Consider the following 1,153,433-nt stretch of genomic DNA (forward strand, 5'->3'; position numbering starts at 1 on the left):
TGGCAGTAGATAAGGTTTGAGATGGAGGCACAAGCTTACCATTTTGTGTATCTTAAAAAGGACCTCTAGACAGCATGGAACCTGGCTTTTACAGCTGCTGCTGATGGCTAGCAGAAGGGTTACACAACTGCTAGACTTAATTAAAGGGACTAATAGAAAAAAATTTAATATTTATTTATTTATCATTACTTTTTCATGTAAGCCATTGCTGTAGTTACCACAGGGATTATTTATGAAGAAGAATGGGAGGAGAAGTGATCCTCAAGACATTCTATTCAAGTGTGGACCACACTAAGAAGTTCTGGGAACCACTCACACAGACTATTTACTGCATCACAATATTTACTTATAACTGGCATTCTAAATATCTACATTATGAACCTGGATACTTTGTTTTCTCTAGCTGTCTTTTCAGCTTTTCCTTATCAAAACCCAAATAAATAGTGTGTTTAGCAGTTAGAACAGACAATTGGGAGTCAAGACTGGACAAAGTTGTTTTTATAAAGCATCCCTCAGGAAAATATCATTGGGTCCAGTGCAGCAAAACAATATACAAAATGAGCAAATAAACAATTAAATTTAGTAGCAAAGAGGTTGTTCTTTACAAGTATGTGAAAGATGGATGTCAACTAGAAATGGGATATAAATGGGGAGAGTAGCAGAAAGCTTGTTCCACAGATGAGGGGATTAAATGCGGGGAGAGGGGGCACAAACCTCTCACAGTCTCAGGGTTGTACTAATCACTGAGTTCCCATCAGATTCAGAACTTAGTGGATGGTTGTGAATATAGGGGAAAATAAGATCTCCCAAACAGGATGGAGCTACTCCCTTAAAGGCCTTAGAAGTTAAAATCAGAATTTCAAAATCAAATCAAAACTTAGAAGGGAATGAGTGTAAGGATTGCAGATTTGAATATGTTGGAACTGTAATGTGCCTGTTAACAGACTTGCTGCTGTGCTCTGGATGAATAGCAGTCTAGACAGACTATAGACGGGCAAACATTTAAAGAAGTGCAAAAAGCCAGTATGTGAGAGGGAATAAATGGCACTGCTCTCTTCTCAATTCTCCTGCTTTCTGGAGACGAGGCAGGAACAAATGTTATTCCCCACCCATATGCTAAATGGTTCAAGACTCAGCATAAACAACTGGATTTTGCAGCTCAACCAGCTTCACCTGTCCATAATGGAAGTGTACTTCAGGTTTCCATATAATGAAACAAGGAGGGATCATGTAAATGCATAGCAGACAACATAATACAGATCCCTGAGGAACCCCACTATGGAAAGAAGCAGGTTCTAAATCATGCAAGCCTAGTGAAACTATTGCCAAGCAATTAGCCAAATAAATTTGGCTAATGCCTGCTCAAGGTCATGCACAAAACTCTAAGTCATTTTTTGTAACGATCAAAAGGTCCTTTCTGTTAAATGCTGAGTGGTCCAGAGACAGCACGAGTCATAATTAAATGGAATCATTAGCCATTAGCTTGTAGTTCTGTACTTTCAACAAGTCTCCATCCTGTGGGCTCTCTGCAAGTCTGACTGAAAATCATCGTAATTAAACAGGGGCAGGAGTTGTATAGTATGTACAGTACCCAGCACAAAGGAGCCCCAGTTGTAGAATATACATTTTTACCATAACATAACAACAACTGGAGAGGCAACATAGTTCAGTGAATAGGGCACTAGCACAGGAGTCAGGAAACGTGGGTTCTATATTTGGCTCTGCCACTAGCCTGCTATGTAACCTTAAGCCAGTCACTTCACCTCTCTGTGCCTCTATTTTCCCTCCTATCTATCCTATGGCTAATTTATACAGATTGTATTAAATAGCCTTTTAGAGCACTTTTTTTTTTAAATAAAAAAAAGCTTAGTACCTTGATGAAGAGGAGATAGATCATTGCTACTAAAGTAGGTTTTATTTACCAAAATGAAAGAAGAAAGTAAAAGTTCTTCTTTGAGTGATTGCACATGTGTATTCCACTCTTGGTGTGCACACGCCTATGCACAGTTGCCAGAATTTTTTTCTGTCAACGGTATCCGTCAGGATGGCTCAAGTACCCTCCGCTGCTGCACGCCGCTAGCATCAATATAAAAGGCCCAGCTGACCCTGAACCCCCTGCCCCTTCTCTGAAAAGCAGGAGAAGTGAGAAGAGAGCAGCCCACCTGTGACAGTCGCTGGAACTGCTCTTCTTGCATTTGCAAGTTCTCTCAGTGGAGTGTGTTCTTTTTTATTGTATATAATTAGTATTTAGTTAGATTTTTTTTTGAAGCCAACTCATGGTTTTGGCTGACTCCCAGTCCTTGGTCACCGGGCTTCAAGCCCTGCATTTCCTTCAGTGAAGTCATGATGACCGTGAGCAATCCATACTCAAGTTGCTTGATGTGCATCAGGGAAGCTCATATTGGAGCTCATATTACCAAATTTCTAAGGACTTTTAAGCCTTGCATAGAGAGACCGTGAAGCCAGACTAAAGTTTCTACTCATGGAGGCAGGCTTGAGACTTCCATCTGAGCCAGGTCGGTCAAAATCATCACAGAGTGACTCAGCATGGATCAGGAGCACACCTCCTATTGTACCTGAGTTCCGACACAGCTCACCATCTCCAGTGCCTAAAAAGAGGCATAAGAAGCAGACTGCCAAAATGGGGAGATGCCCAGCACTGAACTTTGCTAGGCATAGGGATAAGAGTAGAGTGTGGCCTAAGCCCAAGTACGCCTCTGCTTTGGTGCTGCAGAAGATGGCACCATTGCCCAGATGCCATCAAGTCCAGAGCCAGAAGGAGCTCCCTCCACATTGGAAGCACCACACCATACCAACACCACCTTGGTACCGGTCACACTGGAGATGTTTTCAGGTGCCAGGGACTTCCTGACCCTGTTGGTGCTGGTATCCCCGGCAATGCAAGAGTTGACACTATTGGTACTGGCAGACATTGGAGAACCTGCAAGATCACTACAATGCTTGGTACCAGGCCAGCCTCATGTACCTCTGACAGCTCGCCATTCAGTACCCTCAGAGGGGAAACCTGCAATGTTCGCTTCTCTGTGGGCTTCTCTACCTCCACACCAGTCACTGGTATCATCTGGAACTGCAACTCTGGTCAGCTTATTGAGAGATGTTGTCTTCCAAATCCAAGGTCGGGTCCTACATTTTCCATCCTCAGAGCTGCTCTTGCTACCCCTCCTCCAAATGTTTCCAGCCTTCCATGGATCCTATCACAGGAGTACCATTGAGTGGTTAGCCAAGTGGTCATGAGGTTCAGGGGAGAAGAGCATGCCTGTCCAGTGGCCTTTTTGGAATCCGTGGGGCTTTCCCACAATTTCTAGGTCATATTCCTGGTACTCCTATTCGGTCACCTCAGAAAGGCATGCAAGCACCTACCCACCAGGCAGCACCCTTTCCTGAATCCAGTACCGCGCCTGGTACTGTACTCCAAGAGCCTGCTCAACAGGACTCTGCAGAAAGGAACAGCATCCGCAGGCAGTGCTAGCCTTCTCTTCCTCCTCCCCTGATGATGCAGTCTTGGGGCGGGGGGCATATTGCCTCCTTGGGGTGGGGGGCATATTGCCTCCCCCAGATGACTATACGGTGCACCAGGAATTGTTAAAGAGGGTTGCTTTAAGTCTCAGCATACAGGTGGAGGAAGTAAAAGGATCCTCTTACCGCTTGATCAATATTTTAGCCAGTGCAGGTCCTTCCCGAGTGGCTCTGACTCTAAATGAGGCCATTATGGACCCAGTTAAGGGACTGTGTCAGACACCTGCATCTCTTTTCCCAACTTCAAAGAGGACTGAGTGCAAGATTTATGTACCCTCCCAGGTTATGAGTTTCTTTACTCCCATCCCCTACCCCCAGTGGTAACTGCTGCCAATGAGAGAGAAAGGCAGGACATCAGGTGCAACCCCAAAATCAAAAGACTCAAAAGAAATTAAACTTGTTTGGTAGGAAAGTTTATTCTACTGCGGAAGCAGTTCAGCTGAATACCGGTACGGTACAAAAACTTGACATAAAAAGAGGAATATAAGGCTGGCCAGGACAGAGCATCACAAATGTCTAGCAAAAGTTCCTCACCCTGCTCAGGAAATTGGTGGGCACAAAGCTAACGGGGCAAAGCTTAGAGTTACAAGTATCAGCCCCATAGGTTTTGTTAGATCTGGGCAGCTGAGCAACAAAAATGGGAGTTTGGATATTGAGTGTGTAATAGGATCTGTGAAATGCTTAGGGGAAATTGAGACTGGCTCAATGTAACAGTTATTGGATCAACTATGCTAAAAAGGTTGGGAAATAGGGGATCCAAAACTGAACCATTTAATTGGTCTCAAATCCTATTGGCACTTACTAGGCTACTACAAAACTAAATCATAAAAGTGCAAAGAGTTCAAGGTCTTACTCTGCTGTCATATGTATCTTTTGTAAAATGTACCTGCATGAGTTGTAATCCACAACCTTTGGGCAATTTACACAAGAAAAGGGACTCTGCCATTAAAGAAATGTGATCCTGCAGCATCCATCTTGGAGACATGTATAGCCAGACAAGATGTAATATTTATAAAACAACATATTTTAAGTTAGTATTTAACAAGATCAAAATTTGATCAAAAAGAACAATCAAAGTGATCATAAAGCTATAATATCCCTGTGCATCTAGAATCCCAGCTGGTAAATCAATATGGATGCTAGGATATTAGGCCCTTTAGAAATCAATATAATAAGTGTAGGAGTTGAGTAAGAGAATTAAATGTTAGTACAGAGATGTGAGTTGGCTTGACACAGTCAACAGATGCTGAATAATCAATAAAGATTATATGTTCTTAAAAGAGAGGTTGCCTTGTGGCTAAAGTACTGCACTGGGAGTCAAAGACCACAGTTCTATTCCAGTTGTACCACTGACTTGCTGTGTAACCTACTGACAAGTTAGGGTCAGGGTCAACTTTGTGTGACTCAGTTTCCACAACTGTAAAATTAGGACAATACTTCTCTACCCATAACCGACAGAAATGTTGTGGGGCTTAATTAGTTAGTGTATGTGAAGAATTTTGAGTTCCTCTGATGTGCAAACTATTATTATAATTAATTGGGGCTAGAAAGGTTAAACTCACTTACCATCTACAATCGAATCTTGTGTATTGGGCCATCTTTAAAGCAATTTCTTCCTTATCGGATGCTGGAAAACAGCCAGGAGAACTGAGTCTGGGAGGCTAAAACCAGTTCTGGGCCTGCTTTAAAAACAAAAAAACAAAATAAATTAAAAAAAAACCACCCAGATGTTTATTGCTGGGGGTCATGTAACCTAAACGCAGGAAAGGTAAAGAGCAGTGGGAGGGAGCAGAATGCATAAGTGCTTACATAGGTTCTTTCTGAATAGTTGGAGAGGGAGGGAAGGAGAGTGACAAAGTGATGACCAGAAGCCAGTCACGTGGTACCATACATGCCAGTGTCGCTGCTTAGATGGGACAGACTTTATATTTTAGAAAAAATATTAATCTTCTTCTCCCTCTGCCCCTCCAAGAAAAACTCCTCTAAGCTAGTGAAGTTCAGTGGATGCCATTACTTTTTTCCTCAGATGTCTTTATTTATAGATTTCACAGGTTGGAGAGTATAGTAGTGGCCATTGGGATTAGGCTAAAAACCAAAAGAAATTGCCCTTGGAAGCTTTAAGACAGATGCCCCAGTTTTGTGGGAAATGTTTCCTGTAAATTGATGTGGACATGCAGAGAATATATACACACAGCACACAAAAGATGGGTTTTTAAGGGCCAAGCCACAACTTTTGTTTCACGGATTTAACACTGAGGAGTACCCCAAACACTCCCAAGCAAAAATCAGGTAGTGTAGGAGGACATGGCTTTATGCTTATATATAAACTTCTTAGTTCTTTCATCTATATACAACCTAGAAAACAAGGGATCAGCTAGTAAATATTTAACAAGAGGAAGCTCAATTCCCCTACCTCCCAAACAAATTGAGCCCTCATGCTGTCTTCCACAGTATCCCTTCAGTTTAAAATATCCTCACAATCAGCTTTGGAGAAGTCAGTGAGACTTTGCAAAGTCAATGAGACTACTCATAATCAACAACTGAATTTGGGGCTATTTATGATAGCAAGCACCAGGCCCAGAGTTTGCAGGACCAGACCCCTGATTTAGAATGAACCCTCTTGTTGAAATTAACAACTTGTATAAGCAAGCTGGCGCGTTCAGCCTTTGACATTTGCTCTCTATATGGGAATGTCATGCTGCTCTTGAGCCCCGCAACAACTTTTATTTTGTCACCTTACCAATCTGCTTGAGCAGAGGAAGAGGGTAATGTACTGCATGCATGTGAACAAGTGCTAGGACTTCATGCAACCATCTTTTCCAGATGAGACTTCGTGTGTGTGAATGATGAGATTTTTCAAACATATTTAAAGCTGTTCTGATGTCATTTAGAAGAAAAAGTTTTTCTTAGAGCATAAATTTAAAGCCAGTTTTGAGTTTAGAAAATAGATATAAAGAAAAAGAGGAGAAACTGAAGAGAAATGATGGGGAGGAATAATGGAGAAAATGGGGAAATGAAAAAAACAGAAGAAGAGCAGGAAACATTTTTCAAAAAAATCAAGGCATGAGTGGATGTATTTAGAAGTAACCAAAAGGGCAGGCCAGAAATTGACCGCATTTCTAACAGTAATCAAACTATGACATTTTGATATGGATTATCAGTTACTCAAACTTCGGAAGTGTTAGGATTTAGGATTTTGATTCAGGCCCATGTCTATCTAGTTACTACCACTGCAACCCTGAAAAGATCTCAATGTATGATCAAGACTTTATGGAAAATAAAAGGAGTACTTGTGGCACCTTAGAGACTAACCAATTTATTTGAGCATAAGCTTTCGTGAGCTACAGCTCACTTCATCGGATGCATACTGTGGAAAGTACACAAGATCTTTTTATACACACAAAGCATGAAAAAATGGGTGTTTACCACTACAAAAGGTTTTCTCTCCCCCACCCCACTCTCCTGCTGGTTAGATGAGCTATTACCAGCAGGAGAGTGGGGTGGGGAAGAGAAAACCTTTTGTAGTGGTAAACACCCATTTTTTCATGCTTTGTGTGTATAAAAAGATCTTGTGTACTTTCCACAGTATGCATCCGATGAAGTGAGCTGTAGCTCATGAAAGCTTATGCTCAAATAAATTGGTTAGTCTCTAAGGTGCCACAAGTACTCCTTTTCTTTTTGCGAATACAGACTAACACGGCTGTTACTCTGAAACCTGTCATTATGGAAAATAGGCAATTATGCGGAATAAGACGTTTACACAAATAACATTAAATCACACACACTGAGTTTTCCGTTAAAACACAGCAGATGCCCATTTAGTTTATATGATGTTTTATAGAGACAAATATATATTCCTTGCCCTAGAGTGCTTACAATATAAACACAATACAAAACTCTAGAGAAAAGTAAGAACAAAACTTCAGGTGAAGGGAGATTACAAAGTTTATTGATGAGAAGAAAAGAGGCAAGATTTAAGAAGAGGATTTAAAAGAGGACGGAGAAATCACGTATTGGTTGACAAGGAGGCTGTTCCAGGTTTAGGGTCCAGCATAATTAAAAGCATGTACCTTGAGTCTGTCAATGGGGGCTGTACTAGCCTGTGTTTGTATACTGCCTAGCACAACAGGGCCCTATTCTTTGTTGACCCTTAGTCACTGCTGTAATAAACATGCTTTATAATGAAATTGTGAACTTTTTCAAGTAGCTTCAGCCAGCCTACAGCAAGGACAGCCTAGGGTGTAATCAAGGAGGCCATGCCTCACCCTAGGGCTGGGTATTTATACAGGATCAGGAAGCTGAGCAAGACAGAAGGGAGTAGAACTTATGTAGGCTGCAGTGGGTGGTGGTTTCTCTTTGGCTTCAGAGTAGCCTAACTAGACTCAGAGACATTGTTTTGTGAATTTTAGGTAATGGGAGGGTCCAGAGGTGAGGACCTTCTGAACTGTGTGTTGTAATTGTTCCTGTCCTGAAATTTTATTAAAATAGGACATGCTATGTTGTTAGTATATGTTGGCTTCTCTTTGCCCTGGCCTGTTAAAGTGAACCTACTGCTACCTCAATTAGGGAAAATTGCCTTGGGCTGCAAGATGGTGCATTGCGATAGTCCATGCCTTTACAATAGTAACAAGAACTGGAAAACTGATCAATTTTTATGTATGTTTCTCTATATCATTAATTTTGATAATGTTTATGCGGACTGCTGTTTATGGTGAACCTTACGGGATAATATCAGAGTCAGCTGGAAAACAGGATTACCGGTTCCAAAAGCATATTTTTTCTAACTTGGGAAAGACTCAAGTTGTGGTAGAGAGTCTGGCTTTGAAAATGTGCACTCCAACCCCTAAAGGCATGGAATGAACTCAAATTGACTTGTAAACCAAGGTTCACATTGCATAACTCCTCCATGTTACTTAAGGAAAGGTAGGGTGATTATTAGGCGGATGTTTAAATCTGGGTAGATTCTCTGGAAGAGGCTTTTAGGGTTGGCTAAGGCCCAGATCCTCAAAAGTATTTATGCTCCTAACTTCCACTGAAACCAATGGAAGCTAGGAGCCTACAAACTGATGAGGATCTAGACCTCAGTCTGTAAATGCTATTGCACATAGTTACAGTTGAAACTACAGAAAGAGGAAAGAGTGAGGGGAGAAAAGTTGGTTAGGAAAATAACAAATGTTCAGGGAAAAATAAAGTTTGAAAAATGGCACACACGTTAGAGGCAAAAATGAACACAATGCAAAAGGACAACAGCTAAGTAAACTAAGGTGTCAGACGTCCTTCCTTTAACCACAAGTTTACCTTTGCTCCACACAGATATGGTGGTCTCATTTCTGTTGTAAATTACCTCACATTAAGCATAGCTGAACTAGGAGGTGAAAGGCAAGGTGACTTATACCTTAGGGTTAATCTTTTGCATTAGATTTTTCCATAAGATAATGAACTGCTTTCATTAATCACTTCCTTGGATGCTTCATATGGATATAGGCAGGTAAAAAGAGGGATGTTACCTAGGTGGTTTATTCATTAAAGAACAACACAAAATTTTTCCCTGGGGGCAGCAGAGAGTAAACCCAGCCAGAAAGTTAAGGGAGAGGGAAAAGAGAAATGCAGCTGGGGAGGGAGGGTACAGAGAAAGAGATGCAGCCAGGGGGGTTGGGGGGTGAGGAGGGAGTGGGGAAGAAAAGATGCAGCCAGGAGATGGGTAGAGGAGAAGAATGGGGGAGTGGGGAGCGAGAATGGGGGGGGGGGGAGATGCAGTCAGGGAGGAGTGGGGAAGAAAAGATGCAGCCAGGGAGATGGGTAGAGGAGAAGAATGGGGGAGTGGGGAGCGAGAATGGGGGGGGAAGATGCAGTCAGGGAGGAGTGGGGAAGGAAAGATGCAGTCAGGGAGATTTGGGGGAGGGAGGGGGAGAAGGGGAGGGAGAAGATGCAGCCAGGGAGATTGGGGGAGGGGGAGGGAGTGGGGAAGGGAAGAGGCAGCCAGGGAGATGCGGGGAGGGAGATGGGGAAGGGAAGAGGCAGCCAGGGAGATGGGGGGAGGGGGAGGGAGTGGGGAAGGGAAGAGGCAGCCAGGGAGATGGGGGGAGGGAGTGGGGGAGGGAAGATGCAGCCAGGGAGATTGGGGGAGGGGGAGGGAGTGGGGAAGGGAAGAGGCAGCCAGGGAGATGCGGGGAGGGAGATGGGGAAGGGAAGAGGCAGCCAGGGAGATGGGGGGAGGGGGAGGGAGTGGGGAAGGGAAGAGGCAGCCAGGGAGATGGGGGGAGGGAGTGGGGGAGGGAAGAGGCAGCCAGGGAGATGGGGGGAGGGAGTGGGGGAGGGAAGAGGCAGCCAGGGAGATGCGGGGAGGGGGAGGGAGTGGGGAAGGGAAGAGGCAGCCAGGGAGATGGGGGGAGGGGGAGGGAGTGGGGAAGGGAAGAGGCAGCCAGGGAGATGGGGGGAGGGAGTGGGGGAGGGAAGAGGCAGCCAGGGAGATGGGGGAGCCGCCGGACGCAGCAGCAGCAGCCGGGCGATGGCTCTGGGCGGCAGTGTCAGGCGGGGAGCGCTGCGTGCGGCCCGGGCGGGGCAGGAGGGGGCCGCTGCAGCCCAGGGAGCCGACCCCGCCCACCACTTTCCCAGGCTGCCCCGCGCCGTAGACGGAGCTGGGGGAGGTGGAGCCGCAGCCGCTGTAGCGGGACCAAAGTGGAAATTTCCCCCACCAGCAGCAGCAGCAGCCGCCCCAGGGGCAGGTTTCGCCGCCCAGAGAGTCACGAGACGCCGCCGCCGCCGGACCCAGCGCCGCCCGCCCGCCCGCCATGGCCAACTACATCCACGTGCCGCCCGGCTCCCCCGAGGTGCCCAAGCTGGACATCGCCCTGAGCGACGTGGATGGGCCCGGCTGCCGCGACGGAGCCCTGCAGCTGCTGCGTCGCCTGCGGCCCCACTGGAGCCCCGAGGATGTGACGCTGCAGGTAGCGGCCGGGGGGCCCGGTCCCAGGCTGGGCGGCCATTGGGGGGCGCGGGGAATCCCCCCCACCGGGCCTGGGGCTGAGTCCCGTTTGCCAGGGAGCCCGGCCGTGTGGGTGCAGCGCTGACCCCTTCCCGGCCCCTCCCCACCCGTTCCTGGCGCCCCAGCTTCTCCCTCCCCATTAGCCCCCAGCTTCTCCCCCTCAGAATCAGCCCCAGCCCCCCCCGATCCTCCCCTTAAATTAGCCCCCAGCTCCTCCCCCCACAAACAGTCCGCCCGACCAGCTCCGATCCTCCCCAGCCCCCCCGATCGCCGCCCCCATAGGACCATTTCCTGGCAGAGGGGTTTTTTTTTTTTTCCTGCTTTCTCCCCCTTAGACCGTCTTCCAGGCGTCGCGTTTAAAAGGCCCATCCGGTGTGCGTGGCTCGGTCCCTGGTGCGTGCGGGGCTTTAATAAAGGAGGGGCCCTGCGGGGAAAGGCCCCGGCCTGCAACGCTTGTTCTGTGCAAAGCCTCGTATCGTGGGGGCGTGGGTGAGCGAGTGCCGGCTCCGCGGGGCCCCGCAGCGTGGGCAAGGAGGAGGCCGCTTATCTGCGGCCTGGCTGCTTATCAGCCAGGGCCCAAGACCCCCTCCTCCGTCGCTGAGCCGCAGGCAGGATGTAGCGAACGCCACCATTTGCCAACTCCGTCTCCCTTCACAGGCTTTCAGTTTCAGTACACTTCAGAATAAACTGCAGGTTGGACTGATACTGAAAGGTTTCTGTGTGTTGCCTCAATACTGGTTATCTCACCCTTTTGATAAGTGGATGGGTATGGTCCCTATTTGATGTAATTAAAACTCGGTTACTAATTGAGCCTACTAGCCTCTTTCCTAATTCTGGATTCAAAAAATTCATTTTTTGCCTGTTGTTAGTTAGATGGCCTTTGCTCGTAGGTATGACAAATCATTTGTCTGCGGCCAGCTAATCTTACTGAAGCTCACGCTTCTAGAATATACTTAATCTAGCCTCAGGAGTTTACTGGAAATTTGTTTTAACTCTCTCTGCCTCTGTGGTTGCTAATTGCAGCCTGAATATATTACAGCATTTATAATACACATTTTCAAATCGTAGTTTCCAAATGTTGTTAATGTGTGGAAATTGTCTCCATTTTAGTGACACTCTCCAAGAAAACCAGATGCAAGAATAAATCTCAGTAAAAGCTGACTGCTCTGTAGCAATGGATCTTAATTCAACTGAAATAATTGTAAATTACTCAAGAAGGGAATAAATTTGGTAAACATGCATTATATCAGATAGTATCAATGGTAAATTTAAGATCAATGTATAACAGATATACTTGTTGAAAATAACTATAGTGGAGGTGCAGGCAATATCAAAGTTAGTTTTTGCTTAAAGAACAGTTAGTTAATAGTTACAGTGGTTCTTCTAGGTTATTGCTTCCTGGGATAAATGCACTCACAACAACATGGCATGCTTATTCCAGGAGTGGAGATCCGCATGGGCAATTTTAAAAGATTTAAAAAACCCTTTCCGTTTCATTAAATCCTTGTGCAGTGCAACATGTTTTGGTCAGTTGTGCAAGAAACAACTCTCAGGTTTTTAAGAATGGAAGAGAAAATTGTTACAGTTCCTTATTTTGCTTTCGTTATTTTTGGGTTGAATTTTAAGAAAAATATTCTGTTGAGGATATTTTTGTTCTTGCCAACGATCGTCATCGTAGCTTGTTGCTCCAAAACTTCAGCCAAGACATGATGGTATCACTTATTTCAAACACTTATCTTCAGGAGTACAGGATGTTGACGGGGCAGTGCGTCAGGCAATGTTCAAGTGTTTGCCAAGGCTGTCCACGTTCACATTTGGGGCCATTCCTCAGCTTCCAGTTGGTCATATTGTGACCAGTCTTTGCCACCCCAGCTCTCTCTCAGTTTAGAGTACACCAGTATGTTCGTACAATGTCAGTGCCTGGGGGAAGGTGGGGGAGTTCTAAAGGAACCAAGTTCTCCAAGATAATCAATATTCCCCTTCAGTTTGTTACGCTGTAACTTTCCACAGTGGTATTTTGGGGTAAGAGGTTTTCAGAGGCAAAGATCTTTCTGGATTTCAGCCTCTTGGGTGGTAGAATGTGTCCATACAGTGGATGTCTTAGATCATGCACTTGTTTTTGTCTCTCCTTTTTACTGAAGGCATCCCACCTCACTGATGGTGCTGCAGTCCCCTCGAGGCAGCATAGCAACTGTGTGGGAGTCAGTTTCAAAGTCCCTGTGATGATCCTACAGGATCCATTGAGTTCAGTATCAATTTTGTATGTATGGCTGGAGCATGAGCATACTGGGGCACAGTACTCTGCAGTTGAGTAACACAGGGTGAGACTGGTTGCTCAGACTTTTTGGGGGTCAGCTCCTCTTTTTTTTATTAGCTAGTTTTTTGCAGTACACAACTCACTTTCTCCTTTAGCTTCTTGATGCTCTTTGAGTGTCAGCATTCAGTCTGATGTGACCCCAAGGTACACCAGATACTCATAGTGCTCAAGGATTGTTCCATCCCATGATATCTGAAGTTTTTGCATGGCCTGAGGGTTTTTCATGTGAAAGGTGCACACTTGGGGCTTGCTAAGATTGGCATTCAGGAACCATGTGTGATAATATTTTCCAAGTACGCTCAGAGAGCCAATTAGAATGCGCTCAGTGTCCTCAAATCTTTCTGATTGCTTGATGATACAGAGATCTGCATAAATGAATCTTCGCATGTTGAGAGAATTCTGTGTAAACATTAAACAGCAAGGCTGATAGAACCATGGGGCAATCCATTCCGGTGAGCAGGCTGTTGACTTTTTTGACCACCCACCTCAACCAAAAAAGTCCATCCTCAAGCAGGGAGGAGATGACCTGGACCATCTTGCTGTTTCTCAGAGTTCTTGCCAATTTCAGTAGTTATGCACCATGGTTCACAGTTTCATCAGCAGCTGACAGATAAACAAGAATCTAAACCATTTTAGATGTATTGAGCTAGGTTTGACAGGTTTCAGAGTAACAGCCGTGTCAGTCTGTATTCACAAAAAGAAATATATAAATTTATAAATTGGTTAGTCTCTAAGGTGCCACAAGTACTCCTTTTCTTTTTGAGCTAGGTTTGCAACTTTGCCATAGCATGAATATCCTAGGGAAAAGCCAGCTTGGGCATCAGTCAGCTACCTTTCCACTATTGGTGCTATTCTACCCATTATAATTCTCTCATATGGCTTGTAGGTTGAGCAATATATGGATGTCGGGTGGTAGCTCTTTGCAGAGTTAAGGTTTTTATGTGATTTAAGTAGTGCAGCCACTTGTCTGCTCCACAGCCTGGGTATCTGCATTGTCTCCATGCAAGAATTAAAGAAGACAAGCAGCCACTTCTATATTCCTGTGCCAAAGTAATAATAATTAGACACACCATCAAGTCCAGTTGCTTTTCCACATTTCAGTTTCATGTATTTGTTTTCTTGCACAGGAGAACAAGTATATGAAACTGAAACCTTATTGCTTAAGGGCTGACCCTTTTTCTTGGTAACATTTTAGTGCTGTTTATAGCAGTGGAACATCACAGTCATAATTCTGGCTCTGTTCCAAGATGTGAGTTCACAAAATGAAACCCCCTGAAGACTGATGCTTGGTTCTTTTGAGCATGGACATACTATAACTAAAATAATAAATATATATTTAGACAACTAGAAAAATTGCTCTAGGAAACTAATGGAAATTATTTTTCAACCAAGTAGAAAAGTCTTGGTCTTAAAAATAGGTATGCAGATTTTGTCATTTTGTTCTTCAGTGCCTTTGAGCAACTGAAGAACTTTATTCATACTGAGATTCCTTCAGTCACCATTTTCTTTTGCTGTCTAGTATATTTTTAAAATGTTGCACACAAGTAACAGTAGAAGCGAGAATGCGCATACAAACTTCCGCTTCAAAGATCAGTGCAGTGGGGTGCTAGAGCAAAACAGATTTTGAGAGAAAAGTCTGCAGTAGCTTTCCTGGGACACAAGAGAGAGAAGGACCCACATCTAGCAAAGAAATAAAAGCTGGAGATATATATTCAGTGGAATAGAGATTTGACTAGTCTGAAATGTAGTAGGGCTGTGACAGAGGAGCCTAGGAACTTGCTGAGGTGTGGACCGAACTAGTCAGTAGTGTGAGTTTCCTCATAATTGAACTCTACATCTAGCCACCTTTGCTCTTTATATTCATACAGTCAGCATAGTGTGTTGGAAGGTTAAAAAGTCCAAAGTTTAACTTAGTAAATTTACTAAATTTTACTTGCAAGAACATAATGTGAAGTGGGCAAAACCATTCCAAGTTACTTAGTGTGTCTTCCAGTTGCCTTGCGTTTTAGAATAGTCTGCTGCTTAAACATTCCATCATTTAAGATTTGTAATAAGTTGTATTTTTAAATAGTATATTTAAGTGTGTCCATTTAAAATTATTTTTTCTAAATAGAATTGTTAGCTTAACATTTGGGCAAAGGAGGAAAATTCTTTAACCCAGTAGTTCTCAAACTTTTGTACTAGTGACCCCTTTCACACAGCTAGCCTCTGAGTGCAATCCCCCCTTATAAATTAAAAACACTTCAAAAAAATATTTAACACTGTTATAAATGCTGGAGGTGAAGTGGGGTTTGGTGTGGAGGCTGACAGCACACAAATCACCCTTCCCCCCTGTAATAACCTCATGACCCCCAATTTGAAAACCACTGCTTAACCATTTGTATGCTTTTACTGTAATGCTTCAGAATGATTGCTTAATTTTATCAGAAAGCCTAGTGATCAGTATTGCATAATACAGAATTGGTTCCGAAATAAGAAATAAGCAATACAGAATGATTATTTCGTGTCCCTATCCACACACAGGGAAGAATTCCAAAGTAAATGATCAAACTGCCTCTTTCTGCCAGCAGTTGTGTGGAAAGACAAAATCCTCTTCTACCTAAAGATTTTTCTTCGTGTAGTTGTTGTTTAAATCTGACAAGAAGAGTGGCACCAGGGAAAAAGCTAGGAGCAGTATAGAACTGTTTCTGTTTTTACCTCCAAATGCTTAAGAATGCTGTTCGTCTTCCTTCATTGGCCTTGGTTACAATAATCCAAAGCAATGTCATTAAAATGTATGCTGCTTGAGCCAAATTCTCTTCTGTTCTACTGGTCTAACAGCAGATTTTGGTCTTCCTTGTTTCATTCAGAAGTTGGCTGCAATCAGTATTAAGAATGAAACTATAGACTGTTTTCTAAAAGCTGATAATTTGATAATGACTTCATAAGGAAACTTTGAAGTTTCACTTGTCTGGTATTAACTTTTCACCTCCTAGACTTTGTGCATTGTGGTCATGTGTGAGTGAGTGAATCTTGCCACTTTCCTTTAAGTTCTTGAACGTCTTCAGCTGTTTGGTCACTCCCTTATTAGTAATGAGAAAACCTTTGTCACTGGTTTTGGTGGCCTATGTAATGATGGTAATCTCATCTGCTTTCCAGGTGTCCCACCACAAGTGGAATCCTTGTTACCAATCTTGACAAGAGACCAAGGATAGAATAGGTACAGGAGACTGATCGACCTCCTTAGCTCAGGATGGATCATGGGTCTATTCCAATATGGAAATTCCACTTGCTCTTCTGACAAATGCCAACTCAAAATCCCCATAATGCACCTTGTCAAAGACCTGTGCCATAAGTATTGGATTGTTTCATAACAGGGATGCCTTAGATGATTTAATTGATTATTTTACCTTTGTTACCACCACTCAGTTTAACATTCTGGGGCAGAGGGTAGCTCCCCCTGTATCTGTCCACCATTTCTCTTTTTCAGTGCAGTGTCCCCCATGTCTCCAGCATAGGGTGGAGAGGATGTCAATGAAAGCCTCTTATCTTCTGTATCCTCTAACAGCAAGCATTAATTAATGTAAACCAAAATGATGGATTTATTTACACATTTTTTTTGTTTAGATTTACATGATACCTGATACACTTATCTAAGGCCCTAAGCACTTGTATCATGAAGTCATCAGCACTTTCCTCTAGATCTTCTTGAAAGCACCTGTCTTAGATCTCTTCCAGATTTTAGGGATCTGCCACTTACTTCGTAGAGCTACCCTTTCCCCCCCTACCCTATGTTTGATTACTTGTATTCATCAGTATCTTGCTTTTTTAAGCTTGACAGTATGCACAAGAATATAATTCTTGTATTGAAGGTACCAAGTACAACCACCTAAGCCAGGACTGTGCTAGTAAGATTCCTATTTTGTTGTTGAAATAACTTTTTAATTTCTATTTTATACCCCATACCACCTGGACTCCTATTCCTCCTTGTTCTCTTCCCTCGCCCATGGGCTTGATTGTCTTTCTTGATTTGGGCCACTACTTCCTTTCCTTGATTGTCTTCATCTGTGTTCCTTTTCTGTTCTGGAGCTTTCCTGGTGCATGTTATGGTTATTGTCTGGCTTCAGATTTTAAGTGTTTTGCTTGTGGCTAAACTATTTTGAACTTTCTTCTATTAAAGAGGCTTATTCTGAAGTTTAAAACGTAGAATGGGGACAGCATAGTGTGTGTGTGTGTATATTAGGGCTGTTGATTAATCAGTTAACTCACAATTAACTCAAAAATTGGGATTTTTTTAATCACACTGTTAAACAATAGAATACCAATTGAAATTTATTAAATATTTTTGATGTTTTTCTACATTTTCATATATATTTTATTCTGTGTTGTAATTGAAATCGAAGTGTATATTTTTATTACAAATATTTGCACTGTAAAAATGATGAACAAAAGAAATAGTATTTTTCAATTCACCTCATACAAGTACTGTAGTGCAATATTTGTTGTGAAAGTGCAATTTACAACCGTAGATTTTTGTTTTGTTACATAACTGCATTCCAAAAAACAAATTAATGTAAAACTTCAGCGCCTACAAGTCCACTGAGTCCTACTGCTTGTTCAGCCAGTCACAAAGACAGATAAGTTTGTTTACATTTACAGGAGATAATGCTGCCCTCTTCTTATTTACAGTGTCGCCAGAAAGTGACAACACGCATTTATATTGTGCGTTTGTAGCTGGCATTGTAAGGTATTTACGTGCCAGATATGCTAAACATTCTTATGCCCATTCATGCTTCGGTCACCATTCCAGAGGACATGCTTCCATGCTGATGACGCCTGTTAAAAAAAATGTGCTAATTAAATTTGTGACTGAACACCTTGGGGGAGAATTGTATATCCCCTGCTTTGTTTTACCCATTTCTGCCATATATTCCATGTTCTAGCAGTCTCGGATGATGACCCAGCACATGTTCATTTTAAGAACACTTTCGCTGAAGTTTTGACAAAACAGAAAGAATATATCAATGTGAGATTTCTAAAGATAGCTACAGCACTCAAGCCAAGATTTAACAATCTGAAATGCCTTCCAAAATCTGAGGGATGAGGTGTGGAGCATGCTTTCAGAAGTCTTGAAAGAGCAACACTCCAATGTGGAAACTACAGAACCCAAACCACCAAAAAGAAAATCAACCTTCCGCTGGTGGCATCTTACTCAGATAATGAAAATGAACATGTCGTTCCGCACTGCTTTTGATTGTTATTGAGCAGAACCCATCATCACATGGATGCATGTCCTCTAGAATGGTGGTTGAAGCATGAAGGGACATATGAATAAATAGCATCTGGCACATAAATATCTTGCGATACCAGCTCCAACCGTGCCATGAGAACGCCTGTTCTCACTTTCAGGTGATGTTCTAAACAAGAAGCGGGCTGCATTATCTCCTGCAAAGGTAAACAAACTTGTTTGTCTTAGCAATTGGCTGAACAAGAAGTAGGACTTAATGGACTTGTCGGCACTGAAGTTTTACCTTGTTTTGTTTTTGAGTGCAGTTTTTTGTACATAATTCTGCATTTGTAAGTTCAACTTTCATAATAAAGAGATTGCACTACAGTACTTGTATTAGGTGAATTGAAAAATACTATTTTGTTTTTTACAGTGCAAATACTTGTAATTAATTAAAAAATAAAGTGAGCACTGTACACTTTGTATTCTGTTGTAATTGAAATCAATATATCTGAAAATGTAGAAAACATCTAAAAATATTTAAATAAATGGAATTCTGTGATTGTTTAACAGTGTGATTAATCACGATTAATTTTTTTAATTGTTTGGCAGCCCGTATATAGAGTAAAAAAAAATTAAAGGCTTTTTAATTTTAATTTTTCATGAGTGTGTATCAATGAAATACTAAAACGTTTTAAACAGCTTGCAATATGATATTAAGTATGTTTTGTCTTGATTGTTGGTAATATTTTTGGTCTTGTCCCTTGCAGTGCATTTGAAGATCTGCTGATGTCTCCTGGGAAATCTAAACTCTAAATAGCAACATTTCTACTAATGCATCATATTTCCCATTTTATTACTATTAAGAACATTTTTATGAGAACAAATTATTGTAGGCTAAGTGTTCATCAGTGTGTCCATCACCTGAAGTCATAATCAGGGATCCTATTTTTTTGTGATTTAACACACACACACACACCCACACACCAATTTGTCTTATAAAGCATAAAAATCCATGTTTTTCCACACTTAAAATGAAACGCTGAGTTTCGGTTTCCTTAGTCACAATATATATACTGATATCAGTTGAACACAATGTTTTATTGATATATTTACAATTTTAAGCAAGTTCAAAGTCTGCCAGTGCCATCAATCATTATAATAAAATTAATAGAATGATCCAGACCCAGTACATTGTTTTTTGTTGTTGTCGATGGCCATGCTGTTGTAGCCTCCTTGTTTTCGTTAGTTTTCATTCAGTTTAGTGCTTTCCATGTGTTCTACAGTTGTCTGCCTTCAAACATAGTCTACAGAACAGCATATTACCATCAACATGAAATTTGACCGCACCAAACTCAGTGACATGGTCTTTAGGGGTGATTTTAAAAAATATTATTCCTTTTATCTTTTTTACAGTGCAAATGTTTGTAATAAAAATAATATAAAGTGAGCACTGTACACGTATTCTGTGTTGTAATTGAAATCAATATATATGAAAACTTAGAAAAACATCAAAATATTTATATAAATTTAAATTATTCTGTTTAATAGTGCAATTAATTGTGACTATTTTTTAATCTAGTTAATTTGTTTTGCGTTGCTCGCATGCATTAACTGAGATTATTGGCAGCCCTAATGTTTTTATTTTTTCACAAAAAATAAAAACCAAAGATTTTCTGTAAAAACACAAATGCCATGTTTTTTCCACGGCAGACTTATTTCTAGAATCCCTAGTCAGAATCCTCTTCTTGGCAGCACAGTTAGTTGCTGTGGAGGAATTTGATATTGCTTACAGAAGGACTGTGACTTGCTTCAGGAACTTAAATATCACAGTGATGGCTGCCTTCAAATACTTTTGATAAAGATGACTGAAGAAAAATGGAGAAGAAAATAGAAAACATGTCAATCATCTCTAAATAGAATGTTTTTTCATGAAGCACTGGTGACAGAAGGTGTGCTCTAAATGACACACCCATGGTAGCATCTTGTTTATGCAACAAATGATCTCTTTCAGGCTGAGTTGGCATATACGTTCTGATCAGCTGACAATGCTTGAATACCTTAATTAAAAAAACTGCATAATATGACCAGATGGAGCAGCAACTGTACACATGCCCTGTAGTCTCAGTGAAGTAAACAGCCATATCAGGATGTACATTCCTAGACCATTACTGTGTACCTTGGGTGTATTATATTTTACAAGGACTTTGGCCCTGTGCACTGATGGTTCACTCACACATGGCTTAGTATTATAAAAATTACAAAACATGGTTTGTTGCACTGTAGCTTAAATTCACAAGTTTTTTGTTTTTTTTTACATTACTGTATCAGGAAAAATAAGTTCTAGAAACATTGACACCTTCATATTTTTAGTTTTTTTTTTTTTTTTTTTTTTGAGCTGTGCTTTAATGTTAATCTATGCCTTATATAAGGAGAGGATCTAGAATAGGGGTGGGCAAACTTTTTTGCTCAAGGGCCAGATCTTGGTATGGAAATTGTATGGCTGGCCATGAATACTCATGAAATTGGGGGTGGGGGTGCGGGTGAGGGCTCCGGCTGGGGGTACAGGCTGTGGAGTGGGGCCAGAAACGAGTTCAGGGTTAGGTGTGGGGTGGGGCTGGGGATGAGGGGTTGGGGATGCTCTGGGCTGGACCAACGGGTTCAGAGGGCAGGAGGGGGATCAGGGCTGAGGCAGGGGGTTCTGGCACGGGAGGGGGTTGGATGCAGGCTCCTGGCAGCGCTTACCTCAAGCAGTTCCCAGAAGCAGCAGCATGTCCCGTCTCCAGCCCCTACCCGGGGGGGGAACATGCCTCTGCTTCTGGGAGCCGCACAGAGCCATGGCACACATGAAGCAGGGCAAGTCCCAGATCCCACTCCCTGGCGAGAACTGTTGCCAGGGATAAAGGAAAGAAAAGGAAATAACCACATGGAATTGAGGAGCATGAAGAGTAGCTAAAAATGATTTTTCACTAATCTGGTTTAGGAAACTGATTCTTCTAAAAGAAGAAGGTTGTTTAAAAGGATCAGAGTTCTTTCATTTCATTGTTGGGTTTGAACGTTTTAGGTTTGGGCTTTGAGCAAGGTGGTATAGTCTGCATCAAAGGACTCTAGCCCATTCCTACCACAGAAATAAAAATAAATGTTATAAAGGGCTAAACTAACTTTTAAACAAATTAAAAGAAAACAGTCTTAAAATTAAGCTTTCGTGAGCTACAGCTCACTTCATCGGATGCATGAAGTGGAGAGCTTCATGCATCCGATGAAGTGAGCTATAGCTCACGAAAGCTTATGCTCAAATAAATTGGTTAGTCTCTCAGGTGCCACAAGTACTCCTTTTCTTTTTGCGAATACAGACTAACATGGCTGCTACTCTGAAACCAGTCTTAAAATTGAAGAAATTTTCCCTGTTGATTAGGTTCCAGCCATACATTCACTGTTCTGACAGCAAAAAGGCCTGAAGAGCCTTTTGAAGTGTGGTTTTGGGTGATACTGGTCAAATGTTATATTCTAATATGAAGTAAATTGGTGGTCTTAATCAAATTTCTATTATGTAAGCATCCACATGGCAAAAACTTCCAGTTGTTATTGGACCTTTGTTTGGCAGCCTGAAGAGGGACAAAGATTGAAATAACTACCCTTTCATCCTTAGGAGTGTGGTCCTTCTAGACAAAGACTGAGCAATTCTTGTGGGGTGAGATTGGGGAAAAGAACAAATAACATGCCCTAGGAACACACTAGATATGGTTCCTAATCCTGGTTCAGTCACTGTTGATGTCTATGATAGCTTTTTTTTTTTTTTAATTAAATAAATCCCCCCTCCACCCTATTTTGGCAAATCCACCTTATAGAAACCTTAGACAACTGAGCTAGTTTTTGCTACAAGCAGAAAACTGTCTAAATTCAATAGAGGAATGTAACAGGGTGCACCTCCACTCCTGGCTTCTTGCAATGCAGAAACTTCACAGACTCCACTTGTTGTACATTCACAGTGCCATTTAATTGAGTTCCCTCCACCAACACCACTACAAACAGTCTCCATACATCAGACTGTTTCTCATATCTTTTTGTGCATTTAGTCATCTTTTCAGTACCAGAGAGGAGCAGAAGTCTCTCTTCCCTGAATTCTCTGAGACTGGGCTTAGCTAGCCCTGTTCCTCTCTCCCCTTGCATTTCCTTCTTGTGTCTCTATCCTTCTGGGCTGATGGGCTAATTGACTCTTTATTTCACCCAGCCTGCCATCCTGATTATCTAATTACTTCAGTCATCTTATTTGTGGGAGAACTAATTGGTGTCCAAGTGATCTGAGTGTAGGCTCACCTGTTCACTCACTGCACGTTGTCACAAGGCAATAGTGGTGGTTTGCAGGTCTGTGCTTTAAAAAAAACCCACAAAAACATGCAGATGTAAGTCAGTTTGGAAGAGGGTTAAGTATTTCAGTTTAAGCAGTGGGATAAACCTATATACAAGACAATTTGTATATGAACTCGTATCAGTTTCTGCCAGAAAAAAAGAGAATTACACTGGTGCAACTTTCCATTGTAGACAAAGTATTGATTGCTGCATTATCAAAGGTCCTGACCCAAATGAGTGGTGGTAGTTGCAGTGACATGTTAGTGCAGGAAATTTAGTAGGCCTAGAATTTGGGAGTGCTGCAAGAACTGTTTTCAGATAACTAACGTTGAACATTGGAGGTTGTTTGACAGGATCCCATACTTACACTTAAATGGACTACTCCATTTACCCTCTCCTAGCTGCTTCTCTCTTTACCCTTTCTGGAGGATGAGTGGTGGTTTTGCCAGAGGGAGTGAAGGACATGAAGTAGGTATTTCAAAATCAATAGGGCACTAACTTTAAAATTACACTTTTATCTGAAAAAAGAAAAGGAGGACTTGTGGCACCTTAGAGACTAACAAATTTATTTGAGCATAAGCTTTCGTGAGCTACAACTCACTTCATCGGATGCATTCAGTGGAAAATACATTATCGGAAATGTTCTACGTACTATTATGTATGAATGAGAAATGCTTGTTTAAATTGTGGTTTTGATAACTTTGTGTAGTCATTTTCTTTTCTGTTTGTACAAGTCTTTTCATATAGTAACTGGAGAGAGATCTTTAATAAAAAAATTTAAAAAATTGAAAGCAAAAATACTAACAGGAGGACTTTGGGACAAGTCAGTCAATATATCCACTACACATGGTCTCAAACATACCTTCTGTTCTGTGTACAACTTGAATGATTTTTGACCCATATGTTAAAGCTTGTACACTTGAATGCTGGAATTCTGCCTTCTTCATTTTGCTATACTTCAGTACGGGAGGATCTTGTAATAATTTCAGAATAGTAAAAATGTTTCCAATTGATGTTCCGAAAATGGAAAGAATGTGAAAACATGGTTATAGACTTTGTATGTAAAACTGTTATGTTTTATCTCAATACAGAATAATAGTTAATATAATGTATGGTTAGTATCATTAATATGGTTCCCCTGATTAAAAAGGTTAAATTTTAACTGAAGACAATATTGATTTACAAATTAAGCATACCATTTGTTGTTTGGTGCTTTATTCTTAATGAATTACATTGGATGTGAGGGGGAGAGGAGGAAGTGGTACTTCAGTCAATCTCTACCCATAATCCCAATGTTTCTGTTCAATTGCTCAGCAGTGCAGCTGTTAAACCTAAAAATTGTTTAAATGTTAAAAGTTAAAGATAGAGGGGAATATTTTCAAAATGGCCTAAGGGTTGGATCCAAAAATAGACTTAAGTACCTAACTGCCACTTTAGGCCTCTAAGTCCAACATTTAGATGCCAGTGAGGTCCACAAACCCATGCTCAACTGCTGCCTTACCCTGGAGGTGCCTAAATTCTCCAGGTGACAAAGCTTCCATTGGTGGGCATGCACAAAACCATTTAAGTCTTGACACTGCCGAACTGCTTAGCATCCTAGCTCAGGTCTAAGATGGGCAAGATCGTCAAACAAAGCATTCCTCTGCATATCTCACTTGTGGGGCCTTCACACAAAGGACAGCTAGGGGTGACGAGATTAGAATTTTCTGTGTGGGTGCGGCTGGGAAGGAGGGGTCTCGTCTCAGCATACTCATCATCCCAGTGGTTAGGGCACTTACTTGGGATGTGGGAGACCTGTTTTCAGATTCCCACTCTGCTTTGGTTTGGAGCATGGACTTGAGTTTGTGTCTCCCATATCCCAGATGAGTGCTCTAACCTCCAGGTTATTGGGTATTCTGATGTTCGTCTCTCTGGCTCTTCTTCTTCCGCTATTCATTGGACCAAAGAGAGGGAGCATGTGTGACTCTATATCCTGGTTGTTAGGTAGTCACCCAGGTTGTAGGAGACTCAAGTTTATATTCTCGCTCCAAATCTGGCATAGTGGGGATTTGAAAACAGGTCTCCTGCATTCCGAGTGAGTGTCTTGACCATTAGGTTAGTGGCTATACTCGGGTGGAGGTCTGTTCTTTTTCTGAGATAGGCACCCGAGCAGAGATAAGTGCCTTACTCCAGCCTGGAATTAGGTGCTTTATGGCTTTTTCAGGGGTGGGGCGTAGGCCCCACCCTTCTCAGAATTTCCTAGTCACTAGCTTACGTGGGTCCTCATTCAGCATGCCGGCTTCCATGAATCCCGTTCTTAGGCACCATACTCTCCCCATGCATTGTATAGGGAACCTGAGCACCTACCCCAGGGCTGAAAATTCCACTGGGTGGCAAGGCATCTGAAAATTAGGCGTTACGATGCTTAGCATTGCACCTAAGCACCTTTGTGGTTCTAACCCTAAGTGGTTTAAGCTCATAAATCCCAACTTTACCCATAGTCAACTTGAAGAGTAGGTCTAGAAGGGTTATGTGATCTGGATTTACCCAAGAGTAAAATAATAAGAAGGGAGTTAAAGTCAAATTAGTGTCTGAATAGAAACATGAAAACAAAAGCTAGAGAAGAACCTTAATCTAAGAGTTTTTCTTCATGCACCACAGAATGTGCAATATAGATAAAGGATGCAGGGATTAATAGGAACTGGTTCAATTTTCTGTATAATCAAGAAGAAATTAGGATTCCTCTAAATGTCTCAAATTTTAATTTATTTATGTTGCTTTGAAATATGCAATATTGGAAATATAAGCTAAAAATCAATTGAATGAAAATGATACACTGTATACTTTTAGTATGCTGAGCGCATGATTCTGCTCCCTCCTGAAGTCAATATGAATGTTATCATTGGGAGCAGGGTGTAGGCGCTATGTTGTTTGCCATTAATTTTATGTAATCTTGTGCAATCGTGTATAGGCCTGGACATTTGTTCACACATATTTTCATCTTTTGGAGTCTGCAGCCAGCCAATTATTTCCTCCTATGTCACCTACAGTCCTCTAAAGTTGGCATCAGAATATGGCCCAGAAGGGCTGACAATTTTTCCACTGGGGATCTCCCTAGTGCTTCTAAATTCATTTTCTGTGTTTTGGGGTTTACAACCCAGAAGCATGCAAAAACTAGTCCTTTCAGTGACCGCTAAAAACAGACTTCACTGTATATTGAAAGTTAAGATTGTTTTCAGTTAAATAAAATACTGCGGTCAGTGGAGTAGAGTTTGTTTCTATGGCTTGTACTGAAATTCCTTGATTTTGTGCTTGTAAAATCTCAACTTTAATAGTTCAGTAATAGGGTTTCCACATTTAGCACCTTGGAGTGTAGTGTAAGTGCCTGGCAGATTTGATATCAGTTATGACCTGTCAGCTTGTAGAAATATTTGAACTTGACACTTTTTTTTTTTTTTTTTTGGTTCTGCTTGGTTCATTAAGTTTAGTGCTATATTAATGCTACAGGTAAGGCTGAGGTGACACTTCTAAAACATAATTTTTTGGGTTGCTTATAACTGTTGTGTATAATATCCTCTGGAGGGGGATGATCCAAATTTAAAGTCATCATTTTCATCTGATTTAACTCCTTGTTTGGTCCCCATTACCATAATATCTAAGAGCCTCAAATCTTTTGTATATTTATTCACAAACCACCTTTCTGAATTAGGGAAGTTATCCCCATTTTACAGATAGGGAGCTGAGGCTTAGAGAAACTGACTCACCCAGAAGCAGGGAAATGAGCCAGGTCACCAGAGTCGCACCGTAACCTGGACCATCCTTTCTCTCTTATTTAGGAGAAGATTCTTAAGAATCAAAATCAGACACCATCTTATTTACAGATATCATGATTATGTAGTAAGATTGCTTCTGGCATAAACAAAAGAACCTGCTCATCCATCTGTCTGACCCCTTCATGTTTAGTCAACAGCAGCATTTGCAATTGATTATGTTCTGCTAGCAGCTGAGTTGTGAATGTAATCGTTGATGGACCACGGGAATAGGTGTGGACTGAAACACAGTACTATATTTAAAAAACGTATTGTGAATTAATTCCTTCTGAAAGCTGCTCTGTCAACAAAAGTCTGGAGATTTAAATTTTCTAAAAATATGTTTAGCATGGACAGCAGTAATGCGAGCTTCCCTGCATTACTCTGCCCATATGCTGCAGTCGTGATCTGGAGGGACCAGTTCTAGAACAAGTAGGACATAGATTGAATTAATTGACCAGTTATGTAACAAAAAAAATCTACATTTGTAGGTTGCACTTTCATGATAAAGAGATTGTGCTACAGTACTTGTATGAGGTGAATTGAAAAATACTGTTTTTTATCATTTTTACAATGCAAATATTTGTAATAAAAATAATAATATAAAGTGAGCACTGTACACTTTGTATTCTGTGTTGTAATTGAAATGAATATATTTGAAAATGTAGGGAAAAAAATCCAAAGTGCAATTAATCACGATTACTTTTTTTGAGTTAATCACATGAGTTAACTGCAATTAAATCAGCAGCTCTACTTCGAACGCTTTTTCCCACCACATTTCTTGTGTGGTATCTTGAGCCTGCTTGTTACTATTTCCAAAAACAGTCAAAATTTATCTTGGCTTGGCCTTCAGCTGAAATTTTTAATTATTTCTCATATTGATTAAAATACTTTCAGGGATCCAGAATCTTCCTGCCAAACTATCTGCTACAGGCATCAGAACTGCATTTCATCAACTTTGTCATCTACATCAGCTTTCCTATTTCAGAATATACTTCTGGAACTTCCTTCCTGGTATTCAGGACGTTCTGTGAAGTCTTTCAACCTCATCCCACACTAGGCCATGTGTTGTCTTGATCACTCTGCATTGCTATGTAGGCCTCTGTTCCTTACATGTCTCTCCTTAGTCAGAGTCTGGTCTCTTCATTTTTGATGCCCATATCATGCTTTTCTTTGCCATGGAATTCTTTTTCCTCATTGCACCTCATTTTTAAAATGTCTCGTTTGCTTACAAATGACAGTTTTCCTTATACTATATTAGGGACACCATGATTACAGAAAGAAACTTGTATATAAAATGCATTTTGTCTACATGCACTTAATTTTTGTGTGTACTAGTTTTGCAGCCTTTAAATTTTGACTTTCATTTTATGATACAAAATAGAAAGTATTATTCAGATGGACAAGAAAATGACCTCTAAAACTGTCAAATGAGCTCTTGAGGAATGCTTTTTAAATCTAAAAGATTCCTGGTTGCAAATAATTACTTACAGCAGCATGTTACAAATAGATGCTAATAAGGACCTTGAGTGGAATATCTAAATTATCAGGTCGTAAGATCTAATTTCCTTGATGAACATAGTTTCCATTAACATTAATGAGACTTGCACTGCGGGGCGGGAATACACAGTAGGTATGAAATAATCCATGAGAAAACTATATAGCAGTTCAGAAGATTAAGGAGAGCAATATGAAGACACTGCAGCTCTTCAGCCACCTTTGTGGTTGGTCTGTCTGTCTTAATGTTAACACAGACTGTTTCCTCATGTATTGTGGAACCTTTAGGACATTCATGTGACTAAACATGCCTTTTTTAATATAGTTAAAATAGCATTATGTAATGTAATTTTTGGAATAAATCAATAGACTTAGTAGTGTTTCTGCTAATGCATACTTAAAATCTGCTGCCATGTTTTCATTCTAATTTATCCTTAATTTGCTTTTACCGGTAACATAAACAGAATGTATGCTGTTGTGTGTCACAGTTGATATCTGACTACTACAGTGTTTTGTTATCTCTTCTGATGTCCTCATGAGCTTGACCCGTGTACTTAATGCATACTGTGTGAAATGAGAAAAGCATTTAAAGATCACTTTTTATAAAATGTAGAGGTAGCAGAAGTTCCAGTGATTTGGAGAAAGGGTGGCCAACCTATGGCTCCGGAGCCACATGCGGCTCTTCAGAGGTTAATATGAGGCTCCTTGCATAGGCGCGGACTCCGGGGCTGGAGATAGAGATTCCAACTTTCCAATGTGCCGGGGGGCGCTCACTGCTCAACTCCCTGCTCTGCCCCAGGCCCTGCCCCCGCTCCATCCCTTCCGCCAAGGCACCTGCCCCTTCCCCTTCCCCGAGCCTGCCATGCCCTCACTCCTCCCCCACAGAGCCTCCTGCGCATGCGAAACAGCAGTTTGCGGCAGGTGGGAGGCACTGGGGAACCTGAAGGGGGCTGCTGACATATTACTGTGGCTCTTTGGCAATGTACATTGGTAAATTCTGGCTCCTTCTCAAGCTCAGTTTGACCACCCCTGATTTGGAGGATGATCTAGCTGTGTTCTGTGCAAAAATATAATGGGGTTCCTTTTACGGTGCATTGATTTAAATAATCAGTTTTCATCAACTTTTCCATTTATACTTCAGTTAGGATGTAAAGAAAGGTGCATTCTCATTGGTTGATAAAACCATTAAAATATGTTGATTTACAACTAAATAGAGCCTTTACACTGGATTTGTACATCTTTTTGTTACATGGGGAGGTACAACCTTATTATCTATATATATTTAAACAATTGTATAGATTAATATTTTCAGATTATTATTAATTATACCTTTTAGTATGTTAGAAAATTGTGAATTATCTATTGCTCATTTACTGGATAATTAGCAACAGCATATACAACTTAATTTTATTAAACAAAACAAGCCCTTAATGTGATATATGACCAGTTGTGCCATATTAATATAGCTTGACCTCAAAAGTTAAATGTTTTCCTTCTGATTCTTTCTTTATATAGAACACACAAAGTTTTGGATAGAGGCTTGTGGATTCAGCATATTTATTTTTTATATATATGTTTTAAGAGATTATAATAAGTTTAGGCCTTACCATAGTTTGTATTTAAATTCAGATATAATTTTAAACAGGTTTATTTTTTAAAAGAAATTTTTTTTCATTTATTTTATTTTTTATCAACCCTGATCTCTTTTTCTTCCACACACTTTCTGGTACGGGGAGAGAGAGGCTTCAGTAGGGTCTTATCCATCTCAGTGCACCAGAACAGTGTTTCTCTGTCTATTCTTTCTCTGATGTCCATTACCCTGCCAGTGCAGGATTACAGTAGACTTTCAGTGTTCGGTGGTTTTCCAGTCTGGTTGTAAACATCTCATGCTGTGATGGGTTGGATCACAGAAACCCCCTGGGGGGTTGCCACCTGATGTGCCGAGAATACTTCTGCTCCTGCTTTCCTGCCCTGTCAGCTTAGGACTTCAGTGCCCTGCCTGGTTTGAGCCAGACCCGCTAGCCTGCTGCAAATCCAGACCTGGGTCTGAACCACATCCCCTAACAGCTGCAGGCTTAATTGAAAGCAGCTTAGGAAGTGTCCTGCCTTTAGCACTCAGATGCCCCACTCCCAATGGGGTCTAAATCCGTTTTACCCTGTATACGCTTTATAAGCGATTTTATTAAATACAGAAAGTAGGATTTAAGTGGTTCCAAGTAGTAACAGACAGAACAAAAAGAAAAAGAGTACTTGTGGCACCTGAGAGGCTAAAGTGAGCCTGATGAATCGGATCGGATGAAGTGAGCTGTAGCTCACGAAAGCTTATGCTCAAATAAATTTGTTACTCTCTAAGGTGCCACAAGTACTCCTTTTCTTTTTGCGGATACAGACTAATACGGCTGCTACGCTGAAACCAGACAGAACAAAGTGAATTACCAAGCAAAATAAAATAAAACATGCAAGTCTGTGTCTAGTACGGTAATAAAACTGAATACAGATAAAATCCTCACCCCATAAGCATCTTTTTATAGACTAATCTTCTAGTCTGGGTCCAACAATCACTCAGACCCCCTGTAGTTATTGTCCTTTGTTCCAGTTTCTTTCAGGCAGGGCTTTGGAGCAGAGCCTGCGGAGCAGCTCCAGAGCAGTGGAGCTGCAGGTTTTTGCCTGGAGCTGGAGCAGAGCCGGAGCACAGCTCCAATGTCCTTTTTTCAGGTATCCTTGTGGGTGGAGAGGCTCCCTCTTTACCCAATTGAAGACACAATTGAGGGCTCTCCCAGGGGTTTAAATAGACTTTCTCTTGTGGGTGGAGACACCCCCTCTTCTCTCCTATGCAAAGTCCATCTACAAAATGGAGTTTTGGAGTTACCTGGCCAAGTCACATGTCCATGCACGACTGAGTTCCTTACCAGCCAAGCCACATTCCTGGGAAAGCCCAGATGTGGATTGACCTCTCCAAGTTCATTGTTGGCTTAAGGGCTTCTTGATTGGGCACTTACTGAGGATAAAGAAAAGGAGTACCCCCCCCCCCAGATGTTCTGGTTTAACTTGGATTTAAACTTGGAGGGTGGTCAGTTTGGATGAGCTATTACCAGCAGGAGAGTGAGTTTGTGTGTGTATGGGGGTGGGGGGGATGTGAGAGAACCTGGATTTGTGCTGGAAATGGCCCACCTTAATTATGCACATTGTAGGGAGAATGGTCACTTTGGATGAGCTATTACCAGCAGGATAGTGAGTTTGTGTGTGTGGTTTTTGGGAGGGGGGTGAGGGGGTGAGAGAACCTGGATTTGTGCAGGAAATGGCCCAACTTTATTATCATGCACATTGTGTAAAGAGTTGTCACTTTGGATGGGCTAGCACCAGCAGGAGAGTGAATTTGTGTGGGGGGGTGGAGGGTGAGAGAACCTGGATTTGTGCTGGAAATGGCCCACCTGATGATCACTTTAGATAAGCTATTACCAGCAGGACAGTGGGGTTGGAGGAGGTATTGTTTCATATTCTCTGTGTATATATAAAGTCTGCTGCAGTTTCCACGGCATGCATCCGATGAAGTGAGCTGTAGCTCACGAAAGCTCATGCTCAAATAAATTGGTTAGTCTCTAAGGTGCCACAAGTACTCCTTTTCTTTTTGCAATTTATTTGAGCATGTTTGAGGATAGATAGTCTTTTCTCAGGAAGCTGACCAACTGCTTCACTAAAAGCTATTCAGAATCAAACATGTATGCAGCCAGTATTCATAACTTTGAATACAAAAATGATACATGCATACAAATAGGATTAATAGATTCAGTAGATCATAACCTTTACAGAGATATTTGTTACATGGCAATGTAGCATAAAACACATTCTAGTTATACATAAGTATATTTCCATAAAGTCTTATGGGGGGCACTGTCACACATGCCATCTAGGTGAGAATCTTGTCAATGATCTAGCATATCTCACTGCCACAGTTTCCCTGATATTCAGCCCAAATGTCACTCTTGTTTCCATCCTGTTCTTAATTTACGCCAAAAAATTAAAAATTATGCGCAGAATATTTTAAAATTCTTCAGATTTTATTTGTCAATTCATAAATATGGCTCCAGCATGGCAGTGGGGAGCACAGGCCACTGGCTGCATTGATGTGGGAGATCACCCTGAAGCCTGCACCTCCCCCAGCACAGGGACTTGGTAGTGAGGCTGCACCCGACCCTGACACAGTGCAAGGGCTGGACCTTAGCCAGAAATACCCCAGGACCCCGCCCCTCTTCACCAGGTGTGGGTTGACAGGCTCAGCCCAGCAGGATCCAAGTATGAAGGGGCTTAGTGTGGAAAGATCCAGGTTTGGGGTGAGAGGTTTCTGTGTGTGGCAATCTGGGTGCAGGTAGCTTAGTAGGAGATCGGGATGCACAGGGGCACGTTGTGGGGGTTCTAGATCTGGATCTGAATGCACAGAGCAATGGGACTCTGCAGGGGATCCAGGTGAAGGTGATTGGGACGGAGGGGGGTTGGGTGTGGAGAGATGGGGCTTGGCCGGGGGGGTCTGGGTGCTGGAGGAGTGCAGCTTGATGAGGTGGGGGTCCAGGTGGAGCTGGTTGGGGATCAGTGGGTTGGGGGACTCAGCAGAGAAGTCCAGGTGTAGGCGGGTAGGGCTTCTCAGGGTGAGGGTTCGATGGGCCTGCTTAAAAGGGGGGCCCCAGCTGCTACTAAGGGGATGCCGGATGCCAGGCTCCCGCTTCCCCTCCCACAATTCGCCTATCCTCTTTTCTTTCCCATCCCCTTCCCCCCATTTCCACATTCGCCTCCCCCTGCCCTATTCCACGCCTCCTTCTTCCCCTCACTCTCGCATTTCCCCCACCCCCCCTTACCCAGTCCCACCACAGGCATTCACTGTTGCACAGAAAACAGGAAGGCTCCTGGCACACAGAAGGGAAGTACAACTGGCACGAGGAACCAGGAGGTGGTGTTCAGCTGCAGAGTCAGCGGAGTCCTGACGCAGCCTCCTTCAGCTAGGCCGCTCTGCACGTGCCTCACCTCTGTTTGGGGGGGAGCGATCCCCCCAAAAAACTGCACCCATGCTCATCCCTGTCCCACGTTTCTTCCCCCCTCTTCTCCCAGTGCGGCTTCCCTGCCATTTTCTGCAAGGAAGTACAGGGATTCTGCAGAGGGGGGCCGTTTTCTGTGAGCGCATAGTCACAGAAGTTCCCCTGGAGTATTATTTAAACCACCTTAAGTAATTCCTCCTCTTCTGTGTTTATACCCTTCAAATAATTGTAGTTTGTTGTGTCCAGACTTGGACATTACTTAGCCTCACTATATATGAATTTGTATCTTCCTACTTCAGCTTCAGTAAGCCTTTCAGAACTCCTTTTAATTTGTCTAGCCTCATAATAATGAAGTGTTCAGAATTGAATCCTGTATTTCAGATGTGGTCACAACACACTATTGCCTTGCTTGAAGCCAAATATCACATCTATAACTTTCCTCTTTTATTTCTGATTTGTTTTGGGGGGAAACAACTTGTCGGAAGAAGTATTCTCTCTAAATTCATGCTTATTCTCAAGGTTCTATTATGCTTTAAAGATTAAGATTTTCTTTTTAATATTTGCTCCGTTTCTTTACTAGGGATATTTTACTAGTCAGTCAGAAATTCGCAGGATTAGTCTCTTTTTTTTTTCTTTTTTCTTTTTTTTTAAAGAATGGTCCTCTGTTTTTGCTTTCTTATTGAAAATTAGGAATATTCTGCAGCTCTTCAAAAAACAGTTGTTAAATTACATTCAGGGGTTTGTGGGGTTTGGTTTTTGTTCTTTTTTTAAGTTGAAGATCTTTGAGAAAGTCCATTGTGAAGGAAGGCATGTTGGCTGCCTGTTGTTCTACGTGTCCTTCCAGAGGAATTGTGTTCTCTTTCTTAACAGGAGTGTCTTTAGAATCCCCCAGCCTTATGTCACACTGGATTTAAAAAAAAGTTTTGAATATTAAATGTGGTGGAAGCAAGCCAATTGATGGAGTGGAATAATGGTTTTGTGGCAAAGTATTAGACTGGGATTTGGAGATCTGGGTAGTATTCAGAGCTCCCTGGTATAGCCTTTAGTACAGGGGTGGGCAGACTGCAGCCTGCGGGCTGCATCTGGCCTGTCAGGGCTTTGGATCTGGCCTGTGGGATTCCCAGCCCCACGCCGCTCCTGGAAGCGGCTGGCACTGCGGCCCTTGCGAGGGGACAGAGGGCTCCGTGCACTGCCCTCGCGTGCAGGCACTGCCCCCCCCACAGCGCCCAATGGCCTGGAATGGGGAACTGCGGCCATTGGGCGCTTCGGGGGAGGTACCCACAGGTGAGGGCAGTGCACGGACTGCGGGGACATGGTGTGGGCCGCTTCCCGGCACGGCGCAGGGCCAGGGCAGGCAGGGAGCCTGCCTTAGCCCTGCTGCGTGCCTCTGCTACCCTGGAAACACTCCAGGTATGTGGCGCAGGGCCAGAGCCCGCACCCCTCCTGCACCCCGCACCCAAACTCCCTGCCCTGAGACCCCTGTCGCACCCCTCCTGCACCCCAGCCACCTGCTCTGAGCCCCCTCCTGCACACCAACCCAGTGCCCTGAACTCCCTGCCACACCCCACATCCCTCCTGCATCCCAACCCCCTGCCCTGAGCCCCCTTCTGTACCCTGCACCACCTCCTGCACCCCAACCCCTTGCCCTGAGCCCCTTCCTGCACACCACACTGCCTCCCACACCCTGACCCCCTACCCCACACCTACATTCATGGCCCTGCATACAATTTTCCCACCCAGATGTGGCCCTCAGGCCAAAAAGGTTTTCCACTTCTTCTTTAGTAGATGTTTTAGATATTTTTATACCTACTCGTCATCTGTAAAATTGGATAATACTTCCTTTTTCAGTCTTGTCTGTTGAGATTGGAAGCCCAAGATGAAAATAATGCATATCTGCTCTACCTGAAGAGACTGCCACTAAATCATCAGTCCTACCTGTGACTCTTAACTACAACTCTGACTTATGCTATTGGATTTGCCAGGGGCAGGAAGAAGAAGAGGGATTGGAGGAAGAAAGACTATTTAGAAGTTGAAAATGGCAAATCCCAAAGGGACGTGGCCTCCTTGCAGATCAAGTGCCACCTGGGTCAATCTCTGGCTACGTCCTTAAGGTGGACAGTCTGGATATTTTCAGTTTGTCCATCACTGGCAATCTTACTGTGCCACCGCATCCTTTGGTGCCCACATTATTGCCAGTAGTGTAGTGCCATTCCTTGGTGTCAACAAATTCTGAAGTATTTATCTTCCATTCTAATATGTCCTTACTAAGAAAGCCGTCAAACCAAACTAATACTGATAGACGCAATTGCTAGGTTTGGCTTTCAGTATCCTTATTTCTGATCTTGTCCTGCCCCATAACATGGAGCAGCTTATGAAGATGGTGAGAGTCAAAAACATCAATCCAGTATTCTTCAGCCTTCCTCAGCGCTCATATTTCACTTTTGTACAACAGCACTTGTATACATGTGCATCTATAGATCTGCAGCTTTGTGATAAACTTGCTGTCACAGCATCCCCACAGATGCTACTGAAACATGACTGTGGCTGCTGTTATACAGACAACCACATCTTTAGAGCATCTTCCAGTACTGTCTGCGATACTGCTCTCATTATTCGAAAGTGCTGCCATGTAATTTGGTAGTTACAGTATGTCTGTAGTAATAAGAAAATGAGTTAAAAGAGAACAATCTAGGCTATGGCTCCTCTTTCCCTGTTCCAGCAAACATTGTATCTCACCCTTAATTATACCTTTTATTGTAGGGTGGGAGTTCATCTTCAGTATACGGAACTAAACAGGCTGCATTTTTAAAATTTTTGTTGTGAAACAGCAAACTAATCTGAAGTGGTTTATGTAATATCACTTATAAGAGAGGGAATTAAAAAAAGACAAATTTAATTAACCATCAAGATGTACATTAGAGTAATCATGTGATCTCATTATTGTAACTGTTCTCCTTCCTCTCCCCTTCCTCCATTTTTGTCCGTTTATAACCCTTTTGTTGTGTTCTGAATTTAGATAGTCCCTGACCTGGAAAACACAACAGTCTCTTAACTTTAGAGACAACATATGTTTCTCTGCTTTTTTTAATTTATCTTTTAAAAGGTACAGAGGTCCAGACTTTAAAGGAATCTAGATGTTGCAACACTGAGCATTGCAATGCCTGACTGACTTAGGTGCCTAAGTCACTTTTGAAAATAAAACTTTGTCTCCTACATCTGTTGGGCATTGCAATGCTGAACAGAGCAACTTCTAAGTACCTTTAAAAATCTGGGTCAGAATTCCCAACTCTGCTAGATCTGTGGTTGCACAAAGGCCTTTGTAATTGGAAAATTTAGATTTGCCCTTCCTATTGATTTTTGTTTCTAGGGCTGTAAAGCGATTAAAAAAATTAATCCTGCGATTAAAAATATTTTGGATGTTTTCTATATTTTCAAATATTGATTTCAGTTACAACACAGAATACAACATGTACAGTGCTCGCGTTATATTTATTTTTATTACAAGTATTTGCACTGTTAAAAAAACAAAAGAAATAGTATTTTTCAGTTCACCTCGTACAAGCACTGTAGTGCAGTCTCTTTGTCGTGAAATTACAACTTACAAATGTAGATTTTTTTTTTTGGTCACATAACTGCACTCAAAAACAAAACAATGTAAAACTTCAGAGTCTACAAGTCCACTCAGTTCTACTTCTTGTTCAGCCAATCGCTAAGACAAACAAGTTTGTTTACATTTGCAGGAGATAATGCAGCCCTCTTCTTGTTTACAATGTCACCTGAAAGTGAGAAGAGGCGTTCTCATGGCACTGTTGTAGCCAGCGTCACAAGACATTTATGTGCCAGATGTGCTAAAGATTCATATGTCCCTTCATGCTTCAAGCACCATTCAAGTGGACATGCATCCATGCTGATGATGGGTTCTTCTTGATAACAATCCAAACCAGTGCAGACTGACACATGTTCATTTTCATTATCTGATTCAGATGCCACCAACAGAAGGTTGATTTTCTTTTTGCGTGGTTTAGGTTCTGTAGTTTCTGCATTGAAGTGTTGCTCTTTTACGACTTTTGAAAACATACTCCGCACCACGTCCCTCTCAGATTATAGAAGACACTTCAGATTCTTAAACTTTGGGTTGAGTGCTGTAGGTATCTTTAGAAATCTCACATTGATACCTTTTCGTTTGGTCAGAACTGCAGTGAAAGTGTTCTTAAAATGAACATCATGTGCTGGGTCATCATCCAAGACTGCTATAACATGAAATATATGCAGAATGCGGGTAAAACTGAGCAGGGAACGTACCCCCAAGGAGTTCAGTCACAAATTTAATTAACGCATTATTTTTTTAACAAGCATCATCAGCATGGAAGCATGTCCTCTGGAATGGTGGCCAAAGCGTGAAGGGGCATACGGATGTTTCGCACATCTGGCACATAAATGTCTTGTGACGCTGGCTACAACAGTGCCATGAGAACGCCTGTTCTCACTTTCAGGTGACATTGTAAACAAGAAGTGGGCTGCATTATCTCCTGCAAATGTAAACAAACTTGTTTGTCTTAGCGATTGGCTGAACAAGAAGTAGGACTGAGTGGACTTGTAGACTCTGAAGGTTTACATGGTTTTGTTTTTGAGTGAAGTTATGTGACCAAAAAAAATCTACATTTGTAAGTTGCACTTTCACGACAAAGAGATTGCAATACAGTACTTGTATGAGGTGAATTGAAAAATACTATTTCTTTTGTTTATCATTTTTACTGTGCAAATATTTATAATAAAAATAATGTACACTTTGATTTCAGTTACAACACAGAATACAATCTATATGAAAATGTAGAAATACATCAAAAATATTTAATAAATTTCAATTGGTATTCTATTGTTTAACAGTGGATTAATCACAATTTATTTTTTTGAGTTAATCGCATGAGTTAACTGCGATTAATTGACTGCTCTAATTTTTTCCACTTAAAAAATTGTACGAGAATCCAGCCTCTAAGGCATATTGCTATAGCATACAAGGGGTGGGTCTGCCTTTAGTTATTCTGAAACGATGCTCAGAATTAAGTAAAGCTGTTCATTTTGAAAGCTGTAAAGTCTTCAACTAACACTTTATTGTAGTGTTCTGGAGATACTGTATCAACGTTTGAGAGGACCCTTGCATTATAAAGTGTTATTTCTCCAAGCACTTGGAACATCTTGAGAAAATTACTCATTGGGCTGAAACTTTCGTGCTTGGCAGGGCTCCAAGTGTACATACCAACATGCACATGTGGCGCACCACAGGTATGCAAGAAAGCAGTATGAAGACAGAGGAATGCAGCTGCATTCCTCTGTGTGAATGTGGGAGCCAATATGAGTCTCACCACTAAAACGAAAAGGAGTACTTGTGGCACCTTAGAGACTAACCAATTTATTTGAGCATAAGCTTTCGTGAGCTACAGCTCACTTCATCGGCTTTTTTTAGTGGAAAATTGTAAGAAGACTGTCAATTACTGTTTTAAAATTAATGTCAGCTGTTACTGGTAACACCTAAACTCTTAGTTTTGATTAGCGTACGTCACTTGTGCTGGCTCTTTATTCTTCTTTGCACTTTGCTCATCTTAGAAAATGAAATAGCTTAGTAGTCGGTTTCCTCGTAACTTACGCATTTGCACAATGGTGTAAAAGGTGGCTTGCAAAAACTACAGGGGAATTCAGACAAATGTGTTTTCAGTTTAAAAATTCATGAAAACCTTTCTATCAATGCTTATTGTAGCAAGTTTAACTAAGGTAAAATGGACTTTTTTAGGGGGTGGGGGTAACTGAAGACATAAATGTAATGGCATAAACAGCAATACAAAATTCTCTATACATACATATTATGGCTTCTGTGGGCCCATGACTTCAAATTTCTTGCCTCTCTTTTTCATTTAAAATTGCAGTGACCTTGCACTAAGTTGTTCTGTATTCTTGATAACATCTTGTTTCCAATCGCTTCTCCATTTGTTGTGCAGATTTTTTCCTAAAACTAGGCCTGTCACCTGAGAATTTAAGTTTTACTTTTCAAACACAGTTCTTACATTTCCCTGAGAAGTTGGATCTAATGAATTGAACCTTACTTATAAAGTTAGTCGTTACAAATTTCAACAAAACATCTTGCCAGAATTTGCTGATTTGTCAGACAAAGCATTCCATGTAACCCTGTTGATTTTGGTGAAAGTCCACTGGAAATCTGTCTGCCTGGTTTTCAGCCAGCTCGCCCACCCAACTTCCACCGGGTGCACTACTTCAGAGCCAGGGCAGCTTGCTGAGCAGACTACCCTGGCAATGGGGCTCCCAATAGACCTGAACAGAAAACTGTAATTCTTTTTTCATGGAGAATTCTGAAAATTTTTGGTGGTTCTTAAAGTGCTTATCAATGTATATTCCACTGTTGGTACACATTTACCCCAAGCACTTGTTTATTGTTTGTCATCCATGTCAGTTGAGGTCGCACCTATGTCTTGAGTGTCCTCATGCATCCCATTTTGACCCTCTAGTTGCATATTCTCTATTCTGTCTATTGATCAAAACAGCCTTTAGTAGCAATAATATCTGCTAGGAGGGTGTCAAGTTCCTCCCCCACTCTGAACTCTAGGGTACAGATGTGGGGACCTGCATGAAAACCTCCTAAGCTTACTTTCACTAGCTTAGGTTAAAACTTCTCCAAGGTACAAATTAATTTTATCCTTTGTCCCTGGATCTCCACTGCCACCACCAAACTCTAACTGGGTTTACTGGGAAAAGTAGTTTGGACATGTCTTTCCCCCCAAAATCCTCCCAACCCTTGCACCCCACTTCCTGGGAAAGGTTTGGTAAAAATCCTCACCAATTTGCATAGGTGACCACAGACCCAAACCCTTGGATCTGAGAACAATGAAAAAACATTCAGTTTTCTTACAAGAAGACTTTTAATAGAAATAGAAGTAAATAGAAGTAAAGGAATCACCTCTGTAAAATCAGGATGGTAGATACCTTACAGGGTAATTCGATTCAAAACATAGAGAATCCCTCTAGGCAAAACCTTAAGTTACAAAAAAGACACACAGACAGAAATAGTCATTCTATTCCACACAGTTCTTTTCTCAGCCATTTAAAGAAATCATAATCTAACACATACCTAGCTAGATTACTTACTAAAAGTTCTAAGACTCCATTCCTGGTCTATCCCCGGCAAAAGCAGCATACTGACAGACACAGACCCTTTGTTTCTCTCCCTTCTCCCAGCTTTTGAAAGTATCTTGTCTCCTCATTGGTCATTTTGGTCAGGTGCCAGCGAGGTTACCTTTAGCTTCTTAACCCTTTACAGGTGAGAGGATTTTTCCCCTGGCCAGGAGGGATTTTAAAGGGGTTTACCCTTCCCTTTATATTTATGACAGAGGGTGAGGAAGATACAAGCACTCTCGGTAGGACCTCCACGCACAGAATTTCATAAAGACAGGATGACCTTGATATCTCACCCAAAGTTCTTGCTAGATGTAGCCCCTGACCTCTGTCACAGTCAGGTAATACTTATGCCTGTTTTCTTTCCCAAGCCACATTCCAGCAAAAGGGAGCTAAGCATCACATTTTCTATGTACTTTGGGCACCTGCCTTCTACTTTGACAGGACCTGAGCCATTTTTGATTTCCTCTAGATAGGATAAAAAATCAGGCACAAAGACTTTATTAGATTTCTACCTACATTAAATATGGCGATGATTTAACCAACAAAGACCCTCCGTTGAGTGTTACTGCGCATTCAACAAGAGTTCAAGCAGCTTCTGAAGCTCTTTGATGGGTGTTCCAGTACTGGAGATGTAGGACAGGTACTTGCGATTCAGTATGTATGTTCACCGAACATCACTGCATAATAGCAGCATTGAGCTCTGATGCTCACTCCTGCATGGCTGTCTCTCGGTCATTGTTCAGGTCGACTCCTATCACCCACCACTTGTGATCTAGGTTGCTGCTTGAGTTAACAGCAGCGGAATATAATGTGGACAAGCACTTGAATGAATGGTTGTCCCTATGTATTTTGTGACCTGCCCTCCTTCCCTGCTAATCAAATCCTAAAACACAAGCATTCTGCATTGGTTGGGGCCATCCCTCAGGTAGGAGGCTTAAGGACACTGAAGGTACAGGTCGGACCCAACAGAGACATTGCTGACCAAAACAATCTGAACTGGGGTACATGCACACCAAATGTGGAATGTATACGGACAACCCCTTACAGTAACTGCGGTCCTTTTAGATGTAAAAAGAAAAGGAGTACTTGTGGCACCTTAGAGACTAACCAATTTATCATGCTCAGATAAATTGGTTAGTCTCTAAGGTGCCACAAGTACTCCTTTTCTTTTTGCGAATACAGACTAACACGGCTGTTACTCTGAAACCTTTTAGATGTACGTAACAGGGCTTTTTTGTCCTGACATAGAACAAAACCAAATTTTGAAATCTTAAAATCCTCCTCAAAATGGAATTACTGTTCTCTGCCTAGCTCTGTTTGTTTGTTTGTTTGAAAAACTCCAATAAAATGTCTGAAATCCTGTTTTGTTGAGGGGGAGGATCGTGTTGCTGAACAGATCTCAAAGCAGTTGCTTATCTGAAAACTCATATTACGGACCTACTTTGATGTATGTAGCATTTCTTAGTTCTAGTGTCTTTCTCCTCTCTCTCTCCTTATGGCTTGTTAGTCAGAAAATATCTTGAAATGCCCTTTTAAAACGAAATATGCATCTTTCCAGAGTACTTAGTTTTCCACATCTGTGTTTTTTAAAGATTGTTTAAAATGTACAGACTAGCAAATATCTTTGTTATAACAGTTGTTTCTGTTCAACCTGAGTCAATAATTCATTTAAAAAATCCACAGGGATTAAGGGTGATCCATTAAGTAGAAAAACTTCCACCCGTCTTTCCCATTTTTCTGAAGCACATACAAATGGGCAAATATAGAATCATTGATTGGTTACGTATTATTTTTATATTACAGCTGTTCACAGATGGAATCACCAACAAGCTTATTGGTTGCTATGTGGGTGATGCAATGGATGATGTGGTTTTAGTTAGAATCTATGGAAACAAGACCGAGTTGTTAGTAGATCGAGATGAGGAAGTGAAAAGTTTCCGGGTGTTGCAGGCCCATGGCTGTGCGCCACAACTCTACTGTACTTTCAGTAATGGTCTGTGCTACGAGTTCATGCAGGGAGAAGCACTGGATCCAGAGCACGTCTGCAACCCAGATATATTCAGGTAAACATCTTCAAAACTATTTAAAACTCTAGAGTGCATTTTGGGAAACGAATGTCTAGCGCCGTACCACATTCATGGCCATGAAAAACGTGTCACGAACGGTGAAATCTGGTCTCCCACCATGAAATCTGGTCTTGTGTGCTTTTACCCTATGCTATACAGATTTCACGGGGGAGACCAGCATTTCTCAAATTGGGGGTCCTGACCCAAAAGGGAGTTGTAGGGGGGCCACAAGGTTATTTTAGAGAGGTCACGGTATTGCCACCCTTACTTCTGCACTGCCTTCAGAGCTGGGTGCCCGGAGAGCGGTGGCTGTTGGTCTGGGCACCCAGCTCTGAAGATAGCGCCCTGCCAACAGCAGTGCAGAAATAAGGATGGCAATACCATACCATGCCACCCTTACTTCTGCATTGCACTGGTGATGGCGGCTCTGCCTTCAGAGCTGGGCTCCTGGCCAGCAGTTGCCGCTTTCCAGCTGCTCAGCTCTGAAAGCCGAACCGCCACCAACAGTAGCACAGAAGTAAGGGTAGCAGTACCGCAACCCCCCTCACCCCCTTACAATAACCTTGTGACCCCCCCACAATTCCTTTTTGGGTCAGGATCCCTACAATTACAACACCATGCAATTTCAGATTTAAATAGCTGAAATCCATTACATTTATGATTTTTAAAATCCTGTGACCGTGAATTTGGTCGGGCCCTACCTATGCATAGGAAAGTTGTCAATGTGGAGCATGCTGTTGGTAACCATACACAGAAGAACTTACGGAGGTGACTTACTGTGTACACATTTTATTATCCAAATTCTCTTCTGTGCAACAAGCTAGTGTTCTCCCTCCATGTAGCCATGATAGCTCACTGTTTCCCCTCCAGTTTGGAAGGATCAGACTTGGGTCTTGTAGGTAGTCTGCTCCCTCCTCCCCCAGCAGGCCACAGGGCACCGTTTTAGGAGTAAGGAAGTGCAGATGAGCTTTTTCTGCCAGTGCTTAACTCTTTCTAGCCATCTCCCTTGTCTCCCACATGCCCTTGCTCCTCTCAGTTATAAAGCATATATGTTTTTGGGAAACAAACTTTTTGAAGGAAATTGTGTGACTTGTATACTCCCTGATGAAATTTTAAATTTCAAGTAAAAGGTCACCAATAAGACAAATATAAAAAATGGGATTTAAATGTCAAAAAGCAATAATTAACTACCAAATGCTTTTTGGCAATCTGCTTGTAACCAGTTCAAAAGAAAGAATGTAGTAGTACAGTAACCTTTATATCTTACAGACTCATAGCCAGGCAGCTTGCTAAAATCCATGCTATTCATGCACACAATGGATGGATCCCCAAATCTAACTTGTGGCTGAAGATGGGGAAATATTTCTCACTCATACCTACAGAATTTACAGATGAGGAAGTAAATAAACGGTAAGTGTTTACTTCTTTAATAACTTATTTAATTGTCTCAGTTTTCGTCACATACCTTATATTAACCAGCTGGGGGGAAAACATAACCGGCGTTTTTTTAGACACCCCATTCCCCCAACTCCATATCAATTTCCTTGTAAATGCTACGAAGAAGCAGAATAAAGTGATGGGTTTGCCCATCCTTTCTAATTTTTTGGCCACATTCTTCCTCCAAATCTGCTCTTTCTTTTCCACTTGAAAAGTGTATGCATTACTAGTCTTGTGTTCTCCTCCCACAACTAGGACTATAGTATCGTATTGTCAGAGAGTCAGGTTGTTCTTAAAGCAGTCACCTTTGGAAAAGTAATAGGAATTCTTGCCTTCCTTCGATCTTTTGTTGCCGTGACTTCACTACAAGAGTGAGCAGTGAAATCTGCACTAAGATGGCTCACTCAATTATCTGTTGAAATAATGGGAATACAGCAAATAACCGATCAAGTGCACTAATGTATAAATTTCTATATATAATGCCTTTATTATTAACACTATGCTCAGAAAAGAAACTTTTAAATTTTTTTGAACCCCAAAAGGTTCTTAAGTGATGTTCCAAGTCCTCAAATCCTTCAGGAAGAGATGGCCTGGATGAAGGAGAGACTGTCAAATCTAGGATCCCCAGTGGTGCTTTGCCACAATGACCTGTTGTGTAAGAATATTATCTACAACGAGAAACAAGGTAGGTATTGAACACAGCAGTAAGTAGTGTTTCATTCCATACCTGTGTTGTATTTCTATTCTGTGGCAGTTGTCTTAGGGTGGGTGTAGAATTATAATTCAAATTCATTTAATCACTGATGACTTTTTACTAATGGTAGTAAGTAAAGTAAATTTGCTGCTTGAAATCAAAGTTCAATGTAATGGTAGCAGTATTTTTATAAATATATGAACTGTCTTAGCAGCTATAACCATAATTTTAATTCTGAAATGTTTAATTTTAATTCTGAAATGTTTTTAGCATGTGGAGAAAAATCTTTATATTCTTATTTTCACTGTAATGATTTAGTCTGTAAAAGTAGATTTCAAAGATCAAATTGTCTTTTTGTCTTTGTAATTTAATAGAAATCTCATATACATTTAGAAAAGGTTGTCAGTCATTCAACAACCTTAGGAGATAATGTCTCCAGGTTACGTTGTATTATCGATATATTATTCTGATTTGTCAGATACATTGGTGCCAAGGAGGAGTTCCCAGGGTGTAGTATCATAATGATACTTATGCTACTTTCAGTGGCTCAGTTTATATCCTGAATATGAGGTACATAGGCATCTTAATGTTGAAGATATTTTTGTAAATTTTATTTTTTAATTCAGAGGTAGGCAGTAGGCTTATCTTGGAAATGGCAAATCAAATCTTTGTTCATTATTTTCAGATGTTGTAAATATTTGAACTCTTGAAAGGAATCCTTGTATTTAAAAACAAAACAAAACCAAAAAGCTAGGACTATCAAAAGTTCTCATAGAAAATCTTAATTCCTTTTAAGGTTTGGTTGTTTAGTGGTTTGAGGTTCGGTTACTAAATGATACATTCAACAGGCAAACATGGTGAACCAACAGTAAATTTGGGACATTGAAAACAGGGATATTATGGTGCAGAAAAATGCTTTATCGAGACTAGTACCTCAATTTTCCACATCCCCCTCCCAAATCCCCAGATGTCTGTGAACTGAACTGAAAGTAACAAGTTAATTTTGTAGAAGCATGTTGGTGGTTGTAGGGAAGCTTACAATTGAGATAGTGAAGACTTTCTCTTTATTGAGAAGTATTTAATTTCAGATTTGTCTGAGTAATTTAATATTATCTTGTAATTTATCACTTGAATGACAATTAGCTTACCACTAAAGCCAACATATTTGTTTGAAGTCATTAAAATGAATGTGAACAGCATTTAAGGTGTTCTCTATCAGACATTCAGCAGTAATTGAGGCCTCACGTCTTAGTTTATGTGCCTTACAACTTGCATACAATTTGATACAAAACAAATATTGAAGTTGCTTCTGATTTGAAAAGTGGCTGTGTACATCATTTCTACATCAACTGTGCTCCTTCGACATGTACAAATAAAAAGAGCTCTTTTAGCTGCAATCCATAGATATGCAACCTCTCTTCTGAGTTAAGTCTTTCCTTCTTGCACATAAATACTTGTGCTATATGTTCTGCAGGCCAGAGTAGCCATCAATGACACCTTTGCAGCACCATCGCTTTCCAGTTTATGCTCTTGCATGCCCATGCAGTTCTATTAATTTTAATGGGTTTGCACAGTTCTAACTATTGAGTAGGAGTTAGTAAGCAATTCTGTTGATGTTTTTGAAAGGGGAAAAAACTTCAGTTGTTGACTCTGCAGTACTACTAGGAATTAAAAAGGGGATAAAAAATTATTTTTGTCACTAAAGTCAACAGATCTTGTTCTGAATACACAGATCAGACCTACTGAGAAAGGATGCTATTTTTAGTCACTTTTCATAATAGAACCATGTTTTAGCGTAAAGTTCTTAAACAAAAACAATAATTCAGTTAAATGTTCACTATCACGGTTGATAAGCTTGACATTCCCACTTTGAAAACAAATGCTATATGCTTCTCTTTTTTATAAACAGAGTGGAGGAAAAAAACAATGCCAGCAGTGCATCACTTATGAGCAAACCTACAATAACCAGTGTGTGAGTGTTTAGTGTTTGGGGACAAGGTGGGGCGGAGGGAGGAATCTGAATGTAAAGCACTTAGGCTTAGAGCTGGTTGTAAATAATTGAATGGGAAACGATTTGAAAGTATATGCCATAGCAAGACTGTGTCCATTAAAGCTTACATGCTTGAATATTGCAGCACATCATGTACGTTGTTGTAAGAACTCTGCAATACCGAGATACAACAGGTACTATTCTTATAGTAACCAAACCTCAATGCCATCTGAAAAATGAGTTTTTGTATATTGTGAAAGCTGTGTATTTTGTACTGTACACTTTTTTACAGTGCAAAACTTTATAAACCCATGTTACATAGTACAGTCTTAGAAGGAGGAACTTCATCTTTATTTTTGAAGTGGAAACTCAGCTTTAACTTTAACTGCAAATAAACATGAATCATATCAAGTATGTTCAGCCAATTCAAGATCCTTTAAAAAAAATACTCTTAAAAAATTAAGTATCAGCTTCCAATTAATTCTTCTTTGAAGCTGCTTTAATAAGAGCACAAAGAACAATCTTAAAGATGCAGTTCACTTTCTGGAGTTGTTACTGGCCTAAATATAGGAAGCTAGCTAAAAGTTCTGATTATGCAGCAGTGTTCGTATCTGTTCTTTCAATCTTGCCTTGATCTGCTCTCTAAAGAGGCTGGGTCTTAACCAGCACAAACAGAATCCATAATTCACCATTGGTGTTTGTAGCACTTTCATCAGCATGTTGTCTAGTCATGCTTAGGCCAAGTGTAATCAACATACCGTTTAAAAAACCACAGGTAGTCAGTTTACACTAGTGCTCTCAGAGTAGACTGGCCCACCATTGTTTATCCCAGAGACAGGTAAACTTTTTGGACTGAGAACTGCATCGGCTTTCCGAAATTTTATGGAGGCCTGGTTAGGGGAGGCTGTGCCTCCCCAAACAGCCAAGCGTGGCCCGGCCCCCACCCCATATCCAAACCCCTCCTGCTTCTCACCCACGTGATGGTCCCCCAGGGACTCCTGCCCCATCCAACCCCCCCTGTTCCCTGACGACCCCCCCAGGATTCCTTCCCCATCCACCCTCCTGTGCTCCCTGTCCTCTGGTTGCCCCACCACCACCGCATCCAACCCCACTCTCCTTCCTGACTGCCCCCCTGGGAACCCTGCCCTCATTCAACAGCAGGGGAGGGGCTGGGGGCTAGCTTCCCAGGCCAGGACCTCCGGGGCCGGGCAGGAGGGCCCCGTGGGCCGAATGTGGTCCACAGGCCATAGTTTGCCCACCTCTGGTTTATCCCAACTTTTTAACTCCACTCTGTCAAAGACTATACTTAATTTCCAGTTTACACAGAGTTTTAAAACTTGCTAGACATTAAAAAAAGATTGACATATATACATACAGAAAAAACATACTTTGTCACCGATGGCTTTAAGAATTCTTAAACCTGAACATCTAACCCTCTTTCCAAAGAGAGACTGAAATAAATGTGGAACTCTAGCATGGTTAAATGGAGTGCATCACTCATTTGATGGATTGAATTTGTTCACACTGTGGCTCAGAGAAATTTGCCTCTTGCTGCTTTGTTAACGTCTGCTTTAATCGCTCCGGATATGAAAATTTTCAATAGTGATACCTTACATAACAGATTTATAATTGCCTAGAAGACTTGTTTTCTGAAAGAAATAGCTCACAGTTTCACTTCATTTCTTGCCCTTGAATAGATCTTGATGTGTGATCTATGGTTTTAAATTTAAGTAACTGACAGTTGGAAGGCATTTATTTATAGCCCTTTTGTCCTGATGCTCTTGCCTTTTTTTTTTTTTTTGTAATAAAATTTGAGCAGGAGTTTCCAAAGTCTCTTCTGGACTCTCCCAGTATGCTCAGATACCTTATTACTAATGCTTGTCTGCATCAGATTTCTTTCCAACACTTCTAGAATATCTTCAGTTACTCCTCACTTTTCTTAATCGTGGCAAATATTTTTTTAAAATACCTTAACATTAGGCACCTACATAAGCGGCTTGACTTTTGAAAAGTGCTGACCACTTAACAGATTCCATTGATGGTTGTTATTCAGCACTTCTAGAAATCAGGTCACTGTAACTAGGTGCCCGAATTAAGTGTTCTACTTAAAAAAAACCAAAACCACTTTGGGTGAACATATTTTAGTGTGTGTCCCGGAGATGGTATCTGTTCTGTGGTGCTGGTTTTGTAGTGACGCTCTCATCACAACAAGGTGATACACCCTGCTACATTCAGCTTTGTTTAGTTCAGGCTTTCTCAAACCTTTTCGTTGTACCGCTCGCTCTTAGTAAAAGAGATTATCTCGCAGGCCACTTCCGTTCACATTTACTATCACAAGTCATCTCTTCTCCTGTTCATGATTACACAATATTCATACAGCAGTGGCTTATAACAGGGGAGTAGAAAAGTTTGTTGAACTATCTATAGTGCAATAAAGAGCTGCTAGAAAAAGGAGCGTCATCATTTCTTGACTGTCAGCTCTTTGAAGACTGTCAGCAAATCCCCTGTGAATCACCCAACCTCTGATTTCAGTTAATAAAAACAATTTTATATGCATGAAACAGAAAATGACATGCACATTGCAGATCATACATTCATTTTTATATGAACAGTGAAATAGTGTGTAGCCTGATACAATACATCTAATTGCCTTTCGGATATAGAGTGTTAGAGATTTTGAGAGTTTAACTACTGTATGCTTCAATTTGAAATATCTTCTATCTGGATGAACTCCACAGTGGACAATAGTACACAATTAGGGTATAACACTTTAATAGGTTGTACAATCCACAAGTGTACTTCATGTATTGGATTTCTGTTTTAGGGAGAAGTTTTTAGTAATAGTCAGCATTGCCCTAGCTGTTCCTACTGAAGTCAACGGGAGTAGACTTAGACATTTTACAAATCCCAATCTAAAAGACTTATACACTGCTAGTAGCTCAGAGTTCATCATACTGGAAACTAGTTGCTCCTCTGGATGAATTCATCTTTACTAATTCTTAGAGTATATTCCTATAATTTTAAACATAAATTAATCTAAAGAGTACAATGATAACATAATACAAGTCAGTTCACTTTCTCTTTATCACCTGCCTTATTTTAGAGCAAAATGTTATAATAAAAATTAATGAAGTGATTCTGTCTGTCCATACTTTCTTGACACAGAATTGAAGGGAACTGTGCATCTTTAACCTTAATATTTGTTGAAAAAATTAAATTTAAGGTTGAGTTCCACTGTAGAATGGGTCTGAAAAAGGAGAGCAGTAAAATGCAGAACTTTTCTTTTTAAAGTTTTGTGTCATTTCAAATGTGAGTGTGCCAAATTTTCTTCATCTGCTACAGATTAGGTATGCCATTGTTGCTGCCATGTGGCGGCGTGCACCGTGCTACTTAAACGCACTGACTGGAGGTTTATCGCATCAATTGTTCACGTGCACCTCCCCCAAAGGAGAGCACAGAGCCTGGTAACAGCCTCATCTGTATCTTGTTAGCTTCATATTCTTATTTTATAAACCGTTAACTATAACTGGCAATAACAGTTTTAAATAAAGGCTAGCTATAATCAAAATAATGGCACTGCAGTCTGAGATTAAAATTTGAATTAAAAACACTTTTTAAAGTATGTCTTAAGTTGATATTTCGCAAGCAGGCTTTTTACCTGCCATTTTTTTCTGCTTTATATGCAAAATCCTGAATACAAGAGAGTTTAAATGATTGGAATTTGTACGGGCTAGTTCAATCATATGACAAAACAAATATTAACCAGGGTTGGGCTGTGCATTTTTATTGGTTTATATTTAACAGATGAGCTTTAGAGGTTATATGTGCTTAAATCTACAGCACTATTAAGGAACCAGCAAGAAACATGTTATTTATTTCATGGACTTGTCACCCTGAAAACTCCAATTAAGCTGTGACTTTGCTATGAGATCTTGGACTGCAGCCCTTGTAAAATCAATTTCCAGTGCTTTCAATAGTTTTAACAGCTTTTAAGTCATGAGAACTTCTTATCATGCACTGCTGGCTGGGTGTTCTCTGTGAAGGGTGCTCTGCTTTAGTCACTTCCCTGGGTTGGTCTGACTGAGAACATACTTGTTAACCTTCCAGGCAGGTTGCAAAGCCCACTTCTCCTTCTCCCTTCCCCCCCACCCCCGGTGGAGGGAAGCATGAGGTGAGGGTTGGGGGGCTGGTAAATATTTAAGTAGTCTTCTTATATTTATTGTCTGTTAATTTTATGGGATAGATGCCTAGGCTATAGGATGGGTGCTTATTGACACATTTTACACAATTGAATAAATAAATATGTGGCATGGGTGGCAACATGTGTAATGGCACTGACTGAAATCTTAAATACTTGCTGCTGCATGCTGTTTCTAAAAAAAGACTACCAAAGTACTCTGTGCAGAAGGTAACTGGAGGAATGCATGCTCATGGACACTTCTTATAACACATTTTAACTTGTCCAGTTTTAAACTCCTTCAGTCTTTTAAGAAAGTATCAGCTGCAATGTAGTTGGGTTAAAATATTTCCCCATATCTCCTAAAAGGTTATAATTCAGATCAAACTTAAAATATTTTTCTGATTTAAGATTAGTGTTAAATTTGCTCAAGGATTCAACTTTTAGTTTTGGCTTCAAGAGAGAATAGTCAACATTAGTAATTGTAAGATTATTTGCTTCATTATTATGGCTTAATATGGATTAAAATCATTACTTCAGAAAGGTCTCTGAAATTTGTAGTACAACCATTTAGCAAGGGTAAACTTGTAGAAAGACAACACAACTAGATAGATACGGAGGAACAATCAGGCAGCTTGGAAGGAGTTTAATAGTTACAACATATTTCAAGAGTATAGTTTAATTGAATGACCGTTAGTAGTTATTAAAGCTCAATATGGAGAAATACAAAATTGAAATCTGAACACGTTTGAGGTGGGTACTATTGAGTAGTCAGAAATATATACCACCTGCACTCAGACAATTATAGTAGTTGATAGTGTGTTTTTTTCTGAGACTGCAAGAGCAGTAGCAATCCTGTCTAGCTTATATTAAAACCTGACTTCCAGGTGTCCGTGTGACTATTGCCGTGGGGTGGATTTTCCAGAGGAGACTCAAAGGCTGTACTGTCTGGACGTGATGCACTTCCCATAACTGCCCTCCCCGTTGGCCAGCTAAACTTGTTGTAAAAAGCCATTAAGCAGAAAGGGAGCATTTGGGGTAGCACTGCTGCTTTTGTCCACGCGTACTTTATGCCGTAAGGCGTCTGTTACTTAATATCTGCAGGCACTTTGGTTTTGAGACGGGTATTCAAACATGGCATGCCATTGCTTGAAATAACACTGAATTCATAACGCCATCATCAAAACCAGAAGATTGCTGAATAATTGGGGAAACGCTGTCTTGCGAAAGATGACTGTGTGTGCGCTACATGTATTCTGTAGTCAGGTTGCACTACTTGTTTGTCAAGAAAGTAGTTGGGATTACTTAGACCCCTATAACTCTGCTCGCTAAAAAGTAATGGACAAGTAATCTGTATTTGTAGCTACTGTTAGAATGAAAGGAGTCTTTTTATATAGTATTTCTCATTAGAACGGAATCTGAGTTTCTCAGGTAACTGATGCCCTCTTGTGGTAGAAATGGAAACCTGCAATAGCTATTTTGATTCTAAATTACATAGTAAAATACTGAAGCAAGCTGTTGATCAGATTGTATATCTTCTGTCAAATGAAGCTCATGCCATAAAATTCACAGCCTTACCCTGGAGTGTCTCAAGAGTGCATGCAAATGGGCACAAACAGTGAGACTGAAATGTTGGCAGATGTCTAGGGACAGCATTGAATTAGGGCATTGGTTTGTTTGTTATGGATTCTTACGTTTTCATGTTTGTGTCTCATATAGGTGATGTACAATTCATTGATTATGAGTACTCGGGATACAACTACCTGGCTTATGATATTGGAAATCATTTCAATGAGTTTGCAGGTAAGAAATGAATTGCCCATTTAAAAGTTAATTGGTAATAAAACAATGAATCTTTTTGTTCTTTTATATAGTGCCTTTCATCAGAGGATCGCAAAACTGTGACCCTAATAAACCCCTCAGTGCCAACTGGCAAAGGCTTCACTGTTCTGTAATAGCAACTCCCATAGGCCTGTCAAACTCACTACACGCAACACATTGTTTTTATAGCATTTATCCCTAAGTATTGTCACATAAAGATCTCAAATGAAAGTCAGGATCTTGCTGGTCACATATTGTGTGAAATGTATGTACTGATACGTCTGTATACTGAAAATATGCTCTTATAGTTTATACCAAGGTGTTACTCCCCAGGAGACATGAGAAACTGATTTCTTACCAGACCTTAGATGTTTATCCATCTGTCCTTTGAAATGTAAATTGAGTATTGTCTTATTCACAATCACCAGTCTGAGCTAAATGCATATGGAGGCTTGTGAGATTTAAGAAAAATAGAGGAACAGCATGGGGAAAAGAGCTTTGTCTAGGGGCACACTTTAAAGGTTTATTGGAGTATAACGGGGGTCAGGGACAGAACCCTGTTATCCTGTACTTGAGGAATTAATCAGGCAGAGCAGTTATGTTAGTGAAAACAGGATCCCAACTTGTCCTGATTGGAAATGCTGCAAGATAGCTTTTGGGTGAGATAAGATTGCTTTTAGACAGATGGTTAGCCTATTAAAGTTAAGTTTAGTCTAGTAAGAAGCGTGTTATACTTTGTTTTATGTGTAACCATTTCTGTTTCCACTTGTTATCCTTATCTCTTAAATTTTAGTCTTTGATAATATATTTATGATGGTTTCACTATGCCTATATCTCAGTTCTGTGATTTTATAAAGAATCTGATCCTGAGTTGTACCAGTCAACCTGTGTGTACACTGATCCTTTGGGGATATCTTAGTTGGTAATTTCTGTGAGTGTTCTGTGATAAGGGCTGGATACTACAGAGGGACTCTTTCAGTGGAGCTTGGGAGCTGGGGTACACCTTTGGTAACCTGCAAGGCAAAGTAAGGGCTGGCATAGCCTGAGGAAATATTTTGGGTTCCTAACAGAGTGGTGAGGTCAGGGAGCACAAGCAAATCTTGTTCTCACTGGTGGCAAGGAGATAAGGTGACTCTCAGTCCTGGGCACCCTAGGAAAGTGTCACAAAAATGTATTACAGTCACTAATGAATTCAATTTAAAATCTCTTTGGGGTGGGCTAGTTATGTCCCTACTTTGCAGTTGTGGGAACTTAGGCTATGTCTATGCTGGCAATTGAACAGCAAAAACTTTTGTCTTTCAGAGGTGATTCCCCCCTCCCCCCCCAAGACAAAAGTTTTGCCGCGACAAGTGCCAGTGTGAACAGCGCATTGTTGGCAGGAGCGCTTTCCTGCCTACAACGCAAACGCCTCTCGTTGGGGATAGAAGTTTTTTGTCGTCAGGAGAGCCGACAAACAGTGGCTACAATGCAATGACTTTTAGCGTCATGGCTGTGGCGACAAAGCCATGTTGCTAATAGTTGTGTAGTATAGACAGAGCCTAAGATGTGGGAAGGCTGTGACTTTGCCAGGGTCATGCAAGGAGTGTGGCAGAGTCAAAAATAGACCTACAACTTCCAACTTCCTGACCTCTGCCTTAACTGAGAGATCATCCTTTCTCTGTGGTATTAAAAACAATATCATAGGGGCACTGATGCTCCTTCCCTCCCAGTGCAGATAAGGTGTGGAAAATTCACAGTGGCATTCATATATAATAACCTCTACCACCAAATGCAGTCTTGTGATTCCTTGCACAACTTGCAGTTGAGACTTGGCTTTGACTTGATTTTTGACAAACTGAAAAGAGCAGAACAAGAATCAAGGCTGATGTGCAGATTTGTGTTTGATAGGGAGAAGTTAAGGTTTAGGAACATAGGAAAGACTATACTTGCTCAAAAAGTGGCTTATCTAGTCAAGTCTTGAATGTCCCTCTACTCTTCTCTTGGAGAGTTTAAATAGGAGTGCCTGACATACCTTACCTGCATGCTATTTACTTTGGGAATGGGGTTACAGTGGAAATTCCACCATCATGATGATTACAGTACAGCAATGTAAATACAGTACAAGTTTAAATAATCTTGATCTCAGGGTGGATTTGATTTAAATCAAATTGATTTAAATCATGATTTAAATCACTAGTCAGAAGAACTCGATTTAATCATGGTTTTCTACAGAAAAGTGCATTGTTTTTGGTTGTTATAACCTTAATACATATTCTTCACAGCTCAAAGATGGATGTAGGTTTCATTTTTAGAAGGTACACACTATACATTTTTAAACAGTGATTTATTTTGAAAACTTTTCAGGTGAGTTTTACAGTGATATCAGAAAATGAATGATTGTTTGGTTATTTCGTTTACCAATGGTAATTGAAGCAGATATTTATTAAGTCATTGGGAGGTGAACTATCTCAAATTCAACAGGTTAATCATTAATATTTGGAGGATTTTCTTGCCAGGCTGTATTAGGAGGAGAACATCACCAGACAGACATTTAAATTGTTTTATTTAATTAAAATAACAACTTTAAGTATTCTGGATTTTTTTCTTCAACAGCAAACATATCATATTTTAACAAAACAATTGTCCCTTGCATCTCACATTTATCTCCAGACTTCTTCTCCTTGTCCAGATCTATTCCTCCCCCAACAATCTTCTATTCACTGGACTTTTTGAAACTTTGCACTTTTAGAGAGCGGTAAGGTATTGACTCTGTGTACACAAATTTGCAGAGGGACAATAGAGTTGAGGTCTTTTATTTCTCATCTCTGTATATTATTTATTTATTTAAAACATTTTTGCTGTTAACAAGCATGTTACCTCTGAAGACACAAATCCACAGCTTGAGAACTGCAAAACTAAGCATCTCTGATAGTATCTTCTAGACTGAGCACTGAGCCCCATTGGGTAGATAGATTATTTAGGTTAGTCTTTCTATACAGAAGTCTGTGGAACCCCATAAAATGGGTCTCTAATCCATGAACTATTGGAACTCATTTACAAAACTTTTCTTAAACATTACATGAATATATTGTCTCATAATATAGAATTAGAATTTATAATCCCTATTCCATGATGAGATATCTTTGAGCTATAATGTATCTTAATTAAAACCACCTTTAAATAGGTATTTGTTCCAAAAGCATTTTATAAAAGAAAATCAGATTTTTTAAATATTTATTTATTTATTTATTTATTTAAATCATTGATTTTTTATCCACCTTGCTTGATCTATTTGTCATAGTGTTTTCCACGTTGCGTGCTTCTAAAGTGGTCATGGTAATTAACTTTCAAAATTCTTAATTCCTTGATGACAATGTAGCTTACTCTTTGGAACCTGTTTGTACAATTTGTTTTGTTGCACATTTTATACAAATTGTCCCCCAAACACTTTAGAGTTAATCTTGCCCTCTGTTGTTTTTGAAGTGGTATAGACAAGATTTCAAGTGATGAGGTGCTGTAAGGAGACATTTTTAACACATGGTAGAAAATGAAGAGAACCATTTTCTACCACCAGTGAGTAAATATTGCAAAGGGCTAATGCTGGGTGAGCAGAGATTGACAAAGGTCAGGAACTTTACAGGAACAAATCCAAGGAGGGCTTTAAAAAGGTTTGAACTGAATCCTGAAATGGAAGAGGGTTGTGTTGTCATTCCTATATACAGAAGATTATATTTTTACCACATGCAGAATGCAAATTCCAGAGATTGGACTTGATAAGGGGACTTAATCAAGGGGACAGAGGAAGTTGTGGTATACAAGGCAAAATTGTAGGCTTTGATAGAGGCAGATTTATGATATGCAGAGAGGAAAACTTGGATCAAGGATGATGACAAGGGTTAGACAATGGAGTCAAACGAAACTTCACAGTTCTAAAGAGTGGGAAGGAAAGGGAATAGGGTTGTGGTTGAGTGGGTTCCTTTTGTGTAAGGAATACACTTCTTTCTGAAACATTAGCTTAGTTTGTGATGAAATATAAGTATACCTGAATGTCTCATGTTTTGTAACAAGGATTCAGATTGCATGCAAATCTATTTTCTTCTTTCACTAGAACGTACAGCCGTCTTTGAATTTCCCTGGGAAAAAAATTCATAATACAGATGCTTTCTTTTCACGGGACTTTCCCCATAAAATTGTACCTTGCTGATGTTCAGATTTTACCAGACCACAGATATACATGTATGCTAGCAATGGTCAAATATTTAAGCACAGAATCTTTCATAATGTTAGTGTCCTCTTTTGTTTTTTTTTTATTTGGGTTTGAGGGGTATGCATTGATATGAGTATCTGAATCTGTTCATATTTAATTTGCATATGGTACACATTTGCAAAGTTTCTTAAAAGTATAGGTCATTTATAAATGTGAAGTCAAACATCTGACTTACAAATAAATGTTAATTCTTTTTGTTTGTTTTTTGTTTTTGAAGGCGTGAGTGAGGTAGACTACAGCCTTTATCCGGATAGAGAATTACAAGAGCAGTGGCTGAGATCTTACCTTGAGGCCTACAAGGAATATAAAGGTTTTGGTACAGATGTTACTGAGAAAGAGGTAGAAGTACTGTATGTGCAAGTCAATCAATTTGCATTGGTAAGTTTCTCAAGATTATTAATATATATACAGCACCCCGGTATGCTTACTGCTTTCCAGCCAAATAAAACTGAGTTCCCTGTTCCAAGGAACTTGCAGTCTTAAATTATGCAATACCAGCCAGAAATCTTTAATATGATATTTTTTGAAGTGTCAGCTTTTCTTAATATTCTGATGGAAACCATTATGCAATGAATATTGTTCAATTTCTGTTTGTTTATGTGTTAGTCTAACTCAGTGTAGATCTTTGGAAAGTGAATGGACTCACTGCTAGGCCTTTACTATCTGGATACCTTTAGTGGCTTTATTCCATAGGGCAGGGCCTTTCTGACAAAGTAAAGCCAACTAGAATCGATCATCTAGAAGCAACACGTTTAAGTTCACTGCAGATTTTCCTTCCACTCCTCTGTTTAACCCTCTTCTGTGGAGGAGCAACTGTTGTTCATAGGATATAGCTTCCCTCAAGCAATAGTGTAAGTAAAGTCAATTTGACTGAAAGATTTCTCAGTCTGAAAGAAGAACCTAAGTCATGGAGGGATCTTTCATATTGGCCAATAAAGGTGGGCTGGCACCTAGTCCTCCTGGCTTTGGTAGTAAGGAATAGATGTCAGGATTTGAACTGACCCAATATGTAGTGAAATGAGCCTTATCCTAGATTATTTTTAATTGGAGAACCAAAGAATCTGAGTAATAGAATATTGAACCCTGTAACATGTATCTGGAGCAGTAAGTGTGTCCCTTCCGTAGAAATTTTCTAAATAGCACTATGGTTTAGCTTGATAGTTTTGTGGATCAACACAAGGTGACTGACTTCAGTCAACATCAGTTTTGGATTTTCTATAAGTTTAGCACTCTGATTTGTAAATGTTGAGTTGAGGAAAGTTAATGTGGCTTTGCCTTAAGAGTTTGATGTTGATATTTTTGTTTGTTTGGTAGCATAAGTGTATGTATATAGGACTTGACAGTAAATAAAATTTATCAAAGACCAAAATTCTGTGTTTGAAAAATAAAAGTAACACTAAAGTTCTTTGCATCAAACATACTTTGAAGACTGTAGGTAGGACACTCATGTCCTGATGTACAGCAAGAAGCTGAATGTTGGGCTCTCTGGTCCTAGATGCTCGTCCCTCCTTCCTCTCCTTTCACTGATTTGCCTCTGAAAAGCTGTCTCTGCTATCACAGTGCTGGAACATTGCTTAGAACTGACTTCCCAACTCCACTTCTTAAAGTTCTAAATTATCTCTGGGCTAATGTAAGAATTGTCCAGGCTTGTTCATGCTCTGTATAGGAGATCACAGCATGAGGTGTCATGGCAGCAGTGCCTCTTAGCCTGCGTTTACTTAGGCTAAAATAAAGTCTTTACGAGTGTAGCTGTAATGCCTGGTATGCCAGGGGATGTGCAACTCTGGGCAGCTAGTATGGCCTTATGATTCCAGTACTCTCTCTGACTTTTTGGCCCATATACATCTGACTAATCTATCCATGGCTTCTCCAATTTTCTGGCAAAGGCTGGTAGTTACAGTGAGGAATTTTGGTTGGCTTTCCAAGAGGATAATCCACTAGAAGAGTCTTTATTAGAAAATACTGCTCATTTGTTGTTAGCGCTGTTAGTACCAGCTCTGGTAATTATATTCAGCTGTCCCATCTACTTAAATGAGTAAAGCTAGATTTGCAGCTATATAAGTCTTTTCCAGACTATATAGCATTGTTCTTTGAGTGCTTGCTCATATTAATTCCAATTAGGTGCACACCACGTGCACAATTGTCGGAAGATTTTTACCCAGCAACACTCGGTGGGTTGGCTGAGGTACCCCCTGGAGTGGCGCCTTCATGGCACCGGATAGCTGCCTCAGCCGACCCAGTGCCCCCTCAGTTTCTTCTGTGACAGTCGTTGGAACTGTGGAGTGCAGCATAGCTGATCTCCACTCTCCCTAGCTTTCCCTCTTAGTACCACTCTGTCTTCCTGAAGTGGGGCTTTCCCCTGGTAGACCTATCCGCCTCTCGTGAGAATCCGAAATGCCAAGTGTTCTGCTCTCTACAAGGACGCTCTCCGGGTTCCCTGTCAGACACGTTCCTCATACAGTGGAAGGATCACCTGTGCTACGCCTTCCCTCCATTCCTGCTCGTCCACAGGGTCCTGCTCAAGCTGCACAGGGACAGAACCCGTCTGATTTTGGTCGCCCCAGCGTGGCCCAGGCAGCACTGGTATACCACTCTCTTAGAGCTATCGGTGGACACTCCCATTCCACTCCCACTGTGGCCAGACCTGATCACTCAGGACCACGGACGACTCTGTCATCCCGAGCTGCAATCTCTCCACCTCACAGCGTGGATGTTGCATAGCTAACTCAATCTGAGCTGTCCTGCTCTCGCTTGGTACAGCAGGTCCTTTTGGGTAGCAGGAGGCCCTCTACCACGTCCACGTACTTAGCCAAGTGGAAGTGTTTTTCCTGCTCGTGTGCTCAGAGTCTGACAGCCCCTCTACAGGTGTCAGTACCTATCAAGAGCTAGGCAATATCATCCATCAGAGTGCACCTGGCAGCTATTTTGGCTTTCCACCTGGGCGAAAACGGGCGTTCAGTCTTCTCCAATCCCATGGTCAGCAGATTTCTCAAGGGGTTGGAGCGCCTGTTGCCACAAATTCGACAACCGGTCCCTATGCGGGATCTTAACCTGGTCCTCCCCAAACTCATGGCTGCCCCGTTCGAGCCGATGGCCACCTGCTCACTCCTGTACCTTTCCTGGAAGACAGCCTTCCTCGTAGCTATTACTTCGGCGAGGCGTGTGTCTGAGCTCAGGGCACTCACATCGGAATCGCCGTATACGGTGTTCCATAAGGACAAGGTACAGCTGCGACCCCACCCGGCCTTCCTCCCTAAGGTGGTGTCTGCCTTCCATCTCAATCAGGACGTCTTCCTCCCCATCTTCTACCCAAAGCTGCACACCTCTTGACGGGAACAACAGCTGCACTCCCTGGACATTCGCAGGGCCCTTGCCTTCTATGTCGAGCGAACAAAACCTTTCAGGAAAACATTGCAGCTCTTAGTTGCTGTTGCAGACCGGATGAAGGGCCTTCTGATCTCCTCCCAGCGCATTTCGTCCTGGATCACATCATGCATCTGTGCGTGCTATGACTTGGCTGGTGTCCCAACTACGCACCTTACCGGCCACGCCATGCGGGCTCAGGCTTCGTCTGCTTTCCTGGCACACGTATCCATACAGAAGATATGTAGGGCAGCGACTTGGTCATCGGTGCATACCTTCACCACCCACTATGCGATAATTCAGCAGTCCAGGGGTGATGCTGCATTTGGTTCACCGGTCCTTCACTCCGCCACCTCTCATTCCGACCCCACCGCCTAGGTAAGGCTTGGGAGTCACCTAACTGGAATCGATATGAGCAAGCACTCGAAGAAGAAAAGATGGTTACTCACCTTTGTAACTGTTCTTCAAGATGTTTTGCTCCTATCCATTCCAAACCCGCCCTCCTTCCCCTCTGTCGGAGTAGCCGGCAAGAAGGAACTGAGGGGGTGCTGGGTCGGCTGGGGCATATATCCGGTGCCATGAAGGCACCACTCCAGGAGGCGCCTCAGCCAACCCACCGAGTGTTGCTGGGGTAAAAATCTTGCGACGATCGTGCACGCGGCACGCACACACCTATTTGGAATGGATATGAGCAACACATCTCGAAGAACAACAGTTACAAAGGTGAGTAACCGTCTTTTTCAAGAGCTCTAAACTTTTTTTCATATTAATGCGGGGGGAGTTTTTGGTTATTGAACAGCTTAAGACCGATCTGTAGACCACACATGTTGTACAAATACTGTAAAATTTAAAAAAAAGGGTTCCTTTAATGTTGACTAGACGTCATTAATGTGTGGGGTCACGTAGAAAAAACAGGAACTAGAATTAATGAGTATTAGTGTAAAACGCCAAACTGCTACCATTAGACAAATAGATCAGAACTGCATTAGTGAGATGTTAACATGCCTGTGCTTTGAGATTTTCAGATGTGCACTCACACTGTACAGCTTTAGTGAAGGAACTTAAGTACAATACTTGGATTATGTGGATGCTTCAGGAAACAATTTAGGTCATTATTGTAAGCTTTTATTTACAGAACATAAATAGAGGTATGAAGTATCTCTTGCAACATGGGTGGCCCAGAAATCATATGCATCTTTCACAAGGGGATTGTGAAGCTGATGGCCACAACGCACAAGTTTCAAAGTTTATTAAAACACATTAGCAACTGTATAATTCATGTAATCCATAGCTTCAGTCTGACATTGAACATATGCTTACAAACTGCTTATCTAAACTTTAACAGGAAGTGGGGTCAGAACAGATTTGAAACTTATGGAAATGCTGAGTTTTAAGTGGTTAGTCCCATTAGCAGCACTGGAAAGTGAGGCGTACTGGTGCCAAGTAGTATCTAATATCTGAAACACAATCAAACAAGTATGTAGATTTGTAGTGGTTATACATTGCTGCAATTCTCTTTATCAAACCGAAGCATAGGTCATTTATTAACGCTATTGAACAAGACCCTTTCTAGAAAGTGATTCCCATGTCATGGTGTATTTTCTACACATTTAATTGACAGCATTCGGGTTTATAACACTTGCTGGTATCTGGTGTCAGAAAACTTACATTTTAGAACAAAATCTTTAATTCTAAAATAACATTTTTGGCTTTTTTTTTTTTTTTTTTTTTGGGTGTACTTATAGAATAGTCCTTCAGACAAGCCATTTTGCTCATTCCTTTGAACATATACTTGCTTTACAGAACATTAAGCTAATAATCTTTCACCAATTATTTTCTCTTTAGGCCTCTCATTTCTTTTGGGGATTGTGGGCTCTGATTCAAGCCAAATATTCCACCATTGACTTTGATTTTCTAGGGTAAGTGATTGTGCTATCTATAAATAACTAATCTATTTCCTCCATTGAAATCCTGACTTTCAGAACTACACTAGGTCTGAGTGAACTGATCCTGTTTTGTTGTTAACATGCTCAAGCAGGATGCTCCAGAGATGACCGTACACAATTATTTTTATAGTGAGATTCTATCAAGACGACGGGTAATGTCAGTTCATCCATAAAAGTCTGGATCGATTGATTTGATTTTGCTTTTTGTGGGGGGAAATTCAACTCTGTATTTTATATTTAAAAAAAAAAATTATTGTGCTCCAGTAAATAGTGTCTTCCATGCAGGTATTATCCAAGCACTTGACAATTATTAAGCCACACAAACATGTGTTTGGTAGGTGGCATTTGCATGGGAGAAGTAGAGGCACAGAGGTAAATGGCTTGCTCTTGGTCATACGCTGTGTTTATGGAAGAGCTCGGATTTAAGAACCAGGAGATCTGTTCCTATTAAAAAATAAAATAAAAATTTCTTCCTTCCAAATAGCAAGGGACATTTAGTCTAATAAATTCTAAATATTTTTGCTTTTTAGTGTCCTTTTTTGAGATACTAGCTGATGTTATTGTGGGGTTTCATCAAAAGAAAAATGTTTAAAATTGTCAAATGAATGCCCCTGGCAGTATGAAGAAAAAATCCTATTAAGTTTATTATGACAAGATTGTGCATCTTTTTGGAAATTTTGCTGTAGCAGTTAAGATGCTAGTTTAGTTCATACTTAAGTTACTAATCTGAGTCAGCTTGTGACTAAGCTGATGAAATACTATGTTGAGATCATACTTTGTTCACTTGAATTTGATATTGAAATTCACTGGACTCGTGAATCAGTCATAAGATTCTCAAATGTAAAAGACACTGGATAGTAACCAGTAGATGGCACAATAAACCAAACAAAAGCATCATGATACTGCACAAAAGCATGTTGCTGTTGTGAAATTTTACAATAAGATTTCAAGATTCTTGCCATAAACATGATCAGACTCCTAAGGAATTCTCAGCTCTTTGTAACTTTTGTTTCAATTCTATCCTTTTAATAGGTACGCAATTGTTCGTTTTAACCAGTATTTCAAAATGAAGCCAGAGGTCACAGCATTAAAGCTTCCCGAGTAACGAAGAACTTCAGTGATCCTCAAGTGGATAAGCGATCCTTAGAATCCTTTTTGAGAACAGATACTGAAAAAGCTAAACATTTTGTTTAATTTCTGTAATGTTCACTTGGTTGTTTTGCTTTACAAATGATGCCTCTAAACAAGTCTTAATGTTAAATCTAATAAGAAGAGCATACCTACTGTTGATAGAGAATGGATTAGAAACTTGCTAAATCTTTAAGGCTGTAGAGATGGCAATTTAATCCTTACTTAAGTAATTTAACATATGTTGTATGTGATTTATTTATTATGAGTTTAACATGATTCCATTGCTGCTTTCATCAATTTCTGTAAAGGTTGAGTGCAGGCAATGAAACTGTTCCAAAGGATTTGTTTTTTCACAACTTATTTTATTAAAGTGACATTAACTTATATAAAGACTGTACATGGTCAGTAGAGAATCTTAATCTTTAACTGTATACAAAAAAACCCAAACCGTGAATAGTGGTAATTTTACTCTTGAAATGCCAATCACTGGTACTGAGTAATTGAGGGAAGGAAAATGAGGATAAAAGCAATTTTCTACATCACAGTACTTTGCATTTTATAACAAGGCCTATCTACTTATTAGGGTTAAATATCAGCATTTTGACTTTCCTTCTGCTACTATTACATAAAAGAAATCTGACGGCTTTATGGCCACCAGATTATTTAGGAATGTGTATAGTATATGACAGGAAATGTACCAACCTTAACTTGTATGGGAGAGTTTCTTGTTTGTTAAATTTTTCCATTTATTTTAAAGACCACTATTCCAAAATCTCAAGAAATTCCTTATGGAAGGGAGTAAATCTTCAATTTTTTTTTAACTCTTCTATGTTCTGAACTATATATATATTACTGCAACAGGGTAGAGTATTGAGTTTAAAACAGTGAACATGAAAAATCCTGTTGCTCTTGGAAGCAAAACAATACCACTTCAGTTAAAGGATACATAGATTTTTAAACCTTTTTTCCTTCTTTCCTCATCTTTCCAGCTTGGATTCTTGTCTTTAAATACTTAGGTCCAGTAGTTATAGATTCTGTTACATTTTCTGGCTTTCTTCCTGTACTGATAGCAAAAATATTAGTAGCCCAAAGTCTCAGGTTCAAAGAATGTTCTTGAAATGTGTGAGATTTGAACAGTGGCGCTTTGATCATCCTCAGTGTTTTTTAAAAAAGCTATTATACCAAGAATGGTTTGAAGTACAAAATGTGAATTGAAAAGAAAATGTTTACTTTGTGACTGTATGTTGAGAGAGGTTGGGGATGATGCTTTAAATCTTGAAAATTGCTGTCGTTGAGCAGTCAATCAATTCTGATGATTACTCTGAAAAAACTTTGCACTTTGGTCACTGAAGTGCCCACATGTACAAAGTCTGCATGTATGCACATACAGTATGTGCAAAGACACACTCACCTTAGGAGTAGATTTTATGGGGAGCCTGCTGCAGACTCGGCAAGGATATCTATTCACAGTTGCTCTATAGCATATTGTCAAATGCAGATGGGCTTTACAAAAGCATAGCTTGTTTCAGGATGCTTAAAGCAATGACATGGATGAAAATCTTTCACCTTATACACCATTTTAAATGGTGGTCTGTTATTTTACAAAAGCAAGCTTTATTTCTTAAAACTAGTTTGTATTTATCCCCTGGTGGTTCCAAATGTGGATTTCTTACAATCAGATTCTTAAAATTTTAATATAAATGGATAAACTTTTCATAAAAAAAACTTTGAAAGTGGGTAAGTCTTATTTAGCACCTTACTAAAGTAGTTTATTAAATTGGACAGATTCTCTTCATAGTCTAAATAAAACTGACCAACTGAAATTGCATGTCCTTCTGTAGCATTATCAAGGATTTTGCTAGAGCTCATGAAAGTGACAGACAGTGAACAACTTTTTAATCTTTGTACCTGAAAAGTTCTCTCCTTGCTAAGAGGAATATTCTTCCACACTTACCCACATTAAGTAGTACCTTGGTCCATAAGTTGTCCCTTTAATTTCGGCAAGACATCTCTTGGAGTAAGGTGCTACTTAGTGTGAGTACCAGTGTTGGATCCTGAAAAAACCTATTTCAAGATTAAAAACAACAACAACCCCTTTCCTGATAAAGTGACAACTTCATTTCTGGCGTTGGTAACACATACATATTTGAGAGTGAGAATGTGGGAGTTAGCTTTCACTTTTAACCTGGTAAATTGGAACACTGACCAGATCCCCCTTTCTAACTATCCCAAAGAGAACTGTTTTAAAATATATACAGCAGTGTCTGTTTATTCTGAAGTACAGTCCAGCTCTTGAATTAGAATTAGTCTAATTAGTCTAGAATTAGTCCTAATTCTTTTCAAACTCTTTGGCTACTCAAGGGTAGTGTCCCATACTCTCTGATGAGAGAACCACAAGGTCCAAAGAAGCCCTGGTAATTTGACCCAGAGAAAACAGCTGAGTGAAAGCTTCCGGAGTAAAGTGCTGGCTGAAAGAGGCTTGTTAACTCCATGAGCAAAGAAACAGCTGTTGTTTGATTCCTACTGTGGGAAGCTGGACTTTACAAAGAATGTACAAACAGGATGGCATCAAAGAAATACCTGATTACATCATCACTCTCGCCTCCTAATGGAAACAGCCTGCTAGAACTTGAAAATTGGCTAACCATTCAGGCCAAAAGAGGGTCACACTGCAGATCACTCTTTCTGCAAGGGGGAGAGGGCAGAGCTAGGATGTCTCCTTTGCAGTTTATAAATCCCATTGTCTCCCTGCCCTAGTAGCTCTTCCTATGCTGGTACTGTTTCAGTTTGGAATTGTACTGTAATTTTTTAAAGGAGGTGTTTGTTTATACAGTGCAGGTAACAATCTCTGCAGGGGAATAGGTTACTCCTTTAGAACATAAGCTTTTTGTGACTGGATGTCAGCCTCAGTCATGCTGAGCTGCCAAATTCTACGGAACTCCTTTCACAGACCTCAAAAACACTTTGAGGCAAAGATATTATAAATACAATAATCTTTGCCTGAGCCATTTTTAGGAAGCACGAGACTTATCACAGAGTTATAACAGGAGACTTTGCAGTATAGTAGAGACCTGCATTTTCATGTTGCGTATTAAAATCCATTTTAGAAAACATGGCTGTGCAGTGGCTTCCATTTAAGACCAGCATATGCAACAAACTTCAAATTCTTAGATCAGGTTGTTCGTGAAAGATGTTATTAGGAAGTAGTTACTTTTTCCAAAATGAAATGCCAGTCACCTGGAGTCTCATACCTCAACAGTTTTATCCAGAACTGCTCAGAATTTCCTCTCCTATAGAGGGTATTCTGCAAACATGTTCACGTGGGAACTTGGGATGGCACTGCAGGGTTCAAACTTGGGTTTGTCACTGCAGATACCGTACCACCTGAACATGGGTGAACTAGTGATGCCTCAAAATAAGGAACTCCCATTTCGTTAAAATTCATTTCCTCATTCTTAGTAATTTGAGGCTACTTAAAAAGAAGGAAAATGTCTCAGAGCTCTAGAAACATCCATCCTGGCTTTGTGTTGCCAAGAAGATACTCTGTTGCCTTTCTGTTTAGCTAAAGGCTTGAATGCCAAACTTAATAACTTTTACTGTATAGTTAAACCTATATTGTAAATATAAAGAAGGTTGTTAGCAATGGCATTCATGCATGTGCAGCATCAGTCAATAGACCATAGTGGCCTGGTTGCTTTTGTAAAGCAGAATTGTGTGAATTTTTTTCTTCTGACACATTTCTACAATCAGACCAGGTTAATCCATGCCTGATTTAATAAGACACTTAAGCATCAAAGCTTTTTAAATAATAACCAGTGTCATGTAATTTTAAACTCATTCATGTAGCGTTCTTCTGCATTTGAAAAAGGAATTGTCAAACTGACTCACATTAACCCGGTCTGACTGGATATGTATATACAACAGTGTAAATAACCATTTGTAAATTAATGTGAATTGTACCGTATCTTGCATTTATGGACTTGTGTATTGCATTGTACTCTCTCCTATTTTGTAGAAATTTTGATGTAAAGAAAAAATCCAACTTTGTGTGCGCTGACTTTTTTGTTAAATTGACCATATTCAAGGAATCTGTGTTGTGAGATAATCACATACATTACCTTTAATTGAGCATATTTATGTTTCATGTTAATAAGGTATCCATTATAGTCTACTGCTGCCGTTGTCTGCTTTCCATGTGTTTTTATGTTCCTTTGCTTTTGGGGATAAATGAATAGTAATACGCTTAGGTGGGGGGAAGAGCTATTCTAGTAACAGGGCAAATTAAAAATGCTAATTAGTGGTAAATTTATTGTCTTTCAACATAGGGAAACTTAAATCTGATACTCACATCTCAAATGTTGTCATACATCACGTGTCATTGGCAGCTAGTAATATCTGCTGAACACACGTGGAAGTTTTAAGTACACTTCTTTAAGTCGTATTGTTGTTCCTGTGGTGACAGAAGTTTGTTAAGGGAACACATAGACAAATTCCTAAGTTAGAAGTTTCCCGTGTACATGAGCTGTGTAATGACAGGAGGATTAATTACTGTTGTGCAGCTGTGTATGGTATAATAAAAGGCCAAATAATTAATATACTTCTGGTTATCAGTTTCCAGAATGCTACAGTAGCTAAGGTACCAACTAACTAGTAGCCCACTCATATTTATGGAAACTGGTGTCCACTGGGTACATTCTTCCACCAAATCCTTTCCAAGCCTGGATAGGTAAAGTAGAGGACTAGTACACCACTTCCTCTCTCAGTGTAAAAGCTGCCTTCCCTGGACTTGTAGTAAAATTTAAACCGTTTATTGATGTCTTGCATGTGAGTTGAACAAAAGCAATAGTTTGAAGCAGACTTGGTATCGCTTTTAATAAAATAATCAACTGTTGATGCCAGTATTTCAACTTTGAAGGGAAGTTATGGCAACCTACAGGTATCTTCGTGCCCTTTGAGTGCTTACTGTAATATATTAACTGAATTCCCTTGGACATTAATTCCTTTTTTCTTGATGCAGTATACTTTCGCTGTTTGGAAGCCAGAACTATTCCCATCAAACTTAGCCTATTCAAATAGTTAATGGCCACTGTATCCACCATACAAGAAATAAAGACTTCGTATCATAATCAGTTCCTGGTTTAGGAAGTCCCCTGGAGATTAGGGAATTAACCTCAGAAGTGAAGCGTTAAGTTTTGTACACCAGCTGAACATCTTGTTACATACAGTAACTTCCGTCTACCTTATTTTTAAAGGAAGTTCTTTAGCTATCTACAGTGAAAACAGAAGAGCTTTGAGCCTCTTGCCACTGCTGTTTGTAATAGATTTGCTGGAAAACGTTGGTACACAAAATATGGAGGGTAGGAGTATTCAAATATTTTGGTTGTCAAGTTCACAAACAGCTCTTGGTGCAAGTCTATCTAATGGAAATATACCAGACAAAAGACACACACGCTCTGAAAAGGTATATATGTTAATATTGCCTAGGATCTCCAATGGCACTGTTTGATGGTAATTAGATCCCAAAGGCCTAAGTGTCAAAAGATCAATATTGGAGGGGAAGGGAATAAATCCAATTAAAGCACATGTTTAGATTTATGGTTTTTGACCTCCTTATACTTAGGCAGTTTACTGACTGGATCAGATTATAAAGAAAAGGGAGCTCATTCCAGCATGATGAAGCCTGGATTTCTTTAAAAAGGCAGTTAGTTGGTGGTTAAGAAAAGTTAAAGTATACCCTTATTTCCTTCCCACCAAAAGGTTTTTTGTTTGTTTTGTTTTGTTTTGTTAAATAGACATAGTCACGAAATACAACAGCAATTTCCTGATAAAACCTTCGTTCTTTGTACCAGTTGGAATGCAATTCCTTTTGTTGCGGGGGGAGGGCTTGTTTTGAAGGCTATCGGGAGGGTTGGCTGCATCCTAACTGGCTGTGAATTTGAGTTGGCTGGTTCTTCAGTGGGTTTTAATGTTTTGTATTTTGATTACTATGTTCTTAGAGGCCCTTTGAAAAGGCTCCTCTGAAAAAATGTTCAAGTACTAAACTGGTAAAGGTAGCACCTAGTCCTACGCCATTTGTCACACTGTGCAGGATGTAATTACAGTTGCTGAACAGTAAGAGTTGGATCCTATTTCCAGAGATTCTAGTGCTGATGTGCATGATCATAGCTGATTTTTTTTTATACATTTGCTACTGTGGATTGAAGGCTCTTTGCTATTTGTTGGTTATGAGGGAGATGACAAAAGGCTGACCATGTTCTTGTGCCATGTAGGTGTGCCTTTTGCTAACTGAACCGCTCGAGTGAGGGGGGCTCTCCGAGGTGGTAGAACCGCACAAGTCCGGAGGGTACATGACTAACTTTGTGGCCTACAGACCTCTGGAATGGAAAAGAAAATGCGTAAATTGCTTTCACGTGCCAGTTGTGTGGTGCTGCTCTAGTGATGTGATGAGACCCTGGAAATTTCATTGTCTGACTTCAAGTGGCTTTACCAAATGAGCTGTTTGTGTAGTTTGTCAGTTTCCTAATTACCGTAGCAGAGGGAATCTTCTAAAACTGTATTGTACTGTATTTGTCTGTGCACAATTGGCTAGTTTGCATAGTCTGGAAGATACTCTTCCTTCAGATGCTTTAATGATCGCTGCTTCATTCACTGTCGAGAAAAGTTGATTGAAACGGTCCTGTAGTGTCAGAGGAATGGTCTGAGCACAGGACTGAGAGCCATGAATACCAGCTAATTCAGGAATTGATACTGATTCCCTCTGTGGCCTTTGAAAGCTGTTTAGCTTTTCTGCCTCAGTGTCCTCAACTTGTAGAAGTGGAGAATAATTTACATGTCTCCCATGGATGTTGTGAGCATTAACTTAATGTTTGCAAAGTGATAGGAGTTGTAGCTTCATGTAATGCCCCTGACCATTTTTGTTTTAAAATCACTTATCCTTATATGTATATATATTTTTTCACATAACTGGGGAGAAATGCACACAAACCACAATGTGAAAGTGACTTATAGGGGGAAACAGTGTAAATTGCCAAACACAATGTTATCAAATGCACAAAATAAACTGGAAAACAAAAATTCTAATCTTTGTTATAATTTTAGCTGTTTACTTCTCCTGATCGTAGCTATGAAATCTTCAGTCAGAAGTGTGTGGAGGTTTTTTTATTTGTTGTTGTTGCAGTGACCCTTCTTTCATTTGTGTATCTCAGATACAGTCTGTGGTAGTGTAACGCAGTGTTGTATATAAGAGCTTTGATTAGTCTCAGCATTGAGAATGTATCAGTATCTTAAACAAATATAACTTGAAGTAGATTTGTTGGTTCACAAATTTGTATTAGCCAGCTATCCAAAGCCCTGTAACACTTGTAAAGATAGGACTATGGGATAATAGGAATACTTTCCAATGTCATACCATTGTTCCACAACATTTTTTCATTGTTTTCTCATTTTTATGTTAAGTCATATGTCCTGTGAATAAAATGGTCCCAATCTTTAAAAAATCATTTCTATTTCATAGAGTTAACATATGTTCTGTTTATTCATCAGCTTTCACTGGAATGAACAGTGTTTCTTTTGAACGAAACATTGGAGCTATGTTATAATAAAGGCCTTCTACCATTGATTAAATGAAGGAATGTATCTTTCAAAGATTTATATTGTGTAAATAATTTAAAATTGGTTGTAACAATAAAGCTGGTTTCTAACTGCATTATTAGCATATATTTTGATTTTGTTTCTCATTTGAGCTATCGCATGCTGCTGTCTTTAACTATTGTCGAGGCTACATATTTCTATTATAAACACCCATTTCCAGGTGTTCATGACTCATCTGGAAATAAAAATTCCCTGGGGCTGGTACTTGGCTTACAAAAATTATAAGCCTATTAACATTTCTATTTTACAAATTAAACATTGCTAGGGCCATTAACCAGTACATGTTTTAAAAGGGGGAGGGAGTAGAGAAGGTATGACTCCCACTGTGCTAATAGCAGTCAAGCAAATGACTAGTGCACATACAATAGTTAACTACCTTCCAAGAAACATGCTGTGGATTTTACTATGCATATTTAGGGCTGGATTATCACAAAAGAAATCAGACCAGTGTGACATTAAGGAGGGATCCCCTTTGATATCTGTAGGGATTATTGCCCAAACGGATGACACAATCTTGGCCCTTTGTGTTCCGAGGCTCTAATAGCAGTTGACGTGTTAAAATGCAGCTTGACAGCATCTTACTCGAGAGGTATCCCCTCCCACACCAAATAACACCCTGCCATTGTTCCATCCTAAAAAGGGGGCATGATTTTGTTAGTTGTGGCCAAATTAGTTATATCAAACTGTCTGCAATGAGCATATGGGGTTGGGGGGGAATATTCCTTGAGCCAAATTCTGCTCTGTGTTGTGCATGCAATGCCAACTGCTGTCAATGGGAGATATATTTAGAATAAGATTGAAGAGGGCAACATCCCCCCCCCCCCCGATTACATGCATATACATTTGAAATAATGTCTGACCCTTCCTATATATAGGGGGAGATAGAAAAAACATGAATGCAAATACAAAGTCCAGTATTTGAGCCTTGTGCAGTGACCTTACAATGGACACTAAACTTAATTTAAATGTATATTTTGTTGTATTCTTTTTGCCCTTCATCTGCTCTCAAAGAGAACATGAACTGCCAGAATATTTCTTTGAACTAGGAGAGTAGCGCTAGTATGTTCACACTAGCGAATGCTACAGTTTCAATTGTACCCGTTGAACAATGGGCTTAACATGCAGAGAGAATTTTTCCACATACTGAAACTCACTTTGCAAATCAGTGACAGAAATACAATAAAGGAGTGCTGCCTAACTGTTCTCCTCTGACAATGAATTTTCCCTCCTCTTTTACAATAATTAACAACGCTCTTGGTAATAAATACTCACAGCTGATCATCTAAAACCATTTAAGTCTGTTGGCTTCACTTGGGCCTTTATTGACCTGAACAAACCATTTGCTACCTCCAGTTCTTTGCTGCAGATGTAGTGATATTGCAGTTACCGAGTTTGATATTGCAGTTACGATATTGCAGTTGCACTATGTAGCTAGTGGGTAACTTTTAATAAACTCTGAACATTTTATTGGAAATAGTATAAACTATTTAGTTTAGTTTATTGTGTTGAATAAACTTAAGTGCTTGAGTTAAATCTACACATGAAAGGGCTGATATTTTTTCTCTCTTCTGAAATCCTCATGGTTTTCTGTAATCATAGAATATCATGGTTGGAAGGGACCTCAGGAGGTCATCTAGTCCAACCCCCTGCTCAAAGCAGGACCAATCTCCAATTTTTGCCCCAGATCCCCAAATGGCCCCCCCTCAAGGACTGAACTCACATCCCTGGGTTTAGCAGGCCAATGCTCAAACCACTGAGCTATCCCTCCCCCCTGACCTTCAGTTGTGCCTTGTCTTCTATTGACTTTCATGATTTTACTAAAAGGGAGTTATTGCTGTGGATCAGAGGAAGCTTTGAAAATCTGCTAGAATGAGGGCCCACTTCTGCAGAGCAGGCTTTCCCCAAACTAGTCTTGCCTTAAGTGCACAGAAAATGCAGGAGCTCTTAATGAGCCAAAAGTTGTGGGTGGTACCTTGAGAAAGGTACAGTGTGAGGGCAGTTCAGCTGCTGTGACCTGCGTGATAAAGGGTTCTGAATAGGGCATAATGTCAAAAGATTTCTGCAACTAAAGATTTTCCTTGAGAGGATGATGCTTGGTTTTTTGTTCTGTTTTTGAGGGAGAAAGCAGAGGGACATAGTCTATTTAAATTTTGAATATAAAATCTAGTATATTGACAAAACGTTTGTGCAGCTATGGCAAAAAATAAAAATAAAAAAACCCTAATTTGCTATTTGGCAGAACTGCTCCCTAATTGTATTCAGAGCCATCTATTTGAGTGACAAATAAGCTGACGTACTGTTTAACTCCTGTTAGCACAGCAGGATCAGTGCAGCTACGGCAGAGTGAGTTGGAATCTGTTTGGTTTGTGCATCGGCAGACTTATTAACTAAGATTTCATTTCAGAATCAATATCTATTACTGTGGATGAAGTAGGGACTCTTAAAACATTCCCACGGCTTGGCTTTGTAGCACTGGCATTTAGGGAGAGAAATCTTTTAGTTGTAAACTGGCACTGAGGCAGTAAGCATGGACCCCATTTTCCATGCAGCTCTTTTATAGATCTTTTGGATGAGACCATAATCATCTATATCCTTCCTGCTGTGTATGAACAATGGAACTCTTAATAAAAGAAAGGGATTACACCTAAGTTTTTTACTGGGATTTCTCCTCCTTGGCTCCTGAGTCTGTTGCATTCTCCATCTGCCTGCCCTTTGTCCCAGCAGAAGCTTTCTCTGGTGCTATGCAAATAAAAATTCTTGTCTGTTTTTGAATCCTTTGGGATGAAAATTGCTACACACTTATTTTTTCACAAAGCGCTCAAATGTTAGGCCATCCCCCCATAATATTTAAGCACTTGAAACAGGGCTGGAGAAGGACATAGTTATCTCCCACTCTAAATAGTTTGGTTTCTAACAAGCCCTTATTTTAAACCAGCTATTTTTTGTAAAAGCCTTATTTCTCCTTGCCATGGAAGCTGATGGCATTTCAGAGAGCAAACTCCAGCACTAACCCACAGGTGGCAATGGAGCTGCAGTTAGTGTGTCTCGTTGGTCCAGTTGCTTTCCAACCCAGCGTATTTTTGCAATACAGCATGTTCTACATTGAGTTAACAGGAAAAGGTATTCTTTTATCTCTCAACAAGTTGCTGCCAAGATCTGTAATTGCCTTGCTCTTAATGTTGCGTAACTGTTAGCAAGACTCAAGCCAAGCATTAATGAATTTCACCAGAACTTCATTTTTAATGAGCATCATTAATCGTTAGTCATGCATGCTGCAACCTACACTTTTCTAAAGTGAGGGTTTGCCAATTGTGCTACACTATAAAAACAGCAGCATATTCCCCCTCCCCCCCGCCCAAATATTCTCTCAATAAAACAACAAAAAAGGCTATGTAGAGAGGGAAACAAACCAGTTACTTGACCTTTTAAATACTTGAGATTCTCTTCTGAAAGTTGGCCTGATGCCTCAGCTTTCTAGCAGCTGCTGCCCTGCTTTCCCTTTGGGCTGTATCTATAGTACAGTTGAGTGAGCTGGTCTGCAATAAAGCTGGGCCTAATAACACACTGTTTAGGGTTGCTGCAAGGCAGGGTTTTGGTTCAGCCAATCAGAGAGGAGCCATTCCGCTCGCCTGACCTCCAACACGAGCCTTCATGCGTTTTTAGAACTGCACCTTTTTCAGGTTCTCAAATGGTTGAATAACTTTATTTTTGTAAATCATCTTTGCATTTCTGGGTTCTGAAGCTGGGGGTGTCAAAACACAGAAGGGCTGTTCTCCAGACCACACCCTAGTCCATTCAGAAAAGCCTCCCTGCCCATAAATGATTATCGGTAACAGATCATCTGAGGTTCACCCCTAACTACCCTGTAACCTACTAAAAGTTAGTGTGTGGATTTGAATGTGTTAACTTTGTGATGTGGGTTTGACTGTCAGTGCTACTTGAGGAACTTCTAGAACAAAAGCCTTGCTCTCCCATGATGTACATGGGATTTGGCATGATACATCAAATCAGTGATATCCTCTCAAATAGTGGCTGGTACCCACGATTTCAGAAAGTTAAAACAAACAAAACTAACCATAATTAACCTATCTAACTACAGTGCTGCACAGCGAGGGAAAAAAATCCTTCCATCATTACTTTCTGCAGTTTCAATGCTGAATCAAGAGATTTTATTCCCTTCATTTTTGCCTTTGTAACTACAAATGTTGGTCAACTGGTTTAGCTGCTGGCTTATGGAAGGCAGATGTAGAAGATGAGAGCTTGCCTTCCGATCCTGGGCAGCAACATCCCCACAGGAATGGGGTGAAGAAAAGGAAGGATAAATCTTTGGTGAGGCATGGAGATGCTGCTCTCTAACGAGGAAAGAAGACCTAAGGAGAGCGTAGTGAGAAAAGAGTAGATGGAAATGAAAGAGAAGAGAAAATTGCACAAAGATTAAAAGAATGAGTCAGAGAAAAAAAGGGTAGGGGAAAATTAATAAATGAACTATTTTATTTATTTAACATTACTTAATTTCATGGTTCCCTGGCTTACATTCTCAAAGATGACTAATGATTTTGGGTACCCTGCTGTTTGGGTGCTCAACTCAAGATGCTTTGATGTTCAGGAAGTGCTGAGAACCCACGGAATATTAATGTGTCTCAAATTGGGCACCCAAAAACAGTAGCCACTTGGGAAGATGTGGTCCCTTTATTTCTAAATTTTGGGGACAGAGAATCCTCTTGATTTTGGCACTTGTTACACTCACAGTTCTGGCTACCCAGGATTCTGTAGTTTAGGTTATTTTGTCATTTTTCCTTCACATTCTTAAAATTCTCACTGGAACATGCCTCAAAACTTCTGCAGGATAACCCCAGGTTTAGTGATAGAACTGCCCATTAAATAAAAACCAAACACTGGTATTTATGCTCTGCAATAAAAGGGGAGTGTGAGCCTGAAGATTTCCATTCAACCTTGTCAACTGGGCATTACTTATTTAAAATGAGTCAGTTATGTTTGGAGGAGATGGGGAAAGGCAACAAACACACAACTGCAAGAGCCACCTTAAAATTTTGAAGGCAAACCAAGAGTACTTGGGGCAAGGCCCACCAAAATCAGTAGGAGGCATACCACTGACTTCAGTGGATTATGGATGAGAATAGTCTAGAGACTTCAATGAGGTGCTGGTTAATGCACATTCGGTTTTAGTGGGACAGTAAATATTCCCTGTCACTGCCTATTCCATGTCACTGAGTCCTTGAAGAGGGAGAAGGGAGCTGGGGGAGGAGGCTGAGTAATTCAGATTAAAAGAAAAATAAATGAAATGCATCACTAAATTGATGAGATCAAGGCCAGTGTGATCGTTTGTCATGTCAGGTTTTCTGTAAGGAGTGTCTTACAGCAGCCTGATTTATGGCTACTTCACTTTAAAAATCATATGCCTGTGTTAGGAGGTTGCAAATTGAAAAGTAGTTTAAGTGCCAGAAATATGCAATATGTTAAATTTTACTTGAGTGATTTCATTTCAGCTCTCAGTAGGGAAATATTCATACATTTTTTCTTGACGTTGCCAGACTGAATGGGGATATTTTTGTTGACTCACACACACCTTTGCACTGTTAACAGATATGTATGCCAGGTTGCCTGCATTAATAGCTGGCATACACATTTGTTTGCTCAGACAGGCAGAGCAGGGACATGAACGTGGCCTCCACTCCCAGAGGAATGCCCTATCCTACCAGACTATTGAGGTTCTCTGGAATGTTTCTCTTTTTGTTTTTCAGGTTCTCAGTTTTGTTCTGCATCAGAATGAAACCAATTTTGAAACCTTGACTTTTTTTTTTTTTTTTTTTTGCAAATAGAGCTGTTTTTATCTGGCCAGCCCTACCCAGATGTTCTGAGTCCCACTCCAGTGTCCTAACCACAAGCATTTATACTAATAATAATTTCTGCTGAAAGTCGTGAAGCTTTCAGGATTCATGGACAGTTAGATGAATATTTGCTGATTGTCCTCCTAGCCCATTTTGCAACAGCATCACGCTGGTTGCTCATGTTCAGTTGTTGGACCGCTATGACCCTTTAATCCCTTTTAGAGTCACTGCTGTCCAGGATACAGTCCCTCATTCTGTCGATATTGCCTGCATTCTTTGTTCCTACATGTACGTCCCAGCATGTGAGTGTGTTACAACACATTTTGTTTGAGTGGGCTCACTTGCCAAGCAATCCAGATAATTTTGTATGACTGGCTTGCCCTCATAATTACTTACCACTCTGCCAATGTTGGTGTCATCTTTCAAATTTTATTAGCAGTGATTTTATATTTACATCCAGCTCACTGGTAAAAATTCTGTACGGCATCAGGCCTTGAACCGATAACTCTATAATCACCTCCATTTGATGATGATTCCCTGTCCACAAGTACTTCTGAGATTTGTTATGTAGCCAGTTCTGAAGGAGAGCCAGCCAAAAAAATGTTGACTGAACCCTTTTCTGTTGAAAAATGCAGCTTAGCTAACTTTGAAATGTTTTGCAAGGATGTGTTGATTGTTATAATGATAATAAAATCATTATCATAAAGAAATTAAAATTAAGGGCCTCATCTTCAGCTGATGTTAATCAGCAGCGCCCCAGTGAAATGGATGGAGATATGCTGATTTACACCACCTGAGAATCTGACTCCAAAACTTTGCTGCCACCATTTTGGCCTTTATTGAGGCACTCAGGTACCAGGGTTAGTGCCTAAGAATCTGAATGGAATTGGATAGAAGAAGCAAAGATATGGATCTGCATTGGTCAGACGGCAGGTTGGCTGTATAGATAAGACCATATAATGCTCTGTTCCAAGCAGCACATCCGAACCGTGTCAGTGATTTAAAAACAGGGCTTCAGCCATAATGCTCTATTTTCTTGCATTTTCTGGCTGAAGTCTAGTTTCTTTATTTCAATCAATCTCTCTTCTCCCCGCCCTTGTGCAGGGTGGTTTAATATCTGCACATGCACAAGCAAATAATGCCATTGTTCAGTCAGCATAAGAGGGTGTCATTCCAAATCCATCACTGCGCAGCTGGTGCTGGCAGTCTTCCTACATGTGGTCAGCATTAAAGGCCCCACAGCCTTCTCTTTTCCTACTCGTGTAGAACAGTTCCAGTAACCACTAGCAAATCAGGCTAAACCGACCACCTAGAATTATTGATTTTCCACATTAAGGCCCCACTGCTGTAGTGAAATAAGGGTGCAGTAGGAGATGGAATTCAATACCTACCTACAAAAGAAATAACTCCTGTTTTAACATGACTGGGTAGAGTTAGGAATAAACTAGAGTTTTCAGCTGCATGGAGCAGTTGGAAGCATCTGTCTAATGACCAAAGATATGCATTAGAGCAGGGGTGGGCTTTGGAGGCGGCCCACAGGATTGCCCTCCGTGGTGCCGCAAGCCCCGTGCCACTCTCAGAAGTGGCTGGCACCACATCCCTGGGGCCCCACGCAGGGGGGCAGAGGGCTCCGTGCCTTGCCCTTGCCTCCAGGCACCGCCCCCTGCAGCTTCCATTGGCCAGAAACCAGGAACCGCGGCCAATGGGAGCTTTGGGGCAGGTACCTGGAGGCATGGCAAGGGCAGCGCACGGAGCCCTGTGCCCCCCCACCTTCCCCTAGGGCTGTGCAGGGATGTGGTGCCAGCCGCTTCCCGGAGCAGCACGGCGTGGGGCCAGAGCAGGCTGGCAGGGAGGCTGCCCTGGCCCTGGTGCACGCTGCTGCCACCCCGGAGCCGCTTTAGGTAAGCGGTGCTGGGCTGGAGCCCGAACCCCTCCTGCACCCTGCCCCCCAAATCTCTGCCCTAAGCCCCCTGCCTGCACACACACCCCTCCTGCACCTCAACGCCCTGCCCTGAGCCCCCTGCCACACCCCGTGCCTCTCCCGCACCTGAGCCTCCTGCTGCACCCTGCACCCCAACTACCTGCCCTGAGACCCCTGTCGCACCCCACCCTCCTGCTCTGAGCTCCCTCCCGCAGTCCGCACCCCTTCTGCACTCCTGCCCTGAGCCCCCTTCCCTGAGCCCCCTCATATACCCTGCACTCCTCCTCTGCCCCAATCCCTTGCCCTGAGCCTGTTCCTGCACACTGCACCCCCTCCCACACCCTGCACTTCCTCCTGCACCCCAACCCCCTGCCCCGGCCCTGCATACAATTTCCCCACCCAGATGTGGCCCTCGGCCCAAAAAGTTTGCCCACCCCTGCATTAAAGAAAGCATCGCTGTATAGTGCTGTAGCTGATGCCGGTTTGCTTTGCTGGCTTAGTGTCCCAAATCTGCTTAGGGGAAAGTCATTTTGCTCCTACCAACAGTTAGTGTTTGTGTACCACAGTTCGAGCCACACCAACAGAGGCAGTCAATAGCTTTTTTGTCAACATGGAAATTCCTGTGGGAAATGTCTTTTTTCAACTCCATTTTTAATTTTTTTTTAAAAGCACAACTCCTCACAAAAAGGAAAATGTTGTGGTTTTTATCAACCAAAAACTGAACACCAAAAACGTTGTGCTTTTTGGCTGAAATGTTTTGATCTGCAGATGCCAAAATCTTTTTGATTTTTGACACCCTCCCCCCATCCTTCCAAAAGAAAAGAACATAGAAGAACATTTTGCTTGGTTTTTGGTCAACATTTTCCATGCTGCTCCACAGCCAAAGAGTGGGAAGGAAAACAGGCCAATCCGGTGCATAGTTACAGCAACTCTGGACAAGCCAGAGAGTAGCCTGTGGAGCCTGGCCCAGGATCTATGATCAAGTGGACATGGAGTCAGGTGTTGCGGTAGACTCCTGAATTTATTTAGTGTGTTAGGCTATTTCCCACTAATGCTTCTACTCTATAAGAAAGTAGTTTTCAGTTCCCTGGAAGCATCGATCATCCGTTCACAATAAAGGGCCAGTAGTACTCTTCTCCATGACTGAGTGAACAGCAGTAGCAAAGATGTATCAGGAGATCATCTGTGGTGTCACATCGAGTGGGATTCCTCCCTGGACCCTGAGCGGTCCTTCAACTTGTTGCTGCCTGTTGTTTCCTGTCTGACAATGGGGTAGCGGTCAAGCAGAGATGTAATAGCTTGGTTTAATCTGTCCCAGCTCTCCAGGCAGTCTTAACAATAATGGCATCTTGTTAAAGGTCTGGCAGAGCTATGTGCATTACAAGCCAGAGGCGGTATATGAGTCAAGCAGCCACCTATACACAAGCGGCCAAATTCAACTCGGTGCAGCTAAGGTAGACGAAATGCAAAACTGGAGCTCAAATTCTTATTGTAAAACAGCCAGCTGTTTTACAATAGCTAAGAGAGAGCTAGTTGAATTTTAATTGTTCTTCCGTATCAGCAACAGAATTTTGACTGAGCTCCACTCTACTACACCTGTGAAAACCCACTGAAGCAAGTTTTTCATGATGGAGGACCTAATTTTTTTCCTACAAAACTTTAATTACTGATGCATGAAAAGGATGCTTTGTTTTTAAATCATCACGCTGTCTGACAAAACACATAGGCCCAGATCTCCTAAAACCAGTGAACGTTAAGAAACGAAATACTTTGTGGATCTGCACCTTAGTGCTCAGGCTGAGTTTGCCAGGATAGAAGTTTGAAAAATAAATCTTTGTATACTTGTGAACTCAGCATGTTTGATATGAAAATCAGTAAAACACAATAAAAGTGCAGCCCCATAATACTACATGTAACTACAAAAAGAAAAGGAGGACTTGTGGCACCTTAGAGACTAACAAATTTATTTGAGCATAAGCTTTCGTGAGCTACAGCTCACTTCATCAGATGCATGCAGTGGAAAATACAGTGGGGAGATTTTATATACACAGAGAACATGAAACAATGGGTGTTTCCATACAAACTGTAACCAGAGTGATCAGGTAAAGTGAGCTATTACCAGCAGGAGAGCGGGGGCGGGGGAACCTTTTGTAGTTATAATCAAGGTGGGCCATTTCCAGCAGTTGACAAGAACAGTAGGGGGGAAAATAAACAAGGGGAAATAGTTTTACTTTGTGTAATGACCCATCCACTCCCAGTCTCTATTTAAGCCTAAGTTAATTGTATCCAGTTTGCAAATTAATTCCAATTCAGCAGTCTCTCGTCGGAATCTGTTTTTGAAGTTTTTTTGTTGAAGAATTGCCACTTTTAGGTCTGTAATCGAGTGACCAAAGAGATTAAAGTGTTCTCTGACTGGTTTTTGAATGGTATAATTCTTGACGTCTGATTTGTGTCCATTTATTCTTTTATGTAGAGACTGTCCAGTTTGGCCAATGTACATGGCAGATGGGCATTGCTGGCAGTTGATGGCATATATCACATTGGTAGACGTGCAGGTGAACAAGCCTCTGATAGTGTGGCTGATGTGATTAGGCCCTATGATGGTGTCCCCTGAATGGATATGTGGACACAGTTGGCAATGAGCTTTGTTGCAAGGATAGGTTCCTGGGTTAGTGTTTTTGTTGTGTGGTGTGTGGTTGCTGGTGAGTATTTGCTTCAGGTTGGGGAGCTGTCCTTAAGCAAGGACTTGCCTGTCTCCCAAGATCTGTGAGAGTGATGGGTCATCCTTCAGACTAACACGGCTGCTACGCTGAAACCTACATGTAACTAGTTGCTTTTCAGAGTAGACTTTGAGTTCCAAAGTGAAAAAACTATATAAGCCCTTTGTAGGGAGCTAACTATTGACACCTGTTGGTGAAAAGGGAGAAGAGCAGCCCAGAGCTGCTTTAAGACTTCAGGCGGACAGGTGCTCCATAGGGAGGGAGCTCTCTTCTGGCATCTGTTGGTGAGCAAGGGGAAATGACTGAATGGATCAAGCCTCATTTGCATTTCAGTTCTGTCACAGTTTGGGTGCATTTGGTTAAAATTCAGCAAAGTTTTGAGTTTGGAGGCAAGGAAATGCTATTATCTCTACTGGAAAATGAAAAGACAGAACTACACCAATTGTACCTGGGTTCACCCTGACTGAGACCATAGTTCAGGCTTTGTTGGGTAAAGGAGCCTGGACAGTGCTAAAGAGAGACTTCTGTGTTTTACTAGGAGTGACTTTGTGGTAGTAAGGACTTTGTTAAGGGTTATAAACCCCACTGTACTCTGTTCAAAGATGCAGTACAGAGGCAGTTTCCAAACAGTGAGTGGTACTAAGGTGGCCTGGGCTGAAATTGCAGAGATCAGCAGCCTAGTCGAGGAACGCTAGTGTAGGCTTCCCTAACAATCAATCAAAGCTGAAATCACATCAGCTGGGTTAGGTCCTGGAGCAGCCCAAGCAAGTCTTCCCTTAGGGGCTGGAGACTGATCTGCCAGAGTTCTTGAACTCCACCCACCCTGGACAACAAACTGTGAGTGGGGAACCTGGGGAGGAGGAAAGTGTCTAGAATGTATTAACCAGTTACAGCTGTAAGAGGAGGATGGAGACTATCATTAAGACACCCTGTGGGGTGGGAGTCTTATTTATTAGGTATTGTTAATTTACTAATTGCTGGCTTTCCCAAGTTTATTCTACTTTCCCCACTTCGCCCACCTCCCTAATAAAGTTCTCTTTCTTTTAAACCCTCTGGACTTAACGCTTGCAAGTGGGGAAGTATTGCCTCTCAAGGGCACTCAGGGTGGTTTATATATAGTTTGCCCAGTTTCTGGATGCAGGCTGCTGTTGCTTAAGTTTTCAGAAGAACCCTTAGAGAATTGAACCCAGACCGTCTTGCTGCTGACGGGTTACACCTATATGTGTTAAAATGTCCACATCAGATATAGTATGACATGTGAATACAATGTAATAGCTATATTATACAGATGAGAAGGATTAGCTTTCATAACCCCCCAAATCCTCTTCTGATTGGCTATTTCCTGACTCTTTGGTGTCTGGCTATCGTCCTGTACAGAAAGTGCAGTGTTTATCTGGTTTCTAGTCAATCAGGGTCTTTAAGTTTTGGGGTGATAGTTCCTGGCTCCTGTGGCCTGTCAGAAATAGCCCCTGTCCAAACTTATCCAGCCCTCACTTAGCTTAACTGCAAACTCCTCCTTAAGAGGAGAATTTCTCAGGAAGCTAAAGGGGCACTTCCTGCCCCCCAGAATACTTCCTGTTTGAATTGTCTCCATTGAGCCACAACCCAACACAGGAAAAGAAGAAATGATAGAGAATAAAACTTCAGGCAAATATAAAATAAACACGGAAAGTGTAACCAACAGGACAAATTTGAAAGGCCAGTACAGAATGTGTGTGTCTTCACCATTCAATGCTTTGTTATTAGTTATATAATGTGGATAAACTCATATAAAATAATGCCAGCAAGTTAAAAAAGTATGGATTGGATGAACGGACTATAAGGTGGATAGAAAGCTGGCTAGATTGTCGGGCTCCACGGGTAGTGATCAAGGGCTCCATGTCTAGTTGGCAGCCGATATCAAGCGGAGTGCTCCAGGAGTCAGGCTAGGGGCCGGTTTTGTTCAACATCTTTATTAATGATCTGGATGATGGGATTAATTGCACCCTCAGCAAGTTTGCAGATGACACTAAACTGGGGGGAGAGGTAGATATGACAGAGGGTAGGGATAGGGTCCACAATGACCTAGACAAATTGGAGGATTGAGCCAAAAGCAATCTGATGAGGTTCAACAAGGACAAGTGCAGAGTTCTACGCTTAGGAGGGAAGAATCCCATGCACCGCTACAGGCTGGGGACCAGCTAAACAGCAGTTCTGCAGAAAAGGACCTGGGGATTACAGTGGACGAGAAGCTGGATATAAGTCAGCAGTGTGCCCTTGTTGCCAAGAAGGCCAATGGCATATTGGGCTATATTAATAGGAGCATTGCCAGCAGATCAAGGGAAGTGATCATTCCCCTCTAAGCGGCACCGGTGAGGCCACACCTGGAGTATTGCGTCCAGTTTTGGTCCCCGCACTACAGAAGGGATGTGGACAAATTGGAGAGAGTCCAGCGGAGGGCAATGAAAATGATTAGGGGGCTGGGGCACATGGCTTAAGAGGAGAGGCTCAGGGAACTGGGGTTATTTAGTCTGCAGAAGAGAAGAGTGAGGGGGAATTTGATAGCAGCCTTCAATTACCTGAAGGGGGGTTCCAAAGAGGATGGAGCTAGGCTGTTCTCAGTGATGGCAGATGATAGAACAAGAAGCAATGGTCTCAAGTTGCAGTGGGGCAGGTCTAGGTTGGATATTAGGAAACACTATTTCCCTAGGAGGGTGGTGAAGCACTGGAATGGGTTACCTAGGGAGGTGGTGGAATCTCTATCCTTAGAGGTTTTTAAGGCCTCGCTTGACAAAGCCTTGGCTGGGATGATTTAGTTGGTGTTGGTCCTGCTTTGAGCAGGGGATTGGACTAGATGATCTTCTGAGGTCTCTTCCAATCCTAATGTTCTATGATTCTATTATTCTCATACTCTTTATGACTTGGGAAGGGTATGAAGGGGAGACAGACAGGTTTGGCGCTTTGGTCTAGATACTGTGTAGGACTATTTGAGAAAACAATGATTGCTATTGGGGGATAGGAGAGAGAGAAAGTTGGAGGCTGTTTGGATTTTTAGCCAGTAGGGCTGGGTCAAAATTTTTCCATCAAAACTGTCATTCTGTGGAAATTGGTTTTCTGAAAAGTGCTTTCTGTGAAAAAAAGTTTTCTGTTTTTTGTTTTTGAAAAACATCTGAAATATTTGGGCCAAAACCAGAAACACTTTGGTTTGAGGGCTGAATTTAAATTATCTGGAAAATTTAGATAAAAATGTGGATTTTGTTGTTGGTGTTTTGTATTTTCATTGATATTTTCCATAAAACCTCCTCTATTTTTTTAAGTTTCAGTGGGTGCAGAGTCAGTTGCAGACCTGGGGCCTATGTGTAGTATTTTTAGCACAATTTCTCCTGCTGCCCTTTAGGCTCGAAGTCCTGCCCCAGGAAACAAAAACTGGGGATGAATAGTATGAAGTTAAACAGAAGTACTGCCAAACACTTGCTGTGGGTGCCAGGAGGCTTAATGTAAAAAACAGTATTTTTAAATGTCCATGACAGATGGAAGCTACCAAATAGGAGGACATTTTCTCTTTAATTAATCTAGGAATGTTGTTGGCTCTGCAGTTGTCTAAGATAGGATCACAGGACTGGGAGCTATAATCAAGAAACTTCAAAAGAAGAAAAATATTTCTTTTTAAAAAATGTAGAGTAAAAGTGCAGTTCGAAACCTGTGGGTCGTGATAGCTTTGTGCGGTATTTTAGAGAGAGCTGGTTGGATCTGCTTTACTTAAGGTTGAAAACCAGTTTCCAATATATAAACATACACCTTTTTTGATGCCCATAACTTTCTGACATATTCACCTGTTGGGCTATATTTTTTCCATGCTTGATCTGTGCCCAAAGATGATTGCTTTTTAAAACTCTCCAAAGAAAAATGAGTTGTTATTTGATACAGAAAGAAAACATTACTGAAAGAATGGATAATTCTGTTCATTTGAAAGGAACAACAAAATTTCCCCTCACCTCTGAGCAAATTTTTCTGGAGGTAAATTATTCATCTTCCCTCATTGCTTGTGTTTGTACTTCATCCTCTTGCTTGTTTAGGTGAGGCTTCTACTTTGATTAATCTACAAAAAGGAGGGTGTTCTAAGCAAACAGAAGCCTATGGAAGGCTGCTCTTCCTCTTGTTTCAGTAAAGTGTAGTTCTGAATCTCCGTCTTTGGGCTTAGTTTACTTTGAATTTATTTTTAAAATGTACTTTTTACTTTGCTTTCTATTATCCAGAGATCCCTTTTTATCTGCATTCTGTAAATGCTTGAGCAGTGAATAGTAAGGCTATGATATATCAATTCTCACCTTATTTACTTGTTTGTATGTTGTATCCCCATTCCATACCCTTCATCTGTTTGTGTCTTTAGATTGTAAACGTTCACAGCAAGGACTGTCTTTCTTAAGTTTGTGCAACATCCAGCACCATGGGAGGACCATCCTGATTGGGGCCTTTGGTGCTACCATAATATAAATATTTGTTATCACTGTTACTACTTCCGTGTCCCAACATCAGTGAGAATGAAGATTTTATGTGTGTGGCATTGTAATACAGTGGCCTAGTGTGTGAGATTATGTATCCCTCTAGGGGCTCGGCCCAGTGGCTATACAAACAACTATAGTCTCACAGGTACAGGAATTCTCCTTTAGCTCGCATGACAGCAGAAGAATACAGTCCCATTATCAGTTATGTAAGCCCCATCTCAATGGCTTTGGTTCAGTCTAGGAGGTTACTTGTAGTGGCCTCATTCACTATAAAGATGTCAAACACACTCATTGCCTGTTCTGTTAATATGGACTTTGAATTGAATTTATTCTTCCCCGTGGGCTATGGAGCACTACCCTGGACTGCTCCAGTTTAGAGTTAGGGATTATCTCCTTAGAATTCACTTTGCAAATCAGTTATTTCTGACCCTAAATCTAATTTAAATTTGATCACATTAATGTGACTCTTGAAATTAATTATCCAAGCCTGTTCATTAAAGCTGGTTGGAAATTTTCTACCATAATTTTTTTTTTCCTAATGGAAAGTGCAGTTTCCACAAAATGTATGTTTCAATTTTGCTGAAAATTTGATTTTCTATTTAGAAAATGGAAACAAAATATATTGTTTTCAAGTCATTTCAGTCCAAATCTAAATATTTTGTTTTGTGTAGCTGACCTGAAGTGTTTTGTTTCAAATCAATTCAGCAAAGCATCAAAGTGCATTTCCCTATCAGCACATTGACTCATAGGTGTTACAGTTCAGGGCCCAAGTCTCTCTTGTGGGACAGACTCCCTGGAGAATACATCTTCTGAAACGCAACACAGAATCCCTTCTGACCAAACTGGTGCATCATGGGTGTCACATGACTCTGGGTTCATCATGAAATGCAATCGGGCCAGGGAGTTTACCCCAAAGGGGAGAATGGGGTCATCAGACTCATGAATTTCCACACCCATGAGGCTATGCACCCACAATAGGGAAATGAAATTTAATGTTGCTCAGGCTTGAAATGAAGTGTTTTGGATCAGTTCAACAAACGAAACCAAAACATTTTGATTTCAGGAATGTCAGAGTTTTGTCTTTGGGATTTATGGGGCCCTACGCAATATTATTAAACTGGTGCCCCTATGCCTGACTTGGGGCCCAGCCACAACACCCACCCACGGAACCCCAGAAGAACACCCACACCCCCTTGCTGACACACTCCAAGCTTTGTATGCAGCAGATGCTGCGGTAGCCTAGGCTCGCAGCCGGGGGGACGGGAGTGGGGGACGGGACGAGGCAGCAAAGGATACCGAGCTGCCCGGCCTGCCTCACGATGGAGGACAGTCACAGTTCCCCGCAGAGACCCCCGGACCCTCTCCCTCATGCAGAATGCACTGTCCTGGTGCATTCGGCTCTGTGAATACGGCCCCTGCCTAAGGAGACTGCAGTGTGTGCTAATTAAAACCATAATTAAGGCCAAAAATCAACTAGCATAAAATTCTGTGTGCTCCCAACTCCAACGATACTTAACCCAACAAGTCCGTAGCATACAAAAAAATGTGCTCCATAAAATCTGGCCCCCAAAAATTCATCCCCACTCTAAAATCCCCCCAAAACAATGGCCTTTTTGCCATTTCTAAAGGCTTACTAATTAAAAGTGCACAGGCCTAGCCTGCTCCTTCTCGGCCTTCAGTCCCGTAAAAAAAGTGTGGGCCCCAGCCATAAAAATTCAACCAGGTCTCTGAAAGGGCTGCCTTTAAAACTGGGTGGTCCATCGCGATGTGTGGGAGGTGGCTCCCCCAAATAACATGGCTAAATGGTATGTGCTAACTGCACTCCCAAGCTATCAGCACATATAAATTGCAAAAGGCAACACCTGGCAGCTCCGGCCTATGGAGCCCCCCGAAATGGTGTGTACAAAAAAGGCAATGCCAGGCTGCTTTTATAAGGTGGGTCAACACATCTGTTGGGAAGGGGAGGCATCGAAATATGCCCCCACCGCAACACGTCTGTTTACCAATACCTCGGTGTGTGTTTAAAAAACCACCAACCCCAGGGTGCCTTTTAATTTGCTGTTAAAATCAGAAACGCAAAATTTTTCAGTGCATTGCCCTGCCGTTCTGCAACAAACTGTTAATGTTTCTAACTATGTTGTGTTTCATTTTTCATGAATAACACACAATGTGTTTCTCCCACTGGCGCACACCTAAAAGTGGCTTTCTGTGTTCCAAACTAATGCTTCCTCCTTCACGGTGTTACAGCACACCTTTAACCAAAAACAAGCTGTATTTGCCACCGCCCCTCGGGTGGGGCATCTATGCCAATGGGGGGACATGTTATGCTATGCAACTAATAAAACCTAAAGTCATTATCGTATATGCAATTATTCCTGCCCTGCTATATTGCTGTTTATGTAAAAGGCCAACAGTAACCCTTGCTACCGTACCAGAGGGAGGATAAAAACCTAAGTGGTGACCCCTCCCAATAAAATGTTGATTCGGGGTCAAGGGGGGGACTGTCACATCCCAAGGGCCCCCTCCCTCAGCGAGTTCCCGGGGAGGAAAAATCAACATTGTATGTGGCTAATATGGTTGCAAGCATTGCAAAGTATGTTGGGAAGGGTAAAAGGTGTGAGTGAGGAGTAAAAGTTTCCTTTGTAGGTTACAAGAGGCCGAGAAGGGGGGAAGAAGAAGAAAAGAGCTGAGAATGAGTTAACTCAACTCTGGAGCTAGCTCAGGGCGAAGATAAGACGCTGGCCCCAGCCCAAGGACGCTGCTCACAGCGGAGACATGGCTGACAGCCGAGAAAGACAGGGGCTTGAATGTGCCCAAGCAGCCACGAGAAAGAAAAATCCAAATCCAGACCTGCAAGGCAGTGAGGCCAGCAAAGAAGAAAACAAGGTCTAACACTGCAGAGACTGAAAATTGAGAATCTTTTGCTTCAATCTATAGTGTCGAAATGTTTTCTTTGCTCGTCCCTATAACATGCTTTCACTATTTTCTGAACATAGACATTAACTGTAATTCCTTTGAATGTTTCTTGTTTAAAAATCCAAACAGTTAGACAAACTCCTATGTATTCTGCCTCACTGATATCAAGCTCCCAATGCTACTTCTGTTCAGGTAGGACTCTTATAAAGGCTTCCATGCTTTGTCCCTTTAGGAAAAGCATGATTCATACTAGAAATGAACTGTTCATAATTCTGCTAGAAGAATGTTACAGCATAGTTATTCTGTTGTCCTCCCTAAGCAATGGCAAATGTTTTACAAATATCTTCAGCTTCACTGTGTTGTGGGCCAACCCTCAGCCTGGGCTCAGCTATAGTCTCTCTGATTTTCTTGCCCCTGTGTCCCCTCAGGAGCCCCTTACTCCTGGGCCATCTTTCTGTTCCCAGCAGGAGTTCAGCTCACTCCTGGGTCCAATCACTTCTAGTCCCTGGCTGTGGTCCCCAAGTCCTGCCACAAGCTGGGTGGGAGCAGCCCTCCAGAGCCCCTCATCCATATCAGGGTGGTAGTGTCACTCTATCCCCATACAAGGGAGCAGAAAAGGAAAGGCTAGCTATTGCCTCAGGCTGGGCTCCTCTTGCTGCTCCTCCTGGGAGATCCCCCCCCCCCCCCGTGTGGCAAGTTTCACCTTTTTAAGCTCCCTTTCTCCAGATATTCCTAACTGGTGCTGTCTGAGCACAGGAATGCTTGTCAGCCTTTCTATCCATGGGGTAGGGGTGAGTCCCCTCACGTACCATCCACCTAAAGACCATCCACCTCAAGACAGAGCATGTTTCTTGCTTGAGCATCTCTGCAATCCCAATCTCCTTGGGGGGTGGGGGAGAGGACTGCATTTGTATGTTCTTTCCATGCTCGTTGCTGCACCCAGACTCTAGTGGGCTAGGGTGCTAGATACCAGTACATAATCTGGAGATTTGAGTCCTTCATAGAATGTAGCCACCACAAGGGCATGTAGTTTGTGACGAGGGAAATGGGACTATGCAACAGGAAATACCGGAGAGAGTCCACTGCCCACTTGATAGCCAAAGCTTCCTTCTCAATAATAGAATATGCTGTCCCCTTGGGGAGCAACTTTCTGATTAAATAGAGGATAGGCTGCTCTTTGCACTCAAAGTCCTGTGAGATCGCTGCTTGGCCAATGTGCGAGGCTTCCATATAAAGAATGAACTCCTGGGAGAAGTCCAGGTTGGCAAGGACTGGTGCCTGGCCCAGCCCCATCTTTGGGGTATTAAACTCTTCATTGTGCTGGTGGTCCCACCAATCATTTTTTGTATCTTTGCCTTTTAGTAGATTGATCATGGCTTCCCTGACCAATGTGAAGTTGGGGATGAACCAGTGATAATATCCTGCCAGGCCCAGGAAGTGGCATATCGGTCTTCTGGTTCAGCATGTAGGGCAGGAGTTTAATACATGGACTTTAACATCAGTTTCATGAAGCATCCTACCCAATACCCTAAATAAGTCACTTCTGTCATGGCCAACTTAGACTTGGCCGGGTTAGCTGTTAGGCTGGCCTCCTGTAGGGATGTCAGTACCACTGTTAGGTGACACAGACAGTCTTTCCACATGTGGCTATAGATTACATCATCAAGGTACGCTGCAGCACATTGCTGGTGGGGTCTGAGGAGTCAATTCATCAGGTGCTAGAAAGTTGCTGCTGTTAGCTGCAGGCTGAACCATGGCGTGGTTTTACAACGGAAATGGCCAAAGGGGTCAAGAACGTGGTTTTCTACTGGGAGGATGGAGACAGAGAGATCTTTTGTAAGGTCAGTCATGCTGAGGTATTGCACGGGACCTAACAGCTCATCCATCCTTGGCATTGTATAAGCATCAAACTTCGGGATGGAATTGACCTTACGAAAGTTGAGGCAAAAATCAGACTGTGCAGTCCGCCATGGGGACCAGGACCCCAGATGCGGTTCTTTTTTGAGAAAATGCTCAACTTCTGAAGATGCTCCTATAGTCCAATAATGTATTGGCTTGAATCCAGCATGTTTGTATCTTGCTTCTCCCAACCTTCTTACAATGCATCCAACATTCCCTGGGGCTGGTATCCATAGAGAAAGTTAAAGGAAAGAATGCAGTAGAGGCTTGGGTTTCACCTTTTGCATGGCAAATAGCAGCAGTGGGATGAGTTGATCCTAGCGCCTAGGTTCAGTCCTGACAAACCACGTCAACATTTCTTTCAATGTCTTGTTAAATGTTTCTACAAGGCTGTACATTTGCGGATAACCAGTGTTATCAGGCCCTTGATATTAAGGAGCAAGCATAGCTCATACATTGTCTGCGAGATGAAGTTGGAGACTTGATCAGTCAGTATTTGCAGCAGGAACTCTACCAGGGCAAAGAGTCTCATAAGCTCAGGAGCATTCTCTGCCATCTTAGCTGAATGCAAGGGGCTGGCTTCAGGTAGTGAGCAGTGTAGTCCACCACTATAAATATATGGTGATTTCCCAAGGAGCTCTTTTCTAAAGGCCCCACCAAGTGTATCCTTATTATCTCAAATGGGGTTTCCACTAATTGTATTGGGACCATGAAGGCCTCAGGACATTCTTAGCTGCCACATACTGACACTCAGGACGGAAAGAGCAATAGCCCCTAACCTCATGGTGCACACTCAGTCAAAAAAAGTGAGCCGATACCTGCTCTGCAGTCTTCTCATGCCCCCGGTGTGGTGGTACAATGATTAAAAGAGCTTTGCTGAAGGTGGTTTCACCCAGTAGAGTGCTCTAGGGCCCAAGTCCCAGAGTTGGTCCTAGCAGAGCTATCTGTACTCATACTGCCAGCAAAGGGCCAGGAGTGGGTGCTAAGGCATCCTCCTAAGTCATTGTTGGAAATGGGGCAGCTGGTGGAGAATGTTCTCATAGCTGATAGGTCACTAGAAATGGGGCATGCGTGGCCTCTGCCCACTCACCAACTAGGGCCACTGATGGCACCATCTGCCTTTCAGCACACGCTGACCCAGGGCGCGATGGAAAACTTGTAGAAATCCCACTCCAGCAACCTGAGCTACCCACAGGGAGAGGCAAAGACCTCACCAACTCATGGGGCTGAGCTCAGGTGAGATATCACCCAGATAAACACCCAGTGATGTAAACAACTGGGCTGGCATCCTTGAGCTCAGACACAGGTTCCCCCTCATAATTGAAACGTGCTCCTGCCAGGAAGGAGCCTGCAGGAGTTCACTAACCTGCTACTCCCGTGGGCAACAGGGGCACATGAGGGAAGAGTGGCCAATGGCAGAATGCAAATACACAGAGGGATGCTCAGCCAAGGAGAGGGCCCCTAGGAGGACTCCCCAAGGTTGACAATCCCAGTTTGAGCCCAAGGGAAAGTAGTACTGGGGCTTTTAGATTCGGTGTGTAGCCAAATGGTGATACAAGCCACCCTAGCAGGTAAGATAATCACCCTGGAGGAAAATGTTTGCTTGCAGCATATACACGTAGATGACTGGAACTGACAGTTGGGACTCACACTGACTCAATTACAGTAGCACTAGTAGACAAAGTACTGTACCTGATGATAATGAACCAAGATTGGCCCTCCTTTTGGCAAATCAATAAACTGAACACTACGACAGCTGAGCCCTGTGACAGGCCCCGCCTGTGGACACCATAGACCTAGCAGGCCAGAGGGACTCCATGAGGGACATTCCAGTGACCAGGGCTGGCCAGAGAGATGCAGGAATGGCTGGTCACTGTGGTGGACCTCGAGGCCCTACTGAAGGGAGGGGAACTTCATACAAAAGCAGCATGGAAGTCTGAGCATGCCTATGAACAAGTGACATTCATGAATGGGAAGGCAGCAGACTCCCCAGTGCCGGGGATGGTACCCCCACTTCGTGCTGGAGAAAGAGAAGCAGTATCATGTTGACATAACCCACAGTTGGGTGTAATAAGAACTCATCTACTGGTACCCCACAATCCTGCTGGCACATGGTATTTCCTCCGTGGGGCATTCCCCTTAGGGTACATCTCAGTTATAAAGTGCTGCCAGTGTGTCTAGCTGCTGATATCCAGGTAATCTAGAATAGTGGTCTTCACTCAGATGTAATCTCTAGCCTGCTTGGATCAAGATTATAGAAGACCATCTGGGCCTGGTCCATGAGGTACGGAGCTAAAAACTAATGCCCAGTGCTCCGGAGGCCATTGAGAGGCCAGTGATACACTCTCAAAGGTGGTGAGGAATGCCTCCAGAATGTCACAATCTTAGTTAATTTCACTGGCAGGGATGGCAAGTTCCTCCTGGTATATGGGACCCTATGGGATCTCCCTGGGCAGAGGCCAGAGGTCTTAACTGCTGCAGAAAGCCTCTTTAGAGTTCTTGCTGCTGGTACATACTCTCCTTTAGCAGATGTTGCTACTGCACTAATCGGGACTGCTGCTGGGAGGTCCACAGCTACAACATCTGCTGCTGGGATTGCTGTTGCTGATTGGCCTGCTGCTATTACCACTCTGCCATCCACTTACGCCAGTGCTCGTGGGCTATCTCAGGGGAAGTCCCTTCTCAATGGACTGGAGCAGAATTTGTTTCTGTCTCAGGACCTTGTGTCAGACATAGGGCTTCATGCCTGCATTCTTCACCAATTGTCGTGAGCCAGCCTTTTATGGATGTTCTTGTCCAGCTTAAGTGAAGTTCAGTCCTGGATGACCTGAATCTTTGTAAAAATGAGGCTACGCTAAAACTGACTTGCCATTGCTGAGACCCTTGAAGATCTCTTTACTTTGCTTATTATCTATTCAGGCTGATTTGACTGTTCCCTTGACTTAAGTTAAACATTCAGGGACTATCTTGCCCTTCATCCTTGGTGGAATCCCCATTAATGTCAATGGGATCAAGGGCAGTAGGCTGTAGATCAGATTTACAGCAGTAGGCTGCAGTGTTACCATGGACTTCTCTCTCTCTTTTGATCATCACATTAAGTCCATAGATAACACCTCCTTGTCTTGCCTATGGAATATGTCCAGAATTCAGTAAATGCTTTCCTCAATTTATGCAGTGACTGTAACCATGGCCTCCTTAAGCCTCTGGGCCCTAGATCATAATATATACTAGTGTCATGCTGTATGTTGTGTTCTTTCTGAAAAAAATCTTGCTTAGGCTCTGATTTGGCACTGCTGCTAGAATGTTAAAGTGATGAGCGCTGTATAAGTATCATATAGAATAGACATGACTTAGTATGTCACTATAGTTTTGAGGGCAGTGGATTGGTTTCTTGTCAAAGGGTATGTCTCTGCTGCAGTCACTGGGTGTGACTGCAACATGCATGAACCTGTCTGAGCTAGTTTGAATCGAGCTAGTTTGGGTACTGAAGAAGTGAATTTGCAGCAGTATGGACTTCTGCATAAGCTGTGCAAACCCACCTGGAATCCTGGCTGATTGCTCAAGTGGCTAGCTCATGCTGCCATGGTTTCACTGCATCAGTACTCAAACTAGTTAGACTAAAGCTAGCTCAGGTATGTCTATTTCAATCACAATGAATACTGAATGATTTTAGAGTTGTTTTAATGGTGTATAAAGCATTGCAGAATCTGCTAGCCATGTATCAGAGGTGCCTTATGAACTTAGGTTTTGTAAGAGAGCAAATGAAGGTGATCTCAAACAGGGGTTAAAAACATCTCTGGAGAATCTGCTTTAAACTGTTGCACACCCTGTACTGTTTATTAAACAATCAGGAGTTAAGGCATAGCACCTTTATCAGCTTCATAAAGACTCAGATAAGAAGGCAGGCTGCTTTTCATGTTGGGAAAGAGATTGTTTCCATCTCACTGACTCAGCCATCAGACCTCTTCCCAGGGATATGGCTGCTTCTATTGATTTCGATTGTAAAATGATTTTTAAACAATTTTTTTACTCTAGAATTTTGAAAATATGTGGAGTTTGGTTTTATTATGTCATTGTACTGTATTTGGGGACAGTTTTATAGTATTCATCTATTGATCATAAATCTTTTGTTGAAAGGGCTCAGCATAAGCTTCTCTGGTAAATCAAAAGCCTGTAATAAAAGTAATCCTGGTCAAACTACCACCAAAGTAGAATAATTGCAATAACCACACAGAGTTGGTGGGCGTATAGTATGAACGTTATCATCTATAGTAATACAGCCTTTCATAATATCTTTACTATAACAATGTCCCATCAAACAATAAGCATTACATTTTAATTAATATTTATTATTTTAATTGTGATTGCACCAAGGAGTTTCAGTCATGAACTAGGACCCCACTGTGCTAGGTGCTGCACAAACAGTACAAAAAGACACTCCTTGCCCAAAGAGCAATGTCAAAGTATGACAGTTAGGTGCTGACCACACAGCAAAAAAGCCCTTGTTCCTGGAATGGTTTAATATCTGCCCTTGAAAACCTTTGTGATTTTTTGCCTTTATGCAATGACTTTTGTAGCCGAGGCAAAAGCTATCAAAGATAGGTGCTGAGAACAGCTAGTTTGTAACAAATATATGTATGCAGCCTACCCTTTGCTAACAAAACTATATAGGATCTAAAATAGTTTTCAAATGAGGATCTTGAAAACTATTACCAAGTCAAGGGATTTTTTTAGGACAGATGTGACCATGGGGAAGGCAATTGTTAATATCTATAGGTCCTGCATTGCATATTGCTTTAATTCGACCTGTAAATATAGCATTCTGTGCAACAGGAATCAGGATTACATGTAAGCAAAAGCTAATAGACACCTTCAACCAGCCTAAGATCAAATCTACCCTTCATAAACCGACCATTATCTTTGCACCAGTGGCACTCAATCTCTAACAACCTAAAGGAGCCACATTGTCATTAAATGGAGTCACACAGTAACTGCAGCTATTTGCAACACATGAACGTGTGGAACCAAGTCCAACATGTTGTAAAGTAATGGTTAATACATTTATTTAGACACTTTCTGGGTTGAAGCAACCTGCTTACAGCTTCAGTAGTCAAGCTGACATTTTCACTCACCACTGTTGGCTACTGGTACAAACATGGATTTAAATTTATCCCGAACGTGTGGCCATGTCTCTGTCTGTGTAAATATGCATGTGTTTGGTCTTTCCTGTACGGTGGCTTTCACGCTGCGTTGAGGATATTGAATGGTGTCTTGGGCAAACGTGACAAAGAGGCATGTTCAGGGGTAGGAAGTGACATAGGCCATTCAGGAGCCTCGAGTAGACTATCTCCTTTGCATGAGTGCAGGGATCTGTTTACTGTATTATTTGAGCAGCTGTAGAGCTAGTTGAATAATGCCAGAAAAATTGTTAAGTACTATATTTGATAAGACCATTATTTGAGGAAGAGAATTTGACCTGCTCTGCTACAGACAATATCTTAATCAATTAACACATGACAAAAAATACAAGACACAACCCTGCATTTGTGGTCAGGTCATAATACTATATAAGCACCAGGTAAAGGAGCCTGAGATAAGTCTAAAGAGTTCTTGAGTGGAATATGGTAAATTAAGAATATAAGAACATAAGAACGGCCATAGTGGGTCAGACCAAAGGTCCATCAAGCCCAGTATCCTGTCCTCTGACAGTGGTCAATGGCAGGTGTGCCAAAGGGAATGAACAGATAGGTTATCATCAAGTGATTCATGCCCTGTCACCCAATCCCAGCTTCTGGCAAACAGAGGCTAGGACACCATTCCTGCCCATCCTGGCTAATAGGCCCATCAATGGCTATCTTCCATGAATCCATCTAGCTCCCTTTTGAACTCAGTTATAGTATTGGCCTTCACAACATCCTCTGGCAAGGAGTTCCAGCGTTTGACTGCGCGTTGCATGAAAAAATACTTTCTTGTGTTTGTTTTAAACCAGCTACCTATTAATTTCATTTGGTGGCCCCTTGTTCTTGTATTATGAGAAGGAGTAAATAACACTTCCTTATTTACTTTCTCTATACCACTCATGATTTTATAGACCTCTATCATATCCCCCCTTAGTTGCCTCTTTTCTAAGCTGAGAAGTCCCAGTCTGTCATAAATATAAAGGGAAGGGTAAACACCTTTAAATCCCTCCTGGCCAGAGGAAAAACCCTTTCACCTGTAAAGGGTTAAGAAGCTAAGACAACCTCGATGGCACCTGACCAAAATGACCAATGAGGAGACAAGATACTTTCAAAGCTGGAGGGGTGGAGGGTGGGGACAAAGGATTCTCTCTGTCTGCGTGTTTTTTTTGCCGGGACCAGAGCAGGAATGCAGGTCAGAACTCCTGTAAAGGGTTAATAAGCAATCTAGTTAGATATGCATTAGATTCTGTTTTGTTTAAATGGCTGATAAAATAAGCTGTGCTGAATGGAATTTTGTGGCTTTTTGTAACTTAAGGTTTTGCCTAGACGGATTCTCTTTGTTTTGAATCTGATTACCCTGTAAGGTATTTACCATCCTGATTTTACAGAGGTGATTCTTTTACTTTTTCTTCTATTAAAATTCTTCTTTTGAGAACCTGATTGCTTTTTCATTGTTCCTAAGATCCAAGGGTTTGGGTGTGTGTTCACCTATGCAAATTGGTGAGGATTTTTATCAAGCCTTCCCCAGGAAAGGGGGTGTAAAGCTTGGAGGGATTTGTGGGGGGGGAAAACGTTTCCAAGTGGGCTCTTTCCCTGTTATATTTGTTAGACGCTTGGTGGTGGCAGCAATAACGTCCAGGGACAAAAGGTAAAATAGTTTGTACCTTGGGGAAGTTTTAACCTAAGCTGGTAAAAATAAGCTTAGGGGGTTTTTCATGAGGTCCACACATCTGTACTCTAGAGTTCAGAGTGGGGAAGGAACACTGACACAGTCTTATTAATCTCTCCTCATACGGAAGCCGTTCTATACCCCTAATCATTTTTGTTGCCTTTTTTTTAACCTTTTCCAGTTCCAATATATCTTTTTTGAGAAGGGGTGACCACATCTGCATACAGTATTCAAGGGCATACATGGATTTATATAGAGGCAATATGATATTTTCTGTCTTATTATCTATCCCTTTCTTGATGATTCCCAATATTTTGTTCACTTTTTTGACTGCTGCTGCACATTGAGTGGATGATTCCAGAGAACTATCCACAATGACTCCAAGATCTCTTTCTTGAGTGGTAACAGCTAATTTAGACCCCATCGTTGTATATGTATAGTTAGGATTATATTTTCCAATGTGCATTACTTTGCATTTATCAACATTAAATTTCATCTGCCATTTTGTTGCCCAATCACCCAATTTTGTGAGATCCTTTTGTAGCTCTTGGCAGTCCACCTGGGACTTAACTATCTTGAGTAGTTTTGTATCATCTGCAAATGTTGCCACCTCACCGTTTACCCCTTTTTCCAGATCATTTATGAATATGTTAAATAGGACTGGGTCCAGTACAGATCCCTGGGGAACACTGCTATTTACCTCTCTCCATTCTGAAAACTGACCATTTATTCCTATGCTTTGTTTCCTATCTTTTAACCAGTTACCAATCTATGAGCGAACCATCCCTCTTATCCCATGACTGCTTATTTTGTTTAAGAGCCTTTGGTAAGGGACCTTGTCAAAGGCTTTCTGGAAATCTAAATACACTATATCCACTGGATCTCCTTTGTCCGCATGCTTGTTGACCCCCTCAAAGAATTCTAGTAGATTGGTGAGGCATGATTTCCCTTTACAAAAAACATGTTGACTATTTTCCAACAAATTATGTTCATCTATGTGTCTGACAATTTTGTTCTTACGATAGTTTCAACCAATTTGCCTGATAATGAAGTAAGGCTTACTGACCTGTAGTTGCCAGGATCACCTCTGGAGCCCTTTTTAAAAATTGGCATCACATTAGCTATCCTCCAGTCATTTGGTACAGCAGCTGATTTAAATAATAGGTTACAGATGACAGTTAGTAGTCCTGCAATTTCACATTTGAGTTCCTTCAGAACTCTTGGGTGAATACCATCAGGTCCTGGAGACTTATTACTGTTTAGTTTATCAATTTGTTCCAAAACCTCCTCTAATGACACCTCAATTTGGGACAGTTCCTCAGATCTGTCACCCAAAAAGAATGGCTTAGGTTTCGGAATCTCCCTCACATCCTCAACAGTGAAGACTGATGCAAAGAATTCATTTAGTTTCTCCTCAATGACCTTATTGTTTCTGAGTGCTCCTTTAGCATCTCGATTGTCCAGTGGCCCCACTGGTTGTTTAGCCAGCTTTCTGCTTCTGATGTATTTAAATTTTTTTTTGCTATTATTTTTGGAGTCTTTGGCTAGCTGTTCTTCAAATTCTTTTTGGTCTTTCTAATTATATTTTTACACTTCATTTGCCAAAGTTTATGCTGGCAAAGAATGCCTTATTAGGATCCAAATCTGCTCACTTTGAAATCAAGAGGTCCATGGAGAGTACACTTTAGCATGGTTATTCTCAGCCTCTGTTGGACAGCTCTGGGACATGCAGGCTCATTCTTATTTACATTAAGGCGCCTTTACACCACTTTGGCAATGTAGATAGGCCTCAAAATGAATGTAAATTTACTCCTACTTTAAGGCCCTTTTACCCTGCCAGAGTGGTGTAAAGGAGCTTTAAAGTGTAAATGAGAATTAGATCCTCAGTGTCCTTCATTAATATAGTGACTACAGTGCCCACCCAGAGCCAAAATACCAGTAAAGCCACAACTAAAAGTAATTGGAGGCAACCTTATATAACAGTGGCTCCTAACTACTCATTTATTTATCACTCCAATATTGGAGGCTTTCGTGACCTAGTGCTCTAGGACCTTGTCCACGTGATGAACATGAGGAGATGTAATTCACTGCCAGTGTCACTCTTCTCAGGGTATCAATGATGGAGATTGCAGTATACGCAGAGATCAAACAGGTTTACCATTGTATGACCCAGGGTTAAGTGACACAGCAGTAAACACTGATCCTCTGTACAAAACCAGATCGCACTGGGAGCTGCACCAGTAGTGAATTAGAAACCCTAATGTTGCCACTGTAAACGCAGCCCAGGTTCCCTGCTCTCATTAAGCTCTCTGCTAAGCCCAAGGGTTCTGCCATTGCCCACCTCCCATTCAGTTAAGGGGACAGTGTAACTGAGAACGGAGCTTCGGTGTGAGATTAGGTTAGGAGCAGCCCCTGCTCTGTTGCAGGTAAGAATGCACACAGTTCCATGGGGGATGGCAAACAATGTCAAAGTCAAATTCTTATCCTTGCCACCTGAGAGCTGCCCAGCCGCTTCCCCCAGGCGTTTTATACCCCATCCTGACATCTTGGTGTGATCTGTAAATAATGTGAATGTGCCGGTATTGCCCTGTGTCTCGAAGGTGAAAAGCCCCTGAACATCCCGGAGCTACGCAAAGTGCCAGGTCTTTGAGATTACATTTCATCGGCCTGCACACTAAAGCAGAAGGGAGAAAGCAGCAGGAGGCTCAGATATGTCAAGCAACAAGCAACGTCAGAATATCATTAAGCGGAAGAGATAAAAATAGGGTTTCTAGCAATCTAGCAAGCGGAAATATCAACCAGCTGGGAGAGGAGGGGGAGAAAGCGATGTTACCCCCAGCCTCAGTAAGACTTTCTATAAAATCACTGAGGAACTGCAGTGGGGGAGACCACTAATGCGTCTCCTTGCATCTCAGTCCGGGACTGTAGCTCTTGCTGAGTCAGGGGCCCCCTTCCTGTTCATTGCTCACTCTGCAATAGTCTTTTTTCTGGCAACTTGACTCTCCAGCCAGGTCATCATTAGGCCACCCGTTCTGGGGTTCTGAAATCCAGTGGGATCCCTGTCCCAATGCCAACTCCAGATTGTGTTCAGTCCCAGCTGGGGACTGTACGCCACTAAACCAGTGTCTGGAAGGGGAATCCAGGCCTGCTTGCTATGCTGGGTTCCAGCCCAGGGATCCTATAACCAGCAATCCAGGTCCTCACTCCTCATCCCTGTTGCTGTTTCCCTGGGCTCCTTCCTAACCAAGCCTCCCTATCTTCTCTTTCCAGGTTCTGTGTTTGCCACGAGAGCCTACTCTACTCCCCATGGCTATTTCACCCCTCCTAGCCTAGTGTCAGACTCCTTCCTCCAGGGCAAGATTTCAGTGTTATGCTCCCCCTGGGCTTCCTCCTTGTTCCTGATGGGGCTGAGTGCAGGTTTTTTCCTTGAAATCCTTCCCCAGCAGGGCCTCACTCTTCAGTAACCCTGGCCCTCCTTCTCTCAAGTGATGTCAGGTGACCTAATTGGAATCTCACGCCCCCATTAATGCTGTCATGGTTGGTGTGAGGTGCACACCCCATCTCAGTATCAGAAAACCAAAGAAGCAGAAGTGAGAAGACAAAGGCATAAAATATTTGATGGCACCCTAGGTCACTAAGGGGACATAGAGTCACAAATTGGATGGGGATGTTTAAATTTTGAATTACCTCCCTCTCTGGGATTACCATCAGAGTGTGGACATGGAGCAGGGAAAGCCTGATTTATCTATGGCAAAAGTGTGACACAGAGACTCCCTTGTTCTTTGCAAATAACTCTCAATTCAGATTTGACAAACTCACTACATCAAACACAGGTTTTCCAGGATAGTTATCCATAAATAGTAACATGTAAGGTGCATACAAAAAGCTTACAGTTTGTCTACATTCATAAGCATTGTCAGATGTGTGTACAGATAATATTTAAGGAATATATATTGAAAGTTTGCTTGGAGTAGAAATTAGTTGCCAGGAGGTAATGTATCTCAGTGATGACCCATTCAAGAAAGAGGGAATTGTCACCCCTCCCATATCAGCTGGTGACATAGTGCAAGTACATGTTGTCTACTCTTGCCACATCCCAGAATACGCAATGGAAAACCACCAAAGACAATTGCAAGTGCTCAAAACCACTTGGAGGTGAAAAGCAGCATTATAGCTTGCGGGAGATCCCCCCAGCTATGAATAAAGACAAAAGACTGTTTCAGTCTAACAGAATGTAGGGAAAGGCCCTCTGTATCCATTCACTGAGGAAAGTGCTTATGGAGCAGGGGGCTCTCCCGAATGTTTGGATCCTGGTTCTTGTGAAACCAGCCAGCTCTGTAACAGACTGAAGGGGGGGGGTGGGGGACTTAACAGTAGTTACCTTTCCTATATAATAAAGTAAGTGTAGACCCAGGTTCATGTTTTATGACTTTGTTGTGAGCTTTAACCAGTTGTTTCCATCACTTTCTCTCATTTCTAGCTACATCTTTATTCTTTCTTAAATAAGCCTAATTTTGTTTTATTAAAAGTGCTGCATGGTACAGGGAGCAGTAGTTTCAGATAAAACTGGCAAATTGGAGTACACTGCACTTTTGGGTGCAGAGGATCTGGAATTTCAGTGAGTAACCAGTGTCAGTGGCTGGATACCAGAGGGGAACCATTCATTGGGGATTGGGGTGCACCTATTGTTAACTTGCAAAGCAAAATGATGGCTCTCAGGGCACAGAGAAGAGTGCATGTGTAGTTGAAAGACTGGCAGTGTCAGGAAGCTAGTACCTAGCTACCACACAAAAAATTCCCTCCTGCTGGCAGCAGGGGGTAACAAGGTTACTCACATTAATGTGTGCCCAGAGACCATGGCAAAAAGCATTCACTATTTGTGATGGCAAGATTGGGTTCTGGCATACTGAGCTAGATGAACCATCCAGCCACCTGACAACATTTTGCAGGTATCTTTGGGTAAGAACGGCAATGGGCATCAGCTCAGCCTCAGAGGTGTTCCATTGTAAACTGAACCAGGCACTAGAGGGACTCCCATGCAGCAAGACTGAAGCTGAGGACATTCTTATTTCAGAAGGAGATGTCAAGAAAGAAGCCATCCAGGACCATGATATCAAGCTGTGACAACACCTAAACCAGAGCTGTGAGCAGAATATTAGGCTGAATGCAGACAAGCTGAAGCAGAGGCAAACTGAGTTCCCCTGTATTGGACATTCCTATATGTTAACTTTTGAGGGACTCCAGCCAGACCCTAACCAAGTGAGAGACATGTAGGAAATGCTCAGACCAAAGGATGTGACTGGAGTCCAACAATTTATAGAGATGTTCAACTGTCTTTCTAGATTCTGTTCACACCTGTCAGAAGCCTGTGGACCCTTGAATGATACAACAGTGATGCAATGAGAATGGTCAGAGACCCAAGAACAGGCTTTTGAAAGAGTAAAGGAAGTCACAAGCGAGGCGCCAGTCCTAAAGTATTGTAACCCTGCAGAGCAGTTAGAGCTACAGTGTGATGCCTCAGAAGGAAGCCAAAGAGCAGCACTGATGCAAAGCCAGCAGCCCATATTGTTTGTTAGTAGGGCCTTGACAGACACAGAGAGGGGATATGCTCATATAGAAAAGGAGCTCCTGTCTGTGTTCTTTGAAATGGAACAGTTTCATCATTTCACCTTTGGGCACAAGGTGGTTGTGCATTCTGATCACAAGCCACTGGAAAGTTTTTTCGAAGAAGCCACAGAGGAGTGCATCAAAGTGACTACCATGCCAGATATTGAGACTCCAGTGCTATGAGTTGAGGATAGAGTACTGGCCAGGAAAGTCACTACTGGTGCCAGATAATCTGAGTGTGGCATACCTTCACAGATGGTTCTGTGAAACAGGAGAAAGTCTATCAACATGCTACAGTACATTTGCTGAAGGCTCCAAGCAATCCAACGAAGGACAGGGATAGGCAGAGAAACAATGCATACTTTAGGGATAGCCAGATCAAACAAGTGCCACAGTTGGTTACCCCTACTACCAGGTAAGCAATGAGTTGTATGTACAAGATGGAATTTTGCTTAAAAGAGGACTGAGCTGAGGACCCAGCAGATTTAAGAGCTGATGTCACTAGATGGATCCACACTTCATACCTAGGTATAGAGGCATCCCTGAGGCAAGCTATGGAATATATCTACTGGCCAGGCATGAATACTCAGTTGAGAGGGAACCCATCTCACAGGGAACAATGTGAGATGTGCAAGCATATAGTAGTTGACAAGAGATGGAGACCCTACAGTCTCATGAAATCCCAACCTGACCCTGAGAAAAGGTCCTGGTCATAATGGATTACTGCTCCAGTTTGTGGCGGATGGACTCTTTGGAAGACACTCTGGCAAAAAGGGTGAGCAAGAAACTGAAGGCACATTTTGCAAAGTCTGGTATACCTGAAATGCTATGCTCAAATAATGGGCCAAAGTACACTGCAACAGACTTCATAGATTCCAAGGCCAGAAGGGACCATTGTGATGATCTAGTCTGATCTCCAGTATAGCACAAGCCATAGAACTTCCCCACAATAATTCCTCGAGCAGATCTTGTAAAAAAACATTCAATCTTGTTTTAAAAATGGTCAGTGATGGAGAACTTACCATTAGAAAATTATTCCAATAGTTTAATTACTTGCACTGTTAAAAATTCCAGTCTGAATTTATCTAGCTTCAACTTCCACTGGATCATGTTATACTTTTCTCTGATAGGTTGAAGAGCACATTATTAGATATTTGCTCCCCATGTAGGTATTTATAGATTAATCAAATCACCCCCATAACCAGCTAAATAGATTGAGTTCCTAGTGAGTCAATCACTATAAGGCAGGTTTTCTAATCCTTTAATCATTCTTATGGCTCTTCTCTGAATCCCCTCCAATTTTTCAACATTCTTCTTGAATTGTGGACATCAGAACTGGACACAGTATTCGAGCAGCAGTCACACTAGTGACAAATGCAGAGGTAAAACAATCTCTCTACTCCTACTCAAGATTCCCTGTTTATGTATCCAGTGATCACATTAGCCCTTTTGGCCACAGTGTTGTACTGGGAGCTTATGTTCAGCTGATTATCCACCACAACAAAATTCAGAGTTAGAATTCAAATATCTCAGCACCAAATGGGAATCTGAACACAAGATATCTTTCCCTGGGTACCCACAAAGCAAGAGGAACAAAGCAGAGTTGGCAGTAAAGACAGCCCAGGGATTGATGGCAAAGGCAAAACAGAGGAAGGGATTCCTACCTGGCAGCGTTAGACTATCAAAATTCACCATCCTAGGGACTGGATAGTAGCCCAGCACAGAGACTGATGAGACAGAGAACCAAGACTGCCTCCTATGAGAGGTTGCCTGCTGCAGTTCAGTAGATAGTTGACACACCTGGACACACAGGGACAAAGCCAGGAGTGTAGGAAAGTCAGAGAAAAAAAAAGAGGTATCTGAGCAATACAGACAACCAACATGAGGCTACCCTACAGAAGGAAAGCAGCAACAGGGTGGAAACAAGTCCCCCTCTAACAGCAATAACAAACATTAAACAAGTGAATGGTTGGAAGACTAGCACACTTGAAGGAACATGAGGCCTAACAGGGTGCAATGGGATGGCAGTAAAGGCCACGTCCCTATAATGGGGCATATACTAGTAACTTCTGACCCCAGCAAGTCAGCAAATACTTGCACAAAAGGCACAACAACAACAAATTGTTAGAAGGAAAGCTGCATGGAACATGAAGGGAGGACCATAGGTTTCAGGAGGGAAGTTAGTCTTTGTGTGCACATGGCTAGAATGCTAGCTGAAGGTCAGCATCTTTGCAAATCGTTCTGTTAATAAAGAACCAGTTCCGTTTTACAACCATGGGGTCCTCTCATGATATTGCCTAGCACATGAAACAAGCACACAGTTGGTTAATTTGAACAGGGTTTCTCCATATAGGCCCCGATTCTGCAAACACTCGCTTAACTGTATTACCACGATTAGTCCCATTGATGGGTAGTTTCAGGGTAGTAAAGTTAAGCCTATGTGTAAGTGTTTTTCAGGGCCAATCAGGGCCATAGGGCCAAACCTGAAAAACCCATGCTCGTGTGAGTACTCTCATAGACTTCAGTGGAGTTACTTTTATGTTTAAAGACTTGCTGACATGAGTATTCACAGAATAAAGCCCATAGCTGTTGAGCCAAATTCTGACCTGAGTTACAGCTGTTAGACCAGGATTTGAACTATAAGCTTTATAGAAACAAATCTTAAGACTAATAAATGCTGTGTATTTAATACAGTGGGACCACAAAGGGAATATCTGATAGTTAAGTGCTTTGATTATAAAAATAATTTTTTCCACTGAAATTGTGACTAAGTAATATGAAATAATATCTTTAGTCATGATGTGAGCTGCTGAAATGAGCAAAAAAGGGATGCACTGAAATGAACAGAAGGGCCGAGTTCCGAATCTTCATGATATATTGGGTTATATTCTGAACCACCTCTGCACAGCTGACTAATAATAAGTCTGCTTTATACTAGTGAAGCTGTATAGCTGTGTGCGTGGAAAGGTGCTTTGATTAAATCAGCATTGCTTAAGAGAATCAATATGAAAATATCCAACATTAATTTTCCAGCCACTATGACTGAAAATTACAGCAGGCGGAGAGAACTTCTTGCAGATGGGCAAACCCTATGACTCCTTCAGTAATCCCCCACTTAAAAGCTATCAATTTAGAGCTGTCCTGTGTATTGCCCTGTGAATTGAGCAAGCCTTTTCAGCCTTTAATTAAGGGTGACAAACTCTTTGAACATCACAGCATTCATCTGTTCATGTGTGGAAAGCCTGGCGTAACAAAAGAATTTAATCAAACTACAAGCCTAATAAAGACTACATTGCCTGAACTAAATGATGTTATTGCTGCAGCAGCTCATAGTTGTACATTTAAAAAATTGGGTCAGAGTGTTCATTCATCTTGATTAGCAATGCCAACCTAATTACGTTTGGAGGAACCAGTAATTAGCTGGAGTCTCACCTCATTAATCATGACATTCTTGAAGCAGACTATTTTTATCTGATAAATGGCTTGGATTGGAACAAGGTGTAGATTTGAATTCTAGTTAATTGTACACAGCTTGCTGCATAACATTTCACATTTTTATCATTTAACTTCTTCCTTCCTGTGAACTTCTCAGCCATTTTTCTCTGACTTCTCATTTTGAATAGAAGGTGAATCGCCTGTGTAAAAAAGGTCAGCTGTAGTTATGGAGGGAAGGAACAGAAGGTATGTCCTAGCAGGAATGCGACGAGACGTCCCCCCAGATATGTAACAGATTAAAGGAACCCTCTCAAACAAGTGTCCAGTTTAATACAGCTACCATAATAAAAATATTCTGGTATTTTTCATCCCCAAATAGAAAAATGGACCAAGAATTTCAAAAGTGACGAGTGATTTTTGGGTGCCCAAATGGAGACACCTTAAAGCAGCCTGATTTTCTGCAAGTGCTGAGCATCCACCTTCTGCAAATCAGGTATTTTAAAGATGTTACAATTTGGGCACCAAAAAACAGAGACACCTGGAAGTGCTAGTCGCTTTTGAGAACCTTGGTTACGATGTCATTTCAAAAAGAAAAGGAGTACTTGTGGCACCTTAGAGACTAACCAATTTATTTGAGCATAAGCTTTCGTGAGCTACAGCTCACTTCATCGGATGCATTCAGTGGAAAATACAGTGGGGAGATTTATATACACAGAGAACATGAAACAATGGGTGTTACCATACACACTGTAAGGAGAAAGAAAAGGAGTACTAGTGACACGTTAGAGACTAACCAATTTATTTGAGCATAAGCTTTCGTGAGCTACAGCTCACTTCTAAGATGAGCTAATACCAGCAGGAGAGGGAGTTGGGGGGGGAACCTTTTGTAGAGATAATCAAGGTGGGCCATTTCCAGCAGTTGAGGAACGTCTGAGGAACGGGGGGCGGGGGGGAATAAACATGAGGAAATAGTTTTACTTTGTGTAATGACCCATCTACTCCCAGTCTCTATTCAAGCCTAAGTTAATTGTATCCAGTTTGCAAATTAATTCCAATTTAGCAGTCTCTCGTTGAAGTCTGTTTTTGAAGTCTTAAAATGTGTTGTTAAAATCAGGGCTGATGAAGCAATATTATAGAAACTTGTCAAGCATTAGGCAGAATGTACTGTATTCATAAAATGCATGGGATACACTTTTGACCAGAATGGGCCAGATTTTCAAAGGTGTTGAAAATCAATAGGATCTTCAGGTGCAAAGTACATCTGAAACTCAGGCCCAATGTGTTTCAAGCTGGGCAGCTCCCCACTGAATCACACACTATTCAATGGCTACTTTGTAAAATATTGGCCCTAATGACCTGAATGGGAGATTTATCAGACTAAGGACCTCAAGCTAGAGCCTTAGCTATATGCAATGAGGCCCAGAGCCACAAAGGAAGAGAGGCACATAAGTCCCAGTTTTAGCCACTACTGCAACCAACAAAGCCACTGTGTGGCTGCCCCCTAATTCTGCAGGAACTTGAACTCACTTGGCACCTAGATTTTCATGGTAAAAATTCCCTTGGTGCCTAAATTTCTGCCTCTGAGCATGTGCACCGCTGCCTCACTCTAGATCCAGGTGCCTGTCTCACACCTAAGCCACAGTGCTCTTCACAAAGCACGGGAGATAGATGTTCCCTCCACCTACCTTGTCTGCTGGGCTCAATCTGGGAGGTGTGTTCTCGCATAACCTTTAGCCCAGTGGTTAGAACATTCACCTAGGATGTGGGAGACTTGGGTTCAATTCTCCCCTCTGCAGGGAGGGGCGGGGGGGGAAAGGATTTGAACAGGGGGTCTCCCCCTTGTCAGGAGCTAGGCTATTGGATATTCTGATGTTAAATAGCGGGACAGAGAGAGAGAGAGAGAGACTCTACAGCTTGGTGGTAATGGCATCCACCGAGAGTGGGGGAGACACAGCGTCCAGGCTCCCTATGCCAATGACACTTTATTTATTTACCTAAAGTGGAACAGTTTCAACAGGAGAGACTGAGGGAATTCTCCTCTCCCCTCCCCTCCCGAATATCCCATAACTCAGTGGTTAGCTCACTCACCTCAGGCATGGGAGGTGGCTGTTCAAAATCCTTTCTCTGCCGAAGGGAGACTTGAACCTTGGTCTCCCACATCCTGGGTGAGTGCTCTAACTACTGGGCTAAAAGTTTTATAAGGGAGGAGGTGGTGGTGGTACCACCAACACTTCCTCTAGTCGTTTTATGTGGCATTAGACAGGTATCTAATTCCTCTGCACAAGAAAGGGCTTGGGGATCTAATGCCCCTGACTCCAGGAGAGGGGTTCTTGGTTGGATTGCAAGCAGAGACAGATGCAGCCCAGAGTTGGGGCACTTTACTCTGTGAGACAGGTGGGGTTTAGGACACACCCTTCTCATCAGCATCTCCCATTGGCTATCTTAGGCAGCTCCCTGCCTAGCGTGTAGCCCTTTGTGGATCCCATTCATAAGCACCCATCTCTCCCCATGCATTGTATTGGGATATTAGGCACCTAACCCAGGCTTGGTGGATCCCATTGTTGTTCCAATGATTTCCTAGGTGCCTAAAAGTTAGGCATTGCAATGCTGAACATTTCAGCTCCTTTTGTGGATCTGGCCCTGAGGGAGTCTCTTCAGGCTGGCCTTCCCATTTCTGTACTATAACTTCACTAGTATTTAGTTGGAACTTGAAGCGAATCTGATGTGTTGTGCTCTGCTCAAGAAAAATCAACGTGGTGACCTATGCTAAATGAGTCAAGTCTCATTTCACTTACTAGTGGACAGATCCCTACTTCACAGAAATCATCATCATAATCAGCATCCTTGATGACAGTATCAGCAAAGGCCAAGAACTGACTAGGCATCAAACTTGAACCATCCTCTCACAAGTCCTCCTAGATTTGGTTTAAGTAGATAAAAAAATTAAAATGTTGATGAGATTTTTCACTGAAATTTTAAAATGTTCAAAGAAAAAATATTGGCTAAAATGTTTTGGCTGTATTGCAAGGGCAGTGTGAGGAAGCTGGCATTGCAAAATGTCCAGGTTATATTTTTTGTATTGCTTGCTACAGGGTTAAGGTCTTCCTTACTGCCAAGTTGCGAGTTTTCACAAGCAATACATTCATTAAATTTGTTTTAAAAGGAGAGGAACATCAGGTTAACATACAAAGAAAAAGCAACCAGCCTATTTTAATTGTGCCTGGAGATAATAAATAATGAGTATAGAATTATACTTGGCACTAGTTGTATGTAGTGCTTTACATTTTCAAAGAACTGGATGAATATTAACTAATCAACTTTTCATGTGCTGGAGTAGGAGAAACTTGCTCTTTTTGCAAAAGTGGGCCTTTTTCCTAATTTCAGTGTCCTTACCTAATAATGAAAGGAGTTCCCATTTTAGTAAGAGAAACAAAAACTGGAAATCTTTTTCCATCCAAAATTGCTTGCTGCCATGACATGTGATTTTTAAATATAGATAAGCATGGAACTCAGTTACTAGGGTGTCAAAAAATGGGGAAAACATGGAAATGTTTGAGAATTTCAGATATTTTCATTCTGTAGGTTTCAAAAAAAGGGTAACGTTTTAATTTATTTTATTTGAAAGAGTTTGGGTTTTAGATTTTTTGTTTTATTCAGTTTTCCTTTCCCATCCTCTTTCTCCCTTGTTCCTTTTCTATTTTGCTACTGAAAAAGGGGAGGGAACAGATATAAAGGAAAGAAACTTTGTGCAAACTGCTTCCCCCCTCATTATTTGTTTTTAATAAACAAAAATTTCCCCAAAAGTTTTCTATTTTTTATAGGTCATATTTGGATGAAAATAATTATTTGACCAGCTCTAGACAGTCTGAAGCAAAGTGGCACAACTCCAACAGAAGAGTCTGTAAGAGATTCAGATTGGCCTGAAATATGAGAGACCCAGGTTTGAGTTGCTTGTTTGCTGTTCTGGAGTGGGGGTCTCTCTCTTTCTGCTTTTTCATTTAAAAAAACAAAACAAAACAAACAAACAAAAAACCACACACACACACACCCTTTGAAAGGTCTTGGATTTGCCCTGATGTGGAATGGGCAAATTTTTGAAATCTCAAAAATTTTGGAGAAATGGGAGAACCATTTCCTACTCAGCTCTATGTGGGATGCTTGCCAGAGAAAAGCAGATAATGAAGCAAAAATAAAATAAATACCAGTTAATAACTTCACCTTGAATATAAGTTATTAGCTTAGTTTCTACCTTTCATCTTAGTGGGTCTCAGTATGCTCAAGTCCAGTGGCTCTCAATTAGGGGTACGCGTAACCCAGCAGGTGCTCAGAGGCATTCCAGGGAGTACATCAACTCACCTAGATATTTGCCTAGTTTTACAACTGGCTACATAAAAAGCACTAGCAACATCAGTACAAACTAAAATTGCATAGAGAGAATGGCTTGTTTAATACTGCTCTGTATACTATACACTGAAATATAAGTAACAATATTTATGTTCAATTGATTTATTTTATAATTATATGGTTAAAAATGAGAGAGTCTGCAATTTTTCAGTAATAGTGTGCTGTAAACCCTGATTTTGTAAGCTTGTATCATAGAATCATAGAATCATAGAATCATAGAATATCAGGGTTGGAAGGGACCCCAGAAGGTCATCTAGTCCAACCCCCTGCTCAAAGCAGGACCAATTCCCAGTTAAATCATCCCAGCCAGGGCTTTGTCAAGCCTGACCTTAAAAACCTCTAAGGAAGGAGATTCTACCACCTCCCTAGGTAACGCATTCCAGTGTTTCACCACCCTCTTAGTGAAAAAGTTTTTCCTAATATCCAATCTAAACCTCCCCCACTGCAACTTGAGACCATTACTCCTCGTTCTGTCATCTGCTACCATTGAGAACAGTCTAGAGCCATCCTCTTTGGAACCCCCTTTCAGGTAGTTGAAAGCAGCTATCAAATCCCCCCTCATTCTTCTCTTCTGCAGGCTAAACAATCCCAGCTCCCTCAGCCTCTCCTCATAACTCATGTGTTCCAGTCCCCTAATCATTTTTGTTGCCCTTCGCTGGACTCTCTCCAATTTATCCACATCCTTCTTGAAGTGTGGGGCCCAAAACTGGACACAGTACTCCAGATGAGGCCTCACCAATGTCGAATAGAGGGGAACGATCACGTCCCTCGATCTGCTCGCTATGCCCCTACTTATACAGTAGTTGTAGTTTAAGTGAAATGAAACTTAGGGTACATAAGACAAATCAGACACTTCTACAGGGTACAGTAGTCTGGAAAGGTTGAGAGCCACTGCTTTAGGCCAATATTTTTGATTGTTGGCTGTAGCTGTAATGTTATTCTAATGGCAGTACCTGTTAAATGTTAGAAATTACAGACAGGTTTCAGAGTAGCAGCCGTGTTAGTCTGTATCCGCAAAAAGAAAAGGAGTACTTGTGGCACCTTAGAGACTAACAAATTTATTTGAGCATAAGCTTTCATGAGCTACAGCTCACTTCATCGGATGCATGTAGTGGAAAATACAGTGGGGAGATTTTATATACATAGAGAACATGAAACAATGGGTGTTACCATACACACTGTAACAAGAGTGATCAGGTAAGTTGAGCTATTACCAGTCGGGGGGGGGGGTGCGGGGGCAGGGAAAAAACCTTTTGTAGTGATAATCGAGGTGGGCCATTTCCAGCAGTTGACAAGACTGCTGGAACCCTGAAAGGGGGTTCCAAAGAGGATGGCTCTAGACTGTTCTCAATGGTAGCAGATGACAGAATGAGGAGTAATGGTCTCAAGTTGCAGTGGGGGAGGTTTAGATTGGATATTAGGAAAAACTTTTTCACTAAGAGGGTGGTGAAACACTGGAATGCGTTACCTAGGGAGGTGGTAGAATCTCCTTCCTTAGAGGTTTTTAAGGTCAGGCTTGACAAAGCCCTGGCTGGGATGATTTAACTGGGAATTGGTCCTGCTTCGAGCAGGGGGTTGGACTAGATGACCTTCTGGGGTCCCTTCCAACCCTGATATTCTATGATTCTATGATTCTAAGACCATCTGAGGAACGGGTGGGGGGGGGAGAGGGGAAAATAAACATGGGGAAATAGTTTTGCTTTGTGTAATGACACATCCACTCCCAGTCTTTATTCAAGCCTAAGTTAATTGTATCCAGTTTGCAAATTAATTCCAATTCAGCAGTCTCTCGTTGGAGTCTGTTTTGAAGTTTTTTTGTTGAAGAATTGCCACTTTTAGGTCTGTAATCGAGTGACCAAAGAGATTGAAGTGTTCTCTGACTGGTTTTTGAATGTTATAATTCTTGACGTCTGATTAGTTAAGATTAACCAATTAGTTAAGCCACTCCCACACTTCATGTGGCTGAAACAGGTGTTACTATCTCCACATTACAGAGGGCGAACTGAGGTGCAGGATAGTTAAAGCCAAATTTTCAAAATTGGCGTCTCCTGCTGGGGGCCTAAGGCCGGGTCTACACTGGAAAAATTATATCAGTGTAGCTACATCGGCTAGGGGTGTGAAAAAAACACACTATGACCAATGTGGCTATGCTGACAAAACTCCCAGTGTTAGCCGCAGCTATGTTGATGGAAGAGGGTTTCTGTCAACAACGTGTGGGGAGGTGGTGTTCCTACACCAACAGAAAAATTCCTTCTGTTGCGACTATGCTATGGGGCTATGCTGGCATAGCCGCGCTGTTACGGTCCACACAGAGCATAGACATATCTTCCATCTTTTGGATGCCCAAGTGAAGATACCTAGTTTTAAAGCAGGGAATCAAAAACTTGAAGTGTCCTATATTTTGGCCTTTGTGACTTGCCCAAAGTTAGAAATGACTCAGCTGCAGCCATGGGAATAGAACAGGAAGGTCATGATCGCCAGTCCTGTTTTCTAACCATTAAGTCTTGCGCCTAATTCTCCTATTGCTTAAACAAGTGTAATGCCATTGCTTAAATGAAAGTGCTTGTAATTGACCCTGGTTTAAAGCCAAGTGGAGTCTGTCTCCTTTACTTATTCAGAATGTCCTGATTATTTGATGTCCTATGAAGCCTCATTAGAGTTTCTTTTCTTGGTATCCCTGGCAAAGGGAACTGAAATTTCCACTGCACTGGCTCTTTTACATGTACCATGGAGAAATGCGGTGTGCTGACTGCTATGTGGTCCCATAGCATGTTTGTGACATGTTATGCCCGTGACGCACTTTGGGTCCAAACAAAGTGTTGCCAATTGTACACAGATGTTTGTGTAAGGCTTGGTTCAAGCAACTAGGTTCCACCACTGAGCATCAGTGTGAGGAAAAGTCACTAGTATAGTAGCCTCAAGAGTGTATATAGTCTTCCCACTCTAAGGCACTGGTCATTGGTTTGGTCACTTGTTTGGTCTGCTTTCTGCACTACACTACGCAAGAATCAAGTTGTCCTGAAGCTTCCTACCTTTACAAATCGTGCTATGCTAAGCATAGAGCTCAGCTGGGCATTATTTTCACAGCAGACATCATCATCTACTTCTGTGACCCAAAAGGTTCTCTCAGAGAACACCATCTAACACATGTGAGAGGCCAACATGCAGTCCCTGTTTTCCTTCGGGGAGAGGAGGCAATCCAGAGTCAGTTGAACTCTGTCATATGCAGTACAATAGGGTATGATCACTAGTGACTGGCAAAGGTGGACAGCACCAGGAGGAGCCAGCAGTGACTTGAGACTGAAACCCAATATAACAAGATCTCAGCCAGCAATGGTCAGTCAAGCAGAGGGTGAAAACTTGCCCATTTTATGATGATCTCTAGCAAATCCTTGGCTCTTGCTCTTTGTTCTAGCCCACATTTCCACTACAAAAGTCATGGGGGACATAGATATGGAGAAACACAGTGGTAACCTGACCTGAGGCTACCAGTGGAGCGAGAGGCTGGATCACGTGATGCCTGCTACATTGCCAAGATCTATTTTTGGAGACTCATAATTGTGGATATGGAAGCTGAACCAGTCTGGCAGGATGGGAAAGTTATGAAGTAAGAGGGGCCCACTATGGCAGTAATGATGGATTTACGGGTACAGGGAAGACTTTTCCATGTTCTTCTGAATGCTGCCGTTAGAGCCTCACGTGAGGTGGAGCTATTCACCAGTACCTCTGCTCACCCAGTGCCTACTCCCTTCCATCTCTGTCATTCCTCTTTCTGCCCACCTTTGCAGCACAAGAGGGGACAGTTAAGCCAATCGCAGGGGCTCTCATTTTGGTAACATTTCAATTCCCATCTCAGCATTCCCCACGATGCTATTCCTCCATCACCATACCTTCATGCTCCTGGTCTGCTGGGCCAAATTAGGATAGAAGTTCTCATTTTTGTACTTACTGTAAGTGTCTGTAAGTAAGCCTGATCCTATGTCACCTGGCACCATTAGAGTATTTTACCTCATTTGTGGTCAAACATTTAAGAGCTCATAGCCCCAGATTCAAAATCTACAGCGCAGTGGTATACAAATTCCGCACTTGGGTCATCCAGGGATTGACTCCAGAGTACTCAGAATGTATGTGAAAACCACTTTAATAACTAAATTCTAGTGAAAAACTCCCAAATTAGCCAAATTAGCTACTTCACGAACACCAAGAGATTAAAACAAACAGGATATTTCGAGGTTGAGACAGTTGAAACTAGGCATTGATTATAAATCCAATTTTCTCTATCAGTCGTCATAGAAATGTAGGGCTGAAAGGAAACCTAGACCATCCCTGACAAGTGTTTGTCCAACCAGCTTAACTACCCTTATAGTTAGAAAGTTTTTCCTAATATTTAATCAAAAACTGCCTTGCTACAGGTTAAGCCTTCCTACCTTCAGTAGATATGGAGAACAATTGATCACAGTCCTCTTCATAACAGGCCTTAACATACTTGAAGATCATTATCAATTCCCCCCTCATTCTTCTTTTCGTAAGACTAAACAGGCCCAGTTTTTTTAACCTTTCCTCAAAGGTCAGGTTTTCTAAACCTTTCATCATTTTTGTAGCTCTCCTCTGAACTCTCTCTAATTTATCCATATCTTTCCTACTGTGTGGGGTCCAGAACTAGACACAGTACTTCAGCTGAGGCCTCACCAGTGCTGAGTAGAGTGGGACAGTTCTCTCTTGTATCTTACTTACAACACTGCTGCTAATACATTCCAGAATCATATTCGCCTTTTTTTCCCCACAACCGCATCACATTGTAGACTCTCATTCAATTTGAGGTCCACTAAAACCCACAGAGCTTTTTCAGCGGTACCACCACCTAGCCGGTTATTCCCCATTTAGTAGTTGCACATTTGTTTTTTTCCTTCTTAAGTGAAGTACTTTGCACTTGTCTTTATTGAATTTCATCTTGTTGATTTCAGACCAATTCTCCAATTTGTCAGGGTTGTTTTGCATTTTAATCCTGACCCCCTAAATACCTGCAACCCCACCAAGCTTGCTATCATCTGCAAATTTATAAGAATACTTTCCACTCCATTATCCATGTCATTAATGAAACTACTGAATAATAGCAGACCCAAGACTGATCACTGTGGAATTCCATTAGATACACCCTCCTAGTTTGACAGTGAACCACTGATAATTATTCTTTGAGTAAGGTCCTTCAACCCATTGTGTACTCAGGTTATAGTACTTTCATCAAGACTATACTTCTTAATTTTCTTATAAGAATGTCAGGTGGAAGTGTGTCACAAGCCTTACTCAAATCAAGATATATCCAGTGGTGAGCTGGAGCCGGTTCGCACCGGTTTGCGTGAACCGGTTGTTAAATTTTGAAGCAGTTTTAGAATCGGTTGTTAACCCGCTTCCCTGCAGGGGGTGCTGAGGCTTTGATGGGCTCCGGCCGGGAAGTGATGTAATTCCTCCTCCAGCCGCCGGGGGCGCTGCGCAGCAGGAGCCATGTGGGCTGCCGCCTGGCCCTGGGCACAAGCCCTGTTGCTGCTGCTGCTCCCCAGACCCCTGGCTCTGGGGCTCCCGTGGCTGCCTGGTGGATCCCCGGCTGCTCTGCTGGGCCTGGGCTGCGTCCAGCTGCTCAGGCTTCTCCGAGCCGCTCTCCCCGTGAGTTCCCACCACTCAGCCTGCAGCCAGCCCCTGCCTCCAGCCAGCCCCAAACCCCCTGCCTGAAGCCAGCCCCTGCCTCCAGCCAGCCCCGCACCCGCTGCCCACAGCCAGCCCCTGCCGCACGCACCCCCTGCCCTGTCCGCAGCCAGCCCCTGTCTCCAGCCACCCCTGCACCCCCTGCCCGCAGCCAGCCCCTGCCGCACCCCCTGCCTTGCCCGCAGCCAGCCCCTGTTTCCAGCCACCCCCACACCCCCTGCCTGCAGCCAGCCCCTGCCGCACCCCCTGCCCTGCCCGCAGCCAGCCCCTGTCTCCAGCCAGCCCTGCACCCCCTGCCTGCAGCCAGCCCCTGCCGCACCCCCTGGTCTGTCTCCAGCCAGCCCTGCACCCCCTGTCTGCAGCCAGCCCCTGCCACACACACCCCCTGCCCTGCCTGCAGCCAGCCCCTGCCCGCAGCCAGCCCCTGTCTCCAGCCACCCCCGCACTCCCTGCCCCGCAGCGAGCCCCTGCTGCACCCCCTGCCCTGCCCGCAGCCAGCCCCTACCACACCCCCTGCCCTGTATCCAGCCAACCCCTGCCGCATGCACCCCCTGCCCTGCCTCCAGCCAGCCCTGCACCCCCTGCCTGCAGCCAGCCCCTGCCACACGCACCCCCTGCCCTGCCCTGCCTGCAGCCAGCCCCTGCTGCACCCCTTGCCCTGCCCACAGCCAGCCCCTGCCACGCCCCCTGCCCTGTATCCAGCCAGCCCCTGCTGCACGCACCCCCTGCCCTGTCTCCAGCCACCCCCGCACCCCCTGCCACACCAGCCCCTGCCACACCCCCTTCCTCCAGCTAGCCCTGCCCCATGCCCCTGTCTGCAGCTGGCCCCATGTCCACTGGTGCCTTGCAGTTCCCAGGGCAGGAACCCAGCACACCTGCTTCAATGAGGGGGGCAGGGAGCAGCTGGGACCCACACATGTGCACACCCTAGGGTGACCAGACAGCAAGTGTGAAAAATCGGGACAGGGGTTGGGGGGTAATAGGAGCCTATATAAGAAAAAGACCCCAAAATCGGGACTGTCCCTACAAAATCGGGACATCTGGTCACCCTAGCACATCCCCAGGGAGCGGCGGGGACCCACACACGTGAAACGGAGCTCATTTCTAGTTCAGGCCCATCTTTTTAAAAAAGAACTTTAGGCAGGGTTAACACACACCCGTATTTTTCCGGACAGGTCAGGCTTTTTGGTTCCTAAATCGCCATCCAGGAGGCATTTTTAAATTTTAAAAATTTCTCCCGGTAAAATACTGAAGTATGGTAACCCTGTTGGTACAAAAAATACATACTGGGGCACATCCCTTACATCAGAACTTTTTATAGGGAACCAGTTAAGATTTTGGCAGCTCATCACTGGATATATCACATTTACTGTTTTCGCCCTATCCACTAGATCAGTAATGTTGTCAAAGAAGGAAATTAGGTTTGTTTGGCATGATTTTTCTTGAGAAATCCATGCTGGCTATTCCTTATAAACCTATTATCCTCTAGGTGCTGATAAAATAACTTGTTTCAGCATCTTTCCAGGTATTGAAGTTAGGCTGACTGATCTATAATTCCCCAGCTTCTCTTCATTCCACTTTTTAAGGTTAGATACTCTTGTTTGCCCTTCTCCAGTTCTCTGGATCTCATCTGTCCTCCATGACTTCTCGAAGATCGTTGCTAACGGTTCTGAGATTTCTTCAGCTAGTTCCTTAAATACTCTAGGATGAATTTCATCAGGCCCTGCTGACTTGAATACATCTGATTTATCTATATATTCTTTAACCTGTTCTTTCCCTATTTTGGCTTGTGCTCCTTCCCCCTTGTTAATATTAATTGTGTTGTGTATCTAGTCACCATAAACATATAACTAATAAATAAATAGATAAATAAAAGTAATTTGCAATTTGATGGCATCTTTAATCTAAATATCTTAAAGCACCTACAGACATTTCTTCCTTTATTTTTATTACTGTAGTGTCTAAGAGCTGTGGTCATGGACCAGGACCCCATTTGCTATGTGTTGTTCAAACACAGGACAAAAAGACAGTCCCTGCCTGTCATAAATATAAAGGGAAGGGTAAACCCCTTTGAAATTCCTCCTGGCCAGGGGAAAGCTCCTCTCACTTGTAAAGGGTTAAGAAGCTAAAGGTAACCTCGTTGGCACCTGACCAAAATGACCAATGAGGAGACAAGATACTTTCAAAAGCTGGGAGGAGGGAGAGAAAAAAAGGGTCTGTGTGTCTGTCTATATGCTGGTTTTCTGCCGGGGATAGACCAGGAATGGAGTCTTAGAACTTTTAGTAAGTAATCTAGCTAGGTATGTGTTAGATTATGATTTCTTTAAATGGCTGAGAAAAGAATTGTGCTGAATAGAATACCTATTTCTGTCTGTGTATCTTTTTTGTAACTTAAGGTTTTGCCTAGAGGGGTTCTCTATGTTGTTGAATCTAATTACCCTGTAAGATATCTACCATCCTGATTTTACAGGGGGGATTTCTTTATTTCTATTTACTTCTATTTTTATTAAAAGTCTTCTTGTAAGAAAACTGAATGCTTTTTCATTGTTCTCAGATCCAAGGGTTTGGTTCTGTGGTCACCTATGCAAATTGGTGAGGCTTTTTATCCAACATTTCCCAGGAAAGGGGGGGTGCAAGTGTTGGGAGGATTGTTCATTGTTCTTAAGATCCAAGGGTCTGGGTCTGTAGTCACCTAGGAAAATTGGTGAGGCTTTTTACCAAACCTTGTCCAGGAAGTGGGGTGCAAGGTTTTGGGAAGTATTTTGGGGGGAAAGACGCGTCCAAACAGCTCTTCCCCAGTAACCAGTATTAGTTTGGTGGTGGTAGCGGCCAATCCAAGGACAACGGGTAGAATATTTTGTACCTTGGGGAAGTTTTGACCTAAGCTGGTAAAGATAAGCTTAGGAGGTTTTTCATGCAGGTCCCCACATCTGTACCCTAGAGTTCAGAGTGGGGGAGGAACCTTGACACTGCCCCAAAGAGCTTACAACATTAATTAATTATGTCCAACCATACCACTGCATGGTAGATTAGTAGTTTCATGCCAATTTTATAGTGTCACTGGCAACACACAGTCAAAAAGTTAGTGATAGAAAGGGAGAGTAAGATTTGGGTGTCATGATTCCTAGTCCCCTTCTCTAAACACTAGATAGCACTATCTCCCAAGCAAAGATGCATTAAACTGCAGATGAAAGAGTCCTGGAAATTTTATTCTTTGTTACGCTAAACTAAGTATTAGAGCTGCTCTGAAACCAACAAAAGCAAATTTTTGAAAATGTCCATGTTTTGTTGAATTTTTGTTTTTGGTTAATTTTTTTCAGCTAGTACTTCTAATAGCTCTCTTCATTTTTCTCGAATCTGTGAGCTCTCAGTATCCGAGGTCAAAATATGGAAAGGAAATTGGACAATTGGCATGTGGCGGCTTAGAATAAAGCAGAAGTGAAAAGTCTCTCCTATGACAAGAACACAGGCAGTGTGACTGTGCATGGAAAAATACAAACTGTATGTCAGGTATCATGAGTGTTAGCATGAGTAGAACAAAAGATGTTCAATGTGAGAAATTCTTCTGGAAAAAGTTAGTTATCTGTCATATTTTAGTACTGCAGACCAATTAGTCAATCTAATCTCCTAATTTACTGGTTGGTCTGAAGCATTCTAATCCAGCTCAAAATTGCACATAATAAAACCAGATTTTTAAAAAACTTTTCCCATACATTTTAAATGAAATGTAAGGTATGACCTTATGACTGAAAGATTAAATCCAGTTTTAGCCAATAAAAATAGATTAAAAAAAGAGATGATGCTATTTTAAGCAGTGTGTTGGCTGTACTAGACAATTTCAGGCAGGCTTGATCCCCAGTCTTGCCAAAGATTAGCACAGTCCAGAAGGCTGCAGCTGGCATGTCAAAAAATTACAGCCGCAGTGATGGTAAAATATATCTGTTTAGGAAATAAATATTAAACAGAAAGCCAATGTTTATAAATAAATTAAGAAAGTGATCCCAACCTATGTATAAGTGTACCTGGAATGCAAAGGCAAGATCAGGCTTATAGAAAGGCCACACACAAAAAACCAAAAATCCCATTCCAAATTCCAAAAACTAAATATAACAGAAACTTCCTTAAGCACTAAGGGTGCAATCCTGGCCCCACTGAATTCAACAGGAATTTTGCCATTGACTTCAATGGAGCCAGGAGTTTGCCACATAGGCGCCAACTCCATGTGTGCTCTGGAGCACGAATGGGGAAAATAGCTGCTGAGCACCCACCAGCAGATCCCCCATTAGCTCCCCCACTGCCTCCCACCCTCCGGCAGGCCCCGCAGATCAGCGCCTCCCCCTCCCTCCCTCCCCACTCCTCCTGCCCACCGCAATCAGCTGTTTGGTGGCATCCAGGAGGCTCTGGGGGAGGGGGAGGAGCGACGACACGGCACACTCGGAGGAAGGGGCAGAACTGGGTAGGAAGAGGTGGGATGGGGGTGGGGCCCTGGGGGAAGGGGTGTAATGGGGGCGGGGCCTGAGGCAGAGCCAGGGGTCGAGCACCCCCAGCACTTTGGAAAGCCAGTGCCTGTGGTTTGCCATAAAAGGGCAGGTCCTCAGCTAGCACAAGTTATCATAGCTTTATAGATTTCAGTGGAGCTACCATATTTTATACCAATAGAGAATGGCCTCAATTCCTGGCCATGGACCTTGAATAGTCCTTTACACCAACGCAAAGGGAGTGTGATTGTCGACCAAACATTTATGTGTGTTAGGCCACAGTCACAGATTCAAAGAGAACCCAGTTAACATCTTCCACCCAACCTCTTCCCCCTACTCTGAAATTCTAGCTGGAAACAGCAGAGGCTAAAACAGAGCTTTCCAATAACTGCATACATGGCACTCACTGTCTTCAACTGGGCTTGCATAGTTGTAACTCAGAGCAGAATTTGATGCTACAGTTGGAACTTATTTAACAATTCTGCCAGAATAGACCCCACCTCTCTTCCCTCTAGTCATGCTAATTCTGCAAAGTTAATAGGAATAAAATTATATTTGTCTCTAAAGTAGGAGGACATGATTGAATATTTTTATTATTTATTGTTTTCATTGTAATAGTGCAGGGAATAGTGAATAGTGAAGTGAATAGTGAATAGTGTAATAGTGAAGCCCCAGTCATGGACCAGGACCCCGTTGTGATTGGCGCTGTGTAAACACAGATCAAAAAGATGGTCCCTGTCCTTCAATACTTATGATCTAAAGGAAACCTGCACAACGCCTGCAAAACCATGGGAGCTTAAATTCATAACTTTGCTAGACCCTAAAAATCATGGTCTGAATAAAGAAACTGGATTATGGCTTTTTACAACAATCTAACCTACTAACCCCCCCTTTTTTGTCCCATGACCCAAGAGGTGTTGACTGGCCACTTCATCTTAAATGGTCTCTTACTACAATGGTTTTCAAAGTTCGGGCCACGACCCAGTACTGGGTTGCCTTGCTCAGCACCCAGGGACCCTGGCGGCCGGCCAGTAAAAATGAGTAGTCCCTACCTGTTCTGACACTGTACTGCGCCCCAGAAGAGGGCAGCAGCAGGTCTGGCTCGTAGGCAGGGCTCCATGTGCTGCCCCACCCCGAGCACCAGCTCCATTTCCCAGCCAATGAGAGATGGGGGGAGGGGGTGATGCCTACGGGCAAGAGCCACGGGGAGCCACTTGCATGCCTCCACCTAGGAGCTGGACCTGCTGCTGGCGGCTTCCGGGGTGCAGTGTGGTCCACGGTGCCAGGAGAGGTGGGAAGCCTGCTTCTGTACCCTGGCTGTGCCAGTGACCAGGAGCTGCTGGAGGTAAGCCTGTGCCCCAACCTGCTGCCCCAGGCCTGAGCTCCCACCAAACCCAGAGCCCCTTCCTGCACTTCAACCCCCCATCCTCAGCCCCATCCCAGAGCCCACACCCCCTCCTGCACCCCAATCCCCTGCCCCAGCTCTGAGCCCCCTCCTGCCCCCCAAATACCTCATCCCTGGCACCACCCCAGAGCCCTGATCCACTCCAGCCTCCCTGCCCCAGCCCAGACCCCCCTCCCACATCCCAAACCCCTCATCCCCCCTCTGTTGGGTCACAGGCATCAACAATTGTTTTTCAAATGGGTCGCTAGAAAAAAAGTTTGAAAACCACTGTCTTACAATATAAATGTGTAAACTATTTATGCAAAACTAAACAATCTGTTCCACCTTCATGGTTAGCGTGTGCACCCCCCATTCGGGGAGGGTAACTCCCTACCCCACCTCTTCTGCAGAGGCCCCACCATGCCTCTTCCACCTGAGATCCTGCCCCAACTCTCGCCGGCCAGGAGTGCAGCCCTGAACCCTGGCCAGCCTGCTAGTGCCCGGAGCAGCCTTGAACACCAGCCAACCTGCCGGCACCCAGAGGAATCCTGAGCCCCTTCTGGCTGGCCGGGCCTGAGCCATTAGCAGTGGTTCGGCGAGGCTTAGCCTCCCCCAGCCTCCATTGCCTGCTGCTCACGTCCACCTTTTACTCAGAGTAGAACAGCTAAATACCTTTCCCAGACCTGCAGAAGAGCTCTGTGTAAGCTTTAAAATTTCTTTTTCACCAACCAAAGTTGGTCTATTAAAGGATAGTACAGAGACAAGACAGGTAAAATCTAAGTATAAGACAAAAGGTAGATATGGACAGATAGATGAAGAAGCAAAAGGAAAAAATGAGATAGTAATGATCAGCATAATGGGCAGTGGTTTCATCACACAAGGAGCAGATCTGCTGAGCATAGGGACAACCATCACAATTAGCCAGAAGTTTTCAGGGATGATGACACACATCTGTCAGATGGAGGTGCTGACTTACGGCTATAGCACATGCAGGCATGAATTGGGTAGGTCTTGTGATACCAGGCGGCGAGGAGTGACCAAGCTAGTCGCAGGTGCCTCCTGTGGCTGGTTTCCAGTGCAGTGAAGAGAATAAAATGAACAGTTTCCAGAGGTTAAAGACCTGGGATTTGGTGACGGGTCTTGAACTCATGATAGGGTGAGACCTTGTGGCCTTTGTGGGCTGAGGTCCCCTCCCCGCCCCGCCCCGCTGTACCCACTATCCCCCTTATGTGGGGGAGGCTGCTAGGACTCAGAGAGAGAGCTGAGTCCTGCAGGGCAAGATGAAGAGACCCACCCTGCATTGTGGGTTTTATGGTAAGGAGCCCTGTAACCCCCTACACTGAAACCACTTAAATGTCTGGCATGGGAGAGTATGGGTGATGGGCCGGTAGCACCCCTCCCCTGTGTTAAAGTGTCATAAAAGTTGCAGCTTACCACTTAATTCAATGCATGTGTCCATCCTCATTTTGCCGCTGTGTCCACATCAATAGCCAGTGATTTCAGGACACAGGGCGTGCATCTGCAGAGTAAAAAGGGGCTACTTTTACACAGCCACTTTTCAGAGCAGACAGAGCATCAAGAAAAGAAATAGTGATTCTCTCCAAACACGTAAGAGTGTGAAGCTGAACCAGTTACCTGCAGTAGCTGGAGCTACACTACAGAATCTCGAACCAGGAGAATATTTTCATCTCTCACACTATTCCTAGAGGACATGCTATGATGCCCATTGCCAGGGCATCTCGTGGTACCTGGTTCTCTTTCACTGAGAAGCACTCTTAAGAGAAACTTTCACAAAAAGTTTGAAGTAAGTTTTCAGTTTTTCCCAGGAAAGGTTAAAAAAAAAAAAAGCTTCTGTTTGACTGGTTTCTATATATCCATTCTCTCTAAGCACCTTATGGCCACCAACATATAGCTGAATTGACTTCACTTGGCTATTTTATTAATGTGTAGGTAGTAATTAATTATTCTTAGCCACTGGGGTTAATCTGTTTGGATGTAGCAATGCAGAATAACCCTTCCCTACACATGATTTCTTTGAAGATGGAGTTTGATCCGTTGTACCTCTGCTCTGTTCATATTGGGGCTTGATTATATGAAGTGCTGAGCACTGCCATGAGATGTAGATCACTCCCTACCCCTTACTGACTTCACTTGTATAATTTAAGTTGTAATTTGAAATGGATTTATGTTAAACTATTGCAAGAGGCTATGGGGACATGATCATGTCAGTTTAAACCAGCCTTATTTAGGTTTAGTATAAGTCAGTTAGGAACAAGTTTAAGATAAACTGAAATCAGAGTGCCTACACAGGGGTTTGCACATGTTTAACTCAACACGTGCAAGCTTGTGTCTAGACAAGGCCTCAACTCTGCATCTCACAGGATTATTCGGCATTTTGCAGGATTGAAGTGTAAGCAGTGTCAGGATGAGCTCCACCCTGACATCTGGTGGTGAGGTGTGGCAAGTTGTGGAAAAGAGCTTCAGGGGCTGATCTCATTTGCATAGGCACACCCACCCCGCCTAGAATGAGGCCATAGCTGCCCAAATGGTCACTTTGGCTGCTGTGGGATCCCCAGTGTCTCTGTTATTGGGGCAGGAAGAATAAATTGTTATTACCCTGATTATGGGAACTGTGCTTGGAACTGTACTTGGCCTTTTGTTATGATGGAGGGACTCACCATCAACTAAGTAGCACTTGCTAGGCAAGGGTCATGGGTTTTAAAACTCTGTGAATGGAGAGAGGCTGGGGACAAATATTAATACTTGGTGGTATGGGTCCCTTGGTGAGGGCCTTACATGCTAATTGGACTTCCTCCTGTCTCCACTGTGGAATATCAGAGCTAATTTTGATTTCATTAGAAGTCTAGTTACAGGCTGCTGAGTTCACTTTGGGCTAATGGTGCACCAGCACTGAGGCTCCCCTACTACAAGCTGAACTGACTAAGAGCTGAAATCACTGAGTGTTGTGTTAAGTAGTGGGGGAGCCTGAAGATATATTGTGGAGCAGTTTGCGGGACGGCTGGAGTGCCTTGTGGACTGGCTGGTGGAGCAGTTCGTGGGACGGTGGGAGCTGCTTGTGGGCCGCAGAGCAGAGCTGAGCGAAGGAGTTTGTGGGGCGGCTGGCGGAGCGGAGCAAAGCGAAGGCCTATGGAGCTGTGGGGTGGTCAGCTTCAGATCACGTAAGGTGCCTCTTACCCCCGTCCCGTCTCCACCCAGGTTGGGAGGTAAAGCTCCGCAGATAAACTTTCAAACTCTGGGGCTGCCCTGACCAGGGACAGAGACTTTTGTGTCATTGGACTTTTGGGACTTTGGGTGATTTGGGGTTGCTGGACTCAAGAACCAAAGGGAAAGGGGCATGCCCCAATTTGCTTGGGGTGGGTTTTTTTGCTCATGGGTTGTGTTATGAATCCTGTTGGTGGTGTTTCCCCAACATAATGCCACATTGTTTCTCTCTGTTATTAAAAGACTTTTGCTACACTCAGACTATGTGCTTGCTAGAGGGGAAGTATTGCCTCTTGGAGGCACCCAGCGGGGGTGGTATATATTTGTCCCAGGTCACTGGGTGGGGGCTCAAGCCGGTTTGCATTGTGTTATTGGAATGGATCCCCTAGATATTGAACCCGGCCCTTGTTGCTGCCAACTCTGATGGGCAGAAGGGTTACAGAAGCCTTTGGAAGGTTCTGACCTAGTCACTATGACTCAGATCCACAAAAGGACTTAGGTGTTACAATGCTCAGCTTCGCAACACTTAACTTTTAGGTGCCCTATAAAAATCACAGGGACAACAATGCGATCCACAGAGCCCGAGTTAAGCACCTGGGCTCCCTGTACAATAATGGGGAGTCACAGGCTACATCTACACTGCAATTAAAAGCCCACAGCATATTTAAATGAGATGCCAGAGATATCAAAACCATTTGCTTATATATGGCATGAATACAGATTTAAAGATCGTTGCATGCAAATTTATCATTTTATATGACGGAAAAATCATGTATGCAAATCGTGCATCAAAGTTGTGAAATGGGCTACAAATGCAATAAAAATAAGGTATTAAAAAGTTTAACAAATGGGGGAGGGAGGGAGCACAAAGATCCTCCTTGCCTAGGGTGCCATGTGGTTTAGGGCTGGCCCTGCCAGGAACCCCTCTCCTGGAGTCAGGTAGCTTAGGCTCCCATGTTTTTTCTTGTGAGAATGAGTTTGTGTGGAGTGAGGCAAGTGCCTAGAAGGCCAGTGGTGTGAGTGACAGCCTTATAAATTTTAATTCAGTGTTTAGAGCAATCTTAAAGAGTCACTGGGCCAGAGAGAAAGTCAGAGTCAGAAATACAGGATGAACTGGAATTTTTAGTACATGAGCTACATTATGACCTAATTGGCATCAGAGACTTGGTGGGATAAATCTCATGACTGCAATATTGGTATGGAGAGGTAGACTGTAGTTTATTCCGGAAGGACAGGCGAGAAAAAAAGAGAGGAGGTATTGCATTATACAGAGAGAATATAGATACTTGTTCTGAGATGCAGAAGGAGGTGAGAGGCAGACTGATTGAAAGGCTCTGGGTAAAATAGGGATGACATCATGTGAAGGATCTATAATAGACCACCAAATCTGGAGAAGGAAGTAGATGAGTCCTTTCTAGAACAAATAACAGAAATATCCAACACACAAGGCCTGGTAGTAATGGAGGATTTTAATAGGGGAAAACACAACATTTCCAGTAAGTTCTTGGAAAGAACTAGGGGCAACTTTGTTTCAGAAAGCGGAGTAAGTAACAGGGGCGTAGCCACAGGTGGGCCTGCAGCCCACCCACTTAGCCTCCAGGCCCACCCAAATCTGAGCAGGGCTATAGTGCTGCCGCAGGGGCCCAGAGCGTCACTTGGGCACATGCAATCCAGGGCGGAGCTATACGCCTGCCCTTCAGGAAGCTGCACTCCCTGCCTTGCCATTTCTGACCTGCAGGCTCAAGGGTCCCCACTGCCCTTACCTCTCGGGCTGCCCAGCCGCAGGAGCACACGCTGGCATGCAGCAGCCACATCCAATGAAGGGGCAAAGGACAGCGCTGCAGAGACACATTAGCCCCAGCTGTTCTGTTGCCCTGCCCCCATCTCTGCCTGACTGTACCATCAGGCCTCTAATGGGGGAGGGTGGGGGAGAGAAGAGAAAGGAGGCAAGGGGAACAACCACCCCACACACAGAGCATGGGCCCTCCCCCCCCCCCCGAATGCAGCGTGGGCTGTTTGTGCTGGGAAAGCAACCCCGTGCATGGAGAGGGGTGGTCTTCCCCCGGAGGGGGAATGGTTGGGTGCCCACCCGTAGGGAGAACGTGGGAGTCCTCCCTGGGGTCCCTGTCAAGTTCAGCAATGTGCAGCGCCGTGTCTAGCCCCTGCGGCGAAGAGGAGGTGCCATGGCTCCCCCAGGAGAGGTGAGCTGAGTCCGGCAGAGAAGAAGCTGCTGGCGGTGATTGCCCAAAGTGAGGCATGAACGTGCCCAGCTCTGTGTATGGGGGCACTGGGGCTAGGAAGAGGACATGACATCAGGGGAGAAGCTGAGCTAGCACAGTCTGTCATTGCCCATCCACCCGAAAGTTGGGGCCCACCCAAATTTCCACTCCTAGCTATGACACTGGCATGTAACCAGAGGGACAGCCATTTTAGACTGGATTCTGACCAACAAGGAGGAACTGGTTGTGAATCTGACTGGGAAAGGCAATTTGGGTGAAAGTGATCATGAAGTAACAGATTTCATGATTCTGAGGAAAGAAAGGAGTGAGCAGCAGAATAAGGGCAACTTTAAAAAAAGCAAACTTTAACAAACTCAGAAATAGAAGTGAGGCCCGTGGGAAGAAAATATAAAGGAGTTCAGGAGAGCTGACAGCTCCTCCAGGAGACAGTATTAAATGCACTACAGCCAACTATCCCAATGCAAAGGAAAGGTAGGAAGAATATACAGCTACAAAAGGGGAATAACTGGCTAGATGGTAGTGCTGCTAAAAAGGATCTGAGGGTTAAAGTGGATCATAAATTGAATGTGAGTCAACAATGTGATGCTGTTGTGAAAAGGCTAATGTCATTCTGGGGTGTATTAACAGGAGTGCCATATATAAGACACAGGAGGTAACTGTCCCATTCGACTTGGCTCTGGTGAGGCTTCAACTGGAGTACTGTGTCCAGTTCTGGGAGCCAAACTTTAGGAAATATGTGGATAAATTGAAGAGAGTCCAGAGAAGCGCAACAAATGATGAAAGGTTTAGAAAATCTGACCTATGAGGAAAGGTTTAAAAAAGCTGGGTTTGTTTAGTCTTGAGAAAAGAATACTGACCAGGGATCTGTTAACTCTTCAGATCTGTTAAGGACTATTATAGAGAGGATTGTGCTCAGTTGTTCTTCTTGTCCACTGAAGGTAGGACAAGAAGTAATGGGCTTAACCTGCAGCAAAGGAGATTTACATTAGCGCTTAGGAAAAATCTCTCACATAATGATAAGGGTAGTTAAGTTCTGGAACAGACCTTCAAGGGAAGCTGTGGAATGCCCATCACTGACAGTTTTAGGAAGAAGTTGGACAAACACCTGTCAGAGATTGTCTAGGTTTACGTGGTCCTACCTCAGCTCAGGGGGCTGGACTAGATGACTTCTCCACATCCCTTCCAGCCTTACACATCTATGGCTCTCACCCAGTGGTTAGGCACATACCTGAGAGGTGGCAGACCTGGGAGTGAATCCCTTGCTCCAATGACTAATTGTTTAGTCAAAGTGGAACAACTTCAATAGGGAAGCCCACATCAGAATACCCTATATCTCAGGGAAAGATTTGAAGTGTGGTCTTTCCCCTGTCAGGTGAACAGATATAGACACGTTCCCCTGACAGGTGAAAGACCACACGTCAAATCTCCACCCCCCCCCCCGCATCAGGCAGATGGGGGAACTGAACCTGGGTATCCCACATCTTGAGCGATCGCTCTGGGATAACAGCGATAAGGTGTGCACCAGCACTATCACCACTGCCTCCTCCAGCCAGTTTTTGAATGGAGTCCTAGCTGCTAGGCTGCCTTTGAGCATGCCTATTGGACTGGGCCCCACATGTGAGTTAGGCAGACAAATAAATATGTTCCCCAGTTCATGGGTTGCTCTGAGGCCTCATCGGGAGATAGATACCCAGGCACCTAGCACGGGGCACCAGTGCGCACGCTCAGGGGCAGAAACTTAGGTGCCTACAGAGTTAGGCAGCAACTCAAGCACGCAAGTCTTGGCCTCGTTCTGCCCTCAAACACCCTGGGCAAAATTTAGTTGACTCAAACCAGAGTTACAGGGATGTAACTGAGTGCAAATGTTTGCCCAATGTAACAAAGTGACTTCCGACTATGTAGTTGAAATTGATTAAAGGTTAAATTCCTGTGTATAGTGGATTTGATGCTGAGGTCTGCAGGGATGAGTTCAACTGTCTCAGCTGGAGGCAGGTTGTAGTGTTTCACTAATTCTCTGTATTTATTTGGACACAGAGGGCCTGATGCTTATTTACACTGAGGCCCCTTTATACCACTCTGGGTCCTTAATATAAATGAGAATCAGGCCCAGACTGCTAAATCAGAATACCATGGATCAAATCCACCTCTGACAGTCTGATGTAACTTTACTGAAATCAATAGGGTTGACACCAGACATGAATTTAACCTAATAAGTTTGATTCTCATATAAGCTAAGGCTGCTTCACATCACTCTACATTCACTTTAAGGCCCCTTTACACTGCCAAAGTGATGTGAAGCAGCCTGACTGTAAATGAGAATCAGGCCCCATAAGTATACATTTGTAACTTCTTTCCATACACCTTGCATGTCTAAGTCTTTGTTTCTTAGGCACACACATTTTGCATATCTAGCCTTTAGTATCAATTTGACTTCAGATAATATTCAATAATCACTTCTTATTCCTGTTCAAGGTCTGACTTAATTGAAATGTACAGTGTTTTCACAATGAATATTGTTTATAAGCTCCGTTTCTTTTTCAAATTCCCAATATAAACAATCTCATAGGTAGGTAATTAAAACCATCTGCTTCTTGGTAGCCCTGTTACCTTTGCAGCAGCATTTACATTTTTCCCCCTTTAACTTGGGGAAATAAACTGCCATAAATTTTTACCTTAGTGGATGAACCATCACAAAAAACCACTTGTGGCAGTATAATTCCTGAAGATGACAAGACGTATGCTATTAAATTTTCCTCCCAAACAAGCTTTCCGTTTGCGTATAGTGGAAGTCATTCTGAATCCTACTTTTATTCCTTGTGCTATCAGAAAATTTACACATCTCAGTTCTTTAATCAAGCATTAAGGTATTTATAACAAGAAAAATGCCCACTTCTATTGTAGCTCTTTTCTGAGATCTCATATTGCTCTGTAGACATTAGTTCTCATAATGCCATCAAGCAGTAGAAAAGTATAGAAGATAAGTACTAAAGTCCATGGAGCGATATTGATTGACAATTGCTCAGTTTTATTTTACTATACCCATTGTATAGATGAGTAAACTGAGACACAGGGCATACAATCAATGGCAGAAATGGAATGCCAAGGAGTTCTGGCAATGAGCCATAGCTTTCTGTTATTACTCTGACAAAACTCAATGGGCCCCACTACCTCACTGTATTCATGTTCTATGAAGATGTGGCCACAATATGGCCCAGCCTAATGCAGCCATGTAAGGGAATAAGAGACATCCCCCCAGCACCTTGTGCTGCTGCAGCAGCATTAGCTCTCCTTACATCATGGCTTGGGTGAGGGGAAGAGAACAGGGTCTAATGTGCTTGGTACTCTTCACCTCTTCTCATTGCATAGGTGGGAGGAAAAGTTGAAGAGTCAGTAGAAGCTCTGTCTGAAAATACACTGGCTAGCAGTGCTAGACCAGTGACAGAACAGAGCTGCAGGATGTAAATAGGTGCTGTAATTTACTTCCTCCCAGGAGAATAGAGGATCAGGGAAAACTGGCCCCTTTCTGATTCAACAATTCCTTCCCTGGGCTCCTCTCTACATGGGGCTGAGCCTAAAGGCTCAATGTAGTGCTCAGTAACTCATATCCAGTATTCTTCCCATACCACAGCTCCTTTCCCCCCTACATCAAAGTTTTTCTTGCTTTTGTTCTTATTTTCAAATGATTGTTATGTAAAAATATTGGTAACGTTGTCATGTCATATCAACATAGCTGTACGTTTAAATAGTTGAGTCTATTTTAAAGGGAGAAGAAGCAACTTGTCAGAACCCATACTGCATTTTGATAATTAAACTTCATTGCTTCAGTGATATTTCTTTCCTTCACAACTGAGTCCAATGCACTTACCACACAAAGACTGAACTACTTGATCCTTTTATTCTTGTTTCATTTCTATCTTCTTTTGAAACAAACCAAACAGAAGCTAGTCACAATATTTGCCAAGTTTAGTCTGAACTGTTAAAAAAACAGGAGGGCAATCAGATCCCAGTGACCTTCAATGTCTTTTAAAGTTCCAAGGTTTCTGATGCTCATTATCTATCTCTACGTCTGCAATATCGACTATAGTTGGGAATAGGGAGAGATTTTCAGATGGGGTATTTGGGTATTTAGGAACAAAAGAAAAAACATTTTTCACTTTTGACTCCTTTTGTTTCTTACGAAAGCAAAAGGCCCTTTTCCACACAGACTAGGTGAAATCCATTCCACCCAGGCAAAGATGGAGTATTAGGGTGGTATGTGGTGTGCAGCTGTGGAAGGGAAATCCATTATCATAAGCCCAGGGGCCAGAATACGGGCTTTCTGTAGCTGAAGCGTCTTAAGCTGCAGGATGGTGAAGTTTGAAAGATTGTCCCCCTGAGCTATATTTTTTCCACAACAGTATGTCTACCCTTGGATATTTCTTATACCACTAGAATGCTGTGGGTGGCAGAGCTCTTCTCGCAGGAGATACAAGATAGGTGAACCTGATGGTGCCACCATTGATGGACCTGAAGTTTTGCACTTCTTCTAGGGTTCTTTGCATCAGTAAGAATGTGAGGTGTCTTAATTTTTTTTGCCTGCTACTTCTATAAGCACTATAGGATTCTGCTGTTTAATTACTATTCCACATTGTAGGATATCTGTGTTACAGTAGTGCCTGGATGCCCCAGCCACGGCCAGGGCCCAGGCCCCATTGTGATAGGCACTGTACACGTATGTAATGAAATGCTGGTCACACTTAGATCTTACAATCAAAGTATTAGAGACAACAGGTGCATAAAAGAACCAGACAGGGGAAACAGGGTAACCGTGAGATGATTATGATTAGTGTAGCAAGCTGTGGTCATAGCACATCACAGGTTTTAATTGTCTTTGTCAAGTGCTCTATAGCTCCTGCTCCAGCCCCAATACAGCATAAGCAGGATGGCTAAAAGAAAAACTAGTGCAGGGCATTCCCAGGGCTTTAAGCATTGCTTACCAAAACTTTGCATACAGAAAATCTGTTTGGTGCATAATATACTCCTGGGGGAATTCGGTGCCAAAAAATTTAAAATTCTATGTACAATTTTAAAATTCTGCAAATTTTATTTGGCAAAATAACACTACATAATAATGCCAGTTTCAATTATTTTGGCAATTTATTTCAAAATACCTTTTAGCAAGTAGGTCTGTAACAATATACACACAAAATTTCACCCAGGAGTAGAGAGTTAAAGAAACCCCTATGACAACCCAGCTTCTGTTTCTCAGCCCCCTCCCCTCCCCTCCCCAGAGCCTAGCCACCTAGGTCCCCCCTAGCCTAGACACCTGCCCCTCTCTTTCCCCAAGAGCCCAGCTGTGGGCCCCCCACCCTTCAGAGCCCAGGGATCCAGAGGGAGAAAGCCTGATGCTGGGTCCAGGTTTGTATGGAGTTTCCTGCGTGCCACCATGTCCTTCCCTCAGGCGTCCTGGGAACTGCATCTGTCAGGAACCCTCCAGCTCCCTCTCCCGCCCCCTGGCAGTATCTGTGTGTGAGCTGGGCTCTGTAGAGTCCAGGTGCCCCTAGTGGCAGCCAGCAGCATTGCAGCCCATTGGGGCGGGGGAGGAAATTCTGCATGCACACCATTAATTTCTGCAAAATTCTGTATTGTGCAGTGGTGCAGAATTCCCCCAGGAGTATTAATAATAAATCTATGGGATGTGGCAGGTATACACTTGACAAGAAGGGTCAATCAGAGCATGTTTGGCTTAGTTTAATTCCTGTTGGGAAGTTTCATTGCTCAAAGACAGATGTTGAATGATTATGTGGATGAAGTGGAAACCAGGACAGATGACTAGGGAGGAGTATAAAAATATTGCTCCAGCATGCAGCGGTGTAATCAGGAAGGCCAAAGCACAATTGGAGTTGCAGCTTGCAAGGGATGTGAAGGGTAACAAGAAGGATTTCTACAGGTATGTTAGCATCAAGAAGGTGGTCAGGGAAAGCGTGGGACCCTTACTGAATGGGGGAGGCAACCTAGTGACAGATGATGTGGAAAAAGCTGAAGTACTCAATCATTTTTTTGCCTTCGTCTTCACATACAAGGTCAACTCTTAGACTGCTGCATTGGGCAGCACAGCATGGGGAGGAGGTGTACAGCCCTCAGTGGTGAAAGAGCAAGTGAAGGACTATTTAGAAAAGCTGGACATACACAAGTCCAGGGGTCCGGATCTAATGCATCTGAGGGTGCTGAGGGAGTTGACTGATGTGACTGAACAGCCTTTGGCCATTATCTTTGAAATTATCTTTGTGGTGATCAAGGGAGGGCCTGGATGATCGGAAAAAGGCAAATACAGTGCCCATCTTTAAAAAAAAGGAAGAAAGAGAACCCAGGGAACTACAGACTGGTCAGCCTCACCTTAGTTCCCAGAAAAATCATGGAGCAGGTCCTCAGGGAATCCATTTTGAAGCAGTTAGAGGAGAGGAAGGTGATCAGGAACAGTCAACATGGATTCACCAAAGGCAAGTCATGCCTGACCAACCTGATTGCCTTCTATGAAAAGATAACCAGTTCTTTGGATATGGGGAAGTGGTGGATGTGATATATCTGGACTTTAGCAAAGCGTTTGGTATGGTCTCCCACAGTATTCTTGCCAGCAAGTTTATAAAGTATGGAATGGATGAATGGACGATAAGGGGGATAGAAAGCTGGCTAGATTGTAGGGCTTAATGGTAGTGATCAATGGCTTGATGTCAATCGGCAGCCAGTATCAAGCAGAGTGCCCCAGAGGTCAGTCCTGGGGCTGGTTTTGTGCAACATTTTCATTAATGATCTGGATGACTGGATTGCACCCTCAGCAAGTTTGTGGATAACACTAAGCTGGGGGGAGTGGTAGATATGCTGGAGGGTAGAGATAAGGTCCAGAGTGACCTAAACAAATTGGAGGATTGGGCCAAAAGAAATCTGATGAGGTTCAACAAGGACAAGTGCAGAGTCCTGCACTTAGGACGGAAGAATCCCATGCACTGCTACAGGCTGGGGACCAACTAGCTAAGCAACAGTTCTGCAGAAAAGGACCTGGGGGTGACAGTGGATGAGAAACTGGATATGAGTCAACAGTGTGCCCTTGTTGCCAAGAAGGCTAACGGCATATTGGGTGCATTAGTCTGAGCATTGCCAGCAGATCGAGGGAAGTGATTATTCCCCTCTATTTGGCACTGGTGAGTCCACATCTGGAGTGTTGCATCCAGTTTTGGGGTCCCCACTACAGAAAGGATGTGGGCAAACTGGAGAGAGTCCAACGGAGGGCAACAAAAATGATTAGGGGGCTGGGGCACATGACTTATGAGGAGAGGCTGAGGGAACTGGGCTTATTTAGTCTGCAGAAGAGTGAGGGGGGATTTGATAGCAGCCTTCAACTGCCTGAAGTGGGGTTCCAAAGAGGATGGAGCTCGGCTGTTCTCAGTGATCGCAGATGACGGAACAATGAGCAAGTCTCAAGTTGCAGTGGGGGAGGTCCAGGTTGGATATTAGGAAAAACTATTTCACTAGGAGGGTGGTGAGGATGTTACCAATGTCCAAGGCCCACAGGATACTTCCCTCTCTAGAGTAGGTCCTCCCTTCCCTCAGGGAAGACCCCCTTTGGGCAACTGTATCAGAGTCTTGGGGCTTCCCATTGCACTACTGGAGCTGTAGGCTGCACATCCGCTCACCTCTAGCTCTGCCATCCATGTAAGCTAAATCCCTGCCTTTTAATTTCTCCAGCAGATGGAGCATTTGCGGCGGGTGTAGGAGGATGGGGCAGGGCTGAGCCCAAAATTATCCCTTAACCCCTTGTTGCCTAGTGTGGAGTTTGTACACCCCATCACACACCCTTAGTTCCATCTCACCAGGTGAGGTCACATAGACTAGGGCTTTTGATCACCAGAGCTTCTGAGGTTGGGACAGATACAGTCTTGTAGCTTTGGTTCTCCAGCCCTGGAAATGGAGAAGAGACGATAGATTTGGAATATTTTGGGATTGAGGAAGCAGCGGTGCCTAGTGCATAGAGAACTGGACCAGGTTCTGTTCCTGGCTCTACCACTGGATTTCTGGGTGACCTTGGACCTACCTGTGTCTTAGTTTCCTCATCAGTAAATTGATATTTACTCTCGTCTAAAATATTTTGATATCTATGGATGAAAAGCACAATAAAAGAGCTAGGTACTATAATTATTATTTAAGAGGTCTAAATATTTTTGATGGGAAATAATATTTGGCATGGCACTTTCTGATTTTAGCTTTAGTTATTTTGTGCTGTAGTTTGTTACTGGTACATTTCAATGATGCTAGTGTTTTTATTCTGAGGCTCCTAGAATGATACAGTGAACCTTAGGAATGAAAATTATTATTAATAATGCTTATTTTTTGTAGAATGGCAACATGACCATACAGGCTGAATATTCATATTTTTAATCCTGAGCCAGTAAAACATTTTCCTAAGTGAATAAAAACTGGAAAATATAAGGTTAATTATTTTTATTAAATGATGAATCTGCTAACTGCTCTTTATGAATATATTCAGTTCCATCAATGCATTCTCTAATGATTTACTCATTAATCTAGTAGTGCACAATAAAATTGTACAGTACATGTGTTTTTTGGTTATGGCCAATTGAAATTATAATTACTATTTTGTTTCCTATGGAAGTTGTACAAAAGCAAACTCTGGATTTGCATTTTAACAGCTTATTCATGTTGTTTTATTCCAGTGGTCTTCCTGTCCTACATACTGTTTTCCATATGAATATGATGTCTTGCGAGCATATGACATTTCATTTAAAGAAATGTTTAAATGTTTAATTTAAAGATCTTCCTTAACTCTGGTTATTACAGCTTAGCTGTTATAAAAAGAGTAAGAAAATATTCGTAACATTACAGAAATAAATGGGACAGAGATTTCTAACGAGTGAAATTCACCCCATAGAGTAGGCCTGTACAACAGTTAAGTATCACGTGAGCACCATTTTGGGAACTTAAGGGGGACTTAAGATTTGCACAGGCCTCGTGCAGACCCTCTGCACTGGTGAATCACATCCAAAAAGAATAACAGTAAGAGCTGAATTTTTCTTTCTCTTGTAAATTTAGTGCTCAGGAAAGGTGATAGGTTAACAACCTTACTGTCCTTCACAGTGCGCGGGACAGTGGAGCTGAGATGGCATGGAGGGCGTAGTAATTTACTGAAAGAGGCCATTCACAAATTATTTCCAACCTCTATGATAGTAAAGTGGTCATCATGGAATTATGGCAAGCATTATGGGATGGAGCCACGCTCTATTCCTCCTTTACTTCCTGTTCCCCACCACCACCGCTCTATCATGATGAAGTTAAACAAAGCAGCAAGTTCCTAGACTGCTGTCCTGTAAGTACACTTATTTTTGTTGCACTGAGCAGTCCCTTTACAAAACCTGGAGCAAGGAAGGAGAAGGGTATTCTTTCCCTGGGATGCTACTATAATGGCTCAGCACTGTATTGCCCTAACCATGGTCTGTGTCCCCGAGACACAATCTGACCCATGGAATGATATAGTCCTCTTGTTATCCTCCGCTCAGACAGAGTACACACAGTGAGAGCACAAGCTTTCCCACACAGACCCACAAAAGAAGCATTAATCCCCCTGACCCTAGAGGTTACACCTCTAGGGCAGATCAGGTAGTTTGGTTGAGTCACAAGGCATGGAGGTGTAAGTTAAAAGAGAAAACAATTGAGTAATTGACATTTAGGGACAAAACAAACAAATACCTTTTGAGGTTTAGACCTGATATAGTCTTTCTCCTACAATAAAAGTTAAGATATCACTACAAGTGTGACTGAGCGTTTGGCTACCTCAGGGATGCTGAGAAGAATAATTAATGTTCATAAAACTCATTGAAGGTGAAGAGGGCTATAGAATTGCTAACTGCATTGTTATTTTCACCACAAAGATCACTAGATCTTTTTGCCTTATCATTTTAACCCTATTTTGAATGAGAGCCAGATTTTCAGTGGAAGTAAGTTGGCACAAGCTCCATCAACTTCAATGCTGCTCCATTGATTTACACCATCTAGGGATTGTGCCCCCTGAATTCATTAGTGCTGCAGGAATCCCTTGTATTGTTCCTATTTTAGCATGATTTATTAGCTATCTAACCTGTGGCATATGTAGCCATAAGGTACATTTTATTAATGATGAGTATCTGTAAGAAAAAAGAATATGGGACAAATGCTGCCCATTACCTTGGTGTAAATCACAGCAAATCCATTGACTTCAGTGGAATTTATTTGGATTTTAAGTGGTATAACTGAAAGCAGAATTTGGCCCTGTGTCTATACAATTTCCAATGTCATTTTCTGGGAAGAACACTCTTGTTTAATAGTTATTGGGCCAGAGTCTCAGCTGGTGTCAGTTGGCATAGCTCCATGTTGACGACAATGAAGCTATGCCAGTTTATACCAGCTGAAGATCTGGCTTATTGACTTTTGGAATTATTTTTAAAGTCTTTGTGATGAGGTTTTATAACTATGAACAGAATAAGCTAAGAAGCAGGGGGATTTTTTTTTAAAATCAGTTATTTATTTATTTAAGGCGGGATCATATGAAGATCCCACTGGAGTAAACTGTGTTGTGTGTGTGTGTATCCTACTTCTTCCTACAGTTCGGAATAATGATGATAATAATAATAATTCAGAATAATTTTCCATTAATGAGACTTCAGCAGCTTGCCAGAGTTGTCACACGCCTTGATGTCTTTGAACTTCTTCCTTGGAAGCTGCTGAAATCCTACGTGCAACTGCTCCACTTGGGTATAATCCAGGAAGAGCTTTCTCCAGCTGCTTTGGTTTATTGTGCACCAGCTTCCAAAATTTGAGATCACAAGTCAAGCAAAAAGACTAAATGTAAATGCATACAGAACAGCCGGCACTCTCAGAGCCTGCGCTCCAGGACACTCCCATGACATGTTCTCAAAGTTATTGTTCACCAAGTTGCTTTCAAGATTTCTGGGGTTATGTCTGTCTATGATAACAGATCAACAAATGTCAGTTTGAATTTATGGAATGAATTAAAAGAATAAAATAATAAAAAGTGGCCTTGTCATAAATAAAAAGGGAAGGGTAAACCCCTTTGAAATCCCTCCTGGCCAGGGGAAAGCTCCTCTCACCTGTAAAGGGTTAAGAAGCTAAAGGTAACCTCGCTGGCACCTGACCAAAATGACCAATGAGGAGACAAGATACTTTCAAAAGCTGGGAGGAGGGAGAGAAACAAAGGGTCTGTGTGTCTGTCTGTATGCGGTTTCTGCCGGGGATAGACCAGGAATGGAGTCTTAGAACTTTTAATAAGTAATCTAGCTAGGTATGTGTTAGATTATGATTTCTTTAAATGGCTGAGAAAAGAATTGTGCTGAATAGAATAACTATTTCTGTCTGTATCTTTTTTGTAACTTAAGGTTTTTGCCTAGAGGGGTTCTCTATGTTTTTGAACCTAATTACCCTGTAAGATATCTACCATCCTGATTTTACAGGGGGGATTTCTTTATTTCTATTTACTTCTATTTTTATTAAAAGTCTTCTTGTAAGAAACTGAATGCTTTTTCATTGTTCTCAGATCCAAGGGTTTGGGTCTGTGGTCACCTATGCAAATTGGTGAGGCTTTTTATCCAACATTTCCCAGGAAAGGGGGGGTGCAAGTGTTGGGAGGATTGTTCATTGTTCTTAAGATCCAAGGGTCTGGGTCTGTAGTCACCTAGGAAAATTGGTGAGGCTTTTTACCAAACCTTGTCCAGGAAGTGGGGTGCAAGGTTTTGGGAAGTATTTTGGGGGGAAAAGACGCGTCCAAACAGCTCTTCCTCAGTAACCAGTATTAGTTTGGTGGTGGTAGCGGCCAATCCAAGGACAACGGGTGGAATATTTTGTAACTTGGGGAAGTTTTGACCTAAGCTGGTAAAGATAAGCTTAGGAGGTTTTTCATGCAGGTGCCCACAACTGTACCCTAGAGTTCAGAGTGGGGGAGGAACCTTGACAGGCCTCCTATCTACAGCGGAGTCCTTTGGAAGGTCCATTTCAGATACTTTCCTTCACAAGCTAGGACTGAAGTGCTAATGTTCAAATCTCAACTCGGAGAAATAGATATGTGGAAGGACTGAGGTTCACAATGCTTAATCTCTGCAATCTCAAGAACTCAGTTGTGTGGGATATGCGCTTCTGATACTGCTGCTGCTCCACAGGAACTCAAAACTCTCCATGGTTCTCAGATAGTCTTCTCTTCTGCAAATTTAAACTGAACAGCTGATCATTTTTATCATCCTTTTTCAGGATAGAAGCTCTTTCTTTCAATTTGATCAAGTAAAATTTAGCCATATATAAGTAGCAGAATTTGCAAGTGAACAATATAGTTGAGACAAATGAAGTAAATGAGATAGTGTTCTCTCAGCTTTCAATATGTGAGTAATCCCCTTAAAGTTAAGGACATGCTTAAGTGCTTGGCTGGATCATGTCCCAAAGGATCAAATCCACTCTCATTTTTAAGTTCTGATACCCTGTGGTTTGAGAATTGCACTTGAAAAACAACTGGCTGAAAACTTAGAGCCTTTATTGTGCATGTTTTCCAACAGCAGCAGTCTGATAGCCCCAGACAACTCATTCTTTTTACAAAGTGAGAGGAAGGGACCTACAAAAATCTTCTGGGGTGCCCCTGTAAGAAAATAAGGCTCAGGAATGAAGCTGAAGAAAGCTTTTTCTCTTTCATAGCTCAAGGAAGATGTACCAGATTTATACAGATGGTCAAACATCTTTTCCACATTTTCCTGAAGAGGATTAGAACTTCATTGCCTCTCTCAGTAACACCTGAACACTTTATAACCCAAGAAGGTGTTGCCAGGTTTTTATGAGTACCACTAGGCAGCGTAGTGGAGTTAGACTTGAATGATATGTGTGCATTTTATATGTGATGCTATCCTGTTGTTTAGTAATACAAAGATCACTGGACTCTGATTTTGCTCTCCTGTACATGATACACCATGTGTGTCTGACAGAAGGCAGCAATTCTTTCAAAAAGCCCCAAATCCTCCTTTGTCCTCTATGTATATGGAGAGCCCTGAGTGCAGTGAAATTGGTGCATAGGTAAACTTTTTCCAACTGAAAATTAGGTTTTCAGTTAGATATTTTTTTTTTACAGAAAGTGTCTGTTTTCCAGAAAAACAAAAACAAAACAAACAAACAAAAAAGGGTTTTTACTCTGAAAACCCCAAACTGAAGTTTTTGGCTGAACACCCAATGTTTTCAGGTTTTGAATTTTTGACAAAGAGCTAGAAATTTTCTGAGGGATCAAACCCACCTTTTTCTGATCAGTTTTGCTCTTGCTATTCCATAGTACAGGGGATGGTTGGAGGGATTTTGGAAACCCCCAAGGCGGTTACATACCATCTGTGTTTGAGACAGAGATAATAAGGTATTGTTTCCGATTCTCAGTTCAGATCCATGATCTGATGGGAAGGCTTAGGTAAATAATGTCTTGCTCTTAGTTTAAGTTGTTGTTCTCACCATCAGTGTCTATTCACATTAGTCGTTGCATTTGTTGGACTTCTTTGTTATCATGTTGCTACCATTTATGGGATCAAATTCTTTTGTTTCTTTCCAACAAATCTCTCTTGAGTAAGTGTGGTAATGTGGAGGTGCTAGTTACTGACTTTTCATATTTTATTATACAAGATAAAGCCTTCCCCCTTAATTTTTCTTCTCTCAAACTATGTTTAAATGCATTCTGTACTGGCAATTTTTAAATCCTTTTATATATTCAGGAAAGCAGTGTAGTATAGAAGAGTGAGCCCAAGTCTGGAAGTTAGGAACTCCTGAGTTCTAGTCCCCGTTCTGCAACTGACTTGCTGTATGACCTTAGGCAAGTCACTTAATGTCCCCATTCTGTCTTAATGTCCCCATTCTCTGCCACAATGTACCCATTTCTAAAATGGGATTAATACTTACTTACCACATAGGGTTGTTTTAAAGATTGATTAATGTTCATATGGTGTGTTCAATAGGTTCTGATATACATGCTAAGGATTAAGTGTGTGCTAAATCAAAGTTTTCTTTTCTGATGTGCTATTCTGAAGCATTGAAAACTGTATGCTGCATATGGTATAATTGTTACCAAATTCCATTGTTGATGTGATTTCAATCCTCTTCCTTATGCTCTGGTAAATCTTTTTTAAATATAGATTATTTTAGTTAGAGAGGAGCAAATTGGTTTGGATAAAATAAGAACCAAGTTGAACATGAACCTTTACACACAAACTTAAACCAAGCCCTTTTTGAGGTTCATATTTAATTTAGCTGCTGTTTTTAGTTTTCTTAATTAATTTTTATTTTTGCATAATGCTGTACTTCCTGTCTCCAGCTGGTAACGGAAAGGTTCTAAATACCAAGAAAAAAAATATATTTTTGGACTTTTCTTTCCTTGAACAGATTTCATGCAGTTCTCACTCAGATTTCACTCTGCTTACTCAGGCAAAGTTCCTATTGAATTCAGTTGGGTTTTTACATGAATATAGGTTAGAATTTGGCCCTATACGAGCAGATTTGAAATTTGAAGATAGTTTATGCTAAGCATGTGAACTTTTTGGCCTTTCCTCACTGAACCTCTGAACTTTGATAATTAGGCTGGCTCCCGATTTCTTATATTTTCTTTACCCTCTGATAAAACTGGTATATTGACTTTCATCCCCACTATTGTGAAATCAAGTCTTCTCTTCTTTCTAGTTTAGATGAGCAGTTAAAGCATTATTTTTATTATTAGTGGCAACTGTTTATAGGATCAAACCCCACATTTTCTTCTGCTGTAGGAAAGTAGTTCTCAGGCTCTCTTGTACTGTGAATTGTAGGTGAGATAGACTTTAGGACTAGAACTTCTCATTGACATCAGTGAGGCTAGTCATGTGAATAAATGCTTACCAAATGAGCAAGAGTTGCACTAGATCTTGGTTAGTGAAGCTTTTTTAATGGCTAGTGATGTCGCCATTCCTTCTATGGGCTCAATTCTGTCATCCTTACTCATCTGGAATAGTACCATGCTCCAGTGTAGTCATACTCAGAAAGAGTGGCAGAACTGGCCTCAAGTTAGTACTGAATAGAGCTCAGTGAATAATATGCAGGAAATAATTTGCTCTCCCTGTGCAACCCTAATTTACAACGTGGCTAGGCAGACCTGAATCAGGGTACTGAAGCAGGCTCGCCGTGCACCCGCAACTTCACTCTGTGTGAGTGTGTTCAGATGGATTAGAAAATCAAGCTCTCAAGTCCACAAACAGTTTGTGACTTCCTTGAATGTATTCAATATTTGAAATTACCCAGTGAATATTTTTTCCATGTGGATTAAACAGACAGCGCTACTCAGTGTGAGGAAAGATGGCAGAATTTGGCCCCTTTCTTAGCCTTGAGTTTTATAAAATCTTTCCATAAAACATACATTTTATACTATATTTGGCCAGATTAAACAGTTGTAGTGTTCCACCCATTTGTGGGTGAGGCATTCCTTAGTATCTTTAACTGCCTCACTAGGGTATTCTGTTGAGGCTTTCTTCGTGTTGTATAGCACTTTTGAGAGCTTCAATTAAAAGATATTAGGAAGTGCAAAGTATTGCTGGGCTCTGATTCCTGAGGTATAGACAAGGCTCCCACAGTCACCAGCATTCATATCAATGAATTATCCAGCCCTGCCCAGGCATGGGCAGATGACTATGTACTCGGAGCTCCTGTGCCTTGTCTGCAAACAGCTGCTGCTGTTTCAACCATCAGTAGAGTCTCACCATTAGTGATAATGGTGGAAAATTTCTTTTTTATTGAAGGGCTGGGGGAAGAAGGTCAGCATAGACAAGACCATTCACTTCATTTGGAGTTTTGGAGCTTAGGATTTGACCTTAATTACTTCAAGTTACTGTTCAAGGAGGGCTCAATGCTGCAAGGTGCTGTGAACCCTCAGCTCTCTCTGACTCCAAGGGGATTTCATAGCTATTGTTGTGTGGCAGAGAAGATGATTTAATTCTGCTGGCAAGCTATTTAACTTAATAGTGAGAGCCAAGTTGGTTAGTTTTATTCTCATCTACAATTGCATTTCCAAGACCACTAAGAACTGAGGGGAAAAACCACTATAAGGAGCAGAGGTGAAGGCACTGAACAAACCAGGCAGCAGAACATTACCCAAAACTCAAACCAGGCTTAAACCAAAAGGTATTTTGAGGTTATTTATAATAAGTTAATAATAATTTGTCTTAATTTTCTTATATTTACATGCACTACAGCATTTCCTGGTTGAGGCCAGGACAGGTACACACTGGAGCTAGTTTAAATGTTTCAAAATTCAAAATTATTTTAATGAAAAAAGGATATTTTTTTCAGAAAATATTCACAGAAAAAAATTCATAGAAGTAATTTTCACAGAAAATAATTCCCATTTTCTGACCAGTGCTAGTACTGATCTAGTATGGTATTTTACTCCTTTTTATATGCAGATCTCAAAATATTTTGTGAAAATCATACATGTTCATGACCTGCTTTATAGATTGACCAATTGAGACCTGAGTAGACAAGAAGTATATGTCAGGTTTCTCGGGCCAGATTTGCAAAAGCAGCCTGTAGCTGTGTGTGCCTCACTTTAAACACAAAGGCCAAAAATCACAGTTGCCTAAAATTAAGCAACTAAATAACCTAATTCTCAGTGTTGCTGAGCACTCACGGCTCCAATTGACTGGAGCTGAAGTTCTGGGTGGTCAGGAACTCTGGTGATCTCGTTCAGGTGTCTGAAATTGGGCACTCAAAAACTGGAGTGCTCAGAGTTGAAAAGGTGGTCCTAAATCATTGGCAGATCTGGCAACAGTCTTCAGTCCAGTGTCCTGTCTGCTATTTCCCTGTAAGACCATTTTTTGCAGTACTATATTTCCAACCTGATTAGCACCAGAAAATACTGAAAATCTCAATGTCATAAGAAAGCCTGATCATGAAACATTTCCATCTTGATTATTAGAGCATGGGGGTTGGTATATATTTTTTAAAGCTGTTAGATACACATTTAGGAACATAGGAATTTCTACACCTTATCTGATCAGTAATCCACCTAGTACAGTGTCATCTAACAATCATGAGAGCCCGATGTTTCAGATTAATATTGCCAGAAACCCATAAGAGAAAACTGTTGAATAACCTGCCCATAGGGGAAATTTCCTCTAAACACTTATTTTGTTAGTGATTGGCTTATAGCCTGTCAGGGTTCCCTCCCCACTCTGAACTCTAGGGTACAGACATGGGGACCCGCATGAAAGACCCCCTAAGCTTATTTCTACCAGCGTAGGTTAAAACTTCCCCAAGGCACAAATTCTTTGCCCTTGGACAGTATGCTGCCACCACCAAGTGATTTAACAAAGAATCAGGGAAAGAACCACTTGGAGTTCCTATTCCCCCAAAATATCCCCCCAAGCCCTTACACCCCCTTTCCTGGGCAGGCTTGAGAATAATATCCTAACCAATTGGTTACAAAGTGATCACAGACCCAAACCCCTGGGTCTTAGGACAATAGAGAAATCAGTCAGGTTCTTAAAAGAAGGATTTTATGTTTAAAAAAAAAAAAAAGGTAAAAATCACCTCTGTAAAATCAGGATGGAAAATAATTTTACAGGGTAACAAAAGATTCAAAAACACAGCAGAACTTCCTCTAGGCTTAGTTTCAAAGTTACAAAAAACAGGAATAAACCTCCCTCCAGTAAAGGAAAAATTCACCAGCAGAACAAAAGATAATCTAACACCCCTTGCCTGGCTTTTACTTACAATTTTTGTAATATGAGAGACTTTTAGGATGGTTTATAGGAGAAGGAGTTGTCTGACCTGATGCTTTTCTACTTCCCAAGAGAACACACATAAAACAAAGCCTTCCCCCCCACCCCAAGATTTCAAAGTATCTTCTTTCCCCATTGGTCCTTTTGGTCAGGTGCCAACCAGGTTATTTGAGCTTCTTAACCCCTTACAGGTAAGGACGATTTCTAGGCTACCCTTAGCTGTATGATTATGACAACCCCCTCTCCCCCCAAATCACAGACGGTGCTGGACAGCCTGTACCACACTGGCTGTGATTTCTTCCTGGAGCTCTAGGAGAAAACAGAGTTAATAAGAAACATGCACCTCTAGATATACCACTGATTCTATAAAAACTAACAATATTTTCCGCATTTCAAGGACGATTTTAACAAGTTGATTCTGGGAAACTTTCACGGGAGAGTGTATCAGCCACTTTGTTAGAAGCTCCTGAAATGTGTTGTATGTCGAAATCAAAATCTTGGAGAGCTAAACTCCACCGAAGAAGTTTTTTGTTATTGTCCTTGATGGTATGAAGCCACTTCAGCGCAGCATGGTCTGTTTGCAAGTGGAAATGCCGTCCCCAAACATATGGGCGTAGCTTTTCCAGAGTGTATACAATGGCGTAACATTCCTTTTCGCTGATTGACCAGTGACTTTGCCTCTCAGACAGTTTCTTGCTGAGAAACACGACAGGATGGAATTCTTGATCTGGTCCTTCCTGCATTAAAACTGCTCCCATACCACACTCGGACACATCTGTGGTTACTAGGAAAGGTTTGTCAAAGTCTGGGGCCCTTAGCACAGGGTCAGACATGAGTGTTGCTTTAAGCTGGTTAAAGGCCTTCTGACACTCTTCAGTCCACTGAACTGCATTTGGCTGTTTCTTTTTGGTTAGGTCTGACAGTGGGGCGGCGATTTGGCTGTATTGTGGTACAAATAGCCTGTAATATCCGGCCAAGCCTAAGAAGGATTGGACCTGTTTCTTTGACTTTGGGACAGGCCACTTTTGGATAGCTTCCTCTTTGGCCTGTAGGGGGTTGATAGTTCCTTGACTCACCTGGTGTCCAAGGTAAGTCACTCTGTTTAGGCCTATTTGGCACTTTTTAGCCTTATCAGTTAGCCCTGCCTCCCTTATGTGCTCGAAGACTTTTTTGCAGATGCTCCAGATGTTTTGCCCATGAATCAGAAAAGATGGCCACATCATCAAGGTAGGCGACTGCAAATTCTCCAGATCCTGCTAGGAGACTATCTACAAATTTTTGGAAAGTGGTGGGTGCATTTCGCAGCCCGAAAGGGAGCACGTTAAATTCATACAGCCCTACATGGGTGATGAAAGCTGACCTTTCCTTGGCAGATTCATCCAGAGGTACTTGCCAGTACCCCTTGGTTAACTCTAAGGTAGAGATGAACTGAGCACGTCCCAGTTTCTCCAATAGCTCATCTGTGCGTGGCATTGGATAGTTGTCTGGGCGAGTTACAGCATTTAGCTTACGGTAGTCCGTGCAAAAGCATATCTTCCCATCTGGTTTGGGAACTAGAACCACTGGAAATGCCCATGCACTGTTAGAGGGGCGGATTACACCCATCTGTAGTATGTCCTGGACCTCCTGTTCTATAGTAGTTTTGGCTTGAGGAGACACCCAATAAGGTTGGGCTCTAATTGGGTGAGCATTACCTGTGTCAATGGAGTGGTATGCCCATTTGATCTGTCCTGGGGTGGCTGAGAACATCAGCGCGAAGCTAGTGCACAGTTCCTCGATCTGCTGATGCTGCATATGCCAGAGGGTCATTGAGACGTTCACCTCTTCCATGCCACTGTCACTTTTTCCTTCATAGTAGACACCTTCAGGCCACTCAGCGTCATCTCCTCCCTGAGCTCTAAACTGACAAACCCTTAATTCTCTGGAATAAAAGGGCTTTAGAGAATTAACATGGTACACATTAGGCTTTAGGTTTGAGGTGGTGGATGCTATGAGATAGTTAACAGCTCCCAGGCACTCCTGGACCGTGAATGGCCCTTCCCATGATGCTTCCATTTTATGGGCCTGGAGCACCTTCAAGACAAGACCTGGTCCCCTACTTTAAAGGAACGTTCTCCACCATGTTTATCATACCAGGCCTTTTGCTCTTCCTGAGCATCTTTTAGGTTTTCTCTAGCATGGGCTAAAGAGGTTTGTAGGTTGGTTACAAAGTCCAGAATGTTAGTTCCTGTAGAATGCGTAAACCCTTCCCATTGCTGCTTCACCAACTGTAATGGCCCCTTAACCTCGCGGCCATACACAAGTTCAAATGGTGAAAATCCTAAACTGGGATGTGGTACAGCTCTGTAGGCAAAGAGCAACTGCTGCAACACTAGGTCCCAATCGTTGGAGTGCTCATTTACGAATTTACGTATCATGGCCCCCAAAGTTCCATTAAACTTCTCCACCAGGCCATTTGTTTGATGGTGGTAAGGGGTGGCAACCAAGTGGTTCACCCCATGAGCTTCCCAAAGGCTTTTCATGGTTCCTGCCAGGAAATTAGTTCCCGAATCTGTAAGGATGTTGGAGGGCCAACCTACCCTGGCAAAAATGTCTGTTAATGCCTGGCACATACTTTTAGCCCTGGGTGTTGCTTAGAGCTACTGCTTCTGGCCATTGGGTGGCAAAATCCATGAAAGTCAGTATGTACTGCTTTCCTCTGGGTGTCTCTTTCAGGAAAGGATCCAGAATATCCACAGCTACTCACTGAAATGGGACCTCAATTATGGGGGGTGGATGGAGAGGGGCTTTGACCTGGTCTTGGGGTTTTCCCACTCTTTGGCACACCTCACAAGACCGGACATAGGTAGAAACGTCCTTGCCCAATCCCTCCCAGTGGAAGGACTTCCCCAAATGGTCTTTGGTCCTGTTCACCCCAGCATGGCCACTAGGATGATCATGGGCTAAGCTCAAGAGCTTTTCCCGGTACTTCGTTGGAACTACCAACTGTCTCTGAGGATCCCAGTTTTCCTGGTGCCCACCAGAAAGAGTTTCCTTGTATAAAAGTCCTTTTTCTACAACAAACGGGGATCGATTAGAAGAGCTGAGAGGTGGTGGGTTGCTCCGTGCCACCGTCCAAGCTCCCTGGAGGCTTTCATCTGCTTCCTGTTTGGCCTGGAACTGTTCCCTTGATGCTGGAGACATCAGTTCCTCACTGGATTGTGAATTGGTCCCTCTGGAAGCGATGCAGGTGATGGGGCTGTTTCCGCTGACTGTGAACCACTCTCTGCTGGTGCACTATGTGGTATTTCAGGCTCTGGCTGAGCCTCTTGTGTAGGGTTATCTGCTGCTGCTGCCAGTGCAGGCTCGGTGGTGCCCTCTGGTGTTGGAGCGGTAGACGGGGTTGCAAGCGCTGGACTCAGTGCTGGCAATGGTTCTGGTGCTGGTTGCTCCGCCAGTTCCGGTTTTGGGACTGGCTCTGGCTGAGTCTCTGTGACTGGATCCACTACTGCTGTCGCAGACGTTGGCATTGGGTCCGGTTCCACCACCTCAGTCTGGGTCTCTGGTAACACAGACTGGGCCCTTGTTGAAGGCTCAGGAACAGAGCTAGGTGTGACAGCTCGCTTAGCCTGGCTGCGGGTGACCATTCCCACCTTCTTGGCTAGCTTCACATGGTTGGCCAAGTCTTTCCCCAGCAGCAGGGGAGTGGGATAATCATCGTAGACTGCAAAAGTCCACATTCCTGACCAGCCCTTGTACTGGACAGGCAACTCGGCTGTAGGTAAGTTTAAAGATTTTGACATGAAGGGTTGAATCATCACTTGGGCCTCTAGATTGATGAATTTGGGGTCCACTAAGAATTGGTGGATAGCTAACACCTGTACTCCAGTGTCCCTCCACACTGTAACCTTCTTCCCGCCCACACTCACAGTTTCCCTTCGCTCTGAGGGTACCTGGGAGGCATCTGGGTCTGAGGATCTTTGGTGTGACTCTGGTGTAATGAACTGCAGTCTGTTGGGGTTCTTGGGGCAGTTGGCTTTCACATGCCCCAGCTCATTACTTTTAAAACATCGCCCAGCTGACTGGTGTGGGGTGACGATAAGGTGTTTGGGTTTTTCCTTGGGATGTAGGTGGGGCCTTGAGCTGCCCCCGGTGATGGGGTGTTGTCTCAGGTTGCGCCTTCTGATAGCCGCTCCAACTGCTACTAGTTTTTTTTCTTTTCCACCATCTCCACCACTTTGGTTCCAATCTCCTCCGCCTCAGTTACAGTTTTGGGCTTCCTCTCTAGGATATACATAGATTCATAGATATTTAGGTCAGAAGGGACCATTATGATCATCTAGTCTGACCTCCTGCACAATGCAGGCCACAGAATTTCACCCACCACTCCTAAAAAAAACCTCACACCTATATCTGTGCTATTGAAGTCCTCAAATTGTAGTTTGAAGACCTCAAGGAGCAGAGAATCCTCCAGCAAGTGACCCGTGCCCCATGCTACAGAGGAAGGCGAAAAACCTCCAGGGCCTTCCAATCTGCCCTGGAGGAAAATTCCTTCCCGACCCCAAATATGGCGATCAGCTAAACCCTGAGCATATGGGCAAGATTCATCAGCCAGATACTACAGAAAATTCTTTCCCGGGTAACTTGGATCTTACCCCATCTAAAAACCCATCACAGGCCATTGGGCCTATTTACCATGAATATTTAATTACCAAAACCATGTTATCCCATCATACCATCTCCTCCATAAACTTATCGAGTTTAATCTTAAAGCAAGATAGATCTTTTGCCCCCACTACTTCCCTCGGAAGGCTATTCCAAAACTTCACTCCTCTGATGGTTAGAAACCTTCGTCTAATTTCTAATCTAAATTTCCTAGTGGCCAGTTTATATCCATTTGTTCTTGTGTCCACATTGGTACTGAGTTTAAATAATTCCTCTCCCTCTCTGGTATTTATCCCTCTGATATATTTATAGAGAGCAATCATATCTCCCCTCAACCTTCTTTTAGTTAGGCTAAACAAGCCAAGCTCCCTGAGTCTCCTTTCATAAGACAAGTTTTCCATTTCTCGGATCATCCTAGTAGCCCTTCTCTGTACCTGTTCCAGTTTGAATTCATCCTTCTTAAACATGGGAGACCAGAACTGCACACAGTATTCCAGGTGAGGTCTCACCAGTGCCTTATATAACGGTACTAAAACCTCCTTATCCCTACTGGAAATACCTCTCCTGATGCATCCCAAGACGACATTAGCTTTTTTCACAGCCATATCACATTGGCAGCTCATAGTCATCCTATGATCAACCAATACTCCAAGGTCCTTTTCCTCCTCCGTTACTTCTAGTTGATGCGTCCCTAGCTTATGACTAAAATTCTTGTTATTAATCCCTAAATGCATGACCTTACACTTCTCACCATTAAATTTCATCCTTTTCCTATTACTCCAGTTTACAAGGTCATCCAGATCCTCCTGTAGGGTATCCCTGTCCTTCTCTAAATTAGCAATACCTCCCAGCTTTGTATCATCTGCAAACTTTATTAGCACACTCCCACTTTTTGACTCCCAGGTCAGTAATAAAAAGATTAAATAAGATTGGTCCCAAAACTGATCCTTGAGGAACTCCACTGGTAACCTCCCTCCAACTTGACAGTTCACCTTTCAGTAGGACCCGTTGTAGTCTCCCCTTTAACCAATTCCCTATCCACCTTTCAATTTTCCTATTGATGCCCATCTTATCCAATTTAACTAATAATTCCCCATGTGGCACAGTATCAAACGCCTTACTAAAATCTAAGTAAATTAGATCCACTGCGTTTCCTTTATCTAAAAAATCTGTTACTCTCTCAAAGAAGGAGATCAGGTTGGTTTGGCACGATCTACCTTTTGTAAAACCATGTTGTATTTTGTCCCATTTACCATTGACTTCAATGTCCTTAACTACCTTCTCCTTCAAAATTTTTTCCAAGACCTTGCATACTACAGATGTCAAACTAACAGGCCTATAATTACTTGGATCACTTTTTTTCCCTTTCTTAAAAATAGGAACTATGTTAGCAATTCTCCAATCATACGGTACAACCCCTGAGTTTACAGATTCATTAAAAATTCTTGCTAATGGGCTTGCAATTTCTTGTGCCAATTCTTTTAATATTCTTGGATGAAGATTATCTGGGCCCCCCGATTTAGTCCCATTAAGCTGTTTGAGTTTCGCTTCTACCTCAGATATGGTGATGTCTACCTCCATATCCTCATTCCCATTTATCATGCTACCATTATCCCTAAGATCCTCTTTAGTCTTATTAAAGACTGAGGCAAAGTATTTGTTTAGATATTGGGCCATGCCTAGATTATCCTTGACCTCCACCCCATCCTCAGTTTTTAGCGGTCCCACTTCTTCTTTCTTTGTTTTCTTCCTATTTATATGACTATAGAACCTTTTACTATTGGTTTTAATTCCCTTTGCAAGGTCCAACTCTACTTGACTTTTAGCCTGTCTCACTTTATCCCTACATATTCTGACCTCAATAAGGTAGCTTTCCTTACTGATCCCTCCCTTCTTCCACTCCCTATATGCTTTCTGCTTTTTCTTAATTACCTCTCTAAGATGCTTGCTCATCCAGCTTGGTCTACAACTCCTGCCTATGAATTTTTTCCCCTTTCTTGGGATGCAGGCTTCCGATAGCTTCTGCAGCTTTAATTTAAAATAATCCCAGGCCTCCTCTACCTTTAAACCCATAAATTCTTCAGTCCAATCCACTTCCCTAACTAATTTCCTTAATTTTTGAAAGTCAGCCCTTTTGAAATCAAAAACCCTAGTTGCAGATTTATTTTTGTTAATCCTTCCATTCAATTTGAACTGAATTAGCTCATGATCACTTGAGCCAAGATTATCCCCTACAACCATTTCCTCTATGAGGTCCTCATTACTCACCAAGACCAAATCTAAAATGGCATCCCCTCTAGTCGGTTCAGCAACTACTTGCTGAAGGAATCCATCAGCTATCGCATCTAGGAAAATCTGAGCCCTATTATTATTACTAGCACTCGTCCTCCAGTCTATATCTGGGAAGTTAAAGTCTCCCATGATCACACAGTTTCCATTAGTATTTACTTTATTAAAAACATTAAAAAGGGCTCTATCCATATCCAAATTAGATCCCGGCGGTCTATAGCACACCCCAAGCACTATCCCAGGGGAGGCTCTAATAGTTTTCTTCCCCAATTTAATTGTTGCCCAGACAGACTCAGTCATATCCATTTCATCGCTTCTTATTTCTTTACATTCTATCTCATCATTGATATACAGTGCTACTCCACCACCTTTACCTTTATTTCGGTCTTTCCTAAACAGCACATACCCTTCAATACCTGTAGCCCAGTCATGACTACTATTCCACCAGGTCTCTGTTATACCTATAATATCTGGTTTCACTTCCTGCACCAGTAACTCTAGTTCCTCCATTTTGTTACCTAGGCTCCTTGCATTAGTGTACAAACATCTTAATTTTTGCTGTTTGGCCTCACTCACATTCTGTACCCTATTAGGCACGGTTATTTTACTACCAGTATAACCTATTAGACTTGTATCTACACTGCCCTTCCTCCTACCTACAGCTGTATCCACTCTTACTTCATTTTCTTTCCACTCTATGCTAAATTCTGGCGTGGAGATTACCTGGACATCTCCCAACCATCTCCCCCAAATTCCTAGTTTAAAGCTCTCTTAATCAGTTGTGCCAGCCTCCATCCTAGAAGTCTATTTCCTTCCCTACTCAGATGAAGTCCATCCCGAGAGAACTGTCCTCTATCCATGAATGCCTCCCAATGGCCATACATCCCAAAGCCCTCCTTATAGCACCACTGCCTAAGCCATCTATTGATATACCTTTCTGTTTCCTCAGGAACACCCTGAGGAAAAACAAAAAAAAGCAAAAAACAAAGCCTCGCGCCCCCCCTTATCTCCCCCCACAGATTTGAAAGTATCTTCTTTCCCCATTAGTCCTTTTGGTCAGGTGCCAACCAGGTTGTTTGAGCTTCTTAACTCCTTAGAGGTAAGGAGGAATTCTAGGCTACCCTTAGCTGTATGGTTATGACATAGCCTAAAGTATGAGGGTTTATATCCCATATAAATATGTTTTTTAACATAACTAATATAACTAGGAATGTTCTCATTACCTATAGAAATACATACTGTAATCCTTTTTTTGAATCTTGTCCTCAGAAATCACAGGTTTCAGAGTAGCAGCCGTGTTAGTCTGTATCTGCTAAAAGAACAGGAGTACTTGTGGCACCTTAGAGACTAACACATTTATTTGAGCATAAGCTTTTGTAGCCCACAAAAGCTTATGCTCAAATAAATTTGTTAGTCTCTAAGGTGCCACAAGAACTCCTGTTCTTTTTGTCCTCAGCAGTACCTTGTGGCAATGAGTTTCACAGAATAATTCAGTAAATAAATTATTTCCTTTTATTAGTTTGGATATTTGGATGTTTAGCCAAACTGAACTTAACATTCAGTATAAAGTTGTGTGAAACTTTTTCACCAGAGATCTGAATCACTAGCCAGATTTGCTGAAAGGTTCCTAAAGCTTGGCTAACCTGAGTTAAGTTTCAAGGACACCTGAGCCAGTCTGTGAAAACTAGATGCAACTCAGATGTTCTGGCATTTTAGGATGAGGATTTTAGGATTAGCATGAACCCCAGACTGAAATGAAAATTCAAGGGATGCAGATCCCTGTGGATTAAAACTGGAAGGAGAAAAATGGTTTGCATGAACCACACCGAACCAAACCCACACCAATTTCTACAGCTATTCTCTAATTGATTTGAGGTTAGCCATTTCCTGCTATTTTACAGCTTAATTATAAATTTGGCCTACTGAGCCTGATTGACCAGATGAATTGGGCATACTGATTCTGATGGTAAGAAAATCTCAGTTGATGTAGTTAATATGGCAAGGGGGCCAGAAGAGAGAAGTAGAGCAAAAAAGAAATTAACAGAGAGAGTATAGGAATGTGTTAATTGAAGTAGGTTGTCCTTACTACCTTCTTCCAGCTCCCCCATATAGCTATTACACTTCTGCAGACTCTATTACAGTAACTTATATTTCAGTAAGTGGATGTAAGTAGTTCAAAAGGAATCTAACTTACACCAACTTACACATCATCTCTGAATTTGGCCCTCTGAATCCTTCTGAGGAGCTTTGATTTGCAAGAGGAATGATTGCTACTCAGAGGCTAATTCTCTCATTGTGGAAACCACCCACCACATGACACATAGCACATTGGAGTAATAACTTGTGGGTGCTATTTTTAAGTGCTTTTCACCACATCTTCTAAACCCTCTTGCTGTGACATGCTGTCACAGCTCTGCTCAGAAATGTATGCAGACTGAAGAAAATGTATGTTAGTCTCATGAGTGGCTTTGCTCTCTGTGACAGATTATAGCCATTCTATCCAATTTTAATCTTTTCAGTACTGGTGCTTATGATTTTTAATTTTATAATATTAGGACTGTGAACATGCCATGCATAAAACTGAGGATGCCCAGATTCAACTCATGCCTTCTTTTGGGAAGACCCAAGCACCTCTAGAACTGTAAGTGCCACAAGGCTATTTGAATATTAATGACATCTCTGCTTGACTAGTCAGAAGGATTTCTAGGGAAACATATGGGATGTCCTAATGACTTGGACTGCAGGCTAAATATAACCATTAAAAGTTATGCTGAGGACAGTTAACACCAGTCAAGAAATTTCCTAAAACTTCTCAGGAAAGGCATTGGCTAACATCTTGGTTGAATATCATTCCACAAATTAATCATAAGTGCGCTTGAAAGAAAATGGGTTACTCTTTCTAGGAGTGAGTTTCACAAGCATGGGATGTAAACAGCTCTTGGAAGTTACAGGGGACAGACTCCATCTTGAGAGCAGAATGACAATGATGAGACGGGTAATAGGTCAGAAGTTATTATAATCTTTATTATAGGTTTAAGATTTATGAATGTCTTAAATTATATTTCCTTTCTGTAATTTAAGAAAGAACTAGTTCACAGAATTTTTGCAGGAATAAGTGACATATTTAAAGGTTCAACCTATTTTATTTTCTTTACTATAGTTTAAAATAAATACTGTTCCTCTTTGGTTTTATCTAATCTGGGTTGAATCTGACTGGAAATGAAAGCTGTACTGTCCTTGAAAAATGTGTTCTTCATCTGCCTTCAGTTCATAACTAGGTGGTATAGGGGGAAAACAGCATTAACTGCTGAGTTGTTCTGCTGACAGAGTGAATGCTTGGCCAGAGAGATAGATAAATTGTTCTGGTAGAGGCGAGGGCCAGATTGGACATCCGAAAGGACACAGATCGAGTTTAATCCTTGCCATACTTCGTGAGAGTTATCACAACCAACAATGTAATTTGATATGTATGGTCTCATTCTGGTGAGGCCTTCTGGACAGACAGTCCTCAGCATATGTGAGCTGCTATTTCTTGGTGCAGGAATCTTTCCCTTTTGGTATGTACATGTTTGTTTAGCTTTTCTGGATGATAGCAGGGAAGGAAGGAAATCTTGAGATTCAGTTACCAGAGATGGTTGGGAATATGATATAAATATTTTTCAACATAACTTTTAAAGTGTATTAATCACATATATATACGGTTCAAAGCATTGTAATATCTGGGCACTTCATTTATGTGTATCTTGCATATCATCTATGCTTTTATCATCTAATGTTTATTTTTGAGCTTTTTCTGTTATATAATATTCAGGCCTTTTTAAAAAATTACAATTTTAATTTCTAAAAGTATTTGTTTGAAAAATGTTTCAAGAGACTAATAGGCATGAACTCCATCCCCTTTGCTAACTCTCGTTTGCTGCTGTTTATTTCTTCTCACGGCTAGTATACATGGTTTGAAGTTTTCCATGGATTTAAAAAAAAAGACTTTCTGAAACTGAGAAAACGTGAAACAGGTATTCTCAAACATACGGGCCTCGATTCTCCTCTTGCTGACATCAATCTTACATGAATTACTTAAATGGAGTTACTTCAGATTTACACTGGTGTGGAGGTGAAGACAATCAGGCCCACAGTATCTGTAAAGAGAGAGAATGTTCATATGTTAGACGGCAGCCCATTTATCCCCTCTGTGATTATGCTACGCTATAGTCTCAAGATTTTGGGGGGGATTTTTGGTTATTCAGCAATTTAGGGTAAATCTTATATCACAGCTTCCATGTATATCATATATTATGTGATTCCTGTGACGCTGTTTAACAGGAGTGTCCCTTTAGGGGTATGTTTTCACTGCAGTTAAGTGTTGCTGCTTCTAACCCCACTCCAGTCCAAACACAAAACCTTGTCACCTGACTTAAGTGGTGCTTTCAATCTGGGGCTGTGGGCTAAAATCTAGGTACAACTTTCATTTGGGCTGGCAAGAAGTTGCCTGCCCTCTTTGCAGTGAGACCACAGGCTAAATCACTCAAGTGCTGATAGTCCTCCAGTGCCTTGTCACAAGACCTCCCATGCTCTCACGACAGACAAATTGTCCCATAACCCACTGGAAGAGAATCACAGAATGGCTCAGTTACTGCAGCATAAAGAACCGGGGGGATATGCCCCTGGAAGTCCTAGTGACAACACACAAGTGAGTGCACCACCAGTAAAGATACAGTAAATCAAGTATGGCTTTGCAGTATGTCGGTTCAGAGCCAGGCTAGGCCAAACTGGGTGATCAGAGCCAGGGGGCCCATCACCTGCAGTAATTTTGCAGTGAAGAGATACCCTAAGGGAGGCTACTGGGCAGCAAGTCCCAGCCCCAAATAAGGGCATTCTGGTGGAGGGACCAGTGGGAGTTGTCGACTTAGCAGCAATGCGCTGGGAAAGGAGCAGGGATATAAATGCAGAGCTGCCTTTTCCTCAATAAGAGAGAGAAGCTAGACCTCTGGAGGGTAGGCAGGACTAGGGAGGAAGCCAGGCATCATGTATATTATATAATCCAAGTATATTGAAAAATAAGTGTGTGTGTGTGTAAAGATTATTACTATAAATGCAGCTGCATCTATTCACCCTTATTTTAGGAGCTTATCAGCTCCATATCCGCTGACATTATACAGTAGAAAGAACATTTTCACAAATTATCTTTTCATGTTCTCTTTTTATCATCAGGACCTTTGTAAACCAACAAAGCTGTTGAAAACAGACACAGTTTCTTTACAACTTTTATGTATTATTCTGCAGTCACAGGAAATGGAGACAAAACTAAATGTGGAAAACAGTACAGTATTGAAGGCTGCTCTTTTACTTTATTAACATTAAAACAAAAGTAACTGCTCTGCAGGATGTGAGAGAAATTGGACTCTTCCCACCCCATTGCTTCACCGAATAGTCTTTTATTTCTCTGTATCTAATTTAAATTAACATTGGAAGACAAAATTCAAGAGGTCCATTTTTTTTAAGATTTGTGAAAGATTAAAGAATTCTGACCAAATACAAAACAGAATCTGAAATGCTTGATTCTTAGATGATTTAAAAACTGGGGTTTTTAAAAGCATATGTGATCAAATTCCATATATTCCCACCACTTAACTGGGAATCATAAAGATCGTTTAAGTGGTTATTCTGAAATCCAGTAAATCCACAATTAAGTATGAGTACAAGAGTAAAAATAACAAAAACAAAAATCGCATGTGAAAGGCAAGCAAAGTAGGTAAAGATGATCCCATTGCCAGTAATCCAGATATAAACTATAAACTAATAGAAATGTACTATTTAGGCTCAGTATGATTTGTTTATAATTAAAATGCCTAAATAACATTAAGTGGTGTTAATGATTGCATGATCAAACACATTTTTCTTCACACATTTTCCATACCACTGAGAGCCGATGCAGCAGTGGGTCTCTCTCTAGGAAATAAAATAAAACTGCTAGTTGTAAGTACATATGCCCACTAGATGTCACTACTAAACTGACAAAACACTGCCACCAACAAGCTTTTACACAACATGCTATTAATTTATAATAAAAGGTATCTGACAGCTTTATTCTGATGAATTATGGGAATCCAAAGCATAATTCCCAGCCTTTGGTTTATAAATTGTCATTGATTTTAATGTTCTTTGTAAAGTTGTGGCACGCAACAAATTTTCCTGCCAAGAGCTGTTAAATAAATAGTCATCCTTTGCTCTGAGTAGTACATTGAACTTGTTAGAGTGATGAGCAGAACGAATTGATGGTTATCCATAAACCATTTATGACAGAATGCACAGCATCAATTCAAACAATTATTGAATGCATTTATTATAGTTTTTTTTTTAAATGCTCAACTGAAACGAGAGGAATATACACAGGTAATAGACAGTAGCAATTCCACACAGTTCTTTACAAGACACTTCTTAACTGACAACTGATTAGAATTATTATAGGATTTGCTGGGGTACATCAAACCTTGCACTTGTTTTGTTTCCCGGTGTACAAAATTTGTCTTTAAAAAGACAGTTATTGTGAAGATAAGCTTATTGTCCTTTTTAAATATCAGCTACAAACTACCTGCTTTAAATGAAAGCTGACATAATGGATGTCTGTTTGCAGCTGATTTTAAGCTAGGATTTATATGTTTGGGCAGTGTTACTTGTGGAGATAAGACTATGGAAGAAATGCTTTAGTCGGTTACAAGTAACATCCAACTTTAAACCAAACAGAACTACCTTTATGTAGGAATGACTAGACTGGGTTTTGGAAAAAATAACAGCCCCCAAACCTTTGCCCATGTCTAGACTTGAGCTATGACCAAACCCTTTTTAAGGTTCTAAAAAAGTTAGGTAAGTTTGTCCATTTTGGCACATCACCATGGTTCTGAGTTCCTGCAGGGAATGGAAGGGTTGAAACACTACTAATTAAAAAAAAAAAAAGTTGCTCCTGTGATATTCTTAGCCAGGTTTGAAAGTGGGGGTGCCAGAAATCTTGCAAGAAAACTTGGTAAGGTTTTGCAGGTTCAGGGATAGATCCACAGCTGGTATAAACTGGTGTAGCTCAGACTTTGAAGACATTTTTCTGATTTACGGCAGCTGAGGTCAAGACCCTGAGAATGTTCCATTAGCTAAGCTTCAGATAAGCATCCACATCTTGGGATGCTTCTATCACGTGAGACCTGGAAGTTTTTAAGACTTGCTTAGTGCTATTTTTTAAATAATGTTAAGATTTCAATACAGGTGTCAAAAGACTGGAGAAACAAGATTGCAACTCCATTCTTACCTTATTTTATTGGCATCTCGATATTGGCAGCCCATGAGGTTCCAGAATATCACACTCTTGTCCTGGATTGACTGCTTCCCAGAAGGGCCACTTATGGACACAAAACAGGTTTAAATTTGAATTTATTTTGGCTGATAATTTATCTCAGTTTGACTAATGAAAAAAGATTCTTTTCTGTGTGGTTTTTGTGGGTTTTTTTGTCGTTTTAAAAGAGAAACTTAAACAAAAGGGGGGGAAATAACAATGGAGAAACAATCAATCAAGTAGGAAATTTTCCTAAAGATGATTCCAAATGGCAGCTTATGGCCTTAGATATAAACACTGTATTTACCAACAGTTCAAAATGAAGTCTATAATCCACGCACGCTTATTTTTGTAATAGTTCTTTTTATTGCAAGCTATAGACAGACATTTGAATGCATGCAACACAATGTAGTTCACAGGTATAAGTGAATGCCAGCACACTTCAAAAGCTTTTAGACATACAAGTCCAAAATCACAAGTATTTAAGCTATGCTAAACTAAATTAGATGGGAGAATGGTGTGTGTGTGGGGTGGGGGTGGGCAGGGAAAGAGTGGAAATAAGTGAGCAATGAGCTATATTTGTCAGTTTAAACTTATGCAGATTTTCAGTGTATGTGAGGAATAGTAACTATGTATTAAAGCCTACATTTTCTGAGGGCAGGTAATGGTAATGCTGCTTGCCCTTCCTTGAGATGAATCTTACCTTGAGCACAAGGGGGCTCATTGGCATAAGATGCAATCCCTGCTCCAGTACTATTGCATCTAGCCCATTGAAATAATGTACTTGGAAGATGTATATTACTGGGGGAGGGGGTTGTTTTTCTGAGAGACAAGAGAAAGTTTGTAAAATCCACAGTGAAAGCTCTGCCAGTCGGTTCTTCTGTATCTCAGGAATTCAACATGGGGGGGGGAGAAAAACAGGATGGGATTTTTTTAAGCATTTTTGACAATCAGATGCAGAAAGTACAGCCGTTTTTCCCAATGAAACATCGGAAAGCTAAACTAACAGATCCTCCAAATCCTTAGACAGACACCTAACCCAAGTTAGCAAAATAGACAAAAATCCTAAAGAAAACCAGTGGTGCTTTGAAGGACGACAAGGCAATATTCAAGATCTCGCATCACCACGCAGCTTTTTAAAAGAAACCCCCAGGAAAGATACCCTCCTTGTGCAAAACATCGAATTGCCATTAAAGTGAATGCAGCTGTGATGATTTACATTGCCTGAGGATCTGGCCTCCTGAATTTAGAGAGATTTATCTGCAGGTCCCATGGGTTCAAGACAAAGGAGATTATATTCTTTCTCCACAAATATTTTCCAGTTCATTTTTTTTGCTCTCCCCCACCCCCAAATATCCCAAACAACCCAAAACTAATGCTTCACACAATTTTTATAGGACCTTTGAGGACCTAGAATTTTTAAGTAATCTTTTTTGATGATTTTAGACAGACCATTAAGCTGAGGATAAAAGTCCCTGTGTTCAATATCTGGATACATTAAGCATTAGGCTTCAAATTTACAGCTTTCATTTTGACAAGGAAAATGGCACGTTTGGTCTCGAGTGCTACCTTGAACTGTTTTTCAACACTGAGACAGGGAGGAGGTCTCTACAGCAGCAGCAGTGGCGACTGCTCTTGTGGTATGTACACAAAGGTGGGGGACAGGCGGCACTGCTGCCCATCTCGAAAGGCAACTTCAATGTGTTTTTAAAGAAAAAAATTATCTGGGTTTGTGGGAGGTAGAAAGCAAGTGGGATGCTGTAGCTGACTGCAACAGTGTGGCTTCCCCCTATCACGTGGATGAGTGTGTGTGTAAGTAAGTAAGTAAAATTAGGAGCCCCACCTGAATGATTCAGCTGAGATATCTTTGGAGGTTGGAATAAATTAGGGCTTTGATTTGAACCATCACTGGTGGGATTATTCCAAAATGCCTTCCTCCCTACGACACACACAGACAAAATGATATTTTGGCACACAAAAACCATCTTGGGTTTTGCTGCCTCTCTGTTTGAAAGAGAGGTTGCAAAACCAGACCCATTTATCTGAAGCTCCCTTAGTTTGAGGAGCTTGGATAAAATAAGACTAAGTCAGGAATTTCGAGGACATTAAGGGCTTGGCTACACTTGCAGGTGTAGAGCGCTGGGAGTTAAACCAGCCCCCGGAGACCGCAGCAAGGAAAACACCACAGTGTGTTTACGCTGTCAGCTGCAAGCGCACTGGTGTGGCCACATTAGCAGCTCTTGCAGCACCACAAAAAGCAGTGCATTGTGGTAGCTATCCCAGTGGGCAAGTGGCTGCAGCATGCTTTTCAAAGGGGGGGGTGGAGTGTGACAGGGAGTGTGTTGTGTGTGTAGGTGGGGGGAGGAACAGTGTGTTTTGAGGGGCAGAGAGTATTTCAGCATGCTGTCTTATAAGTTCAGACAGCAGCAGACTTCCCCCCCCACACACACACACACACTCTCACAGCAGCAGCATTCCACAGTAATGGGTTGCTTTGTCCCGGAGCAGATAAGCAGCCGGCTGTCAGAAACGGAGCTTTGAAAGGGGATATCTGCATTCCTACAGCTGAGTTCAAAACAATGACAAGAGTGGCCACTTGACCTCAGGGGATTATGGGACGTTTCCGGAGGCCAATCATAGCGCTGTAATGCAACACGTTGTCCACACTGACACCCGTGCATTTCAGCCAGGGCACAGCAAGCTTTATGCTTCTCATGGAGATGGATTACCAGGAGCGCTCCAGCTGCAGAGGCCAGGCGCTCTAAGTGCCTTGCCAGTGTGGACACTTCAGGAGTTAGGGCGCCCGGGGCTGATTTAACGTGCTCTAACTTGCAAGTGTAGCCAAGCCTTTAGTCAAGGGAGGTTGTATCCATGGAAGAAAAATGTGTTGACACACAGAAATATTTTTGGTGGGAAGAGAAGAAATCCAATGCATTCCAGTCTAATGTAGTAATGGATCAAGACTGATTTTATGTATAATATGTTGGTGTTTCTCCTTTTGAGCCTTAATCCTGTAAGCACTTACTACCGGGTTAGTGAACTGCTTACCACCCTGAGTAGTTTCAGGATACATCTAAACTACAGTTGAAGGTGTGATTTGTAGCTCAGGAAGGCAGACATGTACTAGTTTTAATCTAGCTAGCTCACTAAAAATAGCAGTGAAAATATGGCAGCATTCAGTCTTCAGCACTGGCTGTACAAGCTCACCTGGTCCCCCTGAGTATGTACTAGCTAGTGTTCCTAGCCTGCCCTGAAACCAGGGCTGCTACATCTTCATGGATGTTTTTATCAAGATGACTAGATTAGAGCTAACACAGTGGGGCCTATACACACTGCAAATCACACCTTCAATAGCAGTGTAGACATAGGCTCATAGACTTGGTGGAGTTATTCATGGAAGTAACCCTTTCATCTAGTAATAGGTGTTTTCAGGATCAGGCCCTTAATTTAGGAAATGCGCTAAAGTGCGTCAGTTCAAAACTGTGTCTTGATTGTAGAAATCCAGGCAGACCTGCCAATCTACATCAGAATGTGCAACTAGGTCGCTTTCTTATAAAGCTTAATTTTAGTGAGCCCACTTTCTGAAAACAACACTTTTGATACTGTATGTATTGGAGAAACTGACTGAATCACAATCTACTTCCTTCTGCTTTCCTGAAGTCAATAGAGTTAAATTGGTGTAAATAAGAGAGTAGAATTTACCCCCTTGATTGATCTTCATCCAGATTAATCTGCATTCAAAGTGAAAGTAGAACTGAAAATCAACATGGTCGTAGAAAAATGCCTGGGAATTTTCCCATTTGAGCAGAGCTAGCAACAGTACCAACACGTGTCCTGATAATGGTCCCAACTCCTGAGGCGCAAAAGTTGTACCAACCACAAACGGAGTATCCCAGAAAGCTCTGAAGAACCTACAAATCTCTATCCTGCCTAACTGTAGGAGACAACACATGATCAGTTTATGTAAATGCAAGAAGCATATGACTGGATTGCTGGCATTGGTCTGCTTTTATTGTTCATGTTTTTAACTTGAAGTGTCTTGTGATGCATCTGAGACTTGAAAAGAAGAACAGTAACAAAAGGAGTTGTTGTCTATTTGTTTGTATTTTTTAAAAAAAATTTTCATGGGCAGTAAATAACTCACTCAACACAAGTACACTAGGCTGTTGTGTACGATTCTTTGTGGTGTGAGCTGACCTATCACCACAAATACCCCTCACATGTTTCTCAGAGACATTAAATGAGAAAATAACATTCCAAGTCACAAGAGAGTGAGTCATAACATGGTCAATTAAACAGGCTTAATTCCAGTGGGACTCATGGGTGCTTGTCTTCCTACAGGGGCAAGATTTATGGAAAGCTGTGGGTTCAAGTCTTCGAGCTGGATTTTGGCTCCTAGTTTTTGTTGGTTTTATGACTATTTGCATATGAAAAACTATGTTCTGAAGGAGTTGGGATTGAGAGTATGTATGAGTAATTTAGGGTAAAGAAACGTTATAGCATTGTTGTAATTATCCTGCAAACAAGTATTATAAACCCAGGAAATTAAGCAGCATAATTAAGGTTAAACATTGAAGAAATCTAAACATATAAAGCTACAGAAATGCACACTTAAGTCATCCATAACAGCCTTAAGTCTGAAGTGACATCTTGGGCAGGAGAGAGAAGTGTAATGGTCAGGGATGATGTCCCTAGCCTCTGTTTGCCAGAAGCTGGGAATGAGCAATAGGGAATGGATCACTTGATGATTACCTGTTCTGTTCATTCCCTCTGGGGCACCTGGCATTGGCCACCGTTGGAAGACAGGATACTGGACTAGATGGGCCTTTGGTTTGACCCAGTATGGCCGTTCTTAGTGTGTGAAATCCTGGCTCCATTCATGTCAGCTGAAATTTTGCCACTAACTTGAGTGGAGCCAGGATTTCACCCAATGGTCTTTAAAAATCCAGGAGTACAAACAATATTATGCATTTATCATAACTGTACAGTTACTGCATGGCATCATCCCTCCTTTTAAGTTTATTTGGAGCCTAACTAATTTGTCTCTCCTAGTACTTATACCCTTCACATACTCATAGGCACTCATTCCGCTACTTGGTGTTTAGCCAGCTGAGCCCCTTTTTAGAGCTGGTCTTCATTTGCTGACATAAGAGTTCCATCTGCAAAAACTAGTCTGGCAAACCTGAAATTTCTGAATTTATAAAACAGTCCTGTTCAGCAAACTTTTGTTGACTCGTGAGCAGGGTTCCAGCAGAGCTCTGCCTGCCAGGGTAGATTTCCAATGGAAACCTACTTGGTTGGTTCCCTGCCAACTTGCCTGGTGGGCTGCTGCACACCCCAAGCTTCAAGGGTCCAGGACAGCCCTGCCATATGGACTGCTTTGAAACCAGGAATCCTGGGTTTCCAAGGTCCGCAGATCCAGTGCAGCCCTGCCATGTGGATTGCCCTAGTGCTGGGGACCCGAGGGTTCCAGGGTCCGTAGCTCTAGGGCAGCCCTACCATGTGGACTGCCCCAGGCTGTGGATCCCTGGGCCTCCAGACTCCTAAGCCAACTGGGTCCCCAGGCTGTCTGCTCAGGAGTCACGCAGCCCAGGGAACCAGTTGGCCCAGAGGTCTGAAACCCCTGGAGTCCATGTCATTCCCCTGCAGCAGAATTTTCAAAATGAAATTTGAGGTGGATTTCTGGCTCAGAAGAAATTTTGAAAAGTTTGGTTTTGGTCAGATTGAGAATTAGCCCAAATTCTGAAATATCAATATTTCTCGCAAGCCAGAAATCTGGATCAGCTCAAATGATTTGTACTAATTTCAATCAGCTCAAATGATTTGTACTGTAACTTCATTGACTTCAATAGATTCATTTTGCTTTTTGAACCTTACCCGATCAGTAAAGCTGAGTTTTTTGTTGCAGTCACACCCAGAGGTCTCATCCCTCCAGCTCTTTAGTTGTTTTCTCTCCGTCAGACTGTATACGTACACACGCTAGGCAGAAAGCCCTATTCTCATCAATTTACCAAAAATAATCAAGATGGCTGTTTTGAACCTGCATTAGGGCCTGATCCTGATAGATGCAGAGCACTTGAGCACCCCCTGAGCCCACGTTAGTTACCAGAAAATGACTGAGTGAGTTTGGATAAAGTCAACTTTTTAATCCCCTCCTAGTCCACTTTAAATAAAGTAACAGGTATTCCCCATATTCAACAGATGAATCTGCTGAGCAGTGGTATGTAAGAGATGCATATGCAGTGAACCAAACTGCACTCTGCTACACCCCTGGAGACCCTTGGCCATCAACGGGTTTGCAGTGGCATTGCTGAGAGCACAGTTTAGGGCAGCACATAACATGCAGGTGTTTGAGCTTTGCACTTCTAGATTTTGCACAGTGATAGAAAGTTATGTTGAGTGCTCGTGTTGTTATATGTAGTGCAGTAGTGCCAGTCAGAATCAGTGGCCCGTTGCACTTGGTGCTGTACAAGCACAAAGAAATAGATAGTCCCTGTCCTGAAGAGCTTAACAGATCAAATTTTCAAAAACATCTAAATCCCTTTTCAAGAGTGACATAGGCACTTAGGTGCTTAAGTTCCATTGACTTTCAAGTCAGTTTTGAAAATGAGACTTAGACTTTTAAGTTACTTAAGTGCTTTAGAAAATTTTACCTACCATCCAGTTTAAGAAAGGATTTTACTGGTGGGTGGAATAAACAATGTTTAGTGTAGCAGGAACATTAGGGTAACAGCAACATATCCAGCTTGATGGTTCTAAGTCATCTAAAACCATTGTGTTGTAAAATAGAGGTATCTGCAATCCTCACTGACCATCCACCTAGCCATTGTCATTTGGCAATTTCCTACCAGCCATCATGGTAGAAGTAACTCTTGTTGAGGGATTTGAAGGAGGAGATGGAAGTGGCCTTATGGATTAGTTTGGAGAGGGTGTTTGATACAAAAGGTTGATCATGGTGGGAAGGACGGGTGGTGAAGCTGGCAATATTGGTGAGCTGGAAGGGACGGGATGGCAAGAAATCAAGAGGATGATGGATGATACCTATATGGAGGGGGAGGAGAGAGTAGTCACATGGGATTGAAAGAATCGGGATCAGGAAACAAGATCCGTAATACCCCCATCATGGTCTTTTTAGTGTAATTCGGAGGGAAGGAATGTAAGATAAATGGGAGGCTGCTGTAGGAGAGAAAGAGTGCAGAGGCAGTGTCAGAAGGGGAGACCTTGGTTTCTGTGAGAACAGGATGGAAGGGGCAGGAAATTGAGGTCATGGATGGCTGTGATCTTTCTGAGATTGCATGAACATTCCTGAGAGATCAGGAGGTGAGAAGTGGGAGATTGGAGAAGGTTTGAAGGGAAGGTCCAGGAGGATGGAGTTGGGGGTGAAGAAGAATGCAATATGAAATGTATACTCTATAATGGGCAAAATGCAAACTAGGTGCTGCCCCATGATTCTGGCTATACTATATTTCTTTAACTTCAGCAGGATTTAAGCATGTGCTTAAACTTAAGCATGTACTTAAGTGCCCTTCCTGGGTAAGAATGTTTTCCTACTCAGGGCCAGTAGTGTTGATGGAAACTGACCCTGCCATGTGTATTGTAACCCTGATCCATGTCAGATGACTGAGGCCAGGAAATAAATAGCAGTCTCTCTTACCAGTGTGTCTGTGTGTCATACTCTTATTATAACAACCAGCATGAAACCCTGTTGTTTTTTAGGAATTGTGTTTTCTGTACAGAACTCCAGTGTCTCTAGTCATAACAGCAGAAGGAGTTGTAGCAGCAACAGCATGCCCCCCTGTAATTTCTATTTGGATGAAGTTACCAAACTGCGTGAAGCAATGGGGAATTGAATCTGTAGTTGCCTATTTATTTATTTTTTTCTTATGTGACTATATCTTCTCCCATTGGATTCAAGATTACATTATAGTTCTGCTTAGGCCAGAAGGGTGAGGTGATTGAATGAAGTTTCAGTGAAATATCCAAGAGCTCAAACAAGTGGAGGAATTACAAATTACAAAAGAAAGGGCATTTTTAATGGGAAGCTGGTGCGGGAGGAGGGAGGTGAGGAAATGAAAATCTTGTGCATATTTTGGAGTCGGGGGGAGAGAGAGAGAGAGACCCACAGTCACCAGTAATTTGTGTTTATAGTACTTTTCATCTAGGGGCTTCCCAACACTTTACAAATTGAAGTTAAAATAAGCTTCACTATTATCTCTGTGAACTAAGGAGTATTCATCTGGTTTATATATGGGTAACCTGAAGCATAGAGGCTAAATGACCAGGGTCACACTGTGATTAAGGCATAGAGCCAGGAACAGAATCCAGTATTAACTTCTGTTCCTTGCTATAATCACTAGACCATACGGCCTCTCAATGAACACAACTGCTTTCTTCAATCAAGTTCCTACTTAAATATTTAGCGTGGGATTTTCAAAGGAGTTTAAGGGAGTTAGACACTCATATTCCATTGAAATTCAAGTCCCTTAGGCTTCTTTGAAATGGCTGTTCTTACCCTTAAAACTAGCATATGTACCATTTGTTCAGGCTGATGTAAAATGAAATCTCTGCACTTAGAGATTAGACAATGCTTTGCTATGATACAGGCTATTAGCCAGATGTCTTTGATGGGCACATATTGAGAGGGACAACTCACCAAGTCCACTGCCACTGGTGAGGCACTTCTAACATTACATTTGTATTTTTGTTTTGCTTTGTTTATTCCCTCATCTCCTGTTGTTACAGATGCCACATTACCTGTCTCAGTACCAGAGAGACATGACAAAATGTCTACCCAGATGCAAATGATAGAAGCAAAGATAACTTCTGATGAAAGGAATAGACTGAATTATGCAGTCTTTCTCTTGGATCAACCCAATGGCTCGGTGGTGGGGACATTGTATGGTGAACACACCCGGGTTCACCTCTGTGTGGACCATTATGGTCTGGGTATTCAGAAGCTGGATATGACATTTTTTGCCTTTAAGAGAGGTTAGGGATGTGTGTGAGAGAGAGGATTGTAATGCATTGCTCATGATCATTCTCTTGGCTGGCTTACAACAGCAGAGAAACTGCAAAGGAGACATTCCTTTTCCTGCTGGGCCAAATGACATAGCCTGAAGCATGATTTGCCTATAGGATGGCAGGGAGGAGAATGAGGACATATGGGGGGTATGAAAATGAGAGTCAAGGAGGCAGTGGAAGATGATAATGACTTCCACACAACCCAGCAAAAATTCATAAGTAGCAATCTTGAAGGAATTGAAAAATGCTCAGTTGGTAGAAACCCTAGTGAGGGCAAAGAAGTCTGAGAGGGAACCCACTTTCTGATACTTGAGGTCAGGACTGAAAATTAGAAAGAACAAGGAAGAGAAAACTAATATGGAAGTCTTGAATGAACACATTAAGACTGAGTACTAGGCTAAGGAACCAATAGCATGGCTGGATTAGTGCCATTAAACTTAACTAAACACTCTCATAGTTTCCAGTTTCAGCACACACAGGGTTGTATGGCACTTGGAGTAGATTCCTCTTGGGAGTTGGTGTCTGTATTAGTTGCTCCAAAATCCTGGTAATGAACATGGAGGGGATACTCTCTGGACATTACTAAAACAGCAGCCTCTTCTTTAATTTTAACTTCACCCCTCTAAATTCAGCAGATACTGCATGTCAGCTAGTGGACAGATGTCAATACAAACTGGTAGTTACAAGGTTTAACCTCTGTGTAATGGCACCCACATTTCATCAGACCATTCAGCACATCTCTCCTTTCTGTTTCTTTTCTGTATGTAAAATATTTAAAGGCTTTTTTTTCCTTCAAGGAGGTTGAACACTGTAATATCATTTTTGTTCATGGACCAGTGAACACTCCAGCTTGTCAGTATTCAAATTACTATCAAACTGTTTAGTACCTGTCTAATTAAAACAGAACTCACTTGCTGATCCCTTCATGCTAAAGCAAATTAAATCCTAATAGGAAAAGTGATATATCATTTAGATCAAAAGAAAATGAATAACTATAACATAACCACCTCCCTCACCATCTTTTTTTTCTTTTACAAGAAGTTGGGGAGGGGAATGGCAGGTGATGCTTGCTCTCAAACAAAAGCATATGCATCACTGTAGTCTTCAGACAGCTCCTAGTGTTAGCAAAAAAAGCCTTCACTTGTAAAGAGGATGGAAATTTCCATCGCAAAAGGGGAGGATGGTACAGGGGTTTGGAGAAGGGGGAAGGGCAGGGGAAAAGAGGATGGATTAGAAAGAGAATATATCCCTGCAATGTTTAAAACTGAATGGAGAGTTTTTCACCATTACATCATCTGCAGCAGGAGGGGTGATCTTCCTTGGAATTCCCGGTACTCTTTGTTTGGCACCATTAAATTGTGCAAGTTTCCTAGGGAAAGGGGCCACCCTAGTCTGATACTCTTGGGTTATTGATAAAAATAGAACAGAGAATATCTCCTTGTTTTCATTCTATCTTAACAGTTCTTCCAAGTGGAGAATGGTCTGTTCTTCTTCCATTAACAAAGGGTCCACTTGTCCTGGGGTACTGACTTGTTCTATGAGGCCTTCAATTCTTTGCCTTTTCTTTCTCCCCTTCCTCTGACCCTTCGTCTTGCTGAGTTGTAGCATGTTGCCTCTGGCTAGGAATACTAATGAGCATCTCCTTTCAAGAGCTTATGCAGATTCCACTCTGTGAATCAGCTGGCAAGGGATGCTGTCCAAGTAACTTACTTAGAGTACTGCCCAGGGGCAGAGTGTATTGCTGCATGGCATGCCTCATTCCCTGGCCTGAGAATAAAAGGTCAAAGAGTCTATTTTCAATTCAGGGGCTCCTATGGTATGGAGGAAAGGAGTACTTGTGGCACCTTAGAGACTAACAAATTTATTAGAGCATAAGCTTTCATGAGCTACAGCTCACTTCATCGGATGCATACAGTGGAAAATATAGTGGGGAGATTTTATATACACAGATAACATGAAACAATGGGTGTTACCATACACACTGTAACAAGAGTGATCAGGAAAGGTGAGCTATTACCAGCGGGGGGGGGGTGGGGGAGGAACCTTTTGTAGTGATAATCAAAGTGGGCCATTTCCAGCACTTTACAAGAACAGTAGGAGGGGAAATAAACACGCTTCCTCAGCTCTCGTCCCCTAATGCCCCTACTCTACTTGTGCTACATTGATGACCTCTTTCAGAGTTTCAGAGTAACAGCCGTGTTAGTCTGTATTCGCAAAAAGAAAAGGAGTACTTGTGGCACCTTAGAGACTAACCAATTTATTTGAGCATAAGCTTTCGTGAGCTACAGCTCACTTCATCGGATGCATACTGTGGAAAGTTTAGAAGATCTTATTATATACACACAAAGCATGAAAAAAATACCTCCTCCCACCCCACTCTCGTGCTGGTAATAGTTTATCTAAAGTGATCACTCTCCTTACAATGTGTATGATAATCAAGATGGGCCATTTCCAGCACAAATCCAGGTTTTCTCACCCCCCCCCACCCACACACACACAAACTCACTCTCCTGCTGGTAATAGCTTATCTAAAGTGACCACTCTCCTTACAATGTGTATGATAATCAAGGTGGGCCATTTCCAGCACAAATCCAGAGTTTAACAAGAACGTCTGGGGGGGGGGGGGGGAGGAAAAAACAAGGGGAAATAGGCTACCTTGCATAATGACTAAGCCACTCCCAGTCTCTATTCAAGCCTAAGTTAATTGTATCCAATTTGCAAATTAATTCCAATTCAGCAGTTTCTCGCTGGAGTCTGGATTTGAAGTTTTTTTGTTGAAAATAGCGACTTTCATGTCTGTAATCGCGTGACCAGAGAGATTGAAGTGTTCTCCGACTGGTTTATGAATGTTATAATTCTTGACATCTGATTTGTGTCCATTTACTCTTTTACGTAGAGACTGTCCAGTTTGACCAATGTACATGGCAGAGGGGCATTGCTGGCACATGATGGCATATATCATATTGGTGGATGTGCAGATGAACGAGCCTCTAATAGTGTGGCTGATGTTATTAGGCTCTATGACATCTACCAATGTGATATATGCCATCATGTGCCAGCAATGCCCCTCTGCCATGTACATGGGCCAAACTGGACAGTCTCTACGTAAAAGACTAAATGGACATAAATCAGAAGTCAAGAATTATACCATTCAAAAACCAGTCAGAGAACACTTCAATCTCTTTGGTCACTCGATTACAGACCTAAAAGTGGCAATTCTTCAACAAAAAAACTTCAAAAACAGATTCCAACGAGAGACTGCTGAATTGGAATTAATTTGCAAACTGGATACAATTAACTTAGGCTTGAATAAAGACTGGGAGTGGATGTGTCATTACACAAAGTAAAACTATTTCCCCTTGTTTATTTCCCCTCCTACTGTTTTTGTAAACTGCTGGAAATGGCCCACCTTGATTATCGCTACAAAAGGTTTTTTTCCCTGCCTCCCCCACCCCGCTCTCCTGCTGGTAATAGCTCACCTTTCCTGATCACTCTTGTTACAGTGTGTATGGTGACACCCATTGTTTCATGTTCTCTGTGTATATAAAATCTCCCCACTATATTTTCCACTATACGCATCCGATGAAGTGAGCTGTAGCTCACTAAAGCTTATGCTCTAATAAATTTGTTAGTCTCTAAGGTGCCACAGGTACTCCTTTTCTTTTTATGGATACAGACTAACATGGCTGCTACTCTGAATCCTATGGTATGGCTGGCTTAGACAGAGCATTGAAGGATTCCTTAAAGAAAAAATGAGGAAAAGCTTTTACAAATATACTTAAAGGCAAGGGAATGGGAGGCTCAGGGCTTGGTACTGGACTGCAGAACCTTTTAATTTTATGTTGCTGGTTCAAATCTAGCCCAAGTGAGAAAATAAGTAGAAAATGTAACCATATGAGAACTTGTACCTAGCCAATATGAAATGAATTTAGTGGTCTCAGTGCAGTTCTGAGTGGACAGTTGTCCACATTACAGATTTTCTAGTTCAATTGGGCAACCTTCTTGAGAGTGACAGATGAAGTGTCAAGAGCTAAATGGGCCAGGTAAGTAGAACACACCAGAGAAACCATGGAGTGGCAGTTGTCGGAAATTGTGTTCTTCCTCTGTTATGTGGATTAAAAAACTTCATTCACCAGTGACACTGTAAATAGAGTTATCTGTACATTTCCGAACCTAAAAAAGGATGTACTTTGAGTTTATCTCTAAATATGGGTGGAAGGTTTAGTTTTTTTGGTGGACAAGGAGGGTCTGATCCACACTGTTTTGCCTATCCGTAGACTTAAAAGAATGTAAAGACTTTTATAATGATGCCAGGGATTGAAAAAGTCAGTAGATAAATTTTATATATATTGCTGGTGAGGGAGAGAAATGATGGTCCAATGCTAGCCTGGGTTATGGGAGACCTGTGTTCAATTGCCTGCTCTTCTACCAACTTCCTCTGTGACCTTGGGCAAGGCACTTAGACTACGTCTACACTTTGAGCTGGAGATGTAGTTTCCAGCTCAGATAGACATGCCCACGCTAGCGCTGATTGAGTGAGAGCACTAAACATAGAAAAGTAGCTGCAGCAGTGTGAGTGGCAGGACTGACTGGTCACCTGAGTACATGCTTTAGGTTTCAGATGGGATTGTACTTGGGGGCAGTTAATTTGTCACACCCCTGCTGATACACTTCTGTTTTTAGCACATCAACTCAATGAGAGGTAGTCCACTCAAGCTGGAAATTGTACCTTAGTCTCTCTGTGCCTCAGTTCCCTGTCTGTAAAATAGGGATAATACTGCCCTACCACCCAGGGTGTTGGGTAGAATACATACATTAAAGGATTTGAGGTCCAATACTGCAGGGATCAGGGCCATATAAATAGCTAACATTGAGTCTGAAAACTAAACTTTTCCAAATCACAGGATATGGAGTCAGGGTATCCTGGTTCTTCCCCTGGCAGAGTGGTCACATGCAAGTCACTTAGTCTCTCTGTTTCTGCATCTGTAAAATGGGAGTCATCTACTTTTATCACAGTGTTTTATAGTATTTTATTAAATTTTTAATAAACTACAGTCCCCTGAGCATATTGGCAGGATATTGCCCTAGAAATAAAAGTTATTAAAATTATATTGATAACGTTTTATTTTGTAGCCATGTCGCTGCCTGGATCTTAGAGTGACAAGGTGGGTGAGGTAATATCTTTTATTGGACCAACTTCTGTTGGTGAGAGAGACATGCTTTCAAGCTACATAGAGCTCCTCTTCAGGTCTGGGAAAGGTACCAAAGCCATGTCTACACGAGAGAGCTTTCAGGGGCACAGCAATATCGATGCAGCTGTGCTGCTGTAAGATCTCTTGTGTAGCTGCTCTATGCTGACAGGAGAGAGCTCTCCTGTCCACATAATTAAACCATCCCCAATGAGCAATGGTACCTATGTCAGCAGGAGAAACTCTCCTGACGACGTAGCGCTGTGCACACTACCCCTTATGCCGGCATAATTTATGTCTCTCAGGGCATGGAATATTCACACCCCTGTGTGACATAAGTTTGCTGACATAGCCTAAGAGTGTCACAGCCGAATATAAGATCAAACAGATACTTTAGCATAAGTAGTTAGCTTACATTTTAAGGCAGTGGTCTCCAAAGCGGGGTGCACACACCCCAGGGGGTGCGCAAGACGATCCATTGGGGGCCACTGGAGCAAAAGGGTGGTGCCGCAGGAGGAGCACCGCGGGGAGTGGGGGGAAGGGGGCGGCTGGAGGAGCGCCGCCCTAAGATTGGCTGGAATGCCGCCCCTTACAGCGTGCCGCCCTAGGCACGGGTTTCCTACGCTGGTGCCTGGAGCCAGCCCTGCGCGGTATCCTGAGGGAAGGGTGGGAGTTCCACAGCGCAGAGGGGTTGATGGGGCTCCCTCACTCGTTCGTTCGCTTTCAGCGTATTGCAGTTTACGTGTGTCCGGTGAAATGGATTTACGGATTATATTATCTAGTTTTAACTAAACTAACTCTCATAAAATGGACAAGTGGCTTAAAAAGATTCCTGCAAAGAAACCGCAGATTGAAGATAATACTAATAATGCGAGCACAAGCGAACAACAAGAAAATGGCAGAGCCGACAGTTCTCCTACTCCTAGTACGAGCTCTTCATCAGCCACATTACGAGGTAAAAACAATGATGATCTAATCAGATCTGACAAGAAGTCGGCCAATAAAATTCGAAATTATCAAGAAGACTATTTGAAATATGGATTTACATCCACTATCGTTAACGATGAACCTCATCCTAAGTGTATATTGTGCCTTGAGATATTAGCTAATGATAGTATGAAGCCATCACAATTCGCAAGACATTTGAAAACTAAGCATCCAGAAAATGAAGACATACCTCTACAATTTTTTCAGCGATGTTTAAAGTCATGCAATACTCAATCCAGTACTTTACAAAATTTCACCAAACTTAATGATAAATGTTTAGAAGCCTCTTTTGAGGTTTCTTACTTAATAGCGAAAGACAAAAAGCCACATACCATTGGGGAAACACTCGTTCTTCCTGCCGCGGTAAAAATAGATGAAATAATACATGGAAAACAATATGGCGACAAACTAAAATGCATTCCTTTGTCAGCAAATACTGTTGGAAGACGCATAGAAAACATTGCTGAAGATTTGAAGAAACAAGTATTAGAACACATTACGCAGTGTGGGAGGTTTGCTATACAGTTGGATGAAAGTACAGATGTTTCTAACACGTCTCAACTTATGGTATTTGCTAGATTCTGTTTCAATAATGAAATACACGAAGAACTACTTTTTTGTGAGCCACTAAAGGAAAGATGTACTGGAGAAGATATATTCTCAACAGAAAATGACTTCTTTAATAAAAACAGTGTTTTATGGGAAAAACTATGTAAGTGTAACCACTGATGGAGCGGCTGCTTTGACTGGAATAAAGAAAGGATTCCGGGATAAGGTTACCGAGATAGCACCACACGTGAAATTCATTCACTGCATCATTCATAGGCAAGCTATTGCAGCAAAGAAGTTGGAGCCGGAAGTGCACAAAGTGCTACAGGATGTCATTGATGTGGTTAATTTTATAAAAACAAGACCTTTAAATAGTAGAATCTTTGCAATACTTTGTAATGAGATGGGGAGTGACCACAAAAATCTTTTATACCACACAGAGGTTCGCTGGTTATTTCATGGCAAAGTGCTTAAAAGAGTTGTCGAACTTAAAGATGAGTTACACATTTTTCTTTTACAAAAAGACAAGTGTTCCAAATTTGCTGACCTTTTCTATGATGACAAGTGGCTGTCAGTAGTATGCTACCTAACAGATATTTTCGAAAAAATAAACACACTTAATCTGTCCCTTCAAGGCAAAGGTGACGATTTAACAATGAGTGAGAAAATAATTGCTTTTCGAAAGAAACTCGTGCTATGGAGAGAGCATTTTGAAAACAGATGTTTGGAAATGTTTCCATCGTTATGTAATTTTGTTGCCGAAAACGATGTAAGTGTGTCACCTGTAAAAACTCTCATATCTGCACACTTAAAAAACCTTGGAAACAGAATTTTCTAACCTGTTTAAAAATCTTCCAAATGAAGAGTTTCAATGGATTTTGAACCCATTTGTTAAAAATATAAAAACGCAACACCTTCTGATTAGTTTGCAAGAACAACTGATTGACATCAGGGAAGAAGGAAATTTACTAGCCGAATTTCAACAAAAACTTTTGCATAATTGGTGAATGGGATTGAAAAATGAGTATCATGATGTAGTAAGCACAGCCAACAATGCACTTCTTCCTTTTGGATCTACATATCTTTGTGAGGCATCTTTTAAAGCTATGACAGCCATTAAAACCAAGGTGAAAAATAAACTGAACTTAGAACCAGACCTTCGAATCGCTGTATCACAAAGTGTTAAACCAAGATTTTCAAAAATAATGAAGTATATTCAATCACATTGCTCTCACTAAAATATTAATAATAATATTTTTAGTGAGAGCAAAAAGTTTTTTTGTACCGTTAATAAATAAAATTTTAAAAATTATTTTAAAAATATTGTTTTTCATCTTTATCTCATCCTTTTTTAATTTCTATTTTTTGTGTATGTTTTATAATGTACATAATATATTAGTACAGTAGTACATGTATATAATTTATACATAAATAAATATACATATATTGGGGGTGCATGCTCAAAATTTTTTTACTGATGGGGTGTGCAATCAAAAAAGTTTGGAGACCACTGTTCTAAGGGAACATTCAAGGTGAAGTGGCCTGTTAACGCCCCTTTAGTCATAGGACAACCCCCATCCAATCACATCCCAGGGTTTTCCCTAGAGGACCATCCTTATTCCAGCCCCAGATTTCTCCATCTAGAATTTAGTTAAGGTTTGTAGAGCACGTTGAGCATCTCGGAAGAAACTGCTTCTACAAATGCCTAAGTATTATTGCTGTTAACATATAACAACACCAGAATTAAATTACTCCAAGAATATTCATTAATTTGACACCAATTGGCAGGAACTGATCACTATATTGAGGTGTCTCAAGTTATTGTTACTCTTCCCCAAAATGACTTGTTAGAAAGCAGTAAGTAGAAAACTGGATGTAATGATGCCTTTGAAAATATTTAGGGGTTGTATTTTTGATTCACACCCTAATGGCAATTGATGTCAGCAGAATCATACAGGTTAGAGTGTAAAACACCTATTGGGTTACAGCAGTGTAGGACTGTTCCTTACAGTATATACTCAAGTGTTTTGTCTTGTCTAGTTTTAACTTACTCAAACAATTGAGGCTTCTCTAGGGAGTCTTTCCCACAGTCTGGCATACCTCGCCATTAAGAAATATTTCCTTCTGTTCATCCTAAATTTTCCTCTGCTTATTTTTATTCCGTTAGTTCTACTTCATCCCCTGGGAACACTAAACTGTTCCTCTTCCTTACTGGTGTTTACAACCTTCAAATACATGTACATGATTATTGTATCCCTCCCTACCCTTAGTCCTCATGCCTTTCCTCCCCATCTCCTTAATTTCTCCTCCTTAATTGAATCTCTCCAGTTTTGTGACGTCTTTCTGGTATTGGGGCACCCACAACTGAGTTCATTATTTTAGGAGTGGCCTCACCAGTGTCATGTAGAGATAAACTAGTATTGTTCTGATCCATGACATGATGCTTCTGTTTGGGTACTCCAAAACACATTAGCTTCTCTTGCTGTCTTATTTCAGCAGGAGTTCTGATTCCACAAGTTCATGCGCTTAGAGTTAGGCATGTGTATAAGTACCTTGTTGAAGTGGGGCCACATATATGAGAGGAAAAATGGAGCCTTTAGTGGAGGTGAGAGACTCTGCAGGATCTTTGTGGCAGTGGGAGAAATATATTGTCCTGGGCTTGCCATCTAACCCCATTTCATTTTGTGATTACATTATAAGTACCATACCTTATTATTATGGGAAAATATTACTCTTTCCAATCAGTCAAGTGCTTTGCATGGAAACGTGCTAGACTGAGTAGCTGAGGAGGTCTGGTGGAACAATGTGCTTCATATGGTTTTAGGATTTCATCTCACTGGAAGCGGGGAACCTTCAGGACTAATGAAAGCCATAAATATAAAAACACTTTTTGTATCTCTACAGTACCTTTCACTGAAGGATCTCCGAGCACTTAAAAGTATGTTAATTAGTTAAACCTCCCAGCAATCCTGCAGGGGAGGTATGTAGTATTGTACCCATTGACAGATAGATATGTTGATTACATTAAGGCGAAGGACAACATGTTCAAAGTGACCACTGATTTTGAACACCACAGTGTTTGGGTGCCCAATTTGAGTAGGATGTCTCAAGTTGGACATCCAAGATCAGTGGCTGCTTTTGAAAAGTTGAAAATTTGTCTGCATACTGCTTGTTTAACACCCCATAGTGAGTCTCTGGTAGATCTACAAACAAAAGCCTTGAGCCCTGATCCCCAGTTCTGAGAACTACCTAACACTTTCTTCAGAGAAATGTGGTTATGCATTCACCTGACTGCTTTATTTTGCAAGGTTTTATTAAACTCTCCCATTCCTTTTAGTCACTGGTTTGTAATGCACTCTATTAATTCTCTCCTATTAATCGTATAAAATACAACTAACCTCCAAATTCAGGACTGGAATTCCGAACCATTCATTAGGTAGATTAAAGGGAATGTGGTAGGCTTCTGAGGTGACAGTTAAAGCTTAGCAGCAGGTTAGGGCTAATTTTTCATAATCTTTTCTTTTATGCTTTTGTTAATGAAGGATAAATGTTTGAGTCGAGTTATTTAATTCATCTGATCACTCTGAGGAGATTAGTTCTCAGACAATTGTCTTTTCTTTTTCTTTTTTTTAAAGTTCAGGATAAAAAAAAGGTTCAGAGAAAAGTTGTTGCTAGACTTTCTCATAGCAACAAATGGTTCATTTTATTTTTTAAAGGTTATATATAGTGTAAGTCAAGAGGTGCTCATGTGTGATAACCGTCTAGTATTCTGCAGGCTGGGTATGATAGATATCTTATTGTCCTTCTAAACTAAGAGTGGGTAAATGCTGGTAGATTGATTAGGCTGTAATTTTTGTGGGTGTAAGTGGATGAAACTCTGTTGAAGTCAATGGATCTGTGCCCATGTACAACAGCAGGGAATTTAATCCATTATCTTTAATAATAATAATAATTAATAATAATTAATATTTAGCCCCTATATAGAGCTTTTCTGATGAGGATCTCAAGGTGTCTCACAAATATTAAGGACTGGATGGTGCCTTTAGGGTCTTCCTCCTATATTGGTGGTGGTGCAATGCTGCATTGTCCTAGTAGGAGCTCCAGAAAGCACCATGCCTAAGAGAGACACAATTCTTGCGAGAGGCCCTCAGCTGACGGGGAAACATGGCTGCTGTGCTGCTTTTAAGAGGATGCAGCAGGTGCCCCCCTCTTCTGGCAGGGTGGAAAAGATGGTGGAACCGTAGCCCTAATGCCACCCTGTCCTATTAGTTCTCAAGTAAGTGCGAAGACTCTGATCAGGGTTGGCCACTGAGGCAAAGCTCCACGGGAGTAAGGGTGGCAAATTTGGTCCCCGAGTTAAGATTTCTGAGGTTGGCTCATTTTTTAACTCTCTTATAATGAGAGCTTTGGGGGCATGGGGTGTGTCAAATCCTGTGCCCCACTTGTGCACGATTAAAGAGTATTTTAGCTTTTTATTCCCTAACAGAACCCTGAAGATGCTTGGGCCCACTGTGGGCAAAGTTTGTGTGTGTGTATAAAATGGGGGTCAGGCATTAGGGTTGGATGCTTGGAGCTGATTTGGTGGGACAGGGACTGGTGGTAACTGATCTCTTTGCATTATGACTCCCCATTCCTCTGAAAAGTCCTAAGGAAAACAGCCTTTTATAGATGGGGTAACTGTAGAGAGAAATTGAGTCCAATATTACGTCAAAGTTGGGAATAGGAAATGGTTAGTTTGAAGATCATCCTCCTTTTCATACCTACCAGTTACAGTGTCTTTACCTAAAAAATGAGGTCCACCAAGAAGCAGAAGAAACCAGTATAATTTGGGTGAACATCAGATAAACATCTAAATTTGTGGCTTACATCCTTGACAAAAATATACCTTCATCCTTTACATGTTTGCCTATCACTGGCTGTTACATTTCAAAGCTAATAGAGATTTAATTTACATTCCCTGGGCCTGATTGCCCTCTCAGACCAGTTCTACACCAGTTCATCTCCATTGACTTCAATGGAATTACTCCTTATTTATGTGTGTGTGTAAACAGAGAGGAATCCATTTATTTTATTTATTTGTACAATACCCAGGGTGAAGGTCTTATGTACTGTGTGGAAGCTGAATCTAATTTTTGCATCAAGGCCCTCGAGTGTCTGTGACGTTCTGTTGAATTCTGAGTAAAGCGGGAAATTCTGTGACAGCTTCAAGTAAATTCTAGTTCAGTCACTTTTATTGAATTAAAAATGTGTAAATGAGCTATACAATCAGTACAGTAATCCTCGTAGTTTAGGCTACTATCAAATGCAATTCATTTTATGCTTCCCCTACATTTTCAATATGTCAGAGAATTCTGTACTGTTAATGTATAGTTACATTTTAGAAATTGTCATGGGGAATGCTTAAGACTGTGTAGGAGACGTATGAGATTTATGTTACCCAGGAAAGGAAGCAATTTGGGTTTGGGGCATCCAGCAGATGCTATAAGCAATGGGGAGGGGATGTATCTGCTCTCTTCCTCCCCCTTTTGTTTTAGCTCAAAGGTTACTTGACGTTATTTGAGGGGGTTTAAACTCTTTGGCTCAGCTCCTCAAAGGTATGAGTAGGGCCCTTCGTTTTCAATTTTTAATTTATTTATTTTTTCCTGGGAATTTCTTGCTGTTTATTACTACAAAACAACAAAAACAGGTGGAAAAAACTATTAATAATTTTTCTGGGTAAATATCGGGGTTTATTTTGATGGACGGAAGGACGGGAAAAAAGTATTCAGGAGGGAGTTCAATGTGGTTTGCTGCAGAACTAAAACAGAACTCAAAACACAATTCCACTTCTGAGTTTAAGAATATAATATATCTGTAATCCCCAAATAAAACTTTTCATTTGAATATACAGTTTACTGTTGTAGACTTAGAACTGTTAGCCTACAAATATTTACATTTAATAATTGGGCCATACCATTTGCAGAGCATACACTCAACTTCATCCTTTTCTCCTGATTTTGTTTTTTACTTTCAAATACTTCTTTGTGTTCTGAAATGTATTCTGATACTGATTTTCATTTTCTTCCCATTTTAGTGTGTCAGATCTTTAAACCGTTTTCTGCTAACAGCTTGACATGTGTACATGGTGGGCGTGAGATTCATCAGTATGTTCAGATGTGTACACACTTCAGAGTTTGTTTATTGTGTGTATCTTCTAGACTAATACATATCCTTATTTCAACAGGCAGCTTTGCATATACACACATACTAATTTATTATCATAATACATATATCTCGTGTAATGTATTGTATTTTCCTAATAAAACAAGTTACTTTTTATATATTTGAATGATACAAAAGTAGGGTGAAAATCAGGAAAAAAAAGAATAATACTTTTTGTAGAACCTGGTACTTTTTTTTTTGGTAAAAATTGGTTTAAACTGAAAATGAAGGTGCTTAGGTATTAGGCATCTCACTCCCATTGAGGATCTGGTCCCTAGTTCTCTTCCCCAGCTGGATCTGGCTGTCCCACTGTCCCTGCCACAGTATTCAGCTCTGCATCTTGGATCAACACATCAGCTAACCATTTCTGCAATGCCAGTCACAGCTGGAAATAGTTAACAATATTGGCATTTGAATGTTCATAATTAGGTTTCAGATTTAGCCTCCCACTGGGATGAATGGGACTTCTTACAAGTCTCAGAGAGATTCTCAGGAAGATGATTCTTCATTGGTTTATAGTATCATAGAAACATAGGGCTAGGGGGATCTTGAGAAGTCATCAAGTCCAGCCCCCTGCACTGTGGCAGGACCACATAAACTTAGACCATCCTTGACAGGTGTTTGTCCAATTTGTTTTTAAGAGTTTCCAGAGATGGGGACTTCATAACCTCCCTTGGAAGCCTATTTCAGAGCTAAACTACCTTTGGAGTTGGAAAGTTTTCCTAATATCGAACCTAAATCTCCTTTGCTGCAGATTAAGTCCATTAGTTTTTGTCGTACCTTCAGTGGACATGGAGAACAGTTGATCACGGTCTTCTTCATAACAGCCCTTAACATACTGGGAGACTGTCTCCCCCCGTCTTCTGTTCTCAAGACTAAACATGCCCAGTTTTGTTAAACTTTCTTTATAGGTCAGGTTTTCTAAACCTTTTATCATTTTTGTTGCTGTCCTTTAGACTTTTTTTCAATTGGTCTGCATCTTTCCGAAACTGTGGTGCCCAGAATTGGACACAGTACTCCAGCTGGGGCGTCACCAGTGCTGAGTAGAGTGGGACAATTATATTCAGATAATTTTTGTTATTTGTCATTGGTAGCACCCAGAGCACTCAACTGAGGTCGGAGCCTTATTGTGCTTGGTGCTGTACAAACACAGAGTAAGAAGCAACCCCTGCCCAAAAAAGCTTACAATCTAAGTACAATGTGGACACAAGAACAAATGGATATAAACTGGTCATTGGGAAGTTTAGCCTTGAAATTAGACGAAGGTTTCTAACCATCAGAGGAGTGAAGTTTTGGAATAGCCTTCCAAGAGAAGCAGTGGGGGCAAAAGACCTATCTGGCTTTAAGATTAAACTCGATAAGTTTATGGAGGAGATGGTATGATGGGATATCATGATTTTGGCAATTAATTAATCTTTAAATATTCATGGTAAATAGGCCCAATGACCTGTGATGGGATGTCAGATAGGGTAGGATCTGAGTTACTACAGAGAATTCTTTCCTGGGTATCTGGCTGGTGAATCTTGCCCATATGCTCAGGGTTTAACTGATCGCCATATTTGGGGTCGGGAAGGAATTTTCCTCCAAGGCAGATTGGAAGAGGTCCTGGAGGTTTTTTGCCTTCCTCTGTAGCATGGGGCACGTGTCACTTGCTGGAGGATTCTCTGCTCCTTGAAGTCTTTAAACCACAATTTGAGGACTTCAGTAGCTCAGACCTAGGTGAGAGGTTTTTCGCAGGAGTGGGTGGGTGAGATTCTGTGGCCTGCGTTGTGCAGGAGGTCAGACTAGATGATCATAATGGTCCCTTCTGACGTTAATATCTATGAATTTACACAGGTCAGAGAAAGGGTGGGAGGGGTAACAGAGGCACAGAGAGAGAAAATGATGTTCCTAGGTCACATAGCAGGACAGTAGCAGCGCCAGAATTAGAACCAAGTTGTCTGACTCCCAGTTGAGTGGCACATCTGCTTCTGGAAGATTTTCTTCACAATCATGAGAGGTAGAAACTAAATATTTTTAAAAAAGAAAAGTTAAATTCTTCTCTACAATTCTTCAGTAAGGGATGGATTCTGGAGCAAATTTTGCAGCTATGAAATAGCAAAATAAATGGGGCTTACATATGGCTAACAATTATGGCTATTGAAGGTATGTTCTGAATATTTCATAACTGAATGGCTATTCACTATTTTGTTAGCCTCATGGGTGGCCATCAAATTAATACAACCTTTCTGGGACTTCACAATGGCCTATCATTTTCTTTCTGGAAAATCCATGAATGGTTGAATTCACAAAATTTCAATTTGAGATCTCTGAGGCTGAAAGCATAGTTTTGAATCCTCCTTCAGTGTAAACATGAAACACAAAAACAGAACATGTCAATCATGGTGATACTTTCTGTGTTTTGTCTTGACCTTGTATAATGTTAGACAAATGGCATCATGGGCCATGTTATGTTAAGGTTTGTTGTTCTACATTTCATAATATCATAGAAGCTTCAGATATAAAAAACGGATTAGGTCATGCAGTCCATCCTCTTAAATGTGAAAAATACCTTTACAATATCCATGGTCTTTGTTTTAAAGAAACAAATGTTTTCTTTTCTTCATATTTTTCCCTTACTCTTTTTCTACTTTAGAGCTAAAATTTAAGGAATGAATATAAATGGAATTTAAATATGGCACATCCAATCAGAATGCCAGAAAGGGAGTATTGTCTAGGGTGTAGAGCAGGAGACTAGGTATTAGGACTCTTGGGTTCTATTCCCAGATCGACCACTGACTCGCTGATTCTGTGTGAATTTAAATTATGCAGCTGTCTCTCTCATTTATACATTGCAGATATCCTAGCTATCTGGGGCAAATTCAGCCTTGGTGGAAGTGGGCAGAACTCCTTATAATTTCAATGGGAGTGCTTCTTGCTTACACCAGGGCTGAGTTTTCTCTCTGTGGAAGAAGCATGGACTGAACTGTTGTGTCAAAAATGGGATGTCGTACCAAAATCTTGTCTAACATATGTTTATTTTCTAACATAAAAGATTACATTAGACGATGATACTGGCAAGACTTGCTTACACAGATGCTATTGGTAGTTTAGATAAATAGTAACGCCTAGGATGCCAGATGTTGTGATTCATCCCTAATACTTACCAAACTATACTGCATATTACATCAGGGGCTACTGGTTATTTATTTTTCAGCCCAGTAGAATCCCTAATGGCCTATTTCCCCACCTCCCCTATTACTCTCTCTTTGTCTCAACTGCTTTTCTTCCCCCCTGCATTCATACTCACTTTGGCCTGAAGGATGGAGAAATTTGATAGTTCATCCAGGGATCAGACACCTTAGGCCAATGGTTTTCAAGTTTTACATAATGTTTACTGATGGCTACCAACTCATTTCCCATTTTCCTATGGGCGGGTGGGGGAGTGTGTATGAGGAGAAAAACAGAAAACCTTTGCCAAAAAGCATTCTGTGGTGGATACTAAAATAAGTCAGGTAGCAGATGTCCAATCCAAACTTTGGTGGGTAATTAGCAGATTCAATATCCAAAAGAAGCAGGTAATTGTTGTGATTCATGAATCCTTTTCCAGGGCAGATACTTTACAGCTTGCAGATATTTCTCTAATGAGGGAGGATATCGTTAGCGCTGAGTGGTAAAACACTGTTTTCTTAGTGCTTGAGAAGAATGGCAGGTTTTTTCTTTAGGGATGTTCATGGCATAGAGTGTTCTTGTTCTTTTCTTTGTTATTTCTTGGAAGTCTTCTGAAAACTATTGATGCAGTATGCAAATTCAATACAGGAAATGTAATGTTAGATAAGTGTAATGGACCTCTTATTCAAAGGAGTTTTCTTTCTTTTTTTCTTTTTCTTTTTCCTGAAATTTAAATCAATACAATTGTATACTTTCTCTGCAAAAAGTCTGAGGAAAATACCATAAAGATTAGGTTGTAAAAGGAAACTGAGAAATTAGACAAGTACTAATAAAAATAAAGATACTGTTCCCACTGAAAATACACAACATGAGAATGATTTGCTGAGGAGTAAATGCCTGTCTTTGTTATTGCTAAACTTAGAGGTCTAGATATGGAAAGAAGAGAATGGAAGATGTGAGAGAAGTTATAAGGCTATCACTCCTTCCTTCTTTTCTTTTCAGTATAATTTCAAAATATAGTGGGGAGGAGTCAGGAAACCTAGCAACCAAAACACTGCAGAAGTGAAAAGATTACAAATGTAAAACTATTAATAAAAGCTAGATTTATTACTGCATTTTCTTACTGAATAGCACAGTGTGTCCACACAATATTATGAATCGTGTCTTGCTACATTGGATAAACCTGCAATTTGCAATATTTTTGCATGCAGAGGTGCCCATGTGCTTTTTGCGAAAGCCGACGAGGTTTTTTTTTTAGGGGGATTCTGCTGAATATAACTGCTTCTGTTTAAATAAACCACTGGAGCAGAGCACAAGAAGAGGAACCCAACAGCTTGTGCTGGTGGTGGCATTTGGCCACTTTAGAAACCATTTCCAGGCAGTTTTCTTTTGGCTTTTCCATTCAGACTGCTCTTTGCTTTCTATTATTCTCTCCTTTCTCTGTATCTCTCCTCTTTGTTGTCTTGAAAACAGTAGGTCTGATGTAAATCAGCAGTCACTCCACTGAAGTCAATGATATCACAATAGTATAACTGAGAGACCAAATCTAATTTATTTCACATTCTTTGTCTCTTTCCTATTTGCCCTATTCTCTGTTATCTACCCCTTCTCTATGTCCCAAGTTCTGTAGTCTCTTCCCTTTTTCTTCCTCAGTCTCCTGCCTTTCCCATTCTTTTTCACCCTCTCCTTATTTTCCAGTTAATACGTATAGTACCTGTATCACTCATTGCCATTACTACTGGCAAGTATCTGCCATTTACTAACAGAAGTAAAACTTTCTAACAGAGCCCAAAAGATCCACAGAAAAGAAAACTAGTCTGTAGCGGTGACAATGAGCAGAGATGCATGAATAATTGATTTTTTTGAGTCAGTGGCCAAACTGGGAAGAAAAAGAAATCAGTTTGTTTCTAACGGAAACGAATATTTTGGGTTTTCTCACTAAAATGAGAAAACAACAAAATTTTGTTTTGGTCAAACCAAAGGTTTTGATTGTCGATTGAAAACGAAATGCCAGTTCAGAAATGTTGATTTGAAATGAAATGTCAAAACAAATTGTTCTGACATTTCTGAAGGTTTTGTGTTCAAGTTGGTTGTTTTGGGAGGGAAGAGGTAGTGGTTGGCAACACTATTCACAGAATTCAACCCAAATTTGTGAATAGTTTCAGTACCCCGAAAATGCATTTTTGGCAATTTACTATTTGCCAATATTTTTGGTCCAGCTGTAACAATGAGGGCATGATTTATAATATAGCAGCTGTCCTGGAGAGGCATCTTCTTCAAGAATTTGGAGGGGAGATATTTACTGAGCCATGCATCACCACTTCACTGTAGCTTCATGCGCCTTTCATTGTATTTTCTTTGCTATGTGTCGATACTTTCACTGACCGTCTGTAACTTCATGGGGGAGGGGGAGGCTGTGTTGTGCTTGCAATGACTAGCACTGTGTGGAAGAGGGCATTTTGAGTATTACCCAATCCTACCTATTTTTAAAGGGTTTCAGTTGTACTAATACAAATCAAGAAAAATTAGCAGATTTATGTGCAAAATCATTCCAGTTCAGTGTGAAGGTTTATTTACAAACGCTAATGAGTTCAGCAAATTGTACCACAGAATGACTGAAAAAAATCTCTCCTGAAAAGATAAAGATGACATTTTCTATGCATGTTTTTGTATCATCCTGGCAATGTTTTTTTTCTATCAAAAGCCATCTTCTTTCCAACATTTCTGCAAGGGTCAAAACCAGTATTTCACCCATATCAATTTTCTCATGTTCTCTAATTGAATAACAGTATGAAGAAGCATAGAGCTGCAGAAATTACACAGATGAATCCTGATGTCTTATGCAAGGCACCCATCTAATACAAGGTAGAGAAGAGAGAAATTATTGCAAGGTTTAGAGTGGTGCAGTTGGGTTATATTTGAAAGGAGATACAAGGCCTTCAACAAATCTTTGAAATTTCTTCTCTTTAATTATCCTGAACTGGAGAAGGGCTGGTGATACAAAGGAGGAGGAGGCTCCACTGAGTTGTCTTACCCATAATAGCTGAACTACTTTCCAATGTTTTAAAACCATTGTATTGTCCGGGCACTTTAAAAAAAATCCATGCTTTTGAAAATTGCTTGCCATTACTGACATAGCACTCACTTTTATACATGTTTTCCTGCTCTGTGGTGGAATGTCTTTCCATAAACCACTGATCTACTATAAAAAAGTTACTGAGGCAAAGAACAATGTTTCTGGTTTGCCTGAACCAAGAATTCAATGATACTAGTATGTAAAGAAACATTGTGGGGTGCATGTGCTTAGCGAGTTCTACAGCAGTTCTAACTGGGCTGAGGAGGAAGTGGTCAGATCCAAATCTGTCTCAGATTTAAATCAGGGTTTGGGTGTGAACTTGGCCGTACTGAAATCTTGTGAGATGCTCATGTAGATCTCATGAATTTTCCACCATTCAGATTCTCTTGCTGGTCTATAACTCGGGCATTTCATTCTTTCCCCTCTGAGTGTCATGAAACAGAAGTTCTATAATAACCTCCCAGATGGTTCAGCTGTGGTGAACTGTGAATGTTTGACAAAGCTTATAATGTTTTAATTGAGCATTGAACTGAACTGATGCATTTTGGCAAAACAAAGATAAATTCTCTTTCCTCTCTAGTATGTTATGCCCAGTGCAGAAGAATGAGGGGGAAAAGGAGCTGGGGAAGCACAGACAAAATAGAGCCCAGAGTTTTAAAAAGGACAGTGAGAGCTACAGCAAAGCTGAGCTACTGTTCTGAAGTTCTGCTAACGTAAGGCAAAAGTTGTCTGAGCCACTGGCCCACCAGTAGGAGGAAGAAGTGTGTTTGACAGCTGTTCTAGATTACAGTTGTAGTTATCATGGTTTCCATGTCCAATGTGGTTCTCCCCATCCCCAAACTGTCCTAGCAAAAACTATGCTATATATTACTCTCCTAGCATGGTTCTAGCATAAATGCTGAATTTGTATCCATGCTGAATGTGAAAATAAACCTTTGTACTTAATGTATGCATCCTTAATCATATTTGAAAAAGGTTTCAGCTATAAGCCTTGTAGAGGGGATAAATTCTTTGTCTTTGCAGTGTAGCTAGCTGATATTTCTGCATACATGACTGGCATGCATTCAGTGTATGTGATTACTGTTCAAATAGTTTGTTTGCATTCTGTGTTGCTGTGAATGGGATTTACAAAGACTGTGCTATCCAAATAAATGCTGGCATCTCTGTTCCTGAAGAAGCAGCTTTCACAATGGGAGAAACAATTGCTCAGAAACAGTGTACCTTCTCAAAAGAAGTGCTGACCTACAAAAGAATAATTTTGAAAAAGTTTACACTGTTTTTACAATACTTTTGATATTTTGTGCAAGCTGCCTTCTAATGGAAATAAGGACCTCAGGGACATGTGTTTATCTTGGTTTTAGCTCACTTAAAATACATCTAGCCTTTAGCTTTTCCTTAGGCCAAAACCACATCAAATGGGCCAAAGATGGAATAAACACACACATATATACTTCTGAGGTCATTATCACTTCATGTAGTTTTGCAGAAGAAAAGGAAAACAAACTCTGTCTCTTTGCATTACTTTCAAGGCTCAGCATTCCCAAATGATGGTGTGTGAGCCCTTTTAAAAATGTTTTCTCTTCAGAGGGTTATATTTTTTCTTCTTTTTCATTCCACCACATATTACTTGGATGCCCCACTTTGTTCATGCTCTAAATTCTTCTTTAAAACACTGAGAAGCTTGAACCAGAAGTTGCTGGCATGCAATATTACCAACCAGCATCCTCTACAAGCTAAGATTTACAGATGGAAATCAAGATTTTCGTAAATTTACAGATTTTAATAACGAGAGGAGTTATGGTCGAGCATCTATTTCACTTGTAATAGAAGTTCTGGAATCCTAGATAAAAAAGAGGTCCTTGATTGATATTTGGGGGTTTATGTGTTTTTTTGGGGAAAGGGCAAATAAATTCAGCACCCAAGACTACTAGAAGATCTCTGACCAGTGCAACACATAGGGCCTGATTCTCCTCTCATTTACATGTTCACCAAAAGATGGCACTTAAAGCAATGAGGTCACCTCCCGCTCCTTCCTTAGAGGCAAGAGTGCCACTTATTGCAAAACTTTATTTTGAACTTGGTGATCTCCCATCCAATTATATTTACCAAGACCTAGCTGTTTTTTAGCTTGTGAAAGTTAAATCTCTCATAGCCTTATGTGGTACAGCTGCAGGCATTAAAGAATAAGAAAACATTGACATTCCTCCTTCATTACAGACTTTAGTTTGTTTTTTAAAGGACCCGATGCGGGGGTTGGGGGGGGGAATGGTTTCCTCTTTGGATAATGCAATGTATAAGCAAAGATTGAAATGCTGGCTGTATTGAAGTCAAGGGCAATTTTTCCCACTGAATTCAATGGGGGCCAGAATTTCATTCTAAACCTTAAAGATGTTTGAACTTGATGCAGTGATACAGGGGAAGCCTGTGGAGAGATTCAGACCCGGCTTCAGCAAAGCAGGCATTTAATGAAGCCATTGACCTCAGTGGATTTCATCAGCAATAGACTTAAGCACATGCTAAAGTTAAGCCCATGTTTAAGTGCTCTGCTGATTCAAGGGCTTAAAGATGAGAGTAATGTTGTCAGAATGTTGGGCAAGGAAGATAACCCTAGCAGCTGCATTTTGAATGGATAGACGAGTGTTATGTGTGCATGGTAGGGGGAATTATTTGTGCTCAGGAGGAAGACAAAGTAGCTGCAAGAAGTGTGTGCTGAAGAGAAAGGTTACTTGTTTATTTAGATGCAGACCAGACTTGTCACCAACAGCTGCTCTGAGATGAGAAGATCATCTCATAGAACAATCTGAGAGCCACTGAGCAGGGTAATAAAAATAATAGGGAAGGGCTCCCTGGGCCAGATTCATCACTGATTTACACTTTGTGCAGTCCCATATAAAGCAGTAGTGAATTTGTCACTTTATGTTCCAGGTACTCAGTTCAGCAAAAGGGAGCCTTGGGGTTAGAGGGGCAAGAATTTACTGAACAAGAAAATTAAAATATGGATATAGCTGACTGTAGTGGAATTTTGCATATACTGTTGGAATATACGGTTCCTCTGGGCAGCCATGAACCTTCCCCTCTGTGGGTGTTAAAACTCAGTAAAACCTTTCCTTTGTGTACCCTAACCCTAGACAAATCTATTGTGTATCTGTTTATCTGCTGAAACAACGACCAGCAAAAGAATTCCTTTAAAACTAATAACTAACCCTAATTAGAAATGTGAGATTTTCGTATCCATTGTGGAGATTCTAGCACCAAGTAACGTGATCTGTGAAGTACATGCAACAAACAATACTAATCAGAACCATGATTGTCAACAAAGCTGGCTGAAGCACCATCTTCCTCTCCCCCCCCCAAAAAAAACTCTTTCATTCCATTAGTCTTTCAAGTAGATGCTTTCATTTTTCAAAATTTTCTATTATACGTTTATCAAAATTTTACTCATATTCATTTTTCATGTTTGTTTCCAAAATAAGTCATATTTTGAAAATGGAATATTTCAGTTTTGAAAAAAAAAATTCCTACCCTGTGACAACGCTGGCCAGTGGCAGTGCAAACTCCTTATGCCTCCTCCAAACCCCGCAAGATGATGACCGACCAACCACAGAAAAGGATTAACGGTACAATGATGGACAATCAGACAAATGCGAATAGAGAAGTTCAATAACTGAGAATGAAGGCGAAAAGAGAGGTACTATAATGGAATATTTGAAAAAGGAAAGCAAAAGGAGAAGAGTATGATGACTGCACAAGAAAAGGAGGAGTGAGGTTGTTGAACATGCACAAAAAAAAAAGGTGAAAAGAAGAAAGACTATATATACAAAGAGAGAGATCATCTCAATAGTGATCAATAGCAGAACATAAGGAAAAACACCAAAAATGAAAAATCAATAGGCTAATGCTTTTTGTTACTGTTGAAAAAGTTTGAAAACACCTTTTGTATTTTAGGATCAGTTTAGTTTCTGAAAAGTCTGTTTTTGACCAAAAGTTTTAGTTTGAAACATTTTCACCAGCTCAATTTGTCACTTTTCAAGATTTGCTGTAACTAGCAAAGTTTGACAGCGAAGACAGTGCTTTCCTTGGCTAAAACAAATCCTTGCTGCAGTTTCTAAACCATCATGAAAGTTTTTCTTCTGTAACTTGAATTTGGTGGCAGGCCAACATTGAAGCATTCCGTTTGTTGTCATTTTTCCAAATTCCCGTGCATTTGTTTTTAAGCTGAGAAAGAACAATCAAGGATTGATTAATGCCATTTATATTGCAAAAACTGTCACCTGCTGTTTTGAGTTTGGATTATCTGAAACTCTGGTCTGGAAATTGGGCTGGAAATATATGCCCGACAGCAGTCTTTCTTGAGAGAGGTTCAGTAGTTCCATGGGTTTGGCTAAGTAAGAAACATTTCAAGAATAACTTTTCTTGTGGTAGTTGGGTATCTCTGCTTCCAGTCTAAGGTGAAACCAATAAGAGAAAAGGTTCTGCAATAATTTATAACATACCAATTAAGGTAACCAAATTTTCTCAATCCTCCATATAGTTCAGTTCTGACAGAGGTTTAGTTTGACAGGTGGGTGAAAGTTTGGTATGTTTTATTTTATCTGAACCACATGGCTTGCTTCCCCTCTATGATCTTTTTTAATTTTTGTGTTTTGGGTTTCGTTGTTGTTGTTTGTTTTTGCTTTGGGAGCACCTCTCCCTTCCTATTTAAATAGAACCATGTAAAACATTCACAGCCAAACCAGAAATCATACACAACCTGCCTGTTCAAGTACAAAATCAAAACGCAACCAGACTCTTTGAAATGTTAACACACACACTATGAGCTAAGGGCCAACTTTGGTTTTATGTCAACCTTCGTGGCTTCATGTGGAATCAAGTCACGTGGTGGCAGCAACTGAATTTTACGTTGCTTGTCAAACCCCAAACTCAAGCTAAAATTCAGGCGGAGCAAGAAGTCGTCTCACAAACTGGAACTGATGAAAATATTTACAGAGCTCTCCCTCTTATCTGAAATCTGACTTTTGCAGGACTCTATTTGTGAACAGCCAAGGGTAAGATGATTAAAATCTACCACTTGCCTTCCCATACCTCTAACAAAAAAAAAAAAAAAAAAAGAGCAGCACTCTCTTGTCTTTTGTTTCATAAGTTTTGTCTCTTGAGTTTAACATATATTTTTGTACCAGTCAGTCATCACTCTATATCACTTTCGTTATTTCTTGCTCTTTTCAACTGGAAAGGGCAGGGACTGTGTCTTTCTCATATGTCTGTGAGGAACACTTTGGGTGCTAAATAAATAAATAATGAGGAAAATGTAAGGAAAAAAATTACAAAATGGTAGCCAACTTCATAGTGTGCAGATTTCGTCAAAGTTTGGTTTGTTCCAAGCTGTTCATCTCAATTTTGCTAAAATATGTTGTGAACTCATTCCCTTCCTGGGATTTGGCTTAATTATTAATTTAACACCACATATACAACAACTCCAGCCCAAAGGTAGTCCCAAGGCTTGGCCCTTTCTAAGGTTCCTCCCAGAGGACTGCTCAACCCTGGACCCTATATTCCTTCACTCAAAAGGCCAATCTCTCATCTCCTTTGCATCCAAGTGTGATTAACAAACTGCACCTACCACAAATGAAACAACAGAGTAGTCTCTCCTGGCAATATTCCAGCATCAGCTAATAGGCTATGGCAGTGCATACAAATCTCCTTGGTATAAAATATTTAACATATAACTCCAAAATTATTAGCTTCAAAATCCAGTTTGATTCATACACCACAGTGTTTGGGGTATCATTTGGATGAAAATGAATTTTTACTTCCAACTGGGTTTCCAGAAGGAAGGCCTAATCTTTAACACCAAGATCATCTGGCACCTTTAATCTTCTTTAGGAACACATTGTCAAAGCTTCAGTAGGGATTAGCTGCACAGCCCATGTTAGAGTCAATAGGAGTCATGTAGTTAGATCACTGTGTCCCTGTGAAAATTTACCTCTTAGCTTTTTAAACTATGCTGCCTCATTACGCAGAAGTGAAGAGGATTCCTCTGATAGTTTATATAGATAGCAGACTGCGGGGTGTTTTGGGTTTTTGTGTGTGTGTGTCTCTTTTGTTTTTTCTATATCTCCTTTTGATTAGCTGACTATTTCTTGTTAAGCAATAATGGGAAAACATTCCTTCAGGGTTTCTTTCAGCTACAGTCATCTTTTCTGTGAAAGTACAAGAGGGAGAATGCAAAGAAGATCTGTCCTGTGAAACTGTTATCTCTTTGATTAATGTTAGAAATTCTGCTGGTTGTTTTATCAAATTAATGTAACTTTCAAGGGGCAGAAAAGAGCAATGCTGATTTGGAATAATAGACTTTAATTAGGGAGAGTGTTGCAGTCACAGGGCTCTGTCCTGTGTGTGTTTTCAGATCTCCCATCATCCCAATATCTGAAAACTAATTACCACCCTTAAACAGTAAATTTGTATTTTAGAGATATTGACAGGAGAAATATACCACGAAAGACTCTCCGTTTAAATTGCATCTTTATACCCCCTCCTATATGCTTTCTACCAACACCAATATTCTTTCTTTCTTTCCTAGAGATGAGCAAAAGCTGCTAAATTTGGATTTGGATCTGTGTTTCGAACACCGCAGTGTTGGTGGGTTCCTGGCTCCAGAGCTTTGTCTTTAGGTCCATCCCTAGCTGTTTAATTTCTGTTAGATTCCAATATAAGTTCCCTTTAACCAGGTGCTAGCAACTGCTAAGTATTACTAAAAAGAAAAGGAGTACTTGTGGCACCTTAGAGACTAACCAATTTATTTGAGCATGAGCTTTCGTGAGCTGAGCTGTAGCTCACGAAAGCTCATGCTCAAATAAATTGGTTAGTCTCTAAGGTGCCACAAGTACTCCTTTTCTTTTTGCGAATACAGACTAACACGGCTGTTACTCTGAAACCTAAGTATTACTGTTACTTGTGTCTTGGTAGAACAGTCACTATATAAATGTCAGGCTGCCGTGTGGTGTAAATCCGTCTCATTTGGAGGGATGCAGGGTCAAGAGGAGAAGGGTGGGAATCACCAGAGGAACATGAATGATTACATGCCAGTGAGGGCACTCTGGCATCTTTTCCAGGTGCACCATGTACCCCTTCGTGTGCCTGATCAGCTCTGCTTTGTTAGCCGCAGCCTCTCCGTGCTCTGCTCTCTTTGGTGTATTCAGATACACCAGCAATGCTAGATTTGCACTGCCTATTGGATGGTGCCTGCGTCCAGTACAGAGCTGTAAGAAGAAAGAAGACTCCTTCTGTATTTCCCTACCTGTGCACTTTTGCACATGCAGTGCCAGCCACAATCTGTCCACAATGTAGAGTAAGGTAGTTACAGGCTTAATTTTTTACCTCTGTCTATGTCATGAGAGATCCTACAGTTTTACTTTTGTATAGATGTTTAGTACTCTTATTTGTTAGGTCTGCCTGAATGCATGTTTAGTTAGTTAAAAAAAATAATCTTGGATCAGATTGGTTGGAGTGGAGAGTTTTGTTATTGTTGTGGGTTGTGGAAAACATCATTTGACGCTGGTGGATATAACTATCACCCTTCACCTATAATAACTGTAAGAAACAGTTACAGTTGTTTATAGCAGCTCCTCTTTCTGCCCCTCCCCCCCCCCACAAAGACATACGCAAGTCCACTCAGAATTAGAACTACATGGATCGAGGACTTTGGTTTGGGAAAAGGTTTGTGGGTGGGGAAGGAAAGAGACAGGAACAAACTGGGAAGGAAGCTACAGACACAGTCTGGGCAAGCACGGTGTTATGCTGGCTAAAAGTAGTTTGGGACTGTAAGCAAAGAAACTTTTCCCTATTGTTTGGCTCCTCCTGTGTTTTGGGAAACAGGACTTTGTACATTGCTTGTAAATAAACAAGACTGCATCCAGGATACCTGACTCCATCATCAATTTATTTTCCCAGCTGGAACAACCTGCAAGACCCTCCCCCCCATCAATTTTTGGCTAGCTATTTAGGCCAAAAGGGGTAACGTTATTCAACTCAGTCACCATTCCCAGTCCAAGAGTACTTATGTGTGTGTGTGTTTCTGCTAAAATGATCAAAGATGAAATAATTTAAATGCCAATATTGTCAACTATGATTAAGTTTCAGAATCCACACTAGGATTGCCTGGTGTCCAGTTTTCAGCTGGAATGCCTGGCCGAAAAGGGACCCTGGCGGCTCCGGTCAGCGGCCTTTAAAAGTCCGGTAGGTGACGCAGGCAGTCTCCCTACATGGCTCTACGTGACTCCCGGGAAGCTGCTAGTATTTCCCTCTAGCTGCTAGGTGGAGGAACGGCCATGGGGGCTCTGTGTGCTGCCCCAGCACCAGCTCAGCTGCTCCCATTGGCCATGAACCATGTCCAGTGGAAGCTGAGGGAGTGGTGCCTGCAGACGCAGGCAGCATGGAGAGCCACATGGTCAAGCCTCTGCTTTAGGAGATGGAAGGAGATGCTGACAGCTTCCTGGGAGCCACGTAAGGTAAGTGCTGCCCGGAGGGCCCCCCCGCCCCAGCCCGGATCCCTCTCCTGCACCCTGAACCCCTAATTTCTGGCCCCACCCCAGAGCCTACTCCCCCAAGCCCAGAGCCCATACCCCCTCCCACACCCCATCCCCCTATCTCATCCTGGAGCCCTCCCTGCACCCCAAACCCCTCATCTCCTGTCCCACCCCAGAGCCCGTACCTGTAGTCAGAGCCCTCACCCCCAGCACCCCAATCTCCTCCCCCATCCAAGATCCCCCTGTCCTTCCCACACCCTGAACCTCTCATTTCTGGCCCCACCCTGGAGCCAGAATCCAGAGCCCATACCCACTCCCACACCCCTACCCCGTGCCCCAGCCTGGAGCCCTCTCCTGCACCTGAAACTCCTCATCTCCAGCCCCACGCAAGAGCCTGGACTCCCAGCTGGAGCCCTCACCAGTGAGTGAACAAGGGTGGGGGAGAGCGAGCAACAGCGGGAGGGGGCTGGAGTGAGTGGGGGCGTGGCCTCGTAAAAGGGGAAGGATGGGGGTGGGGCAAGGGTCGGTTTTCTGCAAATAGAAAGTTGGCAACCCTAATCCACATCCAATCAAGATAAACTGGGCAGCTCACACTTCTCTCAGCTAATGAGTCAGTTCTCTTGCCACAGCCTCAGGAGGACAGCACTACATTGGGTTATGTTTGGAAAGTTTTATTTTCAGCTTTAAGGGACGGAAACTTAACTTTGTCAAATGAAATCTTAATTTTTTTCCAGGATAGATGCTGGAGAGGCATCAGATAGGTATTACTAAAACATTCCCTGAATATGGGCTTAATCTGACCCTTGTCTACAATATCATAATAATCAAAGTAGCTCAAGTATAGGCAGGCATAGACCATATATGCCATGGCACAGAATTCTTAAATTCCTGCAGGTAATTTTTCTTAATGTGAGAGCAGTAAGGGTTTTTTTTGGTCTTCCTTTTATTAATACAGGCTAAAGTGACAATTTTTACTTGCCCAACATGGGACACCCTAATGAGGTCTGAATTTCAGAAAATGCTGAGCGCCTCCCTGTGAAAGTCAGATCCCTTTTCGGTGTCTCATGTTGGGCACCACAAAAATTAAGGAACAAAAATAGTAGAAAATGTTGGCCACATAATTTAACTTCACTTTTTGTGCTAATGAACACATGGTCTGAAGGACCAGTTACTTATGTAGATTGGGACAATATTGTGGTTCAATTCATTCCTAACACGGGAGGGGAGTTTGAGGGGAGTAAAACTGGATTTGATCAAGTTTTGTGTTAAAATTACTGTTCCTGTTTGTTGTTCTTTGGGGATGGATGATTTAAAAAATAAATGATGTAAGGAACACAATTAGAGTTATCATGACTTTTTTTTTACACAGGATAAAGGGGTCACTGAAATATATGTATTATAGTTTGAATTCCTGAATACAGCTTTGAAGCATTGTAGTTGCAAACTTTATTTATGGTGGAACTTTTTCATCTGGAAACTTGCTTACTATAGAGCCTTGTCAAAAGTGTCTGTTTTTTCATACAAAAATGTATTGGAGTTTGGCGCTTACCCCACTGAACATCAGGAGAAATGTATACTTCTGGCCACAAAGGAAGCACTCTATTTAGAAATCTGAATTCTGTTATGCATTTGAAAGCAATATGTCATACAAAATAAGTAGGCGCTTTCTGAAGCAGCACAGAGGACGGAGGGTGCTTGTTGTCAGGTGGGACTTCCACACTTTGTAAACTTCTGATTGTAAGCCCTAGGCTGTTACAGAGATAAGCGGCCTCAGGAAGGAAGGTGACAGCTGCAATGCTCACATGCTACGCTACTGTATATGCCTTGCTGAGCAATCTTCTAAGCATCACCCATGGCAGTTTGGAAACATCATCTCCAGAGCATTCCAAGAGGAAGAACCTAAAATGTAACTGGAAAGGAATAGCTGGGAAAAGGCAGTGACTAGTTTTGCTGTTTTAGGCAGGCAAAGGATGAGGGCTTTATTTCAAAGTGTTATATGTATGCTAAGTAACAGAAATCTATATTAAAATGTATAAAACCAGTTATTAGAAATCCTTACGACTGTTTCTTATTCAATTGTTTTCAAATCCAATACCCATTTTTTTCATATCCAGTGCCCATTGAAATCAACAGAAGGACTTCACTAGGTATTGATCAGGCCCATAAATAAATAATGATCATCCTTACTTTAAAATACATTTTGTTTGTGCCTTGTATAGTCATCAAATTTTCATGAAGTTCCATATGCAAACAATACGTCTTTCAGCAGGAGTTATTTGCCTGTATCTAGAGACAGAGTTTGCCCCTAATTTGCAGATTTATGAGTCCAGAATACTTCTAATTCTACAATCTACTTATGATATGTTATGCATGATATTCCAGGGTGCAATCCAGGGGCTGTGTCACCACTTGCCTGTAACTTTGGTACCTTACGACACTATGCTGTGGTAAATCCCAACCTGGGCTGCTCACAAACAGCCAAACAGCACGCAGGTCACACCCGCTGTGTCTGTATAGCTGCATCCTGCCAGTACACTCCACTTCCACTCTGGCTTTCACCGGCCTTGGTTATCACTTGCAGGATGACTCCAACACACTTCCAGTCCCAAACTTTCCCCAAAAATGTAAGTTCTGTCCTGTCCAGCCCTCTCCTGGACAGTCCAAATATTGGTGTTCCATTGCCCCTGTAAGGAATCAATGGACAACAGTTTGCTAGTTCAAATGGAGTTACCCACACAGTTCAGCTTAAAGACAACACTGGATTAATTTTGATTAAAGAATAAAACAAGTTTATTTAACCACAAAGAAAGAGATTTTAAGTGAGTACAAGTATAAGGCTTTAAATGCAGAAATGGTTACAAGAGAAATAAAGATGAAACATGTTTAAAGTAACTAAAGCGTAACAAACTAGACTTAGTTCAAGGTGAAATCCTTACCACATGGTCCCAGCAATAGGGCTGACCATATTCTTAAGTCAGGATCTACCCCCAAATTTCAAAGGGCTGGTTCCATTGTTTTCTCAGGTGAGAGAGAGAAAAAGAGAGAGAATTAATATCTGGGGTGGTTTTGCGGTGGCCTCTTATAGTCCCGTCACCTTTGAAATGCATTTTCCTGAGGATTACCCCTAGATAAACTTCCTTATCGCTGTGAAGACAGAGACATGGAGTCTCATGGTGAAAGAGGTTCCATGCTGCTGTTTGTTAAAATACAAATCAATCTGTTCCTGCCCCTCTTAGCTGCCAAAGAATGGTCATTTGACCAATTATTGCCTATCAACTTTGATGACACCTGGCTGGAGGCATCAGCTTGTCCTTTGTCTTTGAGAAACTTGTTTACCCATTCCCAAGCTAGTCCGATAAAAACATTTTAGTCATAACTTCATCTTATGTTCATAACTTTACATATAATGTTGCTACATTCATTTCACCATGATATTATTGACCAGTGAGTTATGCATTTTCAAATGACACCTCACAGGGCATATTCTGTACAAAGAGTATTACAATGATGTATAGGTTGCAAATACAGGAGTGCATTCTGTCACATGCTGAAATTTTGCTATTTCATCAGACTGGATCTCGTGTTAGGTATTAGATTAAAGAACACACACATCCAATTCAGATCACCTTTGTAATGCAGGGGAAAGAAGATGTTCAGAGATGCAATTTAATTTCTAATCATTCATTTTTAAAAATTGCTTATTTAAACAGTGCCTTTAACAGTGTGTGTTAGCATGTTTTATTTTATTTTAAAATAATATTTACCTTTTAAATGTTAAAAATCTTTGATTTTTCCCATGATTTTCAATGGCAATTTGCATTTCCTGTGTCCTAAACCACAACATCAGACTTTCTATTCATCATTCTTGTTTAGAATATTTAAGGCATGTTTTGATTTATGTCAATAATTTACTCCTCCTGTAGTTCAATGTAGTTATTAGGATATCTTTTTTTATGCCCATACAGCTGGCACAAGTTTTTTCTTTAGGTATAACCCCATTGTTGGATTTTTCCTTTAACCTTTGTCAAGAAGTAATCAAAATTGTACAATTTTGGTGTCTTGATGATGATGATGATACTGATCTTGGCCATCATGTCCAGACAGAAGTATGCAGGCAATACATTAACCTTTTAAATGCTGACATTTTTGATAGGCTGACTATTTTCAATTCTTGGTCACAGGTTGCTTGGGGGATAGAGAAGTAGGAAAGGAAATTGGCCAGCCAAGCCAATGAGGAACATGGAAAAGGTCAGAGTGAATCGGGTACAGTACTGATTTTCACAGAATATATGAAGGATTTAAAAACCTTATTCTTGTGAAAAAGATTATAATAAGAACAGGAAATGGCATGAGATTTGAATCTTCAGATAAGGTTGTAAGGGGAGATAAATAAATATGGATGAAATGTCACTGTCAAAGAAAAACATTGAGACTAATATGAATTTTGAAATTGGCACAGTATCATCAGATTCATATTGGCTGAGAGACCCACCAGTATTTTGGGATTGCTCAGCTGCTTCATTTTGATTGATAATTAAAAATAGCAATGGCCACACATGGTTTTCCTTCAGTCGTCAGTGGCTCCAAATACATAGCAAAATTGTAAAGGTTATCCAACATGATCGTTGTACTATGCATGGGTTCTGTAAGAGTATCTAGGAAAGATCCTTGCATAAAAGCATGAGTAGTTACCCTTGCACCATCCATTCATGATCCTGGGCCTTTTCCCAATATAGATGACTATTAATTGCTATGAAATGGTGCCTCAAAATTCAACATAGGGGGTCAACATTCAATTGTAGGCAGATGCATCTCAAATCAATGGAATTATTGCACTCGATTGCAGCAGATCTGAATTGGGCTCACTCTGGAGACTTTCCATTGACTTCAATAGACTTTGGATCGGGTTCTGAGTACACATGATGATAATGTGATAGTCCGAAGGCTGAGAAATATCTGTGTACTTAGAGCATCATAGAAGGATGATACTCACCCTCTTTATGGAGGATACCATACAGGCTCCCTTGTATAGCTGTCACCAAGGAGCTGATTTTCATTCTAAGTAGGGATTATTCAAGTCACTCGTTGAATTGGTAGTGCAGAATTGCACAGAATTAATTGAAAAATTGGCAGACTTCAGCTGCAGTGATCTATGTACACCTCCAGCCAAGGTAGAAGAAATGCTGCTTAGATTCTTGGCTTCAGAGGAGGACTAAGACTCTAGCTAACATGGACACCTGCATTCAGGAAATCTTAATTAAACCTCCGTGAATACAAATTACAAGATGAACATTGAAAGTATTTACAGCACTTGGATGCCCATGCCAAAATGTATTAAATTTTCTACATTCTCAAGGGAAATAATTTGGTTTGAAACAGATTTGAATAGAGGCCTAATAATATAGGCTGATCAAATGATTCCATTGTTTTAGTACTATTTAAAACTATCAGTTGACGTTCTGTATTTATACCGCTCGCACCACTGAAGAAAGAGCTCAGTACAATACTAACTGCATAACTGATGTCAAGCATTTTAGGTGCACCCAGATACAACGTACCTGCTGTAATACAGAATGCACCCATCCTAACAGGTCATTGATTTCAGTGGGAAAATACCAGAACACAGCAGGTGAAAAAGAAAAGGTTACAATCTTTCACAAAGGAGTGACACATGTATTTGATTGCTTCTCTTCCTATAAGACAGTTGAGAAGCCTTCTCCAGAAGAGCTAGATAGATCCTGATAAATGGAGTAAAGAAGTGGAGGAGTGCAACATGGAGAAGCTTGAAGTACTGTATCTTCTATCATGGTTTCAGACTCTCAGTTCTCCTGTGAACTCTTATTTTATTGGATCTGCACATTATGGCAAAATATGCCACCAGAAGCATGCCATGTGGCTCTCACTGACGTCAGTAAGTGTATAACCAAAAATACTACATGGCACTTAAGAGATGAGTTTGCTCAGTACCTTGCAGCACCAGGTGCCACAAAAAATTTTAAATGAAAAATATATTAGGCCACATTTTCCAACAATGTGTCCAAAATGCATACACAAACTTTCAGTTTAATATTATTTTCATGGGTGTAGCTGCAGAACCACCAAATGGCCTGATACTTTGGGAAACTTCTGAGGAAACCTCCAGAAGCTTGAGGCTCACGCCAAAATCCTGAGGATAGGATGTATGCCAAATATTGTATAACATTTAAACAATTTTATAAGGCATAAAGGAAACCATCCATGCTTTACCAAACTGTGCAGAAGAAAATCTAATCCAGATGCATGCTGTCTGCAGTCCCAACTCCTACTAGGTAATTGTGCCATCCCCCCCAGTAAAGAGCAGAGTCCATTGTTTATTCTTTATCTCTCCTTCCTTTGAAAAGACAGTCTTTGGTCATCCTTGAACTTTGCATTCATTCGGATGTGCTGGAACAATTTGTATAGTGGGGATGCTGAGAACTATTGAACCAAACTGTAAAGCCTGTATATGATGGAAATCACTTCAAGCCAGGGGGTGCGGTAGCACCCCCAGCACCCCTAGTTCCAGCAACTCTGTGTTCATTCAGATTTTGCAATGACTGTATGGAGAAAAACTTGCTACATTCAACTCAAGGACCCAAATCCATCCTCGGTATAGCTTCATTGACTCCAAGTCTCCCTGCTGTTCCTTACAGGGGGAAAAAAAAGGCTTTTGAAAATATTGAAATCACCCACTTAAGAACGTGCTAGCCAGTCAGAGGATGCCCTTAATTTCAGTGGCTTCAACAATCCAACAAAACAGAAGCATTTTAATCAGATGAAAGCATTTTTACAGCCACTTTTTTGAACACCAAAGGATTCCTAAAGTTATTGACTTCAAAGTCCTCATATTGACAAAAGAGCCTTCTACCCATTTTCCATTATTTTGACGGTTTGAGCCTTTTTAGGGCTGCTTTGGAAATGGAGCTGTTTCAGAATTTCAGAGGTGAAGTGGAGAGCTCCAGCACTAACTGAAGAAAAGTATCTCTGTTTGGCTCTCCATTTTATACTGTATATAATATTACACAGAAGGTTCTGGACACTAGCCAAACTGGCTATAGCATGATTCCCTCTGGTGGATGTTGGCAGGGTATCTCCAGGATGGTGTTCTCTCTCTCTTTACGTTCTGTGACTTTCTCCCTAGATCAAATGTTTTTCTGGCATAACATGTCCAGCATAATTAATAATACCATTTGCTTCGAGCCTACACTTTTACTTTCATCAGACTTCTCATCTTTTGGAAGTTCTTACTTCTACACTGCCTCTGTGGATTCCCCTGGCAAGTCCCACTGCCAAGAGGGAAAAAAAACTGTATGTCATTGAATATCTAAGGAGCCTTTTTACTGTTTTTGAATGGGAACAAGGTACATCTTTAATTGCCAGCTCTGAAAGACGCTCCTATATGCCAACGGAAATGTCATGAAGTTCTAGTAAAACTGGAGTTCAGTTTTATGAGCTGAAAACTTAACTCCACATGTGGATTATGAGATTTTGGCTTTAACTTGAAGGCCTCTAAGGGACTGGTTCTCCATTACCTATCAGAGCTTCTGGCTCCCTTTATACTGTTGCCCCTTTGACCAAGCGGTAGACAGAATTTGGGCCTTGCAGGTTAGTTTTCCTTTGGGTGAGAAATCAGTGAGACAGAGTCAGAGTATTTACATAGTGTCATTAGTTTATTTACAAAATGTCTCTAAGGTTCCTGTTCCCTGATTGGCAGCATACGGACCACTCTCTAGCTGCAGAATCCTCAGGCCAGGCACCATGGCCCAATCCCATAAAACAGTTCTGTTTGCCTCCATGGCCCTGCATAGACTCTCTGCTGATTGTCTACACAACACTTTTGTCCTAGTCCCCACCTCCGAATTTGAAACATGGGAAAACCCCAATCGCGCCACACTTCCCTCCTTGTCTGCAGCTGTTTTTTTACTACACAAAGGACCTTCAGCTGAGTGCTTAATTCACTTTAAGGAGGCCTGTGTCCACTTCTCTGCCAAGACCCTTCGGCTATGTCTACGCAGCCCGTGGCAGCCAGCCTGGGTCAACAGGCTCAGGATCACAGGGCGCATGCTACTGCACCACAAATAGCTGTGTAGATGTTGCAGCTCAGACTGGAGGTTGGGCTCTCAAGCCTAGGGAGGAGGATGGGTTTCAGAGCCTAAGCTCCAGCCTGAGCTCCAGCTTCAAAGTGCTGTCTACACAGCTGTTTTTAGAATGCTAGCACAAGCCCAGCTAGCTCAAATCTCTCAGCACAAGCTGGGAGGCTCACTGCTGCTGGCTGTGTGTAGACATACCCTTAATGGTGGGTCATTAACACCTTTCATAACAATACTGTCCCATGCTCATTGGTATGAGTGGTTGAGGCTACTTGAGCTTGCACGGGCATGAGACATTGCCTGTGGCTATGTCTACACAACGAAATTAGGTCGAATTTATAGAAGTCAGTTTTGTAGAAAGCGTTTTTATACAGTCGATTGTGTGTGTCCCCACACAAATGTTCTAAGTGCATTTAGTTGGCATTTAGTCGGTGGAGTGCGTCCACAGTACCGAGGCAACCTTCGACTTCCAGAGCGTTGCACTGTGGGTAGCTATCCCACAGTTCCCGCAGTCTCCGCTGCCCATTTGAATTCTGGGTAGAAATCCCAATGCCTGATGGGGCAAAAACTTTGTTGTGGGTGGTTCTGGGTACATATCTTCAGGCCCCCCTTCTCTCCCTCCATGAAAGCAACGGCAGACTTTTTTTCTGGGTTACCAGTGCAGATGCCATACCATGGCAAGCATGGAGCCCGCTCAGCTCACCGTCACCATATGTCTCCTGGGTGCTGGCAGATGCGGTACTGCATTGCTACACAGCAGCAGCTCATTGCCTTTTGGCAGCAGACAGTGCGGTATGACTGGTAGCCATCCTCATCGTACTCCTGGGTGCTCTTTTAGCCGACCTCGGTGAGGTCGCTCAGGGGTGCCTGGGCAAACATGGGAGTGACTCAGCCAGGTCATTTCCCTTTTAAGTTTCGTCTCATGGCGATTCAGTCCTGCCAGCAGTCCTACTGCACCATCTTCTAATGAGCACCCAGGAGATGACGATGGCCAGTAGTTATACTACCGTCTGCTGCCAGCAAGATGTATAAAGATAGATGAAGTGGATCAAAACAAGAAATAGACCAGATTTGTTTTGTATTCATTTTCTACTCCCTCCCTCCGTGAAATCAACGGCCTGCTAAACCCAGGGTTTTGAGTTCTATCCTTGAGGGGACCATTCTGTTTCTTCTTGATGCAAAGCCACCACCTTTGTTGGTTTTAATTCCCTGTAAGCCAACCCTGTAAGCCATGTTGTCTCCCTCCATCAGAGCAACGGCAGACAATCGTTTTGCACCTTTTTTCAGCGCAGACTCCATAGCACTGGGAACATGGAGCCCGCTCAGATCACCACAGCAATTATGAGCACTATAAACACCATGCGTGTTATCCAGCAAGATATACAGAACCATAACCTGCAAGAAAAAAGAAAGCAGGTGAGGAGGAGGTGACTGCAGCGCGGTGATGAGAGTGATGAGGACATGGACACAGACTTCTCACAAAGTACGGACCCCTGCAATGTGCACATCGTGGTGTCAATTGGGCTGGTTCATGGCCTGGAACGCCAATTCTGGGCCCGGGAAACAAGCACAGACTGGTAGGACCGTATAGTGTTGCAGGTCTGGGACGATTCCCAGTGACTGCAAAACTTTCGCATGAGTAAGGGCACTTCATGGAACTTTGTGACTTGCTTTCCCCTGCCCTGAAGTGCAAGAATACCAAGATGAGAGCAGCCCTCACAGTTGAGAAGCAAGTGGTGATAGCCCTGTGGAAGCTTGCAACTCCAGACAGCTACCGGTCAGTCAGGAATCAATCTGGAGTGGGCAAATCTACTGTGGGGGCTGCTGTGATGCAAGTAGCCAATGCTATCACTGAGCTGCTGATATCAAGGGTAGTGACTCTGGGAAATGTGCAGGTCACAGTGGATGGTTTTGCTCCAATGAGATTCCCTAACTGTGGTGGGGCGATAGACAGAACCCATTTCCCTATCTTGGCACCGGAGCACCAAGGCAGCAAGTACATAAACCGAAAGGGGTACTTTTCAATTGTGCTGCAAGCACTGGTGGATCACAAGGGATGTTTCACAACATCAACATGGGATGGCCGGGAAAGGTACATGACGCTTGGATCTTCAGGAACTCTGGTCTGTTTCAACAGCTGCAGCAAAGGACTTACTTTCCAGACCAGAAAATAACCATTGGGGATGTTGAAATGCCTATAGTTATCCTTGGAGACCGAGCCTACCCCTTAATGCCATGGTTCATGAAGCCATACACGGGCACCCTGGACAGTAGTCAGGAGCTGTTCAACTACAGGCTGAGCAAGTGCAGAATGGTGGTAGAATGTGCATTTGGGCGCTTAAAAGCACGCTGGAGCAGTTTACTGACTCGGTTAGACCTCAGCGAAATCAATATTCCCTTTGTTATTACTGCTTGCTGTGCGCTCCACAATATCTGGGAGAGTAAGGAGGAGACATTTATGGCAGGGTGTAAGATTGAGGCAAATCGCCAGACTGCTGATTACGCACAGCCAGACACCAGGGCTGTTAGAAGAGTACAAGAGGGTGCGGTGCGCATCAGAGAAGCTTTGAAAACCAGTTTCAGAAATGGCCAGGCTATGGTATGAAAGTTGTGTTTGTTTCTCCTTAATGGATTCCCCCCCCCTCAACTCCCAGTTTCACTCTACTTTCCTGTAAGCTAAGCACCTTCCCCCTCCCCCCTTCGATCACTGCTTGCAGAGGCAATAAAGTCATTGTTGTTTCACATTCATGCATTCTTTATTTATTCATCACACAAATAGGGGGATAACTGCCAAGGTAGCCTGGGAGGGGTGGTGGAGGAGGGAAGCACCGGGTGAGGTGATGGAGGAGGGAAGGACGAGGCCACACAGCACTTATTGAATGCCAGCCTTCTGTTGCTTGGACAATCCTCTGAGGTGGAGTGGCTGGGTGGCTGGAAGCCCCCACACCTCATTCTTGGGTGTCTGGGTGAGGGGGCTATGGAACTTGGGGAGGAGGGCAATTGGTTACACGGGGGCTGTAGCAGCGGTCTGTGTTTCTGCTGCCTTTCCTGCACTCAACCATACACTGGAGCATATGAGTTTGATCCTCCAGCAGCCTGAGCATTGACTCCTGCCTTCTTTCAGCAAGCTGACGCCACCTACCATCTTCAGTCCGCCACCTCTCCTCGTGGTCATATTGTGTTTTCCTGCACTCTGAGATTGTCTGCCTCCACGTATTTTGCTGTGCTCTGTCAGTGTGGGAGGACAGCATGAGGTCAGAGAACATTTCATCACGAGTGCATTTTTTTTGCCTTCTAATCTTCACTAGCCTGTGGGAAGGAGAAACATATGCAGCTGGTGGAGGGGAAAAAAGGGAGAGTGGTAGTTAAAAAGACACATTTTATAGAACAATGGATACACTCTTTCATGGTAAACCTTGCTGTTAACATTACATAGCACATGTACTTTCATTATAAGGTCGCATTTTGCCTCTTATTGAGGGTATGTCAGTTTGGTGTGAGAGATCACTCACGCAGGGCCGGGCAGCAGAATTCAGCTTGCAGGCAGCCATGGTAAGCCACAGTCTTTTGGCTTCTTTAGCCTTCGTAACATGTGGGAATGGTTTCAAACAGCAGCACCCTCATTTCCCATACGAAGTACCTGTTGGGTTGGCCATTAAAAATGGGTTGGCAATTTAAAAGGAGGGGCTGCGGTTTCCGGGTTCACGTGCAGCAGAAACCCAACTAACCCCCCAACACACACACACACACACACACACACACACAAGTCTCTGGGATGCTGGCTTCACCCCTCCCCACACCATGTGGCTAACAGCAGGGAAGATTTCTGTTCAGTCACAGGCAAAGAGCCCAGCAGGAACGGGCACCTCCGAATGTCCACTTACTAAAACCACCCAATTTCAACCAGGTGACCATGAATGATATCAGTCTCCTCAGGGTAACACAGAGAGATAAAGAACGGATGTTGTTTGAATGCCAGCAAACACCGGGACCATATGCTGCAATGCTTTGTTCTGCAATGATTCCCAACTACGTGCTACTGGCCTGGCGAGGTAAAGTGTCCTACCATGGAGGACAGAATAAGGCTGCCCTCCCCAGAAACCTTTTGCAAAGGCTTTGGGAGTACATCCAGGAGTGCTTTATGGAGATGTCCCTGGAGGATTTCTGCTCCATCCCCAGACACATTGACAGACTTTTCCAGTAGCTGTACTGGCCGCAAATGCCAGGGCAAATTAATCATTAAACACGCTTGCTTTTAAACCATGTATAATATTTACAAAGGTACACTCACCAAAGGTCCCTTCTCCGCCTTCAGGGTCCGGGAACCCGCCTTGGGTGGGTTCGGGGGGTACTGGCTCCAGGTCCAGGGTGATAAACAGATCTTCGCTATTGACCAGTTTCTCTGCTTCCTTGCTGTGAGCTATCTACAGACACCTCATCATCATCTTCCTCATGCCCAAAACCTGCTTCCATGCTGCCTCCCACTCCTTGGATGGAGTCAAAGCACAGGATTGGGGTAGTGGTGGCTGCATCCCCTAGAATGGCATGCAGCTCATCATAGCAGTGGCATGTCTGGGGCTCTGAACCAGAGCGGCCGTTTGCCTCTCTGTTTTTTTGGTAGGCTTGCCTGAGCTCCTTAATTTTCACGTGGCACTGCTGCGGGTCCCTGGTATAGCTTCTGTCCTTCTTGCCATTGGAGATTTTTAAAAATATTTTGGCATTTCATCTTTTCAAACAGAGTTCTGCCAGCACGGATTCATCTCCCCATACAGCAATCAGATCCCGTACCTCCCGCTCGGTCCATGCTGGAGCTCTTCGGCGATTCTGGGACTGCGTGGTCTCCTGTGATGATGAGCTCTGCATGGTGACCTGTGCAGGTGAGCTCACCACACTAGCCAAACAGGAAATGAGATTCAAAAGTTCATGGGCCTTTTCCTGTATACCTGGCCAGTGCATCTGAGTGGAGAGTGCTGTCCAGAGCGGTCACAACTGAGCACTCTGGGATAGCTCCCGGAGGCCAACACCATCAAATTGCGTCCACAGTACCCCAAATTCGACCCGGTAAGGCTGATTTCAGCGCTAATCCCCTCGTCGGGGGTGGAGTAAAGAAATCGATTTTAAGAGCCCTTTAAGTCAAAAAAAAAAAAAGGGTTTCGTCGTGTGAACAGGTGCAGGGTTAAATCAAGATAACACTGCTAAATTCGACCTAAACACGTAGTGTAGACCAGGCCTTAATCTTTGTTTCTGTGGCTGTGGAGAGACTTCCCTTTTGATCTGAGGATCACCACAGAATAAACTTTTTTTTTTCAAACAACATTTAAAAAACCTTTCTGTTTCAGAAGGGTTTTAGTATTTCACCTTCATTTTAAGTATGGTTTTATACTGATTTTGATTGTTTTAATCTTGTATCTTTGAAGTCATTTATCTGTATTTCTTTAATTATAAAGTGTCTAAGATACTAGATAAGTGATAAGTATATATCACTGTTACGTATTCTTGTATTCTTCTGATACAAGCTTGAACATGCATTCAACAAAGAGGATTTTGTCCTACTGCTTTATACTATTTGTTGCCATTTTTTATGTGCCAAAAATTTGCAGAACCAATAAAATGTTAATTATAAGATGAAATAGGCCACTATACAAGTACCTACTTTCAATAGCACAGGAAAATGGTGAACTCAATGACAAACTCATAAGCAGAACTGGAAAGGCATGAACTACATGGAGAGAAGTGAGCATAATGATCTGCAATAGGAGAATGCCTATCCAATTGAAAAGTAATATCTACAAGATGCTAATTAGTCCTGCGCTTTGTTATGGCTCCAAATGCTGGGCACTGAAGAAGAAACAGGAGCAGATCTTGAATACAGTGGAAATGAAAATATTCCGATGAGTGCTTGGAGTTACAAGGATGGACTATGTTTGGAAAGAACAAATTAGGGGAAGTGTGAAGATGATACCCATGATAGAAAAATGGAGGGAATCCAGATGGCTTGGGCATGAGAAAAGAATATTGGTAGACTATATAGGAAACAGGATGATAAACTTAAAAGTGGAGGATAAGAGAAGGATTGGAAGACCTAAAACTAAATGGATGGATAGATCTATATAAAAGGATGTGAGAAACTCCACAGCTAATGAGGAACTGCTTCAAGACACACTGGAATGGAAAAAAAGGACTCAAAGAACCAATCCCATATAGATGGGACCAAGGCTAGGAGAAGAGAAATAGCCCAGTATACAAAAGCAGAGAGAGAAAACCTTTACCAACAAATAGTGACAATACTTGCAGATACAGGTATCTAACAATTTTTAATGGCTAGTAGTCCAGCATCAGTGGCGATGGGCAAGGTAATTTAAATAAGATAAAAACTGACCCAAACCTTCTCCCAAAACTTGAACTGAATTTTGTTGGAGGTTCATAAAGTTTTATATATGTGTGTGGACAACCTCACGCATAGGCACTGGTGCCAAGTCTACCTAATATATTCACACACATAATGTATATCACCCTAGAGACTGTTCATGCTGCATTTCTAATCGGATCCAAGCATGAAGTAGTAGAAATCTTTTGAGAAAACCTATATTCTCATGAAATTTTCAACCCAATTTGGTAGACACAAGGTGTCATAAGAGATATTTATCTCAACTTTAACTAACCTATATCTGGGTAGTAGTCATCTGAACAGAACCACTGAGCCTTTTGGCGATTTGGATATCACTCGTCTCCATCACCTAGTATCTTACTATTCTGTTATTTCACAAATGGCTAACATGACAGTAAGAAAAGGAAATACACAGATAAGATGTTATGCAGAGCTTCAAGCAAAGATTACAGTTTCCCCCCATGTGTTTTAATTTTTTCCTGTACAAGCTGAACAGCTGATTAGAAGCATGAACCCAAGATCCGATCTCAGCTTTGACTTACTTTTCCTGGGAAAAGTTTCCAAGGTTGAATTTGCTAAAATCGGTGACATCTAACGTTACCTGGATCTAATTCATGTTGTTCATTTTACTGTTAACCAAGGGAGAGATTCAGTGGAAGTTACTGTCCCTCTGTTACACAATAATTCAGCCCAACTAGAAAATCTGTTATTTAGGAGATAATTTTAGTTTGCATTTGACGTTACAAGGCAATAAATGACTCCTTTCTGTATCCTCAGAGTTTACCTTGCACATTTATGAGGCCATTTATAGCCCAGTGTACTTAGAACTAAGTTAAATGATCACTACTGTAAAAAAACGTGTTTTATTCATCCCTTTCTTTATTTTTTTATTTCTCTTCCCCCCCCTTCAGCTGCCAGATCTGCTGAAAAGCTTATTTTCTTCGTGTTGCTTTTCCAGTAGAGTTAGAGCAAATCATATTAAAGGAGCAAAACATTTTGCATGTTAATGGCTACTGGGTTTTATTAGCTACTTGATTTTAATTGGTTAAAATTTTGTAGTTTCTTTTTCCCTTGGGGGGAAAAATGTGCTCTTGCTACCATCAATTTTGTTAAAAGGATAATTAATTGCTGTAATATATAAAGTGAAGTGGTTCACTTACTAAAATACTCTATTCTGGAGCCTAACCAGCTTACAATATCCTATTATGTTTAAATCACCCAAACTTCAGATTCCCTCATATACGTGGCAAATAACATGTTTGGTGTGCAGTTCCCTTTTGCTTTCCTTCAAGAAACATGAATAGAATGAATGACATGGGTAGGGATTGGATAGTTTGCTATGTAGATTGATATGAGAAGTTTCTTTTGAAATGCAAAAAATGACACATCCCTTATAATTCTTCATTGTATGGTACTGTCTTATAATATATGTCAATATGGCACAGGGTGCAGTTTCATGACTTCACTGTGTGTTAAACACACCCAGCACCTCACAGGATTGGACCTTTTTTCTGTACACCAGTGGTTCTCAAACTTTTTTTCCGTGGACCATTGAAAATTGCTAAGGGTCTCGGCGGACCACTTAATGATCTTTCCAAATGTTGTTTGTACCATTAGCTAACTATTGTAAAGTGCTTTGGATAAAAGTGCTATATAAAAAAAATAATAATAAACTTTTTTTGTTCTACAAATAAAAGCACACAACTCGTATTTTAATATCAGTAGTCTTACCTTTATAATATGATGGATGTGTCCTCTCTCCCCTCCTGTGGCAGCCCCCAAACTGGGGATGGGAAGGAGGGGGGGTCTCTCCCTCTCTCCCCCACTGCAGCAGCCCCTGAACTAGGGCTGGGAAGGAGGGAGTGGGGTCTCTCCCCCACCACAGCAGCCACAGAGATGAGGCTGGGAAGGAGGGCCGTCTCTCCCTCGCAGTCACCATCTTGGAGCTGGGGAAAGCCACCTCTTTCTTTGGCCGCCGCAGCCCTGCACATCCCAAATTCCCTCCACCCCCTCTTCTCACCCCACTGCCCCCTCCAACCTACCGCCAAGGCCACTACCTCACCTTACATGTGCATCTTCTCCAGGGTCCGGGCACCTAATTAGCGGAGCCATGCCTGCACGGCTCCACTAATGAGGTGGGTGGCCCTTCATTCTTTTGTGTGCGGCTGCCCAGGCATGCACCTTAGAGGGAACTATCCGCGGACCACCCGAATGGAGTGGGGTCCGCAGACCACAGTTTGAGAACCTCTGCTGTACACCATTGATACTGGCAAAGCATCAAAGCTGGTTAAGTTGTCCAAACATGAAGTTTCATGCCTAACTAACCTGATCAGGGGCATTTATGTGCTCACGGGGCTTTCAAAAAGGTGCTAGGTGGCTGTGCACCTTGGGAAGATATTGCAAACCTATTTGGGCATTGTGGGGATAGCTATGGGGTTAGGTGCTGTACAGGGATTTTTCTAATGGTGTCGGAAGGAACCTAACAAGAATTAAGGTGCATAACAGGCTATCTAAGATTTTAGATGCTGGTGTCGAGGCTGTGCTGCAGAGGCTGCTTGTAGAGTAATCCCACCCTCTGAGAGTAGAAAGATGGACAGTCCAAGAAACACAGATAGAGGTATTAAAATGATTTTTTATCTAATAAAGGTGTAAAGAGGGGTAAGGATGGGGATTGCAAAGATGTGTACTACTACCCCAGCTGGAAATTATACTGCCAGCTTGAAGGGTAGACATACCCTAAGGCACGCACATGTGCGTGAACACACACACACACTGTCTACTCATGCTCTGTATACTCAGCTGTGGGGTGACGGTTTACCAGTCCTGTCCCCCTGTTCCATGATGAGCTGTCTGCTGGGCTGACTGGAGCACCGATGTCTCTCCTTGGAAAACAGCCTTTTGGCTTTCCTCTTCCCTTCAGCCCCCTAGCTGGAGCTCCTCTCTCCAGCCTCTGTACATTCAGTTTCCTTCTCCTTTACCTCATTGTGGAGTGTCCACCACTGTTGATTAATTTCCTCCAGCTCTCTGGAGCCCACAGTGTTTACATCTCTGTCCCTAATCTCTGCTTATGGCTTACCCACAGGTAAGCAGATCTGTCCCTGAAGGGGAAGGTGTGCTGCTGAAAAATTTAGTATCAATATTTTGACTTTTTCCTGGAAGGGAGAAAAAGTCACCTTCCTTCTGGACTCATTCAGATTCAGGTTTAGTAAATGGCAACAGCAAAGCAAACTTCCTTGGTTTCCCCAGCCCTTGTTATCAAGTAGCTCTTATCTGAGTTAGAGCCACTGCCGGTTTTGATATTTACAGGCTAAAGAGGTTCTTTTCACAGCACTGACAGCCAGCAAGTGCAGGAAGCTAATTTGTAAAACCAGGTCTTTATTTAACCATGCTATTTAGAGTAACACAACACACTATTTATAATTATACATCAGGTAAAATTGAGAGTCAGACAGAGCCTTTCAACTGCTCTAATGCAACTCATAGAAATCCTTTCCATGGGGATCTGATGATGAGGCACTTCGGTAACACCTTTCCCATTTCCAGATGCTGCCTATTTTGTCACTCACAATTATAGATGCTTTTTGACATGCTCGTTTCTTTGTGTAGATGGCAGTGACTTTAAGTCAGTAAATTTGTCTTTGCAGATCAGTCTACTATGACAAATGTAGCATTAAATGTATGTGATTCAATTCTGAACATTATTACTACGTTAATGGGAAATGTTTCTATTATGAATACTCTTATATTTTGTCAAATGCAAAGTGCTCACAAAAAGAGCTGGGGTGTGTGTGTGTGTGTGTATAAATGAAGAGAATATGCTTCAAAAGCTTTTATATATAAAGCATGTATATCTATATATAAAGAGAATACGCTTCAAAAGTACTTTTGAAGATAACATACTGGCAGCGTTACCTATTTTATTTTAATAATGCCTCCCTACTAATATCAAACACACACTCCACAGTGCACCTCATGCAATGTATACTGTTTTAATCACCATATTTAATTAGATTGGAAAAGCAGGCATGTGCTAGCAATACATTATCTCATTACATTAGATTAGCATCAGTATATAACTTTAGCAACAATTCAAGCTCCGTGAAAGGTCTTTAAAAAAAGAAAGTGAAATGGGTGAATTTTGGTTTATGTGATGATTCACTGAAGGGAATAAGAACCACTTTGGCCACAGCAATGTTGCCAACCCCACCCCCACGATAGTTTTCTCTTATGCCATAAGCTTTTTGTGTGCAAAATGAAGTTGTTCCATATTGGACAAAGGCAATTAAAGAAAAGATACAGTACAAATGTTCAAGAAGAGCCAGTAACTATTCAATAATTGTCTTTAAACATCCACATCTATATCTTCAACATATTTTCATAAGGGACCTTCTAAAATAGCTAGAAAAGCTCAAGAAATCTCCTTAAAAACCTTTATTCTGTAGCCAAGGCGATAAAAAGAGGCACACAGAGAAAAAGGTAGACCATGATCTTGGAAGTGACTCTATACAGGGTGGAGGTTAATTATTGTCTTGACTGTTAACAAAGATGATTTACTTTTTAATTATTTTTATTTTATTATTTATTTTTGTTACTATGTAAGCAGTAACTTGTTACTGCATTGGTCCTACTGTGATCCTGGCTTTCAGTGGTAGGATCATGATGATGGTGAGACATTCCAATTCTCTGATCTAGCAACTTCCGCATGGTACTGTCCCGAGAGGAAAAACTTTACAAGTGTCTCTGCGTGGTACGGGTGGTTAGCTCCCCTGGAGTAGTACCAGCTATTGAGAGGATGAGCCATGGAAGCAGGTGCTCAGATACTACTGGTTCAGTGGTTCAAAAATGGAGTTGGGGCAACAAGTAATGGAGCCAGTTGGGGGGAGCCTAAGGGTCACACACTCACCTCCATGTGCTCATCTAGATTGGGGAGTAATTCTCAATAGGGGCTGTGCTGTCCTGGGCTAGTATTTTGGTCCCCACTGTGGTAACAGAAGTAACCTATTAATTATTTGTATTGAGTTCTTGATGTACAGGGTGTTTTACAGCAGTACAATAAACCTAAGGCAATGTATTTCCTCCAATGTTTTATAATGTGTTCAGTAGGGGTTGCCTGTATCTCTCTTTCTGGTGTAAAGTAAATTAATTACATAATAGGGCCAGATCCTCAGCTGGGTTCAAATTGGCACAGCTCCATTGAAGTCAATTGGGCTACACTGATTTTACATCAGCCACGGTATCAGCCTATAGTTTCGAGCCGTTGAGTGGTTTTTGGAAACGGCCACATAATTTGTGGTACCTGGTATCACCCAAAGAGCTAAGAAAAGAACTTTAAAATTCCAGAAATAAGATGAGGCTAGGGAGCCATTATAACTGCTGTATATATCAGTTGCAGTTTCATTACAACAAAAAAATAGGTGTGATTAAGAGAAGGTACAGTAGCATGAAAACATTCAGGAACCAACTGCTACTGAGCAGTTGCATTCCTGAACACAGACATGAATTTTTTGTCATGTCTCTGTACTCTGTAATTAAATTTTCATTGAATGGCTGGGTCTGACTATTATAATGTGATCACTTTCACTCTTGTGTGTAATTGATTAGAACAATAATGAGTTTCAATGAACAGGACCCCCCCCCCATAATGAACTCCAAGGAATTTCTAGGACAAAAATTCATTCTAGAGGATGGCAGACATAAAGACATATTGTCGTTAGCACAAGCTCTGGGCACACCTATGTATAAATAACAAATATATCACAGGGAAATGTCAGATGCTGCAGCACTGCATGATGTGGAGCTAATCTGCATACCAGTATGTTGGAAGAAAAGCGGTCTTAAAAATGACGCTCAGTGAGCTATTCACAGAGAACAATTTATCTGGTGAACATAGCTCCTCTTCTACTTGTGATTTATTCACAGACAGATCTAAATGTTCATGAATTTATTATTCACTCATGAAGTATATGAGTACAACATATCAGCCTGAAGTTTGGTTTGGGACTATAAACCGTGATTATATTTTTTGAGTATTTGTGCTTGGTTAGGTAAACTACATAGTATTGTTTCTGGTCTCTGAGTGGACGACACAAAGAGCTTTCAGGATGGCTACCAAACATCTCCTCCAGTACAAATATTTCAAAACGTTCTCATTCCTTGAACATCATACCTAACAAAAATCTACTTGTGTTGAGCAAGTGTTTGCAGAAAATGAGTAAGAGAGGTTGCAAATACTGTCAAAGATAATTCATAGTTTATATTTGAACAAATGTTTGCAGTTTTCATCCAGCTCTAGTAAAGAACCAATGCATAAGATAGATCACATGTACTAGGTTTATGGCTTCTTCCACTGGTGATGTTGGCACTACATTATATAAGACTGTATAAAATTCTGGTCAAGTAAACTGTACTGGAGTTTCAGAAGATCCTGTGATGTCCAAATTGATGGAAGTTTTACTCTCCAGACATTTTAAATAAATAACCTCTCACCCCTGTTGGTAAAACCAGTTTACTAGAATACTGGAGGTCAAAAAATGTCCTGCTGCAGGAATGTTTCAGTGTTCCTAAAATGAGCTATTGCAGAATTTCAGTTCTGTGAAAACTTGCAATTTTTTGGCTTTTAGAACTGCTTCAGCATGAAAAAAATTCTGAAAACTTTTTTTTTCCACAGAAGAAATATTCAGTTTTCTGGGCAGCTCTACATTTTCCTTATTAATTAATCAGCCATTGTGGGGAATAAATTTAGAAAAAGATCAAGAACTGAATGCAACATCAGCTAAAATATTGCCTCACATAACATCCTTTTTTAGCACCTAAAATTGTGCACTCCTAATGAATTTTTTTAAATAACCACACCTTGTTATAATATATTTCTTTTACTGATTGTAAATTACCCAGCATACAGTGAAACCTGACTTAAGACCGCTCTCAGTGGACTTGCTAAAATTGTTTGGAAAATGGAAGTGGTCTTCTGCTAAATGAGAAGCAGAATTATATTCATTGTTAGAGCTAGTTGGAATTTTTAATTTTCTGTGGAAAATTTTGACTTTTCTTTGAAAAACCAAAACTTATAAATTTTCGTTTTTAGCCACAAATTTTTGGTTCAATGATGAAAAGTAAAAAAAAATTAGAGGAAAGCAGACACTTTCTGTGACATTTTTAATTAAAACTCCAGTTTCCTGTTTTGAAAATAAATCAATAAAAATCTTAAGTACATTTGTAGATATTTTGGGGGGGAATCTCTTAAGGCAGGAAGCTGGTTGCTGGGAAGTTGGGGGTAGAGATTAAAGATAATGTTTGTATGGCCCCCAAACTAAATGAATATTTTGCCTCATTTTTCAGTAAAAATGATAATGTAGAACATGGAGGAAACTGTAGGATGGCTAATGGGAATGAGTGTATAGAAATAGAAATTACCACATCCAAGGAACTCAGGAACTTAATGAGCTGAAATCAGAAAGATTAATTAAAACTGGAAGTGCTACAGAGAAGGACTACTAGGAATACAGTGCCTGTCTTATGAGTGGATATTGTAAGAGTTTGGTTTGTTTAGCCTAGCAAAGCAAAGGCTGAGAGCAGATATGATTGCTCTCTATAAACACAACAGGAGGGTAAACATCAGGGAGGGAGAAGAGCTGTTTAGGCTAAAGGACAAATTTGGCACAAGAACAAATAGGTATAAACTGGCCATGAATAAATTTAGGTGTAAATTAGAAGAAGGTTTCTAACCAGAGGAGGGCGGTCTTGGAACAGCCTTCTAATAGGAGTGGTAGGGGCTGTCACACTTTTAGGGTAACTGCACCAATATTTCTCCTCTGTGGTCCACCAAGGACATCTACTTTAGGCTTCTGGCTCCCAACCACCAACTCTCCTGGGCAGAGACTCACATCTTTCTCCCTCCTGGCCAGTGATTTTAGGGCATCACAACTCCCTGATTTACACTGTGATATCCTCAGCAAGCCAGAATGCCTAAAAAGGCCAGAGCCTGTGCATTGCTTTCTCTCTGAAGGCTATGGCCAGTGTAGTGTCCCCAGTTATAAGTTACCGCACAGTTCCTTCTAAGAAAGCACATTTATTCATAAGGTAAAAGCATTGCAGAGAAAACATATTTGAACAATAAAAGAACCTAAACACATACTGAAAAGCCTACCAGAGGCCTCCCCACTCCAACCTAGGGCTCTGGTAGGTTTTAGTTCTTCAAAACCCACAATTGAGTTTTCACCATGGTTACAAGTCCATCAGTCTTAGATTCAGAACCGAACAAGGGGTGTGCAGATCAGCCATTTCTTTATGCACTTTGGTCCTTTGATCTTGGCCTTCTCTTACAGGTAATCAGCAGACAATTGCCCTCAAGGTGTAGTTTCAAAAGGCTGTTTTTTTGCATTAACCTCTCCTTAGTGATTCTCCAGGAAATCCACTTAACACTTATTGTCACCAAAGCTCATACTTATCTGGCACATTTTCAGTGTAGTCTTTTGAACTCCCAGGTCTCACATCTGTCACATCTGCCCCCTCAAGAGGTTACATACAATCCCAGGCCACAATAATACATAAACTTAGTACAATAAGGTCTTCCAAGGATATTGCAGGAAATTGCCATATCTATCACAGGGAGAAACAACCTAACTAGTTTTAAGATGGTGCTCGTTAAGTTTGCGAACAGAATTATATGATGGGTTTGCCTAATAGCAGGAGATTGAACTTGATGACCCGGGAGGTCCTTTCCAGTCATATGTCCTATGTTCCTATATTAGACTTCATATGTCCTATGTTCCTATATAAGACCAAATTGATAATTGCCGAGGTGCAAGGATCATGGTCTAATCTTATTAATGTGTAAATAGAATACAGCCCTGACGAGTGTTATATATTCCTGAGGCTTTTAAAAGGCCAATATTCCAAAGCTGAAAACAATCATGAACAAAACTGAGTAGAAGAAAAAATGTAAACAAAAGCATGTGAGTAATAATTGGGAATTAACTTTGCAATCATGAAAGAAGTTTTCTGTGGGTAAAAAAAAATCATATTTAAGAGGGAAGGTGAAATCAAAAACTAAAAAATAGAAAAAAGAGACACTAATAGCAATGAGTACAAATTAGCAGTTAGAAATTGAGAGAATTGATAAGGAAAGCTAAAGATGTCAATGAAAAATCTATTGCCAATAACGGTAAGGACAATAAGAAAGAATTCTGTAAATATATTAAGCACAAATGGAATCCTATTAGTGGTATTGGTCTAGTTTTAGATAAGGATAATAAAATTGTCAATCAGGATGTAGAAAAGGAAGATGTATTCAATATTTATCTCTGTTCTGTATTTGGAAGGAAACATGATCATGCATTCATATACCATGATAATGAAATACTTTCTATTTCACCATTAACTAGGGAGGAGGTTAAACAGCAACTATTAAAGTAAAACATTTTTAAATAAGAAGGGCTGGAAAACTTGCACCAACCACATTAAAAAAATTGGTCAAGGAGCTCTCTGAACCATTAATGCTGACTTTTAACAAATCTTGTAACACTGGGAGGAGTTCCAGAGGACTGGGGAAAAAGCTATTATTATTCCAATATTTAAGAAGGGTAAATGGCAGTAACCTGGGCAACTATAGACCAGTTAGCTTGGCATCAGCCCTGAGCAAAATCACAAATAAGCTGATATGGGATACAATCAGTAAAGAACTGAAGGATAGTAACAAAATTAATGCCAGTCAACATGGTTTTATGGAAAATAGGTCTGTCAAACAAACAATGTAATTTTTATAAGATCCCAAGTTTGACTGATAAAAGTAATAGACTTCTATAAGCCGTTTGACTTAGTCTCACATGATATTCAGATTTTTAAAAATTAGCACTATTCAAAATCAAACTAACCCATACTCAATGGATTAAAAACTGGCTAACTGATCTCAAAATGCAAGTGTAAATGAGATGTCAAAGAAAGCATTTCTGGTGCGGTCCAACAGGGATCTGTCCGTGGCCCAATGCTATTCTTTACCTTTGTCTCTACTCTGGAAGAAAATTTAAAAATCATTGGTGGAGTGGTAAATAATGATAAGGACGGGTTAGTTATGCAGATTGATCTGGATCTCTTGGTACAGTGGGTTCATTTGCACAACATATTTTAATACAGCTAACTGCAAAGTCGTACATCTAGGAACAAAGAATGTAGGCCACACTTATGAGATGGGGATTCTATCCTGGAATGCTGTGACACTGAAAAGGATTTAGGGGTAACAACTGACCATGAGCTCCCAGTGCGACATTGTAGCTAAAAGGGCAGACACAATCCTTGGATGTATAAGCAGGGCAATATCATATACTGGTAGGAGTAGAGGGGTGGAATTTTACCTTTGTATACAGCATTAGTGAAATCATCATTATAATACAGTTTCCAGTTCTGGTGTCCACAAGTCAAAAAGAGATGTTGAAAAATTGGAAAGGGTTCAGAAAAGAGCTACGAGAACGATTCAAGGTCTGGGAAGCATACCTATAGTGAAAGCTTAAGAAGCTTAATCTATTTAGTATATCCAAGAGAAAGTTAAGATGTGACTTGATCAATGACTCTAAGTAGCTGCATGGGGGAAAGTTTTCTTATAGTAGACAGATCTTTAATCTAGCAAAATAGGCACAAAGAGATCCAATGGTTGGAAGATGAAGACAAACAAATTAAGACTAGAAATAAGAACTTTTTTAACACTGAAGGTAACTAACCATTGGAACAACTTACCTTCAGATACAGTGGAGTCTCCATCACTTAAAGTCTTTACATCAAGACTGGGTATCTTTTAAAAATAATACCCTATAACTAAAACAGAGGTTATGGTCTTGATATAGAATTTACTGGTTTCTATAGCCTGTGTTATGCAGGAGGTCAGACTAGAATACCGCAATGGTCACTTCTGGTCTTAAAATCCAGGAATTGATGAATAACTCACCTCACACGACTTTTGATATTGTGTTCCCAAGTCTGATGAGAAGGCCAGAGAAAATATGTGAGATTTTTCCATCCTCAAATCCTAATCTGAAACCTAGCGCTAATTTGACTCCAACTACAAATCCCTGCCTAAAACTGACCCAGTCCTTACAAGTGTTCCTCAACCCATCTATAATTAAAATGATGCAAATCTACTGAGTTTGCTTCTCCTTCCCTAATCATTGTTAATAACTGTGCAATCAGGTAGCTATTTACAGTGAACAACCACCTTAGAAACAATGATACATATTTTCATGTGACAGTAAATGATGCTCTTTCTATTAATTACTGACATATACTCATATATATAAAAGACTTATAACCATATATATGTATCTCCCATAACAATCATGGCCTCCATGGACAGTTGTGTTCCACCAGAACAGTGAAGCTGTCAACCAGTAGTAGGAAATTTGTGAGTGCAGGAGAAAGAGCTAACTCAAGCACTGGACCTAGACTTAGAACTCTTTCCTGCAAATAATAAGCATGAGCATTGGCTTCACCCTTGCAGAGCTAAATGAGGTTAACATTTTCTTTGACTTAGGTTTCCCATAATAGTCTGTTCACACAGACTATTCTTCAAATAGTCTGTTCACACAGACCCTGTGATAAATTAAGGGGATGGCGATAGTTCCCTTTTATGAACACCCAGCCAGCCAGTTAGCTATAAAGTTTGTCTTGGTGGCTGTTCTCTGCTTGCTTTACCTGTAAAGGGTTAACAAAGTCCCCCAGGTAAAGGAAAGGGACGAGCCAAAAAGACCAAAAGAGCCAAAGGGAGGGCTAGAACTTTTTAAAATTGGGAAAAAACTTCCCTTTGTTGGTGTGTTGTGGTTCTCCGGGAAAGAGCGGAGACACAGAGCACCAATGCTGTAAGCAGCTTTAAAACCAGATATGAAAAAGCATCAAATCATACCTCAACCCTACTTATCTGAAACCCCAAATATGTAAGTAATCAGGGAATGTCTAGTAAGATGCGATTAGGGTTATTTCTTTTATTTCTCATTGGCTTGTGGACTCTTCTGTGCTAACCCCAGATGCTTTTGTTTGCTTGTAACCTTTAAGCTGAACCCCCAAGAAAGCTATTTTGGGTGCTTAATTTTTGGAATTGCTCTTTTAAAATCTAGCAAAAGCCTAAGTTCCAGGTGTATTTTCTTTCTTTTTGTTTTTAATAAAATGTACCTTTTTTAAGAACAGGATTGGATTTTTGGTGTCCTAAGAGGGTTGTGCATATGTTGTTTATTAGCTGGTGGCAACAGCTAATTTCCTTTGTTTTCTTTCTCAGCTCTTCTGGGGGGGGGGGTGAAAGGGCTTGAGGGTACCCCACAGGAAGGAATTCCCAAGTGCACTTTCCTGGGTTCCAAAAAGGGGTTTTCCATTTGGGTGGTGGCAGCATTTACCAAGCCAAGGTCAGAAAAAAGCTGTAACCTTGGGAGTTTAATACACACCTGGAGTGGCCAGTATTAATTTTTAGAATCCTGCACTCGAAGTGCCAGAGTTGGGAATCAGCCTTGACAGACCCCCATTCAGGAAAGCACTTAAGCTTATGCTTAAATCCCGTTGACTTGAATGGGATTTAAGCACTGTCTTAAATTTAAGCATGTCTTTAAATGCTGTCCTGGGCCCCTGAATGTGATTATGCCTGTGCATGTAGTTAGGCATGTGTTTAAGTGCTTTCCTCGATTTGGTCATTGCATTGGGATCTATTCTTTAATTTGGTCACCATATAGGAGATGGGTGCGGAAGGGGGAAGAGAGAGGGGGAAATCTTTCTTTCAAGGTATTTCCTGAAAATAGAAAAGGGGAGGGGGAAGTGTTGTTGTTGTTCCTATTAATCTGGGAGGCGGTCAGATATTGTAGTGATGAAGACTATATAAGATGATACATAGATAGATAGATTCACGTCCGAGTTGCTATTGTTGTGTGTATCTGAATTGTACTGTAAGCTTCTCAGAACAGGGAAGTTGTTTTTTTGCAATACATCACTCTACAAAGCATAAATAAGAGTATTTCCAGTGTGGTGAATAATACATAAAGTTGAGGGAAAGAAGGTTGGCAAAGGAGGAACAGAGGAGGTGGGAGATTATGGTAATATTTTCCCAGTGCACAGAATTTTGTTTGGCTGGGGCAGCATATTTCAGGAGCTGTCCCCCTTCCACTAGATTCTTATTCTCTTTTCTACTTGAATTTCCTTGGAAATATTTCACTGTGCAGCTGTCAGCAGGGAATCCCTTGAAATCCATGGTTCCCCCATTCTCACTGGGGCAATAAGACCAGGATTTGAAGCCAAGAGGGGCTTTATTCAACTGCCACTCTTGCCTGAGCTCGTAGCAGAAAAATATGTATTATCTTAGAGATACATGCACTAATCTCCCAAGTGAGCATATAATCACATTGTCCTCTCCTTGTCCTTCCTCTCTTCTACCTTTCCCCTTGTTGCCATACCCTTGTGTTTATTGGCATATTAATTTAGGCCCCAATCTTGCAAATGGAGGAACTCATGCTGAGTTCAGTGGGACTACTCATGAGGAGAAAGTTACTAACATGCATAATTATTTGCAGGATGGAGGCTTTAGGCCTCAATTCAATAAAGCAGTTCTATGTGTTGAACTTCAAGCACATACTTAAGTGCAGCTCTACTCATCAAAGCAGTTCGGCACATGCTTAAATCCCAATGAAGTCAGTAGGGCACAGGCACATGTTTGAAAGTAAGTATGTGCTTAAGTTTTTTACAGAATCAAGGACCTAAATTGTAACCAATCTGGGGCAAGAAATCTGTCTGTCACAATTCAGGGCACCTGCACCTGTATTCCCCCTTCATGGTCCACCAGCAGCACCCACTTTAGGCTCTTGCCTCCCCAGCCATCCCTTCTCCTGGATACAGACCTGCCTCTCTCCCCCTCCTCTCTGGGGTTTTTCCATGCTGCTCAGTTCCCTGCCTACATTGTGATATTCTCAGCAAGCCAGACTGTGTAAACAGGGCAGCATCTGCACTTTGCTTTCTCTCCAAAGACTATGAACAGCTGGAATTGTCAGCAGTTACAAATTATCACACCGCTCTTTATAACCAACCACATTTATTCTTAAAGTCGGGGCTTAAATTCTCATTATTTCCCAGAGCCCCAGGGCTTGGGACTTCAGCCCCATGGGGCATATCCAGGCTCAGGGCCTCAACCCCCTGGGAGGTGCTGGGCTTGGGGCTTCAGCCCCCTGGGGCATATCCAGGCTCAGGGCCTCAACCCCCTGGGAGGTGCTGGGCTTGGGACTTCAGCCCCCTGGGGCATATCCAGGCTCAGGGCCTCAACCCCCTGGGAGGTGCTGGGCTTGGGGCTTCAGCCCCCTGGGGCATATCCAGGCTCAGGGCCTCAACCCCCTGGGAGGTGCTGGGCTTGGGGCTTCAGCCCCCTGGGGCGTGCCAGGCTCAGGGCCTCAACCCCCTGGGAGGTGCTGGGCTTGGGGCTTCAGCCCCCTGGGGCATATCCAGGCTCAGGGCCTCAACCCCCTAGGAGGTGCTGGGCTTGGGGCTTCAGCCCCCTGGGGCGTGCCAGGCTCAGGGCCTCAACCCCCTGGGAGGTGCTGGGCTTGGGGCTTCAGCCCCCTGGGGCGTGCCAGGCTCGGGGATTCAGCACTGCGGGAGGTGCTGGAGCTCCCACGGGCTTGAAAATATTTACCGGAATTCCGCTCCAGACAGCTCTGGCTGAATTTAAGGCCTGTTTAAAGTAAAGTGGTTACAGAGAACACATATTAAAAACAACCAAAGAACCAACAGGCATGCTAATAACCTTACTAGAGGACTCTCCCTCCCCCCCCACGCCCGTAACTCCAACAAGGGCTCCAGCTTCAGCCCCACAAAGGGGCTTTTCTGTGGTTACGAGTTCGTAACAGCCTTAGCTCAGAACTAGCACACCCATGAATACGTTAGTCTTTCCTTTATACAGCAGGGCTCTTTGACTGAGACCCCAGGAACAGACAATCTGCAAATAATGGTCGTCTCCTCAAAAGGCTGGGTTTCTGGATAACCAAAAGGTGAAGAACTTGCGTTCCCCAAGCAAACCACTTGACGCTATTGTCCCAATAGTCCATTCTTGTCTGGCACATTGTTCAATACAGTCCTTTGAAGTTCATAACACTTCACAGGGTTCATCTCGCCACCCAGTGAGGTTAGATGCAATCCAGGCACACAATAATACATAACCTTTCCATTTAATACAATGGACTCCAAAAATACTTAAATTGAATTCAATAAGGTTTTTCGCAGCTATTGCAGGAAATTGCCATATCTATCACACTAGCATCTGTATTTTACAGCACTATGCATGTTTACAATTCCCTAATATATATGTAAAAATAATAGCAAATGTAAGATTTTGATCAGTTTCAGTGCAAGTGTTTTACATAATGTATTATAGATAGGCTTGACGCAAACCCCCATTACTTTGGGGAAATTCAGAAACAGATGTAGATCCATACTTTTCAGCTCAGCTCTCCCTAGTTCATTTATTGACGTTAACTACTCCAGTTAGAAAAGTCAGGAGATAAGAGAACTTATTTCACTATTTTCACTTCATTAGGTAGCTATAATAAAACCGAAGACATGCGAACTAAAGCTCTGTTTTAGGAATTCCTTCTTTAATTTTCATGTCAAATAGATCTTTTAATGATGTTCAGAGTTTTTAAACTATTTCATTTTCCTTTCAGCTCAATGTTTAAGTTTGCTTAGTGGTCAGCATTCTAAGTTGTTACATGAGAACATAAAGATCATTACATTAAAACTGGCACACAGCAGGGTTCCCCAATAGTCTACCACCAATAGAGATTTTAGGGATTCTGAGCCGTTCAAGAGTTGAGAAGAAACCAAAGAAATCATTACATCTGGTTGAAGATAACTGATTTTTTCCACAGGAGAGGTAAATGAAACGTATATATTTTGCATAATGAAACAGATGACAAACTTGGCAAGCTGCTCTATTAACGAGCCCACTATAAAGCTAGAATGCATACAAGCAGGGAGTGAGCAAGGAGCAGAGGAATCACTCTGATCTTAAAATTTTAACAAGCAATTTTAATCAAACCATTTTCTGGGTTAGATGAATTCTTTAACTTCCTCTAATGGCTGGTGCAATTTGAATTAAAAAAGGTATTGTCAGGTTAAGATGTAAAGCTTTTTTTAAGCAACTTATTCAAACATGAAACATATTATTATTGGGAGGAAAATTTATCAGTGTTAAAACAGTTTCAGATTTATAGATGGTACTTTTCAACACTAGGAAAGAGACTGTGTTGTGAAACAGTGAGTCTGTTGGACCTGGTCACACATAACAAATCCATGCTTCCTCCTTAGCCTGTTTATTTTCTCCTTTGAGTTTTTAACTAATATCTTTCCTACCATTCACATTGCTGGAAATTGCATATGGGAGCTGATCCAAAGCCCATTGAAACTGATGGGAGTCTTTCCCTTGATGGCAATGGGCTTTGGAACAGGCCAACGGTAACTTAGGGCTCACTCCTGCAAGGTGCTGAGTGCCATTGTTGCATGTCCTTAACTCCCACTGAAGTCAGTGGGAGCTGACAGCAGGTTTAATCCCTGAGGGTTCCACAATGAAATTCAATGTATTGATATTGAGCTAGCATCTAACAATAGGTGTTTTTCAACAGTAGTATGTTGTCATCTATATTGTGATAGTACCTAAAGGCCTCAACAAGGTTAGGACCCCACTGTGCTACATGCTGTACAAGCATATAGTAAAATGACAGATCCTGCCTCAAATAATTTACAGTCATTTTTTATACTGCTCCCATCCCAATAGTATCTGAGTGCCTAACAGAACGTAAGTTCAGCTTTTGGAGAAAAGCTGATGTTTTCCTGGTCCTCTCCTCTTTCCTCAGGAGGGTGGCGAGATCATATTTAAAAAAAAAAATCTATCTATGGAAATCAACTTTGATTTTCAGTTTCTTGTTCATGGTGCAGTATACATGGGCTTAATTTTTCATTTTAAAAGTGTATGTGGAAAATTAGATTGTGATTTGGAAAGTTAAAAAAGCAGTGCCCCCCCACTTCTTCACACACACACACACACACACACACACACACACACACACACACACACACACACACACACTTGGATTAGCAAGTTATCTATATCTAGCTTTAAAAACTGAAATGCTGAAAGAATCTAAGTAATAACCAGAATAGCAACACTGTGTTTGGGGATATTCTTCAGTCTTAGCTTGTCTTTTAATCTAATTGTTTAGCATATACATAATGTTTTCCTTGTAGTGTGTGTGTAGAAGCTTCAATTTCAAGTTAGTTCAAGGTTAGATAAGCCTATAAACCTACTATGATATGAAAGAACTCATAATATTGTCAATCCCCTCATTCTGGAATTCTTTGAAGGGCCTGGCAAAGTGTGTAGAAAGCAGCAATGCTCAAGAGTTCACTGTTTAGTACGCTACTCTGATTTTTTGAATATGGTGACAGTGACACCACGTGAACAAGCAACACTAGAATAAAGTAGTTATCCAATAAAACAAAGTGATTCTAATTTATTTTCCTTTGTTGGCTATAGCTGAAAGACTTAAAGATAATTTTTGCCTCATGGTACTTTTTCCCATTCACAGAGAATTGCAGATGATGAATAAAGAAAAAGGAGTACTTGTGGCACCTTAGAGACTAACCAATTTATTTGAGCATGAGCTTTCATGAGCTACAGCTCACTTCATCGGATGCATACCGTGGAAACTGCAGCAGACTTTATATATACACAGAGAATATGAAACAATACCTCCTCCCACCCCACTGTCCTGCTGGTAATAGCTTATCTAAAGTGATCATCATGATGAATAGTTGATGAATGGTCTAAGATTTGGATTACTAGCTTTTTCCACAATAAAATGTACCTTTTCTAACTAAAAGAAACATTAATAATAAGTAATAAATAATGATAATAAATTGATTTATAGTGCTAGAAACTAATCTGAAGCCATTGGCTTCTCCGCAATACATAATAACCAAGAATTGATCAAAGGAAACAAATGTGCATTAAGAAAGACAGTGTTGAACCAGATCATGGGCTGCTTCACACTGAACAGATGTGTTGTGTCTGAACACAGTTGGGAAGAAGTTAGCTGACACGATGCTGATAATGGCCTTGCTCTCAGAATGCACCAGGAGAAACGTTCGCCATGTTGTCAGCTAATCATGATTAAATCCTGAGGTTTGATCATGGTTAACAGACAAGAAGCTGAGCAATTTTTTTCTGGGTCTACAGTAACTACAGAGCATCAAAACGCTATATGTTATGTGTCTCAGTTGAAGAGCGAGACTGATGATGGCCTTCCACGAAAGAGAAGGAACATAATTCATGATCAGATGTCCCTTGGTGTTTACTTCGAAAAACATACAATTAGTTAAACAAATTTTACTAGGGGTCAGTTTGTGATTTCCTTTGAGAGGAAGCTACTAAATTCCTATTAAACACAGAAAATTGTTTGGTGATTTTTTTTAGTGAATTTTATGACTGTAAACATACAAACACACATACACCCTAATTAGAGCATTCTTATTTTTAGCATTATCATGCAAATTGAATTCCAAATTGGTCTGAGCCTCCAGCATAGCTGCATGTTAAATGAAGTGTCTTTACTTGCTGTTCCACATTTGAATATGACTTATGCTTTGTGTGTGTTTAATTCTGCACAGAGAAGATCTTTTTGCGAAAGGGTGAAAGGAAATCAATTTTTACGGTGATTCCTCCATTAAAGACAGATGTATCGGGGTCATTCTTGATCCATATATTGTCATTGTTTATTTATGGGGGGTAGGGTAGCTCTTAAGTTAGGAGAGAAATTTTCCATTAGGACATAATGCAACAGCGCAAGACATAAAAGCCTGACGTCTTAGGGCACTCTGGGAAAGTGGGGAATTTAAGTCATTACAGAATCACAGCAAGGTCTTGGGGGCCTCTGCCACAATGACTTGGTGTCATCTAAGGTAAAATGGAAAGTAATTGTCCAGGGGAAGGACAAAAGAAATGAAACTCTAGTTATCAATTAAAACTAGTTACACAAAGAGCCAACATTAATGGAAAGTGCAGATAAGGGATTCTGGCTGAGTCCAGCCTTTGAACCTCAGTGGGAGTAATTTTATTTTTTAAAGTTGAATTTTTCTCCCCCCTCCCCCCCCCATTCTTTCTTTAGATCTAGATGTTTTGTTTTTATGCTTGCAGGGAGAAGGAAAAAAGCTTCAACAATGTTTTCCCATCTGTAGTACAGGGAATTGCACATAGGTCACAGACAGAGGAGCTACATGCCACTTGATCACTGAATAGCACCAAAAGTAATTAATGAAATGAAATGAAATGAAATAAAATAAATAGGGAGAAACTTGCCATGAGGTTTCTAAGCACAGGCCTTGCAGCTAGCTATGTCTTTGAAGTTTTAGGTTTTATTATTATTATTCAGTGCTGATGCAATAGAGTTCTGAGTCCATGACCTATGTGCAGTCCCTAGAGGATGGGAGACACCAGAGAGGCATTGTTGTGAGTGTGATCATTAGGTATGAAGAAAAAGAGACTGATCTAAATGAAACAAAATGTCAAACTTCTTCAGATTCTGCTGCTGTTGTTGCTGTTATTGTTAAGGACAGAGTAAAATAACAACCAAGAACTGATAAATTCCCACACTGTTTTTTACACAGTGAAATTAAATGTCTCTGTTGAATTACTCTGCTGAAGAATTCAGAAACCAGCTGTTTTGTTTTGGATTGGATGGCAATAATATTGAAAGGAATCTTTTCACCCTACAAGATAATTGGCCCAATCCTGCTTTCATTTAAATCAGTTTCCAAACTCCCATTGATTACGATTAGAGATGGATTGGCCCCAGTTATAGTTGTCATTTCAGACTGCTTTACAGTTATTAAATGTTACACAACTCCTTATCTGAAAAGAGTCTCTAGATATGAACATGCAAAGTTGTTGCTGTTGTTCCTGCTTATTACTGTAGTACAGTAGGGCCAAGAAACCCCTACCCATTGTGCTAGGCACTGTATGCACACATAGAGACAGACTGTGTCCCAGAGGCCTTACATAGACAAGACAACACAGGGAGTATTATTATCCTCATTTTACAGCTGGGAAGATGAGATCCAGGAAATTGAGATCCACCCATGTAGAGGGTCCTACAAAATTCCGGTTTAAGGGGTGGATGCACAAAAGAAGTTAGGCGTTGTGACAATGAGAGTCACAGTACCTAACTTTTAGGCACTTAGAAAATCACTGAGAGTCACAAAGCCTAGTTGGAGCATAGGATCCCTATGAAATGAATGGGGAGAGACAGGCACCTTAGACTGCAGTGCACAAGAGCCAGCACGCCAAGCAGCTTCCTGCCTAAACTAGCCAACAGGAGATGCCAGCCAAAGGGTGTGTGTGTGGTAAGCCCCACCCCCTCAAGGAGAGCGGCTCGTAAATCCAGGTGGTAGGGAGGCCCCTATCTCTGCTAGCTGTCCTCAGAGGTGAACCCTCTCCTGGAGCTATGTGCCTATGCTGTTTTAGTAAGAAACCGAGGAAGAGGAAGAGGTGGTGGTGGTAATGCCCAACTTATAACTTTTAACCCAGTGACTAGAGCACTCACCTGGGATGCGGGAGACACAGGTTCAAGTCCCTAACAACTGGATTGCAGATTAATTCTCTCTTTACCTCCTCTTTCTCCCCCAGGCCCAATGACTATTTAAGTATTTATCTGCAGTGGAACAGTCCTGGGAGGTGGGAGACCCCTGTTACAATACTTTCTCCTCCTCTGGCATCCTAGGTGAGTACTCTCACCACTGGGGTAAAAGTTATAAGGTGGGGATCCCCACCCACACTTCCTCTTCCTCCTCCTCCTCTTGCTGAATTTTGAATGGGACCCAATCTGACAGGCAGCCTCTCTGCATGCCTACCAGATTGGACCTCACATGTGACTTTGGCAGCCAAATGCCTGTCTTCCTCTGGTCTGTGAATTGTGCTGGGTGTCGGGTGGGAAATAGACATCCAGAAGACTTGAATGAGGCAGTATTCAGCCAGGAGCTGTGTGTCTGGGCACCTAGAGTGAGAGGGCCATGCGCATGGTGTGCATAGCTGCCCAGAAAACTTTTACCCTGAAAATGTAGGCAACAAATGAGTCCAGGTACCCACAGTACTTGGTGGGAGTTTTTGCACATCTCAGTGGTCCCAAAACTGAGACTTAGCTCTGGATGCACAAAAAAAGTTAGGTGCCTAAGTCCATGTTGTAGGAGCCTAAATGACTTGCCCAAGATCACACAGGAAGTCTGTGGCAGAGCTGGGAACTGAATCCAGATCTCCTGAGTCTCAGACAAGTGCTTTAATCACAAGATTATCTTTCCTTTCTCCAGGTCAGTGAACAGTGCATTCTAAAATAGGACCCTCAGCTCTGGAACTCAGCTTGAAAGGTATGACAAAGATGAAATTTATTGGCATTTCAGGCATGGTGTAATGCCTATCTCTTGCCTCAGGCTTTTGCTTGAAGTGGGTGGTTGGGGGTTGAATGGACAAAGGGTAAGAGAGTGTGCTGCACACACACACACACAGACACAATCTAGGGGGAGGAGAAACAAAGTTTGTGACCTCTGGATACTAGGCTGGTTGAGAATGTGTGTGACCTTTCTGTCATTGGTGCCCCCCATGTGCCATGGCTTGTGGATGGGGAACAGTGTACAGCCATCTATGGCAGCTCAGTGCAGGGCCTCCTCCAAGGGAATTCTCACCTGGCCAGGTCTGGGACTTTTCCAGCCTTTCCACACTGCAGGGGCTATAGCAAGTGCTAGGGCATAATCCTGCCAAAATGTTTAGAGGGCAGGAATCAATGTATGAATATATTTATTATGGGTGGCATTTTCAAAAGCATCTAAGGCTATGTCTACACTGCCCTGCAGTTCACACTATAGGGTTGTTTAGCAATGCACACCAAAGTGCTATGCTGTATCACTCCCATGTGGGTTCTCTGGACGTGAACCGAAAGGTTCCTAATTCGCATTAATGCAATTCTGTTTGATGAGGACTATGTTAATGCAAACTTGGAACTGTTTAGTTCGCGCCTGCAGCCTCCACACTGGAGAGTTGCAGCACTGCACTTCGGTAGGCACTGCTATTCACACACCAATTGTTCAAACTGCAGGGCAGTGTAGACAAGCCCTAAGAGTGTAAAGAGCCCAACTCTCATTGAAAGCCAAGGTGCTTGTGTAGTGCCTAGCAGTTGGGGCCTCTGCGCACTGCTGCAATACCCATTGTTTGCACTGATTTCAAGTGGGGGTGAAAATCCTGCCTTTCCTCGTCTACATTTGCTGAATCCTAAGTACAGATAAGGCCTAATTCCCTGTCCTCAGATGTATTTAGGCCCCTAACTTATGGAAATTAGGGGCCTAAATACCTTTGAGGATCCTAGGTGACTTGTCTAAGAACACACAACTAATCAGGGTGACAAAGCTGGGATTAGAAGTCAATGATCATGCCCCCAATACTTTGCACTAACCACGTAGATTTGCTCCCATCTCCATTTTAGCTGTCCCAGTTTCCAAATTGACCCTGCTCCTATGTTGTGAGACACTCTTGCTCAGTGAATTAAGGAAAATTTGTCAGTTTCAAGGTTTTTTTAGACTAAGCGATGTCCATGTAGTCACTAAATTGCATCTATCTATCTATAGACTGGCTTTTCTATCGCCTAACTCCTTCTGACATACTTATTTCTTATGGTGTTAGTTTTTTTAAAATCCCAGTTACTCAATATAAACAAATAAAAAGGAAGTGTGTGGTTTCCATCTGATTCATTTGAACAGAAGGTAGGAAACATTAGTATTGATGCATTCCAGGACTTGCTAGCGAAGCACAACTAAATTTAGCAGCCAGTGATATTGATTTGATTAAAAATGGTTTAAGACTTGTAAATGTCACAGGAACTTAGCAAAGTGAACATTATTAAATCCTTCTGGTGATGGCGAAAACTAACAAAGGGATTTGCAGTGGTTTCTGTAATTAATTGTTCTGTCATGATTTATATTAACTTACAGTACAACTCCATTAGCTCAGACCTGTCATCTCTGCTCAAGGAACCACCAAGTAATCACTACCACATTAAAGAATAAATTAGTTTTTGGCTTGGAGCCTAGTTGTAGAATGTTTCATTTGTGTCTGCTGTAGACATATGTACCTAATAAAGTTGGGAAGAATGAGTTGAAGTATGTATATATCAATGTCAGCTGACTATATTTTAGAGACAATATGATCAGCATTGTTCATTAGGGGTAATTAATCACTTTATTTCAATTGATGTGCCTCCTGTTTTGGTGAATGCCTTTAGGTGAACCATGAAGTAGAAGATGACTGAAAATAGGTAGGTCTCCCGAGATCATTATTCCCCCTTTGCATTTTGTGGCCTGTGGTTGTAGTAATAACTTCATATGGTTTTTGTTAACACTTCATTACCCTGGACTTGGATAAATTATCCTCTTGATTCCTTCCCACTTGCAGACACGTCGGTGAAGCCAAGGTTTAGCTGCTACTTACAGTAGATTATGGGATTTGTAAGGTTCTATCAAATCATCTCTGACTTTGATAGTTTGAAGATGTTTTAAGTGGCTTTTCTTTTGGTGTGTAACAGCTTGCTCAAGAAATTCTTTACATTTCCACGTGAGCTGAATTGGCCTTAGGGGTTCAGATGCTAGGACTTTAACTGATTTCTTTTCTTTCTTGGTCCTGGATAAACCACTTCAGTACCCTTGGGGCATTTCAGTGCACAGCCAGGAAGTCAGCACTAGTGCTTTAAACATGTGGCTGTTGTTCTGATGGGTCATGTGGTCAGACAGGCATTGTGAGCAGACTTCATGACTTGTGAATGTGCATCACCTGTAAATCCTCAAAGGGTTGTTCATACCCTTGAAGCTCTAAGCCTTTCAGCTAGCTCCTGAAATTCAAAACATGTCCTTTATTAACCCCGTTATTTGAACCAGCACACTATCCGTTCCCATAAAGCAGCAATGGCAGCCGCACTGACAGCCTCCTTGTTATTATTATTTAGTATTTATGGGGTGCTGCATGGATCTAGTCCTGCTCCCACTGAAGTCAACGGGAGTTTTGCATTAGGTGCCTACATTAGGACCTGTGTGCCTAAATGTTAAGCAGCACAAGCTTCCGCTGCCCCATGGTGAACCCATCCAGGGCCTGGATGACCCTGTAGCTAGAATGGTATTGGCCTTCCAGTTGGCCTTCCAGCAGGGTGACTCCAGGTAGAGAGCTGTCTAAGTTCATGAGCTAGCCGTAGTATGCAGAAGAGCAGGACAGACAATAGTAGATGAGTCAGCATCCTGCCCCGGTCAGGGGGAATGTGCTGGCCTGAGCACAGGGGCTGGAGCAACTAAGAGGACATTTTGACAAAGCTGGGTGACATAACTGATAGTTTGGAGTGATGTTTCCTTCCCACCAGTCAGCTGCAGCTCATAACATTCACAGCTGCAGAGCCTTCTGTTACACAGCACATATCCTCTGAAAATGCTTATAAAATATGCAAAGCGTTCACTCGTTCCACTGGTCATTGATTACATCATTGTATTATATGGGGATTCCTGGCTTCTCTCAGAGAACTCTCAAGCCAGGCCTGGCAGGAGTACACTGGGAAGGGGGACCCAGAGAGTCATGACAGTACATCCATTGGCCCCAGTGCAAGGATGACAAGGTGGCTTTCACACTTCCTCACCACAGAGGGATTTTCGCCTTCCTCTGCTGCATTCTATAGGCACCTGCAGTCTTGGGTAGCAGTTGATGGCCACCCTGCCTCTATCTGAATGCCAGCACAAGAAGCACTGCCATTTAAAGTGTTCCAAATTGCTAATCCATAAATACTGTTGCATCAGCCCGTTCTTTTCTACACATGCCATCATGGAGTGGCAGTGCCAATCTACTATTTATGTGGATTATGTTGACACCAGCTGTTTTAAAATAACAGCAATGATCCCCTGAGTAAAAATATGTAGGCTGACCTAAAAGTGACACAGCAACACTTGACAAAGGGGCCCAGAACAGGATGGTCATTCATTTGCACAAATTCAGTAATGGGGGGGAGCCCAGATCTATTGGGTGGGGCCGGAAGGAGAAGAAATGGGCCAGCTCTTCTCTCCATTACAAATGGGTGTAACTGGGAACAGAATTTGTCCCAGAACCAGTAGACGTACCTGTTTCATTTTCCAAGTCTAAGCCTTGCTAGAGTGATTCAGAAGAGATGGGCCCCTCCTCCCCAACCCCCAAAATTTTCAAAAAGTTCAGGTGGCTATCCAGACTTTGTTGCTTGGGTTCATTTATCGTGTACAAATTTACTGAACCAGCCATGCTGAGGTAGTATATCAGTGCATTCTAGAAGGAAAGTGGAAGGTAGAAAATCTTGAGAGAAGATCAGGTTTCAGGAGGTTTCCAGTACAGGCTGGATTTGGCAGGGACAGCAAAACTGTGCGAATAGCGTTTCTTTAAGACATAGATCCAAACCTGAAACTATGGATAGTCTTCAAGTCATTAGGGGCCAGGGTTTGGATCCAGGCTTTTTTTGCTCAAGCCCATCTCAGAATATGTTACCATTTTGCTTTCTTGTCCCAGCCATAGCAAGGCACTGTCTGTCACACTGGTATTTCCAAAGAACTTATCCTAATGATATCTACAGCTGACATGCAGAGACATACACACTTATTTTTTTAAATAAACCTCAGAAAAGTTCATGATCAAGTTCAGGTCAGTTCTTATTTTATCTGAACTAACTCATTCCTACTTAAGCCAAATTGGTTCTTGGCTGTAGTTTTCCATTACAAAAGCTCGCTGTTTAGGTTTGGGAACATGTTTGCCAAGTTAGCAATTGATATGATCAAAATAAGCCAAGTTCTCCTCTCACAGCACTTGCATAACTTCCATTAGTGTCAGTGGGTCCAGGAACACTGCAGTCCTTCGTGTCAAAGGAAGCAGGGTTTGGCCTGTGGTAATTTACATTCATGCAGGGCTGGATTAAGGCAATCCGAGGCCCTAGTTACAGTTCAACGTGGAGACCTGTACCTGCAGCCCTGTCATCACCCTTTGGACATGGCTCTGTCCTGTTGTGTTAGAGAAGCTCCTTGAGAGGCAGAAGCAGCAGCCTGGGGACCCTTTACTCTCTTTTCCAGGAGCAACAGAATGGTCCTATCTCCCCTTTGGGAGCAGCAGGGTTCTCTCTCCCACAACAGGGAAGCGGAGGCAATAGCAGGGGGTCCTAGTATTTACCCCAGCTGTGGAGTGTATCTTCTTAGGTGGGTGGGCCAGGCCCTCTTCACTCTTCCATCCATGGAGTCGTCTGCTGAGATAATGTTGGTGAAGTCCACCAGAGGAGTGGAACTTGGAGTTAGCACCCCATTGAGATGCATGAGGCAGTTTGCACCTCTCAGAGCTATTGTTTCAGGCTCTTTGCAGACTCAGACATATTACAACATTGGTTATGCTTAATTCACAAATTTCCAGCTTTTCTTTGCAACTGTAAGAACTAAGCAATCTACAGAAAACTGCAGAAAATGTGAAATCCATAATCAATGTCGTGTTTCAGGCCATCTGCACCTTTGGCCCGTTTCTGGTCTCTCAAGTGTCTTCTCAGGTATTAGGCCTCATGCCTTCACCTGTCCTGGGCTGTAACCCCAAATTCTCCCCCTCTTAGGCTGGGAGTAGAGCTACAGCACCCTCGGGCTCAACCAGGCTTATCCACAAGGCCCAGCTGGGGTTTGATTCTTCCCTTCAGGAGCTGTAACCAGTGTGTGAATACAGTGAGCCAAAACAGCCTTTTCAAAACAAAGGATTGTTTACTCTTAAAATCAGAAGCAAAGTATGACCAAAAAAAAGGATTTTAGCACAGTAAAATGTCTACAAGCAGTTCTATTTTACATATCGTCATAGGTAGGCCTATCTTACCCAGACAACCCCATTTCCAGGGAATGGGGATTCAGTCTACTCTCCATCAGTCTCTGCCTCATTTCTCCTGTTCTTCAGGGATTGTCCCTTTTATCCACCCAAAGGCCTGGTCTACACTAGGATTTCATATGGGTATGGGTAAAATTCACACCCCTGAAACATTTAGCTGTACCAACTTAACTCTCAGAGTAGACAGTGCTAGGTCAACAGAAGAATTCTTCCATCAGCCTAGCTACTGCCTCGTGGGGAGGTGGATTACCTACATCGATGGGAGAATCCCCCCCATCAGCATAGATAGTGACTACACCGAAGTGCTACAGACGCGTAGCTGCAGTGGTTCAGTTATGACGCTGTCATGTTTTAAGTGTAGGCAAGCCCAAAGATTTTCATTCCAGTTTCCTCCACTTGCATCCCTCCTTTGCTTATAAGCTGGAAGCCCCTCTCCCCCGACCCCAATGGCAAGCCAGACTATTGAGTTCAGCATGGTTGGTGGTAAAACTTCACAGTGAACGATACCTACATTGTCCTTTACGTATTAGCAAATGGGGCTGTCCTAAGCTCTTTCCCCTTTCCTGCTCACCTGAAACTAACCGCTGCTTGAATTAACCTCTTGTAATCATAAGGCAAACAACACAATAACAATGAGACAGAATTATGAGAATGCATTATTACAGGCAGCTCCCCCATTCTTCTCAATCAACTTGTAGCCTATGCAGGGTTTTTTCTTGGAAACAAAATAAGTGATATTAATGTTGCTATTCTATATTATTTTCTGCAATCATTACCTTTTAAGACTGGGCCACTGGTTTAGGCATACCATGGAAGCCTGAGGTTTTAAATGAAAAACAGTTCAGCGCAAGTCAGTCAGGTTTTGAAGGCATAAATGTAACCATTCGTCATACAATAATTGATCCTGTCACATGTAAACCATTCCATTCTGGCTATTCAGAGTCACAGACTGTACACACACAAAAATGAAAAGGTTCTACACTGACGATCTAAGTTTTTTAAAATGTGATACAAGGGGTCCCACCCTGCAGCCCTAGTTAAAGGATATCAGCAAGTGGGATCCTTGGCTATTGCCTGATAGCCTACAGAAGGCCACCATTTCTCTCTCACTAATGGAGCAGAATGATTTTCATTGCAGGAGATTGAAGCATATTATTGGCCTTGTTAGATGATTCTTACCATCCCAGATGGGTGCTTTAATAGCTGCAGAATGGATAGGTTTCCTTTGCTTGCAGCCCCACCTCTCTATCAAATTACATGGTGGCTCCACTTTCCGCTATCATGCAGAAACCAGGTCATGCTCCTAGGAAGTTCTTTAAACTGGGTCTGCCTCTCAGGCCACTATCCTTTATTCCCCCTCTAGGGTCTCCCCTGAAGCCTGAGCTGAGCTCATGAATCAGGTAGCACAAGAGCCAGAAAATGATAATATACTTCAGAAGGCAACGTTTCCCCATTACTGCAGCAGCGCTGCTCACACGCTGGCATTTTAACAGTAGTTTTCAGGGCTCGGTTTAGAGATGAACTCAAATCATTAGTGTCACCTACAGCATCTTCTGTGTTCCTATGACAGACAATGAAAGGTTGGCTGGTCCCTTCCATGAAGAGCTTACAGTGTAAACTAGACATAACAGCTGGAATTAAAAGGCTTATGTGACATTCCCAAATTTTGAACTAAATGGGGAACAAAAGCCCTATATCATCCAAACACCCCAGAGCTTTGGGGGGAAGTCGTTTTGCAGTATTCTACAAGCATTCCTCAGATCAGATATTTTTGGGTATGATCTTGGAAACAAAATCTTTAAGAGACAGTATAGTAACCCAGGACAGAAGCCTAAAGCTAAAATAACAAGGAAAACTACTTCAAAGAGGCTTTCCAATAGTGTGGTTTACATTGCTGTATATGATAATATTTGGAAGGAAAAAAGTTGACACTGAAAAACATAAAGCACTAAGTGGACAACTTCGGTAGGGAATCCCAGAAAAACCTACTAGTAAGTTGCCTGGCAAGTGGCAGGGAAGCAAAAAACGTGGCAAATTTACATGAAATGATGCCTGTGAAAGTGGAGGGAAAACCTGCACACCGGGAGAAACTGTACTAGTGAGACCAAGGCCATAGTCCAAAAGCAGCAGCAAACTGAGAGAGACAGTGGTGTAGGAAAAATTATAGTTATAGCTGAGAGGCTATGGCCTGTCACCATGTATGGAAAACAGTAGCTGTCTGGGAAAGAAAGCTGTGAGTTCAGGCTTGTAGAGAAGTAGCCAGCAAAGATAAACTGATACCTCTGGTATTGCTGAAAATGTTGAACCAAGCCGGCTGCGTGAGAGGAGGAGAAATTGGCCGGCTGAACGGGGCTCCTTCCTAGGATACAGAATGAAAGAAATATAGGGGAAAGCTTCACAAAACTGAATGAGCTGCAATTTAAGAGCTAGATTTTGGCTGTTCTTGAGGAAACTGGGGTGAGGAGAGGTTCAGGGAGCTTTTACTTCCCATTCACACACCAGGGCAGTGCACAGCATAACACAGTAACTTGAGCCATATGTGCACAAGTGCTTGGGAGTCAGGGCAGCGCTAGCTGTGTTTAGTACCCTGCTGGAGGCATGATGGGTATGGTATGGCGAGGACTACCCCTTGCTCTTTGCTAGCTGGCAAACTATGGCAGGTGCTCATGGGAATGTATGCTGCATCCTATTGTAAGAGGCTTCTGCTGCATGCAGAACTGCTGACCCCAAACATTCGAAAATATGAATGAGTGAATCAGGACCTGAGCGATGCCCTGAGGTTGGGGGTTCCACGACTACCACTCCCAAGAGGAGAAGGCGGGTGGTGGCGGTCGGGGACTCTCTCCTCCGGGGGACTGAGTCATCTATCTGCCGCCCTGACCGGGAAAACCGAGAAGTCTGCTGCTTGCCAGGGGCTAAGATTCGCGATGTGACGGAGAGACTGCCGAGACTCATCAAGCCCTCGGATCGCTACCCCTTCCTACTTCTCCACGTGGGCACCAATGATACTGCCAAGAATGACCTTGAGCGGATCACTGCGGACTACGTGGCTCTGGGAAGAAGGATAAAGGAGTTGGAGGCGCAAGTGGTGTTCTCGTCCATCCTCCCCGTGGAAGGAAAAGGCCTGGGTAGGGACCGTCGAATCGTGGAAGTCAACGAATGGCTACGCAGGTGGTGTCGGAGAGAAGGCCTTGGATTCTTTGACCATGGGATGGTGTTCCATGAAGGAGGAGTGCTGGGCAGAGACGGGCTCCATCTTACGAAGAGAGGGAAGAGCATCTTTGCCAGCAGGCTGGCTAACCTAGTGAGGAGGGCTTTAAACTAGGTTCACCGGGGGAAGGAGACCAAAGCCCTGAGGTAAGTGGGAAAGCGGGATACCGGGAGGAAGCACAGGCAGGAATGTCTGTGAGGGGAGGGCTCCTGCCTCATACTGGGAATGAGGGGCGATCAACAGGTTATCTCAAGTGCTTATATACGAATGCACAAAGCCTTGGAAACAAGCAGGGAGAACTGGAGGTCCTGGTGATGTCAAAGAACTATGACGTGATTGGAATAACAGAGACTTGGTGGGATAACTCACATGACTGGAGTACTGTCATGGATGGTTATAAACTGTTCAGGAAGGACAGGCAGGGCAGAAAAGGTGGGGGAGTAGCACTGTATGTAAGGGAGCAGTATGACTGCTCAGAGCTCTGGTACGAAACTGTAGAAAAACCTAAGTGTCTCTGGATTAAGTTTAGAAGTGTGTGCAACAAGAGTGATGTAGTGGTGGGAGTCTGCTATAGACCACCGGACCAGGGGGATGAGGTAGATGAGGCTTTCTTCTGGCAGCTCACAGAAGCTACTAGATCGCATGCCCTGATTCTCATGGGTGACTTTAATTTTCCTGATATCTGCTGGGAGAGCAATACAGCGGTGCATAGACAATCCAGGAAGTTTTTGGAAAGCGTAGGGGACAATTTCCTGGCGCAAGTGCTAGAGGAGCCAACTAGGGGGGGGCGCTTTTCTTGACCTGCTGCTCACAAACCGGGTAGAATTAGTGGGGAAAGCAAAAGTGGATGGGAATCTGGGAGGCAGTGACCATGAGTTGGTTGAGTTCAGGATTCTGACGCAGGAAAGAAAGGTAAGCAGCAGGATACGGACCCTGGACTTCAGGAAAGCAGACTTCGACTCCCTCAGGGAACGGATGGCCAGGATCCCCTGGGGGACTAACTTGAAGGGGAAAGGAGTCCAGGAGAGCTGGCTGTATTTCAAGGAATCCCTGTTGAAGTTACAGGGACAAACCATCCCGATGAGTCGAAAGAATAGTAAATATGGCAGGCGACCAGCTTGGCTTAATGGTGAAATCCTAGCGGATTTTAAACATAAAAAAGAAGCTTACAAGAAGTGGAAGGTTGGACATATGACCAGGGAAGAGTATAAAAATATTGCTCGGGCATGTAGGAATGATATCAGGAGGGCCAAATCGCACCTGGAGCTGCAGCTAGCAAGAGATGTCAAGAGTAACAAGAAGGGTTTCTTCAGGTATGTTGGCAACAAGAAGAAAGCCAAGGAAAGTGTGGGCCCCTTACTGAATGAGGGAGGCAACCCAGTGACAGAGGATGTGGAAAAAGTTAATGTACTCAATGCTTTTTTTGCCTCTGTCTTCACGAACAAGGTCAGCTCCCAGACTGCTGCGCTGGGCATCACAAAATGGGGAAGAGATGGCCAGCCCTCTGTGGAGATAGAGGTGGTTAGGGACTATTTAGAAAAGCTGGACGTGCACAAGTCCATGGGGCCGGACGAGTTGCATCCGAGAGTGCTGAAGGAATTGGCGGCTGTGATTGCAGAGCCATTGGCCATTATCTTTGAAAACTCGTGGCGAACGGGGGAAGTCCCGGATGACTGGAAAAAGGCTAATGTAGTGCCAATCTTTAAAAAAGGGAAGAAGGAGGATCCAGAGAACTACAGGCCAGTCAGCCTCACCTCAGTCCCTGGAAAAATCATGGAGCAGGTCCTCAAAGAATCAATCCTGAAGCACTTGCATGAGAGGAAAGTGATCAGGAACAGCCAGCATGGATTCACCAAGGGAAGGTCATGCCTGACTAATGTAATTGCCTTTTATGATGAGATTACTGGTTCTGTGGATGAAGGGAAAGCAGTGGATGTATTGTATCTTGACTTTAGCAAAGCTTTTGACACGGTCTCCCACAGTATTCTTGTCAGCAAGTTAAGGAAGTATGGGCTGGATGAATGCACTATAAGGTGGGTAGAAAGCTGGCTAGATTGTCGGGCTCAACGGGTAGTGATCAATGGCTCCATGTCTAGTTGGCAGCCGGTATCAAGTGGAGTGCCCCAAGGGTCGGTCCTGGGGCCGGTTTTGTTCAATATCTTCATAAATGATCTGGAGGATGGTGTGGATTGCACTCTCAGCAAATTTGCGGATGATACTAAACTGGGAGGAGTGGTAGATACGCTGGAGGGGAGGGATAGGATACAGAAGGACCTAGACAAATTGGAGGATTGGGCCAAAAGAAATCTGATGAGGTTCAATAAGGATAAGTGCAGGGTCCTGCACTTAGGATGGAAGAATCCACTGCACCGCTACAGAGTAGGGACCGAATGGCTAGGCAGCAGTTCTGCGGAAAAGGACCTAGGGGTGACAGTGGACGAGAAGCTGGATATGAGTCAGCAGTGTGCCCTTGTTGCCAAGAAGGCCAATGGCATTTTGGGATGTATAAGTAGGGGCATAGCGAGCAGATCGAGGGACGTGATCGTTCCCCTCTATTCGACATTGGTGAGGCCTCATCTGGAGTACTGTGTCCAGTTTTGGGCCCCACACTACAAGAAGGATGTGGATAAATTGGAGAGAGTCCAGCGAAGGGCAACAAAAATGATTAGGGGTCTAGAACACATGACTTATGAGGAGAGGCTGAGGGAGCTGGGATTGTTTAGCCTGCAGAAGAGAAGAATGAGGGGGCATTTGATAGCTGCTTTCAACTACCTGAAAGGGGGTTCCAAAGAGGATGGCTCTAGACTGTTCTCAATGGTAGCAGATGACAGAACGAGGAGTAATGGTCTCAAGTTGCAGTGGGGGAGGTTTAGATTGGATATTAGGAAAAACTTTTTCACTAAGAGGGTGGTGAAACACTGGAATGCGTTACCTAGGGAGGTGGTGGAATCTCCTTCCTTAGAGGTTTTTAAGGTCAGGCTTGACAAAGCCCTGGCTGGGATGATTTAACTGGGAATTGGTCCTGCTTCGAGCAGGGGGTTGGACTAGATGACCTTCAGGGGTCCCTTCCAACCCTGATATTCTATGATTCTATGACCGCTGATAAATTATGAGTTTTTTAAAAAAATAAGAAGTTTTGGATTCTTTATTTAACTTCTATGCCTTCAGGGTACACTCAGGTCACAGTTTCAGGCTTTTCTCTGCAATGATGAGGGCTAGAAACGTACTATTTAAAAAAAATGAAAGCTGAGATTCTCTTGTATTCCCATGACTCCAGGAATGGAGGCTTTAAATAAAACACCAACTATCATGACACTCATGATAAAAATCACAATTGGTGACATGGTGTATGCATTGCCCCAAGGCATTCTTCCTTGCCACTATCCTTCCCGGGCAGCCTGCCCCAGATCTTGCTACTGATAAAACATGCTTCTGTATCCCCAGTCTCACACAACAGTGGCTTGACAGCCCACAGCCTTGCTCTAATAGGGGATAATAATGCCACAACTTCTGGACTCAGGGAGTCTGGTTTTTGTATGCTAAAGTAGGAACGAGAGGACACAGGAGTAATACTTTGTCAAGGTTCCTCCCCCACTCTGAACTCTAGGGTACAGATGTGGGGACCTGCATGAAAAACCTCCTAAGCTTATCTTTACCAGCTTAGGTCAAAACTTCCCCAAGGTACAAAATATTCCACCCGTTGTCCTTGGACTGGCCGCTACCACCACCAAACTAATACTGGTTACTGGGGAAGAGCTGTTTGGACGCATCCTTCACCCCACAATACTTCCCAAAACCTTGCACCCCACTTCCTGGACAAGGTTTGGTAAAAAGCCTCACCAATTTGCCTAGGTGACTACAGACCCAGACCCTTGGATCTTAAGAACAATGAACAATCCTCCCAACACTTGCACCCCCCCTTTCCTGGGAAATGTTGGATAAAAAGCCTCACCAATTTGCATAGGTGACCACAGACCCAAACCCTTGGATCTGAGAACAATGAAAAAGCATTCAGTTTCTTACAAGAAGACTTTTAATAAAAATAGAAATAAATAGAAATAAAGAAATCCCCCCTGTAAAATCAGGATGGTAGATATCTTACAGGGTAATTAGATTCAAAAACATAGAGAACCCCTCTAGGCAAAACCTTAAGTTACAAAAAAGATACACAGACAGAAATAGTTATTCTATTCAGCACAATTCTTTTCTCAGCCATTTAAAGAAATCATAATCTAACACATACCTAGCTAGATTACTTACTAAAAGTTCTAAGACTCCATTCCTGGTCTATCCCTGGCAGAAACCGCATACAGACAGACACACAGACCCTTTGTTTCTCTCCCTCCTCCCAGCTTTTGAAAGTATCTTGTCTCCTCATTGGTCATTTTGGTCAGGTGCCAGCGAGGTTACCTTTAGCTTCTTAACCCTTTACAGGTGAGAGGAGCTTTCCCCTGGCCAGGAGGGATTTCAAAGGGGTTTACCCTTCCCTTTATATTTATGACATACTTACTCCTAATTTACTCTATTCAGAATTAGATTCTGCAGGAATTGTAGGTACTGTATACAGAGATTAATAGTAAATGGCAAAATCAGCACAATGTAGGTCCTCTTCCTCCCAAACTGCGACACAAGTTTCTCCTTGTCTTTGTTTTTCATCTACCACAGACACAGTTTCTGTTGCAGTTTTGTTCAAACTGTTTAGTATGTTTTTAAGTGATTCCTTCTCTCCATTATAAAAGATCTGAACTCCCTGTCCTGTAATCACTAGGCATCCTTTGTTCTATGCAGCCACATGAATTGGTGGATTGCAGGGAAGTTATCTCCTCCTGGCCTGGTTACCCTTTGTCTCTGGCTGATTTGCAAAGCAAAAGGAAAACTGCTTGAAATTCAGGTACTAGATTAGGCTTTGTCTACACTAGCACTTCTATCAGCAAAACTTTTGTCAGTCAGGGGTGTGAAAAAAACATTCCTCTGACCAACAAAAGTTTCACTGACAAAAGCGTCAGTGTGGATAGTGTGGACACTCTCTCACTGACATAGCTACTGCTGCTCGTTGGGGGTGGTTTAATTATACCAGCGGGAGAGCTCTCTCCTGTCGGCATAGAGCGGCTACACAGGAGATCTTACAGCGGCCCAGCTGCAGCTGTACAATGTGCCTCTGTAAGGTCTATAATGTAGACATAGCCTTAGACAACAGAATCCACTTAAATTCTCCCAAGAACCCTGGGAGCAGAAGGGTGAAGAATGCCTAGAGCCTTGGCTCCATCCTGCCTCTACATATACAGAGGGGGCAACGTTGGGGCATGTCATAATTTACTGCTGGACAATACCCACCCCAGAGCAAAACAAAGCAGGGGAAAGTTTGTGACCCAAAGGTGTCCTCTGAAGCACAATGCCTCCCAGAGCTGCTCCTGGGTTGGCACAGTTTATTCACTGCCAGGTTGTGATTAAGGGCAGTCTAGCTCTCTGGTTTTTAGTGACCTTCCCTATGTTAATTATCCTATCTTCTTGCAAGTTGCACCGACTTATTTTTCATTTGGTAATATCAGCTATGGTTTTATCTCTTGCTCAGTACATACCTCTTCCCATGCTGTACAGACTAATTATATTATGTGTCTGAGTTGATACATATTTTCCCCAATAAGAAACAGAGTCTAAGTGAGAGTATGGCCTGTATTTCTACACTGCCAAGAGAAAGCAGCCGTAGCAAATGGGATAGCTGGCTACGATACTGCAAGTCCCAGTGGGTAAGATCCTGATCTCAGTTACACTGATGTAAATCCAGTGAAGTCATCAGATTGAATGCAGATTACACCAGTATAACTGAGATCAGAATTCACCTCACTATATGCTGGCAGCCTGGTTGGCCCTCCCGTAGGGGAAAAACAAACATGTCTGGTGTCAGTGATGTGGAAGCAGTACAGAAAGCAGCATCAGGCTGAGAGAATCTGCCCTAAGATGCATATATAAATCTACTGTACACCTTGCTAAAAAATGTATCTTGTCAGGTAACTTGGAGCAAGTTGTGGGATAATTTTGGAACCAGATACTAGAGTATTGGAAAATATTAACAGCCTGTAAGAAATTCTGGCTTGTGCTACCGCAGGGAAAGCAGCAACTGGCTGGAATACAATTAGTGTAGGAAACTCCAGAGCACTTCTGTGCTATAGTACCGTGCATTGAGTGGGGAAGTATTACAAAATAATGTGAGCTTTTGTGATCATTGAGAGACACATAGTGACTGAAGCCAAGCTGAAAAAGAGCACTACGGTAACTGTCTGATCCAAAAAAAGTCACATAAAAAAAAAAAAACCGATTAAGCCAAGTCACAAAAAGAACAGTTCACCATATAAAGACGTGATAGCTAGAAAACAGCCACGTTAGGAAACAGGAATGTAAATGATCATGTTAAATGAGAAACTCTCCAGTTTCCCCAGTTCAGTGTACATGAAAGGTGAGTATTTCAAAAGCATTCAGCTTTGGCCTGACTCTGCTTCCATTGAAGTTAACAGGCGAGTTTGTCTGCTGACTTTGACGGCAGAGTTAGACCAATGCTTGAGTGCTTTTGAAAATCCCATTTGAAATTATTTGGACAATAAAACACGAATAAAAGTGTTTATGGTGAATCTCTCCACATGCAGATAATAGTGCCTTTGTTTCTGTTAAAAGTCCTATTTTGATTCCCTCTGTCTCAGATTGCACCACAGTATTTTTGTGTGGGTTTGTACCAAAGGAAGCTTTGTTGTCTTTAAAAGTTTGAGGAAAATCAGAAAGATGTTCATAGGATAGGACAGTATGAAAAGTCAGATGTTTGCACTTTTTGAAAAGTATCATGTTTTTGCCATGTCGTATTTAAAAAATAAATTGACTCAGAAAGTCCAAGTTTGGTTTGTTCTGTTGTCCTGTCACAAGGTCAGGGACCTTGGACACGTTTATAAAGTGCAGTGGTCTAATTTTTCAGTTATTCAGCTTTTTCCTCCAACTTTTGGGAACTCAGCTCTCCATACATCTTACAGTTTTTTAGGTGTTTGCTGCTGCTGAATGTGAATGATTGTAGTCAAGCCCTTAGTCTGCATAAAAACTGGTAGTGTATATGCAGGCTCCTTAAAGTCCACAAGTGGGCCAGTAGTTTATAGATACTAGAGAAATTCAAAGTGGATACTTTTCATGAATACTAGCCCCTGATCTCTCTCTGCTGCAAACTGTAGCAACTTTACCTATGTCAAGTTTTCCCATATTGATATAAAAGCCATTTTAACAAAATCCCAAACACAAACTTTATTAAGATAAAGTTAGGGTTCTATATAAACCATTAATTTACAATGATGTTATCTGAACATGCTTCATGTAGTTACTAAAATATGTCTGAAAGTTAGGAAATGATAGAAAATCATCAACGTTAAAAAAAGCTTTAAATCAGAAAGTAAGTAATTTAGAGCATTTTAGTTTAAGATACCTACCTGCCAGAAAGTCTGGAAATAAACATTTAAGGTGCTAGCGTGAACTTTGACTCTATTTGCAACCTTATCCTAATAAAGGTTTTCTTTTGGGAATATTAAGACTCTGTGCCATTTAGCTCCATAAACCTGAGCAGAGCAGTGGAATTCTCTAGTGTAGAGTACTGGTTTTTTTGAGCCGCAAGTGAGGGTCTGTGGGAAAGAAGGCAAGGCTAAAGTGCTGCCGTTCTCCACTGGTCTCTGGCTTTTGGAACAGCCACATAAAGATAGTTTAAGTTCAACTTGGAAGTGAATCCCTCCCTACTGTCCCAAAGATTTTGTGAGGCATAAAGCTGACATACAATCATTTTTGCCTGCTCTCACATCCTGCATGGAGTGGAGTGGATTCTGATCTGAGGATATAAGCCACTAAAGGGTAAGCCACATGCAGCCACAGTGCACAGTTTGTTCCTACAGAGAATAAGAACTATCAGTGTTAGAGCCTGTACTGTTGATAGTAGTGATTCCCAGAGTGCACACAGATTAACATGTGGAATATACCCTCTGTTTCTTGTGTATACCACTTTGTACCTTTCCATGACTCCCATCTCAGAGGTCTTGTTGAACAGTATCTTCAGGATGATTGAAAGGCATCAGAATCAGGGTGTCCCACTTCCTTCTTGTTAATCTTACAAGTTAAGTGATCAGAATATATGCTCATCACAAACCAGAATTCTGTCCCCATAAAGCACGGTGACTACAGGCTGTGTTCAAGAGAAAAAAAACGATCTGCTACACCATTATTAGTGTGAGCAACCAAAAACATTATAAAGACTCAGATTACATTTTATTAGTCCTGGAGAACCTGAGAAACCACTGTTCTCCTGAATGTACTAGCAAATTTCTATGTAAAACTTTTCTCACTTTTTTAAACACTTTTAGCAGATTCAAGAATAGTTTAACTAATTGGCTTGCTTAGTTCAACAATATTGCCCCGATCCTGCAACAATTTACAAATGTGAGTAATCCAACTGAACTCAGTGGGACTACTTAAAATTCTGTGCATAAATCTTTCCAGAAGCAATGCTTGTATTTGTTTTCTTTTTAATAGTGATTGAAGAATATCAAAGAGTTCAGTGGATAAGATCTTCCAAAGTGACTTGTGATTTTTAGATGTCTCCATTTTTGCAAGCCCACTTTGAGACACCCTAAAGATACCTGATTTCTAAAGGGTGAGAGCCCTCAGCACTTTATGAAAATCATGTCCCTTTAAGGTACCTCAGGTAGGACATTCAAAAATAGACACACCTATCACTGTGGCAAATCATGGCCCAGCTGCAGCAGTTCAGTCTGGAGACACAGCCAACAGCTTTGTACTACACCAACCTTTTGAGAAGGGCCTTATTTCCTCCTTGCCCTTCTGCCTTTATTGTGAAAAAACTTCTTTCCGCTTTAGTCAATATCATCATCGTCATCGTTCTTCTTTAATGTGAAAGTTTATTTTTGAAAGTTAAGCCACAACTTGGAAATTGAGCAAAGAATTTGTTCTGACATTAAAATGGTGATGAAATCAGCAGCTGCAAAATAACTAAAAATGTAAAAATCAATTATATTATTCCTGTCACTGCTTTGTTTTATAAACAAAATATAGATGTAAATGTGATTTAGCAGATAAAGCCAGGTTAGAGAAATCCCTGTGTTTTTGTTGCTGTTTTTCATTTATAAAGTAAATATTTTTAAGTAGGTGGTTTTGATTTATTTACATTTTTTAATTAAAAGAAAATTACAGATAAAAGATGCTATAGCAATCATCTTTCTACGAAAGCAAAATATTGCAATGTAATTAAAAGGACTCCTCAAATTATAATTAGATTTGAAATTTAATTATGACTAGAATACGTTATCCTTATGAGCAACCAACACTTTCTTGATACATAACCTTTATTGTAATTTTATTACATTTATGCTGAGATCTTAATCTATGGACTAAATAAAATCATCAGATTTCTAAAAAGACTTAGAATTGAATGCAAAAAGCAGCACAATATATTCTTCTATATATGATGTAATTGTTGAGTTGCGTGCTTCTATTGGATCCAATTATTTGGTCTCTATTCAGGCATAGCTCCTGTTAACAAAGAGATTTGGCCCATTGTGTTCAGTAGTTGCTGGACCTTGCCTTCAGCTATAAACTATACAAAGAGCAAATACCAGTTAAGATGAGTTAGCACTATTGCCTGCTAACTCTGGTTAAGTCACCGCTGCAGTTGTCTGCAGGTCACACAGGGCTAGATCCAGAAAGGAATTTATCTTGTCTACACTACTGCTTCAGTCGATGTAATTTATGTCATTCCAAAGTTTGAAAAAGCCATCCCCTGAGCACCGCAAGTTACAGCAACCTAAGTGCCATCCACACCAGCGCTAAGCCCGCAGGAGATGTTCTCCCACCGATGTAGCTTCTTCCTCTCCTCGAGGTAGAATAATTATGTGATTGGAGAGTGCTCTCCCATCGGCATGGCGCATCTTCACCAGATGATCTATAGCAGCGTAGCTGCATTGGCGCAGCTGTGCCAATGTAGTATGGTAGTATAGACTAGCCCTTAGACTCAGAATTGCAACAAGCCTAAATTTTAGGCACTCTCTGCCACTTACTAGAATTCACTGTGCCAAATCATGGTGGGTAGAGTTAGGCATCTAAGAATAAGATTCACAGAAGTCAGCAAACGGAGTGAGGAGCCACCTAAGCTAGTCAATAGGAAATGCCAAGGAGAAGGATGGGGCCTAAGCCTCACCCTTCAAAGGGAGTGAGGTGCCTGAGAGAAGGCACCTCCCTCCACTTGTGATTTTCAGCCATGAACCCTCTCCTGGAGTTAGGCACCTAAGACAGGTCAATTTTTTATTGCAAGAGTCATTTCTCACAAAAGTCTTAGGATTGACCTGGTTTAGATTCCTTTCTCACAAAAGGCTGAGTTTAGTTAAAGAAGTTTTGGCTGGATGAATGGACTGTAAGGTGGATAGAAAGCTGGCTAGATCGTTGGGCTCAACTGGTAGTAATCAATGGCTCCATGTCTAGTTGGCAGCCGGTATCAAGCGGAGTGCCCCAAGGGTCGGTCCTGGGGCCGGTTTTGTTCAATATCTTCATTATTGATCTGGAGGATGGTGTGGATTGCACCCTCAGCAATTCTGCAGATGACACGAAACTGGGAGGAGAGGTAGATACGCTGGAGGGTAGGGATAGGATACAGAGGGACCTAGACAAATTAGAGGATTGGGCCAAAAGAAATCTGATGAGGTTCAACAAGGACAAGTGCAGAGTCCTGCACTTAGGACAGAAGAATCCCAGGCACCTCTACAAAGTAGAGACCAAATGGCTAGGCAGCAGTTCTGCAGAAAAGGACCTAGGGATTACAGTGGATGAGAAGTTGGATATGAGTCAACAGTGTGCCCTTGTTGCCAAGAAGGCCAATGGCATTTTGGGCTGTATAAGTAGGGGCATTGCCCGCAGATCGAGGAACGTGATCGTTCCCCTCTATTCAACATTGGTGAGGCCTCATCTGGAGTACTGTGTCCAGTTTTGGGCCCCACACTACAAGAAGGATGTGAAAAAATTGGAAAGCGTACCAGTGGAGGGCAACAAAAATGATTCGGGGACTGGAACACAGGACTTATGAGGAGAGGCTGAGGGAACTGGGATTATTTAGTCTGCAGAAGAGAAGAATGAGGGAGGATTTGATAGCTGCTTTCAACTAATCTGGGTATATAAATCTCCCCACTGTATTTTCCACTGAATGCATCCGATGAAGTGAGCTGTAGCTCACGAAAGCTTATGCTCAAATATATTTGTTAGTCTCTAAGGTGCCACAAGTACTCCTTTTCTTTTTTACCTGAAAGGAGGTTCCAAAGAGGATGGATCTAGACTGTTCTCAGTGGTAGCAGATGACAGAACGAGGAGTAATGGTCTCAAGTTGCAGTGGGGGAGGTTTAGGTTGGATATTAGGAAAAACTTTTTCACTAGGAGGGTGGTGAAGCACTGGAATGGGTTACCTAGGGAGGGGGTGGAATCTCCTTCCTTAGAGGTTTTTAAGGTCAGGCTTGACAAAGCCCTGGCTGGGATGATTTAATTGGGGATTGGTCCTGCTTTGAGCAGGGGATTGGACTGGATGACCTCCTGAGGTCCCTTCCAACCCTGATAGTCTATGATTCTATGATTTACAGTCCTAGTAGGTATTTTCAAGTTTCTCTAGTGAACATCTAAAAAAGTGCCAGCAGCTGGCTCTCCATGGAAAGTACACTTCCAATGATATCCTGCTCCTTAAGTATGTAGGTGAGAGACTCATCAAGGTTGCCAATAAAAGTAAAAGAAGGCTACTCTATATCAAATGTTGACTGTTCCATCGTATCATATTTGCAATTTTAAATAATAGTTACTTAGTATCTCTTATTATTATTTTAAAGTGTTAATATTTCATCTGATTTTCATGGAGAACATAGTACTAAAAAAATCAACCTGCAGAAAATACAGGAATAATTTTCTGACCATTGTAGTTTAATTTTACATATTCTATGTTTGAGAGTGCTTTGATCATCCAATATAATATCTGTGGTAAGTCTTTTATGGATTTCTCTTTACTTATACATATTTTCCACCTTCATCTCTGTGTGAGGGTTGGATAGATTTTATACAGTAAAAGGACAAAGTTCACTATTTCAAATACCATCAAAATCTCACATTTCTAATTTAGTGTTGTATTTCAGTGCTTCATATTATGCCTGTATCATTATCAATAAATATGGATTTTGTTTTGCTTTTGCCAAGACAGAGTGATCCATATGAAGCCCTGCTGCTAATTAAATGCATCAATTTTCATGACAGAACTTAAACCATTTGACATAGTTGGGTTAATATTATTATTCCCATTTTGCAGACTTGGAAACTAAGGCAAAGTACTGTTAAATTATTTGTCATTGGCAGGGTCAAAAATAGAACCAACATCTGTTGACTCCCAGGCACATGCCTGGTACCCTAGTACCCTAGACCACTGCTGTTTTAGGGCTCATCTATTCAGTGTATTAGTCCACATTAGAGGTGTGTAAATGCTAGTGCATGCTAACATGTTGCACACTTACCAATCTGTGTGGACCCTGCTGGTGCACACTAAAGGTTCCTAGTACACATCAGTGTAGTTCAGTTTAAAATGGGACTACATTAATATGCCCTAGGAAACTTTCAATGCACACCAGTAGGATCATCACAGGCCAGTTAGTTAACAATGAACTAATGCACATGAGAATTTATACCCATCTACTCTGGATTAACTCACTGTCTAGACAAACTCTTAGATTATTATTAGCAGTTTTCTGCTTAGGTACTACTGCACCAGGTGTGCTAATATCAATAACAGTTCTTCTCTAAGGATGTCTGGGGCAGCTACCGTTTGGGAAAAACCAACTTCAGATATAGTTGTACAAGGAAACTAGTTAAGCAAGTTATTAGGCCTGAGCAGGGAGACATTATTAAAGAGTTGGAAAAAGGGCTATTAGGTCATATAGCCAAGGCCGGCTCTACACTTTTTGCCACCCCAAGCAGCGTGCTGAATTGCCACCTGAAGAAGGGAGCCGCCGCCAAATTGCCGCCGTGGGACTGTGCTGACACCGAATTGCCGCCGCAGCGAAAAAACCCATGCCCCCCTAATGACGCACGGACTGCTGCCCCTTTAAGATTGCCGCCCCAGGCACCTGCTTGGAACCCTGGTGCCTTGAGCCAGCCCTGTATATAGTGTATCCAACAGCCACCAATGTAGAATTATTCCCTAAAGTAGATTCTTCAGTCAGACTCAACAATTGCAGTGTGTTTGCCCATCCCACACTGAACTGGGCATACCATTGTCTCAGAGTGGAATAGGCAAGGTATGAAGATTTGAGTCAAGTATTCTATTTAATTCAGTCAAGAATATCATATTATCATGATTCTTGACAAAGAAGAAATTATTGGGCAACTTCAGGGGAGGATATGAAGTATCTTAGGTTCACTGGAAATGTGTTTTTAACATACTATCAGTTTAAAGCATGGCAGGCCTGCTGTTTGCATAGGACCCTGTACTGCAGAGGCCAAGCAATCCAATCACATTACTGTTGGCCGTCATCTATTCAGTCTAAGAAGAAAACCACTGTGGCCAATCAAATAGCTTTTAAAAATCTTCAGTTGCATTAGCCCTGGGGATAAAATAAGACTTCACTGTTGTCCCTTTCTATCCCAAAAACTTTGGTTAAAACTCCAACCAAATCTGCACAATTTCAAATTTCCTGCAGGACTGAAAACAGGAGAATTGATACATCACAAAAGAGGCTGCTCTTATGATATATCTGGTCTGACCTGAATCAGGGAGTACTGGAAATCTCACTAAATTTGCAGCCCAGTTTTGCCACTGGTTGAAATACTTAGTTTGGAGAGTCCAGGGAAGCTGATATCACCCAGATTTTTGTATGTATCTCCAGATCAAATTTGAACACATACCCTCTGGAAATCTGTCTATAACTAACAAAAAATCATATAAAAATATCAGCTATGTTCAGATCTACTGTTCAAATACACAACAGAGTTTAAAAAGTTATAAATGTGACCGTGGGCAATCACTCCAAAAATGAAATAATCCAAGTCAGCTGTGGTGATTTTAGATCTCCAGTAAGATTCTTCAAAGTCCTGCTTCCCATCAAATGGAGATGCGAGTTTTAAGAGTGAGGGCGTTGATTCTTTTATAGTGTAAAACTCCTACTGAATTTTCCTATTGGTACTCTGTCGTTTATCTGCACTGCTACAGACTAGGGACCGAGTGGCTAGGCAGCAATTCTGCAGAAAAGGACATAGGGGTTACAGTGGACGAGAAGCTGGATATGAGCAAACAGTGTACCCTTGTTGCCAAGAAGGCTAATTGCATTTTGGGCTGTATAAGTAGGAGCATCGCCAGCATCGCCATTCCCCTCTACTCGGCATTGGTGAAGCCTCATCTGGAGTACTGTGTCCAGCTTTGGGCCCCACACTACAAGAAGGATGTGGAAAAATTGGAAAGTGTCCAGCGGAGGGCAACAAAAATGATTAGGGGGCTGGAGCACATGACTTATGAGGAGAGGCTGAGGGAACTGGGATTGTTTAGTCTGTGGAAGAGAAGAATGAGGGAGGATTTGATAGCTGCTTTCAACTACCTGAAAGGGGGTTCCAAAGAGGATGGATCTAGACTGTTCTCAGTGATAGCAGATGACAGAACGAGGAGTAATGGTCTCAAGTTGCAGTGGGGGAGGTTTAGGTTGGATATTAGGAAAAACTTTTTCACTAGGAGGGTGGTGAAACACTGGAATGCGTTACCTAGGGAGGTGGTGGAATCTCCTTCCTTAGAGGTTTTTAAGGTCAGGCTTGACAAAGCCCTGGCTGGGATGATTTAATTGGGGATTGGTCCTGCTTTGAGCAGGGGGTTGGACTGGATGACCTCCTGAGGTCTCTTCCAACTCTAATGTTCTATGGTTCTATCTGTTTAATTCAAAAAGATTCCATTATAATTTGTCTTGATGCTTGCATGAAGCAGTATTAAATGTTGTGCCGATTCCTGCAGTGTGATTTGCTGGATAATGTGTGCACCCCAGCACCATCCTCAAGTTTACCCTGAAGCAGAGCAGGGTGGGGATGTTTCAGAGCCAGGCGCTCTGTCCTTTTGCATCCCCCTCACTCAATAAGATGTACTCCACTGCACCTACAGGGGCAGAAGAAGTGCAAATGTACAGCTAGGTGTCATCAGCATATTGAAGACACTACCACGCCTACTTCTTCACTAACTTCCCCATAACAGTGCCATATACCAATTGAACAGGCAGAATGATGAGAAGGATCAGAGCACTTGGTTGGTGGATAAGCATCAATATAGAGATGGAGTTGTTTAAATACTTATAGCTTGATACTTCTTTGAATAGAACATCAAAATGCCAGGCCTGAGCTATTTTCAGGTAACATTCAGAATTATTAATAAGATCTTAAAAAACAACACAAAAGCCAACAAATCTCAATTTAACTAATGGAAGCAGGAACAATTAACTTCTGATGTAAAAACCCCAAATCCATTGATTTCAATTGAATTACCTTCAGTTATGGCTGCAGCGATATAGGCTAGTAGTCCTTTAAAATCATTTTTAAATAAATCCCAAATTTTAGAATTGTTTGAACAGGTCATTCAGATTGATTTGCTGATGTAAAAGGCATTGTGCATCTTTTGTATCAAAGATTTTTTGTTTACAGGTATATGTATAAAAAGTATCTCATAACTGTTCATGTTAATCTGTTAGCACTAGAAGTGTTCACATGTCCATCTCAAATTCTCTTTGAACTCTCTCTTTGTCTCTTGTTTACAAAAGTTTCAGTGATCCGGCCATTGAGCAGAAGTAATACAGTGTGTTTTAGGTGACCAATCATACACCATAAATACTGAATAGCAAAGTAGTTTTTGCTTGTGAACAACCCATAGGCTGAAATATGTTTTCACAAACCATTCATCAAACAATTTCAAATAACAAATGAATGAGTGAACAATCTGTCTGTGAATAATTCACAAACAAAACAGAGGCTAAACTTGTGGAATACGTGATTTGCAATAAATAGTTCACTCTGCTTTGCTCCAGGGTAAGTCTTGAGACAGTGGCCCTGTCCACTGAGAGCTACCTGACTCACTATGGATCACAGTAGATCAGTACACTTTTGATTAGCAAGTGGTTCTTAATAGGCTGAAACCAATAGAATAGTGGGATTTTTTTCATTTCAGTCCAACCTACGTAACTAATATAGTGGCCTGATCATTCCATTGACTTTTGTCTCAAATGTACTTTGTTTGAACAAGAAGAAAAGAACAGCAGAGTCTCTTCAGACTATGCTCTTTATATGCCTGTAGCACATTTCATCTGAAGATCTCAAAGTACTCTACAAATCTTGAATCACAAAACTGGCATCCAGTGAGTTAGTTGACAGCTGGAAATAGAAGCTGGGAGTCCCACATCCCAGTCAGTGTGCTAAACATTAGAAATATTACCCCATGCTTCCTTAAATAGCTTCATTAATCTATTTTCAAACCTGTTGCTATGTTTATTATAATGTTTCCTTTCTAATTTGAGATGACCAGCCATTTGAAATGATGCTACAGTAAGCCCATTACGTTGCCCTAATTGTAACCTATTTGTGTTTTCTCTGTTTTGTCCAAATTACTCAAAAATTAATGAGCTTTCCTTTCAAAGATAATGTATTGACCCTATTTTTAGTCATGGTTTTTTGGTCTGCGTGGTTGCTCTTTTCAAGGTAACCTTGATGATATTGTTATAGCCATTCATTATAATTTTTTATGCAGGAACTATCTATATTGATTTGACTGTGGCCTTTGATCCAATAAATCACAACATATTGCTATCTAAGTTTCCCTCAATTTGGCTGAGTTTAACTACAGTAGAATGGTTCTCTGGCTACATTAGTGAGCAAACCCACTCATTTTGTTTAATGGTGTTGAATCTGAGGTGAAAATGTTACATGCAAAGTTACCTCAGGAGCTAATTAGAGGGCTTTTACTTTTTCAGTTTTTATTAATGACCTGTCGACGCTGTATAGTTCATGAAATATTCTGTACATCTACATGCTGATGATGTGACCTCGTACACAGTAAGAGCGCAGATAAGGTATCAGACCTTGACTGTTCTAACTAGGGATTTATGGAGTGATTTTCACAATTTAAAGACACATTTTTTGCAGAAATAAATTGGCTTAGAATCTTGATAAAATATAAGACATGTAATTACAGGGAGGTCTGTTGTCCTGTAAACAGGACTATGTGAACTGGTATAGAAAATAATAAGGTTTCCTTGCCTCAAAAGAACTTCAGCCATTGGGGCAGATAAAGGTTTTTTTAAAGGAGCAATTTAACGAGGCTGCAAAAATCTAGACCTGAATGTCCCCAAAGTTTGGGTCTATTTGCATCCAAGATTTTGGTTCAGTCTGTTTCATGGATAGGAGTCAGCTCTGCAATTCAGAGCTGGATGCAAACTTGCCCAAAGCCCCGGGGTGCTGGGTTCCGGACCCTCTCTATTTATTTCTCAGGTTGTGAAATGTTCAGATAATTTCTTTTCATGTTCAGGTTCCATCTGGAACAGGAATCGTAAGACTGCAACAGCTCAAGAAAAATTGCTCTCATGGTACTACTTCTGGCCCAACACAAAAAGAGTGTATCAGAGATCTTGAATGAGAGCCCGTTTGTGCTATTTTTTGCAAACTCAAGACTTTCAGGGAGAGTCAGAGAACCATCTGAACTTGGTTGGTTACTGAAGTGAGTCTCAGAACCTTGTGAAGCGACCTCACCAATGGTACAGAACACACGTCAGATGACCAGAACAGAAGCATGCCCATTAGGTCAATCACAAAGTGCTGCGTAGAACGTGTACAGTGCAGTAAGTTTTTAACACTATGGGCCAAATTCAGACTTGGTGTAAATAGGTGTTTGTAAGTAGAAGTCTTTTAGGCCAATAAAGTGGTGACAGACAATATGATGAAGGGTAAAATAATGTAAATTCCCAATGTGGAGCCTGTGATAGAGTGCTGGGCAACAGCAGAGTACCAGCACTCTGATCACTGGATCACCAATTAAATCACCCAAGAGTAAACCTGAGGGGCAAAGCTGTTCCTAATTGATAGATTGGGGACGGGACGGAGAGAGCTACAAGGCTAATTAACCCATTAGCTGAGAAAGTAGAAAAGGCACAGGGAGAAAGCATTTGGAGGGGGAGTGGAAGGGGAAGTGGTGATGGTTACGGTAACTCACACACACACTCTGGCGATAGGTGCTGGAACTAGGGGATCTGGGGGTGCCTCCGCACCCCCTGGTTTGAAGTGGTTTCCACTATATACAGGGTTTACAGTTTGGTTCAATGGCTCTCAGCACCCCCACTATACAAATTGTTCCAGCACCCCTGACTCTGGCAGGCTTTTCAGAGTCCAAGCCAGAAGACATCTGTTGGGGAAGGTACCATCTGTCTCCCCGCTCCTTTGGCTAAGTGAGCTAAGGGTCCATGCTATTGTAAATACAAAACTGCACAAGTTTGCAAGGGTGGTGGGGGGAACACCATAAATAAATTTGACCAGAAGAAGGTCTCCAAGCAGTTTGTGGCTAGAAATGAGAGAGGAGCATGGCGACACTCCATCACAGGGCCAAATTCTGTTCTCAACTATCTTGGTGTAAACCTGGAATAACTCAGCTGTATCAGTAGTGTGACAGGCTTTCCATATGTATACCGGAGATCAGACTTTGTCCTACAGCATTCAGAATTTGGCCCATTTTGAAGTTAGTGGGAATTTTGCCACAGGCTTTAAGGAATGAGGATTTAACCCAATGTGTGTAATTTATATGCTGAGAGACATGAAGAAGCATAGCAGCAAAAGTGACTAATCAGTGTGTGTAAACTAAAGAGGTCTTGGTAAGGTTTGCTTTATCTTACACCTTTGCTGCTTTTCTAGCTGCACCATCTTCCTTGCGTCCCCCACCTTGTCAGTTAGCTTGCACATTCACTATTGGCCACATACCAGTGAATGCTGTACAACTTTGCCACTTCCACCACCTATAAGTCACGGCTGAATTTGACCAAATGTTGTTCAGAATTATTCATATGTATAAGGGCCTGCGTCTCAGAGCACTTGTTTATTCAGGGTTGAATAGCATAGTACGCTTTTCTGCCTAACCCAGATAATTAGAGCATTTCACACACATACACACACAGAGCTCTGGCAATGTTCTATCATAAAATGGGTACATTTTATCATCTGCAGTCAGTTTTCTGACTTTAATAATCATAACAATCGGTGTCTTTATCAGCATTAGACTGTTCTGTTTGCACCATTGCTGGTAATTTTGCTTTCACTCTAGAAATGTTGGCACCATTACCATGTTTAATAAATAAATGTGCAAGATCCGCGTGTAAACTTTGCCTGATCTGTGAGTATCTGGTACAAGGCTGGTTGACCAATTTAGAAATCACATCAAGGACATCTGCACTGTATTGGTGCTTAAAATTTAGATCTTTATTATTTGGCAGATTTGGCAGAGAATGGCCAGCCCTTTGGGAAGTAGCATGATTTAGTGCACCACCCTGGAAGTTGAGACCTTTTGAATGCTCCTCCTTGCCTTGCCACTGACTCATTGTGAGCAAATCACAACCTCTTTGTGTCAGTTCCACTCAGCTTTTCAATGGGCATAATATTTGCCTCACTGGGTTGTTGCGAGAATTAGTTATTGAATGTTGGACAAAGCTTGGGGAATGTTAAGTGCTAAGTATTTTTTTGCTTTGCAACTTGCAAGCTCTCATTGCGTGAGATTTTGAAAATCGCCTAAGTGACTTAGGAGCACAAGTCCTTCAATGGGACTTTCAGTGGGACTGAATTATGTGGGTCTGGGGGGAGAAAGCCAATGCTTGGGGAAGAGAGCTTCATTAGGAAGCAGGTGGATATGGTGGGGAAGCTTAGTCCATGACTCCCAATGCCTGGACTTTAAGTGATTCCCCCACACCCTTGTTTCTGCACCCCTGGCAGTGCTGCCTCGGTGGGCAGAGGCGCCATTACAGCCTATAATGGGAATCCTTTCAAGTACAAGCTAGCATGTGACTGTGCACCTTTAAGAAACTAGGACATTTGGGGCCAAGTAACCTCCAAAGAAGAATTATTGACATAAGTCTCGTCTCTCTTTTGTAACTGATTCATTTCAACCAACTGAATTATATCATGCAAATTACCTGCTGAGAGAGGGTGATAATTGGTTGTTATCTCTGATGTCACAATGATCCCATTGTAAAATGATCTAAGGTGCTGAGTCGACCCTATCTATAGTGTTATAATCAAAACATTTAGATACAATGATCATTAGTAACTTAGCTTAATTACAACCTGTTTCTTCACACGTACTCTATGCATGACAGTTCAATGAGTTTGAACTATAAGAGAAGTTTTAAGAGTCTGAATTATTTAATTAAGCTAATTTAGGACCAAGAAAGGCCCAATAAAAGTGCTAAATTTCTGAAAGGGCCTATTTTGAAATTAATTTTAATTCATAAACTCATGAATAAATTTAAACTGAAAATTTATTCTGTACTCAGAGTAAAAGCCAAAGTTTTGGGGGTAGATCCACTGTATGTTTCATACATAACAAAGAGGCTGAATCACTGCTTTAAGTGCAAAACTCAATTCAACCATATATATAGAACAGCAACTATTGCCTTTGTCACACACAAGTACGAATGACTTTTATAAGGCCTGATGAAATGCTCATTGAAGACCATGGAGATGCTTCCACTGACTTCAATGGATCAAGCCTCTTGATGCTCAAAAACCACTGCTTTAAATGAAAGTTTAACTAAACCAAAAACAAACTGAGCAAAATTTTCTCCTGTGTGGGTAAGTCTTACAAATAGCACTGAACAATGTACACATGTTCTTACCACTCTTTCATCAGAGGGTTGGGTTTGTTCCCCCTTCCCCCTTCCCCCTTCTGAGGAAATAGCTGGAATTTAGGACCCAGAAAAGTGCAGATGTTGGGAGATCTGCAGAGGACTATTATATTCTCATTCCTCTTTAAAAAAAAATATTGAGTGTTAGTCATGAGCCAAATTGGACCCACCTTAACTGAGAATAACGAGAATGCTGGAGAAGTTGAACAGGAAGGAACCCTCCAGTTTCTTTCTGTGATGCCTTCACTCCACTTTCCCTGATCCTCCAGCAGTTTCTGTACTTGAAAGTAAAAGGGGTGCTGCTGGAACAAGGTTTCAGAGGCTGCTAAATTCTGCTGCTTCCTTCTCACCCTGCTGCTATGGAGCGTTCAGCGTGACAAGAATAAAGCAGCAAGTAGGGCTGGCATTGCTCAGAGTGTGGCAGGAAAGGACAGAATAAAACTCATTGAAAAATGGAAATGTTTTCAGGAAAAGTTTGATGCAAATTTGTCTTTTTCTTTTTCCAGTGAAAATCCTGAAAATTGAATACTTTCATCCAGCCCTAGGGCTGATATTATCTGCCCCCACTGGAAAGTTTACTTTTGCTTGGATGAGTTGCGGGGGCGAGTGGGTGCAGCACCAATAGCCAGGGCAGTCCATAGATGAACCTTCACAGCACTCCAGATCCCTACTTGTGCTTATATTTTCATCCATCTCCAACTCTTTTTTCATGCTAGGTTGCTGTCTGGATCTTCACATTCAATTTGAGCCTGCTATTTTAAAAAAATGCAATTTGAATTCAACCTCGATTCACAGGATAGGTTATGTGGGGCAAGTCATATGGTGTTTTGTAACCTGGCTACTAGTTCCACTTCCCTTTCTGGTAACCCAGCATGGCTCTATGAACTCAGATGAGCAAACTGTGTCTCTAGGTTTGTCATACTATTCATCAATAAGGAAAAGTGTGTTCACTCAAACCTTAACCTTCTCATACTTCAGGGCTTGTGAACCTGCAGAAATGGTTTGCTGTAAAAATGCACAAGTTTTTAATTTAAATTTGAACAAGTTTGCATAGCTCTGCTAATAAGACCATCTTCCTAAAATTATGAATAAAACCATTGTTAATATCAACAAAGATGTACAATGAAGTAATCAAAACACCCTAGAGCCATGGAACTCTTAACCTTGTTGAAAACCTGTGCAAAAAGGAGATTAAACAGAAATAAGTAAATAAATAAAACTCAATGAAATGTAGTTTCAGCCTTCTAGAATGATATTGTCGATAACAAAGGGGACCTGGACCTGCTTGTTATACTCGTGTGAGTAGTATCATTAACTTCATATAATTCCACTGTGTTCACATGAGTAAGGCTAAAAGATTTTGACCCCCAAGGGTGAAAAACAAACTATAATAACTATAAAAAGGTTCATAGTTGCTTATGCATGGATATACATATTTAAAACACAATAAAAAACTCCCAGCACGAACTCAGTAGCTAGGCTTCAAACACCAAAAGGGCTCAATCCAAAGTTGTTCCTGAGTTATAGTGAGCTCTAAAAAGAGCTTAAACCAATTAGCTGTTTTTACACTCTTTATATTTTATAAATGACCAAAGAGATTTCTTTGAAAATGTATTACAAAAAAAAATCAGTCCCAGAATTAAACCTTTTGTGGGAAGCCTTGCCCTCGAGCTAAATTTAATGGCTGAGCTATAAAGCACTCACAATTTTCATAAAGGGGGTTCATAAAGGAAACATTAACTTACCCTGAACCTGAGGAGGTCTAGCAAGCTCCACTATAATAAACACAGGGCCTAGTTAATTTTCACTTAAGGGGTGTATGACATTTGAGTCAGATGTGGTTACTTTATGTTCACTTTAACCAAATGTGTCCAATAGAGGTAAATGATAAGCAACTGTGTAGAAGTCTACTGGAAGTTATGGCTAGTCCTAAATTAAATTGAAACTCTTAGGACAGGGGGGCCATGTCCTACCATGTGTTTGCATAGTGCCTAGCACAACTGAGCTGCGGAGTCCTGCATTACCTACATTTCCCTACTTCTGTGCCTTCTAGAGCCCAGAAACACACACTGTGGGAGGGCACACACAGTTCATATCTAAAGCAGCTACACTGGTAGAATATTACACTGGAGTCTCACTTACAGCTGTTCTCCCTGCTCTAATCCTTGTTCCCGGGAAATGCCAGAACCTGGACCATAATCTATCTTCATCCATTTAATAACTTGAAGTCAAAGTTATTATTTTAATAGTGGTTTCCATCATAATTTGAATTAATTAGGTATAGCTGCATATGTATCTATGGAATATAAATATATCATACACATATATATGGAAATACCATATTCATATCTCTCTCTGTTTTTCATGTGTATATGAGAGAAAGAGAAAGAAATCCTAGATCGCTGGCGTAGTTTTATCTGAATTCACTCAGGCATCAGCCCTGCTTTTATGATATACTTCCAGCACTGCATCCCCATGGTTCTGTTCTTGGTTGCTTCAGCATCAGTATTTCATCCAGAAGAATGAGGAAAAACCTCATCTAGGTCAGTGCCTCATCTTGGCCAGTGAGGGATGCTCTTGTACTGAAAGACTTTCACTTGAGGGCCTAGAGTATCCCCTTTTCCCACACCCAATCACAGACTCACATTCTACTGGCCTGCAGCCTACTTCTCCCATCCTGCCGTATTACTAACATGGATCTTCAGAAACATGTGATTTTTTTAAAGCATCATATGTTTAGTTTTTCATTTTATATAAGTATGAATTAGCTCCAAAGGGCAATCAGAGGGACAGGAAAGTAGCAGCAGATATTCGTCATGGTTATATTTAGCAAGCTGTTTCTTAAATGTAAAAGTTAGTTATACTTTAACTATGAAATAGGAGAACAAAAAGCATGTTGTTTCATTTTAGCTTGTTTGCCGAACACTTTTCTTTTCTTCATCTTCAATAATGAACTGTTCCCTTATGCTTTTGTCTTTATTTGGTGATCAGTAATGCATTGTGGAACTAACAATGGCCCTTGTTTTCAAATACTTTGCAGAATAACGCAATTCATCCCCCTGGAATCTTTGATTCATAAAGGTATTGATGAAAGGTGGGGTAGATTTACTCAACTCTTCATCATAATATTCCTATTGTGCACATGCTAGGGCATGCATAACGAATGGCCCTTAGTGTAAACAACTCAGATACTGAGCTTAGTGATTACTATAAGGGGTCTGTTTGACGTGTGTATTTCTATTTCTATGGTATATGAGTCATTAAACCCAATCTGTGTGAGTACTGTTTACACTGCTTGCTGTGTTGGTGGCTTGTGTCTGAATACTTGTACTCAACCTGAAAGGTATTTTGTCTACTTTAAGTGCCCAAATCACTCATACATTTTTCATTTGAAACCACCTTTTGAAGCTGTGCATTTATTATATGAAGATTAGTGACTGTTAGTCTTTATAGACATTGCTTTGAGCTAACCCAGCTTCTGTCCACAGAAAACAAACTGTAGGACAGTTCTCCCTTCCCAATTCCTCCAACCTCCTTAGTTCTCCAAAATGAAAGTGTTCTCAGTGCTCCTATTTTCTAAAAGAGTAACGTATCTGTAAATGATAGTTATACAGACCAGACTCCTTTTTATCCTACCCTCATGTTCATAGTCACCTTGATGCCAAACACCTGAATCCAAATGATCTAAATTAAAGTGCAGCCAAAAAAAAATTTTTTAATGGATTAACCTGTTACTATAGCATTGTTTTATCATCAAAACTGCTCAGATCAGGCTGTTGCTTTGACAACAGAAGAATGCATTTAATTGGAATCTTGTTGAACCACCCTCTACTATCTTTGGCCTGATTGCCAAGGAACAGATCCAGCGCCATGGATTTAATTGACTTTAACCAATGGGTATGTGGCACACCTAGTCAGTTTTAAGTGGCACACCTGTGGCCTGTGTTTTAGTCACAGTGGGAAACAACAAGGTGCTGATGTTTGCTACAATACACTTCCTTGGCGTGGCCCCCTTTCTGCTTCATACTACTATCCCACTCCGTTGTAGCCGCTGAGTGAGTTATTCTTACTTTTCATTATAAGTTTAAAAAACAGATACAGTTTTTAGTTCAATGCTTATTTTGTAAAGAAGTTCTTGAAATGAAAGTGAGGGGAGTGTGGTATGGTTACAGCAGGTGACTAGAAGTCAGGAAATGTGGGTTTTATTCCAATCTCTGCCATTGATTCAGTGTGACTGTCGTCAAGTCGCTGGCGGTGAAATTTTGTGCTGACATACACTCTGTGCAACCTCAACCTCATTGACCCTGATCAAGCATCTTATAGCAGGAAGAGCCAGCCCCCTGAGGATGCCTCCTACTCCCCATCCTATAGGATTGCACCAATCCCAGCTCAACTGCATTCAGAACCCTTGGTCATTGAGTTCCACATTATTGTTGATGTGTGAATCAGAGCAAACGGTGGCTCTTAATCTCTGTATATCTGGTTCTCCTAATTGGTAAAATAGAAAAGGTAGCTCCTGCAGTACCTAGCTCACAGGGCTGGTGTGAGGCTCAAATAATATTTGTAAAGCACTCCAAGATCCTTGGATGAAAGGTGCTTTATACATGCAAAGTATCATTATTTGTTACATATCCCAACAGAATATTTTCTTATGGCCCTTTGATAACTGGGACTATTACTTGTTCGACATGTGTCTGTTGGTAGGGTTGTCTTACATATTGAAATGAGAATATTAATCGGTTTTGTGATACTTTTTTTTTTTAAGAAAAAAAGAAAGGAATTCCTACTTTTTTCCTCTAAAGCTTTTTGGACTATATAAAAAGCAATATACAAGAGCTAAGTAGTAGTAGTTATATGTGTTAGTATAAGTATTTTTATTATTATGACTTACCTAGTTCTACACAAAGGACTGTATTAAGACAAGAACAAGATCAGAAAACTCTTATAGAATATTTCTTGTGTACCTGAAACAAATTTGTCAGTAGGGATTAATTGATGCATTGGGGAATAGTTAATCAGAACTTCATACAGGGCACAACACTTTATGGAACATTAACAAACTGAGGTCAGGGGGAAAGATCTGCCTTCCTCTCACAAATGTTTTATGGATACAAAACTTCTGACATTTTTGAAAAACTCCCTTTCATAAGTTAAAGCTCCACCTATCATCTCTAACTTATATGACCCATTTTTCTGCTGAAATTAATGTATGCAGACAGTAATGACATTGACATCGTTACAAGGGTACTGTTTACAAGAATGAATCGTTCTTGTACTGTGTCTCTTATGCGCTAACAACAAACAAGATTTTCTTCAAAATTTTGCGTGCACCTTGTTTTGTGTTTCACATCCATGGATGAACTTTCTCAGGGTGTTTGATGGAAGGAATATCCCCACTCCCTCTCCATTCATGCTGGAGTTCCCTTCACTCTGTCTTATCCAGTATATTGATGGATCCCAAGACTTGTCCCACATTGACAGAATTGTTCTAGGTCAGGTTCCAACTCACTCCATGGGCACAGAATAACTTTTGGGGAATTATTTATAAAGCTGGTCTGAAAAACATCCAAATGTGCAGATTCATCGAAATAGAAACATTTCACGGAGACAGTTCAATTTCAATGACATTCCAGTCAAACCCAGGCATGTTTCCATCAGAAACCTGCTTGATTTCCTGCCAGCTCCCCGACCAGGTTCCTCTGCAGCCTGCCTGCCAGACTGCCTCTCAGTCAGAGACCACAGGGTTTCCAGGGTCCATGGCCCAGAGCAGCCTGCTGGACAGACAGGGTCCCAACTATCATTTCCCCCAACTATTTCCCAGGGGTTCATCCTCTTTCATGAAGAATTTCAAATGTTTTGGTTTTGTTCCAAATCAGAATGAAACCAAATTTGAAATACTGAAATGTTCCAAATCATATTTCTTCAGCTCTATATGTTACCCTGCTCCATATGTACAGTGTGTTTTCCTGCCATTAATACTGTTGAAACAGAAGTACAATGTCTATGGAAACAAAATTATCACCCTATTATTTATTTAGTTATCTAGCAGGAGCACCTAGAGGCACAACTCCAGGATCAGGGCCCTGTCGTGCTAGGCACTGTACACGCACATAAGGAAAAGACAGTCCTTGCTCCTGAGAGTTTGCAGTCTAAGACTAGAGAAGACAGATGGATAAAGAAAATATTTAAGAATTAGAGCTGAGCAAATAGTGTGTAGCAAATAGTTGTTCATGTTATGCTCTAATCTGTTAATCAAATATCTGCAAGTAGATCACCGTTTCCTCAACTGTATTCATTATAAAAAATTTCTCATTGAGTATTTTTGTGAATGTTTTTTACTCTGATATCATTGCAACTGTTCACCATGAGTATTCAATACAGTATTCACAATTTGAGCATTTATACTTCTGAGTAGTTACATAAGTCACATGGTATTGTCTCCATTCACTGACTGGATGACTTTTACTGAGAGAAGGGTCAGAATAAGTATGTGTGTGTGTGTGTATGTGGCCTGTGTAACTTTTCCTCCTGCCCGCAGCATGCATGTGGGAGCTTGGGAAGGGATTATCCCTTTCTGAGGCAGAATCCCTTCCTGACCTCCTCCCACCCCCACCCCCCGCAGTTCTGCACCACCTACCTGTGTGTGAAAATGCCTAACTGGCACAACTAATTGTGTCACAATCCCAACATGCCTGGGAAGTAAGTCTTGTACCCATTTCATAGGTGGGTAAATGAGGCAGAGAGAGGCTACATGGCTTGTCCAAGGTCACAAAGGCTGTCAGTGACAAGATGAGAATAGAACCTGTGGTCATGGCTCTCCATTCCCTGCTCTAACAATTAGATGTACTTTCCTGAGGCACTTTTTATCACCACTATTCATTTTATTCCATTGTCAAGGGCACCAGGCACATATGGTTCTGAGATATCAGAAGAGACAGCATAGGAAGGAGTTGCACAATCAACCGTAAATACTTCCTCTAATCTGCAATATGAAAACTATCAGTTCTTCTGCCCCATTCTCTCACAGAGGCCACTTCTTTGCTAGTGTTGTGTAAAATGTTTACGTTTGTAATTCTCTACTATTGTCAGAAATGGAGGAATTATCCTGCCTTCTTGTAAACAGTAATATATCAGTGGCTAATATATTAGAAAGCAGGTTACTCTGAGAACACTCCCTGGATGCCAGTGTGTGAGATTCTCTTTAACTTTTTCATGGCATTCCTTTTTTATTTTCTACTACTGAATAATATGCAGCCCCACAGCTCTGGCACAGAGAAACCTGATGAAAGTGAACATATAAGAAAAATATTAGAGGCCTGTCTCTTCATATGCAGACATAATGCCCATTGACACTAATGGGAATTATGTATGTGTGGAAGAAGAGTGTGGACCCTTTACTTAATAGAGCCCTTAATATGTTTTAGTGAGCCGTGGTGGTGTTCTAAATATCATGAAACCCAGAGGAGATGGGGAAACAGCCCATGGCACTGATGAGCTGGATTCATTGCGTTGAGGTGGATGGCTTTTCAGGAATATCCCAGCTTCTCTTTCTCCAGTGGAAGCGGTTATATGTGTACTGATCATTTACACTAAAGAGGAAAAGGTAAAGAGGATGGACATAAAATTGGGAAATGAAACAAGAAAATGCAATCCAGATTGTCAGACATAAAAACATCCAGTCTAGAATTATTTTATATATAAAGAATATGTCTGCCTTTTATTATAAGTCTAGTTAGCCCTGCTTTACATTGTGTTCTGTTTTATGAAAGTAAAATGTGAAAATCTACTGATAAGCCAAAATAGTGGTGGGGGGGAAAAACTTTATAGCATGTCAGAGCTATTTATTATTATTATTTTTTAACCTTGATTGAGTTATAATACTGAACATATGTACCCTTGGCCTTAATCACCTTGTCGAGTTAAACTGTATTTTCAACTTCATTTACATGACACATGATCTAATGCTGGAGAACAACAATACCATTGTAGTGCTAATTGAAAACTCTGAGCTGAGAGCCAGAAGAAACCACTGGTCTGATTGCTGAGGGTCCCAGGGAAAGGGATTTATTCCCACACCTGCAGTTGGTCCATAACACTAACATTGTTACCAACATCTGGATCTAATCAGCACAGAGGCCTTGATATGCTGCTCCTGTGGCACATAAATTTAGCATTATATTCATTTTAAGGCCCCCTTTTTCAGTTTTTTAAGGACAAGATAGATTCATGGCTCCACAGAGTCTAACAAAGTCGAAACCACAAACAGAGTAAGTTACTGCCAGGTTTCTTAGACCTTACCTACCTAGTATATGCCACTTAAATAATGGATTTTTATGCTCAGTTCTGGCTTTCAAAAATGTGCCTCCATAGAATGCAGAGTTCATCTGCAAAACTATATTTAAGATAAAAAGCAAATACTCTGAAGGTAGCCAGTTTGCATATATCAGGTTTTATTGTGACATCCAAGATATATCAACCCCTAAAATGGATGCATAGTTGTAGTAGTTCTGGCAGTTCTGTTCAGAATGGCTTCTGACCATGGGTCCAATAAGGGAATTGACTAGACACAGTAGTGAAAATAGTCTTTTTGAAAAATTATGTAGTAGCCTTTCTAAATGTTGGTGAATAATCTGGTATTTCCAGTTCAGAATAGCATAGTTTGAATTCACTGGCCATGCTTTGAGTGTCAATTTTACTTTTCCAGCCAATAAAATATAGCTCTAGTATGGCTCCTTTGTATTGCCTTACATCTAAAGAATAATGGGGAATGCTAAGGCAAGATTCCACTCTTACACCTGCAGGACAGATCTCAACTGAGATGCTGATACTGCTCTGCCTACATTTATAGAATGCCCAGGGCAGTGCCTGGGGTATGAAAGATGGTCTAGTAGTGGACAGGACACTGCACTGGTATGCAATAAACATGGGCTCAATTCCCACTTTAGCCACTGACTCCCTGAGTGGGAATTGTACTTCCTTTCCTAACAGAGCTCTTGTGAAGATAAAAATCCATTAATGTTAGGAAGGTACTCTCATGATGAGGGCCATATAAATAACTGGACAGAATGGGAGATCTGTGCATGAAAATAAAATAAAACATTAGGACTGATGTTTGTAATGTGGATCCAAGAGCAAAATTTTACCCTTCATTTGTTGTAGGTAACGAATTATTATTCTTGCAAACATGTTCCTTGACTATATTTTCATTGGAAATACTTAATACAAATCAAGGACAAATTAGGACGTGAAATGGCTATTTTTTTTCCCTGGCAGTTTTCAATTACAATGTGACTTTAATTTCTGTAAATGGTAAATGTAGTTACACTGAGAGAGAGGCTTGTTCTGAGCACTAGGTATTCCTGAGTTGTGATCTTGGCTCTGACACTGACTTTCTGTGGCATTGGTCACTACACTTAACCTCTTTGCCTTGGTTTCCAAATCTGTACACTAGATATAACTACTTATTATACAGGGATATTATGAAGATTGTTTAGCTAACTTTGGAAGAGGAAAAAGTGCTATGTCTGTGCAAAATATTATTACTTTGTGTCACTTTCTTGAGGATAGTTATGTCATTGGCTAAATGTAGGATTTCAAAGGTAGCTCTCATGTTGGTCACTTTGCTATACAGAGAATGCTGTCCACTTCACGAGGAGCAATGTTTATGATACAGACAAATTCTGAACTTATTTAACCTACACAATAACATCAGTTTCAGTGGAATTGTATCGGCATAACTGAGACTGGAATTTTAAAACTAAGGAAAAAGTGGAATGGAAGAGGGGTCATATATAGATATGAAAGCTAGCCATGGGGAAATCAACACACTGGGCCATTTTCCCAGCTACTGTAAATTAGCGTAGCTCCATTGACTTTAGCTGCAGCAATTGATACCAGCTGATGATGTGGCTCATTGTATATGATCATGCAGAATCTGTCAACCAGTTTTCCATAGAAATATATTTTGGCACTCGAGATCGGTTTTGGAATTATGCTGATTTATTAGCTTTGAAGGGTTTCCAGCAGCCAAGGAATTTTTTAGGGCCCTATTCTGCTAAAGATTTAGCAGATTTTCTCCTAGATTTTCTCCTCCCATCTCCCTTCAAGCCTCACTGACTTCTTGTTGGTTCTGTAATGGTTTGGCATGGAGCTGTGACTCTGCACATCCAGCACCTGCAGGGGTGCTGAGTTTCACCTAAGTTGGTTAGAAAGAGTTAAGCTTTAGGGGGCAGGGAATGACATTCAAAGGAGAACTGCAGGGTAGAATTTTATTCATCAGAAAGAGAGTGAAGTTCCTGCTGCACCATTTTCTGTTCTCCTGACTAACTTTGTGACTAGAATGAGCAATTTAAATTCCAATATATGTGGCCTAACCACGACCTTCATATTCAGACAGAACTCCCACAAAATCAATAGGAGTTGTGCTTGAGTAAGAAATAGGAGTGCAGGATTTGGGTCCCTGGTTGTCTGTGTGAAAGAGACTCAATGTACCAGTTTCATCTTTTTCACTTATCTGTATTGCTGTGTTATTGAAAGTGGTACTTCAGTGAATTAAATGTAAATGTAATAACTGGCTTGTCAGTTTTGATAGGCCTTTCCTCCTAGGTTATTTCTATAAACAAGGGAGCCCAACAAAGTTAAGAAAAATTGAAAAGGTCACAGCAGTGCTGTTTATTGATGCAGTTTCTTTCACACAACTGCTGAGGCACTCAGATGCCTCACTTTTGTGCTGAATGTAATAAAAAAGGTATAAACATATAACCTAATCTCACAACATTATTAACAATATTTAAGACTTATTGTGCTATTATATAATCAAATTGCTTTACAAACACATATTAAGAGTGTATTATTGGGAATCATCAGATCCTATTAATACAGATACAAGCAAGATATAGGAAATCACATTAGAGAAATTCAAATTGAAGATTGTATCAGAAAGAACACATCTCATACCCTTCTATAGTCTCAAAGCAAAATGAAAATGGTACCATACACTGAAGAGAATAAAAGAATGAAACACAATCTACTAGAATTTCCTAATCATGTTTATTTTAATGTGGGAAACACAAAAATATGATCAAATACTAAATATGTTATATCTTAATCAAAATAGCTTACTACTTTTTTTTTACCATTCTCGATAATGTGATACCAATAGATCTCATGGGCTTTTTAGGGTTTATTTTAGTTCAAAGCATGACTTATTAAAAATTATGATTTTTTTGATCCAGAAATCATTTTGCATCAAAAACGCACCATTTCAAATTTAACATATATTTGAAATGGAAATGGACATTGCACCAGAATGTCATGGCAAATGAAACATCTAGGTTGCCAAAAGAAAGAAATAAAATTAGGTAAAAATAAACAAAAATTGGTTTGATGCTTTCTTACAGCTCTAACGTTGGGGATCCATAGCTAGGTCCCAACCCAGCAATTCCTAACATTGACTTCACTGGGACTCTGCGGGGTGAAGTAATCGTCCCACATGGAATTGATTGCAGAATTGGAGAATTTTCTGGAATTGGTCAAAATTATTCATTGCCAATTAAATTATCCAGTTAATTTAGTTTTGTTTTTTTCCCTGCTTGTGAATCATTTCTAAACTGAGCCTAATTTCTGTGACTGTACCTGTGGTTTGCAAATATTCTACAAATAGTTAATGTGAACAAATTTCAGACTACATGGTGTTTATAAACGGTGCACTTTAGCTATTCACTGTGTATGTTATTCACGGAATGTGATTGCTCAGCTAAATAACATGACATAGTTTCTGCTCCATTAGTGGAAGACTGAAATTGTTTAAGCAGGAGAATTAAGAATAGCAACAAAAATCAAGAGTGAACAATGAATAGTGAATACCCTCATGCAATTATTAATACAGGTTAGGATTTTCAAAGGGACCTAAGAAAATTAGGTGCCCAACTCCCATTGTGTCAGGATCCTGGATGAAGGTAAGTAGGGCTAGTGGCAGGAGCTTAGGAGCCAGGAACTGAAGCCAGGGGTCAGAGCCAGTGTCGGAGTCAGTCTGAGGGTCAAAGCTGGAGTCTAAGTTAGGAGTCAAGCTGAGGGTCAGAGCCAGAGTCAGGAATCAGGCATAGGGTCAACACAAGATATCAAGGTCAGTGTTGGGGTTTTGGGGGTCAATCTGGGGTAAGGATCCAAGTTGGAACCAAGGTCAATACCAGGAGTTCAAAGGCAGAGAAGAAGGGCAATCATGACAGCTAGCTGGGGATCCATAATGTTGCCTGGACATTTCCTGGTACACCCCATGGGCTTATATAGGATCAAGGAACCAATCAGGGATCTCTGAGATGATTGTTAGTTGGATCACTCTAGGCAGAACTTCCTGTGTCATGCAGTGTCTGTGAATTGTGGGTCGCAGGGAACGGCCATGTTCCAGTTGCTGCCAGGAAGCAGTGTAGCATGTTGGTTGCTAGATAGTCCTGCAGGCTCACGTTCAAGTGCCTCTGATCCTTATACATTGAAATACAATGATTGTTGGGCACTAATAACCTTAGGCCTCTGAAAATCCCAGCCATAGTTAATATGACAAAAAGCCATTTCCCCCCAAACGTTTAAATGGGGGGATAATATACATGACTGTTCAGAAATAATGATTTTAAGGGGTACAGACATCAGCTATTCAGTATTCAAACAAATGTGCTCACCGCAGCTTAATGTGATGGATCCTTGTCCGGTTGGCTGGAAGAAAACGGGCTGTTGTCCCTTTTATAAATGTACAGATTCCAAGGCCACAAAGGGACCATTGTGATCATCTAGTCTGACCTCCTGTATAACACAGGACACAGAACTTCCCCAAAATAATTCCTAGAGCAGATTTTTTTTAAAAAACATCCAATGTTGATTTAAAAATTGTCAGTGATGGAGAATCCATCACAACTCTTGGTATGTTGTTCCAGTAGTTAATTACTCTCACTACTAAAAATTATTTCCAGTCTGAATTTGTCTAGCTTCAACTCTCAGCCATTGGATCCTGCTATACCTTTGTCTGCTAGATTGAAGATCCCATTATTAAATATTTGTTCCTCATGTAGATACTTATAGCTTGTCATCAAGTCTCTTTATGAAGCCAAATAGACTCAAGGAGCTCAATCCTAAGGCATGTTTTCTAATCTTATTCTCGTGGTTCTTCTCTGTAGCTGCTCCAATTTATCAACATCCTTCCTGAACTGGATACAGTAGTGGTCACATCAGTCCAAATGCAGAGGTAAAATAACCTCTCTACTCCTACTCAAGATTCCCCTGTTTATGTATTCAAGGATCACATTAGCCCTTTTGGCCACAGTGTCACGCTGGGGGTTCATGTTTAGCTGATTATCTGCCACAACTCTCAAATCTTTTTCAGAGTCACTGCTCCCCAGGATAAAGTCCCCCATCATGTAAGTATGACCTGCATTCTTTGTTCCTAGATATATACACATACATTTAGCAATATTAAAATGCGTATTGTTAGTTTGCACCAAGCAATCCAGATTGCTCTGAAATAGTGACCTGTCCTCTTCATTATTTACTACTCCCTCCAATTTTTGCGTGATCTACAAACTTTATCCGTGCTGATTTTATGTTTTATCCCACATAATTAATAAACATGTTAAATAGCATAGAGCCAAGGACTGATCCCTGCAGGAAGAGGAAAGACCAGCTTGATGTTGACTCCCCATTTACAATTACATTTTGAGACCTATCAGTCAGCTATATTTTAACCCATTTAGTGTATGCCATGTTAATTTTATATCTTTCTAGTTTTTTTTTAATCAAAATGTCATGCAGTACTAAGTTAATGCCTTACAGAAGTCTAAATATATGACATCAACACTATTACCTTTATCAACCAAAGTTGTAATCTCATAAAAAAAAGTTATCGAGTTAGCGTGACAGGATCTATTTTCCACAAACCCAACTGGTAGCAGAGGGGAGGAAGGTGGAAAGCTTACCTGTACAGAGTGGGGAAGGAGCAGGAAATGGTCCATGTCAGGGTGGGGGAAGAGAACAGTGCCCTTCCAGCTGACCGGAAGGGGGTTGGGATTATTTATACCCCAGGCAGTACTGGAGAAGCCCTCTTTCACTGTGAATGGGCTGGCAACACCCACCATCTCCCCATTAGTATCTAAAAAAGCACCATGTCCCTTAATGATCCACTGTGGGCATTGTTAGTCACCTTTTTTACTCAGGGGCTGGGAAGGAATTTTTCCCTCATCGCCAGCTTGACTGAGGCAGGGTGGGGTTTTTCACCTTCCCCACAGAAAGTTTGGAGGCTAGGTTATAATATCACAACGTAGTAAGCACAATTTGCAGCGGATGTCTGAGGCAGATACTCTGTATGAAGGGATATGGTTATTGGATAAAATAGGCAGGAAAAGGATTTGAAGGAAAGCACCCCTTAAGATAGCTGTTGGGCAGGGGCGGGGAGGCTCCTAAGTCTGGTACTGCGAGGATGCCCTCCTCCTTTTCTAGCCCCCCTCAGCCCTTCTATGAGGGAAGGCAGTAGAGTCCCAGCAACAGGCTGATTTGGACCAGGTTGGGGATTATTTGGAAACAATTAAGGAAATGATGATGATCTACACTGTACAATTTATTGCCTGGTACTCCCAGATATTTAAAGCGAATAAAGTTACAGCCTAATTGAACCACATCCATTGCTTCCTGACTTTCTTCTGGAGTGGCCAGACAAAGTTCACAAACCTGATTTCTGCAGGTATTCAACCAATTCTAGTCTTTGCATAAAATCATAGGGATTTCTATTCCAAAACAAGCCAATGATCAATATAATCTGACATACATTCCCGTTCATTGAGGTGCAGAACTCCCTTAATGTACCTAATTGAACAATGCTGCTTTATTTAGTGTAGCAGTATTGTTGACTGAATGGAAGTTTGCTAGAACACAAAGTGATAATTTATCTTAATTTGCAGTGCAGATCAATCTTGTGTAAAATCCCATGTTTTCAAACAGAAAGGGTGATTAAAACCTGAAAGGCCCTTATTAATCGAATCAGCTCCATACTATGTTTACATTTATCATTTGAACATTGTGTATAATGTATAAATGATGGCAAATCTATTATATTGATAGAAACAGAAGAAGGAAAATGCTTCCATGTGATAATAATTCTTAAACCTGTTATGTGCTAGCTGAAAGAGCTCATGCATCAGAGCTTTCATTATGATGGATTTTAGCAAATGCTATATACTATTAGAGCCATCTTATTACGTAGCAGTTTTACTTGCATCATCTATCTAATTACTACATGAAATTATGGTTCTTAGACAGTTGTTCACAACAGGATATTTCTCTGAAAAAAATTTTTTTTTGCTTCAAAATGTAATAGTAAATAGGTTTCCTCCTCCTTCTTTTGTAATTTAAGTTCCAGTTTTGTGCTAGTAATATTATCCTAGCCCTGGTACAGCAACTTGCTTCTTAACAAGAGCACAGAAGAATTCCCTTTTTCTCCCCTTGAATGTGCATGTTCCTGGTGTAGCTTAAAAACTTCCATAAATCAATAAAGTAATTGCTGCATAATGACCTATTGTTAGTGAGCGTGCCCAGAATGATGTCATTGGGGGGTAATGGAGCTACTGAATCAAAAAAAAAATGGCAGCTGTTTCCAATTTATTTGAGAGTCAGTTGAACAGAAAATTAAATAAACACACAGACAAGCAGGACAAGGGCAAGTCCTTGCATTATTCTTATGATAGTTTTAATTCAATCACAGAAGTCAGCAGGCAGCTGATATTATGGCCCTGAGTTTCATTAATTGCCTGTCTCCTACCTCAGTCAGACTACACATGCTCATTTCATCATTTTAAGCTTTTGTGACTCGGATTTAAAAAAGACCAATGAAACAAAGATGAAACTCTTTTATTCTCCCCCACCCCCTTTTCAACCTCACCCCCTTTGCAACATAGCAGGCTATCAAGGAGATGTATTAATAGAGAGGAATTTTCATTTCTCCTTCCATCTGGCTCCATGGTGCCTTATCCTCCTTTCCCCAGGATACACAGGAGAATTTTTCTTTTAAATCACTCACATGTCCTTTGGGAAGCCCCCTAAAGTTTCATATTCACTAGGGAGGAAAAAAAAGTGCCACCCAGCTCACGACTCTTTCTGCTTTGACTAGAAGCTTTGATGTGCTCTTTTGAAGTTACTGGCTTGAGGCTGCATTAGAGAAGCATCAAATGGAGCCTTAGCAGTGAGTGTGGAAGCTGGTAGCATGAAGTGGTCACATACTGAGCGGCCTGGGCACCTAATGTTTACAAGACAGCAAATGCCAGCGACCATAATAGCAAGTCCCACATCATGGACGATTCACTTCTTTTTGGGAACACTACCCTCGATCTCCCACTGGTAATTTATTCAGAATGCATCAGTGTGCACAATATTGTTCACTCCTTGAAGTTCCCATTACACCCTTATTTAGGCAGTCACACATGTACCCTTGAAATGGGTCCTAGAATTGGAACAGCAGATCCAAACCCAATCAAACTTTGGGACGGTTCTGTACAGTTTGGGATGGTTCTGGATCTGTACTCCACGCTTAAGGTCAATCTCAGTAAAATGGATCTGAATTAAAACACTGGATCTGAATCCCTTTCAAACCACAAAGAAGATTGGATCCAGATCTGAACTTCACAGCTTGGGCTCACTTGTGCTTCCTCATTTCATATAAGGGTGAGAATTAAGAGGTTTATTCCTTGTATTTCAGAGTCTTCATACTATGGCCTCTGCACATCTGTGCAACTTAGTGCGTGTTTTTAAGTTTCCTGGTTTTTGCTTTACACTCCCTGCTCCATTCTGTTGCTTTCTGTGTTATCGACATTGAGTGAAATATCCAGGTATAGGACTGTCTTGCATTTGTCTCCAAGCTGGAGGAATGCCTTTCCATATTTCATTACAGCTCTTTTAAGATCAAATTTAAACTCTTCCTTTTGACTGAGTACTTTAATTCAGTTCTACAAGTTACATAATTTGAATGCATAGCACCCTTTGCTACATGTGAAAGGTAACTTATAAATCAATAAATAATAGCAATAATTAAAATAGTCTTACGCAGCAGAGATCTAGGTGGAAAACTGGGTTATTCCATTAACCTTTTACCTCTGGAGACTAGAATTTCAAATTTGTATTAGGTCACAAGTGCAAAGGAGTTAGTCTCTGGTGGGGTTTTGTCCACATCACTAACCACTGCACTTTGTCACAGTTCATCATGATTGACAGCATAAGGCTTGAAGAATAACAGATCTTTTGCAGGTTATAAGATTGAGATGCATTGGCACAACCAACACCTCTTCTCTCACTGTGGCTGCTTCTAGCCAGAACTATCTGTGAAAACAAACCACCACCTCTTGTCATTACGTGAATATCACTAATATTTTGCTTTATTAAAATTGTACTAGCAAAATTTTTTCCAGTAGCAAGATGGTTTTATTCACAACATGATTACAGGTAGCATACAAGAAGCTTATCAAAAAGAAGGTTAAGATGTAACTTGATCATGGTATATAAATACGCAATGTGAACAAGATATCTGATAGTAGACAGCCCTTTAGTAGACAAAGGTCTGATTCAAGGTCTGATTACAAGATCCAGTGAGTAGACCTTCGGGTGATTAAACGTGGTAGTCCTCTCCTCTCATTCCTTCCAGCTTCCTGCCTGCCTCCCCTCCCCATCATTCATAAGTTTTGTGGAAACACTATTATCTCTGCTCTGAGGATGTCTGAATGGGCAAAACATAAGAATCTGAACTAAAAAACATAAATATTTATAACTTACCACCACACAGCAGTAGGGTGAGGTATTAAAGTCCAATGTTATTTGCTGTCAGTTATACCAGTAAGCTATTTTGAGCTTCAGAATACAAATTATTAACTGGAAACCCAGACACTTTAGAATTAGAAATGATCAGAAAGTGGTAATTTATTTTCTGCAAATATTTCTGGAAGAAATAAACCTTGTTAATTTTTTCAACACTTTTTAGGGAAGTGTTTTGGGTTTTGATGGGAGAGGAGGGGTTGTTTGTTTTCTTTTATTGGAGTTTTTTTCTTTTTTGATAAAAGAACTGAAAATCAAACATTTTTCACTTGTTAGTTATTTGAAAAGAGTTAATGAGTTTTGGTATTTCAATAAAAAACTGGAAAATTTTGAAAAAATTATTATTTTGACCAAAACATTTCAACCAACTCTATTTTGCATCATATTTGGTGCCAGCTCTCATTTTTCTCCACAGCTTCTGAACCTTTTGTTAATTAAAAATACATTGCACCTCTTTGAAGGCTATTACTTTTTTAAGTGTAATATTGCACATTAGATCAGAGTAGGCAAGGAAAGGCACTGTGTGTGTGTGTGTGTGTGTGTGTGTGTGTGATCAGAGTAGGCAAGAAAAGGGCAAGGAAAGGCTCTGTGTGAGTGTTTGTGTGGCAGTAGGGAGCTGCCTCTTTGCCTCTGTATTTTGGGTCAAGTGTGCTGTGTAAGATTCTCTTCTCTTTCTCAAAGATATGATGGGTTTCTGGTATTTCACATCATTATCTGTCAAGCTAATCTTTTTATTACCGTGAACTTTTCATGTAACCCACACACACAGCCTTTCCAGAATTTGTTTATTTTGTTTCCTACAATTCTTTGAATACTTAAACATTTTTGTTTTCACTTTCAATTTAATATCCCATCTCCCTACCTGGAAAGTGCTCTGAAAAATAGCATAAGTAAAAACAACTATGAACCAATGGCCTATGCATGTCTTAAGTTCTCAAAACAGAGTCTGATGTGATTTAAGTAGCTTTGTGCTACTTAAGAGAAGAGGAGAAGAGAGACTCTTACCTGGTCAGCATAACTGATTTACTCAGAAACATCTGGGCATGTAACCCAGACAGAATCAGAGAAACAGTTAGTGATATTGGTAGCAGTAAGCAACAGGTTTTTTTTAAATCAGGCTTCACAGCCTCACCTGTACATAGAGACTTAGCAGTTCCTCAGCTTTCTCCCTGCTATTACTGCTTTGCGTGCCTTATCTCCTATCCCATCCCTAGAATCCCTTTATCTGTGGCAATGCCTCCAGCATCTATAAGCTGGCCAGCATTTGAGCACTTGGACATTTGAGGTGTTTACCTCAAAAACACTTAGCATTTTTAGGTAACCTCTGTGGTTTGTGAATGAACCTGACTGGAATGGGGATCTATCCAGTGATTTTTACAGTATTCTGTTTGTACACCCAGACTTTTTCTACAGCTTTCCATTTTTGGTTTTCCTACTTCCTAACATCACTTTCCAGTTTTGTGTGTTCATTAGGATTATAGCATTGCTTCCAAATCGCGTTAATGCGTTATTATTGGCTTCCCAGTAAAATTTCGAGGGGGAAATAAAGCCTACAGGCAAAGGGGCAGAGACTGTTTTCCCACACATTCCAAAAACTGATGCCAGACTCATCTTTATGAAGAAAAGCCTCCAGGAAACCAAAGTCTCCCACTTAAAGCTTGAGGACTGGAACATGCCACTCTTACCCAGAGGCAAGCGGATGGATTTGCTGTGAGGGAAATATTAAAAAACAAGCAAATTTCACTGCAGAGATTTTCTAGGATTAATACTTCATCTAGCTCCTGTTAGGATGCCTCACTTTCAAATTTTGAAACCTTTCTGGTAGAAATTGCAATTGTTCTGCATAAAGGAATACTAAACAACAGAAACATTTTGTTAATGTATAAATGATGAATACCTTATCCAGAAATACTTACACTGCAAACCAGCCAGACTACTGCTTAGCTGTAAACACTAAAAGTCTAGAACTTTCCCAAACTATGAGAATTTTTAAGATTATAGAAAAAAATTCCTGTCCCAAATCAAGACAAAAAAGTCAAAATCTCAGAAGTTTTCACAAACAAAAAATCTGAAAAAAAAAATAAAACAGATTCAGTTCAGATCAGTTGAGACATTTCAGTCTCATAATTTCTGAATATGTTGACCATTTTTTACTTTTTGTTTTTACTATAATTAACTTAAATTTCAAAACAAAAGGTTGTTTTGAACTGGAAAATGGAACTTTTCATTTTGGAAATGTCAAATGGGATGTTTTGACAATTTCAATTGTTTTTTTTTAAAATGTAAGCAGAAAATGCATTGAAACCGACCCTTTCACATGAACAGTTTTAGTTTTGACAAACTGGCATTTCCAATAAAAAAAACCCCATTTCATCAAAAAATACCTACTAAGCTCGATAAAAGTCACGATGAATAAATGAGTATACAAAGCATTAGGCAAACTGTGGGTTTCTCATATTAGAGTGGCCACAGAGTAACTTTTACCAACTTTTCTAAGGCTTTGTTTGTTTGTTTGTTTATCAAACATAGTACACGTTTATTATCTGATGTGCCTTTCGTCTTGAGGACTATATCCTTCCCTGTCTTGACAGTCTAATAAGTCTTCTTTTCTATCTTTAATGTCGGTGACTTAAATCCATTCCCAAATAGATTAAAAGAGCAAAAGCAGCTCTGATACTGAAACTATGACATAAATTGAATAGCGACTACACATGGCACACATATTCTGTAACTCCCTGGATGTTGGAAGAATGGGTTCTGTACCCCCTTCCCCCTCGTTAGTAATTTCAGTTCTGGATTTGGTCTTGGATGTAACCTTATGTTAAAAAAATAAAAGTTGAGAAAAGTTAGCATTGCTGATTTGCAACCAGGTTTCATTGTGGGGCAGGGGAGACCTAATTTATTTGGGAAATCTTTGGGGAAATATGCTCCTTTTCAACCTTCCATCCAGACATTCACATATACCTCAGTAGTTGCCTCTTGCTTTCATTGACAGACAGTGTTTCCCCCAGGGGATGACACATGTCCCCAGACTGTACATTAGTTTAAAATAGTTGGACATATCTTGTGAAATTTAACTTCAGTCAAAATAAAGTACACTATGTCTTCTGCCTAAGAACCAGTAGACACCCTGTTAAAGAATTATGTCACCGAGCCTGCCTATTTGGCTTCAGGAGTGAGCAAACAATTGTCACGTGTATATTTGCAGTGTGAGAAAATATTTCATTTTTATCATGGTTTTTAATAACCATGAAGCAATAATTTTCCAAATTTTGTTCATATGATGTGATGGGAACAAAGAGATCTTATGTTCAAAACATGTTTTAATTCTCTTCCCATTATGGGAATTCAAAGCAACAAACATATCACTTTCAAGATACCCCAAGGCATCTTTGCTCTGGATTTCCTACTGTAGACCCTTTCATACAGTGCTCCTGTTTTTCTGTTTTCAAGAGTCCAAAAGAGGATGGTGCACTGAAGGTGAGATAAGAAGTAATGGGCTTAATCTGCAGCATGGGAGATTTAGGTTAGATATTAGGAAAAACTTTCTAACTATAAGGGTAGTTGAGCTCTGGAACAAGCTCCCAAAGGAGGTTGTGGACTCCCCATTACTGGAGGTTTTTAAGAACAGCTTGGATGAACATCTCTCAGAGATGGTCATAGTTTATTTGGTCCTGCCTCAGTGTGCGGATTGGACTTGATGACCTCTCGAGATCCCTTCCAGCCTTACATTTCTATGATTCTATGAAACATCTATTTCTCTCACACTTGAACTCTGTTGTGTAATGTCCTGACGATTTTCCCTCCAGATTCCCGAGCAGGGCTTTAAAATAACTAACGCTTGTTGTTGTTGTTAATTCAGGTGCCGATTTTAACAGTGAGGGTGACTGACCATTGAAACAGCTTACCAAGGGGATGTGGTGGCTTCTCCATCACATGATTTGATGCAGAAATTACTGAGTGAAATTCTATGGGCCATGTTATGCAGAAGGATAGTCTAGATGATATAAACAGTTTCTTCTGGCCTTAAAACTCTCAGTTGTTATTTAACTGATTAACATTTTGTATAAAGGATATCTTTGTTCGGGCTTAAGTTGATGTAAGTTTGTGACACCGAGCCCCTAGGGGGTGATGGAGAGCTATGGTCCCATGGGCAGGCCTTGGTCACACCTTTTGGGCGCTGGGGAATTAGCGGAAAAGGTGTGCTGGCCGGGGTCTGTAGTGCACCCCTCAGGCGGAGGGCGGGGGCGGCCGGCACGAGTCTGTAGCGTGCCCCTCAGGCAGGGGGGCGCCGGCATGAGTCAGTAGCACACTCCTCAGGCAGGGGGGCGCCGGTACGGGTCTGTAGCACACAGTTCTGCTACCCGAGGCGGGCTGGCCGGGGTAGGGGAACTCAGGCCCACCCAACTCCACTGCGTTCCAGCCCAGGGCCCTGACAGTGGTGGGAGGCGAAGGTCCTGCCGCTCGGTCAGCGGGGGCCATCCGCACCCACTGACCAAACACACCCACCCCACGGTGCAGTTCTGCCTCGGGCTACTTCCTACCCGGTCTCTCAAGCGGGCCTCTCCGGTCCCTCCAGCTCGTCCGGGTATGCCGCTGCTGGCAGCTCCAGCTCCAGCTCCCCCTCTGTGTCGGGCTCAAGCTGGCCCGTGCTACAGCCGGGCCCCTCCAGGCCCTCTGGGTACTCGGCGGTCAGCAGTCCTGGTCGCCTCAGTCCTTCCTCCCGGTCAGGTTCCTCCTGGCCCAGGGCCTCCCCTGGGTCGGCAGCAGGGTCTGGAGGGAGCAGCCTGTGTCTGTCTCCCTCTCTGGTGCTGCCCTCACTGGGCAAAGGGCCCTTTGTACTTCCTGTCCCACCCTCCCCTTCCGGGGATTGGCGTAAGCTTGGTCTGGCCCCGCCCACTCAGGCTGAGAGGGTGGCTCTTTACCCTCTGGTTCGGAGGGGAGCCACCCTGGCTCCCTACAAAGTTACATTGCTCAGGGGTGTGAAAAAGCCACACACACCCCCTCACCGGAGCGACATAAGTTACATCGACTTAGCGCGGTGTCTGTACCGCGCTATGTCGATGGGAAACTCTCTCCTGCTGACATAGTTTCCGCCACGTGCAGAGATGGAGTAATTATGCCAGCGGGAGAGCGCTCTCCTGTTGGCATAGAGCGTCTTCACCAGACATGCTACAGCCACACAGCCGTCACCTCTCTTGGGTTGGAATCACATGATTCTCCTATTCTCAGACTGGGCTCTTGCTGCAGTTCCCTATGAGCAACCACGATTTACCTCAGCAGGTATGACTTATCTTCAGCATCTGCAGTTCTGCTCCCTCAATCCAACATCCTTCTTAAAGCACCTATTATTTATTTAGAACAAAAGCATTTCAGAGAAAACAGATCTTAAAAACGATAAACCAGTTTACACTCATGCCTGCTTTTCCTCATGGCTTACCATTCCCTGGATCTGGGGAAAGACTCCTCTGCAGAGCCTCTCTGTGTGTCAATCTGCCCACTGACCACAACTGACTATTGACCCCCCCCACCCCTTTCTTCTCCATGAAGTTTTTTTTAACAGTGTATAGCCCATTGATCTATTAGGTCCCAGCATTGGCAGAACAGTCACTCGGGCCAGGGCCCTGGGAGTAGGCCATTGTCTTGTGATTGCCTCCTCAGTATTTGTTAGGAGGCTATTTATCTGTTGTGTTGGTGTTGCTTCCCTGCTTTTTTTTGCCCACAGCCCCTTTTTAAGACTAGAACAATACAGACATGCAGGAAAGTCTTATAATTACTTTCCCCTTCTGTGTAAACGAACACTATCAACACATTAAGAAACTGTTAACACAGTATGACACATAAAATTGCCAGTAGTTCCAGACTTTTAATTCGATATTGAAATAGATAATATGATCCCTGCCAATTTCAGCTAATTTGTATTTCGCATCTTTACAGTATTTATAAGCACATGGAATGCTGTGCCTTTCTATTGTTATGTGTAAGGTCCTGAACTAAGATACGGGACTGTGCACTGTGTGATGATTTTATGGTCTAGATGGGTTTTTGTTTTCCCTGGCCATCCCTGTTATCTAAGTTAATCTGAATGTTGGCCTTAGGGGGGCTCAAATCCTCATATGGGGGTCCTTGCAAGTCACATTTTTTCAAGAGTGAAGTGCACAATCTCTCTGAGGCAGCATGGATTGCTAATTTCTGTTTTTTTTTCATGTACATATATATTTTCTTTCTCATGTTTGCAAGTGTGTGCACACACACAGAGATGCTGTAAGCTTTTTATAGTTAATAGGGCCCTTGGCATTTTTAAGCTTTAGTTTTGAAGACTAGTTTGTTTTATTCTGCCTCCTCTGTTGTAGTTTGGTAAGTGTTTGAGGTTAGTTTAAGTGAAGTTCCTTGTGATCATTCTTCATGAAGGGTACCATAGAAGCGACACAAACTGATTGAACTAATTGATTGGATGTACTCCTCCCTGCTATGTTCTTCTCTTCACTAGTGTTTTGAAGGAATGGGAGTGAATGGCTTTACATACTTCATTGGGATTGCAAAGCTTTGTTGTGCAGCACAGCTGCCAACAAAGTTATCTTCATATTTATAGCATCAAAATATTTAACAAGGAGCGTCCCCTTGAGATTAAATATCTCATTTCCAATTATAGCTTGTTTTTATACTTGGGAAAGACCAAGAATGTGAGACTCTTTGCAGTGCACCCTTGTGGGAGGCAGCTATAATTTGCAGAGAGAAGGAAAGTCATATCATCCTCTGTCCCCCAATGTGCTGCGAGAAGCATGTGCCATATCTAGTAACAAGAGTCACAGATAAGGGTGCTGTCACCTAGCACCCCTAGAAGTATTATGTCTGCTCCTGGCTTCCAAGGATAATGCCATAGGATGGCCCATTTATATCAGCGCAAACGCCAAGTAAACCACCTATGTAACTTGCTGAGAAATACTACTAGGAGACAGAATAGATGGCCTAATAGGTCTTTTCCAACCTTAACATCCCTGGGGACTGTTTCGTCATTTACAACTGTTAATCAGCCCAGTGAATCACAGAAAATTTTTCAAATTTTCAAGGAAAAGCAATAAAATATATAAGAAATATATATTTCTTATAAAAATGCATTCTACTCAGAGTAACATGAGAATAGGGCAAATGAAACATCAGTGCATTTTTGTTTATTAGTAATTATCTTTTATGGAGGAATATTTTATAATCCTTTGCTACTGTGCTGTGAATCTAGAGAATTCTCCTTAATGATGATGGCCTACATTCCTAATAATTCTGATCAACCCAGGGTGTTTGTTGAGTTAATCAGCTAGGTCAGCGAGTTTAGGGATTGCTTAATTCATTTTAAAACTCTACTTATGCAGGCTACTTTAGTCAGGCTTTGCTGAACACATCATTGCTAGGAATATTAGACTATTGTGTTCAGATGTAAAATGAAGTTTCTCTCGCCACATTCACACAAATGCATGGGTGCATTTTCCCAGCTTGGAAGGTGAGGCCAAATCTTTGGCATATTTAATTGCCTCTGTTAAATGGGTTTTTGTGTGGTCCTGACTATGAAGGGTGCAGTCAGATACCCAAGTTCAGCACCATTTACTGTTAATGCCAGCGTTATGGTCTGAGTTCTTGCAATGCAGTCCACTTGTGGCTGTATTGTTAAGTAGTCTGTGTTGTCCCATAGTCAGCAGTGCTTCATAACCAAACACATTTTGTGTCCCCTTTTCTCCATTCACCACGACCATTGTTGTGAACTATTAATTGGGCGTTGATATATGTGTGTGGACCTAGTTGGGAAGGTTATAGACGGGAGGACCACCAAATAGTCTTAATTTCATGGCTCTGACCAGAACTCTGGGCAGCATTAGGAGACCCTTTTGGGGGCTGAAAGTGCATATATAAATACAACATCATAAAATAATATTGAGTTTTACTCGAAGGTTTCAGGCTTCCAAGACAATGATAATCATAGTCTGAGGATGAAAATGCCACCATTTACAGTAAGTCTAGTGATTGTTTCCCAGCAAGCTTTCAAAATTGCATCAGTTTGCAAGAGGCATATTTCTCAGTAAGCATTCTCTTAATTGTTTTAAAAAAAATTATTGACTGGGAACAGCCTGGTTCTATAGAGATAATCCTGGACCACCAAAGCATAGCTTTTACAAGGTCCAGTTTACTAAAGAATGCCAGAACCCTGGGGTTATCAAGGAAGAAATTAGTGTCTGTGCACTAGAGGCTGTTGATTAAATTATAACTCCAAAAAAAAAAAAAAGATGGTCATGGTAAATCATTTTAATATTTAAGCTACAATTCTCCATTCCTTTTGCTAAAGTATTTTATGGAAAGTGCAGTGTTAAAAATAAAAATGCAGACATTAGAAAAACCCACATTGCCATGATTATGCCCATACGGTGTGTTGCAGTATAGGCAAATATCGAGATTTTGCTGAAAAACACAGAAGCAGGACAATCTAAGTGACAAAACTCATACATCTTTATAGTTATAAATTGATAACCGGACATCTAAACCATGAAGTCAATCATCCAATCGCAGAGGTGTAAAATGACAATCTTATTGCAGTCTTACGCAAGCAGTCATACTGCAGTGATAATAGAGCAAGGACAGAAGCAGCTATTTAAAAAGTGCAAAGTCCTGAAAAGAGGAAAAGCGTACAGTGTAAGAGAAAAAAGAAATTCTTACTAACTGTGATGTTTTACTTGCATCAGTGGCTTCTGTGATGGAACTGTACTGGCTATAATCTAGAGCAGGGGTTCTCAACCTTGTTCTTTCTGAGGCCCCCCCAACATGCTATAAAAATTCCATGGCCTGTCTGTGCCACAACAACTGCGTATAAAAACCAGGGCCTGCATTAGTGGGTCGCAAGCAGGGCAATTGCCTGGGGCTCCACGCCACAGGGGGCCCTGTGAAGCTAAGTTGCTCAGGCTTCGGCTTCAGCCCCAGGTGGCGGGGCTTGGAGCCCTGGGCTTCAGCCCCAGGCGGTGGGGCTTCGGCTTTCTGCAATGGGCCCCAGTAAGTCTAATGCTGGCCCTGCCTGGTGGACCCCCCTGAAATCTGCTCATGGCCCTGCAGTGGGCCCCGAACTCCTCGTTGAGAACCACTGAGAGGAATTGCAGGTGATAGGTTTTGTAATTGGAATTTCTTTTTTATTTTTAAATTGAAAATAAATAGAATTCCATAATCTGGAACTATTTGGTTGGACTGCACTTAAAGGCACTATCACACGTGAAGTTCACACACAGTGAGACAAGGGCTTTCCCTTATTGCGGGCCATTGTCTTCCTAGCTCTGATATGGGATGGAGACAGAACTGGCTCTCTTCTTATATGGCTCATATAAGGTTTGAGCAGAACTCCACTCCTGGAGAAGGGGGAGGGGGAGGTGCACGGGGTCTCAAAGGAAACAGAGCTGCACCGAGGGGAGAATGCTAAAGACTTGAGGTATTCCCTCTGGGTCTGTGCCTCTCAGCAGGCCACTTCCTACAGCTATGTGAAATATACACACCCTAACTGTGAGTACAAACCTGTGTCATTGAACCTCACGATCTGTGCTCATGACCTGTGCTCTGGGGGTGAAACACTCCTGTGCAGAGAGCCTGAGGCACCACTGAAGTCCTCAAAACAGGACTTAAGTGTGACTTAAAAGGTGGATAGCCTTTGCTGACCCTCTTCCCAAGGGGATATTTTACCACTGTGAGGAAGGGTGCCAGAATCAGACCCTGAATGGGCACTTTACTATATCTTTAAAGATCGTGTAATGCCCCAGGTCCACAAATCAGCAGCTATGCTGTGAAGGCTTGCCCTGACCCCGAAGCCCTGACTGGCTGGGAGGATGGGCAGAGCGCAGAAGGGGGACTCATCACACTTCCCCACCTCCACCACCACACGCACAGAACCTTGGTCCGCGAGAGAGTTGGCAGGAAATCCGGCTCCTCTTTCAGTTCTCCTGTGATTGGAGGATGGGACGGCCATTGGAGAAGGGCTGAAGGAGAGGGCATGTGCTGTTGTGCTGCAGAGCCACAGCAGGCTGACAGCATGAACTTGGGGCGTGGGACAGGTCCTTATGAGCATGTCCCACATGTAACAATGGGCCACTGCCAAAATTGAAGGAAGAGCTTAATCTGGGGCTAAATTGCTGAGGCTGGAGGGACAGTCAAGATGGTGACTGCTGGAGGTGGAGTTCCTTCTAGGCATCTGGCATTCCTGCCCTATTCCCTTTTACTGTTCTTTGCAATTGCACTGGGGTTCTGTACATGCCAATGAAGGCATGGGATAGATCTGTGCATTGGAATGATGCCCAGGTTAATTCCTGCTTCCCCAAAGACTGTAAGAGTTGGAAACCACCTAGCAGAGAGCGCCTTCCCCTAATTGTGTTAAACAGAGCAAAGCTGTTATGAACCCTGCTTATTTGGTCTGATCACCTCTAGAGATGCGCACGTTCACCACTAGAGAAAGAAGCTGTGCACACAGACACAGCACAGCCCACCTTCCTAAGATGGGCAGGTTGTTGTACAACTATCTTTGGTACCGTTGCCTGTCCTATGCAAATTGCAACAATTAGTGCTTCCTAACTCAGTCAAATTTCAAGAAGTTTTCATTGAAGCACTCAAGTGTGCTTTCCCTCAATGAGGACAATGTCCTGCCAGCTTTCTCCTTCCAGATGTAGAGCAGGTAAAAAGGGAGACAAGTTGCAATATTTTTGTTTTTAATTGTTTTTTGGTGTGTTTGTTTTACTTTCCACATACTCCAAAATGGCTGGGATGTATTTATTCAAATTTTCCAGGAAAATTCACTTTCAGGCAGAGATGAAGCCTGGAAAATTTGAACCAGGTAGGTGAAACTTCGCAAAAGTTATGAAAGATAGAAAACAAGGGGGTTATTCTGAAAACACTTTGGCAACCCTAACTACAGTTAAATTTTTTAGTCTCTAAGGTGCCACAAGTACTCCTGTTCTTTTAACTATAGTAGTTGCTAGTGATCCACCTATCCTACATGCTCCTCTGTTATCACAGGAGCTGGAAGTGCTGACGCAATAATAATACCCTACAAGCACCTATACTGAACTTGCTTTTAAGCTAACAATTATCAAGTGTGAGCCAATAACTTTTTTGTAAGTGACACCAACCTGTTTTTTTTCCAAAGTGTAATGTACATTTTCAGTCACCATCCAGTTTAAAACATTCATTACAGAGAAAAGAGACAGCTGCCAGAGTGGACACTGAACATTCTCCTAGCTGCAATAGTAGCTCCAAGGATAATTTTTACTATCACTGTGCAGAGTTTAAAAAAAAATCCACTGTAATAAACTTACAGAACATAGGGATCAGTCTCATTAAGGAGGAATGGGGAACTTTATGAAATATATTTACAGAAACAAAGAGCAAAAGAGGGAAGAAAAGAGTACTGTATCAACTCCACTAGGGAAATAAAAGAGACAACCAGCCTTATACCAACAGAAAGAGGCATAGAATTACCAGAAAAACAACTATAAAGACATCGTAAATCAAACAGCATAGAGTTTAGAACATCAAAACCACAGAAATTTTCATCTATTATTAATTATGATAAAAATTCTATCTCAGAATATTTTACACAGCAGCTGTTGCCAAGAAAATCTACATCTCCTTGAGTGGAGGAACTTTAAAATCAGATCCAAATCTTTGAGCGTATAGTGGAAATAGCGTAGATATTAATGAACATTTCAGCATCGGCTGTCCATTTTTCAGTTTTTTAAAAATATAGCTATAAAAAACAAATGCTATTTTTATTTTAGTTTGGTATTATTTAAATATTTAACTCTGCCCCAACTAGAACAGCTATATTATATGTATGTATATATTATGTGGGTGTCTGAAGGTCAGAAATCTCTTTGTAGTTGGGTGATGACTATTATCCCAGGTAGATGAGTATTCAGTCCTCTATCCCCCAGCCTCCGAAAGAGCAATTTAATTCTTCTTTTCATTTATAGTAGGTGGAATATGAATAAGAACAATTTTTTAAAAAAATAAACCGTAGATTTATGATACACTGGCCTACCTACCTCCTCCTATGAAACCCATAAATGCCAACGCCATCAGTGAAATTTACTGTGACTGAATTGCGTTCGCTTACCTCTTGCCTACATGTGTATTTGTTCTAAGGACTCGATTCTGCATTTGGATGCATGTGGGCAGTTGCATACATCTATTGTCTTTAGTGGGACTTTAAAAGGTGTAGGGGTCTGCTTGTATGAATCTGATCGCAAAATTGGGACCTAGGTTTGCATCTTCTTCTGGGTCTCCTCATGCATGTTGTGTTGTCTGTCTATTTAGATGGTAAGCTCCTTGAAGCAGGGACTGTGTCAATGTCTGTGTCTGATGTAGGACTGAGAATATCAACACGAATAAATAATTCTAACTTCTATGCTGGATACTAAAGCCCTCTATCAACAGAACAGGCACAAGTAGCTGGAATGCACACTTCCCCGTGCTATTCTACCAATATACTTCAATTTCACCTAAAGGATCAACTCTAAAGATAAGAAGATATTTCAGTCTCTGTGTTCATTCAATTCTTGGCCTCTCTGCCAGTATGACTTAGAGTGTTTTAGAGCAGTGGTTTTCAAACTTTTTTTCTGGCAACCCAGTTGAAGAAAATTGTTGATGCTCATGACCTAACGGAGCTGGGGATGAGGGGTTTGGGGCATGGGAGGGGCTCAGGGCTGGGGCAGAGGGTTGGGGTGCAGGCACCACCACCTCTCAGTTCCCATTGGCCGGTTTCCGGCCAATGGGAGTGTGGAGCCGGTGCTTGGGACGGGGGCACACAGAGCCCCGTGGCCCCACCGCCTAGGAGCCAGACCTGCTGCTTCCAGGGTGCAGCACAATGTCAGAACACTGTTTCAGATCACTGATTGTAGTTTCAGAAAATTGATTAGTGTGGCCCTGAGTTGTGGAGGGAGAAGACAAGGCATACAAAGATATCAAAAATTAATTTGATGAAACAGAAGACGCTAGTTGATGGATGATAGGATAATTCTGAGGTGAAATACCAGTTATAGAGAACAACAGTAACCAAGTCAACTTTTATGGTTAGTATTGGACATTTAAAGGGAGGGGATCCAAGAAGTAAAACACTCACATCAGTCAAGAGAGTCATAGAAGCAGATCACTTGGAAGAATTGGAGTCTGTTAATTTATTGGAGTTGAAACTAAATGACAATGCTTGCAAGAATTGAAAGGAAACATTTCTGACACTGATGTGAGAACATGTGATACTATTTGCCCTGATTTGGATGTTGGCCTTTTTTGTGCAGAATACAGGGAAGCTTATAAAATGCCTGACCTAAAAATACACAGTCTTTGATCTTCTGAAGAAAATGGGGAGCAAGGAATTTTTTGCCAATTAAGAAGTGCTACACCTCATTTTGTGACCACCAAGCCTTGATGCTGATAGACTGAAGAACGTATGCAACAAACCTAACAATTAATGCCAATGTCCCTTGCTGCATAAATAAATCATCTGAAACATATTCTAGACCAGGAATTTTCATAGTGTGGACCGTATGTTAATATAATCTCTACACCCATTGGTGATTGTGTGAAAAACCAATCATTAATTTGCATATAAGATACAATATTATTTATTTGTATTGCAGCAATACCTACGGGTTATGACCAGTTGCCAAAGCAATGTGCAAACACATAGTAAAAGACAGTCCCTAACTAAGGGCCTGATTCAGTGCCCACTGAAGTCAGTAGGAGTCTTTCCCTATATAGCCAAAACATAGAAGGGGAAACTGAGGCAGAGAGTGGTTAAAATGACTTGTCCAAGACCACACAGAAGATCTGTGGCAGAGTCAGGAATAGAACCCAGGTGTCCTACTCACTGGACCATGCTGCTGCTCTGACCCCAATTGCTTAAATGGAAAAGTAACGTTTAGGAAAATATTTCATGTATTTTTAGCAGTCTTTTAATGGGACTTAATAGCTGGAGAGAAGGAAGAACAGCAATATCATGTGGCCAGACAGCTGTCTGCAGACTACCGGTGGTCCATAGACCACATTTTGAGAACTGTGCTCTAGGACAATTCAGCCCTTTGATGTACATGTGGAACTCCCATTGAAGTAAATAGGACATGAGCATGTGTACCTAAGGGCAGAACTTAGCCTCATGTGTTTCCTAAACCATAGATGATTTGGAAGCTTATGAAATTGCATCTGCCATGCTTACACAGATAACAATAAGAGCAGGAGGCTGTCCCTTCTGCTGGTCAGGGATAAGATTAAGAGTGGGTCATGTGCATGCATTTATAAATGTAAGGGAGGGAAATAAATAAATAAGCTCTGAAATCAAATGCAAATTTTACTTTTCATCACACAGAATATGGAGGACATGGTTCATTTTCCAAGAAACCATGAGGCTAATGGTTCTAAGGCAAGATAGGCCGTATTTTCAGAAGACCTCAGGATCAGATTTTTATATGCTAAGAGCCCACAATTGCTGCTGTATTTTCCAGCTCCCATTTAGGCGCCTGAATAAGGAGCAGATTTGCAAAAATCCTGAGCACCAAGCTGCTCCCATTGTGACACTTATGGCTGATGGTTCTGTGAGAGACTCAGCTCTGTTGAAAATCTGAGTATTTGTAATGGGGTCTGAGCTCTTTTGAAAATCTGGCCCTAGGGCACAATTGTGAACTTTTCCCCTGATTTATGTATTAAAATTTACATCTAGGGTGAAATCCTGATCCCACTGAAGTCAAAGCAAAACTCCTTTTGACGTCAGTGGGGCCAGGTCTTCACCCCTACAATATATGTATCAAATTGCTTAGTATAGTTATTCTTCTCCTGTCCTTCCTACCCCCGTGTTATTATTTTCATTATATTCAATTTTCCAATTAACTGTTTTCTCATTTTTTACATTGTTCCTCTTTTATATTATGTTGCCTCTGATGTAATGTACATCTCCATGTCCTGCTTTCAGAATGTAAGCCTCAAACTTCTCAAGTGTTCGTTCCTAACTTTGGAATAAAAGAATTCTTCCAAAACAAAAACCACCAGCAAAACCAAATGTCAAGCTAGAGAAGGTTGAATCTCAAGTAGTTCAGAGCTTAGCTTCAAGTTGGGTCAAATGAGAGCATCCAGATATTTGCAGCGCTATCCCAAGCTCCTGGGAAGTTCTTGAACCTCTGGAATTTGCAAAGTTTGCCTGGAGCTTTTACAAGAACAGGCCTCCTTGTTAAATCTAGTGGAGCAGATTACAATCAGTTCAGGTCAAAACTAGGAAGAGCAGAGGTGCAAAAAAAGTAATACCAATGTAACACTCAACATTTCAGAGCCTCCACGAAGGGATCAAGTTCTGTTCTAGTGATAAAAAGAAGTTACTTCAGGGACTGTTCTGTAATTCATCCCTAATCAGAAACCAGGTTTATCTATCCATAGGGGACTAGGGTTCAGATTCTGCCCTATGCTTTGCGCATGCACAAGTAGTGTAGAAAGAAAACGGTGTAGAGAGATTTCTTCTTCCCACATGAGCAGGGTCTTTACCTAGTATTCTGGAGAAGGTTAGAACGGGACCCTGGCTTTGTTACTGGCTGAAGCATGGAGTCATGGTCAGGCAGTCACCCAGCTAGTATCTGTGCAGCAGGCACTAGCTGGAAGCATCCATTGTACCTTTTCAGAGGAATGGGAATGCGTTCCTTGCAATCCTATAGGCCTCCCAGAGTATCCTGGCAGGGTGGCTCTGGATCTAAAGGCATTCCCAGCATTGGTCTGCTCCCCTCCTCTTACACAGCTACCTCACAGAAAGCTAGTGTCTTGCCCTTTAATAGCATAACAAATTAGGAAGTGCTTGTAGGTCTTGCAATGTCATGCATGACAGGGATAACTGATGATATGTAGATTAAATACTACAGACCTGTGTCATGGCCAGGTAGTAGCATTCTTCTGCATTAGATCATGATGTATGACGATATCTCCCATACTTTTGAAAACTGAGTTGCCCTTCAGGAAAATTTAAAACAGTCATGCTTCCCCTGCAAACCCACCATATGTTGTTAAATAATACCTGTCTTAATGTGTTTGTCCTCCGTAATGACTCTTGGTTAGGTCTTCAGGCCCCCTTACAGGGTATGCCCCACACTTTGTGAAACACTGATGTATAATGACTCATCTGCCTAGTTACTCTGTAATCATTTGATATCATTCAGTTATTATATTTTTGCTTGGAATTATTCACAATTGAATGAATTGTAATTTGTGAAGGGCAAACCCTTGAAAGTTCAATTATTAATCCCCCTTCCCCTCCCTTCTCCCCCCTGCATTTTGTATGCCTCTGCTGCTCCCCCTCCCAACCCCCACTCCCTGAATTGGAAAATGAAATACAAAAATATCACAAAAATGATCATGGTATTTCAGATTAAGCCATAAACAGGAAATATTGGAAACCTCAAGGGTCAGCATGTTCTTGCATGAATTCCAGCCCAATCTCTCAACCAAGAAGCTTTATGAATTTGGATAAATGTACAAGACAAATTCTGTCCTGGCTTACTATTTGCACAATCCCATTGCCTTTTGGAGTTGCAGTCAGTGTACATCAACACAGAATTCGGTCCCAAAACTTCTGATGCTTAACCAAACTTAGCTAAACTTTCCATGAGCCTATCACTAATGTTTAAATAAAAGACCAGAGTGCTTCCAAAACACACATGTAGTCTTTTAGTAATGTGTATTTGGGATTGCTAAATAGGTATGTTAAGCATTATTAGTAACAGCATATTATTTGTCTGACTAAAACAGCATGTAGGGCCAAATTCAGACTTGGTATAAGTGGGCACAATTTCCTTGAGTTGCAAAACTACAACAAATCTGACTTTGGCTTTGTTATTATTTAAGATTTGTTTTGTTTTAGTGCTTAGAGGCCAAGCAGGCCAGGGCCCCATTAAATACTGTATAAACACATATAAATTACTGTACTTTTCATGCATATACTTTTTCTTTTTTAACATGTGGTTAGAGTCAGGAAAGTGACTGTCAAAATCAGACTAGCTGCTCCCTAGCAAGTCTTATGGATATATTGGGTGAAATCCTGGCTCCATTGGAATCAAATCTCCCATTGACTTCAACAGGGCCAGAATTTCACCCATTCACTTTCCTGACAAAGGTTTTTACTCCTGTAATCCTTGCAGAGCCAAAAGGATTATTATCCTATTTTGACCCTTACATCATCATCAAAATTAATTGTCAAATTCCAGCTGTATAATATATATATATTTTACTGGTGATTATGAAAGGAAACCCAGCTTTGATGTTCAAATCCCAAGGTGAATCTGTAGTGCTGACAGTTAGAAAATAAAAACATCCTTTCACCTGTAAAATGAGTAAATTTGATATGGAGTCACTGAGCAAGAATTAATGGAGCACCCCCATATTGTCGTTTTTACAGGCATTTTTTTGACTGTAACCATTTCTGGGACCACTTTATTACTATAAATACCCTCTTCATGCATAAATGGTTTCGTATGCCAGGCAGGAGTTCCTAAATAGCAGTTTATATTCCGGAAATTTATTAAAAGAAAAATGTAATTTGTTGGATTGCTATTTTGTTGATCATCGTAGTTAAAGATGGGAAAGATTTGTCTGGTCAACAAGCCACCCCCATGCAAAGATAGAGTACAATATCCAATGGAGAATGCATCCAATTTTAAATTGATATTGCATTTACAGTAACGAGCTTCTTTCTTTCTTTCTTTCTTTCTTTCTTTCTTTCTTTCTTTCTTTCTTTCTTTCTTTCTTTCTTTCTTTCTTTCTTTCTTTCTTTCTTTCTTTCTTTCTTTCAAAAGGACACAAAGCCTCAGAGGCTTCCAGGAAAGGAGGGTTGTATAGCCAAGAAAGATGGACAGTCATCAGGAAGCCTCCTGGCAATTCAATAAGAATATGCAAATAATGTCCCATCTTTCCTTGAGCACTTCAGTGTGCCCCTAAAGGAAAGCAGAGCAGTAAATACAGTCCTCTCTTTGCACAACACGTGATTTTTTTTCTTGTTCTTTGCTATCTTTTCCTACCCCTTTGGTACAATTGCTGGATTTTTTTAGAACCACAATTATAGTTTTCTCAGAGTTAATTTCCTTTAGCTTCTCTCTTTTCCCCGTCCTAGTCACAAAAGCAAAGGGTAAAGTTCTTTTGATCTGGGTAATGATAATGGGTTGTTTTTCAATATTGTTTCTAGTTCATTAATATGTATGTTGAATGCTTCAATTTTTTTCTTTTTTGTTCTGGAAGCACTTTGAAGCTAACTTTGTAGCCTCTCTCCTGCTTCAGGCCTAACTTTGACTTTTCTGCTGTTCATTGTTTTCCCTTGCATTTTATGTTTTCATCCCCACGATAGCCACTTGTCTGCTCCTCCTTGCCACTGTTGCAGTGTCATCCCTTTCTCTTCCAGAAGAATATTCCAAACAATGCCATCTTGGGCTGCAATCTTATTCTCTCTAACAAGCTAAGCCAGGCATGGGGTAGTTAATATAGATAAGAAACAGAGAGAGCAGTAGAAAATGATCTGATGACTCAACAAATATTCTCCTCTCTTAGGATATGTCTATACAGGGATAAAAAATCCACAGCTAATCTAGATCAGCTAACTCGGGCTCTTGGAACTCAGGCTCCAGGGCTGAACAATAGCTGTGTAGATGTTCGGGCTCATGCTGGAGCTTGACGATCCCAGAGCTTAGGTTCCAGCCCAAACCCAAACATCTACACAGCGATTTTTTCAGACTCAGAGCATGAGTTCTAAGAGCCCAAGTCAGCTGAGCTGGGCCAGCCGTAGGTTTTTTATCCCTGTGTAGAGATACCATTAGTCACGGTGAAATAATGCCCTATCAAAGGGTCAGAGGGACTGTACAGCTGCAGGTATTGTTTTTCAGATGAGATATAAACCACAACTGGTCACACACAATACTTTTTGGAAGAACAGGAGGTGTTAAGTCTGTTGTAAAGAACCAAGTCAGCCTCCCTATATTCCCATACAGTTTATCTTGGCTAAGCCATTCTTCACTTACTCTACTAAAATTTGTTCTATAGTGTTGCTGTGCACTCTTAAGAATTGCAACATTGCACCCTATCAGAGGGTGAGGTAATATCTGTATAGCTTTTAAAGCACTTTGGGAAGAAAAGAGCATTAGATCACTTTGTTTTTCTTTTTGAATACTCCCTTCTGCTCACCATCATTGGGGCATCTTGACTTTCCTTTGTTCTGGCTGGAATTGCTTCTTTTAGTATGACTTAGTGTATTTTTTGGCTTACCAATATTCTCACTGATCTCATTTTGTTCTTTCTTTGCTTCTTCTCTACTTTCTCCATATCAGCATAGTGTGTGTACACCCATGGTTAGTTCACCCAGAAAAACAGAGCTGTGCGTTGGCTTTTTGCTTTTTGTCTACTGAATAATTTTACAGCTTTGTTGACCCAATGTCTATGGTCACACAGTATGCGGTGCCTCCGTCAGAATAAAAACCCAGCTAGGGTCATCATGACATCCAGTCTATTGATCCATCCGCCAGCGAATCATTTACGTTCCTTACTAAATTTGTCATGTGCAAAAGTGGTAGTTCTTTTTGACATCACCTGTTTCTGTGGCATCTCAATTTTAAGTTGCATCAAATTGTTTTCTCAGGCATGAATACAGGACGGTCTGTGTAATAGACAGTGACATTATAATAAATTAAGACATGGACATGTTGCTTGTTGTGTGCCAATAGATAAATGAATTAGAGCTGGTTAGGGATGTCCCCAGGACCAGCCTTACCCCCTTCTAGGATTCACTAGAGGGAAAGTTCCAAGGAGACAAAAGAAGACAGTCTCTGAGGGAGAGAAAGTGATCTGTGGGAAACAGTTGAGAATTTGTGAAGCAATCCTAGACAGCTGTATCTTGGCAAGGCCCAAGACCAGAGCGCCAAGGTGCAAGAAGGACTGGCTCTCCACTCCCACCTCAAAATACCAGGCTGTGTGTGGAACTGTATGAGGAAGCAAGGAGTATTGGGAGAGGAAACTACTCATTGAAATAAGAAATAGAAAATGATAATCAGGGCCCCATTGTTCTAGTCACTCTAGAAACACACAGTAACAGAAGGTCCCTGCCCTGACAAGTTCATAATCTAACCAGCACGACAGACAGACGTGGTAGAAGAAAGGATTGGGAGCTGAGGCACAAAAAAACTAAGGCCCAGATCCTCAAATCTATGTAGGCACCTAACACCCATTGAAATCAATGGGCATTAGGTGCCTAAATACCTTTGAATATCTGGGCCCAAGTGGATGCCTGATGGAGACTTAAGATTTCTCAGGCAGCCTGTGGCAGATCTGGGAACTGAATCCCAGATCTCCTGAATCCCAGCCCAGAGTATTAACCAAAAGATCATCCTTCCTCTTTTTTTTTTTAATGCATGTTCCCTTGAGGAATTAACATCTTTAGGAGGGGATTGGTGAATTTCACAAACAAATAGGACAGTGCATCACTGTACCAGGACTGTACTTAAAAACATTGAACAATATTCAAAGACTCCTCCAATATTCAAAGTCAAATCTCCCGATGGCGAAGATATAAGGGGAGGCAAGACAAGAACATGACAATATTCAAACATATTTAAATTTCACTTTATCTTCTTGAAGTCTTTTATGCACTAATTCTTTGAAAGGAAGACTAATTAAGAGAAAGATCTAGTTTATTAGTTTTAAAATCTTTCTTCTTTACTGCTTTGGTCACTATTGCTTTCTTATTCTTTTGGAGATTTTTTCCTTCAGTTTATCGAAGAGACTTCAGTTGCCTCAAACCTTTTTATTTTAGCTCATTTAAATATATCAGCCAGTTTCTAGACTTGCTCATAATGAATACAATTAAGCGTAGGGCCCTAATAAAAGTTAGGGAAAGAGCTTTTATTTTGACAAGGCAGGAAGAGCCAAATTAACAGAATATCTGGTAACCCTCTGAAAATGTGCGGATGGGAATTTCTGATTGTAATTAATTTTGTATACAAAGATAATGACTTGCATTTATACAGCCTCTTTCCACACAAAGAATCCTAAAGCACATGTGCGGTATGTGTGAGAGAGAAAGAGTGTATATTTATGTGTATGTATGGATAAGGTAATATTATAGAGTGGCAATATCCATTCCATAGTTAAGGTTGCAACTTTCACGTATGCGAGCCTTTGTCCACCCTCTGATATCCACAAGCAACAGATTATTGGTGTCAAAATTGGTAGAGTAGGTCTGGGGCGGAGGTAGACTTTTCCAACCACATTTGAATTCCATTGGGCTAGGGTTTCCTGAATTATTACACCCCAAAATTACTATCCAGTATTTATATAGTGCTATTATCAGGAGATCTCAAAGCACTTCACAATGCAGATGAAGTATCACCCTCATTCTACAGATGAGGAAACTGAAGCAGTGGCAAGCAAGGAATAGAACACAGGTCTTGAGTCCTAGTCTAGTGTGCGATCCACTAGGCCACTCTGCCTCCTAGAAGAAGTGTTCGCCAAAGGTTTAAAAAAGTCTAACGGTTCTGTGCTTTTAGTTTTGATTTATTTTTTGTTTTTTACGTAGCAAAACAAAGTGGGAGAGAGAGTTAAAACTTAGATTTACTGGACTCTGCTAATTGAAACCTCATGCACATGATCAAAGTTCAGTTGGTTAAACTCTAATTTTAAAAGTTAAGATTTTCTGATAGCAATAACGGAATAGCCCTTTGGCACTGATGAGATCAGGGGAAGGAGCTGGATGCCTGATGTAGACAAAAGTTTTAAAGAAAAATGTCTCCAGCTGTTCTGCTTAGTGAAAATGTCTTGTTTTTAGATCGAACTAGAGCTGATTGAAGAATTTTTTTATTTTTTTCAGTGGAGAAAAAAATACGGCTTTTGAGAAATTTCTCACAAAAACTGTGTCCTCTTTTTCTGGCCAGCTCTTGTTAGAACTCAAAATGCAAAAAGAAAAGGAAAGTAAGGAGAGTGATCACTTTAAATAAGCTATTACCAATGGGAAAGTGGGTTTGTGGGGGGGAGAGGGGGCTGGGGAGAAAACCTGGATTTGTGCTGGAAATGGCCCACCTTGATTATCATACACATTGTAAGGAGAGTGATCACTTTACATAAGCTATTACCAGCAGGAGAGTGGGGTGGGAGGAGCGAAAACCTTCTGTAGTGATAAACACCCATTTTTTCATGATTTGTATGTATAAAAACAAACATCTTCTGTATTTTCCACAGTATGCATCCGATGAAGTGAGCTGTAGCTCATGAAAGCTTACGCTCAAATAAATTGGTTAGTCTCTAAGGTGCCACAAGTACTCCTTTTCTTTTTGCGAATACAGACTAACACGGCTGTTACTCTGAAACCTGTCAAAATGTAAAGTAATCATTACTGAGTCTCACACCCACTGGACAACTTAGTAGGATCAGTAAATCACAACAAATTTATGTCTGATCATCAGACCCCTGACGAGTCTATATTGGGTCATAGAGAGAACAGGAGACTGACTTGGTGTTAATTATTATTATGCTACTTAGGCATTTCATGTGGCTGATGATCCAGTTTTGGCTTGTTTGAGGCTTGCAGGAGGTGAGGAAGGACTGGCTGGACCCCAAAGAGCAGCCTCAGGCTAGCTTGTATTTTGTTAGCATTCACACCATTTATTCACCCCACAGTACGCTTATTATGAACACAGGGGCAGAATTGCCTAACAGCTAAAGACGGAAGGACTAAAAGTCAGGATACCTGTATTCCATTCCTTTAGCCTGCCACTGACTTCCTGCATGACTGTTGTTCAAGCCAATTAATCTCTCTGGCTCAGATTCCTTCTGCCTGATTCTTCCACCACTTACACCAGTGTAGCCACATTGTCATCAGTAGAGTTACTGCAGATTTACTCTGCTGTAAATGAGTGCACAGTTTGGCCTGCTATTTGTAGAAGTGAATAGTATTCACCTGCTTTAGAGAGCCTTTTGAGCTCCTTGGATGAATATCACTAGCCAAGGCGCTACAGAAGTGTGAAGTGTTATGATTGATTACATCTGGTATTTAATTCCTGGTTTGTTTAGCATTGGTTTCACAGTTACAGAAACAAGGGTGCAGCTGAAATAGGAAATCTTAAGGAGGGACGTTGCTGGACCAGAGTGTTGAGCAGAACTGATCTTGAATAAGACGCACAGGCTCTACAGAGATATACAAATGTGTTGCACTGTAGAATACATAGAAAAGTCTTGAGGTCTCTCCCCTCCCCTAAAACTTCAAAAATGGGATAAGGTATTTTCATCCTTCAACATTAGAATTGTCTCAGGAATCCATTACCATGTGATATCATAGAGTTAAATACTGAGAGATGAATAATTTAATGACCAGTAATAAAATTTGTAGCCATATATGCTAAAATAACCTGATTGCAGGAAAGGTCCAGGAAGGAATTTCCCATGTATAGCTTTACATAATTAGCCTGGTGGATTATGGAGAGTGAGGAGGCGGGGCCACCTTGCATTGAGGTATTGGTAATTGACTACTACAATATATCTGACTTGATGGACCTGTGCTGTGGTTTGAACGAATATCGCAGTAGCACATTTCCAAGGATATTGGTTTCAAAGACGCAGGGTATCAGAGAAATTAAGAGGTACTGGTAAACATTGTCTATCCAAACACTGCAGGGGATACAAACAAATTTTGCAAAAGCCGGGGGGAATGTGCCAGGCTGATGAACACTATGGCTGGGGGTCTTTTTGTGCATTTTAAATAATTTTTGAAAGTTATTAGAACTGTGTCTGGCTGCTTTGTTAGAAATGGGGGAAAGTAAAATGTTGAATTAATAAGAATTGCATAACAGAGGAGTCTGTCAAGTTAGGATTCATGTGCATAGTCAAGGGAGAAAAGATAAATTTTTCTTGAGATTTGAAACGAGGTGAAGGGCTGGTCAGACAGAGCTCTGAAAAGGCTTTTCTAGGTAAGAAGAGCTGCAGGAAAGAAGGCTCTTGCTCAATTCTGTGGAGCTGTGAAGCGGATATTGATGCTAAAGAAGGAGAGATCACTCTGTCAAAAGCTTTGCTGAAGTTAAATATAGACTGGTGAGTAGTGTGTGTGTATGTCAGAAAGGCTCACTGTGGTAGTGAAGTACTAAGCAGATGATGTCTTCCTGTCCTTCCAAACTAAGTTCTGACTGAAGTTTTTCTATTGTTTTCTCTCCATGGCTATTGGCAGCAATTTTAGCTGCCTCACACCCTGACATAATAGTAATCACATCTTCTCTCCATGCTCCAGTCAGCTTCTCCCTTACTAGTGGGATTCAGGAGCAGATATTTTATCAATGTGACAGTGTTACTAAACATTTTTAGATCTCAATTTCTTGGAAGGGTGCCCCCAAATGCCATAATGTTCTGTAATTGTTCAGCACACCTGTTTCCAAATACCTCAGTGTGAAACTATTTGTTTTTTCCTGTGAGAAGACTATAGTGCAAGTTCTGTTAAGCCTTTGACACCCAGCCAAGAAATACACCATTCATTTAAACTTGAGCATTCATTAAAGGCTCTATTCACAGGGAAAAAAACCTTCTCCTGTAGAATTTTAAATGGAATTGAGTGCATTAAAACATCATCCAGTCCAGCATTGCCTCTCATAGCCATGGGATACAAGAGGTTTCGGTGAGCAAACATTTGTATGAAAAATCATTGTGGGCATAGAACAGTACCAGTATTTTGCAATATGAAGTGAATGCATAAGGGCAAGATTGTGGTCTTAAGCCAGTGCCTGCATTTGCAGGAGCCTGGGGGACCACAAAGCTGTGCATTGTGACTGCTCCCCAAGGCATGTGTCTATAGGAGGGACAGCATTGCCATGAGCTCTGGGGCAGTTATCACCTTGAGAAGCCTGTTGTGCACCCTTTTTGAGGGTGCAGAATGTGTTCTCCCTCCACGGGCCCAGGTCCTGTGGCTGGTGCTGAGTGGGTCAGGGCTAGGTCTTACCCTCAACCCTTTTCCTTTGTAGATCCTACTTCCACTAAGCATGTTAGTTCTGTGCCTGAATCTTTGTGCCTGTCCTCCATCCTCTTCACCCAAACAGAGCTAGGCATATCCAAGTCCACCAGTGAAATTTGTGTTCTGTCTGTATTAGTGTCCTGCCCTCCCTTACCTACTCAGGATAAAACTGCTGTTGTGGGTGAGGAAAGAGTCACCTCAGTAAGGACTCCAGAATTTGGCCTAAGGATAAATAGATGGCAGGATCATGGCCATAGAGTGGAAGCTCTCAGGGCAGAGAGAGTTATTGTGTCTTTCAATATGTTTCTACAGCGCCTAGCACATGGTGCTATTGTGGCCTCTAGCCACTATTGTAATACAAATAATAAATAACAATTATCCTTATTTTAGGGTAAAATAAATTAAAAGTCAGAGCATAAAGCACACTGACTAAATTCCAACTCAGGTCTTTACTTTCTTGCTACGTAAAGTGCCCCGGCAGTTTCAGTGGTATATGATATTCTTCTATACGTCCTGTTTTAATTTCTTGCTTAGTGTTTCTATGTGTGGTTAAACAGCTGCCACATTTCACCCCAGAAGTGGCTGTAGTTCAGTGGTAGGTGAAGTTAGAGATTGCATGAAAGAAGTTATTTAAACATAAGGTGGTTATTATTAGTATAGTCATAAAGTTTTCCAGACTTTTTAATATTCAGCCATACTGTTTTATTTTATCACCTCCTGATGTAACAGAAGAAGCAAAACTACCTCCAAGGGGTTTACGGTTACAGCCTCCCTGATTTAAGACATGCTGATTGCCCAAGGGCATTCAAGGGGTTAAATACCTGCCCATATCTACTCTTTAGGCATTGAGAGGAATGCAAGTTTTATTCTGGCTACCAACATTGCTTAATTGCAGGAGTTATTAGTGCAGCAGAAGCTAACCAAGTTGCATTCTAAACATGCTTGTTAAACATATTTATTTCTTCTGGTGGGGATGGTAACTGTGTGTATATAATGCATATTTATATGTGCCCTGAAGCTCATCTCCTCTTGTATAGGACTGGTATCTCATGAGCCCAGTTACCTCACCCTGGGGAAGGCAGCTTATTCCCTATGTTCAGGAAACATCTTGATATTTCAGACTTTCCCTGAAGATGTCAAAAAGTAAAGGGGATGAGGTGTATCAAAGTTAGTCCCTTTTTAGACAACAGGAAGTGTACTATTATTTGAATAAAGAGCAGAATGTGTACCATCAGCTGGAATGACCTTTATTGTAGATTGAAAACAACAAAATAAGAAAAAGCAAAAGTAAAACCTCAGTGGGAACCACTCTACATATGTCTATTTTCACAGTCCGCACTGAGCTTTAAGAATGAAATGGCTGCTTACCTGTGCACAGATCAAGTGCAAGAAATGTAAAGTTGCAGCATACACACCAAAAGGCATCACAGCCAGACACAGCTAAATACGCCATACTCTATGCACAAACACCATCAGCTCAGGTTCATAAACATGAGCTAATTTTCACAAATGCCACAGAACCCACATTCCATCATGATTTCAGCTGAGTTCTGTGCAAATTATTTGTACAGCCCTAGTAACTGCATGCCTGGGCACCAGATTCATTTCTCATGGCTCAGAAACATCTGACACGCGCCCATCTACTGATCACCTCTTTCAAGCTATGTCTTACCGTCAATCCTTTTCCTCTATAGAGCCTAGTTCCACTATCCATGAGGTTCTCCGAAACCTCAGATTTTTTTTAAAGTACATCTCTAGCTGATTCTGTTTGCAAAGAAAACCTCAAAAACATGAACTCAGTAAACATAAGTGGTGCTAAAACAAAGGAGCCTAGCAGCGCCTATGGGGAAACCAAACTTAGAAAGCCGAGCTCAAGGAGCTCAGTTGAGCCAAGCGACACACATGATCCTGTTTTGAATATCTGCACAATTTAGTTTGAGTGGCAGAACTTATTTTGTGGGTGGTGATTGGACCAGTACCACCAACCTGTTTTTCTACACTGTCCCCTGCAGATACTCATATACTTGTGTGAAGTTTCCTGCCCAGTGAACATTTTTTTGCACACTCCCACTAAATTTTATGCACACTCCCATTAAAAAAATTAATCTTAAAAGGTATTGCACACACACTCCAAAAGAGCATGGTTTTCACAGCAGTACTTTTCAGTAATAACCCTTCCCAAACAAATCCACAACCGGATGAAAAATATTTAGCAGTGGTTAGAACCAGATTATGTTCAAAACAGTCTCATGACTGCGCTTATAAATCCAGCGAGAGAGCAGGAGGAAACAGAGGCGTACAGAGACATCCTTGCTCAAAAACCAAATAAAAAGTTGAGATTCTTTATTAAAAAATTTAATAGTCCTGAAAGCCTTTGGCATGAAGGTGATGGAAACTGAAGTCATTTGTTTATCCATGGAACAGGTGTGACACTACTCCAACAATATACCTCACTTTTGAGTTGGAAGGACCACCTGTAGGGATGAAAGGGCAGTTCAGTCTCCATGTCCATTGAATCCTTGGTCTCTCAGCTGAGAATTCCAATATGGATGCCAATGAGTGCCAGTTGAGTTGGCAGTTTTATGATGTAGATACATATCCAACAGGGACTTGACTGAGTAAATATTATTTTAATAAAATTTTTCTGGTGTATATAAAACTCCACTAAAAACTCTGTGCTTCAGAATAACCACTTCAAGTTTCGATGTGTCTGTGAAGAAATGGGTATTACAGGAATAGGAGGGAAAACGCTACAATTTGCAGAAAATCTACTCAGTTTTGGACTGAATTCTTTTAATTTGCCAAATAGATTATGCAGCATATATAAATGTAATATTCTTTTACACCAAAACATAGAATTTTCTATATCAGATCAGATTACTAGGTAATCTGCCTTCAGCAAATACCAATACTGGATGATGCAGATGAAAAAAAATGTAATACACTGTATCAGTGATGCAAAACTGTGTGTGGGATTAAAAATAAAATCCTTCCTGACCCTATGACAATCACTCTGAAACATGAGAGCTGATTACCTTTATTTTAGCTCACATAACTATGATTGTTGATTATCATAAAATTACTTTCCTTCTTAAAATTATTTCAGTTAATTCTTTCAAGGGTCTGTTGCATTATATTGGCTTCCAATAATTATAAATGATCATGCTAAGCACTTATATAGTGCTTTCTATTTCAAATCACTTGATCAACTCATGCGCTGCTCTGATGTGGGTGTCACTATTTCCGGTGTGGGAAACTGAGGCACGGAGCTCACAGACAGAACAAATGTTAGCATTAGAATTTAATACTGATCTCCCCCACACCTAATTATCTCTCTACTATAGCACTGTATAAAGTAACACAACAAGATATTACAGGTTTCAAACTGCCACATCTCTGAGTTGACTTAAATTCCATTGGTCTGATTGGCCATCTGCACCACTTTAGACAGAGCAGCAAATTTAGCCCTTCGGTAAGCTTGTAAACTCCTGCTTAAGACCATGGGAGTTATGGCCAGGTTACACCAAGGCTGGATTTGGCCCAGAGAGAATATCTCACATGATAATGAAGCAACCTGATTTTGAGCGAAGGCCAAAAGTTCCACAACCACTGGCAAACTGGTATTTCTCTCCCTCTGCCATGCACCATCAATGTTATTTGTTGTGTGGATTCAAATCTCAAAGAGCTGAGTTTCCATTACATGTTCTTAATTGTTAAACTGGGCCTGTTATACTGCTTGAAAACTAGTCTGTTTAGTTGTACTTGTTACCATAACACCAGGCTAAAATATTGCTTCTGCCTAGTTGGTTAAACCACAGTATACGGTAGCAGCCAGCCTAGCAGTGTCAAGGCATTAAACAAAGGCAGAGCAATCCACAGTCAACAGAATGAATGGAACAATTCACACTGTTGTACACAGATATAGAGGTTAAACCCAAACACATGAAAAAGTGATGCTGGAAGCACTTGGGAACAGCTGGGCCAGATGAATAACTCAATTGGATGCCATGAGGAACAAATTAAACAACTGACTGGAGACTAGGCTGCTCCTGTGACAGACACTTTAATCAGGAAGTCAAAAGCTGATTGACAAGATGAAAAGCTGGATGACATGAAAAATGGAAACAGAAGGAACAACACAAGAAAAGGGCACCCTGGGTCAGCATGCTGACAAAAATAATCAAGTACGACAGGCCATAATCCAATCTTCGAATGTTTGGCATGGTGCTAGTTATGAGAGTCTGCAGCCAAGAGAAAAGAAAACTATTATTAAGCGAAAGAAATTATCTGTCTTTCTAGAACTCAACTAGTACATGTTCACTACAGATTTTCCCCTCACATGCACGCGTAGTAGAAATAGCTCTCATTGGGTTTTATGGGATAAAAGTAGAATGCATTATTATATAGGGAAACAAAGTGGTTTTGTAGCACTGTTAAAATAATTCATTGCATTTTGAAAATCTACATCTAAATGGGTGCTGACATTGAGTCGGTATAAAGTAACGGCTATCAAAGTGCACAGGGGTTTTTTCTGCAGCTGAATGCAAAGCTATTCCTTTCAGGTTTTCTACAGGGACCGGTAGTGGCTAAGTTCTTAGACAGAATGGCTCTGTTATAACTGCTAACTGGAGAGAATATGAAATGCTTTCAGTTCATATTTTTTAAGACTGACTTACACACACAGCTCAGTTACATCTCCCCCAAATCAATGAGGCTATAATGGGCTAATTGAAAGCAAAATTTAACTTTTAGTCTCTGCACTTTAAGGCCAAGATTTTTAAAAAACGGGGCCACAAAATTAAGCTCTTAAATTCTTAATTAAGTACCAAATATGTTGCCCGATTTTCAAAAGCACTGTGCACCAAATAGGAGCTCTCAGGGCTTTTGGACGTAGGTGCTTGAGTGTGGATTTAGGAGCCTAACTTTAGGCCCCTGTTTATGAAAGTCTTGTCTTAAGTGCTTTAGGATATAGAGGGAGAAAATCTATTATTGCTGTTGGAATATGGCTCACTGATTTTAAAATTTCATTAAAATATTTTGGGTGGGTCATTATACAATGTAACTTTCCAGCAGAAAAAAAATTACTAATAGAGGATAAGAGAAATAGTGAAGAGGTTAATAACCACTTTTTTCTTTTTCGATATTTTTTCTATCATCTTCTTTCTGGCTTTATTTTAAAATGTCCTTAGATCATCTACATCACTGGTCCTTTCTCCTATCCCTCAGAAGCTGGGCTGCTGTTTCAGTAGAGCATGTATTCCCCAGCCAATCTCTATTCCCCATCTATTGTAAAAAAAATCTTTGCAATTTTGCACTGTTCCCAGTTTAACGTTTACCGCAGACTGGGTTAAAAGATGCTGAAGGTCCAAACTGCTGCTGAAATAGCAAGTTGATGCTTCAGGAGGAAAGGATAGTTTAAACAGCTACATTTTGTCCTTCAGCACTTCTGTCTCTCCTGTCCCTGACAATTGCCTCTGTGATGCCTTTCTTTGGACTGTACTTCTAAGTATTCTGCTTATGTCCACAGAAAATATCCATTGTACTATCACAGTTGCTGCAATCTGTAAAAGATGGGACACACTATATTGTGCTCTCTCATGGAGACTTTACTTTTGTTCTTTTCTTGTTTTGTTGTTCTCTTACTCTCAAATAAAGGTCAGCCTAATAGGACAAAAGTATACATTTGCTTGTTGTGTATGTAAAAACATATGAGAAATATGTTGTGCCCTTGGTTCAATTCCCAGTGAACAGATGTTTCTAACATAGAAAACACCAATACATTTGAGACTAGCTGTTTTCTGTGTTGCGCACCAAAAATACCAAAGTCTTTGCATAGACAGAGGAACCATGGGCATAGTTTGGGAGGGAGGCAGAGGGGTATTGCCTCCCCAGACAGAGGTCCCCAGGAGCAGAGCAGGGTGGTACGGACCTGCTTCTCCTGCCAGATGCTCACTGCCTCTGCAACTGGATGCTGCCTCCTGGATCCTAGTGCCAGTCGTCTTCCCCTTCTATATGTGGTGGGCACCATTTGGCCACCATCCTGTTTTCTGTACAACGGTGAGTCCCCATGCGGGGGAGGCAGTGCTAGGGGGTGGAAGGGTATAAGGCGGAAGGAGGGGGTGAGGTGGGCCTATAAAGAGACAAGGGAAAGTAATGTTATGAAAAGTTTTGAAAAAAACAGTTTATTCCAAAAGGAATACACAGTAGAGATTTAAAAAATGTTTAATATATCCCTAGGATTTATATTTTACTCACATTTAAAAGTAGGCAGAACACAGTATGTCTCATAGATGAATCTGACATAGTTACAAGGACATACCAGTTCCAATCCTTCAGCAAAAGAATGGGACTTGTGGGTAAAGACTGCAGGATCGGGTCTGGGGATCATGAGAAAAACTTCCCTTGGAGGAACACAAATATTGTGCTGGATAAGATTAGCACTGAGCCTGGATGTCTCACACACTGCTACCTCTAGTGTGTTGCCAGCAAGCCACAGGTGTTCACACAATGAGCAGGTGAAAATGTGATGGCCAGGGGAGTGATGACGTGTCAGTCGCATCACAACCCTTCACATTCTTCCTTTGATTTACAGATGATAGAGGCAGAATCATCAGCATGTGTCTAATGGGAAACATTCCTGATGTCAAGATTCACTGGATAGAAAAAATCAAAATATTATTGTGTATTTTAAAATAAATTTTGTATTTTGAAGTGAGTCAGATGTAGGCACAGTATTGTATTTAAATAATGGCTAGAGATCTTTTGGACCACATCGTTTAAAAGTAGGTTTATGCATTCATGCTTCATCCCACAGGATTCCACAGTAACTATAGTATATATCAGGGATCGGTAATGTTTGGTACGCAGCCCGCCAGGGTTTTTTACCACTGCATCCGCAGTTTCGGCTGATCGTGGCTCCCACTGGCTGCGGTTCGCCGCTGCAGGCCAATGGGGGCTGCGGGAAGCGGCGCGGGCCAAGGGATGTGCTGGCCGCCACTTCCCACAGCCCCCATTGGCCTGCAGCGGTGCTAATATTGACCACATAGGAGGGAAATGGATACAGTAGATGCAGATATACATACACGTTGGAATAAATTTTCCCATCAATGAAATGCAGCCACCTCTGGGTTGGAATACATTAACAACAGCACTGAGCAACAGCATACAACACTTTCAGAAGTGGAATAGAAAAATGCATGCAATTAAAACTAAAGGAAATGTGGGTAAGCAGAATATCATTACCCAAACTGGAATCTGATTAGGACTTTATTGTGAAGGACATGAAGCTGCTCTGTAATAATTTATGTACCCTAATAATTTATGCTTGGGTTTTAGAAGGCTGTTTGGAGGTCACCACTGGTCCCAGACTCCCACAGAAAAGACTCACAGGTACCAAACCCAGCTGGAACCATTGGGTAAGCATGGTTGATACATAGTGTATTGTAGCCTAGGACTTGGTCTAAGAGTGGGAGAATCATGAGATTCTACTCTGGGAGGTGAAGGCATAAGGCCTGAGATCTCAGGAAGGTGCTCTGAGAGATGCCGGGGAGGGGTCAGGGGTGCAGCTAGCCCTGAAACTGAGACACTCCATTTTACATCTTAACTAAGTGACACCTCTAACTGCAAGATGACCCCTAACAACTTAGCAACAATACCACTTTGGTTTTCCTTTGAGATCAGCCATCTACTTACTAGAGCCATTGATCTGCTTAACATGAGAAATCAGATGGGGTAAGGATAGTCCAGTGATTAAGGCATTTGCCTAGGACCTGGGAGACCTACATTAAAGTTGGTGCTCCCCAACAGATTTTGTCTTGGGCAAGTCACTTAGCCTCTCTGGGCCTCAGTTCCTCATCTGTAAAACGAGGATAATAGCTCTTCCCTACTTCACAGAGGTGTTGGTGAGGACAAATACCTCAAAGATTTAGAGATGCTCAGATACTATGGTAATGGGGGCCAGTCGGTACCTAAAATACACAGAAAAATAAATAAATAACCTAGTTGAAGGAGTTATGGCAAGAGGCGTTGTTTAAAACTGAGGACATCATAAGGTATCAATCAACAGCCCCAGAGTCTTATGTTCTCTATCTACAGAACAAGTACAACATGGGCAGCAGTAGGGCCCCCCTGCCAATGTGATTCAAACTTCATTTTTAGGGGCACTTTATAAGGTACTAAAAGTAGTTCGGTCTCCATTATTCTTTGTACTCTCTGCTAAAGTGCCATTTGGTGCCAACTAAGATGCAGACAAGTTGAGATGCAGATTCCACTTGGAATCCAGCAGCTCATTTCAGATAGTCACCCAAGAGTTGTCAGATGCTAATGGCTTTCAGTCACTGCTTTGAACAAATGACCTACATGTGAAAGGCTTTATGTTCAGTAAAGATTGAACCTTCCTGTCTCCAAATTGACCTATAGCCTGTTTCTGGGCTGAATCAGGTCCCATTAAACTCAATTGGAGTTAGCCATTGGCTTTAATTTGGACTTGATATCTCCCTTATATAATTATAAATTACCAATATCAGAAACTCTGTGTCATGTAGATGTGGTTACAACAAATATTATTTATTCTAAAGCAACGAAACCTGAGCTGTTTTAAGCATTCATTACTACTATTTGTATGTATCTCTCATTCTTTGTGTAGCCTTGCACCCATGCAATTGGACTGTATGGTGCACAGAGATGGAATAAGAAATTATCCAAAGGTGATATGTGGGCTAATGTGATGTCTAGAAAACTTTCCTTCAGTGTTATGGCTGACACTACATGTTCCCTCTGCAAAGGGCTAGCCTAAACCTTGCAATGCTCAGATCTGTGAGCTAAAGGAAATCGAAGAGTATCTCGTTCACACTTCACAGACTGACCTGTGGGGAAACAGTAATAACTTGTATTTGTATAGGCCAACATTTTCAAAGGTGGGTTCTGATTTTGGGTGTCCAACCTGAGACATCTTGGGCGTGATTTTCAGAGGTTCTGAGTGTGATACAGAATCCCACTGCTGGTTCACTACTCTGTGTCAGCAACTCTTGTCAGGCCTGATGTACTCACTACACCTAACATACTGTTATCTTGATATTTACCCAAAGGGCAGCATGTAATGTATCACTGGAAAACTCATAACTCACTGATCATTAATATTGTTGTCTGGCGGATATATGGGTAACACATGCAAAATTACAAACATGCTGAAATTATATTCTTAAAATGTGTGCTAGGCAGGACATAAGGTACCACATCCTAAACAAAGGACTATAGTTCCACCTGCTTGAATGTGACTCCAAGGTAAATTGAGAGACATTGGAAATGTATTTACATAAAAGGTAAACAAAGCCATCAAGCTAACAAGGGGAGGTGGTAACAATTCAACTATCACCAGATGGGAAGGAACTAGTATGAAGTCTTCATCAGACTGCACATCATCTCTTCCTAGAAGGACAAAAGGAACTTTATTGGAGAATACATTTCAGTGGTTTACTATAAAGACCAGGGTCTGAACCTCAAATGGTAAGCAATCTAATCAACTGATTGTATGCAATTTTAATGTATTATAAAAGTGTGTGGAGTGAGGTCTTTTATGAAAGCCTGTGACACACTAGTGATTAATATCATTGTGAAATGTATGCATTAACATTATATGAGGGATTATGGATACTCATTAATATTTTAAAGTCTGTGACCAAACACAGGGAGAAACAGGTTTTCTCCCAGGCAGGAGGGAAGGTAGCCATCTACCTGTCTCCAGTGTAAATTATGGATCAAAACAATAGAAGCTCCATTTACATACAAATTATCAAGGGGATAGGAAGTCAACAGGAAAGGAAGAACAGAAGGAAGCCTTCTTGCCTCTTGTAGCAGGGTCAATTAACTTTAGGAGATATACACAGAAACACAAAGCCATTTTTTGTATCCATCACTTGTGGGATTCAAGGGGCCAGAGCTCTTGAAATCACAGAACATTGTGACCTTCACTCAGGGGGGTTTGAAGTCTCTGGGAACTGAATGTGCGTGGGAAACATGCTTAGGCAAAGATTGTAACCTGCTGAAATTAAGATTTAGTCTTAGAAACATTGTAGTGAGGCAGAGAGGCCTCCCTCTGAGCTTGATGGGGAGGGACGACTACACTCCCCCTGGTGGGTGGAGCCAGGCCAGCTCTGCCCTGTGCCAGAAGCATAGGGTCAGGACAGGAAGTATAGGAGGCTGGCCCTTCAACTCAGTTGGGAAGGAACCAGCGAAGGAGGCAGACATCTCTAGTCCACTACAGGACTCCAGCCCCACTACCAAGCTGTGTAGCACCTAACCCCTAGGAGATGAACTGTGGAGAGGAGCTGTTGGGACTGCCATCCGCTACTCACTCTAAGGAGAGTGAGGACTCTCAGACAACAGAGCCCTGCCAATGGACTGTGGTAGAAAGTAGCTCAGGGAAATCAGACATTAGTCCGGTTGTACTGTCGCAATACGAGTCAGTGTGTTTTGGCAGGATCCCTGCTGATCCAGTGGCAGGACCACCCACCATTATTAGGGCCCTGGGCTGGGACCTGGTGGAGTAGGGTGGGCCCAGGTCCCCCTACTTCGCGCTCTGTTGACCTCACCTGAAGGCTTGTGTGTTAGCTGCCTGCCTTAGCCAGAAGGCTGGGCTAAAGACTTCTCATTGCTCTGACCTGCTAGAGGGTCAGAGCCCCAGCCTGTATTACTTGCAAAGAGGCTGGACTAAAGACTGGCCTGTGCTCTGCCCCGCACAGGGAGTCAAAGCCCCAGATTATGTAAATTACTGTCTGCCCTGCCAGAAGGCTTGGGCTATAGTCTTTGGCCCAGTGGGCCAGAGCGTTGCCTAAATTGGCTGTGTGACGTAGTGAGGCAGAGTGGCCTCCCTCTGAGCTTGATGGAGAGGGATGACCACAGGCCACTACAAGCAAATTTTTACAGGTATCACTTAACCTATAATTTTTTGTTTAATAAATACATTTTACTATAAACCAATTAGTGCTGTGATTGAAATAAGAGTGTTAGTCAAACCCTAGTTAAATTAATGAGCTGCAGTTCATTGTCTCTTTAAAGGAGCAAAAAACTTAACTTCTGTTAGTGTTCAGTGAGAGGGCTGGACACTGCAAGGAGATGTCTCTGGGAGTTGGGGTTCACTGTTTGTTACTTGCAAGGTATGGTTTTAATTGACAGAGAACTGAAGAGTTTGCTGGTGAGGCAGACAAGCTGGTGTGTAAAGGAGTTGTCTCACAGTTTAGCAGTAGAAAACTCTCACTTGCTGAGGCTGAGAAGAGAAACACAGAAATTTACAATTCTGGGAACCTCAGCAAATTGCCCTACTGGAGGATGATTTGGGGGAAATTCAGAACTGGGAGGATGTTGGGGTCTCTCTGTAAAAAAGTAGCTGGGCCGTAGAAGCCAGGGAGCGACCTGCAAGCTTATATGCTGGCTGTTGGTGTCAGGTCTGTGATCCAGAGCAATGTAGCATTTAAGGCACCCTCAGTAGCAAGGCAGGTGGTAATACAACCCCTCAATGGTCTGGGTAGAACCTCAAGGCGTCACACTGAGGCACCCTCAAATCAGTACGAGTTGTATGAGCTCAGCTTCTCAGAAAATCAGGCCTAAAATGTCTCAGTTTTAACACTCAAAAATTGGAGGCATCCAGAATCAGTGGTAACTTCTGAAAATTTGGCTGATGGTGTCTTTCATATTCAGGAAATTGGGGCCAAATCCTGCTTGCCTTACTCATCAAAATAGTCCTACTGGTTTTTCTCATCAGAGAAAGATGAACCCGTTTTGGTCCCAGTTATGAAAAGGAAATCACTTCATTAACCACTGCAGTGCAGTCTCCATTTGGCTGGAGTACTTTGCAGTGCAGGAGAGGAAGTAAAGGATAAAATTGCATGGGGAATCTAGAAAAACAGAAAGAAATTACCTGAAAGTACCCTAGGATTTGTAAGGACTGTTAGTGGAGGGAAACATGGTTTTATGTCTCATCCAAACCATCACATCTGTAGCTCACTAACACCATACTAGGGGGCAGTAGTTCAGTACTGATTCAAGCGCTACTGTGTCAGTCAGCTGTATGTTTCAATCTGGGAGAGCTGCCCTTTCCTGCTCCAAACTAAGTGTCAACAAGAAATATGCGTCACTCTGCTTGAAAAGGTTTTGCAGAAAATCACAACAGCAATTGGGAATGTGACTTAAACGCAAGACTTGGAGCCCTGCCTTTATCAGGCAATGGTGCCAGCACAGACCACGCAGTAAGAAATGGTGGTTATATATCATATACCTCCCCATGTAAATTGCTTGCATGTGCTGAATGGTGAATTCTTGACTTTGTCGTGACACTAAAAATATGTTGGGGATGGTAGGTAAGATCAGTGAAAGTTTTGCCCATTCTCTCAGGGCTAGAAAGATGCTGGTGATCTAGCTTCAGAAACGTTTTGCCAAAACATAAGCTCAAGCAGAGGTGTTTGCTTGTCAACACTCCCTGAAATGTATTCTTGAGATGGAATTTTTATGAACACATCGGTTCAGCAGCTTTCAAATTATAGGAGAGTTCAGAACTTTACTTACACAGTTCAGCTTGCTTTTACACTTATGCAATTATATAAAGACATATTTTAAAGAAAGAATTTGGCAATTGTTTAGTCCACAAGATAATATGGTCTAGTGTAAGGGTTCTTAAACTTTTTCACAGCATGGACCACCCCTAACATACAAACACACGTAGGCCACTTCCTCCCACTGGAGGTGGAGTAACATCCCTGTGGAAACTACAGACATTGCTTACATGGAAAAGTGATATTAGGAAAGTATTTAGTGTATTTTTAGCTGCCCTTTAATACTACGTAGTAGTTGGAAACAAGGAGTAATGTGGCTGTAGCTGTGTGCTATTGAGAGCTGATGTACAGGCATGCATCGGCAAAAAGACTGAAAGGGCTAATCAGGAAGTGACTTTAGACCATCAACATCTCCAGCCATTTTCTAACAGATAAAGAGTCAGTGAGGCGGAGGCATCCAAGAAGGTCTGGCCCAGGTGGTAGGAGCTGCAAAGGAGAAGGCTCTTGCACAAAAAGCTTGAAGATTTTGTCAAGAGAAAGCAGAGGCTGGTGACAGACAAGTGGAGGAAGTGAAAAGTGGAGTAGAAAGAGAAAAGTCCTGTGACACAGATTGGAGTAAGTCCTCTAAATCATCAGGAATAAATATTCTTCCAAGAGAACTTAGTTGCTGATTTTATTAATGAACAAAGCAGAATAGAATCCAGTTTACTCCTCCCTAGGTAATTTGGCTCTGCAGGGCTAGCAATAGTAAAATCTCTGTTTTTTATCAATAATCAGAGGTGATCCGCAAACTGCATGGAGCAGATAGGTAGAAAAGGATTCCTAAAACACTTCCCAGAGTAAAAAAAAAGTATCTGGATATCCTTTCAGTGATAACTTCAATACAACTCACTATGGGTGGAATATAGAAGCCATTTAACAGTGCATAAAGACAGTATAAGTCAGGAAGTGAAGAGTTCCAAACCGAATTGAAACAGAAAAGGGGGTTAAGTAGGTAGAATGCAATACCCTTGCTAGAATTTGGTCAGAAGAGCTAGGATAACCCCCTAATTCTTTCAAAGACAGCCATGAGATCTTAGTGATGTCAAGTCTTGTGGTGTTATTTCAAGTCTCAGGATATTTAGTGTTTTTCTTAAAGTCCCAGCTCCTAGAGGAATTTGGTGACTATTTCAGTTTTCATTTTTTTGTAAGTTTCTAGCTCTCATGATTGCAGAAAAAAAGCTAGAAAATGTGGTCCAAGTGCACCCCAAAAGCTCAAATCCTAGAAGGCAAATAAAAAAAACCCACATTTTTTTTGAACTCATGATTTTTTAATGCTTAGGGTTGTCAATACTGCTTTTATGACAACAGAATATTCGTCCTTTTGTTTCACCATTCAGCCAAAAATATTACCATGGAATCTAATCCAGCTCAGGTATGCCTAAGGGTTCAGTCATGGTGTTATCTAATCTTCCTAGCACCGTGCAGGATATTTTGATTCAAACATGACACAGAAGGAATGGTGCTGTTTACCAAATTATTGCCACTCCCTCGTGTGGCACCACTGGGTATCTTGGAATCTCGTATCCAGCTAATGATCCATCTTAGGTTGTGAGATCTGATACGATGGCAGCATGAGGTGGTGTGTTCAGATGCATTACACCTGCCCTATTCCTTGTGACCCTAAGTTAGAGTCCTCACTGGTTTGTCTGAGCTTCTTATTCCGACACAGTCCCCACTGCAGCGCTTTAGCAGTGAAACTTGAAAAATATCATGTCCAGACAGGTATTTATATGTAAACATGAAAAGTTATGCAGCACAGTGCTTACAGCAGTGCAGGTTTACTTCCAATAAAGTGTTTTTATCCTCCTCAAATTAAGTTATTTATAATGGGGAAAATGCTCGTATCTTTGGAAAAAGCTGCATCCTAGATGTAGGTTGAATTCTGTCAAAGGACCACCTGCAAGGTGTGTACTAAAGAAACATTTTCTGTTTTTTTTTGTGTCCCTGTTGCTCAACACTGTAGAAGGGAAACACAATGCAGCGGCAGCTTTTATGTCAGAACAAGAACCTTATGGACATGAACTTTATAAAGCTAAAGCTTCCCCTGGGAGATGAAGGTCTGGGAATCTATAGATCAGTCAACAACTTTTATCAATGCACAAGAGCTATCTTTCTTTGGATGTCTGAAATAAGATCAACATAACTTTGACAGGGGGGAATCAGAAGTTGAATTTGTCAACTTGTAATGCACATAAATGACATAAAATATAATCACTCTTGAATTTGGGCCCCTTCAGGCTTCATGTTGATTGAAGAAAAAAGAACCAGTGGTTTCTTCAGCAGGAATCAGAGGCAAGATAAATATTCTTAGGTCTATGACATTTTATGGAGTTTCCAAAAGAAACCAGTTCATTATTTAATTATTGGGTGTGTTGATCATGTAAAATATAATTGGCCTGGGGCAAATAGCACAGCAACCCTGGGAGCTGGCTGACTGAGTTCGCATAATATGCTCTTTTGCCAAGTATTTTTTCCCTGTGAAAACATAAGCTGAATTAATGCTACCTAATCTTTCATCCAAAGTTCCATAAATTACAAAAAAGACCTAAAATGTAGACTTTCCTCTCTTCCCCGTCACCATCTCACACAAGCAAGTAGTTTGCAGACAGAAGAGTTAGTAGCAAACGTAAATATTGTGATAGGCAATTATAACTTTGTTTAGCTAACATCAGTTTAAAGAAAAGACAGTCTGTTTAAAATGGCTGCATTTAATCTTTGGCTTTGTGATGTATTCCTCAGTGGTACATGTAGCAAAGAACCTGGGGCCAAATGTGTCTCACATTAGCGTCCCATGCAACCCCTTTGGAGTCGGTCTGGATAAAGGAGGTCATACAGAATCAACCAGGATACTGTGTAGATCTCACCATTTGCATAGATTTAATGCTGGGTGACAGTGACATAGAGTTTTCTTTTACAACAGTTTATACGCAAATAAATAAGAGAGACAATATAAGTTATTAAATGACAGATTTTATTCAAGAAATAGCTCTTGGAGTTGAAAGCTTTCTCTCCATGGATGTGCCTGAACTTATTCTGTTGTAACTGTTTTCCTGCTAAGAAGCAGAAAGTAATTGAAATTAGGACTGAAATAAATTCACGACTCTTGTTCTTATGACTCTTCCACCCCAGGTTTCTTTTGTGCTAGTTCAGCAGTTTCTTATATCTGGGAAGGACAGGTTACTTGCATAGTGTTCCAAGTGGTTGCATCATTGGGTGGCTTGAAAAAGAACCAGGCTGACGAAACATTAGATAAAGATGATGAGAGAAAACAGAGACAAAGAGAGAAACGGTGACGCTGAGTGAAAGTAGTTGCTTCAGATCTTAGGGGTTACCTCTCTTTACATAAGAACAGCCAATTTGGATTAGACCAATGGTTCACCAGTGTTCTGGCTTCCAACAGTGGCCAACGCCAGATGCCATTAAAACCTGCTTGTCTGTATTGACCACTTCACGGAAGCTGCTTATTATGGGAGAGGTTTGAAAACAAACAATGCATGTTACAATATCTACTCTCTCATGGCCAGAGCAGACTTCTCCCTGTTTAAAGTGCAGTCTCAGAAGAGGAGGTTGCTGATGAGTTTGAAGCAATGTTTCTGCCAGGGGGCCAAGTTTCTCCTTGTCTACTTATACTACCTCAGAGATACCAAAGAAATGGCAGGAAATCTGCTAACTAAAGTGTTTTCTGGCCATTCCTTCAGAGAGCTTAGCAGACAGAATGCCAGCAAATGAATAATAATTCTGAAATTTTGGGGGGTCATTTAACTGAAACATTGCGGCTCCTCAGGTATCACAGTGGATAAAAACATACGGAGGGTCCCATCCCATGCAGCAGTTAGTGTTCCTCTCTGGTGCTGAGCCCCTTCCCACAAAAGCCAGTGGGAGATGAGGACGCCCAGAACCTTGTGGGATCGAGCTTATTGCCTTACCTTGACGTGAAAGAAAGCCCTTTCTTTGCTATATTCCAGTGCTTGTGGCTATGAAGCTTGGCTGCCTTCCTTCTAGTATCTATTCTGAAGGGCCTTTTAGTTCCTTTTAGAGGATGTGGTCAGTGATTGACAACTTGCCCCCTGCCCCTGCCCCCAAGAATTAGGTATGTAAAGTAGAAAAAAATAACAACTTAAAATTAATTAATATCAGTCTTCCAAAAATGCTGGCAATTTCACAGTTACAGCAGTTAATTTTAAGTCAGACTTTGGCCCTTGAAATACACTTAGGTAAAAATAAAGTTTGGTTAATTCAGATGAGAGTCCATACTCTGGGAAACTTATCTAAACCATGCCAAACCTCTGAATTGTTGTACAGTTTGCACATTACTAGTTGTAATAATCATGCTTAGCACTTAACCCTTTCAAAGTACTTTGCAAACAGGGTTGATTATCATGACACCTTTTTCAGGTAGGTAAATATTAGTAACCCCAATTTAGAGATGGGCAAACTGAGGCACAGTGAAGTGAAGTGTCTCGTTTACAGACAATAAATGAGCCAGAGGGATGAGACAAATTCTGGAATTCCTGGCTACCAGCATAAGTCTTAGTAATAATGATAATACCTAGCTGTTTTCATCAGTAGATCTCAAAGTGCTTTACAAAGGAGGTCAGTATCATTATCCCCATTTTACAGACGGAGAAACTGAGTCAGAGAGACAGTGACTTGGCTGAGGGCAGAGGCACAGCTGGGAATTGAACACACGTCTCCTGAGTTCCAGTCCTGTGCTGTCTCCATGCTGCTTCTCTAAATATAAGATACTCTTTTATCTGAGAGATTAATATGCTTTTTTTGGGGCGGGGGGAAAGTTCAGCATACTGGGATTTGTATAGGCTCATCAGAGCTTTAAATGTCACCCTCTGTACATGTTACAGGAGTTGGACAAATAGTGATTTTCCATTTGTTAAAAGGTTTATTTGCAAAACAGCTTGTTGGAAATAATGGGTCTAATTCCCAACATTAGTGTTTTAGACTCCACTGATTTCTGGGGAATTTCATAATGGAAAGATAGTGTATGAGAGTGAGGAATCAGGCCTGGTGTGTACAATAACACAGATTCAAAATAACTAATAGCCTAATGGTGCTTCAGACTTTAAGAAATTAAGCAAAGAAACTATTTGAGCTGGGAACAAAAAGAAGCTATTAAAACATTCCCTCTGGTATTTTTATTTTGTTTACTCATGAGACCTGGCTCATGCCCCTCGGAATCACATTTAGTCCATATTTGGAGAACTCTGCACTAGTTAGCATACTTACACTCAGGCAAATTTTAGATCTTTTTTTTAATACACTGTGTGCTTTTCTTCTTATTATTTTTTCTTTTTTTCTTAAACAATTTAAATCAGAAAGTTGCCCCTTCCATTTGGCTTTAAAAACATGACCAAAAAGGGATCTAACTGCTTTAGTCAATTAGTTGAAACTAGCATTTCTCTTTCTTTTGTTATTGCTCTCTGGTCATCACATTCCATTCCACATGTCTTCTCTTAAAAAGAAAAGAGAAGTCTATGCTGTCCTTGAGTTGTGATGGGGGGAACCTCAAAAAGTTTGGACTTTGGGGCAGTTCAAATAAACTGCCTAAAGTTTGGATGCTTTTCCGTATTATTCAGGTCTGCAAAACTGGGCTGGAAATCTCGAGGAGTGAGGTTTCTCTTCAAATGTCCAGTACTTCCTGCTAAGAGTCATGGTTGAAATATCCCCAAAAGCAGCAGCCTTTTTTGCATATTTTGGAACTTCCACTTCTGGCCAGAAATCAGGCATATGACAGAATTAACAATAATGGAGAACAGCATTTAACCAAATTGTGCAGAATTTGAAAAATAAATAAATAAATTAAGAAGTACATTTTTGGGGCAAAAGGGTCAGGGAGGTTATTCTGTTTTCTCCAACTGGCTCTGAGGTTTCTGTAAAGCGACTAAACCCTATTGATATCAGTGGGACTTAATCACATGCTTAAAGTTAAGCATGTGTTTAAATGCTTTCTGGAACTGGGGCCAGAAATTAAAGATCCCTATCCAGTTCCCTTTGAAATCAATGGGAGTCTTTCAAATTATCTGCTCTGATGCGTAGTCAGTCGTATTAAATTGTGACCACTTTTTCCTGCTGTTAGCATTGGCGAGTCAGTGTAGCTGTGGGAGAAAAATACTGAGTCTGCTTATGTGCATCCATACCTCTCAGCCTGCAAGGCTCAAATGTGAGACAGAGACTCAAAATGAGGTAAACAAGCAAACAAAAATTCTTCAAGCAGAAAACTTAAGGTTCTGTAGTACTGATTCTCCTAGTGTTGATAGCTCTTTCTGTAATCTCATTTCCATGACTGTTAATTCCAATTCTCAATAATCTTCAATTAGAAAAGTGGAAAGGATACTAAATTTGTGTGGAACGTAGGTAATTTTGGGACTAAAATGAGTGATGTCCCTTTAAATAAGGGACATTTTGAGACAATACATTTATTAACTAAGTTCTAACTGCAGTGTTAAATTCTCAGTTATAACTCTGCAGATAAGCTGATGCCAATGGGTTTGCACAGGACAAACTAAGGGCATAATTTGAAAGCAATGGTGGCTGAGATTTTCAAAGTAGCAGTGTTGTCAACTCTCGCAGTTTTATAGTGAGTCTTGTGATATTTTGTCTTCGTAAAGCCCCAGCTCCTAGCTTACCTGCTAATTTAACCTACTCCTGAGGGAATTGTGCATCAAAAAATTAAAAATTCTGTGCACAATATTTTAAAATTCTGCAATATTCTTCAAAATTCCAGGTGCAGCTGGTTGGGGCTCAGTGAGGTGGGAGTGCAGGGGGCTCATCAGGGTTGTCCAGGTGCAGGGGAGGTGGGGACTCATCGAGATGGGGGTTCGAGTGTGGGGGGCTCAGTGGAGGGTGGTCTGGCTTCAGGGGTGGGGATCCAGATGCAGAGAAGATGGGCTTGGTTGGGTCCAGATGCAGGAGGGGTGGAGCTTGGTGACGGGGGGGCAGGGTCTGAATGCGGGGGGCTCAGACGTCATTTTTCTCTAGGGAAGCAAAGAAATCTGCAGGGGACATGAATTATGTGCAGGTGCAATGTCCCAGAATGTCCCAGGAGTATTAACCCCAGGCAGTCACACAAGCACAGCTGGGCCCCATTTGAGCTGCCTGGTTGGCCAAGCCGCCTGATGGGATTAGCAGATCTGCTTTTAAGATCGGCAGCAACAGCAGGGCACTAGCTGTTCAAAGCATTTGCCCATGGTTCAATAGCTCCTGCACCGGCTTGTTCTGGTCCTGCTCCTGTCTGATTCCAGCCACGGAGTCAGCCTTGCCTCACTCCAGATAATCCAGTTCTGATCCCTGGCTCAGGGATCTTCTGACTTCTGTTCTGACCTTTGGCTCTGGCCTCTGGCCTCTGACTGTGGTTCTGGCTCTGGGTTCCTGACTCTGGCTGTGACCCTTGACTTCAATGCCTGCTCTGACCACCAGCCATGACCACCCACATCCTGGTCCCTAAAACCCAATTAAAAAAAAAGATGATTTGTGGGTGCATCCAAAAGCTTGAAAAATAGGCTGACTGCACCCTAAGGGGTCAAAATCCAGAAGGGAAGTTTTTATTTATTTTTTAAAATATTATGATTTTTAAACAATTTTAATGATTTTCAGGACCTGACTCATGATTTCTGAGTGTTTGGGCTTAGTGATATAGAAGGATCTGGAGGGCTTTTACAAAAACTATATCAGTATAGTTAAAGTGGTACAATCCCCAGTAGTGTGAATGCAATTATACAAGTAGACAGATACTCATGATGGTAAAGATTATTTCCATACAAGAAGGGGAATAATCTATACTAATAAGGCATTTTTATACCAGTATAACTTTGTGTACACTAAGGGTGGTACCAGTATAATTATATTATAACATATACCCCTGACTGAAATAGTTATACAACTCGTACAAAAACTGCGGGTGACTAAGAGAGTTAGATGTCTCTTAATTTCAATTTGATTTGGGTGTATAAGGCCTCGTCTACACTTGAAAATTGTACCACTATAACTATTTTGGTTAGAAGTGTGGGGTTTTTTTTAACCACTATAGTTGGTACAACTCTTCAGTCTGGTCTACATGTACAATTTAGGTCACCATAGCTAAATAGGTCAAAAGATGTCAGAAGTCCACACCCCGACCAACAAAGCTACGCAGACCTAACCCCCAGTAAGGATACAGCTATGTCAACAGACAAATGCTTCCATCTGTCCACACTAGAGGGGCTAAAACTGCTTAACTATAGTAGCATAGTTAAAATGATACAACTTTCTAGTATAGACAAGGCATAACTCCCTGACATCTGATCTACATACAAACGTGCACCATAATAACTAACGTACCGTGCACTGCTGTCTTGCTTCAGTGTAGATACTACCTATGCTGACAGGAGGGATTCTCTTGTCAGTATATATAATCCAGCTCTGCAAGATGTGCTAGCTAGGTCAACGGAAGAATTCTTCCGTTGACCATCAGTCTACACTGGGGGTTACGCCAGTATAGCTATGTCTCTCAGGGATGTGGATTTTTCACACCCCTGAGAGACATAGCTAGACCAATGTAAATTCCTAGTGTAGACAGGCCTAATTTTTTAATTCATACCCTTTGCTATTTCAGAGCAAGTCTTTGTGTAGGCACTTTTATTCAGAAAAATTCCGGTGTACACTAAAATAATACATTATGTGAATTAAAACCAATGTAGTTATTTTGGTGCATGTTTGTGTGTAGACCAGCCTTTAGGCTCCTATGAAAATTCAACTTGAAGTTTTGTAGGTGTTGCTGAGAAAAATCACACCCCAGACGGATGCAGCTATGCCAACATAACCCTCATTGTAGACACAACCATGTCAACAGAACAGTGCTTCCATCAATGGAGCTAGCCTCATTTGGGGAGGTTTTGTTCCTGCCTTGACAGAAAAACCCCTTGGTGTAGGCTGGGTTTATGCTTCAGGGCTATGCTAGTATAATGTCTGTAGTGTAGACATATCCCAAGAGAAGAATTAGGCCTGCAGAACCTTCATTACTGATAATGATGTACAAGCTAGAAAAAGCTCAGTGTAACATTTAGATAGCAGGGTGTGTTTACAGGGCTGCTAATAAGAACATCTTTTTTTAAAAAATTTTAAACAAAGCAAATTTGAGCCAAAATATTACAGTTAAATCCCCATTTAGGATATTTGTTTGCATGCAAACCAGTCCACCAAAGAAAGTACATTGCATATATTGTATTATAAGTTAGCACTGTACTGTACAATGAAGTGATCCATTTTCTAACTAAACAGGTCCTGCTTTCTCAAATGGTCACTAAATGCTCTCTAAGGTGGTAGGGTCATCTGCTCCAAATGCCTACCAACTTCCCTGTGAGAATCATCTTCGATTCTGAGTCAATGAAACCAGCATAGAAAAGAACACTCTCTCCCTCCACCACAGAAGACCTAAAATATGATGACCGGAGAATGTCAACAGATACCTATCCCTCACAGGCATTCTACACCATAACATGCCAGATTTGTCTCAGGACGGAACATCCATGAGGTACATAATATGTTTGGTAGTCTCTATGCTGTCCAAGCAACTGCATGAGAACTAACCTAACCAAACTCACTGTACTAAGTCCAAGAGAAGAATGTGTATATCATATTTTACATAATTTTCCAGGTCAATAGCCATTGCAGTTAAGACTGACTATTGACGATCTGCCTTAGGTACTTATATGGCTGCCATTATCATAGGATGAGTGCCTCACAATCTTTTAACATATTTATCCTCACAGCACCCCTGTGAAGAAGGGAAGTACTATTATCTCCATTTTATAGATGGGGAACTGACTAACATAAACAGATTAAATGTGACTTGCCCACAATCACACAAGAAGTCTTTAGAGAGGAGAGATTTGAACCCAAGTCACCTATCTCTCAGGTGAGTGAAGGGGATGAGAGATTTGGGATGCAGGAGGGTGCTCTGGGCTGGCACCTAGGGGTTCAGAGGGTGGGAGGGGGATCAGGCTGGGGCGCAGCGGGGGGTTGAGAGTTCTGGTTGGAGGTGCAGGCTCTGGGGTGGGGTTGGCTATGAGGGGTTTGGGGTACAGGAGGCTGCTCTGGGCTGGGACTGAGGGGTTGAGGGCAGGAGAGGGATTAGGGCTGGGGAAGGGGGTTGGGGCATGGGTAGGGGCTCAGGGGTGCAGGCTCCGGGCAGCACTTACCTCAAGCAGCTCCTGGAAGCAATGGCATGTCCCCTCTCTGGCTCCTATGTGGAGGCGAGGCCAGGCAGCAATGCACGTTGCCCCATCCACAGGTGCCGCCCCTGCAGCTCCTAGAAGCAGCAGCATGCCCCTCTCCAGCTCCTACACGGAGGCGCAGGGCCAGGCAGGTGGCTCTGTTCCAGCCAATGGGAGCTGCAGGGGGCGGCGCTTGGGGTGTGGGCAGCATGCGAGCCCCCTGGCTGTCCCTTCCCCTAGGACCCTGAGGGGGAACATCCTGCTGCTTCCAGGAGCCACACCTAAAGCCCCTGACCCTGCTCCCTGGCTGGAGCGCCAGAGCGGGGCAAGCCCCCAACCCTGCTCCCCGGCAGGAGCTCGAGGGTCGGATTAAAAGTTCCAATGGTGTGGACACGGCCCGTAGTTTGCCCACCCCTACACTAGACACAACTGCAATATTCATAATTAAGAAGGTATCTTCCCCACCAGTCTGTGGGACAGATTTCTCATGTTAGGGGGGCCATGATCACAGGCACTGGCTTCCTCTGGGCACCAGGGGTGCTCAAACCCCAGCTCTGCCCCAGGCACTGCCCCCACCCCGCCCCTTCTCCCAAGTCCCCATCCCTGCCCCACTCTACGCCCACCCCACCTCTTCCCACCCCATTCATCCTCCGAGTGTGTCCTATCACGGGTCTTCTCCCTCCCCTCAACTAGTGCTTCCTGCATGCTGCAAAACAGCTGATTGCATTGGGCGGGAGGGAGGGGGAGGAGTTGAGAGTTGGGGCTGCCAGTGGACAGGAGGTGCTGGGCGGGGAGAGGGGTAGAGCAGGCTGCTGGTGGTGCTAAGCACCTGCTAATCTTTTTCTGTGTGGGCTCCAGCCCTGGACAGCCTATGAACATGATACTTCAGAGAGGAGCCTATGAATAAATTGCATCTGAAATGCTGTTTGGCTACCTTTGGTGGAATTGTATGATAAGGTGACAGGCAAAATCAGATCCCTAGCCAGATCACTTGCAGAGCTTTAGTATGCAAAAAATAGTAATTCAAAACAACACCTCAATTAAGGATAAAAATAATTCTGAAAATAATACACTATTTGCAAAGAAATATGCAAAATATCCTCAGTCAGTTCTTAAGCAACCACAGAGCTGTCAAATGCACAAGTAAGGTAATTTTGCTGTTAATATTGTTGCACATTATAAATATTAATTGAATGACATTCATCATTAGTTTCATTATTGTTTAGCCACTATTTCCCTCCCCCCATTTAAATTGGCAAATAATTGGTTTTGTTCTGTTCACGTCTGTTCTCATGAAAGAAGATTAATGTTGAAGGGAAAAAAACGAGTATACAAAATAACTAAAAGGGTTTAAGTACTATAACAATTGTGATTCTAAGTACATTGTGAGTAAAGCTGTAAGCTAAGTAATTAACTTTTGGATAAATCATGCACCAAAAGGGGATTCATGTACCTTTGAACTGCTGGCCAGCCTGAGATCTGGCTCCAGCTATCCTTCAGTGCTGTGGAAAATGTATCCTTACTGCATGTCACGCCACCATGAGGTTAGGGGGAGATGGACTGGAGGCTCTGATCAAAGGTGATAGAATAGCTGAAGAAAGGCAACAGACTGCCTATGGGTGAGACTACTTGGGCTTTATGTCAAGAAAAGCCAAAGGATTGTCATGAGGGCCTTGCAGCCAGTAAACACAGTTCATTAATAGCTTAGTGGTAGAGTTGCTAGTTAATATTCAGTTGTCTGAGACTGGGACAGATCCTGATAATAGTTATGCTGGGCTAAATCCCAGGTAAGTGCCTTGACTTTAGTGGTGCTCAATTGGATTTCCTGTGTGTAATTAACATCAGAATCTGGCTCTCTGTGCTCTTAGCGTATATGCATATTTTTCATATAAGTTATATTACTTTGCACTGTTTTAAGCAATTAAGCCTGTCAACAGAACTGTGTGGTAGGGAAGTGTTATATCCATTGTATAGATGGGAAAATGAGTGCACAGAGAGAGTAACACTACTTATGAAGGAGAGACACTGAGTCAGTGGTAGAACCTGGAAGAGAAGCCAGGTATTTGGACTGCAGTAGTGAAATCCTGGCCCCACTGAAGTCAATGGCAAAATTGGCCATAGATTTTGGGAGTGTGTGTGGAGGATTTCATACCAGCTATCATTCTCTAACCAGGTTACATGCTCCATTCATCCCTGGACCCCTAGTTCCTGAGTGGAAGAAAGTGCATACACCATCCTGTATGGCCACAGACCCAACCATTCTGCAATTATTTCTAGCAGTGTAATTAATGCAGATTCCTAGGTTTCACATACTTTCTCTTTCATGTCCTAGTGAAAGCTAGTCACTATTTCACTGTGGAGAGTGTAGCAAATCAGTCAATGTTTATATGGAGAAATCTTTCTCTGAGCTAGAGGCTGGAACCAGCCCTTCCCATATGCACTGTCACTGGAAGTATAATGCAGACAAAAAGAGAATAACCTCATACCAGTTGCTGTGAACTGAGACTTTGGTTGAGCAGACCCTGTCTCCCTCTTCCACACCTGGTGAGAATTTCCTTTCATATCTGGAATTAGTTCCTTCACATGGACAGTCTGGGTAGGAGTCATGGAACAACAGTATCACCTCTTTTTCCACACTCTGCAGCACACTAGTCTGGGTGATATGTACAATGTATAACCTGGAGGGATGTGATCATGAATGGGTGATGGGATCTTGCCTTCCACTGATTACATGGTCAGGCAATAGGAGGTGGTACTCTTCACATGTCTACTCAGGGTCTGCCAATAAACCTGGCACAACTGCAGCTGATCATTCAGCATTTCCAGTGCATGCTATAAACAATATTCTTACTCTTGCAGACCCTCATATGCATCATCAAGAGAATGTCTTATTCATATCTGACATATTCAAAAATCTCACCAAATTCCTGTGTCCCCACAGTCTGCTTTCTCACTGTCTGGGTAGAACCAAACATGGCACAGTTATGGATGCCTCTATAACAAAAATAGCAGTAGGTATGGCCATTTTCATCGCTGTGAAATTATTTTTTCACTCAAGAGAATTTAAAAAAAAGATGGTAATAACTGATGCATAACTTTAGGGCTGTGTGAATCCCGGAGGAAACACTGTGCAAACAGAGCCATAAAATGCAGATCTTGGCAGGAAGTCAAATGCAGCAGGATGGTTTGGAAAGAACCCTTGCAACCCAGACCTCTTTACTCATCCTCAGGTGCTCTTTTGCTGCCACCAGCCCTGCCCCCAACAATAAACCAGCTTCTTAACTTAAATGTCTTTATGAGCAGAAAAGGGTAACTGTTGTGGGGAGAGTGGCCAAGAAGATGTGAGAGGTTTACTGTGTCAAAAATCTTAGCCCTTGTTCCACAAGATTTCTCAAGAATGGGCTATGAAGAGAGTCATGTAAAGGGGTGAAGCTGTCCTTGGAGCTGACTGATAATTACACTTGAATCAGTAAGTATCTTTGTGCGTATTACATTGGTGACAATAACAAAGGCACAGAAACTCAAACAACTACAATGGTACAGCTCACATGGGCAGGATGGCTAATTGTGGTGCGTTCTTGAGCTACTGTTTTTGAGAAACTGTTTTTTTTCTCTTGACTTTTATGCATATGAATATGTTGGATTTCTGAGCACAAAATACTTCTCATTCATCAGAAGGAATGACTTGAGGCTATGTTAGGTAGATACTTGTGGTTGAAGTACGTTTTTGATTAGTAGATTATATGTGTGATGCATTTGTGCCGGTCTGTGTATATCTATTTCAGACTACAAAACTCCATTCTGTTCTGTGAATGCCATTTTGAATGTAAACTATGCTACATCTTCACTACTGTCTTTACCTCCATCCTGCTCTGGGATTCCAGGGTGTGTTGGCAGAGGGCTAACGGTGTAGAGCAGTCAACCATCATTAACTTAGAGGTTCTCGGAGAAGCACCCTAGGACAATGAGTTAATGGCTGCTCAAGGAACTATTTCTCCCAGGTGAGTTTGTAACTCAGGAATGTAACTAACCTTCTGAGGGACTTAAAGCCACTGAGGTAAGTCACGTGACTGGGGGACTGAAACCTTAAAAAAGGAAGGCTCTCTGACAGGCTATTTTAGGTAGAGAGTAGATCAGAAGGCAATGCTGTGCACGAGGAGATGTGTGTCTTGGGACCATGAACTCACTGACCCAAAACCTAGAGGGTCCTTGGAATCATAAGGACACTGCAGGGAAGGTTTTGTGTGCAGGGTTTTGTTATTTTCTAGACATCTGTATATCTCTTCTGCTTTGGGTTGCATCGACAAGGACCAGATCTATGCACTTCTGCCCATCACTGTGGGCAGGAGCAAAGCAGCTTATCAGCAAAGACCTAACCAGTGGTGGTTTTAGCTTGATTTTTATTCAGAGGTGCTGAGCGCACACAGATCCTTTTGATTTCAATGGAGGCTGCAGATGGTCAGAGCCTTTGAAAATCAGGTGCCCACTGTATGACTTTCTCAAAGAGCTCCCATGCATTTCAGTGATAGCTGAAATTAAAGGTCACTAAAGGACTTTTTATTCTAGCAGAGAAAGGTATAACAAGAACCAATGGCTGGAAGTTAAAGATAAACAAATGTAAATTCAAAATTAGCATAATTTTTTAACAGTGAGGGTGATTGTTCTGATGGTTAATCTACCAAGGGAAATGGTGGAGTGTCTATTTCTTGATGTCTTCAGATCAAATCTGAATGCCTTTCTGGAAGACTGGCTAGAGCCTAACACAGGTTATCAGACTCAATGCAGAAGTAACTGAATGAAATCCCGTTAGACAGGAAGTCAGACTAGAAGATCTAATTGTGCCTTTTGGCCTTAAAATCTATGAAAATATGAAGTGAACTTATCTATCTTTTATCCACCTCACAGAGAGGTTGTGAGGCATATGTAGTTACCATCTGTAATGCACTTTTTGTTTACTTAGCACTTTTAATCCAAAGCTCTCAAAGTATTAGGTACAAAAAGGTTTTAAAGGAGCAGAGTCTGTCACACCCTCACGTGCGTGTCAACCCCAATTTGTTGACTTGCTGTACAAGCAAAGGTAGGTTTTCGTGGGAATTGCCAGCTGTTGCACTGAGAGGATTATAATCAACAACAAACTGCTTTACCTATTTGCCTAATGCCAGCCTAATTCGAGACTATGCCAGGACTGATGCTGGTAGGCATTATCCAGTGTCGACCAGCAGAAAATGAGACATCAGAATATCTGCTGGTCAGTTTATGTTTATATACTGTAATCGAGGGTAAGGATTTGGAAACGTGGATGTGAGAGGAGAATGGCGTGTATGTAGGTGTGGCACACAATTACTTACCTGTGATGTGGCATGTTTAACAATTGCTTCAAAGTGGAAAGAACAGAAGAAGATCTGCAGTTGATGAAAATGGGGATATGGGCTGGCTATCTTGTCTCCTGAATTTCACCCTCTGCCTGAATGACACAATGATTTATTATTTTAAGCACAGATGGATACTTGTAGCTCCATAACAGGGGGAGTTGTGCAAAGCATAAACTAGTGTGTATCTGAATCATATGAGCATGGCATTAGGGTGTGGTGCCTTTGCTTGCTTTGAAAATGTTAGCTTTGTATAAACAAAGTTATGACAGTTTGGAAGCACCCACAGTGGAAAAATCTCATGCAAGTACATATCTCTATCCAGAAGGTATGCACAGCTATTTGTCTAAGTGCATAACTTTTGATAATTATTTAAGAGGCACATTTGACCAAAGTGCCTGTCAATATCAAACTGAGGACTGGACTTCTTGGTTTTGTTTTTATTTATTTACAAATAAAAGAGAAACACAACAATAATACTATTAATGCAACAAAAACAAAAGACATGATTCCACTGGTCACATTTCTCCCACAGTACATAGCCATATTACACACAGTCCATAATGTATTGTGTTGGTTTTAGTCAATACTGCAAAATATACAGAACTTGCAAGGGGACCAAGTTAATTGTGCAGCAGGAACATTAACTATCAACATTTACTGCTTTTGACTAACTGCTTAATGATAGGGGTTGAGATCCTCACCCCACTTCAGCCCCTTTATGCAAGGTAAAGGGACTGCAGTGGTGTAAAGACCTCATTGTGGCTGGGGTAGGAGTCCCATATATAAAAGACATTAGAAAACAGGCACAGAATGTCTTTTGAATACAAATGAAAGACTAAAAACCACACATCTAAATTTTAATGCAAATTGTGCATTTTCAATTTCTTCACCATTAGCTTGAACCTCTCCAGATGAGCTTGTCTAAAACAGGGAGGGATATGGCACATGTCCCAATCAAGCCTGGCAAAGCTTCTGAAATGTCTCCTTTCTTTCTGAGACAATTTGGGTGGGAATGGCATTCAGTGAAAATCCCAAGACCTGATGCCACAGCCTGCCCTTTTAAAGCATAAAGATGTACAATGTGCATTCTCTTTAGTACTGTTCTCAGACACAAATTATTTTGAACATTGGACTGAGAGATCCATAATTGGAGCCATATAGTAAGAAAATTAAAATACTCCAGGAACAGGCTTAAAATGTTTTTCTTTGCTCAGACATATCATTTATCTCTCCCGCTGGTAGTACAGAAAACACTGTGGGATCCTCATAAAGCTACACAAAGCAGTAAATAAAAAGATGTTGATGTACTGTGAGACTCTATTTGTTGAATACAACTTCTAACTAAGGATGATATTCTTTTCAGTTATCCCAGTCTTTCTATTAATTGCCACCACATGCTTTTAAAAAACCATATTGCTACAAATACACATTTAAGATTTAATTACACATTCTTATCTACTCACATGTGCCAAGCACACAGCCTACTGTAACAGATTAATGCTCCTAAAGTTGTTACAGAAAGGTTAAATAAAGTGTTATTGTTATGATACTGAATATCTTTATGATGCTAAAGCATAGACTGCTTGGTGATGCCACAGATGTGCCAGGTGTTTATCTCGAAATGGTGATTTTGCCAGTCATCTCTCACCTTTTCATCACCTACCAATTATTCTACTATGCATAAGAAGTATATCCCAGAGATCATTTCCTTTTATACATTTAAGAGCACAGTATAAATTCAAGGCATCCTAAGGTTGTGCTTTAATAGAATGAGCTCTCATTCTAAACCATCATAAATTTTAGTTTGGAAGCTTCTGTATGTTTTAGTTGGTAGCCATCCCTGTTTAGTAACTACCTCTTCACTGTGGATACATCAGGATCCTGAATTTCAAGTTATCTCTATAGTTCATGGGGAAAGTAAGTAAATTTAAAAGACATAGCTTCCAAAGAAAGGGAGATTCTATGAAAAGTGATTAGTGATATTGCAATGTTAATATTACTCAGAAGTCTGGAAATACAGAGTTATGGTTCGCAAAGCAAGTAGTGAAAAGTCAAAAGCTCAACCTAAATTCTTCACCTTTGAGTTTATCCCTTAAAAAACAATCTCTGGAGTCAGAAATTTTGAAATGTTAAATCTTGACATATTGATCAAGATTTCAAATACAGAGGAAATAGGCGATTTTTTTGCAAACATAGATTTTCTTACAATATTACAGAACAGTCTTCAGACTTGGCTTGATTTAAGTCTGAAGGAACTTTACAAAACAAGCCAAGTTTGAAGTTTAATGTTTAATTAATGGCCTGAAAGTTTAAAGTTTTTAAAGATTTTCATGTATTTTCATAGCTCAACTCAATTCTAGATTAATGTAGAAGAGCCTGGGGCTCGAAAGCACTTCCGCTTCAAACAGTTCTCACTTGTAAGTACCAAAGTTTGTTTTTTTGTCTTTTTTAAGGAAAGTGGGCAGAGGTTGGGAAGATGTCTGAAAAAAAGAATTATGGTTGGGAGACACAACCACCAATACTTTATGAAATGAAGCAAAAAGAGCTTCAGAGTGTTAAGATCTACAGTATTGCTACGTTCATATTTTAAAGTTTATTGAATGCATGTATAAGTATTAAGTTTAAATTACATTTACACACACGCACTTTAAGGTCCCTTTATGTAGCCAGAATGGTGTAAAGTGCCTTAGTGTAAATGAAAATCAGGCTCACCATAATTTACTTAGCTTGTCTTAGGTTAGTTTATGGGCCCTGTTTCTGAAAACTCCATTTCACAAAGGCTGACAGAAAGAGAGGGCCTTTTGTTAGAGATGAAGCCGATATCTAGATCAAAAATCTAGTGCTACAGTGATGGAAGAAATCCCTTTGCAGAGGGGATTGGACCCGTGAATCAAATTTGTGACTAAACTTGTAGCTTTCTGTGGTGTCTTTTAAATAGTTAAAGATGACTCATGGTGCATATTTTCTTTATGCAGAAGAATATAGAAATACATTTAAAATAAAAGACAGGAAGAACTCATTTAGGGAAACATCTTCTGCCTGATGTATGAAAGTTACACCCACATCACTCATTAATGTTAATGGGAGTTGTACAAACTAACTCCTCACACAACGCCCTGAAAATCTGCCACTAATTCTCTCAGGAGGCGGATGCCTCACTTGTACAGGACCCCTGCCAAATCCAGAGCACTGAAGCTGAACAAGGGTAATCAAACCTCTTGCTTCAGAGCATAAGCTAATCACCGCGGGGCTTGGAGAAGAGATTTTTCCTCATAACATTGCATGTTTGGCCTGTTGCTTTGTGGGATTCCTCCTTTCTCTGAAGCACCAAATGTGTTTTATGAATAGGCTTTGCTTACAGTCTTTAACAAGTGCTGCTGGTCATCCAAGGAAGTTCAAAATTAAATGGCAGCTGTATGGGTCAATTCATTTCCAATTGATTAGCCATATTCGTTGTAGATTACAGTTTATGGGGCCTGTTTCTGAAAACTCCTTCCACGAAGACTGACAAAAAGACAGGGCCCTTGTTAGAGATGAAGCCAGTATCTAGATCAAAAATCTAGTGCTACAGTGATGGAAGAAATCGCTTTGCAGAGAGGATTGGACTCATGAATCAAATTTGTGACTAAACTTGCAGCTTTGGAAAGAATAGCTTACTAGAGACTTAATAGACTTGAACACTTTGAAAACATTTTGATCCTGAGTTTCATTTACACCAAGATTGCTTTATTCCATTCTGGTAAAGGGGATGTAAAGTGGGTATAAATGTAATTTTACATCAGAAAGGTCTAAAGGGGTCTTAGTATAAATTAGAATCTGGCCCACTGTATTTATTTCTTGAAACATAAAGGTCAATGATCCATTGTAGTCCTAGGTATCACACTGCTACACACTTCTTTTTATTCACCCTTTCTTTGCTTCTTTTCTCCTCTTCTCACTGTCAATGTTTTCTTTCTTTCTGGTTTGTATACCTACCTGAAACCCAAGAAAATTTTTAATTGGAAAAAAACCCTTGTTCTATGTATTATGATAATTGAAAATTATTAATATAAAAGAAAAACTAATAGTTAACTAATATGTTTTGCTTTGTGGGATTATAAGGTTGCCTAACTTTTGGTAATGGTTTTTATTACGAATGCCCTGTAGCAATAAATGATCAAATCTATTACACATGACTAACTATATCATTTATTGCTGTCTCCATGATTCAGTTGTGGCTAAATAGTTTCCAGACATTTCATATTCAGTTATACACTACAGTTAGACATTTAGTATTCCCTAGTTCTGAATAATAAAGTCAGCATATAAACATAGCATCATATACATCATGTAGATACTGTGCTGATAGCAGAAGACTGTGTTTCTTCTATTCGTGGCTCTGCCATGGACTTGCTGTGTATATTCATGACCAAACACTTCAACTCTGTGCTTCAGCTTCCCCATCTGTATATCAAAAGTAACAGCCTCCCTCCTTTTGTGAAGTATTTTGATACTCTTGGAGGACTCTCAAAGAACCAAGTGTTATCAATTGTAGCTGTGGCTTTGCTAAATCTGTTATTAAATAACACAAAGAGTTGCTGAAAATTGGGAAAGTTTGCTTGAAAATAACAAGGAAAGCTGTCTTCAGCAGTCTGACCTTCCTCACTCCCCTTTTTATTACAACTACAAAAAAGTTATGACTATGCATCTTTGGTGCATTAGATCAGAAGCATTTATTTGTCCCTTATGAAAAAGCAAAATATTACACTTCAAAAATTAACTAAGAACAGCATTTTTTCTTTTATCTTTTCTTTTTTTAAAAGTCAGTTTGGTAAAATTTTCAGGAAGAATAGGATAACCAGGCCTGTGAATATGAAAATGCAAGGGAGAAAGCAATACAAATAAAAAGTGGAAAATCCTGAAGTCTTTTCCCACAAATTGCAGAACAGCAAGTGTAGTTTCCTGCACTTTAGAAGATTTTAGACATGATTTAGGCCAACTCAAAGAGGGGGATGGGTGACTAACTCACTAAGTCCTGCTCTACAGACCTTATACTGGCTATAACTATCTCAGTTAGGGATGTGTTTTTAAGAGAAATAGTTATAACAGAATAACGGATCCCTTGTGTGGACACAGCTATACTAATATAAAAGTGTGTACAGTGGTATATAGCTTATTCCCCTTCTACAGGAATATGCTATACCAACATAAGCACTTTATACCAACATAACTGCGTCCACACTAGGAGGTCATACCACTTTAACAATGCTGTATAGTTAAAGTAGTACCATACAACTTTGGTGTTGAGACAGGGCCTTAATGGGAATGAACTCACTATAGGAAAGATGTAATATCTTTTATGGGAGCAACTTTGTTGGTGAGAGAGACAAAATTTCTTAATGTTTTGAGAGAGTTGTTAGGCTATGCCTGGGTAACGAGGTGTAAATTGCACATTGACAAGTGGGTCTAAGTAAAACAACATGCCACAATATACACCTGTCCCATACTAGCTATAGTTACTTCAGCGCAAAAAGCCACATGGAGGTGTCTGTCTCAGTGATGGCAAAACTTGGAAAGAGCTATGCCTATTTATGATAGAAATCTTATTAAAATTAATCAACCCTTGCATTTAACAGCCTGGTGAAATTCTAAATCACTAAAATGATATGCTACAGTTTGCTCAGTATGTTCAGTTTGCTCGTTAATTACATCAAAAGTTATCTCTCTTTGTGACACTTGATCATTTGAAAGCATGTCAAGATGTTAAATCAAAAATCTTTCAGGTACAGTACATGTTTAAGGAAATAGTTATATTTGAACGAAAGCATATACCCTCAAACTAATACACTTATCCAGAAAAGAAAATACTAAACAGGAATCAGTGTATTATGCCAAAGCAATAAGTATTTAGTGAAAAATATACTTGATCCAAAACCCATATGCTGTATTCAACACAAGCTCTTATAGAGTCTGATTCCTAATCAAGTTCAGTCTCATAAAGGTACAGCAGTGCTCTTTGTATAATGTAGCATAGAGTTACCATGATTTTCATAAAAAGAAAAGGAGTACTTGTGGCACCTTAGAGACTAACCAATTTATTTGAGCATGAGCTTTCGTGAGCTACAGCTCACTTCATCAGATGTTTACCGTGGAAACTGCAGCAGACTTTATATACACACAGAAATCATGAAACAATACCTCCTCCCACCCCACTGTCCTGCTGGTAATAGCTTATCTAAAGTGATCAACAGGTGGGCCATTTCCAGCACAAATCCAGGTTTTCTCACCCTCCACCCCCCCACACAAATTCACTCTCCTGCTGGTGCTAGCCCATCCAAAGTGACAGCTCTTTACATAATCAAGTCGGGCTATTTCCTGCATAGATCAAGGTTTTCTCACATCCCCCCCACCCCCATACACACACAAAGTACATATACACTTTGTGTGTGTATGGGGGTGGGGGGGATGTGAGAAAACCTTGATCTATGCAGGAAATAGCCCGACTTGATTATGTAAAGAGCTGTCACTTTGGATGGGCTAGCACCAGCAGGAGAGTGAATTTGTGTGGGGGGGTGGAGGGTGAGAAAACCTGGATTTGTGCTGGAAATGGCCCACCTGTTGATCACTTTAGATAAGCTATTACCAGCAGGACAGTGGGGTGGGAGGAGGTATTGTTTCATGATTTCTGTGTGTATATAAAGTCTGCTGCAGTTTCCACGGTAAACATCTGATGAAGTGAGCTGTAGCTCACGAAAGCTCATGCTCAAATAAATTGGTTAGTCTCTAAGGTGCCACAAGTACTCCTTTTCTTTTTGCGAATACAGACTAACACGGCTGTTCCTCTGAAACATGATTTTCATGCATACTGTCCATACGTATGTATACATACATGCTATGTACAAATGTAAGATGACCACATTACTCATGCGTAAAAAGTGGTTATAAAGGTCTTCCCAAGCAAATGGCAATAATAACTTTACACTGCATCATCAAGTACCTTGTTTATGCTACCTATTTGTCTTATTTTGTTAAATCTCTTTTTATTCCCTATTTGAAATACCTTATTCACTATGGACCAGATTCTGCCACCTTTCCTCACTTTGAGTAGTTCCTTACTTACTAAGTACAAACAAAATGATAGTCTACATAGTGATCATGGTCTTGATTTCCCCTGCCCCCTTGCTTGGCACAGGAAAAAAGGAGTTGATTACAGTTACAGCAATCTAGGGGACTTTGAACCTTTGTAGAAAGAGAATGGCAGACTGCAGCTTCACTATGTTCCCTCCTCTCCCAACATGCCCCTTAAACAGGCTTTACATCAGCAGGTGCCAGAGAATTTTTCTACCTATGCCAGAAAATTCATCACTAGCCAGCTATGGCCAGAATTTAGTCCCCTTGTGCCTCATGAGTAGCTGGAGAGGAGAGCAGAATCTGGCCCAATGCATCAGTTTTTCAATCTGTTAAATATGTATTGTAATGCCTCCTTGAACAGCGTACAGCATAGCATTATAAATTGTTTGTAAAGTGTCCCTTAAAATACTACTTGCTTGTTATTCTTTATGTAGGCACCCTTTACTAGAGGGGCCTCTGAACTTTATTGGGAGTGTTCCAGGGGAAAAGCCTCTGTGCTGCAATCTCGCCTTAGAGACTACAACTCCCATGATGCCTTGGGGAAAGAGGGAGAGACTTCCTCGTGCAGGGAGAGCAGGCAGTGGACTCCATTTTGGGAAAAGGTGTGAGATTGCTGCTGTGGTGCTCTGTCCATACCAGGCAGGGTGGATTTATCATAAAACACACACAGTGCCCCAACAACAGGGGGCCCCAGGGCCAGGCATCTCAGCGCTGGTGCGCCCCCTGCGGGGGGGGGCTGCTCCACGGGAGCGGGGCTGTGGAGGTAGAAGCTGTGGGGAGCAGGAGAGCAGGGAGGGAGGCTCACCGCAGCCTCAGGGGAGCAGGCAGGAGGTGCGGGTGGTGGGAGCGCTGCGAATGCGGGCCGGAGAACTCAGGACGAGCACAGGGCAGCCGTGTAGCTGGCCGGAGAGAAGCGGCGCTTTGAAGGGGAAACCTGCTGACATTTGGTGGAGCCAGCTCCAATTGCCAGAGGGGTTGTGCACTCGTTGCCTTGGCTGTACTGATACACAGGACCAACAGAGTGCTGTCTCCAGCTGCAGATCTTCAAGTGCGCCCACGCAAGCAAGTGTCTAGGGCTCTGAAATCCAGAGGAGTGTACACTCTAGGGTGAGGTAAATGGCAGCAGTGTAAATGCCAGTTACGTAAGTTTCATTGATTACTGTATATTATATTTGTTAATTGATCTTATTCAGCTGCCCCCAGTGCATTTCAATTAGTAGTGACATTTAATCTTAGACTGTTATACCCTGATTTTTTAAAGTTAAGTAAAGGTGCATTAACTCTAATTTAAGTATATTGGATGTATATTATTTATAATTGCTATTTCTGAGTTACACCCGTACCACAGATTATATTATTATTAGAAAAACTTTATACCTGGAGGTTCCCAAGGTACACAATTGAGTGTGTACAGGGGCCAACCAGGTGGAGGCACTGCCAATTTTAAATTCCTTTAGAAGTAAAGTGACTGCGGCAGAGGGGTGAATAGAAGATTCCCACCTTTCCAACAGCACCATGGGGATACTCAGGATCTTCTTTAATGTCAACAACATCAGGCACCCAGGCACACAGGTGAGTGTTTCCTGCTCCCGAGTAACCCAGGGAGGAAAGGGGGGTTACGTTTAATATCTGTGTTATGATAGCATCCAGAGTGGGGCTGCAGTGTGCTATGTACAAACATATATGAAGTTACGGTCTCTGCCCTGAAAATCATATAATCTAAAATATTCAGTGCATTCTGATATGTCCTCCAAACACCAAATCATCCAAACACCCTGGTTTATGTCAGTAAAATCTTGCAGTGGAGAAACTTTGCAACACCCTGATTTCTAGAGTGCAGTAATGTATCAGGGCCATGTTGTTCAGAATGCTTGTTTATCTTGGGTTCAGCTGATGTGCTACAGAAATATGTTAGACCCTTAATCCCAGTAGGAAACTGAAACTGTGAGAAAGACAAAGTCTGGCTGACCTCCTACAAGAACAAGCAGCAAATCCTGCTGAGAAACAGCAGTAGCAAAAAACATAGGGTATTACCATAGAATTCTGTCTTGGAGTATGACAACTGTTTGAAAAATGCAATGATGCTACACCCTCCCACTTCATCTGTGTTAAGGACATAACAAATGGTGTATTGAAATCTATACTGGTAATAGTGTCAATGAGGGATCAGGATTATACATGATACTTCCTCAATTTGTTATGCCTCATTAGCATTGTGGCTTATTACATAGAACTATACAGTTCCCAGGCATTCCCTCCTGGGTTGTCCTGATGGATAATGGAAATAAAGAAAAGAAAGGCACGGGTGACACAGTGCTCTCACTACATTTATCAGGGGTATAGTTAGCTGGGTTAGGTATGTTTCACATTTTCTACCAGAGTCACATATTGATCTGAATTAATAGTTGTGCTCACTTTGTACTTTTCCGGATAACACTAACCACATCTGAGGCTAACGAATAGACAACCTTATTCTCAAAATTTATTATGCCGAGAGAGAGAGCAGCAAATATGGTTGTTTACATCAGAAATCCAAAGCTCCCCTCAGTTTGAGCCATTCTCTGCTGCCTGTTCTCATTGGAGGCAAAATTCAATTGGTATGTAAATTTAATTGCTACATTTGGCTCTATTGATCTTGAAGTTTGTTTGTTTGTTTGTTTTTTAATAACTAAATGATTATTTTAAGGGACAGGGTTCACAGTTTTGTTGTTCAAATGGGATCAAGTTTTGTTTCTGCAGTTTGCTTTTACCACACTTAGCTGAACAAGCCAAATAATGGTCTCACTTATGCACCCTAATAGTGCAAAAATATAAAACCTGTGCTCAGATACTCTCTCAACTCACACTGATTCAATGGGAATTGTGCGTCTAGTACGAGGTCCGCTGCTGCAGTCTTTTAATGGGTAGAGCAACCCACTGAAGCCAATAAGTAAAAATCACATATTTTTGTCTAATTATGGATTTAGCCATAATTTAGGCTTAACTTGAGGCACTTGAGTTTGAATATTTTGGTTAAAGTGACTAGCCAAGGCAGCACTGCTAGGGGAAGGTTTAGGATTTTGAACTCAGGAACCCTGGGCTCCCAGCCTTGTCCTCCATCCGCTAGTCATTATCAGAGGTGCATTTTGGTTCATAGTTGACATTGTTTTTAGTATTATTTTATACCAAGTTATAAAGTGGGAAGATAATAAAAGGTTTAATGTGACTAAAAAGGAGGGATGAGTAATTTGTGCCAGCTAACACTAATCATCCTGTAAAGAAGAGAATGGAATGGAGTTTTCCATTCAGCTGTCAAAGGGGAGCAAAGGGCAGTAAAGGTGTGAGACCCAACCAAGAGTGGCAGGAATCAACCAATGATGAACTAGCAAGTAATCTGCAGGGGATCTGTTAAAAAAGGAGTAGAAATAGAACAGATGTGTATGGAAAAGTGCTCCCTCTCTGAAATCAGAGCTCAGGGTAGGCTGCTATGAGGTGGTCTGGCATAGTGGTTTGACCCTCTCTTAAGCTTCTCTTTCTTTCTCCAGAATCTCAGCTGCCCCGAAACAAGCTTTTAGTTAAGATTGTGAAGAAAATATAAATGTGAAGCAAGAGTAAGCAATGCATGAATTTACAGGGAACTTGAACCATAGCTCTGAGAGGTGTGAACTACCCCCAGGGCCGTCCCTAGCTATTCTGGGGCCCTACACAGCCCCCCAGCAGGGGTGGGGGCCCAGGCCTTTACGGGGAGGGGTTCATGGTGGGGGCGGGGGTTGCGGGGCTGGCTTGAGGGGAAGCGGGGGGGGAACTGCCCCCCAGCACTCACCGAGGGCACGGCTGGGGCTGGGTTGCTGCACTTCCTGCTGCTGGGGTGTGCAGGCCTGGCCCTGCAGCAGTCCTCAGGGGGGTGGGGGTGGGGCAGAGCAGGGGCGGGGGCAGAGCAGGGCAGGGGCTTTGGGGCTGGGGCAGAGCAGGGGCGGGGGCTGGAGCAGCACGCAGCTGTGCAGGGCACGAGGAAATTTGATGCCCCAAATTCCCTGGTGCCCTACTCAGCTGCGTACTTTGCGTATGGGTAGGGATGGCCCTGACTACCCCCTTCATCTCAGGGACTGTTAATTCAGATGCCCAGTAACTATTTAAATGTCAACAATAGTTGAGTATTTCACTCCTCATGGAGGAAAGGTGAAGGAGCGTAACAGATCTGCACACCTTACTATGAGTGAGGCCTCATTCGGGTGTCACACCGTAGTAGGAGATACAACTTTTTCTTCCTCCAATCAAGAAGGACCCCAAGTCTGAAGAGCCCATAGGCATATTTAAGCTTAGTGGAGCCAAGCTGAAGGAGCCCAGAGAGCATACAATCATATTTTGAACATCTGTACAGTCTTCTGTGAGTGGCATCTCATTTCGGTGACTTGCATGGGCAAGGATTATGGGAGGAGCTTGGAAGAGTAACCACCTTTTCCCTCCCAATTCAACCTATCTAAAGACATTAGAACCACTCCTAAAAACAATGAGTGGCCAACATTTTCAAAAGCGGTCTCAGATTTTGGGTCCCCAGCTTGAGAGACTAGAAAGTCTGAATCCACCTTGAACTTTTTAGTCAATTACTCTCATGCGAAGATTAAAAATCTCTTTTGTTGTGACGGGTACTTCAAACTCCTAATTTGTACAGGAATGTCCTGATTTTTCTGGGTGTTTGGATACTTCAACCTTCTGTTCATTTCAGTAAAACTAAATTTGGATTTTCCTGACATAATAAACTGCACTTTGTCATACCATCAATCATGTTTCATTAATTTCTGGACAAATGATCACAGATTAGAAATGAAAAGCTTAAAAAAAGACAATTAAAATTAAATAAAATCAGTAAATGTAGACCAGTTATAAACAAGCAAAAATCCTTTTTTGCTAGAATCATAATTCAAAGCCAATTCTAAAAGTGACAAGAAAAGTATTAAATATATCTCTCTATCTTTTTAACCTTTATACAGACAGCAGGAGCACTGCGAGCTAAATTTGCATTTCATAGCAGGAAACAAAACCATCCCACACAGACATGATAAATCATCAGAAGAACAATGAGATGCCCTGACACATGCATATGTTTTTTCTAAAATCACACAAAATGAAAATACGAGACAACTCAATTTCCATTTCAAAGGCTTATTAGCCATAACTAAGTCTTTCTGCATCAAGAGCAATCTCACTGAAATTTGAACAACTCATTAATTTCCATCAGTGATTTCCTGCTTCTTTATTGACAGTTAGCTGCCCTAGTTTTTAAACAAAACTGTTCTCAGTTACATAGGTGCAACAGGGGCACAGGTTATTTTCCAGTGATAATTAACCAAAGCCAAAAAGGGTCACTGTTCTAGCAAATACACTGCATAGGAAATGTTCATCTCTAGTTTAATTCCACTGACTTCCCCGAAGATACACCAAGGATAAATCTCCTTATTTTTTAAGTAGGATTGGTTGGGAATTTTCCATCAGAATGTCTTTCCAACAAAAAATGCAGTTTCCACATAATGAAATTCTTCACTGGAAAATGCTGACTTGCTGATTTTTTTAAGGGGGGGGAGATGAGAAAATCAAAATGAAATATTTCATTTTGGGTTGGTTTGAGTTAAATAGAAATATTTCATTCCTTTAACCGACGCTGAATATTTTGTTTTTGAATCAGTTCAGCATAATATTAAACTGCATTTCTGTATCAGTGAATTGCCTTATGGAAGTTGTAGTTCCAGCCCCCAGGGGTCCTTCTGATTAAATGCCTCCAAACTTTAGTGGTGGAGGAAGGGAGTTGAAATTCAAAGATGGAGCATCACTCTCTACTTTGGACCATCTCAAGTGGGTGCAGCATTATGCTCATATGGTCTTTTCATATGTGAAGGCCTGATCCTGCAAGTACTTTCTAGCAAGAGTACTTGCTACCCGGCATAGTCCCACTTGATTCACCTGAACTATAATGTTTTGTCATTTCGTGGGACTAATCACTGTAGTAAATACTACATCTGGAAATTAGTGTTTGTAGCAGCAGACCCTTAGGTAGTTAGACGCTAAAAAAATCAAATAAAAAACACTTTTAAAAAGTAGCTCTTTAGTTTGTCAGGTTGATGAGGGGAACAGAGTCACCATGAAATAATCTCCACTGCACCTGAAGAAATCCTATTCATGCTTTTTTTTTATATAAAGAAATGTGAGAACTTTTTTTCGCATCAGCATGCAGCTCCATTCATATTTAGCACTAGTTTTTAATTCATTACTCTGCAACTGAAAGAAACAGAGTAGCAATGGTATGAGATATGCCAGCCACCCCAGATTAGGTGTAGGAAAATGCTGTTTCAGCCCAGACCATTCACTTTGCAGTAAATTTGAAACTTCCAGAGAGTGAGGTTAGCAGGTGAAATAGAAAATTTCAGTTCTTAAGTCCATCCGGATACCTTCCTCTGGCAGTTTACAGTGAGAATTTGGGTCTGTTACATGACATGCTGTCATACCCCATTATATTGGTCACTTTTATCACAGAACATCTTCATTATGAATGAAAGTCTCCCATTATAGTAAGGACTGTGGAAGGCTGAATGCACGAAAAGTTTAGTTTCATGTAAATTCTCCTGGGTAAGGCTGCTATGGAGAGGATGAATTAGGAGACTTCACAGCCCCTGCACAGTGGAGCTGGGCTCCTTGCTACCTCTACACAGGTCAGTTCAGAGGAGGGACTGGATGTGGGCTGGAAGCAATGTGAGCAGTGAGTCTGTGACTATGCAGATCGAGTGACCAGAAGTTCCTGTGTAGAAGGTGTGCAGTGGTGATGGTCCTCATTCCAGCCTAAAATAGTGCTGGATTCATGTTCTCTATGTATATAAATCTCCCCACTGTATTTTCCACTGAATGCATCCGATGAAGTGAGCTGTAGCTCACGAAAGCTTATGCTCTAATAAATTTGTTAGTCTCTAAGGTGTCACTAGTACTCCTTTTCTTTTTGCGAATACAGACTAACACAGCTGCTACTCTGAAATTAGAGGTTATAGAGTGGATTCTATCCTCCTAACCTTATTATACTTCCCCTGAACAAGGCCTCTGTAAAGAATTTGGGAAGTGTGTCAGGGTTGCCAGCTTTCTAATCGCCCAAAACTGAACATCCCTGCTCTGCCCTGCCTCTTCCCTGAAGCCCCACCCTTGCTCTGCCTCTTCTCCGAGGCCCTGCCCCTGCTTACTCTATCCCCCCTCTCTCCGTCACTTGCTCTCCCCTACCTTCACTCACTTTCACCCAGTTGGGGCAGGGGTTGGAGAGCGGGAGGGAGTGAGGGCTCCAGCTAGGGGTGCGGGCTCCAGAGTGGGGCCATAAATGAGGGGTTCAGGGTGCTGGAGGGGGCTCTGGGCGGTGGCAGAGTTTTGGGAGGGGGTGAGGGCTCTGGGGTGAGGCCGGGGATGAGGGGTTTGGGTTGCAGGAGGGGGCTTAAGGCTGGGGCGAGGGGTGGGGGTGTGGACTCCGGGAGAGAGTTTGGGTGAGGGAGGGGGCTCAGGTCAGGGGGTTGGGGTGCAGGAGGGGGCATGGGGTATGGGCTCCAGGAGGGAATTTGGGTACAGGAGGGGGCGCAGGACTGGGGCAGGGCATTGGGGTGCAGGAGGGGGTGAGGGGTGCTGGCCCTGGCTGGGGTGATGCTTACCTCAGGTGGCTCCCAGAAGCAGCCGGCATGTCTGGCTCCTAGGCAGAGGGGCCAGAGGGCTCTGCGTGCTGCCCACACCCGCATGCACCATCCCCACAGCTTCCATTGGCCGTGGTTCCTGGCCACTGGGAGCTGTGGAGTTGGCGCTTGGGCCGGGGAGCAGCGCGTGGCTGCCCCTGCACCTAGGAGCCGGACATGCCAGCTGCTTCTGGGCGCCATGCAGAGCAGGCAAGGAGCCTGCCTTGGCCCCGCTGTGCCGCCGACAGGACTTTGAGCAGCCCAGTCAGCACCAGTCAAAAAACGAATGCCTGGCAACCATACACTGTGTGGGGAAGGAAAGGAGTGAACTTCATCCAATAAAAGGAGAAAGTGAAATTTTACACTGGAAACTCAACATTTGGATATTAATTGTGGAACTTTTGAGTTCTGAATATTCAGGTGCTTATTCCAGGAGTTTAGATGAAGTGCTTGTCTCCCTAAATCTGCAAAATTAGTCTGGAAATTTTATGAGAACAGTTTATCAACCATCCCTCTTCTAGTCACAGCCAACATCTGGAGGTGATAAATGCTTATCCAAATATTTGAGATTCTTCCAAAGGGTTTGTTTGAGTTTGGTTACAGAAAGAGGTAAACTTTTAGCTGGAGAAAGGGTTATCTTTTATGAACTGATTCTCCTAATCCCCAGACTGGCCTAACCTGTAACCTTCTCTGCTCTTTCCTCAGGCAACACCTAACTGAGAAGCAAAGGCTGAGACTCCCTCTCTGCTTTACCTGGCCAACTACTTTATCACACTCACTCCCCTTTGCTCTTCAGATGGCTCCTGCTCTGAAAAGTCAGTCTTGAGGGGAAGAGCCATAGAGAAATTAAGACTCAAAGTCAGCACTGAGCTCACTTCTCCCATAACAAAATCAAGTCTGTGAAGAGGAGAGAGAAAAAAGAGGGGACAGAAGCTATAATGAAAGACAGAAACCTAATTGGGGCTCAGGAGAAGAAGGAATGGACAACATGAGGGGAGAGAGAGACACACACATTTAGGAAGAGCTCTCTGAGGAGAGGGATGGGAAACCTCAGGGGAAGAGAGAGGTCTTTGGCCCTCCTGGGTAAATCTGAAGATGCCCCTGTAGTCACCTCAGCAGGAAAACAGGCTTTTCATAACCCTCCTGAAGTATGGAGATTTAAAATTAAAACAAAACTTCATTTCCTGTGAGTTTGCAACAATTGATGCTAATTTTACGTAATTATATATAAACTTCATGCAAATTTTCCCTCAGGCTTTTCGATGGCCCAGTGCAGGCTGGTCTTTCCTCCCTTTTATTTAGCTAATTGGGGACTTTCATTTACTGAATTATATAAATGGAGTTTCGGTTTATCCAAATTCATTATGAATTGATTCCACTGTACAATTAATTTTCATTTTAAGTGTGAGTGAGGAGTGCACAGTGAAATTTTCACCTGCATTGCTCCTATGCCAGTCCAAAAGGCTTAACTATAATGGTTGCAGCAGAGAAACAGCCTGATTCTAGGCTCTCCTGGCTTATTTCAATTAGTTGCCATAGTACAATCCCTCAGTGAACATTTCTGATCTTCAAGGTGTTGCATTTGCAAGAGAATGATAGAGTCAAGAGGAGGTATCTCTGGTAGCCAGATTAAAGAAATTAATTAGACAGCATAATTTTTTTAGTACTTAAAAAACAAGAAGTGGGTGTTAGTTTTGTGTCATGCTATGAAACGTCAACACTGTGACCCCTTTTAATTATCTTCGTGATTCACTGAACTCCCAGATCTGCAAGAATTCCTGTATTTCACAGGAATAATGGAAAAGACAAAAGATGACACCACAGCTTGCTATTTATAAAGAAAAAGAACTAATGAGATTTAGGTGTTCTTTGAAAAATATAACCTCTGAAGAAGAGTGGAATGAAATTTGCTCAGACATAGGGATGAACATGAAATTTATCCTATTACCTGTGAATAATAGGTGCATCAGTTGCAACTGAAACTGGACATGAGTTCTTTCTCTTTCCTTATTCAGAGCCAGTTTCTGAAGAAAGATTGAGACTGGTTGGTTGCCATTTTAAGAGAGAGTTGCCTAAGGTCTCTGTATAGAGTGCCAATAAAATTTAGTAAGCCTATTGCTTTTAGGGCTAATTGATGCCCTTTTAAAAAGCAGAGCTAGGTAAGCTCACTGCACAAGCACTAGTCTCAGCTGACATTAAACCTTTGTATCACCTGCAGAGGGAAAATGTTAAACACACTGGACAGCTGGACTTGCTATGCTTACAGGTAGTTTGTAAGAAGTTGTAGCCAACACTTGCATGGGGGCAGAAAGTTGGCCTTGGCCTCAAACATTTCTCATATAGGGACCATGAGTGCCTAAGCCAGCATTAGCCAGTACCCTCCTATTGAACATCTCCAGGCCCCCAATATAGGACATCAGACAACCATCAGATATTCACTACCAGAAGTAGGCATTAAGACTGCAAACATTTGGGGATATTGAATTTCACAGCTAAGAGCCAGCTGCAAATTTCAGCACCCAATCTGGATCTATTTTTGAACTTTCCCAAACTTTGGTTCCCATCACCAATTTACTGAGCTCACCTGTCCCACCAATACATTTTATAAAAGTTAATTAAAAATGAAGCAAAAAGATTCCTGCTACTTTATGGCCTCAGTTCCCTGTTTACATATGCTTTAACCAGGCAAAATTCCCATTACCTTAATGACACATTTGTCTGAGATACGACTGCAGGATAGGGCCCTTACATAGGAAGTTCCAACTTACAGTAAAAGTGCTATGAATGAATTCTAAAACCACTGAAGATTTGGCTTGAACTTAATATTGGAAATCTGTGGCACCAAAGCTAGTATAAATATTCATTGGGAATGGCCTGAGAGCAAAATTATTCTATTAGTCTAATACTAATAGACTTATTCCTCCTCTGGACCACCTATGTAGAGTTAAATGTAGATACAAAGCTTTTAAGTCATATTTAGTGTAATTCAAGGCTCTGACAATCCTTTGATCTACTATACCATATTTCTGCCCAGTACCTTCTTTAAATTTCACTATACCTGAAACAATGGCAGTTTTAACTTTTTGGTTTCTAGTTTATTTGTTAAAGTAAACTGACTGCCCCACAATCTAATACCTCACTAATTAAAATATTAGTTGGTGGAAAAATCAATGTTTAAAATACTGTTTTCCCCTAATTTTTGTCTCCAGCAGGAAGGGAGATTTTCTATGGTAAAATTAATTTGTATGGTTAAAAATAGCAAAATTGTAACCTCTGATGACATTTACTTTACAATCCTTTCTACTCTTTTTCTTTCTTTTAACAGCTTGTGTTATAACTGGGGGAAGAGGGCAAGAGAGACACTTGGGAGTATGCTGTTGGGTATAATAACTACCCAGCTACAATAAGTGAATGCATTGCACTTTGCTCCATGCACCCCAAGTGTAAATTATTATACAATAACACAGCTTATTATGCCCTATTACTTCAGTATAATAAATTGAATAGGGTGTGATGTGATCACAAATTAAGGCCCCTATCCTGCAAACATTTTTGACGTGAGTATCTTTTCTTCCACATGGAATTCCATTAAGTTCAATAGGAATACTCCCATTAATAAAATTATTCATGGCCCAAACCACAAGATATTTAGCACATGAATGACTTAAAGTCAGTGGGACTTCTTACATGGCACATGGTTAAGTAACTTGCTGAATCAGAGTCCATGTGGATCTAGACTGTTCTCAGTGGTAGCTGATGACAGAACAAGGAATAATGGTCTCAAGTTGCAGTGGGGGAGGTTTAGGTTGGATATTAGGAAAAACTTTTTCACTAGGAGGGTGGTGAAACACTGGAATGCGTTACATAGGGAGGTGGTGGAATCTCCTTCCTTAGATATTTTTAAGGTCAGGCTTGACAAAGACCTGGCTGGGATGATTTAGTTGGGGATTGGTCCTGCTTTGAGCAGGGGGTTGGACTAGAAGACCTCCTGATGTCCCTTCCAACCCTGATATTCTATGATTCTGTGATTCTATGCCTGCAGGATCAGCACAAAAGTCACCAATTGACCTGATACCACTCAGGTGTTGCTGCAGCTCAGCCTTTCTACTGCCAGATGAACAATGCAACCAGTACTGTAGTTGTGTGTTTAAGTATGCCTACTCTGTAATCATGGCATGTGATTGCATATATACCCAAATTAGCTTTAATCTAGCAGTGGATACTGGAGCAGGGAAGCTGTGGCAGCATAGGCTTCAACAAGCCTGCCTGGAACTCCAGGTAACTGCTTGGGCAGCTAGCCCATGCTGAACCCCCTGCTGCTGTGGCTTTGCTGCTCGGATACTTGAGCAAGCTAAATTAAAGCTTTCAGTTCATTAAGAGCCATACCCAATGTGCTTCAAGTCACCTGGTGGTACTGTTAATTTTTAAACACAGATTTGCTTTGAACAAGTTGCTGCTTAGGCTGTTGCTGGTTGGAGTCCTAGTGTTTGTGGAGTGTTTCAGAGAAAGATAACTTCATAAAGAAATATGGAAAGGAAAGTTAAATTGTCTCTATTTATTTTACTTGTTGCAATTTTGTTTTTCTTGCTGAGTTTCCCCAAGTCATGCTCCCTTCCTCATGGATTGGGAAGAGAAATGTTGTAGAGTTAATACATCAACTTCACACCATCCCAGGATTTCTTGTACGCAATGTGAATAACAAGTGAGGCAGTTAAGAAGGCTTTCTGGCTGCTTTCTATTGCTATAGTGGTAAAAAGCAGCCAAAATGTACGCGACGATTAAGGTAATAAAGACCGTATTTTAAGGCATAAACATAACAGAGGCAGCAAGGTCTAGTGGACAGGTCACCAGACTGTGACTCAGGACAACTAAATTCTACTTCCAGCTCCTGCCACTGACACACTGTATGATCCTGGGCAAGTCACTTCATGCCACCTTTTGTCTGTCTTGTTTATTTATGTTGTTAACTCGTCAGGACAGGACATTCTCATAGGTGGAGTGTATATTACCTAGTACAATGGGGCCCCTGTCTTGGCTGAGGTGTTCTTATAATATCAATAATTAATAGGGCAGTTTTGAGATGTTTCAACATCAGATCTGCATTTTCTCCGTTTTCAGTGCTCAATTCCACAACCCTAATGTGGTATCAATGTTAGTTTTTTGCACAGAATTATTGAATAAGGTTGACTGGCATAGTGAAAGGGATAGTAAAGACACAGTTGACATATGTATGACTCTTAAAAAAAGTTTCAGTTCATTAAGAGTCAGATCTTCTCCCCATTGCAGTGAGCTGCAAAACTCCCATTTACTTCAGTAGTGCCGGATGAAGCACTATGCTATTTTATGGAAATAATCTCTCACACACACACACACACACAAACAGAATAAGACTGATGTGGGGGCTTCTAGAAGTACTAAAAGCATCAAGGGAAAAACTAAGGGTGTGTGATATGATCCCTATAAAAACACAAATATAAGAGGATAAAAAAAGATGGAAACAAAGTTTAAAGGATGCCAGGATTAGGACTGCCAAAATTGGTAACGGAAATTATGATAAATTATTCAGAACAGGGAAGACAATTGGGCCAAAATGCTGAAACCTCGGTACATAAATTAAGGCACCTAAATAAATGTTCTGATTTTTTTTCAAAGGGCCGGAGCACCTGACTTGCCCACTGAAGACAAACTGTAGGCAACCAACTTTGTAAATTTTGGCCATCAGGGGCCTGGTTTTCAGAAGTGCTGAGCACCCAACATTCCAGTTGGAGTCAATGGTACCTGTAGGTTTTTATTACATCTAAAACCAAGCTTAATTCCTCCCAGGCATATTGAAAGGAATGTGGCGACTCAGACATAAGAGAGAGCCGAACAAAGTTTCTTTCGTAATTTCTGAAGAGAAATAATATGCCACAATGGAAAGTCTATAGAGGAGTCGAGCAGAAAGCTAAAGATTTTAATAATTACATCTGTATTATACTGTATTTATTACACACACACAACCCTACATTAAAAGAACATCATTAACAGTGTATAGGCAAGTGTTCTAAAGTTAGGAAATACCAGAATTAAGGTTGCCTGTGCAACCTTATTTTGGCCCCCTTGTGCATATGCATTATGATATAGTCTTTAATTACATACATTTTTTTTTCACAGACCCCCTGCTTCATTCAGTGCACAGAATGGACTGAATGGGTGAGAAGAACAAAGGGAAGAGGGAGGGGCGAGTTCCTGCCCAAATTGAAGTCAATGTCAAAGAGGAAGGGTTCATTCTGCTTTCCAGGATTTTACCCTGAAATATTATTAACTGCTTGTGCGCTGCAGCAGATTTCAGAAGTGGTATTCTTTTAAATGCCAGAGTTTCATTTCCAGGTTGGCATTTCAATAGTGACATATCAGGATCATGGGGTATGTCCCATATGGTATGTTGGACAGCACTGAAGCAGGTAATAGATGAAATCAGAAGGGAGGAGTAGTAAAAACAAATCCATCTTGTAAAGGGTGAATCTTGTCTGACAAAGCTGGTGGCATTTTTTGAAAAGGAGATAATGCAGTGAGCAGACGGTGAAATCATGGATATAATCTGTTTGGATTATGAAGATTAAAAGGCATTTGACAGAGTTCTGCATACTACATAAGGTCAGAAACAGGACAGAAAGTGCTGCCCTTGAGTGGATGCAAAACTGGGTTAGGTGACCAAAGGCAGACTTCACTGGTTGGAAGTTATGAGTTAATAAAACAAAGAAAGGCAAGGACTAGAGTATTGCAGGAATTAGTATTGGGTTGACACTTTTCATTCTACACATAGTTTAAAGGAAGGTACCACGGACATAGTATGTAAATTTGTGAATGACCTCCCCAGCCCCTGCAACTAAAACTAAACTAAAACTAAAAGAACAACAAATTACCCCGAAGAAAGGAATTAGAGGTAATGGAGTAAGTCAAATGTCTTATGAGTTTCATTCAGTTTAGGCAAATAGAAGGTCATGTGGTATGAAAAAGGAGTTTGAAATATAGAAACAATACATATTATACACATACAAACATATTTACAGTAAAGAGAGCAGGGAAAACACCTGGAAATGACAGAAGAAATAATGAGATAAAATTAAGAAAAAGAAAATGTAGTTTGAATATCAGGAAAAATATCCTGGTGATTAAATATATTAGTCTGTGGAACACTCTTCCAACGGGAACGCTTGAAAGCCCAATTATTTGACTGGCCCTTCTTGAAAAGACACTACAGAGAATAATCCAGCACTGGGCCCAAGAGATAGACAAGATGACCTCATAGCTCTTTGGGACACGAACCATATATTTGTTCTGGGTTTGTATGGTGTCTGACACAATGGGGTCAGGGTCCATGACGCACTCCTAGGTGCTACCGCAATACAAATAATAATAGGATCCTCTCTATTTTTAATTTCTCTTGGCCACATCTTTAAGTCTTTGTCCAATTCTTACTCAGGCAAAACTGTCATCACAGCCAGTGAGTCTAAGGTATTTAGTCAGGCTTGACTCAGTTTGAGTGGGCAGAGACTGATTTAAGGGCCTCACGATTTTGCCTCATTGGTGTTACAGATACTGGACAGTTTCTCAGAAACTGGACCTATCAGAGTTTTGCCCTGTGTAAGAGGTAAGGTCTAGATCCTTGAAGGTACTTGAGCACCCAACACCCACTGAAATCAATGGGAATCAGGCATTAAATACCTTGAGGATCAGGGCCTATGTAAAACAGAGTAAGAACTTTAGGGCTTGACTCAAGAATTCCAAACAGTGGCATTAAACCATCAGCACAAGGTGTGGCTGCAGTCCAAAAGGCAAAAACAGTGAGGATACATACCTAAAACCAAGACAAACAAAGAAATTATAATAAACATTGTTCAAGAACTCTTTAAGGAACTTGCAATGAACTACATTTAGAATATGACTAATTTTTTTGTCACTGTGCACTAGAAATGGCAATTAGGCAATGAAAAGGGACCAAGAAGGATAAAAAGAGCTAGTGGTGGGAGTCCTAAAATATATGTTAAAAGTGGAAAAACTAGGATTGTATAGATTGGGGAATAGAAGCTTATGAGAGGCTATGACCGACACAAGATGTAAAGATATAGTTATGTGATACCAAATCCTGTTCTCTGTTACACTAGTGCAATTCTACTGAAGTCAGTTAGTCTACATGGGCTTGGTCTAAAGAGGTGCTGAGCACTCACAACTCCAACTGACGTCAATGGAAGCTGCAGGTACTCAGCTCTGCTGAGAATCATGCCCCAGGGATCTAAATAAGGTAAGAATAATAATTAAGAAAGATTCTTCTTAACTGTAGCTAACCTAATTTAATGTTTCCCTACTTCTCTTAAGATAAAAAAGTCTGTACCTTCTTGCTTCTCCTCATTTAGGGAACATGTATAAGGCTCAGATTGGGTCTAGAGAAGCAGCAGAACTAAGAGGCTGTAAGAAACTCACTTCTCTTAAACTTTGACTCAGGGAGACTGGGTCATTGGAATCCATTCAGCTTTTCTCTTACTGTGGGGGACTCTACATTCTCTTATGGTGAGGAGAGCAGACATAGTCAGAAGGTGCTCCACAGGGCTACCCCATGGATGGAGGGCTACTTGTCTTAGTGGATGTGGGTGACATTAAGGTGACTATTTTCAAAATCAAAATCCAGCACTGTTTTCTGGCAACATTTTTTAGGGTTGTTAAATACTTGGGAGCTCTACATTCTGATTGTTCTATGTCAGACAAGCTCCAGGTGGAGCAACAGAAAAGATGAAAGAAGGCTGAACTCTGTCTCTTTTCCTCACCTCGTTCCTCCCTGTAGTTTTGGTGATTTTAGAGATGAGGGAAGCAAGAGACAGGCACTTCTAGGCAACCACCCCCCTCCTTTCCCAAACCCTACAAAGGACCAGAGCAGGTATGCTTGGAGCAAAATATATGCTGACTACATGGTGAGAGTGAAAAGGGAGTACAAAATATTTCATATCGCTACAGCAGAGACACAAACATTTACTAGTTACAAAAAATATGTTTTGATTAATTGGAAAACTTGGACATTTTGATTGTCCTGAAAGAAGTTCTTGTATGAAAAATCAGAACATATTACTCTTTAGGGAACACACCTTTGATGATCTAGGTGTATCACAGGGTAAGGTAGCCCACAGAGGGATTAGATGCCTCACAGAGGGATGAAGGGAGGGGAAGTGAATGAGTGTTTCACTTCAGGGAGTCCCCATGTGAACATGCTCTAGAGTAGAGAAACGTGGCACACGCCATTTCATGTACATTTGTTGAGTTAGATGCTCTGCTCTGGAAGCCTAAGGTTCAAAAATGAATGCCAGCTCTGGGATAAGACAAAAGGATCTTTAGCGATAGTTAACCAACTATCAGTTACTGACAGGGATCCAAGGATATCAGGTCAGGAAGAGCGCACTCATTTTCTTGGTAAAGTTGTATGACGTACATTTATCTAGTACAGGTACTTTATTGGGGGAGGAGGGTGAGTTTCAAGCATCAGGTATAGGCCATTGCAGGAGGAAGAATAGTAGATTTGGTGGACCACTGGACACACAACAAAGCCTATAGCCAAGATTTTCAAAAGTGGGTGCTTAAATTTAGGCTCCTAATTGGCCCCTATACCAATATTTTCAAAAACAGGAGCCTAAAGTAAGGCTCTAAAAATCAATATGTAGGCATCTATATAATTTTCCAAAGTGCTGAGCACCCAACATTTCCCATTGAGTACAGCCATCTTGTAAATCAGGCTAATTATGAGGGACTTAGAACTCTAACTTTAGGCACCTATGTTTTTAAAATCTAGGCATATATTTCTATGTTGGGATGGGTGCATACTTTTCCATACTTTTCCCTTATGTCTTTAGCAACAAGAAAAAAAGATTGTTCCAAAATCATCTCAGTGATATGTATAGCTCTAAACATTACAAGAGCATGATTCAAAGCTCCAAACAACCTTTTGGGTCAAGAACGACCATTACAAATACATTTTTGCTTTTTTTAGAAATAAAAAGAATCTGTGTATATTACACTCGGCCTGAGACTTGGTTTGCTTTGCTTTTAATCATGTTCATGCTTATTCTCATTGTTATTGTATTGCTTTCATCTTCAATAAACAGAATATTTTTAATAAAACATCTTCTTGTATCTGCAATTCAAGATTCCCTGTGACTTGGCATAATTCAAAGAACTCTAGACTAAGTTACTGACCTACCTCAGATCTGCTTGCTTTCTGGTTGCTGCTTGCATTTTTCAGTGGTAAGAAAGTGACAGTAATATATATATATAACCTGGGTTGGCACGTAGCTTTTTCATTCTGCTCTTATAGTTGGACTGCCAAACTGTGAGTGACTGGAAGAAAACAAAGCTAATGAAGACGAGAAGGAAAAATTGCATGACACGAAGAAATAAGAAATGAAAAATGATAAAATATAAGGCAAGAATTTTTTTAAAAAATCCTAAAAAGAATGGCAGGATTTGATTTTGCAGTGCTGGCTTACAGCCAGGTAATTGTCTAGAGGAAATCAACTGAAGCAGATACAACTAAGATAAAAATTTTGTGTATGTGTGTTTATGAGGCAAAGAGGAGGAACCTGAAGAAAATAAAAGGACCCCTCAAGGATGATAGAACTTTGTGCCTTTAACCCCTCAGGCAGACATGTATGTTAAAGAAATGTTTCCATTTCTCTCTTTTGCTTTTAAAAGAAGAGAGAGATGCTCAACAGTATGAGTAGACTAGTGGTTTGAGCACTGATCTATGAGCCAGGAATTTCTGATCCCAGCTGTGCTACAGTCTCCTTCTATGGCCTTTTGCAAATCACACAGCGCCTGACCTTGTAATTCTCTTTCAGGAAAAACTCGCATGGATCTTTTCAGCAGAATGGGCACTGAAATGGTTTGGTTTGGTGAAACAGGTCAGGTAGGTGGAAAGGAGCTGTTATCATATTTCCATGATTGAACTTCTTCTTAAAAATGTTTTTAAAGCACCAGGAGTTAAAAAAGTGTCATGTTTTTTAGTAGCAGCTAACATATCATGGTAATCCTGTGATGAGACAAGAGACTCCTTCATTATGTTCAATAGAATTCCTCTTCCATAATTCCAGAAGGCTGTGTGTCGTAGGTGAAGGTAATCAAATCTGGTATTCCATAGTCAGGGACTCCATCCTTTTCCTGTACTTCAATGGGGATCATTCTTTGTGGATGCACCTAAGCTGCTGAGCAAGCAGGAACTTTCATAACTTATGCTTACAACAAATTTTAAGATCAATCCAGCTATTGTGGCTTGTGCCTAGCTCTAGTCTAGGTGCACAATGGGCACAAAAAATCCTCAATCCCTGTGTGCACTTTGTGAAAAGAAGTCCATATTCCTTCTTTCAAAAATATAACAGAGTCAAAGAACTCCTACATCTGTGTTCAATTTATATGAAACAATTTTGCTGTCTCAGAAACCATTGCACAATAATCATGGGTAAATGTTGGCTTGTTAAAGCCTACCACTATATGTATTTTCCCCCATTATTTCCTGTAGATTCTACACCATTTATGCATATGGGTATAAAAATAAAAGTAATCTTTCTGTTTCTCTTACAGATATCTAAGCAAAGTTGCAAGAAGCCAATTAGCTTTGTATCCTAAGCTTTATTGGCAGCAGAAAGCCTGAATCACAAGAACATTTGGTTCTCTGGAATTTGGATCTCATCGGAGAGAACCAACGCCAGCTCTAACGAGAGTGACTGCCAGTTGTTCTTCAAAGCTACAGCAACAGCAATTACAAATTAAGGATCAATATCTGATCAGATTCTTATTATGAGAGATACAGACTCAGAGGTGCGTAAAGCATCTGGTCCTAGGTCAGTGGGATAGGTGGCTGAAACTACTAGTCAGCCACTATCTAAAGACAGAAGAAGAATGCTTCGAGGGAAACTCCAGGACCTAAAGAGGAGGTGACAGTTGAGGGAGCACTTGGGGGTGAGGGAGTGACTTGGGAAAGACAGTGTTCCAGGGTTTCACCTCAGCTGGACACTCAAATTCTACAGAACTCATTTTTATGGATTCTGAACTTCCAAATGAATTGGCATGACTGATAAAATGTCAGCCTCTACAAATGAACCCAGCAGAGTGTGGTTCATGTAATCCTTACTAATTGAACCCTGCTGGGTTTGGTCCACTTTGGTGATGCCAAGTAGAAGGCCGGGGGGCGGGGGGGGAGGGGAAGGGGAAGGAGGCACTTTACACACTGCACTGCTTGGGCACTCGCTCGTCACCCTAACGGCTGATTGCCTCACCTCTGCAGAGCTCTGCTCTGGCCCTCTCCATCAGCTTCTCTGCTGGTTATGCCTCTCAGTCAGCCGCCCTGCTAGCCGCTTGCTGCACCTCTCCCCGAGTGCCCGAGCAGTGCAGCATGTAAGGCGCCACCTTACCCTCCTTGCCTTCCACACAGAATGGGTGGTGAACTCTGCGGATGAACCTCTGAACTCTGGGGGCTGCACTGGCCAAGGACAGCAACTGTGAGTGGGGTACAAAAAAGGGACGGGCACATTAAAGGGACTTTTGGGTTGCTGGACTTAAGACCCTGAGGGGAAAAGGACACTGCCCAACTTACTTGGCGGTGGGTCTTTTGCTCATGGTTTGTGTTTATGAACTCTCGTTGCAGTGTTTTCCCAAATTAATGCTGAGTTACTTCCCTCCTTTTATTAAAAGTTTTTGCTACACTCAGACTCTGTGTTTGTGAGAGGGGAAGTATTGTCTCTTAGAGGCACCCGGGGATGGCGTGTAATTGTCCAAGGTCACTGGCTGGAGGCTTGAGATGGTTTTCTGTTGTATTGAAGAGGAACCCCTAGATACTGAACACGGCCCTTGTTGTTGCTGGCTCTGCCTGGCAGAAGGGTTACATTTTTGGGGGCTCATCCAGGATACCTGGGTCAGTACCCCTCACAAGCACATCTTGAGTGATCCATTAAATCAGGAAAACCATTTTGTTATATTTTGGGGGAAACTGCAGTTTGTATAATCACTCTACATGTTCGAGGATTGGTGCAAGGGGATGAATATTGACCCTAAGAACTGTCTTCTGGTGACAGGGATACCAGAGGCGGTCGATGAGGGCTCAATAGACTCTATTTTAAGGGCAGCCACTGAGTGCCTGAGTAAGTGCAAAATGCGTGGGTGCATGTTCATGATGGAGGAGGTGGCTTTTGCAGTACTGTGTGAGCTGCCAGTGGCTGTGAACCTTTTACACTTCTTTTCAAATAAGAATTAATTAGACGCACCTATAGAGGATGAAACTGCTGAGGATGTTGCAGTACCTGAAACACAAATTGTTCTAATTGTCAGGACCCCTCAGAATTACTCTCTGAGTAATACTAAGGTCTCCTAGGGTACAGAAAAGTACTGCATAAGGAAACTCCTTCATGTCTATAAACTTGAAAGGCTAGATTGTGACTAGCCCTCACATGGGTACAAGATGGGAACCCAAGATGCAAAGAGCTTCATATTCCAACCAGTTCCCTACCCACAAGGGCCAGTCAGAATCACAGTGCCTGTCCTCTCTGCTAGCCACCACAAAGGGGATGAATTCTTCCCTTCCTCTTCCCTGCTGCCTCATTGCAACCTCAAGAGTTGGCCAGCTGTGAAGAGGGGAGAACTCTACTACACCATCCTAATAGTTTGAGTGGCATGTGTACAGCTTGGAGCTCCAGCAGGAAGTTTGCCTCACTGAGGCACAATCCTTCCCAGAGTTGTCCCCAGCAGTGTCTTCAAGGAATATAAATGAGCTGGGTTTCTTGCAATTTTTGTGTCATCATTGTATTCTAAGGACCTTTCATCCTTGGTCCACTGACTTCCTCCATGGCCTTAGGCAACTCATATAACCTCTGTGCCTCATCTATAAAATGGGGATAATAGTGCTGACTCACTCACAGAGATGCTGTGAGGATTCATTAATGAATGTATGTAACGTGCTTTGAAGATGAAAAGCTCCCTAAGTTCTAAGAGTTATTAATCATTTATTATTGTTGTTCCCTCAAATAGCATATATTTCAAAGACACAATGATTTTCTTTTGTCTGATTCCTTCTTCACTAGGCACCACTGAGACTATCCCAGCAAACAAAAGCTGTTTCAGTTTTGCAGATGAATACAGATTTGGGGAGGCTTTGCTTATCCATTCTTTCATGCTGGGTTATCTTGAATTATTTCCAAGGCGCCCCAGTGCCTCCACAGAGTGGCTCTCTAAATCTCTACTCCAACAGAACAGCAAACCAGGCCACCAGAATGGAACAGAGAGCGGAAGAAGCATTCCATTTCCCAAATACAGTAATTGATTTAGCAGCAGTTTAAAACAATGTTGAGCATTGTCAAGGATGTTCCTTTGTGGCACTAAATCAAGTTCCTCAAGATGGATTACGTGCTAACCACATACTATCTAAAAATCTCAAGGGCTGTTTGTTGTTCAGCAATTTATGATAGCCTTGTTAGAGGACTGCATATGAGGCATCTCTGGAGTCTGAGAAGAAACAGAGACAAATAGCATACAAACTATATTGAACAATTCATTACATTATATTGTGGAAACCTAAGCACAGCATGCAGATAACCCTTTTATGTATGCTGCCTTATTGAACAATAATCACTCTGTAATGTTTCAGATATTTAAATCATATTTATAATAACACATTTTAATGCAACATCCCTCATAAAGTTCTCAAGGTATTTTACGGGGTGCATAAAGCATGGAAAAATACAAAATTTTAAAATGCAGATTCACCTACCGCAGGGCCCTTGAGCCAATCTAATGAGGTAGATATACAAAAGTCTAAGCTGACAGTTTAACTATTTAAGTAGTGTATATAATAATTCAAACACATTTTAAGATATTCTTAGTTATAAACCCATTCTTTAACTAAATATTTGGGCTAGGTTACATAAGTGCTTATTTTCAGTTTACAGTTATGGCCAGAAACAGGGACACTTTTTGGTTCCTTATTTAGAATCTTTCCCTTGAAAGCTTTCAGGGTCCCCAGCTAAAAGATAAATTATTGCTTTTTTTTTAGTTCCTTTGCAGAATGTGTTCCATAACAATACTTTGGCAATGTGGACCAAGAAACATGGTCCAGTAGATAGGTTACAGGACTTAGAGCCAGGAGACCTTCGTTCCGGCCCTACTAGTGACTTAATGTATTGGCCAGGGAGCTTCACTTCTCTGTGCCTCAGTTTCATCATTTATAAAATAGGGATGATTAAATTTGCGTACCTTTATATACGGTCTTTGGTATCTATGGATGGAACATGCTACATTAGTTCGCATTAGAATTATTACTATTCTGAATGCTGGGAAAAAAGTGGAAGGCTATAGAGATTGGTAATGGGATACAGAGCTTTCATTTCTGTAAGTCACTGGCTTAGCCCAGGGCCCCCATTCACGAAAGCACTAGCCTAAATCCAGACAGCACTTAAGGATGACTATCTGAGTCAGGGACCAGATTGGTACCATCTGATCCATGACTTGTGTGAAATGAAATGGTGATCTCATCCCTCTTCACAATGTACTGGTGTCTATAGTTCACTTGGTGGGCTCCTGGTTATAGGCCCCAATCTTTTTTTCTATTTGTCATAGCAGGAAAGGAAAGTGATTGCAATAGGTAAGGTTGAAAGGCTGCTGCTATTATAATCCACCCTCCCCTTTTCATTTGCTAATAACTTTTTCAAAGGAGCTGACATTTTCCATGCTGGCTTTTCTCTCAAAGGTGACTTTTTTTAAATGTTACAGCTGAATGTGTTCAGTTTTGAGTCTTGCAGGTTTTTTATAATATCAAAATTAATACATGGGCCCATATGTTCCAATCATAAATGGTTTGGGTGCATAAGGCAACAACAGTTGAATGGACTTTGTTCAAACTTAGCTTGTTTTGTAGATCTAATTAAGTTCTAAGTAGCAATTCAAGCTTATATTAAATTGGGGCTGACTGATTGTTTCTCTAAGCAGCTGGCATTCTGCTGCCACCCAGACTTCAGAGACAGGATCCCACACTGAGGGCAGGCTCTTCTGCAGTGGTGCCATGATGAAACCATCATTATGTTGGGGTGAAGATTGAGGTCAAATCTGGATTCACAGAACTTTGTTGCTGTAACCAGAAACTGAACCCAAACTTATTCAGGGTTTTTCATACCTAGAAAATTGTAGTTTGTCCCGATTTTACTTGCTTATTAATAGATGTGATGCTGTAAATGACATTTCCATCAGGTTAAGTATTATACCGACCAGATTTATGTAATATTTAGGGTATATTTAACTTTTATGAAAAAGTATTTTAAGGTATAAAGGATAAAATGTTGACAGCTTTACTCTCAGTCTTTACTCAGCTAAAATCCCCCTTAAAAGAATTCAGGATTTGGCTTATTAATTTCCTTGAGAGTTTGTCTGAGTAAGAATTGCAGTGTTTGGTCCATGATTAGAATTTCTTGCAGTCATTCCTTATAGCTTCAGCCGTTCAGGAATATTTAGTTTTAATTTTATTTCTATGAGGTCCAGAAATATTTTTGAATATACAATACTGTATAAAAAGTGTCTGTTTTGGGGTGTAGGACTGTATGCATGTGTGTGTATATGGGGTTTTTTTTGTGAGTGTGTGAGCATGTGTTTGATTTTGATTTTTGGCTTCTCCTGCCTCTTGACCTCCCTCATTTGGTTAATACTTAGATTAAGAAAACAAGGGTCACGTGTAAGGGAGTTGGAGGGCATATGTATGTGCACAGATGTGCGTTTTACTATTTGAGGATTACAAGAGGGATACAACAATAATTGAATTCAAGATAACTAGATGGACAGAAAGACACATGGGAGCTACAGCCACTGTAAGAATTAGGAAGACGAAAAATGAGTATGGGAAAAAGGGGTTATTATCCAACCAATAAAGGTTTGGGAATCCACGCAAATAAAAGTTTTGGGAATTGGAGGAGTTTCAGATGATTCTTTTTTTACGCTCTTTTGTTCTTTTTTGCAAACCATTTCCCCCTTGGGAGATGATGAAGGAAGCCAAGAAACTCTTGGGAGATACAGTTTCTGGCTAGTGCTTCTGCAGAAGAGCATCCTGTACTGACTGTTTTCTCAACTGGAGAATCAGTGGTGAAAGCAGTAGCTAAGAGCTGTGGGTGAGGAGAGCTAGTTGTTTTACGCTTTCTGTATGTATACACTGAGAAGAAGGTTTTCTTTAAAGAGATGCTTGTGAAACCTCCATCAAATGCAGGCAACAGAGAAAGAGCATAAGAGTGAGCAGGCTTTTCTCATACCCACTGCTGGCATGAAGCAGCGGATGCCTGTATCGATGTTGGCTTTTAAGGGTAGCACGAGTTTGCCCATGCTTAAGAAACTGGCTGTTCTCATTACACAGTGAATGTGTGATGCTGTTTTATAGCCAGAGGTGGATAACAAGACTGCCTTTGTGTGTGTGTGCATGCGTGTGTGTGTGTGTGTGTGAAATAGAAGGTACAGTTGGAAATAAAATAAAGGTCATCAGTCATGAAGGGAGGCAGATTACAAAGACATTCTCAGATGACTTTCCACATCATTTCACTGACACTTCTCCATGTCCAACTGAGTCAAAAAAAATATTGCTATTCTGGATACTAACTTATATTTGGCTTCCTCTCACACTTTTTTTTTTTGCATGATGTTGTTGTCGCTCTTCCTGTCTAGTCATAATTTTCACCAAAAACAACATGTGAGGATGAGTTTTACTTAGTATATACCTTGTGGCTTAAGCACATGGTTCATTATATTGCTGCTAGCAGTCAGAGACTGCCAGCCTTACCTAATGGAATAACAGATAGAGAGCAGGAATAACAGCTCCCTTGTCTTTTAGTCTATTAATAGTGGAACCATTAATATTGCAAGATGACCGGTAATAAGAATATTTTTAAGGGTGAGAGGGGATCTTGACAATAAATAAAAGGATGGTTACAGCATAAATGAAATGCTTTGGGAAATACTTTGTTTACTGGATTGACATATTGCTAGCCATTGTTGTTTTTATTATTGTGCTATTCTTTTTTAATGTTTAATCACCTTTTTCCCCTTAGCATCTGTGTCCAGAAAACACATGGGAATTTCTGACCTCGGAATATATTTATATAACATCACAAAGCTTTTCCATGGCAACAGGCCTTGTCAAGCTGTCCCAATCACCGTAATGACAGATTTCTGAGCAGTTCCCAAACAAATATGATTCTAATAGGGAAATGAAATAAAAATAAATGCTTCTCAAAAGTGACATTTAATTCTGAACACCTTTGCTCTGTTCTTTCTACACTGAGGTAGGGCACGCATGGAAGAGTTAAGAATTGATCCTGCACTGAAGTCAGTAGTAGTTTCCATTGACTCCAATAGTATTAGGATCAGGGGCAGGGCCCTTATAGTCCCAAAACAATTAAAAGCTAGGACTGGATCTTGCATCCTTTACTTAAATGACTAAACCTAGCTCCTCTAAATCAATGGCACTACTCATGTAAGGTTTGCAGGATTGGACTCTTCTGAAGAGGGAATGGCAGCTTGCAAGTTTTCATTGGCCCTGGTTGCAGATAATTTGTGCACCCAACTTCCCAAGCAAAGTCAAGGAATGTAGGCTCTGGGCACCTTGGTAGGGAATCAACTAACTTGCAGCCAGACCAGCCTTGCTCACACTGAGATGTATTCTACTCCCCAGAGTCCAACTGAAGTTGGTGGAACTATCTACAGGAGTAAGGACTACTCACTACTTCTACTGATGTCCCCCTGTGAAACTTTGGGAAAGATTTTATGTAGAAATCTGTGAACTGTAGTTATGTTTTTGGAGGAGTGGAGGATTTCCTCTCTCCTCCCCTCCCTCATTTTTCTCTTGCATTAAAAGTTCTTATATGGGTTCTTATATGGTCCCCATCACCACAATATCTGAGCATCTCATCTACTGAATGCTCAGCTGATGTCAAATGATCTTCTATTTTTCTTATCCTAACTGCCAAACACCTAACTGTGATACTCTTTTATCCTTACCTAGTATACATCTTTGTTCTTATTTCTTCCTAATACCTTCTTTCCCACAATGCTCTCCAGTACTCCCTACCTCTCCTTTTCCCACTCTCATTTACATTCCTTTAGTCGTGTGGCCCCCTGATACATTAAACAGTCTCCAGGAATTTGGCCATCCTGTGTCCTTCTCACTGTGTCCTCTCCAAAAAAATCTCCTTAAAACACACCTCTTCCAGTAACCTACCCTCCCTTCTTTTCATCATTTATAACCCTATCCCTCTGCTTCTCTTGAAGCATTGTCCAATATCTGGGAGTGCGGGGAGTGGGGTGGGGAGTGGGTTGGTTTATTATAAGCAAACCAAGCAGTGCTACCTATAGTTAAAATTGCTTAACATTTTCCTTCATAAGATCTTGTTTTCAGTTGTTTATAACTTACAACTTTGCCAAACTTAAACCATTTGGGCTAAAATTTCCATGGCAGGTGTCTGAAGCTGAATTTTTCTGGAAAGATTTTACTAGAAGGGTTCAGACATTTTTGAGAATAAGATTACAGAAAAATACCTGGTTTTGCCCATTTTGTTGAAAAGCTCTACCCTCTCCATGCTTACAATCTGGTATGGAGTCCACTGGTGCTGCCTGGGATGTGCTGTCTGCCACCCATGGTAAAAATTTGCCCACTTCAGGCCTAGGTATAAACCTCTGAAAAATCTCAGTTTTTAGATGCTCAATACAGACTTATTAGAGTTTGGGCAGTTAAATTTTCTAAAGATTTCATCTATACCGAACATGCTTAAGACAGATTGCTCCTCCTAGCAGCCAGGGTCACTGTGGTGCAGGACACTGGAATGGAAAGCAAGTAGACTGTCTCTCCTGTGCTCTCAATATCCCCCTACCACTGTCCAGGCATCAAGAAGGAGCAGTAGTAAGTGACCTGACTGTAATGTGGAAGGGTGAGAAATGAGTTGTGGGAGATAAGGAGAGAGGAGGTTGCAGGTGCTAGAAGATGAAGGAGAGAAATTAAGATTGCATGGGATGTGACAGATTGACGGGTATGTTGGGGTCAAATTGTAAACTTCATTTTGTTTTGTGAACACCATTTTAATTGTAACCTTCATGTAACCTTCACTTTTGTATTGTACCCGCCATATTTTTTATTTTAAAAATAAATTTTTTATTTATTTTATTTTATTTCAAGTTGCAGTGGGGGAGGTTTAGATTGGATATTAGGAAAAACTTTTTCACTAGGAGGGTGGTGAAACACTGGAATGCGTTACCTAGGGAGGTGGTAGAATCTCCTTCCTTAGAGGTTTTTAAGGTCAGGCTTGACAAAGCCCTGGCTGGGATGATTTAACTGGGAATTGGTCCTGCTTTGAGCAGGGGGTTGGACTAGATGACCTTCTGGGGTCCCTTCCAACCCTGATATTCTATGATTCTATGATTCTATATTGATTTGAGGCACCCCAGGTATATATATATTTTTAAAGATGATCCTGAGAAGGATAGTGTATTCTGGACAGTGTATCCTCATGGTAGGGTGGGCTACCACTAGAACAGGGCCACCCATTTTGCTTGTCTCTCGACTACCCCTCCCATCCACAAGAACAATGAACTCTCCACACAGAAAACTGGCTGGGAGAAAGGGCTGCAATTCGGCAGTATGGGCAGGAAAGAGAAACTGCTTTTCTAAGCAGGGGCCCATTTCATCATCACATGCAGAAGATCAGGACAAGCAGGCAGGAAGAGCTGTCTGGCGGCCTAAGAACTTGGACCAAACTCAGGACTCACATACATAGTGAGATCAGACTGAGGGAATTGCGTTTAGGAGTTTGTTTCCTAAGATCTGTATCCCTAGTGCTGTTTAAGAGTAAAAGTGTGGATAAATATTCCTTTGCTAAACATGTGGTCCTTTGTTTTACTGCCGTGTTGTCCATCAAGGGGTTATCTGAGAAACCAGAGTTTCCGCAACAAAGTGGACTCGGAGGTGAAAGTGCCTAAGCAACTGGGGGCTCAGGCAGACTGACAGTGGTTCTGGCATCTACATGGCCAAACTGTGGGGTCTCATTATTCAAGAAGGGTGCTAAACATGGGGTTTGTATGTGGGAGTGAGCCTTTGAGACCCAGAGCTAGGAACAATGATCAGTCAGTACCCAGATTCAAGCGGATTAGAAGCACATCTGACTCAACAGCTGGGTCCAATCAACAGACTGGTGTCCAGCCTGCTTTGTGACAGAAGAAACCATAATTCTGGCATTAACATGCAACCATTGTGGTAGGTGTTGAGCAGACACCTAGTAAGAGACTTGCCCCAAAGATTATAGTCAAAGACCCCAGTCCTGCAAACACTTACAGTTGTGGGCAAGTCCCAGTTAATGGAACAACTCACATGAGTTATGCATGTGCAAAACTGTCTGCAGGATTTGGGCCTAAATTAAGACAAGTTGCAACAAGTGGGTGTAACAAACAAATGGAGGCAGGCAGGGAGGGGCAAGGATAACAGTGAAGGGAACGTATGGTTACGTGGGCTGCCTAAAATTAAAGATGTCCCAAACAGGATTTTAGGATCAGGTGGGGGATCAGGATTCCACTGAGATTTGAAAGGTGAGAATCTGATTCCCACTTTTGCAAATGGCCCTTTACATTGCTCTGACAGAGTAGAGGTGGATGTAACTGACACTGCCAGTGGTGAAAGAGGCCGTAATGTGAGAATCAGTCCTACAGCACATTTGGAAAAATAAAAGCCTTTTGCCAATTAAAAAACCCGGAAAGAAATAAAGAAGATTTCTTTATTTGCACAGAGACAGAGTTTTCTCTAACTAGAAATTTTTTCAAAGTTTTCCATGAGGCACTGGATATGCTGTATGTACAGTAAAAGAAAACAACAGCTAGTAATGTTTGGTCAGAGAAACAGCCATATCTGAAGAGAGACAAATTAGTTGCCAAAAACTACTGTGTATACATGGCAGAGGTTAAAATAGCTTGGAAGGCTTTGCTTCTGAGGCTGCTCTCCCTTTTATAACCTGATTTATTAGTCATGTTCTATCCATTTAGCATTACCCTAAAAGTGAAACAGACATCACCACATTAGGATCTGAGAGCAAAAAAGGATAATTAACTAAACCAACTAAAATGCTTCCACAATTATTTTTCAAAGGGGTTATTAAAGGATTTATGTTTCTTAAAGCACAATCAAAGCCTTTTATTATGAAGTCATTTCTTTTCTTAAAAAACAACGCAAAAAGCTTCAATGTGGGTCAGCTTCTCATTCCACTGAGGTCAGCTCCTCATTTTAGAGAGCTCTGTGGAGGGATATATTCTCTGTGCTTGCATCTCTGGACACAAGTGGGGCCAAACAGCTCAGTTTGAATTAGGGATAAGTAAGCCTCATGGAGACAGAGGTTTTGTGAACCTCTGGAACTATTTGACTTCCACAAACCTACTTCAAGTTCATAAACACTGCAACTTTTTTTTTTTTAAGTGTGAGTCAATTACAAAACAACACCAACAAAAAAACCCAACCAACAAACAAAAAAACACACAAGAAATTATTGCAGCATTCTGCATAATTTGCCAACTGCTTTGTTGGAATTTTTCTGTCTCCTCTGTCCTTTTTTCCCCCTCAATCTATCCTAAACATTATGAGGTTCATATTCTATGTAAGTTTGATTCATACCTTTGAATCCACAGTGTTCAAGTGAGTTCCAAATTACACAAAACAAGTTCACCCAACCCTGCATAAATGGTCGTATGCCTTCCCCTGGCAACTGGGTGTTGTGGCTCTGGCTGTGGGATGGCATGTGAAATTAGCTTCCAACTCTTCATGTTCATCTATCAAACAGCTAATCCCATATCTAGGGCTAGGTTATTTTCAGAATAATTAATAATTTTGTACTTGTTTAACACATTTGACCCGAGGATCTCAAAGTGCTTTCAAATGTATTGATTAAATCTCTGAGACAGTATGGTAAGCAAAAGCATTAACCCCATTTTACAGATGGCAAGACTGAGACACAGAGGGGTTATGTAACTTGCCCGAGGTCACACAGCAAATCATAGTCAGCAGCTGTATTTGTTCCTGGGTTTCCTGACTCCTAGGGCTGTTCTTCTACCATCACATGATTATTCTGCAGTCTATTCTTAGTTCAAGGTATTTTGCTACTTACTGGCAAACACAGATTTTGCTCCTATGGTCTCCCTCCCAATGAGAATACATAGAACAGCAATCTATTTCTAACTGGGACAATCATCTGTTTGTGCTAGAATACCAAAGTCAGAATAACAAGGAGTCCAGTGGCACCTTAAAGACTAATGGATTTATTTGGGCATAAATCAGAATAGTAAATCCAAAAGGTTGTTTCACAGTGGATTATTTCAGACACTGTTTCCAAAAAAATGTTCTATATCACACATAAGTTAAAGTTCATGTAACTCCATTGATGGACCCTTTAGCTGTCCAGTCATGTTTATTGTCACCAGTAAGTTGGCTTCCAAAAGGGACTGGAGCACTTTGTGGCATGTTGCATGCATGTCAGTGAAGAGAAAAGAATATGACACAACTGATGTCTTTTCAGCTGAGGTGGCTTGTGCACATCACATACTCCACCTAAGGGGCGGAATATCTTTTCTGCCTGACAGGGCCTTCATTTCAACAAATTTCAAGACAGTAGAAACCACGTTTGCAGTGCTGTGAGCTAAAAATTCTGGGTTTTCACCAGGCCGAGCAGTCTTTTGGAGATCCGTCCATGTAGGACATAATTTCTGTATCCTTATTTGGAACATGGAAGAATCTGGGGAAGCTACATTTCCATGCTTACCTCTGATTTTGCCTTTAGGGAATCAGGGCAGAGTATAGGAGCTCAGGTGCTAAGTCACTGGATGACCCACTCTCTATTATTATTAATTATTTTTGTATTGCAGTAGCACGTAAGCATCCCAGTCATGGATAAAGGGGCTATGTATAGGCATTGTACAAACACCTAACAAAAAGACAGTTCCTCCTACCCTAAAGAGCTTACAATCTAGCTGTACAACTATCTAGATACCTATATTGCCCCACCTCCACAGTTTCAGAGGCAGACAGGGATCAGTGACATAGAGAGTGTGAGACAGAGCCAGGCATTGAACCCAGGTTTCTCACCAGAGTCTAAAGTACAAGACTCTCCTTCCTCCCCATCTGTGAAGAGTCTCCCTGTAAAGATCCTATAATCAAATAAGGGTGAATGGATTTGTAACCCCTGCAGATAAAATCCAAATGTTGCAGAAATTGGTCATGGTGATTTAATAGTGCCATTATTCCCTGTAAGTGTTCTGAATAAGTATCACAAAATGGAGGTAGGGGACACTGAGCTGTTGGAATTGATATCATTCTGCCGAGACATAAAACCAGGTCCTTGACTACCTGGGGTCATTAAAGATCCTATGGCACGTTTTTTTGTTTTATTTGCCAAGGTAGAGGCAGAGTTAGCCCCAAAGCCCTAGCCAATTCCACTTTGGGTTATTGTGTTCGCCCTACCTAAATTTCCCCAGCAATTTGGCCAGATCCCAAACTCATTACTCCCTGCCCTAAATTATTGTGCAGAGCTGCTGTGCACTACTAAAGTGTCTCCCATAAAAGTCAACCTTTGCCTACAGTACAGTTGTGCATTATCTGATATACCGCAATTCCCTTTTCTAAACAGACAGAGTTTACACAGCACCCTAGCTACTAGCATGGAAAAACAGGGGATTAAAGTAACAGTGCTCTGGTACCTCTCAGCAGGACTGGGAGAGTGTTGTTGCCCCTTCTAGTTGGCTGGTGAGGTGGCGTCTGAAGTGGGAATGAACAGCAGGAGCTGGTGTCTGGCTGAGAAGTAGATTGAGCAGCAGCTGCACAAAGAAAAGGAGGACTTGTGGCACCTTAGAGACTAACCAATTTATTAGAGCATAAGCTTTCGTGAGCTACAGCTCACTTCTTCAGATGCATATCGTGGAAACTGCAGCAGGCTTTATATATACACAGAGAATATGAAACAATACCTATTCCCACCCCACTGTCCTGCTGGTAATAGCTTATCTAAAGTGATTTCCAGCACAAATCCAGGTTTTCTCACCCTCCACCCCCCCACACAAATTCACTCTCCTGCTGGTGATAGCCCATCCAAAGTGATAACTCTTTACACAATGTGCATGACAATTAAGCTGGGCTATTTCCTGCATAAATCCAGGTTCTCACATCCCCCCCACCCCCATACACACACAAACTCACTCTCCTGCTGGTAATAGCTCATCCAAACTGACCACTCTTCAAGTTAAAATCCAAGTTAAACGAGAACATCTGGGGGGGGGGTAGGAAAAAACAAGAGGAAACAGGCTACCTTGCATAATGACTTAGCCACTCCAAGTCTCTATTTAAGCCTAAATTAATAGTATCCAATTTGCAAATGAATTCCAATTCAGCAGTTTCTCGCTGGAGTCTGGATTTGAAGTTTTTTTGTTTTAAGATAGCGACCTTCATGTCTGTGATCGCGTGACCAGAGAGATTGAAGTGTTCTCCGACTGGTTTATGAATGTTATAATTCTTGACATCTGATTTGTGTCCATTTATTCTTTTACGTAGAGACTGTCCAGTTTGACCAATGTACATGGCAGAGGGGCATTGCTGGCACATGGACATTGCTGCACAGTGTCCCAGCAGCACAGGGTCTGTTCTAGAACGGGACAGAAGGGAGAGGACAGCGGCCCTCAATTTTTACCTTGGGGGAGCCAGCAATGTCCCCCTCCTTCACCCCTCAGCGTTGGCCTGGCCGGAATGGTGATTGGTGAGGAGCACTCAGCCAAACCTCCTCCCTCTGCAAGCCTCCCACGGCAGCCTCCTGCCAGCAGGGCCTGCTCTGTGCGGTTGCTGGGCAGGCAGCCGGCTGCCTCTGGGTCTCCCTTCTGCCGCCCCAGCCCCCAGCCTGACCCGCTGGCCCAGAACGTCTGAGTTTGAGGGAGGCAGGAACCTGGCCGGGCAAGCAAGGCCCTGAGCCGGTCATAGGCAGCCACTGATCTCCGACCCAGCAGCAGCAGCAGCTGCTTCCTCCACCGCTTTGGGAGACAGGTACAGGGGTACACACTGGGTGACTGAGCAAGCCAGGGGATAAGGTGAGGTGGGAAGGGAAGGAGCCCTGGGAAGAACAGGGGGGAACCTTGGCCAGGGGTTGGTTACATGTGGGGATGGGGTGAGAGGCAACTGCAGGGAGATTGTGGGGATGGGTACAGTTACTGTGCGGGGGGCAGGGGTACCGAGGAGCACTTGGGGGCCAGGGATGGAGTGATTGTTTTGGGGGGTTCTTACAAAGGAAGGTGGGACATTTGGGAGGGAGAGATCTGGGGTGTGGGGAAGCTGGGAGAGGACCAGAAGGACGTGGGGGTGGGATATATGTGTGTGTGTGTGGGGGGAGGAGACAGCTGCAAAGGGGGGCATTTTGAGGAGAAGGTGGGGCTTGGGGGAGATGAGGAGGAATATTGCTGGTGGTGGTGAGGCATGAGGCAGAAATGAGGGGGGTGGAATTTGGAGGATGGAACTTGTATTGATGGGAGCCTCCTGGATGTTTCATGGCACTGGGTGTGAGGGAGATGTTTGTTTGCCCCACCCCCCACACCTTTGTAGATAAAATTGCTTCTCTGGGTCTCAGTGTGAGACCTTTTGCAGAGGTAGAGGCTAAGTGCAAATTCCAGTCTGGTTCAAAACTCCCAATGCCAGGGAAGTTCAGACCTTAGCTTTTGGTTCAGCCCAAACTGAGCTTCTGGGCTCAGACAAGAACAAGCTATTTCCAGACTCAAAGGGCTTGGGGGTCAGAGCTTTGGTCTGAGTACATTTCTACACAACCATGATATTACATACTGCTTCCTGCTGTGACCTTATTATTGAGAACGATTTATCTCTGCCTTCTTAATGGACCTTGTCCTAGTCTCATTGAAGTCAGTGTGGCTTTTTTGCTAGGGAGTTTGTAGGGAAAGACTATCTGTGTGTACCGGTGGAGTGTCTGTCTCTTTTAGACTATCATCTTTCCTTGTGCCACCCTCTGGCTCTGTGAGTACAGGGGATTGATTCCTTCTGGACAGCTATGAACCTGGCAGAGGGTCCCCTCTGTTACTGTTATACATACATATTCCTGTTGTTGCCTAACCGGGGATGTGCTGAATGCCTGTATCCCATCTGGCTTCAGCAGGAGCAGGTCCTATAATGTTTTCAAGCATTCACCAAGAGGAGATATACTGTACTGAGATTAAATGTAAAATGTATGTCAGCACTGGCAGGAGCAATTACAAAGCAACTTAGTGTGTTGTTGTATATCAAAGGATATAGGCTGGAAATATATTTATATATATGTTTTACTATAGAATTCCACATATTAGTTCTCTGTATTGACATTTCCTTTGCTCGTGCTTCATAAAAATGAATTGTTCTGTTTTCTTGTTTTGTGCCAGAAATTGGGTAGTTGTCACTAAAGCTATTTGATAAAATTCAAAAATAGGTAAACAATGAGTAGAAATGCAGTTGGGTTATTAAAATTCAAAAAACAAACAAAAATATATCTGCCCATTATTGTTTTGATGAATCTGGCCTCATGCCTCAAAATCTCTACCAGTGTCAGCTGGCAGAAGAGGAATGTTTTTGAATACTGCCCAATGTGCCCAGCACTGAACTGGAAATGCTAGTCAGTAACAGCCCATTACCATTATCCAGATGAGAAGCAAATTAAGCATGGAAATGCTGTGTTAAAGTAATGTAAAGGTTGAAATGCAAAGCAGCAAAAGCAAGAGAAATTTGAGCTGACATTCAAATTTTGTGCCTAGGTCTCAAAGCATATCCTTTTTTACATTACATCAGAGTACTCATGAAATCTGACAGAAAACGACGATGCTACAGTGTCCAGGCACAATCAGGCTGAATTAAATGGGTTAAGATAAGGAGTTCCATGCTTTCCTTGGCTGATCATTTAAATGATTGTATCTTAAATCTTAGGGCCTTTCATCCATAAGAATGCAAGCATGCTTTACACTTTACAAGCTTAAGGGGAAATTTAACCCTGTACAAAGGTAGTAAGACTATGTCTTATTTATATCCTAAAAATAGGGTTTCAGTGAGACTTAAATGTTGCATAGGCCTTGTGTGCACCCTGTGCGTAGGGATTAATTTTATCCTTAATCCTCACCAAAGAGGACCAAAAAGTACCCTTAGCTTGAAGGCGAGGTGAATTTTGGCTGAGTATAGTCTTCAGAATGGGGACCAAAATATATGAAACACTTCATTTACCCTTGAAATGGAAGCACCTTAGGACTCTTACATGGCAGACAAGACACAACCAAACTACCAGACAGTTTGGGACAGAAAGTTAAGGAGAATACTGTATTCAACTGAAACTTCACAGGGAATTCGGGCGGAATGTAAATATTTAATTTACAGTTAGTTAGGACACAGAGTTTAACACTCCTACCTGTAAAAAATTAAAGTGTTGTGAGATTTTTAATGATGCCACGGCTGCAAGATCTTGATTTTAATTTGCATCCAAAAGATGGCACCTGCAGACAAAGGAATGGTTTATATCTTAACTTTGATGTTATTTTAATACAATTTTGTAAATTTCATTTGCTTTGTTTTTTAACAGTAATAGTGAAAGATAATGCTGGACATAGAAAAATTGTACATGTTTAGAAAGTGAAATATTTAAATTTATGTAATACATGAATGATATAAAAATAGTATCTTACACTACAGCGTCAATTGTGAAGCAGTTTAAATTTTGCATTTTTACTTGCTTACTGATAGTATGTATTAGTGATGGATGTGACATAGGGCTTGTGTACATGTACAACCCTGCATCAGATGCTACTACACCGATGGGAGAGCTTCTCCCATCTGCATGGTTAGCTACTGCCTCTCGCAGAGGTGGACTACGTCGATGGGAAAAGCCTTCCCAGCGACATAGTGCTGTCTACACCGGGGGTTAGGTCCCCTTGAATGACGTAATTATACCACTGTAAGTATGTAATATAGATCTGGCCTCAGAATGTTCAGCTCGGTGCTTACCGAGCCTTACTGGAATCTTTGAGTGTAGCTGGGGTCAGCTTTCTTGTGACAGTTCTGTTGTTTTCCCTTCCAGCGAGAACCAGGAAATGCAGAGGTTCACAAAAATAAAGCCAATTGGACTGAGATCAGAATCAGGACCTACGTAAATCAGAATAACTCAAATGAAATCAATGGTGTTACATACCTGTACTTGTCCCATATCGTTTATTTCCATCATTTTGCAATATGGGAAGGGCATGGGGGAGCAACTTCCTGATACTTGCTTGTTATCCTCTGTGGGTTGCATTGCCCTGTTGAGAACCCTGGAGCTAGACTCCTGACATTTGGTACATTAAGGGCCCCCAACTACAAGTAAGATTCCAAATTTCAGTGGTGAACTTTCAATCATATGTCATTTTTTTCTGATATTGGATGTTTCAAGTGCCCTTTTAGGTGCAGCAGGGGTAACAGTAGTTATACAAATAAAAATAATATCTTCTAAGAGCTGGTCAAGTAGGGCATGAGGCCTCCTGTTTAAAGAAATGAAGTTATTTGAGGTCACTAGTGCTGTTTGTTGGACTTCAGCCACAAATGCTTCTGTTAGTATGTTTATCAGGTGGGTGATTTTAAAAATGTCATTGTTTAGTGCTGACATCTTGTAATAGGCAATAGACCAAATTCTCAGCTGATGTAAATTGGCATTGCCTAATGGAAGTCAATGAGGTCTATTTATACTAGCTGAGGATCTGACCCCATGGATCTCTTCATGAGCAGCAAAATTTTATTGGGGCTTGTTGGATCATAGGCTGACACTAGAATTTAGCGATGAAATGTTATGAAGAAAGTAGTCGCAGCCCCTATGCTGCCAGTCTAGCATTGCCACCAGTTTTACAGAGGCACAGGACATATATAGGTTCTTGTGATCTATTAATATGGTCTGTCTATTATCTTTACAGTGTTTTAAGTTTAGTTAAATTACTGCATTCCATTTTTTAACCACTTTGAAATATAAACGGTTTTACTAAGAGGCTGAATATCTGAATAAGGAATCAATGATTCATGTAAAAGCATGAAAATCTGCACCTCTATGAATAAGGGGTTTTATGCTGTGTATGTTCTTATACTTTGCCCGTCACCATGGTATATGAGTACCTTGATAATTGATTATTCGGATTCAAGCATCTCTCTATTGACTGATCACTGGCCAGTCTCTTCAGCTGAAAGAATGAAACCAAATAATGTCATAGCATTTAAAAGCTGGTACCTGCCAAAGGCAAATGAGTGCATCACAGTCATTGTCATTGATACTCATGTCCATTGAAAGGGCAGGCTATTGTCAGCTAGTCTGCATCCATGGGTGGGTGGGTGTGAATGCATAACTATGTATTACAGGCTTGCAAAATTGTCATGAAATATTTACAAGCCTAAGCACAAAATCTAGTCATCCACCTCTGCTGTGATGATTGACGATAATGAAAAAACTAATGATATTCTACTCGCCTGTCAAAAAAATTACTTGTCCAGAGATGGGGTGATTGATATTTTGCAAGGCACATGTTTGTGTGTGTTAATGTATAATATTTTTATTTGTGAAAATTGCAGTAAGAAAGAGGTCCAAATAAAGGTAATAGGAGTTTTGCCTTTTGGCTTTTCAACAGGGTCAGGCTTGGCCAAGAATGTTTTTGTTTTTGTTTAAAAAAAAAACAACAAAAACTTCCCAAAGGCAGTAAAAGTTGACTGCTTCAAAACACAAGAAATTTCCATGCAAGGTCAATGTTAGTGGGTTCACCTATGGCAAGTAAAGGAAGTGTTAATGTGAAGAAATAGTAGAATGTGCGATAAATCTAAACAAAAAAGACAGACAACATAACAAATGACAACACATCACTGTGCAAGATGAGAATCAATGCAACTATTTTACATGACAGATTTTCTATTCAGACTAAATATATTCTATCTAGAGCATATTGTGTATTGCATTGACATCATTTTGCCTTTATTCACATACTGTAGTAATGCCATCTACTGCATATAGACTTCCATTGACAGCATTTTGCCTTTCCTCAAATCATAACATTGTCTACACAGACATCCGTTGACATTGTTTTGCCTCTGTTTGCTCTATGGACTTGCAGTGACGTTGTCTGTCATTTTATTATGTTTTATCTCTGTAGAGTTCTATGGGATTTTAAATTATTTTAAAAAAGTTTTATTCAGTTTCCTAAGTGTATTATCAGCATACACTGATGTGTGTTCTGTCTTGAAGAATCGTTTAACTTCAGCCTGTTGGGTTTCCTTAACACATACTTAAATTATAAGTAACCACATACACAGATTCCAATGAGTTTAGAGATCAGTACGACAGTCCCAGTTCCAGACAATTGTGTCTAGTAGCTCACCGACTGCTCTTCTACATATCTCTGTCATCAGGTGAATTACCTAGGCACAGTTGCGTGCTTTGATATTAATTGCAACAGTGCTGTAAATGTGCCTGGCTCCTCTAGCCAACAGGGAAATAGTAGCTCAGTGAGCCCCTGTCCCGCCAAGGCATCTGCAAGTGAAGAGTCCCTTTGGTTTCACTGTGATTCCATGTGAGAGTAAGAGTCCATGCTCGTAGAGCTTTTTGTATGTTCAAGGTCCTGGGCTCCAGCTTAGCCCACATATGCTTGCATACTGAAAACCCCTTAGAAATTGCACTAAGATAATATGGTGCAGCATTTATCTAACAATGCATTTTCCCCATCAGCCAGATCAAAACCTCTAAGCTAAATATTTGTTTTAAATCCTTAGAAAACTGAAAGAAATAAATATATAAGATTCTTAACGCTACCTGCTGCCTCGGAAGAAAATGTTTGTCCAGATCTGCACTAGAGTGCTTTTTGCTGATATAGCATACCAGTAAAGCGCTTCTAGTGGGGATGCAGTTTATACTGACAAAAGAGCAGTTTTGCTGGTATAACTGTCTATGCTAGTGCAGCTGTATTGGTCAGGGATTATATCTCTCCCTGACTGACCTAGCTGTCTTGGCAAAAATGTGTAGTGTAGATCTGGCCTCTGTATACTACTACTACAAAATGTCTAGTCTAGGGAAGGGAATGGGACTGATACTGTTCTCACTTCGTTTTCTACTAATATAATGTAGTTGACTTCGGCTGAGTTACTCGTACGTTGGTGTTAGTGAAATCAGAATTTGTCACTCTGATCTTGAATTTTGAGTAGGATATTCAGCGTCCTGGGTTCTATTCTTGTCTTTTACATCTGACTTATTGAATGAGCTTGGTTTGGTCACTTAACCTTTCTGTCTTCCCATTTTGCCATCTCTTAAATGGGCATAATAATACGTTACTGCCTACCTCAAGGAGTGCTGCAGGATATAATGAATGTTTATAAAAAGCTTTAAGAGCATAGAATTAAATTTGCTATTATACTGTAAATGTGAATTATTATTGCTACTAGGAGATGCTTGTTCTTTGCGCGTCCTTCTGTGTCCATAGGCAAAAAAAGAACTCTTAATGGTTTTATTCTGATGTGTGCACTGTAAAATAATAGAAAACATATTATCCTGTAGCGTGTAAAGCTCTTGTTTTTTAGGCAGGTGAATTCTTCCAGAGTTGAAGTGCCATTTAACTGTGGGTTCTGTATTTTTATTGTGGTCGTCCTCTTGAATTCCACACTGAAGCTATAGCCCATCTAAGCAGAAATTGTATGATTTGTGTGTACATGCCTTTTTTTACACCTCGGATAAAACTGGTGAAAAAACTCACAGCAAAGAAAACAGAATGTGCCTTGTCTACTTTTAAGATCTGGTAAATATAAGATTGCAGCATTAGGGCCCACTTCTTGTTTTAATAAATTACAAGGCCATGTGATAGCTATGCCTTGCCATCAGTTACTGAAGCAGAATGTCGCTCATTAGACCAGAGACAGTGCATTCCTATAAAATAAAACACCATCTGAAGCACTGTGATTGTTTGTGGCAAAATGAAAACTTGTCATGTACAATACTGTCAGCAAAATGAACACGCTTGGAAAAGACTATTATTTATTGAAATATATATAGTCTAAAGGGCAAACACGTTCACCCACCATATTGATAAGAATCACATAATACCTTTTATGTCGACTCTCTCTTTCTCTATGGTTCTCTCTGTGTCTTTAGATATCTAACCATATATTTGCCACATTATTTGGTCTATTGGGTCAGTTTCTCAGCTGGTGTCAAGTGTCATCGCTCTATTGAAGTCAGTGGAGTTACACCATCTTACTCCTGCTGAGAATCTGGCCCATTATTTCTGATTTGCAGGATACAAAGTTTGATGGAACACTGCAAGGTAGTATACAGTTAAAATTATGTTTTTTTTTTCAAGTTAATATGAATTCTTTTTTTAATGTTAGCGAAAACATTTAAAAATGTAAATGTTTCTTAACGACATTAGAACCCCAAATACAGGAGCACTATACAGCCACTGCAGGAGTGTATGAGAACCAGAAAATGACTAAACACGAAGTAAAATTCTCAGTTCAACGAGGTTGTAAATTCTTCATGATATTTTGCTATCATCTCATTATCCATCATTTTATTTCATGCTCCTATGTTATGAGACCTTGTCAAAGGCTTTTGAAAATCCTAATAAAGCATGTGTACAGGGTCATCGTTAGCCAGTTTTATTAACCTTTTCAAAGAAGACAGAGAGAGGAAAGCCTTTAAAATAAGCTGATATGCAAGCAGCTAACTTTTTCAGTGTCAGAAAAGCATAGACGTTTGTAGTTTGGGCTATTCTTTCTTATCTAAGCATATTTAAAATAAAACTGGAACAGCTTTGAATGCAATCTATGTTTACTAATGTGAGCTAATAAAATCACATAATATTACTTTGTATTGTACTAATGGGTATTACATTATACTATATTAACGGTACTATATATTATTACAGCATTTTCTGTGCTACACGCAGAAAGATCAGTATTAGACCTTGCGACTGTATTAGATTTAGAAAAGCCATAAAAGCAAGATGATGATAAAAAAGCAAAAGGAATATCTAATAAACTGGTTTGCTGTGTTTAATTTAATCCAGTTTTACATTCATTCAGGTTTAGAATGCAGTGTGAAAGAGATGCTGTTTGGTGCACTCAGAAAATGAATGAATAAATGTTAATATGGCTTTTATGGGTTTGATCCTCTGGTCCAGCGAAATTGTGTTTCATGTGGGACTGGAAGCAGGGAACAAAGATGACTTTTATGTTTCTCTGATACTAAGGCTGGCCAAGGAGTGGTCTTGTACTTGGCAAAAATTAGAGCAGCTTTGGGGCGCTCTGACTTATACTCAATTGCTCAGGATCCCAAAAGGCCATTGTGCTAGCCAGGGACGGCTGGGGCATATGATCTAGCCACCAACCCTTTCTCTCCCACACATGTCTTTGCCCAGGAGGCTGGGAGAGCACAGGAGTCACTGCGGCACCCGTATGCCACCCAGAGATTCCTCAGTGCAGGGTTCTTGAGCAGTTAGCTTTCCACCACCAGAGAGATATACATAGCTAGAGCAAGGGTCAGGGTCTGTCTGTCTCTCTCTCTCTCTCTCTCTGTCTGGATAGTTACAGATATAAGATCTCTTTTAAAATGTCAGTATGTTTATAATTTTTGTACCACAGCAACAAACAGAGGGCCTTACCTTAGCTACGTGAAGCAAAGCCAGCAAGAGCAACTCTGCCTGCCATAGCTATGACACATTCTGAAATTTGTGGGGTAGCTCCACTCTGAGACAACTGTTCACAGCTAATATGGTCAAATAGTGCGTCTGCCTAGTGACTCCATCCCACTTTACTGCCCCAAGTATGACTGCCATAGATGTTAATACTGCCAAGAGAGGTGCTGATGCATCACAATGCTCCCCTAATGTCCCAGCAAGAAGATGTATTCTTTCCTTGAAGAAAGTGGGGAATGGGGAGAGCAAGTGAAGTTCTCTGCCAGTAAAGTTCTCTGAAACTGGACTGCAGAGCAGTGACTATTACTCTGCATTCAGAAAAAAACAACCTGAAAGATGAAAGAACTTGGCTTGATATGGAATTATTTCGAGCAGCTATCAGCGTAGACTTCCACCTATCAGAGAAAATTATAACACTGCAACAATTATGTCAGTGTTGAACCTCAGCCAGGACAGAATGTACCTGTAAACCTTATGGCAGGTGTCAAATTTTGCATCAGAGTTAAAGGGAAAAATAACATCACCATTAATATACATTCAGGTGTTTCAGAAACAGAAATGATCAGGTGGAGGCAAAAGTAGGGTGCAAATTCAGATTTATTTCATTTGCCAGACAGGAAAGGTGGAATGGGCCTGTGAGTTGCTTCCAAAATGACGTTCACTATGGGGATACTAGTTTATCATTCTGAGGAAAAGCGGAAAGGATCAGTTTAAAAATGTCAGTGGAGCTTGCTGAAATAAAACGGGATTTTTTAAAAAAAATATCGTTTCCCAATATAAAATATAGTTATTGGCATCCCAGAATAGATTAAAGATCCAACGTATATATGAATGTGTGTGGCGCGGGGAGGAAGCAGTCGAGCACCTAGGTGGCTCAAGCTCAAGGGAGAACAAGAGTGAATTAAACCTGCTTTTGAGACCTCTCCTGAGTTGTGCTGTGTGCATCTTCCTGCAGAGAGGATCTGGGACACTTAGGTTGCAGTTCAGCAGAGCATTTAACGGTGTGCTTAAATTCAGATTCAGTGGATGCTTTTGCTGAATCAGGGCCTGAACCCTCCCAAAAACTTCTGATGAAAGTGATGTAGCTCAACCTATTATTTTAATAATTCTGTGTGCTCTGTTATGGACTCAAATCTAGCACCACACACAGGAACAACATGAGTGTTGGTTCAGATGAATAACTTGTCGTTTTTAAGATGAAAGTTTCTTTACAGCTAAAAATGCTCTTTCCAAAGTTTTCTATATGGAACACGCATGGCATCCACCAGCCAGTTGTAGCCGTGCTTTAGCCTGGACAGTTTCCACGTTGCACGTGCCTGTCAATTTATTTTAAACTGTATATGAATCACCCATCATATTTGGCACATCTGTATTTAACATTGGCATTTATTTTACCCTCTTGTTCTAATTGCAGTACTTTGGTGTAATGACACCATTCAATTCACAGATGGTACTGGTGGGTTTTAAAAAAACCAACATAACACACGTAATTTTAATTTGGAACATGAGATTGCTAAAAAAAAATCCTTCATTGATTAACTTTTCAGCTGCTTAGCATCCTAGACGATTCTACCTAAATAAATAAAAGGAACAGCTACCCCTGGGGATGTTTTTGTAACAGATTATTTAAATCAGTACTTATATTTTGTTTTTTCAGTTTATAACCAAACTCCACCAGTCTTTTATTATTTAGTTGTACTGTACTGTAATAGCACCCATGGGCTCCAGTCAGGGTCAGGACCTCATAGTGCCAAACACTGTAAAAACACACAGGTTTCTGCCCTAAAGAACTTACAGTGTGAGGCCCAGACCTGCAAACACTTAAGCATGTACGTAACTCGATGAGACTAGCTGTGTGCTTAACGTTACAAATACGTGTACGCATTGATCAGGATGTTCAGTGAATGAATGATAGGCACAGGGCTGGATTTAAGCAGTAGGCTGCAACTTTATTAATCTAACCCTAGGGATGGGCAATATGTCTCCCCCCAACCCCACTCTCACATATCAGGCATTTAACTGACTCTACTAGGGAATTACAGGCTTCCACCATATAACCAGTAACTCAGGGTAGACGCTCCTTGGCCTACTCCTAGGACTCAAATCACTTCTGAATCCTCTCTCACGCCCTCTGCATGGGAGGGCACAGGGCACCAAGGGTGGACCTCTGCAAAGCTGTCTACAAAAACTTCAGGTCTCTCCTCCTCTCAGCACACTGTCCACCAGTGAAAACGCAGGTCTCATTTACTTTTGGGAGCTGGCCCTTTTACTCTTTACCTGCACTGAACACCGGCTGCAAGTTGTGATGAGCTAAGCAGTCTTACCTTTCCTGATATTCAGTTTTCAAGTCCTGTTACTTTCAACCCTACTATGCCTCAATGATGCTGTGAGGAAGGTGGAAAAACCCAGAGGACCTTGACCAATTTGGCCCAGTAGGAAAATTTCCTCCCCGATCCCCAAACAGGCAATCAGTCAGATCTGCAGCATCCTGAAAAGCATAGTTTCTGTGGTACGACTAAGGGGAGGGAGGGCAGGGCAGCTGATACGGGCAAGAGGCTTTTGAAAAGCCTGGAAGAGTTTAAAGAAAGGGGGGTAAAGGAAGGTACGTGAGAGCCAAACCGAACTAATGAGAAGACAAAGGATCTCAGGTGAGGTGTGTCCAGTCCCCGTCTTTCCAAGCATGTGTTCCCTCCCCTCAGCACTGTGTCACATCCCATGGCTTCCTTTTCATCCACTGCTGTCTGGTCAATATCCCTTCCCATTGATGTGGGAGAGGGGGCATTTTCAGGGTTAAACTCTAATAAACATATAGGCTATCAAGTACACAAGGTAAACGTGCACACACCTGCACAAATCCCTACCCCAAAATATCCACTGTACAAGTGTAAGTTTTCCTAAAATTCATTCTCTTTTGTTTCTTTTGGCAAGAATTACTAAGTGCAGTGGTTCCAATTAATTATTTGGCATCTCCAATGACAAAATATAGCTCTTCTAGTGCAATTCATTTTACATTACATGATTTAGAGCAAATGAATTTTGCAGCTCCAACTTAGTCGTTAGATGAGAAGCAGTAAGAGAATGACCAGAATGTTAGATGAAGGAAGTCTCTTCTTAAAACACATGTCCATGATGAAAATTTTTCAATGATAATTCACCAGAGAGAGAGAGGAAAATATGCACTGTACCTTCAAACCAACGGCTCAGATTTTTCTGAACTACATTGTCTATATCAGAATTAAGGGTCTAATCCTCCAAACCCATATAGGAGTAACTTTGCTTGCCTGCATGTATGTTTTGAGGATTGGGCCCTTTCATTATAAGTAGGTTGGAACAGAGACTTTCTTATTTTTATGTTGCTACGGGACCAAGCACACTGGCTGATAATCATTAAATCAATTGGGATGGCCCTGAACTAAAATCTGAGACCTAAACATGTGGAATCTTAGTAGGTTTGTGTTGTACCTGTTCTGAATAAGCAGAGGACTTCTAAGTCATCTCTAGGGTTGTGGTTGGGGAGATAACCCTGTCTCCTTGACCATCCAGTCCTGGGTCTCTGCTGAGATTGCTAGTGTGGTCACCATAAAGTGACAATGTAGATTTTGTGATGTGGATGTCAGCCCTTTGGGAACTAACCTGAGATCACCAAACTCCTGTCGTGTAAATCCCTGATCATCAGATGGGAACAACTTTCCGCTTTGGTTATTTTTAATATGCTGTTCAGATTTGGAAAACTTTCGCACATTAAATATTCTCAACATTAGAAAAGGCCATATGGGTAAATAAGGTAGGAAACTAAATTGTCCTTCATTTTTAGAAATATGAGTGTTGAGGTCCTAGATCAGTTACTACAAGGAAACATGGACTCCACTGACTGCAGACAATACATTAAAAAGTTATAATGAGGTAACATCAAGTAATATCTAGTTAGTAGACAGAGGGATTTATGCTGCAGCTGTTCTGCATGCGCAACTCCCATTAATATCAATGGAAGCCACACATGTGTGACAACTGCAGGATTGGGTCCAGAGACTTCAATCTCCATTATTACTAGTCCCTTCCAGATTGCGAATGCAAGCATTCTTCCCTCCAAAAGACACATTTTCTGTAACTAGAAAAGGAGTACTCGTGGCACCTTAGAGACTAACCAATTTATTTGAGCATGAGCTTTCGTGAGCTACAGCTCACTCACGAAAGCTCATGCTCAGATAAATTGGTTAGTCTCTAAGGTGCCACTAGTACTCCTTTTCTTTTTGCGAATACAGACTAACACGGCTGCTACTCTGAAACCTGTCAAATTTTCTGTAACTGTTTCAATCCTTAGTTCAAGACACACTTTGTTCAACCTCCTGCCCAGAAATATTCATTCTAAAGTGTTTTAAAAAATGGAAACTGGAGAAGATTTTTTTTTTTTGGCTGTTGACCAATAAGAGAAAGTGAGCTAAATTAATTTGAGTAACAAATTGCGTTAAGAGGGGAGCTGATAGATAAGCAGTCATGAGAAATCTATCTAGAGGGAGGACAAATGAGCACAACTTGACTTTCATGTAACCCTTAATCTATTTATAGGAGGAGGAATCGGGAAATGAAGTACCTCTCAACAGCAGGTTAAGTCAACAACTAAAATTAATTGCCTTCACTTCCAAACTACAGTACTTGTGCAGACTGCACATGAACAGCCAATCACTCCTAGAATCCGGCAAAAGGTTGACAAAACAGCCTTCCCTTGGAAAAATTATTTCCCTGTGCATTACATCCTTCTGTAAGCCACCTAGTTCACAGAACCGAGAAAGGAATCTTGCATTTTGAAAGACACTTTCATATTATGCAGTAGTCCATACAGTTTCGCCTTTGCAACTTGATCACGTTAAAGGCAAATACATATATAATGTTAATGCAATGATATAATTGCATGGCTGAGCACTGAAATGTCAGGAAATGCCAAAGTTAAGATTGACCGTACAGCCCTAACTTTCCCTGTTGTGCACGAACATCATGTAACAGGGCCAAATCCTTTTTTTACACCCTCCTGTGTGATGTGAGTTTCTGTGAACACACAACTCCTGTGCTTAACTCTGACTTGGCTTCCTTTTAATTTTTTGTTGAAATTCATGATGATGATGATAATCTTTAAAAGTTAAGATGTCTGGGATACAGTTAGCTAGAGGATTGGCCTTTCACTGGGTACCCCATTGCAGCAGTTAGAATCACCTTAGGGACTGTTAGTTGCTTTTGTTAAACTTCTTTGGCTTGTGAAGAACTTTCTCAGTTATAGGTTCCCCAGCCTTTGAATTTGACTTTCTGAGACGGCTTAATTGAACTAGAGCTTAGTGAGCTATAGGGAAGAATGTAAGATCTCGTGCTTGATCTTGTAAATTTTATTTATGCATGTAGTCCCATTATCTTCACGGAACTAATCTCATAAATAGAGATTTGCCATCTTGGGTCCCCATTTATTTTGGGGTCATTTTTGTATATATTGTCATATTTTGGACCGAGTTTGGGGGGAAATTTGATTTTTTATTTTTGACCCTTTGTGTGGTTTTATGGAATGTACTTTCTTTAATTCTGTAAATTAACACTTAGTTGCTAAAGTAATAGGTATTTTTGTCAATAAATAATTCCTTTTTTTAAAAAAAATTTCCATGTGGTCTAGTGTCTTAGCCAAAAGTCTAACAAACAAAATACCAGAATTCTAATCCTGGTGCTGATACTTAATTGCTGTGTAACCTTGGTTAAATCACTTAAATCCTCTGTGCTTCATTTTTTTTCATCTTGAAAATGGAACTGTGGTCCTACCAGTACTGTTCTGATCACTTTGAGCCTAATTCTTCACTACCTTCTACTATGTGTGCAGACTGCACTTCTACTATGTGTAGTTATTTACATCTGGGTAAAGTGGGTGCAGAATGCTACCACTCTGACTAGTGTAGCAATTTAGCTAACGTGTAGGCATGGAGAAAAAGTCTCTAAGTTAGCACTAGCATACCTTAGAACTACTAAGTAATTCTTAAATTCACACTAGATAGTGGTATGTATGTGAATATTTATGTGAAACTTTGCATTCCATTCCATTGTTTGTAAATATTCTATACAACTCGTCTGTTTTTATGTATTAATTTGTATCTGTTCATTTATTTTTGGTAACAACCTGTTTTATGGAAATATTTTAATAAAAATCTGTGAATATGAGGAAAAGTAGAGCATAATACAGATGTACAAACAAACACTCAATGCGTGCCTCTGAGGAAAAAGTGTACATAGAATTCACACATCATCTAAATAGAGAAACATATAAAATAGCAACTTTGAACGTATAAAGAATATAAATAAAGGGAAAAACGGAATCTCTGTTTATGGTCCTATTATTTTTTTTCTTCCTGGCATTCGGTGGTGGTTCTGCCACTGAGGTAGCTGGAGAACTGCCCCATACCATAAAAAAGGAGAAAATAAAATCAAAGTGAAAAAATGGAAGTTACGTGTATAGTTCTTTCTCTGTAGGGACATCTGCCTGCTCTTGTGCAACGGGCAGTATAGCAAACTTGCCAGCAGAGGGATCCAAATCAGCAAGATGGGTAGAGCCCATGTGCAGATACAAAATTTGTATCTCTATCCGATCTGCAAACATGGTCCGTGGATATAAAGCAGGGCTTTAAAGATGGGCATGTAGGCCTGTCTGAACAGCCTGGCCACCACAGCACTGGAATGAGGGGCACTTCAAAAGTTCTGTCGGCAGTGTGTCATTTATATCTCTCAGTTTATCAGTCTGGCTATCTGTAAAATGGGTGTGACGACACTTTCCAGCTTTGCTCTGGTGCAATGGGGCTTCATTAATCTTAGTAGAGCACTTTGAGATCCTCTGTGAAATGTACTCTGTTCCAGGTATTATTTTAACTATTTCAAATGACTAGAGAAAATAAATAATATCCTCTGCTGTTTCACTGGTTGGTACAGTTACTGAAAACTTAGAGATATTTAATAAGGAGGACATGGCTCATCCCTTACCTAGGAAAAACACTTAGAGGACAGAAAGGGGCCAGAGTTTCTTGTGGATCATCCTGGTATGTGTGTGGGAGGAATGGAGTAGTGGAGGGAGGAAGAAGAGACTGGCTTGCCACAACTCTGGAAATAATTGGAGCGTTGGCCCACAAAATTTGCAGATCCTAGGGAATCTACCTGAAGCCAAGGATGTCCATGGAGAAGGGTTTTGCTTCCAAATGGCTCCATTGCAGCCTAGCTCCAATGGACTACTCTACTGGAACCTTCCCCTGACCCTTAAACCCTGATGCCTTCTGTTTCAGCCTGTCCCTCATCCCTATGCAGATCCCCAAAGAAGGAGAGATGCCACAGAGGTAACATTTCACCTTCTTTCCACCTGGGGGTGGAGGGAGAGTTTTGGGTTAAGGTTTTTTTAAGATGCAACAATGTTGTCAAAGTACAAGTCAGGTATAGTTTCTGAAATGTTGGCTCCTATTATTTTAACATCTCAGTTTATGAGCTTCAGTGTGACAGAATTCCACCTGGAATTTAAATAGTTACAGAAGGAAAATGACACACAACCTTGAAGATTAAGGGAAGGAGAGTTTTGGAACACAATGGCAAACTTTGTGATGAAATGACAAAGCTGTTTACGCTTCAGAAAGGCTTTTTGACAACGTTCCACATTCAAGGTTGTAAATAATGTTTTGGGTGCAGGAGTCATGGAATAAGTAGAAAGTTGGCTCAGGAATTAAAGATGAAGAACAGGAAAACAAAGAAAAGAGTGATACTAGATGGATTATACTATAACAGGAAGAATTGTGAATATCACTAGAAACTAATGCAGCAAGATACAAAAGATTAAGATCATATCAAGGCTAATAGATGTCAAAGACAGTGCTGCACAGATAAACACCGTATGAGTCCTTCAGCATGTCTGTATTACATAAGTCAATGTGTGCCTTGAAATATGAAGCATGAAAATAAAGGTGGATGAGTGTTATATGGAAAATAAATCTATTTGAAACCTAGCCCAGAACTTAGACTGAACACACATGCAACATTTATGAGCTTCACAAAAATTAGGTATAGTTTTTATTTCTAGGGTCATAATAGGGATGGAAAAGCAAATGGACTATATTCATCCATCGTGCAAGGGATGACTCTTGCCCATCATAGGAGAGAGATCCAAAAGAGAGGAAGAAAGTTCCATTGGTTAAGGCACTAGCCTAGGACTTTGGGTTCTCATCCCTGGTCCACCATAGGCTTCTTGTGTGATCTCAGGCAAGTCACATAGCCTCTCTATGCCCATCTGTAAAATGGGATAGTAGCATTTCCCTACTTTACAGGGATGTTGTGAAAATAAATACACCAAAGATTGTGAAGCACTCTGATACTGCTATGATGGGAGCCATCTAAGTCCCTTATCTAGACAGACAGAGAATCCTATGCCAACTAATACACACAGAAATCCTCGGCCACATCAGGACGTAGTTCCCCAAAGAAGGTCAGATCAGATTATTAAATTGATAATACTGCTTAATCTTAGCCAAAAGATTGGGAAGTTTTATCTGCTCTATACGTCCTGATTTTGGTGCTTTCTAATGACTGCAAATACCACGCGATAAAAAATGAGATATAAGTCTGAACAATATGCACTGCAGCTGGTGTGGGATGCATCAGGATGAGAGCTTGTGCTCACCGTGTGGCGGGAGAGGAGAGTGAGGTTCATAGGAATGGGGTAGATTCTGAAGCACATTTGCCCTGCATCTGCACAGATCCAGTGGCAGGATCTAGCCCTTAGGAGTTAATTTAGCAAACATAAAATCCTAGGGTTTGGAAAAGATAAATAAACCTGGAAATAAGGAAAAACTTCAACAATAGTAAAAAAGACAGAATTGGGAAGAGAGTTGAAAAAAAGAGAGAAATGTGCAGAGTTTTAAAAATACAGATGTATGAAGAGATTTTTTTTTTAACAATAACCAAGGATGAATTCAACCTGGAACAGGTACAGAGAAGGGCTACTAGGATGATCCGAGGAATGGAAAACTTGTCTTATGAAAGGAGACTCAAGGAGCTTGGCTTGTTTAGCCTAACAAAAAGAAGGTTGAGGGGAGATATGATTGCTCTCTATAAATATATCAGAGGGATAAATACTGGAGAGGGAGAGGAATTATTTAAGCTCAGTACCCATGTGGACACAAGAACAAATGGATATAAACTGCCACCAGGAAGTTTAGACTTGAAATTAGACGAAGGTTTCTAACCATCAGAGGAGTGAAGTTTTGGAATAGCCTTCCAAGGGAAGCAGTGGGGGCAAAAGATCCATCTGGCTTTAAGATTAAACTCGATAAATTTATGGAGGAGATGGTATGATGGGATAACATGATTTTGGTAATTAATTGATCTTTAAATATTCATGGTAAATAGGCCTAATGGCCTGTGATGGGATGTTAGATGGGGTGGGATTTGAGTTATCCAGGAAAGAATTTTCTGTAGTATCTGGCTGGTGAATCTTGCCCATATGCTCAGGGTTTAGCTGATCGCCATATTTGGGGTCGGGAAGGAATTTTCCTCCAGGGCAGATTGGAAGAGGCCCTGGAGGTTTTTTGCCTTCCTCTGTAGCATGGGGCACGGGTCACTTGCTGGAGGATTCTCTGCTTCTTGAAGTCTTTAAACCACGATTTGAGGACTTCAATAGCTCAGACATAGGTGAGGTTTTTCGCAGGAGTGGGTGGGTGAGATTCTGTGGCCTGCATTGTGCAGGAGGTCAGACTAGATGATCATAATGGTCCCTTCTGACCTTAGTATCTATGAATCTACGAATTTGAAACCATCAAATTGTGTACATTTATACCTTCTGTGACTATTTGTGTCTCTTTGTTAATTCGATTGTAAGCTTTTCATGCCAGAGATTGTGTTTTATAACACCTATAGATATGAGTTTTCAGGGACTACCATAAAGGGGCTATAATTCTGATTGCAACTTTAGGCAATATAAGTATGCAAAATATTAAAGGCATAAAACGGCTAAAAAATCATGCAATTTCACATAGTGCTGTGAACATTAAAATGAGCCCATTTCTGGGAATGTCTGAGGTATTAGAATTTCTAGAGTGAAAAAGGGTTTGCACTGAAAACATGTAGAAATTCACTTCTTTTCTTTGGAAAAACCAGCCATTTGAAAGAAATATCTTAGAAAAGCAAAGTCTGAGATATGTGAAATTGCACAATACAGAGTTGCACAGATTTTCACAAGGAATTCTGTGCAACAAAATTTTGCATTTCACTCAGCTCTAGTTTGAGACCAAAATGATGTAGCCTGATTCTGATATGATTTTCAGTGGAGTAAACTGGAAGTAACGGCCTTGATGTCAGTTGTGCTGCACTGGTGTAAAATGTATGTAAGTGAAGTAAAAATCAGACCAATGCATTTTATCATCTCTGTAATTCAGATCAAAGTAACAGAGAATATAACAATAGCAATGTTCAGTTAAGGTATATAGGAGGCCCCTACAGACTGACTTTTCAGGGCTCAGAGCCCAGGTTTGTTTGAAGCGGCACTGACTCCATTTATACATAGGTGTGGCAGAATTTGCTTTTTATTTTTTTGTAATTTTGATCATTTATATTGATTTTTATTTTTTTTTCATTTTTGCAGTTGCAGGAAATTAAGGGAAGATTGGATTGGGCTAGGGTTAGGGCAGTGCTGGCAGTGGGGTTCCGGGAGGGGGAGCTCCTTGTGTGGCTGAGGGGCCCAAGGCACCACGGTGCTAGGTGAGGAGGAGGAGGCTGTGGTCCTGGCCTGGTGGAGCAGAGACCGATAGCCAGGGCTGCAAGGAGGAGGATGAGCCCTCAGTCACAGAGGGGACCACGTAGCTGCTGAACAGGTCCTGCCCTCACGCTCTTGGCTGGTGTGTGAGTGAATGGGGCTGGTGACACCTGATTCCTGCAGGCCCAAGGTGCAGGGAAGGCTGCAGTACTGGCAGGGCAGAGCAGAGACCCCTGGACAGGACTGCAAGGAGGAGGAGGAGGAAGAGGTCGAGACCCCGGCTGCGGGGGAGGTCACCCTGCTGCTGAATGGTTCTGTCCCTGTGCAGGGGAAGTTTAGCAGTGGAGTTGCCTTCCCCCGCGACCAGGGGCTTATTGTCCTCACAGCCCTGGCCTGAGGTCTCTGCTCTGCCTTGCCAGGACCTCAGCCTTCCCCGCACCTTGGGCCTGCAGGTATCCCGTGTCACCGGCCCCATGGCCGTGTGGGAAAACCTCTGCAGCTCTGCTGTCTTGGCCCTGTTCACTCACCAGCCCGGAATATGGGAGCCAGCCCCAGGCAGGAACTGTTCCCTCACTCCTATGCTGGCAGGGCTGCAGAGGGCTCTGCACTGGCTGCAGGGCTAGTGACACCTGATCCCTGCAGGCATGAGGTGTGTGGGGAGGCTGCACTCTGCGGGTTGCTACCAAAGAAGATTTTTTTCATCAATTTCAGCATCAGCTGAAATTGACGTTTATTGAGGTCTAGATTTAAATGGAAACCTGCCAAGTTCATTTATGTAGTAGAATAAGACAGCACTTCCAGTCTGTTTCACAGCATAATAGTGCAACTAAGTATTACTATAAGGCCTTCTGGCTAGCTGTATTAAATAATGCTTTACAGTAAGGTACCATTTATAAATACGTCATCATTAATAAAGCATGGCAATTTGTAGGATGCATAAAAATTATTTATATTCATGTGCTAACCAAGCACATAGATTTAATAATATTGACGTCTTCTAATATGCGTTGTAACAGCTTGTCACAGCATCATCTGTTAAGCATTTCTTACTAATGCATTTCATACCATGCCTTATAATAATTTGTTAAAGGATGCAGCTGCATCTATTAAGCCTTTCATAAATATGAATAGCACATTTTCTAAAATGGCACCATATATTGAATTATTATTGGATATTCTAACTAGAAGCAGAATTTCTTTTTTTGACTTGGACAGAAACCCAGCCTTCACATGATGTACAGCAGGAAGCTGGCTCAGTGTAGTACAGTTTACTGTGCTGTAGCACCATGTAATTTGGGCATCTCAAATTAACAGTAGCAGGGGGAACTTCATGAAATGGTCAGAGACGGCAGTACAGAAGTGCGTCAGGTCCCAGAACAGAGCTGGATATCTGTCAGTTTGAGGATGGTTAACCACATGGGTCTTGATCCTGCAAATTGAAGGTTCTGGAAAGTTCTTGTGGAGATTCCACAAAGGGGAGTGTGCATGGGCATGGTTTACTCTTACATACGCACGGAATAGGCCATGCAGCTTGACCCCCCCAAACCTTGTGGATCCTAGGCTTTGTGTGTTGGGGGCTGTGATCCCCTCCCTATAGACACTTTGTGAAGATGCTTATAAAGTGTGAGGCAGCTCTAGCAACTTTCATAATTCACTGTCTCCTGAAAAGCCAGCCAACAGTCAGATAGTGATGAGGTGTACTTTTCTAACAAGGTTTTCTCTTATGGATCTCAGGTACCAGTACCTAGGCATTTTGCAATAGCTACTGAAGAGGTAGATGATATTTTTCTTTACAGGAAAAAATGATGCAATTAACTAATGAATATATTGTATTTACTTTGTACATAGCATTCTTCCTCTGTGGAAGGCTGTCTTCTGCTCCCTTTCAGATCATCAGCCAAAACTTCCATTGATTTCAGCAGGAGCTAGGCCCTGAATGCTAAATTAGTGCAAGTTACACTATTTTGCTGCTTCCACCCATGGCCAGATCTACAAAGGTATTTTGGTACTTAAAGATGCAGATAGGCACCTACTGGGATTGAGAAAGTGCCTAGCTCCTCTTGAAGATCAATGGGTGTTTGGGGCCTAAACTGCTTAGGAGCTGTTTGTAAATCCCACTAGGCATTTAAGTACCTTTCTAAATCTGGCTCCCAATGAATAATCTACAGCATCACTTATGTCCCCACTGAGTTAGGAATAGAATGAGGTTCCCATGGAACTGACAGCTGCTTACACCAGCTCTGACTTTGGATCCTTGCCTTTATTCATGATGCAAGGTCATTGCATATTGCTGTACTGCACCTGGATATACTGTTGTGCACAGACTTACAGCATGCAAGGTTGTGCTTTGTGCCACTTTCTCTTTTGTTTTGCCCCTTATTTTTGTTAGAGTCCTACCTCCCTACACTTTTCCTTATGTGATTTAGATCTAAAAAACATGGCTCCCTACAATGCTGTTGGAGATTAAATTCTTAATTATGAATTTCCTTGCTATTGTGAGTTTGCCCCAGATCCTTGATTTTTTTTGTGTCACTTTATGTGAATTTCCATGCTATCTTTATTCATGGGCTATCATTTTTCGATATAATTGCATCAAGTGACATAATTACGTAAATACTTTGAGTAATTATCAGTCATACGGAAAAAGGTATCTGGAGGTGTAATAATGTCATATGATAAAATATTTATGATGTGGAAGGCAAATTATGATGACATATTTAGAGCATGTAATGACATAACAGCATTCCATATTTACAATGGATAAGGATAATGACATAAAATAATTTGTAGTGACATCATCTGTTGGTAATGATTACAGGAAATTGTACAGTGTATGTGCAGCACCCAGGTATGGCAGTTCAATGGCTCTGGTCTTTTTAAAAAAATCCGATCTCAAAATTGTAGCAAGAAATATGGCCTGAGCTAATGGCCCATTTAGGTCAATGGAAAGATTCCCACTGACTTAAGTGGGTGGTGAATTGGGCCCATAATCCTTTTTTGTGGAATAAATATCTGCCACTTATAGCGACAATGGAGAGAATGTTGTAGACGTTAAAAGTGAAAAACAAAACTGAACTGAAATGTGCTTTAGAAGTCTGTTGTAGAATAGGCGTTATAGCAGTGGTTCTCAACCTATTTACCATTGTCGGCCACATATGCAGCTCTCTATGTGTTATGTGGACCGCTTCCACACAATATATATATTATCTGTATGGCCCTGAGGCTGTCACATAGCCGCAGCTGTCTGCTGATTGGGCTGTGGGTTGAGAACCACAACATTATAGTCATAATATAAAACACATGTGCCTGAGAATGTGATCCTCAAAAACTGGCATGCTAGGTAGGGAGTTGCCTAAGCTAGCCAATGGGTAAGGCTGACAAGAGGTTCTGTGTCCTAAGCCCCGCACCCTCTGTCAGAGATAGGCATCTAAGACTGGATTGCAGGAAGGCACTTATCTCTGCTGCTGATCTACCAATGGGAAACTCTCTCCTGGATTCAGGCAGCCATGTCTTGCAAGGAATTAGACATCTGCTTCCGCATCACACAAAGAGGGGAAGGGGGATTCCCTTATAGTCTTTTGCCCTGTGGTTAGGATACGCACTGGGGTGTGAGCCACCCTGGTTCAGTCCCCACCTCAGCCTGATGAGAAGGGATTTGAACAGGGTTTCTCCAGCTTTCAGGTGAGTATCACTTTCCCTGGCCCAATTAATATTTATTTAATACAAAGTGGAACAACTTCAGTGGGCGAGATGGAGAGACCCCACATTGGAATATCCCAGAGTCTAGTAATTAAGGCACTCACATAAGGGATGGGAGCCCCCTGTTCAAATCTTTTCTCCTTATCAGGTAGAGAGGGGAATTGAATTTGGGTCTCACACATCCTGGGTGACTACCCTTATCACCGGGCTAAAGCCGTGTTTCTCAAACTATTGTACGGGTGACCCCTTTGACACAGAAAGTCTCTGAGTGCGACTCCCCCCCTTATAAATTAAAAACCGCTGCTTGTTCAGGGAAATCCCCTGGCACGCCGGACCGGTTTGTTTACCTGCCGCGTCCGTAGGTTCAGCCGATTGCGGCTCCCACTGGCCGCGGTTTGCCGCTCCAGGCCAATGGGGGCTGCGGGAAGGGCGGCCAGCACGTCCTTTGGCCCATGCCACTTCCCGCAGCCCCCATTGGCCTGCAGTGGCGAACCACGGCCAGTGGGAGCCGCGATCGGCCGAACCTGAGGATGCGACAGGTAGACAAACCGGCCCAGCCCGCCAGGGGCTTTCCCTGAACAAGTGGCAGACCGGTTTGAGAACCACTGATCTAGTCTAACCCCCAGCCAAGGTTCAGGATTTGTTGTGTCTAAACCATCCAAGACAGATGGCTATCCAGCCTCTTTTTTGAAAACCTTTATTGAAGGAGAGTCCATGAGTTAGGCATGCTCTGAGTACTCTTACCAGATTGGTCTCCACTGGCAAGTTAGGTGCCTATTTCCACCTGGTTTGAGGATCACACTGGGTATTAGATGGCTGAGGCAGCAGTGAATGTGCCAGAGGAAGAAATTTAGGCACGTAGGAAACTTGTAGAGTAAAAAATGCTGAGTGTGTTTTTAGGTGCCTACAGGGTTAGGTGGCAATCAAGGGATGATTTTGTGGATCACAGTTGTGGCTAGATCACACAGATTTAGGTAAATAAGTACACCTTTCTACATCTGGGTCACAGTGTTTCTTTATAGGAAATGAATGTAAATCAATGTCATTTCCCTGCAGGACTGTATTTATGCAACCAGGATCATCACAACATGACAAATGTCACACAGAACATAACCAAACCAATTAGTATTTGGAGAGGAAAGTAATTAATTCCTAGTGAGGCCTGGCACTTGTATTTTTGCAGCTCTTGTTCTGCTGAAAATAAGATTAACTCTATGCCATGATATTTGGGATTGTCTAGTGCTAATATTAAACTCAGAACCTAAACTTGGGTGTTTTGAACCAAAACACTTTTCAGATTGCCTTTAGAGATCTCATAGAAATGTCTCTGTATCTTGGCTTTGTCAAGTCCCACATCACCATGGCACCTACCTATGATATTTCCCATAGTCTGTATGTATGTGGATAAATGAAATCCAGGCCGTTATAGTTTTTAGAGAATGAATCACTGCTTGATTTTAAAAACCATGCAGCTTTGTAGAGGTATTACTAAATTTTAGCATGAAGTAAACAATGCCAAAGTCCTTGCCAGAGCCACTGGCTAAATCAGTTTTCAAAACCTTACACCAAACCCTTGGAATTTGCCAGCAAATCCAAAGACTACAAACCTACAAATACGATGCTTAAGAAAGAAGACTTGCCAGTAACATGACACAGAGTCAAGCTAATTCAAAGTGATTCAAACGAGAGATGATTTTTTTAGGACATCGCTGGCCCGTTCTGTATCCTAAATCTGACTGACATAAAATACTACTAGGCTGAATGAAGACATTTTGCATATATTTTTACTTTAAAGAGCAATTGCTACGGGTAACTCTAGTTAGTTACAATGTGGAGATATGCCAAACTGTTGAAAATTAGATTGGATAGCTATCTTATGCTTCAAGGTTTGTAGACTTGGTGGATAATTAAACATTCCTGACACTTTCACATGGTGCCATAAACTCACGGGTTGGAGAAATTACAAATGCTCTGGTTCTGATCCTGTTTCTCACAAGGTTTTGATGAAATTGGAATTTACAAAGCAAGGTGTTTCACAAATTTATTAGTAGAACTGGTTGAAAATCTCAAAATGTTTGAAATTTCAGTTGCAAATGGACATTTTCCATAGAAAAGTTTTTTTTTTTTTTGTTCAAAAATAGCCTTAAAACCCAGACAGGTGTCGTGCCAGCAAGATATACTGATATTTATCACTCTGGAGCTCCTAGAGCAGTGGTTCTCCAAATTTGTTGATGGTTTTGTGAGGACAACAGCCAAAAAATCAATTTTGGGCAGTGGGAAAACTTCCTGAATCCTTCTCATTGTCTAATTTCACTATTTATTTACTCGTTTCTCCACTACAAGGGCACTCATCCAAAGCTTTGGACAGCCTAGATTTTCTTTACAATATTTGGATAAACAAGCCAGTCAGCTGCCCTCAAATTAAATACACCAGATACAACATAGATGTAACAGTATTTAAGGTAGATCCCAGCCTCCCACACATAAAAATCCCACCAGAATCCCTTACACTCTGCTACCCATCACCTGTCTCTTTGCAAGCTAGGGAGAAAAAATGCATATACAGAGCACCCACCTTCACCAGGATCACAAGACAATTGGAAAAAAAGAGAGATAGAAAGAAATAAAAATAGCAGGCTCAATCCTATTTTACTTGGAAAAAACTTTCATTGACAAGAGTATTTAACCTGAGTTAGGACTGCAAGTTCAGGCCCATTATATACTATGTATATGATTATATCCTTTACCCCAAACAGTATTCATGGTATAGTATGAAGCCATCTTTTCAACAGTGGTTTTTCCATTGTCATGCTACTGTATTTTAACTGCATGTGCAATTCAAATTTTAACTTTGCCTTTTAATAATGTTTGTATGTCTCATTTGTATTTGGTCAGTCAGTGCAAACCTAGGATCCCTTTTTCTGTTTTCAGTCATGTTAGTATATTTCAGGAGTACCTGAGAGCTGAATATGGCCCATTGTCTCTAAGGAGTTATTTGCTCCTGGGTGCGACATGTCAGTGCATCACAGCTTAATGCGGCAAGTACAGTGAATGGCTCATGATATGAGAGCACAGACCATTTGATATTATAAATGTCTTGTTGATACTGTATAATGGCATAGGAAGTAATTATGGGGGGTCACAGAATGGTTGACAGGCATGAAATCAAAAACACAGAAATACAGTTCAGGTTCTTTCTCCATATTATTGCTTACTCGTGCCCACAATATATATATAAATTATTCTCAATTATTCTCCAGTAGGGGGTGGTATGATTTCCCCTCGGACGCTCACCAAATGTATAACTTCTTAAATTTATGCAGCCTCTGTTGAGCCAAACAACAATGTTAGTATTTGTTTCTAGTACACAGTACTAAGTCCTCTAAACCCACAGTCCAAAGAATAGCTACTAACATTTTTTTAAAAAAAAGATATAAACATATTTTTGTAGGCATCCTACAAAATGAAATAATAGATGAATTAATTGCTAAGGAGGAAGACAAAAGGCTAGCACAAGTGTATCAGACAAAATCAGAAAGACTAGGGCACCAAATGACTTACATCTAGCAAGGGCCATAAGAGGCAAAAAGAAGAGGTTATGTTAATATATTAAGAGCAAGAGAAAGACAAAGGAAAGTGCAGGTCCTCTACTTAAAAGGAAAGGAGAGTTAATAACTGATGTAATCAAGAAGGCTGAGGTGTTTAATGCCTTAAGGCTGAGGTGTTTTGCTTTAGTCTTCAGTAAAAAGGTTAATGGTGACCAGATACTCAAAACAATTAATATTAGCAACAAGGGGGAAGGAATGGAAGCCAAAATAGGGAAAGGAAAGGGTTAAAGAATATTTAGATAAGTTAGAGGCACTCAGGTCAGCAGGGCCTGATGAAATGCATGCTAGGATGCATAAGGAACTAGTTGAAGCAATCTCAGAACCATTTGCAACTATCTTTGAGAACTCATGGAGGATGGGTGAGGTCCCAGAGGCTGGAGAAGGGCAAACATAGCATCAATCTTTTAAAGAGGGGAACAAAGAGAACCCAGGGAATTATAGACCAGTCGGCCTAACTAAGATACCTGGAAAGATACTGGAACAAATTTATTTAGCAATCAATTTGCAAGTATCTAGCGGATACTAAAGTTATAAGGAATAACCACTGTGGATTTGTCAAGAACAAATCATGCCAAACTAACCTAATTTCCCTCTTTGATCGGGTCACTGGCAAATGGATAGGGGAAAGCAGTAGACGCAATATATCTTGATTTTAGTAGGGCTTTTGATACAGTCCCTCATGACATTCTTATAAGTAAACTAGGGAAATGGGGTCTAGATGAAATTACTCTAACACAGGTGCACACCTGGTTGAAAGACCATACTCAAAAAGTAGTTTTCATGGTTCACTGTCAAACTGGGAGACTGTATTTAGGAGGTTCCCACAGGGGTCAGTCTTGGTTCTGGTACTATTCAATATTTTCATTAATGATTTGGCTAATGGAGTAGAGAGCATACTTATAAAATTTGTGGATGACAACAAGCGGGGAGGGGTTGCAAACACTTTGGAGGGCAGGATTAGAATTCAGCTCAACCTTGGCAAATTGGAGGATTGGTCTGAAATCAAAAAGCCAAAATTCAGTAAAGACAAGTGCAAAATACTTTGTTTAGGAAGGAAAAATCAAATGTACAACTACAAAATTGGGAATAATTAGCTAGTGGTAGTACGCTGAAAAGAACTTGGAAGTTATAGTACATCACAACTTGAATATGAGACAACAATGTGATGCAGCTGTGAAAAATGCTAATATGATTCTGGGGTTTATTAACAAGAGTGTTGTATGTAAGACATGGGAGGTAATTGTCCCTCTCTGCTCACCACTGGTGAGGCATCAGCTGAAGTTCTGTGTCCAGTTCTGGGCACCACACTTTAGGAAAGATGTGGATAAATTGGAGCGAATCCGGAGGAGAGAAACAAAAATGATAAAATGTTTTAGAAAAACCTGACCTATGAGGAAAGGTTAAAAAAACCTGGGCATGTTTAGTCTTGAGCAACGAAAACTGAGAAGAACTATTAAGTCTTCAAATATTGTTAAGGGCAGTTATAAAGAGGACTCTGATCAATTGTTCTTCATGTCCACTGAAATTATGAAAAGAAGCAATGGGGTCAATTAGGAAAACCTTTCAGTAAAGGGTAGTTAAACTCTGGAATAGGTTTCCCAGGGAGGTTGTGGACCCCTCAGCATTGGGTGTTTTTCAGAACAGGTTGAACAAACACCTGTCAGGGATGGTTGAGGCTTATTTGGTCCTGTCTCAGCATTGGGGATGGATCTGATGACCTTTTGAGGTCCCTTCCAGCCCTACATTTCTATGATTCTGTGATTACTGAATGAAGTCAAAGGCTGAGCTCTGTTTCAGTAAGCTTAAAATGGTAATATATTTTTGTAATCTTTTTTTCGTGGAGGCAGTTACTCCAAGACAATGTTAACAAAATAAACTGTTTGAAAGAAATCGTATCTACAGGCAGGTGGCCTAATCTGTTTTATTGACAAATTGACTTATTATTTGATCAACTTGAATACAGTCTTCAAGTTATATTTCTATAAAAAAAAAGTAGAAAGAACACCGAGAATAATGTATTTAGTCCATCATCCTACTTCAGCTGTCATTTAAACACCGATATGTCTGTCGGAAAAGAAAAGAAAAGTTTTACAGCTGTTGTGATCCTGCTGTCAGAATTGTCTTTATTGTCTGCTGGAGAGTCGCCTATGTAATTTCCTCCTCCCTGATATGATAATATATTGACCTTCTTTATTCAGTGAAAAGAAAGCAGGTTATGATGGCCCTACCCACCTCCTACATAGAGCTTCACATTCGATTAGAAGAGAAACAAAAGCATCTTTGAGAATCAAAATCATTTATACTTCATTTCCTCAGCGTTCCTTTTCAATGGGTTCTGGAAACGAGGGAAAGTTATAAGGTTTCAGCTCAAAAGTTGGAAACTTTACAAAAAGAAATTAAATTCCTACGTTCAGCTGTTGAATTTGTTTTCTTTTGAAGGTTTTTTTGTAAGGAGGGAAAGTCAGTAAACTTGATTTGGGAAGAGTTAAGAAAATGGTTGTTTAGCAAGGTAAATGTAACAATTTTCAGACTGCTCTTTCATTTATGCTTTCAAAAGAGATCAGTTTGTGCCCATTTGGGGTTTTTCATGATGTATGCAAGAGACCTGAATTTTTATTGCTTTGTTTTTCACGTTGAAAATTCAGGTCTTCTCTAGTCTGGAAGACTCTTTGACTGGAGAATTAGTGCAGCGATGACATCACAAGACCGAAGTGAAATTTGAGTAACAGATATGAGAAGGGTTTTATAGTTGCTTGTTTTTGTTAATGCTTATTTAACTGCAATGGTTAATTAATATTTTGGATAAAGGACACCGTTGTTGAAGACTCAACACCTTTATCTCACTTCCAGCTTCATTTCTTCATGCAGATTTTATCCCAGGATAACTGTTTCGGTTAGGCTTGTGACGTTAACAAAACATTTACACCACGAGGTACAACAGTTCTGCAGCCCCTGGAAGTATGCATTTGTACTGGGAAAGCTTATTCCCCTTCCCTTATGGCAATAAGCTACACCAGTGTAATTGTGGAATGCTTAAATACACTAGCGGTTTGTACCACGTTTGTGTGAAGACAAGTCCTGAGGTTTAAATAATTCAAAAAAATTTTAATAACCAAACCAAAACCATTTCGTACTTTATTCTTACATCAGAAAAATACAAAAAAGGGCATAAAGTATTTTGAGTCTTGGGAGTGAAAATAAAATGGGATTAATAAAATTGAGCTAACCGACCCCGATTCTGATTTTTGAAGCCAAAAACCTGATGAAAAGGCTGGCGATGGAAAAATCAAAACCACTCGCAATTTGCTCATTTTGGGTTTTTGCTTGTTTTTTAAAAACCTGGACATTTAATGCCATGCTTGTCTCAGAGCTTTTTCCGCTAGCTAATAATACTTTGCACTGCTGTAGTGCCTTTAATCCAAGGATCTCAAAGTAGTGTGCAGCCATTAATGAATTAAGCCTCATAACACCCCTTTGAAGTGCGTATTATTATAGCAGTCTGAGAGAGGAGTTTGAGTAAGTCATACATCCTTGTAAGTTTAGGCTTCGTCTACATGAGAAAATTGCAGTGGTATAACCTGAATTGTGAAATTAAACTGGTGCAAACCTCTGTGTAGAGTAGACCCTTATATTTCAGTATAATAGTGGCTTTTGGGGGTTTAGTTTAAGTCCTTGCCGCTACACAAAAGCTGTTTGCCCCGAATGTGGATTATATTGATATGAAAGTGCTTTATACCAGTATAGCTATTCCTGTATAGGAAGGGGAAACAGCTATACTGCTGTAAGACACCTTTATACCAATATAACTGTGTACACATTAGGGATTAAACCAATTTAGGCCTTGTAGGCACAAAACCATGCACTATTTTAACTAAACCGAATTAGTTGAACTGGTGCAAATTCCTCTGTTTTGAAGCGCTTATTTTGGTTTAAGAGTGCCTTAGTTTGGTATATCTTAAGCCTGTTCCTAATTGGCTTAAGCTAAAGGAAAATAAGCATGATTGAAATCAAAATAAATATCCACACTGTCTCTTTCACTAGTTTAAAATCACACCTTAAATTAAATTGGTGCAGCCCTGCATGAAGACAAGCCCTTAATCAATACATTCTTAATCACACCCCAAACTGTTTGCTTTGATTCAATTAATGGTTCAGAAACGAACAGTGTTGATGTCAGTTTTTGACTACCTCAAGGCCACACAGTGCTTGTGAGTAGTGAAAACTGAGTTCACTATGACACTGATTAGTCAAATGGTCAGAGATGTAAGCCCACACTCTTGGTGTCCCTAAGCCTCTGACTGCCAGTTGCTGGGAGTGGACGACAGGGGATGGATCACTTGATGATTGCCCTGTTCTGGTCATTCCCTTGGAAGCATCTGGTGCTGGCCACTGTCGGAAGACAGGATACTGGGCTAGATGGACCATTGGTCTGACCCAGTCTGGCCGTTCTTACTGTAATTATGAGCATTGTGGAAAACACATAGATTAGGAAGAGAGAGATGAGTACTGTGCTGTGCCTATAGCCTATCCATTGTAAAGTGGATCCCTGAATTCAGTTGAAAGGGAACATCTTGATGAATGGGAATAAATTTAGGTTTATATTCTGAGAGGAGATTATACAGCTCCACCAATATGAAAACTCAAAAAGGGCTATTTCCTCACTGTGAAGAACCTACAGGGACAAGCCTCAGCACTCTGGAGATTTTAAACAATCATACAAAGAGTGGACTAGACCCAATGAGTTTGTAGTGGGCAATAAACTACAATTTAGGCAGAGGGTAATCTGACTGGACTCATTTACAGGGAAAGAGCACAATCATGTCTGGAAAGTGACTGGAAAAAATGCAAGGATTCCATGGTTTTTCTCTTGCAGTGACTTCCAGATCAAAGTTTTTAAGATAATTTATTTAGATACACGTTTTTCGCTCTCTCGCTCATAGTCACACGAGCGTTTTCTAGCTGCCAGCCCTGAAAAGTCAGCATGGAACCTGAAAGTCAAGCTTTCTGCCCCATGACTCCTCAACAGCCATATTCTGCAGTCAGAAATTAGCCAATGATTTCATTAATGATACATGAACCAGACTGGACTCCGGGTCGGTAAATTGGGGATATTAATACGTTCTCCTGTCCCTTTTGCGCCTTACCTGTTTAGATTGTAAGCTCTTTGGTGCTGTCTCTAGGTACACAGTGTGTCTAGCACAATGGAGCCCTGGCAGCGGTACTGTCATAACAATAGTAAGCAGTGCAACTCTGGAGATCAGCTATCTGAGCCTGTTCATGAACACTCTGGCTCCAAATCCCCGGAAGCTAGTCCAATCAAAGGTGAATGATGCCTTTGTCTCTGATTCCTTTGATTTTGCAAATACACTTCATATTCTTACGTTTCTGACCTATGCTTTCAGTGACTGAGCAGACATCAGTTGGCCTGTGGTTTCCCTCGCTACATTTCTGAATGCTCCTTGTTCAAAATCCTAAATGATCGCTCAAGTGTTGCCATCAAAGTCACAATACTCCGCATGTTCATCCAGGGTGCTTTATAGTCGCCCACGTTTTCTGTGGATCTTTGCACCTTTTGGTAAATGCATACATTTGTGTGTTAGATTGCTCTTAGGAATTATCTGTTCATCACACTTGTTTTTAGCACAATGTCATAGTTATTCTTATCTCCTTCCTAAGCAAAAAGGCTTTATAAATATTTTCAGCATCGCTCCCCAGTGTGTAGATTAATGAGTTGACCTATATTCCTTGCTTGCTGGGTTAATGTTCATTGCCTTTTGGAATCTGGAGAAGTGTCCATTCCACGGAGGCTGTTCCATGGACATATCAAATATCATGTTTGGAGAGGATTGAGCATTGTCATGTCACCCTCCCCCCTCCCCCCTTTATTCATGCGACACTGGTAAATCCTAAAAAAAAGGTTGTTTTCTTCTAAAACTGAACAAGGGAACTTACTTCGTTAAAAAAAAAAACATCTCCTTTCCTTGCTCGCTTTGTACAGAGCGTTTCCCCAGAACCTTTCTCAGCCCCTTCCCTGGGTTCCTGCAACAGATTTTAAAAACACTACACGTGCCCTCACACACAAAGCTCCACTAGCCACGTCTGTTCAATGGGAAAAGGAATGACTTTGCCAGAGTCACAAGTCGCTCTGCTGCAGTACGTGAAGTGTGGGCCTATTCTGAAAAGTGGCATTTTGTGTATATAAAACCAGTCAAATCTGTTTACGTAAGTGACCTAAACAAGCTTTTACTTCTGTTTGCCTGACAGAGCCATCACAACGCTGGACAAGTAAGCTCGATTCCACTCCATCCACAGCACAATTCAGCTAAATTGTGTTGTGGGTTCAATTTAGGCCAAGCTAAAATTAGGTTCTTAAATCCATCCTGAGGCACCTGCTTGACTTTCAGAATTACTGAGCAGCCACCAGCTCCCCTGGCTGCCATTGGGAGCTGGTGGACGGGCAGCAGTTTGAAAAATCAGGCAGGTGCCTGGGGACGTCATTTCCAAAAGTCACTTAGATGCTTTTGAAGTGTTTATTCTGGGGATTTAAACGCTAGGTTCCTTTTTTGAAAACCTTAGAGGTTGACTCCAAATTGGATAGTTCTCATTCTTAGTTTGTCTCTCTCTCTCACACACTCCCCTTTTCCAGCCATTACAGGTCAAATCTTGGATTTGCTGTATGCCGGCCTCTTCATTAAAAAAAAAAAAAAAAGGTCATGCGCCCCCATCGTTGGGCTGTGACTGCCAAATGCCAACCTGCTGCTCCGTGAGGAGGTGGGAGCGAGACGTGTGCATGAGGGGAAGGGTGGTGGGGTTAGTAATTGTATCGCTTGCCAAGAGGCCAATAGAATCACCTATGTAAAAGGCTGGACAGGCTAGTAGGGCCTGGAGTCTGGCCATGCAGTAACTTTGGCGCCATGACACGCAAAAGATGGTAAAGTCAGAGCACAACTAAGCTGCCATATTAACCGTCCGTGGTGCCATGTGTTAGAGGGGAGTCTTGGGGGACTACTTGAGACTGCTCTTGGTGTGACTTGTGTGTACTGGACACTTCAGTGGCACGTAGGGCCTCTTCTGTGACATACATTGGGTGACTGGGCTGCTGTTTGTAGCAGGCTCTGTGTATGTTGTGGTCCTGTAAAGTCCAGTCCTTTCCTGGATACGTCTTGATGCATAGCCACTGCCTCTTTTTTTTGTTGTTGACGGTGTCATGTCGCAAGATGTGCGTTTCTGTTGTTTACTGCTCACAAGCTATGGTGTGGAGACTAGTGTCAGGCAGCCCTGCTTTGTTAAAGCTGTTCCCAGTCCCTCATGCTGATGGCCCTCACCTCCTAATGAAGTTAGTGAGAGTTGAGGGTGCTTAGTTACCCAGAGCCTACCAGCTTGCAGAAATCTGAGCTTCACATTGTGGCTGGGATATTGATTCAGCAAGTTCAGGCTCAACCCTACAAATGCTTACTCACACAAGGAGAGTTTCAAAATTGATGGAGCACCTCACAGGCGTAAGGATTTGCAGGATCACATCCTTTAATGGCTATCTATATGCTACTCCCAAGTACCCTGTCTCACTGTTTGAGTAGTTTTTGAATCATATGGGGGCGCAGCCACCTGAATTTGTACTTTTCTTTTTTGGGGAAGATGGAGATGGTGAGAAGTTTGCACTGATTTTGCCTCACTTTCTGCCACATATTGCTGTGGAAACTGAAGGAGCGGTTAGTCAGTATGCCCCCAAATCCAAGTTAATAGGGTTATTTATTGTGTATAATCAAGCATTTCCCTGAATGAGCTTTGAATTTCTGAACCTAATAGCTATACTTATAAATTAGCAAAACTAAATCAATGTATGGTTTAGAGTTGGGCTTGAACCAAAACTCTGATCCAAGCAGCCCCACATATACAGCGGCCAGTATCTGGATCCCTATCAGTACTTTGGAAGTCGTTCCTGTCTGCATGTGGCCTGAATAAGATCTCTGGGTCCAAATTTTTCTCCTGACATTTCAGTGGCATTACACCAGGAACGATTTTGGCCCCTGGCATTTGTACAACCTTGAGTAATGGGATTTAAATGTTTTGTATCTTGTTTTATTCGTCTGATAACAAAACTAAACAGCACCCAATGGCTGTAAGAAGTGGGAAACAGAAACACAGTATAAGTAAAGAACACATTTGCTGTTTTTATTGGTGCCTTGTAGGGCAATAATACTGAAAAAAGGGGAATGCAAAAAAACCCAGCATGGTGGTAACCCACATCTTAAAGAGTACATCAACTCCTGGTTTTTTAATTTATTGTGGCATGAATGATAACATAAAACCAAAACATGAAAATATACAACTTATATTACACTATGTGTTATGAACAAAATATAAATCTATAACTCTATGTTATATTTACATAATTATTTCTTTTATTAAATTTCAAGTGAGATGGTAGGTTGCACATACTTTGTTTTAAGCTCCAGGCATTTGATTGTCTCTATTTTCTTTTCTATTTTTCTTTTCACTTGTAAAATCCAAAATGTTAGAAGGAGGAAGAAGAGCTTTAGAGCCAATGGAGCTATATAAATACTGTTTCAGCAAACCAGTGACAAAAAACACTGGGGAGTAGAGAAATCAGTCAGTAGAAAAAACAAACTTGACATGTTCTTCAATCTGGGAAACTGACAAGTTAAGATAAAGTTGAAGAAAATGTAAATATAAACCAAGCTAAACATCCATCCCATGCCCTGTGAGTTGAGGATACACTTGGATCCACATCTAATGAATTACATACATTTCCTTGCAAAATTGAAGATGGGATTCTATCAAGAAGTGGGCAGACAAAATATTTCATATTTGATAAACCATGCCCTTAAACATATGATATATTATGCAGTTGCGATTAATTTTAGCGGCTAAATTCTTGCTAAGTGAGGTCTATGTTGCCACTGTGTGTAATTATTTTTGATGTTACAAACGTAATGTCAGAGTCTTCTTCAGCGACAATAACAGCTCATCTCTTTGGATTAAAAAAGAAAAAGCTTTGAAAATGTGCTGTAAAAAGGTTAAAGACAATTTACTTTTTAAAAAAATGATTTAATTAAAGAAAAAGTCTACTGCAGAAACCAAATCTTTGAAATAATGTCTATGCAGAAAGAATTTCTTCCATATGCATTTGTAATACGAGGATTTCGTTACAAAACTAATTAAATTCTATAATAGTAGCTAGTGTTCTTTTCTGGGGGCCTGATTAATATAGCGGAACGGTTAAATAAAGATGTTAAATGCACTTAAAAATCCTATTTTACTAATATAAGGCATGAATAAATTCAGAAAGAATTATGTGTTATTTCATTGAGCTTACCAGTCAGTCCCTCCATTTTTTTTTCTTTTGACCCTCTTTTCCCCACTGCTGGTATTACTCTCTGAGAAGTTTGAGACACACTGGAGTAAGAAGCTGCCCTGATTTCTGAGGAAATGAAATGTGTGACCAACACAAAAGTTCTAACAAGAAGATCATCATTATATAGATTCCCAGGAAAGGGGCGAGCTTGGCCCACATATATGCTAGGCTTTTTGTGCAATTTTAGGTTAATACTATCCTAATCTGTTCTAACCTGGTCGTTCTCGGAGCCATAAGGACACAAAACCCAGGAAAAGAAAGAAACAAGACAAGAACTTCTTTTATAGTTTTTTTAAAAAGGGCCTCTATTTCAAACATGGGTGTTTTAATACTATAGGACATATGGGCGCTCTGATCCAGCAAAATACTTAAGCACATGCTTTGTGGGGCTGTATCAGTTTCAACATCGAAATCCAGGGTCTTTAGCAAGCTACCCAGGTTTGAAAATTTGACCCAAGCCCTAGGTCCTAGCATAGTCTCTCAGGTATAGGTTGGGTTGCAATAAAGTCAGCATTTTTTTTTTCTTTTTTTAGCATTCGTTCTGAGACTCAGTCAAAGACAACACAGAATGTAAAGCACAGCCCCATCTCCCACTCCTCCCCAAAAAGGAATTCTGTCACATCACTCATTATGAGGAATAGCGCTTAGTCCTCCAGCCCTTACAAGTGCTCCTAATTCACGCGACTAGGCCCATTGGCTTAAACAGGGCTACTCCCATGAGTGAGGCCTTGAGTATCAAGCTCATAGCTTTTTTGGGTGAAATGCTAGTCCAATTGAAGTCTAAGGCAAAACTCCCATTGACTTCAATGAGGCCAGAATTTCACCATGCCTGCCTTGGTGGCACCTACCTGGAGCTAAAACAAAGTATTCTCGTAGCCCGAAGTCACATAATTAAACCAGAGCATCTCTATAACATGGTGGAAATCAAGCAACCAGCAAATGTGAGGTGAATCCACAAGAGTCAGAAATAATTTGTTCACAAAGACAGGGAACAAATTAAAAAAAAAAGAAGCAAATATCTGTTTTCACATTGTACATAAGAATGATATAAAAACAATTGTCTATTTTTTTTCTTCTTATCCAAACAGAGTGCTTAAAAAAATTGGCTCTTGATGACTGGTGTAATTAAATAACTAAAATGAGTGATGAGAGAGCAGAAGTTAATTAAGATTGAAAACAACACTTCCATTAATTCACTCCATCATAATAAACATCAGAAGTTGACATGACTGGGGCCAAAATTAAAATGAAGAAATAAGAATGGGGGTGAGCATGGGAAGAAGTGAGTTTTTATATGTCTATATAAAAAAGCGGGGTTGGGCAGCAATTTTAAATATCTCAACAGCTTCATTTGCTGCACTGCCAAATCAGAACAGAATAAAATAAGGTAGAAAAAAGGGAAATAAATTATACATAATTTACTAATCTGGGAACAGCTGACCATTATTATTATTATTATTATTATTATAATTACCATTACAACACTAGCAAGAGGAGGCAGTTCAAATGAAAAAAAAAATACAGTCATCAAATACAAACAAAACCAATAAAACCCTCTGACGTGGAGGATGTGATCAGCTACTCCAAGCGTAACCCCAGAGCAAGTCTTCTGAAAGCGAGAAAAAGTGAAAAGAATTTTTGATGCAGAGGTGGAAATCGAAAAGGGGAAATAAAGAAAAGGGAGGGAGAAAAAAAGATGGCATGGGGTGAAGCTATCACACATCCAAACCGCTCATTGGAGTATTGTCCTAACTCTTAAATGGCATTTGTTTGTTTGTCATTTGCTTTGCACAAGGTCTTGAGAAGGAGCTTTATTTTACACTTCAAGTGGTATGTCTTCAGGGCAAAGTAAGGCCATGATCCTGCAATTGGATCTGTGAGGACTGACAGGGTCAGGGCCCTGAATCTACTGGTGAGTATTGTGGGCTGGATCCTGCAAATGCACGTAGTCCTTACTCACATGAGACGTTCCCGTGATGCTGATGATGAGCGTCTTCCTGTGAGTAAGGATCTGTAGGATGGTGCCCTATGTTCACAAACTGTGCCTCAATGGAAAGCTTTTTTCTGTAACATGAGACTGCACTTCCTAGGATAGAGCTGCTGTTGGAAATCATAGGTATCATTCTCGTGCTAGGGTTAGGTAATGCTGCTGCCTGCTATCTCACCACATGAAACTGGGCGCACTCTTCTTAGAGGAGGATCAGAGTCAGGCACCAAAGGATGCTTTGTGTCACTTTGAAACAAAGCAGAATTTTCAGTTAGGTTGCTGAAAATACCGTGGGCTAAATTCTGCCCAGGGTTATATGTGTGCAAAGCCACTGTCTCAAACGTGCATGCCCATGTGTAAACAGCACAGAATTTACAGGTGAGATGACTGAGGCAAGGAGGTCTAGAACAACATTACAAATATCGGTTAGAGCTTGAGGGAATTTATTTATTTTCCTGGTCTCCAACCCTTTTGGAACCTCAAAGACTCAGGATTTTGCTGCCCATAGTGGATGGGGGAATTGCTTCATTGTTATTTTTGTTCTTTCTCCTTGCACAGACATCCCACTGATGCCCGTGGGTGTTCCAAGTAGGTAGAGAGAGCAGAGTCTCAGCCAAGATCTGCCTTATGGATCAGAGATCAGCCCCAGATTCATCCATTTTGGCTCATTCTAGAGGTTAGTACTTCCAATTTGCCTACCCTGTTCTAACAACGGTCATTTTTTATGTTGCCATTTGAAGTATAAATTAAAAGCAAAGGCTCCTTACAGACCAAGTTGTTTGGAGGATGTGGGATTTCATCCTGAATATGATTTTTGCTCACAATGGTCCAATATTATTCTTATTAGTACCATAAACACACACACACAAAAATCCAAGATCATAAAATATTTTTCTCTAAATTTTCTTATGTCTCTCTCACTTTCACCTGAGAACGGCACCTACAGTTTCCTTTAAAAAAGAAAAGAAAAGAAAACAAAGTCTAATCTCACCAGCTGCTGGTATATCAGGTTCTTCGAGGGATTGTCTAAGACATAATAACACTGTCCTAACTTAAGACAGAACAAGAAACAAAAGCGACCAACCGGAAAAATAAAATTGAACTAGTTCAGCGCTTTAGTACAAATTTGGCACTTGCTCAAAGACTCGGTGTGGTGTGCAACTGATGAAGAGAAGTCCTCTCGAGAAAGGAAATTGCTTGTTGGGGTTTACAGAAACAGACTCCCCACTCCCTTCCCCACCATACACACACATGCGTGCCGCCAACCCTAAATATTCAAAGGAGAAGGGAAAAGGAGGAGGAGGAGGAGGAGGCAGAGGGGTAAAAGGAATTGTCTTTTTTTTTTTTTCCTGTCAGGTGCATTACCAAAAAAAAAAAATTTACTTCTCTTTAAACTGTAGCACAAAACAACAAAACACATTCACAAGCCACTTGTTGGCACTGTGTACCTGAGTGAGAATTTCTAGAACATTGTAGAACAAACAGCCATAGAGTTTATTTGAAAAAAAAAATAATCAAAGGTCGACGGGTAAGACTTCAGTGCTTGGGTATAGCAGCTGAATTACTGGCATTATTTTACCCATAGCTTATTTCATTCTTTTGTTGTTGTTACCATCATTGTTTCCTTTCTTCTGGGCCTTTTTTTTTAAAATGCAGGCTGATGTCTATTAGTCAGCTGATGTCCCAACTAGTTAAGACTAACAGTTAAAGTAACAGTCAGTGTATGAGAAAGTTAATGTGCTTGGCCACTGGTAAGGATAAACCAGGTGGGGCTTTTTTTTTTTTTCCTCCTTGAAGTCCTGTAAGGTCACGCAATATTTGGACCCTTATCAGTTGGCTTGTCCTGCAATGTGATTTTCACTGTCACTGCCGTAGTCCACATCAGGGTCGTCCTCTTCTTCGTCGTACTCATCGTAGATTTCTCCATTGATGTCACTGGCCTGCATCTCCTCTTTGATGTGCGGCTCCTCGCCTTTGATGCCATAAGTGCTCTGGATGACAGGCATCCCGGGCTCTGGGCTGCTGGACACACTTGAGTGCTCTGATGGCAGATGGGGGGAGGGCATTCCTGCCATGGCGATGGCTCCTGGGTAGACTACACCAGTGGTGGCGATAGGAATCTGTGCTTGTTGCCTGTCATTGAAAAATAACAGGACATTTAAATACAAGCAGGAGCAAAGAGAGAGCTTAGCAGGATAGCCTATAAAGTCACAAGGACTATCATTATTGGGCTTGGTGGGCCACCCCTAATCTTCCAAGCTTTGACACTTGATCTTATGACTAATGTTAGGCCTGAACCAAATCACTGATTCAAGCACCACCAAACTTCAGAGATGTTTGATCTGTATCTGAACTCTGGAGCTTGCCTAAGGTGCAAGGTTCCTTACTGGGTGAATGAGATGTCTATGAGCTCACAGCCAATGACAAACATCCTGCCACCCATGGTCCAACGATTAAAAAAGACTTCCCCTCCCCCCACCCCCGCAAAATAAAAAAATTACGGAGTGCAACGAGGGCCAGAAAGAAACAGCAAGGTTTTGCTGGCAGGAGACAGGTGGTGGTGGGAGTTCCTGAGGAAGTCTATTGGTAGCATGGGGAAAAGGAACAGGCTTCCATCTGAAAGCCTGACATAGGCTAGGAACATGGAGTTTATTTAGAAACCTGATGGCTTGTAGGGAGGGGCACAAGGCCTTCTGGGACCCATGTGGGACTGTGGGTGATCCCCAGGACCTCCAATGTCCACAGGGAGGTGGGTGAGGAGAAGAGGGATCATTTAGTGATCGGGATGGACAACTCCCTGGAACAGTGAGAAATATTGGTGAAAAGTAGATCCTCTCAGGGATGGCAGATAAAACTAGAAAAAGCCAGACTTAGACATACATTGTTTTAAAATAAATAGAGCAACAGCAGTGTTTGATAAAAATCTTCTATAGGACATTTAAGCCTTGGAAACATGTACAAGGTAGTGAAAGCAGAATTATTTCAGGCCATCAAAATTCCTTTCCATGTAGAACACTAGCTGTGTTGCACCAGAGTTTATTTCCCTGAGAAGCTCCAGGGTCCCAGCAAGCCTAGAGGTTTAAAATTCATGCTCCTTTTGTTTCCTTGCTGCATGAAGTAATTCCATTGCAGTAATACCCTTCAGTACATGCTGCATATTGTAATGTCATCAGTGGTGTGTCCATCTGTACTGAAAAGCCTAGCCACAGGAGACAGGGTGGAATCTCTTGAGATGAACATTTTTAATTAAGAGTGAAACCATCCCCTGTTCCTGAGCCTGACTGTTCACTGACTGCCCAGTAAGCTTTGCACAGCAATCCCGAAAGACTAAGCAGTCCCAAGCATCTGAACATTTATTTGGAATTATTTGCCACATTTTTAACGTACTTGCTTGTTGCTGTCCTAGGGAAGCCTGCTCACTTCCTTATTTCAAGAACAAAATAGTTGCCTCAACTAAGGGCTTAGCCTGTAAATAGGGAGAACATATATTTTGCTTTTACTCTTAATTCAACAGAAAGACCTAGCATTTCTGCAACTAGAATTATTCAGTGTTTTTAAATGGCTTTTAATAATAGGAACACTTTGCACTCAGATGGTGCCTCTCATAGGCCAAACGTTTGTTGAGTTTCACAGTTTTTCTGTAATGTCACTTGCATTCCATAATTGAAGAATAATATCTGCCACTCCTATAGCGCCTTCCATCAGAGGATCTCAAAGCTCTTTATAGCCACTGATGTGTTAAGGTTCGTGATGGCCCTATAAAGTAAGCATTTTTAGCCCCCTTTTAAAGATGAGGAGGCTGACAGAGATTAAGGGTCTGATTTTTCAAGAGAGCCAAGTCCCAACTATTATGACACTTACGGACAGACTTTCAAAACTCTTGAAAACCTGGCCATTTATTTTGGTGCCTAAATCGTTTAAAAATCTGGCCCTAAATGACTTGCACCAGGTCCTGCAGTGAATCAGGAGCAAAGCCAGGAACAGAATCTGACTCCCAGGATCAAATACTGATTGAAGTCAATGGGAGTTTTACCACTGACTTCAGTGGAACCTAGATTTCAAACACAGCCCCCCTCCCCAGTCCCTGCTCTAAATTCTAGACAAACTATCTCCAGAATGTCTTGTTTTCAGATAGGGTTCAGATTCAGATTCATCTGGAAAGTTAAATAATAATACTAAAAACATTGCAAGATTAGTTTAAAAAAATTGTAAAGCCCTGCATGTCAGCGAGATAAGCAGTATTTGGGGGGCTCTCTTGCCACCTATTCTTTCTCAGAAAGACCCTCCCCCCTCTTTTTTCTAATCTCTTGATGCCGAATGTTGGCTGACTTCCCTATGTTTGTTTCAGTGCTTACTAGTCGGATCACTGAACCTGCCAGCACCACAGGGTTAAGCAGCTCAAATTTCTCTGTTGAGCTGCTTATTATAACAGTGTACACGGTAACTGTTCAAAACACTGTCTAAGGACACTTACCAGTAACTGGGACACTATTTTCCCCTTTACTGCTATTCATACCCATTAACTAGACCCGGTTCTGGTACAATAAAAAAAACATTCCTTTTTCACCCCAAAAGGGAAACAGAGCCCAGATTCCAATTTTTTTAAGGCTAGTTGACTTTTTTTTTAAACAAAAACAATCTTTTTTTGTGTAGCTCTGTGTTTCCTGGACCACATGGGGAAATATCACAAGAACATCTGTCCTTGCAATACTTCTCACCTATCTGTAGCCAAAACCAAACAGTAGTTGCAGAAAGAACCTTCCAGGTGGGTTTCTATATCAAAAAGCAGAGAAGTAAGTCTGGACAAACATGCAAACCTTTGGATATTTTGCTGAACCAATCCTCTTGAGATTTGAACCCCCTCACTAGCTTTCAGCTTACCACCGAGCAAAAGTGTCTCTGGCACCGCTAATGCCCTTGGACTGAAGTAATCTCATCATCTGACCAATGTGAGCTGGCTGAGGATGTTTTATGCCTCTATCCTCACTGACCTTACTAGCAAGGCTCAACCTGCCATGGGCTGTGGTCTTCAGTAGCATTGCTGAGTAATCTTTTAGCCGACCTGTTGCCGAACCCCTTGAATGTGAGCTAGTGTTTCTGGCCTTGGGAGCTATAGGCACTATCAACAGATTAATTCATATAGATTCTGTAAAACCCCATAATGATTAATACTTAGCACATCTGTGGTGCATTTCATCCAAAGATGTGGTCAAAACGGGCAAGTATCATTATCTCTATATTACAGATGGGGAAACTGAAGCCCAGTTGGCCAAAATTAAATAGCAAAGCCATGAACAGATCTCCTGACTTCCAGGTCACAGCTATATGGACCACATGGCCTTTAAATATGAGCTTCATATTAGTTAGTGTGATGGGGTGTATCGGCCCTCTGCTGGAGGTCTTACAGTCCTGCCACACCCCGCCTTTGGAAAAGGAACAGTGAATGTGGTTCTCCAGGCCTGCCTAGAAATGCTGCAGAGCAGCAGCCAATCAGAGCACAGCAGGCTCAGATAAAAAGAGCTGCAGGGGCTGAGCAGGTCAGTGGCTGCCTGGGACCAGAAGGAGGACAGGAAGGTTGCAAAACTCCACAGGTAAAGAGGCCTGGGAAGGACTGTACTCAAGCAGGGAAAAGACAGAGAACCCTGAGATCAGGGTGAAGAGGAAGGGGTTACATGGGAATTGGCCCAGGGAATAGCAGCAGCACCAGAGTTAAAGGAAGCAGCACATGGCTGCTATTTGTAGGGTCCCTGGATTGGGACCCGGAGCAGTCAGCGGGCCTAGGTTCCCCCCACCGGCCACTGGAAAAGTGGCCTAAGCCCCATGGAGAGGATAAGACTCTGCATTAAAAGCTTAAGAAAGGGGCTGGGAATTTAAATAGGCCCCGTGATGGGCTGAAGACCCTGAAGTGGACAACCATATGTTAAACTTTATTACCCCGGGAAGGGGACTGGAATTAAGGAGTAAGCTGGCTGGACAGCTGGGATACCACAGAACCACTGAGAACAAAGAGTCTCCAGGGAGAAAGCGCTGGGGGCACTGATCTATACCAGGCTAGGAACAGATTTAAAGCTAGCCCAGAAAGGCCGAGAATTGAGCCCCAAAGGCAGGGCTGCAGATATCAACCAGAGCAAGTGAAAGGCCCTGCTGGAGTTTTGTTACCCTGGAAGGGGTTTGTTTGTTCGTTCACATATTGACTGTGTGTGACCTGGCTGGAGGGCTGGGCCACAGAAAACCCACCTGACGAGGTTAACAGCTGTCGGGGCATCGGAAGCCAAGAGAGAGGGAGTGCAGGTTCACACCCAGCCGACAAGAGGCACTCCTCCGTCATAGTTAGCAACACATTATTTACCTCATAATAAAATCTGAAGTTTACAGCTCTGAAACAAGGACAATTTCTACTGAAATAAAAGAGATGACAGGCCCATACCCAACATTAAAATACTGCCTCATCTCTTGTCGCCTGTTGCGCATGATTGCCTTGTACTCGCCGATCCGCAATTTTTTGCCATCCACAAGACAGGTGCGCTTCGGCCTGGGCTTGTATTTATAGTCTGGGTATTTCTCCAGGTGTTGCTTGCTGAGTCGGGCCTGCTCCTCATAGTATGGCTGCTTCTCTAGGTTTGTCATAGCTTTCCAGCGAGATCCTGTCACAAGAAGAATGAGAAATGAGAACCCTGCCCCTTTCCCATTCAGAGAAGGACAAATAAGCAGGTCATTAAGAACAAGATCCCCCCGTTCCTATGGCTTTGGGCTGTGAAACAGTTAGCGCTTTCAGATGGGGAGGGTCACAGCTAGTTTTTATTTGGCCTGTAAACCTCCCAGGTATGCCCATGTGGTGCAGGTAGCTTTGTATGTGGCATTCTTTTATGGACACTGCTGCCACACTGTCTTTTAGATGAGACATAACCCCAACGTCCTGACCACAGTCATTATTAAACATCCCTGACACTTTGTAAAAGTAGGTTGCGAATCCCAATGGCTTGGGCAAAGTCCCATTCAGCTGTTTGGATTCTAGTCTGCCTGTGTTGCTCTGTGGTTTCATTTAAGCATGGTACTCGTCTCCACTTCCTGTTCTAAAGTTCCTGTGTGCTGTGAACTAGCTGCTGCATTCCACCCTGGGCTGGATTAAAATATAGGGATGCTAGGGCCTTGATTCCTAACGTCAGGCTTACATCAAAGTCTAAGCTTTCATTGTTTTAAACAAGTATCTTTCTAGCTTTCACGGTTGTAATAAAAAGCTTGAAAACATGAACTGAGCATAGCCAATGTGCTGAATTCTGCCCGAGTCTTCAGAGAGCCTGAAACAATAGCTTTGAGAGATAGGAATTGTGTAGTGCATCCCAGTGAAGTGTTAACTCGAAAACCCTCTACAGTGGGAAGTCGTGCCAACTCCAGCCCAACAGAGGACTCTATGTAGCAGGAGGTGAAGAATGAAGTGGGCCTGGCTCACCTGTTACAGAAATACAAGTAGCTTTGAGAGGGCTCCCCTGCTTCTACCCCTGCCTCTCTGGGGCCAGAACAGACACCTGCTGCTACTCCTGGGGTGAGGTGGGATGCGGGAAAAGAAAGGGCCATCCTTTGCCTTTCCTTATCTGGGAAGGAAGTCCCCTGCCATCACCACATCATTTGGGGTCAGGGTTATGGTGTGGGGCTGTGGCACAGGGACCCTCATATTGTGGTGTGACTAGGGCCCTACATTGCTCCCATTCAAGCCTGGTACAACTGCTTCTGAGGTAGAATTCCAGTGAAGAGAGCAGTAGTTCCCATATATTCCCATAAAGTACCAAGCTAGAGTCTGGTTCTTTGGGATGAAAGATCCTATTTAAGTGTAAGGGAGGAGCTCTCAACCTTTCCAGATGACTGTACCTCTTTCAGTAGTCTGATTTGTCTTGCGTTCCACTAAGTTACACCTGCTTAAAAACTACTTGCTTACAAAATCAGACACAAAAATACAACAGTATCACAGCACACTTATTAAAAAATGGGTTACTTTCTCATTTTCACCATATAATTATAAAATAAATCAATTGGAATATAAATATTTTACTTACCGTTCAGTGTATAGTACATAGAGCAGTATAAACAAGTCATTGTATGAAATTTTAGTTTGCACTGACTTCGCTAGTGCTTTTTATGTAGTCTGTTGTAAAACTAGGCAAATATCTAGATGAGTTGATGTATCCCCTTGAAGACCTCTACATACCCCCCGGGAAACACATACCCCTGATTGAGAACCACTGGTACAAGGTATTATTAAAAAGAATCCAGAGGCGCAAAAGAGTTGTTCCCATGTGACAAATTAGCAGTTGGAGACAGAGCATTAATATACAATATTTTGATAACTACTGTTTAAATTAAAATATTCCCGCTGCATTGGGATGATCCTTAACTTTTGCTCTGTGCTGCTGTGTATATACTGGGTGAATAGTGGAAAAAATGAGTATTTTTATTTAAAAATGTCCCATGACATTTATAAAGTGAAAAATTAAAAACAAAACAAACAAAAAAACCCTAACAGATAATGCCTGAAAAAATGCAGCAAGATACCCTGAATAAAATATTCTTTGGGAATTATTCAATGAACTCTAGGATTGCTTCAGGACAAGATCCATTCCACGCAACATTATGGACCAAACTGTGAAATATATGACCCAGAAGGAAAAACTGGTTGGAAAATAGTCCATTTTCCTACTGGAAATAAGTCCGCATAATTTCTCAACATAACAGGTTTAGAATGTTATATTTGACTTACAGTACTTTCCTTCTTTGTTACTCATTCTCTACTTAGCTCATGCTATTACTCATAGTGTTCTTAGCTCACTCTGCTCCCAAAACTGTCTTTTCAATATAAAAAAAGCACAGTTCTCTCTTCCTTAAGAAGGAAACAGTCTGATTCCTTCAGGAAAGTTCCCTTGGGAAGACAGAGCCCACTGGCTGACATCAGTTTTCTCAGTGCTCTGCTTTGTTGAAGCTTCATTTCGAACTCCAGTATGGGTTTCTGTAATGAAAGACTAATAGGCTGGGTACAGAATACTGATCCTACGTCACATCTAGTGGTAACTGACCTAAGGGGAAATGTCTACTCTGAAGGGAGCAATGAAAAATCATCCCTTAGTACAATTAGTGTGGAGTCAATCATGTACCCTTTTACTGCAATATATAAAGGAGCATGGAAAGCAGCTTGGTGGTCTCCTGAAGAGAAGAGTCATTTCCTAGTGGTTATAGCCAGGAAAGTGTCATTCAATAGCTACCTCTTTCCCACTGACTGCCAGATCCTGACCAGGTTAGCTGACACAGTGATAAACAGCTGGGAACTGCCAGAACCTGATCCACCCATGCAGCTGACCCAAGGGAAGCCTGTGTGGGAATATAGATGGGGCCTGAAATTGTTGGTGTTACACATTTGAGAATTAGGGCCAGATCCTGCAAATAGAGTTCTAGGGTGCCAAGATGTGGATCCATTTTCAGGATCTATCCCTTCTTCAGTATACTGGCTTCTCTAAAGTCTGAAGAAGTCACAAACTAAGGCTAAGTGAATCTAGAACCCGCAGGCCATAAACACCATTTGAGCACCTACTGGTTTAAAAATAATAGTTTATGCTGACAAAGAGTTTTCATTTATAAATAATAAAGCTGAAAACCTAAAAGACTTTTTGCTTCAAGTATGTTAAATATCAGAGAAGAGAAGGCACCACAGGCTATTTCAGACTCTCTGATAAGTGATGTGAAAGCATGTGTATGTGAGTTTAGTGGTAAAGGTGCATATGGACAGAGAATTGAAGGGGTCAAAGATCAAAAAACGTTTGTTAGGAAGGATACGTACAAATCTCACCAATAGCTTGGCATTGCCACATGCAATTATTGGTGATCATCTGCACTTATATACGACTCCTAATGCTCTACGTATGAAATACCTTATGGTTATATAGAAGTTCTCCCCCCCCCCCATTAAGTATCTTGTATTTACAAAACCAATAAATACGTAAATATCGCAGCAGATACGTAATATATGCAGTATATATCACAAACTAAATTAATAGTCTGAATACCCCATAGTTACCACTGTTAGTTTTCGGAATAAATGGATCATAGAAAAACATAACAGAATAATGAACATAAGCCTTCATCCTGCAAAGATTTATGCACATGCTGAGCTGTATACACTGAATTCTCTGACAATGCAGGTTTGGAGCTATAGTGGTGTGTTTGTATTTAAATGAATATATCAAATAAAATCAGCCTTGTAAAATTCTGGTACAAATGTTATGTCAACACACCAAAGTTACTTAAACCATCTTTTACTGTGTTGACTGATGCCAGTAGCTCCAAGTCTCCAGTTGGATCTGGGAGGGCAGACCTTCGTGCATAAAGTTAAGCACATGCATAAATTTTTGTAGGCCTAGGGCCATAGGTACTGACATTTTCATCCATATCTCAATTTGTAATATTTATACATAAATGTCATTCATTATTTCCCCCCTTGCAAGCTGCAATCTCAATAGCACAAAAATCCTGGCAGCCTCACCTCTCTTCCTAGCAAATATTTAATAGCTGCCTCCTGCAGTGATATCTCCTATTACTGTGACTTTATTGTTTTTACAAAATATACTAAAGATCATTTACTAGAGTGTTTTGAAGTATCATAAATAATTAAAACTAAACTATGCTTGTCAAAATAAATAAAAAGCAGATTTTGTGATGAAGTATCCTTGATTTTCTGTTTATCGTTTTCATTTGCTTACTTACTAATATGCAAAATTTGGCACGCTGCCGCGGGTCTCAGTATGAAGTGTTCATGTTCTAAAATGTGTCTGTCTAATATACATAGATAAAGAATGAGAACAGATCTTTACGCCCGTGTGAGACCTGATGAAGTCAACGGGAGTATATGCAGATTTAGGGGTCTGCCTGCACAGGTCACATAGCACGATCAAACTACTGTCATCAATCAACACAATAAAGTTAGGTAAGTACATTTTTTGCTCGAATAGAATAGTTTCATGATAAGTTTTGCAAGGCTGATTTTATTGTGTGTGTGTATATAAATACCCACACAACACGAGATATCATGAGACTCATGACAAAACTGCAAGAATTGTCAACACTCCAATCCTGCTTTGGGATCTGTGCAGGCACATTGCTGCACCCACATGGAGCCCTGATGACAGCAGTGGTCATCTGCAGAGGTGTAGCAGTCTGCATGCACAGATCACCATACAGGCTCAGAGTCTACATCCATACAAACACATATATAGAGAGTAAAGGCAGAACTGGAAGTACCACATAGAGTTAAGATGCTGTTTTCAGTTGCTTATAACTCTGCAAAACTTTAAACATCCAGGCTGAAATTTTAGATGCTGGGTGTCTGCCTCAGGCTGATTTTTTGATTGATTGATAGACCTGTGGTTTTCAACCTTTTTTCACTTGCAGACCCTTAAAAATTTCAAATGAAGGTGCCGACGACCCCTTTGGAAACTTAGAAATAGTCTGCAGACACCAGGTTGAAAACCACTGATATACACACCTGCATTAGTGGACTGGAGATTTGGGAGGTAACTTCCTGTTTTACCTTTTATAAATCTCCGTATGTATATTGTAGATCTATTTCTAAAATTAATTTATATATATTTAAAAACATATCTAAGGAATAAATTATTAAAATTTAAGGGGATCCAGCAGACCAGTTATTTTTTAAACAGATTTCTTAACAATTTAATAAAAAACCTAATCTCCACAACTTCAAGTTGTAATGAACAGATGGATGCCAAACGTATGCACAGATGAATTTAGTGACAAATCCGTGTATCTAATTTTTATGCTTAAAACATAATACCATAGTGTCAAACATAATTCCTAGAGAATTCTAGTGCAGTGAAGTGCACTCCTCTCATTTCACTATAAAAATCACTCCGGCTCAGTGGCATCCCCATCTAAGCCGCTCTCAGTGACAGTGCTGCTCTGTGACCCCAATGTGTAGGCGCACTATTTAAAACATATACAGTAGTTGTGGCTTTTCACAAAGAGACCCAAACACCTGGTTGATCTGTAGGTTTCTAGTTGCTCACCCTTCACCAGAGAGCTCCCTGCTGACTTCAAAAGACTGGCCTTTTGCAATTGAGGAAAGACCTTTGTAACGTTTCTGTCAAGAAAAAGGATATCAGGGCTTCCCTCTCTATTGCAGAGGAGGAAGGTTAAAAAAAAATTAAATGTGATGATGGAAAGGAAAAGAAACCACATCTCTTACTGCCTTCAAACATAGTTTCTTCCTCTATCTGGCAGCAAAACAGTATAGAGTTTGGAGTCAGCTATGTTGTCTGTCACCTCGACAAGATCTGTAATGAATTTGCACATTTTACTCCAACTACTGTATATCTAATCAGAAAAAGATGTCCCCATATCCCCCCTGATCTAGCGCCAAACAGTAAAAGGTGATTCCTTATGTTAACAATTTCAGCGGAATGGCTTATTAAAACCAGATTTTAGGGTATTATAAAATGCTTAGAAGCCCTTTAAAATGTCAACCAGAATCCCCAGAGACTGTGTAAAATGTCAGCCTAGCTGAAGTGCCTGTTTTAAGCGGAATGAATTAGCAGCCTGCTGTCGGAAGTTGTTATCCAAAACAATCAGTTAAGAGGGAAAACATCAAGCTCTCTTTGTACTTTCGATATGAAAAAGGCCATTCAGAATGATCTTTGTAGATTTTTGAAGCTGATTAAAAGGCAGGTTTAATCAGGCCTACTCTAAATTTATAGACAGACCAAAACTGTTACTGCCTCTGGACCCTAGTCTAATCACATCACACACCTGTAACTAGTCTAATTCCTTTTAACCAGTATACATTTATCTTACCACCAATTTAGCCTTCTTGTCCTGTTCCTCTAACTAATCTAATCAGCTTATGCCACCCTTTTAATCAAGGGATAAAGTTGTATCAGAACCAATATGTGCTGCCTCTCAAATCAATTTAATCTCATCTTTAATTCCACCCGGCTGCTACCCTATCATAATATCACTCTAACCAAGCTAACCTTATCTTCTAATACATCTGACCAATCTAACCTCAGCATAGTCACTAGCCGTATAACTAGTCAAGCCTTTTTAACATTGCCATTATATCCAATTAAATTTCTCATGCCATTCCAAAAACCAACCTGACCTTACTCGGGCAAATATTTTCATGCTCACACTTTTAGCGCCCCCCCCCCCTTGCCTCCTATATAAAATGTATAATAGTGCAATGCTGTATCAGTAGAAAAGTGTAACATCTTAGATTTACTCACTGATAATTTCTTTTAGAAACATATGAGGGTAATTCATTGGCCTCTGTGAGCTTGATCCACAACAGGACTTAGGCACCTAAATCCCAGAATCAAGCCCCACTTGAATTCACAAAACCCCTGCTCAGCTGTCACCAAACCTGTAGGAGCCTAAAATCGTTGAGTGATTTTTTCCTGTATAAGTTGCCTAGGTGCCTGTGTTTCTGCCTCTGAGCATGCGTACTGCAGCCGTGACAGGCAACTGGATGCCTATGCCCCTGAGCGATTCACAAACTGGGGGAAGATAGGCATTCCTCTGCCTAACTCACTTGCAGGCCTGATTTGATAAGTGGCCTCAGACCTTGCTTGTCAGATTGAGCACCTATAGGCAAGCTTACATAAAATGGCAAGAGAAGGAGGACCTAGCTTATAGCCTAGTTTTTAGGTACTCACATGGGAGACGTCCAGTTCAAGTCTGCCTTCCACCTGAGAGGTAGAAAGGATTTGAGGTGGCGTTTGCTACCTCTGAGGTGAATGCCCTAACCACTGGGCTGTGGGGTATTCCAATGCGAGGCTCCCTCAGGTTCAGCTGTTGCACTGTGGATAAGTAATTTTAAAGACTCACTGGATCCTGGGTCTCCCACCTGCCAGGTAAGTACTTTAAGCACAAGGCGACAGAGTTAGTCTCCTGCTTGCTCATGTTTGTTCTCTCTCTCTAGCACAATGATTCTTTCGTTATGTAGCCACAATGGAACAGCATCAAGAGGAGAGATTGAGGAAACCCAACCTCAGGCTATCCCATAGCCTAGTGGTTAGAACATGCACCTAAAAGGTGTCAGATACTAGTTCAAATCCTTTCTCCACTTCAGGCAGAGCTGGGACTTGAACTGGGCATCTCCCACATTGCAGGTGAGTACCCTAGCCATTGGGCTAAAAGTTATGAGGAAGCTCATCTACCTCTGCCACCACCACAGTGGCTAAGAGAGGGGCTGCAGCCGAGAATCCCAAGCAGAGGGAGGCAACTCCCTGGAGCCTGGACTTAGGCACCTCTCTGAAAAAGGAGCAGGTTTTAGCCTCGGCTTTGCATCTGCCATTGGCTAGTTTATGCAAATAGCAGCCTAGCCTGCTGACTTCTGTGAATGTCATTCTAAGGTCATTCACTGAATAGAGAGCCTGGGTGCCTACTCAGGCTTTGAGGATCCCAGTGATTTTCTAGGCACCCAAAAGTTAGGCATGGCAACACTCAGCCTCCCCGTGCCTATGTTCCTTTGTGACTCTAGCCCTATGAGCCAAATTCAGTCTTCAGTTATTCCCTTTCGACTCTTCAAAGTGTCCCAGGGGTCTAATGTAGGGCAGAATTTGCCCTAAGTGTTTAAGTAAGTATAGAAGGGTCGGAAGACTGGTGCATGGGATTTACTAGCTGATATCTGTGGCAAATATGTATTGTGTGGGATACAGAGAGTGGATGGGGATATACACATACGTTCTGATGTTTCTTCTCTGATTAAGTGAATCTTCTCAGAATATCCTTGGTGTATGGATCATGCATTAGAGAGATGGGTAATATGACCGAAATATCATACTACCTACCAGTTTTTTTAAAAAGAGACATATTTTAGGATACAGGATCTTTCATCTTTAGATCATTCATTTGAACACAGCACACTAGGTTATGAATCAGATACTATGGTGAGCAGCCTCATAAAAAAAAATAGATAAATAAGAGTCAGTAAACAAAAGCTGACATCAAAAAATTTAACAAAAAGTCATCTCATGATTATTTCAGTGGCTCGTGGGAATGAGCTGGTGTTCTGTCTAGTTCCCGGAAGGCCAGTGTCTTCACACCAAAAACACCACCACAACTGGCAAGCTGAATGGGCTCTCCAGTTCATGGCTGATGCATACTGTCAGGCAGCATGGTGAACCTTGTATTGCTGTTGTCCTTGCCATAACTACAATGTGGGTACGCAGAGGGTCTAGGAACTATCAGTCAGGCCCTAAAATCTCTTTAAAATATTCAGTCAAAACCAAGGAGTTGTGCTACAGAAAATACAGTGCTCTGTTAATTGCCTTACCCAGTATCTTGCTAATGTTGGAGTTGTGCATGTCAGGGAAGGCTTGAAGGATCTTCCTTCGCTCATCTTTAGCCCACACCATGAAGGCATTCATTGGACGCTTGATATGAGGTTCATTACTTCCACGCCCTCTGGATTCCCGATAAATTCTAGATTCTGAGACACCTGCACTTCCTAAAAAGAGGGGAAAAAAATCATACCCAATTTGTGCTTTGCGTAACCTTCATCACATAGGGCACATTCAATAAACATATGTTTAAACTGCATTCACCATGCTTTTTCTTCTCCTTGGCTCATTCAGGTGTATCATATTCTTTTTTCTTGTGTCTAGTTTATAATTATATTGGTAAAGTACAGTAGGATATGGTATAAATCTGATCTGATGAAGAGCCACATTCACTTTTGCAGTCAAAAAATGTAAAGCTCTTAGCGTTCTTTTACTGCTTAATAACCTAAAAAACAACTTTTATGAATGCAGGTTTATTTGTTTTTTCTCTCATTTACAATATGTTGAATGTATTGCATTACTTGTTTCCAACCTCCTTTGTGATGAGAAGGGTGTTAATATATGGCAACATCAGGTGGGCCTTTTTTAAGCAAGTCTCTAACTAGCAAATGAACATTTGCACAGCTGCCTCTGCTTGTGCTTACATCTCCACAATAAAAAAGCAATAGCAGAGATAGAAAACAGCATTAAGCTTGCTTCATCAAATCCAAACAAGCTCCCACAGACCTAGCGTATGCATCATCTACAGATGATCAGCTCTGTAATCTGTGTGATCTCAGTTATCCAACATCTAATTATTTCCTTTTCTTTATTTTGACAATCATAAATGTGTTCTTGGTCCAGCCTTGACAAATGGAATGCATGACACAGAACGATAAAATTGCCCATGGACCTAAAACACCACAGTATGAATAATTTCTCCTGCCTTGGTTAGTGGCCACTCCCCGCTTTATCCCAGCCCTTCTCTTCCATCCCCCAAAACGGAGTTTGTGTTCTTCTGCACATACATAACTAGAAATAAGGATAAGCAATTCCTACTGACCGTCAGAATCCCCGCTCATGTTGAAATCCATCATAGCATGGCTAAACTTCCCGTCTTCATTCTGTTTTACTGCCAGCTGTTGAGTCAGGCTATCCAGTGTTGTTTTGTCCTGTATGGAGAAGATGACTGGACTTGGATCAGGAAATCCAATTGCAAAGTTCATAGGTAATTTAGAAGAATTGGGAGGGAAAGGGAATAATAAACCTGAGAAGTTTATTGGGCAAAGTCTTTAAAAACACACACACACATTTTTTTCTGGGATGGATATGATTTAAGAGTCTACTATTCCATTTTAAAATTTGGCTGATTAGGGGTAGTGATGAGTAAACCTTGTAAGGCTGTAAAATTTGGTTCAGTTAAGCACCCAAAACTTTGGATGCACGGTGCATATTTGACCTTGCTACACCCCTGAGTCGTCAAAACTGGTTTGGAAATCGAGAAGGTGCAGGCTTTCTTGCAGTATATCTGAAGCTCCATTTCTCCTCCCAGCCTAAATTCAAAATGCAGAGACATACAACATTTCTCTTAATTGTTTTTATTAGTATTTTTGGAAGCAATCTATGGAAGCAAATACTAAACTTTTTCATGTCCCAGGAAAGGTTCAGTTTCGACTCAATCTGAGTTTTGGGCAGTGGTTGGTGTTCTCATCTAGAATGCTCTGCCCCATCCCTGTCACAACTATCTATGACATGGAAGAAACGGGATCCCTGGATTGCAGCAAGACAGTATATGCTGCCAATTAAAAAAATCGATCAGGCTACAATATCTAAAGATCCTGCCAGCACTATATCCCAAGGCAGATAATTCCAACATCCTATTCAATACATCCCTTCCTCTTTTTGAATTGCTTAAATCTACCAATGCAAAGGAGTTCCATTTTCCATCTATCTGTTGTTTGTACTAAGGTATGTTCTGCATAAATATGCTATTTTTCTGGCATTAATTTGTGTACGAATAAATCTTTCTGGAAAACAATACCATATTTTCAAAATGTAGACAGTTTTCCATTTGCAAAGCTAACAAAATGTTATGGTGTCAAATTATAAGTGACTCTGGTTGAAAAAATCCTTTTGAGCTTTTTCCTGAAGGAAAATTTACCACTCTGTTGATATATGTTCCTTTCTTGATGACTGTCAGATTTCAACAAAACTAAAAAACAACATCAGATCACCTGGCAATCTGGGACCCTAGAATGATTATATGTAGCCTGATAATTCGTCATATTGTAGAAGAAAGCAGGAAAGAAAAAAAAAACAAATGGAGAGGTGATCCATAAATTTGATCTGGGGTTCAACCAAAGATTTAAACTAATGTAGCTTGTATTTGACAAGGCTTTTCTTAAAATTTAGAGATGAACCTTAGACCACACTTCTGCTTTGAACACCCCAAAGTTTTCTGTAATATTGTGTTAACTCCCTATCCCACCCCAGTGTCTTCTATCTTGGCCTACCTCTGCACTTCTGGGTTCTGGCTGCACCTGGATGCATTACTGCCAAAACAATGCAAGACAAACTGTTCTTGTGGTATTTTCAATCCAACTAGAAACAGCAGGGCCAGCCTAGCACAAGCGAGAAAGTGTTTGTGACATTTCCAGCCACATCCGATTCAGTTAGTTTGGAGAAGCTTCAAATAATCACCCAAGCCTTTCAGGTGTATAACTGAACCAAACTACTTACACTACTTAAGTTAGCCCATCACTCATTTCCAACACAATGTGAGAGTATTCAGAAAGAAAATCAGTAATAAGTTTACTTTGTTTCCCCCTGCAATGGATCTCATATCTATAATGCAAGTCAATGGTTTTCTCAAGAAACAATTTACCCTCAACTTCCTGAGACCATAATGATATAGTCCAAACCTATTTAAGGCAGAGGCCATTTAAAAAAAAAATCGCTGTCAGCCTAAAGTATCAAAAACCTCCACTGTCTTCTGATATTTGGGTATATGATGGGATATTTAAAATTCTTTTTTAGACTAAAACATGTTTTTTCCTGAATCATATTTTAACCTCTTAGAGAAACAGAGCTGAGAGCGCAAAGACCACTGACTTAACAGCTCTTCTTTATGTAGTAAATGCAGCTCTTAAAGTTGGGGGCAGTTACATTCAGAACCACATTCTACCAACATGATCTGATTCAGTCTTACAGTCATGGAATATTCTGCTGTGCAATTTACAAAGCACACACTGGGTATAGGTTGTTATCACGGTTTGACTTAACAAGTCCATCTGTCCATCTTGCAAAGAGTCTGGCATTTTGAGGTTCAGTCACATTAGATGAAGTGTGAGAGAGGAAAAATGGTCATCGGAGGACAGAAAGGAACAACAGAAGAATGCCGAGTTCTTGAGCTGTACTGTTCAGCCACGTGGCTTTGAGCTGACTCACCAGAAGGCTCAAAGGTACAAGTGATCAGAGGGAAGTCCAGACTACATTTCAGCATCAAGACAATCCCTAACCTGCCGCTACTAAAACATACAGTATAATAAAATAATTCAATTAGTAACTATAAAGTGGAAGTCGAGCTAATTCTCACAGGATGTCACTCTGAAACAGATGATGTCAAAAAGTACGCTGCGTTTTTGTCATGTCCCTTTGTGCCATGGCTTACGTTAGCCATCAGTCAGTCCAAGAGCAGGGAAAGGGAGAGGATGGCATATGGGGGCTGAGGAGGGGGAGAGAGGGAATGTGTTATTTATCTTTAATTACAATATATCAGAGCAGCCTGTAAGTCAAAAAGGGTACAGCTGTTACACTTCAGTAACAACTAGCAGCTACCGAAGCAAGGAAACACAGTTATTTCAAAGAAAAATCCAAAAGCCACCCAGTGTGGGAACAATGATTATCCAAATAAAGAGGAAAATAATCAATTAATATCTTGGCGAACTGGAGGGAGAGGCTAAATCCTGCAGTCCTTACACAGGCAAAACACCTACTGGGGCACGACAGAAGGTGGGGAATGAAAGTCACGATGTAGGATTCATAATAAGATGTGGTACCTGAATAGCACATTTCACCTAGATGCTCTCAAAGCACTTTTGAAAGTCTCATTAAAACTCAGTGCTCTGTGTGAAGTGGGCACTATTTTACTCATGCAACAGATGTGTAAATTGGGCACAGAAACTCTCCCTCCTAAGGTCATGCAGTAAACGAGGAAAAGTGGTAGACTTGAGGACAGAACACAAGTACAAAGATACTGTAGTGATAGGCACTTTTATAAAATCCTAGGCACAGGGGTCATGTTCTGACTTCCAGTCATGCAGTCTAACCACTAAACGAGCTGCAGCAGTTTTCCTCCAAACCTGACATAAAAACAAAAACAAAAAGCATAAAACAAACACGTGCAACACAAAATGATGATCACTAGAAAGGAGCTCCAGACGTGAAAAGCACAGCTAAACACAATGATCCCTTATTGTTTTACCGAAGGGGGTTACACTAGGTGGGTAGCAGTATCTCATTAGCTGGAACCCTCTCTCTTACCTTTCTCAGATGATATTTCAGTGCAAGTTGAAAATACTAATGGCCACATACAAGCAACAATGGAACAAGGGCTCTCCTCCTCCCACAAATTAACTGCAACATGCTGATAATGCCAATCCACCCTCATCTCATAAAATCTATTTAGTGACTCCAAATAGGGATACACAATGGTTTCAAGTTCACACATAAAAAGGATCCATTAATCATAGTTATTGTAATTTAGTAGCCAGTTACGAGTACTTAAAACTCCCACTGCTCCCTATCACCGCAGTAGTTGTGTAAGTACATAATAAATGATACGAAGGCTGCCAGGTGCTACAAATGATGGGCTCAGTAGCACAGGGATGAGCGCAGTTGTTACTTGCCACTGAAGGTCAGAAAGAAATGATACATCAGCGCACTTTGCATTGAGCTAGGCCCTGAACTCATTTTAGCAATTATATCATAGCTTTTTGGGGGGAGGAGGGGAGTTTCATTCTCATGATGCCCTGAAAGATTTTTGAAGGAAATAGATTGATATTCCCTAAAATACTTCAAGTAGCAAATACCATCCACGATAAGCCAGTGGTTTTCAACCTGTGGCCCACAGACCCCTGGGGGTCCACAGATTACGTCTAAGATTTCCAAAGGGGTCCACACCTCCATTTGAAATTTTTTTTAGGGTGTCTGCAAATGAAAAAAGGTTGAAAACCACTGATATAAGCAGTGAGTGAATGTCATCTGTTACAACCTGGATCAGGTAATACCAGATCTGTTGTTGGGATTCGTAGAACTCGCCCAGACCCACAGACGTGATACAAGGGATACTTGAAAAAGAGTCATTTAAAATGAGCGTCCAAGTCACATGAAAATATACAGTAGGGAAAAACCCTGCCCTGGCCCAATGTTGGATTAGGGGCTTGAGCCAGCCCCCTCTGAATCTTTCTTTTGACTTCAGTGGAATTTGGATCAAGCCCTAGAGGAGCTCATAGATTTTTTTCCATTTGTAACATCTGTGATTCTGTGACAAAATTAGTCAGAGATTGAGGGAAACTATCCTAATGGTCAGTTCAATTAGATTGTAACATAGTGTCACTGTGGGAGCAATAAAGCCCCACTGCTTGGGTCATTTAAAAGCATAATAGACAAAGCAGTAGAAAATACATTGTAAGGAGCAATCCTGCAAATAGCCCCACTCAAGAGGGCCAGAGAATTATAAAAGTGACAGACAAAATCAGAAAAATACACATGAGAAAATACTTCCACATTGGCTTAACTGGTCCTACAGAGTACAGCTAATCAGGAAGAGTTAATAGCCACAAACAGATGAGAAGTTTTTTAAGGCATTATAACCAAAGAAAGTAATCTGTTGGAGAGTCAGTGGCAGGCCTCCAAGCAATGTTCTAATTATATTTTTTAAAAGAAAGAAAGAAAAGAATATGTACACACACAGTGTCCCGAACCAAATAAAATGACTAAGCATCACAAGTCAGACTCAGTTACATGGTCAGCTGCAAAAGTTACTTGGCTCTCTGTCATGGATAGCTGTCATAACTTAACAAAACACTGATCTAAAAATGACAAGAACTTGATTGCCATCTCTCTCTCTCTCTGTCTTATATAAGAAACAAAGCATGAGGAGTCAAAACATCTGTTGAACAGACAGATGACCTTTGCCAGAATTCCTCCTACTACTTCACAGTTGTGAATCAAAACCTTGGAAGATTTGGAAAATGAAGACGCTCTGATATATTCCCCTAATCACCCTTTTCCCTTCCCCCACCTCATTTTGGCTCCGGTAAGAATGCTGAACATGCATCTGAGATTATGTGCATGCTTCCATTCTTGAATTACTCCATAATTCAGTAGGGCAATGTGAATGCTGGGCCCATGGTGACAGATCTCCCCATTGAGACATTCATTTGGCCAGGGTACTTGGCAAACACTTAGAGTATGCTGACCTCTGTTAAGGTTGTCTTTTGCCAAAAGCCTTTCTCAAATTGTGTAATTCAAGGTTAAACGTTTTACTGAAGCTGTCCACTCTTCTGTATTCAATTCCCCCTCCACCTATACCCATTTTCCTTGATATGAATATTTTCATTCAGGTTTGATATGCATACATTTTTTGTGCTCATAGGGATGCAGCCACTCTAGAGTGTCAGACACAGCTATCAAGTTCATGTTCTTCTTATTCCAAGTGAACTGACAGGACCAGACTAAGCAAAATCCTTTTGTCCAGCAGCCTGGATGAACCACAAACTTGGTCTTTATCAATGAAATTTTGATATCTTGCTTGTCAGATCTTGCACTTTAAAATCCCGAGTGCATTGACTGAGCAAATGGCCCTCTGTCTTAAGTTCCCTATATACAGTATTGAGCAGAAGAAATGGACAGGTTGCATGCCCTGATACTTTGTTAGGTGCCCCTCTGATTCTGGTCACCCAGTTGTGCCACATACTGCACTAAGGGACGAAAACACGTGGCTAATTCCTAAAGGCCAATATGGAACAAATCTGCTGGATGGCAACATTTACCAGAAAAAACTGAGGTGAGAGGCTAGTTTTCAAACCAGCCTTTGATTGTAAGGCTCCAAGGTAGAGCCCAAGGCACCCTGTTGTATAGTGGTGAGCACAAAGACTCCACTCAGTATACCACAGTTATTAATAGCTTCACATATACCACTCCATCAGCGCACATAGGAGTTTTTAAGTGCCGATCAGATCAGATTAGGCACTAGTCCATGCAAGAGGGCCTTGCAATATAAGTTCCTTTCAGCTTGGCTACAGAAAAACATTCTCTGGCTGGATAACCACACTGGAGATCTTAGTTGTCCTCTGAGAAGCCACCTTAAAATATTTTTTCTAGCCCATATAAAGAATGAGTCCTATCCCATTATCAGACATAAGTGAGAGATTTTTAAACTAACCTTTTCTCAGTCACAAAATCCCAAGTGGAGGTCCTGAGTCCACTGAAGTAATAAGCTTCGTAATAATTTGCATTTCTACATTGCCTTTCATCCAAAGTTCTTAATGGAATCTTACCCCTCCCCAGTGAGCTAGGGGAGTATAACGGATTTATCATGCTGACAGGAGAGCTCTCTCCCGTCGGAATAGAGTATCTTCACCAGACGTGCTACAGCGGCACAGCTGCATCAGTGCAGCTGTGCTGATGTAGCGCTTCTGGTGTAGACTAGCTCTCACGGAATACAGAAGCAGAGATGGGAATAGAACCTGGGAGCTTGTATGCACTGAACTGAAGGGTCAGGCCCTTAGTTCTGTATTTTACCTCCTAGAACACGCCAAATACATGTAGATGTTGTTTTTATTTATATCCAGATGCAGGCAGAAGATTTCCCATTTTAAATACTATGGGGTAAGCCCACTGGTGACATAAGGGAATGACTTTTGCATTCTTACTCCAAGAGTGAATTTGATTCTGTGTTTTTGGGAAGGAGTTTTTCTAAGTTGCTTATCATAATATCTCTCACACATTAATGAGTTCATCCTCACAACACCCTTGTGGAGTAGGGAAGTATTTATATCCCTGTTTTACAGATAGGAACCCAAGACAGAGAAGTTAAGTGACTTGCCCAAGGTCACACAGGAAGTGTGTGGCGGTACCAGGATTTGGACTCAGATCTCCTGAATCCCAATCCAGTGCCATGACCACAAGACCATACTTCCTCTGTGATTGTGAAACTGAGATTCGTGCTGGTGACATGTGTTATCAGGAAAAGCAAAATAAAATATAATAAGATCAGCTACAGATCAACTATTACAATGGACCCTGCATGTAGGGCTATAAAACTCATTAAAAGCACATGCATAAAATGATAAAATAGAGTGAGACTTTCAAATGTTGACTTAATAATTGTTAAACCCCTTCTGGCTGCACTATTTTATAGTCTTCTACTGTACTAATGAAAAGGGAAGAAACAACAAAGAAGGGTTTTAACCTTCCAATTATATAAACTCTATGGACCACCAAAGAAGATGAAAGATTATTTATAATGTCACAACAATTTATCAGTTGGGGATTTTGTTGTTGTTGCTGCATCGAAGTTAAATATGAAGAAACAACGCATTCACCACCCCCTCAGCTCTTTCACTCTTACTTATTTGAGATCTCTTTCTTGTCTATGGAATAATAATCCATTCACCAAATCTAAAAGTAGAATTAAAAGAAATAAAACAACACTCCTCATTTGAGGGGCCTTTCTGATTTTATGGTACTTGTTTTAAAACTCTTCAATTCCAGTCTCAACTGGGACTGGATGATTTGGGAAGTGGGTACAAACCCTTCGACTGCTGGTTCGCTGTTCAAACCCAATCGTTTGAACTCTTGGTTCAAAAGTGACTGAAAGTTGTTTAGTGACATATATGAAATGCCTTGGTGGTCTCGGTAAACAGGTGTCCTAGCAGCTGTTCTAGGAAAAAGTTGTCCTGATTATAAAACAGAGACGCTCTGAATTGACTGTGCAAAGTCTTAACTAGTCTCTCATCCTCAGAGGTGGACTCCAGATTGAACTAATGGGCATTAGTGGAATGGAGTATGCATGTTTACTTCCTGTGCTGCACTTGTTTGTGGATATAAGCCTTCAATTTCCAGAGCTGCCATACAGCACCTTTCACAAGCACTGAATTCACACCGTGCCTGACTTAGAGACCTTTGAAGTGAATGGAAAGACTCCCATTGATTTCAATGGCCTCTGGATCAGGCCCCCAGTGTATTTATTACTATTTCATTCCACAAACTTAAACTTCCTCAACAAATAAGGTGCTGTTTAGAAAATATTTTGCCTAAAGCACACTGTTTTAAAGACGGTCGAAAGCAGAAAATCTAAAGGAACAGGGAATTATCTTTGCAAAGTTCAAGGGGGCTTAGCGGTCCGGTATGTATTTTGGTGGTGACCTCTGTAAGTTAACAGTCAAGACTTCAAAAAAAAAGTGGAAGCCCCTTTTCTCGGAGAAGGGGTGGAGGAGAGGTAGGAAAAGGAGTGTAGGCAGCTGTTTCCTTTCTACAAAAGGTTTTGCCATGTTGATTCCAGACTGATTCTCAACCGAACACAGCAGTGATCTACTGAACTGAGACTAGGTTGGAAGTCAGGGAACCTGGTTTCTATTCCTGACTTCACAGCTGACATGCTTGGGAAAGTCACACAACCTCTCTGTGCCTCAATTTCTCCATCTGTAAAATGGAGATAAAGATACCCACCTTTGTAAAATGCTTTGAGATCTATGGGTGAAAAATGGAATATAAACACAAAGTATTAGCATTCCTCCCAGCAGAAGAGAAAGTGCCATAGCATTTGGTCTATGACGACAATGAAGGGTTAATCAGAGAAAAGGTGTGGAACACCAAAAATGAAGTGAGGTGGAAATCACAGCCCATATAGGATATCCGGAGAGGGAGGGCCTGCATCACATAAACAGAAAGTTAAGAAAGCGGACTCCACTTTGCTGGTAATTGTTTACTAAACAATGAGTGACTCAATTACTTAAAAGCATTACATATGTATATACTATTTTCTTCCAATTTTTTTCCTAGCTGTGAAAGCTGCTAAGCCGCTGCCTAACATTTCAGCAATGTTCTCTGCCCTAATAAAGAAATTCACACATTTTCCATCTAGACTATCTCCTGAGTAGAAAACTGCCAGATTTTCCAAACTGTACTTATGCCTGACTTGTTTACTCACCAGGATCAACATCGTGCTCATTCCAACAAAGAGCGGAGTTCTACACACACCAAGATGCCAGAGGCTGTTTGTAATTCAAATAAATGAATACATGCATTTTAGCACTGGCAAAAGCCTGGCAGTCCAGACTAAAGGGCCTGGTCATCCTCTCACTAACACCAGTTTAACTTCTTTGATTTTAGTGGGTGTACTCCCAATTTACACAATTGAGAGTTAGAGGAGAACGAAGCCCAGGTTCTGCTTACTCTGGCCATGATTTTATTGTGACCATAGCTGATGTTTTACTTAAAGCTCCAGCTCCTGGTGCTATCATTTTGTGAGAATCTAAGTTTTAATTAAAAAAATAAATAAAAAAGGTTTCCAGCCTTCATGGTGGTAGAGAAGAGTTTAAAATCGTGACCCTGAGAGGCTCAGAAACTGCAAGGCAAATTAAAAAACAAAACAAAACTCATGCTTTTTTTAAGCCTTGATTTTGAGATGGGGAGAGGGACTGACTCATGTGTTTTGAAAGTCTGGGGTTAGTAATGCTGAGTATGGTACAGGTAGCTTCAGGTGCAGCTTCCCCATGCTACGCTGCAAATGTTCTCTTGAACTCGATTAGGAAGGGTGATTACTCCAAGGAGTGAACAGAGAATCCAGGCTACATGCCCATTCAGACTTTGGCATCACTATAGGACCCAGGGTTCTTCCCTCACATGTTTGTGTGCTGTTCCTACTGATCTCAATGGGAATTGCACACGCACATCTGTGGGCAAAATTCGTCCCTCCCTGGTGCGTCGCTCATTTTTATTAGCTAACCCTGCCCATGCCTCCCCACCATAATGACGTATCCGAAAAACACACTATTTCCCCTTTATATACATATATGAGCTTTGAGCAGGGATGAAAAAAACCAAACCAACAAAAAGTTTGCTTTAAAATGAAAAGGAGGAATCCACGTAAAGTTTGACAAAAACCTCATCCCATAATCATGCGTGGGCACTCACTAGCTGAAAGTAGTGGCACTGTGACAAATGTAGCAAAACCAAAAGCAGACTCTATTAAAAAGAGAGAGAGAAGAAGAAGGAAAAAAGTCTTCCACTGGCCATCTGTGAAAATAAGGCATGTGGCTATTAACTGCAGAGGCTGTAAATATACGCAAACCCCAAGAAGCAAATGGGAAAAAATGGACTAAACTTTAAGCTCAAACAAATCAAAATGTTTAATGCTTAGTTAGCAATGCTGGGCAAAAACAACCTGATCTTTGCAGTTTGTGCAATGTATTTTAAATATATTAAAATGTATTTTAATTCAATTAAAAAAATAATAAAGATGCTTCAGGGGTCTTAAGACACTAGATTCAGAAGCTTTCTGAATAAATTGCCCCTTTACTGTGAATGATCCTGTTGAGATTGTTGATTGGACTTATTGAAAGGCTGACATACAGAGTGATGGATGGGCGATGACATAATACCTGCTTGCCTTGTTGTCGTGCTCTTTGAAAACTGGTTGCTCTCCGTTGATAGCATTAACAAAGAGGATTGTAATCCCTTCCACCTTACCCTGCATTCAAGAAATTTCCACTGGCAAAGAATCTCAGCAAAACAGAATTAAGAAGGTTTTTCTGGGTGTGCAGGATGGATAGGAAAAACCAGGGATCACATGTTAGCTTCTGTGTTGGAGGGTGATTTGGAGTCTCTAACAGTCCGTTGTCACAAAAAAGCCCTTCGTCCCCACATAGTATAAAAATTATAAATAGACATCTCTCTCTGCACTCTGAGAACAGAACAAAAATATTATACTATTAATCTTTTCTAGTGTTTTCCAAGCAATGAGAAATAGAGAGGACTACAAATTACAGGACACATATATTACACGTACACTGAGTTTGATGTATAAATGTACATAACGTGTCTGCGCAGTAAAGCCTTTGCTAGCCAGAAGAAATGCTACGCTATTTTTCCAGCAAAATACTACATGGGCCATTAAAATGAGCAGGGTTTAACTTTTGCAGAGCACTTTGGTACAGAATGGAAGCGCTGTACCTCTGATTAATTTCCAGTGGTTTCCTTCAGCTTAGAAAACAAGAACAATTTAACTGCCCCCAATTCCTGCCTTCCCTTGCTTTTCTATATCCACAGCCTGCTCACTATGGGCCCTATCCAAAGCCCTTTCAGGTCAATGGAAAAACTCTCACTGGCTTCCGTGTGCTTTGGATCTGCCCCCCCTTTGGGAACTCCAGCTCCAATTTAGCCTTTAGGAAGAACAATACATTATTTAAATCAAAAACTCAACTGAAAAAAAATTAAAATCCCATTTTATAGCAGCTTTTCCCCATGCCTTCAGTGAAGTGAGCTCCAGTTTTCTGTTTCTCAAAGAGCAGCATCTGGTAGCTCAGGATTCACAATAATGCACTTCGTCCCCTCCCCTTAGGGGAAAGGGTAGGCTGGATTCACTTCAGCTCAGCAGACCACTGCAGTTCCTTAAGAGTTAACTCTGCTGGCCCCATCCATCAGGCAAGCAGTGAGGCATCAGGAAAGAATGATGGATGTAAAATTATTACAGGGCTGCCACCCGATACACTTAGTGCCATTTGTAACTAACACTGGAACTGACACACGTTTTTCATTATTAAACATCCACATTAAGTCAACATTGGTCACTGTCATTTCATGTTTGGCACTCTGTTAAAGGGAAGGGGGGGATGGGGGTGGAGGAAGGGAGTGAGGAGGAGGATGGGAGATGGGGTGGGTGGAAATGAGAGGAAAGGCATCCTGGACCTACTGTTCCAAAAGCATGAGCAATAAAACAGGCTTCTGCTTACAATGCTGGAATAAATATTGTTACAAATAGCTCTTTAGTTACAACCCAGCAGACAAGTACATGTCAAAGCCTTTTAGAAGATGTACTCTCAGCAATAAGTGAGGGAACTGGTATCATAGGTTAAGAAACACTTACAGTTGGTTAGTGTGGGTGTGCGCACGAGTGCTGCTTGCGTATTTATAGGTGTGCACAGCATTAGTATGTCTATTTAATGGAGCATACCTGAACACATATGAATGTGTATTTGTGGAGCTGTTTCCATGCACACCTGTGTGTGTTTACAGATATGCGAGTATGTAATGTGTGTTTACTTGTTTATAGGTTCTGGGTGTATATACAAATTTCTGGCTAGCTTTTTCTGGTGGAGCATACACATCTGTTGTATGCACACACGTGTTGTGTATTTGTATATGAGTGCATTGTGCGTTTGTATGCATGCACACACATGCCAGTACCTGTGGTTGTGTACCCTCAATGTGTAGAAGAATGTGAGGTTTTGGGCTGAATAAGTAGATCATAGTCCACTTTCTGATGCTGCCCACTGCAGTGTTTGGTCTGGATGAAAATCTGCACTGTTTGAGCTACATGTATAAAAGGTAATATTGTTTATGTAGAGTAAGTAACAAGCTATAATTAACTGTAGATCACAATTATAAATAAAACTATGTTCCTGGGTTTCCAAGAAACCAGAAAAACACACACATACACACTTCTGATTTATCTTGAAGCATTTCCAAGAAAAGAATTTTAAAAATATATTTTATTGCATTCCCAATTAAAATACGTTTCAGTAAAATCTACATTCATGATGTAGATTTTACTAAAACCCTCTGAAATTAAAGTACCCATAAAGTGTTGGGTGCCACAAATCAAGGCATCCAAAAATCCTAGTCACTTTTCAATCTCTTTTTCTGCTTATGCCTCCTCTAGCATAATGCCTCTCCAATCCCACACAATTTCTCTCTGTCTGACTCCTGCCTTACAGTTCAGAGCACTGCCCATCTACAAAGACCCATCCCAGCTGGGAACATGAAACCTAGCCACTGGGTCATGTGAATGTATGGAAAACAGCCTCTGAGGCTTTAAGATGAGCATTCATAAAAGGGGATTGCCTGCCCCTGTTCCTTTCCAGCCACACCCAGCAGACAGATCCTTAACAGTACTCATGACTTTGGGCTGTTCAGAAATGCAGACCCAGGCATTGGTGGGTGGGATTACTATTCGTGCAATAAAAAGGCTCAACCAGCCCTTTTTTAGCTCCATACTTATACCACCAACACTGGGGAAGAAGGGACTCAATCTCTGGACCCCACCATGGCACGGTGTGCCTGGCCCATAAAGATTAGCAACATTCCAGCGAGAATGAAGTGATTCAGGATCATCTTGCTCTCTAGCACATGGCATACACAGCTATGTATCAGTACATTTGTGTGCAAGCACCTTAACCAATCATTAATGCGTTCATTGCAATGCCTCTGTAGCTATCCCGTTCCCACCTGTTCTGCAGGGAGCAAGGGACAAAAGCAGGAAACCCAAAGGCCTGGCAGTTTGGTGTGTTTGCCTCTTAAATCACTGGGCCTGCCCTTAAGCTTGTTGATGTAAACCCTTAGAGACCGATCTATGATATTCTCAGTTTCTCCCTCCCCACTATGTTTCTCTCTTTCTCTTCCAAGAAAAAGGAAAGAAAAATTTCAGGAATATAATTTAACTGAAACTGGCAATACTTTCCTTTTTTTTTTTCCCCCCCCAAATGCCAGGGAGATGTCTTGATAAAAGCTTTAAGCAAAAACCTATATCCAAACACCCTCAAACTTTGGAGAAGTTCAGATCCTGAATTGGATCAGAACTTCCTGTCTGGCTATAATTAGATGAGAAGACCCAGAATATATGGAAAATTCAGCTAGGTTTCCAAACTTCACAGCCACCTCCCTTTCTCTCTGCTGGGTCAATCCAACCCCCCCCCCCCACACACACACAAATAAATCTCTGTCAACTCTGAGATCCTGCAGCTCCGAAGGGAATTTCACAACTAGCCCCCCCATCAGTATAATGGGTCAAACCAGCAATCCAGATCCAAACACCACTGCACTTTTCTAGAGTTCAGATTTGGCTCGAACCTTTGTGTCTTCTTCAGAATGAAATCCTGATAAAGTTTGGCAGCTATTGTATCAAAAAAGCTATTGCCACTTTAGAAAAGAAAACCTGAACTCCCAACCCCGCAAATGCAATACCTTCCCCTCATGCACACCCAAGCAAACAGGGAACATGAACTAGAGAGCAAAATAAACCCCAAAGCTTGTGGTGAGGGTGAGAAGTGAAAACAGAAGGGCAAGGAGGAGCCTAACAATAGGAAAGTAACAGAATAAAGCGAATGCAGATGGCTCCACTCCTGTTACTTAATCAAAAGGCTGTGCAAAGTCACTAGAGCCGGCATAAAGTCATGTGTTAGAACAACAGCTGATCTGTGTATTAAAGAAGATTAACTTGCAGTGCCATGGTGGAGGGCCTGGGATTATTTTATGTACTTCCATTGCTGTACAAGCCGTCAGCACAATTACTGCCCTCCGATGTGAATGACTGATCTGTAACCACAGCTAAACAGCATGCTGCTTAGGGGCCTGGGTGCTTCATGAAGATGAATTTCCATACCATCAAAGTGCTTTTAATGGGCTCCCTGATCCAACCACAAGGCCTGCTTTGCAAGTATATAGGACTCAGGATGAAGGCTTCCTGTCCAAAAGGATTTGGTCGGTTGTCACTTGACAATTCCCAGCCAGCACAGGGGAGGAAAGGGGGGGGAGATAGGTAGAGTTGTCTCTGCTTTGGAGGATTAAAAAAAAAAAAGGGTACAGATGCTTTCTGAATGCAACCAACTGCTGTATCCACAGCTGAATTCAATGCGCTTAACAAATAATGGCAATTTAGCTATGCTTGCGAGGAATAGCTTGAGTCACTTTGCATTAGCATCTGGCTGAGTGTTAAAGTCATTTCTACATGGGGAGCACAGAAAAGGAATTTCTGCTCCAAGCATCCTTTCAAGAATGCTTAAATATTTGAATATAAATTCCTTTGTGCTTGTGATCACTTCGCCTTATAGCTGACACTCTACTTTCCCCCCTTCCCTTCTACTACTCTTCTATATGAAATGCCATAAACATGCTCTGTCCCTCTCTTTCAATACCTAATGCCCTTATTCTTCTAAAAGAGGTTTTATGTACTGCCAGACACCTATTACACTGACCTCTTTTTTCTCCCCCTTCCTCTCAGGAGAGTGCATGAAATTGGAGCCATTTCTACATCATTTACACCCATGCTAGGCTGGTGAAAAAGTACAGTAGGAACAGACTCGCATGTACATTTAACATTCATTATCCGGTCTGCTGGCTTCTCACAGCTTATTGATCAAATTCCATCTAAAAACCAGGGAAACTGGAAAGCTATCCAAATTAGCAATCTGCTCGTTCTGGACAATATTGTTTGACTCACAAGCTTCCCAGGATGACTGACTTTCAAGTTATTGCTAAGTAGCTGATCATTTTTATTCTATCTGTCTGCCTATCTGAATGAGTCACATGGGGATCTTGGAATGAAAGAGCCACCAGAACTGGGAGAGCCAATAAAATTTCATTTTTACCGAATGCAATAATATTTCACCTTGATTATTTTGTAGCATTAAAGCAGTTTTGTCTGGAGAAATATTTGGGAAAAAATCATGGAAAATATATTGTAAAAACATGGTTTTGTGACGCACCCAACAACTTTTGCACATTTCTGTCTTGGATAGCGTAACTGTCATAATTGATATTCTGTCAATGTAAACGTGGCCAGGAAGGGAGCAATGGGCTTACACACACCTTCAGCAAGGGGTAGGGCACCAGAAAGTAGTCACAGGCATTTCCTGAAAAAAGCAGGAAATCATGGAACCTGTGACTCTTGTAACCCCCATGACAAAAGGACAGTGCTAGATACAATATATACAAGTGTTCCCTGAGAGGAAAATATTACCTTAGTTGATGATTTTGCTTATTACAGCTTAGCAGGCCAGTTCAAAATTAGAATAATGCAGGGCCCCTCAATTCTAGTGCTTCTAGAAAGTATTTGGTACAGTTCGTATTGTCAATTCTCTGTTTTTTCAGTTTTGCTAAGTCATCTAACATGACTTGACAGTGCTATGTTGCAATGGTCACAAAACATCATATATGACAGCCTCATAAAGCTAAATATCCAGAAGCTGAGCCCGAGTATCAGCAAAGCTTATGATCCTAAAGAAGCTTGCATATTTGCAAATCCAGCTCATCTCACAAAAACATGTAAGCATTTCCATAAAGCAAGATTTTCACTCACACCCAGATATTTCAAAGATCACCTAGTCATAATACATATTGACAGCCTGGAACAGAGCGTTAGTGGTCTCCAAAGTTTTCATAAGTACTTTAACTATGTTTTAGGCTCTACTGTCTCCATGACTGTGTGGGGCTGTTTTTATTTGTTTTTTGACAGAAGCAAATATTCTAAAAGGAAGGAGAGAGACAGAGCAGGGAAGAGAGGAAAAGAAAAGAGAGGGAGAAGGAGATGTGTGTGTGTCTCTGTAATGCCTGAACATGAGGAGAATATGATCACCCAAGTGACTATCAGAAAAGGGAGTCTCAGGAACTGACCTTTTCTGTCCTGCAGTTATTGAGACCCAGACTATTCACAACAGCCACCTTCCCATCAAGCACCTGTTGCTCCCTCCGAAGTTGCTCCTTCATCTGTCGGGCCTCCTGGATTGCCTTGGTGACAGCATCGTGGTCATTTAAATAACCTGACGACGTGATAGAAGAAAGAATATCTTAAAAAGAAAGGAAAAAAGAAAGGAAAGTTACAAGAAAACATTTTCACTTTTGTCAATGAAACTCATCAGTGCTTTCCTTGGGCGCTTAATTAAATGAGAAAGAGACAGAGACAATGAGCAGACCCATAAACCTGTCTGTGCTTGGAAATTAGCTGTTGTTATGATAGAGCCACCTGGGTATAAACCATGAGAAACATTAATACCGATAGCATCACTGATACTTGATTCCATTAGTTTCAATGTTTACCCAACATTACAGAGATTGGCCTTGTGGTTTGTATACAGCAGGATGTAACTTGATAGGGGACGTGGGAGGCCTTGATCATGCAAGCAATCCAAAACTATTAAAAATAGACCATTTTTTCCCTTCCCTTTCTTAAAACTTGTGAATACATTAAAGTAAACCACAGGTGGCGGTGGTTTGCTATAGATACAAAGCGCATAACGGCTGGGAAAAGAAACTTCCCGCTGCCGAATGCTCCCCACCACCACCTGTCATTCAGAAATGTATAAGAAACCACAGCTACATGGACCTGTGTTCCCACTCTATTCATGTTGCTGATATTAGGTCAGATGTCTACAGTATTTGGCTGTGAATTCACCTCCTAGGGTTTAGCACTAGTAGTGGCTGAAATATTTCATTTTAAAATGTTACAATCATCACCAGCACAGCTAATGCTATTTAATTTTAAACGTGATACTTTGTCATTTTTTCCCTTTAGCGTACTGTAGATTATACTTATTATGATCTGCATATGATTTGTAGGATGGAATACTGATGGAAGACTCCAAGCCCCAGTCTATTTTTCAAACATTATAGGAGAAGCTAGTATCTATCATTCCTCCCCACCCACCCCCCTCCACACACACTCTTCTTTCTGTCTTTTAACTAGGGCATAAAAATGGCATAAAATGAATCTGCAATATGAAATTGCCCAGAAAAGGGACTTCTGTTTGTGACATGAGGCTAAATCTAACCAGATCCATTGGTGAATTGTGACAGATGGAGGGACTGTGAGACAGAAGGCAAGCACTAATCACACACAAAATGACCGGCTTGCCTCAACATGTTCCATGGATTCCAGCAAACTTTACACCCTAATCCATTTTTAGAACAAAAAACATCTGGGCCATAAATCCTCTAATCTGCCAAAACACGCTATTAAATCCCATGATTTGTTGAAAAACACTAAGATTAAAGAAAGGAAATATAAAATGGCTAACTGCCGTGTTAGGAAAGTGTTATTAATACTCTTTCTTTGTCTCAATTATGAATGTTCTGTTCCTAAAGAGCCTTGTCTAATCATGTCAGATTACACATCCTTGTTGTATTGCTAGACTCTTCTATCTGATCCACTGATTGCCAAAAAACATAGAACATTGTCTTGTTGCTTAAAACATTTCAGTGGAAGAAGCTGATGTCAGATTAGTTCAGTGCTGCACTGCTGTGCCCTCATTTCCCTCCCCCCACCCCAAAATAATAACAGAATGATCCTGGCATTCTGGTCTCCTTTGGAGAATTGAAAGCAAAAGTTTCTGTATAGTCTGAGTGTAGGGGGAGCAGATCAACAAATACCTTTCAGTTAAGTATCTGAAAACACTGGCAGTTTTACATAAAATTAATTTGATCCACATAACTTATTTTTACCAAATGACCTGGCTCAATGATTTCAGGGTAATGACAGCTTTTCTAGTGCTAGGAAGGATGTAATCCACAGCTCCTAAATGGTATCATAGGGGTTTTTGGGAGGGGGGGGTCCCCATCTTAACAAGTTGCTTGGTTCTTTCCCCACCTTGCATCTGTTATTGATCAAGTTTGCATTTGGTCAGAATAAATTGTATAAAAGCAAACAAAAACCCAGTGACATTTAAAAATAGCAGTGCTCTTGATTAGATATTATAATAGTTATAATTTGTATTATAGCTGAATTTGCCTAAGAATTGGAATTCATGCCCTTCTCCAGACCATTTTTTTTTTCCTGACTACCACTCTCTTTGAGAAGATTTGGCATACGTCAGTGAATAAAAGCAAGCACTCTTTATGTTTTTCAATAGCTGCCAATATGCTGTTATGCAGAGAAAAGATTAATATAAATGCAAGTTGAATGTAAATTATTTTTGTTTAGGGTACATGGTGAATTATTGACAGAGAGATACTAAATGCACTTAGTTACAGGGATTGCCAAACCAGTATTTAGATGTTGGAGACAACGGGGAGAGGGGAAGGTGGGACTTGTTTTTGTTTTTAATAGGTAGGCATATGCCTGCTTTTGAAAAGAAATGCCTGGATTTAAAGTTGTATGTGAAGCCATGACATGTGTGACTCCTCAAGTTTTAGCATGATTTACAGGCAGTGAGGATGGGTCTAACCAAAGGACTACATGCCATGTGTGCCATTTCACCAGCTATGTGCCCTACATTATTTTTGATATAAAGGTGCATGCTCCCCTTGACCAGATACAGCTGAACAATATTGTGAGCACAGTGACAACAAACAGTCTGAAGGATGGATTTTAAAAGGGGGTTTTAAAGTGAATTTAGTGGTGGGGAAAGGTGCCAGCCTATCTGAATTCCAGGACAGTGGGCCTAAGCCCACCTAGATCAGAAGGCCCTCCCTCTCATGGGCAGCCCTAGAGACCAAAGTCCTCTTTTTATCCAGAGATCAAAGACAGCATGGTTAAGGCCTTGCAAGGTTCCCAACTGGTGTGCTTCAGCCCTGTGCTGGAGCAACCTACCTCTCACAGTAAGAAGATAGTTCAGTCTACCTAGCCCATTCAATACTTGGTCTTTTTGCTTAAAGTGACAACGAGGCTGTCAATTATGGTGGTTTTATGTCATGTGCAAACTTCTGCTAGGGGCTTGACTGAGCTCAACAACTCATTTTGTTAAGGTCAACAAAGAGTTTATACATGGTAATGGCTTTTGCTTACTACAACCTTGGCTGGCTGTGAACTAGTTACCTAGCAGTAAAAGGCTCTACATACCATTACCAAGCCTCTGAATCATCCAGTCCTCCATAAAGGACAGATTTTTGATAGGAGCAGCCTGTGTCTGTCCAGTTCTTGTGCTGCATTTAAAGACAGCTTATCTTGTACAGTACACACAATGATTCTGTTCAGCTAGCAACCTCAAAAAGTCACTTTCTGTATTGGTAGCTAGGAGATATAAAGCAGTGAACTCTACGTCATTAACAATAACTTAAGTATGTTATCTTTTGCTCCACAGTTTTCCATGGTTTATTAATAGTATAACACATTAATTCTTCTTACAAGAGTGACCTTTAAAGCTCCATTCATCCTCACAGCTGTTATCCAATTACATTATCACTCATTACAGGTACAGTGTTTCAAAATCTGCATTTTGTTAAAAGGAGTAAAGTAAATTGTAGGGATCTCAAATCCATGGAAAATACCATGGGTGGAGGAGGAGGAGAACAAGAGACCGTCTGCCACTCAGAGGCAGGTCAGATTCTTAACTCTATGCTTAGAGCTGCTGTTCACTCTCCTCAGGACAAAGGTTTTAAAGAGAAAAAAAATGAAAACTCAGCCCACTGTACACAGAGAGCAGCAGGGCCAAACAGATTAAAGATGCAAATACATTACTAACCTAGCAAGTTAAATAGTGTAGTTCTAATAAGAATAATACATAATAAGTCATGAATTAACAATAGGATATTTATGAAACATTTATGGAGTTCTATAGAATGTCATGCCAGATAAAGTAATTTCCCTTTTCACCCTGGCCATAGAAGTATGTTCTCTATTTGGTGCATGTAATCATAACTCCCATCAGTATGCACACTGAGTGAAGACTGTGGGACCCACATATAGGGATTTTAAAGTTGGGGCAGAAGTATGGGTCTTAGTGGTGTATGTGCAACTGGAATATGCTGCACAGTGCACTTGGGTGGAGTACATGTTCATTTATAGGGAGACAGAATGGATGTCTCAAATAGTTTCAGTGCATTGCAATGGAAAAATCACAGGAACAGCCAAACTGGAGCAGACCTATGGTCCGTTCAGTCCAGTATCCTGTCTCCAAAAGTGGCCAGTACTAGCTGCTTCAGAGGAAGGTGCAAGAAACCCCACAATAAGCAACTGTAGGATAATCTGCCCCCTCCCCCGACCCCCTGGAAGCTCTCAACCTAATCCCAAAAAGTTTAGTGATTAATTTACACCATCCTGCAATCACAATTCAAGTTACAGTAGAACCTCAGAGTTACGAATAGAGGTTGTTCGTAACTCTGACATGTTCATACTCTGGACAAAACATTATGGTCGGTTCTTTCAAAAGCTTACAATTGAACATTGACTTATTACAGCTTTGAAATGTTACTATGCAGAAGAAAAATGCTGCTTTCCCTTTATTTTTTAGTCGTTTACATTTAATACAGTACTGTACTATATTTGCTTTTTTTTTTTGGTCTCTGCTGCTGCTTGATTGTGTACCAAATGAGGCGTGTAGTTGACTGGTCAGTTCGTAACTCTGGTGTTTGTAACTCTGAGGTGCTACTGTATTTTCAATCACTTTGTACAATAGATTGGAAAAGATTATCATTACAATGGGGTGTGTCTGCATGTTACTTATACATATACATTACACATAAGGACATGGCACGCACGTTGGGGCACACATCCCTCCCCCCCTTTTAATATAAAGCACTTGTGAAATATAAAGTGTCAGTAACAGCAGAACCATTTATTGTTTAAATGGTCGCAAGAGAGGCAGTTTTGGAGGGAGGGAGGAATAATAATATATTACAGAACAATACTAAAAGCAGCTAGCCTGACTATTTTCAAGATACAATGTAAAGTATGTTTTGAAATGTACCTGGTGACTTTTTAGTTAGCCATTAATATTACTCCTGGTAGATTAAGCTAAATGCACAAAGCTTTTCAGTGGACTATGCATCAAACCTGTAATTTTCTAAGGAACTGTATGCACATGTAGACATGTAACTCCTAGGGATTTGTTTAAAAGCTTATTCATCAGTTGTTTATACTTTTAAATGGTGAATGTCTGAAATCACTGTAATACAGTAGTAGCCACAAAACAATCATTTATGAATTGTTATCATACAGAAGTATCTGAAATAACACAAGTTTTTCCCATGCGGAATGTGAAGAGTTAATGCACTACTGAGATCACTGAGCACTTTTCCACATGAATGCAATATTAGGCCCCACCTTCTATTTATCATATGCCATTGTGTGGCATTGGTTGGCAAATGCTGATTTTTTTTTAATGCTGATCTCTGAGCTACATCAACAAAACCAAAAGAAAACAAACGTACCTATTGTGTTAACTCTGGCCGAAGGACTGGCTAATGTTGCTGGCACTGAGGATTTGAGTGAACCGGCCCCACTGTTTATTCTCAGAGCTGGCATATGAGGAGAAGTGGGCGATGTTGGAGATTTTCCCTCAGACGTCTTGGGTTTAGCTGAGAGGTTCAGCGGCTGGGCCACTTCATCCTACAACGAGCACAAGATAAAGCATGTCATAAAGATGCTGCTGCCGCTGCCATAGTTGTACCCAAACACATATGGTCACGTTCCATTCATGTGAAGTTGCAAAGGAGTGATCCTAAAAACACATCATGCAACATTTCCTATGACGCCATCGTGTTAGGTCAGCTGGGAATCAAAATGACCCATGAACTGGAGAATTAGAGAACATTCTTTATTTACACAATGTACATAAGAATTTTCTCCAAATTTGCATCTACATGATACATAGTTATACAATCCAAACAGGAGTACAGTTACAATAATATTTTGTGTAACTTTTAAAAACTTGAGATAGGTGGAAGAAATAAAAATTAATCACAACTTCCGTCTAAAATTCAACCTCAACCCAAACTTACTTGTAGTTCTAAAACTTGGGTAAACTTGTGTGAGTAAATGTGTTGATTTTGTATTTCTATTTTTATTTTCCTCTGAACTCCCTGGTTTTCACAAGTATCATAAGCAATCTCTTTTATGGGTATTTTTACCCAGCCAGAACCAGAAAGTCAGTTTTTGTGCTAGTTCCAAATTCCAAATCTCCATCAGAGATTTGCATTGCATAATTTAGAATAAGCATCTAAACTTTTGGATTTTTATAGGAAACTTTAGAGGTTCGCTAATAATTACCATGGTTGTGTACATTGACAACATGGGCCAAGTTCATAAAGAGAGTTCAACTACGAGTGAAATCAACAGGAATTATATTTGCTTTGTTCAGGACTGAATCTTGCATATTATATATATATATATATATAGAGAGAGAGAGAGAGAGAGAGAGAGAGAGAGAGAGCAATAAACAATTCTGAATAATATATTAAAAATCAAAAGTCACTTTTTTGGTTTGACTCTAACGAAAAGCAAAAGAAGGATCAGAGAAGCCCCTTTCTGTCCCTATAGAGGAGATACAATAGCAAACACTTTTTAAAAAATTACTTTTTAATATCCAGAAATGGTATCTATGTTTTCGGACCATTCTGCCACATACTTATCTGCAACTTGTGTGCCTGCTATTATCCTATCATGCCAAAGCAGGATATGTTAAAGATGTCCTTGCAGAGCTAAACTTTACTCTGCAACTTGTGAATTAAGAAGCCCATCCTTTAACTAATGGAAGTAATATTTTTGCATGGGTTCTATTACAGATATAATAGGGTTGATTCTGGTCTCCCTTTGTAAGTTTTACTTTTAAGAAAGTCCATTTGCTCCTATGAAATTATTTCCGACTGACACCAGTGAGAAATCAGAATCAGGCCCATAATGTAGGACTGGTAAATGTGGAGCAAACTCCACTGGAATTTTTCCCTGTTACTGTTGGAGTATCTGAAACTACTGTAATACTAATTCTGGTCCAAAGAATGCAGTATGCTGCAGAAAGCAAGGAATTGTCCAGTGGTCTATATTGCATATGGAAACATGTTATATAAATATGAATGTCTTCACCATCATACAACCTACTTATAATTCTGCAAAGCACTGTTATGCCACCTTTCAATTATCTCAAACAGGCAAGCTTCTGAGTTGTCTTTATTATATTTGAATGTATTTGATTACTTTATACTTCATAGTTAAAAATGAATTAAAGCAGAATAAACAAAATGATCAGGGAAATAAAGGACAAAAATGTCATCTTTAAAGCGATAGTAAAGTTCTCCTAGATATTTCCTGTGAAGAATAATACAGAAAAAAATCAGTGGGCACAATGTTCAAAAGTGCCCAAGCGATTTAGGAGCCTAAATCCCATTTTCAACAGTGACTTAGTTCACTTAGAAGCACTCATTGTTTCCCCATAACACTTAGCTCCTTAGAGGCTTCTGGAAATTTACCCAGTTTAACTGAAATTATTTGATATGTGTAAATTTACAATGTTTAGAATCCATTCCACTTAAGACTAAGAAATACAAATCCAGTCCTGGTGCTTGCTTGACTGTTGATGCACATTCACATCTGAAAAAAACACAGCCACTGTGTTGCTAAATGGGATGGGGTTTGTCCTGTTGTTCCACTATTTTCAATAGAAAACAACAGCACATCCGTGGTAGATCAGCAGTGAAGCGGTTAAATTAAAAAGTGCAGTTTAAAAAAAAACAAACCAAACCCAAACCCCAACAAACCCAACCACCTGTGTTGATGAAATGTGCCAGACTAATATCCCTGGAGACCAAAGTCCTCTATTTAGCACAGAATAGATCACCAGAAGCAAAAGTTCCCCACCAACTTTTATCAGCTCCCTTCCAGAGAGGTCAGTTTCCATGTACATTCAATTCTTGACCTCTATTATAAGTGCCAAAAAAAGGGTTGATTAGTTCCAGATATGGTGATGAGCTCTGCGAACAAATGTCTGTCCACTGAAAACCTGACTGAGACCACCACCTCATTTCATATAGGCCATCGAACAGTCATCAGATGCGAATGGCTTTCACTGACCATAAAGACTTAGACTAGATTCAAATTTTCATTTTAGAGGTGAGGGCTCCATGCCCTCTCCCTTTAGAACGAATCTTTGGGCTATCCAGTCCCACTGAGCTTCACTTCCTTTCCTTCTCTCTCTCTTTTCCCTGCCTCCCTCACTCCCATCCTCCCCTCCCCCCCTTTTTATTCTGGTGTGAAGTGCAAGGCTTTCCGTTAGCTCACTAAGCAGTTTTATTTTTTATGTCTCATTTAATGCAAGTTGGAAATGGAGGTGGCGGTCTTTCTGTCTGAGTTACCCTGCCATAGAGATGTCTGTGCTGTAACTATTCGTGGTGCTAAGAATGCTCTTCTTCATTCAAGTCAGCACAGCTTTCTCTGGAGCCAAGAAGTGTAAGGCCTTGTGGAAATAATAGAAGTCGACAGTTCCAGAGCTGATAAATGTCATTCCAAATTGCCCCTTCATTCACTTTCATTGTGTGTTCAGGCTAATGGTAAATTAATTGGAGGTCACACAAGTTTGGTTCTTATACAGGAGAATGAGTGGACTATTTTGAGCTATTACACGTATTTACAACATGATGTTACTTTACCGCTCAGAGTTCATAATATTTTACCTCTCTTATTTCAAAAGGCCCTATCAAACCCAAATTTGGACTGAAATGCCATTTAAAATCTGGTCTGAGAGTTTAAAAATTCTGAGTCAGATCCTTAGGATCTGGTATAAAAAAAAGTTTGAGGATTTGGTTATAATGTACAATTGTTTTGAACATGAAGATCAACAATAGAACCTTCATTCAATATGTGATGGAACACTTTCTCCCTTCCTTACTTGCACATATATGTTTAAATTCTCTGGACCAGAGATTCTACTCTCAACTTTCCCAATTCAAATTGGGAAGAGCTGCATTTACTTCATTATTGATTTACACCTGTGTAACTTAGAGAAGAATTTGGCATTTTGCCTTCTTACCATTATTTTTACCAATACAGTTGCAGCTAGTATGTTGCCAGCTTAAAAGTCTAGCAGGCCTGATTTTCATTTATACTGAGAGCCCTTTATACCACTCTGGCAGTGTAAAAGGCCCTTGTGTAAATAAAAATCAGACCCAACATGATCAGTCCAGTAGACAGTGCCTTTAAGGGGTGGGGGGAAGGGGACAGAGATTTTTTTAGGTGGATCACAGAGTCTAACATTACTTTCCATACTTACTTTTATTAGAGGAAACCCAACATTGATTGGTCCCTGCCTCACTCCCCCTTTCCCCCAACACACACACACGCAGAATTATTGTAAGATACCAGTAAAAAGAACAGGACAATTTTTTTTTCCTGAAGAGTTAATAATGTCAATCATTTATTTATATAATCAGCCCAAACTATTAATGCTTAAAGCAGAAGACATTAAGACCTAAAAGTCTTGTAATAATATAAACACAGATGTGATGAAAGTGAAATATGATCTCGATTAAAGGTTATGAAATGTTTCCTTTGAAAAGTGGCATATTTGGCTAACAAAACAAAACAAAAAATTAAGAAATAAACGTGGGGAGCAAAGCAGAAGCAAAAACATACCACTAAGGCTGCTAAAAGGAAGTATATGCAGCAGAACCAATGCACTGTAATGGAGATTTCAGTCCCTTATGCCATGGTAATATCAGCACAGCATTCTTTCCAACAGCCTTAGTGGTTTGCTTTCCTTTGTTGAAAGATCATCATAAACTATACTAGAGATGGACCCAATACCTCATTAACTTTGGGACTATGGGGAGGTCAGATCCAAGATCTGATAAGCTTTTACAGCTGGTTCCTAGTCCTATAATGGACAAAAACAAAACTCCAGATCTGAATCCTCCTGAACGATTTTTTTTGGCGGGGGGGGGAGGAGGAAAGGAGGAGGAAGGGGTAGAGGAGATGTGGGGAGATCAGAAAATTCAAGATCTGAATTTTGTATCTTGGAATCACCTGGATTCGGAGTGCTTTAAGCTTTCTCACTAAAGCATCATGTATCATGTAAAACAAAGCCTTCTAACTGAGGATTTAAGTGTCTTATAAACATAAATATAAACAAGCCAAAACACTCCTGATGGGTTAGGTATGTACCACACCCATTTTATAGATGTTTGTATTGTTCTTTGTAAATGTAAAGTGCTAAATAAATTCTAAGTGTTATTAATACAGATAGGAAAAATGAGGCAGACAGAGGCTAAGTGATTTGCCCAAGGTCATGTTGTAAATCAGTTTACTGGAGTAAACCCTAGAATCCTGACTCCCACGTCACTAATATTGTCCCACCAAATAACTGACTGAAATTATGTTTTCTTTAAGGTCTCTATGGGACAGATCCTGAGATCTCTACTCAGTCCTTACTCAGACAAAAACCCCATGAAGCCAATGGGATTTTTATTTGAGTAGGAATTTTAGCAGGGACTGCAGTACCCTCTTCTGAGTCCCTCTTTCTCAGTTAATAAAAAACCATGCCACTTCATATGGTGGGAACTGAATGAAAGAGTGCTGACTCGGATGAGTGCACCAGTCTCGGGGGCAGAGTGGGGGAGGGGAGATCAGATAGATCCATTTAGATTTTAATAATCTAGTTTCTTTTCACATATATTATATATTAGTTTACTATTAAAATACAGTTATTTAAACACCGTGTTGTAGTATAAGCCCAAGCACTTCATCCCTCAACAGTACAAACTGAAGGTCCAGGTTGCAGAGTTTATTACAAAATCATGAACTACACTGTGCACCATCTGACTGGCAATACAAATGTGCTTAAATGACCTGGCATAAGTACAGCCTAGTGTGTTCTACTAAAGAGGCTTTTCATGACCTCTGGGAACACATTCACCACATATTGCTGCCTATCTAAATGACCTTGACGGTACAAATTACAGCCAAACGAGTTAGAAACAAGGAGCCAGAAAGGGGGTTTCTCAAAGAATGCATCCCCCATCTCTCCGGAAACAAAGCCATGGCCCCACTTCCCCCACCCTCTCTCTCTTTCATGGAGATCTTCATTTCAACAAAAATGCAAAATATGGAGCATTTACTGGTGCGTCTGGGCAGAAGACAATGTTGCTATTGTTGCACGTTGAACAATACACCCAGTCACTGGCCTAGCAATCCAGTCATGCGCTTATCCAGAAATGTTTAACCAGTAAATATATATCAAAAACAGGGGTGCATTTGCACACACACAAATAAAATCCTTCAACATTATTGTCCTCTGAAGAGTACAGCTGTCCCCACACAGAACGATACCGGCAGTTCTTTTTCTTTTGCCATAGTCACTCATGAAATTATCAGTGGTGATAATAAGACGACGAGAGGTAAAGGCAGTTGTTAAACATGTTGTATAAATGAATCACACTGCTGATATTATCCTCACTGATTAAATAATTGTATTAAATTAAGCAAGGATGTTCAAACGACAGGATGGCTGAATTAGATAATGTTCATCTGCAGCTGCACCTCCTCCTGCCACATTTCTAAGTTTTGATTAAGAATAATGCATCCCTTCCTCTAGAAGTGGAAATTTATGTATCTACACAGAGACACAAGACAGGGAGGAAGACAGAGAGACCGACCTCTGGGTCATAATATGACGATAAAAGCAGAGCAGATTTTTAAAAATCTTAGATGTGGAGAATTATTCTTTGGATGCACTAAAATTACTAAAACTTATTGTAAATCTGAGTAATATTTGCAGAACAGAAAGTCTGAAGACTGGGCATTGACCAGAGTTGATCAGGATGCAGAGGGAAAGGCACTGAAAAGCAGATCTAAGGGAAATATTGGAATAAGGCTGTCTACATCTCTGGTGCTGCATAGTGCAGACTTTTGTTAGTTAATGTATGGCAGCTACAGGTAAATCTCAGCCTGGATTCTCATTTTCACCTCAAACAGTTTCTGGTTGTGGCTTTAGCTGACCCTTAAATCTAGTGTAAAAGCCTGTTTTGTTTATTGTATTGTATTCTCAACTGCCTAGGGCGTAGCTCCTAGAGCTAGACACTGGTGGTTTCAGTCACTGAGGGTATTCCCCAAATGCTCTTCTTACTTATGCTTCATCTTACCTGTGTTGTTATTCCCATGACTACTGCTTTTAGGACAGCAGTTCCATGATCAGCAGTCATCCAAGATGGTGAGGTACACATAGGGGAGTATGCTCTTTTCCTGACATGCTCATGCAGTTTCCATTTCTGTTGATGGGGGACCTTCAGTAAGGAGGGCACAAGCTTACGCAAGATTTTGTCCTAGCATCAGGAGTAGCCTTGGTGGGAACTCAGTCACAAAGCCCTGTGGAGGTTCTATATACAGAACTAGCTGAAATCACATAACAAAGCCTGAGTGAACGGGACACTGGAATGACACATTCTACTGAATTCTATGTTGACTGGTAAGTTTTGGCTCCTGTTTTCCAAGACTAGCTTTGGGATTTTGGGGGCTCCCAGGGAGGTTTATTCTTTGGGCACTCATCCCCTCATCTAATGTTTTCCCTTTCAGTGCTAATCCTCTCTCTTGGGCACAACAGACTTTCACATGCGGTGTCTGGGGAAAAGTACTATTGGCTGCACCTTTCCCAGGCTGGGTCAGGACAGAACACGCTGATGCTCTGTTCCCTGCCTAAGATAAGGCAGAACATGCACAGTGCGGATCAGCGCGCTCAGACACCCACCGAGGAATGCACTGTCTCGCATGAAGCGACAAACTGTGCTCTGTAGCTGTGTAGGGAGGAGGTGAGGGCACAAGAAGACTCACCCATCTTCCTGCATTGCCCAGGGAGCATGACATCACAAAGCGTGCACGGAGGAGAGGGAGCCAAGACCATCTCCATGCATTGGGGAAAGCGCTGGCTGCATGGCAGGGTTAGCATGGGGCGCCCTTTCATGGGTGGAGCAATGAGCGTGTCTCCCCTGTATGCCAGGGAGGCTCCGGTTGAATTCTGCCAACCCAAGGCATACTCCTCTTGGAGCTTCCCTGGGGCAGTGCTGCTCTCCACCACCCTCAATGTCTGACTGCCTAAATGGCATAACTGAGGCCTAATTTTATGGCCATTCCTACAGTTGGGGTTTGGAGAGCTGTGGGTTTATTGGGTGTCCAAAAGCCAGTCCTGCTCTTTATATGCAGACTTTTCCCTTCTTTGACCCAGATCGTGGTCTTTTTGAACTCCCTGAGCGTTTGGTCAGGGATTTAATTGGGAGCTAAATCAGGCCCTTTGTCCTCTCTTCCACTCTGCGATGGGATGATGATTTTAAGCCTGCAGATTCCTGGCCAATTTATTAACCAGCTCTTGGAATTCTTTGTTTGACTACCTGGAAACCCTCAGCTTTTCTCTTGTCTATTCCATATGCTGTTTTGCTGTGACAAAGAGCGGCTCTGTTGTTTTCCCTTTGTATCTGATATCCTGATGTCCACATGTTTTATATATAATTCCTAAACCGACAGGGAGAATGAGTGGGGCTTGTCTATTGGCTTGTAGGCAAACCCTGCTCTCTACCATCCATAAACATGGAGGGACCAGACTGTAGTATCATCAGTGTGCTTGGGTGTCGAGGGGAGTGTAGGATTCCTCAAAGCTGTGCTCCATGGAGGCCCTTTGAACCACAGCACACAGGTACAGGGGAAGGGCAGGCTGGGGGAGAAGTTAGGGTGAGTCCACAGCTACTCAGGTCCACCAATCAGTCCCTTCAAGGAATGAGGGACGGACCCATGACAATGAGGGTTATTCCAGACCTAACACAGCCTGAAGGTAGTGGTGGTGGAGGACTTAGATGAATTCTTCTCCTGTTCATGCCCAAGAAGATCCCCAAAACACGATCTGGTTTTGACCCCATTAATCACATTATATAAATTGGTCAAGACTCTCAAGGGGATTTGGAAATGGTCTCTAAAAATCTTATCAGCAATGCGAGTCCTGTGCTAGGATCTGCCCTGTGGAAGTTCCCAAGGCTGGAGGCTACCTGTTGTGCTAACACCACACACATGAGCATAGAAGTTAGTAATGTGTAAGCTGGTATGTGTGAAATAAAAACTTCTTGTTAATGCTTAAAAACAAAATCGAAGGTTTTATAAGGTTCTGAAATGCTCAGAGACACATCCCTGAAACACACTTCAGCTTCTGTCTGGGTCTGGAAGTACCCTCAGAACACCAAAATGGCTGCTCTTGTGACATCTCCAGGTGAGTTGCAAGCACAAGTACCAGGAAGTGTGCAAAGAAGCCTGTTCTTGTGAGAGTTTTAGGTCATTTTTGCTCACTCAAGAGTTTTACACAGGATAATCTTCAGATAAACATCTGGATTTGTGGATGCTTATTCTAACCAACCCAAACTACAAACCTTGAATTTAATAACCATCCTCAAGATAAATATTGTATTTTTATTGTCAATACACTGCTGTTTAGGCAACTGTTTTCCTGTTTTGATTGAAATAGCAGGAGCGATGGCTGCTAGCAGCCACACTTCTGAGAATATTGTAGGTAAGTGTTCAGTACAGCAGTGGGCAGAATTACAAGCACAATGTCCTTTTACATTTGCTTGTGCCTGACTATGAACATGTAAGTCCCGATCCTTCAACACTTCATAAGTGAAAATTTAATTTGATAAATTAAAATGAGCCCAATCCTGCAGTCTCACTACTTGGGAAAATCTTCCACACATTTCAATGAAAGTTTTTCCCTAAGTAAGTTCTGTGGGTTTGGCCCATATTGAGAAACAGCTAATATGGGGTACAGATGCAACATGAGCCAAGGAAGTGAGATTTAGTTCCTGGTGGGGGCTCATCTAAACTTTGTGCCACAATTGGGTCCTCTCGATAACTTTTAATTCCTAATAATTAAAGCATTGTTCAACTGTATTTCCCATTCCAACACTGCTCCTACTTTGTGTAATGCCATTAATGAAGTTCCTCTCTCAACAGGCTCAGGTTAGCTGCTAAACAAGAAAAGAGTGTCTTAGGCACAGATCAGGATCAACAGGAGAAGCCAAGAACCAATTTTTCAGGCTTTTAACAATATAAAATATTTCACACAAGATAAAAATCATGAGAGAAGATCACAAAATTAGAGGGGGGAATTCTCCTAAAAGGAATATTTCTTCCAAACAGCCCCGCTGAAATATGTGGCAGAGAGGACAAGAAAAATATTTTTCAACAAATTTCTTCACAAGTATTTGTGAATTTAAAGTTCACAACACCTCAACATCATTATCCTCATTTTATAATGGGAGTGACCAACGTACAGTATGGTTAAGTGACTTGCCTAATCTCATACAGCAAGTAAGTAGCAGAGTTGGGAATGAGAACACAGGGCCTGCTGGACTGGATTGGACCAGCTGTTCATTTAGTTCAGTATCCTGTCCCCAAAAGTGACCAGTACCAGCTGCTTCAGAGGAAGGTGCAAAAAACAGTAAGTAGTTATGTGAAAACCTGTCTCTAGGGAATATACCTCCCATTAACTAGAGATTGGTTTATGCCCTGAAACATGAGTGTTTATATCTCTTCCAAAACACTTAGGTTTTTTTTTTATCTTTACCATAACAATTACGGACACAGAACCCGGGAGTCCTGACTTTCAGTGTCCTATTCTTACTAACATATATTCTCTATCTGTATAAAGCATGTTTATAAAAAGGAGGTAGACTTTATACTGGATTTGGTTTCCTGCTTAAATTGAACTCAGTGGCTACTACCTCCCTCTGGCTAATAATGTTCAGGAACTGCTAGGCAAAAATCAATAGCGATGAACTAAAAAAGAAGAAACCTCTAAAGGAAGGGAAGGACCTGGAATGAAACAAAACAAGAACCCACAAAACCAAACTGCATTACAAACTGGTACATTTTAAATGAACAACAAGAAAACAGAAGCCACACTGATCAAAGTCTACCACCTCCTCTCCTCACTGTAGATGACATGTACGCTGGGAGCACACCACCACCTCAACCCCACACCTACAAAAAGAATTAATTTCAAAAAGACGACAGACCAAAGCACACATATCAAAACAAATTAGCAACAAACCCTTCATCCTGCTGTGGTCATACAAGAGAGAGAGACAAAAGTGCTGCATGGAACCCAGAATTCAGAAAATCAGTTGTTGAAAACTTTAGAAGAAACAAGTCAAAAAGAGCTTTAAAGTAAAAAATTTAAACAGTCTGTACAACCCACAGTGGACTAAAAAATTCCTTTTAAAAAAACCACCTGTATTCCCTCTGACTTTGTATATCTCTATATATGCTAGATAGATTTTACATCAACATACAGGCAGCTACGTATACAGTACACCAAGTATGCTGTGCATAGATACAGATAGGGTGTTTTTATTTATAGATATACACAACTGTATGAAAGACTGTCTAAATATGTTTTCCTATTGTAGGAATGAACTGGTTGACAATTTAATTGTCAAACTCTTAAATTGTTTTTAAAAGATAAATTGTGAACACAAAACTCAGATATTTAAAATATGCTCACCTGTGTTACTATCACCCTCTATGATCACTAAAATTGAAGTGATTTAATTTCTCACCATTTATACTGCTTATTTAGTTTTTGCATTTCATTCCATTTGGATACTGAACTAGATCTAATCAGTTTCACGCCACTTTCTGTATCACATGTGTTTCCACAATTTTTTGGGGCATGGAAGAGATCTGCAATACGTCAGGGGAATGTTTCAAACCAACTCAAATTCTATTTTCAATTACATTTAACAAAATGAAATCACTTTGATTTCTGTTTTTATGCCCTCACCCCTTTTCCTACATTTTGGGCATAACTAATTTGCAATATCCCTATAACAGGGAGCAGGTTTCTCTATCTTCCTACTCTGTTATCAGGTGTTGGAACCATACAGGAGACATAAATTTCTGGTGACTCACTGAGGCATAGGCTGCTTCTTAGAACCTACTCTATTAAAGAAAACAGCCCTCTGGCAGAGGGACCTAGGGCTTCAGAAAGACAAATTTGAGGAACGAGAAAGAAAGGTATTGTGGTAAAGGCACTGGCTGGGGACTCAGAAGATCTGGGTTCATTTCCGGATTTATCCACAGACTTCTCATGTGATCCTGGATCAGTCACTTAGGGCCTGATTCTTCATTATCTTGCACATTGTGAAGTCATTTACATCAGTGCATGGTGAGTATAAAATGTTACCAAATCCAAAAGGTAGGACTTTTTATTTCTGTAAATGACTACACAAGATGCAGAGCAAAGGAAAAATCAGGCCTTTAATCTCCCTGTGCCTTAGTTCTCGAGTTGTAAAATGGGGATAATACTACTTTCTTGCTTTTAACCTAAGGATTTGATTCTCACTTACACTAAGGTGACTTTACAACACTCTGCAAGTGTAAAGAGGTCTAAAGTGGTATAAATCATATATACACCTATTTAGTTGAGTGGGGATTCCACCAGTTTACAGAGTTTTAAGTTTAAAGTATATGCTAATTAATAAACAAACACATTAATATCAAACAAGCCTAACAATACAGACCTTTTAAAAAACTGAAATAAATTGTAGTTCCATTTTTATTCAGAACTGCCAGTGACAGGATACAAACAGAACAGACAATATTGTGTTGTGTCAAATTTATCCCTCACTGTGTGAGATGCAACAGATTACACTCACATCTCACTCTTGATTTTCCACCAGTGAAAATTAAATCACCAACTGCTGGATTCTTTAACAACACGTATGGTCCGACACTTGAGATGCTGAGCACTTGCAGTTCACATTGATGCTGATGCTCAGAACCTCTCAGGATCAGGCCCTTTGAAACTGAAACGAACAACTATATATCAGAATATGTGTTACATTGTAGGAACTCACTACAATTCACTCCAGGAGTTGAGTGAATTATAGAGATGAATTTGAAATCAAATCATGAGAACTACAAGATCTTCCTAGGTCAAATTATGGAGATTTTTGTATTCCATCTCTCTATTAATTACATCAAATATGCATGCAGCCATACACAAAATACATCCCATACTATTCCTTGAGCTGAAACCATCAGTTAAAAATGGGTTTTTGAAAGGCTGAAAGAAGGCAACTGCTTTAAAAAAATATATACTTCAAACAGCCCCAACACCACACTGTTAAGCTGGCCTATTCTTTTCAGGCCTACAACAAATGTCTATTTAAGAACACATCGAAACACATTCCCATCACTCATCCAGAACACATTCACCTCCCAGAAGCTAATAATGTAAGATATGGAAAGAAGGATAAGAGAGACCTTTAGTCCACCTACTGGCTTGACCAAAGGCAATGAATCCAGCCCTAGCTCATTTGAAGTAAGTTCAATTGTGTCAAAGGTTACCCACAAGCTATTTCTTGATGGTTTATAGCTGATGTCTACCGATGTCTAATGATTCTTTGTCTTCACAAGCAGTATCCAGGAGGGAAAGATGATGCCTTTAAAAAAGTTCCAGGGGGTTGACTTACTATTTATGTACAGGGCCTTATATGGGCTACTTTTATATAACACCCTGAAGAAAAAACATATTTTCCCCCACTCACTATATTTAAGATGCAATGTTTTGTGACTTACTCTGGGCACAAATGCTTGAGTGTTGACTCAAAAGATGTATGCCACCAATTAATTATGATCAAAATAAGAGACTTGGATATATTGTAAGCATCAGGTGATTTAATCATTTCAATTATAATGACTTGGGTTTATACAGCAGCTGTGTTCCTGTATAAGCCCACAACAGTTTACAGATGGATTTCACAAACTACGTACTGTGACTACAATAGGAATCATTTCACCCAACGCTGGCATGCAGTCATCTGAAGATGAATCACAACATAGTTTAACGAGAGCACAGGATGAGGAAGTGATGCATACTGCACTCGATTGAAAGTAAAGGGCTAATTTTAATAAAACACCTGCTCTTCTAAGCGCAATTTTGAAATTATCAATGTGTTTGAGACCCATTTATATTTTTAAAATGAACCCAGAACTCTAGACATCTATTTGGCATTTTGCCTCTATCGTCCCCTAAATGTTTGTGCTTATTTCTCACACAGGACTCATCTTGTATAGAACATTTCATCCTCATCGCCCAGCTGGGGCCACCGCCTACTCCCCCCAGTATCCTCTTGGATCCAGAACCGTGGAGAGGAGACGCCGCACACTCTACAGGCACTAGGATGCAGATGGTATCTCCCATTCCCCTCCCCATGTGGGCTTGGGAGAAAGCTGCAACAAGGGAGCCTGCCAGAGACTCAAGTCAGCAGGGGCAGAAGCCAAAGCAGAGACTATCGGTCCTTTGGAGAGCTTGCTACAGTTTTGACCGGACTTTCTCTACCCTGTGCTGAATTGGCTGTTTGCGCCAAGCATCCCCCTTCTCTGACAGTCTCTTCACTTCAGCATCACTCTTCTCACTGTCTTCTCCACATCTCTGTCCCCCTCAATCCCTTCCCTTCAATGTCCCCTCTCCCTTCCCTTTAGCTTATCCCCTCCTAACTAAACTCATCATAAATACGTACATACATACAATATTCTAGAACGAACGTGATGTTTGCTATCATCACATCATTCACTCTGCTTGTGTTTTTCCACTCCTCCCTCCACCCTGTCAGTCTTATCTGTTTAGATTGCAAGCTCTTCAGGGCAGGGACTGTCTTTTTGTTCTGTGTTTGTACAGCACCTAGCACAAATGGCGTCCCGGTCTGTAACTGGGGCTCCTAGGGGCTATGGTAATACAAATAAATAACAACACAACAACAACAATAATGTATGTGGGGCTGCTGAGTTTAAAACTGTAAATCCAGGCTTCAGCACAGTAGTAAGATGGGCAAAAGGTCATGTGACAACATTTTGACCTTGGGTATCACAAATGTAATGGCACCTGACGAGATGAGGCAGACCCATTGTCCAGCCAAATGTGAATGTATGTCAAATTTCCCTTACCCAAATTAGATTTGTGCCTTTTACGAGTAGTACATTGCAAGCACAGTCCAACCGCACCTTGATGTTAAATAACAAAATGGAGATTAGTTAAATCACCACTGAGTTTAAGTTGCTGGATTTTTATTTTAAACAGCCATCAATAGCCAAATCATGTAACCCTTATTCATGTGACTAATCCCAGAAATAAGACTACTCACATGAGGAAGAGTTTGCAAGACCAGATCACTCTGGTAGCAATGGCAGCTGGTCCTAATATAATATCATAAAACAGCTTCATGGACAGGATGATATAGCCAACACTAGACTCTTGGGTGAGATCTCGCCACACTTGGGCCTCCATTTTCTTGTGGGCGGGTGGATGGGTATGTGTGTCGCCAGTAGGTACGAGGACACAGAACTTTTGAGGAGTTGACTTGGGGCAGGAAGGTAAGGAGAGGACCAGAGGAAGGGCCAAAGGGATTATTCCCCACTCCCAGACTTGTCAGAGAGTTAATGCAGCCTGTATTGGACCAGAAAGTTTTATGTTTTCACTAAGACAGCCCATGCCAAAGTTCAAAATGTATTAACGTGCAGCCATAAACTACTGTTTATGTAGCTCTTATCCTGACTAAAGATGAGGTAAACACTAACTTGGGATGACTAGAGCTCTGAGAACATTACTTGTAGAAGGGGAGATATTTATTAGAACCTGAAATAACTAAAATACTCAGCAGTCTCATGATATAAACACATTTTCTCCCTCTTGTACACTGAATTAAAACTGCTTTCGTGGTAGTATCACCACACTATTTTCTTTTATATTACTACATATTTTTCTCTGAAGCATTCAGGGGAGGGTGGAGAAAGCACTCTTCAAACAGAACTTTAAGAAGCTTTTTGTGCCAATTTTCCTATGGATATGTCATGTTGGGTTCTGTCCGTCCCTGTGTAACTCCTGTTATGTCATGTTAGCTTGAAGTCATGTAACACAATATGACTGATTCATGACGTGGCATGTCACTCTCTGGCATGTCAGCTGAAAAGCTGTGCAAATCCATGACTTACATATGTATATACACACACAGCTCTTAAAAGTGTTTTGGGTTTTTTAGCTCTTTTTGCCTAGCAGGTGCTGACACATCCATTCAAAAAGTTGAAAAATACGAAAAAATTACAAACCACTTAAGGTTTGTTACTCAAAGAGCTTTTCTATATGATCCCAGTACACAGAATATCCCAATCCCCAGCATTCCTAAACATAGACAAGGTTTTCTCTCCACACATTCCCAGTTGTTGGGAGATATCTGCCCATCTTTAATAGATCATCTAAGATCATCAGTCACAATGCTAGTCTATTTTGCACTTAAAATGCAGCAGGAAATGAAAAGACTAGAAACTAAAACAGCCCTTGAGAACCAAATGTATTAAACACTTGTGTATCACACAACTAGCACATAAATACACACAACTGTGAACAAAAATCTATACCTGGTTTTATATGTGGAGGAGGATCCTCAGAGCCCCTTGTTAAAATCTTATTACAAAACTGAATGGAAGGGTGTGTCACTCTTGGCTTCTGATTGGAGTTACTCCTAGTCTGGATACTGCTAAATCGTTCTTGCCATGGAGTAATGAGGGTCAGAAATATATTTCTGGAGAGCAAAGTTTATGCATTTGCAGTATTGCCAGTACCAAATGTTCAAAAATCATGAGTCAGGCCCCCCAAAATCATGAGATTGGCTTAAAAATCAAATCATGAGATTTTATTAAAACAATACACTTTGGGTTTTTTTTATTTGTCTTCTGGTTTTTGAGCTTTGGTATACACCTAAGCTTCTGAGGAGGGTATTATTCTCCATTTTAACAAGGTCTACACCCAGTCTCTTTTTAAGTCTCTCTCACAAACATACTTCACGTTACACAAACTGAATACTGTAGTATATTACAAGCAAAGTACTTCACATTTTTTCTTTATGAAACAAAATATAAATATTTGCAGGAAAAGGCACATAATATAATTTCGTGTTGCCTCCATCCTGGGTTGTGGAAAAGTCTCTCTTTAAATGGGAAAACAAAATAGATTTTCCCCATCTCAGATGCCTTGTCTCTGCAGCGACCCCCAGTTACCTGAGATTCTTCACAGGTTAAGGGGGGGAATATCTGTGAAGCCCCTTGTTAAGATATGAGCAGTGTAACAGTGGGATGATCTGAGAGCTGTGCCCTGGAGAGGAATGCTTTACACTGTTAATAAAAAAAAAATCCCTGATTGAAACATTGCAATATTTCCTTAAAAGTAAGACATGGGTACTGCTAAATAGGCTTCTATCAGACTTAGTTTAAAACTCTTCTGCCTGAACATGGGGTCAGAAGGCCAAATGCAAACCTGGTACAGAGTGAGTGCATGCAAACTACTTCTCAGCAGACAATTTAACCAGCTTCTAGAAGCTGCTTGCTCTAACAATACTGGTGTCTAATCTAATGCCTATTTTAGTTAATGCAAAGGCTCTTATTGACTGGAACGGGCAATGGATCTCTAAACCCCTTGGAAATTCTCTTTCTGTGTTTAACAAAAGTTATACATTTGGTTAATAGAAAATCCACGTGGCTGCTCTGTGTTTTTTTTATATCACTGGAGAGTCTGTTGTTATAAGTGAACGAAGAAATGAAATATATGGTCCGACAGAACTTGCACTTGTGGAGTGGAAGGTTTACTGCCTGACACAGAGGGGCATCTAGTTTCTTTCCTGAAGAAACTCTTAGATTCAGCCTCCTGTGCTCCTTCTCAGCTTGTCTCCTGGATCGTGAAGGGGTTAAATGGCTGGAATACTGTTGCTTTATGAGTGGGACAGTATGTGCTGCTGAAATGAAACATATTCTTTGCTGTAGGACATCTATTAGCTCAGTGTCTACACAAAGTAAATCTCTATGACCAATGACCTTTGCTTGATAGGATTTTAATACAAAGAAACAAGCCAAATGTTAATGCAGATATCCCAGTATTATACTGGTGCATGGTATTTTTACTATCTACATTGAAGCTCTGATTTAGTATGTGGCCCTTAGGATGTATACAGTCACTCTCAACAATTTGCAGTGGAAAGGAGAGTGATCATGCCCACCCTGAGTACCTTTTATGCTCTCCCTACCCTCAACATGAACTTCATCCCTCTCGCCTCACTCCTGGTTCCTCCTCACCAACCAAAAAAAGCCCTCCCACTCAATCAAAACAACCCACTACCTCCTTAGCTTTCCCCTAACACCTATATCACCAAACCCAAGAGTTCAAAAATCATGAGTCAGTCCCCAATATATCATACATTTGGGATTATTTTTATTTGCCTTCTGGTTTCAAAGTTTTTTTGGATACACTTGGGTCACATTTTCCAGCTTTTCTCTGGAACCATGAGGACTAAAACTCACTTTAAACAAATTGAAAGTTAAAATTCTCAAATAGTCATATGACCCCAGGAGTTGGCACTTCAGGAAAAACACCAAATATTGCAAAATTCTTGATAAAATCTTGAGAGTGAGCAACACTCTGACGCTCTGCTTTATGAGCTCTGGAAGACACCACCCTCCATTGTCTCCTTATGCTGCTTGCCCACTTCTCCCATGTTGCTAGCCTCTCCTCCCTGCATGGAGTCTCTTTTTGCTTTATTGTTGTATGCAGTGTCATTGTAGCTATGTTAGCCCCAGGATATTAGAGACACAAGGTGGGTTAGGTAATATCTTTTATTGGACCAACTCCTGCTGGTGACAGAGAGACAAGCTTTCAGGTCCTGAAGAGAAGCTTTGTGTAAGCTCAAAAGCTTGTCTTTCTCACCAATGGAAGTTGGTTCAGTAAAAGACATTGCCTCCCACACCTTGTTCTCTGTGTCAGTTGCTCTCTGCCCCTCACCTGCCCTCTAACTCCTCCACTCCTTCTGTTAGTTTCTAGTTGGAAGGTTGGAGAGCCTGGAATTGGTAGCAAGGGAATGTAGCTAACCAAGAAGGCAGGGTGAGAGAGAGGAAAGGTGTTCCCAGGAGCGGACAGCAGGGCAAACCAGGACCAAGACCAGCCAAGCTACACACTCACTCCTCACCCAGCCACACTTTCCAGCACCCTTTCTCCTGCCCTTCATGGCTCAGTCAACCTTGAAATTAGATGATCCCCAGGTGACTTCTTAGAGAATTACCTAAGGGATAAAATACTGGCAAAGGATTGATGAAAAGAATAACACAACCCAGAAAGCCAATCTTTTCCCCATTTCATCATGTTGCCTCAGATTCCATGCTGTCCCTCCTGTTATGCTTTAATGAAACTGCTAGGCTGGATGGCAAGCTGGCCATGTCAGCTCAATAGCCATCCTAGCAGCTGTAAACAATTGTGAGGTTCCTTTTTCATTCATTTTTATTTTGTTTCTGTAAAATGCTGCTCTTCCTCTATCAGTTTTATGCACCAAATGGTATTTAGGGGCGGGGGGGGGGGGGTCAGTTCTTTGTTATACCACTTCTACAAAAAAAAACAAAAAAGCCCAGAGAGATTGATCTGAAACAAAAACACTGGATCCCAATGCCCCTGAACTCTGGGGAAGTCTGAATCCAGATCTGAACTTTGTGGCCGGCCTATATTTCTAAAATGGGCCAAACAGAAACTTCAGATCCAAACATTCTAGTGAACTTTGGACATATTTGGATCTGAATCTGTGGCTTAGGCCAACTGCTAGTAAAAACATAATATGTCTGATTCATTTCTGCTGTACTCCAGTTTAACGCTAGTGTAGCCTTACTCATTTTAGTGGAAATCAGCTTAAACTGCTGTAACACAGTGGTGAGTCAGGCCTGGTATTTTTACAGGTCAGTGTCTTTGGTGCAACAATGTGCTATTAACCCATTTGGAGACTGGTTACATTCTTTAGCCTAATGCACGTACAGCTGCTTGGAATAATTTCCTGACCTCTTAATGCTTTGCAGTAAAGGAGAGTTTTGGGGAGCTGTTTGACCTCTTTACCAGCTCCTGAAAGCAGTAGTACTAGGAACGATGTGATGGTTTCAAGCAATGCTGTCTGGTTAATGCTGTGGGGCCTTTTTCCACAAGGACTGAAACCCAGAAGGAACTATTCCCTTGTAGGAAAAAAGGCAAAATGTGGTGGGGCTTTCCTAGTTTGCACAAGCTAAGTAAGGCACTGATTGATATGGTGGGGACCTTAACAGAGTCGTGCACATGGAACTACCCATGTCATCCCCACTTTGCACAGATGTGAAGCAATCAGATGCCTAATTCTGAAGCCATATGTTTTAGAAAAGCAGGGCCTCACTTTAATTTTTGTCCCTTTTTTTTTCTGCAGTAGCAGATTTCAAAGGGTCTCTCTCTCTCTCTGTTTTGTATTCTTCTGAGCTTGCATTATTAAAAGCGCTGACTGAGCCTGACAGAGCTGGCTCACTAGTGGCTGTGCTTGAGAGTCAGACTTCTGCCAAAGAGACATCATGATATTGGGAAACAGAGCTGGGAAGAGTTAACCTGAAAGGGAATCCTATGAGTCCTTCCATCTATTTAATTTATTTTTAGGAGGAGGGCAGGGGAGAAGGCATTGTGTAACTGCATTTTTGTTATTGTTTTTTAAACTTTTTTTTATTGTGCAGAAAGATGTTTTATTTTATAAGAGTATCACAAGTTCTATCCAACTATATAATTTCACTGTGCTTAAAAAACTGTGGTTAAAAAGGTCAGTTTCTGTGCCTAGCTGTTTGTGTTTATTGAGTATAATGAGAAAAGGAATGGAGAGGAAAATACTATCAGTCACCCACAGTTCTTTCCACGTATTTCATCTAAGCAACATGAGACAGTAAAGGAAAAGATTTCCAGTTAAATGGACAGGTTGGCTACATTTTATCCATCAAGGAATGGACATAAACACCACCTAAGTAGTACAGTAAGTGTCAAAGTTGGAAAGCAAGTGCCAGTCACTTGCTCTGTATATATCACTTAATCTAGAACATGAACTACTGTCATGTATTAACTGTTTTACAGCTGTGTTCTAGCCCTGTTGGGTGGTTTGGGAAGGGCAGTAGGGAATGTGAGCCTTGAACAATTATCCTTTTGAACATGGCTTAAGTTCACTCTGGTTTAACTGCAGCGTGGATAGGGGTAAATGCTGTTGCTCGTTTTTGACCCAAATGTTTAGTCAACGTTTGGGACCTGGGGATGCTCCAGTTGAGGGTGGAAACTGGTGATGGAATCTTGTATTTTCTTTAATGTAATCTTGTTTATTTATAAGGAATGTACAAGGTCCTGCTTCTCCAAATGCAGGAGGAACTACAAACAAAGGAATAGTTTCCTAGCTTAGGGTCACAAACCTCTTTAGCCAACACCATACCCAAAACATTCTTTCTCTAGCATTTTCCAGATTTATACACTGCTCTCATAGGTCTGCTATTTGACCTGCTTCTTTTTGCCACTGTCTCTCTCACTTTCTATTCTCTATTCTTTCTATTTTCTATTCTCTATCTCTCTAACACACACACCCCTATCCCTGAGCAAAAATCACTCTCCCTACCCAGTGTAAAACTCCTAGGCAGGTTCATTTAACCCTTTTGACTTAGGTGGGAGGGTTGTGATTAATTTATCCTGACCGTTATGTTAACTGAAGTGGGAGGTCACACCCAATCTCAAAGAGGTCTGTGACCATGCAGTCACCAGTACCTCTCAGCATAACATTATTCTACTCCAGTGCCAAAAATTCCACTGGATTCATTTACAGGGATTTCCAAACCAGTGGAATGGAAAAGGCTGTGTCCAGTCCAGAAATACATACAAATAAATAAATCTTGCAAACCTTCCAGATAACCGTGCTGCAAACAGAGATCCAAAATTCTAATAGTAATGGAGTAACTCACGTTTATACAGAGCCTTTCATTCCAAAAGATCCCTAATACTGTATATATTCTAAAGAAGAATAACTTCATTTACTGATTAGTCACCTTTGAGGCATAACTCAGCAGCTGCTGAACACTTACATCAATAAAGAGGCATATGGTTGTCCTTAGTATACGTGCACTAAGGTGTTTAACTCAGTTCCAGTCTCTCTCTTCTAGCACCATGCAGCTAAGTTGAAAACAGTTTGGCCCCATCTACATTAGCAACCAAACACTATCTACTCCAGTTGAAGGCCACAATGGGTCATCTTCCTAATGCAGACAGCCCCTTCATGTCTTTGATCTACCTCACAGGGTTGTTGTGAAGGACAATTCATTGTTATTTCCAAAATGCTTTGAAATAATGAGGTAAAAAGATGTGATAGACGGGAGACTGTTGATATTCTTCATTTGAATGAGCCGTGTATTCAGCATCTATAGAGTGAAATAAATTCCTTACCTGTAGCATGTTCAATCATGAAAGCCAACACCATCACATAACAGGAAAGCCCTATCTTAGGTGCAAAAAACCTATCTTGCCACTCAACAGCTAAGCTACTGTAGTAGTTGGTGGTCTGATGGGAGAAGCAATCTAATGCCAAGATAGGTGTCTGAGTTAAAAATCCCATGTACAGAACAGTAGACATTAAGATTCTGATTCTCTGCTATGTCTGAGCTGGAGTCAGATGTAGTGGTCAGGAGATACTAAAGCTAGCTAGTTGCGGCTTTCTGATTCAGACCCACCCAGGCCTTGTGTAAAATAGAGCAGGAGTGGTCCTAATCTAATTTACACTGCTGGCACAAGGTCTCATCTCCTTCATCCCACTTCCTCCTTCTCATTAAGCAGGAGGCGAGGACGTGGCTGTGCAGGTGACTGTGACACCAGCTCAGTCTCAACAGATATTCTCCCTACATTAGAGAACTGCCGAAGAGGACTCTCCAAACAATTTAAGGCCAATTTGCACTGCATAAGAGAATCTGGCCCTAGGTCTTTGAAGTTGATTCTGGTTACAGGCACCAAGGCAGATTTTTAATCCATTCTTTACTTTGGTGATCAGAGACCCAGACAATGAGAAAATAAAGTACCATCCTCACTTAAGGATTCACACTGACATTTGTGTGGATATTTTCAGTTGAAGAGAATCTGATTGTGTGTATCTAACTGGTTAGTGCTGTCTCTGGCTTGTCTGAAAAACATTTCCTTTCCTTGTCACAACTCCCAGGTGCTACTACTGAGCAAATAGTAACTTCCGTTCCAGAAGTATTTGAAAAGAACAAAAACCATGATTTGGACACTGTATTCTGTTGTCATTGATGGAGACACAACTGTGACTCAGGTTAGGGCTGGGGTCATAACAAGGTTAAAAGAAATGCACCTAGGAATTCTCTCCTGTCACGTTTCACACTGAATTGCTCTTGTTTTTTGCAGATGCTGAAGACAATGCTTTGTCGAGTATCAAGAGCCATTTAGCTGCATTTACAAGCTACACTGAGCATAGGCGCTGACTCTGTGGGTGCTCCAGTGCTGGATCACCCATGGGAAAAAAATAGTGGGTGCTCAGCACCTGCCAGTGGGCCCTGCCGATCAGCTCCGCCCTCTCCCCCCTAGGCCGCCCAGCACTGAACCTTACTTGTGCCTACCCTCACCCTCCCACTTATGCCATAACCACCTTGAATATCCGACGGAACAGCATGAAAGCACTTGCAGAATCAGGGCCAAAATGTGCTTAAAACAGACTCTGCAAATCCAGCACAATTTGGCAGATTTAAGAGATAGTTGCCTTTCACAGGGGCTGTGGAGGAGGCCTTGGTAAATTTGAACAGTGTGATTAGCATGCCGGCTGTCACAAAAACTGCTAAAGGAGAAGCTGTGTTAAAATCCATTTCCGCAAGATACACACATTTTCTTTTGGATGTATTCCACCAGCTCTGTTTCTTAAATCAGTTTTTCTGGCAGACAGATTCCATTCTGGAAAAATGCATGACACCAGCTCAGTTTCCTGCTTGAAAACTCAACAGAATGCACAGCAGGATATAATGGTGTATGTCCTCCATGGTTTCCTAAAATTCACACCACAAGAATCTGAGAAGTGAATTTGAACATTTGGGGACACAACTGTTGAAAGGCAAGTGCGACACAGAAGATGGCAGGTTAGTCTGCACAGTCCAGTGCTCAAATACTGGTGAGGGCCAATGATAAAAGGCTTGCCAACACAGGGGTTGCCAAGGTCTTAGAGGGGTTTCAGTGATATCTTCATGTCTTACTAGATTTAAAGGATGAACCTTGGCAAACTCCCCTTGATGTTTCTCAGCATATCGAGAGCCAGCAGTTGTTCCATCGGGTGCTGAGGCCGACTTTGAAGAATCCTTGCAAAGAGCAGTAGCGTAACTGTAAATTTCTAGTCAAAGGAAAAAACTCATGTCTTTTCAAAAGTGACCCAGATGTTTGCCACCACCTTGAAACACGCTCAAATAGTGGGGCTGCCTCCTTGTCTGTGGATCCTTGAGCATATTTCCAAAATTGTGCCAGTGTAAACTGTGGGCTGCAAATGGAGATTCAGCAAACAAAATCTCCTGAAAGCTCATCCGAGGCACTAACTATTCATGTATGGAGACTTTATGTACTGCATCTTAACGAGGCTTTTCCCCTAGAAAGACCACCATGGTTCAACTTTATGAACCATGTTTCCTCTGGAAAAACTGGGCTGTGAAACTCAGATAGGTCTTCATTGGTAGTAGCTGAAATAATGAGGTAACACAAAGCGAATAGTGTTGTAAATGTTGGTGCAAACAAGCTTTGTAAAACCAAAGGAAGATCCATGCAGATACAAACTAAGGCGTATTAGCATGTATATTATACACAGTTTAAACATGAATGATTCGGTTTCTGGTGCCATCACACACTCATCACAGTCTTCCTAGCTAAGCCTTTACCCAGCTTTAAAAGGTTCATTCTAATTAGCGTAGGCACTATAAAGATTTCTTTATCACTTAGTATTATATATATATATATATATAAAAAAAATACTAAGTGATAAAGATAAAGATAGATATAATTGTGGTCCTATGCTGAGTTCAAAGCTCAGTATAGCACTTGCACAACACCACAGGCAGGTCAGGTGACCTTTCTCCAATTCTCCTCTCCCTGGTGCTGAGGACAGACAAAGTGATATGTCTGTCATACGCCATTACCATTAGAACAGAATCTTGTTCTTTTATTACAACTGAACTCCGCCGGATTTCTCAGCAGGAATGCTAAGTGAAATCAATGTCTTGGGTTTCCAGGCTGAGCTTGGAGGTCACAGCCACTCTATCATTTCTCAGCATTATCCTTTCTCTCTCTCTCTGAGCCTCCAACTGGCACACAGCAGATTGAAAACAGCATGCATCAGAAGGCTCATGCTGCACAATTTTACAGCCTTTTGGAGACCCCCCTCCCTTTCCTAGCGGCCCACTCTTTTTTTTTTTTTTTTTCCAATTTGAAAATAAGTTCTGTTTGCTTATAAGTTCTGTGTGCTTCCTCAGAGCTGTGAGCCAAAGGCACTGGAACACCTATGAATAAGGAAAAGCAATAAAAGGCAAGGAAGAAGAGAGCTGATTTTGACAGCTGTCAGGAGGATGGTTCTGCCGACATTACCAGTCTGGTAGGCCTTATAATTTCATGAGTGCCACAACATAAATACTGTCCCCCATCAGATCTCATCAGACATTCTGTTTGTGCCAGATAGATCCAAAAACAACACTGGGATCTTAAGTGCAGTGTAATCTCTTTAACAAGCTGTTGGACACATCATCCAGAAAACCCTTGTAAAAAAACCCAAAACCCTCTTGTTAACCATACAAACAACTGTTTGAAAAAAAGCACATTGCCGGGGGGCGGGTAGGAGGGAAATGGTTTTATGATTGGCAGCTTCCACTACATAAAAGAGATGCCTCTAAGAAGGAAAAACTTTGGGAAGTCAAAAAGTCTGCATTGAGAAGTGGAGAAAGAAAATGTAGACCTCCAGGTTGATTCTGGGTCCTAACATTCCTTTCATTTTTTGACCGTGTATCTCATTGAGCTGACAATGCTATTATTTATTTGGCAGGCTATTTTTAATCCATACAGCTTTACTGTTAGGCTAAAAACTAAGATGCTACTGTCAATTCAAGGAATCTCCTCTGACATGATAAAGGCAGCGGACAGCATGCCAGAGGACACCCAAGGAAAGGAAGGACACATTTCATCAAGTTTTTCCTGTCACTTAAATGGGGATGCTTTTTACTTGTTTTTCTTGGCTAAATCCTTGCTAGTTGTTTTACAATAACTAAGGTAGCAAGTGCCACTCCAAAATGTGACCAGTTTCCTTAGGCCACTTGAGAAATAAATTGAGCACATCTTATTCTGGGCAGTGGATTTAATGAGTTGATCCTTGGTGAGATAGAGCAGCTCAAAGATTAGATAATTTAGAGATACAAGTAATAATGAATGGAATTTTCAAAAGCATTTAAGTGATTTAGGAGCACAAATCCCATTTAAAAGTCAATGGGACTTGTGCTCCTAAATCACCTAGGCCCTTCTGAAAATCCCAGCTACTATATTTTATTACATATCTATTATTTATATCTATCTATATGTAGATATAAACACAAATGGCAGCCCTTATTCTGCAACCTCTGAGTTGTACGTATGCAAGTAGTCTCACTCAACATCACTGGAGCAGTTCCATTGAACACAGAACTTAATCTTGATTCATTAACATGATTGGTTCAGGTTTCTTACCATTCAACTTAGGGTGGATAGGGGTTGCTGAAACAGGCTCTACAATACATTAATGCTAACCCAAAGAGGAAAGAAATAAAAAGATAAGGAAGCCATTTTCTTCATGGTCTTATGGTCCACTGTATTGTATGCATATCTGATTTAAATTGATCAAAGTCACAGATGTTGATTTAGCAACAGAAAAAAGGTGTCTCTAATGTATTTGCTATGTTCATTTAACCTAGCTCACTTTGTCCAGGCAAAGAATATGGAGGGACAGAGCGATATAGGAGCTTGAAGGTAAGGACAAGTATACTCAATTTACTTTGAGAAAATCTGATTTTGACTTCAGCAACCAAATCCTCAACAAACAACTGCTGAGAAATGACAGAATCTCAAATTAACATCACTTGGCCAATAGTCCAATGAAGTTTCAACATGTTATGTGGATACGATGCATTCTGTGCCTTTGTCTTAGCTGTGGTCAACTTGCCAAACACAGGCGATGTTTTGAGGATTTGACGACAATTGCTAACCTGACTTTCGAAGAGAGCATAAATCTCATTCCTCAACCACCTCCAAATTACTCTGGGTAGACCCCCTTCATTATATAAACAAGATTAAAATATGTTCTGTGATACAATGGCCACCAATTGAGAGTCAGTCCTGCCATTGGACATGCACTTAGGGTCCCCACTGATTTCAGTGCATGAACCCCAGGGCAGAATTTGGCTCTGGATGAGATGCCATGCTGCTATCATCTTTTGTTGCAGTACCACTTATATGGCTATGGGTTAAATGTTAGGGGGGAAATTGTAGTTGTGTGCTAGAATGGTAGGCATGCAGTCTTAGTCTTTTGCACATTACCAAAGGATGGAAGAAATAATAATCTTGTGGCTCAGGCATTAGATGGGACTCAGGAAAGCTGTATTCAGTTCCCAGCTCTGTTACTGGCTTCCTCTGTGACCTTGGGCAAGTCACTGACTGTCACCATGCCTGAATTCCCCATCAGTTAAATGGGGATGAGAGTATTTCCCCTATTTCATAGGGGTATTGTGAAAATGAATCTGTAACCACCTGGGAGGTATCATATTGACACCATGTAAACACTGAGAGAGAAGCAAACACCTGCTCCTTTAAAACGACACAGTACCTTGCTTTTGGGTGGAGGACTGTTTGTGCTCTTGTCTGTGTGGATACTGGTAGGGGAAACAGCAGCACCAAGATTGCCTTGGGGTATGCCAGGTATCTTGCCTCCTGGAGACACTTGCATTGCAGCAAGCTGAGCAGCATACAACTGCTGTAAAGAAAAGACAGAAGAGAGAGAGAGAGAGAAAAAAAATGAAACATTGCCAATAAACAAATAAAAACATCTTTCAAAAATTTCTCCTACTACTGTATTTTTTTCAGGCTTTTTTTTTTTAAAGCTAGCACACTGGCATATTTCAAGACAGGAGCTGTCACCTCAACTTTTGTGAGTCATTTCTCAGGGGAGGAATGACAGACATCACAAGTGAAATGGCCTAGCTTCAGCGTGCATCTAGAGATTCAAAACAAATAGCAATAGCCCAACTTCATGCTTTGCCTGAGCCATTTGATCAATCATTTTGCTTCCTGAAAGGACCTGACCATAAGAGCATCCCATCCCATCAATATTATATTAACACTCAGCCTGTGACATTTACAGTCATCATATTGTTCACTCTGCTATTATGTTACATGCCTCTCCCTTACTCTGTGTGTGGCCTGCCAATTTTGACTGTAAGCTCTTTGGGGCAGGGACTCTTTGCTGCTTTGTGTTTGCACAGCACATGCCACAATGAGGCCCTGTTCTCAGGTGGTCCTCGGGCACTACTGTAATAAACATTAATAAGAATAAATTATTATTTTGCTTTATATTACAGTAGCAACTAGAGGCTCCAATCAAGACTGAGACCTCTTTGTGTTAGGTGCAGCAGAAACATATGGTAAGAAAAAAATGTTCTAAATATTAAAGGCCCTGTGCCATCAAGGGACTTAATGACGTTTTAACTTTAAGCACTGAATAGTGACATCAAAATCATGTGTTTAAAGTTAAGCACCAACTTAACTGCCTTGCTGTATTGGAGCCAAGAACTGAGAGGAAATAGGTAATCTGTGCATGCAAGCAACCTTAACTCACAAACAAGAGGTGAAAACAAACACCATGAGCAAGAAAAGCAGTGTGTGATACGACACAGACTGATTCACGTATAGAAGAGAACAAAAATGAAGCTGGATAGAAGTCTGGATGGCTCAGGGAACTGTTTACAGGATAACAGAGTCAGTTTCATCAGGCCAGACCAAATCCACGGTGACCCGGCTTGGGGAGGATGTTCCAAGCAGGGCTCAGCAAAACAATGTTTAACAACCCTCAAGGTACAAAAATACTGCCTCTGGGTATGTGCACAAATATCACACCGAGTATATATTCTCTGTAAAGAATATATGATGGTGTGGTCAAATGTGCAGGTTTCTTTGCCATGAGTTTAGGATAACTTATATGGCTCATTCATAGTGAAGACACAAGTGATCTATGCAAGCCATCCCAAACCTGGATACCTCACCACTATCATGTTTTTTCTGTATAGCTTTTCCGCCTGTACTTGTGTCCAGTCCTGATCCTTTTATTTTTTTTTTTTTAAATCTAAGCTGCTTCTGCTCCTTTACATTTAATTAATACTGCTCCAAGTCCTTCCTTATTTCCTCTTCTCTCCTTTTCTTCTTTGGTTTAATATTCTCACTTTTGTTTCTTTTAATTTTATTTTTTATTTCTTCATTTTTACCTCCGCTTATTCGTCATCTCTTTCTTTCTTGACATTCATCTCTCCCCTTCTTCCTCCACACTCTCTCCTTCCCGTTCATCCATTCATCCATTCTTTAATTCTCTCCCTCCTCTTCCTCACACACCCACTTATTCATTCATTTGCCCTATCATCCTCACCCAATCCCAGTCAACCTCAGACACAGCCACCCAGCCTCAAACCACGGTGATGGATGCAAAATAAATGCCTAAACAGACAGATGGCCACGCTCCCTCACTCTTTAATGGGTCCTTAAAAAAGAAGCCACTCTTGTAGCCATACAAGGAGAAAAGGATGGGGGCTTTGACACAACAAACAGGAGCTGCTGTGGCAGTAGTGCAAAGAGAACCAGGCTTCTTTCACCAATGTAGAACTGGGTGGGGAGGGTAGTAGTTCTTCAAGAGACCAAAGGGGACACTTCTGTGCAACAGCACAATAGAGTAGCACCCTGGATCAAGGGAGCTGTCCAAACAGACATATACCTGGGTGGAAGCAGACCAGTGCCAGTTGAGACAGGGACCAAACCACTAGGTAAATGCCAGTCTGAATCAGGCAGTAAAAGTAGTTTGACAAAAAGGTAGGGAGCTGTTTGTGGGAGGAGAGAAGGTGGCAAAATGGCCCATTGAACTGGAAGACAGTAGGCTCCACAAATATTAGAGTGATGGGTAAGATATAAAAACATAGATTACATACCAGAGAGGTGGTCAAGGCAAGGCTTAACTATATAGGACCTTCAAGGTAATGATGAGGGTGTTTTAATTTGATCTGGAAGGGGGCATTTAGTAGGCACTACTGATGCTCCAGGACACAGGAGGATTATAAAGTTCTGCTAATCAACTGACAGTCATGACAGAGAAACAATATTCTCTTTCAGAGGCCCCTGGAAATGCTCATATTCTATTATTCTTTAAGAGTGAACAATCAAATCGGACATTCACCCTGAAAGGAAAGGGGAGCACCTAACTCAAGTAGGTCCATGACATTAGGCAGAATTTCCAACTTCTGCACCTCCTATCCCTACTCCAAGTACCAGATCTGTATGGGGTGTGTGTATGTCATAGTGACCGAGAGTTTGTACCACTTTACAGTTGTGAGTGGTCTATGCGCAATGGCTTGGAAGCAGTCAATCCTAGGTGAGAGCTGCTTGTAGTATTGACACCCAGCTTTTCTGACAGCCTAAAAAGAAAGGCCCAGGATTAAATGGGCATCAGAGGCTGAACTTCCCTCATCACCCCTATGCAGAGGGCAGCAGAAGGCTATAGTTTGAGAGGGCAAGTGGAACTTAAGTGTTGCATAGGGCTTGTACTGGCCCTCTGTTCAGGGATAAATTTTGTCCTCAGAGAGGTGGTATCTTGAGAAGTGTTGCTGGTGTTACTGGTGGAGCATGGAACAGTATGGGAGACAGGGTGGAGGGAAACTTGAAATGCCACCACCCATGTTTAATCTATTCTGTGAGTAAATAGATGCCTTCAGTCTCCTGGGCTGTTAAGCTGACATTTTTCACCTCTACGCAACCCTTTTCATAATTTAAGAATACAAATTTTAAAAAGTAAATGAATCTAAATGAAAAGTTCCAATCTTATCCCAGCAGAAAACAGGTTTTCTGTCCCAAACTACCAATGTATGGAGTATTTTTAATGACGAATTGTCATACAGGGTTGCAAGGTCAGGCACCAAAACCAAAGGGCAAGCTGGGTAAGAGCAGTCACTGCAAATAACTATTCCAGCTTGTGCTGCTATAGACTCTTGCTCCATTTAAAAATGGTGGAACTGACTTTGAGTAAATAAAAAACTAGTCAATCTAAATGGCGCCAAGCTGTGCTGTGAAAATGGGTTGGATTCTTAATTAGCCAGTGAGATTGTTCCCAAAGCCCTGCCCATATTGAAAAATGGAATGAAACATGCAATATGCAGGACACATCTCAGCTTGTTAATATTGTTGCATAAGTTTGAGCTTTGACATTATTGAGTGTGTCTATTCAAATTTAATCATTTCAGGGGATGATGGCTTATGACAAACAAAAGGAAATTATATGGACACATCCCGTGAATTGAGATGGCTAATGGAAAACAAATAAGAGAGTTTATGGGTATGGTAAATAAAGCAATCAAACTCAAACAAAGGGACAGTTCTATCCTGAGGTCCACAACAGAGAACCTCAAAATCTGGAATAAAATGTATGCATCGGAAAGGCTGCCAGCAGTCTTTATGTTGAATTGTCGAGTCAACACAGTCTGTATCCTGCCGTCAGCCAAAATGTGCCTATTCTGTGCATCCTCAGATCTTTCACAGTGATGAAGGTAGCACCTCAGAAATGAAATGGGTGTAATTTACACCACATAATTGCTGGAATAAACCATTCCTGAGCATCCTTAAATGTATGCCCAATAGGGAACATCCCCACTATTGGAGATTTGTACATGACTTCCAGCTAATTATAGACACAAATGTAATCTCCGGCATTTAGGGGATGTCAAGAGCTGTGTAAGAACCTTTGGAGGACTCTGAGTCCATAGGCCAGTGAGTGGTTTACCTTCGCCAACTGGCAAAGCTCCATTAATTACAATGGAGTTATGTCAATTTATGCAACAGTTTATTTTTGCTATTTATGACAAAAAGGGATAATATTCCCCTTGAAATAGAACAGACAATATTGTTATGAACTTTTTGCTTCTTCAAAAAGGGAAGAATTGGGTCTTTAGAAAGCAATTAAATCTTAACTTCTATGATTTATTTATAACCAAATAATCACCTTTCAGATACCCTGCCCATATGCATATTGTATACCGGTTTACTGTCTTCTCATTAACCTATTATGAAAATCTGCATACATGCAGAATCAGAACAAAAGAACAATTGGCTAAACTTGAAAATGAAAACCAATTATTTTTAGATTATTGAACCTGTCTCTGTTCTTAAGTCATTAAGCAGCCTCCTGCCTTTCCCACAGGTCATCAACTAAAAACATTTATAATTCATCCTATATATTAACCAGGAATATTCTGCTGAACTCTCCACTGCTAGCGGCACTTGGCTTGATGACTGTGTAGTACATCAATAGCATAGCTTTAAGGTTAGACTGGCTTTGAAAACTTCCCCCTTGGGCATTGTTATTATATGTTAAGAATGCTCATTACTGCGTTGAGGATAAACCAAAAATGAGATCTTGTTCTATTAATAAGGAAAATGAGAATGGGATTTAACAGAAATTTTAAAAAGATTTGAAAAAATATACCTTAGAAATTATATGTGTTTTTATAATACCATGCTAGTATTAAAATAATTTTTATTTGTGAGGTGTTGAGATTAATATCTTCTCTCAAAAAAAGGAAGAATAAAAGCAAGCGGCATTGTATACTGAATACTGGGCTAAATTTGTCCCTGGTGTAACCTGTGATTTCAATGGAGTTATGACAGATATGAATTTGGCCCCTGTATATAAATGTTTGGAACTGTGGATTGATCCAACACTTCAAAATCTGTGTCATTCTGAATCCCACCATTACAAATATACACATGAATGGGCCCTGTTCTTAGACTTCATAGCCGTGATGGCTTTGATTTTTTGCATGATTTGAATGAAAAAATGGTATAAAATGAGATTCTCTTAATCAAAATACATGAATTTAATCTTCTTCACTATGAATTTGATGCTTATCTCAGGAAACATATCAGGTGTACCAAGGGAAGTGTGTGTGGAAAACGGAGTTGGTTTGGATGAATTCATTGCTCATTTCCAAAAAGTGGGTGAAGAAATTAGAAAAAAAAGGAAGAATTCACCCAAATCAACAAATTACATGCAACCTCCTCGTGAATATTCTTTTTAAATCACCAGTGATATGTAGAAAGCTGCTCTTATCAGCAACATGTGGTAAATCTGCCTAGATTTCACATGCACAGAGTTCTTCACCAAAGTCCAATCTATGGGCATGTCTACACTTACCAGGGATCGACGCTGCAGCGATCGATGCACCAGGGGTCGATTTAGCAGGTCTAGTGAAGACCCGCTAAATGAACCACAGATCGCTCTCCCGTCGACTCCGGTACTCCACCGAAAGCAGAGTAAGGGAAGTCGAAAAAGAGAATCTACAGCACAGTGTAGACACCGCAGTATGTCGACCTAAGCTACGTCAACTCCAGCTACATTATTCACGTAGCTGGAGTTGTGTAACTTAGGTCGACTTACTCCCATATAGTAGACAAGGCCTATGAAAGGTATAAATATCAGACATTCCTTTTGTCACTTTCCATCTCTTTTTCCTTCAAAGATTGCTACATCAAATTTACAAAGGACCATTCTAATTTGTATCTGCACAGAGTGCATCTGCATGGGCATAGACTTTAGCATTTGTGTGCCTAGGTGGCTATTTGCCTGCACAAACATAGGATTTTGAATACAAAAGGGTGCATGTGCACAGATTTAAGAAATTTTTTTTAAAAATCCAGCCCTCAGAGTCCATTACAAAGCCAATTTTGTTCAACTATAATGGCTGAGTTTGCCAGTTTTCAGTTTAGGGAACCTCAAGATAATGACAATATAGCACAGGATCTTGGTCAGCACTTATACCTTAAAAAATACATAAAAAGACTTCAGTGGCCCAAGGTATCAGCCAATGATCATTGCTTTATCTTTAGTGTGCCCCCATCCAGAGCGCGTTAGTACAATATTAGCAGCAGACAATGTATAAGAGATAGAAGTTTTTCAAGGCATCAGAAGTGATATCGTTGACAGCATCTACTTGGATGAACCATGTTCAGACAGTTTAATCTTATTTCCATGATTCTCAAAAGCTGCTGTGCACATCACATGCATACAGACATTGCCTTTTGGTGACAGAAGAATATTATGTAGACTACAGAGACTACAGTGCATGTTAACAAGCCATATTGTTCCTTTTTATGGCTGTAATGATCAACTAATTTCCATTTAAATTCCAACTATAGGTTTGTACTATACTACTTTAGTCTAGAGGAGAAAGGCATAACAAGAATCAATGGCTGGAATTTAAAGCCAGACAAATTCAAATCAGATTAAAATTAAGGCACAATTTTTTTCAACAGTGAGGGTCCTTAACCACTGGAACAAACTTCCAGGGGAAGTGGTGGATTCTCTCTTTTTTGAAGTCTTCAGATCAAGACTATTTATTTAACAGTCCCTTCTGGCTTTAAAAATCTATGACTCTAACGAAGGAAGAGATCTGAAAAGGAAACAAGGCTTCACCAGTAAATACAATAAGTATTCACAAACAAAGCAAGATGTGTCCAGTTTTGGGCCCCACACTACAAGAAGGATGTGGATAAATTGGAGAGAGTCCAGCGAAGGGCAACAAAAATGATTAGGGGTCTAGAACACATGACTTATGAGGAGAGGCTGAGGGAGCTGGGATTGTTTAGTCTGCAGAAGAGAAGAATGAGGGGGGATTTGATAGCTGGTTTCAACTACCTGAAAGGGGGTTCCAAAGAGGATGGCTCTAGACTGTTCTCAATGGTAGCAGATGATAGAACGAGGAGTAATGGTCTCAAGTTGCAGTGGGGGAGGTTTAGATTGGATATTAGGAAAAACTTTTTCACTATGAGGGTGGTGAAACACTGGAATGCGTTACCTAGGGAGGTGGTAGAATCTCCTTCCTTAGAGGTTTTTAAGGTCAGGCTTGACAAAGCCCTGGCTGGGATGATTTAACTGGGAATTGGTCCTGCTTCGAGCAGGGTGTTGGACTAGATGACCTTCTGGGGTCCCTTCCAACCCTGATATTCTATGATTCTATGATTCACTAGTACATGTTTTGTGCACAAAGTTCAAAGTAGAGCAACCAAAATGCTTCTACTGTGTTAAAAATCTTTTTGAAACAGAAATCAGATTCTTCATTAGTACAATAGGGTCTGGTAATTATGGTAATGAAATCTCCATAGTCTCAAGCATATAGCCCTTAGTCATGAGAATAATTTTCATTTAAGTCTATGTGATTACTCACATGAGTAAACTTTTCGGGATCAGGAGCTGGGCAAATCCAGTAACATTTTCGGCATCACACCTACAGAGTTTATTTTGTTTGGGTTTTTTTTTAAGTTTGTGGTTTCATCAAACTTTTGAATATATGTTTTATGTTTTTATGTTTTATGATTTAAACTATTGTTCTCCCAGGGAAATTTAATTACTTGTATGTACAACTAAGTGGAAAACAGTGCAATATAGTTAATAAATAACTTTGAAAGCAACTCTTGCCTTGCTTCTCAGACAAGAGGTACAAAACTGGTTGGAGACAGAAAGAAAATTAAGAACATGAAGCAGCCCAGAATTTGAGTTTTGCTACCATGAAACAGAATTTGGACTTCCAGTGTTTTCAGTTCTTCTCTAGATCAACAACTGTTGAGTGGTTTCTAAATTTTGCTAAATCTAATTTCCCATCCCTACATTTATAATAATACTTTACAATTTGATAGCAGTTTCCATTGGCGAATCTCAAAGCCCTTTCCAGACGTTAATAGATTAAAAAAACTAAAATGTGAGAATAGGCACAGAGGCTATTGACAATGACTTGCTCATGGTCACCCAGGAAATCAGTGCGAGAGCCTTCAATAGGACCCAGACTTCACATCTCCCTAATACTGTGCCTTAATCACAACTGTAGGAACTTATCAATACACACTTCCTATCAAAGGCTAACAAGACTTGTTAGTCTTTGTGATAGTACATCATTGTAAACTTTGTGATTAAGATTGGCTGCCCCTTTCAAATTAGTGTTTAACTGAAAAACTGCCCAAGTAGCATACATATTTGTACATACAATGTACACATTATATGGCAGTAACTGAAATGGAGTGGCTATATGGAACACGTATTGAAAAGGAAATTTGACAGAGTCTTCTGGAGAAAGGTTGTTAGACAAAATGTTGCATATGAATCGTCGAAAAATCTAATAAATAAATACTGTAAACATGCAAAGAAATCTACCATCAGTTTATGCCCATCTTAGTTTGTTGCATGAAACAACAACATAGTTTATTCATGCTGCCATTCCCATTCTTCATTATTAAATCAAAGGGGCTTTTTTTTTAAAAAAAAAGATAATCTCATAAGATAGACTTTTTGAAAGTAAAGCATTAAAATGTTACCCTCTTGATGATATATGCATGAATGTGTGTAAAGCAAAGGAGGCGAGGGTTTATGTGGAAGACCAATAAACAACAGGGATGGGGAATTTAAAAGGGCCAGAATTTTCAGTGTAATCTATAATATTTTTTTCACCAGCTATTCTGTAATGCAGATCAAGGGTGTGTGTGTGGCTGGGTTCCATATGGAGACTCGAGTCATACAGTTGTGTCAATGTAGTTCTTCTTTTACAAGTTTGAAGTCAGTAAAGTGGCATGGGCATCGTGTTCTTCCAGGAAAAACTTACGCTATCTATTTGTTTACTATAAGGATGTTTCCTAAGAGCTTATTTAGGATATATCCAGATCTCTGGCAACTAGCTTGGAGCACTTGACTGTATTAATTGCAATTCCCCACTTGCAAGAGGAAAATTCTCTGAGTGGCCATTTGACTAATCTAATCTCATAGTATCCTGCTTTACTTGACTGGTATTGTACACAATCATTCATTTTTATCCATTAAGTGGATAGAGTAGTTAATAAGCAAACACTGCCGGCAGGTTTACTGTATATAAGATTCCACAGGTTTCAGACAGCTGAACTATAATTAAGACATTCCACTACTTTACACACCTCTTTAAGCGACTCTTTTCCCAGTTTTTATTTATAGATTTTCTGTTTGTGTTTTAAGTTGCAATATACAACAGGGAATTAAAACAGGAATATGCTGTGGTTGTTTTAGAATGGATGCTGAATCAATGACTGCCAGTCTGAACACTTCTTTCACTTCTGTGTTAAGAAATAAAACAGATTATGGTCTCCGTCTTTCAATTGCATCTGTGCTGGCAGACCTATGCAGATGTTCAGAGCCCCAGTGAAGTTATTGGGGCCTCATATGGACCACGTTTTTCAGCAGTGGAGAACAGAGTCCACGAAACTACAAGAAGCCCTCCTTATCAGCTAAGAGATCACTCCAACAGTCAGTCAGTACAGAGCTGTTGATCTTCTGACTTCAGCCACTGCAAAAATTCTCTACAGAGAAGGCCATATCATGGAAATACAATGGACAATACAAAAATTGGGTGGAAACAGATAACATTAAAATGTAGTTTGCAGGAATTTCACTCTGTAATTTTGCAAATTAATAATATTTCCAACAGCCCAACTCTAGATACACCCTTAAGTCACCTGTATTCTCCCTCGGTGCTTCAGCAAAGGTACCCACTCTCAGGCTTCTGGCTTCCCTGTCCGTCGCCTGACTAGGGAGTAGATACTAGGGAGTAGATGTTTATGACCCAGAAAGAGTAAAATAAATAAATAAATAAATAAATAATTCTACTTCTTTAACTTAAAGGTAGCAAAAATTGATTTAAAAGCAAATTTAAAATTGCTCCAGGACAAAAACTTGTTTGTAAAGAAGAAGGGGTAGGTGAACAGAAGGGTTTGCAATGGAAACACTGAGAAACTCTTAACTAGAGTCGCACTAACATGAGCAACTATCATGAAGTAATAATAATATTATGTAGAAACCTTTGCTCATTATGTTATTCCTCATGCATTCTCATTTCACTTTAGTACTTTGGTTTGATGAGGGGGTTAACAAGAGAGGTGGTGTTCGAGTGGGTGCGAATGAGGAATGTTGCTAAAATAGGAGCTACTTAAACAGTTTTGTGTTTAATATCATCTGAGGCCATATAATTTTTTTTGCAGGTAACATATGCACACATTCTGAGAACGACAATGCCTTTGATACAACACAGATAACATCTAGGCATATTGCTACTCTACAGTGCATCCTCAAGGAACCAGTGTTTTTTTCCCCACCTGGTACTATATATTAGAGCCTAACACATCAGGAATACTAGTGCTTTGGCTTCTTGTGCTTGAAAGGTTTCCTCAAAAATGTGGATAAAACCCCATTGATCGTTTCTCACCCTCCCCCTTTCCTGAACATCACAAGCCATCTTCATGTATTGCAGAGCAATCCATTTCAATGTGTTCCAGCATCTGCCTCCCCATATGATGTACAACCTATTTGATTGACCCTTTTTATACTGCTCCAAGACTGGCTGTTTATTACAGTGAGATGATGAACACTACTCACTGCTTCCTCAGGTCAACAACTAGTACATATACCTCCATTTCATGAAAGATCAAGGATGCTGGGATTGTCCCCCTTTACATAGCCATGACTGACTCTGTACCTTTATCTCTAAATACACGTAGTATTTCAGTCCAGAGCATGGAAAGTCTCTTGAGGACCCTCCCATCTACCAATTATATATGTAAGTATTTCTGCCAATTAATTTTTCCATGACACAAGCAACATTACCCAATATTTGTGATTCCACTGTGGGAAGCATGAATAATGCGAGAAACACCACAGTTCTCTACCACATAGAAAGACACTCTTCTCTGCCAAAGTCAGCAACTGTGAAACTTCTCTTAACTTTTCCAGCTGATATCTTAGCACCACACACAGCTTTTTGGCCAAGGTGACTGTGAAAGATATGGCAATTTCCTGCAATATCCTTGGGAGACCTTTCTGAGATAAGTTTAAGTATCTTTGTAGTCCACTGCATTAATATGCAATTGTTATGTATTATTATGGGCCTGGATGATCAAAGGAATATACTGAACAATGTGGCAGACAAGAAAGCTCTTCTGGGACAAGATGAGTGGAGAGGAATGCCTGGGAAATACGTAGGAGATGAATGCAAATTTTTCATGTCTGATTATGCAAAAACCCAGCCTTTTGAACCTATACCCTGAGGAGAGGGTGATTGTGTGCCAATTACCTGTTCCCAAAGGTTGGAGATCAAATACCCAAGCTGTGTAAAGAAACAGGCTGATCTGCCAAGCGTTCTCAGCTAAGGCTGTAATGAACTTGTAACCACAGAAAAACCTCTTTGTGAGGTTTGACAGACTAACTCCTACCAGAGCCCTTGTTGGAGTTGAGGGTGATCTCTGATAAGCTTATTAGCATGCATATAGGTTCTTCTTTTGTTTTTAATATGTTCTTTCTGTAATGCTTTTACATTCAGAATAAATGTGCTTGCTTAGAAAGGGCTGTGTGGTAACTTATAACTGTGGGCAATTATACTGTTCATAGCCTCTGGAGAGAGAGCGAGCGAAGTGCAGTTACTGGCCATTTAGGCAGTCTGGCTTTCTGGGGATATCACAGTGCAGGCAAAGAACTGTGCAGCCTGGAAAAACCCTGGTCAGGAGAGAGGTCTCTACTCTAGAGCGGTGATGTCTGAGAAGCCTGGGGACTAGAGTGGGTGCTTTCGAGGGACCATGGAAGTATTCACTATAATAAGAGGAGCACCTTAGGTAGTCATAAGAAGGCTTCCTAACCATGTGGGCAACTTGGTATACTCCTCACTCTCACCATAAACTACCATTTTTTAACAACACTAAGATAGTTCAAGAATCAGTGTTAGATGTGCGCTTGAAGCTACTTGGCAAGAAATGGCACTGTTGTTGGATGGAATATGTTTGAAAACACAGGGAATGAACTACTATCTCATCACTAGGGTAGTCCCAGTCCTGAGGCACACTGGCCTGGGGAAACTTGCATTAAACCTGTTCTATGGTTAGAAGACTTCAGTCCACTGACATCTCAATCCAGAATCTTTCATAAATTCTAAATCACTATTAATAAAACCTTCAGAAACTTCAAGCCAGTTAACCTTCAGGCTCATGTCCTACAATACATCAAAGAACTCTTTTCCACCTACCATTTATATATTGTCCTTCATTATTATTTATATGTTTCAGAGTAACAGCCATGTTAGTCTGTATTCGCAAAAAGAAAAGGAGTACTTGTGGCACCTTAGAGACTAACCAATTTATATCCGATGAAGTGAGCTGTAGCTCACGAAAGCTTATGCTCAAATAAATTGGTTAGTCTCTTAGGTGCCACAAGTACTCCTTTTCTTTTTATTATTTATATGTGACCAGTATCTAACTAGCTGGAATTGTCTGGGTTATCCAGATGAAAACAGAAATTAGACTACAGTAGAAATAAAACACTAACTTACAGAGTACACACCAACAGAAAGGATTGTCTACTTTACATTGAACAAATCTTTTCATTTCTCTACATTTCATGCTAACAACTGAATAATCTTTTCAGTTGAAGGTACCCTTGTCCAAACTCAAGAGAAAAACGTAACTTTTTTTTCAGGTTGAACAAATGACATGGAAGAGAACTTTTTCTTTTTCCAAACCCATTATGATGAATAATGATGCGTAAAGCTACATATTCAATGCAGTAAGCAAGAAAAAGAAGTACATAACTCCTAACAACTGGAATGTGGGTTGCATGCCATATCACTTTGGCACAGGAAATGTATATGTTAACATCCACATTACAAAGTAGACTCTGAGCCCAAATAAAAAGAGGGGGAGCAATCACAATTGACTCAAATCTACCTATCTATGAAACTGCAGAAGTGGAAGTGAGGGAGAAATTTGGGCCCTGCGTTTACACTGTATTTTATCTGTAGCGGTCTGTGAAACACTTCCAGAAATAACATAAATACATAAAAATTAAGTTTTGATTTAATAGACAGAGGGACATTTTTTCCTCAGAGGGTAAATCTTATTTGGAATCATCTTCTTTTGGAATACTCTGCTTCACTAAAATTTGTGCTTGGACTTAGGAAAAGTAAACAGAACAATTATCTGGACACAGACACTTTGAGGTCAGATTTTCAGAGGTACACCTCTAACCCAATATAACGCTGTTCTCGGGAGCCAAAAAATCTTACCACGTTATAGGTGAAACCGCATTATATCGAACTTGCTTTGATCCACTGGAGCGCGCAGCCCCCGCCCCCCCCCAGAGCGCTGCTTTACCGCATTATATCTGAATTTGTGTTATATCGGGTCACGTTGTATCCGGGTAGAAGTGTATCTGGACACCTAAAAATCCAGAAAGATGCCTAGTGGGATTTTCGAAAGTATCTAAGTGACTTAGGGAGTGAATGGGAGTTAGGCCCCTAACTGGTTTAGGCACTTCTGAAAATCCCACTAGACACCTACCTGCATTTTTAGGCACCTAAATACCTGGCCCTTGGAATATAAATGCAATTAGTTGATTAAGTATGGTGATTTTTGCTCATAGGCCCATAGCAAGATTTTACTTTAATTTTTTTTCCTCATTTTTAACAATAGAGTTTCCATATTGGGTCACACCATTGGTCCATCATGCCTGGTATCCTTCCTCTAGCAGTGGACAGTTACTGATGCTTCAGAAGGAAGAACACCACTTACAGGACATCATGCCAATCAGGACATGTACATGGAGAAATTCCTTATCCCAGTGGTGAGCAGCACATATTCTGCTTTACACTTTTCTCTGGAGCTTTGAGAAAGGGACCATCATCCATTAGGATAAGGAGGCATATCCCACAATTACCTGTTATTTTAAGGCTGGTGGACTTTGGTTGTTAACACTGCCCTTAAATACTGAGGTTATTTTTAATGCATCCATTGTCCCATGCTACAACAGGCTCCACAAGACTGGACTCTTATTCTCTTATTCTGTTACAGTTAGGATTAGAATAAGGGTCTGAATGAGTGCATCCCTTTGCAGAATCAGGGCCTACGATTGGAAGCCATTATGCAGCCATCTTTAAAGGCCTGTTCTGCAGTCCTTAATCAAGCAAAACCCATACAGAAACCAATGGGACTTTTTGCCTATATGACAGACTCTCATTGGCTTCAGTGAGCTTTGGGTTAGATCCTGAAAGAACACTGGCAGGGTCTCTCTCATCATGTTCAAAATGTTTTAACTTTCTCTGTGGTTTATAATTACCCCACTATAATTTGAACTTGAAATCTGTTTCTTCCTGCTGTTCCATCAAACAAGCTGGTAAGTTATTATAGGGTTGCTTCTGGTTGGTAAGCTGTTGGCACTGTTTTCTCTACAAAATGTTTGACCAGCTTCAGATGAAAAGCATTACATAAACTGCAAAGTGTTCTCATTCACAACAGTGACAGGAAAAAAGGAGTTTGGAGTGTTTAGCTGTAGCAAAAGATGTATTAAAAGGACTATGCAGCCTTTGCACACAAATATGAGCGAGAAATAAAAACAGTCACGCTGCTTAGCCCACTCGACTTTAAATGCAATGCCCTACAGCAGAAGCCAGCAGCCCCAAATACAGATTCTCATTGACCTGCAGGAAATCTAAGAAGTTGCCAGCTATACTATCCTTTCCACTTCCCCTGCCTGCTTCTCTTCCATATTCTGATGACTGTTTATGAGCTCAGCTGTCATTCTTTGCACCAGGGAAAGATAGATGGGACACACCAACCCCAACCTAAGTGACCTTTGGATGTGACAAGATTTTTAGGTCAGTCCTGCTAAATAGAAGCCTTGGTGTATCGAGGCTCGCCTCAGGGTGAAATTTCCAGTGAATTTATTATCTCCCAATGCCCTTTGGACTGCTTCCCACCATCAAACACCATGGCAGCACTCGGAACAGGAAGAAATACATTAACTGGAATCTGATCGTTTTAAAAGGTTACAGCTGCCCAAATATAATTTAATTTCATACTTGCCCTTTGAGGGTTTGGTGTATATTTTCATTTTATGACTGCAAATGATAAAGCTCTTAAGATTCCAGGCAATAAAAAGGGAAGCGGGTGGGGGGGAGAGAAAGTATTTTAAGGGTTAGAGGTCTATTCAGTTCATACTCCATGAGTAAGGTGGCAAATTTGCTTTTTAAAAAAATCCAACATTTCTCTCTCTTTTTTTTTTTAATTTGTCTACATCCCTCCTTCTTTCACTTGATCATGAGCAACAGCATGTTCCACTAAAATCAGACCTATAACACAAACCACCACATTGAGATGCCCTTTGGTTTGTAAGCAGACAGTGATGCAATATCAATACAGGCCCTGATTTAGGAATGTGTCCCTACTCAACTCAGGACAGCACTTAAGCCCTAACTTGAAGCCAATGGGACTTAGATAGTTGCTTAAATTTACGCATCTGCCTAAATGCTTTCTGAAATTGGGGTCTCAATCTGCTTTGTTTTGAAATGCTCTCTTTTCTGGCATTTCTATTTCCAATTTGACATCTTCTCTCACATGCAGGACAAATTCACTTACCAGTGCCCAGACAGGGTGTTAAAAACCTGGGCATCCAAAGCAGCTCCTGGGGGGGGGTCAACTCAGTACCCCCAGATCCCAATGCCTGAGCAGTAACAAATCTTTGAATGCCAAGACAGTGAGGGAATGCAGCATCCTAAAAAATGAATCTTCATTCTTTCCTTTGTCACTGGTGAGTCAAAGAAAACAGTATACAGTGAAACCATGAGCTACTGTTCACATTCAAGTAGAGCCAGCTTCTGCCTTGATCCTGAGTGGTACTGATCACTCACAACATCCAATAAAGTCAATGAGAGCTGAGTCATAGGATGCTCAACATCTCTGAATCAAGCTTTCTGATATTTGGAGTAATTGATACACGTAGTTACTTCTTTTTATAATGTCCACTTCCATTCATATGAAAGAGTGTAACATTGCTTTCCTAGTTTGAATAACCTGAAGATTATGAGCAGATGTAATAATTGGCATGATAGGCTAAAAGCTTTAAAGGTTTTCTGGCATTAACTATGAAATACTCCAAAGACTTTTTTTTCAAGTGTTTTCCATTTTTTCTATTTTGGAATTTTTTTATCTTAAAATCATTGTAAAAAAAAAAATCTTGCTCAAAAGAGAAGGAGCACTTGAGTGGCAACTTGCTGACAGCCTCATTCTCTGTGACACAAGAGCTTGCATGACTCTGAGATGACCCTTCAAGTTTTCTGGTGCATCTTGGGCCAGGCAAGTTATATGTGGTGTGTCTGGGATCATGTGGTTATCGTGTTAAGAAATTCTGATCATCTGTATTCATTGTGGACTGTCTATAAAGGAATTGAACCAGAAGAGGCAAAAAAAGTAATATCACCCAAAGTGGAAGGGATGCTTAGGAATTCATCTGTAGGTTTCAGATGTAGATTTGGAGCTCAAACATAGTAACCAAAAGCCCATATAAAAAGTTTACTGGTCTGGCTTAAAAGATAGTCAAAAGGCATTGAGAGCTAAAGGTTTGCTTGCTCTTGATGAGACAGACTGCAAAACGTTGAGCACCCTCAAATTCCAGTGACTTCAAACAGGAGATGAGGACATGAAGGACTTTCTAAAAGGAACTAAGCAACTTGCAGGACTGAGGCCACTGTGCCAAGGTATTGCAGCATACGAAGTTAGTAGTACCACATGTTTATATCAGACACTACTATTTAGCACAATTTGCTGAGTAAGTTTAACATACTTAAAGTTACTTCTCCAAGTATTTTTGTATCTTCTATTTGCATAAAACAGTTGAGTGCAGACTTTAACAAGAAAACAAACTGAAGCTATCATGCTGGCTTCTGTGACTGAAACTGTGAAATACCTAATTTCTTTAGATTCTAGATTTGTGCATGGAGCATATTCTACAAGCAAAATCGAACTGTGCTTAAGGTTAGCCCCAGTCTGTAGCTGATGCTAAAATATTCTGACTGGAAATAGTTAGGCTGGAAGGAAACTAGATACAGTAAAGACTAATACAGGATGAGATTAGGAGTTGAAGAACTTTATTGGCATTAGCTGTTCTTATTGTTGGACGCACTCTGTATCATTGGCTTATCGCCTTGATTATACATATTGTGACAGGGTCAGGCCAGATGGCTACAGGAGAGTAATAGAAGGCAGATATATTAGCCCCAGGTTAAGCAGGTCCCTTTTCCCTGGGTAAGGTAACAGTGAAGGTTCCAGAACAATCAGGAACCTTCTGGAGACAATTAAGACAGACAGGCTGATTAGAACACCTGCAGCCAATCAAGAAGCTGCTAGAATCAATTAAGGCAGGCTAATCAGGGCACCTGAGTTTAAAAAGGAGCTCACTTCAGTTTGTGGTGCGCGTGTAAGGAGCTGGAAGCAAGAGGCGCTAGGAGCTGAGAGTGAGAACGCATAGTGTTGGAGGACTGAGGAGTACAAGCATTATCAAACACCAGGAGGAAGGTCCTATGGTGAGGATAAAGAAGGTGTTGGGAGGAGGCCATGGGGAAGTAGCCCAGGGAGTTGTTGCCGTCACACAGCTGTTCCAGGAGGCACTCTAGACAGCTGCATTCCACAGGGCCCTGGGCTGGAACCCGGAGTAGAGGGCGGGCCTGGGTTCCCCCCAAACATCCCAACTCCTGGTCAGACGTAGGAGGAGTTGACCTGGACTGTGGATTCATTGAAACGGCCAAACTGAGGGCTGCCATGAAGCTCCAAGGTGAGCAAATCCGCCAATAAGCGCAAGACCCACCAAGGTAGAGGAGGAACTTTGTCACAGCTGGTGTCAGGGGTGGGATCTGGTGTGCACAGCATGGCGGAAGAAGGAGGGTGTTTGGGGGAGAAAAAAAAAGAGGGAGAGGGTTTATTTTTTTTTTCACCACAATGGAGGAGGTAGTGTGAGCACTGATACAAGCCACAGCTGCCCAGCAGGAGGCTACTCATGTCCAGGCAGCTGCCCAACAGGAGGCAGTGCGGCTGCAGCAAGAGACTAATCTCCTGCTGATGGAATAGGCTGCTCAAGACTGGGCTATGTTGCGGGAACTGGTAAACCAGGTAAAGGCCCTTACAGAGCTGAACCAAGGCCATGATGGGACGCAGATCATGCGGGCCAGCAATTGGCTGCAGACAATGACGCGGGAGGATGATGTAGAGGCATACCTCCTGGCTTTTGAGAGGACAGCCCCGTGGGAGGCTTGGCCCCAAGAAAAGTGGTCTGGCATCCTCGCTCCATTCCTGTGTGGGGAGGCCCAGAAGGCCTACTATGATTTGCCTGAAGAGGCTGCGGCAGACTACCCCCAGCTGAAAGCAGAGATCCTGGCCAGATCTGGGGTAATGACTGCAGTGCGAGCCCAGTGGTATCATGAGTGGAGGTACCAGGAAAACAAAACCCCACGGTCCCAATTATATGACCTCATCCATCTCGCACGAAAGTGGTTACGAACTGAGTCCCGGAGTCCGGAGGAGATACTAGAGTTTCTTGTCATCGACCAGTACATGAGAAGACTACCGTCAGACCTTCGCGCCTGGGTAAGCCAGAACAAACCCTCCACCTATGACGAGGTTGTCACGTTGGTAAAAAGGCAAAGGACGGCGAGTGAGCTGACCCGACCAGTTAAGGAAGAAGCACTCCGGGTTAAACTAGCAGCACCAAGACCTAGAGCTCGGATGACTGGGCCACCAGGAGAGCCCAGGTGGAAAAAGAGAGGGGCTGAAGGCCCACCAGAAGCCTCAAAGAGTCAGAGCACTGAGGGGGAAGAGGATTGTGATGTTAGACTGCCCAAACCAAGAGACCGGGGAACGCCTAGGGCTCCATACAGATGTTACGCCTGCGGGGAGTGGGGACACGTAGCTGCACAGTGTCCCAATGCTGAGGAGCCTATGCAGTGTAACCTGGGGAACTGGACAGACCCATGCTCTCTAATCCACCTTGTGGGGGTCTCACTAAACCCACATATGTACACCAGACCAGTGAAGCTAAATGGGGTAGAGACCATAGCACTGGTTGATTCAGGGAGTGCTGTCACGCTTGTCTCGGGGAAGCTTGTGAAGCGTAGCCAACTGCTGCGGGCTAAGCATACGGGGATAACATGCGTCCATGGGACAGTTGGTTATTACCCCACCATCCCAGTAAAAATCAAGATTCAGGGGAACACTACTGAGGTAGCAGCAGGTGTAGTCCCTAAACTCCCATACCCAGGGCTCATAGGGAGGGACTTCCCAGGGTTTGAAGACTTACTCCCTGTAGGGGAATTGGAGAAAGGGGAAAGCCCTGAAAGTAGTGAGGCATCCACAGAAGACTGTTAACCCCCAACCTTCTCTGAAATATCCCCAGATTTGTTCTCCACTCCCAGACAGCGTAGAAAGAAGGGAAAGAAGGGCAGCTAAGGCCTTGGGAACCTGAATACTGGCCCAAAGCCAGAGGGTCGCTCTTGTAGGTAGGCGGTCCTGAGCAGCCGAAAAGGAGGCCACCCAGGAGGGAGAAGCACCCAAGTCTGACCCACACTGTAATGCCTCTGAACCAAGAGAGGCAACAGAGACTGGCCCCCTAGATCTCGGGCAGATTAGCCCCGGGAGAGGAAATTTTGGATGGGACCAGGCTGAAGACCTAAGGTATGACAACATTAGGAAGGAAGTGACCGAAATAGATGAAAGGGAAGGGAAAGGGAAAACCCAAGGACCAGGACCCTACTTCATAATGAAGAAGACTCTCTTATACTGGGTTGCACCAGTACAGGGGCAGAAGGTACAGCAGATCCTAGTACCTCAAAAACACTAGAATGCTGTATTAAGTCTGGCCCATAGTCATCTTTTTGGGGGGCATTTGGGGGTAGAGAAGACCCTGGCACGGGTCCTGCGACGATTCTTCTGGCCCAGAGTACATGAAGAAGTGTGGAGGTACTGTGCGTCCTGCCCAGAGTGTCAGCTGCACAGTCCCTGTCTCCACTTGAGGGCACCTTTAGTACCCCTTCCCATCATAGAGGTCCCCTTTAAGCGAATAGCCATGGACCTGGTGGGACCTCTGGAGAAGACAGCCCGGGGACACCAATATATACTTGTCATTCTGGATTATGCTACTCGCTACCTAGAAGCCGTCTCCCTGCGGAACATGGCTTCTAAAACGATAGCTAAAGAGTTGGTGGGGATCTTTGCCCGAGTGGGGCTACCAAAGGAGATATTAACAGACCAACGTACCCCATTTATGTCGAAGCTAATGAAGGACCTCTGTATGCTGCTCCATATACATACCCTAAGAAATTCAGTCTGTCATCCGCAGACCGATGGGCTGGTAGAAAGGTTTAACCGAACCCTCAAGGCAATGATAAGGAAAGTGGTAAGTTGGGACGGGAAGGATTGGGACACTCTACTACCCTACCTTATGTTTGCAATCCGGGAGGTACCTCAGGTCTCAACTGGGTTTTCCCCCTTTGAATTATTATATGGACGCCACCCCGGTGGCATACTAGATATCACAAAAGAAATCTGAGAAGAGGAACCCAATGAGGGGAGAAATATAATTGACCATGTGTTGCAGATGCGAGAATGGATAGCCCGGGTCACCCCTATTGTACGGGAACATTTGGAAAAGGTGCAGGAGGCCCAGTGAACCCATTACAATCGCCGGGCAAAAGTCCGACAGTTCCAACCAGGGGATTGGGTGATGATGTTGGTACCCCTGGCAGAAGGCAAGCTTTTGGCCCAATGGCAGGGGCCCTATGAGGTGGTTGAACCCGTGGGGGAAGTAACCTACAAGGTGCAGCAGCCAGGACGCCGGAAACAAGAACAAATTTATCACATTAACCTCTTAAAGCCTTGCCACCAATGAGAGGCATGTGTAGTGGCCCAAGAGACCCCCGAGCCAGGGAAACAACATGCAGGAGCAAATCAGGATATCCACTGATCTGACACCAAACCAGAAGAAGGAGGTAACTGAGATGATCAACCGATACCAGGACGTGTTTTCAACCAAACCAGGTCGGACCACCGAAGAATATCACCACATTATCATAGACCCTGGGGCAAAGGAAACTTTAAGGCCCTATCTGCTCCCAGCGGCAAAAAGGGAGGAGAGCAAAGCAGAGGTAAAAAGGATGTTGGAGCTGGGAATCATCGAAGACTCTCACAGTCAGTGGTCAAGCCAGATTGTGTTGGTGCCCAAACCCGATGGCACCACTAGGTTTTGTAATGACTTTCGCCGGGTGAATGAGATATCCAAATTTGATGCATACCCCAGACCCCGTATCGATGAGTTAGTTGACCACCTGGGCAATGCCCGATTTTTGACCACCCTTGATTTAACAAAGGGATACTGGCAGATTCCCCTTGCCGAAGATGCGAAAGAAAAGACAGCATTCTCTACCCCAGAGTGTCTGTTTCAATATACTTTTCTTCCTTTTGGACTGCATGGGGCACCTGCCACCTTCCAGCATCTTATGGACAAGCTCCTACGGCCCGATACCAGTTATGCAGCGGCATACCTGGATGACGTGATTATTCACACCCCCGACTGGGAAGCCCACTTAGAAAAGGTGGACGCGGTTCTGGACATGCTAAGACGGGCTGGCCTCATAGCCAACTCAGCCAAGTGTGCTATAGGGCTAGCCAAGGCTAAATAGCTTGGCTACATTGTAGGAAGGGGCATGGTTAAGCCCCAACTAAACAAACTAGAGGCTATCCAAATTGGCCCCAGCCGAATCGGAAAAAGCAAGTCCAGGCATTCCTGGGAGTGGTGGGGTACTACCGACTATTTATTCCTCATTTTGCTACCAGAGCGAGTCCCCTGACAGACCTGATATAAGCCTGGGGTCCAGACATGGTGAAGTGGACAGACGCCGCAGAGAAAGCATTCATGGATCTATGGACAGCCCTCTGCAGTAACCCCGTGCTTATAGCCCCAGACTTCAACAAACAATTCATTTTACAAACAGATGCATCTGAAGTAGGATTGGGAGCTGTCCTGTCACAGATGGTCAGAGATGAAGAACACCAAATCCTCTACCTCAGCAGGAAACTCCTCCTGAGAGAGCAGAAGTATGCCATGGTTGAAAGAGTGCCTAGCTGTGAAATGGGCCATAGAAACACTACGTTATTACCTTCTGGGATGATGGTTTACCCTTGTGACCGACCATGCACCACTCCAGTGGATGCAGCGAAATAAAGAGAAGAATGCAAGGGTGACCAGATGGTTCCTGTCCCTACAACCTTTCCAATTCACCATACAACACCTGGCTGGAAGCCACCATGGCAATGCAGATGGCTTGTAATGAGTACACTGCCTGACGTCCCATGTTGCCCAAACCCGTAGGGTTGAGCAGACGGGGGGGATATGTGAGAGGGTCAGGCCAGATGGCTACAGGAGAGTAATCCTACTGGGATCTGGGAAGTGGGCGGGCAAAGCCTGGCCACAGCTAAAGGATCCTCCCCCCCAGCCTAAGAGAGGGATTCACAGGACCTGGAAACCAAATGAATACAGGGGACAACTAATGAAATAACAGGGACAGGAGTGTGGTCAAAGGGTCAAACGAAGGGAACCGGACAGGGACACTCAGAAGAGAACCCCAGACAGCGCCCACTGCTCCTCAAAGGCGTTGAGGGAGTCAGTGGACGCCGCCCAGAGGAACTCTGCCCAGGTACGTGAATGGACGGAGGATCGGAAATAGGACCCACAGGCACAGGAGACTCCATCGGCCAACCTCCTCATTACAGGAGAGTAATAGAAGGCAGATATATTAGCCCCAGGTTAAGCAGGTCCCTTTTCCCTGGGTAAGGTAACAGGGAAGGTTCCAGAACAATCAGGGACCTTCTGGAGACAATTAAGACAGACAGGCTGATTAGAACACCTGCAGCCAATCAAGAAGCTGCTAGAATCAATTAAGGCAGGCTAATCAGGGCACCTGAGTTTAAAAAGGAGCTCACTTCAGTTTGTGGTGGGCGTGTACGGAGCTGGGAACAAGAGGCGCTAGGAGCTGAGAGTGAGAACGCATAGTGTTGGAGGACTGAGGAGTACAAGCATTATCAGACACCAGGAGGAAGGTCCTATGGTGAGGATAAAGAAGGTGTTGGGAGGAGGTCATGGGGAAGTAGCCCAGGGAGTTGTTGCTGTCGCACAGCTGTTCCAGGAGGCACTCTAGACAGCTGCATTCCACAGGGCCCTGGGCTGGAACCCGGAGTAGAGGGTGGGCCTGGGTTCCCCCCAAACATCCCAACTCCTGGTCAGACACAGGAGGAGTTGACCTGGACTGTGGGTTCATTGAAACGACCAAACTGTGGGCTGCCGTGAAACTCCAAGGCGAGCAAATCCGCCAATAAGCGCAAGACCCACCAAGGTAGAGGAGGAACTTTGTCACAATATGTACCCATACTTCCTTATAGATTTAAAACATCAGAGACAAAATAATTTCAGTGAGAGAGCAGTAAGAGGAAGTAATTCAGCATCTTTCTAGATAGATGTCATTATAAATATTTGTTGAATATATTATACAATACTGTAAATGATATATATTATTATCTGGGCACCATAAGTATAGCAAGACTTCAGATGAGAATTTTCTTCTATCATAATCTTTGGGATGCATAAAATGTTCTGACTGAATTTGTGGACCTAAGGTGGGTCAGCTGTTCTTATTTTGTCAGACAAGCCTTGAACAGTGTACCTGTCAGCAACTTTCAGTTTTCCTGTTTATTTTCTCATGTGGTTTTGGGGATGCATTGTAAATATACACTATTGACAATGCTCAGTGTGAAGAAAATGAATCTGATGGATGTCCCCAAAAATGCCCTAGTCTGACTCAAACTTTCATGTTTTGTGGGAAGCCTACAAACCTCCAGATTCTAGCTTCACAATGAATCCCCCACTCCCAGCTAGCCAAACTCCACTCAGTGTGGTTTCACATTTCTCCCCCAGGCCTCCATCCTCACCAACAGTTTGCTCATGATTACATAACCTTCTTTGCATGATTATATAACCTTCTTTGCAGCCGCATCTCTGTAAAGAACAAACAACATACTAGGAAAACCAGTGGTGTAAGTTAACTAACTCCGAAACCCATTGTCCAAAATATGTAAAGGGCAAATACTTTTTTGTTTGTGTGTCCAGATTCTTTTATGCAGATTTGTAAAGAAAGAATTAATTCAAAGAGAGTGCAAGAAACCAGCTACAGAAAATCCAAAGCAATTCAGAAGTTTGGCCCTGTTGCCAATATGCAAATTGGTTGTTTCGTTCACCTTCATCTGATGTCCTATACTTAAGGACACCTATTTTCCCTTTACTCCACGAGAACTACTCTGTAGATCTGCAAGGCAATTCTCAGGTCATTTCTCTGGTTTTTGGATTAAAGAATATACTAACATTAAGTTCTTCAAGCTCCACAAATGTGGTTTTCTGACCTCTTCTACTATCAAGGTACAGATGGTGTTGGAGAGCTCCCAAAGGGATACTACAATCAACGGCCAATTTAGAGTGTGAAAGGAAGTCTCTCTGTTTCTAATAATGACAAAACTGCTGATGCAACGATGGAAAATGGCTGGAAGAAATTTACTGATGTAAGATTCTGTTGGACTGTTCTGAAAATCTGGAGCCTTCCATGTTTGTGGTATTAAAAACAGGGTTCCACATTGGGTGTGGTTGATCATAAAACACTATAATCATTCCTAATTATAGAAATTCCAGTGATGTGTGCCACATAAAACAACAAAAAAAAGTTTCATTCAATATAGACGCCTTCTCCTCTCAGTTCAATTTGCTGCTGACACTCTCCTAGGCAAGACATGACATAAGTGAAGACTGTCACATTTCAATCTGTAAACAGAGTCTTCTGCTGGCTACTAGAACTACTTATGATGTCAGCCACTTGAGCAATATTCATCTAAAATTAATGCCTTATAAATAATCAAGGAGTAATCTGCTTCAGTCTGTCAGACTAACCCCAAAAAGAAAAAGTGTAAATTTTTACAAGAGAAAAGAAATTATGGATGACCTGACCTCTCAAGTATGCTTGCCAGGCAGTTACGCACTCCTGCTTGCATGACCTATTTTCCCCTGCTCATCGCACAGAGAAGTTCCAAACAAATGGCAGGTGATATAAATTGGTTGGAAGATAGAGAGTGCCATCCAAAGCATGCCAGGCATTTTGGCACCATCATAGGGTATCAGTACATTTTAACTGAAGTGGTATCTCTTTAAAGTTATACAGGTAATACAACTCATTTCATGTGTCAGTCCACAGAGGACTATGTTAGATAGGGTCATGTTCTATGATGTGCCTTAAACATATGCACTGTATATACTGACCTACAATTTTAAAGTGTAAGAATGTGTGTGTGCGTATACAGTGTGTATACATATGTGCATGTGAGTGTGTGTGTATTAATTGAAACACAAGCTGTGACTGAGTAATTACTTAAGGCCAGTGTTTTAAAAATGTTCATAAATTTTGAGTTCCCATGCTGGGACACGTAGGAACAGGTTTTCAAAGATGCTGGACACTTACAGCTCCCAGTGACTTTCATTTGGCCTTAGAGAACATAATTCTCTCACTGCTACAAACAGGCTTGTGTACTAGTTACACCAGACGGCAATCAAATCACCTGTGGTCTGAACTATCCTATTACAGGATGTTTAGGGTCAGTGGGACGTAAAGTTGCAGAAATGTTTAAGTTCACTTTTTTTAGCTTGTGAGTGTCAAGGAGAAAAAAAAAGAGACAGACCAAAGCAGAGGATGGAAAGGGAAGAAAAGGGGAAAAAAGCAAAGGGAGATGTCAGACAAAACAGAGAGAGGGGAAGAAAAAGAAAATAAAGGATATGTGCATGTGCAAGATAAGAGACCAAATGGGCTTGTGTATACTGAGGCTTCTGCTAGTAGGTAATGAGACCACATGATGAAGCTGAAGGCTGGCAAATATGAAAATAGCATGAAAAAGACATTGGTTGTGCTATTTCCATTGTCCAAATGTCAAACACCTTCTGGGAACCCTAGGGGTGGTAATAGTCATGTAACCATCTCTTAAGTTCTTCCTAAAGGGGATTTCTTGAAAACGACTGGGCTCTGACCCTAGCTCATATGGACTTGGAAAAGTCAGAAAAAATGCTGGTTGCACTTTTCCAGGCCTATTTGCATATGTTCTTTAGTATGCAGGATGTCTCTGTATGTAATTGAATTGTTGTTTTTTCCTCTATTAATACATATGCAAATGAGTCACTACTGCAGCTGTGCTGTATTAATCATATGTGTGCTTCTGTCTGTCTGCCCTGCAGGCTCAGGGTCGGAGGGAGGGGGAAGAGGGAATTCAGGCTCTTTAACCTACAAGAAAACTCACTCATGCAGACAGAGGTCTGCTAGCAAACAGCAGGCCCAGGTTAAAACTGAAATGAAGATAGGCTGGTCGTTTTTCACTCTGTATAGATACGGATGGAATCTGAAAGTTATGCAGAAAGGACTGTTAATCTAGATAAAATGAATATGCTGTCATAGCTAATGTTTTCCCCTGAAAAAAAAAAGTGAAAACCTGACATTGCACAAAATATCCCTTACCATGTATATTTACTACCTGTGTATATATCTGTTCACCAGAGATATATTCAGACACACATGGTGCTCTGGGAAATACAAAGCATTTAGCTATGTACTGTCAAAATTATCGAGAATGGCAGGATGCTGATAAAACAACATGGTGGAGTGGTTCATTCATGTCTGCTTTGAAAAATATATTCGTTTACCTGTAAAATTGTAAAACTGGATATCAAAGGCAAGCATGGGCTACTTAAGACACCAACTACAAAGTATGTTTATCCACCATGAACAAGATTTATTAGAATTAGTATTATTATTAAGATAATTTGGAGATATTTTTCTTTCAGAAACATATGGCTGGATAAAAACTGAAGTTGGCAACTGATTACATGTCCCATAGGGACATAGGACCTCATGGGTCACTAAGTCCAGTCCCCTGTTATTGCGGCAACCATGTCAGATAATCCTATGCATAAATTTACTGAAACCTTGTTTATGTGTTTTAATGGATTGTTTTAAAATTGCTATTAATAGTTTATTATTAAAAATAAAATATCCACATGTAACAAATTCTGGGGACATGTCTGGCACACATGGGGCCAGATCCTCATTTGGTTTAAAAGGGTGCAGTACTCACAATACTCATGCCGATGGAGTTACACTTCTGTACTCCAACTGAAGGACTGGGCCTTGAGCTCTACTAATCTCCTTTAAAATGGACATTTAATGTAGAAGAGGTGATGAGTATCTTGTGGCCAAAACACTTACTTATAAAATCAGAAATAACTGAAGGGCAAGATTGGGAAGTATAGAATCTACACTAATATATCTTTAAAACCTCTCTAATGGGACATCCAATAAAAGTGTATACATATTAATATGTATTATTACTCTTACTATTATCATAATTTGTGATAGCTACCAAGAACATATATCTTAGTATAAATGAATATTGTCAACTAATGGGTGGATTGCTCCCATTAGATGGCTGCCATCTTTTGTTTATGCTAAGGAGAAATGCTGTAGTAAATGTACTTAGTTTTTTGTTTTGTTTTTTTTTTGCAGATGTACTTGCTCATGATGGAAACCTAATTTTGCTTTTTATGTTTAAATTGACTGCACCATTTTTATAATATTGTAATGAAACTGGGCCTCAGTGATTTACTGCCCCATAAATTAATTCCTAGTCCTATTAGTGAGGCCAGGTAAAGCAAAAGAGCAAATGCTGAAGGAATTGTTGGCACTAAGTACTGAAAAGACAAGGCTTAGATAGTATTTGAAGCTACACACTGCCCACCAAATGTAAAGAGTGACCCTGTAATGCTAAGAAATGGCTAAACTTCGTGTAGGCAAAGTGTTGAGGACATTAATATCCCAAGGAGGTAATGGATATAGATTGTAGAGCAAATGAATAATGGATAAAATACTGCCACCTCTTGGCTATATTCTGCAGAAACAATAATAGGCCACAAGGATTGTATTCCTGCCCATCACAAATTAATCAAAGAGATTTGTAACCCTGTTAGATGTGCTCTTAATACTGAGAGTTTGACTATATTTGTGTTCAGATGAGTCAATTACAATGGTTAGACAGTTTCTCATGTGCTTCTTGCTGGCTTCTAGGTGGCTACCATCAGACAGGGAGGTAATTGTTTAGGGTGATCAAAAAAGGGGATGTAACTACAGGTAAAGGGAAGAAGCTAGGAAAAGAGAAAAACCTTTGAAATCATGAAAAATTCCTGACAGTGAGATATATGAAACCACGGAACAGTTTGCCAAGGCTAATGGTGGAAGTCCCATCACCTGAGATATTTCAAACTAAACTGGACAAAAACTATATGCAAGAGAGACATTCCATATTGGCAAGGGGAGAATGTGAGAGATGGAGTAAATAACCGATAACAGGTTTTCACCATTTCTCTCATTTATGTGATGTTGTGAATGCTAAAATGAGGTGAGTTAAGAAGGACAGCTGAAAATGTGTTCTCCAAAACAGATGTGCAGTCCTTGCCATTTATTTCAATTTTATGTGCATCACGTATTTATATAATAAATCACTGGCAGTTGGAACAGTCTATCTTTTGATTACAATCATTATGAAGACACACCGGGTAAATAGGTTTTTAATCCTTTGTCTGTTCCTGGAAATACAACAAACACCCAGCTAAATGGCACTTCTATGAGATTTAGATACCCTAGGCCATATTTTCGAAAGGAAAACCCGAACACATCTTAGTATCAATTTAGGCACTTAAATAAAAAACAGATTTTCAGAAGTACTCAACACTCAATAGGCTCAACTCTTCTAAAAATCTGACCACTTATTTTGGTGCCTAAGTGAAAGCTGAACTCTTTTGAAAATCTGGTCCAGACTACAGATTCTGAGTTCTCATGAAATTCAGGTGTCAGTATGCATTTTCCAATACCATTTGAAGAAGAGGTTGTGCTAAGAATGGAAACTGGAACTGATTACTAAAGGGGCAAAGTGGAGGAATAAAGACTTTGCAGAATAATTTTTTCAAACACAGGTAGGGCCAAGCCCTGTTCACTGTACTCACATGAGTAGTCCAATTGATTTCAGTGGGATTACTCAAGTAAGTAAAGTGAGCAGGTTTCACCCTTTAGGGTTGAGAAAACCAGTCAAACTACTTTAACATCTGTGTATTTTTTGACACAAGTTTTCTCTTATCTGTGTAATAACAGGTTTGGTCACACAGTTGCATACCACCACCAAGAAAGCGCAATGTCCTGTTCCATTCTAGGATGATGAGGAAACAACATTTGAATGTTGGTGCATGAAGCTTTTGGGTGTGTTTTTCTCAAGAGCAGATGATTGTGGGGAGTGTATATTACATCATACTGTCAAGTTGTTTTGAACAAATGCAAAATGCTCAATACATAAGCAGCTTTCATTATGCATTCATCATCATCTTGCAAATACAGCTATATGAATATATTGTGTTTGTATTACAGCCAATGAATCATTGTCATTATTAAGTTTAAAAAACTAGGTCTATTTAGTCTTCAGAAAAGAAGACTGAAGGGGGAACCTGAAAAAATGGTCTTCTAATATGTTTAGGGCTGTTGCAAAGAGGAGCGTAATCAATTGTTCTCCATGTCCACTGAAGGTAGCACAAGAACTAACGGGCTTAATCTGCAGCAAGGGAGATTTAGGTAAGATATTATGAAAAGCTTTCTGACTATAAAGGTAGTTAAGCTCTGGAATAAGCTTACAAGGGAGGCTGTGGAATCCCCATCACTGGAGGTTTAAGAATAGGTTAGACAAAAATATCTGTCAGGGATGATCTAGTTTTACTTGGTCCTGCCTCAGCACAGGGAGCTGGACATAATGACCTCTTGAAGTCCCTTCCAGCCCTATATTTCTTTGATTCTATGACTATTTGATTATCAGACAACCTAGATGGGAAATCTGAACTATTCAAATTCCCAATAATACAGAATCTCCTCACAGTTCCTAGAGACCCTGATATTAAGTCATGGGTTTTGTCATGCACTCAGGAGTCAGGTTTGTCAGAAGAGAGCACAAGAGAACTCATCTCAGACTGAAGTGACTCAGGCTGTCTAGAAACACCTAGTTCATACTAGGCACACCCAGATACTTAAAATTGGTATTAATCACTCCTATCATAATTTTATATTCACTTAGGATGTATCTACACTTTGAGCTGGAAGGAGTAATTTCCAGCTCAGGGACATATATGTGCGCTAGCTTTGATCAAACTAGTCAGCTAAAAATAGGATATAGCCATAATTGATGGGAGGAGCTAACTGCACAAAGTATGTACCTAGCCTCTCAGGAAGGATCGGACTTGGTGTGGCTAACCCCTCGCACCACTCATGCCACCACAGCTACACTCTATTTTTAGCACACTAGCTTGATCAGAGCTAGCATGCGTATGTCTCCCAGAAATGGAAATTACACCTCCAGCTCAAAGTGTAGGCATACCCATAGTCCCATGACATGACTCTAACATGATATGTATGCTTACAGGTTTGAATGCCCATCTCCAAAGTGGGGGAACTTAAATCCCCAAATTACTGGTCCATCTGTGAAAAGGCCATCTTCAAATGAGCTATACGCTATAGCAGGTCTTTGAACTCACCAGCTTTATTAAATCAAATATTGCTGAAGGGAATAATCCAAAGCCCCAGATGTCCTGAAGTCTCATTCTTGCTCATTTGAAATCGAACCACCACTCACCATCATCCTCTAGGAATGCAAGCCCTCTTCTCCTCTACACTACGCTTTGGCAAAAGTACTTTAGGGACTATACTTTTTTAACCCAAGTCCTCAATAGGGGAAAACTCACCCACTCCCCTAGACATGCTTTAACAGAACCTGTGCTTCCTGATGGAACATTTTACACAGTTGGGGCTGAATCCCTTTGATGCATCATATCAGTAACAAAGTGAAGCTGACAACTACTTTTTATAAAGTGAAGTCAGTGGGACTGAAACATGCTGGGTTGACAGTCCTGAAGACTGGAGTCTCTTTAGCCCAGATCTTCTAAGTTATTTAGGCACCTAACTCCAATTAATTTCAACGATTTGGGCCATACCTCCTAATGGCAGTAGGTGCTTAAATACTTCTGGGGAGCTGGGCCAGAAAAACTGTCAACCCATCATCTTTCACTTCCCCTGTGAAATGTCCATCAGAGAGCACATTTTCCTTTAAAGCATGTCTAGGTTAGTGGGTGAAATCATTGGGAGTTTGGTGCCTAAATACTTTTATTCTCAAATCCAGGTTCAAGCACAGATAGTGTTAATTCCAGTTTCTCCAACATGAACCTATCAAAATACGTCTAACGTGACCTGGAGGAACCACTTCTATGAATGTGACGGTAGTACAGTCTCCATGCTTATTCAGCACGAGCCTCTCAGCTGAAACTGCCACCAATTAGTCCTAACTGTGTCAGTTGTGGTATCTGGGTCCAACAGTGGGGACTTGGGGAGAAGAGGGAAAGGTAGGGCTTCAAATTATTTACCCTCTCAGGCTGGAGTTAGCAGGGGGCTATGCCATCACTCATCAAAAAGGTGTGCTTGCCTGGGGGAGAATTAATATGTTATATATCCCACTGTAAGAACACAGTGGAGACAAGGCACTTTAGTTTTGCTGTGAGATAGACAAGGCCAGGTGAACCAGGAGCGGGAGGTAGAGTGCTGAGCTCACCTAGCTACCTTGTGGTAAACACTGCTAGTACTTTGTCTCCAATTAGGATTTTACAATGAGATAGCTATCACATTTGTTATCCTGCCATTAAAAAAACAAAACAAAACCCTTTGCGTTGGAGAAGAAAAAGCCAGAGTGCGCCTGAGAGTCACAAACTCTCTTCCTGTTCCTTGTCTTGAGATTGCATCTCTTTCTTTGATCTCCCTAGAACACCACTTGACTAGTCTTAGTACACAAAGCCTGGAAGAGCAGCATAAGAAGCAGCGTGGGGAGAATATGAAAAAGGGAGAGAACGGGAGGTTATAATGTGTCATTTTGACCTCTCGAGGCTGGCAGACAGGGGGTTTAATCCCAGGTGTTTTCAGTGAGACACCAAGGTTACATATTATGCAGATGAATCTCTGAAGTGAGATAACCCTCTCCGCCCAATGGGCCCCCAGACTGTACTCACTGCACACTGACGTATGCCATTTGAAACTGGTCTAAGACCAGTAGTTCATTTCACACAGACCACTGAGGAGACAATCATTACAACCCAAATTAAATGGGATTTGAACTGTTTCCTGGAGGACAAAATGCTTTTTAATTCCATTATCTACATTCTGTGCCACTGATTCCCACCAAATAAGGTCAAGATAACTTTTCAAATATTTCCCATTCTTGCTTATGCTGGCTCAGCTCCACTGGCGTTAGCAAGCTTGGGAGTACATTCTAAATGCTGTATTATAAAATCCTTCTCAAAATAGGTCTAATTTACACAGTGCTTAAAATGGTAGCAGAAGTCAGAAGTCTGTCTACACTAGGGCTCCCTATATAGCTGACTCATGGAAATGAATCAGGTTTAGGAATGCAGGGATATTTCTCAAAAATGGTTTCCTAGTGTACCCATAATCTTATCTGAAAAGCTTCTTCCCACTGATGGACTCCCAAACTTGGCTCCGTTCCCAGCCCAAATCACAGGTGAGCAAGCCAATCAGTAGGGGAGCCTGCTCAGTGCTTTCCCTTCTTTCATGCTCATTGGCATAGGAACAAGAGGCCTTTGGAGCTTTACAATCCTTCAGCCCCTAAAATCATCAGAAAATTTTAATTAAACCAATAGTATCCACACACCGTCACATTTTCTATGATAGAATGGTCATTGTTATAGTCTTCCTTCTATTCAGAATACTTTAACTCAGTGCTTACTGAGTTACTGTCCAATCCTGGTCCTGAAATGAAATAGTCAGACTCTGACAACCCCCTTTATCACGGACTCTTTATTTCAGAGCAATTCTGAATGACTGCTAACTAAAGATCTGTAGATATACAAACTTCTGCTTCCTCAAATGCAAAGTAATGCACATTGGAAAAGGTAATCCCTAACATATAACATGAAGGGATACAAATTAGCTATTACCATTCAAGAAAGAGATCTTGGGAGTCATCGCTGATAGTTCTCTGAAAACATCTGCTCAATGAGCAGTGTCAGTCAAAAAAGCGAACAGAATGTTAGGAACCATAAGGTAAGGGATTGATAAAACAGAAAATATCATAACGCCACTATATAAATCTGTGGTACAACCACACCTTGAATACTGCGTGCAGTTCTGGTCACCCTATCTCTAAAAAGATATATTTGAACTGGAAAAAGTACAGAGAAGGGCAACAGAAATGATTAAGGGTGCGGAACAGCTATGTGAGGCGAGATTAAAAAGACTGGGACTTTGCAGCTTGGAAAAGAGACGACTATATGGGGGGGGGGGGATGTGATAGAGGTCTAGAAAACCGTGACTGGTGAGGAGAAAGTGAATAGAGAAGTGTTATTTACCCCTTCACATAACACAAGACCTAGGGGGTCACCCAATGAAATTAATAGGCAGCGGGTTTAAAACAAATGTAAGGAAATACTTTGTCACACATCCCACAGTCAACCTGTGGAACTCATTGCCAGGGATGCCTTTGAACTGGCTTAAAAAAGAATTAGATAAGTACACGGAGGACAGATCCATCAATCGCTATTAGCCAAATGGTCAGGGACACAACTCCTTGTTCTGGGTATCCCTAAATCTCTGACTTCTAGAAGCTGAAACTGAATGACAGGGGAATGGATCACTCGATAAAGTGCCCTGTTCAGTTCACTCCCTCTGAAGCATCTGACACTAGTCATTATCAGAAGAGAGAATACTGGACTAGATGGACCATTGGTCTGACCCAGTATGGCCATTCTTACATTCAATGTATGTTCTCATTCCTGTGTGTGTGTGTGTGTGTGTGAGTGTGAGTGAGAGAGGTGAGTATTACAGGCATTTTATCAGAGCTTAAGTTATTTCCCAGAAGTCATTTCTGGAGGATGACATATTTTGCATTACTTTTATGGTTCCCATGACTCCTAAACTGCCCTTGGTATTCGTAGCTCACAGGATCAGAAATTAACATACTGTGTATCTTTTCATACAAAGGTTCGTGGTGGTGCATTGAATGGGTCAGCTTACACACTGGCAGCCATTTCTGTGAAACTCAGCTGACTAACTTTGTAGGAAAGCCTATCAAAATTGTCCCTCATCCTCTCTTGTGCTGTCCAAACTAACTGTATGAAGTCCAGTTTGCCCTAGTTCTGATTTAACTTAATTCGAGACTGTGGTTTCACACCTGTAGTTTATAATGTTTGAGCATTTCCAAGCAGATATATATGCTGTGCATCCCATGTGGTTTGCCTAAAGATAGTAAATGGAAGAACAAAGCCTCAGTGGTGAGTTTAGTCTTACAAAAAAATGTCAGTTAAATTCTTGCAAAACTAAAGTTAGTTTGGATCTGGATCCCATTTATGTGAAACAACCACATATGTCAGAACATAAAGTTCAAATTGTGGATCTGACTATCAAACTTCCTAATATACAGTGGGTTTAGATCTGGTGGGTTTGATTTGGAACAGACAGGAAAATCTGGAAAATTCTCATTCTGATCCATGGTCAGATTTCAAACACCCTCAAATTTAGGATTATTTGTGTCCAGGGTTTTGAATCAGGCACAATCTAAACAAATCTGGGACCCAGACTAACTCTGTTGCATGGCTCAAACAAGATTCTGTAGTGTGTTTGTAATACAATTTTATAATTGCATAGTGTGTTAAATTAATATAATTATTAATTACCTGTGTTCTAGCAGCACCTAAAATATGCTGGGTACCTTAACACTACGTAGGAAGGCATAGTCACCACCCTGAAGAGCTTATAGTCTAAAAAGACGTAATCACATTAAGTGACTTTTAAGCAGTTTAAAAGTCGTTGTCAGGACAGGGCTCTTCTGTCTAACCGTGTGTTTCTTTTTGCTGGTTCACATGTAACCAGCCTTTATGACTTGCATCAGAATGTTGTAACAAAAAAGGAAAACAAATGGTTTTGCCTGTTAAGAGTGAACGTTCAAATCTAAAAATCAAAATTAATATTGGTGTAAAACAAATCTTCCCCACAGGTTAAAAAAACAACAACAAAACCCCAAGATGGTTTATGTTTATTTAAGCTTCAATGTACATTTTAAATGAAAAGGGTGTGCCAAAAACATTGTTAGTTTTGTTGTGTTCTAATGGAAAAGAAAACTGTTTTCCATAATTACTTAACCTTTGCCTCTTCTGCATTGTTTCCAGACTTACCTGCAGTTGGAGTGGGCCTAAGCCTGGTGTTGCTGCGGCAGCAGCTGCCATGGTAGTTGGGATCAGCTGAACAGGGTAAGGGTCACCTAAGTAAGAGAATAATAGAGGCGTCAGCACCTTTTATCTACTCTCCACCTGCAAATTAAACTCCTGCATTCACTCTTTCCAAAAGCCTTCTTTTGTGTGCCTTGCTGAGGCCTAATGAAAAGCTCTATTGTGAAGCCTTTTACTAACACTCTTTTCACAATTCTGGCTGAGAGAGGAATGTGAATAAAAGGCACAAGCAATTAAGGCGGAAACCTCATCCTTTTTTATGATGTATTTAGGGAAATGGAAAAAAAAGTGCACACTGATCAGAGGGCTGCACTTCAAAAAAAAAAAAAAATTAAAAAAAAAAGACAGAGAGAAAGAAAAGGAGAAGTATAACCTTGATATGATCACAGTATTAGGAGGGAACAAATTTATAGACTGGTCCAGAATATGAAGTTAATCAAACTGAGATCATTGTTTGTAAACTGAATAGCACACAGATCAAACTTTAGTATCTATGTGAACAAAAACGGCACATTCTTGAATTCTATATTTTCTTTTTGGTGGAAGCAATCTTGCTTTACAGATTGAGATCCCAATTCTGCAAAAGGCATAATAGTATGAAGTCAAAGGGACTCCGCACAAGTGTCAGGAGTCCCCTCACAGATCCCTTTACATGATTGGTGCCTTAATTTAGCGTCTTACCAAAAATGAAGATAGCTTAGGCTCAGCATCCTCCTGTGCTAGACACGGTGTAGGAATAAAATAAAATTTTTTAAAAAAAGTGGCAAATACTTTTAATGAGAAATGTTCATTATCTGAAGGAAAAAAAGGTAGCCCCCTCCCGCCAAACAAACAAAAACAAGGAGACATGTTTCACTGTAAAAAATAGTCACTTTTGGTTTGCCTTTAAATGTCTTACTCTTAAATGAATTCAATTCTTGTCCACCTACTAATGAAACCAATGGGAAAGCTGGAGCTGCAAGCTTAATAGAAATGTTACATGCATTATATTCCTTGCCCAAATGACAAAATGTTTAAAAGCTTTCCACTCAATTAATAAGGATCATCAGACCATTCGTGCATGGTGCAATGATCTGCTAATAGATACGATTAGCATGGCATAGAATGAGCCATTTGAAATAAGACCATGACAGACACAGAACATTTTATTAGGTAGGCACTCTACAAGGTTGCAGTACATTTGATTAAGCGGACACAATAAAAGTTTCCCTCCAGGATTATACTTTCTTGGGCAAATTGATAAAAGAGCAATTTAAAAGGCCATGCAGAATGCTACATGTCATGATGATCAATTTATTATTATTATTATTATTAATAAATGATATATTTGTGACGACATCAAGCGTAAGTGCCCGGAAACATGAAATGGGAGAAAAGCAGTCATATTTTTAAAATACTGTAAATAGGCTGTGTTGTAAAATTTGGTGTACGTTCTTTCAGGAAAACCACTAATGTTTATGTTGACTTTTTTAGGACACATAGTCAAGCAGTGTAAGAACCAACAACATAACCCAGGAATCCTGACTCCTAGACTTCTGCACCAGCCACCAGTCCACATTTCCTTTTCTAACTTAGTTTTGATTTTTAATCTCACTCTGTTACTGTTCCACATTTTTCAATATCCCCTTGATTTCATTTAGGATTCCACTTCCTGTTTAATATCATTGATTGAATGAAGTGATTCTTTAAATTTTCTAATCTAGAACGTTACCCAGTGACGGAAGCAGCAGCTAGTCTTAAAGACAGCCGAGAAAAAAAATCCCAAAAAAGTAACAGACTCAACATTCATAGCTTTGTGCTACTCCCAATGCCACAAGAACCTCAAAGGAAAATCCCAGTTTCATTTTGAATGACTTCTTTCTAGAAATGGGCAGATTGCGCAAGTGCCAGCCACACAAGAAACCAAAACGATTGTTTCCCTCAATTCTAAAGAGAAGAGCAATTAATGCTGATGTGCGCTGAAGTGTAGTTTTTAAAACACTAAGTTGTGTGGAGCCAGGATCTTGTGTGCTCCCTGTTTTCGATAGTCATTATTATTATTGTTGCCATTGTCATTAATTAGTAATAATTAATATTATTTGGTTGTCGACACATTTCCAGTGCTCCCAAAATATTTTTAAGAACAATACATATACAACAAAAGCTTAAAAGCTTTTGTGACCCTACCATGAATCTTTTGGAATCGGTAATACTTCTGTTACTTCAATATTACTATGTGCTAGGATTTTAAAATTCCTTTTATTAAGTGAAGTAGCCCTTGCCTACTGTAGGTTTTTGTTTCTTAAAACATTTCCCACCATCGCAACTCCTGTGGCTAGTCTATACTAAATACTCCCACTGTTGCAACTGACCCAATGTAACAATAGTGGGAAAGTTTAGACCAGGTACAGTAATGAGTAGAGGCAATATCAGACTTCATTCTTCTAAGTACTGTACACACACATAGCAAGAGACTGGCGCTGTCCCTTAAAAAGACAAAACAAATAAAGAGTGGGAGGGGAAAATAAGAGAGGAGAACTGACTTGCCCAGTGAATGTCACACAGCAGGCCAGAGAAGAGACTAAAACCCAGATCTCCTGACTCCTATCCCAATACTCGCTCCACTGGAGCCCACTGCCTCTCTGAGCAGTCCTTAACATTTCTCCAGAACTGGCATTTAGATTTGTCTGAGCAGTTGTATTTAATGCTTAACACTTCTTAGGGAAATGCATTTCTTAAGCATTTTATTAATGCTTCAGTAAATGTCTCATTTTTAGATCTAAACGGTCCTTTTCCAAGTACTGGGAACTTTTTAGGAATGTGAAACAAGATAGTCAGCTATTAGAAACAGCTATTTCCCGACCAGTCATACGCTTGTATTACTCAAACAATCCACTTTCAAACAGTAGTATTATACTGAAACCAATCTACAAACGCAATCATGACATACTGCCGTATTACAACCGGGAAGGAATTAGTGGCTACCAGTCTCCCTTTATCTTCTAGGCAACAGCCAAAAATACAGAATTTTGGGAGGATCCTTTAAGTTCCAAACTATCAGCTACAATTCCTGGACAAAACAATTTTTAAAGGCAGGTATTTGCTGTTTTTTAGTTTTTTTACGAACCAGAGGGAAGGGTCTGGAATGGAGCAAGGGGTGGAATTTGCATCTTAAGAGAAAAGGTAGAAATGATTTGATTACCTCCTAAATTCCTCTTAATTACAAATACACTTATTTCCCACCTCCACCACTTTAGACAAATAACATAACTCAAAAATGACAGGGGGCAGGACAGAGCAAGAAAGAGCTTGTACGTAGTGGTGATAGCCGGGCATGAGAGAGAGGTGTATGACATGTAGAGCTCTAGGTGGGATGGTATGTTTTGGAGATTGTGGAGGGCACAGGATGAAACAGAGAATTGGGAGTCTGGGAGTGCAGATTGTAGGACCATCCCTCAGAGGGTGACTTCAAGGTTTGTGGAAAAGGGGGTGAAGAGGGAAAAGAAATTTACAGGGGGGAAATACAGGACCACAGAGTGACCTGGAAGAGGAAGTAATGTGGTTGCAGAGGAGCATGCAAGGCAAGGATGGACCTGGTTTGTGGGAGAATGAGGGTGAGGTGGGACTCGGGTGGTTTGTGTGGAGCAGAAGAGCGTGTGGGGGGAAGTTGCCTCTGGCTGATGCTCAGACACTGTAACAGATTGCCTGATTTGTTAACTGCTGCAGAAGCAGCCTTGGGAGACTTCTCAGTGGCCAAAGTGCTGAGATTGGTTCCAGTGTTATAGAGTATAATTATTTTTCAAAATATGAAGAAGATGGCAGAGGTGAGAACTGCGAGAGCATGGAGACCCATAAAGGCAGACAGGAAAAAAGGCAACTGAAGAAACTGGGATCTCCTGATGTGAATCCAACGCTTTCTATGAAAACATGTAGGGTAAAATTTTCAAAAGCACCAAAGTGACCAAGGAACCTAAGTCCCCATTCACTTTCAATGAGACATAGGCCCCTGCATGCCTAAGTGACTTTTGAAAATAAGACAAACACCCAAGTCACATAGGCGCTTCTGAAAATTTTACCTGCATAGACTAGGCCTTTTCATCCTTTGTTTCAAGGATGCACCTCTCCGCTCCTTTCCTGCCTACCTATACATTATCACTGGTCTCCTGCTTCTCTGCTGTGCAGACCGGATCTTTGGTATTCCCTTCACTTCCGCTTCGTTACCTTGTCCCACAAGCAGCTCTCTCTCTTTGCCTCTTCTCCTGCAATCTTTTCCCTGGTCCTATATGCCCTACAACAGCGATACTCTGAAAGACTCGTGAGCTGCAAGTGGCTCTTTAATATGTCTTATGCGGCTCTTGGCAGCACATAATATCAAAACACTGTGCTGCTCTGGGAGGTCCCCAGGGGGCCTCTGCTCTGGGGGGGTCCCAGGGCTAGCCCCACCGGCCGCTGCTCCGGCCGCCCCCAGGGCCATGGTTCTGGCTGCTGTTCCAGCCGTCCCTGGACTGCTGCTCAAGCGGTCCCTGGAGCCAGCTGCGCCGGCCGCTGCTTGGTTGGTCCCCGAGGCCAGCTGCCCGGGGCTGCCCTGAGGAGCAGTTGGCCCCAGGGCCACTCCAGCTACAGCCAGTTGTGGCTGGCTGTAGGGCTGCTCCACCAGTCACACTGGCCGCTGCAGAAGTCACAGAGGTCGCGGAAGGTCATGGAATCTGTGACTTCCACGACCTCTGTGACAGACACACAGTCTTACTTATTCGCTATATAAATCCTGCTACACACTAATGTTAAATTATAATAATGTTTTGACAGGATTCTTAGGTTGCACCTGCTTGCAGAAACAACCAGAACTAGTTGAAAATTTCTGATGAAATATTTTCATTAAAATTGGCCTTTTATCAATGTCATGATTTTTTTCCTATGATTTTTTTCCCCAATTAAATTAGAAAATGGAAAATTTAAGCTTTTTGTTTTTTAAGTTTATTGTTTTTCCACCCCCTCCCCATTTTCACTGGCAAAAATGGAAACATGAGAAAGATTGGAGGAAGGAATGAAAACAGAAAAAAAAAGGAAAAAATTCACAAGTAAAAACTTTACAAAAAAATTAATTAACTGAAGCATTGATCCTTTTTAAAACTGCCAAACAAAAATGCACATTTCCCCCAATTTTGATCAGCTTTAGAAATAGCTCAGTTTAAAAATATGTTTTTATTACTTAAATATCTTTATGATGAGCACTCAAGGGAAGTGGGTACAGACAGGTATCCCACAGGAACACTTCTCACCACTCATTCATACTTGTCCATTTCCACACTTTACTTTGATGGTTCTGATGTGGAAGTAGGGATGTTCGAAATACTATGGGAGGACTGGAAATAGATGGGCACTTGGGCACAATTCACAGCTTCTGTCCCATGAGACAGTGAGGGGCTCAGGCCTGACCAGGGAAGGTGGGGGAGAGAGAAAGAGAGAGCGAGCAGGTGCCATGGAGGGACCACATGACAGTATACAGCCTGACTTCCTTTCAGGAGATCTATGTACAGCTCCAGTTGAACATTTTTTTTTTTTACCCACGGCCTCTGGAAGCTGTGGGCAGCTGTGCAAATGTAAACAAACTGTCTGGCGGCCTGCCAACGGATTACCATGATGGGCTGCATGCAGCCCGCGGGCTGGAGGTCACTCACCCTGGTGTAGACGTTCTTGCTCAGGTTGGAACCTGGGCTCTGAGACCCTTCCCCCCATCCCCAGGTTTTAGAGCCCGAGCTCCAGCTCGAGAGGGTACATCTACACTGCTATTTTGTGTGCCATAGCAGGAGCCTGAATTTGTAGACCTGGTCTCCCGAGACTTGCTGTCACAGGGTTTTGTTGTTGTTTTGTTTGTTTTTGCAGTGTAGATGTACTTTAGGTGCCCAAATATAGATCTAGGGTATGTCCACATAGCCCGTGGCAGCAAGCCTCTCAGCCCAGATCAACAGACTCAGGGCAGGGGGGCTCATGCTAGTGCTCTAAAATCAGCTGTGTAGACAGCACTTTGAAGCTGTGGCTCAGGCTGGGGCCCTGGCTCTGAAGCTCAGGGAGTGGGGGCAGGCTTCAAAGCCCAAGCTCCATCCTGAGCCACAACTTCAAAGCATTGTCTAGACAGCTATTTTTAGACTGCCAGCGCAGCCCTACTAGCCTGAGTCTGTCAAACCAGGCTGGAACGCTTGCTGCCACGGGCTCGTAGACCTTCTCCCAGAGATTCAATTTTAGGCACCCATTTTGGCCTAGGAATTGAATTGAAACCACCCACTTATTATTATAGAAGCCACTATTTTCTCTGTCTAGTTCAGATTTATTCAAGCTACCATGCAAGCCTCCCCCCGCACCACTAATTCGGCAATTTTTCTTGGAACTGAAAAACAAATCACTGGTTTCTCTTGTTCCCCATCAAGATACTTTTAGTTCGGTGTCCAACTCTATAGCAGTGACACACTCTCACAGAGCATACTAGGCACACTCCTTACCAGAAAGCATCTAATTCTTGCTGTGCCAATCCACAGTTTTTATTTTTGTTTCTTATTCTGGGGGATGGGAAGATGAGGGTTTAGTCATATGATCATTCTTTTCCAAGGCGCAAACAGTAGCTCTAAAAGATGATTAACATCCTTACAAAGAAACTACAGTATGTGGTCCTGATAACACATGGTTCCTATTTTTGTCATTCTGATAAAAGCGTACCATGTCAATTTTCTCTTCTTGTGATTTGGTGGTTGTCATTGACCTGTATGTCAGCTGATACAGCTGACACAGTTAAATCAGAAATTAGCATGCAGTCTCTTTAGAAGCCAGACTTATGGACCCTGCGTACAAGAGATTATGACACAGCCCACATGATAACCCATTAAACAATGAAACATGTGACTAACTAAAAAACAGAGATACATCAGCAAATATGCCCAAGGAAGTTTATGGTATTTAACTCCAAAACATTAATTTTATTGTACTGTACGAGGAACTATTAACAGAGAGTTTCATTTGTTATTGGATGTACGGAATATTGTTCAGAAAATGGAGGAACAGTAAATTCAACTTATTTTAATTTTATTAGGCGTGGCTTGTCCACTTTCTCACACATTTATGCGTATTTTAAGGGGTAATTAGCTATTTCATCAATAATGTTGTGTGCTTATTTTATTTAGGAAATTTCCAGCTGTAGTGAGCTGACATATAGCAAACATACAATATACCTATTGTATATTCACATTTTTTCCCCAATTGGATATGGTTGAAGCTGTGATTAAAGTGCTTTCCAAAAAACCCAAGTGGATGACATCTGACTGGAAACACAATATGATTTGTTACAACAAATTTTCCATAGGGGGAGGGAGGAAAGGGCAAAGAAAAAGAAAAACAGGTTTTGTTTCCAAAATTTGGCATGTGGCCATAAAAATAACATAGGTACAAGCAAATAAAACACCACCTAGGAGCCATCCTGAGAACTAGTGAATGATCTGGAAAACATATTTGGTAGCAAATATGGTACTACATAATTTTTTGAAGTGTAGTACCAGTAATCATCATTTCTAGAAACAAAACAAAACTGAAAAAGCCATGCCACTCAAATGGTCACATGAATTTCAGCTTAGAACACTAAATGTGTTGTTGATCCACTAGGCAAGCAGCATTTCTCGCACTGGATTGCATCAATCACAAGGGGGGAGAGGTGGGGAGGAGTCCAGTGTAAAATGCAACAGTGTCATAGGTTTGTCAACATTTTTATTTTCTTTTGTAAAAGCATCACCAAACATTTAAACAAACAAAAAAGACAAAGAAACAATGGGGGAAAACTCTCCGAAATAACAATTTGTATTTATTCAGTGCTTTAATTTTGAAGGATCTCAACATTCTTATCAAAGTATGGGCTATATATTATGCCTGTAAGGGAAGCCCACACTAAGGGGTGGTGCAGAACTACACTGCCTCAAAGGGGGCACTAGGAGGCAATCTGTTTGAGAGCATTCGGCTCCTCAGGTTTGCTGGGGGATTATAATTTGCTGTTATATCTGCTTACTCTTTGCTGCCTTTTTGGCTCGCCTAGCAACAGCCCCTCCACTCTCACAAGCACAAGGGTTGGGTTTCTGTGTGGACCTTACATGCACCATACAAAAGGGGATGGGGAGGGAATTCCTTACTCCCTTTCCCTCACTATCAGTTACTTAATGTGTAGTAACAAATTAGCTCTCTCTCTACAGATCTATGAATGCGCACATACAAGGAAGAGCCATTTTGTTCACCATGGAAAGGAAGCCACCTCTGAAGTGTAATGCAGCAGCTTTTAAACAGCACTCAACAACATTTCACATCTTAACACTTTGGATTTACATAATGTTTTACATTTTCAGAGCACTTTACAAACACAAATTAAATGATTCTCTAAATAAACATCCCATGGCTGCCAGTGTTTTAACAACCATGATATCTAACTTTGCCCAGGTCTACACAATAGGGGGCAAATCCCAGGCCTAATGAAGTCAACAGTAAAAGTCCCTTGACTTCAATAGGGTCAGGATTTCCCCCACAGTGGTTGAAATGCTGGAACCATGAGTGCTTCACCCACATGGGAGCTCCCATTTTTGCTAACACCAGTGAAACTGAAAGCAACAGTGGGATATTTTAGGGTTAAAGAGCACAGTGTAGGGAAAGTCAGAGCGTTTAAATATTTGCTTAAAATCACATAGCACATCAGTGGCAGAGATTAGGAGTTCTGCCACTATTCTGGAAAAGCAGTAGTCTGGCTTTTATGCCTGTGCTCAGTCCAGTAGGACAACATACCTGATTGAAACTATAGGGAGGATGTATTAGAGTAATTTGGTGAAGATGTTGGGATTATCACATCACAATTTTGGAGGACCAGAACTAGTCCCAATCTTCATTTTATTTCTCATCCTAAATGTACATGGCATTTCATTATTCATCAAAAGCAGATGTCATGCACAAAACATTTTAGGATTTCAATTTTTAATAATAAACTCTGAATGTTTAGCAAAGAGATGACCAATGAATAGCCATTATTTCCTCTGCTATTCATGGAGAAATTAATGAACAGTGTATTTCCATCATGGCACACTGGCACTTCTTTTTCTACTGAGAAACAACTGCGTTGGTTATAAATAATAATAATAAACATTTTAAGCAATTACACTACATCTAAGTAGGGAGGCCAGATAGCAACCAGAACCAGGGATCAAGAACTCTGCTTCATTTTCTTAATAGAAATCCAATACTAATAGAACCTTCTAATCCAAGCCCAAGAGCTTTATGCTTCTTTCTGCCAACTTTAACACTACACAATATGCTGTAGAGAGAGGAGAGGAAGTGTCAACTTGTTTAAATGGTCCATTATGAAATGTAAACCATCTGTTTAAAAAAACATAACAAAACAAGCCATTCCCAACTAGAATTTGTTAGGAAGAAAAAGGAAAAAGTTACAGGTAGTGCATTGAACTAGAAGTCAGGAAACATGGGTTCTATAATCTGCTCTGCCATCTCACCTTGGGCAAATCACTTAATCTTGCTGCCTCAGTTTACCCATCTGTAAAATAGGAATGATCATACTTACATACCTTTGCAAAGCACGGTGAGAACCGTGGATAAAAACGATCCATTAAAATACTAGTTATTAATGAATTATCATCATATTGTTATTAATATCTCAGCGCACCAGAACATAGTACTAATCAGACAGTGAATCTACAGTGGACAAGCTCCTCTTACAACAGCATGTCAGAGCAGCTCTTTAGTGAATTTCAAGAAGTTAATGGCAATTAGAAAATAGTATTTTTCTCACCAAAATGACTCCCCACCTTCCCTCCAAAAAAAGTGTCCTTTTGGTCTTCTGGGGTATGCCATTTGAAGGGTTGGCTGAGGAATTTGACCACATAATTCTCACTGAAGCTAATGGGAGACATATAAATAAATCTCCAGGAAACCAGCCACTATTACTGGCCAGGAGAACCATAAACGGAAACCAACTACAGAGTGTTTAACTAGACTAGTCTCACCATCCAAGCTGAATGAAACAAGAGTAGTATTCAATAAGATATTCATACGTCTTCCTGTTTCAGTAATCTAAGGTGTTACTTGTAGCACAAAGGATCTTCTTTGCAATATGTGGGCTTTAACTTTCAAGAAGTGAGTGGTGATTTGGGGTATACTTTGATTATTGGATGTCCCAACTTGAGAGTCTTTATGGAGGCCTGACTTTCAGAGAGCAGGGCACAGCACCTTCTGAAAATTGAGCACTTTTCAGGTGTCTCAAACTTGGCAACCAATAATCAAGGCACCCAAAATCACTAATCCCTTTTTGAAAATGTAGGCCATGGTTTATATCTTGATAAAACTCATTTCCGCCCCCCCCCAAAAATCTATAAATTCCCCATTTGTGGGTAAATGCTAAATACGAAACTTGCTAATTTGTGGTTCTTACCTGTTTATCAATAGAACTAAGGGTCTCATGCAGTTTTTTGTTTCTAAATGCAAGTTACGAAAGCTAGCAAATAATAGAATTGTCATTTGGGAAGTCTATAAGTCAGTCTTGTAACATTTTCATTACAATTTTTCAGCCCAGGCTTAAAGAATAAAATTTTCAAAAGCACCTGAATGACTTAGGAACTTAAATCCCATTTTCTAAAGTTACTTAGGCAAATGGGTCTAGATTTTCAAAGGCATTTTAGATGCCTAAAAATGCAGATAGGAACGTAGTGGGATTTTCAAAAGTGCCTAAGCAGGTTAGACGCCTAAACATGGAAATTAGTGGAAGTTAAGATAACCTGCTTAAGCCCTTTTGAAAATCCCATTTGGCACTGTCTGCATCTTTAGGTGCCCAAAAATAACTTTGAAAATCTGATCAGTGGGATCCTAAGTCTATGTGAAAGTCAATGGGACATAGGCTTCTAAGTGCCTAGGTCACTTTTGAAAATGGAATGTAGGTTCCTAAGTCACTTAAGCACTTTTGAAAATTTTACTCAAAATCTTGTCTGCCATCTACCATGCCTTTACCATGACGACTAACAGAAATGGGGGAGAGAAGGGTAGAAGAGGGGAGTTGTTTTAATTGCCTGTCAAAAAACATTACTTGAGGGGACCATATTACCGTTTTCAAGGCTGCTACATTTTTCACTGCTACAACCGTTCTAAGTATAGCTAGGCCAATATATGTTATTGTTTACATTAAATTGTGAGCAAAAAGAAAAAAAACCCTTTGGACTACTGATCACTTCCCCTCAGCTTCTCATTCAAACTCAGTCAAACATGCCAGGGAATCAGCAAACAGAGAGCTGTCTTTCCCACTGGCTTCTGCTCAATCTTAGATCTTGACATGCTGTTAATTTTAAGCCCTATTGCCAGGAGCAGCAGCAACATTCTTCAGTTTTTTTTCATTTCCAAGGTTACAAAAATATGTGATGTCATATGAACTTCATGGATGTGAGGTACTATGTGACTATCCTCCTGTTAATTTACTAACAGTTAAAAAAAAATCAACCCTCTCTCCAAGTCAGACTGCATTAACACGGAACTAATTTAATCTGCCAGATATGTCTAATGGGGTGTTTTCTTGACCTTTTCCAGGCCTACAGTTATGGTAGCATTCATATTCAATGTGGCTTTCGGTTACACATTCTGCAATGTGAATCACTACTTCTCCCATTTGAGAACAAATGGGTGTGAAATCACTGGAAGAAGTGAATGAGCCTATGCATTGCACTGCAGCTGCTGAGTGAGGTGAAGTGTTTTGAACAGTGACTTCTCAGTAGTGGTAACAGCCTATATAGTACACCAAGATGAGGGCTGATGGCCAAAGCGAAAGGGAACTTTGCTTACAGAAACCCAATACTGGATCTATAAAGTTAGAAAAACAAAAGAATCTAAAACCGCGGGATGAAAAGTATCACCAGATAGTCCCTTTGCATTCAAAATTTAATAAACTGCTCCACTGGTGAGCAGTGCATAATGCTAAACAATTGACGAATTCATGAGTTAGTCAATGATACAGATGGATACACTGATGCGGACATAATAAAGCTAAACAGATGCACTAAAGAGAGAGAATGGTAAAACAAGCGAGTCTTAGATAACAAGATAGGAAACTGATGTCAGTAGAGTTAGATAAGCACAAATGCATAAAACCAGGTTTATAGAACCTATGCTGTAGCTAAATCTATTTGATGAAAGGAAGATTTTTGATTTATTTTGAACCTATATTTATTCTTATCTTGTTGACAGGAACAAGAGATCCTATGGAAGGCTTAAATAAAACTGCCAAAAAATTCAGGATCCTGTAGTGACCATAAAACTTTCAAAAATTAAAAAAATAGATGTTACACAGTTTTTAGTCTTAGGCTCTTGTAAAATATATTTATGCTTTGTGTTAGTCCATCAAATTGAGAGGCATATGATATCCTTGATCTTTGTACAGAACTCCCATTGAGATGAATGCGAGTTGTGTGTGTAGAAAGAGGGTAGAATAGGCCCTTAGTTAATAAAAAGCAAGCAGGCTGTTAGAGAAAAAACATATTTCCCTACAATAGCGTTGAAATGTATTGGGCCATTTCAAACAACTTCCCTTTTAGATTAAGAGAGGAGTATCTGCGTGTGCTGATGAGCATGTTTCCTTGTTTGTGTTTTGTTTTGTTGTACAGCATAGTCAAGAATTTCAAAAGTAAATAGTGTTTGTCAGTGCCCAACCTGACACACTGTAAAGAGATTTTCAGAAAGGGCAGAGCACATGCTATCTGAAAATCAGGCCCTTCAGGTTGGGCACTCACATTCACTAGCCAGTTCTGAAATTCTTGGCCATTATATCAATGAACATATTAGTGATCTCTTGGCAAATCCGTTCTCACACTATTCTGTAAATCCTAAATTCAGCTTAGTGGGTCTGTCACCTCAATGCAGTAGACGTGATATTTCTGATCTGGTGACTTAGTTCAGCATAAATACTGGACAACCTGTTTTAAAACTCTGCCCTCTGCCCACTTCCAGCTGGAAAATCTACAGGACTTACTGCATCCTGCCTTGTAGCTGAAACCAGGAGGAATGAGGAATCCTTGCTGAGCGGCTGCTGCTAGGGTTCGTTGATCTGGAGGGAACACTGGAATCATCAATGGAGGAAGCTGACCTTGAACCTGCTGAACAGAAGGAGGAAAATCAAACCTGGAAAATCTTCTGGAGAACATGCCTAAGCAGTTGCTTATTTATTTTTTTTAGCCAGGTCAGACTAGAATCTACTCCTGTGTTGCGAGGGGTTCCAACAGCATCAACAGTTCAGCCGTGTGTTAATTACCATACACCCCAGCACTTAATATTAATTACATAAATTAAGGCATACTTATATTTCATTTCACCTTAACAACCATGACTGCAGTTTTATAGATCTTCTCCATATGACACTAAGATATTCCACTTCACAATGCTGCCAAATCACAATCATATACATAGCACCTTTCATCCCAAATGATTCTAAACACTTTACAAATGTTAGACACGTATGTATGTGTTGGGATATGTGTGTGTATATATACACACATAGACACATGTATATGCATGCACAGACACATTCTCAGAGATGGCCACAAACACAGTTGAAACACTTTGCTCACAAGTGAAATGCAGCCACGTCTGGAGTGTCAACTGTTTCATGTTGCACAGCAACACTACACAAAAGCATAGGGCAGGAAATGAAGACTCTTACATTGCAAGTGAAACTGAAGGGGACTTTAGGCAGGCAGAAAGTGGTCATCCAAATTGGAAATTGGCCATAACACAACAGCTAACACTACTACTTTTGCAAAGTTTTATGAGTGTTTTTGATTAATACAAATGGTCAGGACATTGCTTTTCCATCTCACACAGAAGAGGAGCAAATTATTTGGTAACTTAAGACATCAGCAGCATAACTGGTTTTAATAAAAAAACTATACTAACAAATGAAACTTTGCCTTTCAGGAGATCAATCAGTAAAGGGAAGGAAACCCTTACAAGAGAGGTCATCAAGATAGACCACAGAATTGTGGAGCAGAGGCATAAGAGATGTAGATAGGCTGTCATAGATTAACATTTGGTTCATGATATGATGTATGCAGCCAGAGGCGATGCATCGGGTGGGGCACGCAGGGTCATGTGCTCCCCCCCCCACATTTCCTGCTTGGCTTGTACTGAGCATGCTCACATAGACTGAGCATGCTCAGTAATATCTGCTGAAGTCGCTGCCTTCACTCTGCCCCCCTTCTCTCCTCCCCACTGTTGGCAGGTACGGGTCCTCTCTGTATGCAGCATTAAGAATGGTGGTAACTGTGTGCGTGGTTATTGCACCATTATAGTCTGGGACATCCTGTAAGACGAAGCTCATAAGACATATTGGTTAGAAATTGTTGCAGTTGGAGACTGAATGCAAGACTGAAGCTATGCTAGATGTAGTGCCAATTACTCTGTTAACTGGATTCACTTTGACTGTTACTTTATTCTTCTTGTTGCTATTCTGATCTAGTTAGTTAAAAAGGCATATTTGGATTTTGTGAGACATAAAATATAAAATGCTATTTCTTCCTCCTTACATTCATCCAGTCTGGAGTCATCCCATTTCTGCCTTGATTTTTTTTTTTAAGACAAAGTAACTGTATTCTTTTAGAACAAAAATGAACAGCCGTGTGGAATTTTTGCATAGTACTCTTCTTCGGCAAGAAGCCATGGAACTTTTTTTTAAATGGTTTCCAAGGATGAAAGTGACTTTGCCAAGCAAAGAAGCTTCAAAACAGGACTCAAAAACACTAATAGAAAGACAGATGGTTCCACTAAGAGCTTTGCTGCCAAAAAAAAAAAAAGTAAAAAAAAGGCGAAAAAATTGAGTGATGTTATTGAAGCTGACTGCAAAGTTCTCTGATGACTGCAAATACTCTTGTCCCATTGCAAGTGTTAACTCTGCCTCCAGGGCTAATATAACCAAAGCACCACACACACACACAAAATTGTCATTGCCAAGCCCACAATGTAGCACAAGTCTGCACTTGATTCCAAGTGACTGCCTGATACGCTAGCAAAACATTGCACTAAAAAATCCTCCCATTTAGGAAGTCTACCAGGAAAATGCCCTTTTTTCTCACAACTGGCTGTCACATTTTCTTTTTCAAATTCTCTCTCCAAATTACATCCTGTAAGGGAGCCTTACGACCCTCTGACTTTAAATGACACAAACACAGTTGTATAAAGGAGGTAAGAACTGCGAAGAGGTGAGGATGGTTTGCTTGGATACAGAAATAACCCAGTCAAAACAATGTAATTTCCATTCCAAGCTGGAATATATGTAGCACCACTTTAATATCTGCAATTATTTCCTCCCAGAAATAAGGGCAAACATTATTTCATTTTAATCAGATTACTTGATACAATATAAAATGCATATATTATGACTGACCCTTTCTATGTCTCATTTAACTACTGTATGTTAACTTTTATGCAACGTATGTTCATTGTTACCTACTGTTGCTAGGATACAACTTTTTAAAGTGATAGATAATTCAGACCCTCCCTTTTCAGTTTTTACTCTTGAAGGTTTTCTTTATATTTTTCAAGCTAATGTCTTGTTATTCACATTTGTCTAATAGCTTATCAGATAGTTACTTTTCTTTAAAAAAAAAACAAACCAACCCCTTCTTGATACTTGATTTACAGTCTGAATGCAACTGACCCCAAATCAGGGCTAGTTTCAGACCTTGCCTTTTGTTCTACTAATGTATAAAGATAATGAAAGTAAATACACACGTTTATATGTACATAACAATTTTATACAAGTCTATACACTTGATAGTATCCCTCTCTCTCCACCATTCATAGGTGACTTCTTAGGTGTAAGTTCCTCAGGGTAGGGACTATAGGTTAAATCCTGATGCACTGAAGTCAATGGCAAAGCTCCAGTTGATTTCACTGAGCCAGAATTTCATCCTGATTCTTCATATGTATTTTTTACAGCGCCTAACACAATGCAGTCCTAAGTGGGACCTCTGGATGTTGCCGCCATATAAATATCATTGTCACATGACTTCTCAATTTACCACATGGCTCTGCAATCTACCTTATAACAGTATACCACTTTTCAGGTATCCACAACTACTATTCCATTATATGACAGATTGTACAGGCATGTGATAAACTGAAAAGCCATTTATGGATGCATCTTTCACTGACTCATCTTCACCCTGCTCACTTATTTGTTTGCCCCAAGACTCGTTCTAACATTCCAAACCATTAAATAACTGCAACTAGACACCAATAAAAAAAACCTCAGCAACCTGCCAGAGAGGTTCTTTCCTCTGCCCTCCTCCCCGCACCTCCTGCCAATGTAGAATTGCTCCATCAAAACAAACCTGATACATGTAATGTCACACAACTAGAAATGGGTATTTTAAAACTTTTGGAAAGAAGATTCCTAGCTTTTCAATATGAGTCATGGTACTTGCTTTCTACCCCTGGAAAGTCCCGAGTTATTGGATATTGAAGTCATGCCATTATAATGCAGAGAAAAGCTGTATTTTTTGCCATTTTAGAGGTGCTTAATGTATATGAGTTTTATTTCTTCTCTCCTTCTGAGCCATGTCCCATTAGACTGATGATAAAGAAAGACCCTATGAAACAACGAATAGTCCCAATACAATTTTTAAACACTCTAAAACATACCTAAAATACCTTTATTATAATATATCTGGAATATATAGAGCATTTGTTGGTGTATGTATGGTATGAAGGTTTTCTTAGCGCTCATTTAGCATGAACTACTTAATTTACCCTTAGATTCAGTGCTTTTAGATTCAGTGTGTATTATAACACAGTTATTAGAGTGAAGAGAATATCGGTCATTTTAAGATCAGTTATGCTGTTCAGAATATCTGAAGCAGCCCCTTCTCCGCCCCCTGACCTCTAAACAGTCTTCTTTTCAAGGTTTGTTTCATTAGGAAAAAGTTTGTATTTTTATGCAGTGTTTCAGTATTTGCAATTCCTATCACAGAAGGGACACACAATGAGAAAAAAAAAGTCAAAATAAATAAATTATATAACCTAAGAGGGAAAAACCACCTCATGTAATATAACTTATTATTTATTTTCAAAGTCCCCCTACATCCCAAAATAAAATAGAGTAAAATACAACAAATAATTATTTTTCTTTGTCCCAGTACCCGTCTTCCCTCAATGGAACTTAATGTGGTTATCAACGGATATGAAATACTTGGAATCTTATTGAGCAGAGGATGAGAAAATATGGAAATACTGAACTATAATATAAGCAAGTCACTATACAAGAATGTAGATATTTTCATTCATGCACATCAGACTGGTAATTTTGGAAGGAAGGTCCATGTTATGATGAAAGGAGAACACATGCTGCTCAAAAGTTTGGATTCTTAGAAGTAGCCCCTGAGGAGATGGATTGTAGACAGAGTGTAGAAGAGGCAGGAAGGGTTATCACATGGTTATGCAATTTATGACACAGACACTACACCACCATCTATGTATTATTATTAATTCTATTAAAATTGCTCCTAGTGCCCAAACCAAGATCAGGACCCAATTGTATTAGGAACTGTAAATACACAAGGTAAGAGAGAGTTCCTGCCCCGAAGAGTTTATAATTTAAATACACAAGATACATTAGGAGTGGGTGAAAGAAAATATTATTCCTAGTTTACAGGTGGGGAACTGAGGCACAAAGAGACTTAGGGCCAGATTTTTAAAGGTATTTACATGCCTAATGGAATTTTCAAAATCCTACTATGTTCCTATATGCACCTTTAAGCACCTAAATACTTTTAAAAATCTGGGCCTTAGTGATTTGCCCAAGTTTGCACCAGAAGTCTGTTGCAGAGCTGGGAACTGAATCCAGATCTCAAGGTTTAGTCCAGTATCTTAATCACAAAACCATATACTTCCTGTCTCACACATATATAAGATACAAATTCATCTATAGATGTGTATGTGAACACACTGGGCACAATTAAAACTCAGTATTTATTCTTTTTTATAGTACTTGTGATACTTTGATCTCTCCTACCTAAATTGAGGAAAATACCTTGATTATCGCAGTTACCTGGAACAATAAATAGTTACTAGCTACTGTTGTGCCTTATGTACATTTAGACTGCAAGCTCTTCAAGGCAGGGAGCATGTCTCTTTTTTATGTTCTATGAAATGCCTTGCACTCTTTGGGTCACTATATAAATAATTACACACAAAAGCTACATTAAAAAAACATTAAGGTAGAAAATTTAAGCACTCAGAAGTTAGGAAATATCAGAATTAAGGTTGCCTGTGCAACCTTAATTTGGCCCCCTTGTGGATATGTATTATGACACAGTCTTTAATTACACGGCCACATGCTATTTTTTCCCGCAGGACACTTGCCTCATTTAGCCAGCTCATATTTCTCAAGTAATATATGACCATCTTTCTTTTCTACAAATCTAGATATACATATGTAGCATCTGGTATTATTATTATTTTTTTCATTCTTATATACTTACACTAATTTTATTCTCACAATTGTCCGTTAAGTCTTTACTGACATAGACTTTTTGTATTTCCAGGGTTTACATTTTATTACATTTCTGGCACTTATATACTTTATATTTTGGGTTTGATTGCTAGTCCAACTCTCATTAAGTACTACCTTACTTGGCAAATGGTCCCAATGATTTCATTAGTATTACCTGTGGAGATAGTATTACTCAATATGAGTAAGGATGGGAGATTTGGGTCTTGAAGCAGGACTTCACCCTTTCCAGACAGATAAGACTTGGAACAGTAGTTCATTACTTTAGTCTCTCACAAGCTGTTACTCAGTGAAATACCATTCTAGAGGTCTATAAACATCTTTCTTTAAATTATTTCTTATTTTATTACATCCTTTTTTATACAGAAGTGTGGCTAACTTGCTTTTTTCATGTGAGGTAGCCAACAAACTGTCTCAATGAAATTCAAATATTACTTTCTCAGAGTACTGGATACACTTGGATTGCCCTTTAACTTTAGATTGTGTACAGAAACATTTCAAGAGTTAAACGTATTTCTAACTTGATATGAAAACTGAACATTATCATGAAGATGACATAAATATGCAGGTTTGTTTTCTGAAGCTAAGTATTTAATTGTATTAGGACACAGTGCTCTCAAACCACTTACTGCAGGTGAACTATTTACTACTGGGAATAGTTCCGTTGGCTTATGGGAGTATTCATGGTGGAAAGCACTCCACCTGGCATTTGAATGACTGGTCCTTTAAACAGGAAATATATTGGCCATTCCCCCCTCCCCAACCATATCTATCTTAAGCAGAAATAAAAATGCATTTCTTCTTACAACTACAATCTGTAATCTTCCATTATGGTTTGGCAATACCTCTAAAGTAAGAGAGTGAAATGTAGTTCTCCTGACCTGACCCTACATCATTGTCCCCCGCCCTCAAAACCACACTTGGAAGAGAATCTCCATTTATGAAAAGGGGACTCTGCTACCTCTGCAGCATCACCCTCACCCTCTTATGGATCCCAAGGAGGCCTCTTCATGGGGTCTGGGTTCTGTGCAGGTGTGGAGAATACAAACTATGGAGAAGAGACAGAGGCTGTGAGGACATGTACCTTGCTGGGATGGGCAACACATGGATTTCGTGCCCCCCTGCACAGATCTCTTGAGTTCTGCAAACTTTGTGAATGAGCATCCCCTGCCTTTGCCACACATAGAGGCAAATTCCCCAGCCCCTAGGCAGGATGATGTGGTGGATTTCTGTGAGAGGATCTTGTGGCGAGACATCTTCTTCCAGATCTACTTAGAATTCTTCTGCAGGGAATGATGTGGGCCATAAGTAGTATTCTTTCCCTTGTGGCATTAGAGACTTAGTTAAATACATGCCAGCACTTATTAAAATTCACCCTCCCCAAATATCACTAGAGTCATTCAATACTATAACCTCACTGTTCACAATTGCTTCCTAGTAATGCTACCATTCATAGGAAAATATGTTCTTATGTTGCCAGCCTATGAAGACAAATAAATAAGGCCATTTAGGGAGATAAAAAAAGAGACACCTCTGTAACTCCTCCAGAATACGAGGGCTTTTTGGAGAGATAATGTGGAAAAATTATTAGCTTGCTGAAAAATGGGAACTATCCCCAACAGGCAATAGCTTGAATGTGTGTGTCCTGGCACATAGAAAACATAGCAAACAGAAAGGCAGTGCAAAAGGGTAATGTCTCAAAGATTTACATAAACGCTGACCAGTTAAAAAAAGTGAACTGGATCAACTCCAGAAGCCCTAGAGCTCTGCACAGTCCTGAGGGAGATCCTTGTTTCGTTCCTCGTGTCCATTTCAGATAGATTTTGAGCACTATAAAAGTGAGCACACGCTCAGCTCCTTAACTGAGAGGTGGGGCAGAGGACGTGACTTGCATTGCAAAATGGCAGCCCCTCTAGCCAGCTACGTAGCAGTGAATATGCTCCAAAAGGAGTCGCTGATCCATTACCCATTTGGAAGGATAAGATGGAGTGGTATAAGCAGGTGGGGTGAGGCTGGGAAGAATGGAATATGACAGGGACACACAGGACCACCACGGACAGTTCATTCTTTCCTCGAAGGATGCAAGATGAAAGGAAATTTAGCATACAAGGAACTTTTTTTGTCTAGTTCCAAAGGAACAACTAAGAAAGGAGTGAATTTATTTATGTTCGTTTATATCAGTGGTTCTCAGCCACAGGTCCGGGGCCCCCCTGGGGGTCCGCAAGCAGATTTCAGGGCGTCCGTCAAGCAGGGCCAACATCAGACTCACTGGGACCCAGGGCAGAAAGCCGAAGCCCCACTGCATGGGGCTGAAGCCTGAGGCCCTGAGCCCCGCCACCTACGGCTGAAGCTGAAGCCCGAGCCGCTTAGCTTCATGGGGCTTCCTGTGGCGTGGGCCCCAAGCAACTGCCCTGTTTGCTACCCCCTAATGCCGACCCTGACTTTTATATGAAGAAAAACAGTTGTTGAGACACAGGTGGGCTGTGGAGTTTTTATAGCATGTTGGGGGGTCCTCAGAAAGAAAAAGGTTGAGAACTCCTGGTTTATAGAACATAAAAAAAAGCACGGAGCCTCTTCTCTCACATTTGATGTGGTAAATGGAAAATATACAGAAGCAGGGAAAACAGTAACACAATTTTATCTCACTTGGGATGTTCTATAGCAAGCCATTCAGATAACATGACAGTTATCTACAGAGACAATTCTACCACAGGAGCATCTTAGCACTTCCCCCCCAGGAAAAAAATGTCCCAAAGCAAAGAAAAATAAATTGGCCTATATTCCAATATGCGTCTGTTTTGAATCAATGGTTTAGATCTTTCACCTGAGGCGTTCATGCAGGATTAGTTGCTGCAGATTGTCTGGGTCCCATCCTAGTGGGTGAGATTCCCAATGAGCAATAGAACTTTCAAGAAGCCTTCTATAGTCAGATGATAGCCTGGTAGCTATGGCAGAGGACTAAAGTGCACCTTCAAAAGAGCCCTTGCTAGTTAAAGGACACACAGCTCAGGAGTAAGGCTCTTTCTTTCATGTAGGGGAAAGGGATCCATCATTTGGTTGACTGAACCGTTTGCTGAATGGGGGATTGGGCGGGGACAAGATAGGCTCTTTGCAACACGATGTCCAGTGTTTGGTCCAAAATGACTCATTTCACTGAGCTTAAAATTCATACGAATACTGCTTTTCCAAAGCTATAGTTTAATGTTTCCAAGTGGTAGCATGCGCCAGAGCCCCCTACAGCTGTGCTTATTTTACAATATCTGTCTCAGAAGTACAACTGAGGGTCATCATTTGTTGTAGGGTGGCCACAGACTTGTGAATGTCAAAGCTATTATTCCATTATTTAACACTGTGTATCCCTCTGTCAAGGTTCCTCCCCCACTCTGAACTGTAGGGTACAGATGTGAGGACCTGCATGAAAACCTCCTAAGCTTACTTTCACCAGCTTAGGTTAAAATTTCCCCAAGGTACAAATTAATTTTATCCTTTGTCCCTGGATCTGCACTGCCACCACCAAACTCTAACTGGGTTTACTGGGAAACGTAGTTTGGACATGTCTTTCCCCCCAAAATCCTCCCAACCCTTGCACCCCACTTCCTGGGGAAGGTTTGGTAAAAATCCTCACCAATTTGCACAGGTGACCACAGACCCAAACCCTGGGATCTGAGAACAATGAAAAAGCATTCAGTTTTCCTACAAGAAGACTCTTAATAGAAGTAAAGAAATCACCTCTGTAAATACCGTACAGGGTAATTAGATTCAAAACATAGAGAATCCCTCTAGGCAAAACCTTAAGTTACAAAAAAGACACACAGACAGGAATAGTCATTCTATTCAGCACAGTTCTTTTCTCAGCCATTTAAAGAAATCATAATCTAACACATACCTAGCTAGATTACTTACTAAAGTTCTAAGACTCCATTCCTGGTCTATCCCCGGCAAAAGCAGCATAGCGACAGACACAGACCTTTTGTTTCTCTCCCTCCTCCCAGCTTTTGAAAGTATCTTGTCTCCTCATTGGTCATTTTGGTCAGGTGCCAGCGAGGTTACCTTTAGCTTCTTAACCCTTTACAGGTGAGAGGATTTTTCCTCTGGCCAGGAGGGATTTTAAAGGGGTTTACCCTTCCCTTTATATTTATGACTCGCCCCCCAAATCTCAGCTAGGGTGAAACGCTGGCTGGGATTTCTTCCTGTAGCTCTAGGAAAAACAGAGTTAATAAGACACATGCACCTCTAAATATACTACCAAGTACATAAAGACTAACAATATTTTCCACATCTCAAGGACGATTTTAACCAGTTGATTCTGGGAAACTTTCACGGGAGAGTGCATCAGCCACTTTGTTAGAAGCTCCTGAGATGTGTTGGATGTCGAAATCAAAATCTTGGAGAGCTAAACTCCACCGAATAAGTTTTTTGTTATTTCCCATGGTGGTATGAAGCCACTGTAGTGCAGCATGGTCGGTTTGCAGGTGGAAACGCCGTCCACAAACATATGGGCGTAGCTTTTCCAGGGCGTAGACAATGGCGTAACATTCTTTTTCAGTGACTGACCAGTTGCTTTCCCTCTCAGACAGTTTTTTGCTGAGAAACACTACCGGGTGGAATTCTTGATCAGGTCCTTTGTGCATTAAAACTGCTCTCACACCACACTCGGACACATCTGTGGTCACTAGGAACGGTTTGTCAAAGTCTGGGGCCCTTAGTACAGGGTCAGACATGAGTGTCGCTTTAAGCTTGTTAAAGGCCTTCTGACACTTTTCGGTCCACTGAACTGCATTTGGCTGTTTCTTTTTGGTTAGGTCTGTCAGTGGGGCGGCGATTTGGCTGTATTGCGGTACAAATCGTCTGTAATAACCGGCCAAGCCTAAGAAGGATTGAACCTGTTTCTTTGACTTTGGGACAGGCCACTTTTGGATAGCATCCACTTTGGCCTGTAGAGGGCTGATAGTTCCTTGACCCCCCTGGTGTCCAAGGTAAGTCACTCTGTTTAGGCCTATTTGACACTTCTTAGCCTTAACAGTTAGTCCTGCCTCCCTTATGCGCTCAAAGACTTTTTGTAGATGTTCCAGGTGTTCTGCCCAGGAATCCGAAAATATGGCCACATCGTCAAGGTAGGCAACTGCATATTCTTCTAATCCCACTAGAAGACCATCTACAAGTCTTTGGAAGGTGGCTGGTGAATTCTCCAGCCCAAAAGGGAGCACATTAAATTCATACAGCCTGACATGTGTGGTGAAGGCTGACCTTTCCTTGGCAGATTCATCTAGTGTTACCTGCCAGTACCCCTTGGTTAAGTCCAAGGTAGAGATGAACTGGGCCCGTCCCAGTTTCTCCAATAATTCATCTGTGTGTGGCATTGGATAGTTGTCTGGGCGAGTCACAGCATTTAGCTTACGGTAGTCCACGCAAAAACGTATTTCCCCATCTGGTTTGGGAACTAGAACCACTGGAGATGCCCATGCACTTTCAGAGGGGCGGATTACACCCATCTGTAACATATCCTGGATCTCCCGTTCTATAGCAGTTTTAGCTTGAGGAGACACCCGGTAAGGTTGGACTTTAATTGGGCGAGCATTACCTGTGTCAATGGAGTGGTATGCCCGTTCAGTCAGTCCTGGGGTGGCTGAGAACGTTGGCGCATAGCTAGTGCACAGCTCCTGGATCTGCTGTCGCTGCATACGCCGAAGGGTCATGGAGAGGTTCACCTCTTCCACACCACCAGCACTTTTCCCTTCGTAGTAGACACCTTCAGGCCACTCAGCGTCCTCTCCTCCCTGGGCTGTAAACTGACAAACCTTTAATTCTCTGGAATAAAAGGGCTTTAGAGAATTAATATGGTACACTGTAGGCTTTTGGTTGGAGGTGGGGAATGCTATGAGATAATTAACAGCTCCCAGGTGCTCCTGGACCGTGAATGGCCCTTCCCATGATGCTTCCATTTTATGGGCCTGGAGCGCCTTTAAGACCATGACCTGGTCTCCTACTTTGAAGGAACGCTCTCTGGCATGTTTATCATACCAGGCTTTTTGCTCTTTTTGAGCATCTTGTAAGTTTTCTTTAGCAAGGGCTAAAGAGGTTTGGAGGGTGTTTTGTAGGTTGGTTACAAAGTCCAGAATGTTAGTTCCTGGAGAAGGTGTAAATCCCTCCCATTGCTGCTTCACCAACTGTAATGGCCCCTTAACCTCACGGCCATATACAAGTTCAAATGGGGAAAACCCTAAACTGGGATGTGGTACAGCTCTGTAGGCATAGAGCAACTGCTGCAAGACTAGTTCCCAATCGTTGGAGTGCTCATTTACGAATTTACGTATCATGGCCCCCAAAGTTCCATTAAACTTCTCCACCATGCCATTTGTTTGATGGTAATAAGGAGTGGCAACCAAGCGATTTACCCCATGAGCTTCCCAAAGGTTTTCCATAGTTCCTGCCAGGAAATTAGTCCCTGCATCTGTGAGGATGTCAGAGGGCCAACCTACCCTGGCAAAAATGTCTGCTAGTGCCTGGCACACACTTTTAGCCCTGGTGTTCCTTAGAGCTACTGCTTCCGGCCATCGGGTGGCAAAATCCATGAAAATCAGTATGTATTGCTTTCCTCTGGGTGTCTTTTTCGGAAAAGGACCCAGAATATCCACAGCTATTCGCTGAAATGGAATTTCAATGATGGGGAGTGGCTGGAGAGGGGCTTTGACCTGGTCTTGGGGTTTTCCCACTCTTTGGCATACTTCACTAGACCGGACATAGGTAGAAACATCCTTGCCCATTCCATCCCAGTGGAATGACCCCTCCAAACGGTCTTTGGTCCTGTTCACCCCAGCATGGCCACTAGGGTGATCATGGGCTAAGTTCAAGAGCTTGGCCCGGTATTTAGTTGGAACTACCAACTGTCTCTGAGGATGCCAGTCTTCCTGGTATCCACCAGAAAGAGTTTCCTTGTATAAAAGTCCTCTTTCTACAACAAACCTGGATTGATTAGAAGAGCTAAGAGACGGTGGGTTGCTCCGTGCCGCCGTCCAAGCTCTCTGGAGGCTTTCATCTGCTTCCTGTTCGGTCTGGAACTGTTCCCTTGATGCTGGAGACATCAGTTCCTCATTGGATTGTGGACCTATGCTTGGTTCCTCTGGAAGCGATGTAGGGGATGGGGCTGTTTCCATTGACTGTGAACCACTCTCCGCTGGGACACTATGTTGGGTTTCAGGCTCTGGCTGAGCCTCTTGTGTAGGGTTATGGGCTGCTGCTGGTTCAAGTTCGGTGGGGCCCTCTGGTGTTGAGGTTGCAAGTACTGGATTCGGTGCTGGCAATGGGTCTGGTGTTGGTTGTTCCGCTGGTTCCGGTTCTGGGACTCGTTCCGTCTGGGTCTCTGGGACTGCATCCACTACTGCTGTTGCAGACATTGGCATGGGGTCTGGGTCCATCACCTCTGACCGGGTCCTGACAGAAGTTTCCGGAACAGAGCCAGGCCTCACGGCTTGTTTAGCCTGGCTGCGGGTGACCATTCCCACCCTCTTGGCCTGCTTCACATGATTGGCCAAGTCTTCCCCCAACAGCATGGGGATGGGATAATCATCATAGACTGCAAAAGTCCATGTTCCTGACCAGCTCTGGTACTGGACAGGCAACTTGGCTGTAGGCAAATCAAAAGAGTTGGACTTGAAGGGTTGAATTGTCACTGGGATCTCTGGGTTGATTAAATTGGGATCCACTAAGGAAGCATGGATAGCTGACACTTGTGCTCTGGTGTCCCTCCTTCCCACTCACACTCACAGTTTCCCTCCTCTCCAAGGGTATCTGGAAGGTATCTGGGCCTGCGGACCTCTGGTGTGATTCCGGTGCAATGAACTGTAATCTGTTGGGGTTCTTGGGGCAGTTGGCCTTTACATGCCCCAGCTCGTTACATTTAAAACATCGTCCAGCTGACGGGTCACTGGGGCGAGGTGGGTTGCTGGAGAACGGGGTGGTTTTCTGGTTCAAAAAATCTCAAATTGATCTCAAAATGATTTCAGGTTAATCCCACCACTCTGCCACCATGTCAAGGTTCCTCCCCCTCTCTGAACTGTAGGGTACAGATGTGGGGACCTGCAAGAAAACCTCCTAAGCTTACTTACATCAGCTTAGGTTAAAACTTCCCCAAGGTACAAATTAATTTTATCCTTTGTCCCTGGATCTGCACTGCCACCACCAAACTCTAACTGGGTTTACTGGGAAACGTAGTTTGGACACATCTTTCCCCCCAAAATCCTCCCAACCCTTGCACCCCACTTCCTGGGGAAGGTTTGGTAAAAATCCTCACCAATTTGCATAGGTGACCACAGACCCAAACCCTGGGATCTGAGAACAATGAAAAAGCATTCAGTTTTCCTACAAGAAGACTCTTAATAGAAGTAAAGAAATCACCTCTGTAAAATCAGGATGGTAGATACCTTACAGGGTAATTAGATTCAAAACAGAGAATCCCTCTAGGCAAAACCTTAAGTTACAAAAAAGACACAGAGACAGGAATAGTCATTCTATTCAGCACAGTTCTTTTCTCAGCCATTTAAAGAAATCATAATCTAACACATACCTAGATTACTTACTAAAGTTCTAAGACTTCTTACTTTAGATTACTTACTAAAGTTCTAAGACTCCATTCCTGGTCTATCCCCGGCAAAAGCAGCATACTGACAGACACAGACCCTTTGTTTCTCTCCCTCCTCCCAGCTTATGAAAGTATCTTGTCTCCTCATTGGTCATTTTGGTCAGGTGCCAGCAAGGTTACCTTTAGCTTCTTAACCCTTTACAGGTGAGAGGATTTTTCCTCTGGCCAGGAGGGATTTTAAAGGGGTTTACCCTGCCCTTTATATTTATGACACCCTCTCTTTGTGTACACAATGATAACAGCAACTTGCTCCCAAATGTAGTCGTAATACAACAAGATTTAAAGTGTAATGCCACTCCCTCAGAATTGGAAACTATATGATCTTTCATAAATAACTGATGATGTCTCACAGCATAGGATGGAGCTTTACACAGTTTCCAGATGCTTGTTTAATGTTCTGCTCGATAAGTTCTGGACCTATGTTGAGCGCTCTAGCAGTAAGCCACTCAATGAACCATTTGTCAGTGAAAAGAAAACAGGTGTGAGATTTCCTGATGTGTTAGAAAGGACATCATGTAGGATAATTCTTAAGCTGCAAATGTGGACTATTTTCTGTGATTGGCTGATCTATTAAATACTGTTTCAATTATTACAATGATAAAGAAGGGTGGGGGGTGGGTATTGTAAATGCCTTACAGAATCATTGGCAACATAAAGTACATTTTCCTCTCTCTTGTTCATACTAGTCTCTTAGAAGTTGTATATGTATTCTTTTTTCCCCATTTTTGTCACTTTGCATCTACAAACACTGAAAGCCCCCTGTGTTTTAAATAAAGCTGAAACCAACACGGCCTCTTTGATTTTAAAATAATGTCTTCAGCCTATATAACACTTACATTTTACCAGATCATATCTATTTGCACAAAAGTGTTATGGTTTGATGTCAGAACAGCTCTGGGAACAGGGTTTGTTAAGGTAACTGCTGCCACAGAAGCAGCGGGAGAAGCATATATGATTGCTTTTGTGGAATCTCTGATAAATGCTAAGTAGTTTTTTTTTAATTTCTCAGTGATAGAGCGATAGGTATAAAAACAGAGCTATTTAGACTTTCTGGGATTTTTCTTATCACAATATAACCACTTTAATATGTTCAGGGTTACAGCCTGACATCCTTCACATTAGTGATTTATGGGTACATGCAAATCAAGTATGGGATCAATCATGGCTGGCCCAGCAGTGTGGAGGCCAACAGGAGCTCCTGAAAAAATTGTGCAGTGTGTTATTGGCATGTGGCTGACAAGCTTTGCTAGATACTCCTGGGGGAATTCTGTGCCAAAAAATTGAAAATTCTGTGCACATTTCAGAATTCTGCATATTTTATTTGTCAAAATAACGCAATATAATCACACCAGTTTCTACTATTTTGGTAATTTATTTCAAAATACCTGTTAGCAAGTACGTCTGTAACAATACAGACAACAAAAATGTTTCCCTGAGGAGTAGAGAGTTAAAGAAACCCCTACAACCACCCAGTTCCTGTTTCTCTGTTATGCCCCAACACCCTCTACACCCACAGAGCCCAGCCATGGGATACCCCCCTGGCTCAGACACCCACAGCCCCTACCCTCAGAGCTCAGCTGCAGGGCACCCCCCCAGCCCAGACACCCACACCGCATACCCCCAGAGCCCAGCCGTGGAGTGCCACCTGTCCAGACAACGGACTCCCCTACCCCCAGAACACAACCATGGGGTGCTCCCCAGCCCAGACACCTGCAACCCCTAAACCCTCAGAACCCAGCTGTGGGGCACCCTTCAGCCCTGACACCCACCCCACCAGAGCCCAGCCACGGGGCAATCCCTAGCCCAGACACCTGCACCCCTTACCTCCAGAGCCCAGATGCAGGGTGCTCCCCAGCCCAGACACCTGAACCCTCCAGGTCCCAGGCATCCAGAAAGAGAAACAGCCTGATGCTAGGTCCTGGGTTTATACGGAGTTTCCCGCATGCTGCCTGCTTCCATCAGAACATGCTGGGAACCACAGCTGCCCAGAACCCTCCAGCTCCCCTCCCCTCCCTTATCCCTCCCCCCAGCAGTGTCCTGTATTGCCAACTGGAAAGTTGGGCTCTGCTGGGTCCAGTGGCCCCTAGTGGTGGCCAGCAGCTCTGCAGCAACAATTCTGCAGGGAGGGATGAAATTCTGCACAGAACATTAATTCTCCACAAATTCTGCATTGCGCAGTGGAGCAGAATTCTACTAGGAGTAGCTAGCCAAGAGAGGTGACTCGGCCCTGCTTTCTCTTCAGCCTTTTTGAAGTGGGTTTGGATTCAGGTTAGCACAAGGACTGCAGCTGTGACTGGTGCTTATGAAAAAGATGCAAAAAAGGGACAGCTCGTTCCTTGTAGATGCATACAAGGGCTGGCTATAAACATGACCTAGATGACATTTTCACTTTGTCAGTGTATGCTCAGTAATATATTGAGTCCGTACTAATTAAGGGCTCAGTCCCATAAAAATTTATACATATGCAATTTTCAGCACATAAAACAGATCTATTAACTTCAGTGAGTCTACTCGTGGACTTAAAGCTAAGCATGTGCTTAGGTATTTGCAGGATTGGGGAATAAAACTGTATTTAGTGTCATAGAATTCTACTGCTTTCCTTAATATATTTACAGTGATCAACTAATCAAAAATCATAGCATTTTACATGAGAGAGAAAGCTGTAGAAAGGGTCACTATCATTAACCAGGACAACGAAGAGTGGTGGAAAAAACACAAAATATATATTTTGGTTATTTCTGTGAAGTCAATCAAGACTTCTATATTAAAAGTAAAAGATTATGTTTTTTCCCCAATGCTATTTTTTCCACATTTACATATTAAGCTGAATTTATTAAACCACTCAGTAAATAATAATTTTGATGTAGTTATTGCATAAAATGCACCTGGTCAGCTGTTAGAAATATGTCTGTCTTCTCCCTGCGCCCCTCCCCCGCAAACAGGAGGAGCTGTGCCAATCGGGAAGACATTGGATTTTAGAATTTCTATAGAGGAAGAAGAGTGCCAGGGTCTCAGGGGTTGATGCAGTGGTAAAATCCAGAGTTGAATCCAAAATTCACGAACATACCAATGTCTGTGGTTAGATCATGAGACAATTATCTGCCTTGAGTACTCAGCAGCGTGCTGTTGAGATATTCATGAGGCAACTCAGGAGGAAGACTGTGGCTCAGACAGTTATACTCTCCCTTCTGGTTCACCCACTGCTCTCAGAAAGGAGAAAATTGGAATGCAAATGGGAATTAAATGCAAAGCAGTGCATGGGAGCTGAGGGGGTGGAACCAAGGTTCTGTCCATTCCCCATATAATTCTGCCGCCTCCTGCTCACCTGGGTTGCTGGTAGGAGCAGCAGAGATTTTTTCCACTTCAGTGCTGCTACCTAATTTACACCTCTATGCCCCTTTCTCCCCTTTATGCCTCCATCTCGCAGTTGTATTCAGGCCACAGTTTGGCCTTGTAGTTGAAATCCCAACCCTTCTTAACATGTATCACAGCTGACATGCTGATCATCAATCAATTCAAGTGAAAAGATTCTATAAGTAATTCTGATAGATATATTTTTAATTTAATCACATAATTTGAAATATTTCTTTTCCCATAGCACTTGATATTAAAAAACCTGTCTACAAAGTCTGGTTCACAGAAGCAGACCATTAAAACTTTGTCTTACAAACTATTATTTCTTTTTTGTATGCCAATACCTTTAATATAATTTCAAATATTGTTATTGTAGTGGAGGAGTCATTCTTTCTGCATTTTTGAACAGTAATATTGAAATTTGATCTTTCAAATAAAATTCTAAGATTTCAAAATGTGTTTTTCTTTCCACGTCTCTTTGACAAGTGGGGTATCGTTAAGATAGGCATGTTTGTTTTAATTAATGAGTAGGCGGTGGGCAAGAATTAGAGGTTATTTAATATCATGTAGTGGGCAGCAATTCAAAACCTGTACAGTATCTGAATGCTGTAATGGCATAAACAAACATAAATGTCTAATCAAACTCACTCACTTGAAATTAAAATCTACCTATCCAGAGACAATATTTTGGTTAAGGACACAGAATAAAAGTTTATCTTACACTAAAAGTCTGTATTGTTTCTTGGTGTTTAAATGGAAAGTTTATGGGGAATAGTTGATAAAATGGTGTACAGCCAATCTAACATAGCTGTAAATAAACATTCTTTATGAGCTAATGAGAACTGGGTCTGCTAAGAAAATCTTAAATCTACTGACTAAACCCTGCTCTGAATGCTCCCCACTCCTTTATTATTAAATCATATACATGTTCCAATGTATGGTTAGTTTGCAATGACATCAGTTTCAGAGCTTTAGTTGTTATAACTGCTTAATGTACTGCTTTCTGAAGATGAATTTATTATTATTATTTTACACTGAGTTTTAGTGCTTCTGCAAGATCTTAAAAACCTTGCCCTTATATATGATGGACAAATGACCAGATCTTAGTGGAAATCTCTGTGGAAAACACATTTCTAGTGCTGGATAGCCTCTAATTACCGCCCGGGAAATGCACAGATTGAAACCTCTTTTCAATCTTTCAGCTGCTGAGGCTTGAGTCTGACTGTCCCCTCTGCCAGTGGGACTGTTCCTTAACAGAGTTTAGTTTCACCATTGACAATTCAATTTGAAAAGTAAAATAGAATCAAGTTGCAGAAGAAAGACTTAAAATATATGTCAACTCTTCTAGCCATGCTGATGTTTTCTCTGATATCATAAATCCTTTCAAATGACGGTGCTTGTGAGACGTTCTATTTGGTGCCACATTTTTAAATGGCCTCTCTCTACCCAGCCGCTAATTTTGTGCCTGCAATTTCTGATAGCACATAAATTGGAGGCACAATTAATAGCAGATGCAAGTGATAGGGTTTAGATATCTAACTACCTGACTTCTGAGCTCAGTTAGGTAGTTAGCCGCCCAAATCCTATAATCTGTAGCTGCGTTTAATTGCAGGCACAAAATTAGCAACTGTCCTTAAACATTTTTCCCATTATTTTTGACCACCTCCTCCTCCTCCTCTTTTAATATTGGCAGCATGAGGACAAACGACAGTAGAACAAAAGCACAAAGCAAAAGACTAAAAGTGTTTGTTTCCTTGGCACTTATAAGTCTGGCCAGCACATTGGAGAAGGAAATTATCTACCTAACAAGAGGGCCTATCATCATAAATCAATTTTTAATTTTACTGGTGGATTACGGCAATCAAATAAACATTTGCTGCCTGCCTGCCTCCCTCACATACTTCACTCCGAATTGGCTCAGTCCAGGATCTAGTTAAGTGTGGGAGTACATCCCACCTTACTCCCAGACAATATCTGATTGGTATGCAGTGGGGGAAAAACACAAGTGCATACACAAAATAATATAAAATATGCTTATAATATATATGATACAGGATCACACAAGAGGGAAAAGACATAATGAAAATGAATAATCTTTGGGTGTTTTCTTCCTGAACTGAAGTAGTTCTTGAATGTACAATGATTTTTCCAGTTTGCCTGCCTTTAAATACACACATGCTCTACTTTTAGTTCAATTTCTAAGCCACTATAGGTATTAGAGAACAATTTACATGTGATTTGCATTTTTTTTTTTTGTGCCTGTGGTTTTGGTAAGTCTTTCCAAACCTAATGACTGTTCCTTTGGCCAGCAACATAAATGCTGTAATCACACAATTATTGTGCAGGGAACAGTTTAATTCAGCATTTTGTTCTCAACCACAGAACAATTACTCAACAATTTTGGTTAACCATACTAGCTCGCTGCCTGGAGAGGAAGCAGAATATTCACAAGATCTAATGTCTTACATAAAGTCAGCCACTAGATTCTTATCTGTTACAACTTTCCAGCATCACTAAGCTGTTTGGGGTACTTCCACGTACTCCCAGATAATGAAAATGTATTATTAGCAGCTTACTTTATTGGTTTATTCACTTGTATCTGTTGAATGCTTTTAATTATGCATTTGCATACTAAGGAGAAAGGTGGTTGTGTATGTGTATCTGAAAGAGGTAGGTATTTGAGCACTGTAAAAACTCTCCTGAAAATATTAAATAATGTTATACATATATTCTAAGCATAAACCAAGGACATTCAGAATTTATACTTAAGTATGGGTCTTAAGCAGCTCTGTTTCCCTTAGGTAACAAAAGGGGCTCTCTAAACAGCTGACTTTATCCATACTACTGAATATACTGAAGTATCTTTGGACATAAGGAACATCTTCGGACTTAAGACAAACCTTTAGCCTAAAATCAGAAGGTTCTCAGGGACAGGTGTCTGGTGTAACTGACACTGTTAGGCTCTGGTGTTTATGGTCACTTATGCAAATGAGTGATTTCACTCATGTAAGGAACCCCAGTGATGTCTGTAGGACTTCCGATGTGTGGGAGTGTTAACAAGATTGGGCTTAATTTTTTGGGGTAATGTAGGCAATAACATTTTTCGGTTTTCATCTTCATCCTATTGACGTTAACGGCAGTACTATAATTTCACTTCAATTGCAACAGGTATAGGCCCATTATTTGTTTGTTTTTACTAAATTTTAGGACCCTTAGGGGTCTCCTGCTCCAAATTTAAGTTTTAAAAGTATTTTACATTAATGAAATTGCATTTTTGTCCAGTGAAAACAATGTATTTATAATGAAATATTCCTGTACAGAACTGTGAATGCAAACACCACTACTTTGGCAATAATGGTGAACTAGAAAGTGAAATTGATTATAAACAGTAAGTGAAGCTGCCTCAGTTTAGTTTCATCATCCAAGGAAACACAAGAAGAAAACAAACAGTAAAAATAGTGAAAAAATAAATCATTAAAAATAATAATTCCATTTGCAAACCTGTGTCAGTTTTTAAGTAATATTCAACTTAGAAGAGAGACTTCTAAGTAATGGTTCTCTATTACTTCACAGATCTGCTCCCTGTATTGAGAGTCAGATCGACTGATTTAGGGACAAAGATTTACTGATTACTCCTATTTGCTCTGCAAAACCAACACAGCTGAGAGTGTACTAGGTAGATTTTACAACTTCTTGCGTAGAAGAAGAATTGGTCAGTTGGAATGAAGTTCCATTTAGTTTCATCTGCATGAACCCATAACACTGCACAGCCATCACTAACAATAATGAGATTGCACCGAGGACAGAATTTGGCCTTTACAACCTTTGTGTAAAAGCCTGGCTCCACTGAAGTCAATAGGAGTTTATACCAGTGGTACTAGGATTTCATACACTTTGTTTTTATTTCTTTTTACCAGTGCATGACAGAAACAATCCACTTTAATTCTAGGATCTCAAGTTGAGTTTGCAGGACTGGCAGTTTAAAGGAAACATCTTATTTGTAAACTGTGTCACTTAAGAAACAATAACATAGAGCTCTGTGATGTCATATTCACCGTGTCAGTTTTCAGAGATGACCCACACATTCATAAATCTAAGGCATAAAGATAAACATAGATCATTTAAAAATATAGCTGCATAATTTAATATTATTTAATACCTATTATTTATTTAATATTATTTAATACCTATTTAATACCAACAGTGCCACTTCAGAAAAAAAAAAAAAGAAAGACAAAAGGAAAAATGAATGAAAATGCATGGGAACTGAAATGACCTCATCAACCCAATGTTAACATTGTAATATGGGAGGGCAGGGTGGGAGCGGGGTTACAAAAGTAAAATGGAAGTAACTTTTTGCTGCTACTACTGCAAAAGAACTCAATGAGGAAACTGTCTTATTACATACTCCTAACAGCTTACATTTAGACCACTTAATGAATCTGTAATCATTTGCATGATGCATGTGTATATTTGATGTCACCATTCAAATTGATGATAAACCCCCAAAATGGAATTTGCCCTGGGGAAAACCAGATAATATAGGTTTGCAAAATTTACACTGTGCACAAAAGGACTGTTTTACATTTTCTAAGGTGCTTGATTTCAGTGGTGTACAGCAATTCTTCTCATTATTTTGTATTATTTATTTATTTATCTGGTGCATCTCTTTTGAAAATCAGATACCATCCATGCATGCTGTACATTGGGTGGCAAGATCAAGCCTTGAGACTCCATTGGTTTGTATGTGGACTGAGATCATAACTCAGCCTTATATTATCAGCATAGATCAGTACATCAAAGTCTGGGTTATCCAGAAAGTAACAGTTCTGAATGTGAATTACAATACCTTAGGAAGGATCTGGCTATGGAATTCTAGTTCTTTTTTTGTCTCAAACTTTTGGTTAGTGTTGTTGTGTCCTGTTAAAAACTGTTGCTCTGCCACAATCCAAACCCAGAGATGGGCTGAACTTCAGCAGTTGGAGAAGCGATTCCTGTATTTGTAAAAATTTGCAATGCACTTTGAAATTGTCCTCCATAAACAACAGTATGATGCAAATGCAAGAAATTTACTGTTAGTTAGCATCAAAGTCTTCTGTACATGAATCCCGTATTGAAATGTGCCTTTAGCAGAGAAGAAGGCATGTGTCACAGTGACTGTGCTACTAGCCGGCTCCAAAAAGATATTCATCCCTAGGCTGAGCAATAACTGCCACCTGAGTTATGGGAGTTGTTGCTGTTGTTTGTCCTTTGGGGTTAGTTTGGGGTTTTTGGTTTACTTTTGTAGGGGAGCTTTTCCTTGATTTATAGAAGGTTGTCTTTACCTTTTACACATTTAGTTTAATAAAAAAACCCTACCAGTTCAGAACTGCATCTGCAACCAGAAGCATTTGTACTTATAGCAAATGGTATATTTAATTAAGGTTAATACACACACCCAATCTAAAGGAAGCATATGACATAACTGTTTGATATAAAGATTTTATCAGCATGAGCTTGGGATGGTCACAATATTCATGAGTGGCAAAGTTATAAGTGAGTTATTCAAGTCACCCCAAAGTAATGCCAATAAAACCTTTATACATATCACAATATCATGTATTTTATGTGCCATAAACATAAAACCACTTTAGGAATCTTTTCAAGAATTTTAAAACATATTTTGGGACTATTTTCTTGGGTCTCCCTGCCTGTAAAGCTAGGATTGTACTTACCAAGGGCCCAATTCTAATTTGTGTAAAGTGCGTCTTAAATTGTGTCTAAATTACATGAAGTTCTATAACAAATCAATGGTTTTTAAATAGACCCAGTTCTCATATACACTTTGGATCCCTTTACACCACTGACTTGCTATAGAACTTCACATAGTTTCCACCTATTTAAAGGTACCTTTACATTCTGGCTGTGGCTATCTGAAGCTGATGAGGGATTTAGGATGTTAGAATAAGTCCTAAGGCGATGACTTAATAAGCAGAGGGCAGGTGATGAGCTCAAAGGTGAGTGATAACATATATTTACAATCTTCTAAATAATCACATCATATATTATATTATATACTTAAATGCATACACAAATATGTATGATCTGACCGTGACAGGTGCTGAGCACCTGCAACTTCCACTGACTTCAGGGTTCATGATCTCTAGCTGTACATAATCACTAGACAAATCATAACATTCCGCTAAAAGCCAATAAGTTTTCTCATCTATTCAACTGCCTTATTTTATTTTTTTTTTACACAGTAATAACCTCAAAAAGGAAAAAAAATCTGCCTATATAAAACAGAAAAAAGGAAGTAGAAAGTAGACAAATAGAGCCAGATCCTCAGCTGGTATAAATCGAACATAGCTTCATTGACTTCAGTGAAGCTATGCCAGTTTACACCAGCTGAGGATCTGGCCCAAAGTCTTTATCTCCAGATGTTTTTATATTAGAAATGAGTGTTTGGGATCTAGGTAAATGCAGTCCCTGTGGACAGGTAGTCTTTATAACATAAGAAGGGTTGTGTTACACAAGTCCACAGGACACACAATTTGGCTTCAGGAGCTAAGTAGCACTAGCTAGGAGTTCTGCAAAGGATGCATTAAACAATCTTGCAGCTACATTATAGACTCTTAATATTGTTTTTATATTCTTGGCATTCATGGAAATGAAATAATAGTAATATTACATAACCACAAAGTTTTGTGTGTGTCTTTATGGCTATTATTAATGAACAACAGCTATATTACTTCAGCCAAATAATTTGGAATAAAACAAACAATCAAGGGGCTCTTTGACACCTTAAATGGTATGATTTGTGACATAAATTGCTGACTTACTGAGTGGCCTGGAAACCTGTAATGCATATGTGAGCATATTAGTAACGTTTTAATAATCAGTAACAAATTAGTAATCACAAGTATGTCTAACATGTGGAAGGTAAATGAAAGACCATCTAAAACCTTTATGTATGACAGCTTTCCCTCAAATAAAAAAGGATTTATTAGCTACTGAAAATCAAAATATTTTTTCAGAAGTTTATTCATTAGAGTGGGATCCATTTTAAACACATCAGGTCCCTTTAAGTCTAAAAGTCAGTGCTGCATGCCCTGAGCCTGTTTATCAAGATGACTCATTCATTCATGGGACGCATGGGTTGTATGGCTGGCTTATGGTAGCACTCCAAATTAGTACTTACACAATGGAGAGCTTATACAATTGCAGTAGTCCATATCCAGTAAAACTGCCTTAGTGCCTAGAATAATGGGCCTTGCTAAGTCTCTAACAGTTCAGTAAGAACCTTTAAACAGCTGCATACCACACATGACCTGTGCCATCTCTACAATGCCTATTAACCATGAAAGGAAGCTTTGGGAACTATTTCCTCTGCACCCTAATCATTGGACAGCATCAATCCCCTTGCTTTTTACAAAACAAGGGGATTTCCCCCCCCCTTTCTTCTTCTTCTTCTCTCCCCTCCCCAAATCAGCCCTCCACTGATCATCCTTCACATTTTAGCCTCTGCCCTAGAATACTCTGGACAATAGTATTGGTTCCATCTGTGCTCTCCATTAAACCCTGGTAATCCTTCTAAGAACAGCTGGACATTCAGATTCCACACAGAGAAACTCTTTCTGTGGAACCGTTGAGCTACAATTACGCTGAGGCTGCACTTATTTCCAGTTCTTGCCTGCAAATGTCTTTTGTAGGGTCCTCTAGGGCTGCAAAGTAGAATGTCCTGACATAACAAATTTAACAATACATTGAGAGAGATCCAGTCTCAGATTATAATGCAACAGTTAGTCACCTCCAATGCCAAGCAGCACTGAGAAGATTTTTTTTTAGACAAATGACAACATTAATGACAAGTTTCAAACTACCACCATGTCATTAAATAATCATGAAGGAGCATCTACAGTTAATCAAATAGTTTCAATATATTTTGTTACATTGGAAACACTGCAACCCTTACACTTTGCTTAAAAGCTTTTTTAAAAGAGCTGTGCACTAGGAGTTTGTCACTCTCATGGACCAGAATAAATTCAAGGGAATGATCTGACAATGTTTATCAAAGTAGGAAGTAGCAAAGTGTGAGAGAAGGCTCATTAATTCAAATGGACAGATTGGCCTGTCTGCATACCTGACTGTTCCCAGGGGAACAGCTCATTTCCTTCTTTGCTCAACCTCTGGGGTGGTCCCCCAGAACATTTCCCCTGCTCCCCAGACAAGTATATAGCAAAAATAATACACCCAATTTAAACGATTTCTGTTAGGAATTCATGATGATAGTTTAAAAAGAAGAATTAATGACCACTACAGATAGCTTATAGAGTTCAAAGGGCATCTAATGTTTTAGTGTGTGTATATACATATATAAACACAGAGTACAGACACACACAGAGTACCCAAACAGATACACACGTCTGCATACTTACAAATATGTAACAAAATGTAAAACAGCATACAAACTGCATTTATCATGCACTGTTGACAATTTCACTTGCACTCTGCATATTAAACCACCTCTACTATTCCAAATCTCTGAGCAGCTTCAAACAGCCAATATTTTTTTTAAACAGAATTTGATATGCCTTTTTCTTCCCATCTTTTGCCCCCCAAACTACAGTGATTCAAGCTGCAGGGCAGGCAGTATTCAGTCCTGGACCAGTGACAGTTATAAGGTTTGCTATTCTGAGACTCATGAGCACTAGAAATAAGAGGCTTTTTAATCAATAGAAATGGAAGATTCATAACTCCCAGTGTGACACACAACACCTGCTTATAGCCCTGAACCATCCCAAGACATTGAACTTCAATCATAACAATTATGGAAAAGCTATTCTAAGTAATTTTCACAAGTTTACTGGACTCGTGGTATAAAGGTAGCCTGGTTTTACAAGCAGAGGGACACAAAAAATACACAACTTTTTTTTTAAAAAAACCTCTCCAAACTCTTTCTAAAGCAGATTTTCTCTATGTGGTTTAAACCCAATACATCACAGTATAAAGGTTTTATTGGAATTAGTTTGTGATGCCTTGATTAACACACAAGTGAAATAATGGGGCTGTCCCAAACACACGTCAATAAAACCTTTATATCTCTGCACACCTAGGGTTGCCAGGCGTCCAGTTTTCAACTGGAACGCCCAGTCAAAAATGGACCCTGGCGGCTCTGGTCATCACCACTGACTGGGCTGTTAAAAGTCTGGTAGACGATGCAGTGAGGCTAAAACAGGCTCCCTGCCTTCCCTGGCTCCGCATGGCTCCTGGAATCAGCTGGTATGTCTCACTCCTAAGTGCAGGGGTGACCACAGGGGCTCCATGCACTGCCCCCACCCCAAGTACTGTCTCTGCAGCTCCCATTGGCCAGGAACTGCAGAGAAGGGGAACTGTGGGGTGGCGCCTGCAGGGGCGGGCAGTGCATAGAGCCCGCTGGTTGCGCCTCCACCTAGGAGCCGGACATGCCGGTCACTTCTGGGAGCCGCCTGAGCATCGCCCGGCTGGAGCCCGCACCCCTCCTGCACCCTAACTCTCTCCCAGAGCCTGCACTCCCACCCCCTGCCCTAGCCCTGAGCCCCCTCCCACACCCGAACTCCTTCTCAGAATCCACACCCTCTCTATGCCCCATTCCTGAGCCCCCTTCTGTACCCCAAGCCCTCCTCCCCAACCCCATCCAAGAGCCCACACCCACTCCTGCAACCCAACCACCTGCCCCAGCACTGAGCTCCCTCCTGCACTTTGAACTCCTTGGCCCATCCTAGTGCCCCCTCACCCCACCCGGAGCCCCCTCCTGCTCCCCAAACCCCTCATCCCTGGCCTCACCCCAGAGCCCACACCCCCAGTCACAGCCCTCACCCCCTCCCACACCCCAATTCTCTGCCACACTCTGGAACCTCCTCCCACACCCTGAATCTCATTTCTGGCCTGGCCCCCCGCAGAGCCCACACTCCCAGCCGGAGCCCCACCCCCTCCTGCACCCCAACCCCCTGACTCAGCCTGGTGAAAGTGAGTCAGGGTGGGGAAAAGTGAGTGACAGAAGAAGGGGGATGGAGTGAGCAGAGGCGGGTCTTGTTGCAGGGGCAAGCAAGTTCGGTTTTGTGCAATTAGAAAGTTGGCTACCCTACTCACACCAGTATTTTCTATTCTTTTACACATTAAGCCTATCATAAAACATATACCTAGCCTGTCCATATTTAAGGTTGAGATTTACTTTCCCTTATAAACCGAAGTATCAAATATCATGGTGGTGAGCCCTGATAAATGCCTCCAAAAAGGGGGTCACTCAAATACTTCAACTGTAGCCAGAGGACAAATTGTTGTCTGAATTGGAGGTGATTTGGCCAAGCTGTTTTTGCAATATGGGACTTAGAAATAAATAGATGTAATCATAATTTAAAAATTCTTCTAATGCTCTTTTCTGCCACATCTTATCTCAAACGTGGCTTGTCCTAGAAACTTCAAATGAGATTTATCTGAAAGATCTTGGCAAGCTCTAAGGCAGGGAAAGGCATATTTGGAAATTTATTCAAAGGTGTATTGGGAATGTAGGAATGGCCCACTGGGTTCCAGTGGACGACAGAGAGTGCCAAATGACTGATGAAGAACTAAGTTTACATTTTTTTAAAAATCAGTCTCTAGAGCATTTCACTGTAGAGATTATAAACCGATTGCTAGAGACTTTTGTTGCTGTAACTTTTGGGAAAAAAATAAAAATAAAAAACTGCAACCAGTCTCTCATCCACCCTTATCACTTGCACTGCAAACTGAGACCCTCCAAGCCACCAGCAGACACGGCACCTAACTCAATTACCTGCTCCTCAGATATTTCTCTTCTTCCCATACTCCATTAACCACAAAGACACCAATGGAATCTTTATTCCCAATGACTCCCATCAGATATCTGTTCTTAGCTTTCGTGGTTGTGACAGCAATGCTCCCAAGACAATCTTCAATACTCCTCCCACAGTATGACAGCTACTAGGGCTCCACCGGCTACCCACCTCTCAATGATCCAGCTTGGAGAAATGAAGTCCCACTATGGGCAGGACGACATTTTCAGGTGCTGAAAAGACTCCAGAAAATGTACTCTTCTCGTGCCACACTTGGAGAGGGGTGGGGGAGAAGAAGATGATTGGAGGATGAAGAACAGAGATTGGAGGTAGCTTTCCTCCACTTCCATTCCCCTGGATCTGATGAACCAGGCCTAGTCTAGGAAGATTAATATAAGATTAATCCAGCAGCAGCCTTGTCTCAAGCAGGTCCCCTCAAAGGCAGCAGTGAATGAATACTGTTGTACTTCTCCAGGGGCAGAATTTTCAATAGTCTTTCTTTGATCCCAGTGGGGCTGAGTGCCGAAAGAGAAGTCACAAGGCTCAAGAAATAAACTGAAGTCTCACAGGATTAATTGCTTTTGAGAGCACCTTTCCAAATTTATTTTCTTCTTAGTGTCCATGCAAGCCTAGAGTGCTTTAGGATTTACTATCTACTTCCATGTGTATAAATAAATAGTGGGAAGGTGACAGCCTCTGGCAGCAGTGCAGCAATTGAACGCAACACAAGTAGCTAGACTCCAACTTCCCCTTGTTTTGGGGACTACTGAAGTCTTCAAATGCTCTCTTCTGCCTGCATCATAATTTCTTTCTCCCCCTTGTGCCTACTCTCTATAATTGTTCTCTCCCTCCTCTGACTTCTGGCTCATCCCTCCGTTTCCATAATTTTCCTCTTTCTTCCTCATTTTTCTCTCTCTTGCACCTTCACTTCAGCTGCCCACATACCAAGGTAGGCCCGTATGTAACACACAGACTGTTCAGGTACCAGTGTCTCGAGGCTGGCCTTGTCCCCCAATCCTGCCCCTGTTAGCATAGGTTCCCAGCCACCATAGGTTCAGCTAATGTCAAACAGATTTCTCAGTGCAGCTCCCTCAGACAGCAACCAGTCAGGCTGTCTCCAGCTGCCCATGCAAAGGATGAACTTGTGATCATTCACTTTCTTTTGACAGGGCTTCTCGAGCCCTCCCTCTGAGTAGATGGCACCTCTGTTTAGCCTCTGGCTGAAATCTAGAAGGAAAGCAGGGAAGACATAGAATGCTCCTCAGACTTGGTATAGTTGGTTTGCTATTCTAGCAAGAAGTGCCATGATAACACCTGAGAAGGGCCTGAGATGCAAAGTTCAGCAGATCCTTTTCCAACTCTCCACAAAGAGTTTAGGTCTAGTGGTTTGGATCTGCCCATTTTCTTTTCTTCCTCCACTCTCCCCCCTTTTTTTTTTTTAAGGGGAGGAAGATATAGTTTGGCTCAGGATACAGATTTCACCAGCGTTTAGAGGAGTTAAGTTCCAACAATTTGGTTCAGGCCCCTCTCTCTAGATTTAACTGCTTAATTCAATTTGAGCCCCAAAATGGGCTGAATATTCTGACCTTTCTTTGTTTGAAATAAGATGTAGTCTCATGAGATGGAACATCAAATAGTCACTAATCCATGGTCAGCGCTGAGAACAAACTTTTTGAAGTTATTTCTAATCAATTAATATTTTTCAATAAAAAAACGCATTGGTGTTTTATTACGTATCATTATCACATTTCCTCTGCATTCATTACTCTCCTATTATAAAGTACATAGTGCAGAACTCCCAAACAGCTCACGAGAGGATTTTCTGATATAAGAAAGAGACAGGACACATCTCGTAAATACAGAGTCTACACACCCACAAACAGAGTATGAATCCAACTCTTTATATATCACTTGTCTTCTTAGACTGTAGCCTCTTCAGAGCAGGGATTGTGTCTTTTCTTTCACACACACACACACACACACAATTTATACAGCACCTCGCACAAAGGAGACCTGTTCTTATCTGGGATCTCTGGATACTACTATAATATTTATATTTAATACTATTTGATACTCTGAGAAACACTGGAGTCAATCCTTAAAGACTTGTTCACTTATTTGGGGCCTGATTCACCACTAGTTTACTCCAGTTTTATGCTGATGTAAGCTATTTGTAATCAGTGAAGTTACACTGAAGTAGTACTGGACGAATGCAGTACTGAATCAAGCCCACGATCTGTGATTTATGTGATTTAATACACAGGACTACATACATCATAGAAAACTCATATTTTTATTTTCAATAAATCTTCCTTTCATAGCTCAGTTTCAGATAGCTGGTTTTCACTCTGCTGTTTTATGGCCAAATTCTGCCCTCAAATATACGCATGGAACTCATCTTGACTTCTTTGGGTCATGCATGTGTGTATCTCAGGGCAGAATCTAGCCTTTAGTGGTTATGTGAGGAAATTATCTTCTTAGTTCATCTCTGTGCTAACACTGTAACTCACAAGGAGAGAAATCCTACTGTATGCACTGGGTATGCCAATACAAAATAAGGCTACCACATGATAATCTTCTGTTTACATGTCTTGCATAAACTTCACTAGACCACATCTCACATTAAACCTTTTATTTGTAATGCCAAGAGTGGTATGGAACTCAAAAGCTTTTGGCCTATGGGGAGGTTTATAGGTGAAAAAAAAATCCTTTTCTAGCTATATGCTAAATTGGTATATAAAATAATGTAATATGTTTTTCATGACATATTGAAGATTAGTATGTCCCTCTCTGATACTAAAAATTCAGGATGGGATTTAACATGGCTTCACCTCATCCACGGTACAAATTACTGACTTGAAGGACTTCAGAAAATATGAGGCCACATCCACAGGGTGGTGTAAATGCAAATACACTGATTTACTTTTACGGAGGATCTGGCCCATACGCTCTTCCTGTTTGTATCTAAAACAGACCCTGATATAACACAATACTGCATGTACTACAGTAGCCACAGATGACATGGAACTGTTCAAATTCAGCAAGGACCTGACTCAACCATTCACATAAAATTCACCCAAGCCAAACATTTTTAGTAACAGCCACTGATTTTAGGTGTCCAACGTGAGGCACCTTGTTCCTGACATCCAGAAGTACTGAGCATCCACAACTCCAACAAAACTCAATGGGAGCTGCAAGTGCTCACCACCTCTGGAGATCAGGTCTAATGTGTCTTGAGTTACACACCTAAAATATTGGGCACCCCAAATTAGTGGCTCCTTTCGAAAACTGGGGCTAGGTTGTAGAATGAAAATGTTCAGTTAACTTAAAAATCACCCCACTACAATAAAAATAATTACTTTGCATTCTGGGGCGCATTTCCCACCCTGTTTCTGGCTCGGCTATGATAATACTCCTGAGTTTTCCAGACCAATTTTATAAACCCAGGTGATTTTGCTAAATTCCTGAACTTTTGGGTAACTATTGAACTGATCCAAAACTTCACATCTTTTGAAGTTTGGCCATCACAAGCAATAGTCTATTTATTTGAATTGATTTTGTTGTTTCTACATACAGTTAGATCCAAATCAATTGTGGCTGTATCTCCACTGGAACAAGATAAACAAGATGTTGAATTGATTCAAAACTACAGATGCATATGAAAGGCCATCAATTGCCCTCAATTCATGGGTAAATCTTCCACTGGTATCAAAAGAAATCTCATGGGTAGCTCCAGGGCAGTACTTTGTCCCAAGGATAAGCCATACTTTTCTGGGATTTATGAGAAATATACATGCAATATTTTGGGGGTGAGAGAGAGATTACTGAGGATCTGCTATTTGCAATACTTCTGGAAAATTCTTGCAGGTTGAGTTCTATGAAGTTATCTGTTTTAGGCACCATTCCTGAATGATCTGATTCCCTGAACGCATGCAGAGTCCAAAGGAAGTCATGTGAAGCTCAGTGAAAGTCAGGGCCTTGGACACAAAAAGGAAAGAGAAACAAACGCAGGACAGTGAATCCCCATCAAGCAACAGAGGAGGAATTTGGAATCACTAGCGTGCGTACGTATGTGTGTGTGCAAGACAATATATATGCAACTGGATGAAATGATCTTGTACTTCAAATCACAAAGAATTCATTTACATCTTTCTTCTACATAACAGAAAAGACCACTGTGCAAGCTTTATCAAATTTCTTACGAAAACCGGGAACTTCTTATTATAAACTTGCAATTGTCCGTGGATAACCAAATATTCATTTGAATTCCTGAAAGACTGAATCTTTTAAAGAGAACAAGATGGGCCCATATTAAAACTTTTAATGACTTTAGTTTAGGGAGAAAAAAAAAGGTGGAACTTTACAGCCAGCTGGCTCCATACCGAAAGCCAGGCTGCACAGCTTGAACTTAAAGCTATCTTAACATAATGAATAAGTGCCAATAATTAGCATATGTAGTGTGAACAGGTTTGCTGGCACAAGCAAGTGAAAAACTCCAAGGTAAAGTTATTATTAGGGAGTAATTAGCTCTGTGAAGTAAATGAGTGAAACAATAGCTGCCAGCACTGACAATATGGCTAACATCTGACTATGTGGAAGATAACATTGTAAAGTATTGCTCCCTGAGCTAGAATCTGTTAATAACCATATGTTAGTGTAATTAATGCAGAGTCTTTCTGACCTGTTGTCACATAAGAACAATACTTTCTTGGAAACATTCAAACAGGCAGCCCTACATGGATGGCAAAAAAATAATTCAGAAAGTTGCTAAAAACACCCTTTCTTCAGCATTTCTTTTTAAAAAGTAGCAAAAATCAGTAACTGGGGAAAAATCGGACATTCATGAGGTTTGAGCAAACTGCTTTTATGGTTGATAACAAAGATGCTATATCCCGGGTCAGGTGCAAGTGAACTGACAAAAACCAGAGCCCCAATCTGAATTCCTCTAAATTTAGGGGTGTTTGGAAGCCATACCCAGACCCAAATGTTGTAATTTGACTATGTCTGTATAATGGCGTAAACCTGGATCCAAACACCCTTGAATTTTACAGTGTTCAAAATTGAGATCAGGTTTGGAATTTTTTGGCTCGATTTCATCTCTAAATTGAATAAATCCCTCCAGGTGTCTGACATTCATCAGACATTCTGCCAGTGTCTTAATACGTTATTAGATAGAGGGGGTCTCTATTTGTCCCTACACATAGGTCATTTTCACCTCTGATACAATTTGATGATTCTGAAATGGAAAGATAGGGAGAGCTTCTGAAGGAGAAGGCACTAAAATTGTGCTCAGAAGTTTTACATTTTCATAATAAATGGCAATATTCTCCCCCCGCCCTTCATTTTAACAGCTGAACAAAGGTTTCAGAGAGTTTTGGTAAATGTAGTTTTCACAACAAACCTAGACATAGATGATTACAGTGTTTTAACATCATTATGCATGGAATAACCCTAAAGAATATGCTGTAATACAAAGCACCCTCTTCCTGAAGCTCTTTGTTATGAAGTCCTCTCTAATTTAATTTGACTGAATCCCCAGTCCAACTGAATGTCTCATATGCACCTCATTAGAACATGCATGCTCATTAGCTCATGACAACAGTTTTAAAGAGAGGGTAAATTGTGGTCACACATTTTAAAAGAATACCCCTCTTTTCTAAAGAAAAAGTTTGACAACTCTAAGATCCTAGCTATATTTAAACTTGATTAAAAAAATCCCCAATTTAATGGAAGCTTGTTAGTACTATCCTTTTTTTCTTTTTAGTGGAGCAGTTAAAAAAAAAAAGGGAAGGTTTTTAATGCTTCACAGGCTACAATGGCCAAGCAAAGGAACGCTGCATGTTCGAGATCTCACACATTCATCTTCTTACTAAACATCTGTTTAAGGCTTGTATGATCTACCTGTCAGCACTAGTGATCCATAAAGTGTTTGAACCTCCTGTCACAAACTTCAGTGCTGGTTTGATCAGAGGCTTTGTGCACACTAATCACCCCCTTTATCTTTTCTAATGTTGAGAGAGAGAAGGAAAAAAAAAACCCAGCAAGGCTGTCTTCCGAACCTGACTGTAATTAATCTTTACATGGGGAGAACCTGCCTGGTTTGAAAAAGCAAGATCTGATGGGCTGCTGCTCTATTTTTGTAAGGGCCTCATTTCCCCTACCAGGTATCTTTACACCAAAGTGGTGCCCTTTACAAAACACCTTCCCTATATCCCAGTGACAGTGAAACAACCTTCAATATCATCCTCTGAATGAAACCACTGGTAACTCTGTTTAAGAAAAGAGACCAATGAAAAGGATTCTTTAGAAACTCATTTAAATGATTCTCTCTAACTGCCTGGGGGGGAGAAAGGTACCAGAATGAGAACCAGTCCACTTTTCATGTCCCTTATAAGCTTCTGTCTTCACTAATCATCCCACTGCTACCTTTCTTTTGCTCAGTTGCATACAACCATACTGAAAACTGCACGGGCTCCCTAGAGGGAATAGATAACATCAGGTGTTTTTTTGTTTTTTAACTGTTTAAAGTAACATTTTATTGCAACCACTGTTTGCTTTGCTTTCTATGTCTTAAAAGAAATTAATGCCTGCAATGATCCAAAGGGCCTGATCCAAAGCCCACTAGAGTCAATAGAAGTCTTTCCATGGACTTCAGTGGGCCTTGGATCAGGCCCACAGTGCAGAATGGGACCAATATTTTAAATTTAATGGCCCTTCTCAGAATACAATCCCTCTTGCTCCCTAGCTACTGACCCAATGCACTGGTAACAATTCAAAGACAACCGGGGGACAGTAAATACAGAAAGAGCATATAGCACTGTGAACATAGTTCAGACTCGTCATCTTACACTGATATGTTAACTCTCACTATGAAGAATGCCAAAAAGCTTTAAAAATGTCACATGCACAGGAATCTTCTGTCATCTCGCTAAGACAGAAAGCTCCTTGGTGAGGGTGTGAACCATGTTGCTTAACAGAAGAGAGGAAAAGGCAACACATATTTTTAAGACCGTGGGGAGCTTTTAAAAAAAATGTTCAGTAGAATCTTTAATACCTACACAGAGGACAGGAAACTTAAGTTTTTCATGCAAAAGACCCTCACCTGGTAAATTGCATGGTTCTCAGTTTACCTGCACTGGAAGGATGCAAAGTTGGATTTTATAGCTGCTCTAAGGAATTAGGGGAGTCCATTTAAATCCAAACTTGGTGTTCAGACTGCTAAATCACTCTCTCCAGTACTATCATCATTTCTTGTTTCTGTATTGTGGTAAAGCCGACGGGCCCCAGTCAGGATCAAAGGCAGCTGCAGCCCACAAGAACTTACAAAACCATTTGAGGCAACATGTCCCAAGTGAGTGTGACAAACAGTAGGATCAGTAAGGAGGGTGAGAGTAAAAATAATAAATTCATGCCAATATATAGCTTTGCTACGATTCTTTCTGGCTCCAACTAGACTTTATTGGTTTGCTGATTCCTTGCAGGTGTCACACCAGAGGTGGGTCTAAAGGGAAGATATGAAGACGACAACAACCCAGACTAGCTCCAGCATGGCACTTTTTGCATGGCTGGTTAGCATGGAAAAATGCACATAAATGGTTATGGGAGAAGTGAACAAATGAAGAGTCTAGGCTTGCAGAACAGAAGGATAGGAAATGATGTGCTGAGAATTGAGGGACAGGTCTGAAGGCCCATGAAGGAAAGGACAAAAATTCTATGTGGTAGAAAACCAGAAGCCAATTTACGGAGTGAATGAGGGGGATGATATGGATACAGGGACAGGTGATGGAATGATCTGAACAGTGTTTGGTAAGTTCTGGAAAGGAGCACTGTAGTGTCAGACAGCAGCAAAGAAGAGGTTTCATTAGACAAGACATGAGATGATAAGGAACAGGTCGAGGGTTTTAGCTGTGTGGATAGAAAGGGGAAAAAAGGAATTTAAAAATGTATAAATAGTATAAGGGTTTGGACACAGCCTGGATGTGGCAGTGTAAGAGCAAGGGAGGAGCCAGTGATGATTCTGCAGGATATGGAGCCTGAATAACAGGGAGGAAGATGGTGTTGTCAACAGTGATAAAGACTGGAGGGAGGGGAGAGGCTTTGGGGAGAAAAATTACGAGTTCAGCTGAGGTTGGTGTCTCTGGCTAAGATCGAGGCTACTTCAATCTTAGCCAAAGATTAAGACAGACAAATCACACTAATTGATCATCTTTCTTACTTGACGATCACAGAGCAACACATTGCCACCCTACAACATGAGACTTGTCGACAAAGTGTCTTATGGTGCATCTAAATTTCATAAGGAAGACCGTATGTCAATAGCCAGATAAACTTTATAAGGTCAAATACTGCTTTGATCACACAGTGAGGACAGGATTAAACTGGTATCTTATCCGGTACACAATCCCATTTGGTTTAAACCTAAATCTCATTGAGTAATTAAGGATCCAGAGGGTCTGAGACTCTGCAGAGGATGTAATATTCTGTAAACAATATCTTGGGACACAGATAGGATTAAACATTAATTTAATTACATTTTAAAAAATCTTAATCTTCCTATATATCTCAAGAAAGAAAGAGAAGTAATGTAAAATAGTTCAAATCTGGATTACTATGAAATGGAACAAAAGCAACATTCATTCATCTAAATTTGCCCACCAGCACGCCTTCACAAGGAGGATTTTGTTTGCAGAGGTATGGAATAGAAGGCCAACTGGATTCTACAGGAGCAGTCCTGCCAAGGTAGGGATCAACACTCCAATTGATTAATACTCCAATACTCCAGGGATCAATAGAGGAATCACTGGATTATGAAGTTATAGCCCCTTGCCCCTTCTGCAGCCCTCATACCCTTCAACCCTATTGTGAATGGAAGAAAACTCTACAAGGTGACAGACTGGTATTATGGTTAAGAAAGATGTGAACTAATAAAATGGTTTTGTTCTACCATTACAAAAACAGTACCAGAAGAGAAAGTGAAATGGATGAGGCTTGAAAATTCTGCCCTAGCCATGAGATCTATGCAAGTAAAATAGAGAAAATACCTCAATATTCTAGGGGTAAGCTGCATCACAAATGATGCACTGGAACAAATGTTTAGTACCCAGACTGTAGCGCAGTATAAACAAATTGTATTATGCTGATGGCACACTATCTTGGTTGCAGTGGAAATCCCAGTAGTGTGGACACATCTCCAAAGAAGTGTGAAAGGTTAGGCTTGAGTAAGCATCTAAGCCTTAGCCATAACTTATTGTTTTGTAAACCGGGCTGGGAGCTTTGTTGGTATAAGAGTTTCTTGGGCCCAACTGAAAAAGAAACAGACTCTTAACCAGTATTTCTACTGAACCCCAAAAGACCTATTCTCCTGCAACAGGATATAAGGAATGCCAACTGAAGTCAACTCATGCACTGAGATAGCATAACTGGACTGCAGAAATGCAGAGGTGCGTGATGAAAAAAACTCAACAAACTTTAAACAACCCTACAAAAAATTTGGGGTAAAAGTCAGATCACTTTTTTTTATTTGAATTCATTCTCCCATCCCTAAAGCCCAAGTTGACAGCTACTGAAGTCAATGGATTGATTTTTTTTTTAATGTTTTCTTCAGCAGTCACTGCCTCAGGATCCTGGTATCTAGGATTCCACAATTGTGATGCTCAAAGGGGTTGGTGCCTCAATCATTGTTCCCTTTCTGAACCAGGTAGATTTAATTTAATGTATTTTAAATGGTACTATTTTGATATTTTAGGAAGTTCATTCCCCTAAATTAATGAAAATATAAGGTCATCAAGTAGGGAACATATGCTGCATAAACTTTGTGCTATGTACTTTGCCTGAGATACTCCTAGAAGTATTTTAGCTAGACTGGCAAAGCTTGTGCATGGAGATAGACTTGCCCTACCTCAATGGGCAGACTTCTTCACATTTTCATAGGAGACTGGGATAACTGTAGCAAACACTGAGTGGGGGTAGGAGGGGGGGGAGATGGAGCCCTCTACACTACCCTATAGATCAAACACTATGACAAGATTAAGTGTGCAATAATTTTATGACCAACAACATTTGTGGTTAGGTAAAATGAGAATAATAAAATCTCATAATTCATGGAGTGACGGGATCATTACAGAAGTTGGGGAGAATCTCCCCTTTCGCCTGCAAAGTACAGAACTGAATAAATGCTCATCTACATTATTTTTCCCACACACACACACACCTACTAAAGCATCAGGTACTGGTCACCATTGAAGGCAGAATATCAGCCCTGCTGAAGCAGTCATCTGATCCCATATGGCAAATATTGTGTTCTACCTGTTCAAGAAGCACACAAAAGACTGAAGAGTAAAAAGTATGGCACCACTGTCAAATACTGTGTCAGCCTCAAAAACCATTCCATACAGCTGGAATAGGGTTATTTGTTTTTTTATTTTATTATTTTATTTATTTATTGCCTTTCAACAGCTTAACTTCAAATAGGTGCTTAATTAACTCAGAGTGGCAGTCTCAATGTTTAGCCTGAAGCAGACTGACAAAAAAAAATATCTACATATTGCATTTGCAGATTTAGAGCATCAGGCATGAGAAGGAACTGTTAATTGCACAATGGAGAGAATTCTTCTCTCTCTCTCTCTCTCACACACACACACACAAAGATGGAACTCCCAACACAGTGAAGTTTCTCTTGCACAGAAAACTTCGTGCATGTGTAAATAGCTCAAGGGACAGAAAATGAGGGTGGGGAAGGTGTTTCCACTAAATAGAATTCCAGCTGATATGGAAGAACTTCCCGTGAACCACAGAGCTTGACAAAAATAAGTGACTTTCTTAAAGAAGAATAAAAAAGAGGTGCGGAGAGGGAGATAAGGAAGCCAACGCTAGAAAACTCTCTCTTTTTGAAAATTCAGACATCTTTGTATTTAATTTAGGATTAGTAGGATTATCAAATTTTAAACAGTAAATCAAGACATCTTAATATTGTCATTAGAGGGAAGAAGGGTTTGACAGCTGGTGAAGGGAAGCTTGGGAACCAATCACAATGGAGGGGGCAACAACATGTGAAAATTTGGAACATCCAAACTCTAGTACCTGCCACCATAGCTGGGCCTCCAGCAGTTCACTTTGGTTCTTGGGGGTCTATGATGGGGTAGCGGACTAGAAGGAGAGCGAGTGGTTTGCTAACTAGTCAATTATATTGAATCTAGGATACAATCAGCCTGTGTACCTCCTCAAAACAGGGACACTCATGGAAAGCAGGGATACACAGTTATCCTTAACACTGGATGGTGCTTCTTGGTAAGTGCAAAAATTATTTTTGTAAGCTTTTACTCAAAGCCCTGGTAATATAACAACCCACCTCCCTTTTTATTTTATTACATAAAAAGATATCACACTGTGACTGTTTTAATCAGCAAATAAACAAAGTGCCCAGTACCTGTCCTGGCTTTTATTATCACACAATAAGCCTACTTTATTTTCTATCCTAAAACATCAGCAGCTAACCATGTGTTTGTGCCACCCCTACTGTTGCCTGTGCAGTTTCATTACTAACAAACTACTAAATGAAAAACAGAAGAAGAAAGGGGGCAGGGGGAGAAGCAGGCCTGAGGCACAGCCGCTTGTGTTTTTAAGAAGAACAAGCACCAAGGTTACATAACCAGAGAATTAAGTTTTTCATGAAAGCAGGTAAGTATCCAGAATTGAATAGAAACAGCCTCAATGAATGAGCCCCTCTGAGTTGGAGCACATCAATCTAGATGAACAACATGGCCAAGCTTCCCACTGACATTCAGTACAGCTTCACACAGCCAGAACTGAATAAAAGGTTAACATTGGTCAAGGTGAGGAGATGGTAGGGGGATAATGAATTAAACGTGGCTGGCCATGAGATTATTTCAGACTTTTTTCCTGAAGTGAAAGGGACACTCAAGATGAAACAAATGCATACATTAAAAAGTTCCTAACCTGTTTTATGATAATAATAAAACACAGATTATTAAAAGACCAAGAATATGTGACTATAGGGCCAATTCCTATTTTCACTTAAACTGGTGTGAATCAAGAACAGAATTTGGCCACTTATCTGTTTTGCATCACTTACGGTGATTGTTTACTTTTTATTCAGCTTGGGCAGATAGAGCTACATCTGAAGAAAATTTGACCCTATTTACTTCAATGGAGTTATGCCAGCAGAGATTTTGTCCTTAAACTAGACGAGGTCAGTTTCACTATCAATTTATTGGTTGCTTCTTTTCTTAGTTTTCCTACCCTAGCACAATTATTTTGTGGTTTGGTTTCTAACATGGTGAAGGGGGACATTTAAGTTAATGTGTAATAATCAAAATATATAAAATCACAGAAGGCCTGATTCTCCACCTCTTTGCATCTCGTATCATCATTTATACCTGTGAAAGGTTATTCAAAGTGCTACTAAATCAGAGGAGTAGAATTTCACAATCATTTTACATAGACATAAATGATCACACCAGATGTAAGGCAGCTGAGAATCAGATCCAGTAACTTTGGGTTGGGGAACGGTGAAAAGCCAAGTTTGTGTGTGTACATGGGATGACATTTGAATTGTAAGTCACTCTAGGGTTTTGGCATCTCTTTCCCACTGCTTTATGGAAAGAAAGGAAACTCATGTAGCGCCTCTGAGATATGTAAAACACAAAGAACTGAGCATTGTGGGAAATCTATATTGCTGAAGCTTTCTGAAATAATCTGAATGAAGACAAATCAAGAGTTCAAGAAAGTTTCCTTCATGTAGGCATTTCAGTTTCCTTCTGAAGCAATAAGAACCTTAGAGATAAGGACCAAACTTCCTACTCTAATCTTTATTTCTAGAAGAAGGGATTGTGCAAATAGGCTCAACATCTTAAGGCCCACTTTTCCCAGGGACAGGATAGAATTAGATCTGAGTAGGTTTATCTCAATCAAACTAGGATAGTTGTTTTAAAAATCCATATTTTAACCAGCAAAGTTTAATCCCTTCTTTTCCTGCGAAAACTCAGATAAATTTGATTTTGCGCCTCTTGCTGTCTCCATTTTCCAGGTATTATGTCACTGCACATTAGACTGTGTCAACACACTGTAACTTTGCCACCCCAATGCAAAACCTCGTAAAACATGGAGCCTACAGATAATTTCAGAGTGCTTTTTTTTTCTTTTTAATATAACTAGGTATTTATCCATCCACGTTTTTGACATTTCCCCTGAGTGATAGTCCCAAAAAGAAGAAAATCAGTCTTTCAAATGCAAAGCCTTCTTAAAGCCCACAGTTGAGAAGCTCATTTCTGGGCAGGTGAGTTTCATACGTCTTTCATGAAGCATCCTTAGGTTGCCAAATCCAAGAGTAGTGATGACAAACTTCCAACAGAGCTTCCCTCACCGCCCCCCACTTTGGCGGAAAAAAGGCTTATTGCAAGGTGATATGGGGCATTCCTGAGGGAACAGGGACATGATGTAAGGAAGTAAAATGGGTTAGAGGCATCTCAGAGAATTCTTCTAATCTTCTCTTTAAAAACCTGCTCGCGAACTGAGTTTGCATAATGTTACAATATGGCTGCATTTAAAACAACTTTCTTTTTTTAAGGGTTTTTTTTTTTTTTGTATTTATTGGTGCGTGCATTAGGTTCCTTAAAAAGTATATGGATTTCACATGAAGGAGGAGTTGTGGGGAGCATATTCAATTGCTGAATTCTTCTGGCCTGATTATTCCTTGTCCTGCTCCTTGTTTAGTCATTGACCCCAGTGCAAAGTGGATGTAAAATGATACCATTCTGATCTGGTAACACTGCTCACTAGTTTGAGGAAATGGAGAATCGGACCCTAGGCATCTTAAAAACCACACGTATTTGGCACAAAACATCCAGTAAAAAAAATCTGATTATTTGTACCATATAGTGTCTGTCTATAGCTTTGCCTACACTAGACGTTTTTTCTTAAAATTTCCCACAAATACTGTCACTGTTGCAAGGCTACATGGTGGTGACATGGTGGTTAAAATGTCAGTGACCAGTCTCTATTAGCTCTCCCATCGCTGCTACTCCCACCCAACTTGAACTAGGGGGTTGTTTTGAAGGAAAAAATGCATAGCACAGGCACAGCCTTAAGACGCTGACATTTCAGCTGGCACTTAGGAAAATCTGGCAGGTGACCAAATCAGTTGGAGAGCTGTAAGCAGAAATGGAGTGGCCATCGCTGAAAAGACATGACTTGCAGACTGAAAACTCTTCCCTACCTTAGTTCACTGGATACCTACATGCCCTGGTTGTGACCAGGCCCAGCTCTTCAGTTTTTGCCGCCCCAAGCAGTGAAAAAAACTGCCGCCGCGGACGGCAAAAGGGAGAAGCTGCCGCCGAACTGCCACTGCCGCGGCCGGAGGAACTGCCACCCCTTTCTAACTGCCGCCCCAAGCACCGGCTTGGAACGCTGGTGCCTGGAGCCGGCCCTGGTTGTGACACAACCGGTGCAAGCTGCACCAGTGCAACGTGTTCACAGTGCCGCATGTCCACATGCAGCACTATCTGCAAGTGTTGCAGAGTCTGTGGATTGATGCACCTCTATCAGAGTTCCCTGGATATGCATCATATCTATGGTGTCTATTGTATATTTGCACCTGTTCATAGTCTGGGGTTTTGCCAATGGATGCTTTGCATGAGAAGTAGTGCATGAGATGTATAGACTGTTCCACAAGTCACCAACCTTACCACAAGACACTGCTAGATCAGCTCTGGGCCAGGCTTCCCACGCTCTACTGAAGTGATGCCACCTTTCTGCCTTTTTCCTCCACCTTTCTCCTCTAGCTTTCTTAAAATCAAAAGGGACAATCAGATGACACTGGTGACTGTGAAGACCCCACTTTAAACAAAAACTGAACCAAGAAGTCTAAAAACTATGCAATTTAGTGACAAGATGTGCAGATTCTAACCTACTCATGTCCACTGTCTAGTGGGTCCAAAGATGACTGTCATGCTGAATCACAATCCCCTAAAGTAACATCTGTTCTTCCAAAGGTGACATTTCAGTACCAGAAAACCTAGTTTGCTGGCACTGAGCCACTCCCAGCAACAGTAAGTCAGTGATGGGTATTATCAACAGGACTATCTGGAATACATCATGAAGTGGATAGCAAAATACCTGCCTTGCTTAGAAAGTAGCGGACTGTCACCTGCTTTCTGGACTGTTTTCCTAATTTGTAGAGAGGTTTCTACTTCATTTCCCCTCTAGTAAGTATACAGTTGCCACAAAGATTGGCCACATCCTCCTGAGACAGTTCTCTCAGCAATCTGACAATGGTATTTGTGGAGACCGCAACCAACAATATTGATAAAGTGAATTATTTCTGTAGGAGTGGTTTGCCCTTTTTCAATCTGCTCTCAGAGCTCTACCTGGGTTCTGAAGGAGTGCAGTACCAGAAATGTTAGCGAGAATCAAGTATGGAGGGAAAGGGAGAGAAAGAGACAAAACACACACACAGAAAAAGAGAGACAGGGACTACAGCAGTAAAGGCGAAGAGATTGAGGGCAGTTGGGCACATACAGATTACATGTGCAATTCATATAAAGGCAATGGCATTTTTATCACAAAGAAGAGTTCGACTGAAGCCTCAAGGGATCAACCACAGAGGAAGCCCTTGCCTTGCTGCCTTCGCTGTGTGAAAGAAACACCTGTTATGCACAACAACAACAAAAGAGAAACAAACAATAGGTATAGAAAAGAGGCCATGGTTCAAACAATAGGAACTGGAGAGGCAAAGCTCTCTCTAAATGAGGGGCTAGAATCCTATCAAATCAACAGCTGAGGAAAACCACAATTCGTTATACTTAAGGGGGAACATCAGAGATTATATGATGGCAATAAATACAATATAAATATCTGTGCTTGTTATGAATTGCCTAGGCACCAGAAAGGACAGGAACCTCCTAAGATATCCCTAAGTGGCAGAACAAACTCGCTGGAGTCTAGCTTCAGGGGAAAAGATCACTTGTTTTACAAAGAATACAATGGACAATTTTTCCTCCCACGGGAACCTTTGCAAGACTTTGTGCTGAACGCATACTGTGTCCAAATGACCGTCACAAAAGACATGCAGAAGACAAGCTTGTGATTCCAACAAATCATGATGTCTACACGCGTGGCTCATGCATTATATGTAGTGTGATGGCTTTTCCTCATTCTTCTCTTTGGATATAGGTTTCAGCATTATTACTGTAGGATACAGCATTTTATTTTATGTCAGTAGAGTAGCTATAGCATGAATCTCTCTGACATTCTGATTCTACTGAACAGATATAAATCAGAGCTACCAAAACAAAAAAGATAAAGGTAAGCAGGTTTAAATAAGGTCGTGCACCTTGACAGGAGGTCTCATCTAAAAAGAAAACTTATGACACAGGAAACTGGACTCTTGAAAAATGATCCAAGAAACATGTATTCAATGCCAATTCATCAAAGACCTTTGATCAGAGGAGAATGAAACGAATAGGTTGCACTTCTCAATTGTACACATGAGGGCCTATTTGGCATCCGTACCTTTGCATTCTACTCTGAAGTCAAAGAACACATGGACCGATCAAATAATCGATAAGTTACCCCAGAGAGCCAAAGAACCTTCCTGTTAGTAACACTAAGTTCTATTGCAAAATGCAGAGCCATCAAAAATTAGGGAGAGGGGAGGAAGAGAGAATCAGAAATTTTCCCCATCAAAATTTGAAATGTTAATAAAAAAGACAAATTTGACAAAAATTGAATCTATACTATTTAACCATCTCTTTCTTTCGGTCCATGAACAAAGAAACCTGCTTCCATCACTAGTAAACACTATGGCTAGCACAACATCTTGGAGTGCACTAAGGAGTCTATCTATTTGCCAAAATTTCAGCTGAACAGTAATGCTCAGTTTAGCTGGAGAACTCATAAAGAGCTGAAGAATTCACAATTAACCTCAGCTGTAACTTGGTATCAATGACTTTTAGGCCCCAATTTAGGAAAGCATCCATATTCCAAGCATATACTTAAGTCCCACGGAAGGACGTACCTACAATTAAGCATGTAGTTTTTACGTGCTTTTCCAAATTGGGGTCTTATAAATGTATACGTACTATTATCAAGATAATGACTTTATTATTTTAAGGTAAGGCAAATATGTATACTCAGATGCATAAGGTATATGTGTGTTTAATTACTGCAGCCACTTAACCGTATGTTTATTTGTGTCCAAAAGACAAGTTTCACTTAAGGCAACTAGAAACAATCCTTAGTACATAAGTGATTGTTAATTGCACCTAGACCCTGAAACTCAGCACATGCAATGTGGAGGGGAATTGAGTACAACTCACTACTGCATAAAAAGGAAATTGGAGTCTATATGCAGAGTAAAAGATAAAGTAGTATGCCAGGCAACACACGGTTTAAAGATTTAAATGTCTGATGCTATCTGAAGCTGTCAAAAGTTTACAGAAAATTACTACTTGACTTAACGATTTGTGGATTAGAATCCTAGAGATTCTACCTTTATTTCTGACATTGGTCAAAACAGAGAGGTATCATTAACTAGAAGGAAAGGCTTGATCAATAAATTACCTGTGGTTATACCTAATAGGTGAATTTCAGAAGAAATTAGAAAAGGAGTAGTAAACCCATTCAGAGTGAATATTATTCCAGGGAGAGTTGGTACAGACCCTTAAATTTAGGTTGTCTAACACTCTCGATTATAAAGATGCTTGGGTTCATTTTTTGAGGAACTCCAATACCTCCATTGTTTGCAACAGCCCTTTGAAATTCAGCAGAGAGAAAATCCCTAGGCTAGAGAAATGCCTTTTCTTTGTCTTTTTCAGGTTCAACTGAATTATAAAATGTTAAAAGTTATCATTTCCCTTTTCTTGCTTGTTCTCCAAGGGAAAATGCTGGCAACAGCAAATGCTGTTCTGGGAATGCTTGGGAGCTGCCAGAACAGCTGTAGCAGATGTGGGGAAGGGAATCTAGTCTCCCCCTCTGCACACATACATAACCCTACCTCAATGTCCTCTCCTTCCAAGGGGCTCCACATGGGCCAGGAGCTCCCCACATCTTGGTGGGAACGAAGAAAGGGGTGGGACTAGGTTCTCTCTAACCACTTCTTGGACCTACCACACAGTGCCAGCATCCCATTTCCCGCTCTGAGATAAAAGCCTTCTCCTTCTAGCAGTTAACGCAATTAGTCCAATAGCTCAAGTGACAGTACTGTGCTGAGAGTTCAGGTTTGTTACAGCTGTTCACAACATAACTGGATTTTAGATTTGTCCACCCAGCCCCCCAAAAATAATTACAATATTAAAAAGATATTAAAATAACATTATTTAGGTTGCAAAATCAAGCACTTTTAATTTAGGAAATGTCACACTGAGAGTTGCCTGTGTAATCTTAATTTGGCCCCACTGCATGTATGCATTATGATACAGTTTTTAATTACATGACTATACACTATTCTTTCTGGAGAACCCTAGGCCTCATTACCACACAGGATGGACATAAAAGGGGGCCAAATTAAGGTTGCCCAGTCAAGCTATAGTCTAGCATTTCCTAACTTTTAAGTACTTGACATGCAACTTAAAATTATTTTAATGTCATTTATGTATCACTGCTTGATTAAAAATGGAATTTTTTGTTCAAGTTGACTTTGAATTGACATTTTGTAAGAAAGCAATTTTTGAAATGATTGAATTTCCATCTTCAGAGATAACCTCCAATAACAGCGATCAAAATTATTACTACTATTGACATAAGTTTATTGACCTACAAAGCATCCAGGTCCAGACAAAAGCTGTCTTGCCAGAATAGAGTTAAGTACACTTTGTAATAATACTTTGATTACTATGTATTACATATATTGAATTAGATTTTTTTGATAAACTTTGAAAATTACAAGTTAAATTTACCCCAATCAATTCTTATTACATATCATAACAATCTTTATTTTATTTTCTGTTACTTTATTATGTTTATTGTTTAATTTTATTTTTAATTAAATTAAACTTGTAAACACAGGAATATCAGTCTACTTATTTAGTATATACAATACAGATTTCTAACTAATCTGAGGTTATGCCTACACTATGCACCTTTCAGCAACTCAACTGTGCTCCTACAGCTGTGCCGCTAAAAGGTGTGTAGTGTAGACGCTCTTTGTTGGCAGGAGAGCTCTCCCGCCGACAAAGAGCTGTTCACACCGGCGCTTTTCATCTGTAAAACTTTTGTTGTTTGGGGGTGGGGGGCGGCGGTTTCACACTCCTGAATGACAAAAGTTTTACTGATGAAAGTCCAGTGTAGACAAAGCCTTAGAAAAACATCTGGAATGGTAAATTACAATTATTTACCCATTGAGGTGTGCGTGCACATGTGTATCTCACACGGAAGTTGAATTCTCCCTTTGTGGCATGAATCTGTACTAAACAAACAATGTAAAAATAAAATAAACTAGAAGCAGACTAGCAAGATATTTTATTCTATAATTTGTTCTCCAGCTCATCCCTTGATTTCTGGACAGAGATCACAGCTTCCATCCATCTCTTCTGTTTCAAAGTCAGAACTAACACAAACTGTCCTGTCTGGTCGCTATCAGCCAAGCCATTAAACCACTGTACTTGTTGTTGTTGTTATAAATACCATGTTGAAGGAATTCCTATATTTCTTTAAGATACACTGGGCAGTCCAGCAACAATAAGCTGATGCACCACTAGCAAGAGAACACCAGAGATAAAGTAGTGCCCATCAGCCTCCCCGCAGCCTATATCCCTACCACCTTAGTGGTGATCTCATCATGTCTCAAATTACGCGGGATTGGGCACAGTCAATCTTTGAATGAGAGATGTCTAAGGAGATGTTAGAGTGACACAGACTGTGATACTGATGAATTAGTAGGTGCCACCATACTCTTCCCTATGAGTCATTACTGATCCACAGCTCCATCAGAGTGTTTAGGGTAAAGTGCTCTTTTGGATGAGTTGTCAAAATGAAGTCATGACCATTTAACATTGTTGAAAAGCCCATGAGTCACCAGCCCTGCAGAGGGTTAGACGACACAGAGGTTACAATGGTGGTGACTGTCTACCAGTGTTCCCAGTATTTCCCCTCAAGCTCTTGACATGGTATGAACGTGTGTAATTTTGTTGGCAGGGAAGGGGAGAATGGGTTTTTACCACTTTTACTGTGTTGGATTGTAAAACATTTGTTAAGTAGCCCCATTTTAAAAATGGAATAAATATTTAAAATTAGATACCTGGTGGAGTTTGCAAAAAAAAATCTCAGCTTTGGTGGCTTGCTCCCGCTGAAGTCAAGCAGGAACCACCACCCATTGCCATCAGTGAGAAGCCAGACCAAAGCGGAGGGATTTGAAACTCCCATCCACAATCTTTTTCACCATTCTCCCTTGTAAATCATTGTTGTCATGTGCCAATCAATAGCTGCCATGCTGTATCCCAGAAATGGCTTCAATTCATTGACTGACACAGTGGTTTCTAAGTGAACATGAAGGACCAAATTATCTTCTAAATTAATGCATTATCCTCCTTCAAAACCCTCCATAAAATGCTCCCCTTTTGCTGTGAAGCCTACGAAAACCTTGAAAACGGGTAAGCTGTTGGTGTGCTGAGATCACTGCCTATCAGGCTGACAGTATTGTCTCATTGTTCTCCCTTTCTCTGGCTCTATCTATTGTCTCTTGTCTTATTCGCTGTACATTCTCTAGGGCAGGGACGGTCTTTTTGTTCTGTGTTTGTACAAAGTCTAGCACAGTGGGATTCCAGTCCCCAATGTGGACTCCTGGGTGCTACAAGAAATACAAATTGGTAAATAACAACAATAATAATAATGCCGTGCTGTCCCAGCACATTGCATTTAGTCATTCAATACTATTGCATAGGGTGTAAATCACGACACGATTTGGCTCATAGTTTTGCGACACTCTTTGGGATTATTTGGGATGAAAGGTGCTATATAAACTGTAAATATCATCAAGCATTGCTTGGCCTACAAGGGTGAAATTCCTCAATTTGAAGAAATCGCTACAGAGATCCGTGGTTATGAATTTTCAAATTTACGCTGCTTAGAGAGGTAAGACCCAACAACAAATGCTCTCAAATTATGTAGCTAGCTGAGTCATCTTACAACTCGTGACCCTTATAATGATGTTCTCTTTTTCAGAATCTATGCGATGCCACACCGTGATTTGTCTGTTAAATTGAATCTTTGCCTCTAGATAGAAAGATAGATATAAAGTTTATTTTGAATTGTCTTCTAGTGCCTCTGAGTCTGACTGATGCGAGATGTTATTTTGAACATGCCAAAGCATCTGAACAGCTCCAGTCTTTTCTTTTCAGTGTGCATTCCTTGATAAGTGGCAAAGCTTCCCACTCATCAGTCACTCAAAGTGACTGTGGCTGTCAGTTGTGTACAAAGCGCAATCAGTTTGGAAGCAGAGACACCAGTATTTTTCTTCTCAGCTTGAAGCAAACACATTTTGACTGGTAGTCATTCAATTTTAAAGCATCTTCAATTAGGGGCGGAAGAAGATATAAAGAAAACACATCCTAAACACCTCCGCCAGCCAACAGTAAAATTTTTATTATCTCCCGACTTACCTTACTGCAGCCGTCGCCACCGCCTTTTTTGGCTGCATAGCAAAAATGCTCATGACTACACATTCACCATAAGGGTGAGATTGGGATCCTGCAGTGTACTAAAGTTCTCGTTCCTATAAGAGTTCAATGGGCAACACCACTTTCTTTCTCCCTCTTTTGACAGGTTTCAGAGTAATAGCCGTGTTAGTCTGTATTCGCAAAAAGAAAAGGAGTACTTGTGGCACCTTAGAGACTAACCAATTTATTTGAGCATGAGCTTTTGTGAGCTACAGCTCACTTCATCAGATGCATACTGTGGAAACTGCAGCAGACTTTATATACACACAGAGATCATGAAACAATACCTCCTCCCACCCCACTGTCCTGCTGGTAATAGCTTATCTAAAGTGATCATCAAGTTGGGCCATTTCCAGGTTTCCATTTCCAAATCCAGGTTCTCTCACCCTCCCCCACCCCCATACACACACAAAAACTCACTCTCCTGCTGGTAATAGCTCATCCAAAGTGACCACTCTCCCTACAATGTGCATGGTAACCAAGGTGGGCCATGTCCAGCACAAATCCAGGCTTTCTCACCCCCCCCTTTTTTTTCTTTCCTGGGGACACACACACACACACACTCATTCTCCTGCTGGCAATAGCTCATCCAAACTGACCACTCTCCAAGTTTAAATCCAAGTTTAACCAGAACGTCTGGGGGGAAGGGGGGAAGGAAGAAACAAGAGGAAATAGGCTACCTTGCATAATGACTTAGCCACTCCCAGTTTCTATTTAAGCCTAAATTAATAGTATCCAATTTGCAAATGAATTCCAATTCAGCAGTTTCTCGCTGGAGTCTGGATTTGAAGTTTTTTTGTTGTAAGATAGCGACCTTCATGTCTGTGATTGCGTGACCAGAGAGATTGAAGTGTTCTCCGACTGGTTTATGAATGTTATAATTCTTGACATCTGATTTGTGTCCATTTATTCTTTTACGTAGAGACTGTCCAGTTTGACCAATGTACATGGCAGAGGGGCATTGCTGGCACATGATGGCATATATCACATTGGTGGATGTGCAGGTGAACGAGCCTCTGATAGTGTGGCTGATGTTATTAGGCCCTGTGATGGTGTACCCTGAATAGATATGTGGGCACAGTTGGCAACGGGCTTTGTTGCAAGGATAAGTTCCTGGGTTAGTGGTTCTGTTGTGTGGTATGTGGTTGTTGGTGAGTATTTGCTTCAGGTTGTGGGGCTGTCTGTAGGCAAGGACTGGCCTGTCTCCCAAGATTTGTGAGAGTGTTGTGTCATCCTTTAGGATAGGTTGTAGATCCTTAATAATGCATTGGAGGGGTTTTAGTTGGGGGCTGAAGGTGACGGCTAGTGGCCGAGCTATTGCCAGCAGGAGAGTGAGTTTGTGTGTGTGTGTGTGTCCCCGGGAAAGAAAAAAAAAGGGGGGGGGTGAGATAGCCTGGATTTGTGCTGGACAAGGCCCACCTTGATTACCATGCACATTGTAGGGAGAGTGGTCACTTTGGATGAGCTATTACCAGCAGGAGAATGAGTTTGTGTGTGTATGGGGGAGGGGGGGTGAGAAAACCTGGATTTTGTGCTGGAAATGGCCCACCTTGATTATCATGCACATTGTAGGGAGAGTGATCACTTTGGATGAGCTATTACCAGCAGGATAGTGAGTTTGTGTGTGTGGTTTTTGGAGGGGGGTGCGGGGGTGAGAGAACCTGGATTTGTGCAGGAAATGGCCCACCTTGATTATCATGCACATTGTGTAGAGAGTTGTCACTTTGGATGGGCTATTACCAGCAGGAGAGTGAGTTTGTGTGTGGGGGGGGGGTGGGGGGGGGCGGAGGGTGAGAAAACCTGGATTTGTGCTGGAAATGGCCCAACCTGATGATCACTTTAGATAAGCTATTACCAGCAGGACAGTGGGGTGGGAGGAGGTATTGTTTCATGATCTCTGTGTGTATATAAAGTCTGCTGCAGTTTCCACGGTATGCATCCGATGAAGTGAGCTGTAGCTCACGAAAGCTCATGCTCAAATAAATTGGTTAGTCTCTAAGGTGCCACAAGTACTCCTTTTCTTTCTCCCTCTTGTACCTCTGCTACTTGAAGTGCATTCACATACACAGACACAGAGATTGTAACCAAAAACATTAGAAATTTGTCACACTCTCTATAGTCAATGATGAAACCAGTTACAAAAGCCAATGGAACACTGACTAGGAATGGGAGAAGGAAAGGGAGGCCTGGCAGACAATAGCAGCTGGGGAAAGAGGCCTGGCAGCCAAGGGAGATAACTTAGTAATGTGGAAGGCAGGGGTGCTGGAAGCAGGAGTACTGGGGATGGCAGCAGAAGAGGATGTGGCATGATCCAGACAAACTATGAAATTGGAGACAGAATCTGGAAGAGAAGCTTGAAAGACAGGGCACTGAAAACAGAAGACCCGGTTGGCAATCCTGTTGGCAACCTCAGTTGAAAGACCCAGGACTGAGGCCTTGTTTCACAGTTTTGGCAGCTCTGGTGACTGTACTGTGAGTCTCATGGTATTTAGTGTTTTTCTCAAAGCCATAGGTTCTGGAACCATGATTTTTCTTTTTAATTAAGTTTCTAACCCTCATGGCTGTGGGGAAAAGCTGAAAATTGTGATGCCTAAAGGCTCCAACATCAGAAGGCAAATAAAAGGAAGTTAAATTTTTAAAATGCCATGACTTTAAAGCCAATCCCAGGAGTTCTGGGGACCTGCATCATGATTCTTGAATGCTTAGGTTGGGAATATTTGGGGCAGTGGGGCAGCTACACTATGTGTAGACAAAGACAAGCCAGAGTTTGTACTGACTGACCTAATCATGATTTATCCCTAAAACCTCAAATAGTTCAACTGAACCCTGGCTTTCCCTTGAATATGCTTAGAGTCAGCACCAGTACAGCTAGACTGATTGCTGAATTTTGGCTATATCCTGAGTGTAGACAAGCCTGACAGTGAACTACTCTATTGCTTCTAGAAGTGATCTCTGTGGCTTTGACCGATGGAAGGTTGCTCTGTGAATAAACAGAGGATTGCCCATTTGGCATCTTTCACTAGCACTGAATTAACTTTTACAATAATGGAGGAGCTGCAGACCCAGAGATTTTCTATGGTAAATGCATCATTCTCTTCAGCAAAGCACACACTTTACTTGCTGTACATATGATGACATAAGGGAAAGATTAATTTACTCAGAGCCTAGACTCTGATTTCTAGCTTAGATTTTTTTCACTTCTCCCTTTCCGCATCTTGACCCTTTCCTCCTCTCTCTCTCTTTCTCTTTTTATATAATTGAGGTTCCCAAGGGTTTTTCTGCAAGTCCTATTATGATAACTGAGAGGACATCAGCTGCAGAGCCTCTGTGAGAAACAATTGAATAGCTGCTTTGCCAGCAACCTCAGTTGTTTGGGAAAAGGTTGCAAAGTCATGGGAAAGGCTGCAATGCGACTTCTTCATGGGCCGGTCTCAGTGAATCCAGTAGGCCCATGTTTACAAGATGCAGAAAAACAGCTGCTCGTGACACATGATGAATCTGGACACAACATCCCCAGTCTATGAGCCCATTGGGTTTGACTTCAATTTCAGCTTGCAGAGAGACCTGGACTCTTGAAGGCATATCCGCAATGGAGAAAAACAAAACAAAAACAAATTGGCTCAATGGACTGAACCAGCTCTGAAAGCATTTTGCAGAATAGGGAGGAAGAAGGGTGAGAACAAACCTCCCACTATTATCAATGACAATCTTTCCATTGTCTTCAATGGGAGCTGGGTCAGGCCCTTAGTTTGATGTCTTGGTTGATGAGGGCAACGTTCTGTCCCTACCTCTTCCTAATATGTGTGGGGGTCCCCTAAATACAGAGGAATTAGCACCATTCCACTTTGCAGGGGGTGGCAAGCTGCAAAGAGTCATGGGTCTGTGGAGCACTGCTCTGCGGCCACTCTCTCCTCACTGTGCAAAGCAGAGATGCAACCACATTAAAAAAAAAAAAGTTGAGAGTGGACTAAGAGTGAAACTTCACCAGTCCTGAGGCTGCCCTGAAGCAGATATCTACAGGACAATAAAGAGCTGAGAGGAGACAACACCATCATCCCCAGCAGTGGCTGCACCTATGGCACAAAGCCTTTTGCTCACAGGATTTATCCTTTGTGGTACATGGCTGATATTTGCCTTCCAACCGAGCACAGAATCTGAGGAAGGATGAGCTGTGCCGGCAGTAAAATTTAGACTGCAAGTTTGTTGGGGCAGGGGACATTTCTTTATGTTGCCACGTAAATTTACAGTGCTATATACAAGCAACAACTGCCTCCAAACTGCCTCTATTTCATTTGAAACATTATAGCAAACTAATGAAAATCTCATTGTTTTACTTTAAAGAAATACAAAGAGAATTGTTACATACAAACAATATGAAATATTAGGGCTAAAAATCATTCTGTAAATTCTGGATAACAGATGCTTGCTCACCTGAGCAGTTAAACAAAAAACCCAAATGCCAACAAACAAAAATTACTCACCCAAATTAACATCTGTGTGGCAAATCACGATACACAAAGCATTCTGAAATCAGCTTGCTTCTATATACTTATGTAAAGCTAAAATCAGTACATTGTTTTAATGAGGAAAACTCTGTGACATTTCTAACCTGTGTGTTAAACTTTTAAAATCTTTTCAAAATGCTGTGTGGCAGAGAAAGCTAAAACACCCCTAAAATCCCTCCACTCTCCCTTCAAAAAAATTATAGCTAGATTTTTTTTAATAGGGCTGGCCAGAAATCAGATATCCATCCAGCCGGAAATTCCCAGTGTTCAAGATTTTGAAACCTCAAACCTCAGAATTTCCCCATGAATGGGGATATTTTGATTCGGGAACATACCAGTGTTGCTGCCGCCTGTCCCAGGTCTCCCTGTCTGCCAGTGCTGCTCCTGAGGGGAATGTGGGGTGGGGTGGGGAGGTTGGAAATCCCTGGACTAATGACAGGAGGGGAGGAACCGCTGGACCGATGATGGGAGGGCAGCCCAGGAAGCTGGGTGTCTGTGGATCCTCAGGAATCCTGGACAACTCCTCAGGCTGTCTTCTGCGGGGGAGAGGGAGGAGTATGAGAAACCTCAGCTCCCAAGCTCACTGCTAGGCAAGCTACCAAGGACCAGGATCCCAGAAACCTTGGGAGCCCTGGCTCCATGACAGCCCGCCAGCTGGTGCCAGTAGGTGTTCTGTGGCTGCACGGAGAAGCTGGCGGGGGTGAGGATGAGGGTTTCTCCCCAGCAGGGCTATGAAGGACAAGGGCAGAATTTAGCCCAATATTTGAAGGTCCAACAAAGCAGTACTTTGAGCTCATGTGCGCTCTCCTCTGCTTGCTCTTACGGAAGCAGTCAGCTAAGGAACTGTTCTGAAAAACAAGCTGGCATTATCAGGGCTGCTCAAGCAAAATGAAAGCATTACAAAAAAAAAAATAGTAGCAGCTCCATTGGAAGAGCAGGTCCAGGGAGAGCAGGGCAGGATGAACTGAATACTTTGGCAAATGGAAATCAGTAAGAAAAATACCTTTTCATTTTCACATCTCTAAAATGGCATTAAAACACATGGAGAATAAATATAAAGCCCCTTACAAATTAGTTCTAGAGCACCCTGCAGAGCAGATAAAAATGATGATATCCATTTTTCCAAAGCATAAATTGCAGTCCAGTGGCCTTCCTTGAGGTCATAGACAGAGTCCTGGCCTTAGTCTACACACAAACTTGCACTTGTTTAACATTAAACTTTTATGTAAACCCTGCCAACTCATATATGCAGACAAACCCATAGTCCTGCTCTAATGAACATTCCCTCTTCATGTAACAAGAGGGGATGTGTATTTTCAGTAGGATACCCATGTGACTGATACATTCTTCTGTGTGCAAGTAGTTATCATGTCTTTCTTCCGTGTCACAGAAGTGGATACTTTAACTGAATTGTAGTTACATTCAGCATTTCCCGTCCTCCAAAGAGGCGATATACCTTGTAATCTATCCCTGCTTGTGTCTGCAAGTCTTGGTGTTTGTTTGGTAGGGGTAATGGGAGAAGGAAATGTTTCCAACTTAGCGCACTCGGAGAAAGGATTCATAAATCAGCAGGTCAGTCAGGGTTTTTTTTTTTTTTTTTTTTTTAACCTTAAGGTATTATGTTTTCAATACAATATTTCAATAGATTTTTTGTGCGTGTAATAATTTATCCAGAATTACTACAACTCTAACAAGTTTAGAGAAATTTGGCTCAAATAAAATGAATCCTTTGTCATAAATAGTTTGGGTTCATTGCTGCAGCCTAATCAATCAATTGTTCGTAAGTCAAACAGCAGTCCCAACTTCGTAGGAACATTTCCATGTCAATAAATCTAAGGCAGTTTGTTTAAAAACTCTGGAACCTGTGAGATAGAAGCCTGATAGACTAGTTACGGCAGGATCAAAAAGCCTGAACCCACAGCCTCTGTGCACATTTGACTTTCATGTCACAACTTAGTTCCACCAGCCTTAACCTGTTGTAAAAATCACTGACCATTTTGAGTAATCCATGTAGTAGAGTGACCAGGCCACTGTCTCCACTTCCTTATAATGAATAAGCTATTTTTTCCCTCTGGAACTGTTATTTCTCTCTGCCACTAACTGTTAATTTATTCCATGGAAAGAAAATATTTATTTTTATTCGTAGTAGTATTCATATTTTTAAAAAACTTTATACCTGACCCGGCTGTTTCCACGGACTTCCCTGGGAGTTGGATTGGGCCCTGTGTCACTCAGGATTAGAGTGACAGTTCTTTAGACAGGCAGAAGCCAAGGAACCATCTCTAGAGGAATGAAATGTCTCCATCTCTCTTCAAACCTTGATCTCTGTGATGTAGCTGCCTAAAAAAGGGTGCCAGCTTGGATAGTGTTTTATGTGAAGTAGGCACACAGGGTAAATTTGTGCCCTCACTGACTTCAATAGGGTCAGGATTTCATCCGAGGTCCCTAGACAATGGGTTGAGACAGGCCACCAACTCATTTCCTAAGCCAGCAGCACGTATCAGATAAGTAGTGAGTTGAATTTCATGTACTACTGACTTAGGTCAGGGTTCAAGAAATGAAAGGCTCTATATCTCATCATCAATCTGTGTTTTCCAGTACCCTGGTGAAGACATATTTCATTTTTACACTCTACACTTAAAAGAAACAGGGTCACATTTTTATTATTATGATTTGCAATTTACTCATTGTTTATAAAACAACTTCCCTTCTTACTCTTGGCTCATAAATAGAAACTTAGAACTAAAATCTGGTTCCTCTCTCTCTCCCTCTCATCACTTGTCATAGTAGGGTTTCTTGTATTGTTTTTCAGACTTTTGTTAAAGATGCAGCAATAAAGTTTTTTTTTAAATCTCTCCACCAACACAAAGAATTGCATGCACTTTACAAAGAGAAGGCATAAAGGGCCAGTTATTCAGCTAACGTAAATCAGTGTAGCTCCACTGATTGTAGTGAAGTTATGCTGTTGTAAACCAGCTGAGGATCTGGCCCATAATTTTCTGCAATTGAGACTGCGGGATTACAGAAAGATCTGGGCAGAGAAATCCTGATGCTGTTGAACAAACAGCACACTATAGCATCTACTTACCATAGTGATTTGGGATGCTTTATAAATTATTACATATCTAGCTACTCAGAGATTGTGCCATGGTTGTAAACCCATGTAAAACTTCAGATACTTCTTTACAAACAAGACACTAAAAACTCAAGCGAAAGTCTGGGCTCAAGATGATTTTGTATTATTAAAAAAACAGGAGTATGTGCACATGCACATGCACAACACGCAAGAAAAATTTTAAAAAAAGAAATACAGTAAGTAGTGTAAAGAGATAGGTTTTCAATAGTACAACAAAAAGAAAAGGCAGCTGAGCTGGGTCCTGATCCAAACCCCATTGAGGGAACTGTATTACTGAGCATAGTGTCAGGTTGCAGTGGCATCACCCCTATGAGTACTGCCTTCGCTACTCAACTCAAACAGCCTGGGAGATTGAATGGCTTATAAGACCCCAGGCCCTAAGCTCCTCCTCATGCAAACCCTTATTTAAAACTCCTTTTCACTGCCAAGTGGAAATGCCAGTCTTCTGACAGGAAGTATTTAAAAATATATATTCCATTCCCAGTTTAAATTTGCATCAAATTCAGGTTAAAACCAGTCGAAGGGTTTGTCACGGTATAGGAGAGATCATGTCTTGTGAGAACGTGTTAGCTACCACATTCTAACTAACATGTTCTAATATTCTAGAACAGACAAGGCAATGTAGACTTTAACACATGCCAGTGGATTGAGTTGAAGTGTAAACAGGTAGAGTCTAGCAAACACAATCTAACACCACACCTTTAGTCAAGACCAGAAAACCCTCTGATACCCACAGCCACAATAGCATGCCATAAGAGAAGGAATTACAAATTCCACCTCTGCTCTTTTATTACCATATCCAACCACAGCTTTTCCCAGCTGTCCACATTTCTCACCAGACATACTTAAAATGGAAAGATACCCTCCAATACCAGCAAAAAACACCATCCCACCTCCCTCATAAAATTTATAATACAACAACAGTCCCAAACATTTTGGCTTCATGTAAATACAGAATTTAGAGCTATAGGATATTGTGCTGTATTTTATATGGTCAACGAGCATTCAGAAGTAGGAAAGCAACAGACCTCCTCAGAATGCCTCCTCAAAAAAAGCAGTCAGGCGCCCAACTCTCTCTGTCCATATTTCCCCAAAAATAAAGGTGAGAAGGAGAAACAAAGAACTGTTGAAATTAAGAAACAAACTTTACCAAAATGTTCAATCCTCCAAAATAGTGCAGGATTGATTTCAGTTTTAGATCAAGATGGCCAATGACAGTGGTAGTCTGCCCTCTCATATTTGCCTCCCAACCTTTCAAAAGGAAGGTAAACTCAGTTTCTTTCTATTGTACTTCACTACCAGATCGCAATACCTAACTATTCCAGTCTAAATTTTCTTCTCCATTAATTTTCTTCTCTGTTCAACTCCACTGTAGTCACCAAGAGCACAATTTAAACTTTAATTCACAAGAACACCCACCATAGTGTTCAATGATTTTTTCTGGGTTCAGGTTGACATGCAACATCTTAAAATGATCGTGTGATGGAGCATAGCAATGCATTTATTAGGGGCCAAGCTATCCTCTGACTTACACACCATACTACCTTATTGATTTTAGTGGGGCTGGCAATGGCTCATCTAACAACTGCACACAGCCCTGTATCTTACACACATTTTTAACCAGTGCAAATCAGCTCATGCCACATAAAACCAGTTGCTATGCAATGCTGAATATTAAATATTAAAGATGGACCTGAGGCACGAAGATTGGATCTGGATCTAACCTTCCCTCAAAGTTCAAGGCTTTTTGAATCTAGGAGGCTGAATCATCTAATTATAGAAATCAGACCCAGCCACAAATGTCCAGTCCCAAAGTTTCTTCACATGTTGGGGTGTTTGGATCCATCTCTACCAGCATGTACAATCAGTGATTTGGGGCACTAGGTGATGTGCACTGGAACATCAGAGAGCAGGAACAAACTTTTAGCTTTTTAAATATAACATGCTATTGACTCTCAGAGCATAAAATGTATACTACCATAGGAAGGAAGATGAAGAAACAAGATTAAATAATAAGGAATAACAGGTGAAAAGGAAATATAATCACATCCATAACATTGTGGTACAAGAGTTAGCAACCTTTTTCACTGACGGAGCACGCACATAGCCACTTAGACCTCACCTCCTCAGCTGCTCTCCAGAATCCTTTCGCTTGCTCCTGCTTCAAATGAGTCCCTTCTAGAATTATTAAATGATTTAGACTGTTCTCCTGATACCTAAGGGGAACTTGGTGGCAAAAGACGGGGCAAAACTGTTTCAGCAGAAGACTCAAGATAGAATTGGAAGAGATCTGTAACTCCACACCCAACAACTGAAAGAGACACTAAAGACACTTTTGTGGGGCATGCGCCACAGGCTGAGAGCCACTGTTCCAAGGTCTGATCCTGCAAACCCTTATTCATGTGAATGGCACTCTGAAATCAATGGTGCTTCCAATATGAGTCAAGTTAATCACAAGTGTAAGGGCTTGCAAAATCCTGCTCTTAGTGCTTAATGGCAAGTAACATCCTTATCCATTTTCTTAAAATACAATATCAACATCTGTCTGTATAGATTCTTACAAAGACTCTGGCTGTACTGAAGGGAGTTGGAAGAAAGAAGGGAAAAATGAAAATTAGGAATTATAGGTAGGGTGACAATCTCTGACCTGGATCTGTTGCTGAAGAAGGTTAATTTTGTGTTGCTGCTGCAGAAGCTGCTGCTGTTGTCTTGCAATCTGTGGAGAAATTGCAAATGTAAAATTTGTACCATCACTCCTGGAATTGTTACAAAGGAATTTCCCACCTTTCTTAGTTCTTGACACCACTCTATTAAGCTAGTGACATTGTGGGGTGTGGGTGGCAGCAGCCGGATGTGCTACAGAGGCAGGAGGCTCACATTTGTGCATCATGGTAGAGCCAGTTCATGAAAAAGTGAACCTCGGGGACAACACAGTCAGTACTGATGGGAGGGCGGGGGTAGACTGATACATGAGTCCCTTCTCGTTAGCCAATTTATAGAATCATATTGCCACTGGTCTTAAAGAATACTGCTTGCCTGCCCCTCTCTGTTGGTGGAAGAGCACTTGGGAAAAGACATCAAATAGGAGGAAGAGGAAAAAGGAGCAAAGAAGAGAATACACGGTACATCTATAGCACCTACTGTTCAAGGATTTCCAAGAGCTTTACATATACGAAACGCAGTAGGACGGCATTATTATCTACATTTTATTGATAGGGAAACAGAGGCAAAAAGAGATTGGTACTTGATTTTGGGAAATCCACTTAACCTCTAAAAAGCCACAGACTAGAAACAAGGGGCCAGACCCTCAGTTGGTGTAAGTCAGCATAGCTCCACTGTATCTTCAGTGTAAGTGTGCCAATTTACACCAGTTGAAGATCTGACCCCAAGTCGCCTGATTCAAAGTCCTGCGTATTTATCACAAGACCATCCTTCCCTCTCAACTGAGTAGGGTGATTGTGTGACTCTGGACAGATCCCATTTACAATTGATGAGAAGGTACAAAACGTGTTCTGACTCACAGACTATGTCTACACTGCAGCCACAGGTGTGATCTGCAGCATATGCAGGTGTTACCCATGCTAGCTCTGTTCTACCTAGCTTGCTAAAATTAGAAATGAGGACACTGCAGTGCAAGCTTCAACGCCAGCTGCACAAACAAGCATGTACCAAGGGAGGCCAGATGGGCTTGTGCAGCCCACAGTGAACTTGTGCTGCCGCATCCTCACTTCTATATTTATCAGGCTAGCTAGATACCAGCAATTGGAGCTATACAAGCTGCAAATCACACCCTTGGCTGCAGCGTAGAGAAGACCTACAGAGCTGAGGGGAAATAAGCCGTTACATTTAAAACGCATCTTCTTTTTTGAATTCCACAAGAGTTTTATTTCAGGCACCAGAACAGCTCCATTCCTGTGAATTGCTAACAGAGCATTGCAAGCATTGTTGGAGGAGTATTCTTCCCCTGATGTAAGTCTCAACATTTATGGGAATAACATCCACTTATCGAGGGGAGAACTGATGAGCTTCTCCCCACAAATAAAATGTTAATTTCCTTTATTAAACTAGTCGCATACGAAACTCCTATCAGTACCTGACTTGATAGCCTGGGGAAAGAAAAAAGCTCTGTGTGTTTAGGGAGGCTCACTGTTAATGATTAAATAAATACTTTAGTTTATATTTTTTATAAAAATCAGTTTGTATATAATGCATGACCACAAGGATTTCTATCCTGCGGGATTGTTTTATTGCTCTTTTTTTGCATTTTCACTCTATTCTCCTTTTTCTCTTTGAACTATTCAGTGGTATTAAAACAATAGTGACCTCTACAGGTAAGGGTACAGGTCCTGATGTATTTCTCCCCACAAAGATCTTGCTAGTGATGCCTCTCCATCTTTGTCTGTATACCAGCAACAATGTGAAAGGGCTACTCTAATTTAATGGATTATTCATTTCTCCTGCTGTCCCTTAAAGAATTTCTTCTTCTGTGAGGGTTTTATGTTCAAGAGATGGGAATTCCACAGAACAGCTCAGCCACGATATGCAGCAGTAAGGATGAAATTTTAACTATCCAAGCACCAGTAAAAACAAAGACATAGCTCCCACAGCAACCATAATTCCTCTTGTGCATAATGCAGTGTTTTCCATTGTATGTTGTCAACTGGTGTGCTTTATTATATACATGCAATGTGGGGGAGTTACCGTAGTTTTGGCAATAATGAATGAATTTCCAGACTTTTGTGAGTTTCAAACAAGTCATACAGGTGCTTTCTTTAATTTGCTCTATTTTAAAAAAATAAGAAAGAGCTATAATTGATCAGACATTCAAATAAATGCACTGTTTCCCCATGTTTACAGGAAATACATTCAAGAAATAACATATGGAATGTCTAAACCATCAAATAAATTCAAATCTGTTTATTTCAAGATGCAGAATTCTAGAGCCAGACACACACCCAAGACATAGTGTATCTGGATAACAGCACTCAGCACACACTTAGGGCGCAATTTTAAGCCAGGTTTCTGTTTGTCCTCAATTTTTGTCTACACAAAGCTGGGCAGACACATACATGTGCCTTCACTTTTGTGAAAATTTGTGCCTAGAAAAAAGTATTGGGAAAAGGGGTGATTTTGCATGCAAATTCTAACATATGCATCTACTGATAAGTGTGAACACATATTTGTGCCTGCAAAGTGTAGATGCATGTATTTGTGAGGGCTGAAAATCAATCTCTTAAATGGCGAAGAGAAGTATTACAGGGGTTCACATTTTATGTATTTCTCATTCAGTTCTTTTCAAACTTCACAAACTGCACTTTCTGGTGGCATTGCACTATCTAAGGGCCACATTTTGCTCTGTTATGCACAACCAATCTCACTGACTTCAAGTGGCCATTGGCACAGGCACATTGTGTTTTTATTTGCACTCCTAAAACAAAAGAATTTTTGAGTTTTTGTCTCCCAAAACAGTGGGACAATTATTTGAAAAGTAGAAAAACCACCATTTTTTAACCCTACGGAAAATAAAATAATGCTTCAATATATTTTTACCTGACTTTCCACAACCCAAAACAAAAGGAAAACTTAATTCTGGGCTAAGAACAATCTTGAGAAATTTTAGCCCTCAAAGATAAACTATTGGAAAGTTAAACATCAATGAATAGGAGCCTAGAATGAGATTCGTTGTAATAATCACTCACCTGTTCTTGTTGCTGCTTAGCCAGCTCCATTTGCTGGCGTTGTTTCTCGATTTGTGATGCAGCCAGTTTCTTCTGTTCATCATGAGCTGCCAGCAGCTGCTCACGCAAACTGGTCAGTTGATTGATCATACCCATAAGCTGCCTTTCTTTCTCAGCTAGGCTTTCTGGAGTCCCTGGGCATCATAGAGTGACAAAAGGTAAAGGGAAGAGAGAGAAATGAGAGCTGGGTAATTTTTAAATGGCAGTCTCAGTATAAACAGAATTTCAGTACAGTATATGCAAAATCACAACGCATATTGCAGTTGTGGAACAACTAGGGACATACACTTCACAGAAAAATGAGACAGGGAGGATGATTAAGGCACCATTCAATTCCCTGCACTACCACTATTTTGCTGTGTAACTGAGGAAGTCACTTATTTATTCTCTCTGTGCCTCAGTTACCCATCTGTAAAACTGGGGTTAATAATATTTCCTTTCCCTGCTCCCCCCGCTTTTCTTCCAGTAACCTATTCAGTAGAGCGGATAGAAACATGGAAAAAACAGTTCTGTGAAAACTTTCAAAGTTGTTTACATTTCACAGGGTTCACAACAAACTGTTCTGAAAATGTTTCTGTCAAAACTGGATATCCACATTTTTCTGTCTCCAGAAAAGCCGCTCGCCTGTGAGGTAGGTATTATCATCCCCACTGTACAAGTGGGCATTCTGAAGAATAGAAATCTTATGCACATTAGATTTTTTATTCTTTTTTTTCTTTAGGGCAGGGCAGCTGCCAGCATTCTAGCTGCCATGTCACCCAGCTCTGCTCTGCTCAGGGTTAGATGATACAGTGGTTAAAATGCCAATAGCTGCTACCACGATTGCGATCACTGGTGAGAATTTTTTGAAGTCTAGTGTAGAGTAGAAATAGCTAAGAGGTTGTGCCACTTGCCATCATTAACCCAACTTGCTCGCTATGTTATTTTACAAACACCAAATTTGTGTTATGTACAAGTGCACTAGAAATATGTTCTGCTCATGCTTTCCCAGAAATAGGTACCAATTACCACCATCCAATTTTTTCACTGCAGCAGGTTTCCTTTCACCCAGAAAGGAATGAGAGGGGACCTGCGGATGGTGTAGTAAGAGCCCCACAGATCAGAGAGTAATCAAAATATAATTAATCAAAAACTATGTACAATGATGGCACCTTTGCCATGAATTGAAAAGACAATCAATTAAATCATAAAATATACTCGCAGGTAATCTACCAGCACCCACCAACACCACACAACCCTGGCAAAACTCCCCTCCCTTACAGAAATCAGAACCCATGAAGTTCTTTCCCCAAAAGCTTGAGGAAATGGATAAGCCTTCTGTCTAGATGTCTAAAACAGTCTGCTTTTGGGACAACCCTGCCACACAAACCCCTCTCAAATCCGAGAAGTGTTCTGTTGCCAATGTCACCAACGCTCTCCAATTCAACAAAAGAAAAACTGGCGACTACACTAACCGTGCTCATAGCCAACTATCAATCAGACATGAAAAGAGCTACTGGTAATAGCTCATTTAGTCCACCCCCCTGCCAGTGCAGGAATCTTCCTGCAATATATTTACAACTGCTTTCTGGATTGGATTTCACAGATTCATAGATTTTAAGGTCAGAAGGGACCTTGTGATCGTTTAGCCTGACCTCCAGTATAGCACAGGCCACAGAATTTCCCCAGAATAAGTCGCAGAGGAAAAACATCCAATCTTGATTTAAAAAATATTTCAGTGATGGAGAATCCACCATGACCCCCTTGGTAAATTGTTCCAATGGTTAATTACTCTCACTATTAAAAATGTACACATTACTTCCAGTCTGGATTTGTCTAGCTTCAACTTCCAGCCATTGGATCGTGTTATACCTGTCTCTGCTGGATTGAAGAGCCTGTTATTAAAAACTTGTTCCCCATGTAGGTACTAACAAACTGTAATCAGGTCACCCCTTAACCTTCTCTTTATTAAACTAAATAGATTGAGCTCCTTTAATCTGTCACTACAAGGCATGTTTTCTAATCCTTTAATCATTCTCGTGGCTCTTCTTTGAACTCTCTCAACTTTATCAGCATCCTTTTTGAATTGTGGGCACCAGAACTGGACATAGTATTCTCCTCTTAAATGGTGGGCCATCTACTGTTTCCTTTGAAAGATGATTTCACAACTGAATACATGTCACCACTATTAGGGATATTTTTGTGATATTTAGCTTAATTTAAATTCACTTATTTTCATCCAGTGCTCCCAGCAACACTCCTTCATTACACTTTAACCAATTCCAAATCTTTTAAGTACTTGCAGACAGTTACGTGTATCTGGGAAAATACATAGGGTCAGGCTTTTGGTACAAAAGTAATGTCACTTGATTGAACTTCCTATTAAAAGTCCATAATAAAAGAGAGAGCTCTATGGGGAAATACTCTCACTATTGATGGGAGCATATTTGCTAACACTATCAAAAGACCCATGGGGGTAGGCTGCAGACTTGAGAGATGCAATGAAACAGAAACTATAGAACTTTTTTAGAGTTCTGTTAAAACTTGTGAGAAAGAATGGGAGCTTATGGTAATATACTAAGAGTGGGGGAGAAAACACTTTTAAGTTACAATTTTCACTTCAAACATCAGAGACAAAGCACTAGTTTAAGTCATGCAATTAGTTAGAAGTGTCTATTATGACTCCCCCCATTCCCTGGCTGTTTTTCAGGGGGGAGAATGTGCAGCTTTTCTAAGTGATACAAATGAAATTACCCTAAAGGACTATTCTTGCCCAGCAATCTTAGCTACAAAGAAACATTTAATATTTTGTATCACTGAGAAAATTAATGTTATAATTACTGTTTGATTTACATGGTGCTGGTTAACACTGAAAAAGTGTTTGCAAATATTTTATTCTAAATATTTACTGAGGGGGTGGCTGCGTGGGGGTGTGTGTGGATTTGGCTAGTTCTAAGCTAGGGACAGGCAAGAATAAATGTTTGTCAAATAACTTATTTAAAAAATATAGTGATATTTGTCAGACAGTCAACTAATATGACTTTATCAAGTAATACAAATTTATACTGTGCCTTTCATTTGAGGATCTCTAAGAACCCAGAAAACATTAATATATCCCACAACAACTCTTAGAAGTAGAGAAGTATTTCACGTGTGTAAATTGATAGAAGTCATATGGTTAGTCAATGGCAGAACTGGGAAGAGAACCCAGGAGTTCTGACACCTGGTATTCTAAGCCCAGACCGCGTTGCCTAAGAGAGACTAAACACTCATCACACTGGCACTAATAAGAGACAGTTACCTAATTTCAGACACATCTAAACTTTTCTGAACGGTCTCTTAATCTTATTAATCCATTCACGAGCAAGAAATCTCTCCCAAAGAGAAATGGACAGCTTTATTCAAGTTATAGAAGCACAATTAAATTAGAGATGGGCTCAGAGCTTAGATTTTACATATTTCACACTGGCCATCTAACCATTGTCAAAGAGCAACACATTTTGGTCACTACCAATATATATTCAACAAAATCAACTTTTTCTGTGCACTATGTATTCATCTCTAGGTACTGCACAGAGTTATAACAGCTGTTCATCTACTTTTAAAACAAATAAGAGTTGAATATAATGTTGCCTTTGAAAACCAACCTCATGCACATCATAATTATTGCTCAGAATGAAAGAACAAGTAGAAATGCTATCTGGTCAAGAATAAGGCCTGATTTACATTGGAGAAATAGCCCTTAAAATTCTAACTGGTTTTAAAATCGATTCTACTACCTCATTTTAAATTTAGCTGGAGTTGTAGTGTAAACCAGACTCCAGATGGCCTGAACTGCTGCTATTAAACCAATCTCAGTACCAACTGAAAGTGCTTATGTAAGTGGATGTAACAACTCGAATGCATATTCCCTTCATGTACATGCCTGTTCTGCTGATCATGCAAAACGCATGTAAGCAGAAAAAGTGACACTGTCCTATCTGCTACTATCTACTCTTTAAAATGCAACATGAGGTTCAGATATTAACCACCATGCACACAACTGCTGACATTTCACTAAATACGATTGTAGAGTAGTAGTAGTTTGTAGAGATTTTTTAAATTTACCTCAAAAATATATATTACTATGTTACCAACTATGCAATGAAAGACACTGTAGAGACAGCTGCAAAGTTGAATTTTTACAAAAAGCTCTCACTATAGCTAACATCAGTGAAGCTGGTAGCAATGTTGGGAACCCTACTGTGGGCAGGTTGTTGCCCCCAGCAGCTACTTCCAGCAGCTTGCCTGTTAAACTTGCTCAAAGCTAGTCCTGTTGATAATTGAGTTTAAAAAGGCTCTGGCTGTTGGAGACTAGTCTATACTATTCATATAGTCTTCACATGATTTCAGTGCTTTAAGTCTACACCATGGTAGAGTGATTAAAAAATGGAACAGCCCATTGTGGCAATGTACAAACTGACAATGAGTTAGACTATTTCATACAAGTATTGAAAAGGAAAAGGAAAGTGGCCTAACAACGACTGCCCTTAAAATTACACTGAATTACCATCAAATCCGCAACAAATGTGCATTTCACGTTTAACAAAGCTTTTTAACCACCAGGCCACCTGCCGTTCAGGATATATTGCTCTAGGTGGACACACTGTTCTCATTGTTCCGTAGCACTGCAGAGCCACAACGTGGATTTTCCACCATGAACTTTATCAAACAAGCCCACACATACGCACATATAAGCATCAAAGCAAACCCCAGGACTAGTTGTAGTTACGAGTGAAGACACTTTCCAGACCCCTCTGTTTATTCTCTACTGGCATGAAGGGACTGGGAACAAAACGTATTTGTGGACACAGTCACAATGAGCACTTGACAGCCACAGCCGGCAGCACTAATGGAGGACCAAGTTAATGCTATTCTGTAAGGTTAAATCTATATTTTACCCCAAATTGACACTATCCACAATATTGTTTAGGACTAAAATGATTACACATTCTCAGCTCCGACTCTCAGTCTGAGTCTGGTGGTGGCAGTGACATTTTAATGTACATTAAAGTGAGGACACATATAAGACCAAGTAAGAGGAGAACCCCATCATATTCATGCAAAACAGAACAAGCAGAAGTTTGACAAATGGTTTTAGACACTCACAGCAGCAAAAATATTTCATTTTTATTTCCTGGAGAGCACAACTCAGAAACTGGGATAACCAAGACATTTTTATTTTGTCAGATAAGCCTTAGATGCTGATGGACATGCGATCAGAATCCCCCCCACCCCCCACTCCACCAGATACACTCTAAGACAAAAAGGATAGTGGCAAAACATTGCAGTATGGTTTTGTATAATCTTTGTGACACTGTTAAATAACTAGGAACATTATCAATCAGAGGTACAGGGGAAAAAATAGTAGACAGTTAAACTCATCCCCCGAGTCAGTTTACTACAAAGTAATTACCTAAATAGCTTTTGAATTGTCAGTATCTGTTTTTCAAAGAAAATCAAAGAAAACAATGTGCTAGTATAAAGCCTGGCAAACATAATTACATTGTATTATGTTCATATCATAAAACAGTTATTGTTTAAAAAAATCAAATCCTGTGTACATGGGGGAAAAAATGGGGGGAAAATCCATTAAATGGGAATAGCCATTTTTTCAAGATGTTCTACATATCTCAACCAGTGCAACATGTTTGGTTTGCTGTGATACAATGTAATAATAGGTTTCAGAGTAACAGCCGTGTTAGTCTGTATTCGCAAAAAGAAAAGGAGTACTTGTGGCACCTTAGAGACTAACCAATTTATTTGAGCATAAGCTTTCGTGAGCTACAGCTCACTTCATCGGATGCATACCGTGGAAACTGCAGCAGACTTTATATATACACAGAGAATATGAAACAATACCTCCTCCCACCCCACTGTCCTGCTGGTAATAGCTTATCTAAAGTGATCATCAGGTGGGCCATTTCCAGCACAAATCCAGGTTTTCTCACCCTCCACCCCCCCACACAAATTCACTCTCCTGCTGGTGATAGCCCATCCAAAGTGACAACTCTTTACACAATGTGCATGACAATCAAGTTGGGCTATTTCCTGCACAAATCCAGGTTTTCTCACATGCCCCCCCACCCCCATACACACACAAACTCACTCTCCTGCTGGTAATAGCTCATCCAAACTGACCACTCTCCAAATTTAAATCCAAGTTAAACCAGAACATATGGGGGGGGAGGTAGGAAAAAACAAGAGGACACAGGCTACCTTGCATAATGACTTAGCCACTCCCAGTTTCTATTTAAGCCTAAATTAATAGTATCCAATTTGCAAATGAATTCCAATTCAGCAGTTTCTCGCTGGAGTCTGGATTTGAAGTTTTTTTGTTGTAAGATAGCGACCTTCATGTCTGTGATTGCGTGACCAGAGAGATTGAAGTGTTCTCCGACTGGTTTATGAATGTTATAATTCTTGACATCTGATTTGTGTCCATTTATTCTTTTACGTAGAGACTGTCCAGTTTGACCAATGTACATGGCAGAGGGGCATTGCTGGCACATGATGGCATATATCACATTGGTGGATGTGCAAGTGAACGAGCCTCTGATAGTGTGGCTGATGTTATTAGGCCCTGTGATGGTGTCCCCTGAATAGATATGTGGACATAGTTGGCAACGGGCTTTGTTGCAAGGATAAGTTCCTGGGTTAGTGGTTCTGTTGTGTGGTATGTGGTTGTTGGTGAGTATTTGCTTCAGGTTGTGGGGCTGTCTGTAGGCAAGGACTGGCCTGTCTCCCAAGATTTGTGAGATATATCACCAATGTGATATATGCCATCATGTGACAGCAATGCCCCTCTGCCATGTACATTGGTCAAACTGGACAGTCTCTATGTCCACCCATTCACCCATTGAATTTAATGGGCGTACTCCCAGTTTGTTTTGTTATGCACTTATGTAAACCTTTGTTAGGTCAGGGCCTAATAATTTGGACACGGTCTAAAGGGAACTGTGAACACAGACCATACCTACACTATAAAACCAACCAAGTCAGGGAACCAAGTTACAAAACAGTTGTCCCTTACCCTTAACCCTGGCAAAACAGCGGTAAAATAGCATGGATGGGAACATACTTATACTCCATAACTAGTTAAAACCTTGGTGATGTCCAAGTGTTTTTTGCTTAGTTATGTGAATTTTTTTTTAAGTGAAGATGGGCCTTTAATTTAGGCACAATGTTTTACAAACTTTAAAATAAAAAAAAAAAGATATGAGGGGGAAGTTTATCAAATCCCACAGTCCTTGCATGGCCCCAGCTCCCACCAGCATCAATAGGAGTTACTTCCAAGACTGGATATAACTTCAGGATTAGACTTCATTTGAACAGACCTTTTTTTTCTCCTTGACATTTTTACTCCACCCTCCACCCACATCGCAGACCACTGTATTTTTTTTTCTTCAGTTTTAACTTTCCCCTGCAGTGTTGGAAACCCAAACACAATGTTATTGTGCTAAGCAAAGGGAACTGGAAAGTGAAATGGATCAGATGCCGAATTTCATTCTCCAAACTGAGTGAAATGCAAAACAAACTAACAGCATACACTGTGAAGTGTATATTTGATTTTTTGTTCTATCCATTTTAGTAATTTTAGGTGTCGCTAGAAACACACAGGGATTTATTTTAAACATATGGGTCCAATTCTGTACTAATTTACTCCCTATGCAAATCCATTGGAGCCAATAGGATTGCACTTGATATAAGTCATCTTCAGATTTGTTGCATTAATTTTATCTTGGTTAGGTTTCCTCTAAAATCATAGTGTTAAAGCCTGGTAGTATTCATTTTAAATGGGAATATTCTCCCCTTGAGCCACACATGGAACTGCCATTGACGTCAACAGCAGTTCTGTATGTGGGGCAATGGGGAGTTTATGTTATGCTCTTTCAGGAAATGTACCCTGATAAACAGACATAACTGGCTGGGGTAAGTATGGAATTTAAACACCTTTTTTCTGTCTTTGACCAGAAATTTTTACATTTATTACCAGTCAGTGATTAACCAAATTATTAATGCTATATCACTGTTGTGTGTTTTGTGAGTGTGCGTTTGTACATGCACACAAACCCCCTGTATGCTTTCAACTCAATGCTATGGAAATAACTACAATGAGTATTTATTGTGAGCTGGCATGATGATTTTCAAGCCAGTAACTCTTTGGGATTGCCAGGACATAAAAATCTGAAAATTGGCATTTTCAACTAAGTATTTAAGCCAACTTCAGTACACAGTGGCCACCATTACTTTACAATGCATGTCTGAAATATACAGCTACCTAGCTTGTTAAATTAATTGACTCCATACGGATATGTGAAATCAGCTTAATAGAAGGAAACTTTCTGATTGATTTGTACTAGCTGAGCCATAGCTTACAATACGAAAAAAAAAAGTTATCTGTCTACGGTTTTCTGTAATATATTTTCTTCTGTATTTTAACAAATAAAGCAGGGGTTCTCAAACTGGGGGTCGGAACCCCTCGGGTTGCGAGGTTATTACATGGGGGGTCACGAGCTGTCAACCTCCACTCCAAACCCCGCTTTGCCTCCAGCATTTATAATGGTGTTAACTATATTAAAAAGTGTTTTTAATTTATAAGGGGGGAGGGTCACACTCAGAGGCTTGCTGTGTGAAAGGGGTCACCAGTAAAAAAGTTTGAGAGCCACTGAAATAAATATGTTCTTTTTGGAATAACAGCCTAGAAGGTGGATATTCATCTTGATTTGAGCATGTGTACTGTCTGAAACGTTTAGCCTTCAAGGAAGATGGCTTGGAATGAACTAAAACATTTGATGAACAATAATATTTAGCTATTGTTACCCTCAAGAATGAATATTCTGTAGGGACAAAGACACAGCCTTCTGCTCAGTAGTACATTCTGAAACAGACCAGTCCATTACCTATTCTGCAATGCTAGAAATAAGTCCTCAGTGAATATTCAATATTGGCTGTCATAAAAGTTTTGGTACAGTAGGCTGCAAACAAAGCTTGGTATTTAACCAGGTTAGTTACTTACTGTCAAGGTTACAAAAAGAATAGACAACATTGTATTAGGACTACTTCAAAACAGCTATTCATTGTGCCCCCATCCAGGCAACAAGCTGTAACTATGCTAGCTGGTTCATGTTTTGAATTGTATACAGCAACAAAAGACAAACTCAGCATAATATAGGTGTGTGTGTATGCATGTGTGTGTATATATATATATGCTCTTCCTTTTGACAGACTGGTAATTGTAGCTCAGGACATTAATCTTTATCAGCTCCATCCATGAGGTACTTTTAACTCAAAGAGGACATTGGTTTTAGCCTTTTTGTTTGTTTGTTTATTTGTTTTTAAAGCCAATGCTCTCAATGATGTTTAAATGGAGGAGTTTGGCCTCCACATGGTCAAACAAAATAAAGCCATTGCCATTTGCTATTTAAATTAATTCAATTTTAGACTTTTCCCCCTCTATTGATAACCACTTTTTAAAAAATAAGAGAGGTATTTGGTTAAGTAGGATTTCATTTTTTATTTATTATGAGTCATAATGCTTATTCAGAGAAAATGCTGAAATAGTCCAGTGCAGCTTGAAAGCAGCATTTTAACTATTTTGTCACAAAGCTCTCGATTTTAATATTTTTAGGCATTTTAACGGAATTTCCTCCAATCCTATTTGGTGGCCTTCTCCCAAGGCTTTGTTGCCATTTCCATTTCTTGGACTAACCTCCACCTGCAGGGACAAATGAGAATAGCTCCCTCCAGCCACAGTGTCCATTTCAGTCTTTCAAGTTCACCTGAAAGCGGCACTGCGGTGGTGTGGCTCGATTGGCACACTCTGTTTCTTTGCCGGCTGAGAGTATCACATTGTATTCTGATCAACCACTATTTCAGCAGCTGCCAAGTTTGCCTTTAAAATTTAGGTTCCCCAGTGTGCCACTGGGCAAGTTCCCCCCTCCAGCACTTTTGGTACATCAGCAAAGGCCTAAAGCTCACTGTCAGCAAATTGCTACTATTAAAAAAAACAAAGTAAATAAACAGAGAGAAGATGATACCAAGTAGGTTTCAATAAATATTGAATTTATCATACTTAAGAAGCCAACCACCACATATATCTTATCTCCTCTACTTATGATTCTCTCTCTCACTCTCCTTCTCTCTCCTATTCCAAATACAACACTCTCCATAAAAAAGAATACCACAGGTCCACATCTGACAGAAACATGCAAACATTTTTCAAACGATAATTTGCAAATGCAAATTCACACAGCTATGAAGGGAATGCTCATCTTTCACACATCTCCTGGGGAGTTGTGCTTTATTAGTTAAAGGTTTAAACGCAGTTTTTGCCCAATGAATAATCACCCCCTCCTCCTTTCCCACATCTAAATGTGGAATCCTTTGCTCTCTTGTCTTCAGTTTACAGATTATGAGATCCAACATGTCACTCACTGGATTACTGCTCATAACCTGAGCACTACCCCAAGCTTACTTGTCTTCAACTTGTCCAGTGTTACTTAAATGGAATTATCGGTCACAATCCATATACTGAATCTGCATAGCCCACTTATCTCAAGATTCTGTGTGTCACCTCACAGATTATCCATTTTAATCCATACATTGAATCTACATAACATATGTCTTTAATTCACAGCTCTGATGAGCTATAGTATCACTGAATGGATTATTTCTCTTAATCCATTATTGGCAGTCATAAGACTGTTCACTGAATATACATTCATGCCCTGACTTCACTACACACAAGCAAGATTAAAGTCTTTATCAAACACAGTTTTGTCATATATCAAACACAGTTTAATATAAATACCTGTACTGATATTTCATACAACATGTAACAGAGCTCTCTGCTTAAAAATAAATGTCTATGTCACATATATATGGGTTTAGTGCATTAAGATTAGGCATGGTGGGTTAATCCTGCTCTCAACTACACTCATTTAAATCTGGAGTTACTCCACTGGAGTTGCCCTGCTTTCAAACGGGTGCAGTTGAGAGCCAGATCTGCCCCAATGACTCTTCATTTTTACAAGAGGTAAAAAGAAGAGTTCACCAGAGTTGTTTGGGAACTATCCCATGCAATAGAGAGGACTTTTAAAAAATAAATGCAGATTCAGATTTGCCCAGACTTTCAGAGATTCAGGAACATCAGTTCTTAAACAATTAACTTACCGGTACTTTAATTCTGGAAGTAAGCAAAGTCAGGAAGATTTTAAACAAAAGTCAGTTCAAACTTTTGTCTTGTAATTCCCTAAACTGATTCAAAATTAGTTAAGTGGGGGACATATCAAAATGTATTAACTCCTGGCAAATGGGAAATAAACTAGACTAACACAAAAGCCCTATGCATGCTAGGAAAGTTTTTCAAAATTTTCTCACCATTGCTAATGCCAGTTCAACCCCACTAGTGTTAGCAACACTGGAAAACCTAGTGCAGAAGGCCCACTGAAACCTACCACTGTACTTGCTGAACGGGTCGCGCCCGCTGACATCCCCCATCTACAATAGGACTTCCAACAATGGTAACACTGGTGGAACTGAAATAGCATTAACAGCAGCAGAGCGTGTTCTGGGTGTGGAGACAGAGGAACACAGCAATTCAGGATTTGCCATATTGTACCAGGCCATTGGTCCATCCCACATATTGCCTCTGCTGTAGCCAATATTGATGTTATGGAGGAAGACAACCACTCTCACCTTACACTGCATGGAAGCTAACGTGCTGTGCTGGACTGGGACGAAATCAGACTCCTGTGGGTTATCCGTTTGAGCTCTGAAACTCATCCTGCTTCACTGAATCCAATAAAGTGTATTACCCATGACTAATCCAACGGGCTTTTCTGAACCCATTTCCAAAACCAGTGGATGTAGAAATAATTTCTATTTAAACATATCTAATTAATTCAATACATATTTTAAAAGTTTTAAACAACTTAATTGCTTGGTGCTTTGAAAAGAATTAAAGGGCATCTTGTATTAGAATTTCATCTAGTGTACTATGGATTGACTTGCTTTGAGCAGATTCAAAATTGTGTGACTTTCAAAATAAGATCTCCTCGGAAGTCTCCATCCTCAGGCTTGTACTTTTCTTCCACCCACCATTACTATATATCTATACAAACACACACATAATATACAACGGATACACTTGTTTATGTCAATTTTTATAGCTACTATTGGTTCTGGAAGTTTCCCGCAATTTTAAATGTAGGTGATATCCTTGAAATGTGTATGAAACTGGAATGAACTTTTCAAGAATACAACATACATTCACACCACAAGAATAAAACACTATTTTTCCCTTTTCTTTAATTGGACATATACGGATCCTTCCACCTGATGATCTCAAAGTGAAATAAAACTAATAATTAAGTCTCTGAGCACCCCCTGAAAGATGAGTAAGCATTGCTTCTCCCATTATAAAGATGGGTAAATTGAGAAAGATCTTAAAAGACTTGCTGAAAGTCACAGAACAAGTAAGTGGCAGAGTTGGGATTAGAACTAGGGATCCTGTTGTAGCTGGTGCTTGCTCTAGCTAATAAACATACTTCCCTACCTTTGGTAAAATATTACCATTTGTTTATTTAAAAGAAATAACAGTAACAGAAAATTAGAATTTAGAAGAATCTTTATCTTCCTTTGATTTTTGCCTCTATCAGAGAATATAATTCAATGTTAATAACATAAACCCAGGCAATAACAATAAGCAACCTCATGCTGAATCTGCAGCACACAACCCTGTAAAACTCCCCTGGATCTAATGAAAAACATAATGAAATTTTGAACATTTAAATGGAAAAAACTATTTGCTATACAAAATAGTTGGGCAAAACATCTTCAAGTCCTGTACACTTTCCAGAATGTCCTAATAAAAAAACACTATTTGAGAATGCGTTTCCAAATATCACTAAAAGAGAAATTTTTTTTAAATGTGTGTGTGTGTGTGTGTGTATGTATATATATATATACACAGAGAGAGAGAGAGAAATTAATTTAAAAATTACAATTGAAAAACTGTTAATAACCTCATGTTCACATAGCAGGAAAAAAACATTACTTCTTTCCAGTACAATGCCTCTGTGTGTGTATGTATAAAACAGCTCAACTTGCACACCTTTCATGTTGTCTCACTAAATACAGTTGCAATACCACTGACCTATTGTTTGCTAGTCGCTCATGGCTGGTGGTGGCATGAAAACCACATTCCTGGGCACTAAATAATCAGCCTGCATGACCCCCCAAGAACCTGTCAGCCAAATTCATTTACCTCCAGAGGGCAATGCTCTATTGTATCCTCCTTTCTTTCTAGCCACCTACAAACAATGCACAATAATTGCAACTGTCACGGCAGTCAGTAGGAAAAATAAACCAGCGCCTGTTTTCACAGCTTACTGCCAAACCTGATCCAAACACCTAATAACCATGCCCCCAGCCATAGAACCGCAGTTCCAGTAAAATGCATTGGGTGTGAGGCTTTGAACAAAGCTATGAAACAATAACTCAACTTGTGTTCAAAACATGAAATTTAAAAACAGAAGTTAAAGTAAAGAAAACTCTTTCTCCCCATCCTCCCCCTGTCCCCCCACCTCCGGCAAGACTGAAAGAGCTGTTGAATTTCTTTCATGTTATCTTATAGTCGCTGCTGCTTTCATGTTTAACTTGTGAAGGGGAAAGAGAGGAAGGGAGAAAAAAGACTGCCCTCCAACAGAACAAGATCATAGGCATTTGGAAGAGATTGCCTTCTTAGTACAGAGCAAGCTTCAGAGTCTTTACTCAGTCCAAAGAGAGTGGAGGATCACAGGGAGTAAATTTTTTTAAAACTCCAGCATCTCAAGGGTTAAAGAAGTTCCAGAGCGCTTGTGATGGCTGCTGCAGCAAGAAAACATCGAAATCTGAAATGAAAGCCACCTACAGACCCTCACCCTAAAACATCTTAAAGATTAATGAATCAGTTTACACACCACATCGTAGGGTTACTTAAATCATATACTTTTTGAATATGTACTAACCACACATAGGCCAAGATATTAGCAATAGCTCTCTCTGGCCAATTGACTCATATGTGAGGAAAGTGTGCTCAAGTGCATTTGCGTGTGCAAAGACTGAGTAAAGAATTCAGAATTTGGCCCACTTATAAGAGTAATACACCAGGCTACTTGGTGCTGAAGTGCTGTGTTTGGCCATCAAGTTATCAAATAAGTGTACCAGATGCGTAATTTATTCTGGACTCATATGAGTTACAGTCCCTAGCTAGGGAAGTTGGGGGGAGCAAATGGCATACTTTCCCTCTTGTGTAAGTCAGTGGACTAGAGCAAGCTAGTGCCGGTGGCTTACTTGTGACAAGCTGAAAGGAACATATGAATAAAATACTAAGTTTTAGTGTAAACCTATGAATTATTCCCTAAGAGACTGCCTTTTAGGATTAAAGTGACAGCGTTTGTTTCAACATTTTACTGAGTGTTACTGTGCACTGAGAAACAGGTCCTTAAAACTGTCTGGAGTAAGTTTTTGGGACCTTGTCTGAATAAGGACTTCAGGGTTTGTCCCAATACAAGTAAAACAAAAGCAGAAAACTAGGTCTATTAAAAATAAGTAGGGCTTAATTCTGATGTCACACCACTTTTACACTGGTGTATTCCACTGACTTTAATGGAGCTGCTCTGGATTTGCATTGATGTAAGTGGTGCAAGACATGTTCTAGTTCAAACAGGGTTAAGAACATAAGAACGGCCATACTGGGTCCATCTAGCCCAGCATCGTGTCTTCTGACAGCGGCCAATGCCAGATGCCCCAGAGGAAATGAACAGAACAGGTAATCACCAAGTGATCGATCTCCTGTCGCCCATTCCCAGCTTTTGGCAAACAGAGGCTAGGGACACCATCCCTGCCCATCCTGGCTAATAGACATTGATGGACCTATTCTTCATGAACTCATCTAAACCAATTTGGGGAAGTTCTATGTTATACAGGAGGTCAGATTAGATGACACGGTAGCCCCATCTGACTTTATCATGTAGGAAGTGGGAGTCTCACACTGATTTCTTTTAGGGGAACATCAGCATCTTTGGAATTTACATCAAGTTTGACACAATTATTTTGAGCAGAAATACTGTATAAAAACAAACAAGTACCGGTTTCCTAAAATGACCTCCCATATATAAAATGGGTAAATATCTTGGCAAAACAGAAGGTACTACTGCTGAATAATGGTCACATTTTGCATTTTCCTTCTACAGCAGGACTTTAAAAGAACATGCTTTAACACACATATGTTGTGTGCTGTCTCTTAATATCTGTACAAGTTAATTTCAGTACCTAGAGGCATCACCACAAAAACTTTGCCCTTTCATCTATTGCACAATATTATCACAATCTGCACCAACAATAGCAAACATTTCTGATCGCCTTCCGATTTCAGATGTGTAGTTCCTACTGTATATGGATGCTAAACACTATGTTAATATGCAACTGTGAAAATCTCTACTGGGTTTTATATGAATCCTATAAAAGACTCCCCTTATATTGATAAAAATAGAATTAAAGATGGAACAAAAGCCTTACATAAATGAAAGTGGCTTGTTCATTTAGGACATACCATGGTTTATTAAAAATCACACAGGGAGATTGTACACTGCCAACAAACAAAGAAATGAGAAATAAAACAAAAAACATGAAGAAGTTCCATAAAGCTAATTATATACACACATTTTATTTTTGTTTCACTTTAACTCTGTAGGATCACAGTGACAATGTTACCTTTTATTTCTCCAAAGTTCCCTGATCCCATGGCAAGAAGCTTGTCTTTCCAGTCCTTTGATAGTAGCTTTTCAATACTGGGAGTTTCTGAGTGAAGGGAGAAAAAAAACGTAAGAAAATCAACATGACTGGCTCCACAATAGAACTCATTAAAAGTCTATCTGCTAAAAATAAGGCCAACCCTATTCTGGGCCCCAATTCATAATGACTTCATCAACAAACTGATAAGGGGGGGGGGAGAATGTGTTTTGTCACCTGCTGTTTCAAAATCATTAGCTTTTTCCTCTTGCAGAACAAAGCCATAGTAATTCTGTATGACAATGGGTACATATAAACCTGCAATTCATTGTTTTTCAATTTAGTGAACAAGTTCCTGCTTATAATGGATGCTTGTCAATTTCAGGGTGTTAGTCCGCAGTCAAAAAATAATTATGTTGATAAAATGCAGAGTAAAAAAAGGGGCAAAGAATTAGCTCCTAAATCTGCTACATGTAATTATGTCCCTCTGTGTGTTTACAATTACATCCACTTTATAATGTGTGTTTAAACATCGTGTGGTGGTAAGTACACCGTGGAAAGATTTTCCAGTAACACACACAAACTCAGACATTGTAAATAATAATAATAATAATAAAAAGTTTGGTGTGATAAAAAGCTTTACAAAGACTGTAAAATCCAGAAATGGGGAAGTGAGGGGAAGCAATGCCTAGAATGGAAACCCATTATTTTCTCATTTCAGATTTCTATCATTTCCTTTTTATAATAAAATATATTTGTTCAATATTTTCAGGGGAAAATACACTGAGGGTGTGGATGTGGCCGATATTTATGCCGCTAACTCTTGCATTTTGAGCTCTTTTTTATGTGGAATTTTAATGCATAAGTAAATATAAATGCTAATAAAATTCAGAGAACATTAAACTCCGTTCCAAACAAATGTAATTGTATATTCTTGTCAGCATTTAGATGGGTACACAATTACAATAGCTTTCAATCCCACGATTAGTACTGCATTCAGTTAGAAAATGGAGTGTACTAAAAGATAAGTGTCCCAGTATGTGCCATCTAAATAACAATACCCACACTTATTATCTGGATCTAAGACATATACTGCTATTCTCCACATTTGTGTTTATGTGTATTTGTATTTGTTCAGGCATTTGTTTACCCCCTACCAGGAGCATAAAAGGAGTACATGTTAACTTATCAAAGGGACCGTCTGGCCTAGGGACCATACAATTATTAGCAACTGGTTAATTTTCCCTATAGTAAAAAGCTTTATGAGGAGCCTTCATTATCTTGTTTGGCTAATTTTGCCAACCTTCTTGAGCCCCTATCTTAAAGCTCTCAGGAATCAGTGTCACAAAAATATGTGTGCAGTTTTCAATAAAACCATATCAGACGTTTCTTTCTCTCTCAAAATGCCAATAATATAGTATTTTATTCTCTCTTTATAAAGGATTTGTGGAAAATGAAAGTGAACAACCCAAAATCTTTATTTCATAAACTAGCATTATACTCTCTCACACATACCATTCCTAAATGTTCAATCTCCAGTTTAATATTAAAAAAATATATAATTATAGGAATTCTACTCTTTAAATAGCAGGGTGAATGAAGTTTTATTCTAACTTTTTTTGTAATAACAAGAACTACATTAATAAAAGATTTAATTATAAGCTCAAAAATTACAATTAGATCACAATGAAATAGCTATGAGAAGCTGCATGTTAACGTTATAACATTACTATTTCCATTCCTGAGTTCATGATAAGAAGATTCCACTGTGCTTTAGACACTTTTACAAATATTTCCAAAGTTTGTACTTTCCCAGTAAACACTTCATGAAGGAAACCATTTTTTAAAACATATCTTGAATAGGTCAAATAAACATTGCTGTTTTCTTTTTTCCTGTGTTTTTCAAAAATTCTTGAGTAGCATATAAACAGGCCAGCGCCAATGCGGTATTTGCAATAGAGGACTGTCAGTCATTAAAAGCTAACAAACCTTTGCAAAGCAGGAATGCAGCAATAGAAATCCATTGTGAACTAACAATAGGCTACAGAACCTCCAGGCACCAAAAGTAGAACGTTTTACTTTTAAGTCTATTGTCAGCAAAGTCCATGACAAAGCTTTTCCCCTGCAGCTAGACAAAATATGCGCTGTAGTGTGCTAGTAAAGAAACAGAAGTCTTCTGTCTAACTTGGAGAGTTAAAGCAACAGTAGCCTCGTTTCTGAAGCCTACAGAACACTCCAGGTTCACTGCAGGCCGCTGTATTAACTACCAAGCAGAGACACAGCTCAGCTACACAGCAGCTTAGTACAATTACCCTCCTTGTAACAAATAGTCCCTCCAAATGAATGGCTCCTTCATGACCATGTTATTGGAAGGTGCTTGATCAGAAATCATAGTTAACTTTCTATGCATAAACCGGGATAGAAGTGGCTGTGATTAAGTTCAATGCTATTTTTTAAGGATTTTTTTTTTTTTTGGTTTTGTCAATAAAAACCTATTGACTGTAATGAAACAACTCATGTTACAAATTACTGTTCTTGCAACCTGACTCTACTGGTAATTCAGGAAGAGCTGCAACAAACAAGCTAACAATAATGAATTCAATGGACAGCCATGTATCAATGACTGAATTTCTGCTAGAATGGTAAAGATCTCAGTAGGAAATTCATGATTAGGGATGTGAAAGGCCAAATGGCAAAATCCCAATAGTAACAATGCATCTGTTCATTAATGTGTGAATATGAGTAATATGAAAATTTAACACAATTATAATCCCCTCTGCAATGCTGATGGTGCAAAATAGATTCTTGTGATCTAATAAGTGTTTCCCCTGCTGAAATACTGTATGTTAACTATTTAAAAAACACTATATGGATTTTTTGTTTAAGATACATGTAATCATGCTTAATTGATGTACTAAAGTAGTTTGACATCTCTTTTGACTTGAACTGCAATTGTCATGGGAGGGACTTTGACAGAATTTTGCTATTTTTACAGACTTCAAATATTTTTATTTAAAAAAAGAATACTATGATTTTAGAGACAATAGATGGCCATTCCCCATTCAAAAGGAAGAACTGAAAGTCTATATCAAATTATAGTTTGATTATATTTTGTTATATAGTAATGTCATATGTCTTGTTCATGTATTCTGAGTATTGTTTGTGAAAGGTTTACATACTGTATCTTTAAAACGATTAGAATGTATGTATTATATCCACTCTATATAAACAGCTTTGAAATAGATAAATATTAAAAAACATAATTGTCCTAAAAGCTACAACCATAGAAACTTTCACAAACTAAATAAAAGCCTAGAACATTTTGTTGGGAGGCAGACATATACTGGGAAAAGAAATAACACAGTAAATTGTTTAGAAAATAGACATACGTTGTGCAATTTAGAAAGTTTACATATTTACATGTGGGTACTCGTGCAATGTGTACAACCATAAAGCTAGACTCAGTCTAGTGATCTGAGCACATGACTGAGAACTGGCAACTGCTACTTCTAATCACTATTCTGACATGGACTCTCTTCAAGAAGTTGGGAAATCACTTAACAGCTTTACCTCATTTTCACCATCTGTAAAATGGGGATGATACTGTAACAACTTCTAGCCATCTAGTACAATTGCCAGTCATGGACGCAGGACCTTATTATGCTAAGTGCTATACAAACACAGATGCTGGATATGCTACGCTTTTATGCCATACTCATTCAGAACTTCTCAGTAACGGAGGTGATAGTGCTTAACTCTTCCTTCTTCAGAAACACAGGACTCATCTACTTGAGTTAAAGGAAAATCTCTGTTAACTATTAGCAACATAGAACCTAGACACACAGAGCAAGCAGGGGCTCTCAAACTGGGAGTCGGGACCCCACAAGGGGTTGTGAGGTTATTACATGGCAGTTTGCGAGCCCCCAAACCCCGCTTTGCCTCCAGCATTTATAATAGTGTTAAATATACAAAAAAAAGTGTTTTTAATTTAAACGGGGAGGGCCGCACTCAGAGGTTTGCTATGTGAAAGGGATCCCCAGTACAAAAGTTTGAGAATCACTGAGCTAAATTCACAAAAGACTTAGGCGCCAAACTACTTCTTTAGATGCCTAAACCCCAGAATCAGGCCCCACTGGAATTAATAGAAATTGTATTCTGCAGCCATCAAACCCCACAGGTGCCTAAATTCACTTGGCACCAAACTTTCTGCCATAAAAGTTACCTAGGCACCAGAGGCATAGTTGGGGGGAGGGGGTGAAGGCAAGGGGCACTGCCTCCCCAAACTGCAAGCCTCTGGCAGGCGTGGAATTTGGCCCACCACCTGTGGCCCCATTGCCTGACTGGAGCTGCCCCTGCAAATATAAAAGTCATACTACACCTACACTAGGCACCTATATTTTTGTACCTCTCATATGCACACAGCAGTCCCAGGTGTCCAGACCCCGGAGCCCCAGAGCAATTCACAAAGACAGGCATTCCTCCATCTAACTTGTCTGTGGGGCCACATCCGGTCAACATGTTCAGAGCTCAACTATTGGATCAGGCCCCCGTAGGTGATCTTACACAAAATGGATGGAAGGAGGACCACCTCCCTCATAACTTTTAGCCCAGCGATTAAGATACTCACCTAGTTCAAATCCCTCCTCCACCTGAGGGGGAGAACGGATTTGAACAGGGATCTGCCACCTCTTGAGCATGCCCTAAGCACAGGGCTAAGGGATAATCTGATGTAGGGTTCCCTCAGTCTCTCTTGTTGAAGCTGTTTCACTGTGAATAAATAATTTAATACGAATCATTGGAGCAGGGGGACTGGAGGCAGGAGGATTGTGCCTAAAAGTATGGGGGGGGCGGGGAGCAAGGCCCCTCCCCCTCATTGGCCCCACCCCTGCCCTTCCTCTTCTCCCTAAGACCCCACCCTCCGGCCAAGCCGGAGCCAGGTTGGGGAGCCTAGGGCAGGTGGAGGGTGCGTGGCTCTTACCCCGATCTGGCTCCAGCTTCCAGCCTGGTGGTAGAGCCTTGGGGGCTGAAAAGCCGCAGCCAATCCATGGTAAGAGCCGCTCAGGAAGCTGTGGGGAGCTGAGGACCCTCCATCTGCCCTAGGCCAGGAGCCGGGGTGGGGAGGGTGACACACGGACTAGGGACTGCTCTTGGGCCCTCCCACCCTAGGTAGGTGGAGGCGTCTGTGGCTTCCCACGGGCTGCCTGGGCTCCCTGGGCCGCTCTTACCCAGGCTGGGCTCCAGCTTCCGGGAGGAAGAGGAGAAGCACGGGGCTGGGCCTGTGGCAAAAAGTGGGAGGGTCATAGCCCTTTGCCCCGCCTGTTCCAGCACCCCTGCTGGAGAGGTCTCCCACTTTATAGGTGAGCACTCAACCCATAAGGCTACAGACTAATTGCACACTCTTTCTCTTTGCAAAAAGAAAAGGAGTACTTGTGGCACCTTAGAGACTAACCAATTTATTTGAGCATAAGCTTTCATGAGCTACAGCTCACTTCATCAGATTGTTAGTCTCTAAGGTGCCACAAGTACTCCTTTTCTTTTTGCGAATACAGACTAACACGGCTGCTACTCTGAAATCTCTCTTTGGCCTACCAATTCTTTCATTATTTATGTTATTTAAATTATAAGGAAGCACCCTCTCCACCTGGCTTCTGGGGAAACCAGCATAGGCACCTAACAGCAAGAGAAGGGCTGCAGCAGAGAATCCCAAAGCAGAGGGACATGCCTCCCTGCAGCTCACACTTAAGTACCTTAAGTGAGAGGGGTGGGGCTCAGCATCTCCCACTGGCTAGCTTAGGTGAAGAGCCATCTGGCATCCTGGCTTTTGTGACCTTTGTTCTAAAGTGCCTATCTTTCCCCATTCATTGTATAGGGAGCCTAACTCAGGCTTTATGAATCCCAATTATTTTCTAGACATCTAAGTTCCATTGTGAATCTAGCTTTTAGAACACTAGTTCTGGTTCTATCTAGTAGACAGCAGTGATACACATACAGAATAGCCAGGATATTACAGTACTTACTCACAGGGGTGTTGTGAAGTTAAAACTTGCAAAGGTTCTCAATGATTTAAAGCACTCCATTAATGCTAAGTGTTATGGAGAATTATGGCTAGGGCAGGAGAAGAGAAAGAGAACAAAATATGGAAAGAATAACAGCAATTGGAAAATCAATAGTGGCAAAAGAGAAGAATGTGGATGAACAGAGTCCTTTGACCTGAAATACGGATTAATTCACAACAATTATTTGTTTTTTTTTCCTGATTGTATGTTTATCAGTCATTATGTCCTTCAAAATATATTTACACAGCATTTTGTTTTCCTTTTTTCCACCCTTGCCTCTTTTGCTCGCATATGCTGCTTCGCATCAATGCCTATGGCAATACCCAATGGTGAATGGCCCTCCAACTGTGCCAGCCATTGTTACAGCAGCATACTGGCTCTTCAGTTCATGTTCATTCCCAAGAACTCTCCCTCCTTTCCCCCCTTTGGTGCCAAACACTCTCAAGACTGACTCCCTCAGATGGAACAATGAGACCTGGAGACTCATGCCAGCATCCAGTAATCCTCAAATGGAGCTGCAGTGCCAGGAATAAAACCACATTCTCTCCAGTGCAGTAGGCTCTATAAACCAGCCCAATTTGTGTATGTATCTATACACACACACACATTTGTGTATGTGAGCATGTGTATATGGTAAGCTTCTCTGAAAGTATTAAAAAAAAAAGGATCTAAGTAAATGAATAGAAAATGACCTTTGTAAACCAATATTTTGTGGGCTAAGTGTGCATAACATAATACCTGTTATTGGTTTACTTGAGCTTTAACTGTGCTTCATTGACATATTTGTTCCAAATCTCTCTTTCACAAAAATGGTTTCACTGTGTTCTAAGGCCTAGTTTACGCTAGAAAGTTGTACTAACACTCATTTTCAGCACAGCCTGGAGTACAGCATCCACGTTTAATTGTGTCTCCTACTGACTAAACTCTCCACATTTTCCAGCTTACTTATTCCTCTTTTTGGAGTGACCTAAACCTCCAGCTATTATAGTTCTATCAGCATAGTGGCAATGTGAATGCCCGGGTACCTGTACCCATAAGCAGCCCTCCAACTGCAATCCCACAATGCAACATTCCCTTCAGGAGTGACCTGTCTGGAAGCACTTTTGAACTCCACTGTCCAGGGGTCACAATGAGTAGAACTCCACCTCACTTTTAAATGCCCAGCAAGGTCTTCACAGCCATATCTGTTGCGGTTCCCTGCTGATAATTTGCGGACAGCATGGCTCCTCGCTTCTCAGTCCTGTGCTGCTGCTTGGGTCAAGGAGAAGATGCTCAATTTCCTTGCACTGTATGGAGAGAAGTGTGTGCAGGCTCAGCTGCAGCACTCCCATAGGAACAAGACTATTTACAGTGACTAGGCAAAGGAAATGGCAACACTCAGATACCCCAAAGAGAAGTTCCAGGGCTGTGCAAAGGAAAAGGAGCTGAGGCAGGACCATCAGAAGGTGAAGGAGAACAATGAGTTCCGGAGCTATCCACATGACCTGTGTCTTTTATAACCAGCTGGCTGCTATATTCACGAGGGACACTATCATTTCCCCTGTAACCACTGTGGACAATTCATGTCCAGGAGAGGAGGAGGAAGCCCCTGTGGAGCAGTGGATGAGGGAGAGGTGTCTGGCACTGGCCAGCAAGTGGACAACAAGGTGGAGTAAAGAACGGTATCCAACACCCGGCTGGACTGCAGACAGTCTGAATGCCTCATGCCGACACAGGTCATCCCTGGAAGAGGGAGAATCTGGGAAGGCAAGTGATTGTTTATGTCCCATTAAAGAAACTATAGTGTAAGCTGATATACCCTAACACTTGGCAAGGTGTGCCTGTATGTTTGCATTGCCTGGAAAGAGCTGATGGAGAACACAGTGTGAACCCATATATCCTTTCCTTCTAATCTAGCTGTAAACACTCTCTGCCATCCAGCCACCATTTCTCCACCACATGTCCATCCGCATACCATTATACCAACACTCTCCAGCAAGTAGTCTTGCATAAGCATTCTCAATAGACCAAAATTAACCCACTGCTCTCCCAGTTTACACTGGAAAGCAAACAAACTCAGACCTTAAGTCCACATTATAAATGAATCTTCTTCCCTTCCTCCATCAAAATGATAGACAAAGGTATGCATGCAGAAAAATCTCTTTTTAAAGAGCATTTTAATCACACAGATCTTATTGGTATCAACAGCAGCACCAGACAACGTTCATAACAAGTGAACAAGGCAATATTAACTATAAATAGTTTTGTGCAATTGACATCATGGGGTTACATGAACATACAGCATTTGCACACACACGCACGGTTCTCTAACAACCGAGCAGTGTTTTTAAGGCATTACATACAGCTTTGCAAGACACCATAGACCACAAACAGACACACATATAGTGCACCAAGCTTTGGAGATTCAAGACCACACAATGTATATTTCCTCTTACAGTCAAGGTAGCACTGTCCCCTGATATGTAGGCATCATGAAATGGATCCACAAAGATATACATAGCACACACATGGGGAACAACTGGCACAGGGCAAGAGACTGAACATAAAAAAAATTTCAGGCTGGAGCACACACACACACACGACCAGGCCAGCAGCCACCCAGTTGCACACAGTAGCATGTACAGTACTATGGATGGAACAGTCTGTTAATTTTTACACACAGCTTTCAGTCTGTGGGCACAATTTCACAAAATATTGTTAACACAGAGTATTTAAGATTTTCCCAGAAACTACAAGCAGAGATACTTTGATCAGCCCACCATGGTATGCATGACCCTACTCCACACCAGGTCCACTGGGAGGATTATCACAGAAAACTGCTTGGCTACATACGTTCCCAGGTGGCTTTCAGACTTCTTAAACAGCTCCCTTCTCTGGCAGGATCATACCTCCCTACCCCTGCTCCTTGAGCCACCAACCTCCTCACAATCCTTTTAAGTCAGTTCCCACTGCACTCTACTCCAGCAGACAAAAGCTCAGGGAACAAAGAGAACTGCTTTGATTGTAAGTCTCATCGTCTGTGATGCATTGACATCCAGCTTCTTGTTTCACTTTTTCATACATAGTTATGGGTTGTAGTTAGCAAAGGCAAAATCATCTGTAAGTTGCTAGTTTTTTTTTTTTTTTGTGATGGCTGGCATGTTGATAAAGCACATATTGTCTGAACATTGAGGTACCTTTTTTGTGATTTCTGGCATTGTAGTGCTGCCCACAGTGCTAGAAAGTAATTCACATAGCCAAAAATGGTCCCATAGATCACTAAAAACACTGAACAAGTATTTAAAAGTCAGCTATCCAGCATACTATAGAAGCAATTGCTTCTGTTCAACCTAGAAATACTCCAGCAGTCATTTTACTATTGTTCACATACATGCATATACAAGTCTCCCACAATTCAATCAAATATTCCTTAAAATTATCTTGTTAATTCATTCCAAAAAATGGTGAAAGCAGTGTACAAATACAATACGCTACCAGTTACTGTAGAAATGATCACATTTTGTGGCTATCACCACTGTCAAAGTACCTCACCTGAAGCGTTCTGGCAGTGGTACTGTTAACGGCTTACTTTCAGGTTGTTTTAGATCAGCAGACAGCCTGACCACTCACTCATCCCCACTGGCAATAGGGCTCTCACCTTCTGCAATGTTAAGTGTGCAGCAATAACCTTTCCTTGCATCTGTGCAGTTTTCTAGTATATGGCTTCACAAAAGGCCCTCCTTTCAGACTGTCAAAAAGTTGAGTGTTTCTAAAAATCTGCGTGTCATGGACTTTTCCAGACCGGCCAACATTTTTGTTAGTAAAGCACCCACAATGATCCACGATGGCCTGCCTAATCACCAAGACCACCCCTCCCTTTTGGTTTAAATAACCACAGGCTAGGAGACAAGGGTCCTAATTATCATTCCAGCACAGTTAGGGAAGCCCTGCTCCATCTATTATTTCCTGCACTTGACCTAGCCTGACAGAACTTCTTTTATCTCCTTGCAGACCCCCACCAAGTTTTCCAACACCAAATTGACTACTCACTGACAGATCTCTGTGGTTTCAAACCTCCACATGACCACTGCCACTTGTTTCTCCACCGCAAGGGCAGGTTCCATCTTGGTGTTCCTGTGCTGCAGGACAGTAGTGCATTCAATACACAGCTCTAGGAGCGTAGCCTTCTGCAAGCGAAAATTCTGGAGTCACTATTGGCTAGTCCATGTTTGCAGGACGATCAAGTCCCATTGCTCAGTAGATGGCCCCAAAGCCACCCCTCCACTGAGTGCGGTTATTCTGTGAAGAACAGCTGTAACAGTGTAGCCTCTGCTGTCACTGTTCAGTCATCCTCAGTTGAATCTCTTTGAGTGCTGTGTCCTTGCATGCACGGCAACATCATATAGTCTGCGCTTACAATGTAGGAAGGAGCTGTGTTTCTCTCTGCCACATCCATGTTAGAAGCAGCGAGTTCTCAAATGGGACAATTTTCCACAAAACAGCATGCCTGAAGACAGCATGAAAGACACTAGCATGCCTACCTCCCGTGCAACACAATTTTTGCCAATATATCTTCATGCCATGTGGGCAGAATGCACCAACGTAAGCATCTGAGTGTGAATGCACTCCACTGATATCGTTTTGTGGTTGGCTCTGTGTCAACAAAACTTCTACTGGTACACCTCTCTACTGCAGACAAAGACTAAAGTGCTCCCCAAAATATATTAAATGACATTAAAAGATAAAGAGGAAGCATGTTACCTGCCTATTAACCCCTACAAGCTGTCTAACTGTTCAGAGATATTTATTTTAAAAAATTAAATTAATAAAATGAATCTCCATTTCGGTCTACAAAACAATATAAATAAATAACACAAAACAACTAATTTTCAGTATTATACATCTATATTAAGTTTAAGACCAACGTTTTCCTTTCTGATCAATACTACAATGACATAAATAGGAGCATGTGTGAGAAAAAGAGTGGAATGTTGGGAAAATGTCTTCCCTATGGACTGAAGGAGAGAAATTCTGCCCCATGCAACATTCTAATGCCTTTCTAATTCCAGTCAGCGATAAGTGAAAGAAGGAATTTATTTCTCAGGAGTGATTTGCCCGTATACCACGCAGCGGATAGAATAAGCCCGTATACCAAACTCAGCGGCAGCCACTAGGCAGAATCATAACTCAGCAGCCACTGAGATATTTTTAATATTTCCAGAAACTATTTAAAGAGTAACAACATAAAAACAGAAACATCTGGAATTTAAACCATTAAACCTTGCATCAGCTTTATTTTTCTATCTCAGTTAGATCAAAGCAAATAAGTTCCCCTGTAATATTTTCATATTAGTACCAACAATATACTTATTTTCTAATTAAGGGCTCATAATAACTAGTTAATACTAACAGACAGCTATGCTTTTGCTCTGCTAATTTTTGACACCTTTAGAAAATGATTGGTACAGAACACAAAATATATATTTGGACATATGTGTGCATATTAACACTGAATATTAAAAAAAAATTATTGAGGGTTCTATTACTGCTGTTTATTCACTTGCTGGAAATTACTACTTTCCCCCCTACTTTTTAGGGTACCAGTAAGTTAAAATCTGAACAATCTTTTAAAAAATGAGTACATGGTGTAAATAATAATAATAATAAAGCATATATCTAGCACTATTGCTAGAATTTAAAAAAAAGTCAATATTCAACATTTATTTCCATTACATTTTCAAATAGAAGCCATTCCGCTAAAATAATAATCAATGACATCATAACACTTTGCACATATGCACTATAGCACCATTCCCCTGAAGATCTCAAAGCACTTAAAAAAGATACATACTGTAATCTCCTTTTTTAAAGATAGGAAAAAATGAGGCACAGAGATTATAAGTGACTTGCCCAGAGGCACATAGCTAGAAGCATCCATGTAGAACAGAGACAAGAATCTGGATATCCTAACTTCCAGTCCCTGCTCTAGCCATTAAACCACATTGCCTAGAAGACTGTTACAATATTAGCACAGGTTTCAGAGTAACAGCCGTGTTAGTCTGTATTCGCAAAAAGAAAAGGAGTACTTGTGGCACCTTAGAGACTAACCAATTTATTTGAGCATGAGCTTTCGTGAGCTACAGCTCACTTCATCGGATGCATGCCGTGGAAAGTACAGAAGATGTTTTTATACACACAGACCATGAAAAAATGGGTGTTTATCACTACAAAAGGTTTTCTCTCCCCCCACCCCACTCTCCTGCTGGTAATAGCTTATCTAAAGTATCACTCTCCTTACAATGTACATTGTGTGCGTTTAATCTACAATAAATTGGTTAGTCTCTTAGGTGCCACAAGTACTCCTTTTCTTTTTGCGAATATTAGCACTTAAATTTCAGGTCTGGAAAAGAGACAATTGATTATTAGTGTCCAGAATTCCTACATCTTTCTAACATGAACACTACACCAGGGAACAAGAGAAGAGAAAAGTCTTAGCTGTCAAAGAAAGAGAGCAATTAAAAAAAAAAAAGAGTAAAACAAGAAATCTCTACTCTTGTCAAAGAGGCACAACTTCCGCTTGTTGAGAGTTGTTTTGTTTTAACTAGCTCTGTTCTCAGAGAATGACACACAAAGATCAGTTCCTCATCTGATATTCCTGTAGGTTTTTGGCTCTGGTTCACAATGTACTCTTGTCAGCAAGCTCAGGAAAGAGGAGTCTATTGCACTGGGAAAAAGCGGGTAGGGATAAGGAGGCTTCACCTACTTTAAGACACAAAATGTCCCACTGCAGCTGCACCAAAGTACATGTTACTTGACTAATCACTGGTTCCTTCCCCCACACACTTTTTTTTTTTTTGGACAGCTGTCTTCCTATCATCCCAACAGGTGCTATTAGGCCCTGAACAATGGCTAAGGCTTTTAAGCCACTGCTGTTGACAAGTGAAAGGGAACAACAAATGGCTCAGCAGTGCTCTTCTCCCTGGGTCACTCAGCCAATGGTAATAGTTATTATTTTTATTTATTAGCTCTGCAGCACTGTCTTCCATTGTGCCTCCCCCATCCTCCCCTTTCCGTGGCAGCCAGGAGCGTTTTAACTTTTAATAAAAGTGGGAGAGCGCATAGCTCCTGAGCTAGCGCTTTCTGTAAAGTGCACAGTTAATGAAGGTTGTCCATTTAGATCTGGATAATTTATGATGTCAGCAAGTGTGGGTGGGGAGGGCTAAATCAAGATCTAGCTGTTAGATGCATTATGAGGAGTGAAAGAGAGAGTATGCGGAAACGGGGGAGAGAGAAAGATTTTTAAGGGTATTTGTTTTTGAAAGATAGTTGCAAGGTTAGACAATAAATAAGACAGACTCTCTCTTAAGGTTAACACTATTTTTCTTTATCAATCTTAACATTTCACCCATGTGTGCTTCTTCAGAGAACAACGGCAGACACAAAACCGGAAGTACAAACTCTGGTTCCCTAAAGTGAACGTGAAATGAACACATTTAAATACTGTAAAAAGAAAAGGAGTACTAGTGGCACCTTAGAGACTAACCAATTTATTTGAGCATATTTGATGCATCTGATGAAGTGAGCTATAGCTCAAGAAAGCTTATGCTCAAATAAATTGGTTAGTCTCTAAGGTGCCACTAGTACTCCTTTTCTTTTTACAGTATTTAAATGTGTTCATTTCACTCCTTTTCTTTTTGCGAATACAGACTAACACGGCTGCTACTCTGAAACCTGTCATTTAAATATTGTATTGTTTATGGCAAATAATGCATCAAAACATGGTATCCACCAGGGGATAAATGCTTTGGGATCCTCTTATGCCAAACATATATACTTGCTAATTAAGGGCCTAAATATCAAAACTCTGCACAGCCAGTATGCTCCATCACATGCAAACCATTCATCATATGGGCAAAACCATATATTTACATGGGCAAAACAGGTAATTGAATGTGAAAACCAGGTAATTCCATGTATAAATAAAGTAAAGTCACCTGCACATGCAAATATGGTCTTTGTAGAGCTCACTCAAAGTATATGGTATCAAAAATTTAACTTAATATTCTAGAAATGACTGATATAGAATGTTCTGGCCAAACTGAGATATGCCAATTTATACCAGCTGAGGATATGGCCCTATACATTTACATTTTTAGTTGTCATAATAATGTTGTGAAAGGGGCTGTATGCTCAAAAGAAGAGTGGATTATATACCACTGTGTTGGAAGCAGAGCCTACTATATTACTGAAATACTCGAAAAATATACTTTTGGAGATGTTAACAAAATAATACAAACAATAAGAAGGATGAAAAAAATAAAGAACAGAAAACAAAAAAATCAAGAAAATACACACTAGACTAAGATTTCTAGTCTCTTTAAAAATATAACAGACTGTTTTACCACTGGAAGTGAGAATTAAAGCACGTACGCCTGATGCTAAACAACTACACATCCTGAACTGCTCTTGCGCAACATATGTGAAAAGAAAATCTCAATATCTGTTTGTCAGATGCCAGAAAAGATATGAACAATAAAAAAAAAGACAAGATTTATACTATAAATCAGAACTTCTCAAGTGCAGGTAGTTTCACAGTAAACCAGGACGGTAGTTGTAATGAAAAATGATATTTGCATGAAATCATTATGTCAAATTAAATAGAAAATTATTAAAGCAAATGTCATCTTTGGATTTGCTTAGAATAATCTTCCAAGATTTTCACACCGGCTTCTCCACCAAAGTACAGCATTCCATCTGCCTTGTTCTGTTTGTTCTCACTTGTCGCCACTCATAGATTTTTTTGGACTGTTTTATTTTCAGTTTAAACAGGGAGAGGAAATACACTGGGTTTCCTTTTGATATAACATTTATCTTCGTGAGTTTGGAAATGACATCAGGATGCACGAGTGGTGCAGCCACATAGCAGTTATGACAAGTCATCCCCAAACACGTGAAGAGAAACCAACAGAAGTCTATTATCTGTGGTTCTTTAATGTAACAGTCCTGCACAAGGGAAAAGGAGAGACCAAGAGAGAAAGAGAGAGGGAAGGGGAAAGACAGAGCTAAAGAAAAGGGAGACCAAGAACAAGAGGAAGAGGGAAGATGGAAAAAACAGAAAAAGAGGGATGCAAACACTACCCAATAAAGAGGCCAAGGAGTAGAAGCACTACAGTTACTCCCTGACTACTATTATAGACACTGTACCACTGAATTACACCCCCTCCCACATTGCTGCACATACAGATCACCCAACCAGTCTAGGTAAACATGCAAGAGAAAAAGGAAAGAGCAACACTCAAGTTGTGTTGGTGGAAAATAAAATAGGATACAAACGCAGGCACCAGGGATTTCTACAAAGTGGTGCCACTGCTATGAAAGAGGCAGAAGTCTTATTTCTCCTCAGCCAAAGAGGCAGTATAATCATGGCCTTAAAATTTTTCTGGTGCATTAAAGGTTTTGTAAACTCATAGTACCTCCACTCAACCCCAGAACAGGACACGTCCCACTACAAGGAATTACCTAATTCTACAGGGAATTAATTTACCTGCATCTGGGATGGCTGTGTGGGCTACCAAGAAGAATAAACCAAGCACAGGACAGGTTCTTCCAAAAATTAGGTCCATTGACTTAAAAAGCAGGCATGGGAGCACTGATGGCAATCAAAGGGCTACACCCTGTGGCTCTCTCCCAGCCCTGCCCAGATGGTAAAAGAGAACAGAGAATACCTGGGACACAAAGACTGTCAACACCTCTTTTGATGAAGTGAAGCTACTACCCACTTCAAAAGAAGAAACCACCACCACTCAATATTACCAATCTTGTCACTAGCATCCAGTATTTAAGTAAGGTAATTAAGAAACTAGCAAAAAAAAAAAAAAAAAAAGCTAACAACCCTCCAATGCCAACTCTGTCAGCTGCCAGTATCTTGGACACTGCTCCCTTCTGTGAATCCACAGGCTAGGGCATGGTACAGAGAAAGTACAAGCTGCTCTGGTGGCCAGAGGTGCTGGAACAATTTGCACAGTGGGGGTTGCTGAAAGCCATTGAACCAAACTGTAAACCCTCTACAAGATGGAAATCACTTCAAGCCTGGGGGTTCAGCAGCACCCCTATTTCCAGCACCTATGCTGGTGGCTTATCAGCTCCTGTCCATAGACAAGGAAGGTGCAGTATACTCATCTTGAAGGATCTTGCTGGGGCATTTGATACCATTTGTCATTAAATACCCCTGACCTGACTACAAGAAGCTCCAGGCTGAATGGAAACACCCTGAAATGGCTCAGGTCCTTCCTCACAGACGAAACCAACTGATCCTCCACTTCCACAGCCCTCCCCGTAGAGTCCCACAGGATTAATCATCCCTCCCCTTCATCCTGTGTTGTTCAACATCTCTGTGAAGTGGTTGGGAGGGCAGGTGAGAGAACAGGGTCTCTGCGCTGGTCTCCGGTCTCTGCACTGTCTCCCCACTGAGCACAGAATGTAGTTCAAGGTCTCTGCCCCCATACTCAAAGCCCTTGATGGGATTGGATCTATCTGCCTAAAAGAGCACCCTTCCCTCTGTGGCTATAACCTCCCACACCAGCTAGATTCCACTAGAACAACGAAGCTAGTGGCCAATAGTGGGAGGCCTGTGAATGCAGGAGACAGAATCTTCAGAGGAACTAGACCTAGATTGAGGAAACAGATCCTGTAAGATATAAGTCAATAATGAGAAATTTGTTTCAGCAGCAGCTCTGGTTCAGTAGGGCAACTACTTCCAGTAATGGCCAACTATGCTGCTGAAGAAAATGTTGGACCAAACAGTAGATGAATGCAAAACTCTGCAATTTTATTATCATGTGAATATTTTCTTCAGTCTCTATCTAGGTGGGATTTGCTTCCTGATTTTTGGGTTCAAAATAACTCCGAATTTCTAAGTGAAACTTGATCAATGCCAGCATATTTAATCTGTTTTAATACTGAAACCTCCCAGAACAAGGAATCTCTCAGAGATTTGATATGAGATAAATCTACTCAGGCACTGGAAACTGAGCCCAGATTTGCTTTTAAGGTTCTCAAACAAAAGTAAATTTTTCGATGATCTTGGTCTGAGTTTGTGTCTGTAGTGAAACCTCAAACCAGACCAGTTTCTGGGACTTTTCATATTTCATACAGCTTTAGTAAACAGCCAATGGATGCTCTAATGTTGAAATCACACCTCATAACATTTTGTTATTTACTTTCCCCCCTTCATATACAGTACATCCCTTTCACATGCATACTGTGCAGATAATTTGAGTGTTTATACACAGATTTCTCTCTATATATAGTAGGAGATCCTAGTAGTATCTACTTTTGAAAGAAGATCATCCGAAGATTCCCAAGTATTTGTGAATTTTATGAGGAAACTGGTGTTCAAGTTCTATAGATAGAACATTTTAACCAGTTTCTCTATATAAAGGGAAAATAGATGGAAAGCTGTGTATACACACACATATTAAATGTTTGTACAGTATGCATGTGTGAAAGAGAGAGATGTACTATATATACAAACACCATGCACAGAAAGGGACCGAGTCAATATCAAATGAGGGGAGGGGGAAAGGATGCAAGACGCCTGAGATGTTTGGCAAATGACAAGGACAAATTCCCAGATTGCCTGAGAACAGGAGGTCTGGGGGAGGTGGCGGTATGGAGTAATTGTGGAATGGTGTTACGAGGAATTTAAGAGATCAGAAAAGACTGAATGGGATAACAGGCCCATTATTCAGAAAGTTCTCCTTTGTGAACAAGCTTTAAGGGAATGCCAAGACAACAAATGACTTAATCCTGGAAGGGATGCTATGGCATAAATGAAAGCAATCTATACCTTGAAAGCCAATGGCATACATTTCTAGATCATGTAACCACTTTGATTACCACAGCTCTCAGCAAAGTCTTAGGAGTTGCAACTGGAAAAACCACACAAGCATGCCCTGCCTGTCCCCCCGTTCCTCCCACCATTTTCCAATGTACTCAGGAGGAAAACAAGCCATATAAATGACAAAAAGAGATGGTTAAAATCCACGTCAAATGTAATGATTACAGAGGTGAAGAAAAGAGAAAGAAAGAATTATTGTATGTTGGTTTCTTTTTTCTCTTATGTTCTAACCGCTGAACTAAACCTGGAGCCCCTTGGTTGTATTTACAGAGGCATTAAATAATACAATACCAAAAAACACTCCCTCCTTCGCCCCTGCTAGAGACACGTGAGTGCTTTAAAATAAGCCTGGTGTAAAGTGCAGGATTTCCTTCCCAGCTTTCACAGAGCACTGCATGTATTTGGAAAACTTTCATCCAGCTTCCCTTTCTTATTGTTTCTTGAGTCCAAAATGTTTACAGAGTAGGATTTTGGAATCAGAGGGTCTCATCCAATTCCCATTAAAGTCAGGCAGAACATTTCTATGTGACTTAGTCTTATCCAAGGCCCAGATCACTGAAAAAAGTAAAAGTCATGGAAGGGGCGATTGAGAGATAGAATAAGACCTTGTCAACACTGGAAATTGAACAATGCTAACAAAAAACATGTCTTTCCATTGCTTACAGTTTTCTGGGATCACTGGTAGGCCCCAGTTTATACCCCACAGCCAACAGTCTAAAATACAACAGTGTTATCACTGACAGTACAGTATTCCCTCCTTCAGCTTCAGGGGAATAGCAGAACATTAGCAATATCTTTGTAAACTCCAAACTTAATCTATTCTTCCCTCATAGGCACAGGGAGAATAACAAGGCATCTCCTCTTTGCCACAATCACATAGGCTCCTCCGTGTTCACCCTTTGCTCCCCGCCACAGTGAAGCATCTTTCATTTATTAATTATTGTATTTACTTTTCTATGGCACTCATCACTGCATGTGGATGCCTCACAAACATTAATGTATTTGTCCTCACAATACTCCTGTGAAGTGGGAAAGTATTAGTTTTCCTTTTTTATAGATGGGGAAATTGAGGCACAGAGGGATTGCATGACCTCAGGTCAGACAAGAAGGCTGTGGTAGAGCTGCGAACTGAACCCAAATCTGCTAAGTCCCAGTGGAATAAAGCATTTGTGAGATACTAAAAGTCTGTACAATTTTCAAAAGCCACTATCCAATCCAAAAAAGATAAGTAAAAATCAGACCATATTAGGAGATAAGGAAGGGGGAAAAAATATTTCCCCAAGATGACTACCCCTACTATGATCGGAGGGGGCTAGAGAACAAATGGAAAATTGCTAGAGATGGAAGAACTACCTTGTGTCTCACCAAACTGTTAGAATTTAATTTTTTCACTGGGGAATCTCCTTCACTTAAATCTCCTTCACTATTGTTTCTCGGGGAAAAGTAACAAATGTGTGTTTTCAAACCACCTGGAAACTTGTACTGTGCAAATCATAAAAGTTTCTTCTCTGAAAGAAATTCTTGGCATGCTTCAGGGTCAGCCAAGGGAATGAAATAAAGAAGGATGATGCAGCAGGTCCAGAACTCAAGTTTTCCCAGATTTTAACTGAAACTGAGCCCCAACACTTTCAAGTTCTGTACTAAAATCTAGAACACAGTATCTGGCAATATGAGGTCTCCTACTGCTAAAATCACCCGGGTCAGGATTGGAAGCAACATCTTCTGAAAGGTTTGGTGTTAAAGCACTAGACAGAAGTAGAGCACTTGGTTTACCAAGATTTTGGGGATTGGAGAGACTGTATATCAGGGGTGTCATTTGTGGTTTATGCTCAGACATAAAGTGTGTTACCGTTTCCCCCCCTTTATTCTCCTCTCCCATCCATCTTTCCCTTAGGGAAAGGGAGAGAAGTCACAAGAGTGCCAGTTATATGCAGTGCCAAGTATTTCAGATGTTTTGTTTGCTGTGACACAGAAAGGCGCCCACAACCAATGATCTGGGAACTCACTGAGCTTTCATAGCTTGGAGAAAGGAAAAAAAAGAGGAATAAAAAAATTTCCTGTATCCTATATGAATTACGTTTGGGTAGTTCATGATGAAGCTACTACAAAATCCACTAGTCTCTTAGTTACATTAAATTAATGAGCTAGAAGATGTAGAAGCATTCATTCTTCTACATCTGCTGTAGGCTCTCCTGTTGGATACCTACAATTCACTAAACTGGAATCATTAACCTAAGGGAGTCATCAGTGCATTATCCCTGCATACAATATTGTATTGTAATCCGAAACAGAATATTTGGGGGATTAAGATTATGAGATATATATTGAGTGGTAATTTCTAAAGTTAACGAGAGCAGGCTTCCATGGACTCCAAGCAGTGCTGACCACTAAGCATTTCTAGTTTCACCAAGAAGAAGTTATGTCATGCCCTGCTCAGATAAACGTTCAAACAGTTTATAATCCACACCCAAATTTTAAGTCTCTATGATAACATACTTACTTATATTATAAATATAAATCAGTACTCTGATTAATGCTCAGCTACATTAACACTGATTATTATAATTTTTTTCTCATAATGCTACCTTCTCTCTACTGCTTGGAACACTTGGCTCCCAGGGTTCTACTCATAATGAGATGTCAGGGTGGATTTTCCATTAAAGGCCTCTGCTGGAGTTTCTGTAGATCTTCTCATGTATCACAAGTTCAATACTCTGCATTTGGTTCACAATAAGCAATCCCGTTCCAAGTGATTAATTTTCTATTCTAAAACAATGCATTCCTTCCCCCCCACACACCCTGCATTTCACTGTTTATTTCCCCCCACCCGTCCCCCCCGTCACCAAAGGGGAAAAAATCCTTTTCAGTGACATCATGGCATAACATTTTCAAAGCAGGTTTTAGTGGGAGATATGCAGATTGCTTTGAAAAGTTACCCTCATAAATAACAACAAAGTACTGAGTTATCAAGGCTGTAACTCAGTCAAGAGGTGCTGTAACCATTTATATTATATGACCTCAGCAGAACCTCTTGATTGAATTGCAGCCTTTCATTAAATCAAGCCACTCTGTATTATTTTCTGTGCACTAGGGTAAATCAGGATGCCAAAGAGATTACCCCCTTTCCCCAAAGCTCCTGCCTTTGTGATTTTTCAACTGTTGCCTTTATCTTCTTTGATAATTTACAAAGATTGTACATAATCTGTGCCAATAACTGCTTTTTCTCTGAAGTGATGTTCTCTAGGTATGATGAAATGGTAAAAAAAACGGAGGTGTGCTAAATTAAAGTTGGAAACCATCATCCTATGACAGAGCAAGATCTAACTATTGAACACTGGAAACATGCTAAGAGCTATTTTTAAAATAAAAGAATAGCACACTGTAGATTCATTGATGCAGCTTAAGGTCAGAAGGGACCATTAGATCATCAAGTCTGATCTCTTGTATATCACTGATTATCAACCAGAATTAAAAACTCTTTCTCATTTACTTCTATCAAACAGTTTACTAGAAGAAAAACAGCTGGTCTCTGAGTCAGGATGAGAAGCTATGTCCATAACGGGGGGTGGGAGGGAAAGAGACCTGGGGGACCTGTGACATGAAATACATCCACATCTTGCTTATAAAATGCCATCTCCTTAGGCTGAGACACAACCTCTAGAGTGCTCATTAGAGCTCTTTAAACATTTATTTAGATTCCTTTTCACACAGTGTTATGAGAATTTTCAAAAAGGGAAGGAGAACATACTAAAACAATGTCTTGTCCTGAAAATACAATTTGTGTTTCATATGATCCAAGACAGTCTAGATCTCACCATGCAGCTTATGTCATGCACTGGGACAGCATGGCGCTTTCCTTATCTAGCCATAACTTTTCACATCATGCTCTAGCTTCCCTTATTACTGGGACCTCACCTCCCTTTCAAAACCTCCATGTTTTAACTCAGTAAGAGAAAAGCTACAGTAAGTCCCTTTTCCTATTTTCTTATATTTGTGTAGCTGTTAGACATTTTGCAAAGGAGGGGAGTACCAGCCAGCCTTTCACAACAAAAGGGCTACTGTCACTGCGCCAGTCCCAGACATGGTGGAAACCAGCCCACAGGAAAAGGCCTGGCTCCAGTGTTAGGCCCCGGCCGAGTACAGTCACTGCATTCACTCAAATTGGCAACAGGTCTCAGTGTTCCTGGCTTTGAGCTGTGAACAAGGGTCGGGATTGAATAACCAATTATACAACCGCTGACTGAGTTTATCCAAGGTTTGCAAACTGCTATAATAGCCCAGTATTCAACTGACTGTTTTATCCTTTTCCAGATATAGTGTCATATCTCCCCTTGTGCTCCATTTACATGTCACTTTATTACATACATCCATTAAAAAGGTAAATACAATGTCACAGTCAATGCCTAAATGTTGCCATTCAGTATTCTTGCCTCTCTCTCTCTCGGGCATTTCATGTAGGCACCTCTCTCTCTCACTCACACACACCCACACCCTCTCTCTCTTTCCCATTGCAAGCTAAACCAAGTTTCTGTCAAGAATACACAACAGTGTATGAAAAAAAGTAGCCAAGAGTCAACAGTGTCAAAACTGTGTGCTCCCTAAAGCTAACAGGCACGGTGAACACATTATATTGTTAGAAAAGGGAAACCTTTAAAACTCTGAAGGTTCAGATTATTAACTAGAATTATGGATCCTTATTCCAACTCACTGAATCACTTGGGTCTCAAACTGATCATGAAAGCGCATTAGTACAGACATTCAAAGGATCCTTCTTGCTTCTGGATGAGCTTTTAAGACAGGGAGAACTATTTTAACACTTCTACTTCTGATCCTGACTGTAACTCATAGACAAATTAGCATGACAAACATTGAAAAAAAAGTACACCCACCCCTTTTAAACTAAGGCTTTTTGCAGGGGATTATTTTCTTTTGCGCATCCCTATCTGTTATTTTTTAGAAAGCAGTACAATTATAAAAGATAAGAAAAGGACTTGATAGCCATCCTCGGGTACTCAGCTGTTCCCCTGAATTTTTATCTCCTATAATGCTCTTTTTCAAACTATTAATGCAAAATTGCTTCCAGAAACCTATTCAACATTTTCTCTTTTATTTCAATGCTACGCAACCTGAAAAAGCTACTTAGCTTCAATGCGAGAAGCAGTGATGACTGTGGCTCAAAACGCATAGTGCTCTGAAGGGCATTGTACCATATCAAAATGAAGTCACTGCTGGCTACCTATACAACTTTGCCATCAGAAAGATGGTCTGACTCTTACAGCTATACAATATGGAAATGTTCTATGTGACATGAGGAAGCTATCACTAGTTCAAGAAGCATACAGGCTACAGATTTGCTCCCTGCTCACAAACGCTGCTTTAATTTTATTTATTTTGTAGTTAAGAGATAAAAAAGGAGATCAAGTAAAATAAGAAAGAAACCCTTTTTTTGAAATACAAAAGCACTCAGTTAACTTTTTATTGTCACCAATTTTCCAGTGGCTTGGAACTTCATAATTTTGGGCAGGACTGGAAAGTATTTAAAAAGGGCAATTCCTGTGGCACTTCTGATCATGTCAGACACAGGACATAGAGGTATCGACATAGAGGTAAGCCTGTTCTTGTGGCATTTCTAACCTCATTTTTAGACCAACATGATTAGGATAAAGCATCCAAATGTTTGAATGCTTATCCAAACCTCTGAGGGTTTTTTTGAGATTGGTCCATTGTTATATGAAATCTGACGGGTGGCATTTGTGAATGCTGGTCACATATTTTTCCTAGTTGGATCCAAGCTTGTAGATTCTTATTCACATGTAGAGCGGGTGGCAAAAATTGTCTGTGAAAAAGAATGGTTAGGGGAAAAAATATGTCAAAATTTCAAACATTCATAAAATTTCACCCAGCTCTATTCACACGAGCCGTGCACTCCATATTAGCAGGAACAGGGCCGGTAAAATCAGTAGGATGCCTCCTATGAGAACAGGCCATTTAAGTGAGTAAGGATTTGCCAAATTGGGTTTCATTTGCTTTTAAAAAAAAGAAACAAAAAAACCCGCCCAGCACGTTTTGAGTGATCTACATTTCTTCTTTAACAGTGGCAATACAACTCAATCGGTCAGTTTCAACTGGCAGACTCATGGCACCAGATTGTGCTGCAGCGTGGACATCAAAATTGACGTTCTGCTCTTCATTCTTATTTCCCACACTGGTAGGTGCTGGGAGTATTCATAGCCCAAGTATGTGTATGCATGTCTTCCCTGCTAGCACTTAGAACAGCATTATTAAGATCTAAATCTCTAGTTCAGGAGAAAGGAGAGTCGCTTTCACCACAGAATCTGAAGGTGAGCATGATTGGTGGCTGATGAGTTTAAGTAAATAGGGTGCAAAAGGGAAGGAGAAATCATGGGAGCATCCAGACATGCACTCTGACAAAGCCACATTAAAATGGCAACAACACATCATTCTTCAACAACTGGTGGAGGAATTTAACTGAAATGTTGGTCTACAGAGTTCAATATTTCCATTTTTCCCAGATGAAAAATGGAGAGTTTCAGTGATAGAGACATAAAATCCCACATTCCAGTGTTATTTCTGATCCTTCTTAGATATTTTAGTTCCCCTCTTCCTTTCCATACAAACAAACCACACATGAATAAACCACACAGCCATTTCTTGTAATACAGGTGGTGATTAAAGAAGTATATTGAAAATGTGGAAAAGTCAAAATTTTCAACCACAATTTAGGAAACAGGGTAATAACATTTACCTTCTGTCATGCCTTAAACAGGCTAAATGAGAAAGGCAGATGAAGAATGAGAGGTGAAAGTGTAGAGAACATGAGAAATATCTGGGATTCTAACTCCAAGATGCAAAAAGAAGCCCTACCATACTAACTGGAAAGGCAGCCCAACTCAGCCTTTTATTTGAATATGTTTTCCTGGGAAAAAATAAAAACGTACAAGACACTCCACCATTTCAATTTAGGATTCTAAAGAAGAAAGTTATCACAGCAAGAGAACTATTTACAATCGTCTTTCCAGGAATTATCTGTACCTTCTTGTCCAAAAGCTCATAGTTAGAGAAAGTTCTTTCTTTTGTTCTTTTTTATGTCATTCCCTTTTGAAATGTGCACAATTCAACTGCCCACTGTTGCATCATAAAAGATCTTTATAGCAGCCACATTATTCTGTTATCAGTAATAGACTCTTGATTGAGTTGGACTCTGAATGACATATAGCAGCAGCGAATGATAAAGAGAGAGACCAGAGAGAAACCCTCCCATCAATTCACTTCTAAGCCAATTATCTGCCTGCTATGTATACCATGAAATTCCATTAGAAACAAATTATATGGTGAGTTGTTACCCAAAATGTGAATTATCTTTGAACAGGAGACAGGAGCATGACATTTCCACTTGCATGTGGAGGGGCTGGAATTTTTCTCTCTGTTTCTCTTTTCTAAATGTTCTAATGACAAAAACAAAACAAACAAACAAAAACCCAAATGAACAAAAATCCCAAATAAACTTTGGGCCAATTTTTTTGGCATGGGCCTATGGTATAAAGCTGTAAGTGTATCAACTGCCCTTACTGCCGTATAATCTGGCTTTACACTGGGCTGACTGAATCTGAAGATGACTGGGTCCTGCTCCATAGTCAGGAGCTGCAGAGTTATTCAAGGCTAGAGACTTGAGGAGCTCATGCAAATGAGCTCCTTGGCAGAGAGAGCACCCTTCAGTGGACCTTGCCTTTTACATCTCACTCATTCAGAGAGGGAGGAGAATGGGGATGGGATCTACAGGGTAAACAACAAAACAAAAACAGGGTACCATGATGCTCCCCGGGGATACCCAGGGTTTTGAGGCACCTTGCTACCATCAGCCCCTAGCATGAGGAAGCCTTGTCTACGTCTGCTGTGGGTCAGCTTCCCAACTCCACAGGCAACACAAGCACTCCTTTCTAGGCCTTGCAGGCTTTGCTGTTACTTTACAGCTTAGTTACTGGCTCATCCCAATCCTTGAACTCCAAGAGTAACTCCCTGGAATGTCCAGCCCCAGGTCCACTGCTTCCAAAGACACAGTGCAAAGACAAAGCTTACCAGTTCCACCTCAGATCACTGCTCTCCTTCACACACACAGCACTTAGGTATGTTTATAGTGAAACCAAGTTTATTTAACAAGTAGAAGTACTGGCAACAAATGGTTGCACATCAATTAAATCATAACACGCATTCTAGAGCCTAGACTTAATTATCAAGATACACTCATGTCTCGTACAGTACTGCTCACCCAAAAACCTTGCAGCGCTTTACAGCCAGGTTGGCTGTGACCCGCCTTTCATGAGACAAGCACACTGTCAGTTGCCTCTAAGGTGAAGTATTCCGCATGTTACTGTGCACCCCAAAATATACCAGCACAATCAATTGTCTTTATTCATAAACAGGCTACACCCTGTTGTTTGTTTCATCTGTAGATTTCTTACCTTGCAGATTTTGCAATCTCTTATTTAGTCTCTGGCTAACTATACAAATATGCATACAGTGTGAGGCATAAAATACACAAATAGCCAGACAAGGAGATAAGTGTCTGTTATCTCCTGCCTGAAAAGAACCTTTCTGAGATATGTCACCATCTGGTGACTTGCCTTAACTCCAAGACCTTAAGAACCTAATTTTCAATATAGACACACAGCTCCTTAAATATTATCTGTACATACATTTCATAATGATGATGATGACCAGTGGGATACTGGCTATCAGTAGAGACCTTACATGCCACCTTCTGCTGAACTATTATGCCTGTATCTGACCCCTGGGATCACCGTACAATCCTATGCACTCCTTGTGTCCTCTCCCAGTTGGTACCAAGTGGTTCCTGAGTCGCAGATACCTTGGCAGGCTTACAGGAGTTGAAATGAAGAGGGGATTAGGAATGGCATCATCAACAGAGCTGATTGGAAAATGGGAACATGTTATGCAAAGGTTTTAACAAAAAAGCCATCTTTTAACTCTTTTAATTTTAACTTTTAAAATTTTCAACCATCTCTAGTCATCAGCCTTCCAGATTAGAAATTATCTCAGAAATGCCTGAAGCTGAATCCATCTTACAATATGGCACTCTCTAATGTCCTGCCCCTTAAAGTGACACTTCCATGGATAGAGAAAAGGAGGACTTGTGGCACCTTAGAGACTAACCAATTTATTAGAGCATAAGCTTTCGTGAGCTACAGCTCACTTCCATGGATAAAATCCTCGCACCATTAAGTCAACCTCGCATTGACTTCAACAGGGTCAGGATTTCACCTCATGTTTCTCAGTCAGCATTGCCTGACACGACAATATCAGAAGATCATGGCATGTTGCTATCTAGTACATAAAACACCTCTATACTTCTACATTTGGAGGTAACTGATGTTTCCTGAATAGTATGGGTGCATCGCTATCAGAGCAGTCATGATACCAATTTGTGCAGCAACACTGGCACTGAATTAAAAGGTAGTCTAAGTTTAGGGTGAAATTTTGGGTTGGTTCATATTCTTAAGCAGTTTAGCTCCTTCCTGTGTTATACCCAGAATCTACTTGAGGTAAAGAAACAAATTAATTTCAGGAATGTTCCAAGTGAATGTGTAGCTAATTGTTAGTTATTCAGTCCCTTACAGACAAAAACAGAGCTGGATTTTTGTGACTACCTGAAATGGATTCTTGCCATATCTCTGGAACTAAAGGGATTAAAGAAAGATGTGCCTGAATGGAACAAATCTTTCTAGCCATTCTGGAGACGTACCATTTATAGCTGTACATTTTGGCTTTCATACTATTTCTGCAGTTTTCAAAAGTTTCCCAAAAAAGGGTAAGAGCTTAAAAACAAACAAAGTCTGATAGTAAAAACTGTTTTCTTCCCATTTGTGAAGGACATGTACTTTAATACACCCAGTCTACATTCCTATTACAGGTCTGTTTTATTCTGACTTTACCAGCAGCCAGCTCTAAGGCAGGTGCAACAATGTTAGTTTTTTAATCAGTCATTCCAAGACTATATCCTTATTGTATGCCAGGGGCTGTGTTGAACAGGTTTCATTAGTCACTGCTTAAAAGCCAGACTGAAAGATGTGAGTTTCCACCTCTTTGCAATTCTGACACTGCAGAGAAGTGTCAGTAGGACAAGTTTGTGTTTAAAACAGACATTATCTGTGTTAGTTGTAAAATGAGAGGACTGTATTGAAGTAATCATGCTCCTAACTTTCTGTTGAATATTCCCCAATAACTTGATTGTAAAAGGATGGTTTATCTGAATTTTATCTGTCACATTTTGCTGATTGAAGAGCATTCCTAAATATGGGAATTTCAAGGAAGTTTTTGCAACCACTCTTCCTTTCAATGCAAATCAATTCAGACTCAAAAAAGCATGATAGAACAAACATGCATACACTCACACAGATATAACGTCATCCTTTAGATTATCTTGCCTTTAATTTTTCTTTAATGTTGCATATTTAACCAGACAGCTCTGTCACATTAATTTTACATTCTAGATTCCCTTTTTAAGCTATTGTTCTTTTACAAGAAATGTGTATACACAGAGAGAGAGAGAGAGATATTACCAGCCTTCACTGGGAATTGTTTTAATCTCACTCAATTCAAATGTTAACTGACTAGCAGCCCTGCAGTTATGGAAGAAAACATCCCTCATCTCCCCCATGGTCCAGCAGCTTCCATTTATGGTTATAAAGCTTTTATTATTTTTACCACTGCTGGTTGCCATTTTTCCCCCAGTCCTCTCTCCAGACCACTGCGAAACATTAGAAACCTCAGAAAGGATTTGGGAAACTATCATTCAGTGCACTACAGAGCGAGAGCCAATCACCATGCGAAGCGAAGTCTTCTTACCTAAACAAACCATTATCGGCTCATCTCATGTCTTTGTACTCTTTTTTTGCTATTACCTCACGGGATTAAGTTTTATCTCTAATCTCTGCTCTGGCCAACTGTCAGGGAGCCTAAAAGCCGCCTGTCTTCTAATCTGTGTGTAATAATACTGCTGTTACTAACAGATAACTATGAAACAACATGGAAGGAAGGAAAACACACATACACAGAAGGGCTGATTGTTAAAAAACTACCGCACCAGCTTCTACCTGGGAGAAAGAAGAGAAAAAAGATGATGCAGGACTTCCACAGTATGTTTTCTATTATGGTCTATTTTTCCTCTGTTCCAGTCCCACTCAAAGTCCTTCTGAATTTTGGGGATCCATTCTTATTAATCGGTGTATCTGCTGTGCTTTTGTAACTTGTTTCTCCCAGTTTCTAGGCCTTTGAGCCATTCCTCTCTAGCCATCATTTAAAAAAAAAGTACTTCAGAAGATCAAAACAGAGGGAAAATAGAAATCCCATGGAAAAGAGACAGTTTTGAGGCTGTACAGTCACAGCTTTTTATTTTTAATACATTTAAAAAATGATAACCCATTAAGTGTGGTATATTTAGCTTTGCTTTATTGAACTGTGTGTTCTAATATTGACAACTAAAAAACCAACACGGCACCATAGAGTGTTTTGTAAAGCAAGGCTATTCTACAGGCTGAAACAAAAACAAAAGAACACTTAATTAGGGCCAGTTAAAGTACCTAGGGAAATACTGTTTATACAACACGGGTTTTGTTGGGATGAGAGTGAGATGACAGCCCCAAGTGATGTCTCTGCAGTGTTTTGGGGGCATTCCTTTAAGACTTTATTCAAAGCTTATTAAAGCCTGTGGCAGGCCTTTTGCTTTCAATATTATCTGTCCTTGATAGGGAGAAGGAAAAAACTGGAATATCAAGAAATCTTAAGCAGATGACCATGGATAGAGTATATTAAGCAAGTGTTTGTATAAACAGAAAGGACACCAACACCTAAGGTGGGATTTATTTGTCACATTTCAATTAACATAATTAGTGACACACATAATTTTCTACTACACTATGTAACAAGAGTTTATTTAGTATTTGATATTTAAAATGTGCCCAGTTATACTTCTAAAAATGATTGTACATAATTAAAAAGTTACAAGGGCCACATCCTCAGCCGGTGTAAATCAGTGGCTTTCCACTAATGTCAACAGAGCTTTGATGCTTTACACCAACTAAGTATTTAAACACTGGCTCAGTATTTAAACACACTCCTAAAAAGCCCCAAAGCAAGCTAACATCAACCCGCCCATCACCAGTCTCACATGAAAAAGCCTGTGAGAAAAACCTTGTATCCTACCTTAAATATCAACAAACTCAGACTCAGTTGGAGCAGTTCGGGGAAGTGAAATCCACACATGAGAATGCCCTGTTAGCCACTCCTAGACAATTAAATCTAGAGCTGTTACTGTGAGGGCCCTAGTTGCTTAGAAATGATGAAACAGTTTATGGAGGAGAAATAATAATGCCTAGATCTTATATGGTGTTTTTCATCAGTACAACTCAAAGCATTTTACAAGGGAGGTCAGCATTATTATCCCATCTTACAAATGGGGAACTTGTGGCACAGAGAGAAGAAGTGATTTGCCCAAGGTCACCCAGAAGGCCATGACAGAGCTGGGAATAGAATCCAGGTCTCCTGAGTCCTGGTTCAGTGCTCTGTGGTCTCTGCGATACCAGGTGCTAAAACATTTAGTGCTGTATGGATCAAAGTCAATATCTTGAGTTGCACCTGGAGGTAAATAAGAAATCAGGGCAAGTGTCAAAGAATAAGTCCGGTATGTTCCCTGTGGCTAATTCTATCAAACAGGAAAGCAGATGCATTCTGAAACAGTGATTATCTTCTTAGTGGTTTCCAAGTGTAGCCCCATGTAGAATTTATAGTAGTAATCTCATCTACAAATCACTGTGACAAGGATTACTGGTAAGGTCCAGATCTGAGAGGAAATGCTTCAGTCATCCAACCAGACGCAGATGAAAAAAATCAGTTTTGCCCACTGATGCCCTCTGAAACTCCTGGAGCAGGAAATGAATCAGAAGCATTCCCCAAATTATGAACTACTTGGAGAAAGAACAGAAAATTCCCTCACAATAAGGGTCTGAAATCACCCTTCCCACTCCCTAAGATCCTTTCCAAATCCACTGGTATCACTTCTGTCTCACCGGAATTAAGTTTCAGGTATTTTTTTTCTCTCAACCACATTTCACACTTGACCACAGACAAGAAAGCAAAGAGATGACATCTTCAGAACTAAAGAGAATAAGGCCTAGAGATACATCTAGTCACATTGTTGAGTTTTTTGTTTTGTTTTTTTGATGACCCACACCACAGCTTGATTTGTCCATCTCCCAAGTGACTTCTTATGCACTTTGAACAGGAGGGGTGAAGAAGCAGAACTTTGTGCAGCATCCCTCATGGTGGGTGAATAACTGCCCAAAATTGTTCTGGGACCTCCGGGGGAGGAAAGAGTGGAAGTACTCAGTCATGACCATCTAGCTCAAAAAGACACCACTGGCAATTGAGCAAAGCCTCCTGGCAACAGGTTCAAAGGCTGCTGTCAATCTGGATACTGTCCACACTAGGAAAGAGATCACCAACCAACAAGACTACCCAGGTCTGAAGCCAGACAGAAAGTGATAAAGGAAATCTGAGGATTCCAGACAGCTCAGAAATGTGTCTTGACACCACCTTCACTATATACCAAGGTGACCTGTGAGGGTAATGAATACGTGAATTCTGTAAGTCTAGCCATCATCATCCTACCAGTGTATGGATTCAGCCTCAAAATAAAACAGATTTCTAAATAATACCGGTATTCCTCCCCGCATCCATATTTTAAAGCAAGCTCCCCACCCCACCAAACATTTTTCTATAGCAAAGGCTGTAGCAGGTTGTAATGTTTTAGATCATTATTGTAGAATACTGAAAGGCATCATGGATACTATTCTTCTAAAGAACACATAGGTGTCCATACTAGCAATGCTACACAATAGGACCATCAAGCTACAAAGAGGAGATAAATCAGTGGCTATGACTATGGCAAACCGATATAGTGACCTGTTGGCGCTAGACTCTTCCCCCCTGCATCCTCCTTTTAGGATATGTCTGCACTGCAGTCAGAGGTGTGACTGAAGCTTGTGCAGACATACCCGTGCCAGCTTTACACTAGATAGCGCCGCTAAAAATTGCAGTGAAAATGTGGCAGCACAGATCCTGGGATGGGCTCGGAATGTGAGTACATGCCCAGGATTCCGGGTGGGCCTGTACAGCCCATTCTGAAGCCCAAACCGATACATCTTCATTGATATTTTTAGTGGCATTAGCAAGATTAAAGCTAGTGCAGGTAGACCTACAGAGGTAGTAATCGCCTCCAGATTGCAGTGTAGACAGATCCTTTGTATCATACTTTCACATCTACACTCAATTATGGGTCATCCACCCCCAATCCTTCCACCATGCATATAAATGTACATCTCTTCTATACTTAAATTTCATCCTTCAACATCTCAAGAAACTAACACTAGAGTTTTCGTCAAACAAATCAGGAACACACAACCACTCGGTGCCCACTCCCACCAAATTAAGGAATCAGGAGTATTCATCAACATTGTAACACTAGTTTCCACAAGCTGCCCCACACTGAAACCAATACATTGCTCTATTCAAAAATGGTTTGACGACTTCTCAGAAGAAGCCCAGTGAGGATAGTATCCAGGGGATGAGGAAAGTGGGGTTCCACTGTATACAGGACACCTTAAACAAACAAACAAACAAACAAACCAACCAACAATAATACATTAGATGAGATCAGTGTAGAGGATCTTACTGTTTAAGCACAGCTTCTAATTTTTCCCCACATCACACCAGTGAGGAAACCTTGTCAGACCACCGGGGCTTGTCAAACCTGATTGGTAACTGTTACTTTATTATTACAAGCACTAAACAATCAAAAGTATTATGTTATACAGGGTGCTGGTATGATTCATGTTGCTGAAGTTGCCTAATCCATCCCACTACACCTCCCTGTCTTCCATTGCTTTTAACTTTGCCAACCTTTAACAGCCCAGACTGAAATGCTTAGTCTCCCAGGTAGGACAAGCAATGAAAATACAGGAACAACAAGGAAAACACTGCTCTTAGTAGAACAGTAGGGTTACTTGGTAGTTTAAACTTCCATTTTCACAGGAATTTTCATTGGACTTAGGTGTCCAACTCTTGATGGCCCCTATGAAAAAAATCACAGCTTTACTGCATGACAATAAAAAGTTTTGTCAGGGGCAGAGTAGATGAGTGCAGTGTTCTTCGACTATAATTTACAAGTTATGAGAACATACACAGTGATGAGATATTTGTTACTTTTAAAATACACACTTTAATCATTGCTGTTTATAATAACCCTCTGGAGGCTCAAAACTATATTTGATACCTTGCTGATTTTTTTTCTCTTCCAGGTTGTGTACAAATACTAGTTGGTTGACTAAAATTGCTAGGATTACCATTGCTGAGGACAGTCCCTAAACCACCACTGCTTAAACAACAGTCCCAAACATTACTGTATTTATTTACTTAATAAGGAGACTTTGGCTTCCCCACCACAACCTCAGATATGTTGCTGCACATCTTACCCTTATCTAAACACAAGTTCAAATGGACTTTTGAGGACATGCATCAATGTAAGCCCCAGAATTGGCATTAAGAACTGACATCTGTGGACAAAATTTCTCTCAGATGCATGCACTGATGTTTAAGGACAAATTAATCAGTGGTGTAACTTCATTCAAGTTACACCAGGATGAATTTGGTCCACTGGGAGCTACATGTGTGAATGCAAAGGCAGAATGTGCCCTATATTTGCTTCAGTGCACATTTTCTGCAGCTGATAAACATCACTACCTGAAACTAAGATCATCACACTCATCATTATCCCCCTCACTGGGAACACCTAAAGCTAACGTAGCAATTTAAAGCAATTAACAGAGGGAACACATTACTGTGTGATAAAATGCAATATTTATCTATTTAAGAAATAAGCCACTGCCTTCTATCTACTGATCAACCACAGACACTTCCATACATTAGCACTTTTTTATGCCAATAAAAATAGAAAAATGATACAAATATTACATTTGGATTTTAAATTATAGCAAGATATTTATGAGATTTTAGTAAAAGGATTAGTTGCATTTGCAAAAGAAATCCTTATTCAAAGTGGAGTAACCTGGAGAACACTGGTTCTGAGTTGTACTTGGTACCAGGGTGGAATGGCTGTTATCATTATCTTCTATTATGTTGATTGGGTAGCACCAACCAAGTGCTAGCTAGGTGCTTTTCCAAGCAAAGATGAAGACACTTTCCTTGCCTCCTAAAGAGTATGCAAGGTACACAAGAAGTCTGGAGTGTTCTGGATGCTTGTTTGGTAGAGGTGGTGATACAGAGAGGATTAATGGTAGAAAGGGTTAGCGGGAGGGAGGGAGAGAGGCTGGGACCAGACACTTGTATTGGGGAATAGGTAGGAACAGCGAATTTGTCACGGGGAGGAATAGGATAAGATTTGATAGATGGGGAGGAGGGGGTACTAAGAGGATACAGCAGCTGGGAAGGAAGTTTACAAGGGGACTAAGAGAGGGCTTCCCACATGGTAGGAATCAGCAGCTGGAAGTACTTTCCAGAGGAGAGGTGGACTGAGGAGGGTATAGTATCTGGTGTATGTGAGGGGGCTGGTTAGATTGTCAATGTATTTGGAAACCGAAAGGGGATGAGGGAACATTGGAGGCTTCAGGAGGGTTAATTATCTGGTGGTGTGCATGTATGGCACATGGGGGTTACACAAAGCACTTTTTGAAGACTTTTTGGGAGACTGCACAGGCAGGTATTCTCTTAGCACAATCTCGCCATAGTCAGTATATTTATCATTACATATTTGTGTTCTAAGACTTAAATGGTGGCTATTGGGCATGGATGATGAGTACAGCTGGTCAAAAATTTCAGAGTTTTAAATTTTTTGATGAAGATAAGTGAAAATTTTCCATTTTGCAATAATTTTCATGAAAACATTTCCAGATTTGTATCACGGTATTCAGAGTATAAAACTGAAATAGCAGCTCTCCTAAATGGATTTGACTGGAATAGCATTTTCTATAGAATCTGACTGTAAATTACCGGTATGGTATCTAAGCGTCTAATGTAATGAGACTGCGTTCCAAAGACTAGCCCCCAATGACTCAAGATTCTATAACATAACTCACTAGTACCAGCGTGCTTGTAAAAATGTGGCCTGGGTGGAGTTAAAGTTTTCAAATATATATTCCCCTACCCTACAATTAAGATAGCCATTAACCTACTGCCTGTCCGCTCCGTTATGACTCAAGGAGCAACAAGTCATGTATGGCCTAGTCTACGGCATTGTGGAGGCACACCATCATGTATTATTAAGTCTCTTGAAAATAAATGGAGTGTCTTAAGCATGTGCTATTCCATTTCCAGAAAAAAATCACACTGCTCATCTGGTCAACATCTACATACACCCATATAATAATATTTATTAATTATTATTCCCATAAAATAATTAAATATACATACCATTAATAATAATATTTTTCTCTTTTATTCCAACTCAGAGTGTGTAATGAATATGAACAAATCAATCTGGACAACATTCCTGGAAGGTAGGAATTGTTATCCTCATCTTACGGAGAGGGAAACTAAAGCACATTTACAAGTATATCTGCTTTTCATACTGTAGGATCCAAAACTGCTTCACAAACTTTCTCTAAGTGTACACACACACACGCACACCCCCTCTGGGGAAGAAATCTGAAGCCAGCTGACATGCAGCATGCTGAACAGCAATAGGTATGGGGAAATTCTGCCCAAGGAGGACACTGTGTCAAATTTCCACAATCACAACAACTACAATTGGGTTTTTAATATACACACAGAGCAAACAAAGCTTTAGCTTTCAGGAAGAAAAGTCATTATTACTGAAAATTCATCTGGGGCTCTGCACACTGGAATTATTCTGTCCAGTTTTACAACTGACTGAACACTGCTACAGAAAAACAAACAGCTGAGATTTTAACTCAAAGATCAGGAATAAGATGAGTATCTCTTCACTCACTTCACTCCACCAAAATACTTAGCCCTCTTTGAGGGCTGCTCCATATTCCTATGCAAAGCTCATTTTTGGCTAATTACATTAAATACAATTAGCCACTTGATAGATCCACACAAAAGACTACACTGGAATTATTATTAACCCAGGGCTCTGAAGGAGTCTTGTATCGATAGCCTACTGTGTTGATTTTGCCAAAGTCACTGTTAGAATAGCAGGTTAATTTACCTACAGAGAAAATCAACTTTCAAAAGATCTAAGGAAGAAAATCATATTTACAAATATGTCAGCTTCAATTTCAAGGTCTACAAGAAGATTGCAGAAAAATATAATAGAACACAAAATCAGTTTTTCTATTCCTTCAACGCATCCAACAAATCAAATCTTCCAGATCTAGACAGCACTATAGATATGTATGAGAATGAAAATAAAAAAGATAACCACATACATAGAAGTACAGATAAGAATCATCAAATACATTACCATAGTTTTCAATAACAAAAAATGCGCTTGAATGAGATATTACCCTCTAGACTCATCACACTAAACCTCACATTTATTGTCAGAGCAAAATTTATATGATATTAAAGCACAAAACAACATGTTTAAAGCAATGTTAATGTTATGCTGGTGATTACACATAAACCACCAAAAGTGAGCAAATTCAAAGTCAAACTTGACATGCAGATATTAAGCTGTCCTATAAACACAAACAGCAAAATCACTCAAATGCAGTATATGTGCATTTATAGGTGCAATTCCTAAGTTTAAATATGGATTTAATCTTTAGATTTTCGTTGGGTTGTTTTGCACGGCAACCTTATTTTTTAAATTTTTTTTAAAAAAAGTTATAGAATCAAATATTATGGCCGGTTGGATTTCCATAGACGTTGGGTAATTTTAATGACCAATAATAATGTTTGAAGTTATGGGTGCTAGAATAAAAGTGATCAAGACTTATTCTTCACGCATAAGCTGACTGCCTGCAATGATGGGAAGGAATTCTTCCCATTGATGTGATGTATGGTATACATTTAACTAGGTACACTAGTTAACTAGGTTTGTTTTCTTTTTTCACATTCTTCTTTGTTGCAAGATCTGCCTCCTCCTCATAAGGTATTAGCCACTGCCAGAGACAAATGACAAGATTTAAAAGGCCACTTATCTGAACTAATATGGCAAATCCATGGTTCCAAACATTAGTTTTATAAATTATATATATAACACCTTTTTCCTGCAGCTCCTATTGGCCGGGAATGGGCCACTCAAATACCGCCAAAAAACCTTCAATACAGAAATAAAACCCCCTCTGACTGTACACCCCTAGTTGTCACCTAACACCCTATATGAAACTCATATGGACTATCATCAAACGACTACCCATAGTCAATGGGGATCCTGTCTGAAATCTTTCCTGAGCCCCCACTTCTGGTGTTTAAGCAACCCTCCAATCTCATCATCAGAGGCAAATTCCTCACAAATGAGGACACATCTACTCAAAATAGCACCAGACCCTATCAGAACAACATATGCAAAACCTGTAGGCATATCTCCACTGCTACAATAATCAACTCCACCCACAATGCACCTTTCAAGATCCATGGATCCTACACATGCCTATCACAACAGGCATCCAGTGCACTAATGCTTCAGTAACAACTACGTGGGTGAAACCAGACAGTCATCATGCTCTCGAATGAACTCACAGAGGAAACTGATAGAAGACAAAAACATGCTATCACCTGTGGGTGAATACTTTCCACAAAGGTTAAATTCATAACTCTGCTAGACACTAAAAATCATGAACTGAACAGAAACACTGGCCTTATTACAACAAATTCCCCATTTTTTGTCTGCCGAGATGTTAACAGGCCAGTCCACCTTGAATGGTCCATAGAACATATAATAACTACCCATAATAAACAATCTGTTCCACCTTGCATTTAGCTGTGATGCTCAGATGTACCTTTCCCAGACCTGAAGAACTCTGTAGCTCAAAAGATTGTCTCTCTCACCAATGTGTCCATTAAAAGAGATTACCTCACCCACCTTGTTTCTCTAGTGTCCTGGGCCCAAAACAGCTACAACAACACTGCATGTACCCCACCAGGGAAATACAACTGCCAGTGGGGAAACATACAGAAAACCTCTTTGTGGCATTAGCATCTACCCTCACGTACTCAGTCATTCTGGTTAGAGATTGTAGATCTGAGGTTGGCAAACTACAGGCCACATCCAGCCCATGGGACCATCCTGCCCAGCCCTTGAGCTCCCGGCTGGGGAGGCTAGCCAGCAGGGGAGCAGGGGTTGGATAAGAGGCAGGGGGTCCTGGTGGGCAGTCAGGGGACAGGGAGCAGGGGGCAGTTTGCTAGGCGTGGGAGTCCTGAGGGGCAGTCAGGGGATGGGGAACAGAGGGGGTTGGATAGGCGTGGGAGTCCCGGGGGGGCCTTTCAGGGTGCGGGGGTGTGGATAGGGGTCAAGGCAGTCAGTGGACAGGGAGCGGGGGGGGTGGTTAAGGGAACAAGAAGCAGGGGGGGTTGGATGGGTCGAGAGTTCTGAGGGGGGCAGTCAGGGGCAGGAAGTGGAAGGGGGCGGATACGGGGCAGGGCCAGGCTGTTTAAGGAGGCACAGCCTTCCCTACCCGGCCCTCCATACAGTTTCACAACCCCGATGTGGCCCTTGGGCCGAAAAGTTTGCCCAACCCTACTGTAGATACTTTGGGGAAGTCAAAAGAGGGGGGGCAATCACCTACCCGGGGAGACTACCCTGACTTCAGAGGCCCAAGAATCCTTGGGAACAAAGAACTGGTGGTGTTAGGTGAACCAGAGGACCCTAGAGAAGACTGGCAGAGACCCTGGGGGTTTTTCACCTTCTTCTGCAGCATGAGGCACGGGTCATTTGCAGGTTTAAACTAGCATAAATGGTGATTCTCTGTAACTTGATGTTTTTAAACCATGATTTGAGCACTTCAGTAACTCAGCCAGAGGTTAGGGGTCTATTACAGAAGTGAGTGAGTGTGGTTCTGTGGCCTGTCACGTGCAGGAGGTCAGACTAAATGATCATGATGGTCCTTCTGACCTTAAAGTCTGTGAGTCTATGAGTAAGTTGAGAGACTCTCTCCTTTTCCTGAAGGGCAATGAGACCACACATCTTCTAGACATAGAGCTCCTAGCAAGAGATGTACATTTTGTAAGAGAAGAAAGAAATGACCGAACACTAAACTGGGCCTACAACCAGCAGGCAGTGGCCAATGGTGAAGTGATTGACCCTCAGCTGCTAAAACAATGACCCTACTTTGAACTTAGAGTAGAACAGGTATATTACCTGTAATGGGACCTCCAAACCGAAGAGGTAAGGTACAGAGATTCATGCCAAAAAGATACTGAAGGGAAGCCGTACAACTTGCTCATTCAATACAGTGCACAGACACTTGGGGCAGGAGATAGATGATCTCTGAGTGGGTTGTGACCAGATTCTTCTGGCCAGGCATGCTCCAGGAAGTCTAAAACTACATGGGTCATGCCCAGTGCTGTCCTGCATTGTTATATTTTCCAAAATTGAGATCTGAGCATTTGCAGGGCCAGGACTTCTATTTGCAAACCAGCTAACCTATATTATAAAATAATAATAGTAAAAATTAAAACAAACCAACCAAAAATAACCATCAACACCATTGTTTATGGATGAAAACCAAAGAAAAGAATTAGCAAACTACTTTAAGGGATAAAAACTCATATGCCAACCTCCAGCTTGAAGTGATTTTTTATGGCCAAGTTAACATTAAACCACGAGAACAGGATTTATAATGGAAACTACTGAACCAGCTTGAATTACTCTGGGTGGTGTGAAACGCCACACTATGATATTTTAAGAAGCCACCCTTGTAAAAATGTTGAATATTTATAAAGTATGAGTTTTTAGAATTTAAAGCAACCCATGGTTTTCACAGAGGCACACCCTCATTTACTGAAATAAAAGAAACAAACCAAAAAATAAAAGTGAGAGAGAAATTACATACAAAGGGTAACCAGCTTGTCATTAAATATTAGTAACTGGGGCAAATTCTGCCCTCAGGTACACCTATTCAATCCCACTGACTCAAATGGGGTTGCACTAGTATACATAAGGACTGAATTGGACACAGGCTATTTAAACCTATGAGATCACTATTCAATTCCTGTTACATGAGCTGACTCCCGTGGACATTAATGGGAGTTTATGGGGTACAATGTGGCCCACCGTTAGAAGACAGTTTCCTTTTTAAATAATTAATATGTCAAGATTTCTCACTCTTCGCATTTATCATACAACTTGAGCATAGATAAAAATACCAGAGCTTTGTTTTGTCACCTCTCAGGAAAAGTTGGTTAATTAGTGTAGCATTGAGTTATGCCCCTAGTATACATGTGACAATGTACACCCACACAATAACACACTCTGCCACATTAGATCTTAATTAGAAATGGGTCTGAGCTGCCAAGTTCAAATCCAGATCCAAAAATCCAGCATGTTCCATTGGGGAGAGCACTGGAGTGAGTGTCAGGAGACCTGGGTTCAGCTCCCTATTCTGCCATGTGACTTTAGACAAGTCTCTTCAGTGCTCTGTTTCCCTTCCCATCTCTTATCTATTTAAACTGTAAGCTCTTTGGGGGCAGAGACTGCTCTTACTATGTGTTCATACCTACCACAGGAGGGCCCTCATCTCAGCTGGGGCCTCTAGGCACTTCTGCAAGACATGTTAAAAAACAATACTAATATAGAGGCCAGGTGAGAGATTTGTGTCTCAGTATAAACTTTTGCAATAGCTTGGAGGGATGGGAATCCAATGCAAAATACCACATTATACCAGAATAGTCACAAATATTACAGCTTGCTTATTATAGTGTTTTGAATCATTGTTCTGGAATACTGCTGGTTTTTTTTTTAAAATAAAGATTATTCTCATGTTAGCTTCCCCGCATGCTTCTCTCACCTTGGCACAATTTAAATGAAATAGGGTCATGCAGCTTAAACATTTTTTTAAAATAAGAAATATTAAAATTAGGAAAATTTCAATACCACCTGTGATATAGGCGATTCAGTCCTTTTTCAAAAGTGACGTAGACACTTTGGAACCTAAGTCTCACTGAATGTCAATGAGACATAGGCTCCTATGTCCCTAAACCATTTTTTAAAATAAGTCATCAACTTCTAGATGGCTTTGAAAATTTTAACCATCAGGTTATCCGAAAAACTTTATTTGAGATTGGACAATTTTCCGTTGAGGGGAAGGGAAGAGGAGAAACGCTTCATTGTGCTGTTTGTGCCTTCATGTGGAAATGCTATGGGTATGCAAAATGACATTGTGTCTGCCTTGCATTAGAATGCAACGTCATCATATATTGACATAACATCACAGTTTGGAGATATAACAGCACCAGGAGAATTCAGTGCTCTTTAACTGTCTTGCAGTTTAGGCTTTCAAGTCATGGAGCAGACCTGTGGCAAATCAGGTCTCTCCAGAGAATTTCTGGGTATATGAAAACGCTCATCAAGGTACTGATTATCTATGCCCTGGTCTACACTAGGACTTTAGGTTGAATTTAGCAGCATTAAATCGATGTAAATCTGCACCCGTCCACATGATGAAGCCCTTTATTTCGACTTAAAGAGCTCTTAAAATCGATTTCCTTACTCCACCCCTGAGAAGGGGATTAGCGCTTAAATGGCCTTGCCGGGTCAAATTTGGGGTACTGTGGACACAATTCGATGGTATTGGCCTCCGGGAGCCATTGTGACCGCTCTGGACAGCACTCTCAAACTCAGATGCACTGGCCAGGTAGACAGGAAAAGAACCGCGAACTTTTGAATCTCATTTCCTGTTTGGCCAGTGTGGCAAGCTGCAGGTGACCATGCAGAGCTCATCAGCAGAGGTGACCATGATGGAGTCCCAGAATTGCAAAAGAGCTCCAGCATGGACTGAACAGGAGGTACGGGATCTGATCGCTGTACGGGGAGAGGAATCCGTGCTATCAGAACTCTGTTTCAGTTTTCGAAATGCCAAAACCTTTGTCAAAATCTCCCAGGGTATGAAGGACAGAGGCCATAACAGGGACCCGAAGCAGTGCCACGTGAAACTTAAGGAGCTGAGGCAAGCCTACCAAAAAATCAGAGAGGCGAACGGCCACTCCGGGTCAGAGCTCCAAACATGCCGCTTATATGATGAGCTGCACGCCATTTTAAGGGGTTCAGCCACCACTACCCCAGCCGTGTTGTTTGACTCCTTCAACAGAGATGGAGGCAACACGGAAGCAGGTTTTGGGGATGAAGAAGATGATGATGATGATGATGAAGTTGTAGATAGCTCACAGCAAGCAAGCGGAGAAACCGGTTTTCCCGACAGCCAGGGACTGTTTCTCACCTTGGACCTGGAGCCAGTACCCCCCGAACCCACCCAAGGCTGCCTCCTGGACCTGGCAGGCGGAGAAGGGACCTCCAGTGAGTGTACCTTTTAAAATACTATACATGGTTTAAAAGCAAGCATGTGAAAGGATTAATTTGCCCTGGCATTCGCGGCTCTCCTGGATGTATTCCCAAAGCCTTTGCAAAAGGTTTCTGGGGAGGGCAGCCTTATTGTGTCCTCCATGATAGGACACTTTACCACTCCGGGCCAGTAACACGTACTTGGGAATCATTGTACAACAAAGCATTGCAGTGTATGTTTGCTGGCGTTCAAACAACATCCGTTCTTTATCTCTCTGTGTTATCCTCAGGAGAATGAGATATCATTCATGGTCACCTGGTTGAAATAGGGTGCTTTTCTTCAGGGGACACTCAGAGGTGCCCATTCCTGCTGGGCTGGTTGCCTGTGGCTGAACAAAAATGTTCCCCACTGTTAGCCACGGGGAGGGGGGAGGGTTGAGGGGGTAGCCATGCGGTGGGGGGAGGAAAAATGCGACCTTGTAATGAAAGCACATGTGCTATGTATGTAATGTTAACAGCTAGGTTTACCCTGAAAGAGTGTAGCCACTGTTTTATAAAACGTGTCTTTTTAAATACCGCTGTCCCTTTTTTTTTCCTCCACCAGCTGCATGTGTTTCAATGATCACAGGATCGTCTCCTTCCCAGACGCTAGTGAAGATTAGAAAGAAAAAAAAAACGCACTCGCGATGAAATGTTCTCTGAGCTCATGCTGTCCTCCCACACTGACAGAGCACAGACGAATGCGTGGAGGCAAATAATGTCCGAGTGCAGGAAAGCACAAAATGACCGGGAGGAGAGGTGGCGGGCTGAAGAGAGTAAGTGGCGGGCTGAAGACAGGGCTGAAGCTCAAATGTGGTGGCAGCGTGATGAGAGGAGGCAGGATTCAATGCTGAGGCTGCTGCAGGATCAAACCAGTATGCTCCAGTGTATGGTTGAGCTGCAGCAAAGGCAGCTGGAGCACAGACTGCCACTACAGCCCCTGTGTAACCAACCGCCCTCCTCCCCAAGTTCCATAGCCTCCTCACCCAGACGCTCAAGAACGTGGTGGGGGGGGCCTCCAGCCAACCAGCCACTCCACCACAGAGGATTGCCCAAAAAACAGAAGGCTGGCATTCAATAAAGCTTAAAGTTGTAAACTTTTAAAGTGCTGTGTGGCATTTTCCTTCCCTCCTCCACCACCCCTCCTGGGCTACCTTGGTAGTCATCCCCCTATTTGTCTGATGAATGAATAAAGAATGCATGAATGTGAAGCAACAATGACTTTATTGCCTCTGCAAGCGGTGATCGAAGGGAGGAGGGGAGGGTGGTTAGCTTACAGGGAAGTAGATTGAACCAAGGGGAGGGGGTTTCATCAAGCAGAAACAAACAGAACTTTCACCCCGTAGCCTGGCCAGTCATGAAACTGGTTTTCAAAGCTTCTCTGATGCGTACCGCGCCCTCCTGTGCTCTTCTAACCGCCCTGGTGTCTGGCTGCACATAACCAGCAGCCAGGCGATTTGCCTCAACCTCCCACCCCACCATAAATGGCTTCCCCTTACTCTCACAGATATTGTGGAGCTCACAGCAAGCATTAATAACAGTGGGAATATTGGTTTCGCTGAGGTCTAAGCGAGTCAGTAAACTGCACCAACGCGCCTTTAAACGTCCAAATGCACATTCTACCACCATTCTGCACTTGCTCAGCCTGTAGTTGAAGAGCTCCTGACTACTGTCCAGGCTGCCTGTGTACGGCTTTATGAGCCATGGCATTAAGGGGTAGGCTGGGTCCCCAAGGATAACTACAGGCATTTCAACATCCCCAACAGTTATTTTCTGGTCTGGGAATAAAGTCCCTTCCTGCAGCTTTTGAAACAGACCAGAGTTCCTGAAGATGCGAGCATCATGTACCTTTCCCGGCCATCCCACGTTGATGTTGGTGAAACGTCCCTTGTGATCCACCAGAGCTTGCAGCACTATTGAAAAGTACCCCTTGCAGTTTATGTACTCGCCAGCTTGGTGCTCCGGTGCCAAGATAGGGACATGGGTTCCGTCTATGGCCCCACCACAGTTAGGGAATCCAATTGCAGCAAAGCCATCCACTATGACCTGCACATTTCCCAGGGTCACTACCTTTGATATCAGCAGATCTTTGATTGCGTGGGCTACTTGCATCACAGCAGCCCCCACAGTAGATTTGCCCACTCCAAATTGATTCCCAACTGACCAGTAGCTGTCTGGCGTTGCAAGCTTCCACAGGGCTATCGCCACTCGCTTCTCAGCTGTGAGGGCTGCTCTCATCTTGGTATTCATGCGCTTCAGGGCAGGGGAAAGCAAGTCACAAAGTTCCATGAAAGTGCCCTTACGCATGCGAAAGTTTCACAACCACTGGGAAATGTCCCAGTCCTGCAACACTATGCGGTCCCACCAGTCTGTGCTTGTTTCCCGAGCCCAGAATTGGCATTCCACAGCATGAACCTGCCCCATTAGCATCATGATGCAGGCATTGGCAGGGCCCATGCTTTCAGAGAAATCTGTGTCCATGTCCTGATCACTCACGGGACCGCGCTGACGTCGCCTCCTCGCCCGGTATCGCCCTGCCAGGTTGTGGTGCTGCATATACTGCTGGATAATGCGTGTGGTGTTTAATGTGCTCATAATTGCCACAGTGAGCTGAGCGGCCTCCATGCTTGCCTTGGTATGGCGTCCGCACAGAAAAAAGGCGCGGAACGATTGTCTGCCATTGCTCTGACGGAGGGAGGGGTGACTGACAACATGGCTTACAGGGTTGGTTTACAGGGAGTTAAAATCAACAAAGGGGGTGGCTTTACATCAAGGAGTATTTCAGGCAGGACTTCACGGAGGGTTCCAATAAGAAATGGTACACCTAAGTAATTGTTCTTACTGGAACAAGCAGGTTGGTCTGGCCTCTGATTGATACATGGCTAGATTTACCTCACTGCACCTTCTCTGTGAGTGACTGCAATGTGACCTAGAGGAAGGAGTCCCCTAGAGGGGGGCTGTGGGGGGGGGAAGCAAATGAGTACAAAACAAAGCTGGTCTATTTCTTGTTTTGATCCACTCCATCTATCTTTTACATCTTTGTCTGGCAGCAGACGGTGCAGAAGGACTGCAAGCCATCCACATCTCATGGCTGCTCGGCAGAAGATGGTATAATAGGACTGCTAGCAATCCATATCACCTGCCTGCTCACCATAAGATGGTTCAATAGGACTGACTGCAGGACTAAAGAGAGTGACCTGGTCAAGTCACTTCTAATGTAGTCCCTGCACTCATGTCTGCCCAGGCGCTCCTGGCCAATGTGGCCAGGAGCACCTTGGACATGACGATGATGGCTACCAGTCCTATTGTACCGTCTGCTGCCACAAGCCAATGGGTTGCTGCTACTGTGTAGCAATGCAGTACCGCGTCTGCCAGCACCCAGGAGACATACGGTGACGGTTACCTGAGCGGACTCCATGCTTGCCATGGTATGGCGTCTGCACAGGTAACTCAAGAAAAAAGGCGCAAACTGTGGGATAGCTACCCACAGTGCAACACTCCGGAAGTTGACTCTAGCCTCGGTACTGTGGAAACACTCCGCCGAGTTAATCCACTTAATGCACTCAGAGCATTTTCTGTGGGGACACACACACTCGAATATATAAAACTGATTTCTAAAAAACCGACTTGTATAAATTCGACCTAATTTCGTAGTGTAGACATACCCTTAGTGGCAGGGAAAGCAGCTGCATAAGCATTTTTGTTCCTGCTGTTGGTGGTGTTCTCTAACTTTCTATAGTTAGGTAAATTTAGTGCCGGTAAAAGGTGACACTTCTGGAACTGAGGTTTTCAACCCACACACCAGGTACAGCAAATGCACTGAGGCTTCCTCACTCTGCCTAACTAGTATGCTTCTATTTTAACTTGAATGAAGGGATTGCCTCCAAAGACAAGAAGTTGCCCATTTAATCCTTGGACTAACTGTTGAGACTGCCAATAAGGATGCCAATCAGAACCATTTATTATTGTGTTTTTTGTGATGTGAGCAGTAGTGTGAGTTATTTAAATTGTCCAGACAAGTAGGATAAAGCTAATTAGGTTAAGGAAATTTCCTACAGCCAGGCATCACACAGATGAGACTATGACCCTCAAGGTACACAGAGTTATGACTTTCCAGTGCTACACAATGGACCTACAGAGGCCACACTTGAGTAAAACAGCTTGGGGGGAGAGGGGAATCTAACTATCTGTGACATGTCACTGGATTAAAGTTTTCCCCAACTGAAAGTATTTTTGGAGAAAGGATTTCTTCAGCATTTAAACTGCAGAGGTGGTGTTTAACTAATAAACAAACAAACAAAAAATGTCTGGAGTCTGAGACAAGAGCACTAGGAAGGAGGGTGTAATTAAATAGTCTGCAGCTGTCTGATATACAGCCTGTGCACAGCCACATTAAAGGAAACCTTGCAACCTCCAAACTGTTACCTATCTGTACCCAGTGGTCCACCAAATCCTTTCAACTACAACTCACTTTGGCTGAATCCGTTTAAGCCACAATTAATCTATGTTGTTTACAACTTAAACTATGCACTGACACTCCATTCAACGCTTTCTTGCTCAAGGTCTTGCCTGGCAAATTATTTGTATTTACGTATTTTTCTAAGCAACCCAGAAATTGCTCAAAACTGGAACTGGTCAAACTAAAGAAAACTATGAGCAATATTATTATTATTACTTCTTATAATCATCAAGAAGTCTTCCAAGCTCAGCAACAGGGCAAATACAAGACTTTGCCTATAATGGGTTTTTAAACCACAGTTTAAAACTATATTAGAGTTATAATTGCTGCTAGTGTAGCTGCACCAGTGCAAACACACTAGCAGCAATTATAACTCTAATATAGACAAAGCTCAAGTCAAAGGAAAGAAGGAATATAAAAGGCTCAAATGCTAATGGGGCAGCTCACAAAACATAAGCAAGTTACAATAGGAAATGTTCATAGGTTCTGATCCAAAGCTCATTGAAGTCAATGGGAGTCTACCCATTGTTTTTAACAAGCTTCGGATCAGTCCCATAGAGAGATGTATTTACTTACTTACGTTTATTATTACTATTTAAAGAATTTGGTGCCAAAGGATGTCAAATTGAAAGCACCAAGGACTAAAGTCCTCTATTGATCAACAAAATGGGTACAGTCCAGGAAACAACAATGTGGCCACAAGCATCAGCCCTGACCTGAAGAGAGCACTTCAAGGTGAGGGAGAGTAGCACAGCTTTCTTGACTCATTCAGTCCTTGGCTTCTGTGCTGAGTTTGCCAACAAGGCTTTCATTTAGTGCCAAGTACATGGAATTGTTTTGTTTTTAATTAAGGTGAATACCACTTCATGAAGCCACCAACTCAGTGAGATTTTATCTGTCAACATTCATGGTCACCTGCTTTTGGGTCACTATACGGCTCAGAAAAAAAAAAAGAAGCAGCAGCAGCAGTCCCCCTTAAACAAGGGCAATCAAAGTTTAACCCATAGTGCTTGTCTACACATGTAATTATCTGGAGTAACTATTCTCGAATAACTCCATGTGTGGACACTCTTATTCAGCTTTTTAAATTCACACAGTACCTTAATCCAAATTAATGTTTAAGTGTAGACAAGTACTATATTGACTATACAATGCAACCTACACCCCACGCTGTCTTCCTGTATCTCCCAGATGAGAACAAAGCTGATCTACTTGTTATTTTTATTACTGGTGAGCAGTACCCTAGTTCCCAGCAAGTTACCTTAGCTTTGAGAAGTGTGATTTCTCGTTTCACGAGAGTACCATTTCAGAGGTAGGGGAGTTTGGTGCACTTGTTCAGCGTTTGCCCCGCAGGCTAAACTCGTAAGTCAAAATGTTTGCATCACAGCACTGTTTCATCACATCACAATGAAGTGTCATGGCACAGCACAGTACACCAGTTTTTAAACTGTTTCAGGATCTTTCGTTTCCTCATGGCTGATACTGCCTAGTCTGCCTGGTACAATTTGTACCTGCCACGTAAATCTAGGGGGAGTTAGCTGTTTAGAGTTCTAGTGCTGATATATGCAGCGTTGTTGCAACCATGTTGGTCCGAGAATATGAGAGATACAAGGTGGGTGAGGTAATCTCTTTTATCGGACCAATTTCTGTTAGTGAGACAGACACGCTTTTGAGCTCACACAGAGCTCTTCAGAAGAGCTGTGCGTAAACTAGAAAGTTTGTCTCTGTCACCAGCAGAAGGTTGTCCAATAAAAGATATTACCTCGCCCACCCTGTCTCTCTAGTTACCATATATAACAGTCAAGCTATCAGCTATAAGAGAGAGGCATAAGGCTGGCAGTTTTTGCCTGAAACAACCGCATCTGTTAAACAGATACTGATCATGCTGGGAAAGGGTTAAGTGAGTTATGTTGAATCACTTAAGCAGGTGACTCACTACTTTACTTCACTTCAATATAATGGAGGTGGGGAGGACAGAGAGAGAATCTAGAGTGAAGACACAGAAGTTCTGAAGTAAAGAACCAACCAAGTTTGTGAAGAGGGCTTGTGGTGAAAATTGTTGTCTACTGTTAATCTCTGTTTCCAGTCAAACCCAAAGAAAGTTGTGAGTTTCTGAGTAGAGTCTGTGGTCTTTTTTTTTTTTTGAGCGTTTGGGGAACACTCTTAGCTGAGTTCCTATATTTTGTCCACACATCCACAATGTGCTTTACAAGTGAAGCCTCCTGTTCACAAGAGGCTTCCCTCTATTTGCATTCCAGAAAAGCACTGAAGGGAATCAATAGGCTAGAAAGTTTACGGGAACACTCTGGTCACACCCCCCACAGTTACAATTTTGGGTAGAGCGGAGGGAAAACGCTCTCGAAATGCACACCCATATCCACATAAGCATTTAAATGGGAAGAGATGAGAAGTTAACAAAAGCCAACATAGGGAAAGCAAATCAGTTTCACATGAGAGAGCTAACCTAATCACATTGGCTCTGTAAAAGCAAGAAACGAATTGAATTATTGTGTATAAAGAACAATGTCATCACTCCAAAATGGCTTATGAAGTTGGGTAAAGCCTTGCATCAAAGGAAAGGGGACTCTTTCTATAGGATTTTCTCTGATACACAACCCCATACTGAGGCCTTGTCTAAAGACAAAAGCTCCATCAGTTTAACTTAAATCACTTTTAAAAACAATTTAGTTAAACGAGTGCAAAAGGCGGTGTAGACGCTCTTATTACAGTTTAAACCTGATTCTAACTGACTTAAACTAAACTGAAATATAGATATTTCTTATATAGATAGATATATCTCCTGTAAACAAGCTCAGATTTTTAAACTCTGAGCAGACAGACTGAAAGAAAAAAAAAAAGTCAACCTTTAGGATCTGAGAATTTGTTTACCAAGAAGTAGGTAATATTTCCATACTTGGAGATATAAGCTTCCTACCCACCTAGTCACACTTTTTATAGCAATTAACTATATGTGTTTATTTCTAATGATCTTTTCTATTTTAATTGTTTGCGAATAAAATGTGATTTAATAGACAACTAGCATTGAACGTGGAACCTTTTTTATCTGGTCAACTGCACAGGGAACTTAAGTTCCAATTAGAACTGAAGAAGCTAGAATTTTGAAGGGACTCAAGATGGAGCAAAATCTACAATACCTAAGCTGAATTCATTTTATAATTATAATTGTTACTTGTTAAGTGTCAACATTATGGATGATGCTGTAGAAAACACAAAGTAAACATGGACCCTGCCTCAATGAATTTACAATTAAATACATCATGTTAAAGAAACCTCTGTAATGCAGCACTTCATCTTAGTTTTCACGTATACACATAGAAAAGTAGAAATAGAGTTCAATTTATTTTAGCTCCATCACACACACACAATATTTATCACAGGCTATTTTGTTTGAAACACACCCCATCCATCCTGTGCAGCCCTCAAATCTCTTATTTAAGATCCTTTTTTAAAAACAGTGAAAAATGACATTATTTTCCATTCACAAAGGAGCACTCCTCTGAAAGGGTCTCAGAAAATATATATACACACATAACATCGACATGAAGCCCCTCTAGGGAGCAGGAAAGCATCCAACTGGCATGAATCATATTGCACACCAGTGAAAGCAGGGAAGTTTTAGCCAAGGATACCAAGGCAAACACTCATTTTTATGAAAAGTACAATGGCACCTATTTTCCCCTCTCTTCATGGAAATAAACCACAGTGGTACCATTCAACAACCATTACAGTTATTAAAATAACTTTTGGGACACATGGGTCAAAAGATAGTACTGTAGACATTAGACAAGCCCCCTAAAAATTCATCTCTCACTAACAGGAAAATTTCACCAGTTATATTGGGATAATAATACTGGTATAGTTAAATCAAAACAGTTATACCAGTATAACCCTCATGTAGATGTGGTTATTCTGGGCAGAAGAGTGGCTTTCTTCAGTTTAGTTTAAACCTCTTCCCAAGCAACAAATTACACTGAAAAAAGGCACTCTTAACACCAGAAATATGAGTTTCCACATACGGATTATACCAGTATAACTGTATCAGTTTAAATCCACACCTGGGTTTATACCAGTATAGCTTTCCTGTGTAGACAAGCCCTAAAATACAACAGTGATATGAGATTTAGAAATGCAAATAGATTAGATTAGAGTTAGATTAGGAAACCCAAGCAGAGCAGACAGGAAACTGGATTTAACATCTCATCTGACTGAAACCTTTAATTAAAAGCTTAGCACTATTCTAAACTCTATCCACACTATAGTATCCTTTATTGTAATCCTGTCCTGTTGATAACAAATTTTGATTTTCACTATTATTGGGCTCTTCATTATTTTTCTGTTGTTCACTTTGGAGAGGCTTGGTCATACTCGTCAACATTAGTTAATAAATGCTAATAAGTGCCTTCAACAGGACAAATGGAAGAAGGGAAAAAGAAGGTGGAGGAGGGGAAAGACAAAGATAAACACCATTCTGAGCAGTGCAGTCCTGTTACAGGGTGGCTTGCCCCTTAAGGGCTGAGGCTAGCCAACCCTGATTACTAAGTAGGCACACCTGGGTAAGTCAGGGGCTTCCTTATAAAGAGCAGCAGGAAGCTGCAGCATGTGGCCTGAGAGGAAAAGGAAGCCAGTGCTAGAGCGCTAGCCAGAAAGGGTTGGGACCAATGGCTTCAGGTTAAGCAGATTTGGACAGAGAAAGAGCTCTATGTGTAGCAGAAGAACTAGGGATGAGTATGAACTTCTGTGTTATGGTTATGGACTTTATTCTGGGAGCTCTCTGAGGATTGTTTGAACCATTTCTATCATTAAACCAGCCCCGGGGTGGGGGCACTGTTACCCACAAGAGAGACTGTGAGGAGTTCTTTACCGGCCTACTAGAGGGGGCTAACAGAGGCTGGGTGCCTGCAAAGTGACCCCTGGCCATGAAGGGATACTCAGTAAGTGGATACCCCCCCCAAGACCCCTAGAATTCTAGGGCACTCTTGTGCCACCTTCTGCAGCAGGGTAGGAGTAAGTCCTGTGGCGGATTTTAAAAATTCAGCAGCCTGGGGGGGGGGGGGTACGCTCACAGATTCTGCTGGTAAGGCTGTAGCATTCCAGAGCCCCTAAATATACCTGACCCTTTGTGTGTGTGTTCTGTCTATCTACTGAGAGATAATAGAATACATAGATAGATATCTTACACCTTTGGATTGTCAAACATAATTCAGCTGGCTGAAACTACTGTCCTTCTAAAATGCAAAGTCAATGAAATGTAAAGATTGACCTGAGTTGCAAAATTCAGATCTAGATTTTGAATACCCCCAAATTTGGGTGTGTTTGGGTCAAAGGTTTTATTTCAGCCCATGAAATGAATAGGGGGCAGCTGAAAAAAATTGGATTTATTTGCTTACCTGTAAATTCTCATAATCTAGCAATTTATAATGGATCCTTAACGTGAATTAATAGAGTTTTACTGCACATAGGTAAAGAAGATTAATGGGAGCTTTTTAAAGTCATACAAAAACGTCAAAAGATTTGGAGTTTCATTTGAATTTGGAACAAACTGCGTGGACATACATCTGTGTGTTGAAGACAATAGTCCTGATTCAGTTGCAGTCACTTCAAGCTTATGCTCAAATAAATTTGTTAGTTTCTAAGGTGCCACAAGTCCTCCTTTTCTTTTTGTGAATACAGACTAACACGGCTGCTACTCTGTAACCTGTCAGGTGCACTGAAGATACTTCTGATTAAAGTGAGAGGAGAATAAAATCCTACATTTGCAAGAAAAGGGGGCTTGCAGTACAGAAATTACAAGCAGAAAAATACAAATCAGTCTTTGCAGTGTTAAGCAGACAACCATCTAAATTTGATTTAAGAAATGCTGTGCCCTTAACAGTATTCTAGAGTAAAGAGATGGTGACAGTTTGTTGTAGGAACCAAGAGTCAAAGGGCAATTCTGGTGTGAATGGTGGTGGGGGCGGGCTGAGGGTGTGGAGGGAGTGAAGAAGCAGCATTCCACTTCAGGGACTGTAATCAAGGATGGCTTCAAAGTTTAGCTGTTTTACAAGCAATTAAGTGGGGGATCCTGTGCACCAGAACTACAGAACATAAACCTTTCCTGATAAATCCTTAAGCTGCAAACAGTAGGATCTGACAACAAGACACCTTCACCCCAGGGTCCAATGAAGATTTAAGCAATTTAGCCATAAAGTGTGTACTATAATGACCAAATAAAACTGGATCAGAAACAATTTTATTTTTAATCCTCTTAAAGCTGAATGTTTGCATATGGGTAGAAAGTAAGTTCACATAATGTCTTTTCTTTTCTTTTTATTCCTTTGAAGTTCTGATCACTTGAGTTTATTCTTTAAAAAGCAATATTTTTACCAGATGGACTTGCTTTGATCTGATGACATTTGTGCTTGATAGAAGCTCCTACTGAATCAGAAATTTAAATTAATATTTTATTGATTAAATTCTGATTCTAATTTCCTTTTAATACAACTTATGTTAGGCTATCTACTAATATATGTCTGGCATGCTTCTGTAACTCCCATATTCATCAGACCATGCATGCAGTACAAGTAAGCGTCCCTGGATCATGTATATGATGGCACATATGATGGCCTAAAATATGCAAGCACAGCTCCCACTAATGCCAGTAGGAGTTATGTATCTTTTCTAAGGAAATAATTTAGTCCTAAATATTCAGAAAGAATCCAAATTCCCCGGAAAAATACACACATACTTTGTGAAGAACGTTTCCAGGTTTGTTTGTGTGTCCTTGCTGATACTAAGTGTGTCCTTTCCTCAGACATGTTTGTTTAGTAAGGGATCAGGAACTTGCTTCATGCACTCATTCAAATCATAGCTCAACTAAAGATGTAGAAAGAAAAGTGTTATCAGTGACTCATTCAAAGATTCAAGTATGTGAACATATAGGAATTTAATGAAGAATACAAATCGTCACTACTTGTGACATTACTTTATCTCGCCTGTATAGGTGCCTGTAAATTAAACTACTGCTAGTAGAGCTACAGTGTTATATTGTAAAGGTATTTGCCACCAAAAAAAAAAAAAAAAAAGTAGAGATGTATGTACTCAGAATTTTGATCCAGCGGGCATGTCGGCAGAGTAGCTACACTAGCGTGTCATGGAGCGTACGCTATACCAGGTATAAACCTGGGACAACTTACTTCCTACCCAGGGCAATGGGAAGACCAGGAGAGTCCCTGAGTCACAATCTCTCTCCTAGAGTGCAGAAGTGGCAGCACCACATCATCTTTCCCCTTACTGTGGGCAGATCACAAACTAACATTTTAACCCTCAAAGAGGAATAAATATCTGAGAGTGCAGGGTTCCCTATACCAATGCATGGAGCGGAAGGGACGGGGGAGGGACCACATCTTGCTTAGATGGGTGTTTCCTCTCAGTGGCAGGGGAGAATCATTGGTACCTAACTTTACTGAATGTAAACTTTCGACCTATACAAACATAAAATAAACCGATTTTATTTACACTGATGATTTCATTCAGCAGAAATATTAAAGATGTATGTGGGTGGAAACAAGATCAGAATCTGGCCTGCTGTGTTTGAAGATGGTATTGCCCTGTCAGATATTTGTTATTACTCTGATTTTTATCGTCAATGAAATTACTATAGATGTTTTTTAAAAAAAAAAAAACCCCACCAATCTGCATCTAAAATTGAGTGTTTCTACGTGTGTGAGACAGCTTTCTAGAGAAGGAAAGAGAAAAACATTAGAATTCCTTTGACGGATTTCCTGCTTTAGTTGCTGCTTCCTTTACAAATACAAAACTAAAGGATAACAGAAACCTAAAGAAACAAAGTGTCCACCTTGAAGTCTCTAATTTGTCGCAGGATAATACAGGAGCAGTGATTGTGTTTGTCTACTAGGCAGACTGTATAAAACAAGACTTTATAAGGGATCCCTTTTATTGGGAAGCTGAAAAAGTAATTTCCAGTTTGCCCACAAAAAAAAAATTACCCAATGTTACTTGATGTTTTTTATTTAAAATATACCCTTTTACAATAACCCATAAAGCAACCCCAAAAGAATGATCTCAAATTGCTTGGGTAGGACCTGTAAATTTTCAAGTTAACGGAGCTATGTCAATTTACACCAGCTGAAAATCCATAGGCTTCAAGTCACAGAAGCTCTACGCTGTGAGAATTTGGATCTCTGCAAATCAAGAGTGCTGCCTGATGTACATTAGCAGGAGGTGTATAGCAGCTTCTGACTCATTAGGAAAATGTCATATCAGGTGATAGCTATTGAAATCAATAATAAGCACCAAAATTATGTATTTATTTTCATACAGTTCCTAATACCACAATGTGCATCATCAATCTAATATTTTAAAGGTACATCTTATTTTTACCACTTGATTCCTCCTGCTAACATAAGACATTAAAATAACTTGCATATTTAGCTGCAACAGAAAGAAACAAGTGCCTCCAAGAAGCAAGTATTATTTTTGGCAATAAAAATTTGAGCCTCCTTTCACTCCTCCCTAACCCTTCAGGTTGACTCCTCTCTCATTCAAATTTAAAATGCATAGAGAGGCTGCAACAAACCTACAGAAGATTGATATGCTTTGCACTCCACACATGGTTTAGTTCTCTATGCTAAAGCCTGGCATGATGATGCTGGCTTTTGAGATATTATTATTTCAAATATATAATAAACACAAATTGATATAAAAACACTGCAGTGCAAGTCCCCCTTAAAAAAAAAATACAAATTGTTACTATAGCGCTTTGAGAGAGAGAGAGATTCACAATGCAGGCTCAGAACTTGGCAACCTGTAAAAGTGCCCAGTCGAAAATTACTAACAGCTGGAGATGACAGTTGTTTTAACAGCTGAGCTGACAGGATTAATTTAAATGCACTGAAATCAAAAGTAGATAACACCTGTTTAGTCTTCCAGGGCCATTTGACAAGGTAGGCCAAAGGAAAAAAGCAGAGCCAGAATTGTGCTTGTGTCTCTCTCTTTCTCTCTGTGTGAAGGACAGAAGGTCTTCAGAAAAAATGCCACACTTTTGGGGGAGCAGAGGGGAAGCAAAGGCTTGCTATACAATCACAGAGTAGACAACCCCCCTCAGCTTTTAACATCTGGTTTCCATTGCACCCACCTTCCCACCCCCTTTTTCCTCTCTTCTCTTGTCCAAGGTCTTTGACCCAAACCCAACAATGGATAAAGATCACTGGAGTTCAAAGTTACAGTTTCTCACTCTAGCATCTCAGCAATCCTCCTGGGTTAATTAATATATTCTCTTTGAGCTTCTAATCACTAAAACTCCCCCACATTTCTCCTCCCACACCCTCCCTTTCCCCTGAACTAAAACAAAACAAAAACTCTCTTGTCATTACAAAGCTTGTAACTCAGAGCCTCACTAAATAAATAAATAAATTCTAGAATTGAGAGTGAGGGTAGCTGTCAGGTCAGTTTTTTCGGTTGTTTATTGTTACATACTGATCCTACAAACCTATGTAAATGCAAAATATCAAGAATTTTCTACTGGGGGGAAGAGAGTTTTCATTTTAGCATCTGAATTATACTCTTCTAACCCACACTGTGTGCATGTGTGTGGTTTGCAGTGTCACACACTCTGAAAGGGCAGATGAACATGTGATGTATACGCAGCAACCCCTGGTCCTGGCCAAAAACACAAACATATCTTGCAGCACTGGAAAGTGATGGACCCTCAAAGGAGTTGTCCAGTCTAGGAATGAGGGAATCTGGATAGGATTAGGGTGTTAACCACAAAGAGATGGAAGAACTGAAACCACCTCTGTCCTAATGGTACAACGATGATATTTGTGTCACCATATAAAGCCATAATGCCAACCTCACATCACATAGCATCTCTATGGCCCCAAATCTGCAGCTGTTCCACTTGTAGAAATCCCACAAAGCCAATGAGAGTTCTGTCCCTCAGGCAGCTACAGAAGTCCAGCCGGGGCTACCAAACTGAACTTGCAATCTTCATGTTTGGTTCGGCTGAGTCAAGACAAGCTCAGATTTCCAACTAAACGGTTTCTCCAGCCCTATGTCTAGCTCTCTTCTGTGAAAGGGATAGTAGCTGCACTGTGCCTTCCAAATATTAATTAATTGAAGTCTCAATATACTCTTGCAAAGTACCTAATTATTATTACCCCTATTTTATAAATGGCAAATTAAGGGATAGAGAGAATAAGTGACCTGCCTAAGGTCACACAGGAAGTCTCGCAGAACCAAGAATAGAACTTAGATCTCCCAACTCTTGGCCCTGTGCTTTTAACTACAAGACCATCCTTTCCTCCCTTCCTAGGATACCGTTAGGGATTTGTAAAACCCTGCCTAAAATGAAAATCCAGCCAGATGGTTTCTGTTAAGATGAACCAGAAGCATTAATGACACTTAAGAGAACAATAGATTTCATTCAACTCTTCCTGCCCCTTTCACATCTCTTCAGATGGAAAGAGATGAACTAAAAAAAACCCTCAGTTATTCTGAGTTCAATTTCTCCTTAGTTCAGCAAATCATAAGGTTATCTCTGTTGCTGCCTATTTCTGTCATATCATCCTTGAGGCATGGTTGGCACCTTCAGTTTTCTTGGTTGATTAAAATCTGCTCTTCACTAAAAAATGATTCAGTTGAAATCTCTGATCCACTGATATCAATACCAGGGAGGACTCACTGTACAGTATTCTCAGTTATAATATTAATGTATGCCAAAGAATGAAAACCATCTATCTATCCAAGACAAAGCTTGTAAATTCCTTATAAAAGAAAAACTCCTGCTGCCACTGATTAAACATAACGGGTCAAATTCTAACAGTTACCTTCGTTCAACTCCATTGATTCCACTGTCTTGTATCACATAGCAAGCTCATTTACGATCTTAGCATCAGGCACAAACAGAAGAATACAGGTAGTTGCATCTGTAGTCTGATTACTTTCTGGCTTTAAAATGTGAAGTCTCTTAGCATTTATTGCCCATATAAGCTGTCTATGAGGCAGAAGGAAATGGTAATTTATGATGCTATATGAAAGAACACTGGCTCAGCTTTGAGGCCTAGACCCAGAATTTGACAGAACTCGAAAGCAATGATAGATCTAGAAATGTTTGGGCCCAGAAACCCAAACTATCTGTCTGTTTCCCGAGGAAATGCCAACATGAAGTCTGCATCTGAAGTTATTTGGCGATTTCTCTAAATACCTGCTTTAGATATCAAATTAATTGATGGGGCTGTGAGATGGTTTCTGTGAGGTAGGGGTGGGTGGGTGGGGGTGTGTGTGTGTGTGTGTGTGTGTGTGTAATTTTTAATGCCACTGTCAATAGCTGGCTGCAATAAACAAACTCTTAGTTGCGGCTACTGTTGAATATCTAAGTTTTACCTACCTTGTGTACATTAAAAAATTTATGGCACTTCTTAAAGAGTTTAGGTCAAACTGTGGCCTGCAATAACTGCTCTCCCTTCTACTTTTGAATCTCTTCAGTGTAAGTTCCAGTGGAAAAATGTCCGTAGGATGGATTTAGAAAAGAAGTATCCAGTGCCTGACTTTGACCTCACTTACATAGGAGCAAATCAGGGGTAATTCTAAGGAAGTAAATGGAGATACACTACTATAAAGGAGATTAAAATCAGGCCTGTTCTTTAACAGTCATTCTGCTACACAGATCTGCCTGCTTGGGAAGGATCAATTACTTTGGGGAAAAAATAAGTATACCACTTCCCAGCCTCTACTAAGTTGCACCTGAGGAACTATTAGCACCTAATTTTAATGAATCAGCAAATTTCTATTTATTCAGACAGGGGAGAATCACTGGCAGCTAATTTCAACAAATGAACATGAAGGGATCGTCTATGTTTCTGAAATGTTTGGTCACCAGCAAAGGGCATTTTCCCCATTATTTTTCATTTCCATACACCTCTGCATTTCCAGGTTCTGGTCCAGACTGGAATCAGAAATGCCAAGCCAGGCTGCTCACCTGACACTTCCAAACTGGTTCAAGAAAGAAGTGCTGGAAATCTCCTAAGAAAATCTGTACCAACGATAGTTCAGTGCTGACTTTGCAGGCCCTAGAGGTGCAGTTTGTTTGGATAAGCCCATCTCAAACCTCTACTACAAACAATGAAGAACTATCTCCCAGACAGAAAGGAAATATTGAAACACGGTTGGCAAAATCTGTATTTAAAGAAATAAACCCCTTGTTGCTATCAACTGAAACAAACAATTAAAAAGCTCAGGATGGCATTCTCTCTATTTCCCCCAATCAAATTTTGTTTTTACAAGCCTCTCAAAATCTAATTGCATTCCTAACAATTCATTTCCATGAACATTTCTCTTTTGAATTTTTTGTTTTTGTTGTTTTGTTTTGGTTGTTTTTAACTGTTGTTTCGAAGTTTTCAGTCTACCAAGCATAGGGCAATAATTGTTGTTCTGTTCTGCTAATGATAGATTCCTCTCCTTGTATTAAAATAAGGAGCAGTTTATTCCCCGCTTTTTATTTCTTTACACAACTCAGAGGCTCAAAGAAGATAATTACAAACAATGCCTGAAGAATGGTTCAGTTAATGTTAATTTATACAACAAACTAATTACTACCAAATGGTAAAAAAAAAAAAAGAAATCACATGTGGAAGTTCCTCTCTCCCACGCACACAACTAAACCAGCAGCCATCTGTCTCAGCTTGGGAGCTCTCTGTGACAACTGAGGAAGACAAGGGAAAAGATAGATCCGGAAGCAGTAGCCCCTTCTTCTGACATAAAATCATGTTATTCAAACACCAGGCTCTGTACAGCTGATCTGAGCACTAGGGTTTTTTTTATTGATTAATAATTATAAAACCTACGTAATAATTATAAAACCTACACATATCTAAATCTATTTCTATCTCAAGATCTTAAGATAGATTCAGATATACTGCTATCAATTTTAATTCTTCCCTCTGGCAATTTCTAGACAATACTGTTTGATACCCTGTACAACATCCTTAAAATACTGTCTCTCAGAAAGCTTGCAGTCAGATGTTCTTTGAGTATTCTAATAGTAAGTTAGACATCTCTCAGTTCTGATTCCTTTATATGAATCGGAACTCAGGCGTTTTGACTGTTAATTACTCTCTGATTAGCTTGCATCTAGTGAAACAAACTAAAGGGAAAATTCTCCCCTAAGCACCATACAGAAAATCTCAACTCCAATATTCTTCTCTCCCTATGAGCCTAGAACTCCCACCGTCATCAAAGAGAGTGCTGCACACGTAGAGGAGCAAAATATCAGAGTTTAGATCCACCGTATACATTTCAGAGAAGAATTTTGCCCTAATACCAAAAATTTTAAAACCCTTTTATGTTCAAACGCAAGGCAAAATTCCCCTCTTGGATCCATGTGGCATATTCAGACCAATATTCTGCTGTGTGCATGCAAATACCCCATTGATGTTAAAGGAAAGCTCTGTATTGACTTTATTAAATAGAGACAGAAAAGATGAGGGTGAGTTTAGTAATGACAGTGTGTTTGCATGTGCATATTATATATCTATACAGGTACATGGTTTCATTTTGGTCTGAAGTAATCACAAAGAAGGAACAACAGTTAGGATAGCATAAGACTCTAAATGTTGCTGTAATCTAATATTTATTCAATAACAGTGACATGGTATTTTGTATGGCTCTAGATGTCATACAGGAAACAAGCAAAGAGGTCACAAGATATTCTACGTAACCCAAACAATAATGTCTAGCTATTATCCATTCATAGTCTTCAAAAATATTATAAATTACATTTTAAAATCAAATAGGAATGATCCTTCCAAATAAACAAGCAAAACATATTCACTAATGTGAAGGAGAAAAAGCAATTTGCCCTGAACTGATATCTCCTGCTTCTCCTCATCTTTCCTCCTTCACAAGACTATCACCAAGAACTGGCACATACTTAAAGTCAGGCGTGGAGATGAAATGTCAGTGTCTTTTTAAGGCCTATGCTATCAAAGAATAGCTGGACACTTCATTTTAAGCTCCCCCTCCCATTATGGGACTCACCCACCCCACCATACAAAGAAATGGACTTTGTTTAACAAATGAACAATGATTAAAACTGCTTTTAACAAAGAGTTGGTGTCTGAAATGAATCAACAATTGCTGTATCAGCAAGAGGGATGCAACAAAAAAAGAAGGGTCATTGACTAAAATACATATTACAAATCAAAAATACTCCACGTGAGGGGGTACTCTGCCATCTTTGGGCTGTGACTGACATCTGTCCTCCCTCCTCCTTTGTCATCCTGCATAGCCTCACGCAGCATTCACAGCCAAAAGTCTGCCTCTAATTTTAGTTCCTACTCCTGGCACATGTTGTGTCCCAGATCACTGGGAGCCTTGAATTAATACACTAAGACTCAGTATTAAGCTAAATAACTGGCAGCTTTACTGAATGCATTCAACCTGGCAGGAGATCTACTTGGAATTGTCTAAACACTCCCAGCATCCTGTCCCGGCACACACCAGGTTTGTGAAAAACCTGGGGGTTCCAAGACTCAATCAGGATCACAAGTACCAAGATTATGTCAGAGGGGGACATTTCAAGAATATTATAGCATGTATTTTATTAAAGTTCTTTAATAAATGTTTCTCCCTTCTGCTTTTCCTAGGATGGGGGTCTGCTCCTTCAAGAACAGAGGATCTTTGTTTTTCTTCCCACACCCTTCTCCGTGGAAAAAAAAGGGTGAATAGGAAGATTTTTTAAAAAAAAAGTAAGCCTTGCACTACGTTTCATTTGTTGTCCTTAAAAAAGAAAAAAGAAAGAAAGAAAGAAAACATAGGGAAGTGTAGTTGGTGGACTCAGTTTAGTTCCAAGTGGAGAAATGTCTGCATCACAAAAGCCACCATTAGAACTGGCAGCACTGTCAGAAATATCATCTGAGAAGGAAAGGATGAATTAGGTCTACCCTCTCACGGCCTGGCAGTCCAGTTCATGCCCTGCTTGAGGGACATGGCCAGGACAGCATGGTGGCAGCTTGCAGTGCCACAGTCCATACCACCTTTCCTACTGATAAAACTTCACCATCCAAGGCCATCATTTCCAGAACACAAATTATCTTAACAATAAACAGGGAGTTGTCCTGTGGACTAAGGGGCTAATTTGCTGTGCAGACTTCAGTAACGAGACACCATCTACAATTTTGCTATCTTTTTGCAATGGTCTTACGTGTGCCACCATATTTCAATATTGTAGAATTAAGGAAAATCATGGAAAAGTGGGGAGAAAAGAAATGGCTAGTAGTTGGTTGCCAAACAGAATAAGATCCTAGTATTATTACCAGCTAATAGAATTAGGCCAGGTCGATATAACAAACCTATATGCGTATAACTATGTAGCTCAAGGTTTTGAGAAATCTACACCCTGGAGGGATGAAGTTATACCGACCTAACCCCCCGTGTAGACTGTGCTATGTTGACAGGAGAGCTTCTCCCATCGACATAGCTACCACCTCTCTGGGAGGTGGATTAACTACACTGATAAGAGAAGCTCTCCTGTCGGCATAGCAGCATCTTCACTAAAGTGCTACAGCAGTGCAGCTGCACCACTGTAGCACTGTACGTGAAGACAAGCCCTTGGTCTCTCGAGAGTATTTTTTGGAGCAGAAATAAGAGGTTCCAGTCCTAGCTCCCTGCGTATGATTTATCTAATAATACTTCAGTTTGTTACCAAATTATGTCCAACAATAGGATTTTAACTCCTGTGAACCTCAGACAGGATTGGCTTGGTTCAACTTGTAAGGAGAGCATGCATTGTACCTGGATGCCCATCCTGTATCCCAAAAGCTTCACAGAAGCTATGAATCACTTGATGACATAGCAAGGAGAGATGCATAAGAAAAGACAACTAAAATCAACTAATCTTGAGTGAAATGTCTCCATATTTAGTTAAATTGCTTTGCTGAGTAAAGCGAATATGAGCTCCGCGTGGAATCCAGAATTGTAGCAGCTGAAAACTATTAGCCAGAACCTGATGTCCCCTACTTTCTAGATAGATTAGATAGAAAACCTAGCTTTATTCAAGCTTAGATCATAGACAAAAGCAAAAGCATATGGCCCCTCTTTATACTTTGGGGAATGTTAAATAAGGAAGAGAGGGAGAAAAAGAGCATGAGTGACATCATAAGCTCTGGGTGAATGACGGTTATTACTACAGCAGAAACATACTTTAAAAATATTTTTACTTTTTTATTTTTGTGGTTCCTGACTCTGTACTGTGGGAGACGCAAGAATTAGTTGTTGGGGTGGGAGGCATGTTATGAGTGCAGGGGCGGGGGAGCTTCAGAAAGAAAGACCAAAATATAAATATATACAAATGTATATACAAAAAATTCCTCCCCAAAGAATCTTTCATTCATCCTCAAAATATTCTCCTTGAAAACTGATCATCACTCTAAAATACATGATTAATCTAGAATTCAAAACAGACTAGAAAAACAGGTCAGTCTTAGGTAACCTCTTCCAAGTTGTGATAAGTACTTAGGCACCAGTAGTAATTTGGAAATTACACAACGTGTTTAGATGCTTAAGCTATGGTGATTCTCTCTCATGTGGAGAGGGATATACTGATTGCCTCTGAGGAATGGGAAAGAAATATCACAAGAGTCAAACAGACTGGGCCTCAGGAACTGCATCTTCTTCTGACTATTTAAAGAAGATTTATCGGTTATGGTCAAGTGGTAAGTCTCACACACAACCAATTGCCTGTGACAGCAAGCAGAGAGAGAGCACTCTCAGACTTTGGCGCTTTTTATTATTTAGTAGTAGTAACACTACTACTATTTGTATTCTCTTAGTGCCTAACAGTCCTAGTCCAGGACCCCAATTAGCTAGGTGTGGTACAAACCCAGAACAAGTTCAGTTGTTGTCTAGTGTGCTTCAAATTATTCAGAACTTTAGCAATTCAATTAGCTCTGGCTAAAAAGAATGAGGTGACTAGTAAACTTCACATCCTGCTCTGTTTCACAATAATCATACATTAAATTGCTGTTTCTGCATGAGATCTCTCTCTCTGTCACAGATCTTTAGTTCTCTCTCTTAATGCTAACAGCTGGTAGAAGAGGTAACTTAAAAGGGTCAATCTATGGGATCTATCAGATCCTACCCAAATATCCTGCATTACAATAGTTGTACAGGAGATGTCACACCATCCAGAAAACGTCCTACTTCCTAGCAACTACACATGAAGTGAGCTGTAGCTTACGAAAGCTTATGCTCAAATAAATGTGTTAGTCTCTAAGGTGCCACAAGTACTTTTCTTTTTGCGAATACAGACTAACACGGCTCTACCCTGAAACCTACACATACAAGGGTGCTGGAACAATTTGTATAGCAGGGATGCTGAGAGCCATTGAACGAAACTGTAAACCCTGTATATAATGGAAACTACTTCAAGCCAGGGGGTTGTGCAGCACCCCCCGCATCCCTAGTTTCAGCATCTATGGAAAAATACTACCTTGTAATTCTCTCCATAGTGATACCTTTAGGAACAAATATACTCACTGACCATAGAGGCACAAAACCTCCCACAACAACACACATCTTCCCCAGATCCTGCACTGGGTCAAATGCTGTCTGCACAAGGCTTTCACTGAAGTCAATGGAAGTTGTGATCATGCAACCAAGGGCAGAATTTCGCCCATGATATTGTTTTTAACTGTGTGTTTACCTCTCCCCAACTTTGAAATAAATCAAGATGAGATTTCTCTCAAGCAAAATGAACCTAAATGTAAGCCATACTGTTCACAACAGGGAGGCTAGGAATTCAACTTCAGTCATATGGTCCTCTCTTTCTCTAACTCACAGCAGTAACAGGGAGAAAAGAGCAGGAGGCTAATTAATGCACAGGATTTGGCCGACAAGAGGCCTAACTAGAGTGGAATCCAGTAAGAATGACAAAAGGTGTGGGTTCCCCCTTTAAAAAACATCACCGTTGAGACATGCATTGGCACATCTAATACCAGCTCTGTTTGCTTTGAAATTAATCATTTTCCCCAAAGTTGAAAAGTTTTTCCCCTCCCTCGCTTCTTTCTTGTACAGACTTAAGAGTAGCCACTCCTATTTACATTGTGCTGCTCCCAACATTGCCACCTGTCAGTCAAAGTTCCATTCCTCAGTTAGAAAAGAAAAGAGATCTTTGCACTGATCAAAAATGCTAGGGAAGGAAAGGGGGGGTGGAGAGGGCAAGAGAGAGAGAGGCATGAGATTAGAGGGTAACAAAACTAGAAAGGAAGATAAACAGAACCAAAAAGAAAAATGTCCTTTGTTCATTTAAATGGCTTTGTGCTCCCAAGCCCTCTGCATGACTAATGCTAGGCTGTGGTGTGTAAACCTCTTGGGCACATTATACAAACAGAGCATAACTCGGCCTGAACAAACAAAGGCCTAAGCAACAGTGATTGAATTCATCTTAAAACAACAAATCAATTCTTCCCTATTAATGCCCTAAATACCAGCGTAGGAGCACTGTCCTGTTGTAATAAACAGCCATGTGTTCAATTACCGTCTGTTTTCCCAACTACTGCTCTCTTCAGTAATTACACCATGCAATGCATTCTTCATTGACATTATATTAATGTGCTGGGAAGAGAGATCTTAAATACAAATTAAATCAAGGCTAAACATTTCAGAAAGCCTTGCAGAGTTGCACAAGTGCTAACAGCACATTATTTAGCAGGAAGTAAAGAGTGATTTTCTGTTCTGTCATTCTCCACTTTCCTTCCTTGATTAAATAAACAAACTAAAAAAAAAATCAAGTATCAAAGAACTGTGCTGCCTCAGATGCATGTCACAGTTAACCTTACATATGCATCTTGCATAGATGCCCATTTTATCTGAATGAGTTATGTATTTATAAGTTGTGTTTCATAAATATGTGCATCTGTCACATGAGCAAAAACAACAAAAAACCTCAACAACAGTCAGGTGACAACAAAAGAAAAACAGCGAACAGAAAACTTTTTGTACCAAGACAAAGGCAGAAGGATAAAGGTTCAAGAAAAGGTTCCTCACCCTTTTGCAGAACTGTCAAACAACTTCAACTGAATATTGAATAGCACACGGTAAACAGACCAAACAAAAGGTATGATGAAAGATGTATTTACTTGTGCAAGGCTCCTTCCCCAACCTTTCTTTCCATTTCATATACACCCACACTGCACAGTTTGCATTGTGTTGTTAAATAACCAATAGCAACCTAGATGAAACAGTAGAAGGGTTTCTATGATGCTGTCAAGCACCAGACAGATGCTTGGCAGTGTCAATATGGTTCTTTACGTTTGGGTTTTGCCAAAGTTCTCAATAAAAATAAAATAGTAATAATAATAATTAAAAAAAAGAAAAAGATGGCAATATGAGTTAGTGCACAGATGTCCGGTACCTTCTGAAATCAATCGTGTATCTTGTTACCTGCTGGGTTTTATTTCAACAAGCTTTGCTATCAGGGAAACATAGATAAGAAAAGTGTTGCTTTCTGCCTGTGTAGTGGATTGCAACAATTTGTATAAGGAAGCAAAAACAAATTCTGGGGGAGTAATGAATGTCAGTTCCAGTTCCCTTAGAGTATTAGCTCACTGGCCACTGCTGTAAAGAGATTGTAGGCCTGTCTGACACACAAACAGTGATAAACTTTGGAGGACTCCATTTTAAAATAAAAGCGGTCAGTGTCTCTAAATTTTTCTGTTGAGGGTTTGAAATGTAGAAATTCCCACTTTTAGGTGAGAATGAACTTTGAAAGGTTTTCACTCTGGCTAAAATACTATGGAACAAATCCTGCCTTCAGAACCATGTGTCTGTTTCCCATTGATTTTAGAGGAGCTCCCGGGTGTCTGTAAGCATTCTTTAGCGCAAATGGTGACTTGTGCTTCTCCTCACATCAGGTCATCAAATGTAGAAACAAATTAAAAAAAAACTTTTACAGGTACTTTGAGATTTACTTTATTTTGAGTCTCATTTGAGCTCCTCAAGTTGCCTGTATGCACATTATATGACACGCACACGCATATGGCATGATCTTCCCTGGAGCGACAGAAATAAGGTAAAACAATAAGAAGACATCATAGAAAAGAGAAAAACCTCCAACCATAGCTTGTTTATAACATAGGAGATGGATATATCATGTAAAGCACCCTGTCCAAAATGACAACATACAAACAACACTGAAGTGAGGTCAAAGTTAAAAACTAACTAATAATAAATATAACCAACAGCTTCAAATTTAGAGTGTTTTTACCAGGCCACTTCATTAACAAAGAAAACAAGTGGGAGTTGCTATGAATCTCAGCCTTTGCCATACTAGAGGCCTTCACATGCTTCTAGAAGACAGCCTTGTGAATAGCTCATAGCACAGATTGCTATCTAAAGCTAATCAAACAGTATGATAGGCCATCTTAATCAACTTCAAAAAGCCAATCTACATGCTTAACCCAGCTTCTAGCCTCTCCTTCCCTGATCGCTCTCTCACTCATTTGGCCATATTTCCCCTCACTTATTTTCCACAAATAGTGCAGTTAAGAAAGAACACTGGGAGCTCTTCAGGTCTTGGTATTCTGGGCGCAGGTGGAAAAGAAAACTTTGAAGTGAGCTCTCCACTAACTCTAGTACTGGCCGTGCCTCCTCCGTAAGCAGCTCTTATTAAAAAAAAGACCAAGCACCCACTAGAACAAAACCAAGCAGGCCTATTTAATTAGGGCAAATGCTTGATATCCACTTCTTCACATTAAACCACACAGGCCTGGGAGGTCGGATTAATTTTAATATGCACGGTCATGACAAACGCCTCCGGGGTAAGGAAGAAGGGACGAAAACCCACAAACCCTGCTAGCTTGACAAATAGGTTTCAGATACATGTTTTCCATGTTGCCCAGATTAGAGCGTTACTATTCAGCAAGGGCTTGAACCTTTAAAATGAGGGACAAGAGGCCTGAGAAACAGGTGGCTAGCTCTCCACTCTTGAATAAATGATATCCCCCAAAAGCTGTGGCATATAAACACACAAAAAGAGCTGGCATACTCCCTCATGTATTTTTGTATATTAACAGGCTGGGTCAGAGGCTTTTCCGACAGTGATCCATGTATTGCAATTGAAGCTCAGGAAGCTGATGGCTTTGCCAAAAACATACAAGGAAAACAGACTGCAACCCATTTAGCTGAAACATTTTGGGGCATCGGAGGCATTCAAATAAATATTTAGTAGTGGGCTCTTCTATTTAGCAGAGAAAGGTATAATATAACACAATCCAATGGCTGGAAGTTGAAGCTAGACTAATTCAGATTGGAAATAGGGTGTAAATTTTTAATGGTGAGAGTAATTAACCATTGGAACAATTTACCAAGGGTCATGGTGGAGTCTTCATCACTGACAATTTTTAAATCAAGACTTGACGTTTTTCTAAAAGATGTGCTCTGAGAATTATTTAGGGCAAGTTCTATGGCCTGTGTTATACAGGAAGTCAGATTAGATGATCACAATGGTCCCTTCTGGCCTTGGAATCTATGAAAAAAATGGAGAGCAGGGTGGATAATCCAGGGAGCTGCTGGAGCTAGGAGACAGAACCATTAACTTGGTTTTGGTTAAACTTGGTTATGCTACATTGTTCAAGATGGGAACGAAGGGCTCTGTTGCTGCTGGTGGTTCCTTTTTGTGGGATGAGTATGTTTTGGAAAGCAATCTTAATTATGTGACCCATAAGAATAGACTTTCATCCTAAAATAGTCCCTCTCCCCTTCCCCTTTCCTATCTCCTCCCTACAAAAGCACAAACTAGGATATCACTCAACCATAGTGGTTTCTTGGATATTTAAGATGCTACATCTGCATCTCAGATGCATTTATCAAGAAAGAAAAAAGAAATCCCAAAATTCTGAACCTTTGAGGATCTAAGCAAGAGAGATTTGGAAGAGAATCTAAGCAACTTTTGAAAACATCCATTGAAACCAACCATAACTATCGAGCTACGCTATTAGGAAGGAATACACTTAAACTGAAGATGACAAATGAGCAAACTTCACTTTGAGTGAAAGGAGCTGGCAGGGCTTCAAACTAGGCTACCTGTGTTCTAAAGTTAAAGCACTTTTTAATGAAGATTAATCAGACACCACAGCATTTAAGGGCTTCTTTTCACACAGGCTTGTTTCACAAACTTTTCCCCCCCATATCAGTTATGTGAGTGCACATTTCTATATGGTGGTGTCTTTGTAAAAGGTGCATGGAGGTTAGATGCTGGCTTGCTCTACAAGAAGAGACACTTTTTCTGGTGACAGACTGCATAGATGAACATGTAAACCACAATGCGCTTAGAGCATCCTTCTACAGCAGCAGGAGCGTGAGGAACAAAACTTAAAAGTACTCAGTTGAAAGGTACCCTTGTTTGTCCTTCAGTAGAACAGCATTACAAAGCCTCTTCAACATGTACTTTGTCAAAAGGACAGTGAGGAACCAAACAAAAGAGACTCAAACCTCAGCCAATTAGAGTATCCTTAGGCTTTTCCCCAGGATCTGTTCTCTTTATTTTTTCCCTACTTTATCAGATGTGATTTAAAAACAGAACTCTGCATTTCAAAGGCCTCCCTTCTTGTGCCCATTACTGGCCTGCTTTGGAATTTATGGCTTAAGAAGAGGGAGACCTCTTGATTTCTTTACAAGAGATGTGATTAAAAGTTTGATAATATTAGGGGATATTCCGAGTTCATATTTCAGCTAGAGAGCCTGAATCCAACATGGTTCACTTTTACAGACGAGAGAACTGCTTAAACAACTGCCATTTCAATTACGACAAGAGCAGGTATTGTGATTTATAATGTAAATTTAAACATCAAACACGAATAGTCTTTAGGGGATGTTCAGAAGACAAAAATTATGGACAAAAAAAGGTCTCTTGGGCCTTTCTTTCCCACAAAAAAATTACTTATAGCATTGTAACACACATTAATAGATAAGACTATTATGTTCACAATGCCTATTAAAGCCCTACAAACATGTCCTAGTAACCCTTTAACCATATACATACTATATATTTATTTGTTTTATTTATTTACAATAGCATCCACAACATGCTAGATGTTTTCTAAACACTCAAAAGAATGATCTCTCCTCTGAGGAGCTATGGACCAACAGACAGGTAGATGGACATAAGGAGCTAACGGAAACAACAACAGGCAATCTATTTCTATATAAATCAAACCAATTCACTGTAAGCAGCACAGCAGAAGAAAACACAAGAGGGACTTCAGTATGGTCAGAGCAGGGGCCATGCAGATGAGTGAGCACACGTGCACAAACACACACCATCTGATTGCTTAGGTGGCCCTATGGTGCTTTATATCCAGGCATCCACTGGAACACTACAGTAATGGAAATACCTTTTTACACGTAGCTCAGGAGCAGTCCTCAGAGAGGGAAATGCAGAAACTGCCACAAACCAAAACTGATTAACTCAAAGAGAAGAATAATTCTTAACAAGTTTCTGAGCTGTAAACGTCAAGAAAGAGCTTTAGCCTATTGCTAAAAATGTCTTTGGTGGGTTTGTTTGTTTGTTCTTTGATTTTTGCAAAAGCCCAACCATGAATTTAGAGAAAAGGCTACGACAGATTTAAAGCATTTAATTTTCCACAAATGCAGGGCCATAAATTAAAATACTGCAATCCAATCCCATTAATAGTGCAAGAAAAACCTAAGTGGTTGCTTCGGTCTTTGCTTTTCATGAACTTGTGTCAAGCTCAGTGACTTCAAAGGGATTTCTATTTCATTTCTACGACTGAAGAGAACCGACAGAGTCTCTCTGCCATTCTCTGATGCCTTAAGAAAATAGAAAAAAGCCATGCCTGTATCTCATTCCCCTAATGATTTTAGCTGCAAAAGGAATCCCAGGGTCGATAGATGACCCTCAGGGCAAGGGCTTGAGGTCTGTCTCAGTATATAAGGCTTCTCCAAACCTACTCCATTATCTTCATTATTGTACACCAGAAATAAAAAGGGACTGACTCCTCTTCTGAAGTCTAAGTTAGAAAAGGATGGAATGTTTCATGTAAAATAACATCGTGTGACTTCGGTAATAGGTTTATGCCTTTGGGGACCTGAATGCTAAAGCAGTCTATGAGGATTTTCAGCAGAATTTGAGAAGGAAAAAAAGTGCACAATGCATCAATGATGAGTAAAATTCCACAGATTTTATATTTGCTAAAACGTTCCATGCCTATGTGCCACAATGCCTCATTCTCCACTGGATACTTGCGAAAGTCAAAAGCAAAATGGCAGGTTCAGAAGATTAAAAATAATGGGCGTGAGGTTTAGGACTAAGTAGAAATCACAAAAAAGCAATCACTATACCCGTGGAAGAAAGAAAAAGCAAGCCAAGCATCCTTTGTAAATTTCTGAGGAAACACTAGATAGACTGGCTTCCCTCAATGGGGCTTTTACAAGTACATATATACAACAAAACAATATTGCACCCTAAAATATACACATTGATCTCTAGCCACAAAATACTTTCTTAAAAGGAATGATGCTACCTGCTCCGAACCACACACACACACTGTAATATGTTTGGTAAAATCATTAAAATCCATATATTTTTGAGGGTGATTAGCACTTGCACCAGCAAATACTTTTCTTTTCCACGTCTTAAATGGGTTTTGGATCAGGCCCCAAATATCCCACCCATCCAATATTTGTATATTGTCCCAATTTTGAAGGAGCAATCCACAACCTGTAATCTTAACATGCTAGCTCTTCTAGGAACTCAACAGATATTTTGGGGCTTTCACAATGCAATGCTGTTGCATCACATCATATCATAGTGTCACAATGAATACAGTATCACTAGGGCCCTAACAAAGCCCTGAAAAATGTTTCATGGACCGTGAAATCTGGTGTCCCCTTGAGAAATCTGGTCTTTGTATAGTATAGGGTAAAAGCACACAAGATTTCGAGGGGGAGACCAGCATTTCTCAAATTGGGGGTCCTGACCCAAAGGGAGTTGCAGGAGGGTCACAAGGTTATTTTAGGGGGGTTGTGGTATTGCCACCCTTACTTCTGCACTGCCTTCAGAGCCAAGTGGCTGGAGAATGGCAGCTGTTGGCCAGGTGCCCAGCTCTGAAGACAGCACCCCACCAGAATTGAGGGTGGTAATACCATGCCATGCCACCCTTACTTCTGCGCTACTACCTTCAGAGCTGGGTAGCTAAAGAGTGGTGGCTGCTGAGGGCCCAGAAGTAAGGGCGGCAATACCATATCAGGCCACCCTTACTGCTGCGCTGCTGCTGGCAGGGTCTCTGCCTTCAGAGGTGGGCTCCCAGCCAGCAGCCACCGTTCTCCAGCTGCCCAGCTCTGAAGGCCACCAGCAGCAGTGCAGAAGTAAGGGCAGCAGTGCCGCAACCCCACCTCCTACAATAACCTTGCGAATCCCCACACACACACCCCGCCTTTTGGGGTCAGGACCCCTACAGTTATAACACTGTGAAATTTCAGATTTAAATATCTGAAATCATGAAATTTATTATTTTTTAAATCCTATGACTGTGAAATTGACCAAAGTGGACCATGAATTTGATAGGGCCCTAAGTATCATATACCATTATGTCCCAACATTGCAATGTTAATTTCAGGACAACATGAAATGGCTTTGTGATGTGCCACTGTAAATGTTACAAAGACGTGACCTGCAGATTTGTGGCAAACAGCTTAAAGTGGAAACCCCATCTCAAACTTCAGTGTTATGTACCATTAAGTGTCATTTTTATGCTAATCACCAGATGCACTACACCTGGCCAAAAGTCTTCATCAGAATTCTTTTGGAGGTTTCAGTTACCCTGGTGTAAGTTAGCAAAGCTGAATCTGCTCATATGCTGTGCTTTGAATGTTTCAAGTGTACTTTTTCTTTAGTTTCAAAATGCATTGTCAAATGGTAGAATGGATATATAAAGAAACAGAAATCTAGTTCATGCCTGGAGTCAAGAAGATTAAAGGAAACTCTTTGATTTAAACTATCACTACTGAAATTGTTTCTCTTCCCAGAGAAATAAACTAGGTATTATTATTATTTATATTACAACTGTGCCCAGCTAAGATCACAGCCTTATTGTGCAAGGTCCTGTACTTTCCGTATTAAAATTTTGTACTGAGACATACAGCATCACCTGCTGTTGAGTTACCTGCATGTATTATTAGAGATTGCCAATTGTAGCACATCTTATCCAGAGAGAAAACATGATTTTTTTATTACTTGACTAGCAACAAGCAATGGCTGAGATCGCCACACTTGAACTGTGTCAACAAAACATTAGAGACACAAGGTGGGTGAGGTAATATATTTTATTGAACTAATTCTGTTGGGGAGAGAGAAACTTTTGAGCTAGATGGAGATCTTCTTCAGGTCAAGAGCTCATCTCTATCACCACCAGAAGTTGGTCCAATAAAAGATATTACCTTGTCACTTCGTGTCTCTAATATCCTGGGACCAACACAGCTACAACAACACTGCATATATCAATAAAACATAACAGTAACAAAAAGACTTTCTGAAAGAGTTAACACGCAAAGAGGCAGTGGTTGCAGTGGGAAGCTAACTTTTGAGAAAGACAATATTGTTTTGTGGAGGGTTTTAAAAAACAATTGAGAGTGGTTTGCCTTCCATACCCCATAAAGATAAAAATTTAATTAGCTACTTAAAAAAATTCATGCTGACTGGAACAAGGGGTGGTGGTGGGAGGGCTTGCTGAGATGACATATTCCCTCCTCACCACCTTTTAATGCTCTTATGCAAGTCTAATTTTTTTCCTAGTCAGCTCACCTCAGTGGCCTCCTTTTGTTTGACGCCCCATTTCCCATTCTCTTCTAACTTCTGAACTTTTGTTAGTTTGCTTTTAGGGAAAAGAAGAGTAGAACAAAACAAAACAAAACCACCTTCTTTTCTCTTTTTATTTCTGGATGGGGAGGAATCAGAGACGTGAATATGGCACCCTCATAATGATTTAACTAGGGCTTAATGAAATTTTCATCACAACCTGTTGTTCATTTTAATGGCCTTTGAAAGACAATAGAACAATGGCTAGAGGGAAGAAAAGATTTTCTGTTGCATACATTTGTAAAGCCCAACATTCAGTTGCTCCCCACTCCCTCCCAATCTCTTTACAAAGCTGCATACCTTTTGTTTGTACCGTATATTTTCATTTTAGTGGAGATGAGGAAATGCATACGTGCTGTAACCATTCTCATCTCTAACTGTGGCCTTTCCTTAATGGAGTCTTTGGAGCATGCATAACTTCCTACTCCACAATTTATTTACATGTTGCCCAGAAATCCCTCTTCTTTCCCATCCCCTAAACAACTTTGCCTCTTCTTTTCCTCACTGCCCCACACACAGCCACAGTGTAGAAGTCTTTCCCACTCCAAGGCACAAAGAAGGTCATGACATTGGCCATAATGTCAGTGGTAAAAGCAAACCAGAATGGTTCAATATGTTTAATACCTTTTTAAAAAAATGGTTATTAAACAAAGCATTTGTTTTTTTAGCAGACTCTTACCAGGGGTCCCACTAAAGAGAAGACTAATTTACAGTTATGTCATGCATACGAGAGAGTGTGAATATACTTCTCTTTGCTTTTTTGTCAGCCAGTTTCCTTCAAATGTAGTCCTAAAAATTTCCCACAGGTATCATCAATGCACACCCAAGCATAGTATAGCTTTTGGGGAGCTCCGAGGTTGGGTTTTTTCCACTTTTATAAACTATTGAAAAGGGATAGGCTCACACAAAGTCAGATGGTGAGTAATACTGCAAGGTAACTAGGGAATCAGTAGCAGTGGGTTCATATAAGGGCACCAAATCCCTGTAGCCTTGGAAATCCACAAGGTCTACCAAAACAGTTATAATAATATTTTCTGGATGGCTCAGGGGAGTGCAATGGGACATGGAGACTTCCATCTTTAGATCACTGGTTTAAATTCAGCCCAGACTGATAGCGATTGAAAATATTTCCCATCTAAAGGCTGTTCAGTGGCCTCTATGAAATGAGTTGGCCTGCTACAGAACAGGTGCATGGGCGGAGGGTGAACTGTGGGGTGGGGGAGGCTACTCCCAGCCCAGCCCAACCCTTCTGCCCGAGACCCCTCTGCCTTCCCCCACCAGAGCGCAGACACCTCCCCCACCCACCACGGCCACCAGCTTCCCCCCCAAGGCCACCTGAGCACCCCTGGCCCTGGAGCACCAGGTGGGCAGTGAGGCTCCCCAGCTAAAGCCCTGGAGCGCTGGATGTGCAGCGCGGTGTCCCCCCTCCAAGCCCCAGAGCACCAGGTGGATGGGTGGCATGACCCCCACCCCGAAGTGCTGGGCAGGCAGCGCATCCCTGCCCCGCCAGCCCTGGACTGCAGGGAGGGTGGGCAGCGTGGCCCCCCCTTCCCCCAAACACCAGGCAGTGCAAACACAGCTCCAGCTGCCCAGAGTCCGGGCCAGGGCCGCAGGGGAAAGAGCCAGCCCACGGCCCCACAAAGTGCCAGCAGGAAGCAGGAGGAGGCCTGGGGCGGAGCATGGGTGGGACCACACAGAGCTGTTTGGGGAGGCACAGCTCCCCATGGACAGGTAGCTCGTATCTCTGGCAGCGAAGCCAAGGGCGGAAAGGGCACAGAGACTCTACTGCTACCTCCTAGAGGTGGTCCCTGAATGTTGGGGTGAAAAATTTCCACAGCAGCACAGGGGAAATGTGTATTACATTTACGTTTGCACAGTATCTGTTCCATAGATAAATAAAAGGATTATATTTTAGGGCACACTTAATCCAGGACCTTTCATGATTACCAAATTCCACCTTCTGTCCTTCAAATATTGGCGCTGTCTATACAAGTGGATTTTTTTCAAAAGTTTACCATCGTTGATAACACTGTTTTCAGCTCACTGGTGTTAGCAATGTCAGTAGCCTTAATGTAGACAGGCCCTAGCTTGTCACCACTGTAGCAACCAGCATGTCCATTAGACCGGATTCTGAGCTGGGTTAGAAGACATTGTGCTTACGGTGGTGGCAGCAGCTAGCTCATATAAAGCAGAGTAGGGCAAAGCTGGGAAAAAAGTTTAAACAGTGCTGGTGAAATGGTGGAACACTTGTGAAAATTATCCCTAGTATAGAGAGGACACACACTTCCATTTTGCCAGCAACAAGTGCAGGAGATGGATGGATGGATATCCAAAGTTGACAGAACCTGGAGGAAAGAAAACAAAATTTTGGCTCATTTCCCAGGCCTTACCTTCTGGCTCGTTTTTGATGAGCTCTTCCATTTTTCTCTGCTTTAAAGTGTCTACAACATCTGCTAAGCTGCCTTTACGCCTTTCAGGGGTTCCCAGGGCTGTGCTGGACAATGACTCTCCACTCTGACGCCCACCTTCTTCTGCCTTCAAGGGTGAGGTAGATGAGTTGTGCGGGGCAAATGAAGACATCACTTTATTGCCATCAACTTCCTGAAAGAGGAGAGACATGAGATGAAACTTGAAAAAGAAGAAAAGGAAGAAAGAAATAACAACCCTTTGTTCTTTGAGTTCATTGCTGTTTGTTCTTCTGGTGAAACCTTTAAAAAGAAATGCAGTGCTTCAAAAACACCCAGAACAAAGCCTCTCGATAAAGGATAAACTAAGATTACAGGCTGAAGTGAGCAAAGATCAGGTTGCAGGAGAGAAACACAAAATACAGTTTTTCTCTAATTGAGGAGAAGTGCTGTACTCATAGGTTTTCTAATAACAATGGTATTGATTACCTTTAATTGTTTGCTCTTTTACAGCTTTCTATGCGCAATCTTCAGATTTTTTCCCTAGGATAATTAATTTCCTGCCTTTTTAAAGCACTTAATGCCATGATGGCTAGTTGCTGTTGGAAATGAAATAATAATCAGCTATTAAATCCCTGCACTATATGATTTTTTTTTTCAACTCACAGTTCAAGTAGCTCTCCGATCTCTAAGGAAAGAAGCAATCATTTTACTGCTTCTTATTCATTTTCTTTCCTCCTCTTCCATTTCATACCCTCTTTCCTTTTAAAGATAATATTTTTCACAAGGGTGGTCCTCATCACACTCATAGGTGGCATAGTGACACAACTGCACAATTTCCTCAGATACAGACATAATCGGCCTTGCATTAAAGTCAACAGGCGCAATCTCATTGACTTTAACAGATGACAGATCTAGGTCCTATATGTACAAACTTGCCTCCATTAATGCGGGGGCCTTCGTCTCTGCAGTGCCTGGCACATGCAGGATCTTTTTTTGACTGAAGGACTCTCCCTTCTCTTTTTAAATCTTTTTTGACACTCTTGCATATGCCTCTTAAATCCTTTCTTCCTCTGCTATTGCTTTAGAAACCAATCCTGCAAACACTTATGTGCTTAAAGTTAACTATGTACTTGATTAGTTCCTTTGATTTTAATGTCTTCATTCAGGTCCTTAATTTGTTACATATCATATCTATATTACATAATGTTGCAAAATTATATATTTCTATTATCTGTCTTAAACATTTTCTTCTGTTCAGATTCTTCTCTTATTCTTTAGCTCTTAATAACACTATAAAGTATTTCCTTATATGTTTGTATAAAATGTTGGATAATTATTTCCATTATTAATAAAGTCAGTGAACCAGATTCTGATCTCAGTTATAAAGCTGGTAGAAAAAAATCATTGCACTTTTAAAAACTGTTTCCATTTTGCAGGGCTTGAAAATGGATCCATTTTCCATTTTTTGTTAAACTGGTTTCCACCAAAAAAAAAAATTTCCAAATCATTTTTGGTAGTTTTCATTTATTAAAACCACATTTTCTATTGGTTTTCATGTAACCAAAATTTTTCCATAACCCTTTTGGTAAACAATTTTATTAAAATACATAGTGGAATATTTCATGAAGTTTCAATAATGTTGACAATTTTTCATTGAACATTTCATTTTTAGAAAAATGCCCTCCCCCCTTTTTCTTTTTAAATGAAAAAACTTCCTGTGAAAACTGGCCCTACACACTTACATTGGTGAATCTATGGAGTCACTTCAATACATTCTTTAACTGAGATCAGAAGTTGGCCTATTATCTACTCCAAAAGCCTGATCCAAAGCCCACTGGATTCAAAGCCTTTCTAATGACCTCAGTGGGCTTTGGACCAGGCCATAAAAGAATATTCTGACTCCAGCTGACAAAAACATTCCATTTTGCTTGAGGTTCCCTCCAAGTTTGATCTACAAGTGGAAAGTTATCTGTTGCTACCAATGGGTTTCAACAACAGGTAGAGCTAACTTGGACATGAATATAGTTTTACTGCAAGCAGAATAAAATATGTTCAACCATTGATATAATGGTTTTAATCATCTTCTGCACTAGTACAAGCTTTACCCGTCACTCATACATATTGTCAAGCAATAGCAATATTAATAATGTTCTGAAAAACTTCTCGCTTGTTTGCCCTATCAAGACAAAAAAGCCAACTGTCTTCCTTAGTTACAGTTCTTGACTGAGTCTACACCATTAAGAGGTTCCAGGAACAAATGTTGCTAACAATTTTTGAAGGGCAACAAGCTCCTTGCTTTCTTTTTTCCCCCCTCCAAACCGGGCTCCAAAGATACTAAACATATTTTTGCATGCTTCATATAACAGACAGATTGGGAAAAGGTATTTGCATTGGGAGCCTAAATAGCTTTACTGGTCCCTTATACATTTTGTGATGGTTTTTGATGATGTGATGACCAACTGAAAACAAAAATGATCTTGTTTCTGTTTTCTTTTGTTTGTTGGGTGTGTGTGTGGTGGTGGTTAATGATAGCTTTGGGTTGTATATTCAGGACTGCAGCTATTGAAGGAAGATAGAATAAAATGCAAGGCAACTTTTAAAAAACATATTTTACAAACTACTTGGCATGCGAACCGTATCCCAGAATACTTTCCATTACTAAAAGTTATATGGGCTATTTGTTCAGGAGGGGGAAATTGCATCAAGATAGAAGAGTGGTGTTGTGATTAATACACTGGACTAAGGCTCAGGTGATCTGCGTTCAATTCCTGGTTCTTCCATACTTCCTGTGTGACCTTGGGCAAATTTCTCTGGGTCTCAGTTTCTCATTGCTAAAATAGGGATGAGAGTAATACTTCCTTACTTTGCTAGGGTATTATAAGGATAAATTGATTAATGATTGTGAGGTGCTCTGATGGGGGAGGGCCACATACATACCAATACACAGTGCGGGGGGGGGAGGGGAGGAATCATTCAGACCTAAGCCCTGTACAGACTTCAAAGAACATATCTGTGCATTAAATTACATTTTAAAATTCCTGCTCCAAGAGTAAATTGTTTTCACCCTTTGTTGGAACCACACCATCTGTGTGTGTGCATACATAGTGTTTGAATATCATTTTTATGGGCTATTCATGCCCAGGTGGTTCTTAATGTACACTACACTTAATTAAAACACACATACAGTAGGCTCACAGCTGCATTCAAATCTTTGTGAGCTAAGTTAAGGTACAGTGAATTATTCATCCAAAAGGATCTGCAGCAATCATACATTCGTTGTGTGATTTACAATCTAAAAAGAATCTTCTCCTCCCAGTGCACAGGAATGGGTGCACACTGCATCCATTAACGTTAATTAGAGTTTCACGTGTAAACCTCAGCATATCAAGGTAAGCCTATACCCTCCACCAGACTAGCCATGATTTTATCCTGTGATCATTCTGCACAACAGCCTGAAATGCTTAACTGTTGTCTTTGTTTCACTTTACTCACTTCTATTTAATTTCACATTCTATTTCACATCTTTATTAGGAGAAAAAAAAACAAAAGACAAAGCCTTTCAGGCCTATTAAGTCTTTCATTGTTTGAAAAAAGAAGAAACTTACTCATGGTTATGGACATATGTTAAGAGCTGTATAAATCTAAGGAACTTTCAGTCAGGGAATTCTTGAGAAATTATGCATGAGACTTTAAACATCCCACTGCCAACACCTTGAAGAATCCTTAATGGCAAGAGGACAGCACTTCAGAAACTGCCTAAAATTAATCCCAGTGGTGGAAAGTCTCCCTTCAACTGAGTGAGACTTAGCAGGTCTGTCTTTTGAAAAAAAAAAAAGACACACAATTTTACTCAGTTTACTGAAAGAAAAGCACATTACAATTTTCTAGCATGTATCATAAAAAAAAAAAAAAAAGCAGCAGCATGCACCAGCTTCTCTAAATACTTGTTAAGGTAGGAAAATTTACAGAAATTTAGCAGACCACACATGTGTTACAAACCCCTGTCACCACAACAGTGGAAAACTAGATGCTGTTGCTAATTCACCCAGGAATATTCTCTGTCCGCTATGTAATCGTTTCACCTGTTCAAATTTGATTACATTTCAGCCTCTGGCTCTGCTAATCCCTGTAACAGTTTTATGCAGTGAGCAGCTGTTTTGTGTATGGGGGTCCATTGTTCATTTACATTGTGAATTGCTTGCTAATGTGTGCTGACACAACACTCAATCAAACTCCGAACTAGGACTGTACTCACCAACACCTGATGTAGTCGTTTCTTGTTTTCTCCACTTTAGATGGCAGTCAGGAACCTACAAAGATCCTGCTGACAAGGTCGTTCGGGCTGGGCCCTTTTCTCTCTTCACCCCCACCAACAATGAAAAATAGATTGACCCAAGATTCAAGCCTTCTGGTTCTATTCAGATCGAGAATCCCTCACAAACACTTGTTCGTTTATATGAAAGTTGCTACCTGTGGACGAATCTCTCTTCCAAGGTTTAATGATAAAACAGGCTTCTGCCCTTTCAGGATGAGGTCAATAATCTTCCTTTGTTAATCTTGGGCAAGCTTTACTTAATCTAGCCCCCTTGTCACCTTTGTGATTGACAGGAAAAGTCATGTCACTGGACAATGGACTTATCCTCACTGAGCGATAGATTTTTAAAGATTACTCAGTGTTACCCTTGCTCTCATAAAAAGTACAAATATTTTGCCGTTAAACGAACTTTATTTATATCTTTAAAATGGCCTGTTTCCATTTCCACAGTCTGAGTAAGACCCTCTGCCAATTTTAAAGTGATGGTAAAATATTTATTCAAAAGGAACAAGTTGTACATTATGCAGATTTCTATAGTATCTTTTAGCATTCTAAGTATGTTTCAGCCTCTGCTTCTTAGCCTTTGGATGCACATTATCAGATATGACTTCTCAGCTCCTAATCCAAAATTAAACTCAGACAGATAGAAACCTGTGCTTCTGTAACATTAAAGTTGTTACCTAAGCTGACCAATAACCAAATGGAAATTCAGAGCTAAGCTAAAACTGTTAGTTACCACTGTTGTTCTGCTGTATCTGAAGTATTAAAATGATAAAGGGAAGCTGACTTTTGGGGCTGCAGCCAAAAATACCTGGAATAAGATGCCTGTCTTTAAAACAAGCACTAATATTGTCTGGTTTAAAGACACATTTGATCCTTTATGTTAAGAATAACCTAACAACAGGGTTTTTAAAAGCTGGACTTCTGCCCATTTTTTGCTTCTTTATAATATGTGAAGACGACGGCAAGAAAAAAAAGATTTTTTTCCTGTCTTTTAAATTAGATATTTAGGCCCTGTCTACCCTAGAATACTCTACAGCGACTGGAAAACTAGTGAAGTTATGTCTACAAGGTCAAGAGATTGAAAACAGAGCAATTGTGAAGGTAAGGGATTTTTAGTCAGACTGCTTAGAAGTGCTTGCATTTTGTTAACAGCTATTCAATTTCAATGCCTAATATATATTTTGGAGAAAGGACATCTTTGGTAAATCCTTTTGTTACCTCCCTACTTCTTCAACTAAAGAATGAGAACTCACAGTACCAAGAAAGACCAAACTTGACATTTGTGATATTTCTAAGGTTGAAAACCAACCAACCCACAAAAAAAAACACAAAGCAGGAAATTCTTTTCCCCAGACAAAAACCTTTCTGGCCTATTTTGTGCATTATAAAGTAGTAAAAACAAAAGAATCAAACTTTATTTTTTTTAAATGCAGAACATCTTTCAGCTCTGTTACTGTAGAAAAACTTAAAATTCAGACAGTTCAGTATTGACTGGTATTTCACAGGATTATAAGTGGGATATTCAAAGGATCCTAACTGACCCAAGCAGAAGTCCCATTGATTTTCAGTAAGAATTGTGCTACTGAATCACTAAGGAATTTTTGACATCCCTCCACCCCACAAGAATCCTGTGTTATGTTTGTGTTGTACTGAGGATGTTGTTTGAAAACTGCATGGTGGTGGCTGTACTCATGGCACCTTCAAGAAGATTAAACGAATATTTCATGAGTCTAGCCTAGTGAACAACTTAAAAACGTAGAACTAACTAGCTTCTATCTTATATTTAAATAGGTCTTTTGTCTATGAATTCTCTCTCTCGCAGCAGAATTGTCAGTCAATTATGGGGGGAGACGTGATCTCTAAAGAGATCTGAAAAAGGCAATGGAGGATACTTGGAGTACAAGAGAGTATGCAAAAAGACATGAGTGTGCAAAAAGGCATGGAGGAGGGAAAAAAGGAGGTGTGTGTGTGAAATAGGAAATACCATTATAAATTAAGGATTGGGCAGAACATAGGGTTCAGGTAGGGGTGTAGGAGGAAATAAGAGCTGAGATGCTGGAAGTCATAGCACTGATGAGCCTCAGGTTCTGGTTCTGTAACCAGATCTATGAAAGCAGAGCCCTCCACCCACACAGAGTTTCATTGCAGCATCACAGGGCCTCAAAGTGAGGGGGAGGAGCTGAAATGGAGAAGCAGTCGGTGAATGGATCTGAGAAGTGGAGTGATGAGGTCATGGTGGTGGAAGAAGAAGAATTTTAACTGCATCATTTTGGAGAGGGACTCTCTTTAGTGAGAGATGTTTCTAAATGCAGAGGTTCACATTTTCACTGATTATATAGACTATACTACACTCAACTGAAATTAAATTGATTTAAGAAAAATATTCTTTTGACTCTGCAAAATGGATAATGCATTTGGGATTCTATGAACACATCTTTTGGAATGGTCTTAAATTATCCAACTTTTAGATGATTATATTTAGTTCCTTATTTAAAGCATTGACATATTACTTGGTATTGGATTCCTTTTTGGCAATCATTGCTGCTTCTTGTCCTTTGGGCTGAAATCCAGCGTTGTGCCTCTTTAATGACTTCTACCATAAGACTGGAAACTCCATTGACAGGAGTTTGGGTGTGATGATCTAACTGGTCTTTTCCATCTGTAACTTCTATGATTCTCAAGGAACATGGTCTAATAATTAAAGCACAGAATTGGGAAGCAAGGAATCTGGTCAATGATATCCAGCATGCCAGTTATCTTCCCTGTGCTTTAGTTTTCCCATATTAAAAGTGGAGATAAGAATAAATACTAAATAAATACTTAAGGTTTTTTGGAGATGGTACATTATTGTTCCTAAAGAGCTTGAAGAGTGCTGCTTGAAAGGCTCTAGAGAAGTGTTATTTATATTAATAAAAGGGAGTTAGGTGCCTAAGATACTTGGGCACTTTGGAAAATCCCACTAGGCACCTATATGAATCTTTAGACACCTACATATCTTCGAAAATCTAGCCCATAGTCCTTGCCCATAGATCTTAACATCTACATAGGCCAAAACTAAGCACAAAAGCAAGCTGCCAACCATATGACAGAGAGAGACACAGTGACAAAGCACTGGGAGGAGAGCATGTTGTGAGATTAGTATTCAAATCACAGGACCTTGAGATAGGCTTTAACACTAATGAGTCTAGCTGAAGTAGTACAGTTTGATGAAGGATGTAAATTAGGAGAACTTAGGAGCCTGATGACCTGGACTAGGAAGATTGTTCTAGTTGAAAAGGACACCATGAAAGACTTACAAACTCTGACAATTTTCAGCACAATTAATATGGCTCCTGTAAGGCACTAGGAATGGGATATTAACAAGTGCTCAGGGCTGGCCCAACTGGGCTTCCCTTGAAATCAATTTACCTTCGACTTCAAGGAGAGCAGAGTTAGGGCAATACTGAGCACTTCTGAAAATCCCACACTGAAAGTTCGGGTATGTCACTGAACCTGTCCAGAGCCATATCCACTGTGGTGTTCAGATGTGCAAATCGGCATTTTCACATTTGGCTTCCTTAGTGCTGCATGACTAGAAGAATCCATGCTCAGAAGCACCCTAGGACTGCATTGCAAACAAAGATTGAGATCTATCAGCACAGCCTGAGCTGCGTGTATGTAACCTACATGGCAACTCTGTGTATTACTCTGGGCTCTAATCAATGTCACACAATCATTAGACAATCACTGCACATGCTGCCCAGGTGTTTGATTCCTTTCTTTCATGGAATGCTGCCACGCCGCCTAATCCTCCTTTCTCTCAACTCCCCTGGATATGCTGCCAGTTCTCTTCTCTACTATTTTTCCCATCAGTAGCTCTTCAGTCCTCTCTGGTTGTAAGTTTCCATACATTGGGGGATGTCTGCTCCAGTCCTGTCTGTGGCAGCAGTCTGTGAGGACAACTCTCTTTTCTGATCTTCCCTCCATTCCCCATAGCAATGGCCCATATAGGAGACTGCATCCCCCTTATTTCCAGCTACATTTACAATCATGCAAGCTCTTCTCTTGGTCCAACAGAGGCAGCTGAAAGTAACTAAGAGACCTCACCTGGAATACTATGTGCAGTTCTGGTCTCTCATGTTTAAGAAGGAGGAATTCAAACTGGAACAGGTACAGAGAAGGGCTACTAGGATGATCCAAGGAATGGAAAACCTGTCTTATGAATGGAGACTCATGGAGCTTGGCTTGTTTAGCCTAATAAAAAGAAGGTTGAGGGGAGATATGATTGCTCTCTATAAATATATCAGAGGGATAAATACCGGAGAGGGAGAGGAATTATTTAAGCTCATTACCAATGTGGACACAAGAACAAATGGATATAAACTGGCCACCAGGAAGTTTAGACTTGAAATTAGACGAAGGTTTCTAACCATCAGAGGAGTAAAGTTCTGGAATAGCCTTCCAAGGGAAGCAGTGGGGGCAAAAGATCTATCTGGCTTTAAGATTAAACTCGATAAGTTTATGGAGGAGATGGTATGATGGGATAACATGATTTTGGTAATTAAATATTCATGGTAAATAGGCCTAATGGCCTGTGATGGGGTGTGAGATGGGGTGGGATCTGAGTTACCCAGGAAAGAATTTTCCGTAGTATCTGGCTGGTGAATCTTGCCCATATGCTCAGGGTTTAGCTGATCGCCATATTTGGGGTTGGGAAGGAATTTTGCTCCAGGGCAAATTGGAAGAGGCCCTGGAGGTTTTTCGCCTTCCTCTGTAGCATGGGGCAAAGGCCACTTGCTGGAGGATTCTTTGCTCCTTGAAGTCTTTAAACCATGATTTGAGGACTTCAATAGCTCAGACATAGGTGAGAGGTTTTTTACAGGAGTGCATGGGTGAGATTCTGTGGCCTGCGTTGTGCAGGAGGTCAGACTAGATGATCACAATGGTCCCTTCTGACCTTAGTATCTATGAATTTATAAGTAGGAGGAGCCAGCCTCCAGCGACCATCAGTGGTCCCCAGATTATAGTTTGATAACCACTGCCTTAATACAAACCTTTCTTGGCCTCTCACTGATCTTCCCACACAAACAGCTCACATCCAGTATTTCTTATTGGTCTGGGCTTATTCAGATTTCTGTATTTGGGGGCATTGCAGATCAAAAAATTATGAGTACAACTATGCATCTGCAGTGGTGAAGGGTGCATAAAGCAAATGTTGATAAACTTTGGAGCCACTTTTGAAAATCCCCCCCCCTTCAGTTTTCTGGGTCATTTAAATTTTATCTTGTTTTTACCCAAACTCTTTGCATAGTTTTTCATATAGGCTATCTTAAAATGTTCCCTGTATAAAGAAACTGCAAATCCTTGCTTTGCATGAGGGATAATAAAAATAATCATGCCGATAGTACTGTGTTGCATAAATTTGGCAAGGGACTTGCAGTGACACAGATCCTGTTTAGGTAGCGATGCCACACATAGTTACACATATCTCTCAGTTTCCCTAAAATGCTCCCCTTTTCTTCAAAAACACTGATCTCAAGAATGAAATGTAGGTTTTCATTTGTTCTCAAAAACACTTAATAAGCAAGAGTGACATTTTGAGAATTGCTAATATATTAACCACAACCTGTAAAAACAAAGAACATTTTGTACTATGACAGCCTCGTTATCTTCTTGCTAGTGATCTGTATGGCTAAAAACAATAAATAAAATCCTGCAAAAGCACTTTAAGACATTTATGATCTCTTCCCTGAGGGATTAAAGATCATCCTTAAGACCTTGCTAAACAAAAACAAGTCCACTTATCAAAACTGTTTGGTTTAGTCTTTAATTTGTATTAAACCCTTTTGCTAGTTTGGAAAAAACATGGTATAAAATGACCATCGTTTTAAAATATGAAATTACTTACTGATCAAGTACTACAATACTTTCCCACAACCTTGTTATGGAATGCCGTAGGCTTCCAATGACTGGCAGGCAGGCTGTTCTCGGGTTTTCTACTTTTGATATTTTCAATATACTATAAATTTATAACACTCACAGATGGGAAAGTGCTATGAGATCACCTAGTCCATTGCTTAGTGACCAATGGAAGATTGTTCCCTAAGGGCTAGATTCCAGCTAGTCCTTTATGTGGGTGTGTGGTGCGGGGAATAGAATAAAGAGCTCCACTCCTTTGTCGATATCATGCACAGGCTGGCCAGAATTACAGCCTCCCTTTCGGAGCTGCTACCAGAATACTCCTTAAGGGGAGGATCAGTGTTTGAAAGGGGGAATGCTGCACCCTAAATGGGCTGTAGTAGTTTGTGCTCCCCTACATGGGCTCTGCTTACTGTACAAGCTAGGGGTGTTATTCCGCGGCTCATGTACACAGACTTGTGCTAGCTCTGACTGAGCTAGCATGACTATAAATAGCAGTGTAGCCATGGCAGCAGAAGCAGAGGTACTGCTGAGCCGTGTGGAGTACAAACTTGCCCGGAATCAGTGGGTATGTACTCCGCACAGCTCAACCATGCCTCCACTGCCATTACCCATGCTACTGTGGCTATTGCAACTCACACTGGCTTGATGAGAGCTAGCCTGAGTATGTATGCATGAGCAAGGGAATCACACACCTAGCTCATAGTGTAAAATGTAGCCGCAGACATAAAATGCCTCCAATGCTCCTCCTTGAGGCAGTGTGGTTCTGCCCCTCCAACAATGCCCGGCTGTGCCTTAATGGCACAACATAGTCCACCACTATGTTGCTAATTGTTTTGGTCAGGTTAGTTAAAATGTCTCAAACAATGGATCTCTTGTGAGTATTCCACAGATCAAAGAACCTCATTGCTAGGAAATGTTTCCTAATATTCAGCCTAAACTTTTCTTTGCTTCATTTCAACCTATTACTCCACTTATATCCCCTTTCACCACACGTGGACAATCCCTCTTCCTCCGTGGCATTTGTACCCATCTCGTCCTTTTAGATAGCACAACCTCCCTTAGTTACTGCTGGGCCATAGTTAGCTCTTATGTACATATTTAGCTCATTCAATCTTTCCTCACAAATCAGCTCTTACAGCCCTTTAATCATTTCTGTTGCTTGTATCTGAAATCCTTCCAATTTGTTGACATCTTTGAATTGCCCAGAACTGAACACAATATTTTAGATGTAATCTTACCAGAGCTACGAAGAGAAGGACAATTACCTCCTTGTTACCTCCATTTTTTGCTGCCATGCCGCATTGCAAGCTCGTATCTAATTTGCTCTATCACACCTAAATCTCTTTCAGCATTTCCAAGTGCCTTCCTCCCATTGATTATCTGTGTTATGGATTATTTTTCTCCCGCTGCATTAGCTTGTAATTTTATAGGATGAAACACGTTTTATTACTTCCTACACACACAGTGTTTTAACCTCCCTTTAGGTTATTTGTCTCTCCTCACTGATGTTCAGTTGAATTTTTTAATTGATGTATTATAATTAATTTACTTCTTAAAACTTCTAGAATACAATACTTCTGCATCTTCAAATTTCTACAATACAACTATAGGCAACTATCCAGTGTACTGGGTGCCTATCCCATAAATTAAAAATGAAAAAGTAAAATAGGAGTACACAAATATATTCACCTCAACCCAGTCTTTCCCCAACAGCCTTAGGGTAAAGAAAAATTATGGGATTTTACTGCATGCCTGGAAGATGAACAAATCTGGCCCCTGGCAGACCAAAATGAGGAGGAAACTGGTTCCAAAATAGGGGACCCCGCACAGGGAACGCCTTGCCAGCAGCTCCCACGCATTTACATTGAGGGAGCTCCTGCATGAACCCCTCTGCTGATCTCAATTGTTGCAGTATATCAAAGGGAAAGATCCATTTTCTCTAATTAATATGCTGTTAGCACCACCTCTTTATTACCAATGTTAAATAAAACCAGGTCATACATCACCACAATACACACCTCCCAAAAACTCAGTGCATAAACACTACCCTTTTTCAGTTCTTCCACCTGTTCTCAACCAATGTGACAGTGCTCATATCCAAGACAATTAGAATGTTCAAGTGAAAGTTTGTGAAACAGTCTATTTAAATGCTTTATTTACATGAGATGTATTTATTTACTGCATACCCTTCACCTACTTATTTAAAAAAATCAAGTTGTTCTTATATGACTTTCTCTTTATAAACCCATTGGTAGAAATTTTCAAAGTAATGCCAAGGATTTAGCCACACATCTTCTATTAAGCTACACGTTATGCTTATAAAATTAATGGAAGAGATGTGGCTAAATCCCCTGCAGTGGTTTGAAAATTTCAGCCATGTTGCATATTGTTCATGGTTCCATTGTTTACATATTTGTTCCATTGTTTTATTAAGAATTACAGGTAAATTTATGTGATAATTGCCAGAATCACTCCCTCACCCTTCATTCCCAGCCCTGTTTGGAATATTAGAACCCCTTTTTTGGACAATCTTCTGGAAGCTCCTAAGTGCTATGTGGGTCGAATCGGATTACGTTATTCACATCTTACTTCATGAGACACCCCTCTGACTTCAGTGGACAATGTGGAGTAAGGTACTGCTCAGTGTGAATAAGATCAGAATCCATGACTTGTCAAAAGTAATTTCTAGAGGTTCAGAAATTTGTTACCTCATTCACTTAACCCTTGAGATGAACTCATCCAGGCCTCTGGACTCATGGATTTTAATGTATCTAAGTTTTCCAAGTGTTTTCTTACCTGCTTCTTTTTATCAAGGTCTCCAATACTCTCTAACTGCCTATTACTTATTTATCATACTTCTGGTAAAAGAATGATTATAAGGACAATTCGGAAATTTAGCCTTTTTCAGTGAATCACTGTTTTCATCCTTTCCCATATTTATTAATAGATCTACTTTCTCTCCAGGATTTCTTCTCCCTCCCTCTCCTGCCTAACTCCCAACATATTTTTTCTAACTGGACTCTCATTTTATCAAACACTGTTCCTCCGTCCTAGAGAAACTGAAATCGGAAGAAGAATTTAAGGTTTATGTGAAACCTTCAGTGATGGCAATTTGGGACCAATAAGAGAAATGTTATGAGATGTTCAGAGACAATCGTAATGCACATGGGATAAATGCATACATTCATAGACAGATAGTAAGATAGAATAAATATATATGATAGGATTTAATGGTATTTGGTGTTATGGTCTTGTCTGAATGTTTAACAAAAAATAAAATGTTAAAAAACACAAAAAGAAATAAAAAACACATTTAGCACTTGCGTGGCATATATCAAACGTGTTGCACCACCAATCATTAATTAATCCTATGACATATTACAGATGGAACAAACAAGGAAAAGAAGTGAAATGACTTGCCAAAGCCACTCAGTAAGTCAATGGCAGAGTAGGTTTAACATTAGAGAGTTCCTGAATACTTACCCCTTGCTCATTCTTCTAAGTGTATAAGGACTTAAAAGTACGAAGGCCTTACACACAGGAGTTAGCTTAACTCTACATGCATCAACTTATGTTATACAAAGCCATGAAAGCAAATCAATTCTGATTTAAAATTGACTCAGCCCACCTCACCAAGTTTCATTCACAGTTGATCCTTCCTTGACACCTTTAAGTCACATACTATAGTATGTATGGTCTTCTACCAAGGGACCTCTGAACAGTGAGATAAGATTATACAGAGTCATGCTTTAGCATCCTTAATTAAGGATTTCATTTTCCAAAATTGTATGGGGATGATAATTCTACACCCCCTCCTCCAATCATCTTCCAAAAAATTACACTGAGCACCACAAATGCTTTCTTATCCTTGCTACTTTTGAGGCAGACAAATCTAATTCATTTTTGCAGATAAAAAGCTTTTCAGGTCTTTGCAACTGATTATGTCAGTGAAACATGTTGCTTCTAAATTACTTGCTGCCAATTTAGTATTTCATGCAAGTAACAAAAGCTATAGCAAACAGTTATTTTACTGAAGTCATACCAAGCTATCTAGCGTAGGAAGGGAATGAATAACTTTTGCTGGAATTAGCTTCTCCTTGAATCATTGTTTTCTCAGTATTCCCTGTAGTTCTCAGTCATCATGGAGTGACGCTGCCTTGATGTTGAAAAAAAACCCACAAAATTGCCCAACCCCCAAGGCACAAAATTTTCTCCACTTTGACTGGAAAGAATGCTAGCCTAATTTGTGATGAGGAACCATCACTTGACTAATAGAGCTTGGTTTTAAACAATCTGTCTTTTTTTATCTTAAATTTATCAAGAGTGAGGCTCAGGACATGATCCAGCCAGGTATCACGGTGCCTACCAGCGATGAGCTGACGCACAAAGAGGGTTTCTAGAAAAAAGTCCATTCATTATACTGCAATCCATTCATTATACTTAGCAACATCAAACAGGGAAAAATAATTAAAAAGCTCCTATTGAGCACCTAGAGACCTTGAACACAGGTAGGGGGTGAACACAAAGACAGAGTATTTGGTTACAAGAGTCACACTTCATCTTTTTAATTATTTTTTTTACTGTAGATTTTTGGTTTGTTGGTTGTTCACCTTCTATCCTTCTAATGCACGTGTGCATATGTCTATGCATGCATGGAACAGAAGTGGATAAAGTTTGGTTATTTTTTATAATTTTTTAAAAATCTAAGATATGTTCATGCATGGAGACTACACATTTTAAAAATAAACTGCCTGAATACATTCAATTATCTGAAGGAGCAGTGAAAATCACATACAAATGACATTATAAGCAGGAACCATGCCAACAGCTTTGTGTTTATTTTTATTGTCCAGGATACAAGTAGGCAAGATACAAGCAGCCATTGTCAGAAACATAAGATCAGTCCATTTGAAAGGTGTTCAGTCTTCTCCACAATGTGTAAGTATAATATTAACAGGAGTCACACACATCAGTTAGAGAAGAATATCATAAATACACATTAAGTTATTGTACTTCGGGTATTATTTTGTATTTACATGATTTAAATATTGAATTCCTTAGCATTTCTTAACTTGAAGCTCATAAAAAGCTTGTAGAATACAATGCAGGGAAACTTTGTTCCAATACCACCTGATTGTCTGCATTAGACATAACTGAGTTCCGACTGCATTTCCATTCAGTTGATGTTAATAGCGCTTATAATGTTTGTGTCTATTAACATCACTCATGGCTATAACATGATTGTTCTCTCTCCTCTAATGTTTTCTAAAGTCACTTTAGCATCATGTACTACGCAGCATATATGTTTATAACACAATTCATGGATGTGTAATGTTGCTTTATTCCTTCCCTCTGAGCACCATGTTATTTTACATGAAGAAGCCCACAGGAAACCTTTACCAGCAATAATCATGTGAGTACTCTGAAGTGTAGGTCTATACAGCAATTGGAAGGTGTAATTCCCAACTTGGGTAAACATACATGCCCCAGTGCCTAAAAGAAAAGCAGTGTGGCAGCATGTGCAGTGGCTCGTGCTAGCTCCTGAGTGCAATTCCACCCAACCCCTGGGCACGTACTCAGGGCGGCTAGCCTGAGCTGCCATCCATCTCTGCAACCGTACTACTATTCTTAGGTCCTTGCTCAAGCAGAGCTAGCGTGTGTACACCTACCCGAGTTGGGATGCTGGGAATCACATCTGCTGTGTAGATGTACACACAGCAACGTAGGCACATTTGTTTTTGTTTTCTTCCTTCCAAATTTTAGATGAGGTTTTAGGCCTTGATTCTTCATTGAGGTCTGCACTGGTGTATTCCTGCGCCTGAACAGAGCACTCTGCAGAACCAGGGCCTTTGTGTGATTAGTTACATATTCTCAAAGTAAGAGGCTGGAGGGTCGGGGGCTTGATCCTATATTACAACACTGAATTTTGGAGAAGAGGTTTGAAATTAGACTGAAAGCTCTCTGGGGCAGGAACCGTCTCTTTGTTCTGGGTTTGTACAATGCCTAGCACAATGGGATCTTGGTCCATGACTGGGGCTCCTAGGCGCTATCACAATACAAATAATAAACAACAACTTTGTTTTGCAACATCCACATCAACACCACTGTATCAACTTCACATCCCACAAACAACACAGATCTAGATAGACAACAGATTAATGAAATTATTATTTGAGTCTGTAAGCTGCAAGTTTCAATTAAGCCTACGTTCACAGAGATCAAAAAGTTATCACGTGACTGGATGGTGGCTCTGATTTGGCCACCGGTGGTCTTAGTCAAGTCCCCAAATCCCAAAACACCCACCACTACTACAGAAGAGAAACTGTGGACTAACTAGTCTTGAAAAATGAGCAATGCTCTCACATCCTCCCTCACACACACTCGGAGACAAGTAGTACCACTAGGTTGACGTGGGACAGATGTGGGACAGAGAGGGAGAACCTTGGTGATGTTGCTGTATCAGTTCTGTAACTAAGCACAGAACATCGGTCTTGAGAGCTGTCACAAGCATTTTTGTTTAAATCAACTAAAATATTAAAGCATTATTGGAGAGATTTCCAAGAGCTCAACTCCCAGTTAGGCCCTTAAATGAAGCAGCTTAGAGTTGCAAATGAAGTGGCCAGAGTTTCAAAATACCTCAGCACCCAGCAACTCCCCCATTTAACTTCAATGGGAGAGGCTGGGTGTTCAGCACTTTTGAAAATCAGGTCACCTGTTCGGTGCCAAAGTAAAGGTCTTAGGAGCCTCACTTTGGGCACCTATTTATTTATTTATTTAATCTTGGCCTGAGAGTCTATATCATGGAATCTATTAACCTATCATCCAAATGAATAATATATATGATAAGTAAGAACTTTCTCCCTGCAGAACTATGCAACATATCACTAGTATCAGCCACATCAGCACTTGCGCTATGTGAACTGAGTAACATAGCGCCACAATTTGCAGTGAAAATAAGCAACACACACAGCTTGCATTGCATTTTGCTCTTTATATGAAACCCTGGCAGAGTGTTAATGGTCATGAAGAAAACAACCACTGTATTTCCATAACCCAGCAATACTACTTGGAAAATATTGGGGAGAAAAAAGTGGAAAATAAATAGGACCTAGCGTCTTTGGAAATTGATAACCACATCTGTGATCACAAAGGTTACAACAATTTTAGAGCCCAATTGGCACATACTGGGATGAGTTTAGCATGGAAACATTTACCTGGGCCTCCAAGAATGGGTGTACCCTTATTTAAAGCGCAATTATAGGCAGAAAGGGGACTATTTAAAATGGCATCATCTCATTCAACATATTTGCTCCCCATGTGTCTTCTGAATCATGTCTATCTGATAGTAAAAAAAAAAAAAGTTTTTGCCAATAAAGCTATCATTACCATTACAAAGTCAGTATAGATATAAAAGAGGGAGCTGCACTCTATTTTGCCACACATATCACAAACAGAACAATCAGTTAAGTACCATTTTCAAAATCTTTATTACTTATAATGATATGAGGGAAAAAAGACAGCTTAATTTTCAAATCCCAGGTTAAGTTTGCTAGAGGCAATTAAAAATATGCATGGAGATGTGTGTGTGTGTGTATATACACATAATTTTGATGTGGACAAATTTCATCTGGAAAGCCATTGCAAGAGAGAAAATATGGGACCGTATAATGTCATGTTTACAGTCATTTATCTGACTATAACCACACTGTAAGTGTTGAGGTCAACTGGTCATGAAGCATGAGCTACACAGTTCTGACTAGCATGTACCACATTTGACTTGAGAGTAAATAAGGGACTGACACTCCATTAACCTTCACAAGTACAATTATTTATCAAAACAGATACAAAGAATTCCCAACAGAAAATGGATAAAATAAGGAAACAAGCAACAAAACTGTTACACAACAAACTGATACTTTGCTGGTTGGAAGCTGTTCTTACTGTCCTAAAGTCTTCAACTGCAATCATCCTATTAAAAAACTCTTAACTGGTGCTGAAGAGCTATCCCTCTTCACACACACTGCTCCCTGGGGCAAGTTCTCCAGCCAGTTTTATAGCACAGCAATTCCACAAGCTCATTTTAAAAGATCTACCTTTTTTTTATTAAAATTTCATATTTCTTTTGTATTGTTTCTTTTCCTCCTCCACCATTCTGCCAGTTAATGCTACAAGGCAAATTCTTTTCTGAAGTTTAATGTACTTTTTGTAATAAATTATATCCTATATTTATAAGATATTTCATCACTTCATTAAGAGTCATAAACAAAAAATTCCTAGCATCTTAAGACTGGAAGGCACCTCCTGGGTCATCGAGTCCAGTCTCCTGAAATCACAGGCAATCCCATCATTTAATCCCTTTCACAAATTGATCAAGCTCCATTTTAAAACTATCTAGGTTGTCTGATCTACTACTGTTATTGGATGGCTATTCCAGAACCTCACTCCTCTGAAGGTTAGAGACCTTCTATTCAGGAGCGCTCTGACAGGGCCAGCCTTATGTTCTACTTTGTCTTTGGTTCCCACGCGAATCCCTCACCTGCTCAGCACATGACTGTGGCATGGCCTGACCTTGACAATCACTTCAGTATAGAGACTGCTCTTGCTCCATATCAGCATCCACATTGGTCTATATCTACCTGTTCTATGATTCCAGCAGATTTCTGTATTCTCCTCATGGCCCTGAGTTTTATCTGACTTCCCCTTCGAGACAGGATGTTGATCTGTTCATCCACATCTGTCATCAGCTTTTAACAATCTTGATTCTCATTGTGGTTGTTTCCTGTGCCCAGAGACCTTTGTGGCTTAGTGATGATCTTCAGGAATTGGACTGTAGAATGGAAGAGAGGTGGCTGGTGAACCACCTTGAGTTGGATTATTTTCTGCGCAAGGATTTTAAGTTTCAACTGTCTAAGGGCTGTTTCTCTAATGGTATGTCTACACTGCAGTAAAACACCTGTGGCTGGCCTGTGTCAGCTGACTCAAACATGGAGCTAGGCTTGCGCGGCTATGATATTGCACCGGAGATGTTTGGGCTCAAGCTGGTGTCCAAGCTCTGGGACCTAGCCTGAACAGCTACACTGCAATTTTATGGTCCTACAGCCCAAGCCCCACAAGCCCGTGTCAGCTGACATGGGCCAGCTGTGGGAGTTTTACTGTAGTGTAGACATACTTTACCAGTAACAGCTGGCTGAGGAGTTGATCCATATCAACTTAACTCTTGCCCCTCGTACTCTAGTTCTCATCCTTATCTCCCTTTTGCCTTAAATAACACACCTTTATTTCTGTTGTGGGCTGAATTCATCTCCAGCCCGTCTCAGATGAATACATGAGAATGCGGAGGACTTGAGAATTCTGAAAGAGATAGTAGTCCAGGGGAGGGTCTTCTCTTACCAAGTGAGCCAAAGCATGACAAAGTGTGAAAGCCGCAATTCAATATAACAATCAAATTCTATGACTGCCAAATTTAGTGGCTACCAATAAAGCAGCAGGTTGATTTGATAATTCCTTGATATATATCTACTTGGAGGGTTTTTTTAAATCCTTAAGATGTAGGAAACCACTATTCTAACTACAATAAATACCTTCTCATTTGGTTTACTTTAGACTATTCAAAGTCAATATGGGCAGGAGATCTGGTGTTTGGGTTTTAGATCTTGTGTTCACATCGTTTCTCACATATAAAAATGATTCTGTTTAGAAGTCTGAATAAGTTCCAAAGGGTGATGATAATCAGAAAAGTGACTGTGAAAATGATATCATGTGGTCAATTATTTATTCCCTCTTAATGACTTCCAGATCAAATTTCTTCAGTGTAAAGGTAAAAGACATTTCCACCCCCAAATACTAGCTCTGGGATCTGACTCAAACTGTGTTCCTCTGCCTTTTATATCATTGCCATTAAGAGAGAGCCTGCAGTCAGACTTGACTGACAATTCTTTAAATGTGCAAGGCAGAATAGAATCTAGCTTATTGTTCCACAGATATGCACTCAGAGCTCTGTAATGCTAACAGGAGTAAAAACTCGCTTTTGCCAGTGAAGTAAGCAAAAGACAATATACAAGCCTCTCTTCCTCTGAAAAACTTACCACTGCTGAAAATGGTTGTGCTGAAACCAGTCCCTAAAGGGTTTGACCATACATGCAGACAGGACCAAACTGTGTTCAGCACCATTCTAGAAACCATGGCTGACCCTTCTTGCCCCTCTCTACAGCTGCAATTAAACCCTTTTTCAGCACCATTTCAGCTGCACCTGCTGCAGACACCCATCGTAAGCAATGGGTAAAGTTCCTAGTGAAGACAAGGCTAATTTATCATTGTATTACAGTAGCAGCAGAGGCTCCAAACAGGATTGGGACCCCATTGTGCTAGGCACTGTACAGATTTCTAGTAGGTCCCTGCCCTGAAAAGCTAGAGGGAATAAATCTGTGGAGTAAAGAAGTAACATTTTGCAATACTTTTTCTTTGCCTTTTTAAGGCCCATTGTCATTGCACAACCATACTGTTACTTACAGATTTTACTAAGGCCAAGCTACACTACAAATTTTTGCCATCGTAGACATCAGTCGGGAGGTGAAGAAGTGTGACCCCTGCGTGACAAAACTGTGCTGGCAAAAGCCCCTAGTGTAGATGCAATGATGTTGGCACAACTGAGCTTTTACTGTTATAAGCTTATTTTGCTTGGACAGGCTGGAATATGCACAATTCACAAAAATCACAATTTTGCCAGTACAAGCTGCATGCACACTAGGAGCGCATTGCTGGTATAGGACACTGGTATAGCTATATCTGCAAAGTGTTTCTCGTGTATACACATGCTGCCACACACTACTCCCCATTCACCCAATTATAAGGCTGTTTTTCTTAAAATTTCCCACTATTGCACTACCATTAGTGGCATCCACATTGGTAGTACTAATATACGTAGGTGACTGGCATTGTAGTCCCTATGCTGTTTAGCTCTGGTCAGAGCAGATTTAGATGACAAAGCAATCACAATGTGGGTGGCTGTCAGCAGTCTAATGCACCCACCACTAAAGTGCACAACAGTAGGAAACTGTAAGAAAAATGTGGAGACAAGAACTATTCATATAAGACTCCTATATACAAAGGTCGGACTCATTCCGTAAGGCCTGTATAGATCTGTTCCACTGTATGCATCCGATGAAGTGAGCTGTAGCTCATGAAAGCTTATGCTCTAATAAATTTGTTAGTCTCTGAGGTGCCACAAGTCCTCCTTTTCTTTTTGCGAATACAGACTAACACGGCTGCTACTCTGAAACCTGTCAAAATAGATTTGTAAGGGACTCATTCACTAAACTTGCTCAGGATTTCTTGGTTATGTTTTGTTTTGCTTTGTTTTGTTTGTTTTTTTTAAAAAAATAAATCAGTAGGCTTGGGCCATCTTCCAAAGATGTGATTAGGTAAGTTTCAAGCCAAACCTCTCAAGCTTTACTCATGAGATAAGTGCTAAACAATGCACCAGATTCCTGAAAGCTTTATAGATTTACTTAAAAGAAAAAAAATCTGATTCAGCCAACACATTAAAAATCAAATCAGGCAGTTGGGAATCTGTTTTTGAGATTTGGGAAATCTGAATTTTTTTATTTTCTGAAATGTTTCAAAAGTCCCTTCTTTCATACTGTGCTTTGTGGAACTCAGCTTTCAAAAAATCTTTTTTTTCCCCTGCTTGATTTCAAGCAGTATATTTCTCATCACTGTAGGAGGTGTTTAGAAAAATGTATTTCTTCCCTCCCTCTCAACCCCTTTTTTTTTATTTTAAAAGAGCGACTTTGGTTAGCTTTCAAAAACTCAAAAGCCATCTGGAATTTTTTGCCAAAGGTTTGGCAATTAAAATAATGTTTTTCTGGTTTTTTTTTAAATTATTTTTTCTCTCTAAAAAGCAAAAAAGAATATAGTACTTGACAGCATTGGAAACTGAAGTCCTCTATTTATCCACAGAAGGACAGCTGAAGGGTAACCGTTCCCAGAATACCTCACACTCAACCCTGTGTCTCAATCCTGACATGCAGGTACTATAGCACTTCCAGGGATAAGAGGGGATTTCTTACTTATTAGTCCTTGGCCACTCTTCTAGCAAAGGTACCAATTAGTGGCAATTGAGCTAGTTCTTGGGTACATGGACACATTTCCTACCTGAATTAAATTGAAATAACCAACTTTTTTCACAAGGGCCATCAAACAACTATTATATGACAATACCTTTTGGCCCGCAGAAATCACTCAGATACTATGTTAATGGAGACCATGTAAGTACCTAAGACAGATAGATTTAAAACTTGTGACCATGAGGTGACAGCCTCCACAGCCCATTATCAAACATATATTGTAAATATATATGTTGAAGCAGTGATGAAGCATTCAAAACTTGGCCAACTCTTCATTTTCTAATGTTTATTTATGTGTGTATTTATTTATTTATAAAAGATGGAAACTATTCCTTGCAAGTGCGCATAAAGACCATGTGACTTAGAACTGGAAAGATCGGTAGCCTACCTGCTAATGAGAAACTTGCTACTAAAATGAGTTCATTAGCTTTCATTTTTGCTTGCTGCTGATCGATTCATGAGCCACTTGTGCAGGCTCTGTAAGCAGTACATGAATTATCAAATATATTGATTTCTAAAAGGAATAAATTAGGAAGTCAGTTATTACCATCTTCCCAGCATACAAGTCTAGCCAAATGGCCTTCAGAATTCCTCCAATGAAAACAGAGCTATGTTTGCAGATATGCCATTTCTCAAAAGGCAAATACTCTGCCTGCAATCTAGCTTTACTGGCATCGTATGGAAGCAAGGAAAAACCTGCTTCAAAAAGTGTTATGAAGAAAACATACCGTACAATATGCACAGTTTTGCATAAATCTGCATAGGTGGCAGCTCAAATAAATAAATAAATGAATCAACAGTAAGGAACAATTGTGCATGGCCAGAAGTGAACGAGACTAGATGACTTAAGAGTTCTTTTTCCATCTCAGATTTCTACAATTCCATGACCTTGTTCATATGATCTATGGAGTGAAAACTCTGGCACCCCACAATCAGTACTAAATTTTAAAAATAAAGGTTTTTTTTTTTTTCTTTCCAACAAGTGTACTTGGCAATGGATGCACAAACCCTCTTGAACGCTAATTAGCAAATGTATCATCCAATAGAAAATGCAGCCATAAAGTCATGATTTTCAGCATAATGGTCCCTAATGTAACCAAAACCACCCTGACCAAAGCATCCTCTCTTGCTCATTATAAAGTATGATAAAAATTAGTAGCTTGCACTTGTAAGGCACCTACAATCTGAGAATACCAAGCACTTTATAACATTGTATCTCAGTAATGTGCCCAAGGCCACATAGACCCTGATACAAAGTATATGAAAGACAAAAGCATTCTTCAGTGGGCTTTGCATCAGTCGCATAAAGGAGTCAATGAACAGAGCAAGTAATGAGTGAGAAACAGAACCAGAAAACCTGGTCTAAACATGAGCTGACATTCTCTCTCTCATCATGACAGTCCACTGAAGAAGACAGGAAGATGGGAGGTCGTCCCCTGCCCACCCCCTTGTCCCATTTTCCTTTAGAACAGAGGTGGGCAAACTACAGCCTGGAGGTCATATCTGTCCCTTCAATCGTTTTAATCGAGTCCTCAATATCCCGCCGAGAAGTGGGGTTTGGGGCTTGGCCCCGCTCAAGCCGGGGAGCAGGGTCGGGGGCTTGCCCCACTCCACAAGGCTCCAGGAAGCAGCGGCACATTCCCCCTCCAGCTTCTACACGTGGGGCAGCCAGGGGGCTCCACACGCTACGCCCATTCCAAGCACCGCCCCTGCAGCTCCCATTGGCTGGGAACCACAGCCAATGGGAGTTGCAGGGGCGGCACCTGCAGACAGGGCAGCGCACAGATCCATCTGGCCGTGCCTCCGCGTAGGAGATGGTGCGGGGACATGCTGCTGTTTCTGGGAGCTGCTTGAGGTAAGCGCCAGCCGGATCCCAATCCCCTCCCATGCCCCAACCCGCTGCCCAGCCTTGATCCCCCTCCTGCCCTCCAAACCCCTCGATCCCAGCCTGGAGCACCCTCCTACACCCCCAACTCCTCATCCCCAGCCCCACTGCAGAGCCCACACCCCCAGCCAGAGCCCTCACACACCCCAACCCCCAATTTCATGAGCATTCATGGCCCGCCATACAATTTCTATACCCAGATGTGGCCCTTGGGCCACAAATTTTGCCCACCCCTGCTCTAGAAAAATGTCAGACCTATGGAATGGTCATTCCCCATCTCTCCACACCCTTTCTCAGAGAAATGTTTTGTTCTAAATCCCCTCATATACAACAGTCTAACACAGTAGTCCAAATAAGCTTCAGAACAATCCTCATCCCCTCACCCTTCAATAAAAACAATGGGCCAGACCTTCATTTTCTGTAAATCATCGAAGCTTTTCCAGAGAGAGCTATGCCAATTTATCAGTGGAGGTGGTGATGGAAAAGTAAGACTTTCTCACTCCTAAATAAATGCAAGTTTAGGAAAAATAGGAGAACAATAAGGGGTTAAAATGAACAGACCAGAGAATATTGCCTAATCCCAGTTTACTGAGAGGACCTGTCATTTTTTAGAAAGTTGTCCACACAACAGTTTAATATTCTACACCAAAGTGGCTATTAATCAAACAACAAAGGCTCAATTAACACATAGCTGTTGTCACCTGGATGTTAAAAGCCTTTTTTTTTACCCCTTCTTTCTCTTTCTCTCTTTCTTTTATGCTACATCCTAACCCAAATGTGCCTCAGGGCTCTATGGGGAGTGGGGAGGACGGGACTGGGGAGATTGAGAAAGAGAGAGAGAGAGAGTCTTAAATACCATCTCTCCTCTAGGCAGCAATTTCCACAGATGAAGAGGTCACCACTGTTTAACAGTGTGCTGCCACGTTAATTTAGTATGACAAGATAAAGCAGTAATCTCTGCTCGAAGAGGCTGTAAACCGCCTGCTATCCAGGGACATGCTCGAGTCGATTTGCACTGTATATCACTTTGTACAATTGCCGTGACAAAGCCCCCTGAGTTCTCTCATGTAAATCTCTCTCTCTCCCTCTCTCAACTTCACTGCCAGTCAGACAGCATCGGATCTGTGGTAAGCTATGCAAACTTAATGTCTTACGCATGCCAATGGACCCAAAAGCCCCCTCCCCCCAAGAGAAGATGTTTAGGACTTTGATAATCCATTGATCCCACTTCCATATCGGCTTGTATTTTTCAATCTGTCATGTTAAGTTGTCAGAGGGGGCGATTAAACCGATGTTTCATGTTCCGAGATTTGCGTTCCTGGGAATGATAGTTTTCAAAGCCTTTCTTGCTAGGTTCTGTTTAAAGATTATCCCTAAGAAAGCTGATGTGAATATTATTACTGGCATAAACCTGGTAATAAAACCATAAAGTGTTTTAGGTAAAGACATTTTAGAGATATTCAGGGTTATAAACATAAGAGTTTAATGCTGGATAGAATTTGGAGGTTTTTTTTTTTTAAACCCTGTCAGCTGTGTAGTTTTCTCTGCATGAAGCAAAAACACCATATGTAAAAAGGGGAAAAATCCTAATGTTTCTATGTAAAATAAATATAATTATAGAATCACTGAAGAGGGCATGAGAGAACAATGAACACTGTAGTTAGAATGAAATCAAAAGAATAGAGAACATGTGGTGGTCGTCAGGAAGCAATAAACTCACACAAAATATAGTAACAGATATTTAAAGTAAACTAGATAAGAAAATTACCCACTTCTCCAGGAGTGTGAATAGCTAAGAATTAAAAATAGGTATTCTGGTCTGGTGAGTTGACTTATATTGGAATAAATTGCAACTCTCATGTGCCATTTTGCATTTCTAGATCATGTACATTTTAGAGTATGTCTCTTCTCTCCTTCACATCTTATTTGTGTTGCTTCTCTGCAGCCTGTGGGCATGACACAATTTACAGCAAGATGTGCCAAAAAGGTGAGCTATTGTAAAAGTTTATAGAGCCAAAAGATAAAGCTGTGTACACATATGTGCACACACAGAGCACTCTGGATTAAACACAGATCAGGAAGTAAACTAGACTGCAGCACAGCTGACAAGTAGTTGTGGATAAGGCTGACAGTTATCACGGTTTCATGACTAGGACGCTATTCAATATATTTAGCTACCTATGGCATTAGATTTTCAAAGTAACACACTACAAAGATAACCGGTAAAATGAGATCAATTTCTGAAGTCAGCATGATGTACATACAGTGTGTTGTCATTACAGGATTCAATTTTAAAAGAAAGCCTGACATTCACTAAGACCTCTGTTTAAGCAAGTCACATGACTAACTAAGCACATGAATAGCTTCAGATTCTACAGGTTTGAGAGACTTTTCCTATATTTAAAATGTGGAAGATGACTGGAATCAGTCTAATCTCTCAAAATGGGAAAAGAAAAACTTTTCAAAGTGTGACCTCTATAAGCCATGAGCCATTATTACTGATCTCTGGTTTATGCTGCTAACCAATAACAATATGAACTGCAAATTGCATATTTGCAGGTAAAATCTGTAATTTGAACTTTATATTGTTGTTAGCTAGGTAAACAATTTAAAATTTGCTTTAACTGAATATCCAATGTTAAAATTCTCTTTCCGTGGGCATCACTAGACCTAGTACATCTAGTTTGCTAGAATATTCATGAAGAGCAAATTCAAGATGAGCTCAGACACAGTCAAGTGAATCCATCTACAACATTTGAAGGAATATTTGCATAAAAACATACTAGTTTTTGTGGTATTAGTCCGGCTCTACTTTGCCCTTACTATATAACACCTGTTATTCAAGAATCTCCACAAGTCTCTAATTGCTTTGGAAACATTACTTAAAGCTCACAACACTGTGCACAATTGCCATTTTACAGATGAGTAAACTGAGGTCCTGAAAAGTGAAGTGATTTGCCAATGATAATTCAACAACTGAGCCACAAACAAAGTCCTAAATCCCAGCTCCCGGCTTCACGTACTAGATTACAATGGACTCCTAGAAAAACTGCCACTTTTTTATTATAAAACAGCATTTGTATGCAGCACTATAGCTGCTCATGGTGCTTCATATAGCAGATAAAGACATAGGTCCTGAACCCACCATAGAGAATGTAAAGTCAGAAAGCTACACCCACATGATGCCCCAGTGAATTCACCGCAAGCTATCAGCTGCGGGATCAGAGCTATAGTCTTTACCCCAAAAAGCTGATCGTGTCAGCTGACCACAGTAAGACACATTGCACGTCGTTCACAAATAACGTGTTTTCTGCAGTATTCACTGGGTTCCATTTTTAACTGTACATGCTGACATATACAACAATCCTGAAAATCTTGGAGGATAAAGTTTAGCAACTTCATTTCAATAATTTAAAAATTCATAAACTTAAAATTTCATTCCTGTACGAACAGACTACAAAGTGGGACCAAAAAACAGCCTTCTACTTGGAAAACTGTCAAAGGCAGAATGAATTCAGTATAAATTCACAGTTTATGAATGAATGATGCGAAGAAGAGGGAAATCACAGACACTATCTAAAAAGGTAAAAAATTCACCACAAACTCTGTATATATGAAACCTTATCTAACAGGTGACAAGTCCAACCCTAACACTTAGGAACTCAGGCAAGTTTAGGATTTTTCACTCGGAAGTGCAGAACGGTTGATATTTCTAGTATAATGGAGATAATTTTTCAAAAATTATCATATTTATTTACAGTAGAACCCACTATGCGCTAAGTAACTTCCAAACACTCAAGGGATCGCCTTGACTAGGAAGAAAGGTCATGGCTGGCGTCATGTTGGTTAATGTTAGCTACCATGATGTTAGCCACAATCTCTTTCCTAGTCAAGACGAGGCCAAGGAGGCCATTCCCTTTTCCAAATTATATACATAGCCTTAGATTGAGAGTATGTATTCGGATTTCTACAATAATTAAAAGAGAGGCTTTTGGCACCCCTCAAACATATTACAAAAACAAAAACCAATTAAACGTCAGTTTATACATCCAAAGCTATCAAAACTGAACCCCACACCAAACGTAAAACTCCCCTCCTCCGCACCTATCTAAACATTATCAAGCTTTACCCTCTGCCGCAGCCCACACAAATGGATATGCTTTACAGCATGGCATGATGGTCATCAGAGCAGGGGTGCTTGTTTCTGAGTGAAAGCTCACTGCAAAGAATGTTTTACCTTCTAAATAGAAATTAACATCTATGCAGATCGCTATTGTGGAAGTTAGGAATGCGGAGAGTGGTGGTCTCTCAAATAAGAAGGTCCCAAGTCACCTAGGGTTTCATAGGTGAAAAAACAAAGACTTAAAGTCAATCTGGAACCCAACAGGCAGCCAGGGCAGGTCATGGAGCACAGCTTTTGTGTGCTGCCACTGTGAAGCAATGTTTAATAGGCTGGCCACTACATTGTGGAACAGCTTAAATTGCTGTGTTGAGGTGGTATGTAGAGTACGTTGCAGTAATCCACTCCTGAAGTGTCAGAGGATTTTGTCCTTTCTGTAATATCCCTTATTATTTCATGTCATCAAAGCCCCAATTCTACAAAGGGCTCTAGAAGAGTTACTCCATGAGGAATCAAATTAAATAAGCCCCCATACCAGCATAAGGGCCCATGAAGGCACATCTTTTTGCAACATCAGGACCTTAACATTTCAGGAGGAGGAGTGTTTGTTTGTGTAGCACCGCAACACACTTAGGACATGATATAAACAATGGTAATGGTGTTATGTAAAGCTTTTAATGGCACTTGTTTCAAATAATCTGCATAATTATTTTGTTGCTTCTCCTATTGTCTTTGGTCTACAAACAGTTAATTTTGTTTTAAAGCCATCTTTCCCTGAGGCTGGCTTGAGTTCTAAAAGCATGAAGAATGATGTTGAAGTAAACACTACTTTCACAGATAATGATAGCATTGTTTATGGTACTATGGCAAAGTCATCCTTGGTTAAATTAGGCACAAACTCCAGTCAGTTATGTCCAACTGCTTTATTTTGTGATGTTAACTTCACAAGATTCATTGAGGTTGCTGTGCTTACATAACAGAGGAGATGCCTCATCTGCTCACCTGTACTGTATTTAAACAGTAATTAGGAACAACACACTTAACCTCTTTATAATAAAGCAGGACAACAAATACAGGCCAAACAGTTTAGGTAAGGGCTGAGCTTGCCACCAATCCAAAATTTTGCAGGATCCTTTTTGCTTGACAGAGGAAGTTTGGTGTCCTTTCACTTTTAACTAAAAGTGCTTTTTAGTGCTGGTCCACTGGCACTGCAGCATGGCAATCTTTTTTCCATTGGGAGATTGTGCACGTTTTTGGAATTAACCTGCCTAAGTCAGGCATGCACACTTAGGCATGCCCATATTGAAATTTTGAGTCTGTGTTTTGCCAGAGGCCTTTCTTCTGCCATGAAACTCCTATAAAATTGAATAAACCATTTAATCTAAGAATATGATGGAGAGGAAGTTGACATTTCATTGATACACTCAAGACAAAAGGGAGTAGTTAGTTCAAAGGGGGCGGGGGGGGGAGCATGGTTGGATGACATGATGGTTAAAGTGCCAGCAGCTGCCTGGAGCCATATCTGTATCAGTGCTCTCACCATTATTACCACTGCTGGAGCTGCAAGTGTTAACAAAGCGAGGTAAATTTAGGGTAGACAGAGTCTAAGGAAGGTTAATTCGTAGGACCTGGGAAAAGGGAATAGGATGGGAATAGGATGAGAAAATTAAAGGGAATAGGATGAGAAAAATCAAGATATAGCAATGCGGGTGGGGGGGGGAAGAGGAGAGAGGGTGGAAGAGAAAGGAGTACTCACAATAGATATAAATATTAAGTAGAGAAGTAACATCTTCTTAATAGAGAGTCACATGTTTGGATTAGATCGCAGGGAAATTCCTAAAAGGAAGGTGCTACGGAACAATCACTGTTAGATAATGGTCTTTACTGAGACAGTCTATCAAGTAAGGTGTTCAAAGAAGGGGTTGAGCAGAAATGGGCTTAATGCAAAGAAAAGTTTTGTGTAATGGTAGCAGTAAATGCATTGGAGGTGATGAATGCATCGATTACTATGGCCAGTTCATCATCTGGGAAAATGGGAAGAAATTTTGTTCATGTTAAAGGTGGAGTTCCACATTTTTTACAATGGAAGCTGTCTGGTCATCTAGCTGTAATGATGAGTTAAACAGGACCCCAAGGTTTAGATGTGCTGGGACAGAGAACTTCAGTGTTCCTGGTTAGTTCTTAAAAGCATTACCCTTTTTTCATCAGCATCTCCTCAGACTTCTCCTCAATTTTAGTCTGAGGCAGCTAATCCTCATCCAGATGCTAATCTCCTCTAAACATGGTGACATCCATGAGATGGCATTGGCTGTGTCTGTGGAAAGTAAGATATACAGCCAGGTGCCAGGAGTAGTGTTGGCACTGAAGGCTCTGTCTCACTCTCTCGCTAAGTGAGCTCAGATAGCTGTTGAAGAGAAGGAAGAACAGAATAGATCCTTGCAGGACCACACAGGTGATGGATTTGGGTAAGAGGAGCTGTGGTTCATAACCACTCTCTGGGCTTTGGCGGAAAGGAATGATTGGAGCCATTGTAGCGCTGTACCCGCTACTTCAGCTTGTCACGCACGTAGATCGCAACACTTTCTCCATTGCCATGAAAAGATTATCCTTAGTGCCACAAGGGCTTTCTCCATGCCCTGGTATGAAGCGTCTAGGTTACCAATAGATGTCTTGTGTTGCTGGAGCGTGGCTGTCACTACAGTCTCAATGGGTTTGCCAAGGGATGGGAAGTTAGACATCGGACATTAATTTAAGATGTCCACTTCCAGGGTTGGGTTTTTGACAACTGGAAGGGCTGCTGCTTCTTTTTCTAGGAAGGTTGGAAGGTTTATTTCTTGGAAGGTGTTGATAATTGCTGTTAGTAGTGTGCCTAATTATTCTTCATTGGCTGTCACCATTCAGGAAAGGGACAGATCTGTTTCACAGATGGTGGGTCAACTACTCCTAAGGATTTCAAGTTGTTTGTACCCAGTTCGTTTCTGTATAATTTTTCAGCTACCTAAATGAATCAGGTGTCTGCTAGTATTTATGTGAGAAGTTTAAATGATGGCTTTGTCTAATATTAAGTCATTGAATTGAAGGTTAGGTGTGCCTACAATTGCAAACAATGGATACACATGAGTTCCCGCTGCTTCTATAAAACAAAGGTGTTTACTTTTCAGGTGATTATTTTCTGCTTAACTGATTTCAAATGGACCTATTAAAAATGAGTGCTTTACACTAAGGCTATGTCTACACTACTGACCTTTGCAGTGGTACAGCTGTACCACTGCAGATACAGGTCTCCTGTGCAGCCGCTCTATGCCGGCAGGAGAGAGCTCTCCCACCACCATCATTAAACCACCCCCAATGAGCAGCGGTAGCTATGTCAATGGGAGAGCTTCTCCATCTGACATAGTTCTGTCCACACCAGCAGGTCTGCCAGTGAAACTTTTGTTGGCCGGGGGGATGTGTGTGTGTTTTTTTCCACACCCAACCAACAAAAGTTTTGCCAACGAAAGTGCGAGCGTAGACAGCCTCAGATACTCAACATCAACCTACCATCTCTCCCCCCACACATCACACATGCCCCTCTGATTTTGTGGCCATGAAAACTGAAGTCACCCCTCTGCATAAATTTCAAAGAATCTATAAATAGAAAGGTTGGCTTCAGCTACTTATATTTATCGCTTTAACTACATTTCTAGCCCTTTTTGTTTGAAAGTTATCATTGGAATTTTTTCTTATAGTGATTTTCCTCTGTAATCAGGAGTCACTTATTGTCCTTAGAGACCAAAACAGGCCTTTTGGCTCCTAATCAAACCCTAGCCACAGGTCCCTTGCTTTGGAGATGGGACCCCAGACCAATTCACAGCTGTTGGGGAGGAGCTGCTTCCTTCACAGACTGCTGCCAATGGGCCACCTCAGATTTCAACCTGACTGCCTCTCAGCCAATTATTTTTGCTAGGATAGTACATCTGCTATGAAGTTTAGGTGACCACTGTACACAAAGAGGCAATATGGCCTGGTGGACAAAGCACAAGGCTGGAAGCAAGGGACTCCTATGTGACAACACTGACCTTCAATCCCTCAGTGGCCTTAATTTCTGCCTTAGTTTCCTCATCTGAAAAACGGAGATATTGTATCTGGTTTACTTTCCTCCTCACAAAGGTGTTGTGACAATTAATTCACTGCTGTTTGTAAAGTACTATATAACTGTGAATAGACAGTATGTACAGAAATAAATGAGGGTAGGAATGAAGACAAACAGAGGAATACAGCTTATAACACAGGACAGACAGAGGCTAGTAACTTAAATACAGTGGTGATACTTTGTGTGCTGTACATGTGAAGTGCCCAAAAGCTTTCCCTAGCCCCCTCACTACTGGACCCTATGGATTAAATGGAATTGTCAAGGACAAGGACCGTACTGCGTAACTTCACGAGCTATGTGATCAGTCCTAACTGATTCTTCTGCACGTTTCCTCATTCCTGAAAGCCTAGGGGTAGTTTTCTAAAACAATACAAGTGTAAAGATTGAAAAGATCAAACTAAGATACAAACCTAGAATTATATGTATGGAAACAGCTTTCATGTGCTACTTTGTGATGACATTTATATTGCAATGTTTGTAATAGTGCATTTTCATCCTATGATAAGTATCAATTTCTCAGAAAAAGAGAAAGGAGAAAAGAAAAGACCACCACAAAACCCCACAAAGATGCAAATTTATCGCCATTTTTGCTTTGTTTTAATTGAACTAGGCCTTGTTCACAAACTTGTCCAGTTCTTATAGAAACAACAGTTTATACCTTAAACTATGAAAGTGGGAGTGTATGTGTGTGTGTAATTATGGTAACTACTAACAATTTCATACTGCCACATTGAACATATGACTTTTAAGCTAGCTTTATCTGAATCTTTGTGAATCTATTCTCCGTGCTATTAAATTGAGCACATTCCTCGTTGTTCAAAAGTAATTACACTTTTGTCTAGCGTGTAGGAGACTGCTCTCCCCAAACAATGAAATTCTCATTATTAGAGCAAGCACAATAACTGCACTGGTGTTCACAACACTGTGCATTGTATCATCACAATAACTTATCCTATACTTGGAAAGGTACATTGGAAATCTGAATTTCTCTAAAAGCTCTTTAAAACCCCCCCCACTATTTTCCATAGTATAATTAGGATCCTATTCTGACATTTTAAAAAGCTATACACGTTCTCCCCGCAACTTCTGAGTAGCGGCTTAAGTGCTCTGGCTGCACATTATTTTGACCCAAGAACATTCAAAAAATGTGTGTATAACCACTGATCTACTGGCAAAGCGTAGGCCAAGATGTATGCATGCATAAAGGCAAAACTCAAAAAGAGTATTGGAGAGTGTCTTATTTTTGAGCAAATGGAAGAATAGCACAAAACAATGTGCAGCTTAAGCTTCTTCATTATTCTGATTCTTAATATCATCCAAATGTCTCAAAATGCTTTCCACTTATGCAAGAATCAATTAATTAACTGAAAGCAGTCACTTCTAGGGTCAAACACTGAAAGTATTTAACAATGTACAGCAACATTTCAGGCCAATTTAAGTCAAAAACTTAAGGTGCATACTGGATCCAACTGAAACTGAAGAGGCAATGTAGATTGGCAAATGTAGTTACCCAGAGTGGAATACAACAAGGGCCATGGCACAAACACCCTGATCTTGCCAAAGGATCTTTTAACGTCAAGAGGTTAAAACTCTGATTTTACATCTCACCTACTCTTTGAACAATATTCAAGAAGAAATAGTCTCTACCCTTCTGGAGAAGGATCATCAAAATGTTCACAGTATAGTTTATCAATTACTATATTTTGAATCCTGCCACTTCTTATGTCTAAAACACTGCTGTGGTCACTGCTGGTTCCCATTACTACACTTTGAAGATGACACAAGGGCGCTTTGTATGTATGCATATGCCAACATGAGGCAGATCAATCGTAATTAAATAAAAAAAATCCCAGAACTTTTGTCAGAGAAGGGTCAAATGCTACCAGTTATATTAGGGTACTGCATCTTTGAATGGGGGTTGGCGGGGGGGGGGGGAAGTCTTCAAAAGAAATAGAAATGCATAGTTTAGTCATGCAGTGCATTTCAGCTAAGGCTAGTTGGGGGCCTGCTATTAACTTTAAAGGAGAGCCTCTATATATTTTAAGGCAAAGAGTTGGTCTTGTACTTTTTCTTGAGCCTTTGGCTCAGATTCTGACAGTTTACCCTTTTTCAAGAGCATGGACTAGACTTTTCATATTTAGAATTATTTCTTGCTTGATTTTTTCCCTGAGCATTCGTCTTTCACAGTTCTTGGTTGCAGTTACTTTAATTGGGGGAAAAATGTGTTTGCATTTTCTTTTCCAAGTCACCAGGATTTGTGTCATTTTTCTCTGGGATCATCCGGATCTGGATAAAAATGTCTGGAAGATGGATAAATATATGGCTAGTTTCTTCCTCAAGCAGGAGGAAATTTGAGATAGTTTTGCCTCCTCAGAAAAAGGCTTTCTTTGGTTTACGTCCCTGCCTCTCAGATGTATTGTTAAATTCCAAGGAAGATATGGAGATGGAGCTCTCCAACTCCTCTGAAGATTTGGCTGAGTCTAGAAAACTCCCTCCTTCTCTGGGGTTCTGCCTTCCTGTCCTTTGGACCTATGTCTCTACACTGAAGTTCAGAGACAGAAGTTTCCAGGACATGGCCTAGAGTAACAGGGCTTGCTCTTGCTCAGAAAGGCAAATCCTAGGGAACTCTGAGGTCAGGCAGATTCTCTAATGGCCCTTCTGTTGGAATGGATCATCATCTCATAGGTCTTAGGATATCCCAGCCATTGTTCCCTCTAATTTTTGAAAGGCTGTTTGTGCAAAAAATTTCTTCTGTGCAAATTGTTGTGCAAGCAGTGTTTCGCCATGCGCGCACACAGCTTAGAGGGAACAGTGATCCCAGCTCAGGGGCAGTGGAATTGGGGGGCCTAGCACCCTTACATTGGAAATATTCTGCAGGCTCTGCCTGCATATGACTCCTACATGCTGGGGGTTAGGGACAGAGGCAAAAGTGGGACCCAGAGAAGCTTGAATGGGCCTGGAAGAACACAGGACCATCCTTCCTAGCCTGGAGCTGAGTGCCTGCCCTTCCTCCCCTCATACCCCTCCTATTCCTCTGTGTCCCTGTCCCAGCTGGTGGGAATTATAAAGGGAAGCCCAGGTGACAGTGACCTATCAAATAAAGGGAAAAATTCAGCCCCTGCTGAAGATGCAATGGTGAGTGATGAGTAGAAAGATGAGGCATGCCAAGAGGCTCCTTACTCCCTAGGTTGTTCTCCAAGTCTGAGTTTCTTTGCTATTCTTCTTCCATAACCAGGTGCTGGGCAATGGAGCATAAGGAGATGGTGATGGTGGAAAGAGCCATTGCTGTTCACAGCACTGCTCGATAATACAACCCTAGACAATTTCATGCCTGTTCTGGATAGCTTAGCTCTGGATTTACTTCTGCTGGTTTTATCCCCACAGCTGCAAGCAGGCTGTAGGCCAAGCATAAAAAGACCTGGGGACCTTTTGATACTGAAATATCTGTTTTTTCCAGAGCCAAGCCACGAATGTCTCCCATGAGGCACCCACTGAGAGATGAAGCAGACAGCATACAATTTGTTCATGAGGGATGCAATGAGGTGGGAGTGCCTTACAACTTGGGCTTAAGACTGGCTAGATGCCTGGGCAGTGTTGGTCTGGTTGTGCCTTTTAAGAAGGCTTGGCAGAATTTGCTTTTTATTTAATTTTGACAGATTAAATAATTGTCTGAACCCCCCTCCCATAATTTTGTGCACCCATGGGAAATTTAAATCAATAAATAATGTTTTTTTTAGTGACAGTGGATGTTGAGATTCAAAATGTTAAACCTTTATAAACTGTTAAAACACAAATTGTCAACATCACATGTCAAAATATATCACGTAAACATCCTGAACTCAAACTCCAACAAATTCCCAAGCAGTACTTTTCTTACTTTGCCTCTCTGTAAATTTTGATAATTGATGGAAATATTTTCTTGTTGATGTGTGTATGTTTGATGAAAGCAACATTTACTGATTAAAAAATGAATCCTTCCAAGCCTACCTATAATATACTGGAGAGATCTGTAAAAGGTATATCCTGTGAAGGCCATCATACAGCTGTAAAATGAGAACGCCAGGATTACTAGCAGAGTCAGTCAGTGTAGTACACAAGTTGTTAAGGAGCGTGAGACTGCTAGCACTCTCCTGATAAAATACCATTGGCCTACACTGCATGTGTGCACACACCTGGATTTACAGTACCAAATCGGATAGGAACAGTTCAAGTAGTGGAATAATGACCCTTGTAGTGCTGCCAAGGTGAATAGGCTCTATGGGGATAGATACAGTAAGTGCTGATCACACAGGTTAAAGCCACTTACAAGTTGTCACGGCTCTGTGCTCATGTTTTTTCTCTGTGAGATATCAAAGGTGGGGGGAGAGGGGGACAGAGGGAAAGAACAGGGATCATATTACATGTATATTGCTTATTTGCACTGATCACTTCACTCATTGTGCATGAGCTAGCACTTCTTTCACATGTCAGGGCAAAAAAACAACCCCTCTCCCCTGTGCACACACAAGAAGAAACTGCTTCAAATGCACATGCTATCAATACATTCCATACAACAAAACTGTCTGAAATGTGCAGTATAAAAGTATTATTAGATGATACAGTATGTTATTTTGGTGTTCAATTAAGGCCAATGTCTTGCAGGAAGTCACAATAGATGACTACTCTGGACCTTTCTAGCCTTTAAAATAAATAAATCTATGCATGAATAAGTATACAAGTCAGTCAAACTATAGTTGAATGTTTCAGCAATGTCCAGGGAGAACACACTGCGGGGCTCCTTAGAGGACAAGTTATATTTACTCATTTAGGGCTTAGTCCTCTACTATTGAAGTTGGTGGAAGGTATGCCTCTGAATTCAGTGGCAGCAGGAAAAGGCCTTTATATTTGAGAAAGCATCTATCCTGGGTTTAGGTGCTGTACAAGATTGAAAATCCAAACCATAATGCCAAAGAAAATTTTAAAAGACAAGGGATCTCACACCAGGCCAAAATACAACATAGCCCATATGACAGTAAAGCCCAGTGTTCCTTTGACTTTAATGGCACATTAATGAATAACATCTGCACAGCACGTGTGGTAGAGGATCAGAAGCAAGCAAGTTAAAAAAAAAAAAAAAGCATAATAGCACCCCTGAGCAATCTCTCCCACAAGGTTGCTCTCTCAACTTAAAATTGAAGAACAATATAAAATTGAATGGGAAAAAAAAAAGCAGCAAGTTTTTTCATCTAGAAAAGCAGCTCCAGTGGAAACACACTCACTTTCAAAAAAAGGGGTGGAGTGGGGGGATTTTTAATGTAGAGCTTGTTGCACATCTGTAATGAGCTGTAATAGCTTAAATAGAACTATGGAGTTGTCATAGTCTTTTGTGATAATAAACTGACACTTATTGTATCATTCATTTTTTAAAGTTTTCAGATATACTGGACCAAAGGTTATCTTTATTTAAAGTAAAATTGAGAGTGAATGTAGTCCTCCTGAAAGCTGGGGACTAAAGCAAAGTTGGTCACATTTTCACAGGCAAGTGTTGTGCAAATGTCTTCCCAGCATAGATATCTGCCAGTACACCTCAGACCTGGATTTAAATACCTCCCTGATTTTCTACCTCTATAAAAAAAAATTACAATATTCTAAACATGTCAACTTACAATTAATGGGACTGCAATATCAGAGTGGAACATGGGAATGAGCTTTTTGGTTTGTTTTTAAATAAGGACAGTCCTGGGCTTCCAATGGACTTCTAATTTTGGTCAATTGGCTCAAAGTCCATAAGTTGGTTTGGCGAAGCGTACGTATGACTGTTAGTTTACAGGTATGTTGGCTTCTTTCTAAGTGAGGATTTGAACCAAGGTCTCCTGATGTGAAAGGCTGGAAATAAGAAAATTAGCAAATTCGTGTATAATTAACCACCATGTGCAAGACAGACATCAGCAGATCCAACTTCAACTTTTAAAAACAAAATCCAAAGTCAAGTCTCTGTTGCTCTATTTTATCCTTCATTCACGCTCTTGTGCCTAGATGTTCCATAGACCTCAATGTATGCATTACACTCCACATGCTAGGCCAAATATTGCTTTCACTAATGATGGTCTAAAACCAGAGTATCTACTAGTAAATGAACAGATACAGAAATCCAGTGTAATTAAGAGCAAAATTTAGTGCCCTCTGAGCTAAAATAAATGAACAAACTGAGGTGAGCGAAAGTGGAGTTTGATACTTAACAGAATGATTTAGCATTGGCAATGGGGGTGGCAGGCAGTCCAGCTAGGTCAAAACTTTCACATTATTGTAGTATGGTGCGGTACGTGTGACTCTGAACTGTATACTGTATAAAGGGCATATCTGGATGCCAAGCTATTGTAGATGCACAATCAAAGAATGGATGTAAGCACAACAGACCATGAGCCAACCTACCATTGTATTGTGCTGAGAAGTGGGAGTTCTATGGCCACAACTCTCTTGCGTCAGCAGAGAAACTGGCTGAAATTCCTCAGAGCGAGGCTTGTTGGGAAAACTCACATGCAAGGGAAGGTGAAAGGCTGGGAGCCCGTCACTCTCCTCTTCTTCCACTTTCTGTCTGCTTGTCACCATGGCTACCTCTCCATCTGCTTCCCCATACGGAGAGGCTGGTCGCTTGGAAGACATCCTGGAAGGAACAAAAGAGGAGAAAATAATAAAACCTCCAAATAAATCCTTAATGCCGTCATTGTGTGGTTAGGGGCCATTGTAACAGAAATGCCTTTTTTGTGCTGGCAGAGAGCAGGAAACCATCCAAATACCACTGCAAAGCATATACAATCAGGAACAATGGCCAAGCAGGTAGCAACAGAACAGTGCTTGTTTGTTGTGAGAATAATACACTAATACAGCACTCTCTTGTATTCCAGCTTCTTAAACATGAAAATTCACCTAAGAACACTGTATAATTAAATGCAATTCCTTTTTAAAAATACCCATCTAGTTTTACATTTTGCAAGAGCCTATAGAAAATGGATCGTCTCCCAGGACAAACTAGCATCAACTTCGCTTTTAAAGGACAATAATCTGTTTTGTTCTAATGATATCCAAGAAAGTAAAGTAAAAAAAATATCTTGCTTTCAAGCTAAAATTTTTGTGTTTCTAAAGCCACCTATCAAAGTGAAGGGTAAAATACAGTATTGTTGGAAGAAACTTGTAAGGTTCACAAGTCTAGTGTTAATAAGTATCTAAACATTTGGATGCTTAAACTATCTAAACTGCCTGACACTACAAAAATTGGATTCTAAGGATTGAATAAAGATTACCTGTCAAGATATCCTATACTTGCAATTTACAGTTGGATCAGAAATATCATAAGAACACACATAAAACATACATAGAAAAACCACACCCAAACTTTCAGTCAAAACTTGGACCCCCTAAAAAAAAAAATTCACAAAGTAGTACAATAAACTTCTTACATCCTTTTGCATCTCCTGTTTTCAGAGGAGATCAGAAAAATCAAAATATCATGAGAAAAGCTATATTCATCATGGTATTTCCATCCAAACCAAGCAGTAATAAAAAGCTCACAAGATAGCCCAATCCCATTAAACTTCTAACCTGGTTTCCAGAACAGAGAGTTCCAGATAAGTATCCAAACATTGTGGACTTACCCAGACCTTCTGAGGTTTGCCATCACTAATTAATTTACCACTGTTCTTGAAAATGAAGGCTTGTGTGTGGCATAACGGACCTGTGTTCTAACAAGAGGCATCTGTTGTAAGGAATGGAATCAAAAGCAAGAAAGTACTGATTTTAAAGCAGGAACCCATTCAGCCAGGATATAATCATAGGGGAAGGGACAAATAAACCAGTTATATTACTAAAAACAATACTACTACTTAATGAAAAATGGATATTCATGAGATTGAAAAGTGAAGACTGTAAATAAAAAAGTTATAGAGAGAAGCTGAATGGAATAGTAAAAGACTGCTGCTCCTCCAAAGTGCAGCAATTATGATTCTAATTACACCTATTTTTACACTTTCCAGTTAAAACCTGTGTTTCAAAAGTCCAGCAGCCTCTTGAACCACATGTGGGGCTGCTGTGATGTGAAGCATGTCCAAACGATTTGGCATATTGAGCACGAAATGGTTCTTAGCAGCAGTCAACTGGGTCTGAAAACAAACAGTGACTTTAAAACAGTCCTTTGTTGTGACTTATTTTGCTTTTAATGATTTCATTTTTAGTTCTGCCCCCTAAGCCACATTAGATTATATTAAGAAAACTCAGACCCCCACAAAAAACCCACAGAACCTACACTTAGACTGGAGATATGCAACTATTTATATGTAGAGAACCAGCTTGTATTTTCTGTCTTATTCCAATGGACTAGCATCTTTTATACATATCACCTAAATTCTGTTTTCTAGACTCTCACATCTGTATGCCTGCTCAAACGTATGCATATGGACAGAGTTAATCAGATAGACTCTTGCTAACAGTATTGTATACTTAGCTGAGATACTTCAAGTTCTTACAGCCATGTCTGAAGTCCCAAGACCCTAATTCCCCTGCTACAGAATCCATGAGAGTTATTCATATTCTGCAGTAGAAGAGACAGAAACCTATGTTTAAATTTTCAAAAGTGATTTTGAGTGCCTGATTTTGGTTACTCACTTTGAGATGCCTTAAAAAGACTTGTTTTTTAGGAAGTCTTAGGCCTGGGTTACACTGGGGCGGGGGGGTGAGGGGGCAGGGTTAGAACTAAGATACGCAACTTCAGCTACGCTATTTGCGTAGCTGAAGTGGAAGTATCTTAGTTCGACTTACCTGGCCACCCTCACGGTGGCGAGTCGACCGCGGCAGCTCCCCCGTCGACGCCGCTTACTCCTCAAGCCCAGGTGGAGTACAGGCATTGATTCGGGGATCAATTTATTGCGTCTCGACGAGATGTGACAAATCGATCCCTGACAGATCGATCGCTACCTGCCGATCTGGCACGTAGTGAACACGTACCCTTACTGTCTGAATATCGGGGTTGTTTATAGTGTTTCAAGTTGGGCATCTGAAAATTGAGGCACTCAAAAACATTAGTCACTTTTGAAAGTGTAGGCTCTAGCTTTTAAAATGTAGCTAATGCCATGAAAAAAATACTGTAAGCTACTGTCAAAATCCTCCACAGCGATACACATTGTACCCTTTTATCCATAGTTAGGATCCCTTATCTGAAATGAGGGTCTCTTCCATATACTCTTCACCCAACTTGGTGTGAAGAACTTTCACCGGCGTTAAACATAGAATAAGTGCAAATGATGTCACAGAGTTCCATTGTGTAGTAGGAAGAGGAGAATCTGAAGAGCATTTCAAAGTTCTTCTACTAGCCCCACCCCTGAATATATAGATCCCTCTACAGTGCTCAATTAGCTTGCCAGGATTCATCGCCACTTCCTGCTGGCCACTGCTTCCAAAGGGAACAATTTAAGTTCTTACAGGAAAATATAAAGAAAGGAAGGGAGTGGGGAAGAGATAGGTGACACATTCTTATTTATTTTTAATACAGAATACTATATTTTTAGTCCATAACACCATGGGCCAGACTTTGAACCATAGTGCAAAGGGAGAGGGCACAAGAAACTCTCTCCTATTTTGCCCAGCCCCTATAAGGTCCAATCACAGTTGCAGTAGCAACTGTGATAAGTGTTTGACAGAGAGCAAGGACTGCTCCCTTCATGCCCTACCCACCCTAATGCAAGAGCGACAGGTAAGCAGGTGGGTCCACAGTCCTGCTTCCAGTTTTCACTGGCTTGGAGACTGAGAAGACACACAGAGGAAACTAGCAGCACCGTTCCGAGGTATACTCTCTACACACCTATCATATGTACCAGGGAGTTCAGGGTGGGATTGTCTTACTGGCTGCAGAGCTCTGCCCTGCCCTCTACTTGAGCCAATGTAAATCTGATACAATTTGGCCCTGTAATTTCATTACCACCGTTAGTATTCAATAGCAATCCTGTACAATAGAATAGTATTTAATTTTTCACTACATATATCTAGGAAACTCACACAAGTAAAGGCAAGACGTGAAAACTATTCCAACCTGAAACCCCATCATAAAGGGCATAAAATGTTAGAGGCTGTAACAGCAGAAAGCATCAAATTGTTCTGATAGGTTCATGGGCAGAAAACATGACAAAATGAATTCATTCACTGCTAGTTTTTTCATTATTTCCTCAGCTTTATTGGTCCCTCTAATGACATTTTAAAGACTCCAACACTTTATATCTTTGAATTCTCTTCCCCCCCCCCCTCACATTTTGAACAGCTTCATTTTCCTACTGGGCTAATGCTAGGTATTAAGTGAGAGTCACCTATCCTGCATACAAGTAACCCTGAGCTCCAGTTATAAATAATATACAAAGGAAAATGGTTAATTAGCTAAAAGAGCTCAGTTGTTGAGTAACAAGGTTAGCAGGTCTATTCTTTTCCTTACCATTTTTTTTTAAAATTAGGTGTGGCAAAGAATATACTGATAGAACACAAAAATGCAACCATCTTGGGCCAAACCCTCAGCCTATGGAGAGTTATATCAGCTAACACCAGCTGAATATCTAGTCCTTGCTTCTCCGAGCTTTGGTTCTCAGTTACACTAGTGTAAATTGTGTGTTCATACAGAGAGCAAGAAATAGGCATAGTTGGTAAAGTCAGCTAAATAATGGACCAAATTCTGAGCTTTGATGTACACCTCTCATTGAAATCAATATGTTTCTGTGCATCGTATCAAAGACAAAATTTGGTCAAAATAATAGTATAACCACAGGTAGTTAAGAGTTGAATCAGAACTGAATTTGCCTATCACCAATTCATTCTACCCAATATAAGCACAAGACAAAGCAATATGGTATTAATTTTCTGAGACAGACCTGAGTCCCCAAAGTTCAGAACTACACTCACACCCCAATGCTCATGTGCATTTGGATTCAGTTTTCAGCTAGTTGTAGAGATAGGCTTGAGCTGGATTCATGTTTGATCTCAATTTGACCAAAGACTGAATTGCAACTGAGGATTTAGATCTGATGTTCCAGTCCAGACCCATTACTAATTCACTTAAGAGGACCCGTTCTGTTAGGAAATGTATCTTGGTTTGGAATGCAGAAGACAATTAGCAGATCTATCTTTTCATCAAGTTTGCTGTCAATAGTTACATTATTAGTTCAGTAAAATCTTATTCTTTTAACTCATAGTTGGCTAAAGTATGATCTATACTATACTAGGCATGTGAGCTATCTGACAGCAGTAGGTTCTGCTGGCCTTCAGCTCCACCTGTCCATTCACTCTCATTCAATTTATCACTTATTCTTTGTAGATTAATAGCATCAGGATTTCAGTCTTAAAGTCAAAGGGAGTTTTGCCACTGACCTCAATAGGGCCAGGATTTCCCCCTAAGAGAATAAATGCTATGTTACATCCAAATGCAACACCTTCTCCTCCACTGCAAGGAGTGCTGGTTCCAGCCCAACCACTTCAGTGTACCAAAGAGTAGGAGTCAATTTCTTCTAGACACATTTGAGTTTAGTGCATGGAAAATAAAGGTGTAGCCTGTTGAAAGACTGTAAACAGAGGCCCATTTAAAAGTCCCCCACTATATTTCAATTTGTTCATTTGGCTTTGGATCATTTGATAAGTAATTGCATACCCTAAATAAATCCACAGAGGCAGCCAGTATTCAAGGAGATGGTGCCCTCTGGTATATAACCAACATCAATCCCAATTCAATCGCTTATTCCATAAAATTATGAAACTCTAATCTTGTTACATTCAGCAAAATACCCCAGAAATGTTTCAGATATCCACAAAGGCTTTTGAAGAAATGGCTTATCCATGTCTTTAAAAGTGACAAACACAGATGTGTCAAGAGAAAAAGATATGAGACTGTAAATCTTAACTTGTTGGGGAATTAATTAAGGGATTCATCAATCATTACACAGCTAACACCATATATATACAGCCAAAATCCCATCAGCTGCCACAACCTACAGCAATCTACAGGTTAAAAACTCCCAAAGTCCTTCTGTTCTGACTATGTATAAATGACTTTGTATAATCTAGCTTTAAGACCTGTAATTATAAAACAGCATTAAAACAGGCCTGCATAGTTATGGATAATTATAGCTGGTACACTTTTTAAAGAAATAAAAAGCTTTTCCATTCAAATGCAGGCTTTGCCTTTTTGACAGCTCCAAGTCCACAGGACGTAGAGATGATTTAAATTGTACGTCAAAATTTTGACTGTGCAAGACTTTTTCCTTTTTCCCTTATCAAGAAAGGCATTGTTGTTTTCTCGCCATAACCAGGCATGACAGCGCCTGACTGCAGTCTTATAACTAGTTTCCAAATCAGCATGAAAATGCTCACCTCCTGAGTTTCTTTTCTGCTTCAAAAAAAGGCAAAGTCCTTCTCATGAGCAGAGTTAAAACATTCAAACCCCTTCCACAGATAGTAGACAAAAAGCTGCATTGTGGGGCAAGAATGGACACACACAAAAGGCTATCAAAGTTCTCACCTTCTGCAAGAATTTAGGGGTAACAAACTAATAAGGAGACCGTGACATGAATTTACTCTAAGGGCCTGATCCTCAGCTAATTGATATCAGTGAAAAGACTTCCACTGATTTCTGCAGGCTTTGGATCAGACTCTTTGTTCAATCTTCTAATGATAGTATGAGACCAAAAGGAGAGGAGCAGAGACTGCAGTGGAATCTACAGGGGCATTTTCCTGTAGTAAACGTAGTACTTATAGAAGGTGTTCAACTGGGAGCCCTGGAGACTCTGCTTTTCCACAAAACAAGAACAGATTATTAGAGTTATCAGAATTCCCCACATGCTCACCAACATATCTCACCTCTGATCACATTTAGATATGAGAGAACAGTTCTGTTCCCAGGCTCATTCAAGCTGTCCCCTCTCTGTAGAGGCTCCCAACGAAGGCTGAAAACTCATGTTAATTATGATGGTCATTTGGGCACCAAATTCCTCTCTGTTTACTTACACTAAGTAAGTAGTACCTTCCTCACCAAATAGCCCTATTCATTTCTTCAAGATTACCTAGATAATAAAGCTATTACTCAATACAAGTAAGGGTGGCAGAATCCAGCATTTTGTCCCACCAGGAACTGTGCTGTGACCCCAGCTCCTTCTACACGGGTCAGTGTAGTCTGCTGAGTCTGTCTCCCAGCTTGGAGACAAAACAGTCAGCTATGCCCAGCTCTGTTTTAGTCTTCAAGATATGCAAAAAATGTAAAAAGGTAAGAGAGCCTCTGTGTAACAAAAGTGATAGTCCTGACCTGGACTGATACTGCAGGGGCCTCTGCCCACTGCCAGTAGCTCAAGATTCACAGCCCTCTCTTAGGTCCTATGGTCCCCCTGAGACTAACTGCCTTTTGCAGCCATCATGGCTGTTGAGGGGAAGTGTTTGTGTGTCTGTCTTTCTTTCTCTCTTACAGAGCCAGGTCCTCCTCTTATATCTTCCAGCTGGGAATGAGAGCCACTCATTAGCTGCATCTGCTGATTCCCAAACTGCTGGGCTTCTCCTTAAGCCAGGGCTTGCTGTTCCCTGACTCTGCAAGCCCTTCAAGGAGCAAAGTGCCCTGCACTTCTGACAGACTTCAGATGGTAACTATTTTGAATCACTTGCAGTCTGGCGTGCAACTTTTCACTGCAACAGTTCTGCAGTTAAAAAAATTTTGTTAATCAATTAAAATGTGTGCACAAGAATAAAGAGGAAAAATATGTCTCAGCTGTCACTCATACTGGGACAAATAATCTATTAATTATACTTTCTTAGAACATATCAATCAGCCACCTTCTTCAAATGCATGCATGTTACAAAAACTTTATTGAAAAAAGAAGTTCTGAATGGTTTTGCCTTTGCAGTGATTAAGATGACTGTTAATGAAAACTAAACTCACCGAGGTGGAAACTGTATAACAGTCTTGCATAGAAAATTATTACAGCACGTAAAGTAGTTACCACTACTATCATTAATTTTCCCTAATAATTTAATGTATAATAATAATAAATAATTTTGAAATAATTTCAAATTTAAACATAATATGTTCCCTCGCTCTTCTCTTTTCCAAAACTTCCACTTTTCAGGTTTGACTTTTGACTGACGGTGGGTTTTCTTGTTTTTTGTTTTAAAGTTTGAGCAAAAATAGTTCAGTTGTTTCTGCCTCAGAACAAGGTGGAGAATGGTGGGGGAAGACCCTTTCTCCATTTAAAAAAAAAAAAAGCACAGTTTTAATGTATAACAGCCCTACCTGCCAGAACAGCTGGACATTTATCATATTTGTTCTTTTTGAGGAGACTTGTGTCTGAGACTCCTAAGGGAACATGGTTTCAATTTGACTGCATGTATAACTAGAAATAGTCAAAAACTTTCCATCAAAACTTTTTTGTAACTGCAAAAATTTTCACATAAATGTCTGCTTTACTTGACATTTTTCTATTTTTAATCGGAAAACTGAAAAACTGATTTTTTTTTTTGGTGGGGAATAAGAGGCGGGATCAATGAAGAATTGAAATTTTCCATTGACAATAACATTATATATTTTTTTGTTGTTGAAATTTTCCACAGGAAAAAAACATCCATCGTCTGACTAGCTCTAGTGTAACCCTTTGGGAAAAGCTGCATGCTGCATATGCACAGTATGTTATTCACAATTAGGGTGACCAGACAGCAAATGTGAAAAATCGGGATGGGGCTGAGGGGGTAATAAGAGCCCATACAAGAAAAAGACCCAAAAATCAGGACTGTCCCTATAAAAGCTGGACATCTGGTCACCCTATTCACAGTGTATTCTGCTAACCTTGTGAAGCATCCAGCTAATAAAAGGCTGTGCTGTAGATATGGCTCACCTAGTTATGAAGTAAAATGGTTCCTGCAGCTTTGCTGAGGCTAAGAGCCCTTGCCTCAACCACTACATCCTTTGTAAGGTGATGAAGGAGCTCTTAACAAGAGGACAAGCGCCACTCGCCTATTGTAGACCTTATATAGTTCTTTATTCATTTGTGGATCTCAAAGAAAGGTACGTATTATTTTACACTTTGCCTAGCTGAAGCACGGCAATGCTAAGTGACTTGTGCAACATCACACAGCAAATAAACATCAGCTTGAGATCTGCCAAATTTACTAGACTGCAATGTCTTGTACTGTATATCAGTTAAAAGAACTAAAAATCTAATACCCTACCCAGAGTACAGAAACAATATAGTTTCTGTAGGATTGGACCTTGCCTCTGCAGATGTGTGCACTTTAAAGGATGAAGCTTCAGAACTTGGACTTTTGCAGTGCTCTGAGCAAGAGAAGAGCCCAAAATCCAAAACACAGCTACAATCACAGTAAACACACTAACGTAATGGGGCCGTGTCAAACACAATGAGCATCCATCAGCACAAACTCTGAAACAGCAGGATGCAGTCATTGTTGATGTTTCAAGTAAACTGAGCCTGATCATTGGCTTCTTGCATGCAAAGAGCCTCTGCTTGGATGATCTTGAATTAAATCCACAAGCTCACTTATTTTCTAGTATGTCCTCTAAATTAGCCCTTGCCTCATTTTATTTCTTTCCTGTTTATACCTCTACAGGCATTTCCCTGTTAATCTTTCCACTTAATAAGCAATCTTATTTTCTTCTCTTTCCTTTTCAACATTCATCCTCCTACCACAGTGGAAATTGCAGATTTTGGTGTTTGTATTTGTTTTTCTTGTAAAGGTTTATGAACTAGTCAGCATTAGGCTATTGAATGTCACAATCCCTACAACATTAGGTAAGCGTCATTCTTTTGCCAGCTGAACTACAAATTGGGATCAGATCAAATAAGACAATCAAAACACTGAAACCTTTGGAGCTTTATTGTAGAAACTGCTTTTTTGAAAACAATGAAAAACAATATTTCTCAGTCAACCTCCAGTGTCAGGGTGGGGAAATTGTGCTGCATGCTGGAAGGAGTCTATTCATCTTTCTCCACATACACGGACATACAAATAATTTCCATTGACATTAGTGTCAAATACAGCAAAACACTGAGCTGTTAAGTCCTCTAAGAGTTTGACCATTACGAATAGCTTACGTATGACAGAGAAATGTGAGCAAGCACAGATTCACTTTGAAAGACTAGTTATTGTTAAAACTTTTGACTCTGCACAAGTTTGGGGGCTTACCCTTGCCCCTCCATAGTAATTGCTTAATCAAACTGAAACCAAATTCTTTACCAGCATAATGTTAAACGACGAATAATGTTAGTTAGAATCAACATTAACAGCAACAACTCCCTACCACCAGAAGCCTTGATTTCAGTATGATGAGCCACTTCTTTGACTCGGAAATCTAGTGAGAAACTGCCAGCTTCCCCCACTATTCCATGCTCTCAGACCCATGAAGCCATTGCTTAATACTGTGATTTCCAAACAAACAGCTGCCCAGGTTCATGCATTAAATATTTGATCACCAAGCAACAGATACAAACCGCCACCATCTAAATACACACTGAAACGCTCTTATTTTGAAGGTATTCTTCTTTATTTTTAAAATAATAACCTTCCCTAATCAGAGGTCCTCTATAATCAGAAATGAATTTGGAACATCAAAATACACAGAAACAATTCTGGAGTTTTATTCTACTTTGCTTTAACGTAGTTTCACATCCAAGTTCAGTATGAATAGTTTCTGCTGTATTTATGTGTAATTCTAATAAACATACAGATATAAACTACATATACAAGTTTTCCCTGAATACACAAACACTTTAACACTTTTGCACCTTAACTATAGGTTTCACTCAGACTGTAATTATATACATCCCACCTATAAGTGCCACTCGTATCTATGACATTTACAGAAGAAACGTATATAATTACAGAGTGACACCTATATATGTAAGTGAAACTTATATTTAAACAAGGGTTATATATATGTGTGTGTGTGTGTGTGCACGTGACATTCATGTCCTGATCCTTCACCATTAAAATTAATGAGAAGTTTACTATTGACTTAAATGGGAACTGGATTGGGGCCTCAATGAGATCTTGTGTATGCATTTATTAGAATTATATATTATAGGCAGAACACCACTTCAGTTAAAGTGCCTAAAGTGTTTTCATTCTAAGATGTTATTTTCAGCTCTTTAACATTTACAATTTTGTTAAACCTTTTGGATTGATATTTGGCAAATACTTCCGTAGCCGAGGAGCAAATATTTTTGGAAAGATTGAGTGGGGAAAAATCAATCAAGCCAATTTTGAAAATAAAATAAGTGGGAAAAATGTCATTTCCTCCCATTAAGTTAAAAATGCAATCTTTTTTGAATATAGCATCTCAGGATTTTGAAGTAAAATCTTGAAATCTGGCAAGGAGACAGGTCTTAAGTCCTAGATGTGCCTTTCAGAAGTTGGTAAAAATATTGCAATTTGTGAAAGTTATGTGTCTAAATAAAAAAGAAGATTTTGCTCAGACACACTGAATTTTGTAAAGCAGAAGTTTAGCATTCTCCACACATTCCACTGGTTCTGTGTGAACACGTGTCTCTTAAGATTATTCACAGAGACTCATGCCTCCTTTCCTCCAATAGGGGGACTGCATATGGAATAAAATAGCAAGGTACACGGACTAAGGTAAGACTCCTGTTTCATTGACTGCACATATTGTCAAGTGCAGAATGTTCTATTGCTGTCTTGCTAAGAGTTGAACATGCTTATATTAGATTCTCCATTTTTCTTTTTAAAAGACCTAGGCAGTAACAAAAAATACAATGTGATCATCCAATGAAAGACTGTGTTGCAATGCATATGCCCCTTTGGGTCTGGGTTTTACTTGCACAAGAGCCTTAATTTTGTCATCTTCTGACTTCTGAGTCTCTAACATTGTAACATCATGAATATTCATACTCCCACACACATGTGCAAACGTACTCCACATATGCGCATGGGCTCCCATTGACTTCAGTGGGAACCCTGCATGCATCTGTGGGTAGTTGTTTTGGGGTGTTCCCCCCCCCTTCTCGCTATCTCTATAAATAAATAAAATAAATGTTATGTATGTATATAAACATATGTATGTATGTGTGTATATATATAATACACACAAACACACACATATATATAGAAACACGCACACACGACTATAAAAGTACCTGCCAAGCCAAGTTTCAGCCACAAAGACAAACATTTGTAAAAGTTAAACAGCTGAAAATGGCCCCTTAGCGTGTACCTGAACTATAGGTGTTGCAGTGCTTATAATACCTAGATATACACACCCACCCATAGATAAAAAACACACACACACACAAAGTATCAAAATGTGAGACATATGTCTAGAGACAGTGTAACAATCCACTTGAACACTGTGAGGAGTCTCTACTTCTATTTCTTTATACAACGTGTGGTACAAAGAACTAAAACACAGTTGTAAAAACGTGTTCACTTTAAAATCTTTGGCAGTAAAAGAAAAAAAATTGAGGCCAGCATCTCTCACTCCAGGAAAACTCAAAGGAAGTCTGCCATTCACCCTTCCATAGGTACTTTGTCTACCTCCATGTCTGTTGTTCAATAGCAATTCCCATAAAGCTCCCCAAAGCCCCAGCTGTATAAACCAATGCTGTCAAAGAGCACAGTTAAGGGATGGATGAAACAGGGAGGGGTGTCTAACATGTTGACCACTGGCTGAGCTTATGAGGATAAAGGAGCCTTGATGGAGCGAAGTAATCATCCATTGCTGTTTGTTTATTTTACCTCCTCCACCACATACTGGAAGCTTTTTTGTTTTTTCCATTACCAAAACCATCCCCCCACTGAGAGGCCTTTGTGATCTAAAAGGGGCAGAGCCCCTCTTTCTTAACACTGGCAAGTTTATGTAGGCAGATTTGTTCAAACGCATCTTAAAATAAACATTTGGCTCCTTCCACTGTATCGAACTGTCCACACACTGCCTTTCAAAACACTTTTTAAAATCAGTGTAAGAAATACAGTTGGACTAGGTTATTTTTACCAAGACTTACTAAAACAGCTTTGCATTTCAAGACACACACTGCTGTGGAAGTCCAACTTAGAAGCTACAGAGCTACAGTTTTCTGAAAACACACACACGCACAACACGGTATGGTAAACAAAACCTGGCTGGTATGGCCATATCAAGTGGTATGCCAGTTTTCTTAAAGTCATTTTCATAAATAACATTTCAGTGTCTTCACTGGGGGCGGGGGGAGGGGGCACCAATTATAATATAGGTGAATTGGGCATTATAGCTGTTATGAGAAAGTGATCACTCCCCTGGGAAGAAGACTTTAAAGGGTACTTTACTTTATGCCACGGAACTGCAGGTTCCACTGACATGAGAGCTGTAGGTGCTAAGCACCTCTGAAAACCTGTACATCTATTTAAAAAAAAGAAGTGTGCAAATTTGGTGTTAGCCAGAGTTCCAGAACAACAGTCCTAGGGACTGAAGTCCTTTACTTATCCATAGAAGAGGTGCAGCAGAGGCAGCAAACAAGGAAAGTTCTCCCACAAAGCTCACCAATTTGCCCCAGCCACACCCTGGAAGGACTGCTTCTGGGGGCGGGGGAAGGAGGATAGTCCACTCTCCATACCCTGTCAATCCCTGGCCTCTCTACTGCACTGTAGCAAACGAGGTAACTAATCACTGTCAATTCTGTGATGTGAATAAGTTTAAATTAGGAACTTGAGAAAGACCATGCACTCATTTCATACAGGTCACTGAACAGGCACTGAGTATCACTAGTCCACTGATCAGTAACCACTTCCCACCATTTCTGACCCGAGCAAGATTCCAACAATATAAAAGCTGCATTTTTCTGACAGAAGACTTAACTAGAGTACCACTTCAGAGTACACCTTTCATAATATCCTCTAGTAGAACTGTCCCTCATAGTAGACTAAACTTCAACCCATATCAATAACAGCAACTTACAATCACTGAGTTCCTTTTACTTAAAGTGCTCATTCTACCTATTAAATAAGCCTTGCCATGAAATAAACATTATCCAACTCAAAATTGACATTATAAACAGAAGTATAGAGGCCCAATTCTGCTCTTCTACAGAAGTAACTCCCCATGGGTTTAAATGAGTGTAAATGACATTTAAAAAAAACCACAGCGCAAATCAGGGCAAAACTGGGACTCGAACCCAGGACTCCTGATTCCCAGTTGCCTCTTTTAACCACTAACCATGCTGCTTCCCTACCAGCACAAGAAATGCAGAAGTCAATGAAATAAAATATTGCAGAGATGATGTAAAGTTGGAAAGGAAAATAGCCTCCCTCCAAACCCTTCTCTGGGAAATTAATATGAAGGATGTAATGAAAGAAGGCTATTACGGCCAGATCTCAAGTCCATTCCAGTTCTCAATGATTTTGGTAGATTTTTAAAACATTGACTTCCATGGAAAGGGTAGTTTGTCATTATGTTGCCTCCTGTAGCTAGCAATCACTCTTTCACAAGCTGGAGGTAGCCGATGAGCATAACCTTGAGCTTGTTCAGCTCTTATCTTTTGTTTAAATGTATCAATACAACTACACTGGATTTTAACCTTTAAAAAAATGTAAACCATATTCTGAAGTCTGCAAGATTTAGGAGCATTCCTTTGGGGACATTTTCAGCTGTGCAGCATGCTTCTAGTTCTGCAAATCTGTTTGCAAGGTGGATGAAATACAGAGATCTACAGCTGGGTTTCCCCACAGAGAATTTTAGGAAGGCAGCCTCAAGATTATAAAATTCTACCGATTAACGAACTCATCAAATCTAGGGTTTTTTGATGCTTCTGTTCCTTCCCTGCCTCCTCTCAGAAGGACAGAAACAACAACAAAAAATGCAGACTGTGTATAGCCCTCCTATTACCCATCCTCCCACCCCAGTTTCGTGTGGATGTAGAATAAAGGCCACGTTTTTAAAGGTATTTAGGTGTCTAAAGATGCAGATAGGAGCTGAGTGCATTTTTCAGAAGTGCCCATGCACCTAACTCCTATTGATTTCAATGCAAGTCAGGCACCTACACACCTCTGAAAAACCCACTAGGACCCTATCTGCATCTTTAGGCACAGGCACCTAAATACCTTTACAAAAATAGATCTACTTCTCTTCTCCCTTTACACTATGTATTACAGAGCTTTTACTCCTGCATAGTTATTTTCATCTTCAAAACAGTTTACCAATATTAATGAATTATCACACAATCCCATTTTACACATGGAGAAACTAAGCAAGAGATGTTAAGTGGCTTGTCCAGCTCCACTGAGTCAAAGCAGGGATTAAGATATAGGAGATCCCCATCCAGTGCTCAGACATGACAGTCTCTGAATCTTATCCTTGCAAACTATACTCTTTAGCCCAATTGCCTCTGTCTGCTGCTTAGTGATCAAATATTTAATGCATGCCATAAAATGAAAATATAAACTCTGCAGCAGTGCCTCTTATTGGTCATGCTCTATTACTTAAACCTGGTGGTAACATGTGCCTATATGATGGTTTTCAATTTTATTATAGTCTCTATTTGCTCACTCACTTAAGATGTTTAAAGAAGAGTTGTATGGATTATCAGACAGTCTGAAAAGTTGAGTCCAGAGCTCTTCAAACACAGTCATTTTTGTCTTGTTAGCACAAGTAAAGTAAAAGCCTTGGGCAGGTGATTTAACATCCAGTTTATCCAAAAGGACTTCTAAAGGAAAAGGCAACCTTTGTAATTGTTTGTGATAATCTCCAAACTGATCATTAATTATCAGCTGTTAGTGAGCATTTCTTCCATCAATAGCACTGTGAAATTAATTTATTTCACGTGAAATCCACAATTGTTGATACTGCAAGCTGTATAATCAACCATTTTTCAAAACAACAAAAGTTACTAAAGTGGGCAGCAGCACTACTAAGTGGTTTCTGTTCATCTATTTTGTTTTCCCAACTAGTTAGAAACAATTTACCCACCAATATGAAAACAGAATAATAATCCTCTATTATTGTTACATTTTACATTCTGTAGTATCTTCCACTTGAGGTAGTAGTTACAATTGATTTAGACCAAATCAACTCTGCTTAATTAAATATACATCGATTTGCAAAGACAAGTAACTTTGAACTGATTTGGAGAAACTTCATTTTTCTTTTTTGGTTTGTTTGGGAGTTTTGTTTGTTCCTCCAGAACTAAATGCATACAATTTTAAAGTAATACAGAATTGTTGAATCAGAATATTACAGATTTGGAAGGGGACACAAGGGGAACAGAGATTCAGGAAGAGGTCACTAGAAGTAGAATTGATTAGTGTTCCCTCCTCAAATTCACATGGCTCAACTAGCATGGCACATTCCACACAAGACACTGTTTTAACAAAAAATATAGTTAAGGACAGAAATGTTATATAATTCCCTGACCAACTTTTTTCTTATTACTCAGACACAGTCCAAAGTGTGTAACTGTAAGCAGATCTCTGTACTATCCAGTGATAAAAGGGATACCTTACATTCTTACAGAGCTTGATTCAGTTCCATTAGAGTTAATGGAGATTCTCCCATTCGCTTTAATGGAGTAGGACTGAGTTCACAGTACTTTGTATCTCAAGGAACCATTTCACCCACCATGAAATTCAGCCATGGTACTCATGAAACACAAACATGTCAGCTGTTTACCTGCGCATAGCAACTCTGCACAGATTTAGTATGGAAATTAAGAATACTGTATCCAATTGAAACTGACAACAAAATTCACATGGGCAATATGTAAACACCCTAAATGGATTTTAGCAGAGACAAAAACAACAAAGAAATCTGAGACGCTCAAATGGAAGATGCTATAAAAAGTGCAAAGTATATGATTATACTACTCTTGGAAAAAGCTCCATAATGAATAGAATCTATATATCTAATGGACCCAGCATCACTGTATGTAGGTGACACACCACAAGGAGTGAGAGGCTGAGTTTTAAATGCCTAAGATAGCACAAGTAATAGCCCTCTAATGCTGCAGCAGGCCACTGCTTCAGCTCTGTCTCTAAGGGAAGAGTAATACTGAATCAGCAGCACCAAGGTCTCACTTCCAAAGAGTGACCAGGTTTGACCCTGCTTAGCGGCTGGTATAGTAAAATGACAGGTTATAGACAGTTAAGGAAAGCTGGAAGTTATGAGAGTCCTCACTGTAGGTATATGAAACCTTTATGATCTGTGGGTGAAGTTCATGTTCAACACAGTCTTAAAGGACGTAGTCATAATACAGCATATACACTAGTGGTGGTACACCACAACGATCCTCATTATCTCCAGTATAAACCCAGATTTCTAAAGGCTTAGTACATGGCTGGAAAAATATTTGGACAGATTTTCATCTCTCTACCCACTTTATTAAGCCCCCCTCACTCCCCATATAAAAGGTAGATGCCTCACTATGCTGGAGAGATTGCATGTGCCATTTCCAAATTCAGTCATTCATTTGGCCTTCTCACTACTGCAAAAAGTTTCATCACAGTACATATAGGATGTAAGATCTCCAAGGAAACAAATATAACATTTAAGGAAGAAAGGAAAGAAATAATGCAGTTCATGATTCTCCCTTCTGTTACATCAGTTTTACAACAGCATAACTCCACTGAAGCCAATTATGTAATGGAGTGGGGAATCAGATCCACATAGGAGTAGTGAAACACTACACTTTTGGCATTTGCAAATATATTCATATATTGGATGGGCCAAAGTTAGATTCATCGCCCACATACTGAAGGCTATCCCAGTGTCCCATGGCTGAACCCACCACTGGCAGTTTCACTGGCAGAAATTCAAGATACATCAGCAATGATACAATCAATAAAAATTATTGAAAAGGTACACTTTTGTGGTCAAAGTTTCATTGGCATCTGAAATAAACGTTTAAATGGAAGGGCAGGGGATTTCTCATCAAAGCTGAATCTTTTGTGGAATCCTTTTATATTTTTATTTATTTTTACAGATGAAAAAGCACAGTACGCTGACATATGCACAGAAAAAAAATCACAAAACTCCAAAACCAAAAGCACAAGAGTACCAAGGCAACACACTTGTCAGTATAAAAACAGACTCTCTCTTCATATGGCCTATGCCCCATTAGTGATGACTACAAGAGAGTCCCATTTTTGCTCTCTGATAGATCTTTCATCGAATAAGACTATCGGAGGGTGGGGAGAGAGAAAAACTAGGATAGCTGTATTCTTTCAAATTCAAATACTTTAGGCCTAAAGTAGTAGTTCAGCAAAATTTAAAAGAGTGTTCACACAAATGCTGATTCAAAGTGCAGAAAAACCTGAGCTGCAATGACCTGTTAAACAACTCTGTTGGAAAATACCTGGATTGGACTAATATCTTCCCCTGTGAGAGAGAGAGAGTGATAGCAAATGGCCTGTTAATCGAGAGAGAGGCAAAAATAAACACTGCCATCTTGTGCAGAGAAACCAAGGGAAGCTACTCTATTTTGCTTTAAGATGCAATTATGCTCTGAATAGCAACTATGTAAAATGATGCCATCTTACTCAACAGAGCTGCGCCCTGTATACATTGAGAGCACTATATGCTTCTTTTAAAGTTGGGAGGAGGGTTGCAGGTTATTATTATTTTTACTTTTGTAAATCTTGCAGAACCAATGACTCTAGGTAACAAAATTATATTTTATTACATATCACATGGCACAAAATTTATTAACTAAGTTCTAATTGCAGGGTCAAAGTCTGTCCACATTTGGGCTTATGCAACTCCCATTGTCTCACCATCTGCAAAGGTATCTGAGGGAACAAACTGAAGGCAATGGAGTTACACAGTTGTCACTGAGGGCAGAATTTAACCTGCAGAATCTTTATTACTGGCCACAAACCAGGAAGAGGAAAGAACTCAGCTTGATTGTCAGATCCCAAGTTAAGTTTCCCAGGCTAGCATGTAAAGAAGGCAAATTTTTAAAAAGTTAAGCATATTTTAAGTGTAAATACTAAGCACATTTTATTTTGAAATTAGAGACAATAAACCTTTAATCCCATTCTGTCATTTTAATTGTCTCTTTTCAGAGTAGAACCAAACTAATATCTCCAATGCACACTTAGCATCTGAAGTAAGATTTATAATAAGCAAACAATTCAGCAATATATCATACATGATAACAACTCCCTGATCTGTAATTCACAGTATGATATTAAGGCTGTGATTCCTTAGGGACTTATACACTTGCTTGATTTTAGGTACATGAGTAGTCCTGATTAATTCAATTTGTGCCCTCAGCACCACCTGTGCAGACATTGGAGAAAAAGGGCTTGCATGGCTCTCTTTGAGGTCAGAATTTGGTCCTGCAGTTCTAACTTAGTTAACATTTTTATTGATGTTTGCTGTGGAAGAGAACCCTACTCACTTGCCAGAAAGAAATAAAATGGGATTTCTTACATGCATCCAGTCTTTGTAGAATCAGGTCCTACACAAGGGGAGGATAGAAACTTACATAAAACATTTCAGCATGTCCAGTCTTTCAACAATACTCTCTAGTAATATCTAACATCTAAGTAAAGGAAAGGTTTGCTGTGTGGAATGGGATGGGGTTAATGTAATGCAAACTGTTAAATGAAAAAGCAAAAGTAATTTCAATTTGGTGCCTTCACATTTCACACTCCAGAGACTTTTATGGGTTAAATGAAAGAAAGATAGGGGGGAAAGGGGAAGAGGAAAGAAAAAGAGATTTTTTTTTAAGAACTGCTCCAAAGTGGATTGTTTATTTAATTGAATTCCACTTAATTAAGTCAAGAGACAGTTTGAGGGAAACCAACAAAAGGTATTTTATTTAAACACAGATATTTCTTGACATGGACCTACAACAGCAGCATGAAGTGCAAAAGTACACATACCCCCTCTCTTTTTCTCTCTCTGCCTAGTCCAGAATCCAAATGGTTAGCCTTACTTCACCCTCACAGTAAGGAGTGGATTAAGCAGAACATTACTTACAGCCACACCAATTAAGGAGGGATTAATTGTAACTTTGCCTCCTGTCCCTCTAAAGATATAAATTTGTCCACCAAAATAAAACTGAATTTAGTCAAGTAGACAGCTGCAAATGTAAAGACAGATTCATGAATTATGTTCTTTACCAACTGAGTAGCACTTTCTTCTATATTTGAACCTTGGACTTCAGTGGGACTACTCCTCGTGAGAGTAAATGCTCAACAATGGAAGTAAAGGTTGCACAATCAAGTCTTTAACCTCTCTGTACTTCAATTTCCTCATATGTACAATAACAACACCTATTTGTCAGGGGTATTGTGCAAGTTAATTCCTTAGTGTTTATAAAGCACCCTGGGATGCATAGAAGGCATTACACAAATAGAGAGTATTATCATCATTACAATAAACTGAGGTATATTCCAATTACAGTTTCTGGTGAATTCTCTCTAGATTTCCATTGAGGGTGTCTTTTGCTTCTTGAAGTACAGTCCCCTAAATAGGAGACTGAGCTATAACACTATTATGTCCTCTCTATGTGACTTGGATTTCATGGTTTAATGGCAAATTTGGAGCTAGAAATCTGACTTGTGGGAACAATCCAAAAACCTGCAAAGAATTACTGTATTACAGGAATATCAAGTGTATTTCAGAAAAACTGCAGAACCAAAGTCAATATGTCTTGAGTTCCTGCTCACCTATTACAAGGCTGCATAAGGAAGCCAAGTTGAAAGGAGAGGAAGAATGTTCAGGATCTAGAAAGAACTTTTTATCAAGGGTGGGGGGAGGGAAAAGACTCAGCACCCAGGCTTGTGGATTTAGTATTTCCAAGCCTGTGCTGGACCAACCACACAGCATTGTAAATGTGGGTTTACAAATTGTTGGACCTGGATCTGACAACTGTACTAATGCATCCATACTACACTACACAGACCTTCCTGACACAGGCCTCATCTTGACCTGTGTCCACATTGCAAAATGACAGGGCTTGAACCTAAGTCACAGCAGGACTTGGGCTTTGACCCTTCCCCACAGCAAGGTCCTAGGATCTTGGTCCTGAGCACTTGCTGACCCAAGTCAGACAGATTTGTGTCTGGACGGAAACAGGGCTTAAGCTCCAATCTGAGTCAGATCCTGGGCTTAATGTGCAGTATAGACATACCCTAAGAGGTCTAATTATTTTATCTCATTCTTGGTTTGATAAAATGGAAATATAGAAGAAAGGGAGAGACAGAGAACAAACAAATGAAGAGAGATGAAGCAAAAGAGGGAAGAAGAAATGGAGAAAATGCTTCACTGCGTCTATCCCACCAGTTTCCTTATTACCCCGTGCACTCAGCACGCCGTGCCCAAAAGTCCTTATACAAGTCAAGTCAATGAGTGTTTTGCTTGTGTAAGTAGTGCTGGATTTAGTCCACTACGGTTGGGGCCAGTGTAGCAATATGCAAAGTGGAGGCATTTTCCTTGGAACCAAAGGCACTAAGTATCTGTTTTGGGGAAAATAACTTTAGAATTCAACATAACAGTGAAGATACTGGGTTTCAAAAGCCAAAAGGAAAATAAATTAACACACTGACTCTCAGCAAAATAATCAAGAAGGAATGAAAAATAATTTAAAGAGCTAAAGAAAACCAGTGTCTGAGGACCAGAGCACAGATTAAAGACTCCTGTTCTCAAGTTTGTTTCCCACAGCAGTCCCATGGATTATTCTATCATTGTTTACCCACCCCCCCAAATAAATATGGCAGTGACCATCTCTGCAGGCGAGTCAACAAAGCCACATGATGCAGCATCCAAACCGGAAAGCTTTTTCTTTCCTGCCGGCCCATTACTTATTTTTTTCTGAAGAAAAACTCCTCTGCACTACCCACCACCACCCACATTCACTTCCAGAGAAGGCTAATTATGCTATGAAAGGCGAGCGGCATAAAGACGATTATAGTACACTGAGTTAAGGCAGGGCCTAGTCAAATAAACAGGACAACTTCCCCTGGGATGCCTCTCTCCTTTTTCCAATGGATGATGAATCCCACAACCCATCTAGCCCTGATCCTCCTTAAAAAAATCCAAAGCAATCTTTGTATTTCCCCCTTCCCTGTTTTTTCCACTCCCCCCACCTCCAATCTAGAGGTTGCCAGCAGAGCTTCCTGTTCAGCTTGGCTGGGGGAAAAAAGAAAGCAAGCAAGAACAAAGTGTCTAATGTCATGCTGCCATCAATTATCAATTCAACATTCAGGAGAAGAGAGCATCACCAGTGCCTGTCCTCTAGGGGCAGTTTCTTTTTCCCACCACTCATCCCCCACACTACAGATTCCTTGCAGATACTCCTTGGGTTGTGAAATTCCTAAGAATATGTCATTTCTAAGAATGAAAAGCCCTTGCCTGTGTTAGCACCTCCCTAAGAGTGTGAGAAGAGTGCACATTATCAGAGTATCCATAGAACTTGAACCTGTGAGGTTCCAAACATCTTCAACTTCCATCAATTTCAACAGGAATGAATCCAGCACATCAGGCCTAAATTGTGTGCGTGTGCACGTGTGTGTGTGTGTGTCCAGTTAGAGTTTGGCTTTGTTAGTCTGGTACTACCTATCACAGCACAAAATGTTACACATGGATAAATAAAATCTGACACATTACTCTTAGTCTTAGGGATGGTGTTGTGTGTTTTAACAACAGTATTTAATGTGGCATAGTCTGTGTGATTCAACATTTCAAGGAAAAAAGAGACAACTGGGGAAATGGTTCTTGCTCATTTGACCAGACCCGCATTTAGTTCTATTTAATATAATTATCCATAGACAGTATTTACTAATGCCTGACTTTTTATATATTTTGGGGTGTTGTTCCCCCCCAACCCACTCTTATCATGTATAGACAAATATGTCTATTTTTGCAACTATTTCTTTCCAACAGTTTGCCATATCTTCATGTGTATTTCAGTACTGAATTAATACATACCATGCCTTTCTCTTGGTAAAAGACAAGAGAGATAGACTAGGTCTGTTAAATGAATAACATTAATGAATAAGGGTATGCTTTTTAAACACAGAAATCAATCACCACTCATAGTAATTGACTGAGGTCATTTGCTACATCTATGGTACAGATCCTTTTTAGTTTCATATGAACCATAATATAAGGTTAGGCACTGCAAAGACCATGCATGGTTTTCAACTCTGTAAGATTTGTATGTCTGACACTGTCCTATTTTTTAATGTGTACTAAAGCTCCAAAGTAAAATATTCAACAACAAGAGCAAAACGGAGGAGGAACCATGGAATAGTGTTGGTTCATAAGTATAGTAATATATTGGTTAAATACATCTGAATTTGGGTCTTTTTCTCATACGTCTGATAACACATATTGCTGGTGCTCTCTTGAAAATAACTCCTACTAAACATTTACACTACAAGCTTGATTATCTGAATGTGATAAAAGACACTAAGTAAATGTGGATAAGCAGAGGGTTTTATAATTGAGGGACCTTTCAATATAATTAATAGAGACTAATTTACATGAAAGGATACATGATTTCATTTTGAATAACAAGGAGTTTCAGATAGCTAAGGTTTGGAAAAATTAAAGTCATGCTGTATTGCTTTAACCCAATTGCCTTAATTAACATATCGCATTAAAAAAAAGTCTCAAGATTTCAAAATTTCTGATGCTCAATAACCAAAAAGGAATTCAAAACTAAAACAAACAAACAAAAGGTTTCTGTGAAATTAATGTAAACTTGGGTCCAAAATTAGTATTGTATACCACAACAAGTATACTGGGAAATATGGGAACACAGACTGGTTAGATACATGATTGGGCATGCACTTTCCTATCCATTATGCTACTATGTTAAGTGTCATAACTCATAATTATGTAACGTAGAGAGAAAAGAGATCGTGATCTTCCTAGCTATTTAGATACTTGTATCACCTCAATCACTGTATTTATCTTACGGCTTGCATATGGCATAACACCCTCTCCTCATCTTAGGTTGGCATTCTGCAGTATTGTTTTCTTTTAGATCATGCAATCTCCACTTCAGAGAACATAGTGAAAGCATGCATTCACGTTCCCAAAATTAACATGATAAAATGCATCCTATTACCAATAAAACTTACCATAGAGCAATGTGATCATTTTTAAAAACATTCATACAAAGTCATTTTTGTTGTGATGGGCCAAAATCTGCAATTTAACTCATGCTGCAAGTTTTGCAAATGCTTCGTTTCATTCTGGACACATGAAATCATGCAAAATTATACTGAATTTTCCATGTTTCACTCCAATAAAATGTTACAAACACATTATCATGTATCTTCATCATTATCCTCATCTTTTCCCCTCAATCATCCTAACAAACTACCACCACAAACCACAGTTATTACCTCACTCAAAAGTACAATGTTTTGGTAACGCAGTGTGAATAGCAGAAACATCATGTTTTAAAATGTGTGGTGCCTGCAATTCCTCCACGCCTCATAAAACTTGCTTTGTAGGTGAATACTGAGCAGGATACTGAATTTTTAATACTTGCTGCCCTCTTCTACCTTGCAACAGGGGTACTGGAACAACTTTTGTAGTGGGGGTGCTGATGATGGAAACCATGTATTTGGTGTTTGTTATTACTGCTTCAAGCCAGGAGGTGCGGCAGCCCCCAGGATCCCTAGTTCCAGCACCATTGCCTTGTAATAATTCTGGCCCCAAAAGCCCTACCAGGATCTAGAACAGGATCATGCATCCAACTGGTACTGAGGCCACTGGGGGACATTCCAAAAAATGGAGAGGGAAGTAGTATACAATTTCACTTGAAAACATCAGCTGATAAAATGTCAGATTGAATGTTTAATATCTGCTTCCACACAGCTTGTACTCCATGTTCTAACTTGGTCACAGAAGCCTGAGCTCATCATGCCAAAAATATGCATTGTGGCCCACTTTAATATACAAATTAAAATTTATATTTACAGGGGAGGGGTCATACAGAAAATGACAGCCCTGAAACCCTCATTTTAGGAGCCTGCCCTTGCAACAAGCTGAATTCTCCCAATTCCTATAGAAGCCAATAGGAGTTGAAGCCATTCAACACCTCTCAGGATTGGTCCCTATTTCTGCATGTAGCCTGCGAATGTTGATTTGCAGATTCTAGCCTAAATGGTCTCAAGAAATTAATTCTTATTAACCTAGTTGTCTAAGATATTTCAAGAGAATCCAACACCATAGAATCAAATCAATGGGGTTAACTCAATGGGGATATACGAGAGCAATTTTACCTTATTTCTGTCCAGTTACTTATGACTATATATCCCCATAGTCATTTTATCCCCAGTCAGATCCAGTATATGCAAATTGCTTTTTTTTAGTCCCACATTGTATATGTCTCATCAGAACAGAGTGAAGCTGAATGCAGGGTAAGCTAAACAAACAGAACTTTACTAAACCCTGTGGACTGCTCCGTCCATGTGGCTGAGTTACTTCCAGCCTCACTCCACATGTTCCTCAGTTCCCCTGATGTCCCATCCCTACAGGAAACATGGATGCTCTGACTCCAGTTCCACTGATCATGATGCATGTTTCCTATTTTTAAAACATTTAAATACAAACATTAAAACAAATAATTCAAGCCCAGATCCCCAGCCCATGTCCCTTTGTCCAGTAGTTGCTAGCTCACAGCTGAGTTAGAGTCTGGTCTCTACCCCGACTCAGCTGGTTACATAGTGTTTCATGATACAGAGTACACAAAGGGCATTACACACATACTGTGACTGAAGCTATGCTCCTGGAATAATTTTAGTCTCACAAGATCACACTTCAAAATGCTCCATATGCCCAGTTTGGTTATTTCTCCTTTTAAAAAGCTTACCAATGCAGTATTTTAATGTAATCATATTCTATCTAAAAACAACTATCTGAAGTTCTTGGTGCCAACAAAAGCACCAAAAAGTGCCAGTTATGACAACACTTCCATTTTATTTTCTTCCTTTTTTGTGGGCCCACTCCAACCCCCATCCTGAAGTCAACAGGAATCTTTCTACTGGCTTCAATGGGCGCTGGATAGGGCCCTGTGAGTGTACATTTATTTAGTGCTCATGAAAGGAGGCAGAAAATTACAAGCATATCCTCTGTTTATCCACAGCATAGGTACTGCAAGGCAACATGCTTCCCCAGGCAGCCCTATCCCTTAATTAAAGGGACCAATTCTAGAAATAAGAGGAAAGTCCATTCTCCGGGTCCCTTTGGTTCTTGGCCTCTTTGCTATGACTGCCAACCAGGGTACCATATACTGCCAAATGTGATCAAACAAATGCTTGTTCACTGGGAATCAGACCCACACAGCCTCTCATTGCATATAAGCTGTGGGACAGCCACCAAGTAGTAACAATTTTTGGATTCTACTGTCCTGGGTGGTGTTTAAACCAGCCAAATCAGAGTAAAAGGCTCAGTTCGCCTGCTACCATCCAGACCCACACCTACCACAACCTCCTATCTGGGTTATTTCCATCTTAAAACAAAGCAGCTATGGTCACCTGCACAACGTCCCAAGCAACGTATCAGCATGTCTTCCTTCAATTTAACCTGATAAATGGGCCTACAACTACAGATTAAGGCTATTTCAGGCACCTACTTCAGTATTTCATACTACTATGGCAGATCAAAGGGTTGGGGATGGGGATAGATTCCGATTTTTTCCTTCTCTGATACCCGTCTGTAGGGACTGATAACTGAGATAAACCATTCACGTTTTATAGCTCCAAATTCCTATGAACATTGAACTTTTGCAATAATCTGATCATAGGAAGATGTGCATCAAAGAGCACTGAATAGCTTTTGATTGAGAACTTTTTTTCCTCACAGGCTTGTGTGGCCCATCCCCTCTATGCACATACACATTTATCCTTTCTTCCTCTTTACAGTGTTGAATATTAGGTCAAACTATTTGAAAATACAGATGCTACATGTACTTTGGCATCCAGCAGTCAACTAAATTCTGGAGACTTTCAAAACTGAAACCAAAGAGTGCTTCTTTTAGGCACAAGCAACACGAGTGACTGCTTTGGGCCCCCTGCTTCCAGGGGTTCCCAAAATCCTATACTAACTTGGTGACTGACCTGATTCCCCCCTCAGGCAATATGACCAGATGGTCGAGAAACTGATGGATGAATCTCCTCCTCTGGCACCCTACAATTCATAAGGCTAGTCCTTCTCTAAGAATTTGATAATATGCATGCAGTAGAGAGACTGTGAAAATTAGCTTCTGAACCCTTATTTCAGAGTCATCTGTTCCTGTCTTTACCACAAATAAAAAACTAGTCAAACCAGGGGGCTGGAGGGTGGGAGAGGGCAGGGGTGCAACACCAGATAGGCAAGTGAATCCTGCTTTACCAATCCTCCCATCTCCCTCTAATGCGCCTCTTAAGCTAGCCTTTTACAGTTAATGGTATGGGTGACACAATGTGGCAGTTTGTTTCAACCAAATGTAGCAAGTGACGCACTTAGAAATTTAGTGGTGGAAAGAAAAAAAAGAAAGAAAAAAGGAGAGAGAGAGAGCTGGGTATTCATTCCTCCTTCATTAATGGCATAAGGCAACTCAGGTTTAACAGCATAAATCAAATTAAATAGCCCAGGGATCTGGTTTGAAAGTTGCCATTTTAATAAAAGGGAGACAACTGCCAGGTTGTTCAGACTACAGACATTCTCTCTCTCTCTCTCTCTCTCTCTCTCTCTCTCTCTCTCTCTCGTTCTCATCCTAACCCCCTACCCCCACCCCCTCTCACTACCACCACTACCAACTTGCCTTCTCAAATGTAACTTGTCCTGCACTCACTTTGGAACTCCATTCAAGCCACAATGGACTGGAGGACTTTACTGAAAGCAAATGGACAATAAATGTAACTATATTACCTAAGGGCAATGGAGGTAAGGGGGAAGTAAAGAAAAACGACCACATTGTTGATATTGGTCAAACAGACTTTCCCCTGTAAAATTTCCAAGAACACTGGGGTTGAATTGGAAGCTTCACTCATTCATAGTAGTTTTTTTTTTTTTAAATAGGCTTTCTACCCTACCCCCCATCCCTGAATATAGCATAGCATCTCATTCTTTTCTCAGTCACTTTACTGGAAAGCAGATAAGCTGTTATTTCCTGCTCCTGAATAAACACATTTTATTGAAGAATTGTTCTGCCAATAAGAGCGTTAAATAATTTCAGCACAGTTATTGTGGGAAGATGTGGTGGCCGAAGAACTAGCTTTTTTCTCTCTCCAATAGAATTATAATTTAACTGGCATCAGAATTTCGTTAAGTCCATAGGTGTGATGTTCTGAGCTCCACCTGGAGAGGACAACAGTATTTCCCACAAAGACATGGAAATGTGCTCTTTCATCCGATTGTGTGTGTTGGGAGTGGAGAGAGAGAAAACTCTGCAAGCACAGGGTTAGGACCCTATTATTTTCGTATCACTATAACTTTACTACTGTTGGGGCTTATTTTCTCACCAACGCTAATAGAAAATTATTTAGATGCCTGCTGTCTGTGCATTATGCTTGCCCTAAGAATATAAGACGACTTCAGGTTTCCTGTACTACCTGCCTTTTATCCTTAGAAATCCAACTTTATCTTCCTTGCATCATCCCGAAAGGTCTGCACAAAATAAAGGCACAGGCAAATAAAACGTAATTGTCAATAGCATCACTCTCTCAAAACTGCCTATAGTACCACAGAGGAAATCTTTATAAAATCACAACAAAGTAAACAACAATTAGTCATTTTGCTCACTCTCCTGAAAGCTTTGGAGCAAACAATCCAGCCCTGCTTGTTATGGAAAGGTACATTTACTGAGAAGAGCATTTTGCAACATTATGATCTGACACAACCTCAAAACTATGGTAATCAGCAACTCTCTAGATTCAGCAGCAAGAACCTTTAGTCTTGTCCAAAGGTGTTAACAATGCAGTACTAATGTGACACAACACTAAATGGATGGCCGAATACAAACAGAGACCACCCTATGCATAGAAACCTGCTTTTTTCCCTCTTTTGCTCAGCACGACCACCCCCTTTTAAAATATACTCCTAAGGAAAACATTATGGAACCCTTATATTAAAACTATTAGAAGCAGAAAAGAAACACACTTTGTAAAACATGTTTTGGGATAAAACCAGTCAAGCCAAAGCAGATAATAGACAAACTGCTAGCAAAAGATTGAAAACTTTAAAGATTTTCACTGTGTTTATAGCATGTCCTTTTGCTCTAGATTATCTGGTAAGAGTTAAACATGGACTAGTCACCTTTGCCTGAGGATCAAATTGACACGTCTGGGGTACACTGGAAGCTGCAAGTTTTCTGTATGTTTCAATAGCAGCCTGCTACTGAACATTTTAGACTCTCCCTCTCTCCTTCCGAACCTTTAGACAGATGAACTGGGTCAAAATGATTGTACTGCATGTCTATAATTTATGCCTGAAGAAGAGCTCTGTGTAAATTCGAAAGCTTGTCTCTCTCACCGATAGAATTTGGTCCAATAAAAGATGTTACCTCATCCACCTTGTCTCTATAATTTATGCCATCAGTTTTGTTTTCTCTCATTGCACCAGTAAAGAAAAAGGGCTGTCCTGATTTAAAGCTGTAAATTCATTTCAAATGGGAAAGTGTTAAATCCAGAAGTGCCTTTGGTCCATTAACTTCCATGTTGATTTGACACGCTCTGTAGTACTTGGACAACAGACTCTGCTATACAATCTATTCCTAAGCAAACAGTGTTTTGTGTCATAAACCATCTGGGGTGCCAGTTATAAGGGTTACTCGTCTACAGTCACCTGATATACTTGGAAATTTTGAGGTGCAGAACTAAGAAACTTTTCTTCATTACAAAACCCCTTTTGCTAGGCTAAGGAGATCACCACCAAAGGAATGATGGAAGGAACAAAATTTTGGCTGAGATAGTTGTTTTCATTATTCAGCTGAAGAAAACCATTGGATATACAAACTTTCAAAAAGCTCTATGGTTTTTCAAAGGTAGCAATAAAAGTGATACCATTCATAACCCAGACAGTGCTCCCTTTCAGATAGACTCTATAGTTGCAAAGTTAAGTGCCAAGCAGATGGCTGAAATCTGTTTTGCATAAAAAGTGTGTGTGTGTGTGTGTGTGTGTGTGTGTGTGTATATATTTTAAACTGCATTCTTTGTATTCATATTCAGGCCTAGGTTTTAGCCATCAAAATACTGGCACTGAGGCAATCATTAGCAGCATTTTAGACAACTGGCAACTAAGGTATTCACTGTTCTCCACAAAATGTTAAGCTAATATCTCCCAGTTGTATAATTAAGGCAAAAGATCATCTTCTTAAATTGGTACAGTATCAGTGCTTTGGATGGTCTTTCAATAGACTGTATATGCAAAACACAATTTTATTATTTTTTTTAAATAATACTCTTAGTTTTATTCTTTTCTATTTTTCTTTTCTTTTTTCTTTCTTTAAAAAAACAAAAAACAAAAAAGCCAGCTGCCCTTTTATCAGTTTCCATATCAGCCTCCATCACAACATATTGATAGCAACATAATTTATCTCCACAGTCAGTCATTGCAGTTACAGTGTCAACAGGGAGTTTGGGTAACCTACATTAATAACAAAACTTTGTCTTTCTTGTTTTATAAACTCATTATAAAATAATATATTTTATTTAACTTCCCCGGGTATATATAGATGCTTAGATCAATTCTGTGGGTCTGGAGAAGTTTGGTTTCGTTACTAGAGCAGCGGACCACTTCGAGAATCGGTTCCTGAGTCTGCCACTCATATACTCTGTAACTTTGGACAAGTCATTTGTCCTACAGGTGTCTCAGTTAACTCATTAATAAAATGGCTTGACAGAGGCTCCAAGTTCCACCACAATACAAATAAATAATAATCCTTGTACAGTGCCTAGTACAATGGGGCATTTAGGCAATACTAGAATACAAATATAATATTATTATTAACACTCTTGTTATCACTATTATCATCATCATCACCTTCTATCTGAGGCACACAGCTCTTTGTGAAGCTTAACAAGCTAATATTTCTAAAGCTTTTGAGATTGGCAAATGATAGTTCCTATAGAAATGTCTCACCATGTTGGAGAAAGCCTGGCTTCATTGAAATTAATGGGAGTTTCGCCACTGACTTCAGCGGGGCCAAGATTTCACGGTGTGATCTTTGATAAGTCACTTTATCATTCCACCTTGTTTTACCCATCTCTAAAATGGGTGCAGTAACACTGGCCTGGCTTGGAGGGGAGATAAGAGGCTTAGTTAACTACGGGCTATATTTTCAGAAGTGACCAGTGATTATGGGTGCCCAAGGGGCCAAAACACTCAAAATTAATGACCACTTTGGAAAATGTTGTCGTTACTGGCCCTATCCTACAATGAGCTTTGCATGGGTGGACCCTTGCAATCACACCACTGGAACACCACAGAACCTGTTGTTATTATTATAATCAGTTAGTTATCTTGCAGTGAGACCCTTTTACAGACCTTTTTAAACAAGATTCTGGAATATCCAAGAATAATAAACCAATAAATAAAGAACAACATTTAGAAGCTATACAGCTCCAATCCAAAGACTCTGGAGTTTGTACCCACAGTTTTCAGCTATATTTAGTGAGAGAATGATACAGCACATAGATTAAAGCCAAATCTACCACCATCGTTCATTGATCCAGTCCTATATTGCAGTATATTTCTGCAAATTATTGCCACTGTAAATGCAAAATATTGAAAGAGAGGTTAATGAAAATGTCTTACATGGTAAGAAAACAACTCCTCCCTTTTAATAAGCTTCTGTCATATCCTTCACTTTGGGCCTTTGTCATACATTTTAAAAAGCAGATGTCAAATATTTGGATGGGTGAGAACCACAATATATTTTGTACCCTGTAACGTGATTTCTGCTTTTAAGTTACTTAGTTTACTCACAGTGGCTGCTTATATTGCTGCCTTTGGAAAGTCTATTCCTCACATTAATTACAATCTGTGTAAAGAATATTTTTCCTGTAATCCCCTAGTGTCTGGTTCTTAGGTTATAAAACATATGACAGCTCTTGTACGTATGGCTGGAGATCCTAATTGTTCTCCAAGATGAGTACTTTACTTGGCTCTAAGTTACATATACACTCTTAATTTACGGCTTAAACACTGCATGTTCTGCTACCTATATTCAGTTCTCAAAACTTGCCTGCAGGTAGGGAATTATTTTTGACACATGCTCAAAAAATTAGAGATGTTAGAGATGGTATTTTTCCCCTCTATCAAAGTAGCTGAAACAATATCTAAAGCTGTAAATATTCTTGGAGACTTAATGCTATTAATTATATTCCAAAGCTCCTGTTTTACATATTTAAGTAATTTAAGTATTATATTTCATCTTGCTAGAACGAGACCTTTAGAAACAGTAATTGGACTGCTAGAAATTTGTAATTTGCAGTTCTCAGGATCTTAAGAAGGGGAAGAATGGTTTTGAGGTTAAAGCACAGGACAAGTAGGCAGTATCGCTGGCCTCTATCCCCAGATGTGCCATTGACTTTGCAACTTCGTTCCTCAGTTTCCCCAAAGGTAGGCTGGGGATAACAGTGACATTTTATTGCTAGACATCATGGAAGTCTTGAGAATTAATTCATTAACGTTTCTAAAATGTTTTGAGTTCCTAAAATGAAAGGCATTATACAAGATCTATTATCCACAATAAAATCAGTTTCTATAACTGTACTATCTTTTTTTAAAGGCTGGAAAGACACAGTTTAATCAACCCCCTATGGAACTGTGGGTTGAGTAAATAGACCTACAAATGTATATGCATGCATCATTGTACCTGCACAAACATGCATTTGTGCCTGCCAAACAGTCATTCACAGACAGAAATCTCCGTTTTTTCCAAGTACACAGGTGAACATATAACCATTGTGTAGATTCTCTATGTGAATTCCACAATATGACTTTAAGGCTGAATTCTCATTCATGATCCATATCATGGATCCCTTATCTACACTTTGATTCTGCATTTGTTTCATGCAAAGACATTGACATCAGTAAAATTTCTGAGCACTCAGTACGTTCTTCAGGGTACAATCCCTAGGAGGACTCTGATCCATGAGTGCTATTGCAACACAAACAAATAATAAATGACAACAATAATACAAGTGCAGAGTATGCATGAGAGATTTATAGGGCATATCTAAGAGCAGTGTTTTGCCCTTTCGTTTGTATGGCATCTTATGCAAAACACTTTATTCCAAAAGGCTTTATAGAGCTACGTAATATAATTACAAAGTTAGAAAAACAATAGCATAAAAGGAGAGAAATTAAGAGGCAGAGGCAAGGGAGAGGAGTCTTCCACCAAACCACATTGAGCCAGATTCTGATCTGAGTTAAAAAAAAAGAATTAACTCCAGATTCACATGAGTGTAGCTGATATCAGTTCTGGCCGGTGTTCTTTGCAAGTTATTGTCCAGAAATATCCAGGTAAATCTCCAAAACCTGAGAACAAAAGACAAACCAAACACTGAACCTGAAAGAAAAGCTCCCTCTGAATTTCAAGGCCAGAAGCTCAGGTATTTTTAAAAGAAGTGCTAAAGGAATCTATTTGGCTGCATGCAAGTGTTGCAAAAGGAGAATTTACCAGATGAATAATGTTTAATATTTTAACATGTTTTATTTAGTTTATCGTGTTTGAGTTTTAATGTTTCACACCAGTAAAGGAATGGCAATGTACCATGTAAAGACAATCCGGCAAAATTACACCAGTTTGTAACAGAAGTGCCAACCCTGGAAGGCGCCCCAGCTCAATCGAATCCACTAAGAGTACTTGTCCCCCACAGAGCCCCTGAGTGTGTAATTAAAATTTAGGGGAGAAAATACCACAAGTGCAAACTTTACAAAAGTTTTTAGAAAAAAATATTTCAAGGTTGTTTTTTTTTTTTAAAAAGTTAATTTAATGAGACTGCTAGGTTGTTAGCTCTGAAAAACAGAAGTCTTCTCTATAGCTGCAGGACAAATAAAGCATGGGCAGTGCTAATGCAAGCCAAACTTCCCCGATACAACTCCGCCGAAGTGCTTCAAGCCTGACATAGTCAGACCACCTCTAAGGGTGAGAGGGCACTTTAAGCTCCGTGCCCATTCATTACATGGCCTCTCTGTTGAGACAGTGAATACCCTAAAACTGACATTAATCTAACACACTATGGATTTTATTTATTTATTTCAAATTTTGGCCTTTCACACTGTGATGCATTTTGCCACATCACATCCAGCCACAGCCGTGTCTTTTTAGGTTACTCTAGGGTAAATGGAACATAAACCGAATGCAACCAAGTAACATGACCTATCGAAGTAATATATAATACACACAAAGTTTTTAATCTTGCCTTCATATTTTCACCACAGTTACTTTTAAAAACATAGTTATCTCCCAAAGACCTTCAAACAATGAAATAAGAGATCTTGTAGAAAAGTGTCATTGGTTTACAGCCAGCAACTTCTCTTTATACTGTTGCTCTTACTCTATCTATTGTGCAGGCACTGGCAAGTAGCCCTAGTTGCTATTAGCCAGATTATTTTTATTCATGCAGTACGAAAAATCCTGTGCAGTTAATGAATGAACTATGGTACAGTAGTTTACTCTCATCTTCTTAACTCCAAGAAACTGATGCATGAATGCACTCAGCACCAAAGAGACAATGAGGATGAAAAATCCTACAGGTTCTCCTTTACATTTCCTAGTTAGAAAGTACATTAGATACAGACAACAATCTTAACTATGCAAATACATACATACATGCACACGCAAACTTTATCACCTCTAATAAGGAACTCTGATTCTTCTGACAAGGAAACCAAACGTCTATTCACTATGCTTATTTTTTGCTCATTTCAGTTCAAGACATAAAGAATGGAAAAAATATTTAATAAATCTTAAATATAAACACACAAAATAATTAGCACCAGGGTAACATTTTATGATATCTTTAGAATAAATAGCATCACTTAAACCGCACTGACACCCACTTCCTAGAAAACCAAGCAAATCAGTATGAACTTTCAGGAAATACAAAAGCAGAAGTGCATTACAAACTAAAAGTGTAATTATTAGAGCTATCAATGAGCATTTGTTCTTTTTTTAAAAAAAATTAACACAGAGAATCTGGAATCCTCCAGGTCAATTTTTTAAAATGTTTTTATTTAAATATAGCATATAAAGATTTTTATGCACAAACTGATTTATAAATATTACCTAATTAATCCTCACAATATACTTTTAAGAGAGGCCAGTCCAATGCCGATTTCAAACTTCTAAACTGAGCCATGAAACTCTCTATATAAATTATAATTCTGTCATGTTTTACAAATATAAAATGATGACACCACCTTGTAGAAAATTAATAGCTCTCAAGCAAAGTGACAAAAGGTCATGATGTCCAAAAATGTCACATATGCCAAAAACCAAAGCAAAGAGGAAAATGTTGACAAGTTTCTCAAAAAATACAACCAAAAAAAAACCCATCACCAAAACAAAACAAAAAACCACAACACACCTGGGCAACTCCACTGAAGTACATATTAACATGATTCTAACAGTCAGAACTCAATTCAGGTCCTTTTTTAAAATCCACCAACCTTCAGAAATGTATACTTTTTATATTAATTACCACTTTCTACATCACAATTCCATTCACACCTTACATTATTTTAAAACACAAAGGTCCCTGCAAGCAGCTCTCACCAAAATTCTTCAAAATCTTGTCTAAATTTGGTCTCTCTCAACAACTAGTATGTGTAGAACTTCACACTGTCAACAGGACATATGGGCTGGGGAGCAACTTTTAGTGACTCTTGCTTCTTGGGCTGACAGAGGCTGGGATCATTGCAGAGGTGACAAACTCAGTCTCTTCAATGGAGGGTGCAGTGCACACTATTCTGAAGTACCCCCCTAGTGGCTGGCTGAAAGTAGGTATTGCATGATCTCCAGAGGAAATGTGAGCTGTATTAAACTTATACTATGACAGGCTACTCTGTAGAATACGAGGAGGAGATAAAACATGTAGGAATATGATAGCATTGAATGAAAGGGTGGGTGAAAAATCCATAATCTCCCACTTCAATCAGTAACTTTGTCAGGTATATCTATGAAAAGGTGACAAAGACTCACTGATATAAGCTCATGTCAGGTATGGTGCTCGAGATACCTAGCAACAGTTCATCACCCAAACCAGAAAGTTTTAAAGTAACAAACATATCTTCTTCTTTTTTTTTTTCAATGTTGTAGAGGGGAAGAGGTTTTCATATTCTTTAATCTAAGCATCCGAATGGGGTTTGTTTTCTTTCTAATGCAATTTTAACTTTTCTATATTTAAGAAATTAACAGTTTATACGGTGTTTCAGTGACACCAGATAAAATATCTAAAAACATTTTTTTAAAAATCCCTGCTTCTAAATATGCTGCTTGTTAAACAAAATCCTTATAATCACCAGAGAAGTACTACCATTATTGACTAATTGCTATGAACTCTTCTTTTCACTTGACTACAGTGTCAGGTATTCACAGGCACTGCATAGTTGTATTGTGTACAGGTAAAATATGGCAACATAGTTTCTTTCTCCTTTCACTTATTGATTAATTATGTTTAAATTATGACTGAACAACAAATGAGTAAAAAAAAAAAAAATCCAAGAGAACCTCAGTCTCATTTTTGCAACTTAGTTCTGAAAGCAGAGATATTTGACATGCACATAGGTAAGTGCCCTACACAACATTGTAAACAGATTGCTTAAAATATATATATAGTAAGAAAAGCATGCAAAGAAATTGAGGGTTTACCTGTGGATGATATTCTTTTTCTTACATATATATTTGTGTATGTATCATTTATATAAATATAATTATATCTATCTCAAGAAATTTATGTCTACCCTACCAAACAGCATTGTGGCTAAGTAATACTATTATATTTTTTTAATATGCCTCTTGTGCGATATAGCTATGGATGCTAGTTAAAGGCTCCCTAAGAAATAGTAAATACTTCATATGCTTATTGTGTTTAAGGTCTCTGGATAACAAGAGGAAGAAAAACAGTTCTTATCACATATAAAGGTACCCATAAAACACACTATGCACATAAGCATCGCAACGTGTTTGGTGGCGGTGGGCTGTGGGTGTGTGCATGTGCATTAAGTAACTCTTTGAATACAGATGAAGAGCCAGCCACCCAGAATCCAGTAATGCCAAACTCTTGAACCAAAAAATACAACAGTATGAATTGTTCACTTTGATGTGTCTCTTTTCAGTCCCCTCATATGTAGATCTGCATTCTAAGAGTAGTTGGTTATTCCAACAACTTGTAAATTATTGAGATGTTCATTAAAATCTATAATCAGTCATAGTCAACTTCTTCCCCATAAAACATAAACACAACAAATGAAATCAGTAAAGAACATTAATGAACATTCTGGAAATGTATTATTCCTTAGTCTTATCACAGAGAAATACAAAAACCACCAAATTTTATTTGGGCAAAAATTGTTAACTGAAACTTTCCACTTGAGTTCAATTCTTCCTCTACTCCCAGACCCTTACACCTAAATAAATACACAGGAAAATCATTTTTTAAAAACAAATCAGTGGAACATAAGTGACATCCAGTTCAATATTGGTAAAATCTCAAACTTTTTTTTTTAATCAAAGCATAACAATCTTTTTATTTCTACAGTTAGATTTTACGAGAATGAGACATCGTTCTGTTTTGGTTTTGGTTTTACAAAAATTCTCAGCACAAATAGTTTAAAGCGAAGACTTTTGGGGTAACTTTTGTTCAGAAAAGCACTTATGAAATATACAAAGTTTCCATTTAGGAAAATGATTTCTCCATTTGACAGTGTTGGTATGACCCCAGAATAAATTGAGTAGGAGTCTGAAATGACTCTTGCAGCATAGCAACTAAGTATTTTTTTCCCGCAGCAGAGACTTACTTTACACCCTTGAGCCCTTCCCTTTCTACAAACTGTCTAGCTACTCATGTAATTTCTAGAGCAAGCACCCTTTTATCCTCTCTCTACCTTTTGTCTTCCTTTCTTCTTTAGGAAACATTAACTTACCCTTCCTTCTTCAACAAACACCACACACTTCTTTACCTTGAATCTACAAAAAGACATCACTCTGTCATGATGCCTAGTTTAGCCACTCTCAAAGTCTACAGAAAAATGTAAATATGTAGTATTTAATGTTGATTTAAGAATATCACACACTAGGGACATTGTTAAGAGGTTACTTTATTTTTCATTTACTAGATTTTATTACAACATTAAAACTTTATGCTCGGCATTTTTGAGCTCTTAATCATTCTGCAAATTTCAGTACTGTTCGTGATGGTTCTAGCTACACTTGCTCTATTTCTCAGGAAACTCAAACTTTCTATTGTGGGTTTACCTTCTGTTTTCAGCAAACTTTATGTAATCATCCCTGTGTTTAAAAAAATCAAGATTATTCTTCTGAATAATTTGATGTGGATTCTAAGTGCCACAGGTGCACCAAAAAGTACATCCCCGCAGTCATTTACTCCCTAATAAGCAGACAGATTCCAGTTATAAATTTCTCCATACATTTTTTCTGCAAGCATTCCCTGCCTCAGTTTGCGCTTTCTGATGATCCTTTGATTATATAGTGGAACCTCCAGAAATAAAAATAAAGAGGTGCAAGGAACTTCTCAGTAGAAACCCAAACCCCTAACACTTAAGGAACGATTTATAAATTGTACGTGTTAATTTACAAAACCTAGTGCATGTTACTATTGCTGCTGAATTATTTAATGCTTGTTTATTCGCCTGACACTGAGGACCATTTTCATTCCAAGTGTGTATCACAAATGTCCATGCTAATGACTACAGACAAACAAGAGAAGTCTCCTTCGTTCTAACCCCTCGATTCATTAGAAAGTTGGGGTGACTCTTTAAAGTTTCTAAACTGCTTATAGTTACTAGGGTACAATGAAACATTAACAATTCTCCTTAGGGCAATGATGATAGCAAAAGAAAAATAACTCTTCTGCAGTACATATACAGTCAGAGAACTAAACGGCAAACAGCTCTACATGCTGAATCTTTACCTCCTTGTAATCTATTACAAAGTCAGCTTTATAGGGGCTTGTGCATGTTAGTAACAAAACTGAAGCTGACCATGTGGATGTGACAGGTGGGACCCCAGAGTGTGGAGAAAAACACTCTAAGTATTGTACTTGTTGAGAATATAACAGCTCAAGAAGCAGTCTCCTATATATGGTACACGTGTAACTTGGATATGCATGTGAACTCTGTGTGTGTGTGTGCACGCGCACGTATGTGTATGTTCTTATGTCTGTCTTTTGGTAAATATAAATATACTACATGGACAGTATCTGCTCTGTGTGTGTGTGTGTGTGTAACTATAGCCAAACACACATATACAATGTAAACAAATGGTAATGATTAACAGAGATATTGGTTTGTATTACTAATTCTAACTACAGAGGGAAAATGGTAAAAAAAAAAAATCATATGTTGCGAGGTTTCTTTTATATCGCTTTTTATCTTTATTCCTTGAAATCATCTGCAAAGCCAAAAGAATAGCAGTTTATTGATTATTTAACTAGAATTTTTAAAAGAGCAAAATCTCTGAGCTCTAAAAATGAAATGTATGCCTTGAGAAAGATTAGGGAGAAATTAGTTTTACTACTATCGAAAAAGTTGGGTTCAAAATGAAGAAAAAAAGACTCGTTTAATGAGAGGTCAGAGGGAAAAACAAAGTCCATCAATAAAAAAATGAAAAGACTGTATCTGTTTAATAGACTTACACGTATTCTATTCATCACAAAGTTCAAAGAACAATCTAATAGCCTCCTTACAAATTTCTATCTTGGTGAAGTAAATGGAATACTTTTAACCACTGACTGCATGTACAAGAGAAATCTGTTTATTGTTATATTAGCTCAGGGTTCATCACTATAAACAGTAATAGTGTCCCAGGTACTCTAGCTAACTTAATATAGTACATATGAGCAAAAGCAATCTTTACTCTTCTATCACAATAAGAAGAAACTAAAGAAAAATGTCAGGTATTTTAAATAGAGCTGACAAATGAATTGTATTCAATAAAATCTTTTAAGCAGTTCAACAATTCTAGTGCCGTTTTATGGTAAGGAAGTGTTTTAGTTACAAAAAAGAGACAGAAAGTATTAAAATAGTTCTTGCTTTTTTGAATTTCCTACTTAATTCCATATTCTTCTATTTTTATTTTTCTTCTTCATTTTAATCCCAGCATTCTTTCCTGTCCTTTCACTGCATGCATGTTTTTCTGCCTACTTAAAATGTTTCCATCTTCCTTTCTTTTCTGTGCCTTTTACTATCATATTCAGTAGTTTGAGCGATGAACAGCTTGACTTAGCATATTTTTAACCAGCTGGTCTAGCACCTAGCCTGCACTGCATAGTCAGATACAACCAAATGTTTATACAGAAGGTAGCTTTCATGAAAATGAAAGAAAAAAAAAAGCCTAAGTAACATGCATCCTGGCATTCTTTTGTTTACTAAATGAAAAGTTTGAATTCTTTGTTAAAGGAAAACAAGGGCCTATTTATAATATTTAAAAATTAAGCTGGAGGGGAAGGATATTAGATCTTCAATAGAAGTGTGTACAAATGTATGAGAGGAAGCTTCAAAACACAGTTTAGAAAAGGCAGATTTAAGTGAAATAAGTATTAAGCTCGGGAGTTTACAAGCCACTGCCAGTGAAAGAAAAAACTTAATTCCAAATGTATGAGGCTCCTACTTTAGTAAGAGGGCGGAGGGAAATAAATAAGCCATAAATCAAAATTCTGCTTTTGACACTCAGTGAAAGAGGTGCTGGCTAAAACTTAGATTCAAGTTTCCTATTTTTGTTTTGGACACTTAAAAGCTGATCTATTGACAGAATGTTGTGATGCTAACTTGACTAAAATAATAACTTCTGTTAGATCAACAAAAGATCATGTGCTTTACAGAGCGCCTTCCAAAGTTTTAGGGAATGATCAGATTGGAAGTTAAATCCTTGGCTTCACCCATAACCAGACACCTTCTCTATCATCCCAGAAATCACTCCTTGAAGAGAGAGAGATGCTAAAAATGAGGGCATTCTGCAGCAAATATTACCTCCCATATTTTAGTAGAGTGGCTCAGAGAAGGAGTGTGGGAGAGAACTAAAGAGAGAGAGAGAGAGAGAGAGAGAGATCATGATAATGTTCATTAAGATCCCCATTACGATCTAAACACCACCAGAAAAGCATCACAACTGAAGCAGTTGTAAAGGACTTGCAGATCCCCTCAATCTGGTTCAGGCAACAACGGCAACAACAACAACCACCACCAAATGATCAGCAAACTGACATGTAAGCTGAATTGCAAAGGTAAAGCTTCTCCACCAAGCATTCTTTTGGGGAGCATCTCACCACTGACACAGAGACTGCTGCTAAAAGGGAGAGTTATACTTTTTTCACATACACACACACACACACACACACAACTCACCTTTCAAACTCCTGAGGTAAATCAGGGTCAGTTAGCATGCTGGAAAAGCACAATTTCCCTTTGTCACACCAGTCACCTATAATCGCCTCCAACTGAACCTGTCAAGTGAGTCCAAACCTTCTAAACCGATTGATTTTCTCTTTTTCTCTGTCTAGCTCTCTCTCTCTCTCTCTCTCCCACCCCCCTCTCTGAGCTAGGACTCCTTGACCAGTCTCTTAAAGGGGTAGCACACTTAGCAGTAGACACTGTTTATAAAACTCCCCCCACAGCGGAGCAGCATGCTGCGGCTGCAAGGCACTAGACAACCTCAGGGTGCCTGTCCTTTCCTTTTAATTCTATCCTCCAGTCACCACAAAATGGGAAAAGTCAACTCATCTAACGTCCATAAAAACAAAAGAAGAAAACCCAAAACCTGTAAATCTCCCAGTACTGAGGCAGATCAGTGGAGAAAGAAGATAAAACATGAGCAGCCTGATTAAACTGAAGCCGTTATCAACTCCCTCGGAGTTGAAATAGGGAAGAAAAGATTAGACACATAAAAATGTAACCAAAGGCATTTGTACTCAAAGAATTTCCATTCCTTCCCCCCCCCCTTTTTTTTTTCTTAAGTCTCTCCCTCTCCCTCTTTGGGGGAAAAAAAACAACAACAAAACAATCAGGCATTGTTCTGAGGGAAGAAAAGCAACTTTGACAGATTGAAATATAGCAGAGGCCCCTTCAAGGAAACCTGTAAACAACTTGTCACTCACTCTGTCGGTCTCACTGTTAGCTCTTGCTTGCCACAAAGTGCTGCGAACGGTCCTGGCAACAAAACCAAAGTTTCCTCAGCTCCAAACTCCATCAAACAGCCCTGGTGTGTGAAGGGGGAAAGGTATCCACATGCCAAAACAACACGCACACACAAGGCACAAAAACAACAATAAACTTTCAGTCTGTCCTCTGGATTATTATTTTTTTTTAAACCCTTCTCTCTGAGCAAGTCAAAGGAATCCCTTAGCTGTGGATCTCTTTAATTTCCTCTGCCCAGACAGCCACAGATAACAAGGTGGACAAACTATGGTTTTAGAGAATCTAAGCTGCCTGGCAGACCACAGCCTTCATAGCAGTTCCAATTATCTAGATAAAAATCTGGCAGACGAGAAAGGTAATCAGGTAATGGACCTTTGACATGAAATGACAGAGGCGCGCGCGCGCACACACTTACACATACACACATGCAGAGACAGAGACTGGCCAGTGCACTGCAGCATCTGGTCAAACAGTAATGCACACGCACACATTCACACACATATAAGACAGTGTGAATGCTCCACATCATACACACACAGAGACAGAGAGAGGGAGAGAAAGAGAGAGACCAGCAATCCACTCCTACTGGGAGGGTTCATTCTGCACAAAAGGCTACATTACAGAGCCCGCCCCAATAAGGAAGGGGGGGGGGGAGGGGGGAAGCCTTCTATTGTCGAGAGGGCAGGTCAGTTGATTAGATTTTCTGTGGAGAATTCCACGAGGAAATTCCCTTCAAAGCCGAAGTGATTAACTGGGGGCTATTCTGGAAATGGAGCAGACAATGGTTCAATAGTCTGCACGGCCAATGTCCAGGCTGGCACTGAACTCACTTTAAAAATAAATAAATAAAAAAAGCCAGAGTCTCTGTTCTTTTACACACACAGCATGGTCACACTCAAACCTCTATTCCTTTCCTTCCAGCTTCCCTTCCCAGTTAGGGTTGGCTGAGGTTTTTTTTGTTTTGTTTTGTTTTTAATTTTGCAGCTGGACAACATTAAGGGCCTTTAGAAACCACAAGGTTTTAACCCCACAGCAGTTTGATTAGGTCCATTCCCTCCCTCACCTCCCACCATCCCCAGCGATAGGCAGACAGTAAGTTTACTTTTGTAGACATACACAAGTGTAGAAACACACACTCACAAGAGATGTTCAACCTTTTCATGTTGATTGGTTTTAAAAAAGTAAAAAAAAACAAAAAACATATCAATTAAAATCCAGCAATATGTCCCTTTAAAATAATGCAGTCTTTTAAACTTTCTGTGTATACTGTAAAACTGTACACACATGCGCACACACACAGAGGATATATACTATGGTGTAGTATCAAGGCTTTATCAGCATGAGTCTGGAATGCAGCTTTAGTCACAAGTAGTGTAACAAACACTTGTGAGTTACGCACATCTTCCCAAATGAGCATGCCACTTGTGGGAGCAAAACACTGGTGCTAAATTTGCAAAGGCACTTTCAGTGTAGTACAGAAAAGAGTTTCAACCAAGACTGTCTCAAATCTGCGTCATACATACTGCAGCATTCAGAGCAGTCACATAGAATTTGTCAACTCCTGGCATGAGGTAGATCTAATGGCTCCTCACTATGGGGCAGGGTAAACTGGTTTCCTTTAGTAGCCCCTGGCAGATAATATTTTCCACAGAGGTTCATTCACAATAAACTGACAAATCTAGTTAATATGTACAAGATTTTTTGTTTGTTTTTTTAGTAGCTAACCCTTCTAGGATAACTATGAAACAGACTTTAATAGAGGGGCAGCAGCCGATGGGAAAAAATAACCCCCCACACTCTGCATTTCACCTGAGGATCTCAAGCCATTTTAATTAAGTCTCACATTACTCCTTTGTAGTAAATAAATATAATTATGCCTCGTTCTGATACTCTTAGTTGTGTTAAACAGTACCATACTCCACAGGGAGACCCACCAAAATCAGCAGGGCTCTGTGTGGAGTAAGGTGCTACTCAGTATGAATATAGGGATCAGAATTTGGCTTTAAAAGAGGAAACAGAAGTACAGAAAGGTTAAGTAACTAGGCCAAGCTCACACAACTAGTCAGTGGCTGCATTAGGATGAGATCTCAGGATCCTGACTCCTTGTCCCCTGCTTTAATCAAGCAATAATAGTGCCTCAACTGATGGGGAAACAGCTTCATACCAACTGTTTTGTTTTAGAAATTCATGTTTCCCATCTTGCACATCTGCAAATTTCAATAGTGTTTCACCTACAATGGCACTAAAGTAAACTGCTTTGTTAAAATGATTAGAAGATAGTTTACCCCCCCTGCGATGCTGGCAGAGAAGGTGCCACCTCATGCCAAGGCCCCTAGACCTCACTGAACACTGACAAATGCAAAGCTGGAAACCAGTCTGGCTCACCTGTGTGTTAGCATTGTTAAAATAGATGTTAAATTGACAAGAATGTGTTTAGACTTGATGAAATAATCCTCGGAGGCTGCATGTATTGATCTCACACATAACATCTGTTGTCCAAGGTATGAAGTCATACTGAGTGTTTGCACTGTAAACCTCTGTAATTGTATAACTCACCAAACAGGAAAGAAGCATTAATTAGCATAAAGTGCTAGTCCTGCACACAAGAAGGCCCACTGAAACCAAACAAGCCATCAAAGGATAAAGACTTTGTTGATTGCCCCCTTCCACACACACCCATGAAGTGAAAACAGGTACCAACACTTGTTCCATCAATTTGAACTCTAGCAGAAGGGAATAAAAATGTCTGACCAGAAGGAACTGTATCACTGTGCAGCTTGGAATTTGGAGAGAGCAATATTTCTAAGCATAAGCAAGGGATCCCTAAGCTGCTTAGCTTAGGTTAGCCCTAAAGGACACAGAAAGCTTGCATATCACAGCAGCTTTTATTGCCTTTTGAAACCTAAGACTAACTCATTTGTGTCTGTATGTTTACCTGCTTTAATCTTGCAGATACCTCATTTCTTTTTCTTAGTTAGAAAATCTTTAGTTAGTTTATTATAGGTTTGGCTACAAACATTGTCTTTGGTGAGAGATTTATGGTAAAACTGACATGGGGTAAGTGCCTGGCCCTTGGGGACTGCAAATAACATGAATACTGCTGTAATTTTTGGTGTAAGGGATCACAAAGGCAAGCTTGTCTAAGTGGCAAGATAGACCAGAATACCCCAGGGGACTGTCTGTGACTCCATGTTAAGGCTGTTGTAGTGCTTGAGGAGTTTACACTTGATATTGGGTTGGTGAAATCTAGGTACAGTATATAAACACACAACCAGTGTGTACCCCGCTTCTTAACAGTCTGTCCTGAGGCTGACACTCGTGGTCGTGAGCCACTCTAGACAGCTTGACAGCCCCTACAGGTATTTGTCAAATTTGGGTGGCTCCTTTGAAATTGGTCCTTTTCATGTTCCTTGACCCCACTGTGCTGCTTCCCGAGCTCTGCTCTCCCATTTCTCAGTGCTGCTCTGCTCCTTCCTTCTCACTGAGCATGGAGCAGGACCTTGGACAGACCAGGAAAAGTGCAAGAGCCAGAAGAAGAGGTCGGCAGCAGGAATATACTCCGTGGGGAAGCCTGAGAGACAACTGACCAGGGCAGAGACTGGGAAGTAGGGAGAACGTAGAGAGGGAGACCATTTACTTGAATGCCTCTGCCTTACCAGGTCCTCACTGCCTATTGCCTAGCTCCATTTTATTCCCAATTAAGTTTCCCTGATAAGTGCAGTCTCTCTTCCTAGCCTCATTCAGATCCTGATTCCTTCCTCCTCAGTTTCTCCAGATCCATTGAGCTCCCTCTCCTGGCTCACCCAGAGGAAGAGAAGCAGGGTCTGGAAAGGAGCAGAAATGTTACCATTTCTATCTTTATGTCCCTCCACCTGTCAAGCCAGGTTTGTCTTAATAATGTGCCCAACTGCAAACACAAGAAGGAAAGAAAAAATTCTAAATAATTAATTTAAGAAACCTCTGAAAAATTAACTGAATAATCTTTTCCACAAATCATACTGTCACAGTTTTAAGATCTCATATCTCAGTAGCTGCCACAACCCGTAACAAGTGTTGTACATCCCATTGGAAACCAGAGGAGCTGGGGAATTTCCTCCTCGTCTCCAACAATAGAACATTCTCATTCCCAGCTATGCTGTTTCACATGATATTGGACCTTACATCTGTCACTGGTGCAGACCTGAATGTTGCCCATCTAATCCCTCAGACCAGCATATATATGGAGGAAAGAAACAAACATTTGTGGGCCAACTGCTTTGTTGGTTTCTTCGTTTTGTTTTTAAACTGGGTGGCTATTGGAAGGTACCCATAGGTTTGAAACGTAACAAGTAGTCTCAGCAAAAATGGATCTACAGGCAGAGTATAACAGAGGCAGTCAAAGGTGAATGATACATTTACATTTGTATGGTTCTGAAATTTATCACTAGGCTATCACCAAACATATTGGAAGGATGGATGGACAACATAGATTTAGACAGACAGACTAAAATATGGAAGATTTCAAGGACAAAATATATAAAATGATGACATAGAACTGAAAAATAATGCGGTGTTCATTAGGAAGTAACTCACAAGTAGAACTGCAACAAGAGCAGGATTTTCAAAAACAGGCAAAAGTGGCCTAACTCTGCTTTCATTAAAGTCAATTGCAATGTTCCTGTTGATATCAATGGGAGTTAAGTCAACCACATTTGAAACCCTTAGGTAATTATATGGCCCACATCACCACAGGACATGGTCACCTTATAAACTAATGAATTTATACTCAACACATCCCTGAGAGGCAGAAAAATGTTATTTATAACCATCTTACAGATGGGGAACTATAGTACAGAGTGATTAAGGGTCAGATCCTCAGCTGCTGCAAACTGGCATAGCTATTGTCAAGAGAGCTTCACCAGTTTACACAAACTGAGAATCTGACCCTAAGTGACTTTTCAAAAAAATCACACAGGAGACACCCAAGACCCAAACCAGTGCCTTAACCACAAAGCTATCCTTCCTCTTCCAGTGGCTGTTGCCTCATTCACTATCCCCCCCACACAAACACATACGGGAAATTGGAGAGTAATAGGAGATAATATGGATAAATGACTGAGGAAAAAAGGAAGAGATATAAAATGTAAACATCCATATAAGAAAATCATGTATTATACAGGTTACAAATACCACAACACTTGTAGACTTGGGGAATGTGAGCTATGTGCGCTCCATATATTTGTACACAAGCATTCTGAAGAAAAGAAAATCCTTGAATTTAACAAAAATGTTCCTAAAATTGTCAAATGATAACACTTCAGATCTGTGTCTTTAGCAGATACTATAATATAGTAGGTGAAGCAAAGTGCTGGAAAAAAGTGAGCTTTTCAGTTTTAGTTTTTTTTCCACTGAAAGTTGTAGTAGAAATCTACAAAGTCCAAGGAAATGTAAGATGTTCCATAGAATGATCTACTGGAAAATTCTCAAAGCAAAGCATATAATCTATAGGGTTTCTTTTTATCTGTAAGAAACCCTATAGATTATAAACAGGTTTTCTTTGCCAGGCTTAAACCCTACAGAGCTACAGTTTTAAATCTGGACCTTTCACATTTCTATCCAGATTTTTTTTGCAGGGGGACGGCGGTATGAGAATGGGGTGAAGTTGACATATTTTTCTACTGGGAATATTTTGCAAACAGTGAATACTTAATTTAGAGGATGGAAATATTTAGCTACAATATAGTTTGGATCCTATACTTAGATTTTTCCCTCCAAAGTGCCTGCCTAACTGCCATTTCCATGAATGGGAATTAAGTACCTATGTAAGGGTGGAAGTTAACTCTTACTAATATAATGGATTTATGCTGTTTGAAAATACATAAATGCTGAATCAGGTCTGTGTAGCGTTTGAGAAACCACGTGCTGAATGGAATACAGCAAAACATGTGAATGGGTGGGAGGAGTATTGAAATTATTTTCATGTTTACAGTTTTTCAAATTTAATGTAATTTCTTTAAGAAAAAGAAAACCATCTCAGTTGCAATTGGTAACAAATGAAGCCATCATTTGTGAGCCATTTACCCAGCATTTCAGCAGGGTCATCTATCGCCCGTGAAAAACTGTACAAGAAAGAAGGGGCACCACACTTATGGAGAAAGAACAAACCAGTGAGTTTTCACTAAATCTGAATCTTCATCCAAAATTGAAATGTAAACTTCATTGAGGGTCTCAAAACATTTTTTTGAACTTTCTAGTCATTATTTTTCATTTTAACCCAGTTCTGTACACCCAGTTTCTGTCCAAGCCCAGAGGGAAAACATCAATTAGAAAGGCTGCCTAGCCCAACTGGAATCAAGAAATAATGGAAATTTCATAGAATCATAGGACTGGAAGGGACCTCAAGAGGTCATCTAGTCCAGTCCCCTGCACTCAAAGCAGGACTAAGTATTATCTATACCATCTCTGAGAGGTGTTTGTCTAATCTGTTCTTAAAAACCTCCCATTGCGGAGATTCCACAGCCTCCCTAAGCAATTTATTCCAGAGCTTAACTACCCTGACAGGAAGTTTTTCCTAATATCCAACCTAAACCGACCCTGCTGCAATGTAAGCTGATTGCTTCTTGTCTTATCCTCAGAGGTTAATGAGAACAATTTTTCTCCCTCCTCCCTGTAACAACAACAGTTTATGTACTTGTAAACTGTTATCATGTCCCCCCTCCACCTTTTCTTCTCCAGACTAAACAAACCCAATTTTTTCAGTCTTCCCTCATAGGTCATGTTTTCTAGACCTGTAATTATTTTTGTTGCTCTTCTTTGGACTTTCTCCAATTTGTTCACATTTTTTCCTGAAATGTGGTGCCCAGAACTGAACACAATACTCCAGCTGAGGCCTAATCAGAGCAGAGTAGAGCGGAAGAATTACTTCTCGTGTCTTGCATACAACACTACCACTAATATATCCCAGAATGATGTTTGCTCTTTTTGTAACAATATTACACTGTTGACTCATATTTAGCTTGTGATCCACTATGAATCCCAGATCCCTTTTTGCAGTACTCCTTCCTAGGCAGTCATTTCCCATTGCATGTGTGTGCAATTGATTGTTTCTTGCTAAGTGGAGTACTTTACATTCGTCCTTATTGAATTTCATCTTATTTACTTCAGACCATTTCTCCAGTTTGTGCAGATCATTTTGAATTTTAATCCTATCCTCCAAAGCACTTGCAACTCCTCCCAGCTTGGTATAATCGACAGACTGTATAAGTGTACTCTCAATACCATTATCTAAATAATTGATGAAGATATTGAACAGAACTCAACCCAGTACCGTCCCCCCACTTGGTATGCTCTTCTAGCTTGACTGAGAACTCCAGAGAGTTGTTAGCAGTGAATGGTTTTCCAACCAGTTATGTGCCCACCTTATAGTAGCTCCATGTAGGTTGTATTTCCCTAGTTTATTTATGAGAAGGTCATACGAGACAGTATGAAAAGCCTTGTCAAAATCAAGATATACCACATCTACCACTTCCCCACATCCACAAGGTTTGTTACCCTATGGGGATGTGGGGAAGACAGCTATTAGGTTGGTTTGCCATGATTTGTTCTTAACAAATGCATGCTGACCGTTACTTATCACCTTATCATTTTCTAGGTGTTTGCAAATTGATTGCTTAATTATTTGCTTCGTTATCTTTCCAGGTACTGAAAATTAGCTGACTGGTCTATAATTCCCCAGGTTGTCCTTACTCCCCTTTTTATAGATGGGCACTATATTTGCCCCTTTTCCAGTCCTTTGGAATCTCTTTTGCTTTCCATGACTTTTCGAAGATAATTGCTAATGGCTCAGATATGTCTTCAATCAGCTTCTTGAGTATCCCAGGATGTATTTCATCAGGCACTGGCAACTTGAAGACATTTAACTTGTCAAAATAATTTTTAATTTGTTTTTTCCCTGTTTTGGCTTTAGATCCAACCTCATTTTCACTGGCGTTCACTATGTTAGACATCCAATCGCTACTAAACTTTTTGGTGAAAATTGAGACAAAAATGTTTTTTTAGCACTTCTGTCATTTCCACATTTTCTGTTATTGCTTTTCCCCCTCATTGAGTAATGTGCCTACCTTGACCTTGGTCTTCCTCTTCCTTCTAATATATTTGTAGAATGTTTTCTTGTTACCTTTTATGTCTCTAGCTAGTTTAATCTCATTTTGTGCCTTGGCCTTTCTAATTTTATCCCTACATGCTTGTGTTATTTGTTTATATTCATCCTTTGCAATTTGACCTAATTTCACTTTTTGTAGGACTTTTTTTTTATTTGAGTTTGAGATCACTGAAGATCTCCTGGTTAAGCCAGGGTGGTCTCTTGCATACGTCCTATCTTTCCTGTGCAGTGGGATAGTTTGTTCTTGTGCCCTTAATAATGTTTCCTTGAAAAACTGCCAACATTCTTGAACTATTTTTCCCCTTAGACTTGATTCCCAGTGGATCTTACCTACCATCTCCTTGAGTTTGCTAAAGTCTGCTTTCTTGAAATCCATTATCTTTATAGTGCTGTTTTCTCTCCTACGATTCCTTAGAATCTATCATTTCATGATCACCTTAATTCAAGCTGCCTTCCACTTCCAAATTCTCAATCAGTTCTTCCCTATTTGTCAAAATCAAATCTAGAACAGCCTCTTCCCTAGTAGCTGTCTCCACCTTCTGAAATAAAGAAAATTGTCTCCAATACATTCCAAGAACTTGCTGGATAATCTGCACCCTGTTGTGTTATTTTCCCAACAGATGTCTAGTTAGTTGAAGTCCCCCATCACCACCAAATCCCATGCTTTGGATGATTTTATTAGTTGTTTTTAAAAAAAAAGCCTTATCCACCTCTTCTTCCTGGTTAGGTGGTCTGTAGTAGACCCCTATCATAACATGACTCTTGTTTTTTATCTTCTTTTTCATGACAGAATCTGCTCTCAAGAAACCTCCAGCCCAATCTAAACTTTTCAATACTTATCCAAAACAAACCTCAGATCCTTTTGTGGTTCATCCATCACTTGTCCATTCTGCCCTCGTTGGAAAAGCAAGCAAGGGAGCATTTCGTATATATAATGTGGGATACTTCCATACATCATCTTTTTTGCTTAGCTGTGAATGATCTAGGTATTCTCCTCTAGAGGACATACAGACATGGGAATAAATGTTCCCAGTTGTGCCCCAGAAAGCGGGGGTGAAAGCAAATCAAACAGAAAAAGAGGGTAGAGAGGGTGGAGAAAAATACAAGGACCTCATCCAAACAAGTGAGTTTCTCCAGCAATTCCATCTGCTTGAGTAATTTGCCCCTTAAAAGTAACTAGCATAAATTAAATGTGCCAAAGCCATTTGAAAATATACAACATACCTCAGCCACCAGCTCCTTACAGGGACCTAATCACCTTGGAAATTACACTTCTCCCGGCATTTGTTTTTCTAAATCAACTACTGTTAAAAGTAACCCCATATATTGTAAGTGATGGAAATGTGGGGAGGGGATGTTTTCATTTCTTTACCTTGTATAATGAGATCACTGTGTACAATCTGTTTCAGTGGGTCCTCTATATAGTCAGTTAGTGGGGTTGTCTGTGTTAGTCTTTCAGACAGAAAAAGTTTGAGAGAAAAACATTTAAAAAATAAGAAAGTTATTCTAAAACCAACAAAAAATTGGCAGGTGAACTCCTGGATACGTGTAGTATCTGAAACTACTTAAAAACTGACTAAATTTCAAGCTGAAGTAAAAATCAGTTGGATTTCAGCATTTTGTGTTTATTTGTTTTCTTCTTTTCTGAGTGAAGTTTGTTCTTGTAAAAGGTACCATATTGGCAGAAGACTAAAAGGGTTATTATACACTTTTGCGGATGATACTAAACTGGGAGGAGTGGTAGATACGCTGGAGGGGAGGGATAGGATACAGAAGGACCTAGACAAATTGGAGGATTGGGCCAAAAGAAATCTGATGAGGTTCAATAAGGATAAGTGCAGGGTCCTGCACTTAGGATGGAAGAATCCAATGCACCGCTACAGACTAGGGACCGAATGGCTAGGCAGCAGTTCTGCGGAAAAGGACCTAGGGGTGACAGTGGACGAGAAGCTGGATATGAGTCAGCAGTGTGCCCTTGTTGCCAAGAAGGCCAATGGCATTTTGGGATGTATAAGTAGGGGCATAGCGAGCAGATCGAGAGACGTGATCGTTCCCCTCTATTCGACATTGGTGAGGCCTCATCTGGAGTACTGTGTCCAGTTTTGGGCCCCACACTACAAGAAGGATGTGGATAAATTGGAGAGAGTCCAGCGAAGGGCAACAAAAATGATTAGGGGTCTAGAACACATGACTTATGAGGAGAGGCTGAGGGAGCTGGGATTGTTTAGCCTGCAGAAAAGAAGAATGAGGGGGGATTTGATAGCTGCTTTCAACTACCTGAAAGGGGGTTCCAAAGAGGATACTGTTCTCAATGGTAGCAGATGACAGAACGAGGAGTAATGGTCTCAAGTTGCAGTGGGAGAGGTTTAGATTGGATATTAGGAAAAACTTTTTCACTAAGAGGGTGGTGAAACACTGGAATGCGTTACCTAGGGAGGTGGTAGAATCTCCTTCCTTAGAGGTTTTTAAGGTCAGGCTTGACAAAGCCCTGGCTGGGATGATTTAACTGGGAATTGGTCCTGCTTCGAGCAGGGGGTTGGACTAGATGACCTTCAGGGGTCCCTTCCAACCCTGATATTCTATGATTCTATTCTATTCTATACAGAAGGTTAAGCTTATCCACAGACTTAAGGGTTAAACTTATCTTTATCTAACGGTTAAACTTATCCAAGCTTCCCTAAACTGTTCCAAAGAGTCTCAGTGTTGATGTGAAATGATTGCTTCTTGAGGGACAAAGTTGTTTAGCCACCATGCCCATTCAATACTTGGCCTCTCTGATGAGAATGCCAACAGGGATGCTACTTAGTGCCAATGCCGATCACTGTTATGTGATATATGCACCTATCCTTAATGTACTGGACAATGGCCATTAAATTCATTTCAGATAGGCAACCAAACTCCCATCTGAAGAAAATGACTTCTGATTCATCTTGGGTTTGGGCTGTATTTCGATTTGTGATCGAAGGAGAGAGAAGGCTTTGTATCCAGTCACCAAACCCATGCAGTCTCCAACAATGTAAGTTTTAATATCTATAAAAGTAAAAAATAGATTTAGGGCCTGATCCAAAGACCCTCCAGATTAATAGGAGTCTTTCCACTGCCATCAAAAGGCTTTGCATCAGGCCTTTTATGAATATTTCTCATTAGAATCCTTCTAGGTTTCACCACCACATTCTTGTCACTTCTCTTTTAACTTCACTATGTTCTACTGCAGCTATTAGCTAAGCAGGGGGCTTGGCAGTGTCATGTGGTAAATCCCACCATGTTCTGGCATTTACATTTCCAATCTGATTGTCTTTTCCACTATATTCTCTTATTACTAACCCCTGCAGCAAGCCCCCAAGGACCACAAGCTAAGAAGCCTTCACGGTTAACTCAATTTCTTGACCCTCTGAGGTAGATTGAGGTCCATACTGTTTACAGTGCAGGTGTGTTTTGGACAAGACCATAAAACCTAAATTCTGTCTGCTTTGTGCATCTATTGAAGATTCATAATGGTGAAGTTCATTCTTGTGTCTTTGATCAAAATTCCCAATCCCCACGATGGGCAATTAGCAGCTGCACAATTTCCACCAGAGTAGTGATTGCACTTAAGTGCTGATGTGACTATTTATTTATTATTGTATTACAATAGTGCCAGAGATCTCTGCAACTAACCACAACTGGAGCCCCATTGTGTCAGGCAGCATACAAACCTTATTGCCCTGCACCTTGTATAGTCATTTACATTACTGAAAAGTCAGTAAAAAGAGGATGCAAAACACTTCCAAATCAGAATAGTATCATTTACTCTCACTTTGCACTGGTGTAAATAACTACAAAAGGTTCAGGGCAATGAAGTATTGCACCTTAAGTAGTAAAAGATTGCTTAGGCCCAGAAGAGTGTATAATCTAGATGGACAAGACTGACAGAGGAAAATAAAGTAAGTATTATTACCCCTATTTTACACTTGGAAACTAAGACACAGAGCAATCAGGTGACTTGCCCAAGGTCATACAGAAAGTCTGTGGCAGCAGTGGAAATTGAAAGCAGAACTCCCAAATGCAGTGACTTCACTGCAAGACCATCCTTCCTGTGTGTTATATTTTGTAAAAATGATCCACTGGTTTTCATCCTATCTACTATGTATAAATATAAGAACTCACTATTTCCAGTCACTGAATAAATTATTGTTTCAACAAAATAAAGATTTTGAAGATTATGCTTCTGTAATTTGTATAGATTAGCATCCTAGTTCATCTATTGGTACCCTTAGTAATATAGATGTGAGTAAAGGAAAAAACTGTTTAGTGAATGTATTCCCCCCCCACATACATACCACAAACAATTCAGTGTCCACTAAACTACATCCACTGCTTTGTGTTCTTCATAAAAGCATTGTGTAGACATTTTGTTATATATTTCACTGGGAAGAACAAAATGTCAATTAAGCAATAATTCTAAAGTGAATTAAGGACATATTAAATGGGGTCACTACACAGTTTGCTATTTTATACCTTGCTGCAGTAGAAACAGCAATCAGTGGGTAAGTAAAATAATGTTTCATTTACAAAAGCATGGTCTGAGTAAAGAACTAATTTTTGAATGGTGCTCTGGTGGAGTCCTTTTACTGGAGTGTGGAAAGCCATTAGGGGCCAGATTCTGGTTCTGCTGAAGTTAACAACAATACTTCCATTGGCAATGATGGGATTGAGATTTGGTATGGTGTGGTCTCAGCCATGCCCAAATATGGGAGGGAAGAAGGGATATATTTGTTAGAAATCTACAGCTTGTTTTGAAGAGGGACCTTTAGCAATTCTTTTTACAGACCCAAACCAGAAAATTCAGCATCTAGAATAAATGGAGGACTGGTCGCTTGTGTTTATTGCTTGTTCCATGCAAGTTCATCTCTTGATCCTGGCCTCTCATTTCAGGGGACAGCCAGAGGTTGGGAACATTACTGAGGTAGTGTGCTGAGGGCCCCTGAGGGAGTAGCACTATATCTTGTGCAAAGTGGATGTAAAATGCTATCATGCTATGTAAGATGCAGGGAAATGGAGACATAGGATACCTGGGGCTACTCTGCAGCATCTCCTCTGGCCAATACAGAAGCAGGGCTACCTCCAGTGACAGTTTAATCCTGTCACCTGTTATTTTAGAACAGTGGTTCCCAAACGGGGATTTGTGAACCCCTGGGCGTTCGCGAAATGTTACAGGGGGTTCTTGGGAAAAAAAATCCCTAATGGCGGACAAAGCTGTCCCTAGGATCCCAGGGCAGCAGGGGGGCAGCAGCCCGGAGCCAGTAGTGTTTTTAAAATTATTATGAAGAACAAGTTTAAGCTGTGTTGTAACATGCGTTGTTTGCCTGGACTGCTCAAGACCTGATTGCTTGTGCAAGAGGAACTCTTTGAGTTGGCTTTTAAAATACCTTCATTCTGTTTCACATCTGATACTCGTTGATGAAACATAGGAGCCTTGTCTTATAACAGGCTTATTCAAAGTGATACAAGCTACCAAAGTGAGATCTTGGAAGAGTGTTGCCGTTTTCATAATGTAATAAAAATACTGTAATGATAAATAATAATGAATAAAAGTATAATAAGCATGTCATAAAAACAAAAGATCACTGTTTTTATAATTTATACTCATGTAAAGGAGAAAATCCTGGGAAATATTCATTTTTAGGAGGGGGTTTGCAAGACTTGACATTTTAGTGAAAGGGGTTCACAGGTTGTTAAAGTTTGGGAACCACTTGTTCAGAAGGATCATGGTTCCACTGTAAAGCTTTAAGGGTGGGATTAAAGCAAGTAAAAATATAGGTGAATCAAAAAGGATGTATCAAAGCCTGGCTGACAAAAACCATTGCCTGGATTGAGAAGTATACTCACAGCCCATTGAGATTAAAGCACACCCTAATTTCTAAGGAATGCCTGTCAAAGAACAATTACCTCCTCCATTGCTTACCTCTGATTGGACCCCAGCCAAAGCTACAGGACTATTGTTTTGTCATATAGGTCCATACGTCATGCAAACTGAGCACTTTGTCCCCACTTCTCCTCTTAAGAAGCAGCACTTTCTATTTCTGATGTTTAAAAAAATATTTTGATTTGTCTCTCTTTGTTGATGTGTTTTCCTTGTGTTGTTATAGTAATTAGTGCCGTGAAGCCACAGGCTGAATCCTCATTAGCAACCTGAGGATTTTGATTTGCTGAAAATACAGTCCATAATCTACTAAGAGCATTTTAATTACTCTAATAAATAAAAACATCATAAAACATCATACATCCTATACAGGTTAACAAAAACACAACCAAGGTCAATCCTATCTAGAGGCTGACCACGGACTAGGGACATGACCAGACTGGGTTTAATGGACAAACAAGCCATGGGCAGGCAATGAATGAATGGCAATGCTGCACTGCTTCCAGTGTCTGTAAAGATGCTTTGAGATGAAAGAAGAGCATGTTAACCATTACAGGCAGTATACAGGAGCATGTAGGGGCTGGGGAAGCACATATCAAAGCTGTTCCTTTCACACCTTAAGTGCGTTTGATCATCTGGTCCTGTTTGGCCAGTCCATCTCCCACGTGTTTGCACATAGCCACCACCCTTTCCTGAGAATAATGTGGCTCAAAGTCCAGGCAGGGATTTCACATGTAAGAATGTCATAGAAGAAACTTATACAATGAATTATGAGGTAGTCAGTAATTCACTTAAAAGGGGATAAAGTTGAGCTGGCCTTTTGTACCCCCACCGCTACACTTCTTGATGGAGTTTCAATATGGTAACATCATCCAGCCAATGTTGACTTGGTGCAGACTGTTGAACATACTTTAGCATCACAGCATCTACAAGGAAGAGCATTGTGGCTTCAAAACTGTTAAACGGGTGTCACCTCAATAGTGGGGTGTCTCTTGGGGTCTGGTGTATTAGGCAAGGCAAAAAAAAAAATGACCATAGCATTACTACTACTATGGGTTTGTGTTTGCCCATACGAAAAAGACTTATATAATTAAATTATATTGTAAAAAAAATTATATTGCATTGTACAAAAAACCAATAGAATTTAATAGAGAATTATACCACAGCTATAGAAACTACAGCATGCTTCAAAATACCTTTATATGGTAGATCATTCACTATTACATTCTATAGAATTTTAGAGTAATTTCTATAGGTTTAATCCCTTCTAAAATTCACAGTTTTTCATAAGAGTAGCATAATCTTCTGGGGTTATTTGGGGTTAATGATTGATGGTGATAAACTGTGCATCTTGAATCAATGTACTCATTATTATTTGATCTAGGAATATAGGAATTGGCAGATCAGTGATTCATCTAATCCAGTACCCTGTCTCTGACAGTACCAGTAGTGGATGATTCAGAAAAAGGGGCAGGGAACCCCATAATGCAAAATTTTTCAGTGAACAGTCCATGGTCTTCCTAACCCTTGTCAGTTAAATAGTTGGCTTATGTTCTGAAGCAAAACAGCTTGTATTCCTTAATAATATAAATATTTCTTTTAATGTAACTATGGTTTGATCTCATCTGTATAAATGCATAGTCCCTTTTTGAATCCTAAGATCTGGGCTTCAGTGGCATCTTGTGTCAGTCAGTTCTACAAATTAATTATGAGTTGCATAAAAAAGTATTTACTTTTTTTCTGTTTAAAATTTGTTGCCTTTCAATTTCATTGAATGATCTTTTGATCTTGTACTATGAGAAAAAGTAAATCAAGGATTCCTTTTTACCATTTCTACACTATTGATTATTTTGTATACCTCTATCGTCTATTCTTCATCTCTCTAAAAAACAAACAGTCTCAGCCAGTTTGCGCTCTTCTCATATGGAAGTATCTCTATGCCTCTGATCATTTTCATTGCCTGTCTTTAAGCTCCTTCTATTTCTGCTATATATTCCGAGATAGGATGACCAGAACAGAACTCAGTATTTCAGGAAGGCTTACATTGATTTATGTAATGGTAGTGTAATATTTTCAGTATTATTTTCTATGCCATTCTTTATACATCCCAACATTCTGTTTGCTTTTTGACCACTGCAGCCATTTTCATCCAGCTGTCCACAAGGAAACTGTCAGTATCAGGCACTTGGGATAGAGACCTTATGCGATTAAGCAGTTTTGCAAGAGTTTTGATAGTCTGTGTCGTTGGTTGGGCTAACTTGTTAAAGGAACCAAACAATATTATTCATTGGTCCAAATGACTACAGTTAACACGAGCGATACTGCAGATTTTTGGTGATTACTGAAAATGCTGCTCTATTTTTATAAGGGGGGAAAATGCACACAAGTAACCTTTGCTGCTGGAATCTGGCCCTTTCACATCCAATTCAAAACAGAACCAGAAAATGCTGTAGTACCCAAAAAATGAAAGGACTTTTTTCTTTTTAAAAAGTTACCCAAACCTTTTTAAGCCTTAAAAAAATTTCTGGTTCAGTTTGAATTTTAGGTGAAAAACTGGACTGGTTATCAATCCAAACTAGCTCACCTATCTCGAATACACAGGGCATCTATCACAAAGCTTAGAGTACTGTATTTTTAATGGCTATAGTATAGTAATGCACCAAATGTGCACAATAATAGGGATTCAGATTTGAACATTTTAGTTACTAATACAAAAAAGTTCAGGCAGATAAGCTAAGGCCCAGTGTTACAATGAGCATACGTAATTCTAAACCATCAGACTTCAGAATTCAGGTGTAATCCAAAAATATGAAATTTAATAGACAGGAAAAGCTTTCAAGTGTATTTATCATGTCAATCCTGATACAGAAGAAGATCCATAAATAGTACTAATAGTTTAAATAAGGATCTGGATTACCACAGTCTGAATGGGAAGCAAATACTGCTCTAATACACTGATCATATCAGCTAATCATAACTTGTTTGTATTTAACATGCAGCCAATCATTTTGAGGTGGTTTAGAACATGTATACTGTAAGATACACAATATAGGTAAAAAATAGGACATCTTCAAAGAGAATTACATTCTGTTTTCTTTTTGTTTTTTGTTACTTTTTGCTCATCACTTTAGATTTCTCTGTACATAACTTATAAAGGGATGCATCTCCCTACAATGTGGCTGTACTCTACACATTTACCCTTTCGCTCATGTGTAATGTTTAAGATTCATTTTGTTCTCTGGGCTTAAACTACATACATTTTAACAACCATATTATTCATAAGAGGAATTCAGATTTGAGTACTGTGATCCATTTCAAATACCACAAATAAAAAAGAATCAGAAATCATGAGGAGATAAGTGTTAAGTATAAAGAAAAGAATCTATAAAGCCAGCACTAGGTGGGTCCATAACAATGAATTAGGCATAGAGAGATGTTACATGCAAAATACTGGTGATTAAACAGATGCAATACAAGCCAAATCAGACAAGTTTTAACCATCAGACAGGTTACTGGAAAAATGTCAGTATAGAGAACAGAAGCAATATGCAAAGTGGGAGAGATCCACATGGCTCATGAGGCTGCAGAACTAAACTCTGCACTGGCTAATCAATCTGATCAGACGAGGGAGCCTGCAACGGAAATCAGGGGGAGTTACTTGCATCCTGTGGCAGGAAAATCAGGATCTTGGTGTGCAAGTGAGAGAAGCTGGGAGCAGCATAAAAGGGCTATTGTCCCTTCTCCAGAAACTTGCCTTGAGGATGGGAGAAGGGACCTCTACAGACCCCAGTCCCCTCTCCCTCATACATTTCATCTGCACGAGAAAAGGAGGTATGCAGTGTAGTTGTAGCCATGTCAGTCTCAGGATACTGGAGAGCCAGGTGGGTAAGGCAATATCTTTATTGGACCAACTTCTGTTGGTGTAAGAGACAAACTTTTGAGCCACACAAAGCTGAAGAAGAGCTCTCTGTGGCTCGAAAGTTTGTCTCTCTCACCAACAGAAGCTGGTCCAATAAAAGATATTTCCTCTCCCACCTTGTCTGTCTGAGGCAAGGAGGGTCATTCCAAGATCCCTAGCGTGTTTTTTAAAAATATCTGGTTATTTTTAAAGGGACATAACTTGTTTGGCTGTCCCTCTCCTTAACTGCCATGAGGGTAGGGCTGGGTAGAATCTTGGCCCCAAAGAATTTATCTTGGCTTCCTGGCTTTGGGCAGCACATTCATTTCTCTGTGGCTGTAACTTAGATGAGAAGGAATTTGCCCCAGTCTTCCAACTACACTGCCATGTGAGGAACAACAAAAGGAGCTACCACTCCCAAGTAGGAGCTCCCATTCAGAATACAAAACTGTGAAGCTCCAGTTGGTTTTGCACCACAGAGCAAAAGCAGTGCCAGGATCTCACCCATTTTTATACTAGCAAAAATCAACTTAAAGGCTAGAGCAAAACTTCCACTTTGCACCAACAGTATTTGGGTGAAAATATTAATTGTTTTTATTATTATGCTCTTCAAGGTGAGGACTATCTATTTTTGTGGCTCCTATAGTGCTGAGCCCATTGTTTGCAATAATCAAAGTAAATAAAGATAATTAATCATAATAATGGTGCAAAAACTATTTTTGACTATTCAGAAAATGTAAGGCAGGAAGAGATTCACTGTTTTTGTATGGACGGAGCTGCTGAGGACCAACTCTAAATTACATCCCTGGAATGAGGCACTTCAGTGACCTTACACCATTGGAGGATTGGGCATTGGGGAACTGAACTCTGAAATGTCCCTCCTTGCCCCATCCCACTTCCCAAAATTGCTACCTGCTGGTGGTGGGAGAGGGTAGGTAATGCAGGAGCCAGCTCTGCCAGCTATCTGTCTAAGCTTCCCTACATGCAGGGAATTCTACACTGGCCATTTCTGGACAGTTTTAGTCCACCTTGTGCCACTCAAGAGAACCCAACTTTAGTAAACTAGGAGCCTATTGATTAGCTTTACAGAAATAAAAACATATTGATAACAGAAAACATGACTGCAATATTATTATAGCAAAATCTAATTGTGGGCCTGATCCCATTATAACTTAATACCAGATGTAGTGCTTATAACCAGGCATATGCAACTGTTTTCAATGGGACAACAGTAGATTACCATTTGCTACATGGGTTACACTGTCCTCAGTAAGAGAACGCACGGCAAGCAAGACACCCAGCAGTAAGAATCTGTTGGATTGGACCCTGCTTGAGGTCATCCCTTTTTTAAAACCATATGTCTTAAGCATTACAGATTATAGTTAATTTTCATTCACTACTCTGTCTTCCAACACCGAAGGATAAGAATATAGTTTTCAGAACTTGACTGCATACATCTCATTTATAAATAGCTGAATTTTATCTCAGTCTTACAAAATTAAATAAATAAATTGTGCTACATTAAATAATGTCCACCTTATGGAATTTAATGCTGTGTGTTTTGAAAATTCTTCAGATGGCAATAATGACCTAATTACTGTTCTGATTAAAGAAAATGAGATATTCCTACTAAATCGAAAATTTTGGAGTTGGGAGTAAAAATATTCACAAGGCTGGAGATGAATTAGAAATACAGGGTAAACGCAATTATCTGAACCCTGATTATCTGACATCCAGGTTACCTGATATTTAGAAACGTCCCTTGAAATTGGACTTTTGCTTTTTTTTTAAATTCCAATTTTCAAAAATGTGGATATCTCCTCCAAGCCAGTCAGATAGTGCTTAACAAAATTAACTCTTAAACAAGGACTAAGTCAAATGATATGAGATAGATGGATAAGAATATTCCTGGGTTATTCAAAGCTCTCCTCACAGCTCTCTGTGTGGAATAAAACAGCACACCCAACACAAGACAGAAACACTGAATAAGAGCTAAATGTTATTATATCATAACACGCTCATTGGCTGAACATACTCTTAAAGCACAACACTTACATAACAATTTCTGAGAGATGTTGGCTATGACTTTAACCCTTTTGTGGTTTCAAACCCATCATGGAAAAAAAGATTAAGACGGGAATTAGAGATTCTCATTTAGGAAAGGAAGTATGGTCTAGTAGTTTGGGCTTTGAACCCCTGACTTCTAATTCCAGCTCTGGCCTAGCTGCCATGAGGCCTGTAGGCAAGGTATTTAACATCCTGTGCCTCAGCTTCCCCAATTACTAAACAAGGATACCACCTATCTTGTGAGATAGTTGAGAAAATTAGTTGGTTAATGTTTTAAAAAACATTTGCACAATGTAAAGTACTATATAAGTGCTGCAGTACGTATCACTATCAGTGGTCAGAATTACTGAGAAAGGTGACTCAAAGGCTGTGGAATCTTGCTTGGTGAAATGGTGGTCTGGACTTCCAAGCTTTTTCTCATGTAAAGGCGTTATTTTCTTTAAAATCATTGCTAATACATTATTAACGTCATCAAAAAGATTACAAGGATTTGTGGAAACCAAGAGACATATTCAGGAGACGGGGTGGATCTCACTGGGGCTATATTCTGTGACTTTCCCTGGAGTCCTCTCATAAATCTGTTGCTACTCACAAGGCTGCAATGGTGAAAGGGACGGAACAGTACTTACTGGATGACCTGAAATTGCTGTGAACTTTCACTTGAGGAAAATTCAGTGTTTTCTCAATCTTTCTTTCTGTTCTTTTGAATTTATGACTGACCTAAAGATCAGGCTAACACTATGGGCCATTGTATCGGATACGCTCGTTGGTGTGGTATTTGGATTTAGGTCAATTGGAGATTTTATTTTTTGTGAACGTGAAATATCTAATATTGTGACTTATACGAACAAACTAGAAAAGGTTAATTTTGGATGCACATCCTGACATTTGAGTGTTTATCTGAACCTTTTCTGAAAGGATCTACAAAGTGGGCTGAAAATATTACAAAACCTGGCTTTTACAAGCCAGAGCAGAAATACCACAAGATAGGCTGTTTTTAAAGTATCTAGTGTCTTCTATTTGCAACAGTAACTGGAATCAGAAAAAGCAAAGGCACAATGAAAAAGACAAACAAAAACAGATGGAACATTTTCAATTCTAAGAAAAGTTTCTGTTCAAAGGGTGGTTATTATTATTTATTTTTTGTATTTCCAGAGTGCCCAGTCAGGGACCAGGACTGCATTGTGCTAGGTGCTGCACAAATGCAAAACAAAAATGGCAGTCCTGCCCAGTGGTGGTCAAACAATTTTTTACAGTGGAATGCTAAAGGCTGAAACTATGTATTTGGGTGGTTGTTACTACTTCAAGCCAAGGGGTTCAACAGCACCCCCAGCAGGTTTAGTTGCAGCACCTGCCCCAAACAGCTTAAAAATTAAGTATGAAACAAGAAATGGATTCAGACAGGCCAATGAGGAGCACAAGGAAACAATGAGGCAATAGTGGTCAGCACAATAGGCTGTAGTCTCAGTACACCAGCAGCCTCAGTGTTGTCTGCAAAACACTTGACATCATGGCAAAACAGAGTTTTAAGGAAGGAGTTGAAGGAGCATAATGAGGTAGCTTTGTAGATATTTATGGGAGCTCCTCCCAGGCATGAGGGAAAGCACAAAGCTGCTTAACTGAAAATGTAATAAGTGGGCAATGGAGGCTGACATCACAGTCTGATTGGAGGCATAAACTGATATTTTGATAGTGAATAGATGATAGGTAGGGTGGAGATAAGGGCCTTGAGAATGACGATAAGAGCTTTATGTTTGATGGGATAGAGAAGAGGGAGCCAATGGAGGGATTCAAAGAGAGGGGTGACATGGTCTAAGTGATTGGCTATGAATATGATCTTGCAGCACCGTTCTGAAGCATATGAGTGGAGCAAGATTGCAGACATCAAAACCCCTGAGAATAACGTTGCAGTAATCAAGACGTGATATGCTGAGAGTCTGGACAAGTGTTTTAGCTGTGTGGATTTGGAAAAAGAAAGGTCATAACTTAGAAATGTTATATAGAAAGAATTGGGAGGATTTAGCCTGGATGAGAGGACCTAGAGAGCAATCTGATTCAAAGGTTATACGCTGGAGTGACAAGCAGGATGGTGGTACTGTCCACAGTGATCGAGAAAGAAGGTGGGGGGAAAGGTGAAGGGCTCTGTTTTAGGTTGAAAGTTTGGACTGACTCTTATTTAATCTGAACTGATTTACTCAACCCTAGTAAAGGCTCCTGGAATTCATTTTACATGCAAACAATTCTGTGTTAAAGGTAGTTTCAATTCTAAAAAGTGTCTCCATAAAAATGGCATTGAGAGATTTCAGGATCATTGAGTTTCAGTGACGTGGTTGACAGACAAACGATATCTTTTAAAATGAACAGTCCTGCATGGGTACTTTGGGGCTCATACATTAACACTAGGAATAAACATTTTTCTTCTGTTACATCTGTGTAACTCCTTTTTCTTCTGTGGGATTGGATAGGTAAAGAGCAGAATACGGGGTTGGAGGACAGAATATGGTCTTGCGAATGGAACTACATTAACAAGTCTGTTCATGATGCAGAAAGCAAAAATGGCCTCATATGATGCCCTGAAGTTGGTGATCTCTGTCCCATTCATCATGAACTCAAATCCATGTTATAAAACTACACCACCCAAAGGGCACCAATTCTGGCAGTCTCAACAGCAAGGCCAAGGGCCAAATGGGAATGGAAAATGAGCTATCCTCTCCCCACAGAAGTAAAGCCTATAAATGTATCTCCCCAAGGTAATGAGGAGGTACGTTTGCAGAGAGAGATGTGGAAAAGCATGCACTACTAATAACTGTGCAAGCGTCTATTCTATGGGCAAATAGAAAGATTCCAAACTCCAATCTAGCACCTTTGACTAATTTAACTAAAATTAATAACTAAAATACTAAAATCATCTGTCACATTTCATTATCAAGGACCCCCAAACACTTTAGAACACACACACAAATGAAGTTACCACGGGTGTGGAATGGAATAGACATTATCTGCTACAGGTTGAACCTCTCTAGTCTGGCACCCTTGGGACCTGCCCGGTGCCAAACCAGAGAATTTGCCAAACCACGGGAGGTCAATATTGTAGCAAGCGGGTCTCTTTTCATTATCTTGCCGAGGCAAATAAACGGAACAACGCTTGCAACGCCACCTAGCCAAGGCTTACCAGCTCTCTTCATAACAAAGTGTTAATGTTGTTACACAATTGTACTGTACTGGCACAAGGAAATAAGTATAAAAGATATAACATAAAATCATGCTGGACCACGGATGTTGCCGGACCAGAGAGTGCCGGACTAGAGGGGTTCAATCTGTAGTGATGCTACATAACTTTTAAGGGGAGTAAGTGAGAAAAATAAATTGCAGATGTTTCTGTTAGGCAGAAATAATTACTCGAGTTCGAATTTAAGTAAAAGACATCGGGGTAGCACCTCTATTTTTGCAAAAAGTGCCTTAAGATCTTTAATTCCTGTGGGTCTGATTGTAACCGACTGTTTCACAAAGGGAAGGAGAGGGGACAAAGAGCCTACCCTCCCATGCGAAGGGTAGCCATCATGTGGCTAGGGAACACAGTGTTTTTTGCATGGCAAGTGACACGGCCACTAGCCACCACAAAAGGGGCAGAAAGCAGTGGGGCCATCCTCCCAGCTTCTGCACTTGCCGACCAAGCTGGATGGGGGCAGCATGGAGGATATCGAAGCTGGATGGGTACAGCTCCCAAGATGTTGGAGGTGCTACTGCAGCATGTTCATTTGGGGAGTCCTCACTAGCTCAGACAGAACCCCTTATGGAAGCTCTGGCTGTAATGCAACTTCTCAGTACCCCCCATTCTTGCCTGGGGTGCAGTGTAAGCCACAGGCTTGCTCTAAGAACAGTAGTGGCCTACTTACTCCTCACTGGGTTTTGTTCAATAAACAGTCTAATTTTCTTGAGCTGATAGCAGCTGAGGTTGTTGGTGATATATTGTCTCAGTATTAACCATACTGTAGCCTGGCAGGATGATTGACTATGATCTGAATCTTGATAGAAAACTGTCTGCAGTTAGTTTAGGCTTTCTTCATTAAGTTCAGGTTAGGTTCACTTAAGGAATGTGCTTGCCAAGCATGCCGTGCTTCAACCTTTATATCCTTCATGTTGATTAATAACCTATTTACAAAGATATTCATAATGAATTTTTACCTTCCTTTCCTACCCCACCACAACACACACCTATCGTATTCTCTTGAAGTCACGTTCAATTAGAAACAGTTGCAGAGGTCAACATAAAGTATTTTCATGCTTTCTACAAGCCCACACACCTTGTAAAAGGGGTATACAGTTCTATGAGATATCTGTTGTTGAAAAACAAGGCACATTGCACAAGAACATCAGCTTTTTCCTTCCCAGTTTGCCTATTTGGCTCCCATTCAGCAAAGCATTTAAGCATGTGCTTACCTTTAAGGATGTACTGAAGTCCCACTGTACTGCATCACTGCCTATATGTTTTTACTCTGCCATTGCCAACTACGTGTCATAACTATTTTTCCATTTGGTTTATTTTTGGAAATTAGAGATGGAAGAGAGGATTAGGTAATTAAGTCTACCATGCGGTCAGTGAAGGATTGTTGCTTAGAATTATCTCCTACTGCTTTATCCACTTTTCAATTACCCATATGAGAGGGCTTCTTCCATTTTCTCTGGGAACCTATTCTACAAATACATGCTTTTAGATATTTTACCCATAAACTAAGTGATTTAGGAGCCTAAATCTCATTTTCAAAAGCAGCTTGGGGGGCTCCTAAGTGTCTAAATCCTTTTGAAAATGAGACAGACGTAGGTGCTTTTGAAATTTTTATCCCTTATTATTCGAAACTTTTCCTGATAATCAACCTAAATTTCTCCTACACTTCATACCACCTCCTTATTCTCAGGTATAACCATTCGTGCCACCTTATTTATAGCACTTTGTCAGAAGATTGTTAAAATTCTAACAAGTTGGTAAATACGATATTCTGAGTGATAAATTACATGTTAAGAGGACTTTCCCTCTCACAATTAAAAACAAACAAACAAAAAATACTAGGACTGGGACAAAACTTGTCCTAATAAAGCCAAGAAATCACAAATATAATCCTAAGAAGAGGCTACTGAAGGCACTATACCATTTTGCTTTCTATAACATAGACTACATTAATGTATTTCTATCCATAGTGGCTATATTACTTTAAGAGTTCAGATTATAGAATGAAAGATGCTGATATCCTATCTAAAGCAATTATGAGGTAAAGAAGCTTTTAATTCCCTGAAAGCAGATAAACCATATTTGGCCACTCCACCACTGCAGTTCAATTTCTTTACTACATTTCACTTCCACTCTGCATTACAGATTTGACTATTCAGCCTCCCTCATGATGTCATTAGACATTTCTGAAAGCATATTGGACCAGATTTCAAAGGTATTTAGGCACCTAAAGATGCACATATGCACCTAGTGAAAGTTTCAAAATTGCCTAAACAGGGTGGGGGCCTAAATCTAGCCATAAGCACCTAAGCTGCTTAGGCCTTTTTGGAAATCCCACTGGGCTCCTAGCTGCATCTTTAGGCACCTAAAAACCTTTGAAAATCTGGCCCCATTATTCTAAGCAGGCGATACTCATATAAAAATTCTCCCTCATCCTTTAGAAAGTACAGCACATTCTGACAAAACAGTCGGAATTTTTACTCCTTTCTTGCCAAGTTAAATCAGGCAGCAGCAAACTTCTTCAGTTAAGTATTTAATTAACCTCAGTGTCAAATTACACTTTTTGAAACCTTGATAGAGAGCCCCTCAGCATTAAAAATTAAAACTTGTGGAAAGGAGACAGAACATCTAGAGGTTAGAGAAGGGGGTTGATAGTCCAGATTCATGAATTCTTTTCCTGATCTGTATTATCGATCCTACATGTAACCACCAGCAAGTCACTTAACTTCTCCATACTTCAGTTCACCTATCTCAAAAATGAATATGAAAGTATAGAATATCACTAAATACAAGATACACTGCGGGGCTAAAATAATGCTTGAAAGTGCTTTGAGATCCTCAGCTGGAAGGAGCTATATATGTGCAAAGCATTTTAAAGAGACTACAGAAGACTGGGGCAAGAAACTGACAAGACTCAGAGTGGGGAATAAAAGGGATTAAATTCCACTCACTGCACATAAACATTGTGAACAGTCTACCCTGCAAATGTTTAGTGCGTTGCACATGCTCAAGAGAGCTAATATTTCAAGGTGGATTTTCTCCACACCACTAAGAGTAGCAAGGAACTTAGTTAAATTGTCATCTAGAATTACGGAGCATATGCAGGCTAGGAGAGTTTATTGTGAGGCTAAACCTTGCAACAGTGTAAATGAAGCTCTTGTTGCAGGGTGCTAATCTTCTTAGAATTCTTATTAAAAATGGATGATTACATGTGCTTGCAAACAGCCAAGGCATCACTTATTGATTTACTCAGCATACAAGTGCGGCTCCTAATGCATTTTTGCAAGCTTTTTATAAAAATGAAAGGAAAAAAATGAGGGTAAAGTTGTCAATTGACTGACTTTCCCCACCCTTCCCTATATCCTACAGAAAACTTAAGCAAACACACATTGAACTTTCCAGCCAGAGAGATTCAGGAAATTATATTTCTTGACTTTCTGCTCTCTCTTTCTGACAGAAAATGGTTAAGGCCCTGCATATTGCTAGAGGCACAGTAAAGGAGGGATGAATACAACCCACTAGGTGATTATAGCTGAAAACATGACTCTAATGTAGGGAAATAATTAATATTTAAATAATTGATTATTATCTACAAAGTTAACACTATAATCATGTTTATAATGAAAGCATGTTTTAGCAATTTGAAATAACTAAATTTTCTAATCTTAGTAAGCTTGAAGAAAGTATGTTAATTAGATACGAATATTTTCCTTTCTGCATATATATTAACTTCTCATTCTTTTACAGTTCAAGAAAGATGCTTGCTGCTGTATTATTTTGGGATGGGTTCTTGGCAGATCTCATGAGCAAAACAAAGGGGCCTAGGTAATTCTAGGATGGGAGACTGCTAAAGAAAATCCAGGTTGGGTGAAGTTTTTTAATTGCTCCTGCACCTTGACATAGTATTTCTCTTCAGCTCCCTAGGTTTTGCAGTGATATCTTCACTGCTGTATTTCATCAGTGGGTAAATGAATTCCTGTTTCTGGAATATTTGTAAAGCACTTTAGGCCTGATCCTGTGAGATGCTGGGCTTCCTTTTTGCAATGGGACTTGAGGATGCTCAGTACCTGATGGATTCAAGACCTCTGGGATCCCCCAGGATGACAGGATATCATATTTTCCATTTTTTCCTGGTCAGCGAAAAGAGAGACCTTAACTTTCATATGATGGCTATGCTACAGTTATCCAGGCCTTTGTCACCTTGAGACTTAGTCTGATATAATGAACTCTAAATGGAGTTACACCTGGGAACCATTGGGCAGCTAACAAGTTACCACAAAATGTGACTGGCCATTATAGAAACAGTGTTTCGTGCAAAGAGCACATTATGTTAGTGACCCATTGTCTGGATGGTGCCTACTAATTTCCAAGACGAGTTTCAGGTTTCAGTTTATGACCCATAGAGTCTACACTACAGAGCCTATGTTGGCATAACTGATGTCACTCAGGGCATGAATAAACTACCCCCCGAGCAACACAAATTACACCAACATAAGTGCTTCGGTGCACAGCGCTCTGTTGGCAGAAGAGCTTCTCCCACCAACATAGTTTCTGCTGTTCACGGAGGAAGTGTTATTACGCCGATGGGAGAGCTCTCTCCTGTCTGCATAGAGTGTCTTCACCAGACGCACTGCAGCGTTGTACGTGTAGACATGCCCTGAGATGACTGAACTTCAGAGTGTCTTGGTTTAAAGGGTGTGGGGAGTCAGTGGCAGTGCATTTTCCATGAGGGGTCCTCAGTCCTGGAACACCTCTTCTGATTCCTTGATTGGTCTGCTGGGAGTCCAGATTTGTTACCCTTCAAGGCTTAATGCAAAGCTCACCTCTTCTTCCTCAGGCTCCTTTGGATAAGGGGTTGCTTAAGGGCCAGTGGTGCTGGAACAATTTGTACAGTGGGGATGCTGAGAGCCATTGAACCAAACTTTAAACCTTGATATGATGGATACCACTTCAAACCAAGGGGCGCGGTAGCACCCCCACCACCTCTAGGTCCAGTACCTATGTTAAGGGCTGTGGGAATTATCATTTTGGGTGACTATTAATCCAGCTAAATTGCTTTGGAGGGCCTTTTGTGTAATTTGATAGAGTTTTTTAAATTATATTGTTAGTGCAGCAAAACTTGCTTTCAACAAATCTAAACAATAGAATAAAATCAAAATGTTGAAGCACTTCTTCTGATGTCCTTCCCCCCCCCCCATCATTTCTAAGATATGCATAAGTTAAAATAATGCAAGCTGTAGAAACAGAGCAAGACATTGATTATCAAAAATAAATTGGCCCTTCAGGGAAAAAAAGAAAGCCTTTTTCTCACAAAATTGCCATTATTGACAGACAAGGCCCCTTGATAATTGTAATCAGCACTTGATGTTGCAATTAACATTGTTGATCATCTCCTCTTCATGAGTATGTAAACTGAGACAAAGTACTTATGTTTTTTACACTGTGTTTTTACTCATTTTGTGTATATTAACACACAGATCAGGGGAGAGCGCGATCCTCCCTTTGCAGAAGTAGCAGGAGCTCAGGTCTGGTTGGGGATCATAGAAGACATGTATGTATGTTTAGAGCTTGGGGAGGAAGGAGGTAGGGTCACATCTGGAATCATCATGCCCCTGTTCTGCCAGCCTCACAGAAACCCCTGAGAGGAGTGTATGGCAGTAATCATGCTGCACAAGTCAGGGGTGGAAGGATTATGAATACCTTCTCAGCAGTTTCTTGGTGCTCCCGCAGTTGAATGAAAACTTTCTGTGTAGCAGAGGAGCTCTGGGGATACTGACAGGCCAGGAAAGTAGAGGAGCAGGGCTCCTGAAGAAACTGGTACTATGGGACCTAAGAGTTCCAGGAAACAAAGTTGAAGTACTAGGATCCATCTCGACAACTCTCAGTCTTTGTGGATTGTTAGTTTTTGGAATTATTATTTCAACAGTATCCAAAAGACTAGGGCATATATTGATATAGGTCATGTGAGCAAAGATTATGCCAGAGACTCCTCAGTGAGGGTATGGAGCAGTAGTGGCCATCATTAGGGTCTATAGAAATGAAGAAGAGAGACAAATGGGCCATGTTTCAGGCCCACAGCCAAATCCTACGTTGGAAGGTTCCATACCCTCTCCCAACCTGATAGACATCCCAGCTAACTCAAGCTTTCTGTGTGGATGGGGTAGTGAAGTTCACCTCCTGTCAGATAAAAGTTAAAATAGTAGAGTGCAAATAGTCACTTGAGTGAAAAGCGGTGTTATATCAGTGCCCTGGTATTCGCAATCCAAAAACTATTTCTCAGCTGCTGTTAATTGGTAGCTTGTCACACTAGCCTTTTCCCTACACAGTGAATGCCCACATTCAAATAGCCTTAAAATCATCTTTGAAAAACAGTTCACATTGCTGCCATTGTTAGTTCAGAAGATCGGCTGCCCAAATTCAGACTTTCAATGTTTATTAATTAAAAGGTGACTAAAAATGACATTATCAAAGGCGGCATTAAATTGCTCTCTTTGTTTTATGACGGTTACAAGTCCCAAAATGGAAGTGAAAAGGCCATACTTATTACAGTTTTTTTAAAGCAGATACCACTTTTGTCATCATATACTAGATGCAAAACTAGAGGTCACAGCTGAACACACACAAAAAAGAAGAATAGCTGGCTTTTTCCTCTTTCAAATTATTGGGATGTAAAAGACAGGACAGAGTAATTGTTTAATCACTGGCACATTGCTTTAAATCCAATTCTCAGCACACAGAGAGAAAACACAAGTGGATGGAAAGGGCACTGAGGCATTTGAGTTGATTGATGGGGGGTCAGTGGCTGATGCATGATAGTTTAGATATCAAACCCAACAAATTAAGAGCATCACATTCTGAAGACATTACATGACTCTGACCCTAACCAGAGAGACTAAAACTGCTAAGAAGTGGGATACCTTCTTAACCTGGTAGGAGTGCTTTGCCAGGTCAAAGCTTAGCACACAATATTAGTTAGTAGATCAGCTAGGGGAGAGGAGGGATGGGAAGGCAGGAATGGTATGATGTACTACACTCTAGGAAGTGCATATTGAGATGATTCTAGTATAAGGGGAGAACTGTCAAGGCACAAAAGGTGAATTACTCACTGCCAGATTCATATACCCTTTCTCATCCTGAATAGTACCTTACACCACAAATGATCCCATTGACTTCTCTCCCCATTCTGATGGACTAACTAATATTGTGTGCTAAGCTTTGACCTGGCAGCAAAAGGGTATCAGAATCTGGCCTTTGATTTCCAAACAAAGGAGTGGTCAGATCACCCTAATCTGTGATTTGCCTATGAGAAATTTACAGCAATAGTACAAGAGAAACACCATAATGTCTATCGCTAATGACCTAATTCCACCCTTAGTTGTATATGCATAACTCAAATAGTCTTCAGTGGAAATTGCATGCATGTACCTGAGGGCAGAATTTGGCTCTTACTTTTCCCCCTACTTAGATTAATGGATCAAAATACGTTATTTGCAGCTCACATCTTTTAAGGCCTCAAGCAAGTGGCTTCAATATACCACCACCATACATTAAAATTTTAAACCCATATTGGCACTGTCAGTTGACAGGTGCTTTTGAAAAGAATTGCTCCAATCAAATTATTCTAATTAGTTTTATTTTGTTTGTTTTTATATAAGTGAGGAAAAACATTGGACTTTAAGTACAAAATCAAAAGTGAATACGCCTTCAGTTGCATGTAATCTGCTCTACTTGAGTCACCAGCTTTTACAGATGGGGAGCCAAAATCAACCAACAACATTCACGGACCAGAGAACTGCATTGCTCAAGGGATCAGATCTCTTTCAGGTTGACAGTGTTGATTATTGTTTCAGTAGTACCATTACTTCATAGACAGACGTCTACAAGGCAAAACTACAGTCAGAACTGGAACTGACTGGGACCTTTGCTTCAGGTCAAGGCTTGAATGGACTTGAAGACTACCCACTTGCTCCTAGAGCTCGTCCCTCCCGAATACACTTGGGGCTCATTGGTGTGACAATGTGGCAAAGCATGGTGCAGCAGTTCTGTGAATAAACAGAGAATTTCAGTCCCCAGGGCTATCAATTCATCACTTTGCACAACCACTAAAATAAATTCCTTTTAAACAAAACAACAACAACTAGGAGATTTCACAAGTATTACTAACTTTAAATAGAATAGAATATATAGACATAGATATTTCAACTGTTGCGTCAGTCTATCAACAAAGAAAAATCTAGGATTAAAAATTATACTTCTTCCAACAGTTTTCAGGCTTAGCAAGGGCACATTATCTACACATTGTCCAGAGATGCAACACCTCAGGGAAATGAGCTCAGCTCAATTACATGATTTCTTTTATGATGGCAGTAACCATTTCAATATTCATTTTAAAAATAATGCATTTGTTTAAGTGCACCAGGTCCAAGCTACAAGCAGTGAATTTACTCCCTAGATGCAGTGTTTTTCTTTTCAACCGAAACTGCAAGGAAAGTAAATACTGTCAAATCAGACAGGACTCCAAATTGCCATCATGACAACTTCATCTTAGTATGTCAACATACCAAGTGTTTCTCCGAGACACCTCTAAGGGCCAGATTCAGTGACCCCCAGAGCCAGGGTAGGTTTCATCACTAGAAGCAGCTCTTTCTGCTAGCTAGATAACAAAAAGTTGTTCCTCGAAGAAAAGAAGGAAGATGAAAAGAAATGAGGAAAGAGAAAGACAGTAAGAAGAGAAGGATGCAGGAAGGAGATTAAAGAGAAAGGTAGATAGAAAGAAACAGTCAAGGGGAAGACACAGAGTGCAGTCGTAGGGAGGAAGAGGAAGAGAAGTTTCGGTTTGAATGATTGTGTTTATATACAGAGCCCCAAAATTTTAGGAGGTTTCATGGATCATATTCTTTATTCTGCAAATTCTTTATTTTAGGTTATATTTATTTATATATACGTACAAACATACACGCACACATGCTGTCACTCAATTGTCTGATATGATTAAGACTCCCCTTGTAGATCCTTTGCACAAAGTCTAGAAAGTCTGAGGCCATACGTGATCATAATTTGCTGTAGGGCCTCCTCTTTCCAAGCAGGTCTGTTTTAAACTGTGCCTTTCAGGGTTTGTCCTTTTGTCAAAACTTTAGGTTCCTGCAGAAATTTGTTATGACCTCACCAACCACAGCAGGGAGGTGTGGGGGTGTCAAGGAACTCATCTAAAACTGCTACCCTTTTTCCAGAGGCACCTTTAAAAAGGCTCTTAACCTCATTTCTAGCCAAGAACACCCAATAAAAGCTAAAGCAACAAATTTTCAGAAGTATTATGGATATGGAAAAGACTGAATAATCAGAAAGCATTTTGGTTTGTTTGTTTGATCCAAGGAGACAAGCTGTTATTTTACTGCTCTGTACAGATGCGCCTAGTTTGATGGACAAAATGACTAGAACAACTGGACCACAAAGTGACATAAATCCCAACAGAACAAAAATATATCTGTTACCTACGGTATGTCCAGAATCAATCTTTGTGAGGGATGATTATGGTAGTGACCTGAGATCTGTCAGTACATTTTCCACTCTGAGAAGTCAGTAGTGCTTGTAGACACAGCTCCTCGGGGGTCGGGTGGGTAGGAGTTCATGTGCACCAGTGTGAACTGAATAGTAAAAACTAGCCTTATGTGTGTATTTTCTCTTGTCTGTGTTATAACAATTAATGTCTATTAAGTTATTAGTTGGATACAGCCAGTGGTGGGGAGAGGCATGAGGCAACTGGATATATACAGTGCAGAAGATCTATAAAGCCCAGTACTTTGCAAAGATATAAACTTTTCAGTCAGTGCTCAGGCAACCATGGACAAACCCTTGGACTCAACCTGACATCTGAATAAGTACACTACACTGGATGGTAATTGGTAAGGAAACTAAAAGCTGAAGTAGAAAAAACTCTTTTTGTTTAATATAACTTACAGCTACCAGAAAATGGCCCTTTTCATAGATCCTAATGGTCAGTTAAGAACATCAGAACATAAGAATTGCCATAAGAATGTAAGAATGGGTCAGACCAAAGGTCCATCCAGCCCCGTATCCTGTCTACCGACAGTGGCCAATACCAGTTGCCCCAGAGGGAGTGAACCTAACAGGTAATGATCAAGTGATCTCTCTCCTGCCCTCCATCTCCACCCTGTGATAAAAAGAGGCTAGGGACACCATTCCTTACCCATCCTGGCTAATAGCCATTGATGGATTTAACCTCTATGAATTTATCCAGTTTTCTTTTAAACCCTGTTATAGTCCTAGCCTTCACAATGTCCTCAGGCAAGGAGTTCCACAGGTTGACTGTGCACTGTGTGAAGAAGAACTTCCTTTTATTTGTTTTAAACCTGCTACCCATTAATTTCATTTCATTACCCTAGTTCTTATATTATGGGAACAAGTAAATAACTTTTCCTTATTCACTTTCTCCACACCACTTAGGATTCAGTTGCAAGTAATATAGGAAGTCATCTGGTCTTAAGAAGGGAAATGGGTCATTACATCTCATCTCATAAAGTCTGTAGTCCAGCTGTAATTATTGCATATGTTATGACCACACAGAATGCCCTTTGAATAGCATCACACCCAGCCCCAAATAACCTGCCCAAAACACAAAGAATTCATTTATTTACAAAAGCAAGAGTCTGCCAGAAGGAAGGGAAACCTACAGAAAATTATCCTTGTACTGACAACCCAACATGATGCAGACAGAAGGTCTCCCCTCCTCCCCCCAGCTCCACCCAATGCAAGTAAAACCAGGATTTAGCATACCAATGACTAACAGGATCATAAGTCAGATACACAAAAATTTGAAATGCCTTGTGAAAAAATCAGGATGTGTTTGCAGCTCTGTTCATCGTTGGCATTTAGTCTCCCTTTATTACATGCAGTGTATGAAATTAAAAACATACCACAAGGCCCCTGTAAGATGTATCATAGGGTATGAAATGTCTCTGTTGATACATTGCTTTTTAAGATGCATGGAACAAGATGAGCTGATGCTAACCAAACATTGCACAACAAAATGTCCACAAGTAGGCATGCTGCTCAAAGCTTTACAGAATTAAAAGTGCAACACTAATTGAAAAAAGACAGTTCAAAGTGAACTACTCTCTCATTAACATGCACTCTTAAAACAAGTGGTATAGCATTTACACTGCAGGACAGAGTTTCCTTCCCTTTTTTTAAAAAAAATCACCTTGGTTTATATCTTTCACACAAGGTTTTAAATACACATTTGTCGTGGAACAAGATAACACTCACAACAGACAGGCTCAGCTGAAGCAGCACCAGGCTTTATTCTGAGAACACAACACAACACCTTGCAGGTAAGGAGCCAGGCAGCTGTTGTGTTGAACAGACAACTGAGTTCTTATATAACTGGTGGGGGTGGCCTCTGGTGGGCAACAACCCATAGGGGATAAGTGATACTAATTTGATTACAAGCCCTGAACAGGCTGCATGAGTTCCTTATATTTACCCTTCCCTTAAGGACAGCTTCCAGGTATCTGGAAGTCCTAATATTTTCCCTAATTATTCCCTAATATTATCAGGTGCGTGGATGAGACTGACAGATTCCCATGACCAATCAGCTGGTCTATAATCCTCCCAATCCACAATGTACCTCAGTTCACTTTGAACTAGTTTAGAGTCAAGGATCCGTTGGGCAAGAAATTTTTCATATCCCTGGATAATGACTGTCAAAGACAGATATTTGACTCATCCAGGAAATGGATTGTCATATATAGCTTTAACAATTAAACGTGGAAGACCAGGTACACTCTAATGGAGCTAGGCAGGAGCAGTTTCACAGTGATGGGGTCGATTTCCTGGATAATTTTAAATGGACCCAGGTACTGATTAGCTAGTTTCATGAGGGTCAAGTGGACGCAAGATTCCATGATGATAACCATACCTAGTTGACGATGACAAAATGAGAGATTACCTGATGGTGTCAGTTGGCATAATATATGTGGGCACTTTTGGCTGAGTAGAGACATTTTCTCAGTGCTGCTTGGACATAGGACAAATTCTGGACTAGATTGTGGCTGCAGAATGTTAGACACCTTCAGTAAGGATGGATGGAATTGCAGATAGAATCCATAGTTGTCATAGAAGGGGCTTCAGTGAGTTAAGACTTGGTCAGAGTTGTTGTAGGCAAATTTGGTGAAAGGAAGAAGTGAGACCCAGTTGTCCTGGTGATAACTGATGAAACAATGAAGGTATTGTTAAAAGATCTGGTTAACCCATTTGGTCTGCCTGTTGGCCTGAGCATGATAGGCAGAAGAAATATGTAGCGTACCGGTCATCTACTTAAAAAGCTCTTGCCACAAATGGGTATTTAATGGTGGATGCTGGTTGGTGATGATCCTATACATTAGCCTGTGGAGTTTGAAGATATGAGTAAAAAAGAGCGAGGCTGTCTCCTCAGCAGTGAGGACTATGGGACATGGGATAAACCAGGACATTTTAGTAAGGTGGTTGATTTTGACTAAGATGATTCTATTGCCCTCCAAACTGGGAAGGTCAATGATAAAGTCCATAGAGATGGATGACCACAGTTGAAATGGGGTTGGTAGAGGCAAGAGGGCACTGAGAGGTTTTGTACAGGAGAATCTTTCTTCCAGAGCAAACATCAAAGGGGTTAATATATGTCTTGATCAAGAGCTGCATCTTCAGCCACCAAAATTTCAAGAAACTAGTTTACGTGTTTTAAAAAATGGTCAAAGTGGCCTGCCAGAGGAGAATCATGACAAAGCTTATCTACTTTAGGCCACACATGGTGCTGTGGGACTTAGATATAGCCCTAAAAATAAAGGATACCATCTTTGATCAGGAAGCCGGGTGAGGAGGTTGGTCATCAGTGGCATTCTGAATCAGCATGGCTTCTGCTGCCAATGCTGTTAGATAATGAGGACTGCATGAGAGGCAGAAAATCCCTATGTACTAGAGCACTGGGAAAATTACAAGGTTTGAGGATTATGTAAAACATTCTTGATCTCTAGCTCTTTCACCTAGGTATTCCCCCTTAGGGGGGCTTCTGTTTGCTCAGAAGGTATGTCAAAACAAAGTTAAATCTGGAGAAGAATAAAGACCATTGGATTTGACATTGGTTCAGGGTTTTTGTAGCACATAGATATTCCAAGGTTTTGTGAGCTGTTAATATCTGGACCAGAAATCAGGCACCCATGATGTGGTGGGACCATTCTTCGAAGGCAGCTCTAATGGTGAGTAGTACTTTATTGCAGATTTCATAAATCTGCTCCATATGTGTGAGTTTTTGGAAGTAGAATGCATGTGGATGAAGTAGATTTCAGGGCCCATGTTGATGTGATGGTACAGCTCCGATTGCCACACTGGACTCATTTGCCTCAACTATAAAAAGACTATTGCCGGATCTGAGTGCCCCAGAAAGGCACTGACATAAATTCCTCCTTTATGTGGTTGAAGACAGACTGAATTTCCCAAGTGTAGGCAAATTGAGCATTCTCCCAGAGCAGTGCAGTCATATGGAACACCAGTCCTGCAAAATCCTTAAAGAAACATCAGTAAATATTTGCAAATCCAAGGAAATGTTGAACTTCATGCACATTTCTTGGGGTTGCCCATTTAATGACTGCAAATATTTTTTCTAGGTTCCATACTGATCCCAGTGGGGAAGACTACAAAACCTAGAAATTCCATGGTGGACTGGACAAATTTGCATTTTACTAGTTTTGTGTATAACCTATGATCCCTGAGATATTCCAGCACTAGGCAAATGTGTTGGTCATAGAGGAACTGGTTTTCCATTCAGATAAGAATAATGCATAGGTGTAATTTGACTTCTATATTTGGGGGATCAGCTCCAGTCGGGCCAATGGGGCCACGCATGGGGAAGGGGGAATTCAGCATCTGCCCAAGGCTTGCAGTTTGCGGGGGGGCAACATGACAATTCACCCTTTGCCCCCAAACTACTCCCATGGAATAACGTCCAGGTAGATCACCACAAATTGATCTAAATTGTCCCTAAAAATGTCATTAATAAAATGCTAAAAAGTGGCTGGGTCATCTGAAAGACCAAAAGGCATCACCAGTATTCAAAATGGCCATAGCAAGTCCAGAACAATATCTTCTATTCATCACCCTCATGAATTATAAGCCCCGTGAAGGTCAGGCTTGGTGAACAACCTCATGGAGCACATTCTGTCAAATAAGTTGTTGATCAAGGGTTATCTGTACTTAATGGTGATTCTATTCAAAGCATGATAATTGATGCATAAACATAGTGAGCCATCTTTCTTCCTGACAAATAGGATTGGGGCATCGTCTGGTGAGGTCAATGGATGGATTAAATTTTTTGTGTGATTTTCTTGGAGGTATTTCCAAAGAGCCTTGAGCTTTGGTTCCAAGAGGCCATAGATTCTCCCAAACAGGATCTTGGTTTCTGGTTGGAGATCAATGGGACAATCCTAAGACTGATGAGGGAGTAGTGTCCCCATGTTCCTTTTATTGAATATATTGGCTAGATCTCAGTATTTTGCTGGGAGTACTGGGACTTGGTTGGGATCTTGGCTTAACTATTCCAGAGACATGGTCCGGATAAGTGTTGGCTGGAAGTATCTTAGTAGTTATGCAATCATGGACGTTGGAGGTGTATGAAGTGCCAGATTCAGTGTTATCTAACAAATGCTGGGAACTATGCACAATAAAACTATCTATGTCACCTTCCAGGATTTCGGTACTCAGTCCATGAGGCATGACTGTCAACAGTAACTTGAACTGAAATGCATCACTTACACCCACACACAAAATATGTGGCTTATGCAATGTAAGCCAAATAATACCAATGATAATTGGAAAATGTGGTGATTTGATCAAGCTGAATTGGAGGATTTCATGGTGATCCAGAAGTGATCCTGACTTCAAACTGACTTCAAGAGGGGCACTAACTGGCACTCACTGAGTTCTTATATAACCAGCATGGTCGTTGCCCACCAGAGGCTGCCCAATAGGGGATAAGCAATACTAATTCAGTTACAAGCCCTGCACAGGCTGCAGGAGTTCCTTACACGTTTGCCTTAGAGACCAGAACTGCTCCAAGTCAGTATATGTATATATTATTGTTAAAACCTATGTTGTTAACTGGAAAGATTTTGTTAGGTATTTAGTAGCCACTGCTGGCTTTAGAATCATAGCAATGATATAGAGCATAGCTCTGTCACATTCAAATTTTTGATACATTTTTAAAGTTTTTAATAAACTCTACTGTCTTTCTGCAGTAAACAGTTATCAAATATAGCTTTTTAAGGTAGATCAAATTAGATATACACATTTTGTGCATGCGTGCACACACAGAGTGATGTTTTACATTGATATGGTGGCTGTCATTTGAAGATCTCAAAGAGCTTTGGAAACATTCATTAATTAGTAAAAGGAAATCCCTATCAGGTACAGAGGTATTTGCACACCTATTTTACTATGGAGTAAATTGAGGCACACCAACAGGATGAGTGGCTTGTCCTAAGTCACTCAGCGTACTGGTGCTATTACCAGGAATAGTAATGGACACCTCCTTCCTCTAACCACAAGACGACACAATGTCTTTGCATTTTTTTGCTTCTGCAAAGTGCTGAGCACTCTGACCCCTGATCCAACAAAGCACTTAAGCATATGCTTAGCATTAAGCATGTGAGTGCTCAGCACTTTGCAAGATAGACCCCCCTATTGCATATATCTACTGGGGACACGTGCATAAAGAAAACATTATTGACATGTAGAATGGCCAAAGAGCCTAAGGAATTTCTCTAAAAGGAAAACATTTTTAAATTATAAAACAGAGAAGAGACCCTTTGAGTATGAAGAAAAAAACCCAGGAAAATTGATTTTTTTTTTAATCCGTGAAAGAAAATGCATGCTCACAGACTGAAAGTTTGTATGGTAAGTGTCATCTCAGAGGAAGTGTTTACAGTCAAGACAACCCCGTGAAAATAGGGTTTATAATGGGAAGCGTTAACACAGCCTCAGCTATGGTGGTGTTGCCATTATTTCCAGAGTCCCATACGACTCTCGACAAGCCACTGTTAGCTTCAAGGGTATTCTGTCATAGCTGGGAAGACTTCTTACCCTAGAAACCTTGGCTTTACAAAAACAATGTATTTCAAAGTATGATAATTCTTTTGTAGCTCTACAATGGCTGACAGTACTTCAAAGGTAAACAGAGACAAGTGTGGATTGAGGCTATAGCTTAGAAGAGAGGTGGGAGACTTTTCTGTGGAAGCACACAAACCTTTCTGACATTGCTTTTTATGCATAGTACATTATGTTTTCTCTTCTTTTCTCCTATAGAGTTACAATAAAAATTAATGAACAAGAAAACTTAAAGGAAAAGCCATACAACTATTTGTATAATAGCAATCAACTTTTCTCAGTTCAATTTGTCATGATTATAATATTATTATTTGTGCTATGGTAGTGCTCAAGACATGCTACATAGTTTCCAAACACAGAGGAAGAGATAGGTCCCTGTCCTAAAAATGTGCATTCAAAACCACAACGGGAGTTGAGGGCATTCAACAGCTCACAGGAAGCACTCAATGCCTTGCAAGACTGGGTACTTAGCATCTATGGCTCTGTTCACCACTGGAGTTGCACAACTGAACAAATTAGTTTAACCTAGCCACCGTTTACATTCAGCTGTGTCCATCATGGAAAAAACCCCCACATATTCCAACTCAGATGTTAAATTCCAGTTCCCAAATGTTTTTGTGCTGTATGTCTGGGTTCCTTCTTTGTTCCATGCCACTGTGAGGTAGAATGGGCTCCCATAGGAAGAACTCTCAAGGTCCATACATGTTGGAGGGGTATGGTGGAAATAACTAAAGTAGCTTACAAGCATCTTCCTGCATTTTAGACTAAGGATTCCCTCACCACCTTCTTCCCTCTGTATAAGTGGACTGAGGCTCTTCAGTTGCTGCCATTCCCTTTCTGCTCGCTATTTGCTTACCACATGCCTCACTCTGAAGAGTGGAGGTGGGACTGTATTCATGCAACAGGACAAGTCACTTAAAGCTTCAGAGTCTCCATCATGAAGACTAGTTTCAGAAAGGTAGACAGGGAACAAGTTCCCCTGTGCATGGTGCTCTTTACATTTATTTAAGCTTCGTTTAAGATAGAGGGATAGACAGAAAGTAGTGATCATCGAGGCGTAGATTCTCATCCCCTACTCAGGTTGAGTAGTTCATTTCTCAGCAAGTACTAACTCCACTGGTGTCATTCAGAGGAAGGTACTATTCAACATAGGTCAGAGGATCAGAATTGGGACCAGAGAAAGGAAAGCACAATAACTGGATGGAGTAGCATGAGCAGGCATTTTCAAATATCCTATTAATCCCAACATTCTGATTAATGTGACTGTGTGAGTGTAATGCACAAAACCAAATCCAGCCTGATTATTCTTATTGTACATAGAGACATTTGATAGCTCTGTGCAGATATGGAGTTTCGGTTTGAAGAGAGATGTGTTTGCAGCTCCTTAAATGAGGAAAGAGAAAAAACACACTGGTAACGTACTTTGGCTCCATCAATCTACTATCACATGCTCTCCAACTCCGTAGCAGCACCTGAAGGATACTGGGACCAGGGCTGCTGCTCAGAGTCGATGATCTTCAAATGTCCAAACAGCAGCTGATATAGGTGCAATTCAAGCCACACTCTGGGGCATGTTTTCAGCATTTTTTCAGTATGGTACACAAAAATTTAACTGCAAAACTTCCATTATTAATAGAAGTTGTGCGGCTAAATCCCCACATTCCATGCTGAAAACATAGCCTTACGTTTCTCTCTGGTACCATTCGTGATCTAGAGTGACAGCTCTTTCATCATGAATAACATTATGTCAGGCTGCCCAACAATTCCTAAACTGTCAACAATGCTTAGAGTCAAGTCCTCCAAACTTTTTAAAACTTAATCATCCTCAGTCTGGATGCATAAAAGTTGAATGCAACAGAAGATGTGAAGATTCACAGTAAGTTTTATAGACTTGCTGGCCACATCTAGCTGCTGAAAGAGTTATATAGTGCAAAGAACTCTATAACAAGAGTCTCCTTAAAAGCTGCAATGTACCTGAGGTGGCAGAAAGTTGTTCAGAAAAAATGTAAGATGGCATATATTGTATAAAACTAATACAGCAAAAGCTTAGAGCACATGGTGTGTAAGATCACCATAGTTTATGGAACTCTGTGATATTACATGTAGGCACTCTTGAGAAAAGTAAAGATAAAACCAATCTTGTTAACTCTTTGTGTCCATGCCTTTTTCTGGTTAAATCTGACTTGTAACATTACTCCTCAAGGCTTTGAAGATCTTTAGTCCCCCCATTTCCTTTTTATTTATTTGTTCCCAATTATTAGTGACTTCAGTGCAATGAAAAGTTCCACACTGACAGCCTGAAGAATGAAAAGCTCAGTCTAGCCACAGTACAGGTCCAGCAGAGGCACTGATAGAGAATACATCAAATTACCTACTTAAAAGGATACTGTCAGTCTGACATCATTGAAAGAGCCTTATTTAAAAGAAAAATCCTCTTTGAGATGGAGTTTCTTTTCAATATTATACATGTCTTGAATGTATTTACTTTAAATTCCCTTAAAATACTTTATGAGGATTTTTCTGCTCCTCTGTTTTGGCTTACAAATTAAGTAGGTACCTAAGTGTTTGCAGGAACAAGGCTTATAGGGGAAGGCTGACATGACACTCTTTCTGCAGAAAGAGCTGACATACACTCCAAGTAAACAACTTGAACAAAAAAATTCTGCTAAGGCCTATCAGTTATATTCAGCCTATGTGACCTAGAGCAGATGCAGTAGTCATTTTCTACTGGCCCTTTACACCTGCTCTGTAGGAATCACTTTAGGAAGGGATAGAAATAGAGCACTGTGAAATATTCATTGGGAAACAGTCCATTTACTACTACTTTAAAAAATAATGTGTTGTGCTTCCTTGCAAATGAAGCCTCCCCACCTCCTCTACCTGAAAAAGCATGTGTGTGTTTGTAAACAGCAGGCTATTTCTGCCCAAGCAGGAGGTACAATACTGGCTAGCTCATGGGAAAACCTGCGATGTTTCCAGACCAATTTTACAAACTCAACCTGACTGACTGGTGCTGGCAAGAATCCAAACTTTAGGGTCTTTATCCAAACCAAATTGAATTTTTGAGCCTTTTGAAGTTCACCTATCATTTTGCCACAAGTAGTGCAATATTTGGAGTTTTTCTCAAAGCTGCAGCTCGTGGAATTAAGGGATCTTGGCTTTCATTAAAAAAAAACAAGACACAACAACTGAGTTTGTAGCACTTGGGGTCACAGAAAAAAGCTGAAAAAGTGTAGGGACTTGAGTGCCCCTCCTCCCCAAGACTCAGAAACCAGAAGACAATGAGAAAAAGTATGAAAAATGTATTTTTTTTAATTCCATTATTTTTAAGCCAAGCTCATGATTTTTTGGGGCCCACTCTAAGAATTTTGAATGTTTGGGGCTGCAATACTGTGATTTAATTCCACAGATTGATAAAGTGAATCATATAAACTAAGTAGCCAGTACAGTCTTTTTCTATTGTACTGAGGTCCCTTTAAAGGATCTTTAAATGTATGTGTGGTGCAGCGGCTGTCCCACACAAGCAGAAGAAGGGTTAAAGCAGCCTTGGGGAGCCTGTGCAGAACCCAGCCAATTAGAAGAGGACTTATTGAGCCAGCCAATAGAGAGAAGTCTTTGGGGAGCAGCCAATCAGGGCCAGGCTGGCCCATATAAGAAAGGCTGCTGAGCAGAACAGGGTAGTCTCTCCCTGGAGACTATGGGAGGAGGACTGGCTGCCCTGTAGGAGGGTTGAGAGAGAGACAACACCATGGACAAAATCGTGCTGGGCAGGGTCAGGGGAGCAAGAAGGAGCTCTGACCTGATGAGTGCCAGACTGAGGCCCTGATACAAGGGTGGAGAAGGTGCTAGGGCTGTGGGGAAGTGACCCAGGGAAACAGATGGCAGAGTAGGAGGAGGAGCAGTATGTGGCTGCTGGCTATAGGGTCCCTGGGCTGGGACTCAGAGTAGTGGGTGGGGCCGGTACTGGAGTAGCGGGTGGGCTTGGGTCTCACTGTTGCCCCCATCCACTTGCCACCAAGGGGAGTGGCTAGACCAGATACTGCAGTTTGCCACTGAGGCAAGTGGCTGGACTGAGGACTGTTGGATACTGCAGAAGGGGAAGAGAACCAAGTGGGGCACAGCTGAAGGGCTGTGTCCAGAAGAGGATCATAGAATATCAGGGTTGGAAGGGACCCCAGAAGGTCATCTAGTCCAACCCCCTGCTCGAAGCAGGACCAATTCCCAGTTAAATCCCAGGATGCCATGGTCCAGGGAGCGATGTGAGTCCTAGAGGTGGAGGCGAGAGTGACGATGGGCAAGACATCACTAGATGAGGGTGCTCTGGTGAAATGAGAGCTAATTCCTAGGATGGCCAGCAGGAGGTGCTGTGGTGGTGAGTCCCACCCCATTACAGTGTGTTTCATGAATGCAATAGAGAACACATCTGTCAACTGTTTCAAGATCTGATAGAGAAGGATTTCATTTGCATAGACAGCATAGAGTTAGTTCCACAGGCTCTTCAACCCCTAGGTACTCCCCCTTAAGGATATTTCCCTTACAGCTGTTTCTGCACCCCTTTTACACCTCTGGAGCATCATAAAGATGTTGAGGCAGAATGGAAAAATCAAGCTGAGACTAATCCACTTTCTAGGACCAGTCCTGAGAAAACTCAACTGACAAGTATGTTCTCTGATCTTCAAGAAGCTTATTACACCTTGAGAAATGAAGGATAGTTTTATGATCCCAGAGAAAAAGGTGAAATAGAACAGGAAGACTCCTCTCATTTTGACACCACAACACCATGGACAGAAATACAGGAAGGAAGAAGTAAAAGCACTTTGTTTGCCAATTACACTGTGAATGATTTTCCTGATGCCCTTTCATCAACCCCCTCTCAGGTGAGCCACTGACACATGTTGTATTCTAGAAAGCCATCAGCTAAAGGCATACATACAGGTGGAGCGTATTTGGTGCACAGGTGTTTTATGCTGTCATTGCTGGCTAGCTAATAGCAGATGGATTTTGCGTGTGAGAGTGTAAGGGGGGGAAATCATTTAGAGGGGTGTTAAAGAGAGAGTGTGAAAGAGAGAGAGAGGTAAATGTAGTGCTAATGGACCACTTCCTAAGGGCCCATCTGCGCTAAAACGTCAGTCGTATCCAGGACTCTGTTACAACATTATTCCTCTTCCACCACCAAAATGGTTACAATGTGATTCCATTTTGTAGTATAAATAGATAAGATATTAACCATGTCTCCAAACAGTGACCAATGTTTTAGCAGGATTCCCAAACATGGCTAAAACATCATTAGGTCTAGTCCATAATAATAAATGGAACCACATTTTAAATGGGTCAATAGAGAACCATTACTGTTAAGTGACAGCATTGCAGTTGTAGTGCCAATGGGGTCTAAAGCAGACCAGCATCCAGTCTGCAGTCTGGAAATCAGGTTTGAAAACTCATGAGTTCTCTTACTCAGGCAAAATTCACACTGACGTCAAAGGGACTGTAAGAGTGGTCCCAGCAAATGCTGGAACCAGGATCACAAACCCCCCTGCCCTCCCACCCGCTCAATGCCTCTCTGAGAAAGACATACTGCGAGTTTCTTAGTTTGTAATATATCTAACACAGGCCTTAGTCCTTTCAATGTTTATTCAGAAGAGGATTTGGTGAGGAAAAGCCATCTTGGCCTCATAGAACAGCATCACTGTTTTTTCCTCAGAGTGGTATGCAGTAGTACTTCACACCAGGCAAATCTCTTGGGTATGTCCCTATGATGGACAGTTTCCTAAAGATATTGCGCAGAACAGCATGACTTCTCTAACTGAGCTTATTCTGACATTCCAGAACATCCAAAGCTTATGAACGTAGCTATTATAATAGTGTCAGGGCTCATTATCTCGCTCCCTTTTGTCAGTTATCATTTTACCTGCCATTTGGGGCTAAGACAGAGCTTTATTCTTGGTGAACAACAACTAGTGATGGGATCACCTCTAAAGTAGAGTTAGGCCTAAAACTGTAGATTTCAGATCTTGATACCAAGTTTAGGCATCTTGATCTAGGATTTTGGCTTGGCTCTTCATAGAAAGTTAGAGGCCACATGAAAAGATTGGACCTGAATTCAAACTTCCCCAAATTTGATGATGTTCAGCCTCAGAGTTTTGGTCAAAACCCATTGCTAATCAAAAAGCTTGGCAGCGTTCTTTGGAAGAGCATCAAAAAGTTCACTGGATGCATATATACTATATTGGGAGTGGCCATATAGTAACTAAAAGAGAGAGATTAAAGGCAGATCCTCATATGGTGTAAATCAGCATAGCACCATTGACTTCAATGGGTCTATGCCAATTTACATCAGCTAGGTTCTCTCCCAAAGGATGAACGGTTATTTGAATCTTGTTGTCTGGAAATCAGGTTTGAAAACTCATGAGATTGGACTCACAAAATGAATGGTACTTACTGGTTTCAGACAAGTTGGAAATACCTGAGTTTCTCCCATAGTAGTAATAAATAAATAAATAATAATGATAATATCTAACTCTTGTATAACACTTTACATCCATAGATCTCAAAACACTTTAAAAAGAAGCCACTATCATTATTACAGGACTAACATGATGGCAAGAAGCACATGCACAATGAAGTTAACAAAACCTTTTCAAACCTCAGAAAAAGTCAGGCTTTGGTTCAGACTTTGGCTGAATGTCTGCATCAGTTCTTACGTTACCTAACCCAGTTCACACATTCCCATACAGAACTTATGGTAATGGGCTGGGAGTGAGGGGAAACTGCACTACAGAACAACAACAACAAAAAATCTGAGAATAAATGGTAGTAAACTAGTTTGGGCTGAAGTGCTATGGCAGGATGTGCTAAGATACTGTGCTGGCCGGGAACCCTTTGTGGAGCCTACCAAGTGATTCATGTCAATATAAACTCATTAGGACTGAGACAGCTCTCTCTTACTGCATCCAACTTCCTGTACAGCTGTCAAAATACAACATAAAATTACAGCAGCATGAGTTATTCATGCTAACATATAGCATAGGATGAGGATGATGCAATAAGTCTACCCCTTGGTGTGGTCTTGTCAATTTCACAAGCTGAACTGGGTTGGTCCTGATTAGTACTGAGATGAGAGACCTCCCAGAGAAACACCATGCACTGCAAGAAGTAGCATTTGTGGCACTATTCTCTGTGAGACACTCCTGACCCAAAGCCTCAGTGTTATTTTGGGTGGCGCTGTTCTGTTGGCACTCCTGCATGACAGCAGACAGGCTGTAGTGCAGTTTTTTGCACTGCTCAAAACACCTGCTGGGACACTAAGTAGTCTCAAACATCAACCGGATCTATAAGTATATATATATATATATATATATATATATATATATATATATATATATATATATTAAAAAAAAAAAAAAAAACGCCTTCCAGGCAGGGTTACAGCAACTGTGCATTCAGGTGTCAGGACATAAGACAGTCCAGGGACTTTTTCAGTCTCCGGCCTAGGAATAACATATATAGCCCTTAATTTCAGAGAAATTAAATAGAGCTGGGCCTGTACTTTAGGCAGAATTAGAATTCCTTGTTATTAGAATGACAGAACAAAATTCCCACTGAACGGTCCAACCATTTTAGCAGGATTGAGGTAGATAGTGGCCTTTTCTTATTGGTACTTCCAAAATCTCTCTAAACTGTTTCTCCCCCTCAACCGCTTCAGAACCTAACCACAGCCTCATTCTCTAGGTTACCTTGGGGATTGGCTCTGAATCTTTCCTCAAAGCCTTCTGTTTGTTTTTTTTTATTCCAGGGCTTCCTAAACCCTTAAACCAAGAACTACCTGGTCAGGCTAGAAAATCCTCCTCCTCCTGCTACCATAAACCTAACTCTGCCTCTTCTTTATTTCCTACTCCTTGTCTATTTTTGCTGGAGGGTCCCCCCTTCAATGATTGGTAGCCTAGACAATGTCTCCCAGTAGTAGTAAATCTGCCTTCCTTTTCTCATTGCAGGGGCTTTGCTTATCTGGTTGTGGGGTCTGTACATACCCCGTCACCTGTCATATTTTGAACAAAACGTAAAACTGTGGCCTTGACCACTCGTGGCTATTAAAACTCCCAGGGACCTTCCATAGGAGCAGGGATGTTAAAGTCCTACCAAACTGCAACTTAGTTCAAAGTGGATATGGAACTCTTCGCTTCCTGCTCTAATTCAGTACACAGCATTATCAAGGATTGTCAAACTTTTGGGTCCTCTCCAGTTGTGGAGAAAAGAGGGTCCCATCCCAATGCTCAAGGTGGAGAGGAGTGGAATGTCTTGGTTACCCCTTCCTGATGCACCCGCCCAGCCTCCCCAGGGCTGTTTTCTACCTCCATTGCTCTCTCTTCAGTTTGAGGTATGGACACAGCCCGTTTTCCCCCAGCGGGAGTTCCCAATCAGTCCCAGCAGCTCAGTTAGTCAACCTAGGCATTCCTCAGCTGACACTCTCTACTGTTCAGTTATTCTCCTTCAGCAGGGAGTAGGGGAGAGAAAAGGGGCAGGCCCCTATCATCCTCTCTGAGTCTTACCCATGGTCCAGACACTCTCCTGTGAATTGCTTTGTCCCCAGAAGCTGCAAACTGTCTTTCTCCCTTCGGACACCCAATTCTTCACTCTCCTTCACTGCCTGACGGTCAGAGACCCCTTTTGAGCAGATCTTCCATGTGGACTATGCTCTACAGTTGCTGAGGGGTGGGGCCCTCTTGGCCCAGTACTGTTCCTTCATTCCACTTGTCTCCATGTAGAGTCAAAACCCCAACACATATCCTCATTTTAGAAAAAGAAAAACCAAGGCATAAATAGGTTGAGTGAATTGCCCAAGGTCTCACGGAAAGTCTGTGACAGGCCAGAAATAGAACTCTGATTTCCTGACTCCTAGTCTCAGACTTTAACTCCAAGATCATTATTGCTTCTCTGCATATACACTAAATAAGTCCGGTAGCTTCCTTCATCCCAAATGCACATTTGTATTTTTAAATTTGATGACTGTCATTCCCAGTCAAAGAGAGACAAGCATCATCAGTGAGACAGCCTTTAAGAGCTTGTTCCAGAGAAGGAAATACCGAACAGTACTTTAGTACAACACAAAGTGGGGATTGTAGGGTTGTTAGCCTGATACTTGTTCTGATTTGATCAGTCGTCCAGGTTTGAAAGCTCAGATAAGCTAAAACCAGTAACTTCAATATTTTTGTGACTTTATGTCATAATCCATACCACCACCAGATAGCAAAACATTATACATGATGGCATAACACCTGGAGAAAGCATTATGCTTATCAAAAGACTGTGGATTTAGCCAATTCAGTTCAAGGGCTTCTGAGCCTTTCTGAGCATTTTAGCCAGGCTCTATCAGCTCTGGTTATTACCTCAGCCCTTTCTCTGGCAAGCTACATAAAAAGAAGCCAATAACATGATTGCATTGTCTATTGTGCGCAACAGCCATGGAAAGGCTTAATAATTTGAAGTACAACAGAAGACACAGGTTAGTTTCTTCTTTTAAACCACGACCTTGTGAAGGTAACTGAAGGAGAAAAATTTTTAAAATAAAGCAGACCGTCCTGCACTCACAGACCTCCACCTTTTGTGAGAACGCAGTCACAAAATGTGTGTCAGGGAAACTACGTTGCCACTTACGAGAGACACTGAAAAAAAGTTGTCCCGCGCACACAGAAAAATAGCCCATCTACCGTAGAAACTGTCACTGACTGTTTAGTCAGAAGTTTTAAATGACTCCTTAAATTCACAATCTCGGAGGCCTTGCTGCTTAATAAAGACTACGGGGTGTTGAGAAGCACAGTATATTATTTCATTAAGTGCTTTTTGGGAGAAGGGGATTTAGAAGTAAAACTGCTGGCTTTGTGTGGCAAGGTCATGACCTTTGACAACTTTGGAGCTTATCTCTTTCATCTTCCCACTCCCCTGGGACCCCTAACTTGCAGAGGAATCGAAGCCGGTAAGCCGGGGCTAGACAGAATTCAGCATTGTTGTGGGGCTACGTTCTCTCTCTCTCTCTTTTTTTTTTCCCCCTAAACAAAACAGATCTGAACTGAGCCAAGGAAACAAAAATGTATTGTTCCTCGCAGATGGAAGCGAGTGTCGCCTAGGTAACCAGATTAATCTCCTTTTTCTCTCCCTTCCTCTCTTGTAGTGCAGTAATCGGTGGGCTCTTTTCACAAAAAAGCCAGCCTCAAAGCTGGGGCTCTAACTAGGTTCCTAATTAGCTGCAATTTACAATGAAGACAACATGATGAGATAATAGAAATTTGCAAAATAATGACATACCTCAGCAAAATATTCCTCCTCCTAAGAACCATTTTTATACAAAAACAATAAAGAGGGCCCTTCTAAAGCAAAGCTGGAAAATGGTGGTATATTATGTGACACAGAACATTATTGTTCGCCTCTTGTTCCCCCAATCAACAGCTTATTGTTTGGCATCTTAAATAAAAATGACTCAAATACAGGCCACATAATGATCTCCATTGCGCTAATACACTGTATATACAGAGTAGTCAAAAATGTACCCGAGCCAAAGCCACTGGGCCTGATAAAGTAGCAGGGCCCCGAAAGGTAATTTACAATACAATGCAATAAGTATTATTACTGGTCTTAATCACACATATCTTTCTGATTTCTGTCAGGATGCGCTCTGACATCAAAAAAGGGCACCCGAACAGGGGGCAGCTAGTTAATGAAATATGATGGATCACATTTGTTTTCATGTGGTGGTTAGCTCAAATGAAGCAGCCTCTAGACTGTTAGCCAACAGTATTCTCTTGTGTGACATCAAAGACTACCATTCAACCAGGAAGGGGTCAGAGGGGGGCGGGAGAAGGGGAAAAACAGTGAGACAGCACAGTGGGAGGAGCTCCTAGAAACTAAAAGAATCATTAATAGTGATCTCTACCTTATGTCCAAAAGGAGAGAGAACACAAGAAATAATAGGCCAGGGCCAACTTGTCACCCATTTCATGACAAGTAACATCAGCACCTACCCCACATTTTGGACCAATGGTTGATATTCTGTGGCTGAGATCCGCCATTATGCCGCACAGGGGCAATCTGTCACCAGTGACATGAAGAGCGTATCCCCGTGCTCTGTATGGATTTGGATTATGGCAAAGTGTAAATTTAAAAACAAAACAAAAAAAAAACAACCCAAATGAACAAAAGTCTAGTGACATGTTTCATGTCAGTAGGAACGTTTCATAAATGGCAACAGATTGTCTAAAGCTGCCAGGAATGACAGAGGCAGCAATAACAAAAGTAGCCCCTTGTTTATTTGTAGGCTAGTAATTGTGTACATTACAGCTGTGTGTACTCGAGAACTATTGACCAATGGGCTGCCCCATAAATAACTGCAGACTAAAAACACATTGGGCACAGACAGAAAAAACATTAGCCCCTCAGCCCTTTGGCTCCTGAGTATGGCGAGAAGCCTAACATCCTTGATAGAGTAATTAAGAGGAATCTGCAATGACATGACAGAGAGAGCAAACCAACCACTGACACTGTAGAAAGGATATCTAGTTCTATTTGTTTAACAAAATGCTTCAAAAATACCATGCTCTATTATGGGGCATAACCATCCAACAAATTATTATAACAACGTCATATATTTATATAGCACCTTCCATTCTGAAGGATCTCAAAGTGCTGAAAATATATGCACAGCACACAAAGAAAAAGTCCACTTCTTTGGTAAAGGACAGGAGCTGAAAATACAAATGATGAACAGCTTGCTACACAAGAATCAGGATAGGGAATTTTGGACAAAAACACCCAGACTCTATTCTTATGAAGAGTGCCATACGATCTTAAAAACAACACACTGAACATTGGTTTTTAAAGATCTTATCCTAAACAGCCCACACAACAAACAAAATGGGACTACTGTTATTCATTTAACCTACTGCCTACTCGCCACATAATGTGGCTCCTTAGATAAGAATGTCCATCAACAAAATAGCCTTTAAAATAATAATTAAAAAGAAACACACAGATTTAAAAGGTAAAGAGATGAGCTCAATGTAGATTTCAATCCTGAAACTGAATATGCTGAACAAATGTTCCTTATTTTGCACAATCTTCCAAATAAAAAAAAAAAAAAAAAGAGAGACCAAGATGGACATATGTGAAATATTTAGAGCACCCAAATGGCAGAGGAATTTCAAAATAAATAATTGAAGGCCAGATTCTGACATAGTTACGCATAGTGAGTAGTACTTAGTGCACGCACAGTATGATTCAATGGGACTACCTGTGGAGTCGGGTAGTGCTCAGTACTAGGGCATCAGACTCTGACACTGAGAGACTGACTGAGGTGTACGAATCAGAATTACAAGTAAGAATGCCCTCATTACAAGAGTTCCGACAACCCGCAAATTGCATTGACTTTAATGACAATACCATCAACTCCTAATGGAGCACCTCACAGGATCGGACAATACATAACCTGAGAAGACAATATAGACCATACTCAGGCTTTGGATATACGAGCGCAAAGGCTATGGGAGCCTTCTGCTCACATATTTATCTCCAGAATATGCCATTGTATATATTATATATACACTGTATATAATGAACAGTGAAGTGCCCGGCCCTGAGTTGGTGTAAATCAGCATAGCCCCACTGAGTGAAATAGAGCTATGCTGATTTACACCAAGATCTGATCCAAAGTCTTTGAGGGGAGAAGAACAGTGGTTTGTTTATTTGTTGCTTTCAAACAAGTAAATTTCTATGCAAGCCTGGACATAGTCTGTCCTTTTCATGCTCATTTAACAAAGCCAACTCCATGTACAATATAGACTTCTAAAGACAGAAATAAGCTTTCACCTGGAGCACTTTCTCCTTTGGAGTTTGTACACTTCTTTCACTGAACCCATCTAGAGGTTTTACCGTCGCGTTTTTAGCTAATCCAGCATGAAACAGCCACAGCATATGCAGAATTTAGAAAGGCAATACTATAGTCACATAACAGGGCTAGAATGCTAGTTCTGCATCTGTATGAGCTTGTATGATCAACAGTGACATACATCATAACTATTTCATACAAGTACTTTCCCCCTCCACCCCACCTCTTTGCAGAAATTAAATAACCCTGGAAGAGTTAGTTCCTGGCAACTACAGGGCTAGATATCTTAGTGTTTACAAGCAGACAACGCATGCTGAAATCAATGGGAATTATGCACATGCAACAACTGCAGGATTGGACTGTATGGGCACTGGAATAATTTGTAGAATGAGGGTGCTGAGAACCACTGAACCAAAGCGTAAATCCTGTATGCGATGGAAACCACTTCAAACCAAGGAGTGCAGCAGCACCCCCAGCACTCCTAGTTCCAGGACCTATGGACTATAAGCATTAACCCTTCCCCATAAATTCATATCCATTCCAAAATCCACACATCCTGCAGACAAGGGCCTGATCCTGCAACCTTTATTCATATGGAATAATCCTTATTCAAACTCAGTGAAACTACTCGTGAGAGTAAAGATGGCAGGATCAGGCTCGTAGTGCCTATATTTTCTAGTTCAGTGAGTGCCTGGCACAGATTCATTTCCACAGAACAAATCTAATTGAGATCATCTACACCTGGGTCTTTGCAGCCCTGAGCAGTTCCAACAATAAAAATTTACAAACAGCTTTTGAAATATTACTCACACATTCTTCAGCACGAACAAAACCTGTTGTGTGATACTACTGGCTTGCCTTGATTTTATTAATTACCATTATTACTATTGTGAAGCTTTGAGGAGATTAGTATCTCTCAGCACATTGCCTTACTAGTCAGCCTTCTTGTATTTCCCACCTTTGAACCTTCAGCAAACATACAACAACAAAAATCTACATAAACAAAAGGGGTCAAACCTGATAAAAGCAAATCCACATCACTAACTGAAGTTGAATGTTCTTCAACTCTTTTCCTTCTCCCTCTACCCTTAGCTCCCAGGGGATATAGGAGGAATGGTTTAAATCAATAACCAAGGGCTTCAATTTTACAAACCCTTAAGCCATTAAAGCTCAGAGTCCTCATTGCAACCGTCCTAACCTCCCCCACCCTAACACACACACCACACACACACACAAGAAATACTCCCAGCCTGGAATTAACAGTGTTCATTCAATGCTCTTTACTTAAAGGAAGAAAACAATTAAGTGAAACCTTGAAGTAATCTCATTCTGCCTATTTAGCCTCTTCATCCCTCAATGTGTGGTTAGTAAGTGTTGCAATCAGGGGCTAGGGCCTGCTATCATTCGGCCTTAATTAAAAAAGACACAAGCAGTGGAGCTGTGAATTAGAAATGTAACAACGCACTACCCCTGATTAATTCGAGGCTCATGTTGGATTAATAACTCCAAACAAAGAACAAAAGGAAATTGTTATGCGAATTGCAGCCCTCCCAGGCCAGACAAAGGTCAAATCACAGGATTTCAATTTCATCCGGAGTCGCTTAATCAACTCCCTCGGAAGGAAGACCATATGCAGTTCTGAAAGCTGCCCATTGTAGTCATGTTGTCACTGGACCTGAGAGACGGCACAGAGATAATCCCAACTATTCCCAATCTTTTCTTTCTATTTTTTTTTATTTTTCTCTTTTCTGTCTTTTTTTTTTTCATATGACAAAAACCTCATTATTGCTAATGATTAAGGAATAAGGATCCTATCCAGCAGAAAGCAGCCTTTGTGGCTGCTGCCCCAAGGAAGCACCTTAGGTCTCCCTACACATGCAGCTGCAGAGGCTGCTCCTCATTTTGAGGAGGGACTTCTCCCTCAGCTGAGGCTATGTATTGCTAGGCCTAGGTATTACGCAGCCGCTTATGACTGCCCCAGGGAAATAACACTGGGACGAGGGATGGGAACAGATTTAGCACACTCAATGCATCGCCTGCATCCAAATACAGAGTCCTTGATGTTCAGTCAGCTAGGGAAGAATTTTAAAAGGTCATTCTGCCTGAAGATGTATCCTTGGCTGACGCTGAGCCACAGGGAAGAGTAGAGGACCATCGCGTCAAAGATTGTCTTGCTGTTCACCCTAGACAAAGCGACGATGGAGCAAAGGAGCCCTCAACTTTCATAATGAAGAAAGTGGAAGTCCCTATTGTCACTCCAGTGAACAGAGGTAGAGGCCCCCACAAACACTCTCTTTAAAGCAGTTCGGGTGGGATGGCCCTGCTCATGCCAGCAACAAAAGGTTTTTCTTATTTAGAGAACAAAGAAAGAAAGCTAGGCCTCCAATCCAGCCACCTCCATTCCTGCAGCCATGTAGAAGGACTACATGTACTAGGACGGGAGTGACTTCAGTAGGTTATAGAGACTCAAAAGTGGCTACAGCTTAAGGAGCAGAGGCAGTGGGAGCATTGAGCTCATTTACAGCTCTCACTGGACTCCAGAATGTCTCTGCTACTCCCTGCTGTGGGCCTCATCCCTGGGAGGTCAGTTTGCCATACAGCTGGCAACCACAGCCTTTGGAATCATGCACAGCCTGGAAGGTGCAGATATTGTCCCCTAGACCAGACTCCAACAGGTGGTGTTAATACCTAGTAGCAGCAGATCAGAAGCATTAAAGATCTTTTGCAGAAAATGGACTTTTTTATTAATGGAGGCATTTTCTAAAGTGAGTCATCAACATTTCGATTGGGCTGTAATTTCCTGATTTCCCCTTCTATGGAAAATGTCTAAAAGTATCACCAAAAAGTTCTGTCTTAAAGAAACTCCTGTTTTGATTACCTCAAAAACATTTTCATTCCTATGTGATAGGGATATGGTTTTAGGGCCAAATTTGGCTCTAAGTTTAACCTTGTATTCCCCCTTGAAATGGTTCTGAGTAAGGGCCCAGAGCCAAATTCCACTGTCACAGTGGTGTGAGGTTAGTTCCTCCACTGACTGCAGTGTAGTTACTCCTGATTTGGTGTGAGATGAGAATCGGTCCCTAAATTAGGATGTTTAATATGTTAGTGATTTAGGAACTGGTTCTGGTTCTTCCCTTGGACATGTTTAAGGATTTCTGGCTGAAGAGAAGTCAAGCCAGAAGACCTCAGGTTCTGGCCCCAAATAAAATTTCATCGCACATGTGTTTGCTATTCTGGGGATGCTGATGAATGCCATGACACTTCTCCATGGTGAATAATTGCATAGCATTCAACTTAAACAGCAGAGAAATGTATGAACAAAAACCAAGCTTCAAACACACAGATACATTGAGAAATTTAGATCCAGACTTTGTAGCTGCCTCTTATCTGTATAATGGACTCAACCAAATTCCCAGACCCAAACACTCATGAACTTAAGGGAAGTTCAGAGCCAGGTTTGACTTTGCAGTTTGGGCCCATCTCTGCTCAATACTAGCACTAAGGTACCTTGCACTCTTCCCCAGCTGCTGCTCACCCAGTTGCTGTAATTAAATTGGCTACTTTGGGAGGAAGGTGTGGTTACTGAATTGTCCTAGTCTCTCTTGCTCAATGTCACGTTTAAAATGATGCATCCATAAATTACGAATATGGTTCTCAGCACTGCTCCCTTTTCCTTCATTCTCTGCTCCCATAATGCATAACAAAAATCAGGGAGAAAAACCTGCTTGTGCCAACGAAATGGAGAGTCACACGCTCAGAAACATTTCTGTCTATTTTACATTGATACATTAAATCAAAATTACATGGGATGTAAATTCAGTTAGACTAAAGCCTTTTAAACATAGCACCAGATACAAAATGTGAGCACAATGCTTGAAAGTTGTTGATGTCAGATGCTCAGGAAGAAAGTGATTTAACGCACATACCAGCTACTGTAGATGCTTTCTTACCTCCATGCTACAACAAGATCTTAGCTTTTAAATGCAGAGTCCCAGGTTTTTGCCTACTTATTTGTGTGCAATAGAGGGGAACCCAGGTGTATTCCCAATCAGAACGAATGAGAGACAGGCCAGCACTGTACTTTTGTACCATTGTTCTACTACAAGATTATGGGGTAATACTGAGCAATTATCTTACCTCACTGTCATTGCAGAAAGATACGAAATTGTTGGGGACTGTCCCTACCAGACAACCCCTATATCTTTTGGAATCTCCAACCTTCTTGAAATCATTACTAGTCTATGGCATGAAACAATTCCATTTTGCTGCTTTTTGTTGTTGTTAAATCAATGACAGTAGCCTCAGAATGCCATAAAAGACTTCATAATTCTTAGTCAGCTGACTGGTAAAGACTTATTTTTTGGAAGTACATTGAAGCACCTTTTGAAAAATCACTAAACAATGTTGGCAATCCATTAAAACCATTTTCTAAATCAGTGGTTTTCAACCTTTTTTCATTTGTGGACCGTAAAAAAATTTTTATGGTGGTGCAGACCCCTTTGGAAATCTTAGATATAGTCTGCAGACCCCCGGGGTCTGCAGACCACAGATTGAAAACCTCTGTTCCACATGAAATACAAATGCTCTCACTTTCACTCATTACATATGGCCAGCTCTCATTATTTCATCACGAGTCTTGCTATATTTGTTTCACTTAAACCCCAGCTCCTGGAGTCATGTGATTATGTGAGAGCCTCAGCTCTGATTTTAAATAGGAGTTGCAAAGAAAAACTTGAAAACATGTCCCCAGGATTCTCTGCCATGTCCAGCTTCCAAAAAATAGAGCACAAAGACGTGACCACCTGATTTTCTGCCCCAGCACAGATTAGATTAGCCTGGGGGCTGCTCTAATTTTTATCAGTCACTCCTAACATACCCCTACACTGGAGGTTGCAGGGAGGAAAGCATAGGTGCCAGCTATACCAGCTTTATACCAACTTTGGGGATTCCCTCATATTGTGCGGTACCCCCAAGCAGGGGAGATACAGTCCGTCCCCACACTCTTTCCATCATTCAAGTGGCTCAAAGAGAGTAGAACAGGCCAGAGAATCTGGTCTATAGTATATATCCAGAAGCAAAGGTGGCATGCAACCACTCAGACAAATCCATCAGCTCCCCAGTTTTCAGTATCCATTCAAAACGTCACTCCACAAACCCTCCCTGGATTTATGTCACCTCACCTCAAAGATCTCCCCTCTCCTCATTTAGCTCTTGCCTCTTAGTCTGTCTCTTCACTCAATCTTATCTAACCAGAGAGAAGAAGCCTCCTTCTTGCAGCTTCTGCCATATGTGCTATCACCTTCTTGAATCTCTCTACCTCACCAATTTGTCTCTTTCCAAATCTCAGCTGAAAACTATCTTTCCTTCTCTTGCCCTGAACTTTCAATCCCTCCCTCTGCTATTACAATATTATTTAACTCTGAAAAGTGTTTTAAAATAGCCTGTATAAAAAATCCTTTACAAAACACAGTAGTATGGTGGTGTGTGCCAAAAAGCTGGTGTGCCAAATCTGATGTATGTCTTTTTTTCCAAAGACAATCAGCAATCGTCTTTTTCAGTGGTTAGCTAACCCACTCCAACCCATGGCCAATACTGAAAACAAGCAGCTGTGTGGAGGCAATAAGTTGGAAGAGACACCCAGAGCAGAATGTTTGCTATAGGCTCACTTGTATCCCACAAACAGAAACTTCACTCACTTGGGTTCTTTTTCATCCTCCTGCCAACTGGCCTTATCAAAATGCCACTAATTTTTGTCAGACACAATCATATTTCTGAGGTTCTACCTTCCACAGTGCAGCAAGTCAAAGTTAGCTTTTACTTTAGAACCACGTTTTATCCACTGTCCTTGTTTACCGTTCTGACACTAAACTCTTGCAAAGCATTACAGCGAACTGCTAAGCAGCTGCTGCATTCTACCTCAGAGGTGACTGCCTTTCAGAAGTGGGTGGTTTATATAGGGCCAGATACTGCAACCTTTACTCTGGTAAGTAATCTTTATTCAGACAATTAATCCCATTGACTTCAGTGGGAAAAAGTTTAAGGTAAGAAAGAGTAGGAGACTATTTATCTTGCTGCAATAAAAACACATCACCAGGATATTATATTCTAAGTATAGCAGAAATCATTAAAAAAGAAAATGAACAATTGCCAATGATTATCAGAGATAGCTCCTACGCCAACTATATTGAAAAATTAGTGTAATCTCAGTTACCACTTTTGGACTAATATGAATAAATGCTGGTTTTTAATGGTAATTACTGTATAGGAAGGCACACCAATTTACAGTTATAAGTTCAGTACTGCAAAAAAAAAAAAACCCTTTTAAGGTCACCCACTGTAATTTCCCTATAAAACGGATATGATGCTACTTTCACTGGGCTGTTGGGAGACTTAATTAATTGTTAGTTTCTGTAAGGCAAGTGTCTATTGGGGGCCAGAGATAGAGTCTTCTAGGGTTCATCTGGAAGAAACAGTCTGTCCAAAAGTCCCGAAAGTTTACCGGATATGGGTCCAGTTTAATGCTGCTTAATTCATCTTTGCGCCCTTTTCTTTTTGAGATCTGTGTTCTATGCTTTGATAGGTTTGATTGAAAGGTTTTATATAAGTTCCACATGCTTTTACTTGGGCAGCCAAGAAACTTTATCTGGTGGTTACAACAAGTAGCCTCAAAATCAAATTTGGTGTATTTGCTTGTTGGCTAGACATTTCATCCATCTATCTTTCTCTGTCAGTAGGGTAAATCGTCAGTTTAAGACCTGAACCACTTTGTCGGTAAGTTGGTAGCAGACTGTTGGTACAGTGTGATAATTAAAGGATCTTAGTTCTTAAACAATGCTGATAAAACTAAAATCCCTCTCTTCTTTCTGGATTACCTTTAGAACTTAAATCAGAGAGAACTAAATGAATAATAATTTGCGCCTTCTGTGAGTGATAGAAGATTGAATCAAATTTTAACTAGACTCTATATGTAAATCCCTCAGGATGACATAATTACAATTCAACATGTACCTTAATTAGCAGTACGCATCTATTGCATAGTATTTAGCAGGTTTAAAACAGCTTTATTGTCTGTCAAGCGGATGTTCCTTCCTTATTAAAAAGGAAATAATCCTGATTTTCTGAAACCACAAGAAATTTTCTTAACTAAGTCAACAAATGACCTGTAAATTAGTGCCCTTTTAGTCAAAAGTGTCTTTTGTGTGCCTAGTTTAATTTCACATCAGGACATTTGTTTCTGTCTAAAATTTACTTCAATTGTACACAATTGAACTGCCTGGGATAAAGTAAGGCCCTGTCCAACAACCCATGCACAAAACAAGGTTTGTGCCAAAGTTGAACTGAATACAAATCACATTGGGACAACATTTTATTAATTATAGTTAAATTAAATATAATTATTATATTATATTTGTTATTTCAAAGTATATCTGAATTACTGGTTTAGACTATGCAGCATAGTTTTAGCTATGTTGGTCCCAGGATATTAGAGAGACAAGGTGAATGAGATAATATCTTTTACAGAAGTTGGTCCAATAAAAGATATTACCCTCACCCATCTTGTCTCTCTGGTTTAGATTATGACAGGAAACTCCCATGAGAAAGTCTATACCAGTGACCTTGCAGTATTTCTGGTCCACCAGAAAGCTGTAATAACCAGAAATGTAGTGAGAAAGCCCATTCATGTGAATTTCAGTTCTAAAATCTAAGACCCTGAACCTGTAACTTGTTGCATGCAGATTGCTACACCCATGAAGAGATTAGTTACTGAAGCTAACTGGGCTCTGTGGGAGCACAACACTGCAGGATCAAGGACTAAGGGTAGATCTAACACTTCAAGATGGAGGTTTAATTTCCAGCTCGAGTAGATGTACATGGTGCAGTGCAGCTGCAGTTGTGTGGTAGCAGGCCAGGCTGCCCCGAGTACCATTCTGCCCCACAGCCTAGATACTTCTCTGACTGAGTCAGAACACTGTGAACAGAAAACAGACCTCTTCAACCACAGAGTGGTGAAAGTAAAAGAGGAGGAAACACTGGGTGATCCTTAGAAATCTGGGAAAGATGGAGAAAGAATGTGAACTGAAAAAAATCCTAAAATCCGGACCAAGAGCCTGCATAAATAACTAAATAAATGTGTTGAGTATTGCCAACCGAAAAAGTGTTAAAAAATCAGGAGTCCTCCCACCCCAAACTATAAGATTAGCTTAACAATCATGATATTTATATACACACACAAACTTTGGATCCTTTTTCATTAACTTTGATATTTAAACCTTGAGGGTGCAGTCAGATCACATTTTCAATCTTTTCTCTTTATCCATAAAGGCTAGAAACTTTTTTTTTTTAAATGAAAGTTGAGATTTTCATGAATTCACATGAGCTAGGGCTTTACAAGAAACACCAAACACTGCAAGACTTGGGATAAAATGGGTTGGCAGAACTGTTTTAGAAAACTTGTCTTCTTGCTATTGAAACAGAATCAGGAACTATAAAATATGAGTTGCCATAAATTAGTGTGTGCTGTCAGGGATGCCTCTTGATACTGATGTATGTCTTCAGATTTCTAAGATGCAACTTCAGGCACACGTGCCGTGCTCTGGGTGCCTATCCTATTAATCAAAACCACAAAAATAAACAAGGTACTGCCCATGAATATATCCATTTGAGTCCACCCCCTTTTCAACAGCCTTAGAGTAGGGAGAACAAAGATGGGCTTTGTGGTATGGTTGGAAGTTATCTAATCTAGGCTCTGATTGACCAAAGTGGCAAGGAACGAGTTCCAAAATGGAGAACCCCACAGAAAACACCCTTCCAGCAACTCCCTCTCATTTACGTTGAGGGAACTCCAGCTCAAGCCCCTCTGCCGATCGCAACTGCAGCAGTATGTCACAGGGAGAGAGGCCATCTCTACGGCAACTAGGTTGAAAACCTTTTAGGGTTTCTCATAGGTTAAAACCAACACCTTGAATTCCACCCAGAAACTTGCTGAAGGCTTGTGCAGATTGTGCAGCACTGGTAATGGAAAATTACCAAAAGGCACAACAAAAGAAGGAGAGGATCCCGGCAGGAGTCTATAAAGGGACTGACAGGGGGAGAACTGGGGGAAAGAGCCATCATGAACCAGATTAAGATGAGGGAGGATGCAGCATGGGCAGGCGAGGCAAGGGGAAGGAGGACCATGCCTGCCTGACAGAACACAGATGGTACCCTCACCCCTTCGCAAGGATTCCTAAGGGAAGGGTGAGCTAGTGAGGGACATTGTGTTTAGGATGTTTTGTGTGATCTGTACTCTCCTGTGCTTTACAGGATTAAATATAAAAGAGCATGACGTTAATAGACTGAACAATGTGTGCGTGCATTTAACTGCTTCACAACTACTGTGTGCTTCTTAAGGAGTTAAACTGTCAACCAGAAGCTTCAGACCTGTTGTATGGGGTTCGGGGAGGACTTCTTTCCACAGTCCCTGACTGCCTGTGAAAATGTAAAGGACAGCAGAAGCTTTCCCGGCAACGTAGGTACTCCACCTCCCCAAGAGTCTGTAGCTATGTCCACAGGAAAAGCCCTCCCATCGACCTAGCACTGTTTACACCAGGGGTTAGGTTGTGCAACTATGTCACTCAGGGGTGTAGATTTTCCACACCCCTGAGTGACATTGTTATACCGACATAAGTTTGTAGTGTAAACCACGGCTCAGTTTGTAGGGAGCAAAAGTCCATCCCAGTGGGCTTGGGAGATCAATACTCCATATCACCTTAGACAAGCTGAGGTTAGGCCAGCAGAACCTCTGGGCCCCAATCTCTGAGGGGGTGGGGCAAAGAAAGGAATTTGGCTCTTGGGGAGGGTTGAATAATCTCCCTTGCCTGCCCCCTTTGCTATTAAAATGAGTGCCTGATTGACAGCCACTTCACAGAGAGGTGGGCCTGCCTTATTTCTTACTTTAATCCAAAGAATTGCTGCCTGTAACACTCGTGGGGAGTGGGAGGTGGAAGAGGGCTCAATACATCTATGGGGCAGCCAGGCTCTTGAGGAATAAAGGGACACCACCCACACTCCCTAGAAACCAGATGGGAGATGGGAGTGGGTAGACCATGTCTCTAGCTTACATCCGAAGGTTTTGGGGTAACAAGGGTAAGAAGAGCCATGTCAAAGCTCATCCCCTCAGATTCTGAAGACAGAAACTAAACAGAATGATTGTCGAATGACTGTGGATTTTTGAAGGCTGTACGCTGGCATGATGGCCAATTGTTTATTATATGTATAGTTGAAATGTGAAATTATGAAAGGTAATGGCAAAAATGCCAGTCACGGAATAAACCTGTCCTGGCAAAAAGTCAACAGGTTCCCTCATGGGCCGGTCAGCACTCCCTTATGGGGGGTGTGGTGTTTAGATGTTGCTTGTAATGATCAGAATAGGGAGTACAGGCTGTTGGGAGTCTGAAAGGACAGGAAACAGGAAGGAGGGGGGAGAAGTTGAGGGGCTGGGAGAGAGCTACAGAGGGTGCAGCAGCAGCTTGGTAAAGAGGTTTCCACTTTGAAGATAAAGTCCTATCGAAGCTTGTTAGTACCTTGCCTGGTTGATACAACATTTTGGCGACGAGGATGGATCTTCTGCCTCTGAACCAACCTGCACCCTTTCTGCAAACCCCAGGTGAGCCTCCAATTGCTTTTACTACCTGGATCCATATGTCTGAGACTTATCTGCTTGCAATCAGTGCTACAGAGATTTCTGAAGTAAGAAAGCGTGCTCTGCTATTTTCCCCTTGCAGATGATAAATATGAGACTGCACTCACTGCATTAAAGAATTTTTTTGTGCCAGAAGTCAATGTAGGAGCTAATCGCTACAGATTTCGCCAGAAACCAGGGGAAACTATAATGCAGTATATTGCTTCACTGAGGAGTCTGATTGTAATTTGTGACTTTGGGAATATGGCAGATGAGATGATTAGAGACCAGCTCATTGAGAAAACAACCATGCTTCATGTAAGAGAACGCTTACTTCTAGAACCACAACTTACACTAGAAAAAGCAATAACCATTGCTACCCAGATTGAGTCAGCTACAGCTGAAGCCAAAATAATGAGTATGGATACAGGAGGCTCAGTCCAGGCTGTGACTCCTTTGCAGAAAAGTTCACTACCACTGCAGACACACAGTTTCAAGAGGAAAACTTATGAAAAACCACCGAATCAGCAAATTCAAAATACAGTAAAAGCATGCTTTCACTGTGGATCCCCACAACACCTTGCAAGCTGCACTGGATGGCTGGCAAAAGTAGCTCAGTGTAATCACTACAAAAAGATTGGACATTTTGCTAAAGTATGTCACAGTAGCCAGTTCAATCAACATGTGCATGCAGTTACAATACCAGATGTTACTGTGCTGAGCATGGACAAAATCACTACTGCACATATTCCAGAACAGATAAAGTGCACTGTAAATGTTTCCACCATATCCTCAGGCAAACCACACTCTATTCAGCTAATGTTGGACACTGGCTCAGCAGAGTCTATTCTACCTGATTCCATCTATCTGCATTACTTTAAAGATATGCCTCTTACTGAACCCAAACTTCACTTGGTGTGCTATTTGAAAAAACATATTCCAGTACGTGGCTGCTTGCCAGTAATAGTTACTTTTGGTGATTGCTGTGTAACTGCAGAGTTCTATATTGTCCACAAAGGCACTCCTGTCCTTGGCAGAGATTTACTGGCTGCTTTAAATCTCAGGGTAGTTAATGGACGAATTGATCTTCCTCAGCAAAGCACTCTTGCCATACACACACCAGTTTCAGCTGGGACCCAACACCAGGTTGAGGAGAAACTCAGCTGTGCTTATGGGTTTCTGCACAAACTTAAAATGCGGAATAATGTGATGCCCCAAACGAGGATGATGTGAGAAAAACAGTTGAACAGAACCAAGCAAAGTCTAAGGCTTTCACAGACAAGTGGCAGGATGCTAAGGAACCAAAGTTTGAATGTGGTTCCTTCGTTAGAATACGAAAACCTGGAATTTTACACAAAGGGGACCATAAATTCACAGCTCCTCTTAAAATCATAGAGAAGAAGGGAGCTTACACCTATCAACTTTCTGATGGGCGGGTATGGAATGCTTCTTATCTTGCACCTGCCTATGCGCCAAGAGAAGACTATGCCAACACCCAGTCTGCATTGGATGACTTCACCGTAGTACCAACAAACAAGACATTGCACTGGAACCGGAGTTTGAGAGACAGCCTATCAGACCCACACGACCACCTGTCTGGACTAGAGACTATGTTATGTACTATCTACAGTGTTTTCAGTGTAATATTTCTGCCAACAGTATAGTTTCTTGTTTCATATTTGTTCCTGTGGTTAGAACAATGATGTTTATTTTAATTGGGAGAGTTTCTTCAGAGAGGAGGCAATGTGGTGTTTAGATGTTACTTGTAATTATTCGAATTGGGAGCACTGGCTCCCATACAACACAGTACAGCAATCTGATCTCAAGGCGAAAAAGGCATGGACTACCCTGTGTTTCTGCATGTAGGTGGCATATTCAAGTTATCCTCAAATTAGCAATTTAGAAAACTGAACATTTTTGTGGCCTCTCCAGTAAACTTCATATTTTGGATCTTCTCACCATTACAGTGAAAATACACAAACAACCAAGTCTTTTAAATATATCCCGGTGACTATTTCAGTGGGATAATTTATTGCACGTATGAACAGCAGAAATCTTGTATTATTTAATGTTTGTATACCCTGCCACTAGCATGCTTATCTGAGAGAATTCAGATTATTCACTTACACAGAAAAATTATACTGGAAAGAGCTGTGTTTGGAACTCAATTCAATATGAAGTTAGCTGAGTCATTTCACCAGAGAAGCACTGTATGCAGCCAAAGCAGAACTGCATAATTTTTCTAAGCATAAATAGCTTAGCTGTTAGGAAATATGGACTTAAGTGGAATGGACGTAGATTGTATAAGAACGCTGCCTTGGGAATGGGAATGATGACAGGACCAGGAAGGAAAACTGTGCAGTTCTGACACCCATATTAATAAGATGTAATACTAGGTACTGTCCACTGCTCTGAGTCCCCACCTCGCAGTCCTACAGAGTTCACGTTATTAATTATTTGTATTGCAGTAAGGCTGAATGCTCAAAATGAGGTAGATTCCTAACTTCAGTTTAGGCTCCTAACTTCCATACATTTCACTGGAAGTTAGGAGCCTAACTCCTTTTGAGCATTCAACCCAAAATGCCTAGAAGCCCTAGTCACGGACCAGGATACCACTGTGCTAAGCGCTGTACAAAAACAGAACAAAAAAGACAGTCTCTTGTCCCAAAGAACCTACAATCGCTTATGAGTTTAATGCAGGGACTTATGTTCATTTTTAGTAGGGAGAAAACATCACTGTTGTAATGGAATCCCTTCCTCCCCCCCCCCCCCTCCAAAAACACAACAACTGATAACCACTCGTTTAATCAGAACTTCCCCAAATTAACCGCAGGTTGTGAACAGGCCTGACTCCTTTTCAATCCACCTAGCATAGAACCTCTTATTCATTATAAAAAGACATATACCTTCATTCAAAGAGCAACTGGTGCTCGCTTGGGCTCAAAGTTAAGATTATAGAAAACCTAGTATGGACAGAAATATTTTCATGTTTGAAAATGGTTAGTTTTTCATTTGGATGACATTATTTCCCACATTGCTGATAACCTAGAAGAGACTTCAGTGTTGTGGTAGTCCATGAAAACACAGAAGTGAAACTGACAATAAACAGCAAGTGAAGCTGACCCATCTAGTTTCACTTGCCAAGATGACTGAAGGGCAAAAAAGAAATCAAAACCATATAAAATTGCAATAAATAAGATTCTTAAATAATTCACTTTTAGTAATCAAAATGTTGTTAGTAACATGAGCAAAGTCTCTTTAAAAAACCACACAGGAAATTTATCCTGACAATGGGTCAAATTTTCTAAAGGGCCTGTGTGATTTAGGAGCCAAAGCCTAACTTTCAATGATACTTCAGCTCCTAAGCACTTAAGTCACTTTTGAAAATGGGATTTAGGTGCTTTTGAAAATTGTACCCAATATCTCTATTTTTATGTCAAAATAAAAAATAATCATTGGATCATATGTTGCATGTTTGTGTATGTCATGTCCCATTGCCTTCATGGTAAAATATGTATGAAGTGAGTTCTGTGGATAGCAACAGGGAATATACACATACATCTTTAGAAAGAAATCAATTTGACCAAAATGTCAAACAAAGTGTTGGTTTTCTAACAATGAATTATTGTAAGTAAAATGCTGTCTATATATTGTATGTTGGCAACAGCCACAGTTCAGTGTGTAAATAATGTGTGATAGCGTTATACAAATTGCAAATGTGCTACTTAATATTATTAAAAAGCACAACTAATGAAACAGTAGCTACACCAAAATTAGGATGGCAAATAATGAATTTACTTTTATTATATTTGCTTTTTCATGGACCCATACAGCAGGACATAACCATGTTTTAAGAAAACTATGTCCTCAGAGAATCTGTATACAAATGGATTAAGTTTGCTGGTCCAATCAAGTTCAATAGGATGGAAGGAGACACTGCTGTCCTACAAAAAGTAAGGCCGAGGCGACTAAATCAGTATTCTGGCTATGTTAGCTCTTTCTGAGGGGCCTGTAACAGAGAAATCTTGGCCCTAGATTTTCCAGGGACTTGCAGTCCAAAGAAGCCCACACGCAGCAGTGACTAAGAGGCAGCTCAATAGGTGGTGGTAAAGCACACAGCTGATTGCTTCCAACCAGTCACCTGCTTGGGTGGGCTTGGGCTGGCTGGGATTGCCTTATTCCCAAGAAATGAGGTCAAGGATGCAGAGGGAAAGAAAGTCAATGTCCCATCTGTGAGCTGGAAGAAGAGTTTGTTCTTAGGTGAATTTGAAGAAAGCATGTGGCTGCAGCCTCCCAGAGTCCATCAGACCTGTGCCCTGGTTAGTCTTAATTCTCTGTTAGCCTTTTCCTTTGAGAGCTATGCCCGGTGCTCAGCCTCAATCTACTTTCTATGCATGCAACATTTGCTCTGCTTTGAGGTGGGGAGCAAGACTACTTCCATTCCAGGCTTCAAAGGAGGGTGGGATTATAGATGGGCAACACTCCTGTAAAACAAGAATCAATCCAAAACCACAAAGTTCAACCAAGATTTTTGTTTAGGTTCAAAAAAGTTTGATCACCCTTTAAAAAAAATTTTTTTTTAAATAAATCATGTCATGTTTCGGTTCCCCTGTAATTTATATGAAGGGAAATGGGGTGTTGAAATGCTGGGAGAAAAGATTATCTTATTCTGGCATGACCTGAAGCTAGTAGTAAATCTTGTGGAAATCAGGTGTGTATACATGCCCTTATATTTTTAGTCCAGAGTCAATAGGTTCTGATTATTCAGAAAGAGTTTGGAGAATTATCTAAATCATTAAGTTCTGAACGGTTTGAGGTTCCCTCATCCTTAGATATCTGGCCAGCATACTCCCACCAGAACGAAGCAGGCAGGGTGTCCACTCACAGACTACTTTTAGCAAGAAAAGCCCACTTCAGGATTATACTCCTTCAGGGGGTTGGAGGGAGGAGAAATTGTAGTGCTGAGGGTTTCTTGGAGACCAGCACTGAATTTGGTTCTTACTAACCCTCCAGTTCGGTATGCTACTGCAAGTTCAGGAGGGGAAAGGTAGTCTGATTCTTTCTAAGAGCAGCTGGTAATACCTGTCTGCATGGAAAATCAATTCTGGTTTCCATGAAAGTCTCCTGCGTGAGCAGCAAGCCCAGGATGCAGAAACGTGGCGCAACAGCCAAGCGCTGGGGCTGCAAGCCCGGCCGGGAGGCAGAGTTGGACACAAACTACCCTCCCGAGTCCCTCTCCTCCTCCTAGCAAACCCAGCTCGTCTCTTCACAGCCACGTGTCGCTGGCAAAGTGAATGTGAAAGAAGGAGACCGTTTTTCTGCTTGATCTGCCCAACGGATACTTTGCGAGCCCAGAAGCTCACAGAACGTCAATGTCAAGTCACGAGAAAGGCAGAGCTCCACGAGCTCGATAACGCAGATACTTTCAGATGCGTTCAGTCACTGATATAGCGCTCATAATAATAAATAATAATCCCTTGCTAGGTGACTATGCTCCCCCTCCCCTCCCCTCCCCTCCCCTCCCCTCCTGGTGCGGGTTGGAGACAAGGAATGCCATTCACGCAATAGGAACTGGCTGCATCAAAGAGGAGCCAGGATTTCCCCCTCCATCCCTCCCTTCCCCAACACAATAGCCCCGAAGACAAAAGGCAGATTATTAGGTTTAAGGATGTATGTAAGCCCACTCTCCACGTACCCTCTTCTCCCCCTCCTCTTCGGCACATCTGGCAACCAGATGACTGGCAAGTGCTAATGAAGACTTTCCTGAGCGAGCTACAATTAGTTCCGACTGCTCTTCAGCTCTCCCGGGCAGTCCCAAGGAAAGAGAAAAACAAAACAAAACAAAAAAAAACCCCAAATCTTCCCTTCACTGTTACGGAAACCTCCTGCCCCTGGGATTCTCCCTCATCATCACGCTACCGAAATCAAAACCCAACGTGTAAGCAAATACTTTAAGGCTCTCTCTTCCGCCTGCCCTTTAAAAAAAAAAAATTCAGCAGTTTATTCATTTTGATTGAACACGACAGGCAGGCAACAGTGCTTCTACGCGCCTCACTACAATAGAGAATTGTTAAACAGATGTCCATTTCTCCCCTCTTGCCAGGCAATATTATACACATAACCGTTTTATCTGCTTGAGCAGATCTAATTGTGTGTGTGTGTGTGTGTGTGTGTGTGTGTGTTGCCATTTGGGGAGATCAGAATAAGCTGCACAGAAGCAAGATGTATTGCATACAATTAAGCCATCCCTAGACGGTACATTTTTGTTTACTCTTGGTCTCTTCTCCCCTCCTCAATCAAACGACTAATGGAGCTGTTTTAAGTTTCAGCAAGGACCACATGAACTGTCGGTCTCCGCATGAAACAGAAGGAGAAACCCCAGCGCCTGCTGAAGATCTAAGCGCGACCCTGTTTTACATGTCTCACAAATCGCCGCGGCCCTCACCTTCAAAATCCCCCAATGATTCCCCCTCCCAGACAGTCTCAGCCTAACATCAAATTTCACAGCGTGAGACTTCACCTATTCTTTGCCATTTCTCTCAGCTGCCTGGCACAACAGGGTTGCCACCGGCCCAGCCCCCCCACTGGAAAGTATGGTCCCACTAAACAAATACTCTCGACAATTACTCCAGAAGTGATAATATCTGCATACATCCTATTTCACACAGTTCTCCCTTATTCTCTCACACGCGCGCGCACGAAAGGCATGACCCTCCTACCACTTTTGCACAGTACCGTACATTGAAGTGCACGAAACGAAAATCTTTACGTTCCAAAAACAGAACAATGGCACGACTGATTTTTAAAGGGTTTATTATTTTAAAACATATACGCATCTACTTGCCAGACGATTTCTCTGAGCAGATGATAGGCTGGGGCAATGCAGGGGGGGAGGAACAAAAGGGGTTTTAATCATGGCTCGGATTAAGGAGTTGTATAACATTTGCTCTCCCTCCAGGCACATATACTGTACACGCTCCCTGTAAGTGATCGGCGGTTAAAGAAACAAAGTGCACCATGAGGCATTTAACATAGGGACGGCGGCATATAAGCTAATGCTTTATTAACGAAAGTACAACAAGCGTCTTTATTGCTTGGGATACAGAAAGGGATGAGGCATACATACACACACACGCGGAAAGACAACCAGCTATTTGATCCCCTCCTCCCCATAAACATACATAAACTGATCTTTAAAAAATTGCCCTCTGCCCGTGCAGATTTGCTGGCCTCCTACCTAACTGCCTATATTATGGACAAATCTATCTCCACACACACACACACGCACACACATTTCAGCTACAATTTTTTCAGCTTCAAAATTAGTAAGTATGCCGAAAACATTGCAAAACTGATGACACTGTGTGTGTGTCTGTCTCTCTCTCTCTATGTGTGTGTGTGTGTGTCTATATATGAACTTTGCACTAAGCTATTTTTTTTATTAGTAATGAGTGCTGGTAATAACTTAACGAGTCACCGCTGTACGCACTTTAAGGAGGAGCTGGTGCTAATGCGTGAATAATTATTGATGCAATTAAGCGCCCAACGCGGCGCCTGTTAAACTGTTTTTGGCACGTGAGGGCTACTTAATGGTTCTACTGTATTGTATGATGACCTTAAAAGGTTTTAAAGTGCAGAGAGCTTCTCTGTATGTTATTGCATCGGGCAGATGTGTTACTTGGGTCTACAATTGGTACAATATTAGATAGCATTGAATTGCTGGGGATTTACATCCTATGCAATGTTTTACTCCTTTGGTGAGCTGAATAATTAGCTATTTACAGATTCAGTAAACAGTAAGCTCACCCATTGACCTTCCTTCATATAGACTGTCTGGTTCGTAACCCCGCCAGGGACTTCCGGCTGCCTAATGGTCCCTTTATGAGCGGGTGGTACAGCTGTAAATCAGGCTAATCCTTTCTGGTTGCATTGGCATTTCTAAAATGCAGAAATAAGTAATCTAACATTACACTCAGAATCTAATCCTTAATATTACACTTCCAGAGGGGGGAATTCAGTCTCTAACCACTGTATGAAAATATATTTGAAATAAACAGTACAAATTAGTCAAACTATTTTGTTCCATTATGTTGTATACATAAAAGACAAACACACACAATCCATCCCTCCCTGGTAAAAGAAAGATTTTTTTTTAAACAATACATATGGATGTTCCAGTTAAACACATAGCCTCGAGCCCCCTCCCCACATTCCATACTTATCTCTGATAAGTTCAACAGAACCCCTGTAGATATTTGCAAGGCACATTACCATTGGAAAAGCCATAAAAAGTCACCTCTTTTAAATAACTCTACACTGTTTCACAAGAATGGCATTCACATCCTCCAAACAGACGAGGTTGTCTCTTTAAATCCAAGGGCTGTGCCAGGACGCCTCATCAGTTAGCTTGAGAAACGCACACACACACAAAACTAGACCTTCTTTCTATCATTTTGAACTCCCCCTGACCTTCCTCCTCAAGCTATTCCAGCATCCGCTTAGGACAATTAAAATAAATGATAGATAGATGCTAATATTTTATTTTAGTACTGTTAAAACTTAGACATCGTACTTTCAACGTTAACCAGAAAGGAATCCCCCACTTGTGGGTAATAATCACACTAGGATTTTAACCAATGAGTTCACACTCCAGGTTGTATGCTAATTATCAGTCAGCCATCACCAGACAGTGAGTGGTGCTGTCTACATGGAAATAAAGAACCAACCCCCTCTGTTGGTACAGGACTTTGGATTCTTCAAATATAGGAGCATCATTAAAGTGAGGGCAAGGGAAATTACAATTAAGTAAAATACAACTAAATCCACTGTGCAGATTTTCAGTGAAACACACTGTATGACTAAAACTGGCTAATACCTAAACCTGCCAAGTTCAAGTGGTTTATAGCCACTCTAGAAGGTGCAGAAGCACATGATGTAAAGAGCCTTTTTTGTTAGAATTTGGGGAGAAGCCACATAAGAAAAAAGAAGCATGGTTAACAGCTAAGGCAATGCAATGGTAGTTGGGAGCCTGGGATCTGTTCCCAGCTTGGCCACAGGCTTCCTGAATAAGCCATTTAACTCCCTAGCTGCAAATGTGGGGTGATGCTTCCCTCTTAATACAGTTTCTTTGAAGATACATTCACTAATATTGGAGAGGTGTTCAGACGCTACCATGACTCCTGCCATACAAAAGCCAATACATGGATACATAAATGTTTTTAATGTCCTGAATCAGTGAACCCAGATAAACAAAGTGCTGTACTAGAGTTAACAAATTCTGATGGGAAAATGCGGAAGAGCTGAAAAATATACTCCCAGAATGAGAAGCTACCGATCATTTAGAATCAAGGATCAGAGCATTTAGAAAGGGGCAGTTTCTATCAAAATGTTTGTTTTCATTCATTAAGAATGTAGAGACAGAGGCCCCAATCCTGCAACTGACTCTGCACCGGCAGGCCTCCTGTGCCCACATGCAGCTCAGTTGACTTCAATGGAGTTCCAAATGGACCAGGGTGAAATTCTGATCCCACTATAACCAGTGGTGATATTTCCATTGACTTCAGTGGGGCCAGGATTTTACCCCAGGGGTTCTGGCAACATGAAGCTTCTTTCAAGACCAGGCTAAACATATATTATAATGTATGGGCGCGCATACAATATACACAAATAGAGATCATTGTGTTTTCAAGAAATAAGGCTGAAAAATCCCTTAAAAATCTAAATTCATTAGAGATTTTTTTAAAAAAAAGTTTCCAGCTTCTCTCCTCCTTTTTAAATTCACAGCCAGCTACCATTATGCCTGTTCCAGCAATTTGAGTTCCCCTGCAGTGACAATGGAGACTTGGGGAGATCTTTGTAACACTGAGCCACAGAATTATTATTAAACCTCTAGTGGCCTCAACCAAAATCAGGGTCCTGTTGAGTGAGGCATTGCACATCAGTTTTGCAAACTCTCATGATTTTATCACAAGTCTCATGATATTTAGTCTTTTTCTTAACCCCGCCAGTCACCTGGTGTTATGTGGTTACATGAGAATTCCAGCTTTCCGTTTAAAAAAAAAAGAGAGAGCTTCTAGTCATCATGGCTGCAGAGATAAAATTGAAATGGCAAATGCCAAAGCCTCAAAAATTCAAATGCAAATTAAAACCAAAAATGAAAATAACCCAACCCCCCAAATATATTTCTTTTAATAAAAATCTCATGACCTAAGCAAAACTCATTATTTTGGGTGGGGCCTGAATCATGATTTTTAAAAGCTTGGGGTTGGCAACAATGGTACAGATACAGAATAAAACACAGTTCCTGTTCCAAAGAGCTTACACTTGAAATAGACAAAGGATCTGAGAGGAAACAAGAGGCAGAAAGAGATCAAATGACTTGTCCAGGGTCACATAGGAAGTCTGTGGCAGAGCCAGGAATGAACCCAGGTGTCCTGAGTCCCAGGACAGTGACTTAATCACAAACTCCTTCTTCCTCCTCCCGAATGTCGTGCCCAAGTGTACAAAAGAGCATCTGTTTAGCTTTAAATGTACTTGTTTTGTTATATTTTTTTTAAAGGTCCTTAAGAAAAAAGGTTGCATGAACTGTAACATTAAAGAAACACCAAATAAACCTCCCTTTCAGTCCAGTTCCATTCAAATATTGAATAGCAAAGCCCCCATAGGATTCATCATCACTTCAATAGCCAGTGGGGATTTCCCAGTGACTGTGGCATGCAAGCTTAATAGTTCTAGGCTCTTCATAAGTCCTCCTTGCGGTCTTGCCACAGCTCTTTGCAGGAGACAATTGCTGTAACAAACAATCCTGCAAACTAATTTGACGAGTGGTGTATCACAGCAATTTACGGTCACCAAGTAGGAAGTGTGAAATATTGGGACACTTTTTTGGGGGAGGAGCTGTATAGTTGCATGTTATCAGAAAAAGCCCCTAATATTGGGCTGGTCCCGATATTATCAGGATGTCTGGTCTCCTACAGCAATTCCTGGTGACACACACCAGAGGATTTCACCACAGATCTACAATATGTGACCCGTCTTGCTGAGCTCAGGCCTTGGTAACCCCAGGTTGCCCTTTTATTTTCTGTAACAAATCAAATTATGCAACTAAACATTGCCACATTGCTTGAGTATATTGACACAACTGGGACTTCAACCCCAATTTTGCTTTGCGTTTTTCAAATGGCTTTATGTAACTAAAGAACAAGATAAAGCACATACATGCACAATGCATTTGAGCCTGATCCAATGTCCACTGATGTCATGGAAGCCTTTTTGTTTAGAGTAATGGGCACTGGATCAGGTCCTTTGGCCCTAATTCTGCAAAGTCCAAGTCCCTTGTGTGAGATACTGTACTGAGCAGCTTCACTGGTCCTTAGAATCTTGCAGGATCGGTCTCTTATAAATTCCAGAAACTGTGATTTTCTTCATTAAAACATAATTTGCTGCAGTGGGTAAAGTCAGACCATGTAAAAATAGCAGGGAAAGTGAACCAAATGCATGCTGTTGGTCATAGTTTTTTATAAGATGAAACAGGAAAAAAAGGCATTATGTTTGTATGCTATTTCTGGGCCTTTTAGCTGTAACAGCATGAGTGGTATTTGCATCAGGAGTTACCATATATCATTGCAAGCAACATATGCACAGTTGAAAAAAAAACGATGACAGCAGCAGGTTCAGTGAAGTCTCAGAATCTCTGTGTGATAGGGACCTGCTAAAGGTTTGGTTTTATTTAGCATAGCTTAAAATGTCATTGGCATATGTGTTTCTCAATTAACACTGATTTAATGCACTCCAGAAGTGTTCTATTCTGAGTAGTCTTCATAGTCTACAAAGGATCTAATCTGATATTTCAGTACAGGATATCAAACCCCATTTATGATCAGGAAAGTACATTAGGAAGATTATATATTTTCTTTGGCATTGTGTCACGTTGCCCTTAATGATAAATACAAAAGTCAGAAAATCCTACCAAACAGCACTGTTATATGGAAATTCTGAGTTTCCGCAACCTTCATGAGTCACTCATCTATCCGGATGAAATGGTGCCTCCCAGCAAATGCAGAGAGTCAGCAAGAGGAATCTTTGTCTATGTCTTGTAACTTTTTGTGTTTTGCTCAAGAATTTCACAACTGATAAATTAAAGCTCACCAATACAAAAGGCAATTTAAAAAGAACTAATTGAACAGTAGTCATTTATTCAAAAACCCTGCATTTTTTGGCAAATATGTAAAGAGAAAAAGATTTACTGGTGATAGCCTCCTAATCAATACGATGTCCACCAGGATCCCAGGAACCAACTATGGGGAAGCTAGAGGTTTATTTATTAACCACAATGAATAATAAAGAATAGAACACTGTTGTTTAGTATGAGGTTTACACATTCTTAATGCCTACAATCTATTTCAGAGAGCATCCAGGATGCTTAGTATTGATTTTGGAATATATATTTCACTAGATCAAATGGGCCAAATTCACTTCCAGTAAAATGCCTTTGACTTCATAGAAGTTGCACAAGAGATCAATTTGGCTCAGTAGGTCCACTCTGAAATCAGTTATGATTACAATATACATACAAAATATGTTAAAAGAAAGTTATTTAGGTTGCAAGCATTTGAAAATTAGGAAATGCATCCGATGAAGTGAGCTGTAGCTCACAAAAGCCACAAGTACTCCTTTTCTTTTTGCGAATGCAGACTAACACGGCTGCTACTCTGAAAAGGTGTGGAGGTTCAGTTAGGCATCCCAGTTTAGGAAGCTTATCCAAAGTCTTTCTAGTCTTCTCTAACCTCTAAACTGGAAAGAAAAACTGGTTCTGAGAACAAATACAGTTGTGAGATCTTCAGCATACTTCCTGGTTCATGCAGCTTGGACATAGCACAAAGCTAGTTTTTCTCACATTATTCTAGTACTTTGAAAACTATAAAGTTCAGAAAACATAATTCACTCATCAGACATGCCTATGTACAAGGGCACACATTCACACATGCCAAGTTAGCATAATATTTGCTGCTTCAGAAGAGTTATGGTTTGGGTTCAGTTCAAGTTTTGGCTAGAATGGGCCCAAATAAAAACAAAGGATCCAAGCGGTTGGGAAACAAACTTTGGGAAACAGACCCCAGGCTAGATGCAAACATCTCTGCTTAGGCCTCTCTCTAGTTATTGTTAATTCTCCTCATTTTTTTCTAAACTTAGTTTTTTAATCCCTTATCTAAAGGATCCTCAAGCATGATGTTCAAAAAGTATCTTACAATATTCACAGTGCAAAGTACCAATATTGTTATTTATATAATCACATTTCACAAAGACCTTTACAGAATTACAAAATCCATACATACTATACAAGAAGCATTTCACCCACCATGAAATACAGTGCCTATGGAGTGAAAAAGGCAGCCATTGTAGCACAAGCAGTCCCATACCTGCAACAGTTTGAGATGGGAGGTGACGTGTTATATTATATATAAGTAAAGCCATACAGAAAATTAGGCAGATGCAATGTAATAATTATGCTGAATTTGACCAGGGCATTAATCCTAGATTAAACTATTCTACCTGTGGTGTATATAAGATCCATGAAAGGGTTAATATGGCAAAGACAGCTTTCAGAGGAAGCAAGAAATGGTTATGCCTGGATGGTGTGATCAGAGTTTGTTCTGGAATTGTGATGTTTCTAACTCAGTGGTTCATTGGTCGAGTACTTTGTGACTTGAGATATCCTGCTGGAGAATTCTAGGGCTGGAGTATTGTGTAAACTCAGGGAAGCTTCTTTTCAGAATATTCAGTTGAGTGATTATCAAACTCAGATGTTATTGATCCAAACTCATTTCTGGATGAAATTACTCTCTCTCCAAACACATCACTTTCTTTATATCACCTCACATAATCTTTGTGGAGTTTTCATTTTCCTTAAACCTCCCTCCCACACATACACAGAGCTGTACACCGAATAGATGTCTTCACTTAGTAACTTCAGTGGTTTTCAAACTTTTTGTATTGGTGACCCCTTTCACACAGCAAGCCTCTGACTGTTAATTAAAATGAAATTAAAATGAAATAAATTAAAAATGAGGGGGGTTAATTTAATTTAATTTACTGGTGGCTCGGGAATGTCAGCCCCACAGAGCAGACAGCTTGGGACCCTCTTGTAACCACCTTGCAACCCCCTGAGGGGTCATGACCCCTACTTTCAGAACTCTTGCCTTAGTTGATACCTAGCACTATCTCCTGGGAGGGGAGAACTAAGGCCAAATCCTGCCCTCTCCCTCTGGGACACTCCCCAAAGGTACCCAGGGATGTCGGGTATCTCACCACCCCCTGCCCTTAGCATGAAACAGTGTTGTCTGTGCCTGCTGTAGCTCAGCTCCCTGAAACCAACAACCTGCGGCCACACAAGCACTATCTGCCAGGCCTCCGTAGACCTCTGAGTAGGCTAGTGAGAGGCACACCTCAACCCCCGAATTCTCAGCAGTGTCCAGCCTTTCACCACTGGACAGGCAGATCAAAAAGAGGGTTGCTATTCCCATGGGGACTGTGTATACACCAGCTTGTTTGAGTCAACTGAGGATCAACACTTATATAATATCACAACCTGAGATATATTTATAGTGAAAACAATCATAGGTTTATTAACAAAGATTCAGATTTTAGAGATACCAACTACGGATAATAATGGAAACAGAAATGGTTACATATAAAACAACAAGTATAACATGCTTCCTAGAGTCCAAACTTAACTTTAACAGGCTAAACACTTGTCTAAAGTAGTTAATCTCATCTAAAGCAATCTCCCAGTGTCTCCAACCAACATGGCTGGGATCCCTATGAAAACCCCCTGGCAGAGACGGATGCTTCATGAACGCTTGGCTCCTGGTTTGTCTGAAACCAGCTAGCTGGCAAAAGACTGAACCTTTGGGAGCACATCTACTTTATTGTACAGGAAAGGTAACAATTGATAAGCGTGGTTTGCATTTTATGATTTTGTTTTATATGTAACCATTTCTGTTTCCATTATACTTACTCACTATCACTTAAATCTTAGCTTTTGATAATAAACCTATGATAGTACTCAGTATAATTATATCAGGGTGCGGTGATGATATATAGGAGCTGACTCTCAGGTGAATCAAGCAAACGTGCATGTATGCTGTCCCCTTGGGGATAGTGAACCCAGTAAATTCTGTGAGTGTCCAGTGTCAGGCTGGATGCCACAAGGGAATGTTTCAAGGGGGTTTAGGGGTTGGGATGCACCTCTTGTTAACCTGAAAGGCAAAATAAGGACTGGAAGAGCACTGAGGAGATTGTTTTATGGTGTCAAGGAGCCGACATCTAGTTAAGCACAAGCAAGTCTTCCTCTCACTGGAAGCAGGAGATAACAAAGTGACTCTCAGTCAGAGAAAGGGTCACATCCTTCATAGCCACAAAGGACCCTGACTCAGAGGAAACATTGCACTTCCACTCCTGAAAATGGGGGTGAGTAGCAATTTTTTCAGGAGCTCCTAACAAATCTCAATTCTCTTCACTAAACTAACACAATATATGTTCGATGTTAGAAAATGTTGCCTCTCTAACAGGTTATCCAGAACTAATTTGAACTATACCATTCCTGGTACTGATCCATGAGGTACCCAGTTATGAAAATTGGCCATTTAGTTCTATTTTTGTTTCTTTGTTTGTTTCTTGTCCCTTAATCGGTTTTCAATCCACAGCAGGACTTTACCTTGTACCCAGGCCAACTGAATTTTGTTAACAGCCTAATGTGAAGGACTTCATACAAAGCGTTCTGAATGTCTAAATAAATCATATCCACAGTTGTTCTTTAAATACTATTTTCCTAACTCTTCCTAAGAAGAAGGAAAAACAACCTAATTAGTTAATATTTGTACAGTGCTTTGAAGATGAAAAGTGCTATGTATGTTTAAGTATTATTATTATAATACCTGGTGATTCACCTCCAATTCACTCTCCAAAGTTGAACACAATCCAATACCAACCCACATGGGAGCATCACAGGGAATCTCCCTCATCCCCCTGCAATCTCATGTTTTTCAGGAGATTTTCAGTCATGCTATATGCCAGATACTCCACTAGCTCTTCCCACAAAAAACCTGTCATTTAGACTGCTAAGGATTACTGATCTTGTTATATATACTTTGCCTTTTAGGGCCACATTGTGAATACATTAGTTGCATTGGTTAGCACCTACTCCCACGTGTAGCCCTATGGGAGTTATTGCTCACTGTGGTAAGCAGTGGATTCACAGACCCACTATACCGCATGTCATGGTTCTAGAGGCTGGCTTTCCCCACACCTCCCACATGTTGTGCATACTTTTTGTTTGTGCTGCAGCCTGTGTGTATTCCCTGTCACTCCAGTGGCTTTGTTTTTGTTTTCCGTTTTCAGGAGAAGGTTGTGGTTGTGTCTATCCCATGTGTCTCTGGTTTTGAGCTACGCGGTTTGCCCCCTCTGTCTCTCATCATTGCTTTTGGCCCAGTTTCTTGACAGGAAATGTGAGATTTATTTTATCTGGCCTGAACTACATTGTTCCTTCCTGACTACTGGTGTTACTTCACTCTAAATAACATGACTTTGTGCTTACTGCCTGCCCAAGGTCAAAGCCTAAGGGTAATAGACACATTTAAGAGCAATGGGGGGTGAGAGAAAGAGAAATGGGGGTGAGATGGAGGGAAATGTCAAGAAATTAAGTTGTGATATAAAAAATTTGGTTTGGAGATGATTTACAGTTCTCTTTCAGCCAGGAATGAAACTGAGCTGTGTACAGAACTCTTCTGGATCCTGATATAATGAAGAGTTAGTATTCCAGATGTTGTAACTTTAAACAAGATGCTAGCAAGTAATTTAGATTTCAGGTGGGGGAGGGAAGTGGCTTTTACAAAACCTGATATAAACTTGATATATAAACTTGATATAATATTTCTAGTGATTTTCTGAAATTTCTGTGAAAACATTTTTAATTTTTCAAACAGTGCTGGAAACCCAAATACAAAAGCACTGAGCTTATGTATGAGAACGAGCAATTCACTATATAAAAGAATGAAACTGACTTCTCTGTAAGATGAAAGGAAACAAATGAACTTCAAAGGTAAAAACTAAATTTGAGTTTTTAAATGCTTTTTATTTTTATTAATTTGAAGTCTATAAAAGACTGAAAACGTGCATATGGTTGTGACATACTATACCTTGCGGGAGCATCTTGTAACCCCCATATTCCTCATCTGTATACAATTGTGATATTGCATATGAAGCATGCCATGTGAGATATCAGAGGAAAGGTTATGATCAGCTGAAAGTCACTGTTCTACCTAAATATGTATATTATGAATGCGGATGAAGTTATGAGAATTCTGTTGTATAGCTGTCACTAAAACATGCTGTAAGTTGAGGAATCAGCCAGATATTAGCTACCCAGAGACAACAGCAAGGAAACTAACCAACGCCCGGGCGGGGTGTCAAACAGCCCATCAACAGCCATTGTCCAGCAAGGGAGCTACAATTCAATGATTCACCTGCATAAGGCCACACCAGGGGAATTGCTCAGCCTTGCCTGGTGACCCAGCAATGCTCACCAGACATGCATGGACATGTGTTCTCCAGGCACATGGGACTGAGGGTATAAAACAGAACACAGGGGGCCCATGCTTTTGATGATAAACTTATGATTGTACTCAGTATAATCTGCCCCCACCTATGCTGCAAGCAACAAGGACACTGAGAAGATTTAAGACTCCAACAGAGGAGACTGGCCCAGGCTCTTGGAGCATTCATGCAATCTAGCTGGGTGTGGGGCTCCACATGCGTTTGTGCTGAGTGCTAACAGCGCCCTGAGGGGCTTGCTGCTTGTCACTAGCAAGGCATTGTGAGAGACAGCTCAGGCTGGAGAGTTAACGGGGCAGAGCAGTCCCACATTCCCAGGCTGCACCCTGGGGGTCCTGTCACAGCGGTGTCATCAGTCACATGGGAAACTAACTTTTAAAAACTTGGGGCCAGATTCTCAACTAATGTAAAATGCATAGCTCCACTGAGGTTACTGAAGCTTTGATAATTTACACCATCTGAGAATCTGGCCCTTCATTTGAATCTTCAATTATTTATTAAGTTGGAGCTTGATAAACGTATAAATAAGGCGGTGAGTCTTTCACAGAGATCATAGAAGTCATGGATTCCAGGACATTCTGGGACCTCCGTGGCTTCTGCAGCGGCCAGTGCAGCCGACGCCAGGGCCGCACGAGCATCTGGGCACCGGCTGCTGCTCTGGTGGCCCCAGGTAGCTGGTCTAGGCTGTACCGGAGCACTGGTGGCAGGGTCCCAGGGTGTCCCTCCTCTGCCTGGAGCAGCAGTGGCAGCAGGGCCCGAGGGTGCTGTCCCCCTGCCCGGAGTAGCAGTGGTGGCGGGGCCCCAAGGCTGCCTCTGGCCCAGAGCAGTGGCGGGGCTCCGGAGCGCCCTCCTCACCCCCGTACCTAAGATTTAGTTACTGGTATTTTTAGTAAAAGTCATGGACAGGTCCCAGGCGGTGACTTTTTGTTTATTGTCCGTGACCTGTCCATGACTTTTACTAAAAATACCCGTGACTAAATCGTAGCTTTACTTGTGAACAAGATTACCTGACTGGGTTACTTGCAATAGCAAAGTACTGGACTCAATGACCCAACAAGTTCCTTCCAGTTCTATGTATTATGTCCCTTTAAAAGCTTACAGTAAAACATTACAGCATAATTGGTAGGCTAACTTTTTATTTTTTTTAGCATCGCCAATGAGCTGAACAAAAGCCTCCCCATGCACATGACCTAGAACAAATTTAGAATGCCAATCTATAATGCTGTCCACAACCCAGCACAGGGGTTGCCAGCGTCCCACTTGTATTGCCAGCTTCCCAGCCTGTAATGCGTTCATGCTGAAAGTGGAACATAACTTTAGGTCCATTCATTTCCTGCTTTCATCCTAAACATAGGATTAAAACAGGAAGGGGATCAGATCAGTACTTTCCCCTTAAATTATGCAGACCCCAAATACTGTGTGAGGTACATGATCTGGTTAACTATTTTTGTACCCTTCAGTCTGGACTGATTCAGAATCAGGAGCAGTAAAACACCTGTGAGAAAGCCAGTTGCTATAGTATTTTTGAGAAGGATGGGGCCGAAAATAATTCAAAATCCCATGAGAAAGCCTGTTCTTACTAGATATTCTATAAAATTATGAGCCTAAAGAGGGTCTGAAATCTTTGGATAATAATAATTATTATTATTACTTATTTCTATTATAATAATGTCTAGGACCGTAGGCATGGACCAGAACTCCATTGTGTTAGGCGCTGTACAAACACAGAACAAGAACATGGTACGGGTCCCAAGGATTTCTTGGAAGCCAAATCTATGAGCCTTTGGGATTTGCAATCAACACTAATCAAAAGGGCTTTGAGAAGAAAAACAGTCCAAAAATCTGAATTTGAATCAATGAGACTGTAGGTCACTAGAAAAATATTGTTCCAGACTCTTTACAGAAGTCTTCTTCTACTTGAAACACCAGATCACATTCTGTCCCTGGAACAGATTCTGCCTGGCTCTGTGGTGCAGAGGTGGCCAAAGTTATGCTGTTTGTTAGGATCTGAACAGTCCTACGTAGCTCCTGAGAAGTGAAAATCCCAACTTTCTCCTTTCTGGAGCAGCACTCAATCCTTTTATGGGTGGCCAACTCCTGTCCCTCCCAAGGAACATAATCCTTACATGGCAGCTGGGGGATGATGATGGGAAGGTGGCTCTTCTTCCACATCTCAGAAGAGGGGCTTCTCCTCAATAATAGACTATGAGGGAGAAGAAACAGATAGATCCTTTCATCGAGTGCCCAAAGGTAGCCCTTGTAAAAGACACACAAATATTGGAGAGCCTCTGTCCCAATTTTCTTCTTTCCACTGCAGAAAATGCCATGGAGAGTACAATTAATGTGGACCTAGTGTGAACATAGAGGAGACTGGGAACTTGGGGTGGGGAACACATACAGGGGCTGGGTTTCTCATTTATATGAGGTTGTATCTTTAGTGACAACCTCCTATCTTCCCCCGGAGGTTAGTCTGTGAACGGCAGAGAGAGAGAGAGAGAGTGTGTGTGTGTGTGTAAGGGATGATAGTATTACTCACAACTGCTTCCCTGTTACTTTATGTCCCTCCCCCCCCCCCCCCAGTCACTTGTAAGAAGAGAGACAGCAGGTGGATTCAACATGTAGATTGTATACTCTCTGGGATAGAGCCTGTCTTTCACTGTATGTGCGTGTGTATGTTCGCACAGTGCTTAGCACAGACCCTTGATTAGGTCGTACCTATTAATAAAGCAGTAATAGTGGAACCACTCATGACCCTGAGGAGATGCAGTCTCCTTCCTTTTCTATACTATCCTTCCTCAGAATTGCTCAGCCTAGCGCAGAGTTGACTTGGAGTATAATACACACCCATTTACAAATGCAGAAGCAAGCCTCACAGTCTAGCTCCAAGTACTTAGGGACAGATTTTTAAAGATATTTAGGTGCCTTGTGGGATTTTCAGAAGTACCCAGTGATTTCAGTGGGTTTCAGGCATCTAGAGGCTTTTGAAAATCCCATTAGGTACCTAAATACTTTTAAAAATCTGACCCTTAATGCCCAGGGCTGGGAGCTGAAAAAGGGCATCAAATGGAGAATAGAGAATAGTCAATAAAAAGGACCTTAAGTTGGCAAGAGTCTTACAAAATTTCAGCAAGGCATGCTTCTGCCTTGAAATGTTTATGAATACTGAAAAATCCTTGAAGTGCCAGAGGGGCTGCCTACCACCAGTGGGGCATTCTCCGTTCTGTTCATTACCCTCTTGGATTTTTTTTTGCACTGCAATTAAGTTTTGTCCCTGTTAATCATTCCACAATTACAGTGCTTTACAGTCCCTTCTTATTCGTGGCTTAAAAAAAAAAACTACACTGTAATATTCCAGTGTTTCTGTTGTGATTGTCATGATGGAAGCAGAGCCAGTGCAATTTGCCCATGTTTTACTAACCACCATCTGGCAGGGATATGGTGACATGCAAATCTTCACAGGACTCTTGTTTTTCTACTATCTGCTGGACAACTAAGAAGATCATCAGGCTGCTGGGATGAGTGCCAGATGATAGACAGGTATATTTATGAGTTTAAGATTCTTATTTTCTTTCAGTGCTTGCACATGCTGTTCATGTAGAGGCAGAAAAAGTGAAAGGGGGGAAGTAAATGAATCAGTGACTAGACTACAACTGCTCAAAACCACTTTCAAGTTTCTCAAAATGTGGCTATGTGACAGTTCACCCCTCATTTGTTGTTCTTGTTCCACCAAGGTTTAAAGGTTTTAACTGGATTATTCTTTTCCATGTTCTTACTCAATGGCACATTCTCTGAAAGCTTGACTTTGGTTTGGAACACGTCTGCACTGTTGAGCTTAAGATCCACATTCCCCTCTTTGTTCACATTCCACACAGGTCCAGGGTGAGGGAAGAAGAGTCATGTGTCCCTGCCAGCAGTCATTGCAGGTAGCTAATTTAGTGACATTACTGTGCCCATCTCCAGCAGGGAAGTCACAGTAACGCAACGCCTGTTGGCTGGGTAGAGAGAGAGAGAGAGAGAGTTACAGCAATTAAGAAAGGCCTTTTATTAAGGTACTCTGTGGGCCTCCCCGTATCCAAACCTTGGAGATTCTACTTCCTTCTAGAAGGATAAAACTCGGGACTATCGTCTACTCTGTAAGTGTGTGCGCAGTGTAGTGTGCTGGGATTAGGTTTATGAACAGGGAGCCTTCTAGTAGAATAATCAAGTTCCAGAAGCTTATTGTAGGAGGGCGCTTAGACTCTGGGAGCCGATTCTCTATTCTGCTTCACAGGTTTACACCAGTGTAACTCTTCTATTGCCTTCAGTGAAGTTACACTAGTGTAAAACTGTTGTGATGGAATGGAGAATCATTCCTTTGGATTATAAATACGTACAAAACCTATAAGATAACTAGATGACATTAGTATTCCAGTCCACTTATGAAAGAGCAGGTCTGGAAGAAATGTGTGTTACTGTTGTTAATTATACAAAATAACCCCCCCCAAAACCACATTCACCTTGTGCCCAACTTACTAATGCAGGTTGCAAATCAGCATGTGGTTGTTATTAAGGAAACAGTGATGTGATTTATGTAATCTAAAAAGATGCACAGGGATTCCCCCTTTTCCCCCCACCACCTTAGGTAAGGTAATTACTATGGAAATTATCTGCTAGTTTATTAATTAAACATCTATAGAGATGACACACACTGTCTCGCTCTCTCAGTAAGTCTTGGCATAAGGCAGCACACAGAATTTTGGCAACCAGCTAACAGTAGAATAGGCTGGAGGACCTAGATGTACCAAAGCCTTCTTGACACAGGAATGGCTTCTCTTCCCTATGCCAGAGGTTCACTCAGTGCCAGCTCCAATGCACACCCCCTTCCAGGGATGGCTCTTGTCCATATTGGCAAAGAAAATCATAGAGAAGAAAATATGAAATTACTCTTCAAAATACAAGTGGAGGGATGAGCACAGAGCCAAGCTAGAAGTATCCAAATGTGAGATCCCACACTGCTAAATGTCACTCTGAAATATGTCACTCGTACAGCAAGTCAAACAAACAGGTTCATCCACACAAGGATGAGGGCACTGTAGGAAGATAAGGTAGACCATTTGCACGCCAGATAATAAAATATGTAAAGCAGCATTACACAAATTACAAATAAAAACAGCAGCAGGGCAACCAAGATCATCAGCGCCCTAAATGGAAGCTGGCTGTCAAAATCCCTCACCAAATATATGGGAGTTGCAAGGAGGAAGAGAAAAGTGAATACAGAACCCAACAGGTTAGCAGGTAATGCAAGCCAATCTGTTTATTCTATTCTAAATAAGGATCCAGGACTTGCTTTGGAACAGCTGCAGTGGAATAAACCAGGAGTTCAGGATGACAATACTCTACTTTATTTAACAACTTGTGGCTGATCACCAGGGGGGCAGCAAGTTCTAGATGGCTGAGAATGGTAGCAGAAAAGAGTTTTCTGGTACAACATACAATCAACATTTGTAGCTCTGCTTCCATTTCTTGTGACGCTGCCACCGGTCATCGCAGACATAGCAGAGATAAAAGTGTAAGCTGGCTTTGCTACAAAAGTTGGGGACTAGACATAACATAAACTTAAATTCAACACAGAGTACAAATGTCTATGTTAGATAATTTCTAAGAGTCTAGGTGTTTTATGGATTTCCTGGCTCCAAGCCTGAGTTCTGACCAAGGTCTGCTCAGCATGCGATGCAAGGGGAGGAGGCAAAGGTTCCACCATTGTGCTTCACAGGTCCCTGTGGGCATAAGTCAGAGACTTGCGTAGGCTTTTGGGCTGCTCTCCTGGCTTGCTACAGTGCGCAAATGTTTGTCATGCTGTCCATATATCACCAGAATGATTTGTCAAACCCCTTCCTACCTCAGCACACATGCCATGTCAGGTAATGTAGAGTTGGCTACTCTAGCTGTGTCAGCCAAGGTTTTCCCAATGCTACTTTGCACCCAATAGCCTTGTGCCAAGGGCCAACCAACCTGTGAATTAAAACAGTTATTTCATAGTCATCTGTATTATTGGAAAAGCATTATCAGAGTAGGAAAACTTGTTCTAATCCTCTTTGAACTAACCCAAACTATCTTAGAAGTTAGATGAAGTTTGGTCACTTTTTTATTCTTGTTTAAATTTTTTGTACGTCTGTAATTGTACATTTGAGCCAGGACTGGGAACAGCAAAAAACTAATGGCAAAGCTTTTGTTGCAGTAATTTCCAGTCCTGCCAAAACAAGATTCCTATTTTGATCCGCAGACCTTAGAGGCATGAATGAGGATAGAGAGCCAGGTTCTCAGCTGGTACAAAATGTAATTGCTCCAGTGAAGTTGATGGAGCCATGTCAATTTTTATCAGCTGATTATTTGTCCTGGAGTGTTGGATGGTTACCCAAACTGTACCTTTTCATAGATTATAAGGCCAGAAGGGGACATTATAATCATCTAGTCAGAGCTCCTGTATAACACAGACCATAGGATTTCCCTGAATTAATTCCTGTTTGAACTTGAGCATGTCTTTAAAAAAAAATTCCAATCTTGATTTAAAAGTTGCCAGTGATGAGACTGCACCACAACCCTTGGTAAATTGTTCCAATGGTTAATTACCTTCACTGTTAAAAATATCCACCTTATTTCCAGTTTAAATTTCTCTAGCTTCAAATTCCAGGCACTGGATCTTGTTATATCTTTGCCTGCTAGACTGAAGAACCTGCTATCAAATTTTCCTTCCTAGGTAGGTATTAATAGATTGTGGTCAAGTCATCCTTTAACTTTCTCTTTGAGCTCCTGGAGTCTATCACTACAAGACATGTTTTTCAGTCTTTTAATGTAGCCTACAGTTATAGGTATTTGCTAGGCAAAGCATAGGCATAAATTAAGGTAGTAAAGCAATGCGCTTACAGGCTTCAGGCCTCTAAAACAATAGTTTAGCTAAACTAGGCATATGACCCAAAAAGCCTTAGCATAAGCAATTAATCAGGAATAACCATAGAACATAAAATATCTCAAGATAGAATGCTGTAGTGACTAAACTGTTGACAGACAAACCACAAGATGCTAGTCTATACCAGCTTTAGATATTTTTAGGGCCCTTCATTTAAAATTTTTATTTTATTTAATTTTTCCCAGGACTTTATCGGTGTTTATTACTACTACAACAAAAACAGGTGAAAATTGGTGGAAAAAACTATTATTTTTTCTGAGTAAATATCAGGGTTTATTTTGGTGGACAGAAGGACAGGGGGGAAAAGTAGTCAGTAGATTAATGCTTTGATGAATGAAATTCAATGTGGTTTGCTGCAGACCTAAAACAGAACTCAAAACACAATGCCACCTCTGAGTTTAAGAAAACAATACGTCTCTAATCCCCAAATAAAACTTTTCATTTGAATAAACAGTTTACTGTTGTAGATTTAGAACTATTAGCTTATAAATATTTACATTTCATAATTGGGCCACACCATTTGCAGCGCATACACTCAACTTCATCCTTTTCTCCTGGTTTTTTTTTAAACTTTTGAATACTTCCTTGTGTTCTGAAATGTATTCGGTTACTAATTTTTGTTTTCTTCTCATTTTAGTGTGTTGGATGTTTAAACTGTTATCTGCTAGCAGCTTGACATGTGTATGTGGTGGGCGTGAAATTCATCAGTATGTTCAGATGTGCATGTACTTCAGAGCTTGTGTGCGTGCCTGTTTGTTTATTGTGTGCATCTTCTAGACTAGTACATAGCCCTACTTCAACAGGCAGCTTTGCATATACACAGACTAACGTGTTATCGTAATACATATATCTCATGCAATATATTGTATTTTCATAATAAAACAAGTTATTGTTTATATATATTTGAATGATATAAAAGTAGGGTGAAAATAAGAAAAATAAATAAAAATAAAAATAATACTTTTTGTAAAACCCAGGATTTTTTCAGTAAAAATCAGTTTAAACTGAAAACGAAAGGGCTTAAATATTTTTAAGTTAGAAACATCAGCAGGTGTCTGACCACAAGAATGCCATGGTAACTGATGGATTTATATGCTAAAGACCTTGAGGTAAACAGACTAGTAACATACATGAGAAGGACACCCCAACATTAGTAAGGTAAGGAAATACAAATAAGGAAATGGGAATGAAACCCTTCCTGAGTGTGCAGTAGGCATAGCGGTGTCAGTATAACACCTTATAAAAGTTGTATCCCAGCCTGCATGCCTTGGGTGATGTAACTCCTGGGAGATGCCAGGATGACGACCACTGGTGATGGTGACGAGGAACATGAGGAGGAAGATGACCACACTTCAGGTTGTTCTGTAAGGGATGGTGTGAGCATGTGGATGATCAGATGCTCATTCTGTGTTCTCTCTCTACTTCCCTGCGTTGTAGTGTTTGTAACTTTGCTAACTGTGTGAATAAAATGATTACAAATACAGAAGGATTGTCCTAAGTGTCCTAACCATGCATGTGGGGGTTCCCAGATGAACAATAATTTTAATAATACTGGGCCTGATCTTGGGACAAGAATGTACCAAACCTCAGAGTGTTAATTAGGAATTCTTAAGTAATCAGCATAATTAATATATAATCACTATATCAGGCAACATTAATCATTCTTGTGGCTCTTCTCTGAATCCTCTCCAATTTATCAACATTCTTCTTGTACTGTGGTCACCAGAATTGAACCCCACTAAAAAAAACAACTCCTTTCAATGATGATTCCCAATTTACAATCTGAAGTCAGTCCACAAATCTTTTTTTAGATAGCAAAATGAGGTAGGGTTCTTCAGAGATTGCTTACATCAGCAAAACTGCACTATCTGGAGATTGTATTGTAACATAATTCTCCAACATATTAGACCACAGTTTAGTCTTGTCTATGTTTTAACTATCTTACTGATTTTTGTTAAAACAACAGTGCTCAATCCTACTCCCATTTATACCAGTTTTACAATGATTTAACAACACTAAGGTCAGGTCTACACTACAGACTTATATAGGTATAACTACATCGCTCAAGGGTATGAAAAATCCACACCCCAAGCAACGTAGTTATACTGACCTAACACCTCTCCTGGTGGTGGATTAACTAGGCTGATGGGAGAAGCTCTCCTGTTGGCATAGAAGCATCTTCGCTTAAGTGCTACAGCAGTGCAGCTGCGCCAATGCAGAATTTTAAGTGTAGTCCTGCCCTGACTTCAGTCAAGTTACTCCTGATTTACACTGGTGTAAGTGAGGTCAAAATCAGGCCTCTGGATTTTACAGATCTGGAATACCAGGATCTCCTCTTACCATGTTCTCGGTAAGGGCTCCACCCTGCAAAGAATATCTTGGCCTATTACAATATCTTGGCCTATTACAAAATATGCTTTATTATTTGTGTCACTGCTACTGAGGTGCCTAGAAGCCCCAAGAAGGCTGGGTTCCCATTGAACTAGGAAGAGTACAGATATGTAGAAGAAGATACCTGCCTTGAAGAGCTTAAAATCTTAGTTTAATGTAAGTAAAATGCCTTCCAAACAGGCTCCATTTTTGACTATTGTGTTTAACCAAGTGAAATTACTGAAATCATTATTCACTTTAGCGGGCTGGTATGTGGCACCTTTAAAGCATACAAGTCACTTTGTGACTTCCCTTCATCTTACCTGAACAAGCACCTCCCCATAGCTCTCGCTCTTCACTCATGAGAATCCTATCAACATTGGGAACAGAACCATGCCAGCTAGTTAAAAAAAATCCTCACACTATTTAAATAAGTTTTGCGTTAGCAAGGTGGTAAGTGTAGACAGGGCTTTCTCTCTGAGAACCACATGGCAAAGCTGTTGTATAGATTTCCTAGAATAATTTAATCTACAGTACAGTTTTTCTGGCAAGATTGGTCTGGAAAATGATGCAAGAAAGGTGTTAGGAAGAGCAAAGTTTAAACATGATTGTAGCTAACGTGATGCTGGTCCTGTGACAGCAATTAGGTCCTAGTAAGATGCATCAGAAGTGTCTACCTATTAATCCTATTTAAAGCCTTTGAGCGATATTTAAGTGTCTTAAGTCATAAGCAACTAAGAATTTTTAGTAGGTAGGTATTACATAAAACATATGTAGGCTGTAAGCCCCTTGGGGCAGGGATCACATCTTCTGCTGTGTTATGAACATGCTGTCAACACATAACAAATAAATATTATTATTACTGCGAGTTGGAGCTAGCGGTTTGTCTGTGTTTAAAAGTTAAAAGCTGAATATTTTTTTGTTTTTAACTCTACTTATCTGTGCTCTTTTGACTACCAAAATGCATTACTGCTGTTGCAGTATGAAAAGGTGAAAAGGTACACCCCCTTCTGTGAAAATGTAGACCTCTTTCTGTTAGATTTGGAAGTTCAAGATAATCTTCCTTTTTACATTCAGAAAAGGCTACATGCCATAACTTTGGGATTTCCACCAATTATACCTCTCTCTTGCTCTCCTGCGCCCCCCTTCCCAATGTCATGGCACAATAATACCACTAAACAGCTGGGCTGCGGCTGAGTGTAAAACCTGGAAGTTAGCAGACTTAATTGGTTCACGTTCTCTCCATTTTTTTTTAACCAAGAAAAACACACTTACAAAAAATTCATGTGTTTTTCTCCTTGTTCAAGGCCTGCAGAATGCTAGAATAAACCTTGTTCAACAGAGAATGTGCATTATGCTTGCCATCCCTTTGCAACTCAGCACAGCTAGGCAAGATAACACAGTGCAACTTTTACCCACAAGGGTTCCCCCAGGCAGCCTCTGTAAAAGGGTTAATGACAGATGTTTCCATTAAAACTGACCTACCTCTTAATTTTGCAGCAGCCTGATAATATCCTTGCTTTGTTCTTATTTGCATGGGCAAATGGAGGCACTCCATAACAAGTAACACACAACCCCCACTCAAAAAAAAAGGTCAATTCATTTTAAACTGATGCGCACAATATTATTTCTCATTACATTTTAAAAAAGAAAAGAGAAAAAAAGGCTTCTAGCACAATGCTACTGTTTACAGAGAATTAAAAGCTCTTGTCTTCTGGTGTTCTGAACCCCTGAACATAGTGCACATCTGTAGGCAGAACTGAATGCTACTAATAGAAATCAGTAATGTTTCCTTGCAGACAGCCAACCAGATTGACACTTCAGCCTATTTGAAGTCCCCGTTCCAAAATGATAAATACTAAACTCTTTGGACAAGTGCAGTGTTCTTTACTGGGAATTCACCAGCTGGAGAAAACAAACAACAAATTCCTAAAAGTTATATAGGAAGATATTCTTTTATTTACCTATTTTTAAACATTTATCTAGAATTTGTTTCCATCACTCTGAGATTGGGGGGCTGACTGTCTCCAACGATTGATAATAAGATGTGAAGGACTTAATTTCGCCAGCAATTTGAATGCATTGGAAGTCCATACTGACTAAAACCTCTTTCTCAAGCCAATGGCTCTTTGGTGGTCTATGTGACATGGAGTGATGGTCTCAGTCCAGTTTCTAGTGGTATTGTGTTAAACACCACAAAAATCATCACCACAATCAATATTAATTGGCCCTAACTTTTTCTCAGCGGAGACACAATAGACAACCAAGTCAGGGTTGTGACACAGCTACTGAAATGGCACCTTAGAGAGAGCATAATTTAGATAAAGGTAATAAAGACAATTAAGCTGACACTGAGCAATGAATAGTCTCATCAGTCCAAGATTTATTTTAGAAAATACATTTTACCAGGAGATTTTAACATTCACATTAACATCAAGAAAAACTCTTGTAAGTCTAAACGATTCCTTCTCCAGAGACAGGACTCATTAGGGGCTGAATAGCAGAGCTGGTTGGGAATTTTCCACTGATTTTTTTTTAATGGAAAATCAGTTTCCACAAAATTAAAATGTTCCACAGGAAAATTTTGATTTTGCCAAAAATGTTCTATTTGCCATTGGGAAAATCAAAACAAACTGGGTCAATCTGAATGGAAACATTTTAGTTTGTCAAGCCGAATCAAAATGTTTTGTGAAGCACTGTGGTACCTCACGGGAATTCTATGACAGTGGTGCATCATGTGAGAAAAAACCTAGCCAGGGAACTAAGTCTGTAGAGGAGGATGTGGGTGCAAGACATCTGATCTACAATTCCCATGCAGCTCCAAGTCAGTCTCATCAGTGTAAGTGATTGACAATTAGGCCCACAGCATTTTTTGGGTAAGCCTCTGAAACAGTGTTCTGTCACCCTCCTCCACTGCAAAACATACATGACCACCGTTAGAGTTGTTGAAACTGTTCAGATTCCTTTTTTTCTAATTACCGTCAACCACAATCACAGAACTATGCACAAGGCCAACCCAAGGACTATGGAGAGAGACAGAAATAAGTCTTTTTTACACACCCCAAACTTCACTGACTTACATGCATGTCCTGTTCCTGTTAAAATATTGTTAAAGGTGCATTCCTCCCTTTTATTATACACATAAAATAAAATAAAATAAAATAAAATGGAAAAAGAGAATGGTAGTGGCGGTGGGTGATCTTTAGACTCACATCCATTACCCCATCCAATCCTCTAGCTGCTGAAGTGTAGCAAAAGTGTTTAGTCTTTCTTTCAACCCTAGTGATGGGTTCACATTAATTTAACATTTTCAGAGCTTACATTAGAAGGAAAAGGCTGAAAACTGAAGTTTCCAAATTGGACAGTGGGCTTTGCTGGGTCCAAAGGTCAGCTCTACACCGGGGTTAGCTCACAAACTTTTAAATGTTTCCTTCTGGCAGAATAACATGCAAGATGCGATTCCTGAACTACAAAGTGGTGACTTTTAGAACTCTATGATTAGCACATATATTCTTTTCCAAAGAGTATCTTTCTTAAAATTATACTATAGCTCAAAGAGAAGTTATGGGCTTGATGAATAAATTACAGCATTGAGTTTTATAACTTGTGTTAGCAGAATCATAATGGTCCTTAAAAATCTATGAATCTATGATTCCACTGATCTCTAGAGATTCCGGTATTAATTGAATCAAAATACAAAATATGGGCCAAAACATGTTCAATAACTAAATTTTTTTAATGTATCGTTTAAAATCTTTTAAAATATTTAGAATATTGAGCTACAACAATCTTAATTTTTCATGTTATGTTATGGAGGAAGGTCATCTTAGGCCTGGATTTAGAAGACCACTTAGGCATGTACCTAACTTGATCTTTATTCAGGAAAGTACTTGAGCACATGCATAAGATTTAGCACACTTAAGTCCCATTAATGAGCCATAAGCACATATGTAAGTGCTGTCCTGGAAAGGGATGCTTCTCTACATTGGTGCTTTAACTCGTAAGATCTAATGTCATCATAGCCTGAAGCTCCAAACTGCAATGTTTCAATTACAAATGACATCTAGCTTATATGAAAGTTGATTCACTAATGCTAAAATGTACAGAATTGTCACCTTGCCAGTTTTAGAGATTATACATTTACATAGGTATACATAGAGAAGTATGTTGATGGGTGCACTGAAATTATAAATAATGAAAAAAGTAATAGGTAATATGTGTTAAAGCTACAGATCCAGAACATTTTGTATCCTTATATGAAAAAGAATTTTAACAAAGAAGAACAGCGTTCCTGGATGCATTTAGATTGTCCACAAATCTGCACAGGCTTAGCTAAATTAGTCTAGCTACCATTTTCTTGGAAAGTATTAATGCCAACAATTTGCTCCACATAATACATGAAATCATTATTGTTAAACCCTTCTTCTACTGTAAAACTCCACCACCTTTGTAAGAGAGGCTCACTTTAAGAAAAAAAAAAGTGGTATGCCAAGAAAAAGACTTTCTGGAAGTTACAGCACTTTGGCCCATTACCCGGTGGTAGATGTGCAGCAGTGTTATGTGTGTACACTTCTCTGGAACTGAGAGGATGCTCCTACAGAACCCCCTGCTGGCTAGGAATGGATTTGTATAAATATCTTGGGAAGAAGTTGCACGTATGCTCTCTTAGCCATAAATAAAGCACAGTCTAAAAGAAGATAACATATAATCCAGAATAAAGGAGCTAAGAAAACTCTCTCTTGTCCTATAGGGGTACAAGAAGAAACTTTGCCCAATATCATGAACTACTTTTTGGCGTGGAAGCCCCAAATCACAATACCTTTGTTGTGAAGCATATGAAACAGACTAACGAGTAGATGCAGAGGGTCCAGTAAAGCAAAGAGGGATTCTGTTCCAGGTGTAGCACCACAGTTATTAAAGTTCTCTTTTTCAGATAGTTCCAATACACACACACACAAATTATTCTTTACAGCTCTGTCAAAATACCTGAGGCTAGCATCCTTCAAAATAAGGAGAAAGAATGGATTAGTGCCTGAACAAGAGGGGACATATTGGTGAATGTGTTTGTTAGCACTTCCAATGAGACTGTGTGTCTTGAGCCATGGAATGAAATGAAGAGCCCTTTTTGGTAAAGAAAACTGCTTTTTGTCCTGGAATTTTGTAATAACTCTTTTGTTCTAGAGTTAAGATTCATTACATCTGGCAGGCTTCTTCTAACCTGAACTCCTTCACTCTGCTATAAACTGTATTCAGGGCATCGCTGATAGCTAAAGGGATGCAAGTTTCTATTTTTTTTTGCAAATTTGGGGTTAAAATCCAATGGCTTTTGACTGTTTTTGGTGCTCCCCCCTCTTTGGTACCTCATCACTTGTGCTGGTTTACTGACCTTTTTATTTTTTTTAAGTGGTATAATAATATCAAAGTGCAAATTATTGTACAAGCTATTTGTTAACATTACAAGCTGCGACTTGGCATTGAAAGGAACGTCACCGAGCTGAGATAGCAGCAAGTGTTCTGAGGCAGAATAGTGCTTCTACAAAAGAAAAAGCTTCTATTTAGATGACACAGCAGGGTCATGTCCATCATATTACATGTTAATGCAGTGAATTGACACTCTTGATGATTCCTTGGCAGTTGAGACCTATAAGCATCCTAAAAGAGCTAACTCTTTCTTTTTTCCCCCTCTCCCCAACAAGCCTCTAGACTTCATAACATGTAAAACACAGGAGCAAAAGTTGAAATGCTTTAATGGTCCCCAGAGGCCACTTAAATAAACACTGTCATTACAATTTAGACAATCTGGAGTCCATTCAGTATTAAATCTCTGTTCCAGGCAACAACCACCAAATAAATAAGGGATTCATGATGTACTCTACACAACCATTTACTACCACAACCATTGTCGCTTGACAATCAGGAGGAGGAGTCAGCAATGCCTAATAGTGCACCAGCCACATCTGTCAACAACTAGATAGAGAGCTCCACTGAGCAAATAGACTTGATCCCCGCTTCTTACAGAGTCTTTCTTTGTCCTGTCTCAACTGAATCTCTTCTAATCTTCCCAGACTATCTTCAGCAGCAGCAGGAGGAACTTCCACTGGAACCAGACATAACAAAAGGTGCCTTTCTCTATTTCAACATACTGTCAATATGTTTACGCTGCTCCACTTCTGTCCCCTACCTCCACCCCACGTCTCCACCCACAGCACAGCATGACTGGTAAGAATCATAGCACAATCCCATTATATTCTTCATGCAAGCAAGCATAATGAAAGCTTTAATGGTGTCTAAGCCATTTCAGCACGCACAAGCGCAAATACTGGTGCCAGTTATTACAGAGGAAAAATCCAGATTGCCTTGTACGATCAAAAATATTCCCAAAACAAGACTAGGAATCCCAATCCCATTTCAGCTCTGAAACGCACAGCCCCCTATGCCTTCTCTCAGCTATATTAGTAATTAATTATTATTAATGATTATTAGTGTTTATTTGTACTGCGGTATCGCCTAGAGGCCTCAACCAGGGAGCAAGGCCTTATTGTATTAATATAATAGATACCAATGGCACAGAGAACTAGTTTGATTGTAAAGCCTTTATATATGACTCTCAGATACATCAGTTGGAGCTACAGTACTCAGCACCTCCGAAAACCAAACTCGCAATAGACAGGTAAATAAAAGTGGCCTAGAAGCCTATAGGCATCCAGGTTTGAAACACGGGCCATAGCCAACTTGTATACAACACCTTTTTCATAACTAGATAATACTTAATCCTTCCATGAGTGCAGGGGAGTGGACTAGATGACCTCTCAAGGTCCCTTCCAGTCCTATGATTCTATGAACTAGCCATCTTAAATAAATAGTACATAAACAGTATCATCAGGTAAGTTCACAGGACACTCTTCATCTCAGGGAAAACAAATGAATGCAAGATATCCAGCTGCTTCAGCATCAGGAAGAACTGCAATATTTATTCTGGAAGGAGCAAACAACAGATGCAGTTGGATGGCAAGAGTTCATCTGGTTCTCTTCAGCACACGAAATAAAATTAAATTTGCCATTACTGTATTATGTAAAAACAAAAAACATCTCACACATTTGAGGCATTCTGGATAATCCTAATATATGAACCTCAGTTTCCCATGGCCACTCCTTCCCCACCCATACTTAGAAAGTGCCTCATCAGGACAACTTCCCTTATCACCACCTGTGAAAGCAACTATTTAAAAAAAAACCTGAGGTGAGACAGTTTCTGTAGCAGCTTGACATCAACTGCATTTGTGGCTTTTCCCTTTGATTTATAGTCATGTGGCATATTACATTGCCTACCCCTGTCATGTGATTCCACCAAGGGTGTAGCCGAATCTCAGCCTGTGTGAATGCAAAAGCCAATGCCCGGGTGGTTGTGGATCAGGAACTCCTGGATGAAGAGCAGGTGGCTCTTGGCCCATCTGCAGAATGTCACGGCTGCCAGGGAGCAGAGTGGAGCAGCCTGGCCACAACACCTCAAACTTCTCCTGGTCTGGGACAACTCTCTCAAGAGCCGGGAACCACGCAAGCACTGACTATTCCCTCCCAACCCCAGCTTAACCTCTGACTGTCCCTGGGACTGCAGGGATTGCCCCTCTCCACTGCCTTATGCAATAATATAATGTAATAATATGCAACATAAATGATTTGCAATGATATCAAACCTTAGGTCATTGTCCATCCTCCATAAGCTGGAGCCCACACAATTTTCTACTCTTAGCTATGTCACTGGATTCCACGAAAACACCTCTGCCCCCTGGAGCTGAAACACAGCTTCACAGAAGCCCTCTACATGCCACTCTAGAGCTCTTCATTGTGTTGAGCAGGCTCTTGCTCCCTGAGGAGTCCCCTTGAAGTCAATGGCCTCATTGAAAATAATGGTAAAACTCCCATTGACTTTGTTTGGAGTAAAGTTCTGTTCAATGTCAGATGGGTAGCAGAATCCGGCCTCCTGTTGGCATTTCTATGATGGAGATCACTTTACAGAATCCAGACAATTATGTTTCTGTATCTAGAATGCCTGTAGCTATGCCACTTCCTGCTGCCAGTCTCTCCTATCCTATATGTCAAGCAGTGTCAGCCACAATGAATACTTGGACAAGACACATCCAGGACACATCCAAAATGCTGCAGGAAGCGATGGCCATGATTCAGCGGGCAGCACTCTTCCTTCTTAGCCAGCACTGAGCCAAGGTTCTGGCAAAAGGAAACTGTCACTCAAGGTGCCAGTTTTCAGATGAGGTAAAAGGAGAGTTATTAACATTTTTTGTCTACTAAAAACCCGATGATACTTCTTGCAAGAGAAGAGTGTTAGTCCTGGTGTCGAGGCCAAATTCCAATCTGGGTAATTCCATCTCCCCTTATTTCAGCTGTTCGATACTTAGCGTATCTCACCACACACATGGTTGAATTTCACTGGCAGACAAAGTGGTGCAACAGATTGGACCTGGCTGGCAAACAGAGTAGTAGGGATACATAGGTAAAGATATAGAATCAGTTGGTAAAATCTGAGGTAAATGGGCTCACACTAGGAATGAACACAACTGGCTAAGAATATGTCGAAACTTGAACACTCCAGTTTCAGCCTCTCATTCATCCCTTTACAAAAGGGAAGCAAAAAATTCCACTGCCTCAATGGTATTTGCTGTCAGCAGTTTCCTTCTCTATTTGCACTACCTTTGGGCACTACACCAATCCCCCTTACCTGTTCCTCATTAGAAAGTATGCCAGTAATTTTAGATCTAATTAAGTTTAGTCACATTTTGGAGCAGGGACTGTTTCTGTGTTTTGTTTTCTAACCGTGGGCCAGTACGGGGCATAGCACAATGGGGCCCTGATTCTTGATTAATGCCTCCAGGTGCTACTGCTATACAAAAAATCCCCACACCACAAGTAATAACAATTATTTATCTCCATTTGTATAAACCCGCTGTTCTGCCTTTTTATTTCTGTAAATTAATGACACCAGAAATCATGACTCTTTAAATCCAAGTTGACAGTTTATACATATTAAGGAACAAATCCCAAATTCATTCCAAGTTCCTTCCCTCCCAGCTCTCTTTGGGGTCCTGTCCCTCATCTGAGGTATTTGTCCCACAGTTTTCAAGGCCCATGTCACATATTTGGGTCTTGGCAGGTTATGAATTATAACCATCAGACTGTATGACCTGGGCAACCGGCTTCTACACCTATCTGATTTCTTTTCTTGATGCTCTCCGAGTCCCTTCTTGTCTGCCCCACTGAGATATCAAGAAATGTTCTTCATCAACATACAGTGTCATCTAACACATGAATCCTGCCAAGTTTTCATGTCGTTATATCAAGAAAATCTTCCTCTGGGGCAAGGGGAAAAGAAGAGGTCATTTTTCATCTACGGAAGAGTGAGCAACCCTTTCCTTTGGGACCAAGAGGATCTTAATTTAACAAACCTTCTTGTTTCCTGTTACAGTGCTGCTGCTTACTTGCAGATCACAATAGGCCAGAAAGCATAACAGACTGTTAGAAGAGCAAAACTATGAGAAATCTTTGCAGGTAAGCAGCAAGTTAAACTCTAAATAAATACTGAAAAGCAGAGAAGCTAAAAATATAGCTGTTTTCCCACTTACAGTGGGAAAACTTGTCTGGTGTTCTGGAGTGATGGGCAAACATCAAAAGGATTTGATTAATTCAGAAAAGGAAGCCCAAAATGTGGATTCCTATAGGATCTTTATCCAAACCATTTAAACCTTTTGAATCTTCCCAGGAAGAGGTCTACTGTGAAATGTTTCCTGTTTCTGGACAAGTTGGCAGTACCATGGGAAAAGGCTTTTTCCATAATACTTTGGCCCTTATTCTTCTGGTATTAGCCAGAAGCAGCAACTTTGGGTAAATGAATAATAATGTTCAGTTTGAGTTTGGGTTGCCAGATTGGGGCTGATATTTATTCTATCCTAATGCCTAATTTTGTCCATTCTTAGTTGGAAAACAAGGTAACGTAAATGGCAATCACAATGCAATTGAACTGTTGATCTTGAAAAATTCCTGCCATTTTGGGTCAAAATTTTGTTAGCAGCTTGTGAAATTTCTGCTCTGTCCAATTCAAACCCAAACTGTAGCCTTGATTTGGCCTTGAACCCTTGTCTAAACCTAACCTGGATCCAGACTCAGACTGTAACATTGCCTCTTTAGTTCTTCTCTACTTTACATAGTTTTGTTTGATTACTCACTTGCCATTTGGAAGTGTTCTACACTAATGTTCTCCCTTACGTACTTGTCACTGGAAACATGTCTGTGTAAATAATAAAAGAGAATATGTGGAACTCTATCTCCTATGCTTCCTTCCCTTCTTTCATCATGAGTAGGATAATAATTATTTGAGAAGGTTGAAATTATTTTTTTAAATTGTGACAATTATTAATTTTTTCAAAATGTTTTGACCAGCTTGTAGAGTGGTTGAAATGTTTCCAAAATTCTAAATTTGAATTAATATTTTCCACAAAACATTTTGAAAGTTTTTAATGAAATTTTTTTCAACTAGATCTATCCAAAAGATCTCTCAGATAAAAACCTTAACACTAGACATGCCGTTGAATATTAAAATGATGTTTTGTAATATATAGTGTTTGTATGTCATTAATATTATATACCTCTATATTACACACACACATATATATATATATATATATATATATCACACACACATACACACACGTCCAAACAACTATAGCTTATGATGATACAATAGTGTTTGGGGGCTGTTAGACAGTGGAGTATTTCATAAAGATAAACTAATGTAGTTAAATCAAAAATTAGGAAAAAGTCTAGCATCCTTATTCCTCCATTCCCATTGAATGACGTCTGTCCTTAAATATAGCTGTACAACTCCACTGAAATGAATAGGGCTGAACTTGGCCAAGTCAGTTTAATAACTGAAGTATATCTCCCTCCTCACTCCCAAATTTTTCTTGCTGTGGCTATTTATCCTCAATTGAAGACAAATTAAAAGACAAAACAAACCAACCCCTCTTTGCAAATCATGATAGGCAATCTGAGGAATTCACACCTACGGGAGGGCATCAAGTCAAATAGTGTGTCTGGATTTATAAAGGGCATGATAATTTTGTGAGAAATGCTACACATCTGTAGTTGTGAAGACTAAGATATCCAATGCCATACTTCAAGGCATTAGATTATGGTTTACATGGATTAAGAAGGAATTTCTTCTTGCCTTTTCTTCATAAACAGTGCTGCACAACTGGTAGGTAAAGAACAGGGTAGTTTTCCCTGTTCTATGGATTTGGAGTTCATTCTTCTGCCTCTGGATTTGATAGACCAATGGTCTGATCCAGTATGATAAACCTGTGTGCAGAGGTACAGCTGTTGGCACAGTGGGTATAACAGTTTGAAAACAGATTTTTTCCTCCACTTTTCTAAGACTTCGCTCCTATCCTGGCAATTTTTACAGATTAGGTCATTCAGGAAGGGGGGAAAATATGGCAAACCCCACCCACAATCAAGTTTTCTGGGGAGTATAACTAAACCACAGCAAGCAGGCTTGAGCTTTGTAGTACCTGCAGGAGGTTTTTGTGTTTGAGCAGGGTATTACAAATCTTGGCATATCCCAAGTGCTCTCATTTTCAAACTGAGCATTATCTGTCCCTTAACAATTTCAGAAACTTCTGTCAGATTATTGCCACAAAATCCAAACAGCTCAGGAATAGATAGAGTGATAATACCAGCTGCTTTCATTCACACTGTTTGCTTCTTGCAGTACAAACCAACATCTTGTTTTGTCTTCGTCACAGTAATCGCTGCATGGGGAATGATTTAAGGGATAGTCTCTTATGTGTTCCATTCAGCTTCATTTCCCAACTCATGTAAAAGCTTCAAAAGGGCTTTCTCTATTTCCATTCTCATTCCCACCCATCACAAACTTCATTTTAAAGAGCATTTGTGTTTTTGGTTTTCTGACCATGACTATAATAAGAAGTAACACCATAGTGCTTTATAAACCTTACAAAATAACCCTCACAACACCCACTGTGACATGGGTAAGGATTATCCCTATTTTACAGATGAGAAAAATGAAGTAGAGACATTAAGTAATTTGGCATAGCTCAGAGGGGCACAGAGAGAATCACTAAATCAGCACTGGAATTACAACTCAGTTGTTCCTGGCTCACATCATACCTTTCTTTGCTGGAAGTGGAAGTATCAAAAATAAAATAAAGGATTTTTTGGTGGTATTTCCAGCCTAGGTACAATTAGCAAGTTACAGAAATCTTGGGAAAACTCCTGTTCTGTGAGATTTCCAGCCACACTCCTAAACAAGAAGTTCAGTTAAATCTAGATGTGATTTGATAATCATCCAAACTTTTGGATGTTCATCTGAAATGAGCCTTCAAACCTTTGAAGACTCATTCATTCTCATTGCAAATTCATATTTTCCTGCAGGAATCCACATAATCTATATATTCCCCACTCTACGATGGAGTTTTTCCGTTTTGAGTTTTTCACACAAGGATTTCCTGATCCTTCATTTATCTGAAATGAACCCTTAAAAAAAAAAAACCAAAAAAAAAACCCCAGTTACTGTAGGTGAGATTTTAAAAAGAAAATCAAATCATTCCCAGATTGGATTGCATGGACTTTGGTGACAAGAAAGAAATAATAATCCTTGTGGTACACAAAATCAATATGTATGCTTAGTTCTCAAGAAAGTCCCACCTTTTAAAAAAATATTAAATAAAACATCAAAGCCTCCCATTTCTTCAAAATTCCACATCAGATCCAAGCATCTGATGGAATTAAAACCAATAGCTAATTTCTACATGGAAGTGATATACTTATAAAGACATTTTAAAGTAAGTGATATTACACTCCTGCTCCCCCCTCCCATAATAGACCAAACTCCCAACTCTGTGTTAAGTGAAGAATGAAATCTCTAGCTTGGCTTCAAAATGGCAATTTTAAGTCTTAATGACCTTCACATAGGACTTTTGAACATTACATTAAAAAGATAAGCCTTAAGTAGGAAATATTTGAATAAGTAATTATGAAGGCTAAAGAGAACGGTGATATATATTATCGCCAGACCAAATTCATAGAAATATATTGGAACATGGAGATTCAGTCTAGTTTTTAAAAAGACCTGCATTTGTTACCAAACATTATGTCTCTCCCAACATCCCCCCCCCCAAAAAAACCCTTAGGATCTCTAATTGAAAAATATGAAACCTTTTTCATGTGTATTTTTTGCCAAGAACCTTAGCAGGGTTAACTAAATAAGGTTTTAATCCTGACCTCCAGCAATGTCTGACCCATGTAACTTATTATGGTTTCCTCTATGTGTTCATTTTTTCTAAAAACTTAATTATTCAGAAAATACTGAACAGATGAAAAGGAAGAAAGAAAACTGCAGTTAAGTTTAGTAAACTAATCATTTCTATGGATGAGAGGAAAGGAGTTCTGCACTCTTCATGTTTAGACACTGGATATGCAAATAAAAACTTAAGCCACTAGAAGGAGCACTGTGTATTGTCAGATAGTGCACCTATGGATCATATCTAAAAACCCATCCAGATCCCAGCTTGAGGAATTTTTTAAAAAGCACAACAACAACAAACAGGATTTCTTTAGTAAGTTGAACTGTCTTGAACTATTTGAATCTAGGCCTCATAGATGTAATACCCTCATAGATGAGGCCTGAGGTGTAGTTAGGTTTGTGTTTGTTTTTAAAAAGCACTTTTTATTTTTAAAAAACATAATAGACCAAATTCTTCAATGATAAATCACCACTAACTTCCCTGGAGTTACAGCAGGGATGAATTTGGGCCACTGTCTTATTTAACTGTATTATTTCTAAAAGTCTGTTACTATGGATGTAGTTCCATTTGAGTCAGTTGAGCTTTACCAGTTCATGACAGCTGAAGATCTTTTCAAATAATATTTTTTTGAGAAAAGTCTGAATTGCATATGAAGAACATGGATTAGTGGATGTAAATTTTGCATGTATGGTTCTGGTTCAATGATTTGAAAGTGTAACCCTGAAACGTTACTCACAATGCTCATAATTAATTGTGACAGTGGGACCTAACTTTAAAACGATCAATCCAAACACCACTGAATTTTGGTGGTATTGAGAATCCAGGTCTGGATCTGAATTTTGCAACTCTGGTAATAATTAGCATATTAATTCATTTTAAAGTTTGCAGCAAATACACTGGCACTGCTGAAAATCCTAATTATAGAATCAACAAAAATTACAGCATAATAGTTGTCTCCTTGTGGTCTCAGCCAAGTAATTAAGGGTTTCTTCCAAGTAATTTCATTGGCTTGCCCAGGCCTCTTTTAGCCTTCTCCACTATATATCTGAGGATCGTAGAGGTGAGGTCATTTCATCACTCTTTGGGGGGAAAAAATGCCAAGCTAAAATCTGTAAAATCTGACTGCATTTGATTTACTCTCCAAGGCTGTTTTTTATTAAATATGTTTGACTGCTATCTCTAATTAAATGTAGAATTAATTTTGGCAAACTAACCACAGATGCAGTTTATGTTCAATTTTATCAGACAGATTTATTTATAAGCTGTCAACTTCTTGAAAGACTTCATTTTGGAGCAGTTTTAAATTGCTAACAGTAGCTGTAAATGGGACTACTGTTCTCTTGAAGACTAAAGAAGAAGTATGCTATAAATGTCCATTCCATCTGTGAGGAATCATAAAACAATCACATTCCTTTATTTTTTTTCCTCCTTAAGACTTTTATTAAATTAGTTCAACTCAATTAAAAATAACTTCAAAAACATTTCAGGGCCTTTTGTTTCATGAAATACTTGGAACTCTCTGCACGGAACGTCACCCTTTTAACTAATCCCTTTTGCTAAATGGAGGAGAATAGTGGTATTGTGACTTCAGACAGTGCTTTCAAGGGTCTCTACTGTACCGAATTGAGGTCACTGCAAGACAATGCCCAACACCCAATAGCCATTCAAACATTCTTCACAACTCTATCAAACGTGTCTTTCTTTCTCTCTCTCGCTTTCTCTCGTGGCAAAGTCAGAGGACAATGGAAAAAGCCTCCAGGACCATTTATGGTCACCATATTTGCACATGACAAAGTCTATTCTTCCTGGTTTGCCAATTCCCTGTTAAAAAAAAAGAATGAACTCTGGATAGATTTTCCCACCATTACAGTTGTTCAAACTTAGTTCAGATTTTAAAAAGAAGAAAAAGCCCTATGAATGGTAAGTGCTGTTTGAGAGGGCAGCTCCTTGTGTCCTTGCAAGTTTGGTATTAAATAAAAGTAGAGGTTAAATTGCAAGATTAAATATGCTATGACTGAGTATATGCACAACTGTGTATACCATTTAGTGCAAAGTAGAAACAAATGATAAAACAGGAGCTATTATTCCTCATCTTATTGTCCGGCATTAACAATGTTATAAAATTTACCATTTGTCTGAACAACAATGCATGAACCTCGCATGCACAATTTAGTTTTGGCTGGAAGAGTTTAACAGCTTCCACCACGAACAAAACAGAAATCAAATACTGCACATTTGTGTTAGTTAATGTTGCTCTTTCAGACAAGACATTCTCCGAAGTTTTTCGCCCTCAAATAAATGAGAGCAAGAGAGAGCGAGCACATTTTGCAAACTATGGAGAGGTTGGTGCCAGAACGATTTTCATTTTAATTAAGAATGGGATTTTCAGGTCAATTATAGAGATGTAATATTCTTCACAATGAAAAGTGTTCTGAATGGAGATATGCTGCTGTCTGAAATGGTTTGTATATAAACAGGAAATGCACTGATATTTCCCCCCAACACACTCACGCACATCTTTTTTTCAGTTAATCAGAATTAGCATAGCCCAATAAGGGGAGCAGGGAAACCTGACCTGCAGATAGTTAAAGTACTTTTTTTTTTTAACTCTTTATTAGCAAAATATTTCTGCTGTGAGTGGGATACCAGGCATGAGACTCTAAGTTCCTTTTTCCTCTCCCTTTCTGAGTTTTGGGCCTCAGTGTTTTCATGGCATTAAATTCCTGCAGACTTTCTACCTCCTCTCCCCATACATTAATGAAACTCAATCTCATGGCACAGATTTGGCAGATAGGAGGTGCTCCTACACAGGAACACACTTCACTTCCTCCTCTCTTCTGTTCACACCTCTAGAATGGAGACTGAAATGCTGATTGATGCTCGCAGACCTAAGCAATATGGAAAATATATAACCAGATGTCACTTCCAGCCATGTCCAAAAGATGCTACGCCGTAGGCCACCACCCAAGCCACAATACATGGGTATTCCAGGCCAGTGGAGAATTAGGCCTTGTCTACACTACAGAGGAAATGCGATCTAAGCTATGCAATTTGAGTCACATTAGTAGTGTAACTCAAGTCGACGTAGCTTAGATCTACTTACCACGGGGTCCACACTACGCAATGTTGATGGGAGACACTCTCCTGTTGACTCCCCCTACTCTTCTCGATCCGGTGGGGTACAGGAGTCGTCGGGAGAGCGATCTATGGTTGATTTAGCAAGTCTTCACTAGACCCGCTAAATCTACCGCCAATGCATCGATCGCCACTCATCGAACCCCCGGTAAGTGTAGACAAGCCCTTAAAGAGCAAGATCTTGGATTAGAAGCCAGTTTTGTCCAGGAACACTAGAATTTAATATTGCAATGGGCCTCTTGAGATAACTTTACAAAGAGCCATCTCACTCTTGGGACCAAATTCTACCTTCAGACATAGGCCCTGATCCAGAGAGACAATTTTAACTTGAATCATAAATTGTGAGAATTAGCTAAATTCTACCAAATTTGAAAGCCAGTCAATTATGTTTAAACTTGCTCCCTACAGTTCGCCTGTACAAAAACAAGGAAATGAATGAGCAAACAGTATTAGTGCATTCCACTTGGGTAGTGGAACATTCAACTACCTGACTTGTATGTACAAATATCATTTGGGGCTTTCTGCATACAACTGATAGCCCACACCAAACTACAGGTACAAATTCAAAGGCAGGACTGCAAATCCCTTGAAAGCTTGTCTCTGTATGTTACTTTCGACTTTATTTCCTTTTAAAAAAATAAAGAAATCATTCAAGAAAATTAAGTAAGTGATGAATAAAAGAACCTGATATAAGAGAGACTATCATGCAAATACATGTTTACACAATATTTAAAATGCATATTTACTTCATTGACCGCAATGGCTCTTTTGGAACTGCTGCACTCTGCTCGGTAAATACCATTACGTATTTAGACAATTTTAAAAAAGTGTTTTACTTCAGAGACATACTGTTTATTCACAATTAACAGTGAGGCAATGTTTTCAAAGAGTCAGACTATATTTGCTATCCTGTTCTGAGGTTCTACGTAGGGGACTCACAAATTGTGTCTAATCTTAAACCACATTAGGAAGCCTTTGGCCACACCTACTGGGCAGGTGACATAAATATATTTTTACATCTCCCGGGACTCCCAAAAAAAGCTCATTCACAAAAACACAACTGCTTGCATTAACAGTCTTGCTTGCCACCACGTTTCATGATCTACATTGTTGTAATGAGGCGGTACACGAATGGAAGCCTCACTCACCCCACACTAACCCATGCATCAGTGTCAGAGTTACTGCATTTTGGGTCAGAAACTTGGGAGCAGCTCAGATGCTTTGCAGACTTGCCCCAACCCCCAAATCCTAGTGCAAACAATGAGAAGGAAAGTGCAGGAATGGGTGAAGTTCCGACTATGGCCCCCTGTGCTCCAGCTAGCAGTGCTGGCTGGGCACATGGGAGAAGTTCCTTTCAAAGGCTGAAGTTAATCCTTCTTTCCGCTCCCAGAGAACAAGAAGGAAGTGCAGGAGGAATCTGAAAAAAAGTCTACCAGAGCTGCACAACCTATGTCAACCCCTTACATAGGGTTAAGCCAGATGGCTCAATCTAGCACTATATGTTAATGGGAATGGTCAGAGCCAGACAATCTGAGCATCACAAACAAGAGCTGCTTTTTACTATCTGCATTCACTGTAATACATAATCTCAACCTCATAGATTATTGACACCTACCAAGCCCTGACCTCCCAGTTGTGTTTTGACAGGCTGAAAGGCATTCTATCCTAGCACAGTTCAGTGCTGGACTGAGAGAACAGCATTCTCAATGTATTCCTGCTGAATCTGATAATATTCAGAGTATTTTCACAGTCAAGAGTTAATGTGAACCAGATTTGTATTCAATTTCACACATATTCGTAAAAAATGCCCCAAATCAGAGCCAGTTACATGTGGCCCAAACTAAGCCAAAATGGGCAGCCCTAAGCAAGACTACTGTTTTTACGATACCCAAACTTTAATTTGGTTGAAACTAATATTAACTCCTGTTACACAAGGAAAGGTGCTTTTCATTTAAAATGGCGTTGGGGAATAGGAGGAGACAGGTGAGAGAGGTTAAACATGGACTTCCCTTAAAGAATCTCCCCTCTGCCCTCAAATTCTTTGCCATCTATTGTACACATCGTTAATGTAGCAACAAAACCAGCTGCTTGAACTTATGATGCAAATGTACAGTCAGTGGTGATCTCTGGGCCAAAATTTTAGGTGGTCTTCTGTAGCTGCACATATGTTGGTTAATTAAGCTATTTCTGCACATGCCTCTCAGTCCTTTGCTAGGACTGCTATGCCTTTGAATCAAGTACAGATACTCGGCATCCTCTCAGGCCATGTCTACACTATGAAAGTACTCCGATTTTACAGAAGTCGATTTTTGGGAACAGATTGTATAAAGTTGAGTGCATGCATCCACACTAAGCACATTAATTCAGCGGTGTGCATCCACAGTACCGTGGCAAGCATCGACATTCTGAGCGGTGCACTGTGGGTAGCTATCCCACAGTTCCCGCAGTCCCCGCTGCCCATTGGAATTCTGGGCTGAGCTCCCATTGCCTGATGGGGCCAAAAAATTGTCACAGATGGTTATGGGTAAATGTCATCAGTCAACCCTACCTCCCTCCGTGAAAACAATGGCAGATAATCATTTTGCGCCCTTTTCCCTGGACTGCTCGAGCAGACAAGCATGGAGCCCATTCAGCTCACCACAGCAGTTATGACCATTGTAAACACCTCGTGTATTATCGTGACGTTTATGCAGAACCAGCACCTGAAAAACCAGGCAAGGAGATGACAGCAGTGCGGTGATGAGGACATGAACATGGATTTCTCTAAAACCGCAGTCCCCGGCAATTTGGAGATCATGGTGTTACTGGAGCAGGCTCATGCCATGGAACGCCAATTCTGTGCCCGGGAAACAAGCACAGAGTGGTACGACTACATAGTGTTGCAGGTTTGAGATGATTCCCAGTGGCTCCGAAACTTTTGCATGCTTAAGGGCACTTTCATGGAACTTTGTTACTTACTTTCCCCTGCCCTGAAGCGCAAGAATACCAAGATGAGAGCAACCCTCAGAGTTCACAAGCGAGTGGCAATAGCTCTGTGGAAGCTTGCAACGCCAGCCAGCTACCGGTCAGTCGGTAATCAATTTGGAGTGGGCAAATCTACTGTTGGAGTTGCTGTGATGCAAGTAGCCAACGTAATCATTGAGCTGCTGCTATCAAAGGTAGTGACTCTGGGAAATGTGCAGGTCATAGTAGATGGCTTTGCTGCAATGGGATTCCCTAACTGTGGTGGGGCTAAGACAGAACGCATATCCCTATCTTGGGACCGGACCACCAGGGCAGCCAGTACATAAACCGCAAGGGGTACTTTTCAATGGTGCTACAAGCACTGGTGGATCACAAGGGATGTTTCACCAACATCAACGTGGGATGGCCGGGAAAGGTTCATGACGCTCGCGTCTTCAGGAACTCTGGTCTGTTTAAACGGGTGCAGGAAGGGATTTACTTCCCAGACCAGAAAATAACTGTTGGGGATGTTGAAATGCCTACAGTTATCCTTGGGGACCCAGCCTACCTCTTAATGCCCTGGCTCATGAAGCTGTACACAGGCACCTTGGACAGTAGTAAGGAGCTGTTCAACTATAGGCTGAGCAAGTGCAGAATGGTGGTAGAATGTGCATTTGGATGCTTAAAGGGTTGCTGGCGCAGTTTACTGACTCACTCAGACCTCAGTTAAATGAATATTCCCATTGTTATTGCTGCTTGCTGTGTGCTCCACAGTCTCTGTGAGAGTAAGGGGAAGACATTTATGGTGGGGTGGAAGGTTGAGGGAAATCGCCTGGCCGCTGCATACGCGCAGCCAGACACCAGGGCAGTTAGAAGAGCACAGCAGGAAGCGCTGCACATCAGAGAAGCTTTGAAAACCAGTTTCATGACTGACCAGGGTACTGTGTGACACTTCTGTTTGTTTCTCCTTGATGAAAACCCTCCCCCTTGGTTGCCTCTAAATTCCCTGTAAGCCACCCGCCCTCCCCCCTTCGATCACAGCTTGCTTGTAAAGGAAATAAAGTCACTATCGTTAAAAAAATATTCTTTATTAATTGATTATAAAAATAGGGAGATAACTCACAAGGTAGCCCAGGTGGGATGAGGGAGGAGGGTAGAAGGGAAGGAAAAGACCACTTCAAAACTTGTTGAATGACAGCCTTCTGTTGCTTGGGCTGTCCACTGGGGTGGAGTGGTTGGGTGCCGGGAGCCTCCCCCCGCCGTTCTTGGGCATCTGGGTGAGGAGGCTATGGAACTTGGGGAGGAAGGAGGGTGGTTAAACAGGGGCTGCAGCAGCAGTCCGTGATCCTGCTGCTGTTCATGAACCTCCACCAGATGCCAGAGCATGTCCGTTTGATCCCGCAGTAGCCCCAACGTTGCATCCTGCCTCCTCTGATCTTCCTGCCACCACCTCTCCTCATGTTCATCGGCCGCTTTCCTGTACTCTGCTATTGTGACCTCACATACAAGGTCGCATTTTGCATCTTATATTGAGTGCCTGCGGCTTTGGTGTTAGAGATCACACACGCAGGGCCGGGCAACAGAATTCGGCTTGCAGGCGGCCATGGTAAGCCATAGTCTTTCGGCTTCTGCAACCTTCATTAAAGCATTGCCCTCCTCTCCCATACCAAGCAAAGCACATTGAGTTGGCCATTTAGTGCTGTGGTTTTCCTGATAATGTGCAGCAGCAGAAACCAAACTAACCCCCCCACACATCCAATTCTCTGGGATGATCACTTTACCCCTCACCCCACCGCGTGGCTGGTATCAGGGAAGATTCCTGCTACCCAAACGTGAACAGCTCAGCGCCAATGTCCCCACCCCTCCCACCATGTGGCTAACTGCAGGGAAGATTTCTTTTCAACCAGAGGCAAACAGCCCAGTAGGAATGGCCACCTCTGAATGTCCCCTTAATTAAATTCCCCTATTTCAATCAGGTTACCATGAATGATATCACTCTCCTGAGGATAACACAGAGATAAAGAATGGATGTTGCTTGAATGTCAGCAAACAACGGGACCATATGCTGCCAGGCTTTGTCATGCAATGATACCAGATTACTTGCAACTAGCATGGCGTGGTAAAGTGTCGTACCACAGAGGACGGAATAAGGCTGCTCTCCCCAGAAACCTTCTGCAAAGGCTTTTAGAGTACCTCCAGGAGAGCTTCATGAAGATGTCCCTGGAGGATTTCCGCTCCATCCCCAGACACGTTAACAGACTTTTCCCATAGCTGTACTGGCCACAAATGCATCCCAAGTCCTCAGGGCTAATTAATCATTAAAAAATGCTTGCGTTTATAACATGTATTATATTTAAAAAGGTACACTCACCAGAGGTCCCTTCTCCAGCTTGGTTGGGTTGGGAGGGTATTTCAGTCAGGGTGATAAAAAGATCCTGGCTGTTGGGGAGAATGGTGTGTTGTGTGCTCTTCTCAAGCTCCTCCTCATCATCATCTTTCCCATCCACAAAATCCTCAGGCATGGCGGAGAGTACCCCATCATTGGAGTCCACGGACAGGGATGGGGTAGTGGTGGTGGCCCCCCCTAGAATTGCATGCAGCTCAGCGTAGAAGCGGCATGTCTGGGGCTCTGTCCCACAGCATCTGTTTGATTCTTTGGTTTTCTGGTATGCTTGTCAGACCTCCTTAAGTTTCTCGCGGCATTGTGTTGTGTCCCTGCTGTAGCCTCTGTCCCTCATGGCCTCAGAGATTTTTTGAAATGTTTTGGCATTTCGCCTTTTGGAACATAGTTCTGATAGCATGGGTTCCTCTCCCCATACAGCAATCAGATCCAGTACCTCCCGTTCGGTCCATGCTGGAGCTCTTTTTCGATTCTGGGACTGCATGGTTACCTGTGCTGATGAGCTCACCTGGCCAAACAGGAAATGGGATTCAAAAATTCCCAAGTTCCCAAAAGTTTTCCTGTACACCTGGCCGGAGCATCCAAGTTCAGAGTGCTGTCCAGAGCGGTCACAATGGTGCACTGTGGGATAGCTCCCAGAGGCCAATACCTTTGAATTGCATCCACACTAACGCTAATTCAAAACAGCAATGTCGATTTCAGCACTAATCCCCTCGTTGGGGAGGAGTACAGAAATCAGTTTTAAGAGCCCTTTATGTCGAAAAAAAGGCTTTGTTGTGTGGACAGGTGCAGGGTTAATTGATTTAATACTGCTAAATCCAACATAAACTCGTCGTGTAGACCAGGCCTCAGATTCTGCTACTTTGGGAGTGTGCACTATAGACTTGAGCTAGCAACTGCTGGAGTGCAAAAGAGTCTTTCCCATTGACTTCAATGGACTTTAGGTCAGGCCCTATGTAAAGCACTCTGGTACACAGAAGCAAATGCCCCATTTAAGGATTATTCCTGTGAATGCCAAAAGTTGCAGATGTAGGTGATGCATGGAACTAAAGTGAAGGCAAATTTTATTTTTTTGTTTTGTTTTTTCTCTTCTTTTTCCATGGGGCAAGGTTCCAGAAGCCCCAGTGGGAGAACAATCAGTAAATAAAGAATGTGGCAAGAGAAGTGGGATTTTAACTGACAAGTGCTGCCTGTTCCAGAGCAAGGATTAAATACTGGAAGATGACAGTGATTGAACTGCATCTCCTTTAATTTGTTCCTAAGAACAGTCACCAGTGAAGTCACTGAAATTTAGTCTAGAAGTTCATCACCCTTTCAAACTTGGTTTGAACTCAACATGGAGAGTCTCTACTTGTCCTTTGTTTCGGGAGTCAGCTACCTGGCCCCTTGGCTATGAAAAATATAATAAAATCTTAACACACTATTTTGCTTAAAAAGCTGCTTCAGTGACTTCCCGCCGTGACTAACTACAGTCAGAGAGGGACTAGGAAGATGCCAAGCTCAAACAAGGTAGGAAAAACAACAACAACAACAGTTTGCATCCATGACAGTCACTGAGGTGCCTTCAAGTTACACAAACGCAAAGCAGAGTGAAAGATAAAAAGAGACCTTCCTAAATTATTGAGTCTTAAAAATATCATTCTGAAATGAAAACATTATTTAGTTTAAAACAACCCTGAGGCACTACCCCACCCATCAGACCAAAGAACATGGAAACATTCTAACACCTTTGTCTATGCACAGAAGTAGCATATAGTAACGTATGTTTAGCTAAAACAGTACAACTTTTGTGTGTGGACTCATACAAGTTTAAAACTGATTACTTCTGTTTAGATAGTAGAGGCACAAGCTAAACCAATATAAGCCAGGCCTAAATCAACACAAGAGTGTCCATACACAAGATTTGCTCCGGTTTAACTAAATGAGTATAAAACCACACTTTCAGTTATATTGGTACAACTGTGTATGCAAACCAGGCCGTAGAACCTTTCCTTCTTTGTACCTCAGGTTATGGCATCTTCACATGCAAATTAGCAGCAAAAAATGGCACTGACAAGAGGTGCATGAGAGAGAGAACTTGGGACGTATCATTGTAATGCCGCCTACACTGTGTTTGGAAGTGAGAGACACCTTGAGGGAATATTTCTTGTTTTCTTGCCAATTTGCAAAAACCCTTTGACTTTCAAAAGACCTATACATTTGTCTGTGTTTCAGTACTAAAGGCCTGCTCCCAGAGGCTCATTAAAGTCGGGGACCACTGCACCCACATGAAGCTGGGCTGAAGTCAGTTGGGCTCCATGCAGGTGTACGGGTCCTCCGACACGGATGCTTTTGCCTTAGTAAGATATTACTTTCAAGGACATGTTTGTCAGTCTCTTTTTGGAATCATGAAGGACTTTTATTTCCTGCTTGCTTAGGCAATATAGAATAATGTTGCTATCTAGTTTGCAATAATCTAGATAACTTTTGGAATCACATCCATCATGGGAGTCCTTATAAATATAAATTAATGTGATCCCCTGCAGAGAAAACACGAGACCATGAGTCCTTTTAATAACACAAAGGGGATACCTTAACATAAATATAAAGATACTATATTAAATGCAATGCTTTATTTTTTATGAGAACAGTTTAGTTTTTCACTGTCCTTCCAGCCACAAATGGTCAAGTGATATTGAGAGAAAAGTGTCATATGCTTTCAGAAGGGCTGAGAGTGTGCTTTAGGCATCATATTTGAAAGCAAATCATCAGAAGCAAGGAAATTGACATTTAGAGAGAGAAAAAAATTACATGACATTGAAATATCTGAACTAGAGTTGTAAGAGCTGGCAACAAAATAAAATCACTTGACAAATAAGATTGCTGAAGATCTGTTTTGTTTTATAAACCGTTAGCAAGTCTAAAAAGAGCTATTGGCATTTCATGAAAGAGCAAATATTACATCCACAAAAATAAACGAAAATGATTAAGGTTGCAAAGTCTAGCACTCAAAAGTTAGGAAATGCCTGAGTTAAGTTTGCCTTTGCAACCTTAATTCAGCCACCCTTTTGTCCTTGATGCCTTCAGCTCAGGAGGTTTCCTCCTCCATGCTTCCTGGGCAGCAGCAGAGAGGTGATTAAGAGCATAAGGAAAGAGAGGCCAGGCTCCCTGCAATTAGTTCTGGTGCTCTGCTCCACCCTGGCCCACAGCAGCTGGAGCACGGGTTATGGGGAAAGTCTATTTCATCCCTGTCACCCTGGACTGGACCATGCTCAATTGCTTTGTGGGAATGGCACATGTGCAATCTGGTCAGATGTAAGAGCTGTGAGGCGATGAAGCATTAGACCCAGTAAGGAACTTTCTATCGGAAAATGCAAATTTGTTGAAACTGAAACTTTTCAAAGAAATGCATGGCTTCCCAACAAAAGTCCTGTTGGGAAAGTTTCTTAGGTGTAGGATGGAATTTTTGGTCAAAATGAGATACACCCCCACCCTGTGGTTAAGGAACTCCGCTGGGATATGGGAGACCCAAATTCAAGTCTTTGCTCCACCTGGTTTAGAGCAGGAAGTCGAACCCAGGTTTTCCACATTCCAGGTGAGCGGTGGAACCCCCAGGCTAAAGAGTCAGGCTTTCTGGCCCAAGGGATATTTAATTACTTATGCAAAGTAGAACAGCTGCAACAGGAGAGACCTTAGCTCAGCTTCAAGCCTCTGTTTCTAATCAGGCAGAATAGGGAACTGAACCTAAATCTACCACAGCCCAGCTCACTACCCTAACCACTGGACTACTGACTATTCTGGTACAAATCTCTCTTTTTCCCCCCACATAATTCTGAAAAGTCTCAAATTTTGCCCTTATGTGGAAAATAAAAGGCATATTCTGAAACCTCAACTACTTTTGCAAAACAGAATTCTTCTTTTCCAGTCAGCCCTATGAAGCATAATCAGTTATTCTGAGGGGATGGTGAAAGCATGGTCTGATCAGCACCAGGAGCTATGAGAGGCTCGCGCATGCTCAGTGAGGGCAGAATCTTTAGAGATTTTAACTGTTCAAAATCAAAGTCTCCACTGAGCATGTGAAAATTGAGATTTCTTCGAAGAAGTATAACTTGGCAAAATTTGGGTGGATCTTCAGGGGGATAGCAAAAGGCACATCCCTGACACAAAGAACACAGCCCTGCCGAATTTGAAGTCCCTGCTCCAAAGAAAATGAATCTTTTTAACACAGGCAAAACAATTTACTTTTCTCTAGCCTTGTTCTTGGAAATGCCTGAACTGTTTTGGCTGAGACAGACACCTGGCATGGAAAATTTCAGCCTGAACGGTTACAATTTTGGAAAGTTATAAATAACTAAAAACAGGTCTTAAAATGGCAAGTGTCAGGCAACCTTCCGAATAGATGGCACCACAAGCCCCGCCTATAAGTTTTAGTTACATCTATGGCACTCCACTGAAGTTACTATAATTATAAAGCCTTAGATAGAATCGGGGTTCCTGGTTACAATTTAAGAAAAGCATTTAACTTATTCTATTGAAATATATCTTTACAAATTGTCTTTCTATCCTCATACTTTGTACATATATTTGCATAAAAACCTAATTACCCGCTGCTGTAATGGTCCGTTAGTATCCTAGCTTATATTCCCTATATCCCATACACACACAACAGAAGTCATACGGAGTTATGTAAAAAACTTGCATAACAAAAGTTAAGAACAGGCAGGGGAAGAGTTAAGGCAGCCTTGGAGAGGCTGTGCAGAACCCAGCCAATCAGAAAAGGGCTCCTTGGGAGAGTCAATCAACAGAAGGCTTGCTGGAGCAGCCCATATATAAAGGGCTGCTCAGCAGAGCAAAGGTAGTCTCTCCCTGGAGGGCAAGGCCTGTCTGCTGAGGAGCACTGGAAATACTGCAGTGCAGGGGAGCTCTTGGCTGACCATGGCCAGACTGAGGCCCTGAAGCAAGGGCAGGGAAGGTGCTAGGGCTATGGAAGAAGTGGCCCAGGGAAAGTAGGCAGCAGGAATAGGAGGAGGGGCAGTAAGGGGCTGCCAGCTATAGGGTTCCTGGGTTGGGACCCAGAGGAGTGGGCAGGCCTGGATCCTCCCAACTTTTCCCCTACTTGTCAATGAGGAGAGTGGCCTAAATCCAGGCTGCAGTTTGTCCCTGAAGCCGGGAGCTAGACTAGAGACTGCAGTTTGCCACTGAGGCAAGTGGAAGGACTGAGGACTGCAGGGGGAGACAGCAGGCTGGGGCACAGCTGGAGATCTGTGTCTAGAAGAGGATGCTGTGGTCTGGGAGCAACGTGGATCCAGATGGTGGAGGAAGTGGAAGTAATGGCAAGTGAGACACTGCTAGTAAAAACTGACAACTGCCCTGGTTGTCCAAGAGAGCTAATTCCCAGTGTGACCAGCAGGAGGTGCTGCGGTGGTGAGTTGGCATTGTTACATTTGCCTATACTGGAAATTATTACAATGCAAGACTTGAATTCAGTTTAACAAAAGGTTCACCAAGGCATATGACTTCTTAGTGAGCCAATGTTGAGTTCTGATTAACCCTTAAGTAGGCAAAACTTGGCAACTTTGAGATTCAGGTATGTTCAAATAATCTTTTTCACACTTTCAAAATGGAAGAAAATGTGAAAAATAAACCGAAGCATAAAGGCAAAAACAAAATTAGATTTTAAAAATTCTTAATAACTTAAAGTGCCATTAGTAACAGATTTTTTTTAAATAAGATTTTAAAAATACAGTTTGTCTTTAAGTAGCAAATAACCTGTTTTAATCCAAATATTGCTAGAAAAAATGCAGGAAAGAGGAAAAGAGAAGATAAATAATCGAGAAGAGAGAAACTGTTTCTCGAAATGGAACGTTTTCCAACATTTACAACAAGCTGTGAAAGCTCTTTAATGTCAATAGAGAAATAAGAAGTAGGAAAAACAGGCCAATAGAGTAAAACAGAGAGGAATAGTAAAGGAAATAAAACATGACCAGTCGGAAGTAAAATAAAATTCATGTAGTTGCAACAGTACTGAGGATTCTTTTCCCCAATGCATTTTCCCCAATAGCCATCTTCAGTTAAACACCTGTCTTATACAACATGTTTTGCAATTACAGCAGCAGCACACAAGTGTTTGCTTTTGTCATGGCCATCAGCAGCCACACAGTTTTGCATGCTGAAAGGAAAAACGAGTTAGGAATATTTAGAGAGGGAGAGACTGGGGGTAGAGATGAGTGAGTGCACAGATAAAAGACAAGGGAATTCCTCAGCGGCAGTTTCACTGTAAACTCAATCTGAATGAGGTCAGAGTCCTCCATTTGTGATACCAATTTGCTGCAGTGAAATTGAATGTGGTGTCCAAACAAGATGACTACAGGCAGTGGCAAGTTAAAGTCAGTGTGAAAATCAAGGCTACAATTCTACAAGAAGTTTCTGAACTTCTCTTCGTTATACATTACACAATGCTGGCCCATATCACAGGAAACCACTACTGTCACCAGCAGAACACTACCCACTTCCTTATAAAAGTGTGTACCTAAATCTAGCCTTCCTTATGAAGACCAGATAAGATGTATGTTTTTAAGGTTTAATCCAGAAGATGATGAAATAATAAACTGTATTAAACTCTATTTGCCTTAGGAAATGAAGGAGTGAGGGCATTTTACAATGATCTGAACCTATGGTTCCATGGACTCTAAGTGTGTCAAAACTGATGCTTAGCAATATGGGACATTTTGTGGGAAATGAGGGCAATATCTGCAGTATTTTTAATTAATACCATATGCACCACAGTTTACCTGTTTGATATTATCCTGCCTGACTGCAAGGAATTAAATCAAAGGAGGCTGTTTGGGAGAAACAAAGGCAAACATAGGGTACCCTCAAAGAAAATATCAGGGTTGCTTGAAGAAACAGGAACACTATTAATTGAGGAATGCCCACCTGCCTGGATCCAGCTAGGCTAGCAAGATTTATTCTTCCAAGGCCCAAACCTAGAATGAAGGGAACTAAAACCTCATAGTCCTTGGCCTAGGCAGGAAGTGGGGTTGAGCAGCAACGGGTGGAAATGAGTATCTGACAGACAGACAGCCCCTGCAACAGTCTCTATCTAGCTGTTACTCCCAGTCCAGGAGTTTGTCTCTCCTAGGCCAGGAGCAAGGGTTCTGGGCTGAATAGACCTTAACCAAAACTTGCAAGGGAAGAATAAAGTTAGGCAAGAATCAGGTTTATAGGCCTATTGTTATTTTAACCCTTTAGTCTGCTTGCTATGTACCTCTGAATGAATAACTAATGCATTGTTTTGAAGAAGCTGCTTTTGAGTCACTTTAAATGGCTGCTGGTCACAGCCCCTTTAGGAAGAGTTTACAGGTGCTAAACACCTGTTGTGTTAACCTGGTTGGGAAACGGGCTGCCACCCACAGATCCAGTCCAAGAGTAGTTGGACCACATGTTTGCACTTGAAAGAGGTGAAGCAAGAAAAGCTTGTCTCTTGAAAGGTGCACTCAAGTGGGACTAACAGGAGTCTACAGTGCATCTCATCTCATAAATTGTGACTAAGCTAAAGTAAGGGATCAGTGAACTAGACTAGATAAAATAGGAATGAAACTCTTGAAGTCCAAAAATGTGAGTTAACTTTTTGTTTATATAATGTTTATGCACCTCAGCACTTCCAAGTTTCAATGCAAGTAGAAAGTATTTGATTATGATGAAACAGACTTTTCCTGTATTTCAACTCTCAGAAACAAGATAGCAATGGAAATTTTGTCAGACAATCTGCCTGTGCAAGATTTCCAAACCAAAAGCTTTGAAATACAAACTTTGGAGGAGTTTTGATCCAACATCTGACATTTACAGTAAACTACAAAAGGGGACGAACCCAAACCTCCGATCCAAACACTCCCAAATGCTGAACAAGTTCAAATCCAGGCCTTCATTTTGTAGGTTTGGCCCATCTTTAAAATAAGCCAAACCAATACATCAGATCTGAAGTGCTTCATACTCTGGTGGTGGTACGAACCAAACTTGAACTTTGTGGCTTGGGCCCATCTCTTGTAAGTTTGGCTAGGCATTTGAACTGACTAAGTGAGTCGTTTTGAGGTCAGTTCCCCTATCCCACTCACATGCCTGTGGTTGATGTTTCAGAACTAGCAGAGCCTGTGGGATATGATCCACATAACAGTGCTCGTATCCACCACTTTTTCTGTAATCTCCCCTTCTTTTATTATGTAAGAGTCTTAAATTAGGTTTGTTCCAGACTATTAACCTATGAGAAAAGACTGCAGAGTTAAGATTTTGCTGATACAGAGAACAAAAGAAAAGAAAGGGTGTGAAAATTGCAATGACAAGGTTGCCTTGGTAGTTTGCGATATATGAAATGAAATAAAATATCTGAAAAATATGTCTGGATAACACAGGTAGGGGCTATGAGCAAGCCACTTTGGTTGAGCCCATCAAAACAGGATTTAAGAGACGCTCAAGAGGCCTTATTTAGGGCGCAACTGTCTAACAGTACTATCTACTGTTTATACAGTAACACAGGTGTGCATGGTGCTTTGCAGACAAACAATATGAGCTCTGCCACAAAGAGCTATATTCCTAGACTACTACCTCTCTAAAACAGGCAAAATAAATATTAAGCCACAGTGGCACTTGCTCAGATTTTATCTACTATACAAATAACCAGAACTAGTTATGCGACATTTAAAGACAATCTGATCTTGTATGTTAGACAGGATCAAACCATGTTTTAATTGTGTTCCACAATCATCCCACAGCTCAGGTAAAGTACTAAAATCATTTTACAGTCCATAGTGAAAGCAGTTCAAATCTCATCACTCTACAACTTTCGCGAAATGAGGAGGAGGATTGAAATTAGATTTTGGGGATGACAGGTTTCAGAGTAACAGCCGTGTTAGTCTGTATTCGCAAAAAGAAAAGGAGTACTTGTGGCACCTTAGAGACTAACCAATTTATTTGAGCGTGAGCTTTCGTGAGCTACAGCTCACTTCATCGGATGCATACTGTGGAAACTGCAGAAGACATTATACGCACAGAGACCATAAAACAATACCTTCTCCCGCCCCACTCTCCTGCTGGTAATAGCTTATCTAAAGTGATCATCAAGTTGGGCCATTTCCAGCACAAATCCAGGTTCTCTCACCCTCCGCCCCACCCACCCCCACACACACACAAACTCACTCTCCTGCTGGTAATAGCCCATCCAAAGTGACCACTCTCTTTAAAATGTGTATGATAATCAAGGTGGGCCATTTCCAGCACAAATCCAGGTTTTCTCACCCCCACACCCCCTTTTTTTTCAAAAAAACACACACACACAAACTCACTCTCCTGCTGGTAATAGCTCATCCAAAGCGACCACTCTCCCTACAATGTGCATGATAATCAAGGTGGGCCATTTCCAGCATAAATCCAAGTTTAACCAGAACGTCGGGGGGAGGGGGGGTAGAGAAAAACAAGGGGAAATAGGTTACCTTGCATAATGACTTAGCCACTCCCAGTCTCTATTTAAGCCTAAATTAATAGTATTCTATTTGCAAATGAATTCCAATTCAGCAGTTTCTCGCTAGAGTCTGGATTTGAAGTTTTTTTGTTGTAAGATAGCGACCTTCATGTCTGTGATTGCGTGACCAGAGAGATTGAAGTGTTCTCCGACTGGTTTATGAATGTTATAATTCTTGACATCTGATTTGTGTCCATTTATTCTTTTACGTAGAGACTGTCCAGTTTGACCAATGTACATGGCAGAGGGGCATTGCTGGCACATGATGGCATATATCACATTGTAAGGAGAGTGGTCAGTTTGGATGAGCTATTGCCAGCAGAAGAGTGAGTTTGTGGGGGGGGTGAGAACCTGGATTTGAGCTGGAAATGGCCCACCTTGATTATCATGCACATTGTAGGGAGAGTGGTCGCTTTGGATGAGCTATTACCAGCAGGAGAGTGAGTTTGTGTGTGTGTGTTTTTTTGAAAAAAAAAAGGGGGTGGGGGGGTGAGAACCTGGATTTGTGCTGGAAATGGCCCACCTTGATTATCATACACATTTTAAAGAGAGTGGTCACTTTGGATGGGCTATTACCAGCAGGAGAGTGAGTTTGTGTGTGTGTGTGTGGGGGGGGGGCGAAGGGTGAGAAAACCTGGATTTGTGCTGGAAATGGCCCAACTTGATGATCACTTTAGATAAGCTATTACCAGCAGGAGAGTGGGGCGGGAGGAGGTATTGTTTTATGGTCTCTGTGCATATAATGTCTTCTGCAGTTTCCACAGTATGCATCTGATGAAGTGAGCTGTAGCTCACGAAAGCTCATGCTCAAATACATTGGTTAGTCTCTAAGGTGCCACAAGTACTCCTTTTCTATTTTGGGGATGGTTTTTGTATCTACTGTTGGTAGGGCTGGGACAACACCAAAAGCAAAAATTCAGTGGAAGCTCAGGTTTGTACACAAATATCACCTTCTGTGGGTAGAGTTTTATTGCAGGGGCTGTGGTGTACTCAAAGTTGACACTAACTTGGCAAAAGTGTCTAGCTGCATTTCTTTCTATATAGTTTAACTTAAAAATCCTCACAGAAAACCACACAGGGCAGTGCCCAAGTTCTCCTAAAACCTCCCTGCCCTAGCTTCTGGTCAGCGCAGCTCCATCTATCCATCCATCCATTTATTCTTCCTTCCTTCCTTATGCTGAGCCTACATAGGCTCAGATGTTTCTAATTATCACCCAGTTGGTAGTGCCTCTGAACCTTGGCTGGGAATTAACCCCTGAAGCCCTAGGCCTTTGTCTACCTCAGTGGGACCTCCTGCTAGGGATGCCATGGGTGGTGGGATGCATCACAGCTTTGGGATTCCCTCTAGGGGGCACCAAAACAACAGTACACCCTGTCACATCTACTGAGTTCCAATATATCATTGCATGTTACTATAGGATAAATTTATGTAACGTTGTGGAATTACTGCACCATCATGGGAACATGGTAGGAAGTGGAAAGACAAAACAAACAAACAAACAAAAACCAACCAGCTGCAGTGCAAACAGAATATAATACTACATTGTTTGCTTTTGCAAGAGTTTGGAACAGAATCTTTTGTGTGGGTCAATCCCAATAAAAAAAAATCTTAAAAAGAAGAAAAATTTAAATTTGAGAGTCTGGGTTGTTTTTTTTTTTAAAGTTTTTGTTTGGAAACATAATAATGCAATGCATTTACTAGCTGCTGTGATTATCAAACAGACCCTGACAATTAACAGAGAGACCGTGAAAATGAAAGAAGAAAGAAAAATGGAAATGAAGCACAGCTCTGCCATAGCAGAAGACAGATTTTTCTGAAGAAAGATGGACTAGAATGGATAGTATTCCTATACACTACATATTGATTAAATGAATTAGCAATGTTACTACTGTCCCACATGGCTAATCAGTAATCATGTTTGACACACAAAAAACCCCAAACCACCCCCCTTACAGCTTTGAGACACTGTCTTGACATCACGCTTTTGTGCAGTGCCCAGTACAATGGGATTCTGGTTCCTGATTGGAGTGCCTAAGCAGTACTGTAATACAAATGATGATAAAGCCAAAGCAAACAGGCCTTTTGCAGTAGATCTGCCCACAGACACTCTGATGTTGCTATGTCCTTCCCCCAGGCCACCCCCACATTTTAAGCAGTGGATCTAAGTCAGGGGTGGCCAACGTGAGCCTGAGAAGGAGCCAGAATTTACTAATGTACATTGCCAAAAAGAGCCACAGTAATACATCAGCAGCCCCCCAACAGCTCCCCAACCCTGCTCCCAGCGCCTCCCACCCACCGGCAACCTCCCCGATCAGCTGTTTCCTGGCATGCAGGAGGCTTGGGGGGGATGGGGGTGAAGGAGCGAGGGCACAACATGCTCAGGTGAGGGGTGGGAAGAGGTGGAGTGGGGGCAGGGCCTGTGGCAGAGTCAGGGGTTGAGTAGTGAGCACCCCCTGGCACATTGGAAAGTTGGCACCTGTAGCTCCTGCCCCGGAGTCGGTGCCTACACAAGGAGCCGCATATTAACTTCTGAAGAGCCGCACGTGGCTCCGGAGCCACAGGTTGGCCACTCCTGATCTAAGTAGTACTTGCATCCACACAGCGCTGGGAAAGAATGACCACTCTGTAGTGCTCCATGATACACAAGATATGCAGACTCCATCTGCTATACCTGTATATCTATATACTATAGACTGGTCACAAGATCTTTCTCCTCTTCCTAATCAGATAAATACACAGCAACATTTTCAGTGAACGATGAGCTGAAAATGATTTCTGAGGTTAACCAACACTCCCCCTTCTTTCACTCTTTCCAAAGATTAAGAGAAAGGAAAGTACTCCATTTCAGTACTAGGGAACGTGATTAGCCAATGGCGCTGAACAGTCATTCTGTGATCTTGGAACTCCACGATACAGCTATGATTTTACCTTAGAGATCCTGTCTTAAGGGACCTCTCAAAGTACTGACAAAAACTGAGTGCTTATGCAGGAGACTTCCACCAGCACAGTCACTCTGATTCGTCACTATGTCCTTCCCCCCCCAGGCCCACCCCCACACATTATCCAGTGGATCTATGTAATATCTGCATCCATACAGCAGTGGAAAAAAACGACTACTCTGTAATGTTTCATGATACACAAGACATGCAGACTCCATCTGCTGTATCTTTTTGAGGTGATCTTCTTATAATAAAGGAAATGAAAGGGAGAAACTGGAACTCCAATAACCGAGTGTGCCACAATTTCCTATGCACTTATATTCTCAAACCTAGAGGAAATATCAGTGTAGGGTTTGATAGGGCCAAATATTGCATGTGCAACTCAAGCCACAATGTTAGAAAGTTTGACACTGGCAGTTAACATGTTTCTTACAAGTGGACATAGCCTTCCAATACAGAGGCAATACATGGGCAGTTTACTGATTTACTGGAATTACCCTCAGCGTATAGCCTCCCCAAAAAGATCATTAAACCACAGTGCATAATGATGTAAACAACCAGCATCAAGTAACTTGCCAGCCAAAACCCATGAACAGCTGTGGGAGCCATTTCTGGCAATGGTGCAGAGAGCCATGCCCTTGTAGATATGCACTCTCCAAAGAGGCTTAATGTGGATGAGCTCAGATTAAGACAGAGCACACTGGCCTATCTTGAGTATTTTGTCCCCACACAACAGTTGGTTTTATGTTCTTCACCTCATTACAACACACAGCAGTTTTTGCTGTGGTCTTGTTCATGCAAAAGATGAAGTCCCAGACTGCTATCATTTGATAAATCTAATCCGATTAGATTTGACTGCATGATGATTGTGGGTTTTTTAAAAAAAAAACAATCCATAAGCATCTGTAATTCTCTAGCCAGTGTCAGATAAATTGGGAGTCTATCTGATAGAGAGGAAAGCCCACACTGGTTGCATATGAGCTGAAGGCCAACAATTTTTTTTCAGTTGTGCCAATCACTGCACTTCTCCTCTTCCCCTGGAGGCTGAAAATTTCAAAACCCCAACAATTAATTACAATTCGAGAATCCAAACACCCTTTGATGGATTGCTGAACATTGCAGTTTGCCCTTATCCTACAATACAGCAAACTATAACTATGGTTTCTAAGCACTCCATACTTTGGAAAAGTTCACCAGGATTTATACTTTATACCTCAGGTCCATCTCTACTAGAAAAAACACAGAAAAAACACACATCTTTCTCTCCCTCTGCAACACCTCTGCTGGACAATCTTGCTTGAACTGATAAAGGAATTAATATAATGATAAAGCTGATAATTAAGTACCTCTTTACATAATATTATTCAGAATCTGGTTATGCTTAGGTGTGAAATATCTCTGCCTTGCCTTAATTGTTTCTCTTAATAGAATCTAATTTTTGCATACTTCATACTGCAGGAAAACAGAGTGGGGCTGAATCATTTAAATGTGTGTGTGCATCACTAAGTCCATATTGTAACTGTATTTTATAAAGTGATTCATCTGTTTATAAACAATAGGAGTTGTAGATATGTGATTAGGATTATGAAATCTCATACATTTCAGTATAAATTGATTACTGCAATGGTAAAGATTTTCTCCTCCCCCTCCATGTACAGCACTGCAAAATTATCCAGTAGCATTTTGAGGAATTTTTGGCTTCCTCTTAAACTTCAGGAATTGATCACTCCCACAGACAGGATACTTACTGGAAGGGTCAAATGATCCAGACTTGATGGACCAAATGATCTGATCCGGAATGGCAAATCTTATGTCTCTATATTTTATATGATTGCAGAAAAATGCCAGAGAAATAAACAATGTGCAATCTATACAAAACAGCCCAATGGCCTCAATTGCTAGTATCAGTTCATCAGATAGTTTGGCACCTAGAGTCATATAATGATTTTTTGAGTGTTGTGAATGTTAGCATGATGTATTTCATGGATATAAATTCTTTCTTACCCCCCACAAGCCTGCATGAAACAGATCTTGTACCACCTCAAGCAAGCCTAGAGATAAAGGAGAAAAGAAGAAGAAGAAAACAAGAAAAGCAACCTCTTTCATCTCTTTGTACAAACAGCTCGGATAACTTACTGCATTACAAAGGGTTTGGTCATTGATCATCTTTAGGATTTTGTAGCTGGATAATTGCTCTATGTTTCAGAAATGAGGCACTTTCAGTGGCAAACACCAGTTCACTGATGTTGTGAAAGTGTCTGCATCAGATACATACAGACTAATATCTGAAGCTGTTTTTTATTTGCACCTGCATTGGATGAATAATCTCTGGTTTCTTGTTGATGAGTATTTTTCCTGCCTAAATTGTACTGCTGACTATTCATTCTACCCTGAAGTTGGGTTAAAAGGATCTGTAAATGGCAGATAGTACAGGAGAAGCTATTAAAAAGTCTGGTACTTGCCAGCCATTAACATGGCTACCATAGATACCTTCTACTCTAAGTGCAAAGGAAAACCATGGCAGTCTCAGAATACCAACACGTGGTAGTGCTGACAAATGTTGATCACTGTCATAATAGCTATTAGGTTTCAGAGTAGCAGCCGTGTTAGTCTGTATGCATAAAAAGAACAGGAGGACTTGTGGCACCTTAGAGACTAACACATTTATTTGAGCATAAGCTTTCGTGAGCTACAGCTCACTTCATCGGATGCATGTAGTGGAAAATACAGTGGGGAGATTTTATATACTTAGAGAACATGAAAGAATGGGTGTTACCATACACACTGTAACAAGAGTGATCAGGAAAGGTGAGCTATTACCAGCACGGGGGGGGGACGGGGACGGGGACGACCTTTTGTAGTGATAATAGCTGTTATTTACAGAATGTTTTACAGATTCAGAATAATGAAACAGTAATTATTTCTCTGCACCTTGGTAGGGTAGGTAAGTATTCTAACCCCCATTTTAGAGATGGGGAAACTGAGGTTGCAAGTTAAAGTGACTTGCCCAAAGACAGACTGCAAGTCAGTGGCTGAGCCAGGATTAGAACTCAGGAGGTGCTTTCCTGCCAAACTCATGTTCTGTTATCCACAGCTGCCTCTTTTGGTAAGCAGTTATTAAGTTTCTTAAATATGAAGGGTCTGGTTGACATGCCACAAACAGGAAGACAGAATTATGTTGATGGTTTTAAAAGTATACTACTTTTGTATATTGTTTGAACAAATCTATACAACATTCACACTAAGGTACTTTTTAACATAAGCAAAGCAGGAGCTTCTTATAACAGGCAGGAGCATTCACTGCTTTGTACAATCAAGAGACAGAGCTCAGTCACTTCTCTGAAATAACATCAGCTTGGAAGGAAGGAAGGCTCTGAAAGGAGTTACTGCTTCTTTAACTTCAGAGGAGCCAAGACCTTGATAGGAAGGAAGGACAAAGCTAAGACTGCTGAGGAAAGAAAAGAATTGAAAACAATTAGTGTGTTGATGTCAGCTTAAAGAGGGTCACTACAAGATCAGCCTTCCCTGCATCTGTTCTTTAATTAAAAAGAGAAAGATGGCAGTGTCCACTACTCATCACTATGGTAACATTTAAATATCATACAACTTGGTCTGGCTACCCACTTGCTGCTGAGTGAGATTAGCTGAGCTGAAGAACAGGTAAAAGTTCAAGAGAAGGTTGACGAAACTTGTCAAGAGTACAGTAATGTGTAACAAACATATTCTCTATTGAACAAGCCACAGAGGGAGTTTTAAACCAAATCAAAATCGACAGAGAGCGAGTGTGTGTGTGTGTTGTGTACTGTGTATGAAGTAAACCAGAAATAATGACAGAAACATGCCAAGAATGAAAACAACAAATGTCGTGCAGGAGAAGGGTGAATCAGGAGGAGAAGAAGAGATTCAAAAATGTTTCCAACAGATTTTCATTGTGCTTATATACCAGTTGTCCTCAGCTGTCTGTTGCCTTTGTTCATTAGTACTCTCTGAGCTGCACCTGCACTGATTGCTTATAATCTTTATCGCTGACTTACACTGCTATGAAAAATATTTTTCAAAATCATTTCCCGCTTGTACTAATAATAGTTATTATATTATCCCCTTATTTAATTATAGTTTTTCCCTCCCCTATCCTCCATGAATTTTCTATTTCCTCTCGAAATACTTTTTTGCACTGTCAACACCGCCAAGAGAATGGTACATAAAGAGCGATGTAGGTACAGTATTCTTTTCTTTCGCTTTAAGTAAGTATTTATTAGATTGTATGTTTTTGTTTTTCCAACTGCAGAAATAAAACTTTAAAATATGCACATGATAGCAGACCCAAATAATACAGGAACAGAGCAGTTAGAGATGGAAAAGGTCTATCTTTAAGCCTTCTCTCATCATGCAAGGACAGGATATAGTCCTACAAATGAGTCCATGTCAGCTATTATGCATTACTATTAAAAAGTTGTGGACACTTTAGTCCCTGAAAACAACTTCTGAATGTTACAAGCTTTTCCCCTGCTCTCAGTCTGAGATTTGTAGGTATTAGATCCAATCATACAGTGTTTATACACCCAAAACTCCAACTGTCTTCAATAATAGGAGTTTTGATAAACAAGGAATACAGAATCAGGCCCATTATATGCAAACCTAATACACACCCTCATTTGTGCTTATATTTTCATACATACAGTTTCAACGCTCTGTCTTTGAAGTATGTCATTACATTAGTAATATTATCAGGGCATACGTTACTCTATTCTATTTTATGAATACACACAAATTATATCCTCCACTCAGAGCAACACTGTTCTCTTAAAGATTACCTATAAGGTTCTATTACATCAGAGCAGAACCATGAACCATTGAGGTAATGTCTGGGAAGTAAAAATTGAATAGGCAGAACATAAAATGTCCTATTAATATAAATGTTTTTAATGATCTGTTTTAACTTTGGATGTTTTTCTAAAAGGAATTGTTTTGGGGGAAGTTCTATGTCCTGTGTTATACAGGAGGTCAGACTAGATCAGTGATTCTCAACCAGGAGCACATGTACCCCCTGGGAGTACGCTGAGGTCTTCCAGGGGGTATCAACTCATCTAGATATTTACCTAGTTTTATAACAGGCTACATAAAAAGCACTAGCAAAATCAGTACAAACTAAAATTTCATACAGACCATGACCTGTTTATACTATTTTATATACCATACACTGAAATGTAAGTACAATATTTATATTCCAATTGATTTATTTTATAATTCATATGGTAAAAATGAGAAAGTCAGCAATTTTTCAGTAAGAGCGCACTGTGACACTTTTGTATTTGTCTGATTTTGTAAGCAAGTAGTTTTTAAGTGAGGTGAAAATTGTGGGTCACAAGACAAATCAGACTCCTGAAAGGGGTACAGTAGTTTGGAAAGGTTGAGAGCCGCTGGACTAGATGTTCACAATGGTCTTTTCTGGTCTAAAAATCTATGAATCTATGAACTTGTACCCGGCCTCTCTCATCTTAGATCGTTCTTAGCTCTCCTAGCCATTTATCTCTGCTCCTCTAGTGACCTCTCAGATCTAATCCGTGATTAATTCACCTTTCTTAGCTGTGGCTATTGTAACACGCGCAATCATCAGAATAAATCGTTTATCTTTAAGGCTGCATGTGTCATAGTGTGTCTGACCTTCAAAATAAAAGTCTCATTCATCAGAACTGGAAACAACATCATTTAGTCTAACATATTCATTTTTTCCACAAAAAGCTGCACTAACCATAAACCATTGCTTTCTGCAGTCTTGGTAATTCACATTCAGATACATCACCCAATGTTAGTAATGCAATAACAATTGCCCCACATTGGCACGGATTTGCCAAAGGAGCCTATGGGAGTTAGGTACCCAGTTCCCATTGAAATAGTTGGATCCCTTATTCCCCTAGGCTCCTTTGAAAATGCCAGCCATTGTGTATAGCGATACCCAGTAGAAAAAAAAATTCTTAAAGTAAAAGTAAAGTTGTGTATTAAGAGACACTTGGGCTACAAAACCAAGAGAGAAATTCTAGCTACACTGAAGTAAAAATTGTGAAACATTCGTTGACTTCAGTAGGGCCAGAATTTCACCCTAAGGGTAAGATCATCCCCTCTGTTTCTACAAGTGCAGCAGAAGGAAATGCAGTGAATTTCTAAGAGCTTCGGGGTGTGTGATGAAGAAGAGAAGCCTCCTCTCTGTGGCATAGACCCTGCTCCCAATCATTGTATTGGAATCCCTCTATTGAAGCTTCACGGGGAGCTGACTCTTGTGGAGTTTAAGGGGAGAGGAAACAGCAAAAGGAAACCAGCTGCTCTGGGAAGCCTTGTCCCCCCCACATCACCTCAAGCACGTCCATCCCTGTAAACATGGCTTGAAGATACTGTGCAGTCAATTATAGCACAACCTCTGGAAGAGTTCTGCTGTCAGGAGGGAGCAGGTATAGGAATGCAGCAAAAAAGAGCCTTCCCCTACAGACTGCTCTACCTCTTTTGTTCTTGGATTTCCCTTCTTGTAGAGACCAGGAATCTGCATGGTCTAGAATACTTTGCTTCCTGTAATCCATGGACTAAAAGGCTTTGACAACACATGGCCACTCAGGACTTCTAAAACATATGAATGCACACAATATATTTTTCTTTTTTAAGCAGCAGGAGGTTTGTGTTTATATGGTTATCCTGTACAGCCTCATCTGGTACGTTCTACATTTGAGCAAGAGTTTGTGGTAGAGGTACACCTCAACCCCCGGCCCCTCACCCCCCAGATATGGGATATTCAAAATCCAAACCTAAAGCTGGATCCAACTTTTGAAAATGGCTCAGGTCTTTAAAATGGGACCAGCTGGAGATCTTGTAACCCACATCCCAATTCTGCAGTTTGGACTGCCTCCAGATCATGATGTTCCTCCATTAACTAGTGGGAAATAATATTGAGCAGATGACATGTCACAAAGCCGTCCCATGCATATTTTTAACTAATGTATTCTTCATTTTTCCTGTGTTGAATGACTAAATTACAACAGAGGCTCAGTAACCCCTTTTAGTTTCACAGAGGGCAGCAGCTACATTTGAACAGTATTTTAGCCCAATTAGTCCATTAGTCTCCAATGGAGACCGGTGGAGAATGGAGACCAATGGAACAACAGTTCCCCAGCATTTCTTTTAACTATCAGACCTCCGATTCAGCTGATATCATTCGGCAGCTTTCATGATGAAATCCCTCATGGCCAGTTTGTATTTCCAGGAGTTCCAAACAGGCACTAAGTAGACTTTTGCAAGGGAGAAGCTGATACTCACTTGCATTGTTTTTCTCCTGCACAGAAAAATGTTTCATGCTGTTATTTTGCTGTAGGAGCTTGAAGTGTCCAAGGAGTTTGACTTCCACCCTTTTCCAACCTCTACTAAATGGCTTAGTCTCTGAAAGCTATTAGTTGTCTCATAGGGCTGTTGTCTGAGCAGATTTATTGGGTGCCCTGAGTAATCCAGGTTTTCAGGTAATTTGGATGCAAAAGTTGCCAAAAGGAACTTTTTCTTTTTTAACTTAAAAAAATGTTTTCTCTAAGATAGCCTGCAGCACAACAGAGACCAGGCGGTTATGAGAGAATAAGAGCATTAGTATAATTATAATGCTTAGCTCTTTATTTAGTCACTTGTCATCAGCAGATCTCTAAAAGCTTGTCAAAGGAAGTATCATTATCCTCACTTTAGAGGGGGAAACAGAGAAGAGAAGTGACTTGCCCATGACCACCCAGCAGCTGAGCAGCCGACCTGGGAAGAGAAACCCGACCTCCTGCATCCCAGTCCAGTGCGCTATCCACTATGCCACAGTAGCGCTGATAATGCAAGAAGTATTTTAAGACGATGTAGGATACTCGTAGAGACAGTGGGGGGAAGAGGGAACTGTAACTAAAGGAATAATATAATAATTATTATGAAAGAAAGTGAAGGAGCTATGCTTAGTAATAATGAGTGCCAAATCTAAATGAAAACAATACTATTTAGTATTTTGGTAGTCCCTACCACCCAAGACTTTCAAAAATACAGTAACAATAGTATTGTCTGTTCATGTAGAGCACTGTCCAAAGCTCACTGAAGTCAGTGGAAAGTCTACCATTGATTTCAGTGGGCTTTCAGGTCTGTAATGTCCTTCATCCAAATGTCCTCCAAAGCACTTTACAGACGATGGACCCTGTTGCAGTGTAGGGAAACTGCACATATATTTCTCCTCTGTGGTCTATCAAACGCACCTACCTAGGTTCCCAGCTCCCTGCTGTCAACTTTCTTGGCCAGAGACCTGCCTCTCTCTCCCTCCTGACTGGGGTTTTACCTGGCTGCACGGTTCCCTGCATACAATGTGACATTCCCAGCAAGCCAGACTGCCTAAACAGGCCAACATCTGCACTTTGCTTTCTCTCCAAAGGCTTATGAATAGTATAACTGCCAGCAGTTATAAGTTACCACACAGCTCTTTCTAAGCAAGCACATTCTCTCTCAAGGTGAAAGCATATTCAAAATAATAGAAGAACCCACACACATGCTAATAAGCTTTACTAGAGATCACCCCCCCACCCCATTCCAACAATGCCTGTGGTAGGAGTCAGTCTTTCAGATCCCACAAAAGGGTTTTCCTTATGGTAAGAGGGTTATGAACTTGTCAGCTCAGAAGAACCATGAATAGTTCAATCTTTCCTTTATACAGCTTGGGCCTTTGATCTTCAGATGCTGGGAACAGGTAATCAACAGACTATGGTCCCCTCCTCAGAGACTAGCTTCTATGGGCTGGGTTTTTCCTTAGCCGGAGGTGGAAATTTGCATTCACCTCCCCCTTAAGAGGTTACATACAATGCCGGCCTACAATAATACATAAACATTCTTTCAATACAATAGACCACAAAGCTACTTAAACTTAATTCAATAAGGTCACCCAAGGCCACAGCAGGAAATTGCTCTGTCTGTCACAGACCCAATCCTGCAAACCAGTGCGCACCATTTATTCCTATTTAACAAGATCCAGCCTTCTGTGTATATAGGAATCCTCTCCCCAATCACTGAAATGCAGCTGCAAGTTTGTTTAATACTCTGAAATTGCCCTAAATTCTTCCACTACTTCTTAAAGGGCTGTTATTGCTTTTTGTGGTTCTTTTATGGGAAGTTAGATGAACAGATTTTTAATGAGCGGTCATATAAGAATGAATATTTTTTTACAAGAAGAATGAATTTGAAATTGATGACCATGCTTTATATATAATACAGAACCTTCTCCATTTGAAATATTCCACTTTGCAAATATAAAGAATAAATTTAGCACCACTGAGATACAGAAACCAATCATCACAAGGGAGAGGAAATTTTAGCCCAAAAAACCCTAAGGAAAATAACTTCTTTAAGAAAAGTGTCATGCAGCCTGATAGCCATGCAGAAAAGGCAGGACCTTGGTTTATAAATCTGATCCAAAAGAGAGAGAACACAGTAAACTGCATGGTATTCAATTCATCTGCCTCCGACGGATAAAAGGTTGAGTCAACACTGCCAGGGTTTGAACATGTGATTTCAGGAAGTGGGTGGCTTCATAATTATGTTTATATTGTGCTGTTGTTCAGCACCCCAAGCACTTACATAAAGGGGTGGTTTATAAATAAATTATTAATTATTCGGTATTCCCAAGTTGGATGCACAAGACCTCCAAGGCCCTATTCAACATGTGAAATTCTTTCCACAGAACCCAGACGTTGTCTAACAGCACAAGAGGAGGAGAAAGTATTCAGCCCTTTTCTTCCATTGGAATGAAAATGGTAGGCAATTTTTGAATGTCTGGTTTTAAAAAAAACCAACATTTAAACAGGTTCTGATTATCAGCCATAAAATGCAAGTGCATAGGGTTTAAGTCTGAAGTTCTGCAACATCGAGTTCCCTTTGATTTCAGTGACAGTTACATGCATTGAAAAGACTACTTGAGAAGGAAATTTTTTAAAGACCTGACCCAAAAACTGCTAAGTCATTGAAAAAACTCCAGTAAGCATAATGGGCATTAAATTAGACCCTATATTATACATGTTATTTCTGTCTTAAAAGTAGCAATATTTTATATGTCTATATCATTAAACCCAAAGAATCCCAAAGCATTTTGCAAACTTTACATAATGGTGCACAAGGGTCATTTCAACTACACACTGAAATGAGACAGGTTTTTACCAGTGTGCCACTCCATGATGACAGGAAGAGAAGAACACTGTCTCATTGTGGGTAGCAGAATGAAGGTATACAGAACATAAACTTTGAAATTAATATAGAATATACATTTAAAAAAGAACCATCAAAACTAGCATCCTGCCACTTGCTAAAAGTGCTACAAAATCTTTAATGATCATAAGTAGACAGGGACATCTCTCTGCATATAGTTTAAACTACATCTTATTTCTGTTATTTAATCCTAAAATTTTCATTTGCTCTATTGGTAGCATCTGCCAGAAATATGAGTTATACAAGAGCTATTCTCAGTGTCCTCTGTGATTATGTGGAAAGTAATCTTTTTTTTAAGTGCAAGTTATTTAGTGCATTAAGCATATTTTAGATTTTTAATACCACAAAGGGTCCTTACCTTACACTCTTTGTACCCCTCCAACGCCTGCCACAGAGCAATATCAGGCACACCTTTCTTGCTTATCCAGAGTGAAATCTCATGTCAGTTCTGCTAAAGTCATTTGACCATTAGCTGGAGACAAAACAATCCAATCTAAATGCTTCAAAGGGCATGGGCAACTAAGCCACAAGGTTCTACCAGCTCCTTCTCAGCATTTTGCCAGCCATGGCAGCACAGTAATATGTATGACCTTTACTTTCTTCTGTGTTTCAAAATTGAAGTACGTAAAGAGCAGCAAGACCTACTGGTTGAAGACCACTACTTTTTATGGCTATACTGCCAGTCAGTAGCAGCCCGTGAAATGTGATTGAAGTCTCTACACACCGTGTAATATTTAAGATACATTTTTATATCTCCATCTAGATCTCAAATGCATTTAACATGAATGCTGAAATGAGATTTGACCCTGTAGAGAGTATGTAGGTACTCATGATAAGCAGAGAGAGTGACCCTATCCGTACAATAGATTGAATGAGGTGCAGACAAGTGTATTGGGTGTAGGCAGTGAACAAGCATATGCCTGTACACATGAAGGCACACGAACCGGTATATCAATAAGGTTTTTAAAATCAGATTAATTTCCACACAATTAACAAGGCTGTTGAAAGATCTGTTTTACAGCTGCTGCTGCTGCTGGGAGATGATGACAACTAAGGAAATGAAAATCAAAGGAGGAAACAATTACAACCATGCTCACTGAAACTATTTACTTCTTTTAATAAGACACAGCAACAAGTAATTGAAAGAATATATTTTATCGTTGATTAAGATAATATTTAATTTAGGTCTTGTTTTAAAAAGACTTCAAATGATCAGTTAAATGCTTTCATGCCAAAGCAAGCTGAGAGCTGCATGTGCTCCACTTGTGATGTCACAGCATCAGGATTCCAAAGGAGAAGCTTCATGGGGGGGAAGGAGTGTAGGATGCAGGACACATTTAAAGACTAGCTTGGTAGGGGAGCAGAGGAAAGGATACATTCAAATTATTTATTTTTATACAATTAAAATGTTAACTTAATATATATGTCTAGAATATTAGCATCAGCAGGCTTAAGTTTTCTATAATGATGGTCCTGGAAATTCTCTTTAATGAGCCAATGCCAACTAGCTTTGCCAACCAAATTGTAAATTTATGGGAGCTGGGAAGGGCCTGATTTGTGTCCATGAGTAGAAACATTTCCATTGTTATTTTTTAGGTCAGTATAAAGTTATTTTAAAAAAATTAAAAATTCCCCTCAAGTATTGGGACCCTAGACTCTATCGTTGTAACAGCTGGAAACTGAAACTGAACGGACATGAAGTAACTGACCAGTCTAATTTCATGGACCAAGATGGGTGAAATCAAAAGGATAACCAAACAAGCTCATTGCTTTGTATGTGCCTTTGCATATCTTCCAAAATGTTCTTTGAAAGATCTCAGGAGAATTTTGTGACTAGATTCTGGCCTCAATATTTTTCATCCTTCTTCTGAAGAATGAAAGAAAAGTACTAGTAGTCAAATGTAAATAAGATATTACAAATCTTTCAGTTTTGATAACCCAAAAGTAATGTTTGTAACCAAGTACATTTGTTTTTTAAATTATGTATTTCAACATGACTGAGTATTTCTAAAAGGCAAAAATATAAAGTTTCATCACAAAACCAATGAGAAAGCTGAGCTTTGAAGAGGGGCAGGGAAATCTATAGAACACCAGAGGGAAGGGTAGAAAGCATTATTAAAGGGTTAACATGGCTAGGATTAAGGAAGTTTATGACAACTGGTCTTAAAAGAACTGATCTGTAGTAACACAATCATATTCTATACTTTTGATGAGACACTCACAAATGATTTGCAAGAGGTGCTTTTGAATTATACCAGTGCTTTTTGGCAATAAAATGTCTTTTTAGGGCTTTCATTTATATCTGCCCTGAGCTGAAAACATCTTTGCTAGAAAATAAGCAAAACCAGGTGAAGGTATTTTAAAGGGGAATTTCTTAAAAGGGAATTAAGCAAAGATTGTTTTTAAAAAGTTCAGGAAATATTAAAAAAATAAAATGTTATATATGTTGTAACACAAAATGTGGGCCGGATCCTGAGCTTTTATAAATCAGCATAGCTACTCAGTGACTTCAGTGGAGTTTCATACCTTACACTAGCTCAGAATCTGGCCTTATATTTTCCACAAACCAACTCTCCCCGCCCAACAAACAAAAAAACCCCAACAATCCTCCAACCCAAATTTCTCCTAATTCTGGGAAACCCCAAGAAATCAATCTTGCAATTGAAGCCAATCTCTATATAAAAGTAGAATATTATATATTCTATATATAAATTATATATTGTCTCTACACACTGTAGAGACAACCTAATATCAGAGTTTTGCTGAACCTACTGTTGCTCCTCTCTGTCTGTGACAGTTCTGCTTTCTGGCATCATCAGGATGTATAAACCCAGTCAAGAATGTTTAATGTATGAGCAAGAATATTGTCTGAACAGAGTAGAAGTCTGATTTCCAATGTGGCCCCGTGGATAGAACTCAGGAGAACAGGGTTCTATTTTTTGGCTCTGACACTGGTCTGCTAGGTGACCACTGGGCAAGTCATTTCCACTCTCTGTGCCACAGTTTCCCTATCTATAAAATGGGGCTAATGATGTAAATCACTTGGAGATCTACTAATTAAAAGCGCTAGATAAGAGCTAAGTATTAATTATTATTGTTTTCATTCCAAAGTGCAATTCTGTCTTGTAATTTTCAGTGTGTACACACTGGCCAACCAATTGTCTTCCTGCCCAGCTTGTACCAATAGTCTCTCAGCCTAATAAGCCATCTTACACAAGTGGCTTGATCCAGCACTCCTTACGCACCTGAACTCCCACTGATCTTCTGTTTGATGAGTAAGTGAATGGAAGTTCTGGGTATACAGAGAGGAACACTTGCTAAGTCAGAGGTCAAGATGCCATCCTACAAGCACAGACCTCAGCAGGAATGCTCGAGTTTAAACTCAGTAATTGATTTTAAAGTCTGATATCTCATGAACCAACAAGCTAAAAGAAAATGGCTGCACACCACTGAATAACTGGGATTTCCAGCTTTTTAGTGGTAAATCATGAGAGATTTTAGCTCTAAATTTCAAAAGCTATCACATGGTCACTGATTACTCAAAAAGGGCAAGGAACAGGACAACATGAGTGTCTTATCCAACAGGCCAAGATCCCAAGCATACTTGGCCAGTCAACCCCTGAGTACACAAAAAAATGCAGGTCCTATATGATCACTAAGGCCTTGTCTCCCTGAGAAACTTGTACTAATTTAACTAATTTAGTTAAATCAGTGCAATCCCCCCCTGTGTGAATGCTCTTTTTTTTATTTAAGAGTTCCCTCTTTCAATTTAGCTTATGTCTATTTTCAATCTCAGATAAATCAATAGTGGGCACCTTTAAGTCAATTAAAAATATCTGCAAAAGGAAGTTGCATCAATTTTATTAAATCAACTTCTAAGCCAACTTAGCTCAGCCAGTGCAATTTTTTCATGCGGGCATAGTGAGTGAGTTAGATTTGTACCAGCCTGTTAGTATAAGACATAAATGAAGAAAAATGAAGCTTCTACTCATTGCACCATAAGAAACATTGCCCCAGGAAAGAAACTGTGCACCATGGAACATGTCGGTATACACCAGTGCTTTTGTTGGGTCAAGACAATCAAGTGAAGTAATTAGTAGTTAGATACTGGGTCTTCTTCCTTTAAGAAAGTGGTTCATTCTGTACGTTTCATTCCTGAGAGAGAGTTTGTAACTATTAGAAACAAATAAGGAAGAGTGAAGAAATGAATGTGAAGGATTTTTCAAAATTCTGTTTGAATACAGGATAATTGTTTTATTAATTGTGGAATGAGGGGACACATTAAGTGGTGTGTGGCCCAGAAGTGAGAAATTCAAGACTATCCCCCACTTTTAGGAAGATAAAGAGGAGATGACTATGGTGTGAAATCAGGGGGAATGAGGAACTGGCTTCCCCTTTTAATAGCAGCATCAATTAAACCCAGGGGAGGCGGGTGCAGTTTACTAGTTAATTAGTCCAGGGATGTGGTCCTTTCATGTGCAATTCAGAACAGGAACACCTGGTGTGCAGCACTTCAAAGCACGGGGGAGGAAAAAAGCCAAACAATGCAGGATAGGTCACAAAAGAAAGCAACAGCACAAGAACAAAAACTGTTTATATCTGACCTTCACCCTGTTGTAAATAAAGGGAGAAGATAGGGTCCCCTCCTCCCAACCCCAGAGAACAAACAGCTCAGGGCTCACTGGGGGAGTTTGAAAAAAAGGCATGGTGGTAACTAATTGTTTTACAACCTAATTAAAAGGAAAAGAGAGAGCAAGATATAGATAGGGATATAATGATTATAATCACGTTCTGATATGTAGCACCAAAAGACAGAAAAAGGAAATGCTATCTGAGCAATGCTTCAGGGCTCTCAAAAATGCTGTCTTTTGCTCAGAGATGGGTGGAATAGGTTTGAATATAATCAAACTATAGATGGGACGTTCGTTAAGGTTTTTGGTCAGGATCAAGATCCAGTTTGAGCTAGAAAAGATCCAGGATTTTGGTTTGGTCCCACCTTTAAATAAGTTCACACCAAAAGGATGCTTCCACAAACCTGGACTGAATATTAATGGCAGCTCCATGAAATTCTTGATAGCCTTGAGCTGTTGTCTTACAATATTATGTCTCGTTGCACTTCCTGACTCCCATTGGAACTGGAAGCAGAACCACTGTAATAATAATTAACTAATTAAGACCCATTTACTGGTGTGTGAGGCAGTATTAGCACTTATTTTACAAAGAAGGGGAAACTGATATGGAGATAAAGTGATTTTCAAAAGACATAACATGAAGCAGTGGTAGAAGCAGGTTTAGAAACCTTCCCAGTCCTGTGGTCAACTCTCTAAACCATGCTGCCTCTCGAGTGGCAAAATAGCACAAAGGAGTGCTTTGAAGTAGAGAGACTCTCTGACTGGAAGCCAGTAGTACTGCACATCTCACATAAAGGAGATCGTTCTCACAACATTTCAGGCCCGTTTTTCTATCTCAAAAAGTTGGATAATTCAGATAACTTTCAAATAAAAATCCAAATGTTTAAGTGCTTATTTGACCCAAACCACTGAATATTTTATTCACCAATTACTAATTCTGAGGTTCCTCTATCATGGAGATGGAGGATGCTCTTGTTGTTAAACCTGGGATTGAAGTTAAGAGACCAGAGCTCTATTTCTAGTTCTGCTACTAACTTTCTATGTGATCTAGGGTAAATCACTTAACCACTAAGGGCTTCAATTTGCCATCTGTAAAATAGGACATGAATGTTGGGAGACTTACTTCATTAATGTTTGGCAGATGCTTCGAGATCATCAGATGAAAGATGCTACTGAAGAAATATCATTGTGAAATTTAAGTAGCAACCTCAATGGAGCTGTTATGAGGCCTCCGTATTTAATTCAACACTGATTTGTTTCTCCCCAAATAATTTAAATAAAAACAAAAATTCCAACCAAGAGGGTCCAGTTGGCCGACTTGTATTTGTAAGCTAAGATTTTGGGCAAGAAAGTGATTAACATCTGAAAACATTCTTGACAAATTTGCTGTATAGCATCATGTGTATATAGGAATGGCTCAAGAACTGTGGGATTGATGGATTAGCATGTGGGCTGGGAGGATATGGAAGAAGAAGGAAGGCACATATAGGAATCAGATGGAGAAGTCCACCCACACACCCTGGCTATAAGGAAAATATATCATCAAAATCAATATGTTGGCTGAAAGGTGTGCCAAAATGCCCTCCAAAATGGATTAGGTGCCAACGGAGAATTTTAAATAAGACAACAGCCATGGATTAGTTGATATGTTTGACAACTCAGCCCTTGTCTATTTCTTGCTCACACATATCCAGGGAAGAAACAAACTTCTCTTAACTATGCTTGCTGTTAGGGCTGTGGTGGGATTGTCTAGGGTTTACTTCGCAGAACAACTTGGAAACTTCTAGGTTTCCGTCCTCCCTTCCCTAGCAGGAAAGGAGGATCTGACATATCATGGTACAATCTAGACTAATGAACAGCTGTATCACTCTTGCCCTGTAACCTTGGGTGCCTCATGATGCCTTACTGAAGGACCCTGGGCCCCACCTGGGCTGCTTCCAGCATGCAAGCATGTGAAACTTGGTTACACTATGACTGGTTTCAGAGTAGCAGCCGTGTTAGTCTGTATTCGCAAAAAAAAAAAAAGGAGTACTTGTGGCACCTTAGAGACTAACAGATTTATTTGAGCATTGTTAGTCGCTAAAGTGCCACAAGTACTCCTTTTCTCTTTGGGTTACACTCTGGTTCTCACCAGCCTGAGTTATTCTGAAGGGTGACCCCATCACACTCCCAGCCTTAGATTTCCCCCACAGAAATTTATGTCTTGTAGTGCCCAGCCCTCTCCTAGACAATACAAGTTTATATAAAGTCCGCTATTTCTTTAATAAAAAAATATGCACACAACTTGCCACCCCAAATGGAGTTTCCCAAATACTTCAATTTAAATATACTAGATTAGATAAAACAAAAGTACAAGTTTATTAATCACAAAGATTTTAAGTGAGTACAAACAATAAGGTATAAAATTCAGAAATGGTTACAAAAAAAATTAAGATAAAATGCAACTGACTAATTTAACAAATTATGTTAAATTCAAAGCAAAGTATTCTCACCACATGTTTTCAGCAGTTTTACTGATCAAACTCTTAAGTCAGGACCCCTTCTCCACAATGTCTGCTTACTTTGTTGCTTCATGTGCAGTGAATTGATGGGCAGAGAGAGAGAGAGAGAGAGTGTGTGGGGGTGGGGAGAGGTGCCATGGCCTTCCTTTTTATAATTTCAGTCCCCCTCTTGAAAACACATTTCCAGCTGGGTACCAGGAGACAAAAAGTTTACAGGGAAGGATGTTCCCTGCTGATTTTTTCTCACCTGTTTGATCTTCCTTTGTTTCCCTTCCTGCTTGATGACTCTGTTTGCTGCATAAATGCAAATTAATCAGAGCACACATTCCTTTGTTTGAGACAGACCTGTTTGCCAACCTCAGTTTCGAACATGTGTTAATAACACCATACATTTGAATCTTATAAGTTCACATACAATGTTGCTACACATATTTTATCAGGATGATAATGACCACCAAATTATGAGTTTTCAGTTAATACCTTACAAGGCATACTTTGTAGAAAGATAATTACAATAGTGTGTAAGGTGTCACAGAGTTATGGACAACTTTTCTTTTTTTCTAAAGGAATTGTATGGATGAGGGTCAAATGGACTTCACTGATCGTTATTATGGGATAGCCCTTTCAGAACAAATGTGACTAACAATGATCCTGCATTCTGCAAGCTGAGAGGATGCGCAACTAGCTGCACTGAATTTTTGTGTGTTTCCTCTGTATTAGTGTTTAAATAACACAAGGAAACCAACTGTTCACCACAAACAAGATTAAATCTCTGGAAGTGGTTGGGTATTGTAATCCTGATATCATATATCTTGAGTGAGGTCAACTGAGGAGACAGTACCCCTAAAGGCAGAGCCCTTGGAGCAACGTCATAACAATGTCCAACGCAGGAACACCTCAGCAATTTCTGCTTGGCTTACTTAAATAAAGCCACCATTCAAACTGGAACACCACAACAGTTCACAGGATCTCAGTGATGCGAGATATTTCACTTTTACTGAAAGCTTTCAGAGCACTGGGGGGATCAGTTGTCCTGCAAAACCTGTGTTTTAGAGGCAGTGAGATGCAATCTGAGCTGATAGTGATTTTAATAGGGACAGCTGTTTTACAAAATTTCTGAAGACCCTGTGATGAGGTGCATTTCCCACCTTCCCACCTCAAAGCACAGTCTGCACTTGCTGCACAGGGCCAAAACTGGCACAGGGTTTGTCCCCCATTCTTGGAAGGGCTTGAGGACTGTTCAGCCCATATAATTTCTTCCTTGAGAATTACTCTCACTTCCATTATATCTAGGGGGCAGTTAATAGGTCTCACCTGCTACAGTGAGACAGTGGGAATCTATGAGCAATACACTGCTGGGTTCCAGCACCTGCAGAAAGGATGGGTCACAGCAGAAGAAGCCAGCCTCCCTATTATACCTCCTTATAAAACACAAATAACAGAAATAGAGTAGACCAGATTCTATAGTTAGAGCAAAGTGCATTCACAAAGTTTGAACAGTGCGTCGAGCCAGTTTCTGGCTGGTTTTGTGTATGTGATAGGAGCCACAGAAGTGCAGAGCAAGAATGCACAACAGCTGGGTCTCCCTGTGAAGAACCATTCCCACATACAGGTGAAACATCAGAGGAAATTTAGTTAGGCAGGATGATAGAGACAGTTTCTCTCCTCATGTGATACCTCAGCAGTTGCAACCAACCAAGGCCCCAGAGCCAAGAGCTTAATTGGTTTAAATAAGAGGAAACATCTTCAGTGAGGAATCTTAGATTCAACCTCACTTCCCTTCTTTGGTCTCCCAGAGTTCATCCTACACAGACACTGCATTGACCTAATTACAGTACAGACCTGTTTACGCGTGGATATCGGGAGTCAAGCTGTCATGACCGCATGTTAATGGACCACAGGTTAAGAGGGCCATGCTGAAAAAGTGTCTATGATTCACTTCGAAAAAACACACCGTTATTTTCTGCTCTTTCTGGCTTGCATTTTTTTTCTTTCTTATGAAGTCTGTCATTCACCACAGATGAAACGTGTTCGCAGCCGATTCATCGGCTGATCGGCTTTCTCCAGAAATCAATACCTGCACTATGCCATGAAGCTTTTTAAAATGACTTATAAACCCCTTTCTGGCTTGGAATGATTCATCCCCCGTTAAATTTCCAAATTTTGTCGCTTGGGGTTGAAGAATTGGCCCATTTAGCGGCATTCCTTTCAGCCTTTCCTGAGCAAACCACGTGCGCATGGCTTTGTCTATTGTGGGTTTTGCTGAATTGTGCACGTTTTCACATAAGCCCTGCGGCAGAATCGATGTTTTGTACAAAGCCATTCAGTTTAGATTAGTTTTTTAGCCATCCTCAGAGAGTAGATTCGGCAATCCCAATATGTTTTGAAACTTTGGCCTGGATTTCTCCACTATTTACTCGATCTATTGCAGCTAGCTTTTCTTCTACAGTGTAGGAATGCTGACACTTGTCCTCTGCCATTTTATTAGGTCTATGATTAAAATTTTCTAATGTAGTATATATATATATATATATATATATATATATATATATATATATATATATATATATATATAACTACTATATACAGTATTATATCTCTCTCTAGCATGACAATGACTAAGTGTGTGTGATACGTCTTTACCAATATCGGTAAAAACGTACAACACATTTCTGCTCCGCACTTCCTGTCAATTTCTATGTCAGTGAGTTAGTGAGCAAATCTGTAGTGCTACATAGCAAGTTCCTGTACCGCAAGTTAATGAGTCTCGAGTGTTAAATAGGTAGCACTGGGAGGCATGGCACTACCACACGTTAAGTGGATTCGCACATAAACAGGTCTGTACTGTACATTGACCGGGACTTTACGCTGCTTGGGGAGGTGGTCTTACTAAATCAGCCTAGAGAGACACTTACATTGGTGGGAGCCAAATTTAAGTGAAGGCACTTCCATAGCTAGGTCGACGCAAGGCAGTTTACATCGACCTAACCTTGTAGTGTAGACCAGGCCAAAGTTTTACATCATTTGCATAGCTTTAGAAACAACCCAAACTATAACAGGACACAGTGGCACATTTAGTGGGTTTTTTGGGAGGGTGGAGGGAACCCTATGTCTTTAAAATATCAAAAGCTGGCATTAGGAGAATGTCCCCTAATATCTAACACATTACTGTCTTATAGAAGTGAGTGCCACCTTCGGAACCACTTCCGGCTGCATCGCTACTTTAAGTCACAGAGGTATAAAAACAAGCACAAAATTGTCTTAATTGCAGAGCTTCATTTCCTATAATGCGTGTCTGCTCAAATGTTTTTCAAAACATTGCCTTCTGTATCTGTTTATCCCAAAGGTAACATACCAGGAGGACAGAAAATGCAGCACCACCCCCAGGTTTGCCTTCAGATCCATTAACACAACTTCACTCACCTGACTAAACTTCCTTTTTATCTAATACATTCAGTGAAGCTTGAGGCTTGTGCTTGATGAACATGTTCTACCTTTTGGAAGAAACTCTGAAACAGCACTTAAGTTCTATTACAAAGTCATCCTCATTAAACTATTTGTCTCATTTTGAAAGACTAACAACATTTAGAGAGTCCACTTCTGCGAGAGGTGCTGAGCACCCTCAAATCTCCTTGACTTTGACGGGAGTTGAGAGCAATAAAACATCTTACAGAATCAGTCCTAGCAGAGAAGATAAAATACAAGATTTGCCTAAGTCTCTATGTGCAATTTAAGGGGATACTAATAGGTTAAGTCCAAAGCCTATGAAAAGGTATCATGCTGCTTTCAATTTATTAATTGCAAAGAGATCCACAGAATTCCTTCCCCAGCCTCAGATAGATGGAAATAATCCTCCTACCTTCTAATGCTCTGTCTACTGTAACAATGTGTGTGTTCCAGGCAGTGTAACAGATTATACCCCCACTCCTTTAAATGGCACCCTGATAATATACAGGGCTAATGTCATAAGCTATTAGAAACTCTCAGACACACAATATATCTACATCTCCACGTTTTCCCCTTACACTGCGCAACAACAGACAACAGGCATGCAAACTGCTCAGCTGCAACTGTTCCAAGTCGAATAATTACAACTTGTCAGAAAGAATTAATTTTCCCATTTCTCATAAAGATGTGTAAAAATTACCATGTTATTATACACTGACACTCTCTGGAGGCAGACACAAAATTTAATTTTGAATTCTTTCCGCATATTAAATTAAATCCATAAATAAGAGTTTAGGCATTCACTCGGAAGCATATGTTCATTGGGAGCGAAAGCCAACACGAGCCTGGCTGTAATGGTTGTTGTAATGTTTTAATAGCTCGCTTCTTCTAAGCACCAATAAATTTACATGATCATAACAGTCGTGGGCATACAAGAAGCCCATTACTGTCTGGGCACAGGCAGCAGCGTTAACAGGATGGAAAAATGGAAAAAGGAAAAAAACCCTCTTAAATAAAATTAGGCAACTGCACTTGTCAGCTGCTCCATGATTGAATTTTTAATATTGTGGTCAATTGGTCAAAACAAATAGTGGGATAAAATATTTTAATGTATTTAAAACCTGCTTCTATAGTTAAGAGAGTTTTCTCTCTCTCTCTCTGTATATGTGTATGTGTGTATATATATATCTATATATGTGTATGTACATATATATATATATATTCAGATTAATTGCTCTGGATTTTTGTTTTATAAACACAGAGAGAAGAGAAAAGCTTGCCCTAGCACCTCCTCACCCCACATTTGTTGGCCCTCGTCACAATACTGCCACAGGCCATGCTGTAACTCAGCCCAACTGGCAATCTCTCTACTTAAGGATGGAGACTCAGGATTGCTATAGCTGTGGGGGAGTTGCAAGTCAGAGTGAAGTGCACTGGCACAGCTGTGTGCCGGCCCCAGGGCTGGGAGAGCTGGGTGTGCGGCTGGTCAGCAATGAGGTAAATTATTGGCATAGCTGTGTTGATGGCAAGCCTAGACACTGACTGCTATCACTATATGCAATATGACTGCATTACAGAGTAATGGCCTAAGACAGCGTCAGCTGTAGTGCTTTGGATCATTGTTAAAGAATAGTGTAGTGTTTTGGGGAGGTTGAACAGAGACTAAAGAATTGCTCCCTCGTTTACTGACTTGCACAAAATGGTCCAGCTTCTCCTCTCACTTACACCAGGTAATCTAGTGTAACTCCAGTGTAACTTTACGCTCAATCCATGCCAGGGTGGTTATGATCAGAATTTGGGCCAATACATATTATATGCACGCATGCTTTCTTTTTGTTATTTTTGTATTACATATGTTATTGCCTCTCCTTGATATTCCATCTTATTTGTATTTCTAATGATTTATCATTTAGATAAGACCACAAGTTAAGTTGTTCAGTATACGAAAGTGTTATGTAAACTGTGCCCATCCAACAGGATATACCTTTACTTATCCTGATCACTTCATCAACAGTTGCCTGGACCTCACACTCTGCTCAAATTAAACTACCACACACAGTCTCTCTCTCTCTCTCTCTCTCTCTCTCTCTCTCATATGCTCACGCATGCATGCACACACAAAGCAACCACACATCTAAAACTTCAATTACTAAAAAATAAAGCTAGTTATCGCCAAACATTCAATTCACAACCAACAAACCTGAAGTCTACATAATATATACACTCAGACACATCAAAGCACACCAAGAGATAGAAGGCAATCCTGACCCTGAAAAACTAAAATCCCTACATCTTGCAAACGTTAAAATTGCTTTGGGATAGATAATATACATAAAGAGTCATTACTGTAATTGAAATAATAATTTTGTATCAAAAAGAACAGGTAAACACTGTACAAGTTCTACCCCGAAGTTAAAGAGATTTACCCCTGGATAGATATAAAACAAACCTAAAACTGTATAATACCTTACAAAAACTCATTAAAACCCAGATCCAGCTCCCACTGAAGTCAATGAAAAGGTTCTCATAGACTTCAGTGGGAGTTGGATTGGGTTCTTGTGACCAAATGCACTCCTATATTCACACCCTACACACCACTGTAATAATCTTTGTACAGAATATATCCTATGAGGTATCATTTGAAAACTATTAACTTGCTGATCAATCGTATCATGGTGAAATGTACATAGCAAAATTACATGTAAAGTTATAAACATAAGCTGAAATCATGACTGAAGCGTGTTTACAAGACAAGTCTTGGGACTGGGTAAACCTGTTTCTCAAAGACAAAGGACAAGCTCATGTACCTAGGCAGGTGTCATCAAAGTTGATGGGCAATCACCTATCAAGTGGCCATTGTTTTGGCAAGGAAGGGGGCAGGAACAAACAGAGCTGCATCTTAGCAAACAGCATGGAACTTCTTTCACTACCAGACTCTTTGTCTCTGTCCTCACAGCCAGAATGAACTTTATCTAGGGGTAACCCTCAGGAAAATGCATTTCAACGGGTGACTGAACTATAAAACTCAGAGGTAAAAACACCCCATGTTATCTCTCCCTACCCATCTCTCACTCTTTTACCTAAGAAGGCAAAAGAAAGAGCCTATGTTCTTTGGGAGCAAATCATTACCTTGAAACTTTGTCAGCAATGATACTAAGAACCTGTGGTAAGAATTTCACCTTGAACTAGGTCTAGTTGAAGTTTTGAAAGCATTTTATCTTTATTTCTCTTGTAACCAGTCCTGACCTTAATGCCTTATATTTGTACTCACTTAAAACCTATGCCCCTGTAGTTAAAAAAATTATTTAATTTAAACTAATCCAGTATTGTGAATTGTTTGGGTAACTCCATTTAGGGTAGCAGACTGTATTGATCCCCTTAAAGGGAGAATGGACCTAATATATCTGGACTGTCCAGGAGAGGGCTGGACAGTGCAGAACACATATTCTGGGAGAAAATTCGGGAGTGTGTGTGTTGTGGTCACTCTGCAAGTAGTACCCTAGGCTGCTGGAAGTCAGAGTGTGGCGGCTGTGTTGCTGACTGGCTGCTGCAGTCAGAGTTGCTGGACCAGCACTGTGGCTATAAACAGACACTCAGAATGTGACCTGCATTCTGGCAGGCTATTTGTGAGTGGCCCAGGTTGCAGCTACAGCAACAAAGCATTGTGAGGCATCCAAAGTTACAGGGCAGTGTTGACACCGCCCCTCACTGGTTTGGACTGCACATTGGAATGTCATAGTCCTAAATTTTCAGTTTATCAGTCCCATCGCTGTTGATTTCCAGGACATCAGTTCATAATTAGTAATTGTCCCTTAATGAGTAATGAGTCAATGACTCAATCCAGAGTTCATGACATCAAATTTCATCACCATTGTAACAACTGTGATGCCACTAACTATGGATGGTGTGACACCAATGACTGAGTCAGGCAAGAGGAGGCTGACAGCAGAGGAGATTAAGGTGTTGGCAGCTGACAGTATCAATACAGGGATACTAATCCTTTCACTTCTCAGTTTAGAGTTTGAATTCAGCCTAGATTGACAGTAGGCAAAACTGCTACCTCCTGAAGTTGGCTGGGTGACCTACAATATGAAATAAATTGGTGTTCTGAATCTAGTTCCAAGTAGACATCATAAAAAATAGCACCTGGGGTGGAAATCTCAGTCATGGGATGAAGAATTGTGGAAACTGAAATACCATCTCACCCTTCAAGTCAAGGTTGGGGTGCGGTGAACTACAGTGGAGAAGCTTGCTCTGCCACTGCTCATCCTGTGCCCGTTCCGTGAGGAGAACTTTGGTCCCAAGGTTTGTCTAATCAGTATCTTTCACTAGCACTTAAATCAGTTTACAAAAGTAAGATACTGAGGGGAGAGAGTGCTGATTGTTTATACGGAACTACAGCATCTCAATATTCAGCAATGCTGGGAAAGGAAATACAATGGAAAGAACAGGAGGGTTAAATAGAGTTTTGCTGAAGTTCGTAAAGTTTGACAGAGCGTGGCAGTAGCTCTTTAAGCACTCATCATTTTGAGTCAGACAATCCACAGACAAAATGAGAAGAATAAAACAGTTCTTTGAAGTGTATTGACCTTTTCATGTTTGTTTAGTGAGTTTTACAACAGACAAATCCGAAACGAAGAGAAACAGTTACATACTGTAACTGTCATTCTTGAAGATGTGATGCAGATGTGTATTCCAGGTAGGTGTATGCATGCCCTGCACGCTGGAGCCAGAGACTTTTGCCTAACAGTATCAATAGAGGGGTGGTGCTTGTGCCTTGTGTCTGCAGCCCCTCCCCTGGCTATATGAGGTGGCGCCCCTCTCAGTTCCATCACACTGGACATCCAGGGGAAGACTCCATTGCAGATGGGATGGAGGGTGGGTCGTGGAATACGTGTCTGCATCACATATTGAAGAACCACAGTTACAGTCAGTAACCATTTCTTCTTCTTCGAGTAGACGCAGATGTGTATTCCAGGTAGGTGACTCAAAAGCAGTACCCCATGTAGAAGGTGGGGCTCTGAGTCTAGCTGAGCAGGGATTGCAGGACCACTCTTCTGACATTAGCATCTGCTCTGGAAGATGCAGTGATCGCATAATGGCCCATAAATGTATGTATGGAGGACCATGTGGCTGCCCTGCAAATGTTCAATAAGGAAATGCCATTGAGGAATGCTACTGATGTTGCCAGTGCTCTCGTCAAATGAACAGTAGGTGCTGAGGAGGCATAGCTGACATTATCTCATATGCAGTCTTGATAGAAGACATTATCTATCTAGAGATGGTTTGCATGGAGACTGCTTGTCCCTTCATGCAGTCCGCATATGATTCGAACAGGTGAGGCGAAGCGATGCACAAAACTGTTCATTCCTGCTCAGATAAGAGGCTAGACAATGTCTAACGTATGGAGGCATTGCTCCTCCAGGGAGGAATGCATCTTAGGGAAAAATATAGGCAAATACACCGCCTTGTTCAAATGAAACGGACACCACTTTGGATAAGAACTTTGGGAATGGCCACAGCATTGCCTTGTCCTTGGATAACTGCTTCTAAGGAGGCCGTGCCATCAGACCCTGCAATTCACTCACCTTCCTGGCTATCAGGAACATAGTTTTCTGAAACAGGTGGAACAGTGGACAGGATACAAGAGGCTCAAATGGAAGCCTCATTAGAGCTGCTAAAACTGTATTCAGGTCCCACAGAGGGATTGGTTCTCAGACACAGGATGCAGGCAGAAAAGTCCTCAGAAATCTCATCACCATGGCTTTAGAGAAAACAGATTTCCTTGGATAGGAGATTTCCTTGGATATTTCTGCCAAGTGCACTTGCAGAGAACTGAGAGCCAAGCCTGATTTCTGGAGGTGTAGCAAGTACTCCAAGATGTCCTGGATGGAAGTCCCTGGCGAGTGGGCTCCGTAGGCCAAAAACCACACCAGAAACCTCTCTACTTTGCTAAGTAGGCCATCCTATAGGAAGCCTTCCTACTGTTAAGTAGCATCTGTTGGACAGTCTCCATGCAACATTCTTCCTCCTCATTCAGCCAGGCAGAAGCCATGCCGTAAGGTGCAGGGAGCTGATTGCCGGATTCAGGGTTTGGCCGTGGTCCTGTGTGAGGAGATTGGGAAGGAGAGGAAGTGGCATGGGAGGCTGAACTGACAAAACAAGGAGGTTCAAGAATCAGCACTGTCTCAACCATACAGGATATATAATCAGGATGATCCTGGGGAATGATTGAATGAGGAGGGAAGGTGTTCAGCAGAGTTGACTTCCAGCTATAGTGGAAGGTGTTGGAGAGGGAGTGCAGGAGACAAAAATCCTGCTGAGATGATCCGCGAGACAATTATGGACCCCTGGTAAGTGGACAGCTATCAGATGATCTTCTCTTTGATGCAGAACTGCCAAAGGTTGATCACCTCTAGGCAGAGTGATCTGGAGTGGGCTTCTCCTTGTTTGTTCACATAATGCATCTGTGAGTATGTGAACCACTGAATGCCTGATACCCAGAAGACCCAATGCTCCAACACATTGTTATGGAGTGAGGCTCTTTGCTCTGACCACAGCCCCTACACCCTCAATGAGTCCAGATGCACTCCCCAACCCAGAAGTGATGTGTCAGTAACCACTGGCTTGGTCGGACAGGGCACACATTGCGGGAGCTAGGCTTCTAGGCTTGGTGGAGGAAGGCAAACTAGAGAAAGCAAGGCAGGGCAGTAAACTGTCCTGAGCCACATCTGAAGATGACAAAGATGCCCAAAGATAGCCCAACAGGCCATGGACTGTCATGGACAGTTGTGCTTGCAACTGAGACACAGCTGTCGAATCGCCTGGATGTGGTTGGTCAATAAGAACGCCCTCAACTTCATGGAGTCTAACAGGGTCCCAGAGCCCTCTATTTGTGGAGTGGCAGCCAAAGTTGACTTTGTGGTGTTTGGAATGAATGCCAAACGGCTGAGTAAACGTTGTGTGGTATTAATGTGGGTGAGAACCTCCTCTCTGGAGCGTGCCTTCAGTAACCAATTGTTGAGTAGAGGAAGATATGGATTATTCCCTTCCTCCTGAGGTACACCACAACCATTGCCCATGCATTTGCTGAAGACTAAGGGGGCAGAAGAGAGGCCCAACAGGAGAACGGTATACTGAAAATGATGTTCTCCTACTATGAAATGAAGAAACTTCCTGAGACTTGGTAGAATGGCCAGATGAAAATAAGAGTCCTGAAGGTCCAGAGCAATGAACCAGTCGTTCTGAGACAAAGCAGGGATGATAGCTGAGAGAGTGACCATGCGGAACTTCACATATTTGATGAATTGAGGATGAAAGAATCCTCAGAGGTTGAAGATGGGCCTCATGCCACCCTTCCATTTTGGTATCAGGAAATAATATGAGTAGAAAGAGTGACCCCAGTGTTCTTCCTCCACCACACCCAATGTTAGCAGAGAGCTAACTTGCTTAAAAAGCACGAGAGGGGTCCCTGAAGAAGGGTGGGGAGGGAGGCGTGTGTGCAGAGGAACTGAACGGTGTAACCTGATCTGACAGTGTCTAGGACCCAGCTGTTGGAGGTAATTAAGACCCAGACATTGTAAAAAGTGGCCAACCTGTCCCCAAACACATGGAGGGACAATAAGAACAACAACTGGAATGGTGCTCTGAACTAAAGAGTCAAAATGGATTAACAGGTGCCAAAGGAGGGCGAACAGACCAGCCAAGCCCTGAGTTCAAGTGTTTCCTTTTGTGAGACCTGTCTCTCTTCCTCGGATAGTCTTGCTGTCTTAGGAAGGGAGGGCTGGGTGAAAGTATGCTGCATCTAGACTGCTATTGTTGCTGTGCACTGTAATGGTGTCTCTGCATGGGCGGCATGTATACCCTTAAAGACCTTAACGTAGCCCTGGAATACTTAAAGGAATGCAGGGTTTCATAAGTCTTGTCCGAAAACAACATCCAGCCATCAAAAGGCAAGTTCTCAATTGCTTGCGGGACATCCAAAGCGATCCCATAGTTTTGGAGCCAGGAAGTCTCTCTCATAGTGATCGCAGAGGCCATCATCCTGGCCAAGGTGTCTGCCACATCAAGGGAGGGCGATGTCATGGCCACCAAGCAGCCCTCAGCGACAAACCCCCAAAACGCATCATGAGAGGCCTCAGGCAACTGGTCCTCAAACTTGGACATAGCCAACCAATTGAGAAAGTCATATTTGGACAGCAAAGCCTGTTGGTTTGCGATCCTCATTTGTAATGACAATGAGGTGTATATCTTTATGCCCAAAAGGTCCAGCTACTTAAAGCCTCTGTTTTGGGGATGGATTTGAACCTACCCTGCCGGGCTCTGTCATTCACCACCATGATCACCAAGGAGTTTGGGGCCAGATGGGAATAGAACCCTTCACTTCCCTGTACAGGCACAAAATGGCACTTCTCCAAGTGTTCAGCCACTGGAGGCCCTGAGGTTAATGTACCCCAAAGGGCTCTCAATGGTTCAAGGAGAGCCTTATCAATTGGGAGGACCAATCTCCCAGGAACAGAGGGCTGGGGGAGAATGTCCATGAGTTTATGGGTATTCTCCTGGAGAAACTCTGCTTGAATACCAAAGGATGAGGCAACTCAGCGTAAAAGATCCTTACACTCCTTAAAGTCCTCTGGGATGGAAGGGGAGGATGAACCAGGCAGCACCACATTATCTGGGGACAAGGCCCTTGACTGAGCCACAGTCGAGTCCTGCTCCTGGGATAGCATCTCCGGTGGCTACACAGGAAGGGGAACCAATGGTGCCTGGGCTTGTAGCTGATCCGCAGCCACCAATGTTGCACAGGCACGTGACCTTGCCTTTGACCGGGATGACAAATGGGACCTTTGGGAGCAAGGAGTTTCCCACTGAGCCTACAGGGGCCACTGGCATGGAATGGCCATTAGTAGCCATAGGCATCAGGCCAGTGAACTCCATCCTGGCCTTAGGGTGCATGCCAAACCTGGTAGCCATACTGGTCCACCGGTGGCCTTCAGACCTCTGCCGGTGAAATGGAGCTAGAGGAGGAGGACTCCGAATCTGAAGCTGAGGAGCACTGGGATCTCAGAGATATAGGACGAGCAACTCCAGAGGGAGCCAACAGGCAATCCAGCCCATCCGTGGCCCAGAACGAGGTCAGAATCGGTCCTTCCGATGGAGCTGGTACCATTGGTGCCGGATAAGTTGGTGCCACAGGCAAGGTCTGTCCTGGCACAAGCAGCAGTACCAGAGTGCCTAAATGCCTTGACGTCCAGGGTGGTGACAACTACCACAGAAGCATTTGGAGTGTTGATGCTGAGGAAGCCCTGGGACCGAAGACCCCCATACCAGCTCCGATGCCATGTCCATCCCAACCACCAGGGGGAAGCTTCTGGGTGTGGTGCTGAGGGGCCTGAGGGTTCAGTGGCACGCTCTATCTGGGGGGGGGGGCATCACAGGTACCAGCCTTGCAAAGTCTCAGACCAGTGGCAAGGATGGCACCAAAAGGCAGAGTAGGTCTGCCGCAGCCTCGTATGCCAACATCACAGACATAGTTGGTATTGGCATCGCTCCTGCAGTACCAGACTCAACTGATGCCCAGAGCCAGAACTAGAATCAAAAGTACAGGGTTTCTACCCTCCCTACTCTGTACCAAGTGAGGGTCAGAGGTACCCATACCATCCCATGCACTGAAGTTGGACCTGTGCCGGTCCATGCTCTTCTTATGGGAGGCAGAAGAGTCACCCCTGGAGTGCTCAGGAGACCTCTTCTTTGGTGCTGACAGAGAAGGATTCCTGTGCCCCTTTGGAGAGGTCCCTGCCCCATAATGAGGGGCAGCAGCACTTGCTGAGCCTGAGGGCAATCTGTGGCCTGAGGAAGACTTTGGTATCAGGTCAGGCCACATGGCCTGTTCAAGCAGGTGCTGTTTGTAGGGAAGGCCCCGTGCCACCTGAGTCCTCTTTTTTGAACGATTTATATATTGAACAGCGCTCTTTAAGGAGGGCTTTGCCAAGGCAGAGCAAGTACCATGTGCAAAGGTCACTGTTGGGAATCGCCATTCCACATGAAGGACAATGCTTGAGCCCCAGTGAGGGCGGCACCAGGAAGCACTACTGCTAAGACTATATTCTATAATTTGTTTTATCATCATACACTAACTAACTAGCTATCTACAATGAACGAGGCTATGGCCATGTCTACACTACAGACCTATATTGATACAACTGCATCGCTCAGTGGGTGTGAAAAATCCTGAGCAACATAGTTATACCAACCTAACCCCCCATGTGGACAGCTCTATGTTGATGGGAGATATAGCTCCTTCCTCTCAGGGACATGGACTAACTACACCAATGGGAGAAGCTCTCCTGTTGGCCTATCAGCATCTTCACTGAAGTGCTACAGCAGTGCAGCTGCGCCCCTGTAGCGCTATATATTGATACAAGTCCTAAGACAAAGATGAATGTGAGGTTATGAGACTACAACCACAGAGAGCTCTAACTCCAGCTGACGGGCAGTGAGAAGGCACTGAAGATGGTTGGGGCAGTGCCACCTCCTATAGCTAGCAGAGAGACAACTGATATAAGGCACAAGTGCCGCCCATCTGCGGGTACTGCTAGGCAAGTCTCTGGCTCCAGCACACACGGCCTGCACACACCTGTCTGGGATACATGTGTGCATCTACTCAGAGAACTTTGCAGAGACCCTTGACAAAGGGCTTCTTTTGGTGAGCAACTGGATAGCTAAGGGGATTGTGATACAAAACTTTTACCTCTAGATGGCTAGCTCTAATCTAACCCAGATTGGCAGTGACTGAAAGACTCTACCTCCTCGATGGCTGTTCAGTGGCCTATATGAAATGAGGTTGTAACCTCTGTCTTGATCCTAGTGGGCAAGTGTACACATCACAAAAAGCACCAATACATTTGGCATTAACTGGCACTCGTGCTAATGGTCTCAGGAAACGGGCTGTGGTCACGGAAAATGAACAAGCCTCTGACCTTTAAAAGTTGGCCTTCTCCATAAGGATTGACACTCTGGTGGAGCAGTGAACCTTACCATGCACTGCCACTTCCTCTAACTAACTGGCTAAATGGATTGCATTTTCTAGTGCTCTTAATCTAGGAACTTTGACAAGCATTAAAGTTGACTAAAACATTTTTAAAAATAATTCCCCTTCTTTCCCCCAATTTTCCTATGATAAGGGAAACTATTCAGCCATTCCTGCAGTTCAATTTATATCTATATAGATGTATTTATGTCTTCTAATCTGCATGGTTCTTGGGGGGGGGGGGGAACCATCCATGTTGTTATCTCATCTTGTTACTTTTTTTCAAAATAAAAGATACATTTGACTCATTTACATCTGTGGCTCTATCCTACTTTAGAGGAAACTTCTTAGGGTGAGTAAAAAGTTGTCTCCATGTAAGATGTAGAAACATCAGCTACCTGATGATGATGATATATAGATATAGATAGACATAGAGGGATGGAGAAAAACAGCCTTGATGTGACAGCAAAGTCCTGAGGCATCGTAGTAGTCACTCTGTGTTTGAAAGACAGCTTCTTCTACCAAAACACTCATATAGCAAAATGAACACAATATACTCTCCATCTAGAAGTATGCCCTTAAGCTTGGGGTGGAAGAGGAAAAGAAAACTTCTCATTGAAGTCTATTTTAATTAGGCCTGCAGAGAATCAGTCTGAATGAGAACCAGTCTTTTTTTTTTTCTTTTTTCTTTAAACCTAAACTAGAGTTTATAGAATTCTGGGGTGAGGGTTGAAAGCAAGTGAAAAGCTGAAATAAACTTGCATTTTAAGGCGTTTTAGCTGAAGAAACATTTAAATTCCATCCAAAAACATGTACTAAAGGGTGACACAAAATGGATGGTTTTCTTACATCACATCAGTCTGTTTCACCCATATGATCTGCAGACTGTCTCTGTCATAAAAGCCAGACAACACTAAAAGTTATACAGCATTTGCTTAGCTGACAAAATATTCACTGATTATTGCTGCCTTTAGCTGGTTCTCTCTGATCCTCCCATTTATTTGTTTCTCTCCGTTTGGGTGTTTGCTGTTCTGGCAAGATGAGGTTCCAAATCTTTGTCAGATGCTGTTGTTCTACACTAAATACATACATAAGGATTATATATTTAAGGGAGGGGGGAAAAGGCCTTGCTTAATAATAGACTTCCTGGAAGTTCATAGAATTTCTCTCTGTCTAGGCGTTTATATCACAGTCATCGCTGAGATAACAGAGTGTCTGAACTTGTTCCAGGTCCAATAATCTTACAAATTGATTCACAGAAGATAGAGCTAGAAAGGAGTCTCATACCTCAGTCCCACTCCACTTATCAAGTGCAGGAGTGCTCTGCCCCAGTAGCATTTTTTCTTGTGCGTAATCCACAATATTTTTTAACATTTCAAGTGACAGGGCTTCTCCTACTTCCCCTGAAAAGATTACTATATATCTGAACAATCGGGGTGGTTTTTTTTTTGCTTGTTTGTTTTTAATATATAGATATTTGACTGAGAATTTTTAGTTTGTTTCCAGACTGAGGTTGTGGGGTAAAAACTGTTCAAACAAAAAAGAAAATTCTTTGAAACAATTTTGCTACGGCATTCAGTAAGGAAATCAAACAAGAGAACTCCTGTGCAAATTCAGCATAAGCGTAAGAAAAGGAAGCTGTAATCATATCTATTTAGAGTTAAAATAATGTTTCCCTTTGAAATGTTTAATTAGGTCTGTTTTATTACATAAACATTCTTGATGCAGAGCACACTGAGCAAGAAGACTCTGATGAGTTAAACAGTGCAAAGTGCTCAGGCGCCCAGTGTGGGGCAAAACCTGACAAGGAGTGGCTGTTGTTACCAGATGTCTGGACTATCAGTGGAACCACGATGCTTGCTGCAAACAGCAGGCTATCATTTCAACCTTTGTTGCTTCTACTGAAGCCTCCCATCGTGCTTTCAATTTAACAGCATCACAAGGAGACAAAGAAATTTCTTACAATGTGCTTTCTGTTCAGAGACAAATCCCATTTAAACTTGATCAACCTCTCATACCCTATTCGTTATTGTTGCCAGTCTGCATGTCCTCTGGCAACGCACACTACTTGTTCTGGAGGAGGGAAGCTTCTCCCCCCGCCTCCCCCGGTGCCGCCCTTCAGTTTTATAATGCAGGACTAGATTTACTGGCAAACTTACAGCCTGCTTGTCACAAGCTTGCAGCAAATTTAATTAACCTTATTACAAATATGGTTTTCTTGAAGATTACATCACAATCTGGTCACGTCGCTGGCTGCTGATTCAACATATTCTGCGCTTTGGAGACTATGTTCATTTTCTGAAAAAGGTTAGAGTGTCAGAATATCTAAAACTTCACTGAGTTTTTCCAAGTTCCTGTTCAAACACTCTGATATACCAATATTTTGTCTCATGTGCAGTATTGTTCTCTTACTTCATGCCAATAACAGGTTTCAGAGTAGCAGCCGTGTTAGTCTGTATTCGCAAAAAGAAAAGGAGTACTTGTGGCACCTTAGAGACAATTTGTTAGTCTCTAAGGTGCCACAAGTACTCCTTTTCTTTTCATGCCAATAGTGGATCCCTTACTTCACAACATAATTTACAGCTCTGCAAGAGCAAGAATGGCTGGACTATGGACAAAGTTGATGCTTGTTTAACCCCTGAAAACACAGTGGATCAAAATCACTGCTGATGTAAACGAGAGCAGCTCCAGTGACTAAAGTGGATTTTTGCCCAACACACTATCAGTGAATGTGATCCATTGACTTCCATAGAGTTTTGCCTGTGTAAGGACTTCAGGATTGAACTCTGAGTAAATTAAAATGCAATATATTGGTCAAGGTCATCAGTAGTGAGGATGGGTAAACTAATTCAGATTACAATAAAATAAAAACAAATTAAGAAACTCTAAGTCATTATCATTTCAGAACCTTGCTGTGGTTCTGAAACATTTTCAGTAGGATATTTTTCACTTACAGTTTTCAGCTGGAATCAGAAATTTCCTAAAATGCCTTCTTTTGGTGCAATTTCCACCACCATACTGCCAAGATCTAGATTAATCTGATCTCTTGGATGCTTACTTGAACAGTACCAGAATTCTGAATTGTAAAATGCTCACTCAGCTCCATTCAGTTCCTTTAAATGTGTCCACTTTCAGCTACAATTCCTTGGTGGGGCGGAAATTCTTGCTTACTCTATTTTAAGTCTAGAAGAGTAGTACCATTATTAAGAAGAAGATCCTTGTCCTTTTTCACAGACTAACCATGCGAAACCTCATATACTGAATTTTCACATAATTCCACACTCAGTTATTGGGGTGGGGAGATATTAACAAAACAATATTAATATCTCATTGACCATATTGAAAATTCCTCTCACAATTCACAATAAAAGAGAAAATGTAACAAAATGATTTTTGCCTATGTAACTCTGTTAACACAGAAATATCATGTGGATGGGTGATGGAGGCAAGACAGATTAGACAGATAGACAAAACAGACAGTGGTACAATATATCCTGTGATCTGAAACCTCACCACTTTCAACGTATACCCTACACAGACAAGGTGGCAGACCAACACAATATCTCCTATCGAACACTTTCAAGAGACTCAGTAAAGCACAGAAAAGAATTTGCAACAATTCTATAGCTAATGGGAGGTCTAAAGATTTAGCTATTGAACAGCTTTTTGTTGCAAATCAAAATGGTAAGGAGTCCTATGAGAATGGATGCATCTTCCACTTCCACCTACATGTGTGTATACAACAAGCATGAATGTTTGACCTTGAAATACAATAGGACCGCTTGCACAGCTTTTTTAAAAAGAGCAGTTGTTTGCTGCTATTAAACTCTTATTTATTATTTTACCTTCATGTATAGTAATCTGGAGGTCTGAAAACTTGTTTCAGAGGGACCATCAAGAAAAGAATTGAAGGCTGTTTCCACCAAGATCAATTTCCCCCCATAAAAAAGCTTCACACACAACAAAAAGCTCCCCACAACATTTAGATAACCAAACCTTTCAAATGGTTTTGTTAAATTTAATTAATGTGTAGGTCATTCTAACATTGTCATGCGTGGAGGTTGTGCATCATTTTAGTGCTTCACTCTACAACTAATACAATCAATCAAAATATTAAATTATTTAAACAGAACAAAAGTCCTTGATCCTTTGGGAATCTGCACACCATTAGTGATGTGTTTTAAAAAACTTTCTACATATAATCCCAGGAACTCGTTCAGCAGTATGAATCAGGTTGGCCACTTATTGTTTAGAGGCCGTACGAGATACTTGCTTAATACTTGGATTGTTTTTTGCCGCTAACAGTTCTGACTTTGAAATGATTCACTTAGCATGTATTTCTAGTTCTATTAAGGGCAAAATAATCTTCTTCTCTGTTTATTTTTAAATGTAGCCTATATTTCATATATTGTGGGATTACATTGGTTTTATATATATATATGTGTGTGTGTGTGTGTACATTGTATATTGTTGTGCTTGTAATGTTCCTTTTAAAATAATCATTTTAGAGTCTATTCCTAAATGGTGGCAGCTCCACAATACCTTTTGAAAATCTCAGACTCTCTCTTTCCTAACAGCACTTCGACACCAAGGGAGTGTATGGTGCTTTTAGAAGCACTAACTCCTATTTGTAAATCTGTAGGTTTTCAGAAGAGCATTTGGCAAAGTGGCTGTCTCCTGGCTCTCTCTCTGATGTCCCCCAAACCCACAAAGCCTTAAATGAATGGAGTGGGCACAGGAGGGTGTCTAGAAGCTTGAGGGGATGGGGAAAATGCTGCATTAGCTCTGCTTCCTCCATGACACTCTTTGTGCCCTATTTCCCTCTCCTTTACTCCCTTCCAGGCAGCATAGGGCCATCAGTCCACACTGAACTAATTCCTTAGCATGGTGTTCATGGGTTCATGGGTGCTAAGGGTTCAGGGCCAATGGATTAATAAGGTCTTTTCAAGAGGAGACTGAAAACTGAAGTCCCACCTTCCTGTATCAGTTACAGTCTCCTGGCATTTTTCACAAAGGGGAGGTAATCCTGGTATTCTGACCAAATGTTAGCTCCAGAAATGACATTCTATCAATGTAAATTCTTGTCCTGAACTGCAGTGTTGCTATATGCTGTTGAAAGGTTTTCATGTTTCACCCTAGAGGTTGTGGCTTTTTTTCTGGAGGGCAAAACAAGCCCTGTGTGTATTTTATGTGCCTGTGTGTTAAGTCTGTAAAGTGCTTTTGGATTCTGTACCATGAGTCAAGAATAAAGTCAAGACAGTGTTATAAACAGGCTAAGATCAGATCAAAAAATATTTTAAGATGGATTTATAAAATTTCTGAATGTGTCTGACTTTGGGGAGACTCCCTGCTCATAGTTCTGGTGCATGGAGTAGCCACTACAGGGAAAAACCTAGTGAGCCCCAGTAGTCCTAGGCTGTAGAGAGCATGCTCAGTTGCTCTGTGGGGATGGCGCATCTACCAGAGGTCAGAACTAGGAAGTGTGAGAGGCTTGAGCATGCTCACTGAAGCCAGAATCCTCAGAGATTTTAGCTGCTAATATCAAAAAAGTCTATAGAGCATGTATGAGCTGCAATTTTTCAAAGGGAACAAACCACAGAAATTGGAAATGTTAATTGATAAGCATTAATTCCATCTAGCTGGTACTGCTGAAACCTGATGGCATGATTCCCATGATTGGAATGTTAAAATCAATGACTATAAACTATTCAGGATGGATGCAGTGGGCAAAAGGGGAGGGGAAGTAGCCCTCAAGAGCAAAAATGGCATTACCTCTTTCCAAATCACTGATAACTCAGAATAAAATGATCTTGAATGCTTACAGATTAATGTCCTAACACAAAAAGCACAAGAGGGGGTGTGACAAGTCTAGCAGCACAGCGCCCCTTTGTAGCAAGGTGGATGGGGTGTCAGGGCCTCGCCCACTTAAGTTCCCACGCCCGTCCCTTTAAGGGCATCCCAATGTGGCCTAATGGCCGGTTTTCCCATGCTTGCCCCTTGGTCGGGGTAGCAGGCCCTAATGGCCAGAGTCCATACAACTCGCCCCGAGTGTCAGGGCAGCGTGGTCCAACGGCCAGAGTCCATGCAACTCGCCTCGAGTAACAGGGCAGTGTGGCCCAGTGGCCCAAGTCCATAGCCTTCCCCCTCTCAGGCAGGGAAGTGAATCCCAATGGCTGGAGTGGTAGGGGGACCCAGGCCCGCCTATTGGCTCGGTGGGGATCCGCCTGCAACACACTGATCATCACTGCAGCTTTAACGCTGCTTGTCTCTAAAGTTCCCCTGGGTCACTTCCTACTCTCAACATCGTGTTCTCCACTCCAGGAGGGGTGGGGGGGAGTGACCTCCGGTCTGTCCCCTCCTGTTGAGACGTCTGTCTGGGACGCCAGGTGCGTCACGGCTTGGCTGGCCGCTGGATCCTGGAGCGTTGGCTGTCCCTCCTCAGGAGCTGTCAGTGTGCCGCCTCCTCCTCTGGTGGTCAGCCCAGACTGAACAGCTCTGCAGGCTTTTATACCTAGTCTCCAGTTGGAGCATGCCCAGCAGGGCTTCCGGGGCGGGGCTTTCTCTGCCAGGAAGGAAGGGTTAACCCCTGCAGTACCAGTGCGGGGCCACTCTGCCCCGTCACAGGGGGGTATTAGCTGGTGTCTGGTACAGTCCACCAAATCACACTAGGGAACAGAATGACTAGATCCTTACTCACCTATCTATAATATGTAGGAGAAAAAGCTGCGTGATCATGGAGGACTTCAATTTGAGTAACACTTGCTGGGGATTTCATGCTGCCAGACTAAAAAGTCCTTGGAGTTTCTAAACATTATGGATGACCATTTCCTAACACAAAAAGTGTTGCATCCAACATGAGGAAAATCTACATTAGACCTTTGTCTTGACAGATAAAGAGGAACTGATCATAGAACTAAAAGTTAATGGTAGCTTAATTATGTCTTGATTAGACTTACAATGTGGAAGCAGAATAAAGTCCAGACCAGTAATATAAATACTTGGTGCTTTAAAAGTGCCAGTTTCACAAAGATGAAAAAAAAATGAGCCAAAACAGCTGGGTGGAGAATTTAATCAAAAACATGTGATAAGGTCAGTTCATAACTGGTTGGAAACCTGTTCCCAGAGAGTTATCATCAGTGGTTCACAGGCAAGCTAGAGTGGCATGTGGAGTGGGGTCCTGCAGGGATCAGTTCTGGGTCCGTTTCTGTTCAATATCTTCATCCGTAATTTCGATAATGGTATTGAGAGTACACTAATAAAGTTTGCTAACAATACCAAGATGGGAGGAGTTGCAAATGCTTTGGAGGATAGGATTAAAATTCACAATGATCTGGACAAACTGGAGAAATGATCTGAAGTAAACAGGATGAACTTCAGTAAGGACAAATGCAAAGTACTCCACTTAGGAAGGAAAAATCTGTTGCACACATACAAAATGAGAAATGACTGCCTAGGAAGGAGCACTGCAGAAAGGGATCTGGGGGTCATAGTGGATCATAAGCTAAATATGAGTCAACACTAAAACTGTTGCAAAAAAAAAAAAAAGGAAAGGAAATATCATTCTGGGGTGTATTAGCGGGAGTGTTGTAAGCAAGACACAAGAAGTAATTCTTCCACTCTATTCCGTGCTGATTAGGCCCCAACTAGAGTCCAGTTCTGAGTGTCACATTTCAGGAAAGATGTGGACAAATTGGAGAGAGTCCACAGAAGAGCGGCAAAAATGATTAAAGGTCTAGAAAACATCACCTATGAGGGAAGAATGAAAAAATTGGGTTTGTTTAGTCTGGAGAAGAGAAGACTGAGAGGGGACAGGATAATAGTTTTTAAGTACGTAAAAGGTTGTTACAAGCAGGAGGCAGAAAAATTGTTCTTGTTAATCTCTGAGGATAGAACAAGAAACAATGGGCTTAAACTGCAGCAAGAGCGGTTTAGGTTGGACATTAGGAAAAACTTCCTAACTTTCAGGGTGGTTAAACACTGGAATAAATTGCCTAGAGGTTGTGGAATCTGCATCATTGGAGATTTTTAAGAGTAGGTTAGACAAACACCTGTCAGGGATGGTCTAGATAATACTTAGTCCTGCTGTAAGTGCAGGGGACTGGATTAGAAGACCTCTCGAGGTCCCTTTCAGTGCTGTGGTTCTATGATTCTATCTCAGCATACAGCAGTTAGTAAAGTTCTATTTTTAAATCAGCAGGTCCAAATAACTTGCATCTAAGGGTTTTAAAAGAGCTGGATGAGGACCTCGCTGGACTGTAAATGGTGATTTTCAATAAGTCTTGGAACACTCAGGAAGTTCCACAAGACTGTAAAAAAGCTAATGTTTGTGCCAATTTTAAAAAAGGGTAAATGGGAGACTGACGTAATTATAGGCCTGTCAGTCTGACGTTGATCCCAGGCAAAGTAATGGAGTGGCTCTTATAGGGTTTAATTGATAAAGAATAAAAGAAGGGTTATGTAATTAATGCAAATCAACATAGGTTTGTGGAAAATAGATCCTTGTCTAACTAACTTGATATCTTTTTTTGATAAGATTACAAGTATGATTGATAAAGGTAATAGTGTTGACATAATAGACTTCTGTAAGGCATTAATTTAGTACTGCATGACATTTTGATTAAAAACTAAAATAATATAAAATTAACATGGTACACATTAAATGGATTAAAAGCAGGCTCAAAACATAATTGTGAACAGGGAATCATCACTGGATGACTGTTTCTAGCAGGGTTCCACAGTATTGTTGGCCCTACACTATTTAACATTCTTATTAATGACCTGAAGGAAAACATAAAATCATCAGTGATAAAGTTTGTGCAGAACACAAAAACTGGAGGAAGTGGTAAATAATCAAGAGGACAGGTCCCTGACACAGACTGATCTGGATCACGCTGTAAGCTGAGTGCAACAAAACAATATGTTTTTCAATATGGCTAAATGTAAATGTATACATTTAGGAACAAAGAATGTAGGCCATACTTGCAGGATAGGGGACTGTAACCTGGGAAGCAGGGACTCTGAAAAAGATTTGAGAGAGTTCAGAGAAGAGCCACGAGAATGATTAAAGGCTTAGACAACATGCCTTATAGTGGCAGACTCAAGGAGCTCAATCTATTTAGTTTAACAAAGAGAAAGTTAAAGAGCGATTTTATTATTATTACACCCTGTAAATACCTACATGGGGATCAAATATTTGATAATGGACTCTTCAATCTAGCAGAGAAAGGTATAACATGATCCAATGCCTGGCAGCTGAAGCTAGATAAATTCAGACTGGAAATAAGAAATATATTTTTAATATAGTAATACATTATTGGATCAATTTACCGAGGGTGGTGGTAGAGTCTCCATCACTGACAATTTTAAAATCAAGATTGGATATTTTTTCTAAAAGATGTGCTCTGGGATTTATTCTGGGGAAGTTCTATGGCCTGTGTTATACAGGAGGTCAGACTAGATTATCACAATGGCTCCTTCTGGCCTTGGAATCTATGAATCTTGGCCAAATTTGGAAAGATTTTCACAAGGATGGCAAAAAGTATAGAAAGCCACTCTCCTGCCAAATGTCAAGTCTCTGCTCCAAAACATGGGGGAGCTACACAGATGTTCAAAGAGAAGGTCACCAGAATTTTCTAATGTTCAAAACAAAATATTTTTCTCTAGCCTCATTCTTGGAAACAGATTAACTGTTTTGGCTGGAATTTTCCAGGCAGCCAGCACATAATATTTCAATCCAAAGGGTTAAAGTTTGGTAAAGGTATAAGTAACTGAAAACAAGGGAATTTATGCAAATAATGGGATGTAAAAGGCAGGCTTAATAATCGGCGATGCTAGCAGCCCCACCTATAATAAAGAAAACCCAAAGCTGGTATGCTGCAATTAGGATAGGTGAGCCGATTTAGAAAAATAAACACTGATCCAAACTTTCTCTCAAGACTTGAAATCATTCTGTTTGGAGGTTTCAGAGGAACAGCCGTGTTAGTCTGTATTCGCAAAAAGAAAAGGAGTACTTGTGGCACCTTAGAGACTAACCAATTTATTTGAGCATGAGCTTTCGTGAGCTACAGCTCACTTCATCAGATGTTTACCGTGGAAACTGCAGCAGACTTTATATACACACAGAAATCATGAAACAATACCTCCTCCCACCCCACTGTCCTGCTGGCAATAGCTCATCCAAAGCGATCAACAGGTGGGCCACCTCCAGCAACAGCCCACCTGTTGATCGCTTTGGATGAGCTATTGCCAGCAGGACAGTGGGGTGGGAGGAGGTATTGTTTCATGATTTCTGTGTGTATATAAAGTCTGCTGCAGTTTCCACGGTAAACATCTGATGAAGTGAGCTGTAGCTCACGAAAGCTCATGCTCAAATAAATTGGTTAGTCTCTAAGGTGCCACAAGTACTCCTTTTCTGTTTGGAGGGTTTGTTTGTTTTTTTCCAAAAAATCATTTTTAATGCTTGTGCACTTCTGCCTTCCTGGACAGAACCAAAAGCAGCAGTACTTAAATGTACTGAGAAAGGCTGTTTTCGTGGTATGTCTATTCAGACAAGAAGGAATAGATGAATACTGGATCTCTGCACAAGTCTCGTGGGAAATACTTTTCTTTCAAGATTTCCAGCCCAATTTTTCAGAATTATAGGGTCAGAGAGTTAGATGGGTTTGCCTGATCATCCAGATTTTTGTGTTTTTATTTAAACTGATCTGAACATTCAGGACTTTTTCTATTAACATAACACAGACATCTCCTTTGATGCCATTATACAACTAATTACAATTCCTTTTTCTCTTAATAAAAACTCTGGAATATCAGTATCAGCTTAGATTTATACAGCACATTTAATCTCAAAGAATTCTAATGTGCTTTACAAATTATATCCATTATACAAAGCAATCAATTCAACACTGAACTGCATGGCAGCCAAGTGAACAACTAGCATACAACACAATCACAAATAGGGAGGGTGAGGTAGTGGAAATTTTGGACGTCATCAGGGCACAACCCTGTTTTTACAGAAAGAGTCATGGACTAATGTCTACACAGAGCAGAAGGCCTCTCATCAATTTAGACAATCTCATCCTAGACTCCCACACAGTAAAACACATAGAATTCAAAGTATCTACATCAGCGATGAATGGTTGATTCATCCCTGCTGGGATTTGTGTTTTGGTCCAGGGATTCTAGATATTTCAACAGGACCTGCCAAGAGAATGTCACTCAAGTAAGAGAATATGCTATACTAACCCACACCAGTAACCCTAGAAAAGATTGGAATGAGGATTACATTATCATTTTACACATGTCTTTGAACTGTAAGGTATAATACCATCACTGTGCACTTCTACTCCTTAATGGTTTCACTAGCCCCTAGCTTTAAAACCACTCACTCAAAGTCATGAGATAGGCATACTCTCACGAAACCTGCAATACTGAAGAGGCTTTTCAACAGGACATGTTGAATGGCAAGGGGAACACTGGACCTTGCCTTGTGGGTCCCTAACTTCTGTGAGGACCACATGACCCAGATAACGGGCCCTAATGCCCTCAGCCTTCTATCACTCAAGAAGGATTTTTAAGGTTTTTGTTTCTAATGTAGGCAAATGAGCTCTGCAAATATTCACTGGTGTCAGGCATGCTGTGAGCATCCTCTTAATGAGACTATAAGGATGCAAGTGGGAAGAGCTATTTCAGCAGGTCTAAAAGGCAATACCCAACAGTCAGACTTTTTAATTTCACCAAAGTGTGAGATGGAGAAAGAACAGCGGAAAGCATTTAAAATAAGGCAAGAAGCAAAACCCCACCTGCCATTATCCATTTAAGAGAACAGTGGAGCTTTCAAAAATGGCCTAAAGCAAGTGAAAAAGTATTCCCCAAAATAATCACATAGTGTTAAGGGGCTTTGTCATTTTTGAGCACTTTGTCCTTAAAATATTATGTTTAAGGCACATAATGATCTTTCCCATCCCATCTGGCAGCCTCTATGTTTTAGGCTTCTTGACAACAGATACATAAGTTTGCCAGAGTCACAGAATCATATTTATTTAGTTATGGCTCCATACTTACAGCCAAGCACAACTGTCTTGGTAAGTTTATTTGAAAAGTTCCCCACAAATACTGCAGTTGCAAGACAGAAACGAGAACAAGGATCTCTCTCTCTCTCTCTCTCTCGCTCGCTCATCCCCAAATAGCTTCTTTAGTTATTATTAATTAGAATTTATCAGCATTTTTCCCCATTTAAAAAAAAATTACTTAACCCCCATGTGGGTTTTTGGTAAAATTGAAATTTTCATGAAATTAATTCTGTTTTAATCAAAAAATGTCAGCTTTTTGTCCAAAACAACCCCAAGTCTTCCCAAACAAAAAAAGTACTTTTTTGACAAAAACCTGAATATTTTTGATGAAAACAAAAAATATTTATGTTGTCAAAAGTTTTGATGCCACTGCACAAAATTTCTCCACCTGCAGAGATGGTGAGAAAACAAACATGTGACAGATGCTAAATGCACTACTGGAAAGTGCTGAGATACTGCAGCAATATGTGTGCTATAAGAACGTATAGAGACTAGAATTTGCCTCAGATTTTGCAGCTGGGAAAATTGAAGTGAAATAAGATTAAATAACTTGGCAAAGACCACCTAGAATGTCTGTGGCAGAACTAGAAGACAGTTCCCCATAGTCTCTATCCTGTGCCTTGGTCACAAGTTTATCCTATTTCCTGAGATTGTAGCAGAATATTAGGAAATATAATATGCAAATCGCTAATACATTTAGATTTCTCTTATATACCCCAAATGCCTATTTCATCTAATCTGTTTGAGGTCGTCAGATTCTCATGGATAGCTGCCTGCAAACAGAAAAGAAGACCCTTCTATGTGCTGTGTGAAATGATGCATTGCATTTGTATTGCTATGTGTCAGATTGTGCTAGGACTAAAAATGATTCATCTGCTAAGAATTGATGCGGGTACATACAGTTGTGTCACAAATGTAAAGAACAGGTGTTTTCTTGATGGTTGCCCAAAAGAATGGTAGATTCATTTCCTTCTCTTTTTTATAACCACATTGGCTGAATTTCTGGGTTTGGACGGAATGTTTCATAGATTAGACTTCCTTTTACACAGCCCTAGATGTAGCATGGATGAATTCTTGAGAGGTCATTTGAATGCCATGCAATGGCTAATATAGTAAGCTATTTCTGCTGCCATGTTCAAAGCTAAGTAGAGTTAGTTTTCTTTCCCCTAAATCTGATATTTTAACCATTTCACCTATGTTGCTCCTTTCGAATGTGGAACTGGCAACTGCTTTTGAAGCGAACAGCTGTACAGCACTAAACCACTTTTCAAACTTTGCTAGGGAAGGGAACGAGCTGATGGACAAATATTAACTTTCATTTTTAGTTTTCTGGAACTACTGAAAACTTTGACACAAGTAACATTCAGCAACAATTAAAATATGGGGGGAAATAATAAACTGACTGACACTCATGTTTTAAGGTCCAGTACATGAAACTGGATAGAAAGACTCTGGCAGACCATTACAGGACCAGTAAACTTCTCTAAGCACTGCTCCTAGCCCACTGATCAGAAAATGCATGTTTTTAACCCTGTTCTATTTTCCAGATCTTAATTAATTGGAGTAGATTGCACATATGTTGTTGCAAGGGCCTGTGGCCAAAATCCAGATCCGAAGAGCTACCAGAAAGCTGACATCTCCAGGCCGCCACCCAGCAGCAGCTGTAACCAGCTTGCACTCCACATCCCATGCCCACAGTGAACACAGACTGGGGAAGTTCCGCCTCAAGTGTTTAACAGACAGCAGCCTCATGGCTCCTTGCCCTATATAAATCCAAGTGGTGTTCCAGGAAGCATCCAGTCAACAGTGTCGATCTCCTGTAGCTGCCATAACCATTCCCACTCCTGAATTCCTAGCTTTCACCTTGGCTTGATCTAGACTTCACCATCTGACTTGGACTCTGACCCTTGGTATTCATCCTGTCATGGAACCTGACTACAAATTCCTCTGCTACTCCAAGCCTCAGCTTTGTCCCTGCTCTGACCCTTGGCCCTGACTGCCCTTGTTGTGATCCTAACCCCTGCACACACACTGTATTAGGCAGGTGCAATTGTTTACTTTTCAAACTGATAACTATAGGATAGTGAAGTCTATTTATATTTCTAATGTGCAGCTAACTCATTAAAAATCAATCCTCTGTTTTTAACATTCAAGTGGCAGAAGCCAGTGTTGTTTCATTTTTTTTTAATATTTCATAAAAGCTATCCTATTTTTACCCCCATATTTTGGGGCTTGTTTTTTAATGTAAACCATTGTTTTTCAAGGGAAATTTAATATTTTTAAATCCATGTATTTCTAATTATATGGATGCTGCAAGATCCTTGTTTGAAAATAAATCTTGCCCTGTTTCTAAAATAGCCAGGGAAATGAATTATATAAACAAAACAGCTGCGTGAAATCATGGTTTGCCAGTCTAACAGAACCTAAACTTCAAAATTTTTAATTTCTGCACAAAATCTAGAATTTGTTAAAAAAATCTTTCTAAATTCAGCAAAATAAAATCTCCTGTCCCTAATTAAAAGGAACTCAAAATCAGGTTAAATGCTCTTTTAGTCAACTATTTTTGTTAGCTTTGTACCATACAATTTAAGTAAAGCATAGGCTATGTCTTTAAGCTATTTCTTAATGATACAATATTTCCATATTGAGTCCTAAGTTTTAAGAAACTGATAGTCACCACAAATACCCAGCTAATGGCTTCAACAGTATCATAGTAAATAAGATAATTTGAAAGAATCTATGAAATTAAACCCAGGACCTTACAAGTAACCAAAGAAAAGGGCTTCCCCACCATCATTAGGTGTTCAATAAGACTTCAATGATTCTGTTTCTGAGCTATTTCCATAAGAGTAACCTTTTTACCACTTGTTGATTCACCTTCTGCTTGAGTTAGTCAGTGTGGAAAAAAAATTAAAAAGAGGTTAACTAGGCCTAGACAAAAAGTTGCAAAAGTTCAATTTAAATAGGCTTGGATCACTGTCCGCTCAATAACATCTCTGTCCCACCTCTCCCCCTACAGCCCATCCCACCACCAACACACACGCATACACTTGAGCTTCAAGCCATAAATCTTACAAAGTCAGTCAACTGACAGCCTCATAACATGAAAGAGGTATCTGCAAACAAGATGGTTTCAAACCACTGCTGGTGACCCTGAACAAATCAGGGCCCAGTTTCTTTTGCAGCCTACAATTCTCCCCTTCAATCACTTAACTGGGCAGATTGATGTGACACTGGAGAAATAAACTATGTGTGCGCGCTCTCTCTCTTTCTAGCCTTCTCTAATAATTATATTGGTCTGCCCGTATATGGAGAAAAGTCCAGTGTTTAGATTCACTTGGGGGTGTCAAAACTGCAACTTCCTAACAAAGAAAACTTCTAGATGTCTCTAGTGTTTTTAGTTTGTCATTTAAGAATTCCTTTCTTATTAAGCAAAAAACCACCACCACCATCAAAAAGCCAGTACATTCTACTTTGACAGTTCTACATTACATTCTACATAAACAGTCCAAAACTTTGTGACAACACTACTGTAAATTGCAGAGTTTAAGAACTTTACTATAGAATACTGTAGTATTTTGCATAAGGGCTGGTGAGGGGGAAGGTATGTTTTATTTCTTTGAAGTACATTAGCCACATCCCCTTGTGGTGCTTTTGCTCAGTCTATCTATTTTAGGTCTCTTATGTGGCCACCATTACAACAGTGTGTGCCTCATAATCTTTAGCCTGTGAAGTAGGGAAGTATTACACTCTTTTTCAGATGGAAACAGGCACAGAGTGGCTAAATTATTTGCCCTACGTCACACAGGAAGCCTTTGGCAGAGCAGGGACTTGAAGCCTGATCTCTCAAATCCTAGGCTAGTATCCTGCCACACTTCCTCTTACCAGGTAGCAAAAATTCATTGAGTAGAAGACAATAAGCATATAAGGCCACCAAAGCAACTACAGTAATTGGAGATTCCCTGCTTGTCTTCCATAAAACACAAGTGAAAATACATCTTAATCCAGATTTCTTCAGGGATCCATCTGCAGATATGGGAAGAATGGTTGGGAAATGGAGATACTTTTAATTGATTTCCTCTATTAATAAAATAATGTATTATTATTATTATTACTACCCTTTATTGCTACCATCTAATCTTTTTCCTTAAAATGCTTTCAAGAGTGATACCAGTGGACATACCGCCCTCAAGCAAGACAAAACACCGAAACAAAGCAAGGCCAGGGTTAGGGTTGGGATGTAGTTTATAGGCTGTAATTAATTTCACTTTGGTTCTCCTTCGCTAGTACAATGTTATTCCTTTGGGTAGCAAAAGAGTAGTCTTATTTTAGAAACAATGGCCTCGGCCAGCAGCAGCAGCATGAGTGGAAGTGGCACACACACACACCCCTGAAAACTATCTGAGGTCCTCCTCAAAACAGAGAAATCTATAGGAATGGGCCAGCCCACGAATAAAACATGCTCTTTAGGAAAACTCTTTCCTAGCGATCACTTTACTTTTATTACATTTTTTGTTACACGGATAAGGACTACCACCATTCTTAAAGAACAAAACTCTGACTTTAAGTCCCCAAAATCCTGTGGGAAGGGAGAAGGCCTCACTGCTGATTTCATAGCTCACAAAGATGGCTAATGAGGTAACTAGCATTGGAATGTTTTGATTACAAATTTCTCCATTGAAACTTGACAAAAATATCAGACTCCACAGTTCATACTAGGTTTGGTAAATCCTAAATCTGGTGTCTAAACTATTTGACTCTGTCCCTTTAAATGACCTGCTTAATTTAGAATAATTTTTCATTTGTAGTTTTCTCAATTTGCCCCTAGCTATGGACCTGATCCTGAAACCCTTATTCATACAAGAAGCCCCACTTGGGAGTACTTGTGCAAATAAAGACTACTTACATGAACAAGTTATGTCCTGCTGAGAACACCCAGAACTGTGAGACACTGTGTTACCCCTCTGCTTTAGCAAGTGTGAGAGCTTTGCTTCTCCTAAGCTGTGTCATCTCCTTGACACATCAGCTTGTCTGCCTTCCCAGCAAGCTTTTCAGGACTCTGCCACTCTAAACCTTGCCTTGCAGGTAACAATCAGTGAACCCCCACCTCCTGAGTTCCCCAGAGATGTCTCCCTGCAGTGTCCAGTCCCTCTCACCAGACACTCACAGGAATTATTAGGATTGCTGCCTCCAAAGAGACAGAGCACACATCTGCCTGAAAGGTTAGCTGAAGACTCTCACTTCACTTTAATACACAGCACTGAGATTTTTTTTAAATAAAATAAGAATGTTTATTAACAAAGAACAGAGAGGAAATGCAATACTAAACAAGAGAAAAAGAGAGAGGTATGGTTACAAACAAAACAGAAACAAAACACACTTTCTAGTGACAATTTTTGTAGGTTACAATCTTTGCCTAAGCAGCATTCTTACTGACATCAAGTTACCAACATCTCCAGTCCTCCAGGCCAGGGGACCTAACATTCACAGAATCAAAAGGTATTGATTCCTTTGTTCCCTAAGTGATGGATAATTAGAATGTCTGTTTGCTCCCCTTACCTTACCCTCTCCATTGTCTCTGCCTCAAGAGCCAGGACGGATTCCTGAGGTGCAGACTCTCTTCCCTGGTGTGCTCTCTAAGCTGCTAATGGTTTAGCTTGATGGCTTTGTTTACTGTATATGTAAAATGTTTTTTCATTGTGTTTTGCCAGTAATCAAGGCAGTCAGAAAGGTAAATACACATTCCTTTGTCTTGGGCTGGCTGGGTGTAGGCTTTGCCTCCCAAACACATTTTAAGAACATGTTTTTCCAGCATACATCTAAAATTCTTTGTACACCACCCATACATACATCATTCAAGGATTCTTGGGACCAACATGTCACCAGTTTACATACAATACCTTACATGACACATTTTAGATATATATTATGACAACAGTGTTTAGGGGTAATGAGTGCATCAGGCCGGATAGGAGTTACAGTCTGGTGGTTCCCCTGCCAGTTGACATTGAGGGGCTCCCAGGGTCACACAAGTATTATACGACCAGACCCAGATTCCACCATCTCTCTCCTCTCCTATAACAGAAATAAGTCATAATATATTGATAGGTTTTCCTTCAAAAGCTGGCAGCCTCCTCATGCTTTTAGGTTGCTTTTTATTTATTTATTTATTTAGCCACCCACTTGGAAAGCCTTCTCCTACCACTAACTTGTGCTGAGACATAGTCATGCCACACAATTTATGCTCCATCTTTTTCCCTTTCACACGTTCAACTTTCTCCCATTTTGGGCAGGCCACTTGATCGCTTTCCCATTTCCCCATTCAGCTCCAAAATCTTGGGGGCTAAATAGGATTTTATGCCAAAAAGAATAACGCCCAAGAGAAGGCATATCAAGATGATGAGAAAGGCATTGTAAGAAAGGGAATGAGTGGAAGAAGGAAGTCTCAGAACCTGATTGTACAAGGCAAAGTAGCAAGAATGACTAAAGCATACAGACTGTAAAAATAGCTTGCTGAGAAGACCATTTTTCAAATGTCCTCAGCCCAAGATGGCCATTTGCTGCTTTGAACTTATTTAATAACATTAAGCAAGAACACTTAACTATCTAAAAGAAGGATCAGTCGCATAAATCAGACATCATTTCACATATTTCAGGATCAAAGCTGTAGAACAAAATGATTTGTGAAGACGTCTGAACAGCTTTAATATATCATAGTCCCTTTTGAAGGATACTTAGGCATATTAGTTGACCAAATGATGATTTCTTTGAGTAGTTGCAGCCAAAAAAGAAAAGAAAATTGAAACTTTTCATTCATGAACTGCCTTTGCCCATAACCTTGATTTATGTATAACACCAAACCAAATAGATATACAGCACTGTGAATTTGAATTATGAAAATTAAAACCAGAAGAGTGAATGGATTTCTTTCAAATGATCACAGCTAGCTGAGTGGGTCAGCACAGCAATCGTATGGTCAGTGGTCGATGCAGGTTAATAGTAGACATGGGCTCAGCCTGCAAAGTTTGCGATGGGGAATGATCTGTAGTTTTGTTTGGCTCGTTAAAAAGATAAGGGCCAGTGGTAATGCTTGGCTATGGATCTGAACTTTCCCCAAAGCTTATAGTGCTTTGGATCTGGGATTTTGGTTCAGCCCCATCTGTAGCTGCTAAAATCCACTGGCAAATAAGACTGCAGTCATATCTCACCCTGGTTCCAGCTATGATCTGAGACTTTACCGGTCTGTAAAATCCAAGCCATTCTCCCTCTCCTGCCCTAGAAATGTCAAGTAGAATCTCAAATTACTTTTAAAAAATCCATTCCTTTTCATTAGGTGGATAACCTTGAAAATGTAAACTAAATAAAATAATAAATTCTGGGACTGAAAGTTTGTTTGTAATTCTTCCTAGAGATCAACGATTATCCAGACATCCAGAGAGGTCTAGGAAAAAAAAAAGACATAGCCATAGGTTCTTTGATTTCTGGGGAGAACCCAGTTCACAGCTATAGGGAGCACTGCCCTCATGGTGATCACTGAGGACACTAGGACAGCTACAAACTCCTTACTAGCTGTCTGTCTCACTCTGGGCTAACTCCTCTGGTGGGCAGTTAGTATTACCTCTGGTCACACAGAGGGGCCACTCAATACTGTGGAAGGTGACATCAGTGTAGTTTCAGAACTTCCCAAACTATGATTTGTGGGGAGATGGCTGATTACATGATGCAGTAAAAAAAGAAATGGGAAAGAGGCAAGAGAATTCAATTTCTGTAAAATATGGGAACCATTATTCTCAATGCTTAGTAGGAAGACTGGGCATGTTAGCTAAGAAGTGGTCAGACTTATTGTGCCCGAGAGATGATTATCACACAAAACACAATCTTCTGATATTAAATGGCAGACCCCAATTCCGTGCCCCCTGCCTATCCACATCCACTACCCATGAATGTTGTGGTCCCCATAAGGGCAGTACACTAGTATACACTAACGTTAACTTAAACAACCAACTATGCCTGCAAAAGAAGTGAATACTCTCAGGAAGAACATCATTAATTCTAAACTACAGCAAACTTCACCAGAACACATGTAGAACTAATCAAACCCTCCATATATTCATATTTATCTGACTCTTGTCCTCCCACTCCACTTACTCTTGTGTTGTTTCTCATCACCTGCTATATTTTGTTCATGCTTAGACAATAAATTCTTCCAGGCAGGGACCACATCTTTAATAATATTATTTATTCCTTTAGTGTCTAATCCAATGGCCACTGAAATCTATGGGAAGACTTCCACTAAATTTCATGGGCATTGATCAGGCCCTCATAGAGCTCACAGGTGTAACTGGTGTTATGGGGTGGGGGGGAACACCCATACAAGTTTAGAATCTGGACTATGGACTTGACAGAAGATGTGAGACTGCATTATCTGTGGGTTTAGAAGGTTTAGATTTTTATTGGTAAATGCTGGTGATTGTCAGTTTCACCATATATACACAAACTGATAAAATATTTCTACTGATTATAACAAAAATTTACAGATAGGCAAAGTAAGAAAAATGCTGCTTGAGAACTCCTTAGAGTTTGATTTAAGGATATTTACTTTGTATATTTTGACATACGACAATGACAATTTGTGTTTTAACTGTTATAAACCTTTAATTCTTTGAACAACATAAAAACAGAAAAACGGCCATACTGGGTCAGACCAATGGTCCATTTAGTCCAGTATCCTATCTTCCAACAGCAGCCAATGCCAGGTGCCCCAGAGGGAATGAACAGAACAGGTAATCATCAAGTGATCCATCCCCTGTCGCCCATTCCCAGCTTCTGGCAAACAGAGGCTATGGACACTTCAGAGCATGGTTTTGCATCCCTGCACATCCTGTCTAACAGCCAGGGATGGACCTATCCTGCATGAACTTATCTAGGTTTTTTTTTTTTTTTTTTTTTAAACTCTGTTATAGTCTTGGCCTTCACAATATCCTCTGGCAAAGACTTCCACAATGTCAACAGTCATTAAATAATTATTGTCTGGCACCTCACCCCCCTCTCCTGACAATTTTCGGCAACTGTTAAAATTTAAATCGATAAAAATAAAAGTAAATGCTTAAAACCCATAATTTTGCACAACTGTGAAAATTTAAATGGATACAAAACTTAAAACAATGCTTGAATATAAACATTGATATTATCCTACAAAATTATAAAAACTGAATTCTGCCACGCCTAACTATACACTAGGACAGGGGTCAGCAACCTTTGGCACGCAGCCCATCAGGGTAATCCGCTGGTGGGCCATGAGACATTTTGTTTACATTAACCATTCGTAGACACGCCCCCCGCAGCTCCCAGTGGCTGCGGTTCCTAGACATTCCCTAATTTACTTACATTTCTGGGGTTTCAGATAAGCAATCTCTAGCTATGATCTGATGGTTTTTCATACCTCGCTTAAAGCTTCTCACAGCATAACTGCTCCCTGTTCCCCACTTTCCCAGAGAACACCACCACCACAGACAAGGGTAAGTTTTTCCCAATTTTAAAAAGTTCTAGCCCTCCCATTGGCTCTTTTGATCAGGTGCCCACTCCTTTTAAGCCCCGTTTACCTGTGGGCTTGTTAACCCTTTACAGGTAAAGCAATTAGAGAACCACCACCAAGAGGGATTCCATAGCCAACTGGCTGGCTGGGTGTCCACAAAAGGGAGTATCCCCCCTCTCACTTATCACAAATGGAAATGTCAGATATCTAAAAGGAGGAATGATATTCTATGAAAGTGCTGAAACAGGAGAGCATGGCTATAAGAGGTCATTAATATTTTATGTTACACTAACTCAGAAATTCAGGAACCAAAACTTTACTTTGAAATACAACTGCTCAAATTCAAGAAAATAATATTGAAAACATAATTAGTTTAGTTTAGTTTCTTTTTTTCTGAAAGAAATTACTATGGGGGTAGATTCTGCCATCCTTACTCATGCTAAGTAGTATTTCACTCAACGAGTAGTCTTATTCAATGGGACCATTCATGGAATAAAGACCCAAATCAGGAAAACATCCCTGTTTACTAAATCAATAGGATTTAAGCACATGCCTCAAGTTAAGCATGTGCAGAAGTGCTTTTCTGAATCAGAGTCCAAAGGTACTAGTTGGCTTACAGAAGGGTATCAGAATCTGGCCAAGCACCATAAAATTTCCTTTCACATTCCAAGGTTGAAATCCTGGTCCTATTGACATCAATGGGACTACTGCCACCAGTTTCAGTGGGTCCAGAATTTTGCTCCAAGACCATTTGAGAATATATGGGATGGGAAAAGGCAAATATAATTGTGGAATGTATTAACAGCAGTGTCATAGGTAAAACACAAGACATAATAACTCCACTCTAACTGGCAATGGTGAGGCCTTCACTGGAGTACTGTGTCCAGTTCTGGTTGCCACGCTTTAGAAAAGATGTGGTGTGGACAAATTGGCGAGAGTCCAGGGGAGAGCAACAAAAATGATAAAAAGAAAAGGAGTACTTGTGGCACCTTAGAGACTAACCAATTTATTTGAGCATGAGCTTTCGTGAGTTACAGCTCACTTCATCGGATACATCGGATCTTTTTGCGAATACAGACTAACACGGCTGTTACTCTGAAACCTGTCAAAAATGATAAAAGGCTGACACAACCTGACCTGTGAAGAAAGGGTAAAAAAAGAAAAAAATAGAGCATGTTTAGCCTTGAGAAAAGAAGACTGAAGGGGGAACCTTACAACAGTCTTCAAATATGGCTATTTATAAAGAGGACAGTGATCAGTTGTTCTCTATGTCCACTGCAGGTAGGGCAAGAAATCAGATATGAAGGGGGAAAAATTTGTAACTATACAGGATAGTTAAGTACTGGAATGGGTTACCAAAAATGTTGTGGAACCCCCCTCACTAGAGGTTTTTTTTAGAACAGGCTAGAGAAACATCTGTCAGGAATGGTCTAGGTATACTTGGACCCGACTTAGTGTGGGGGGATGCAGTAGATTAACTCTGGGAGTCTGTCCAGCTCTACATTTCTGTGATTCTGTATATAGGAATAAAAGGGAAAGTAGGGTGCAACAAAGTTCCTGCTCTACCTTGGTGGGTCTTGTGCTTATTGGCGGATTTGCTCCCCTTGGAGCTTCACGGAAGCCCTCAGCTTGGCCGTTTTTTTGAACCCACAGTCCAGGTCAACTCCTCCTGTGTCTGACCAGGAGTTGGGAGGATTTGGGGGGAACCCGGGCCCGCCCTCTACTCCGGGTTCCAGCCCAGGGCCCTGTGGACTGCAGATGTCTAGAGTGCCTCCTGGAACAGCTGTGCGACAGCTACAACTCCCTGGGCTACTTCCCCATGGTCTCCTCCCAACACCTTCTTTATCCTCACCATAGGACCTTCCTCCTGGTGTCTAATGCTTGTACACCTCAGTCCTCCAACAGTCCGCATTCTCACTCTCAGCTCCTAGTGCCTCTTGCTCCCAGCTCCTCACACGCACACCACAAACTGAAGTGAGCTCCTTTTTAAACCCAGGTGCCCTGATTAGCCTATCTTAATTGATTCTAGCAGCTTCTTGATTGGCTGCAAGTGTTCTAATCAGCCTGTCTTAATTGTCTCCAGAAGGTTCCGGATTGTTCTGGAACCTTCCCTGTTACGTTACCCAGGGAAAAGGGACCTACTCAGCCTGGGGCTAATATATCTGCCTTCTATCACTCTCCTGTAGCCATCTGGCCCGACGCTGTCACAAGGGTTATACTGGCATTTCAATATAATTATTGCTTGAGGAACCTCCTGTGTTAGGGTTAGCAATACCTACTCAGAAGTACATCTGATGTGTTATTTGCCAGCAATGTCTGAGTCTTTGTTCACTTGTCACTGTGAAAAGAGTGTTTGTTTAAGAAATGTTAAAAGTTTGCAATAAGATTGGGGGGCGGGGAATTCCTTGTTTGAAAGAGTAGCTTAATAAAGGGATGCAACAGCCTAGTTTTTTGTTCCATTCAAGTTAATTGTAGAATTGCACTTGTGTAACACACAAAAGCCATGGCTCCTCTAGTTATTAGAGTTAACCTATTAATTTCATGAGATATAAAATATAAACAAGGGATAAAAACAGTGAAAGAATTGAGTTTATAGCCTTCTTATAGAACACTAATATTTTAATGATAATGATTATAATTAGTAGTTATTTGTATTACAGTACTGCCTAGATGCCTCCATAGCGATTGGGATCCCATGGTGTTACGTACTCTTCAAATAAGTAAGACAGTCCCTGCCCTGAAGACTTGATAGTCTAAATACACAAGACTCACAGAGGATGAGAGGTGAAACAGACACGAAGAAAGGTCACATGATGGGTGAGTGACAGCACCAGGTCTCCTGATTCCTAGTCCAGTACCCTATCCACTGGACCATGCAGCCTCTCTCTGAGTTCTACAAGAGTCATATGGAACACAATACTAAGTTTATCTTTTAGGTTTGTTAAGAAAAAGCCTCAGTACAAATCAAAACTTCTTTGTATATTTGTGGCACTAAAGTTTGTTTTAAATTGTAATTACTGATATTAAACTTATTATTTCATCATTTAGATTAAGTGCTGATTTCCCAGGTTCTTATAACAGCATTATTACTATAATATCTGAGAGTTTTTAATATCTTGGGTTCAGTCAGGTGGATTTCACAAATTCACAGGTGAGGGCATGCAAATTCTGAGCAGAGATTCCATGAAGTTAAAGACATACAGACTTTCACTGAGTCTTGTTTATTATCTTCTATAATACTCAGCAGCGAGTATTAATGTAAAATCTTTCAGAAAAATCTTTACCAGCAAAAAAGAAATATACAATTTTGGTTGTTTCTATGGATTTTAATTGATTTTTAATCTGCTGATGGTAGACTGTAAATATATGCTCAAAACACACACAAATGCAAGTCAATGGGAAGTTTTATTACCTTGCTTTCAGAGAACTATAGCAATGATCGAAGGACTTTGAAGCACACACACAGGCCCACAGTCTGAATGGTTTCTCTTCTCTTCACAGGTTGTTTGAACACTGCTTCTATAAGGGCCCAATTCAGACAGAATTTACATTTGACTTCCGCACCACGGAAGACTGGCATGGCTGCAAAAACAGTGTTGACATAATTTTTTGTCGAATAGGGCCCTAATTCACTGGAAAGGCGGCCAATAAAAGTTCTTGTGTACAGCACACCCATTCTATAAATCATTTCACAGAGTAAGAGAAATGTTTTTGAAACAGATTATCCTCCTCTCCCCTCCGCCCCCGAAGCAAGAGGGAAGGAAAGGGTTGTGTGAATAAAGTCTATGACTGCCCACTTCTTTTCATTTCTTTAAATGAAGTAGTGTTTATAGTTTTACACACACACACTTTCCAAAATGCACATGCATGCATGTTTTTCTTTATATCCATTGTCTTTCTAGCCAACTGATCACACTATCTATGTACAATGGAAAATTGAAACACCTGAGATTCTCTTTGCAGCTGCTCCCCCACTTCTTTCACCTTTCTGTACACCCCTAGTTTCTGTCTGCCATTTGAAAAGAAATTGACAAATCAACTACAAAGGAGAGAGAGAGAGAGAGAGTAAGTAGGAACATAATAAATGCCCTACTTTAATGTGAATCCAGGCAGCAAAATGCAGGGTGTCAGGAGGGGAAGTGGTGACGAGGACTTCTTTGCAGTCCCCATCTCTTTATCCTTTCTCTATTCACGATGTGGTTATTGATGAAGCGCTTGCCGCACCCATGACCCCTGCACCATCAAAAGCCCAGAGATTTTGGACGAATACTTGAAGTCCTCAGAACAATCCTCTCAAGCCTCATTCTCAGGCCAAACCCTTGAGATGAGACATTTATGCTGCTCACCCTGCAGAAGATAAATTAATAAAAACTCTGGGGCTGATCCTCCACTGGTGTAGACTGCCACAGTGCCAATGACTGGGAGAAAATTGCCATTCTTTGGGCTGATATCATCAACAAACTGCCCATTTTCTGCCATTTGATCACCCTTATATACACGGATCATCAGGAAAGGGTTTGTATATTTTCAAAAATAAAAATGAGCCTCAGCTACAGTTTTCTAGGAGAAATTGAAAATAACCATATTTTATTTCTCGGGGGTTGGGACCATCCATTTGGTTGCACAAAAAATGGGAAGCCACACTCTGCAGTTCAAAACCAATACCAGCTCAACACATGAGAAAGAGAAAATGGTGAGAAACAGTCATTTATGCAAGAGACAGGACCTGTCATTTTGAGGGACTGTTGACAGTTTTACAATATACTACATACCCTGCCTCCACACACACCTCCACATCACTTCACTTTCCCCTACTGAAATGCAGCCCCTTCTGAGGTGAAGTCCAGCACATGGTTAACAGAATGCTGCACCAGCATGATTTTATTTTTTAGGGCAAGAAGTAAATAATACCATATCCAACTGAAACTGCAGAAGAAACTTAGATAGCAAAAGAAGAACTACTCAGGTTGGAATTTTACCAGGATAACCCTCAACATTTTTGACAGAAAAGGTATTTAGTGAAAGAAGCTCATTTTTATGTCTCATACAAAAGACCCTCACCATTAGAGTGCATCTTAGCACCACGTTAGGACATGTTAGAATTCAGTGAGGCACTTAAGTGCATTTCTAATGCTAAGTACAAGAGTAATCCCATTGAAGTCAATGGGATTCTTCCTTATGTGCTTAAAGTTAGGTATGTGCTCAAGTATCTTGCCGAGTAAGGGCCAAAGGCCATGTATGACTCAATGTTCTTGAAGCTAATGAACTTCAACAATCATTGGTAAAAACCTTGAGTCAGTACTTTATGGAATCAACAACCCTTCCTACAGCAACGTTACTTGCAGCCCTCCCAAGCAGAAAAAGAAAACAAAGAATAAAACAAATCTACAGAACTCCTGGAACGCACCAGGAAAGACAGCTAATATTGGAGTTGACTGAAAAATGAATAAGAATAATAATAATCAATTTGCACTACAGTAGCATCTCAAGCCCCCAGCTGAGTTCAGGACCTCATCAGTCTGTGCTCAGTCTGTACGTAAAGTAAGAGACAGTCTCCGTCCTGTCCTAATTGCAAATAATATATGTTCAGAAGTTAGCCTTTTCCTGTCTAAGGATTTAATTTGTTTTCTCTGAGTATTGTGTTATTGATGAATATCTGATGAATAGTTCCTACAAACAAATTTCAGCATATGTGCTGTTGAAAAACTGTTCATTCTGGTTTACTATTCGGGTGGTATGATTGGTCACCAAAGTCACATGATATTGTTTCTGATCCATGATTTGATAGAACACACATTCAAAAGGAAAATAGTAATGATGGTTGTGACAGTTTTTTCAGGTAAATGACAGAGTGCTAAAAGTCATTAAACTTTTAAGGTTCATGGTCTTTTTTTATGAATACCTGGAAGCTCCTCAAATCCTCATAAATGATTAACTTGATGTCACAAATAACAGCAAACTAAACTCATGAACTTTAATTACAAAAATGCTTGCCGATTACTTTCTGTGTTATTTGATCATCTCAAGTTGACACCCTGGTGTAGACTCAGAAAGACCCAGGCTTTTATTACAATATAAAACTAGCGTGGCAAGCTTATCACTCTTCTTTTCTGTTTTGACTACAAAATAAATGCTTAAAACCACTAGTCACTGGCTCATAAACCAAACAGTTGAAATAATGAATTCAAATATGCTAATAGGATACACTGGCTCACCGTTAATTATTTAATCCATAGCTACATAATATTGTACTGAATTATTTTTTCCCCTTTTTACCTCTGCTAGGAACTGACAAGTACAAATTTCAACACAGCCATTTGGAAAATTGCCAGTATTTTAAAGAACTTATTTTCTTTTTTCCCTCCTTTCTTCCCAAGATACTATTTAAGCGAAATCACTATTTTAATTATGACGTTTCATCTTCCTTGATGGGAAGGATGAGGGGGGCAGAAATTGGCCACTTATAGAAATAATGCTACTGGGCCTTAGCTCTTACTGACCGATGGCCTCATGCAGTTAAACACATACACAATTATAAATAAAAGCTATAACACCCTCCCAAAAAGACAGAGCTTATCCTCCATCAAACAGGACGTGCTTGAAGCAAGTGTGGCTTGTAGCGGAAACGGAAAAAAATGACTTTTGAAATGTATGATAAGCACCACCTCTTCCATATTGTCTGTTCCATTGTCTTTTCTCTGATTATGCCAAAGGCATTTGACAGAAAGATATTCCTGATTGCTCTTTATGTAATACCCACAAGTGACTTTCATTAAGCTTGCCGTTTGTATTTTATATTGCATTGTTATGATGATGAAGCACTGTAATAAGAATTAAATGTAATAGTAGTAATGTATGTTGTAGGATTTGTTAAATTTACTATATATATACACACACACATACCCACATACACACTTTACTATATAGACAAAAATATCACAACAGCAGTTACATTATTAGCTGCAAAGAGACTACTTACACATATACAGGATATGTAATTCAGATTATTCTACGCTATACGTTGAAGTTATAGAAAGGATGTACCAAACTTTATTCAGTGTAAAAATGTATTATAATAAAACAAGTATAAATTGTTTACATTAATAAAAATAAGTTGCTCGTTGTGTGTTTCGGACAAGCAAGACCCAAGCACTTAAAAAATAGCAATTCGGTTAGGGTATAATTTTTAACTTGCTGTAGTGCTCTCGGTGGCTGTGAAATCTCAGGGATGTCATTCAAAGTACTTGAAAGCTCCACCCAAGCACACACACAAACAGATCAAGGAGCTATGGCATGGTTCTCGTTGATGATGTGCAGGACTAAGAATCAGAAGTTCTCTTACTGGCTCTGCTAGTGATAATTTGTGCAGCCTTCAACAACTCTCATCTATACCCCAGTTTCCCTATCTGTAAAAGGAATATTCTAGCACTTACTCACCTTTGAGATCTATGGATGAAAGTCCTATACGAAGTACTAAGTAACCCCTACATAATTTTGGCCTTTATCCTTCAATGAGTGCCACACGGGTGAATCTTTCCAACTAAAAAGAAAAGGAGTACTTGTGGCACCTTAGAGTACTCCTTTTCTTTTTGCGAATACAGACTAACACGGCTGTTACTCTGAAATCTTTCCAACTATGAGTTCAAAGGGCTCTACATAGACACAAATAATGCCCAGATGGAACACACTACAGAATCCAGGCCTGTAAAGCAGCATGCAGGCTCACCAGATGAGGAAGGAAAAAAATAAAAGTCACAGTTACGGTATCTTTACATCCCTTTCCTCAGAGCTTGCTTTATTTCCAGAAACAACATTCAAAACGAGAACAATTTCACTCAAACTGCTGGGTAATAATCACGCAAAGGCTTTCCAGTTTCAGACAGTTGGGAGGAGTGAAGACACCTCCTTTCCATATGGAGGCCTTCTCTGTACCAGCCCGCAGATCAGCCATGTGATAGGCAGGAACCCTTTTATGTGCTAGATTCTAGAGCACATTAAACCTTGTCACAGGGTCTTTGTTACAATCTACTCCAAATAGACTTTCTAAATCAATCACTGTGTTCACCAGTAAAATCCCTACCAAACAAGTCTTAACATTTAGATGGTTACCGCAGCATTGTTTTACCAATTAAAATATGTTTTGAAATTTTACAACTTAGCTTGTGAAATATATTAGGAGTCTGTCCCTTCTGCCCTCACTCTCTCCAGACACACCATTTCCTGAAAGCAGGAGAGAAAGTGAGTTGAGTAACTTGGACAGAAACTGTTGCAGCAGATTGTGCTGGGCAGAAACAACAATAGTCTGTCTAGGTGAGATCGGTGCCAAGGGTTCTACTAAAATTAGAAAATGGGAGACAGGATCTTGGCTCCTGTCTCTTGCTGGAGACAAAACTTCAGCTCTCACTGCAGTCAAGTGATAGCAGTTTGATTTCTTCCTGCCCATTCCAAATCATCACTATGCTACCCTAGTTTCAACAAAGTGCTTTGGCTCATCAGGCAGTAAGGGTCACACTTTGATACAACAGATTAAGTCAGGGGTCCTCAAACTTCTTTTGCTGGGCTCTCCTTTGAAAATACTTCAGGCTGTGATGACCCCCCTTCCTAACTGTGACAACCTGCCCCCATATCCTGCCACCCTTACTTCTGTACTGCCGCTGGTGGGGGCACTGCCTTCAGAGCTGGGCGCCCGGCCAGCAGCCACCACTCTCTGGCCACCCAGCTCTGAAGGCAGCGCAGAAGTAAGAGTGGCAATACCATGACCCCCTGGGATTCCCCCAGTTTGAGAAACGCTGGCTTAAGTGACAGCAGCTGAAATTCGTAGGGTATGGTTTTAGGGCAAAAAAATGACCTACTTTCAAAATGGAGAGAAAAACAAAAATAGATCTAGGACCAATATTTCTTGAAAATGGGTCAAACCTTCAGAAGACTTGACAAAACTTAACCTTTCACAGTTTAAATTACTATGTTGATTATGTGAACCAGTAAAATTCAGTGTGAAAGGCGACACATTAATAATGCATATAATTCTACTCCTGGGGGAAATCTGCACCAAAAAAATAAAAATTCTGCAAAATTCTGCATACTTCATTTGTCAAATTAACACGATATAATCATGCCAGTTTCAATTATTTTGGTAATTTATTTCAAAATATCTGTCAGGAATTATGTCTAACAATACAGACCAAAAAAAAACCAAAAAAATTCTGGTAATTTTTTTTGACAAATAGGTTCCTTACTAGGCATATTAATACAGAACTTTTAGTAATTCATTTAAATTACAATATGGAATTGTATTTCCTGCACCCATCAGAAGCAGTGCAGATGCTTAGGAGTGTCACAGGTAATGGAGGAGGTGAGGGAGAAGGAAGGACCCTGGAGTGAACCTGGAGGGTTGTTGGGGGAAGAAGTATGGAACAGGTTTTTTGTGCTCCACTCTGTCCTCAACCAGCTCCACAGGCCAGGTGTTGTGATGAACTTCTACTTCTGGAGGAATTCTGTGCCACTGTGCATACACAGAATTCTCCCCTCCCCCACCCAAAAAATACACTGCCCCATAAGTGCTGCAGTTCCACCTTTTGCCCACCAGAGGCTGCTGTGGCACAAGTACAGCCTGCTTCATTCATGCTGTTGGCTGTTCTGGCAGCACAGTGGTCTCTGGTGGGCGAAAGGTGGAACTGCAGCACTTATGGGGCAGAATGTGTTTGCTGCAGAACAAAATAAAATTCTGTGGGACACATTAATTCTGTGCGTACACAGTGGCGCAGAATTCCCCCAAGAGTATATATCACCCCTTCAAACAGAGGATCTCACAGTAGTCTTATACATCTTATTTAAGCCTCACAATACTCCTGAGAGATAGGTATGAGTTATTATGCCCTTGTTTTGTAAAACCTATTTATTCTGATCTCTTATCTATCCAAGGTATCTATATGGCCCCCATTGCCATACTTAGTGCCTCATAATCTCTAATGTAGTTATCCTCCCAACATGCCTGTGAAGTAGGCAAGTGCTATTATCCCTATTTTACAAATGGGGACCTGAGTCACAGAGAGACTAAGTGACTTGCCCAAGGTCACAAAGGAAGTTTGTGGTAGAGCAGAGAATTGTACTTGGATCTTCCAAACCACAGGCTAGCACCATAACCATTCAACCACTCTTCCTTTTGATGTTTTCTTGCATTCCAAATATTATCCAGTGTTCTGTAGCTATCTGAAGTAAGTGCGGACCCTGCAACTGAATACATACCGGTGAATCCCTGAGCTTGTTCTATGATCACTGTAAGGACCTTGTTTTATATGTATTTTGTGAATCTCCATGTCCACTACTCACACCTCACTGCTATCACTAGTATAAGGTTATTAATAATTATTATTAATACACATATTTTATAATGAATGAATTAAGGTGAGGATTTTCAAAGAAGCCTAAGAAAATGAGGCATCCAACCCTATGACATTAAATGGCAGTTGGACACCTAATCCTCTTAGGGTCCTTTGAAATTCCCAGTTGAAGTGATTGTTGAAGTGATTTTACCAGTGTCCCACAGTGAGAGTCTGTGGAAGAGGCAGTGACAGAACACAGGGACCACAGCTCTCAGTCCCCTGCTGTAACTACTAGGCTTTACTTCCACTCCTATTAAAGTTTCATAATAGATAATTATGCCCTTTGATACAACATTGAAATCCAGAACTAAACATCTGGGACTTTGTAATCTTTCTTTGCTCAGAGCATAATACATGTAACAAAATGCCCATCCTTTTAGTTCAAGGTCAGAGAACTTACTTTCTGAAGAAAAAAAAAAGCTTAGCATTTGCTTTCCTTTTCCTCTCTGGCATTGTTTAAATTCCTTAAAATAAACCATTATGTGGTCATTTGGAAGTTTTGCATTGTATGAGCAGTGCTGAAACCACAAAAGGGGAATAGAAGCTGACTTTTTATTTAGGGTTGGCAGGGTTTTTTTTGGAAAATAAAAGCTTTTGATAAAATAAGACACCTCAGCTTTTTCCTCAGTTACATCGTGGTGGAGACACGGACTGTTTGGCTCTATTTACACTTTCTCTTTAAAGTTCCCACACTGCTGTGGTTTACTACCAACAAACATTTTTAAAGAACGGCTTTTTTATTAAAGCTGAAATGTGGCATGTTTACACAAAATGAAAAATAAAAAGATGCTCTTCACCCCACCTTTTTAAGCTTGGCTCATAAATCAAGCCTGCAGTTTATGAAACTATCTATTAGATTGTTATATTACCATAAAAATACTGGGAAACAAAACACTGGTTCACAAATATATGTTGCATACAAACCATGTCTACATGTTTATTTTGGTCTAATTTACCCTTATTTTTGACAGATATGAAAAGAAAACAGCATTTTAGGCTCCTGAAAATGACATCATCATGCTATCTAGGTAAGTAACCTAAACCATTATTGAAATTCTGATAGCATTTGCTTTGCTGGTAAAGGAAAATTACCTGTAATGCATAGTTTAAATAATTACTTTTAAACAAAAGCTTCTTTTCCACATTGCTTATTTATCTTTCAAGACCAACTCAGCAGGGCTATGTATTTTATTAAAATTGCCTTCAGACTGCTAATGGTGGGGTGTCTGTTAGCACAGGAGAAGTGATGGCAGTTTGACTCCTATTCCTAATATTGGGAGTCAGTCCAGACACTTAAGAGCCAGAACTCTGCTGTGCATTTGACTACGTTATCAACACTTTACTTGCTAATGATACTGGTGACAGCATTTCAGTATGATGGGTCAGATTTAAACTGGAAAGCTTATAATTGTGCTTACAATAAAAAAAAATACTTGAAATCCCTTTTTTTGGAGCTTCACTTTGTGCTAAGCCTTATGACCAAGAATTATTTTGCAAGCCCTTGCACAATATTCTCCTTTTTCTCTCTCTCAACCCTGAATAAATGGGCCTATGGTAGTAACTGATATTCCATATACCATATGAGGAAATGGTCTTAGCTACTCTATGGTGAGTTTGTGTGGCAAACAACCAGCAGATAGCGGTCTTCAAATACTTGGAAGGTTGCCATAAAAAAGATGGAGAAAAGTTGTCCTCTCTTGCCACAGAAGGCAGGACAAGAGGCAATAGGTTTAAACTACAGCATGGCAGATTTAGATTAAATCTCGGAAGAAACTTCCTAACTGTAAGAATAGTGGGGCAATGGAACAGACTGCTTAGGGAGGCTGTGGAAGCTCATCCACTGGGGATTTTCAAAAAGAGGCTGGATAGCCATTTGTCTTGGATGGTTTATATACAATATCTTGGCAGGGGGTTAAAACAGATTACACTGGCCTTCCCTTCTAACCCTATGATTCTATGAATCATCCAGATAACTTTCTGGTGGATCTTGTGTCCCTTAGAGGAAACCACACTAAAAATGCACTGTGAGCTAACAGTGCTAAGTAGTAAAAGTCCTCCTTCAGGGGAAGTTGTACAACAACTGTGCCAGACACCTGGCTCCAAAAGACCCTCAGCATAATCCATATTCAGTATGCAGGAATAAGGGCATCAGATTATTTTTGGCCACTAATGTGTATAATCATCCCATCATTCTTGTCAAATATGTGTTCTCTCCTCCTCAGCTATATCAATATATGTTTAATGTCTCATTAAAAAGCATTTACAATATTCAAGAATAAAAAAAAGTTTTTTCACATGAGCACCAATATGAGGCAAGTGCTATGAATGTTTTCTATGTTTCAGAACTGAAGAGAAGCTGTTTGATTTCATCCATAAGGTGGTTCCTCCTCCCCCCCTTAAAAAGCCAATTTATGCCCTTCAGAGAGGGGGATGCAGTGATGAAGGTGCCAAAGCAGGGTCACAGGTCACTGTATGAGGCCCAGGAGACGAAGTAGGAATGTTCCGTCCAGTACCTCAGCTTCAGAGAGGTTGCTGGAGATTTTTAAAATATGATTTATCTTTTTTTCCATGAAAAAAGTTAAAAAAAAATGAACTTTTTTTTTTAAACCATTTTTGACCAGCCTGATTTTCATAGGTGCTAGGACACCCACAACACTCCCTCAGCTTTCGTGGGAGTTTGGTGTGTTCCTCTGAAAATCAGCCCAAAGGTGCTTAAAGGTATGCATTTGCTCCTCAATCCTTCTGTTGACTATAAAGGATAGAAATGGAACATTGTCAGATTTGGTATATAACCAGCATTTTTAAAATGTGTGTGGTATTTAGGCAGAAGACAAAGTATAGTTCTTGACTTGTCTTTTTCTAAACATCAGGTTTTCCCCTTCCAGGAGAAGAATTCCTTTATTCTTTGACCCAAATAATGGGAAAAGACATACAAGAAGTCAACAGACATTTAAGCTGGAAAGCCAAAAAAAAAAAGGGCAAACCTTTTCAGAAATTCAGGTAAATTTTGCTCTGTTTTCCCAAAGGGAAAGATTACACAGAGTTCAATTTGACCAGCTCTACAAAGGTTGGTTAGAATTCTTGATACAACAGACAAGGACTGGAAGAAGTGACTAGAATTCCCACAGGAAGGTATGAATGAAATGCTTGAGCTACTGACTGCTGAATCAATTTTCTCCATTATCTGGTTTTCAGACAGAAAATCATGCTCCTACCAAAGAGCATAGCTGTGTGCAAGAAGTAGATTAAGAAATACAAGAAGGTTTTTAGACATCACTTGTCTGTGGTTGGGGCAGTACAGGGATAGACTGATCTTCAGCATGGATTTGTCAGATGCTTTTAAAAAGAAATCGGAAGGACTATTAACAAGTGTGAAGGATCATCCAGAAAGCAAGCAAAGATTTGCTAGTGGGGAAATGGTCAGGAACAGTCTGACCTTAACTTCAAAAGAAAAAAAACCCAGCTATGCTTGTATACAATTAGCTCACTGACAACCCTGATGGGGAATGAGCTTGTCAGCAATTGAAATCCAATTTCAAAGATAAGGAATTGTTGTTCTGCATCATTTTTAATGTTGTACCATTTCTCACCTATCATACAATACTCTCCCTGCCACCTTTATACTGCCGTCATCTCTCACCCTTCCCGAAGATTTTTTTTTCAGGAAGATTTCACATTTGACTGGTTGTCTGTTCTGCTCTTATATTTCGTACAGCTGGCTGACCATCACAAACTTTACACTGATTGACAGTTTTTAGACAATAGGTTGCCTCACAAACAGGGGCATTCCCAAAAGCTAAGGCTTGTCTAAGTGAGCTGTAGCTGATGAAAGCTTATGCTCAAATAAATTGGTTAGTCTCTAAGGTGCCACTAGTACTCCTTTTCTTTCTACACAGAAAGTTACTGGGCAGCAAATCTAAATGTGAATCTCACACCAGCTTGTCAAGCAGTAACATCCTGTGTGGACCCTGCTACAGCACAGTGAAAGTCCTAGAATGTGCTTTCCTGCACAGCAAGCAGGTGCACTATAGATTCACACCTAGCTTGCCATGTAGACAAGCCTTAAGTCTTCCAACATGGTAATGGACGGCAGTGTATTTGTTGTATTGAAATCTCAGGGTGAGAAACTAAGAACAAAACCTGTGCTTCCCAGAACAAGAAGTTTAACAGAATATGTGGTCCAGATTCTCTGCTGTGTCCAGCTCTTGCTGTTATTGTTCCCTAATTTTCTGCTTGGTCCCAGGCTCAAGCACATATCAAAGCAGCCTCAGGGCTGCTCTAATATGCATCATCTGGCAGTTGTATACAAGAGACTATTTGCCAACTGGCTGATAGCTGGGGTAGTTCAAACTGAAGGGAATGGGGTAGAGAATTTGCCTCTGAATCTTTCTGGTGACACAACATGATTCTGGGACTCCTCTTAGGTGACAGAAAGGTTCTTGCAGCAAGAGTCCACAAAGGTACAATAGCAATCGCCCTAATATAGGATCACTCTGGGGGAAAAACCTACAATACTGCAGCATCATCAATGTGGGGTCATTACACTAGCCACAAATAAGATCCACCTTTTCTATGGATCAAACACTCACAAAAGGTGCCCATTGCTATACTCCTTCCACCATTTGCTGCAGGCAAGTCTTGCTCAGTCATGGATTTTTACAGAGACTAACACAAGAGACTCTAAAGCCCTGTATGCAAATTAAAGACATAACTCTAAATATTCAGGATGACACAAAAAATAAATGATGTGCAAGAATGGAGGCTTCCTTTCTCTCACACCTGCACACCAAAATACATTGAAATGTTGCGAGCTTGCACATTACCAGTCTAGCAGTTGATTTCACTTTGAGAACTTGATGGAGGGGGAAGTAATATTCCCCCCAACCCACCTCCCACTACCATCACACACAACATAGACCCAAATTTTCAGGATGACAGAAAATACATCTGTAATAGACAATGGGATCACACTGGCCTCAGAGGAGAATTTATCTGAGAATGTTAATATTTACCAAACTAAAAGTCAAACCTCAGCCAACACGCACTCACATTCTAATTATCTTATGTTCACATCACAAAACCAATGCATGTGGTTGATCAGCCACTCAGCTCAAAAGAGAGCTGAGGCTGGAATAGCAATGTATTCTGCAGGCCAGGACTGAGGCGCCTCAACCCAGCTACACGAGCAAAGCTTGCACAACCATACCCAGCTAATGCTGTTGCTATTAGTCCCTTGTTTCCATTAGTTCAATAACAAAATTATAACGGGGAAAAGGCCATAAAAATGCATGCCTTATTTGGGAAAGGTTAGAAAACGTGTTTGTTTAATGACTTTAAGAGGAACCTCCTGACCTACCCAGAAAAAACAAAAAACCTTTCAGTCTTTGTCTGGCTGATGAAAAAGAAATACAGCCAATTTCAGCCACAGGGTTCAAATTCCCTGTAGTGTCATCTCCTTTCTTCTGTCATTAAAAATAAAACCACCATCTCTTCTTAACACTACAAAGAAAAGAATGTGAAATTGAACTGCAGGTGCATAAATATAAATGGTATATATTTGACAGTATCTCTTCTCCGCTCTTCACACGTCACTTATCTTGGCTTAGATTGTAAGCATTTTGGAGCAGGGATTGTCTCTTCGTATGTTTGTACAGTGCACATGAGACCCAATTCTGACTATGGCCCTTGAGCATTATTGTAATATAAATATTAAATGATAACAAAATTCAAGATAGATAATAAATCCCTCATTGTAAAAACAATTGTATGGGGGGGCAAGTTTATGGTCACTTAAAGGAAAATCTGAAAAGCTATTTTATAAATATTTTTGAGTGTGGAAGGTAGTCTGATCAACAGCTGTAGAAACAGACAGCTCAAGATTTTTCTGCAGCTTGACAGTTCTTAGCAGACATCTAAACTGAAATTACACAGAAATTATGCGCCAATACCAAATGTATGACCCAACATACGTTGTTAGATAATGTTAACCTGGTATGAAATGATGCCAGATGACAGTAGGTGATTTTGAAATTTCAAGCTTCCTCGGAATCATTTCCAAACTTAAATAAGTAAATACAAATGCATCACCTACATGTATAACTTGTATAAGGGTACAAACAATCTTTAAACACTGAAATACAAAAAGTTCCAGCACTGAACATTTTGCAGTTGGAAAACTATTTCTACAGTTCTGTAGCTACTTGACTTTGGACAGCTTAGTATTTTATTTTGTTTGTACTGTTCAGTTTTATTGTTATAGTTGTTGACCAAAACTATTTCTCTTTAGGAAATTATTTATTCCTCTGTCAACAAAGAACTTCCCTTGAACTTTGGGATGGAACCAAGTTGGCTTTATGTGCCTTTGAAATCTCAGTCATGGGAGTTATTTATTATTTGTATAATAATAGTGCCTATGAACCCCAAAAAAGGATCAGAGCACCATTGTGTTAGGCCCAGCATGGACAAGAAACAAAAATTCAGCCCCAGCACCAAAAGAGCTTACAATCTATATTTCTGACAGGACACAACAGGTGGACACTACAAGGGCTTCCAAATGTGATAACATTAACTTTTAGTGCTAGCCTGCTTATCATGGATGTCTGTACATCAAACATATGTTTACAAGGGTGTAGGTGGGAAAGCAATCAGGAATTCCTGTTGTCACAATATGCTATGAAGAAAGCATTTCAGCATCTTATTCTATATCCTATCATAGCCCATATCAGCTATTCCTAACTTTGCACCCTGTTTATATATAAAGTACTGTCTTTTAAATCGGGGCCAAATCCTGCAGACTTTACACAGATAAAACCTAAGCCTCCTTTGTCTGAGTAAGAAAAAAACACAGGAAATGTATAATAGGCAGGAGTGGTAACACCACTTATTTATTAAGATTGCCCACCACAATCATTTATAAGACCCTACTTTCAGTTGCTTATAATTTTGTCAAACTTTAACCAGGAGGGGAGGATTTTCCATGGTGTGTGTCTGCCTCTTCCTGAAATTTTTTTTCAAAATTTCAGCCAAAACGGTTCAGTCATTTTTGAAAGCTAGACTAGTGGAAAAAATTGTTTTGTCTATGTTAAAAAATTCTTGAGACCCTTTCTTTGAGAAGCTCTAGTGCCCCTATTCTTTGGAGCAGAAACCTGAAATTTGGCAAAGGGAGCGGGCTTTTTTTGAAAATCAGGGATGTGTCTTTTGTAATCTGTGTGAAAATCCACCCAAATCTGAGGAGTTATAAGCCTCTGAAAAAAAATATCACAGTTCGTACCTGCACAGGCAACCCTAATTCTGGCATTTCCTAACTTTTGAGAGCTTGACTTCACAATCTTATTAATGTTTTTTTAACATAGTTTTTTGTGTGCAATATAAAGATAAGTGCTGTATCATGACTGTATGGTTTGTCTCCTCCACATTAGTTAAAAAAACATGTAGAACAGGACAAGAGTCTATTGCAGTGAACTATAGAAATGATACAAGGAACTTGTTAAAATGTAAACAGCAAGCCAATTACCCACACAACATAGATAAGATATTTGAATTATGCCTCAGTCTAGGAATTACCAGTCTATCTACCTTAGTTAACTTAAATGTCCCTTATTACCACAGTACTTGAGCACCTCACAATTTTTAATGTGTAATACAATCACACACACCCTGTGAGGTAAAGAAATACTATTACCCCCTCCCCTTTTTTTAACAGATGAGAAACTGAGCCACAGAGTAAGAGTATGTCTACACTACAAGCACTGCAGTTACACTGTTGCAGCGTAGACACTTGCTATAGTGACTGAAAGGATTTTTCCGACACTGCAGTAAATCCACCGCTCGAAGATTGTTAGCTAGGTTGATAGAAGAATTCTTCCCTCAACCTAGCAGTTGCTACTCCTGGGTGTAGGTTGGCTTAACTGTGTGTCTCGGGGGGTTAATTTTTCAAACCAGTGAGACACATAGCTAGATCAATCTAAGTTTTAGGTTAAGATCAGGCCTAAGTAACTTGCCCAAGATCAAACAGAATTCTAAGGTGGAATAGGGAATTAAACTTCAATCTCAGGCCTTCCAGGCTAGTGCCCTAACCATTGGACCATCCTTCCTCTCATTCAAGAGTCAGCATTCCAGAAATGGTTACTCAGAAAGCAGGAAATGCTTTGTTGTTATACAAGTCTTACCTGCTGGGTCTCCCACGTTAAACGCCACCACTCCTTCTGTCCTTTATATTCTCGTCTGTTTGCAAAACTGGAAAAAACAGAAAAACAAAGGAAAATGTATCAATGTACAATTGTGCCATGAAAACAAGGCAAAATTCCTTGCATGCTCGTAGTGCCCCATGTTTTAAAAAAAACTACCTAAGGAGAAAAGGCCTATGCAAAATAGTATGAAAAAGCTCCTTGCCTACACAAGCGCTCCCACCATTACTACAAAGAGGAAATGTACTAGCAGTAACAACACAGAGAATTTATTTTTGCAAAAGCCAAGCGTACACAAGATGTCAGAGCCGGGGGTTCTGGAAGATGGGGAGAGAATGCCATGATCTGAGAGACAAGCAGAAACAGAGAAAAACACACAGACCCTGCATAACATCACACTTTTCATACCACAAATCTCCCATCAATTATGCGGATCTCTGTGTATCTGGAGCCTGATCCAAATCCCAAGGAAATGAATGGGGTTCTTTCCACTCACTTCAATAGAAGTTGGATCAGGCCATTAAGTAAGTTATATCTAAGGATGAAGCACACAATATGCAAGAGATCTTCAGTGCAAACAGAAGGGGAGAATATTGCACTAAGAAAAAACTGAGAAAGAACTAGTTCTGAGTAGGAGGTACAAAGGAAAATATAGTGAGTAGGACCTCAATTCATCAAGGTGCTTCAGCATGTGTGGAAATTAAAGCACATAGATAGTCCTCACTGGGCATAGTTAGAGATGTACATGGGAACCTTGCTGAATCAGGGTCTAAATGGAAAAAACTTACCTGATACAAAATCAACTGAAATCAGTTGAAAGACTCAGTGATTTTAATGGACTTTGGATTACACCCAAAGAGGTACGGGAGAGAGGTAAAGCAGGACACAGAAAAAGAGCAAGAAAGAACAAAAAAATCCAAGAAGTACAAAAAGAGATGGGTGAACTAGAAGCAAAGGTCCAGATTCTGCTCTTAGACTGATACAAATCCAGAATTCCTCTATTAAAGTCAATGGAGTAACTCTGGGTCTACATCAATGCAACTCAGAATAGAATCAAAGAGCTGAGTAACTCCAGAGAGAAACCATGCCAAGTTGCACTGATGTAAATCCAGAATTACTCTATTGAAGTCAATGGAGTAACTCTGGATCTACACCAGTGCAACTCGGAATAGAATCAAAGAGCACAAAGTAACTCCAAAGAGAAACCAAGCAGTACTGAGTGTTCCAACACTGGGAGGCAGTCAGATACTACAATGCTGTGTAAGTAGACTGATTGAATGATTGGTCAATTAGTAGGAGGTAATAGCTAGTGCGAGATAGCAGGGAGCCTTAAATCAAGACTATTAATTTACTACTGTTTATATTTTCTGAACACAATTATTTATAAAATATATGTTTTACTGAGTTATCAGTAATAAGAATTCCCTCCAAAGTATGCTCAAATTAGTTCAAATAATATTTCTTGAAAGATCTAGAAACACCACAGATGTCATGACTTTCATATTCTTTCACAGTCTTATTTTTTTCTCTGTTCCTTTTTGAGACTTACAGATTATATGAAACCATAAAAGGGGTAAACCCAGAGACATTTATACCAAAATCCATGTGCTGTTTTTCTTGGATGAACACTTGAGGCTTTCTTTACACTTCACTGGTAGGCACATCATGAGTTTTGTATATGACAGTGTGAAAGTACCAGTTTCTTTTCAACAGAGTTTCAATCTTTCATAAACAGAAACTAAATTTTTTCAGAAGTACTTTCACTAAGGCACGGTCACTATTAATGGGACATTGCCCAAGTTTTAAATTAAAAAATGGAGTAAAAATTAAAGATCTGTATTTGGCTAATCTTTGTTACCTTTTTTTCCCTGCAGCTTTCACACTGCTCTAAAGTCCTAAACTCTAGAATTTTGGATTATTCATAAAGCATTTGTTTTTATTAAAGAATGGCTCCATCCTATCTCCCCCTGCACTGTATTTCGACCATAGAATTCTATCATTTCCAATCCTGCCCTCACCAATGCCAATCATCTGGCCCTCTAGAACATACTAGCCATGTACATATATGCATATGCTGTGTCCCCCTTTTGTAGCTAGCCAATAGAGATAAAGTATAAGGCAATTACTACTACCCACCTCAGCAGCGATCTACTTTAGCTCACATAATAGTGATCTGTATTCATTTAAATGACAGACCAGGGTTCTAGGCCCAGTTCCCAAGGGATGCATGTGATTGATCTAGTAATGGTGTCTGAGGGCAGCTCATAGGTTCCTTATCCCTTCTACTAAACTCGTTAAAAGCAGTGAATGAAAAAAAGAGAGTATTAAAAAAAAATAAGAGGAAGATTACAAAAATGGAATAGTTTTAACAAAGATTAAAAGAAAATACTGGTTTTCTTTTAGAGAAGAAACGGGCATTATTTAGATGTTTTGAAAAGCAACAGGTTCCACCCAAACCATTTCAAATGTAAGGAAAATTTAACGTGAATATCAGGGAACATTTCCAAACACTGTACTCTATTAGACTCTGGAAGTCTGCAACGGGAAGTGGCACATTCCCACATTGAAGGTACATGTGTGTTTTGTATTTCTATTTGCTAGTTATAGAACTGTGTTAAATGGTATAACACATTAAATACTATATTATAAATGTCTGTAATGTAACATTCATCTATTAACTCACGTCACTGAAATGTTACTATATCATTTTTAAAGTATATGAAAAAAATTCCACTTACATACCATTAGCATGTAGATTATGCACATTTTCATAGCAAGAGGGGTGGATGCCAAAGGAGGAACAATGTGACCTAATGGGTTGAGTTCTGTGATCCTGAGAATAGCAGTGAAAGATGGAACCTCAGAAGGTTCCATTTGGATGTTTATCAGCATGTACCTGGACAATACTTGTTGAGAAACCAGTCTGGAAAATCCTATGAGAACAAGCGTATATCACCTGTCTCCATTGAAGGTTAAAGATTCTGTATGTAGGATGTGCCATCCATGGATCTCAAAGTGCCTTACATACAGTAATGAATTAAGCCTCACTATGCCGTCGTAGAAGAGGTGATACCAAGGATCGTTTCTGAAGTTTTTTTAAAGCAATACAATATGTCAGAAACTTCAATGAAGGAGCTACATTAAAGCACTGTTTCTTTTTTCTTTGTTCATAAATCTGTGACTAGCTGATTTTAAATCATAATGCAAGATCCTAATTATGTGAACCGGTGTCTGCCAAACTAAGGAAATTTCATAAGCACAGGCTCTTTTGTGGTATTTTGGTACTTCTGCTTCTGATCCAGTCTGGAACCAAGAAGAAGAAAAATGAGAGAAGATGAAACAAATAGTTGAAAATGAAAATGATTTATATTTTAAACACTGAGAAAGATTCAGTTTAAGTTTTGGATGGAGATTGAATGAAGATGGAGGGGTGTTTAGTCTTTATTTTATCAGGATCAAATTGCCCATCCCTTGTTCTTCTGACTTTCTGCCCAAGTCTTTCAAATATCTAATTGTTTCCAGACCAAAGTCACCCACTGGATAATGACACATGTGCTTGCAACTTATCAGCTGTTTCATGGAGGAAATGAAAAAGAAAACATGACATAAATATAATGCAACTAAGTCTTCTTTGAAAGCAAAAAGTTTCTATCACGTGCATACCTCTGAACTGCCTGTCCTCTAGAGAGAGGCCTGAATCAAAACCCCAGATATGAATAGCCCCAAATTTGGAGGAAGTTCAGCTACCCTTAATAGAACAAGTCAAAATATAAACCCACATCAAACAATGTTGGAAATCCCAACACAATTCTTGATCTGAAATGCTCTGCTGGGTCTTAGCTCTGCAGTACGCTGATACAAAACTCCAAATCTGAACATGCCTGAAATCCAGATCCAAATTTGGGGGCTTAGATCTAACTTTGATGTTTATGCAGCTCAGCTTTTACTCTCTCATATTTTAATGATCTTTTTGTATGATTCAAAGAATAGGCATTTTTTAAAAAACTGAGCCACTGATTACAGACTTTCATCAACAACAAGAAAAATAACACCACTGTCAGTTTTTAGAAGTGCCTACAAAGGAACTGTATAAATTTGTGGTGTTGGTGAGAGCACAAAATGTGATCATGCAAGTAGGACCTTGTCTATATGGGAAAGTTACACTGTCTTTCCAACTTCAGGCAACACCAATACAAACACTCTTACTTCAGTTTAGATTAAACCTGTTAACAACCAACTTAAGTTAACCTGGGAGGAAAAAGCCACACAAACCAAAATATGACCGTGTCCACACAGGAGTTTGCAGCAGTTTAACTAAATTAGTTCAAATTTACCCCTCAGGTTAATCCATGCAACTTTCTGGTATAGACCAGACATAGAAAACAGATAATGCTAAACAAGGCAGGGTGCAAGATTCTTCACCCATCTTTGACTGAGAATATGAACACTCATACGTAGTAACATTAGTTAGAGATTGGATCCTAACATTGTGGATCAGACCTAAATCCCACAATGCTGAAGGGAATTTTGGTACTGGCTTCTGGTTCACCACATTATAGAAGCAAGCAGCAAGTATTACATTCAGACTGTGAACCAGAGTTTCACCCAATGAGCTACAGCAGTGGGAAGATTATGAGGGGATACAAAGCAAGCTTTGGAGGCCTGGGAGGAATTACGGTTTCAGTAAGAAACCATTTGAAATGGGGTGTTTTCCTATGGTTTTGGTTCAAAGCCAGGGAAAACTGTGTGGTTTCCGAGACTCAAAACAATCTCAGTAGGAGAGACCCCTTGCAAACCAATTTAAAAAGTACAGTTTACTTACTTACTTACACACACACAGAGAGAATTGAAACTTGTGTTTCGCAGTGCTCTATTTACATTTTTGAATACAAAGGGAGAGTTGAATACAAGCTGGAGAGTTGCAGAGAACACACAACTCTTGTTGACCTCACTGAGTGCTCAGAATTTTTCAGGATTACACCAGAATTTATTACACAATAGTTACCTTAATTATTGTTAAAGAAAAAAATTGTATGTGACAGTCTTTTACTCACATGGGGCCAGATTTTTCTCCTCCTATTCATGCTCAATAGTATTTTACCCTGTAATATGCGATGCTCCCCAGGAGTACCCAGGGTTGGGAGGCACCTCACCATCACCTGCCCTGAGCATGAGGGATCAGGTACCTGCCAGGGGTCAGCTCCGAACTCCACTGGCCAAGGACAACACAAGCTTTCCTCTCTAGGCCTTGCAAGTCCCATTGTCACTGTATAGGTTAGCAATTGGCACGTCCCAATCCTCGAGCCCTCCAAGCATCTCCCTGGAGTGTCCAGTTCCACTAGATGCTCACAGTATTCACAGATTCGCTGCTTCCAAAGAAGCAGTCCACTCCAGCTTACCAGTTCCAACTCAGATCACTGCTCTGCTTAACACAGAGATATGTTTATAGTAGGGCAAAACTGAAAAAAAATTAATCGCAATTAAAAAAATTAATCACGATTAATCACTTATAACAATAGAATACCAATTGAAATTTATTAAATATTTTTGGATATTTTTCTACATTTTCAATATTGATTTCAATTATAACACAGAATACAAAGTTACACAGTGCTCACTTTATATTATTATTTCTGATTACAAAAATTTGCACTGTAAAAATGATAAAAGAAATAGTATTTTTCAATTCACCTTATACAAGTATAGAAGTGCAATCTCTTTATTGTGAAAGCATAACTTACAAATGCAGATTTTTTTTGGTTACATAACTGCACTCAAAAACAAAACAGTGTAAAACTTTAGAGCGTACTAGTCCACTCAGTCCTACTTCTTATTCTGCCAATCGCTAAGACAAACAACTTTGTTTACATTTACCGGAGATATTGCTGCCTGCTTCTTATTTACAATGTCACCTGAAAGTGAGAACAGGCATTTGCATGACACTTTTGTAGCCAGCACTGCAAGGTATTTACATGCCAGATATGCTACACATTCATATGCCCCTTCATGCTTTGGCCACCATTCCAGAGGACATGCTTCCATGCTGATGATGCTCATTAAAAAAATAATGCATCAATTAAATTTGTGACTGTACTCCTGGGGGGAGGGGGAATTGTCTGTCTTATGCTCTTTTCTACCTGCATTCGGCATATATTTCATGTTGCAATTTAATTGTACCTGTAACCAATTAATCGCAATTAATTTTTTTAATCGCTTGACAGCCCTAGTTTATAGTAAAACCAAGCATTACGTTTATTTAACAAAGCACAGAGATTCAAGCAATAGCAAGTAGAAGTACTGTCAAGAAACGGTTACATGTAAAATTAAATTGCAACACACATTCTAGATCCTAAACTTAATTATCCAGATACTTTCATGTCTTGTAGGGTACTGTCGTCCTCAGATCCTTGCAGCTCTTCACAGCCAGGTTGGCTATGACCCTCCTTCCATGAGACAAGCAGGCTGTCAGTTGCATCCTAGGTGAAGGATTTAGTGTGTAGCTTCGCACTTCAAGCTATACCAAAACAATCCTTTGTCTTTATTCATGAACAGGACACCTCCTGCTGTTTGATTTTTCCTGTAGATTTCCTTTCTTGTAGATTTCACCATGTCTTAATTTTGCACCTGGCTAACTATGGAAATTGGCATAGAGTGTGAGGAATACAATACACAATAGGCCAGACCTCCTGCCTGAAAGGAACATTTCTGAGGTATGTGACTTGCCAAGACTGTTAGAACATAATTTTCCATGTAGATACATAACTTTTAAAATATGAACTGTTCATATTTCTGAGGTACGTGACTTGCCAAGACTGTTAGAACATAATTTTCCATGTAGATACATAACTTTTTAAATATGAACTGTTCATATATTTTGCAATGACCAGTGGGCTACTAGCTCTCAGCAGAGACATCACATGCCACCCTTTGATGAACTAGTTTGCAGATATCTGACCCAGGGGATCCCTGTACAACCTTATGCACCCCTGTGCCCACTACCAGTTGACAGCAAAGGGTCCCTGGATCATGTAGTCCCATTACTCACAGGCTTTCCCTCGGATGCTTATCTCTTTTCACCTTTCACATATTGCCTAAATCTTACATTATGAGGTCTCTGGGGCACGGACTGTCATGTTGTTTGTGCAGAGATGCTAATGCTTGTTTGGAGTCTTTAGACACTGCAATAGAAAAAGGGTTTGGATTCAGTTGGTACGCAGCAGTAAAACGTGCCAGCACTTCTTGTTCTCCAGAATTTTAGCTTTCATATTTGTGGTGGAATCCCCGGGATATGACCTGGAACTGTGGGACTGCTGTGCCCCCTTTCCTCTCCAGCCTGGGCTGTCTCTCACAATGCTTTGCTAGTGACAAGCAGCAAAGCCCTCCAGGTGCTGTTATCACTCAGCCACCACCATACAGAGACACACCCAGCTAAGTGGAATGAATGCTCTTTCAAGCCACATGGAAACATCAGCAAATCCCCCCAGCCTTGCACCCCAGAAATATACCATCTTACATTGTGCAAGACTTTGTCTTGAACAATGCAAGCTCATTAACTAAGTTCACCACTTTGTCAAAGGATAGTGGACATGTAGTCTGAGCAGATTCCCCAATCACTTTAGATAAACTCACTGGTAAGGATAAAACATTATAAGAAGTTCATTAACTACAGAAAAACAGATTTTAAGTGATTATAAGTGGTAGACATAAAGGTCAGAGATAGTTACCTAAGAAAATAAAAAATAAACACACATTCTAATCCTAAACTTTCAGACTAAGCAAGAGTCGAATCAAACAACTTTTCTCACCCCCACTGGTGAGAAACCAGGTTACGGTTCTTAATACAGAGGATGAATTTCCTTCTCAGCCTGGGACCAGTCTCCTCAGTTCAAAGTCTTTGTCTTCCCCGTGTTCTTGTTGCTTTCAGCGTAGGTGGGGGAGGAGAGAGGTGATCTCCTGGTGGCACTGCCTCTTATTTTATACTCTCAGTTGATGTCCCAAGGAAAATACTGGCCCAGGCATGTCCTGGTGGGCCTTGCTGAGTCACAGAGTTGAGGAATCCTCATTGTTTGGTGTTTGACCAACTGTCTCTTACACAATTCTAAATCTCTTGTTCACAATTCCTCTGTTGGTCAATGGCTTGGGATGGTCACTGTGGGTCACCACTTTGTTGTCACTGGAGAGCTAGCAGTGAGCACCTCTCAAACTCATGTGTTTCAGTAATAATCCTATAGTAAAATCTCATAACTTCATAGACATGAACAATATATATATATTGAGAGAACATTGAGTTTCAGCAGATCATGAACTTTCATATGGTATCTTACATGGCATGCTTTGTATGAAATATCACAACCATACACAAATTATGAATATGGGGGTTACAGGGTGCTATTTTGAGGTCCAGTGCATCACAATATTATTGTTACAAAGAAAACCAATGCAGAGATGTTCACTTGAGTTTGCAGAGAGCCTCAAACAATATCTGTAAGAGGTCTGTGAATTGCCTTATTCATCTCAGCATTAACTCATATGCCCAATGCTGACAGTTAATGTTGACATATAAATTATTTCATTCTTCATGTAAGAAAAGAGAGGTAGGATCACAGCTCTGTACAATGTAGCAAAATGAGGGCTCATATAGTAATACAGATGGTTGACATTTGGAAGATACCACAATTTATTTCCCCCCGCAATCAAGAAGGAACCAATCCAAAAGAGACTAACAAGAGTTCAAAAAGCCCCACTGAGAAGCAGCCAAGCTAAGGAAGCTCAGTGGAACTCAGAGAACACACGTGATTGTATTTGGACATCTGCACGTCCCCCCACAGGCTACATCAAAATTAAAACTTCTGTTTCAAGTTGACATTTCAGAAAAAAAGTTTCTACATTGCGGTAGCATGTGAAGGCAAATTCACAACCCTGCTCTGACTCAGGCAAAGTAAGGACTTGAACTGGGGTCTCCCACACCCTAGGTGAGCTCAGTAGGGCTATCTAGTATAAAGAGGGACCACCACCACATCCTGCTCTTCCTCCTTACATCACATGTAAGTCACATGTGAATCACATGTAAGTCCCCTTGGGAATCTGACCTCATTTTTTGAGGGGTGGGGTGATAGAAACTATTTGGTGAATTCACAAATCATTTCAGGAGACCCAAAACTGCATTTTTTTCAGCAAATAAACTATTCATCTGAAACTTTTCACCCAGTTCTATTAATGACTTAAATGGAGCTCTGTCAACTCACACCAGCTGAAGATCCCAGAAACCCAACATAAGATTGGGGCTTCCTTGTACTAGCTGCTATACATACTCATAGTAAATCTCTGCACTAAACAGCTTAAAATGTAAAAAGATAGCAGAGACAAAAGAAGGGAGGTAGAGATTATTATTACTGTTATTAATTATTATTATAAAGAGATTAAATGATTTGCTCATGGTCACTAAAAAGGTCACTAAAGAAGTCTGAACTCAGACATCTGAAGTCCCTTTCCATTGTTTTCACCACCAGATCATTTTTTCCTCTGGATATAAGTACAAAACATTTATTAATCAATTGTGTTTATTTGCAATATCTGTCCTATTAAATTTAAATTCAAAACATATTTGTTCACTTCCATTTAAAATATTACCTACTGAACTTTTTTATTTCTGCAAACATACTGTATGTAGGTCAGGTGCTTGGATTGTCAAAGATGGGAGCTGAGTGTACACATGGGACACATATATATAAACACACGTGACACATGTATATACACACATGCATAGCTTCCCTCTGAAGACCACATACTCCATCAGGACTGAACCTGCATGAGCCACTAGAAAGCAATGGCCTATTGTTTGATACATCTTTTTATGTGTCAGTGAAAGGGCACTGGGTTCTATCCATCAGTCAAGCCACAATACACCCTGACACACTAGTTAGAAGAGAGCAGTTAGAAGGCTAAGTCAGGGGTGGTATCTTGAACTGGGAATAAGAAAAGGAGGACTTGTGGCACCTTAGAGACTAACCAATTTATTTGAGCATGAGCTTTCGTGAGCTACAGCTCACTTCATCGGATGCATGCCGTGGAAACTGTAGCAGACTTTATATATACACAGAGAATATGAAAAAATACCTCCTCCCACCCCATTGTCCAGCTGGTAATAGCTTATCTAAAGTGATCACCAGGTGGGCCATTTCCAGCACAAATCCAGGTTTTCTCACCCTCCACCCCCCCCCACAGATTCACTCTCCTGCTGGTGATAGCCCATCCAAAGTGACAACTCTTTACACAATGTGCATGATAATAAAGTTGGGCCATTTCCTGCACAAATCCAGGTTCTCTCACCCCCTCACCCCCCTCCCAAAAACCACACACACAAACTCACTATCCTGCTGGTAATAGCTCATCCAAAGTGACCATTCTCCCTACAATGTGCATAATTAAGGTGGGCCATTTCCAGCACAAATCCAGGTTTTCTCACATCCCCCCACCCCCATACACACACAAACTCACTCTCCTGCTGGTAAAACTGGGAATGAGATCCAGGAGTGAGGGGAGGAGGAGGAGGAAAGGGGAGGAGTGGGGAGTGGTACTAGTTTCATATTGTTGTTTCACTGGAAGGACACAGCGTGTCATAACGAATTACCGTTAATTTGCACCAGCAGTACAGTTAGATTGAGACCGGCAAGCGACGATGACAAACAGCACTTGCAAGATCGCATAATGAGGGGGCAAGGCTGCTTCACTGGAGCCGCTTCACTCAATTAGTGGACAAGGCTTTTAATGCCGCTATGCACAACCAAAGCAATTTTGATTACTTAGAGCTAAGTCTCCATTTAGAATGATTCGGAAGCAGAAACAGTCCCCCCCGCTCCTTTTAATATAATTTATCTGCAGAGTATTTGAATGGTAATAAGCTATTTGAAAGCCAGTCACATTAGCCTCTATTTCTGTCTAAGGCATGTTGAAATATATTTTTTTAAAATAAGTTCAAATGATAGTATTTATTCTACCAAATAAAATATAAATAAGACAGCAAGTAATCAAAGGTATGCAGAATGTGGGGCCAAATTCTGCTTCTCTTTACACTGGTGTAATTCCAGAGAAAACCAGTTGATTTTTGGGAAATCACTACAGGTTTGTAGTGGTGTAAATGAGATAAGAGTTTGGCCCAGTGTGTTTTGTGTGAGGGGATTTACAATTAGTGAGTAATTTTATTGGCTGACGATGACAAGGGTTGAATTATCAACTGTCCAATATTTATACTTTCAACACTTTTCTTTCTCAATTTCTCTTTATCATGCAGTTTTTGAATAGAAACATACAGAGCCTGATCTGGTTTTGATGGAGCAGGCTCTGAGGATCTGATCCAAAGCCCATTGGTGTAAATTGACTGGACCATTGGAGTTAATACAGGCCTTCAGTTTGCAAGCTTGCAACAGATTCACTTTTTTGCGGGGAGGGAGAAGGCAAAGGCAGGAGACATTTTTGATCATTTCATTAGTTCAGAAACTTATTGTTTCCCACATACATATGACTGCATAACCAGTCTGATGTAAGAAGGGTTTTTTTCCACCATCCTTTGAAGCATCAGGTACTAGCTATTACAGGGGCAGAGTACCAGATTCAATAGACCAATTGTCTGATCTGCTTTGGCAAAGACTGTGTTTCCACTGGATGTCCATAAACACATAACAGGGAAAATTTAAACAGCTTCATCTCTCAGCTCCAGTACAGCTCTGTATGTATAATTTATTTAAAATTTGGCTCAGCAGGGTAGCTGAATAAAATACACATCTTATTCTTGTGAAGGTCCGCACTACTACCCCCATAGCCTGTTTAACTGTCAGTATATTGGCCTTTTGGATTTTTGTTTTCATAATACCAAAAGCTATTTGAACATACAGAATTATAGACTAATCATCCCTTGCCCAATTATGCTGTGTTTTACAGGCGACAGCAGAGAACAAGAAATGCAATTTAGTTAGAACTTCAAAGCAAGGTTTCGCTATTACCCAAGCTGGGATTCTCTTTTTGCCTCCCTCACTATTTGATTTTAAAAGTAAATGGAAACCAATTGTTTAAATTTCTTCTCATTTTTTTCCATTCCCAGGGGGTTGCTTTCAGATAACAGATTAGTCAATCTTGAGGTCAGTTGGGAATACATACTTTTTAGTCTCTAGACAGTCATAGTTTACATTCACATGAATTAAAAATGGGCCCAATCCAAAACCAGGCATTTGTACACTTCCAAACTTTGAAAATGTATACATTTCATAACTGGCTTCTATCTTTGCAAAAGAATTAACAAAAGTACTGATCCACCCACACCTTAACTTTAAGTCATTTGGATCTTTCACAATAGGATGTCTTTCTAAAAGATAAGTGATGGGCTGGATCTAGGAATTATTGGGTGGAATTCTATGGGCTGTGTTATGCAGAAGGTTAAGAACATAAGAACCGCCATACTGGGTCAGACCAATGGTCCATCTAGCCCAGTATCCTGTCTTCTGACAGTGGTTGGTGCCAGATGCTTCAGAGGGAGAGAATGGAAAAGGGCAATTTATCGAGTGATCTACCCTGTCATCCAGTCTCAGCTTCTAGCAGTCAGAGGTTTAGGGACACCCAGAGCATGGGGTTGCCTCTAGGTTAAACCTAGATGATCATAACGGTCCCTTTAGGACTTAAAAATATATGTATTTATAGGTTTCAGAGTAACAGCCATGTTAGTCTGTATTCGCAAAAAGAAAAGGAGTACTTGTGGCACCTTAGAGACTAACCAATTTATTTGAGCATAAGCTTTCGTGAGCTACAGCTCACTTCATCGGATGCATACTGTGGAAAATACAGAAGATGTTTTTATACACACAAACCGTGAAAAAATGGGTGTTTATCACTACAAAAGGTTTTCTCTCCCCCCACCCCACTCTCCTGCTGTCTCCAGGCTTCTGTTGTAATATCGCAACTTTCATGTCTGTAATCGCGTGACCAGAGAGAGCCCCCCAACCTGAAGCGAATACTCACCAGCAACCACTTACCACACAACAGAACCACTAACCCAGGAACCTATCCTTGCAACAAAGCCCGTTGCCAACTGTGCCCACATATCTATTCAGGGGACACCATCACAGGGCCTAATAACATCTGCCACGCTATCAGAGGCTCGTTCACCTGCACATCTACCAATGTGATATATGCCATCATGTGCCAGCAATGCCCCTCTGCCATGTACATTTGTCAAACTGGACAGTCTCTACGTAAAAGAATAAATGGACACAAATCAGATGTCAAGAATTATAACAGTCATAAACCAGTCGGAGAACACTTCAATCTCTCTGGTCACGCGATTACAGACATGAAAGTTGCGATATTACAACAGAAAAACTTAAAAACCAGACTCCAGCGAGAGACTGCTGAATTGGAATTCATTTGCAAATTGGATACAATTAACTTAGGCTTGAATAGAGACTGGGAGTGGCTAAGTCATTATGCAAGGTAACCTATTCCCCCCCCCCCCCCGTTCCTCAGACATTCTTGTTAAACCCTGGATTTGTGCTGGAAATGGCCCACCTTGATTATCATACACATTGTAAGGAGAGTGATCACTTTAGACCAGCTATTACCAGCAGAAGAGTGGGGTGGGGGGAGAGAAGACCTTTTGTAGTGATAAACACCCATTTTTTCATGGTTTGTGTGTATAAAAACATCTTCTGTATTTTCCACAGTATGCATCCAATGAAATGAGCTGTAGCTCACGAAAGCTTATGCTCAAATAAATTGGTTAGTCTCTAAGGTGCCACAAGTACTCCTTTTCTTTTTATGTATTTATAGCTGTCCCATATCCCTATAATGGGAAAAGCCAAAACCCCATTTTTAAAAATCCTCAGACTTTGGGAAAGGCTGGATTTGCTTCTAAAATATGAGGCTGAAATCATCTCTAATAGGGCTGGCTGGAAAATAAGAAATCCATTTTGTGAAAAGTTTGAGGTTTTGAGATTGTTTTTGTTCTGCAGTGGAACAAAATCGAGACTTATCAATTTAAAAAAAAAATGTGAGAGCATGTGCTCCTGACCCCACTCAGAATAGCCAATAATTTCTTGGTGAGGGCACTCATCTGGGACCTGGGAAACTGACTACGGCAGAGCAGGAATCCGGACCTCCACATCCATGGTGAGTGCCCTAAACTACTGGGGTATTGACTGTTCCGGGATGTGGAAGGGTGTTTCTGTCTCATTTTGAGCAGAAATTCCATCCCGGACCTGAAAGACTGTTCATTGAAACCCACATGTTTCCATGAAGAGTTTCAGTTTTGGCAAAAAAATATTTAGGCCAAAAATTGCCAAGCAGCTTGTTCTGTAACATCAACACAAGGAACACAGTATTTTACACACACATTAGGAAAGATCAGTGGGAACTCAGCTAGTAGGAGACTAAAGAATCAGAGTCTGAACTGGTTAAGAAACATACCTTGTTTCTCTCTATGAAAATAGTAAGTGAAATTAATGCTCATGAGAATGATTATACATATGTTTTTGAACTAAAACTCTAACCAGGCATGATTAGTTTTGGCCTTATTTTTGTCACAACATCTTAGTCCATGTGGCCTGAAGCAAATCATTCCATATTTTTATTTTAAAACTCTGTGTTTTTCTTGTCTATTTCCTTCTCTCCCACCACACACACAGTCAGCCACTACCAATGCACCAAATACCAAATATACTCTGCAAGCTGGTTAGCACAAGCACCATACAATACTGGCATGCTCTTCTTGCAGAGGGATTCTCGCTAAAACCAGTGGCTCATCCAAGCAGCATCACTGTCTGGCATCTTAGGACATCCATACTCTATCAGTCTGTTCCCAGCGATAAGCCTCAAAAGTGGCTGCACCACCCATTTCAAGGGAATTAAATCAGATAACCAATAAAATAACAGTACCTTGCATTTATACATCACTTTTTTCTCCCCTGAAGGCTTTACAAACTATTAACATTCAGCACCACTGAAATATTGCCATTGCTGGAGTAGAAGGTGGAAATCACCGCAAAACAAGTGACAGATAAGAGAAATATTGGCCACGGACACCAGGGCAATCCTACACGTTTCCAAAAGGAGCTATGGGAGCTTTAATGTCTGTGCAGAGTAGACGGCAGCTCATCTCCTAAGGTCTTGCCTGGAAGACCCACTTGCAATGAACTAAATGGAACTCAGAAAGGTGAAAGGCTGTCCTGACCCAGCCAGAATTCAAACCACTAAACCACTTCCTCCATTACCCAGATTGGAAGCTTTTCTCTCCTTCGTCTTCGCCCCTACTCCCGCCCCCATACACCCATCTCCCTATGGCACAATGACAATTAATGATTCAATTAGAGCCTGTTACAAAGTAATGGTCAATCGACCCCACTTAATTCAGTTACTGAAAACAAAGCTAAAAGTTTGCCACTGTAATAGCGACATGCACGCCTGCTCAGAAAGGCAACCTCTATGTGGCCTGTATCTACACACTGCATTCACAATACGCAGGCGGTCTACTGCTCTTCCACATTACCAAGTTTCTGTAAGGGCAGCAACTCCACCTAACAAATGTAACTTTAACAACAGTAAAACAACCTAATAGCTTAGCATGCCAGGGGGCTAATGTGGTGGGCCATTTAACGCTGCACTAAATAGCCCCAGTTTGATTCTCATTGCCAAGTGCTGAACTGAGAATTGCAACTGCAGGAGCAGTTCCTTATTCATTAGTTAAAGGGGGTCATTGCTCATAGGGTGGGGAAGAGGAAAGAAAAATAAGACAACTCCAAACATTCAAAGTCAACAGAAGGTTGCACTCCTGAGAGATGTTGTATTTAGCCAAAAGCCTGACAAAGCTCCGCAGCTGGGCGGCCCATGGTGGTTTTACTCAGCATTAAAAAGTTGCCTTAAGACACTTGTAACCTGTATAATAGGCTGGGTGGGAATGGGAAAGGCGGGAATGAAAGGAAGGTGAAAACATCTTGTTAACAGACTGCAGTTCCGTCTTAAGCAGCCCTCAAACTGCACTCCATGCAGGCTACCGGCTGGGCAAAGAGGCAGCTCAATGAAGAAATAAATAAAATAAATCCCCAAAAGTAAAATTAAAAAAGGGACCTGATTGGAATGAGAAAAATAAAATACAATGAAATCAAAAATTGAAATGAGACCACTGCAAAAGGACAGCTTTATTCCCGAACATTAGCCCCCTAAAACAACTGATTTCTCTAATTCCTGCCATCACTCAGATTGGCCTTGAATTACCTCCTGATAGGCCTCCCATGCGCTTGCAGATGAGAGAGTGTAATGGGGATCTGTTAATTAACTAGAAGCAAAGTTGCACGGTGGGGATCAAACACTGGATGCGTCCTAAAACTCCCACAGAGAAGATGAAATGCAGTGCAAACTTTAAAGACTTCCCGTCATTAGCCAAGACCTTGGCTGTTCCTGGCCCAGACCCCTCCTGTTTCAGAGAACAATGAGGACAATGATGGCAGAAATGAAATAGTGCAGCGAGGAACAAAGGAATTAGCTATTTACCCACAGAGAAAGAAAGGAAGAGAGGGGTGAGCGGGGGGGGCGGGGAAGAGAACTTGCTTTTTCTATGGTTCCTGTCTACTTTTAATTAATTTATGGCTGCCAGGGACTTGCACACAGAGTACTCCCAAAAGCATTGTGTTGGAGTGCAGTGTTAATATATGTAACTTTTACTGTTTTACTCCCAAGCAGAATGGAAAAGTAGCTGGGGCAAGGAGGGCAGTGGGGAAGGAGGAGAAGAGATGTTTCCTCCTTAAAGTGATTTGAAAGAAATGGACGGAGGAGGCCAAAAGGTTAGACTGATCTTTAACTTCTAAGAATCCAACTCCACATAGATTATTATTTTTTAAGACTCCCAGGTGTAATAACTCACAGATAAGGCTCCAGTCACCACAGCTGCATATTAAAACACAAAGAAATTGTGGGGGTAACATAGAAGAGGGATATCCAAATTAGGTGGCTGTGGGGACTACCACCGGCAACTTATCAGAAGCCACTTTTAATTGGCCTGATGCAAAGCTCAAAGAAGTCACTGGAAAGACTCCCACTGACTTCAACAGGCTCTGGTGTGCGGGATCACAGATACTGAACCCAAGGTCCCCAGGCAGCGCTCAGACTGCGACAGCTCACTGGAACCAGTGGAGAGGGGGATCAGCAGAGCTCAAGCTCACCAAAGGTTCCCCCCACAAAGCTCCTGATTGACATCCAGCCCCACCAGTTGGCTCAGACACACTACATTTAGGTCAGAAGGAGCCATAGGAAGATGTCTGAGCTATTCTGTGGATTCCTGGCTGGCTGCCATTTTGGACCCTGATTGACTCCTGAAACCTGTCTTCCAACATGACCCTGGTTCCTGCCCTCCTTATTCTAGATCTTCCTCCACTCCCAGTTCCTGCTTTCCTGCCTTGCTCCTGGTCCCTGCTACTTTGCCTTACCCCTGACTCTGACCCTTGGCTTGATTCCTGACTCTGGCTCCAACCCCAGTTCCTAACTCTGACCAGTAGGTGGGACTTCCCATGTCCCAGTCCTCACATCTAGATCAAGGCCCACTTGCTCTTCTATTGCACCTTTCATCCAAGAATCTCAAATCGCTGTACACAGAAATACTGTTATCCCCATTTTATACCTGGAGGAGAACGAGGCACAGAAAGTCTAAGTGACTTGACTAAGGTCATACAGCAACTCAGCAACAGAACCTAGCACTAGACTACCAGTCCCTGGCTCTACCCACAAGACAACAGATACACAAACATGATGGTGATGACACAAAGTATAGGAACCTGATGTGAACAGAATATTCCCTCTGGTAGGAACATGTTACATCTTTCAACAAAAAGAGATACACAGAGTCAACTTTAGCTGTCTCCCTTGAAAGATGAATAAAAATGGCTCCTTGTCTCCATTTACCAGAAATGGACACCTGTAGTTGGATCAGTTTTATCCCCATTTCACAAGGATAAAGTATCCATACGCTGCATTTAGTCCTCAATCCATAATTTAGATACCCCTCTTTCAAGGGGAGAGAGGCCAGACAGCAACCCTTGGGATGGACACAGCCCCTTGGATTAGCATGATTTATTTACATATAACCCAGGAGAACTGATGTCTGTTTTTTTCTTTTAAAATTTAAGGTAAAAAATGGTTATTTGTTTTAAAACTAAGAGACAAAGAATTCTTTTTCTGGGTCACCTGTTCAGAAGAATCAACATGTGTTTTACAGTTCAGTGAAACAGACAAATCCTTCTAGGCTTATAGTTAACAAGAGCCAGTGGTATTTCCCCCCTCCCCCAAAATGCAACACTGAACTCAAATGTTTTAAAATCCATTCCAAATCAGGAACATTTCCATTTTGGGGAGTGTGACATCCCGGGGTACAATTCAGACCAGTGTGGGGCTGTCACCCCTGCCCTATAACCTCAGTTCCTTACAAAGCCTTACTGAAGTAGCTCCCACGTGGGCTGCTCGCAAACTTCCTTTCAGCATGCAAGCCACACCCTGAGCATGTGTAACTGCATGCTGTAAATTACACCCTGGTTCTCACCAGCCTTGGTTATACTGCAGGGTGACCCCAACACACCTCCAATCCTGGATTTCCCCCAGAAATATATGCAATGTACTGCCCACCCCTCTCCTGGACAGTACAAATATTTTAAGTCTGTTATTTCTTTAGGGGAATAATGTACCATGTTGTTATTTAAAATACAGTTACCCAAACACTTTAATTTAAACATGCTGGATTAGAGAAAATAGTAAAACAAGTTTATTAACTACAAAGAAATAGATTTTAAGTGAGTACAAGTAATGAGGAATAAAAGTCAGAAATAGTTACAAGAAAAATAAAGACAAAACGCTTACTAGTGCCTAACAAACTATATTAAAGTCAAGCGAAATTTCTCACCACATGCTTCCAGCAAGTTAACTGACCAACCTTTTCAGGTCAGATCTCCCTAAGTTCAATGGCTATTTTCCTTTTGTCTTCTTGGGAGCAGAGAACACGATGGGCAGGGAGAGAGGGGTGTCTTGGGGTGTTTGCCCTTGCTTTTTACAGTTTCAGTCCCCCTCTTAAAAAACATTTTCAGATGAGAAGTAGGAGACAAAGAGTCTGTGTGGAAAGACATTTCCTGCTGGTTTTTTTCACCTATTTGAGCTTTTTTTGTTTTCCCTTCCTGGTTGATTACTCAATTTACTGCTTAAATGCAAATTAAGGCAAGCACACATTCCTTCCTTTGTTTAGGACAGACGTGACTTCTGCTTGGGCAGGTCTGTGGGGTTTGGAGCATGTGTTAATAACATCATACAGGAGAATCTTTTAGCTTTATATACAATTTTGCCACACTTATTTTATCAGGACAATTCTAATGAGAAAATTATGAGTTTTAAAGTGATACAAGGCATATCTTGTACAAAGATTATTACGCTAGTGTGTAGGGTGTAAATACAGTGGTGTATTCTGTCACAGGGAAGCAGGCAATAAAAATCATTACTATCACCATACAGTAAGCAACCCCCAATCACAGTGAAAGGGATGGCTTTTGATCACATCACAGAAATCCTGATTTAACAGCAGATTTGCCAGTTTTAGAGAAAAGCAATATAATCATAAGGAGAATTTTTACCTGGTGTTTACTTTAGATCAAACTCTGAATAGTTATGAAGTTGGATGTACATTCAGAGGCCAATGTGGTGTCTAAAATTCCAGTAGTCTCATTTCAATGCCTTGTATTCATGCACTATGTTAGTTAAATGTGTGGCTATGTCTTCCTTTATTGGCTGGTCCCAAATATTTATCTATCACCCTAGTGACTACAATATGTATCTAAGTTAATCACAGCATCTCAGAACCTTTTAATTTGTGGATCGCTGCAACACGCCTATGAGGGTATTATCCCTGTTTTACAGATGGGGAATAGAGACTGAGGGGCTAAGTGACTTGTCTAAGGTCACCGAGGAAGTGTGTGGCAGAGTAGGGAACTGAATCCAGATCAGCATCCTAACCACTGGACCTTCCTTCCTCTTATGCACAAAGGGTAATCTTTTAGCTTAAGTTTTAGGAACTTGTATTTTTACTGCTAAACGGCAAGTGAACTGTCCCTTCAGATGATTATGGAGTTTTTATGTACGTGGCCAGTTTTCTACATTCACATCATAAAAGCAGCCAAACAAGAGTGACACCCTTGCGGGTGATTTCAGCAAAGAGGACAAGGGCTAAGTAAGTCTAAAGATGGAACTACGCTCTGAACTAGAAAGGTGGTCACTTCAGGGCAGGGTTGAGGCAGGTGTATTAGCAGAGTGGTGGGTGTGGCTACTCTGTCTTGTGGTAAAACAGACAACATCTACTTCAAGATCTGGCCCCTCAGGAGTGCATTTGGACCAGCTTATTCACCCAAGCAGTCCTATTTAGACCTTCATTTATAACATGGGGGAAAATCACTTGGAATTTTTTTTCAAGGTAGTAAAGTAAGGAACTTAGCCCTTGAGATTCATTCTGGGCTAAAACAGACCATACAAGATCTCATCCTGGGAGAACATTTTATTTTGTTAACATTGGGAAATAAATTAGCCTGACCTTTGTGAAAATGGGGAGAGAGAAGAAGATATCAAGGGTACAAAACAGTAGCTTACAGGTTTTAAATTCTTTTGTGACCCTCTGACTATACAATGGTTACATTAAGAAAATGTGGGGGAGGGGGTTAAAATTAATCTATTTTATTAATTTAGCTGATGTCACAAACAGAAGATCATCCCATCTCAAAATCTATCCAAAGGTTCAGTTATTATTAGCCTCCAAGATGTAGGCTAATTGCTTTCTGTGTTTTCCACCAAAAACAGCTGAGATCCTGAGACGCACAAGAAGAATCCAGCATATGTTTAGAAATGTGCCTTTCCTGAAGGTTTTTAACTACACATTTGACATTGATCCACAACATAAAATTTGTATGATTTGTCAAGCCCAGATCTGGCAAAGACTTAAGCATGCGTATAACTTTACGCACATCAGTAATTTCACTGAAGTCAATGAAAGTTATACATGTGCTTAAGTCTTGGCAGGATCAGAGTCTTAGGTTGCACTCACAACATACACAATAAAGTAGAGCTGGTTAAAAATACTGAATTAATTTTTTTCCATTCAAATGTGACATTTTTTCTAAAAAGAATTTCACAAAAAAACAGAATGTGCCACTTTCTCACAGCATCCAAATCTGTAGGTCACAATGCAATCCCCCTACCTCAGCAAGAGAGATTTGCTAGTGCTAAACTGGGTGCTAAAGCTCTCTGTCACCCCACTCTGTTAGACATCCCAGACAAACTTTGCAGGACTCTGCCCGTCATTACTTTACCCTGCAGTTTTACACTGAGGCCTGGACTATGCTAGAAAATTAAGTTGGCTTAATTATGTCACTCAGGGGTGTGAAAATCCTCACCCCTGAGCGGCATAGTTAAGCCGACCTAACCGCTCAGTGTAGCCAGCACTAGGTCAACAGAAGCATTCTTCCCCCAAACTAGCTACCACTTCCTGGGGAGGTGGATAACTATGCCGATGGGAGAAACGTTCCTATCATCGTAGTCGGCATCTACACGGAAGCACTACAGCAGCACTGCAACAACTTTTAAAGTGTAGACATACCCTCAGAGTACCCCAGTTCCTGAACTTCCCAGAAGCATTGGCCTGTAAAGTCCAGCCCCTGTCACTCCCCACAGCCCCACTCACAGCAGTTGTTGAGTCTGCTACCTGCAAAGAGACAGCTCACACACCAGTTTACTTCATTCCACTGAGAAGGCACACGCTTATCATTACAGCATGAAGATGACTTTATAGTAAAAAGAAAATAAGTCTATTAACCAAGAACAGAGATCAGGTTTCAAAGTAGCGGCCGTGTTAGTCTGTATCCGCAAAAAGAAAAGGAGTACTTGCGGCACCTTAGAGACTAACCAATTTATTTGAGCATAAGCTTTCGTGAGCTACAGCTCACTGAACAGAGAGTTACAGATTCAAGTTGAGTATTGAGCAGAATTAGGGAAACAGTGATGCTTACAAATAAAACAAAAAACATAAGATGCTTCCAAGAAACTAATCACAACTTTTAACAGGCTAAAATCTTTGTCTCACCTAAAGCAATGTCTCAGCATCACTAGCCCCCAAGGCCAGGAACTAGCTTTCATGGATGCAAAAAGTGCTGTCCGTTTTTCTCCCTCAGTGATGGACAATCAAAGGGCCTCTTTACCCTCTCTCTCTTATAGTCCAGAAAACCTTTGAGATATATCCTTCAGAAATATACCCCCAGATAAGATCTTTCTCCCCCATTGCTTGTGCCCCAGAGTGCTGACACCATGCTGCTGTCTCACCCTCCTCTTAACTTGTTCTCCCTCAGATGCAAATGACTTCCCATCATATCTGGTTTATCCTGCTTAATTTACATCTGAGATACATCAACATTCCTTTGTCTGGGAAAATACTTGTTTAGCAACCCTGCCTGGTTACATAGTTAAAACATATTTTTGTACGTTTATACCATTTCTTGGATAACACGCGTACACGCATCTTGCAGTGCTTCTGACGACCAGAATGATGTAAGCGTCCGTTCGATACCCTAAATGACATGCTGCGTAGATAAATACCATGACCTCAATGATTTAGGAGTTAGTGAATTGGTCAAGCCTGACAAGAGTTGCTGACACACAGTAGTAAACAACTAACGAGCCTCTGTCTCACACAGAACCTTTTACATTTTAATTTTTTTACAGTTTTTGTCAAAACTATTATCTAAACTGTTACCAAAATGTGGGGGATCCTTCAGTGATGTAATGACTCCTTTCTTGCAGCTAGCACAGGGGCTGAGAAAATGGGGAGTGGCCAGGGCTTCACTACACCTTGGAAATGCAAGCACTCATACCAGCCTATTGGAACCAATGGCAGGTGGTGTAAATCAGAGGGGCCATAAATCTACTCTATTCATACTGGGGCATGACTGTCCGGTGCACAGATAGCCTAGGATTGAGGAAGCACAAAACTGGTTTAAAGCCACTTTTGCCCTCTACTCCTGAGTTGCCCTGTCCACTGTGCAACCACCTCTGAATTTCTACTTCCTCCCTGAGTTTCTACTTCCTCCCTGTGATTTGTAGCAAGAAGGGAGAATGATACAGAAGCAGGCTACTGCTTTTTCTGCTCTGCCCCAAGGTAGCCATTTATTAGCTCCAGTGCAGCCATTTTCTCCAGCAGCTTAAGTGTTGAGTGATGTTTTTTTATTGAAGCATTTATTTGAGCATTTACTGACGAAGTCCTCATTGATTTCAAGTATATTAATAAAATAATAGGACAGATAATGTTGACAAATAAAACCCTTGTTGAGACATACCCAGCAACCCTCTCTCTTCAGGGTAAGTCAGCCAACACACACACTTCAGGTGTGTTGAGACATTTGGGTGCTTCTCCTGCGTCAGAACACAGCTATACATGCCCAATGGTGCGTTACTGACTACCCTACACACAGAACACATGATGGCATGGTTAATTGGCGTGAGCTTGGGATAGTGACAAAGCCATGAGTTGCATGTGCAGTTTATGAAACGTGGATGCCACCGAAACATCCACCCTTTCAGAGCATCCCTTCACTTTGCATTCCCCACTCATATGATATCTCAACCCCAGACTGTCTCCTCTTGGGAGCCTAAGACTCTAAGTATCTTCATAAATAGGCTCCCAGCCCTCATTCAATGAGGATCTCATTTGTCAGCTAGTGTTGAAGGAGACAACAAATCTTGCTTGGCTCCAACACCATTGAACTCAAACATCATGTGTTCTGTGCAGATCACGCTCTGTTGCTTCCCTGTTACAGGCATGTCAGATGAGCACATTTTGGATTCATAAATTCTTCTGCCCAGACAATAGGCTGTATGATCATACATATAAATAAATTAATAATAATGTTCAACTTTTGCACAGAGATGAGGGTCAGTTCTTTTTAGATGTATGGCCAGACCAAAAGCAGATCTAAACACCTCCAAACTTTGGATCCATATCCAAATTCTGCAGGTTCTAGTTCTCATTTTATATTCAGCAGTTCACCAGGCCCTACTATTGTATGTTTGTGTAAAAGAATAATAGTAATGTTTTGAATTTATGTAACACTTATTTCTTCAAAGCACTGTATAAACATTAGCTAGTGAAGCTTCACAATGCAATATGATTGTAGGTAAGTATTATTATTTCCCTATCTGGAAAATGGAGTTAAGAGCACATGTGACTTACCAAAGACCACCCAACTAGACAGTGGCAGAACAGTAACTACAACGCAGGTGTTCCTGCATTCCAAACTCATGATCATTTCACCAGCCGGATGCTTTACCCAGATTTCCTAATTTTCTCAAGTAAGGGAAATACACACATACACTTTAAGTTAGAAAAATGTATGAGCTCAAATTGGAATTTGTTTTGCCCCAACACTGATACCTAGGAGATCCACAACAGCAAAAAACAGAGTTAAAAAGAAAGTATCTTCTTTTCTTCTATCATTGCATCATATGACAAAGTCCAGAGGGATTGAGAGTCATATCAAAGCTAGTGCTCTGGCCTTTCATCTCTGGGATTCTGGTCGGAGTCGGAGGCCACTAAGTAAAAGGAACAGTATACCACAAAATTGCCAACACATTATTCAATACCTATGTCAATTGTTGCTCAAAGAGGCCCAGAATAGAGTCAACCCAGCGTGAATTACCACTCTCTACTATAAAGGGTTGTTCTGCCAAATAATGGTTATGGTAATTGACAAGTCTGTTTATAAAAGCTAGCAGCATGGCTGCTTTCACTACATCTGGCCTATAGCTAAATAAAGACTTCACCTTTCAGGCCTGTCAGTGCCTAGTACAAAGGTTTTGCCTAGCATTAAGAAGGAGGGAAAAGTACATATGCACGGCACTATGGTGAGCCCATATATAATGTATGTGCCATATATTAGGGTCCCAGTATTGCACAACTCTAGTGACTTGTTCCTGAGCTTAATCTTGGCCTGTGTTTCATTTTTATAGGGTTACTGAAACTAGAAAACACTTACCAGCATGGGGAGAGCTATTAAAGGCAGAGGTCTCTCATATAAGCACAACATGTGATCGGATAATATTGTCTGGATTAGCAGCTTTACAACCTAGCCAAGCCCCAGGGCTACAATTATCTGGTTGCATTAAACTGAAATCACCTGCAAAACCTCACAGTGAATGAGCCCTTGGAAGTCTCTAATCTGCCAGTTCACACTTGTAAGTGAAAGCAAAATTCAGTGATGAACAAACATAGCAGTGCGAGATTTCCCAACTAATGGGTTTAATTTTGCTTCCGAAAGTGTCTCTGTTGTATTTGGCTCTCACTCCCATGTCTTCCCAATATATTACAATTAAAATTAATAATTATTTGTGTGACTATTATTATTTCTAATTAATAATTTCTACCCTATAGTACTTTCAAAAAGAAAAGGAGTACTTTTGGCACCTTAGAGACTAACCAATTTATTTGAGCATAAGCTTTCATGAGCTACAGCTCACTTCATTGGATGCATTCAGTAGAAAATACAGTGCGAAGATTTATATACATAGAGAACATGAAACAATGCGTGTTACCATACACACTGTAACGAGAGTGATCACTTAAGGTGAGCTATTACCAGCAGGAGAGTGGGGGGGGCAAAGAGGGGGAAGGACTTTTTGTAGGGATAATCAAGGTGAGCCATTTCCAGCAGTTGACAAGAATATCTGAGGAACAGTGGGGGATGGAGGAGGGGAATAAACATGGGGAAATAGTTTTACTCTGTGTAATGACCCATCCACTCCCAGTCTCTATTCAAGCCTAAGTTAATTGTATCCAGTTTGCAAATTAATTCCAATTCAGCAGTCTCTCCTTGGAGTCTGTTTTTCAAGTTTTTTTGTGGAAGAATTGCAACTTTTAGGTCTGTAATCGAGTGACCAAAGAGATTGAAGTGTTCTCTGACTGGTTTTTGAATGTTATAATTCTTGACGTCTGATTTGTGTCCATTTATTCTTTTACGTAGAGACTGTCCAGTTTGACCAATGTACATGACAGAGGGGCATTGCTGGCACATGATGGCATATATCACACTGGTAGATGTGCAGGTGAACAAGCCTCTGGTAGTGTGGCTGATGTGATTAGGCCCTATGATGGTGTCCCCTGAATAGACATGTGGACACAGTTGGCAACGGGCTTTGTTGGATGGATAGGTTCCTGGGTTAGTGGTTCTGTTGTGTGGTGTGTGGTTGCTGGTGAGTATTTGCTTCAGGTTGGGGGGCTGTCTGTAAGCAAGGACTGGCCTGTCTCCCAAGATCTGTGAGAGTCATGGGTCGTCCTTCAGGATAGGTTGTAGATCCTTGATGATGCCACGGAGAGGTTTCAGTTGGGGGCTGAAGGTGATGGCTAGTGACATTCTGTTATTTTCTATGTTGGGTCTATCCTGTAATAGGTGACTTCCGGGTACTCTTCTGGCTCTGTCAGTCTGTTTCTTCACTTCCGCAGGTGGGTATTGTAGTTGTAAGAATGCTTGATAGAGATCTTGTAGGTGTTTGTCTCTGTCTGAGGGGTTGGAGCAAATGTGGTTGTATCGTAGAGCTTGGCTATAGACAATGGATCATGTGGTGTGGTCTGGATGAAAGCTGGAGGCATGTAGGTAGGAATAGCGGTCAGTAGGTTTCCGGCACTGCTATGGGTACCCGCATGGCCCCACAGTATGCCAACATTTTTATGGCTAACTTAGAACAACACTTCCTTAGCTCTCGTCCCTTAATGCCCCTATTCTACTTGTGCTACATTGATGACATCTTAATCATCTGGACCCATGAAAAAGAAGCCCTTGAGGAATTCCACCATGATTTCAACAATTTCCATCCCACCATCAACTTCAGCCTGGACCAGTCCACACAAGAGATCTACTTCCTGGACACTGTGGTGCTAATAAGCAATGGTCACATAAACATCACCCTATACCGGAAACCTACTGACCGCTATTCCTACGTACATGCCTCCAGCTTGACAGAGAAACAGATTGACAGAGCCAGAAGAGTACCCAGAAGTCACTTATTACAGGACAGGCCAAACAAAGAAAATAACAGAATATCACTAGCCATCACCTTCAGCCCCCAACTGAAACCTCTCCGTGGCATCATCAAGGATCTACAACCTATCCTGAAGGACGACCCATGACTCTCACAGATCTTGGGAGACAGGCCAGTCCTTGCTTACAGACAGCCCCCCAACCTGAAGCAAATACTCACCAGCAACCACACACCACACAACAGAACCACTAACCCAGGAACCTATCCATCCAACAAAGCCCGTTGCCAACTGTGTCCATATGTCTATTCAGGGGACACCATCATAGGGCCTAATCACATCAGCCACACTACCAGAGGCTTGTTCACCTGCACATCTAGCAGTGTGATATATGCCATCCTGTGCCAGCAATGCCCCTCTGCCATGTACATTGGTCAAACTGGACAGTCTCTAGGTAAAAGAATAAATGGACACAAATCAGACGTCAAGAATTATAACATTCAAAAACCAGTCGGAGAACACTTCAATCTCTTTGGTCACTCGATTACAGACCTAAAAGTTGCAATTCTTCCACAAAAAAACTTGAAAAACAGACTCCAAGGAGAGACTGCTGAATTGGAATTAATTTGCAAACTGGATACAATTAACTTAGGCTTGAATAGAGACTGGGAGTGGATGGGTCATTACACAAAGTAAAACTATTTCTTCATGTTTATTCCCCTCCTCCATCCCCCACTGTTCCTCAGATGTTCTTGTCAACTGCTTCAATTGGCCCACCTTGATTATCACTACAAAAAGTCCTCCCCTCCCCCCCTGCTCTCTTGCTGGTAATAGCTCACCTTAAGTGATCACTCTCATTACAGTGTGTATGGTAACACCCATTGTTTCATGTTCTCTATGTATATAAATCTCCGCACTGTATTTTCTACTGAATGTATCCGATGAAGTGAGCTGTAGTTCACGAAAGCTCATGCTCAAATAAATTTGTTAGTCTCTAAGGTGCCACAAGTACTCCTTTTCTTTTTGCGAATACAGACTAAGATGGCTTCTACTGTGAAACCTATAGTACTTTCCACCTCTTTGGGTTTGGTGCAGGAATTACTAGGCAATACTGAGGCCTCCTTTTATGGAAAGGGGCAACCCACCTGACTGCAGTGATCTCTTCTGGCCTTAAAGTCTCAGATTTAGTCTATGATTCTGAGGTTCTCAAAACATTTTACAAGTATTAAAGAGTTACCACTTGCACCTTCATACTTTCCATCATTTTCTCCCAATCCTTCACTGTGGTGGAGGGATATTACAAACAGTTCCATCTGGAGAGGATGGCTATTATACTCAATTCTGTAACTCATCCAGTCTTAACTTGTGCAGTGGTTACTGCGCACTATTAAGATTCTGCCAAGTTCCTCCCCAGAACTGGCTGTCTTTCCAGGATGCACAAATAGTTTATGAGCAAGAGAGAGAATGTGAGAGTGCTGCTCGGGAATTTTTCAAAATGGTTTTTCACCAGAAAATGCTGATTTGTTGAAATCAAAATTTTTTACAGAAATTCTCTCTAAATTTTTGAAAGGTCTCCATTTTGTTCTGAAGCGCAATAGGAAAAATTTTGGAACTTCTGAAAATTTTTGTAGAACAGGAAAGCCATTTCCAGTCTATAGCTAATTATGTAGTAAATAGTTTTTAAATCTTTTCCAAAATGCCTTCCTTGGAAAAGAGTATTATATAATTGTAAGGTCATCAATAAACCCATGTGCATTGAAAACTGACCCTAAGTCAAGCACTAAAAGGTGGCATGTAAAGTTCTTGATTCCTCTACCAAAATATACAAGTATAATGTCAAAATTTACTAATAGTTACAGTGGCATGCCATGACATTTTTAATCAGGCATGCAATTGTACACGTGCATACAAAATGACATCCTCCATGAGGCATGACCTCACCACACACAGGGTGCGTGCAAGGTCACACTGTGTGGAGGATACCATTTTGTCCTAGGGTTGCCAACCCTCCAGAATTGGCTTGGAGTCCTCAGGAATCAAAGATTAATCTTTAACTAACAATTATGTCACGTGATGAAATCTTCAGGAATACTTCTAACCGAAACTGGCAACCCTATTTTGTCCCCATGTTCCCTCCAAATTGTCCCGTGGCCACAGCTGATCCTGGGGCATGCAATGCATGCCATGTATACGCTGAGGGCATGCCATTGTTTACAAACCCAGTGATCTCTGGGAAACCGTAGTATTTCCTATTCAAAATATAGGTAGAAAACTGCAACACCTCAGACACTGTGTGGAGATCACTGGTATCATTTTTAATGGTAATGATGATTGCTCTTTAGCTCTTTTGTCATTCTGTTCTGGGCTAGAAAACGTGAGTGGGAAAACTCTAATGTAAGTTCTAACTAGACCAATCTTCATGCAAATTTTTCAGACAGACAACCTGAAAGATTTACTTTAAAAAAAATTACAACAATGACATTTGAAAATTTTAAACTGAACTAATTGATTCTAGATATTAGCCATTTTGGAAGCTATTTTCTGATACACCGGTGGGGAGAAATGATTACTTGGATACGGCTGTAAATGCTACTGCACTTTTAAATTAAAATCAATTTTCTTGATTAAAGTAATTTCTTGCCTAAGCAGGATTAAAATAATTTCATTTTAAATAAGGTTTTGCTAGAGTGTTCCTCTATTCACATTATACCATCCAATTGTGTGTTTGTGTCATGAGACTTGCAAAAGTTTTCATAACATTACCAAGTATGTAAAACCAATGCACTACACACATATTTCTAGATACCTAACTAGTCTTAGAACTTATGGTATTGCAGCATTTTTTTGCATGACTACACTTTTTAAACAACATAGTTTTTCTTACATGTGGGTGGAGTCTACACACCCCACTCCAAGTAGAACTGCTCATGCCCAGAGTCTAAAAAGCATCACCCTTCCTACAGCATACTGTATTAACAAAAATGGTAATTCCCTAACATTATCATAGAAAAACCCAGCATAAGCCTTCTCTTCATGCCTGGCTGCCCACACAGTTACAGTACTTTAGCCCAACCTAAGCCTCCCCATAGACTTAGTTGCTCCAGGAGTTCCTTCCCTCAGGGCCTGTCATTTCAAAAAATTCTATTCCCCTCACCCTGAGACCTATTCCTACTCCTCCTACCCCCAACATTCATCTACACCTATGAATCAGAAAAAACCACTTCATGCTTTCTTGGCAGAATTAATACCTGACCAGAGGGAAGGGTATTTCAGGCAAACAATGCCAGCCTGTTACAGTGAGTAACAGCAATGCTCTTTTTCCTGCACTTTGTTACATTATATGTAGTAGTACATAAGTTGCCTATTTAGGTTAATTAAGCAGTACTGTTACCTCCTCCTTCTCCAAGCTATCCAATCAGAATTCCCACACATTCTGTGTCCCATTTAATTTCCAGAGTTAAGAATTACTCTCTCCCTTGTGCTGTCTCTGTCTTCCTGACCAGGACTTTAGAACAACCAATAAGGTTTGTCTAGATTAGAAAAAGTGGTCAAGCTTAACTAACTTAACTAACACAACCTAGTCTACCACAGTTGTAACTTTACTCTAGCCTGGACTATCCCTCAACTAGCTAAAAATGAACTAAGGTGTTTGTTAGACTCAGAAAAGTCCTCAAGTTAGGTTGGTCTTAGCTAGATTGTATTAGCTGAGTCCAACCTAAACATGGCTTTTCATAGTCAAGGACAGACCATCAGCGGTTTTATATGGAGCTCAGTGCATGCTGGGACAGAACGTGGGGGACCAAATTTTCAGCCCAGTTTTACTAGACTTCTGGGTTTTAAAAAAAAACAACACAATTGTACAGGCACAAATATTGTAAAAGTTTGGCACCCACAACAATTTGCAGGTTCATTTTATGTAATTTAGACATCTTAGTATCTACTATCTGCTCTGTGCCTCAGTTTCCCCATCTGTAATATCACAATAATGATCTTGACCTTCTTTGTAAATACTTTGAGATCTACGGATGAAATGTACTGTAAAAGAGCTAGATGTTATTATTCTGTCATGGCCACTACTAACTGCATGTTCAAAATTACACTTACAATTATTTTACATCTGCATGTTTTTTCAGCAAAAAGAGAGGTGAATGTTTGAAAATCTGACCTCGGGAATTTAGTCAGTACTTTGTGGATCTTCACACAGTGGAGATATTGGGTATGATTTTTAAAAGCACCTAAATTAATCAGATGTCTAACTCCCACTGGAAGGCAGCTGCCTAACTCATTTAGGCACTTTTGAAAATCCTGCTGATGAACAATCGAGCTCACAGTTATGTACTTCGCTACCAAGTATGAATGCCTCAATGTAAGGAGCTCCTATTAATTAAGGATGCAACATGTACTGAAAACTCCCTCTTCCCACTCCAAGTCACAAGAGTTAGTCTTTAAATCCTGTTTTAAATTTCCCTTTTCTCATTAGAACACATATTTGATTATCTCTGTTAAGAGATCTGCCACTGTGGGTCTTGTTTTCTTCTTATTTTCTGCTGAGAGGAGTGTAATGCAGTAGTTGGAGCATAGGCTTGGAAGTAAGGATTCAGAGCTTCTATTCTCTGCTCTGCCACAGGTGCACCATGTAACCATAAACAAGTCAGAGTAAATACCTTGGAAAATATTTTGTTTGCATATTACAGAAAACAAAACAAAAAACCCACCTAGATTAAAAGAACATTAACTCAAAATCAAACACTCAAAAATTAGGAAATGTCACAATTAAGGTTGCTTGTGCAAACTTAATTCAACCCCCTTCTGAGTAGGCATTATGATATATTCTTTAATTACATGATCGCATACTATTTTTTCCACAGGACCTCTGCCTCCTTCAGAACATAGAATGGATGGGGTTAATTTAATAAACAGGTATTTAATATCTTGCATGGTCCTCAGCATTTACTGTATGGCCCCAGGTCTTATTGACTGCACACTAGTTACACCATGCTATGAAGACAGAATTATTAAATTTCCTCATAGCTTTTCCATGGCGCTCATTACTGTAAGAGAGTGCATCAAACAATAATAAACTTATCTTCACAACTTGACTATGAGGTAAAGTAAAATTATTCCCATATTACAGATGGGGAACTGAGGCACAAGGACATTAGTGTCCAAAATGTACACTAATTTTGAGTGCCCAATTTAAGATGCCTATGGACTGATTATTCCGAGAGCTTAGCAGTTTACTTATTCGGAGAAGAGCTCTGCACTTCAGCAAATCAGAACCTAGGTATCTCAAGTTGGCCACCCAGAAAAGGAGGAACACACAATTAGTGACCACCTGTGAAAAGTTTGGTGTAAGTGACTTGCCCAGCATCAAATAGGAACTCTGGGATAGAAGTAGAGGGAACCTGGGCAGGGTAGAATCCAATTCTCCAGGGCAGCATTCAATTGCTTTAGCCATAAGACTATTTTCTTTCTGCAGTCCCTTGCCTCATTTGCTTTATGCCTTTCAATTTCTGGAACAAATAAGGCAGGAGGTCCTACAGACTACAGTCCTCTTCCCTACACAATCTTGATTCATTCCTTGAGCACCATATAGCCTGTGCACTGAATGCAGGAGGTGCACTGCTGAAAAAACTAGTATGTGTCCATGTAATTAAAGACTGTCTCATAATGTATATGTACAAAGGGGGCGAGTTAAGGTTGCACAGGCAACCTTAATTCTGGCATTTCCTAACTTTTGAGTGTTTGGATTTGCAACCTTAACATACTTTTATAAAGGTATTTTAAAAAAAATATAATAGCCTAGGTTTTTTTTTTTAAAAAGCAAATTGAAAAAACATCAATTCCATATTGACTTCCACATGGTTCATTAGCAGATTTATAATCTTTAGTTCTACCACACAGACCTCTGATAGCAATGGATAGCAATAGTAGGTTGTTATCCAATATACAGACCAGCACTAGAAAGGGATGGGACACTTTGCTAGGGGATCACATGTATTTTCTTACAGGAAAAGAATCATGTAACTCAGGACACATGACAGGTTTCAGAGTAGCAGCTGCATTAGTCTGTATCCGCAAAAAGAAAAGGAGTACTTGTGGCACCTTAGAGACTAATACATTTATTTGAGCATAAGCTTTCGTGAGCTACAGCTCAAAGTGTAGCTCACGAAAGCTTATGCTCAAATAAATGTATTAGTCTCTAAGGTGCCACAAGTACTCGTTTTCTTTTTTTCAGGAAAGATGGGTTCTATTCCAGGTTCTGAGGAGAGTGTATTCTAGAGGTTAGAGACTGTAATGTCCCTGTCCCACACAAGCATGACTCCCCTCTGCCCACAACCCCTTCAGCCTGTCCCCAGTCCCACTCTTTCCCCTACCCCTGCAGTGCCTCATCCCAGTCTCAGTCTGCCCTTCCCTCTTGCTGTATGTCCAATCCCCCCCCGCCCCCTCCCCCCCCACACAACCTCTTTGACCCAGCTCTCCACCCCAACACTTGGTCCCAGTCTCATCTCATTCTCCCAGCCCTGCTTGTACCAGTCTCCCTCTCTCTCAGGACTGGCCCCACTCCACCCCCCTCCCCAGGCACAACTCCTTAACCCTATGCATTCCAGTCAGGCTGTTTCATCCTTCTTGTCCTTGCTGCCTGAGCAACAGCAGGAAGACACTAAGTACACAGGATTTGCTCTCAATTCCTTTGCCCAACACCACAGCAGCCTCTGGCTCCCAAGAAAAGCAAATGCAAGGAAGTCTTACTCAGCCCCTACAGCTCTGGGCTGAAGCATTTTCAGCACAGACGGAATCTTCAGAAAATTTAGCTGCCAATATCTAAAACGTCTCTTCTGACCATGTGCAGAGTTTCAGAGGCTTTTAACTTGACCAAATCTGCGTGAATTTTCACAGGGACAACAAAGACATATCCCTGACACCAGAATGCCCCACCTCCCCCCCGCTCTCCCTGCCTAATTTCAAATCCCTGTTCCAAAGCATGGAGGAGCTAATCTTAACAAAGCAGTTGTAAGAATTTTTTAAACATAGGCAAAACAACTTATTTTCCTCTTTCATCTTGCTTGGAAACAGCTGAACCATTCTGGCTGAAATTTTCAAAAAAAAAAAAATTAATTCTCAGGCAAACACACAGCATGGAAAATTTCAGCTCAAAGTATTACAGTTTGGCAAAGAAATAAACAAATGAAAACAGGGTTTTATCATGGCCAGTATCAGGCAATCTTTTAACTGAAGGCTTCACTACCTGCACCATTTATAAGCCATTTCCCATTCTTCCGACAGGGTTGCCAACTTTCTAATCAAACAAAACCGAACACCCTTGCCTCACCCCGGCCCTATCCCTTCTCTGAGGACCCACTCCCCACTCACTCCACCCTCACTAAATTTCACCGGGCTGGGCAGGGAGTTGGGTTGCGGGAGGCGGTGAAGGCTCTTGGCTGGGGGTGCGGTCTCCAGGGTGGGGCCAAAAATGAGGAGTTCGGGGTGTGGGAATAGGCGCAGGGCTGGGTCAGGGGGTGTGGGCTGGGGATGAGGGGTTTGGGGTGCAGGAGGGGGGCTCACGGCTGGGACTGGGGGGTTGGAGTGAGGGAGGAGGTGAGGGGTATGGGCTCTGGGGAGGGAGTTAGGGTGCGGGAGGGGGTTTGGGAGGGGTTCCGACCTGGGCCAAGGGTTGGGGTCCGGGAGAAGGTTCGGGGTGTGGGCTCCAGCTGGGTGGCGCTTACCTTAGGCGGCTCCCAGTCAGCAGCGCAGAGGGGCTAACGCAGGCTCCCTGCCTCCCCTGGCTCCGCACGGTTCCTGGAAGAGGCCGACATGTCCGGCTCCTAGGTGGAGGGGGCAGGGGGCTCTATGCCCTGCCCATGCCTGCAGGCACCACCCCCGCAGCTCCTATTGGCTGCAGTTCCCAGCCAATGGGAACTGTGGAGCCAGCGCTCGGGGTGTGGGCAGCTCATGGAGCCCCTGTGGCCGTCCCTGCACCTAGGAGCCAGCCATGCCGTGAGCTGCATGGAGCCTGCCTTAGCCCCACTGTGCTGCCAACCGCACTTTCAGCGAAAACCAGACGCCTGGCAACCCTAAGTGTTCTTCCTGTAATTCCATGCAGAATGGATTCATATAAAGCTATGATTGGGGAGACAAAGAGATCATTGGATTCATTTCCTAAACAAGTCCTTTTTCATGCAACTTATGAATGGAATTCATTGCCACGCACTGAAGCCAATAATTTAGCCAGAGCCAAAAAGAGATTAGATATTTATATAGATGTAGGAATGAATACAACCATGGAAAGAATACCCAGAGTTATAACAGTAAATACTAAAAAAAAGTTTTAAAAAGTATATAAAACCTCATGATGCGGGGCTTATGCCACTCTCTAACTACTAGATGTTAGAAGACTCCCCTGGGCAGATCAATGTCCCACAGATGCCTACTGTAGGATTTCTTGCACCTTCATATGAAACATCTGTTAGAGACAGGATACTGAATTTGGATGGAGTTCAGATTTCAGGCAGTGTGGCAATTCCTGTGTTCCTCAGCACCAGGCGTTTATGAACAGCAGCCAACCAGGGACTCCATGCCTGACCGTCAGTCTGCAGAGTCACATTTTTATTTGCAACACGTATAAAACTATTACAGTTTTTGGGTGAAGCATACGTTTCGTTTTACGGGTAATTGTTAGCCTTGAGCAAATGCAAGGCACAATCGCTAGAAAAGAAGATTTGCTTTGGTGAATTAAAATCAAGGGGTTATTTCACTAGAAATGCAAGTAAGCACAAAGAAGCTACAAAGGTTAACGAGTGAGTATTTTATCTTAAAAAAAAAAAAAAAAGCTGATGACATGAAAACTCAAGCCCTCCTATAAAAGCCGAATGGGATTTCATAGGTTTACTGAGTTTTGCTTTTGAAACAGAAATATTTTGGGGGTGGTGAGCTGAATAGCATGTCTATGTAAAAAAAGAAATCGTAAAAAAAAAAAAAAGTTGACCATAACCTGAGGCCTTAGCTCCAGCCGAGTGCCTGTTGTTATGAAAGCGAGGTGCTCCACAGGATCTAATCATAGCACTAAACCTTGTTACAAGCCCTTTTACAGCGCCAATATCTGGGTTACATGGAAACACGCTGGAGAGCCTCCTTGTACTATGAAATAAATGTCATTCTGACTGGCATCCTCTCTTCCAGCGAGTGATTTCCCTCCGCTGATAAATCGATACAGCAAAAACAAATGAAAGCGCACAATGGGCACACTGAGGATTCCATTTTTATTCATTTCAGAGCCCCTGCAGCACAGCTTTTTTAAACACAATAGCAGAAAATGATGCACTTGAGCTGTGCAGGGGCAGAAGGGGAAGAGATTTAGAGAGAGAGAGAGAGAGAGACAGAGGGAGGGAAAGCAAGAAGAAAGAAAGAAAAGGGAAGGAGAAGGCAATTTCAGAATTTAGATCTGAATCCAGATTTGAAATCCCTTGAAGTTCAGAGTGTTTTGGGGTTCAGGGTTTTAGTTCAGGCTCATCTCTTCTTAAGTTCTTTAAATGTGTTATATCAGAAACAAAATACACCCCAGGAAAAATAATTTCATTTCCCTGCCCCTCCCCCCCCTCTTAAATTTTTTTTGATCCTGCTGTGGTTATTTCTCATTTCATTTGAAGGGACAGGACGATGAAAATAGTGCTGCACCCTCCCATCATGAAAGTTGTGCCACTACAAACAGGAATGTAACCAGCAACTCAGGTCCACATCAATAATATGGACTCTCAAAGCAGCCTGAATGGTTATGTCAGGGGGCATATCTTTGCCATATTAAAGAAACAGCTCAACACTCATTTCTGAACCAGCAGGAAAACATGTTCGAACTTCGGGTCTACAGAGTTAGAGCCCAGGGACTTGATCCAATACCCACTGAAGTCAATAGAAACCTTCCTATTGGTTTTTAATGGACTGTGAAGCAACCCCACGACCTGAGGTAGCCGAGTAAGGGACATTCTAGTGGCCTTTAACTAGAAATGTGCATTTGTGGAAAATTGTGGCTTAAAATGACCCCAGCCCCTGGTAGGTGTGCAGAGGAAAGAAGGGCCTTTCCCCTCTCCCTTGCATACCTACATGGGTCTGATCCCTGAATGTAAGAAATTCAGCGGGCTCACCCCACTCCAGTGTGGACAGGAAGGGCTGGACCCTGGCTTTGCACAGGTGGGAATTCACAGTAGAGGTTCTAAAGCCTCAGGAAAGTGTTTGATAGCTACAGACAAAAGGACAAACCAAAGTGTAAATGAGGACACCAATAACAGAAGTGAAACTATTTGGCATTGGGTGCGATTTTATTGCTTGTGAAAGGCCAGACTGTGGCTCAGGAGACAGAAGCCATTTATTTATCCATAGTCAGCCACAGAAGCCTCTACTTATCCAGAGTGTGGAGCTGCACAAGCATGGATAAGAGCAGCACAGGCTTCCCCACACTTCACTGTACCTCAGCTGTCACCTGGATGGGACCAGCTCTAGAGACGGGTAGGTAGTTCAGAATCCACAGCCATTCAATCCTCCACCTTTGTACTGAGGTGTCATTTGTGCTTTATGGGGTGTGGATACATGTCCATTGGGAACTAGACCGAAATGACAAAACATTTCACATAGGCCACCAAGCACCTATCACATGGGAACAACTTTCAATCAGCACCTGGGCGAGGTTTGAGCCAGTGAACTAGCGGTGAAAGCCTGTTGAATTTCATTACCTAAGTTCCCTAAGACTCATTAAAATTGCACTTATTTGATTCTCAGAGTTTGTAGTTCCTGTGATGGTCAGCTAGAAATGACAGAGATGTTTTTGGTGTTTTTTTTAATTTTTTTATTATTAATCAAAAGGCCATAACACAACAGCAAGGTAATGCCAAGTGAAGTCTTTCTACAATGCTGAGAAGGCCAAGCTGTGTGCCCAGTAAGTGTAAGCAGACATGATATCCTTTGTAATCACAGTGAGATGAAGATGTGAACTGCATAAATGCTTCAAAAACATCATAGATTCTATTAGATGCAAAAGATTGACGCGTTAGGCACCTTTTAGCTCAACTTTCATTTAATTTACTGCTTGCTGTACTGTAGTCTAAAGGGAATGAAAAAATCTTCTCTCTAATTTTTTTTTCCCCCTTTTCATGAGCTGACCAAGGAGATGAAATCTGGGTAGTTTAATTACCATTCAGAGCCAAAGGCCTGGCCTTTGATATGGAAATCCCACTTCAACTCCAGCTTGCTGCTGCCTTTCCCTGTCCCCCTCTCCTTCCAATCCACCAACATGAATTTTAAGTAGCCTTGTCAACACCTGATAGTGAAAGGGAACAGAAGCTTGTGTGACTAAGTTTGTGCTGTTGTGATGTTTTTCCTTAGGAGAGAAGTGTGGGTGGGGAGAGGATGGGAAGGTTAGAAATAGCCTAAACTTAATGCCCAGACTGCAGTTTCTTCTCTTTTCTTGTCAGTGTGTTGTGCGGGCCCTGCTGCATACAGCAGCTCACATTAAGAGGGTGGGGGGGAAGGGAACGGATGAAAGCTGTCATGTACAGTTACCCTGTTATTGTCATCTGCCTGCTGCATGACTCCCGGCTTTGCTATAATTATTAATTGCACTTGTCAACTGTCATTAATTCCTCTTTAGCTTCCCTGTCTTGGAGTAATTAGACAGAACAGCCTCACTGCACTCATTGTTTTGAGAGGCCCCTGAAAGAGCCCAATGGGCTTTGAGAAGAGACAACCATCATTAATACAATAGAGTACCTCAGAATTAACCCTTTCCATGATGTGAAAAGAAGCAGAAATTCTGATACAGAAGTTTGGGTTGACAGACTTCTGTTTTCAGTTGATTTTTCAGATTTCTGCACCAGTATTTTCCAAAGTGACTGGTGAAGTTGGGTGCCTGAGCTTTGGCCTTTCAGAGGGTGGGCATCAGTAACTGGGATGTAGGCAGTGATGTTTAGTGGCTGGAGCAGGTATCAGGCCTAGTGGCGGGAGCAGGTGTCAGGCAGCTGGGAGTTGGAGCCCAGGGTCACAACTAAGTTATCTGGAGTGAGGCAAGGCAGGAACAAGGCTGGGGAAAAGCAGGAGCAGGAACTATCAGAGCCATGGGCAAATGCTTTGAACAGCCACTGAACTTCTGCTACTCCTTGGCTTAAGAGCTAGTCTGCTGACTCAACTAACCAACCAGGCAGCATAGCCAACCAGGCAACCTACTACAGGACAGCTGCACTCACTAGGAAGCCCAGACTGGCTCTGCTGCAGGCCTGTCTCCTGACAATCGCTGCTCAGCACTTTCTGACTATTCAAGGTGTCTCAGGTTGGGATCTCAAAAATTAAGGCATTAAAAAAAACCCCACTAGATATTTTAAAAAATATTGGCCTAAACATTTTCTTTTCTGCTTGAGCAAAGGGACCTTACAGAGTGTTGCTGTGGGAAATCTAGTATATAAACAGCATCAAGGGCTGGCAACCTTCACTGTTTCTGACTTCCAGATCAAATGTGCTCAGTTTGCAGATTTGGCGGGGGGCTGGAGGGAAGAGTCTTTTCTGACTCTGCACTGAACTACCAGCACTGAAAATTCAACCTGGGATCTGAAAGCCAAACTTTGTTTTCACTGGTTCCCGCACAATCACCAATAATGAAGATTCTGACGGCCATACGGTTTCCTCACTTACACTCACTCCTCATTGTCTTCAATTTCTTCCCTGTCTAAAGACAGTTGTTTTCAGGGGATTACACGGATATAACAGAGGACAAAATTTGGCTTGCAGCTGGCAGTTAGTTAGAAATTGTGTTGGCAATGCATAAGTGAGAACAGAGTCCAGTTTACTCTTCTAGAGTTGTACTGGCTTCGCAGGGTTAAAAGGAGCAAAACCTTGTATATGAGAATAAGGTACAGTGAAAAACATGAGTCTGAATAGATACACAGGGAGCATATTTGTTGAGTAATATTTGTTAAGGAAGCATATTATCATTGTTCAGAGCAGAACTGCCCTTTAAGTTGGAAATATCCAGTTGCTGCTGGAAAGAAGGAGCATTCCCTTTCTCTGTTCCTTCCCTTCCAGTCAAGGGCCTCCTGGCTACAGTGAAGGTGGTTGGGGGTTGTAGAAGGGGTTGGAAATAGAAAATACCCTTCCCCTTGCATTCTGGTTGCTGCAACAAGGTATATCTCTAGGATTCTATTCTGTTTCTCCCTTAGTTTTCTGGCTTCCATTTCTTCCCAGTGAAGAGGTCCAGTATCTGTTCTAGTATTTTGTTTCTTCTTATGATGAATTATTTGTATCCTGGGAGCACCTAGGAACTCTAGTCATGGAGTAGTACCCCACTATGCTAGGCACTGTATAAACAGAGAACAAAAACTATACCCTTGCCTCAAAAAACCTTATAGTCTAAGTAAAAGTCAAGAGACAACAGATGGAGGAGTACAAGGAAACAATGAGACAATACCGGTCAGTATGATAGGCAGTGGCCTCTGCGCACCAACAGCCTAACTGTTGTCATGTTTTCTGTAGGCGCCATGGCAAAGGAGAGTTTTGGGGAGGACTCTGGAGGAGGACAATAAGGTAGCTTTGCAGATGTATATGGGGAACATCTCCCAAGCCACAAGGTGCAGTATGGGAGAAAGCACAAAAGTGCTTATTAGAAAATTTAATAAGTTGGCAATGGAAGCTGGCATCATGGGCCCATCAGAAGCAACCATCAAGAGCTCAATAGTGAATGAGAGATGAAAAGTAGGGTGGGGATTGATTGTGAAGCGCTTTAAAAGTGAAAAAAACAGCTTACGTTTGATGCACCAGAGAAGGGAGAGCCACACAGGGTTCTGAACAGCCGGAAAGAAAACTTACTAGACTCTTATCAGTTTTCACTCTCCTGCAGCTTGGCAAAGCCCTGAGCAGCAGGAGAATGACCGGTGCTATGCATCAGTCACACTCAGTTTGCATTTGAAAGGTTACGTTTGGAACCAAAGGGACTAGAAACTTTTTATTTTTTAAATAAAAAAACCCCCAAACCTCAAGTTCTGTAGAAATTGATAGCCTGTGCCCAAGAAAGATTTGTATTCACCCTGGGTGAGTGAATTTTTCAAGTCTGGAACCGGATCAGATAAAATTAATATTTAAAATTTACATTAAAAAGATCCTCAAACCACTTTTTAAAAAAATGAATTTTCCTGGTTTCAGCTGGATTCTAAAGTACTGAAATATCAAAAGAAAACCTGTTCTCCCATTATGACCATCCTGCCTGGGTCAAAGAGTGAAGGGAATGTTGTGAAGAAGCTTTTTTCCATGAAAAATTTCCCATTTCTTTTTGCAAAAAGAAAAGGAGGACTTGTGGCACCTTAGAGACTAACCAATTTATTTAAGCATAAGCTTTCGTGAGCTACAGCTCACTTCATCGGATGCATACTCAAACCACCAAAGCTACTAACTAGTGAAGAAGATAAACTCTGAAAAACTCCTTCAGAGTCAGGAAATTTAAGAGTTTAATTCACAGCTTTACCTTCTTTGGATGTGGCTTAGTAGTGTGTGATTCAGTAAAGTAACAGGGAGCTTTTCATGGAGCCATGTGAAACATATTAAAGTACACATAGCAGCAGTAAACCTTACAGGTGGATCTGCATCAGATTTGGGGTTCTGTACACCATGCATCAGAAATAAGAATTTGGCCCTAAATCTGATCACCGAACACCACTTGACTTTTAGCTATCGTTGAATTGTCAATTGATGCAACAACGCAAGTGATTTTCCCACTACTGGACCTGGTTCTGCAACAAGCCAAATGCCTTTCACTCATTAATTCCCACTAGAATCTTTCAGGATAGATCTCGCACTACACAGAATTGGGCCTATACTTAACAATTAATTGTTTGCAGCCAATTACTTCAGCAGTCAGAAAGCATTGGGCAAGCTACCTATAAATTCATAGAATCATAGAATATCAGGGTTGGAAGTGACCTCAGGAGGTCATCTAGTCTAATCTCCTGCTCAAGGCAGGACCAATCCCCAATTTTTGCCCCAGATCCCTAAATGGCCCCCTCAAGATGGTCCCCTCAAGGACTGAACTCACAACCCTGGGTTTAGCAGGTCAATGGTCAAACCACTGAGCTATCCCTCCCCCAAGATGCCAGGCTAACCTGAACGATAGGAAAATTATTGCAACCTCCTTTGCTGAAGTTTGTTCCTCAGGTATATTATTTTTATTAACTATTTATTGTTATTTTCTGGAGGTAGGTCCTGAACCACACCTCCTAGAATGAATATGATCTTAAGACAGACTTAGAACATTTTAGTGCACGTTAGATGCCCAGTTCACCCAATGGAGTAGAAAACTGATGTACCTTCCCGGTCAATCAGGCCTTTCCTGAGATCTGCTGAGACGCTCTTGGAACAGCTGTCAGCAGCCAATGAGTTAAATGCGTTTGCCTCATCTAGATCAAAAACAATTGGTGTTTGATAGACATTTCAACATGCATACACATGATTTTCCAATGAGCTTTCAAAATTAACATTTTGATGCACAGATTGGTAGGTTTTGCCAATTTAACATTAATTCACTGAACAGGTTGTTATCAAATGGCTTCAGTGGTATATCTGTGTATTCTCCTTCTAACTATCGATGCCTGGCCCCTTTATACCAGGCATTCCTTAGTCACTCTGAACCTGCATCTTTCACTCCCTTCCATTTAAAACAACTCATGCCAACTAAAGAAGGAAATTAATGAGCAGCAAAACACATAAAACCTATGCACACCTTAGAAACACACCAATATCATCATTAAAGATAATAAATTCTCTATTCCATAGCCTCTCCAGTGAAGACTGTTCAAGTGATGGTTAACCAACAAGCTAAGTATTCAGCTGTGATTTAGCCCATTTTGAATGGCTTTTGCCCAAGGCAAGCTGAAACAGAAGATTAAGAAAAAACAACAGACAAACAGAAAAACCCTCCCAAATGGATTAAAAATCTAGTTAATGACCATCTTGGAGATCATTATAACAATAAGCAATATATATATTTAACTCTCTCTCTCCCTCTCTCTCATACAATGCAGACAGTCCTTCTCTAAAGGATTACTACAATACTTTTTGAGTTCAGAGAGATTTAAAATTATTCCACTAAATAAGAAGCTATAACCTAAATTAAAACTCACCTCTCAATGAATCAGAAATTAAATTTTTTAAAAAATTGTAGTTTCTAATAGTTATGTGGGCCCTAATCCTCTTGGAAACAGTTTTAGGTCATTATTCTGGGAGTTATTAGGTTGGAAAACAGCTTCTAGGCAAATCATGCTATTCACAAACCTTTTACACCAGAAATAATGGCTGGATTATTTCTGCCTCACAAATAGTCTTGAGGTCTGATTTCTGATTTCTTTTATTTCTGGAGTTCCTACACAAAGGCAATATTCCTTGCTGTTAAATAATAATACTGAACAGTTTAAAAACATAAAAATGGAATTGTTATAAGGATTATGATGGCAGTAATGAGAGCAGGCTGTTTGAACTATTTTTCGACCTCCACTTATCTTCTGACTTGCCCTGCTCTTGTGTGTTTCCAAGGGCACCTGAATGCTTTGGTGTTTTCCCAAACTACCAGTTTCAAGGGGCTTTCAAACATCTTGAATTTTTCACGTCTTCTAGAGCATTATCCTTTTTTAAAATTGACTGGCATTTCAGAGCAACAGAGAAAAATAATAAAGAATACATTTGTTCCTGTTGTAGATAGTAAAAGGATGACCCGATGGCTGTGAAAATTGAGAATATTCCTATTTTCAGGGCTTGTTCTAATGCTCCCTCTTGTTTTTACCAAACAAGTGATTTGCCTTGGTATTTTGTAACCCGCTGTAGACTGTCCATCTGAAGGAACTATTGGGGAGCGGAACATGGGAAATTGGCAGTAAGCTAGCAAAAGTCCTCCTGCATCTCAAGATCCATGGTTGCTTGTTTAGAATGCACATTTTTCTCATCTGGAACACTCATATATTAGATCTGACATGGGACACATCAACTTTTGTTCCTAGTCAGTTTCTTTGTTTTTATTCTAGAACATTAACAAAATGTTGTTGTATTTGAATTTCCAGTATTGGAAGAGAAAGCTTAAATAAAAAAGTAATAAAAAAAATCACGATAAGCACAATTTCATTCACAATGTTAAAAAATAATTGATGTTTTTCTTCATACTAAGGTTTACTTGGCCCTTCCCATCCTCCTCTTTATCCTACACATATGTTAAAAATTCATCATGGATGTTACAATAATGCTATTACTCAACATACCTGTTTATTTCTAGATCATCAAAGATGTATGACTAGAAGTGACCTTTGACTTTGCACTTGAAAATAGCCTGATGCTGCAGGGTGCTATGGGCTACCACAAGGCATCATTCACTGATTCTCAGCAACTCTTGGGTATGCACAGCATCTTCAGCATCTGTCTCAAGTCAGGTTAACACATGTATAAGAACTATAAAATGTACCCACAAGTATCCATTCCATTAAAAACTGGAGAATGAGTTGAGAGATCCTTCTGAAAATCAGGGCCACATATCATTTTATAAAACTAGGCTTATAGGTAGGAATAGATAAAGATCCACCACTCAGAATCAGCTCATACCTTAATGGATCCTAATCAAGGAAGCAATCCTAACCCTATTTGCTCACATACGGCCAAATCCTGAAGTCCCAATGGGAATTTTGCCTAAGTATTGGCTTAAGAATTTAGCCCACAATCATTTTTATATAACTCAATAAACATATCCACTTTCTAATCTTTTCCTTTTTCAAATAAAATAATTAAATTTTAACCAGAGAAGCCTTCATGTTGTATAACTAGTTATTAGCAAAACTGTGCCCATTAATTCTTACCCTGAAGGTGGCACTTCTAATCTTTGCAGAACAAGAGAGTCATAGCTTGAAGTAAAACTTCAGCATCACAAAACTGCAGCAGGATTAAAGAGCAGCAGAATCTCCTAACATATGCTTTGTAGAGGAAGTGATATCACGGAATGTGGTGGCCAGAGGATTTTGTGGTATCACTTCCTAAAGTATATTAAGAACTGTGTTAATTTGCCCAGAAAGGAACTCTGCCATCATTACCCAGGAAAATGGCAATAAACATACACAAAAAAGGCCTTCCTAGGTAATTAAACGTTCAGAGATGTAAACATAATTAAAAAAAGAAACATTGCACTTAGTTCCCTGAGTTATATTAGGAATTAAAAAACAAAACAAATGCAATAACTTATCCCAGCAGTTCAAATTTTCTAATTTAAGGCGAATGGATTATTACTTAGACAATCTGACCCTGGGCAAAATTTCCTCAGCTGAGAAGATTTACAATCTAATTATACAGGAAGTTCTGCTGAGACAGTTTGGGTGCAATGGTCTTCTATTGCATTAGCTTAGCTAAGATAGCTGCTTCTTTGCTTGCTTGGTGTTCCAAACACTCGTATGAAAACAAAAAGTCTTTCGTTCACATCCTTTATTTCCCTTCAGTCTTTCTCCCCAGTACTGTAAGCAAAAGCTCTCATTCCCAGCTACAAACAGCAACGTTGGTCTTAGATTGTTCATAGGGGAACTATGAGTTGCCTGTCAGCCTTTTGGTGTGACCAATGTTTGGTGAACTGACTTTAAAAGGACCATCAAAGTATTTTTCATAATTTTTACGATAGGTTTGTTTGTTTTTCTCCCTGCTTGTAAATAACCTTGTGGAAAGCCTGAAGCTGAAATGTGTGTGCATACACAACATTATTCCCTCCTCTTCATACACACACACTGGTTTATTATTGTAGGGTGTTTCATAAGAGTTGTGCTACTGAATATTTTTAATAATGCACTTGTTTAGTTTAAAAAAAGAAATCCCTACACATTAAAAAATGTGAACTTTCCAAACAAGGAAAAAAATGAAGGCCAAACATAGACCTACAAAGCATTCTGAAGTGTCTCTTTAACTAGATATAGAATAGAGTGTTGATATAGTTGAGTAGATACGAGTGTCCTATATTTGCATAGCTGGAGAAATCAGTGCCTCCTTTCTTTACAGTGAGTGTTTTGATTTCAAAAGGTCAGGGGTTCGTGCCATGGCCTTTCAGTCTTGATAATTATGTATGCGTAGTAATGCACATTTTTATCTACAGGTGGCAGACCTTTTAAAATCATCTTCAATGAAATTCATTATACATTTTTGTTGATACTACCACCCACCATAAAAAGTGAAAATCTGCAGCACAAAGTTCTAATTTCTGTTGTTCAATTTAGATGACAGATTTGTCAACAAAGTGGCTCATTCTCAAAGGCTGGAGACTGCTGTTTGAATGAAGGACTTTAATAAAAAAAAACAACAAAAAAACCAGTCACCCATTATATGATGATCTTTTATTGTTCAGAAATTCTCCAACAACATGTAGAAGAATTTATTTTTTCTATAAAGAACAAGTTTTGCTGCCTAGATTAATGGTCCCTAGTTGGTAAAACAGTGATTTCTTGTTTGATAAAGTCACTAAGAAGAGGAAGCAGAACAAAAAAGGTCACAACCCATTATCTGCAGTTAAAAGACAAAAGTGAGTCACAAAGCGTTTGTAAATAAAATCAACCATTTAAGACACCATTGGCCAGATCCTCATCTGGTATCAAATGGCAAAGCTCTGTTGACTTCAATGGAATAATGCTGATTTACACCACATGAAGAGCGGTCCAGAAAGTGGGCTCAATCCTAGAGTCTTCCATTCACTGATTTCTATAGATTTGTCCAAGACAAGGATTGAATACTAGGCCCTCCTTCCCCCATGCAGACTAAAAGCACAAACACACACATCCACATTCTAAAGGCGTGTGTTTCAACATCAAAGCTACACATTTAAAAAATTCTTTGTCTGTGTTCCCAGTAACACCTTCAGTCATGGACATGGAGAGACATTTCATCAGCTAATTTACTTTTCACCATTTATGTTATTTGTTTTTGTATTCCCCCAATTCACTCAACTAGTCTGTTTAGTCAGTTTCTCTCTCTTTTTCATGCACCACCAAATGCTGCTGTTTGAGTTACAAATGCTGCAGGGGAACATTCTAAACATGCCCCCAGATCTGCGTGTCAGATCCTCAACTCATTTCAGTCAATGGAACTATGCTGATTTCACCAGCTGAGGATCTAGCCCCAAATCCTTAGTTACAGTGGGCCTGATTCTTCACTGCCTTGCATCTTGTATGCTCATTTATACTTGAGAAAAACACATGAAAAGCCAGTGCAAAATACCTACCATTGTGGGTCAGTAAAGAAATCTGATTTGGTAGCATTTCACACTTACCTTGCAAAGGCGTAAATGACATTACAAGGTGCAAAGCAGAAGATAAACAGATCAAGTTACTTGGAGCCCAATCCTTAGAGGAATTCGGTACTCTATGAGGTATACAGCATTTTCAACTCCTCCTGAAGTCAAAGGGAGATGAAGACACTCATCCATCTCTAAAAGGTGCTCAGCACTTCTTAGGATCAGACTCTGAGGCTCCAATCCGCAAACACTTTCCATTCAAAGTAGTAAAGTTAACGATATACTTAAGTTCTTCACATGTTAATTTTGGGAACACCTGTACTAGTGTAACTTGCCAGGCCAACACCACAGGAACTGAATTGCACTGACCAAAAATAAAAAGGTTTTCTCATTTTCTATTTATTTGTAAATATTGAGGCTTTAATAAAACCCTCATGACTTTTTAAACTAAAACACATTTACAAATCAGTTCTTACTAAAATTACCACACATGCCCAGAATTTCTTAGTAGTACTATGTTAATGGAAAACTTTACAGAGTTTAACACAAAATCTTTTAAAATGATCTTTATGTTTTATTTTATAAATTGAAACAAAATAAGTAAAATTAAAAAGCTGTTCAACATGCCAAATTAATAAGAGAGTAGATGGATAGACTTAAAATAATTGTATTTTAGAGCAATATATTGGGAAACATTTCTATCTACTTGCTGAGACTGGCGATTTTAAATATCCTCTCCGCCCCCCTACTATAAAAGCAATGACAACTAGCTCATAAGATCCTAAAGCAGTGCAGGGAGTTCTGGAAAATGCTCTGCGTTCAAGCTCCAATTCAGCAAAGCACATCAGCAAATGTTTAACTTTAAGGATGTGAGCAAACCCACTGACTGAAGTGACCTTTCCCCAGGACCAGATTAACTCTCCTGTGGGCCCAGGGCTATTAGATTTTATTGGGCCCCTAGGGGTTTGGAGCAGGGGAGTGGGCTCAGGGCTGGGGTATGGGAGGGGGTGCAGCTCCAGCTGGGGGGGGTGGGCTCTGGGGTGGGGCCAGGGATGGGACAGGGGGTTGGGGTGCTGCAGGAAGTTTGGGGTGCGGGCTCTGGGAGGGAGTTTGGGTGAAGGAGGGGGCTCAGGGCTGGGACAGGGGGTTGGGGTAAAAGTGGGGGTGCGGGGTCTGGGAGGGAGTTTGGATGCAGAAGGGGGTGCGGGCTCTGGCCAGGAGGCGTTTACCTTGGGCAGCTCCTGATTAGCGGCGCAGAAGGGCTAAGGCTGGATCCCTGCCTGCCCTGGCTCTGCGCTGCTCTGCTCTCCGAAGTGGCTGGCATGTCCGGCCCCTAGGCAGAGGGGCCAGGCTCCTCTGGGCGGTGCATGCTGCCCGTGCCCGCAGGCACCATCCCTGCAGCTCCCATTGGCCATGTTACCTGGCCAATGGGAGCTGCAGAGCCAGCACTGGGGGCAGAGGCAGTGTGCAGAGATTTCCTGAATGCCCCTCACCTACGGGCCGCAGGGGCACATCGGCAAGCCAGCGCTCATGGCTCCAGCCCCAGAGCGGGTGTGGGGTGCCGAGGCTCAGGAACCAGCGTCCAGCCCGTGGCATGGAGACTTGCTGCGGATCAGATGAAAAGAAGCAGCGGGTCACAGCGGGGGCCCCCTTAGCCCCAGGCCCTGGGCTGCAGCCCCTAAAGCCCCTACATTAATCTGGCTCTTCCTCTCCCATACTAGAAATGCTTTGCTGAACCAGGATCATATATGGGTAAAACAAGATTCCTGAAAATCAGTTTTCACCTATCTTAGCACACCTGATACTGCAGAATTCATAATTACTGTTCCAAATTCAACAAATGCAAGGGTAGTCCACTACCCATGCTAGTAAGTGTTGGTAGGAGAGGCCATAAATTTAATGGAAAGGAAAAGCGTGCAACCCACTCACACCAAAATGTGGTCAGTTCAAGGGAAAGTTGAGGCACATTGCTCAGGCAGCACAAAAAAGCCTGGACTACAGCTGCCCTGTTTTATAGTTAGGATAAATAATGAAGACCATAACATCCAGGACTACCAGATGAACACTCTTCACTGGCACTTTTAAGTTATTTTGAAAAGTTTGTCCCAAGAAAGAATTCTAGAGTCAATATCAAAACTCTAATTAATAAAATATGTACCGTGTATATATCTAAGTGAGAAAAAATGTCTATACTGATGTGTATTGTGCCAACCTTATAACGGACTATTTCCTCCATGTTTTCCCTCGCATCACACATTTCCATACTGCTAACCCTCCTGAGTAACTGCACTGTGTCTTTATATGGTTTTGTTTTCCTACCCAATGCTGAGGAGCTGGGATTATTTTCAACCTTTGGAATCTTGTAAACAGGATCAAGCAGGAACCCGGTCATCAGCAAGAGAAAGGCTAGAAAATAAAACCAAATGCATATCAACAGTAAGATTTAAAAAGGAAAATGCATCCAAAACATAAAATAAAAGCGTGGGTTCCTCTAACACCACCATATTCCTTTCTATTTGGCTCATGAACTCTTTCTTGCAAAACAGACGCTGGTGTAAATTAATGGGTGACCCAAAATATTTCACATGTAAAAGCTGAGAGAGAGAGAGAGAGAGAGAGAGAAAGTTAGACTCTATTAGAACTAAAGAGACTCCCTCTCATCATCATAACCAATACAGCTCTAATTTTGTCCTGTTTCTCTTGACCCTTTGAACAGCTAACCGATGTTCAGTGGTTCCATTTTTATGCCTGTAACATTCTTATGAGCGGACTATTCAGGATGGTCCAGAGGTGAGAAGAGTAAAAGACTGACAGTCAAGAAGTTCTCTGTTCTGTCTCAAGCTCCATCACTCACTGATGTCCTGTGTCTATGTATAAGCAATTCAATTAACTTCTCTGTGCCTCCGTCTGTCTGTCTGTAAAATGGGGACACTATATTTCCACCTCATTAGTTTGTAGTGGAAAAGAGAGTGGATAAATATAAAGGGTTCAATATTATTTTCTAACTTGGCTTCATGTTTTGCATCAGGTTTTTGTGGTTTAGAAAAGTGCCAGGATAGGTTAATAATCATACTGATGGAGAAAAATCAATAGGGATATTAAATAAAAAAAATAAACCCTGATAGAATCTGAAATACCTTTAAAATATAAGGCAGACACTTTCTCCACTAAATTAACATTATGGGATTATTTTGGCAACTGTATGGTTCCCATAATACTCCATGAATATAGCAGACACATAGTAAGACTGAGGAAAAGAAGTTGGAATATAAATATAGAGGGTATAAAGTTCAAAAAATGGGAGCTATCCATAGTTCATACCAAGATATGCATGTACACACAAGTTCTTGAAAAATCAACCTTGATTTTCTGTAATATGCAGTAATGTAAGCAAAACAGGAATGAACTCCCTATATTTTGTTTGTAAATTTCACCACAGAAAGGGACTCCTATTAAGAAAATCTGTATGGATTTTCCAAATAAAAATCTGGTCCATACTGAAAGAGGAAATAAACAAACAAATAAATGGCTATATCCTCAGTAGAGGTTAAGCAGTATAGGTTCACTGAAATCAAGCTCTGCTTCCTATGGTGAAGACAATCTCTCATCAAGTTCAGGGTTGTATACTAATTAATTGTAATATATCTTAAAGAATTTAGAAAGCATAAATTCCTTAGCTCACGTAGTGGACTGGTCATCACATTCAGGAATACTAGCCAAGCTGCAGATTTTTTTCTCTCCATATAGAACCCATATGAAACATCCACCAGCTAACCAGGACAGCACAGAATTTGTCACATTATCTTCCTTTATCCTCAATGGGCCTTAACTTCTCTGAGCCGAACCGCCAATGTTTTTCTGCTACAACAGGAATGCAACAAGAGCTGAGAATGGGTTGCGGACAGGATTAGACCCTTCCATTCATTCTAACATAGGGTCACATGCTCCAGGTGGTGGAAACTGAAGTCAATAGACCTATGCCACTATATACCAGATGAGGATCTGGCCTGTAATGCCATTGCATGGTAATCAAATATACCAACAGATTTATCTAACACCCAAAGCAAAGGTACACTACTATCTCCTGCCCATTCCTTAAAAACAGAATTAAAAGGAAAAAGATATTCATCTAATTCATTCAATTAATTTCTATCATGAACTGCCAATCATCATAATAAGCAAGGTTAATCAGGACTTTTCTTCATAATTTTAAACAATTCAGTTAATGCACAAGGCCATGAGTATGCTCTTATTTCATTTTAAAGCAGGCGTATTTCACAAGTCAACTGGGAACCAGTTTAGCAAAACCAAAAAAAAACCACTTCTAAACCCAATTAAGCGTGTCCACAAAAGGGTCTGAACCATTGTAGCTATATCAGTTTAAATACCAATTAAGTTAAACCAGTGCAACTTGTGTGTAGTCAAGGCCTCAGTCACTCTGCTCCCACACTGCAGAAGGCACTCTAACCCTGAAGGTCTGGGGCAAGACTGTGATAGCTCTACTCAACATGAAGGCCTGTTGAAGTCAGTGGGACTATTTGAAGAGTAAGGTTTTACCAAACCTGAGTAAGGGCATTACAATTTGACTATCAGAATAGCATTCCAGAAGGGAGTGGATTCTCTGTAACTTGAAGTCTTTGCACCATGATTTGAGGACGACAGTAACAAGCAAGAGGTTATGGGTCTATTAGAGGAGTGGGTGAGGTTCTGTGGCCTGCAATGTGCAAGAGGTCAGATTAGATGATCACGATGGTCCCTTCTGGCCTTTAAATCTTGCCTCAGGATACAAGAAGGACTGTGGCAAGTAGGTCCAAATTACCCAGTTAGACTGGAAGCCACCCATGAATACTTTGATCACCAAAACTACTAGTTATGCAAACAACTGCATCTTTTCTGTCACTTATCCCCCAATCTCCATTTGTCTGTTTGTCCACCTACCGAGGTCCATCATAAATCTAGATTGGGAGCTCTCTGGCACTGTCTTTGGTCTATTTGTTTGAACGGTGCCTACCACAAAGGGGCCCTGATTTCTGACTGGAACCTCTATGCACTATCACAATAATAATTAAAATACTACTACTAACAAACAAATAAATCCAGGACCAGATCCTCAGATGGAGTTATGCTGGTTTATATTAATTGAGAATCTGGCCCTCAATTTCTATTTCTGCCCAATAAGTTTAATAGTTTCTATTAATGTTTATCTAAATAAATCTTACTAGTAGGTCACCTCCCAGTCTCGGCTGCCTGGACTTACTCAGCATGCCTCAAAAGAGTTGTTTTATAATTTTACCTTTAAAAGTGATGGGGCCATGACCCCCGGCTCCCTCTGTTCCAGCGCCCCTGGTCATGGGTACAGACAAGACTGGAGGCTTCCTTCCCAAATAGTGCCATAATAAGGTGAGGACCGTTGTGGGCATGAAGAAAGCTAATGACCTTAAACAGTGCCAGACATTTCTCCAAAGACTTATACTGTGGCTTAAAAATACTTAAAAAAAAAAAAAAAGATTTTACATGAATGTAGTGCTGTTGGGGAAAAGGCCAAACTGACAGCCCTAGTCTCTCTATTGAATAGGCACAGGCAATGAAAGGACAAGCTTCCCCACACTGACCTTCCCTGAAGGGACCCTGCTACAGGTGTGAAATGCTGATTTAAGCTATCCTTTGGTTCACTCTTTTGCCTCTCTATTGAGACCACTAACAAGGTGTCAGTACAGAATGTGATGGTGGCTGTTTTGTGATGTTCTGATTGATGTTTAGAAAGCAAACAGCTCATGGTTCCCAAGTGACTCAACCCTTCCCCACCATGAAACAACAGGGCAACCCTTTGCAAGTATGGAAGAGGAAAAATCCATACCCCTGAGCAGTGTAGTAAAACTACCCTAAATCCTCGTGTAGACAGCATTAGGTCAATGGAAGAATTCTTCCATGGACCTAGCTACTACCTCTTGGGGAGGTGGATTACCTACACCAATAGGAGAATCCCCTCTCATCGTCATAGGTTGTGTCTACACTAAAGCGCTACAGGTGTGCCGCTGTAGCATCTCAAATGTAAACAAGCCCACAATATACTATATGGACCAAAACAAGAGAGATGTGGAAAACTCTGGTATTCTTCCACTTGCACATTTTTACAGGTACTTGTGGAACTCATAGTTGTTCACTCTTGCCTCCTTGGGTCTTAAGGCTGCCTATCAGGGTTGAGGCACACTAGTGGGGCTGCATGAAGAAGCATTCATTGCCACTTCCCATGTGTACCTATGCTGCAGATAAAGGACTTCACTCACTAGATCTGCAATCTGGCAAACCTTTACCTGCACTAAGTTCACATGAAAAATTGAAGTGGGGGGGGGGAAGGGGGGGGAGGAGGAAATGGAGAAACTTGTCACAGCTACTTCCTAAAACTCACTGGTGTCTTCAGAAGGGACCTCATTTCCTTCTCCCTTGAAACTGACTGTTCCAGTTTCATGACCACAAAATATGATTGCGATGGAACCTTGTAGAATGGTGCTTTCTGGACAGATGAACTGTTAGTTACCGCAGCAGGTGCAATCTCCAACACAAAGCCCTACAAAATACAGCAGATTCAGGTCTGTCAGTATGAAAAGAATAATCACAGTTGGTGGGGTTTTTTTAATCCAAATCCATCTTATCAAAATGGTCAAGGACTAGCATAAAGATACTGCTTTAAAACGGAGTCACTCTAGAATGACAGTAACAAGTTTGTCTAAGATTACCTCCTCAGTGTCTACCTGCTCATAATCTATGTGGTTGAGGTATATAAGAGAGGTCTGAAGGGTTTTTTTTTAATCTATTTGCCAACCAGAGTCATTTATCCCCTATTAGATAAAGTATAATAGACTATACCGAAAGGGTCATTGGCCTTCCATTTAATGATATTGCCAGCACCAATCTACATTTTCCCGGCAGTGTCCCTCAACACAGAATAAATGGCTGATCTCTTCACAACAACAGCTGATTTCTATTTATTAAGCTAAAAAGGTCACCATTTTCTACTGCTGGGCCGCCCTGCACTATTGATAATTTTATGCATAAACAAATGGCAAATTTGTGCCACATAAATATGCATTAGCAATTACTTTTTCCTCGGGCAACGCTCGCCGCATGCAAATGTGTCCCTCACAGGGCCTGGTGGCTTTTGTTTTAGCTCTTGAACAGCTAAACAAAAGAGCACAATAAACAGTTTAAAAATTGCCAATCAACAGGAAATGCAAATGCAAAGGTACATGGCAAGAAACTTGCCCAAACAAAACAACAAAAAATCAACATAAAAAATCATGTTAAGAAAAATCTATGGAAGTGTTCCCCTTCTCCCCCTCCTTTTCACGTTTTTAATCTATATTTTATTTTCTCTTCCTTTTGATAGTGAAAAAGCTAAAGTACTCTTGACTCTGAAACAGCCAGGCTGGTGCTGGAGCAGACACCAGATGCGGGACAAATAGAAAATACACACAGGGTAGGTAAACACTGAGCAGGACACATACATACACACACAAAAGAAAAGTGGGAAGAGGGGAATGCTCAGTCTTTGAGATTATTCATAGTGAATTTCATAATCGATCACCTGCTCTTGGCTTTCTGTAATTTCACATTTCCACTGAAGATTTTCTTTTAATTTTTAGTTTGAAGGGAAGCTAAACATGTCAAAACAAGGCAAGGACAAAATACTTTCAAATAAACATTAGGTTAGGAGTTTTTCTAAATGTAAATGCAAAGAAATTATTAACTGATTTTTGTCCATGTGAAATCATCTATATTCACAGCCTATTAATTGTGGAAATGTTAGTGAAATAGGCGCTACGTATCATTTTTGTTAGTCAAAGGATACAAGACCCAACTCCCTGTTACCTTGCACCTTGTGTAGTCATTCACACCTGTGCAACATCGGTGTACAATGCTCTTGTGTTTGAATAGTAGCATTTTACACTCAGTCTGCAGAGGCATAAAGGATTATACAGGGCAATGGTAAAGCAGGCCCAGAGTCTTCTGGTGGTCTTCAGTCTGGGGATCTGATGTTACAGGGAAAAAGGAAACCAAAAGACTTTGGAAAACTGATCGTAGCCTAGAATGCTCTCCGCCGGTGCAGAAAGTCTGGATGGAAAACTTAAGTCCCTATGAAAGAGAAGTACAGTACTCATAGTAAGCACAGATATGTTGTGCATGGACAATGAATGAAGACACTGCTCAGTTCTAATGAGTGATGTGGACAAACAAGCACGGAAGGCCAGTTTTTATTTTGTTGTTTTATTCTATCAGGACTCACAGCTTTCCTGTATAAAGCTTTTAAGTCAGTATCTCTGGTTTTTATTGGGCAGTGCAAGGAAGGGAAAAGAGACCTGAAACTTTTCCAGCACAGACATTTGGGCCTCAATCTTCAAATATTTGTGAACACGTGAAACAAACAAACACATAAATAATTCAAGTGAAGTCAATGGGACCAATCCCATGCTTCAAGTGTATGTAGGTTACTTAGTGAACCAAGTAGGTTATGTAGGCAAATAAGAGTAATTTTGCTTCTGTGCCATCAATGGCCCAATGTTTTCTCTTTTCACTGGATGGGATATTGTAATTTCATTGTAGACATTCCACAGTCATACAAAGACTTTCCACAGTCATGTCATTATCATCATCATCCTGGCAAATTCCAAAGGGACCTGGCCTCCTTGCAGATAAAGCACTACCCAGATCAATCTCTGGCTAGTTACAGAAGATGGTCTAGCTAGATGTTCAGTTTAGGTCCCTCACTAGCAATTTTGTCATGCCACCAAAGCTTCTGGACCACCAGTCATGTAGTGGCATTCCTTGGGGGACACACTTCAGAATTCATTGGTCTTCCATTCTAGTAATACGTGCATGCCAAGAAATCCACCAATATCCAGCCAGTGCTGATAGAGTCAGTGGCTGGGCTTGGCTTAGAATATCCTCATTTCTGATCTTCTCCTTCCTCTTAATATGGCTCAACTGAGGAACACAATGAGAATCGAAAACTTAAATCTGTTGTTCTTCAGCCTTCCTCAGCACCCATGTTGCACTTCCATACAACAGTGTTTGTATAAGTGTGGTCCTATAGCTCTGCACTTTTGTGGTAAGTTTGCTGTCACAGCATTCCCACAGAGGCCACTGAAGGGCCCAAAACATGCAGCAACTGCTATATGAGTGTCTACATCTATCAAGCATCCTCCAGCACCATCTATGATGCTACCCAAGTATTTACCAGTTACTATCTGCTCAGTGTCCCATCTGAACAGGTTAATTACTGAGCTGGCTGTAATCTGGATCTGTAGGCTTTTTGGAGGTAATGGCCAGGTCTTAGGTCTTGTCTCCGCAGTGCAGACTATGAGTGTGAATTGCAAATTACACCAAAATGTTTTACTCTAACTGCCCCATGTGGACAGTGCCGCTGCAAACTAAAAGGTACCTAGTTTGCGTTAATAGAGTCCTCTTCAAACAGGACCACGTAGTAGATGCAAATATTTCTCAGCCAACTCAAGTTATTTCTTGCTCTTTCCTTATCTATTTTTATTTTAATTTTTTTGCAGCTCAAATGGTTTTACAGCAACACCATTAAAGGTATGACTGTTCTGTGCAAAAGGGCCCTCACTTCGTCAGGGCAATATGATTAGTCATTATTTGTGCCCTTCAAAAAATATTGGTAGAGTTTATTCCCAACCTTCTCCATTACTCCCATGCAAAAGAAAAAATGTTTTGAAAACCAGTGGCCTTGTTGGTCTATCTCAAGTTTTCACACGTTTAGACAATTGGAACAGGACATAAAGAGATGTATTTTAACTCAGTCAAATGATTACCATGGTTTCATGGGCCCAATGACTGATACATATGAGCTGAGAAGGAATGCTGAAAGATTATGAAGAAAATCTAACATTCAGGCTAGTCATTCCCTTTCATTCTCTAAAAATATGCCAAGGACAGACTAAGCTTTCTCCCCAGTTTTCAGTTCATAAAAACAGGAAAGACTCTGTCACCAAGCATTTCTCATGAATTAATGGACAACTGATGTTAAAGGCTGCACCTGAAGTCACTGCCCTCTCCCAGTACTGATACCCAGGAAATACCTTGTACCTTCATAATTATTGTTTAATTCTTAGAACGCATTGCCCAAGGAAGTAAATCTGAGTAAATACGGACAGAGTAAATAGTCATTCTTGGCCATTAAAATCATTAGTAACTGGTGTGCATATGAAATAAGTGAAATTTAGGGCTGCAACTAAAATATATATATATCTACACAGGAATTACACTTTTGTATGAGAAATCCAAAAGCTTAAGGTTCTCTTTAGGTATGTGAGAAAGCGCTGGCAATAATTCTGGTTATGCTATAACAAACCAGGTATATAACAAAGTTTACCTCACCCACAGTACCACTTGAGACTTTGATTTGTAATGCTGACTTTGCTGTCTATTTGATTAAATTGAGTAGAAGGGTCACTGTTACAAAGAGTCAGCTGTGATCAGCCTATTATTAGCCCAGCATGCTCCTTCCTGCTGGCCAGTCTCGATTATTGACAAATGGCTTTGTATGGAGATTAGTGACCATGGCTACCAGTGGTAATTTTAAAAAAAATCATTCTTAGCCATACAACTTTGCAAATGGGTAACAGTACTCCTAACCATGGTCAACAATGGAAAAAGCTTTGTCAACCATAGTAAAAATATGCTATTTTCACAAAAAAGGCCATAATTCTAGCTTTTTAGACAATGGCACTCCCTCTCCAACACAACTATTCCATCACATTTTGACTGTAATACAGTAGCCACAAAGCTGGTGTCTTCAGTGTGTCCAACAATTTTTCCTTGAATGATTGCTAGAGTGCATTGAAACACAACACATACTGCTGTCCCATCATTCTCTTCCACTTCTTCCTGCTTCACCACACCTATAAACCAACACTGAAGGATGAGAGCATCAGCTGTGTAATGCTCTGTTTCACTCTACTCAAGAGAGTGAAAGATCAGAGTTTATCTCCAACGTTGATGTCCTTTAGGGACACTACTCTGAGTTAATCACAAAGCCAACATTTTGTCCTCCCGAACACTCCTCCCACGCCCTTGCACAAACCTTTTGAAGACTGAGCCATGAGCTGCTGAACAGCAGTTACCCAAGCATACACATAGAAACATCTGTTAGCATATGCTGTGCAAAAGTGTTCAAAAGGGTTAATACATCACTCAAATATTAATACTATTTTGTTAAGTTGCATTTGACTGAAAGACTTGTGATTATATACCAAGTTCTCCTAAGGTCAACACTAGAGTAAAAAAGGCATGAGCAGGTAAGCTAAAGTGAGATCAAATAAATTGTTTAAATGTCACTGCATAGGTAGTTCTCACGAATGTCTCTGTGGCCAGTCTAACCTCCATTAACGTAGTTAGAAAGTCCATAATAAAAGGAAAATTATTACATCAAATATTACTGCAATGAGATGTTGCTGCAGAATTGAAATGAAGACATGCAGATCACTCTGCTAATATTCATCTTAGAGAAACAAGGTGGGTGAGGTAATATCTTTTATTGGACTAACTTCCGTTGGTCAGAGAGACAAGCTTTTGAGCTTTTCTGTGTAAGCTTGTCTCAAACACCTGTTCTCTCCGTTACCTTGGGACCAATATGGCTACAACAACACTGCATGGAACGTTCATCTTACAAACACAAGGTATGGATGGTGGAAGAAGAAAGGAGTGTTAAAAATACATTAGCAAGTAGATTCTAACCAGCATACAGCAAGATATTCACTATTTGACTTCCATAGTTTAACTGACTGAGGTTGTGTCACTGGTGTTAGAGTTCAAGACTGTCCCATCAGTACCAACAAATCAAAATCTTGTGAAAAAAGGAATTAATTTTTGTAAAACTACATGACAGCCTTTTTTTGGCCAGGGGAGTAAAGTGTAAATGTAAACCAAGAGGATGTGATGGGAACACAAAAGTTAACATTGTCACAATTAGGTCTTCCTTCTCTCCCCCTCTCCTCTGAACTTCAGGCCTGCTCTTCTAACACCCAACCTCAGTGCAGTAACATTTCTGCAGTTAATGGTTCAAAGAAACATATTTTTAGAAATCATCATTCACACAACTGCAAACTTCACAGCTGCATGCATTTAATATCAGATTTTTTGTTTTGTTCTGTTGTTTTTACAACTCCCCTGAAATGCATAAAAGCTAAAATTTTCTGATAAAAGTACCCTTTTTCCTTCATGGTTCCAACTTCTGGAGGTATTATCTTTGTAACAGTAATATTATGCAACAATGACAAAGCTATCATTGACACATTAGATATTTTTATATACAATACATAATAATGACCACTGGTTTATAATGCAGATGCTGGCACATCTGCACGATGGACTGCTAGGATGATTCAGTCTCGCCCGGCTTTCTTCCATGACGTGACAGATGAGCTATATTATTAGAGATATGTTACACACCATACCCCGTGAGTATTCCCAAAACACACAGACTTTTCTAACATTACTGATGGAAACAGCCCAACATTTTCTCAAAATTTTTAATACTCCAGAAAATGGCTTTAGCTGTGTCCTTCTGATCCAACTGCATCCTCATTTTTTGAATCTCTATTGCTTCCCTTTCATCTCTGATATGATTAATGTGAATTTAATGTTAGAAATGTGACTCAAAAATGACAACATGGCGGTTCCAAATTAACTCCTCCTCAATTTATTCTATGTATATTTATTCACTTTTACAATGAAATATTTGGGCTTTTCCCCCTCCTAACCGGTCATCAGTCTAGGAAAGTCAAGCTGGGTTCTTTCTGTCTCCTACAATTCTGCTATTAGAACTTAGTTGACAATTCTGTTGATGTCATGAGAGGCAGAATAAAATCCAGCTCACTCATCAGTAGCTGTATTGACTCTGTGGTACTGTATTCATCAGTAAAGAAAGCAGATATGATTTGAAAACACCCAGGGTAAGAAAATGTTCCCTTCTCAAAGGTGCAAAAGTATCTATCATGTGCAACTACATGCAGATTTAAGCATTCCACTCAAAATATTAAGGAAAACTCTGAAGGTTCACATAGGAACCCAACAGAATTTGACCAAATATATCCATCTGTTTGCTTTCATATAAACAATATGCATGCTGCCAGTATTGAACCTTTTCTAGGGCAGGGCCCAGGGACTTCAATTACAATCTGCCACTTCCCCGATTTACAGCAGCCTCATCAGCAAAGCATGATTTTTTTTAAAAGATTCAAAATAGCATCCTGAGGAAACAACACAAGAAAATGAATATTTCCACATTTCCTCCCTTCTATACCTGATGACTTTTGCCTCAGTACCTAATATTAATATCAAATGTGATGTTCTGAGCTGGGAAACATGGAAGCACTTCAAGAAAGCCTTTCAGTGTTTCATTTCCATCTCCTTAGTTCAGGAGGGGCTATTTCATAAGCAAATGTGAATACCTCCAAGCAACTTGTGATGAAAGTGCCTGGCATCGAATTTAGCTACCCCACCTCCATTAAAACTGGCAAAGAAGCTAATCCCCTCCACATATTCAGCATATAATCAGCAATACAACAGGCTTATCAGAACCTCTAAATATGGTTGTATCTTACATATCCGAAACTTGACTGATTTTCTTTTATATTGGCTTGCTAATTTGAATTCCTTTTGAACGACAATGGCGTGAACATTATTGCAGTAGTTTAACCTCTCCTGCTTGTTCAGTTGTTGTGACTATTGTATCATATGCAACCATAAAAATCTGCTTCCTTGAATGTAAAGTGGCATTTCTTTCTCTAGCAAACTGTGGATGACCATTTGACACAGTAGTTAGCTCCATGGCAAAAGGCAGAGTTAAATACAGGGAAATTCACTAAATCCCCACAAGAGCCTTCTATTAAGGGCAGAATTTTCTCCAATCCACACAGTGGATCTCTGTTAAATAGCCTGCATTCTTTCCCCACATAGCTCCCTTCTAGGACAATAGGAGTTTCACAATATGGATAAACACTATTGGCCAAACCGTAGAAATACCTCCCTGATATGGGCACATTCTCATTTTCTCCCTCTCTCTCTCTCAAGATTATATATAGATATAGATATACACACACACACACACACACACACACACACACACACAGTGCAAGAGCGAGCTGGTAGCAACTCCTATAGTTAAGGTTACCTGTGGGATTGTTTACATTAGAGGAATGTGATATCTAAAGCACACCAACATACCACACATTAACTGGCCTGTGTATACCCTGCTGGCATGAACCGAAAGTTCCCTCATGTGCATTAACATAGTTCGTGCTGGCAGAGTCTACACAGGCAAATTCACACCAATGTGTGGCACACTTTAAAAATCACACCCCTCTAGTGTGCTCTGCTGATCCATGAGGACAAGCCCTTACACTTTCCATTATAAGACTCTGTTGACAGTACCTTATAACTTTGCCAAACTTTAACCATCAAGGCTGAAATTTTTCAGAGGGGTATCTGCCTCAGGCTGAATTAAATTGGAATGTTTAAGTTAAAATGGTGAGGCCATTTCTTGCAACAAATTTAGAGGAAAACATGTTTTGCCTGTGTTCAAAAATTCTTGCAACTGTTTCACTTAAGAACTCTAGTGCTGCCATCCTTTGGAAAGGAGGACTTGAAATTTAGCAGGGGGACACCCTTGTGTCAGGGACATGCCTTTTGCCACCCCAGTGAAAATCAGTCCCCATCTGGCCAAGTTGAAAATCTCTGCTCAAACATACTCAGTAGAAGTTTGTGGCAAGTAAATTCCATCTGCACTGACCAAGCTCCATCCCCACATGGCTGCTACATGCCAACCATACAGCCCATGTGCATCCACACAAAGTGAGTGAGATTTCTCCATCCCAGGAATGCAGGGTATGAGCAGGACTTTCCTTGTAATTGCTCTTCTCAGCTGCCAACGGCCACTGTGGCACCAGGTACTAGAACTGAGAGATAGGAGACTTTCTCCTGTGCTCTCAATGCCCCTCATTTACTCCCAGACAGCACAGAGCAGGAGGAGGCATACTGACCCAAACACCAAGATAATGGAGCAAATAATTAAGCAATCAATTTGCAAACATCTAGAAGATAATAAAGGTGTTAAGTAACCGTCAGCATGGATTTGTCAAAAACAAATCCTGTCAAACCAACCTGATTGCTTTCTTTGACAGGGTAACAAGCCTTGTGGATATGGGGGGGAAGCAGTAGACGTGGTATATCTTGATTTTAGTAAAGTTTTTGATACTGTCCCGCATGACCTTCTCATAAACAAACTAGGGAAATGCAACCTAGATGGAGCTACTATAAGGTGGGTGCAAAACTGGTTAGAAAACTGTTCCCAGAGAGTAGTTATCAGTGGTTCACAGTCATGCTGGAAGGGCATAATGAGTGGGGTCCCGCAGGGATCAGTTCTGGGTCTGGTTCTGTTCAATATCTTCATCAATCATTTAGATAACGGCATACAGAGTACACTTATAAAGTTTGCGGATGATACCAAGCTGGGAGGTGTTGCAAGTGCTTTGGAGGATAGGATTAAAATTCAAAATGATCTGGACAAACTGGAGAAGTGGTCTAAAGTAAATAGGATGAAATTCAATAAGGACAAATGCAAAGTACTCCATTTAGGAAGGAACAATCAGTTGCACACACACAAAATGGGAAATGACTGCCTAGGAAGGAGTACTGCGGAAAGGGATCTGGGGGGCATAGTGGATCACAAGCTAAATATGAGTCCACAGTGTAATGCTGTTGCAAAAAAAGCAAACAACATTCTGGGATGTATTAGCAGGAGTGTTGTAAGGAAGACACAAGTAGTAATTCTTCTGCTCTACTCCACTCTGATTAGGCCTCAACTGGAGTATTGTGTCCAGTTCTGGGTACCACATTTCAGAAAGGATGTGGACAAACTGGAGAGAGCCCAGAGAAGAGCAACAAAAATTATTCAAGATCTAGAAAACATGACCTCTGAGGGAAGATTGAGAAAGATGGGTTTGTTTAGTCTGGAAAAGAGAAGACTGAGAGGGGACAAGATAACAGTTTTCAAGTATATGAAAGGTTGTTACAAGGAGGTGGAAGAAATTTTTTTTTTCTTAACCTCTGAGGATAGGACAAGAAGCAATGGGCTTAAATTGCAGCAAGGTAGGCTTAGGTTAGACATTAGGAAAAGCTTCCTAACTGTCAGGGTGGTTACGCACTGTACTAAATTGCCTAGGGAGATTGTGAAATCTCCATCATTGGAGATTTTTAAAAGCAGGTTAGACAAACATCTGTCAGGAATGGTCCAGATAATTAGTCCTGCCATGAGTGCAGGGGACTAGACTAGATGACCTCTCAAGGTCCTTTCCAGTTCTATGATTCTATGTGAGCCATAACACAAGGGGCAAGGTAGGGTGGGAGGAGAGAAGAGCACAGCAGTGGATAGGAGCCCAGATGATGGCTGGAACAAAGGGAGACAGGGACAGGCTGGGGGCACAGAGACAAAGATTTATAACTGCTTGAGCACACTACCCTCCAGAATCTGGAATTGAATCCCAAATTCCCACACCACATTCTTCTACTGTCAGGAAATAGCTGTGGAACCCACCAGCAAAATGTGTGTGTGTGTGTTTGTGTCTCACTCCTCTAGTAGCTGGTCCAGGTAGAGGATAACAGCCTATTCTACCTGTTTGTCTATTAGCTCAAGTAGCAGGAGTGTGTGCTGTGGATTTACTGGCCCCAACCCAATGGATGACCCAAGTTGGATGTGGATGACCCAAGCTTCCACATGACAATTTCTGTTTCTCAGTTTGCTTTCCTGAAAAAGTTAGGAAGTTACATACAAAAAGCTATGTTTAAAAAATTGTTACAGTAGCAGTGCAGAGTGGAGCTAGTAGGCAATGGAGCAGCTATGTAATAATTGAAGAGTACGGAGACGTGATAATTTTATGAATACTGTGGGAGTTGCTGTGTAACAATCTAAGAATACTGAGATGTGACACTTCTATGAACATTGTGACCTGGTCAGTTGGAGGAAGTTATTGTATATTAGGATATAAGATTTTCCTATATGAATGCACTGATATAGCTTACTAGGGGGACTGGGGAAGAACAAACAGGAAAAATACCTGGTCACTGGGCACCACTGTCATTGCTCTTGGAGGGTACAGAATTGCCAAGTCTGGACATGAGTCAGATCTGCTGAGGTAAATTATGGTTGATTAAATGGGCACTGGCTGCAGTCCCTGTCTGAGAGTGGGAGAATCCTGTGACTCTACCTCAAGAAGTGACAGCTCAAGGCCTAAGCACTTAAAGGGTCAAGTTAGCTTGGTAACTGTGATACACTGCACTGCCACTCTTGCACCTATGGAACACAAAGTACTCTATAGAGATGTGTAAATATTATTGTGCTTGTTATATAGATGGGGGTAACTGAGGCTGAGAGCTGTTAAATTGGCCAAAGTCACACAGTGAGTCAGTGGTCAGCTCTCCTGACTGCCAGTCCCGCACTTTAATCACTACGCATGCTGCCTCCCAGCACTGAGAATTCAACTCAGTCTGCAACAGACGAACTAGCCCTTTTGAGGCACAGAACGTTGTCTCCTGCTCTTTCTGAAAAGTGCCATCAACTTTCATTTGAAAAATGGTCTCTAATGAGGTGCACTCACCTCCTGTCAGCGCCCCCTGGCCGAGTGTGTGTGCCTGCACTCTCTCTCTGTTTGTTGTGGGTCTTTGGTGACTCAGCCCTCCAGCCAAGTCACACAGTCTGTATGCGATATATCCCCAAAGGGGGTTGTTTTATAAGTCCAACAGCAGGTCTATCGCAGCACCCTCTGTAAGGTCCCTTTATCTGCAGCCTTATCTCTGGGCTCACTCCTCAATCAGTCCAGCACGCCCTATCACAGTACCCTGGTTTGAAAGGTCTCTCAGCCCCTCCTGGGCTCTCTCAAAAATTGTCCCAGCTCTTCAAGCTGTCCTGGCCCTGGTGGGGGGCCACATCCTGCAGCGCTCTCTCCCTGGAGACTCTTCACCTCTCTCGGCCTTTCTGGCCCCAGCTCTTCAGCAGGGCCACTAAAAGAGTTAAGTTCCCCTTCTGGGGTGAATCAAAGTCCAGGCCACTTTCTCAGAGGGCCCGCCCTCTACTCCAGGTCCCAGCCCAGGGACCCTATAGATAGCAGCCATATGGCACGTCCCTTTAAATAACCTGTGTTGCTGCTACAGTTCCCCTGGCCACTTCCCTGTGGCTCCAGCACCTTCTTCGCCCTTACTTCAGGGCTTTGTCCTGGTTGAGTCCCAGCAGCCAGTCTGGAACTCCTTCATGTCCCCGCCAGCACTGCTGTGTCTGAAGTCCTGTAGCTCCATCAGCCATCCAGGTACAACAGGGATCCCCAGCATGGTGCCCGCGGGTGCAATGGCACCCACCGGGGCAGTTGTGGGTGCCCACAGGACACTGCGCCGCTGAAATGCCACCGCCGGAGAACCTCCTGCCGAAATGCTGTCGAGAAGCACTGCCGTTTCTCGGCGGCATTTCGGCGCAGGGGTGTCTGGCACCCGCCACAGTCTTCTGGGAATAGGAATATGCTATTCCCACAGAAAGGTTGGGGACCACTCAGGCACACCATCTATACTCCTCCAGCTCTAGCAAGGAACTGATCTCACTCTGGTCCTGTAGATCTTCTTATACTAGCCTGCTGGGCCCCAATTGGCTGGTTCCCACAGCCACTCTAGGCAGCTTGGAAGACTTCTCTGCTGTCCTTTTCTGGGGCACGGTATGGTAGGGATGCAAAGTCTCCACCTGGGGGCGTCCGGACCTAGTCCACCCCATCTCACCATCCAAAGCTGATGGAAAAGGATGTTTGCTTCTATCTAAGAATGTCCAAGTCCCTCTTTTCCTCCAATCTTCCTCCTTGCTGCAATGTAGCTCAGCAGTAGATTCAAGCTCTAGTCTTTGGGCCTGATTTTCACCAGTGCTGCGTACCGACATCCCCGTCTACAGGCAACAGCTGCTGTGGGTGCCTCTGAAAATCAGGGGCCTTGTATTTGAGAACTGAATCCACAATTCAGTTCTAGAGCTCAGAGTGCTGTCAATTGAACCATACCAGGACTGTTAAAATAGACATTCCTTTAGCAACATAAAACCTTGATATTGATTTAATGCCTTCAGAATGGCTTTGTACATTTAATGGAGAGGGGATTTAGGCTTTGTTCACATAAATAAAGAAGATGAACATAACACAGCCATACATGAGGCAAAGAATACTAAAACATATTTTCTACCTGAGTTCTCATTTACAATCCAGGATGCCCATTTACAATTCAGGATGTTCACAATCATCAGCTGTAATCCAAGAGGCATATTAGCCAGCTAAGGTGATATATAAGAGCAATAACAACACAAGCAAATAAGCAAACATATTGAAAGGAGAAAATCAAATCTTTATGCCATCCAAAATTTTTCAAGTAACAGACCTCAAACACTTTCCCTATAGTGTACTGTACAGTTTAGTACAACATGGTCCCCTCCCCTTGCCCAGTGTTAGGGCTGGTTTACACTACTGCGGTAAATCGCTCTAATTTACACAACTTCAGTAACATGCACCAGGTAATTGAAGTTGACGTAGTTAGATCCACTTACCGCGGTGGCTACACTGCGCTGTGTCAATGGAACAGCTTCTCGGGGAGGTGGAGTACACAAATGGATGGGAGAGTGCTCTCCCATTGATTTAGCATGTCTTCACCAGACCCACTAAATTGACACTCGCTGCATTGATTCCAGCCATGTCGATCTACCATTGATCTGTGTACTCCACTTCCCTGAGAAGCATAAGGGAAGTTGATGGGAGATGCTCTCCCATCGATACAGCACAGTGTAGCCACCCCGGTAAGTGGATCTAACTACATCGACTTCAGTTACGTTATTCACGCAACTGAAGTTGCGTAAGTGAGATCGATTTACTGCAGTACTGTAGACCAGCTGTAAGTAAATCAAAGGTCACCTCAGTGGGTTTGCTTCTTGCAGTGATTTATGTACGGAGTTCTTATGATGTGGTGGGAGAAGCAACACAGAGGTCTCACAGCTGCAATCCAAGGCTCCTGTGTTGTAATGTGTTTACTGAATGATAATGCAAACCAGAGAAAACCATGCAGCTAAGGTTGTAGGTTGACATGCCTGCTCGTGGATGTACACGGGAGTAAGACACACATACATACAACCTTGCACTCCTTCATGGCCTCCCCAGACCTGCGTGCCCGCTACCCCGAATCAGGTGGGAAGGGACTGTGCAGAGACTTGCAGGATTGCCAACTCGAGCATTAAAAAAAAAGGAAATCAAGAGTCACACCCCAAAATCATGAATTCTTCTTCTTCTTCTTCAGAAGCCTTTAGGGTTCAGTGTTTCAAACTTTTCTTCACAACTGTGAGAGCTAGACAGACAATTTTTTAAGATGAAAGCTGAGATTCGCATGTATTCACAGGACTCCAGGAGCAGAGGCTTTAAGAAAAACACAAAATATCCCGAGACTCTTCAGTTGGCAAAACTGGCTTTGGCTTTACTGCCCTCCTCATTCACCTCAACGTACTGGTCATCCGAGTGGTGCTCACATGCATGCAGCTGGAGGAGGGGCCCAATAGCAATTAGCCGCTGGTATGGAGCAGTCACCGATTATTCCCCTTTTGGAGTAAGGGAGCAGCAGAGGAGTCATTCCTCACAATTCTTTCACACACTGCTCCTGGCGTGGTGCTCCAGAGGCAATGCATGGGGGGTGGGGGGTCACACAGGGTCACATGCCCCCCCAGAGTTGCTGCTTGGCTTGTACTGAGCACTCTCTCATGGACTGAGCATGCTCAGTAATATCTTGCTGAATCCACTGCCCTCCATCAGCAGGTACATGCCGTCTCTGTGGTGCTCCAACATGCTGCACAAGCCTTGAGACAAAGCCATATAGGGCAGTCCACAAAAAAGAAGGGAATTTGTGTTTGCTGGCTGGGAAGTTACTGAATGTCTAGCACTGCGGAACAGATAATAAGAGGAACTAACAGGTGGACATTTTCTTTGACAATCTTCCCCTCCACCCCATACAGATAAATCACTGTACTTCTGCTGTCAAGGTTGGAGCTTAAGGCACAGGAGAAGCAGTGAAAATTAGTGTCTTTGCCACCCTAAGGATGTATTGGGCAATATTCTGGAATGTGGACCGTGGGGATCAGAAAACACATGGCTGGGCTGCTGCTGCTGGGAAACCATAAAAGCCAAGTCTCCTTGCTAGGAGGCAGAAAAGGAAATAAGCAGAAGCCTTTTCTAGAAGGAAGCTGCCTATCACGGTAGGCAGAATTTTCTCTTTCTGGTCTCTCCCCTTTTCCCAACAGTGGTTGTCTCCCTATGATAACTCTACATGCTTGAGTTTGTGGATCTATTGTAATATTGATTTCATCAAGACAGCTGTGACGAGCATAGAGCAGGGGTGGGCAAACTACAGCCTATGGGCCACATCTGGCCCACCAGCCAATTTAATCCAGCCCTCCACCTCCTGCTGGGGAGCAGGGTCTGGGGCTAGCCCGGCTCCTGCGCTCCAGCCGGGGAGCGGGGTTGGGGGCTGCTCCGCGCAGCTTCCGGAAACAGCGGCATGTCCCCCCTCCAGCTGCTCCCACCCAAAGCGCCACCCCTGCAGTTACCATTTGCTGGGAACTGCTGCCAATAGGAGCTGCAGGGGTGGTGCCTGCAGACAGGGCAGTGCGCAGAGCCGCCTGGCCGCGCCTTTCTGTAGAAGCCGGAGGTGGGACAAGCCGCTGCTTCCGGGAGCTGCTTGAGGTAAGCGCTGCCTGGAGCCTGCACCCCAGACCCCTCCCACACCCCAACCCCAACCCCTCCCCCCCGCCCTCTCTTCAAACCCCTCAGTCCAAGCCTGGAGCACCCTCCTAGACCCCAAATCCCTCATTCCCAGCCCCACCCCAGAGCCTGCACCTCCAGCTGGAGCCCTCACCCCCACCCGCACCCCAACCCCCTGCCCTAGCCTGGAGCCCCCTCCTGCACCCTGTACTCCTCATTTCTGGCCCCACCCCAGAGCCTGCACCCCCAGCCAGAGCCCTCACCCCCTCCTGCACCCCGACCCCAATTTTGTGAGCATTCATGGCCCGCCATACAATTTCCATACCCAGATGTGGCCCTCGGGCCAAGAAGTTTGCCCACCCCTGGCATAGAATCTCTGTACTGGGTTTGTTTACTTAGCGGTGTGTTGCAGTAAGATGTCTCGTGTTTGTTTATTTTTACACTGGCAGTTGTCACTGAGACCCTTTTGGGTGTTGCTGCTGCTGACTCTGATTTAGCATGGTGGGTTCCAAACTGCCAATCTTGTGCAGAAGGAAGGCATAGTTGATTAACAGTGATATTTTCATTGTGCTTATGGTGCACAATATTGCCAGCCATAGAGTCAAATGTACATAATCATCTAGCTATTTCTCCTTCCCACAGTGGAGCACCAAAATATATAGCCTGGGTGTTATACAGATCAAGAAATGATGTTAACTATGTTACTGCAAAGTCAGCAGTTATTCAGTTAGCCCCTCTTCTATCCAGCTTCAAAGTTGCTGGTAACAGGGTGGGTGTGTTAGGCACACCATACTATATTCATAGCTTACTGAAGTATATACTTGACGTAAGGGAGCTATTCCTTTACAAAATAACTGAGAATAATTTAGAAAGCTGGAAATTCTATTTGGGTTAATTGGTTCCCCCCTTTGGGATCAGGGAGAGTGGATTAATATGTTCTGATTCTCAGTATGTACTGCAGTGTGAGGAATTTGCAATAAATGGGGGAAGGAAATGAAAAGTTTGTCCTTCCAGAAAGGAAAAGGCACTTTTCAGGCTCATGTAGGTTGTACAAATTGAAGATCAACCTTGCTTATGGTGGACCAGTGGAGAGGATGATTAGAAGCCACAAGTGTTCTTTTGAGCTATCAGCCCAAATGTTTAAGTCACATCTGCAGAAATATCACATTCTGGAATTCTGGGGCAACTATAGGTTGGATTCTGTGAGTTAGGGAGACAAAGCTGATTGATGACGAAGGAGTGATCTAGACTATTAATTGCATGAGACTACAAAATGCTTCTGAGGGAGAGCTTAGAACCGAAGTAATTTTAACATTCATAAATGTTCATTTTTGTTTTCCAGATATGTATGAGAGAAGCCTCCCATTATTTATCTTATTAAATCCCTGAGTTCACTGTGGTCATCATCAATACAAATGGATAGGCTTTTCCCTCAGTGAGAGCACAGCATGGAGAGAAGTCTCTCCCAGAAGACTGATAATGATTCTGGGATGCTTAGTCTTAATCATGGAATGGGTGTAAAATATTATCTGAGCTTGTATCTATCACACGTATTAGTGACATCTTGTTTATTTGTGTGTGCATGTCAACAAAATGGGGGATTGTTTTAGACAGGAATATAGGGTTTATCATACAGACACATTGTTCATCTAGTGCAGGAGCCTGTCTCTGACAGTGACAAGCACTAGCTGCTTCAGAAGAAGGTTCAAAATAAACCCCCTTGCCTCATGAAACCTATGCTCAGAATCAGTTCCACCTTTATAATTTTTTGCCAGGTCTGAAAATCTGGATGGGGATGCAAGGAAGCTGTGGGGAGATGGGACTCATTCAGTCTTTAAAAAGTGGAAAAAGAGAGGACATAAAAGAGTAGAGTGACTCTGAAGATGGCTGCCTGGCCTAGCAGACCACCGCAAATAATGTGGCTTCTTTTTTTATTATATTATTATTATGATTATTTCAGAGGCCCCATCTAAAATCAGGTGCCCTTTGTGCTAGCACGGATGAACACATAGTAAGAGGCACAGAGAAATGAAGTGACTTGCCCAAGGACAATGATAGAGCCATAAATAGAACACAGGTTTCCTATCTCCTAGTCCAGTGCCTTTTTGCTGGATCAAACTGTCTCCTTACTCAAAATCTTCAACCACAACTAAAGACTCCAAGAGAGATAAGAGCCCACTAAGAATGTCTAGACCTGGTGTGTGTATCACACCTGAATGTAGAGCCTTTAAGCGAACTGTATTTAAGGAACCCAATGAACGGTTATTCTGCAAACCAACTGTTTGTGTTTGTTTGGGGAGTATGTGCAATGTGTGCACATAGTTGTCACAGACATACTCCCAGCTGAGAGTGAAGGACTTTTCCCTTTGGCTTACCTGGTAGAGCAACTGCATACGGACCAACAGGATCCTGATTAGAATTAATACTGTGATAACACGCAGAATGCACACACAGCAAAGGTCAACTGAAGGATGGGGAAATCCCACAATTGGTTAGTACACTTTAGTGTCTGACCATCAGCTGGCAGACAAAACAGCTGGTGCAGAAGCAAGAAAGTACACTGAAGAGTCTTATTAAATTTAGCTCTGCTAGAAACTGGGATGAAAATTCTGTTCAGCAAACAGATAACAGTAAAGACAGAGAGATTTATATTTTCATACTGCAAAGATAACATAAATGGCAGTGAGTCAAAAACAACTTAAATTATGTATGAAAAAAGAAGAATCTGATTCTATTGCTCATGAAATCAATGAGTGTTGGCTATTCACTTTAATAGACGCAAGATCAGGCATTCCATATATCTCTAAAAATAAAACACTTTTTTGGGGGAAAATAGTTGGTGGCAGTGGAAAGTCTTATACAGTATATGGACAATATTTTTCTCTCTAGTCTGTAGGGCCAAACTCTTGTCATGCATATACACCTAGCAGAAAAACCTACATGACTAACAGTGACAACACTAACTTCCACTCCAACTGTAGCTTTGTGAAAACCTGCAGAGAGGCCACCTCACTAGTCTCTCTGTGACAGAAGTCCTGGAAAGGTAATGCAGGTCAGGCCTTAAGGGGAGTAGTCCATATATTTTTGCACATAAGCTTCTTGTTCCAGCAATGGCTCTTCTATAAAAAGGATGCAGCTTAAAATATTTTTACCAGTAGGTAAGAAATTACAGGTGTCAACAAATGTTTCCTGTATTTAGAGATAAAAGGTAAAAGAACCTTTTAACTGCTGATTCCCCTTCCCATGTATAGATTATTATTGAGCTGGGAAATGTGCTATAAGGTAGGAGAAGAGTTGGTGGTTTCCCAAATATGTAGAAATATTAATTTTGTTTTTGCGACATACACATGCACTTAAATGAACATAATTGCAAAGTCAAGCCCTCAGTAGGTAGAAAATGCTTATTTAAGGTCATCTAGACAACCTTAACAGCCCTCTTGCATGATGACATAATCTTCAATTGCATATTCACACACAATTTTTTTCCACTGCCATATTAGCATCTACTTGTTACTTTGCAGGGCACTCTGCAAAGAGGGATTTGGAGAAGTTAAACAGGCAGAAAAGTGAAGGAAGGCAAAATACTATTCTGTCACCGAAAGAGAAGGGGAGAAGAATCAAAGATGCAGTTGGGAGCAAGATTACTTAGGGCTTTGGAGTTCATGAAGCATGAATCTGAAGTTGTAACAGGCAGAAAGCCAGCGAAGGACAATTAGAACATTTCTAACCATGCCAGGATGCCTCAGTGTCCCTGTGATGCTGGAGATATGATTAATATCTGATGTACAAAAGAATAAGGAGGTGAATTCCAAGGGATACTTAACTCAGGTCCCCGGGGGAAGGAATTAGTTCAAGCCTGGAACCAATCTCTGGAAATTAATGACAAACCAGATACAGGGGTCAATGTGATATGATGGAACATATCTAAAGCCATTATATAAATGACAGTTGATGGCAATAGTTGCTCGAGGGGGCGGGGAATAAAAATGCTGATTTTACAGATATTCAGATGGGGGATGAGGGGAATTAACACCCTAGGGAGAAAGAGCAGAAAAGAAGTCTGACTATGAAGGTGCTCTGAGATTTATTGAAAACCAGAGGGAAAATGTGAGCTACGGGAATGAACATTCACAGCACACAAGACAGGTTTTGCAAAGCAATGTAATTAGACAGAGAAAATGCCAAAATCGCCTCTTAAAATAAAAGTTACCAACAAAATCAAAAAACATCACTAAGGTAAAGGTGCAGAGAGCAAAAAGCTTTCTGGTCTCAATCACATTTCAGACATATTGACTAGTTTTTTGCTCCCTTTTCCTTTTCTAACCACCAAAGGCTATGTAAAAGCAAGCTTAACACATCCAGATCTATGATTAGAGTACTTAGAAAAGATTGATTTGCCCTGCCCGACAGCAAATATGAATAGACTGGAAAAAGAAAGAAATTATTAGAAATTTTACAGGCTACACAATATCTGAAAAGGAACAAAGCTGTTGGCCCTGGTGAGTTAACAGTAGGACACTATCAAATAAAAAACAAACTGCCTCTCTCTTCATCAGAAATGTATATCTCCCTTTGCAATCAGGGCAGGAGAATAAGATGCATACTGTCACATCAATATAAATCTTTCCATAAGATACACTTACAAACTATTATTCCATATATGTTTTAAATACATGTCAAACTTCTTGAGAAGGTTTTAACGAAAAAGGTTAAAACATATTCTTCACATAGAACCAGATGCCAATACCTACTCTTAATTTTACCCTACTTCTCATATGGTCTCATTGACTTCTAGCAGACAGATCATGGAATAAGGTACAATTCAACGTGAGTAAGCGTATCAGGATCTGGCCCATAATAAATGGAGCCCAAACCGGTTTTCAGTGAACAGAGTTCTACATGCAACCCTGTTATTTAAAATACATAAGAGGAGTTACATCTTGACATCCAGAAGAGGTGCTAGTGTATCACAGAGTAAAGGCTCAAGACGTCACAAGCTGTTCTTTCATCGATAGTTGCAGAATCCAAGCTCCACACCGCTCTTCTGTCAGGGAATCACACTCAGTCTAGCAGATTTCTCAGGGCTAAAGACCATACATCAGTTACTCTTGCCACTGCCATCTTCTCCTCACATAAGCTATTTTTGTGGTCATTATTTTATACCTACATTTCACTGCAATGAAAAACTTCAATGCAGGGTTTGTTTCAAAATCTTTGTCTCAATTCCCACAGGCACTTATGGCAGTGCTTAGCTTTATTCATGTGAATAGTTACACTGGGTGTGTCTACACTGCAATTAGACACCTGCAGCTGACCTGTGCCAGCTGATTCAAGCTAAGGGGGTGTTTAACTGCAGTGTAGATATCTGACCTCAGGCTGCAGCCCAAGGTCTGGGACCCACCCATCTTGCAGGGTCCTAAAGCTCAGACTGCAAACCGAGCCTGAACCTCTACACCACAATTAAACAGCCCCTTAGCCAGAGTCAGCTGGCATGGTGTCTAATTGCAGCATAGACATATCCACTGAACTCAATGAGACTACTTATGTAGGTAAAGTTAAGCAGGTACGTAACAGCATAAGTGTCTGAGGAGTGGAGCCAAGGTGATTACAAGCAGTCCTCGACATTACTATAGAGGATTGCCATAGACATTACATAAAGGATTGTATAGTTAAATGTGTTGGTGAAATGAATGGTGGCAGCAGGACAATTTTAAGTGACAATCACTCAGATCACAAAAATCAACACGTCCATTCTCAACCTCATCAGAGAATGCAAGGACTGAATGGACTAGAGAGAGTAAACCAGCCCCATTCTCACAGAGGGATCTCCCGTTCAGTGCCGCAGCAAAGTAGTAGGAAACAAACGTACTCTGCTGCTGCCTCTATACGGTACCCACTGTCCCAGTACGACTATATAGGATTTCATTCTCAACAACTGTCAATTCAACGCTTTTCAAGAGATAAATTCATTAAAATTAGGCAATTATGGTTGAGATTTTCAAAGCTGACAAGGACATTTAGTTACACAACACCCATTCAAATTAATGAAGTCATGTGACTAAATCCTCTAATTGGCCTTGAAAATCTTAGCCTACATATTTTTATATATATTCTTCATGTGCTACATGTTATACAGAGTAACTACTGATTTACATTTATAATTTTAAACATTTTTGTTTCTCTCTTCACCTTTAAAATTCAGCTCCCATAGTAACAAGAGTCCAATTTTAAAAACCTCAGAAAAAGAGGGGAAAAATCAAGACAAATACATTTTAGAAAACATTAAAAAGTACCCTAAAAGAGCTTTCCTATGCATAATGGGTAAGTTCCCAAACAGGAAAGCATCCCTATTCAGGAAGCATATGCCTAGGACCCCTTGAAATCAAGGCAGCTTAAGCACACGCTTTACTGAATCAGAACTGTAGTAATTTTAAATTCTGACTGTCTCAGTGCTGAAAGCCAGTGCTAGGAAAGTCCCTTTTGCAGAGGCAGAGACTGCTCAAGACAATATTCTATCCTAGGCAAAACTTTAGTGCGACTCCTCCATGGATGAAGCCATATACAGTGGGTAGGACTGTCTCGTACAGTGGGTGGAACTCTATGATCTAGTGTGCGTGGCTGCACAGTCCAATAGGTGGGGCTCTGTGCAGAGTGCACAGGGACTGTGTGGTAAAGTGGGTAATGTTCTGTGCAAGGGGCAGGGCTACATGGTCTAGTGGTGGGTGGAGCTCTGTTAGAGGGTTGGGCTCTGGCTATGCAGCGGTGGAAGGAAGTCTGTGACAGGGATTGCTCCATGAGGGTAGCATTGGGGGCAGCAGGAGAAGACTGAGCATTCGCGCGGAAAAAAAAAAATCTTCCAGCCTAGGCAGCTGCCTAGTTTACCCACAGCGAGAGCGGTCCAGAGGTATAATGTTCCAGTTTGTAGCCTTGATGTGTCAAGAAACACTGGACCGGAAAAATGTAAGTGGCCCGCTATAGTTTTGTAGGAAACAATTATCTGCCAAATTGTTTGGGATTTTAGAAGAACCCATCATGAAACTGTTTAAAGCTACACAGAGGTAAAGTAGTAGTAGTCCCAGAGCACCATAGGCTATGGAGTGGAGTTCATCAGAGATGGACACAAGTGCAATATAAATACAATTTAAGTCTGGTGGGACAACAGAACAGCATTTTTAGGAACTTTTCTTCTGATTTTTCATTGAAGTATTATTTGAAGGAAAGCTATCCTGGCAGCTCTCCATTTCATCACATGGCTCTATAACTTATCACCAGGCCCTCCAGTGGTATAAGGCTTCCATTTGTAGCCATATAGAGCCGCAAGATAAGGAGATGATGCCAAAGTCCCAACAGTTTTATGCCTAGAAAACCTGTTAGTGTCCCTCAAACTTGCTCAGACATAGGCCTTAGACAGGAATGGTTTGAAGGGAAATTCCACATTTGGAAAGAAGGCTAAATGTTTGTGTGACAGGAAGATTTAAAATAAAATGGTGGCTGTCTGAAGCTACTCAGAAGGTTTTGGAATGTTAGAATAAGCATCACAGATGTGGATTAGTGGGCGGAGTGCTGGAGCGATAGTCAAAGTTGCATGAAAAATTATCATGCAGCTTTGCAATTTATCACATCAGCATCACCTCAATGCATATTGGGTGTACGGGAAAAAGCTGGTGCCATTACATTTTGCTTTCCACAAATCAGTTCAGTTATTTTACCCCACTTTTGTTGCAATTAATCCCACACAAATTATAGAGAATGCTAAACTGGTTTCTACTGTACAGTAGGGCTGGTTTTCCCCCTCCCCTCTTTTTTTTTTGCAGTGCAAAACTGGTCACATTAATCTCCCCCCCACCTTCTTCCTTTGGGAGCCTTCATCTGAAACTAAATTTTAAATAGAAGCCACCAGCTTTTCATTGCAGTCTGATTATTAATTTGCACCTCTGCAAAGGAAGGCGTAGAACTCTATTGTTTTGTTAATTGTCAATTTGCATCTTTGAAAGGTGTTATATTTTTAATCCTCCTTGGCAGGTTAGGACTAATTCTGTACATTAACATATATGAAAACACTTTCCTCTGAAATGCAGTTTGTTAAAAGTGTGTTATTGTAGTTCTTAGAAAAATCTAATATACTTTGTCAAAACTAGTAGGAATTGCTCTCATTAAGGAGAGGTTTTCCAGACAAAATAGCTACTTTTCCAATAAATATTTAAACAAACTGCTCAAATTCCCTGCAATCTGTAACAACAAAAAGGAGAAATTGTACAAACTTAGTTTTAGTTTCTAATTCCAGATTGTCTAATCTGGCAAAAAAATCTTTCTTTCCAGGATGAGTGGATAACTATAATAAATATTTTTCCATTTTCACTTAAATAAAGTGTGGTCCTATTTTGAAGAGTGAATGTGTAAAAGTGGTACCCCCTTAAGAAAGAAACCTGTGTAACCTGAGATTATTTAGAATTGTAGTTGCTGAAGGCCATGGTTTTGCTTTCTAATCCACACAGATGGACCTTTGAGCCCATGCAGCATCCCATTGACTTCAGTGATACTACATACAAATGTAAGGATCCACCCACCCCAATCAGATTGCAGGACTGGGGCATAAGACATCACTTCTGCACACAGTGCACTGGTGCAGAACCTTATATCTATGTAGAGCTCCACTGACTTCTGTGGGTCGACTGTGGGTGCGATGTTTCACGTCTGTCCATCTGTTTACAGAATCAGCACCTATGTAAGATTTTCTGCTTTTTATTCCTGTTACCACTGAACTATGGAACCACAAGATAACATTTTTATAAAGTCATCGTTCAAGGAAGAACTTCACTTTAAGAATATTTTTTTAAATGGAACGGTCAGGAATCAAAAATACAGAACCACAAAAGTAAATCTGGAATAACATTTGTTAAGAAAACCCAAAGAATATTTATGGAAGAATGGCCCCCAATAGTGTCATATGATCATTATCATATCAGATTTCCTCTATACCTCAAGAATACGCACTAAATTCTGAGATCATCAAATTGAGCAAAACTCTCACTAACTTCAATAGGAGCCTGATTTGATCATGGACTGCAGAATTTAGCCCTCTCTTTATTCACTTTCGCTCTCACAATTTAATGTTTGAATTTCAGAGAGCTCTGGAAAGCAACAACTGGAATACTGAACAGTTATTGGAAGTATATAAAGGAGCAGGGAAGTATTTTATATTCACATGGGAGAATAGTTTTAGTTTTACAGACTTCTTTCAGCAGGCTAGGAGTTGTTATAAAACCCACCTGCTAGATGTCTCAGAAGAACCATATTATACTAAAATGATAAGTTTCTGTTTTGGGGCGGACTATGTAATTACTTCTGGCTTTGTGGAAAACTCTCTAATCAAGCCATTCTAATTTACATACAAATTAATGTCAAACTTTTAAAACTGTGTAGTCTGAAAGTAGGAGAGTTGGTTATATTAAAGATGCGTGAACCTCAAAATTTGGTTTGGTTAAGCACCTAAAAAGGTTCAGATCCTTATCTTAACCTTAAGCAAACTATCCAAAACTCAGTTTGCAAAAGTAGGCTCAATATCTCACAAAAACTGGTTCTTTCAAGATTCCCAGAACTTCCTGTTTTCATTTGGGCATGAAATAGCCCTGTTCTGTAATACTTTAGCCAGAAGTGGGCTGGAACCACAAAGTTTGGATTTGGATCCAGACTTCACTGAAACTAGGAGTTTGACTCTGGGCCCATCTTATCACTTCTGCTTCTGGTGTCAGATACAGCCCAGAATTGTAATAATGGAAAAATGAAAAACACTGAAAAAAATTGAGTCCTTTTCTGAACCTCAAAACAAACCAAAGCAGGCCCTGATCCTATCATCAGATCCGCATAGGCAGACCCATGGAGTCCACACAGGCACAAGGGCCCATTGCAGAATCAGGGTTTTGTATTTATTTAGTTGGGGATTGGTCCTGCTTTGAGCAGGGGGTTGGACTAGATGACCTCCTGAGGTCCCTTCCAACCCTGATGTTCTATAATTTGTATTATTTGTATGTGTAGAGGCTTGTAGGGGCTTTGTGCTGGGAGAGAAGTGGAGCCCTGATTAGGGAGCAGGGCTTCTCTGAGTAGGGGTCCTATAAAGATAGCCAGCCAGTGGCACAGGAGCCAGCAAACAGAGCTGTAAACAGGCGAGTTTGAGTGGTAATTTGTAAGGAGTGTTTGTATTGCGGTGCTTGTTTGGGGTTTGTTTTTGCTGTGGGTGCTGGTGTTTTGGTGTAGTTTGTGTTTCCCAGATTAACAGGATTTAGGTGGGAAGGCTATGACAGATACAGAGGCAGCAGTGGGAGTGACCCATGTAGCGGAAGACACAATGAAGATGACTGGATGTGGAAGCTGCCGTATGTACATGATCCTGGAGGGGGTACCTGGAAAGAGTTTTGTCTGCATGAAGTGCCGTCTGATAGAGCTGATGGAAGAAAAGATCCAAGGACTGGAGATGCAGGTGGAAAGTCTGGTTGAGTTTAGAAGGGGGTTCGAGTGGATTATGGAGCAAAAACATGAGGCAGCTGAAGGGAAAAGCTCAGACTTGCAGATGGAAGCAGGACCAAAGAACTCTGAGGGGAGACTACTGGGTGAAGAAAATGGACAGTGGAAGCATGTGACTAAGAGAACCAGGCAGAGGAAAAGACGGGCTAGTGAAGGAGAAATAGAGCTCAAGAACAGGTTTGCAGAGTTGGAAAATGAAGAAGGGGCTCAGCAGGTGGTCAATGAAGGTGGAAGGGCAAGAAAGAAGAGAAGAGCAACTAGTCCTATAGGAAAAGGGGAAGAGTCAATGCAGACTACACCAAATATGAGCCCCAGGAGGATACAGGATGGGTTGAAGAGGATTACAAGGGAGAATAGGACTGGAAAGAACTTGCAGCCAGAGGAAACAGGGGATAGACTGGAGAATCGCACTGTCACCAGGAAAAGGCAGGTCTACGTGATCGGGGACTCCTTACTGAAAAGAATGGACAGGCCTGTAACCAGAGCTGATCCAGAGAACAGAAGGGTGTGCTGTCTTCCAGGTGCTAAGATACGGGATGTGGACCTGAGATTGAAGAGGATCCTAAAGGGAGCAGGAAAAAATCCACTGATTGTCCTTCATGTGGGAACAAATGATATCGGTATATTCTCACTGGAACATATCAAGAGAGACTATGCCAGGCTGGGGAAGATGCTTAAGGAAATCGAGGCTCAGGTGACCTTCAGTGGGATTCTGCCTGTTCCTAGAGAAGGGCAACAAAGGTGTGACAAGATTAGGACTATCAACAGATGGCTCAGGCAGTGGTGCTATAAGGAGGGCTTTGGGATGTATGGCCACTGGGAGGCACTCATGGGCAGAGGACAATTCTCTCGGGATGGACTTCATCTGAGTAGGGAAGGAAATAGACTTCTAGGATGGAGGCTGGCACAACTGATTAAGAGAGCTTTAAACTAGGAATTTGGGGGAGATGGTGGGGAGATGTCCAGCTAATCTCCACGCCGGATTGTAGCATTGAGAGGGAAGAAAACAAACTAAGAAAGGATACAGCCGTGGGTAGGAGAATGGACATAAGGAGGAAGGGCAGTGTGGATACCAGTCTAATAGGTTATACTGGCTGTAGAATGACCGTGCCTAATAGGGTACAGAATGTGAGCGAGGCCAAACAGCAAAAATTAAGATGTTTGTACACCAATGTGAGGAGCCTAGGTAACAAAATGGAGGAACTAGAGCTACTGGTGCAGGAAGTGAAACCAGATATTATAGGGGTAACAGAGACCTGGTGGAGTAGTCGTCATGACTGGGCTACAGGTATTGAAGGGTATGTGCTGTTTAGGAAAGACAGAAATAAAGGTAAAGGTGGTGGAGTAGCATTGTATATCAATGATGAGGTAGAATGTAAAGAAATAAGAAGCGATGGAATGGATAAGATAGAGTCTGTCTGGGTAAAAATTACATTGGGGAAGAAAACTACTGGAGCCTCCCCTGTGATAGTGCTTGGGGTGTGCTATAGACTGCCGGGATCTACTTTGGATATGGATAGAGCCCTCTTTAATGTTTTTAATGAAGTAAATACTAATGGAAACTGCGTGATCATGGGAGACTTTAACTTCCCAGATATAGACTGGAGGACGAGTGCTAGTAATAATAATAGGACTCAGATTTTCCTAGATGCGATAGCTGATGGATTCCTTCATCAAGTAGTTGCTGAACTGACAAGAAGGGATGCCATTTTAGATTTGGTTTTGGTGAGTAGTGAGGACCTCATAGAAGAAATAGTTGTAGAGGACAACCTTGGTTCAAGTGTTCATGAGCTAATTCAGTTCAAACTGAACGGAAGGATTAACAAAAATAAATCTGCAACTAGGGTTTTTGATTTCAAAAGGGCTGACTTTCAAAAATTAAGGAAATTAGCTAGGGAAGTGGATTGGACTGAAGAATTTATGGATCTAAAGGCAGAGGAGGCCTGGGATTACTTCAAGTCAAAGCTGCAGAAGCTATCCGAAGCCTGCATCCCAAGAAAGGGAAAATAATTCATAGGCAGGAGTTGTAGACCAAGCTGGATGAGCAAGCATCTCAAAGAGGTGATTAAGAAAAAGCAGAAAGCATACAGGGAGTGGAAGATGGGAGGGATCAGCAAGGAAAGCTATCTTATTGAGGTCAGAACATGTAGGGATAAAGTGAGACAGGCTAAAAGTCAAGTAGAGTTGGACTTTGCAAAGGGAATTAAAACCAATAGTAAAAGGTTCTATAAAAGCCATATAAATAAGAAGAAAACAAAGAAAGAAGAAGTGGGACCGCTAAACACTGAGGATGGAGAGGAGGTTAAGGATAATCTAGGCATGGCCCAATATCTAAACAAATACTTTGCCTCAGTCTTTAATCAGGCTAATGAGTATCTTAGGGATAATGGTAGCATGACAAATGGGAATGAGGATATGGAGGTAGATATTACCATATCTGAGGTAGAAGTGAAACTCAAATAGCTTAATGGGACTAAATCGGGGGGCCCAGATAATCTTCACCCAAGAATATTAAAGGAATTGGCACATGAAATTGCAAACCCATTAGCAAGAATTTTTAATGAATCTGTAAACTCAGGGGTTGTACCGTATGACTGGAGAATTGCTAACATAGTTCCTATTTTTAAGAAAGGAAAAAAAAGTGATCCGGGTAACTACAGGCCTGTTAGTTTGACATCTGTAGTATGCAAGGTCTTTGAAAAATTTTTGAAGGAGAAAATAGTTAAGGACATTGAGGTCCATGGTAAATGGGACAAAATACAAAATGGTTTTACAAAAGGTAGATCGTGCCAAACCAACCTGATCTCCTTCTTTGAGAAAGTAACAGATTTTTTAGACAAAGGAAACGCAGTGGATCTAATTTACCTCGATTTCAGTAAGGCATTTGATACGGTTCCACATGGGGAATTATTAGTTAAATTGGAAAAGATGGGGATCAATATGAAAATTAAAGGGGAGACTACAGCGGGTCCTACTGAAAGGTGAACTGTCGGGCTGAGGGAGGTTACCAGTGGAGTTCCTCAGGGATCGGTTTTGGGACCAATCTTATTTAATCTTTTTATTACTGACCTCAGCACAAAAAGTGGGTGTGTGCTAAAAAAGTTTGCAGATGATACAAAGCTTGGAGGTATTGCCAATACAGAGAAGGACCGGGATAGCATACAGGAGAATCTGGATGACCTTGTAAACTGGAGTAATAGTAATAGGATGAAATTTAATAGTGAGAAGTGTAAGGTCATGCATTTAGGGATTAATAACAAGAATTTTAGTTATAAGCTGGGGACGCATCCATTAGAAATAACGGAGGAGGAGAAGGACCTCGGAGTATTGGTTGACCACAGGATGACTATGAGGCACGAATGTGATATGGCCGTGAAAAAAGCTAATGCAGTCTTGGGATGCTTCAGGGGAGGTATTTCCAGTAGAGATAAGGAGGTGTTAGTACCATTATAGAAGGCATTGGTGAGACTTCACCTGGAACACTGTGTGCAGTTTTGGTCTCCCATGTTTAAGAAGGATGAATTCAAACTGGAAAGGTACAGAGAAGGGCTACTAGGATGATCCAAGGAATGGAAAACCTGCCTTGTGAAAGGAGACTCAAGGAGCTTGGCTTGTTTAGCCTAACCAAAAGAAGGCTGAGGGGAGATATGATTGCTCTCTATAAATATATCAGAGGGATAAATGTTAGTGAGGGAGAGGAATTATTTAAGATCAGTACCAATGTGGACAAAAGAACAAATGGATATAAACTGGCCATCAGGAAGTTTAGACTTGAAATTAGATGAATGTTTCTAACCATCAGAAGAGTGAAGTTCTGGAACAATCTTCCAAGGAAAGCAGTGGGGGCAAAATACCTATCTGGCTTCAAGATTAAACTCAATAAGTTTATGGAGGAGATGGTATGATGGGATAACATAATTTTGGCAATTAATTGATCTTTAACTATTCATGGTAAATAGGCCCAACGGCCTGTGATGGAATGTTAGATATTGTGGGATCCAAGTTACTACAGAGAATTCTTTCCTGGGTATCTGGCTGGTGAATCTTGCCCACATGCTCAGGGTTCAGCTGATCGCCATATTTGGGGTCGGGAAGGAATTTTCTTCCAGGGCAGATTGGAAGAGGCCCTGGGGGTTTTTTGCCTTCCTCTGCAGCACAGGGCACGGGTCATTTGCTGGAGGATTCTCTGCACCTTGAAGTCTTTAAACCGTGATTTGAGGACTTCAATAGCTCAGACATAGGTGAGAGGTTTATTGCAGGAGTGGGTGGATGAGATTCGGTGGCCTGCATTATGCAGCAGGTCAGACTAGATGATCATAATGGTCCCTTCTGACCTTAATGTCTATGAGTCTTGGTTTGGTTCAGACTTGGGGCAAAGTCTTGGGTGGGACTGCAAAGAGTATTATTTTATTCAAACTGACTCCGCCATCCCACATATTGTGTGCAGATCTATATTAATAGGCAGGGCCCTAACAAATTCACAGTCCATATTGGTCAATTTCACGGTCAAACGATTTTTAAAATTGTAAATTTCATGATTTCAGCTATTTAAATCTGAAATTTCACGGTGTTGTATTTGTAGGGGTCCTGACCCAAAAAGGAGTTGTGGGGAGGTCGCAAAGTTACCGTAGAGGGGTTTGTGGTACTGCTACCCTTACTTCTGTACTGCTGCTGGCGGCGGTGCTTCCTTTAGAGCTGGGCAGCTGGAGAGCGGCAGCTGCTGGCCCGGAACCCAGTTCTGAAGGCAGAGCCACCACCAGCATCAGTGCAGAAGTAAGCATGGAATGGTATGGTATTGCCACCCTTACTTCTGCGCTGCTGCCTGCAGAGCTGGGCCCTTAATCAGCAGCCGCCACTCATTGGCCACCTAGCTCTGAAGGCAGCAGCACAGAAGTAAGGTGGCATGGGATGGTATTGCCACCCTTACTTCTGCACTGCTGCTGGTGGGGTGCTGCCTTCAGAGCTGGGCACCTGGCCAACAGCTCTGAAAGCTGTGGAGAAGTAAGGGTGGCAATGCTGTGACCCCCCTTAAAATAACCTTGTGACCCCCCTGCAACTCCCTTTTGGGTCAGGACCCCCAGTTTGAGAAACGCTGATCTCGCCCGTGAAATCTGTATAGTATAGGGTAAAAGCACAAGGCTACCAGATTTCACCGTCCGTGATGCATTTTTCATGGCCATGAATTTGGTAGGGCCCTATTAATAGGATAACACAGCAAGTGCAAATTCAAATTTATGGGTGAACTCACTTTTATCAAGTAAGGTAGAATTGGGATTTGTTCAGTTTCAAGACAGAAGACATGAGTTAGGAGGCCCAAGGGCTATTTCATCAAATGTCCCTCTTGGGGGAAAAATAAACCTTTTCCCGTAACTCACTGAGCACGGATGATCAGGAACAGGTTTTTTTTTGTGTGTGTCTGACCTAAATTTCTTGTACTCTTAGTAAAGTCTCAAACTGTTAAGTTGGTGTTTCAGTGAGGTGACATTTCTCACAGTGTGCATACCAAATTGTCTCACATACTCTTTCTGTGTTATACCTTGGTAACAAGAGAAAAAAAAAGAGAAACCTTGACTGCAAGCACAAAAGCTCCGCTAGTGTCATTCTGTACCTTATGCTTGATCTTAAGTGTATCAAGAGACTCATGCCTGCTATCAGTACTGTGGATGTAAGAACACTGCCGTCAACTTTTTATATCCAATGATACTTCCCAAAGAATTCCTTAAGAAGAATAACCTATGTTGTCAGGACAAAAAAGGAAATAGGTCTGAGAAAACCCGATGTGTCATCATTAAAATCTTCATTTGCCTTTTGCCTAGTTTACTTAACTACAATAGTTGTGTTATTTTGAAAGGACTCTACAGACTCTGGGTCAAATTTACCACTGGTGTAAACAGACATACTCTTATCAAATTCCTGTGTAGTGCATGCTCACAGCAACAGGGAGTATAGACAAACACATACAATATTAGATAAATGATAAATTAGATAAATAAATTACAGTATGTGTGTGTTAGCCATACAGTCTTGGCTACCAAACATTATAAAAATTCTACCACGAAATCTTCCAAATAAACCACGGGTCTCAGGATTGCTGGGCCCACAACCACTAAAAGGCCATATGCCTGTCCTGTTGAGTTTTAGGCTATTTTCTTCTTAGAAAAGTGAAAGAAAAAGGCACAGAAAAATAGTCTAAATTAACCCTTTCAGCAGCTCCTCAACCCACCCCCCACAGCTTATTTGAAAAATTGCCCCTTTAGCAATTGTTGCTTCTTATGAGGACCCCAGTATTGAACCCAGGCTCTCAGATCCCTAAACAGCATCCCTACATTCCACATCATGCTGGTAACACTGAATTCGGGCCCCTGACCAGCAGTCTTAATGCTAAATGTTTACAGCTCCACAACACCCCAAACTTCTGATGGCTGAACAGACAGCATTCCCATTGGATACCTGGACTTCATAAAGACCACAACAGGAAGAAGCAGCTGTCTGAGTAACAGGGCATTTCCTGCTGGTTGCTGCCTAGACTGGTTTGCCTTGCTATCCGGCTGTTTAGTCTAAACTAGCCTTGTTGCCCTGCTCCCTTGCCTGATCCTGCCTTGCCACCTTGCCCAACCTTGCCTCCCTAGATTCCCAGACATGAAGGGGGAAGATGTGGTATCTTGTTGATTGGGAAGGGTACAGGATGAAAGAGCAGTCCTGGGAATCAGCCTATTGCGTGCACGCTCCTGAAAAGGTCAGAGCCTTCCACAGAGCCCACCCAGATAAACCCTGTCCTGTGGTGCCACGAGGTTGTTCCAAGGGAGTGGGGTGGTGTCAGGAACCCGCTGTTGAACCCAGGCCTGCTGGATCCCTAGATGACATCCCTAGCCTCTGAACCATGGTGGTAACACTGGACCACCACCTCTGACCTGCAGCCTTAATACTAAATATCTACAGCTCCACACCAGGCACACCACAGGTCCCTGATTGGCTGAACAGACAGCATTCCCACTGGATACCTATATGAAGTCCCCAACAGCAAGAGGAAGCTCCCTAAGTAACAGGCCATTGCCAGGTCCTTCCTAGACCGCTTGCCTTGCTGCTTCACCTGACCTGACCTCCCTATCTCTCCAACTCATCCCCCTTGGATTGGATCTCCCAGCTACCAACCCCTGAAAGAACTCTAACCTTTGCCCCAGACTACCTCTAATACTGACTGACCTCCCAGCCATCGGATCATGTGTGCACCACTTGACAATGGCTCTGAACTGCCCATAGCCCACTTTGTCCACTGGGCTTTACACTTTTCCCCACTTATGTCTCCCCATCTCCTCTTTGCCCCAAAGGTGTCTTTCACATAACTTCCCGCCATTCTGGCCCCAGCCCCAAAGCTACTTTACTGTTTCTGGACCCCCAATTCCAGCCACTATGACATCTCCCTTTCTCATCAATGTCCCATCAGCAATTTCCCCTTTCTGCTCCTTACCAAATGCCATCCCTTTCTGGAGTCTTCGGGGAAGGACAACAGGCCTGTTCCAACCTCTGGCATCTTTAGGGGTCATCGTCAACATTTTCTCTTTGTTATGGGATGGAGCATCTACGTCCCCGCCTCTTCACTGAGAGGGAGGTTTCTTCCCAGTTAGAGCTGGAGTTGTATGAGATTTTCTCCCACCCCTTCAAGCTCCTTGCCCATGAGAATTCCTGTGTGTTCAGCAAGCTCCTACTGCATCTCCCCTCTGCTGTCTATTCTGTGTATTCCAGTGTGTGTCCCCTCTGTGTGATTCCCAACTCCTGCAATGTATTCCCAAACCCGCAGTGTCTCTGTTGCCTCATAATATGTCACTTCTTGTCCTCCTCTGTCTCCCACTGAATTCTGTGCCACATCATGATTCCCTACCCCCTCCCCCCGCCAGTGTCCTCATTTCTTCCATCCTCAGTCCTGAAGTAGCAGAGAATTGGGCTACCAGCTCTTTACTCACAATCACTGATTGCATGGACTTGGCAAGTGGCTTTTGCGTCTATGGGTACAGGGATAAAAGACCCATGGCATCGGGGTCCAATGCCTAGTACAGGGTTCTGATCCCTCATGGGGGCTTCCAGGCTTCACTGTTATACAATTGATAAATATTAATAGTTTCTAAGTAAGAGCTACAGGTTGGTTAGGGGAAAATACATCTTAAATGCCGAGTCCCACCATCTGTGGGAGGGCATTATTGCCATTGGTCACACAGAATTCAAGTACACGTATATGGAAGCTACATGGTGTTTTGTGACAATGTCTTTCTAAGGCTGGACTGAGCTTTGCAGTTGAATGTTTGTGAATCTAGTGAGAGGGACAGATAGATAAAGGAGAGAGGAAAATCAGAGATTCATAGGAGTTACAAACAGAAATTACTTATTAGTGTATCTAGGCCCTGAATGTCCACTTTGTTACACTAGTTTTAGACCATGTAACTTCATTCGTATCAATGAAATCATGCCAACTTAAAACTGGTGTAGCAGAGAATCAGACCCTTATTCTAATGATTCCTGACATATGGAAAACCTAAGGCCCAAGAATCCTTCATGATGGTCTCGCAGTCTGAAACATTTTGTAAACTAAGCAGTGTGGGATCACTACTTTGATAGGACACGGAGGTCCACAGGAGGATCTCTCTCCATTTTATTGAGTTCACAGAATTTAAAAATTAAATCTGATACTTTCCTAGTACCTTGGTCCATTCTAGATTTAAGTGTCTCAAGCAACTGAGCTTCCACAATTCCTTTGGCAGACAATTCCACAGTTCTTTCCTATTCAGGTTCTTATATGACACCCATCACCATGGTATCAGGCAGTCTCAAACAGATCTTTCCATTAAGAAGTTTTCCCTGATATTCTACCTATATTATCTTTTTCCTAACTTCATCCCATTGCTCCTAAATGATACCAAAGGAACACAGGGCTTGCAATACTGGATCAGGTCCATGGATGATCTACTCTCCAGTCTCTGACAGTCCAGATGCTTCAGAGGAAGATACAGGAAGCCACACAGTAAGCACCTGTGGGACAGTCTGTCTCTCCAGGAAGGCCCAACCTAGTCCTTAATAGATAGGTTTAAGCTCTGAGGTTTGATACACTTTCTAGAATTTTTTTGGTATTAACTATTTAACTCTGGATAATCTTGTTATTCATATCAAACTCCTATCCCTCTTTAAATTTTATTAAGTTATTGGCCTCAATGAAAAAAGTATTTCTTTTTTTTATAAATTTTGATTTTGCTGCCCTTTAGTTTCATTGACTGTCCCCTTGTCCTTTTGTTATGAATCTAGAGCAGTGGTTTTTTAACCTCTAGGGGTCCACAGACTATGTCTAAGATTTCCATACTTCCATTTGAAATTTTTTAGGGGTCTACAAATTCAATCTTCATTTATATGAGGTTTTCCATGCCCCTTATCATTCTCATTGCCTTTCTCTGAACCCCTCTAATCCTGTACTATCCTTTTTGAGATGCAGTGACCATAGACTTATAGAATGGCATTTTAATATTTTTTGTATTATTCTCTTTCATGTTCTTTGTGCACCTAACAGCTTGTTTACGTCTTTGACCACACCAGCACATTAAGCAAAGATCTTCATTGAGCTGTCCACAGTGACACCCCCACAGTATGCCAACATTTTTATGCCTGACTTAGAACAACGCTTCCTCAGCTCTCGTCCCCTAACGCCCCTACTCTACTTGCGCTATATTGATGACATCTTCATCATCTAGACCCATGGAAAAGAAGCCCTTGAGGAATTCCACCATGATTTCAACAATTTCCATCCCACCATCAACCTCAGCCTGGTCCAGTCCACACAAGAGATCCACTTCCTGGACACTACAGTGCTAATAAACGATGGTCACATAAACACCACCCTATACTGGAAACCTACTGACCGCTATTCCTACCTACATGCCTCCAGCTTTCACCCTGACCATACCACACGATCCATTGTCTACAGCCAAGCTCTGCGATACAACCGCATTTGCTCCAACCCCTCAGACAGAGACAAACACCTACAAGGTCTCTGTCAAGCATTCTTACAACTACAATACCCACCTGCGGAAGTGAAGAAACAGACTGATAGGGCCAGAAGAGTTCCCAGAAGTCACCTATTACAGGACAGGCCTAACAAAGAAAATAACAGAACGCCACTAGCCGTCACCTTCAGCCCCCAACTAAAACCCCTCCAACGCATTATTAAGGATCTACAACCTATCCTGAAGGATGACCCAACACTCTCACAAATCTTGGGAGACAGGCCAGTCCTTGCCTACAGACAGCCTCCCAACCTGAAGCAAATACTCACCAGCAACCACATACCACACAACAGAACCACAAACCCAGGAACCTATCCTTGCAACAAAGCCCGTTGCCAACTGTGCCCACATATCTATTCAGGGGACACCATCACAGGGCCTAATCACATCAGCCACACTATCAGAGGCTCGTTCACCTGCACATCCACCAATGTGATATATGCCATCATGTGCCAGCAATGCCCCTCTGCCATGTACATTGGTCAAACTGGACAGTCTCTACGTAAAAGGATAAATGGACACAAATCAGACATCAAGAATTATAACATTCATAAACCAGTCGGAGAACACTTCAATCTCTCTGGTCACGCGATTACAGACATGAAAGTTGCAATATTACAACAGAAAAACTTCAAAACCAGACTCCAGCGAGAGACTGTTGAATTGGAATTCATTTGCAAATTGGATACAATTAACTTAGGCTTAAATAGAGACTGGGAGTGGCTAAGTCATTATGCAAGGTAACCTATTTCCCCTTGTTTTTTCCTACCCCCCCCCCCAGACGTTTTTGTTAAACCCTGGATTTGTGCTAGAGATGGCCCACCTTGATTATCATACACATTGTAAGGAGAGTGATCACTTTAGATAAGCTATTACCAGCAGGAGAGTGGGTTTGTGGGGGTGGGGAGAAAACCTGGATTTGTGCTGGAAATGGCCCAACTTGATTATCATACACATTGTAAGGAGAGTGATCACTTTAGATAAGCTATTACCAGCAGGAGAGTGGGGTGGGGGGAGAGAAAACCTTTTGTAGTGGTAAACTCCCATTTTTTCATGGTTTGTGTGTATAAAAAGATCTTCTGTACTTTCCACGGTATGCATCCGATGAAGTGAGCTGTAGCTCACGAAAGCTCATGCTCAAATAAATTGGTTCGTCTCTAAGGTGCCACAAGTCCTCCTTTTCTTTTTGCGAATACAGACTAAGACGGCTGCTACTCTGAAACCAGGAATGATACGGTTTGCAACGATGCCCTTTTCTGATTTGACACTGTTAACACAGAAACCTATAAGATGTATCAGTAGTTCAGGTTTTTTCTCTCCAATGAGCATGCACCTTTCCTTGGTGCTGGCTCCCTTCAAATACACAACAGACTATCACATCCCCCTTGTCATTTAGCCATGTGGTTCATAATTTAGAAAGAGGGAAAGGTGAGGTGAGGATCTAGGTAAAAAGGAACAGACCATTCCTCAGATAAATATCTCTCTCTGTTCTGAGCATTTCTTTTTACAGCAGCTCCATTTTCTCCACCTGGAGTTCTCCTAAGGACTTGATGGTGTATGTCTATTGCAGTTCAACTGAGGAACAATCAGCTTAAGAGTTTTATTCAAATAGTATTAATGTTTTCAAATTGACTTCCTATTTTTCTCCTAGAAATTCTGCCAACACACTCTTCAACAGACACTAAAATAATTTGGATAGTTGATCTGCAATCCAAATTTTCAGTGGAAAACTGCCAGATTCAACATCTGTGAGAAAGTGGGTAATTTTTATTATCCACAGAGAGTGTGCACTCGGTCTGATATTTTCTACCTACATACATCTCCTTCTACTGGAACTGCTTTATGGTTTTACATGACTACTGTCTGCCAACAATTACTTAACCCTTTTATCGCTGCCAGAATCTATTGAGTCTCTGCAGCTGTTTTAAAACGAACATCTAGCTAGTGGGACGTTGTCAAGATAAATATTTAACAAGATGCGCTTACTTCTCTTATGGCTAGCACCTCAGATTATTGCAAAGAATTGTTAATAATTTACTTTTGATCATTTATGCTGCTAACTCTGACAGGGAGCAGGGCAATATCAGGCACGCCGTAAGCAAAGGGTTAACTCTGTTTTCTCTTGCCCCTCTCCTTGCTCAGCTGCTGGGGAAGGCGGCTTGGGAAAATACCTTTGAGAAAGCAGGCCTCTCTACTGAGAACCGAACTGACCCCCAGGCTGGTGAGGTATTTTTTATGCATTAGTTTTGCTTATGATAATGTGGGTTTTTTTAAATTTATGGTTATTAATATTTACACATGGTGAAAAGACCTTGCTAGCGTTACTGCTGTTTCTTATTTCTGCTGATTTACCATATCTCCTTACAGGCCAGATCCTCAGCTCATTGATATTTATGGAGCTATGCTGATCAGGTCCAACTGAGTACCTGGTCCTATGTTGGCTTCTTACTTTTTCACTCAACTTGCACCATGAAACCAGACTAGTCATTTTCACTTCTGGCTTATATTTAACGATCTTCCTTTCAAACAGTAGAGTTTCCCTTACAAAAAGATGAAACAAGCAAAAACCACAAAAACAAAACCCTCACCATGTCCAAAAGCAAAGAACACATTACATAAAGACTTCTAAACACTTCTATTCATTTGCAGGCCTGAACTACTTGTTTTGGCCCCTTTAAACAAATGGAATCAAATATCCAACTGGTTGTCTTGGCTGTACTCAAGAAGCTCATTTCCTGGATGACCTGAAGCACTAAAAAGGTTCATCTCATTTGCTGAAAAAGCTATCAAAGTTTATTTGACAAGTGTGCACATATATTTCATTACAAAAAACAGACCAGATTTCCCCCGACCCTGACATACACAATTACATTTTAGGAATGGGTGGCGGAGATCATGGCATCAGAATGCTCTCAGTGCATCTCCCAAATGAGAGGATAAGTTTGGGCATTTTAAAAAAAATTCCAGCAGCTTGAATTTTTTTTTTTTAAAATTCTCTAATTTACACCAAATCCTTCAGTCAAAGTCACATGCTGGACCTCAGTGCCAAGGGAGTAACCTCGTTATCTGATCTTTGCTATGGAATTCTTTCAAACGCTGCTGGTCTGCTAAACAAACAAGCAGCGCAGATTTGATCCATTGAGGGATTGGTAGCACTAGGTCTAACACTTAAGTTAGATCATCAGATATTTTGTCTCCCAGTTTTAGAGCATTGCAAAGGATAAGTGAGGATAGGACTTAGGGCCTGAGAAGAGACCCCTATTGCTTTAATTACAGTAGGCATATAAAACAATATGCCTGTTTCATGTCCTCCCATATTTCTTCTCATCTTTTTGTTTAGTAATTGTTACTTTTTTTCCCTTGCTGTTTTATATTTACCTTAGACTGATAACTCTTCAAATCAGGGACCTGTCATTTGGACTTATCTATTAAATACCATGCACACCTATAGCTCTGTATAAGTAATAATATTTTGTAGTATATAGTACCTTTCATCTAGGGATCTCAAAGTGCTCCACAAATATTATGAATTATGGGCCTAACCCAAAGCCTATGGAAGTCAATGAAAAGACTTCCACAGACTTAAAGAGCCTTACATCTGCCCTGCCCATCCAGCTACCTTGTTAGGTAACTGTTAACATCACCATTTTAGATGGGTTAACTGAGAGACAAAGACGTTAAGTGATGTAGCAGCAAAGCTGAAAATAGAGCTCAGGAGTCCTGACTGCCTGCCTTCTGATGTACTTTACCAATAATTGCTGGCCAATCAAAAAAACAGAAAGTCCCAATATGCCCTGAGGAAATTAAATTTGTTCAAGGTTACACTGGAGAGAAAAGAGAGATTTTGAAATAGGTAAAAAATGGCATTACTGACATCTTATCCGGGATCAGAAGCTAATACTTGCACCACAATTACAAGCACAAATTGTTCCCTAAGAGAGAGCTTTAAACAGCATATCCAAAAGTCTGACCAGTAAATAAAATGATCTGGTGAATCTCAAAACTGTGAGCGGATTAAGAAGTAGAAAGATGTTATAATGGCATCTCAGGCAATCTGAAAAAACCAGCCACCCCAAACCTGAAGAGCAAAGAGCACAAAAGACCGCAAGAAACAAGGTATGTTTTAGTGAGTATAAAAATAAAAGAGGGTGTTAATTTTCCTATATAGTGACATACTCTCTCTTTTTGAGTGTGAAACGCTGTGGCTGAAGTACAACTGCCAAAATTAGCTGCATGTAAAAAGAAAAAGAGAAACAGAAAGAGAAAGAGAAAGGAAAAGGTTAAAATTTATTTGAAAGTGTTTAAACATTCATGATGACAGCATTCTGCATCTTTAGCATATTTTACAGATGACCACTTCCCACCCTAAGGCACTATAATGTCACCTAGCAGCCTGATTATTGGCTAATTTTAGTGGTGTATAGTAGCAATACAACTTTAGGGCCATATCTTCCTTCCACTAAATCCATGATAAAACTCCCATTGGCCTTGAAAGGGAAAAGAATCAGGCTTTCATTTGGTATAACGTACGGCATCTGTCACACAAGAGGTCCCAGAGAATATTTAGTCCATACCTAATTCATCATATGGTGAGACTCCTTACTCCCTTTCTATTCAGCTAAAAGTACATTTGGAAAAGTGGGGCAGGGCACTTCCAAATTACTATGAAATAGTCCTGATGTTTTAGCATTATCCTGCAGTACATTTTCTGTTCTAATACCAGATTCTTCCTCCTCCTATATACTTGTGTTACAATTAAAGAATAGGAATGGTCAAACCGATTCACTTGAAGTACTAACTTGACCTAAATCTTTCAGCAAAACTCAGACCAACCCTTTTTGTGGACTAATAACATAAGGATGACCTATTATCATTTTTTAAAATTAGGTTTGTCTCTGTACTGGGTTCCTGTTGGGACCAGGTCCAGGAGTTCTGAAATGCTGCAAGAAAGCCTGTTTTATTTCTCGCCTGATTAGAAGCTTTCCAGAATCCAGTGCTTATCAGAGTGCCGTGCTTATTTTGGAGCTGCAAGAAGTTCAGGGAGTTTTGGTAAAGCTTAGGATTCAGTTTCGGCGGCATCAGCGAACTTGGGGTATGGGGGACAGTCATTCTGGCACCATTGTGGGCAGCAGCAAGGTGAAGAAGACAGTCAGGCCCTAGTGCTGGCAGCAGTGAGAGTGATAACAGCCTTCCAGGTGGAATATGGGACCATACAAATAAGGACTGAAGTACATTGGCAAAGCAGCCCTAGCCGAATCATCGGTACTTCTGCTTGGAATCCAAGCAATAAGTAGTACCGTCAAAGGTACTTTTAAGCTATTATCATGCAAACATATCAAGTCTTCAGCACCAAAATGAAATCACAGAATATACAGCATAGGGAATTTGCATCCTAACTTAAATGTATGATTTTTTTCAAAGAGATTGATACTTTAATAATACTTTCCTATTGCAAAAGATTAATCTTGGGTTTATCCACTTCAGCAATCAAAATATATTCTGCTTCAACCTCAACCTTTTTCTTGAATCCTTAAGAGAATATATCCTTATGATAAGAGTTGCCTTTCTGATAAACCTGTAAATCCTATATGTAAACAACTTTGGGATGTGGGCATAGTATTAAAGTATTTGTCACGAATTGACATTGTTAAGTGCCATATTAGACAGCTGCCAACAGAGTTATAGCCAGGGCCTCAAGAGTCTCTGAATTCAGAAACAAGGATTGATGAACTGTCTTGGATCCAAAAAAACTTACACAGAGGCTTTGAAGCCCTTTCTAGGTGTAGAATTATTACAGCTTAATTGCTTCACAGTTTTCAGTTCATTAAGAGAAGAATGTGAGCAGTTCAGATGCCTCAGTAATGGACACACTATAAAAACCTAGATAAAGTGGTGCTTTTATGTTTCTACCGTTTTGAGATCCTACCATTTAATATCTCTGGATAGGGACCATCTATTGAATTATGTCGAAATTGTAAAGTCTTTCAAAATGGCAGACATTTTTAAGGGTGCTCACAGTAGTTAGTTAGATTTGATGGCCATTCATACACACATCTTATGTTTACATCCTTCTAGGCACTGGAAGGCCACTCCTTCATGGAAGGTTTCATTACTTCTTGCCTACTCAGATGTGTTTCTACCCATACAAGCTGTGCATAGGTTAATTCTGTTTAATACAAAGCAAAAGTTCATCCTGTTTTTCCACTGTAATCATGAACATAAGAACAGCCATACTGGGTCTACCGACAGTGGCCAATTCCAGATGCCTCAGAGGGAATGAACAGAACAGGCAATCATCAAGTGATCTATCCCCTGTCGCCCATCACCAGCTTCTGGCAAGGGACACCATCCCTGCCCATCCTGGCTAATAGCCATTGATGGACCTAGCCTCCATGACCTTATCTAGTTCTTTTTTGAACCCTGTTATAGTCTTGGCCCTCACAACATGGAGATATGTCCTCACAGTTCTTAGCAGTAAAATAAAAGATGCTAATTTCATTGCCTCATAAAGATGTTGTGAGGCTATATTCACTAATGTTAGTGAATCCATTTAAAAAGCAGTGTTGTAAACACTTCCTGTTTTATCACAAGCCTTGCAATATATGGTGGTTTTGGAGTCAGATAATTACGTAAGAATCTCAGCTTTTGTTTTTAAAAAGTAAGATTCCAGCCTTCATGGTTGTGCATAAAAGCTTAACCATGACTATAAAGGCTCAAGACCCAGAAGGCAAATAAAAAGAACCCCATATTTATTAATTTTAAAATATGATGATTTTAAGCCAACATCATGAAGTTATGGGGCTGACTTGGTTTTATAATCCTTGGGGTTGGCAATACAGTACTGCTGTGAGAAATGCCGTAAGAAATCCTTTAAAAAAAATCAATTAAAATAAGTGATGAGATGGTTGTACCTGAGTCTTACATTGACAGCAAACATTTGCTTTTAATGAGAACAACTAGATTATCAGGGTACAAAATATGAAAGTGCCAAATATATAAAGAAATTGGAATTTATTAAAATATCATTAAAATTGCCTTTTATTACAAGTTTGTTCTGTAATCCATATAAGAAAATAAGGTAATGGAACATTAGCATTGCATGGTTAGGCATTTGAAAATCAAGAATTGCCAACATCAGGTATGTACATACACCCTTAACTCTGCCCAATTCTGAAGTATTACAACTTAGTCTTTAAATATATGATCACACTCCATTTCTAAAATAATACAATATAATCCATTTCCCCCCATTAACTTCTATCTGTGTAGCATTTTGTAATTCTTTTGTACTTACATTAATTTCATTGTCATAATAATCAGCCTTGTACACATAGTTTTAGTGACACAGGCCCAAATTCCACAAGCTGACCTGCATGAATGGACTCCTATTTCCACACCACTGTCTTCAGTGGTGCTTTCCATGAGCTACATTTTTATTTATATACACCTCTATCCCGATATAACACGACCCAATATAACATGAATTTGGGTATAATGCGATAAAGCAGTGCTCCGGGGGGACGGGACTGCGCGCTCCAGTGGATCAAAGAAAGTTTGATATAACGCAGTTTCACCTATAATGCGATAAGATTTTTTGGCTCCCGAGGACAGCATTATATTGGGGTAGAGGTGTATTTATATATAGATATAGATAGATGTGTATGCGTGCGTGTGCCTGTATATCATTGTGTCATATATATAAAATTATTACCCCAGACACAATGGTATACAGAGTACATGAAGTATGGAAAATAATAGCAACCATTGTATACTTCAGGTAGGGTGTAGCAGACTGTACAGATTCATTATATGAAGTAGAAGTATCATTATATGCACTAACACCAACACCTTCACTTATGAATAATATGAAAAATGTAAGTAATTCTTAGTCATAAACATAAAAAGTTTTGCGTGTGGAGTCACCTGAGCTCCGCTGGCGGAGCTTTCACATGAGAATGTTGGGGACCACTTATTCCCTACCAATTAGTGTTTTTACTGGCAACACTGTCTTTTGAGAACTGCGAAGTAGCCTCCATTGATGCACAAACTATTGTACTTGTGGCACTTTAGAGACTAACAAATTTATTTAGGCATAAGCTTTCGTGGGCTAAAACCCACTTCATCAGATGCATTCAGTGGAAAATACAGTAGGAAGATTGTATATATATATATATATATATATATATATATATATATATACACACACACACAGAGAACATGAAAAATGGGTGTTTTCCACTGCATGCATCCGATGAAGTGGGTTTTAGCCCACAAAAGCTTATGCCCAAATAAATTTGTTAGTCTGTAAGGTGCCACAAGTACTCGTTCTTTTTGCTGATACAGACTGACACGGCTACCACTCTGAAACCTATAAACTATTGTATTTCCCCTCTAAAAACACCGAACAAAACATATAACCTTAATGTCACTTCCATTTTCTAATTCTAGGTCACCTCTGTATTCCTTCTCACTACATAAATCTTATATCACAGATAATGTATAGTTATTCATCAACTTTCATCCCAAACAGTTGGAGATACCACTTATACACTCCGGTCATTTAGTCCATCCCAGAAAGGGATTTCATCTGTGGGGTGAAACACTATCTATCTAACATTGCATAGCACAGCTATGACGGTTTAGCACAGAGAGAATACAAATCCTTATTAAAACTGCAGATAATGTTTTGGGTATTCAGAATATAATTAAGCCAACCTGGACATTTGCAAGGCAGCAGGGGTAATGCACCTACTTTTTTGAGATGTGGCATAAGCTCTTTAAATGACCAGTATTTGGGACCAGCTCTTTAAATGACCAGTATTTGATTTTACATGTTGTCTGAAAAAAAGATTCTCCAGGAGGTCAGTGCCCTCCAACTGTACTGGGTGATTCATTTAGTTCACAAACTACTGAATTATGAATTCCATAGTGAGTTCTTGGAAATCTCTCATTGAAATAACTTAGCCTGCAATATCTGATTAGATCAAAGTGTTAGGTGATGACTATATACTTCTCCTGTTGAAAAGGGACCCTAGCGGCTCTGGTGAGCACTGCTGACCGGGCAGTTCAAAGTCCAGTCAGCGGCACTGTGGGGGTAAGGCAGTGGCTCCGCACGGGTTCTGGAAGCGGCTGGCATCTCCCAATGCACAGGGGCGATCAGGGAAGCTCCACGCGCTGCCCCTGCTCCAAGTGCCAGCTCCATAGCTCCCATTGGTCAATGGCGGGCGGCACCTGCAGGCACAGGCAGCACGAACCAAGCAGATCTGCCTGGCCACACCTCTGCCTGGCTGCTTCCGGGAGCCTTGTGGAAAAAGGGCAGGTAGGGAGCCTGCCTTAGTCCCACTGCACCATGGACTGGGAGCCACCTGAGGTAAGCACCATCTGGCTGAAGCCCGTGCCCCAAAACCCCTCCCGCACCCCAAACCACTGCTGAAGCCCTGAGCCTCCTCCTGCACCCAAACTTCCTCCTGGAGCCTGCACCCCATCCCACACCCCAACCCCAGACCTCAGCACCCTCAGGTCTGCACCCCAAACACTCTCCCGGAGCACGCAACCAACCCCCTGCCCCAGCCCTCAGCCTCCTCCCAAAGCTTGCACCTCACACCCCCTCACGACCCCATCCCCATCCCCAGCCTCAAGCCCCCTCCTGCACCCAAACTCCCTCCCAGAGCCCGCACCCCAACCTCCTGGCCCAGCCCTGAGCCTGCTCCTGCAGTCTGAACCCCTCAACTCTAGCCTGAAACGCTTTCCTGCACCCCAAACTCCCTCCTGCACCCCAACCCTAGCCCCACCCCAGAGCCCACACCCCCAGCTTGATCCCTCACCCCCTTCCATACCCCACACTCTGCCCCAGTCCAGAGTCCCCTCCCGCACCCTGAACCACTCATTTCTGGCCCCACCTGCACCCCCAGCTGGAACCCTCACCCCCTCCTGCACCCTAGCCCAGTGAAAATGAGTGAGGGTGGGGGACAGAGAGTGACAGAGGGAGGGGGGATGGAATGAGTGGGGGGTGGGACCTCGGGGAATGGGGGGGGGCAAGGAACAGGGCAAGGGTGTTCAGTTTTGTGTGATTAGAAAGTTCTCAAGTAAAGTCTATGCGCCTGATTCTGATCTCTTACTACTTTTACACTAGTGTATTCCACTGACTTGAGTGGATTTGCTTCTGATTTACAGAAAGCAGAATTGTGCCTTATGTGTTATTTAGCTGTACAGTAACATACATCCCTATAAATAAATAACAACCTATTCTAATAGTATTAAACCAGAGTTTCTCAAATGCCAGACAGATAAGCTTCAGTCCTGTTATGTAACCAGTGAAAATTTGTACTAGAAACACTCAGAGAAAGATATACAACTACTCTGGCTTTCACAAATGCAATCTTGCCCCACTCATATCCATTCAAAATGCTACTGCAAAGATTATTCTCCTCACTTGTCACTTTGACCAAGTCACCCCTCTCTTTGCATTCCTCCACTCGCTCTCCCTTCTCTATCACTTCAAGCATAAGCTGCTTAACATCTTCATTCTCAAGGCCCTTCACAGCCTGTCCCCAATACTGTACATATAATCTCTCATTCACAATCAAGACGTCGCCTCCTGATTCCAATTGTCTATCAATGCCAACCTCCCTTACTCTCTTGTTACATTTCCAAATAAACATTTTTGTGCTTTCTTCCATACTGCCATTCTCACTGAAGGGGTATACCTTATAAACAACAGCAAAGCTACCTGATTATCCCCCTTCAAAACCCTTCTTAATGCTACAACTACGCCAGTGGCTCTCAACCTTTCCAGACTACTGTACCCCTTTCGGGAGTCTGATTTGTCTTGCGTACCCCCAAGTTACACCCCACTTAAAAACTACTTGCTTAGAAATTCAGACATAAAAATGCAGAAGTGTCACAGCACTGTTACTTAAAAATTGCTTACTTTCTCATTTTTACCATCTAATTATAAAATAAATCAATTGGAATATAAATATTGTACTTACATTTCAGTGTATAGTATATAGAGCAGTATAAACAAGTCATTGTCTGTATGAAATTTTAATTTATACTGACTTGGTTAGTGCTTTTTATGTAGCCTGTTGTAAAACTAGGCAAATATCTACGTGAGTTGATGTACCCCCTGGAAGACCTCTGCATACCCCAGAGGTACACATATTCCTGGTTGGGAACCCCTGGTCTCAACTATCAGCTAGAGGGTGTGATTCCCCTGTTCATGTACAATGAGAACTAGTGTGAGTATAAATAACAGTGTAGCCACAGTAATCGCAGCGGAGGCATGGCTTAGCTATGCCAAGTACATACGTGCCTGAAACCAGTGAGTACATACTTGGCACTGAAGCTCAACTCTTACAAAACTGGGCAATATTACAATAGCTTAAGCTGAAAAGCATGGTGGACACACAGCACAATCTGCGGAATCAGGAAGTGCCTAATACTTTGCCTTTAAACAGATACTATGCAATATAATATTTAGTGCAAACAGCCCCTCCCCCACGCAGTAAATGTTCTGTCCTCTGTCTTGACGTGTCAGCTTTTAAATAAAAGCAGAGGTTTTTCTTCACCAAGGATAAGGATAGAATAATTGACACACACGTTTCCCTACTGAGTTTGGAATGCTTTAGCTCAGTCAGGTGTGTCTCCTGGATGAATGCTATCTGCGCTTATCTTTGAAGCATTGTTTGAAAAGTATTTCATAGGAGTGTGTGCAAGTAAATTTCACATTCCACGACAGAATCTTAAATCTATTTACTGCCAATCTGGATGATTAATAAGGTAGTGAAAACAAAACGTCAGCTCTCAGCCAAGTACACAAATAGTACATATTATCCCCTCTCTGTGGTTATTGAGCCATATGTCCTTTGACATGTTGGGAAAAAAATTACTTTTGTTCTATGCCAGGGCAATGAAAATAAAACTGGCTACAAATTAATAATATTTCCCTCACAGATGAGTACGCAACTCTTACTAACTTTAATGGAAGTTGCATGGGTGTGTCAAAGAAGAACTCCGCCCTGAGACTTTTATCCCGCTGTATATTTAAAGGAGGACTTATTTAAATCATTTATTTGTTTGTTTGTTTAAAAAACAAAACAAAAGGAAGCCCATGAGCAGGTAGTTTGTCAACCAAATTTTAGGCCACTGGCAAAAAGCCAAGAGTTTAAACCTTTGTAAAGCACTTTAAGATTTCTGGATGAAAAGCACTGTATAAGAACCAGGTATTAAACCCTAGAAAAGTAAACTCAACCTTAGTCTGCTTAGAGCCCAATTCAGCAAAGTACTTGACTTCAGTGGAACTGAAGCATAAGCTTCAGGGCTTAGTTGAATTGGGGCCTTACTACTGCCATAATAAAATAAAAGAAGAAGATAAAGTTATTATTTTTCATGCACTAGGATATTCATTATCTATGAATTTTACTGGAGACTGGAAAGAAGGAAGTCACAATAGATGGGTGAATTTGGACATTTGTGTACAAGTGACCATTATGTCTCAGCATCCTGCAAATGCTTTCCCAGTTTTTCTTTCTTTCAGACTCCACAGCACCTTTGTTTCTCTCTGTTTCTCCTCCTCCCTCTCCCCCGGCTCCTTTTCCCTCACTCTCTCTTGGTGGCCATTAACTACGCTGACAGTTTGACAGGCTGAAATAAGGAAATAAAACACTTAAACATTGTTTCCTGATGTATGCATTCATCTCTTCTGCCAAACACAGATATTGAGGAGATACTTCACTCCTCCTGTCAGCTCACTAAATTATACCCCAGCTCACATAGCAACAACTCTCAGGTCTTTCACATTCTCTTGATCTGTCTTCCTATTAGAAGACCATACAAGTGCCATTTCCTCATCTTCACTGGAAGCCTCCTATATTTATACTTTTAATACCACATTTTCATATGCCTGGGACTGGGCTTTTGTTAAAAACAGGCTCTCACACTTCTATTTAATACAGTCAGAACTCTCATCAATGTGACAACTCTACTACTTGCTTGAATTAAAAAACAAACCAACCAACCAACACTTCAGAACTAAAATCATGAAACTGATTGAATTAAACCTTGTGTGGTTCTGATAACCGACTGCATTATCTGGCTAAACCAGAAATCAACTAGCTTTGACCAGGTTTCTTAAAATTTAACATTTGAAATCATCAGTTTTTATTACAAACTGCCGGCTGACAGAAAACATACTGTTGAAGGCTAGAGGCGTCCTGTGCGCTCTCTCTCTCTAACAGAGCTTACAGCATTAGCTGATAGCAGTCTATGTTTTAGGGCTCTAGTACAGGGAAATCTGTAATGTTGCTGCCACTGCTCATTACCTCCAGTGGGTGTTGCTGTGAACAAACCTATGGGAGCAAGGGTAAGGAAATATGCTGGAGAACTTGTAATAAGTTTCATGTCCTGAAAGTTTGCTTTATAGATGTAATTAGGATGAATCCATAGTCTGGTTGGAAAACAAATCATTATATTTTATCGTGTCACTTTGTTTCTCCACTTAGCCTGTTCTAAATTATTACGACAAACACATGTGTTTTGTTCTCTCTCCATTGTCCCACAACAAGACTGGATGAAGAACAAAACTGATCACTAATTAACTTTGACAGATCCCACTGAGTAATACTGATGCAGAAGTGGCCCCAACTTGGAAATCTCAAGGAAACGCCCACACACACTCCCATCAGCCAATTACCATCACATGGCAGCAACATCCCTGTAGGGAGCCAGGGTGGCTCCCCTCCGAACCAGAGGGTAAAGAGCCACCCTCTCAGCCTGAGTGGGCGGGGCCAGACCAAGCTTACGCCAATCCCCGGAAGGGGGGGGTGGGACAGGAAGTACAAAGGGCCCTTTGCCCAGTGAGGGCAGCACCAGAGAGGGAGACAGACACAGGCTGCTCCCTCCAGACCCTGCTGCCGACCCAGGGGAGGCCCTGGGCCAGGAGGAACCTGACCGGGAGGAAGGACTGAGGCGACCAGGACTGCCGACCGCCGAGTACCCAGAGGGCCTGGAGGGGCCCGGCTGTAGCACGGGCCAGCGTGAGTCCGACACAGAGGGGGAGCTGGAGCTGCCAGCAGCGGCATACCCGGACGAGCTGGAGGGACCGGAGAGGCCCGCTTGAGAGACCGGGTAGGAAGTAGCCCGGGGCAGAACTGCACCGTGGGGTGGGTGTGTTTGGTCAGTGGGTGCGGATGGCCCCCACTGACCGAGCGGCAGGACCTTCGCCTCCCACCACTGTCAGGGCCCTGGGCGGGAACGCAGTGGAGTTGGGTGGGCCTGAGTTCCTCTACCCCGGCCAGCCCGCCTCGGGTAGCAGAACTGTGTGCTAGAGACTCGGGCCGGCGCCCCCCTGCCTGAGGGGCGCGCTGCAGACTCTGGCCGGCGCACCTTCCCCGCTAATTCCCCAGTGCCCGAAAGGTGTGACTGAGGCCTGCCAGTGGGACCATAGCTCTCCATCGCCCCCTAGGGCCTTGGAGGACCGACTGAAACCTGTCACAATCCCAAACAGAGATTTCTTTTCTGTCCCCATTTTCTTATTTCCAAAAGGACTGAATCGTAGAAAGCAGGCCACACAATCTGCAAGCCAGTGACACCCTCACCCCATTGAAAAGTGATATCTGAATCAAACACTTTTTCCATAAGCGGGAACTGCCAAAGCAGCCCTTTTTTGCCACTCATTTGTTTGCCCAGTTCAGAAGGTTGGATCAGGTTCCTACCCACCACCTTGAGCTACTACAGTCATGGATGGTAACTTTGGAACTTTGACTCATGAAATGTACCAATAATTCACCCATTCCAACACCTGATACTTTCATTCCAAGATGACTGATTTCTTTCCATTTTTTCTTTATTTCAGAAATCTCTAATCATGGCCCAAAGAAACTCTCCTGGAAGTATCTTGATAATTCCACTGATCTGTAGATTTAATCGGAGGTATCATGGGAAAAAAAAAACATGGATACCAGGAAAAGGCTGCATTTGTGATGTGGTTGAGATTTTGTTCTTACTAACAGAAACAAATGTTTTAGAGAGAGAGATTGTACTAAGGAGCATAGAGATTTCAGATTCAATCACTCTCAAGAGCCAGGAGAGACTGAATGAGAGGAAAATTAATCCAGTGAATCATCCAGGGATGGTAAGAGCTCTGCTAACCTCTCTACCACCTAATATTGACTGTCTATGGAGTAGCACTGCTATTGGTTGCACATATTACTTTAGCAATTCCAAGAAAGGTATTCATGACAGTTGTAGTGTAATATATGCCACTATCTAACTGGAAGGGTTTGAATTCATGAATGAAAGTGAAAGAAAACATCCATAAAGAAAGAGGAAACATAAGTGCCTTACTACTTCCTCGATACAAATACAGGACTGTCAAACAGAGATAGTTAATTCTTTAGGTAGGGTTTGTGCACCACTTCCTAAATGTGCTGAATTTTAACCTTATTTCTTCTGATGTGGAAAAATATAAAGGGCTCCTGGTATGCTACTATTAGGGGACTACATGCTACTGAAGGTGACATTTTTCAAATGATATGTGGAAACAAACTTCTGCCCACTTACGATAATTAATAATTCCATATTTTTCCACAAGTGTCAGGATCTTGGTTCTGGAGCACTGGCTAAATTTTAATTCAGGTACCTGCATTCTGCCTTCCTAAAGTTTTCCCTGCAGTTCCAATTGGATTTGTTATTCTTCCTCACTTCTTGTCCTATGCTATTGACCAGAGACCATGCACACCATAAAATAGCTCCTGTATTTCACCCAAGAGGTCACTGTGTTTTTGTAATGTGTCAAGCAATTTATGTAGTGTATGCACAAAATTTGTAGAGTATTCTGGGATTTGTGAGGATGAGAGGAGTTTTATAAATTAAGATTTAGTACTTCTCGCATTACTCACTTCCACCTCTGGTGAGTTGTGTGGGGTGTCAATTATGACATAAGTGTTCATGATCAAAAAAATTGAAAACCAAAAGTTTCTCATTTTCTTTCAAAGTAAATTGAACAAAAACAAAAAACAACCCTCCCCGAAAAATCAATCCATGAAAAGAAAAAAAATTCCATGACAAAGTTTAAAATGAAAAAAAAAATGGTATCATTACCTTTGAAAATTTGTACAGAAATAAATTGTTGTTTTTTCAACCCACTCAGTCCTATTTCTTTCTCATCTTTTTGGTGGACTTTTCCCCTTCTTATTTTACTGTATCATTCTCTCTTTATTTGCTCCCTGCTCTATACTCATCAAAAGGCTACGTTCTGCCGTGGGTGGGAATCCATTGGTGACTCAGCCACAAGTACTCCTACCTCTAAGTTGTGTCCTGTGGGATAAGATGAGCTTGGAATGGTGGACTGTCGCCAGCACCTGAAGCGCTGTTCACGTGAGCAACTATACAGTCAGTGCCTCCCACGGAAGTGGAAAAGGAAGAAAAGTGATTTTCAAGGAGCTCCTCTCTGCTTTACCCACAACTTCAGGAACATTTGTATTGGGGCTGGTGTGGGCCTAGAGTCATGCAGCTTTCTTCACTCAGACCACTGCTCCTCTGCTCTTCCCCATGGCCCTCTCCACCTGGACTAGTCTGATGTCACCTCCTCCTCCCAAGGTGGGCTTGTCAAGCAATCAAGGAAACACTGGACTAAAGCTTAACATCCACCACCACCACCAAGGGGTGGGATGGCTCAGTGGTTTGAGCATTGGCCTGCTAAACCCAGGGTTGTGAGTTCAATCCTTGAGGGGGCCATTTAGGGAGCTGGGGCAAAAATTTGGGGATTGGCCCTGCATTGAGCAGGGGGTTGGACTAGATGACCTCCTGAGGTCCCTTCCAACCCTGATATTCTATGATTCTAAGTAGTGATCATTACTTACTTTCATGGTACTGGAAAACAAATGGACTCTTTATGGCAGTGACAAATATCTGATGGTGACTGCTGGGCATCAGGTTACAAATACCATTCCATGAAAGGCCATTTATATTTCTGGGAACACCAACCAACCATTCAGACTCCCTGGAACCACAACATATCATCCTTTCAACACAGATCAACTGAGTTCCATGAAGCTTACTGCATGAGAAGGGAGAAAATAGGGTGGGGATCTTTCCCAAGACACGAGACTTGACTGCTTTCTATGGACATTAAACCTCTCAATGCACTTGATAGAACAATAGGGAATTTCCCCCACCCTTGTTTTTGAGCAAAATCTTCCCCTCTCTTTACTGTTGTGTTGTATTCAGATTTTCCACCTGATTGCTATTCCATCTCCATCCATTCACCTGTGCTTGGGGATTGAATTGATTGGTAAAGTGCTACGGAATTGCAGATTACTACTAATGTTATATGCATTGTATTCCGGTTAAAGTTACAAAGATTCCTTCCCTCCTAATGTAGGAAGAAACATCCATAGTCATTAAAAATTCCTACACCCCCTATCTGCCAAGTTCACAAGCATTCCTGCCTAACCTCAGGATTTCAGCTTGCGGGTATATGTCTATATTGCAGAGAAAATCCTGCAGCGCTGAGTCTCAGAACCTGGGTCAATTGATTCAGGCTGCAGGGCTAAAAATAGCAGTGTAGACAGACATTCAGGCTCAGGCTGGAGCCCGGGCTCTGAAACATAGTGAGTGGGGAGGGTCTCAGACCCGAGCCTGAATGTTTACACTGATATTTTTAGCCCTGCAGCCTGAGTCAATTGACCTGAGCTCTGAGACTTGGTGTAGCAAGTTTTTATTTGCTGTGTAGATATAACCTGATATTTAGCTTTGCAATGGTTTCTAGGTACCATGTTGAGAGGTGTCAAAACTTTGAAAGTGACTTTGAATAAGGTGTCCAGTCACCAATAGTTTATCTATAGTGACTTAGCCTCCGGCCAACGCTCAGAAAACAAAAGTATTACAATACAACTTAAAAACTAAATCCAAAATTATAAAATAGTAAAATACTTATAAATACAGATTAAAAAAAAGACATGCACCTTAATAGGTATATGATCACTGCGCCACTTGTTTTTTCCTTATTAGAGCATCTGACTGTGCAAATAGGGCAATCACTTGGATCACAGATACATTGAAATAAGGTGTCTCTGCAGGTTGCAAAGATGACATTTCTTGAGTGCATCAGGGTCTCGATTCACTTTACATACTAGATATATTATTTTCCTATTATTTTTAAATTCAAATTTATTTAAAGTAAATTTTGATCTCCAAATGATAGAAAGAAATTGGAGGCTGGGGAAAACAATCAGTCACTAGGAAATCACAAAGGAAAAACACAGCTTTCAAATTCCCATGTAATGCAGGTGCATTCAGAGGCGAACAAATCAGATAGAGCAAATCTTCAACCATCTGTAAGTTAATTAAGCTGACCTCAATAAAGAACAGTTGCTATTATGGTGTTCCAAAGGCAATGGAAGAGCATAAAACATGGGTGACAGTTTGAAGGTACAGAGCCTCAAAGAACAATTTGCCATCTATATAATATGCTCTGCCACTCAGTACAGAGCATGATTTGTGAGCAGATTACAGTTGACCTTAATAGGTGACCTTTCACAAAGTCACCTATTGCCATGATTCAAGCTCAACTAGGAAGGTGAATAAGCCTTTGCACTTACAAAGCTACTGGGCACTTGTTCCCTTGAGCACAATGCATTGCGACTCGTACCCACAAAGAGCCAAAAAAACTTCAGAACCCTTTGACTATATGAGATAAGAAAATATTTCCTCATTACATTAGTATTAGTAAACATAAAACATCAAATAAGGAAATTTAGAATAATTAGGACATATCTGACTTTTTTAGCTTGATCACTGATTGTTTCCATCTGACCATACTCACTGGAAAATGACTTCAATATCCATTTAAAAGAGAACCACAGTCTGTAAAAATGATATGTTATCCAATGGGGCATGGCATTTTCTTTTATTTTCCCCCCCTAAAAACAGAATCAAAGTCAGCCTGATATTAGGTCCCTGGTTTTAACCTTAATGACAAAGAGGTTACTACCTTTCATAGCCCATTCAGGTAGGTATAGAAAATTGGCTCTATAAGCTCCAAACATACAAGCCCCTAGCACTTGAGCTGAGGGAAGTTTGTTTATAGCAAGGATCCTTCTGCCTAGAGCTGGTCAGAAATTGTTTTTCCATCCCATAGAAAATGTTGACAAACCAAACCAAATAAATTTGGCAAAAAAATTGAAAACCAAAAATTGTTGGTCAAAAACCGAATAACTTAAGTAGCAAGCTTAAAATTTCAATTAGTAAATGCTGCTGCAGCACCTCAGTGAATTGTAGTTTGATTTCCTTATGCCCCCATTCTTCTCTATGGGCTGGGCTCCCAGATTGGAATTAGTCTCCCAAGATGCACCATGGTCTGCCCTCTTTCTGAGTCATGGTGCATCATGAGAGTCTCTTGCCCGAATCCATTCTGGGAGTTGTAGTCTAGCTGGGGAACTCCACCCCTGAAGGAGAATGGGGGCATGAGGCACGTGAACTATGACTACAACATCTCTAATTCTAAACTTTTCAATTTTCAGATAAAAAAAATGAAAACTTTTTTTGCTTTTGAGTGTTCAGTTTTTGGTAAGTCAAAATTTTCCATGATTTTTTTCCCATAGTTGAAAACTCAATTTTCCGTTAAAAACAGTTTTGATGCAATTAATTTATGTATTTATTTTTTACACACCACCCTATTTACATCATTTCTCAGCTGCAACAGCCAACAGAGGGCAACATGATGTTATTACAAGTTTTTGTGATGTGTAGTGTTTTTCTGAAAGCCCTAGCTAGATTTCTGTGACTGGTTGAGAAACTCAGCTTTCATTTTTTTAAAAGTAAATCTCTAGCCCTCACGGTTGAAGATAAAAGTTTATAAGCTTGAAAGAAATGCTCCCTACAGGCTCAAATGCCAGAAGGCAAACAGAACAAACACACACACACACACACACACACACAAAGTATTCTCACTTTAAAAACTCATGATTTTTAAGCCAATCTCAGAAGTTTTTGAGGCCTGACTCCTGAATGCTTGAGCCTGGCAATATTGCATACAATGCCTGATTTCACTCCCACTGAAGTCATTGTCAAAACTCTACTGATATCTGATACTGACTCAAACTTAACCAGAACACAGCTGTATGGCATACTGGCATCTTTCCAAGCTATTCTTCTGTGTTCCAAAACCTCAGCTTTCATACAAAAATAAGTCTATACGTTGGTAATGTTGCAAAGATAACTTTGAGAATGTGAACGAAGTGTAATTGATGGAGATATGCCTGCCTGAGTTTACAGGAAATTGAAACAATAGCTCTGAGAGATGTGAATCCCCACATTCATTACTATGAGAATTGACTCATATACCAAAACACAATAGTTAACAATGCTGAAATGTAAAGTATTTCACTGCTCATCAAAGCATGTAAGACCTTGTCCACATGAGAAAATAGTACTGATTTAACTGAATCGCTTTTTAGAAAAAGATTTACTTAAATCAGTATAAATCACTGAGTTGGACTCTTCTGTTTCATTCTAAAGTGACATAAAGCCTTCATAAGCCAAAATAAGAATGTCCACATATGGGGATTGCATCAATTTAAATAAATTAGATTCTAAACACTTTTAGAGCTTGACTACACACAGTTTTGCACCAATTAAATCAGGGTAACCCTCTAATATGGATGAAGTTATATTACTATAAAGTGTTTGTATCAGTAGAGGTTGTTCCTGTAAGCATACAGATGCACGCTAAACTGATATAGGTTTAAACTGACCCAAGAATGTCCACACGCAAAGTTGTACTGGTTTAACTAAATTGGTATAAAAATCACACTTTGAGGCATTGTCTACATTACAAAGTTAGGTCAATGGAAGCTGCCTTGCAGTGACTTAAATGTGCATGTCGACACTTAAATTTGTCTCCCATTGATGTAAACCCCCTAGTTATGCCGACATAACAACACTATTCTTAAGCGGCACTGAATCATGGTTAAGACTACATGTTAGTCATGGGTATTTTTCGTAAAAGTCATGGACAGGTCATGGGCAGTAAACAAAAATTCATGGCCCATGACGTGTCCATGACTTTTACTAAAAATAACAGTGAATAAAACTTGGCCAGGGGGAGAGGGCGGGCACTGCCCGGGAGCGCCGTGGATGCTAGGGAAGGGTGGCCTGTGTCTTTGAAGGGGGGGCATGGCCTGGGACTCCTGCTGGTGCTGGGGGGGAGGGGTTGGCGTGGCCGGCAGGCTCCCTACCTGGCTCCGCACCTCCCCCTGCCCCGCAGCAGCAGAGTTTGGGTGTAGGAGGGGGCAGGGGCTTGGTGCACAGGATGGGATGAGGCAGGCTCTGGGCGGTGCTTACCTGGGGGCTCCCCGGAAGCGGTAACATCCCCCTCGCTCAGCTGCTAGTTGGAGGCATGGCCAGGCAGTTCCTATTGGCTGCGGTTCCCATCAGGCACTGTGTGTGCATGCCTGATGTATGCTTACCAAAACAACTGCTGTATGCCCAACTCACCAAAGAAGAAAGGAAACGGGGAGGCCAAAAAAATGATTTAAAAAGACACCCTCAAGATAAACATCATTGACACCACAGACTGGGAGACAGCAGCCCAGGATAGAGATAACTGGCAAAGACTTGTCACAGAGGGAACATCCACTTTTGAGAAAATCACCTTGCCCTGGTCGCAGGAAAAAGCCAGAAAAGACAGACAACTGTCACGCAGCAATTGCGGCCCAACCCTGTCCACCACCCGCAATGTCTGCCAACGAGCCCGTGGCTCCAGGATTGGACTCCTCAGTCACCAAAGGACCCATGAAAAATAAAATCTGTGAAAGAGATCATCCTTGACTTTGAGAGATCACAGCTGACAATGACTGAGCTCAATGCAGGGCAAGTGTAGATGCTGCATTACTGATGTCCAATCGCAGCAGCTACTCCACAATGCTTGACACTGACTGCTCTGGTCACAATTGTGAACTCTACTGCCCAGGGATCATGGAGACCAGAAGCCCCTACTCCCAAAAACCCCACGAATTTTTGAAATGCCTTTTCCTGATTGTCCAGCTTGAAGAGCACACTTAGCAGCTCCCCATTGTTTTGTGCAACTGCCTGGTTGGCCATGCTCATTACAATCTCCAAATGCACTCTGGCCCGGAGTAGACGGGAGGCATAGGATCTCCTAGGCTTGCGGAGACAAGAGGCCATGCAGGCACAGCTATGGACCAGCTGTAGACGTGCGGACATCAATGAGCAGATTGCATGGAGGATGCAGGAGACACAGTATAACGCAGATCAGCAGCAGTGCTGCGTGAAAGCAAAGGAATTGTGACAAGCAAATCAGAAGGCCAGGGAGGTCGATAGTCTGGTGCCAAGTCACAGGCCTGCCACTTTTTCAAAGAGCTGCATGCTATACTTGGTGGAGACCCCACCATCACCGTGGATGCCTCTGAGGAGCCCAATCACAGGCCCCAGCCAAGAACAGTAAGTAGAAGTAGGAAAAGGAAGAGGAGGATGGTGGTCATATGACCAGGGAAGGTGGGGTCCAGCTATGCCATGAGTCAGGACCTGTTTAAGACTCCATTACCGTCCAGTCAGTCCCAGAAATCAAGCATGGGTGAGCACAATGCAGGGAAAGGAACCCCAAGTAAGTGTGTAAATGTATTTCCCATTACAGTGATGGCAATCCCAATTTAGCAGGACAGAGCTATTGACTTTTTATTAATTTACTCACACTAGAAGAGGTAGCAGTGCAACAATGAGAGGTCGAGTCAGTATCTGCTGTTCATTCCCCTGTAAAGTCAGGCAGAGGGGCATGCAGAGCAGTTCATTTATGTACAAAGGGATGTCCCTTGAATTCTCCTAAGAGATGTTGATGAATTTTTCATGGAGGTGTCTGCAATCCATGCAAAAGTTTCTAGGGAGGGCAGCGTTATATCTTCCTCTGTAGTAGGACATTTTCCCATGCCAGTTGGCAATAACTTTGGCAGACAGCATTGCGGTAAACAGGCTAGCAGCATATGGACCTAGGTGGCTTTGGGACACCCGCAGCAGATGTGCTCTCTGTGTTCCAAGTCTTAACTATTGCTTTCCATTGTGACTATATTGACAATGGTACCTCTAGGTGTTTTATCTGTAGCTGCTGCCACTGCTGCCTTCAGGAGTTCTCCCTCCACTTCTGTGGAACGCCAGAGCCAGATACAGAGGAGAAAGAAGAGGACTCGGGATGACACATGTAGTAAGATCCTGCAAATCAGTGCTGCGTCAGGCCATAAGCAGAGAGAGGGTCTGAAGGATGAATACTGCAGTCTGTATGGAGAAGGAAGGAGCAGACAGGAGAAAGGCCCAGGAGTCCCAGCAGGAAAAGGAAAGGGAGATGCAGTTTTTAGTGTATTTGCTTTTAACTTGCACAGAATTTTTAAGTGTTTTCATGACTCAATAAAATTCTATTGTTTGGAAAATAATTCATTTTTATTATTTCCCAACATGTGCTGCAGAGTGTCTAGCAGTAGTGAAAATACTCACTTACTTGTTATTGTACAGTGTGATATTACTCACAGGATCAGTGATACACAGTGTAATAATCATAATTTTATTATGATTATAATAGTCCATCCAAAGTGACAACTCTCTACTTTGATGGGCTATTACCAGCAGGAGAGTGAGTTTGTGTGTGGGGGGGGTGGAGGGTGAGAAAACCTGGATTTGTGCTGGAAATGGCCCAACTTGATGATCACTTTAGATAAGCTATTACCAGCAGGACAGTGGGGTGGGAGGAGGTATTGTTTCATGATCTCTGTGTGTATATAAAGTCTGCTGCAGTTTCCACGGTATGCATCCGATGAAGTGAGCTGTAGCTCACGAAAGCTCATGCTCAAATAAATTGGTTAGTCTCTAAGGTGCCACAAGTACTCCTTTTCTTTTTGTGAAAGTTTGTAATGTAGACGTGGCCTGAGTTATATCAATATAACTTTGTGTGTAGACCAAGCCTTAGTTAAATCAGTATAATTTTCTCCCATAGATAAGGTCTAAGGAAAGGAGAGGAAGTATTACATTTATGAAGATCTGTGCAATTTACTCTGAGTGGCAGCTTACTTTGGTGCCATAACTGGGTCAGCTTGGGGAAAGTAACACCACTTATTTCTTCCCTCAGGCAAAAAAGCAGCATTAGGAGCATAGCAAAGCTTCTGAACAACCACTGAGGAGAAGCCAAGCCCATGGAGCCCAGGCAATGAGTATGATTATATTTTTTACTTCTGCATAGTCTATTGAGAGCAACTCATTATTTTAGTGTTTGAATCAGTGCAGCTTATTTTGTGGCTAGACCATGGAAGAGTACCGCTACCTTTCTCCCTGCTGCTGCCACCGCCAACACCACCACCTCCAATTTGAATGCTGGATATCAGCAGGAGCAAAATCAATGACGTTGCTTTTGTTTACAAAGAATTTTCTTTAAGATTTCAAGTAGATCTAACTATAATGGATAATCTGAAGGATGACAGGTCATTTCTGAGGAAAGAAAGAAACATAAAAATTTGAGACAGGATCATTTTTATTGACCTGTAACTTAAAAACAGACTCAATCAATTTTTTCAGCCTCTGCTGAGATATTCTCCTCTGTTTTCTGAGGAAATGTGGTAATTTGGCCAAATGAATTTTCCAAACCAGAATGGTAAGGATGCTACTATAGGGATTTATAATACAAGCTGATTCCAACACTAATTAGGGAGATGGTACTACCAATTCATGGTACAAATACTAAAAGGGCTTGGGAGGGCAGAAGCAATACAGTTTGGGACATTATTGGCTAAGGATAAAATGATCCTCAGATTGTGAAATCTTCAAATTTGTTTAACTTCAGGAATGTTTTTTTTCCTCAAAGGCATATTTTCTACCTCTCCTCCTCCCACAGCCAGCCTATATTTGTTTTATTACCTTCTGCGATTTCTTTCAACAGCTCTTTCTCCCTCTGCCTCTCACCCACTCCAGCCACCTCAGTGCCTCCTTTTCCTCCACCTGATTTCTTTATATCCCAAGGTTCTCTAGATTGCTCTCTTCTCCAACCCTGATCAGCAGGGACCAGTCCATTGGGCCTCATTCCCTTGGTGAGATGAACCTTGTGGAAGTGAGAGGTGAAACAAGCAGCCTTCTCTCTGTTGGTGCCACTTCTGTCTCCTTGCCAGAAATCTGGGGTCAGAGCACCAGCAAGCTGGAGTTTATTTGCAAGCTGGCTGTCTCTCGATATCGGTGACCTGGAGTTGGGTCCCATAAGCCTAGAGATATTAACGGCAGCCTTATCCATGCACTAGACCTCTTGTGCAGACTCTCATCCTATATACTGAAGGGACCAGCACAAAATCATGTCTGTCACACGATTTTCTTTTTAGCCAAACAGGAGGCAGACAAAAATCCATGCGGTTAATAAAAGCCAGTAGCCTATTTTATATAGTCATAAAGTCTTTAAATTAAGGCATCTGCTGAAATAATGAGAACATAGCACTTCCCTCTGATGCTACAATAATTAGAAGGGCAAGGTATTAAATAGCTTTGAAAAAATTAAACTGGTCATTCTGGGAATTACGCACCTGTCTTGATCCCCACCTTCACTAAGCTTTATGTTTGGTTATTAGATGCTATTGCCCATTTCCTGAAATCTGTGTTTGCTGATTGCAGTTTACTGACCTGTTCTTCAGTCAGGGTTCGAAACACACATGTAGTGCTAAAACAACCATTGGAAAGATCAGATAATGCCATGCCTGGTTTGTGCTAAAGGAAAGAGATACATGAATGCATACTGGTGTCAGCTGTGTCTTCATCATCTCTTTAGTAAAGTGAGCCTCGTGGACAGCAGAATGCTGCAGATCAGCTTCTCCTTATTCAGACAAATATGCATTTGTTCCCTTATTTCCTAAAATGCCTGAAAAAATATCACAACAACTAAGAGAACTCTGAAGCTCTCACCATTAAATATTAACCACAAACATGGGTACATTAAAACAACCCCACAAGTCACATAATGATTATAGATAGAGAATGAGTTAATACTAGCATCTATTTCTCTAGTTCACATATATGACCCTACTTACTATTAGCATACATTTAGCTGCGATAAGAAAATGTATTGCATTTTATGTAAATCAAGTGCAGGCCTCAGGTTCCCAGCAAGTTACCATTACAGTCTTTGGTGTTGCAAAGTTTAGGTGCTCCAGTACATGGCCACCATTTACTGGTACATTTCCAAATTTAATCCATTGAAATAAATGGAATTTCACTAATTGTAGCCTACTGGATACAACAAAGCAGGATAGTTTGAGAGGCCTTATGTTCCTACTGGCTATGTGGTATAAAATATATGCCCAAGTGCAGAATTTATAGCAATAACATTTATGTATCATGTTACTTCACGAACAATCTAATTTATAAAATGCCTATTGTGTATACACAAGGAACAATCATAAATCTTTAACATTAAACAGTGTCAACCGGCGAAACAACTTTCCCACCGGACTCGGCATACTGAGATTAATGAGCTTTTAAAGGGATGGCTGGCGCAAAAGAATAGGCTCCTCCAAATTCAGCTATTTGCCTAGGTAAAAAGCATACCCTTAAATGGGTACAGGTGTCTGTAGCGAGACTCTGGAAAATATAACCTTTCCTCAAAGTTAAAGTATGGCCTTGAAATGACCTGGAAGCATGGCAACAACCCAAAAACATCACCATTTTTGATGTTACGTTTATTTACGCTTTACTGAAGATCTGATTTAGGAAAAAAATATGACAGAATCCTACTGTATATAATTTCTTGCCATCTCTATGTTTTGCTCTATTGACAGTAAAGGCCTGTCAGTAGAAAAGAATACACACCATTCCATCCTGTCACCTTGGATTAACAGTTTAGCATAAAATTCCAAGCAATGAAAACGGCCAGTCAAAGCACATCTGGCTGCACCCAAACATGCAGGTTCTTTCTTGGCCTCATGTACAGTAACTGGAAGCTGTCAACAGAATTGACTCCTGCTGTCATGGTACTCCCACAAATTAGCTGGCACCTATACCACAATTACTGTTACTGCTATCATGACCAGCCAGCACAATCCTGACACCCACCCACACACACACAAGCTTGCCTCCTGGGTCCAGTCTAATGTCCACTCCCCTCAATTGTCCCCAGCCACTGGCCAGGACAATGTCTCCACCCATCTCTAGCCATAGCATTAACAAATGTATCCAAAATAAAATAATTTTTCAAAACACGATATTGGGCGCAAACACTAATTCTTGGAATTTAACCCATAATAGCAGAGACTAGCAGGAACCTAACCCCCAGCACCATAATGTTTGGAAAACCTGGCCCATCCACAGGATCATGCATGAAGGCACAGGAATTTATACCAGTCCTGGTCTTTGCCCTAAGTTGTTTGGCCTCTTGTTACCAACCTAGTGCTCATGTCATGGTCGCCTGCAACAGCACACTCAGAAGAACCATAACAGCAGGCAGAGCTTCTTTAGGGTTACTTGCTTAGTTTCAGTCATCACATACTCCTTATATAGCTTTTTTAAAAAAGGTCTGGTTCTTTTCTTCAGAGCTACTCAAACTGTGTGGGAGCATCATCTCGCTTAAACGTGTTTTAAAGTAACAACTGAGGAAGATCACAAAGCTTCTGAGACTTTGCTCAGAACATCATCCAGATGCTTTTTGATGCACTCCCAAATGCTCAGCTCCTCTTCTTAACAGGGGCAGAAAGCTTGTGAGAACAGGCTCTCTCATGAGACTTTCATCGCTTTCTGCTTCTGGTCACACAGAAACACTGCAAGATAGGCTGTTCTTGCCTTGTGTTGGCACTCTTTCTTCCATTTCTGGACAGATCCAGAAAGTGCAGAGTGTACTTCAATGAAAACAAAGGAGGACTTTTTGTTTTAAACATGCTTCTTTGATCCTCAAATAAAGGTTTTAGCACCGGATAAATGTTTGAGTTGTTTTATCCAAACAAGTTCACCCACTGAGATATGTGCTTTACACAGTATTATAATGCAACAAGTTAAAGCATTAAAGGGAGATCTGAATTGTGTGCACACCATCTACTAAGGTGAACCCTATGTGAGCTACTATATTGCTCTTTGTAATGTGAAGTGGGGAACTGGAGAAAGAGGGTCAAGTAGGACCTAGGCTGGTGTGACACTAGGGGCTCAGGAAATGAATCAGGGGTCAAGCTACTACTAGTCCAGGTATAGGACGTTAGTACAGAACACTGGCCCCTCCGCATGTTTATTAATGATCTCTTTCCTACAACTCTGCCTGCCTATCACATCATTACTGTTAATGAAATGCTATTGTCTGGAAGCATCCAGGGGATAGCTAAACTAATATCTAGCTTGTACCTGTGTACAGCTAACATTCTACTTAATCTAGAGATGGCTATGCTGAGAACGGCTTGGGACTGATATTTTCAAAGGAGCCTAAGGAAGTTAGGTGCCCAGCTCCCATTTACTTTCAACAAAATTTGGGTGCCTAACTCCCTTAGGCTCATTTGAAAATCACTGCATTTATTTGTTCAGGAAAAATAGGAATTTATTCAGGGATTCTTTAATACACAATACTTATCCCTCCTTAAAAGTCAAATAATTATAAACAGAACACTGAAACAATATTTCATGCTATTCCAGAATTAGTTTCCTCAGATGCCACCTGCTATTACAAGCAAAGATAACACAAGCACTATTGCTTGTGACACATTATTGTATATATTTTAACATGAGAGTGATCAGAGCAACATCCCTCCCACCCCCAAACAAGCCATAAAAGAGGGGCACTGAGATGGTAACACTGCCTGGATCCTCATATTTGCATGTGATCTCCTGAAACAGTATTATGAATAAGCTTACACTAAAAAAGAGGGGATGGAGGAAGAGAAGAAAAAATGGTAAACAATTGCCATGTTAAAAGGAAATCAATTGATTGTCTAATCTAATATCCTGACGGTAGCCAGAACCAGATGCTTCAGAAGAAAGTATAAAACATCTGGGAATCAACAATTATGGAATAACCTGACATACGGGAAATTTCTTCCTGACCCCAGGCAGTTAGCCATTAGCATGCCTTGAAACATGAGGATTTGTACCTCTTATAAATGTATATCCTTCTTATGTAACAGTGAATATTCTCATGATATAAATGTGTGTTTAATTTTTTTTTACTGCTACCTGCAGCTAACATAGTATTCATCTGAATGAAACTTGTTTCTATTAAAGTGTGTTATATCCACACATAAGTCAAAAAGAAGCAGGGGAAGGAGTTTTTATGTATTATTATAAAATAAAAAGGTGCCAAATGCTCAAATATAGTTTAGATAATGTAGTAACATCTTAAATTTGGTACAGCCTTGGGGTACATAGTATAACAGTGATATAAAACTGGTGCCAGGCACACTGATTTCTTCATTTATTATGAATACACGAATTTATCTTTGACAGGAAAGGTGACAGCTGTATTTTACCCTCCAGTGACAGAGCCTTCATTTGTAGTTAAAAATGTATTCATTTAGGAGATACAGCATTATTTTCAGCATGCTTTTTTCCTTTAAGTATATTCATGTAAAGCACATTAATTCATTCAGTGGCTTTATTCTTTCAGTCTATCTCATAGAGAGAGTGCCTTTCCACCTGCTAACATCTTTAGATGGAGCCTTTCGGATCATCCCTGAGTCTGGGGTGGCACATACTATCCCATCCCAGGAAAAGCATCAGAAGGAATACTGACTTGGATATTTTCAGTTCTTCCTGTGCTCCCCACTCATTCGGGAGGAAGTAAGGTACTGCAGCCCTGAAAAGAGTGCAATTTACTTTCCTTTTCATGCCCAACTAGCTCAGCTGGTCAGTACACTCGGAAAATGGAGCAGTGGCTGCATCCACTCCCTCATGGAGTGAGCAGGGGCTGCATTTTGGAGAAGACCTAGAACTGTGATACCGGTCCCTCTAGCACAGCTGTGTAGCGAAAATGCACAGCCAAGCCAGAAATAGTAACAATCTAGCCTTTAGGATTTTTTAAAATCATTTTTAAAGTAACAAGTAAAGTAACATGAGCAATCTGTAGAAGAAGCAACACTATTGACTTTAAATATGCTGAAAAATATAGGCCAAATCCTGAAGTTCTTTCTCAGCTGGTTGAAAAAATGGAAAAACACATTTGCAAAACGTTCATAATTTTCCCCACCGCTTTTTGAATTTTTAATAATTCCCCAGCTCCACTCAACCCTTATTCTGGAAAGGCCTGAACCAGCAGGTGTCATGTTTACTACTAAATACAGTCCTAATGAAGTAATAAATGGTTAGTGTTTGCAGGATCACACTAGTGCTTAAACTTGCTCACGCAGACTGTGCTTATACTTGCACTAAAATCAGTGGCAGTCTTGATTAGTGAGGACTTCAGAACATGATCCCACATTTGAAAACAAAGTTTCATTACAGGTGACAATGATTAGCACATACTTGTGGTGGCTACTTGGGTGAAGAGTGGCATCATTGACTGCATGCTAGCTCCATGCTCTGATAGGGCCTAATCCAAACCCCACTGAAGTTAGTGGAAACACTCCTATTGACTTCACTGGTCCTTGGATCAGGGCCATAGTGTTTAGCTAACATTAAATGACTAGGGCTTCTAAGCATTACTGCAATACAAATAATAAATAAGAGTAATTTAAATGACTTTAGTCGTTACTCTTTAAAGAAAACAATTAAAAATAAAGTAACATTGAATAATCCCGCTCCCAAAAGATAATAAACCATCATATTACCCTTGTAACTTGAAATCAAGTCAATGCACTTTTAACACAAAGGAAAGCTGTTCCTACTATTTACATATACCTTCCTATTCATCTTTATAAACAGAAGAATTGCAGTCAAGACTAAGTCAGGAAAATACTTAATGTTTAAACACCTACTTCCTTTTTTTTTTTTTTTTTTTATGACTGCTGAACTAGAACAGAGGCTGTATTTTTATTTATTTATTTTTACAATGTGACATTAGGCTCCCATGCTGCTAGTGAAAACTTCTCCAGCTATATCAGTCCAGTTGAGATTTACACTCACTCCCTTAATTCCCCCTCCTATAGCTACAGTGCTCGTTGGCCAAAATAAAATCCAAAGGAAAAACTCAGTTCATATCTATCCTGTTTTAGTTAATGAGAATGTGTAAATGTGATTCTCTGCCTCTCTTTCTCTGTCTCAATAAACTGTTGCACATGGTAGGACTAATAGTGCACTGACTCACAGTCATCATTTGGCCAGCTAGTAAGTAGAACATTATCCTTCATTTTCTTTCTTTCTCCAGGGCACAGTCATGTAGCTACTGCTTTCTCATTATCCTTAGAAGCTGTAAATTTAAGTGTAAACTCATTGTCTCTGCAGGGGTTGTAGGTGAGTAGTGGGTAACCTCATTTACTCCATTTTCTCCACTGAATTTGTGCAGGACTGTGTATTTAAAAAAATTTTGAATTAATCTAATACATTTAACTTTTATAAATCATTAACACTAAATGCTATATCCTTGAACCAAGTTTGTAACTCCTCTGGCTTGGTTGGAGAGCTCACGCCAGCACATTCAATGGAACCATGTCTGTACGGTCCAAAAAAAGACGATGTGCGGTCTCAGTACAGACTCTCCTAATTTAAACTTAGGTGCTCCTGGGTAATAGTGGAGCAGCAGCTGATCAGCTTCAGGCAGCAGTAGAATCTATTGTGTCTGTTTTATAGCTGGCTGCTCCACCACGGCCTGCAGCATCTTCATCATGGCAAGCAAGCTTACCCCCCAAAAACTTAAGGGGGGGCATTCTCCTCTTGATCATGGGAGTTGCAAACATATCAAAATGGAAAACTGACTCTCTTATGGACTCAGATGCTAAACTCCACCTTGAGATCATAGTTTCCAGCTCAGCTTCTAGTTCTGATCTTATTTTTCTTTTAATTTGTTTTTTTCGTGGGGTAGCAAACAGAGACAAAATACATAAAAATATGAAAGTAATTAGAAAGTTGAAATACAAGACACAAATACAAAGGGTTACACTGGGTCTAGCTCTTACATGGTAACGTAAGGGACCAAGCGGGGAATAAGACCCGCAAACTCACTCCCCGGCTTGGCCTCCCCACATCTTGGCTGCAGGCACAGGAGTGCACTTGGTACCTCCCCACTCCTATGAGGGTGAGCAGAGCGAGGCTGGCAATGGAGAGGCCTTTGGTTCCACCTCCATCGTACTGCCTAGTACAGCCGAGCTGATGTGGGAGGGAAGTCATCTACTAATTGGCAGGGGGCAGTAGCAGATTACTACTGATTACGTACCACCACAATCAAAGGTGGAGCTGTGAAGAAATTGTGACTCTCACAGGATTAATTCCTTGCCTAGCCCCCTTCTGAACTGGTACAGTTACATGGAAGCCCTCTGTGCAGAGCTGTGCCTTAAAGGCACAATCTAGCCCAAAGGAAACAATGTACGTTAACTATCCACCTAGAGTTAAAAACAGAAGTGGTAACAAAATGCCGCTAGTTCTAAGGGTTACAAGGACAACAGACTTTTCTGTTTTGCGGTGTACACACTAGACTCTGCTCCGATAATAAAACACTGTCCAGACAGCAAGTTAATACAGGTATTTTAATTCTTTAGGGCAATGAGTTTCTCCATTGTAAGAACAGCCCTTACTTTATGCAACTGGATTCACAGAACAGAAAATCATGCCACTTTCAAAAAACAGAGGAAATAAATTTTTCTAGTAGGAAATTTGCTATCAACTCCCAGCGGGCCTATGGGTACAGTGGGTGGAGTTTGCACTTTGAATCCGTAATACAAGGTTTGCACTTTGAATCCGTAATACAAGGTTTGAGTCACAGTGAAGCTGTCAACCCAAAACAATCTAGATCATCATTTGGTTTGCGGCCATATCACATTAACAGTAGTTGGTATTGGTTGATGTGAAGAAGAAAAGCCATAGTTATCTTTCAAAACCCTACCTAAAGTATTGGCATTCCATTTCAGATCAGAGAAATTCATTACATGCATAAAAAACCAACACAAGGCAACAATCCATTTCTCAGTGGAAGTAACAAAACATAATGGGGGAAAATACCTAGAAAACTAAACTTTCATCAATTTAAATGAAGCCAGAATTTCTCCTAATATTCATGGCGGGGGGCAGGGAGGGAAACAGTAATTTGTATCCAGCAAATATAGAAATCATAATTGGAAACATCCATCTCACCTGACTTTATTTCCATAGAGGAAAGAAAAAATGTTTTAAACTTGAATCCAAATATATAATATATTTTAAAAAAACCCTACATTTGCTCAATTTTAAAGTTAAAAGGTACTTACATATCAGGTAATGTGAAAATTAAGGTTAAACACACTGTGACAGATGTGGCAGTTTTCTGGAGTATCCTTGGAAAACCTTATTGCAGTACCTTTGGAGTCCATTGTATTAAATGCAAAGGTTATGTATGATTGTGGGCCTGGATGATCAAAGGACTACTTTGAACCATGTGGCAGACCAGAATGGTCTTTTGGGACAATACGTCTGAAGTGGATTTCCTGGGAAATATGTAGGACGAGGTGAATTCCTTCACCCAGTTATTCAAAAACCCAGGCTTTTGAAGCTATGCCCCGAGGAGAAAACCACTGTCTGCTGATTACATGTTCATGAAGTTTGGAGATTGAAGGCCCAAGCTGTATAAAGAAACAGGCTGATCTGTGTAGTCAGCGTGCTTGTTCTGAGATAAGCCTGTTACAAATCTGTAACCACAGAAAAATCCCTTGAGCCTGAAGGACTGATTCCTACTGTTGGCAGTCTGGCTTACTGGGAACACAGTATAGGCAGGAAACTATGCATTCTGGAAAATCCCTGGTCAGGACGGAGAGACATGCAGGTCTCCTCCCAAGAGAGTTGATGATTGAGGAGCTGGGAACCTAAGAGTGGGTGTCCTTGCTGGACCACAAGAGGGAAATACAGGTGCATTTGGCCTGAACTTGGACACACACAACCTTAACTCTGCCCCCCTGGAAGTATGCATTATAGTAGCACAGAAGCATTATATTAAAGTAACACCTTGAGGTCCAAGTCGAGGATCAGGGCCCCACGATATTAGACGCTTTAAAAAAAATGTAGTCAACAAACCATCCCTGTCTTAAAGAGTTTACAGTCGTTACTAAAATGATCACATACTATTTCGCAAATAAGGTTTTTCTACACAGTGTTATATACAATTGTGTTTGTAAGAAAACTCACAATCACATAATCAGAGAATGTCTCAATGGTCTCTGCAATGAAAAGAATGTTTTAAGAAAATTAGTTCTGTATTTTTCAACTTACGATCCTTTTATATCAGAGGACCCGTTTTGAAAATTATGCACTTACAGTAGTATCTCAAAGTTACAAATACCCTGGAAATGGAGGTTGTTCGTAACTCTGAACAAAGCATGATGGTGGTCACTTCAAAAGTTTACAACTGAATATTGACTTAATACTGCTTTGAAACTTTACTATGCAGAAGAAAAATCTTGCTTTCTCTCTCTCTTTTTTAGTAGTTTACATTTAACACAATTTTGTACTGTATTTGCTCTTTTATTTTTTCCTCTCTGCTGCTACCTCATTGTGTACTTCTGGTTCCAAACGAGGTGTGTGGTTGACTTGTCAGTTTGTAACTCTGGTGTTCGTAACTCTGAAGCTCTACTGTAATTCGTGCTTAACTAGTTAATTCCTTTAAGAAAATAAATTGCTAAACTGAGTAAAAAAACAACAAACACAGCTATTTTCCTGTGGACCTTCACATGATTGACATTGTATGAAAAGAAGGCGTTCTTTAAAAAATGAAAAATTGATTGCAAATATAAACAAAAAGATATTTTTTCTTGTTTGCCCTTTTTAAAAATTGATCAGGGCAGCATTAGTAGCACTTCTGATGTTCAGTCTAGACAACATTAAGGCTGTTACTAAATATATCTGAATAAATGCTATTAGGGCTGTGAAGCATCAATGTCAACCAATTGGCATGAGGAAACTCTCCCATTAAAATGTAACTGATAGCAAATTACTGGCTCTGTTCTATTGTCTAGTCTTAATAATCCTCCATATTTAGCCAAATAGATACACTGGACCTGGGAAAGCCTTATTTTTTGTAAATATTAATCCTTAGTGGATTTACTGGATTACCTGTATTTTATTATTCAGTGTGGCCCATCCATACAATATTTGGCTTAAAATTATGATGTGTAGAAAAAAGGACATGTAGCAATACTGCCTTCCTACCCAATACTTTCCTGTCTGGGTTCAAACAAAACTACAGAACCTACTGTGTGTCATATTGACTGGGATGGTCAATATTGGCGGTAAGGAACTGAATTAAAATGATAAACACAGTCAATATATATTTGATCTGAAATTAGCTTCTCATAATCAACTACTTTTATAATGTTAAAGTGTTTGTTAGAAATCTTTGATTATTAAATTAACTTTTTGCCAGGGCTAAGATTTTCAAATTTAGGAGCTAATTTCAAATTACAATTCCACTCTCTCTCTCTCTCTCATAGAAGTCATCACAGTTGTACTGCTAAAGCCTGCATAATACTTGGGAGATTTACCTCGTAACATCTGTGAAAGTAGAATGAATTATATTGAAATTATAATTCATTAAAGAAATGCTGCTTGAAAGGTTTGTTGAAATATAGTTGTCAGGAAGAGAAACATTAAGGAGTGTGAGACAATGGGTCCTCAAACTAATTAACTTAGAGCTCCTACTGAGCTAGGAGATTGGTAAATGTTAGTATGCAAATAAGATATGTATGTATATTTGTCAGTTTCCGCTTCCTTTTGTCTCCTATGTTAAATTGGCTTTGGCTTATCTGTACAAATAAGTTAGCTCGAGCTTTTGCAGGGGGCTCACATATATCTGGGTGCATTGGCAAAGCGCTTTCCTAATAAACAGAGTGGTCTGACAAATTCAGTGAGTCTTGAATCTGACTGACAATTTGGAGGTTCCACCGAGATGGCAACCGTCTTCACTGGGGCTGTGTGACTCCTGACCATTCTTAGGACGGCCGTGGCAAGCCGGCACCTGGGCATTTGGCCTGAGCGGTCCTCCGCCAGAACGGAAGGGTGCATGACCACAGTGAAGTCTACGCCATCGAACCTGTTGGTTCCCACTCTGTTCTGGTAGGGATCCCGGGATCTGACATCAGGAATCTGGTCAGGTCATTATTTCTGTGTTTTGTCCAGACTGAGGACTGTCTTGTCTCTGTGTCTATCCATCCTCTCTGTGGTGTGTTTGAGTCTGGGCACTGTCTCCGTCCAGGGATCAGCTGACCAAAGGGTTCCTCTCCCCATGGTCTGAGTTAGCGAAATCTGCACAATTGCAGCCACACAGCGCCTTGGGTAAAACCCTGGGTGTGAAAGTAAGGGCGACTGAAGCAGTAGCCTGTGGGCTCCTTTTGTGTGTTGCACCGGGCATCGCTCTGACGAACCCGGCTTTCCTTCTTGTGTGATTTTTGTGTAAAGTCCTCCTGTATGGGTAACCAGTCGTCTAAGTTGGGACAGTTCCCTAAAGGAATGCCGGCTCATTTTATGTATTTTAGGAAGGGTCCGGACTCCTGTAAATTTCTGGAAAAATGGTCTAGGCTAACTCAGGAGAATCCCAAAATTCAGTGGCCACTGTTAGGATCTTGGGACAAAGACCAAGTAGACGTCTTAAAAGACAAACTCGGCCAACCTAAAACTAAATTGGCAAAAGGAGAGGTTGATTGTTTCATGCAGTGGTGGGAAGAGGCAAATCATAGGTGGACAGAATCAAAACTTGCCTCTCTCAAAGATTCAAATGATAAATTAAAAGCTTTATTAGAAGTCTCCTCTCCTGCTGCCAGACCGAGCGCTCCCCTTTATCCCGTTCTCCGAGAAAACCAGGATCGATCCCATCCCCCTTCATACTCCCATCTCATTGTGGGAAAGGACGAAGAAAACCCCTTGTTAAATTCTGGGGATGACGATGAGGAAGATGCATTAATTGGCCTGGCATCCTTGTATCGGATCAATAGGCGGTCACAACAACTCCCAGGGGTCTCCAGTTCAGACCAGTCCGGATCGTCCAAAACCGCCCAGGCTCATTCCTCCGGTACCACTCAGACCCGTAAAGAAAAAACCCCCATTCCCCCGAAACCCTGCAGTCTGCATGACTCCTCTGTTTTTCCCCATACATACGAAGATAGCCTGGACACTGATTGGGCCCAACGCTTACGCTCTGGCTCTAAACCTATCCAGGCTCCCCTCCGAATCCTGCATACTGGGGGCCAACAAGAGGGTCCCACTTGGAGCTATAAACCCTGGACTCGTACAGAGCTCCTTTCAATTGTAAAAGGCTTTCCAAAGCCCCTGGAAAATCCTACCACATTTGCAGAGGAGTTTTTGTTAGTGTGCGACACCTAAGAACCCTCTGAGGCAGCCCTCCTGCAGCTGTGCAAGCTACTTGTAGCCCCTAGCGAGCATGAAAAATGTCTCACAGCAGCCAATTGGCCCATCAGTGAGTGCCATTCAACTTTACCAGACACCGGTCCTGACGCTGAATACCAGAAAATTTGTAAAGACTGAGGTAAAAACCTACATGAGGCCATCCCTCGAGTATGGACTCCAAAAACAAACTGGACAGCCATACATTGCTGTAAACAGCGACAGAGAGAAAGTCCGGGTGACTATCGCTCCCGACTGACTGATGTTTTTCTGCAACATTCTGGTATACAGCAACCGGGTGAAAATGGGAATGGCGCCCTGGCTCATGCGTTTGTTAATGGCCTCCTACCTGCTATTGGCAGTATGCTAAAGCAAGTAAGTGTTGGGTGGGAAACTGAAACCATGGATAAATTGCAATCAGTGGCAGAACATTGCCATTGCACTCTAAAGGGAAAGGAGGAACAATCTTCCCAAAAGTTAATGGCCCTGCAAATACAGCATTATTCAGGGCAAGGTAAACAGTACCGAGGAGGGGGACGTGGTCACAGGAGGGGCTGTGGAACTGGATTTTCGGGTTTTGGGGGTGTTTGTAATTACTGTAAACAACCCGGACATTGGAAAAACGAGTGTCCGCGCTGGCCTAATAGCTCTGTAAACAACCAGCTAGACCCCCTGTCAGCACAGCCCGACAGTCCCTAGACTTACTTTGTCCCACAGCAATGACAGAACACAGGGAACCTCAGGAAATTTTAGCTCCTTTACTACCTCTCACTCCCACGGGTGAATGTGTTTTGACTATTAATGATCTTTCTCTCCCTTTCCTTGTTGATATGGGATCTTCGCTCTCTGCAGTTCGTACTGCCGACCTGCCTGAGGTTCCCCGCTCCGAAAAAAACATATCCGCTGTGGGCATTACGGGAGTCCCAACCCCTAATCCCCTTTCAAAACCTATACCAGTCCAGGTTGGTCCCCTTTCCGCGGACCATGCATTCCTCCTCTCGGATTCCACTCCGGCGAACCTTTTGGGTCGGGACCTGTTAGGTAAACTTGACTGTACCATCTACTGTTCCCCGGATGGTGTCTACTTACAAATCCCCCAGTCCTCTGAGTGATTCTGTAGCCTCCCTGCTGTCTGAAATGCCCCCTTCCACTCCTGTCCCCTGCTGACCATTGGTCCAGTCCCTTGAACACCTAATTTCACAGGTCCCATCCTCTCTGTGGCCAACCCACCCGTCTGAAGTTTACATACTGACCCCGTCTGCATTACTGTTGATTCCTCCAAACCTCTGCCTCGCCTGTCTCAATACCCTTTAAACCCCGAAGCAGAGGCTGGAATTGCTCCAGTCATGACCACCCTGAGGGAACAAGGCATTATTATCCCCTGCTCCAGCCCCCGTAACACCTCTATCCTCCCAGTTTGAAAAGCTGATGGTAAATCGTGGTGGCTTGTTCAGGATCTTCAGGCCATTAACCGCATTTTCATACCTGCCTTTCCCGTTGTCCCTAACCCAGTGACGATTCTGGCTTCTATCCCACCAGATGCAACTCATTTTACTTGTTGATTTGTGCTCTGCTTTCTTTTCTGTCCCGGTTCACCCTGATTCCCAGTTCCTGTTTGCCTTTTCTTACAAGGGGCAACAGTAGATATGGACCACACTGCCCCAGGGGTATACTGAAAGCCCATCATATTTTTCCCAAACATTAGCCCGAGACCTTGCTGACCTTGTTTTCCCGTCCAGGTCCACACTAGTCCAATATGTAGATGATCTACTTCTCTGTTCCCCTTCACTGTCTGCCTCTGAAACTGACTCTTTTGTGCTCTTTACTGCCCTAGCAAATAAGGGTCACAAAGTTTCTCGCTCTAAACTACAACTCTGTCAAGCTTCTGTCACATACCTTGGCTTTCTCCTCTCCCAGGGTTCCCGTGCACTTTCTCCCACCCGCGTCCAAGCTATCCTTAGCTTTCCCCGACCCCGCTCCCCACGCCAAGTCCGGAAGTTTTTAGGCATGGCTGGATTTTGCAGACAGTGGATTCCCCAATATGCCTCCCTTGCAAAACCTCTCCAGGAACTCACTCGATTCTCTGTGCCTGACCCCATGCCGTGGCTCCCGAGGCCAATTCTGCCTTTGTTTCCCTCGAACAGGGTTTGGCTTCTGCCCCCGCCTTAGGGCTGCCTGACTATTCTAAGCCTTTTACCGTTTTCTGCCACAAACAATCTGGGTGTGCACTTGGAGTTCTCACTCAGATGCACGGAGAAAAGAACCACCCAGTGGCTTATTTCTCTGCCACTTTAGACCCTGTTGCCCAAGGCTTACCCCCCTGCCTGCGTGCTGTGGCTGCTGCAGCGTGCCTAGTCGAAATGTCTGATTCCCTTGTTCTCCGCTCTCCTCTTACCCTCCTGGTCCCTCACTCTGTAGAAACTCTCCTGCTACAACGTAACACAGGCCACCTCTCCTCTGCCCGCCTTACCAGGTACGAACTTTTACTACTATCAGCTTCATATATCACCATAAAGCGTTGTTCTCAGTTAAACCCTGCCACTCTCCTTCCTTTGTCTAATGACGGTGATCCCCACGACTGCCTTGCAACTGTCTCTGCTGTCACTGTCCCGTGCTCTGACCTTTCTGATGTCCCTCTCCCTAACTCTGACCTTGTTTTATTTACTGATGGTTCCTGTTTTCGAGACGACCAAGGTCATCTCCTTGCAGGATACGCTGTAGTTTCACTCTCTGAAACCCTGGAAGCTGCGCCTTTACCTTCTGTAACCTCAGCACAAGTCGCTGAATTAGTTGCCCTCACCCGTGCCTGCTTTTTGGCGGAGGGATGCTCCGCCACCATTTACACTGACTCCTGCTATGCTTTTGGGGTTGTACATGACTTTGGTACCCTCTGGCAAACTCAGGGTTTCCTTACCTCTGCCGGTACCCCTATTAAAAATGGGCCCTACATCGCTGCCCTCCTGTATGTAGTTTTACTTCCGTCTGCCCTAGCTATTGTTAAGTGCCCTGGCCTCAATGGCGGATACTGATGTTGCTAAGGGTAACGCATTTGCTGACGCCTCTGCTAAACATGCATCTGGGGAAGGTTCTATGGCAGCAGCATTTCTAGGTTCCCTTTCTGTTTCTATACCGCCGCCGTCCCTCACTGACCTCACCCTGCTCCAAGACTCTGCCCCAGAAACCGAGAAAGAATCCTGGGTTGCCCAAGGTTGCTCTCTACATCCCGATTCTCTTTGGCGCTCGCCTGCTGGCACCTTTGTAGCCCCCTTTTCACTCTACCCATCTCTGGCCGCCCTGCTACACAGTGTTTCGCATGTCGGAAAGGAGGGGATGGTCTCTGCTGTAACTAAGGCAGGATGGTGGGCCCCCCATTTTAGCTCTTTTGCAGCCCGCCACTGTGCAGCCTGTACCATTTGCCAAAGCCATAATATTGGTAAACCTGTAAAAGTGGCCCAGGGGTTCCGGGGCCTACCTCAAGCACCGTTCTTGCATTGGCAACTTGATTTTGTACAAATGCCTAAATGTCAACAATATGAATTTATATTGGTTATGGTATGTTCTCTGGTTGGATTGAAGCCTTTCCTTGTCGCAAGGCTGACTCACTGTCTGTTGCCAAATGTTTGTTAAATCATATTATGCCTGCCAAGGGAATTCCTGCTACTCTGTCCAGTGATCAGGGTACACATTTTACTGGACAACTTGTTCAACACCTGGACAGTATATTGCATATCAAACACCTGTTGCACTGTCCCTACCACCCACAGAGTGCAGGTGCAGTTGAAAGACAAAATGGTGTACTTAAGAATAAGCTTGCTAAAATTTGTGACTCTACAGGATTAAGCTGGCCAGTAGCCTTACCATTAGCCCCTATGGACATGAGATCCACTCCATCCCAAAGGCATAAATTAAGTCCCTTTGAAATTGTTATGGGACACCCTATGCGAGCTATGACTACCATTACTCCCATTCCAGATTGGAACTTGACTCACAGTGCGCTCCTTCAGTATTGCAAGGGACTAATGCAAGCTGTAAGTCACTTCCATTCACAGGTTCAAGCCGCCTGGCCCACGGAACCCACCTCTGACGCTTCCCACAACCTTGAGCCAGGAGATTGGGTCTACGTACGGCGCCATCATCGAAAGCATGCCTTGGAGCCCCGGTGGAAGGGTCCTCATCAGGTACTGCTTACTACACAGATGGCTGTTAAACTATCTGGCATCGCAGCGTGGATACATGCTTCAAAATGTAAGAAGGCACCATCCCCCGAGAACCAATCATCACCTCAGGACAACGCAGAGTCAATTTTGACTCCAGAAGAAGACATAGAGGAACAGTCTGCAATACCTTACAATCTATGCTCTCGTAAGGGTTGCCAGAAGCAGACGACAAACAAAAAAAAGCAGTAGCGAGCCTAGCGCCTACTGCCTGGTGGGCGTAAAACTATGACTGCAGTTCCCTCAGTTAAGGCTGTCAGAACCAGAAGAGCCTTGCCTCCAACATGTACCTCTGCCTGTTCCTCGGCTGCTGGTATCTTACGGTCTGGGGAGACCATGATGACAATTCTTTTATCCAGCAGCAGGTGTGGATAGCTCAGACCCTTAATATTTCTAATTGCTGGGTCTGCAGCCACATCCCAGCCCACTCTCAAACTGGTGTTCCTGTCTTGGCTATCCCACTCAAGTCCCCAGACCTCACTGGAGGGCCTCGTCGGTTCAACAAAATATGGAAAAACAATGACACTTGGGAAGCAGTGGGAATAAATGCATCTAAATGGATAAGTGTGGTGGAGGGAAAGGGTCATTGGTGTTGGGTGTGTAATGGGACAGGGCTGGATCTGGTGAAAAGCCATTGCCTTCAGCATGTTGTGGCCAATGGTGTATGGGATTATTCAAACAAAACTAAAAAGTGGCGGGCCGGGTATGGAGATATGAATTTTTTCTCAACCTGGGATCAAACAGAGAAATCAATCTCCTGTTCCCCCTACAGTAACCTTAGTGAAAACAATACAATCTTTCAGTGTCATGCAAATAACACCACTTCTCATAAGGAGAATTACCCTGTACGCTTTGGGGGATACTACTCCTCTTTTGCAAACACCTGTACGACAAATGGGTGCAACCGACCCTTCCCAGCCTTAATAGGCCATCACTGGGTGTGTGGGACCAGAGCTTATACCACACTACCAGCTAATTGGTCAGGACTCTGTTATCCTCCCTGACTCTTCCCACAATTCCGAGTGCTAGGAACCTTCCCTCAAGAACTCCTCCGCAATTTCAGGCGAAAAAGAAGGGACTTAACAGATGCCCAATGGTATGTAAATAACATAAGCCCCTTAACCTGGGAAGAGGCCACTGGCGGTTCCTTAATACCATTAAGGGGAGTAATACACCATGCAAAAAGGCTCCTAAGATTACAAGCAGTAGTTGAAATAATGGCAAATGAAACCGGAGAAAGTTTAAGAGCCCTGGCCAAAGAAACGGGGCAATCCGACAGATGGCCCTCCAAAACCGTCAGGCATTGGACATAGTGCTGGCGGCAAAAGGAGGGACTTGTGCTCTCATTGGAAAAGACTGCTGTGTGTATATACCAGACAACACCAATGAGGTAATAGATCGTGCTAGCCACTTAGAACAAATTGCATATCTTCCCCACAAAGAGCCAAGTTCTTTATGGAAGTGGCTAAATAACCTTTTCAATTTCTCTGGCATAGGAAACTGGTTGTTTCAGGGAGCCCTAACTCTCCTGTTTGGAATCCTAATAATTTTTGTATGTTTTCAGTTACTTTCTTGTTGTATCCAAAATTGTGTCAGACATGCTACACAGATAGCTGCCCCAAACCAGAGTGCTAATTTGATGATTTTAAATATCACTGATGAACAAAGAGATAAAGAACGATTGATATGTGGAACCCAGTAATTGTTGGTCATTGCGTAGCTTGACCAAAAAGAGGGATTGTGAAAGTAGAATGAATTATATTGAAATTATAATTCATTAAAGAAATGCTGCTTGAAAGGTTTGTTGAAATATAGTTGTCAGGAAGAGAAACATTAAGGAGTGTGAGACAATGGGTCCTCAAACTAATTAACTTAGAGCTCCTACTGAGCTAGGAGATTGGTAAACCTTAGTATGCAAATAAGATATGTATGTATATTTGTCAGTTTCTCCTTCCTTTTGTCTCCTATGTTAAATTGGCTTTGGCTTATCTGTATAAATAAGTTAGCTTGAGCTTTTACAGGGGGCTCACATATATCTGGGTGCATTGGCAAAGCGCTTTGCTAATAAAACAGAGTGGTCTGACAAATTCAGTGAGTCTTGAATCTTTCTTTGACACATCAAAATAATGAGAAAAGGGCCAGTATATAAAATTAGATCTAAAGAATCAGAGAAGCAGCTGCAGGTAATATCTAAAATGAGCCAATGACAACTGAAATCTGTTAAAATTAAGAGACTCAGAGTTTTGTAATAAAATATGTTATCTATATTAATGTAAAACAGTATCTTCTGCCTACATTTTTTTGTCAAACGCATTAAAATATTAAGTGTATTAATCAAGAAAATAAAACATACAGGTTTCTACAGCAACATTAAATTTGGTTTCCTGCATAGAGAATATTTGCAATTCTTCAGATTATGTATGTAGACAGACATTTAGCTTTATAAATACAATAACCAAGAGTTTAAAAAGGGACTAGTGATTTTGGATGCTCAACTCAAGCAAATGTAAAAGATCCTGATTTTCAGAAAGTGCTAAGCATCCATTCTCTGAAAACGAGGCCAGTGTCCCAGGTTGGTCACTAAAAAAGTTGCGGCATTCAGAATCACTGGTCACTTTTGAAGGTATTAGCCAATATATGCAATGGGTCAGACACTTAATTTTTTGAATTTCCTGATATTTGTGCTTTTAAATTCTAAACCTTAACAGATGTTTGTGTTTTATTTCTTGGGGTTTTCTTTTTTTCCCCTAAGTACAAAGAAAGAAGTTTGGATGTTTTTCTCAATCTATTTGGATCCTGAAATTTAAGACGACCTTGCAGGTTTCAGCCAGGTTGGAAACAAGTATTACCAAATGAAACAAGTATTCGTCCTGAAAAGACACTATTATTATTACTTATGTGATAAAGAGAGTACCGTAGCTGCACATGATACTTTACAGAACTAAAGATAGCGGGTAAACTTTTCAAAATACTTAAGTGCCTTAGGAGTCATGGGCTTGTCTACACTGCCTAAATCCCATTTTCAAAAGTGATGTAGGCAGTTAAGAGTCTCAGTGGAAGACTCACTTTGGACTCCAAAGCACTTTTGAAAATGGGACTTAAGCTACACTACCCTGCACTTTGTACTACGGCATCTGAATAGCAGAGCGCACCAATGCGCTGCACTGTAACTCCCCCATGTGGGCTCTGCGGGCACAAATTAAAACGTTCCTAGTTTGCGTTAATGCAGTCCTCTTCAAATAGGACTAGATTAATGCAAACTAGAAATCTTTTCATTTGCATCCACAGTGTCCACATGGGGGAGGAGTTACAGCGTAGCACTTTGGTGCACTCTGCTGTTCACAACCCTGTAGCCAAAACTGCAGAGCAGTGTAGACGTAGCTTCAGTCGCATTTTCAAAAGTGATTTAGAAGTCTAAAGTGAGTCTTCCAGTCAGACTCTTGACTACTTACATCACTTCCGAAAATGGGATTTAGATTTATAAAAATCACTTAGGCACTTGAGAAAATTTTACTCTGAATCCCTGCTGCAAAGAACTTGCCATTTGGTTAAAACAAAAACAATGGGAGGAAATGACAAAAGCCGTTTGGGAGGAGGAGGAAAATGATGAATATAATATGACATAAGGTTGCTTGGGAGAGGAATGCATGGATCACTTTTGAGGATTACACTTGCTAAAAGCCTTCTTTGTTTGGATTATGGCTGTGTCTGCACAAAGGAAATTCACACCAGTGTAACCACATCAGTGTAGGCCCACTGCACCAGGGCAAAACAGGGTTTACACGAGTACAGTTTAATCAAGTAACATACTAAGATAAGACATATTGATGTAAGGCCAACATTGATATGGTTATGCTGGTATGTTATCAGCTTCTCCAGTTATGCTGGCGAGTTATCAAGCTCCATAGCTGCAGGGGAAGGGATTCCTGTACAGGGAGCTGCTCCCCCACCCCACATACATTCAAACCCCCTCATACTCAGACCCTCCCGCCGAGCCTCACTCCCCCGCACTCAGAACTCCCCCGATGAACCCCACTCCCCTGCACCTGGACCACCTCGACGAACCACCCACACCCGGATCCCCACCCCTCCGAGCCCCAACCAGCTTCACCTGGATTTCCACCCCTGAGCCCCACTCCCCCTATACCAGATCCCCCTGCTGAGCTCTAACCTCCTTCACCTGGACCCCTGTTCAGAGCCCCATTACTGTTGCACCCAGAACACCCCCAACAAGCCCCTGTGCATCCAAATCCACCCCATACACGGATCCTCCACTGAGCCGCCTGAACCCAGATTGCCCCACACAGAACCCTCTCAACCCTCACCTGGATCCCACCACACAAAGGCCCTCCACACTTGAATCCTGCCTTGCTGAGCCTGCCTGCCCACACCTGGTGAACCTGCAAGAGAGGGACGGGCCCAGTCCTTGCTCTATGTCAGGGTTGGGTACAGCCTCACCACTGAGTCCGTGTCCCAGGTAGGAGCTGCAGAATGATCTCCAAGCTCTTTGCAGCCAGTAGCCTGTGCTTCCCTATGCCATGTTGGAGCCTCCACAGTTATTTGACAAATAACATTTGCAGAATTTTGAAATATTGTGTGCAGAATTTTTATTTTTTTGGCACAGAATGCCCTCGGGAGTAATGAGGTGGTCCCTCTGAGCCAGGAGTGAGGCATTTTGACCAGGTGATATTGGGGAAAGTTTGCTCTATTCTTGCTCATGCTGTATTGGTTTTCTTTGTTTATCCAAAGAGAATCAGTCTCTAGGTTGTAAATCTTTTAACTTTCACTATAAGAAAGCTAACAAACAATTGTAATTAAAAAAAAAAAAGAGAGAAAATCAGTAACAAAAATGTGGAGATGGGAGAGGAAGAAAAGGAATTGAACATTTCTCCATCACTTTTGGTAATAAAAGTATAATAGAATATCCATCCCTTACTCTGGGTGAAATTCACACTGGCGCAAATTTCTCCACACTGCTTAATTCCTGAATAGAGACTGAAAGAAGATCAGGCTAGGTGAATGGGCATAGAGAAGGTCTCTTTAGAATGAGCTATAGTTGGGAGGCAGGCCAGGTGAGGAGCCACGATGTTTATGCAGACCTGTGACAGACTACTCCGTGTCCATATCCTACACACTATTGTAATAATCTTTATACAAAGTATGTCTTGTGAAGTATCACTTGAAAACTCATAATTTGTTAGTCACTATGTCCCATATGCGGCAACACTGTATGTGAAGTTATAAGAGTCCACTGTATGGTTTTATTAACACATATTCCAAACTGAGGTTGGCAAACAAGTCTCTCTTAAACAGAAGAATGTGTGCCCTGATTAATTTGCATGAAAGCAGTAAACAGAGTCATCAAGCAAGAAGGGAAATAAAGGAAGTTCAAACAGATGAGAAAAAAGCAGCAAGGAACATCCTTCCCCACAGACTTTTTGTCTCCTGGTACCCAGCTGGAAAAGTTTTCCAAGATGGGGACTGAAACTATGAAAAGGAGGGACAAACACCCCATCACACCTCTTTCTCTCTCCCGGCCTATCACATTGACAGTACCTGAAGCCACAAAGGAAGCATTCCTTGGGTTCTGGGAGAAGGGGTCCTGACCTAAGAAGTTTGGTCAATAAAACTACTGAAGGCACATGGTGAGAACACTCTGCTTTGAATTTAGCATAGTTTGTTAAATAAGGCACCAGTAACATTTTATCTATTTTTCTTGTAACCATTTCTCACTTTTATGGCTCATTACTTGTACTCACATAAAAATCTCTCTTTGTAGTTAATAAACTTGCATTATCGTTTTAGCTAATCCAGTGTGTTTAAACTGAAGTGGCTGGGAAACTCCATTTGGGGTGGCAAGTTGTGTGCATATTATTTCTATTAAAGAAATAATGGACTTTATATAATTGGTATTGTCCAGGAGAGGGATGGGCAGTACAGAACATACCTTTCTGGGGGAAAATCCAAGACTGGAGGTGTGTTGGGGTCACCCTGCAGTATAACCACAGCTAGTGATAGCCAGAGTGTAACCCAAGTGTGGCTGGACGGCTGTTTGTGAGCTGCCCAGGTGGCAGTTGCTTCAACTAAAGCATTGTAAGGCACCCAAAGTTGCTGGGCAGGGGGTGACACAGCTACTCATTAGTCTGGATTGTACCCTAGTATGTCACAAGACCAGTGGCTCTCATGCCTTGTACAGTCACAGGAGGTGAAGTTGGTACAGCAGCCCCACACCCTGGCTCTGCTTTGGATTTGATTTCCCCACACTCCACTCACACGAAGCTCAAATACAGCTTTATAGAGCTGAGATACACTTCAACCTCTGCTTTTCTCCAAAACTGGGTTCAGTAAATAAACAGTTCCAGGGTTTTAACACAAGGCTAAAAATATACAAATCCATGAGTTTCAAGTACCTGCCGCCACCTGCCAGAGAACTAAAACAGAGTGGGGGGGGGAAAGCAACTTAAGCAACTGATGTAACCACTCTGGCTGGGATTTTCAAAATAGCCCAAGGAATTAGGCAACCAAAACACAATGGATTAAATAGGAGATAGGTGCCTAACTTTCTTAGGTTGCATGCAGTGTAGTTGTAGCTGTGTCAGTCCCAGGATATTAGAGAAACAAGGTTGGTCAGGTAATATTATTATTGGACCAACTTCCATGGTGAAAGAGACAAGCCCCTGAACTACACAGAGCTCCCCCTCAGCTCCGGGAAAGGGACTCCCAGCGCCATAGAAAAATTCAGGGAGTAACAGGCTGCTCAGCACAAGTAGTTAGCACATATCATGAGGAGACAGGGGAGGCCGGGAACACTTCCGGGAGATGAGCCTGGGAGCTTGGGTTCAATGCTCTGCTAAACACTGGGAATCGTACGCTGAACAGAGACTATTGCAACAGTCTGCATCCCACTAACCCCCTCTTTTTTTCCTGCGACTGCAGAGGTGTTAATGGGCCACTCACAACAGTTGCTAACTACTTGTGCTGAACGATCTGTTCCACCTGGCATTTCCCTATGGCACTGGAAATGCCTTTCCCAGAACTGAGGGCCAGCTCTGTTTTGCTTGGGCCTTTGTCTCCCTCACCAACAGAAGTTGGTCCAATAAAAGATGTTACCTCACCCCTTTTGCCTCTCCAAGTTCCTTAAGCTAATTTTGAAAATCCCAGCCTTGGTAACTCAGTAAAATGGGTAAGAAGATACCCAAGCCTTTGAGGGCATTGGGAAGTTTGAGATGATGCTTCCAAAGTGCCTCAAGATCCTCAGATAAAAAGTGCCACACAAGGGTAAAGCTTAGTTACTGTAACAAGTTTATCAGCACACTGCTCATCCAGCCCCCTTTAATAGAGATTCGTATTTCTTTCCATTATTAGTTTAGGCAATGGTGAGAAAGAAACCCCCTTTTTCAATACATAGAGCAAAGATATAATTTGCAATTCAAATTGATATTTTTAATCTTAAAAGTATTTTGGTGGGATGGGGGAAAAAATAGAACGAGTCCCATAAATCCGTTATTTGCATAGAGCATCACTCACTCCAGAGATCTCTCGCTGCTCTCCCCAGTCCACTGAGGAGGAGAGCCATACAGCTTTAAAATGACTTCATTCCCGTATTTACATATTTTTTAATAGGGCTATGATGAATCTCCTTCCGCTTGACTCCTATTTTGAGCTGTGATATTTTAATCTCCAGTCTTGCTGCAACTTAGCAGATGAATGTGCAGTGTGACAGAGCTCAGAGGAAATAGTATAAATAAAGCAAAGTGGAGCTATGACATCTCACATTTTATAGCTTTTTTATTGTAGCCTAAGCATAAACAGAGCACAGCTGTGTTATACTTACTGCTGTGAGCATTCCCTCAACTCCAACCCCCTACTGCTTTTAAAGAGACAGTGCTCTCATTTTGGGTACATTGCTGCCAACTGCATAGCTAACAGAAGCAGCTTTCCTCCACCCGTATTATATGTGTGTGTATGTGGGTTTACTTATGCTCCTTTCACTGATTTATCTGTCTGCCTCCCTTTCCGCTCTTACCCCCAAATCGAACAGGATTTGACCCTGCAACCTTCAATGTATATCTACATAAAGCACTGCGCTTTTACCTACTGAAATATGCCTCTCTGGCTCAGGTACTATAATTTGCTCCCCGTTAAATGGAAACACACACAGAGCACAGAAATAATTTACAAACACCACTTTGCTAAGAGATGTAACTAGCGGGAAGTACTCAAAATATTGCCATATCTTAACTATGGCATGTATAGACAGGGCTCTGGCATCTCTCTCCAGTTTTTGATACTTCTGCACAGAACTCAGTGGAAAAAAAAGAAAAAATATTCTTGCTTATTTCAAATCAATCAGAGCCATGATCATGTTCTAGAACATTACCTCTTCCTACTTTAGGAACATACGAGGCATGACACAGGATAAGATCAGTGATTTGAAAAGGCTAGTAATCTACCTCCAGGAATGGCTGGTACTTAAGACTTTAGGCAAGAAAATGGACGATTGATGTACACAGGGGGCAGGAGCACTGTTTCCTTGGATCATTTTATGCCCTGGAATATGAGAATTTTGTTTACCCTTATGGTATGTTCAAGAGAGTTCAGAGATGCATTCTGTGATGACCATCAGTCCACATGGGTAACTGGGATCGACAAGATGGCCTAATACTCGTGAGCTGCATCTGGCTCTTTTAAAGTTAAAGTGCAGTTCACGGAGCCCCCCACGGTCCCCCATTCTTCACCTAACAGACTAGGAGTAGGGAGCTCGGGGCTTCTGCCTTGCAGCGGGGTGGTGGGGTTAGGGGCTTCTGTCCAGCAGGGAGCGGTTCTAGAGGCTTCAGCCCTGCTCTTGCTGAAGCCCCAAGAACCAACAGGCACCTCCCGGTGAAGCTCCTAGCCCCACCACTGTGTCACAGGGCAGAAGCCCCGAGCCCTGGCAACGCCCAGCTCTCCAATGTCTGAAGATTATCATATGCTGCTTGGAAGAAGCAGTACATTTGGCCACCCCTGGCCTAACAGGATTTTTCCATCTCTAATCTCAGTGCTGTAAGCATTAGCATGAGTAACTATAAATGTCATAAAATAATCCTACCATCCCATTTTAAAAACAGACACTATTTGAGTCCAGTTACACTCAGCCTGAAAATTGCATCTCTCTTTGAGAACTACAGAGCCTGGATACTAGGGGAGGGCTTAACCTTAAAGGAAGTCAGGTTGCATTTCCAATGCTTCTCTAACCTCATATTGGTGTTTCCTGCAGGGGTGGGCAGTTTTAGTTGCCACTGGAGGCTATCTAGGAGCCCCAGCAACAGCAGTAGTTTGAGGGGATGTGTTTGAATGGCATTCCCCAGCTGCCCTCACCACTCACCCTCCATTGCCAGTGCTGCCCACTATTAGGGCTGTGCTGGCCTCTCCCGTTCCAAGACAGGGTGTAGCTGCTTTGTGCCACCACACCTTTCTTCTTTGGCACATTTTTTGCCTGTGAGGCCCATCCAATGGTGTATACTCTGCCTTCCACTAGCGTAACCTGGGGTATATCTACCCCACCCTCTTTAGTAGACAGATAGCATCAAGCATTTCTTAAGCAAGCAAGGTGAATTGTTAAATAACAATGTTCTATATGCATCAGCAATTGTATTTACAAAAACAAAAAGAAAAGGAGTACTTGTGGCACCTTAGAGACTCTAAGGTGCCACAAGTACTCCTTTTCTTTTTGCGAATACAGACTAACACGGCTGTTCCTCTGAAACCTACAAAAACAAAGTCACCCAGATAGCAAGTTAAACAGAGCACTGGTTGAGCTACGGGAGTTTCGAAGTTGGTATCTTAGGATTCCCAGCTCTCTCTGACTGGTCCCCTTTGCCAAACTCACTATGTACCAAGACACCAGCCTAACACCAGGGTCGGATTAGCAAATTGCACTTTTGTGAGAGGATTAGAAGATTTCCTTTGTTTTGATGTCAGTTTATCAAACTGCATCTTTAAAGAGGTGTGACCTCATCCAGATTCATGAGTCTGCTCCCTGGTGACTGACTTGAATTTTACTCCACTTGCACAACCTATAATTTCATAAAGGAGCTGCTGTCACAACATAATTCTCAGCTCTTGATGGATGTGAAGGATCACATTTGTAATGTAAATAACCTCTGAAGTTGCGGTTGTTGGGGTATTTTAACCAACCCATTCAGAGGAAGAATTTTTTCCCCAGTTCAGTGGCTCTGTTTGGTACTTTCATGCTTTGCATTGAAGACCAGGAAACCTGAAGTTCTGCACAACAGCTACATGCCATTCAGAGAGACCCAAAATGAGGCCCACACCTCTTCCTTTCAAGTGCATGGTAAGGACAAAGCAGAACGCTGCAGGTTTTCACGGCTACTGGAGTTAAGCAATTGTGTTAAGACAGTACAAATACACTCAAATAGCATTTGATTTATAATTTTAAAATTATTGCTTATTTATAAGCAAGTTAAACACATCTCTTGGCAATTTTCACTGTAGTCCTCAGTGTCACAAAATCTGGGCTAGCCCAAATCTATGGGCAAGATGCTTTAGTCCATCCTGAAGTTTATGGGAATTTTGAAAGAGCAAGGACACAGTAAAAATGGAGTAAGGACTGCAGAATTTGGCTTATAAGTTACAGTTACCTGGGGGGAGGGAGAATCAATGTAGCAGCAGAACATTTGGTCTTCCCACATCCACACTCACCGCTAGTAAATTCTGTTGAACCAGTCCCTCACACATTCACTTTTTCCAACATGTCTCAGAGATCTGGTTGCACAACTTAATGGATACCTTGGACCTGTATTTCATAGGTGCTGAACATCAGCAGCTCCCACTGCCTTTAACTGGGGCTGTGGTCAATACCTCAAACTCAGGTGTATCCAGCTGAGCACCCAAAATTTGAGGCGCTCCAAACGAGTGGACACTTTTGAAAACACAGGCCTGCCTTACTGCCATTCGCACATCAGGCCTCTTCCTCAAATAGCCTGAATGCGTCCATAAAACTCCATACCAAAGGGCATGCCAGGGAGAGGGAACCAGGAAAATATCACCTCACAAAATTTGTGAGAATACTAAGAACTGACAACTGCTGCACTGCAAAATACCATTTATGACAGGGTTGCCATGATTTGGAATACATGATTTGGACCTTAATACAAGGTCAATAACCCAAAGATACAAACGTGCATGGCTCCTCAGATTTGAGCTCCTGGGAATTTAGAACTCAGGTTTGAGCCTTTAATCCATGAAATCCCTGCTGAAAGACTTCAAATAAGCTCCAAGCTCCTCCACCCGTCCCTGTAACTCTGCTTTCCCCCAAACCTCCACACAAATTCCTTCCCATCTTTCCAAGACTGGCAGATGCAGAAGTGCAGTTTAGGATGCTTCACAAATTCAAATGCAGCAGTAGTGGCAAAAACAACAATGATATTTGCAGTGACATGTCATCTCAATACGATCATCACAACTGATTTTCTGGTGGGTCTGTGTAATGCTGTTCAATGACATAGTGGCTCTCACATTCTTACCTTAAGGACTAAATATCATGGGAGCAAAGATTTCTAGACAAAAATTATGTCTTTGTCCTAAGAGATCTTCCCAACTCATGTCCTCCCCCACCCCAACCTTTAAGTCCTCCTATAAATCAAACAACACTGCAGGCTATTGGCTGGAGCTGTGAAGCACTTGCTCCCAAAAATCAAAAAGGATTTTATTTGGTAGGGAGGGTGCTTTTTAAAATTTCTTGTTTAGTTTACATTCACAACAAATGAAGTGAATCAAAGAAAAGAACTAAGCAGTTGAAAATCCAAAGTAAAATTAGTAACAGGCATATACCCACTGCCTTGGGCAACATACTGGTTGATGGATGACAACCAACAGATGAATCCTCATTCTCCATTCTTAATTGTGTCTACTAAACAAATCAGCAATATCAGCAATATCATCACTACATACACCTTCTACAGCAGCAGCAATGTGACTGCTGCTAAGCTTCAGGGGCAGGCTGCTCTGCCTTGAGGTTTGTCAACTCCTGTGGGCAGTCAGCGTTGCCATCTTTTGGAAATGAGCAACACAGGACGTTAATCTACTATCGATCAAGTTTTTTAAAAGGCTGCAAGGATGTATGTAGAGCTGACAGTCACCCACATGCCACAAGATACCGCAGACCTAACACTTTTGGGGACATCCCAGCTATCAGGGTCTCTTTGCTTAAAAGTATGGGTTTAGTGTTCATTAACTTGTGGGCCTCTGCCAAGGGCCTCTGCGTGCTCGCAGCGAGCACTATATGATTTTTGGCTGGCTTTGCCCTTTTCCTCTATATAATCTCCAGCCAGATCTGGCCCTTCCATCCATGTTCCCACACACTCATTTATGTATTTTGAGAAACAATCACAGACCAAGATTTTCAAAAGTGAGGAGTGATTTTGTGTGCCTCCATTTTTGGGTGTTCAGCTCGATGCATTTGAAAGGGGGCTGATTGTCATTGTTTTAGTTGTTCAGCATCTAATGGCGTTAGCACTTACAGCACTACCACGGGCTAGCACCAAGAAGGCAAGCAGTCTTGCTTTCCCACCTCCAAAACCACCAGGAAGTGAAACAATGACACAAACATGTCCAAAACCTGGAAGACCAAATCTTAATCGCACTTAAACAAAAAAGTCATGGCAAATTAACTGTAGTCACGAGTCTGTGTTTCAAATCACTTTAGCAACTAACCAGAAAGAATTTTTCTATCACCTTTTTAATTGGTAAGTATAACACTTTTTTAACAACAAATATGTCAGGAACTAAATATGAGCTGCTCTTGAACTAGAAAGATGCAATATTCCACTCCCAGTTCTTATATAGAGATCACATGAAAAAAATATATACCTCATATTTTTAATACTTCTGCAGGGGGATAAGAAATGTTCCTCGAATTCAGATGGTAAAACTTAAAAGATCTTAAACAATATACAATGGTATAAAGTTTGATAAAAACCAAAATGGTATTTGTGCTTTTTCAGTATCTTTCATTGTTAGCAAAAAATTTTCGACATCTTTATTCTAACCACTCAATTATTTTAACTTTAAAAATATATATTGCATAATGGATAACTTTCTTTTTAAAGGGACCAAGTGCTTTAATGTCACACACACACACACACACACACACACACACACACAGAGAGAGAGAGAGAGAGAGAGAGAGAGCACGAGTATTCTTGTATAAAGGCTTTAGTGTTAAATTACATCAGAATTTGCTCATCCATGTAATATTTCAAGGAGAAGAGAAGAGTAACAGATTACAGGTTAATCCCACTCTGACTCAGTCTTTCCAGTTGTTAGTAGTTGGAATCGAGACTGGAATGTTGTGACTGCTGTCTTCTCCAGGGCCAACAAATACAGTATTTGTCTTTTCTTGTTTGTCTCCGTATTTGTCTTTATGAAAAATTCACAGCAATTCATTGAGCTTAATGAAAACTCGTAACTCCTGGGTACTGCAATTCCTGATGCACAGACATGTTCCTGAAATTCATATAGCTATTATTTTACATTAAAACTTCTCAAATAGTTGTTTCATTTACATTTCTTAGGTTACTTTTTATGCCACCGGATAAGGATTTCAGTCAACTGCAGCCCAGAAAATTCAGATGGATTGGCTTTTTAGGCTACATTGAAATATTTGTTGACACTGTGTCCTATCATGTCACTTTCCTCACGTGGGTCACACCCCTTTAACCATTATTCATTATTTAAACTCCCTGCAACTATTCACTTAATCCCCACCCTGAAAATGACACCAAAGCAACAGAACTGAACTTGCAAACTCTCACCCAGGAAAGATTATAGCGTGAATTCCACTGCTCCTAAAGGTAATGGGAATTTTGCTACCGATTTCAGTAGCAGCTGCATACCAATTTATATTTGTTCTTTTCCCCCCTGTATCTTCTTTTATTTAATCATATCATAGAAATATTCCCTTTGGCATTTAATCATCCACCAAAACCCTTTATTGCTTCATATACTCCACCACAATGAACATGATCCCTTAGTTAAGTGCCAATTAATTATTAAAAACATTCATTGAGGATTAACCATCATGAAATAGATACAGTTCTATTATGTAGTTGTTAATCCTCAATAAATCTACTTGTAATAGACAGTATTTAAGTATGAGCACTTGCCTACTTAATCTAATTCTTTATATTTAATATGACAATTAGTGCATGTTAAATAAATATATTCATCAAGGTTTAATAGCTATGTAATAAATGCACATCTAATGGTTATCCTTGGAAACGGAGCTTTTTAAACAGTCACTTATTTTATTAACATAAAAAGAGCCACTCCCTTACAAACAGATCTGTGCTCCGCCCTGCTTTTGCAAGTGAAGGACACCAAAACCTATGCATCTGGGCTAGGGAAGCATAGTAGAGACGGTTCCACAATATGTTTCCTCCTTCAACCCTATAGTAACCCCTCTATGAAACCTCTGCCAGAATCCAGATCTGAGGGTGGAGAGAGCATGAGGCAGGTTGTGCTCAATGGACTCTCCCTTCCTTCAAGCCCACAGGACAAAACCAGCTCAAGTTATTGCAGTCAATTACATAAACTCCTCCTCCCTCAGTGTACTTGTCCCTAAACGTTCTGGACAAGTGACAGCTGAGGAAGTTCTTGGAAGTATGATCTTGTTTATCAAGGTGCCACTGGGAGAAGTGGAGCAGGAAAGATGTATGGAGGGCAAGAGGAATCTAAACAGATGACCCATCCTGCCTGTAGATCCCCTAATACTTACGCAGATCATGGGGAAGGTTTAGGAGGAGGAATCTCGGTAAGAATGAGGAACTCTGCTTATCGAAACTCCCAGTTCCTATGTAAATTATGCTAAATGTGTACCCAGCTTCATACATTCATGATTCACGTTGCTACCAGTGTATTACTCAAGTGTTCGGTCACCTTGTACTCAAGTATTCCAAAGAAAATCTGAGCTATGGGAGGTACTTCATATCCCACCACCCAGCCGCAAGGGATACTTGGGATCCATAGGCACCAGCAAGGCGAAGTTTGCTTCTAGCCAGATCAGTAGAGCAGGAGCTATGCTAAGCTTTCCTTTAGTACATATAACATCAGATCAAGTGTGAACTACTGGACTAGCCTGTCTAGTAAATGGGGTATGTTATTGCCTCGTCTGAGGGACAAGTGATCATTTTAAGGACTACTACGTGAAACAGCAAGGAAAGAAACTTATGCTGTGGCACCACTGGAAGTCTGTTGATTCCATCTGATGGATAGCGTTGTTTGCTAGCCCTGGTGGTGTGAGGGATACTGTTTTTAAAATCAAAGTATCTTAATTACTCTCTTGCCTTTTTCCCTTGCACTTGAGTTATGACCCGATTTTAGTGACTGCTCTCTGAAGAGCTGTTACTGCTTGAACCAATGTTACACAGCATCTGACAGATGATTTCAAATGGTATAAAAGAATATACCTCTAACGGTAGGAGTTCAGGAGAATACTGGTTGCTTAACCTCATGCTGGAACTGAAGTTGAAAGGAAAAGCGAGACAGTAATCAGAATGACCTAATATGAAAATGTAGGCTCTCTTATTAGGTTTAAGTCTCATGCTGACATCAGAAGAGATTCCTATTTGCTCATTACAGTCGAGCTATGACAACCCAATGAAATTAATAGGAGAAAATATTTGACTTAATCAAGACATTGTAACTCCTCTTTACTTCTGTCTTCAGCAAGAGTAGTACTGAACTCAAAAGATCTCCGTGAAAAATATAAAAATTGTCCTAAAAGTTTTCCAAAATTACTGAAGTATTAATAATTCCAGAATTACTGGAGCCTTAAAAATTATCATTCAGTAACAAAAAAGCCAGAAATATATGCTCTAATAAATAAAGCGATGCGTCAAGTTCTAACATATCACAATTTGTCAGAATAGAAAAACACCGTGGCAAGATAATAACAAGTACTTTCAGGACTAGTACATTTAACTAAGCTCTGCTCCTAGACAAATGATTAGAAAGAAGATATTTTTTAATCTAAGTTCTAGTGGCACAACCCAGCAGAACTACTTGATTGCACTCACCACCCACAACCCTCCCATACACCCATACCCAGTAACACCCAGGACTGTCTGCCTAGAGGAGGAAGATCCTCTTCCTTCACCAGGATGGAAGGAAGGAAGGAAGAGGTCTACTCACACAAGGGACAATGAATATGAACTGTAGATTGGGCTTATAGCATAGCATCCTAGCCTGTTATCCAGCCAGTTTAGCTCAGGACCAGACTAAGGCATAGGTATGCTAGGCCCATGCCTAGGGCCCCAGCCCACTGAGTCACGTAATTACACCAGAATTTCAGCTTTTATTTTTTTAAAAGTTACATTTCTAGCTGTCATGGTTGCAAAAAAAAAAAAAAAAAAAAAAAAACACAACACACACACAACAACCCCACACCTTGAAAACATGGAGTGAGTGTATTCAATGCAGCGATGTCTGCCTGAGTATGCAGACAACCTGAAACAATAGCTCTGAGAGGAGTGAACTGCCCGCACAGCTGAATGGGGTGCTACCACCTCGTCCCACTGCTCCAAGGGGCCCTGCCAACACAATCCCAAACAGAGAATTGCATGTGTGGTTGGAGAGGAGTGCAGCAGACCCGCCCCACCTATCCATGCAGATACACCCTATTGGAGTAAGCACGGGGAGGGGGGGGGGAAATCGCCTACTGCTCTCCATGCTGCTCCCAAGGACAAGCAAGTCCCGTGGTGCTACCTCAGCATCCATGGGAATGGAAAGGGGCTGCCTGCCATCACCATCCCATTTGGGGGAGGGTCCCCACAGCATGTCATACTCTGATTGCCTTAATCTATCCCTGGCTTTACCTGTCAGGATCATATGACATCCAACTCCCTGCTCCTTTGCTTTCCTCTCCTGTAGGTTAGCCACAGCCTGTTTAGTAAAGCAGAACCTTTCTCTTTCAATGCTTGACTTTCTATCCCTCAGCACACAAAAGAATATATATCTACAAGTCCTCCAGTGGATAGCGCAGCAAACCTGGCGAAGTCTGGCCTAAGAAAGAGATCCTAATTCTGGGATATTACTGGCCAAACAACACAGCCTAAAAGTTGCAGGAGGAAGAGAGGAAAATCAGGCAAAGATTTGTTCTTTGCGTGCTTTTTCCTGAGAAGGATAGCCAATGAAAAGAGAGAGAGAGAGAAAATGTGCCTTTATACCTATGTAGCTTTAGTTTACTGGCACCTATATTAGGGAGCCAGATTATATCTGCCATGACATAACTTCTGAAACAGAGATAAACACTTGCTCTTATCTTGGAAATACTCTTGCTGAGTGCTCTCTCTCTCTTGCTCTCTCTACATGGAGCACACCAACTAAAGGGGATTCAATAAATCTGCTTCTTCAGCACTGTACAGAGACTCATAGACCAAAAGGGAAGGGGAAATCCCCAACCTAGAGCCTCATCTTGGAGGACACCTCCACCTTTCCTATTGGTCCTCATCTGGGCTAAACATCCAGTATCCAAATCTGGCACTGATGAATCTAGGTGTACACCTTTTGCCAGCAGCAGGGTGGATGGTTAGGGCTCAAACAGGCAGAAGACTCCTAATATGGATTGACGGCCATCAAGCCCCAGGAACCTGGCAGAGGATTCTCCTCGGACAACGGCAGGAGCCACATAGTCAAGTTAGCAGACACTGCAGGGCAGATGCAGCACCCTCCAGCTGTCGAGCCTTGGCTCTCCTTTGCGTTAAGGTTGTGGCATCCCAGAGAGTGCATCCTGTGACTACGCACCACAGGTTGCATATTAAACTAGTCTGCATGGACAATCTATTGGTACGAACAGTTTCCACCCTCCCAGAACCTCACCATCATCATCATCCACCTACCCTTTGGGACAGTGCAAAAGCCAGACTCTGCTAGGATCACACCCTCCTCTGAATGGAATCTCCTCCCTCATGACAAAAAGTGCCGTTGCTCTGAGAAGGGAGTGAGGGGGAGGGAAAGGGGTTTATCAGTTACAGTTGCTTAAAAGACTCTGGTAATTGCAGCTGGGGATCCTTCCTATTATGTCATATAGAGTAAAAAAATAGGTCAGATGTAATACATTTGGTTAAGTATCTAAACTGAAAAGGTACTATTTTCTTTTAAATTACATAGTCTTTACTGGAAGAGAGGTGACCAGTGCAAGGCTTTCCAGCTTTAAAATGTAACAGGGACATGCCCTCTGAGGGTCAGGCTTTCATTTTCTGACGTTAATTCTCAGATGCCTGTTACTCATCCTTCATTGTAGCCTGTGTCTTAGCTGGGCACGCTCCTGATTCCCTGCTATATTCAGACGGTCCATGTAAATACTGTTTATGTTAAGGAAGTCATGTTCTGTGTGACTGGAGCACATAGAAACTGATGTTGTTGTCACTTTAGATTAAGCTCTCGTTTTAGCAAAGAAGGCAACTGGAGCAGGCAGCTGAGTGGCCGAATGAAATATTCAGCTCATTTCATTTAAAGCTGCCCCATCTCCATTGTTCACGCTGGCTTGGCTGCTTAACCCTTGCTGGTGCCTGCACAGTAATTGCTCGCTTTCTCTCTCCCCCCTGCATTTTCAGACAAAACCTAGTCATCAAGTGGTCACCAAACAGGCAGATATTTTTCACAGAGGAGCAAGATCTAGCAACCCCGGGTAACAAGTCCAAGAAAAATGACTATATGGAAAGTTGAGGCTTAACCCTTTGGACTCCTATCACTCTTCCAATGTAAAGAAGAGTGGAAAACACCCCCACCCCACCACTTAACAGTCATATAGGTTGAAATTTTCAAAAGCATCTAAATGAGTTAGGAACGCAACTCCCATTGACTTTCAATGGGAGTTTGGGGTCTAATTTCCGTAGACTGTTTTGAAAACCCCACTGTCAACTCTACATCTTCAAGGCTATGTACAGATATGAACCAGTTAATCTTGAGCATCATAGTAACTTATACTAGTGAAAGATTATGTATATTTTCCTTTTGTAAATTGCTGATACGACTATATGAAAACGAATGTAAAATGTATGCAATATAAAACTATTAACATTGTTTTAAGCTTTGGGCTGTTATTGATGCACACAGGCAGTGCGTAACCATCTTACAGTACAGTAGCCCAAGGCTTCAAACATTTTGCTGCGGTGGGGTAGCATAAATACTGCTCTTTAGGGCTCTCTATTTTGCTAATGTTTTGGCTGCAGTATTACAAGTGTGCTTGGCCACGCAGCACTGGTTTGCCTCCCAGGGAACAATCTTAAATAGTTTCCTTGGGAAAACACTTGTTTCAGGAGACATGGTGAACACTTGAGCTTGTAACACATGATGTCACAGAGCTGAAGGAGGATAGCAATTAACAGGTTTGACCTCTGTAGTTGACTTATTGCAAAAGGGCATATTTATAGAAAGACATGACAGTTCCGGGGCATGCACTTTCAAATCCAACTCCACTTTCGCCATCACCAAGTGCTGCGTCATCCACTAATTGTTTCCCAGAAGCTTCAGGGCTCAACTGATTGTGCTTACCACCTTGCACAACTTCCAATGGGAATTTAGGGCATTCAGCATGTTGCAGGATTGGCCCCTTTTATGCATAATGGAAAACAGTTCTGTTAAAAATACTAGTATCAGCTTAGAACGCTATAGTAAAGTAACACTATTATAAAAGTGCAGCATTTGCACTCATAAGATTAGTAGTATTTTATTTTTACAAAGGTCAAAATACTGTGTTACTCTGAGATGGATGACCAAATACAGATCACCATTTTTCATAGTCTAATAAATTGTTCATCGTAATGACAAGTATTTCACAAGTTTATTCCTTGGGACTGCATTTAGAACTAAACTGCTTAAAGGAAAACTACATCCATTATAAATAACCATAATTATACTACTAAAGATATACTAATATTGACTGAAGATGACAAACGAAAGAATCTCAATCCGGACAGCAGTTAAAAGGATTCTGGTGACTCTTGGTCCTATTTCCTGAATGACTTTGTTGTAACTGATTCATTTACCTCTGTATTCTATACACACACTATATATAGATGTATGCAAGCCCTTATTACAGTACTTATAGTTCTCTTCTTCTAAAGTACGCAAATATGTACTACAGAAAAGGGTGCTTTAGAAGTGAAGGTACAGATAAATACTACAATAATGGCCTAACCCCTATACAATAGTACAGCAGCCAATAATTTAAATCACTAGTTTCCAACAGCCTTACTGCAATATTTTGTATCATTAACGTAGAATTTTGTATATCTTTTATATGAGACGATTCGGTTATAATATTTATCTAACTTTAACTCACTCACATTACCTCTGGGAAATCCTGGCCCCCGGACGTCAAATTCCCATTGATTACAGGGGGAGCAAGGATTTCACCCATAATGTATTTGAGGGTACAAGTAATCCAGCTAAATATATAGCTTCCCAGAACTGGGTGTCTCATGAATGCAGGTAATAATAAAGCTAATATTACAATGAAAACTTTAAACTGTTGCATTGTAACTTTAATTTCATTATTTTTGCACTTAGTACATTAATTATCACATATTTATTTAAGCTCCGGCTTGGCAAGCTATGAGTCTATGTGCAACTTTAAGCATGTGAATAATTCCACTGAAATCAATGAGTTTATTCATGTGCTTAAAGTTAAGCATTGATTAAGTACCTTACTGAATTGGGTTTCAGTTATCAAAGAGCCCAGTTATCAAAGAGCTCATTTATTACACATTCATCATACTGAAACCAATGGGACTAATCATCATAGTAAGAACTACACTCAATTTCTGCAAGACTGCACTCCAAGATATTAGAAGCAATCACTGCACTATTCCCTTAAACTGCATCTTCTTGAACACATCCCACCACAGGTAGTGGTGTAAGAGATACCTACAGCTCAGCTCCTGTAATCAGTCAAATTGTGAGTGGTTGTAAAACCAGAGTAATGTTATGCACAGACATATATTTCAGACTCTTGCAATGAGAACAATGCTGTGCTTGGCATCTGGAGTCAGGCAGTGGTAAATTGTGGAATACACATATTATGCTCAGCTGCATAAATATCTGTTTCAGAATCACCATGACTCATGAATGGTTCCATTTTTACTCTTAATTTAATTCACCCCTTTTATGTGCTGCTACTACTATAAAGATAAACATTTGGGAACCTCAGGCCAAAATGTAATTTCCTTAAAAGAGATTAAATTTCCTCCACCCATAACCTTTAAAACATGACCATCCACGAATATGCCTGTAGTTGTACCACCCTGGATTATGATCCTGTCAGATCTCACAAGCAAAATAGTGTCAGGATGGGACAATACTTGGATGGATGATCTTTAAGAAAGGTGCTGCAGGAAGTGTGGCTGGCAACTCAGTAAAGTGGCACTCTTCCCACTGACTTCAGTGGAACTACTCAGATGCTAATGTAAAGCACATGCATAAAGTTTTTGCAGTATCAGGGTCTAAAACATGGTGGTGATGGAGGTACTATGTTTAGGACAAGATCCCAAAGAGAAGTCCTGAGCCAAATTCAAACTTGACTAATTGCAGAGTCAGGGCACATTTTGTAAAGTAGCTGGGTATTTTCTCTGAGGAAAGATGCTATATAAACGTAAGTTATCATTAATAAAATAATGACAGATGGGTTCAAGAGGCATTGTTCAGAACCAGTCCATGGCCAACTCATGCTTAGGATTGGGATGTAGAAATTTTGTGAGCTGTTCATATCGGATTTGTACCATTTTAGGCAACAAGCCCAATTTAGGCTTCTCTGGTTTTGCATCAAACCCTGAAGAAAACCCGTCAGATTCAGATCGAAGAACTCTAATCTCAAATCCACTGATTTGGAATCTAATATTATCATCTGCTGAGTTACTGCCAAAGAAAACTTCAGTATGCCCCTAACATACATTGCAGTCCTGGAGGAGACTGACCCAGACTGCTTGAAACAAAGAGAAAGCACACTTGGGAATGCATGAGCACAGGTACTACCACTGCTTAGAGAGATTTATATGTAGGAAACAAATTATACTAACATTTTCAAACAGAAAAATTGGGTAGAGACAGGTATAATGAAAGACTTGAAATATGCTTTAGGTCTTGTTACAACCCTTTAGAAATTGTTTGCTTAGCAACTTCCAAGTTTTCCTTCAGGTGTGCATGTAGGGAGAGCTTGCATCACTACACAGAATTCCACCGTCACACAGGAAATGCAAAAGCAGAAGGACCTCAACTCCCAAATCCACCAATCCTTAACCAAGATCATATCTGTTCCAGTATGGCAATTCCTAGGAGCAAAAGCTTCCCTCAGAATTTTGCTTGGTTAGATCCAATAAATACATTACACACACATGGCTATATACTTCATTTCATTCTGCAGCACCCACCAATAGGTTCAGGGCCGGCCCACAACATTTTGGCACCTGACGCGGGGAGCTGAAATGATGCCTACATGCCCCCTCACTTGGGCCAAAACTTTGAAAGATCTCAATTCTTCCTTCCTTTTCTACTCCTCTCATGGTACTGCTCTGCTACCTACCCCAATAAAGGAGAACTAACAACTTAAAATGCCTTGTTCAAAAACGTTAAGTAACACTTAACTTGCAAACACCTGAACAGCAAATGTGACTTTTCTTGTCTGCGTAGTAAACACTGGCATTTTTATCTGTTTGAATAATCAAAGTGGTGCTTTCTGTGCCTTCTTACTTGCAGAGATTTTAACTGCTTCCTGAAGGTCCACAGTCTGGGCCAGCTCATGCTCTATTGAGATGCTTGCAAGGCTGACCAGCCTCTCCTGTGTCGTCGTGGAGCGTAGATGTGTTTTTATTAACTTCAGCTTGGAGAAGCTGCATTCTCCACTGGCACCTGTAACAGGAAATGGTAGAAGTATGCGCAGAGCAACAAAAGCATTTGGAAAGAGGGTGGTCATCTTATTTGTGCACATATATTCCAGAACAGCCTTTGGAGTTGATCCTGCTGAAATGTATCTTGAAAGAGATTTCAGTTCATCACCTAAATCACTCACATCAATATCGCGCATGTCATCATGTGTCAACACTGTCTCTAGTGCCCTGCATCGCTGGTGTAGATCTTCTTCAGGTATAGTGAGGAGTTTTGGAATACCATACAACATCCCAAATATACTGCTGTGTTCCTTGAGCTGCATTAAACTTTCTTCAACTGACTGTATTACACAATCTAGCACCTGGTTAAAGAATTCAACTTTGAATTGTTGTTTGGGGTCTTTTATAGGATTATCCCATGCCTCGTAATCAAAATGTCTTCTTCGGTGACTCTTGTATTCTTGAATGGGTGGGAAAATAGCTTCAGTGTGAAGTTCCTCTGCCAACTTCTGTGCACTCTTCAGAACTTTTTGAAATCCCCCATCTGACCGGTAAGACTGTAGGTTTGACTTTGCTTTGTCCATTTGTTTCATTGCTCCAGATATATCAAGGTCAACACCTTGGGAGTCTCTTACAACATTTATTTCAAACAGTATGTCATGACACAACAACACTAAGCCACACAGAAATTTGAAGTTATGTATGTTTCTGGTGATTTCATTTCCTTCTGCCACTGTTCTCCCACGAACAGTTTCTGTCATAGCATTAGTCTCCATAATGGCAACTATGCATCATCTATCATCCCAATTTGGTGTTCGATAGGCTTTATTGCCTCCACTCGACTTTCCCATTGTGTGGCACTCAGTGGTTTCAGTGTCAGAGAGGATGTTCCCAGATGTTGCTTCAAAATTTGCCATTGATGAGTTGATAGAGAGAAAAATACACAGATGCTTTAAATTACATTAAAAAATTCAGCAACCTCACTAGAAGCTGATGCTGCATCACTGACCACCAAGTTCAATGAATGAGAACTGTATGGGACAAAAAAAGCTCGAGGGTTTAACTCTCAGATCTGTGTCTGCACTCCTCTGTTCTTTCCTCTCATGTTGGCACCATTATTGTAGCCCTGACCTCTCATGTCAGCTATCGCAATTCCCATATCTTCCAGCTTTTTAAGAAGCACATTTGTCATACCAGCTCCTGTAGTATAATTAATGTCAATAAATTCTAGAAAATGCTTTGACAGTCACCATTGCAGGGACATTTTCACTAGGTAGTGTGCAGTCCAGAATAACAGAGTAATATCTTGCTGACTTCAGATCTGCCACAATCTTCTGTTTGACTTTTGTTGCCAGTAACTGTATGATCTCATTTTGAATTGATTATTCTAGGTAGTGGTGTGTGTACATTTCTTGGGTGGTGACTCTGCTTAGATGCTCCTGCAGTACAGCATCAAACTCAGCCACCAGCTCCACAATTTTAAGGACACTTCAATTGTTTGGCACATACAGCTGATCTGAAGTGCCATGCAGTGCTAGGTTTTGGGTAGCAAGCATTCTCACAATGGCAATGAGCCTTTTCAGAACATTTTGCCAGTAAAGAGACTCTGATGCAATCTTCTCTTGATGCTGATCATCTATGGTGGCCTTTACCCTTAGTCTCATCTCAAGTTCTTTCCACCTTTGGAATGCTCTCTGGTGATTTGCTGCCTTCTCACGGCATGCCAGATTTCTAGCCAGATTTTTCCAGTCCTTTGTTCCTGTCGAACCCAATGTGGCTGGAACATTAGACTGGAAGAGTTTGCAACAAAAACAGCATGCAGCATTCTGTAGTTTTGAGTACATAAGCCATGGCCTCTCCACTTTGTCACCATTGGGGATTTCACTCCAGTGATGTGTTGGATGGAAACTTCTATTTTCATTGTCTTTGGGGAACATGAAGTTTTTCACTTGCTGTGGCCCATGCAGTACAAGGAAGTCCCTCGGGATACTGCTCAAGTGGGTCTACAGTCCTGGATCATCTAGACTTAAGGAACTAAACTCAGCAGCAGCTGTTTCTTGCGCCTCCACCGCACTCTTCTCTGATCTACACTTTTCTTCAGGAATGTGCATGGTTACATCCATTTGAGATGGAGATGTGGATGCTGCAGCAGCTGCCAGATCATCTGCACTCTGACTAACTGGAAGATCAGGCATCTCCTCACCACTCACATTCTCACTGGGACCGGAAGGCTCACCGTGACCATTTGTGTCTATGTATCTCAGGAGAGCTTGCTTAGATAGAAAAACTTCCTTTGCTTTCTTTCTTTTTCTGAATGCTGCCCCAGAGGGGCGTTTTCTTCTTTCACTCTTTGCTCTCAACACTCAACTGAAGGGGACAAATATGCAGGCTGGTAGCAGGGCCTGAGTGAGGGAAGATATCAGCGTCTTAAAGGCCTAACTAGTTCCTACTACTTCAGTTGATTGCCTGTTCTCCTCAAGTGAGTTCAGGGAGGCAGCAGGAAACAGGAAGCTCCCTGGGAACCTGGTGTTAATCAGTCCAGGCTCCTGGGAGAGCTAGAGAGGTACATAAGAGGCTCCTCCTCCTCTCTCTCCCTGCAGCTCCTGCTGCTTTCCGTTATTCCCTCTAACCTTTTCTCCTGCCTGCTTGTTATGTCTCTTGTGCCCTCCTTCCTCCAGCTCAGCACTCCACCATCTCTGTGGTATCTAGAGCAGAGAAAATACATATGCACCAGCAGCAGACACAATTTTCTACACTCTGGGTCCTAGTGGCACCCCCCTACAGTTTTGTACCTGAGGCGGCCGCCTCAGTTCGCCTCATGGTAAGGCGAGCCCTGAATAGGTTACATCTGTGCATATACAGCACATCCCCCATTCCTCAAATGCAGCCATCTCTAAGGTGAACCACAACATCTAATAAATGGAATTAAAAAAACATTCAAGTTTAGAACAAGAAATGGAAGTGGAATAACTTCCTCAATTGCAACTAAAGGAGAAATTAACATAAACAGTATGTAAATTCCAGAATTGGAATTTACCAACACACCACAGCTAATATCCTCAACTTGAAAATGGTGCTGCAGGATCTTTAATGGCTACAAGTGTTTAAGGAATGAGTTTTACATCACTTCTGAAATACAGCATCTCTATCAGCACCACTGCTGACACATGCACGTGCATGCGCGCGCACACACACACACACACACACACTCACACACACAGCTCTCTTTGTTTATTTCAAGTTCTTTTAGGGAATGGCTACGCTTTGAACTAGAGGTGTAATTTCCAGCTCGAGGAGACATACCCATGCTAGCTATGATCTAGCTAGTGCATTAGAAATAGAGCATAGCCACAGTGGCACAAGTGGCAGGAGAGGCTAGCCATTCTGAGTAAGTACCTGGCCAAGGTGGTAGACATGTATGTGGGGCAGCTAGCCCCTCCCACTTCTCACACTGCCACTGCTAAGTTCTATTCTTAACATGCTAGCTTGATGACAATTAGAACAGATATGTCTCCTTAAGCTGGGAATCACACCCCAGCTCCGAACATAGACATATCCTTGGAGTGGCTATCCCAAACTCTCAGCATTCTTACAGTGATTAAAAAGGACAATGCTAACATCAAATGCATATAATACGCCAATGATCTTCCCATATCAAACTGCAATAACTGAAGCCCAAGATGATTATGGCAACATTAAAGACAGTAACCCCATTGGTAATCATTCCCTCCCAAAAATGCAAGTAAAGAGACTGTCAGGGTTCCTTCCCCACTCTGAACTCTAGGGTACAGATGTGGGGACCCACATGAAAGACCCCCTAAGCTTATTTCTACCAGCTTAGGTTAAAACTTCCCCAAGGCACAAAGTCTTTGCCCTTGGATTAGGTAAAACGCTGCCACCACCAAGTGATTTAACAAACAAACAATCAGGGAAAGGACTACTTGGAGTTCCTATTTCCCCAAAATATCCCCCCAAGCTCTTACACCCCCTTTCCTGGGGAGGCCTGAGAATAAACAAGATGAGCACAGACCAGCCTTGGATTTTTAAGACCCAAAAAACCCAATCAGATTCTTAAAAAACAGAACTTTATTAGAACAACAAAAAAAGATAAGAGAACAACTCTGTAAGATCAGAATGGAAGATAATATTACAGGCAGTCAGATTCAAAACACAGAGAATCCCTATAGGCAAAACCTTAAGTTACAAAAAGACAGAAAAACAGGAATACACATTTCCTCCAGCAAAGCGAATTTCACAAGCCAAAACAAAGAAAATGGAATGCATTTTCTAGCTAGGTTACTTACTAACTTTACAGGAGTTTGCATCCTTGATCTGTTCCCGGCAAAGGTATCACACAGACAGACAAAAGCCTTTTCCCCTGCTCCAGATCTGAAAGTATCTTGTCCCCTCATTGGTCATTTTGGGTCAGGTGCCAGCCAGGTTACCTGAGCTTCTTAACCCTTTACAGGTAAAAGGTCTTTGCCTCTGGCCAGGAGGGATTTTATAGCACTGTATACAGAAAGGTGGTTACCCTTCCCTTTATATTTATGACAGAGACAAACTTTGCAACCTGTTCTAATGGGTGACAAATCTAGGCTCCGTCAGGCAAAGGAGGGATGTTTCAGAGTCAAGCACTTCACTAGAAACGGCCTGAACCCAGTCTCCTCCATCTTGCACTGTGTGCGTGTGTTTTAGTTCAAGCTCCACTGCTTATCCCAATGGTGGCAGTATCACACAGAGATAGAAGACGTCTCTCAGATAAACGTTTTGAGACCAAGCTAGCATTTTGTAGGTCAAAACCAACACCTTAAACTCCATGCAGAAGACACTGAAGGTTTTGGTGAACATTACCAGCAGTTTCTGTACCATCTCAGTCCTGAAATCAGAATGCCTAGGAATAAGGAAATCTGAAGAATCCACAGCCAAGTTTACAGAAAATTTCACTAAGGCTTTGCTAACGTTTTGGTGTATTTAGGCCAAATTTAGAGCAAACCCTGGGCCGAGATATGGTTTTTGGTGGAAACTATGCAAAATGTGGTGATTTCAGCAGAGTTTCGTTTTGTGTTTTGAGGCCTTTTCAAACCCTGAACTCAAAAGGAAACTCAAGGGATTTGAATCCACACAACATGAAACTGAAGTCAAGGTCTGCATGACTCCCCTGTAAGTGAAATGCCAAATTTTGTGAAGTGGGGGAGTTGAGGGCCCACAGCAGCTTGTTGAAGGCCCCCACCAATGTGAAGGATTTGGCCTCAAAACTACAATGTCACATCATACAGCTCTAGCTCAACTTCTTCTCCCTATGTCCTTGGAGACAAAGTCCTCCCTGGGTCATTTCCCAGAATGTAGTGACGTGAAACTGAGAGAGGTGCACTTTCACTTTTATGAAATTTCCCACATCTGAAGCTGGAAGGACATTGTTCCATGCTACCCATTTATATTCAGACGCTATAATTAAATAACAGAGTTTCATTTATTCAGGCTTAAATTCACTAACATTTGTTCCATCTCTTTACACATCTCTTTCATTTGAAATATATCCCCTTATTATTATCCTTGAATAGACACAAACACAGCACCACGAATCTATAATAAGACCTTCATTTGTTTTTGTAGCATGGATTTTTGTTTGATTAAAAGTCAAAATTACTTCCACTTAAATGTTATCCGCATATGGATAGAGATCTGAACCCACTTAAAAATTAGCTTTTAACAGCTGACCTGGTGGCTCAGCAAGTCTGTTGCACTATCCCCTGGGAAAACCAGGTTCATAAACCAATCCAGATTCCTGAGCCCCATGCCAGTAGAGGCCAAATAGGTTAATGTTTTGCACACAGTGAGTTCAACTGCCCTTCCGTTACAACACTGCTTAGTGGCCAAGTGACAGAACAGCATTGAACATTATTTGTAGAGAGAGCCATCTGCTTGCCATCAGACTGAAGGGCACAAACAGCCACCAGTGAGTGAGAGACAAAGAGAGAGGGAGATGGCAACATTTGAAAAGGAATTCAAAGAAAAACAAAATTAACCAAGATAAAAATCAACTCTTCTTTAGTGCTGCATCTCATCTTGGTATTGAGTCAATTATAAATGTATCCCAATAGTTATAGGGTCCCCTAACACTACCACCACAGATGTTACTGTGCTCTTACCGCTTGCTGGGTTATCTAAAAACACTAGATATATTTAATGTCCCCATCCCAGTGGTATCTGAGCAATTATACCCACTTTAAACTTTCTGTATTTTCACAGCATAGTGGAATGATGGCTTCAATTTGCCACTTCTGTGCTGATGACTCCCGAGTCTCACTCTCAAGTCATTTCTGAGCCAAAATCACATCTCAGACTGTCTCGCGTAATTGAAAATTGTTTAAACCTTTTCTTTTCTAACTTTGGACATGCTGTCCTGTAAGAGTTCTAGATGATGGGGCAGTGTCCTTTCTTTTTGTTTTTCCCTTTCTTTAAACCATAATATTAGAGTTGTTGTTTTTTTTTTTTTAAAAAGAGCTTCAGCTAAACCCAAAGGCATTAGAAAAGATCACAAAGTGCTTTTGTAGGCTCAGTGCGTAAACTCCTCTACAGCTGTTTTAGAAAAGCTTTCACAGCTTTTAACATTAAAAATAAAATGTGTCCCCTCCCATCCAGATGTTAGGATTTTTGACAAAGTTTGTTTAGTACAGTAATGGATCAAAACCAAAAGTTAAAACTTGCAGCCAGCAGTGGTAACTAATAAGTTTAAGAGGCCAACAGTAAATTCTATTTTCAGAAAGCAGAAGCAGTGAAGCATACTTGTATGCAACCTAGATGGCCATGTAGGGCCCCTCATCTCCCTTTTTTTCTCTCTCTCTCACATCCCACCCCCTCCCTGTTAGCCAGAGTACTGATTCCCTGTCTCTGGACTCATCACTCTGGTGCCAGCAGTCAGTAGCAGCAACAATTATATTCCCTAACTGCTCTTGCTTTCCTCTCTGCCTTGAAAAATTTCTCTTTGATGATTTCCTGATGTATGTATATCAGTTCACCAGGGTCCATGAAGAGGTGAGAGGAATATCTGGGGAGGTGGGGAGCTTTGGAGTCACAGGTAAAGAGGATAACACAGGAGGCTGAGATACAGGAAACTGAGAGTAACTCAGTCATAGGTAGGACAGGAGTTGAATGATGTTCCTCTTCCCCCACATTTCTTATTTTGTAGAGGGCTCTGAGAAACTTAGGCCCAGGTCAGAAGTAATGATGGCCATTTCATAAGGAAGGGAAATTATCTTTGTTTTATATGTTACAACCCCATCAATCAATGGCTGCAGTGGGATGCCTTTGAGTCCCTTTTGAAGTGCCGGCAAAGATGGGACAACATGACGTAGCTGCTATTGGTACATGCCGTGGCACATGCACACATTTTATGTCTGAGCTGTTTCTGTCTAACTTAAACTGTAACCATGTCTTCTCCTATGTTTAGCACAGCATAGAGTGTACTGGCAGCACTTATAAAAATGCAGTAGGCAGCTGCTGACATTTCAGGTTAAAATAATCCCTTTTTAAGGGAAATTTTGCTCAAGGATCAAAGATATTATATTTCATAGCTTTCTTAAGAGCCTATTCTCCTCTCAGCCTGCACTCACTACTAGGGAAGGACAAACTCAAAAAGGTTCAGAGGATTTGTTCAGATGGGCACACAAAAATTAAGATGCTTATGTGAAGCTTATCTAAATGGTCTAAAACTTTTCATCCTGGAAAAAGTGGGCTGGAATCTCAAAAGTACAGACTCTCCCATGAGATTTCCAGTTCTCCTTACTTTCAGTCAGGTTAGAAATCCTGCAGATTTCTTGCCCAAGTTCCTAGCACTATCACTTGAGCTTTATCCCATCAACAACACACGTGAAGAAAACTGAAACACTGAAAAAATAATTGAACTTGTTTGAGCTTCAGAAAATTTCAGTGTGAATTCTGGGAAAAGGTGCAACTTAGATTTTATTTTACTGGAACCAGTTCACCCATCCCTACTCATGCCCCTCACTGAGGCAAACAGGACAGTTCAGGTTTCTTTATGCAGGCTTCTTTACCCATTTTATATTACTCCGGCTAGGAAGAGATCAGGCACATCTTCCCTCAGGACATCCTGTTGATCTCCATTGTGGTGAGTATGTTACACAGGGTGCTTTCGTGGTTTGGAAATGAGCCAAGACCACAACTATTTAGTTCAGGTGCACCCAGCTATACAGAGAGATTCTTCTTGATTGCTAGTAGTCAAGGTTGAATATGAACTGTGAGGTCAGAGGCTCAGTTAGATACAGAGCAGTTAAGGAAGAATCAGTACATCAAGAACAACAGAAACTGTTAATAAGAGCCAATGGCTTTTGTAACAAGTGGGAGTATCCTGGCACAATTAATATGGAAGATTGACATTTTAGCAGCTAACTGTTAGCACAGATTTCACTCTCACGCACCTTCAAAAGTGCACAGCTTTCATTTGTGAGAGGAAAGATGGTGCAGTGGTTAGGGGACTAGCCTGGGACTCTGGAGACCCAAGATTCAATTCTCTGCTCCACCACAGACTTCCTGTCTGGGCAAGTCACTTAGTCTCTCAGTTCCCCATCTGTAAAATGAGGATAACAGTAATTTCCTATCTCACAGGAGTGTTCTGAGAATGAATACAATAAGCACAAAATCACATTTCTAGAACTATAGGGTATGAATATTTTAATACATTAATCTTAAATCTACAGTTAGTACTTAAGCTGGTGATACTTGTGGTTAATTGTTTTTATGTTCAGGGACACCATGGCAGTTCAAAGCCTTCACCTGGCTTTCCTTTTTGAGAGCACTATTGAAAGTACCATGTCCCAGGGAGCTCCAGAGACACGGAGGCATGGGTTGGCAGTACCTTTCTTCACACAAATAAAGGGGCTTCTTTCCCTCTCCTCTCAGGCAATTCACAATTGCTGTTTTTATTTCTGCATAGCAGATTTCATAGGACAAGTGTCACACAAAATGCTTCACGGTCTGTTGCAAAATACAGAGGGTTACAAAAGTACCTTAATGCTGAGTATTTATCTTGTTATTAATATAGTATTTTAATTAATAAAAACAAAGCACTTTAAAAACTTTAATGTACTTTATCTGACCAGTTAATTCAACTTTATTACACCCCATAAGGTAGCTATGTAAATATTACCTCTAATATCTCACTGCGCCTGGGGTAGGTACGTACTATACATATTAATATTCCAGTTGTACAGGAGGGAAATGGGAAGGAGTGATTAAGTCACTTGCCCAAAGCCAGAGGAAGTCAGTGTCAGGAATGGGATGAGAACTCCTGTGCTCATTCCCAAAAACCAACCCCTCCCTCTAGGTGCTTATGTGGTGCATTTTTAGAAAGGATTTGAAAAGTTTAAAACCAACAGCAAAATGAGGTACAGGAACAGGGATAAGAGTCAGACTGGAGACAGCCCCTGCCACAGCAGTGGAGAGGTGAACCAAGGATGAAGGAACCAAGATTCAGAGCCAGCTGATGGGAGGACTGTCAAATGGCACACACCCCCCGTAGACCTCCCCACCCAGCTGACCAGAGTGGCTATGCTGAGGCCTGCCTCTGTTTCTTTGACTCAGGGCCCCTTAAAAAGTCTACACAGGCCAGATATTCAAAGCATTCCCCTTCTGCAGTCCAAGTTATTAAGTCCTGCACAAAACCCGGTAAAACAGAACTCAAACCTATGAAGTCTTCATCCCAGTTTGAGCTGGGCCCATCCTCTCCTCCCTTTGGGTCTGTCTTCCTGTCTCCCAGCACCTTTTGCCTGGAGTTTGGCCTTCTCCAGAGGGGGAAACCTATGGAGTCTTCCCCTGCTGACTCAGGGCCCTGCAGGAGCTTTCTTACTCCCTGCAGTGTCTGCAGGCATCTGTCAACAACTCCCTTTATAAGGCCAAGGTGCCATCTCTGAAGCCTAACTGGGCATCAAGGAATAAGTCCAGGTGCACTGGACTCTGCCAGTGGGCCAGTTACCCTGTGACAAGGGATCATGTAGTGATAAGAGAGGCACAGGATGGAATAAGTTTGTACAATTACATCAAAGTCCAGAAGGCAGATCTTGCCTTGTATTCCGTGGGGAATGGCATGACAGTGGTGGTCGATTAACTCTATGTTCTATAGGACTTGTAAGCACTAGGCACCTCTCAGACTTTAAGTTCTACATAGTCTAGAGCTTGGATAAGGGATCATTTGGGAAACCAGCACATGGGGATGGATTGAAGTAACAGAGTCAGTAAGTAATGAGGGTCTAGGCACATCTGGACACGACCTCTCTGTGAATATTCATGCAAACTGAGTTCACCTATGGCTGTGTTTGTGCCCTTCTTCTGGCTTTCCATACATATTTTAACACGATAGTACTAGGGAATATTCACATCTACAGCAAGTTTTAAGCAAATATTAGACATTACAGAGAAATTTTTAACTCAAACCTGAATATTTACATGGAAATCTGATGCAAAGTATTATCCTTAACAGGGATACAAAAACAATTCTATGCAACCTGTGTGTCCAATCAAAACTAACCAAACAGAACTCAAACTTCAAATTTTGCATACTGAACACTCACAACGGACTCCTCACAAATGATCACCAAGGCCAATAATTAATCAGCAAATACTTTCTAATAACTAATAAAAATCAAGAAATCTATAAGCAGCTGTTGGACAATTCAAGAACAGAAAACAGGATTAAATTCACTGATTTATCTAATTCTCTCCTCCCTCCCCAGTCCCCCAGTACAAATCTCTAGCAGGATACACAAACCATTATTTTATTTAAAGGAATGAGGAAAAAAAAGATAATAAACATAGTTATTTGGTCTAATTATTCCTAAAGGATTCCACCAGAGACTAAAAATGTACAAACTCAGCCACTACTGATTTGCAACCTGGGAAAACTAAAATATATTCTAATGGGAAAGTGGGTGAAAAAATAATGAAATTAGCATCTCCAAATTGTTTAAAAAAGATCTTCAGCCTAAAGAGAATTGACAGCTTAGCTTTAAGGATAGATAAATGGCTGCCTCAACAATCTGTCTTACCTCCTTATTTTTTTTTTAAGTAATACCTTAATTTGCATAGTAATAACCCAATTATTGTAAGATTAGGTGACAGGAATCTCATTATTACTATTCCTACAAAACCGTGAATATTCCATTCAGTACCTTTTAATGTTACATACCTTAAAACATAATTATTCCAATATACACTCATTCATCTTTAATGCAATTTCTTTATTATTATTAATGATACTAAAACCCCTTTTCCTGTAATTGTTGTTTTTTGTTGTTTTAATATATTAGTGTTTAAACATGATTTTTCTCCTTTGGGCTGCTATAGAAACAAGCAAAGCCAACCAACTGCTTGGGGGCATGCTCCCTCCCCTCTTCCCAAGAAGAAGTGTGCCAAGAGGCCTAAAGCACATGTGTTAAAATCTGTTGCAACAACCCTCATGCTGAGTGTTGGTCATAATGCTTTCTAGCATCAGGATTTTGATGTTAGTTTTTGTTTGGGGTTGTTGTTGTTCCTGGGGTTGGGGGAGGGTTGTGCTTTATGGGTTGAGGCATAGAGAATCAGAGACAGCTCTACAGAGACCATCTGCCTGCTACCTGCCACAGACTTTCACAGTTTCAATTACAAAGATAATAAGTACGATAAGTGGTCAGTTACCAGATTACCAGTAGAAAGGAAATAGAAGAAGAGGCAGGATTGGCTCCACAGGGCTGCACGTGTTACGCTTCAAAAGAATGTCATAAATAGTTGAGAGAGAGAGAGAGAGAGAGAGAGAGGGAAAAGCAGCTGTTATTTGACAATGATTTTCAATCTCGCTCAGCATATGCAAGGTGAAGACAACAGTGATTTTCACCTGTATCTTCGATGCTTCGCTGTTTCAAATCCAAGCCAGGCTGAAAACAACTTGAAAGATGTTACCATCTCATAGCGTTTGGCAGCCAATGCGACACAAGTGGACGGTCTAAACCCACTTCTGAATGTCCAGATCACAAATACCATTCGTCTGTTTCATAGTCTCAGTAGAGAGGCTAGGGACTGAGGTGGTAGGCAGAGCGAACTCACTTCTGGAAGTGGTGTCAAAGTCTGGGTTGAGGTTCTTTGGTTGGGCACAGTGGGGGAAGTGTCTATTGCCTCTGATGGTACTCAAGCTACTCTGCGTATCAAGCTACAAATTCAGTCTGCTGGCTGTCATTTTAGTACCCACCTCACTAAATGCAGAAACAGTTTTGACAAGATGGAAAAATCACATCAGTTGCTATTGTTTAAATTTTTGTGAAACCCTCCTGTTTATTTATATCAATGGACTTAAATGTTAGAAATGAAGTTGATAAGCTGCCACCACCCGGACCAACTGTCACACCAGTAATACTCAAATGCCAATTAACCACTACTGTGCTCCGCCCAGAAATGCTGTCATCACAGTGCCGGCCAATCATGTTTTCTGGCGCAGCAACATCACTGCAGGAAGCATAACCTTGGGGTACTATACTTCCCTGTGTAACTGAGAACTCATCATAATTAGCAAGCAGGAGGAGATATGGGGTAGCCAAGGATCCATCTGGATTGGGAACCTCCAACTTCTCCATCCAATCTTAGATAAACACTACACCTCAGCCCTTCATTTGGACTACACTGTCCTTTCTTTGTACGTATGTTGCTTATCCCACTTTCACTATTACTTGTTCCCTTTTTAACCCTGCAGCAATGCACTGCCAAGGACATTTCTCTTTCACCTGGCTATGTTCGCTCAGTAGCAAAGACACTAATTACTGCATGACAACTTTCCTAAGGTGCAGCGGAACCCCCAGTTCACAATGGAGTAGTGAACCATCCCCATTTATTCTCAGGGCAGTGTTTCCCAAAGCATGTTGTATGCCCTGAAGATACCAGCCACAGATATGTAGAAGATATATAAAAATAAGATGTGTAGCCCTTTGAACAATACACAGTAGGTGTGTCTGGGTTCATATTCTTGAAGGGGGTGCTTAGCTTTCAAAAGTCGGGGAAGTGCTGTGTTCAGGTTTTAACCTCAATAGAATGGTTAATGGCAACAAATACAGGGCAGAGTTGTATAACAGTAATTGAGGTTTTCATGATGAGCAGATGACGACTAAGGCCTAATAGGGCATGAATCACTCTCTCTCTCTCTCTCACACACACACACACACACACACCCATAAGGTATGAACAAGAATTCTCACCAGAGGGCTGCTTTGGATTGCAGGTGATGATGGTCAGACCCTTGAGAGTACTAACATTAGTATGGCCAGGCTGCTCAACTGCACTTAATCACCCACAGATGGTGAAAAAAAGTTTCGGTGGACCTGGTGCTACTCTGAGTACATAGCTACACCAAGCCTTTGTGATTAGCTGCCATTCTACTTAAGCATCTACTAAAAAATATAATCACAATACTAACGCTGTCCTCAAGCCCCAATTGTGGACTGCTTCAGAGCTGTATTTTATAGTTTGACAGGGTGACTTTACACCATATTGTTAGTGCTCCCCCAATCTCGACCCCATCTCGGTCCCAGGTACAGACTAGAGTAGCCTCTTGGCTGCTGTACCTATGGCCTCCAAGAGGCTCCTTCAGCAGCGAGAGACCACGTGTGCACAGGAATACCTTGGCCTTGCTCCCTTTCCCCCAATCACACTCCTAGGTAAGACATTTAAAGGGGATGCCTGTTTGGCTAAATATTCTGATAACAGTGTATTGGCATAAAAGAGCTGGCAGCTGGCATAAAAGAGCTCTTAGGGTCACATTGTACCAGCCATTTCAGCAGGGGTGGCCAACCTGTGGCTCCGGAGCCACATGCGGCTCTTCAGAAGTTAATATGCAGCTCCTTGCATAGGCACCGACTCCGGGGCTGGAGCTACAGGCGCCAACTTTCCAATGTGCCGGGGGGTGCTCACTGCTCAACCCCTGCTCTGCCACGGGCCCTGCCCCCACTCCACCTCTTCCCACCCCCTCCCCGAGCTTGCCATGCCCTCGCTCATCCCCCTCCCCCCCCGAGCCTCCAGCACACCACGAAACAGCTGATCAGGAGGTGCGGGCAGGGAGGGGGAGGCACTGATTGGCAGGGCTGCTAGTAGGCGGGAGGTGCTGGGAGCGAGTCGGGGGGGTGGAGCTGATGGGGGGTTGCTGATGTATTACTGTGGCTCTTTGGCAATGTCACTGGTAAATTCTGGCTCCTTCTCAGGCTCAGGCTGGCCACCCCTGTATTACAGTCTCTCTATATCACTGAGAATTGCTCCATGATGGGGACGTTCTCTACCATCTGGTTGACACAGCATTATAGCTGCTTTGTGTCACTAGAGTGGTACAAAGGACTTGTAGCAGGACCCAATCTCTGGCCCTTAGTCTCTTTGGGTATATCTACACTGCAGTGTAAGCCCACTGTTAGTAGAACTCAACTTAGCAGACCTTGGGTTTACTAACCTAGAGCTTGAGCATCTACATTCATTTGTAACACCAGTTTAGGAACTATTGAACCCTGGGTCCCAACTGAGCACTCTCCCAAAATGTGGCAGCTCTATCCTTTCATCATGGTGCAGTGTGGGAAACTTCACTGTCCACCAAACTTGACTGTCCAGAGGACAATGAAAGTCAGACTGTGGGATTGTGGAATACTTTTGGCAGACTCCCAGAACATGAGTCCAGTGGGGCTCTCTCTATACTGGAATGCAATAGGGCTTGAACCCAGTGTCCCAGCTTGACTCAGACCCTCCATTTCCTGTGGGGTCCTGGAACTCTGGGTCTGAGCCCTGGTTTAATGCAATTTGTGTATAGATGGAAAGTAGGTTAGGCTTGAACCCTGGGCTTACATTGCAGTGTAGACATAGCCTTTGTTTCTCTAATACCCTTTTATAGTCCCTTCTAGCCATTGGGTCATACCAGATTCCAGTAACAAAACACAAGACAGAGTATGCTAAATCGGAAAGAAACAACATGCAGAAATTATCTAGAACTACTGCTAGGCATAGAAATGCAACTTGCTATTCTTTGAGGCTGGACATTGCAGCTTTTGACTTCAATGAGACTAAACACAAATTAAGCTTGCAGGATTGCCTTTAGATTACCCGAGAAATCATGGGACAGCAAAGTATCACATGCCAACAGACAAATCCAAATCTTCTGGCCCTGCATACATGCCTGCAGGGAGTACAAGCTCCATTGTAGATCGTGCAGATCGTATTCTGAAGATCACAATGATTTTAACTATTTGCCTAATAGTTGTGTGCTTGAAAAAATTCAAATTATACCACATTCCACAGGAAGCAGATTATCTAATTTAAAAAACATAAAGCAGCAAATATGCTAATAATTTTTTCTTATATTCTATCATCACATTTCATGCTTTTAAAAAGAAAACCTTGTGGCTTTCACTATGAAAATTATCAACAGAAAAGAAACAAAGTCTTCCTTCTTACACCAAAACTTGGTGGGTCGAGTTTATACCACCCTGACCCAATCTGACAGAACATGAAAAGTTCACTCTTCCATTAATAGATTTTCCAATTCAGCAGTTCAAAGATGCAATCCCTCACAGTCTATACAAGGATTTGGGATCATTTTATAAACCTGGGTGGCAAACGAACATGAAAGAGAAACTCTCCTTCTGTAAAAGGTGACGGATTCCTTGCAAAAGTTGAGACTGGGAGGAATTGCTCTGATGAAGTCAATGGAGTTATGCTGATTTACACCCACTAAAGATCTGGCCCAACAGAAAGAGAAATAATATACCTTTTATTTTAATTTCCTTTCATGCATGAGAAACTGACTAGAAAAAGAGTGTAATTCCTTCTCCGAGCTGAGGAGAATGCAAAGAGTAAGAAAACAGCAACATTTTTAAAATTTATAAAACAGATTTTTTAAAATTTTGTCTTTGCAGAGCCACTGACACTTTTTTTAAATAAGAAAAGGGGTTTACCCTGAAATTCCTTGGGCAAAAGACTGTGTTCCCTAATTTGCAAATGGTTTCCCAAATCCTGCTCTCTTACTCATATGAGAAGTACCATCAACTTCAGTGGTCTACTCATTTGAATAAAGTAAGCCTGTTTGGCTAATAGCCTGAAACATAGTTTGTGAAGAAATGCACTGTATAATAAAAAGATCTTCTTGTCAACATTATCTTCATAGGTTACACTTGTATTTTAGACTGACCTGTGTGGAATAAACCTTACAATTAATGCTAAAACTTGCACAGATATCAGTACGAGTAAAATTAGTCAATTAAAAAAAGGGCCTAAAATCCCTTACAGTATACAAACTTCTCATTGCTTTGGTCAGCACTTTGTACCATCATGAAATGGACAAATCAATTTCTGGCAGCTTTGAACAGCAATTTAAGTCGAGAGCTTAAAAGCTTACTTATGACTTGTACTAAAAGTTAAAGGTCAGAGTCAAAGTATATGACTTTTTTTTTTTTAAAACCAAACCTGAGATGCTCTGTTCTGAGACTAGGAAAGTATTTCCTCCTGCTAATCATGGGCATACCCAAGTTTTAATACTTGCTGCTTTGCATTGCTTCCTTGTACCATTTCCAAATGAAGATTCAAATTACAATGTACAAATAGGTACACCCATAAATCCATCTGTTTGTTGCCATACAACATACTGTAACTGTTGCATCAGCTTTTTAACTGTGTCCATAATAGTCCCAGGTTCAGCAAGATTCTTAAGAATGTGCCTAACTTGCAGCATGCTTCTATTGACACTGACCTCCATTACTCATGCGCTTAAAGTCAGGCATGCACTGAAGTACTTTGCTGAATCAGGGTCAAAGAGAAAATACAATGATGTGGGATAATACAGAGGATTAATTGCACACATTTGGGACAGCCATATCAGTCATGAGTGATGAAGCCAAAATCAAAGTCCAATCTAGTGAATTTTACTGTCTCTATTTTGAAAACACACAAAGCTTATGAAGAACTCAGATATAATGAAACTATATTTAAAGTGAAGTAGAATGAAAATTCCCAGTTCATTAAATGTGAAAACAGCATTACTAGTCACTGAATACTCAGCTTCTACCAAGAGTGAAGCTGATTTGGTTATGATCAACATTTGTCTGCATGAACAACAAAAGGTCTTGAAACTGAAAAACTGAATGCAAGGTTTAAAATATGGAGGAGCTATTATCAGCTCCATAACAAGGGTAGAAAATTTCATAAACGCCCATTTAACATGTTTTTAATTGCAAAAGTCTTGATAATATTCCTGATTATCTTCCACTACATCCTCTTGCTAATATGACATGATTTTTAAAAATAGAAGAGAACAAAAAAGTCCTGTGCATTAAAGGTTTCAGGAAAACTAAATAGTTAATAGAGGAACATTAGCTCTGACTACTGCATGTCCAGGGTATTTCTAAGATGTGTTTTAATATTTAACACTCTTTAGTTTTAACCTAGTCGCTGAAACATTAAAAGCATATGTCTGAACCACACAAAGACAAGAGTTTGAGGCAACATATATTTTTACCAGTGTGTGGCTTCCAGTAAAATCGGGGGGAGTTCACCATCATGTAACGTGTCGCTTTATGTAAAATAAAATCTGGGGATTACTGAAGTCACTGTCATTTCAGATGACAAAAATATCAATGTTAAATGTGCCTTTAAAACATTTATCAGTCACGTGTGTCAAGAAGCAGGAGATAAGGAATATTTCATGTGAGTAAAACGTGGGTAAGTTAACTTGACAAGAACATGCATCCACTTAAGGACAAGGATGTGTCCCTCTTGGCTTGGGCATCATATTGTGCAGGCACTTCAAGCATTTAATTAGAGCTTGTAATATAGTAATTAACTATAGTATATTGAAATCATCTGTGATTTTTTTTGAGTGGTGGGGGGAAGAGGGAAATCATCATGCTGGAAAAATTTATGGCACCAGAAATCAAAATCCACAGGCAGGAGAAATGTGAATGCCAATTTTTGTCCTACCAATGAACTCATCTCAGCCCTGAACATCAAGACGCCTTCTCTGTGAACTGCAAAAATTATTCATTAAAACCCTGTTTTTTGCTGATAACTTTCTGAAAGTTACTCTCCTGCATTAAGAGAAAGCCTTGCTCCCACTAACCTTGATGGGTGCAAAATGGGGCTTCATATCAGAAGTGTTACAATTAAGGAGGCATGAGCCAGTTCTGATAAAGGAAGAACCATCCCAAACCTCTGTCCAAAACTCACAGACATTTTAAAATATTGTAAACTGTTTCCTTTTCATCATTTGCATGCCCGTCAGAGCTTTTTGCCTTTCACAAATGCTGATGGGAGGAAAGGAAGCCGACTCTCATTTCATTTTTTACAAACCTGACCAAACCAGGAATTAGAAATGGTCCCAAACTAGAGTCCTTCCACCCATCATCCCTCCACAAGCAAACACTGAATCTTGGGAACATTCAGGTTCAAACTTGAACCCAGTTCCAAGCTTCACAGCCTGAATTCAATCTCTAATAGGAGCGCTCAGAAATTTCACATGAAAAGACACGGTCTCACAGAGGGAGCATGGTCCAGCGAACAGGGCGCTAGACTGAGACTTGGGAGACATGGGTTCAGTTCCCACATCTGCCACTGTCCTGCAGTATGACCCTGTGTGAATCGCACAGATTCCAAGGCCAGAAAGGACCAGTGTGATCATCTAGTCTGATCTCCTGTACAAGACACACCATACAACCTTCCCAAAATTCTTAGAGCAGATCTTTTAGAAACACATCAAAGTCTTGATTTGAAGATGGTCAGTCGGAAGAATCCACCTCAGACTTTGTTAAGTTGTTCCAGTGGTTAATTACTCTCATTGCTAAAAAGGTCTACCTTATTTACAGTCTGAATTGTGTTATATTTTCTCTACTGGACTGAGACAGCCCATTATTAAATATTTGTTCCCCATGTAGGTAATTATAGACTGTAATCAAGCCATCTCTTAACCTTGTCTTTGTTAACCTAAATCGAGTTCCTTGAATCTATCATTACAAGGCATATCTTCTCATCTTTTAATCTCTCTCATTAGGGCTCTTCTCTGAACCCTGTCCAATTTATCAACATCCTTATTGGACTGTGGGCAGTAGAACCGGACACAGGATTCCAGCCGTGGTCATACCAGTGCCAAATACAGAAGTAAAATAAACCCTCTACTCCTAGTTGAGATTCCCCTGTTTAAGCATCCAAGGATTGAATTAGCCCTTTTGACCATAGCATTGCACTGGGAGCTCCTGTTCAGCAAATTATCCAGCAAGACCCGCAAATCTTTTTTCAGAGTTGCTGCTTCCCAGGATAGAATCCCCCATCCTGTAAGTATGGCCGACATCTTTTGTACCTGGATGTATATATTTACATTTAGCTGTATTAAAAACACATATTGTTTGCTTGCACCCAGCTAACAAAGTGATCCAGATCAGTCTGTACCAGTGACTTGTCCTCTGGATTATTTACCACTCCCCCAATTTGTGCGTCATCTGCAAACTTTATCAGTGATGATTTTATGTTTTCTTCCACGTCATTAAAAAATGGTTACCTACCTTTTTGTAACTTATTCTTCGAGATGCGTTGCTCATGTCCATTCCATTCGAGGTGTATGCATGCCCACGTGCACAGTTGTTGCAGATTTTTGCCTTAGCAGTATCCAGAGGGTCGGTTGTGGCACCCTCTTGAGTGCTGCACTCATGCATTGGTACATTAGGCGCTGCCGACCCCATGCCCTCTCAGATCCTTCTTGCCAGCTACTCCAACAGAGGGGTAGGAGGGCAGGTAATGGCATGGACATGAGCAACACATCTCAAAGAACAACAGTTATGAAAAGGTAGGTAACCATTTTTTCTTCTTCGAGTAGCTCATATTGATTCCGTTTTAGGTGACTCACAAGCAGTATCCTCGGAGGTCAGCTTAGAGTTCACACTCCAGCAGCCTGCAATACTGCTCTACCGAAGCCAGCATCATCCCGGGCCTGCTGGGTAAATGAGTAACAGGACGTGAACTGTAGCCTATGTTTGACTCAGACAAGGATGTGTATAAGCAACTGGCTGCAGTCCAGTCCATAAGCAATGGACATCCTTATAGATGCCATCGAAAATGGCATCTATAAGGAACATGTCAATGTTCCTGCCTTGGTAGTCTATCACACGCTGACCCAAACCTGGAAAGTTCCACAAATGGCCTGTTGCTCTGTAAAGGGGCCTCAGTATATCTGTAGATACAATGTGTTTGAGGCAGATACTGTCTTGTGTAAACTGCATGGAGAGCTCCGGAATCAATCATCATCAGCATGCATGGTCCAACTGACCAGATGGAAGACTCCTATGGAGAGGGTGACCTATGCTGGAAATGGCCGATTTTGCATAGTAACTAACCAGGAAAGATTAGTTTCTTTCCTATATAGTTCCTTGGAGTGTCAGATCACAGATATGAATTTCTGTTTTACTCCAAAGCAGTTTACCTCATTTGGAAACCAAGTGATTTCCCCTATTCCCGCCTTTGAAAACACTACCATTATTTTATCTGATCCCTTTTATCAGGACTTGACTGTCCAAAACACTCCAACATTTTTGGAATATATTCCCCCTCTGGGACTACAATTAAAACAATTATTAATTTCAAAGGAAACCCACCTCATTCAAATTACAAATGACACGGATGAGGCTAAACAAGCTATTGTCCAATTATTAGATGGGGGAGATCAGGCAGTAGATGTGCCCTGGGAAGAAGTTGGGCTCAAGGGATGGATTATTGTCCAAGGTATTGCAACAGGAATTATTTTCATCACTTTAGGATATATGCAATGTAAGATCAACAAATTAAAAGAAAGAGAGCAATTGCCTGTACAGCCGACAGATATAGATGCTGGTAAATATGTATCCATAATGCCTATGGCAGAGCTATATCAGGAGACAGATCATTATGACATCTTACCTCCACCCTGAGAGGTGGAAATTAACGTGGAACCTGTCTCCATACATCCACTGTCCACCCCCTCATCTATGTGATGGGGTTTTTATGCAATCACCCCATCAAAGGGGGGATTTGTAGCCCATAAGGCCAGTTTGCTAGCTTGCTATATTGCACAATGTTTTCTCTTCATTGGTTTGACTGATAATATTATTTTCTTGGGTTTTGTTTATGTCAAATTCCAGTATATGTCATTCATAACAGTTATTCATGGTTCTTCATAACAGTTGGCTATAACACAAGGAACCTACAGGCCTGTATCCTGCAGGATTAGCCAGAGCAAGTCAGTATGACTGTTTGTAACCTTTGAACAATCTGTGTTCTCTAACATTGTAGCGTGAATTTGGGACAAGAACCTAAATATCTTCTGGTCAAGAGGGGAACTGAATGGGAAACTGAACAAAGAACTGAATATGTTTACCATAGGTCTGGAACAGACTGTTTACCACTGTTTACCAGGTCTGTTTACCATAGGTCTGGAACAGACCGGTAACAGGAGCGTACACTACCAAACATGGAAGTCATAAATTAAACCAAGGGTAACTGTTTTGGGGATGAGATAATCTACATTAATAGGTATGAATATATGTCATAATATGTTAGATCTTTGAGTACACTTACTCTATAGGTTATCTGGGTGAGGAAATATTTGGGCTGGGTAGGTTGGGCCTTGATTAAGGCAGTCCCAGGACCCTATAAAAGGGTAAACAACCATGTTGGAGGGGTCACTCTTTCCTATCTTCTATCAAGCTATCAGCTCAGCTTTGCAATACAGTTTAGCTACTCAACACTCAAACCTAATCCCTACCAACTTGGGAAGCCTGGACCTTCGAATTCACTAGGCATGCCAGATAGGACGCTGGTCCTCTGTCTCCCACTACCAGGTCTTCAAGGAAGGATGTGAGTATGCTAGTTTAAGTAGCCTTTTAGAATAGAGATGTTACCATCGGGAGTCATAGAACTGTTTTACTTCTTTATGACTCTGGGTTTTATAGCATTTATTATTCTTTCATTCATGGTAATAAAGATCTTAACAATTTGCTATTATCCTCAGTATAAGCATCCTTGCCACACAACCCAAGAGTCCTCTCACAACGTTGAACAATCTGTGTTCTCTAACGCTGTAGCCTGAATTGGGACAAGAACTTAAATATCTCCTGGTCAGATCATTGGTGAGCCATAATATTCTTGCCCATAAATTCAAGTCAACAGAACGTGTGGATGGACAACCAGGTGGCCGCCCTACAGATCTCCTGGATAGGCACTTGGGCTAGGAAAGCTGCCAAGGAGGCTTGCGCCCTGGTTAAATCGCTGGAGGTAGTACCTTTCCCTGACTGTAACAGCACCGAATGCAGGAATGAATGCAGGAAGAAATTCTTTGAGTGAACAAAAAGAAAAGGAGTACTTGTGGCACCTTAGAGTCTAACCAATTTATTTGAGCATAAGCTTTCGTGAGCTAAAGCTCACTTCATCGGATGCAACGGAGCATCTCTAAGGTGCCACAAGTACTCCTTTTCTTTTTGCGAATACAGACTAACACGGCTGCAACTCTGAAACCTTTGAGTGAACACTGGACGACTTTTCATCCTGTCGGCCACCGCAATGAACAATTGCATTGACTTGTGGAATGGGTTGGTCCTTTTAATGAAGAAGACTAGAGTCCCACTGATTTCTAGTGAATGCAATCTACACTCCTCCTCCGACTTATGCAGCTTTGGAAAAAAAGACAGGTAAGTAAATGTCCTGGCACAAATGAAACTGCAAGACCACTTTGGGCAGGAAAGCCAGGTGTGGCCACAGCTAGACCTTGTCTTTGTAGAAGACCGTATAGCGCCCTAATCTCAGAGCCCCAGCGGGCGGATGTTATCGCAACTAGGAATGCGACCTTCCAGGACAGCAGAGAGCAGAGGCTTGAAGGAGGGGGAGGTCCCTGGAGCTCTGACAGTACAAGATTCAGGTCCCATGGTGAATGGGGTCCCTGACATGTGGGTAGAGACGCTCGAGGCCTTTGAGGAAGCTTGCAGTCATGTCCTGGGTGAAAACCTTGATTAGATGATTGTACCTTGATTAGATGACACGGACAGGCCTTGGAGCTTAAGATGCAGAAGGTAGTCCAGGATCAACTACAGCGAGGCCCTCTCAGGCCGAATACCTTTATCCAAGGTCCAGCAAGCAAACTGCTTCCATTTGGCCAGGAAGGTCACTCTGGTGGAGGGCTTTCTACAGCCGAGCACTCCTGCTTCCCTGAATTTAACCATGCAGCAGCCAACCTGCCAGGTGCAGCACTGCCAGGTTCGGATGCAGAAGACTGCCATGGTTTTGGGACAGCAGGTCCGGCCTGAGGGGTAGCCACAACAGAGCAGTCACCGAGAGATCCAGCAGCATGCCATATCAGTGCTAGTGCAGCCAAAGCCAGTGCTATGAGGATTGCCTTCACCCTGTTCTGCTTGATTTTCATGAGGACTCTGAATTAGTGGCACTGGAGAAAAGGCATACAACAGAGCCCCTGACCAAGGGAGCAGAAAAGCATCCAACAATCCCCTGAATCAAGCAGAAAACGTGGCATTTTCTGTTCTGCCTGGATGCGAACAGGTCCCTCCGGGGAGTTCCTCACTCCTGGAAGATGAAGCTGGCCACTTCCGGATGAAGGGACCACTCATGGCAAGACGAGAAGGTCCTGCTGAGGCGATCTGCCAAAGCGTTCCTGGCCCCAAGGCGGTATGTGTGCAGCTACGAGATGGATGTTGTGTTGTACACAGAAGTTCCAGAGCCTGAGGGCTTCCTGGCAAAGAGCAGACGACCTGGCCTCGCCTTGCTTGTTGATATAGAACAAAGCCACTATATTGTCCGTGAGGACCTGGAACACCATGCTTTCTATGTGAGGTAGGAAGGCTTGGCAGGCCAAGTGAACCGCTCTGAGTTCCCTGATGTTGATGCATAGGGAGTGATTGTGGTTTGATCAACAACCTTGTGTGCTGAGATCACCCAGGTGGGCTTCCCACCCCAGGTCCAAGGCATCGGAGACTCGAGTAACTGACAGGGATGGAACCGCGAAGGAAACCCCCTCCAATGCTGATGCAGGATTCCACCACCATGTGAATGGTACCCTGACTACATGGTCCATACTGTGCCTGTTTGGGACGTAGACTGATGCCCGCCATGCCTGTAAGGGCCTGAGGCAGAGCCGCACATGCCGGACCACGTGAGTGCAGGCTGCCACATGGCCCAACAGTCGTAGGAATGTGTGAGTGGTGGGCTTGCATGCACGAGATCAGGTCCGCCATGGCTTGGAACTGAGGTTCGGGAAGAAAGACTCTGGCCTGAGCAGAGTCGAGGACTGCTGCAATGAACTCTATGCATTGTACAGGCATTAAGGTCAATTTCTTTTCATTTATCAGCAGCCCCAAGTTACGACATGTGGAGTAAACCGGATCGAGATGCCACTGCACCTGATCCCAGGAACAGGCCTTTATTAGCCAGTCATCAAGGTACAGATAAATTTGTATCCCTCAGCGCCTCAGCTAAGTGGCCATTGGTGCTATGCACTTTGTAAATACTCTTGAGGCTGACGAGAGACCGAAGGGCAGTGCCATGAATTAAAAATGGTGGTGGTCCAACACAAAATGGAGGAAAATCCTGTGCCCCAGGAAAATGGAAATGTGCATCCTTCAAGTCGAGGGTAGCGTACCAGTCTCCCAGATCCAAGGAGGGAGTAATGAAGGCCAGAGAGACTATGAGAAACTAACTTCTTGAGAGACTTGTTGAGGTGGCCACAGGTCCAGAATGGGTCTGAGGCTCCACTTTGCTTTTGGGATTAGGAAATTAGGAAATAGCAGGAGCAGACTTTCCCCCTCAAGTCTGGAGGGACCTCCTCTACTGCCCCATGTGTAGGAGGTTCTCAACTTCCTGAACGAGGAGTTGCTCATCCTGAAGAGGGATGGTGGGAGGGAGGGAGGGCCACAAACTTCAGGGTGTAGCCCAAAGATATTATGTCAAGCACCCAATGGTCTGAGGTCAGCCATGACCAGGTTGATCAGAAGGGATACAGGAAGTTGAGGAAAGAGCAGGGGAGTGGATCCTGGGAAGTGACTGGGGTGCCATCCTCAGGCACATCCTCAAAACACCTGCTCCTGGCTTCCTTGACCTTTGGAAGAACCAGGCTGGGTGAAGGAACTGGAAGATGAAGGGTGACACAGTTTAAATCCTTTGTCTTTGTCCTTCTTTCTGTAGGAGCTGGACAGGGGGACACCCCAGGACCTCAAAGGAGGCTGAGGTGGCGGGGGACAGAAAGGCTTTCTAGCCTGCTGAGGGGTGTGAAGATCCAAGGAACAGAGGGTAGCATGGAAGTCTTTATTTTTCAGTGTGCCACTCACCTGTCCCTGCCTGTCACTTTCATTGAAAGTGGACATGACATGGGATCCCGCTGGAGGGTGGGTGACAGGTACTCAAACCCCTTCCGGTGACCAGGGCAGAGCTGTAGATGCCTGAGTCTGCCAACTGACCCTTGTCAGTGACCGGTAAGGAGAGGGTGAGGACTGGTGCCTGCCCACAGAATGGTACCGGAAAGCCAGAGACCAGTGCAATGACCAGGAATGATCCTGCACCAGGGGGATCGATGCCTGGGAGACTGCTGAGGCGATGGTGACCTGCGCTGTGGCAAACTTTTGCGGGAGTCCTGACGGTACCATGAGTACGGGGATTGGTGTTGTGACTCAGGTGTCCTGTGCCTTGCAGGCGGAGACCTTGGCATCAGGAACCTGTGTCTTCTAACCGGAGACTGGGGCTGCGGAGATGGGGACTGAAACCTGCGGTCCGGGGACCGGGGAATGGTCTGCTGCTTTAGGGGGCAGTCCCATAACAGGCTTGCCTGTAGAGGCCGGGGCCTTGGCTAGATCTGTTGCCTGGCTTGGCATCTGTGATGTTGGTCGGCCTGCTTGCTCTTTGTCCGCCAGGCCCACTTCAGGCACAGATGACCTGACTAAAGGCCAGGACCCCCTGCCTCTCCCAGGAGTCAGAGGCGGGTCCCTGTCTGGACTAGGGGGGTCTGACCGCAGCGGTACCCCCAACCAACTCCAAGGAGGGCACGTGGCCTGATGTCCCCTTTTTCTGTGGTGCTGGTGGTCGCAGCGACTTCGACTGCTTCTTCGGCACCACGAAGGGGGACTGGTGCCGGGAGGGTTCTGGTGCCAGTAGTGCACTGCGTGCCGATGCCGACATGCCAGGTGTGGAGTCCCATCAAGAGGGCTCCGAGGTAGGATGAAGTGCAGCCTCCATGAGGTGGGCCCTGAAGCAGATATCCTGCTCCTTCTGAGTTCGAGCGTGAAAGATTTTGCATATCCTGCAGTTATTCTTTCTGTGGGACTCCCACAAACACTTCAAACAGCTATCGTGGGGGTCACTCCCAGGCATTGGCTGGCTGCACGATGAACATGGCTTAAAACCTGGTGAATGGGGCATGCCCTGCTCCGAGGTGAAGTCCGAGCCAGGACTCTAATTCCTAAACACTTACCTGAAAGGTCTAACTAAGTACATATCAACTAACAAAGGAGACAGAACAATGGACTGTAAGAACCATGAACGCTCTCGCAATGCAAGACAAGGCGCTCCGACCAACCGTCATGGGCGGTGAGAAGGAACTGAGAGGGCGTAGGGTCAGCAGCACCTAATATACCAACACATGAGCACGGCACTCAAGAGGGTGGTATGGTCAACCCTACGGATACCACTAAGGCAAAACTCTCCGACAACTGTGCGTGCGCATACCTAGAACAGAATGGACATGAGCAAGCACTCGAAGAAGAATAAAAAAAAAGAAAAAAAAACATTAAATAGCGTAAGCCCAAGAACTGATCCTTGCAGGACCCCACTGGAAACACACCCACTTGCTGATGATTCCCTGTTTGTTATTACATTTTGAGACCCATCAGTTAGCCAACTTTTAATCTACCTTGTGTCTATTTCCCCCTTGAGCACTTTGACTGACTTGTCTATTCAGACTGTAAACTCTTTGGGAGCAGGAACAATCATGTATTATGCTACCTGTATGGAACCTAACATGGAGATGCCTTGCCCTGAGCTTTGACCTCTACACTGCAAAATGGATAGAGCACTGGACTAGGACTCAAGAGACGCAGGTTCAATTCCCAGTTCTATCACTGGCCTGCTATGTAACTGTGAGCATATCGCTTCCCTTCCTGTGTTTCAATTTCCCTGCCTATAAAATACAGAGAAGGAACTCCTTCATAAAGCACTTTGAGATCTATGGATGAAAAGTTCTATATGAGAGGTGGGTATTATGTTTATAGTAACTTCTGATAATAATAAACAACATATTGCAAGATTTCCATATTAAAGAGGATCTAAGCATCTGAGGTCCGATTAATCACTGTCTGACTTTACATGGCTGTATCTCCATTGCAGGAGGCATAAGAGAGACTTGGAGCCACCCTGGCCTCCCCCACTCAGCAGCATCAAGCAGAAGCTCAGTGCAGCAAAGTTTGAGCCTGTTGCATTCATGGAAACCGCAGAGTTGTAATTTTAATTTATTTTCGAATCATACCATTTCTATCAGGGGCAGATGGACTTAAACTTTTACCCACTCCTCCAAGTGAACTTTTTTCAGGGAGGAGGGGCCGGGGAGAAGACAGGTATCTGGACATGGTTGAGGTTCCAAAAAGTTTAGTTATTTCCACATGCTTTCTTCTCCCCATGTTTTTGATTTTCACATGAACTCTGTGCTGTCATAAGCCATCCAGAACCAGACATAACCATTACCATAAGGAGGGTTTATAGTGCTATGGATTATGGGCCAGTTCAAGCACTATTGGAGACCACTAGGAATGTATTTAATACTACCCCCATTTCCCAGAAAAATCTTTTAGTTAAAATTATTAATGAATATAAAGGTGACGACAGAAAAAGCAAAGGCCAGATGTACGGCCAGGCTCTCTGGGGATGGTGGGAGAAGAGGCTCAGAGACATGGACAGGCTGGCTAGCAGAGCCACTGTAAGACTAAAGCAGGCTGCTGCAGCAGTCAGCATGACCTGGAAAGGCCCCAGCCAAAGTCAGTGGTACCAGGAATATTGAATGGGTGTAGAGACTGAAAAAGCCCTGTCTGAGTCTATAAATTTCTTTTTTGTGAGGGCCCTTCTCAAGCCAGGGCCCTCTGCCACCACCTACAAGATGAAAAGGAGTACTTGTGGCACCTTAGAGACTAACCAATTTATTTGAGCATAAGCTTTCGTGAGCTACAGCTCACTTCATCGGATGCATACTGTGGAAACTGCAAAAGACATTATATACACAGAGACCATGAAACAATACCTTCTCCCATCCCACTCTCCTGCTGGTAATAGCTTATCTAAAGTGATCACTCTCCTTACAATGTGTATGATAATCAAGGTGGGCCATTTCCAGCACAAATCCAGGTTTTCTCAAACCCCCCTCCCCCCAACACACACACAATACAGACTAACACAGCTGTTATTCTGACACCTGCAAGATGTGGCCTTGAGTGCATTAGGCACAGACAGACTTGGGTTCTAAACCGGATTCAGATATCTTTTTTGACCTTGGCCAAAAACACATCCTCTCTCCGTGCCCAGATTCCCCATCTGTAATATAGGGGTAATGATATTCACTCAACTCTGTAAAGTATCTGTGGTCTACAGAAGAAAAAAATGCTAAGTGCCATGTCTAGTCTGACAGAGGGCAGGAAGTACCCAAAGTCTCTCAAGAAAACCTGTTATGAGATTTCCAGCTGAGCCTTCTTGATCAAAAAGCCCCAGATAAAGAATCCAGACTTGGGGGTGCTTTCCAAACTCAACCTTTGATCTTCACCCATCTCATTTCCATTACAGGGACCCTGCAAGGACACCTTCTTATTCTCACAGACAATCTTCACAGCAACATTGGTTAGCCACCCCCTCGTTCTGATCCTCTTCCACTTCTTTGTTGGAATCCTTCTGCTAATATAAATGCAGACTGCAATCAATCACACGCACCCCCAACCACTTCCTTTCTTCTTCACCTGCTCAATAATCCATGTCCTCCTTCCATCCAAAGCAAAACCCTCATGTAGCACATAAAATGTGACAAATATCAGGGCAATATATGTCTGACTATTAAAGTCATTGTAATTCTTCCTCTTCTACATCAAAAAAAGTAATCCTCCCACCTCCTTCTTGTTTGCATGCATCTAATTCTTCATCCTCTCACTCATTACATTAGATGCATGCATAATCCTTCTCCTCCCACAGAATATCTCAAGAAATACAATCCCTCTCTTCCTCCTCCTCCCCCTCTATCACACAAAGTTTAATCCCAATACTTAGATATTACCAGCAAAATAGCCATCAGTAAAGCATGAACACAGAACAAAGTGTGCTATCCATGCATTATTTAAACTATGTCATTGTGGTTTAAACACTAGCTTTCTACTTAAATCAGGACTCAGGTTCCAGTCTATACCTGCAACTAGAAGTTATTTCTCTATACGATATCACCATTTTTAGTGGGAGAGAGGTGGAGGAGTGGGTGTTGCATAATTTCACAGCATTTAATTTTTCGTTCCTTTAAAAGTACATAGTTCGCTTGTAGAGCGTGTGTGTTTTGTTCCTCGTTTTGGTTTTTGTTGGTTTTTTTGGGGAGAGGGGTGGCATTTTATGGTTCTGTGTTACAGACAAGTTCATAGTAAGTTCAGAGGAAAGGAATTTTCAAAGAAAATCCAGCACAAAGCATTGTGGGGAATGATATGGAAGGTTGACAAAATGATGATAAACAATGAAAAAAAGAAATAATTAAGTGTGTTGAAACACTGCATCAGCATTTAGCACATTGTTAAGTTTTCTTAGGGAAAATGTTTTATTGTGTGCAGTTTCACAGAGATCTTAACCCTGGCTATGGATGCAGAATGTTGCATGTATAATGGTTCTGAAACAATTTTTTATATATAGAGAAAAAAATAAAATGAGCAAATATGTCTGTATTAGATAAGGCTTTTAGAACAAAATATAATACATGGAAATCCTTTCTTGAAGTGCTTTGTGTCTTAAGGAGGTAGGAAACGTAAAACAGTGGCGTTCCAGTAAACACACACGTCTAAACAAGGTGTGAAAAATTGGGGTCTAGGGAAAAACAGGCTAGACAAAAAGTCAATATAAAGCAGCCAAGAGAAGAGGGTAAAGTGACGTCTTACAGGGATGTGGCTAATCTTTCTACAGCTATTTCCAAAACCATTTGAGTACTGAATCACAAATAAAAATAGAAAGGCTGTGCCCAGCAGTTTGGAAGAGTCAATGAGAGAATGAGAAATGAGCACAGACTTGGACATCCAGAATGCAGAGTTCTAATCCCAGTCTGCTATGATGCCTTAATCAAGTTGCGTCTTAGTCTCAGCTTCACCCTCCAGTAAAACGAGGGTGATAACACTGAACTCACAAGGGGGCTGTCAGGATTAATTAATTAGCTAACTTAAATTTTAAAAGTAACCTAATTGTCCTCCTTCAAATCTTCTCTCAAACTCTTCTTTGCCATGATGCCTACCAGATATCTGACAACTGTTAGGCAGCTGGGGTGCTATGACCACTGCCTATATGTTGACCAATATTGTCTCAGTTTCCTTGTACTCCCTTGTCAATCTGACCGTACCAATCTGTTGTCCCTTGGCTTTGGAACAGGTACCATTTGTTTGTTCTGTGTATATACAGCACCTAGCCCAGTGGGGTCCTGGTCCATAGTTAAGGCCCCCGGATGCTACCAATATGCAAACAAGTAAATAAATGCTAATTAAGTTACACCAGGCATTGATTTGGCTGAATGTCCATACAGCACTTTTTAACAGGTAGCACTGTTAGGGAAAAATGTTTATATAAATTATTGCTATCAATTTATTATCCACCTGAAAGGAACTTTTACTTGTTGACATAAACCATGTTATTGCGAAAGAATAAATGATACATGTTTACAATTGTCTAGAGTTGGTTTAGTTATGTTCAGTGTTGTATCTGAAACAGATACCCAAAATGGTCACTTTATCACAGACATTTGATACGGCAGTATTGAGAGTGGTTGGCAGATGCAGGAAAAGGATAATATCTTGGAACAGGCCAGATAACATTACAATTAAGACAAATTCACATTAGCTCTTACTGTGTATTTGAAATGTAACAGGTGAAGTCTTGTATTGTTCTTGGTGGAAAATCAGGTTTGGACCAGCAAAGAGAAGGAGCAGTGTCTGCAAATTGCAGCTCCATACGTACTGTGAGTGTGACTAGAGAGTCAAAACAACATTGTTTTACATCTATGACTGAACCAGCTTATGCTAACTTATTTCCAGTGGACTCTTACAAACTTCTAACATTTCATTTGGATGACTGAATGCGCTTAAAAAATGCTATCGCAACCACTGAAAATGGCAATTTTTCTACTTTAGGATGCCATAGTCTGGATTCTTACTGATCGTAGTTGTAGTGGGCTTTGTTTTATATGGTGGCTTGGTGCATCGATGTTCAATAAAGAGCCACTTTGTGCCCATTCAAATTTGAGTATGATGAGAAGTAACTAAAACCTGTTTTCACTGCCACTTAGGTGGAATTATTTGATAGTCTGTCCTATTCACATACACATAACTAAAACCACTGGGTTAAAGAGACCAAGGATTCAACGAGCATGAAGAGTGAGCTATTTCTTCAGCTCTGATCAGGGCTGAAGCACATTCTTCCATGGATAAACAGAGGAAAGCAAATCTCCAGAGACATCCATCTGTCACATTTCAAGACAAGTAAATGACAGACACATGGCTTTGGCAAAGGTAAGAATTCCTTCACTGAACAACCCAAACCATGGTGATATCTAAACAATACCACAGCTTCAACTCCTGGAAATACTTAGATGTTTGTTGTTTTGTTTGCTTGTTTTTAATCTGCTCTTTTATAAAGAGCAGCAAGGCACTGGAGAGTAGTAAGATACTAGTCTATCAAATACTGCCCACGGTGCAACAAGAGTCATAGACCTTTAGATTCAGACTGCGATTCAGACTACTATCTCAAGCTTATCACCTCTCCTGATGTTTCTGTGATCATTCCAGTTTCACTCATTTCACAAGCACCTGATTACAGGTTTTTCTCAGATCCCAAAAATCTATGATGTGGCCCAGGAACGTCATTGCCTTGCCACATTATCGTGACACACAAAACTTTTAGTGAAACCTGGTGATGATGCTTTGAAGTATTTTTTATTAAATTGCACCAAAACGTCCTGTTACATTGTGACCGTATCCCTGGATCATGATTGCCAGAAGAAACTCGTAATGGCAATATCAGGTGGTGAAAATATATATAGCTTCCTCCTGTCAAGTTTTTTTATTTCTCCTCATGTAAATAGTGTAAAGTTGTTCAATTGCTACTTCTAGTTAAGAGCCAAATTCTACAACCTTTACCACACTGAGTAATACTTATTCACATGGGCAGTTCTGTTGACTTCAATGGTATACTGGGTTCCATGTCCTCCAGGGGCCTACTTGCATGAGTAAGTTGTATTCAGTGTGAGTAAGGGCTATCGATCTGGGCTAAGTGTTTAGCTATATACTTCCCCCACAATGTACAAAACTTTCTCTCCTTTGAATTAGTGTCAGAGTTGAGCTTTTAATACATGGCCTTGGTTTGATTCATGAGTACGCTTGTGGAATGTGAGGTCACTCAAGTTAGAAAACCAGCTGGCTTCGATGCAACCTAACAAAACAGAAAAGCCTTAAAAACTTAAAATCTAATTGTAGTTGTTTCAAATAATGTATAAAAATTCTGATTTTTATTTTATTTTAAATAAAATGTATTTTAAATTAAAAAATCCATATTTTTACTTCTAAAATGTTTACCCCTCTGTACACAAGAGTCCTTTTGAGCTCAGTGTGGACTTCAGCACCTTGGTGGCAGTCACAGATGTGCTGGAGTTGAAGCATCCTTTGAAATCCTACCTATGTTGGCAAAACAGCATCTGTACATGGGTGGCTAGCTCATTCTTCTGGTTAGCAGTCAAGCTTCAAGAAGGGAACATCTAATGCCACATATTCAAGGGGAAGCAATTCCCTCAAAATAAAAATGAATGAATAAAATCACGACTGTGATGAGATGTCATATGCAATTTGCAAAAAAAAAGCTTTTTGCACAATTTATGCAATTTCTATTTGGCTGGCAGCTTGGAAATGCAGGTGCTGTAAGGGTTAGTACCATATACATTAAATTAATGTTACAGTCAGAGTCAGCAAGTTTCTGATAAATCAGACATATTCAATCCTCCACTCTTGAGGTGCATTCTCATAGGCCCACACTCAGTTATCCTATAAGTCAATGAGGCAGCGTGTGGCGCCTAGACAAGAATGGGGTGCAAGAAAAACATATGGCACTTTAAAACAAAAACAGAGACAAACACTTATACAGATGGATGCATACTTGCACAGGCTTAGTCTTGCCAACTCTCATGATTTCAACATGAGTATCATGATATTTGGTGTACTACTTAAAGCCCCAGCTCCTGGAATTACGTTGGTATTTGAGAATCTCAGCTTTATTTTAAAAAAAGAGTAAGTTTCTAGCCCTCATGATTACAGAGAAAAGCCTAAAAACATGAAGCCTAATGGCTCAAAAATCAGAAGACAAAAACTTTTTTTTTTAGATCTCATGATTTTCAAGTCAATCTCATATTCTTTTGTGGCATGATTCCTGATCTCTGAATGCTTGAAGATAGCACTACTGCAGTCGCAACCAGACACAACTGGTGACACATAAAAGATTGTTAAATCTGGTTTGGTTCTGCTAGTCAAAGTCCTGCTCCTAAAGCCTTTTTACTCACCTGAGTAGTCCCAGCGTTTTAAATGGGCCTACACAGATAACTAAAGAGACCCATTCATGCATAGTGCTGAGAACTCCCACTTCCTAGTGAAAAGAAGATTGGGCACCAAGGAAGGGAAAACCTCTGCTCACATTGGTTCTGATCCTGCTTCTATTTAATTTAGTACCAAAACTTCCACTCATTTCAATGGTCAGCATCAGGCCCACTACATTAACTAGGGGAGTTAAAAACTCTCATTAGAAAACCTAAACCACGTAACACTCACCTGACTTCAGAACTCAGAATGAATTCAAAAGACTTGGCCTAGACTCTTATCTGTGAACATGAGCCACTCTGGGTATGTCTACACTGTGTTTTAAAACCTGTAGCAGCAAGTCTGAAGCCCAGGTCTACAGACTCAGGCTCATGCTAAGAGCCTAAAAGTAGTTATGTAGATGTTCAGAACCCAGGTTGGGCTCTGAAGCCCAGGAAGAGGGGGCAGGTTTCAGAGCCTGAGCTCCAGCCTGAACTGCAGTGTCTATGCTGCTGTTTTTAGTGCTATAGCATGAGCCCCGCAAGCTCAAGTCTGTGGACCTAGGCTCGGAGACTAGCTGCCTCATGTTTCAAACTGAAGTGTAGACACACCCTATATATGGTTTTTAGGCAAAAGCAGCTAAAACTTGGAGCTTTCATTCAAAGCTCAACCTTCATTGAATTCAACAGATGTGCACCCATTTACACAAGGTCTGAATTTGATCCAAAGTGGCACAAACCCAAGTGAATCACAACCAAAGGAAAGATTTGTTTGGAGCTTGGTAAACTACTGCGCTTGACACAGCTTTGATGACTGCTTTGCAGCCAACCTGCTCAGTCAAGTTTTAAAATGCTAAATAAATTCTACTCCTTTTGCTTCTCTCTGTAATTGTTTGAAGCAAGACTACATTAATGTGCATTAGGGAACTTTTTGCTCATGACAGCAGGTCCACACAGGCCAGTTTTTGTGCTACATGTGAGTGCAGGCTAAAATTTACACCCCTCTGGTGTGAACTAAAGCACTGTGTAGACAAACCCTTAGTTTCCTCACAGAGCAGTTCTTTGGCAGCAAAAGAACTAGCGCCACTGTGGGCTCCATTATTCTGCAGAAATCCAGTTTTGCCACATCACGCTTCTCCTAGTAAAGCTTCAAAGGGGAGCAGATATATTCCTCTTAAGTTACCCTTTTAGCTGATCCCCTTTCCTGTTCTGGAAGGTGGTTACATCAGGATAACTAAAATCTAAAAATAACCTCCTTACAGATCAATTAAACCTGAAAAATCCACTTATCAGCACAGTCCTAATTCTCACTCTGCTCTGACAGCATGGGGCTGAATTGGAATGTCTGTTACCAGAGCTATAGGCTGTATGCGTGTTCCAAAGAAAGTTGAGCCTTTTTACTATCTCTCTCTTCTTTTTTTTTTTTTTTTTTTTCGGTAGACTAACATCAGACAACAGTTTTTTTAGTATGTATAATGAATAAAATTATATGCTTGGAATGCAACCCTCAGCATAACAGTATTAAAAACTAAATTTTTATTTGGATTATATTTATGGTAATAACAACTAATGTTTTTTCCGTGACATAGGTTAAAAAGTCTGTAACCTCTAATTTGACAGGAACTCTATTATCACTCTCTGGAAAATTAGACAAGATGGAATATTAAGACTTCCAAAAACTGACACAAATAGAAAACTAGGTCTCTCACTTGCTCTTTTTCGCTAAACAAGGAAGATGATTATATGCTGTTTGACATTCCATTTTCAGGGCAACTAAAGAGATGCCGAGAGTCACACTTAATTTATTCTTCCAAATGCCACCAATGAAAAAAAACTCGTTGGTATTTGATGGCACCATGCTCCCACAAATAGAGGCCAGAATTAACCTTGTCTTCCCAATGGTCTCATTTGTGAAGTCTCTTAGTTGAGTTTCTCAAGACAAAAATAAAAACAGCCTCGTAAGTGTGAGCCTATGATGCATATATACTACTGGCTGGGCCAAAATCACCTCCAATGTAATTCCATTGAAGTCAATGTATTAGACAAGTTATGGGTAAGTCCGTTCCTTGGTAGATTTCCAGACTAAAGATGTTTGGATTTGCTTACAATTAGCATCTGAAGTTTTAGAAATTTAGAAAATTCTGCAGGCTGAATCTCTGAAATTTTCAAGGTATCACAGTATGTGCAAGATACCTCACAGCAGGACTTCTCATAATGCTATTTCACTTCCCATCATAATGGGTAGGAGCAGAAGACATTTCAAACCATTTTGTCGATATTTATTTCTTTATATTTAGGTCAAAATTTTGACAGCAAAAATCATCAACATTTTGAAATACAAAAAATTTCAAGCAACTCTGGATTAAATCCTGAAGTCCTTAATCAGTTTTACTCTGCCCTTAGTCACATGAAACTTCCATTGCATGAAGTTAATGCTCAGTAAAGGATGTCAGGATTTGAACATGGCTTTTTCATTCAACTTCCAGGTGGTTTACATTAACACACAGCTGAAGCCTTTAGTTACATATTCTCCTTCTAAGTGTTTGTCATGGGTATGATCTCATTAAGACGGACACACCTAGGCATTTCACTGTAGTATACTCTCTCTACTCCTTACCTATCTTTGAGGTATAGCCAATGAAATACATATACAAAAATTAATATCATTATTATTGTATGTGAATAAAATTGATGTTTATTGTACTGAAAAACATCTTTGACAACCTAGAAAAGCTCAAATATACATTGTATGCAAGTTCAAATCCTAAAGTATTTTAAAAGTCAACATAAATGTTAATTGCTGTCATGTCCTAAAAGGAACATCTGAAACCGGATGAAGGTAGAGAAAGGGAAAATATAAAACTTAAGTATCTCATCCTAACATGAGGCTTCTCAATTGGCCATTCTCTACTACACATGATTAAAAACCCACTAAAGATGTAATATTTAGCTATTAATAAGAATGTTTGCAAAGTGCTTTCAACATGAAAAGCATTATGGACATGCAAAATATTATTATAACCACATTCAATAATAAAACATAAATGGTCTCTGAGACCTCTCAACCCTCCAATACCCAAATGTTTGGAACCGATCTTGTTAATGTGTGACAAAAATCTCAAAAATGAAGGACATAATGAAAAAATAATAGAAGAGAAAAAATGAAATAAAGAAATTCTAGTGGTTAAGGCAGGATTGAGTAGCAGGATATTTGGGTTGTATTCCTAGCTCTTCCACTGACTTGTTTGTTTTTATAGAGCTCATTGACCAAGCCAAGTATGAATGTACTGTGCTGCAACTGTTAAAGGTTGTGTAAGAAATTCCAGCATGTATTATATTGTATACTGTATTAACGAACAAATAAGGTCACTGATATGTGGAGAATATTTGAAGCCATTAGGCCAAAAGAGTACAGCTAAGCCTGAGGAACTTCAACTTGGTGTTCTGACTCTTATGATTTTATCACCAGTCTTGGACTATGTGGCATTTTCCCTAAAGCCCCAATCCTGGTGTCATGTGATGACAAGTCTCTCTGCATCCAATTTTTTTTTTTTAGTCCTCATGCTTGGGAGGAAAAGCCTTAAAAACGAGACCCTTATCAGCTCAAACTGCAAAGAACCCCAAATGTATTTGGCTTAAAAACAAGAAATATTAAATTTCATGATACTTTCGCGGCCTGACTCTCAATTTTTTAAATGCTTGGGGTTGACAGTATGGTTAACTGTGCATTTCCTTAATTCTGAAAGCTTCATTTTACAACTTTAATGTTGACTTAGCACTAAAGGAGGTTTTTTTTTTTTGGTTTGTTTTTTTTCGCACAGAATACAATTTAAAACAGTTCAATGTTTCCAACACTGGCTTATAGGCAAAGCGAACAATTAGTCACATACGGTGTGTTAGTTTCAGGATGTCGTCACTGAGTACTGTATGTTTACATTTCTTGGGATTTCGGGAATTGTAGTTTGTCAGTTTAATCTGCTCTTGAACTGTAATAATTTAACGGAATCCATCCAGAGATTTCCACAGGTAAGATTGATTCAAGATATTGCAACGTGCGAATATCTTCACAATTGATGGGGAGAAAAACAAGTGAGCCTATTCCTCTAGTGTAAACAGATAATCCCTCTGCTTAAAGTGATGACTCTGTCTCTCCCTGTTGCACAAATATACAAAACAATATATCTTATCTATTTACCATGGTACTGGGTAATGTCTCCAGGGCTGACTATCAGCTGCTTTAATTGTAAGACAGTTTTATATTACGCATAGAAGATGGGAATTTGGTATGCACTGTGGAGGAGGCAGGAGAAGAAATAGGTCAGATAGCATGCCAGAAACACAGACTAAAAGTTCTAGTTTTTATTCTATAATAAAATTAATGTTGCCCCAGCAGCATGCTATCTGGTACATCCATCTAATTTATTAAACAAACCAACCAAAAGACAAAACATTTGCTGAAGATTGTAGTGCTATTGTGTATTTGTGAACTAGTGTTTTGCAGTTCATGAAATGATTGTTAAATTTAATTTTGTTTACATTTTCTTTGTTTTCTTATATACCCCAGCAAGAATAAAACTTGTTGCACTAATTACAAAGCTACTATTCCACTATTCATCTTTATGTTATTAACAGTGTTTTCCCTTCATTCACTTGTTAAAAAAAGAAAAAGAAAAAAGACCAAAATAGGACATGCAGAATGTCAGACTCAGATATAAGGCCAGAAGGGACCATCAAGATCATCTACTTTGATTTCCTGCACATTGCAGGCCACAGAACAGCACTCATCCACTCCTGTAACCCATCTCTGGCGAAGTTAATGAAGTCCTCAAATCAGGATTTAAAGCCTTCAAGTTTCAGAGAATCAATCATTTGCTCTAGTTTAAACCAATAAGTAACCCTCCCCATGCTGCAGATGAAGGCAAAAACAAAAACAAAAAACCCCGGGTCTCTGGCAATCTGACCTGGGGGGAAAATTCCTTTCCAATCCCAAATATGGATTGGACCAGTTAGATCCTAAGCATGTCAATGAGACCCATCAGCCTGACAACTGGGAAAGAATTCTCTGTAGTAACTCAGAGCTCTCCCCATCTAGTGTCCATTCTCCAGGCATTGTAGGTATTTGCTACTAGCAATCACTGATGGGCCACATGCCGTTGCAGGCAGTCTAATCATACCATCCCCTCCATAAATTTATCAAGCTCAGTTTTTAAAACAATTATGTTTTTTGCCTCCCCACTCCCACTACACCCCCTGAACTGCACTTTTCTGATGGTTAGAAACCTTCCTCTAATTTCAAGCCTAACCTTGTTGATGGGCAGGTTTATATCCATTTGTTCTTGTGTCTACATTGGCACTTAACTTAAATAATTCTTCTCCCTCCCTGGTATTTATCCCTCTGATGTATTTATAGACAGCAATAATATCTCCCCTCAGCCTTTGTTTAGTTAGGCTAAACAAGCCAAGCTCCTTAAACCTCCTCTTATAGGATAGGTTCTCCATTCTTCAGATCATCCTAGTAGCCCTTCTCTGCACGTGTTCCAGTTTGAATCAATCTTTCTTAAACATAGGAGACCAGAATTGCACATAATATTCCAGATGATTTCATGCAAATAAATTTTATATATCAGATTTGTATATTAAATCCTACTATGCACATGCCACATGTACTGTATGTTCATGAACAGCTAAGCAAATGTAGTATAGAAAAAGGAAGCACTAGATAACAGTGGACAAAAATTATGAGTACTGTAAATTACAAAGGTGGGAGGGAAGTGCCATAAACTGGAGGGTAGGGGTTATTTGTAAACAATGCAACATTAGAGGGGTTTTTGCTATATGTACATTATTTAAGACTGTTGGGTAAAACTCCTCCTCATCTGTCCCCTCCATCTCTGCCTCCAAGCTCTTTTCTGCTATCACTGGTATAGAAGTTTGATCTTGCTACAGAAGGCGACAGGTGTGGAGGAGCACATAGTTCGGACAGACATATCCCTTATGGGAGGATCTATTAATGGACATTCTCTATAGCTTAGTAAAGAGAAGAGGATAGAACTTGATCAAGTACAGCTGATAAAGTAAAAGCAGGAACTGAAGAGACAATCAAATGAAAGAGAGTCCATTCAATTAGATCGCATTAAGGCAGACAACTAAATATTCACAAATTGTACAAGTGCTTGTGTACAAATTCTAGAACTCTAAATACTAAGATGGGTGAACTCAACTGCTTGATATTAAATGAGAATATTGATATAAAAGACATCAAAGAAACTTGTTGAAATGAGGATAATCAATCGGACATGGTAATAGCAGGGTACAAAATATACAAGAATGACAAAGTAGGTTGTGTTGGTGCACGAGTAGCTCGTGTTGGTGCACGAGTAGCTCTATATCTGAAAGAAAGCATAGAGTCAAATTTAGTAAAAACCTTAAATAAAATCGAACTGTACCACAGAATCTCCTTGGATAGAAATTCCATGTTTGACTAATAAGAGAATAGCAGTAGGAATATACTACCGACCTCCTGACCAGTATGATGATTGTGAAATGCTCAAGGAGACTAGAGGGGCTATACAAATAGAAAACTCAATAATAATGGGGGATTTCAACTATCCCCAGATTGACTGGATACATGTCACCTTAGGACAGGATGCAGAAATAAAATTTGTAGACACTATTAATGAATAGTTCTTGCAGCAGCTAGACCCCA

The 1,153,433-nt window shown here is 41.0% G+C and overlaps 2 protein-coding genes across 9 annotated transcripts; one reads left to right on the forward strand and one right to left on the reverse strand.

The window, feature by feature from the left end:
- Window positions 1-10,145: 10,145 nt before the first annotated feature.
- On the forward strand, window positions 10,146-70,468 carry ETNK1 (ethanolamine kinase 1). 4 transcript variants are annotated; one of them, XM_073318298.2, is made up of 10 exons: window positions 10,396-10,484; window positions 11,633-11,752; window positions 12,664-12,766; window positions 41,696-41,955; window positions 43,228-43,368; window positions 43,938-44,080; window positions 51,976-52,059; window positions 56,541-56,701; window positions 61,532-61,605; window positions 62,665-70,468. In XM_073318298.2, exons 4-10 carry the CDS (start codon window positions 41,750-41,752, stop codon window positions 62,735-62,737), a joined length of 882 nt encoding a protein of 293 aa, XP_073174399.1. In that variant the 5' UTR covers window positions 10,396-10,484; window positions 11,633-11,752; window positions 12,664-12,766; window positions 41,696-41,749; the 3' UTR covers window positions 62,738-70,468. The 4 variants fall into 4 exon arrangements, with proteins under 4 accessions (XP_073174391.1, XP_073174399.1, XP_073174408.1 ...); XM_073318307.2 differs by lacking the exon at window positions 12,664-12,766; XM_073318315.2 differs by lacking the exon at window positions 11,633-11,752 and having other exon boundaries at window positions 10,397-10,484.
- Window positions 70,469-411,235: 340,767 nt separating this feature from the next.
- On the reverse strand, window positions 411,236-958,660 carry SOX5 (SRY-box transcription factor 5). Of its 5 annotated transcripts, none has more exons than XM_073318355.1 (15): window positions 958,599-958,660; window positions 720,612-720,843; window positions 681,702-681,912; window positions 605,458-605,544; window positions 589,642-589,814; window positions 586,590-586,658; window positions 526,299-526,422; window positions 513,230-513,315; window positions 477,551-477,697; window positions 450,248-450,425; window positions 444,779-444,951; window positions 428,166-428,274; window positions 427,117-427,290; window positions 418,213-418,429; window positions 411,236-413,918 (listed from the first exon to the last, which is right to left on the reverse strand). In XM_073318355.1, exons 2-15 carry the CDS (start codon window positions 720,840-720,842, stop codon window positions 413,615-413,617), a joined length of 2,283 nt encoding a protein of 760 aa, XP_073174456.1. In that variant the 5' UTR covers window position 720,843; window positions 958,599-958,660; the 3' UTR covers window positions 411,236-413,614. The 5 variants fall into 5 exon arrangements, with proteins under 5 accessions (XP_073174456.1, XP_078705665.1, XP_078705661.1 ...); XM_078849539.1 differs by lacking the exon at window positions 958,599-958,660 and adding an exon at window positions 761,713-761,882 and having other exon boundaries at window positions 526,299-526,419; window positions 720,717-720,843; XM_078849535.1 differs by lacking the exon at window positions 958,599-958,660 and adding an exon at window positions 761,713-761,882 and having other exon boundaries at window positions 720,717-720,843.
- Between the last annotated feature and the right edge of the window lie 194,773 nt (window positions 958,661-1,153,433).

This window comes from Lepidochelys kempii, chromosome 1, assembly GCF_965140285.1.
Source record: "Lepidochelys kempii isolate rLepKem1 chromosome 1, rLepKem1.hap1, whole genome shotgun sequence".
Classification (NCBI taxonomy): Eukaryota; Metazoa; Chordata; order Testudines; family Cheloniidae; genus Lepidochelys; species Lepidochelys kempii.

What these genes read in the sequence shown, in the direction of transcription:
- ETNK1 (XM_073318290.2), top strand. Translation starts at nt 10,329, where the DNA reads ATGGCCAACTACATCCACGTGCCGCCCGGCTCCCCCGAGGTGCCCAAG. An exon ending in TGCAACCCAGATATATTCAG is followed by an intron (nt 41,956 to 43,227) that starts GTAAACATCTTC and finishes TATATCTTACAG; the next exon opens with ACTCATAGCCAGGCAGCTTG. An exon ending in ATTGACTTTGATTTTCTAGG is followed by an intron (nt 61,606 to 62,664) that starts GTAAGTGATTGT and finishes TCCTTTTAATAG; the next exon opens with GTACGCAATTGTTCGTTTTA.
- SOX5 (XM_073318345.2), bottom strand. Translation starts at nt 761,750, where the DNA reads ATGCTAACTGACCCTGATTTACCTCAGGAGTTTGAAAG. An exon ending in TAGGCCCACTCCAACTGCAG is followed by an intron (nt 477,698 to 513,229) that starts GTAAGTCTGGAA and finishes TTTTCTTTACAG; the next exon opens with CAGTTGTATGCTGCTCAGCT. An exon ending in GTCCTCCACCCAAAAGCAAG is followed by an intron (nt 450,426 to 477,550) that starts GTACTGTGTCGT and finishes TGCTCGTTGTAG; the next exon opens with GATGAAGTGGCCCAGCCGCT.